This window comes from Homo sapiens, chromosome 1 (genome assembly GCF_000001405.40).
Source record: "Homo sapiens chromosome 1, GRCh38.p14 Primary Assembly".
NCBI lineage: Eukaryota > Metazoa > Chordata > Mammalia > Primates > Hominidae > Homo > Homo sapiens.
The window spans coordinates 54,156,317-55,276,291 of NC_000001.11; the positions used below are offsets into that span (position 1 = coordinate 54,156,317).

The 1,119,975-nt window shown below is 47.4% G+C and overlaps 15 protein-coding genes, 11 long non-coding RNA genes, 2 other non-coding genes and 3 pseudogenes across 96 annotated transcripts, besides 131 other annotated features; 20 read left to right on the plus strand and 11 right to left on the minus strand.

Annotated features, from left to right (window-relative positions):
• Positions 8,724-9,225: an enhancer, noted in NCBI's record as "H3K4me1 hESC enhancer chr1:54630713-54631214 (GRCh37/hg19 assembly coordinates)". NCBI's record gives its function as "activates a minimal SCP1, AML or CMV promoter by ChIP-STARR-seq in naive H9 embryonic stem cells {active_cell/tissue: H9 hESC(naive)}" and the evidence as "EXISTENCE:reporter gene assay evidence [ECO:0000049][PMID:30033119]".
• CYB5RL (cytochrome b5 reductase like) lies at positions 13,335-43,714 on the minus strand. 5 transcript variants are annotated; one of them, NM_001031672.4, is made up of 8 exons: positions 43,660-43,714; positions 40,053-40,175; positions 39,103-39,399; positions 34,432-34,580; positions 31,336-31,423; positions 27,845-27,949; positions 22,833-23,036; positions 13,335-18,506 (listed from the first exon to the last, which is right to left on the minus strand). In NM_001031672.4, the coding sequence occupies exons 3-8, from the start codon at positions 39,298-39,300 to the stop codon at positions 18,303-18,305; spliced, it is 948 nt and encodes a 315-aa protein (NP_001026842.2). In that variant the 5' UTR covers positions 39,301-39,399; positions 40,053-40,175; positions 43,660-43,714; the 3' UTR covers positions 13,335-18,302. The 5 variants fall into 5 exon arrangements, 4 of the variants coding, with proteins under 4 accessions (NP_001026842.2, NP_001340283.1, NP_001340282.1 ...); NM_001353354.2 differs by lacking the exon at positions 34,432-34,580; NM_001353353.2 differs by lacking the exons at positions 31,336-31,423; positions 34,432-34,580.
• Positions 24,447-24,947: an enhancer, noted in NCBI's record as "H3K27ac hESC enhancer chr1:54646436-54646936 (GRCh37/hg19 assembly coordinates)". NCBI's record gives its function as "activates a minimal SCP1, AML or CMV promoter by ChIP-STARR-seq in primed H9 embryonic stem cells {active_cell/tissue: H9 hESC(primed)}" and the evidence as "EXISTENCE:reporter gene assay evidence [ECO:0000049][PMID:30033119]".
• Positions 30,769-30,982: a silencer, noted in NCBI's record as "fragment chr1:54652758-54652971 (GRCh37/hg19 assembly coordinates)". NCBI's record gives its function as "represses an EF-1alpha promoter that drives an FKBP-Casp9 reporter gene in an ReSE screen in K562 erythroleukemia cells {active_cell/tissue: K562}" and the evidence as "EXISTENCE:reporter gene assay evidence [ECO:0000049][PMID:32094911]".
• MRPL37 (mitochondrial ribosomal protein L37) lies at positions 43,851-69,173 on the plus strand. 2 transcript variants are annotated; one of them, NM_001330602.1, is made up of 7 exons: positions 43,851-44,273; positions 48,702-48,885; positions 48,979-49,094; positions 53,630-53,815; positions 56,185-56,342; positions 59,825-60,028; positions 68,809-69,173. In NM_001330602.1, exons 1-7 carry the CDS (start codon positions 43,928-43,930, stop codon positions 69,064-69,066), a joined length of 1,452 nt encoding a protein of 483 aa, NP_001317531.1. In that variant the 5' UTR covers positions 43,851-43,927; the 3' UTR covers positions 69,067-69,173. The 2 variants fall into 2 exon arrangements, with proteins under 2 accessions (NP_001317531.1, NP_057575.2); NM_016491.4 differs by lacking the exon at positions 68,809-69,173 and adding an exon at positions 61,856-62,067.
• Positions 43,867-44,116: an enhancer, noted in NCBI's record as "active region_1056". NCBI's record gives its function as "activates an Ori minimal core promoter by ATAC-STARR-seq in GM12878 lymphoblastoid cells {active_cell/tissue: GM12878}" and the evidence as "EXISTENCE:reporter gene assay evidence [ECO:0000049][PMID:35858748]".
• Positions 67,132-67,852: an enhancer, noted in NCBI's record as "H3K27ac-H3K4me1 hESC enhancer chr1:54689121-54689841 (GRCh37/hg19 assembly coordinates)". NCBI's record gives its function as "activates a minimal SCP1, AML or CMV promoter by ChIP-STARR-seq in naive H9 embryonic stem cells {active_cell/tissue: H9 hESC(naive)}" and the evidence as "EXISTENCE:reporter gene assay evidence [ECO:0000049][PMID:30033119]".
• Positions 69,116-257,174, minus strand: SSBP3 (single stranded DNA binding protein 3). 17 transcript variants are annotated; one of them, NM_001394364.1, is made up of 18 exons: positions 257,040-257,174; positions 248,542-248,614; positions 248,260-248,321; positions 245,545-245,629; positions 125,122-125,211; positions 101,753-101,833; positions 100,811-100,870; positions 95,478-95,544; positions 95,300-95,376; positions 86,919-86,983; positions 85,848-85,896; positions 85,158-85,193; positions 84,589-84,643; positions 82,813-82,883; positions 72,432-72,510; positions 72,133-72,161; positions 71,939-72,040; positions 69,116-70,844 (listed from the first exon to the last, which is right to left on the minus strand). In NM_001394364.1, exons 5-18 carry the CDS (start codon positions 125,155-125,157, stop codon positions 70,815-70,817), a joined length of 837 nt encoding a protein of 278 aa, NP_001381293.1. In that variant the 5' UTR covers positions 125,158-125,211; positions 245,545-245,629; positions 248,260-248,321; positions 248,542-248,614; positions 257,040-257,174; the 3' UTR covers positions 69,116-70,814. The 17 variants fall into 17 exon arrangements, with proteins under 17 accessions (NP_001381293.1, NP_663768.1, XP_016856386.1 ...); NM_145716.4 differs by lacking the exon at positions 257,040-257,174 and adding an exon at positions 249,637-250,078; XM_017000897.3 differs by lacking the exon at positions 257,040-257,174 and adding an exon at positions 248,814-248,943.
• Positions 80,127-82,747, plus strand: SSBP3-AS1 (SSBP3 antisense RNA 1). Its single transcript, NR_103541.1, has one exon. It is a non-coding gene; the product is annotated as an SSBP3 antisense RNA 1 (long non-coding RNA).
• Positions 82,378-82,878: an enhancer, noted in NCBI's record as "H3K4me1 hESC enhancer chr1:54704367-54704867 (GRCh37/hg19 assembly coordinates)". NCBI's record gives its function as "activates a minimal SCP1, AML or CMV promoter by ChIP-STARR-seq in naive H9 embryonic stem cells {active_cell/tissue: H9 hESC(naive)}" and the evidence as "EXISTENCE:reporter gene assay evidence [ECO:0000049][PMID:30033119]".
• Positions 90,158-90,320: a silencer, noted in NCBI's record as "fragment chr1:54712147-54712309 (GRCh37/hg19 assembly coordinates)". NCBI's record gives its function as "represses an EF-1alpha promoter that drives an FKBP-Casp9 reporter gene in an ReSE screen in K562 erythroleukemia cells {active_cell/tissue: K562}" and the evidence as "EXISTENCE:reporter gene assay evidence [ECO:0000049][PMID:32094911]".
• Positions 92,112-92,611: an enhancer, noted in NCBI's record as "H3K4me1 hESC enhancer chr1:54714101-54714600 (GRCh37/hg19 assembly coordinates)". NCBI's record gives its function as "activates a minimal SCP1, AML or CMV promoter by ChIP-STARR-seq in naive H9 embryonic stem cells {active_cell/tissue: H9 hESC(naive)}" and the evidence as "EXISTENCE:reporter gene assay evidence [ECO:0000049][PMID:30033119]".
• Positions 93,279-93,942: an enhancer, noted in NCBI's record as "H3K27ac-H3K4me1 hESC enhancer chr1:54715268-54715931 (GRCh37/hg19 assembly coordinates)". NCBI's record gives its function as "activates a minimal SCP1, AML or CMV promoter by ChIP-STARR-seq in naive H9 embryonic stem cells {active_cell/tissue: H9 hESC(naive)}" and the evidence as "EXISTENCE:reporter gene assay evidence [ECO:0000049][PMID:30033119]".
• Positions 94,606-95,268: an enhancer, noted in NCBI's record as "H3K27ac-H3K4me1 hESC enhancer chr1:54716595-54717257 (GRCh37/hg19 assembly coordinates)". NCBI's record gives its function as "activates a minimal SCP1, AML or CMV promoter by ChIP-STARR-seq in naive and primed H9 embryonic stem cells {active_cell/tissue: H9 hESC(naive and primed)}" and the evidence as "EXISTENCE:reporter gene assay evidence [ECO:0000049][PMID:30033119]".
• Positions 95,269-95,930: an enhancer, noted in NCBI's record as "H3K27ac-H3K4me1 hESC enhancer chr1:54717258-54717919 (GRCh37/hg19 assembly coordinates)". NCBI's record gives its function as "activates a minimal SCP1, AML or CMV promoter by ChIP-STARR-seq in primed H9 embryonic stem cells {active_cell/tissue: H9 hESC(primed)}" and the evidence as "EXISTENCE:reporter gene assay evidence [ECO:0000049][PMID:30033119]".
• Positions 106,770-107,762: an enhancer, noted in NCBI's record as "H3K27ac-H3K4me1 hESC enhancer chr1:54728759-54729751 (GRCh37/hg19 assembly coordinates)". NCBI's record gives its function as "activates a minimal SCP1, AML or CMV promoter by ChIP-STARR-seq in primed H9 embryonic stem cells {active_cell/tissue: H9 hESC(primed)}" and the evidence as "EXISTENCE:reporter gene assay evidence [ECO:0000049][PMID:30033119]".
• Positions 116,468-117,036: an enhancer, noted in NCBI's record as "H3K27ac-H3K4me1 hESC enhancer chr1:54738457-54739025 (GRCh37/hg19 assembly coordinates)". NCBI's record gives its function as "activates a minimal SCP1, AML or CMV promoter by ChIP-STARR-seq in naive H9 embryonic stem cells {active_cell/tissue: H9 hESC(naive)}" and the evidence as "EXISTENCE:reporter gene assay evidence [ECO:0000049][PMID:30033119]".
• Positions 118,747-119,315: an enhancer, noted in NCBI's record as "H3K27ac-H3K4me1 hESC enhancer chr1:54740736-54741304 (GRCh37/hg19 assembly coordinates)". NCBI's record gives its function as "activates a minimal SCP1, AML or CMV promoter by ChIP-STARR-seq in naive H9 embryonic stem cells {active_cell/tissue: H9 hESC(naive)}" and the evidence as "EXISTENCE:reporter gene assay evidence [ECO:0000049][PMID:30033119]".
• Positions 124,862-125,669: an enhancer, noted in NCBI's record as "H3K27ac-H3K4me1 hESC enhancer chr1:54746851-54747658 (GRCh37/hg19 assembly coordinates)". NCBI's record gives its function as "activates a minimal SCP1, AML or CMV promoter by ChIP-STARR-seq in primed H9 embryonic stem cells {active_cell/tissue: H9 hESC(primed)}" and the evidence as "EXISTENCE:reporter gene assay evidence [ECO:0000049][PMID:30033119]".
• Positions 130,920-131,214: an enhancer, noted in NCBI's record as "tiled region #4453; K562 Activating DNase matched - State 5:Enh". NCBI's record gives its function as "activates a minimal TATA promoter and a strong SV40 promoter by Sharpr-MPRA in K562 cells {active_cell/tissue: K562}" and the evidence as "EXISTENCE:reporter gene assay evidence [ECO:0000049][PMID:27701403]".
• Positions 133,908-134,580: an enhancer, noted in NCBI's record as "H3K4me1 hESC enhancer chr1:54755897-54756569 (GRCh37/hg19 assembly coordinates)". NCBI's record gives its function as "activates a minimal SCP1, AML or CMV promoter by ChIP-STARR-seq in naive H9 embryonic stem cells {active_cell/tissue: H9 hESC(naive)}" and the evidence as "EXISTENCE:reporter gene assay evidence [ECO:0000049][PMID:30033119]".
• Positions 141,417-141,917: an enhancer, noted in NCBI's record as "H3K4me1 hESC enhancer chr1:54763406-54763906 (GRCh37/hg19 assembly coordinates)". NCBI's record gives its function as "activates a minimal SCP1, AML or CMV promoter by ChIP-STARR-seq in naive H9 embryonic stem cells {active_cell/tissue: H9 hESC(naive)}" and the evidence as "EXISTENCE:reporter gene assay evidence [ECO:0000049][PMID:30033119]".
• Positions 141,918-142,418: an enhancer, noted in NCBI's record as "H3K4me1 hESC enhancer chr1:54763907-54764407 (GRCh37/hg19 assembly coordinates)". NCBI's record gives its function as "activates a minimal SCP1, AML or CMV promoter by ChIP-STARR-seq in naive H9 embryonic stem cells {active_cell/tissue: H9 hESC(naive)}" and the evidence as "EXISTENCE:reporter gene assay evidence [ECO:0000049][PMID:30033119]".
• Positions 155,304-155,809: an enhancer, noted in NCBI's record as "H3K27ac-H3K4me1 hESC enhancer chr1:54777293-54777798 (GRCh37/hg19 assembly coordinates)". NCBI's record gives its function as "activates a minimal SCP1, AML or CMV promoter by ChIP-STARR-seq in primed H9 embryonic stem cells {active_cell/tissue: H9 hESC(primed)}" and the evidence as "EXISTENCE:reporter gene assay evidence [ECO:0000049][PMID:30033119]".
• Positions 155,810-156,313: an enhancer, noted in NCBI's record as "H3K27ac-H3K4me1 hESC enhancer chr1:54777799-54778302 (GRCh37/hg19 assembly coordinates)". NCBI's record gives its function as "activates a minimal SCP1, AML or CMV promoter by ChIP-STARR-seq in primed H9 embryonic stem cells {active_cell/tissue: H9 hESC(primed)}" and the evidence as "EXISTENCE:reporter gene assay evidence [ECO:0000049][PMID:30033119]".
• Positions 172,082-172,280: a silencer, noted in NCBI's record as "fragment chr1:54794071-54794269 (GRCh37/hg19 assembly coordinates)". NCBI's record gives its function as "represses an EF-1alpha promoter that drives an FKBP-Casp9 reporter gene in an ReSE screen in phorbol 12-myristate 13-acetate-treated (for megakaryocytic differentiation) K562 erythroleukemia cells {active_cell/tissue: K562(+PMA)}" and the evidence as "EXISTENCE:reporter gene assay evidence [ECO:0000049][PMID:32094911]".
• Positions 172,082-172,750: a biological region, named in NCBI's record as "H3K27ac-H3K4me1 hESC enhancer GRCh37_chr1:54794077-54794739".
• Positions 172,088-172,750: an enhancer, noted in NCBI's record as "H3K27ac-H3K4me1 hESC enhancer chr1:54794077-54794739 (GRCh37/hg19 assembly coordinates)". NCBI's record gives its function as "activates a minimal SCP1, AML or CMV promoter by ChIP-STARR-seq in naive H9 embryonic stem cells {active_cell/tissue: H9 hESC(naive)}" and the evidence as "EXISTENCE:reporter gene assay evidence [ECO:0000049][PMID:30033119]".
• Positions 175,505-176,042: an enhancer, noted in NCBI's record as "H3K27ac-H3K4me1 hESC enhancer chr1:54797494-54798031 (GRCh37/hg19 assembly coordinates)". NCBI's record gives its function as "activates a minimal SCP1, AML or CMV promoter by ChIP-STARR-seq in primed H9 embryonic stem cells {active_cell/tissue: H9 hESC(primed)}" and the evidence as "EXISTENCE:reporter gene assay evidence [ECO:0000049][PMID:30033119]".
• Positions 180,714-181,337: an enhancer, noted in NCBI's record as "H3K4me1 hESC enhancer chr1:54802703-54803326 (GRCh37/hg19 assembly coordinates)". NCBI's record gives its function as "activates a minimal SCP1, AML or CMV promoter by ChIP-STARR-seq in naive H9 embryonic stem cells {active_cell/tissue: H9 hESC(naive)}" and the evidence as "EXISTENCE:reporter gene assay evidence [ECO:0000049][PMID:30033119]".
• Positions 186,715-187,236: an enhancer, noted in NCBI's record as "H3K27ac-H3K4me1 hESC enhancer chr1:54808704-54809225 (GRCh37/hg19 assembly coordinates)". NCBI's record gives its function as "activates a minimal SCP1, AML or CMV promoter by ChIP-STARR-seq in naive and primed H9 embryonic stem cells {active_cell/tissue: H9 hESC(naive and primed)}" and the evidence as "EXISTENCE:reporter gene assay evidence [ECO:0000049][PMID:30033119]".
• Positions 194,109-194,656: an enhancer, noted in NCBI's record as "NANOG-H3K27ac hESC enhancer chr1:54816098-54816645 (GRCh37/hg19 assembly coordinates)". NCBI's record gives its function as "activates a minimal SCP1, AML or CMV promoter by ChIP-STARR-seq in naive H9 embryonic stem cells {active_cell/tissue: H9 hESC(naive)}" and the evidence as "EXISTENCE:reporter gene assay evidence [ECO:0000049][PMID:30033119]".
• Positions 196,051-196,729: an enhancer, noted in NCBI's record as "H3K4me1 hESC enhancer chr1:54818040-54818718 (GRCh37/hg19 assembly coordinates)". NCBI's record gives its function as "activates a minimal SCP1, AML or CMV promoter by ChIP-STARR-seq in naive H9 embryonic stem cells {active_cell/tissue: H9 hESC(naive)}" and the evidence as "EXISTENCE:reporter gene assay evidence [ECO:0000049][PMID:30033119]".
• Positions 198,764-199,441: an enhancer, noted in NCBI's record as "NANOG-H3K27ac-H3K4me1 hESC enhancer chr1:54820753-54821430 (GRCh37/hg19 assembly coordinates)". NCBI's record gives its function as "activates a minimal SCP1, AML or CMV promoter by ChIP-STARR-seq in naive H9 embryonic stem cells {active_cell/tissue: H9 hESC(naive)}" and the evidence as "EXISTENCE:reporter gene assay evidence [ECO:0000049][PMID:30033119]".
• Positions 200,462-200,651: an enhancer, noted in NCBI's record as "active region_1057". NCBI's record gives its function as "activates an Ori minimal core promoter by ATAC-STARR-seq in GM12878 lymphoblastoid cells {active_cell/tissue: GM12878}" and the evidence as "EXISTENCE:reporter gene assay evidence [ECO:0000049][PMID:35858748]".
• Positions 200,842-200,991: an enhancer, noted in NCBI's record as "active region_1058". NCBI's record gives its function as "activates an Ori minimal core promoter by ATAC-STARR-seq in GM12878 lymphoblastoid cells {active_cell/tissue: GM12878}" and the evidence as "EXISTENCE:reporter gene assay evidence [ECO:0000049][PMID:35858748]".
• Positions 216,944-217,493: an enhancer, noted in NCBI's record as "H3K27ac-H3K4me1 hESC enhancer chr1:54838933-54839482 (GRCh37/hg19 assembly coordinates)". NCBI's record gives its function as "activates a minimal SCP1, AML or CMV promoter by ChIP-STARR-seq in naive H9 embryonic stem cells {active_cell/tissue: H9 hESC(naive)}" and the evidence as "EXISTENCE:reporter gene assay evidence [ECO:0000049][PMID:30033119]".
• Positions 219,694-220,243: an enhancer, noted in NCBI's record as "H3K27ac-H3K4me1 hESC enhancer chr1:54841683-54842232 (GRCh37/hg19 assembly coordinates)". NCBI's record gives its function as "activates a minimal SCP1, AML or CMV promoter by ChIP-STARR-seq in primed H9 embryonic stem cells {active_cell/tissue: H9 hESC(primed)}" and the evidence as "EXISTENCE:reporter gene assay evidence [ECO:0000049][PMID:30033119]".
• Positions 219,922-219,981: an enhancer, noted in NCBI's record as "active region_1059". NCBI's record gives its function as "activates an Ori minimal core promoter by ATAC-STARR-seq in GM12878 lymphoblastoid cells {active_cell/tissue: GM12878}" and the evidence as "EXISTENCE:reporter gene assay evidence [ECO:0000049][PMID:35858748]".
• Positions 220,072-220,171: an enhancer, noted in NCBI's record as "active region_1060". NCBI's record gives its function as "activates an Ori minimal core promoter by ATAC-STARR-seq in GM12878 lymphoblastoid cells {active_cell/tissue: GM12878}" and the evidence as "EXISTENCE:reporter gene assay evidence [ECO:0000049][PMID:35858748]".
• Positions 220,372-220,501: an enhancer, noted in NCBI's record as "active region_1061". NCBI's record gives its function as "activates an Ori minimal core promoter by ATAC-STARR-seq in GM12878 lymphoblastoid cells {active_cell/tissue: GM12878}" and the evidence as "EXISTENCE:reporter gene assay evidence [ECO:0000049][PMID:35858748]".
• Positions 220,512-220,581: an enhancer, noted in NCBI's record as "active region_1062". NCBI's record gives its function as "activates an Ori minimal core promoter by ATAC-STARR-seq in GM12878 lymphoblastoid cells {active_cell/tissue: GM12878}" and the evidence as "EXISTENCE:reporter gene assay evidence [ECO:0000049][PMID:35858748]".
• Positions 220,795-221,344: an enhancer, noted in NCBI's record as "H3K27ac-H3K4me1 hESC enhancer chr1:54842784-54843333 (GRCh37/hg19 assembly coordinates)". NCBI's record gives its function as "activates a minimal SCP1, AML or CMV promoter by ChIP-STARR-seq in naive H9 embryonic stem cells {active_cell/tissue: H9 hESC(naive)}" and the evidence as "EXISTENCE:reporter gene assay evidence [ECO:0000049][PMID:30033119]".
• Positions 221,896-222,444: an enhancer, noted in NCBI's record as "H3K27ac-H3K4me1 hESC enhancer chr1:54843885-54844433 (GRCh37/hg19 assembly coordinates)". NCBI's record gives its function as "activates a minimal SCP1, AML or CMV promoter by ChIP-STARR-seq in primed H9 embryonic stem cells {active_cell/tissue: H9 hESC(primed)}" and the evidence as "EXISTENCE:reporter gene assay evidence [ECO:0000049][PMID:30033119]".
• Positions 222,445-222,995: an enhancer, noted in NCBI's record as "H3K27ac-H3K4me1 hESC enhancer chr1:54844434-54844984 (GRCh37/hg19 assembly coordinates)". NCBI's record gives its function as "activates a minimal SCP1, AML or CMV promoter by ChIP-STARR-seq in primed H9 embryonic stem cells {active_cell/tissue: H9 hESC(primed)}" and the evidence as "EXISTENCE:reporter gene assay evidence [ECO:0000049][PMID:30033119]".
• Positions 225,180-225,279: an enhancer, noted in NCBI's record as "active region_1063". NCBI's record gives its function as "activates an Ori minimal core promoter by ATAC-STARR-seq in GM12878 lymphoblastoid cells {active_cell/tissue: GM12878}" and the evidence as "EXISTENCE:reporter gene assay evidence [ECO:0000049][PMID:35858748]".
• Positions 235,134-235,655: an enhancer, noted in NCBI's record as "H3K4me1 hESC enhancer chr1:54857123-54857644 (GRCh37/hg19 assembly coordinates)". NCBI's record gives its function as "activates a minimal SCP1, AML or CMV promoter by ChIP-STARR-seq in naive and primed H9 embryonic stem cells {active_cell/tissue: H9 hESC(naive and primed)}" and the evidence as "EXISTENCE:reporter gene assay evidence [ECO:0000049][PMID:30033119]".
• Positions 235,656-236,175: an enhancer, noted in NCBI's record as "H3K4me1 hESC enhancer chr1:54857645-54858164 (GRCh37/hg19 assembly coordinates)". NCBI's record gives its function as "activates a minimal SCP1, AML or CMV promoter by ChIP-STARR-seq in naive and primed H9 embryonic stem cells {active_cell/tissue: H9 hESC(naive and primed)}" and the evidence as "EXISTENCE:reporter gene assay evidence [ECO:0000049][PMID:30033119]".
• Positions 248,673-249,584: an enhancer, noted in NCBI's record as "H3K27ac hESC enhancer chr1:54870662-54871573 (GRCh37/hg19 assembly coordinates)". NCBI's record gives its function as "activates a minimal SCP1, AML or CMV promoter by ChIP-STARR-seq in naive H9 embryonic stem cells {active_cell/tissue: H9 hESC(naive)}" and the evidence as "EXISTENCE:reporter gene assay evidence [ECO:0000049][PMID:30033119]".
• Positions 249,024-249,073: a silencer, noted in NCBI's record as "silent region_916". NCBI's record gives its function as "represses an Ori minimal core promoter by ATAC-STARR-seq in GM12878 lymphoblastoid cells {active_cell/tissue: GM12878}" and the evidence as "EXISTENCE:reporter gene assay evidence [ECO:0000049][PMID:35858748]".
• Positions 249,962-250,361: a silencer, noted in NCBI's record as "silent region_917". NCBI's record gives its function as "represses an Ori minimal core promoter by ATAC-STARR-seq in GM12878 lymphoblastoid cells {active_cell/tissue: GM12878}" and the evidence as "EXISTENCE:reporter gene assay evidence [ECO:0000049][PMID:35858748]".
• Positions 251,407-252,316: an enhancer, noted in NCBI's record as "H3K27ac hESC enhancer chr1:54873396-54874305 (GRCh37/hg19 assembly coordinates)". NCBI's record gives its function as "activates a minimal SCP1, AML or CMV promoter by ChIP-STARR-seq in primed H9 embryonic stem cells {active_cell/tissue: H9 hESC(primed)}" and the evidence as "EXISTENCE:reporter gene assay evidence [ECO:0000049][PMID:30033119]".
• Positions 254,726-255,501: an enhancer, noted in NCBI's record as "H3K27ac-H3K4me1 hESC enhancer chr1:54876715-54877490 (GRCh37/hg19 assembly coordinates)". NCBI's record gives its function as "activates a minimal SCP1, AML or CMV promoter by ChIP-STARR-seq in primed H9 embryonic stem cells {active_cell/tissue: H9 hESC(primed)}" and the evidence as "EXISTENCE:reporter gene assay evidence [ECO:0000049][PMID:30033119]".
• Positions 303,057-306,837: an enhancer, noted in NCBI's record as "VISTA enhancer hs1487". NCBI's record gives its function as "enhancer in: limb[8/9]" and the evidence as "EXISTENCE:transgenic organism evidence [ECO:0001131][PMID:17130149]".
• Positions 307,000-307,294: an enhancer, noted in NCBI's record as "tiled region #12771; K562 Activating DNase matched - State 8:EnhW". NCBI's record gives its function as "activates a minimal TATA promoter and a strong SV40 promoter by Sharpr-MPRA in K562 cells {active_cell/tissue: K562}" and the evidence as "EXISTENCE:reporter gene assay evidence [ECO:0000049][PMID:27701403]".
• Positions 307,605-307,654: an enhancer, noted in NCBI's record as "active region_1064". NCBI's record gives its function as "activates an Ori minimal core promoter by ATAC-STARR-seq in GM12878 lymphoblastoid cells {active_cell/tissue: GM12878}" and the evidence as "EXISTENCE:reporter gene assay evidence [ECO:0000049][PMID:35858748]".
• Positions 307,912-308,747: an enhancer, noted in NCBI's record as "H3K27ac-H3K4me1 hESC enhancer chr1:54929901-54930736 (GRCh37/hg19 assembly coordinates)". NCBI's record gives its function as "activates a minimal SCP1, AML or CMV promoter by ChIP-STARR-seq in naive H9 embryonic stem cells {active_cell/tissue: H9 hESC(naive)}" and the evidence as "EXISTENCE:reporter gene assay evidence [ECO:0000049][PMID:30033119]".
• Positions 310,620-310,914: an enhancer, noted in NCBI's record as "tiled region #12692; HepG2 Activating non-DNase unmatched - State 22:ReprW". NCBI's record gives its function as "activates a minimal TATA promoter and a strong SV40 promoter by Sharpr-MPRA in HepG2 cells {active_cell/tissue: HepG2}" and the evidence as "EXISTENCE:reporter gene assay evidence [ECO:0000049][PMID:27701403]".
• Positions 311,808-312,309: an enhancer, noted in NCBI's record as "H3K4me1 hESC enhancer chr1:54933797-54934298 (GRCh37/hg19 assembly coordinates)". NCBI's record gives its function as "activates a minimal SCP1, AML or CMV promoter by ChIP-STARR-seq in primed H9 embryonic stem cells {active_cell/tissue: H9 hESC(primed)}" and the evidence as "EXISTENCE:reporter gene assay evidence [ECO:0000049][PMID:30033119]".
• Positions 315,380-315,880: an enhancer, noted in NCBI's record as "H3K4me1 hESC enhancer chr1:54937369-54937869 (GRCh37/hg19 assembly coordinates)". NCBI's record gives its function as "activates a minimal SCP1, AML or CMV promoter by ChIP-STARR-seq in naive H9 embryonic stem cells {active_cell/tissue: H9 hESC(naive)}" and the evidence as "EXISTENCE:reporter gene assay evidence [ECO:0000049][PMID:30033119]".
• Positions 318,488-319,121: an enhancer, noted in NCBI's record as "H3K4me1 hESC enhancer chr1:54940477-54941110 (GRCh37/hg19 assembly coordinates)". NCBI's record gives its function as "activates a minimal SCP1, AML or CMV promoter by ChIP-STARR-seq in naive H9 embryonic stem cells {active_cell/tissue: H9 hESC(naive)}" and the evidence as "EXISTENCE:reporter gene assay evidence [ECO:0000049][PMID:30033119]".
• Positions 319,122-319,755: an enhancer, noted in NCBI's record as "H3K4me1 hESC enhancer chr1:54941111-54941744 (GRCh37/hg19 assembly coordinates)". NCBI's record gives its function as "activates a minimal SCP1, AML or CMV promoter by ChIP-STARR-seq in naive H9 embryonic stem cells {active_cell/tissue: H9 hESC(naive)}" and the evidence as "EXISTENCE:reporter gene assay evidence [ECO:0000049][PMID:30033119]".
• Positions 319,756-320,388: an enhancer, noted in NCBI's record as "H3K4me1 hESC enhancer chr1:54941745-54942377 (GRCh37/hg19 assembly coordinates)". NCBI's record gives its function as "activates a minimal SCP1, AML or CMV promoter by ChIP-STARR-seq in primed H9 embryonic stem cells {active_cell/tissue: H9 hESC(primed)}" and the evidence as "EXISTENCE:reporter gene assay evidence [ECO:0000049][PMID:30033119]".
• Positions 323,533-324,119: an enhancer, noted in NCBI's record as "H3K4me1 hESC enhancer chr1:54945522-54946108 (GRCh37/hg19 assembly coordinates)". NCBI's record gives its function as "activates a minimal SCP1, AML or CMV promoter by ChIP-STARR-seq in primed H9 embryonic stem cells {active_cell/tissue: H9 hESC(primed)}" and the evidence as "EXISTENCE:reporter gene assay evidence [ECO:0000049][PMID:30033119]".
• Positions 331,404-331,922: an enhancer, noted in NCBI's record as "H3K4me1 hESC enhancer chr1:54953393-54953911 (GRCh37/hg19 assembly coordinates)". NCBI's record gives its function as "activates a minimal SCP1, AML or CMV promoter by ChIP-STARR-seq in naive H9 embryonic stem cells {active_cell/tissue: H9 hESC(naive)}" and the evidence as "EXISTENCE:reporter gene assay evidence [ECO:0000049][PMID:30033119]".
• Positions 331,894-332,203: a silencer, noted in NCBI's record as "silent region_918". NCBI's record gives its function as "represses an Ori minimal core promoter by ATAC-STARR-seq in GM12878 lymphoblastoid cells {active_cell/tissue: GM12878}" and the evidence as "EXISTENCE:reporter gene assay evidence [ECO:0000049][PMID:35858748]".
• Positions 332,969-333,179: a silencer, noted in NCBI's record as "fragment chr1:54954958-54955168 (GRCh37/hg19 assembly coordinates)". NCBI's record gives its function as "represses an EF-1alpha promoter that drives an FKBP-Casp9 reporter gene in an ReSE screen in K562 erythroleukemia cells {active_cell/tissue: K562}" and the evidence as "EXISTENCE:reporter gene assay evidence [ECO:0000049][PMID:32094911]".
• Positions 332,969-333,359: a biological region, named in NCBI's record as "ReSE screen-validated silencer GRCh37_chr1:54954958-54955168".
• Positions 332,990-333,359: a silencer, noted in NCBI's record as "silent region_919". NCBI's record gives its function as "represses an Ori minimal core promoter by ATAC-STARR-seq in GM12878 lymphoblastoid cells {active_cell/tissue: GM12878}" and the evidence as "EXISTENCE:reporter gene assay evidence [ECO:0000049][PMID:35858748]".
• Positions 343,282-343,833: an enhancer, noted in NCBI's record as "H3K4me1 hESC enhancer chr1:54965271-54965822 (GRCh37/hg19 assembly coordinates)". NCBI's record gives its function as "activates a minimal SCP1, AML or CMV promoter by ChIP-STARR-seq in primed H9 embryonic stem cells {active_cell/tissue: H9 hESC(primed)}" and the evidence as "EXISTENCE:reporter gene assay evidence [ECO:0000049][PMID:30033119]".
• Positions 343,834-344,385: an enhancer, noted in NCBI's record as "H3K4me1 hESC enhancer chr1:54965823-54966374 (GRCh37/hg19 assembly coordinates)". NCBI's record gives its function as "activates a minimal SCP1, AML or CMV promoter by ChIP-STARR-seq in primed H9 embryonic stem cells {active_cell/tissue: H9 hESC(primed)}" and the evidence as "EXISTENCE:reporter gene assay evidence [ECO:0000049][PMID:30033119]".
• Positions 351,270-351,442: a silencer, noted in NCBI's record as "fragment chr1:54973259-54973431 (GRCh37/hg19 assembly coordinates)". NCBI's record gives its function as "represses an EF-1alpha promoter that drives an FKBP-Casp9 reporter gene in an ReSE screen in K562 erythroleukemia cells {active_cell/tissue: K562}" and the evidence as "EXISTENCE:reporter gene assay evidence [ECO:0000049][PMID:32094911]".
• LOC105378735 (uncharacterized) lies at positions 358,113-361,067 on the plus strand. Of its 2 annotated transcripts, none has more exons than XR_947374.3 (3): positions 358,113-358,199; positions 360,168-360,340; positions 360,721-360,813. It is a non-coding gene; the product is annotated as an uncharacterized LOC105378735 (long non-coding RNA). The 2 variants fall into 2 exon arrangements; XR_947373.3 differs by lacking the exon at positions 358,113-358,199 and adding an exon at positions 358,375-358,460 and having other exon boundaries at positions 360,721-361,067.
• Positions 360,020-372,461, minus strand: LINC02784 (long intergenic non-protein coding RNA 2784). The gene is made up of 3 exons (NR_183669.1): positions 372,216-372,461; positions 360,888-360,939; positions 360,020-360,722 (listed from the first exon to the last, which is right to left on the minus strand). It is a non-coding gene; the product is annotated as a long intergenic non-protein coding RNA 2784 (long non-coding RNA).
• TALDO1P1 (transaldolase 1 pseudogene 1) lies at positions 368,508-368,781 on the plus strand (annotated as a pseudogene).
• Positions 372,246-372,446: a silencer, noted in NCBI's record as "peak241 fragment used in MPRA reporter construct". NCBI's record gives its function as "represses an SCP1 promoter by STARR-seq MPRAs in K562 erythroleukemia cells {active_cell/tissue: K562}" and the evidence as "EXISTENCE:reporter gene assay evidence [ECO:0000049][PMID:32103011]".
• HNRNPA1P63 (heterogeneous nuclear ribonucleoprotein A1 pseudogene 63) lies at positions 380,424-381,635 on the plus strand (annotated as a pseudogene).
• Positions 385,713-386,132: a silencer, noted in NCBI's record as "silent region_920". NCBI's record gives its function as "represses an Ori minimal core promoter by ATAC-STARR-seq in GM12878 lymphoblastoid cells {active_cell/tissue: GM12878}" and the evidence as "EXISTENCE:reporter gene assay evidence [ECO:0000049][PMID:35858748]".
• ACOT11 (acyl-CoA thioesterase 11) lies at positions 391,912-482,876 on the plus strand. 2 transcript variants are annotated; one of them, NM_015547.4, is made up of 17 exons: positions 391,912-392,026; positions 428,339-428,546; positions 429,519-429,588; positions 436,230-436,290; positions 437,625-437,723; positions 438,240-438,375; positions 440,943-441,099; positions 442,980-443,099; positions 444,953-445,097; positions 446,353-446,408; positions 447,555-447,621; positions 448,030-448,113; positions 448,760-448,893; positions 450,818-450,949; positions 451,626-451,752; positions 474,418-474,570; positions 478,372-482,876. In NM_015547.4, the coding sequence occupies exons 1-17, from the start codon at positions 391,994-391,996 to the stop codon at positions 478,411-478,413; spliced, it is 1,824 nt and encodes a 607-aa protein (NP_056362.1). In that variant the 5' UTR covers positions 391,912-391,993; the 3' UTR covers positions 478,414-482,876. The 2 variants fall into 2 exon arrangements, with proteins under 2 accessions (NP_056362.1, NP_671517.1); NM_147161.4 differs by lacking the exons at positions 474,418-474,570; positions 478,372-482,876 and adding an exon at positions 452,641-454,013.
• Positions 413,152-413,664: an enhancer, noted in NCBI's record as "H3K27ac-H3K4me1 hESC enhancer chr1:55035141-55035653 (GRCh37/hg19 assembly coordinates)". NCBI's record gives its function as "activates a minimal SCP1, AML or CMV promoter by ChIP-STARR-seq in naive H9 embryonic stem cells {active_cell/tissue: H9 hESC(naive)}" and the evidence as "EXISTENCE:reporter gene assay evidence [ECO:0000049][PMID:30033119]".
• Positions 415,080-415,603: an enhancer, noted in NCBI's record as "H3K27ac-H3K4me1 hESC enhancer chr1:55037069-55037592 (GRCh37/hg19 assembly coordinates)". NCBI's record gives its function as "activates a minimal SCP1, AML or CMV promoter by ChIP-STARR-seq in primed H9 embryonic stem cells {active_cell/tissue: H9 hESC(primed)}" and the evidence as "EXISTENCE:reporter gene assay evidence [ECO:0000049][PMID:30033119]".
• Positions 415,604-416,125: an enhancer, noted in NCBI's record as "H3K27ac-H3K4me1 hESC enhancer chr1:55037593-55038114 (GRCh37/hg19 assembly coordinates)". NCBI's record gives its function as "activates a minimal SCP1, AML or CMV promoter by ChIP-STARR-seq in primed H9 embryonic stem cells {active_cell/tissue: H9 hESC(primed)}" and the evidence as "EXISTENCE:reporter gene assay evidence [ECO:0000049][PMID:30033119]".
• Positions 422,905-423,415: an enhancer, noted in NCBI's record as "H3K27ac-H3K4me1 hESC enhancer chr1:55044894-55045404 (GRCh37/hg19 assembly coordinates)". NCBI's record gives its function as "activates a minimal SCP1, AML or CMV promoter by ChIP-STARR-seq in naive H9 embryonic stem cells {active_cell/tissue: H9 hESC(naive)}" and the evidence as "EXISTENCE:reporter gene assay evidence [ECO:0000049][PMID:30033119]".
• Positions 423,416-423,924: an enhancer, noted in NCBI's record as "H3K27ac-H3K4me1 hESC enhancer chr1:55045405-55045913 (GRCh37/hg19 assembly coordinates)". NCBI's record gives its function as "activates a minimal SCP1, AML or CMV promoter by ChIP-STARR-seq in naive H9 embryonic stem cells {active_cell/tissue: H9 hESC(naive)}" and the evidence as "EXISTENCE:reporter gene assay evidence [ECO:0000049][PMID:30033119]".
• Positions 437,990-438,812: an enhancer, noted in NCBI's record as "H3K4me1 hESC enhancer chr1:55059979-55060801 (GRCh37/hg19 assembly coordinates)". NCBI's record gives its function as "activates a minimal SCP1, AML or CMV promoter by ChIP-STARR-seq in naive H9 embryonic stem cells {active_cell/tissue: H9 hESC(naive)}" and the evidence as "EXISTENCE:reporter gene assay evidence [ECO:0000049][PMID:30033119]".
• On the minus strand, positions 452,865-467,209 carry FAM151A (family with sequence similarity 151 member A). 2 transcript variants are annotated; one of them, NM_176782.3, is made up of 8 exons: positions 466,962-467,209; positions 463,548-463,691; positions 459,704-459,856; positions 458,384-458,543; positions 456,170-456,394; positions 455,290-455,429; positions 454,096-454,239; positions 452,865-453,625 (listed from the first exon to the last, which is right to left on the minus strand). In NM_176782.3, the coding sequence occupies exons 1-8, from the start codon at positions 467,077-467,079 to the stop codon at positions 452,952-452,954; spliced, it is 1,758 nt and encodes a 585-aa protein (NP_788954.2). In that variant the 5' UTR covers positions 467,080-467,209; the 3' UTR covers positions 452,865-452,951. The 2 variants fall into 2 exon arrangements, with proteins under 2 accessions (NP_788954.2, XP_047275095.1); XM_047419139.1 differs by lacking the exon at positions 466,962-467,209 and adding an exon at positions 466,783-466,823.
• Positions 466,327-466,596: an enhancer, noted in NCBI's record as "active region_1065". NCBI's record gives its function as "activates an Ori minimal core promoter by ATAC-STARR-seq in GM12878 lymphoblastoid cells {active_cell/tissue: GM12878}" and the evidence as "EXISTENCE:reporter gene assay evidence [ECO:0000049][PMID:35858748]".
• Positions 480,644-481,275: an enhancer, noted in NCBI's record as "NANOG-H3K27ac hESC enhancer chr1:55102633-55103264 (GRCh37/hg19 assembly coordinates)". NCBI's record gives its function as "activates a minimal SCP1, AML or CMV promoter by ChIP-STARR-seq in primed H9 embryonic stem cells {active_cell/tissue: H9 hESC(primed)}" and the evidence as "EXISTENCE:reporter gene assay evidence [ECO:0000049][PMID:30033119]".
• Positions 484,016-484,529: an enhancer, noted in NCBI's record as "H3K27ac-H3K4me1 hESC enhancer chr1:55106005-55106518 (GRCh37/hg19 assembly coordinates)". NCBI's record gives its function as "activates a minimal SCP1, AML or CMV promoter by ChIP-STARR-seq in naive and primed H9 embryonic stem cells {active_cell/tissue: H9 hESC(naive and primed)}" and the evidence as "EXISTENCE:reporter gene assay evidence [ECO:0000049][PMID:30033119]".
• Positions 484,530-485,042: an enhancer, noted in NCBI's record as "H3K27ac-H3K4me1 hESC enhancer chr1:55106519-55107031 (GRCh37/hg19 assembly coordinates)". NCBI's record gives its function as "activates a minimal SCP1, AML or CMV promoter by ChIP-STARR-seq in naive H9 embryonic stem cells {active_cell/tissue: H9 hESC(naive)}" and the evidence as "EXISTENCE:reporter gene assay evidence [ECO:0000049][PMID:30033119]".
• MROH7-TTC4 (MROH7-TTC4 readthrough (NMD candidate)) lies at positions 485,424-586,341 on the plus strand. Of its 3 annotated transcripts, none has more exon segments than NR_037639.2 (33): positions 485,424-485,652; positions 495,528-495,667; positions 496,537-497,841; positions 502,799-502,873; positions 508,851-508,924; positions 512,538-512,621; positions 514,181-514,260; positions 514,484-514,613; positions 516,775-516,870; positions 517,385-517,489; positions 517,684-517,835; positions 522,426-522,538; positions 522,947-523,123; positions 523,575-523,729; positions 526,340-526,478; positions 529,942-530,132; positions 536,108-536,245; positions 539,060-539,174; positions 544,005-544,145; positions 544,827-545,006; positions 545,774-545,929; positions 546,307-546,429; positions 550,119-550,221; positions 559,207-559,294; positions 560,284-560,401; positions 561,176-561,337; positions 564,847-564,924; positions 566,359-566,483; positions 572,030-572,116; positions 575,170-575,384; positions 577,313-577,394; positions 581,266-581,348; positions 585,095-586,341. It is a non-coding gene; the product is annotated as an MROH7-TTC4 readthrough (NMD candidate) (long non-coding RNA).
• On the plus strand, positions 485,470-553,950 carry MROH7 (maestro heat like repeat family member 7). Of its 4 annotated transcripts, none has more exons than NR_026782.3 (24): positions 485,470-485,646; positions 495,633-495,667; positions 496,537-497,841; positions 508,851-508,924; positions 512,538-512,621; positions 514,181-514,260; positions 514,484-514,613; positions 516,775-516,870; positions 517,385-517,489; positions 517,684-517,835; positions 522,426-522,538; positions 522,947-523,123; positions 523,575-523,729; positions 526,340-526,478; positions 529,942-530,132; positions 536,108-536,245; positions 539,060-539,174; positions 544,005-544,145; positions 544,827-545,006; positions 545,774-545,929; positions 546,307-546,429; positions 550,119-550,221; positions 552,698-552,760; positions 553,630-553,950. NR_026782.3 is itself a non-coding variant. In NM_001039464.4 (24 exons), the coding sequence occupies exons 3-24, from the start codon at positions 496,611-496,613 to the stop codon at positions 553,869-553,871; spliced, it is 3,972 nt and encodes a 1,323-aa protein (NP_001034553.3). In that variant the 5' UTR covers positions 485,470-485,652; positions 495,633-495,667; positions 496,537-496,610; the 3' UTR covers positions 553,872-553,950. The 4 variants fall into 4 exon arrangements, 2 of the variants coding, with proteins under 2 accessions (NP_001034553.3, NP_001278261.1); NM_001039464.4 differs by having other exon boundaries at positions 485,470-485,652; positions 517,700-517,835; NR_111931.2 differs by lacking the exon at positions 523,575-523,729 and having other exon boundaries at positions 485,470-485,652; positions 517,700-517,835.
• Positions 487,626-487,826: a silencer, noted in NCBI's record as "peak242 fragment used in MPRA reporter construct". NCBI's record gives its function as "represses an SCP1 promoter by STARR-seq MPRAs in K562 erythroleukemia cells {active_cell/tissue: K562}" and the evidence as "EXISTENCE:reporter gene assay evidence [ECO:0000049][PMID:32103011]".
• Positions 523,251-524,111: an enhancer, noted in NCBI's record as "H3K27ac-H3K4me1 hESC enhancer chr1:55145240-55146100 (GRCh37/hg19 assembly coordinates)". NCBI's record gives its function as "activates a minimal SCP1, AML or CMV promoter by ChIP-STARR-seq in naive H9 embryonic stem cells {active_cell/tissue: H9 hESC(naive)}" and the evidence as "EXISTENCE:reporter gene assay evidence [ECO:0000049][PMID:30033119]".
• Positions 541,763-542,263: an enhancer, noted in NCBI's record as "H3K4me1 hESC enhancer chr1:55163752-55164252 (GRCh37/hg19 assembly coordinates)". NCBI's record gives its function as "activates a minimal SCP1, AML or CMV promoter by ChIP-STARR-seq in naive H9 embryonic stem cells {active_cell/tissue: H9 hESC(naive)}" and the evidence as "EXISTENCE:reporter gene assay evidence [ECO:0000049][PMID:30033119]".
• Positions 542,264-542,764: an enhancer, noted in NCBI's record as "H3K4me1 hESC enhancer chr1:55164253-55164753 (GRCh37/hg19 assembly coordinates)". NCBI's record gives its function as "activates a minimal SCP1, AML or CMV promoter by ChIP-STARR-seq in naive H9 embryonic stem cells {active_cell/tissue: H9 hESC(naive)}" and the evidence as "EXISTENCE:reporter gene assay evidence [ECO:0000049][PMID:30033119]".
• Positions 548,931-549,131: a silencer, noted in NCBI's record as "peak243 fragment used in MPRA reporter construct". NCBI's record gives its function as "represses an SCP1 promoter by STARR-seq MPRAs in K562 erythroleukemia cells {active_cell/tissue: K562}" and the evidence as "EXISTENCE:reporter gene assay evidence [ECO:0000049][PMID:32103011]".
• Positions 559,282-559,783: an enhancer, noted in NCBI's record as "H3K27ac hESC enhancer chr1:55181271-55181772 (GRCh37/hg19 assembly coordinates)". NCBI's record gives its function as "activates a minimal SCP1, AML or CMV promoter by ChIP-STARR-seq in naive H9 embryonic stem cells {active_cell/tissue: H9 hESC(naive)}" and the evidence as "EXISTENCE:reporter gene assay evidence [ECO:0000049][PMID:30033119]".
• Positions 559,434-559,533: a silencer, noted in NCBI's record as "silent region_921". NCBI's record gives its function as "represses an Ori minimal core promoter by ATAC-STARR-seq in GM12878 lymphoblastoid cells {active_cell/tissue: GM12878}" and the evidence as "EXISTENCE:reporter gene assay evidence [ECO:0000049][PMID:35858748]".
• TTC4 (tetratricopeptide repeat domain 4) lies at positions 559,545-586,341 on the plus strand. Of its 2 annotated transcripts, NM_004623.5 has the most exons (10): positions 559,545-559,703; positions 560,284-560,401; positions 561,176-561,337; positions 564,847-564,924; positions 566,359-566,483; positions 572,030-572,116; positions 575,170-575,384; positions 577,313-577,394; positions 581,266-581,348; positions 585,095-586,341. In NM_004623.5, the coding sequence occupies exons 1-10, from the start codon at positions 559,593-559,595 to the stop codon at positions 585,195-585,197; spliced, it is 1,164 nt and encodes a 387-aa protein (NP_004614.3). In that variant the 5' UTR covers positions 559,545-559,592; the 3' UTR covers positions 585,198-586,341. The 2 variants fall into 2 exon arrangements, with proteins under 2 accessions (NP_004614.3, NP_001278262.1); NM_001291333.2 differs by lacking the exons at positions 575,170-575,384; positions 577,313-577,394.
• PARS2 (prolyl-tRNA synthetase 2, mitochondrial) lies at positions 600,582-608,207 on the minus strand. Its single transcript, NM_152268.4, has 2 exons — positions 608,145-608,207; positions 600,582-602,874 (listed from the first exon to the last, which is right to left on the minus strand). Exon 2 carries the CDS (start codon positions 602,843-602,845, stop codon positions 601,418-601,420), a length of 1,428 nt encoding a protein of 475 aa, NP_689481.2. The 5' UTR covers positions 602,846-602,874; positions 608,145-608,207; the 3' UTR covers positions 600,582-601,417.
• Positions 607,963-608,082: an enhancer, noted in NCBI's record as "active region_1066". NCBI's record gives its function as "activates an Ori minimal core promoter by ATAC-STARR-seq in GM12878 lymphoblastoid cells {active_cell/tissue: GM12878}" and the evidence as "EXISTENCE:reporter gene assay evidence [ECO:0000049][PMID:35858748]".
• Positions 607,963-608,590: a biological region, named in NCBI's record as "H3K27ac hESC enhancer GRCh37_chr1:55229956-55230579".
• Positions 607,967-608,590: an enhancer, noted in NCBI's record as "H3K27ac hESC enhancer chr1:55229956-55230579 (GRCh37/hg19 assembly coordinates)". NCBI's record gives its function as "activates a minimal SCP1, AML or CMV promoter by ChIP-STARR-seq in primed H9 embryonic stem cells {active_cell/tissue: H9 hESC(primed)}" and the evidence as "EXISTENCE:reporter gene assay evidence [ECO:0000049][PMID:30033119]".
• Positions 608,213-608,272: a silencer, noted in NCBI's record as "silent region_922". NCBI's record gives its function as "represses an Ori minimal core promoter by ATAC-STARR-seq in GM12878 lymphoblastoid cells {active_cell/tissue: GM12878}" and the evidence as "EXISTENCE:reporter gene assay evidence [ECO:0000049][PMID:35858748]".
• TTC22 (tetratricopeptide repeat domain 22) lies at positions 623,396-645,007 on the minus strand. 4 transcript variants are annotated; one of them, NM_001114108.2, is made up of 7 exons: positions 644,281-645,007; positions 631,726-631,781; positions 631,395-631,510; positions 630,641-630,759; positions 629,667-629,828; positions 626,009-626,161; positions 623,396-625,463 (listed from the first exon to the last, which is right to left on the minus strand). In NM_001114108.2, exons 1-7 carry the CDS (start codon positions 644,845-644,847, stop codon positions 624,927-624,929), a joined length of 1,710 nt encoding a protein of 569 aa, NP_001107580.1. In that variant the 5' UTR covers positions 644,848-645,007; the 3' UTR covers positions 623,396-624,926. The 4 variants fall into 4 exon arrangements, with proteins under 4 accessions (NP_001107580.1, XP_016857071.1, XP_011539973.1 ...); XM_017001582.2 differs by lacking the exon at positions 644,281-645,007 and adding an exon at positions 639,289-641,095; XM_011541671.3 differs by lacking the exon at positions 626,009-626,161.
• Positions 624,808-625,350: an enhancer, noted in NCBI's record as "H3K4me1 hESC enhancer chr1:55246797-55247339 (GRCh37/hg19 assembly coordinates)". NCBI's record gives its function as "activates a minimal SCP1, AML or CMV promoter by ChIP-STARR-seq in naive H9 embryonic stem cells {active_cell/tissue: H9 hESC(naive)}" and the evidence as "EXISTENCE:reporter gene assay evidence [ECO:0000049][PMID:30033119]".
• Positions 625,351-625,892: an enhancer, noted in NCBI's record as "H3K4me1 hESC enhancer chr1:55247340-55247881 (GRCh37/hg19 assembly coordinates)". NCBI's record gives its function as "activates a minimal SCP1, AML or CMV promoter by ChIP-STARR-seq in naive H9 embryonic stem cells {active_cell/tissue: H9 hESC(naive)}" and the evidence as "EXISTENCE:reporter gene assay evidence [ECO:0000049][PMID:30033119]".
• On the plus strand, positions 634,419-638,592 carry LOC124904182 (uncharacterized). Its single transcript, XR_007066099.1, has 2 exons — positions 634,419-636,743; positions 638,422-638,592. It is a non-coding gene; the product is annotated as an uncharacterized LOC124904182 (long non-coding RNA).
• Positions 638,480-638,774: an enhancer, noted in NCBI's record as "tiled region #10932; HepG2 Activating DNase matched - State 8:EnhW". NCBI's record gives its function as "activates a minimal TATA promoter and a strong SV40 promoter by Sharpr-MPRA in HepG2 cells {active_cell/tissue: HepG2}" and the evidence as "EXISTENCE:reporter gene assay evidence [ECO:0000049][PMID:27701403]".
• Positions 639,405-639,944: an enhancer, noted in NCBI's record as "H3K4me1 hESC enhancer chr1:55261394-55261933 (GRCh37/hg19 assembly coordinates)". NCBI's record gives its function as "activates a minimal SCP1, AML or CMV promoter by ChIP-STARR-seq in naive H9 embryonic stem cells {active_cell/tissue: H9 hESC(naive)}" and the evidence as "EXISTENCE:reporter gene assay evidence [ECO:0000049][PMID:30033119]".
• Positions 639,945-640,483: an enhancer, noted in NCBI's record as "H3K4me1 hESC enhancer chr1:55261934-55262472 (GRCh37/hg19 assembly coordinates)". NCBI's record gives its function as "activates a minimal SCP1, AML or CMV promoter by ChIP-STARR-seq in naive and primed H9 embryonic stem cells {active_cell/tissue: H9 hESC(naive and primed)}" and the evidence as "EXISTENCE:reporter gene assay evidence [ECO:0000049][PMID:30033119]".
• Positions 644,435-644,504: a silencer, noted in NCBI's record as "silent region_923". NCBI's record gives its function as "represses an Ori minimal core promoter by ATAC-STARR-seq in GM12878 lymphoblastoid cells {active_cell/tissue: GM12878}" and the evidence as "EXISTENCE:reporter gene assay evidence [ECO:0000049][PMID:35858748]".
• Positions 644,605-644,684: a silencer, noted in NCBI's record as "silent region_924". NCBI's record gives its function as "represses an Ori minimal core promoter by ATAC-STARR-seq in GM12878 lymphoblastoid cells {active_cell/tissue: GM12878}" and the evidence as "EXISTENCE:reporter gene assay evidence [ECO:0000049][PMID:35858748]".
• Positions 644,810-645,575: an enhancer, noted in NCBI's record as "H3K27ac-H3K4me1 hESC enhancer chr1:55266799-55267564 (GRCh37/hg19 assembly coordinates)". NCBI's record gives its function as "activates a minimal SCP1, AML or CMV promoter by ChIP-STARR-seq in primed H9 embryonic stem cells {active_cell/tissue: H9 hESC(primed)}" and the evidence as "EXISTENCE:reporter gene assay evidence [ECO:0000049][PMID:30033119]".
• Positions 644,875-644,954: a silencer, noted in NCBI's record as "silent region_925". NCBI's record gives its function as "represses an Ori minimal core promoter by ATAC-STARR-seq in GM12878 lymphoblastoid cells {active_cell/tissue: GM12878}" and the evidence as "EXISTENCE:reporter gene assay evidence [ECO:0000049][PMID:35858748]".
• Positions 648,566-648,775: an enhancer, noted in NCBI's record as "active region_1067". NCBI's record gives its function as "activates an Ori minimal core promoter by ATAC-STARR-seq in GM12878 lymphoblastoid cells {active_cell/tissue: GM12878}" and the evidence as "EXISTENCE:reporter gene assay evidence [ECO:0000049][PMID:35858748]".
• Positions 649,747-685,936, plus strand: CIMAP2 (ciliary microtubule associated protein 2). 5 transcript variants are annotated; one of them, XR_001737006.1, is made up of 11 exons: positions 649,747-649,904; positions 650,680-650,767; positions 651,210-651,374; positions 651,573-651,695; positions 655,478-655,615; positions 655,730-655,873; positions 657,498-657,659; positions 658,598-658,723; positions 660,673-660,806; positions 685,485-685,621; positions 685,777-685,936. XR_001737006.1 is itself a non-coding variant. In NM_152607.3 (11 exons), the coding sequence occupies exons 1-10, from the start codon at positions 649,801-649,803 to the stop codon at positions 685,358-685,360; spliced, it is 1,245 nt and encodes a 414-aa protein (NP_689820.2). In that variant the 5' UTR covers positions 649,747-649,800; the 3' UTR covers positions 685,361-685,386; positions 685,485-685,936. The 5 variants fall into 5 exon arrangements, 4 of the variants coding, with proteins under 4 accessions (NP_689820.2, NP_001104003.1, XP_016855970.1 ...); NM_152607.3 differs by adding an exon at positions 685,300-685,386 and having other exon boundaries at positions 685,485-685,936; NM_001110533.2 differs by having other exon boundaries at positions 685,485-685,936.
• Positions 655,758-656,257: an enhancer, noted in NCBI's record as "H3K4me1 hESC enhancer chr1:55277747-55278246 (GRCh37/hg19 assembly coordinates)". NCBI's record gives its function as "activates a minimal SCP1, AML or CMV promoter by ChIP-STARR-seq in primed H9 embryonic stem cells {active_cell/tissue: H9 hESC(primed)}" and the evidence as "EXISTENCE:reporter gene assay evidence [ECO:0000049][PMID:30033119]".
• On the minus strand, positions 678,099-680,946 carry LOC124904183 (uncharacterized). The gene is made up of 2 exons (XR_007066100.1): positions 680,393-680,946; positions 678,099-679,559 (listed from the first exon to the last, which is right to left on the minus strand). It is a non-coding gene; the product is annotated as an uncharacterized LOC124904183 (long non-coding RNA).
• Positions 691,106-691,306: a silencer, noted in NCBI's record as "peak246 fragment used in MPRA reporter construct". NCBI's record gives its function as "represses an SCP1 promoter by STARR-seq MPRAs in K562 erythroleukemia cells {active_cell/tissue: K562}" and the evidence as "EXISTENCE:reporter gene assay evidence [ECO:0000049][PMID:32103011]".
• Positions 693,311-730,879, minus strand: DHCR24 (24-dehydrocholesterol reductase). Its single transcript, NM_014762.4, has 9 exons — positions 730,573-730,879; positions 727,302-727,457; positions 719,626-719,731; positions 718,777-718,895; positions 715,034-715,297; positions 708,987-709,130; positions 697,721-697,918; positions 697,118-697,296; positions 693,311-696,070 (listed from the first exon to the last, which is right to left on the minus strand). Exons 1-9 carry the CDS (start codon positions 730,801-730,803, stop codon positions 695,917-695,919), a joined length of 1,551 nt encoding a protein of 516 aa, NP_055577.1. The 5' UTR covers positions 730,804-730,879; the 3' UTR covers positions 693,311-695,916.
• Positions 694,740-695,241: an enhancer, noted in NCBI's record as "H3K4me1 hESC enhancer chr1:55316729-55317230 (GRCh37/hg19 assembly coordinates)". NCBI's record gives its function as "activates a minimal SCP1, AML or CMV promoter by ChIP-STARR-seq in primed H9 embryonic stem cells {active_cell/tissue: H9 hESC(primed)}" and the evidence as "EXISTENCE:reporter gene assay evidence [ECO:0000049][PMID:30033119]".
• Positions 695,242-695,741: an enhancer, noted in NCBI's record as "H3K4me1 hESC enhancer chr1:55317231-55317730 (GRCh37/hg19 assembly coordinates)". NCBI's record gives its function as "activates a minimal SCP1, AML or CMV promoter by ChIP-STARR-seq in primed H9 embryonic stem cells {active_cell/tissue: H9 hESC(primed)}" and the evidence as "EXISTENCE:reporter gene assay evidence [ECO:0000049][PMID:30033119]".
• Positions 726,931-727,500: an enhancer, noted in NCBI's record as "H3K4me1 hESC enhancer chr1:55348920-55349489 (GRCh37/hg19 assembly coordinates)". NCBI's record gives its function as "activates a minimal SCP1, AML or CMV promoter by ChIP-STARR-seq in naive H9 embryonic stem cells {active_cell/tissue: H9 hESC(naive)}" and the evidence as "EXISTENCE:reporter gene assay evidence [ECO:0000049][PMID:30033119]".
• Positions 730,406-730,907: an enhancer, noted in NCBI's record as "H3K27ac hESC enhancer chr1:55352395-55352896 (GRCh37/hg19 assembly coordinates)". NCBI's record gives its function as "activates a minimal SCP1, AML or CMV promoter by ChIP-STARR-seq in naive H9 embryonic stem cells {active_cell/tissue: H9 hESC(naive)}" and the evidence as "EXISTENCE:reporter gene assay evidence [ECO:0000049][PMID:30033119]".
• Positions 730,406-731,322: a biological region, named in NCBI's record as "H3K27ac hESC enhancer GRCh37_chr1:55352395-55352896".
• Positions 730,853-731,322: a silencer, noted in NCBI's record as "silent region_926". NCBI's record gives its function as "represses an Ori minimal core promoter by ATAC-STARR-seq in GM12878 lymphoblastoid cells {active_cell/tissue: GM12878}" and the evidence as "EXISTENCE:reporter gene assay evidence [ECO:0000049][PMID:35858748]".
• DHCR24-DT (DHCR24 divergent transcript) lies at positions 731,195-733,953 on the plus strand. The gene is made up of 2 exons (XR_001738059.3): positions 731,195-732,366; positions 732,563-733,953. It is a non-coding gene; the product is annotated as a DHCR24 divergent transcript (long non-coding RNA).
• Positions 744,849-817,726, plus strand: LOC124904184 (uncharacterized). 3 transcript variants are annotated; one of them, XR_007066103.1, is made up of 3 exons: positions 744,849-744,891; positions 752,454-752,542; positions 817,332-817,726. It is a non-coding gene; the product is annotated as an uncharacterized LOC124904184 (long non-coding RNA). The 3 variants fall into 3 exon arrangements; XR_007066101.1 differs by lacking the exon at positions 817,332-817,726 and adding an exon at positions 807,027-807,535; XR_007066102.1 differs by lacking the exon at positions 817,332-817,726 and adding an exon at positions 769,302-770,149.
• Positions 746,856-747,413: an enhancer, noted in NCBI's record as "NANOG hESC enhancer chr1:55368845-55369402 (GRCh37/hg19 assembly coordinates)". NCBI's record gives its function as "activates a minimal SCP1, AML or CMV promoter by ChIP-STARR-seq in primed H9 embryonic stem cells {active_cell/tissue: H9 hESC(primed)}" and the evidence as "EXISTENCE:reporter gene assay evidence [ECO:0000049][PMID:30033119]".
• Positions 749,965-750,527: an enhancer, noted in NCBI's record as "H3K27ac hESC enhancer chr1:55371954-55372516 (GRCh37/hg19 assembly coordinates)". NCBI's record gives its function as "activates a minimal SCP1, AML or CMV promoter by ChIP-STARR-seq in naive H9 embryonic stem cells {active_cell/tissue: H9 hESC(naive)}" and the evidence as "EXISTENCE:reporter gene assay evidence [ECO:0000049][PMID:30033119]".
• Positions 750,528-751,088: an enhancer, noted in NCBI's record as "NANOG-H3K27ac hESC enhancer chr1:55372517-55373077 (GRCh37/hg19 assembly coordinates)". NCBI's record gives its function as "activates a minimal SCP1, AML or CMV promoter by ChIP-STARR-seq in naive H9 embryonic stem cells {active_cell/tissue: H9 hESC(naive)}" and the evidence as "EXISTENCE:reporter gene assay evidence [ECO:0000049][PMID:30033119]".
• Positions 794,594-794,643: an enhancer, noted in NCBI's record as "active region_1068". NCBI's record gives its function as "activates an Ori minimal core promoter by ATAC-STARR-seq in GM12878 lymphoblastoid cells {active_cell/tissue: GM12878}" and the evidence as "EXISTENCE:reporter gene assay evidence [ECO:0000049][PMID:35858748]".
• On the minus strand, positions 801,553-801,625 carry TRK-CTT7-1 (tRNA-Lys (anticodon CTT) 7-1). Its single transcript has one exon. It is a non-coding gene; the product is annotated as a tRNA-Lys (tRNA).
• Positions 815,166-815,235: a silencer, noted in NCBI's record as "silent region_927". NCBI's record gives its function as "represses an Ori minimal core promoter by ATAC-STARR-seq in GM12878 lymphoblastoid cells {active_cell/tissue: GM12878}" and the evidence as "EXISTENCE:reporter gene assay evidence [ECO:0000049][PMID:35858748]".
• Positions 815,436-815,485: an enhancer, noted in NCBI's record as "active region_1069". NCBI's record gives its function as "activates an Ori minimal core promoter by ATAC-STARR-seq in GM12878 lymphoblastoid cells {active_cell/tissue: GM12878}" and the evidence as "EXISTENCE:reporter gene assay evidence [ECO:0000049][PMID:35858748]".
• A 1,152-nt stretch (positions 817,727-818,878) lies between the features above and the next one.
• On the minus strand, positions 818,879-824,144 carry LOC105378736 (uncharacterized). Its single transcript, XR_947376.4, has 3 exons — positions 823,673-824,144; positions 822,296-822,431; positions 818,879-819,332 (listed from the first exon to the last, which is right to left on the minus strand). It is a non-coding gene; the product is annotated as an uncharacterized LOC105378736 (long non-coding RNA).
• Positions 824,145-824,311: 167 nt separating this feature from the next.
• On the plus strand, positions 824,312-835,972 carry TMEM61 (transmembrane protein 61). Of its 4 annotated transcripts, XM_011540911.3 has the most exons (4): positions 824,312-824,352; positions 824,638-824,764; positions 829,781-830,130; positions 835,520-835,972. In XM_011540911.3, the coding sequence occupies exons 2-4, from the start codon at positions 824,750-824,752 to the stop codon at positions 835,785-835,787; spliced, it is 633 nt and encodes a 210-aa protein (XP_011539213.1). In that variant the 5' UTR covers positions 824,312-824,352; positions 824,638-824,749; the 3' UTR covers positions 835,788-835,972. The 4 variants fall into 4 exon arrangements, with proteins under 4 accessions (XP_011539213.1, NP_872338.1, XP_005270643.1 ...); NM_182532.3 differs by having other exon boundaries at positions 824,312-824,764; XM_005270586.5 differs by lacking the exon at positions 824,638-824,764.
• Positions 840,862-841,846: an enhancer, noted in NCBI's record as "OCT4-NANOG-H3K27ac-H3K4me1 hESC enhancer chr1:55462851-55463835 (GRCh37/hg19 assembly coordinates)". NCBI's record gives its function as "activates a minimal SCP1, AML or CMV promoter by ChIP-STARR-seq in naive H9 embryonic stem cells {active_cell/tissue: H9 hESC(naive)}" and the evidence as "EXISTENCE:reporter gene assay evidence [ECO:0000049][PMID:30033119]".
• Positions 842,610-842,659: an enhancer, noted in NCBI's record as "active region_1070". NCBI's record gives its function as "activates an Ori minimal core promoter by ATAC-STARR-seq in GM12878 lymphoblastoid cells {active_cell/tissue: GM12878}" and the evidence as "EXISTENCE:reporter gene assay evidence [ECO:0000049][PMID:35858748]".
• On the plus strand, positions 842,617-860,856 carry BSND (barttin CLCNK type accessory subunit beta). The gene is made up of 4 exons (NM_057176.3): positions 842,617-843,047; positions 848,706-848,800; positions 850,681-850,956; positions 851,898-860,856. Exons 1-4 carry the CDS (start codon positions 842,871-842,873, stop codon positions 852,310-852,312), a joined length of 963 nt encoding a protein of 320 aa, NP_476517.1. The 5' UTR covers positions 842,617-842,870; the 3' UTR covers positions 852,313-860,856.
• Positions 844,298-844,798: an enhancer, noted in NCBI's record as "H3K4me1 hESC enhancer chr1:55466287-55466787 (GRCh37/hg19 assembly coordinates)". NCBI's record gives its function as "activates a minimal SCP1, AML or CMV promoter by ChIP-STARR-seq in primed H9 embryonic stem cells {active_cell/tissue: H9 hESC(primed)}" and the evidence as "EXISTENCE:reporter gene assay evidence [ECO:0000049][PMID:30033119]".
• Positions 862,258-862,758: an enhancer, noted in NCBI's record as "H3K4me1 hESC enhancer chr1:55484247-55484747 (GRCh37/hg19 assembly coordinates)". NCBI's record gives its function as "activates a minimal SCP1, AML or CMV promoter by ChIP-STARR-seq in naive H9 embryonic stem cells {active_cell/tissue: H9 hESC(naive)}" and the evidence as "EXISTENCE:reporter gene assay evidence [ECO:0000049][PMID:30033119]".
• Positions 866,340-866,966: an enhancer, noted in NCBI's record as "OCT4-NANOG-H3K27ac hESC enhancer chr1:55488329-55488955 (GRCh37/hg19 assembly coordinates)". NCBI's record gives its function as "activates a minimal SCP1, AML or CMV promoter by ChIP-STARR-seq in naive H9 embryonic stem cells {active_cell/tissue: H9 hESC(naive)}" and the evidence as "EXISTENCE:reporter gene assay evidence [ECO:0000049][PMID:30033119]".
• Positions 871,270-871,773: an enhancer, noted in NCBI's record as "OCT4-NANOG-H3K27ac hESC enhancer chr1:55493259-55493762 (GRCh37/hg19 assembly coordinates)". NCBI's record gives its function as "activates a minimal SCP1, AML or CMV promoter by ChIP-STARR-seq in naive H9 embryonic stem cells {active_cell/tissue: H9 hESC(naive)}" and the evidence as "EXISTENCE:reporter gene assay evidence [ECO:0000049][PMID:30033119]".
• Positions 871,774-872,277: an enhancer, noted in NCBI's record as "OCT4-NANOG-H3K27ac hESC enhancer chr1:55493763-55494266 (GRCh37/hg19 assembly coordinates)". NCBI's record gives its function as "activates a minimal SCP1, AML or CMV promoter by ChIP-STARR-seq in naive H9 embryonic stem cells {active_cell/tissue: H9 hESC(naive)}" and the evidence as "EXISTENCE:reporter gene assay evidence [ECO:0000049][PMID:30033119]".
• Positions 872,278-872,781: an enhancer, noted in NCBI's record as "H3K27ac hESC enhancer chr1:55494267-55494770 (GRCh37/hg19 assembly coordinates)". NCBI's record gives its function as "activates a minimal SCP1, AML or CMV promoter by ChIP-STARR-seq in naive H9 embryonic stem cells {active_cell/tissue: H9 hESC(naive)}" and the evidence as "EXISTENCE:reporter gene assay evidence [ECO:0000049][PMID:30033119]".
• Positions 879,669-879,858: a silencer, noted in NCBI's record as "fragment chr1:55501658-55501847 (GRCh37/hg19 assembly coordinates)". NCBI's record gives its function as "represses an EF-1alpha promoter that drives an FKBP-Casp9 reporter gene in an ReSE screen in K562 erythroleukemia cells {active_cell/tissue: K562}" and the evidence as "EXISTENCE:reporter gene assay evidence [ECO:0000049][PMID:32094911]".
• On the plus strand, positions 883,232-908,536 carry PCSK9 (proprotein convertase subtilisin/kexin type 9). Of its 17 annotated transcripts, none has more exons than NR_176320.1 (13): positions 883,232-883,728; positions 885,651-885,773; positions 887,527-887,718; positions 890,207-890,330; positions 895,962-896,095; positions 896,334-896,475; positions 899,677-899,873; positions 901,015-901,198; positions 901,720-901,893; positions 902,183-902,331; positions 903,170-903,347; positions 904,949-905,240; positions 907,053-908,536. NR_176320.1 is itself a non-coding variant. In NM_001407240.1 (13 exons), the coding sequence occupies exons 1-13, from the start codon at positions 883,522-883,524 to the stop codon at positions 907,266-907,268; spliced, it is 2,202 nt and encodes a 733-aa protein (NP_001394169.1). In that variant the 5' UTR covers positions 883,232-883,521; the 3' UTR covers positions 907,269-908,536. The 17 variants fall into 17 exon arrangements, 9 of the variants coding, with proteins under 9 accessions (NP_001394169.1, NP_001394175.1, NP_001394171.1 ...); NR_176324.1 differs by lacking the exon at positions 885,651-885,773 and adding an exon at positions 894,876-895,137 and having other exon boundaries at positions 901,720-901,841; positions 905,059-905,240; NR_176319.1 differs by lacking the exon at positions 885,651-885,773 and adding an exon at positions 900,221-900,489 and having other exon boundaries at positions 905,059-905,240.
• Positions 887,132-887,633: an enhancer, noted in NCBI's record as "H3K4me1 hESC enhancer chr1:55509121-55509622 (GRCh37/hg19 assembly coordinates)". NCBI's record gives its function as "activates a minimal SCP1, AML or CMV promoter by ChIP-STARR-seq in naive and primed H9 embryonic stem cells {active_cell/tissue: H9 hESC(naive and primed)}" and the evidence as "EXISTENCE:reporter gene assay evidence [ECO:0000049][PMID:30033119]".
• Positions 887,634-888,133: an enhancer, noted in NCBI's record as "H3K4me1 hESC enhancer chr1:55509623-55510122 (GRCh37/hg19 assembly coordinates)". NCBI's record gives its function as "activates a minimal SCP1, AML or CMV promoter by ChIP-STARR-seq in naive and primed H9 embryonic stem cells {active_cell/tissue: H9 hESC(naive and primed)}" and the evidence as "EXISTENCE:reporter gene assay evidence [ECO:0000049][PMID:30033119]".
• Positions 892,666-893,221: an enhancer, noted in NCBI's record as "H3K4me1 hESC enhancer chr1:55514655-55515210 (GRCh37/hg19 assembly coordinates)". NCBI's record gives its function as "activates a minimal SCP1, AML or CMV promoter by ChIP-STARR-seq in primed H9 embryonic stem cells {active_cell/tissue: H9 hESC(primed)}" and the evidence as "EXISTENCE:reporter gene assay evidence [ECO:0000049][PMID:30033119]".
• On the minus strand, positions 910,043-1,059,048 carry USP24 (ubiquitin specific peptidase 24). 11 transcript variants are annotated; one of them, XM_017000832.2, is made up of 69 exons: positions 1,058,474-1,059,048; positions 1,021,651-1,021,813; positions 1,020,060-1,020,127; positions 1,016,061-1,016,204; positions 1,015,240-1,015,362; positions 1,010,252-1,010,287; positions 1,009,569-1,009,634; positions 1,005,883-1,005,948; positions 1,003,295-1,003,369; positions 1,002,562-1,002,720; positions 1,000,940-1,001,054; positions 1,000,632-1,000,735; positions 998,355-998,462; positions 998,055-998,150; positions 997,803-997,964; positions 997,554-997,601; positions 995,596-995,655; positions 992,147-992,254; positions 991,333-991,482; positions 990,613-990,744; positions 989,682-989,793; positions 987,811-987,887; positions 986,663-986,803; positions 986,426-986,479; positions 985,300-985,415; positions 982,628-982,694; positions 982,292-982,402; positions 981,490-981,588; positions 981,199-981,372; positions 978,012-978,097; positions 977,754-977,847; positions 976,229-976,384; positions 973,161-973,258; positions 969,347-969,442; positions 969,004-969,232; positions 968,153-968,312; positions 967,131-967,286; positions 965,120-965,190; positions 964,280-964,440; positions 953,869-953,930; positions 950,923-951,114; positions 949,830-949,947; positions 947,560-947,704; positions 945,268-945,387; positions 944,523-944,648; positions 943,455-943,553; positions 942,160-942,242; positions 941,627-941,768; positions 941,282-941,401; positions 940,636-940,856; positions 940,182-940,306; positions 938,939-939,080; positions 937,621-937,771; positions 936,505-936,600; positions 935,707-935,810; positions 933,311-933,424; positions 929,626-929,722; positions 927,456-927,572; positions 926,956-927,048; positions 925,006-925,108; positions 923,222-923,343; positions 922,222-922,335; positions 920,919-920,984; positions 919,141-919,207; positions 917,512-917,590; positions 916,470-916,545; positions 916,001-916,087; positions 915,498-915,608; positions 910,043-912,791 (listed from the first exon to the last, which is right to left on the minus strand). In XM_017000832.2, the coding sequence occupies exons 1-69, from the start codon at positions 1,058,795-1,058,797 to the stop codon at positions 912,729-912,731; spliced, it is 7,920 nt and encodes a 2,639-aa protein (XP_016856321.1). In that variant the 5' UTR covers positions 1,058,798-1,059,048; the 3' UTR covers positions 910,043-912,728. The 11 variants fall into 11 exon arrangements, 10 of the variants coding, with proteins under 10 accessions (XP_016856321.1, XP_016856320.1, XP_047272480.1 ...); XM_017000831.2 differs by having other exon boundaries at positions 1,021,651-1,021,816; XR_001737080.2 differs by lacking the exon at positions 910,043-912,791 and adding an exon at positions 915,082-915,142 and having other exon boundaries at positions 915,243-915,608; positions 1,021,651-1,021,816.
• Positions 1,057,936-1,057,995: an enhancer, noted in NCBI's record as "active region_1071". NCBI's record gives its function as "activates an Ori minimal core promoter by ATAC-STARR-seq in GM12878 lymphoblastoid cells {active_cell/tissue: GM12878}" and the evidence as "EXISTENCE:reporter gene assay evidence [ECO:0000049][PMID:35858748]".
• Positions 1,058,456-1,058,645: a silencer, noted in NCBI's record as "silent region_928". NCBI's record gives its function as "represses an Ori minimal core promoter by ATAC-STARR-seq in GM12878 lymphoblastoid cells {active_cell/tissue: GM12878}" and the evidence as "EXISTENCE:reporter gene assay evidence [ECO:0000049][PMID:35858748]".
• Positions 1,058,716-1,059,225: a silencer, noted in NCBI's record as "silent region_929". NCBI's record gives its function as "represses an Ori minimal core promoter by ATAC-STARR-seq in GM12878 lymphoblastoid cells {active_cell/tissue: GM12878}" and the evidence as "EXISTENCE:reporter gene assay evidence [ECO:0000049][PMID:35858748]".
• On the plus strand, positions 1,059,092-1,061,139 carry LOC100507634 (uncharacterized). Its single transcript, NR_038320.1, has one exon. It is a non-coding gene; the product is annotated as an uncharacterized LOC100507634 (long non-coding RNA).
• Positions 1,061,140-1,061,544: 405 nt separating this feature from the next.
• MIR4422HG (MIR4422 host gene) lies at positions 1,061,545-1,077,861 on the plus strand. The gene is made up of 2 exons (NR_146283.1): positions 1,061,545-1,061,616; positions 1,077,296-1,077,861. It is a non-coding gene; the product is annotated as an MIR4422 host gene (long non-coding RNA).
• GYG1P3 (glycogenin 1 pseudogene 3) lies at positions 1,065,963-1,067,760 on the plus strand (annotated as a pseudogene).
• Positions 1,069,325-1,069,407, plus strand: MIR4422 (microRNA 4422). Its single transcript, NR_039618.1, has one exon. It is a non-coding gene; the product is annotated as a microRNA 4422 (primary transcript).
• Positions 1,083,988-1,084,487: an enhancer, noted in NCBI's record as "H3K4me1 hESC enhancer chr1:55705977-55706476 (GRCh37/hg19 assembly coordinates)". NCBI's record gives its function as "activates a minimal SCP1, AML or CMV promoter by ChIP-STARR-seq in naive H9 embryonic stem cells {active_cell/tissue: H9 hESC(naive)}" and the evidence as "EXISTENCE:reporter gene assay evidence [ECO:0000049][PMID:30033119]".

Genomic DNA, 1,119,975 nt, shown 5'->3' on the forward strand with positions numbered 1-1,119,975 from the left:
ACCCATAAAGCCAGCAATGTAGGAGCCTGCCCCAACTTCCTTTCCCCTCACTCCCACACCCATTGGTCACACTTGAGTTTAGTTACCACTTCTGCCTCTGAAATGGCATCTGAAGCCATAACTACCCCAGTTCGCCATCTCTCCTGCATGATTCAGCAGCCTCCTCACTGGCCTGGGTGTCTCTGCTCCTGCCTGCTCCCTGCCCACCCTAAAACCACATTCTACTACTTGCTGCCCTGTCCCATCCTATGATCTTTCTAAAATGCGAATCTGAGCCAGGCACGATGGCTCACACCTGTAATCCCAGCACTTTGGGAGGCTGAGGCGGGCGGATCACTTGAGGTCAGGAGTTCAAGACCAGCCTGGCCAACATGGTGAAACCCTGTCTCTACTAAAAATACAAAAATTAGTTGGGCATGATGGTTGGCACCTGTAATCCCAGCTACTCAGAAGGCTGAGGCAGGAGAATCACTTGAACCTGGGAGTCGGAGGTTGCAGTGAGCTGAGATCACGCCACTGCACTCCAGCCTGAGCAACAGAGTGAGACTCTGTCTCAAAAAATAAAATAAAATAAATAAAATAAAATAAAATGCTAATATGATCATGCCATTCTACCACTTAGGCTAAAATCCAAAGTCTTCTTTTTGGCATTCATACCCCTTCAGGTCACCTCCCTAACACGTCTCAGACTTTCTCCACCTCTCGAGCTCCATACCCTGGCCCCCGACATCTCTCTCACTTCTCTGCATGTGCTGTGCCCTGAGCCTGCATTGCCCTGCTTTCTGCCCCACTGGCCCTTGGTGGACTCTGAACCTTTAAAACAGTTGTCACCTCCTCCAAGGGGTTATCTTGACCCCACCCCAAGCTGGGAGAGTTCCTTTTCGCTGGGTGCACCTCTAGCACAGAGGGGACACCTGCACCCCAGCTGGATGGTTTTTCTGAGGATATCCTCGGCCTTCTGGGCTTTCATTCCAGTGCTCTGCACAGAACTTGGTCCAGAGCGCATCCTCTCCCTTATGTCCGTCTCCACTGCCTCCCTAGCACATCCTAAGTGCTCAGCAGCCATCCATGGATTGCACTACTCAAGGATGCACCGCTAGGAAATGTCTTTGTCAATGTGAACCCATGTTCATATGTGTTCAAAATCTGCTTTTAACCCTGCTGAGTTCATGTGGGCTGCCATAACAAAATGCCGTAGACCGGGTGGCTTATCATCAACAGACATTTACTTCTCCCAGTTCTGGAGGCTGGCAAGTCCAAGATCAAGGTGCCAGCAGATTCTGTCTGGTAGAGGTCGATTTCCTGGCTCACAGATGGCTTCTTGCCATGTCCTCACATGGTGGAAGGGGTGAACAAGCTCCTGTGGGCCTATTTTATAATGGTGCTAATCCCATCACCTCCCCAAAGGCCCTGCCGCCTAATACCAGAGCCATGGGGGTTGGGATTTCATGAGTTTTGGAGCAGCCATTCAGACTACGGCACCTGCTGGATGGAGTGGCAGGGTGGCCTGGTAGAGCAGTTCAGCACGAGCACCCAGAACCCAGACCATGTCAGTACAAATCACAACTCTGGCAGTTACTAGCTGTGTGGCCTTGGACAAGTAAAGTTACTTGGTCCCTCTAGGCCTCTGATTCGTTGTCGGTGAAATGAGGAGAGTGGTGTCTACCTGCAAGGCGTGATAAGGATTGAAGGGGCCAGCACATGGGGAATGTGGAGACCTGTGCCAGCACATAGTATAATAAGTTCAGAATGCACTGACCTCATTGAAGACCTCAGGTCTTCTTGTATTTTTTCTTTTGAACCCATCTCTCCTTGAAGTCACCTCTGGGTGGGGCCTCCTGCTGCCTGGCTGCCCCTCCCTCCAATCAGCAGCCTGGCCGTGACTTCTCTCCTGGTCCCCAGGGGAGGTGGTAGAGAGGGAACAAAGGCTGCCTGCCTGCCAGGGGCATTAGGGAGTGCCTGAGCCACCCACAAGATGAGTCAATATGGATGCCTGGGTGCCTGCCAGTGCCCTGCTGTGCTGACTCCCATGGCTGAGCCCGGAGGACCCAGCCTCAAACTTCCAGGGGCTCTCTTGGCATATGATGACCGCTTCTGTCTATGGCTGGCTCTGCAGCACCCTGGAGCTAGTAGGCCTAGGGCTCTCCAGGAGGTTGAGAGTATGCTCCTGGGATGGATGCTGTCCAAGGGCAGGGGGCTGATGCTGTGTGTGCCCATTTCTGGCACTGTGCACCTATGTGCACCCATCTCTGGGTGTATGCCAGAAAATTCATGTTTCAGAGACCCCCAAGATTCCTTAGACCACACCTTGAGAACCATGACTTGACCTCATATCACTTAGAGGGCCAGGAGGGAAGGAGCAAAAAATGAAGAACCGAAAGAGTCCAAGACAAACCAAAGCAAAAACCATGTGCTGAAGGGAAGTTTTATTTTAGTTTACTCTGATGCCTGTATAAATAGTAAACATTTGCGTAGATGATATTATGTTTAGATGTTTGGTGTCTCCCTCCTCATGACTTAAAAATTAACTAAAAGGTTTTTTTCTAAAAGAGCAAATAACTGGAACTCCCCAAATGACCTTAACAGTAGAATGAAGAAATAAATGTTCATCATCTGGTCTTGCTGTTTTCTTGGGTACATGATCCCATCTTAATATCTATGCATTGGGCACTAAGTATAGTAGTCTTTCTGTGGGTGACTGTCCTCTGCTTGTGAATATGCCTTGTGTGGCCGGGTGTGGTGGCTCACGCCTGTAATCCCAGCACTTTGGGAGGCCAAGGCGGACAGATCACCTGAGGTCAGGAGTTCGAGACCAGCCTGGCCAACATGGCAAAACCCCGTTTCTACTAAAAATACAAAAATTAGCTGGGCATGGTGGTGAGCACCTGTAATCCCAGCTACTCGGGAGGCTGAGGCAGGAAAATCGCTTGAACCCAGTGGGTGGAGGTTGCAGTGACCCAAGATCATCGTGCCATTGCACTCCAGCCTGGGTGACAGAGTGAGACTCCATCTTAAAAAAAAAAAAAAAAAAAGAATATGCCTTGTGCCACTGCACCCATCATTGCATTCACACGTGCTTCCTTGTACACATATCCATCTCTGTGCACACGCCTGGATCACACAGTACTGTCTCAGTATATATACATGTCTCTCTATACATCTAGGGATATACAACTAGATCTGCATGTACCCAGACATATATGTGTTTATTTCTCCCTCTGGATATATACAAAGATTTTGAGTGAATGTCCATGTCTACATGCAAATGTCACAGCTGTGTGTGTGAGTATCACGAGAACTATATGTGTGTCTCTTCATATGGACACGTCTATCTTTATAAGTGCACATCTATTCCATGGGTACACAGCTTCTGCTGGTGTATAGATCTGTGCCCGAGTGTGTGGAGCTTTGAGTATAGATGGTCACAAAGCTCTGGGGTACACATCTGCATACCTCTGTGCATGTCTGTGGAGGTCTCCAAGGGTGCACCTCTATAGCTGGGGCTCTCTCTAAGCACGTTTTGTCTTCATATCTGTATCCTGTCACTGGTTCCCGGGTCCAGGGGTGGTGCCCAGGTGATAGCAAGGTGCTGCCTAACACCTCCTTGTCCACAGAGGTCTGGGCTGACCTGGGGGTGTGGCAGAGGGCAGGAGCAGGAAGGCCACTCCACCCCTGGGGATTCCTGGCTGGGCTCCAGCAGCCACATTTCTCCCTTAACAAGGGCCCTGGGGACTTGGGGGGGAGTTTTCGATGAGTAGGGGCCCTATGCAGAGGCCACAAGGCAGGGCCCTCGGGAAACAGTCCTCACTCTCTGCTCCTGAGGTGCCTGTTACCTCCAGACCTCCTCTGTCAGAGCCTGGTAGCCATGGAGTCAGCACAGTACAAGTGGGTGTGTGTATGAGTGGGGTGGGGGTCCCTACATGATGGAGGAGGGGAAGGAGAAACAGGGCAGGAATACAGGAGAGAGAGGGGTGAAGGATCACACAGAAAGGTGGAAAGCTGACAGCAAGGGAGGTGAGTGGCAACCCTGACCGAGCCAAGGCTGCTGGTGGACTGGGATGCAGCCCATGGGGTCTTGCTGGCTCCTCACACCCCACCCTAGGGATGGGACTGTGCCAAGAGGAGGATGAGGACGCTGTGTCCCCTTCCTTCCCCTCTCTCTGAGTCTCTCAATTTCTCTCACAGTCTCTCTGCTCAGTTCCCGTTCCCAAAGGCTGGAATGTGACAATCACATGCCAGGAATGACATCCTGGAAGTCCAGATGGGCCAAAGACAAGATTTCCCAAGAGCCCTCAGACAAGGGCATGACCTTCATAGCCTCCAGCTCCTGGGCCAGTGGGAAGAAAGTAAGGAGGGGGCCAGAATTGCTGCCATTTTGACCCCCACCCCTAGCTCTGGGCCCTCCCACACCCTATCTCGCTGAGCCTCCCAAACCTGCAGGAGAGTGTACTGTCCCCACATCACAGATGAGGGACCTGAGGCCCAGCAACGTGAAGGGGCTGCTTCCAAAGCTGGGGCAGGGTGAGTGCTGGGAGTCAGGCAAAGAATGGCCCCTCGTGGGATCCGCCTGCCCCTCATAGCTCTGTGAGATATGAGTGTTCCTGGCAGCACTAGCCACTGTTCCTGCCCATGGTTTTGTGGAAGGAGCAAGGGTTTGGATTCTAGTTCCACATCTGACTTGCTGCATAACCTGGGGCAACTCACTCACTTATTCTTGTGGGCCTCAGTTTCCCACGTGTAAAGTACCTTGCTGGGCTGCCGTGAGGACTGATGCAAGATCCAGAAGGCAAAAGGGCTTTGTAAACTGTAAAGCACTGTGCACCAGTAGGTGTCCATGTGTTCACAAGTGGATGAGTGCCACCACAGCAACCTGAGCAATGACTAGAGGGGCCGCGGACGGGGCTGGGGGATTCACTAAGCACTTTGCAGGGGGCATTTAATCCTCATCATGGCCCTCTGAATAGAGACCACAACTGCCCATTGCACAGATGAAGAAACTGGGGTGAAGTAACTGCCCAGGACCTCACATCCTCTAAGTGGCAGAACCAGGATTCAAATCCGGGACTGTCCAGCTGCAATGCTGGTCCTCTGAGCCACCAGATCGGGCCGCCAGGGGAGTCGGATGGAAGAGGGTCCTGAAAGAGGATCGGCAGGGCCAGGAGGCAGCAGGGTGGGGAGATATGCACAGGAAGCCTCCTGTTGGTCCATTCTCTCCTCACACTCCTTTGACCACTAATTAGTCTTGCGTCTTTGGCCAAGTTAGGGCCTTCAGCAAGCCAAGGTACGTGGAGGAAGTTCACGGTTACAGAAGGGAAGCTGCCCTGTGCCCTTCCCTGCTGGAATGGCTGTCCCAGGACCCTGACCTCCAGGGCGTTGGCTGGAATGTTTTGCTGCTGGCTTTTCCCCTGTGGGCCTTCCCATCCTCACCCCTTCTCATCCTTCCCACCACACTTCACCCCTCCCTAACTCCCCTCGGCTACTCATTCACAACCAGCTCTAGGGACTAAGAACAGCTCAGCACAGGAGCCTTCCACAGTGCCCTGCCTTGCCCTGGATACCAAGCCTAACACCTCCCTGCTCCACAATAAAGCAAATATTGAACTCCTACTGTTTGCCAGGCACACTCATATCCAGCCATATCCAAACTAGGTGACCTTGGGCAAGTTTCTTAACCTCCCCTCTGTATCTCAGTTTCCTCATCTGTAAAATGGGAACAATGAGGTAAAATGTAAAGGGTATGGAAGAAGAGCACATGGCCATGTGGGAAGCTCTATTTAAACGTTCATTAATTTAAATTAAGATCTGTATAACACCTTTGCAAGGTAAGAATTACCAGCTCCATTTCACTATTTGGTGACTAGGGCTCAGAGAGAATGGCTTTTATTCATTTTATTTATTCAACCAGCATCTATTGAGTACCTACTATGTGCCAGGCTCAATGCGTGATACTTTTGCACATTATCCCATTTAATACCCATAGCTGTGTGGGGAGGCGTTAGCATCCCCCACTATTTCCAAACACTCCCCCAGGGGCAGTATCACCCTGCTTGACACCCCTGGTTCGCTGTCTGACTTCCCTACCAGCTTAAACACTGGGAGGGCAGAGAACTGCATTTTGTTCACTGCTGTGTTTCAGCACGTGGCACAGATTAAGTGCTCAACAGATACCTGTTGAGAGAAGGAATGAAAACATCCACAGTTTAAAAATGTGGAAACTGCAGTTCTGGCCCCAGGTGCAGTGGCTCACGCCTGTAATCCCAGCACTTTGGGAGGCTGAGGCGGGCAGTTTACTTGAGGTCAGGAGTTCAAGACCAGCCTGGCTAACATGGTGAAATCCCGTCTCTACTAAAAATACAAAAATTAGCCGGGCATGGTGGCGGGCGCCTATAATCCCAGCTACTTGGGAGGCTGAGGCAGGGATAATTGCTTGAACCTGGGAGACAGAGGTTGCAGTGAACCAAGATGGCGGCCACTGCACTCCAGCGTGGGGAACAGAGAGAGACTCCGTCTCAAGAAAAAAATAAAAAGAAACTGCAGTTCAGAGAAATTAAGTGATTTGCCCAAAATCACACAGGGGCTCAATGGCAGAGCTGAGATTTGAACCTATGTCTGACCAGCTCCAAAGCCTGTGTTCTTACCACAGTGCTAATTCCACACATGGGAACCTCACTGGTGGAGAGGAAGAGCTGTGAGCTGGGGTGCAGATGAGGGCCGTGGGCTGTAGATGTCTGGAGAGGCAGGCAGCTGGGGGCAAGACCCCCATAGAGGCTCCTTCTTTAAGAGCCCTGGGTTTCTCCCGCCTCCAACCTGTCCACTTGTGTTTCCCCTCAGGCTGCTGGTCATTCCGGTCAGGGGAGCAGTGCTCCCTCAACAGGTCCTCCATCAGGAAAGAGGGCCAGCCAAGCTGGAGCTTGGAAAGCCCAGACACAGAAGCTGCCACACCCAGGCCCCTGGGCCTCCTACTGTTCACAGGCTCAGCAGGGAGCTCAGAGTGACAGCGAAGAGCTCAGAGAGAAGGGTGTGCCTAAGCTTTGGACTAGCAAAGCTGGAGGGGACTCTAGAGAGCAAGTCCAACCCCCTCTTCCTACCCCCTTTGCTGGCTGTGGAAACTGAGGCCCAGAGAGAGCAGAAAGAAAAGACAGAAGCCCACACTCACTGAGTGTCTACTGGGTAGCAGGCCGAGCACCAGACCTTTCACATTTGTTTTGACAGCATCTGCAGCCCCCAGGAGACGGTGGACTCCTCGAGTCAGGGTCCTCAGGAACTCAGCAGAAAACCTGCATAGAAGCAGGTGTTCGGGAATGTCTGCTGAACACCTGCATGAATGACTTATTTAGTTCCCAGAACAATCAACTAGGTAGGAATTACTATCCTATTGAGGAAACTGCAGCCCAGAAAGGAAGCAATTGACCGTTGCCTCAAATGCTGCTGAGAAATGAGCTCTGGATAGCAGGGACCTTATCGGGAGCACATGGGGTGGAGATGGGGAGTGGACACCAGGCTGCAGTGGGTTGAGGAATGAAGGGAGGGGAGGAAGCAGGCGCTGCAAGTTGTAAGCAGCTCTTCAAGGCAAGGTGGGAAATATGAGGGGGCAGGGGCGAGGCATTCTTCCCTGGAGGAACCCAGAGTAAGGCAGGCTGGTGCTGGGCTTTGTGGCATTACCATGGGGGAACTTGGACAGGCTTCAGAGTTGGCTGGACAGAGCCAGTAGAGATATTCTGGAGATTCCCTGGAGGAAAAGATCCATTTATCCAGAGGGCCAGGGATCACTGAACTGGGCAAGAAGGTTTGCTCCTTGCCAAAGACCCCAGCTCCCCTGTATTAGTCCGTTTTCATGCTGCTGATAAAGACATACCAAAGACTGGGAGAAAAAGAGGTGTTATTTATTTATTTATTTATTTATGAGACTGAGTCTTGCTCTGTTGCCCAGGCTGGAGTGCAGTGGCACGATCTTGGCTCACTGCAGCCTCTGCCTCCCGGGTTCCAGTGATTCTCCTGCCTCAGCCTCCTGGGTAGCTGGGATTACACAAAGCCAGCTAATTTTTGTATTTTTTTAGTAGAGATGGGTTTTTACCACGTTGGCCAGGCTGGTCTCAAACTCCTAACCTCAGGTGATCCACCCACCTCGGCCTCCCAAAGTGCTGGGATTACAGGCGTGAGCCAACGCGCCCGGCCAAAAAAAGAGGTTTAATTGGACTTACAGTTCCACATGGCTGGGGAGGCCTCAGAATCATGGCAGGAGGCAAAAGGTACTGGCAAAAGAAATGGGGAAGAAGCAAAAGCGGAAACTCCTAATAAACCCATCAGATCTCGTGAGACTTATTCACTATCACGAGAACAGCAGGGTTTGAAAGAATGGCCCCCATGATTCAATTACCTCCCCGAGTCCCTCCCACAACACGTGAGAATTCTGGGAGATATAATTCAAGTTGAAATTTGAATGGGACACAGCCAAACCATATCATTCTGCCCCTGGCCTCCAAATCTCATGTCCTCACACTTCAAAACCTTCCCAATAGTCCCTCAAAGTCTTAACTCATTTCAGCATTAACCCAAAAGTCCACAGTCCAAAGTCTCATCTAAGACAAGGCAAGTCCCTTCTGTCTATGAGCCTGTAAAATCAAAAGCAAGCTAGTTACTTCCTAGATACAACAGGGGTACAGGCATTGGGTAAATACAGGTGTTCCAAATGGGAGAAAATGCCAAAAAAAAAAAAAAAAAAGGCATTACAGGGCCCATGGAAGTCTGAAATCCAGCAGGGCAGACACATTTTAAAGCTCCAAAATAATCTCCTTTGACTCTAGGTCTCACATCCAGGTCACACTGATGCAAGAGGTGGGTTACAATGGTCTGGGGCAGCTCCGCCCCTGTGGCTTTGCAGGGTACAGCCTCCTTCCCGGCTGCTTTCAAGAGCTGGAGTTGTGTGTTGTCGTGTCTGCAGCTTGTCCAGGTACACGGCGCAAGCTGTCGGTGGATCTACCATTCTGGGTCTGGAGGACGGCGGTAGCTCTTCTCTTCTCACAGTTCCACTAGGCGGTACCCCCAGTAGGGACTCGGTGGGGGCTCCAACTCCACATTTCCCTTCCACACTGCCCTAGCAGAGGTTCTCCATGAGGGCCCCGCCCCGGCAGCAAACTTTTGCTTGCGCATCCAGGCGTTTCCATATATCCTCTGAAATCTAGGTGGAGGTTCCCAAACCTCAACTCGTGACTTCTGTGCACCCACAGGCTCAACACCACGTGGAAGCTGCCAAGTGGGGCTTCCATTCTCTGAAACCATAGCCCAAGCTGTCCATTGGCCCCTTTCAGCCATGGCTGGAGCAGTTGGGTAGGGCACCATGTCTCTAGATTGCACACTGCACGAGCACCCTGGGCCCGGCCCATGAAACCACTTTTTCCTCCTGGGCTTCCGGTCCTGTGATGGGAGAGGCTGCCGTGAAGTTCTCTGACATGGCCTGGAGACATTTTCCCCAAGGTCTTGGGGATTAACATTAGGCTCCTTGCTACTTATGCAAATTTCCATGGCTTGAATTTCTCCTAAAAAATGGTTTTTTGGCCGGAAGTGGTGGCTGACGCCTGTAATCCCAGCACTTTGGGAGGCCGAGGAAGGTGGATCACGAGGTCAGGAGATCGAGACCATCCTGGTTAACATGGTGAAACCCCGTCTCTACTAAAAATACAAAAAATTGTGAGGCAGGAGAATCGCTTGAACCCAAGAGGTGGAGGTTGCAGTGAGCCTAGATTGCGCCACTGCGCTCCAGCCTGGGCAACAGAGCAAGACTCCATTTCAAAAAAAAAAAATTTTTTTTTCTACTGCATCATCAGGGTGCAAATTTTCCAAACTTTTCTGCTCTGTTTCCCTTTTAAAATGGGATGCTTTTAACAGTACCCAAGTCACCTCTTGAAAGCTTTTCTGCTTAGAAATTTCTTCCACCAGATACCCTAAATCATCTCACTCAAGTTCAAAGTTCCACAAATCTCTAGGGCAGGGGCAAAATGCCGCCAGTTTCTCTGCTAAAACATAACAAGAGTCACCTTTGCTCCAGTTCCCAACAAGTTCCTCATCTCCATCTGAGACCACCTCAGCCTGGACCTTATTGTTCATATCGCTATCAGCATTTTGGGCAAAGCCATTCAACAAATCTCTAGGAAGTTCCAAACTTTCCCACATTTTCCTGTCTTCTTCTGAGGCCTCCAAACTGTTCCAGCCTCTGCCTGTTACCCAGTTCCAAAGTCACTTCCGCATTTTCGGGTATCTTTTCAGCAACGCCCCCCTCTATTGGTACCATTTTACTGTATTAGTCCATTTTCACGCTGCTGATAAAGACATACCTGAGACGGGGAAGAAAAGCTTTAATTGGACTTACAGTCCCACATGGCTGGGGAGGCCTCAGAATCATGGCGGGAGGCGAAAGGTACTTCTTACATAGTGGTGGCAAGAGAAAATGAGGAAGACGCAAAAGTGGAAATCCCTGATAAAACCATCAGATCTTGTGAGAGTTATTATCTACCATGAGAACAGCATGGGAAAGACTGGCCCCCATGATTCAATTACCTCCCCCTGGGTTCCTCCCACAACACATGGGAATTCTGGGAGATGCAATTCAAGTTAAGATTTGGAAGGGGACACAGCCAAACCATATCATCCCCTTAGAGGGAAGCAGGAGAAGGGAATTAACATTCACTGACACTCCCCTGTGGGCTAGGCACTGAGCTGACCACTTGGTTCACACAATCTCCTCTACTCCGCAAAGCAGCCCCGGGAGGAAAGAACCAGCATCTTCATCTGACAGAAGAGTGGTCACCAACTCACGGTCACACGGCTTCCACCAGCTCACCCCTTCCTTCAACAGACACTGCCTCCACACAGTGGCCAGCCAGACATCACACTAGATGTGGTCATGGGGTGGGGAGGGGATACAGTATCGAGCCCTGCCCTCATACAAGAACACCACTTTCTCCACTAGCTCCTTTACCTCTTGCTTATCAATTTCTTTGCCTATAAAATAAAGAAGCTGCTGATCCCTAAGGATTGTGAGAATAAAGCAAAGTGACATAGCAGACACTGTTGATGTGCTTATCCATATCCCCCGCCCAACTGGAGGTAACTGCGGGAACTTTTCTATGTGCACTGATGGCTTCCTGTGTGTCTCTGCCTGGGGGCTTCTCTGGCTGCCAAACACTTGGCCCACCCAGAGGAAGCTGAAGTGCCAGGAGTTCATGTTCTCGGCCAATAAGGAGTCTGGTTGTCGGTGCATAAATGCCCCAGCTTCTCCATCCCTCGGTGGGATCACTGAGGCATGTTCCACACAGTCTCTTGGCAAGGCCCCAGCAGAAAGAGCTCCGGGTGCCACCAGGAGTAGCCTGTCCATCCACATGCCCTTCATTGTCTTTCCCCATGACTTCCTCACCATGCTTCCCTGAAGCACCTCCACATAAACTTCTTGCACCCACATCCTTGTTCAGCGTCAGCTTTGGGGCAAACCCAGCCTAAAACAGTAACATTTTACAGCCTGGTACCCAGTAGACACTTAGCAAATGCTGTCTACCTTGACACTCATTTTCATTTTTATAGAAACAGACAGCTTTGAGAACACGGTTGCAGCTCTAGCTGAGTCACCGGTGGCTCATCAGCATCTTCCAGGAGCAAGTATGGGCCTGTGGCCTGGGGATGCAGCAAGAGGGAGGGGACTGAGGGCCACGGGCCTCAGCCTGTAGCCTCATGGGTCTGTAGCCTCAGCCACTTGGAAGCTAGGTTAATCTCTGTCATATACACACACTCTACAGTTTATAAAGTTGTTTTCTTGTGTTCCAGGGCCTACATCCCATTTTCCCTCCATTGTTCCAAATCATATGTTCCAACTCAGGGTTCTGTGTTCAACACATTAGGCTTCAAGCCTAATGTGCCAAATGCTCTGCTTGTTGCAAATACACCCCTCCTCCTCCACCACCACCACCTCCCTCTCCTTCCAGGTTCCGTTGGGGTCCACCAGGCTGGAGGTGAAGTTCCCCTGCATCTGGGCAGAGGAGCTGATATGGCTCACCTGCCTTCTAAGCTGGCTGGTGAGGCCCACCAGCCGGCCCATTGTGCCCACCTGGCCATGATTTTGAGTGCTGGGACCAGGTCAAGGGTGTCACCTTGCCCCGCTACAAGTTAGTCTGCTCTATTAGCATTGGGAGCCAGGGGCAGGACGATGTGGTGGTCTCCAGCCAGAGCCTGTGGGACCTGCATGCAGACAGCTTTCCCACCTCCCACTATGTGAACCCACGCTCTTCTGCGTGGCACTGGTGCATGACATCTGTTTGGAGTGAGCCCTGCAGGATGAGGCCCACGTGGGGCCCCACATTAGACCCTGGCACCCAAACCTCAGCCTCCAGCCCATCAGTCAGTGATCCCCTGTGAAAGCAGCACCTACCTGGGCAACCCCAGCAGCTTCCATGACTCATGGTCCATTAAAAAAAAGAAACAGAGTAAGATGCACCTACGTTTCCCCTCCTTGGGCCACCTGGGCCACACACACTGCTGAGCTCCTTTGCCTCTGGCTGGAATTATGTCAACCACTGCAGCTCCCAGCTGGATGTACAGATCAGAAGCTCTGAGGGGCAGCTATCTGTGTCTTTGATTAATAAAAAATGGGAGATAAATTAATAATGACTTAAAACATGCAATTTGGGATCAAAATCTCCCAAAGCATGGGAAAAATAATAAAAAGGAGAGTTCTTGATAGTGAAAGTCTGGAAATAAATGCTGTCCTCAGAGGTCAACCATGAGTCAGGGCACTGTTGGGGAGGGAGAAAGAAGGGGGAACGGGGTCTTACACCCACTCCGTGCCAGGTGCTGTGTTTGGGGTTTACACATTTCCCTCATCCTCACACAACCCCAGGAGACAGTGTTACCATTCCCATTTTATAGATGAGCAAACTGAGGTTCACAGAGCCCAAGTTACTTGCCATAGGTCACAGGATCAGTAAGAGACTCAAACCTAGGTCTGCTTCCTTGACAAAGGAAAACAAAACGACAAAAAAAGAAAGAAAAAAATAGGCCAACAGTGTGGTGCTTGGCAAGTCATTCTGGTTTGAGTTTATGAGGAAGAGGGACAAGTAGAGGGAACAGCCCATCAGCTATGAATACCAGGAATGATTTATATGATTTACTGCTGTGTCTCCTGCACCTAGAATGGGGCCTGGAACACAGTTCATGCTCAGAAATAATCTTCAGTGAATGGCTAAAATGTGTGGGGGGATAAAGAGGCATAGTCCATTCTGAGGTAGGAGAGAGAAAGTGAATGTTTCTAAGCCCCTAGTTTCTAGAGAGCATTGAACAAGCACATTGGATTTTTTTTTAAATGTTTAATTATGGAACTATTTGAAAAACAGAAAAAGGTAGAAAATAATATAGTAGACATTGGGGAACTCATTGCCCAGATTTACCAGGGGTTCATATTTTGTCATGTTTATGTCAAGTATTTTTATAGTAAAATACAAATACAGATATGGCTAAAAACCCCATCACCCCATCCCATTCCCTTCCACCTATCACCACAGGCCACCACTATCCTTGAAGCTGGTGTGTCTCTGTCTCTTCCTGAGCATTTAGCATTATTTTGGGTTTTTACAGTTTCCAAGTACAGGTATCTCACTGTAGCTATCCTTTCACAATGTACATTTCACTTAGTTATTATGTTTTTAGGACTTCGTCTATATTGGTACATGCGGATGGAGTTCACTTTAATTGCTGTATCTACAGGCAGTTTTTAATTCCTTGCTATTTCAGAGAATGCAGCAATAAAAATCTTTTTTTGGGGGGCACTGAGTCTCGCTCTGTCACCCAGGCTGGAGTGCAGTGGTGCCATCTGGGCTCACTGCAACCTCCGCCTCCTGGGTTTAAGCAATTCTCCTGCCTCAGCCTCCCAAGTAGCTGGGATTACAGGTGCGCACCACCATGCCCAGCTAATTTTTCTATCTGTAGTAGAGACAGGGTTTCACCATGTTGGCCAGCATGGTCTCAAACTCCTGACCTCAGGTGATCTGCCCACCTCAGCCTCCCAAAGTGTTGGGATTACAGGCATGAGCCACCGCACCTGGTCATCAATAACAATCCTTTTATTATTTTTTTTAAGATGGAGTCTCGCTCTGTCGCCCAGGCTGGAGCGCAGTGGCACAATCTTGGCTCCCTGCAAGCTCCGCCTCCCGGGTTCACACCATTCTCCTGCCTCAGCCTCCCGAGTAGCTGGGACTATAGGCGCATGCCACGCCTGGCTAATTTTTTGTATTTTTAGTACAGACGGGGTTTCACCGTGTTAGCCAGGATGGTCTCAATCTCCTGACCTCGTGATCCACCTGCCTCGGCCTCCCAAAGTGCTGGGATTACAGGTGTGAGCCACCGCGCCCGGCCCAGTAACAATCTTTATACACATCTCTGGTTGCACTCATGTGTCACACACAACCTTTACCACAATCACATGCTGGAACTTGTGTATCCCTACATGACCTTGGAAAATCGCTTGAAGTCTCAGAAGCTTAGTTTCCTCATCAGTAAATTGGGGTAATAAAATAGCATGTATATTGGTGAAGATTCTTGCTTCAAAGTAGAGGAAACACCTTTTGCCACCTGGAAAGCACTTCCTGAACATTAGTTGTTTATCGCTCAGGTATTCGACATCCAGGAAGTGCTGAGCATCCTCCCCTGTTAGGGGTACAATGGGCCGGCCCTCATGCTCACATGCAGATGACACTTATGGGTACAGCGACAGAAAAGCACACAAGCCTCTCTGCTCACTGACCAAGCTGGAGTGGAAGAGACAGGCGAGGCTCCCGGGAGGAAGTGACACTGAGCTGAGACCTCAAAAGATGAGGAGGCAAAAAAGGTGAGTGGGAGATCGGAAGGTGGGAGGCTGGCCAGGCAGAGGAAGCAGCGAGTGTAAGGGATGAGCTGACGCAAGAGAACATGTTTGGAGCCTGAGAGGTGGGTGTGAGTGGGCGGTGGCATACAAAAAGTCTGGAGAGGTGGCAGAGCAGAGAGGCCCTACCCCAAGGCCACAGGGAGACAGGGAAGGATTTCAAGCAGGGGAGTGACAGGCTTGGATTTGTGTGTGGGGAAAACTGGTCTGGTCTCAGCGTGGAGGTGGCATGGAGACTGGGAGCTGGGAGACCCATGAGGGGAACACAGAAGTGACGTTGGTAAACATGGTGAGGGCTGAACTAAAGCCAATGCCGCTTCTGCGACCAAGAATCTGTCCTCAGGCCCTCTAGTAGCTGTTGCCTTCCTGAAGCTTGGGATGCATATGCACAAAGAGAGCTCTGTGTGGCTCACAGATTGTGGACACCTGGTTGACCTCTTGATGCCTGCGTATCATGTCTAGCTCCTAAGTCTCCCTTCTCCTACTACAACATCACACGGTGGCCACGCCTCCCACAACACGCAGTGGGCATCATCAGAGGAACAGCAGCTGATGGGAACCATGCCCCCACAGCTCCAAGAGGTCTGAACTCACACACCACACCCCACACTCTTCTTCTTGGGCTTGCTCAGCACCTTGTGGGGCACAGCACCCGACCCTGCACTCTCAAGTTTCCAGGCGACAGGAGCCCTTTAGGCTTCTTGGCACCAAGGGCACGGCTGGGTCCCCACCAATGTCCCATGATAAGAGATGCCACCAGCAGCCAGGCTGCACAGAACCTACACGGAGTGAGGGGAAGAGGAGGCCAACACATTCTAGGTTGGTTACCACTGGGTGGCCTTGTATAATATCTAAATATCTAAACATCTAAAATGAGACAAGGACAGAGATACGAGAACTGCCCCGGACTCTCTACTCCTTAAGTGGAGACCCCCTTAACACTCTTTTTGATTTTATTATTATTATTTTGAGACAGGGTCTTGCTCTGTCACACAGATTGGAGTGCAGTGGCTCAATCACAGCTCACTGTAGCCTCGACCTCCTTGGCTCAAGCAATACTCCCACCTCAGCCTCCAAAGTAGCTGGGACTACAGGCGCATACCACCACATAAGGTTAATCTTTTTTTTTTTTTTTTTTTTGTAGAGACAGGGTTTTGTCATGTTGGCCAGGCTGGCCTCGAACTTCTGGGCTCAGGCAATCTGCCTGCCGCAGCCTCCCAAAGTGCTGGGATTACAGGCATGAGCCACCGTGTCCGGCAACACTCTTAATATGAGTGACTTCAAAGCTTTTGAAGCCTCTATCCCCGCTGGCAGTGGTGTGCCCCTGGGCTCTCCCTAGACTAGGCTAAAGCCCCTGCCAACCACTCTCCCAGCACCCTGCACTTACCTTTTCATGACACCCATCACTTTTAGACTTACAGGTTGAATTGCTGCCTTCCTTGCTAGGCTGTAAGTTCCCCGATGGACATAACTGCATCTGCCTGGTGTGCTGTTGTTTCCCTGGTGTCTGAACAGAGTCAGGCTCCTGACAGGCCCCCGCTATTTGGAGCTGAGTCAATAGGATGTGCAAACTGAGGGAGAGGAAAGGGTGGAGGAAAACTCGCAGACCTCAGAGGCCTGGGGAGAGGAAAAGTGTCTTGCTCAAGTCACATACTAGGCAGGAAGAGATCATGGTTCCTGCTCAGAATCTTTGACTCTCAGTCAGGGCCTTTCCCACTCACTATACTGTGCTAGAAAGAGGCTACGAAACCCACAGAAAAGTGTTCTATAGTTAAATAAGCTTGAAAAACTCTGGATTAAACAAAATGAAAGGAGTTTCTTTGCCACTGGTCTTTTCAGGGCCTTTAACATGCTCCTGTGCCCGTGCTTCTGGAAGAAGGTCACACACAGTACTCCATGCTCTCTGACCCTGGAACTCTGCCTGTGAGGCGGTCTGAAACCTCCAGCACCACCCCCCAGCTATGTGTCACAATTATTTATTAAATGTGACACAGCAGAGAGATTTGTTGCCATTTTTTTTAGTGGCTAGGAAAATCCTTTTGTACAAATAAAAATAATTCAAAACCCCAATATATGAATGGGATAAAAATGCAGCTGCTCTGGTTGAAGGGGGTACTGGGGATCCATCTGGAGCTGTCCTTTCACTGCTGCTATGCAAAGAACCCTTGCTTCCTGTAGAGCGCAGTTCGAAAATCACTGATGCAGAATTGGCACATGAGGTTGAAGCTAGGAGGCTTCTAGTGCTGGCTCTGCCATGGACTGTTTTACCCTGGGCAAGTCATTTAGTCTCACTGGGCTTCAGTTTCCCGTGTATACGATAAGTCTGTCACACTGTATGTTTCTTAGAGTCCTGAACTTTCAGCTTTGATATGGTGAAGAGTACATTTCTATGACTATAAAAGTCTAACTCTAAGATTCCATGGCTTAATATTCCAATTCTGGGACTGCCTGTAGCTAGCCCAAGCTGGTGCAGCACGCTAGAGCCCAGGCTGTTGAAGGCAGAATTCATTAACTGCAGTGCGCTGCCCAGGGGCACTGGGTTCCTGGGATAGGGGTGCCAGGTTCCTGGGGTGGGTGGACCGTGATCGGCAGCCGCTCAGTGGGACAAGCTGGGAGAGGGACCCAGGTCTCCTGACTCCTGCTCTATCTTTAGATCTCCATAGCAACCATCACCAGGGCACCAAGCTGAAGGCACAGGCTGAGTGGCTGCCTGCAGGAGGAGGGAGGGGCGTTTCCTTCCCGTGCCTCTTCTTTTGCTAGGCTCGATTTTTGAGCCAGGAAAGGGGACTGAGAATGAAGCTGTTCACAGCAAGAAAGGCTTGGGGCCAATACAAGACAGTCGAGGGCCCCACCTTGCTCTCAGGATGTGGTCAAGTCATAGAACCCAAGACCTTCATGTGTCAGGCTCATGGCACTGGAGGAAAGGCAGAATCCTCCTCCAAAGAGCTCTAAGCCTCTCCCGTGTCCTTCCCTACACACTCAGGAGCCCCTAATCCGAGATGGTGCTGAGGCCACAGTTGGAGCCCCCATTAGATCCTCTAATCGGAGGGGCCAGGGAAGCTCCTCCCGACTCTTCCCCTGCCCAACTCCTACTCCTCCTGGGGCTCAGCCTGGACTTGGCTTCCTCTGAAGAGTCCTCCCTGACTCCCAGGCTGGTTGCTCACCTCCTCAGGGCCCCTACAGCCCATCCTCCTTCTACATAGTAGGAGGCCAGGAGGAGTGATTAACCTCATGGGGCAGATGAGAAGTAGAGGTTCTGAGCAGTAAAGACACTTGCCCAAGGTCACCTGGCAAATGAGCAGCAGGACCAGGCCTGGACTCCGTGTCTTCTGATTCCAGTCTGTGCTCCTTCCTGGGTCCCAGTAGCAGGCTCATGGCCTAGGCTTTGGAAGAGAGGCCAGGGCTAGAAGAGGAAATAGGAGTCCTCAGTGAGGCCTGCGCACAGTAAGCACCTGGCTATGTCTTTGGTGAACTCAGCCGAGCCACAGACCAGTGCGAATGGCTTTCTCCGACAGCAGCTGACCAGCTCTTTAATTAGGTCCTGGCCCAGGTGGCCAAAGTGGGTTTTCTCTTGGTAACTCCAGGGAAGCTGCTCTGAGGAGCTCTCCTGGGAAGACAAGAAAGGCATGGGTGACTACAAGGGAGCGGGGGGTCCTTAGTGTTCACACAGCCAGCTCTCCTCTGCAAAATGAGGAAACCAAGGCAGAGGGTGTAGGAAGCCAACCTATATCCAGGCCCACCATGGGCCAGGCATTTCCTCCTTATCTCCAAAACAAGCCTGTGAGAACTATCACCCTCCCACGACAGCAGAGGCACAGGGAAGAGGGACTTCCCTGTGGCACACAATGAGGCGGGGGCAGCAGCAGGACCAGAACTCAAGTCCCACCATTTCTCACTGCCTTCCAGCAGCCACACCTGTCACTGTGGGACGGATGTTTTCTCCCCTGACTGTGGGTTTCCCAGAATCTTTCCAAGGTTAGCTATCATCATCACCCTCGGAGCATAACTTTTGCTCATTTCTTTTAAGGTTTCAATGAACATATTCATTTAGCAGATATTTACCAAGTGCTTATTCTGTGCCAGGCACCGAGCTAGCCACTGGGGATATGGCAGCTGCTCAGAAGAGACAAGGGTCCTGGCTGCATACAGCACAGATCCCAGGTCACAATGCCTTCACTGAGAAAGGCTAAGCTCGCATTCCAAGGCTGGACGGTGACCCCACGGACCCAGGATCCTTCTCTCTGCCCTTCTAGCCTTAGCTGCAGCTTTCCTCCTCAGGGTCACAAAATGAAGGCTCCACTCCCAGGTGACTTGAAGGAATTTCTTCTATTTTTTTAAATGAACATTTTATTGGAGTACAACATATGTGTAGAAAAGTATACAAATCATTAAGTATACAGTTAGCCCTCTGTATCCATGGGTTCCACATTTGTGGATTCAACCAACTGTGGATTGAAAATATTTTTTAAAAAACATTAAAAAATAACAATATAGCAATAGAAACACACAAAAAATACAGTATAAGAGCTATTTACTCAACATTTACATTGTATTAGGTATTATAATTTAGAGATAATTTAAGTCACATGGGAGGATGTGCATAGATTACATGCAAATACCACACCATTTTATATCAAGGACTCGAGCATCCTCAGATTTTGCTATCTGCAGGGGGTCCTGGAGTCAATCCCCCATGAATACCAAGGGACAACTATATATAGTCTGAAGAATTTAAATGAAAAAACCATCTTACAAGCCCACAAAAAAACAAAATCCAGAACAGAGCCATCACTCTGCAGATCCTATGAAGGCAAGTTGCTAGTTCCTGGGGCTAGGCACAAAGACAGGATTGGTGGGGAGTGGAGCTCCACTGCCACTTTCCTGCTGAGTGACTGTGACCTCTCAGGATCATGATTGTGAGGAGAGTATCCACTATGGAAAGCCACTGTCCAGAGAGCCGTGGTGCTGGTGTAAGCCCTGGGAGAGGCCCTGTGAGGAGAGGCCTCTATTCTGAGGCACACTCAAAGGGCCCTGGAGGCAGGTGCAGTGGCTCAAGCCTGTAATCCCAGCACTTTGGGAGGCTGAGGTGGCAGGATCGCTTGAGCCCAGGAGTTCAAGACCAGCCTGGGCAATGTGACAAAAGCTGGTCTACAAAAAATACAAAAATTAGCTAGGGGTGATGCTATGTGCCTATAGTCCCAGTTGCTTGGGAGACTGAGGTAGGAGGATCATCTAAGCCCAGGGAGGTTGAGGCTTCAGTGAGTTATGATTGCACCACTGCACTCCAGCATGGGCAACAGAGTGACACCCTGTCTCAAAACAAAACAAACAGGGTCCCCTGGAGCCCCACCTCACAGAGTCTGTGCTGATGAGGGGGATCCTCTCTGATGATCTGGCATTTCCCAAGCTCCCACTATGGTCTGACCCACCAGATGGGGCCTTGGGGCCCACTGGCCTCACCTCCCCTTTTCCACTGCTCATTTCCCTCAGACCACTTAGGTTCAGCTCAGCCTATCCCACCATGCACCCTGAGATGCCCTGGGCCTGGCTGCTGGTGAGACGGATAGGGGACCCCACAAACAGTGACGGTGCAGCAGGTGGGTGCTGTGAAGGAGAGCCAGGGTGGTGGCAGCAGAACCATCAAGGCCAGCCTGGGGGCTCTAGGAAAGCTTCCAGGATGGACTTCTACCTCAACAGGGATGTGAGGGGTACAGAGGTGGGAGGTGAGGAAAGGAGAGCACTCCTGGCAGGCAGAATGGCGTGAGCAAAGGCCCAGAAGCCAGAAAAGCACAGCACACTTGCAACCATAGGCAGACCCATGACATCAGGCCACAGCTCACGGGGAGGGCGGGCTAGGAGATGAGGCCACAGAGGGAGGCAGTTCCCAGGCATGGACCTCATCCTGTGAGCAGTAGGGAGCCAGGCAAGGGCTAGAAACAGGGTGGTGGTAGGGTCAGATCTGCCTTTAGGACTGCAGGAGGCAGGACAAATCAGCAGGGAGTGGCTGGTACGGGGAGACTCTTGAGGATGCTGCAGCTGTGGCCCAGGCAGGGGAGAGAGCACACTGAGTCAAGAGAGTGTGTACAGGCAGGAGCCACCAGTCACCCCCTTCACCTGCCACTGATGGCCAGCCCACTCGCTTGCCCAACCCCAGGCCACTGGCACCACCCTGGCCCAGCTGGGGACTAAAAATCTTCTATTGCTGGTGAACTTTAACGGAAATGCCACCTGCTTGGTAAAGCCATCCCTGACCCTGCCTGGCCTCTACCCACCACTGGCATCCCGAACATCCTCACAGCACCTTGTGCTGTGCTGCCTTATTCTGAGGAGCACTAAGACCACAGCCTTTGAACAGGACCTCCTGGGTTCATACTCCACTCTCCACTAACTTGCTGTGTTACCCTGGGCAAGGTTCTTAACCATTCTGTGCCTCAGTTTCCACATCTGTACAAGGAGCATGATGGGAGTATAAGCCTCATAAGATTGTGGTGGAGATTAAATTAAATAAAGTGCTTAGAATGGTGCTGGCTACAGAGAATGTGCTGAATGAAGGGGAGTCCTTTTCAGCCGTCTCTGTGGCTGTCACCCATAGATAGGTGAGCAGCCGGAGGGCTGGGAGTGGGTCACCTTCACTGTTGTGTGTCTGACACCTGCCACATTCTCAGGCGACAGAGGAGGGAAAGCAAGGCTGGCCAGCAGCTTGGGGACCCTCTGCCAGGTGCTGCCTTCCTGCCCTCCTCCCAGCATCCTTGTCCAGGCTCTCAGGCAGGCTGCCCATGCTGCTGGGCAACAGTGGCCCATCCCTCGCGCCCACCCCTTGGGCTGCACGCTAGCCTTTGGCTCCATTCTCATTCCTTGGGCACTTTCCGCTGCTATAAATGTTCACCACGCTCTCATGTCATGCCACTGAGCATTCTGCCCCATGGACAGGCCTGCAGAACCCAGCCCCTGGGGAGCCCAGGGACCCTTATATTGGGACGGGAAATCCAATTTCCTCACCCTCCACACCCAGCTACAATGTTGAGGATCAAGTAAGTGTTTAGGGACTACATAAAGCTGCCTCATAGCGGGACCAGATGAGAATGGTACCCCACAGCACCGGGCAAGAAGGCTGACCCTGAGCACCAGGGAACACAGGGGGCCCAGCAGGAATCCCAACCCAGAGGGGACAGGAGGGAAAAGTGAAGCTACCAACCAGGGAAAGGCAGGCCACCAAAGGTAGCTGAGGGCCTGGCTTGAGATGAGGGGCAGACAATCCCCCATGCTCTAACCTATGGGGGTGGCCCCAGAAGGGTTACCTGAGTGAGCGGAGGGGATGTGGAGTCAGAGGGAGGAGGGGTCAGCAGGGAGAGTCGCTGCCAGCTACGGCGGGGTCCTCCTATGGAGGGACAGGCTGAGGTGGGAGGATACTAGCAAGCACAGGGAACTCAGATCAGTTTACTCCAGCAGTCACTAATGGAGTCCCTGTTCTGTGCCTGGCATCATGCTAAGCACTGAAGAGAGAGTGCTGAGGCAGACATGTGGTCTCCACCTCAAGGAACATCACTCAGTTGGAGGGAGGTCTGCAGCCTGCCCTGCCCTCTACAGCCAGGCCCCTGCCCATGTAACTGATGATGCCAGAGGGCGATGGGAGGCAGTAACGCATGGGGTGAGAGCCAGAGCTCAGCAACCAGACAGCCCTGGGCTCAAATCCTGGCCTCAGCCCTGTCCAGCAGCGTGAGCCGGTGGGCAGCTTCACCCACTGAATGTGCATCTCCTCATCTGTATAATGAACATGAGAACACCTGCCTTCCATACAGGTGGGTGCTCCACCAGTGGCAGGGATTATGACCACAGCATCCATTGCCAAAAGAGGCTAGAGCTGGTCCTCAGGACAGGTGCAAAGGGACAGCAGAGTCTCAATCAAAAAAGAAAGTCACCACCCTGGGCTCACCTGGCTGAGTACAAAGAAGGTACGGACATTCCAGAAACGGGCCTGCTCTTGGAGGAAGGTTTTCAGGTAGATGCTCTCAAAGGTCTTGAAGCAACCGACCAGAGTGACAAAAGTCTCGTCATTCTCATTGTCTGTGATGCTCTGCAGGATAGGCACCATGGGGGCCAGGCCCGTGCCCGCAGCCAGCAAGAGGAGCTCACCATACTGGGGAACAGAAGGGGTATGTATGACAGGTGGGTTGGGAGAGTCTCACCTTATCCCCTCTACTATGGGACTTTTCCTTGAGCTTCCTTCAACTGGACGGCAGTGCCCTTCCTTGGTGTCCAACCACCTATGTCCCCTCTCTACCTCCTCCAGAAAGCCGTCCTTGTTTGTGAAAGGCATGTGAGGTTTGGGTAATGGAGATGATGGGATATGGGGACTGAAAGGGAACATAACAGTATAGCCCATCCTGTAAGTGGCCTGGTTGCCTACTAAAGCATCCCCACAAGGACTCTGCTTACATACTTCTACTGACAGGGGGCTCATTACTTCCCAAGGCAGTTTGCTCTACTGTAGGCCAAATCCTTTGCCAGGGAGGTCTTTACAACTTACATTGAGCTGAAACCTGCTCCCATCAAAGCCTTGCCCACTCCCAATGCCATTCCAGCCCTGCTCTCTGGGCTGCTTCCTCTGCCCCAGGGTACCTCTGCAGAGATCTCAAGGGCCCACCTTGGACCTCTGAGCTTGCTCATCTCTAGGCTAAATGAAATAATATGCATAAGCATGTAGCACAGCACTGGCACAAAAGAGTCACTTGAAAAAGGTGAGTTCCCGGCCAGGAGTGGTGGCTCACACCTATAAACCTAGTACTTTGGGAGGCCAAGGTGGGCGGATCACTTAAGGTCAGGAGTTCGAGACCAACGTGGCAAAACTCCGTCTCTACTAAAAATACAAAAATTAGCCAAGCGTGGTGGTGCACGCCTGTAGTCCCAGCTACTTGGGAGGCTGAGGCAGAAGAATTGCTTGAGCCTGGGAGGCAGAGGTTGCAGTGAGTCGAGATCATGCCACTGCACTCCAGCCTGGGCAACAGAGCAAGATTCCATCTAAAAAAAAAAAAAAAAAGGTGAGTTCCCACCCCAGGAGGTCCCAGTTCCATCAACTCCTCCTCACTGAATCTATTTCCAGGCTCTAGGCCTCTTAAAGAGGGGTGAACCTCTGTAATCCCAGCACCTTGGGAAGCCAAGGCAGGCGGTTCACGAGGTCAGGAGATCGAGCCATCCTGGCTAACACGGTGAAACCCCATCTCTACTAAAAATACAAAAAATTAGCCAGGCATGGTGGGGTGCGCCTGTAGTCCCAGATATTCAGGAGGCTGAGGCAGGAGAATGGCGTGATCCTGGGAGGCGGAGCTTGCAGTGAGCTGAGATCGCGCCACTGCACTCCAGCCTGGGTGACAGTGCGAGACTCCGTCTCAAAGAAAAAAAAAAAAAAGAGGGGTGACCCTCTTTAAGGTCAGTGCCTTAAAGTTTAGTACCTGAGTGATGCAGGGGTATTTACCACCCTCATTCTAGAGATTAGGCCTCTGGGTATAAATCCCCAACCATGTGATCTGGGCAAGCTCTTTCACCAATATAATCCTCAGTGTCCTCACTGGTAAAAAAAAGAAACGCACTTCCCCATAACAGCACCTATCTCAGAACTGTTACCAGGATTAAATGAGATGAAGAAAAGTGCTTGGTTGGCTGGGTATGGTGGCTCATGCGTGTAATCTCAGCTACTCAAGACTGAGACAGGAGGATCGCTTGAGCCCAGGAGGTTGGGGCTGTAGTGAACCATGATCATGCCACTGCACTCCAGCTGGGCAAGAGTGAGACCCTGTCTCAAACAAAACAAAACAAAACAAACAAAAAAGAAAACTGCCTGGTGCAGATCCAATTAGATTCCTCCCCCTCCCTAAGCTGCTGAGACTCACGCCTGGCAGCTGTTGCTGTGTCTGTGCTCTCTCCAGCCTCCAGGCCTTCAGCTTGCCATGCTCCTCTGCCTCCTCCCATCCTAGCTCGGGCTATCCTTTGGAGGGCCTTTCCCAAGCCAGGGCAGGGGAGGCTCCTTTCTTTGTGTTTCCACAGCTCCCTGTGAGTCCCTCTGAACCACACTGGCCACACTGTGCTGCTGTCACCTGTCTGTGTGTCTGACTCCCCCAGCAGACTGTGAGCTTCTGGAGAACAGGGGACTCATCTGACCCATCTCTAGGTCCCCAGAGTCCCCTGGCCCTGGGTGAACACTTGTGTCTGTTTGTTGAATGAATGCACAGACAGATGCTAATATGTCAGTCTTCAGGGCTGATGTAATATCCATCTGTAACGAAGACGACTGCAGAGCAGCAAAACAGGGCCCGGAAGAGGGCAGGAGCTTCCCAGACATCCTCGTGTGGTGAAACCAAGGCTTACTGAAATTTCAGTGACCGCATATTAAGGTGTGAGACACCATTTCTTTTTCCCTACCATCAGGCCCTACAGCCTCCCTAGCTAAGAAATCCAGGAGCTGGACACGGTGGCTTATGCCTATAATCCCAGCACTTTGGGAGGCTGACGTGGGAGGATCACTTGAGCCAAGGAGTTTGAGACCAGCCTGGGCAACATGGTGAAATCCTGTGTCTACAAAAAAATACAAAACTTAGCTGGGCGTGGTGATACACGCCTGTAGTCCCAGCTACTTGGGAGGCTGAGGCAGCAAGATTGCTTTAGCCCAGTAGGTGGAGCTGTAGTGAGCTATGACAGCACTCCAGCTTGGGCAACAGGGAGGGAAGGAGGACGGGAAGACAGGAAGGCAGGAAGGTAGGAAATAAATGCAGGGCCTTTCAAGTATTCCGTGCATGTGAAGGAGCAGCCACAAGGCATTGGGAGGCTCCACCAGAAAAGGCGGTCAAGACAACGTTCATCTGTTATCCACTCTAGACAAGGAGGAAACACAAACGATTTCCATTCCCTGCTCTCAAGCATCTGGGGGATGCAGGGTCTAAAATGCAAGGCTAAGCATGGTTAGTACTAGAAGAATACTATGGAATAGTATTAACATATGCATAGCACATATCTGTAGAATGGGGTTGTAGCACCTAAGAGCTGCTGTGAAGACTATGTGAGTTACCATATAGCAAGTGCTAAGGTCTGAGCCTGGCACACATGAGGTGCTACACGTGCTTGATATTATTATACATATATACTACACATGTGCATGCAGTGTGCATTTGTACATATACTCATGTGGAAGAGGATTTGGAAGGATATACACCAAGCCATAAGATGGGTGTGTCTGGGTAGAATGCCTGTGAGTGTTTTTTCTTTTCTTTTTTTTTTGTCTCTTTCCATCTGCTGATTTTTGGGTAATGAACATGTACTGCATTTATAAAAGGAAAAAAAACAATAAAAGCTTTTTTTTTTGAAACAGAGTCTCTCTCTGCCACCCAGGCCAGAGTGCAGCGGCATGATCTCAGCTCATTGCAACCTCTGCCTTCTGGGTTCAAATGATTCTCATGCCTCGGCCTCCCAAGTGGTTGGGATTACAGGTGTGTGCCACCATGCCTGGCTAGTATTTTTTGTATTTTTAGTAGAGACAGGATTTTGCCATGTTGGCCAGGCTGGTCTCAAACTCCTGACCTCAGGTGATCCACCCGCCTCGGCCTCCCAAAGTGCTGGGATTACAGGCGTGAGCCACTGCGCCCAGCCAACAAAAGCTATTTAAAAATTAAACAAAAAGAATGGAGAGGAAGGCATGATTCATTCTTTTCCATTTGTTTTCATTTTGCTTTGTTTTCCTAATCATAAAGTAATAGGTGTTCGCTGCAAATGATTTAGAAAGTATAATGAAGAAAATAAAAATCACCCATAATTTCACCACCCAGAGCTGCTAACATTTCATTGCATTTTCTTTTCATATTTTCTCTGTGCATTTTAACTTAATTTCCCAACCTCCTGTATATTCAGTTTTGTACCTAGTGTTTGTCACTTCATCTTACAGCATAAGTATATAACATCATTTATAAACAGAACTTTAAAATCCAGGATATTATTCTATCAAGTACCTGTAGCCCGGTTTACCTAACTGTTCCCCTGCTGTTGGATATTCGGTTGTTTCCAATTTTCTGCTATTATAAATAAAGATGCAATGAACATACGCAGAAGAGCCAGCATTTTGATTCATTCTATAGGACGGACTTCCATAAGTGGAATTACTGGGGCCAAGGATTTGAAGACTCTTGGTACATACTGTCAAAATGCTTTCCAGATATGCACCAACTGATGAGAAATTACGAATTCTTACTGGGAAAGTCGGGGAAGGGTTTAAAAATGCCAGGATGATGAGGAGAAGAGCCATCTGAGCTAGGAAGCAGGAAGCCATGGGGCATATTTAGTCATGTGACTGTACTGTGAAATTGGAAAGGCGCCTGAGGGTCAGAGGGCATAAGGGCTCCTAAACGTCAAGTACAAGGGTCTGATGTTCTAAGCAATGGCCGCCCTGGGTAGCTTTGGAGCTGGGCAGGCAGTTTCATTTATAAGTGTCTACTCTGGCTGGGCGCGGTGGCTCACGCCTGTAACCCCAGCACTTTGGGAGGCTGAGGCGGGCAGATCACCTGAGGTTGGGAGTTCATGACCAGCCTGACCAACATGGAGAAACCCTGTATCTACTAAAAATACAAAATTAGCCGGGTGTGGTGGCACATGCCTGTAATCTCAGCTACTTGGGAGGCTGAGGCAGGAGAATCGCTTGAACCTGGGAGGTGGAGGTTGCGGTGAGCCGAGATCGCGTCACTGCACTCCAGCCTGGGCAACAAGAGCGAAACTCCGTCTCTAAATAAATAAATAAATAAATAAATAAATAAGTGTCTATTCCATCTTCTCCCATGTCCAACCCCAAGGATACACCTGGGATTGTGTTTGAGCTCAAGGAGAATGGCACAGTGAGATGCTATGGGCCGAAACATGAAAACCACAGTCAACAGGGATCTCCTGAAGATTTAAGGTGCTGGCACTGACCTGGTTTGGTTTATAGAAGAAATCTCCGAAAGGTCCTCGCCAGAAAGCTGTGTCTCCTACTCTCCAGGACTCAACATACCGGGACATCAGCCCCATCTGGTAGCACTGGAAGCAAACACAGGGAGACGTCAGCGGGACAGGTACATGCTGCCAACACAAACCAGATTAACCATTAATGTGGAGCCCGTTCTGTATGCTAAGTGCTTCACATGTGTTATCTCATTTAATCGTCCTCCTTATCCTACAAAGTTGGTACAGCCATTCCCAATTTTCAGATGAGGCCCAGAAGCTTACACAGAAGGCAGACAGGAGGCTGGGATGAGAATCCATAGGACCTAAAGCCTTCAGCATAGAGGTCCCAAACCCAAATGCCCACAGGGACCATGCAGGTACCATAAATGAGTGAAGAACTGGGTGATGATTAATGGCAATTAACACACAGTCTCAGCATCAGGGAGACAATAGGGAGTGATGGGGACTATGATAAATTGGTGAGCGAGTGCTCCTTCTAAGGAGGGAAGCCAGTTTGCAGGTTTCAGTCCATAGTTTGTGGGGCCTAATTGGCCAAATCTATTGATTTTCCAAAAGAGGCACGAAATCCATATTTTTATTTAAAATCTCCCATTTTTGAAATGTCTGCAATTAATTCAAAATTTTAAAACTCTATGCTGGCCAATACCAAATACATCTATGGGCTAGATTCAGGCCACCCATCTGCAGTCTCTGCATTATCCTACACCATCTCCTGGCTGGATGAAAAATGAAGGTTACAGAAGTGATTCCTCCATGGAGAAGGGAGTCTATATTGCCTGGGTGCCTGTCCACTCTGTGCCAGGCACCATGTTGAGGATGCAGGCAAGACAGCTAGATCTTAAGCTCCATGAAGGCAGCCAGTGCCTGAACCATGGAAGTAACTTAATAAATACCTGAATGAATGAATCAATCAATCAATCCAGATTCAGGCTCTCCCCTTAAGGAGCTTACAATCTAGAAGGGACCTAAGTCTCAGACATATACAAGGTAGAGACCATCTAATACCCATGAGAAGAATAAACTAGGAATAAACCTGAGAAGGCTGCAGCCACTTCCATGGATGGGATCGAGGATGGCTTCCTGGGGGAGGAAGCATTTGAGTTGGACCTTGAAAGATGGGCAAGATGGAATTCACTGGGGATGGGAGCAGGGGTGCAGAGAGGACTCTGGACATCAGGTGTAGTATGGTCAGGGGTAGGACAATCTGGGTCATGTTTTGGGAATAGCAAGTGAACATGGTAGGGTGAGGGTGAGGGCGAAGCACTGGGAGACAGGACTGGAAGGGTGTTTGGAGTAAGATTATAGCCAGGCTTAACACAGAGAAAGGGCTTTGGTCCCCAGACCTGTTTTTAAGCACCCATGGCCATCTCTGATATCATCCCTGACTTCCTTGGGCACCACCTGCACAAGGCAACGGAAGTCCCTGGCTCAACTGGAAGGGGTCTAGTAGGAAAGGTGAGGTTTTTCTCCTGCCTTGCTGGAGGCTGTCTCCATGCACGCTTTGTTTTCTGGCCCCTATCTAGGGGGAGGCATGACCCCAGCTGTGGCCTTGACAGCACCCAAGAAGAAGGGAAGGATTCTTCCATGTTGTCTTTAGTACCCTGATATGGTTTGGCTGTGTCCCCACCCAAATCTCATCTTGAATTCCCATGTGTTGTGGGAGGGACCCAGTGGGAGGTAAATGAATCATGGGGGCAGGTCTTTCCCATGCTGTTCTTGTGATAGTGAATAAGTCTCATGAGATCTGATGGTTTTACAAAGAAGAGTTTCCCCGCACAAGCTCTCTTCTTGTCTGCCGCCATGTGAGATATGCCTTTCACCTTCTGCCATGATTGTGAGGCCTCCCCAGCCATGTGGAACTGTGAGTCCATTAAACCCCTTTCTTTCATAAATTGCCCATTCTCAGGTATGTCCTTATCAGCAGCGTGAAAACGGACTAATACATACCCACACAGAGCCTGGCACAGAGTAAATGTTTAATACATACTTGTTAAACAGAACTGACACTGAACTTTTGTCCTTCCATTTGGATCATATTACCCAAGAGGCCTTGAGACAAATGATGTCATCTTTTTGAGCTTCAGTTTCTTCATCTGTAAAATGGGAATAATATGACCTACTCTATAGGTTGGTTATGAGGTTGAAATGAGATAATTAGAATAAAGAGACAGAGGCAGTACCTGGTGCCCAGAAGGTGTCTGAGAAATGGGAGCTTCTCCTTCCCTTCTACTTGGGAGGGTCAAACGATAAGCCCTGCCTGCCTTCCCAATTTGCAAAGACATTTCTGGCTTTTCCTAGCCAGTGGCTTAGAGATAATTAAGCATCTCTCTAAAGAGAGGCTTTCTAGCAAACGAAGGAGAAAATCAGCCTTGCAGCTGGGAGAGATCCAGCTGCCCTGAAGAACTGTCTCCAGGCTTATCCTTTCCACAGAAACACACCCCGACAAGCAGCCTGGGGAAGCAGGCCATTTGGAGAGGATTTGTGGAATCTCCCAGACAAACAGTTGCATGAAGAAGGGATCCCATCCAAGCTTATGTGTGGAGGAATAAACACTCGGGCTCAGACGGCAGGTAGGAAGGCGGGAGCTGGAGGCAGTGCTGAGGTCTCGGTGTCAGGGGGCAGGACTCACCTACTAGCAGCACTTCTTACTAGCTGTGGGGCCTTGGGACCTCTGGGGGACTCCGTTTACTTATCAATGCAATATAGATAATAAGTCATGTCTTATAACATAGATTAAGGATGTGAACACTATTCTTAAATATTCGTAATGATTCCATTTGGGAAATGATGATCTAGAGCTGTGTATTAGGTTGACCCACATGAAGCTGATGTTTCTTTAAGTCAAAAAAGTTAGAATATCAGCAATTTCATGTAGCTCAACCTAATTATTCTTTCCACATAATTGGGCCTCCACAACTTCTTATATATTTGTTTCCTATTCCTTGGGTCTCCAGGGTGTTTTGCATCCAACCTACTTTGTTCATCTCATATCTGCCAATTCCTCCATCCACCCTGCCTTCTCCACCAGCACCCTCTCCTCCTGGCTCTCAGGCTGGGTATAGTTCCTAGAAGACTTGTTCTATTTCACCCCTCCCAACCTTTGGTTAACCATCCCCTCAGCCTAGAATGCCATTTACGGCCACTGCCAATTTGTACTCCTTCTTCAAGGTCCAACTCAAATGCCCCGGTTCTGCCCACCTCCCCTAAGAGGTGATGTTAGGTTAGTCCTGTCTATAAGCTCCTCCATGTCCTACCTCTTGCCTAATCCTCTCAGATTGCATCCTGCTCCCTTGGCACTCCTTCCTTCTGTTCCAGGACAAAGGACTTACTTCCCCAATTGCCTTTGTCCATGTTGTTCCCAGCACTGAGTTTCCTTCCCACATTTTCCCTTTAGCTCTCCATTCTTAGACCCATAGCTTCTCCACGGCATCTTGGAGCATCCTCAAGGGTCAACTCACCTTAATTAACACTTCAAAGTATCCTTCTGCGTTGGCAGGGCTGATGGGCGTATAGGCTCTCTGAATTTCTAAGTCATCTACTATCCCTCTGAGAAACAGAAGTGTGCAGTCAGTCAGCCAGTCATTCAGCAAACCCTTTTAAGGCTGGGCACGGTGGCTCATGTCTGTAATCCCCACACTTTGGGAGGCCGAGGTGGGCTGATCACTTGAGGTCAGGAGTTTGAGACCAGCCTGGACAACATAGTGAAACCCGTCACTACTAAAAGTACAAAAATTTAGCTGGGTGTGGTGGCTCACGCCTGTAGTCTCAGCTACCTGGGAGGCTGAGTCACATGAATCACTTGAACCCGGGAGGTGGAGGTTTCAGTGAGCTGAGATCATGCTACTGCACTCCAGCCTGGGCAAATAGAGCAAGACTCTGTCTCAAACAAACAAACAACTGCAAATCCTTATGAGGTAACTCCTCTGCCAGGCTGGTGAAAATAAAGGTCCTCACTGAGAGGCAGGCAAGATGCAACAGAAAAAAAAGAGTACTGGGCTCATCCACTGCCACGTGCTGGCTGTGAGATCCCAGTAGATCATCTCATGCCCCGTGGCCCCTTTTGTAAAATGGGGACAGCTATCTGCATTCCAGTTGTGTGGCTCCTCTGGGACTACAGATGGGAGAGTGTTTCAAAAAGTGCACTGAGGATGTGAGTTGTTTTGGAGACATGACTGTCATTTTTCCTGACCTCTTCCCGACCACAGAGTGATAAAGACTAAAACAACTGCTAACATTTATTAAACACTTACTAGCACCTGACAGAAGCATTAGGACTGGAAGGATCCTCAAAGGGCCCTGGTCTAAAGCCCTGTCTCATGCATGAATCCTCTCCATGTTACCAAAAACAGGGTCAGGATAACCACCATGAGTCACAGTAATAGCCATGGTGTATTAAATGCATACATGTATCAAGCATTTCATATGCATTATCTCATTTAACTCAAACAACAATCCAAATGAGGAATCCAGTGCTTAGAGAAGGGAAGTCACTTGCACAGCTCAAATTCAATCACAGCTCTAACTTCAGAGCTGGGTTCCTCACCACTGTTCTTCAGAGCTTCCCAGAAGCTTCCCTAAGCAGTCTTCTCTCAAGTCCTACTACGTACAAAACTTTCTTCTCTGAGGTATGCAAAGATTAAATAAGGCCCTGTCTCAATGCACCAAAAGCATGAGAGGGCTGGACAGAAATATTTAATAAATGCATATGAGGCTGGGCGTGGTGGCTCACGTCTATAATCCCAGCACTCTGGGAGGCCAAAGTGGGCGGATCACGAGGTCAAGAGATCGAGACCATCCTGGTCAACATGGTGAAACCCCATCTCTACTAAATATACAAAAATTAGCTGGGCATGGTGGTGCATGCCTGTAGTCCCAGTTACTTGGGAGACTGAGGCAGGAGAATCACTTGAACCTGGGAGGCGGAGGTTGCAGTGAGCTGAGATCATGCCACTGCACTCCAACCTGGGTGACAGAGTGAGACTCTGTCTCAAAAAATATAAATAAATAAATAAATAAATGCATATGAAACAAATGGGGACCTAAGGAACAGAGCACAGAGCATGGCTTGGCTGCAGAGCACTATGACGTCTGCTGCAACAGAGGTAAAACTGGTATGTTTTAGAGGGAGTGCGCAGTCTCCTCTGGGAGCCTAGGAAACCTCCTGGAGGTGGGTGCTGCAGGATAGGCCAGCCACTGACAAGGGCAAATCGGGACAGGAAGGGTGGTGGGAATGGGGCGTGGAGCAGGAGGCTGAGACCAGGGCAGGGGTGGGTTGGCAAAGGGAGAAGAACATGGTGGGAAAGCAAGCTGGGGCCTTGGGTTAGGACATCATTACGGAGGCGATGTGGTACCTCAGATACCTTCTGGGGTGCTACATTGCCTCCATGCTGCACCCCACAGTGACATGGTCAGATATGTGTGTTAGGGATGTCACCGCAGGGACAGAGAGGGTGAAGGAGGGGAGCCAGCCTGGAGGCAGGGAGTTCTGAGCATTCTGGTTCATGGATGGAAGGATGCCTGGGGCCATGACCTGCCCTGTGGCCCCTCCTGCCCACTGGGATAGTGAACTTCTAGGACTGCTGGCCAGGTCACAGGCCAGAAGGAGCTGGGCACAAACACCAGGGGCCAGTGTGAAGCAAGTGGCCAGAGTCTGAGCAGCAGTGAGTGCTCTTCTGGTTTCCACCTTCTCCTCTGGCCGCACCTTGCTTCCTTTGCTGGCTCCTCCTCCTCTTGCCAATACCGTAGATGCTGGTGTTTCCAGGGTTTGGTCCTGTGCGCCTTTCTCTTTCCATGCACACATTTTCCCAAATGCCACTCAGCTATGTGCCAATGACTCCCAAACCCATGCCTGCAGCTCAGATCTCTCTACTGAGCCTCAGATTCACAGAGCCAACAGCCTGGCAGACAGCTCTACCTGGACATCCCAAAGGGTCTTGTCTCTGGGCAGGCAGGGGTGGGGACTGGGGTGGGAGTAGAGTGCCTAAGTAGGCTGGGAGGAAGTAGGAACCTCAGAGGAGTGGTAAAGAGCGTAACTCAGGAGCCAGGCTGTCTGGGTTTAAATCCTGGCTCCGTGACTTATTAGCTATGTAGTGCTGGGCAAGCCCTTTATTCTCAATTCTATCAATTGGTACTAATCATATTAGGTTCATACCACAAGCTCTAAAGCCACATTGCTTGCCTTCAAATCCTGGCTCCAACATTTCCTAACTGTGTGACCTTGGCAAGTTTCTGGACCTCTCTTACTTCAATTTCCTCTGGGGTATAACTGCACCTACCACACAGGATTTTGTGAGGGTTAAATGATTTCATGCCTATAAGCACCCAGAACTGTGCCTTGGATAGTAAATGCTATTAAAGTGATTGTGTTATTATTTATTATGAAAATGCATTATCTAGTTCAATCCCAAGAACTCTCTGAGTCATGTGTCACTATGTCTATCTTGAAGATGACAAATGGAGGCTTAAGGGAGAGTACGCTAGTTGGTCAAGGCCAGCAGCTAGCAAATAGCAAAGCAGGGCTGTGAAGCTTTGGTCCTCCCGCTACCTGAGTGTACCGTAGGATGAGGTGCTGGCCGGGCCGCAGGCCAAGCTGGCTGTTCCCGGGTAGAGCAAACCGGACACGGTAGGTGTCCTTAGTGAGCCTGTCCATGGCAATGATGCAGAAGGCCACGAAGGTCTCTGGGTTCAGCTTGGAGGGGCAGCTCTGCAACAGGAAGAGATCCAACAGCTAGAGGCCGGGGCTCCACAGACACACAGGCATCCATAGCATCCTTCCCACTGTCCCCAAGGAGAGGCTGTCTTGGCTCGGGAAGTTTCCTGTAAACTGGACACTAGCCTCACCTTACTTCCCTTTCAAAATTGGATCTAAGAATGCCAGAGCGCTTTCCTTTGAGCCTATCCTGCTCTTAAGCCTTCCATGGCTCCCCTCAGCTCCAGGGTAAAATGCGGGCTCCTTCCTTAGCTGCCCACTCAAAGGCCCTGTGGACGACCCTCATGCCTCATTTTATCTCCCAGGCATCTAATGCCAGACTTTTCTTTGTCCTCCCAAGAACACCCTGCTGCCTCCTACTTCTGAGTCTTTATTTGCTCAAGCAGTGCCCTCTTATCCAGAACATTCATCTCCAATGTGTAAAAGACATACCCATTCTTCAAAGCTGCTAAAATCCAGATTTGCATAATTTATAAGTTGATGGGACCTCAGAATGTCTAACCCAATATCTGTGTATTACATATGTGGAAACTGAGGCCTGAGTTGAGTCATGCTGGCTTACTTGTCCACAATCACACTGTAGACAAAAATTCAAATTCATGTCTAAGTCTCAGCCCACTGCCTTTAACATTCCACCCCAACCTGCATCTCCTCCAGGAAGCCTTCTCTGAATGCTGTGACTCACAGATCTTTCTTTCCTGTAAAATACTCCATTTACTCCTGGGACCCCTCAATCCCAGCTTAGGGCCTGCACCATCCTGCAGCACCAACTCTGGAACCCCAGTTACCCATGGTAGTGCTGACAGTATCACTGAGCTGACAGAAATTCTTGGGCTTGGCATTCAAGGCCTTGTCTCCACTGTGCCCCTTCCCACACCCACCATCCAGGATGACCTCTTCATCATCAGCCAGAGTACCTGGGTACTCTCTGGCACAACTGCCTGGTGCTTTGGAAAGAACACTGGACTGGGAGTCGGGAGAACTGGGTTTAGCCCCAGCTCAGCTGCTGCCTCCCTGTGGGGCCTTCAGCATATCAATTGATCCTCTGGGTCTCAGTTTCCTAGTCTATAAAAAGGGCCACTCATCCCTGATAACTTTATAGGGTTACCATGAGGGTCAGATGAGATACAATGTAAAAAGCATTTTATAAAATATAAGTTACCATGGAAATGTAAAATCTTTTCCTATTATTATTGCTTCATTAAAAGTTAAAAAAATTGGAATATGCTATTTTATAGGACTGACAAAATGTGTTTGTTTGCATCCATCTGTTTGCAAATTTTTTTTTTTTTTTTTTTTTGAGATAGAGTCTCGCTCTGTTGCCCAGGCTGGAGTGCAGTGGTGTGATCTCGGCTCACTACAATCTCTGCCTCCCGGATTCAAGTGATTCTCGTGCCTCAGCCTCCCAGGTAACTGGGATCACAGACATGTGCCACCACACCCAGCTAATTTTTGTACTTTTAGTAGTGATGTGGTTTCACCATGTTGGCCAGGCTGGTCTTGAACTCCTGACCTCAGGTGATCCGCCCACTTTGGCCTCTCAAAGTGCTGGGATTACAGGTGTGAGGCACCACGCTGGACCTCTGTTTGCAACTTTAAATGTGGTATCATTTAAATTTCCAGTGTTATAATAGGTGATGACAGCTACTATTTACTGAGCATCTACCATGTGCCAGGTGCTTTACATATTCATCCCATGAAATTCTCATAACAACCTATAAAGTATTAACATCCCAGTTTTTCAGATGAGAAAACTGAGGTTTAGCACACTAAAATGACATGCCCAACATCATACAATTAACTGGCAGAACCGGGCCTCAGTTCCTTAGTGAGTCTTTCTATCACTACCCTGTGTTTCTTTTTTTTTTTTTGAGACAGAGTGTTGCTGTGTCGCCCAGGCTGAAGTGCAGTGGTACAATTTGGGCTCAATGCAACCTCCACCTCCTGGTTCAAACAATTCTCATGCCTCAGCCTCCCAAGTAGCTGGGACTACAGGTGCGTGCCACCACGTCTGGCTAATTTTTATATTTGTAGTAGAGACAGGGTTTCACCATGTTGGCCAGGCTGGTCTTGAACTCCTGAGCTTAGGTGATCCACCTGCCTTGGCCTCCCAAAGTGCTGGGATTACAGGCATAAGCCACCGTGCCTGGCCAAGTAACCCTGTGATTCTTTATCCCCCTTCTGTAAGCTGAGTTTTTTCAGCACTGGTACCCTGGCATCTTTATTACCAACCTCCTTGTGCCTAGCACACAGGATATGGTACTTAGTAGATCTTGGAGAAACACATTCATTCATCTGCAAATATTTAATGAGTGCCAACTGTAATGCCAGGAACTACTCAAGGTGCTGAGGATAGAACAGTGAGAAAGACAGAGGCCCCTTCTCTTCCAGAACTGATATTTTGGCAAGAAGATGGACGATATACACATAAGAGTACATCTAGATGGTGTCTGGTAGTCCTGAGTTAGGAAGAGAAATGAAATTTGGGCAGAGATCAGAAAGAAGTGAAGGGGTGAGCCATGTGGAGATGGAGGGCAGTGAGAAGAAAGAAACAGAGGTTGTCACGAACATTCCCCAGTCACTGGCAGAAGCCAGAGCACTCTAGTCCCCATCACCAACTTCCAGTGGCAGAAATACAAGGAGACACTAAATATAAAGTCATGCATGCCTGTAATCCCAGCAAGCACTTTGGGAGGCCAAGAGGGGAGGTTTGCTTAAGCCCAGGAGTTTGAGCCCAGCCTGGGCAATATTGCAAGACCCCATCTCTATCTTTATAAAAAGCAAAAATATGGCCAGGTACAGTGGCTCACACCTATAATCCCACTACTTTGAGAGGCTGAGGCAGGTGGATCAGTTGAGGTCAGGAGTTCGAGACCAACGTGGTAAAACCCTGTCTCTGCTAAAAATGCAAAAAAAAATTAGCCGGGCGTGGTGGTAGGTGCCTGTAATCCCAGGTACTCAGGAGGCTGAGGCAGGAGAATTGCTTGAACTTGGGAGGCAGAGGTTTCAGTGAGCTGAGATCATGCCACTGTACTCCAGCCTGGGTGATGGAGTGAGACTCTGCCTCAATAATAATAATAATAATAAGTGAGACTCTTCCTCAATAATAATAATAATAATAATAATGATAATAATAATAATAATAATAATGTCATGTTGTTTTGGGGTTCAGAGAAACAACTGCAAGGCCAGGTGTGGTGGCTCACGCCTCTAATCCCAGTACTTTGGGAGGCTGAGGCAGGTGGATCACCTAAGTTCAGGAGTTCAAGACCAGCCTGGCCAACATGGTGAAACCCCATCTGTACTAAAAACATAAAATTAGTCAGGTGTGGTGGCACATGCCTGTAATCCCAGCTACTTGGAAGGCTGAGGCAGGAGAATCGCTTGAACCTGGGAGGCGGAGGTTGCAGTGAACCAAGATAGCGCCACTGCACCCCAGCCTGGGCAACAAGAGCAAAACTCCATCTCAAAAAAAAAAAGAAAGGAAAAGAAAAGATAAGAAAAACAACTGCATTTGTTCAGGATGTATGATCTATAGCTTAAGAACAACACGTGTAAAAATGACTAAGCTTTGGTCTAGTTTGAGCCACAAGAATGGGGAATGGTTGGTCAAAAAGTGATGATGGCCAGGCAAGGTGGCTTACGCCTGTAATCCCATCTCTTTGGGAGGCTGAGGCGGGAGGATCACTTGAGACCAAGAGTTCGAGACCAGCCCTGGCAACATAGCAAGATTCCATCTCTACAAAAAAGAAAAAAAAAAGTGATTACGATGCCAGATGGCATTGAGAGAGGTAGAAATGGGAGACACCTCTACTCCACATTAGTCAGGAGGGACACAGAAAATGGGAAGACTGTTCAGATGCGGGAGACCAAGACAGGGACAGATTCAAAACAAAACCTATGCACAGTGTCAGAAGGAATAGGTCCTCAGTTTCCCTATCTGTGTTATACAGGGGGTGAAGTCCAGTGTTCTGACATCTATAACTGTGAACCCTTCCAAACATTACAATAAAGGGCTAAACTGCTTAGTCCAGACTATGAAGTCCCGGAGGAGTTAAGGAGGAAGAAGTCAGTAAGGGCCAGAGAAGAAGAAATATCAGCCCTAACATCCTTTATTTACCTAGAATAAACTATAGCTAGTTTAGTCCATAAGGACAAGGACTGTGTCTGTCATGCTCACTCTCAAATCCTCACTATTTCACAGGGCCTGGTATATAATAGGTACTCAATAAATATAGTTAAGTGAAATGGATGTCAAGCTCTGTGCTACACATCACAAACATTGAGCCTCATTTTACAGATGGGGAAACTAAGGCTTAAACTCTGCCTCAAATCACACAGCTGCTAATAAGTTTGCTTCAGGGCTGGGCTTTGAGCCTAGATCTGTTTGCTTCTGTTATGCATACTCTTTTCTTCTGCTGTACAGTCAGGGAAGGCTTCCTAGAGGTGTGCTTTGCAGGGCCAAGGCAAGTAGATTGTTGCCCTGGTGCTCATATCGAGAAGCAGCCTCTCTCACCTGTGACTCTGGCCCACGCAGCAGGCTCCTGTCCTTGCTGGCTTGGGCTGCCTCCCACCTTGCCAGATCTCGGTGATAGAGGTCAAACACACAGGGTGAGCAGCCACTGCCGCAGCACTGGGAAGGCAAGGGTTCTGTGGGCCGTAGCTGCATCCAGGCTTCCTCAGTGTCGTCGTCCTCTTCCCTCTCAGCCATCATCAGTGGGGCTTGGGCAGCCTAGAAGGAACAACTGGGTGCTCTTCCAGAACAGGCCAGGCTCTATGAGACCACGGGCGCAGGCCCTGCTCCTTGGCCAGCCTGGGAGAGGGAAAACATGGGGGTTATTCTCTGGTCTCCTCTATTCCTCACATTCTCCAAAGCCTGCAGGTGCCAGGCTCTGTGCAAGCACTGGGGATGGAGATGGATCAGCCAAGGAGTGTGCTGTCTGGTGGGGAGCATTAACCACTTACTATCATTGGTTTTAGAAGGACAATCCCTCGTGTGAAGTGAATCTTTCTTTACTAGAGGAAAGGGTTTGGCTTCAGGAAACCTGGTTCTACTACTCATAAGCTCTATGACTTCAGGAAGGTTTAGCAGGGTGGGACCCCCTTGAGCACAGGAGGGTGTCTTATTCCTTTTGTATTCTATCACCAAGCATAGCTTGGCATATGGAAGAAAGGACATAACAATCAGAGCTGGTAACCAAGGTTTCCTGATCTGTTCCTGTGCTCTGAGTGCCAGCTGACACTTTATACAGAAAAGTCTCATTGAATTTTAAAAGATATTTTTTGTTTTGTTTTGTTTTGCTGAGATGAGGTCTCACTCTGTTGCCCAGGCTGGAGAGCAGTGGCATGATCACAGCTCACTGCAGCCTCAACCTCCTGGGCTCAAGCAATCCTCCTGCCTCAGTCTCCCGAGTAGCTGAGACTACAGGTGTGCACCACCATACCTGGCTAATTTTTTTTACTTACATTTTGTAGAGACAGGGTCTCACTATGTTGCCAGTCTGGTCTCGAACTCCTGGCCTCAAGTGATCTTCTCATCTCAGTCTCCCAAAGTGCTGAGATTACAGGCATGAGCCACCATGTCTGGCCCTAAAATGTTTTAAATGATAAAGTAAAATATATACCTACAACTCAATTACAAAAAATTAATTAAAAATACAAAAGAACACCTGTGTAACTACTACTCAGTCAAGTAAAAAGAATCTTGCCAGCATTCCAGAAGCCACCTGTGTCCCTTCCTGATAACTGCACTTCCCCAGGTGATAATTATTTCCTTTTTCCCCTAGTTTTGCCACCTTTGTTTGCAATCCTAACCACTACAGTTCAGCTTTGCCCAGAGTTTCATACAGCTTCTAAAATGGTGGCAACCAGGGTTTTAACTCTGGCATGTCTGGTTTCAAAACATATCGTTCTTCAATCACAGGAAACAGAAGAAGGTTGTGATGGTCCAGGTGAGATGATATGAGGACTGAGACCTGCAGCTTCAGGCAGAATGAGAAGACAGGGGTCAATGAGAGAAATACTGAAGAGGAAATTAACAGAACACTGAGACTGACTAGATGTGAGGGAGTGTGGGGGGACAGAGGGGTAGAAGGGACATCCAACCCCTCGGATCTGGCTTGGGTTTTGGGTAGACAGAAGGCTCAAGAAGAAGTTGAGTTTTAAGGGAAAGAAGAAGAGAGTTTGGTTTCAGGTATGCTGAGTGCCTGTGGAGCATCCAAGTACAAAATCCAGTTGTGAGTTGGATTAAACAAGTCTAGATATGAGTCTGGAGATGGAGGGACAGTGAAGAGAGAAAAACAGGTGCAGGTGAAGGCCTGCCTGGCTTCACTCCCTCCTGTGAGCACTCCATGCACTTGGTCCATCCCTGCTCATAAAAGCTGCTCATAAACACTTTTCTTTTTCTTTTCTTTTCTTTTTTTTTTTTTTTTGAGACAGAGTCTCACTCTGTTGCCCAGGTTGCCAGGTTGGAGTACAGTAGCATGATCTTGACTCACTGCAACCTCTGCCTCCTGGGCTCAAGTGATTCTCCTGCTTCAGCCACCCAAGTAGCTGGGAAAACAGGCGCCCAACACAATGCCCGGCTAGGTTTTATATTTTGAGTAGAGACAGGTCCTCCTGTGGGGACCTCTGTGAAGGGCATCTATGCATGTTCACAATGGCTGGCTTGCTGATGAGTCAGATGTGAGTTTGTTTTCCTCTTGCTACCTACGTCTACATGTAGCATATATGCTAATCCGACTTCAGTGAGGCTGTTTGACTGGCTAGGGTTTTCTCACTCTCAGTTGTTAGGGACAATCTGGCCCCTTTCCTAAATTTAAGAATCTCCTCTGCCTTGGCTGGGTGCGGTGGCTCATTCCTGTAATCCCAGCACTTTGGGAGGCCAAGGTGGGTGGATCACGAGGTCAGGAGATCAAGACCATCCTGGCTAACACGGTGAAACCCCGTCTCTGCTAAAAATACAAAAACAAAAAAATTAGCCGGGCATGGTGGTGGGCACCCGTAGTCCCAGCTACTCGGGAGGCTGAGGCAGGAGAATGGCGTGAACCCAGGAGGCGGAGGCTGCAGTGAGCTGAGATTGCGCCACTGCACTCCAGCCTGGGTGACAGAGTGAGACTCTGTCTCAAAAAAAAAAAAAAAAAAAAAAAAAAAAAGGGTGGTATCTTATTCTTTCTGTATTCTACCACCAAGCACAGCCGGGCATATGGAAGGTTCCCTATGACTGCTCATTCAGTTTACAGATACAATCTGGGAGCTAGGTGTTGGGAGGCAACAGAGGTAAACAGGTCATTGTTCCTACCTTCACAGAGCCTCATAGACTACAAGGTGTTAGATCAACCCAATTCATTTTTATTGCATGCTATGGACCAGGTATGCATTATGAGTGAATGAGGTCTGGTTCCCTCTTTATGCTGATTTCTTTTCTTTCTTTCTTTTTTTTTTTTTTGAGACAAGAGTCTCGCTCTGTTGCCCAGGCTGGAGTGCAGTGGCGCAATCTCAGCTCACTGCCAGCTCTGCCTCCCGGGTTCACATCATTCTCTTGCCTCAGCCTCCCGAGTAGCTGGGACTACAGGCGCCCGCCACCACGCCCAGCTAATTTTTTGTATTTTTAGTAGAGACGGGGTTTCACTGTGTTAGCCAGGATGGTCTGATCTCCTGACCTCGTGATCCACCTGCCTCGGCCTCCCAAAGTGCTGGGATTATAGGCGTGAGCCACCATGCCCGGCCTTTTTTTTTTTTTTTTTTTGAGACAGGGTCTTGCTGTGTTGCCCAGGTTGGAGTGCAGTGGTAGGATCACAGCTCACTGCAGACTCGATCTCCGAGGCCCAAGTGATCCTCCCATCTCAGCCTCCTGAGTACCTAGATCTATAGGTGCGTGCCATCACGCCTCGCTAATTTTTTTTTTATTATTTTTAGAGAGGAGGTCTCACCATGTTGCCCAGGCTGATCTCAAACTCCTGGCCTCAAGTGGCCCCTCCCACCTAGGTCTCCCAAAGTGTTGGGATTACAGGTGTGAACGATGACTGTAGGACTTCTCCACGTTTTAACAGTCCCACTTTCTCTGCTATTTTGGAAATTAGCAGAAAAGTTGGCCACGTCAGTCATGAATTTTAAAGAGTTGGTTCATGCGTCCTCTGAGCTCTATCTTTTCAGTTCAAGAGGCACCACCTTTAATCCAGGCCTTGACACATGTTGCCTCAGGCTGGATGACTTTTCCCACCCCGCAGGCCTTGGTTTTAAAGGTCACCTCCCTTCTGAGGTCCTCCCTGAACCTTCCCCTACTCATTCTCTATAAGGCACTCTATTTGTTTCTGTTATACACGCATTCACTAAACATATTTACTATGTGCCAGGCACTGTTCTCAGTGCTGGGGATATAGCAGTGAAGAAACAGAAACCCTTGCACTCACTGAGCTCATATCTTAGGGTGAGAAACAGTTATTAAGCAAGATCAGGATGGAAAACAGATGGTACGGTAGTGTGAAATGCTAAAGAGAAAAATAACTACGGAAAAGGGATAGGAAGTGTGTGTATCGCAGTTGACTTATTTGTTCGCGTTGTTTACCTGCGTTCTGTCTGCATCTCCCACTAAACTGTAAGCTCTACATCTCCCATCTGTCTTATTTACCAATGCCAACCGGGGCTCAGCGCAGCGCCTGACACACAGCAGGCAGCTGACAGACAGGTGTTGAGCAAGGAGCAAAGGCGCATCTTCATTGCTCTGTCCTTGCTTCTAGGAGGCGAATTGGGAAATCCAGAGGGAAAGGAAAAGCGAGGAAAGTGGCTCGCTTTTGGCGCTGGGGAAGAGGTGTACAGTGAGCAGTCACGCTCAGAGCTGGCTTGGGGGACACTCTCACGCTCAGGAGAGGGACAGAGCGACAGAGGCGCTCGCAGCAGCGCGCTGTACAGGTGCAACAGCTTAGGCATTTCTATCCCTATTTTTACAGCGAGGGACACTGGGCCTCAGAAAGGGAAGTGCCTTCCCAAGCTCCAACTGCTCATAAGCAGTCAACCTTGTCTAAGTCCAGGTCTGAAGTCCTGGAGCGATTCTCCACCCACCACGACCACTCACCTACTCGCCTGCGCTTCACCTCACGTGAGGATTTTCCAGGTTCCTCCCAGTCTCTGGGTAGGCGGGGAGCGCTTAGCAGGTATCACCTATAAGAAAATGAGAATGGGTTGGGGGCCGGTGCAAGACAAGAATATCCTGACTGTGATTGGTTGAATTGGCTGCCATTCCCAAAACGAGCTTTGGCGCCCGGTCTCATTCGTTCCCAGCAGGCCCTGCGCGCGGCAACATGGCGGGGTCCAGGTGGAGGTCTTGAGGCTATCAGATCGGTATGGCATTGGCGTCCGGGCCCGCAAGGCGGGCGCTAGCTGGCTCCGGGCAGCTCGGCCTTGGGGGCTTCGGGGCCCCGAGACGCGGGGCGTATGAGTGGGGCGTGCGCTCCACGCGGAAGTCGGAGCCTCCTCCCCTGGATAGGGTGTACGAGATCCCTGGACTGGAGCCCATCACCTTTGCGGGGAAGATGCACTTCGTGCCCTGGCTGGCGCGGCCGATCTTTCCGCCCTGGGACCGCGGCTACAAGGACCCAAGGTTCTACCGCTCGCCCCCTCTTCACGAGCATCCGCTGTACAAAGACCAGGCCTGCTATATCTTTCACCACCGTTGCCGCCTTCTCGAGGGTGAGGCCCCAGGACGGGCGGCAAGGGACCGTGTTCCTCTAACCAGCACCGACCCCGACCCTCTGTGGCTTTGGGCAAGACATTGAAACTCTGTGGGTCTTGGTTTCTTCGTCTGCGAAATGGGGCCGTAGTGATTCCCGTCTTCTGAGGGTTGTTAGAATTGAGTTGTAAGGAGCTGGGCCTCTGTGCAGGAGTAATAGAGAGTTTGCGTGTCAGCATGAAAAGAGCTGCTTTCTAGGCCTAGCCCTGGCTCTCTCTCTTTGACTTTGGGCAAATGGCTGGCCATCCTGGGCCTCTATTTCCTGGGAAGTGAATGGTTTTGACTGGACAGTCCACATTGACCTTTCCAGGTCTGACATTCTGGAGATTAACTGTATATTTTAAAAGTAGTTGGAGAGAGTTTATAGTGGAGACAGCAGGATGTTTAATCTCCAGGCCTGTCACCTCTTAAGCCCATGACTACTCCTCTGTCACTCTCACTAGGGACAGATCAAAATGACTTTGCCAAAACCAGCCTGTCTATCTAGAACAGTACCAGAAATTATTTTCCAGAGTCCATGGAGAAGCTTGTTTATCCCTTTCTCCATTCTTCCATCTTCCTCAAATCAGGATAGGGATGGGGCAGGTCTTGAAAACAGAATGGTTGAGGTAAGTGGAAACAGTATTTTCCAAGGAGTGATTAGGGGGGAAAAAAAAGGCAAATCTGGCAAGATTGGGGGACTAAGCCAGAGAATAAATCCTAGGTTTGAGAAAACTTAAGTCAATTGGCCAGCCTCTTAAGCTTCTCAATTCCATTCCTGAAAGCTGATTTTCAAGCCTTTAAACACTTCCAGTGTCCTTACAAGGTAGTGGGAAGGATCTCACAAGACTTGGCATCCTTGAGTGACCCTGGTAACAATACCAAGTGGATGAATGCATTAGCAGTATTTTAGACGTTAAGATTACATTCGTTTGCCTAGGCTGAAAATGTATTGTGTATCCTATGTTTTTGCTGCTCACAGAGAGGTTCTGTAGGCTGTAATAAAACTCTGCAGGATACAGGGCTAGAGAAGCCATTTGGGGTAATGGAGAGAGGTGATGTTCTTTAGGGTAGACATACTCAGATTCTCCTCCTAGCCTTGTCACTTACAAAGTATGTGAGTTGGAGCAAATTCCTTAGTCTCTGAGTTTCATTTTTCATTTTATGAAATCCCATCTAACTTGCAGGTAAAGCTCCTGGCACAGGGTAGATGGTGACTTTCAGTAAATGGCAGCTCTAATTATCACCTATTTTTCATATGCAAATAGAACATAAAGTCTTAATATTTTATCTATTGTCAAGTTTAAGGAACAGTGGCGGTGTCAGAGCTAAAACTTAGTTTATCTGACTCCCAGTCCAGGGCTCTTTCTGCTGCACCACAAAATCCAGAAGTTACTTTTTTTTTTTTTTTTGAGACAGCATCTTGCTGTGTTGCCCAGGCCAGAGTACAGTGGCATGATCGTGCCTCACTGCAGCCTTGACCACCAAAGTTCAAGTGATCTCCCACCTCAGCTTCCTGAGTAGCTGGGACCACAGGCGCATGCCACCACTCCCGGCTAGTTTTTTAATTATTTGTGAAGAGGAGGTCTCACCATGTTGCGCAGGCTGGTCTCAAAATCTGGGACTCAAGTGATCCTCCTGCCTCGGCCTCCCAAAGTGCTGGGATTATAGGTGTGAGCCACTGCCCCTGCCCAAAAGTTACATTTCTAAACATTTATATTCATATTCCTGGTGTGATGTCTTATGGATCTTAAAGTGAAAAGTCTTATTGTACTTAGTGCCTTTCATTTGTTACCACAAGAGAAATTGCCTGAGGGTGTCTCCCCCAAAGTATCTTAAGCTCCCTTCCATCCGAGACATGGTCTCTTTCCTTCCTTCCTTTCTCTCTGTCTCTCTCTCTCTCTTTTTTTTTCTTTCGACAGAATCTTGCTCTGACACTCAGGCTGGAGTGCAGTGGCACAATCTCACTGCAACCTCTACCTCCCAGGCCTAATCTATCCTTCCACCTAAGCCTCCTAAGTAGCTGGGATTACAGGCACATGCTGTCATGCCTGGCTAATTTTTTGTATTTCTTTTGTAGAGATGGGGTTACACCACATTGGCCAGGCTGGTCTCAAAGCAATCTACCTACTTCAGCCTCCCAGAGTGCTGAGGTTATAGGTATGAGCCACTGTGTCTGGCCCAGACACAATTTTCAAATGAAGATATGACCTTGAGTCAGAGAAGTGTTCTTCCAGCTGAGATGGGTGGTCTGCCAACCAAGGCAGCCAGCAGCCTTCTGTTAATTTTTGGGCATGATCATTGAGAAGAATATAGTATTGACTTTTCATTTGAAAATAGAGGACTGGTGTGTTTACTTGATCCAGAACTTAGATACCTAGGTCTATGCATGTTCCTCCCTTAGAGAAGCCAAATTTGGGGAAAGTGAAGCTAGGGAGGTCTTTGCCTGGCACCACAGCCCATCCCACTGAGAGTAGCTAAGTTTCTTTAATGTTTAAAGACTATCAGGCTAAACTGAATCTATTTTAGTTTGCATATACACCATCTTTTATTTATTTATTTATTTTAGAGACAGGGTCTCTGTCACCCAGGCTGCAGTGCAATGGTGTGATCACAGCTCACTGCAGCCTTGACCTCCTGGGCTCAAGTCATCCTCCCACCTCCTGAGTTACTGGGATTATAGGCATGAGCCACTGGGCCTGGCTACGTATACGCCATCTTTTCTTGCAAAGTATTTTGGGCAGCTTATTTATAACACAACCAGATTAAATTAAAAAACAGGCGAGGGGATCAGTACAAAGGAAAAATAAAACAGATAATACAACAAAAATTCATGATGTGAGGTTCTACTTCATTTACTTTTTTTTTTTTTTTTTTTTTTTTGAGGTGGAGTCTTGCTCTGTTGCCCTAGCTGGAGTGCAGTGGCGTGATCTTGGCTTACTGTAGCCTCTGCCTCCCAGGTTCAAGTGATTCTCCTGCCTCAGCCTCCCAGGTAGCTGGGACTTCGGGCAAGCACCACCACACCCAGCTAATTTTTTTGTATTTTTAGTAGAGACGGGGTTTTACCATGTTGGCCAGGCTGGTCTCAAACTCCTGACCTCAAGTGATCTGCCCACCTCAGCCTCCCAAAGTGCTGGGATTACAGGCATGAGCCACCATGCCCGGCCTAAGGTTCTGCATTCTAAAGGGAAGCCCCAAACCTGGCCCTGAGCTTGCTAGCAATCAACAAATGGTACATAGCTAGGGTCAGCTAACTAGGTCAGCTGCTTGTTTTTATAAATGAAGTTTTATTGGAACAAAACCATGCACACTTGTTAATTATTGCCTATTGCTGCTTTTGTGCTCTAGCAGAGTTGAGTAGTTGTGAGAGAGACTGTGACCCAGAAGCTGAAAATATTTACTATTTGGCCCTTTGAGAAAATGTTTGTTGACCTCTGGTATACAGAAAAATATTTTCAGTTACACAATTTACCATGTCTATAAGACAAAACAAGCCAGGCACAGTGGCTAATGCCTATAATCCCAGCACTTTGGGAGGCCTAGGCAGGCAGATTACTTCAGGTCAGGAGTTCGAGACCAGCGTGGACAACATGGTGAAACCCTGTCTCTACTAAAAATACAAAAATTAGTTGGGTGCTGTGGTTTATGCTTGTAATCCAGCTACTTGAGAAGCTGAGGCAGGAGAATCGCTTGAACCTGGGAAGCGGAGGTTGTGGTGAGCCGAGATCATGCTGCTCAGTCATCATGTCGCCCAGTCAGCCTGGGCGACAGAGCGAGACTTTGTCTCAAAAAAAAAAAAAGACAAAACAGTTCTGTATCCAGGAAAAGCCCAACCTTTCTATACTAAGGCCAGAGAGGTTCAGCTCCTTAAAATATTCATGAAAATCCGAAAGTTATTCCCAGTTATTTCCAAAGGTTCCTTTCCCTTGAGAAGGCAGCATGGGCTTATGCCTAGACCCACACCTAATAATAATGAGGTATATTTGGTAGACATAGACTATATTTGGTAGTTAGGGCTGGGGTGTGGGTTATTAGAAAGGATCTTAAATGAAAGGTTGGCATCCATCAATTTAGTACCATAGCCTAGGGTCTATCCCCTGCTTGCAGCATTCAGCCATATTATCTCAGAGGTCTTAGCCACTGTGTGAATTCCTCTAGTGGCAGGCGCTCACCACCTCAGTCACCTATTAACCATCCTGAAGTAGGTGGTCATTCCTGAAGGTGAGTTGAAATCTGACTTTCTTAGCTTCTGGTCTTCACTTTTGGTTCTATCCCCTCAGGTGTCACAGAACAAATCCAGTTTCTCACTTGAGGCAGCCTTTTTACTAAGATGCTACCTGGCAGGTGTAAGCATCTCTTCCTGAATCTTTTTCTTTCCTTCTTTATTTTTGTGGCTAATTACCTCAAAGGTGTAAAGCAGGCCCTCTGGCTCACCAAGACCAAGTTAATAGAAGGCCTTCCCGAGAAAGTGCTTAGCCTTGTTGATGATCCAAGGAACCACATAGAGAACCAAGACGAGTGCGTTCTGAATGTGATCTCTCACGCCCGTCTCTGGCAGACCACTGAGGAAATCCCCAAGAGAGAGACCTACTGGTAAGTTCCCCCAAGTAAAGAAGATTTCCTACTAATGGATCTTCGAGTCGACCTGTTGCTTTAAGTCCCCAAATGTCTCTTTTTGTCTTCAAGCCCGGTCATCGTGGACAACCTAATACAGCTGTGTAAATCTCAGATTCTCAAGCATCCTTCTCTGGCCAGGAGGATCTGTGTCCAAAACTCCACGTTTTCTGCTACCTGGAACCGAGGTTGGTCATCTTGTACACCAGAAAGCCTTGGTCTGTTTTTTTTGCCTTTCTACTCTTAACCCCACCACCAGCTCCCATCCCCCTGCCCCCAAATACCGATCCTTACTCCCATCATTCGTGGTCTCGTTTTGTAGGCTCAGACACACCCTCAGTATCATTAGCCATAGCCCAACCATTTTTGTTTTTAATCACTTTCTAAGACGTTAATTCAACCATTAACAGTCAGCCATATCTATTGAGTGCTTAGGATGTGCTTGGGAAGTGCCTAAATGTTGAAGGTAAGGAAATTTATAATAAAGCACATGTAGCCTCCGCCCTCACAATGCTCATATTCTATTGCAATAGTCTTCTTACCTCACTTACACCTCTCTCGTCTTCCAAATCCATTTTCATCATGGCCTGCTAGAGTGATCTTTCTAAAGTGCAAGTCTTTATGTCCCTGCCCTGTTTCAGATCCTTCACTGTCTCCTAGTAGTGTAAACCATTTATTGTGGGTTACCAGCCCTCATGATTTGGTCGCCACTTAGTCTTTCTAGTCTTATCTCCTGCTTTACTGCCCCCCACCCCATCCCTAAATTAGCCACTTTCAGCTTTTTAGCATCAAGCTTTCACACCATGTGCCTTTGCACATGCTGTGCATTCTGTCTGGAATACTCTTTTTTGTTTGATTTTTATTTTTGTTTATTTATTTATTTATTTATTTTATTTATTTATTTTTTTGAGACGGAGTCTCGCTCTGTCACCCAGGCTGGAGTGCAGTGGGGCAATCTCAGCTTACTGCAAGCTCCACCTCCCGGGTTCACGCCATTCTTCTGCCTCAGCCTCCCGAGTAGCTGGGACTACAGGCGCCCGCCACCACGCCCAGCTAATTTTTTGTATTTTTAGTAGAGACAAGGTTTCACCATGTTAGCCAGGATGGTCTCGATCTCCTGACCTCCTGATCCGCCTGCCTCGGCCTCCCAAAGTGCTGGGATTACAGGTGTGAGCCACAACGCCCGGCCTGTTTGTTTATTTTTTGAGACAGAGTCTTGCTGTGTCGCCCAGGCTGGAGTACAGTGGTGCAATCTCAGCTCACTGCAACCTCTGCCTCCCGGGTTCAAGCAATTCTTGTGCCTCAGCCTCCTGAGTAACTGGGGTTATGGGCATATGCCACCACACCCAGCTAATTTTTGTATTTTTATTGGAGATGGGGTTTCACCATGTTGGCCAGGCTGGTCTCGAACTCCTGGCCTCAAGTGATCTGCCCATCTTGACCTCCTAAAGTGCTGGGATTACAGACATGAGCCACTGTTCCCGGCCTAGAATACTCTTTTCTGCTTTCTTTTCTTTTCTTTTTTTTTTTTTTCCAGATGGAGTTTTGCTCTTGTTGCCTGGGCTGGAGTGCAGTGGCGTCAGCTCACTGCAACCTCCGCATCCTGGGTTCAAGTGATTCTCCTGTCTCAGCCTCTCAAGTAGCTGGGATTACAGGTACCCGCCACCATGCCCAGCTAATTTTTGTGTGTGTGTGTGTGTGTGTATTTTTAGTAGAGACGGGGTTTCACTATTTTGGCCGGGCTGGTCTTGAACTCCTGACCTCAGGCAATCCACCCGCCTTGGCCTTCCAAACTGCGGGAATACAGGCGTGAGCCACCGTGCTTGGCCCGCTGCTTTCTTCATTTAACCAAATTCTCCTTATCTGCAAGACTTCACTCAAGCCCCCCTTCTCTGTGAATCCAGGCTGGGGTATCTTTTCCTCCTCTGTGTTCTTTATGCCCATTCTGCCATCATAGCACAGATTACACTGTATTGTCAGTATCTACTGTCGGTTCTGTCTACCCCACTCAACTGAACTCCTAATGGCTGGGACCATATCTTACTCACATTGTCCACAGTGTCTAACAGTTCATGGTACACAGTAGGTGCTGACTGAAGGGATGTGTAAATGCATATACCTACTGTTGGTGTTTCAGGCAGGGATGTTCAGAGAACACAGGTGTTCTAACTGGTGGAATCCTGGAGCAGGAAAACCAGCTACGGAATGATCTGGGATTTCAGGACATCTGCTTGGTCAGGATTTGTGTATAGACTTCCTGGCAATGAGTCAGCTTTGCAGAGGTAATGACACCACTAAGGAAATTAGTGAACCTCATTAATAGAGGAGTACTTGGCCCATCATCAAGTATTACCTCTAATTAAACTACCCCATTTGGAGCTGTCACTGGAGGAGGGATATGGAGGGAATTGAATCAGAAACCACACAAGAGTGGTCTGTGGGGAGAATGGAAAACCCAAGGTTAAGAGAGGTCCATGCACATTTATTTTTCTTGCAGATTATATGTGAGGAAACAGGAAATACTTTAGAAAACTATTCTTGAGGTGTGACAGATCAGAGTTTATCCACCCCCAGATGTAGTATCCCTTTCTTACCTATCCAGTAAGGGAGGCCACATGCTAATTAATGACAGTGCTGTTGACCAAACCAATTCTTAGACATACAAGAAAACCGGCCTTGATCCATTACCATCACACTGTGGCTATTTCTGAAAACCCAAGCACCTTCTGAGAAAGATTTGCCTCCGTGGATACTCCTCAGGAGGCCATTCTCAAGGTGTTTTTCCAGGCACATTTTGTCTGGTGGTAGCATGTGACCTCCTGTGGGGACCTCTGTGAAGGGCATCTATGCATGTTCACAATGGCTGGCTTGCTGATGAGTCAGATGTGAGTTTGTTTTCCTCTTGTCACCTACGTCTGCATGTAGCATATATGCTAATCCGACTTCAGTGAGGCTGTTTGACTGGCTAGGGTTTTCTCACTCTCAGTTGTTAAGGACAATCTGGCCCCTTTCCTAAGTTTAAGAATCTCCTCTGCCTTGGCTGGGTGCGGTGGCTCATTCCTGTAATCCCAGCACTTTGGGAGGCCAAGGTGGGTGGATCATGAGGTCAGGAGATCAAGACCATCCTGGCTATCACGGTGAAACCCGGTCTCTACTAAAAATACAAAAACAAAAAAATTAGCCGGGCATGGTGATGGGCACCCATAGTCCCAGCTACTCGGGAGGCTGAGGCGGGAGAATGGCGTGAACCCGGAAGGCGGAGCTTGCAGTGAGCTGAGATTGCGCCACTGCACTCCAGCCTGGGCGACAGAGCAAGACTCCGTCTCAAAAAAAAAAAAAAAAAAAAAGAATCTCCTCTCTAACTCTAGTCTCAGTGCTCCTCTCTCTCTCCATCACTTCTTCCCTGCTGTATCCTACTCTAGTCACCTGGATTTCTCTCCTTAAATTCTGCCACGGAGTTGCCTGCACCTGACTTTTGCACATTATTCCTCCTTAACTAGAGTGCTTTTCCCCCTTTCTTTGCCTGGCAAGCTCTTACCCAGTGGTTTTCAACTAGGGACAGTTTTTCCCTCTGGAGAACATTTGGCAGTGTGTGGAGACATCTTTGACATGATGTGGATGGGGTGTGGGGAGTTGGGATGGGGAGGGAGTTAAAATGGCATCTAGTAAGTAGAAGCCAGGATGCTGCTAAACATCCCACAGTACACAGGACATTCCCTCCCCCCACTCCGCCAAAGAGTTATCTGATCCAAATGTGAATAGTGCTGCAGTTGAGAATCTCTGCTCTTATCCATCCTTCCAGATGTCATTTTAAGGCATTGCTTCTTTCAGGGAACTTCCCATTCCCAGAGAAGTTCAGTTTTCCCCACCTGTACAATTTTTGAATATGTTTCATCCTTTTCACTGTAGCACTCACTACCTGGTGGGCTCCTTGAGAGGAGAGAGTAACTCTCACACATCTCTGGTTCCCCAGGTTACAGCAGGTGCTCAGGAAGATCTGGATGGGGCAGGCTTCGCTCCCCAGAGACCATCAGCCCTCAGGGTTTACTAGGAAGGGAACACAGGAAGAAGAGTGCATTGGTTCATCCCCTCTTAGGGATCCCAGGATTAACATCCTAACTCAAAGTTTTGTGTTCTGTGATTAGGCTGATCAAGAAATGCTATAAATGACTTGAGGCACATGGGAGGATGAAGGCTTTAGACTTTGCAGGATTGAGAAAGTCTTTAATTTTTTTTTTTTTTTTTTTTAAGTTTTTTGAGACAGTTTCACTCTGTCACCCAGGCTGGAGTGCAGTGCCGTCATCTCAGCTCACTGCAAGCTCCGCCTCCCAGGTTCATGCCATTCTCCCGCCTCAGCCTCCCGAGTAGCTGGGACTACAGGTGCCAGCCACCATGCCCGGCTAATTTTTTGTGTTTTTAGTAGAGACTGGGTTTCACCGCGTTAGCCAGGATGGTCTTGATATCCTGACCTCGTGATCCACCCGCCTCAGCCTCCCAAAGTGCTGGGATTACAGGCGTGAGCCTACCATGCCTGGCCAATTTTTTGTATTTTTTAGTAGAGATGGGGCTTTGTCATGTTGCCCAGGCTGACCTAGAACTCCTGGCTTCCAATGATCCACCTGCCTTGGCCTCCCAAAGTGCTGGGATTATAGGCATGAGCTACTGCGCCTAGCTGCGAAAGCCTTTAGTACCAGGTTAGAGTAACCATTTTTCTCCCTTTTAGAGTCTCTTCTCCTTCAAGTCCGTGGTTCTGGTGGAGCCCGACTGAGCACTAAGGATCCTCTGCCCACCATCGCCTCCAGAGAGGAGATTGAAGCTACTAAGAATCATGTTCTAGAGACCTTCTACCCCATATCACCCATCATCGATCTTCATGAATGCAATATTTATGATGTGAAAAATGACACAGGTAAGGATCAATGTCTTGGACTTTTAGGCAGTGTGGAGGAGAAGGACATGCTTTTTCTGGAGGGAAAGGATATACTAAGAACTTGCTAGGTGCTAGGCACCTCGTGTGTATTACCTATCTCCTAGGATCCATGTGGCAGCCCCATGAGACAAGTACTATTATCTCCATTTCATAGGCAAAGAAACTGCAGCTCAGGGAAGTTAAGTGATTTGCTCAAAGACTAACTTTACTTTTTACCTTGGAGAAGTAACTCTATTACATCAGAGTGGCTTGAGGGACTTTTTTTTTTCTTCAGCAAACTGTATCATTGGGCGTTTGAGGGGCTTTTCACCAAGGCTTTTTCTTTATTCATAGGTCCCATGAAAGGCACCCATTTTCTGTTTACCTTGTAAACTCTGGCCAACCCCCTTTAGGAACTGAGGAAGCCCCATAGACATTGAATGGGGCCATTAATCCAAACTCCATCAAGCAAGGGACCACCATGTACTCCGTCAGGCAAGACATCACAAGGGAGTGAGACTAGGCTGGCCCCCACTTCCTGCCATCCACTGTGTCCTCATGAGCTGTAGCATCTTCCTCATAAACCCCTTCATTGTCATAGCCACAACCTAGGTCAGTCTTTACTGTCCTTACCTAGCCTATTGCCACAGCCTCCCAGCTGGTCTGTCTGACCCCACACTATTTTCTCTCTGGTCCATCTAGTTCATAATTCCAGAGTAGCCTTTCCCCAACACCACTTTCATCCCATCTGTCTTCATGCCCACCTCCCCGTGGCCTGTTGGTAAAGTTGGAACTCCTTTGCTTATCGTGAAAGGGCCTTCACATCTGGTCTCTGCCCCATCCCCAGCCTCATCTTTGCCTCCTCCCCTGCCTGCCCTGTTTCTTGTGACTGTGCTAAATTCATCATGCCCTCTCTCACCTCCATGCCTTGTCACTTCCTCTCCTTCTGCTGAAGCTCTTGGCCATTCTTCCCTTTTGGTCTTCAGCTTGCTAACTTGTCATCTTTCACAGTTCATCTTAGGAATGACTTTCTCTCAGAAATGCTTTGGGATCTTCCAGTCTCATCAGGGTCCTTCCGGCTGTCCTCCCACAGCCCCTGACTTACCTCACATCTTGACATGTCCCTCCATACAGATATGGTCAGTTTTCCTGTCTGTCTCCCCTCTAAACTGTGAGCTCCTCAAAGGCAGTGGCAGGCTCTGCTTGGCCTCCATTCCTGGTACCTGTCTTACAGCTTGGCACAGAGTGAGTTCTAGATATTTACCTGTGCCGAATACCTGAGCAGGCTGAAGGACCAAACATGCAGGAGAGCCATGCCTCCTCTAGGCTTTTCAGAGCCTACATTATTTTCCTAGCCTCTTTTTTTTTTCTTTCCCTGAGACAGGGTCTCTCAGTCTGTCACTCAGGCTGGAGTGAAGTAGCACAATTGTTGCTCACTGCAGCCTTGACCTCCCAGGCTCAAGCAATCCTCCTACCTCAGCCTCCTGAGTAGCCGGGACCACAGGCATGTGCTACCACACCTGGCTAATTTTTGTATTCTTTTTAGAGATAGGGTCTTATTATGTTTTCTAGGCTGGTCTAAAACTCCTGGGCCCAGGCGATCTGCTTGCCTCAGCCTCCCAAAGTGCTGGGATTACCGGCATGAGCCACCATGCCCAGCCTTCCCGACGTCTTTCTTTCTTCTTTTCACCTATATTCAGTGATCCAGATCACTTATTCTAGAAGTTCCCAGCCTACCAAGAGTTACTCGTAGCCATGCGGGAGAAGAGAATCATGACTTGACAAGGTCATGGCTGAAAAGAACAAGTACTAAACTTTGATTCTCAGCACCAGTGTTGTGTGGGTCAGTTGTGAATGATGAGGCAAGTCATTTGTCACTAATATTAAAGTAGTAAATTTTGCAAATGACTTGCTTTCTTTTGAATAATTACCACAGATTTCAAGTTCTCCTTCTCCTAACATCACTGTCATCTGTGTGCCAGAATGAGAGAGAAAGGTGTGGAGTTAGAACTAGCTTGCAGGCAGCACCTATAACAGGTTGGCAGGCATTTTCTGTGAAGAGTCAAAACAGTAAATATTTTAGGTGTTACAGGCCACATATGGTCTCTGTCACAGCTACCCAATAGTCATACGTAAATGAGTGAATGTGGTTGTGCTCCAGAGAAAATGTTATTTACAAAAATAGGTAGCAGGCCAGATTTGGCCAGCAAGCTGAAGTTTGCCAGCCCCCGAGCTATAGTGATAGTATCCACCTTTGTTGAGTCTCTCTGTAGCACCTGTCCCTGGGCTAAGGCGAGGTGACTTTCCTGAGGCTTTGTGGCAGGCTGATGAATCCTTTCCACCCCTCCACATAATTGTGTCTCTTGCAGGATTCCAGGAAGGCTATCCTTACCCCTATCCCCATACCCTGTACTTACTGGACAAAGCCAATTTACGACCACACCGCCTTCAACCAGATCAGCTGCGGGCCAAGATGATCCTGTTTGCTTTTGGCAGTGCCCTGGCTCAGGCCCGGCTCCTCTATGGGGTATGTAGGTGGAGAAGACCACTGAGTTGCTTTACGTGGTGTTGGTCTCCTCCCTTAAGGTTACTGCTCAGAGGAAGAAAAGGGATATAGGGGAACTGATTTCTTGACTGAGGAGTTTTAGGGAGGAGTACTTCAGCCCACCCTGTGGAGATGAGCCAACATCACTAGGGGGTGACTGCCTGTGCTTCACCTAAGTAGCTCACTTGATCACAGTAGCCCACATGTTTTTACTGAAGTCCCCACTTTCTAAGCTATGCCATAGAATTACAGGGAGGCCATGCAGCTTATCAGCATTACACAGCACTAAGTGGTGGAGATAGGACTGCAGCTAGGTCTGCCCCACTCTGAAGTCTTCAGTTGTTTGTGCTGCAGCATGCTGCCTCTGTTCTTGTAGTGGCAGAAGTGGAGCACAGGCAGGAGGAAGTGGAGCAATAGAGATGGCCAAGCCCTGCCTGCCAACTCAGGATGGGTGCTGGGGACCCAAGATACTCGTTGGTGTTATCCCCTGATCCTAAGAGGAGGTTTCAGGGACCTAGATGGTATAGAATACAAACTAACTTGTCACAGAGAGCTGTCCCAAGATGGGGAAAGCCTGGCTCTGGGAGCAAAGGCCTCCAGGGAGGGGAGGGCTATATGGGAGCCCTCAAGCAGGCCTGGGACACCAGATCCCTGGTTTGGGGTGTGTTGGGGGGTAGTTCATGAGAGCCACTGCTGGACCCCCAGGTCTTGGTTAGAGCCTGAGTCTTTTCTAGAGGAGGAATGAGGAAAAGTACTGTTTCCCATCTTATTTGGCCTAGGGGGAGTTGGAGAGCCATGGTTAGCCAAATGGATAGGGAGTGGAATGGGCCTTGCCCAGATTGAGCACCTGCTGCATACCACACATTTATTTAGGGTTTTTATTAAAAAAAAAAATCAGTGGTTCGTTCGTAAAATATAGTCTTGGATTAGCAGCAGAAGCATCATCTGGGAACTTGTTGAAAAGGCATACTCTCAGACCTACCCCAGACCTGCTGAATCAGAAACCCTGGGGTTGGGGCCCAGCGATCAGCGTTTTAACAAGCCCCCCAGTTATGCTGCTACAAGCTCGAGTTTAAAAACCACTGAACTGGCCGGGTGCGGTGGCTCACGCCTGTAATCCCAGCACTTTGGGAAGCCGAGGTAGGAGGATCACTTGAGGCCAGGAGTTCGAGACCAGCCTGGCCAACATGGCAAAACCCCATCTCTACTAAAAACACAAAGATTAGCTGGGTGTGATGGTGCATACCTGTAATCCCAGCACTTTGGGAGGCCAAGGTGGGAGGATTACTTGAGGCCAGGAGTTCGAGACCAGCCTGGCCAACATGGCGAAACCCCATCTCTACTAAAAATACAAAGATTAGCTGGGTGTGGTGGCATGCACGTGTAATCCCAGCTACTCGGGAGGCTGAGGCATGAATGTTGCTTTAACCCAGGAGGCGGAGGCTGCAGTGAGCTGAAAGATTGCACCACTACACTCCAGCCTGGGTGACAGAGTGAGACTGTGCCTCAAAGGAAAAAAAAGAAAAAAGAAAAGGCAACCACTGAACTGAAATTTCAGAACATGGCATTATTTAATCCTTGTAGTTTTTTAACCCCATGTGGCAGATGCTATTAGCTTCATTTTATAGATGGTGAAACTGAGGCTCAGGGAGGCTAAGGAACTTGCCCAAGGATACACAGCTAAGAAATTAGTAGCTGTCAGATCTTTATGTGACCTTGTGTCTTTCCAATCCTAGGACAATTGTCTTTATTCCCATTCTCTGACTATATACTTCCTGAAGGCTCCGAAAGATTAGGTAACTTGTCCAAGATCCCACAGCTAATGAGTGGGGAAGCAAAGCTTGGAACATGATCTCTCCAGTTTTGAAGGATGTGCTACTCCCAACTCAGGCAGGAGAAGGAGGCAGAGATAGTCACAACCCTGGTCCCAGGCCTGCAGACTCGCTGTAGCCTCTGTGCCAGCTATTGCCATCAGAGTCTGGGTAGCAACGATACAACTAATTACCACCCAGTTGGGTAGGAGTGGAGGCCTCCTTCAGCCCCTCCAGGCACAAATTATTCCTGGGGATGTGAAGTTGAGCAATTATGGGAAGAGCCTCCATGTAAAAGGTAAAATTGCTGAGAAATTTATGTACTACCTGCAGTTTTATTGATCTGTAGAGGGAGATAAGAGTCAATACAGAATTCTCGGCTAACACTTACAGGTACTTTTCTTTTTATTTATTTTTCATGCAGCTAAGAACAGGTATTTCTAAGGCCAACAGCCCCAGTGTGGCCCACACTGAGGTCTGACATTAGGTATTCCTAATGCCAGATTCAGCCCCAGTGGGGTGAACACAGGCAGCATTTTTGAATCAAGGATGGCCTGCTTCATGGGGCCTGCCTGTTGGATCTTTGTTCAGTGAGTAGCAGTCACCAAACTGGATTGCTGCAAAGTCTCAGCAGGTCACCATATGATTTATCTCCCAAACTGGGACACCATTGAGAATAATGAGGTGCCGCTATTAGATACACTGGGACACCAGGATTAAACCAGAACAACAGGGCTTTCAGTGACTTAATAGCATGGAGTCTGATCCCCATGGGTGACCTGGAGCAAATTATACCACCTCTCTGAACCTCAGTTTCCTTATCTGTTAGTGGGAATATACCTCTAGATTTATGAGAGTAGAGGTGACCTGATGTAAAACTGGCAAGATGCCTGGCACCTGAGAGGCCTTCAGTAAATGATTTTAGGTGTTACTACTATTACCAAGTGGCAGTAACTAGAAGAGATCAGTAGCAGGAGTTGACTGGTGAAATCCTGGCGCTGGCATGGCTGGAGTGGATACTCCAGAAACATGGCCCGTGCTGAGTTGCAGCGTCAGCATGAAGCCCAGTGAATGTGACTGCCAGGCCCTTAGAAGCAAGGCAGGGGCGTGGGGGAAGGGTGTGGTCTGGCATGAGCCTGTTTGGGTTCTACACCACCCATCTTCGTGACTTCCGGCAAGTCACTTTACCTCACTGAGTCTCAGTTTCCTCATCTGTCAAATGGGGTGAGAACTGAATGAGATTATATCTATCCGTTGACCCTCCGGATTCACATTTGATAGCTGATGTCACTGTGGTCCTTATCAAGTAACGCCAGGAGTTTGAGGGATTTCTGTCATTAACCCCCCAGCTGGCCTGCCTGAACTCTGGCTTGCCTGGAAATCGCCTCTCAGTGGCAGGAACTATTACTTTGATGTGCTCAAATAGAAGAGCAGGCACCCTGGGGCCATGAGGCACAGCCAGCCTGGGTGAAGGAAGGCCCGGCCCTGGACAGTGCCCTGAACTCCTCATTCTATTTTAATTGTCCCAAAGAGAAGCCATTCAGTGGACGTAGGTGGACGTTGTAAAGGGAAGAACTAGAAGCTGCCTGGGCCGTGCTGTTCCTTACACTCCACAGCTTCTGATTTGTTTTCCTTGTCCCCTTTTCCTCTCAGAATGATGCCAAGGTCTTGGAGCAGCCCGTGGTGGTGCAGAGCGTGGGCACGGATGGACGTGTCTTCCATTTCCTAGTGTTTCAACTGAATACCACAGACCTGGACTGTAACGAGGGTGTCAAGAATTTGGCCTGGGTGGACTCAGACCAGCTCCTCTATCAGCATTTTTGGTGTCTCCCAGTGATCAAAAAGAGAGTGGTTGTGGTAAGTTGAGCCATCTCCTGCCTGACCCAGGAGGGCCATGCCTCCTCCTACCTGGTGTGAGCCTCAGGTGGGATTGCTGGGGTGCTCTGTGAGGAGAGCCCTGGCCCTGGGGACTTCCCACCCGGGATCTCTGCCTGGAGGACTCCTTCAGTCCCGCCCCTACCTAAGGCCCTGCCCAGTGCTCCACTCCAGCTCCTGCTTCCCTTTGCACCCTCCAGCCAATCCAGCTCCTCGCAGCTCCCAGGGTGCTCTGCGGCTTCATTAGCTCTGGCCTTTGTAGGTGCTGCTCCTTTTGTCTGGGAGGCTTCTTGCCTTCTCCCCTCCCCATTACTGTTTGTCAGGCTATCCTCCACTTGTCCTTCCAGGTTTAGCATAAGTGTTTCTTATTTTGGGAAACTTCTGACCACCACCGTCCCCATCCCAACCCTCACTTAAGTGCCTCAGGTGGGCTGCCCTGGCCTCCGTATTCCCCCATCAGAGCACGATCACATTGCTGTGCGTAGAACCTCTTCACATGTTTTTTTTCCTCCACCAAACAGAACTCCAAGCTCCTAGATCCTTGAGGGCAGGGTCTGGGGATGCATTCGTTTCATCCCACAGATACGGAGTTCCTCCTGCGGCACCATTGTGCTGCACCCCACTGCTCAGCTGACGGGGTCCAGGCCTGCTCTCTGTGTAGTGGGCAGTAGCAGTATCTAAATAAATTCCTGATAGAGCATCAGGCAGTAATATGCACCCTGGAGAGACCTACAGCAGGGTCAGGACTGCGAAAGCGGAGTAGGGGTACTGCCTGCTCTGGGACCAACCAGGCCCCACACAGGCCTGAGTGTGGGCTTGCTAAATGGAGTCGCTGAGCCTTTGAACATTCTCAGCAGGTCCGTTCTTGAACTGGTTCTCCAGCAGCTCTCAGTGCTGTTTCCACCTGAAATGCCTGCTGGGTCTGTGCCCTTTGCTTTGGCCCCAGACACCCTCAGTTCACCTGCATAGTCACACCAGCCACCTCCGTGCTCTCTGCTCTTAGTCAGGTTTTCCCTCCTGACTCTGTGTCTTCAGGTTCTCTTCCCTCAGCCTCTCCCTTCCAGGATACTGACTCAGGGCTGGGCCTGTTGTGGTTTGGAGACAGCTTCTCCTCACCTCTGCAGCCTCATCTCCTGCCGCTCCACCCCTCAGCATTCGCCCTGGGCTCCAGCCCGATCTTGCCCTTCCTGCCTTCATTTCTACTTCTTCTATTGCATGTGCTGGGCTTTCTGAAGTCTCCTTCCTTTTCTTTTTCTTTCTGCCCCATTCTGCTCACCCTTCCATGTATAAATGTCGGCAAGTCAGTCATTTCTTCCTGCTTTCTTCTTTTTCCTACTTCTGCAGTGGGGTCTGTCTCCTTTCATTTTCACTATTTGAACAGCTGACGGTAAGCTCCTTGAGGACAGGAACCAGAGTCAAGTTACTGCTGTGTCTGTTTCCAGCACAGGATATAGGCGCAGCAGAAAGCAAGCAGGTGCCCAATAAATGTGTGTGGAATGGGTGAGGGATGATTGTCCCTGGGATTAGAGAGGGCAGCAGCCCATTTCAACCATCATTCCTGGTGGTGGAAGTGAGAGGGCCTCGGGAGCAGAGCAGCGTCAACAGTTGTTTTGGCTGAAGGGGGCTGGGAATGCTTCCTGTCCTCCCAGGCTACAGCCCCTCAATGCCCCTTCTTAGTCCGAGAGAGAGACGATGTCAGAAAAAGAAAGTTACTGTCCAGGCACTGAAGATTTACTTCAATCCAATCTTTGTTTTAATTGCTGCCGTTAAACCTAGTAGCAGGATCCTAATGAACCGTGTTCTTTCCAGGAACCTGTTGGCCCAGTTGGTTTCAAGCCAGAGACATTCAGAAAGTTTTTAGCTCTATATTTGCATGGTGCTGCGTGAGCGGAGGACCCCTCTGAATCCTGAAACCCCTCTTGCCTCTCTTCCACGGAAGAGGGCCTGGGCCCCGTGGAGCCTCAGTGCCCGTTTGGCCTGCTGCTCTCGCTGACAATAAAGAGCCCTTGCGTTGCACTGAAGCCTGTGTTTGGTATGAGGGTGCCATCGGGAAGGGCGCCCACACAAGTCCAAGCCCTGGAGCCTGACCTGCCCCAGCTGAAGCCCAGCTCTGCCCTTGACCCATGTTGTGATCTTAGATAAGGATCTTCATCTGTCTCTTTCCATTTCTTCATCTGAAACCTGGGGCTAATGTGACTTACCTGGCGTTGAAGACTCTGGGTTATGTGTGTGTAGTGTCTGCCACATGGCAGATACGCTGATGGTCACTAGGTTCTTATGGCATTATTTAAATTGTGGACACATTCCACAATGACTGCAGAAAATCTCGCTAGCATATTTATTGTAGATTTCTCCCTCGTATCCTGGTTAATGGGGCAAGTACACCCCTGGTTCAGCTGGTCTCTGTCCAAATAATGTCAAGTCCTGATCTGTGCCAGACACTGCTGCCATGCCAAGCACCTGATACATAGCATATTTAATCTGCACACACCCCTTACAAGGTAAATGTCATTTCCATATTCAAGAAAAATATTGCATGCCTAGCATGTGCCATGCACTGTTCTGGGCCCTAAGAAGAAAACACGGATAATTTAAGGAATTTGCCCACGGTCACCCACCTGGTGCTATAGGTCAGCTTCCCGAGGAAACACTTAGAGACTTTTATTTGGGGAGAACCTTTAGGACAGGAACCTGTGGAGAGCGAAGGCAGCAGCAGGTGGGGGTGGCGGGCCCAAGCTCAGTGTGGCTGCCTCTGAGGCCTCACCCAGTTCATGGGCACTCTGGAGCCAGAGGCAAGGGAGTTGAGCCTTCTACAAACACCCCTGGCCTGGCACCAGCCATTGGATATGTGCTGCTTCCTGACAGCGGGTGGGACCTTGGGCGAGGTGGCTTTGTTGGTCTGTAATTCCTGCTGAGGGACTGCTGAGAGCAGTTAGTGTGGGAACTTCCAGCAGCTGGAGGAGCTCTCAGCTAGGCAGTGGCAAAGTGGCGTCCAGCCTGTGTCTCTGCCTCCCAGGCTTGGGCTCTTTCCACTTGAAAGCTTACTTTTTAGGCTTGAGGGATTAGCAGGAAAAGCAGCAAGGCACAGAGGACCATGGGGACAGGAAGTGACTGGAAGTGGGGAGGCCGGAGGCTTGGCTGGGGCTGGAGTGGCCAGCTTGGGAGGGGCCTGAACACCAAGCACCTCACCTCCTAGGGCAGCTGACCTGGGGCTCCGGGTACTCTGAGCCCTGCTGCCCATTTTACTTTTTATTTTACAGACAGGAAACAATTATACATAAATGATAAAAGTTCAGAGTTCAGGGAAAGATAAGTCGACCCACCCAAGGTGATCCCTAGCTAGTCCTTTTCTCTAAGGTTAACAGAGCTTCAAGTTTCTTCCATGCTGTTGGTGAAAATGTGTATGTATCATAACAACACACATATATACATGACTGAAGAGTCATCCTATTTACAGCCTGTTCTGCACTTCCTTTTTCACCTGATGTCTCTGGATTGTAGGCTCTTGCCACATCACCACATAGGATCTCTTCGTTCTTTTGAGCAGCCACATTAGTATCTGTTGATGGCAGTCCGGGTTGTTTCCAGTTGTTATTAGAAATAATGCTGCAGTGAGCACCCTCGTTCATGTATCTTAGAGTAGTTTTGCCAGCAGAGCCATTGGGTAAGTTCCTAGCAGTGGAATTGCTGAGTCAAACGTTTTTTTTTTTAAACAACACTCTGTTGGGAGTACAGAGGAGGAGCTGGTGGGATGGCGGTAGGGAGTCCAGCTGGAGGCCACTGCGGGGATCCTGGGGCAAGTGGTGGTGATGGCTTGGCGTGATCCTGAGCAGGCTGAAGCCCCTGGAGACTGCTTGGAGAGGAGGGAGGGTGAGGTGAACTTGAGCCCTGAGCGAGTGGGACGGAGGCTCTGAGTAAGCGGACCATCAGCAGATGACCTTGTAGCTTGAGGACTGCCTGGAAGGGGGCCAGGGTTGCCGGGCAGGCCTGGGCAGCCTGTCCTCCCAACCCACCCTGAATGAGGGCAGCTCGGATGCTGGCCTTAGTGCTAAGTTGTGGAGCCTGGAACCCAACTACACTTTTGTGTCAAGGGAGCTGCAAAGTACAGCTGATCTGCAAAGTGGGGCAGGCAGGACTGGCGGTTTTTTTTATTGTCCCCATGGAGATGAGGAAACAGGCTTAGAGACCACATGATGCAGTGTGAAGAGCTGGGAAGCTCGTGTGTCATGACAGCTGCCCCCTCCACAGACAGGTCCTTGCTTCTCCAAATCCCAAATGTCTACCAGCTTCGTCCTCACTCCCTCATTCAACGCAGGAGAGGAAGTGATGCAGCGGAACTTGAGGGCCTCAGCCAGCCTCCCGCCCAGTACAGGCTCCCCAGCCAGTGAGCTGGTGAAGGAGCAGGAGCACGCTGCAGGGAGAGTGCTGCGCCGGGTCATGCTGGATAGCGAAACCCCACGAGAGGAACTTCCAGCAGCAGACTTTTGGAAATGAAATGGTGACATTCCCATTGTGAACGTATTTCTCACTGTCTCATATATTTAAATTCCTGGTTGTTCCATTCAAAAGTTCTTCAGTTCATTTCCAGCAAGCTTCAGTGGCAAGGGAATTCTAATTTGGCCTGGGGGAAAGCCACTTTTCCCCTCCTGTATTCCAGCTGCCCTGTCAGATCCTCCACTTCCTCGCTGGCAAAATGGGGATACAGCACCTCCCTTCCAAGTTTCCCCACCTTTGGATCAAATAGGCTCCATTCGCCAAGGTTTCAAGTCGATGGGTTTGGAGTTCTTCTTAGAAGCCAGGTGGAAAGGTGGACTTGCTGGAGGGGACCTCACTTTAGGCTGCTCTCTGTTCTCTCCCAAAGCTGGCTCAGGCTGGACCTGGGGCAAGTGTTTGGCAGAGGCTCTGTGACAACCCACAGGAGCAGGACAGGATCCTCTCGGGCTTTAGACAGCATCTCCCTGGTTCCTCTTTTGCTGTGGGTGAAAGTCTCAGAAAGCATGCAGGTGACCCGATTGTCTTGACTCTCTCTTTAACATGGACACTCAGATGTCCATGACCCATAAGGCCTACCTGCTTCACTGCTGGAAGACCCCCGATCCAGGGACCCTCTCCCCTCAGAATACATCTCCTCATATCCAAAAACTGCATCCAGGGGGGCGTGCTGCCCAGGGCAGGACCTCCATCCCTTAGAGGCCAGCTTGTCAGAGCAACATGGCCCCTGCCATGTTCACTCTCACACACGTGCACAGGCATACATGCGCGCACACATGCATACAGGCACATCACACTCCCACACATGCAGTCACACTCCCACCCACACACCACACACTCAGACATGTGCACACACACACACGTGTACACGAGACCCATGGATCTCCTCCTCCCCAGCTAGGCCAATGATGGAACCCAAGAATAGGTCCAGACTGGAGATTGAGCCCTGAGGTCCCTCACCGTAGACCTCCTTTGGGGGCAGCCCATTTAATAAGCACCTACTGTGTACCAGGTGTTGTGCTGGGAGCGAGTTACAGAATGAGGGAGACATGGTCCCCGCCCTCTGGGAGCTCCTGGGGTACTGGGTGGACACGGCCAGAGTGGTCTCCTTTGGATTGGCAGTAGCAGGTACCCACAAAGGCCACCTCCTTCCCCACACCTGGGCGCCTACCCACCCACAGGTGACAGCTTGCCATAGGGAGGGGTGCCACTGAGCACATTCTGGGGCTACTCAACAACATCCAGTTATTCCAAGAGCACTCATCGAGCACCTACTGGGCACCAGGACCTGTGCTGGCAATTCTCAGGACGAAGAGGGCTCTTACATGGTCCCTGGCTTAGAGGAGCTCCCAGCCTGATGGGGGAAGCATACACTGAACCAGGCTGTGGGGACCCAGGGAGAGAGCTACCCCAGCCTGGAAGGCTTCCAGGAGGAGGGGCCATCTGAGCTAGGTTCTGAAGGGCAAGTGGGAAGGAGGAGGGGCCAGCAGGAACAAAGGCCCTGGGGGGGCAGACATCCACAGAGTACTGCAAAGTTGGAGGTGAAGTGCTGAGGGGCAAGGAAAAGCAGGAGTGTCCATGGCCCTTCCATGCCCTGCAGCTATCTGGAAGCTGTGAGGAGCGTGGACTTGGTCCCAGAGTCACGGTGGGCGTGGCCACCTGGGTTCCCCACTAGCAAGAAGCCCTCTCCTCTCTGCACCCCTTTTCTTCTCGTGGTCACCAGGGCATCTCACTTTCCTGGTCTTCTACTCACTGCTCTGTCGCCTTTGTGGGTCCCTCCTATTCCCCAGATCTCAGGGCCCAGTCCTTCGGCCTCTTCTCCATTCATTCCCTAGATGATTTCAGCCAGTCTGGTGGCTTTAAAGACCCTCTAAATGGCAACAACTCCCATGGTATGTCTGTAGTTCAGACCTGCCTACTTGATGTCTTTACTGGATATCAAATCAGCATCTCAAATTTAACTCGCCAGAACAGAGCTCTTCCTGCAGCTTGCCTCACCTCCACAAACGGCATCTCTGTCCTTCCGTGTCTGTTCACTACTGTACCCCTAGTGCCAGAACAACCCCTGGCATAAAAGGGGTGCTCAGCAAACACGAGTGGATGGATGGAAAGAAGGAAGTCTATGGAGGCTCAAAGTGAGATGGTCTTTGTGGCACTGGAGGGCTGACATGGGAGGCAGGAAACCAAGGGCATGGCTGAATTCCAGAAACCAGATGCCAGGTTCTGCGGCTCCGCAGGCACCCTGGGAATAGAGAGAACACAACCTCTGCCTTTCAGCACCCACCCTCGTTGGTCTGATCTTTTACATCCAACCCCCAGCCCCAACTCCAAGCCCCCAGTGCTTGTACCCAGTGAGCCCAGGGCTGGGCAGAGCAACGCTCATCCGCCTGTAACCCCACCCTGCCCAGCCACTCTGCTCAAGTCCAGGGGAGCCCCATGGCCTGAACCCCAAGAGGCCCAGCTCCCCTCAGTTCAGGGTCAGAGCCCTCTGAGGGACCCCAGGTATGTTCTGGGCTCAATCTCCTGGAGTCTGTGGAATCTGGGAACACAGCCCACCACTTCATGGGACAGCCGAGACTGGGGCGGGGGATTCCTCAGGTCACCAGGGAGCCAGACTGAGCAGCCTTCTTACCCCCGCTAGAGCCCTGCTCTGGCCTAGCGCGTTAGTGGCTATGCTGCTGCTGGTGTCAGCGACTTGCCTTAAGTTTCTTTCCTGGCTCTGGGGCAGGGGGCAGTGGGGATGCCCAGCAGGGAGGCAGGTGTGGGGTCCTGTCTCAGGCCTGGTCCTACCTCTGGCCCCCCAGGCCGGCCGACCCCTAGAATCAAGTGCCTGTGGACAGCGATGACTCCAGCAGGAAAGCTGTGGTCTGGCCCCCGACTCCGGCACCTCTCAGTGATGGGCCGAAGCCCTATTTTGTGGAAGGACTGGCATGATGCTCCCTTTTCTCCTCCTCATTTCAGTATCTTTCCACTGGCTCATGTAGAGCTCTGGCCTGGCCCCAGGCAGTGATGAAAATGCTTAGTGAACAAGAACCAGTTCTTTGCTCAGAGATCTGCCCCTGAGGAAGGCCAAACTAACCTGCACCAGGGCCATTTGTGTTGTGAAGGCAACTGCCAGGCTGCCGAGGGGCCCCAGGCTGAGGGGTAGCACAGCACACAGCAGGCGCTCTTCCCAGGCTGGGCCCCGTGACCTGCCTTCCTCCAGCTAGGCACCCTGATCCCATGGCTCTCGTCTGTGCCTGACTCCTGCTCCAAGGAGCACAGGTATCGGATGGATATCCCATCCACCCAACCTCCTTTCCCCAGCCCTGGGTCAGCACCATTGATACAGGTTAGTCGCAGCCTCAGTCTCTTCATCTCTCCAATGGAGATGCTTTTCCAATAGTTCAAAGGTGTCTGTACTCAGCAAAAGCCTAGGAAACCTTGTTCCAAGGTGAAGAGGGAAGGACCAGATGGAATCTCCTAGATCCTCCCAGCTACTCCCCAACACACCCATTTGGACTCTCCCCACGAGTAACATCACTTGTAGCGAACACATGCTGCTCTTAGTCCGTGCACGGCACTGTTCTAAGCACTTCACGGTGCTAACCTCCTCACAGCCTATGAGGCAGCCAACCCGCCATCCCCCATTTTGCAGATGAGAGAACTGAGAACAGAAGTATCAACTAATTTGCCCAAGGCCACACAGCAAGTTGCAGCAAACAAGATTTAAACCTGGGAATTTGCTATCTGGTCCCCTAAGGGCTTTATAAACATGGGCTGAGCCTGCCCTTTGCTTGGACCCTCTGTCTCCCACCCACCCACCACGGCATCCGCTCCTGCTACAAGCCTAGAATGAGGTCCCCAGAGCTCCAGGGAAGTACAAAGTTCTTTCTAGTCGTGCAAGTCAGCATCCATAGCAGCTTACCTCACCCTAGCCCTCAGCATTTCTTGCCTAAATGTCGTCTGGGAATGCCTCTCTCCATATCTTGCCAGCCCCACCTGATTCATCTCCCAGGAGACCACCAGCATACACTTTCCAAAATTTAAGTAGACTGCACTACTCTCAAAACCCTTCAAGGGCTCCCAGTACACCTTGGAGGTTTAGGAAAAAAAAAAATCAACCTCCCTGTGCCAACAGTCGCCAACAGCAGGCACTTGAGGCTGGGGGCCTGGGGTGAAGCCAGTCCCACCCGAGGGGAGAAAGCAGGGAGTGGCTGTGGCCCTCCTGGCCGATAGCGACTCCCCATAGAAAACAGAGGGCACCAGGAGGAACCTTTTTCTACTTCCAGAAAAATAAAAGACATTCCAGCGGACCAAAATGTGTTTGCAAGACAAGAAATGGAAAATGGCTTTTAGACGGCCCCCAAATATTTAAAGTGAGATGGATACCTTCCCTCCCAACCCACCTTCCGCCAAGGCCATCGCGACTCCACAAGAACACAGAATTTGCAGGCCCAGGAAAAGAAGGCAGACGCCTCAAACACAAAACATCTTGTTATGCACCAGGAACAAAAACTGTGCCCAAGAAGTCACCTTGCATTTTGTAATCAGTGTAATAAACTCCAACCCACATTCCCCAAACATGTCAGGAAGGGCTGCGGAAAAAAGATGTCCCTTTAATAAAACGTTATCAACATATATCGTACACAAACTACAATGTATCATAATTACTTTTTTTTCCTCTCTTAATTCAGAACCAGACTACAAGGTAAGAAAAAACACAGAAACAGCTACAATGTTCCCAATAATCCGCACAAAGTCTTTTTTCAGGCAGATGATATCTCACATAATATGATATACATGGATCAGAAAGGGAGGGAGTAAAACAAAGACCAGCTACAGGGGAGGGAGGAAGGAGAAGGGCATGTCAATGTACAAAGAATTCGGGTGTCTTCCAGGGCAAGACACAAAGGTTTCCGTGGGGTGATGAGGTGAGTGGGGCCATGAGCACCCTCCCGGGAGGGGACAGGCTCCACTGTCGGGCTTGTTGGTTTTTGAAAGTAAAAACAGGACTGGAGCCAGCACGTCTGTTTGGTTGTCGGTGTCCCCCCACCCCCCACAGCTGCTCCAAAGTCTTTCCATCCAGTCCCAAGCATATACAGAGCAATTCTGATCAGTATCCCATCTTTGAGAAAGGACGAATAAAGAGAAAAAACAAAGAAAACCGGAACTCCAGCCCCCCAAGCCGGTGCACACGATGACGCTGATGCGAGGATCTCGGGACCAGAACGCGGAGGTCACTGTTTCCATGTCCCAGGTCATAGCCATCCTGTCAGTGGCAGCCTCTCCCACTCTGCGCCAGGCCACCACCCAGCTGGCAGGATTCTCACTGGGAAGACTGGGGTGGGGGCAGAGGAGGGGCTGGAGAGGCAGGGAGGCCAGGACGGAAGGGAGGTCCAGGAGAGGAGGAGGGTGTCCTGGGAACAGTGCATGCCACCGGGTCACGGTGACGGTCTGGGCTGTGGTGGAATCCTGAAAGGGGTCAGTGGTCCGGCCCCTCTGGCCACAGGATGAGGGTGCTGGGTTCTGGGGTCCAAGCGTGCCGCTGCTGTTGCCATGGAAATCAAGCTAGAACAAACGCGTCCCCACTCCTCCCCTGCCTGTTGCACAAACCAAAACCCCAAGTGGAAAACGGTGACTGCCTTTTCTTCTTTCCAAAAAAGGCCTTTTGAAAGAAACCAACGATTGTAAACTGTCCAGTTTATTATTATTATTTTTGATGGCTACAGACAATGTGGGCTCTCACACCTAGACTAGCTTTTCTGGTGGAAGGGCTTGGGCACAGACAGACAGCAGGGCTTCTGGTTTTCCTTTTTTTTTTTTCCTTTTTCCTTTTTTTTTTTTTTTAAGAAGAAAGCATAGAGGTTGATTGGGGTGGGGGGCTTGCTAGAAGCTTCCATTTAAAAAAATTTTCCCCCAAAAAACCCCCCTGAAAACAAATAAAAAAATCCCAACAATGGTAAAACCCCAAACAAAAAACAACAAAAAAGTGTCATGTACAGAAAAGGTCCTTTGGGGAAAGGGCAAGGGGTGGGATTTTTCTGGTCACTGACTTGAAATACATTTTTGAGAGTTTTGTCCTTCTTGTTTTATGGAATAAAAAGTTTGGCCTTTTTATTGCATGAAACTAAAATTGGGAAAGGTAGGGGGCGTGGATGGGGTGGGAGGGGGTTGAGGGGAGCAGGGAGATGCCCTCCCCACCAGCTCCTGGATAATGACACCTCACTTCTTGCATAATTTCTGGCATCTTCCCGCCTGCAATGCCTGCTCTCTCAGCGTCTCGGAGAAGGGGGGATCACACACTCATCGTCATGCTTGGAGAATACTGGAAAGGAGAAGCAGAGAAGGGGGGGGGGTGAGGATTGTGGGGAGGCCGCTGACACACCCAGGTGCCAAGAGCCTGGGGTGACTGCACAGAACTGAGCAGGGCTCATTTGGGGATGTGGTTGAGCTGAGGGGCACATGGTGGCATGGAGTGGGCAGGGGGCCGGTAGGGCAGGATAAGGGCCAGGAGGCGGGAGCTAAGAGCCACTTCTCAGTGCCAGCCTGCCCTTCTGTTGGGAACTAAGGCAGCTGACGGCGCCTCCCCTGCTCCTGCCCCTGTCTGAGTCATCCTCTCCTCTCCAATGGCAGTCACAGCCCCTGCCCCTTGCCCAGTGCAGGCCTCCAGACTGCAGGGAACTGGGCTTTGATGAGCCAGAGCACAGCCAGGGTGCCCTGGGGTGGGGCCAGTCTGGGATTCTTTTCTGTTTTTCTTTTTGAGACAAGGTCTCACTCTGTCACTCAGGCTGGAGTGCAGTGGTGCGATCAAGGCTTACAGCAGCCTCAACCTCCTGGGCTCAAGCAATCCTCCCACCTTAGCCTCCCAAGTAGCTGGGACTATAGGCATGCGACACTACACCCGGCTAATTTTTGTATTTTTATGTAGAGATGAGGTTTCACCATGTTGCCCAGGCTGGCAGTCTGGGGTTCTTGAAAGCTGCTTAATCATAACACTGTTTCTTCAAATGAGAATGCACACAGAAGCCCACTATAGAAAAGCAGACAGCCAACCCGTGTTGAGAGCCCTGAAAATCGTTGGCTGCACGAACCTTTCCCCACTGGACAGATGGAAATGGACCCGTGGGGCAATACTGCCCCAACTCTCTCAGCCCAGGGCTCTCCCGGCCGTATCAGCTTAATCAGTGCCAGAGGCATCCAGCCTGCATGGAGCTGCCTCCAGAAGGCCCCACCAGCAGGCAGTCTCAGGGCAGCGTCAAGGCTGCACACTTCTGCTAAAAAAATAACTGAGGTGGAAAAACCATAACACGGCCACCAGCTTAGCTGGCAGGCTGCAGCCCGGCTCCGTAGCTCGCAACTTGTTAGGAAAGAGTCCCCAGGCCGTGGGGACGAGAGCAACAGGCAGGGGGCGAGGCTTACATTGTCGTTCTGAAAGGAGTGGAGGAAGTTCCCTCCTAGCTCGCCGTCATCTCGAGGGGTGCCTGGAGGATTGCTAATGCCACTTATGTTGTTAGGAGAATTCTGTGGAAAGAGGAGAGGAGGTGAGCACCTGTGTCCCCAACAACCTGCCCACACAGATGGGGCGCCGCCAGGGAGACCGAGTGCACACTCACTTTTGGAAGTCCGTCTATGTCGCCTGACCCTGGAAAGAAAAAATAATCCAATTCAGTTTCTTGCTTGCTCTTCCACGGAGGGGTCTCCCCTCGTCCTGGGCTCCTCGGGCCTCTAAGCCCTTCCATCCCAGTCCCACACTGTGCGGAGGGCTTTCTGTGCGGCATCCCTCTCAGGATCGTCCTGTGTGCCCAGCCAAGGCCGGCCAGGGCTCTGTACCAAGCCCAGCTGAGCCAGGAGCTGAGGCACAGAGCTGGCTGCCCAGGCAGGGTGGGGCATGGCGAGGGCAGGGGCCACTCACCTAATGATCCATTCATGTGGTGTGGCTCCATGCCACCCATGCCGCCCATCGGACCGTCCGAGCCGGGACCCATCGGGAACTGGGGAAGAAGCACAGGGCATGGCAGCTCAGCGGGCCCTGGCCCTCTGCACCCCTCACAGGCAGGGGGCTGCAGCCACGCTTGAGTCCTGGCCCTGGGGAACCCCTGCTCCGGCAGGCTCTGCTCACACTCGGACATGTCCTGCCTGGCAGCTGGGCCAGGGTCCTCACCTCGGCCCTCTAAGCTGCAGGGCAGAGGTGCTCATTCCAATGACCCAGGTGAGGGAGAGGGACTGGCCCACTGCCACCCAACTCCACACAGAGGCACCTCTGAAACTGAGCCTCTCGGATCCCACCACAGGGCCCTCTCCATCCCCCGTGTGGAGAGTGTGGTTCCCCAGACAGAGGCACATGTGGACAGCTCTCCGACCATGTCAGGCCAGGGACCAAAACATCTGTGCTTCTCATCCCCACTTCACAGGTGAGGAAACAGAAGCAGTGAGAGGAAACGCTTTGCTTGAGGTCCCAGAGGCTGGAGGTGGAGGAGCTGGGACTGGAACCTGGCAGCAGGCCTGGAGCTGTCATGCTGGCCCTCTCCCAAGTTAACAAAAGGAAGAAATTAGAAATGAAGATGTTTCCTGGGGCTGGGCGGTGAGAAGAGGTGGGGTTTGATGAGTGGTGGGGAAGAGAGAGCTAGGGCACTGGCCCTGGAGGCACTGCATGGCACCCTGGGACTGTGGGGTGGTGGCAGGAGGTCACTGATGAGGCTCCCATGCAGAACTGTTGGTGTGGCAGATGAGGGCTTGGAGATAAGAGTCGATTCTACCCACCCACAAGCCTATCTGGAACTATCAAACCCTTCTCGGAAAGGAAGACCAGAAAGGTCACATCCCACAGCCACGAGTCACGGGGCTGGGGAGGGGCGGCTGAGCCCAGCCTGGAGCGCCAAGGCCCTGTGATGCAGACTGCATCTGCATCGAGTGGGAAGGGAGTGGAGGTGGTGGAATGGAGGGCTGTTTGGCACCTGGCCGGGACTGGGTGCCACAGACGCAGAGCTGAGTCACACCTGAGCCCCAGCCCAGAGGAGCAGCTCACGGATACCCAACTACCCCACAGGAGGACAGAGATGCTGACTTCCAAAGACAGCTGCAAAGTACAGCTGCGGCTTCAGAGCAAGGCAGAGAAATCAGAACCGGCTGCCTGGAGGAGGAAGAGAGCATCAACAAAATTGAGGGGTAAAATCTGGGCAGGCAGAGCCCATCGCGGAAATCACTCTAAGGCAGGGGTCCCACATGAGCAGAAGGCTACCAAGTGGGTGGCAGCATGGCGTGCCAGAGCACAGAAAGGGGTGTAAGGGGTAAGGCTGTGACCAGGCTGCAGGGGCACAGCTAGGGTATGAGCTGCTTCCCCGTGCCCACCCAGACTGGGGGAGGGGTGGCGCATCCTTGCCTCTCCAGTGGGCCCCCCACCAAAGCAGCTCACAGGCTTTTGGGCACATTTTGCCATCTAGCAACCAATTTCATGCTTATTAACCTAAGTGATAGGAGGATGAAAGTAACCAGCTTTCTAGGGAGCCAACCCAGGACACAGCCATGCCAGACCCCCAAAATCCCCAAACATGATAATACAGATTTATGCACATGTATGTCATTACCTTAACATGAATATGTCGCTACTTTAACATCAATGTATTAAGAAACAAGTATTTCTTCAAAATGACATATTATTGTATACTTTCTGTATATTAAGTTTTATTGAGATATAATTCACAGAGCATATAACTGACCCATTTAAGTACAATTCAGTGGTTTTCAGTATATTTACAGGGTTGTGCAACCATCACCACAACCAATTTTGAACGTTTCCATAACCTCAGAAAGAAATCCTGTACCCGACTGCAGTCATTTCTGTCCTCCTCCAACGCCCCCGGCCCCAGGCAAACACTAATCTACTTTCTGTCCATGGATTTGCCTATCCTGGACATGTCATATACATAGAATCACGTGAGCTTTTGTGGCTGGTTTCTTTCACTTAGCATGTTTTCAAGGTTCATCAGTGTTGTCACATCAATCAGTACTTTATTCCTTCCTATGGTCAAAAAGTAGTCCACCGTATGGATATACCACATTTCATTTATCCATTCATCAGCAGAAGGAACGTTCAGGTTATTTTCACTGTCTGACTATTATGACTAATGACACTGATGTAATGACACTCATGTCTGCCGTGTGGACATACGTTTTCATTTCTCTTGGGCAGATACCTAGGAGGAGAACTGCTGGGTCATAGGGTAACCCAATTACCATATCACAGCAGACATCACTAGGCTGTCTGATCTTTCGAGGAAACGTCAAACTGTTTAACAAAGCAGCTGTGCCATTTTACATTCCCACGAGCAGTGTCTGAGAGTTCCAATGCTTCCACACCCTCGCCAACACCAGTCATTATCTTTTTTACTACAGCCGTCCTAGTGGGTGTGAAGTGCCATCTCACTGTGGTTTTGATTTGCATTTCCTAATGACTAACGATGCTGAGCATCTTCTCATGTGCTTACTGGCTATTTGTAATTTTTGGAGAAATGTCCATTTAGATCCTTGTCCCATTTTTAAATTGGGTTATTACTGAGTTTTTCTAAGAGTTCTTTATGTATTTTGAATTCAAGTCCCTTATCAGACACATGATTTATTTTCTCCATTCTGTGGTTTGTCTTTTTACTTCCTTGATGGTGTCCTTTGAAGCACAAATCTTAATCTCCGATGAAGTCCAGTTTGTCTACTTTTTTCTTTTGCTACTTGTGCTTTTGGTCTTGCATCTAAGAAGGCTTTGCTTAACTCAGGTCATGAAGATTTACTCCTGTATTTACTTCAAGTGTTTTGTAGTTTCAGCTCTAACATTTAGATCTATGGTCTACTTTGTTTTATTTTTTATTATTTTTTAATTTATTTTTGAGACGGGTTCTCACTCTGTCGGCCAGGCTGGAGTGCAGTGGCGTGATCTTGGCTCACTGCAACCTCCGCCTCCTGGGTTCAAGCGATTCTCATGCGTCAGCCTCCCAGGTAGCTGGGACTACAGGTGCGCGCCACCACACCTGGCTAATTTTGTATTTTTAGTAGAGACAGGGTTTCACCACATTGGCCAAGCTGGTCTCAAACTCCTGACCTCAAATGATCCACCTGTTTCGGCCTCCCAAAGTGCTAGGATTATAGGTGTGAGCCACCATGCCCGGCCCCCTATGATCTACTTTAACTTTTGTGTACTGCTGTAAGGACACAGTTCAATCTCATTTGTCCACATGTGGATATTCAGTTGTCTCAGCATCATTTATTCTGTATTATTTACTTTTCCATTAGATTAATGCTATTATGTAAACAACAATAGGAACTGTTAACAGCGGCAATTAGTAGCAATTAGGAGGTGGACTAGTTAAATGATTGATATGTATGAGGAAAAATATTAATATTTTTATAACGTTTCTGTCCTCTGATACAGAAATAACTTTTTGCTCGAATACTTAAATTTGATAGGCTATATTACATTAATTATTTTTTAGAGATGAGGTCTTGCTCTGTCACCCAAGCTAGAGTGCACTCAAGTGATCCACCTGCCTCAGCCTCCTGAATAGCTGGGACTACAGGCTCGAGCCACTGCACCTGGCTTATTATTTATGTTTTTTTAAAATAAAACATAGGCCAAGCATGGTGGCTCGCACCTGTAATCCCTTTGGGAGGCTGAGGCAGGAGGATCACCTGAGCCCAGGAGTGCAAAAACAACCTGGGCAACATAGTGAGACCTCATCTCTACATCAACAAATAAATTAGGGGCCCTCTCCCTCTCCCCACGGTCTCCCTCTCTTTCCACGGTCTCCCTCTCATGCGGAGCCGAAGCTGGACTGTACTGCTGCCATCTCAGCTCACTGCAACCTCCCTGCCTGATTCTCCTGCCTCAGCCTGCCGAGTGCCTGCGATTGCAGGCACGCGCCGCCACGCCTGACTGGTTTTGGTGGAGACGGGGTTTCGCTGTGTTGGCCGGGCCGTCTCCAGCCCCTAACCGCGAGTGATCCGCCAGCCTTGGCCTCCCGAGGTGCCGGGATTGCAGACGGAGTCTCGTTCACTCAGTGCTCAACGGTGCCCAGGCTGGAGTGCAGTGGCGTGATCTCGGCTCGCTACAACCTCCACCTCCCAGCCGCCTGCCTTGGCCTCCCAAAGTGCCGAGATTGCAGCCTCTGCCCGGCCGCCACCCGTCTGGGAAGTGAGGAGTGTCTCTGCCTGGCCACCCATCGTCTGGGATGTGAGGAGCCCCTCTGCCTGGCTGCCCACTCTGGAAAGTGAGGAGCGTCTCCGCCCGGCCGCCATCCCATCTAGGAAGTGAGGAGCGCCTCTTCCCGGCCGCCATCACATCTAGGAAGTGAGGAGCGTCTCTGCCCGGCCACCCATCGTCTGAGATGTGGGGAGCGCCTCTGCCCCGCTGCCCCATCTGGGATGTGAGGAGCGCCTCTGCCCGGCCGCGACCCCATCTGGGATGTGAGGAGCGCCTCTGCCCGGCCGCGACCCCGTCTGGGAGGTGAGGAGCGTCTCTGCCCGGCCGCCCCGTCTGAGAAGTGAGGAGCCCCTCTGCCCGGCAGCTGCCCCGTCTGAGAAGTGAGGAGCCTCTCCGCCCGGCAGCCACCCCATCTGGGAAGTGAGGAGCGTCTCCGGCTGGCAGCCACACCGTCTGGGAGGGAGGTGGGGGGTCAGCCCCCCGCCCGGCCAGCCGCCCCGTCCGGGAGGGAGGTGGGGGGGGTAAGCCCCCCGCCCGGCCAGCCGCCCCGTCGGGGAGGGAGGTGGGGGGGTCAGCCCCCTGCCCGGCCAGCCGCCCCGTCCGGGAGGTGAGGGGCGCCTCTGCCCGGCCGCCCCTACTGGGAAGTGAGGAGCCCCTCTGCCCGGCCAGCCGCCCCGTCTGGGAGGGAGGTGGGGGGGTCAGCCCCCCGCCCAGCCAGCTGCCCCGTCCGGGAGGGAGGTGGGGGGGTCAGCCCCCTGCCCGGCCAGCCGCCCTGTCCGGGAGGTGAGGGGCGCCTCTGCCCGGCCACCACCCCGTCTGGGAGGTGTGCCCAACAGCTCACTGAGAACGGGCCAGGATGACAATGGCGGCTTTGTGGAATAGAAAGGCGGGAAAGGTGGGGAAAAGATTGAGAAATCGGATGGTTGCCGTGTCTGTGTAGAAAGTAGACATGGGAGACTTTTCATTTTGTTCTGCACTAAGAAAAATTCTTCTGCCTTGGGATCCTGTTGATCTGTGACCTTACCCCCAACCCTGTGCTCTCTGAAACATGTGCTGTGTCCACTCAGGGTTAAATGGATTAAGGGCGGTGCAAGATGTGCTTTGTTAAACAGATGCTTGAAGGCAGCATGCTCGTTAAGAGTCGTCACCACTCCCTAATCTCAAGTAATCAGGGACACAAACACTGCGGAAGGCCGCAGGGTCCTCTGCCTAGGAAAACCAGAGACCTTTGTTCACTTGTTTATCTGCTGACCTTCCCTCCACTATTGTCCCATGACCCTGCCAAATCCCCCTCTGTGAGAAACACCCAAGAATTATCAATAAAAAAATAAATTAAAAAAAATAAATAAAAATAAAAAATAAAAAATAAATTAGGGGCAACATAGTGAGACCTCATCTCTACAACAACAAATAAAATTAGCCGGGTGTGGTGGCACGTGCCTGTAGTCCCAGCTACTCAGGAAGCTGTGGTGGGAGGAATCCCTTCAGCCCCAGATGCTGAAGCTGCAGTGAGCCATGACTGTGACACTGCCCTCTAGACTGGGTGACAGACACCCTATCTCTAAACAGACAAACAAACAAACATAATAGGATTAATGAAACAAACATTACTAATATTTAAATAAAAAATAACAATGTTTCTTTCTGCCCTAGGATACATTAGAACATTCTGCTCTGCTTTCTTTCCCACTGGTCTCTGAATTGCCTGAAGCCTTTATAGCCTTTAGGACATCCTTTTTATAAAAGAAAAAAAAAAAAAGAGATGGAGTCTGGCTCTGTCATCCAGGCTGGAGTGCAGTGGCATGATCATGGCTCACTGCAGCCTTAAATTCCTAAGCTCAAACAATCCTCCCGCTTCAGCCTCCCGAGTAGCTGACTACAGGCATACACCACTGTACCCAGCTTAGAACACCTTTCTTTTAAATGCACTGGTAAAACGGAATATAGTCAAACTTAAAATCCATTTGACTTGTCACTCTGTTTATTCAAAGCCCATGTTACACTGACTCCTAGTGTCACCTAACACGGTACCACCAAACTAAATATCCTCTCCACACAACCCTTATACACAAAGTACCTCCGGTTTTACTTATAAGCACAGGTTTTGGGACTTGTAGGAATTCACGTCCATCTCTCCAAAGATGTCCATCCATTTTTGTCCAGGGGCTGGCTTTGGAGGACCAGCTGCTTGTCAATCAGGCCTTTGCATCTGTAATTCATCAGATGGGCTATCCCTGTCTAAGATGTCCAGTTTTTTTTTTTTTTTTTTTTTTTTTTGAGACAGAGTCTCACTCTGCTGCCCAGGCTGGAGTGCAATGGCACGATCTCTGCTCACTGCAACCTCCACCTCCCAGGTTCAAGCGATTCTCCTGACTCAGCCTCCTGAGTAGCTGGGACTATAGGCGTGTACCACCATGCCCGGCTGATTTTTTTTTTTTTTTTTTTTTTTTTGAGATGGAGTCTCACTCTGTCACCCAGGCTGGAGCGCAGCGTTGCAATCTCAGCTCACTGCAACCTCCGCCTCCCGGGTTCAAGCAATTCTGCCTCAGCCTCCTGAGTAGCTGGGATTACAGGCACCAGCCACCACGCCTGGCTAATTTTCGTATTTTTAGTAGAGACGGGGTTTCACCATGTTGGTCAGGCTGGAACTCCTGACCTCAAGTGATCCTCTCACCTCGGCCTCCCAACGTGCTCGGATTACAGGCATGAGCCACCGTGCCCGGCCAGATGTCCATCATTTTTTAACACTCCAAAGCACAATGGATGTTATAAATTAAAATTGTTATAAAAAATGATTTTAAAGCACAGAGGTAATCTGAAGTTGCAAAATCCAAGTTGGATTCCAAATATGTTATAGTTTTAATGAAGAAATTGATAAAGTCCTGTTTAACTTGACTGCCTTTTCTGGTGACATTTTTTGAGTTCTCAAGCATTAAATGGGTCATTATTCCTGCTGTATGAGGTTTTGTGGCCCCCTCTCCAATCCAAGTGTGGCTGGCTAGCCCCATCTAGGCTCCTCGGGGCTCCTTAAGGAGCATCAGAGAGTACTGGCAAAACAGTATATACATTTCTATTTTATTTTTAATGTGTTTATGTATTTTTTTTTTCTTTGAAACGGAGTCTCATTCTGTCACCCAGGCTGGAGTGCAGTGGTGTGATCTCGGCTCACTGCAACCTCCACCTCCCAGGCTCAAGCGATTCTCCTGCCTCAGCCTCCCGAGTGGCTGGGACTACAGACATGTACCACCACACCTAGCTAATGTTTGTATTTTTTAGTAGATATGGTGTTTTACTATGTTTGCCAGGCTGGTCTTTAACTCCCGACGGACCCCAAGTGATCTGATCACCTCGGCCTCCTAAAGTGCTGGGATTACAGGTGTGAGTCACCGCGCCCAGCCTATGTATTTTTTATTTTTATTTTTTTGTTGCAGAGATGGTGAGGATGTCTTGCTTTGTTACCCAGGTTGGTCTTGAATTTGTGGCTTTAAGTGATCCTCCCACCTTGGCCTCCCAAAGTGCTCGGGTTACAGGCGTAAGCCAACGTGCCTGGCCTGTATTTTATTGTAATTCCTTTTTCCATTCTCATCTCAATGCATTTCCAAATTAGAGAAGGACATCCTTCTTGTCTCACACTTTAAAAAATAGCAGTTTTCATGGCAAGCCAACATTTTAACATCTTTTCTATGGCCAGCAATGATAGTCATCTTGTGGAAACGTGTCTGAGGCATTCTCCTGTCTATAAAGTCAAAGATCTCATTAAGTGCTTTGGCATGTTTTGAGGAAACCGAAAGGTGACCCAAAACTTTCATTATGAAAGCTGGTATCACAGGTAAGCAAATTACACCCCTTTGTGACAGTGTCGGGTACGAGGTGTGAACATTTAGCAGGTAAGATGTTTTCATTTTCATTGGTAAGAAGCTTATGGACTAAATGAAATTTGCTCAAATTAACTGTGTACTGTCTGCCAAATATGTAGATAAATGAGCAAAGTCTAGGTTGTATTTGGACAAGAGAACAACAATCTCTTACGTCTTCAGTGGCTTCACTAAAATCTTCACAGAAATCGAGAAGACGATCTGAAACTCCAGTTTTCAAATCAACATACCTAAGAGCTAGCGGAAACCTGTAGCCATGACTTCAGGCAGCCCTTGACGCACTCGGAAGCACGAATGCTGGAAGGATCAGACAGGGTCAGCACTACTGTAAAGGGGCAATGCATCTGTTACTGAAAGTCCCTCGTCCTTTGGTTCACACACAGGACTTTTAGTTTGTAACCTCCGAATCAGGAAATGTAACCTTCTTGGTTTGCGGTGCAATCAAGGGAACAAGATGATAATGGCGTCCATTCAAGGAGTGCGCCCAAGCTAATTCTGCGACCACTGTTTTTGACTGAGAACTGCTGTCTCTTTGGAGGTCAAAAAAACCTTGATTTAGAAAGATATGCCTCAGACTTGAGAGACTCAATGTCCAATGTGCCTCCACCTCCCCTTCTCCATATGCCATTTCTCACATTCTTTTCTGCACACCGCGCAGTACATTCTGTTTGGGTTCTTTCCTCCCTAATCCAGTTGTGTGTGTCCTTGCATCTGTCATTAAAGTAACATGGTCATTTAACCTTCTTTCCCAGTGATGCCTGGGTCACGCTGGTGCTGTCATTGTCACCGTTCTCATTTTCATCATCTGAACTCTTAGGAAATACAGTCACAATATTCATGATGTCAAGACTGAAACCAGCACCGTCTAGACAAAAAGCCCAACACTGAATCTGCAGCAGACTCCTAGGCAAGTGCTGCTAACATGCATGACTGCAGCGTGCGGAGTTGCAGCCTGAGTGATGTGATCCATGGTGAATCACAAGTCCTGATGCCAGCATCCACGTCAGGCAACATGGCGACAGTGACCACTCGAGGCAGATCATCCACGCCATTTCCATCCGATGCTACAAATGGTGCTGTCATCCCTCTGTGTGGGTTTCATACTTTCCACCCAACCTTCTGCATCACTGACAAAACCCAGGACTTTCTGTGTCCTGGGATTCCTCAGGATGTGGGGCTTTTTAGTGTTAAAAGCCAGATGGTTGGTCACACCAGTGAGGACCCTGGCAACGGAGGCAGGCCAGAAACCATCCCTCAGAGGGCTGCTGGATGTAGGCAATATCCAGCACAGGGCAGCCCGCGCTCGGGGTTTAACACGTGGGGTGATCCGGGTGTCACCTCAGGAACGGAGCCAACAAAACCAGAGTGCCCCAAAAGGCCCTACCCCCTCAACCAGGCCAAAGCCTCGCACTTTAGGGCCCCAGGCCCACTCTCTGGCTCTACAGTCTGTAGACCTCCTTTTCAGACCCTGAGCTCCTGGAGGGGCAAGGCTGAACAGGTTCACCTGAGGCCTGCATGGAGGAGGAAGGGAAGGAACTAGAATGGAAGGGTTGCCTGTGGAGGGGAAGCAGATCAGGCCCCGACCTCGGGCAACGCCCCCTGGGTGAGGAGACAGGCTGCAGCTGACTAACCAAGTCCCATCCAGTGGGTGCAGGGGACACAGGAGGAAGTGGGGCAAGCAGTAATCAGAAATGGGGAAATGTGAGCTGCAACATCACCCAAGGGCTGCAACTCTGAGAGGCAAAGAAGCTGCCAGGTATTGGGAGTTCCAGAGCTCCTGGCAGCAGCACAGGCAGGCGGGTCCCCCAGCGAGCCCTGTCCCCTTGCTGCTGGCTCCACCCTCAACTCCATAGCCCCAGAAACAGACCCAGGAGGAGAGGGATTGCCCGGGCCACAGCCAGTTTGCTGGGCAGAGACCAGGCCAGACCCCACCTACAGCATGGCGCTTCCCCCACCAGCACGGCAGGAGGTGGCAAGTCCCAGCAGCACAGCGGGCACCCTGGCTCTAACCAGAGGGTGGGCATCGTCCCACCCCTTCCTCTCCCACCCCCTGCCGCCCATGAAATGGGAACTGAGTTGCCCAAGAGTTAATCACTTTTCTGACGGTTTATTTTATTCATCTTTGGTAACAAATGGCTGAAATCAATTAAACTTGCTTTCCCCTCAGCTGATGAAGTTAATTATGATTTGTTATGGTGTCTGATATGTAAATTATTAGAAAGCAGACTTACGTTGGACCGGCTGCCTCCAGGCGGCACTGGATTAATCATTGTGTAGATGTTGTCACTGGAATTTGTTGAATCTGTAGAACAGTGGAAACCCACAAGTCGGGGTGATTAATTCGTTTCTTAATTAAAACAAACTCATGGCACTGGAACTCATTCTTTTGTATTTTATAACCTAAAATTTCCTCTAAGTACCACCATTTTCTGGCTAATTTGTATTTAATGAAGATTCACAAAGTTTTTAATCACAGAAAATTCAACTGTGAAAACCACTCAACCCCAGCAGTGTGGACACGGCACAGGGGGATTACGGGTTCAAATTCTTGTCTCCCCACCCCACACCGAATCTGGTCCCCAGACACTGCCTGGGACAACATGGGGGCAGCAGAACCACCACCTGTGCTCTCCTCCCACCACCTGTGCTCTCCCACCACCCTACAAAGTGGTTTTAATCAAATCAGGGAAAGGGAAACGTGGCAAATTACCCAGAGGCCACCCTGCCAGGCTGATGGGGCAGGAGGGAGAGGCAGGGATGGGGCTGGAAACGCATTCACATATGGAGTGGGTGCATGTGGCCCAGTCGGAATGTAGGTCATGCAGCTCATCAAAATGCAGCAGCAGAAAGAGAGAGCCGGAGTGGGAGCCCAGGATCCCGGCTGCGGCCAGCTCCACCCCTGCAGCTGAGCAGCTTCCCTGCTATGGGGAGCCGAGGAGGGGGCGGGGGAGAGTCCCCTCCATCTCCCCAGTTAGCCAAAAAAGTCTCCAGCTAAAACGTTTCTATCAGGAGCAGGCGCTGTAATTCTTGGGCAGAAATCCAGCTACCTCTCACTTTTTATTTTTGGGGTGGGTAAGGATCGTATGTTGAATTCCTTCTAGCTGGCTGGTATGCTATTCTTAGCTGGGAAAGAAACATAATTGTGATGGGGTGTGTGTGTGTGTGTGTGTGTGTGTGTGTGTGTGTGTGTGCGCGCGCGCGCGTGTGCGTGCGCGCGCGCGCGCAACACATGCCCACGTATGTGCACGCATGCCCTCTTTTGTTTAAAGAAACAGGGAGGGCTGGGTGTGGTGGCTCATGCCTGTAATCCCAGCACTTTGGGAGGCTGAGGCGGGTGGATCACCTGAGGTCAGGAGTTCAAGGCCAGCCTGGGTACATGGTGAAACCCCATCTCTACTAAAAATACAAAAATTAGCCGGGCATGGTGGTGCGTGCCTGTAATCCCAGCTACTTGGGAGGCTGAGACAGGAGAATCGCTTGAGCCTGGGAGGTGGAGATTGCAGTGAGCTGAGATTACGCCATTGCACTCCAGCCTGGGTGACAGCAAGATTCTACCTCAAAAAAGAAAAAAAAAAGGGGGGGGGGGCGGGGGGGAGAAGGGATCTCCTATATAGAGGACCAGAAGCCAGGAGCTACGGAAACTCCAAAGGTAGCATGCCTCAGAATCCTGGTCCCAGGATGGCAGAACCCCAAGGCCCCTTTTTGAGTCATTTGGGGAAATGCCCACCCTGAACAGGGTTCTTCCCAACAAAAGGGATTCAAAGGCAACGAGAATCCCTGTTCCTGGACTGCTCTGCTCAGCCCTGTCCTTTATGGAGCAGCATCAGAGGAGTAGGTTAGTGTCATCAAGGGACCCCCTGCCCTCTAAATGCCCAGTGGAAGATGTGCTGCCCAGGAAGGAGTGGCTGGTAAGCTCTGGCTCTGCAACAGTGCCCCTCCAGGTCTCTCTGGCAACATGCCCCACCCTCCACCACCAGACCCCCCACTTTCCCCTCAAGCGCTCTTACCTGCGGGACTGGGCATAATGGGTGTTCCTGGAGGACCGCCACCACCAGGGGGTCCCTAAAGATGAGACAAAACTGACATCAGACACCCACGGTGGTAACGAACATGGGGAGGGGCCGGCATCCTCCCTCCCTGGTCAGCAGCAACTGCTCGCCCCAGGCCCAGCCGCTATTCATCTTGCTACACCCCCAGCGCTCACTCAAAGTACTCAAGCTTGAGAAGGGGACCTGGATGTCCCCTGTCCCTTTCTTCAGACCAAGCGGCCCCTGTGGGTGTGTGTGCCTGCATTATGTGCTCACAGGCATGCCCACTAGAGAGGCCTGCGGTGGACGCCAAGCAGCCCACTGGTCAGCTCCCCAGAAGGCAATTCCACCCCCAGGTCTGGTTTGGGGATTTCTGGGCCACCTTGGGTCTGTACAGATGACTGAATATTGACAGCAAGTTCTAGCAGTTTGGAACCTCTGCTCAGAAGAATGTGTGAAAGGGAAAGAAACGGGGACCCCAGACCAGTTCTCTTGCACACTCAGTCCCACGTGGCTAGACATGCAATGCCCCAAACCCACACACTTACCACATAGGTACCAGGTGATGAGGAGGAGTATGGAATCTAAAAACAAGATGTCAGGGAGCCCCACGTCAGAGTCACTGAGTGCCCTCAGCTGCCAAACCTCCCTGAGGACACGACCCACTCTTCACAGGAAAGGCATCGCCACCCAGTGAGCTGGCCACCCACTTGGTTCCCCTGGGAGGGCTGGGACGTGGCTGAAGCCCAGTTCTCTCTGCTACATTGAACTGACCCTGAGACCCTGGTCTCTTACTCCCCAGTCCTGGGAGGGAGCCACAGACACAGGGAGGACATAGAAGGCCCTCCGGTTTGAGAGGGCAGGAAACAGCTTTACCCCACATTCCTCTGGCCTTCACCCCACTGTCTGTGTGGAGCACCTTACCCGCACCTTCCAGCCCTGCTGGGGAGGAGATGGGTAGAGGTCTCCACTCTGAACAGTGCTCTCTGAGCCCAGGTTCTCAGCTTACTCCTTAGAGGAGTGGGCTGGCTGGGCAGGCAGGGCAGGGGTGGAGCCCTTGATGACCCCTGCACATTACTCCCAGGCCTCCACCTCCACACGGCCTTCTCCCTAGAAGCATCAGGAGAGTCCTGCTGCATCTCCCACTTCCCGTGACACCTACACCCAGGGACAGTAGCTCCCCTGCACCCAGAACCGCTCCCCTGACAAACACCACCCCACCCGACCCAGGTACTCACTGAGTTAGCACTGTTAGGATTGGGCCAGGGTCTGCCAGCTCCCGGGCCCCTGAGAGAGGGAGAAAGAGATGTGGACAATGAAAAAGGCGCTGTAAACTCCAAGCGGTGGAGGCAGCAGGGGCAGAAGGAAAGGGCTGAAATCACAACAGGAAGTCCTTCCTACAGCCCTGCGGTTTAGAGCCTTCTGGCTCAGGGCAGTAATGGGTAACTTCATGGGTGGAAATCTATGAATTGCTTTAAATTATAGGTAAACTTTACAAAGTATATAAAATTAGATAAAAAATATGTGAAATTCCCTTTGCATGTGCATTTTCCTAGGAAGGGAGTCCACATTCTCACAACAGGGTTAAAAATCACAAATGCACTAGAGAACAGTGGCTACACTGTCCAGAGGTTCAACTCTTGACCCTGCCACTGAAAGCTGTGTGAGCCTGGGCAAGTTACTTCACCTCTCTGTGCCTTGGTGACCTCATCTGTAAGGGGGTTATAATAATAACCGCGTCAGGCCGGGCACGGTGGCTCACACCTGTAATCCTAGCACTGTGGGAGGCTGAGGCGGGCAGATCATTTGAGGTCAGGAGTTCGAGACCACCCTGGCCAACATGGTGAAACCCCGTCTCTACTAAAAATACAAAAATTGGCCAGGCATGTTGGCGGGAGCCTGTAACACCAGCTACTCAGGAGGCTGAGGCAGGAGAATCGCTTGAACCCGGGAGGCGGAGATTGCAGTAAGCCAAGATTGTGCCACTGTACTCCAGCCTGGACAACAGAATGTGACTCTGTCTCAAAAAAAATAAAAATAAAAATAAAAATCATCGCGTCATAGGGTAATCATGAAGATGAGGTGAGCTGATGCACGCAGCATGCCTGAACCGTGCCCGGCACACAGAGGCACTCTATGAGGCTGAGCTCTCATCACCAGGATCATCAATATCCTCACATTACCGATGAGGAGACTGAGGTCCAGAGAGGTACCAGCAATGACCCCTTATCATGAGTCTCCCAGGGTGCTGGCAGAGGGTGGGGGAAGACCTGGACTCTGAGCCACGGGCCGGGTCGTTTTTGCCTTACATGTTAATCCCGGGCATGGCGGGGCCGAGGGAGTTGGGTGGTGGTCTCATGCCGCTGCCGTAATTCTGCAACGATAACCAAGGGTCAGTCTATGAGAAGAAGGGAACCGGAGACAGGAGGAGGGAGGAGAAACAAACAGACAAAACATAGTGAGAGGGTTAGTCTGTGAAAAGGATTGATGAGAAAAAATAATACATTCTTTCAAAAACGGTGGGGCGGGTGGGAACCAAGTCACAGGGACCACAATGACAAGCCAGCACAGAGGGACAGTCACAACATTCAGTGCATTTTCAGGAGCTTTCAAGATGAAGTTCTCAAAAACATGTGGCTATCCAGCAAGCCGCTGCCCTCTCTGGGCTCCCATGATGTCATCCTGTACCTTCCCCCTGGGCTCAGGCGGGTAAGAGGGGATGGACTTGGTCTTGGAACCCATTGAGAGGCTCTGAGGTGAGGAGGCAGGGAGGCGAGGGGTGAGTGTCAATGTGGATGGGAGCAGGCACTCCTGAGAAGCCTGCCCGAGGCTGGTGCAGGCCCAGGCCTGGCACATACAGACACGCCAACCTGCCCCAGGTCCAGGTGGTAGTCCTACCCCACCCATGTGTCAGCATCAGAGGCCCTCCACAGACATGATGCTGGGAAGCCGGAGAAAACTCCATTTCTGCACTCAGGGATCATCACTATGTGTGTGTGAGTTTTTTTTTGTTTTGTTTGTTGAGATAGCGTCTTGCTCTGTTGCCTAGGCTAGAGTGCAGTAGTGCAATCATAACTCACTGCAGCCTTGACCTCCTGGGCTCAAGCAATCCTCCCACCTGAGCCTCTCATGTAGTTGGGACTACAGTCATGCACCACCATGCCCAACTAATTTTCGATGATTTTTTTTTTTTTGGAGATGAAGTCTCACTCTTGTTGCCCAGGCAGGAGAGCAGTGGCATGATCTCGGTTCACTGCAACCTCCACCTCCCAGGTTCAAGCGATTCTCATTACTCAGCCTCCCAAGTAGCTGGGATTATAGGCGCCCACGACCATGTCGGGCTGATATTTGTATTTTTAGTAGAGACGGGGTTTCACCATGTTGGCCAGGCTGGTCTCGAACTCCTTACCTCAGGATCCACCCACCTTGGCCTCCCAAAGTGCTGGGATTACAGGTGTGAGCCACCGCACCCAGCCTGCCCAGCTAATTTTTAAATTTTTTTGTAGAGATGGGGTCTCCCTTCATTGCCCAGGCTGGTCTCGAACTCCTGGGCTCAAGTGATCCTCCCACTTCAGCCTCCGAAAGTATCAGGATTACAGGCGTGAGCCACTGTGCCCAGCCAATGTTTGAGAGAAAAGTCTACACAGAACTCACGAAGTCCCAGCAGTCCAGATTCAGCTCAGGACGGCCCACTGAGGCACAGCGGGGTGGGTCAAGGCACCAGGCCTCGTATCACGCGCATCTCTTCCTATATAACCAGGCCAGTGTTGCTCGTGACCCTCTCTCCAAGTGTCATTTTCCCTGCAGTCATACATGCCTTGCTTCCCTGCTCCCTGCTTGGCAGGCTCCTACTCAGCTCCAAGAGCAGCTCCTCTAGGAAGCCCTCCTGACCCCACCCCTTCGGGCTGACTGCTCCAGCCCTGTTACTCCCACAATGCCTTCTAACCTCCCTCCCCCGCCACCATGCTACACTGGGTCTGATCATGGCCACGTGTCTGTCCATCTCCCATCTCTCCTAGTGGACTCCAAGTGCCCTTTGAAGGTGGGGCTGTGTCTTGATGATCATATACCCCCCACCCCATGCACCCAGTGGCACAGACTGGCACTCACTACGCTGGCACTGAAGCAATCAATGAAAGACCGAAGAAGGGAATGCATGAAGACCAAAGGGAGCCTGGCTGCAGCTTAAGCTCTGCCCTTGTAGGAGAACTTGAAGTAGGTTGCTGGAATTTTGATGGCAAAGGAACAGCCAGCATTCACTGCCCTTTACTGAGTGCATGACACACTTTATGTACAGTCTCTTGTTTGATCTGTGTGAAAACTCCAGGAGGCTGGGATTGTTCCCACTTCAGTCTCCCAGAAAAGGAGACTGAAGGTCTGAGGGAGAAAGTTTTGCCTCAAGTTGCAGTGAGCAAATGGACAGCTAGGATTTAAGCCTGGATCTGCCGGCCCCCCAGATTCTGTATGCTTAGCCAAGAAACTGGCGGGAGGCGGGTGGGAAGGGGGACAGAATGGGAAGATGGAGACCTGGAGCCTGACACACACAGAGCCAATATTGGGCTGATAGTGGGTTCTGCATCCAGGGATCATCTTCCAAATCTCACCACCCTGGGGCCACCTGCTCCGCTTGCTCAGCCACAGAGAGGCTTGGAGTCTGGAAGGATGTCCAGACAGGATGCAGATGATCTCAGGAGCAACACCAGGCTGGCTGACAAAGAGCCAGACCCGGAGCCAGAGAAGGCAGGCCCCGCCTCACCCTGTGGCTGCTCAGGGCATGGGCTTCAAGCAAACAGTGGCAGCCTTGTGGGAATGTGCTGGGGCCAAGCCCACTCTACCACAGGGTGAAGAGCAGAACTCGAGACCTGAGGTCAGAACACAGGAAGGCTGGCCTTGGCTTGGCTGCCTGCTGGTGACTTTGGGCAAATTACCAAATGACAATAGTGCTTATTCCATGCCCACATGTACCACAGACTGTGTGTGCACTGCCTACAATAAATCGTCACAATGACCCCTTTCCTCCACCCACTTTAGAGACCAGAAAACTGAGGTAGAGAGGAAGAATGACCCCACTGTGCAGTTGTGCGTGGCTGAGCTGGGGTGAAGCCCTGCAGCATGGCTCTGGCTTTAGACCCACAATCCCCTCTGCTGTGCTGCCTTGTCTATAAAATGGGGACAAAGAGCCCCATGTGTTTCCAACCTTGCAGGTCTCCAGTGGATCAAATGAAACAATGGTTCTGAAGTGCCCCGTAAGCCCTAGGAGGTGTGCACTGATTTGGGACGTCAGCAGCAGAACAAACACCAAAGCCCTTAATGCTACCGCAGCATTGCAGAAGCTTGGGTCTCAAAGGGCCCTTTCTAATCCCCTCTACAAATCTCAGCCTCATCTCCCCACCTGCTGCTCCAGGACAAGCAGCTTGCCACCTCCCCAGGCCTATTCTCCACTGTGTGTACAGCCCAGCTGACTAGAGAGGTCTTCCAGATGGAGTTCTTTTCCAGGACTGCAGCCGCCTCTCCCATCCAAGAGAAAGGCCTGCATCTCAGAACAAGAGCAGAAGCCTGGTATGTCTCAGCACGGAGTGGGGTGAGAGGAGATGATAAGCAGGTGCTCACTCCATAGAGCCCTCTTGACATGCAGTACGCAGCGCTGAGCTGGGAGGCTCCAAGTGCACTATCCTGCCGCTCCTGACCCTGCCTGGCCTTCAGGAGCCTCTCCAAGAACCGGCATGGCAGCTTCCTAGAGGGAGCTTCTCCACCAGTCCTGCCGCCTATAGAGGCACAGACCCTGGAGAGCCACTTGCACCTCATCATTTCATAGATGACAACTTGAAGGCCCAGAAAGCCAGAGACATGCCCAAGGCCACACAGATGTCAGGAGCGAGTAGCAGGCTGAAATCTGGTTTGCAGCGAAGTTTTCTCACATAGGGCAGGAATGCCCAGAAGTTCAGACTCAGTAGAAACGGGTTCCCTCTTTGGCCAGCTCCTGCCTGCCTGCCTGCAGCACCACGTGGCTGGAGGTGATGACGGTGAAGCTGTACAAGGGTCGGTTACCAACCAGGTATCCCTCTGCCACTGGCACCGCTCTGCAGGGGCAGGGACAGCTGGGCAGAGAGCAGGAGCCTCCAGTGCAGCCGTGGGGCTGGCCACATTCACAGGGGCCACTGTCTCAGCTTTGCACTCCGCCAGGTCCACAGTGAGAAGGGACCGAGCAGCTGTCTGGGGCTGCAGCCTGGAGGCGGTGGCTGCTGCTCCCTCCTGCCACATCCTCAGAAGGGCTTTCTAGGTGCCCACTGTTTAAACCTGGATCTGCTGGCCCCCAGAGTCTGCATTCTTAGCCAAGCATCTTGCAGGAGGCAGGTGGGAAGGGAATACACACAGTGCTGTATTTCCCTTAGGGGATAGCTCTCCTAGTCTTTAGGACTCACCTACCAGAGTGGATTTGAGGCTGTCCCAGCCATTTTCTGGGCAGCAGGGGCCTGGCCATCTCATGCAGGACCACCAGAGAAAGTTCCTCAAGGGGCCCTTTTCCTTCCTCACCAGCTCGGGGTGCTCAGGACCAGGATTAATGACCCACCCATCTCTTTTGGGGGCCTCTGCTCAGTGGCACTGAGCTTGGACTGGCCCTGGATCAGCCCCAGGAGATGGGGGTGGCATAGGATTGTCCCAGGGGCTGTGGATTCTCCTTCATCTGAACTCTCAAATGCAGACAAACCAGGATAATGACCTGATTCTACTCTGTCCTGGCTCCAGCCCCAGCCTGAATACCAGAAACAACAACAAGTCGGTGGCTCTCAGAATTGGCACCCCGGGGTCTGGGAGCCACCGCACTTCTGGTGGGGGCTGGCATTCTCTCTACTAAGTCCAACCAGGAGCCCCTCAGTTTTAGCTTCGTCCTATTAGAATTCACTTTTGAAACACTAGGATAAGACGTTACTACCTGATACTGACATACATAAAACTTTTTAGAAAGAAGAGTTCTAAGTGGAAGTACTATCTCCTTTCTGGCACTGGCACTTTACAAAACCAGAGTAAAATCTGTCTGAAGCACTGATGACAAAGGACAGGGTGATACCTGCGTTGCTGGTTCCTGTGAGACATTTAGGCTGACATGTGACACAGACTCACAAAATGCAATGTCACTCCCTTCGGTTTTGAAATAAAGTAGCCCTATGACCGACCACGCTGTACCTATTCTTTGTTCAGAAAGTTCTGGAGTGGTCACTGGCTAAAAGCAATCTAATTCCCGGCTGTGAATCACATGCCGATGGTCTCCCACCTTTGAGCCTGGTCTCAGCACAGCACTGTGTGTGTTGTGGTGCTTACTTTATGCTGAAGGGGCTGGCCGCCCTTCCTGACAGCCCGGGCTGTGGCAGTAGGCAGGGCTCCCTCCCACAAGCTCAGGGCCTGCGGGAAGGGGAAGGGATCCACAGGACACCATGTGGGGACTTCAAGTAACATTTCACAGCTGCTATTTCGCCCACCCTCCAGTAGCCCCATGAGGCCATCACTTGCTGCCCGTTTTGCAGATGACAGACTGGAGGCCCAGCCAGGCTGAGCTGCTGTCAGGACTGTGCTTTCCAGAACTAAGTTCTGGGCTTGTCCCTGTCCTGTCCACAGGGCATCATCCTCAGGGGAGAGACAGAAATGGCCTAGGGAACAGGGAGAGTCTGCCCTCTCCCTACCCTCCACCTCAGAGTCCCAAACCACCAGGCTCTGCCGGGCCCAAGATGAGCCCGTAGGTGACCACAGACCCTGTAATCCATCCTGCACCATCAACCTTGTCTGGGCCCAGTGCTACATCAATGCCAGGCTTTCCTGACCCCAGTGATGGGCCAGTGCAGACACCCTGGGTTTCTTCAAGGGACGTTTGGCTCTGGGATTTAATACTCACCCTACCCAGAGGAGTATAGGAAACATGGGTGAAGCACTTTAGGGTCTCCACATTGATAAAGTAAAATAAAGAGCAGGAGATATGCTTCCAGAGTTCCTGAGGTTGGCAAGGGTGTGTAACATAAATAAAGACGGGTGAGCCTCTCTCCCTCCCGCTGGAGACACTCCTAGGGTCTAAGGGGAGCTCTACCCCTTGTACACTGCTTGGGTGAGGCCAGGAGAGTCTCACTGCAGGGCCTCAGCCGCTGGGACCCTCACTTCTTTAAAGTGTGCCAAAGAGTGTGCTGGACTACGGGTCAGGGGCAGACATGATGAGACATCCACCACACCCAGAGGAAGTCCTGAACTGCCAGCACACCCTGCTGCTCTCAAATAGCCTGACATCTGTTCCCAGCCTTTAGAATCTCAGTGTTACGATGGTCCTAACAAACTGTTAATGACTTTGCCAGAAAAAGAGAAAGAAGAAGAAATTAAAAGCAATCACCAAACCCAAGCAACTAGAGGTCTTAACATTGGTTTTCAGTCCCTAAAGTTGGAAAACACAAATAGCCTCCTTAGCGGGAGCACCCTGTGGCCAGCATCACATTGAGAACTTGACCTGGCCAGGCACGGTGGCTCACGCCTATAATCCCAGCACTTTGGGAGGCTGAGGTCGGGGGATCACTTGAGCCCAGGAGTTCAAGACCAGTCTGGGCAACATGGCAAGACCCTGTCTCTACTAAAAATACAAAAATTAGCCAGGCGTGGTGGTGGGAGCCTGTAGTCCCAGCTACTTGGGAGACTGAGGATGTGGTGAGCAGAGATGATGCCACTGCACTCCAGCCTGGGTGACAGAGTAAACCCTCAAAAAAATAAAATAAAGAATAAAAAACAATAAAACTTTTTTTATTTTTTAAAAAATTTAAAAAAACTTTTAATAAAAAATATTTTAACTTTTAAAAAATAAAAATAAAATTTGATTCCTGTTAAAAGAAAAAAAAAAAGGGAACTGGACACTGGACCCTGCCCCTTCCAACAGCCCTCCAGGTCAGGCACAGTTCTTATTCCCATTTTACAGATGCAGCCGCTGAGCCTCTGAGGATCCATGGGCTGGGCGGTGGCATTCGATTTTCCCTCCTCAGATTCCATCCTCCTGAGTCACACAGATCCCATGACATCTGACAATCCAAGGCCACTGCTGATTTCTACACCAATAAAATGTGACTGCTGTGTGGCTTAGGCTGTGGGGAGGGAGAGCTGTATCTGACTCAGGAGAGGGGAAGCTCCGCTCCTACTCTGCCCCTTGCCCCCTTCCCTAGGCAGGCAGCCCTGCAGAGGTCAGCTCCAGGCGGCTGCCAGGCAGGAAGGGGCCACTCTGGCAGCTTAAAAGGAGCTAGCAGAAACGCGAACTTTGGAGGATTTGAGGAAGGAACACAACCAGAATATTGGAGCTGCAACTGCTGTGGGCTTGCTTCCTTTTAGGATTATGGGGCTGGCAGAAGACAAGGACCTCCCTAAAATCTTTCAACACCACAGATGTTCCAACCACCACAGAGAAGAAAGCGGTGGCTTGGGCTTGCTGTAAATACAATTCTGGGATGGAGCAGAGGGCTGTGGTTCTGTGGGGCGGATTCTGGGATGGAGCAGAGGGCTGTGGTTCTGTGGGGCGGATTCTGGGATGGAGCAGAGGGCTGTGGTTCTGTGGGGCAGACGCCTCTCCCTACAAAAGGGAGCACGTGTGGGCGGGAATGGGGGGGGGCACTACTCCACCCTCAGGGGACCCAGAAACCAGTGCAGGGGGCCCAGAGCCTGAACACCTGCACGCAACCAAGGGAGTGACCAGTGCAGCAGACTCCAGGCAGAACAGAAAAGAAGGGAAAGAACACCTGAGAACAAGCCCCTTGCCTTATTCAGACTTCCAGCTTCCTTTAGTTAGGGGCTAGAGAATTCCCAAGGTGGAACATCGCGAACGCTCTGCCACGGCTACTATAGGAAACAGAACCACGTGCAAACACCCAGAGGGCTGGGGGTAAGCAGTGAGATGGTTCCACAGCAGAACACCTGTCAGCGCCAACACCTGTTGCTTGGACACCCCTACCTGGGGGAGCAGAGCTGGCCACGAGGGGCAACGACTTTGTTGTGACCGTAAGAGGTATGTGAGGGCACCTGAAATGCTTTCTTCCAATGGCTTATAAACTGCCCTTTGTGGCAGCGGAGCCCTCTGGTCAAAGAATCCCGGCTGAAGTGGGTGCTGGGGTCCTGCCAGCGTGGCCCCCTCCCACCAGAGAATCGCGGACACAGTCCTCATTTAACAGGTGGGGAAACTGAGGCCTGCTGGGGCCCACAGAGGTCAAAGTGATTCATCCAAGGACAGACACATGCTAAGTCGCAGGCAGAGCTAGGAAGGCCACTCATCTGCGCCGCCTCTGGGACACAACCGATGGTGGCCCTAAGCCATCTCAAGTCTACCTCACCCAGGGGAGGCAGCTCTGGGGTTCAGGAGCTCCCTGCCCTTCTTCAGACCCCATGATAGGCTACCGCACCCCAAAAGGGTCTGCCAACTAGAAGGCCTCAGCTGTCCCCTTTTTCCTAGCTCCCTGGTGGGGGCCCTCAACTCTGCCTGCCATCTGCAAGGGGCTGCCCTGGGCAGCGCGTGAAGCCAGCCTGCCACAGGAAGCGGACAGGAGCAGGGGATGCGGCCATGCCCTTCCTCTCACCCCTGCGAACTGAGAGATGTGGGAGACTGACAGAGCATGGAAACAGGAGAGAAGGCGGGTGCACACAGATGGCCAGGGAGACGGACGGACAGACAGGCGGTGGTTACCTGTGGGCCGGGACCCATGGGCCCCATGCCTCGGGGAGGGTTCATTCTCTGCATTGATCCTCCCATGTTGGGGTGGCCTGCGTGAGAGAGGAGGCGCGTCATGGGATGGCAGGAGTGGAGGGAGGAGGAGCCCCTCCTGGCATCCCCAGCCACCCTAGGCCCACCCTGCCCTCTCTACCTTGTTGTCGTGTGGGATCCATAGAATTGGGCAGCAATGGCTGTGTCCCAGGAACTCCTCCCGGAGGCTGAAAGAGATGCAAGACACAAGCTGAGGAGCTGCTCCGGAGCTGCTGGCCATGGGGACAGGCATCTACCTGTCCCACCCAGTGCCCCGTGTGATCACGTGGAGCCACTCATGGCCTCCCTGAGACTTCTGCTGCCTGCCAGTGGGAGAAGGTTACCCCGGGCCTACCAGTCAGCTGGAAGTGGTGTTAGCTATAACTGTGGCGTTGTTTTGGGGGCTCTGTGGGAGGGAAACCACCGCCTCATCCTGCTGTCTTGGGGTAGGGGGTCTGTGTACCTATCAGAGCTCTGAAGTGAGGCAGGAGACCAAGTTCTCTAGGTCTTGCTCTGGCTGTAGCACCAACCACCTTCCTCTCAGAGGCAGCAGTGCCCACTCCCTCCTTCTGCCCAAACCCCATCTTGCCTTTGTCTCACAGACACATACCTCATTTTAGCTCTACTTCCAAATTACGGGGACTGAGACACCCACTACCTAAAATCCTATCGCTGTGGGAAGCCCCATTTAAAGGGGAAAAGAGGATGAGGAGGCTTTTAGGATTGAGATGGGGAAACTGAGGTCACAGGCCTGCGGGCTCCCAGTCACAGGTTGCAGAGCCAAGTGAGCACCCAGGTCACATCCCATCAGCTTCTACAATAGGAAATGCCACCCAGCCCCGGGGCGGGACAGGTGGCCACTAGGAGAGGGACAGGTGGCCACTAGGAGAGGGGCAGGGGTACTAGACGAGAACCCGGCTCCAGAGCTGGGGCCATCGGCGGTGCTGGTGTGGTTACTAATGAGAAGGTAAACACGGGGGCCACGGGTTTCCTGGGTGAACACTTGCCCCACCCGCTGTGAAACCCTATGAAAAGCAATTTACTTGAGACTGAAGTTATTTCAGCTGCAACTGGAAAAAGAGAGTAGGAGTTGCTGGGGGGAAGTTTGCTTCTAGGACCTCATCCCTTAGGGCTTTATAAATATGAGCTTTTGCCTTCGAGAGGAAAAGCCTTTTGGCTGGTCATCTTTCCTCATCTGCAGGTGTCAGTGCTGATCAAAGGCTGGGCATCTGTGACAGGGGTCTGTCCTCAAGGGCCCCCAGCCCAGGCTGTGCTGCTGTGGGGGAGGCTGAGTGGGGAGCTCTCCTGCCTTGAGCTCAATAGTGAACTTCAAACCGGTTTTGGAACGAGGTGGTGGAAAGCGAAGGGACAGACTGTTCACTGATTTCCCTAGCTTCAGAATGGAACAGGGGAGCGGGTATGTGTGGTTAAGGTACGAGAGGATTGTGTGAGGGCATAGGGAGTATCTGATGTTCACGAAGTAGAATTGGTATTTGTTTTTGTTTTTTTTTTAGTTTTTGTTTTTTTTTTTTTTTAAGACAGGGTCGCTTGCTCTGTTGCCCAGGTTGGAATGCAGTAGTGTGATCACAGCTCACTGCAGCCTCGAACTCCCAGGTTCAAGCAATCCTCCTGCCTCAGCCATCCCAAGAGCTGGGACTACAGGCACGCGCTGTCACACCCGGCTAATTTTTAAATTTTTTGTATTGATGGGGTCTCACTATGTTGCCTGGGCTCGTATCAAACTCCTAGGCTCAAGTGATCCTCCTGCCTCAGCCTCCCAAAATGCTGGGATTACAGGTGTGAGCCTCCGCACCTGGCCTACAAAGTGGCATTTAGCACCTGCTGTTTCCGTCTGCCTGGGGGTGCTCAGCGTCTGTCTTTCCAATCCCTGGATTTTTAGTTGTTCCGGCCTCTCACTTTCTCCCAGCCCTGCTTCCTGGCCCCAGGTTCCCTAGCTCTGAATCACTTGGCTGGTTTGCGTCTGCCCACTGGGGGTTTGTGGTTTTTATAGAGTCCTGGTGACTCAGGAAGGCCTGCCTCTAAGGCTGTCTGGACTGGGGGATCCCAGGACATGGAGGTGGATGGGGGACCTTCAGGGTCATGAGTCACCCAGTGCAGGACCACCCCATCCAACCCAGACAGTGCAGCCATGGGGCTTGGCAGTCACTCTCTCCAGGTAGCCCAATGCTGACCACCAATTCTTGGAGAAAGCTCCTCCTTGGATTCCTCTAACCCTCCTATGTGTCGGAACTCCAGGAGCAAAGCTGGGCTGTTCAGAGGCTCAGAGGGGACCTGGAGGTCGCGTCCCTCACTGAGGTGACCCTGAGACAGGGACAGACAGTCTGGGCCTCTTCTATCAGGGGAAGAAGGTGTGCAATGACCAAGGAAAGGGGTCTCAAACTAAGAGGGCTGAAGCCCTCAAACTTAAGGAGGAAAAACAACGGCTCATATATGGGACCATAATTACACGCTGTGCACACACCCCTGGGGCCTACAGGGGAGCGAGTTGCTCTGGGGCTTCTGGACGGAGGCCAGCTCTTCTCCTACAGCACTGCATGTGGGGCAAGGCACAGGAAGCATCTGCCCAGGAAACGGACAAATCCCTGCTGCATCCGCATGCTCTCTCACCTGCCCCGCCAGCACAGCCAGCCTGCCAGGTGGGACCTCTGCCGAGATGTGTGTGGGAGAGCTCTCTGACAACCCTGGATTCCAGCCACTCTCTCCTAAACCCGGCTGAACTCCACTGTCACCACCCATCCAATCACCCGCACTTGAAAAAACAGCAACTCTCTATGCACAGCCTCTAGCCAGGGAGGCAGATGGGAGGCAGGCCTCGTAAGACCCTGAGGCCACATCACTGACCCTTTGCTTCTTGTTTCCCTAAGGGCCCTTTTCACTCCCCTCACCCAAAAGGCACATTCATAATGGCCTGTGAGCCCCAGCAAGTCCTCTAGTCTCGGCTCCCTTTACCCGTCACAGGAGAGAACTGAGCTAACTCGGGTGGCACAGGGCTTCTGTTAACTGGCAGACCCAACGAGGGCACTCTTCAAGAAAGCCCCAGGGTCAATACCTGTGGAAGGGGCACATCCCTCTTTGGAGGATAGAAATTTCTTGAGGTCACAGGAAACTGGAAAACCAGTGTGGATTTCTTTTTTTATCTTTTTTCTTCTTTTTTTTTGAGGCGGAGTCTCGCTCTGTCACCCAAGCTGGAGTGCAATGGCGCAATCTCGGCTCACTGCAGCCTCCGACTCCTAGGTCCCAGCGATTCTCCTGCCTCAGCCTCCTGGGTAGCTGGGATTACAGGCACACGCCAGCATGCCTGGCTAATTTTTGGATTTTTAGTAGAGACAGGGTTTCACCATGTTGGCCAGGCCAGTCTCGAACTCCTGATCAAGTGATCCACCCGCCTGAGCCTCCCAAAGTGCTAGCATTATAAGCGTGAGTCACTGCGCCCAGCCCCAGTGTAGATTTCTATTGCGGGGGGGCGGGGGGGGGGGTGGTTGGCAGGGAGGTTGGGAAAACTGGTGTGTAATACAAAGTACAGATGATGGATTTATCCCCCATTTGCTCTTGAGTGGTTGCTCATGCTTAGTTGCTGAGTAGAAATATACACACCCCTCTCCATATCCTTTAATTGCCAGAAGAAGGGCCACCACAATTATGATAAGGAAGTAGCTCCTTTCTTCCTGGCAGAGGCCAGTTTGGACCAAGAAGAGCTCCTGGGTGGGAAGGCTGCTGCTGGCGCCCCTATGTGCCACGGCAAAGCAGGCCCAGCGGTGATGGGTTAAAAACACAGATGGGGGCAGGAATCTTACATCTGTGAAAACTGAGGAAAGGGGTGGAGTAGAGTACAATTAGCACTGGGCTGGAACCAAGATCAACTCCAGCCCAGCTCACTTTGGGAAGTCACTCCTCCACTCTGACCTTTTGTTTCCTCATCTGTGATGTATCCAGGGATCCCTTCTTTTGCTCAAAAAGCTGGGTCTCTAATTCCTCTTGTCCAAATTTGTCCCCTTCATGTCAGAGAAAATAGAAAATGAAGGACTTTTGGAGAGAAAAAAAAACAAAATAAAAAGGTGGGAACCCGATAGGCAATTTAGCATTAAAGCTGGAGAGCTGGCCAGGCACGGTGGCTCACGCCTGTAATCCCAACACTGTGGGAGGCCAAGGCAGGCAGATCTCATGAAGTCAGGAGTTTGAGACCAGCTGGCCAACATGGTGAAAGCCTGTCTCTATTATAAATACAAAAATTAGCCGGGCATGGTGGCGCACACCTGTAATCCCAGTTACTTGGGTGGCTGAGGCAGGAGAACTGCTTGAACCCAGGAGGCGGACGGAGGTTGCAGTGAGCAGAGATTGCACCACTGCACTCCAGCCTGGGAGACAGAGCGAGACTCCGGTTAAAAAAAAAAAAAAGACAATTGGAGACCCCTGGTAATGAGCATCTCTCCATAGTCCCTGCATCACCTCACTCAGGAGCCTTCTTGCAGAGCCCTGAGAATGAAAAGCATCACACTCAGACAATGCTAATTTAGCTGGTGACTAAACTCCCAGTTCAAAGGCAACAAGGGCTGGATGTGCTGGCGCTTCTGTCAGATTTTTTTGAAGGGCTTTTGCAAAGTCACCGAAATAATTCTGTTTTAAAAAATTGGGGCATAAAATTTCCCTGATGTTTCTCGAAAAGTTTCTTTTAAGTCTGTCTATCCTCAAAAGAGGCATCTATTCATATTTACCTCTGCAACTCCTCTCCTGCCCTGAACCAGGGAGGGTGGCATGGGGTCTGATTTCTCCAGACCACCTAGAATTGCCAACCCTAATGGGCCAGCGTAAGGCATATGACCCCAGGCAAAAATCCCTCCCCGTAATCAGACCCCTTTTCTAATTACACGAACAAATCCTTTCTTGTTTTGAGTTGGGTCTGGGAAGCAGGCAGACATTGCTGAAAAACTCACAAATCTCCTGCTCTGCTGCATCCAGGCTCCTGATCTAAGCATTCCTACGGGCCATTTCCCCCCCTAATAGCAGGATTATATTTACCAGCCTTGGCAATTCTCAAAAGCTTCCAGGAAAAAATGCACATTGTCAATTAGCTTCATTAAGGAGGAAGACCCTCTTCCAAGAAGGGGGTAGAAGGGAGGGGCAGGGCATTACCATCTTCTCTAGAATAGCCGAAACCCTGCAATCCCAGATGCGCCTTAGCTCCATCTGCTGCCACCTTCTGAACTCTGGAATGGGCTGTCCAAAGGGCCATCTGGAGAGGCAGGTGAACTGCCGCACCATGGGCACAGCGGGGACATGGGGCCCTCTCTGGGGAACAGCTAGTAAGCTACCAGCCACGTTAAACCTGCCCCTCCACCCCTCAATCCTTTCCCTCAACTTTCATTTTGTGTCAAAGTCCACCTAGGGCCAAGGATGGCTGAGGGAGGGGAGAGAGAACATGAAAAGGTACAGTACCTGGTTTCCCATTCTGATCGGGGGCCTGGGGCCGCCTGCGTATCGCGGTGACATAAAAGGCTGCAATTATAGGTAATTAGTTCAATGACAGCCTGCCCTACTGCACAGTGACAAACACAAATGCTCTCCACTCCACAAAGTCCAGTTTTGTTATAACTAGTGATCTTTTAAGTTCTTTCTCCTGCTAGCCTCTTCCCTTTGACAGCAAAACTTCCTTTGGGCAGAGGGAACAATAGATCCACACAACAAATGTGTCTCTTGACTCCACATTTGTTCGTGGAGATCTACTCTGGGTGGGAAGGGCAGCGGCTGGGACTTTGCATAAGAAACGAAAAACAGTTAAATCAACGCAGGGCGGAGGAGGAAACCTCTGCTCTCGGTAAGGGCAAATGAAAGGGTAAGAAGGACTGATACGTAACATCTTAAGGGCCTGCAGACAAAGCTGGACACACGAGCACGCACACAGGCACACGCACACAGAAACCACCAGCAGGGACAGAGAGGGGAGCAAGGACTGGGGGGGAAACGCCAAGGAGACAGCGGGCTCCCTAACTTAATGCAGGGGAATGGCAGGAAAGCTTTCTCAGCAGCACGAGTGCACAAAGAAAAGGCTCGGGATGCAGCTTCGGTTACAAACAAATGGTGAACCAAACTCAAAACCAAACCAAAAGTGAGAGAGGAAAAAACAAAAACGCAAAGGCAGCTGACAAGGTCACAGAAATATATATTTTTTCCTTTTGGTTTCGTATCCAAGCTGGGTGTGATATCCGAGGACTGAAGACTATCTTTAGAAAAAAGAAATTTCTAAAAAAATTTAATTTGTCAATAAAGACTCGCAGGCAGTGGCTAGAGCACATTTTGATTTTTGTTTTTCCTCTGCGGGCTCTCTGCTTCCTCCGCGCCCCGCGTCCCCGGCGGGCGGGAGCGCCACGGTGCGTTTACCTGACTGTGGGGTCCCATCATGCTGCTAGGATTGTGAGGTGGAGGCTGTGCGTGCGGCGAGGGCTGTGACCCCGGAGGACCCTGTGAGGCCAGACAGTAGAGGCAGGTTATAGATCACAGCACATGGAGAAGCGCAGAAGCAGCTTAAAAGAACAAAAATTAAACCAAAACGAAGGGTGGGCGGCGGGCGTGCGGGGGGGTGGGCTCTGGTTGGTGGGAGGTGGTGGAGCTGCTGCTTTGGTCGCCGGCTCAACGGTGTAAAACGGCGAGCGGGAGCGAGAGAAGCTGATAAATACATTCACAGGGGGTTGAAAGAACAAAAAATGAAGCACCTCTGTCAAAGCACACGGGAGTACAGTCCTGGACACAGCCTACCCTTGGAGCGGAGTTTGCCATGTTAAATACGTTGGTTGAGACGGGCTCAGAGGGAGTACAATGATGCACAGACACAGGGACCCAGGTGCAAAGCACGTAGGTGCCGCTTGCACGGGAGGTGGGGAAAGATCGGGAAGGGCCCTGCCCTCAAGGAGCTCACAGTCTGGGGGACAGTGACACGGCTATGGGTGACTCGAGGCAGTACTGATCAAGTGTCAGGGAGAGGCCCAGGCGACGGGTTTCCTGGGGGCAGGAGGGCCGGGGGCACCGACAGATAAACAACAGAGGCAAGAGGAGCAAGGGGCACCACAGATGTAACACACAGGGAGTGAGGGGACAGTGAGTGAGGGCCACACGGTGTGGGCAGCACAGACTCGCACACCGTGAATTCACCTGCACTTCAAAGCAGCCCTGTGAGGCGGGGTTTCTCATTCCAATTTTTACTGATGAGGAATCTAAGTCTCGAGGGATGAAGGAACTTGGCCATGGCCATAAAACTGGTCAGTGGCAGAGCTGGGATGAGAAGCCCCATGGGTCCAAGGCCCATCTCCAGCCCTGAAACCCAAGAGTTCCGGTGCAGAGCTGGGGACAGGGGGAAGTGCATGAAGGGTGGGGACCCCGGACTGCTGGGCGACTGGGTGGGCTATCCTTTTCATACCTCAGTTCCAAGCTGACCCCCACCCCCACCGCCTCAACCCTGGGCTATGCTGACCTCGACCCCCCTACCCCGCCCCAGAAGACATGGGCAGATGAATTCACTTCAACCTTGGGGTTACAAACTATGGGTAGAAACTCACTCAGCAATTCAGCAAGCTGCAATAATTATCTCTTAAAAATCCGAGGTAATAAAAAAAAAAGTCAGAGAGCTTTGTGTATTTTAAGGCAGGTGTCTTTCATGAACCCCGGTTTTGTGTGTAAATATTCATGTGTGTGTAGACTGGGTCACACCACCAAAGGACTCTCCTACCATGGGTCACAGTCAGTAAGCGCGGAGGGCTGCCTCGGAAGCACGTTCCAGCCCACCCAGCGTGGGATGCTGATGCCAGGGATGAGGAGACAGGCCTCCATTCGCTCTTCCCCACCCATGACTGTGCTGTTTTTTAGAGGTTGGTTTTTAGAAAAATTCAAAATGTGCACAGGGGGTGAGTGTGGCTAAATTAAAAAGAGAGAGGAGCTGCCTAGGTAGGGTTTCCCCCTTGGCCTTCTCCTGCAGAGCCAGGCTGCCAGCCGCCTGCCCACTGGGGAGGAGGGGCGTGGGCCCACAGAGAAGAGGTGTGCAGAGAACATCGCAGGGGGCTGTACAAGAACCCGAGGGCGCCGCCGCTGTGAGGCCTGGGAGTTTCTTGGCCAAGCGAGGAGCTGCTCACTTCCGGAAAGCTCCGAGGAGCAGATGTTCCCCTACCTGCCACGCTACTAATTTCAACAAGTGTGTGTCTTTCTAGCGGCTGCCAGCAACGGCATGGTTTGTTACCATGAGCAATTTTCTTAATTAACAGACATTAATTAGCCATTTAGCAATTTTGCAAGCATTTGTTTAGCGGCTTTCCCAAACATGAATACCACTGTGATAATGGCACTGATTAGAGGGTCCCCTAATTAACAGTACAGGGAAGGAAAATTGAAATCACATAAATTAAAAAGGGAGGGGAGTTAATGAAGGCGGGACATATTTGCACCTGCAAGTCTTTTGTACCACGTAACTTGGGTGTAATGTAAACAAAACAAGATAATTTGAAGCCAACCCCCAAAAAAAGAAATATGAAAAGAACAGAGGAGGAAGGTTCAAGGGTAAGGTCCAGTTGCCAAGAGGGGGCAAAAGGCCTTCTGTTGGTTCCTCGGCTCTTGGCAAGAAGGGAGTGCCTCCTCCCTCGCGTCCTTCCCTTCCTGGTAACTGAGTGCTTCCTCAGGGCGAGCAGTGGGGCTCTGGGCAAGCCCCTCACACCTGTGTGCCCAGTGGTCAGGGAGGGCAGGAGGCTGGCTCACTGACAGATTAGAGAAAACAGAAGTGAAGCACCCAAGGGCGTGTGGCGCACACGGTGGGGCCTCAATCTACGGCAGCCTTTACAAAGGACCAGTGCTCCAACCGGGGTCTGCTGAGATCCAGACAGCAAGGCTGGCAGGTGTGCCTCCTCTGCGCCTCCCTCAGAAGCGCCCCTGGGGGACTCTGGAGACCAGTCCCTGGATAAGCAGAGGTGGCACAAGCTTGCTCTTGGCGCAGCTGCCTCAAGAAAAAAAGCTGACAAGCAGTAAGGATGGAGCCAGGCTGGTCAGGGAGGCCCCAGCCCAGCCCCACAACCTCTCTGGCTCATGGGGAACAAGCTGTTAAATCTGGGGCGGGAAGAGCAGCTAGAAGTCTTCCCTCTGACTTGGAGCTAGGGGTTGGAATGATGAGGACCAGGAATCTTGGCCCAGGCCTGCCAGTCACTCAGGGAGAAAAATGATACCACATTCTTGACAGAGGCCAAGCTAAAAGCTCAGTGCCCACCTCCTCAGGGCACAGAGCTCCTCTCCCACCTGCAGTGAAGCGCTGACAGGCTCTGCCTGCCCACCTCTCGGCACAGAGCCAGACGCCTGCCATTTCCCAACGGGCCACCCACGTCCACATCCACAGAGAACTCCTCTGTGTCTCTGCTACCTCCACTCAGCCCGGAGCTCCGTCACTACGTTCCCTGTGTCTAGGCTGTGTCCCTAAGACCCTGTGGCATCACAGGAGGAACCCCACATAGCCTAGCAGTCTCACGGGCAGAGATCCGTGTTTGTGGAAGCATTTGCTTCTGCAAGGAACATGACAGATGAGCTGCCCATCTCTATGAGGAGTCAGGGGCTCTGCTGCCCTGTGTTTTATTAGGCCACAAAAAGTGCTCTCGTCTTCCTTCCCAGCCTGCATTCTCAACAAGAGATCCACAGGTAGGTTTGAAGAAGACGGACTTTGTGCTCTTTTGGATTTGTTACCCACTCGGGCAAAAGGCTACACAGGAGGCAGACAACAATGAAAAAGGATCTAGATTGAGGGCTCTGACCTTTGGTGGGACGGGGGCCGCTCTCTTCCCCGAACTCTGAACAGACCCAGCAGGCAGGCAGAGTGGACTGTGGTGGAAGGTGAGAGGAGGAGGGAGTCTCAAAGCTGATGATACTGATGTGCTTTTCCATGCAGGACATCTCTGGTGAGGCTTCCACTTGCTGGAAGCTTTTGAGGAACCCAAAATGGGTGCATCTGGAGGGCTGCTTGGCCAGCAGGCCCAGCTCCATTTAGAACATCTCCCTCCATGAGAGCTGGATGCCTTCGGTTCCAGAGGCTGCCTAATTAACCTTCCAGGGATGCGGTGGATCAGGGCAGATGGCACCCTGAAGGTGTGCAAAATATCAGGCTAGACTAGGGTGGCTGGGGGTCCTTACTAGATGCTTAGGGAGAACGGCATCTGCCCAGGGGTCACCTGTTAGGTGGCTTTGACAGATTCTATCATCCCTTCCTCCAACATTTGCAGGGGAGGAGAAAAGAGAGGCCCATGACAGAGGTGTGACCTCTCCAAGACCACAGAAAACTAGTTGGCATCTGAACCACATCTCCTAACTCTACCCCAGGGCTCTCCTCAAAACATCACATTCCCATTTGCATCTCTTTTAGATGAAGAAATAGGGTTTGGAAGGAACTGGGTTCGAATCCTGGCTCTGCCCCTGACTGCATTTCCATTTTCTTGACAGTGGAATGGGGCCGTGAGAGTAACAATAACAGGGAGCGTGGCCTCTACCTACATAAGCTCATCTAATCCCGGACTCCTCGCAGTAAGGGATCAATTGCCCCATTTTATTGCCAAGGAACTGAGGCTTGGAAAGATAAAGGCACTCCAGGATTGCATAGCTATTACGTGGTGGAGCCAGGCCTCGATGTCTGATTCTAGAGTCTAACAGGGTCCTGGGTAGCCCATCATTCTACAAGACTGCGAGCAGCACCTCCGTGTCATCTGTCAGGGCAGAAAGCAAAGGGCAAAGTGGAATGAACCCAAGGCTGAAGGACTTGGGAGAGCACCGAGATGCCGGGTGCTGACCTCCTATGTGGCCAGCCAGCCCCATGCTGGGGTCTGGAGGCACATCAGACTTGTCCTGACCCTGAGGAGCTGCCAGGCTAAGGACAAAAACGATTACACAGAGAGAAATAAGCTTAAGTGTTGGCTTAACCTGCCAGGGGCTCCAAGAGAGGGTGATGCCTACCTCCCTCTCACTCCCAGACAGGTAAACTGAGGCCCAGTGTGGCCACAGCATGTAGGCCTGGTACCCCCATGAGCCAACCGGAACTGGGATGAGAACTGGGGTCCACTGACGGGTCAGAGCTCTTTCCACTGCACTGCACTGCCTCTGCAGGGTGATGGCAGCAGGACCAAGCCCTGGGGTAGACCTCAACATGGGGGAAAATCCCCACTCCTGAATCTGGGAAAAGGAGGCAGGAAACACGCCCACTTCCTGTCCAGCCTTCCAGCTGCCCTGGACCCTGTTAATGGACTCGCTATTCCATCTCAGCTGGCCCCAAGATCTCTGAGTGGAGACAACTAACTCCCGCAGTTTCTTGTTATTCTTTCTCCTGTAATTTCAGCACTGGGTAGTGTTCCATCCAGCAGCTCCTGAGAGCCACTTAGGCAGGGCCCAGGAGGCTCTGTTATGGGTGTGATCGAGGCAAACACTGGGCCACTTCACGAAAACTCCGAAGTGTGGACACTGATGGTTAGTGAAAAAGCCTTTACCCACACTGACAGCGTGGGGAGCAGAGCATTCCCACTGTAAAACGGATTCAAGGACTCTGCGGAAAAGCATTTCAGAAGCATCAGCAGGACCCCCAGCCCTCCCGCACGCTCCGGCTAAGTCCCTGCACTTCATCTGAAGCCGTCCTGGAGAGGCGGGTTGTGGTGTGACAGGAAGCGCCCACATTATGCGGGCCTGGGATCCAATCCCAGCTCCTCCGGTTCATTCGGAGTCCAGTTTCCCAACGGCTCTGAGCCTCACTGCCCTCATAAAGGAAATGAGGACTATTCCACAAACACTGCAGGGCTGTGGCACAGCTGGCAGTGTGAGGCACACGGGGTCCCCAGTCCTGGTCCCCATCCTCCTGCTCCTGTGGCCACTCGCCTGCCCTTTACAAGGAAAGCAGGAGCTTGACGTCTGGCCTCATCTCACCAGGTCTGCTGAAGGCCACATATCCTTTTTCATGAAGGCTTTCCTGCTCCAGCCCTTCAAGTGCTCTCTAAACACAGAACCTTTCCTTACTCCATGTCTGGGGGTGCCATGTGGACCCCTCCAGGCCAGGCCACTCACCCCCACAGGTACCTTGGGGCAGGGCCCAAACAGAGCAGCAGGGCTGAGGCAGCAGGCGACCACACTGCCATGGGCAAGGGGCAAGACCCAGCAAGCCCCGGGGCAGGCACATCTAACACCTTGGGGCTCATAGGAACCAGGAAGAAAAGTTAGTACCAAAAGGGTGACCAAGTTGGTCTTCTGAGCTAAAGATTCTTGGAGCTGGATGGAAGATAGCTCCTTAAAACCAAAACCAAAACCAAAACAAAAACAAAAACAAAAGCAAAACGAACAGGCTGGGCACATGGCTTACACCTGTAATCCAGCATTTTGGGAGGCCGAGGCAGGAGGATTGCTTGAGCCCAGGAGTTTGAGACCAGCCTGGGCAGTATGGCAAAACTCCGTCTCTACAAAAAAATACAAAAGCTAGCCAGGTGTGGTGGTGTGCGCCTGTGGCCCCAGTTACTCAGGAGACAGAGGTGGGAGGATCCCTTGAGCCAGGGAGGTGGAGGCTGCAGTCAGCTGTGATCATGCCACTGCACTCTAGCCTGGGTGACGGTGAGACCTGCCTAAAAAAACGAAACAAAACAAAACCAAACCAAGAACAAAATAAACCTACACCGATTTTTTAAAGGAGAAAATAAGCTATGTGTTAAGTATTCCCCAAACTCACTGCTTCTTCCCCAAATGCCACCCATATTCCTCAAATCTGCCTACACCTGTCTAGAAGTCATGGGCTTGCTGAGAAATAAAGCTGAGACTCAAGTCCTGGCTCTGTGGGTTCAGAGGCATGCCTGGGAGGCGAAGTGTGAGGACAGGCTGTGACCTGTGCTGAAGGCACTGGTCCCAAAACCCAAAAAGCACTAGGGCTGGAGTCCTGGCCTTGTCGCCCTGGGTCTTGGCAGAGCATCCCTCAAGCGAGGTGGGGAGTATAGGCTATGATTCTCTCACGGGTCACGAAAGCTGTGAGAGTTCTCTGTAAACTGCTGACAGCTACCCAGACAGACGCCATTACCACCCAGCCAAATCCGCCTTTTGTCTTCACAGAAGGCTGCTGAGGAAAGGGGACTTGAGGTTTTAGGTTGTTAAGAGATAAAACACTCCACACATCCTCGTCCCTCCTGACTCCTAGGACACCGGCCACTGCTCTGGAGAGGCTGAAGGAGTGGGTTTTCTCGACCAGCAGTGGGACGCAGAGGACCTGCGGTACTGGCGGCCTGTGTAATCTGCCTGTTAGGTGTGTTGCTTTAATTGAGTGAATACAAAATTACAATAATTATACACAGCAAAAGGCACTTGATAGACAATCCAATTTGCTCCTTGGTCCCAAATACCGACAGAAAATGGCGTAAGCTCAGTCTGGGGAGAAGGTCAAGGTGTGCTCAGGTGCCATGGACATCCGGAATCTGTCACCATGGTCTGCCTCACCCACAGCCCCCAAGGAAAGGGAAGCTGACCAGATGGGGGGAGGAAGGGAAAGCAAGTCAATTTTACATGCAGTCTTTGGCGGAAACGTTATTTCTTCATTTCAACCCATGGGAATGAACTTGGCATGGCTTGGAGAGGGGTTGTGTGAAGGGTGTGGGTGTGTGTGTGTTATGTAGGGTGTGTATGTGTGTGTGTGTTTACAGGCCAGAGCTGGGGCTGAGACACCAACTTGAGGGCAGAAGGTGACTAAGTTGCCCGCCTGCACACCCAGCATGGGCCTGGCACATGCACGGTAGGTGGGTCCTCAGGGGGCTGAGCTGGGCCACACAGCAGTGGAATAACTGCCCGGGCTTCTGCGTGGTCCCCGAGAGCTCACAGTCAGGTGGGGCTCCTGGCTACCCAGCAGAAGAGCCCATGACAATCAATGGCCCTTTGTGGGGAGAGGACAAGGAGAGGGCTGGGTTTAGAGGTCTGGCAATGGTGTGGACCATCTTCCTGGGACGGTGGGGAAGTTACCAGTTAGAGAAAGCAGGAATGTACTGCATCTCCCCTTCATACTCATCTCTGCATAAATACCAGGGATCCTTACAGCCACCAAGGTCCACTCCTTGCAAAGGTGAGCAAATGGTTCATTGATTTCCGTGTGAGCAAAGGCCCCAGCCGACCTCCCTTCCTCCTAGCAGTCTCTCCAAGGAGCCAGGGCAGCACTGGGCAGACAGCAAGGGTTCAGGGTTTGCACCATTAGGAATCTGGCTTCCCTGGACAGCCCTGCTGAGGCGTGAACAGGGGGCGCTCAGTGAAGGCTCTGCTCACCAGGCATGAAACTCACTTGCCTCCTGGCGGAACAGAATCAGCAAGTGATGGTTTCCCAAACAAAGGGAGGAAACATGGCAAACGAAAAGTATAGGCAGCGTCCAAAACCTAACGCATAGCTCCTCCACACACTGCTTGCCAGCGCCTCTTTCTCCAGCGCCTGGACTGCGACTGCCATGATACAGATGGGAAGACTGAGCCTCAGAGATGTGATCTCATTGGTTCCAGGTCCAACCTGCTTCAAAGTCTAGGCTGGGTCCCTCGCACCAAGCTGCATACCAGGGCAAAGGCTGGTCTTGGCTGCAGCACAAGGACCCCAAGAGCACAGCCACCAGGCTGAGCTACAGTCAAGTCAGGGTCAAACTAGCCTGCCACCTGTTTTTATAAATTAAGTTTAATTAGAACACAATGTAAATAAAGTTTTATTGGAACACAGTGCAAATAAAGTTTTGTTGGAACAGAGCCACACTCACTCATGTTCTGTCCACGGCTGCTTACAAAGACCTGATGGCCCACAAAGTCTAAGATTATTTCCTAGCTGTCCCTTCACAGAAAAAGTCTGCAGACCCCTGAGTTAGATGATGGTCCTCAAGACTGAAGAGGGAAAAAAGTGGAGTCTTCTGTAATTCTCAAGGAAAAACAAAACAGTGCTACACTTTGATTTTAACCTCACATTTCTCTTGTAAGACAAATGAAGCAAAAGTTGACCCCATTTTACAAAGGGGGAAAACTGAAGTATAGTGACATTAAGGCATTAATTATCAGAGCCAAGATGTTATGCCCCTGAGGACAAACAGAATGAGCACTGGCCAGGCATCAGCACACCTGAATTTGGCTGTCACACCAACACCCTCCATGCTCACTAATCAATGAGCCCTGGTCTCTTGGCCACTGCTCCCGAATACAGTGATAGTGCATCATCGGAACACAAAACCCAGCGCTCACGTCCAGCTGGCTGGTCACAACCCTCCTTGCTGATGGTGTCCCCAGTTTCATTCTTGCCACAATGCTGGGGAAGAAGCCCTTCCCCTTGTTTGCCAGCACAAATATTCTGGGAGCTTGAATCCCAGCCTTGAGTTCTTTTGGCAGGTTCAAACCGTTTGGACCCTTTCCTGTGGTGTGAATTCACAAAGAATTAGATCCTCTGGGGTCATCTCAGCCAGGAAAAGGCTCCACCTCGAATGGCTGTGGTTGGGAAGGGCCAGGATATGAGACGTGACTTTGCCTCCAGCCACTAAATGCTTAAGGAGGGCTTTCCTGCTGGAGATTCTCCGTGTATTCCACATGTATCCATACAACAGGGCACTCTTTTCAAGAACACAGCCCAATATCCATAACATATGTGCAGAGCCCACCTCTATCTGGCAGTCACTCTAACTGGGCACTAGGTCCCAGTACCCTGAGCTAAGTGCCGGAGACACGTGAACAAGCAGTATTCTGCCCTTCCCTAAAGAGCTCCAGACTGGCCAGTGAGACCAGGGTGCAACACTTTAATAGAGGCAGAGATACCAGTGCACTGGGGAGTGAGGGAGCAGTGACCACAGAACAGTCACATTTAGGCAGGACTTGCAGAATGAACAGGTGTCTCCTGGCAGAGAAGAAAAGGAAGGGGATTCTGGACCGTGAGGATGGCATTTATGCAGCCCAAAGGCAGGCCTGGGTGTGGTTCTAGAGGACTTCATGCACAAGATGGTGGGGATGGGACCACCAGGCCAAGGGGAAGGATACTAACATTTGGGGGCTTGACCAAGGAAATGGCAATACGATCTGTATCGTGGGAATCACATATCTATTCTGTTCCTTTCCAAAGATGTTTCTATACCCTCTCTCAAGTTGGAGACTAATTATTAGATTCCCATCTGTGAGTGGCTCCTTCCATCCTACCTGCTGCCCCGCTAAGTCACATCCCAGCCCTGCACAGCCAGCTCTCTTTATTAAAAAAAAATTAAAGACAGGGTCTTGCTATGTTGTCCAGGCTGGCCTCAAACTCCTGAGCTCAAGCAATCCTCCCACCTCAGCCTCCCAAGCGGGTGGGACTACAGGCATGGGCCACCATGCCCATCTCCCAGCCTTCTTTAATGCTGGCACAGAAGCTAGGAATCCTGTGCCCCACGGGGAGAGTCCAGACAGCACCCCTCTCTCTCCCTGACCTCTACTGGTGCAGGAGAGACAAGCCTGGAGAGGAAGAGATGGGCCCGGGATCCAGACCCACTCCAGTCCTCTGGAACATGGGGTGAACGTGGCCTTGCCAAACTGATCCTCTCCCCCCAGAACAGATTTCCTTCAGCTCTGAAAATGGATAGTGCTGCAAAGACACATCCCACTTCTGCCCGCCGGCCTCCGCCACCGCTCGCCAGCGCTCAGGCTCCACTGTTAATCATGACAACACAGCGAAGGTGATGTGCATATTAAGAAGGCACTGCCTCATCCACCCAGAGAATTCCTGCTCCACTTTTAAGCTCTCCAGACACACGGGTGCACACAGCCTTCCTGCCCTGCCCCTTCACCCCCGACAGTTATAAAAAGTAATGATTCGTCATATCCAACTAGGAAGGGGGGCTGCAAAGCCTTGGAAACCACAAATCCAGAATGCCCCTAATTCAACCCCAATTGCCCACTGAGCAGAAGAGGGCTAAGAACGGAACAGCAAAGTCTGCCAAGTTTTTCCCTTTCAGTCTTGCAGCCCCCTGGAAAACTCGGTAGTTTTTCATGCCTTTTCCTCCCTGAGGAGCTTGGGGAATGGCCCAAGACCTCTTCCTCCTTCCTCTGTTAAGATGAAGCAACAGGATGGAGCAGGGGAAGAACCAGGACTCTGGGAGACACAGATGTGGGAGGTCGGGCCCACAGTCACACGGGCAGGTGCAACAATACCTGGCAAACTTGACGGAAAATGAGAAGCAGCTCTGTGGTGCTGCTGGAAAAGCCCCAGATTCATGGGGCTTGGAGCTCGGCCTATAGCTCCCTCTGAAACTGACTTATCTCCCTTGTAAAATGTGGTCACCCTACCTGCCTCACAGAGAACTGTCTAACTATCAGGAGTCAAGTACTTAGTTCAGCCCTTACCAAGGGTAGCTCTTAATACACCAAGCTGTGGCTCGGAATCTGCCCCGCCTCGTGGAATCCTTCAGGAACCTCCTTTCTTTGGCTCAGCCCTCCTTATTACCTCACACAGCCTTCCTTATTAGCCCACGGAGCTACCCCTCTTGCCTACAACACGTAAGCTGTCCTAATCTGAGCTGCTCTTGGGGTTGGAAGCATGCCCCTCAACAAGAGAAACTCCACCCAATGCTGGGTGCTCTTCAGCAAACTCCACCAGAGTCATCTGGCCCTAGAAGTAGTCCCCCATTTCTTTTGCCCCCAAAGCCCTTGACGGCCCAGAAGACAGGGGCCAGGTCTCTTCTGCTCACCACTGGACTCTTATATCCACGCTCTCTAACACTGCTGCATTTACAGGTGGGGACACTATGGTCCAGGAAGGGAAAGCTGCTTCCCAAAACAGACCGAAGTTCCTAAGCTCTTGGACCTTTTCTACAGCTCCAGAGTAAGTTCCTTGGGATTGGCTATTACAATTAATCTAGCGAATCGGAACTTAGCTAGATACGCATGTTGGACATAACTTTTTTGACCTTGGGCCAAGGAAAGGGCAAGACTTTGTCAAAGTATTCTTGAATAAAAGTGACCTGAGAGGGAAGAAGCTTCAAGAAGGGGAGAGGAGAAGGCTGCAGCCTATAGAACAATCCCCAGCAGACTGATGGAGGGGCAGAGGCCAGGTCTGAGAGCCAGCAGCTCTGGTGCTTGCCCTGTGGAACAACAGCTGGTCCAACAGTGGGGTGAGGGTAGCAGGGCTAGACCACAAAGAGCTCTGACTTCATTCTTCTAATGAAGGGGCACCACTGGTAGGAAGAGCACCTGACAGAGGAGAATGAGCCACATGCTCACCTTTGGTTAGCCTAGCCTAGGTCTGCCCTGTGGACGATGATTGTGTGGGGGCCAGAGGCTGCCCTACCTCCCAACCCTGGGAGCACAGCGGGGCTGGGCAGAAAGCCGTGGCTTATGAATGTATGCTGAAGGAAGGAATGACCAGATGTCAGCCTCTGGGAAGGAGCACTTGTCGGATTTCCCATCTGCCATTCATTCTGACCACACACCTTATGCTGGTACAAGTGTTCATCTCCCAGATGAACCAGGGAGAGCTGCTTCTGCTTTACAGGTGGGGAACGCAAACTCAAATGATACTCAGGTGAAATTCACCAGTGACAGAATGCAGGCGCACAGGTGAAGACCCAGCTCCCCAGGTCAGAGCTGGTCTCCATCAGACTCATGGTAGCAAGCCCGGGAGGAAAAGAATCAGAGGGTCCCAGACACACAACACCTGCCTCCCAGCCTCGACCTCCCCCGGCAGCTCCTGTGCGGTGGAGCAGGGCACTAGGAGTCAAGGTGGCAGGGGCTAAGGGAGGTAAATCAGGTGGACAAGATGAAGGGAAGTAACGTGTTAAAGGGCCAAACAGGGCCTGGTGCTTAGGTGTGTCAAATATGTTGGTCAAACTGAAGGGTTAAACACTAAAAAGCTAGCGGATCTCAAAAATACCCAGAACCTCTTCCACACATCAATGTCACTAAGGCTGTGCCATGCCCCTAAGACTCCCTCCTGGAAAGAGGAGAAACCCTGAGGCAGCTCTTGTTCTTGGGTAAACTGAAAGACCTGGGCCTCTAGAACAGTACAGTCCCAGACACGCCTACAACAACTCTAAAGTCTCGAGAGCCAACCCAGCACAGACACCAGGTGGGGCTTCATACACATCATCTCACGGCATTCTCGCAGCCGACCTAAGATGTCAAGGCCTATCATCGCCCCCAATTATCAGATGAAGCAACTGAGGTTCAGAGAGGTGAACTGACTTTCTCGAGGAAACCCATGTGCCCACCCAGGCTGTGTGACACCAGAGGCCACCAGGAAGCATGGATCACCTTCACAGAAGGTGAAGGAGGGATGGGACCCAGCACCTCCCTGTCCAAGACAGAAGGGACAGATGAGCTGACTGGCACGCTGGGAGCTCCAGGCTTAGCTGCTGGTCAACACGGATCCTGAAGCCCAGTCATCTTTCCACAGCAGTAATAATAAACCATTACTGACATGAATGTAGATTTCTGAGTTTCTTCTGAGACAGGGTCTTGCTCTGTTGCCCAGGCTGGAGTGCAGTGGTGTGATCGAGGCTCACTGCAGTATCAATCTCCAGGGCTCAAGCCATCCTCCCACCTCAGCCTCCAGAGCAGCTGGGACTACAAGCCTATGCAACAAAGTCTCGCTAATTTTTTAATTTTTCTTTTGTAGAGACAGGGTCTATGTTGCCCAGGCTGGTTTCAAACTGGCTGCAAGCGATCCTCCTGCCTCGGCCTCTCAAAGTGCTGGGATTTGCAGGTATGAGCCACCACGTGTGGCCTGAATATAGGTTTATATGTATAGTCAATCCTCACCACAGCTCCAAAAAGGACACGGTAGGATTTGCTGCGCGACTGTTCCTACAGCACAGCTGAGGAAACAGTGCCTGAAGAGGCTGGGTCACTGCCAGGATCACACTGCCAGCCAAGTGCAGGGCCATCGTGCTCCAAAGACCCTGTTCACAGCCACTCTGCGGCCTCCCTGACGGCCGAGCTGGGTGCCCTCCCAACCCCATGCCTGTGCTGCATACAGACCTGGCACTTCATGAAGGGTGTGCCCCTCTACCCCACCATGTCCCCAGTCTCTTTCCCACCATTTGGTCTTGAGCAAGAAACAAGAGACGGGGCTTTTCTTTCTTTTCTTTTTCTTTTTCTTTTTTTGAGATAGAGTCTTGCTTTGTCCTCTAGGCTGGCATGCAATGGTGTGATTTCAGCTCACTGCAACCTCTGCCTCCTGGGTTCAAGCGATTCTCTTGCCTCAGCCTCCCGAATAGATGGGATTCCAGTCGCATGCCACCATGCCTGGCTAATTTTTCTATTTTCAATACAGACGAGGTTTCACCATGTTGGTCAGGCTGGTCTCGAACTCCCGACCTCAGGTGATCTGCCCACCTTGACCTCCAAAGTGCTGGGATTATAGGCGTGAGCCACCATGCCTAGCCTGAGATGGGGCTTTTCTGAGAGAAAAGTTTACAGGATCACAGGTGGGCCTGGCCTAGGAGCTTCATGGATTCTAAGGCCCTCTTTGGGAGAGGAAGTGTTTCAGGGAGAGGTTGCCTGGGAGTTAACTTAGGCAGAAACAGGACATGAACCTGACCCCATACTGTGGTTCCCTGCACTTAGAACAGTGCCTCACACTGAGCTAGATGCTGGAATGGCCTCTGACCCCCAGGGCAGTGCCTGGGCCCAGAGCCCAGCCCAGACTCCCCTGAAGGGGAGGTTCCTCCCACTGTGGCATGAGCTTACTCAGGGGGTCTATCCTGATCCATGTCATGCCGAGGCGTGTTATTACAGGATTCTGCTGGAATTCTCTTCCTCAAACCTCTTCTGCTACAAGGGCTAAGGAATTTGACCTTTTTTTTAAAAAAAAAAAAAGGGAGAAAAACCTCAGTACAATTTGCTGAGAAGGTAGGTGGGGACAGGAGCAAGAGAGTCCACCCCTCAGTCAGCTATGAAGAGACAAAACAAAAATACTCTCCAGCCCCGCAGGGGTCTCCACTCCCATCCCCCTATGAAGGACAGAAGGACCTCGTGGGGGCAGAGGGAGCAGCCACGGTACAGTGCTGGGAGAACTGCCGACCTGCGGCAGAGCAGCTTCCAGGCACAGGGAAAAATCACTCCATTCTAAGAAAACGCAAAGTAAAAACTCAGGTCCAAAGGAGAAAGGATAAACCAGCCCAAGCTCTTAATAAGCATGAGGTGAACGCAGCTACTGACACCCATCCTTCCAGTATCAGATCCACAGAAGCCAGAGATTCGGGAGTCAGTTTACACCCCCAGTGAGGGCTTCGCCAGGAGCAGCAGCAAGAACAGAGCCCAGGCCTCCCAAGTCCAAGAGGCCAGAGACTCCTTCCCCCTTCCCTCCCTCAAAAGGTTGAAGAGAGGAGTGAGAGTCCCATCCTGCACTTGGGAGGCCAGGAGGACGTGGTGTGTAGCCCAGCTGGGCTCTGTAGCATGGGGCTGGCTCTGCGTTAGGGGGCAGTCAAGGCCCAAGCAGCTGTTGGGTGCTTTGTTACCGAGCAAATCTCCCAGGCGCTGCCTGCTGATGCATAGCTAACTGGGCGGCAGACATTGATTTATGTTCAACTTTCCATTTCATCAGTGAGAGTTACGGCGCTACATGTGGAGTTCACGTTTTTCAGAGGGGGAGGGAGAGGCGGCTCAAGTGTGCAGACACAAACATATCCACATGCGTGCACACAGGCATGCGTGCACACAGGCACGCACACAAGTCAGGGCCACAACTTTTTTTCCTATTTAAGAGGGAGGGCGACTGAGCTGAGCCAGCCGCCGCCGAGGCAGCCTGGCACGTCAGGAGTAACCTTTTGTCCACTGTTGCTAGGAGCCCCAGTGCCGGTCATCTGCCGCTGGGCAGACGTCAGGCACCAGGCTGGCTGCCGGGCAGGGAAGGGAGCACAGCCTGACCTTTGCAGGGGAGGTGTTGGCAAGCAAAAAAAGGCTTTCTTCCCTCTCCTCTGCCCCAGGCCTCTTTTCACTGGCCAGGAGATTGTGGAGGGCAGGACCAGCCCGGACCCATGTGCTTCCAAGTGGCCAGCACCCCCCACTGGACAGAGGAGCAAGCTAAGGCCAAGAGAGAGAAGGCTGGCTCCCCGAGGACACACAGGAATTTGGCAGCAGGGCTGGTATCCCAGAGTGTCCCACTCCCAGGATAGGGGGCTTCATCACAGTAACTAGAGGAGGGGCTGCCGCTCCCAGAGCCAAGTCAGTTTGGAACAGGTGGGGCCTAGGGGTGGGGAAGAGCAGTGGTTCCCCACCTCCAACTGTGGCCTGGAGCCCAGCAGTTGGGGCGCCCCACCTCCTCTCTAATCCTTCTCAGCAGGGGTGACCCTGCCTTCTGTCAGTCTGGAGGCGGACAGCAGGGCGGAGGAGCTGGAGGGGGTGGTGCTTCTGTCCCCTGGAGGAGTGAACACATCCACCCCTGACACAGCACCTCTGTCCTCTTCCCCAGTAGGAGGCTGCATCTATCAGACAGACTCCCCCCACCTGCAGGGAAGCAGAGAGGGCCAGGCGAGACCCAGAATGGGGAGGGGGTTTTATTTCCCCACAGACAGGCAGTTATCAAGAAGCTGCGGATCCCACCGCCCCACCCAGGCCTGTCTTCCTGAGCAACTGGCCAATTTGAGCCTCAGTTTCTCATCTATACAGTGGGAATGCTATTGGTTCTTAGGACTATCTCATAGAATCAAATGAAATCACAGCAGGGAACAGCTTTTCTGACTTGGAGAGTGCTTCCACCAGCAACTATTAACATAAGAGGGTGTCAGACAGTTCTACTCTCAGGCCTGAGAGCACTGGCTGGGGTGGGTGGGGAGGGCTAGGCTGGGCAGCCCCAGGTAAGGCGTCTGCTAAGACAGCAGGCACCAGCCTTGGCTTCTCACCGTCACACCTGCCTCCTGCCCCCAACCTATGTGGGCAGTAAGCTGGGCCTCCTTTAGGCTCCAACATCCACTAGAGGCCACCAGTCACAGGCAGGAAAGCTGCCCTCAGTCTCACCCAGCCGCCACTCCTGCTCGGGCCATGGCCACCTCCAGAGGGGACCGCAGCTGGACTCCACACTGGCCAGCCGGCCAAGGGCCCAGCCCCTCCAGGCCATGGAACCTCTTCCTGGGATCGCGTTGCTCCCCTTATTAGGAACCTTTCATGGCTCTCCCCAACTTTAAGTCCTTCCTGTGTCTATTCCTGGCTCCATCCCCACACCCCAGCCTGCAGTCCAGGCCCCTGCCACCCCAAACTTGCCCCATCACATCCTGGCACAGGCTCCCTCTCGCCTGGCACACTCCCCCACCTCAATTCACTGCCAATTGCCTCCTCCTCCTCAGCCCAAATGTCACCCCCTCGGAGAGGCTTCCCCAGACAAGCCATACTGGCTGTGCCCTGTGCCTGGCCCCAACGGTATTCTTCCTGTCAACCTCTCCAGCGTGGCACTCAGTCACTGCCTGCCCCCTCCACCAGACTATGAGCCCCTTGAGGGCAGGGTCCGTGGCTGCCTCTTGGGTGGCTGACAGGTCCCTGCCCTTACACACCACGTCTGACCGAGGGGCTAAGGGACGACCAAGCAAGCCCGTCCGGGTCTCACATGACGGGGACTCAGCTCCTTCCCTTGCCCTGCCTTCACTTCACCATCTGTCAGATGGGTGGGGACCCCAGCGCCCCGCCACCAAGCTTCCACTAGTAACAGGCTTCGGAAACCAAAAGCAAACAAGGTGGTTTAATTCTTCCCAAGTCTCCCCTTGTCACAAACTTGTCCTCGTCAGCAAAGAGAGGCCTTTCCTGCTGCAGCAGCTTTCTGGCAGGAGGAATGTCCGCTCCCTCTGCTGGCTCCTGCTTCCCGCTGGAGAGCAGGGCAGGAAATGGACAGCATTTGGCTCAGCTTTTGGGAACTGCCCCAGTTGCTGCCAGGGGTATGTTCTCATTTACTGGGCTTTGACCCTCCCTGTGAACACATCACCCACCCCACAGCTCACAGTGCCCAAGGCTCTCCACTGGGCATCCTGCCACTGCTTAGTTACCACCACTGTCAAACAGCTCACCACTTCATCATTAATTTGGCAGATGACAGAAATGTCTTCCATACAATGATTCAAATTGGCTTCCCTTTTCTCTCAAGGACTTGGAATGTGGGGCTGAGAGCTCACAGGGGCATGTCTGAGTACATGGCAGGTTCTCCGTAACAGAACTTCAGATACTTCAAGACAGCCATCAGAGCCCTCAGGAGGCTGCCCTTCTCCCAGAGAAACCCCAGCTACTTCTGCAGGAGATGGGGAAAGATTTTGGGTCATGCAAGTTTCTCTCCCCTCTTATTGTCTGGGTCATATCTCCGGCTTTTGGGCTACACACATTGTTTGCTCTTTCTCGTTCTCTCCCCATAACCAATGGGAAGAGTTCTCTAGGGACCTCAACATCTTTCTAAGGCTGGTGGGCCTGGCTGGCAGGAATGAGGACTCAACGGAAAGGGGATGTGTCAAATACTCCCTACTATCCTTCACCAAGGTGGAAAGTCCCTGCTATCCTTCACCAAGATGGCAAGTATCTAGATGTTCAAAGCAGGATGAGCTAAGCTTTTGGCAACAGGAGCTGGGACCCCTCCTCCAGGACTTTTCCAGAGAAGGCAGTCTTTAACCCTGTGACCTCTGCTGGGTCTCTGTCACGCAGCATCCATCATCAAGATGGTCAGCTACTTCCTGGCCGGGCGTGGTGGCTCAGGCCTGTAATCCCAGCCTGAGGAGGCTGAGGTGGGCGGATCACTTGAGGTCAGGAATTCGAGACCGGCCTGGCCAGCATGGTGAAACCCCATCTCTACTAAAAATACAAAAATTAGCCGGGCATGGTGGTGAGCGCCTGTAATCCCAGCTACTCAGGAGGCTTTGGCAGGAGAATCACTTGAACCCGGGAGGCGGAGGTTGCAGTGAGCCGAGATCGCCACTGCCCTCCAGCCTGGGTGACAGAGTGAGACTCTGTCTCAAAAAAAAAAAAAAAAAAAAAAAAAGGTGTCAGCTACTTTCTGAGCATTGGCCACAGTGCTCAAGTCCCCGTCTCCACGAAGCCACTGGAACAACTGCAGAGTAACTGTTGTGGAACACAGATCTGGCCAAGACATTATCCAGCCCAGAGTGCTGCCCTGGCTTCCCACTGCCCACTGGATCAAGCCCATACTCAACAAGGTCCTTCAACAATTGCCCGGCAACCTCTCCAGCCTCATCTCCCGCTGAGCACCTGTCAACCACCTCATTCTAGACACCATCTCAGCCAGGGCTGCACTGCCTCCAGGAATGCCCTCCTGATTTCTCAGCTTGGCAGACAGGCCTCTCCTGTGTCCTGCCACAGGGGATGGGTTACCTGTCAGTCTCTCTGCTAGGCTGGCTGCTCCTGTGGGCAGACTATGGTTGATTCAGTTCGAGCCTGGAACCAAGCCCCATGCCTTGCATATCAGAGACGGTCAATGACAGTCATAACCACAGTCCTTTCTCCTTCTGTGACTTCATCTCCCCATCTATAAATGAGAAGCTTGGACTACATCAGGGATGGCAAAGAGGATATGTACCACCACCGACACATTCACGTTCATGGTAGACATTGCCAGTCACTATCTGTTGAGCCTGGACACACAGCTTCAGAATCATTCTCACGGTGTTCTCAGCAGCCACCACACATCAAGCAGAGCTGGCATTTGAATGGGGACTTCTTTGCTACTTCTTTAGATAAGAGTTATGGTTTCTCTATCTCCTTTCGGTCTCTCCCTCCTTTTATCTAATTCTCTACTCTCCCTGCTTCCGCCATCCAATCAGATGTGCATCCACATTTGGACTTTGGAGTGTTTGTGGAAGAGCACCCCATGAGGAACCAGGAAAGCTGGGTTTAGACTCTGATTACAGCCCCTGGTTAACTTGGGGCAAGTCATTCACCTTTCTGAGTCTCACTTTCCCAATCTGCATGCCTTCTCTGCAGAAACACTGTGATGAAAATGAAAGTAAGTTGCATGTTTAAAAACACTATGTAACTGAAAACAACTATTGGAATTTAAAAACAAAACAAGAAGAAAAACAGCCTGTACCCAATGCTCAGTTCTCTATGACCCCTGCCCTCTTGTGAGTCCCGTTTTGGACTTAGAAATCCTTACTGGACAGTGCCCTCCTTAGGACCACCTTAGGGCCAAGGAACTTAGAAATTCTTACTGGACAGTGTCCCCCTTAAGGGGGAACTAGGGAACCCACCCAGATCAGTGAGGCTGGCCAAAGCCAAGCTGGGTTTGCCAGATGTGCAGCCCAACCGAGCTAAGCTGCGTGGAAAAAAAAAATGCCACTGCTTGATTATGTAAAATCCATCTGGATCCAAAGCAGAAAATCAAAGTTGGAAGGGCCCTCAGAGACCACCTGGTCCAGCCTGCTCCATCTACTGGTGAGAAAACTAGGGTCCAGAGATGGGGAGCAACTTGCCCAAGGTCACTCAGCAAGTATGCGGCCAAGTCCTCTCTGTCCTTCCCTGCTGCAAAACACCAGAACACCACTCCTGAACTCCCAAGCTGGCTTCCTGTTAGGCCCTCCCTGATCAGAATGTTGGATCTAGTGCTTTGGGGCTGCCTGGGCTCCTGTTCTGTAATGTGAGCAATACAAATAAACTCAGTTCAAACATTTACTAGGTCCTTAGTATATGCCAGGTGCTGGGGATGCCAATATTAGGGCTTTTTTTTTTTTTAAAGGTGAGGTGTGGTCAGGTCAGTTTCCAAGCCATCTCCCTGCCAGCCCTTAACTTGCTACCAGAGACATCTCATGCCACGGGACCAGACAGGTACTGCCCGCCTTGGAAACCTGGACGTGGAAGAAGAGAAAGCTGATGGCCAACCCTCATTGTGGGTGGCCAAAACTTCTGACCCCAGGAGCTGAAGCCTGGCAGTCAGAGGCCTGCAGAAGCAAGGCCCTGTGTTGCTTACCGAGGGGCTGGGATGGAGGTGGGCAGCTGCTCTCTCCCACCCAACCCTGGAGGCCTGGGGCTTCTACATTTAGGACCAGGCTAGGGGTGAAGTCCTGACCTGAAAACTGGGCTGGCCACCCTAGGCCAGGGTCTGGCCATAGCTGGCTCAGCCATCCCAAGCCGACTCCCTGGTGCAAAGCCTTTCTGCAGCAGAGCTTCCTACCCAGGCCTTGGCCAAGCAGGGGAAGGAGTGCAATTGTTGGTAACAGATAAAATCCTCGATACCATCTCTATTTCCCTTCTAATATCAGAGTGGCCGGCTGCAATACTAGTGAAGGGCAGGGCCAGCAATCAATAGCTAATATTCCTGTTGTAAGCAGGCCTACTCCGGAAATGGGCAGCCAGTACCTCCTTCCAGAGAGATACCCTTTCCCCTTGGCAGTGTCCCAGCCTGAGCGGTTCAGCATCATGGCCAGGAAGGATCAGGCCAGGTACCTGGCCTAGCCCATCCCCCTGCATCTGACTGATGGGGAAATGATGCCGGGAAGTGAGAGAAAGGAATCACCCAACGTCACCCAGGAAGCAGAGAGGCCAAGACATTGCTCTCTGCTGTCTACTGGATGACCACGTCAGCTCTTGATGGCTCGCCGTGCCTGGGAAAACAGAGGTGACCTCAAGTCAAGAAGGTCCAAAAGTTACCTCTGTTTGATGGTGGCTAGTAATGGCTAAATAAGGACAGGAATCAGTCTTGGCTTTCTGACCACACACCCCAAACGTCACAGGGGAGGGCCCAAGAAGTATGTCTGGAATTAGGCCTTAGCCATGGACGATTATACCAAAGCAGGAAGTTGGGAGCTGCCCACAGATCAGGCAGACCTGAGCCTTGTCCTAGACCCAGGCCAAAATAGAAGCCAATGGCCTATTTTTAAAACATACAACTAGGTATTGTCTACCTCTTTCTACCACAGTGGTCTAATCTGCACCGGACACCCAGATGCCGGCAAGCAGCCTCAATCAGGAGGCACACAGATGAAGCATGGTACCTCGGTGGGTCCACCAGACACGGAAGCCACATCTGCACTGTCTCAAGAACATCCATGGCATGTGAGCCTAGAAAGAATTCCCAACTGGACAGAACGCCAGTGGGAAAGGCCCGCTGATGGGTGCAGGGCGCCATCTGCAGCAGCCAGGAAGATGCCTGCCTTGGTGAGGATGAACCTCTCACACGCTGGCCTCTTGGATTTCCTCCCTGGGAGAAGGACAGCAGCCCCTCTGGCTACTGCCTTTCTTGGGTCCATGAGTTTCCAGTATTTTAAGGTCTAACTCTCAACCCATCTTTAATATGTCTGCAGCCTTGCCCCAAGCTGAGACCCTAGCAATGCCTGGTCCAGTCCAACCTGGAGCTCACACACCTATTTCTGGGGCTACACTCATCTCCACCCCTTGGACAAGGCTCCAGTTTTGGCAGTGTTCTGGGAATGCATACAGATCCACATGTGGCCATCCAATGCCCCGGATGGCCATCCTGCATCCCTCTCTCTCCTCCCACCACCATCATGTGACCTACCACTTCTGTTTTTGGGGAACACCTGAATTTCACTGCCGTCCTTCTTAGCTGGTGAGCAGCATGTCCCAGCCCTCTTCTCTCAGGAGTTAACACCAACCGAAATACAAAATCTTGCCAACTAGAATCATCTTCCAGATCATCTCTCACCTAGAGGGAAACCCCTTTAACATCCCTAGGAGACGTTTGTCAGGTCTTTGCTTAGACATCTCTAGGGCCAGAGAGCCCCCTGCCTTGATGTGGTGTGAGCACAGGTGCTAAATTCTGGCCTATACCAAGCAAAAGTGTCCTTGGACTTTGCCTCACTGGTCCTAGTTCTGAATTCTAGGGCTGTACAGAGGAAATTTCTGCCTCCTTTTCCACACAACAGCTCTTTCCATGTTCTTATCTGGGAGTGCCAATCTTTCAAAAGGTGTGGAGAACTCGGGCGGATTCTCAAACTCAGCTGCCGACAGGCTTGAAAGAACGAGAGATGTTATGATCGAGAGTGTCATCATAAAAGTTCCTTACAGCCCTGCACGCTGTACCTCTCTAAGATGGCATTCCCCAGTCTCAAGTTGGCTTAAATCACATGAACCGCCGAGGAGAAGGTAGAGACAGAGGAGGCGGCGCAGAGAGGGTGGCAGCCGCGCCCAACCTGGCAAAACAGAAAGCCCAATTTCACACACCCCAGAAAAAGCCAAACAAGGTGTCTCTTGGAGAAGGCCAGACTCTCGACCCACGTGGGATCTGTTCCTGCCTGTGGCGGGCAGAGCACGGGCACAGATGCTTGTGGGATGCTGTCTGTGATCACACTCGGAAAAAATCAAGTGGTTAACCAGAGGGAAAGGATTCTGAGACCTGCCAGGATGGTGGGTTTTTGTGTTTTTTTAAGATTACGCCTAAGGTTTGTCATTTGGACAAGTAAAGTAAACAATGACAAAAGCAGCAGCAACAAAACAGAAACAAAGAACAATTTACTGATTTTTTTTAAAGCCTTTTGTTAAAAGAAAGCTCCACAGTGGCCTGGAAGTAGCCCCCACCACCTCCCTGGCCAGGGGCAGACTGTGTCGCGCCTACGAAGCTGGCATGAAGAAAGCAAACTCCAGCAGAAGTGCAGGCAATGCAGGAGGTTTCTGCTTTCCCATCTTTTTCTCCCTCTCAGCTTTTAGAAGGACTGTTGAAAGGGATGGGAAGGGAAGGATTTGAACCAGCATAAAGCAACTGTATTTAGACCATGGCAAACTGAGCTACTTACTTCTCTCCCGCCCTCCCACCTGCCCAGGGCCTCGGCCTGGAATACAAGGTGGAGCACAAGACCCACGGGCCCCGCACGTACCTGAAAGAAACCTGGCGGGATGGGGCCTCCCGGCATCCCATCGTTGGGGGGAATGTTGCCAAGCACGGGGCTCGGGGCAGCTGCTGCACTCTGTGGAGACAACAAGGCAGAGAGTTAGTGGCCAAACCCACAACCAGAGACACAGAGTTCTGACCCCTGGACTTGGCTCTCCCTGTCCGTCCACATTCCCCGTGGACCTTCCTCACAGGCCACTTTCTACTTAAAGCCCTCCTAGCGTCCCAGGGAAGTGTCATGTTCCCACTGACAGGACACAAGTAGGGCTTATACACTCAGACCTGGACTCAATTCCCAGGTCCGGCCCCCACTGAGCAAGCAACGAATTCCGAGGCTCTTTTTCCTCATCTCTAAAATGGGAGGGCCGGATGTGGTGGCTCACAACTAAAATCCCAGCACTTTGGGAGGTTGAGGCTGGAGAATCGCTTGAGCCCAGGAGTTCGAGACCGGCGCGGGCAACATAGGGAGACCCCGTCCCTACAAAAAATAAAAAATTAGCTGGGTGCAGTGGCATACGCCTGTAGTTCCACTTACTCGGGAGGTTGAGGTCAGAGGATCGCTTGAGCCCAAAAGGTTCAGCCCTATCTCAAATAATAATAATAATAATAATAATAATAATAAAAAAATGGGGGGACAATGTCCACCATTCAGGGAGGTTGCAAGGACAGCCTGAGACAAAGTGCCAAAGGTACTTCCTGCGGTGCAGAGCAGGGGTGCATGGCCAATGTGCTGCTCCTGGCATTATATGGCCCTGGGCCGTGTCTGCCCAGCTACTCTGAGAAGCTCTTGGCAGGCCAGTGATTTATAAATTTCTGTGCCCTCTGCAAGTGGCTGGCATGTCATATAGAGCAAAAGATCAATAAATATCCATGACTCAACGAATAAATGAACAGACCAACTGGGAAACACTGCTGGAGAGGGTGACGGAGGGCAGAGCGTGTTCTTGGCCCTGCAGGGTCCTAGGTGTCTCATGAGAGAGAGGGGCCTCGCGAAGTGGGGGGACCGTCATTCCTTTTCTCTTTAAACACTGCTGTTCTGGCATTTGCCTGGTATATCTGCCTCAACAAATGCCTCCCAGGGGTGAGCAGACATTGCTCTCCCCAGCCTGGCCTCCTTCCAAAGGATCTGTGTGCAACCTATTCAGGTGGTCGGCGCGTCTGTGCCTGGCCCCGTGCTCACACAGGCGGGGCGGGGCGAGGCTGAGACATCTGGGCCCCAGCCCTGAGGAAGCCACAGGTCTGACAGTCCTACCTGGAACCGGGCCCTGCTCCTTCCCACTGATTCTAGGCCTTCAGGGGCTCCTTCTACAGGAAGCCCACCTCCAACCTTGGTGGTCCCCAAACCCCACCATGACTGAGAAAGTGAAACTTGGTCATCAATCATCTCCCAGGGTTCTGATTCTCTGAAAGAGGAATGAGCCCCTTGGGGTCAGGAAACAGAACGCCTTTTTTCCTCTTAGAAACACAGCCTCCCATCACCACCTTCAAGAAGTCACTCTCTTTCCTTTCATTGGCAGTAAAATAGGAACCAGAGGCTGGGCGTGGTGGCTCACTCCTGTAACCCCGACACTTTGGGAGGCCAAGGTGGGCGGATCACCTGAGGTCAGGAGTTTGAGACCAGCCTGGCCAAAATGGCAAAACCCCATCTCAACTAAAAATACAAAAATTAGCTGGATGTGGTGGTGGGCGCCTGCAATCCCAGCTACTCGGGAGGCTGAGGCAGGAGAATTCACTTGAACTCAGGAGGCAGAGGTTGCAGTGAGCCAAGATTGCACCACTGCACTCCAGCCTGGATGACAAAAGCAAAACTCCCCATCTCATAAAAAAAAAAAAAAAAAAAGGAACCAGAATCTCTAACTTCCAACTTTGATGAAAGGAAATGAGGTAATGTGCAAATCTCACTAATATACTGCATGCAACAAAATAAACGAACAGACCTGGGAACAAATGCACCTGGTTTTCAGCACTGTCACCTCTACTACTAAGTGGGATGACTGTGGGCAAGCCACTCGGACTTTCTGAATTTGCTTCCTGTAAAAAATGAGATAGCTGTTGTCCCACGTCCTCACCAGGGTTGTGGGGGATAAAGTGACAGAATGGGCTGTGTTTTGTAAGCTGGGACAGCTCTGTGAATCTAGCAACAAAGAAATACAGGGAATACAGTGGGTGTTGAGCAGACCCCAGATGAAGAGAATGGGCAAGCCGCACGTTACTTTTCAAAATGATTCTGCCTACAGAAAAACAGCCCTCTCTGCAAGAGCTATCCTGCTAACCATCCTGTAATGTGTACAAGTTTCAAGCATCTCCAAAAATTAGGATTGTAGATCTCCCCATCCCCCAGGTCTGAGGTCACAGGCCCCTGCCTTGCCCCTGCCCGGCACTATCTGAGATGGGGCCTCGTGAGGGAATCGCCAGCTTATCCATTAGCTGCATTACTGCTGGCTGCATTACTGTTTTTCTGTGGTCAGTGGTTCTGTGAAAATGGCAATTTTGTGATTAACAGCCAACAATTACTCCTCAGCAGCAAGAGCAAAAAACTTTTTTTAAAAATGGGGTAAGGTAAACATCCATCTACATTTTTCTTCAGGTTCTTTCAGAGACTGGTGTTACATTTAACAATTTCATTCTTCTTATGTACCATTATTTAACCACTTTTTTTTTTTTTTTTTTTTTTTTTTAAGACACAGGGTCTTACTATGTTGCCCAGGCTGGCTTCATGTGATCCTCCCACCTCAGCTTCCCAAAGTGCTGGAATTACAGGCATGAGCCACCACCCCCCGCCTATTAACCAACGAAATAACAGGCATTAAATCTCAGTGTCTGCTAATGTGGCAGTTAGTATCCCTTTGGTATTCGGTATTCTGAGTTACCTCTTAGGTCATTACCTTTTGAAATGGTTTGCATTGGCCACTTGTAGATCTAATTTTATGGCAAATCATTCATGTCCTTTGCTATTTGGGTATTTGATTTTTTATATATTGAGGATCTAGACTAAGGGTAAGTTATAATTTAAAAAAAAAATTAAAATTATTATTATTATAATTAGAGACCTAGTCCCCAGGCTGGAGTGCAGTGGCCCGATCATTGCTTACTATGGCCCCAAACTCCTAGGCTCAAGGGATCCTCCTGCCTCAGCTTCTCAGGTAGCTGGGAATACATGTGCACACCACCATACCCAGCTAATTTTTAAAATTTTTTGTAGAGATTAGGTCTCACTATGTTGCCCAGGCTGGTCTTGAACTCCTGCCCTCAAGCAATCCTGCCACCTCAGCCCCCAAAAGTGCTAGCATTACAGGTGTGAACCATCGTGTCTGGCCTAAAAAAAAAATTAAATGAAAACTTGAACCTACAAGTACTTTGTCGCCTTATTTATGAGGCTCTTCACTCTAAGATGTTTTCCTATGAGATCAGGAGTGAGTCAATGGTTCTAGGAACTGAAGGTAGTGGATGGTCCACAGTTCTTTGAATGCAACGGCCAGGGTCACCATGGTTCTAGTAAATGCACGGTGTAATTCTCTGAAATGTGGGGTGGAAGATGGAGTTTTGCTGTTCTCCAATGAAGGAGGACAAAAAACCAAGACCATGTTAGCATTGACTAAGGGGCAGGAAGCTGAGGAGACGCCTTTATCATTTAAAGCTTCTCAAGCAGCAAAACTAAGTCGTCCTGCAGTGCTTAAATTTGTGCCTTGAATTTTGATAGTTATTGCTGTTCTTCTTTGATTATGAAGCAAACATGTGCTCATAACAAAAAACTTTAAAAAGGGCAGAAAAGTGTGAAGAAGAAAACGAAAAGCAGCAACCAGTGGTATAGGGCAACAAAAGAGTTAAGAGGTTGGGAAAGGCTCAGAAATAACTTGCTCACAAAATCTAAACCAAGGTACCCTCCCCCCAACCACATCTATGAACATTACGCTGAATCCCTGCACCAACCCTCCTGCAGCTCAACGGCAGCAGGGGCTGTTTCTCCTGTCTCTGAGACCCAGCACAACGTGAGGCATACAGCAGGTGTATTAGCAGGATCTAGAATACGGGTAAGTTATACTTTTTAAAAAAAAAACTTTAAAATTATTATTATTATAATTAGAGACCTGGTCCCCAGGCTGGAATGCAGTGGCCCAATCATGATTACTACGTGTATAATTCAGAGACCTGCTCAAAGCTGACCGTCCAGAGCCAGGCCTTTCCAGACTGCTAGGAATCGGCCTCCCTCTGTGGTTTCCAACTTTGAGCTGGAGCTCCATTAAGGCGCTCAGCAAAGCGTCTCATGAGTTTTCCCTAACAACACAAAACCAAAACCCCTGAAAACCCCCATTATTCACTGAGGCCTACAGCATGCCAGGGCTGCAGTGGGTGCATGGGCTAGAAGTCCCCCACGGAAGAAGAGAGAAAAGAACACTGGATTCAGAAGCTAGAGATCTCCTAGCTGGGAGCCCACGGACAGGCCCCTTTCTCGTTCTGGGACTCAGTTTCCCCATGTGTCCAATGATGGTGTTAGAGGAGATGACCACTAAGGCTCTTCTTCCAAGCTGCTCTCCCCAGCTAAGTCTACACACCAAGGGGAGCTAGGTCTGGAAACAGCAGCTCTTCCATGAACAGGACAGCAACCCTCTTTCCAGGGCACCTGGGTTTTAACTCTTCTCTGTTCATTATAGGCCATTTTGTGATCAAAGATTAAACACTACCGAGAGACCTGTTATCTGAGCCCACAGATAACAGTGGGTGACATTGGGTTCTAACCGCCCAGGCCTTCCTTCCTCACCAATGCTTATCCACTTTTTGGACTCAAGAAAGCCAACTCAAACCACCCATGCAGTTTGGTAACATGCACTTTAAAAAACAACAACAAAAACAACAAATAAAGCTAATTTAAAATTCTTTTCTAAACAGCAAACAGGCCTTAAACAGGGTGATGAGGCCCATTCCAGCCAGGTGCCTCCTCTAAACCTACAGTCAACTTGAAAAGCCCGAAGTGCTTTCCCAGAGCACTGCCTGAAGTTTGCCGTTCACAGCCAGGGAGACTTGTGAAGAGGACTGATCCCACAGCTCCATCTCTAAAGAGCAGGGTTTCTTGATGATCCCAGGATGGGTACACAGCCATGGGGCTCAGGGACTACCCCTGCCTCTGCCCTATCCATGCTCCAACGGGACAGACACATGCCACTGCAACCAGAGATCCTCAGCAATCCCACTCCGTAAGGACACCTGAAAACCTCACCACCAGTCCCACCCTAGGAGATGGATATTCCCCCTCTAACCTCCAGGGTGGAGAAGCAGGGTTCAAACAGGGGGCCTCAGAGCGGTGCTTCCAAGAGAAAGCGCCTTGGAAGCCAGGCTAAGGAATGGAACTTTCTGCTCTGGGCAATGGCGGAGCGGGGGGACATCTACTGCCCCACCTCACCCTGTGCCGGGCATAGGGACCTTTCATGCTCACTCAACAAATCCCAATACCACCAGAGTACCCCAAATTCCAGGAGCAAGTGGACTTGACGAGTCCCCACATTCCCAGAGGCCTCTCATCCCACCCTGAGAGAGAAGCATCTCAGAGTAGGCAACAGTGTTGATGCTTTTCCTTCAAGAAGCAATGGTCCAGGGGCATTCCCTGCAAGATACTATCTTCTGGCCTCATTTCAAGAACCCCAGCTATCCTCACTCACAAACTAGCCTGAGACCCCCGCTCCAACCCTCTCTTTAAAATTAGTTCTAGGCACAGGAAGCTCCTGGAAAACTGAATAAAAACAAATGCTCAGAGGGAAATGTGGGACTCCTGCCAGGTCGGCCAACCCCTCCTGACTGATTTACAAGGCTGCAAAATGGTACTTTGTTCTGCAAATCCCCTCCCCTCCTTGCCCCGCCCTAATACTCAGGCCTTGGCGTGCAGCAGCTTGGGGGCCACATGCAGAACCGCATGTGCAGACGACTTCCTTGACTGAAACTCAACACAGGCTGCGTGGCCCAGGGCCCAAAACACCAGGGGGTGGGAGGTGTGTGCTGAGGGTGGAGCCATGTGCTCAAAGCTGGGAAATGGAGGTCACTCAAGGGAGCTTGGGGCACTCCTGTGATGACTACATACAGAGGGCAAGTGAGACAGGAAGCCTCCAAGTGACGCCTGTCTGGTGGCCTGGGGAAGGAGGGAGGGAGGGATGCTGGCACTGGTTTCAGCAAGACAGGGGCTTCTGTGCAAACTATGGAGTAACCCGGGTCCCTCTGGGGCCAGGTTTCCCAGAGGGAATTTCAGCAGCAACAACAAACTAAAGATATAAATCAGGAATGGAAGCGACCGGGGGAATGTCATCACCCAGATGGAAAGGCCAAGACAGACAGAACTGGGGTTCAAAGAAGGGAAGGGGACAGGAAGAGGATTCCTGGTTTCATATGCAGACCACAGAACAGAATCAGTTTTGGAGAACAGGGGCTCTAATTGTGCAGTTTAGAGAAAACAGAGCTGTTGCTACGTGAAGAGGCAGAACCAGCTGACGTTAAAAATAGGTTTGGATGACACACAGGAGTGACACAAGATCCCTGCCTTCAAATAGTCAGGGGGCCATCGTGTGGGAGGAGGGATGGATGTGTCTCCCGGCACCAATGGACGGCCCTGGGTCCAACAGTAGATGCCCCAAGCTACAAAAAGCTTCTTGGCTGCCTCAGAAGGGGGCGGGCTGTGATAATTTGGGGTCGCTCCCAGCGGAGACATGGCACAAACCATATTAAAAAAGGATTGCCATAGGACCCACCACCGCCTGGGCCTGGGGATTATTAAGACAAAAGAGTCCTGCACTGAGGGTCCCAGGATCAGGATTCCAGCTCTGGCGGCAAACCACCTACTGTGTGATCTGATCAGGCCTTCCTGCCCCGGGCCCTGGACTCCACACAAGGCAGCTGATGTCCTGCTGCTCCAGTGACACTGTGGATGTCCAAGGAGCTCTTCAGCAAGCGACCTGAAAAGGGCCACGTATAGACAACAAAAGCCTCAACCTGTCAGGGCCAGGCCATCAGACCCAAATGAGGGTGGTCTTGATACCTGAGCTTATTTTACTAAGTCCCAGCTCATGTCTGCCACCTGGGTATGACCCTGGAATGCAAGAGGGGCTGGAGAAGTGCCTGCCTTTTCATTTTGATCCCATACATCAGCAGGGGTGGGGGGGGGGAGGGTAGTATTTATTCCCCAACATCGCTGGGAAGATGTCATTTCTGTTTTCCTGGTAAGGAAACTGAGGCACAGAGAGCTGTACTATCTCAAGGTCAGGCAGCTAAGTGGCTCTAACATTAGTCCCTCTGTGCCTCCACCTTTTATCTTGGGTTCAAAAAACAAAACCACAGTCCACTCTGGGAGGCCAAGGTGGGCGGATCACAAGGTCAGGAGATCGAGACCATCCTGGCTAACACGTGAAACCAAGTCTCTACTAAAAATACCAAAAAAAATCAGCTGGGTGTGGTGGCGGGTGCCTGTAGTGCCAGCTACTCAGGAGGCTGAGGCAGGAGACTCGCGTGAACCCGGGAGGTGGAGCTTGCAGTGAGCCGAGATCGTGCCACTGCACTCCAGCCTGGGCGACAGAGCTAGACTCTGTCTCCAAAAAAAAAAAAAAAACAAAAAAACAAAAAAAAAAAACAGTAATGTCCCACTCACCCCTGTAGTTCCCAGGAAGAGTTCTGTGTGCTTTGACTCTTATGAAAAGAAATAGCCGGCACTTCATTAAACACATGAGAGAAGCACAATCCATTCCCGTGTTTGAGACTGTCTATATGTTTTTGTGCTTCCCCAAGTAGGCTGACCTTCTAGCTCTGCTCTTTCTGACAAATACTTCAATGAGTTGGCATTCACCAAGGGGTGTGTATGTGTGTGTCTGCACACACATGTGTGTCAAGGAATGCAAGATCCCACTGAAGAGTCTGTTGGATCTAACTGGCAAATTACCCTGAGAGGAGGAGAAACAAGGTGGGGGGTGGGGTGGGGGGCTGTAAAAAGGTTCCTAGTGCTTTTTACACATCAGATGCATCAGCAAACACTCGCTTCTGGGGCCACCCAGACTGCGCTGTGCTCACCAGAGCAGATGACAGGTTGCAGGTCTGCCCTGCAGGTCAGGAGGATGCAAGGAGTTGTGGTGACAGAGAACTGAGGGACAGGCAAGGTGCTCTGGGCAGGCGCTGTGAGCGGGGATTAGGGGGATCAGGGAGGCTTTGTGGAAGAGATGGTACTTGAGCTGGGGCCTTAAAGGACGGCAGGACTCGAGGATGCAGGAGGTGATACAGGGGTGAGAGATTATGCTGTCATTTTAACCCTCCCTGGGCACAGGGCCTCCTGACAGCCTTTCCTTAGAGAGCAAATCCCTCTAGGACGCCACCCGCCCCCTGCACCATCTCCAGGGTAGGGGGTGGGTGTGGGGCTTGTTCGCTTTCCCTCCCCCAGGATAGGGGGGCTCCCCCACAGGCGAGGAGCCAGCCACCTAGTCAGAGAAGGCTCACTGTCCCCAGGCGGTCCCTTGTGACCCAGCTCATGGTGTGGCTCATCCAGTCTCTCTCCCTCCATCCTTCCAACAATCCACAGTCACTACCAGAACTCAGAGGCTCTGAGGAGTAAAGGCACTTGTCCAAGGTCACATGGCTGGAAATGGGCAGAACCAGAAGTCAAGCCCAGATCTGCTAAAACCACAGCCCCAGCTCTTGGCCACACCTCAGCTTCTCTGATACAAATTTCAGAATCGACACTTAAAAGTGGTCACCTGGAAACAGGTCAGGGCCCAGTCCTTCCATTCACCAGGGGCCAAGTCCTCAGGCACCTCACTTTACCTTCTGCACCCCTCATCATTTGCTAAGGAAGGGAGCCCCCTACCCTCTGTGGGGGGCATAGGGAACTTAAACATGACCCTTAGGTAAGGTGCCCAGCCAGACTCAGCCAAGGTACGGGTTCAGCAACCGGCGGCCCAGAGCCAGAGACACAGCTCCAGGTAAAGGACCACGTGCTGACGTCCTAAGATTCCCTGACCACAGCAGGCTGGGGATGGGGAGACAAAAAGGGGCTGAAAGCTGTGGAAAGACTTGGTCTTCTGAGAAGGGGCCTCTCTCTTCTTAGTGGCCACCTTAGGAGGAAGTGAATTCCCTGGGCTGGGAAGTCTGAGGCCACCATACTGCCGGGCCCTGCCCATTCATCCCAGGAAGCACCCGGCTTCTTCTGGGGACTGGATCAAAGGTCACTGTTTGGTAAGAGGTGGAGCCCCATGTATTTAATAATTAGTACCTGGTGAGGGAGTGGATCCCAGCCAGTGCACCCTCCTCCACAGGCAGATACCTCCCATCTGGGCCCCATGGCACAGGACGCAGGTCCCAGGCATGTGCATGCAAGACAAGGAAGATTAAGGGCTAGAGGATCCCCCCTAGATGAACACTGCAGAGTGGATCAACAGCTCGGTATTTGTACAACGTTGATTTTCTTCTTAAAGAGAAATGAGCTTCAGGCCCTAGTTTACACCATTAGCAAAACACACACACACGCACACACACACATTTCCCACTGTCTTAAAGGAGCTACTTACAACCACAAACATGTCATAGTAGGCCAGTGACAGCTCCTTAACAAGAACACTGGCAGTTGCTTCTGCAAAGTGGAAAATTCCCTGGCGTGGACCCGCGCACACGCTCAGTTCCAATGACAACTTAATCCTGCCAGGACCGAGGTGTGCAGAGAACAGAAAACCACCCGCTTCTAGAAACTTTTTTTTTTTAAGTTTAAAATAAATCATTAAAGGCAGGGCCCTCAGAACATCTTTCAAGGATGGGAGCCCACACTCTCCTCAGTGAGCATCAAATTTAGTGGGGACCAAGTCACTTTCCCTCACCTCCTCTGCTGTGACAGGACAAAATGTACACAGTCTGACAAGTTCACCCGGGTCCCCCAATGCCAGGGAAGGGGCGCATAATTCAAACCCAACACTGCCTCTTCTGTGTAAATGAACAGTCGGGAGCCCTTGAGCTCCTTGGCCAGGAGGGAAGGCAGTGAGCAGTGGACCACCGTGGTCTGCACAGCCACCCCAGCGCACAGTTGCCACACGGGTTCGGCGCTGAGCAGATGCCGTCTAAGCCTTTAAAGCATGCACTAATTGCGCTAATTTAGCTAACAGTCTCTGTTTCGTCCCCCACTCTGAGTCAACCAGCGTCCTTTGGTACTGCTGGAGAGATGCAAGCTGTTGGCTTTAGTGTTATTTTGTCAGCCATTAAACGATTCATCAGAGTCATTAATTGATTTATTACTGCTGCCTGCTCAGAGGGTTTAGCAAATAAAGAATGATGTAGGTCACAAAGCAAAGGAAATTGGACCCAACAACACTACGAAGCGCTGGGCACTTATTCGAGTGTCTGCTGCTGTCCATTCAGGCAGCCCTCCACGCCCAGCTGTCAGGCAAGGAATAGCATAGATGGTTCTCCTGCCTGAAATCCAGGTGCGAGCCCGCATCCTGCTCAGGCACCAGTGCTGCCAATGGGGAACCTTGTCTGGAGCCCCTGGAAGGCTGCTCTCGGGCACCTGCTAGATACAGCTGAGAAGGAAGGGAGAGAGGCCCACACTGACCCCCTTACCCACTAGGTGGGTGCTGAGTAGCAATGGCTGGGCCTGCAGCTGGGCCCTCCAGTGCTCTAGGAAGCCAAGGACAGACCCTTCAGCCAAGACTCTACTCCCCTGGAGGTGACAAGCTCCAGCTAGGCCCTCCCTCTTTCTCCCCTGCACTGCCTAAGGGAGTGGGAGGAATGCAACAGTTGGTGCATGCCAGGAAATGGCAGTCCTGGGATTCAAACCCAGGTCTACCTGACTTCAACATCCACAATTAATTCCCCTCTACCGAATTCTTCAGACTGACACAAGAGAGGACTATAGCTTGGCCTTAACGAAAACCCTGACAGAAACTAGCTAGGTAACCAAAAGCAAGGCAACCCCTTCCCTTCTCAGAGCCCCAGATGCCTCATGTACAAATGACAGGGTGGGTGAGCCCCCAAGCTACAGGAAGGGATGAGAGTCCAGGCCATGTCCTCTACGGCCCCAGCTGCCCTGGCCACTGTGAAGCCTCATGTCAGTTCCCCCAAGAACACTCCTGTGTTGTGAGCGAGGCCCTGCACAAGCCCTCTGAGGACCCCTGCTGCCCTTCAAACCCCAGACTCCAGGGCGCAGGTCCAGGAAGGTTTGTCGCACTCAGACCAGACAGCGGTGACCCTCATCCCACCCCAATCCCAGCCCTCAGGGCTCTGAACAAACGAGAGGGAGTGGTGCCAAAGCAAGGGAATGCTAATGCCTCCAACAGGAGAATTCACCAGGACATGAATTCCGTGTGTGTGTATGTACATGTGTCTGTCTCTGGGGCAGGAAGGGTAATATCTCTGGTACCTGATACCCCTAGGAACCAAAAACAGCCATTCTAGATAACTCAGATTCTGGCATCACAGTTATCAGCCCCTCCACGAGGCATCACATCCCTACCCTGCCAAGTGGCCTTCTAGAACAGAGCCTGGCATGCTTTCAGAGGAGACTCTTGGAGGATGGTGACTGGATGGTTTGCTCCAAAAGTAATACAGAGGGGATGAAGAGATGGTTCAGGTACCCACCAAGAACCAACCTGCTTCTGACCAAGACACAGCCCCAGCCTGCGACCCCAGTCTGTGGCCTGCTAAAGTCTGGTGGGAGCCACAAAGCTAAAGGGCAAGGCGGGGCTGCCACTTCGGAGCTCACTACAGATTATTTGTTGGGCATCTACCAGGTGCACACAGCAGGGCTTTCTTGTTTGCACCCACCAAGAAGAGGGCCAGAGCACCCAAGAACACACACATCGCTTAGGATCCCGGTGAGAGATCTGCTAAGGGGGTGGGGCCTGGGAGGATCGGAGGCACGCGGGCTGGTCAGAGGCTTCTGAAGGGACATGGGAGTTCATCCACTGAGAATTCTGACCCAAACTCAGCTTCTGAAACAAACACGGGACTTCTCATAGAGGTGGTCCATCCCCTACTCATGCCACCCATCGATATGGTATTGAAAACACAAAGGAAGGTCTTTACAAAACATTTATTGGGGTCCCATTCAGAGAAGAATAACCTATTATTACTTACACATATTTAGTACCTAGTACCAGCTTACAAAGGCCTTTCTTTCACACATATTTCCTTGATGAATACAGCAACCACCCTCTGCACAGGCAGGTTCCTCTCTCTGCAACACTCTTCTCCTCTCTACTCAGGCCTGGGTGATACCCTTTCGTCATTTATGTGTTTCTCAGCACAGTGTTTGTCACACCTGACTGTTAATTCCTTATTAAATTAGCCAGCTATCTTCCAGGGATGGGAGCAGGAATGGTGTGCACAGCACAGGGAAGATGCTGGCTCAGTAAATATTTTTTGGATAAATAAAATTCTTGCAGAAATCCTGCTTTTCGGCCAGGCATGGTGGCTCTCGCCTGTAATCCCAGCACTCTGGGAGGCTGAGGCGGGTGGATTACCTGAGGTCAGGAGTTTGAGACCACCCTGACCAACATGGTGAAACCCCATCTCTACTAAAAATACAAAAAAAATTAGCCAGGCGTGGTGGTGGGCGCCTGTAATCCCAGCTACTCGGGAGGCTGAAGTGGGAGAATCCCTTGAACCCAGGAGGCGGAGGTTGCAGCAGTGAGCCGAGATCACGCCACTGCACTCCAGCTGGGGTGACAGAGTGAGACTCCATCTCAAAAAAAAAAAAAAAAAAAAGAAAGAAAGAAAGAAAGAAAGAAAGAAAGAAAAGAAAAAAGAAATCCTGCTTTTCAAGAGTAGTCACCAAATCTAAAAGGTCAAACTCTAAGACTAGCTATCTCCATCACCTTCCATTAACTTACCATTTGGCTACATCCTAACAACTCGCCCCTCCCCTCCAAATAACAACAAACAAAACACACACCCTGCCACAAACTGTTCCTTCTGCCCGTAAAGCCCTCACAAACGACTTGGGCAGGCCACATCTCCCAGATCCATTGGTCATTAAAAATGGAAATCACCCTTGTATCACCCCCTCCCAAGACAATGGGAAAGACAACTTCAGCTAGTGTCTGGGGAAAGCATTTGTAGCTCCAAGGAAGGACAAAAGCAATGAGAGGGAGTGGGGTGGCCTCACAGAGCTGGGGCCCTGTTCTCATTCCCACAGTGGAAGAAGACAAGACCAGCCCAGTGAGCTGGGTGCAGGAAGGGGTTCAAGTGGCCTCTGTGGGTTACTGAGACCTAGTGGCCTCTCCCAGTCCTCTCGGCCAGCCTCCCTTCCATCTCCAAGATGAAGCCTGCTATTTCTTCTCAGACAGGTTGGATTCCCTGGCCTCTCTGAAGACGAGTGTCTGCTCCACTGGCCCAGGGAGCCACTTTCCCATAGGCTTTGGCTGCCCACCACTTGTGGGGCCCAAGGACAGCAGAGGAAAAAGGGGCTTGGACAAAAGCTGAGAACAGCAGGGTGTAGGGTACCACCCTGCGATACCTTCCTCCACTTCCCTGAAAATGCATCCCACAAGCAGAGGCTCCTCCACCAAACTAGGGACTGTCCCTTACAGCTAGACCCTCCAAGCCACAGATTTATAGCAGACATGGTTTTTGCAATCAGAGACAAACCACAGAGCAAGCCCTGAGCTCATGCGGGAGGAATCCATCACCCCCAGCCTCCCCTCCCCGTCCCTTCCTCAGTCCCTCACTTGACATGAAATGAAACTTGAGAGGGGCAGAGAGAAGGGGAGAGCAGAGAGACCAGGATCCCTGCAGCTCACTAGGGCCCCCCGGCCGCATCCCTACTCTGCCCCACCCCTGTGCTGATCACGTCCTGGGAATGGCTCCAGCCCCTAACAGATCAAGTCTCAGGTCCCTCACCACTCCCTCCATCCCGGTCCATGTATCTACCTAGAGAACTCCCAGTTATCCATCAATGCCCAGCTCAAATGCCCCCTGCTTCCTAGTCCAAGTGGGTACTAAAGTCCCAAGTAGGTTCATGAGCTGGAACTCAATACTAGAAGTTACCAGTTTCCACCCGTGTCCCTTTCATGAGGCATCCCACGGAGCATGCAATACCAATGGCCTCCTAACCAAGCCGACACAGCACTGGATTTAGGGCAGGAGCTCCAGCTCTTGGGCTCCCTGACCAATTCAGAGAGGCAGGCAATTCACCTCTGACTTGAGCTGCACCCTGTAATATAGGACAATCTCTGGGTTGACAAGAGATTTTAAAAAAACAAGGAGATAATGAAAGGGCTGTGATCTCATCTCAGCCTTTCTTCTCTGCCTCCCATTCCAACCTCCCCCTTTTCTCGTACTCTAAGCTTCAGCCACAGGGGACACTAGCTGGTCCCCAGCCTTTGCACATGCCCTTCTCCCCTCCATCTGGAATGCCCACCTCCCTGCTAGTTTCTGCCATTCTAACATATCCCTTAGGCTACCCTGGACACAAGGCAGGATGATTTATTCACCCTCCAATCCTATATGAGACTCTACCTTGACTCTTCCAGCATTTTTCTACCTGGTCTTATTATATAGACAAAGGTTATCTCCCTGCAGGACTGTTGGTTCCAAAAAAGTGGAATCCAAATATTTGTAATGCCTACTATCAATAAACATCAAATGATTGGAGACTGCAAAGGAGCTTTCTGGACAAAGCTAGGCCTGGTTCTTCTGGGACATTTCTCCCTTCTTCCTTATTTGTCTGCTTTATAAAGATGTAACTTTAAGGAACAGACCAGATTTTGGTAAGCCCAAATGTCAAAAGGTGCAAAAAGCAGCCTTAACTCCCAAAGGTTTTCATGTCTCTCTTCTCCTCAAACAACTGTTGGAAGAGACAAACATGAAAACCTCTGGAGAGATCTGAATGTGAATGCTGGTTCCGTTCCTAGCCTGAAACTTGCAAGTCAGAGATAGCAGGACCATTCTTGACAAGGTCCCTACTTTGCTGCAAATCTGGCCTAAGGCAGTCTGTTTTTCTTCTATTTTTGTCTAACTCCATTTAAGGCCATTGCCATGGTCCTCTCTGGCCAAGACAGGAATTATTAATTTAAATTTGGGCCTTCGGTAACTTTGAATCTACAACATAGTACAGGAAGGAGTCCCACAGCCAGGCTGGACAGATGTGGCCTCCGGTCCATACACCAGCGTCAAGGGTGGCAAAGGTCTGGAATCCGGTTTTCCCAAGATGTCTGTGCCTTGGCTGTGTCATCTAGAAAACGAGGACAATAAGCACTGCCTGCCTCACACGACTTGTGAGGGTCAAGTTTCTGCTGCATCCCCTGGAACAGTGCCTGGCACGCATCCATCAGGTGCTCCAGAAATACTTGCCAAATGGGTATTCATTCTAAACCCTCTCTACCTGTTTTCCCCAAGGGTGGCCTGTCCCCTGGGGACCAGCTGGGTATCACTCTCCGGCAGACCAGACTCCCAGAGCCTTGCCATCCCTGCCCCCAAAGCCTCCTGGCTCTCTGTCCCAGGAACAATAATAAGCCCCCACATCCTAAGACTCTATGTAGGCACCAAAGGAGGCTGATCTCACTTAATCCTCCCAACAATCTCCTGAGGTGAGTGAATCCACTCATTTATTTTATATCCGACCTATCTTGCTGGTGACACGAACAGTTAAGTGTCTTGCACAAGGTCACAGTTAATGGATGCTGGGATTTTCTTCCTGGCTGGATCCAGACATCACAAACTCACATACCACCCACCACCACCTCCAGTGGGAACCAGAAGGAAGATTTAAGTAATGGAAGGGAAAGACCTTAACCCTGAATCAGGTCCTTTGGGTCTGGTACCAATTTGGGACAGGAGTCCAACCTGAATTTGCCTATCTGTAAAAAGAGAAGTCACCATTCCCTGCCTGGCCTACCTCACAACAGTGGCATGAAGCACAAATGAAGAAACAGACATAAAAACTGTCTCAAGGCTGGGTGTGGTGGCTCACGCCTGTAATCCCGGCACTTTGGGAGGCCAAGGCGGGCGGATCACTTGAGGTCAGGAATTCGAGACCAGCCTGGCCAACATGGTGAAACCCCCCTCTCTACTAAAAATACAAAAATTAGCCGGGCGTGGTGGTGCCTGCCTGTAATCTCAGCTCCTTGGGAAGCTGAGGCAGGAGAATCGCTTGAACTTGGGAGGCAGAGGTTGCAGTGAGCCGAGATCATGCCACTGCACTCCAGCCTGGGAGACAGAGTGAGACTTTGTCTCAAAAAACAAACAAAAAACTGTCTGAGAACAGAAGGGCAACGCCACCATCCCCATCACCCTGGATAATCAAAGGAGCTGGGAACAAAGATGCCACACAAGAGCACTGGGTGAGGAGTCAGGCTTGGCTGGCTGCCCCCAGAAGGCCCTTCCCTGTACCCATAAAACAAAGGGAATGGATTCACTTCCTGGTTTCCAAGCCTGGTTGCACATCAAAATCATGTAGTGAGCTTTGCAACAACTAAGCTGCCTGTCTTCCTGAGGGGGCAGGGATCCAGCTTCTGGGAGCTCCTGGACCAGATGTTCCATCAGATCCCTCCTCAGTTCTGTCTCTACCCTGACCCCAGCAGGGGAAACAGATCCCAGGTTCTGGGGATGGCTGGGCCAGATGCGCAGGCCTCTTCTGCCCCCTCATGCTCCCCAACCAGTCTCCTAGGAGGCCTGCAGGAAGCCTCCGGGTGCAGGTCAGGGCTTCAACAGCTGCCCAAACAGGTATGGGCCCAGATTTAATTGGCCTCTTGGTTAAGCTTTCTAATCTCATTAAAGCTGCCTCCATCAAGCAGACCGAGGCTCTGAATTGAATCACAGAAGAGCGCTGCCCTGCCCCACTGTAAGCTGATTAGGTCTGGGGAGGCCTAGCTCGGACCCCTCTCTGCACTACCATGCCGTACGGTCACACGGAAGGCACGAACCCAGACTCACGAAGAGGGGCACACTGACGAGGGGGCAGCAGGAAGGAAGTTCAGCGAAGCAGTCCCAGCAAGGGTGTGGTACCAGACCTGCCTACTCCCACCACTCTGGGGAGCCAGTGCTGTCCCCAGGATTTTCAGTAAATACAAACCACAGAGTAATCTGATTTCCTATCTTATCAGTGTGCAGTGCCAGAGGCCACCCGGCTCCAGGAGAAAGCTGCCCTTCTAGGCAGAGCGTGGGACTCACAATTACCTCTCCAACTTCTTTTCGTAGCTTTAGAGCTCTACTTCATTCAGATGGAAAGGAGGCAGCAGAGGGGTGTGGTGTGGGGCCCAAACACCTGCTTTCCATCTCTAGAAGAGAGGACTTGTCTTGCCACTCACTCTCTCCCTGACCCCTTCCACCTCCACAAGGAGCTACACTGCGGCTCTTCTCCGATCCAGCTCCTGGACGTCAGCTTCAAAAACACCATGGTCAGCGTGTGCAAACAGCCCTGAGCAAATACGCGTCGCCCACTTCTCCATCATCTCGCTTTATCTAAATATATCCCAAGGAAATAACTTGGCAGTGGTGAGAAATTCTGCAGAGGCTCCAAAGTAACAAAAACAAAACACACACACACACACACACACACACACACGAGCTCTGTTCAAGGTGCCACGCTGAGCTGAGGATAGGCATGGAGATACAAACACTCACAAGGAACAGCCACCCAGGGTGTGCTGGGGGTTCAGTCCCACTGAGGGTTCGTGCTTGGTTGTTATTAATATTTAATAGGGAAGACAATATTTTAGAAGAGACAGGACTCTGTGCAGGTTGCAGGCCAGGCTAGCATAGATGCCCTGTCCAAGGGAGATGTTAAGGGGGCACGCCTAGCCAAGTACACACACACACCCATCCCACACCCTCTGGGACTTGCTGCAAGACACTGGTATTTTCCGCTCCACTTGCCAAGAATGGAGCCACCCTGCCCTGCATGCTTGATCCTCAAACTCCTGGAAACAAAGGCGGCAGTCACGGGGGCGTGCTAGCACACCTCAGGCACTGGTCCGATGTTCCCCTACCCTCTGCCATTTTCACTAAAGGGGAAACTAAGGCCCAAAGCAGAAGACAGACATGCCCAGAACCTGGCCAGGGTCCCTCTTACTCCACCACGCTGTCGATAATTTGGATAGAGGTGGCTTTTTTTTTTTTTAATGCATTACACACATCTAGGCTATTCACAATCACCCCCAAGCCCACCCTTGTGGGCACAGGGAAACAAATTATTAGGAAAATGAGAGTCAAAGGGGCTATGGGCAATCCCCCAAATCATGCCAGCTCTCAGCAGGCCGGCCCACTTTCTCAGGTTCCACACAACCACCCCAGTGTCTGCCTTCTCCATCTGCCATCTAGACACGGACATGAGGCCTGGACCACTACATCAGGCCCCTCATTAGTTTATTAGCCTTAATCTACTTCTTTCTCCAAACAGATCAAACCCAGATCGCTCACACGGCAGGCTCACAACCTGAGGATTTTCTGCTCCTTGCCACACACCAGCTCAGCCGAGGCCTTCAGGACCTGGCCTGAACCAACCCTCATTCCCAGCTCCACCGACATAATTCCTCCTTCCCTGAACACTGCATGTCTTTTTAAGCTTCTATGCATTTGTACAGACTTCCCAGACACTGGAATGCTCCTATCACAGTCTTCCTTCTCAGTCACCAATACCAGAACTCAATAATCAGTGACACCATCCAATCCTAGCTATTTAAAGACAAGAAAATGGAAGGCCGAGAGAGGGTAAGGGAGCGCCACAGAAGATAAGGTTAGCAGTGCTGGACTCGTGGCTGGCCAGAGTCTTCATTGACTCCAAAAGCCCTCAAAGACCCTCTCCAACTCAACAGCCCTACAGCAAGATCAAACCCAGGAGAGGGCCACTGAGGACCAAATATCCAAGAAAGAGGGCCCTTAGGGAGTTCTAGAGGCAGCACAGGAAGAGCTGGCCTGGGGTCTCAGGAGGCCAGCAGAAACGAGATGCATGCTTGGGCCTGGAAGCCCAGAGAGTGGAGAGTATCATCATGTCAGTTCAGCTCAGGGGCCCAGAGCAGGTGCTCGGGGAGGATGTGCAGAACGACCAAGAATGGTACCTGGCACACGGAGACACTCGGTCAACATTTGCTGTTGCACACATTAATGACACAAATGGCCAATGACAAACCAGTGCAACACAGAGTACCGCACAGGCCTGTACTCAGCTCCAGGATCCCAAAGAAAGGAAGGATTATTTCTGCCGGAGGGTGGGGCTTCACAGAGCGGTGACATCTGATCAGACACCATCTGTTATTTTTCTCTAATTGTTCCACATGTGTGAAATTTTGATTCTCAAGCTAGAACATAGACTCTGAGAGGGCCAAGACCATAGCTGCTTTCTCTGCCTTCACCTACTCTGTCTCCAAAATGTCCATTCCATGGATGGGCTCTCAGTGGATACTGAAAGAACTCCAAAAAGAGCAATGGACCCCATTTTTTTTATTTCAGAGAGAAGGGCAAAGCAAAAAGTTGTTTTCCCACAAATCTGCGTTACCTTGAAGAAGTTCCCTGAACCCCATCAGGAAATCCACTGATATCCACGGGCATTTCCAACATCCCAAATGCTCTGTGCCCCTGGTGTGGCATTTAAGAGATGGACACTCTTAGGATCTCCTGAATGCTTCCCACATCTGACAGGTGGCACTGGGTCTCCTAGACAGCTTATCTATTTCCCCCTTCAACAACCCTGCAGGACAGGAATCAACATCCCCACTTGCTTGGGAAAACTGGGGCTCAGAGAGGTCACTCGGCAAGGTTAGGAGAAGACCTGCATCTCATCTTTTACCACATCACAATGCCCATAATATTAATTCTCTGCCAACAGTTTTCCGCAACAGAAGCCTCACCTGGACCATTTGGCAGGAAGGAATTAATGCCCATTCAGAATCTCATCAACAATAAAGCGGTGTTGAAGACCAGCAGCAGCAGCACGCCAACTTTGGTTCAACAGCACAAGCTAACCTAAGGGGCACACTGTACCAGGTGGTGCTCACTCATCCGGACTGTGCTGTACCCTGAGTTTCTGCAGACTGTGCCCCACTTTTGTGAGGTCTCAACACCCCCTACCCATGCCCAGCCACATCCCTGTTTCCATAGAGGCCCAGAAGAATGCAAACTCCAATTACTCCCTTTCTTGTTTGGATAATGGCCACTTCACAACTCTCCCTCCCACGCGGGGACCCTCGCGGCTCCTAAGGCACATAACCCTGAAGAGGCGCTCAGGCCAGGGAGAGAAGAACAAATGGGAAGGGGGATGAAAAACACACACAACAGTAAGCTCCAACCCAAACAGAACTAATCCATTCAGAGCCAAGCGAGGCTGAGCAGATGGGAAGCCAGGCATCCCCCACCCACCTGTCCGGCCGCCACCACCACCCTAGGTTCCGGGGCCTTCACCACAGTGCTACAATTACAAAGGGTGACCCAGCCACATGCTCCCGGGGCCACCCCTGCTCCCAGGCACCCACAGGCTCTGCCTTCATCTGGTTTGGGTTTAGAATCCTACCCAAGCCTCCCCCAAATTATGTGTGCAAAGGCAAGAGGAACACAAACACCCCAGCCCTATGGCACCAATCCCTGGGAAAGAGGAAGACGGAGGCACGAACTATGCAATCCTCTCTGGATTCTCCTACAGCTCCAGAGGGCGGCTGGGTGGGGGTGGGGGGGTACCCCCATTCTTTCCAGCCTGGTGCCTGCCACTCCCACTCATACCATCGTCCCATGTGCGCAAGGACACCTTCATTCTGTGTCTGTTTGTGTGTCTTCCCCTCCAGCCTGTAAGCAGGAGGACAGGAACAGGACAACCTCTCTTCCTCACTGTAGCACCTACCCCCTGCCCCCGGTGCTTAGTTAGTGCAGGCAAGGCTGTGCAAAATGTATTCTAATACCTGCTCAATGAATGTAGCTCACGACTCTGAGCATAATTTTTTTTTTTTTTTTCCTGAGAAGGAGTTTTACTCTGTCACCCAGGCTGGAATGCAGTGGCGTGATTACTGCAACTTCCATCTCCCGGTTCAAGTGATTCTCCTGCCTCAGCCTCCCAAGTAGCTAGGATTACAGGCATGCACCACCACACCTGGCTAATTTTGTATTTTTTAGTAGAGATGGGGTTTCATCATGTTGGCCAGGTTGGTCTCGTCTTAGCATAATGTTGATGTGTTTATTCCTTTAATATTTGTTTCTTTCTCTAGCTTTTAAGCACCCTAAGGGCAGAAATACCACCTGTCTTATCCATCATTGCCTCCCCAGTAACTGACACTTAGTGGGCGCTCAATAAACATTTGTTGAGCAAAGGAATAACAACTCACCACTTCGAGAACACTGACGTGATATCAACCAGTGGAGGAATCTCCACCACATTAGAGGATGTTAAGGCTGCATGGGGGCTCAGAAACCACCTGCTCATTTATGACAGGAGGGAGTATGACTTGTTTGCAGCTGCAGACCAAGTCAGTGCGGTCAATGCAGGACTCGAACCCAGGCCCTGATGCCAGGCTCCTGACACCCAGCCATGCCCTGGCAGTGCTAGGCCCTACTGGGGGAGACAAAAGACACAAAAGATGGTGCCTGCTGCTTAGGAGAAGCAGGTGATCTAGCGGGGCAGACGAGACAGACACGTGAAACAATTAGTGAACAAGATAACTGCCAGGCTAGCGGTATTATATCCTGATATAATAAAGTACACGCTGTACAACACAATTAGAGACAAGAGCGAGGCACACCGCGCTAATTACACAGCACAAAGGGTGAGCTCACGGGAGCCATGGGGTGCTGGTGCTGCCACAGAAAGCTCTGGAGGCCAAGAGAGCAGAGATGAGCTTGGGGTGGGGGCGCCTCTGCCATGCAGCCTCTCCTGACTACCTCTCCCTCCTCCTTGGTGCTCCTGCTACCAGTCCCTGTGCTAGATGATCCCTTTTGACACTTCTGATGCCTCGCTGCCCTTGTTCGGGCAGTTTGTTATCAACCCCGCCTAGACAGTCAGCCCAGGGGGCAGGGGGCAGGCCCTGGCACCAAGCCAGCCTCTGGCTCATTACTTCAATGTAAACAATCACCCGCATTTCCCCTCACTATGCACTGGGTTCCATGCTGAGCCCTTCCTTGCACTCATCCCGTTCAATCCTGACGACAACTCTATGAGGTGCACATAAGCTCGGAGGGGGAAGTCACCCACCCAAGGCCACAATGCCCATAAACAGCAGTCAAGAAACTGCATTAAACAGGTCCACCATGCTACAAATCTCGTGCTCTTAAATCTTTACACTCACACGGTCCTGCATGGAAGCCCTAGCCACAAGCAGCTACCAAGTACTTGAAATGTGGGCGGTTCAGAGACGCACCATAAGCATAAAATACGTACCAGACTGCAAAGGCAGTTTGGGGGAAAAAAATATAAAAGATGTCATTAATGATTTTTACACTGATGACATCTTACAGTGCTATTTTGAATATATTTGGTCATAATTAAAGTATATTACTGTAACTAATTTCGCCTATTTCTTTTTACTTTGTTATGTGGCTACAAGGAGCTCTGAAATAACCTGCAAGGCCCTCAGTACATTTCTACCAGACAGCGCTGCTCCACACAGCACTGCCTCCACGTGTTTGCAGAACGAATGATGGGTAGCACGGAGACAGAGGACAGGAGACCGGAGAAGGTGGCCCTTGTCAAGTTTCAGACAAGGGGAAACTTGAACCAAGATGTGGCAAAGGGGGTACTCCTGAGCCTGTGCAGGACAAGGGAGCCATGACGAGTTCTGAACACAACTGGGGAGCACTTGGGTCGGGCATGTTGGAACCAAACGACACAGGATGAGGACAGCAGGGCAGCCTTCGACCTAGAGTCTTTGGCAATGTGAACAGGCGGCGAGGCTGTTTACCATGCTGAAAAGGGAGCTGGGAATGATGCCTCCATGAGACAACAGTGGCCTGGAACCAGTCACCTAGTGTCCTTCCAGAACATGACAACAATGCCTCAATTTCCTGAATTAAAGAGCTCTTGGGGGGATGGGGGTGGGGAGGGGGGCTCTCCTCCAAGGACCAGGGCGTCTTCTGGGCACAGGGCTAGCTGCACGCAGCAGGAGTGAAGGGGCTCCCCAGGGAAGAGAAGCCAGGTGAGGCTGAGTAGGGAGTTGCAGGTGATGGTGGGAAAAGGACACAGCAGGCTGGAGTGTGGAAGAACAGATAACTCTGGCAGAAGGTCCAGTTCCTGCAAAGGCTGCATGGGGAGCAGGTGGTAAAAGGACAGCCACAGGCAGAGGAGGAACAAAGCACAGTCCAGCGGGGTCACTGGAGCCAGACCCCAGAATGTTTTGCTAGACAAGGAACACTGCTGGTGCAAGGCTGAGGGTTGAGTTTGTGGATGCTGTCAGAGAACAGACAGGTGCCTCACCAGTGGAAACAACCCAGGGCCTTGTAAAAAGCCTCTCAGCTGTCCTCTGCTGAGATGAGTTGGCCTACGCAGGGTAGCTGCTGAGAAGGCAATCACAGATAAACAGAGAAACACATTCTCAGAGCCTGGAAGACCACCACCACCACCCCCACCGACACCATGAGGAAGCGAGGATGCGTGGGACCCGGAGCGGCTCTTAGTGGAGCATGTGCACTCCACCAGCATGGCTGAGGCTGTCCTCCACGCCAGCTGAGATTTACCATAACCAGAGAAAGGCCGAGCAGAGACCATGTATGCCTGGCGGGAGGCGTGGCGTGGGAGGCCAGGCCAGGGGTAACTAACTTCAGCTTTGCCATCGCTAGCTGAGCAACTCTGGGCTCTTTCTTAACTAAGTAAGATGGAAACCACCACCCTTTACTGCCCAGGGCCTATGACGAGGAATAAAGACATTCAGTAGCTGTGAGTTTCTCAGCACAGACCCAGGCCCTGCCCTTCCCAATATCACTGGTCCTCCAAATGCCTCCTTTCCCTTTTCACAGCACCTGCCTAGCACACCGGCCAGCACATGGTAGGGTTTCGATAAATAGCACCATTTTCTATGATGAGACATCACAGCTGAGGAAATACCAACTTAGATCCATCTATGGCTGGAGTTGGAGTTTAGGAGAGCAGAAAGTTCACCTAACTGAGCAATCACAGAGCCAGGGAACATTTTCAAAATGGAAGAAAGTTTCAGGCTCCAGGCCACTGGCTTCCTTTGCCAGACTGGGCAATTGGGAGCTATGGAGAAGCCAGGGAACTTGAGTTTGGATGCCATCATTTAGTTATTTTTCTTTAAAAAAAAAAAAAAAGAGAGAGAGAGAGAGACGAGGTCTCATTATGTTGCCCAGGCTGGTACTTCTGAGCTCATGTGATCCTCCCACCTTGGCCTCCCAAAGTGCTAGGATTACAGGAGTGAGCCACTGCGTCCGGCTGAGTTTGGATTTATTATAAAAGACACGCCATAGGTGGAAAGAAACTCTCGCTTGGATTTGGGGCTCAAAGATGGTCACTATTATCTTGCTTTCTATCTAGCAGCCGTCTCTCCCTGCTGTCAGTTTCACCCCAAGCCCAGTCACTCTTATCTGCAAGCTGTTTCCTATGATGTTGTCTTCTACCATGATACCCTTCCCCAGTCCTCATTTGTAAAAGTACTACTAACTTTGAGGGTCCAGGGGAAACACCACATTCCTCGGTAGCCCTTCCCAGACTTCCCCCAGCTGAAGGTTCTCCCTCTCCCATCCTATCCCCAACTCCTTGCACACTTCTAGCCAGACTGGCAGCTCCTGGGTTCATTTCTTATTCCTCCTCCTGGACTGTAAGCACCCCTACTATCCCCTATCCCCCAGGATCCAGTCTTGCCGGCAGCACAGCACAGAACGCACTGGGTCCCTCCCAAGGAGTGAGTGGATATTACACACTTGCTAAGTGAAAGAATGAGAGGAATATGATAACGCACAGCTTGGTGTGATAAGCCCCAGGCTGGTGTCAGCCGTGTGTCAAAAAACACATCCATTGGAGAACAGGGGACAGCTACAAGTCCAAACAGGAGTACAGTTTCAGTCCAGGACACCAGGCTCATTACTGGCAAAGACTGGGTTATCTGAAACCAGACTGTGCAACAGAAGTAAAAAGCCCGGCCACACTGCAGCCTCACCTGAGGCCATCTTCAACTCTTACCTCGGTCATCCCTTGGCTGAGTGGGAAAGCCACTAGCTGGGTACACCAGGGCCAGGACCCTGCATTTCTTAGGAGCTGCCACTGGTATTATCATTAGAAAGAAGATAATAATACTAAACATTTTTTGGTATTTCTGTGTGCTGAGCGCTTCGTGTGATTGCCTCTCTTAATCTACCTTTATACCAACCCCAAGATATAAATATAAAAACCACCTCACAGGCCAGGCCTAGTGGCACACACGTATAATTCCAGGAGTTCGAAACGAACCTGGGCAACATAGCGAGACCTGATCTCCACAATAAAAAAATTTTTTTAAATAAAAAAGCACTTCACAGAGCAGGAAACTGAGGCTAGACTGCCCAGGATCACCTGAGGTAGTGGACAGAGGTGGCATGCGCCTAACACGAGGCTCTTTTTACTACAACTTTCCACCAGGACCCTCCAACTACTGCTTACCTTGACTTTCAACCTTGAGATTCTAAAGGCCAAACTATGAAGACTCAAGCAGCATTCCAGCTGTTCCCTGCCCACAGCCTCCAGGAGGAAGGCCAGGCCTCAACACATCACCAAGGCCCTACTACCTGGGCACCCTAAAATCCCATTACTCAGTCAGACTGTGCTCCCTCTACTTCTTCTGCCTTCCGGCCCTAGAGCCCAGGGCCCAGGGCCTCCTCTAAAGGAACCAGCTGCCCCCAGTTATGGCCACACCCCCACTATGGTCACGCCCCCACTATGGTCCCATCATCTTACACTATGGTCCTCCAGCAAACACCCGCTCTACTCTCTACTCCCAAAACAGCTCCAGGTCACCTTCTCTATCAACCTTTACATCCACTCCCAGGCACCCCCTGATCCAGGGAGAACCAACCTCTCCCTGTCTCCCCTAGCCCGGGCCAGGACTTAATGCTGGTCTGGGCCCAGCACAGAATCTACACTCCCTTACTATGCTGTGTTTAACACTTCCTCTGGCTCTACTAGACTTGGGCTCCTTGAGGGCAGGGACCTTGTCTTAATTGATCTTCATATCCGTCAGGGGTGTGTGAACCAGAGCAACTCCATCTTGAAAAGGAGCTGGGTAAGATGAGGCTGAAACCTACTGAGCTGCATTCTAAGTCACAGGATGAGACAGGAGGTCAGCACAAAATACAGGTCATAAAGACTTTGCTGATAAAATAGGTTGCAGTAAAGAAGCCGGCCAAAACCTACCAAAACCAAGATGGCGACAAGAGTGACCTCTGGTCGTCCTCACTGCTACACTCCCACCTGCGCCGTGACAGTTTACAAATGCAATGGCAACGTCAGCAAGTTACCCTATATGGTCTAAAAAGGGGAGGCATGAATAACCCACCCCTTATTTAGCAGATGATCAAGAAATAACCATAAAAATGAGCAATCAGCAGCCCTCGGGGCTGCTCTGTCTATAGAGTAACCATTCTTTTATTCCTTTACTTTCTTAATAAACTTGCTTTTACTTTGTACTGTGAACTCGCCCTGAATTCTTTCTTGTGCGAGATCCAAGAACCCTCTCTTGGGGTCTGGATTGGGACCCCTTTCCTGTAACATCCCTAGTGCTTATAGAATCCATTAAGTCATGTTTTAAAGCACAACTTCCCCTGAAACAACCTCCAAACCCCTTACCAGAGATGCTCTTCAATAATTAAAATAACAAAGAAGAGGCCGGGTGCTGACATCTGTAGTTCCAGCACTTTGGGAGGCAGAGGCAGGCAGATCACTTGAGGTCAGCTGGAGTTTGAGACCAGCCTGGCCAACATGGTGAAATCCCGTCTCTACTAAAAATACAAAAATTAGCCGGGCGTGGCCGGGCACGGTGGCTCATGCCTGTAATCCCAGCACTTTGGGAGGCCAAGGTGGGTGGATCATGAGGTCAGGAGATCGAGACCATCCTGGCTAACATGGTGAAACCCCGTCTCTACTAAAAATACAAAAAATTAGCCAGGCGCGGTGGCGGGTACCTGTAATCTCAGCTACTTAGGAGGCTGAGGCAGGAGAATGGCGTGAACCCGGGAGGCGGAGCTTGCAGTGAGCCAAGATTGCGCCACTGCACTCCAGCCTGGCCGACAGAGCGAGACTCCATCTCAAAAAAAAAAAAAAAAAATTAGCCGGGCGTGGTGGCGCACACCTGTAATCCCTGTCACACAGGAGGCTGAGGCAGGAGAATCACTCGAACCCAGAAGGCAGAGGCTGCAGTAAGCCAAGACTGCACCACTGCACTTCAGCCTGGGTGACAGAGCGAGACTCAGTCTCAAAAAAAAAGAAGAAGAAGAAGAAGAATAGGATAAGCCATTGATCACCAAGGAAAGCAGAGATTTTTCCAAGGTTAGCTCTGAAAACTAGGACTCTTTAAGAATACCTGAGCTTCAAGTCAGTGACCCCACCTCCCCTGCAAAAAAAAAAATACCTAAGAAAAAGGCAATCTCTGCAGAAAAATCTCACTGATTTAGAATAATCAGGGACAAGAGACAAAAAGATGGTCTACCTTAACACTGCAACAAAATCATAATGCTCATCTGATGAACTGGGGCATATGTGCATACAGCTTTAGAGACTCAATGGGGTCATCTGTCACTGGTGCATCCCATGCGGACAAGCAAACGGAACACACCAATTTCAGGCAGTTTAAGATTATCAAGCAGGTTTTGTAACCTTCCCACATCTTATTAACACCACTCATTTGCTTGACAAACCTGCCCTCTGGTCTTGGACTGAAGGACTGAGGCATGAGCCCTGCCCTGAGGCCAGTTATAAATTTCAAACTGAGCCACCCCCAAAAAACACACAAGTTTTCCAAGTAGCCTAATGAGAGCTGATGATACTGAGTCGGGCCAGCCCAAGTTGACATTGGCGAGTGAAGTTTTTAGTCAAGCTGCAGTAACAGGATAACCAAGACAACATCGGCATCCCTTCTCTGCGCAGCAAAGGGAAATGAAGCTGGTTCTCAAACAGCCAGCCTTGCTTTGGACTGATATCTAGGGAAACATTCCCCTTAGGATTCAAGGCAGACTGCACCGTGAGAAATCATTTGTCCTTTGCACACAGTCAATGAGCTTAGACAACGCCAGGCAGTCAGAAAGTTGGCTTCTGTGCCACTCACTTGTTCCTGACACCACTTGGTAACTCAAAGACCCTGGAGTTTGGTCCTGAAAAATCCCTAACTCCCCGGTTGCCCTGTACTCAGAAATAACCAAAAGCTTTAGCTGCTGCCAAAAAAGGGAAAAGAAAGAAAACCCCAGGAACACACCAAATCCATGTCCAACTCCTTTGCCCCTTGGAACAAAACCCATTGCAGGCACACACAAAGCGGGGGAAGGCAGGACAAAGAAGAGGCCAGGTCACACTCGACAAGGCGCTTTCTTGTCGTTTCCAAAACAGAACTGTCCTCTATTAAAATGCTCTTGTTGCTCGGATGTTGGTGCGGGAAGGGGTGGGGGGAGCACAAATCTCAAAACAAAAGGCGAGACACAGCATGTAGGGAAGCCCGGGCAGGCTCCTTCTCCCTGCACACTTCCAAGCCTTTGAATACCCGCAGATCTCGGTCCAGAGCTGGCAGCTGTCTGTTATTATCCCAGCAACTCCAAGGGCCCCAGCACCAGGGAGCATGTCCCGAGCAGGTGAACACCATCTGCCCGGCTGACAAGATGCCCGTCTTAGTGCCTGCTGCTGCCAGCAGGCCGTGTGGACCTCGGGGAGGCGCAGCCAACCTCAACACCCTCTCTGGGATGATTCTTCAACTCTCAGCCAGGCTTTCTTCTCTCTCCCCAGGGGCCGCAGGCTCCGTCACTACCTAGCATTTTTCACAGGAGGAGAGCTCTTTTAAAAAACACCTGGTCACCTTCCATAGAGATTTCTAAAGGCATTGAGAGCATGGTTTTTCTACTGGGGGGTGGGCTGGGGGAAAATGCAGAGTTGGGTACACATAAGAAAAGAGAGCCCACGGACACACCTTCCCAGGGGTTAATTTTAAGAAGGGTTTTTAATTGAGCTACAAAGAGAAGAAAGTTTTCTACCCGCCTTTTAAAAAGCACTACCTGCATTAGCTAAACCATTCCCAACACACCCCAACCCACTTCCTCCCTCCCCCACCCTCACAGTTTTAATTGGGGTAAGTGGCTCCCTGATGCAATCTGCAAAGCACCAGCCCAGACCAGGGCAAGAGCAAGAGCTAAGTGGAATAGTGGGGCTGGGTGGGTGGGCCTAGAGAGTTCCAACTCTGTGCTTCCACTCACCACTATTTTACAGATTCAAGTACAGTATTTCCACTTGCTGGTCTTTTCAAACAACTGAAATACCTATACCACCTGTGAGGATGGGGGGAGAACCACCCCCGCTTTATGCAGTGAGGGAGCTGAGCTGACTCACTGGGAGCATGCAGATTGGCAGTGGTGAGCATGAATGCTTTTGGGTCTGGGTCTCCGTGTGGGGGCTGACATCACCTGGAAGGACCGCAGGTCCCCACCCACAATCTCTCTAGAACTCTTGGGCAATAAGAAATCTGTGGCTTGATGTCTTCCAAGCCACACATGCTTGGGTCTATTTCGCGGACCCTAATCGATGGCTGACTTCTTTAGCCTGCTGACCAGAGCCGATTCTTTGATGGGAAAACAAGGTGGGGGACACATCATGGGGAGAGAACTGGCCATCCCAGAAGGGGGCAGCAGAGGGAAGGTCTGGCGCTGGGCAGCCTCTGGGCTCAAGACGGAAATCCACCACCAGTGAAGACCAGGGTCCTCCCTGACTTAATGCACCAACTGCTGAGAACACCATAGGAAGGGCTGAGATGGAGTGTTCCCTGCTTCGGAACAGAAGCCAAGAAGGAGAGAGGCAGCAGTGTGGAGGGTCTGTCATGTCAAAGTGGGTCCAAGCCCTACTGGGCCCCCAGGCCCTGGGAAACTTTCCAGGCAAAGTGAAGACAATCACCCTGCCTGCCTGACTTGCAGGACCTGTCGTGAGGCTCCTCCAGGGACAATGGAGGTAAAAGAGCTTGAAAAACTATTAAAGGACCTACCCACAAGATGTCAAAATCGAGACAACCCTGCCTACCTCATGGGGCCCATTGAGAGCATGTGAGCCAGCCCCACAGCCCCCAAGGGTAAGACACCCATAGCTGCAGCATCACCACCGTCACTCGGAGGGGCGGCAGACTCAGGAGGGCAGCCTGACCACACTGAGCAGCAGCCCTCCTGTCCTACCCTGCACCCGTGCCGAGTCAGAGTCTCCAATTTCTAAGGTTTTTGGCTGGAGAATGAGCCAAACCATCATCACTATAAAAAAGCAAGGAGGTGGCATGTAGAAATAGTCCTTGTATGACTCTACCCAAAGCAAGCTCTGTGTTGTTCCCCGGAGCCACAGTTCTGGGGACTCCTTGACCATCTACAGCAGCCAAGGCCCCTGCCCAGCGCACTCACAGCTGGGGAGACTCTCAGATCCATCTAAGCCTAAACCCAAGACTGCCTCTCTCCAGCATCCACCGGCTGATTTGCCTCCACAGAAAAGGGGCTCCAGCACATAGCACCAGCTCTGAGCTCTGTAGTATTTCAAAAGAAAGTCTTGCTGGGGGCAAGTGGCCAAAGAGGGCTTCCCTTCTCAAGGAGGGTGCAGCTTGGGATGTGTGTTAAAGAATATGCAGTGGCCAGGCACAATGGCTCATGCCTGTAATCCCAGTGCTTTGGGAGGCGGGGGATCAGTGGAGGTCAGGAGTTTGAGGTTACAGTGAGATATGGATCGCACCACTGCACTCCAGCCTAGGTGACAGGGTGAGATACTCTCTCTTTAAAAAAAAAAAAAAGAGGCCGGACAAGGTGGCTCACACCTGTAATCCCAGCACTTTGGGAGGCTGAGGTGGGTGGATCACCTCAGGTCAGGAGTTCGAGACCAGCCTGGCCAACATGGTGAAACCTCGTCTCTATTAAAAATATAAATTAGCCGGGTGTGGTGGCGGGTGCCTGTAATCCCAGCTACTTGGGAGGCTGAGGCAGAAGAACTGCTTGAACCCGGGAGGCAGAGGTTGCAGTGAGCTGAAATCACGCCACTGCACTTAAAAAAAAAAAAATTTGCAGGATTACATAGAGGACCAGAGAACATGTCCTGTACACTCCTTCCTTCACAGCCTCTACTATGGGCCCAAAGGAAAGAGATGACCCCTCTCTGTATCCTTAAGGCTCCCACCCATTCTGATGTCACAAGTCCTGAGGCCAGTGTTCAGACAAGACCACCACAGCCATGTCAGGGGGCTACCAGGCCTCACAAGCTTGGGTCCCACCTGGGAGCCAGAGCCCACAGCACAGTGCCATACTGCAGCCTTTGGGTGTCTCTCCCCTCTGAGCTCCCCCTCCAGTGGGGGTTGATTGGTCCAGCTTCCTGGAAATGTCTCTTCCACTTTGAATCCACTTCAGAAAGGCAGGCCCAGGAGGGAGGCCAGGAGGGGGTGGGATGGGAAGGAACATCCTGTCTGCATCAGAGCAGGGGAGGTGGCCCTGAGCCTGCCCACGTGTGCCTGGAGCTTTTTTTTTTTTTTTTTTTTCCATTGAGCAGGAAGTGTTCATTCCACCGACAAACAAGCATCTGGGGTCGTGCTAGGGTTAGGGCGGTGGAGCCAGCTCTGATTTGTAGAAGTGAACAATCCAAGACAATGGGTGTACAACGGCAGAGAAATCAGCTCCAGATGCAGGCCAGAGACAGCTGCCCAGGGACCAATCGGGGTAATCAATCCTGTTGATATGTTTGTTCTCCAAAGAAGAACCTGGGGGAGGGGGCTGCAGCCTCTGCCTCGCCAGACAATGGAAGGCAGCTGGGAGCACAGTCTATAACCCTTCTTTCTGATACAGTCTAGGGCTCCTGCTTTCTCTTCTGTCTCAAGGCTTCCCTGCTCCTCAGCCAGGAACTAGGGGGGCTCACACCGAAGCTGTGTGCCTGTGCTTTTTTTTTTTTTTTTTTTTTTTTTTCTTTTTAAAGAGCTGGGGTCTCACTATGTTGCCGAGGCTGGGTTAAAACTCCTGGGCTCAAACAATCTTCCCACCTCAGCCTCCCGAGTAGCTATGCCTATGCTTTTTGACATCAACAGTCAAGTACTCTGGGGTCAATGCCTAAGGTCTTGCACAAAAGCACGGGGGCCTGGAGTGTTCCTGCCCTGCAGCCGTAGGCTGCCCATCACTTCTGTGCAGTGCTCGTAAGCAGATGCTACTCAGAGTCAAGATAGCTAAGCTTTCCCAAATATTAGGGCAGCTGGTAAGGAGGGAGACTAGGATTTTTACTTTTTTTTTTTTTGAGACAAGAGTCTCACTCTGTCGCCCAGGCTGGAGTGCAGTGGTGGGATCTCAGCTCACTGCAACCTCCGCCTCCCAGGTTCAAGCGATTCTCCTGCCTCAGTCTCCCAAGTAGCTGGGATTGCAGGTGCCCACCACACCTGGCTAATTTTTGTATTTTTAGTAGAGACGGGGTTTCACCATGTTATCCAGGCTGGTCTCAAAGTCCTGACATCAGGTGATCCACCCGCCTCGGCCTCCCAAAGTGCTGGGATTACAGGCATGAGCCACTGCTCCCAGCCAGATTTTCACTTTTCAGATCTATGAGGTATCAGAGTGGCTGAGATGGAAAATGGGAGCCAGCCAAGGGGGGCTTAGCCAAACAGTTACTAAGGAGCAGAGTTGGGGCCAGCACCCAAGGTAAAACGTAGACCCAGTCTCCAAGGGGAGACAGGATTACCTGATTGTCTGGCAGGGGTAGGGGAGGAAGACCACATACTGACAAGACACACCAAGGAAGTGTATGCGGGCACACATTCAAATAAGCAGTTCTGAGGACCTACCATGTAGCGCAAACTCCAGAGGGAAGCAAAAAGGGCGAAGGACTCCTCCACTTCACAGAGCTGTGAGATCCAGAAGAAGGGCACAGCAACCCTTTTATATCACACATGTCACCAAAGGCTGTGGCCTGCAGTTGTGCCTACACCTGGCTAGTGCAGTTTCACCAACATTGGTGGGGACAGCAAAAGCTCCCTACCTGGCACTCACAAAGCCTCAACATTTTCTTTAAAAAGATTTGTGAAATAGACTGTTAAATGGATGAGCAGTTAGTTGGGTCTGATACCTTGAACATGCTTCCCTAGACAAAGATTCTATGAACTTAAATATTTCCTTAGATCCTGCCTAAAAGGGACCTCAAAGGGCTCTTAAGGAAAAGAGTTGTTCTTTTTGTGGAACTGGTCTCACCAGAATTGGAGAGTGAGCTGCCTAGTTAAGACAGTGAGCACCCGGTCAACTGGCAGTGTCCCAGCAAAGGAGGTGAATGAGGAGGCTTCCAGTGTCCCCTCCCAGTATGAAGTCAAAGCCACCTGGGTACAGACGCTGGACAGGGAGGGGATACTTGTTGATCTGGCCAACCTTCCTTGATAAGCAGGAAAGGGGGAAGGGAGCTGAAAATCCTAAGAACAAAAGAACGGCAGAGCTTGTCACTCGGCCCTGATCATCCATGGCACCCTATCCAGCCATCTGTCACAGCATATAGAAATTCCCCGCGTGTGATTCTGTCTGCCTGGAGAGGCTGCTGGCTCTTATCCATCTCCCTATTCCCACTGAGCTTGGTGCCCAGGAGGCCCCCATAAACATTACTGAACAAAATGTTGAATCAAGGCTACTACCGGAGCCTCCCTGTACAGATCAAGCACTGTCTGTACCCATTCCTCAAGGCCAAGGCTCTCTGGGCCACATAACTCTCTCTCCTTAACTTGTGAGACAGCCTGCAGCTCATAACTGCACACAATAGCACAAGACCATGCCTGGTCTACCTCTGTTTCCAGCCGCCGCCTGTCCCTCCTCTCTTACATAGCTGCAAGTCCCTGGCAGTCAAGGAAAAGAAAGAACTCACCACACACCACTTGGTACTATGAGAAGCACACAGCAGATGGACTTGGTGTTTGGTACAGAAAGTAGAAAAGTCGGAGTTATAACATTTTTCATCTAGAGCAAGCAAAAAAAGAGATTCTTCAATGTTTAATAACTTCCAGTGCAAGTTAAAATGCAGTTAGAGTACCCATTTATCTATTGCTAGCCTCAGTATAAATTAAGACAACTTTTTTTTAATTTAAAAAAAAAAAAAAAAGGTCTTGCTCTATCGCCCAGGCTGGAGTACAGTAGTGTGATCTCTGTCTTTAATTTTTCTAAAGACAGGGTCTCTTGCTCTGTCACCCAGGCTGGGCTGCAGTTCCACAATCACAGCTCACTGCAGCCTCAAACCCCCAAGCTCAAGCAATCCTCCTGCCTCTGCCTCCTGAGTAGCTGAGACTACAGGCTCACGCTACTATGCCCAGCTGATTTTTTTTTCTTTGGTAGAGACAGGGTCGCGCCATATTGCCCAGATTGGTCTCGGACTCCTGGTCTCAAGGAATCCTCCTGCCTCAGCCTCCCAAAGTACTGGGATTACAGGCATGAGCCATTGCACCTGGCCAAGACAACCCTCCCGAAAATAATTTGGCAAAGGATTCAAGGGTTTTAGCAGGAGGGTCCTTATTTTCTGACCCAGTAATTGCACTTCTGGGAATTTATTCTAACTGGGCGCGGTGGCTCACGCCTGTAATCCCAGCACTTTGGGAGGCTGAGGCGGGAAGATCACAAGGTCAGAAGATCAAGACCATCCTGGCTAGCACACAGTGAAACCCCAACTCTATTAAAAATACAAAAAATCAGCTGGGTGTGGTGGCAGGCACCTGTGGTCCCAGCTCGGGAGGCTGAGGGAGGAGGATGGTATGAACTCGGGAAGTGGAGCTTGCAGTGAGCCAAGATCGCGCCACCGCACTCCAGCCTGGACGACAGAGCGAGACTCTGTCTCAAAAATAAATAAATAGGCCGGGCGCGGTGGCTCACGCCTGTAATCCCAGCACTTTGGGAGGCCGAGGCGGGTGGATCATGAGGTCAGGAGATCGAGACCATCCTGGCTAACAAGGTGAAACCCCGTCTCTACTAAAAATACAAAAAAAATTAGCCGGGCGCGGTGGCGGGCGCCTGTAGTCCCAGCTACTCGGGAGGCTGAGGCAGGAGAATGGCGTGAACCCGGGAAGCGGAGCTTGCAGTGAGCCGAGATTGCGCCACTGCAGTCCGCAGTCCCACCTGGGCGACAGAGCGAGACTCCGTCTCAAAAAAAAAAAATAAAATAAATAAATAAATAAATAAATAAATAAATAAATAAATAAATAAATAAAATAAAATAAAATAAAATAAAAATGTCTTAGTCTGTTCTTGCTACTATAAGAAAATACCTTCGCGTGGGTACTTTATAAATAATAGAAATGTATTGCTCACAGTTCCAGAGCTGGGGAAGTCTGAGATCAAGGCACTCGCAAATTTGGTGTCTGGTGAGGGCTTGAGCTCTGCTTCAAAAATGGCACCTTCTTGCTGCATCCTCACACGGCATCCCTTCAGCCTCTTTTAGGAGGGCACTCATTCCATTCATGACGATGGAGCCCTCATGACCTAATCACATTCCCCAAACGACCCACCTTTCACTACTATCACACTGAAAATTATGCTTCAACAATGTGAATTTTGGGGAGACTCAGTATTCAGATCACAGCAAAAATCATCCACAATGGAAGGCAAAGATGTTCACTGCAGTGTTATGTACAATGGCAGGGTGGAGAGATGGAGGACAGGAAGGAATCGCCAATTAAGGGAATGATTCAATAAAGCATATGAGGCCATTAAACTGTAATGATAATATACTATTTATCAAAAGAAAAAGCATCGGCCAACCGTGGTGACTCACACCTGTCATCTCAGCACTTTGGAGGCCAAGGCGGGCAGATCGCTTGAGCACAGGAGTTTGAGACCAGTCTGGGCAACACAGTGAAAACTTGTCTCTACAAAAAATACAAAAATGAGCCGGGTGTGGTGGCAGGCGCCTGTGATCCCAGCTACTGGGGAGGCTGAGGTGGGAGGATCACCTGAGCCCAAGAGGCAGAGGTTGCAGTGAGCAGAGGTTGCACCACTGCACTCCAGCCTGGGTGATAGAGCGAGACTCTCAAAAAAAAAAAATCATAATTTGATAAACATGTTTATCAAACAAAAAAGCATCAAACCACAAAAAAATGTGTAGACCTGGGCAGCCTTTTTTCCAAGTCTAGAAGTCACTCAGGATAATAGTAAATGTTTCCCTTTCACTTTCCAAAACGTGTCCAAAGTTGTCTACAAGAGATGGGGTGCTGTACTCAAGGAGGGAAGACAGTGAGGTCATGTCTCCATCCTCTGTGTTTTTGTTTGTTTTTGTTTTTTTAAGATGAAATCTTGTTCTTGTCACCCAGGCTGGAGTGCAATGGTGCGATTTTGGCTCACTGCAATCTCCACCTCCTGGGTTCGAGTGATTCTCCTGCCTCAGCCTCCTGAGTAGCTGGGATTACAGCTGCCTGCCACCACGCCTGGCTAATTTTTTTGTATTTTTAGTAGAGACAGGGTTTCACCATGTTGGCCAGACTGGTCTCGAACTCCTGACCTCAGGTGATCCACCTGCTTTGGCCTCCCAAATTGGTGGGATTAAAGGCGTGAGCCACTGCGCCCGGCCTCTCCATCCTCTTTCTATGCCATCTACCTCATCTCCAGGCTTGGGGTGGGAGCGAGGAGAGGTGGGTAAAGACTTTGAACCAAGGCAAATGAACATGGTTCCAGGTAGTGTTCACATGACACCTCCAAGGATGACATTTAACCAACAGGAACCTTCTGGGAGTATTTCAATACCCTCCAAAAAACCAAACCAGGCATGCAGGCTTTATATATGCAATGTGCATGTGCGTACAGAGAGCCATAATTTTCAATATAGAGATACAGCTATACCATTCCGTTCCCTAACAGCAGCAGTGGCCAACTTTCTACCCCAACCAGCCATCTGGGGCTCAAAGGGAAGGTGTCAGATTGATCACCAGGGTAGGATTAAGTTTTTTTTTTCTTCTTAAATCCCCTTAACTGAGAAAGCAGCTTGAGCCAATTCTGCTTTCCTCACAGACACCAAAACACCAAGCTATAGTTACACCAGTTCATCTTCACACCCCAGAGTTTGGGGGGCTGGGGGAGGATAAAGCTTTCCAAGCAGCTCTCTGCCGAGTCTCACCTCCTGGTGGAGGAGCTGGAGGCACAGGCTGTAAGGAACAGGACTGCCAGGAGAGGAATGTGTCCATAGCCTGCTCTCCCAGGTCCCCTTCAGATGCAGGAAGTGGCATCACCTCTCAGGAGCCTCTCCACATCCCCCACCCCAAGCCGGGAATCTTCCCCCTCCTCCCACTACAAAGATATTCCAGACTATTATATCACTGTACCAGCCTTACCTATGCCAGTTACAATATCCTTAAAACTTAGTGAGAGAGTAACAGGAGGGAAGGGGTCGTCCTTTCCCAGGATGTATCCGGCACCTTTCCCTGCTATGATTTCATCTATCCCCCGCAGCAACCCAGTGAATGGCAATTCCCATTCTATGGATGAGCGAATTGAGGCTTGGAAACACTGCAATTCTTTGGCCGAATCCTTAGTGTTCTAGGCTGTCCACACCACACCAGCTGCAGCAGACCACGCTCAATGGAGTAGAAGGGCAAAGAACCAACCAGCCCTGAGCACTGGGGACCTGCAGGTGCTTCTACATGTGTTCTTTCTAATCCTTCTAATAACCTAGAGAAGTGAGGAAGTATCCTTATCCGCAGCCTACAGATGAGAAAACTGAGGCTCAGCGAAGAGCTAACATCCTTCTCAAACAGCTTCTAAATGATGAGCCAGATAGACTTAAGAGCTAGGGCCCATGTCCCCTTGCACAGTGACGGTCACCTTCTCCCCACCCTCACCATTAAATGGAAAGCTCCTCTGACAATGTAGACGTGAATGGGAGTTGCAGAGTGACCCGCTCTGCAACTCCCATCCAGGTCTACACCTGGCACTATGTAGGTACATAAGACATCTGCCTGTGCTGGGGGAAGGACGGGAAGCAGAAACCCCTTTATAAGGGAAATTTCCAAACACAGAAGCAGCAGGAGCCTCAGGACTCAGCCTTACCCACTCAGTGTCACTTTCAGCCCCACAGGTGGGAAGGTCCTCAGCATCCCCTACCTCCACGCAAGCCAACTTTCTGTGCTCCTGCTTGTACCACACAGACCCTCCCTGAATTTGTTAATGATCAACCTTCCAGGCTGGCGCGAGCCTTCCAAGGGGACAATGACCACCTGCAGGAAAAATGGCCAGAGGCAGGTTCTGCATCAATTTATTAGGTTTAAAGAAAAAAAAAAGTCCTGAAGAAAAAGCAGCAGCTAAGACATGGTATTTCCAGAAAATTTGTATTATTCTTTTGTTGGCCTCTTCTCTTTGAAGGACGCAGGTGGCCTGGGAAGCATCTGAGGAATGAAGCAACCACAAAGACTAATGCTGGAGAAACTGGCTTCAAACTCACTGTCTAGACAGACTTCACGATTTTTCAAGATTTGACAGAAGGAAGGCTCCCTCAGTGTCCAGACCCCTCTGAAATGCACCAACAGGAGGCAGCTTGCCATCCATTCCTGTCCCAGGTACCTGCTTCATGCCAGGCTGGAGAGGGAGGTGAATCTTCAGAGGTGAATCAGAGGCCTCCCTGCCCTCTAGGGACTTCCAATCTAGCAGAAGAGTCAAATGCCAGTGACTTCCAGGGTGGAAAAGCACTGAACAAAAGTGAAAGGGAAGCCAGTTTCAGAGATGAGAAATGGGGTGACACTGGCCTTTTTCAAAAAAAGAAATGGACCACAGAGGGAAGACATCTGGCTTCAAAGAAGCCAAAGACAGGCAAAGGCAGATTATACCAAAAAGGTTTTTTTGTTTTGTTTTGTTTTTGAGACAGAGTCTTACTCTGTCTGGAGTGCAATGACGCGATCTTGGCTCTTTGCAACCTCCGCCTCCTGGGTTCAAGCAATTCTCCTCCCTCAGCCTCCCGAGTAGATGGGACTACAGGTGCCCGCCACCATGCTGGCTAATTTTTTTTGTATTTTTAGTAGATACAGGTTTTCACCGTGTTAGCAAGGATGGTCTTGATCTCCTGACCTCGTGATCCGCCCACCTCAGCCTCCCAAAGTGCTGGGATTACAATAGGTGTGAGCCACTGCTCGCCCACCAGAAAAGTTTTAAGTTAATGCCAGAGTCCTGAGAGGTGGGAAGGAGGTCAGGAAGTAGCTGCTGAACATCATCCAGGTGCTAGGAACTGGGGGCAGACACAGAGGCACAGGCCTTGACTTCAAGGAAACCAGGAGAAAGAGAAGGAGAGCAGATAAGCAGATAGCTTCAATCCACACACGGAAGCTTCTGGGGCTTTCTCGGAAACTGCAGCAACTAGAACAGTGCCTGGCATACGGTACGCATTCAACCAATGAATTTGTGGAATGAATGAACAAGAGTACAAAAAAAGGGTGTAGTTTATTCCGCTCTGGGAGGCAGGAAAGCTTTGCTGGGAAAATAACCTGGAGCTCAGTTGCAAGGGGAAGCTTGCCCCCTAGCAAGCAAAAGCAGCAAGGGGCATGTCAGGCAGAAGAAAATGCACAGGCAAAGGCACAGTGGCCTAAGGGAACATGGTATAGCCAAGAACTCCCAAGAAGCCCTTCTGTTCATGCTGGAGAGACAGAGGATGCTGTGACAAAGGCACTGACCCTGGAGAGACAGGAGATGCTGTGACAAAGGCGTTGACCCACAGGGCCTTGGGGGCCCAGCCAGGGAACTCGGGCTTCACCCTGAAGAACAGGAGAATGCCCTCAAGACTGCAGGCACTGGTGCAGCGTGGCCAGATGTGTTTCAGAGAGAGAACTCTGGCAGCAGGCTGTATTCATCTCAGTGCCCTCAGTTTCTGGATGAAGAAACTGTGGACTTGAGTGGGGCTGTCATTTGCCCGAGGTCAAGTGGCTGGGTGGTATCCATCCCTAGCTTCTGTCCCAGGGCTCCTTTTACCACACCCTGCTACCATCCCGAAAGCTCTCACTGCATTACCTCAATATTCCACAAACGCAACAAAGGCTCTTCTAGGTGAGTCTGCACAAACAAGTAGGGCAACTCTCAGGCCAGAGGCCTGGGAAGGCCTTAACCTGACTGCACTTCGGTTTTCTCCATGGAAAACTGGGAAATCGATATGAAACCTAGAGTTCCCGTGCAAGTCAAACGAAGAATGCACGCACAGCTTCAGCTCACTGACTTGCAGATGGTAAGCCCTCAAAGGACAACCGACTAGCATCACTCACGCAAACATACTGGAGTGTCTTCCATGTGCTATTCTGGAAATTAAGAGCAGAATGAGGAAAAGGGAGCTGAAGTCGACCAGGCTCAAGATAGAATGTCCCCCATGAGAAGGAGGTGGGGTCTCAGCCCACTGGCCTACAAAGTAAGGAGGTTCAGTGAGCATGAGTAGAGGCATGATGTTTTGAGTACTGCTTGATTGCCTGGAGATAAAAACTGAAAGCTGGTTGGAAGAAGGGCTGGAAAATAGGATGCACTCTGCTCAACCCTGCCCTTCCAAAGCTTCAGGACTGGAAAATGAATAGGTCTACCAGACCTCAAAGGCTGCAGGTGGGAAGTGGGAGGGGCACAGTGGTGGCCCCGCTTCCAGCCTTTCCATGTCATTTATGACACCACTGTACAAGAAGGATCTGGCTTCTCACAAGTCTCCACAATTTCTCTTGTCCCTTCCTGGCTGCTGGGACAGGCTGACCAGGCAGGAGAAAGGAAGACACAGAATCAGGCAGTAAACAGGGCTGACAAGGACTAAAGACACCTGTGGATTTGAGGCATCAGAGATTCATCGCAGCACTGCTGGTGAAGTTTTGTAGCACGGGGAAGCAGAGGCTTCAGTGGGTTGAGGTGCAGGAGAGGTGAACAGCCATGGCCAATAGCCACCAGCACAGACAATGGCTAGCCTTCTCTGATGTGTGCCCACCACACATCAGAACTTTTTGGGAGTTCTTGGGCCAGGAGGCAATCCCCTCCGGGATCTAGGATATAGCTCATTCTTACTGCCACATCTGATAATGCACCTGGCCACATAAACTCAAGATGACACCTATCAAATACCATGTGAAAATGCCCAAAGTCAAGCAGGAACATGGGATCTACATTATGTATGCTAAAGAGATGTAGGAAGCAAGATCCTCCCCTGCAGGAAGGACAAAAGAAAAGGAAAAAAAAAAAGGGAATACCCACTCTCTCCTCTCCAAGCAACAACTCACCTGTCTCCCTACCCCCCAACCCCGGCACCTCAACCAACCAACCTAGGTTCAAGCAAAACCATCCATCCACTTATGCGTCAGGTGTTAAGTCAGCTGGCATTACCAGGTGGCCTTTGAAAGTCCCAACACAGCACCCAACATAAAACAGGAACCCATACAATCACTGGTTGCCCTCAAACTGCCCCAGGCACTTACAGGGGGGCTGGGAATAAAAAGCCGTAATTGTCCCAGGACAAAACTGACAAATAATAACTCGTACTCCATGGGTTTCGTTCACTGAACTCTGACCTATGATTTTCAAGGGAACTCAGGAGGAGACTCCAAACTTCCAGAACAAAGACAAGGCAGAAGAACCTTTTTGAGTTATTTGGAACTTCCTGGGGTGAGGAGAGGTACAGGGCCCTTCAATCTCCCACTTCCCAGCTCACAGAACCAATGGACAGCCCTTAAGCAAGTCAATGAAGCTCCCAGAGCATTTGACTACTCTTCAGTGGGGAAAGAAAAAAAATTTAAGCCCCCAAATTCTGCTTCCAGGGCTTAATCAGTGTTGTAAAGGCCAGAAGATGCACAAGATAACAGATACTTTTACCATAAGTGGGGAGAAAAGTAAACTACTCCAGGAAACAGAGGCAAGATCTCTGCTCTCAGGCCTCTCGAATCCCAAGACCCCTCCAGCAGGTGGGGCTGGGAGTCAGGCCCTGGAAACCAGTTCCTCCAGCAGGGCAGGACGCCAGGCGTCCTGCTGGAAGGAGGCTCCCCATCTTCCTGGGAGGAGGTGTTGCTCCAGCCTCCTGTCCTGGCCTGCTCATCAGACCCTGTCCCAACAGGCAGGTAAGGACTGCTCTTGGCCTCACCTCACCACGCTATCTGCCTTCAGGCAAGTGAAGGAAGGGCCGAGAGAAGGCCAGCAGATGTGTGGGTGGATGCGGGTGCTTGGGGGCAAAGCTCAGCCTTGGATTGCAAAAGCCTGGATTCCAATGACAGCTGAATTCCCACCTATCTGGAGGTGGAAAGGACTGACCCAGAAGGAGCAGAGGAAGGCTCTGCCCCAGAGACTGTCTGACTCTAACCCAAAAGTGAGGCTGCAAAGACTGGGTTGTGGTAGAGGGAGATAGGAACTAGCAAAAAAGACGGTCTTCCTTTTTCAAGCTAGCACAGGCCCACCTGAGCAGGATGTACAAGCAGAATGCAGCAGGTATCCTATGTGTCCCCCCAGAGAAGATTAACTGAGTATCATTTATAGAATGCCAGCATCGCACTAAGTATTATCCTAAGCATTTTACAAGAATTATCTCATTTAATCCTCAAGCATCCTTGAAGAATGTGTTTTATCCCCATTTTATAGGTGCGGAATTAAGGAGCCCAGAGGTTAAGCGTGTTGCCTGCGTTCCTGAGGTTAGTGAGCAAGGAATGCTGGCATTTCAAACCCAGGTTTGTCAGGCTCCAACCAGCTCCTGGACAGGATCTTCTTCCAAAAGGAGAAAGCCTTCCGGCCACAGAAATCAGAAGTGGGGATGGACTCTTTCGACAGTCTTCAGGGCTGCAGACAAAGCCCCTTTACAACAAAATCCCTCTTGGCAATCAGAAAAGTCAGGCAAGGGGTTGGTCCCTTCCAGACAGTCCTTGGCACAGCCCCAGCATGAGGCTCGGCTTCTGTGCCATCGAGAAGCCGGCTGCATTCTCTGCAGCTCTTCCTGACGACAGTCCCCACCCCCACACCCCTACAGAACACTTCACTCAGTGACCCCATAGGCCAGAGCAGGATAAAGTACAGCAGCCCCTTAAGACTGACATCCATCCTGGGGACACTCCCTCGAAAGCCTGGAAGGCTGCAGATCTACCCTCCCACGCAGCAACCCATCACCAAGGCTGGAGAGGCCGAGGAGAGAAGGCCAGCCTGATTTACAGAATTTACCAAATGGGTCCGTTTTTCACCCCGTTCCAGTTCCTTTTGGGAAAACTCCAGGTTTTTAGGAGTAGATTAATGGCAGGGAGTTAATGGGGTGGTGATATATCCTGCTTGAAATTTTTTGAAAAGTTCTGCGTCAAGGCATCCAGTGGCCCCGCTGTGATTTAGTACGCTGGCCCCTGAGAACAGGCAGGTCCAATATGTCGGTAAATCTGCTAAACGAGGTGGTTTCTGGAGGGTGGTTTTCAAGATACACGGCCTGACATGTTGCCAAACTTCCCGGCTAGCTGAGCCCCAAATGTGAAGACAATGGGAGGGAGCCAGGCAGAAAGCCGCTCTGCTCTACCAAGAGGAGAAGGCACAGCCTGCAGCAGCCAGCACTGGGGAGCAGAGAGCTGGACCTATGTTCTCTGGCTTTCTGCTTTGGCGGGAGAATGGGGTCTAAGAATAAACAAACTAAGAGAGTAGAGCCAAAAGGGAACTTTGATATCATCTACTGCAGTTCCATTTTATAAACGGAAAAATGGAGCAGCCGAGCATCTGGGCCCAGGACCTCATCCCAGCACGAGTCACTCCAGCACTGAGCGCCCAGTGCCTTTCGGTATTGTAGCTCCATTTCTGCCCACTCCTCTAAATCCCAGCCAGACCCCACAGCCTAGCTGCCCCTTTCTCTGAGAACCATGTTAACCAACAAGATGATTTGTGAGCCTCTGATCTCACTAGGAAAAGGCAGGAACAGAATCTTACTTCTCTAGGCCCAAGCATCATGGGATTCACCAGCTCTTCTGGATCTACAGACGTGGCTGAATGAATGAAGACAGGAGTGGAAGGTGGGAAAAAGGTCAGACATGCCATACCAAAGCTTTCCAAGGGCCAAGGCTTTAAGATGCAATACATCCAATCACAATCAGCCCTCCCAAGATGAAATACTCCCTTATTTTGTAACTCCTGCTGATGTAAAATTCTGTATCAGATTACGACACCATCATTCCCCATTACCTTTGCTGGGGGATTCAATTATTGGATTAATTTATAATCTGCCTTCCTGGTTGTTTTTTTGCCTATTGCTCTCTTTATACTAAAATCACATGTAAGTAGAACTTAATCAAACAGTTCGAAAAGGATTTTGAATTTGTCTCGACTGCCGATGTCAATTCATTAGAGGCGCTACTGTTTTTCTCTGGTTTCCTCCACACTCCTCTCCTTATTTTGAAATCCCTAGAACCAAACCTCTTATCTGCGGACTTAACACAGTGGCAAAGATAATCAAAGGGAAAATCCTGCTTGACATCAGGGGATTGTACTCTCGGGTGGATTTCACAGGCAGCTCCCCCCCGCCACCCCCCACCCAGCAGCCTGTCACACCTTCATGTGATGGCTTAGTGAGCACCGGCCAGAGGCAGGCACAGGGGCCGAGGTATAGGAGCAGGTTCCTTTTAGCAGGGATGGCGGTGCTGATGGCAGCAGCAGCCGCAGCTCAAACTCTCAAATCTCCCTCCTGGAGCTCAGGGTAATCTGATGATCGCAGTGGGTAATTAGAGTCTCTTATCAAAACAATTAGCGGATGAATGAACAGCCAGTCCCATCTCTGACACAACTGCACAAGGCGCAGCAACAAGAGGGGGAGGCAGAAGCAGGGGAAATGACGAATTCCAGCCCCCACCGTCATGCCCATTCCGGGGGACACCGGAACTCCAGCCTCACCTCCAGCTTCTCCAGCATCTGCCCGGAATACCCTCCCGCATCCCTTCCTCTTTGCAGCCAGGTCAGCCTCCTTTTCCTTCCAAGCCTGGTTTGGTATCTCCTCCAACTCTGCAGATACCAGCTCCTCTGTGCAGAAAGGTCCTGCCAGTCAAGCTGCTTCTCTGCCCCAAGCTTATTCTATTTAGCCACCAGGCTGGGACACCCTGGGCAGGACTCAAAGCTCTTCCTTGACGCAGCTCCTGGCACTGGGAAAGGGCTCCATAAATGTTTGTGGCACACACACGCGAGCCAGGCCTGCCTTTCTCCCTCATGGCCGACCCCAGAGCATTCTGACTCTAATAACTGTTTCATGGGAATACCCAGGCCGTTCCACCCATTGCCCTTGTCTGCAATTTCATTAGCTAATGTTTAAAATTCAAAGCTCTTCCATCATTTCCGTGTCTCCCCATCTGTAAACAGGCCTGTGGGTCTGATACCATTTGTTTCCACCACTGAAAATACACAAGGATTAGCCAGAAAGCCCTGTGGAAACATAATCCTAAGTAGCGCAGGCCATAAGGCAGGAACAATTTACAAGAGCCCAGAGTTGGTCCTCCTGTTTGGTTTGTGGACCTAGGAAACGGGGCCAAGGAGAAGGTGGTGGTGGTGGTGGGTGGGGGGTGCCCAAGATGTTTCTGGGGATTTCAAGGACAGGCAACGCCAGGGCAGAGCCGGGCCTCCTGGTTTCTAAGCAGTAACTCAGGCACTTGGGATTAGGGGTGCCTCATCTTGGGCCCAGCCTCTCTAGGATCTTACCCCAGTGCCACACCCAAAAGTGACACATTCTGGGGTGCTCTGAGGGTGCAGAATGCCCTTCTCCCGCTTCCTAATGCTCAACAGGAAAGAGAGGGAAAAGGAAGGAAGGAAGGAAGGAAGGAAGGAAGGAAGGAAGGAAGGAAGGAAGGAAAACAACAACAAGAACAACAACAAAAAACCCCCCAAAAAAACAGGTAAGGGCCAAGGCAGAGTTCTCCATCTGCTTTTGTTTTCCATCACGTTCCTTTCAAGGCCTGGGATCTGCTAAGCCCCGGGAAAGCCATGGCATCATCTGTCCACTTCCCCCTCTGCAATCTGCCGCCCTGCCTGCTCCTGACAGCCATCAATCACTCTGTAATGTGCTGACCTCAAGGCTCAGGGGACAGAATTTTCAAGTCAAATGTAGCCGTTAACATAAATAAAGCATCGCCCTGGATTTCTTTCTTTCTTTCCCTTTCTCTCTCTCTTTTTTAATGATTCTGCAGCTGCTGCTGGGGACTCGGTAGGCAACAAAAGTGAGGGCAGACAGGCATAGTGGAAAGGCAATTCTACTTTTCTGAGTCATAACAATTATGACGTTATAATAAGAAACATTTTCTATGAATTTTTAAGTACGAGTTATCCTGTTCTGCAACTGTCCCCAGGGAAAAGGACAACAGATTCAACAGGACTGTGGGCTACACTCATCTGTCCAGAGCCAGGCAGACCCCTGGGTCCTGTCCCCTCCCCCATCCCAGGCACGCTCTAGCTGGGGCTCACTCTGCATCTTAAATAAAGCAGTTGTCCTTTAAGCACATTTACATGCAAACGACTTCCATATACCAAATATAGTTCCGTAAGCCAGCGTTTATTTTTAAACACGAAGAAGAGTCTCCCATAATAAAGCTCATGATAAATGTTATGATCCTCAAAATGGTTGATAGGGAAGAGGACGGGCGACTCTAGGGAGTGGGAGGGAGAATGAGGGCTTGTACCCTGGAGTCACTCCACAGCCGTCTTGACCTCGTACCCAGGCAGATCACATGCAGGGCGGCACTCCTCATCTCCCATCCTCTCTCCTTGCAAGCAACAGGGCCCGCAGCGAACAATGAGTCAGAGGCAAGGACCACATCGTCCAGTGTGTTCACAACAAGGAACACACGCACGACCCTGCCTGAGCGAGGTGTTCATGTGCTGAAATCAGGACTGCTGAGTCGCCAGCACGACCCACCTGAGGCAGGAGGCTGAGGTGACCAAAAGCTTCTGGTCAGAAGAACTACCTGGCAGGGCTCTGGTCCTGGCTCTACTGCTGATCTGCTGTGTGACCTTGGCCAAGTCACCACCCTCTCTGGGCCTCCAGGTCCTTGTCTACATACTTGCAGAGGCTAGCCCAGGCCTCACCATGTGTGACTGCCTCATCACACCAGCAATCCCAGCAGCTCTCGCTCAGGCTCCATGCTGCCTTGTCCACCAGAGTTTCTGAGTTCCTGAATCAGCCTAACAGTGTTTTGACATCTTCACTCACATCTTGAAAAACGCTGGGGTTCCTCCAGTTCCTTCTGGGAGAAGCAGCTACAGCCATGTTGCCAAGGCGCCTTTATAAAAAGCCATCACACAATGACAACCCCACAGACTGATTCCCTCTCCAGTGGCATCTCCCTTACCTGTAACCCAATACCTACCGGGACCTTAAAGAAGCTGAGAAGGGGCCACTACCCCAACCTTGGAAATGAAGCTCTGGCCACAGGCACTGCATCAGGAACGCACCAGGCCCTACTTCCTCCACATGACGGTGGAACGGGGAGCCAGTGCTTGCCTGTCCAGGAGGGCAGGGGCTGGCGTGTGCATTCTCCTCCTCTTCGTCTCTGGCTAGTGGGTTTTTGTGGGAAATGAGAAGGATGCCCCTGAAGGGTACCTAGATCCTGCCTGTTTTGCAAAGTTCCAAATAATATTCTAGAAACTCTGTATGGCTTTCTTGACTAGCCTCAAAACAGAGAAAAGAAATGCATCTCCTGGACTTCTGGAAGGAAGGGGGTTTGAGTCTATTCCCCTGCCCCCACCCAAACTCAGCTCATAGAAGAGGTGGATAGACCATCAAAGGCAGGGAGGGAGGCAAACAGCCTGTGACCCTGAGGATGAATGATATACTTTTTTTAAAGGGCTGTTCAAGGCAGACACATTAAGAAGGCTGCACATTTATCTTTCTGACATTTTAAAATATGCTGCAAAAAGCTGAATCTTAAATCAAGGTGCATTTTTAAAGGCATGTTAGATCAGGGACAAAACCTCTTCCTTTCTTCCTTCAAGGAGCATGCCTGCTGTGAAGCAAGGATTACTGCATGTGACAGTCCCAGCCTCCTGCACAATCAATACTGATTGTGTACTGGGAGGAGGCAGGATGGCCTGCCAGGCTGGGGCTTGCAACAACAAGAGGGCCCACTGTCAGGCCTCTGCCACCTGCCTGTGCTTGGTCCAGGGCCCCAGGCTACAGGGGAGGTGAGCAAGCCTCAAGGAGACTATAGGCTCTGCAAGGGTCACCAGAAAAGGACATTTTCCTGATCTAATTCAGGGATCTCCCTCCCCATCAACTGTTCCAAGTTACACAATCACAGGCAGGGAGCCCCCAGCTTCTTGGGAATCTGGATGCCATGGCAGCAAATGTTCAATACAAAACAGCGGCCCAGCCGCTCCCCTCCCTGAGAAATGGGGGAGGGGACAAGCCTGGTTGGCTGTCCTTCTCACCCCACAATTCATCTTGGGCTGCTAGGGCTGGAGTACGGAGGGGAGAGGAACACTGGACTGCTTTTGGGTAGATTTTGGTCAATACCCAGTAGCTGGAAGGAGAGCTTCCAACATAACACCAAGGAGACCACGCATCCCAGACTTTGCACGTTCACACCTGGCGCCCCACCATACTGATGAATAGCACTGCCTGGTTATAAAAGTATCCTGGTTGGGATATTATATGGTCCCCTAATACATACACACAAGAGCCTTGAGCCCAAGAACAAAACGGACCTGCATGGATCCCCCGCACAGGCAGCCCCCAAAGCAGAGAAGGCAGGCCTGAAAATCAACCTGAGCCAGAAGGAAATCTGGGCCAAACTGAAAAAAACGCAAACATCAATCAACGTGATTACCACCAGCAAGGAGGGAGGACCAGCCCAAAGGGCACTGGTTCCGGGCACATGAGGACTGCTGGTGACCAAGAGGGAGGCATGAATGGCTTCCCTTAACAGAGGCTCAAGTAGTGGTTCAGGGAGGAGCAAATACTGTGCCCAGGGAGTCACCTGGCCTGGCCCCCTACACCTCCACGGCCATCCATTCCCATTTTATTCATCCTTATGGCTATACCAAGTTCTTTCTGGCATTGAGTGTAAAATTCTACTATGAATCCACCGCCTAGCAGTCCCTGGGGGCAAACCAGAGCAAGGGCGACCGCTTTGTTCACAGGAGTCCCTCCCCACCACCAGTACACCCTAGGTTCCTCATGCACATCCCTCTGATGGAGGTACCCAGCACTGTCTGCCTGTCACCTGCAAGGTGAGGACACGGGCTCTACCTGCTGACACAGCCCAAATCTCAACGCTCCAACCTTGTGCAGTCAAAAAAAAATCCCTTTCAGAGCCTAACTCTCAAGGACACAACCAGCCCAGAAATCTCCCAGGACAGGATCCCACCCACGTCAAAACCAGGCAGCAAAGAGACACCCTTAACAGATCGCCAACGCAGGCCACCCTGAAGTCCGTGCTACCTCCTGAGCACACCACCGTGGGTGCAGATCACTGCTCCTGGTGCCAGGGAGCAGGGATCCCCCAATGCATGATTCGGCAGAGCCTGGAAGTAATGAAGAAATGGCTAATGACAGCCACTGAAGGCACTGTTAAATGGCTTATTACATTTTGTAAAGAAAAATACATCAACATCCATCATTGCAAACACTTTAGTACACAGAAAGCCCTTCAAAATTTCCTTCTTCTAAGTAGAAATAAAGGTTTATACATGTGTATGCCACATAAACATATGCCCCGATATAATAACCTCCGCATGTAACGTCCTCTATATAGAAAGAAGCACAGGTATATGCCTGGCTGGAGAGACAAAGGCGCATTGTCTGGACACAGTCACTCAGTATTACAGAAGTGTGTGCATGCACACACACACTCCCTCAGACCAGATGCCCAACCACTTCCAGATGCTACAGTCTCGGATATCCTTGGTTAAGGAAGAGGAAGAAAAAGCTCGCCCTTCACGTCCAGATACTTGGGTTCGGGTTACATGAAACAGGATTAGTTCAGAAAATCGTGCCACTTCACAGCCAAGACAAAAACCCAAGAATGAAAACCATGTATACAGCCAACACAATAGCAAGACTGAAGACAGTGACAAAGAGAGTTTTCTGGTTCTGCTCTGATGCCTCTCCCTCCACACCACACCTGTGATCTACTGTGCATAGGATCTCACAGGCCCAATAACAGAGCTGGAGTTCCTCTTACGTGACACAGGATTTGGCATTTGCCTGTGCCGGGCTATCACTCCTGCCCTGCAACACGCTGGTCAGCTGGAGAAGCCTGCTGCTCACACACTCACCAGCAACTTCTCTACCCTGGATGGTCACCAAAAAGGAAGAGCAATGTCTGTGCCCCCAGCATTGGTGCAAAGGAAGTGGCAGAGAAGCAACAAGGAGGGTGGTGCCTTGCCCCAACTGCCCGCCAGCACCCACAGCCAAGGCAACTGTTCTCTGGTGAAGGCAGAGCTGGAAATGCATGCCTGAGCCTCCTAACACAGGGTCTTTCCCACCAGTCCATGTCATCTGCCCTTCCCAACAGCTTCCAACAACAGGTCAGTGTGGCTCTTGCTCCCTTTCATGAAAATCACCAGCCACAGACCTGTGCAGGGCTGCAAGGTCACTGGAGGTTATCAAGTCCGAATCATCTTATCTCCCAGATGAGAAACCAGGGCTCAGAAAGGTTGAAGGACTTGCCCAAGGTCGCACAGCTCCTAAGTGAAGGGCTGAGAGTGGATTCCAGGCTGCCTAGCCAAAGCCTGTGAGCCTTCCCCTCAGTTCCAGCTGTTGCTATTAGCTCCCAGGAGGCAAGGGGGGTGGCAAATAGAATAATCAGATACTGGCAACCAAGGAAGGTGGCAGGAGCAGTAGGTGAAAGGACTCCCACATGGCAGTCACAGATACACGCATCAGCCCTGCAGGAGAGGCAGCAACAGTAAGTGAGATGCAAGGAAACTAAAAGTGGAGCAGGGAGCTGCTGGGAGGGGTGGGAGTGTGGAGAGGATGATGTGGGATCTGGAGCCAGGAGACCTGAGTCTAGTCCCAGCCACCTTGAATGCCTCAGCCAGGTCAAGCTGCCCATCTGGCTGCATTGTTTCATCTGTAAATGAAAGGGCTGGGCAGAAGAGATCATCTTTCCAAACCCCCCTGGCCCCAGTCACTAGGGCCTGACTATAGCTTTGGCCCACATTTGCTAGCTATGTGGCCTCTAAGAAGTCACTTCACCTTCCTGTGCCTCCACTCCCTAACCAGAGCCAAGGAAGTGACACGCTCCCAGGGGTCCTTGACAAGAGCTCCAAAAAGGCCACATAAGCCTAAGGCATCCCTCTGTCTGCCCTGGCTTAGGGAGAAAGATAAAAAAAACGGACTTGCTCCCTTGTCCCACAGCCAAAGCTGCCACTCAACAAGGGCCCTGAGAGGGCGTCAAGCGCATCAGAGAGTCAGATTCAGTGCCCACAGGGGACCAGAGGGGACAAGTAAAGTGTGTCACTGCTGGCACTCGGGTCAGGAGGGGAGTAAGCAAACATGCACGCACACACACGCGCGAGCACACACACACGCGTGCGCCTCCTCCCACGCAGCATTGTTCCCCTGTGTCACTGTCAGCAGTTCTGCTGCGCTTGACAACCAGGGCTTCCTAATAGGGCCAGGCTGGACCTGGCAAACACCTGGTCACTTCCCCTCCTGTGGTCCGCAGGGACCATCACCACTGAACACACCACTGCTTGGGGGTGGGGAATGTCCAGGAAAGCTGACCTTGTCCTCAACAAAGCCCTGGGAGCCAGCCAGCTACGTGGGTGTGCCTGGAGACCTTGCATACCCCACAGAATACGGAAAGGATTTTCATAACCTCATAGACTCTCGGGAGAGAAGATGGTCTCCTGCATCCTCCCGCCTCCTCTGCCTATTCCTGGCCATTTGGTGTGCAGAGTCAGGAGAGCAGATGCCTCTCCCATTTATACAGCCATGCTCAGGCTGTAGCTCTGCCCTGGATCCAAACAGGACAGCCATCATCCTGCCAAAAAACACCGTCAGATTTCTCACCACCCCAACCCACCTGACTCTCCGTAAGGCTGCATGGCCTGGTAATTAAAAACTTCAACAGGCCAGGCATGGTGGCCCACGCCTGTAAATCCCAGCACTTTGGGAGGCTGAGGGAACATAGTGAGACCCCGTTTCTACATAACAAAACCAAAATCAAAGAACTCCAAGACAGGCTATCTGGGTTTAAATCCCAGCTCTGCCACGTATAAGCTGTATCATCTTGGGCAACTGACTTACCCTCTCTGTGTCTCAGTTTTCTCATCTGTAAAACAGAGATAATAATGGAGGTGATACATGTAACTGTTTAGAATGGTGCCTGGTACACAGTGAGGGCCATATAAAAGTCAAATGTAGCCAGGCACAGAGCCTTGCACCTGTAATCCCAGCTTCTACGGCAGCTGAGGCAAGAGGATCACCTGAGCCCAGGAGTTTGAGACCAGCCTGGGCAACAAAGCAAGATCCTATCTATATAAAGTATTTTAAAACTAGGCAGGCATGGTGATGTGTTGTCTGCTACTCAGAGACTGAGATGGAAGGATCACTTGAGCCCAGGAGTTTGAGGCTGCAGTGAGTTCTAATCATACCACTGCACTCCAGCTTGGGAGACAGAGCAAGACCCTCTCTCAAAAATAAATAAAATAGGCCTGGCGTGGTGGCTTATGCCCATAATCCCAGCACTTTGGGAGGCCGAGGCGGGCGGATCACGAGGTCAAGCTATTGAGACCATCCTGGCCAACATGGTGAAACCCTGTCTCTACTAAAAATACAAAAATTAGCTGGGCGTGGTGGTGCGTGCCTGTAGTTCCAGCTACTCAGGAGGCTGAGGCAGGAGAATCACTTGAACCCGGGAGGCGGAGGTTGAAGTGAGCTGAGATTGGGCCACTGCACTCCAGCCTGGGCAACAGAGCAAGACTCCCTCTCAATAAATAAATAAATAAATAAATTTCAAAAATAAACAAATAAAATACAAGTCAGATGTTATAAAGACTCTGCCAGCAAGCTAAATGCTGTCATTTCCTTCAGTGTTTCTCCATTCCAAATCTCTACCATCTACGGACCCACTCATTAGCTCCAAATGGCACAGGCTCTGAGTCTGACCTGGATTACAGTTGGTCCCGCCACTTTCTTGCAGTTTAACATTGGTCAAGTAACTTAACCTCTCCAAGCCAGGGTCTCCTCTTCCAAAATAGGAGGATCATATGACCTACCTCAAAGGATGGTTTTAAGAATGGAAGAATAATGCATGTAAAGTACCTAGCTATTAGGATGAATTATTAACAATAACAACATCATCTTTCTCCTTGCGGACATGATACCTGTGCAGTGAGCCTGTATTACTCTCTTTCAGTGATGGCCAACTGCTGCCACACAGAGCCGACTGGCAGCTACATTCAAGGGCCACTTTCTCACTTGCCGTTCAAATGAATCTTCTTCATCCTGTGCCTGTGAAGTTGATTTTTTTGAACCCACATTGTAGGACTTTACATTTATGCCTATTAAATTTCATCCTGTTGTTTTGGACCTGGAAATGGGAATAGGAGGCTGAACTAATAAGCTCTGACTCAAGCAGCACAGAGGCACTGCCCCGGGAAGAGCTGCAACCCCCAGGAAAGGACAAGGGCCTAGAGGAGCCAGGCTCTCAGAACTAAGGTGACAGCCACAGCTGTGAGGGCCTCAGCCAGCTCTGCCCTTTGTTTGCCCAACACCCGGACACAAGAATCAGCTCTTGTTACCAGAATCCCATCAAGAAGGGCAAAGCACTACGCTTTCAAAAATAAAGCCACATGTGCAAACTGTTGTCATAAACATAGCCCTGTTCAAGGCCTCCGCTGCATTCCTCCTTGGAGAGCAATATGTTTCATTTCTTCAACATAAACAGAATCAGATTTATTACATTCCGACAATGTTTCTAGGATGGGGACTGAGAAAGCTGCATTTCTGGGAACAAAAGGCACTTGTGCATAAGTGTGCAAAGAAAAAGGAGACAAGAGACAAAAACCACCTTCCAGACTCTGGGCCCCGGCAACTGTGATCCATGTCAAGAACCCTCATGCAATCTGCCCTGCATGGCTGGCAGAGACAGCAGGAGACAGAGGCTGATTTAAGGCTAGGGCTGAAGATCATGTGTCCGGCCAGACTTACCACAGGCTGCCATGGGCCCCAGAGTTTCACAACATTTAAAGTCTATCTCCCCGGTGCCCAAACACATCGATTCAAGGAAACCTCCCTGAGACCGAGAGGCCCAAAAAGGCGCAAGGCTCATTTCTGCCTGTCCTCAGGAGCCAGGGAGGCACGCACAATCCCGTAAGACAAGCACTCTGATCCCTGGAAGGTGTCAGAGAAACAGCAAGGGGCTGGGTTCTCACTCAAATGGTCAGCTCTTGTCGCTTCTCCCAGGCTGGACAAGGCAGCAACGCAGAGGAATTCCTGGGGAATCCAGGCAGGAAAAGGAAGTAGCTGGGGGAAGGGCAGGAGAAATAAGTCTCGCAAGGGAGGATTAAGAGCAGGAGCCAAGATGATGTCACAGGACAAGCATGGGCACTGGAGCCAGAGAGATGGGCGCCAATTCCAGCTTTACCGCTTCCTGTGTGGCTTCGACCGATTACTTAACCTCTCTGAGCTTCAGCTACTACATCTGCAGAAAGAAGGGAATAAACAGAACCATCTCTAAAGTTCTTCTAGCACTGGCACTCTGGATTCTTAGCCAGGGACTTCTGTACCTCTGATGGGCATAACTTCTTAAACTTCTAACTATCCATTCCAGAAAGACTATAATCCAGTGGGCTATCCTGTTTCCTTTTACCCACTGGGTCTCTGCAGTAAGCAGGGCAAATATGAGATGGGATTAAATGGATGCTGACTAACATGGCCCCCCACGTTGGGGGACTCACCGGAAATCTTCCTGAAGCCCTCAGAGGCCCCAGCCCCCGACTGCCTCTCCTCCTTCCCTCCTTTTCTCCTTCCCTCACAACACTAATTGGGAGGGACTGCATTCAATTCCTGCCCATTCTCGGTGAGCATCCCTGGCTCCCATGCACACGCAGGTGGGGAGGGGAGAGCCAGCACTGTCCAGAGCCTCCCAAGCCCACGGAGCCAATGGGCTCCAAGCAGATGCCCCCAGGCCCTGTACAGATGGGCCTGGTTCAGCAGCTTTTCAAAGTCAACAGAGTAAGGTTTTCAAATCCTAAAAGGCTTCTCAAGCCTCTTCTAATCTGTCTGCCATTTTGTTTTGTCTGCTCAGCGCAAGTCAAGGGGAACTTGACATTTGGAATACTAACTGCAAATAATCCCACACCAAGGACAGGGCTTTGGCGTGCTGCAGCATCAGCATGTGGCTCACAAGGATGCTGGGGACACTCGAGCTATATGCAGAGGGTCCCAGAAGGCACACGTTAGGTCAGGCCCCTCAGCCACGTGCGTGGTAACCACCCTGAATAGCCAGCTCCCCAAGGACAGGGCTGAGCCCAATTCACTGGCTTCCTCAACATCATGCCCAGGGTGTGACAGAGGGGAGGTCCCGCGCAGAATCTACTCTGGATGGAGGAATGCACACAGAGGTGGAGGGGGAAAGCATGTGCAACTGGTATCTTGACAGCTCTCAACGTCAGCCTCTGCCCCAAGCCAACCAAGCAAAGTGCGCTGCCGCAGGTGAGACACACTGCTTCTCTGGGCTTCCGCTGTCTTCTCTTCCTTCCACTTTGTGACAGTTACTGGCTCCCCAGTTGACCTTCACAGTGGAATCGGCCAGCAACCTCTTCACTCTGGCCACACACCTCCACCCACCCCAACGGTTCACAGGGCACACAGGCAGGCCTCATGACCATCCCAGCCTCACACACACTCAGGTGGCACAGTGCATGAGCCAGGCCAGGACCTGGTGTTGCAGAAGCTGGTTTAACCCTTGCTTTGCAATAACCCACCCTGGCCTGCCCTCTCAAGGAAGAGGCGCAGGGATCTTAGGGCAGGCTTTGTGCTGCTGAGGCTGTTCTCGCTCCAGTCTCTGACTTCAAGCAGCAAAAGGTTGGCTGAACCAAAGCATTTTGTTTTCCTCAAGCTTTTTTTTTTTTTTTTTTTTTTTTTTTTTTGAGATGGAGTCTCAGTCTGTTGCCCAGGCTGGAGTGCAGTGGCACCATCTCCGCTCACTGCAACCTCCCTCCGTCTCCCGGGTTCCAGCGATTCCCTTGCCTCATGAGTAGCTGGGACTACAGGCATCCACCACCACACCCGACTAATTTTTGTATTTTTAGTAGAGACAGAGTTTCACCATGTTGGCCAGGCTGGTCTTGAACTCCTGACCTCAGGTGATCACCTGCCTTGGCCTCCCAAAGGGCTGGGATGATAGGCGTGGGCCACCATGCCCGGCCTCCTCAAACTTTTTGAAGACAGTGAGTTTTTTGGGCATAAAAAATAAAATCTGGCTGAGCATGGTGGCTCACGTCTGTAACCCCAAAACTCTGGGAGGCCAAGGCAGGGGGATCACTTGAGCCCAGTAGTTCAAGACCAACCTGGACAACATAATGAGACCCCCATCTCTATCTTTTAATTTATTTTTGAAAAATAATGAGAATAAAGTCCCAGGCCGACTGAGAAATAAAATGAGATATAATGATTGTAACCATCCATGACATCATGTGTGTATATTACACTCAACAGCAACTAAACCGGAAGTGCTTCTCCAGTTTGTGAAGCCAGCTTCTGCACTCACTGCCTGCTCCAGGAAGTTGCCTGTGACTGCCCCTGTGGTCCAGGTGTCCCTCTCCTGTGTTCACAGCCTCGGTGCCCCTACTGCAATGGGGCTGCATAGCCGGCACCTACGGCAGGGCGGGCTGATATGCTTGCCTTGCATATGCTAAAGCGAATGTTTATTTTTCCATTTCCCCAACTAGACTGTAAAATCCTTGAGGGACAATACCTTATTCTACTTTACTTTGCAAATACCTGGGAAAAGATCTAGCATGTATCTCACACTGAAAAACCATCTGTTGAATAAATAACCAAAGTGATGAGCACATGGCTGCCCGCCTATGCTTCCCGCCCTCTCACTCCCGACCCCTAACCCCACTTTCTCCACCCGCTAGAAGCATTCTGAAGAGAATGGAAAATCTCAGCCAACTATTCAGGGTAACTGTCCGGTCACTCTGCGTCCATTTGCCTTTACGGCAATATATATACTAAAGGGTATGAGCTCAAGTTTCCATACATACCCAGGCAGCCAAGGGAGTTCTCTCTTCCCAGCCGAGGCTAAACAGGGACCCAACCACAAGCATCCAGTAATTCTGAATATGACGTGAACAACGTAAAAATAGCTCCTGTATCTCTTTGCCCCCACCCTTCTCCCCAACAACACAAAGGGCAGAAGAGAGTGACACCCCTAACAAACAGCCCCAGCCTCCTACATCTGGACCAGCTGCTGTGAGCCAACAGGGTATTCTAAATTATACTTTAATTACCATAATTTTTCACAGGTACCTGAAACCAGATCATGACGACGGTGCAAGAAATCCCCAAATAGGATGCACGAGGTCCAAGTTAAAGCTAGTCTTCTAAACACACACCTTTTCTCACATGCCTTTTATTTCATGTAGCACTTTACAGTCTGCAGAGTGCTTTCATGGGCCTTCTCTCTCCCACAGGCTCTGGATTAAGACAACATGGTTCAATTCCAGCCTCCAAAGTATCCTGCCCTCTCCAGAGACCCTTCACCTATCACCATTTGGTGCAATCTGTAACAGAAAAAAAAAGAAAAAGAAAAAGAATAGGAAATGGGGGAGAAGGGGGTCTTATCTTATCCCATGGGTTACTAGGAATGTTAAGGATTAAATGGAAAGCATAGTTAAGATTTTTAAAGAGAAAGCACTTATTGAGGATAATTGATGCTGGACAGATAGCAGATTCTTGGCAGACACACATTCTCAGTGTGGATGTGTCTATACAGCTAATGGTTAGAAGCGTGAGCTCTGAAATTAATCTGCTTAGATTTGAATCCTGTCTGCAACATTTTAGCTATGGGGCCTTGGGCCTCAGTTTCATCAACCAGAAAACAGGAATGATAGCAGTAATTACTTCACAGGCTCTTGCGGAGTTCATGAAATAAATGCGAGTAAAATACTAGCCTAGCCCTAGCACATAGTAACCACTAAAAAAAAAAACATCATTGCAGGAGAGGGGAATCTCTAGTGCCTTAAGAAAGGGGAAAGATCAGCCGGGCATGGTGGCTCACACCTATAATCCTAGCACTTTGGGAGGCTGAGGCAGGTAGTTCACCTGAGGTCAGGAGTTCGAGACCAGCCTGGCCAAGATGGCGAAACCCCATCTCTACTAAAAATACAAAAATTAGCCGGGCATGTTGGCGGGCGCCTGTAATTCCAGCTACTTGGGAGGCTGAGGGTAGGAGAATTGCTTGAACCAAAGGGGCGGAGGTTGCAGTGAGCTGAGATCGTGCCACTTCACTCCAGCACGGGCAAAAAAGCAAAACTCCATCAAAGAAAGAAAGAAAAGAAAGAACGAAAGGGGAAAGGCGGAAAGGTCAAACATAAACTTCAGCATCATATACTAATGCTGGAAGGGAGGGTGGGGTAGGAGCAGGACCCCATGCTTCTCTGGCTCTACTTCTTTCTTAACACACCTTTCTTCCCCCACCTAGAGGATAAGCGCCTTCAAGGAAGGCATTTGCTTTTTGGTAAGCTCTCAGGTCCCTGACATGTGACTTGGCATAAAACTTTGGTTCAGTCAATATTTACAAAATTAATTGAACAAATTAATTTTATCTCTCTTGCCTCTGTGCATTCCAGATATCAAAAAGAAACACCCTGCACAAAGAAAGTCCTCTAAAGGTAGCTTGTCTCTTTTCGGCTGCAGTAATATTTGCAAAGGGAGTCGGTATCCCCGCATATGCCAAAGTGCCAACCCACCAATGTGGTGTTTGCTGCCATTGAGAGCCAGAGGTGCTTCCTTGTAGAGGCTCAGGGGTTCTGCTCTCCAGAGATGTGAGCAGCTTCAAGCCCACCCATCTCCCCAAGTTGTGGGCATATGCCTGTCCAGGGGTGGCAGGGAGGGAGGGACAAAAGGGCCAAGTGGCTCCCGTGAAACCCCAAAAGCAAGTCCACGCACAGCAAGGAGAAATGAGTACACACTTTATTTTTAGCCACGCATGATGGAAAGTTACTCTGGGAATGGTGCAAATTTTGCTTCATCACCCTCGGTACCTTTCCAGGATCCTCAGTGGCTTCCCAGGGAAATGACTGATAAGGGGACAAAGGAATTTCTGAGGTTCTTTCAGAGGTGGAGAGGCAGGAGACAGAAACGACGTAAAACAAGGTTGGGGAGAAAAAATGGACTCCATGAACACCCAGGACACTCCCATACCAGCCCAGAGGGCTGCAGGCTCCTACAAGTAGGTACAGCCCCACTGGCTAAGAGGAGGCAGAAGGTCCCCACCAGAGCCAATCCAAGAAACAAGGCTGTCATTCCACTCCACCCTGCTGGAAAGCAGGGCAGTGGAAAGAACCAGGCTATGGAATCAGGAACATCTGAATTTCAATCCCACCTCTGCTGTGTTTTGAGACCAGCAACTTAAGTTCCTCAAGCCTCCATTCCCTCCTCTGTAAATCGGTGCTGCCAAACTGAGTCGCTCTCCAGGCCAGTGAAACAATGTCTGCATAGTAAGCCGGCTGGCACCTGGTGCTGGATTAACTCTCTTTCCGCAATTAAACTGAGGCTCAAGTAGAGGTCTCCCAAGGCCCTACTGTTGTGTGGTCTTGGCAAAGTGCTTTCTGTTCTCTAGGCTCCACGTCTTTCCACCTACCAAGACAACATGTTGGCAGAGACCTTTCAAGGTCCCTGCCTGTTCTGGGATGCTGCTAAGCACCCTGGCCTTGTGGACTGCTGGCCAGACGTCTCCCCTTTAATGTGTTGGGGGCTCCACTCTGAAGCCATATCCTGACCTCACAGTGGGCCCATACCTTGAGAAACCTTAAAAAATTACAGTGATTTCTGATTATAATGTTTATTTCCTTGCCTTCACCCAAACTGCATCCATGGGCCAAAGAGAATAGATGCCGACCTGCCATCCATTCATTCCACAAGGATTTACTGAGCTCCCATGGTAGTAAGTGCTGTGCTGGGCAAGGATGACCAAGGGCAAAAGTGAACAGGACAGTAAAGAGGATAGCCCAGTCCTTACCTTCCCAGAGCTTAATTGCTACCTGCCGTAAAATATGTTAATTCCTTTATTATGGTTGTGGAGGAAACATGTACCCTAAAACTTAAAGTATAATGATTGAAAAAAAAAAAAAGAAGTCCTGGGAGCCAAGTGGGTACATGACAGGAGGCCTGACCCAGCCAGCGGGCCGGACAGGGTCCCTAGGAAGTACCCTGTAGGCTGAGGTCTGAAAAATGAGCAGGTACTAACCTGGAGAGCAGGGAGAGAGAGAGGGGGAGAGAAGCACCTTCCACGCAGAAGGAACAGCATGTGCAAAGGCCAGTACCTGGCACTTCTGAGAAACCAAAAGAAGCCCAATGTGGCTGGAGGGCAAAGAGGGAGGAGGCTGGAGGGCAAAGTTGTCCAAGTCAGGGCTACGAAGGCAGGCTTTCAAAATGCGGACTGACACCACACTGTGTAAGGCCACGCGCAGAGGGATTTCCTGGAATGTCTGGATCTGGGCAAAGTTTCCCTGCGGAGAGCACCAGGAGAGGTACTGATGGCCCAAGGCACAGGAAAGCAGCGCAGCCCAGGCTGCAGAGTCCAGGCATCCAGGTCTGGAACTGGAAGGTACTTCGCAAAGTGCCCTCCTCAAATGCCCTTTCCATTTTCCAAAGGGTTTGCTCCACTCCTGCCCCCACGCCCACTTGTTTCACTTCTTATTTTTATTTGTTTTTAAACCAGGGCCTTCTTACGGTCAGGTTAATGCATTTTTAAAAAGAAAGCCCTGAATGTGTGGCCCTCCCTCCCTGGGAGGAGATGGGTGGATCAATAGCCCTCTTAGCTCTTCCTCTACCACCAGCAGTGACCAGAGCAGTGGGTGGGGCCAGGGCAGGTGTGGGCTCTCTGCAAAGTGGGCCTGAGAGCCAGGCATTTATGCCTTCCCTCCCCACCCCCTCCCATTCCCAGGCAAGGCCTCCCACACCCTGTCCTTCACCACCTACCGTGGTAAAGCCCAGGAACAAAAGGGACAGACTGGGGGAAGGCAGAGAACACTGGGCAATCTAAAAACCCAAGTTCAATCTCTGCTGCTCAGCCTCTTAGCAGCCTTGAAACCTTGGACAAGAAAGAAGCTAACCTCCCTGAACCTCAGTATTCTTAAGTAAAACGTGGGGATCTGTGTAAAAATTATGTGAGGTCATGCGGAAAGGCACCTGGCACACCCTGGGCAGGACCCTTCCCCGAGTCTCCCACACCCCAGCCCTCTGGATCCACTCTGTTATCACAGACCCTTCTGCTGCCTCCCCTCCCAGTGAGCTGACACGCTTTGAGCTTCCTCAAGGGAAAACGCTCCCCGATGCCGACAGATGGGGAGTCCTAAAATACAGCGTATGGATCATGTTTCGTGACTAGCAAAACACGCCAGCCGGGACACTTTGAGAACCCGGCCGGTTTTCAGGAACAGGATTTTACACATTTCCCAGGATTGGCGGATCTGCGCTCGCCTCCACCCGCCTGCGAGCTCCATAGCCCGGATCCTGTACCAGGGGGATACTTAGGACAGGTGGGGGGAAGAGGGGAGGCTGTGCCCTAACCCTCTGCCGCTTTTCATATTGCTACTACCATTTATGTATTGAACACGTGATACATTCCTCGCTGCGTGTCAGGTGTTTGGCATGTGTTCTGAAGCCACCCTGCCTAGGTCCCCATCCTGGATCTAACTGTACGGCCCTGGACAAGTCACTTCATCTCTCTGAGCTTCACTTTGCTCATCTGTGAACAGGGGTGGTAGTACCTTCCCCTCATGGGGCCAGGGTGGGGACTGGGTGAACAACATCAGAGCTCAGTAGACATGAACTGCTGCTATAATCAAACCACACGGTGACTATCACTGTAGCTATCCTACTGAAGGTAAAACGGACACTAAGAGGCCATGCCAGCTGTCCAGGCCACCCAGTGGCAGGGGAGCAGGTCTGCCTCTGAAGGGGATCAGGGATGGGCTTCAGAGGGTTTGCAAACCCCAACCCCTGGCCTTATGGCGCACAATTATTTGAATACATGTGAATGTGCAGTGTTCAGAGAGGAGGGCAATGAATTTCAGTCTCCCAGGTATCTACGGCCCCATAAAGGTTACAAACCATGGCTTCATATAACTATATCTACTTGACACACATAAGGTCACCCTGGCACAGCAGTCCTGAACTCTAGGATCTGGAGCAAGGATTACACCCCACCCCGTCTACCCAAAGGAAAGACATTGGTTCTTGGCAACATCAATCACAAAAAGCTTTGGACCAGGAGAAGGGGCTAGGAGAGCCACTAGCAGGGAAGTGTGTTAACACAGGTTCCGGAATTTTAGAAGAGGACATGCAACTCAAGAAACTGAGGAAGAGTAGTCTGTACTTCCATGGGATCCAAGAAGACCCGAAGGAGAAAAAGAAGAGATGGTGGGAAGCTCAGTACCTGGCAACTGAGGTAGCACCTGGGGGTGCGGGGCATGATGGCCAAGAGGTGCCCCTGATTAGACACCTGGGCTCAGTCACTCCAGTGGACTGACATTACCCTACTGGACTTGAGCTTGTAAGGGCAGAGAAACGTTGAGGAAAAAAAAAGTCACACCAAGACATGAATCAGGATATGAACAATATTAATCTTTGAGAAGTGGAATTACCAGAGTTTTGTTTACGTTTATTATCTAATTTCCTTCACAGTGAACATATATCATATACATCCACTGGAAAGAAGACACAAAACCAATCTACTTACAAAGACAGCTATGCACTGCACACAGTCTTGGCATAATAAATACTTGTGCTTCTGCCCAAAGTAGGCTCTTGAAGCCCCCTTTTGAGAATGAATGATTCAAGCCACTCCCAGAAAAGGTATCATTTTGGGAATAGAGAATGGGGTGATTCGAATATGTTCAAGACACTTCTGTGGGTGATTCATTTAGGGGCATAAAGATGGGCTCTGCTTCCCCGTGATGACTGCTGGGGCAGCTAATCCCATCACCTCTTAACACACTCGGTGTCGTCAGTACAGGCAAGGCCTTGTAAAGAGAGGAAAGAATTGGGGGAAACATCCGATCAATCTTTTTTTCTGTTTTTGTGGGTGGGAAGAAAGGAGCAAAGAGATGAGAGATAGCAACAGAGAACAGGTTCTCAGGTTGGGTGGTTCACACTTGTAATCCCAATGCTTTGGGAGGCCAAAGCAGGAGGATCACTTCAGCTCAGGAGTTCGAGACCAGCCTAGGCAATACAGCAAGACATTGTCTCAAATTAAAAAGAAAGAAATTAACACAACAAGGTCTCCCACTGCTTGAGCGCGTCGCTGGCAGACAGTGCCCATTAGTCCACGTGCGTACAGCTGTAAATTGCATTTGGTGCGTGTGGTTTTTCCTCACAGCACTGAGGAGACGTATAATTCAGACTTCCTATTTATATTACACTTGTTTCCTCCAATACAATGGCTACAAATGCTTTCTACTCCACTCCTGTCATCTGTGCGGAAATTCTCCTGATACACGGGGAGACTAGAAAGTTACAAGAGTTCTCGTGCGTGGCCAGCAGGCTCAGTCTCAGTTCTCTCTGCTCGGATGGGAAACTTCTGCAAGGGAAGAAAAAGGGCTGAACCCAGCCGTTAGAAACTAACTTACACTTGGCTTCTTCATGCTTATCCACTGCAGAAACACAGGAGCCCCCATAAAAAACATCCTTATTGACACTACGCAATATTTGCCCTTCCAATAAAACAGTTCCCAGCTACCAAGGCAGCCTGGAAGAGAGGACACCAAGAGCCGCACTCTAAAAACCACCCGAGTCTCAGCCCTCCCATCCAGGGAAAAGACCAAGGCACTGGAAGAACCTCTAAGCCCATGGTCCCAGCTCCTTTCCCCACACCTTCCTTCAGAGAGAAGGAAGAGTAATCTCACCTGAGCCAGCTGGCCTCAAAAGTAATAGGGCAGAAAAGAAAAGCCTTCCGCATTTCAAAGGCCCTCTCTGAAGTGCTTGCATGAACATCTCCTTTTAAGATTTCCTTTAAAATCCTTGGTTTCCACAGAAGTAACTAGCGTCTCACCCCAAACGCCAAGCAAAGTCTCTGTGCCTGACCAAGCCCTGACCATGGCACAGAGCAGATTCCTAACAGAAGATTACTGTACTGAGGCTGGGCGCGGTGGCTTACACCTGTAATCCTGGAGGCTGAGGCGGGCAGATTGCCTGAGCTCAGGAGTTTGAGACCAGCCTGGGCAACACGGTGAAACCCTGTCTCTACCAAAATACAAAAAATTAGGCTGGGCACGGTGGCTCACGCCTGTAATTCCAGCACTTTGGGAGGCCGACGCGGGTGGATCACTTGAGGTCAGGAGTTCGAGACCAGCCTGGCCAACATGGTGAAACCCCGTCTCCACAAAAATACAAAAAAAAAAAAACAAAACAAAAACAATTAGCCAAGTGTGGCAGCACACGCCTGTACTCCCATCTACTCAGGAGGCTGAGACAGGAGAATCGCTTGAACTCAAGAGGCAGAGGTTGCAGTGAGCTGAGATCGTGCCATTGCACTCCAGCCGTGTGACAGAGTAAGACTTCATCTCAAAAAAAAAAAAAATTAGCCAGGCGCGGCACCATGTGCTTGTAGTACCATCTACTCAGGAGGCTAAGGCAGGAGAATTGCTTGAACCTGGGAGGCAGAAGTTGCAGTGAGCCTAGATCGGGCCACTGCACTCCAGCCTGGGTGACACAGCTAGACTCCATCTCCAAAAAAAAAAAAAAAATTACTGTACTGACTAAAGTTACAGAGTAGATTAAGATCTTTAGGTCCCCTTGTAACAGGAATTTGAATTTTGATTTGGGGCCTGGCACTGTCACCCTATGCTGGGGGTTGAATTGTGTACCTCCAAAAGATATGCTCAACTCCTACCCCCAGTACCTGTGAATGGGCTCTTATTTAGAAATACAGTCTCCTGGCTAGGCGCGGTGGCTCACACCTGTAATCCCAACACTTTGGGAGGCCAAGGCGGGTGGATCACGAGGTCAGGAGATCGAGACCATCCTGACTGACACGGTGAAACCCCATCTCTACTAAAAATACAAAAAAATTGGCCGGGCATGGTCGTGGGCACCTGTAGTCCCAGCTACTTGGGAGGCTGAGGCAGGAGAATGGCGTGAACCCGGGAGGCGGAGCTTGCAGTGAGCCGAGATTGCACCACTGCACTCTAGCCTGGGCAATAGAGTGAGACTCCATCTCAAGGAAAAAAAAAAAAAAATAGAAATACAGTCTCCTATGGCAGCCTTGGGGGATTGGGTCCAGGCCCTTACTCCCCAACCCCACCTCACAGATACCAAAATCCTCGGATGCTTGAGTCCTTTACATAAAATGGCAGAGTGCACACACATCCTCCCATATACATTTTAAAATTTTTTTCAGACACTGCACCAGGCTGGAGTGCAGTGGAGTGATCACAGCTCACTGCATCCTTGGACTCCTGGGATCAAGCAATCCTCCTGCCTCAGCCTCCCAAGTAACTGGGACTGCAGGCATACACCACCACACCCAGCTAATTTATTTATTTAATTTTTACATAGAGATGGGGTCTCACTATGTTAACCAAGCCAGTCTTGAATTCCTGACTTCAAGCAACCCTCCCACCTTGGCCTCCCAAAGTACTGGGGTTAGAGGTGTGAGCCACCGTGCCCAGCCCTCCTATATACTTTAAATCATCTCTGGGTTACTTATAATATCTAATACAATATAAATACTAGGTAAATAGTTGTTAGGCTGTTTTTTAATTTGTCCCCTTTTTAAAAAAAAAAAAAAAAGATGGGGTCTTGCTATATTGCCCAGGCTGGTCTTGAACTACTAGCCTCAAACAATCCTCCCACCTTAGCCTCCCACAGTGCTGGGATTACAGGCATTAGTCACTACACCAGGCCTGTATTCTTTTTGTTGGTTTGTTTCCCCTGAATATTTTTGATTACTGAATCCGCAAATGCTGGCTGAACCTGCAGATGTGGAAGGCCGATTCTACATCCTTTTGCAAGTATCACTTAGCAAAAATGAGGTGATATTGGATTAGGGTGGGTCCTGATGCAATGACTGGTATCCATATGAAATGAGGGGAATATAAAATGAGATGCACAGGGAGGTGCCATGTGATGGCAGAGGCAGAGATTGGAGTCCTAGGGGCCAAGGAATGCCAAGGATTGCAGCAACGCTGGAAGATAAGAGAAAGGCATGGGCAGATGCTCCTCTAGAACCTTCAGAGGGCATGGCCCTGCGGGCACCTTCCTCGTGAACTTTCAGCCTCCAGAACATTGAGACTAAGTTTCTGTTGTTTAAAGCCACCTAGTTTGTGGTACTTTGTTACTGCGTCTAGAAAACTAACAGGTCTGGAAATCATTCACTCCAAGGCTCTCAACACTCTCAGCCACCCAATCACCCACCCCTTTCCTCACTGTGTGCACTGTTGCCACTTCAGGATTATATGACTCCGTGCAACCAACCACGACCTTCTGCAAACACCATCCGGAGAGGTCAGAGTCCCCATATCCATCTGGGGACAGAGACACAAAGTCATCTTTATCGGGTGGCGGACTCTGCCCCTCAGTCCGCCAACTGAGAACCGCCAAGGAAAGTCTGAGGTAACCCACAAGGTTTGGGAAATAGAAGGCATGGGGGGCGGGGGGGGGGGGGCGGGTGAGGACAGGTGGAAATTAGCAGAGAGTGGGCAGAAAGAAAGAGAAAAAGGAAAAGGTTCAAAAAGGAGCCTGCGGGTCAAGAGGACACACAAGCAACAACAGGAAGTAGACATCCTCCTGCCTTGCCCCCTCAGCCAGTCACATGCTTCTAACTTTCTCCCTCACACACCTGAGGTCTGCCTGGGACAGCCTCCAACAGCCTGCCAAACAGGTGACACCCAGAGCACTGGCTACCCACACAGCTGCCGCACTTCAAGCTCCCACAGTGAGAATACCAGCCCACTTCCGTCCAGGGGTTGGGCTTTATTTGTTTTGGATTTCCAATACCGGGGACTTGCTGGGGCCAAGTCAATACTGGAAGGCCAAGGAGATGGCTGGGCAGATAGATGTGGTGCAAGGTTCTACACGCTGCCTCACCTGTGCCAGCTTAGGGTCTGTGGTCATGGGGCAGCGGGGCAGATGCATCCCACTCACTTCCCCACCATAGATACAGCTCAGATGGAGGCACCAATGTGCCTGGAAGAGCAAGGCCAAGGCCTTGGAAGTGAGTTCACAGGGCTGCGGAAGTGAGTGGCCTCTAAATCTCACCTCCTCTCCTTGCTCTGGCACTCACCTACACTCAAGGCAAGTCACAAAATTAGGCCGGTAAAGCCTGGGAGAGGTAGCCTAGTGTCTTGTTGAGAGCCAGAACCAGGCTAAAAACCCAGCCCGATGACCAGCAAGCTGCTGCTCTTCACCCATTCGACAAGAAACAGGTAAGCACCTACCCATTATGTGTTCTCAGCAGCCTCGTCTGCAAAGATAAGATGACAATTACCTGTCTGAACAAAGCTCTTCTGAGGATGGAACATGATTAACAAATATAAAACACCCAGCATAATGTTGGGCACATCAAAAAGAGCCACTATGGAGGAGAGATTAGAATTATTAGGGTCATATCTTCCAACCCAGAGCTTGAGACCCAACCAGGTCTCTGTACCATCCACCAGCATGTCAGCTCCACAAGGTAGGCAGGGATATTCCTCTGCTGTTCCCTGCGGCATTCCCAGCACCTACAGCGGTGCCTGGCACACAGTAGGCACCCAAATGTTTGTTTGTTATGTGAGCAAAACAACTGCCGGGCATCCAATGCCCTTAAGGTTAGATGCAGAAATATCAAAACTGCATGATACACTGACCATCTTGGGGACAGAAGAGCATACTATGAAGTTATGAAACAAGCAGCCTTGGCCCATATCCTGGGAACAAAAGGCTACTGGTTCCCCCCAAATGAAGCCAAAATCAAAGAGGAGACCAGCACAGAGCTCCCTCAGGCTTCAGCCTTGAAAAGGCATGTTGGCTTTTACAGGAAGCAGGTAAGGGTTTAGCCATGCCACCTTAGTTTCGCTCATGAAATGATGGCTGGGGGTCACAAGAGGTGGGTATCCAATGAGGAAACAGTGTGGATGGGCCAAAAAAAAAAAAAATCAAAATCATTATTTTACAGATATCTTTTTCAAGAAATGCCTCCCGCTTCAGCTGGGATTCATAGCCATTTCATCTTTTAACTTTCCTCTCCTCTCCTCATTTCCATTTTAGGTTCAACCTTACCTGGCGAGTGTCCTGGAATACATAACACAAATTGCTGGCAATCTGGAGCCCCTGGTACATCTCCCACCTGGGGTCCCTTTAGCCTCTGCTGTTGGCTGTCATTTGAACCCTTCTGCCCCAAATTAAACCGCTCTAAACCCCAACCCTGGGTACTTAACCAGAAATGCCTCTACCATTTCCACCTCTATTGGCTGTGCCTCACCTGCCACGCCAACCTGGGACTATGAAAACCCACCAAGATATATTAAGTAGGAGCATCCACGTGAAAAGGCATCTCAGCAGAGTGACAGTGTGAAGATCTGGGAAGCTGAAGCCTTCACCGCTGCTTCCTTTTAGGTGGTGACCTGAGAACAGGTTGCTTACACTTTCTGAGCCCCAACTGTGCCATCCATAAAAATGGGCAAAATAATAATAGTGCCTCCCAACAGGGTTGCTGTAGAGACAAAACACAAGAGCAGCCCCTGAATGCTTCTTTTTGAAAGTGCGGAACAAGCGCTGTTACTAGGAACTCTAGTCTCCTTTCTCATCCGTGGAAGAGGTACAAGCTAGAAAACTGTGCCAAGCACAAGGCAGCCCTGCAAAGCAGAAGTAGTCCTGTTTTTCTCAAGTGATTAACAGGTCCAAGAAAGGCTGTGGTGAGATTTACGAGGGCCACAGCCAAGAGAGATTTATACGCGTATGGCCTTCAGATGGTTTTCTAAGACATGTGCACAACCCGGGTTTGGCTGAGGAGCTCAGCAGCAAGTAATTTTCTAATTGATTCATTAGCACTCCAATCAACTACTACTTTAGACACAAAGGCCTTGCTTGGGTCTGAATGTCTCAGCCTGGGAAGCTGAGCTGAATAAACCATTCTTGCCCTGGGGGCAGCAGCAGCCCAGGGACAGGCAGGAGAACCCACACCATGACCATCCAAAAATCATATCAACGTGTAAATAAACTCAAGAGTCTGGACACAGAAATAGAACCCGCACAGCTTCTCAGATGCTTTTTTTTTTGAGACAGGGTCTCATTCTGTCACCAATGCTGGAGTGCAGTGGTGCAATCATAGCCTCAACCTCCTGGACTCAGCAATCCTCCAACCTCAGCCTCCTGAGTAGGTGAGACTACAGGCACGTGCCGCCAAGCCCAGCTAATCTTTTTGTATTTTTTGTAGAGATGGGGGTCTCGCTATGTTGCCCAGGCTGGTCTCGAACTCCTAGCTCAAGCAATCTGCCCACCTCGGCCTCCCAAAGTGCTGGCATAACAAGTGTGAGCCACCGTGCCCAGCCTTAAATGCTATTTTTTATAATGAGAATTTTCTGACCAGAAGAAGATGATGTGAAAAAAGTAAAGTAAAAGTAGGAAAACAGCCTGAAAAGAAATACTCGAAAAGTTAGCACAAAGTTAGTCCTGGTGGTGGGTGACTTTCTTTTCTTCCTTCCTCCTACTTTTCAAAATGAACGAGTACAGAACACATAACTTCTTCTGTTCTCTCAGGTATAAAATGGCAGCAATTATACCCCATTCCCAAGGTTACCGGAAGGATGAAATTAGATTATGTATGAAACAGGCAGAGCCTGAAGAGCCGGGGGTGCCAGAAAGGCTGACCCACCATATCAGTGACTCACGGGCCCACCTACCTCCTGGGCCAAAATTCAAGTTATGCTCAGGAAGGTTATAAATGACTCCAGTCACTTATGAATTGTTGAGGCCACAAATGCTAAAAGTCACAGATCTCAAGAGTAATGTTATGATAATCTAAATATAAATGAAACTTTAACAACAATCTTCCTTCATCTTTTCATGTTCCTCTGGCGTGTGGGATATTCACCTAAGACAGGGTTCCTCAACAGGCCAAGCTAGCAGGGATGAACCTCTAGCAGATTACTCCCACGGAGTGACCTCGCTGGGCCTTTATGGGAGCCCCTGTTTTGGGACCGGCTTGCTGCCTGTACACCAGCTGTAGAAACATCCCCAGTGCCATCTGGGAAGGACTCCTGACTCGATCTGGCCCAGCTCAGCACGCTGCCTATCTATCCATCCACCCACCCATCCAAACATCTGTATGTTTATTCTCCAGAAGGAGCTCCTGGTGAGCTAAAGAGCAGTGTGAACTCCAGCAAACCAACAGGCTTCCACAGCATGGAAGGCAAAACACATGAAGACCCCCGATCTTGGCCAGGCCTGGTGGCGCATGCCTGTAGTCCCAGCTACTTGGGAGGTCGAGGCAGGAGGATCCCTTGAAGCCAGGAGTTTAAGACCTAACTGGGCAATATAGTGAGACCCTATCTCTACAAAACAAACAACAACAACAACCAAACCCCACCCCCGCCCCCCAAAAAAAACAGTCCCCTCAGTCTGAAGAGCCTTGGGCTAGACACGGCTCAGGGTACATAAAAGGACCAAAAGCCTAAAACTTCGGAAGCAGCACAAGGTGCCTTAGGAAGCTTGATAGAACTGATTCAAGTCCTACTTCACCTAGCAGGGAATTACCTTGTTATCCTACTAAGTGGCAATCTCCAGAGAGGCCAAATGGATCCAAACTTCTTGGCTGACTGGTAAGGTGGCTTCTTCAAGTGACTTCTCCATAAAACACCCCTGAGGAACCTTCTGTCAGAAACGGTCCCCACTGGGTCATCCCACTTCCTATGAGGCTTCATCTCAGCTTCAAACCCCTTCCTCCCCTGCCTTCACCTCCCAGCCTCCAGAAGAGAAAGTCATCCATATGGGGTCTTACTATAGTAATGTTAATGGAACAAGGCAAGGGGAGGGCGGGATGGCCGTCATCTCATGAGCCTCACCTTGCAGGATGTGCAGCAGGAAGAAGCTGCGTCTTGCCGTTTGACCATGCGAGCATCTAGCGTGATCAGCACTGTGCTCACTGCCATCATCAATGCTAACAGAAACGTGCAGACAACACAAAACCTCAGAACTCCCATCTCAATCAACTGCTCGGAAACTTCAATCTGAGAGTAAACTGTCATGTTTTTCCCACTCTAAAACAGGATGACTAATGACAGAGGAACCTCAACACAATCCATGGGGCTCAAGCCAGATCCCTCTCAACAGAGCACAAAAGCCACCCAGTCCCAAAAAATGTGAGCCGACGCCGGGCCCCTCAACGGATTCTGAATGGCAAACCCGAGAACTGCAGGAGAGACAGGAGGCAGTAGGTGACGCGGGGAGGCGGCCCGACCGGACAGCGCCGTGTCCTCAGACCGTCATGCCATCCCCTTGGTTTCCTCGCCTGCACGGGGGCTCCAGCTGCAGGCGCTCCCTGGACAGGTCCCCACACACCCCTGCCACAGGGAGGACAACTCTCAGAGGGCCCCAGCCAGTTTTAGAGCTGGATACACAAGTTTGTTTTATTTATTTTGCATCTAACAAGGCCCTGACACTCTAATTGGAATAGGGCAGACCCATTCTTTCCGTCGAAATCAGGCCCATTGCGAGGGGAAAAACTGCAGGCCAAAATCCAAGCTGAAAGGGTAAACTGGAAGATCACCTCTACTTTCAGATCCTACAGGTTCCAGAAAATCTTCAGCTCAACACCCCCGCTCCTGCCCTGTGACTTACACACATGTGGCCAGGCCATCCTCAGAAGCTTCAGCCTTAAAGATTTTTCCCTTTGCTCCTCTGAGATGTATCCACTCTGAAAAACCCTGTGCACCCTCTATGCTGGCCCCACCAAGTCAAGATTTCTCCCAGAAGGGGAATGGGAGTGTTTTCAAGTATCCAGGTGACCCAGGTGCATTGTCAGATCCCAATTCTGGCCACCCTCTCACATGCTCCATGGAAGTCAGAGAAAAACAGGCAGGGTCAGAGGCTGCTCTCGAGGGCTGGCCTGCCCCATCCTACTCATGCTGCAGCCCAGGGCAAGGGGAGTGGCATTCAGCAAACCCTGTGGAACTACACTGAATGGGGCAAAATTCACACAAGCCAGATAAACCCTAAAGCCACCTTCTATACCAAGAAACCAGTCTGAGGTCCAGCAATGCATAGACTCTGCTGAGATCTCTCTTTCCATCCAGACATGGGCTGAGGGACTGAGAGGGACTGCAGATGATCAGGTCAGCACCTTCATTCTACAGATGAGGAGGAGACTGCAGCACAGAGGGGACTGACTCCCCAAATCATACAGGGACTAGAAACCGAACTGGACCCAGATCCAGGGCTGTCAGTGACTGACCACTCCCCCGGCTCAGCAAGAGCACTCCTACATCCCAATGCTGCACCAGGATGCCCAACAAAAGATGGGACTCCCATTTCACTATCTGCAACCTGATCTTATCTAGAAAGCCTGGAGCCAGCGCATACCACTGTCTGCAGACTCTACAGCCTTACAAGGCTGCCTGTCTGCTCTGCTTTCTGCAGCATCAGTGCACCTCCCAGCCCCTCAAACTCCTACCCATCAAAACCACATGCCAGCCTTTCCCAGGCACCTGCCACATGCAGGGCAGGTGGACAGACCAGCAATGACACGGTACAGTGAGGCAAGTCTTTCCACCCAATCCCACAAAACATAAGCCAATGCTGGGACCCTCAATGGACTCTGAGGGTCACCCCACTGAACGGCAAACCCGAGAACTACAGGAGAGACACGAGGCAGTGGGTGAAGTGGGGAGGTGGCCCTGCTGGATCCTAGAGCCCCAGGAGGGTACACACTACCACTCTTGTCATGTGGTTCTCGGCGTTCACATCTAACGTGGGAGCAAGGAACTTCCACAAAGACCTGCTGGGCCTCTAACACACAGACCTCTCCCCCAGGAGCTTACAACCGAGATGGGGAGGGGGAGTGAGCCACCTGAAGTCCCAGTAAGTACTCTAAGCTCCTCTCCAGCCCACTCCCCGCTCCCTCACAAATCCCAGGAACACTAACCTCTCCAGGGGAAAGAAATTCAAAAAACAAGAAACCCAGGAAGCCAACCAATCGGAGATCCCTGTGAACCTGGGCCTAATGTAACACACAACTCTGTGTTAAGACACGGTGCCTTAGGGAGGAGTGGACTTCAGAACACATCATCTGTACATGCCATCTACCCAGCCTGTGGACTTCCCAGTAATTACAGCCAAGAGCAAAGGGGTAGAAAAGAGAAAGGTGAATGAAAAATCATGAATGCCTCATGCCTTTCCAAGGCCAGAAGACTGCTTACTGCCCTCGACACAAGGTCCCTCTAAAAGGAAGGGGAGGGTGAGGCTGGGTTGTTTCCTCCTCCTCTCCTGCTCTTGCTTTGAAGGTCCCTCACACAATGGGAGGCTCTCAGGCCAGGACAACGGTGTGACCTGCCCCTTCTCTGCAATGCCTGCCACATGCGGCGTCCAACAAACGTCTGATGAGAGAATGAATGAGACCAGGCACTCTCTGTCCTGTTCCTCTCTGTGCTGGGCACACAGCAGACATGAGGCTACTGTGCTCAACTAAGCCGAATTTCTGGACAATATCTATCTGGAGATAAATACAAGAGGAGGGCACCAACCACAGACATTACAGGGAGATCTCCCCCAAATTTATTTTACTTATTTATTTTTTGAGACAGGGTCTCACTCTGTCGCCCAGGCTGGAGTACAGTGGCACAATCTTGGCTCACTGTAACCTCTGCCTTCTGGTTCAAGCGATTCTCCCGCCTCAACTTCCCAAGTAGCTGGGAGTACAGGCACGTGCCACCATGCGTGACTAATTTTTGTATTTTTAGTAGAAACAGGGTTTCACCATGTTGGCCAGGCTGGTCTGGAACTCCTGGCCTCAAGTGATCCACCCGGCTCAGCCTCCCGAAGTGCTGGGATTACAGGTGTTGAGCCACCGCGTCCAGCCTCTCCCCCAAATTCAGAGAGCTCCCCTGCCTCCCAAATTTAAGGAGGCTTCTTGGAAAACTAAAGGAGTTATCTTAAAGTCCTCCTAAAAAGCCAGTCCCTCTTTACGTGAGGTGGTGTTTCAAGAAGGCGGCTATTGTATGCAGGAGGGCAAACCCCTGCGTACATCCCTCTATCCACACCTCCCGCTTTGTGCGAGGGGACACGATCCCACGTGAGGGCTCCTGGAACCCAGCTCCCTCTCCTCCGCCCACCCTGCCTGGCCAGACCCCATTAACGCAGTGCTCGTGCCATCAACACTGTTGTTTTGGAATGTGCCAGTAATTCTAGTGGCAGGAACAGCAAGCTTTAAGCTCAGCAGAGAAACCAGCTGGAGAGGCAGCCTCATGAAATAATGAAATGCCAAACCAACCCCTACATCTTCTCCAGTCTCTCAGGTCACCTACCAGATTAGAAGGCCTGTTGCTACGGCAACCATATCTTGCAAGTGCCGGCTGAACTTCCCCATAATTTTTAACCCTTTAACTAGCTCGGAGAGGGTAGCGTGCAGATGAGCCCAAATCCCGGGGAGCTGGCCTGCTCTAGGTGCGTTTTTACAAATTAAAGCAAGAAAAAAGAAAACCAGCAGCCAGGGGGAGGGGTGAAAGTCCACAGTTGAACAAACAGACACGGTGCAAAGGAAACGCCGCACACTTCCACCTTTCCTTCCCGCCAGCGCCCCACCAAACAACCTGATCGGCCACGGCGCAGCAAACTTTTCACGCACCTGGCAACTCCCAAGCGCAGGAGCTGCAAAGGAGATGGGAATAAACAATGGCAAAATGGAACTGTGCCTGCCCCTCCCGGCCAGGCCCCGTGCCCTTGTGCTACAGAACAGCGCGGGCCCTTCTGTGGGAAGCAGAAGGCGGCCGGGAGCTAGGCGGCGGGGACAGATGGCCACGCAGGCACTGGCACTTTCCAGTTGTCTGATGGGCGCCGTCTGCCAAACAAGCCCCCCACCGCCTCGCAGCCGCTCCCACCCCAAACACAGAGCTTAGGAGCTGCAAAGGGAGCCGACATCCAAAGGGGGCCAAGCACGGGTGCCCCAGGAGCCGCTTCTCCCTCCAGCATTCTACCCACATATCTACAAGTCATCGGGTGTCCACTCGCCTTCTCTCCATTTCAGGAAGTCTTCCTCCACCCGCCCCACCTGCTTTGTGCTCAGCAACCAGCGTTCAAGAGATCTTCAAAGAATAAATGTAGGGACTTTCCTCAGCCTCTTGGTTTTGACAAGACAGACTTCATAAAATCACACAGACGCAGAGAAAGGCCTGACACAGTCTCACCGCTGGGGGTAGAGCCCCTCACCTCACTCCACATCTTCTGGGTGGAGGGAACAGGGCTCACAGGGGTAACAGAGGCCTATCTGGTTTCCCCAGAGAATCAAGGAAAGGCCCCTAGGAAGGGAGGGAGGGAAGACAGGAAGAGAGGTCTGAGTCCCCAGTGAGAGGAGACAGAAGGCCAAAGGGGCTAGGAGGGGAAGGGAGAAAAGGAAAAAGGCAGTGCGAGTGAGGAAGGCAGCCAGGCAACCTGGGACGCTAATTAAAGGCTTTGCAGCAATCGTGACTGCCTAACACAGTGGCCCAGGGTGGGCACTCGACAAATGAGGCCACCCTGCTACACACAGATCCACACCCCCACTCCTGACAAAAAGCTAGGGGCTCACTTACAAAGTCAGGCAGGCAGGAGAAGGAAGGTAGGTCAATGTGGGGGTGGGCAGTGCTTCAGTAAGTTTTTTGGGGGCTGGGGGTAGGGTGTACCATAAGGGTGCTAGCACTATTTGTGAAGAAAAGAGAGAAAATTCAACCCTGCACATCCTTGCCACCTCATCCTCCTGCTCCCCAGCCAGCCCCACCACCTCCACCTCTCCCCCATCCACAGGGGACCCATGGGGTGAAATCCAGTCCAGTGAATTAAAGTCCTAATGTCCTAAGCTGCGCACAGCAGTGCACACCTGTAGTCCCAGCTATTCAGGAGGCTGAGGCCAGAGGATCACTTGAGCCCAGGAGTTCCAGGCCAGCCTGGTTAACATAGCAAGACCTTTTCTCTCACAAAATAAATGAAGTCCTAATGTCTTCTTTGCCAAGTAATAAGACACACCACAAATGGCCTGGCACCCAGGGAGCAGGGATGATTTTTGCTAGCATGTTCACCTGCCTCCCAGTCTTTCCACATGCACAGCAGTCATCAGGTTCCAGAGGACCCATCAAAGGTGGACTCTCCAAAGTAAAGGAAGATGGACAAACAGCACTTCCACACCTACACTATACCATCCAGGCATGAGGGTGCAGTGTTCTTACAGAAGGGTCTCCTTCCTTAATCCACTCGTGGGCAGGGCTGAGACAGCACCTCAATAGCCCTCTGCAGCATCTGGGACAGGACAGGAGCTCTAAGAACATTTTCGAGCTAAAAAGGAAGGAGCTTTTTCCATTTTAACCCACCAGATGGGCAGGCTGCCACCAAGCTTATCTTCATTGGGCACTTAACTATGTGCCAGGCACTGCACATACAAAATGAAGACTAACACGCCTGCCTAACCTCAAGGAGTACCTCTTAACTGGCAACTCAATGCCATACTCTGACCGGGCTCCATTTCTACCTTGTGTGCAACAGACCCTCAGTATTTAGATACGGTGGACTCTTGGGGGCTTATCAGGTGTTCCCCTGAAGCTGAACCAGCCCACCCAGCTCAGGAGGCCAGGAGGGCAAGGGCAGAGTCTCAGGGCTTCTGTGCAAATCCCAGTGCCGGCTGACTGGATGACCAACTGGAAGCTTCGTGAGCAACTCCACAACTGCTAAACTACAGACCATTTCTCCAGGGTTGCAGCTCACACCTTGCTCCAGGGCTTCCAGCTGCTTGACAGGAGAAGGGGAGATGGCATAACCTCCATCCCCTGGGCCTCAGTATCCCCTGCTGGTAAAGTGAGGAGGATGCCCAGTCTGACCTCTGAAGACATCCGAACGAACAACACTGGGAGACCAGTACCATCCTAGCTGGACAGCGCTGTGGGGACGATGGATGCAAGAGAGGATTGCAAGTGGGGAGGGCATCCCAGCAGTGTGTCCCCACCTACGCTCTCAACGACACAGGGAAATTCCGCCCACAGCTCTGAATAATCAAAGAAATAACATTTAGGTAAGGTTGGGGATTAAGCTAAACCTCACTTAAGAGGCAGGGATGTTGGCATTTGGGAGCAGGAAACAGGCCTGGGAACGCAGTTAATACCTACCACAGAGCAAAGCGGATCACCGCCAGCTCCTGACTCAAGAGCGTCTTCCACCCGCCACACTTCTCCCTCTGCCAACTCCAGGCGCTTCAAAGGGGCCAGGCCAAAAAGTGGGGGTTGGAGGTCAGTTGTGGAAGTCACATTATCAGAAGAACATTGGCAAACCAGAAGCCAGGGAGATGCCTTCCAAAACAGAACAGAGGCTATTTTAAACGTAAACCCACTGGTGGAGGTGGGGAGAGTTTTATGGGAAGAACAGAGACATATATGAGTTGCTATAATTACCCTCCCCTCAAAAAAAAAAAAAAAAAAAAAAGCTGTCATAGGAAGAAGTCTTCCCAGTTGGTGATGGTAATACCTGGAACACAGATTATAGCTGCTCTGTCTAAAACAGAAATGGGCTACCCTGTCTGGTAGTGAGTTCCCCATCACTGAAGGTAAAGCAGAGGCTGCAGAAGAAACCAGGGCCAGGGAGACTCTCATAGTCAGAAGGGATTTTAGAGGTTATCGACTGATAAAATGCTAATGGGAAAATAACTCAAAGCCCTTCACGCTTTAAAACAGTCTTTCCTTTAAAAAAGCACCTAGGATTCCTACAGAGGACATGGAAAGGTTTTGCATGCCCTCACTGACCTACAGAGAGCTTTTTATAAACATAAGGTTTCCCTGGCATCCTTGGCCAGACTCCACCTACTCTTCTTCCCGGCTGTAGAGGTCACTGTGTTTTTGTGGCAAAAGCTGCAGGTGGTGACAGAAATGCTGGATAAGTAAGAAAAGCTGTTATGTAAAAACTCCAATGTTTAGGGCACTTCCGTGGAGCAAAGAATCAGAAAATACGTTTCAGAGAGCAGAAATGGAGCAGGTGAGCATTCATCATTTCAGGAGGGTGCGATGCCATCTTGGTACCCCACAGCAACACCACTGGCCTGACAGGCTGAGGATAAATGGGGACCACCGTGACCAGTTAACACTCACCTACCTTGAAGAAATGTTCAGATCATGGGTTGATAATCACCAAGGAGTCAAACCATGACCTCCCACCACTACTGGGTGTGTGACTCAACCGCCAACACCTTCAGAGTCTTGTTCACTTGCAAAATTCTTAGGACCTAGAACAGTACCTGACATATACCATGTGCTCAAAGAAATAAAAAGAATACATATTAAAAACAAATAAGCCAACCAAGTATCTTTTCTCTCGGTTTTGGAATCAATTACATAACTTCTCTTCCTCTGCTGATTCACCTATCTCCTTCAGTTCAACCCAAAAAACATTATACTAAAATTACTTTGCATTCCCTGAGTCCACAGAGGGACAAAAGAGCTGTCTAGAAGCTTAGGGAGGAAGAGGAAAGTTAGAGCACAGAAATATGGAAACCTCCACTTGAGCTCCCCGAAGATCAGAATGTTTGTCTTTTGTTCATTGCTTTATCATGTGTTCTAATACTGGCACACGATAGGCACTCAACAAATACCTAAAAGAATTAGCAAACAAATTCTCTGTCCAATCTTGGCAATCACTTCACTCTCTAAAACATCTCTTCTCAACTACAGAATAACAGCGCTGGAAGGGGCTCAGGGGTCCCCAGCCAGTTCTAATGTATCTGAAAGCCTGTGACCCAGGTAAACTGGCCTGGGAATGGCTTTGATCACAGAAAGCCTGCATGGGTCCCCCCAAGTGTTTCCACCAAAGAAACTAGGAGGCAGTGTGGTGCCATAAAAAAAAGAACCCAAATTTAAAGCCCAAAATGTTTAGGTAACAGCTTTGCTTAGGACACATGAACTTGGGGAAGTTACTGAACCTCCTCGAGTCTCAATTTCCTCACCTGCAAAATGGGGGACCATGCCCCAGGTCATAGCCTGGATTGTAAGATAATACATGTGGCCAGGCACAGTGGCTCACTCCTGTAATCCCAACATTTTGGGAGGCTGAGGCAGGAGGACCACTTGAGGCCGGGAGTTTGAGACCAGCCTGGACAACATAGTAAGACCTTGTCTCTACTTAAAAAAAAAAAAAAAAAATCTGCCAGATGTGGCAAGGGGTACATGCCTGTAGTCCCAGCTACGTTGGAGGCTGAGGTGGGAGGACTGCTTGAGCCCAGGAGGTTGAGGCTGCAGTGAGCTATGACTGTACCACTGCATTCCAGCCTGGGAAACAAAATGAGACCCTGTCTCAAAAAAAAGAACTAACTAAGATAATGCATGTAAAAGCAGTTTGCATAGAGAGTGAGCCTCCACAATCCCTCACTCACAGAGGGACCTACTTCATTTCCAGCTCTAAACCTTACAATTACTTCTACCCTAGAAGGGAGATGCTAATTCAGGACAAAGGATAATCAAGACCAGTTCACAAGATAACGTTTTATGAAAATTCACATCCTGTAACCTGGCCTGTGCTAACTATAAAGAGGTAAATTTTCATAAAACCTAATTCATCTAGAGTTTTTTGCTCCCTTCTCAGGAAATTAAACAGATAGAGGTTTAAAGCAGAAATGGGGAAACGTGGAAAACCGAACAACCCTAAAAAGAAAAGAGCCCTTCCGAAGCTGCAGATGAACCCCACACGCACTCCCGCTGAGTGTGGGATAAGCAGAGAAACACTGCCCCCAATAGAGCAAGGCCCTCCCAGGCTGAACGGAATTCACAGAGCCTCTTGGATAACTCTGGTCCTGAGCAGGGGGCCTCAGAGAGGAGGTGCGGAACCTGTTCTCGCAGAACGTGGGATATCCCCTTGCGCTCCCCAAAGCCCGGCAGCGAGCTGAACAAGCAAGGCCACCATCAGTGGTATCTATCAACAGAGCATCTACAAGCAGCAGACAGATGTGACAACCAAAATCAAGACAAGTGGCCTTTCCAGACATGCCAGATACACTCAACCTCCCCACCACCACGATGATACTACTGGTCAATGTGGATTCTCATTTAATGGCAAAAGCCCTAATTTTTAACTGTCCCTGACTGGGAGGTGTTGTCATCGTCCTTCCGCCATGGGTTCAGTTCTCCCTTCCTCACTGAAAGAGGGTGCAACCACAGAAAGCTCTCCCAGAAAGAGACTGGAGGCGTAATTTTAAAAGTTCAGGAAGGAGAGGTATTAAAGACCTGGCAAAGATTTCTTGGGTGGTTTAAGGCAAAATTCAGAATTTGTATCTTTTCATTCCCAGCCTGCCATCTTAATTATCTTCATGCCCATCTTTACCATCATGGTAAGGACAAGCGTAGGAGACCACAAATAAACACACCCACACAAACATCTCAGCAAGAAAGATCTCTCCCTTTTCTCAGTATTCATTCATCTCCTCATGCTAGACCCAGAGCTCCCAAGAGCGAGCTCAGTAACCCTGCCAGCAGTGGACCATCCTGGCAGCAAGCAGCTGCTCAACTAAGAGCAAATCTCCACATGCCCAATATGTGGCATCAGCCAGCATCCTTTGAGACAGAGCAGTCCCCAGGGTCTCTCTCTCCACAAACCATCCTCTCTTCCCCAAGAAAGGGCCTGGCAAAGAGTGAAGGGCCCCCAGGGGTTGCTTTGTGGAAAGACTGACTTAGTGAGCAAATGGGATCAGAGGTACCCAGGTCAAATCCTCTTTATGGCCACAGATAGTCTACTTGGTGAGTAAGGACCCAGAAGGCGGAAGCCTCTACCCGACCTGGGCTCCTCCGGGCAGCCCCTACATAGGCGCAAGATATTAGACCAGGAAGGAACACTCAGTGGTATATCCCCCACCCTATAAGCTCCCGGCCTTGAAAGCATCTGAAAATAGCAGGCCCCCAAATCTAACCTTTTTCTTAGACCAGGCAGATGGTTTTATTCATGTAAGTTCTAGTTTACCTTCTTAAGCTGTCTAAACATTTGTCTGAGCATCTGAGCCACACGCTAGACTGCCCTGGGGATTAGTCCTGCTTTCAGTGGTGGGCTGTTGTTGTTGTTTTACCCCTCGTTTTCTCTCCCAGATAACGGCGAGGACAGGCATTTATAAGAGCTGGGTGCTGCCCAGGAGTTGCAATCTGACTGGATGGAGGCCTGGGAGATGAACTGTCTCACGGGGGGCGGGGCAGAGGGATACTTAGACACTGTTGTCTTACTAAGACTCCATATTTACACAGGGAGTCTTGGAAAGAGGGTGCAGTCCTCCCAGCCTCCATCAGTGTGGATAGAATGCTGTCTAGAGGTCATTCCTGGGATGAAAGGCACCAGGCATTAAGAAGCCCACTCTAGCACAGCCCCTGAACAGCTGGATACTGTTTGCTGAGTCACATCTCAGTTTCCAAGGGAAAATGACAGACACTGCTCATCACAGCCACATGAACTTTCAATCCAGAACTGCAAACCTCCTAACCACACAGTGCCTTGTTTCACCAATCTGGGAAATGGGGACAAGGGTACCCTCTCCCTACCAGCCATCTCAAAAGGGAAGACCCACACAGCTCTCAGCAATGGTGTGAATCATGAGTATTTCTTCACCTGGAGAAAAAGTACTTAGCACAATTCAAAAGTATTTAGCACAATTCAAAATTATGACAGATGACTATGCTACCAAATCAGCAATCTGATGCCACATCGGACAGTTATAAATTAGACAAGTCAACAAATTTACCCTTCATTTATACTCTACGCCCCTTACTCTCACACCAACCACAATCTTCTCTGGCCCTCAAAGAAATAGACTGAAAAATAAGTTATATGGGAGGGAGAACAACACTATTACCCCTGAAACCACCCCCTGCACCATCATTTTTTTAATGTAAAAATAAAAGTCCCCCAAAAACAAAACAAAACAAAAAACCAAATTTTAAAAAGCAACCATTGTTTATTTTCTTTCCACCATAAAGGTATACTGCAGAAGAAATGTATAGGGAAAGGTATATTGTTTTGTGGTAGAGACTTTCCTTAATCGGACTTAAAATAGGATTTACCAAATCTTACAACTCTTCAGGAACAGGGTGATTTGCATAGAGCTAGGCACACCTGGCTCCCTAGAGAGGCCTGGACAGGCCACCTCCCCAGCAACCAGAGGGGAAACAAAGGGGGCAGACCAGATTCATGGCAAGGCCAGGCCTCAGGAGGGTTCAGGTGTTGGTCCCTAATTCAAAGAAGAACTTCTTCCTTTACAGACTAGCCTAGTGTATGAGAAGACATCATGGCAGCCAAAGAGAACACTCTAGAGCTTAGGTTGGCAAACCAGTAAGGCCCAAGGGCCTTACTTATACCACCTGTATTTGTAAATAAAGTTTTATTGGGACACAACCACACCCATTCATTTCTGTCCTGTCTATGGCTGATTTCTATGCTACAATGGCAGAGCTGAGTAGTTGCAAGAGAGACTGCACAACCCACAAAGCCTGAAATATTTACTCTCTGGTCCTTTATAGAAAAAGTTGGCCAAACCCTACTCTAGTGTCAAGTACATTCCATCACAAAGGCTGCCGTAATAGACAGGTTCCAAAGAATAAAGACAGCTAGTTCAGCACCTCTACTTTGTAAATGCTTACTGAGACCCAGAGAAGGGGAGATGACCTGCCAGAGCCAGTCTGCTAGAAGGACTGAGGTCCCACCTGCCTCCCAACCTAGCACTCTGTTTAACAAAGAGGAAGGGGTGAGGCTTCTCAAAACAAAACACCAGCAGCAGGGGAAAATATAAATAGAATATCAAGTCCCACAAATAAACATTAATGCTTGGCTCAAGCTTAACATGAGAAATGTGAAAAATGGGGAGGGGAAGAAGAGCACATGGGATGGTCTAAGCAAACTAATATCCCAAGGGCAGCCTATCTTCAGCCCTTTCTAAATACCCATTCCACACACCCAAAAGCACGTGTGCTAATGATCAATCCTGCCTCTCTCCCTGCCCAGACTATGGCCACTCCTCCTCTCAGCAATGATGGTGAACTTGGCAGTATCGAACCCAAACAGCCTTTCTCTCCCCATTACCTGCAACGTCAGCTTTTCTGCTTCTCACACAACTCTGCCCGTGAATAGTCCAAACTAGCGGGGTTTGTGCTACATTTTAACATTTCAATAATTAAGACCTCTCCCAAAAGGAATGCCCAGCACTTCCCCCAAAACAGCTGTGGAAAATCAGGCTGAGAGGGAAATGCAGATGGAGAGGCCCCAGGCCTGCACAGAGGGGCAGGAGGGAGGGAAGAGGGGCTGAGAAGGAGGGTCAGCAACAAGACAAAGGCGCCGAAGAGCTTTTTTTGCACCCGCACCAGGAAAACACCAGACAATGTGAATGGTGCATGGAGATGAAGCAACATCCCAAAGTTAAAATTAATTAGCTGCCGTATTGACAGAGGCTCCATTGTGCCATGCGGTGAAGCAATCTAAGAGCGAGGGCATCACACACAATGTCGAAAGGCCCTTGGCAGCCACAGGTACGACAGGGTGAGGACATGCTCTATCGTGTCACCAACCTGGTTCCCTGAAGAAAGGTGTGCGTGTGTGTGTGTGTGTTGGAAGGCTAGTGGTTAAGAAGTGTCAGTGTTAAGACTTTCTTAAATTAATTTCAAAAATGCAGTAACCAAAACATTGACAGTAATACTCTACTATTTGAGAGCCTAAGTGAAAGGCAACAAGTGGGGCGCAGAAAAGCACGAAGCTGCCTATGAGCTACTAAGTGGCCTGAGCAGGTTAGGAGCTGGCACGATGTGAGGGAAGGCACATGCCCTCCCACTCAAGTCACAGAACTGGGTGGGCGTGGCCCAACCATCAGATATTGGTGATCCTAGGTACTCCCTTGTCTGCCGCAGTCACCCTACCCAGCTCCGTCATGAACGGCCATACCCCCTCACCTGGAAAGCCTGCCTTCTCCCTGGATCTGCCAACAGCTTCTGCACACCCTGCACCTTGCTCACACTGGTTCCTGTGCTTCTCTGGCCCACTTCTTTCCTTGAAATCTGGTGGGCTGCACAACCTAACTGTTAAGAGCACTGACTCTAGAAGAACTAGTTTGCCTATGCTCAAATCCTGTCTCAGCCACTTACTAGCTGTATAAACTTGGGCAGGTTCCTTAACCTCTCTCTGCCTAAGTTTACTCATCTGGGAAACTAATCGCAGTTCTGACCTCACGGAGTTACTGATATGGGCTAAATTAGTTTACACAGACCACTCAGAACACTGCCTGGCACAAAGGCAGGGCTGAATTAGTATCATTAAGGTCCCCACCCCTCCTTGGAGGGTACTTTTTCCAGAAAGTCTTCCTTAATTCCCTCTGTGAGTTAACTGCTCCCCAGTGGAGCCTGGAGCTCCAGCTGCTGCTAACACCCCTCTGATGGCATTTATAGCTTATCTTTACTCATGCCTATTTTCATCATTGTTGCCCACACGACTCTGAAGGCAGAGTACTAACTATACCCATTCCTGCAGCATGGAGGCGGAGTCCCCAGTCCCTTTCCTGAGTACCTGGTACAGTATATTTGCACCATATACTGGGCCATTACATAGTTACCTCTCAACAGTCCTAAGATACTCTAGGACTATCACCCCAAGTATACAGATGAGGAATGTGATGCTTGATCTCTCTAGGATAAGCAACTTACCCAAAGTTACAGACTAGTATGCTGCTATTAAATTCTGGTTTGCTGAAATTAAAGTAAACTAGGGGCCTTCATTCAGAACTGAAATGGCTTTCAGGGCTGAATCAAGACAGGTATCAATTCATGTGAACACACAGAAAAAGGTCTAGAAGGACATCCTCCAACTAGTTATACCTGGTACCAGGATGCACAGGAGGACAGTGAAGGGCAGGGAGTTTTGCTTCACTTCTTATTTTATATACCTCTATATTTTAGCAATTTTTAACAAAAGAAGTACTTAGGTATTACTTGAATAATTAAAAATAAATGGCTTAGTATAAAGAATCATGTTAAACTTACCTCCTACAAAAGACTTTGAAACCATTCTGATTGAATTCTAATAAAACTTTAGAAGCGTTCAATCTTCCTGGACCGAAAGCTTGGTAAGAAGTGGCTTTGGATTCAGACAAACCTGGCTTCCAGTCTCAGTACTTCCCCCTCCCATTTACAACTGAGTGACACTGTTCATGGCACTAAGCCTCTCAGAGCCTCCGAATCCCTCGTGCTGGAAAGGGAACTGTGCTATTATTTACCCTGCGGGTTCTCATGGGGATCACCTGAAGTAGCATGCAAAGATCTGATACAGTGCCACGCATACCAGAGGCCAGAAGTAGGGCTGCCTCTTTCCTTTGCTGCTGGAGTCTGAGCTGGTTTTTAAGGGTTAATCCTAGTCTACCTCCATAAGCCAGTTCTTTTCCAAAATGATCTACTTGGGCAAAAGATAGGTGCGGGGGAGAATGCCACCAATCGCTCTTGCCCATAAACCCCCGCCCTGATACTCACCTTCTGAGAATACCAGCCATCGTTTTGGAGTCAGGCATGATCCAGGCAATAAAAGCAGAGACAGAAACCTTCTTGCGAACAAGGTCCCTGATGCCCCATTGTCTCTGTAGTCCAATCTGTGCCTCTCATGCAAGGTTTCAGGGACGTAAAAAGCATTCAGACAAATGGGTCTCCACTACTGAGCTCTTACACAGGGAAAAGCATCTGAATCTGTCAATTAATATGTATTAAGTCCCTACAGGGCCCACTGCTCAAGCAGTGTTGGAAGAATGAGTGGAGAAAGGACGAGGGGCAGAGTCCCAGCACTCTGGTGCCAGACTAGCCAGATAAGGCAGCACGGCAAGCTACATGAGGTCCTTCTCTGATGTCCCAGAGACTGGTTACCTGGGCCAAAGGCTGCCTCTGCGGCGGGTCCCCACCTTTGCTAGGAGCAACACTAGGAAGTAAAACTCAAATCACTCTTAAGCAATGTGCTGGCAATTCTGATGGATTTTTGTTTCTAAAGTGTGCTCTGTGTACCACTGGACCAACAACTTTACACATAAGAATACCATTGTGTTTATGTGCACAAACATTTAGCCATAAGGATGTTCATCACATTACTATTTACATTATGAGAAAGCTGAAAAGAATCTTAATGCAAAAGAATTCTTAACTGGAAAACTGGAAACAAGCAATAGTAAGGAACTGGTGAATTATGCCACATCCAAGAAGCATAACATATACTCATTTAAAAAGATAGAAAACCTAGGCCGGGCACAGTGGCTCACACCTGTAATCCCAACACTTTGGGAGACCCAGGAGGGTGGAACACTTGAGGTCAGGAGTTCGAGACCAGCCTGGCCAACATGGTGAAACCCTGTCTCTACTAAAAATACAAAAGTTAGCCATGGTGGTGCGCACCTGTAGTCCCAGCTACTCAGGAGGCTGAGGCAGAAAAATGGCATGAACCCGGGAGGCGGAGCTTGCAGTGAGCCAAGATCACGCCACTGCACTCCAGCAGAACGAGACTCCATCTCAAAAAAAAAAAAAAAAAAAAGAAAACCTTAATGACATGGAGGGACCCATGGGAGCCCTTCACCTAACATCAAAATAGGTGCTTAATGAAGAAAAACAGGGGCTCTCAAGGACAGAGATGCTATGCTGCAGCCAGGGAGAAGGGACTTGTTCGTGGATTGCCAACTGGACCCATAGTTCCCCACATTTAGGGAAAAAAAAAAAATCAGAAACCAACTCACAACTCATTACCTGCCTGAAGCATTTCTGAAACCATTTTAGGATTATTTAACCAGATAAGGTCTTGCAATAAACAGGTGTGAGAATTACTGTCTTTTTTTAAATCCATCTACTCCACTTCTGAGATCTGCAATGCACCCTAGTACACTAGAAACTCTGAGAAGCCCTACACTAAAGAAGCTGCTTCACTCTTTCCACTCCCCACAAAGAGCTGGCTATAGACCCTTTATTGAAATGTGCCTGAACATCTCACTGAAGAGCTGGGAAAGCTGATAGACTAAAAAGCACCCTGGATATGGCAGGGAGGCCTGGGGGCCCCCGTGGCTCTCACTTACTAGGGAATCTTCAGGCAAGTCGTCTCTCTATTCTAGACACAACTTCTCCAACTGGGAGCTGACTAAATCAGAGGTACCTAGATCTGTGCTCTCTTCAAAGGTAAAACCCTTGGGGGCATGAGGGGAGGTGTAAAGGTGGGAAACCCAGTGAGCAGAATTCACAGCACCACACTCCCCTAAAACAAGTAGATGGCTCCATTTTTGTTTTATTATTTGCACTTCCACGTAAGACTTCATTTAAAGAAAAGCTCTTTCTGCTAAAACGAAAAAAAGTAAGTCAGAAACCACTGAAACCTATGTCCTGTGTGGTCCTTCCAAACTGCGACCGTTGATTTTCTTTAAATCTGCATTGCACATGGGAAAAAGTCCTCTTGAGTCGGGGGGGGGGCCCAAGCCAGGCTCCCTGGGAAAGGCGAGGGTTTGAGGTGAACTTATTCCCGCAGAGGCTCCACGGGATTGGGGGGACGGGGGTGGGGGGGCACAAACTGGGAGGCCTGCCTATGCAGGAAGGCAGGGAGCTAGGGTGACCATTGCTGGGGGAGATGAGAGGGACTGTGCAGCTAGGTGGATGGATAAAAAGGCATCTTGAAAACCAAGGTCAAGAATATCCACGTGGAGGCTGACAGCAAGAAATCGGCTAATGTTTGAAGAGTTATGTGATCAAAAAAAAAGAGAACCACTAGTTAGGTGACCGTGGCAGACGGTTTCTGTGTCTCCACGTGAAGGAAAGACTGGAGGTGAAGAAGTCCTGCAGTCGTCTGTTCTTGTGGTCTGGCTATACAAGGGCAGATGCAAAATTCAAGGTTCAACTTGAATGAGAACTTCAAACTCAACCTCCACCTCAAACCTGGTGTACGAAGACGCTCAGAACAGAATCAGATACTCAGACTCACCAACCAGTCTGAGGACGCTCAGAACAGAATCAGATACTCAGACTCACCAACCAGTCTGAGAACGTGACCCTGTCCCTTTGGTTGAGATGGGATTCCCAAGATTAGTACCCTCGACGGTATCCTGGGCACAACATTGCTCCATTTTTTTTTACCCTGCTGCCTCTCTCGGGATCCCCATGTCCCATGAAGCTTTGTGTGATATGAAAAACCATCCTTGCAACATCCCAAGAGAAATCAAAATGTGGAGTAGAACTCAAGATGCCTGGAAGAGAAGTTTTCCTCCTCTAAGCTTCCTTCAACTGGGAGGGTTCCATCATGTCTCCACAATTAGCTTGTCCCAACCCTCCGTCCTCTTCAGGGTCACCACCTGGCACTCCAATGCAAGCAAACCTTCTTCAGTCAATCACCATGCACCTCCCTAAGATCCTCCAGGGCCTTCCTGGAAGCTGGTGGCTGGCTGTCAAGCAGGTACAGGGCTTCCAAATGGAATTCATTTACCGTCTGCATCCAACTTTCACTTATCTGGAAATCCAAACGACCAGGAAACAACATCACTGGCCAACTTCCAGCCTGGTCTGTGACTCCGATGACAACAAACTCACCTTGCATGGCGATGCTATTCGATTGATAATGGCTGACTAGAAGGCTGTGTTCTGAAAATAATTCTGAACCCGGGTTGGCAGAAAAAGAGTTACCGTGATCAACTTGCAATGTCTGACACGAGCAAGGGAGGAATGCCGGAGTATGTGCCAAGCATTTACCATCTGTCCTGTGCACCATCACTAGCCTTCAGATTGGATTTTTACTCTTTGCTTCATCATATACTGGACACGTGACTTTAGAAAGTCACTAAAGCCACCTGCGTTTTTATCAACAAAACGGGGTAATAAGCCTTGTCTGTCACTGCCCCAGGACTGCTAGAGGGTGCCAATGAGCTCACATACAGGAGATTGTTCTACAAAGTGTCCAGTGCAGGGGATTATTATATGTAAGGGATTACAGTTCTTCTCCACAAGAGTGGCCCTCAGGCACTACATGTTCCTGAAGAGGCTTCCAAATCAACAAAGAATGAGCATGCGTGTGGTGGCTGTGAGTGGTGGCAGCCCTCAGCATGGCTCAGCTCAATTTTAGACTTGGGAACGGTTCCCCCGTCATACAAGATCAAGGGATCCCAGTGTCTTTGGTGTTCTTCCTGATGTTCTTAGCACTGTGCCGTAAGCACACATGGTCCTGAGACCCAAATGCTGTAATACCCCAGGGCTCAGTGATTGAAAAGACAGGGCCAACCCCCTCTCCAGTGGCGGCTGGATGGGAGAGGAGCAACAAGACTGCTGCCAGAAGACCACCCAAGGGGGGGTATGCTGAAGGGCCACGAGAAAGGTCTCCAAACACCCCAAAGCTACAGACACTTGTTCCACTGCATTATTTTCATAGCCATATCAGGTCGCCCTGCAGGCAAACACTATTCTCAGATAGGAGCTGCATGTTCTCACAAGACTAAGTTGCTCAGAGTTAAGATTAGGTTTAGAGCGCATTAACTCCAGCACCGAGGAACACTCCATTGTGGACTGAGTAGACACTACCATGAGCTCAAGCGCCCAAGTGGAAGAAAGCGTGTGTGGATGCCATGTGTGCATGAACATGTCACACCTTACATGATGACTTGCTTCAGAAGGCTGGCTCTGGGGAAGGCTTGGGCGATTTTAAGCCTTGTTTGCCAACACATAGGGAGTGCCTGCTGGGGCCTTCCTCTACTGTGACACGGGCACAGGAATGGGAGAGAGACACACCCAGTTTGGTGTTTCAGTGTGTCTGCAATGATGGTGCCTCTGGATGCACTCTCCACCCCCAAGCTACCGCCTCTTCTAAAGTGAGGCTAAAATCACCCATAGGACTGATGAGAGGACCATCAGTTAACAATCATCAATATCGAGAGAGAAGACACAATAATAAAAATGACAACTGCGTACAGGGACTGTGCATGTGCCGGTGCTGCACTGGGCACCGTGCCCACGTTTTATCTAATCCTGCCAAAGCTGACAGGCTCCTGGCCTCAAAAACGAAGACAGTCGGGCAGGGGTGGGGGAGTGGCTACCTTAAGATTAAACACCTTTCTACCCTGCAACCACCACCTGGTACAGGAACCGAGGGAAGGGCCTCCCACAACATGAGGCACTCTCTGAGCACATCTCATACAGCCAACTCCACCCGAGAACCTCATCCTTTCACGGACATGGGTTATACTCACTTTACAGATAAGGAAACTGAGTTGGAAGGGACTCACCAACTCTCCCAAACCACTAGTTAATGAGTATCTCCAACAACCAGACCTGGGTTCCTGTCAGGCAAGGCAGGCTAGGCATGTGCCTGGTCTCCCGAGCCTGACTCTAAAGGTTTCCAGACTGAGTCCCACATGCCGTGTAAGCCCTGACAAATTACTTCCCTTCTCTGTGGCTCAGTTCTCCAACTGCAAAATGGGGTAATACCTGCCTTGCAGGGTTGGTCTGGAGGATTAAACTACCTCATGTTGAAAGCACTGAGAACAGGGGCTGGCACAGACTGAGAGCCCAATAAATGTCAGGCACTATCAGTGTTCACTGGCCATAATCCTCCAAGACAAAGATCTGCACCTGCCTGGAATGCCCCTTCCCCTCCACTTTCTTTCTCACTCCTTGAGGCCCAGCAGCAACACCCCCTCCAGGAAGCCTTCCCAGCCCCTAAAGCAGCCAGCGACTCCCCTCTCTGGGCTCCCTTCAAACTCTGCCTGTGTTCCCCATGAGCACTGACCACCACCTACCTTGTCAATTAGTCTGTCTGCCGTTCCAGACAACAATCAACACAATCCTGGCTCAAGTCTGCATCCCCCTAGTGCCATACCTGTGGCAGGATCTAGGCTACACTCAATAAATGGTGACCACGTGACTGGAAACCCACCCACTGCAGGTTTCCGACGCTCTTCCACCCACAATCCTTTCCTGAGGGCTCAGGAGCATCAGGCATGGGGCTGAGCACTGCACACCTGTATTGCTAGTGTATACCTGTACCCTGTCCCCTCTTTTATGAATGGATAAACTGAGGCCCCAGGGGCCAGGCAATTAACCCAGGGCCACACAGCTGGAGAACGGTAGGGCCAGGACAAGGGCAAAGCCTCCCTGACTCCAGCAGACCCTATGCCTAGTCCTCCTCTTTTTCTACAATCTTCTTCCTTTTCTATTCTTTTGTTGGGAGGCAGGGGGAGATGTTTTTGTAAAAAATGCAATGTCTTTATATAATTTCCCCATGGCTGGGAATGATGAAGAGCAAACCAACGGGCTGTGCACGCGTGACTCTGTGTGCCTGGGCCCTCTTCCTGGTGTCACCCGCATAACCTCCTGGCACAGACACTCAGCTGCCACCTGACAGCATTGCTTCACCTTCTTCCCTCTTCCCCTCCAGGGCCCCCAGAACCAACAGGGGAAGTTGGTTGCTAATGGCAACAGTCTTGGGAGCAAGGTGAGACCTACCAGCCCACCACTGACGGCTGAAGGGAAATTTTCAACAGCCTCTGGGGCCCCTTTCTGTCAATCAAGCGGCCTCTTCCCTGTCTGGGACTCGGTTTCCTCTTCTATAAAAAGCGAGTGCCACCCTTCATGATTCTAGTTACAGAGTTGAGAAGGGTTACACGAATCCAGCCAATCTGGGCCTCTGGGGCTGCCCTGGATGGATTTAGAAGGGTCAGCAAAGAGTTGTTTTGAAAAAAACAGCAACAGGCTGGGCGCAGTGGCTCACATCTGTAACCCCAACATTTTGGGAAGCTGAGGCGGGTGGATTGCTTGAGACCAGGAGTTCAAGACCAGACTAGACAACATGGTGAAACCCCATCTCTATAAAAAAAAATACAAAAATTAGCCATATGTGGCGGCGCATGCCTGTAGTCCCAGCTACTTGGGAGGCTGATGGGGGAGGATTGCTTGAGCCCGGGAGGTGGAAGCTGCAGGGAGCCGAGATTGCACCACTGCACTCCAGCCTGGGTGACAGAGTAAGACCCTGTTTCAAGAAAAAAAAAAAAAAAAACAGGAATGCCTCTCGGCACACCAGCTCAGAATTGCCCCCAACTCCCTACTCACACCCAGGGGCTGCTTGAGGAAAGTGTCTGAGCTGAGTGCCCTGGGCTGACCGTGGGAGACATGAGTTGTTTCCCATGGTGTGCACGTCTGGACCACCAGAGCTGCGGTCAGTGTGAAGTTCATCCCGTTATCCCCACTAGACTCTTTCCTGCTGGACAGGAAAGGCAGGTTATTACAGAGGCTTCTCCAGAGCCGTGCACAAGGACATCATGGGAAGAGGTGACTAAAGGGCTCAAAGAGCCCAATGGGCACTGGCTGGAAGCCTGTCTTTGAGAATGGCAAAGTAGCCCAGGGCAGCTTTCTTAGGAGAAGTTAGGGCTTACACTGAGCCTTGGAAGGCAGGCTGGGCAGGTAAGACGCAGGTGCGCGGGAATGTGTGCGGAGGCAGGTGGCCGGCAGCCCACGGCGTGTTGGGGATCCAGAGACTGGGTAGCCAGGAGGCCTGCAGCCTGCAGCCCTGGTTCCTGCCGCTACTCACAAGGAGCACAGGCTCCGGGAAGACGACTCTGAGCAAACATCCCAGGTCATCCCACACCACCTTTGTCATTAATCTCTTCAGTAAGCCCCAAAAGGGCATCACACTTTCTTGAGGCCCTGCTGGCCCTGCTCCTTCCCATCTAAAAGTTCTTGACCTGTCCAAGCCTTTCCAGGAGAACTGACACCAAACACCTCACATTCTCCAGGATGAAATTTGTTCACAAACCACCCTCAACTATCCTATAATGGATGCTTACATTATCCCCATTTCACAGAAGCCAAGGTGAAGAAGCAAGTCAATCAGTGAAGCCTGTTCAGGTGGAACAAGCTGTCCCCATCCCTTTCTCCCTCCATCCCCCACCCCACCTGGCAGGGGACAGAATGCAAAGCAAATCCATGCTAACCACACACAACCCTGACCCCAAGAACCCAGACAGAGTGTAAAATGCAGACCCCACCTAATCCAACGTGAGATATCAGGGCTATCAACGTGAGCTAACTGACTTCCAGAGCATGAACTTGCTTAAAAACATTCTTTAGTTTTCATTTCATGAAAAGGTCATACAGCCGAAGCACAAGCACCACTCAGGTGGGCAGGAGGCCAGGGGCCAGAGAGGGGGAGGGGACGAGAGCATCCCGTGGGAAGATGCACAACACCCCACCCCGTCACTGTGGGAGTCTTGGCTCCCAATCTGTAACCTTATCCTGGGGCAAGCCAAAAAAGGCAGTAGAGGAGGCTGGGCCAGGATATGCCCCTGGCCCTGCACATGCTACCCGTCTTCTCCACTAGCTGTCCACAGGGCCTGCTTCTGTCTCTGTGTCCCCAGGTGTTGGGCAGGACCCCGTGGTCAGAGCCTGGAGGGCTCCGCAGCACAACAGCCATCATCAGACAGCCTGACAGTGCTGAAAAGTCACCACCATGGGACTGACAGGGAAACTAAGGATCAGATAGAAAAGCCCACACGTGGATGACAAACCACCTAGGGGAATTTATTCATTCCTACTTGGGGGGGATCACACTGCATGCATGCATGCATGCATGCATTCAATTTATTTATTTAGCAAAGATGTGTGGTGGACCAGCCAGACTGGGGTCTGCCAGAGGACTCTGCTCTGAGCTCTTTCCCACAGGCCAGTCCACAGGCACCTCCACCTCATCCACATTCTGAGGCCTGCTTGAAGCTGCTACAGTATACTCCTGCTGCCAGCCACTTTCACACCAGCAGCTGACTGTGACTCCAGTGCTTCTTCAAGAGTGTCAAGTTGTGGGCCCAGGAGACAGGATCCAGAAAAACCATTCATGAGAGGCGCCCCCAGCCAGTCCCCCTCCAGAAGCCTCCAGTCGCCTGGTGGAAAGGATGGTGAGGGGCGAGCACCTCAGAGTTCACATAGAAGCCATCTATGTAAAGTAACAGCCTTTAAAGGGTGACCCACAGCCAGAGCCTTCCTCTGGACTGGACTTTATCTTGACGCTACAGGCGGCTGCGGTGGCCCTGCCTGCCACAGGGCCCTGGCGGTGGCAAACCCTGCCTGCAGGGAAGCAAAGGCAAGGCCAGCCCAGTGCCATCCGCTGCCCAGGGGGGCCACAAGGTGGTGCTGACCAGGCTCTGGGAGGAAAGGGAGGGGAAGGAGGAGAGCAGGGAAGAGGAAGGAGAGGGATAAGTAGGAGAGGTAGAGGGATACAGGGCAGGGAGGGAGGGGGAGGAAAGAGCCTTTGTGCTGGCTTCCCCCACTCCACAGTACCCAGGAGCAACAATCAGTTATGCAAACAGGGACCCCTCCCCCAAGCCCAGCCATCCACTCCTGGACCCCCTCCTCCTCCCTTAGTCTCTGGTCTCCCCTCCACCCTGTTCACTCGTGTGCGTGCATGCGTGGGTGTGTGTGTGTGTGTGTTTGTCTCACACACCTCTAAGAGGTATAGTGGCCCTGAGGCCTTGCCCATTCAGGAAAAAACCTGCCCCCACCCTACCCCTTTCCTCAAGTTCTTTAGTCCACACAATTCCACTTTTAGGCATGTTACCACTGCCAACACTGCCAGCCTCTAAACCCACTACCCATTTCTTGCTTTGGCCACCAGCAATGGTGAGTCAAGGAATGGTGCTCCCAACCTGAAGACGCAGCCCTTACAGCTCCACCAAGTAACAAGACACGCTGCCTGCTCTGACTTCATTTTGCTAATTCTCTCAATGAAATGCAATAATGTGAAGGAAAAACTCGTCTTTGGGGCAGGGCCTTCAACATATGGTCAGCCTGGACTCCTTCAAACCACACAGATTAAAATCTCAGCCAGGTGACAACTTCTAGGAGGGGGGCTTTCACCCTCCTTTTCTTCTTCATGAGATAGACTTTTGATTGTTTCAGTTTCAAATTACATCAAACATCTAAATTGGGAATCCCAGCTCCTCCACCACCAGCGCATCAAAGGTAGATATTCAAAGCAGTACTTATTTACAAACGGCGATGCAAATCTGTCCCGACAACCTGGGCACCCTTGACAGACACTTCTGCCACTGCCCATCCCAGGAGTTTCTGTCCCAACTGAGGCCTAGGGGTGTGGCTACCATCTGTCACCCTGTGACCAAGTCATGACCATGACAATGATGACTCACACACAAAGAGCCTGGCCCCTCTGTTACAAGTCCAGGTAAGTTTTTACCAGCTTTGAAATAAAAAGCATTAAATGACAAAGCTTTTCTACAGAATGAGAGAGAGGTAAGGCCCTCTCTCACCTCCAGGACACACAGTCCTCAGTCAAGGGCATTTAAAACATTCCACTCCGGAAATGCCAGAGGGCTGGCAAAGACACTACGGTTAAAGGCAAGCAATCAATAAATGGGGTGAGGGTGCCACAGGCCTCATCGCCATTACTGAAAGCATACCCCTTTCCCCTGGAATGGTTTCCCCACTCCAAAACCCAAAACTGAAACCCACGGTGCTCCTCCCTTTCCCCACAAGGTCTGCCTCCAGGCCCTGCCTGATAAGCCCTCAAGGTTACTCCGTAAACCCGAAGGGCAGGAGTGCTCCAACAGCCCAACCTCAGTGTGCTGAGTGCTGAGTGTATACAGGCCACTGGGCACACACACTGAATCCTGAGAAGTGAGCTCTAGGCATTGTTGTCTGCTTCTTCTAGATGAGGATACTGAGGTTGCAGAAAAGAGCAGGGTCACACAGGTGGCTTGAGGTAGGACGCCAGCAGCCAGGCTCTTAACACTCAGGAAGGGTGGTGCCTCCCTACCCATCCCCCCAGCATCATAGCAGGGATCTCAGATCTGCTGGAGCATTTCCAGCGACAGACACCTATAAGACACATTTTTACAAAGCCACTGTTTAAATGTTCTAATGGATTCCTGTGGCTTGGGACAAAATTCCCAGAGGAAGCATCATACACAAAGCTGAAAAATAATATATGTCAAACAACTTGGAGTGTTGGTGATACGTCCTAGAAAGGTGGGTTAGAAGATAAAAACTGGCTTTGATGACAGCATTTAAGACACTGATAACAAAAACGCATATGAAGACCTAGAATAAAATATATCATGTAAATTTAGGGTGGAACATAGTATCTCTAAATTTACATGTTATCTGCTATATTATTTTAAACATGTATGGGTAAATAAATTAGATATTTTAAGTAAGGAAAAATACTTCCAGCAATAATGAAGCCGTGCCGATTCACCACAATTCTGCTCGGCCTCAACACAGCACAAATCCACACCAAGTCTACGGAACCTCTACAGGCCCCGGTCCCCTGCACTCTCCTGACGTGCAGGCCACACAACCCCAAAAAGCAGATGCCCTCGGACCTCTGGCCATCAGCTTAGAAACAAGGTGCCAGAGTTCCCATTTTTATAACAAATGAACTGAATCCAGCCCAACTTTCCCATATTCTCATCAACTTTCTTTCATGGATAGATTTTCCCCAACTTACAGTTTTTCCTTCTGATTTTTGTTTAACCCCCTAGTTATCGCTAATCCTTGCTTAAAGAGGATTAAGACAATCATGTAACAAATATGGGTGCTTCGCTACCCAGAGGTGTGGGTGGGGCTCTGTTACAGTTTGCGCGTCCATATTTCTGGGCCACTGCACAAAGAACTCCAAACCACTCAGAGCAGGACAAAGAGGGGCTGTGGTGGAGAACCCAGGGCCCTTTACCAGGGAAAGGGGTGTAAGGCCAGGTCTCCTGGCCTCAGCCACAGCCCCCAATCCCTCTGGCTGGGGCAGCAACACCCCCTCCAAAGCTGCTCCCTCGGAAGGGACTGCCAACAGTCAACGCCAAACTTCAAAATTAACTGCCACCATTGGGGGCTGGGACGGCGGTTTGGTTCCTTTTAGTCCAAGGCGCTGACAGCCAGGCCTGCCCCTACTAGCTCCTTCTGTTGTTTCGAGGGGAGTGAGGCCCGGGGCTGAGTTAAGTTTCACTGGTGAGTGGCCGGCGGGCACAAAGGAAGGAACCGCTGGGGGAGGGGAGGCCGCAGAGCTGGAGGGCTGGGACAAAGGGGACAAGAGACAAAGGGACAGGAAAAGAGAGCCCGCTTTATCCTCCTCCGAGGAAGGAACTCCCCATTTAGTCAAATATTTCACTCACACAGCTCTGGGCAAGAAATGCCCCACCGAACATTTTCCGAGGTGGCTTCAGGTGTCTCCCACACCCTCCCCACCCAGGCCAGACACAAGACGCTGGCTCTCCTGGCCCCGCCACCGCCTGGCCAGGTCCCCGCCCCAACCCACTTGTTCATAGTCAGCCAGGTTGCTTTTGATGGCTTCCTCCCTCCAGCCCCGATCTGCCACCCTGAAGAGAGACAAAGAATTATTTATTTGGAGAAAAGAAAAACCCTCAAAGTGTCAGCCAGTAACAGACATGACACTTGCTACGCAGGAGCGACATGCGGGTTTTCTAGTCTGCAGGAGGGCCTTCGCCAGCAGCACACCTCGGCCACCCTGGGTGCCCTCAGATGCTGTGAAGCCCTACCTGTGTGGCCTTTTTCTGTTTTCTCTTTCCTTAAAACCACTGCATACCACACCTGGAGGTTGTGAGAATTAACCTGTAATGAAGGTGAGTGGCCAGCACCAGGACGGGGACGTCTGCAATAAACATGGCAAAATCTGAAAAGCAGGTGAGGTCGACCAGGCTCCCAGGCTCCCAGGCTGAGACAACAGAACCCTCAGGGCTGTCTTCACTGAGACGCTTGATTTGTTTTGTTTTGATTTTGGTTGGAATTTGATTTGAGGGAGACATGATCCCACCACATTTTACATGAACAAAGCAAATCTGACATCCACGCCCAGGACCAAGCCAAGAAAGAGGCGGTACAATGGTGCGGCCAGGAGGCTGGCTGGCTGTCACCATCGGCAGGGACAGTAGGAGAAAGCCAAGAGCCACAGTGACCCTTCCACAGACCACAGTCCTCCCTACTGCCACCCACTCCTTGCCCGAGCCAAAGTCCTGCTTTCTCTGGACATCACTCCATTCGCCCAAATACCTAGGCCCCTACCATGTGCCAGGCAAAGCACAAGGCGGTATCGTCCCTGCCCTTCCTGCAAGAACACGGCGCATCAAGTCCTTCCCACCCGCCGTTCTAAAACACGAGGCTTTCACTCTGTGCCTCACACTGGGAGCGCACTCATTTTTTGGGGCTGGGAAAGGGGCACTCCTGGTCTCACAGTGGGGACAATGGGGCTGGAGGAGGGCCTCTGTTAGCGGAAAGAGCCTGTACACCCAGGGGTGAGAGGGCTCTCTGGTCAGAGAGGAAAATGGAATGTGGCCAATCTCGCCAGGGAAAGGCTGCTCCAGGCTCCTCCCTCTCCTAGGGTCTGGGCTGGGCGCCCAAGTTGGTGGCGGCCTCGGCTCCCACACCAGGTCATGGGCAGACCCTCCCCGCAGAGCAGCGGACGCCACTGTTCCAGGGGGATTGACTCGCTCTGTGGTCTGGACAGGCTAAGTCACACACCCCCTCCTTTTTCCTTCCCCTCCCCATGGTTCCTCCTCACCCCCATGCCCAAATGCTTGAGTCTTGATTACACCCTGGACAGTACCCCAGCACCTGACCTGCCAAATAATTAGACCCAGAAGCAGGCCACAATCGGCTTTGGATCAGAACCAGTGTCTCTGCTGCGTGCAGTGACAGCTTCTGTCCTCGTGGAAAGAACGCCGTGCCGACACATGCTCCGAGTTAAAAACATTTTCAAAAAGAAAACGGGAGGGGGAAAGAAGCCATCTGTATCTCAAGTCTGCAAGACAGCTCTGGCCAGGGCCAGCTTCGGCTTCCTGAGAAGCTACGGCCCATCGTGGTCCCAGCCCAGGACCCCGGCTCTCACCTACGGAGGGGTATTCCAGACAAACTCGCTGACTCACCGGAAAAGGTGGCATTGTGGCTGACACCTGTGCCTCAGAGGTGACCACAGCCTGGTTGTAATGCCCCACCCCCAACCATGGGGTTGGGGGTGTTGGTAAAGCCTAGAAGAATTAAGTCAAGTCTGACAGAGTGTGGGCACCTGAAAGCTTCCTTAAAGCCAGTATATTAGGCAGGGCATGATGGCTCACACCTGTAATCCTAGCACTTTGGGAGGCTGAAGCGGGACAACTGCTTAAGGCCGGAAGTTTGAGACCAGCCGGGAAAAACACAGCAAGACCCCCTCTACAAAAAAAAAAAATCTGACAATTAGCTGGGCATGGTGGTACAAGCCTGTAATTCCAGCTACTCAGAGGCTGAAGCAGGAGGAGTTTGAGGCTGCACTCCAGCCTGGGTGACAAGGTAAGACCCCAATACTTTTAAAAAAGAGAGAGAGGCTGGAAGTGGTGACTCACGCCTGTAATCCCAGCACTCTGGGAGGCCGAGGCTGGTGGATCATGAGGTCAGGTGAGGAAGACCATCCTGGCCAACATGGTGAAATTCCGTCTCTACTAAAAATACAAAAATTAGCCGGGCGTGGTGGCGTGCGCCTGCAGTCCCAGCTACTCAGGAGGCTGAGGCAAGACAATCACTTAAACTCGGGAGGCAGAGGTTGCAGTGAGCTGATATCGTGACACTGTACTCCAGCCTGGGCGACAGAGTGATACACCATCTCAAAAAAAAAAAAAAAAAAAAAAAAAGAGAGAGAGAGCATGTCAGTAGAGTCTTCATTCTTTTAGTTTATGTCCTTGTAGATTTGTGTTTCCAATAACCAATTTTTAACACATTTTTGCTAGAATAACAGCCTTATAAGGACATTTTTGTTTCAGCTACATCTCCAGTTTGTGCTCTCACCAAGGTGATCACCACTTTCTCCAAACTCTCACCCCCACCTCGGTGGGGCACCTTGCCGAGGCCCTCAAATGACTTGGCTCAACCAAGTCCACACCCACCCACGCTGGGACCACAAAGGTATCATTTACCACCACTTTACAGAGGAGGAAGCAAAACTCAGGTGAGTCCAAGCAACAAGTCCAAAAATGACAGAGCTGGCCAGCGCAGTGAGACAGGGTGCTGGGGCAAGCCCAGGGAAGGGTGACCCCACAATCCCCTGAGGGGATGCTGGGAAGCATTCCTGTGCCTTCCTAGGGGACAAGTCAGCTGGAACCAACAGGATATATCTTATATTTTAAGATGTGCAGTTAGGCTGGGCATGGTGGCTCATGCCTGCAATCCAAGCACTTTGGGAGGCCGAGGTGGGTGGATCATCTGAAGTCAGGAGTTCGAGATCAGCCTGGCCAACATGGTGAAACCCCATCGCTACTAAAAATACAAAAATTAGCTGAGCATGGTGGCAGGCACCTGTAATCCCAGCTTCTCTGGAGGCTTAGGAAGGAAAATTGCTTGAACCCAGGAGGCAGAGGCTGCAGTGAGCCGAGACTGTGCCACTGCACTCCAGCCTGGGCAATAGAGCGAGACTCTGTCTCAAAAAATAAATAAGTAAAAAATACAGATGTGCAGTAAGCATTTTATTTTTATTTCTTATTTTTTACAGACAGGGTCTCACTATGTTGCCCAGGCTGGTCTTGAACTCCTAGGCTCAAGCGATCCTCCCACCTTGGCCTCCCAAAGTGCTAGAATTACAGATGTTACCCACTGCACCCAGCCAGTTAGCATTTTGAAAACACATAACCCCAGATAAAGGGGAGGAAAATAGTCTATGAGGTCTGTGAGGGCAAAAGATTTGCTGGTGTCTTTGCTTCCGTAGCCAAACGGCAGAGGCATCAAATATTTGATGAATGGAAGACTAGACAGATTAGATGAATATCTGATAAAGACAAATATCTTTGATGACCTATGGGTGGATTTTTGGATAAAATATCTTCCTAAACTGATACTATTAGGACAATTTTAGCAGAAAGTAGTTGTTTAAAGGCAGTAAGCATTTCAGGCCCTTGGAAAAGCCTGGATGGCAGGCTTAGAAATAAAGAAGTCCCAGCCAGGCACAGTGGCTCATGCCTATAATCCCAGCACTTTAGGAGACTGAGGCAGGTGGATCACCTGAAGTCGGGAGTTCGAGACCAGCCTGACCAACTTGGAGAAACCCCTTATCTACTAAAAATACAAAATTAGCTGGGCATGGTGGCGCCTGCCTGCAATCCCAGCTACCCAGGAGGCTAAGGCAGGAGAATCACTTGAACCCAGGAGGCGGAGGCTGCGGTGAGCCGAGATCGTGCCATTGCACTCCAGCCTGGGCAACAAGAGCGAAACTCCATGACAAAAAAAAAAAAAAAAGAAGAGAGAGAGAGAAAGAAAGAAAGAAAAGAAAGAAAGAAAGAGAAGGAAGGAAGGAAAGAAAGAAAAGAAAGAAAAGAAAGAAGCCCCAGCTGGGCACAGTGGCTCATGCCTGTAATCCCAGCACTTTGGGAGGCCGAGGTGGGCGGATTGTCTGAGCTCAGGAGTTTGAGACCGGCCTGGGCAACACAGTAAAACCCCATCTCTATTAGAATACAAAAAAAAAATTAGCCGGGCGTGGTGGCGTGAGCCTGTAGTCCCAGCTACTCGGGAGGCTGAGGCAGGAGAATTTCTTGAACCCGGCAGGCGGAGGTTGTAGTGAGCCAAGATCGCACCACTGCACTCCAGCCTGGGTGACAGAGCGAGACTCCGTCTCTAAAAGGAAAAAAAAAAAGAAAGAAAAAAGAAATAAAGAAGTCCCTGTACTACAGTGTGGCTAGACCCTCCCTGAAGAACAGATAAGAGCCATTCACAATTAGAAGCAACCCTGCACACAGAGACCACAGCTCCAAGCCCTAAGCCACCCACACTGGAATCTTGTTTATCCTTGGCTAAGCAAACACAAGTCTTCTTAGATAATGCAAAGGTCAACTGTAGACTTGTATGACCTGATAAAATCGCCACCAACCCTGAATTACAGGGTGTTCAATAATAAAATATTTCTACAGAGCTATGAGGGAGAGAGAGAAATCAGAAGTGGGCTATTTTCCATCATCCTCCATTAACACCCCACTAAGACACAGGCTGAGTGATGGAGTTCTGGATTCCAGGATCACATCCCTGTCCACCCACTCCCCAGCCCCCTTTATAAAAAGCAAGAACCGGCCGGGCACGGTGGCTCACGCCTGTAATCCCAGCACTTTGGGAGGCCGAGGCGGGCGGATCACGAGGTCAGGAGATCGAGACCATCCCAGCTAACACAGCAAAACCCCATCTCTACTAAAAGTACAAAAAATTAGCCGGGCATGGTGGCAGGCGCCTGTAGTCCCAGCTACTTGGGAGGCTGAGGCAGGAGAATGGCATGAACCCAGGAGGCGGAGCTTGCAGTGAGCAGAGATCGTGCCACTGCACTCCAGCCTGGGCAACAGTGCAAGACTCCATCTCAAAAAAAAAAAAAAAAAAAAGCAAGAACTGGGCAGGAGAACAGTCACGGGGCTTCTAGCCCGAGAGGCCTCAGAAGTTGTCAAAAGGCTGGGTTAACTGAACAGAGAGCATTTTCCCACACACCTCTGAGGACACTTCACATCTGAAGCTCCATCGATGTGTCAAAGACCTACTTCAGAAAAGAAAGGCAAACACCAAGGCCAGGGCTCGAACTGAGCAGACGAACTTGGACTTGTTCTAAGGGCGTTAAGACTTCAGGGAACCATTCAAATGCACAGACTGCACAGAGGGGCCCTGGGAGGTGGGCAGCCTCCTGATCCTCCCTGATCACTCTTTCAGCCAACAAATGTTGAGTGGGGATCCACCAAGCGTCAGGGCCTCAGTTTACAAGACCCACCATGGGCTCTGCCCCCAGAGGCTCAAAGATTATTAGAAGCATCTTAGAATTATGTGATGTCTAAACTGAGACATGAAAAATAAACAGGGTTCCCTGAGAGGAGAAAGAATGGCAGCAAGTGCTCCAAGCTGGGAGAACAGCCTGTGCAAAGGCCCCAAGGCAGAGAGCTGGCCCTTCTCTAACTACAGCCCAGGAATCTCAGGCTTCACATTCCACCCTAACAGAAAAATACACAGATGTCTTTTTAATGTTAGGTCCCCAAATAATTTTTATTTCAAAACACAGAAATATTCCGTTAAGTCCCTCTAAATTTTTTTTTTCCAACATACAAGGCCCATCACCTTCTCACCTCTCCCCATTGACCACCTTTCCATTTCTGCAGCAGTTTTCCAAGAGCAGTAGCTTCTAATTCCTGAACAGCTCACATGGGCCTCCAGTTGTCGACACACCCTGTCTCCTCTCTGGCTAATGGTGGCCCCAGCTGCCTGTCCACGTCTCCAGAGTAGGCCTGGGCAGGGACAGGGAAGGACATACTTCCTAACCAAAAGAAAAGAGCAAACCGCAGGCCAGGAAGGAAGTAGGAAGTCATCCTGAGCGCAGATCCCTAGATGAGGCCTGAGCACAGCCCCTGATGGCAGGCAGTGGGCAGTCCCTCCCCAGATGGACTAGGGAAGCTGGCACTTAGGAAGAGAAAGATCGTTTGGGGACAGGGAGCAGGATGAAACACATCCCTGGCCCTTCTCAAGGACATGGCTTGTGCTGGGGACATATAAACACTCCTAACCTAAAAGCATTTGGCTCCCTTAGCTGTCTTTGTCCTCACCCCTGCTCCCCACCAAAAACAGACTTCAGGAAGAAAATGAATCAAGTTTTACAAGCTTCCCTATTTACCCAGGGCTACAAATCTATCAGTGGGGAAGCTTTTAAAATGTTCTCTCTCCTAGCACTGTCCCTTCCCTTCTATCTACCACTGCCCCCAACCCCAAACACACACACACACAACCTCTTATGGGTTTCTTTAACCTTGGCTATGGATCCTGAGTCTGAAGGAGGAATTCCAAATTCAGAACATACCCCAGTCCACCATTCATAAATACTTCCTGCTTTTCATTCCACTCCTCTTACTTATTCGTGCTTCTAAACGTGCCCCAGAATCACTCCCTAAGCACAGATACCTTCCTTTCAGCCTCTCATTCTTTCATTCCTGAAATATCTTCTAACATGCTCTGCTTCATTATCTCAAAGCAGTACTGCAGGCTGAGTACAATCCCCATTTTACAGATAAGGACACTGAGGCTCAGAGGTTAATCAACTGGCACAGGTTACACTGTGGATGGGGGCGCTCTTGTGGGGATTAGAACCCAGGCTGCTTAACCTTCAAAAGCTCTCGTTCTCTGCACCTTGGTTCCCCAGTACCCCATATTCATCAGACACAAAAAGTAAAGTCGCTTCCTTTTTCAAAGAAAAATGACCCATTCTGGATCACCCACAGCTTTAAATATTGCATGTTGAAAGCTAAAGGCCATTTTAACTGATGCTTCAAAAAGTATCATGGAAGACTCAGCCCACAAGAAAACCATCCAGAAAGTAGAGACTGTGTTAACATGCAGTGTGGGGTTCAGTGCAGTTCTAGAGGCACAGATGTTTAGGGTGGCTCTCCCTCAAGACAGGGATGCTGCTGTCCAGTGGGCAGTCAGGGGCCTAGGGTTACAGCTTCAACCCCTCGCTCCCCACAGAAGGAGGGGTTTCCTTTGTGCAAGGAAAAGCAAGGGCTGGGTGGCCTTCCTGCAGTGGCCCATGAGCCTATTCTTAGGATTGACATCCTTCAGATACATTTTATCCTTCAGATAAAATGCCCCACGGGCACAGCACCTTATGGAGCGGTCCACATCATCAACTCCCAGGAGCTGGGGAGGATGGGGAGATGGGATGGTCCCTCTGGCCAATGAGGGGATCCACACTGTACTGGGGCCCTTGGCTGGAAGCAGCTCAGGTGTTCTCACCCCCAGTTCCAAGGTTGCTCATATCCCGTATTCCAGTGTCAGCAGGGGAAGCAACGACACAGCATCCGCCAGAAAAACAAAGTGGGAAGAAGGATTTGCCCCATCTTCAAACCCATCTACCCTAATTGTGCTAAATTCTCTGGCTAGCTTCAATCCACAATGTATAAACTGATCCTACTTTTTTTTTTTTTTTTTTTTTAAGAGATGGAGTTTCACTATGTTGTCACAGGCATGATCATAGCTCACTGCAGCCTCCAACTCCTGGGCTCAAGCAATCCTCCTGCCTCTACCTCCTGAGTAGCTGGACTATAGGCGCACACCACCTCACCCAGTTGAACTGGCTCTACTTTCCGATCCCATCTTCCTCCCAAGCAAGAGGCCTCTCTCCTGTCATCCCCAGCTACTTACTACTCAACAGGAGTCCCCTCCTTCTTGCCTGTCAGCACCCACCCCGAGTACATTCTCCCCCTGACCCTCCACACCGGGGCACCTCATTCCCTGCTCTCAGCTTTCCTCAGGCAGTCAGCAAAACTTTTATTCCATGAAGTAAGAACATCCGTTCCATCCGTCTGTCTTCCTGGGATGCCAGTGTATGAGAAGACACTTCATACAACACTGGGTATGATTACTCACACGTGCTAGTGTCCCAAAGCGCCCACTGGGCTTCCTTCGCAGGGGATTCCTCCCTGGATCGTTTACTATTGCTTATAGTTTCCAGGGCACTGGCCAGAAAAAAGCCTGAAGTTGAGAGAATCGGGGAGACCCTTAAAAAGAACTCAATGATTCGACTGCTTAAAGCTGAAATCCAACCTCTCCTTGACAGCAAAAACGAAGCTGCCAAAAACCAAGCCATGCCTCTTCAAGAAAGGAAGGATTTCCAACTAACCCTTTCAACTAAATCCAACGTGGGCTCTTTGCTGAAATCCCTCCTACTCTACAGAAGGGCCTTCTCGGATTATTTTTCTTCAAAAAAACATCATTTACACATTGAGTGTCTTTACTTTCCAAACCATTCAGAATTAGGGAAAGAGGGGAAAAACACGTCTGTTTCTATTTGAAACTGTCAAAATTAGCATTCAGTAATTAAAAATCACACCCTTTCTCTTAATAACCTAACCAGCATGATACAATCAGGTTGTGCCAACTCTTTAATCTAATTGACTAATTACAGATTTTAATTTAGTCAGTTACCGAACAACTGTTGACAATTTGTTTTCATTAGGGACAGAACAGAATAAATATTTAGGCTTCCAGTCACAAAGACTCCTGCGATCGGCTCTCCACCATGACCCCAACTTCAGAGTGAGCTTCAGCTCTATCAATATCCTCAGACACAGGTACCCTTGCTGCACTCGAGTCGCTTCTTAGCAAGGCCCCGAGCCAGAACAAGCCTTCCCAAAAGTCCCTCTTAAGGCAAAAGCCTTACATACAAGCAACGGCCTCCATTCCCAAAGTACAGGCAATTCCCAAATTCACACACGTCACTCAAGAAGTGGCAAACACTTAAATGTTGTGAAGAAAAATAAATTCAACACTACATGTCACTGGCTTTTAAGCAACAAAATAAGTTAACAGTCAAAATAGGTTTATCTGCATTCATCTCACCGAGAAGCAAACTGTCACTGACATTTTTTTTTAAGACACACGTTTACAGGTTTCTACTGAAATGATCCAATTCTTTCAAAGTGCATTTTTCCCCAAGGTCCCCATCTCCCAAAGTCATCCAAAAGTTTGTCAAAGTAGCAGCATGGCTCAAAGGTAGAGTGGGGCTCTGGGTTCAAATCCCAGCTCTACTATCTAATGACTTCATAACAACGGGCTCATGCCTTCACTTCTCTGAGCCCTGGCTTCCTCATCGGAGAAATGAGGTCATAACAGCCCCTATCTTATAGAGTGTTACCGGGATTAAATGCCATGCCCACACACAGTGCCTGGCCTGGGGTAAATGCAGTAAATGGTGGTCACTGCTGTTTCAGAAACTGCTGTTGTATCCCTCACTGTCCCCATGCTACAAATTAGGAAAGAAAGAAATCATCTGTCAAAGGTTACCAAGCTATTAAGTGGGAAAGCTTGGTGGAGAAGGATGATTTCCGGACTCGCTGTCCAGTGATCCATCTGCTGCAGGTAATGCCAGCTCAGAACCGCAGGGAATATGGGACCCCTGCCTTGGGATATATCTGTAAGGAGAGGAGGCTCTGCAGATGGGAGCTGTTCACACAGGCTCTTACACCCTCAGTGTGTCTACCCTCCAAGCTGCACTGCCCTAACAGAGAAGCCTTGCATGCACAGCCAGGAGAGCAGGGGTGGATGGGCCTAAAGAGAGCTCAGCCATCTCCGGAGAGAACTCTGCATTCTAACCTTCCTCAGTCCTGGGGGAAACACGAGGGATGTCCCTCTACAGAGGTCAACCCTGGCCATGCCAGGACAAAGTGAGAAGGCACCACTGCTAGGTGGGTCCTGCCTAAGGATTCTAACCAGGTTTCTGGAAAACTTCACTGGGGGCTCTTGAGGCATTGCTAATATTGTTTAAGTTCTAGAAGAATCGGGTCTGCCTCAATTGAAATGGAACTGAAATTTCCAATGTTTTTCTGTTGACTAGAATTCTGTTCTACCAACCTGGTGTGCTCACGTTGGTTCCCCTGAGCTGATGAGAAAGTCTCATCAGCAGCTATATAGTTCTCATTTTCCACATTTCTTCATTAAAATTAATGGTGACTCAATGCATGCAATCTCTTTGTAAATAAAATATTTTCAAGCCTGGAGTCCACAGGGGGTGGTAGGAGATTTAATAAAAGGGAGCCTTTTGAGTGAAGAGATAGCAAACCTTTTCTTTAAGTCACATAGGTCCCAAAGCCAAGATGTTTTCTTCCTGGACGAGGTCATTAAAAACCAGCCCAATCCCTCTACCCACAGAGAAGCACCGCACCAGTCAGGAACCCTATGAGCCCAGGCCAGGCTTCAGCTGGCTCATCTCCGTCAGGACCCACCTGGTCCTGCCAGCCTCAGCATCAAACCACTCCAGGCTGGGCAGGGGGTCATCAATTAATGAGACAGAAAAGATGCCAAATCTGGGCCAGGCACAGTGGCTTACACCTGTAATCCCAGCACTTTGGGAGGCCGAGGCAGGAGACTGCTTGAGGCCAGGAGTTTGAGACCAGCCTGGGCAACATGGCAAACCCTGTCTCTACCAAAAAAAAATAAAAAAATAAAAAAACAGAAAAGTTAGCTGGGCATGGTGGCACATGCCTGTAGTCCCAGTTACTTGGGAAGGCTGAGCCAGGAGAATCACCTGAGCCTGGGGAAGCTGAGGCTGCAGTGAGCCGAGATCATGCTACTGCACTCCAGCCTGGGCAACACAGCAAGACCCTGTCTCAAAAAAAAAAATTTTTTTTTTTTAAATTAAGAAGACAAACCTATTAAGTCTACCTTGCCCATGACTGAATCCCTCTAAGTGCCTCATTTCCTTCTCTACAAAATAGGAATAACAGAACTTAACTCACAGGGCTGTTTTGAGTATGACAATAGACAAAACCTAAAGCACTTACAACAGTGCCTGGCATACGGTTAGCACTCAATAATTGTTTGCTATTGTTATCAGTTCTTCCGTCACGAAATGGGAGGAATGCCTGTCCCCTACATTGTCCAACAGGGAGATACCTAAGAATGCCTTTTAAGGGTCTGAACACATAGTAAGTGCTCAATAAGCACTGGTTTGCTTTGTTAAATAGAAAACTCATTATTACTAAGCCATAATGCTGTCGTTTAGAAATTTATCCCTCACCAAGAACTCACCACCCCAACTCCCAATGGTCAACCTCCCATGAAGACTGTCACTCTCTAAAATCCCAGGGACCCGCGGCAAACATCCTGATTTCCTCCTAGTCTCTTCTCTTCCAGCTCTCTCTGAAGAAGACGCTGCCAGCAAAATAACACCAAAGAAAGTATGTGGCGACAGTCAACTAGATTTAAGTTCATTTTCTGTAGCTTGGGGTCAGAATCGACTGAAGCACTCTGATGATCAAGTTTTCTGCAATTCCCTATTCCACGCATTAGCTCGCTGACAGAAATTCACTGCGGTATTTAAAGTGGCAGCCATCACAACTAACTCAAATTGTATTGGCTTCCCCGATGCTGAAATGCTCTGCTGAAACCATCAATTGGCCAATTCGGAGATAACGTGGTGGCTGAAATTCCCTGTCATGCTGTAAAATCCCCTTTTGAAGCGGCTCACCAGCGCGGAGATCGTGGAGAGCCCTGCCCGGAGCTGCGGGCCAGGGCCGCCGCCCGTAACACAAGCGGGCTCCGAGTGGGATCTGGCCGGCAGGCGGGCAGCGCTGCCAAGAGGAAGAGCCTCCAGAGAGAGGAGAACATTTTCTACTGGAAGCCGTCTAAAAGCCGGCGAGCAGAGACCGGCAGTGCGCACACGCCCGGCACCAGGCCTGCCCACTGGGCCATCTGCCCCCTCAGCACCGGCTGGATGGCCAAAGGCCACAGGAAGCTCTCAGCCTCTCCCAAAGAAAGCTGCAAAATTCCTAAAGGATGGCACAGACACAGACACGGGCGCCAGCCTCTTAGGTGGAGGTTTTCTCAAGTCAGTGGTGGCCCCAGGCTTGCTGTGTCACCAGCCTCAGTGTCCCCATCTGGAAACTGAGTGTCTCCTTCTTCTTGCACATCTGAAACAGCCTTCTCAAAGGGGACCACAACTCACAAAGCATTTTCACGTGCTCTCACCCAACTTCCAAAAAGCTGGAGGGGCAGAAAAAAGCCGGCCACTGTTTCCTATCATTTTGCAGACACCAGACAACTTACCCAAGGCCATCTGAAAGAATCAGATCTTGTACCTTGGTCATCCAAGTCCAAATCCCATGTACAGCCCACAACACTGCATCTAATGGCAAAGCCCGGCAGGCAGCGGGCAATAACTGCCCACCAACCATCTGCCATTTCCATCCGGTCTATAAAGCTACGCTCTGCCCCTCTCAGAGCTCAAAGCGCTGCAGCAGTATCCCAGAATGTGGGAGAGGCCTGCTCCCCCCTCTCCACTGCCTCCTCTCTCAAACAGCCTTTTGTGACTGGGAAAGAAGGATCAGAGGAAAACCTCAGGCAGCGGCCCCAGGGAGCAGTTGTGCTTCTTAAGGTCAGAGGACTGTGAAACAGAAGTGAAATGTCAGGCGCTTCACCCAAACACACAAAGAGCAGGGGACACAAAACCTGCCCTGGAAGCTGTGCAAACAGCTGTCACCAGGAGGGGACAGGGAATTTGGGAGGCTGGGTCAACCTCGGTCAGACAGGATGCCTTACGACCTATTCTCACTACTGCCACTGCCTAAGCCCTGTTCAGACGCAAGCTCCACGGGGGGCAAGGAACCCCCTCCACCCACCCACCTCAATCACAGACAGGCAGAAGGAGCTGCCCCACAGCCAGCCAGCAGGGACAGGCTGCAAACTCCTCCAGCTTTGCCTAGAGAGCCACATGGACTCCGCTATTAAGAAGAGTGTCCCTGCGCTCTCAGGCCCTCTCCTCCCGCGCCCACTCCAGAGTGGTCCAGGCCACAGTCCCACCCCCTCCAATGGGAGCTGTTACTTACTCTGCCTTCAACAAGCATCTGTTGGGATTTTCTGTGTGTTCAATGCACTAAGACTATGGCAGCAAACCACAGAGACAACGGTACCAAGTGCCCGCCAGGCACCACTCTGAAAGCACAACATGTGGTGGGGAAACAATTTCCCGAGAACTCTCTAAGGTATGGATCATTTCCTTCTAGTACAGATCTGGAAACTGAGGCTCAGCAATTGCTTGTCTCTTGACCCAAGTCACTTAACTTGTAGGAACTAAGATTCAGTCTCAGCTGTCTCTGGGCTAGTGGCCTTCTGACTTTGCGTTGAGCCCCCAAAAAAGGCAAATACTACAACACAAACCCAGGGCACACATACTTTTATATGCACACATAAATCACTGAAAACAGACATTTCCAGAAACAATATTTGTGTTTACTCTGTGTAATACGGTTGTTTCTTTTTTGGTAATTACCAGTCATGACCCACTAAGTTGGTTTCATGATGTATTAATGGGTCACAGCTCACAGTTTACAAACAGTGCTTCACCACGTGCCCCTTGTCCATCTTCATTAAAACGAGTACTTAGCACAGTTGATGCCTGGGCAGGAATCAAATCCTTCTCACTTCTCAAGGCTCAGAGCCTTGCTCACAGACCCCAGAATGCATTCAAGACCTGCAATAGGCCCCAGGAATGGGGTGGCAGAAAGGGCAAGTAAAGTTCCTCCCCTCAAGGAGCTTTCATTCCAGAAAGGGGAAGGAAGAGACACAACCTTAACTGAAATAACTCTCCTTCCAGGCAGCTGGTAACAAACGACTAGGAGAGTTACAGAGTTAGTTCCTGGGGAAAAAACAGAAGAGGGATGTCTTCCCATAGGAGTCGTCCTGGCAGGCCTGGTGGAGGCAGCCACATTCCAGGCTAGCATTGGCTCTACAGAAGAATAATTGGCAGGGGAGGAAAAAACCCTCTCAGGTGGTATGGTACCAAGCGGGAATCATGGTGAAGAGGCCAAAGTGGCTGGAGAAAGCACCTGTTCCAGATTCCTAGAAAATGAGAAGTCACTAGGAGAGAAGAAAATGGACAGTGATGGGGCAACTTCAGGCCAGGCACAGGCCAGAAGCATCTGTGCGTCCACTGTTTTCTCATCCTCACAAGCACCAGGGCTGGTTTGGAAGCGGCATATGTGACTTGCTCCTCCAATCACTGGGGCAGGGAGAACATAATGTGACTTGCCCCCACAATCCCCCAGGGGTACCTGAAACCCAGGGATCCAGAGAGCTGATCAACAGGGAAGCTAGCCCATGATGGTTCACGCTTCACAGGCACACACCTCTCACCCCAACGTCATTCTGCTGGCCCCTTATTATCAATCACTGAGAACACTGCCCATCAGGAAGCCAGAACTCAGACCAGGCCGGAGGTGAGGTAAGAAAAATGACAGCACAGGCCGGGTGTAGTGGCTCACACCTATAATCCCAGCACTTTGAGAGGCCCTGACAGTAGAATCCTTTGAAGCCAGAAATTCAAGACCAGCCTAGGCAACAAAGCAAGACCACGTCTCTACAAAACATTAAAAATAAAATTAAAAAAGAAAAATGACAGCACACATTTATGCAGAACTTGCACTGTGCTAGGCACTATTATATATTGTGTGTATATGTGTAAACTTAATCTTTATGACCTTATAAAGGCATACTTTATTTTTTTATTTTTTTGAGACTGAGTCTCGCTCTATTGCCTAGGCTGGAGTGCAGTGATGCAACCTTGGCTCACTGCAACCTCCACCTCCCGGGTTCAAACTATTCTCCTGCCTCAGCCTCCAGAGTAGCTGGGACTACAGGCGCCCACCACCACGTCTGGCTAATTTTTCTATTCTTAGTAAAGACAGAGTTTCATCATGTTGGCCAGGCTGGTTTCTAATTCCTGACCTCAAGTGATTCGCCTGCCTCGGCCTCCCAAAGTGTTGGGATTACAGGAGTTAGCCACTGCGCCCGGCCTGGTATACTTTATTAACCCCATTTTCCACCCGAGGAAGTTGAGGCTCAGAGGTTACTTAAGGTGTCCATGTTTGCACAGCTCGTAACTGCAACAAGGCAAAGGAAAGAAAGCATCCTGGACTATTGATTAGGCTTGCAGGCAGGTTTGAGTTCTACTGGAAACTTCACGCAGGGCACCTTTCCCTCTGCGCATGTTTCTTTAGCTACTTGAAAGAACACTAGGTGACCTCCAGTTCCATCACCTGCAATCCTGCTATTTATATCTATGATAAATATATATTTCGTTACAACACAGGGGTGGGACTGTTTACCTCCCCCCACTGCCCCCCCAACTCCATACTGACTGTATCTTGGTCTCTTAGAAAAACAAGATCATTCCACACAATTCTTTTTAAGCCCACATCTCATCCTGGACTGCATCTGTCTCTTCAACTAGACAGTAAGCATAGTAGGAGCTTGGTAACCTCAAAATACGGTAGTGTCTTATTCTCCTGGTCTGGGGGCCGACTGATCAAGGCCTCAGGGTCACCCCAGGAAGTCAAAAGAAAAAGAAGCCAATGTGGCCAGAACCAGCTTCCCATGGACCTGCCATGGCTGACACTTCCCTTCTCAAGCTCACTGTCTCCTTAAGACTCCTTTTTTTTTTTTTTTTTTTTTTTTTGAGACGGAGTCTGGCTCTGTCCCCCATGCTGGAGTGCAATGGCGCCATCTCGGCTCACTGCAACCTCCGCCTCCTGGGTTCACACCATTCTCCTGCCTCAGCCTCCCAAGTAGCTGGGACTACAGGCGCCTGCCACTATGCCCAGCTATTTTTTTTGTATTTTTAATAGAGATGGGGTTTCACCATGTTAGCCAGGATGGTCTCGATCTCCTGAACTCGTGATCCGCCAGCCTCGGCCTCCCAAAGTGCTGGGATTACAGGCGTGAGCCACCGCGCCCGGCTAAGACTCCTTTTTTTTTTTTTATTGTATGTGGGAATCGCCTTTGTGGGATTTCCACATACAATAAAAGGGGATTCCCTTATACAATAAAAAAAAATCAGGCACAGTCTGAGCACCTGCCAGGGCAGGATACATACCAAAGAGAACAGTGCAAGACTCCTCATTTCATCCCTGTTAACAATGACACAGGATTTCACAGCACAACCAACTTTCCCTGGACAGCTTTCCATGCCTCTCTCAAGGCCGTCCCCATGGTGGGCTGTGCCAGGACAACCCTTGAGCCTATTTTACAGTAAAGAGATGGACCTTGAGAAATGAAGGCCCCCCACAGCTAACAAGGACATGAAGCTGAAATGCAAATCTAGATTCCTACTGATGCCAAGCTGCATGCCCTCTGGGCCTTACCATTTAGCCATGCAGTGGCCATATGCAGGAGTGGGACAGGACCATTCTGCCCAATACAGATAAGGTGCACAGACATCTCAGAGACGCCATTTATCAGTACCAGTCTGTGACAGGACTGCCAGCTCTGCCCCTTGAGGGGGTGCAGGGGTGAGACATGACAGCAGGGACGGGCGGTGGGGGGGTTTAGAATCAATCCTCCCTGGATATTGACGGATGACTGTACTATATTACTTAACCCTCACAACCACTATGCAAAGGAATCAGCATTCCCCCATTCTACAGATGGGAAAACTGAGGCTCCCGGCCAGGAAATGAGGATCCCTGACGATTTCCAGCCAAGAAATGACAAAGTGGAGACTAGAATTCACATGGGAGTCCAAGCCACCAGTCACAACCCAAATCCTTTAAAATCCAGAGGATTCAAAACCCAGGGAAAGAAATACACAACACAGACACAAACACTGCTAAAACTCACCTTGCCAAGGCTACAAAAAACCCCGTTACCGGCCAGGCGCGGTGGCTCACGCCTGCAATCCCAGCACTTTGGGAGGCTGAGGCAGTCAGATCACAATGTCAGGAGTTCGAGACCAGCCTGGCCAAGATGGCGAAACCCTGTCTCTACTAAAAATACAAAAAATTAGCTGGGTGTGGTGGCACGCGCCTGTAATCCCAGCTACTCAGGAGGCTGAGGCAGGAGAATCACTTGAACCCGGGAGGCGGAGGCTGCAGTGAGCCAAGATCGCGCCATGGCACTCCAGCCTGGGTGACAGAGTGAGACTCCATCTCAGAAAAAAAAAAAAAAAAAAAAAAAAAACAACCCCATTACCCCAGCGAATCAAAAACAAACAGTCATGATTGTCTATTTGCTCTAAGAGCTCCCAGCAACATGTATTAAAGAAGTTTATGTGAATAGTCTAATGCACTTGTGCCGTGGTCAGAATTATTACCAAGCTAAAAAAGATTAATTTTTCTAAATACTCTAAACCCTCAGACACTATTATAAAGGCTACAGCTAGTGCCACATTTCTGTTATCTTGGCTGACAGATCCCCAAGTACACACACCTCCCTGCCACTTCTCCCTGTTAAGGCTTAAACACACACACACTCACATACAGAGGCAGGGAAGTCATGGGAAGGGGGCCAGGCACCCTTGACTAGGGTTCCCCACTCGAGACCCTGCCTCCCTCACAAAATAGAGACGACCTAAGGAACTGTGGGGAGAGCTGGGTATCTCCCAGCTCCCTCTGAGTGCTGGCTGGCACAGAGCTAACTCTTGGTCCAAGTTTGCAAATGCTTAGCTAACAAAGATGGCATTATGCGAAAGACTGGTGCACACTGCTGCTCTGGGAGTTCAAATGAAGTGACCACTGCCAAAAATTTTGTTTGGGTCCCCACCACTCCCCCCGCCCCACCTCCCGCCTTGAAATAAAGGGCAAGGATTTGCAATTTGGGGTCTTGCCGCCACTTGAAACCCATTAAGGTGGCTGCACTGCTCGGGTGCTGGCAAAATGCAACTCCAGTTTCTCATTTAATGTTTAATTAGCTACCGATGGAGGAGTCTGGCAGCCTCTGGGGTTAAGAGGAATTGCAGAAAACAGGGCGGGAGCTTAAAGAGGGGCTGCAACCCAAAGCCTATGCTCCAAGGGGAATGGGGGAGAGGGGAAAAAGAAGTGTGTATGTTTTGTGTTTTTAATCTGCCACACAAGGGTGCCAAGGGTCAGAGCCAAAGGCAACGCCGTGAACTTGCCAGGACCTCTGGGCAGATAGCTAGCCTGGCTTATCACAGGGCAGCACACTCCCCCAGCTCTTTGCAGCCCAGCTGCAGGCCTTCTCCACCTATTCCAGCCTGCACTGCCACCCTCTTGTCCCCCTCCCCCGAAAGGGTTCTGGCAGGCATGGACACTCCCTGCCTGGCAGGAACCTCAGCTCAGCACATCCAAGGAGAGCCCTCTCAAATATCACTTTGCTATTTCAAACCCACCAAGGACGCTGGACCCCTGCCACACAGCCACAAATACCTCAGTGCCTGCCCACGCCCATGACTCTGGGGCACTTTCCTACTTTAACCAACCCTCCTCAAGGCAAAGTCTCCCCTCTGCTGAGGGAGGAGTCAGCAGTCTTGTTGGGGTGGGAGAGCAGAGTCTTGCTGGAGTGGGAGGACAGGGCCAGGGAGCCAGCCTCACTGAGGTGGAGCACACAACAGCCAAGATGAAAGGGAACTCAGGTCTTCAGAGAAAGGAAACTGAGGCAAGCAAGGAAAATTCATCAAGGTCATGGAACTCCATGTCCATTTCACTCCCCAAGTTCTTCACTGGGAATCAGAGAGGCCTGGGGTTGGAGCAGCTGTCCATGAGCCTCCTGAAACCATGCACAAAGTCCCCTTTATGAGGGCTTTCTGGAAATACTGTCCATAGCTTTTATCACATTTTCCCTGCCAAAAGTTAAGAGCCGTTGCACCACAACAAACCCCCTTCCCAGAGTTCAGGTCTCGCCTCTGCCAGTGACTCCACAATTCACCTTGCGGGGGCTTCCGTTCAATTCTGTTAAGTTCATTTCTTCAGTGAACATGTCGGGGGGCACCAACCAGCATACCCGGTGCCAGGTATGCTTCAGGTCAACTGCAAATACCTCCCCTCTGTTTTGCAGGGATTCTTTATCAAGTAAGTGTCAATAAAAGCTGAGAGGCAGAACTAGAAAGATAGAGGATTTCTAGTCTCAGCTCTGCCAACACCTGGCTGCCTGCCCTTGGACAAGCCACCTAAACTCTAGGGTTCAGTTTCCTCATCTGTAAAATGGGAGTGAGATTTTGTAACAAAACCCAACCGACGAGGCAGCTGCAAAGCCCAGCCACAATCACACACATGAAAACATGTTATAAAAAAGTACAGCAGGTATGTGTAGTGTAAGAATCCATTGCTATTCTCTAGTCTCTTTGGCTCAAAGGCCACTCATTTCTTGGCCTTCCAAATTCCACTCATTTCTTGACATCAAAAGGAAAACACAAAATTAGCTACCACATGGAGAAAAAGGATTGCTTGTTGTTTGAGAAGGCACCAAAGACACTTCCCTGCAGGTCCACCCTGGAGAAAGTCAAAGCGGAGAAGGTGGCCAGGACACCTCTGGGCACACAGTTAGAGACACTCATGCAGCTGAAAGTGTCCACTCTACAAAAGGTCAGGACCCAGACAACAGTGTCTAAGAGAACCCAAAGAGATGCCCCAATGGGATCCCATGGGCTTTTGTCAACACTCTGAGATGCACTGCTCTGGCCTGAGGGTAACAGCAAGGAAATTACAATGGGACCGTGACCCTCCTCCCGTGACCCTCCTCCCATGACCCGGGGGACCTCTTCTGATTTAATGCAAACCAATTTATCAGAAAAGTCCACTCCAGATGTGAGTTCCCCCAATGCTCCCGTTGCCCCTGTAAGCACTTCCTACCCACCGAAGATGGGTCTGGTATCCAGGCTGCACAAACTCCCCACACCCTGAGAATCTTTGGATCTCCTTGATAGAAAACAGAAGGTCAGTCAACAGACACTTATTTACACTCTACTTGATTTTCTAAAAAGTAGTTAAGGCAACTAGTTAATTGACTTCAAAATCACCTTGTTCGAGAGCACCCGCAACAATTATGTCTCTAAAAGAACACCATTCAAGACTCACTCACCCGCAAGTGACTTACTCATTCTTACCTAACTCCTTCATACAATCAGCACGTGTGCCTGCTACATGGAAGGTACTGTGGGAGCTACAGAGATGAATAGTTCACGGTCTCCACCATGGAAAAAATTAATAGGCTGTCGCCCGAAAGACAACCCTAAGTGAGAAGTTAGGTGGAATAGTGCCAACAAATGGTACTTGCCATGGGCCTGCAGGGCCAAGCCAGGTGGTGTTAGAAACACCCATTCCAGAGTCAGTCATGACTCCATGTGTGTGCATTCTAACTACCACTTCCCAGCTGGGAATTAACCACTGTGTGCCTCAGCTGCTTCATCTGCAAAATGGAGTGAACAACAAGCCTTCTCTCATCGGGTCTCTGGCAGGATATGAGGGACTGAACCTACAGCAGTTAGCAGAGTGGCCTGGCACACGGAAAGCTGCCAACAGAGGCTTTGTATAGGTGGTTTTTATAGATATGGAGATGAAGGCGTGATCACAGAATGCAGAAAACTATCTCATAAGTCCTCCAAGAAGGAGGTCTTAAAAGATGAATAGGATTTGAATGGGTAAGAGAGGAATGCATTCCAGGCAAGAGGAAGGAGTCAGCAAGAAGCTACTGCAATCATTCTAGCAAGAAGGAATGAAGGTTAACTAGACTGTAGCCACAAGAAGGGAGAGACTAGATGAAGACTGGAGAAAGACAAAAAGAAAAGTGGGCTCCTTTTCCTAATTTTCTGAAGTTCTTCTTAGTTTTCCACTTGCTTCTCTGCTGTCACCCCTCCAACTCAATGCTACCCCTTAACGCCTTCATAATCCCCATTCATCACTCCATCCCTCCTCCCACAGGCTCTGACTCTCAGGCCACATGATACCAGGTGGAGCCCAATTCAAAAAAAAAGGTTTTTACACCCCACACATATGAAGTGTAGGCCTCAATTAGGGTGACCTCATCTCTTAGTAGCATCTTCTAAATGTCAACGCCAACCTCAGTGATCTCTATACATTTCTACTGCCATTCCTCAGCAAATTACTGAAAGCAAACCCATGTGCAAACTTTCATGGCCGCCATATTGTTTCAGGATGGAAGACGACACCACAAGTTGCCAAAGACTCTCAAATTTGTAGAGCACCGAACTTGGTTAAAATCATTAACTTCTCTGAAAGGTACAGGCAAAAAATAGCATAGATATGCTACATCAAGAGAGTGAAAGACCCACCCACCCATCCCCAGATTCTAAAATGAAACTATTTACATAGCAGTCAAAAACTAGCAACAGTGTTGGCTGTTCACAGGTTTAGGAAAAAAACCATGCAAGATTTTTACTAGGTAGAAAGGTCAAATTCATCAACTATTTTTATATGGCTGTGTACCTCTTAGCCTCCCTGAACATCCAGGTCAGGAAACCTTATCATCACCATGGGATTTTCCCAGAAGAACCACATCATAAGTGAACCGGTGGTGACCTCTCCCTTTCACTACCATGCAAGTTTACCAGACCAGAAGTACCATTCATCAGCTTCTCTTTTTCAGCCCTGAAGAGGGAACAAGAACTGCTCAATTTCCTCAGCGTTACATTCCAAGAGCATTAACTTTTCATTCACAACAAAACTGCATCACATTGAATATTCTCAAAACCAGTAGGCCACCACCTGAGTCTCTAACTCCTCACATTACAGGAGAAATTTTCACCATGAAGACATTGGTGATCATGGGATTTGACCACTTGTGAAATAACCAGATGGGTCTGGTCTCTTAGCCAATTTCCACCTCCACATGCAGGGAACTCAGATGGCTGGGCCAAGCAGGTGGGACCCAATGACGTTCAAGAAACCAACTCCCAAGGACCCATGGTTTCCCAGGATCATTCCTACCCACTGCACACAGAAGAGCAAGACCATTAGATCACCTGCTATATGGACATGCTTAACTGTCTACAGGGCTAGCAAGAAGAACTGAACAGAGGCTATGGAAGACCTTCAGACACGTCCTCTTCCATCTCCCCAAGACAGATCCTAACCCATTTCATCAGATCATCAAGTGTGACTGCAACCCAGGTTTGAAACCCATGTTTGTTTTTCCTGAAGGGGACTGCTATGGGAGATGAATAGATGGCAGACAACCCTCTCGTAATAATTTCATAAATCTTAAGAAACTCATCCAGGTAGAAAGTGAGTAACAGGGTAGAAAGAACTACAATCTGATGTTAACTAGCTTCACAAGAATATTTTGGCCACAAGATTATGAACTAGCTGAGGATCTCAGAGTACAAATCGTCTTAGCAGATACAGTATGAGCCCACCCACACCAAACACACACACACACACACACACACACCCATAATTTGAAAGATCGCTCTCTGGAAAGTAGAGCAAGAGAGTCCATTCCACCAAATTCTCACTCAACTCCAAAACGCAAGTTTCCTATTGGCTTTTGTTTGTTACAATTTCTTCTTAAACCAACACTAAAGAGGCTTAGTCCCCTCTCAGCTAACTGTCCACTCTTAACATAAGTCTCACAGTTCTGAGTCCTGTACAACACCATTTAATTCTCCGGATAGATATCTACACAATTTTGCACAATTACAACATTATGAAACACCGTTCACCAAGTTAGAACACTGCTGGAGAAAGGTACCATTGGGAGGGCTGCAGAGAGGTGGGCAGGGGAACAGAAAGAAACGCAAGAAGCAAATAAAGACCACTGCGAACTGGCTGTGTTTGCTTTTCGTACTAGAGAAGTTAGAGCTATCCAACCCTATAATTATTGCTAGGATTAAAAATATGTTACTCACATAATCATGAAAGGCTTTTGCTTCACTTGAATGTTCACAAGTGTCTCTCCTTTCAGGAGCTGCACAGTAAAGGTCCCAAAATACACTGCGAGGAGGAAAATAAAATAAGGTCAGGTTACTAATTATTACTTGTGTACACAAGGGCAAGTGCACGATGCATGGCGCTAACAGTACTAGGTCTCCCAAAGGCTCAATCCCACCTTATCAGCTCTCATTGGGCAAACAGCCTAGAAAACAAAACACGTCCAACTTCTTCTGGCAAGCCAGCCATTAGTAATGGCAGTAATAGTTCTTATATATCAAATACCTACTACATGCCGGATGCTTCACACCCGTATTACTTGTGTCTACCATATACTGTAAGGTAGGCAATTTTCTCTCCACTTTACACAGGGGGCAACTGAAGCTCCAAGGGGTTAGTAGAACCTACTCATGGATGCCCTAGGAGGATGAACGCAAATGTGGACGAGAATCCATACTGTTCTAATCTGTTTCCTTTTTACCACCCAAACCAAAATGGCTGCATATCCTAAAAAAGGTTCAAGTGCCAAAGTCAGAACACAACTATGATTCATATATGCCGCGATTTGGAAGACTCTGGCAATAGGAACTTTACAGGCTCTTAATCCCAGAGCCCGCACCTCCACCCTTCCCACCTCACCCCCACTCCCACCCAAGCCCTCCCTCAAGGAATTCTTATGCAAGAACCACTCCTCCCTCCATGCACCAAAAAACACAAATCAGTTAGGCAAAGGACAGGTCATGGACAACCAAGTATCCAGTCCTTTCACATTGCAGTAGAGGGCCCTCTTCACAGAAGCACCTGTCAGCAAAGGGAAAGAAGGAAGCAGGCCTAGAAATGCCTGCCTCACCCCCCACTAAAGATTTTGTATGGTCACTCCGACATTCTGTATTAAAATGAGAACAGACATACAAGTCCTATGTCAACCAATAAAGCCCTATTCAAACACGGAGTTGTCAGTGATATTAACAAGGGACCTAAGAAACTCTCCAAATCAGGAGCCCGAGGCCCAGGGACAGAACAAGCTTAAAGGGTAAAGTGGGCACCAAAACCAAAGTCCTACTCCTGGTCCACTGCTCTTGTCCTCGTCACAAACAGCCAGCTCTGCAAGTCATCAGACAAGCATCTCACTCAAGGTGTGAATAATGCAGCCTGCCCCTCACCAGACAAGCTCCACTGCTTCCTCCCGCTGGAGAAAGCCTGGGTCATTTGCTCAGTGTCAAATCGCACAAACCAACTTCTACCAAACAGGGCCACAGCCACTCAAAGCCACCACCGCCCGGGCCTAACACAACAGACTCTACGTTCCTGCGGCTGAGATAAGGATGGAGAAGTTTCAGGAGATTCTGGATATAACAGGAAAATCAGGACTTCTACTAGCTGCAGAGGGGGGCTGGAGAACATTCCTTTCTGTCTTCTGGAACTGTACACATCTGCTTACCTCCTCCACACGTTAAAGGTTTCTAACACTACAAATTCCCCGGCCCCTTCACTCATAAGCCTAAGTAACCTTCAATCATAAACCTAAGTTTCTACAAGATCCAAGCCGATCAGAGCCGCCAACCCCATCCACACACTCCCTCCAAAAACAGCCACAGAAAGCCTATCACCCACTCCTACAGGTGGAATCCTTCCGCCACACAAATGCCTCCAAGACCGGCAGTTCCGAGGTTGGCAGAAGTAATTAAAAACTCATTTTCTCTGCACAAGTTAGAACAGACACTTCATCCTCCTGCTGTTCTAAGAGACTTAAAACAGTAACCTGAGCTGGCAGATAAACCCGCTAAGATCCCAACGACAGGAGACAGGACACACCGTTTTGCTGAACTCCATCAAAATATCAAAAGCCACTCTGCTTTCTTTTCTTTTTCAAAAGGATGTCAAAGACTCCACCAGTCAGTCCCACAAAACACCCGGGTCATATACCTAGGGCAACTGGCTCCGGCTGACCCTGAGCTCCCTCCTGGCTGTCATATACCCAACACAGAGACCAGACCTGCGGTGGCCCCACACCCAAAGGACACAGAGGCCTGGTTAGAGAGTCACAGAGAGTGGGAGCCCCTAACTGCAGACACTGCGAGGTCGACTCTGACCAGTTAAGGTTCTGCGTAAAACAACACTTTGTGGTTTTAGTGGGGGAGGGGGGCGGGGAGCTCCCAGAGGAAAGGAAGGACCAGTCAGTCTGAATCAGTATCTTTAAAGGAAGTGGCAGCCCTTTCTTGCTCTTTCTCAGGGTGCCTGGAAAAAGCCCCGGTAGATGTCCTCTCTTAAGGTTGTGAGCTCCCGAGGAGAAAAAGGAAGGGACAGGCTAGTTGTAAAACAGACCTGGTATCCCCTCCACGCCGCCCCACCCCCACTCCTCTAATTAAAGCAACATGCAGAATTGACAAAAATCCTCCAATGTTTTTTCAAACCCCCTGCCTAGAGCCCCAGAGTGAAATGTAAAAGTAAGGAGTTTCTACCCCAACACCACAGATGGTTTTGTCGTTTTTCCCCCCAAAACTTTAGGTAACATCCTCTTCCGCCCTTCTCCTCCTTGGCCAGCTGGGCCGGAGTGCCTCGAGGTGCCCCGCTCTGTGCAACGCAGAGGGCCACAGGGCGGAGGGCCTGCTCCAAGCCTCCCTTCTTTGTTCACTTGGACCCAGGGCTCACAACAAAACAAACACACATGCAAAACTATCACACAAACTTACCACCACCACGAGTGCAAAAACCCAGGCGGTTCTCCCAACGTGATGTTTTTTTCCCATCGAATCTGGAAAGGTAAGAGCAGAAGCAGCTTAGAGGAGCAGAGACGGGGTGGGCTGGGGGCTTCCCAGAGCCAAAAGGCTAGGAAGACCAACTAACAATAAATGCCAAAAGGTGATAAAAATTCAAAATGGTGGCCACAGTGGCTGCTCCTGAAAACAAAGGCTCTAAGAATAGTGGGGGGGGGGGGTGTCAAGAAATTGGATGCTGGGGGGAGTCCCACTCACCTCCGATAAGAAGGTCTGTGCAGATTTCTGTGCTCCTACGTGCAGTAAATATTCGTAGACGTATAAAGCTAACCTGGAAAGTGGACAGGGGGCAAAGAGAGAGAGGGAAAGGCGTCAGATCCCACCGGCGCTCTCCAGGACCTTGCCAGCAGGCTTTGAGCCCTGTCTGCGCCGTCCCATTGTGGCCCCGACCAGAGGTAAGCAGCTAGCTCACCCCAAACAGGGCCGCCAGGTGCGAACAGTTAGGGGGTGGGGACCAGGGAACGCGTTACCTCAAGCGGTGAGGGATGGAGAGCAGCCCCCAAACTTGAACTTCCAAGTGGCGTCGCGGGCAAACCCACCTAGGTTCCTCAAACTCGCAAGCCACTCGACCCCACAGCCACCTTGCCTTTCCCGACCCACTGCTCGCTACGCTCTCGCCAGCTTTGGAGGTCCGAGGAGACTCGGCCCTGGACTCCGGGTGCTTGGCGCGCTCTGGAGAGGGCAGCAAAGCGCCACCCTCGTCACCTCCCCCCAAACAACTGTGCCCCAAGCCTGGGGCCAAGCCGGCACCACCGTCGCTGCCCAGCCCGGCGTCCGAGGACGCGGAGCCGGTGACGAAGCCGAGGACAGGGAAGGGAGAGCGCTCCCGGCCGAACAAAGCCCCCGGCACGCACTCCTCACGCCGCGGGCGGACAAAAGGAGGCTTCGGGGCTGCAGAAGCCACGCGCCCCCTGCCCGCACCCGGTGGGCAAAGTGCGGCCACCGCGGGGAGCGCCCGGCTGGGGAGAACGTCGAGGCTCGCTGGCGGGACCTCGCCCACCACTCACCGCGGGCCCCCGCGCTCGACCCGCGCCACGGCCACCAAGTACCCCCTCCGGCGGCTCCCCCCACCGCCCCTTCCCCGATCCCCCAACCTCCGCCGGCTCCCAACAATGGGCTCTCCCACGCCGCCCGCCGCGGCCTCGGGGAAGGGGCCAGGCAGGCGGCGCCTGGACCCGGGGACCCGAGGGCGCAGCAGCCTCCGGCCCCCGCCCGCCCGCCCACCTGCCTCCCACCGCCCGCCCGCCCGCAGCCCGGCGGCGGCGCGGCCGCCACTTGCAAAATAGGGCTTACTTTTCCCGAGCCTGCCCATCCGAGGGCACCGCCGAGCCTTTGCCTTTGGCAAACATGGTTTGCAGGGAAGAGGGCGCCGAGCCTCGCCGCCGCCGCCGCCGCCGCCGCTACCGCTCCGGCTCTCCCGAGCTGCCCCTCGCTCCCGGCCCCCTCCCCGGCGCTCGCTCGCTCTCTCGCTCGCTGGCGCTCTCCTCGCCGCGCTCCCCTCCCTCCCCCCCAGGCGCTGGCTCCGCGCTCTTTCCAGCTGTCAAAGCGTCAGCCCCGGCCGCGGCCCCATCGCCCTGGAACTCCTTCCGCGCCGGCTCGGCCTGGGGGTGCCGCCGCCGCCGCCCGCACGGCCGCCCGCTCTCCGCTCGCTCGCGCGCCCGCCCGGCTCCGCCTGCGCCGCCCTCTGCGCCTCCAGCACCGCTGCCGCCGCCGCCGCCGCCGCCGCCGCTGGTCTACTTGGAGCTCAACCGAACGTGGCTACCCGGGCGAGGGAGCGAGGCGGGCGGCAACGTCCCGCGATGGATGGCCGCCTCGGCCAATCGGCGCACGCGGGGGCGGGCCCGGGCCGGCTGGGAGGGACGCCCTGACAGCGCCGGCCGCGGCAGTCCCCGCTGCGGCCGCCTCCGCGGAGCCGCTGCCTGCTCCTGCAGGCGAACTGGGGGCGTCCGGGGGCGCGAGCCTCTCTTTCTGTCGCCGGGGCGGTGGGCGACGTGGATCGGGCTGGGGGCACCCTGGTCTCCTCGCCCCAGCGAGGAGGGGGATCTGACCCGCGCTCCCCGCGGCGTGGACCACTGGGGGGCTAGGGGGGCGCTGCGGCAGCGTCCGATGGGAGGGGGCGCAGACCCCCAAGCGGTCGCCGCTCGCTCCCTCCCGCCCCGTCCCTCTCCCTTATCTGCCCCTCAGCTCCCCCCCGCCGCGGCCCGCACCAGCCCAGCCCTTATCTCGCCCTCCGCTCTTGGTTGTCCTCCCCCTAGGCTCCGACCCCGACCCCCTCCCCAGACTCCAGCCCGGCCCCCAGCCCGCCCCGCCCCCGGGCCTCCCTCTCGCCCAGTCTGGCTTCCGAGCGCCGGGCCCGGGGCTCCACGCTGAGAGCTGGGCGGCTCGAGCCGGCGCCGAGGCGCGCGGCTGCTCCTTTACTAGATCATTAAAATACTTTGGAAAACCCCAAAGTGGAGCCGCGCGAAAATGGCCCTTGGCGTGCTTTGGGGAGCCGGGGGGGAGGGGGGCTGGGGACAGGGGACTTGAATTAAGAGGAGGGAGAGTGATTTCTCCCAAATTTCCAAGGTTTGCCAGTCTTGGCAAGTTAGCCCCTCGGCTTCTGCACGGGAAAGGGTGCCACTCGGAGATGGGGGGCGTCACCTGGGCGGCCCGCGACGCGGAATGCTCGCCACAGAAATCTGCAAACTTCAAATAAATGGAGCTAAATTGGGGAGTGAGGGGACGAGAGTCAGGCGTAGGGGGAGGGGAAGCTTCCATTGTCAGTGACCCAGGTGTACAATGGGAAATTGAGGGGGGGGCTGGCAGAGTGACCCAGCTATTTGCTGCTGACTCCTTTCTGCCCACGCCGAGAACCCAGAAGACACACTGCGTGCCCCTCATTAGGGACTCTTAAGACCAGATACCGGCGAAATAGGGGAAGGCTCCCCCATTTTCAGACTGTTTTTAGAGAGCGGATCTCTTTAAATGTGATAAAACACTGTCGGCACTGTCTCTTTAAAAGAGTCAAGCAGAAAAAGCTGTGTAAGCGCTGATTGGCTGCCTGTTTGGATACATCTTTAGGGGAGCCTTGAAACTGTTAGCCTAGGTTGATTTTTTTTTTTTTTTTTTTTTTTTTTTTAACTGCGCTGTTCCAATAAACAAGTAACGCCCCTCCCCCTAACATGCCTCGCACCAAACAATTAAAGGATAGGTCAGTGTCCTGGGGAAAACACGTTTCAAGTAGGAAAACTCAGAACTAGATTTCAACAAAATAAACAATAATTCCCTACCATTAAAGTTTGCTTATTTTGATCTGTAGAAGAGAGAAAAGGGGCTTTTAAAAGAAATGCCCCGCAGCAAAAGAATCTGCATTGGTTCAGGAAGGAGACTCTGGGTGCATTTTTGGAATAATGTTCTACTCAATGTAACAACCTCCCTAAATTAGAGTACAGCCAGGCCCTGCGGACACCTCTGGACTCACTCTGCTCCCTTCCAGGACCCAGCGCTCACAGGGGAAAGGGGCAGAAAAAAGGAACGCTGAGACCTAGTTTATGGGCGTCTGTGCGCTAGTCCCTATTTTAAAGGTTGTTTCGTGAATGAGGGAAGCATGGAGGTTGGGAGTTGGAATACAAGGATAGGGGAGAGAAGGAAATAATTACAGTTATTTTTTCCCCTAGGCGGTTTAATTTAATAGGGCTAACTTAAGGTACCTTAGAGCCCACACTAATTAAATTGGCCTGCTCATACCCTTGCCCTGGACTTCCTTCTATTTTGAATGGGCTAGGAATGGCCAGGGATGGCTTGTCAACAGACTGACTCACAAGAAGCCTGACTCATCTTGTGTCTGCAAGGCCCACAAATTAGGAGTATCGGTTTGGTCCTGGCTAAAAAAAGGAAGACACTGCCCTTCTCCGGCCCTGCTATGACCCAGGACTCAACCAGATTGGCCATGCCCTTATCAACTTCATGGCTGCAACACAAGCATATCTATTTGAGCATCAGTTTCTTCACCTGTCAAATGGCAAAGGGAGGTTAGAAGATATACAGTATCTCTTGATAATCTGATGTGCTACAATGTTAAAATTTCCCTCCTATATTTTTCTCTCCCTACCACCACCCTGGAAAAAGGACTAGCACCTCCTTTCCAAACATGTGGCAAGAAGAGAGGGGTAGGGTTCAGAGATCCTGTGCCAGGCACTCTGTGGTCAGCCCTTTGCTGGAACTTGACACAACAAAGCTGCACGATGGTTGGTAGATCCCTTGTTGGAGCTAAAAGAGATGGTGAGAGGGCCCGGGCAGAGAGAGCAGGGAGAGTGTCTTAGCCACCCCTCACCCCTGCTGGCTAGAAGATTGCTGAGGGGTTCCCTGGAAGCAGGACCACTCAGCAGCCCTAAGTAGGTGTGTGGCTGCTGGCACAATTATCCAAAATGTGGTCAGATCAGAAGCAAGTCCAAACACCCATGAACAGCATTCAAGGCCCCAGTCTACCTTTCCCCTCTGGATCCCCCCAGGCCACATCTTTGGGCCTGAAGTCTGTCTTCCTGGAATGCTTCCTGCCTCAGTTCCCTTCTTCTACCATCCTTTAAGGCTAACATCCCCTCCCTCCAGTGCCATCTCCTCCACAAAAACCTCCCTGCTTCTCACTCCTGGAGTGAAACCTGTCCTTCTGTCCCTCCAATCTTATCTCGTTTTGCTGGCACCATTCATTCTCCCCATTGTTGTAGCCACTTGTTTACTGTCTGTCTCCCCCACCAGACTGGGAGGGTAGGATCTCAGTTTGAGTTATCTGTGTATCTCCAGCACACAGCGCAGGCTCAATACCTGTGTATGTTAACACTCAGTGCAGGCACCAGGAGCCCCCAGGGACCGAGAGAGAGAGGGAAAACTCACCCCAGCCCCAAAGTACTGGGCCCAGTAGGGAGATAAGGAATGGATACCACCAACAATAGGGTTAGATAAGGCCACTCCCTCGGCTCAGCCACACCCTCCTAAACTACAGACACCTGGAACTCTGTACTTTCAGTTTCCAGAATGGCTATGCCATTTCACACATCCACCCTGACTCATATTCTCTCTGTCTCTCTGTCCCCCATCTTTCTCTTGCCTCCCTCCCTTCCTTTTTTTCTTTTCCTTCTTTCTTTTAGGACCTGCTTATTGAACGCCTGCTATATACCATACGCTGTTCTAGGCCTTGGGAGATAAACCAGACAAAAATCCTTACCCCGTGGAACTTACACTGTAGTGAAGTCCCCTGCCCAAAGCCCCCTCCGGTGACAGACTCCCACTAACACTTCTCAGATCCAGCCTGGGCAGGCAGCATCTCCTTCAGAGAGCCTTCCCAGATCCCCCCTCTGAACTCCCAGTTCGGGGCAGGTGTGCCCTCTGTGTCCCCACTGCATGGGTGTGGTTCAGGGGTGCATTTTCCCCATGGGAATATGACTCCTTAGGGTCAGGGAATGATCATCATTTTCTGGGGTACCCTCAGTGCCCAGTAACATGGTGAAAGGAACAGAAGGACAGATGAACTGGGTGACCAGATGTTGCAGGACATGCAAGTGAGGTGGGAGTGAAGACGGAGAGGTGAATTCCAAGCTTAGGCTAGAAGGGCCGCTCCTTCCTCTCTTGGCTGCCAGCAACTGGGGCAGCAGGAATCCTGGGTTCTGGCACCAGATGGTTGGGGTCCAGGCCTCCAGAAGGAGGTGGTTAAAGGAAAAGGGACTTTAGGCCCATGAACTCAACCCAGGAGACTGTGCTTGCCAAGGATGCCAGAAGACCTTGTTCCCTTTCCCTGGTTCAAAGCTCTCTTTCAGTGCTCCTCACAGCTGCTAGGAGGATGGATGCAAGCTCCCGCTGGGGGCTGTTTCAGTGGAAGCTGAGTATGCAGCCCACTTCTGCACCCGGCACGCTCAGTCCTAGAATTGCACGGGGATACCTCTGATCAAAACCTTCGGGCCGGTCAGCTCTGGTTTTAGCAGAAGTTTCCCTGAGGGATCGGGGGCCTCCACAGGGGGAATACAAAATCCAACACGCAAAGACCTGGCTTCACTGCCTTGCTGGCAGACTTTGGGCAAGTGACCTTCCCCTCTGAGCCTCACCGTCCTCTCTGTGCAATGAGTATGTTAATGCCTATGCCAAAGGCAGGCTGGGAGGACAAAGAGAGGTAAGTGATGGGGAATCGCCTACTAGGCTATTAGTCAGTGTTGGCTGAGCCCAAGGTTCTGATGATGGAGAGTAGCCGCTTGGGATGGGTGTTTGGGGGCTCAGGGGAGACAGTAATTGGGGAAATGTTTCGAAAATTGAAAAAGATGATTACTCATGGCCAGCAAACAGAGAGGTGCTAAGAAAGAAGTGGATTTAAATTTAAAATCAAATGTGTTTTGAAATGTCTTCCAACGGACACATACTTCTCCTGAGCCAATTTGTCATAGCAAAACAGGCTTCAAGTATGGAATGGGTTAGTATAGAATCGGTTAGTTCAATTTGAAAGCACCCATGTGCTCAGCCTTGTTTTGTTTTGTTTTTTTCCTACCTATTTCCTTCATAAGAATTTAAGCATTTGAGCTAGGCACGGTGGCTCACACCTGTAATCTCAGCACTTTGGGCTGCCAAGGCAGGCAGATCATGAGGTCAAGAGTTCGAGACCAGCCCGGCCAACATGGTGAAACCCCGTCTCTACTAAGAATAGAAAAATTAGCCGGGCATGGTGGCATGTGCCTGTAATCTCAGCTACTCGGGTGGCTGGGGCAGGAGAATCGCTTGAACCCAGGAGGCGGGGGTTGCAGTGAGCCGAGCTCGCACCACTGCACTCCATCATGAGCGACAGAACAATACTCTGTCTTGAAAAAAAAAAAAAGAATTTAAGTACTCTGACAGGCCATGGTGGCTCATGCCTGTAATCCCAGCACTTTGGGAGTCCGCGGCGGGAGGATCACTTGAGCCAGGGACGCTGGGAAGTACAAGAAAGCAGAAGGCTGCCGGGCGCGGTGGTTCACGCCTGTAATCCCGGCACTTGTGGAGGCCGAGGCAGGCAGATCGCGAGGTCAGGAAATCGAGACCATCCTGGCTAACACAGTGAAACCCCGTCTCTACTAAAAATACAAAAAATTAGCTGGGCATGGTGGCGGGCGCCTGCAGTCCCAGCTACTCAGGAGGCTGAGGCAGGAGAAAGGCATGAACACAGGAGGCGGAGCTTGCAGTGAGCCGAGATGGCGTCACTGCACTCCAGCCTGGGGGACAGAGCGAGACTCCGTCTCAAAAAAAAAAAAAAAAAAGCAGAAGGCAAGGCCCTATCCTGGTAGCTGGGGAGAGGAACCTGACACCCACCACTCCCCCAACTCCACCTCACCAGACTCACCAGAGTGCCCTAGCCTCTGAGTTCTCTCAGCCTGGGACCAGCATGGCTCTATTTTCATTCACTTGCCAAAACTTTGCTCTTGCTGGTCACTCTTCTCCAAGGTAAAGGCTTCACTCCCACCTCATTTCCTCCAGGTCAAATCACCAGAGCCCCTCCCAAAGGAACCTCTTTAGAATGACAGCTGCCCTCGGCCAGGCGTGGTGGCCTGTGCCTGTAGTCCCAGCTACTCAGGAGGCTGAGGCAGAAGAATCGCTTGAACCCAGGAGGTGGAGATTGCAGTGAGCCGAGATCATGCCACTGCACTCCAGCCAGGGCGACAGAACGAAACTCTGTCTCAAAAAAATTTAAAAATAAATAAATTAAATAAATAATAAAGGAATGCAGTTCTGATACAGTCTATAGCATGGATGAACGTTGAAGACATTATGCTAAATGAAATCAGCCAGACCCAAAAGGACAAATACTCTACGATTCCGGTCATATGAAGTACCTAGAATAGTCAAATTCAGAGAGACAGAGTAGAAAGGTGGTTGCCAGAGCCTGGGGAAGGAGGGAGTGGGGAGTTAGCGTTTAATGATAATAGAGCTTCAGTTTGGGAAGATGAAAAAGATCTGGAAATGGATGATGATTCCATTGGTTACACAATAATGTGAATACACTCAATGCCACTGAAGTGTACGCTATAAAAGAGTTACAATGGTAAATTTTGTTATATATATTTTACTGCAATATTTTTTTTTGAGACAGAGTCTTGCTGTGTCGCTCCGTTTGGAGTGCAGTGGCGCGATCTCAGCTCACTGCAGCCTCTGTCTCACGAGTTCCAGTGATTCTCTTGCCTCAGCCTCCTGGGTAGCTGGGATTACAGGTGCACGCCACCACGCCCAGCTAATTTTTGTATTTTTAGTAGAGACAGAGTTTCAACATGTTAGCCAGGCTGGTCTCAAAACTCCTGACCTCGTGATCCACCCACCTCAGCCTCCCAAAGTGCTGGGATTACAGGTGTGAGCCACCGCGCCTGGCCTGCAATTTTTTAAAAAACTAAAAAGAGATGGGTGATGACCCAAGCATCACATGTGGGAAAGACTTACGGACATGGTGCAGAATGGCGCAGCACACCCCTGTCTGAGCATCAGAGGTTCCCATGCTCCTGAAACCCTCTCCTCACACAGCTTCAGGGCTCCACTCTCTCCTGGTTTTCCCTCTTCCTCTCGGGCTATTCTTCCTGTTATCCTTTAACGGATTCTTTTTTCTCCAGCCTCCTCTAAAAATTTTATTAGTCAAACTATTGCTGATACAGTGTTACCTAACACACAGCCCCCAAATCTCAGTGGCTTATAATAAAAGCCATTTATTTCTCACTCACAGGTCTGCAGTCAACTGGGCAGCTCTGCTTCAGGGTACAGCTTGAGTCTGTCCCATGGGTCTCTCATTCTGGGGCACAGGCTGAAGGGCAGAGGATGTCTGTCATGTTCTTTCCAGAGTAAAAGGAGCTCCAGAGGCCAGGCCAACTCACGCAAGCCTCACATCCGCTCCCAAGTCACATGGCCAAGCCCAGCATCAATGGGGCAGGAAGGGGGAGTGAATGTTTGCTGAACAGTAGTAAAATCTAGGACAGATGGGCTTCTCTCAGGCTCTGTCCTGGACCTTCTCTCTCTCTTTGGGCAAGTTCACATGGCACTAATTGCATCTGAACTTCAATGACAATGACTCCTGAATCCATCCCACTGGCGCAGACCCTTTTTCTTAGCCCCAAAGCCATGTGTGTTCAGTTACAGAGCATTTCCATCTGCCTGTCTCTCTGGTGCCTCAAAGTCCATGTGTCCAGAGCTGGCCTCATTATTTCTCCCCATCCAATTCCTGTAGTCAATCTCCATTTCTGTACCCGGCACCAACACCGTTCTATCAGGTGAGGAGAGCACACAGAAGGTGCCGTGTTTACCAGATCCAGCTGGCCAAGCTTGGCACTGGCTGGGAGTGAGAAAGAGGAGAAGCAGAGACCGGCCCCATGGTGTGTGGTAGAGATGGTTGGGTCCAGCCCTGAATTGTTGCACAGCCCCTAACTGGTCTCCCTGCCTTCAGAACACTCCCCTTCACCCTCCCTTCCCCAGCCAGAGGGATGTGTTTAAGGCACAGGTCTGACCATGTCACGCTCCTGCTTAAAACCCTTTGGGGAATCGCCATTTTATCCAAAATGAAGCCCAAATTCTGCAGCAAAAAGATTCAAGGTCCTTCATGATCTGACCCTATCTCCCTTCACAGCCCGTTGCTTGTTGGGGATTGTCCTGGATGTGGGGGATGGATGTGTGAACAAGAGAGCTGTGGTCCCTGCTTCCTGGAGGTTTGTCACCTGTGGGGAAGCAGATGACTCCATTAGTACCTACAAGATCCAACGTGACAAGGGTGGTGATGGAACACATAGGCCCCCGTGGGCACAGTGCAGGGGCGCTAGGCTGCCCCAGGGTGTCAAGGAAGGCAGCTGGAGGAGGTGACCTTCCTTCCTCTGGCTGTAATGGGAATGGATGAGTGCTCTCAGGGGGAAGCTAGGGACAGGCTCCTAGGTTTACCAGCAGGGCTGATGCAGGAGGAGCCAGTGAAGGAGACCAAGGAGGACTGTTCAGAGCCGCAGAGGAGGAGGCAGCCCCGGGAAGACAGCGCTTCCAGGAGAGAGTGGCCGAGCAACGGAGAGCATGAACACGGCTTTTGGAAAGAGCTCTGTGAAGGGCACAGTTGGCCGGTGTAGAGCAGTATTACTATTTTTTTTAAGACGGAGTCTCCCTCTGTTTCCCAAGCTGTAGTGCAGTGGCGCGATCTCGGCTCACTGTAACCTCTGCCTTCCGGGTTCAAGCAGTTCTCCTGTCTCAGCCCCCCGCGTAGCTGGGACTACAGGCACCTGCCACCACGCCCAGCTGATTTTTGTTATTTTTAGTAGAGATGGGGTTTCATGATGTTAATCAGGCTGGTCTCAAACTCCTGACCTCAGGTGATCCACCCACCTCAGCCTCCCAAAGTGCTGGGATTACAGGCGTGAGCCACCACGCCCGGCCACGTAGAGCAGTTTTAGGGGAGTGATGAGGCTGGAGCCAGACCCCGGCAGTGGAGGAGTGGAAGGGAGGCAGAGGAGAGAGAATGCCGTGGAGGAGTGGGAGGGAGAGAGGAGACAGCAAGTGTGGATAACTCTTGGGGTAAGAGACAGCCAGCACCCACAGGTAAGAGTGTTGCTGTGTTTTGCTGGAAAGTGGGAGACACTAGAACCTGCACAAATGCTGATTGCAGGGAGTCCATGCAGAGGGCAAGGCTGGAGGAACTAGATGGAGGTTGAGGGTGAAGCTAGCATGGAGTCCCTAAGAAGAGGGAGGAGAGTGGCCTCAGTAGGGTTGGAAAAGTGCCTTCACCTCTCTGGGCACACAGACATGGAGGGACTCAGCCTGCACCATCGAGGCGCTCACAGTCTAGGAGATGAGGCTGTCCAGGGGAAACAGGCTTGGAGCTGTGGCTTTAAAGGATGAGTAGGAGTTTGCTAGGCAGGCCAGCAGAGGTAAAGGGATCCCAGACCATGGGAACAGCATGGACAAAGGCACAGAGGCATGAGACAGCCAACATATTAGAGCAATGGTGGGTTCAGGGGGTGCACATGGGGCTCAGGAGGAAGTGGTGATAGATGAGGCTGGAAGGTGACCAGGAAGCTCTTGCAGCTTCATGTAGGAATTCATGAGCATCTGTGAACTCAGGACCCAGCCTGGACACCTGTGGATGCTGAGGGATGCCAAGAACAGGTTCCTGTTAACCTCTGTGTTGCCCGGTACTTGGCTTACATGTGTGCCGAATAAATGAAGGATCCATGTTTTGTGGCAAAGCATAACAGAGTAATTTCATCCTGAGGATGAGTGTGCTGGAAATGGCAAGGTTTCTTCATCTGAGCCACTCATTCCATTCCATCCGCGTACCCGACACCGCATGGGTGGGGATACAGAGATCAGCACTAGATGCCCAAAGAGTGCTCAGTAAAGGTTGGTTATTCCCTCTGTGGAGCCCTGTGTTCAAAACTTCCCATCTAGCCACCCCTCCTACAGGGGCTCCAGCCCTGCTTCCTTCCCCCGTCAGCCCGTGCTGGGGGTTGAGAGGACTCCAGAGACATGCGGATGACACATGGAGTGTGCCAGTCAGCGGCCCTCTCACCCTAGCAATCTGGGGCACCCGGAGCAGAGCTCGCAGGCTTGTTCTGTGATTCTGATTCCTGTTTCCACGGAAACAGACATCGGCAAACGTCAAAGTCCCAGCTTTCAAATACAGGTCTCTTCCAAAACTTACTCTCACATGATTCATAGGCTCCACAGTTGTGGAGGTGGCAGAAACCTCTGAGAGCACCCACCCTCCACCTCACCATAAGGGTCCTAGCTCCCAGTTGAATGCTCTGTCCTTTATCTGGCACTGCTTCCAACCCAGGAGGCCCAGGAAGCCATCCTGAACTGTTAGCCTGGGCCTCAGTTTACCCATCCATATGATGAGGCCGTAGTTCCTGAAGTCAACAAATGCTTGTTGAGCACCTCAGGATCCTTCCAGCCCAGTGCAAGAGAGTCCAGGGCAGTGAGTACAGGGAGTGGCAGTGGTTAGATTGGGAGCTTGAAGAGGACGCTGGGAGGAGGGAATGAGAGAGCACCGGTCACCCAGGAGCACTAGTGCTGTGGCGCTGAGCAGGCTGGCAGGAAAAGAGCTTCTCCAGCAGCGCCCTTGGGCTGTGGCTCTCACCCCCTCTAGAATGCTGGCCCTCTGCTTCTGCTCCTGGGGCTCCCACGTTCTCGTCTCTCTGCTGTGCCTCTGTCTCTCTGCGTCTTTACATGTCTCAGCCTCTTCTGTCTCTGTGTCTTAGCTTATTTCTGTCTCTGGGTCTTTCTGAACACTTGTCCCTCAGTCTCTTTCTGTGGGCTTCTTTGAATTTTTACCATCTCTCTGAGGTTCTCCATTCTCCCACTGGAAAGACCCACAAGGACAGAGATTTTGTCTGTTTTGTCCTTTGTTTTATCCTCAATGCCTGGAATGGCACCTGGCACTTAGTAGGTGTTCAGCAAGCATTTGTCAAATGAATTCTCTCTTTTCTGTTTTTCTCTCTTCCCCGCCTTCTTGCGTATCTCTGTCCTCCTCTCTTGTCCTCTCTCCTGGCCTCATCTACTGTTTGTGTATCTTTTGACTTCTGTTTCTCTTTCTCCTTTCCTTTCTTTGTCTCTCTCCTCTTTGCTCAGTCCCTCTCATTCTCGCTGTCCCTCTCTCACTGTTCTGCCTCTCTGTTGCTGCTGGCCTCTCTTGAACACATGCACACACACACACAGAAAACCATCTGCAACATTCCTTCCCACAAACGTTTCCTAGGTTGATGTGGGTTTAGGAAACCTAACTTCAAGCCTTCAGCTCCAACCCTCAGAGAGTCGCCCATACACACTCCCCCACTTCCCCAAATTACCGTTATAAACAGGACAAGGCATTGGGCAGCCCACAGCAAAACCGGGCAGTCAGCAACTTGTTTCTTTTTTTTTTTTTTAGACGGAGTCTTGCTGTGTCGCCCAGGCTGGAGTGCAGTGGCCCCATCTCGGCTCACTGCAAGCTCTGCCTTCCGGGTTCACGCCATTCTCCTGCCTCAGCCTCCCGAGTAGCTGGGACTACAGGCACCCGCCACCATGCCCGGCTAATTTTTTGTGTATTTTTTTTTTAGTAGAGACAGGGTTTCACCGTGTTAGCCAGGATGGTCTCCATCTCCTGACCTCGTGATCCACCTGCCTTGGCCTCCCAAAGTGCTGGGATTACAGGCGTGAGCCACCGCGCCTGGCCAGCAACTTGTTTTTCATGCTTTCAGCTGGCTCCTGAGTCACTGTTACCCTCTGCTCAGTGCCCCTCCCTGAACAGAAGGACCCCAAGGCCAAAGGACTGCCTCTTTCAATTATCTGTGCTAGGAAATGTTTCTGACACCAGCCACTCATTGCCTTGGTGTGACCCTAGTCACCATCACACTTCTTCAGGGACCTGTCTAAAAGTTTCTTCTCTGGGGGCTGGGCATGGTATCTCATGCCTGTAATCCCAGCACTTTGGGAGGCTGAGATGGGAGGATCACAAACCAGCCTGCAAGACCTCATCTCTCTCTCTTTTTAAAAAATAATTTTAAGAAATAAATGCTGGGTGTGGTGGCTCACACCTGTAATCCCTGCACTTTGGGAGGCCAAAGTGGGTGGATCACTTGAGGTCAGGAGTTCGAAAGCAGCCTGACTAACATGGTGAAACCCCACCTCTACTAAATACAAAAAAATTAGCCAGGCGTGGTGTCACATGCCCGTAATCCCAGCTACTTGGGAGGCTGAGGCAGGAGAATCCCTTGAACCCGGGAGGCGGAGGTTGCAGTGAGCCGAAATCGTGCCACTGCACTCAGCCTGGGCAACAGAGCAAGACTCCATCTCAAAATAAATAAATAAATAAATAATAAAAAATAAATAAGGCCAGGCATGGTAGCTCACGCCTGTAAACCCGGCACTTTAGGAGGCTGAGGCGGGTGGATCACTTCAGGTTAGGAGCTTGAGACCAGCCTGGCCAACATGGTGAAAGCCCGTCTCTAGTAAAAAAAATACAAAAATTAGCCAGGCATGGTGGCGTGCACCTGTAGTCCCAGCTAGTCGGATGGCTGAGACAGGAAGATCACTTGAACCCAGGAGGGAGTGGTTGTCGTGAGCTGAGATTGTACCACTGCACTTCAGCCAGGGCAACAAAGCAAGACTCTGTCTCAAATAAATAAATAAATAAAGTAATAAAAGCGACAATAGCTATAAAATGCTTGGCCAAGTACCTAGCCTGGTGTTTGATCAGGAAATGGTAAAAGGTACTAGTCTTCTTTTTTTTTTTTTTGAGATAGAGTCTTGCTATGTCACCAGGCTGGAGTTCAGTGGCGTGATCTCAGCTCACTGCAACCTCTGCCTCCCAGGTTCAAGCGATTTTCCTGCCTCAGCCTCCTGAGTAGCTGAGATTACAGGCACACACCAGCATGCCCAGCTAATTTTTGTATTTTTAGTAGAGACAGGGTTTCACCATGTTGGCCAGGATGGTCTCGATCTCCTGACCTTGTGATCCGCCCACCTCGGCCTCCCAAAGTGTTGGGATTACAGGCGTGAGCCACCACACCCAGCCAAAAGGTGCTAGTTTTCTTAATGTTATCTTTTTTTTTCAATTCTTTTTACTTCTTTCTTAAAAAAAAAAAAAATAGAGGCTGGCCACGGTGGCTCATGCCTATAATCCCAGGACTTTGGGAGGCCAATGTGGGCAGATCATTTGAGGTCAGGAGTTCAAGACCAGCCTGGCCAACATAGTGAAACCCTGTCTCTTCTAAAAAAAAAAAATTAATAATATATATACACACACACACACACACACACACACACACACATATACACACACACACACACACACACACACATATATATATATATATATATATATATGGCCAAGCATGGCGGCATGCGCCTGTAGTCCCAGCTACTCAGGAGGCTGAGACAGGCAAATGGCTTGAACATGGGGGGCAGAGATGGCAGTGAGCCGAGATCAGACCACTGCACTTCAGCCTGGGCAACAGAGTGAGACTCTAGCTCTAAAAAAAAGAAAAAGAGGCCAGGCGCAGTGGTTCACGCCTGTAATCCCAGCACTTGTGGAGGCCGAGGCAGGCAGATCGCGAGGTCAGGAAATCGAGACCATCCTGGCTAACATGGTGAAACCCCGTCTCTACTAAAAATACAAAAAATTAGCCGGGCATCGTGGCGGGCGCCTATAGTCCCAGCTACTTGGGAGGCTGAGGCAGGAGAATGGCATGAGCCCAGGAGGTGGAGCTTGCAGCGAGCCGAGATCGTGCCACTGCACTCCAGCCTGGGCCACAGAGCGAGACTCTGTCTCAAAAAAAAAAAAAGAAAAAGAAAAGGAAAAGAAAAACAGAAGAGATGAAGAGTCTCACTATGTTGCCCAGACTGGTCTCAAACTCCTGGCCTCAAGCCATCCCCCAGCCTCAGCCTCCCAAAGTGTTGGGATTATACGCATAAGCCACTGCACCCAGCCTCTAAATATTATTATTATTATCATTATTATTATTTTTGAAATGGAGTCTTGCTCTGTCGCCCAGGCTGGAGTGCAGTGGCGAGATCTTGGCTCACTGTAACCTCCACCTCCCAGGTTCAAGCGATTTTCCTACCTGAGCCTCCCAAGTAGCTGGGACTACAGGCATGTGTCACCACACCCGGCTAATCTTTGCATTTTTAGTAGAGACGGGGTTACACCATGTTGGCCAGGCTGGTTTCGAACTCCTGACCTCAAGTGATCCACCGGCCTCGGCCTCCCAAATTGCTGGGATTACAGACGTGAGCCACTGTACCAATAAAATGCTGTTTTATTGGCAGTCACAACAACCCTAAAGGTGGGTATTATGTCACCCATTTTCCAGGGGAGAAGCTGAGGCTTGGAGAGGAAGAAGAGCAATTTACCAGGTTACCCAGCTAGTAGGCAGCAAGGCTAGGATTGGAATCTACACATCCCAACTCCAGCCTCTTACCCAGCGTCATCACTGTTTTGACCTTCTCTCTCCCTTCCAGAGCCCCCAGAACCTGAAATCCAAGTCCCAGCCCATAAGGGTTCCGTGAACACGCTCATGTGCTTGTTCTTACTAGACAAAGATGTGATTGCAAGAACAAGACCCCTGCCCTGGGAAACTCAACACTGGACATCTCAAGCTCTTCCTACTCCTGAACATGCCATGGAACCACAACTGGTGATGGAGCCAAAAGCCGTGAACAGTGGGACATTTGAAACCCCTCAGCAAGCATGCTTGCTAACATGATTTCCAGGGAAGTGTTATTGATGAGTGTGGTTCATCTTATATACTTACATGAAATAATAGTAGACATGGCACCCCACTGGCATTCCAAGGCCTCCTATGGAGGGAGAGAAGCGGGGGAGGTGGGAGCTCACAGGATTAGCCTGGAGATGGTGAAGAGATCTCAAGGCAGAGAACCCAGCTGGCCCATCTGGGGCCTTCTGACTCCATGACGGGGTCCTCCAGATGCCTTGAGGTCAGGGCCAAACCCGATGGGCAGCCTGGTGTGGGAGGACCAAGCTCAGCCATAACATCTGGGTCACATATGCTCCAGTCCCTCTCTACCTTCTCATCTCTCTGCTATGTCTCTGTCCCCTAAATGGCTCAATTCCCAAAGTAGGGTGAGACTACTAACTGAGCCATATGCGGGTGGGTAGAAGGGTGGGAAGTCTGGAAGGAGGGCAGGAATAAAGATTACCAGCAGTGTCTTTGGCTGATGGGAGTGCCTGATAACACTAACCACCCCCCGCCCATTTTTGGTACCTGCTTTGTATTTTTCCAACTTGTCAGAGCTGTGAGTCACCCTCTGCATGGAGGGATTCCCACGCTTAGGTGCCAGTTGGTTGGCAGATGCCAAAACAAATCAAAGACCCAGTCGTGAAGCTTGGCTAGGTTTGAACAAGGTGCTGGGGCGGTGTTCTAGGTGAGGCATTGTTACTTCTTGGAAAATGAACTGTCTTCAGAGCAGCAAGTCCCTCTGCTAGGCATTTATTTATCCCCTGCCACTCTGCAAAAATGATTCCAGTTCAAAGAGATTGCAACAAAAGGATTGTGTGTAAGGTTAATTAAAGAAAAAAGAAGAAGAAACCAGGAGAACCAAGGAAATAAGAAGAGAATGAAAATGAGCAGTATATCTTCTGTGAATGTGCACCAGATGAAGCTATAAGCTCCCTGCTGGCCAAGGCAAAAAAGGAAGCATGATCACTTTATGGAGCTCTTGACATAACTAACATTTGTTGATTACAATTCCAAAATTTTTATTTTTATTTTATTTTATTTTTTGAGATGGAGTCTTGCTCTGCCGCCCAGGCTGGAGTGCAGTGGCACAATCTCGGTTCACTGCAACCTCCGCCTCCCAGGTTCAAGCGATTCTCCTGCCTCAGCCTCCTGAGTAGCTGGGACTACAGGCATGCACTACCACACCCGGCTAATTTTTTTGTGTGTGTTTTTAGTAGAGACGGAGTTTTGCCACGTTGGCCAGGCTGGCCTCAAACTCCTGACCTCAGGTGATCCACCGGCCTCAGCCTCCCAAAGTGCTGGGATTACAGAATTTTTTTTCCAGAATTTTTAACATACATTATCTCATTTATCATTTATCTCATTTCCTTCCCAGTACCATGCCAATAAGCCATTGTTATTCCCATTTTATGGTTAGGAAAGTGAATCTCAGATGTTGCAGTGGATACTGGGGTTGTAATTCACCAAGATGTCCTCTCTAGGGCCAACACGCTCATCAGCTTCTGGAAGTATTGGCTGCTAACAGTTCACAGGAGCATTGTTCCCTGGGAATTGCCTTTGGCTGCAGGGAATGACTTTATCCAAAGTTATACCATCTTTAAGGGGAGCTTCCTATCCCTGCAACACAAAGCTCTGCAGATCTAGAGCTCCGAGAGGGGGAATATTTCCATTGGGGACACAGTAGAAGTTCCTTTGAATTTTACACTATGACTGCTTCTTGATTCTTTTGAATGTATTGAGCTAAGAGACCATCAGCAAGGAAAGGAATCACCATAATGTTGGCGATAATTACCCCGGTCATCAGTAGGAGGTAGGGTATGTGGCTAAATAATAGGAACAGAGATGAATATGAGTCATGCTCAGGCGATGCACTGGGGGGTCTTCTGGTGCTACTGTGCCTGGCTTTATTGGTACATGGACAAGTAAAGCAGCCATGGCTTAAGCAGGGCACAGTAACCTGGGGCTTGGACCCTTCAGGGTTGAGGATCTGGATCTCCACCAGACAAACTGCCCAAATCGGAAGAAATGCTAGCAAGTCCGGGTGCTGTGGCTAACGCCTGTAATCCCAGCACTTTGGGAGGCCGAGGAGGGTGGATCATGAGGTCAGGAGTTCAAGAACAGCCTGGCCAACATGGTGAAACCCCGCCTCTACTAAAAATACAAAAAAAATAGCCAGGCTTGGTGGCAGGCACCTGTAGTCCCAGCTACTCAGGAGGCTGAGGCAGGAGAATGGCGTGAACCCAGGAGGCGGAGCTTGCAGTGAGCTGAGATGGCGCCACTGCACTCCAACCTGGGTAACAGAGTGAGACTCTGTCTAAAAAAAAAAAAAAAAAAATTTGCCAGGCATGATGGTGGGCACCTATAATCCCAGGTACTTGGGAGGCTGAGGCAGGAGAACAACTTGAACCTCAGAGGTAGAGGTTCCAGTCAGCTGAGGTCACACCACTGCACCCCAGCCTGGGTGATAACAGCGAGACTCTGTCTCAAAAAAATAAAAAATAAAAAAAAAATAAGAAATGCTAGCAAAAGGTAAGGGGAATCTAGGACAGGTAGTAGAAGAGTGTGATAACAAGTATCTATTACAGTCTTGAGATCAACTTCTGCAACTAATTCTACAGTTCATCTCACTAACCCTTCTTTTTTGAGTTTCACAGGAAACAAACCCAACCAGAAACCTAGAGAAGCCATTCCCAAATGGGTCAAACTTCACAGAAGCAAATGGAAAGGAGCAGTGCAAGGGTTGGACTGTAGTGGCTACTCTGATTCTCTGCCTAGATCCCCTTCTGGCTGAGCCACCCATCCTAAGCTGCTTGGAATATTGGCTGTGGTTGAACGCCAACTGTATCTCTCACAAGGAATTTCCTCAGCTGCAGAGATCCTTACTCAAGGTTATGCCCCCTCCCAGCGGGTGGCTCATGGCCCATGCCTGGCTAATGTGGAGGTGCAATGGCCAGCTGGCTGCCCTTGCTTCAACTTAGCCTTTTTTTTTTTTTTTGAGACCGAGTCTCACTCTGTCACCCAGGCTGGAGTGCAGTGGCTTGATCTCAGCTCACTACAGCCTCCACCTCCCAGGTTCAAGTGATCCTCCTGTCTCAGCCACCAGAGTAGCTGAGAATACAGGCATGTGCCACCACACCTGGCTAATTTTTGTACTTTTGGTAGAGATAGAGTTTCACCATGTTGGCTAGGCTGGTCTTGAACTCCTGGCCTCAAGTGATCCTCCCACCTCAGCCTCCCAAAGTACTGGGATTACAGATGTGAGCCACCGTGTCGGCCCCTGCAGCTTTTTTTCTTTTTTTTTTTTGAGACAAAGTCTCACTTTGCAGCCCAGGCTGGTGTGCAGTGGCACAATCACAGCTCACTGCAACCTCCACCTCCTGGACTCAGGTGATCTTCCCACCTCAGCTTCCCGAGTAGGTAGGACTGCAGGTGCATGCCACCACCCCCAGCTAATTTTTCCGTTTTTAGTAGAGATGGGGTTTCATCATGTTGCCCAAGATGGTCTTGAGCTCCTGGGCTCAAACGATGCCCCCGCCTCGGCCTCCCAAAGTGCTGGGATTACAGGCATAGGCCACTACAGCCAGCCTACTTAGGACACATCTGAAGGGCCATCTCAGCTCTAGGGCATTCTGTGGGATCAGCTGAGGCCTTAATGACAGCCATTGAAGGTCGATTTCTGCCTCTGCCCAGTCCTGCCTTCTTACCTGCCTTCCAGGCACATCTTCTAAGAGCACTTCCCCAAAAACTTTGAGCCACAACTCTCTGAATGAGGGTTGGTTTCCAGGGAACCCAATCTAAAGCAGACATGTCAGTAAGATTGTTCAAGGTAGCAGCCCAGACATACACCTTCCCCACTGTGTCATGGAAGTCATTTCTGAGTCAACATGTCTTCTTGTATTAAGCTATAAAGTCTTAATGTAGTTTTTTTTCTCAACATTTACGAGCACTGTGATTTAATTTAGCATTTTCTAAATAGTCAAAAGGTTTAAAATGTGTATATATATACACTTTTTTTTTTAACTGAGTCTCGCTCTGTCGCCCAGGCTGGAGTGCAGTGGCGTGATCTCAGCTCACTGTAACCTCCGCCTCCCGAGTTCAAGCGATTCTCTTACCTCAGCCTCCCGAGTAGCTGGGACTACAGGCACGTGCCACCATGCCTGGCTAATTTTTTATGTTTAGTAGAGACAGGGTTTCACCATGTTGGCCAGGCTGGTCTGGAACTCCTGACCTCAGGTGATCCGCCTGTCTTGGCCTCCCAAAGTGCTGGGATTATAGGCATGAGCCACTGCGCCCGGCCAGAAATGTGTATATTTTTATAAGAGAAATTGCTTTTATTCCAGGTACTATTGTTGCATAACCACCACCCTGAACGTAGTGGTGTAAACAACAGCCGCTTGACTGTGCTCAGGGATTCTTTGGACCTTGGACGGGGCACAGCAGGGATGTTTATTCTCTGCTGCACAGTGTCTGGGGCCTCAACTGGGAAGACTACAAGAGTTCAGAGAAAGAATCTTCTGGAAGCTTCTTCTCTCACATGTCTGATGCCTGAATTCGGATGAGTTGAAAGTTGGGCTCAGGTGGGATTATGGCCTCTCCTTGTGGCTTGGGCAATTCACTGCATGTCAGCTGGGTTTCAAAAAGGAGAGTCCTGGCCCGGTGCGGTGGCTCACGCCTGTAATTCCAGCACTTTGGGAGGCCAAGGCGGGTGGATCACCTGAGGTCAGGAGTTCGAGGCCAGCCTGGCAAACATGGTGAAACCCCGTCTCTATTAAAAATACAAAAAAATTAGCTGGGCGTGGTGGCGGGCACCTGTAATCTCAGCTACTCAGGAGGCTGAGACAGGAGAATCACTTGAACCTGGGAGGCAGAGGTTGCAGTGAGGTGAGATTGCGCCACTGCACTCCAGCCTGAGCAACAGAGCGAGACTCTGTCTCAAAAAAAAAAAAAAAAAAAAAGAGTCCTGAGTCCTGAGAGGGAATATTCTAGGAAACCAAAGTGGAAGCTGCATGAACTTTTATGACCTGGCCTCAGAAGTCATGCCTTGTCACTTCTACTGTACTCTAGTGGTCCCAGCAGCACAGCTTCACCAGATTTCAGGGTTTCGAAAAAGGGGATGTAGACCACATCTCTTGATGGGAGGCACAGCAAATAATTTTCAGTCATCTGGTTTTGAATTTTTTTCATTAAGTTTTTTTTTTTTTAGACAGGGTTTCACTCTGTCACCCAGCCTGGAGTGCAGTGGTGTGATCTCAGCTCACTGCAGCCTAAACCTCCCAGGGTCAAGTGATCCTCCCACCTCAGCCTCCTAAGTAGCTGGACTACAGGTGTGTGCCACCATGCCTGGCTAATTTTTATTTTTATTTTTTATTTTACTTTATTTTATTTTTGAGATGAAGTGTCACTCTACCTCCCAGGCTGGAGTGCAGTGGCGTAATTTCCGCTCACTGCAACCTCTGCCTCCCGGGTTCAAGCAGTTCTCCTTCCTCAGCCTCCTGAGTAGCTGGAATTACAGGCGCGCACCATCATGCCTGGTTAATTTTTGTATTTTTAATAGAGACGGGTTTTCCCCATGTTAGTCAGGTTGGTCTTGAACTCCTGACCTCGTGATCCGCCCGCCTTGGCCTCCCAAAGTGCTGGGATTACAGGCGTGAGCCACCGTGCCCGGCCAACCTGGCTAACTTTTAAAATATATTTTATTTTTAATTTATAAATAAAATTAAAATGTATAAATAAATAGAGACAGGGTTTCACCATGTTGGCCAGGCTGGTCTCAAACTTCTGCCCTCAAGTGATCTGCCTGCCTTGGCCTACCCAAAGTGCTGAGATTACAGACGTGAGCCACCTCTCCTGGCCTAATTTTTTAGATTTTTTTGTAGAGATGGGGTCTTACTATGTTGCCCGGGCTGGTCTCAAAATCCTGGGCTCAAGCAATCCTCCCAACTCGATCTCCCAAAGTGCTGGAATTTCCAGCGTGAGCCACTGCGCCTAGCCCCTATCTGATTTTTTTAAGCCACATACCACTCTTAGGGATTTATCATAGGTAAGTAACACAAGTGTCTAAGATCTATGTAAAAGGAAGTTTACCACAACATTGTTTATAATGCTAAAACATTGTTTATAGTATTGTAAATTTATAAATTAGTATATAAACATTGTTAGTATATACCACAACATTGTTTATAATGCTAAAAAAAAAAAAAAGAGACAATCTAAATGACCAATCACCAGTAAGGGTTGAATAATTTGTAGCACAGTGTGTCAATGCCATGAAACACTATGTAGCTATTAAAATGACACAATATGATGGAAAGATATTTTTATGATATATTGTTAAATAGAAAAAACTGGTTACAGACAGAATGTATGGTAAGATACATTTTGATTTAAAGAATAAAGTTTTTGGCTGGGGCGGTGGCTCATGTCTGTAATCCCAGCACTTTGGGAGGTTGAGGGGAGTGGATAACCTGAGGTCAGGAGTTCAAGACTAGCTTGGCCAACATGGCAAAACCCAATCTCTACTAAAAATACAAAAAAATTAGCCGGGCGTGGTGGCAGGTGTCTGTAATCCCAGCTACTCAGGAGGCTGAGCCACGAGAATTGCTTGAACCCAGGAGGCAGAGGTTGCAGTGAGCCGAGATCTCGCCACTGCACTCCAGCCTGGGGGACAGAATGAGACTCCATCTCAAAAATTTAAAAAAGATAATAATAAATAAAGTTTTTTGTTTTTGTCTGTTTTTATTTTAAATTATATAGAGATAGAGTCTTGCTATATTGCCCAGGCTGGCCTTGAACCCCAAGCCTCAAGGAATCCTTGAACTTCAGCCTCCCAAAGTGTTGGGATTATAGGTTTGAGACACCGCACCTGGCCTAAAGTTGCTGTTGTTATTGTTGTTTTGTTTTTTGAGACAGGGTCTTGTTCTATCGGCCAGGCTGGAGTACAGTGGCATGATCACAGGTCACTGTAGCCTTTACCTATGGGCTTAAGTGATCATCCCACCTTAGCCTCCCAAGTAGCTGGGACTACAGGCATGTGCCACCACACCCTGCTAATTTTGTTTTTTAATTTTTTTTGTAGAGATGAGTTTTTACCATGTTGCCCAGGCTAGTCTTGACCTCCTGGGCTCAAGCAATCCACCTGCCTCGGCCTCCCAGAGTGCTGGGATTACAGGTGTGTGAGACACTGAGCCCAGCCTATTTTTTAATTACAGAAATATTCAACAAGTAAACTGTTTCTCCTGTGTACCAGCCTTGAGCTAGGCACCGGGGATACAGAGTCAATAAGAACCAGCTTCTTATATAAGAAGAACCAGCACAGAGCTTACAGTCTAGTGGGACAGACAGACACATCAGAAGGGGGATGTTGTCTTTTGATGACTATTCAGAGGAGATAACACTTGAGTTTGAAAAAAAATAGCCAAATAAAAACGGCAGGTGGCCAGATGTGGTGGCTCACACCTGTAATCCCAGCACTTTGGGAGGCCAAGGCAGGCAGATCACCTGAGGTCAAGAGTTCAAGACCAGGCTGGCCAACATGGTGAAATCCCGTCTCTACTTTAAATACAAAAATTGGCCAGGCGCGGTGGCTCACACCTATAATCCCAGCACTTTAGGAGGCCGAGGCAGGTGGATCACGAGGTCAGGAGATCGAGACCATCCTGGCTAACATGGTGAAACCCCGTCTCTAGTAAAAAAATACAAAATATTAGCTGGGCATGGTGACAGGTGCCTGTAGTCCCAGCTACTTGGGAGGCTGAGGCAGGAGAATGGCATGAACCTGGGAGGCGGAGCTTGCAGTGAGCTGACATTGCACCACTGCACTCCTGCCTGGGCAACAGAGCGAGACTCCGTCTCAACAACAAAAAAAGAAAAAAAAAAAAATTAGCCAGACGTGGTGGCAGGCACCTGTAATCCCAGCTAGTCGGGAGGCTGAGGCAGGAGAATTGCATGAATTTGGGAGGCGGGGGTTGCAGTGAGCTGAGATCGCGCCGTTGCACTCCAGCCTGGGCAACAAGAGCAAAACTATGTCTCAAAAAAAAGAAAAAGAAAAAGAAAAAGGCAGTTGTTGGAGTCGTGGATGGAGGTTGACCCCCCCAGATCCTTTCCACTGATTTTAATCTCACTTCCGTTGCTGGTGATTAGTTTAAGGACAGGCATGTGACCATCCTGGCCGACGTGAGGTGAGGGGAGGTCTGCTAAGGGGCTTCTGAGAAGTGTTTCTGAGCAGCTAATACAGAGACGCCAGACGTGGCCCATTTTTCTTCCTGTGGCTGTTGTCATGTCTGGGTGTGAAGTTTGAATTTGCTGCTGTATTCTTCCAACCCAGAGAGGATCCAACTTTAGAATGAATCTGACCCCACAGATAGCAGAGAAGAGACAGAAAGAGCTGGCTTCTCAACATTTCTGAGCTGCTGATTGTATAGGGCCTGGGGCCCATCTTGCGAGATAACGTGTTTCCTGATGGTTTAAACCAGTTTGAATCAGGATGTTCTGTTATTTGCAGTTGAAGGCATACTCACTATTGCAGAAGAGCATTCCAGGCACCAGGAATAGATAAAAGAGAATGGCCTGTAGCTCAGTGTGGCTGCTCGGGAAGCTGCATGAGGAGGGAGGAATGGCTAATGGAGAGGCCCGTAGGGCCAGGTCATGAGAAGATTATGCCATTTAAAGTGCCAAGACTTTATCTTGAGAGCAATGGGGAGCTGATCAGGAGTTTTAAGCAGCAAAATGATTTTTTTTCTTTCTTTTTTTTTTTTTGAGACAGGATCTCCCTCTGTTGCCCAGGCTGGAGCATGGTGGCACGATCACAGCTCACTGAAGCCTTGACCTCCCAGGCTCAGGTGATCCTCCCATCTCAGCCTCCCAAGTAGCTGGAACTACAGGCACATGCCACCACGCCCAGGTAATTTGTGTGTTTGTGTGTGTGTGTGTGTGTGTGTATGTGTGTATATATATATACATTTTTATTTTTATTTTTTTATTTTTTGGAGAGACTGGGTTTTGACATGTTGCCCAAGCTGGTCCCGAAGTCCTGAGCTTAAACGATCTGCCCACTTCAGCCTCTTAAAGTGCTGGGATTACAGGCGTGAGCCACCACACCCAGCCAGCAGTGATTTGTTCAAATCTGTCTCTTAGGAAAATCACTCTAGTAGCTAGGAACAATTTGAGAGAGACAGAAAGGGAGCGAGTGAGTGCAGGAGGACCAGTTAGAAGACTGATGCACTCAGGGAGGGATACTGGGCAGTGGCCATGAGATGGAGAGCAGACGAGTCTGGAAGGAGGAAGGAGGTGGGGTCGCCAAGCTGGGGTCCACTGGCTCCCATGGAAATGAGGGGAGATGAGGGCCTCATCAGGCTTGGGCATCTGGGAGGACAGTGTGCCATGTACCAAGGAAGGAATGCCAGAGAAGGTCTGAGTGGGAAACACCTTGGGTTAGGCGTGGGGTGTGTGAGATGCCCCAGCACCTCCTGAGTGTGGAGAAACCCCAGTGAAGGGGATCTGTTGCACTTCTGATAACCATGTTGATTGGCTTGGGGACCTATCTCTCCACCCCGGGATAGAGTCTTGTGGGAACTTCCATCAGTCTGGCCAAAGGCTAGCCCCTGATCTGGGCCTGGCCAATTACAGGCTTACCCTTGGAATTGGAATCATAGCCTGTCTCACAAGGTAGTCAGTTCATCCCCAAACTGGAGTTTAGTCTTGTTTTTTTGAGACGGAGTCTCGCTCTGTCGCCCAGGCTGGAGCGCAGTGGCTCGATCTCAGCTCACTGCAACCTCTGCCTCCTGGGTTCAAGCAATTCTCCTGCTTCAGCCTCCCAAGTAGCTGGGACTACAGGCGCCTGCCACCATGCCCAGCTAATTTTTTGTATTTTAGTAGAGACGGGGTTTCACCGTGTTGCCCAGGCTGATCGCAAACTTCTGAGCTCAGGCAATCCACCTGCCTTGGCCTCCCAAAGTGCTGGGATTACAGTCATGAGCCACCGTGCCCAGCCGGGATTTCATCTTAGTCTGGACTCCCCCGAACTTAGAGCCTGAGCAAGGACTTGGGTGCAGGATGTGCATTTGGGAAAGGATTCCAGGGAGCAGGAGGGAGAAACAAGGAAGAGAGAAACAGGGAAGAGAACTCTAGCACAAGGATGATCAAGGCAGCCGCTCCAACCCACTGGAACCTTCGAAGGAGTAGAGCATGGGTCTCAGAACAGTCTTGCAGAGGGGTGGGGAAAGGGAGAAGCATGTGTGCCTTGGCTCCTGTCCCCACTGGATAAGGGTGCACTTCTCTGGGATCTACTTCTCTGGGATGCCCAGCAGGTTCCCAAAGGAACCTTAGGTGGCTGTTAGGAGAAGCTTGGGGCAGAGGCTGCAGAACACCGCATTTCAAGATGAAGCACTGTCCATGCATATGGGACAAACCCGTGCAGAGAAGACCACAGTGGTAGTAGAGGGGAGCGCGAGAGGACGTGAGCACAAGAGATGTTTGATATGGGCCTTTTTTTTTTCTTTTTTTGAGACAGTCTTACTCTGTTGCCCAGGCTGGAGTTCAGTGGTGCAATCTTGGCTCACTGCAACCTCCACCTCCCAGGTTCAAGCAATTCTCATGCCTCAGCCTCCTGGGTAGCTGGGATTACAGTTGTGTGTCACCACAACTAGCTAATTTTTTAAATTATTATTATTATTTTTTGAGACGGAGTCTTGCTCTGTCACCCAGGCTCGAGTGCAGTGGCATGATCTCGGCTCACTGCAAGCTCCACCTCCTGGGTTCAAGCCATTCTCCTGCCTCAGCCTCCTGAGTAGCAGGGACTACAGGCACCCGCCACCATGCCCGGCTAATTTTTTTGTATTTTTTATAGAGACGGGGTTTCACCATGTTGGCCAGGCTGGTCTCAAACTCCTGACCTCAGATGATCGCCTGCCTTGGCCTCCCAAAGTGCTGGGATTACAGGCGTGAGCCACCGTGCCTGGCCTTGATATGGGCCTTTAAAAGGCCATCTGCTTGGCCAGATGCGGTGGCTCACGCCTATAATCCCAGCACTTTGGGAGGCCGAGGCAGGTGGATCACCTGAGGTCAGGAGTTCAGGACCAGCCTGGCCAATATGGTGAAACCCATTTCTACTAAAAAAAAAAATACAAAAATTAGCCAAGCTTGATGGCAGGCACCTGTAATCCCAGCTACTCAGGAGGCTGAGGTGGGAGAATCGCTTGAACCCGGGAAGTGGAGGTTGCAGTGAGCCATGATCACGCCATTGAACTCCAGCCTGGGCAACAAGAGCGAAACTCTGTCTCAAAGTAAAGTAAAATAAAATAAAATAAAATTTAAAAAAATAATAAATAAAGGCTGTCTGCCAGTTCCTGCTGCTTGGATCTCCAGAACTATCCCACAGCGTCCTCTCCAAGGATACATGGTTCAGCATTTTCCTCGGTTCCACAAGCTACATCATAGCCCTCACAGGGATTCCTTTTGGGCCCACATTAGCCATAGTCAGTTTGTGTTGCTTAAGAACAGAAACCCTCAGCCGGATGCAGTGGCTCATGCCTGTAATCCCAGCACTTTGAGAGGCCGAGGCAGCCAGATCACCTGAGGTCAGGAGTTCGAGACCAGCCTGGCCAACATGGTGAAACCCCATCTCTACTAAAAATATAAAAAGTAGCTGGGCATGGTGGTGCATCCCTGTAATCCCAGCTACTCAGTAGGCTGAGGCAAGAAAATCACTTGAACCCAGGAGACGGAGGTTGCAGTAAGCCGAGATTGCGCCACTGCTCTCCAGCATGGGCAACAGAGCGAGACTCGGTCTCAAAAAAAAAAAAAAAAAAAAGAACAGGCCAGGCGCGGTGGCTCACGCCTGTAATCCCAGCACTTTGGGAGGCCGAGGGGGGTGGGGGTGGATCACAAGGTCAGGAGTTCAAGACCATCCAGGACAACTTGGCGAAACCCCGTCTCTACTAAACATACAAAAATTAGCTGGGCGTGGTGGCGCACACCTGTAATCCCAGCTACTCAGGAGGCTGAGGCAGGAGAATTGTGTGAACCTGGGAGGCAGAGGTTGCAGTGAGCCAAGACTGGGCCATTGCACTCCAGCCTGGGTGACAGAGTGAGACTCCATCTCAAAAAAAAAAAAAAAAAGAACAAAAATCCTAATGGATGCAGTGTATGACATCACAGAGAATGAACTCAAAAACTGTTATAAAGCAAATAACAAAACATTTTCCTGTGGTATTTCTTGATAGGTTGGCTGTTTAGTAAAACTGGAGGGCCGAGGCATGTTTGTGGGGGTGTGGCTTTCCATTGTCCTCCCCAGATCTAAGAGAGCACTTGGAAGCTTCAAGCGAGGTGCCCACGTACTCTTGCCTTTATCTTCCATGCTCCTGTCTGACAACAGCAAAGACATACCTGTATTCTTATCAAAAGTGCTGAACTAAAAGTGGATCTCAAAGGTATAGTATCTAAGAATGGGTCTGCTTAGAACAAGGTCTGCTCTTAGCCCTGGGGGTGGGGGAAAGCTTCATGAGTTTATGGGCACAGATGGAATCACAGTGTGAAACATGAGCGTCTGTGTGTGTGTGCCAATGTGTGTACATGGGAGTGCATGTGGTGTGCATGCATACATAGCCAGCTTTCCTCCGTAGAGACAGTGCCCACAGTCACTTGTCGGGTATCCGTTTTAGGGAACCATGATGAAAAGGCAAGGAGAGGAGACGGCTTGGCAAGTAAAGACAAATCAGTGGAATGGAGACATGCCAGCCAAGTGGTATGCTCATTTTTTCATTCCATAAACATTAACTAAGTTTAGAGATTAAATATCTGAGCCCTCAAGGAGCTCCAAGTCTAACAAAGCTGACAGGCACAAATATACAGTTTAATGGGAAATTATAAGAACTAAGATAAGGGGGTGGGGCGCGGTGGCTCACGCCTGTAATCCCAGCACTTTGGGAGGCTGAGGGGGCGGATCACGAGGTCAGGAGATTGAGACCATCCTGGCTAACACAGTGAAACCCCATCTCTACTAAAAATACAAAAAATTTGCTGGGTGCGGTGGCTCACGCCTGTAATCCCAGCACTTTGGGAGGCCGAGGCAGGTGGATCACGAGGTCAGGAGATCAAGACCATCCTGGCTAACATGGTGAAACCCTGTCTCTACTAAAAATACAAAAAAAATTAGCCGGGTGTGGTGGCAGGCGCCTGTAGTCCCAGCTACTCGGGAGGCTGAGGCAGGAGAATGGCGTGAACTGGAGAGGTGGAGCTTGCAGTGAGCTGAGATGGCACCACTGCACTCCAGCCTGGGCAACTGAGCAAGACTCCGTCTCAAAAAAAAAAAAAAAAAAATTAGCCAGGCGTGGTGATGGGCACTTGTAGTCCCAGCTATTTGGGAGGCTGAGGCAGGAGAATGGTGTGAACCCGGGAGGTGGAGCTTGCAGTGAGCTGAGATCACGCCACTGCACTCCAGCCTGGGCAACAAAGTGAGACTCCATCTCAAAAAAAAAAAAAAAAAAGAACTAAGATAGAGGAGGCCAGGCACTGTGGCTCACTCCTGTAATCCCAGCACTTCGGGAGGCTGAGGCGGGCTGATCACTTGAGCTCAGTAGTTCAAGACCAGCCTGGCCAACATGGTGAAACCCTGTCTCTACCAAAAATACAAAAGCTTAGCCAGGCATGGTGGTGTGTGTCTGTGGTCCCAGCTACTTGGGAGGGTAAGGTGGGAGGCTTGCTTGAGCCTGATAGGTGGAGGTTGCAGTGAGCCGAGATCGTGCCATTGCACTCCAGCCTGGGCCACAAGAGCGAAACTCCGTCTCAAAATAATAATAATAACAACAACAACAATAATAAAAGAACTGAGATAGAGGGACATGCAATGTGGCACAAGGGAACAAATGAGTATTTTATTTCAGAAAATCTGGAATGATGACCCAGAGGGGGAAGGGGTTGAGTGAGTCTTAAAGGATGAAGAGGAATTGCCAGGCAGATGATGGCGGACTAGGAAATGGTAGATGAGGAGTCAGCAAAGTAAAATCACAGAGGTGTGAAACAACAGGGAGCATTAGGGGACGTGGTGAAAAGTTATGGTGGGGAGGTAGCTAGAGAGTTTGGCTTTGGCCCAACGGATAACCCCAACAGTTTAGAGTTTACAGTTTCTGATGATTTGCTTCAATTATTTTCTACATATCTCCAAACACATTTATGTATATATATTTTTCTTTCTTTCCTTTTTTTTGACACAGGGTCTCTGTCACACAGGCTGGAGTGCATTGGCTGGATCATGGCTCACTGCAACCTTGACCTTCCTAGGCTTAGGGGATCCTCCCACCTCAGCCTCCCAGGTAGCTGGGGCTATAGGTGTACACCACCACACCTGGCACATTTTTGTATTTTTTAGTAGAATCTGGGTTTTGCTATGTTGTCCATGCTGGTCTCCAACTCCTGGGCTGAAGCAATCCACTCACCTCAGCCTCCCAAAGTTTTGGGATTCTAGGTGTGAGCCACTGTGTCCAGCCTATTCTTTTTATTTATTTATTTATTTTATTATTATTATTATTATTTTTTTTTTGAGACAGAGTCTCACTCTGTCACCCAAGCTGGAGTGCAGTGGCATGATCTCGGCTCACTGCAACCTCCATCTCCCGGCTTCAAGCGATTCTCCTGCCCCAGCCTCCCGAGTAGCTGGGACTACAGGCATGCACCACCACATCTAGCTAATTTTGTATTTTCAGTAGAGATGGGGTTTCACCATGTTGGCCAAGCTGGTCTGAAACTCCTCACCTCAGGTGATCCGCCCGCCTCAGCCTCCCAAAGTGCTGGGATTACAGGCGTGAGCCACCATGCCAGGCCCCTATTCTTTTTATTTCTAACAAATGAATTCATCTTATATTTACTGTTCTGTAACTTGTTTTTTTCACCTAAATAGATCCTATATGAACATCTTTTCATGTTACATTTAGAGATGTCTAAATCTTTTTTTTTTTTTTTTTTTTTTTTTTGAGACAGTCTCACTCTGTCTCACTCAGGCTGGAGTGCAGTGGTGTGATCTTGGCTCACTGCAACCTCTGCCTCCCAAGTTCAAGTGATTCTCCTGCCTCACCTTCCAAAATAGCTAGGATTATAGGTGGGCACCACCACACTTGGCTAATTTTTTTATTTTTTAGTAGAGATGGGGTTTTGCCATGTGGACCAGGCTGGTGTCGAACTCCTGACCTCAAGTGATCCACCCTCCTCAGCCTCCCAAAGTGCTGGGATTACAGGTGTGAGCCACCATGCCCAACCCATCTCATTTTTTTTTAATAACTTCATAGTATCTTGTAGTATAGGTGAACAAATTACCTTCAAAATTTATACAGCAATAAGAATGTTCCATTGAGCCTACTCCCTTGTCAACATTCAAGCCATCTTTTTTTTCTTTTCTTTTTTTTTTTTTTGAGATGGGAGTCTCGCTCTGTCACCAGGCTGGAGTGCAGTGGTGTGATCTTGGCTCACTGCAACCTCCACCTCCTGGGTTCAAGCGATTCTCCTACCTCAGCCTCCCGAGTAGCTGGGACTATAGGCATGCGCCATCACGCCCAGCTAATTTTTGTATTTTTAGTAGAAATGGGGTTTCACCATGTTGGCCAGGATGGTCTCGATCTCCTGTCCTTGTGATCTGCCCGCCTTGGCATCCCAAAGTGCTGGGATTACAGGCATGAGCCACCAAGCCCGGCGGCAATCTTTTTTTTTTTTATTTTTATTTTTTGAGAGGGAATTTCACTCCTCTTGCCCAGGTTGGAGTGCAATGGTGCAATCTGGGCTCACCGCAACCTCTGCCTTCTGGGTTCCAGCCATTCTCCTGCCTCAGCCTCCCGAGTAGCTGGGATTACAGGCATACACCACCATGCCCAGCTAATTTTGTGTTTTTAGTAGAGACGGGATTTCACCATGTTGGCCAGGTTGGTCTCGAACTCCTGACCTCGTGATCTGCCCGCCTCGGCCTCCCAAAGTGCTGGGATTACAGGTGTGAGCCACCGCACCCGGCCGCAACTTGCTGTCTTTATTGCCCCTGGATTCTCAATTACTTCTTCCATTTGCTTAATCATGTTTAGACTTTCTTCCATTCCCAACTTATGACTGAGTTTTATAATAAGGACCTATGACCAAATTGCAAGCAATAAAGTCAAAAGTAACAGGAAATTCTGGAGTCTGCTGTCCTGTCCACATCTGAGACCTAGATAAGGTGGGTCATTAGTGACCAGTGCTGGTGAGGCTGCGGTAGCCTGGGTACCCTCATGGATGTCATTGAGACAGTTCCTGGCACCAGCCCTTCTAAAGGGCAGGGTGGCGACCTATGTCAGGAGCTTCATTTTGTTTGCCCAGGAAATAGGCTTCTGGGAATGAACCCGAACAAATACCCAGAGATACGAATATTCACTTACTAGAGAGTTTATCACAACAAAATTTAAAAGACACATTGAAGGCTAGGCGTGGTGACTCACACCTGTAATCTCAGCACTCTGGGAGGCCGAGGCAGGCAGATCACTTAAGGTCAGGAGTTTGAGACCAGCCTGGCCAATATGGTGAAACCCCGTCTCTGCTAAAAATACAAAAATTAGCCGGGCATGATGGGCTCTTCTAATCCCAGCTACTCAGGAGGCTGAGGCAGGAGAATCGCTTGAACCCAGGAGGCAGAGCCAAGATTGTGCCATTGCACTCTAGGCTGGCTACAGAGCGAGACTCTGTCTAAAAAAAAAAAAAAAAAAAAAGACACATCGAAACAGTTGTAATAGCAATAGGTCACAAATAGATAAATTAATAATGAATCAGTCATATAAGAGAATATTTTACAGCCACTGACAATCATGTTTTTTGTTTGTTTGTTTGTTTAAGACAGATTCTCACTCTGTTGCCCAGGCTGGAGTGCAGTGGCGTGATCTTGGCTCACTGCTACCTCCATCTGCCGGGTTCAAGTGATTTGCCTGCCTCAGCCTCCCTAGTAGGTGGGATTACAGGCGTGGCCACCACGCCCAGCTAACTTTTTTTGTATTTTTAGTAGAGATGGGGTTTCACCATGTTGGCCAGGCTGGTCTCAAACTCCTGATCTCAAATGATCTGCCTACCTCGGCCTCCCTTAGTTCTGGGATTACAGGAGTGAGCCACCACGCCCGGCCACCAATCATGTTTTAAAGAAATAATCAACGTCATCAAAAAATGTTTATGATATAATTTTAGGTGAAAACATAAGAATACAAATTACTTATATGAGACAATTTGTTTTTCAAATTATACATGTATGATGTGATTATACATCACTTAGTAGCTCTGAATTTGAGCAAGTCACTTTTTCTCTAAGTGTCAGTTTTCTCCTCTGTAAAATGAGACACTGATGGTCCTTACCTCAGAAAGTTGCTGTAAAGATTAAATAAAACTGAATAGGCTGGGTGTGGTGGATAACACTTGTAATCCCAGTACTTTGGGAGGCCAAGGCAGGAGGATCTCTTGAGGCCAGGAGTTTGAGACCAGCCTAGACAACATAGTAAGAGCCCATTTCTACAGAAAATAAAAAACAAGGTTGAATTTTAAAACATGAAAAGAAATTGAAGAAAGACCAAAAATAAATATCTTAAAATTCAAACCATGGTGGGGTTGTAGGTGCTTTTAATTTTCTTCTCTTTTTTTGAGACGGAGTTTCTCTCTGTCGCCCAGGCTGGAGTGCAATGGCGCAATCTTGGCTCACTGCAACCTGCGCCTCCTTGGTTCAAGTGATTCTCCTGTCTCAGCCTCCTGAGTAGCTGGGATTACAGGCCAGTGCCACCATGCCCGGCTAATTTTTTTTGTATTTTTAGTAGAGACGGGGTTTCACCATGTTGTTCAGGCTGGTCTCGAACTCCTGACCTCGTGATCTGCCCGCCTCAGCCTCCCAAAGTGCTGGGATTACAGGCGTGAGCCACCATGCCTGGCCTTAATTTTCTTCTTTACAATATTTTAGTATATTTCAAATTTTCTAAAATGACATAACAAGAAATAAATTTAGGTGAAAAATCAAATTGTTTCTATTGTTCTTTAAATAACAAGTTACATAGCTTGAATGTAAATGAATTTTTTTAAAAAACAGAAAATATATTCTAATGGTCAAAAAATGTAAAAGGCATGAAACTGTATGCATAGGGAGAAAGTGAGTCTACTACCCAGCTCTGTCTCACAAGCACCCACGGGCTCTCTGTGAAAGCCACTATTACTACTAAATTACTTTTTCCTAAGGTGGTCCTTGAAATAGAAAAAATTTTCCACACCTAGTGATTTAATCTGCACATGACAAATCTGGCTCAAACTGGTTTAAATAAGACAGCAAATTTTTTGGTTCATGTAACCGAAAAGCCTTGGTTTAGCACCAGCTACCAGTCCTGGCTAGGTCTGGGTTTCAAATGTCACTGTTAGAAACACATTTCTGGCCGGGTGCGGTGGCTCACGCCTGTAATCCCAGCACTTTGGGAGGCCAAGGCGGGTGGATCACTTGAGGTCAGGAGTTTGAGACCTGCCTGGCCAACACGGTGAGACCCCATCTCTACTAAAAATACAAAAATTTGCCTGGTGTGGTGGCACACGCCTATAATCCCAGCTACTCGGGAGGCTGAGACATGAGAATCACTTGGACCCAGGAGGCGGAGGTTGCAATGAGCCAAGATTGTGCCACTGCACTCCAGCCTGGGAGACAGAGGGAGACTCCATCTTAAAAAAAAAGAAAGAAAAGAAAAGAAACAGTTTCTAATTCGTCACTCTGCTTTCTGTGGTGTTGGCTTCATTCTCAGGCAGAGATCTCCAAGGATGGCCACTGATGGTTTCAGGCTTATGTCCTATCAGCTTGGTAACCCCCATGAAAACCTCCTTGGTAACCTCCTAGTAGCTTTGCCAAGAATCCCAGCTTTTCCTCTTTGACCAGACCTGGATCACGTGACCACCTCAGAACGAATCACTGTGTTCAATCACTGTGGATGCTCTGATCAGCCAAGCCAGCCTGAGTTCGGCCTCACTGGAGCCAACAGGAAGGCAGAGCCAGTTCCAGAAAGGAGAGTCAGGTTTAGTCCCCAAAGAAGAGGGAATCCATGCTGAACATGCAAAATCATGTTAGTGGCTGCCACCCTGCCCTAGTGCTCCTAGAGTATTCCATTTGCCACTCTACTTGCACTTACACTCTACTGTTCAGAGTCGGGGAGGTGGCACCCACGTCCTTGCCAGTGGCTTTGCACGGGTTTGGTGTGAACATCCCTGGGAGGCTGAGTGTTGCTAAACCCCTGCCCAGCTACTCACATGGACATCACTTCACACCAATGAGTGAGTTCCTTACTTTTCTGGTTTCAATGAATTAAGTAAGTGTTTCAAAAGGCACAAAAAATTTGCTGTGTATCATAAGAGGGAGAGAGGAGTGGCCTGGGTGGGGGTAGGAGGCTGTGGGGGAGTGCTAGTGTAAGAGAAAGGAAAAGATTAGCTCCTGCCTTAGGGCAGGAAGGAACCCAATTTATGAGGGCCAACTACATGCCAGACACTTCCACAAACTTACTTCATGTATTCCTCACACCCACCCAGGAGGGATGAGGCATTATTATCCCCATTTTTTAGATGCAGAAATGGAGGTTCAAGGAAGATAACACACTTTCCAAAGCCACTCAGGGAACCAGGTGCAGAAAAGGGATTCAAAGCCAGGTCTATTTTACTTTTCTTTCAGATCCATCTTGCTGGCTCAGGAATTCACAGATGACCCTAGGAGGTTCCAAATGGAACCCAAAATTCAATCTCCAGTTGTAGGCCTCTCTAAGTATTTCTTTCTATAGCAGATAGAGCCAACCAGGCAACAGTGCTGCTTAAACAATGCTAATAGTCCTACTTGCGGCCGGGTGCGGTGGCTCACGCCTGTAATCCCAGCACTTTGGGAGGCCGAGGCGGGTGGATCATGAGGTCAGGAGATCGAGACCATCCTGGCTAACAAGGTGAAACCCCGTCTCTACTAAAAATACAAAAAATTAGCCGGGCGCGGTGGCGGGCGCCTGTAGTCCCAGCTACTCGGGAGGCTGAGGCAGGAGAATGGCGTGAACCCGGGAAGCGGAGCTTGCAGTGAGCCGAGATTGCGCCACTGCAGTCTGCAGTCCGGCCTGGGCGACAGAGCGAGACTCCGTCTCAAAAAAAAAAAAAAAAAAAAAAAAATAGTCCTACTTGCTATATCTGGTCTGATATATTAGCAGCCCCTTCTCTCCCTTGTTCACTTTTGTTTGCCACCTACCACTCCTACACCTATATCCCTTCTTCTGTTCCTCACTTTCCCTGGAAGAACTGTTTCTGCCAAGACCAGGTAGAGAACTGACCCTCTTTATTTATTCACTTATTTGTGTATTCATTCAATATTCACTATATATATATTTTTTGAGACAGGGTCTCACTCTGTTGTCCAGGCTGGAGTGCAGTGGCATGATCATGGCGTGCTGCAGCCTCAACACTCTGGGCTCACCAATCCTCCTTCCTCAGCCTCCTGAGTAGCTGGGACTACAGGCACATACCACCACACCCTGCTAATTTTTAGAAAAAATTTTAGTAGAGATGAGGTCTTGCTATGCTGCCCAAGCTGGTCCTGAAATCCTGGCCTCAAGTGATCCTTGTGCCTCGGCCTCCCAAAGTACTGGGATTACGGGTGTGAACCACGGTGTCTGGCCTAAGCTTCCGTTGATGTCAGGTTGCAGAAAGAGTTCAGTGCGAAGTCCTGCCCACAAGGAGTTCATAATCTAATGGGGGACAGAGGGAGGCCAATCACAGCATGTTAGCATTTTGTGATTAGTGCTGTGAAGTCTCTGGGAGGACTTGGGTGGCACCTAACCCAGTCCAAGTGGAGTGGGATGGGGTGAGATCAGGGAAGGCTTCCTAGAAGAAGTGACACTGAGGATGCTTTCAACAACTGAGTTTTAGCTCACTAGATATGGAAAAAGGCATTCCAGTTTGAAGGAACAACATGTGGGACGGGCGCAGTGGCTCACACCTGTAATCCCAGGACTATGGGAGGTCGAGGCGGGCAGATCACCTGAGGTCGGGAGTTCGAGGCCAGCCTGACCAACATGGAGAAACCCCGTCTCTACTAAAAATTACAAAATTAGCCAGGTGTGGTGGCACATGCCTGTAATCTCAGCTACTTGGGAGGCTGAGGCAGAAGAATTGCTTGAACCTGAGAGGCCGAGGTTGCAGTGAGCCAAGATCATGCCACTGCACTCCAGCCTGGGTGACAGAGCAAGACTCCGTCTCAAAAATAAATAAATAAATACAAATGAAATAAATTACCTAGTCTCGGGCAGTTCTTTATAGCAATGTGAAAATGGGCTAATACAGGAGCAATTCTGAAAGAGCTTAGGCCTGGGATTTAGTGTGACAGGTTTCTGGTCCTTGTTTTGCCATAGTTGTGATGCGTGACCTTGAACAAAATGTTTCCCCTCACTAAGGTGTAGTCTCTGATGTATGGAATTTGAGGACTGGATCTCTGATCCTGCTTTCATGTGAGCCAGCTCTTCTGTCTGACCCAGGGCTTCCAATCACTGCCTGTGCCTCTGTCCCCCCAGGGGACATGGAGTTAAACCCAACCTGAATACTTTAACCACTTGACCCCTTGTTGACACAGCTGACTACTCCCTCCTTGGGATGTGGTTTCCTTAACTTCCTTGACACCTGGACTCCTTGATTTCCTTCATCTTTTCTGGTTGCTCTTTTTCCGTATTCCCTGGCTTCTTCTTTAGCCTACTTCTTTTTTTTTTTAAATTTTGTTTTATTATTATTGTTTTTTGAGACAGAGTCTTGCTCTTGTTGCCCAGGCTGGAGTTCGGTGGCGTGATCTCCACTCACTGCAACCTCCGCCTCCCAGATTCAAGTGATTCTCCTGCCTCAGCCTCCCGAGTAGCTGGGATTACAGGCGCCTGCCACCATGCCTGGCTAATTTTTGTATTTTTAGTAGAGACAGGGTTTCACCATTTTGGCCAGGCTGGTCTCGAGCTCCTGACCTTGTGATCCACCCGCCTCGGCCTCCCAAAGTGCTGGGATTGCAGGCATGAGCCACCGTGCCCGGCCTTCTTCAGCCATCTTCTTTTTTTTGTTGCCTTGCTGGTGAAGCTCACAGCTTTATTTTTCTTTCTTTTTATTATTATTATTATTATTATTATTATACTTTAAGTTCTATGGTACATGTGCACAACCTGCAGGTTTCTTACATATGTATCCATGTGCCATGTTGGTGTGCTGCACCCATTAACTCGTCATTTACATTAGGTATATCTCCTAATGCTATCCCTCCCCCCTCCCTACACCCCACAACAGGCCCTGGTTGTGATGTTCCCCTTCCTGTGTCCAACTGTTCTCATTGTTCAAGTCCCACCTGTGAGTGAGAACATGCGGTGTTTGGTTTTCTGTCCTTGTGATAGTTTGCTCAGAATGATGGTTTCCAGCTTCATCCATGTCCCTGCAAAGGACATGAACTCATCCTTTTTTATGGCGCATAGTATTCTATTGTGTATATTGCCACATTTTCTTAATCCAGTCTATCATTGATGGACATTTGGGTTGGTTCCAACTCTTTGCTATTGTGAATAGTGCCACAATAAACATACATGTGCATGTGTCTTTATAGTAGCATGATTTATAATCCTTTGGGTATATACCCAGTAATGGGATGGCTGGGTCAAATGGTATTTCTAGTTCTAGATCCTTGAGGAATCACCACACTGTCTTCCACAATAGTTGAACTAGTTTACAGTCCCACCAACAGTGTAAAAGTGTTCCTATTTCTCCACATCCTCTCCAGTACCTGTTGTTTACTGACTTTTTAATGATCGCCATTCTAACTAGTGTGAGATGGTATCTCATTGTGGTTTTGATTTGCATTTCTCTGATGGCCAGTGATGATGAGCATTTTTTCATGTGTCTGTTGGCTACATAAATGTCTTCTTTTGAGAAATGTCTGTTCATATCCTTTGCCCCTTTTTGATGGGGTTGTTTGAATTTTTTCTTGTAAATTTGTTTAAGTTCTTTGTAGATTCTGGATATTAGCCCTTTGTCAGATAGGTAGGTTGCAAAAATTTTCTCCCATTTTGTAGGTTGCCTGTTCACTCTGATGGTAGTTTCCTTTGCTGTGCAGAAGCTCTTTAGTTTAATTAGATCCCATTTGTCAATTTTGGCTTTTGTTGCCATTGCTTTTGGTGTTTTAGTCATGAAGTCCTTGCCCATGCCTATGGCCTGAGTGGTATTGCCTAGGTTTTCTTTCTTTTTTTTTTTCTTTGAGACAGAGTCTTGCTCTGTCGCCCAGGCTGGAGTGCAATGGCGCAAGCTCCACTCACTGCAAGCTCCGCCTCCCAGGTTCACGCCATTCTCCTGCCTCAGTCTCCTGAGTAGCTCAGACTACAGGCACCCGCCACCACGCCCGGCAAATTTTTTGTATTTTTAGTAGAGATGGGGTTTCACCATGTTAGCCAGGATGGCCTCGATCTCCTGACCTCGTGATCTGCCCGCCTTGGCCTCCCAAAGTTCTGGGATTACAGGCATGAGCCACCACGCCCAGCCACCTAGGTTTTCTTCTAGGGTTTTTATGGTTTTAGGTCTAACATTTAAGTCTGTAATCCATCTTGAATTAATTTTTGTTTAAGGTGTAAGGAAAGGATCCAGTTTCAGCTTTCTACATATGGCTAGCCAGTTTTCCCAGCACCATTTATTAAATGGGGAATCCTTTCCCCATTTCCTGTTTTTGTCAGGTTTGTCAAAGATCAGATGGTTGTAGACGTGTGGTATCATTTCTGAGGACTCTGTTCTGTTCCATTGGTCTATATCTCTGTTTTGGTACCAGTACCATGCTGTTTTGGTTACTGTAGCCTTGTGATGTAGTTTGAAGTCAGGTAGCCTGATGCCTCCAGCTTTGTTCTTTTGGCTTAGGATTGTCTTGGCAATGCGGGCTCTTTTTTGGTTCCATATGAACTTTAAAGTAGTTTTTTCCAATTCTGTGAAAAAAGTCATTGGTAGCTTGATGGGGATGGCATTGAATCTATAAATTACCTTGGGCAGTATGGCCATTTTTCACTATACTGATTCTTCCTATCCATGAGCATGGAATGTTCTTCCATTTGTTTGTGTCCTCTTTTATTTCATCGAGCGGTGGTTTGTAGTTCTTCCTGAGGAGGTCCTTCACATCCCTTATTAAGTTGGATTCCTAGGTATTTTATTCTCTTTGAAGCAATTGTGAATGGGAGCTCATTCATGATTTGGCTCTCTGTCTGTTATTGGTGTACAGGAATGCTTGTGATTTTTGCACATTGATTTTGTATCCTGAGACTTTGCTGAAGTTGCTTATCAGCTTAAGGAGATTTTGGGCTGAGATGATGGGGTTTTCTAAATATACAATCATGTCATCTGAAAACAGGGACAATTTGACTTCTTCTTTTCCTAATTGAATACCCTTTATTTCTTCCTCCTGCCTGATTGCCCTGGCCAGAACCTCCAACACTATGTTGAATAGGAGTGGTGAGAGAGGGCATCCCTGTCTTGTGCCAGTTTTCAAAGGGAATGCTTCCAGTTTTTGCCCATCCAGTATGATATTGGCTGTGAATTTGTCATAAATAGCTCTTATTATTTTGAGATACATCCCATCAATACCTAATTTATTGAGAGTTTTTAGCATGAAGTGCTGTTGAATTTTGTCAAAGGCCTTTTCTGCATCTATCGAGATAATCATGTGGTTTTTGTCTTTGGTTCTGTTTATATGATGGATTACGTTTATTGATTTGCATATGTTGAACCAGCCTTGCATCCCAGGGATGAAGCCCATTTGATCATGGTGGATAAGCTTTTTGATGTGCTGCTGGATTCGGTTTGCCAGTATTGTACTGAGGATTTTTGCATTGATGTTCATCAGGGATATTGGTCTAAAATTCTCTTTTTTTGTTGTGTCTCTGCCAGGGTTTGGTATCAGGATGATGCTGGCCTCATAAAATGAGTTAGGGAGGATTCCCTCTTTTTCTATTGACTGGAATAGTTTCAGAAGGAATGGTACCAGCTCCTCCTTGTACCTCTGGTAGAATTTGGCTGTGAATCCATCCGGTCCTGGACTTTTTTTGGTTGGTAGGCTATTAATTATTGCCTCAATTTCACAGCCTGTTATTGGTCTATTCAGGGATTCAACTTCTTCCTGGTTTAGTCTTGGTAGGGTGTATGTGTCCAGGAATTTATCCATTTCTTCTAGATTTTCTAGTTTATTTGCATAGAGGTGTTTATAGTATTCTCTGATGGTAGTTTGTATTTCTGTGGGATCGGTGGTGATATCCCCTTTATCATTTTTTATTGCATCTATTTGATTCTTCTCTCTTTTCTTCTTTAATAGTCTTGCTAGTGGTCTATCAATTTTGTTGATCTTTTCAAAAAACCAGCTCCTGGATTCATTGATTTTTTGAAGGGATTTTTGTGTTTCTGTCTCCTTCAGTTCTGCTCTGATCTTAGTTATTTCTTGCCTTCTGCTAGCTTTTGAATGTGTTTGCTCTTGCTTCTCTAGTTCTTTTAATTGTGATGTTAGGGTGTCAATTTTAGATCATTCCTGCTTTCTCTTGTGGGCATTTAGTGCTATAAATTTCCCTCTACACACTGCTTTAAATGTGTCCCAGGAATTCTGGTATGTTGTGTCTTTGTTCTCGTTGGTTTCAAAGAACATCTTTATTTCTGCCTTCATTTTGTTATGTACCCAGTAGTCATTCAGGAGCAGGCTGTTCAGTTTCCATGTAGTTGAGTGGTTCTGAGTGAGTTTCTTAATCCTGAGTTCTAGTTTGATTGCACTGTGGTCTGAGAGACAGTTTGTTATAATTTCTATTCTTTTATATTTGCTAAGGAGTGTTTTACTTCCAACTATGTGGTCAATTTTGGATTAAGTGTGATGTGGTGCTGAGAAGAATATATATTCTGTTGATTTAGGGTGGAGAGTTCTGTAGATGTCTATTAGGTCCACTTGGTGCAGAGCTGAGTTCAATTCCTGGATATCCTTGTTAACTTTCTGTCTCATTGATCTGTCTAATGTTGACAGTGGGGTGTTAAAGTCTCCTATTATTATTGTGTGGGAGTCTAAGCCTCTTTGTAGGTCTCTAAAGACTTGCTTTATGAATCTGGGTGCTCCTGTATTGGGTGCATATATATTTAGGAGAGTTAGCTCTTCTTGTTCAATTGATCCCTTTACCATTATGTAATGCCCTTCTTTGTCTCTTTTGATCTTTGTTGGTTTAAAGTCTGCTTTATCAGAGACTAGGATTGCAACCCCTGCCTTTTTTTGTTTTCCATTTGCTTGGTAGATCTTCCTCCATCCTTTTATTTTGAGCCTATGTGTGTCTCTGCACATGAGATGGGTCTCCTGAATACAGCACACTGATGGGTCTTGACTCTTTATCCAATTTGCCAGTCTGTGTCTTTTAATTGGAGCATTTAGCCCATTTACATTTAAGGTTAACATTGTTATGTGTGAATTTGATCCTGTCATTATGATGTTAGCTGGCTATCTTGCTCGTTAGTTGATGCAGTTTCTTCCTAGCATCGACAGTCTTTACAATTTGGCATGTTTTTGCAGTGGCTGGTACCAGTTATTCCTTTCCATGTTTAGTGCTTCCTTCAGGAGCTCTTGTAAGGCAGGCCTGGTGGTGACAAAATCTCTCAGCATTTGCTTGTCTGTAAAGGATTTTATTTCTCCTTCACTTATGAAGCTTAGTTTGGCTGGATATGAAATTCTGGATTGAAAATTCTTTTCTTTAAGAATGTTGAATATTGGCCCCCACTCTTTTCTGGCTTGTAGAGTTTTTGCTGAGAGATCCACTGTTAGTCTGATGGGCTTCCCTTTGTGGGTAACCTGACCTTTCTCTCTGGCTGCCCTTAACATTTTTTCCTTCATTTCAACTTTGGTGAGTCTGACAATTATGTGTCTTGGAGTTGCTCTTCTCGAGGAGTATCTTTGTGGTGGTCTCTGTATTTCCTGAATTTGAATGTTGGCCTGCCTTGCTAGGTAGGGGAAGTTCTCCTGGATAATATTCTGAAGAGTGTTTTCCAACTTGGTTCCATTCTCCCTGTCACTTTCAGGTACACCAATCAGACGCAGATTTGGTCTTTTCACATAGTTCCATATATCTTGGAGGCTTTGTTCGTTTCTTTTTACTCTTTTTTTCTCTAAACTTCTCTTCTCACTTCATTTCATTCATTTGATCTTCAATCACTGATACCCTTTCTTCCAGTTGATCGAATCAGCTACTGAAGCTTGTGCATGCGTCACGTAGTTCTCATGCCATGGTTTTCAGCTCCACTGGTCATTTAAGGACTTTTCTACACTGGTTATTCTAGTTAGCCATTTGTCTAATATTTTTTCAAGGTTTTTAGCTTCTTTGCGATGGGTTCGAACATCTTCCTTTAGCTCAGAGAAGTTTGATCGTCTGAAGCCTTCTTCTCTCAACTCATCAAAGTCATTGTCCGTCCAGCCTTGTTTTGTTGCTGGCAAGGAGCTGCATTCCTTTGGAAGAGAAGAGGCACTCTGATTTTTAGAATTTTCAGCTTTTCTGCTCTGGTTTCTCCCCATCTTTGTGGTTTTATCTACTTTTGGTCTTTGATGATGGTGACGTACAGATGGGGTTTTGGTGTGGATATCCTTTCTGTTTGTTAGTTTTCCTTCTAACAGTCAGGACCCTCAGCTGCAGGTCTGTTGGAGTTTGCTGGAGGTCCGCTCCAGGCCCTGTTTGCCTGGGTATCACCAGCGGAGGCTGCAGAACAGCGAATATTGCAGAACAGCAAATGTTGCTGCCTGATCATTCCTCTGGAAGCCTTTGTCTCAGAGGGGCACTCGGCCGTGTGAGGTGTCAGTCGGCCCTTACTGGGAGACGCCTCCCAGTTAGGCTACTCGGGGGTCAGGGAGCCACTTGAGGAGGCAGTCGGTCTGTTCTTAGATCCCAAACTCCATACTGGGAGAACCACCACTCTCTTCAAAGCTGTCACACAGGGACATTTAAGTCTGCAGAAGTTTCTGCTGCCTTTTGTTCAGCTATGCCCTGCCCACAGAGGTGGAGTCTACAGAGGCAGGCAGGCCTCCTTGAGCTGCAGTGGGCTCCACCCAGTTTGAGCTTCCTGGCCGCTTTGTTTACCTACTCAAACCCCAGCATGGTGGGCACCCCTCCGCTAGCCTCGCTGCTGCCTTGTAGTTCAATCTCAGACTGCTGTGCTAGCAATGAGCGAGGCTCCGTGGGCATGGGACCCTCCGAGCCCGGCGTGGGATATAATCTCCTGGTGTGCCATTTGCTAAGACTGTTGGAAAAGCACAGTATTAGGGTGGGAGTGACCTGATTTTCCAGGTGCTGTCTGTCACAGCTTCCCTTGGCTAGGAAAGGGAATTCCCTGACCCCTTGTGCTTCCCGGGTGAGATGATGCCTCACCCTGCTTCGGCTCGCACTCGGTGGGCTGCACCCACTGTCCTGCACCCACTGTCTAACAAGCCCCAGTGAGATGAGCTGGTACCTCAGTTGGAAAAGCAGAAATCACCTGTCTTTTGCATCACTCACGCTGGGAGCTGTAGACTGGAGCTGTTCCTATTCGGCCATTTTGGAAACTCCCAGCCTACTTCTTAAATGTGGGCCTGTTCTGGGCTTCTCTTCTCTTCACTTTGCACTCTGTCTCCAGGCTATGTCCTCTGTTCTCCAGGCATCTATCACCTCCTTTAAGCAGAAGACGTCCACATTGACATCTCCACCCAGACCCCTCCTCTGAGCTCCAGTCCTCTATGGCCACCTGTCTCCTAAACAGCCCCACCTTTTAATTTAATTTAATTTTATTTAATTTTATTTTATTTTATTTTATTTTATTTTATTTTATTTTATTTTTGAGACAGAGTCTTGCTCTGTCACCCAGGCTGGAGTGCAATGGCATGATCTCGGCTCACTGCAACCTCTGCCTCCCGGGTACAAGCAGTTCTTTGCCTCAGTCTCCCCAATAGCTGGGATTACAGGTGCCTGCCACCACGCCTGGCTAGTTTTTGTATTTTTAGTAGAGACGGGGTTTCACCATCTTGGCCAGGCTGGTCTTGAATTCTTGACCTCATGATTCATCCACCTTGGCCTCCCAAAGTGCTGGGATTACAGATGTGAGCCACTGTGCCCGGCCTGTAACAGCTCCACTTACATACATAATACATCAACTGTCAGCCCCAGACCTACAGTCCCCTTCCCTGAAGATGGCACCACTATTATCCACTTCGATGCCTGAATCAGAAGCTTTTAGTCTCTATAAGCCTCAAATCTAATTTGTCACCAAGTCCTGCTCACTCCACCCTCTGAGAGTATCTCCCACAGTCCCTACCTTAACTCAGGTCCTGCTCCTCTCCCCCTGGGATCTCTGTATCAGCCTTTTCACTGGTCTCACTGCCTGCAGTCTTGCTTATTCTGATCCATGCTATATAATGATATATGGGTAGAATGAAGTGAGGCTTATTCCAGAAATGCAAGTTTAATTTAACATCCTAAAATATGTTAACATAATTTGTCACATTCATAGAAGAAAAGATAAATATGATCATTCCAATAGAAGGAGAAATAAGCATTTGATAAAATTCAATACCAGTTCATAATAAAAACTTGCAGCAAACTAGGAATAGGAGTAGAAGGGAAGTTCTTTAATATAAGAAAGTATATCCATGAAAATCCTATAGCTAAACTCACATTTAATATGAACATTTTCCCTCTGATATCAGGAACAAGACAAAAATGTCCAATCCCCCATTTTTGTTCGACCATTGTATTAGTAGTCCTAGCTAGAATAATAAAGCAAGAAAAAGTAATGAAAGACGTAAACGGCTGGGCATGGTGGCTCATGCCTGTAATCCCAGCACTTTGGGAGGCCAAGGCGGGTGGACCATGAGGTCAGGAGTTCAAGACCAGCCTGGCCAAGATGGTGAAATGCTGTCTCTACTAAAAAGACAAAAATTAGCTAGGCATGGTGGCACACACTTGTAATCCCAGCTACTTGGGAGGCTGAGTCAGAAGAATTGCTTGAACCTGGGAGGTGGAGTTTGCAGTGAGCTGAGATCACACCACTGCACTCCAGCCTGGGTGACAGAGCAAGACTCTGTCTCAAAAAAAAAAAAAGGAAGCATTGAAAAAGAAGTAAAACTGTTATTCTTTTCTAATGATATGATTGTGTACACAGGAATTCCCAAAATATCTATACATGAAGTATTAGGATTTATGTATCAAAGTTGCTAGATATAAGAACAATATACAAAAATAATTGTATTTCTATATACTAGCAACAATTAGAAAATATAATATGATGGTGGCTCATGTCTATAATCCCAGCACTTTGGGAGGCCCAGGTGAGTAGATTGCTTGAGCCCAGGAGTTTGAGACCAGCCTGGGCAACATGGTGAAACTCCATCTCTAAAAAAAAAAAAAAAGGAAAGAAACAAAAGAAAAGAAAAACAATTTAAAGAAAATGAAATATGAAAATATAGCATTTACAATAACATCAAAAAATCAAATACCTAGGAATAAATGCAGTGAAATATATGTAAGACCCTTTTACTGACAACTTTAAATTATTGCTACAGGAAATAAAAGAAGACCTAAATAAATGAAGGAATACACCACATTCACAGATTGCAAGATTCAGTATTGTTAAGGGGCCAGGTCTTCTCAAATTGGCCCAAGGACTCAATGCAATTTCAATAAAAATTTCAACAGTTTTTTTTTTTTAGGTTAACAATTTTATTTTAAAATTCATATGAAAGTGCAAAGAAACTAACAGTGTAACAGAGGATCAAGGAAGACCACATTCCAAGAAGCAAGTGGTCGTCTGTGTCAGCAAAAGGTAAGGTGATGAAATAATCCAAACTGGATTCAGCTCCACATGCCCTGGGGGACAGAGGAGGAAGCAGGGCTGGAAGGCCCTGGGTTAGAGAGAAGAGCTGGTTCCTATGGGAGCAGGATTTGGGAAAATACAAAGCTTGAGGATTTACACTTTCCTATATAAAAACTAATTATAAAACTTCAGCAATTAAGAGGCCGTACGCAGTGGCTCATGGCTGTAATCCCAGCACTTTAGGAGGCTGAGGGCAGTGGATCACCTGAGGTCAGGAGTTCGAGACCAGCCTGGCCAACATGGCAAAAACTCTGTCTTTACTAAAAATACAAAAATTATCCAGCTATTTGGGAGGCTGAAGCAGGAGAATCGCTTGAACCTGGAAGGCGGAGGTTGCAGTGAGTAGAGATCATGCCACTGCACTCCAGCCTGGGTGAAAGAGTAACTCTGTCTCCCAAAAAAAAAAAAAATTATTAATGCTATTAATGGATAAGTAGTAGCTTTAGCTTGTTCCAACAGTAACACTTCTGAGCTCCCTCTCCAGCCTCCCCTCCACAGGTTTCTGAAATCTTTCCAGTATTCTCCAGCCCCTCAAAGCTGCTTACCCCTGCCCAACAGGCTGTGTTGTTGCCCATCTCCAGCCTTTGAATGTGCTGTTATGAAATTGCATGTGCTGTCCTTTCCCCTTTCTCTGCAAACTCCTGCCTATTTTCCAGGTCCTTTTGTGTGAACTCTTCCCCAAACTCTCCCACAACATGCTCCTTCATGCTCTTAAAATTTGAATACAGGACTACAGGCGCACATAATGGTGTGCACCTGTAGTCCCAGCTACTAAGGAGGCTGAAGTGAGGGGATCACTTGAGCCCAGGAGTTCAAGGCTGCAGTGAACTATGATCACACCATTGCACTCTAGCCTGGAAGACAGAACAAGAAAATAATAAATAAATAAATAAATAATTTTCTGGGCCAGGCACAGTGGCTCATGCCTGTAATCCCAGCACTTTGAGAGGTGGAGGCAGGTGGATCACGAGGTCAGGAGATTGAGACCATCCTGGCTAACACAGTGAAACCCCGTCTCTACTAAAAATACAGAAAAACTAGCCAGGAGTGGCGGAGTGCACCTGTTGTCCCAGCTGCTGGGGAGGCTGAGACAGGAGAATGGCATGAACCTGGGAGGCGGAGCTTGCAGTGAGCCAAGATGGCATCACTGCACTCCAGCCTGGGTGACAGAGCAAGACTCCATCTCAAAGAAAAAAAAAACTGAAAATAAGTAAATAAATAAATAAAAATAACATATAAAAACTTGAATACAGTATTTATCATTTTGTCTTTATTTCTATGACTCCACAACTCATTGACTTTGACAGCTTGGACACATCACCTAACTCTCTGGATTGGATGCTCTGTTTACACCACCCCTTCCCCAAGAACTATTCTTTATCTTTCTCCTGCCAGCTCTGTGCCTCAGCAGGCTGACCTCTGTGGACTAATCACCCAGGAAACCTTGCCTTCCCATTTCTTGTGGATTCAACCAATGGGAAGTCCCAGAAGGAGAGGAAGGAGTATTAATTCCCCACCTCCCACCCCTATTCTCTACAGCCACAGTTCCTGTCAGTCGGCCCCATTTCCACAGCTCCAGCTGTCACGTGGTTCTGGTGACAATCTTTCTCTCCCCCTCCAGACCTATAGGTGGTAAATGCACCCCACTGTGCTAACCCTAGGGCACCTCACCATCCCTTGTGGGTTTCCTTAACCCTTCCCTCGCCTCTGTAAGCGGTCCCTTTATTAGACTGTCTTCAAGAAACCCTTTTAGTTGTTATCAGTTTCCTACTGGGACTCTGACTTACTTACTCTCTTTTTTTTTTTCTTTTTTTTTTTTGAGACAGGGTCTGGCTCTGTCACCCAAGCTGTAGTGCAGTGGCACAATGTCAGCTCACTACAACCTCTACCTCATTTGATTCTTGTGTCTCAGCTTCCCAAGTAGCTGGGATTATCGGCCCGTGCCACTGCACCTGGCCTGACTCACACATTCTCTGACCCTCACTTTGTTGGTTTGTTAACTGGGAGGCAATGATTTTATTGCTCATAGAGTTGCTGTGATGATTAAATGAGATCACATGTGGGTAGTGCTTAGGTCAGTGATGGGCCATAGTAAATGCTCAAAGAACACAAACTATCTTTTATGTTTTATTTTGAGATAGAGTGTCACTGTGTGGCCCAGGCTGTATGTAGTGCAGTGGTACAATCAACTCACTATAACTTCAAATTCCTGGGCTCAAGCAATCCTCCTACCGCAGCCTCTCGAGTAGCTAAGACTACCGGCAAATGAAATCACATTGGGCTAATTTTTTTTTTCTTTTTTTAAGATGGAGTCTCGCCCTGTCGCCCACGCTGGAGTACAGTGGCACAATCTCAGCTCCCTGCAACCTCTGCCTCCCGGGTTCAAGCCATTCTCCTGCCTCATCCTCCTGAGTAGCTGGGATTACAAGCGTGTGCCACCACACCCGGCTAATTTTTGTATGTTTAGTAGAGACGGGGTTTCACCATGTTGGTCAGGCTGGTCTCGAACTCCTGACCTTGTGATCCATCCACCTCGGCCTTCCAAAGTGCTGGGATTACAGGCGTGAGCCACTGTGCCCGGCCACACTGGGCTAATTTTTTTAATGTTTTGTAGAGACAGGGTTTCACTATGTTATCACTGGCTGGTCTCAAACTCCTGGCCTCAAGAAATCCTCCTGCCTTGGCCTCCCAAAGTGCTAGGATTACGGGTGTGAGCCACCACGCCCATCTGAGCTACCTTTTATTTTATTATTTTTAAATATTTGCTTATGTATTTTTTTGAGTCTGGGTTATAATACTGGCTAATTTTTGTATTTTTGGTAGTGATGTGGTTTTGCCATGTTGCCCAGGCTGGTCTAGAACTCCTCTGCTCAAGCAATCCACCTACCTTGACCTCCCAAAGTGCGGGGATTATAGGTGTAAGCCACCACGCCCATCCGAATTACCTTTTTTTTTTTTTTTTTTTTTTTTTTTGAGATGGAGTGTCACTCTGTTGCCCAGGCTGGAGTGCAGTGGCGTGATCTCGGCTCACTGTAAGCTCCGTCTCCCAGGTTCACGCCATTCTCCTGGCTCACCCGGCCACTTTTTTTTTTTTTTTTTTCCAGAAACAAAGTCTTGCTCTGTCACCCAGGCTGGAAAGCAGTGACATAATCTCAGCTCACTGCAACCTCTGCCTCCCAGGTTCAAGCAATTCTCGTGCCTCAGCCTCCTGAGTAGTTGGGACTAAAGGTGTGCACCACCACATCCGGTTAATTTTTGTATTTTTAGTAGAGATGGGGGTTTCGCCATGTTGGCCAGGCTGGTCTTGAACTCCTGACCTCAAGTGATCCTCCCACCTTCCAGAGGATTACAGGCATTGGGATTGCAGGCATGAGCCACCTCACCTGGCCTGAATTACCTTTTAATTTGTGATTTTGCTCCATCACTTGGCTGTGTGCTCCTTTGCTTCATTTGTTGAATGAATATTGTTGAATGAATGAATGAATGGGTGAGCAATGATCCAGAGTAAGGTAAAAGTTATCGTGTTATTTATAGAATCATAGACTCTTTGCATTTACCTGAAGAGCTTTCGAATAAAATTGTCTAATAAAGGTAGTAAGATTCCCATGTCTGGAGGTGTATAAGCTCTGGAGGTAGACAATCAACTGATTTGTCATTTCAGCAGAGCAAGTAGCATGGAGGTGGGGGCATTGGTTAGACTTTCAGAGAGAGGCCTTTCCAGGCCCAAAGGTAGGGAATTCTCTGACTCCCTTTGGCTCAAGTTTTGAATTATGAACCTACACATAAATTCATGATATTTTGGTCCTGGCAGTTCTTAAATACCATCCAGTTGACCAGCTTTATTTAGAGAGGACCAAATGGCTGGGCACGATGGCTCACGCCTGTAATCCCAGCACTTTGGAAGGCCGAGGTGGGGGCAGATCATGAGGTCAGGAGTTTGAGACTAGCCTGAACAACATGGTGAAACCCCGTCTCTACTAAAAATACAAAAATTTGCCAGGCATGGTGATGCGCACCTGTAATCCCAGCTATTCAGGAGGCTGAGGCAGGAGAATCACTTGAACCCGGAAGGCGGAGGTTGCAGTGAGCTGAGATCACGCCACTGCACTCCAGCCTGGGTGACAGAGCAGGGTTCCGTCTTTAAAAAAAAAAAAAAAGAGAGAGACAGACAGAAAGGAGCAAATGGAGCCCAGAGAGAGAAAGAGACTGGTCCAAGGTCACATAGACAGGCCAAAACCCAGCTTTTCTAATGCCCAGCCTGGTTTTGCCTTAATATGCATCAGGAAGGAAATGTACTTTTCTTACAAATCTATAAAAATGACTCTTCTCTATACCCTTCTGGACTCAGACACGAATCGCTGTAATGTGTTGGTGGGTTGGCAAGGGACCAGGCTTGGGGCTGGAGGGGAGCTGTGTCGGGACCTGCGGCGCAACATCTAAGATCCTGTTGAGGGTAACTCACAAGGCAAGAAGATACAGGTGGGAGTGGAGACAAGAGCCATGTCCTCATCTTTTGGGGACATTGGGACAGAGGGAATAGATGCAGTCAGTGTGGCCCAGAGCAGAACAGGGAAGCAGCTACAAAGAAGCAGCTCTCAGAACTTCCCAGAAGATTAGCCAGGCATGACGGTGGGTGCTTGTAGCCCCAGCTACTAGGGAGGCTGAGGCAGGAGGATCACTTGAGCCGGGGAGGTGAAGGTTGGAGTGAGGCAAGAGCACATAACTGCACTCCAGCCTGGGCGACAGAGGGAGACCCTGCCAAAAAAAAAAAAGAGAACTTTCCCAGAAGGGTGATGGTAATGAATGGTGGGGGATGGTGAGCTTCTCATCCCTGTGAGGCACAGCAGGGGCTGCACACTCATTAGTCACCAATTTTGGAAATGAGATTCCTGCCCACATTGGGGAAAGGAACTAGGAGTTTCCAAGGTTTTTTTTTTTTCCCTAATCTGCAAAATTCCAGAATTTTAAGATTGGGAAATATTAAATTCATCTGGTATGCCATCCCCCTGGGATGCTGGAAGCATCTCTAAAGCACCCGGTGGTAGCCCAAGATGTATCAGGAGCCCTCTCCCTGGGCCCCTATAGTATCCCGGGCCTCCCTCATCTCAGCACTCAGCCTCTACGTTGTGATTGTCCATGCCCTAGTTAAACCGCCATTGAACCCTACCCATAGGCTCCCAACAGCTCTTCTTTTCCCAGCCCTCTCCATTCTGCACCCAGAAGCCAGGGCAACTCATTTACGAGGTGATTATCAGGTCACTCTCTTCCTAAAGCCTGTTACACTTAGCATAAAGTCCCAGGGTTCACAAGGCCTTTCTGCTGGCCTTTGCTTACCTCTCTGGGTGCTGTCCTGCAACTCGCCCCTCACTCAGCACACTTCACACTCCAGCCGCACTGGCCTTTCTGTGCCTCAAGCAGGCAGAGCTCATTTCCGCTGCAGGGCATTGCTTGCTGTTCTCTTTGGAACACTCTTCTTCCAGATCTTTGCAGATGCTGTAATGTGCCCCTCAGATCTCCCCTCAGGGCTGAGGTACTGATTTCCCTAGGGGCTGGGAGTGTTGGCAGTGACTGCTCTTAGTTGGCACTTTGTGGGAATGACTCTCCACCAAAGACAGCTGGCTCACCCCAAGCCCTGCCCCTTCCTGGGTGGCCACATCCAATGGTTGGCCAATGTGAGGTACAAAGGCCTGGCCCCGTTGCCTCCATCTGGGACAACTTTGAAAGGCTATCCTCCCAGCCTGGGCAACATAGTGAGACCCCCATTTCTAAAAACAAAATTAAAAAATTAGCCAGGTGTGGTGGGGCACGCCTGTAGTCCCAGCTACTCAGGAGGCTGAGGCAGGAGCATCACCTGAGTCCAGGAGTTTGAGGCTACATACAGGGAGCTATCATGGCGTAAGCGCACTCTAGCCTGGGTGACAGAGCGAGGCCCTGTTTCTAAATCAATCAATCAATCAATCTAAAAAAAAAAAACAAAACAGAAACAAAACAAAAAACCTCAGCTGGGCTGGGCGCGGTGGCTCAAGCCTGTAATCCCAGCACTTTGGGAGGCCGAGGTGGGCGGATCACGAGGTCAGGAGATCGAGACCACTGTGAAACCCCGTCTCTACTAAAAATACAAAAAATTAGCCGGGTGCAGTGGTGGGCGCCTGTAGTCCCAGGTACTTAGGAGGCTGAGGCAGGAGAATGGTGTGAACCTGGGAGGCGGAGCTTGCAGTGAGCCGAGATTAAGCCACTGCACTCCAGCCTGGGCGACAGAGCCAGACTCTGTCTCAAAAAAAAAAAAACAAAAACCTCAGCTGGGTGACTCATGCTTATAATCCTAGCAGTTTGGGAGGCTGAGGTGGAAGGATCACTTGAACTCACGAGTTCAAGACCAGCCTGGGCAGCACAGTGAGACCTCATCTCTACTCAAAAAAAAAAAAAAAAAAAATTAGGCGTGATGATGTGCGCCTGTAGTCTCAGCTACTTGGGAGGCTGACATCGGAGAATCGCTTGAGCCAAGAAGGTTGAGGCTATGATGAGCTGTGATTGTACCACTGCACTCCAGCCTGGGCGACAGAGCAAGGCTGGGCACAGTGGCTCATGCCTGTAATCCCAACACTTTGGGAGGCCAAGGCAGATGGATCGCTTGAGCCCAGGAGTTCCAGACCAGGCTGGGCAATATGGGGAGACTGTTTCTACAACAATACAAAAATGAGCAGGGTGTGGTGGCACAGGCCTGTGGTCCCAGCTACTTGGGAAGCTGAGGTGGAAGGATCACTTGAACTTGCCACTGCACTCCAGCCTGGGGGAGGGAAGGAAGCAAGAAAGGGAGGGAGGAAGGGAGGGAGGGAGGGCAAGAGAGAGGGAGGGAGGGAGGGAGACAGAGTGGAAAGGAGGAATGAAGGAAGGAAGGAAGGAAAGAAAGAGGGAAGGAGGGAGGGAGGAATGGAAGGAAGGAAGGCAGGTAGGAAGGAAGGAAGTGAGGAGGGAGGGAGGGAAGGAAGGAAGGAGGGAGGGAGGAAGGGAAGGAAGGAGGGAAGGAAGGAATGAAGGCAGGCGGGCAGGAGGGAGGGAAGGAAGGAGGAAGGAAGGAAGGAGGGAAGGAAGGGAGGGAGGGAAGGAAAGAAGGAAGGGAGGAAGGAAGGAGGGAGGGTAGGAGGGAGGGAAGAAAGGAAGGAAGGAGGGAGGGAAGAAAGGAAGGAAGGAGGGAGGGAGAGAGGAAGGAAGGGAGGGAGGGAGGAAGGCAGGAAGGAAGGAGGGAAGGAAGGTGGGCAGGCGGGAAGGAGGGAGGGAGGGAAAGAAGGAAGAAAGGAAGGAATGAAGGAAGGAAGGAGGGAGGGAGGGAAGAAAGGAAGGAAGGTGGGCAGGCAGGAAGGAGGGAGGGAGGGAAGGAAAGAAGGAAGGGAGGAAGGAAGGAAGGACAGAGGGAGGGAGGGAGGGAAGAAAGGAAGGAAGGAAGGAGGGAGGGATGGAGGGAGGGAGGAAGGAAGGGAGGGAGGGAGGGAGGGAAGGAAATCTTTCCTTGCTCTGGAGCTCCATGGGAGTCAGCTGAAGTGTTTCCTGTGACTGCAGCACAGCTCAGCTTCTCCCTCTACCCCACCCTGCTTCCCTACTACCTCACATGAGTCCAGCCCAGAAGTGCTCCCCAATAAGCTTCCTGCTTGCAAATCTCCTGACCCAAGCCATCTCCTCATCTCAGCTCCACTGTCATCCTCTCTGTCCACTTACAATGTTGTCCTATCACTCTATCACCCTATCCTATTTTATCTTTACAGCCTTTTGAAACTACCTCTTTATTTGTGTCTGTTCCTTCATCTTTTGTCTCTCTCTCTCTCTCCCCCTGGAACACGAGTTCTATGAGAGCTGCTGTCCCGTCCTCTGCTGTGTCCCCAGTGCCAATGACAGTGCTGGTGTAGAGTTGGTGCTCACTAAATATTTGTGAACTGAACAAATGTGTTTGAAGGAGCGAGTGGGTGAAGGAATGGATGACTGTGTGAGTGATGTCTGCCTTTCCTGCTCTCCCCTGCCCCGCCCCACCCTGCTGAGCCCCTGAGCCAGGCGTTGGCCCCCTCCCCCATGTGACCCCGGCTGAGTTGGGGCCTCCTGGGAGGATGGAGCCTGCAGCCTTCTTGGCTGCTTGCCCTGTATTGATCAAAGCTGGGAGGCTGCCGGCTGAGGTCTGTCCCAGCCCCTGGGGGTGGGGGAGTAGAGAGGGCTTCTGGCTGAGATTTGTGCAGGGCTTGCCTGGGGCATACTAGTGCCACTAGAGATCCATCTGCTTTAGGGGCTGACAGCACCTCTTCTCCACACCTCTCAAGGGAGTCCACACTTGCCCCAGGAGGATGGCTGGGCAGGAGTATGCAGGAGACAGAGGTAGGGCTGCAACTGGGCCTCGGCAGTGAATGCTTCTGGCCTCTTGCAAAGTCATGTATTTTTCAAAGTCATGTCACTATTTATGGAGGTCCTTGGATGGGGAAGGAGGGAGGGAGGGAGTGGAGTGGACAAGGCCCTTCTTATGCAGGCTGGTCAGCAGCCCGCTGTGCAGACCACTGTGCAGACCCAAGGATGAGGTTCTCAGTGAGCTTGGGGTCTGGCTGGAATTGCACTTGAAACAGCTTATCGTGATCATGGGGCACAGGAAAGAGATCGCTGAGGGGAGGTGCCAAGGAATAAGCCCAAGGATGGTCCCTCCTGCAGAATCCTGACCTGAGAATAGGGGTAATCCTATGTGGCCAGAAGAGACAGGTCACACAGCTATTAGTAGTTCAGCCGGAGCTGGAGCCCCATCTCCTATGCTGCAGCTGGACTCAGAGTACACAGGTACCAAGCACCTCCTCTGGGCCAGGTCAGGTGATGGGTGCTGGAGATGACATGGGGATGGGTGGGGCACCACTCTGATCTCAGGAGCTCACAGCCCAGGAAATAGACACACACACACACACACACACACACACACACACTCAAACCAGTAATTCAAACTGGTCTCAAGATAAAAATACAGAGTTGGGAAACTGGGTGGCACAGGCGGAGGAGATGAACTGCATCACAGACAATCTGAGAAGACTGTGCAGGAAGTGGTCCTGAAACCTGGCTAGCCAGGAGGATCCCTTGAGACCAGGAGTTCGAGACCAGCCTGGGCAAACCTGTCTTAAAAAAATATATATATATACACACACACACACACACACACACACACACTCACACACACATATGTGTATATGTACATATGTACGTATATATGACTAATGATATAAAAGTATAAAAGCGGGAGATACTGAGAAGAGGCAGAGGCATGGGGCAGCGCATGAGCAAAGGTGTGGAGGCCGCCATCTTTGCCGCCTGGGCAAAGGCAACAGCCCCTTCCGTGTCTCCAGACTACAGACTCCCCACCCTCTCCCCATGAATCACACCACTGCCAGAGCGAGTGCTCTGAAAACACTTTGATCACACACTCTCCTGCTCAGAGCCCATCAGGGCTTCCTGCTGCCCTCCAGGCAGTGTCCTGTCATGAACTTGAATGCTAAAAGTTACTGTAGGCCTCCTGTGTCTACCTCTTCCCCTTTTACAGAGAAGGAAACTAAGGCCCAGAGAAGAACACAGTGTGAGTCAGATGCCACGCTGGAACTAAAATAGGGCCTTCTGAATGCTGGGCAGGGGTCTTCTGTGACACCACATCCTCTACCTGCCCCCTACCACCCAGCTGGTATTTAAGGAGCTGAGGAAAGTCTGGGCATCCTTAGGTCTGGCTATAGACTCAGAATAGCAAAGCTGAGACTGGGTCCTGGCTAGCGCTGAACTCAGGCCCTCATTTTACAGAGGAGCATACTGAGGCCAGGAAGGCTTGCAAGAATCCTTGTGAACCATCAGCTTTGCAGCTATTTTACTAAGACACCGGCATAAACGTTCTTAGTTAACTCTCACAACTCTGGGAAATAGACTGGATAAAAGTTATCAGGACCATTTGATAGATGACGAAACTGAGGCCCAAAGAGCAGAGTGATGGTTCGGGGTCACACAGCAGGTTCATTTGTTCATTCTTCACATACATGCGGTGCATTTGCTCCACGGCAGACCCAGGGCTAGGGACAAGACTACACGAGCTCACGGTGCTCACACTCTACTTGGCAATTCAGCCAAGCTAGGGCTGCCGTGCCCTGCAGTGAATGCCAGCATGGGAAACCCAGGGGCTGGAGAGCCCATGGCAAGGCTTCAGGGAAGGGGCGGATATTTCAGGGGAGTTCAGAGTGGGGGCTGGGGGCAGAGGGAGTTCCAAGCAAGACCCGGGCCTGCCAACCCCAAGCTCCTTCCTGGAGGACTTAACACTGTGTTGAGCAGTTGTTTTGAATTTCCGGGCAGGGGGCTGCAAAAGGGAGGCTGGGGGAGGTGGTGCTGCCGCCTGTCTGGGGTGCGGGCTGCTATTTACCAGGGCCCTTTGTGGGATGCAGCTCTCCAGGCTGGGGGCTCCCACAATTGCTTCCAGCTGGGCTGTCAGCCAGCTGGGAGGAGTTGGGGGTAGGTGAGGGGGGTGGCAAGAGAGGACCACAGGGCACAGAGGTCCCTTCCAGCCCAGTGTCCCCTCTGCCTTCCTGGGCGGCTGCACTTGCTGAGAGTCAGGCCCTGGTGGAGCATCCTTGGATGTAAGTGTGTCCATAAACCTGGAATCCATCCGGCCTGGCCGCTCCCGAGCTTTATGGCCTTTATGCACTTAATCTTTCATTTCCTCTCCCTGCTTCATCTCCCTGCTCACTTCCCCTCTTTCCCAGGAGGAATTGCTCGGCTCCACCACGGACTCCTCCCCCTCCCCTGCCCCCCCAGCTTGTGGAGGCTCCAAAGCCCCTTTGTCAGAAGGTACCCTTATGGACAGCTGTCCCAGCTTCCATGACTTCTGCCTGGGGCCCCAGCGTTCACCCCCTTTACTACAAACACTCCTGGCATAACATCCCACCCCTACCCGGCTAAGGCTCCTCAGCAGCGCCAGGACAAACTCCTACGCCCAGCAGTGAGACCCTCCAGCCTCCTCTCCTGCTCCGGCCTCAGGCACACCCTAGGCTCCAGCCAAGGTGAACTGTAGCTGGAGTCGCACTGCTGTCCCTTGCCCATGGGGATCCCTCAGCCAGAACCTCCGTCACGCAGGCTGAAAGGTACACATCTTTCCCCATTCAGCTCAGACATCTCTTTCCAGACACTCTGCTCCAGGGTGGGTAGGGACCTGTCCTCAGTGAGCCCAGGGTGTCAGGCCCTGGTGGAGCCTTATTTTCTGTGGAAAGAGGACAATATTTGGTCTTGTTTGTCAACGAGTTTGTTGATAGATAAACAGGGTACATGAACTTTGTAGGTGATACAGGACTGTACCAATGTGAGGGTTGGGAGTCTAGCTCCCTTCCACCATCTGGGGGGGGCTCTACTTTAATGGAACCATGTTACATTTGCCTCAAGAGTCACGTTGTGCTCTTTCCTGATGGAATCCTAGAACTAGATTCCGGGAGCGTGGCTGATCTTTGATATCCGGCACCTGGCCAGGGTCTAGCTCAGGAAATCTCTCATGTGGGAGATCCTCCATTTTACCCAAGGGAGACTAACACCCAGAGAGGGAAAGGAGCTCACCCAACATCACACAGCAAATCAGGACAGGGTTGGGACCAGTTCCTTTAAAACACACTGAAAAATCAGTTAATGAAAAGAGCTCTTGGCTGGGAGCCAGGAGAGTGAGTTTTAGCCCCAATTTAGCTCCCATCCCAATCTCGACAGGTCACATGACTGCAGTCTCCTCAGACCCCTCTCTGGTCCTCCTCCCTTATCTGGTTTCCTTCCAGCTAATTCTGATCTTGGGGGTAGGGAATGTTTTCCGAAAGAAGGCTCTGCTCCTTTAAGGCCCCTCCCTCCCTCTCCTGAGCAAAGCCTCCCCAGAGAGCTGGGCTGGGACTCCGGGGAAGGTGGCAGGTCCCAGCCGCAGGATCTGGTGGGTCCTGCACTCACAGAATAAGTCTGCACAGGACAAAGAATGTCAACTGTCCCTTTTGTTCTGGGGGTGGGAGAATGGGGGTGGGGTGGAGGTGGGAGGCCTGCACCAGGATGGCGAGGGATGAACAGGATGGGTCTGCCTGGGCCAGGATGGGTAGGATCGGGTGTGGGTCCAAGGAGGTGAAGATGTCAGACAGAGGTAGCAGTGTGGAGTCTGCCCTTTCAAGCCTGAGAGTGCTTCGGGCTCGTGGGGTGCAGTGGGGGGTGATGGAGGGGGCATCACTTGCTTCGTCCTTTAGCAAGGTGGTGGGGACTTTGCAGACCTCGGTCCCACAGCTCACACTCACTATACCTTCTCATTGGGTTTCTCTCCACCCCTCACCCACAGTCTGTGGGGCCCTCCACCTACGTCTTCTCCCAGTCCTCAGAAAAACCCCATGAGGATGGTTTCATCACCCCCATGTTTGTCACAGGAAGTGAGGTTCAGAGAGGGGAATGACTTGTCTCTGGCCATTCACCCAGGGAACAGCAGACCCAGAATCGGAAATCAAGTCTTGCTCCAAAGCCCAGGCACTTATCACCTTACTCTCGAGGGCAAAGATCACTCCATGCCAGCTTTTAACTGGACAGAGGGATCCTCAGAAAGGTGAAGGGACTTGCCTCAAGTCGCCTGTATTTGGCAGGGTCTGGCCAGCCCAGCCTTCCTGCCTTGCATCCTGGAGAAGGCTGCGTGACCTTCTCCAGGACGCCCAAAGCTCTTCTTCCTCCCCGGTCAGTTTAAACTCCTGGATTCACCATGGAGCCCTAGAATGAAGGGGGGGAAGCACGAAGGCTGGCTCCCTATCAATGGTGTGACTTCCTTCAGAACATCTAGGGAACTAAGAGTTCTCCTTTGAAAAGTGGGTTCTGTCTCAGAGGGTGGCTGGGAGACTCCATGAGATGGTGCAGGCAAAGGTGAGTAGCGCTGACCAGGTGCTCAATGGAGGCCAATTCCCTCCTTTCCTTCCTCCTTTCCTCTCCCTCCCTCCTCTTTGTGGCACTTTGGCCTTGAGGTTAGGCTGGGCCTGATTAATGGGCTGACAGGAAGCTAGGTCAGCAGGGGCTGGAGGAGAGCTTTGTCTCAAGTTCCTGTTTAGAGGCAACGTTCATTTCCCGGGGGCTCACGCCACTTGAGTTACTCACTCCTATCTCAGCCTCCAGAAGCCCAGACTGTCTGTCCTGGAAGGGCATGATACCCTCTCCTCCCTGCATAGTCAGGTGAGGAAATCAAATCAGGGCCTGGAAAGGCCTTGTCTGAGCTCTGGCAGAGCAGTCACAGGGGAGGGCCCGCCCCAGGGCCTCCCAGGGTCTCCCCGCCACATGGGCAGGCCACCCACTGGCTGAAAGGAGGGTGAGCCGGAGGTGGTGGGAGAGCTTGCCTTGGAGCCAGCGAGCACCCCCTTTCCTCAAGTCACTGCTTATTTAGGGTGGCCCAGGGAGACTGGTGGATCCAAAGCTGGACCAAGCCCCTCACCTTGGGGTCTCCTTGGACCCCCATTCAAGAGCCTGTTCTACCTACACCTACCTGCTCCTAGCCCCCCACTTACTCTTAAAAATTAAAACCTTCAAATGAGGGGGGAACCTTCTCCTTAGGTTGCCTCCCTGTCCAGCTGGATTGATTCCTGGGCCTCCTGCCGAAGACGCTCAGGCCCTTTAAAAATAAATAAATAAATAAATTGAAGACCAGATTTAAAGTCTTGCCTGAACGCTCCCAGCCCAGCTTCTCCCACTCTCCCTCCTCCCGCTGGAGCTCTCATGGCCCCCATTGCCTGATGGGCATTCAAGCCTTCCACTAGAGTGGGAAGAGCTGATTGGTGGGGGGGTGTTGAAAATATCCTGTTCTTTGAGGGCCTCTTGTGTGCCTGGGCTATGCTGAATGCTTTTCCTCTCTTGTTTCAGCCTCCTGACAACCTCACCAGGCAGGCAGTCGGTTCCCATTTTTACAGGACCTGGCAGAGGAGAAGAGTCGGGCTGAGAGAGGGTGGGGAACTTGTCTGAGGCTGCAGTCACATAGAGGCAGGGCTGGGGCTTATCCTCCCGTCTTCCAAGCAGGGTTGGTTCCCAGGGCACCCTGCCCAGGGTCTCCAGTGTGAAAGTGCAGGTTGAAATGGCAGGCATCAGCTGGAGGGGGCCTCCCAGACCAGCTCTGATGACCCCTCCTCATATGGATGGGAAGACTGAGGCCCAGAGAAGGCAATGAGATTATCCCGGGTTCCACAGCAAGTTATTCTCAATGCCACATGAGGTTCTAGGGACTGGGGAACCACTATGAATAAAAGGACAAGATTTTGGTCTTGTGGAGCCTTTTTTTTTTTAAGATGGAGTTTTGCTCTGTTGCTGGAGTGCAATGGCGCGATCTTGGCTCACTGCAACCTCCGCCTCCCAGGTTCAAGCGATTCTTCTGCCTCAGCCTCCCAAGTAGCTGGGATTACAGGCATGCACCACCAAGCCCGACTAATTTTGCATTTTTAGTAGAGACGGAGTTTCTCCATGTTGGTCAGGCTAGCCTCAAACTCCCAACCTCAGGTGATCCGCCCGCCTCAGCCTCCCAAAGTGCTGGGATTACAGGCGTGGGGCATTGCGCCCGGCCTCGCGGAGCTCTTATGGATAGGGGACCAGCAGTGCAGACCACCTAGGACTTCAATAAGGGAATTATGATAGCTTCTAATTACTCAGAGCAGCCCTTAACCCCACCTATGAGTATTTTGGAAAGCTTCCTGGAGGAGGTGATTTCTGAGAATTGAAAGGTAGCGGGAGATAGACAGAGAAGTACCAGTGGGGGAAGAGTGCTCCAAGCATGGGAGTTTTTCTCATCCTCTGTCCCCAGGAAACCTCCAGAGAGTTCAAGTGGTGAAGTATACTGGTTTAAGATTGCCAGGTGAAATACAAGACACTCAGTAAATTTAAATTTCAGGTAGATAGCAATAAATACGCTTTTTTTTTTTTTTTTTTTTTTTTTTTTTTGAGACGGAGTCTCTCTCTGTCATCCAGGCTGGAGTGCAGTGGCACAATCTCGGCTCACTGCAAGCTCCGCCTCCCGTGTTCATGCCTTTCTCCTGCCTCAGCCTCCCGATTTTTTGTATTTTTAGTAGAGACGGGGTTTCACTGTGGTCTCGGTCTCCTGACCTTGTGATCCGCCCGCCTCAGCCTCCCAAAGTGCTGGGATTACAGGCGTGAGCCACCTCGCCCAGCAATAGACTTTAATGTAAGTATATCCCGTGTTGATATGGTTTGGCTGTGTCCCCACCCAAATCTCATCTTGAATTGTACTCCCATAATTCCCACATGTTGTGGGACAGACCCAGTGGGAGATAATTGAATCATGGGAGCGGTTTCCCCCATACTGTTCTCATGGTAGTGAATAAGTCTCACGAGATCTGATGGTTTTATCAGGTGTTTCTGCTTTTGCATCTTCCTCGTTTTATCTTGCTGCTGCCATATAAGAAGTGCCTTTCACCTCCCGCTGTGATTCTGAGGCCTCCCCAGCCATGTGGAACTGTAAGTCCAATTAAACCTTTTTCTTCCCAGTCTTGGGTATGTCTTTGTCAGTAGTGTGAAAACAGGCTAATACAGTAAATTGGTACCAGAAGAGTGGGTGCTACTGAAAAGATACCCACAAATGTGGATGCAACTTTGAAATTGGGTAACAGGCAGAGGTTGGAATAGTTTGGAGGGCTCAGAAGAAGACAGGAAAATGTGGGAATGTTTGGAACTTCCTAGAGACTTGTTAAATGGCTTTGACAAAAATACTGATAATATGGACAATGATATCCAGGCTGAGGTGGTCTCAGGTGGAGATGAGGAACTTTTTGGGAACTGGAGCGAAGGTGACTCTTGTTATGTTTTAGCAGACTGGCTGCATTTTGCCCCTGCCCTAGAGATTTGTGGAACTTTGAACTTGAGGGAGATGATTTAGGATATCTGGCAGAAGAAATTTCTTTTGTTGTTGTTGTTTTGAGACAGAGCCTTACTCTGTTGCCCAGGCTGGAGTGCAGTGGTGCGATCTTGGCTCACTGCAGCCTCTGCTTTCCAGGTTCAAGGGATTCTCCTGCCTCAGCCTCCTGAGTAGCTGGGACTACAGGTGCGCACCACCATGCCTGGCTAATTTTTTGTATTTTTAGTAGAAACGGGGTTTCACCATGGTAGCCAGGCTGGTCTCGAACTCCTGACCTCAGGTGATCCGCCCTCCTTGGCCTCCCAAAGTGCTGGGATTAAAGGTGTGAGCCACCACTCCCAGCCGGCAGAAGAAATTTCTAAGCAGCAAAACATTCAAGAGGTGACTTGGGGCCAGGCACGAGGCTCATGCCTGTAATCCCAGCACTTTGGGAGGCTGAGGCGGGTGGATCACGAGGTCAGAAGATCGAGACCATCCTGGCTAACACAGTGAAACCCCGTCTCTACTAAAAATACAAAAAAATTAGCCAGGTGTGGTAGCGGGTGCCTGTAGTCCCAGCTACTTGGGAGGCTGAGGCAGGAGAATGGCATGAACCTGGGAGGGGGAGCTTGCAGTGAGCCAAGATCGCACCACTGCACTCCAGCCTGGGTGACAGAGCGAGACTCTGTCTCAAAAAAAAGTGACTTGGGTGCTGTTAAAGGCATTCAGTTTTAAAAGGGAAGCAGAGCATAAAAGTTTGGAAAATTTGCAGCCTGACAATGCGATAGAAAAGAAAGTCCCATTTTCTGAGGAGAAATTCAAGCCAGCTGCAGATATTTGCATAAATAACAAGGAGCTTAAGGTTAATCCCCAAGACAATGAGGAAAATGTCTCCAGGGCATGTCAGAGAACTTTGTGGCAGCTTCTCCCATTGCAGACCCAGAGGTCTAGGAGGGAAAAAGTGGTTTTGTGGGCTGGGCCCAGGGTCCCCGTGCTGTGTGCAGCCTAGAGACTTGGTGCCCGGCATCCCAGCCACTCCAGCCATGGCTGAATGGGACCAATGTAGAGCTAGGGCCATGGCTTCAGAGGGTGCAAACCCCAAGCCTTGGCAGCTTCCACATGGCATTGAGCCTTCAAGGGGCACAGAAGTCAAGAATTGGGGTTTGGGAACCTCCGCCTAGATTTCAGATGTATGGAAACACCTGGATGCCCACACAGAAGTTTGCTGCAGGAGCAGGGCTCTTACGGAGAACCTCTGCCAAGGCAGTGTGGAAGGAGAATGTGGGGTTGGAGTCCCCACACAGTGTCCCTACTGGGGCACCACCTAGTGGAGTTGTGAGAAGAAAGCCATGGTCCTCAAGACCCCAGAATGGTAGCTCCACCAACAGCTTGCACTGTGCATCTGGAAAAGCCACATACACTCATTGCCAGCTCTTGAAAGCTGCTGGGAGGGAGGCTGTACTCTGCAAAGCCACAGGGGCAGAGCTGCCCAAGACCCTGGGAACCCACCTCTTGCATCAGCGTGACCTGGATGTGAGACCTGGAGTCAAAGGAGATCATTTTGGAGCTTTAAAATTTGACTGCCCCACTGGATTTCAGACGTGCATGGGGCCTGTAGCCCCTTTGTCTTGGCCAATTTCTCCCATTTGGAATGGCTGTATTTACCAAATACCTGTACCTCCATTGTATCTAGGAAGTAACTAGCTTGCTTTCAATTTTACAGGCTCATAGGCAGAAGGGACTTGTCTTGTCTCAGATGAGGCTTTGGACTGTGGACTTTTGGGTTAATTTTGAAATGAGTTATGACTTTGGGGGACTGTTGGGAAGGCATGATTGGTTTTGAAATGTGAGGACATGAGATTTGGAGGGGCCTGGGGGCGGAATTATATGGTTTGGCTCTGTGTCCCCACCCAAATCTCATCTTGAATTGTATCTCCTATAATTCCCATGTGTTGTGGGAGGGATCTGGTGGGAGATAATTTGAATCATGGGAGCAGTTTCCCCCTTACTGTTCTTGTGGTAGTGAATAAGTCTCATGAGATCTGATGGTTTTATCAGGGGTTTCACTTTTGCTTCTTCCTCACTTTCTCTTGCCACTACCATGTAAGAAGTGCCTTTCACCTCCCGCCATGATTCTGAGGCCTCCCCAGCCATGTGGAGCTGTAAGTCCAGTTAAACCTCTTTTTCTTCCCAGTCTTGGGTATTTCTTTATCAGCAGCATGAAAATGGACTAATACACATGTGATATTTGGGATATACTTATACCAAAAAATATTCATGGCTTATCTGAAATTCAAATTTAGCTGATTTGAAATTTAATTTAAATTTTATTTTATTTTATTTTGAGATGGAGTCTGGCTCTGTCGCCCATGCTGGAGTGCAGTGTCATGATCTTGGCTCACTGCAACCTCCACCTCCCGGGTTCAAGAGATTCTCTTGCCTCAGTCTCCTGAGTACTGGAATTACAGATGCCTGCCACCATGCCCAGCTAATTTTTGTATTTTTAGTAGAGACGGGGTTTCACCACGTTGGCCAGGCTGGTCTCAAACTGCTGACCTCGTGATCTGCCCATCTCGGCCTCCCAAAGTTCTGGGATTACAAGCATGAGCCACCACGCCTGGCCTAAACCACCACGCCTGGCCTAAACCACCACGCCCGGCCTAAATTTTATTTTAGCCTTAATCCTAATACTTTGGGAGGCCAAGGCGGGCAGATGGCTTGAGCTCAGGAGTTCAAGACCAGCCTGGGTAACATGATGGAAACCCTCTACGTGGCGGAAAGTCTCTACAAAAAATACAAAAAATTAGCTGGGCCTGGTGGTACATGCCTCTAATCCCAGCTACTCTGGAAGCTGAGGTGGGAGGAACACTTGAGTCCAAGAAGTTGAGGCTACAGTGAGTCGTGATTGTGCCCTTGTACTCCAGCCTGGGCACCAAGAGTAAGATCCTGCCAGTTACAGGCATGGTGGCTCATGCCTGTAATCCCAGCACTTTGGGAGGCCGAGGCAGGCAGATCATCTGAGGTCAGGAGTTCAAGACCAGCCTGGCCAACGTGGTGAAACCCTGTCTCTACTAAAAAATACAAAAAATTAGCTGGGCATGGTGGTACATGTCTGTAATCTCAGCTACTTGGGAGGCCGAGGTCAGAGAATCAGTTGAACCTGGGACGCTGAGGTTGCAGTGAGCTGAGACCATGCCATTGCGCTCCAGCCTGGGTAACAAGAGTGAAACTCTGTCTCAAAAAAAAGAAAAAAGAGGCCTGGTGCAGTGGCTCATGCCTGTAATCCCAGCACTTTGGGAGGCTGAGGTGGGTGGATCACAAGGTCAGGAGTTTGAGACCAGCCTGGCCAACATGGTGAAACCCCGTCTCTACTAAAAATACAAAAATTAGCCAGGCATGATGGTGCGCACCTGTAGTCCCAGCTACTCAGGAGGCTGAGGCAGGAGAATCGCTTGAACCTGGGAGGCGGAGGTTGCAGTGAACCGAGATCATGCCACTGCACTCCAGCCTGTGCGGCAGAACAAGAGTCCGTCTCAAAAAAAGAAAAAGAAAAAGAAAAAATATCATTTAAAATTTAATCTGGACTCTGTCTCCTACCAGCTTGGTGCTCACTGGGCAAGTTACCTCTCCTTCCTGAGCTACAATGTCCTCACCTGTCAACTGGGAATAATTCTGCCAGAGTCAACAAGGAGGCTAGCTGGGTTCCAGGCCAGAGAAGAGGGGCTGGGGTGGGGTGGTGGGCTGCAGAAAAGATCCTAGAGGAACTGGGAGATTGAGTTTGGATGCATGGGTGACAGCGAGAAGGAAGGGGCAAGACTAGCATTTTTACTTCTGAATGGACTAGTGGAATATGAAGGTGGCACTCCAGGGAGGGTGCTGGGAGGCTGGCAGGGTGCATGGTGAGCTTAGTTCTGGAGTTTAGCACTTCTCCAGGGCTCTCCAAGTGGAAATGTTCAGGTAATAGTTGGGGACAGAGTTAGAGGATAGCAGTTGACATATGCTGTTGGCAGACGGGGGAAGGAAGATTCCAATGGAGGGAACAGCAGGGCCTGAGGACATAGCGTTGTCTCCTCCCAGAGCCCCATCGCATGCCCCAGGTTTAACTATCGACTCAGGGAGGAGTTTGTGGGGGCAGGCGCCTGGCTGCAGCTGGCCCCCGTCCCTGGTGGTACCACCCCAGGTCTACCTCTGCTAGTCTATTACAGCCTCAGTTTTGAGCACTGGAATTCCACTTTATCTCCCCAAAGGTCACCTTGCCCAGGGCCTTGCCCTGGGGGTGGACATTCCTCACATTCCGTGGCCCTCATCAGGATGGTAGGCCCAGGTTTCCAACTATCCTCAGCCCCTCTTGGCAAGACTCGTGGAAGGCCTACTGTGGTCCCTGGGGTCTGGGCCAGGGGTCTAACCAGCCTGAGTTTAAATTCCAACTCTGCCTCCTACCAGCTGAATGATCTTTAGGCAAGCTACCTTCCTGAGCTACACCGTCCTGTCCTTACCTGCCAAGTGGAGATAGTTCTGCCAGGTTGTGTGGGGCATCTTATGGTGGAGTCTTTGAAAGCACTGAGCTCAGCGCTTGGCATTCAGTAGCTGCTCTACACTGTCGCTCCTCCTTTGCCTTCCCTCAGCCTCTATTTCCTCTATTTTTGTTTTTAGACAGGGTCGCACTCTATCACCCAGGTTGGAGTGCAGTAGTCTGATCTCCACTGACTGTAACCTCTTCAGGCTCAAGCAATCTTCCCACCTCAGCCTCCCAAGTAGCTGGGACTATAGGCATGCGCCACTATGCCCAGCTAATTTTTTGTAATTTTTTTGTAGAAACAGGGTTTCCCCATGTTGCCCAGGCTGCTCTCGAACTTCTGAGCTCAAGTGATCCGCCTGCCTCGGCCTCCCAAAGTGCTGGGATTACAAGTGTGGGCCACTGTGCCCGGCCTGTTTCCTCATTTTTAAAGGAGAATTATTAATATATTACCTCCCATGACAAGTAAGGGACTGGGCACGTGTGGGATGTGATGGCCAGGAGGTAGTTATGTGGGAGGCCCCAGGATTCTATCTTCCCCAGGGCCAGCAGAAGCTGGCTGTGGCTGGAGGCAAAGACTGAAGTGACCTCAGCTGGTCAGGCAGGACACTTGGCTACAGCCTCTGTGATATGGCTGCTGGGGAGCCATGGGCTGGCCAGAGGTCCTTGGTGGGAAAGGCTGATAGGAACAGAGGCAAGGGAGCCCATATTCCCAGGAAACTGGGCTCCTGCTCTGAACTCTATTATATAGAGATCCCCTATGCCTTCCTCCAGCCCCACCGCTCCCTACAAGGTGAGGTGTGCCCCCTTCGAGGTGAGGGGATATGCCCACCTGGGGCCCAAGCTCACCATTCTAGATCACACTTCAGGTATCTGAGATCTGGAATTCCCTGCCCCAAGGGCCCTGAGCCTGTTCCCAGGACTAGGGTCTGTCCTCCCAGTGGACTGTGCTATAGGCGTGTGCAAACCTGCACCAAGGGGTGTACAAAGGAGCTGTTTGGGGGGCAGGAAGAAATTAGCTCAGGAGCTTGGATGTGGGGGCTGGGGTCCAATGCGTGCACACAAGGACCCTTGTGGTAAGGGATGAGGCAGGTGGGAAGAGGAGGGGGAACCTGGCAGGAGGACTGCCATTTGACTTTTGTCCCAGGCTGTGATGTTAGGGGTGGGCCATCAGCTGGAGGGCCCGGTGCCAGGGGAGTCCCAGGGTGACAGTTGGAGGCTTTGATCCAATGGTGGGCAAGTCTTAACAGCAGATTTCTCAGACCATCCCTTGGAAATGCATATTCCTGATTCTTAGGAGGGATCCTGGAATTTATATGTTTAACAAGAGTGCCTTCCTTGTGCCAGAGGCCTTGCTGGGAGCTTTGTGTCCAGCATCCCATTTAATTATTACAGTAATCCTGCATGGTAGGTTCCAAGGAGGAAACTGAGGCTTGGTGAGAAGACTTGCCTAAGACCCCACACAGGTTAACGACCTCCTCGTATATACTATCTCCTTGTATCCTCCTGCCCCGCTCTGACTCCAAAACAGCCATCTAAAACCCCAAAAAGCTCAGAAACACAATGGCACACATAGAGTTTGTGTCAGAACTCCTGAATTTCTTTTGGACAGATTCCACTTGGACCCCAGGGAAAGGATATTTAGAATTCAATCAGAAGACTGGTCCTCCTCTTTTGGAGGACAGAAGTCTTCTCAGCTGGACAGCACCTCCAACCCTTGCTATACACATACAACTTCTCATCTTCCTTCCCACCCCAGACCTGCCCCTTTTCCGGCCCTGCCACCCTCCCAGTGCCCAAGCCAAGCACCTGAGCGTTCTTATCCATTGCCACATCCAATCCATAGGTCACCATTCTGCCATGTTACTTCCTTAATAGCTCCTGATTCTGTCCCCACCTTCCAGTGACTTTGCACCTGCCCTTGTTCAGGCCTTATCATCTTTCAGAAGGACCACTGGTCCTTCCAAGCCATTCCCCATATGGCAGCTAGAGTGGTCTCTGGGAAAGGAAGGGGCCACATCACACCTCTGTTCAAAACCATCCATGGCTCTTGTCCCAGGGCTCTCCTTCTAAAAGCCCAGTTCTTCTACACTCCCCAGCAACACTCAGGGGCTTTGCAAGTCTCCCTTCCCACCTACCGACCCTCCCATACTATTTTCCACCTTTGTGCCTTTGCTGATGCTGTTCCCTCTTCACCTTGGCTTCCTCAGTAACTGCCACTTCCTAAGATTCCAGCCAGCCTCCCTTGCTGCCCTAGGCTAGGTTAGGGCCCTCCACTTCTCCCTCTTGCAACACTTGCCCCTGCAGTAGTAATAATAGGTGACACTGATGGAGTGCTAACTCCATGCATTTTTCTTTATTGGCCCATTTATTCCTCCTCATAAGCATTCTCTGAGGCAGGTTCTATGGTTACCTGCATTTTTCAGATAGGTTAACAGGTTAAGGGGAATGCTTGCAGTCACACTGTTTGGGGACTGGAACCCAGGCCAGCTGCCTCCAGAAAGCTGGCTTCTAATTCCAACATGTTGCCTCCTGCCGCAGTGAGTGGGGATTTGGGGGTCTCTGCCTCCAGGGCTAGAATGTGAGATCGCGGAGGGTTGAGTGGCTTTTGCCCCACATCCTGCGGCCAGCAGCCGGCCATGGCTAGGAGAGGCGCCCGACGCCTGGCGCTCCCCGTCCGGGTCTCCGGCCGCTGCGGGGCTGTGAGGGCCCCCGGCGGTACCGGCCGGGGGTGGCCCAGCTGGGGTGGGCTTGGGGCCAGATGGGCTGCGCAGCGGCGGGGAGGCAGGGCCGGCAGGCAGGGGCCGCGCGTTGCCATGGGGACGGGGGTGGGGGCGGCAGCCCCGCCCGGGCGCAGGGGGAGCAGGTGGCGGGTCGGTGAGCAGGCTGGGGGAGGGGCCGGAAGGGGCCCGCGGGGTCGGGGCGCGCCCCCGGCTCCTCCGCCGCCTCCCAGCATAGTGACTCCGGCTGCTCCCTCCGAGATCCGGGCCCGCCGCAGAGCAAAGGGGTGGGGCCAGGACACTCAGGGGCCAGGACACTCAGGCTCCAGTCCCAGTTTAGGCTCTGATTCCCTGAGCATCTTGGGCAACTCACCACCTTCTAGCCTCAGTTTCCCCGACTGTGAATGGAGGGGTTGGACCAGGTTTCCAAGGACATTCCCAGCACACACTACTTTTTGTGGCTCTGGGGCTGGGCGGGGAGGACTCAGGGCTACGTAATTTTTCACCCTCTTCCCAGGTGAAGACTTTATTTTTTCAACAGATGACATCCACCGTTGTATCCTGAACCGGGGAATGTCAGTTGTAAGAGCCGGCAGTCTCTGTACCCACCACCTCCATTGTAGAGATGGGGCCGCAGCAGCTCAGAGACGGTGCGGACCGTGTCGATCACACAGCGCATGAGAGGGAGGGGCGGGGTGAGAAACCCGGTTTGAACCTCACAGCACCCCACCATCACCTCCTGCCTTGGAGCCGAAACCGGGTTTGGGCATGGGGGAGGGGCAGTTGCTGTGGGAAGAAAACAAACACCCCTGCGCTCCGGTCTGCAGGCGCCAGCTGCCAAGATGGCAAGGAGACTGACTGCCTGAGTGCAGACCCGAGGCAGGGGCTTCCTGTCTGCGAGGAGGCCCTGGTGGCTGTTCTCCCACTGCCCACACCCTTCTGGTCTCCATCAGTGACTGGTACAGCGCCGTGGCCCTGTTGCCAGCCTTCATAAGAGGTGTGGAGGTGGTAACCTCCCTCCACCCACCCTCACCCTAGTAAGCGGACAGCCAGGATCCCAACCAGACAGTTTTGCCCCAGTGCTGGGCCTCCTCTCTCCCCGGCCCCCCAGTTCTCAGGGGAGGCCCGGCTTTCCTGGGGAATAAAGCCCCTTTCTATTTTCTCCTCCTGGAGGACCCATTTCTGAGTTCTCAAAGCCTTGGCTATGGAGGGGGTGGTTCTGAGAGGGCTGGGCTTGCTTCTCTGCCCTCTGGCTGGAGTCGCTGGGGACAGGCTCTGCTCGGGTTCCCAGCTGAGGGTGGCGGGAGGTGGTGCTGGGGGTGGGGGATGGTAGAGGGGAGCAGGCAGAGGCAGGGTCTGTCCCTTTAAGGTACAGCTTGCTGCTGAAGCGCCACACACACACACAACCCCCACACACACACACACGCCAGTCTCTCTCTTGCACACAGCCACACATACACACACACACACTCCCAGGCTCTGTTCTCTTTCCCTCTCCGTGTCACCCTCCCTCTCCACACGCACACAACACACACACACACACTCCCAGGCTCTGTTCTCTTTCCCTCTCCCTGTCACCCTCTCTTTCCACATGCACACAACACGCGCACACACACACACACACACACACACACTCTCTCAGGCTCTGTTCTCTTTTCCTCTCCCTCTCTCCACACAGGATATACGCACTCAGCCACACACACAGAAGCATCCACACTTTTCTCCCTCTCCCTCTCCCTCTCTCCCCAAGGTCTAGTTTTGAAAAATATAGGCAAGGGGAGGAAGAGCAGGGGCAAGGAGTTCTGACCTAGAAAATGGGCCCTGCCTCCTTCTGTCCCTCCCAGGCCCGGGAAAGGGGGCTTATTTTTCCATTTGGTTTCACTGCCCTGGGTCAAGGCTGCAGGAAGAAATGGAGCCCCCCATGCAGAAGGTGGGGGTCACGCTCCTGGAGAGGGAGGGAAGGGGCTGCTGGGCTATGGGCCTAGCCTGTTGGACACAAACCCAGGAATCAGGGAGGAGCCTCCCCCTTCCTTCCCTACTCATGCAACATGGGGCTTGCTTCTAGCACAGAGGAGGAAGCAGGTTTAGGGACAAAGTAACCAGGGTAGCTTAGCCACAGAGGGATGGACCAGTTGACCTTTTGACTTGACTTATGATGAAGGGGCCCTTGACCCTTCTTAAGTCATCTTACACCTAGAGTCAAATCCTGGACTAGAATTCTTCCCAAACCCCTGGGATAAGTCCTTCCTTCTTTTTTTATTTTTATCTTTTAGAGACAGGGTCTCGCTATGTTGTCCGGGCTGGCCTTGAACTCCTGGGCTTAAGCAGCAGTCTCCCTGCCTCAGCCTCCTGAGTAGCTGGTACTACAGGTACAGCACCACCAAACCTAGCTCCTCCCTTCTTTTTAACGAACATTCTTGCTGTGGTTCCCTGTAGGGGCTGGGAGTGTACTCTCTGTGTGACTCTCAGCCTCCTCATTTCAATTTCCTCTGACCATGGTTTATTTCCTAAGCCTCGTGGCCGACTCAATGGGGAACTCCTACTAATTCTTCAAAGCCCAACTCAAAAGTGCCCTGGAAGTAGAGAGCTTTTCCTGCTTCAGCCCCTTGGGCAGAATGAGTTCCTGTTTCCTGAAGGCATCTGGGCTTTCTGTGCGTTCTGTAGCTCAAACGTTTGCATAGTTTAATAAGCAGGTGTGTACCGGACCAGTGGATGTGGTTATTCTCACAGTATCTAGTTTATCTATCAGACCCTTTCTATCTCTGTCGGGGGGATTAAGATCACTACTTAGCACACAGGAATGCTCTGGCTCAGCTAAATCAGCTAAAGACTCGGGTGAACAGTGAAACAGGATCTGAACCCACTTCTACCTGGTGTTAGATCCGGCCTTTCCCTTGCCTCTTGAAATTCTTCATAAGCACCTTCATCTACAGGGGACTTAATGGAGGAAGAAGAAAGATCGGATGGGAACTGATAGCACCACAGTGCCCACTAACTAACATGTCCCCTCGCCCTCTTCAATTCAGCAGAGCTTTTTTCTGCTTTGAAGCCTGATGAGAGCTGCTCTCCACTCTAGGGGCGTGGAAGTCCCAGATTCTCTCCTTAGGGCCTCCCAGAATCAAATGAATGAGGTTGATAATGGCCTAAGACCAGCCATCCCAGCTTGGGGCTCCTTCCTCATCTCCATTTCACAGGAGGTGTGGCCAAGGTGTTGTAACTGGCACTGAAGTTTGCTAAGGGAAATTCCATGGCAAATAGAATTGATCCCATCAGTAAATGCCCAGGGAGACACCTACCTTCTCCTGTTATTTTATTTTATTTTATTTATTTATTTTTTGAGACAGAGTCTTGCTCTGCTGCCCAGGCTGGAGTGCAGTGGCGTGATCTTGGCTCACTGCAAGCTCCACCTCCTGGGTTCACGCCATTCTCCTGCCTCAGCCTCCTGAGTAGCTGGGGCTACAGGTGCCCGCCACTATGCCCGGCTAATTTTTTGTGTTTTTAGTAGAGACGGGGTTTCACCATGTTAGCCAGGATGGTCTTGATCTCCCGACCTCATGATCCACCCGCCTTGGCCTCCCAAAGTGCTGGGATTACAGGCGTGAGCCACCATGTCCGGCATCTCCCGTTTTTTAAAAAAGATAAACAGCACCTAGACTCTTAGGCAGTTTCCTAGAAAAATAGTGATGTTAAAACTGAAGAGTCATAGGCGCTTAGGATCCCACCTAGGACTTCCCCAAAACCCGGTCATTTGTACCCCATCCATGACTTTTGCCATATCTGCTTACCTCACTTCCTGTTTTTCTTTAAATTAACTCACTTTGCCAAGCTTCAATAAGGAAACTCTATCAGTATTCTAAATGGAAAACCAGTATTGCTTTCCAGAAACAGAAGGTAAATATAAAATAATTGCAATGAAAACGAACCAATGCTGGCTTAGATACTCTTGCTTGCTGGGAGATCTCTCTCTTCTATAAAGGGAGATTCACAGGTGTTAGAAAGGCGTTAGAGACCTACCAGCCCCAATCTGAGCCTTTTTCTTTCTCCCAGACTTAATCAGAAGGAAGAATTGAAAAGGAATTTCCCTTCTCTTCTCTTCTCTTTCTTGAGACAGAGTCTTGTTCTGGTGCCCAGGCTGGAGTGCAATGGTGTGATCTCGGCTCACTGCAACCTCCACCTCCTGGGTTCAAGTGATTCTCCTGCCTCAGCCTCCCAAGTGCTGGGATTACAGGCGCCTGCCACCACACCCAGCTATTTTTTGTATTTTTAGTAGAGAAGGTGTTTCGCCATGTTGGCCAGGCTGGTCTCGAACTCCTGACCTCAGGTGATCACCTGCCTCGGCCTCCCAAAGTGCTGGGATTACAGATGTGAGCCACCGTGCCTGGCCGAAAAGAAATAACTTTCAAGAAGATGAGACTGAGATTCCATTTTTGTGTGGCCAGGCCTGTGGACTCCCTGACCTCATCCCTCATCCCGCTGGATGTACCTGTCCCACACTTTGGGAGACACTGCCTCAGCCTAAGCCCTTTGGTCCAGAGAGAGGAGAAGTACCCAAGGCCGTTCATCAAAGGAGGAGCCAACTCAGGAATGTCTGACAGAGGGTGGGTCCAGCAGAGAGCTGAGGGGCCTGGCACTGGGAGCAAGCACTGGGCTGTGCGTCACCGAGTGCCAGCTCTGCTTTCCTACATAGATGTCCTTGAACAAGTCCCAACATCCCTCAGAGTCGCAGCTGTAGGGTAGGATGAGCTGTTGTTCTTGAGAACTCCTCCAGGCCAAGCTCCAGTTCTGTGTTACTTGATTACTCCTGAGGAGATAGGAACCCCTCCAGACCTCCCTATAGCTGGCAGGGCAGAGTCCTGACTCCCTTGCAAGACACACAAGCCCATCCCCATCCCACACCGGACTCTGCCATGGTCTGGCCCCTGCCTACTCCTCCAGCATGAACGCTTTCAATCCAGCACGGCAATCTGGTGAGCACGGTGCCTAGAACATCACAGGCATGCCATCACCATTCGGGGGAATGAATCAATCAATGAATACTTTGCTACATGCTCCATGCTGCCTGGTCTCTGCATCAGCTGTTCCCTTTGCTTGGAATGCCCTTTCTCCCTTTCTTGGTCTCCAAGCTGTTATTCATCTCTTAAAACCCTGCTTAGATGCACCCTTCTTCTAAGAAGCTTTCCCTGAAATTTCCCAGAAGAGCTAATCACCCATTAATTCAACAAATATCTGTTGAGTGCTTATCATATGCCAGGCATGATGCTAGGTGCTGAGGAGACAAGAGTGAGCAGGACAGACAACAAGAGTTCTTCTCTCTTCAAGCTTCTATTCTCGAAGCTTCCCAGCATCCAGCTCTGGTGGCACCGTAGCAGTTATTTGTGCTCCTAGATTGTACAGGAGCTCCCAGCTTCAGAAAACTTGGTGCCCCAGCGCATGGCCCTCAGTTTGACAAGCTGGGTTGCATTGTCAACCACCAGACAGCCTTCCCCACCCCCAGAACTGGGATTTATGGAGCAATGTGAGCAGGAGCAGAAGCAGTGCTGGCCACCATTTGCTGAGCCCCTGAGAGCCCACTGTGTGCCAGGAACCTGACCTACATTCTCCACCGCCCTGACAGTACACTGTAAGTCGGTGACCGTGAACTGGGACTCCACCCTGGCTCTGCAAGCCACACTTCTTCCCAGCGGCCCCCCAGCCCTATGGGAGCCTCTTCCCAAGGCTGAGGCCAGATTCCAGGAGCCTCCTCATTTTTAGTCCTGCTCTGTGAACCCCCATCCCCCCAGCACTGGCCTGGCTTCCTGGAATTTGTCCTCCTAATTGAAACCAAACACCGGGGCTCCTCAAGGGCTGTGCCCCAGAGGCCCGGTGGGTTTCTCTTTTCCTCCCTCCTCCCTTCCCCAGCTGGGGGTGGGGTGCTCAACCATAGGCAGCATGTGGGGAGGGGCACTTCCCCTGCAGAGTGTGGCGTGAGGCGCACTCCCTGCCTCTGGGTTCTGAGTTAATCTCTGCCTTCTCACAGGCTGAAGAACTAGAGACTAAGCTTGTCCAACCCGTGGCCCATGGACCACATGTGGTCCAGGGCAGCTTTGAATACAGCCCAACATAAATTTGTAAACTTTTTAAAAACATTATGAGATTTATTTTTGCATTTATGTATTTATGTATGTATATATTTATTTATTTTTGTAGCTCATCAGCTGTCATTAGTGTTAATGTATTTTATGTGTGGCCCAAGACAATTATTATTCTTCCAGTGTGGCCCAGGGAAGCCAAAAGATTAGACAACCCCAGTATAGATGAAGGGCAAGGCAGCAAAGGAGGGGAAGAGAGTGGGAGTGGTCTGGTCAACCAGGATCGCCCTAGAAAACCTAGGACTGGCCCTGTCTCAGGCTGAAGGCCTGGGAACTGGAGGATGGATTTGTGAAGGTCCATTCCCCTGAGACGGACTGTGTGAGCTTGGGCAAGTCACTTCACTTCCCTGAGCCTCAGGTACAAAAATGGGGATATGTGGAATCTATCTCACAGGATTATAGAGAAGTTTAAACAAGATAACCCACATAAGTGTCATGTGGTCTGTGGTTGGTGCTCAAAAAAGGAAACCCAGCCACCATCACTCTTACCCACAGAAAAATGGGTCAGTAACCTTGGCAGAAGGGTCTGTAACATTGGAGTTGTGGAAGGACCTACTTGGAAAAGACACTCAGGGCCAATAAATGTTTGTTGAATGAAGAAATTCACTCAACTTTCAATAAACATTTACTGAGCTGAGGGTCTCTTCTGCTCCAAGCCCTGGGACACAGCATGAGGAAGCAAGGCAGGCGTTGCCCTCAAGGCCGAGTCTGGGCAGGGAGGGGCGGATGGACACACCCTTTAAAGGCGGTGGCAACTCAGACTGATCAGTGCTGTGGCAGGGAAGTAGAGGGGGTTGGGGGGCTCCCAGGAGGGCCTGACCAGGCTGGGCAGAGACAGGGTGGTCAAGGACAGCCTTCCAGAGAAAGTGATGGGGTGACAGTTGAGCCTGACCTTCCCTGATGCACTCACTTCAACCAGTACTTGTCATTCTGTGCCACTTGGACTCAGGTACTGCCTGAGGCATTCAACTATGCTAGGAAGGCTGAACTGACCAGCATGGGAAGGAGGTAGCTGCCCACCCTTCCCTCCCCCGCCCCACCCGTGCCTCCAACACTCTTGTTTCTCACCATGCCATCAATGCTCCTCTCACGCGGCAACCATTACACCTACTTGTTTGCATGTCTGTGCTGCTCACAGCACTGTCCCATAGCATATAATGCAAGTCACAATGGGAACCACATCTGTCATGTTAATTTTTGTTTATTTAGAGATGGAGTCTCGCTCTGTCTCCCAGGCTGGAGTGCAGTGGCATGATCTCGGCTCACTGCAACCTCCGCCTCCCAGGTTCAAGCGATTCTTCTGCCTCAGCTTCCCAAGTAGCTGGAATTACAGGCGTCCACCACCATGCCCGGCAATTTTTTGTATTTTTAGTAGAGACGGGGTTTCACGATGTTGGCCAGGCTGGTCTCGAACTTCTGACCCCAACATCCCAAAGTGCTGGGATTACAGGCGTGAGCCACTGCACCTCTCCGTCGTCTGTCATTTTTAATTCCCTAGTAGCTATATTTTAAAAATAAACAGGTGAAATTACTTTTTTTTTTTTTCGAGACAGGGTCTCACTCTGTTACCCAGGCTGGAGTGCAATGGCACCATCACAGCTACTGCAGCCTTGAACTCCCAGGCTCAGGTAATCCTCCCACCTCAGCCTCCCAAGGTGGGACTACAGGTGTGCACAACCAGGCCCAGCTAATTTTATTTTTTTTGAGACGGAGTCTTGCTCTGTCGCCCAGGCTGGAGTGCAGTGGCATGATCTAGGCTCACTGCAACCTCTGCCTCCAGGGTTCAAGCGATTCTCCTTGTACTTTTAGTAGAGACAGGGTTTCACCATGTTGGTCAGGCTGGTCTCGAACTCCTGACCTCGTGATCCACCCGCCTTGGCCTCCCAAAGTGCTGGGATTACAGGTGTGAGCCATCATGCCCGGCCTCAGGCCCAGCCAATTTTTATATTGTGTGTAAAGATGGGGTTTTGCCCAGTTGCCCAGGCTGATCTCGGACTTCTGAACTTCAAGAGATCCACTTGCCTCAGCCTCCCAAAGTGCTGAGGTTATAGGTGTGAGCCACCATGCCCAGCCCTTGAAATTACTTTTAGTAAGTTATATTAAACTCAATATATCCAAAATATCATAAACATGTAATCAATAATAATAATAACTTCTTTACATTTTTGAGACAAGGTCACTGAGGCTGGAGTACAGTGGCATGATCACAGCTCACTGCAGCCTCATCCTCCTAGCAACCCTCTCGCCTCAGCCTCCCGAGTAGCTGGGACAACAGGTGTGCACCACCACACCTGGGTAATTTTTTATTTTTTGTAGAGATAGAGTCTCACTATGTTGCCCAGGATGGTCTTGAACTCCTGGCCTCAAGCCACTCTCCCACCTTGGCCTCCCAAAGTGCTGGGATAATGGGTGTCAGCCACCATGCCCGGCCTAATATAAAGAAACTATGGGCCAGCTGCGGTGGCTCATGCCTGTAATACCAGCACTTTGGGAGGCCGAGGCGGGTGGATCATCTGAGGTTGGGAGTTCGACACCAGCCTGGCCAACGTGGAGAAACCCCGTCTCTACTAAAAATACAAAATTAGCCAGGCGTGGTAGCACATGCCTGTAATCCCAGCTACTCGGGAGGCCGAGGCGGGAGAATCACTTGAACCCAGGAGGTGGAGGTTGCAGTGAGTCGAGATTGCGCCACTGCACTTCAGCCTGGGAAACAAGAGCAAAATTCCGTCTCAAAAAAAAAAAGAAAAAAAAAGAAACTATGAACAAATTAATTTACATTTTTTGGTACTAAGTCTTTCAAACTCTGGCACGTAGTTTACACTCATAGCACCTCGATTTGGATTGGCTGCATGTTGTGGGCTCATTGGCCACATGTGGCAAGTGGTTGCCATACTGGATAGTGCAGCTCTAGAAAATGGGCTCTTCTTGGTCAGGGACTCTATTTTTCATCTCTCTCTTTAGTGACTAGAAGGGTGTCCTAGGTAGAGGACACAGCATTTGCAGAAACAGAGGCATGAAAGAACAGAGAATATTCAGGGAACAACACGCTGTTTGGTGTGGCCGGCGTGTAAGGTAAATCGGTGGGGAGAAGTGAGCTGTGGGGCTGCATATGTGCCTGGAGCCAGGTGAAGAAAGGCCAAAGGAATTTGGACTTCGGTTATGTGGGCAACTCAGGTCATCGTTTATTTATAAGCAGAGGCATGTTGCATTCAGGTTAAGGCTTCAGAAAGAGACTTCTGGTAGGCAGCCTGGAGGGTAATTTGGAAGGGATAGTGAGGAGGCAAGGGGACCGGCTAGAAAGCTGATGTAACAATATACGTAGGTGAGGAGTGATGAGGCAGCGGGGAATGCCTGGAGAGGGAGTAAGAAGGCAGAACCTCAGGACTTGGAGACTGGCTGCCTGGAGGTGGAGTGGGAAGTCAAGAATAACTCCCAAGTTTCTAGCTCGTGGTGCCAGTTTTCCGAGCCAGGACACATAGGAGGAAGGGGAGGAGGAGCAGGTCTGATGAGGACATGAAGAGTTCCATCTTGGTAAATGCCGACTTTGAGATATTAGCAAGACATCTTGGTGGATACCAGCAGCAGTGGTTAGGATAGACTGTGCTAGAGTTCATAGACGGTAAGGGAGCTCTCTGTCACTTGTGGTATTCAAGCAGTGGCTGGACACACACTAGCCTGGGATGTTGTAGAGGGCCTTTGTGTATCTCAGGTGAGCTGGGCCCCGTGATTTCTCAGCCTGGACAGTTTCTGACCCTAAGGTTTTGCTGCATGTGTGTGTGGGATGCTCTCTATCAGAGCTTGAGCATGTCTATAATTTGGAGACCTCTGTGGTCTAGAGGTGGTTTGTTTTTTTGGACCTTAGCTCACAACTGGAACAGGCATGACGGCTGCACGGGGGCAGAGGCTCCACCTCAACCGGCCACAAGGCACAATCGCCCCACGGTCCTGTTGGACACATATCTAAGAACCACAGAACATGAGAGATCCTTGATCTTCAAATAGCCTTCCTCCACCCCATTTTTTTTTTTTTTTTTTTTTTTGAGACGGAGTCTCACTCTGTGGCCCAGGCTGGAGTGCAGTGGCGCAGTCTTGGCTCACTGCAAGCTCCGCCTCCTGGGTTCACGCCATTCTCAGCCTCCCAAGTTGCTGGGACTACAGGTGCCCGCCACCATGCCCCGCTAATTTTTTGTATTTTTAGTAGAGACGGTGTTTCACCATGTTAGCCAGGATGGTCTCGATCTCCTGACCTCATGATCCGCCCACCTCGGCCTCCCAAAGTGCTGGGATTACAGGCGTGAGCCACTGCGCCCAGCCTTCCTCCACCCCAGTTTGATTTGTGGGCAGACTGAGGTCCTTGCTCAAGGTCACAGAACAGGGCATGGCTTCTCTGAGAGGTGGGTTCATGCTAGATCCTGGTACCATCCTCACACCCCAGGGACCTCTAGTGTCTGCCTCTCCTTAGCACAAGAGATGTTCTTTAACACACATGGAAAGAGATCTTAATTCTTTTTAATTAGGAGGATACAAAGGGAGAAGTCAGGAGACTGCCCCCACCCACGGTTGGGAGACTAAGTGCTCCCCAGATTACACAGCAGATGCCAGGGCTCCAGCAACAAGACCCAGCTTGATAGCTTTGTGGTAACCACAGCCAGCACAATTTTATTTTATGTTTTAACTCCTCAGTGATATATAGACCTCTCACAGGCAGGAGAAATGGCATCCAGAACTTCTCCCTTTAAAAAAAAATTATTTTTGAACTTGCGCAACACACGCCCAGTTTAATTAACCCTTTTGTCAGGAAGCTTGGTCTGCCCCAGGCAGTGTGAGAAAACTGTTTCTGCTCTGTGCGGTGGGAGTAGTACAAAAAACGTGTGCCAGCTTGGGCACTGCCTTGACCTGGGACCCGTGGCTGCCCCCGAGCCTCTGCACCCTCTGGGTCTTCACTGGACAAATCACTCTATGGGCAGTTTTATGTGCCTCCTCTGGGGTCTCTATTTTTTTCTGCTTTTAAAATTTCAGCCTCAGTTGCACCACTGGCACCCCAGCCTGGGTGACAGAGTGAGACTCTGTCTCAAAAAAAAAAAAAAAAGGTCAGCCTCCGGTGCCGGAGTGCCTGTTCTATAGGAGACTCTGCATCGCATCTCTGCACCCCTTAATCCCTATTCCCACACAGCCTTGCTATTCATAACTGGAACCACAATGTATGTTTCTTTCTCTCTCTCTCTCTTTTTTTTTTTTTTGACAGAGTCTGGCTCTGTCGCCCAGGCTGGAGTGCAATGGCACAGTCTCTGCTCACTGCAAGCTCCGCCTCCCGGGTTCAAGCGATTCTCCTGCCTCAGCCTCCCAAGTAGCTGGGATTACAGGTGCCCCCACCACGCCCAGCTAATTTTTTTTTTTTTTTTTTTTTTTGTATTTTTAGTAGAGACAGGGTTTCGCCATGTTGGCCAGGCTGGTCTACAACTTCTGACCTCAGGTGATCCCCCTGCCTCAGCCTCCCAAAGTGCTGGGATTATAGGTGTGAGCCACTGCACCCGCCTGGCAACCACAATGTTTCAAAACAAAGCTCACTTCTGATCCCTTCCCACTCCCTCATCTGCATGTACTAAAGGGACTGAGGAGCCCCCACCCCACCACACCCCACCTCACCATCTCTGTGTCCATTCCTCCCTGGCCACACTAACTCTGCTTAACGTTGCTGGTATTACTGCACCTCTCTCTGCCCTCTGGTCTCTTTGCTTTTTAACACTCAGCTCTGTTCTGTCACTTCTTTGGCCAGAAAGCTTCAGGTCCCCCACTCCCCAAATTGTCTGAGGGATAAAAAGCCCCAGCTTCTGCCCCTCCTAGGCCTGGGTCCCAAGACCTAGCCTATTCCTAACCCCTTTATGTTTTCCACACTCCATTCATTCAATGTGCAAATATTTGTTGAGCCCTTACTATGTGCCAGGAATTATGTTGGGCATTCAGGAGATTGTTGATGCACAAATGCACAGAAACCAAGTGTGTTTTGAGAGCTCAGGGGTTCAGGGGCTCTGAGGAGGGGCACCGAATTGAGAGAGGGACTGGGCTGCCGCCAGCTCTCTTCTCACTGGTTTCCTGTTTACCATTAGCGGCTGCCCATCCCTCCTTAGCGCACAAATGCCCAAGTGAACCTTGGTATGTTTTCAGACCCGCAGCTCAATCACAAGCATGAAGCAGGCGAATTGAAATCCATCTTTAGCTGCCTTGAAAACCTGCACAGGACCCCCTTTAGATTCTCCCTGCCCACGCTCTCCCCAAGTTCTGTCTTCCTCTCCCCGTTTTGAGGACATATGGCCCCTTGAAGTTTTTGTTTGCTTGCAGTAGGGGAAAAACAGCTTTAAGTGTAGAGGGTTTTTCCTTTTTTTTTTTTTTATTAAGCATCAAGAGACACAGCAATCTGCTTGGAGATAGTGTACGTGCATAATTAATAAAATCGCATTATTTATTTATAAAGAGACACACGAGGAACGGGAGAATTAGGGCTATCCCCATTATATATGAAGAGAGGGAGAGAGAGTGGAGAGGCAAAAATACTTTTTGAACATTAGATCCTTTCAGAGAAGTGTCTTTTAATATGCAGTGAATAAAACGGCCTGTACTCCTCATGGAAGTGGTGCCCTGTGCCCAGAAGGCATCAGAAAGCAGAAACCTGGTTCAGGGGCTTAAAAAAGGAACGGGATCGATGTGGCGCTCGCAGTGCCCAGCATGCCGGCGTTGGGTAGTTGGCAGGAGAGCAAGAGAGAGAGGAGGCGCGGTTGAGGGTTTGGCCGCTGGGAAAGAGGATTGAGAGCCAGTCCGGGGTTTCCAAAAGAGAGGGACTTGGGGCACAGAATCTCTGGCAGGTGGGGGAGAAACGGCTACCGTCACCCCACTGGGCACCGCATGAATAACCCAGATGTCGGCGAAGGGGAGCCCCTGGTTTCGATGAGCCCACTGCAAGCCAGATCCCATGAACTTGGTGGTGAGGGGGTTTTAGATAGCAGCTTTGCCCTTGGACCTCTGCATCCCGGATGCCCGGGCAAGACCGCCAATATCAATAACCCAACTTATTATATAACAGCCTCGGAGACCGGGAAGCAGGGGTCAGGTCCTCCCAAGCTTCTAGAGCTGTCGGTGGACCTTCTCTCTCCTTGTCTCTCTCCCTCTGATTTTTCTTGAGACAAGCTTTAAAATGGAAAACAGGCTTGTGCAGGAACCAAACACACAGACAGGGGGTGGTTTGTAGGGATTTTTCCCCCCACCTCCCTCGAGGACAAGCAACTCTTGCAGCGCCACTCTCGGCCTTCGCCGGGCTGTAGGCTCGGCGCCTGGGGCGGCGCTGGGGGGGCGGTGTCGGCCCGGGCAGCAGCCTCCGCAGGGTTACCCGGGCGCGTGCAGGGAAACGTCTCAGCAATTCCAGCGCCCGAGCGGAGCGCGCGGTGGGGGTGGGGGCGCGCGGCGCGGGGCACCTTGAAACCGCCGGCGGCCGCGCGCTGATTGGCCGAGCCGCCGCCTCGGCGTTCCAGCCAGGCGCCCCTCCCCCCGCGCCGTCCACCCCGGAAGGAATTTCCTCCTCTGGCGGCCGCTATTGTTGTCCACCTTCGCTGTTTGGGTCGGATCGCGTAACCATAGTATCCAAACCGTGTCCGCGCGGGGCCCCAGCCTGGGACCCCTGTGCCCTCACCCCCCCAGCCTACCCCCCACTTTTTTTTTTCTTTTTGCAGCCTACTTATCATGACTTCATCGGACTCCGGGGAGCGGGAAAGGGGGTTGGGGCGGGGGGGCGGGGAGTGGGCCCGCTTCTGGCGGCCCTTACTTCGAGATGTTTTCAATTACAATTTTTTAAAAAGTCTGCTTTGTGGGTTCAGGGCTTAAAAATTCTTCCTACTTGCCCCCCTCCCCATGAAACCGTTGGACCAAACTTGAATGGGGGTTTCCTTCTTTTCCCCTTTACCGTCTATGCTCCAGCCCCTGACTTTACGGCTCACGGCTGGGGGTGGGGGAAATTCGCAGCAGGAGTCGCCCCCCTCAAACGCTACCCTTCAGATCATGGCTGTGTCCTGGCCCCTGGGCCTGGGTTTGAGCTGGGGAAGCGAGGCTGGTGGTGGGGTGGAAACATCACGCACTGCAGTACCCCCCACCCCGGGGCGCTTCCTGGCGGGGTTGGGGGATCCCCGGAGATGGATCTGGGGTAGGTGGTACGGGGTGGATGCCCATCAAATATCGGGGAGGGGTGACGGGGATAAAGGGGAGACGGGGGAAGCAGCTGACAGGTTATTGGAAGAACAAGCCCCCTCGCCCCTCGAATTTCTCCCACGGGTCTCTGAGCTCAGACATCCTAGTCCGCGCAGGCAGCCCGAGCCGAATGCCTGCTCCCAACCCCGGCCAAAAAAAAAAAAAAAAACCAACCCCAAACAAAAACCCTGTGCCCAGAATTGCATTCGGCTGGGAGAGGTGGGGATCCAGCAGCAAGTCCGCACCGAGCCGGCTGCGCGCAGCGCGGGAGCCCCCGGGCTGGGGCCGGCAGCGGGGGGCGGTGTGTGTGCGGGGGGGTGTCCAACATTCCCAGAACTCAAGTATTCTCCCGGCGCTGAGCCGGGCGGGGGCAGTGGCGGCCGCGGCCCAAGTTCGGGGCAACACTGCCCCCTAGGGGCCGCCGCCGGAGGTTTGCAGCTGGGGCGGCGAGGGGTCTGGAGGTTTGGGTCTAGCCCTGGGACCAGGGACTTGACTTTGGCCCTCAGTGTTTCACCGGCCAGCGGAGCCGGGGAGTTACCTGGGCAGGGCTACCGTGACCCCCTGGCAGACCAGTGACAGGCTAGAGGAGAGCCTTCAAGTGCCAATTTAGGGAGCTGGGGAGATATAGTAGTAGGGTTTGTATTTTTGCTCTAGAATTTAAAACTTCGGCAGACAGTTTCCCATAGGCTCTCAGTGATGGATGGGAACTTAAGATCATTGACTGAGTCCCCTCATTGTGCAGTTGGGGAAGCTGAGGCTCAGAGAGGGGAATGATTTTCTCAGGGATATGAGATTTGAATCTAGTCCTCCTGGTTGTCATCTGGGGCCCCGTGGATTTTTTGGGCTCACGGAGTCCTCTGATTCCTCTGACACTGATGCCTTCCTGTCAGAGAGGCATCACCGCTCTCATTTTACAAACGAGAAATCAGAGAGGTCTGGACTTGCTCAGTCAGCCCTTTTTTTCCCCCAGCCCTCTAGACCATAGGGACTTGGGGGACTTGAACCTTAGGGTCAATTAGCAGGCCAGCTTTCTGCTCTGGGGCCCTGTGGTATTCTACAGTCATCCCTGCCAGAGCCGGGTTAAGGTGGCTGCTCCAGGCTGGTGGCGGGGCAGGGGTAATCCAACAGCAGGGTTGAGTTTGCTGAAATCTGGGCTCTTGGCCTCTAAACAGCTGCCATCTCCGGGCCTCAGTTTCCCCATTTCTAGAATAGTTGGTAGCAAGAGGATGGAGAAGGCGTCTGGCAACTCCCAATGGGTGGTGACACAGTACGGCCCCGCCTTCCTGGTCTGCCACGCCCTCTCCTCTCCTTCCCTTCTAGGTTGGGGTCTGCAGGCTGGCTTCCTCCCGCCTTCCCTTCCTCCCTCCCTGCAGGGCTCCTGCAGCCGCCCCTCCCTCCCTCCCTCCCTCCCCTCCCCTCCCCTCCCCTCCTGGCAGGCGCAGAGCTGACTGCGGGAGGGAGCCATAGGCACGGAGCCAGCAGAGCGTCAAGTCAACCCCTGGGGAAGACGGGGTTGGGGCGCTGCTGGCTGCTGCTGAGGCGCTGTCAGAGGCTGCAGCTCTGCGCTGGCAGGGGCAGAGTCCGTAGGGGTTATTTGTGTCCAAGGTAACTGGTGTCCGAGCTTGCTGCTAGCATCCTCCCTGTCCCTAGAGACCAGGGGAACTGCTCTGGGAGTCATCTGGAGTCCTCCCTCTCCCTCACTGCCCACGAGCACTCAGGCACCAAGTCTGGGCCTTTCTCCCCTTAAATATCTCTCATCCCGTTTCCTCAGCCACTGTCCCCTGATCTCCCAGGGACTCTAAACTGTCCCCTCAAGGCCTTCCTCCAACACTGTCTGGGAACCTCTCCTGTGAAGCCCGGCCTGGCCCTGCCTCCTGCTGCCCTCATGGCCAACCCTCTGGCACCTGGACCTGCCTGCCTCTGCAGCCTTATTTGGAGTCTCTCCCTGACACAGATTTTCTGTCTTGGTGACATTGCATGTGACTTCTGGAGCCTGCCACGCTCCCTGGGCTCACACAGGTCATCGGTCAGGTCCTGCCCGGCTTTGGGGAGACTGAGGTGGATAACTCCAGCCCTTCTCTGCAAACAGCCCACAGACCTGTCGGGGAGACCCTTAGCCTGGTCACGGAATGATTATTGGCAGAATGGGGTTTTAAGAGGACTCTTACCCACCCTGGGGGGAAATCAAGGAAGACTTCCTGCAGGAGAGGGGGCTTGTGCTGAGTGCAGAGAGAGGAGTAGAGGTAAATGGGGAAGACTCCAGGGAGAGGGAGCTTGGTGGGTAGGCACAGTCCTGAGAGAGCATGACTCCTAGGGCAGTGATAAGACAGTGTAGCTGAGGTGTAGAGAGAGATGAAGCTGGAGGGAGGCGGGTCCAGGTGGTCCCTGTGTGTTGGCTTAGAGCACTGGGACTTCCATGTGCAGGTCACCGGGAGCCACAGAGGGCCCTGAGCCCTGGGCTGGACTGCATGTTGGGAACACTCTCCCTCTTGAAACCAGTTCCTGGGGATGCAGAAGTGACTTTTTTTTTTTTTTTTGAGACGGAGTCTTGCTCTGTTGCACAGGCTGGAGTGCACTGGCACGATGATTTCAGCTCACTGTAACCTCTGCCTCCTGGGCTCAAGCGATTCTCCTGCCTCAGCCTCCTGAGTAGCTGGGACAAAGGCGCCCGCCACCATGCCTGGCTAATTTTTTTTTTTTTGGAGATGGTGTTTCACTCTTGTTGCCCAGGCTGGACTGCAGTGGCACGATCTTGGCTCACTGCAACCTCCGCCTCCCGGGTTCAAGTGATTCTCCTGCCTTAGCCTCCCAAATAGCTGGGATTACAGGCACTGCCACCACACCCAGCTAATTTTTTTTTTTTTTTTTTTTTTTTTGAGACAGAGTTTCGCTCTGTTAGCAGGCTGGAGTGCAGTGGCGTGGTCGCAGGTCACTGCAGCCTCTGCCTCCCAGGTTCAAGCGATTCTCCTGCCTCAGCCTCCCAAGTAGCTGGGACTATAGGCACACGCCACCACGCCCAGCTAATTTTTGTATTTTTAGTAGAGACAGGGTTTCACCATGTTGGCCAGGAGGGTCTAGTCTCCTGACCTCGTGATCTGCCCACCTCGACCTCCCAAAATGCTGGGATTACAGGCGTGAGCCACTGCGCCTGGCCTGTATATATATATATATATATATATATATATATTTTTTTTTTTTTTTTTTTTTTTTTGAGACAGAGTTTCACTCTTGTTGCCCAGGCTGGAGTGCAATGGCACGATCTCAGCTCACCACAACCTCCGCCTCCCGGGTTCAAGTGATTCTCCTGCCTCAGCCTCCTGAGTAGCTGGGATTACAGGCATGTGCTACCACGCCCAGCTAATTTTGTATCTTTAGTAGAGATGGGGTTTCTCCCTGTTGGTCAGGCTGGTCTTGAACTCCCGACCTCAGGTGATCCACCCTCCTTGGCCTCCCAAAGTGCTGGGATTACAGGCGTGAGCCACTGTGCTGGGCCTTTAATTTTTGTATTTTTAGTGGAGACAGGGTTTCACCATGTTGCCCAGGCTGGGCTTGAACTCCTGACCGCAAGCAATCCGCTCGCCTCGGCCTCCCAAAATGCTGGGATTATAGGTATGAGCCACCACGCCCCACCCAGAAATGATCCCAGCCTATCTTCTTATTTCCTGCCTCATTCCAGAAAGGAGCTACAAGGGCACCAAAGAAGAATCAGATCTGGTTCTTGCCTTCAAGGAGCTCGCAGACGGGGGTAGGTAAAGAATAAAGTGGCTCAAGGCAAAATGAAGAAAGCACAGAGAGAACTTTCTAAAAGATGTACCTGGGTCGGGTGTGGTGGCGCATGCTGGTAATCCCAGCACTTTGGGAGGCTGAGGTGGGAGGATTACTTGATGCCAGGATTTTGAGACCAGCCTGGGCAACATAGTGAAACATTGTCTCTACAACAATAAAAATAAAAAAGAAAATAGAAGACATACCTGGAAGCCCTGTTAATCCCTCCTTTAAATCTCTTCTTTGGGACGAGTGCAGTGGCTCACACCTGTAATCCCAACACTTTGGGAGGCTGAGGTGGGTGGATCACCTGAGATCAGGAGTTTGAGATCAGTCTGGCCAACATGATGAAACCTCGTCTCTACTAAAAATACAGAAATTTGCCAGGCATGGTGGTGCACGCTTGTAATCCCAGCACTTGGGAGGCTGAAGCAGGAGAACTGCTTGAACCCGGGAGGCAGAGGTTGCAGTGAGCTGAGATTGCACCACTGAACTCCAGCCTGGGGGACAGAGTAAGACTGTCTCAAAAAAAAAAAAAAAGAAAAAAAAATCTTCTTTGGCTCCTGTCTGCTCCGGTGGCTGTTCCATCTCCTCTCAGTCGCACCCCTCTCATTCCCTTTACTCCAGCCAATTGAGTTATTTGCAGTTCCCCCAATATACCACATTCCCTCTACCCAGCAGGTCTGTGGCTAATATTGTTTGCTTTGCCTTGGATTCTGTTCTCCAGGCCTCTTGCCCTTTCTTCATTCAACTGTGGCTCTTTCAAGGTGCCACTTAAGGCATCGCTGCCTTCAGGAAGCCCTCCTTGATGCCCAAATTTGGGTTTGGTTCCTCCTTTGAACTACCATTGTCCCTTGTGCTTCCTTTGATCATAGCACCCATCCTAACATAGTTTAATCATCCTCAGGAGATTGGCAGCCTCCATCTCTGACTCACCCTGGGTCTCCTGCAGATCATACATGCCTGGGCTCAGAGTAGATGCTCAGTTTTTTTGTTGTTGTTGAAGACTGTGCATAAGCTGCTGCGAATAGTAATAATAATAATAGTAACAGACATTTATTTACTGCTTGCTGTGTGCCAGGCACTGTGCTAGCCACTTGTCATATGTTGTTTTTCCTCCTTATTTTTTTTAGAGATGAGGTCTCGCTGTGTTGCCCAGGCTGGTCTCTAACTCCTGAGCTCAAGCAATCCTCCTGACTTGGCCTCCCAAAGTGGTGGGATTACAGGCATGAGCCACTGTGCCCAGCTGGTTTTCCTCTTTTACAACAACCCTATATGGTTGATAATATCCCATTTTGTAGATGGGGAAACTGCAACTAAGACAGGGAAAATGACTGTCAAAATGACAAAGGTATTTGTCAAAACTCATTGAATTATCTGAAGTTAAGATCTATGGATGTAAATTACACCTCAATTTTTAAAAAGAAAAAAAGCCAAGAGAGCAACTAAAGTGTATAATATTCCTTATGTCTGAAAAAACACTGAGAAATAGTTATTTTGTTATTACAAACCAAAAAAAAAAAGAAGCACAGTTGGTGAGTGGCAGGCCAGAACTTGACACATGTAGCCTGTCTCTAAAGCCCTTGTTGGCCAGACCTGATTCTAGTCCCCTGTGCCATCTGGAGGGCCCAAGGAGGCTTCCCAAGGAAATGTGGTCCTTACAGGATGTGGGGGGCCATCATGCTGAGAGAAGGCATTCAAGGAAGGTGTGAAAGTCCATGGCATGTCAAGGCCAGAAGCTTAGTCTGACATGGTGTCATCGTTAGAAGCATGAAGGGGAATAGTGGTGAGGTGAGACTGCCCAGATCAGCTGAGTCCAGTTGTGGAGGGCACTGAACGCTCAGATAGAGTTGGAATTAGTGTCCAGAGCCAATGGCTTCCATAGAGCACTGACCTGAGCTGGTTTTAGAGGAATTGGTGCTTTAGGGGTGGAGGGTGCTGGTTGCTGGCCAGTATTTGTTGGTCTGGATTTGGAGGGGCCAGAGCTGAAGGTGGGGGGCAGCCAGGGCACAGGGGCTCACAGAGGAAAGGTGAAGGCTGCGTCAAAGGCTGGGGTGGGAGTCCCAGCAGGGCTGGAGGATACCCGAGGCCATAGCATCAGATGGAGTAGCAAGGCTGGCTGGTGCAGCCGAATTCGGCATTTAGCAGAGATGGTATTGGGGTGAACTCAGGTAGGGAGGAGGCCAACACGGTGGCCAAGACCCAGGTCAACACCTGGCCCTTCCGCTTACTTCCACAGCTGTGTGACCTTGGACAATATAAGCCTGTTTTCTCTGAAAAAGTGGACATACTAATAGTACCCACATCATAGAATTATTCCAAAGATTAAATGAGCTGATACAGATCTCTAAGTGCTATGCCAGGCTCATAGAAAATGAACACATATTGGGTTTTTACCTTCTTCTCACCCCCTCCCATCCCTAATCTCCTCTTTCCATGAGCGTTCACTCCAGCGAATCTCACTTATGACCTTAAATATGCATGTGTCTTGGTAAAAGATGTTGTGTTGTTTTGGGTGCTATAGGTCTCCTCTAGCATTTTCCCCCCGACTCAGCTCTGCGTGTTTGAAGATCTCGGTGTTGCTTCCAGTTGCCATAGAGTTTCCCGCTTGCACGTTCACTACATTTTACTCATCCAATCTCCAGGGGATGGACATCTCGGTAGGTTGCAGTAGCTCAGCCTGTTATCCCAGCACTCTGGGAGGCTGAGGCGGGCAGATCACTTGAGGTCAGGAGTTCAAGAGCAGCCTGGCCAACACCGCGAGACCCCATCTCTAGCAAAATACAAAAATGAGCCGGGCGTGGTGGTGTGCACCTGTAATCCCAGCTACTCAGGAAGTTGAGATAGGAGAATTGCTTGAACCCAGGAGGCGGAGGTTGCAGTGAGCTGAGATCACGCCACTGCACTCCAGCTTGGGCGACAGAGGGAGACTCTGTCTCAAAAAAAAAAAAAAAAAAAGATGGACATCTCTGTTGCCTCCAATTTCCTCATCTCACAAACGAGTACTTGGCAAAACACCCTTAGACATGTCCCCTGCGGACCTGTGTGAGAACTGCCCTGGGATATGCAGGGGCGCAATGGCTACGTGTGGGACATGCACATACTTAATTTTGCTCAATATTGTTAGGCTGCTTCGAGAATGACGGAATTATATTGCACCCCACCAGCGGTACATAAGGGTTCCCACCACCCCACATGCCTGCCAGCACTTAGTATTATCCACCACTCTAATTTCTGCCACCGTGATGGGTATAAAGTGCTAATACATGAATTTTGTGTTTCTTGGTTTATTACTGAGTGTTGCCCAACAAGTGTATGAAGAGGTACTTACACTCACTAATAATCCAGAAATTGCTTGTTATTCTGTGAATTACTTTGATGTCCTTTGCCCACCTTCTGTTGGGTTTCATCATGTTTGCCTGTTGGGTGCTCCACAAACAATTGCCATTGAAGGCAGCCTCTGGCAGCTGCCTCAGAGCAGGTCAGTCCTCTAGCCACGGGGTGGTCAGGTTGGCTTCATGGGCCTGAGGTCTGGCAAATGATCCACCTTGATCCAAATGGCATCTGCCATTTGAATTGCTGTCATTTCATAAACCTTTCCTGAGTGCTTACTCTATGGTGGGCCCTGTGTAGGCCCCCAAGACCCAAATAAGTCAGACTGCCCTGCTGCTAAGAATTCATAGTGCAGTGAGGCAGACAGACTAGACAGAATAGAGTTATTCTAAAGATTAAATGAGATGATGGATACAAAGCAGTTCCCCACAAGAGACCCTGTCCTACTAGATGGTCCGGGCTTGGGAAATGGACAAAAACATGTATCACTGCACCAGGGAGTCCACACCAACCTACTAAGGAGACTAAGGAGGCAGCTCTGAACTTGGAAGACCCTTGGTTTATATTGAGCATCCTGAAGGGTGCCTGGGGCTGAACTCAAGGCAAGGAACCCTAGAGAACTGCTCAGCTTAGCTGACAATAATTTGAATTGGGGGTGGAGTTGGGAGGAAGACGTAGAGAGAGGAGATAAGAGATAGGGTGAGGTATGCAGAGTGAAGAGGCCCAGGCATAAACCTCAGCCATGAACAGGGATGTCTAATATTCCATTCAAGTCACTTGAGATGCTCCTCTGTCTCCTTAAGTCCTTAGCAGAGCCCACATGCCCTCATTTGCCTTAGGTGAGCATTTTGTGGAAACTGAGGAAAGGAATGAGTTTCTGTGGAGGTCATGTGGCTTGTGACAGAGTCGGCCCCCACAGGATGGTGAGAGAGTCCAAAAATTGATCAAATACAGCAGAAGCAGGAATTTGGAATCAGAGGTGATCATGGAAATATAAGTCAGCCCCTGAGGGATTTGCAGAAATGGGGAGGCGTTAACTTGCAAAGATGAAGGGAGGGTTTGAGGTGGTCTTATTTAGATCTAAGCGGGTTTTGTAGCAAATTGTATTTTCCAAAAATGGTCACAATAATATCTCTCATCTCACATGGCTCCTCTTTCAATGTGACTTTGACACCACCATCAAATCAAGAGGCTGGGGCTATATCTCCTCCCTTTGAAACTGGGTGGAACTTTAAGATTGCCTTGACCAACAGAGTGTGGCAGAAGTGGTACTATTTTTATGACTGCGGCTAGGTCATAAAAACGCTCTGTACTTCTGCTTTGTTCTTTTGGGAAATTCACTGTGGAGGAAGCCAGCTAGCTGCCAGGGAAGCACTTTGACCGCCCTGGAACCGCCATGCTGTGAGGAAGCCCAAAGGAGTTTAGAGAGATCACATGGAGAAGCCCAGAAGCTAACCGAAGAGACAGTACCCAGCCATCTCCAGCTGCCCTGGCCTCTGCTGTGCCGCCTCCAGTCACTGTCTGACTGCAGTGCATGGGAGACCCCAAGCTAGGGCTGCCCAGCCATGCCCTTTCCCAATTCCTAATCCACAGAAATTATGAGGGATTCAAAAATGACTGGTTATTTTAAGCCACAAAATTTCGGGATATTTGTTACACAGCAGTAGATAATCCAAATATGTTTATATTTATTCTGTTATCAGCCTTTCCTGGTAGACTCCGGTTACTGTTTTCCACTCTATTTCTAGCACTTAGTTTGAAACATACTAGGTGCTCCACAAATATGTGTTGTATAAATGAATGAAAGTGAACAGACTATATCATATGGTGTTAGGGGGAACCAAGGGGGCTCTGGGAGCCAGAGGGGGCTCCCAACTTGCTGGAAAGATCCAGGGAGGCTTCCTGGAGAAAGTGGTGCTGCTCCAAGTCCTGGGTAGGAGAAGCACACAGGAATATCTGTTCCTGTTCTCTAGGTGCTGCTTGTTTGTTTATGGCCCACATGACACTTCCCAGCGTGGTGTGTGTCCAACAGGCTGGTCCCCATGTCCCCATGTCCATTGGGGGCTCTCCCTCCCTATTCCTTCTCCTGCTCTCTTTTCTCCCTTCCTCTCTGGGCCTGCAGCTCACTCCTCCTGCCTCCTCTGACTCTGGGTCTGGCTAGAGAAAATTAAGTCAATGGGGAGGGAGGAGTTGACAAATAGATGTCCAGTAATTGAATTTTTTTTTTCTCTCTCGCCCTCTCTCCACCCCCCAGGGAGCAGGAAGAATTAGCTCTCTAGACAGTGGTTTTCCCTGCTTAAGGAGCTCTGGTGGTTGCACCCCCTCCCCCACCTAGACCAGCAGGAAGGAGAGTAGAACGGCAGGCAAGAGCCTCCTTAGGCTCCTCCAGGGCTAAGCCTTGTACAGAGGAGGAAACTGAGGCCTAGGGAGGAGCGAGACTTGCATCAGGCACTCAGGAGGTTAGAATTTGTTTGGGACTAGAAGGGAAAGGCCACCTAGGCCAGCTCTTGCACTGCCCCAGGAAGTCAGGGAGCAGGGACTGGGAAGCGTTCAGTGTCCTGCAGAGACACAAGGTCTGGCCAGTGACAGAGAACCTGGGGCTCCTGAGTCCTGTGCAGAAGGCAGCCCTTTTGCCACAGCAGTTGGTTGGGGTTTCCTTGGCTAGGAGTCAGTGGAGTTGGTAGGGGCCAGCCTGTTGCTCTGCACATCCAGCTGCCCTGCAGGACCTGGCTGTGAACAGGTCTTTTTTTCTCACAGAACACCCTCTAGGGGCACAGGTGGGGGCAGCCAGCTTGGTACTGACCATGGGCAGAGGGTACCAGGACTGAAAAATAATTGGCCACAGGCTCCAAGACTCATCATTGTGAAAAATGGAGATGGCACTTTGGATCTTACCGGGCTGCAATGAGTCAGGGAGGGCACCGGCACTTAGTTGGCCCTCAGTCAACAGTGTGTGTTATTGGTTCATCGTGGAGATGAAGGTACCGAGGCTCCGAGGAGACCCCGGTTCTAGGTCGCAATCTAGCAAGTGGCAATGCCAGGATTCAAACCCCTGGCGTCCTGGGGCTCCCAAGGCTTCTCTCCATACGGGCAACTCGGCTCGGATCGAGGAGGTGGGGGACGAAGGCGGCGGCGGGATGGGGGTGCAAAGCGTGGCTCCGCAGGGCAAGAGGGAGGCAGGCGTTCTGGACCTGCACCCCCAACCCCGCCCCCGCCCCTGCCATAGGCCCAGTGCGGGTGGGCGCCGCGGCCCCGCCTCGCCGAGCGGCGGCGGCTGCCGGGCTCCGGGAGCGCTTGATTTATTAAGCTAATGTTCTAGCACATTTTCTCCATCCCGTAATGAGCTGTTTCCACCAGGGGGTGTCTGCAGAGCGACTGCGGCTTCCGGCTGCTCCAGGAGGGAGCAGGGTCGGCGGGCGGGCGTCTGCGGGAGGCTGGGGGCGCCTGGTCGCCCGGGGAGGGTTGGGGTTGCAAGGTCTGGGTAGAAAAATCACCCCTGGTGGGGAGCTTGTGAGGGGAGGCGGGAGGCCTGTCCCTCCGCGCTACAGCCTAGGAGCGAACCCCACACTTACCCCTGTGCCATCCTGCCAGCTTCCTACCAACCTCAGGGGGCCTGAGAGGGACCCCGCCGGCATCCTGGCCTGGTCCTTTCCGCCCCCTCCTCCCCTGCTCCCCGATCCCTCAGCTTGTGAGGATGCCGAGCTCAGCCTGCCTGCCGCCTGCTTGTTATCTCCCCAGAGCTGGCATTTCTGTGGCTTCAGGCGTCAGTTAGGTCCTTTGCAGCCAGACAGATCTAGGTTCCAATCCGAGCCCAGCCACCTGTGAGCTCCGGGAAATCTCTGGGCCTCAGTTTCCCATTTGGTGGGGTTGTTGTGGGGATCTGTGATAATGTATGTGGTGTTCTGCACAGTGATAACCCTGTTCATGTTGGTTGGGGTGGACCTGCTGGGTGCATAACTCCGCCCTGGCTCGGGGAGCGGGGGCGGGGGAGCGGTGTGCACAGCAGGGACACCTGGGCACCATAATATCCCGACACAGGCAGCCTGCGCCTACAGCCCTTACCTGTTGACAAGCCCCACTTCAGAGGCTTTGCTTTTTTCACGCCGGGCAGGGACAGTACGTGGTATTTGGGCTTTAAAAGACTAACTTCATTTTTCCTCAACAAATTCACATCCCCCAGAGCCTGGACTTGCTGGTGGATTGGGGGACCTGCTCGGTAGTAGAACTATTGCGCTTGGTGCTCGTTCTTTTTTTTTTTTTTTTTTTTTTTTTTTGAGACGGAGTTTAGTTTTTTTTGCCCAGGCTAGAATGCAGTGGCGTGATTCTCGGCTCACTGCAACCTCTGCCTCCTGGGTTCAAGCGATTCTCCTTCCTCAGCCTCCTGAGTAGCTGGGATTACAAGTGCACACCACCATGCCCGGTAATTTTTTGTATTTTTAGTAGAGACGGGGTTTCATCATGTTGGCCAGGCTAGTCTTGAACTCCTGACCTCAGGTGACCACCCGACTTGGCCTCCCAAAGTGCTGGGATTACAGGCACCGAGCCACCACGCCTGGCCAGTGCTCTTTCTTGTGTTTTTAGTAATTTTTTTTTTTTTTTTTGGAAACGAGTCTGGCTCTGTTGCCCAGGCTGGAGTGCAGTGGTACAATCTCGGCTCACTGCGGCCTCCGCCTCCCGGGTTCAAGCAATTCTCCTGTCTCAGTATCCCAAGCAGCTGGGACTACAGGCGCATGCCACCATGCCCGGCTAATTTTTATATTTTTAGTAGAGACAGGTTTCACCATATTGGTCAGACTGGTCTTGAACTCCTGACCTCAGGTGATCCACCTGCCTTGGCCTCCCAAAGTGCTGGGATTACAGGTGAGAGCCACTGTGCCCGGCCTGTGTTTTCTAGTCTTTATTGCTGCGTTTTCTTTAGCACGTGGCTGACACCTAGAAGGTGCTCAGCAAGGGGTAGCTGTCACTGCTTTTCTCAATGGAGAAGATACCGACCGTCCCACTGACCCCATCCCCCAGGAAGGACAGTAGGTTGACTATGGGCCTCTTGGGATTCATACCCCATTACACAGTGCCAAGGTCCACTCACCCTACCCAGGAACTGTCACTCTATGGTATAGGGCAGGGTGGTTGAGTGCCTTGCCCAAGCACCCACGATATAAGCGGCAGAGCAAGACTGAAACACTGTCTGCTCAACTGACTCCCAAACCAGTGCTCCCCCGACTCCTCACTGGAGGCCACTGAGGGAGACTCCTGGCCTTCAGCAGGCCCTCAGGACAAAAGTGACTTCTCTCAGCTTCTTCCTTGCAGAGGGCTAACCAGTCTTGGCCCCTGGATGAATATGGACTTTTGTGGAATCTTTTCAGGAAGGGCTAAGATTGGAGTCAGATGGGCTTGCAGGGACCTGCCCGGGACCCCACTGTGTACCCATGTCTGTTCTTCGGTTTTTGTTCCTCACTGAACTTCCCTGACTCCTTTCCCACAAGAGAACTGAGCCACCCAAAAGCATTAATGAGCAAGTGGGATGAACTGAAGATTAAAGCAAAGATGGACAAGGCCATTTCTGTTCATGCCCTACAGCAAAGAACCTAAAAAGAGCCACCTTTGTTTTTTTGTTCTCCCATTCCTCTGCTCAGCTGCCTGTCCTGGGGTGGCTCCCCCGACTTCACACACCACTCCCTGCCTTGCTGGGCCCTTTCTCTCCTGCCTCCCTCACCAGCCTTTGGTCCCTCCTTGTGGCTTCCCTCTGCATGGCTGGTGCCTTTAGGCATTTAGTCCTCTCTTAGCCACCTCCTCCGGGAGGCCTTCCCTGACCGCCTGATCCAGAAAAGCCTCCAGCCAGCCTCCATCACATTACCAGCATCTGCTGTCTTTGTGGCATCGTCTGAAGATTCCTTATTTATTGCCTGTTTCCCTCTAGGATTGAAACTCTGCTGCCTGGTACCCAGAACGTGCCCTGAAACATAGTAGGGGGAATATTCTGCTTTCGATCTCTTTTTTCTCAACTTCACCTGTGCCTCAGCTCCTGGCTTCAGACTTGCATGCCTCAGTTTCCCCCAGCACTCCAGTTAACAGGGATTTTATGTCAACAGCGTCGTTTTCTGACGTTGCTAACACTTGGGTGTTTGCTAGTTAACAGGCACTAAGTACTTCCCTTATATTAACTCAAGTGAATCCTTACCACAGCCCCGTGAGGTGGGTACAATTATCATCATCCCCACTTTACAGATGAGGAAACCAACACCAGAAATAACCAGCCCAGTCTCCAAGCACAGTCAATAAGTGGCAGGGGTGTGGTTGAAACTGAGATGGTTGGTTTTCAGGAGTCCCCACTCCAGACTATTGTTAGAAGCAGCATGGTGCTCCCGTCTGCCTCTCAGAAGGCAGCCTCCCCACTTTGTGGAATGTGGACAAGACCTTGGAACTTGTTCCCCCACATCCCCACCACACTCCAAATGGCTTTTCAAAGTATTTCTTCCAGATACATACGGTGTTTCTTCCAAACTAGACATGTCTGGGAGAACAAAATTTCCTCCATTTTGTTACACATTTAACAGAAATCAGCTTAACTGGCCAGGCATGGTGGCTCACCCCTCTAGTCCCAGAGACTACAGGTGACTGAGGCTTGCTTGAGCCCAGGAATTCCAGGCTGCAGGGAGCTATGATTGTGCCATTGCACTCCAGCCTGCGTGAGAGCAAAACCTTGTCTAAGAAAGAAAAGGAAAGAAAAGAAAGGAAGGAAGAAAGTGTCAGAGGCGTGTGAACCAGAGCAACTCTGTCTTAAACAGGAGCTGGGTAAAATGAGGCTGAGACCTACTGGGCTGCATTCCCAGACGGTTAAGGCACTGTAAGTCACAGGATGAAACAGGAGGTCGGCACAAAATACAGGTCATAAAGACCTTGCTGATAAAACAGGTTGCAGTAAAGGAGCCAGCCAAAATTCAGCAAAACCAAAATGGCCACGAGACTGACCTCTGGTCATCTTCACCGCTACATTCCCACCAGCGCCATGACAGTTTACAGATGCAATGGCAACGTCAGGAAGTTACCCTATATGGTCTGAAAAGGGGAGGCATGAATAATCCACCCCTTTTTAGCATATCATCAAGAAATAACCATAAAAATGGGCAACTAGCAGCCCTCTGGGCTGCTCTGTCTGTCTATGGAGTAGTCTTTTTTTTTTTTTTGAGACAGAATTTTACTCTTGTTGCCCAGGCTGGAGTGCAATAGCGTGATCTTGGCTCACTACAACCTCCGCCTACTGGGTTCAAGTGATTTCTCCTGCCTCAGCTTCACAAGTAGCTGGGATTACAGGCATGCACCACCACACACGGCTAATTTTGTATTTTTAGTAGAGACAGGGTTTCTCCCTGTTGGTCAGGCTGGTCTTGAACTCTCAACCTCAGGTGATCTGCCAGCTTCGGTCTCCCAAAGTGCTGGCATTACAGGCATGAGCCACCGCACCCGGCTGCCATTCTTTTATTCCTTTACTTTCTTAATAAACTTGCTTTCACTTTGCACTGAGGACTTGCCCCGAATAATTTCTTGCACGAGATCCAAGAACCCTCTATTGGGGTCTGGATGGGGGCTCCTTTCCTGTAACAAAAGGAAGGAAGGAAGGAGGGAGGGAGAAGGAAGGGAGAAGGGAGGAAGGAAGAAAGGAAGAAAGAAAGAAAAAAAGAAAGAAAGGCTAGGTGCTGTGGCTCATGCCTGTAATCCCAGCACTTTGGGAGGCCCAGGTGGGCTGATCACTTGAGGCCAGGAGTTTGAGGCCAGTCTGACCAACATGACAAAACCCTATCGAGGCAGGAGAATCACTTGAACCAGGGAGGCGAAGGTTGCAGTGAGCTGAGATCACACCACTGCACTCCAGCCTGGGTGACAGAGCTAGACTCTGTTTAAAAAAAAAAAAGAGGCTGGGTTTGGTGGCTCACACCTGTAATCCCAGCACTTTGGGAGGCCGAGGCAGGTGGATCACGAGGTCAAGAGACCGAGAACATTCTGGCTAACATGGCGAAAGCCCGTCTCTACTAAAAATACAAAAATTAGCTGGGCACGGTAGCGCACGCCTGTAGTCCCAGCTACTCGGGAGGCTGAGACAGGAGAATCGCTCAAACCCGGGAGGCAGAGGTTGCAGTGAGCCGAGATTGCGCCACTGCACTCCAGCCTGGCTACAGAGCAAAACTCCACCTAAAACAAAAACAAAAACAAAAAACCAGAAAGCCAAGCTGGGCACGGTGGCTCACACCTGTAATTCCAGCACTTTGGAAGGCTGAGGTGGGCGGATTACGAGGTGAAGAGTTCGAGACCAGCCTGGCCAACATGGTGAAACCCCCGTCTCTACTAAGAATACAAAAATTAGCCGAGCATGGTGGCGGGTGCCTGTAATCCCAGCTACTTGGGAGGGTGAGGCAGGAGAATTGCTTGAACCCGGGAGGTGGAGGTTGCAGTGAGCCAAGATCACGCCACTGCACCCCAGCCTGGGCGACAGAGCAAGACTCTTTTCTTGGGGAAAAAAAAAAAAAAACAGAAAGAAAGCTGGGCACGGTGGCTCATGCCTGTAATTCCAGCACTTTGGGAGGCTGAGGCGGGTGGATCACCTGAGGCCAGGAGTTTGAGACCAGCCTGGTCAACATGGTGGAACCTCATCTCTACTAAAAATACAAAAAAATTAGCTGAGCGTGGTGGCAGGCACCTGTAGTCCCAGCTACTCTGGGAGGCTGAGGCAGGAGAATGGCTTGAACCCGGGAGACGGAGGGTGCAGTGAGCTGAAATCACGCCACTGCACTCCAGTCTGGGTGACAAGAGAGAAACTCCGTCTAAAAAAAAAAAAAAATTGCCAGCCATGGTGGCACACGCCTGTAGTCCTGGCTATTTAGGAAGCTGAGGCAGGAGAATTGCTTGAACCCAGGAGGCAGAGGTTGCAGTGAGCCGAGATCGCGCCACTGCACTCCAGCCTGGGTGACAGAGCAGGACTCCGTCTTGGGGGGAAATAAAAATAGAAAGAAAGAAAGCCGGGCACAGTGGCTCACACCTGTAATCCCAGCACTTTGGGAGGCCGAGGCGGGTGGATCACCTGAGGTCAGGAGTTCGAGACCAGCCTGGTCAACATGGCTAAACCTCATCTCTACTAAAAATACAAAAAATTAGCTGAGCGTGGTGGCAGGCATCTGTAGTCCCAGCTACTTTGGGAGGCCGAGGCAGGAGAATCGCTTGAACCCAGGAGGCGGAGGGTGCAGTGAGCTAAGATCACACCACTGGACTCCAGCCTGGGTGATGGGAGAAACTCCGTCTAAAAAAAAAAAAAAATTGCCAGCCGTGGTGGCACATGCCTGTAGTCTCAGCTACTCAGGAGTCTGAGGCAGGATAATCAGTTGAACCTGCGAGGTGGAGATTGCAGTGAGCCAAGATTGCGCCACTGCACTCCAGCCTGGGTGACAGAGTGAGACTCTGTGAAAGAAAGAGAAAGAAAGAGAGAGAGAGAGAGAAAGAAAGAGGGAGAAAGAAAGAAAGAAAGAAAGAAACAAACAAACAAACAATGTTTAAAGGAGACAAGAGCCTCCCGGATCCAGGGGAACCAGGTCTGGAGAAGGCATAGGGTAGGCTGGCAGAGCCACCTGAATGTGTTTTGTCTCTCGGTGCCCCTCTTTCTTTTCTTTCTTTCTTTATTTTGAGACGGAGTCTCGCTCTGTCGCCCAGACTAGAGTGCAGTGGCGTGATCTCGGCTCACTGCAACCTCCGCGTCCGGGTTCAAGCGATTTTCCTGCCTCAGCCTCCCGAGCAGCTGGGACTACAGGTGCCTGCCACCATGCCCAGCTAATTTTTGTATTTTTAGTAGAGATGGGGTTTCACCATATTGGCCAGGCTGGTCTCGAACTCCTGACCTCATGATCTGGCTGCTTCAGCCTCCCAAAACGCTGGGATTACAGGCATGAGCCGCTGAGGCCAGCTGGTGCCCCTCTTTCTTTCCCTTCTTCATGCTCGGCCCTTTTATTTGCCTCTCTGCAGCCCAGTTTCCTCTGTATTTTCTGGGCTCCGAGGGGACCATAATCTCCCCTACAGCATTTACACACATTCCACATCTTGGAAGCTTTATTCCCAGGGTAAGAGAGATAGTCTGATTGGCAGAGTGTGGACCAGGGTCCATCTGAATCCTCTGTGATGGGGGAGGGTGTGTGGGGTACACAGGAGAGGGGTGGTGGTGAGCTGATCAGGCAGCTCTGCAAGTACCCACCATGGACATGAAGAGCCTGGGCACCAAACTAAGGAATTTCTGAGGTGAGGAGAGTTTTAAGCCAAGGAGTAGCAGAATTCAGCTTGCAGTTTTGCTAGTTCGCAGTTTTGATGGCTCAGTTAGGGTGAAGGAGGGCTGGAGGGGCCAGTGGGGACACAGCAAGAAAGCTGCTCCTCCTGTGTAACATGGTGTTTGGGGGCACAGAGTTCCCCTGAGGAGGAAGCAGTGGCCACCCTGCCTCCACTCTGGGACATTTTTGCTTCCCCCACCCGGGCCTGCTCTGACTCATTCATCCACTCATTCTGAGCACTTGCTGCACACTAGGCCCTGGGCTGGGGCTTCAGCCCAGGAGTTCACTGCCGTGGGGGAGACAGGACAGGGTTGGTGTGAGAGAAAGGAGGGTCAGAGGAAGCGCCACAGGAGACCCAAGGGGGCCAAAGTCAGTCGGGGGTGGGACCGAGGGTCTGGGCCATATTCCACAGAGTTTTGATGCAGGCCTGGAAGAACAGGTAGAAGTTGAAAGCATGGAACTGGGGTGAAGGGCTTTCCAGGTGGAGGAATGGCACAGGCCAAGGAACGGAGCTGGGAACATTTGAGGCACGGCTGGGGACGCAGGCAGTTCTATTGCGGGGTGTGTGGAGCGGAGCGATGGAGACAAGACTGGAGGAAGGTAGGGACCTTCCTCTGTGGATGCTCCTCATGGAACATTATTTCATTTTTGAGAGATGGGGTCTCACTACATTGCCCAGGCTAGAATGCAGTGGCTATTCATAGGCACAATCATAGTGCAGTATAGTCTTGAAGTTCAGAATTCTCCCACCTCAGTCTCCTGAGTAGCTGGGACTACAGGTGTGCACTACCACGTCTGGCCTATGCTGTGGCAGTGGGGAGCCACTGACTGTGAGCAGAAAGTGATGTGGTCGGTGTTTCCCTTCAGGACGCTGATGGCATGGGTTCTATACATTAAACCAGGGGGAGAACACTCAGGCCTTCAGAGTGCCAGGGTCTTGGGGAGATGCTCACAGAAATGCCCATTGCTGTGTCCCAGGGCATTTGGCAGCACGGCTGGGTGGTTGACGAGGCCAGGAGTAGTATGTGCAGGCACAGGGTGGGCGTGGCAGCTGTCACATGGCAGAGGACCCGCAGAAGCTGCTGATGGCTGGAAGGTAATTAACAATTGTAATCACTCCTGTCATGACATAATTAAACTCCAATCGCGCTGGCTGGGTGGCTGATAGATGGGCCTGGGAGTCACAGCTGGGGGCGGGGGACAGTCAACATCATTTGTCAGCAGGCAGACCAGCAGTGGGGACCAGGTCTCTCTTTATGGGGGCGCTGGTGGGCCCTGAGGTGCACCCTCTACAGGTCTAGACTCCATAGTGTCTGATAGTAAGTCTGGGCTGGATGATTTCGAGAAATCATGTAGTAGGGGTGTCCTGGGTGGGGGTGCTGAGGGAGGGCAGAGGTCGTGGGGCTCCAGGCATGCCCCCTTGCTTCAGACCTCTTAGAATTCTTTTTTCTTTTTTTTTGAGACAGGATCTTACTCTGTTGCCCAGACTGGAGTACAGTGGTGTGATCTTGGCTTACCGTAACCTCTGCCTCCCAGACTCAAGCGATTCTCCCGCTTCAGCCTCTCAAGTAGCTGGGATTACAGGTGCACACCACTACCACCTGGCTAATTTTTTTTTGTGTGTGTGTGTGTGTGTGTGACAGAGTCTCACTCTTGTCACCTAGGCTGGGGTGCAAAGGCACGATCTCGGCTCACTACAACTTCTGCCTCCCAGGTTCAAACGATTCTCCTGCTTCAGCCTCCCAAGTAGCTGGGATTACAGGCACCCAGTGCTACACTCACCTAATTTTTTAGTTGAGACAGGGTTTCACCATATTGGTCAGGCTGGTCTTGAACTCCTGACCTCAGGTGATCTGCCCGCCTTGGCCTCCCAAAGTGCTGGGATTACAGGTGTGAGCCACTGCACCTGGCACTTTTTTTTTTTTTTTTGAGACAGAGTTTCACTCTTGTTGCCCAGGCTGGAGTGCAATGGCGCGATCTCGGCTCACCGCAACCTCCACCTCCCAGGTTCAAGCAATTCTCCTGCCTCAGCCTCCCAAGTAGCTGGGATTACAGGCATGCACCACCATGCCCGGCTAATTTTGTATTTTTAGTAGAGACGGGGTTTCTCCATGTTGAGGCTGGTCTCGAACTCCTGACCTCAGGTGATCCTCCCACCTCAGCCTCCCAAAGTGCTGGGATTACAGGCGTGAGCCACCGCGCCAGGCCTTTTTTTTTTTTTTTGGTATTTTTAGTAGAGACAAGGTTTCACCATGTCGGCCAGGCTGGTCTTGAACTCCTGATCTCAAATGATCTACCCGCCTTGGCCTCCCAAAGGGCTGGGATTACAGGGGTGAGCCACCACGCCTGGCTCACACCTCTTTTTTCTTTTTTTTTTTTTTTTTTGTTGTTGGGGGGTGCAGAGTCTTGCTCTGTCGCCCAGGCTGGAGCGCAGTGGCGTGATCTCAGCTCACTGCAACATCTGCCTTCCAGGTTCAAGCGATTCTTATGCCTCATCCTCCTGAGTAGCTGGGCCTACAGGTGCGTACCACCATGCCTGGCTAATTTTTGTATTTTTGGTAGAGATGGGGTTTCACCTTGTTGGCCAGGCTGGTCTCAAACTCCTGACCTCAAGTGATCCACCCTCACTGTAATCCCAAAGTGCTGGGATTACAGACGTGAGCCACCACACCCAGCCTCCTCTTTTATGTTTCTAAATGGAAATGTCATCCTTGTTGATTATACATAATTATTAAGAAAGAACTCCAGACACTATGAAGGAAGCATAAGTCCTCTATGATCCCATTCCCTAGCCATAACCATCGTTGAAAGTTTTGTTAATGTCCCAGTTCCAAGGGTTCTCAGAATTACCATCCAGATTCATGCCAAGATCCCTGCTGTTCTGTAGGCTATCTCAGTAACCTCGCAAGAAATCTCCCTGTTTCGTTAAAAATAGTTGATGCTTTTCCTTCCAGGTGTGGTCAAACTCAAGAAATAGGAGATTTTCCCCTCCACCTGCAATCTACCCACTTCTACCCTACCCACCTGAGGCTGGTTGCATAGGTCGTAGCCTGCCATTTTCATTCGAGATAAGCTCAGGAACAAGCTGTAATGTCCCAGCTTCTGCTGGTTCTTGGTGTTGCCAAAAGTGGAGGCTGGACAAGAAGGCTCTGTTTCTCGAGGTTCCTGGCTTGATTTCTTGGGTGGTGGGGAGGAAGGAGAAAGATCTAAACTGCATAAAGAAGCAGCAGGAAGGCCGAGTGCAGTGGCTCACGCCTGTAATCCCAGCCCTTTGGGAGGCCAAGGTGGGCAGATCATGAGGTCAGGAGCTCGAGATCATCCTGGCCAACAGGGTGAAACCTCGTCTCTACTAAAAATACAAAAATTAGCTGGGCATGGTGGCTTGTGCCTGTAGTCCCAGCTACTTGGGAGGCTGAGACAGGAGAATTGCTTGAACCTGGGAGGCGGAGGTTGCAATGAGCCGAGATCGCACCACTGCACTCCAGCCTGGCAACAGAGCGAGACTCTGTCTCAAAATAAAAAAGCAGCAGGAACTGGGGAGCTCTACCCAGCTGGGCAGAGGGTAGAAAGGAAAAAGGCACAGGTATGTAGGTGTGTGTTGCAGAGGTGTCTCCTCCTGCCTCTGTTTCCCCTTCTCGGCCCATAGTTGAAGGTATGTTGGAATGAACATTCTCGGCTTCTCTCTCCACTCCTCTTGTTTATTCCACATTTCATTGATAAAACCACAGGGAGGCAGGTGAGCTTGGGGTAGAATCACTGCTTTAAAATGTGGTGTATTTGGGGCCAGGCGCGGTGACTATGACTGCAAACCCAGCACTTTGGGAGGGTAAGGCGGGCGAATCACTGGAGGTCAGGAGTTTGAGACCAGCCAGGCAACATGGGGAAACCCTGTCTACAAAAAATACAAAAATTAGCTGGGCATGGTGGCGTGCACCTGTAATCCCAGCTACTGAGGTGGGAGGATCACTGGAGCCTGGGAGGTCAAGGCTGCAGGGAGCCGAGATTGTACCACTGCACTCCAGCCTGGGTGAGAGTGAGACCTTTCCTCAAAAAAACCAAACCAAACCAAACCAAACCAAACCAAACCAAACCAAACCAAACCCGAAAAACAAACTAAAAAACCCCACAAAAACAAACAAAACAAAATGCAGTGTATTTGGAGAGAACGGGTGTCTGGTTATTTTGTGCTTTGTATCAAGTTAGCCCAAAACTTAGTGGCATAAAACAATCAAGCATTGTGCTCGCAGATTATGTGGAACTGCTAGCTGGGCAGTTCTTACTTGGGAGTCTCTCTCTTTGACTTAGAGGCCTTCAGGTGAAGTGCAGGCAGCCTCTGGGGGGCAGATTCTGTCCTTTTTTGACTGTTCTTGGGGTTAGAGGACTTGTCCTGCAGTCTGTGTCAATAGCTGGGGATAGGTAGAAGGCCCCCCATTGACTAACCTAGCCTGATTAGTAATACAGCCGATTCTTCCCTGCAACCTTCCCAGGGCTCCAGAGGCCCATGGGCAGCAGGTAGGTGATGGGGCTTCCCTATGGACAACATGGGTGGGGAGGGATGGGTTAGGAGAGTCCTGTGAGCTTGTGAGAGGAACATGGCCTGAGAGAGGGACACTGTGAGGGGATGGCTGATTAATGTTCCTGACAGTGACATCTGACAAGGGCTTTGGAGACCCTGCTGTGGACCTGTGTGCTTCTACTGCCCTGAATTCTCAGAATACATGACTACACACAGCAATCCTGAGGACTCAAATTACACTTCCTGTGGTAGCCAGCCTCCAGGATGGCCCCAGTAACCCACACATCATTGTGTAGTTCTGTCCAACACTGAATCAGGGCTGGCTCTGTGGGACCAATAGCATAAGATGAAAGTGAAGATGTGACTCCCAAGACTGGGTCATAAAAGGCATTGTGGCTTCTTCTTTGGATCCTTGGCTCTCTTGCTCTGGGGGAAACCAGCCGCCATGCTGTGAGAACACTCAAGCGACCCTGTGGAGAAGCCCACAGGGAGAGGAGCTGAGGCCCTTGGCCAGCAGCTGGCACCTGCCTGCCAGCCATGTGAATGGGTCACTTTAGAAGTGCATCTTTGGGTCTGGTCAAGCCTTTAGATAACTGCAGACCTGGCTGATATCTGCCTGCAGCCGCATGAGAGGTCCCAAATGAGAACTGCCCAGCTTCCTGAAGTTCTGACCCACAAAATTTGTAAGCATAATAAACAGTTGTGTTATATCACTAAAATTTGGTATTTATTTGTTGCACAGCATGTGATAACTGCATACTCCCTTAGTTCAAGCTGCTATAACAAAATACCTTAGAGTAGGGTAATATATAAACAATAGAAATTTATTGCTCAAAGTTCTGGAGGCTGGGAAGTCCAAGATCAAGGGACCAGCTGATTTAGCATCTGGTGAAGGCTCTCAGCAATTTTTTTTTTTTTTGAGAAGGAGTCTTGCTCTGTTGCCAGGCTGGAGTGCAGTGGTGTGATTTCGGCTCACTGCAACCTCTGCCTCCCGGGTTCAAGCGAGTCTCCTGCCTCAGCCTCCCGAATAGCTGGGATGACAGGCGCACGCCACCACGCCCAGCTAATTTTTGTATTTTTAGTAGAGACGGGGTTTCACCATGTTGGCCAGGATGGTCTTGATCTCCTGACTTTGTGATCCGCCTGCCTTGGACTCCCAAAGTGCTGGGATTACAGGCATAAGCCACTGTGCCCGGCCCAGCTCTCTGCTTTAAAGACGGTGCCTTCCTGCTATATCCTTACTTGGTTGAAGGGGCAAGCTAACTGTCTGGGGCCTCTTTTATAAGGGCACTAATCCCATTTATGAGGGTAGAACCCTCATGACCTAATCACCTCCTAAATGCTCCACCTCTTAATGTTATCACACAATATTAAGGATTACGTTTTAACATATGAATTTTGGGAGAGGACAAACATTCAAACCATAGCACCCCTATTTCCAAATACCCTAGAGGAAGATGACCCTTGAGAGGGAGAGGGTGGGGAAGCAGATGAAAGGGATAGAAAGATAGAGTTCCCATATCCCCTATGAAGCTGGGGGAGAAACCCAGTACTCAATCAGCCTGGACCCCTTTGGCACGGTCCTCTCCAATGTTGGGTTCATGTAAGACGGTTCTGTAAAGTTTCCTAGGGTGAGAGAGGGTGAAGAATTCCTGCAGCATAATTAGGCCAAAGTTACATTATCAGAGAAAATATGTAGACACAGTGAGGGTTTTCAACAGGAAACTAGCTTCTGAGGTGTGGGATGTGTCTGATTTCTTAGATGCAAGCAGAGAGAGCAAACGGCAACTCATACTCCATGGCCTCCTCCATCACCACCCACAGGACCCAAAGCTTCTGCCTCCCCTCAGTAGACAACCTGGCAGAGAAGAAAATGCCTTTGACTTAGAACATGCCAGGGACTGTGAAGTCACAAGACTCAACAGGCGATCTGGGACATTTGGGACTTAATGGGAGCAAAGGAGAGGAAGGGAAGAGTCCTGGAGTGCAGGAGTGGGGAGGAGTAAAAACAAAAGAGACAGGGAAGAAAGGCATTTGAAAAAAGGGTTCTACTAGAAACATACTTGAAAATCAGCTACCTAGATGAATCCCTTCAGGCTTCCCCTACCCTGATTTAGTAGAAGGGGGGGGGGGGGGGTGCCTTAAGTTGTGTTTTCCCATACACAGATCCCACTACAAGGATTAGAATGAAAGCTTGTTTGGGAGAGAGATGGGCAAATGAGATGAAGGGAAGACAGTGATGAAGGCTGTGTGATCAGGCTCGTCACCACGTTGGGGCTCTGGGTAAAACAGACCCCACCTTGTAATCCTACTCAAGAGGCAAAGAAGCTGGTGTATGTATCCTCCAACTGCCACTGGTCATTGCTGAGAGCTGATTCTGGACCCTTCTGGCCTGCCCTGCAGCATACCTGGGGCAGAGAGAAAGTCCCCGGGGAGATTTGAGTTGCAGGCTTTCAGCTTGTCCTGGAGTGAGGACAAGCTGGGGTCCTGATGCTTTGTACAGCAAGCTGGCTCATATCCGAGTGCTCAGCCTTGGAGGCCTTTCTCACGCAGTCGGTAGGCCCATATCCTTGGCTGCAGAAAGCAAAGCCTGACGAAGGTGGTGTGTCCAAGATTGGATGCCTGGTGAGTACTGCTGGATGCTTGCTGCGGGGAAGGGCTGAAGGTGGAAGTTAAGTCAAATTGGCTCAAACCCTGACTCAATTCCTTCCTCTATAATTTTTATTGGGCATATCTCCTTTCTCAGCCTTAGCTGCAAAATGGGGTTGATAATCCCTACCCTGCTTGCCTTTAAAACTTAGAACACTTGGCTACTCACGGTGGCTCACAGTAATCCCAGCACTTTGGGAGGCCGAGGCGAGCAGATTACTTGAAGTCAGGAGTTCAAGACCATCCTGGCCAACATGGCGAAACCCCGTCTCTACTAAAAGTACAAAAATTAGCCGGGCATGGTGGCGGGAGCCTGTAGTCCCAGCTACTGGAGAGGCTGAGGTGCGGGAATCACTCGAACCCGGGAGGCGGAGGTTGCAGTGAGCTGAGATCGCCCTACTACGCTCCAGCCTGGCGAGAGAGCGAGACTCTGTCTCAAAAACAAAACAAAACAAGAAGAAAAAGAAACCTTAGAACACTGTAGTGGATATTGGTAGTTTGCCTCCTGGTCCTTATCCAGTCCTCCTTCTGACATTTGGGGGTCGCCCCTCCCTATTCCCGGTCCAAGTGCTTTGGGTGGGACTCCACCCCTGGATCCAGCCAATCCGAACATACCATTCCGCTGCCTGTGGTGATTGGCTCAGAGGTAGGCATGTGACCTGAGTGCATCCAATCAGAGTGAGTCCAAGTGCTGCCATAGGAGATCTTGGAAAAGCCCAGGCCGGGCTCCGTGGCTCACATCTGTAATCCCAGCACGGTGGGAGGCTGAGGCGGGTGGATCACGAGGTCAGGAGTTTGAGACCAGCCTGGCCAATATGGTGAAATCCCGTCTCTACTAAAAATACAAAAATTAGCCGGGCCCGGTGGCTGGCGCCTGTAATCCCAGCTATTCGGGAGCCTGGGGCAGGAGAATCGCTTGAATCCGGGAGGCGGAGGTTGCAGTGAGCTGAGATCACGCCACTGCACTCCAGCCTGGGCGACAGAGTAAGACTCCGTCTCAAAAGAAAAAAAAAGAAAAGCCCCTCTTTCCAGGTGGACTTGACTGAGGTGATGTGAAGCTGGAGCCGCTGCTGCCCTGTCATCATTATGTAGATCCTTAGAGTGAAGCCAACACACAGGGGCCAGTAAGAGAAGGGGTGGAGAAAGATGGCTTGGTGACTTTGCTGGAGCCCCTGAATCAGCCATGCCTGAAGCAGCACAACACCCCTGGGCTTCTCAGTTATGTGGGCCAGTGAATTTCCTCTTTGTTGAGGCTTGCTTGTGTTGGATTTTCTGTCACTTACAACACAAAGATTTTTAACTGGTAGTACTGGATGCCATGTTTCTTTGTTTTTGTTTTTAAAGAGATGGGATTGGCCGGGCGCAGTGGCTCACGCCTGTAATCCCAGCACTTTGGGAGGCCGAGGCGGGCGGATCACCTGAAGTCAGGAGTTCGAGACCAGCCTGGCCAAAATGGTGAAACGCTGTTTCTACTAAAAATAGAAAAAAATTAGCTGGGCGTGATGGCACACGCCTGTAAGCCCAGCCACTCGGGAGGCTGAGGCAGGAGAATCGCTTGAACCCGGGTGACAGAGGTTGCAGTCAGCCAAGATGGCACCATTGCACTCCAGCCTGGGCAACAAGAGTGAAACTCCATCTCAGAAGGAAAAAAAAAAAAAAAAGAGAGAGAGAGAGAGATGGGCTCGCACACCTGTAATCCCAGCACTTTGAGAGGCTGAGGTGGGCGGATCACTTGAGGTCAGGAGTTCGAGACCAACCTGGGCAACACGGTGAAACTTAGAACTTTAAAATTTAGTACTTTAAAACTCTATAAAAAATACAAAAGTTAGCTGGGTGTGGTGGTGCATATCTGTAGTCTCAGCTACTCAGGAGGCTGAGGTGGGAGAATCACCTGAGTCTGGGAGGCAGAGTTTGCAGTGAGCTGAGATGGTGCCACTGCACTCTAGCCTGGGTGACAGAGCCAGGCCTTGTCACAGAGAGAGAGAGAGACAGAGAGAAAGAGAAGGAGAGAGAGATGGAGTCTTATTCTGTTGCCCAGGCTGGAGTATAGTGGCACGATCATAGCTCACTTCAACCTTAACCTCTCCTGAGTAGCTAGGGCTACAGGTGTGTGCCACCATACCTGGCTAATTTTTGTATTATTATTATTATTTTTTTTTTTTTTGTGGAGATGGGGGTCTCACTATGTTGCCCAGGCTGGTTTTGAACTCCTGGGCTCAAGCGATCTGCCTGCCTTAGCCTCCCAAAGTGCTGGGATTACAGGTATGAGCTACCTCCCCCAGCCATGTTGATGTGAGCTAAGACTTGAACTACAGGGCTTTTCTTTTCTGCTGAGACAGGATCTCATTCTGTTGCCCAGGCTGGAGTGAGGTGGTGCGATCACAGCTCACTATAGCCTCAACCTCCTGGACTCAAGCAATTCTCCTATCTCAGCCTCCTGAGTAGCTGGGACTAGAGGTGCATGCCACCACACCTGCCTAATTTTTGTATTTTTTGTAGAGATAGGGTTTCTCCATGTTGCCCAGGCTGGTCTTGGACTCCTGAGCTCAAGTGATCCTCCCACTTTGGCCTCCCAAAGTGCTGGAATTACAGGCAGGAGCCATTGTGTCTGGCAGGTTTTTTTGTTTTTTGTTCTATTTTTTGCTTAGAAGATTGTGAGACTCATCAGTCCTAGGCCAGAGGAATGCTCTGGAGTGTTTATTGAATAGGTGAATATATGAGTCATCTGACTTGTGGTCTTCTGTTATCACTTAGGTGAATGGATATGACAGTAGCTAAAAGGAGAGGCTGGAAGAGATTATAGAATTTTGTGGAGAAAAATTCGTTCTTTTCCTGAGGGAAGGCCAAAGCCTGCAGTCATGATGGAGTTGGAGAAAGGTGTGAAGGGCCAGGCCAGGAGCCCAGGGAGAGGAGGCCTGAGAGAGGAGGTGAGAGTCCCTTGCAGGGAGCTGCAACGGCTCATGTGGGCTTCCCAGCCCAGCCTCTCCCAACTGCAGCAGAGGGAGGGAACCTAGAGCAGAAAGTGCTTGGGCTCTCCATCTGACAGCCCGTTCAAATGCTTGCTCTTCTGGTGACAGAGTCTGTGTCACTCTGTCTGCCTCACATGGCTGTGAGGTTGGATCTAATTCACCTTGTGTCCCGAGCTGCCTGGCACAGAGGGTGCCTCAGAACCAACTCATGGAGTGAGGTGGCTGCTGACTGGGCTAGTCCCTTCCCAGGGAGAATGGCATTTCTGTTAGAGTCCCAGTTGCATGTCTCTCTCTTCTATCCATCTTCTTTCTCATCAGTATTCAATTTTTCTTCTCAGCCCTGTGGAATGAAGCCTGTGAACAGCCCATTTTCACTTCTGAAGCAGTTGGTCCCCCACAAAAAGATTATTTTCTCCAAAGCAGATGAAAATCCCCTTTCCCTCCGCCTGCTCCTGCAGCCTGTGGTCATGGAGGCAAAGAAATCACCCCTTCCTCTGCCACTTACCAGCTGTGGTCCTGTGCAAATGTCTTAGCTTCTCTGAGCCTCTGTTTCCTTTCTGTAGAGTGAAAATAATTCATTATTTGTGAGATTATGTGAGGATTAAGTAATACTGTATGTGGAAGGGCTGAACACAGTGCTTGGCACAAAGTGGGTGCAATAAAAGAGAATTCCCTTCTAGACTCCACCAAGCATAGCACTGGATTAAGAACACTTCTGTGGATTGATCTCACATGATCCCACATGTCCATTACCTGTGTGTGTCCATGTGTGTGCATGTACATTGTACCTATGGATATGTGCGTGCTATGTTTGTGTGCATCTGAGTGTGGGTATGTGTAAATAGACACATGCGTTCATATGTGTGCTTGTCTGTGCACATGATTATGTGTGTGCGTGTGTGTTTTCCCGGCACTATTAGTAGGAAGCTGTAATTATGCTTTATGCCAGCAGCAGCGGCAACAGCAGTGGCGGTGGCAGCTCTGTTTCCCCAGCCATTAAGCTGCCTCCCTCCACTCATCTGGGGGTGGGGAGCTGGAGCCACTGCCTGCCCTCCCCATCCCTGCATGCTGCATGAGCACCCAGCCATCCCGCTCTCTCACCATATGCCTGTCTTTTACAGTTCTTTGGTGCGTGGTGCTCATCGAGTGGCTAATTAGCTAAATGAATTAATTGACATCCATACATGCAATTAGCAAATGGTTATAAGCAGCTATTCTCCTTGGGATGTCTAAAATTCTAAGGGTCAGATGCTGGGAGGGTTACTTTAATGAGTAAATAAGAGATAAGAGCGGCCAGTGTAAGTACCTGGGGGGCTCTGTGAACTTGATGGCCTGGCAGTCGGGGGACGGGACCCAGGAAGGAGGGAGGAGGTGGTTATGAGCCTGGTAGGGGGAAACTGACTCCATTCACCAGGAATCAGGAGCCTCAGGTTCTGGCCCCATTTATGCGACTTTCTCTATGACCTTGAGTAAATCCCTTCCCGGTCTGGGTCACAGTCTCCGCTTCTGATGGGGATGGATGGAACCAGCTTGTCTCAGAACTCTCCCTGCTCCAATATCCTCCCTTGCCTTAAGCCAAAGTTTCTAATAAGAAACAGGGCTGTGTAGAGATGGGGCGAAGTGCCCCCCTTCTTTATTCCAGGGCACACCATTACTATGCTCTCCCACTTGTAGGTTTTGGTACATGCTGTGCCCCTGCTCCTAATGCCCGGTCCACCTTCTCTGCCTTTAAGATAATGCAGAGTGGCATTGTCCAGTAGAATGTCCTGAATGACGGATATGTTCTATATCCCTACTATCCCATATGGTAGCCATGAGCCACATGTAGCTGTTGGGTCCTTGAAATATGACTAGTGCAACTGAAGGGCTGAATTTTTAATTTATTTACTTTTAATTCATTTAAATTTAAATAGCCACATGTCGCTAGTGGCTATTGTATTGGGCAGTGCAGCTCGAGCTCCTTTAAGATCCAGTCCATTCATTCATTCATTCATTCATTCATTCATTCATTCATTTGCTAATTCATTCATTCATCCAACAAATATTTTTTGAGTATCTGCTGTGGCCAGGCACTGAGGAGACTATTGAGAATAAGCAGGCATGACCCTTGCCCTCATGAAGCATTTGTATGGGAAGGGATAGGAGAGACAGGAGAGAGAACAAGAACTAGACAAAATAATTGGAAGTTATAATAGAAGCTAGGAAAGAAACAAGGGGCTGAGACAGAGAATAGAAAGCCTGGGGCAGCCTTCTTCTTCTTCTTTTTTTTTTTTTTTTTTTTTTGAGACGGCAGCCTTCTTTAGATGGGGTGGTCAGGAAAGGTGTCTCTGAGGTCTGAGGAGGAGCCATGTAAGCTGAGATCCAGGGGTGAGAAGGAGCTTTCCAGGGAGAGTGTGTGTGTTTATGTTGGGGGGTGCAGGGGCTGCTCCAGGCAGAGGGCCCAGCAGTGCTGCGGTGGAGGCAGGAGAGAGCTGGGTGAGTCTGAGGAAATCAGTGGAGTTGGAGTGTAGTGAGTGTGGGGCAAGACCAGGAAAGGAGGGGCAGGGGCCAGATGAAAGACCATAGGGAGGACTATGGATTTTGTTGTAAGGGCAGCAGAGGTCACTAAAGGGTTCTAGACAGGGGCACATCTTCAGAAGTTGACCTGGCTGCTTCCTAGGGCTGGGTTGGAGGAAGCCCTAAGTGAAGGTGGGTGATGGTCGTCTAGGGAAGGGGAACTGGCCAGGGTGGTACAAGATGCCACTACAGGGGCCAGGTGTGGTGGTTCACACCTGTAATCCCAGCATTTTGGGAGGCCGAGGTGGATGGATCACTTGAGGTCAGGAGTTCGAGACCAGTCTGGCCTACATAGTGAAACCCTGTCTCTACTAAAAATACAAAAAAATTAGTTGGGCGTGGTGGCACACACCTGTGATCTCAACTACTCAGGAGGTTGAGATGGGAGAATCACTTGAACCCAGGAGGCAGAGGTTGCAGTGAGCCGAGATCGTGCCACTGCACTCCAGCCTGGGTGACAGAGCAAGACTCTGTCTCAAAAAACAAAACAAAACAAAACAAAAAAACTTCATTGGATTTGTTTCAAAAAAAAAAAGATACCACAACACAACAACCTGGATACCACAACAACCTGGAAGCTTTCCCTGGCTTCCCCGGGCTGGACCAGTCTCCTCTCTGTGCTCCTGCCACCCCCAGGCCTGACTGTGTCATGGCACTTTCACCCCTTGCTGTCACCATCTATTAAGGTCAGACCCACCAGATGTGGGCCTTCCCCAACGTGGCCATGTCTGATTCTGTGTCTCCACCTCGCTCAGCCCAGGCCCTGGTGCGCAGAGCAGTGTTAAGGGGACACAGCCTCTCCCCAGCTCGGCCTGGGGGTCCTCCATCTCCTGGGAAGAGGCTGCCTGGGAAGCTAGCAGTGATGATGGGACAGAGGGCTGGGCCTTTGCCAGCTCTGCAACCCTGGGCCCCTGCCTTCTCCGCTACCTCACCTGCCTCGTGGCAGCACTTTAGAGTTTATAGAGCCTCTTTTCCATCTGTGGCCTCAGCAACTCTCCAAAAAGCCCTGAGATGGAGGTGAAGAGGTAATTCTTTTCCCCATTTTACAGATAAGCAAACAGGAGCCCAGAGAGGCCAAGTGCCTAGGCCTAGAGCAGGGCCCATCAATCTCTCTGAAGGCTACCAAGTACAGAGGTTAAGTGTACAGCTTTGGGGTCAGACAGACTGGTTTGAATGCTGGCTGTTAATTTCTCAGCTGTGTGACTTCAGGCAAAGTACTTAATCTGTGTGAGCATGAGTGTCCTCATCCAGAAAATGAGGAGAATAACTGCCTTTATGTTTCGGGGTGGTTGTGGGGCTTGTAAAGTGCTCAGGGGAATACCTGTCACATGACAAACATTTAGTACTGGTGGCAGTTGCTATTTGGGAATCTGGCAGGAGTACAGAACTCCCCAACAAAATGCACATAGGGTCTCAGAAGGTTCACAGAACCCCTGCCGCCCAGCCATGATGCCTTGGGAAACATGGGCGCCAGGTGAAGAGAATGTAATGAGAAAGACCTATTTATAATGCAGTAAAACAAGCATCTAAGGAACATTATAAAATGTCTAAGGAGTAAAAACTGCAAAACCAGCATGGAAAAAAGTTAATATTTAACTGAAGGGCATTAAAAAGACTTAAATAAATGGTGAGAAAGACTTAACAATGATAAAGGTATAAATTCTCCTTAAATGAATAGATAGCCGGGGGCGGTGGCTCATGCCCGTAATCCCAGCACTTTAGGAGGCCGAGGTGGGCCGATCACCTGAGGTCAGGAGTTCGAGACCAGCCTGACCAACATGAAGAAACCCTGTCTCTACCAAAAATACAACAAGAGCAAAACTCCGTCTAAAAAATAAATAAATAAATGAATAAATAAATAAATAAATAAATAAATAAATAAATAAATAAATAAATTTAATGCAACTCCAATCTGATATTCCAACAGGGATTTCTAAGGAACTTGACATACTGATTCTGAAATATGTGTATAAGAATAAAGATCAAAAAAATAGCCAAGGCATTTCTAAAGAATAAGGTGGTTAGACATGCTGTATTAATCTGCTCTTGCATTGCTATAAAGAAATACCTGAGACTGGATAATTTATTTTTTATTTTTATTTTTTGAGGTGGGGTCTCACTCTGTCACCCAGGCTGGAGTGCAGTGGCATGATCTCAGTTCACTGCAACTTCTGCCTCTCAGGCTCAAGTGATCTTCCCACCTCAGCTTCCCCAGTAGCTGGGACTATAGGCACGTGCCACCATGCCCAGCTAATTTTTTGTATTTTTTTTATAGAGATGGGGTATCCCCATGTTGCCCAGGCTGGTCTTGAACTCCTGAGCTCAAATGATCCACCAACCGCAGACTCCCAAAATGCTGGGATTACAGGTGTGAGCCACTGCGCCCAGCTGAGACTGGGTAATTTATAAAGAAAAGAGGTTTAATTGGCTCACAGTTCTGCAGCCTGTACAGGAAGCATGGCAGCATCTGCTTCTGGGGAGGCCTCTGGAAACTTCCAATCATGGTGGAAGATGAAAGGGAAGCAGATATATCTTACACGGCAGGGGCAGGAGCAGGAGCAAGAGAAAGAGTGGGGAGGTGCCACACGCTTTTAAACAACCAGATCTCATGAGAACTCACTATTGCCATGACAGCATCAAGGGAGAATAGTGTTAAACCACGAGAAACTGCCCCCATGATCTAATCACCTCTCACCAGGCCGCATCTCCAGCATTGAGGGTTACATTTCAACATGAGATTTGGGTAGGGACATGGATCCAAACCATATGACTTGCCCAACCAGATATCAAGATTTATGAAAAGGCCCTAAAAATTAAAACAGTGTGGAGTTGATGCAGGAATGGACAAAATGATGAGTGGAATAGAATTGAAAGCCTGCCAGAGATTTGCATTTAATTTACATAATAGAAGCAAAAGACAGTATTGCAGAGATGAAAACTATGGCAGATTCTGGAGGGAGACTGCCTAGGTTTGACACTTATTAGCTGTGTGATCTTGGACAAGTTGCTGAATCTCTCTGGCCTCAGTCTCCCTGGTGGGGAAAGGGAAACTATTCAATAAATGGAAGTGGAAAACATAGTTATAGACACGGAAAAATGAAATTGGATTTGTACCCAACTTTTTAACCAAAAGTCCATATCAACAATAGCACTTTGAAACTTCGAGGAGAAAGTGTAAGTGAAAATCTTTTTGACTTTGGGGTAATTCTTTACAAAGGCCTTAAAAGTGCTAACCATAGGATGGGCATGGTGGCTGACGCCTGTAATCCCAGTACTTTGGGAGGCTGAGGCGGGCAGAACACCTCAGGTCAGGAGTTCAAGACCAGCCTGGGGAACATGGTGAAACCCCGTCTCTACTAAAAATACAAAAAAATTAGTTAGGTGGGTGGCACACGCCTGTAATCCCAGCTACTCGGGAGGCTGAGGCACGAGACTCGCTTGAACCCAGGAGGCAGAGGTTGCAGTGAGCTGAGACTGTACCATTGCACTCCAGCCTGGGTGACAGAGCAAGACTGTCTGAAAACAAACAAACAACAACAAAAAAAAAACAGTGCTAACCATAAATGATTGATATAGGCCAGGCATGGTGTCTCATGCCTGTAATCTCAGCCCTTTGGGAGGCTGAGGCTGGGAGTTCAAGGTTACAGTGAACAGTGAATTATGATAGTGCCACTGCACTCCAGCCTGGGTGACAGAGCAAGCCTTGTCTCTAAAAATACATACACACATACATATATATATATATATATATATATATATATATATATACACACACACATACATAGAAGATTGATATAGTTGACTATATTAAAACCCAGAACTTCTTTTTCTGAAAAGGAATCTTAAAGTAAAAATACTCCAGAGGGCTGGGTGAGGTGGCTTACGCCTGTAATCCCAGTATTCTAGGAGGCTGGGGTGGGAGGATTGCTTGAGCCCAGGAGTTTGAGAACAGCCTGGACAACATAGTGAGACTCTGTCTCTACAAAAAAAAAAAAAAAAAAAAAATGTAGCCAGACGTGGTGGTGTGTGCCTGTAGTCCCAGCTACTCAGGAGATTGACGTGGGAGGATCTCTTGAGCTTGGGAGTTCCAGGCTGTAGTGCGCTGTGTTATTGCTACTGCACTCCAGCCTGGGAGACAGAGACAGACCCCCATCTTAAAACAAACAAACAAACAAACAAACAAACAAACTCTACAAAGAAGACATTTGTAATGCAGATAACCAATAACAGATAGGTGTCAAGAATATGTAAAATTATGTCTAGCCTTAAAAAAGAAAAAAAAAAGACTGGCCGGGTGAGGTGACTCACACCTGTAATCCCAGCACTTTGGGAGGCTGAGGCAGGTGGATCACGAGGTCAAGAGATCGAGACCATCCTGGGCAACATGGTGAAACCCCATCTCTACTAAAAATACAAAAAAAAAAAAAAAAATTAGCCAGGCGTGGTGGTGTGTGCCTGTAGTCCCAACTACTTGGGAGGCTGAGGCAGAAGAATCGCTTGAACTCAGGAAGTGGAGGTTGCAGTGAGCCAAGATGGCACCACTGCACTCCAGCCTGGGCGACAGAGCGAGACTCTTGTCTCAAAAAAAAAAAAAAGAAAAGAAAAGAAAAGAAAAGAAAAAGACTATGTAAAATTAAAATTAGTAAGAAAGAACAACTAGCCCAGTCAAAATAAATAAATAAATAAAAAGGCGGGGTTGGGGGGGAAACATGACCAAACAGTTCTTAGAAGAGAAAATGTGAACATGTATAGTCAATAAACTTCTGAAGAGATGCTCATCTTACTAGTAATCAGGGAAATGAAATTCAAGACAATTAAATCCCATTCTGCATCTGAATGGCCAAAATTGAAAAGTCTGACAATTAAAGAGGCTGTGGATCAATGGGACTGCTTATACATTGCTGGTTGGAGTATAAATTGGTACAACTGCTTTGAAAACCAATTTATTATTATTATTTTGTAACACTGGACATTTTTATATATCCCAGGAACTCCACTCTAGATATACTCAAGAGAAACTCTTGTATAGCACCAGGAGTCATGTATAAGGATATTCCTTACAGCAGTCTGCGGTAGCAAAACAGCAATAACAAAACCCCTAACTCCATCAGGGAGAGAGAATAAGAAATACGAATTCAGGATAGTGATTCCCTGGGGATGAGATGGGGAGAAGAATATTGGTAGATTAAATTTGTCACTGATGCTATACAATTTTGGTGGTAGGTTCACAGATCTTCATTACATTATTAAAAATAAGTGGGGCTGGGTGTGGTGGTTTATGCCTGTAATTCCAGCATTTTGGGAGGCCCAGGTGGGAGGATCACTTGAAGCCAGGAGTTTGAGACCAGCCTGGACAACATAGTGAGACCCTGTCTTTATAAAAAATAAAAAATTAGCTGGGTGTGGTGGTGTGTGCCTGTAGTCTCAGCTGCTCGGGAGGCTGAGGTGGGAAAATCACTTGAGGCTGGGAGATTGAGTCTACAGTGAACTGCCCTCCAGCTAGGACAACAGAGTGAGACCTTGTCTCAAAAAATAAATAAATAAAATAAAAATGAAAAATAAATGGATGCAGATGGCTGTGGAGAAGCTCTCTGATGGGATCCGCAAGTCTGCTGCTGACGCAGTGAAGCTGGAGTGGATGCTGACAGAATGAATGTTCAATGCAGAGAATGGAAAGTAGTGCAGCCATGAGGCTGGACTCCAGATCTGCACTGCTGGCCAGCTGGGGTCTGACTGCACATGGCTTCTGATGAATCTTGCGTTTTTTACAAATCGGAGCAGGGACAGATCATAGATTTCTGATTTTATGTAAAATTTTGCCTAATACATTAAAGCAGTCACTTAAAAAAAATGGATGTTTGTTAAAACCCATAGAATGTATACGAATGAACCCTAATGTAAGCTATGGACTTTAATTAATAGTATATCAGTATTGGCTCATCAGTTGAAACAAATGCCCCCTACTAATTCAAGATTTTAATAATAAGGGAAATTGGAGTGGGAAATAAGGATATATCGGAACTCTCTGTGCTTTTCACTCAATTTTTCTGTAAACCTGAAACTGCTAAAAAATAGTCTATTAGTTAAATAAATTAAAAAGTGGACAAACAAATGAAGAATAAATAAATATAAAAGACAGCTATGAGTGTGTTGAGCCAAGGATTATGATTAATCCAGTTCTATGCATCTGAGAGTTATTAAAAACAAACAAGTAAATCAAAGACAAACAGATTCCCAGACTGGAACCAAGAAAAATCTAACATTATGAAATAAAAGTAAGAGCCATGCTTTGCACTCAGATGTCAATTATCTAAACAGAACGTGGAGATTAAAAGGGATTCATATAGGAAGAGTTCTAGAAGTTTTCATTGATAATGCAATGATCTTTTGTTGTTTTTTTTTTTTATTGTTATTTTTATTTGAGACAGGGTCTTGTGCTGTCACCCGGGCTGGAGTGCAGTGGCATGATCTCAGTTCACTGCAAACTCTGCCTCCCAGGCTCAGGTGATTCTCTCATCTTAGCCTCCTGAGTAGCTGAGACCACAGGTGGGTGCCACCATGCCTGGCTAATTTTTGTTTTTTTTGTAGAGATGGGTCTTACTATGTTGCCCAGGCCGGTCTTGAACCCCTGAGCTCAAGTGATCCACCTGCTGTGGCCTCCCAAAGTGCTGGGATTACAGGTGTGAGCCGCTGTGCCTGGCCTGTTGTTTTTAAAGATGACAAAAATATAGTCTCAGGCTGTTTCAATATTATTACTAATTGAGTTTAAAATGGTGTTCTGACAATATTTATTTATTTATTATTATTATTATTTGAGACGGAGTTTCACTCTTGTTGCCCAGGCTGGAGGGCAACGGTGTGATTTCAGCTCATTGCAATCTCTACTTCCCAGGTTCAAGCAATTCTCCTGCCTCAGCCTCCTGAGTAGCTGGGATTACAGGCGCCCACTACCATGCCTGGCTAATTTTTTATATTTTTAGTAGAGACAGGGTTTCACCATGTTGGCCAGGCTGGTCTCGAACTCCTTACCTCAGGTGATCCACTCACCTCGGCCTCCCAAAGTGCTGGGATTACAGAAGACAGTCACTGTGCCCGGCTGACAATATTTATTTATTTTTAAAATTTCCCCTCCTTAACAAGACTGCACTAAAATGACAGCAAAGAAAATAAAAAGGTACAAATCCACAATAATGAAGAGGCTGGAAGGGAGAGATATCAGCAAATAAGAAATTTCAACAAATTGTAGCAGTTAGCCAATAAAAAAGACATAAAAGAGATGGAGGAGTAGCCTAGCATACTATGGAGGTGGATGTAGCTAAGGAGGAAGGTGGTATGTCTTGCAGAACTGACTGATATGGTTTGGCTCTGTGTCCCCACCCAAATCTCATCTCGAATTGTAATCCTGGCATGTTGGAGGAGGGGCCTGGTGGGAGGTGATTGGATGAGGGGGGTGGTTTCCTCCATGCTGTTCTCATGACAGTGAGGGAGTTCTCACGAGATCTGGTTGTTTGATAAGTGTTTGGCAGTTCTCCCTTTACTTTCTCTCTCCTGCCACCATGTAAGATGTGCCTTCCTTCCCCTTTGCCTTCCTCCATGACTGTAAGTTTCCTGAGGCCTCCCCAGCCATGAGGAACTGTGAGTCAATTAAATCCCTTTTCTTCATAAATTACCCAGTCTCAGGTAGTATCTTTATAGCAGTGTAGAAACGGACTAATATACCAATAGTCGCAGGACTAAAGGTGAGGATAAGACTTGGGCAGAGAGTTAGGGATTAAATGAAGGTCCTGTTGCATCTGAATGCCCAGAAACTTGGCATCTACCACACAGGAACACCATTTGAAGACTCTTCTCCAAAGAAATTGGATGGTCCCAGAAAAAAGACCTTTGCAAAAAGCCCTCTGGGGTCTCCCAGCATCATGACCTGTTTCTTACCCCAAATCCTGAATTTGCCTACTAGTAAGCCTCACCCTGTTCACACAGAGCTCCCAATCTATTGTCTCATTCTGAAATATGGACTGACAGCTCATCAGCATACATTTGAGAAAAGTCTGCACAAAGCAAAGGTCAGAAACAACCCTAGAGGAAACAGAACTCATTCAGGAGACAGAAGAGAACTCTAAAATACTTAATGTCTTCAGAGAGATTCAAAGTCATGCTTGCTTTGGCAGCACATATACTAAAATTGGAGATTCAAAGCCATCTTAGGTTCATACAACATGAGTAGATGCTTTGAAAAAGGAACAGACTGGCCGGGCCTGGTGGCTCACACCTGTAATCCCAGCACTTTGGGAGGCTAAGGCGGGCGGATCATGAGGTCAGGAGTTCGAGACCAGCCTGACCAACATGGTGAAACCCTGTCTCTACTAAAAATTCAAAAAAATGTAGCTGAGCATGGTGGCACTCGCCTGTAATCCCAGCTACTCAGGAGGCTGAGGCAGGAGAATCGCTTGAACCCAGGAGAGGCGAGGTTGCAGTGAGCAGAGATCACGCCACTGCACTCCAGCCTGGGCAGCGGAGGGAGACTCCATCTCAAAAAAACAAAAAACAAAAGAAAAAGGAACAGACTGGCCAGGCAGGGTGGCTCACACCTGTAATCCCAGCACTATGGGAGGCCAAGGTGGGTGGATCACCTGAGGTCAGGAGTTTGAGGCCAGCCTGGCCAACACAGTGAAACCCCATCTGTACTAAAAATACAAAAATTAGCCCGGTGTGGTGGTGTGTGCTTGTAATCCCAGCTACTCGGGAGGCTGAGGCAGAAGAATCGCTTGACCTAAGAGGCAGAGGTTGCAGTGAGCCGAGATCGCACTACTGGACTTCAGCCTGGACGACAGAGCAAGACTCTGTTTCAGGGGGAAAAAAAAGATAGAAAAAAGAACAAACTAAACAATAATGGCAACAAAAAGAAAGTGTCCTTGAAAAGTAAAAAATATGACTGCTAAAATAGAAAAGTAAAATCATCGAGTAATTAAAATCAAATATTCCATAAATTAAAATGAGACGAAACAATGGAAATAGCAGTGGAAAGATAAGAGACACAGGATCAATTCAATAACAAACTAATAGGTATTCAGGGATAGAACAGAGGAACTTATCAAAGAAATAATATAAAAGAATTTCCTGGGCATAAGTCTATAGATGGAAAGGGCCTACCAAGTGCCCAGAAAAATGAATAAAATGAGAATCACATCTAGAAACATCATCAAGACTTCAGAAAACCTAGGATAAAGAGAAACCCCTAAAAGCTTCTAGAGAGAAAAAAATATTCCAGATTACTTACTGTGTTAGGATTAGTTTCAGTCGCAAGGGACAGACTTCCTCAAATATCAATGGCTTAAGTAAGGCAAATGTTTAGGTAATAATAAGGCAAATAAGGTAAAAGTCTTCCTCTTTCTCACATGCAATAAACACAGGCAATTCAGGCTGGTATGACATCTCCATGACTACCAGAAACCTGGCTGCCTCTTTCTTGAGTTTCCACTATCCCCAAAATGCTGCTTTCACCTATGGTCCAAGATGGCTGCTTGGGCACCTGCCAACATGTTTATGTTCCAGGTAGCAAGAAGGAGGCAGCAGGGGAGAAAGGCATGTCCCTTCCTGCTTTAAGAATGCATCCCAGAAGTTGTATACACCACTTTCACTTACATCCTACTGGTCAGATCTTGGTTATCTGCATATCTACTGGTCACACTTAGATGCAGGGAAGGCAGGCACATGCAGTCTTTATTTTGAGTGGCATGTGCACGGTTAAAATTCAGGATTCTAATACTGAGGAAGAAAAACAATAGATATCAGGGGATGATCAGAAGTCTCTGTGTCACATTTACAAAGGAAAATAGTCAAAATGGATTTTTTTTTAGAGGCAGGGTCTCACTCTGTCACCCAGGCTGGAGTGCAGTGATGTGATCACAACTCACTGCAGCCTTGACCTACCAGGCTTAAGCAATCCTCCTGCCCCAGCCTCTCAAGTAGCTGGGACCACAGGTGTGCACCATTATGACTGGCTAATTAACAAAAAAATATTTTTGTAGAGATGGAGTCTCCCTATGTTGCCCAGGCTGGTCTCGAACTCCTGGGCTCAAGCGATTCTCCTGCCTTGGCCTCCCAAAGTGCTGAGATTACAGACGTGGGCCACCGCATTTGGCCCCTCCTTGACTTAAATGTGTGTATCTTGGGCCAGCAGCCTTTGTTGGGTGTGCTGGTTGTTTTCTTATAGTCTCCCAGCTCTAAGATCGCCCTTGTGCATTATGGTCTGTTTTGACCAAAACTCAGCAAACCACCGTTTCCCAGGTGTCCTTGCCAGTTGGCTTCCTGTTAGGTTCTTCTGCTGGGAGGAACTGGCAGATGATCTCAAGGTAAGAGGAGAAACAGGACTTCGTTCCAGCAGCAAGGGACAGCAATGGCTTCAGCCCCTGGCTTCCTTTGGCTGTCTCAGCACCACCCATATCCAGTCCCCTCAGAAGTTTCAGTGCCATCTGGCCACATCTCTTAGCGGTGTGAAGACCAGTCCCCCAGAGGTCCCATTCCCAGCTACTCAGATATCCACACACCAGCCGGGTGATGCCCCTTGAAAGTCTGTAGCAGCCATGTGGGGCCTCCCCTCCAAGCAGTTAGGTTCTAGTAGCCATGCCTCTTCCCTTTTATTCCTGATTTGGCATTTACTAGTATCTGATTACTTCTTTCCCAGGAGTGGCAGCTGCTTTTTGTAGTTACTAATATCTGGGTGATATCAACATCCCCTTTTTGTTTTTGCAAACTCCCAATATCTGTGTAACACCAATTCCCTACATTAAATTACCTGTGTCTGAGATTCCTTAGTTTCTGTTTTCCTGGACCTGATAGAGTGGGGAAGCCACCTCTTTAGCTCCCTTTCTCTGAATTATTTTGTCTAGTTGAAAGATTTACTGGGTGCTATGCTCTTAACTGGACCTTTACTGTGAGACACTGTAATGCATTTAGAGGTTTTATTTTATTTTTTTGAGACAGGTTCTGTTGCCCAGATCATGGTTCACTGTAGGCTCAAACTCCTAGGCTCAAGGGGCCCTCCCACCTCAGCTTCCTGAGTAGCTGGGACCACAGGTGTGCCACCATGCCTAGCTAATTTAAAAATTTTTTTGTTGAGATGGGGGTCTCATGATGTTGCCTAGACTGGTCTTGAACTCCTGGGCTTAAGTGATTCTCCTGCCGTGGCCTCCCAAAGTGCTGGGATTACAGGCTTGATCCAGTGTCTGGCCGCACTTAGAGGTTTTAACAAGAGGGTGACGGCAATACTTCTGCTTCTGCCTAGGCTTTTTCACTCAAAAATCTCCTCACTTTCATCAGCTATAGATTGAGATTGAGAAGTAATCCTGTAAATCCTGATGTCTGGATTCTTTCTGTTTGATTTCATTCTTGCTGGTAAACTGGCCAATTATTTTCTGAGGCTAATAATTTTTGGAGTACCTTGTCAAATATAGCCAACAGCAACCAATACACACTACTAATGTTCTGTTGCTAACCTCTTTTTTTTTTTTTTTTTTTTTTTTTGAGATGGAGTCTCCCTCTGTTGCCCAGGCTGGAGTGCAGTGGCATAATCTCGGCTCACTGCAACCTCCGCCCTCTGGGCTCAAGTGATTCTCCCATCTCAGCCCTCTAGTAGCTGGGACTATAGGCGTGCACCACCATCGCTTGGCTAATTTTCATATTTTTAGTAGAGACAGCGTTTCACCATGTTGGCCAGGCTGGTCTCGAACTCCTGACCTCAAACAATCCGCCTGCCTCGGCCTCCCAAAGTGTTGGGATTATAGGCGTGAGCCACCACGCCTGGCCATATTTCAGATTTGGTTACAGTGCCACTCCACTTCTGGTACCAATTTCCACGTCAGTTGGGAGAAGCTAGGTTATGAAGAGTTAACAAACACCCCCACAATCTCAATGCTTTACCACCAACGAAGGTGGTAATGAATGAGACGTAATGAATGAGAGTATTTGTGAACAGCACTGATGACCACCATACCAGTAAGCTTAGAGAGCAACCAGGCCAGATTGATTAGGAGGATGGAGGGGTCTGAGAAGATAAAAAGGGGATCCGTTAGACCGTCTGACATGACAGAGCACAGAGAGGTGCAACTGTCCAGACCTAATGAATGAGAATAACTTAAGGAAAACAGTACAAGAGAAAAGAAAGTAGAAACTCTGGGAAAAACAAACTGTTCTATAAGAAAGGAAGGGAAATGATAGTACCTAATTTGTCTCTGAAATAAATTAGTTATTTATCAGCTATTCTCATAGCTGATAATAATGTAAATGCTGCCAGGCGAGGTAGCTCACGCCTGTAATCCTAGCACTTTGGGAGGCTGAGGTGGGCTGATCACTTGAGGCCAGGAGTTCGAGACCAGCCTGGCCAACATGGTGAAACCCCGTCTCTACTAAAAATACAAAAATTAGCTGGACATCGTGGCACACACTTGTAATCCCAGCTACTCAGGAGGCTGACGCAGGAGAATCACTTGAACTCGGGAGGTGAAGGTTGCAATGAGCCGAGACTGCACCATTCTGGGTGAGATTCTAGCTCTGGGCGACAGAGAGCGACTCGGTCTCAAAAAAAAAAAAAAAAAAAAATTAAATGCTGTATATTAGGGTCAATCTGTAGTAAGGTTTGCAGATGTAATTACGGTTATAGAACAGAATTTAATGTTAACAACTTTGAAAATTTGAAAGTTCAAACAAAGTAAGAGAGGTAGAAAGGGGAGAGGAAAGTTAAAGGGGAAAGAAAGGGGCCTAATGTCCTCATTTTACAAAATGGGAAGTCACACACTATTATCTAAGATTACGGAACAATGGAAAAGAGTTTATTTGCAAAGGTAGGGAGTGAAAAACACTGATGGAGCATTGTTGGGGTTGGGAGAGAGAAGAGTTATGGTGCTGGTATGTGTTAATTTATTATCTATTATGGATGATCATCTACAGATAATGTTTAAAATTGATTAAGCAAGGAATTGCTGCGTAAGCACATTATTTTGAAAAATGGAAATGGCAACTAGAAAAAATAGCTAAAAGAACTAAAAAATGGTTGTGTCTTAGGAGCAGGACTAGCATTCAGGGGAGAGAGGTATAGATGAACTGCTTTTTACTATGAATCTGTCAATAATATTTAATTTGAAAATCATGTGCTTATATTTCTTAGGTTAAAAAGCCATTTAAAATACAAATACAAAAATTTGGCCAGGCGTGGTGGCTCACGCCTGTAATCCCAGCACTTTGGGAGGCCGAGATGGGTGGATCACGAGGTCAGGAGATCGAGACCATCCTGGCTAACACGTGAAACCCCGTCTCTACTAAAAAAATACAAAAAATTAGCCAGGCGTGGTGGTGGGCACCTGTAGTCCCAGCTACTCGGGAGGCTGAGGCAGAAGAATGGTGTGAACCCAGGAGGTGGAGCTTGCAGTGAGCTGAGATTGCGCCACTGCACTCCAGCCTGGGCGACAGAGCAAGACTCTGTCTCAAAAAAAGAAAAAAAAAAATTAGCTGGGCATGGTGGCTCACACCTGTAATCCCAGCTACTCAGGAGGCTGAGGCAAGAGAATTGCTTGAACCCAGGAGGTGGAGGTTGTAGTAAGCCAAGATTGTGCCATTGCACTCCAGCCCGGGCGACGGAGCTAGACCCTGTCTCAAAAAAAAAAAAAAAAAAAAAAGTAGCATACAATTTTTTTTTTTTTGAAACAGGGTCTCTGGGGGGAGGGGGGAGGGATAGCATTAGGAGATATACCTAATGCTAAATGACGAGTTAATGGGTGCAGCACACCAGCATGGCACATGTATACATATGTAACTAACCGGCACATTGTGCACATGTACCCTAAAACTTAAAGTATAATAATAATTTTAAAAAAATAATAATTTTCTTAATTATATTGTTGAGATTATAATGTATGTATATGTAATAAATAAAAGGAAAATAAGAAGAAGAAGAAAAAAGAAACAGGGTCTCGCTCTGTCACCTGGGGTGTGATCATGGCTTACTGCAGCCTTGATCTCCCTGGGTTCAGGTGATCCTCCTACCTCAGCTTCTCAAGTAGCTGGGACTACGGGTTGGTGCCACCACGCCCGGCTATTTTTTTGATTTTTTTGTAGAGACGAGGTTTTGCCATGTTGCTCAGGCTGGTCTCAAACTCGTAGGCTCAAGCATAGTGAGCTGGTTAGTGGCAGAACTGGATTCAAACACAGGTCTTTTGACTTTCAGTCTAGGGCTCGACTCGCTTGCTCCACAAGCTACTCAATAAACATTATTGAGCACACACTTTGGTCTGGATATGGTGCCAGGTGCTAGGGCCAAGATGAATAAGTCCTCTTGTATTGTTCATAGATTGCACACAGTCTAGAGCCTATTTGTTGTTGTTTTTTTTTGGAGATGGAGTCTGGATCAGTCACCCAGGCTGGAGTGCAGTGGCACGATCTCGGCTCACTGCAAGCTCCGCCTCCCAGGTTCACGCCATTCTCCTGCCTCAGCCTCCCGAGTAGCTGGGACTACAGGTGCCCACCACCATGCCCGGCTAATTTTTTGCATTTTTAGTAGAGACTGGGTTTCACCGTGTTAGCCAGGATGGTCTCGATCTCCTGTGATCACCGCGCCCGGCCCTAGTTTTTTTTTTTTAATTGACACATAAAAATCATATGTGGCCTGGCGTGGTGGCTCACGCCTGTAATCCCAGCACTTTAGGAGACCAAGGCAGGCAGATCACGAGGTCAGGAGATCGAGACTATCCTGGCCAACATGGTGAAACCCCGTCCCTACTAAAAATACAAAAATTAGCTGGGCGTGGTGGCATGTGCCTTTAATCCCAGCTACTCAGGGGGCTGAGGCAGGAGAATCGCTTGAACCAGGGAGTCAGAGGTTGCAGTGAGCCAAGATTGTGCCACTGCACTCCAGCTTGGCAACAGAGCAAGACTCCATCTCAAAAAAAAAAAAAAAAAACAAAAAACCGTATGTATTTATGGTATACTACATGATATTTTGAAATATATATACATTGTGGAATGGCCAAATCAAGCTAATTAACACACATATTACCTCACATATTTATGTATTTGTACTGAGAACATGTGTTATTGGTATTTTGATAGGGATTGCATTGAATCTTTAGATTGCTTTGAGTAGTATGGACACTTTAATAATATTAATTCTTCCAGTTCATGAACATGGGATATCTTTCAATTTATTTGTGTCTTCTTCAATTTCTTTCATCAATGTTTTTAGAGTTTTCAGTGTATAGCTCTTTCAACTCATTGGTTAAATTTATTCTTAAAATAAAATAACACAGTTCTAAATAACGCATGGGTCAAGAAGTCATAAGAGAGATAAGAAATTGTTTCAATCTAAGTGAAAACACAATGTTGGCCAGATGCAGTGGCTCACACCTGTAATCCCAGCACTTTGGAAGGCCGAGGTAGGCAGACCACTTAAGCTCAGGAGTTCGAGACCAGCCTGGGCAACATGGCAAAACCCCGTATCTACAAAAAATACAAAAATTACCTGGGCCTGGTGGCATACCTCTGAAGTCCCAACTACTCAGGAGGCTGAGGTGGATCACTTGAGCCTGGGAGGTGGAGGTTGCAGTGAGCCAAGATTGCACCACTGCACTCCGGCCTGGCAACAGAGCCAGCCCTGTCTCAAAAAAAAAAAAAAAAGAAGAAGAAGAAGAAGAAAAAAGTTAACTCCTTTGGAATTTAGCTAAGGCAGTGTTTGAGGAAATTATATAGCATTAAACACTTAAATTAGAAAAAAGGAAAGGTCTCTTATAAATTACCTAAGCTTCCGTCTTTACAAAACCAGAAAGTGGCAGAAGAGAGGATATAATAAAGATAAATGTAGAAATTAATAAACATAAGACAAAAAGGCAATAGGAAAAATCAATGAAACAAAAATTTGGTACTTTGAGAAGATTAATGAAATTGAGCAAATGGCTGATTAGGAAAAAGAAAGAAGACATAAATTGTCAATCTCAGAAATGATAGATTTCTACAGATTTGATGGACATTAACTAGGTAATAAGGAAATATTGTGAATAACTTTATGCCAATAAATTTGAAATTTTTGATGAAGTACAGAAAGATACAAAGCACCAAAGCTCATTCAAGAAGAAATAGGTCACTTATATAGCTCTATATCTATAAGAAATTGAATGTGTAGTATAAAAATTTCCCACGAGGCTGGGCACAATGGCTCACACCTGTAATCCCAGCAATTTGGGAGGCCAAGGAGGGCAGATGGCGAGGTCAGGAGATTGAGACCATCTTGGCCAACGTGGTGAAACCCTGTCTCTACAAAAAATACAAAAATTAGCTGGATGTGGTGGTGCGTGCCTGTAATCCCAGCTACCTGGGAGGCTGAGGCAGGAGAATCGCTTGAACCTGGGAGGCGGAGGTTGCAGTGAGCCAAGATCACGCTACTGCACTCCAGCCTGGCGAAAGAGTGAGATTCCGTCTCAAACAAACAAACAAAAGTTTCCCACGAAGATTACGTCACATAATGACTTTGCTGGTGAATTTTATCAAACATTTAAGGAATAAATAATAGCAATTCACAAAGTCATTTGGGAAACTGAAAAGAAGGCAACACTTCCCAACTCATTCTATGAGGTTAGCATTACCCCGATATTACAACCAGGTAAAAATATTACAAAGAAAGAAATCTGCAGAACAATATCCATAATTAAATAGATGCAAAAAATTTTAACAAAAATCAACACCACTAATATATAGAAAGTAAGATACATCATTACACAATGCATAATCTCAAGAGTGAAAGATTAGTTTAATATTTGAAAATTATTCAGTGTAATTTACCATGTTAATTTACTAAAAAGGATAAACCATGTGATCATCTCAATAGATACAGGGAAGCATTTGGTGAAATCCAACATCTGTTCATGACAAAAACTTGCAGCAAATTAGGAATAGAAGGAAGGGAACTTCTGCAACCTGTTAAAGCGCATCTACAAAAAAACCTATCTCTAATGTTATGCTTAATTATGAAAGAGTGAGTGCCCTTCTCTCTTAGATCAGGAACAATGCAAAGATGTCCTGTTTTTCCCACTTCTGTTCAATGTCATGCTGGAGTGTGTAATCATACTATGGAACCGTGATAATGAAGTCCAGAATAAAGAAGATTTTATCCAGAATAAAGAAGAAGGGAGTTAATCTCTACACAATAAATAAAATATTCCTAAATTGGGAGAAATCTAAAAATAAATAAATGAATAAAAATAAAGACATGCAGATAGGAAATGAAGAGGTAAAACTATTTGCAGACAACATGGTCATCTATAAAGAAAATTCTGAGGAATCTACAAAATACTGCTAAAAGTATGTGAGTTTAGTAAGTTTCAAGACACATACTCAGCATACCAAAATCAATGGTATTTCTACATGCTTACAACCTTCTGCTTGAAATTGAAATGTTAAAAGTACATTTATGATAGTATTAATATGGGAAATACTTAGTGACAAATCTGCCAGAAGATACGCAAGACCTGGATCATTAAAGTCTCTCTTCCCCCTGCCATCATGTCTAAGTCAGAATCTCTTAAAGAGCCCGAACAGCTGCAGAAACTCCTCACTGGAGGGTTGAGCATTGAAGCAACCAATGAGAGCCTGAGGAGCCATTTTGAGCAATGGGGAACGCTCACGGACTGTGTGGTCCTGAGAGATCCAAACACTAAGTGCTCCAGGGGCTTTGGGTTTGTCACATATGCCACTGTGGAGGAGGTGGATGCAGCCACAAATGCAAGGCCACACAAGGTGGATGGAAGAGTTGTGGAAACAAAGAGAGCTGTCTCAAGAGAAGATTCCCAAAGACCAGGTGCTCACTTAACTGTGAAAAAGGTATTTGTTGGTGGTATTAAAGAAGACACTGAAGAACATCACCTAAGAGATTATTTTCAATAGTTTGGAAAAATGGAAGTGATTGAAATCATGACTGACCATGGCAGTGGCAAGAAAAGGGACTTTGCCTTTGTAACCTTTGATGACCATGACTCCGTGGATAAGACTGTCATTCAGAAATACCATATTGTGAATGGCCACAACTGTGAAGTTAGGAAAGCCCTGTCAAAGCAAGAGATGGCTAGTGCTTCATCCAGCCAAAGAGGTCGAACAGGTTCTGGAAATTTTGGTGGTGGTTGTAGAGGTGGTTTTGGTGGGAATGACAACTTTGGTCATGGAGGAGACTTTAGTGGTCATAGTGGCTTTGGTGGCAGCCAGGGTGGTGGTGGATATGATGGCAGTGGGGATGGCTATAATGGATTTGGTAATGATGGAAGCAATTTTGGAAGTGGTGGAAGCTACAGTGATTTTGGCAATTACAGCAATCAGTCTTCAGATTTTGGACCCAAGAAGGGAGAAAACTTTGGAGGCAGAAGCTCTGGCCCCTATGGTGGTGGAGGCCAATACTTTGCCTAACCACAAAACCAAGGTGGCTATGACAGTTCCAGTAGCAACAGTAGCTATGCCAGTGGCAGAAGATTTTAATTACTGACAGGAAAGAAAACTTAGCAGGAGAGGAGAGCCAGAGAAGGGACAGGAAGCTACGGGTTACAACAGATTTGTGAACTCAGCCTACCAGGGCCTAGCCGTTACAAAGAAGACATTGTTTAGACCATACTTATGTCTATGGGCGAAAAACTTGAGGACTGTATTTGTCACTAATTGTGTTAACAGGTTATTTTAGTTCCTGTTCTGTGGAAGGTGTAAAGCATTCCAACAAAGGGTTTTAACGCAGATTTTTTTTTTGCACCCACGCTGTTGACTGCTAAATGTAATAGTCTGATTATGATGCTGAATAAATGCATCTTAAAAAAAAGATATGCAAGACCTGTAGCTTGAAATTACAATACACTGCCGAGAGAAATTAAAGAAAATCTAAATAGATAGAGAGATATATCATGTTCATCAATCAAAATTATTAATCTCAGTTCTCTCCAAATTAACCTATAGATTCGACATAATCCCAACCAAAATCCAAGCAGGCTTTTAAAAAAGAAATGGATAAGCTGATAATAAAATTTAAGTAAAATGCAAAGTACTCAGAATAGTCAAAACAACTTTGAAAAAGAAAAACAAAGTTGAAGGACCTACACTACCTGATTTCAAGATGGTACAGTAATTGGGGAAATGTAGTATTGGCTTAAACATAGACATATAGGGCCAGGCGAGGTGGCTTACTCCTGTAATCCCAATAGTTTGGGAGGCTGAGGCAGGTGGATCACCTGAGGTCGGGAGTTTGAGACCAGCCTGGCCAACATAGCAAAACCCTGTCACTACTAAAAATACAAAAAAATTAGCCAGGCGTGGTGGTGCACGCCTGAAGTCCCAGCTACGTGGAAGGCTGAGGCACCAGGCTTGCTTGAACCCAGGAGGCAGAGATTGCAGTGAGCTGCGATTGCACCACTGCATGCCAGCCTGGGTGACAGAGCAAGACTCCATCTCAAAACAAAACAAAACAACAGACATGTAGATTAACAGAACCAAAGTACAGAGTCCAAAAACAGACCCAAGCAATTGAGTCTATTACTCAAGACTTGAGCTCCTGTGCTTAAGCAGTCCTTGTGCCTCAGTCTCCTGAGCAGCTGGGACTACATGCCATTGTTAGGCACTTATTTAAGACAAATAAAAGTACATGTCGGCTGGGCGCGGTGGCTCACGCCTGTAATCCCAGCACTTTGGGAGGCTGAGGCAGGCGGATCACCTGAGGTCGGGAGTTCAAGACCAGCCTGACGAACATGGAGAAACCCCATCTCTACTAAAAATGCAAAATTAGCCAGTCGTGCTGGTGCATACCTGTAATCCCAGCTACTTGGGAGGCTGAGGTGGGAGAAGCACTTGAACCTGGGAGGCGGAGGTTGCGGTGAGCCGAGATCATGCCACTGCACCCCATCCTGGGCCACAAGAGTGAAACTCCATCTCAAAAAAAAAAAAAAAAAAGTACATGTCTACACACAGATATGAACACAAATGCTCATGCCAGCTTTATTTGTATGATAGCCAGTAACTAGAAACAACTAAAAATCCATCATCAATAGGTGAATGGATAAGCCAATTCTGTTCTATTCATACCATGGCATTCTGCTCAGCAATAATAAAAGAGAACAAATTATTGATATATGCAACAAAACATATGAATTGCAAAATAATTATGCTGAGTGAACAAAGGCAGAGAAAAATAATACATACTGTATGATTCCATTTATATAGAATTTTAGAAAATGAAAACTAATCTAGGGACAGAAGCAGATTATTATTTGCTTGGGGATGTGGGGAAGTGGGCAGTGTAGGGCCATGAGGAAACTTTGGGGGTGATGAATATGTTCATTACCTTGACATGGTGATGAATGAGATGATGGAGATATATACATATATACATGTATACACACACACACACTATATATATATGCATATATATGCATATATATGCATATATATATGCATATATATAGTGTGTGCGTGTTTTGATATACATATGTAATTTATATGCATACGTATATATATACATATGTATATATGTGTGTGTTTTGATATACATATGTAATTTATATGCATATGTATATATTATGTATGTATATCAAAACTCATCAAATGGCACACTTTAAATATGTGCAGTTGTTTAGTAACTGTATCTCAATAAAGCTATTAAAAACAAAACAGGCTGGGAGTGGTGGCTCATGCCTGTAATCCCAGCACTTTGGGAGGCCGAGGTGGGTGGATCACGAGGGCAGGAGATCGAGTCCATCCTCGCCATCATGGTAAAACCCTGTCTCTACTAAAAATACAAAAATTAGCCGGGCATGGTGGTGTGCACCTGTAGTCCCAGCTTCTCAGGAGGCTGAGGCAGGAGAATTGCCTGAACCCGGGAGGCGGAGGTTGCAGTGAGCTGAGATTGTGCCACTGCACTCCAGCCTGGGGACAGAGCGATACTATGTTTCAAAAAAAAAAAGAAAAAGAAAAAGAAAAAGAAAAGGAAAGAGATTGGCTAAATAAATTGAAGTAGATCCACATAAAGAAATACTGTGTAGCAATAAAAATCATGGAAAGGCTCAGCACAATGGTTCATGCCCGTAATCCCAGCACTTTAGGAGGCTGAAGGGGAAGGATCACTTGAGGCCAGCAGTTCAAGTCCAGCCTGGACAGATGGGTAGATCCCATCTCTACGATTAAAAAAAAAAAAAAGAAAGAAAATCATGAAAAGATAATTGTTTAATATTTGATAATTAAGAGAAAAAGCAGATTACAAAACAGTGTATCCAATATGGTTAATCTGAGTATTTTCAGGATTCACCACTTGATTAGAGTGGCACATTAAAATTAAACCATGGTTTACACAGACCAGATTCATCTTGCCAGGGTGGGAATTCCCCTTCTCAGCACAGTCCACCTGCCCCATATGTTTCTGGGTGTTCCCACATGTGCCTCACTTGCACTTGGAAAGTGATCTAAGATGTCCTTTTGTAGTAGGATGAGCTGCAGACAAAACTCCTTAGACACTGGATTAAAGAAGGAAGAGGTTTTTATTCGGCCGGGAGCGTCGGCACTTTGCTGTTGCTGACACCTGGGGCCTCTGCTGAGCTGAGGCTCCAACACTGATGAGGACAGCTGAGCAAAAGATGGCTGGAGTGGCCATCCAGGCTGCTGCCAAAGCCCCATGCACGGGGTGTTCATCATTCTGCCATGACATTGAACCCTTACCGTGCTCTCAGAGGATGGTGGAAGCAAGTGACAAAGCCAAGGCCTCCGTTTTTGTTACACCGAGAGGCCCTCCACAGGAGGGCTGCTTGGGCCCCAGGTGGCCAAGCTCAGCACAGCTGCTCTCTTTGTACATAAATTGCCCTTTTCTCCCCAGAGTTGTGGGGGCAGGATGAGTTCAGGTGCCAGCCTCTGTGGGTGCCTGGAATGCCTAGCCCCCTCCGAATCCCTGGTTCTGGTGTGTTGAATGTACTCCACCTGCCAAGTGCCTCCTCCTCCGGGGATTCACTTCCTTCTTAGAAGGGACCACCACTGTGTTTTGTCAGGCCCCTTCTAAGTTTGCCAGCTGAGCCTAGATCCCAAACATGACACTAATGGATGTTTTTCTTTTTCTTTTTTTCTTTTTTTTTGAGACAGTTTCGCTCTTGTCATCCAGGCTAGAGTGCAGTGGCGCGATCTCAGCTCACGGCAAGCTCCACCTCCCGGGTTCAAGCAATTCTCCTGCCTCAGCCTCCCGAGTAGCTGGGATTACAGGCTCCCGCCACCACTCCCGGCTAATTTTTTGTATGTTTAGTAGAAATGGGGTTTCGCCATGTTGGCCAGGCTGGTCTCGAACTCCTGACCTCCGGTGATCCACCCGCCTAGGCCCCCCAAAGTGCTGGGATTACAGGCGTGAGCCACCACGCCCGGCCTGATGGACGTTTTTCTGAGCGACTCTTCTGAGCCCGTGATCACACATTGTAGATTTCATATCATCTCTTACATAACAATACATACGGGGGGTGGGGAGGGAGTGGTACCACCATCTCTTACCAACCACGTCTGCATCTGCCAGCTCTAGTCTAGCTTCTCTCTGAGTAAAGACATCTTGGGTGGTATGCATTTGCTTTGTGCTGTGCAAAACTATCCACTTTTTTTTTTCTCTTTCTATCAATACCCATGAGGACAAGCACAGCGCATCCTGCTCAGAACCTCATCCCAGGACACAGTGCGTGGTCTGGCACATAGTAGGTGCTCAGTCAAGGTGTGAACGAATAGCAAATATCCCTTTGGAAGGCTGAGTGGCCGGCTCCGCATCGCAGAAGGCGGCTCAGGGGCGCTCCGCCCGGACTTTGCCTGGTGCGGCCGCCCGCGTTTCCGCCTGCGCCCAGCGCCCGGGGATTGACGCCTTGCGGGCGGGGAGCCTGGCGCCGGCGGGGCCCAGGCCTGTGTGATGTGCAGCCTGGGCAGCCCCGGGTGCCGCACCCGCGCCGGAGGGGCGGGGAAGGGCAGAGCCGTCCAGGAACTCTACAGCGCCGCCGCCTCCGCGCCTCCCTTCAGCCTGCCCGCAGCTTCCCGCCTCTGGCTGGGCTCGGGGACCTCGGAGGCCTGTTTCTGAGCCCCTCCCCGCGGACTCGCTCCCCGGACGCCCCCAGCGGGCTCCTCTGGCCTCGGCCCTGCACGCCGCCGGGGCGGAGCCTCCCATCCTTTGGGTAAGAGCCCCTTCCCCGCCCCGCGCGGGGGAAGGGCCCCGTTTCCTGGGCTCCTCCTGTGCTCCAGCACGCTGCCTGGGGAGATCAGCCTGTACCCCGGCGCTGGCCTCCAGACAGCCAGGTGCTGCCTCGCACGGTCTTGCTTGCAGGCTGGGGCATGAAGCACCCTGGTATTTACGCTGGGATTGGTCTCTCACTAGGGTTGGGGCGGGCTGTGGTCACCTGGCCCGGCGCGCCGCAGAGGCTGGCTCCGGAGAAGACCTGGGGGCGCAAGACTCAGAGGCCAGAGGGTGCAGCCGCTGCTGACTCATTTGCGGACGGGGCGGCTGGGAGGAGCGCTAGCCCCTGTTGTGAGCGATTTGAGAGCCAGGGCCAAATCTGGGTCCAGACGGCCAGCTGGGCCAGCGAGGGGATTCCAGTCCCCACAGGAGGAGGTGGTGAGAGAGGGAGAGGGAGGGCATATCTGAGGCCCCTAGGCAGGATGCGTTCAGGGCTGGGCCCCACAGCCTGCTCATCCATCCTGAATCTGGCCTCCGGGACTTGGCGTTCCCGCCCTCCGTCCCCACCAGGCTGTGTCTTCTTTCCTCTGGACACTTCTTTCCCCCTCCCCCGGTTTCTCACAGCTTTCCTTGCCCCACCTTCTCCATAAAGAAATGTGGCTGTGAGAAGCGCCACGTTTTGAAGCCAGGTCACCTCCACTTCCTCTAGTGCTGGTATCACTAACCCCTTCCTCTGTCCTTCCTTCCTTTGTCCCTCTCCCCCGCATTTATCCCACAACTTCCTTTATTCTGTCATGCCATGCCTAAGGGGCCCCTAGGAGGGGTCAGGAGCAACTGGGAGTTTTTAGTTTGGAGAACAGGAGGGAATGAGAACGTTCTTGCGTCCACTCATTCATTTGAGCATGCATTTACACATGCGTTTACTTCCATTCACTCACTCATACATTCCTTCATTCTTTTGCAGTTAATTACTCATTCATTCATTTTCTGGACACTTACTGAGCATCTACTGTGTTCAAGGCCCTGAGTGTTTGCGGGAGGGGCCAGGATACTCTGATTGGCCAGTCCCATCCCTGATGCCAGCTAGCTCAAGGTCAAAAAGGGGGAATTAGCACAAATCAGTCCAATTTATGAGAAAATGCACCGAGAAAGGGCTGTGAAGTGTGTGTGTGTTGTGTGTGTGTGTGTCTGTGTGTGCACAGGCGTTGGGGCACATAGGGGGAGAATGTAATTCCACTTAGGAGGGGCCAAGAAGGCTTCCTGGAGGCAGTGACATTTGAGCTGGCCTTGATGGCGGGCACGGTTTGGATGTAGACTTATTAAACGGGCATCAGGGTGGAGGGAACAGCAGAAACAAAGGACACACCAGGGGTGTGAGGGAGCAGTGGGCAGTTCTATTCATGGCATGAGGGGATCAGAAGAACGAAGTCTGGACAGCGAGGCCAGGGCTGAGTGGAGGACAGGAGAGAGGAGCAGCCTTGTTCTGAGCAGCCCAGAGCCACGGTCACGGCAAGACCCTTCTGGCTCTTGTGTGTGTGTGGAGCTGTTGGTTCTGGTAGAAGCTGTAGGAGTTCAGCTAGGACAGTACTGAAAGCGGAAGTTGGTGTAGATGGTGTGAGACGTCCCTCCTCTCCAGAGAGTCCGTGGTCCTGTCTGGAAAGGCCAAAAAGCCAGGAGAGGGAATTCCTGGGAGATTGGTTATTTTATTCACTCATTCATTTCCTCTTTTGCCCTTAAACCCACTCATTCATTCATTCTTCACTTAGTCACCAAACCCTTCCTCTGGGCAAGCCTTGTGCTGGGAACTCAGATGATTCAGAAGAGGTCCCTGCTCATGTGAGCTCCCAGTCTGGTGGGAGAGACAGATCCGTGCCTGACAGCTGCAACCCAGAATCACTGTGGAATGTAAATGGAGATAATTTCATTGTGTTTTGTCACTGAGTGGGGAGGCCGAGTTGAGACATGGACCAGAAGAATTAATGCAGACGTTTGGCCTCCAGCCAGAAAGGCCTGATCCATGGGGCCAGGTGAAGAAGGTTGTAGTTTGGGAAAATGAGTGTTTGAAAGAGAAAATCCTCTGGGTTCACAGGTGTGAAGAGGCAGGCTTTCTCTAAATGTGAGACTCCCCAGAGGCCCACTTAGGGACTGGGCCTTTGGGCTGAGGTCACCACAAACTCCCCTCACATTAGAGATGAACCTGCGGGATTTGGGAGCCCCTAGAGAATTTTCTGGCTGGTCAGCATAAGCTATAAGCAGGTTGTGGAGGGTGGTGGTTAAATCTGTGGGCTTCGGACTTAGATCAGGGTTCAAATCCCGATGTTCCCTTCCCAGTGATGTGACTTTGGACAAATGACTTAATACTCTTTGCCTCCATTTTTTCCTCTACAGGAAAATAATAATCATAGTATCTTCCTTTTAGGGTGAGGCCTAAAGGCAATAACATACACGATGTGCGTGCACAGTGCTGGGCATTGAAAAGGGCTATAATGATAGGGTTATAATGACAGTGACTATGATGATGACAGTGACATACTATCAAGTGCTGCCTTTAAAATCTCTGGGCCTCGGCCGGGCGCAGTGGCTCATGCCTGTAATCCCAGCACTTTGGGAGGCCGAGGTGGGCAAATCACTGAGGTCAGGAGTTCGAGACCAGCCTGGCCAACATGGTGAAATCCCATCTCTGCTAAAAAATATTAAAAAACAGGGCCGGGTGTGATGGCTCACGCCTGTAATCCCAGCACTTTGGGAGGTCGAGGTGGGCCGATCACGAGGTCGGGAGATCAAGACCATCCTGGCTAACACGGTGAAACCCCATCTTTACTAAAAATACAAAAATTAGCCGGGCGTGGTGGTGGGCGCCTGTGGTCCCAGCTACTCGGGAGGCTGAGGCAGGAGAATGGCATGAACCCGGGAGGCAGAGCTTGCAGTGAGCCGAGATTGCGCCACTGCGCTCCAGCCTGGGCGACAGAGCAAGACTCCGTCTCAAAAAAAAAAAAAAAAAATTAGCTGGGCGTGGTGGCGCGTGCCTGCAACCCCAGCTACTCAGGAGCCTGAGTCAGGAGGATCGCTTGAACCCAGGAGGTGGAGGTTGCAGTGAGCCGAAATTGCGCCACTGCACCCAGCCTGGGTGACAGAGTGAGACTCTGTCAAAAAAAAAAAAAAAAAAAGAACAAAAAATCTCTGGGCCTCATTGTCCCCGGGTGTAAAATGGGAGGGCTGACCCCAGCTCGCCAGTTCTCCAAGCGCGGTCCCTGGACCATAGGTATCCTTTGGGGTCTTGTTAGAAACGCAAATTCTTGGGTGCTGCTTCAGTTCTATGGAATCAAAAACTGTGGGGACAGGGCCCAGCAATCTATATTTTGACAAGCCCTCCAGGTGATTCTGGTGCAGGCTGGAGTTTGAGAACCGCAGACCTCTTCTTGATCCCCGTTCAGGGCTGTGATCCAGCCATGTGTGTTTCATGCCTCCTGCACATGGTGTCCAAGTCTGCAGGGTGGTGGGGAGGGGGCACAGAGATAGGTAAGATGTGGTCCAAGCCCTCAGGGAGCTCGTGGGTGAGTTGGAAAGGGGAGACAGACACCCATGGGAACATTCACTGGAGTAACAGACTGCACAGAGCTGTTGCGGCGACACAGGAGTGAGCTCTGTAATAGAAAGCGCAGAGAGGAGAGGGACCTTTGTGGGTTGGAGGGGCACCTGTTGAAAGATCTAGCTCTCTGCTGCTTGTTCCTAACACTAAGATTGATTCAGCCTTTCTGGAAGTCCTCTCGTAAGTCTAACTGAAGCCTCTCTCATTTCATGCCTTGCTGTGTGGGGGGTGGACAGGGCTCTGGACTTGAGGTCAGGGGTGTGATTCTAGCCAACTTCCTCACTGTGTGTCTTTGGGAGCCTCACTTTCCTCCGGGCCTCAGTTTAGCCATCTGTAACATGCAGGGGTGAGCCAAATCCAGTGAGTGTGGGACATTGCAGTTGTCTGGAGAGAGGGTAGGCTTGGGAGCCAGGAGCTCTCTGGGTTTTCATTCCTCCTTCTGCAGAGGGAGGATTCTGAAATTGCCCTGGCTGCCTGTCAAGTTAGCTTGGGGACCCATAAGATGAGATATCCCCTCTTTGGGCTGACTTCCTTACCATCCAGGGAAGTCTCATGACACCTGTCCTGTCCGCCTCACGTGGCTTTCCTCATGTCGAGCGTGCTCGTCATTCTGTCATTCTCACAGGCTCCTTGATGCCTAAAGCCCAATGTCTGGCATTCGAGCCCTCCATGACAGGTTCCCAGCTTTCCTGCAAGGCCATGCTCCTCACGGCCTATGACTGCCTCCTGTTCTGCGCCTGTCAGGTCTTCCACCTCACCCCTCTTCTCAGCCTATCCAAGCCCATTCAGTCTTCAGGCGAGCTCTAGCACTATCTCCTCCAGGAAGTCTCCAGGATTGCTCCAATCCTCAGGGCCATCCATGGGCCATCTTGCAGTCTTTAAGGTGTGACTTCAATTTCTCATTTGTAGACACAGAATGGCTGACCACTAACAAGCTGTTTGAGGGCAAGGCCTGAGCTCATGGGGATGGACATTATTAGAGTCCTTGACTTGTGGAGCAGGGAGGCCCAGAGAAAGGAGGGAACTTGCCCAGAGTCACATGGTACACTAGTGAAAGAAGGAGAACTCAGGCTTCTTAGGCAAGACAGGCCTGGAGGATGCATGATTAGATCTGTGGTGAATGAGCGAGAGGCCCTGAGGATGGAAGGAAGGCTGTGCCCTCGGAATCCAGCGGGTCTGTCCCAGCTGGTCTGTGCTGTCACTGGCTGTGCCACCTGGGGCATGTCACGTACCCTTCCTAAGGAATCTTCCCAGTGGGGTTGGAGGAAGACCAGCCCGAGGCCTGTCACACGGCAGGTGCTTGGTTATTATGGGGTGCATGCTATTATTTTCCATCTACTTGTCCATCCCAGCCCCCATGCCTGAATCCTTTCCCTGCCCCTCCACTTCCCACCCCCCACTTCCCTTAGCCACCAAGCACTCATTGTCCTGTCCTTAGTCCAACGTGAGTGTCAAGACCTCCTGATCAAGCCTGTGGGCAGAAGTCAGAGGGAGAAGGGAAAACCCTGGTGGTCTCTCAGTTGGTGGTGGCTAGAGAGAAACTGGAGTGGGTGCCCCAAGGGGCTGAAGCCTGTGTGGCCATCGGGGTGGAATTTGGCAGGTGCCACTTTTAGAAAAGTCACACTGCCTATTTAAAGGAAGTGAGGGGTGTGTCCTGTCCCCAACCAGCAACTGCTGGATGCCTGCGGCCTGGAGCTGAGGAGCTGGTGGGCAGCGCTCCCGGGGTGAAGAATCCTAGCAGGTGGGTCTGGTATCTCTCCGGGAGGTTGCTGGCAGCTCCTTGGCCTCCTGCCACCTTCCAGCCTGACCCCTTGTGGACGGATGGAAGCCTCATGGCTGTTTTGCCCATCTGCTGGCTGGGATCAGGGACCTGGACCCCCACCAGCCCCCTTCCCTGGGAGTGATCACAGAGCCAAGAGACACTGTTGGCAGGATGATGAGCTCTGGGACTGGGGGTGCCTGGAGTTTGGCTGGGGCTGGGTGCCCAGTGGGCGGGCACAGGCCCCTTGACGTGGCTGTGGCCTAGCTGGCAGCCTCGTCCTTCCTCTCCGCTAGGCGGGCACTGGAGCTTTCTGTGCAGGGCTCCTAGGAGAAGGGGGGTAGAGGGCAGTCTGAAGAGAGGCGGGACGCGGGGTGATAACAGCTGGCTCTGGTGGGCGGGCGGGAGCTGGGGAGGAGGAGCAGGAGAGGCCCACAGGCTTCATTTGGAGTCAGGCCTGGCTGTTGCTCAGGTGACCAGCTTGTGTCTCTGGGAGGGCGCTGCTTTCCCCGGCCACCCGGCGCGATGATCCAGAATGTCGGAAATCACCTGCGACGGGTATGGAGGGTGGGCTGGGGCAGCGGGAGGGCTCTGGAAGCTGGGCACCCAGAAAGAGATTGATGTTTCCATTTTAACTCAGACGCTCTGCATCTCCTCACACTCTCCACGGGCCATTTTCTAGCTCTCTTTGGAAGGAGAAATCGCAGAACCCCTGGGCTGGTTTATTATCAGCAGCAATCTCCAAACAAGCCCCAGGGGCTGTCAGATCCCCCACGGGCTGGCTGTGTAGAGTGGAATCACCTTCAGCAAGTGTCGGCCTCTGGAATTCTATTCGGTGGGTGTATGTTTCTCCCTGCAGAGTTCTGTGTATGTTTCTGGGGGATGTCTGAGCTCCATGGCCTTGTGGTGCTTCATGCTCAGAGCTCAGGACCCCAAAGCCACAAAGCTGATGGGAGTGACAGGGTGTGAGGTATGGGTGTGAGTGAGTATGTGTGGTGGGGTGAGGTCGGCGTTCTTGGGGAGCAGAACCTCTTGGGGAGAGCAAGCACAGGATCACATGACGGCTGCGGAAAGCTGTCCTGCAAGGTGACCTTGAAGAGAACTTTTCCCTGCGCTTTGGAGCTGAGATTAGTTGCTGAGGCACACGGCAGACCCAAGTGCCCAGCAGCGCCTGGCAGTGGATGGAGTGTATGGAGATGGGCTCAGGACAGACTGGCAGAGGTTGTAAGACTGGCAGAGGCTGACCTCTGAGGATATTTTCAGGAAAAGCCTTTTTTTAAAGGGGCTGGAACAATTAAATGTCTTATCTATCCTCTCCCTCCATCTGCACAGCCACTGCACAACTCAGCATCCTCACCGGGCCCTGTGCATCTTGTCTCCCCTGGCTCCCCCATTCCATGTCAGCCCCTTTCAGTCCACTCTCCACACTGGAGGGATGCTTCTAAAAAGTAAATGTGCTGACTCCTCACCTGCTCACACGGCTACCCGAGGATGATTTTCACATCCCTTACTTGAGACGAAGGGATGTTGGCACTCTGGCTCCTGCCCATGCCTCCCTTTTTCTTCCACCATCCCCACCCCTCTGCTGTCCCTGCTTCAGCCATAGTGAGCTGCTCTCCGCGGCTTCGGTGTCCCACTTTTGTTCTCTCCTCCAGGCTGTTGTACTTGCTATGTCTTCTGCCGGAGTTACCCCCAGCCTTCCTGCATCTCCCCAAACTTGTGTCCCCAGCAAGTTCCTTCTGAGCCCTCAGATCTCAGCTCAGGTGCTGCCTCCTCTGGAAGTCCTTCTCAGATTTCTCATGACACCATGAGCCTCTGTGTTAGCCCCTTTTCACACTGGATTGTGTGCTAGACTGGCACATACATCCCTCCCACCAGCCAGGGAGCAACACGAGGCTGCTCTTGGTATACCCAGCACGGGGACGGGTGTGGCCAGAGGCCAGGGAATGCTTAATGAATGAATGGGGACAGGCAGCTTTTCAGCAGCGAGGCTAAGGGTGGGATCTGAGTAGCAGGGCCGCTTGCTCTTGTCACCTGAGTGCAGGGCAGAGTGTCTCCCAGGAGGGAGGGGCTCCTCGTATCTTCTCTTGTGCCCTGTTGTATTTAACCCTTTATGACTTTTTCCTTCATCAGTAACTGGGGGCAAGGCACTGGGGAAGAGGCATATCGTTATCACTGTTTTACAGAGATAACAATAGTAACAAATCTTCACATAGCTCTTTGCATTTATGAACTCATTCAGTTCTCTATGAGGTAGGTACAGTTATCATCCCCGTATCCCAGATAAGGACCCTCACAGAGGGTAAGTGACTTGCCCAAGATCACACTGGTAGGAAGTGGCAGAGCTGGGATTAGAACCCAGCAGTTTGGCCCCAGAGTCTGAGCTCTTAAGGAGCCTGAGGCTCAGCCAGATGAAGGCGCAGATGTGGGATTCCAACCCACACGTCCTGACTCTGAGCCCAGCTGGCATTCAGCTTCCTTGCACTACCTTTGTTGAGTCTGGGGGTGGAGGTGGGTATTGGGAGTGGAAGTTGGGCTCTTGAGGACACAGGTAGCCTCCTGTCAGCTAAGAACACTCTGGCCTTGATTGCCACCTCTGCACCATTGTCTGGATGGCAGATCTCTTTGGATTTCTCTTGAATTCCCTTAGTTCCTCTGGAATACAAGAGGGTTTGGGAACATTTTCTGGCTTGGTACCAAAGCTGTTTTTAATGAAAAGCAAACAAGCAAACAAATAAACAATCCCTGGCCAGCTGTGGTGGCTCACACCTGTCATCCTAGCACTTTGGGAGGCTGAGGCAGGTGAATTGCTTGAGCTCAGGAGTTTGAGACTAGCTAGGCCAACATGGTGAAACCCCATCTCTACCAAAAATACGAAAAAAAAAATAGCTGGGCATAGTGGTGTGCACCTGTGGACCCAGCTACTCGGGAGGCTGAGGTGGGAGGATCACTTGAGCCTGCCTGGGAGGCGGAGGCTGCAGTGAGCCAAGATCATGCTACTGTACTCTAGCCTGGATGACAGAGTGAGATCCTGTCTCAAAACAAAAACAAAAACAAACAAAAAACCCCACCAAGCTGGGTGTGGTGACCCATGCCTGTAATCCCAGCACTTTGGGAGGCCGAGACGGGTGGATCACTTGAGGCCAGGAGTTCGAGACCAGCTCGGCCAACATGGTGAAACCCCATCTCTACCAAAAATACAAAAATTAGCTGGGCATGGTGGCATGCTCCTATAGTCCCAGCTACTCGGGATGCCGAGGCAGGAGAATTGCTTGAACCCAGGAGGCAGAGGTTGCAGTGAGCTGAGATCACACCACTGCACTCCAGCCTGGGCGACAGTGGTCTCAAAAAAAAAAAAAAAAAAAGAAAAAAAACCAGCAACAGCAACAACAAAAAACTCACCAAATTGTCTTTAATAGGGACTAAACTGGGAACAGAAGAGGGGGTCTCAGATAATCCACAAGCCCCACTTTGCATGGTTGGGGGCCATTTTCAGTGTCCTGTGGCACTGTAGACAGAGTCAGCATTGGAGTTCAAGGGCTCTGGTCCCTACTCGCCCCTGGGTACCCAGCAAGTGAGTGGGCGACTGAATGAAGTGGTCAGCCTGCTGCCACGCTCGGGGCTGGGAGAACTGCTGAGTGCAGTGTGGTGGTGCGGGAAAGGTCTCCCTGTCCCGCTTCAATCCTTGCCTCTCCCCGTGGAGAGCTCTTCTTTCCCTTTCCAAGATGTCAGTCTACACTGGGCACTGAGTCTCACATTTCTGGGCTAGCAGGGACCCACTGGTGCCCTCGTAGGAGGTGGGCAAGGGTCCTGGGAAGCCTGGGAACCTCTGCCCAGCCTCAGGTCTAGCCTGGCCCAGGTCAGCTCTCAGTGGGGCTCAGAAGCTTTTTTTACTCCAGAAATGGTGATGGGGCTGGCTGTTTTTGTTTTGTTTTTGTTTTTGTTTTGTTTTGTTTTTGTTTTTGTTTTTGTTTTTGTTTTTGTTTTGAGATGGAGTCTCATTCTGTCACCCAGGAGTGCGGTGGTGTAATCTTGGCTCACTGCAGCCTCTGCCTCCTGGATTCAAGGAATTCTCCTGCCTCAGCCTCCGGAGTAGCTGGGATTACAGGTGCCCACCACCACACCCAGCTAATTTTTGTATTAGCCTCCAACCACACAATGCAATCCTACTGTTTTACCTTGAACCTGAGGACAGCTGGAGGGCTCCCCACAACCTCTCAGCTTCATAAGGGGTCTAACCCAGAGTGTGGGGAGGTTCAGGCACAACAGTTGGATGTTCACCCCACGGTTCACGGTGTGACCTTTGGCCAGGGGTTCCTCTCTCTAGGCCTTAGGGTGCTGGGTGATCCCTGAGGTCCCCACCAGCCTGGACATCCTGGGGCTCTGAATGTTTGTGAAGGGTTTGTCTGCCACCATGAAGTTGATCCTGACAGTGAGAGGCAGGGTCCCGTCTCTCTTGAGGACCCTACTCTGTGTTGGAGGTGGGGAGACCTTAGACATAAAATGATGGGCCTATCATATACGAGGAGTCCCAAAACTGCTGAATGAATGAGTGACCACAGGTGCTCAGAAGCAGGCTGAGGTGGTCCTAGAAGGCTTCCTGGAGGAAGAGGTGAGACTTGAACATGTAGCATCAGCCTGTTCAGGAGCCATATGTGAACCCCCAGCCTCAGCCATGGGCAGACACTCTTAGTGTTTTTTTTGTTTGTTTGTTTTTGAGGCAGAGTCTCACTCTGTCTCCCAGGCTGGAGTGCTGGAGTACAGTGGTGCCATCTCAGCTAACTGCAACCTCCACCTCTCTGGTTCAAGCGATTCTCATTTCTCGGCCTCCTGAGTAGCTGGGACTACAGGTGCGTGCCATCGGCTAATTTTTTCTATTTTTAGTAGAGACGGGGTTTCACCATGTTGGCCAGGCTGGTCTTGAACTCCTGACCTCAGGTGTTCTGCCTGCCTTGGCCTCCCAAAATGCTGGGATTACAGGCATGAGCCACCATGCCCGGCCCACTCTTAGTGTTGTTGTTGTTGTTGTTGTTTGTTTTTGTTTTGTTTTTTTTTTTTTTGAGACGGAGTTTCGCTCTTGTTGCCCAGGCTGGAGTGCAGTGGTGCTATTTTGGCTCACCGCAACCTCTGCCTCCCAGGTTCAAGCGATTCTCCTGCCTCAGCCTCCCAAGTAGCTGGGATTACAGGCATGTGCCACCATGCCTGGCTAATTTTGCATTTTTAGTAGAGATGGGGTTTCTCCATGTTGGTCAGGCTGGTCTCGAACTTCCGACCTCAGGTGAGCCACCCGCCTAGGCCTCCCAAAGTGCTGGGATTACAGGCGTGAACCACCATGCCCGGCCAGTGTTCTTAATTTATCTGGAGGACTCTTTTTTTGCTCTCCAAAATTTTATTTTAATATGCATAGCATAAGGGAATGATTACCTCATTAAAAAATTTTTTTTTAATGGGCCAGGCATGGTGGCTCATACCTATAATCCCAACACTTTGGGAGGCCGAGGTCGGTGGATTACTTGAGGTCAGGAGTTTGAGACCAGCCTGACCAACATGGAGAAACTGTGTCTCTATTAAAAATACAAAAATAAGCTGGATGTGCCCAGTTGAACCTGGGAGGTGGAGGTTGCAGTGAGCCGAGATCGCGCCACTGCACTCCAGCCTGGGTGACCGAACAAGACTCTGTCTCAAAAAAACATTAAAAAAAAAAAATGGACAGGTAATATTCTATGTTTTTATCATGTACAAATGATGTTTTGAAGTACGTATACATTATGTTATGACTAAATCTAATTAACAGATACATTACCTCACATAGTTTTCATTTTTTTGGTGATAGTGCAGAACATCTACTCTGCATTTTTCAAGAATACAATATATTGTCATTAACCATATCACCTTACTGTATAATAGATCTCTTGAAATTTATTCCTCCTAAGTGTAATTATGCATCCTCTGACTAAGATCTCTCCATCCCCCCAACAACCCCTGCCTCTGATAAGCAGCATTATACTCTATTTCCATGAAATCAACTTTTTAAGATTGATGTCTGAGTGAGGTCATGTAGTATTTGTCTTTCTGTGCCTGGCCCTTATTTCACTTAATATAACATACTCTGGGGGAGGTGGCTCGTGCCCATAATCCCAGTACTTCGGGAGGCTGAGATGGGCGGATCGCTTGAGCTCAGGACTTCGAGGCCAGCCTGGGCAACATGGCAAAACCCGATCTCTACAAAAACCACAAAAATTGCCAGGTGTGGTAGCACGCGCCTCTAGTCCCAGCTAGTTGGGAGGCTGAGGTGGGAGGATGGCTTGAGCCTGGGAGGTGAAGGTTGCTGTGAGCTGAAGTTATTGCATTTCAGCCTGGGCAACAGAGCCAGACCCTGTCACACACAAAAACAAAAACAAAAGAAAACAAAAAAAAAAACTCCACCATAACATACTCCAGGTTCATCCATGTAGTTGCAAATGGCAGGATTTTATTTTATTTTTATGGCTGAATAGTATTCCATAGTGTGTGTGTGTGTGTGTGTGTGTGTGTGTGTGTGTGTGTGTGTATATATATATATATATATTTTTTTTTTTTTTTTTTGAGATGGAGTCCTGCTTTGTCACCCAGGCTGGAATACAGTGGTGCAATTATGGCTTACTGCAGCCTCGAGCTCCTGGGCTCAAGCAAGCCTCCTGCCTCAGCCACCTGAGTAGCTGGGAATTAGAGGTATGCACCACTGTGCCCAGCTAATTTTTTTTTTAAGTTTTTGTAGAGATGGGTTCTCTCTATGTTGACCAGGCTGGTCTTGAACTCCTGGCCTCAAACTATCCTCTCCCCTTGGCTGTTGGGATTGCAGGTTTGAGCCACCACACCCAGCTTTATACCACATTAAAAAAATCCATTCATCCACTGGTGGACACTTAGTTGGTTCCATGTCTTGGCTATTGTGAAGAGTGCTGCAATAAACACGGGAGTAGAGGTATCTCTTCAATATACTGATTTCATTTCCTTTGGCTATATACCCAGTAGTGGGACTGCTGGATCATATGGTAATTCTATTTTTAATTTTTTGAGGAACCTCCATACTGTTTTCCATAATGGCTGTACCAATTTACATTCCCATGAACAGTGTCAAAAGGTTGCCTTTTCCCCAAATCCTTGCCAACACATATTGTCTTCTGGTTTTGTTTGTTTGTTTGTTTGTTTTGAGACGGAGTCTCACTCTGTCGCCCAGGCTGGAGTGTAGTGGCACGACCTTGGCTCACTGCAACCTCCGCCTCCCGGGTTCAAGTGATTCTCCTGCCTCAGCCTCCCAAATAGCTGGGATTACAGACATTGCGACACCATGCCTGGCTAATTTTTTGTATTTTCAGTAAAGATGGGGTTTCACCATGTTGGTCAGCCTGGTCTCGAACTCATAACCTCATGATCCACCTGCCTTGGCCTCCCAAAGTGCTGGGATTACAGGCGTGAGCCACCACGTCTGGCTCTGGTTTTTTGATAGTAGCTATTCTGACAGGTATGAGATGCTATTTCATTGTGGTTTTGATTTGCATTTCCATGATGATTAGTGATGTTGAGCATTTTTTTCATATACCTGGTGGACATTTGTATAGCTTCCTTTGAGAAATGCCTATTCAGGTCTTTTGCCCATTTTAATTTTTTTTTCTATTGAGTTGTTTTACTTCTTTGTATATTTTGGATGTTAACCCCTTGTCAGATATATAGTTTGTAAATATTTTCTCCCATTCTGTAGGTTGTCTCTTAACTCTGTTGATTGGTTCCTTTGCTGTGCAGAAGTGTTTTGGTATAAAGAAATCACATCTATTTTTGCTTTTGTTGCCTGTGCTTTTGAGACCCTATCCAAAAAATTCTTACCTAGCACAACGTCATGAAGTGTTTCCCTTATGTTTTCTTCTAGTAATTTTGTAGTTTGGGGGTCGTACATTTAAGTCTTTAACTCATTTTTATTTTTTATTTTTTATTTTTTTTTGAGATGGAGTCTCACTCTGTCGCCTAGGTTGGAGTGCAGTGGCATGATCTCGGCTCACTGCAACCTCCGCCTCCCAGGTTCAAGTGATTCTCCTGCTGCCTCAGCCTCCCAAGTAGCTGGGATGACAGGCACATGCCACCACGCCTAACTAACTTTTGTATTTTTAGTTGAGATGGGATTTCACCATGTTGGCCAGCTTAGTCTCGAACTCCTGACCTCAGGTGATCCACCCGCCTCAGTCTCCCAAAGTGCTGAGATTACAGGTGTGAGCCACTGCACCTGGCCTGATTTTTTTATACAGTGAGAGATAAGGGATTGATTTCATTTTTCTACATGTGGGTTTCCAGTTTTCCCAACATCAATTGTTGAATAGACTGTCCCTTCCCCAATGTGTGTTCTGGCACCTTTGTTGAAAATCAGTTGGCTGTAAATGTGTAGATTTATTTTGGAGCTCTCTATTCTGTTCCATTGGTCTATATGTCTGTCTGTTTTTATACCACTACCATACTGTTTTGGTTAATGTAGCTTTGTAGTATATTTCGAAATCAGGTAGTACAGTATGATGCCTTTGGCTCTGTTCTTTTTGCTCAAGATTGCTTTGGCTATTTGGGGTCTTTTGTGGTTCCATATGAATTTTAGGCTTGTTTTTTCTGTTTCTGTGAAGAATGTCATTGGCACTTTGATAGGGATTGCATTGAATCTGTAGATCACTTTGAGTAGTATGGACATTGTCACCATAATTCTTCTGATCCATGAACATGGGATCTTTTCATTTATATCTTCTTCAATTTCTTTCATTAATGATTTATAGTTTTCATTGTAGAGTTTTTTTTTTTTGAGACAGAGTCTCACTGTGTAGCCCAGGCTGGAGTGCAGTGGCATGATCTTGGCTCACTGCAACCTCTGCCTCCTGGGTTCAAGTGATTCTTCTCCCTCAGTCCCCCGAGTAGCTGGGATTACAGGTGTGTGCCACCATGCCTGGCTAATTTTTGTATTTTTAGTAGAGACAGGGCTTCACCATTGTTGGCAAGGCTCGTCTCGAACTCCTGACCTTGGGTGATCCGCCCACCTTGGCCTCCCAAAATGCTGGGATTACAGACGTGAGCCATCGCATCTGGTCTTCACTGTAGAGATCTTTCATCTCCTTTATTTATTTTTTAAGAGACAGTGTTTCCCTCTGTTGCCCAGGTTGGAGCGCAGTGGTCTGATCATAGCTCACTGTGGCTATGAATTCCTGGGCTCAAATGATACTCCTGCCTCAGCCTCCCAAGTAGCTGAGACTACAGGCATGTGCCACCACACCTGGCAGATTTTTTATTTAAAAAAATTAAAAAAAATTTTTATACTTAGGCCAGGCATGGTGGCTCACGCTTGTAATCCCAGCACTTTGGGAGGCCAAGGCAGGCAGATCACAAGGTCAGGAGTTCGAGACCAGCCTGGTCAACATGGTGAAATCCCATCTCTACTAAAAATACAAAAATTAGTCAGGTATGGTGGTGCGCACCTGTAATCCCAGCTACTGAGGAGGCTGAGGCAGGAGAATTGCTTGAACCCGGGAGGCGGAGGTTGCAGTGAGCCGAGATCATGCCACTGCACTCCAGCCTGAGTGACAGAGAAAGATTCCATCTCAAAAAAAAAAAAAAAAAAGAAAAAAATTAAATTATTTATCTACCCTTGTGTGCACTGAAAAAAACATTTTAAGAGATAGAGTCTTGCTATGTTGCCCAGGCTGGTTTCAAACTATTGGGCTCAAGCAATCCTCCCACCTCAGCCTCCTGAGTAGCTGGAATTACAGGCATGAGCCACCACTCCTGGTTTTTACCTCCTTGGTTAAATTTATTCTCAGGTATTTTATTTTATTTTATTTTTCGTAGCTATTGTCAATGGGATTGTTTTCCAGATTTCTTTTTTAGATAGTTTGCTATTAGTATATAGAAAGACTACTGACTTTTGTATGTTGATTTTGTATCCTGCAACTTTACTGAATTTATTATTCCTACCAGTTTTTTAGTGGAGGCTTTAGGGTTTTCTATATATAGGATTATGACATCTGCAAACAGGGACAATTTAACTTCCTTCTTTCCAATTTGGATGCCTTTTATTTCTCTCTCTTGCCTAATTGCTCTGGCTAGGACTTCCGGTATTACGTTGGATATAAGTGGTAAAAGTGGGCATCTTTGTTTTATCCCACATTTTAGATGAAAAGCTTTCAACTTTTCCCTGTTCAGTGGAGGACTCTTTTTCATCTTTCAAAACCCAGCTGGGCTATCATTTCCCCTTTGAATCCTCATCTTGTCTGTCCCTAGAGTTAATGACGTCTCCTCAGGATGTTGTATATACTTCACTCGTTCCCTCCACGGGTACTTACTGTACTGGGGGATTAACAGTTAGCCAGTGCTGGGTATGCTGTGGCCAATGATATATATAGCCTGTTTCCTGGAGCTGACAGCTAGTGCAGGAGAGATAGGGAGAAGGTATTCAAATAAACAATGATGAAAATCTGCAATAAGTGCTATGAATAGTAGTAATAACAGTAAATGCCATACAAGTGCTAGCTGTATGCCATGCCTGCAGTAACTCATTATTCCTTATAACAACTCTGTGAAGTAGATAATTGTGTCCGTATTAAAGATGAAACTGAGACAGACAGGTTAAGTAAGTTGCCCGAGGTAACACAGCTAGTAAGTAGCATTGCTGGGATTAAATTGAGACTGTCTGGAGAACAGGGAGCTGTGAGAGAATGATGAGGGGGTCAGGGGAGAGCTCTCTGAGCAGACGACAGCTGAGCAGAAAGCTAGCAGCTGAGAAGGCAGCCTTGGGAAGATCTGAGGGAAGAGCATTCCAGCCAAGGGGAACAGAATCCATTGGCAGGCTCCAAGGCTGGGGCGAGCTTGGTGCATCTGAGCAGCTGAATAGGGGCCCAGCAGCCCCTGCTGCTCACTCCTCACTCCACTTGGAGTGGAGGGAGCAAAGGGAACAGCTGGAAGAGGCTGAGGGCAGGCTTCCAGGACCTGCAGGCTGGGGGTCCAGGCCTTGTAGGCTGAGTTTGGGCTTTCGAGCGCTGTGGGTCATGTTGTCTTGCCTACCTGCCTGTGAGAGCCATGAGGGCTCCCTTGTCCCCAGGCTTAGTGCCAAGATATGCAGTTCCCGCACGCTGGGCTCAGCGACCCAGGGAAACACATCATCATGGTTCCCCTTCTTTGTATGGCCAGCACCTTGAAGGTCTCAGCTGCCTCCCCATTCACCCCCTGACTCCTCACAACAGGGAGGTGGGTAAAAGGCTCAGCCCCCGTGAGAGACGAGGCACAGAGAAGTGAGGTGACATGCCTGGGTTTGCACACCTGGCAAGAGACCCAGAGCTCTCATCTGCTAGACTGGGTCCCCGTTTCCAGCCCTTGTCTTGGCTAGCGGGGCATCTGGAACTTCCGTGCACCTAGAATGTGGCCTCACTGTTACATGTGGACCCACCCCATCCCAGCCTCCTCTGCCCACCCTCACACACTGACAGTGTAGATTCAGGGCCCCAGGCTGAGCTGACCCCACCCCACACACCTCAGGGTCGAGGGAGGCTGCCCACTGCCCCTCACCTGTGCCTGGGCTGGAGCAGGGCCAAGCTGGCATCCCGGGAGCCTTCGGAGAGCTGCTCATCACTCGGCCCGATGACGAAAAGGGTGCTGCCTTAGAGGCACTCACTCACCTCACCTCTGTGGGCATCAGTTTCCTAATATGAACCAGTTCTCTTCCTGCAGATCATGCCAAATTGTTGTCAGGAATAGAGATGTTGAAAAAATGGAGAACTCGGCACATAATTGGCCATGGTGAATAGTTTTCTTTTTTTTTTTTTCCATCTCATGTGAACCTCAGTTTTCTCAGTGGTTCAATGGTAGGGTCAGTTGGTCAGATGAGATGGTGAAAGCAAACTTTTCTGTTGAGGACCTACTAAGTGTCGGGCATATTTAAACTTCCCAACAGCTTTGCAAGGCTTCTGGTATTTATCTGGCTTTACAAGTTAGAAAACCAAGGCTCTGGTATGAAGCCACTGTGATCTAATTAGAGAATTCAAAGCCTCATCTGACCCCAAGCTCCAGCTGGGCAGGGGCCCTGGGTGCTGAAGCTCCTCTCCTTGTCCTGGGCTGACCTGGCTGAGCCAAGGAACTGACACCTCTGCCTTATGCCTGCTCTGTCCTGTGGCTCCAGGGACAGATGGTGCTGCTGGCTGGGTCCTCTGCCAGCTCCCTGGCTGCAGGCCTGTGTGCTCCTGCCATTCCCAGGGGCAGCCTTGCGGGTTAGAGGTGACATTGGGGCAGTGACGGACTGGGGCAGACCAGAGTCTGACACTTTGGGGACACAGGGATGAGCCAGACTAGACGTGTCCTCAGATGCCCTCAGGTTGATGGAGAGACAGAGGGAGGTACAAACCTACTATGGCAGCACAGCACAGCACAGCCAGGATGTGACAGAGGGAAGCACCAAGATAGCCCCTCACCAGCCCAGTGGTCAGGGTGGGCTCCCTGGAGGAGGTGATGGGTTAGGTTGGCCCTAAAAGCTTTTCTGGGTTAGGAAGAATGATCCAGGCAGAGGCACCTGTATGTAAGAGATGTGAAGGAGCCAGGTCCACAGAGAAATGAGGGAGTTAAGGGCACCCTCCTTGACCCCCTTGTCCATGTAATATGTATATCCTGCCTAGGGCTTCTTCAGTAGTAATAATTTGTCCTCAGCAAATGATATATTAACTAATTAATATCAGTGGACGTGAATTATTAAGCATCTGTTTTTGTTTTCTCGAGACAAGGTCTCACTCTGTTGTGCAGGCTGGAGTGCAGTGGTGCGATCATAGCTCACTGAAGCCTTGAATTCCTAGGCTCAGGTGATCTTCCTGCTGTAGCTTCCCCTCTCAGCCTCCCAAGTAACTGGTACACCTGACCTAGCAACCAAAAGAACAATGTGTCAACTATGCTTGGCTATTTTTTTTTTTTTGAGACAGAGTTTTGCTCTGTTGCCCAGGCTGGAGTGCAATGGCGCGATCTTGGCTCACTGCAACCTCCGCCTCCTGGGTTCAAGCAATTCCCCTTCGTCAGCCTCCTGAGTAGCTGGGATTACAGGCGCCTGCCACCATGCCCGGCTAATTGTTTGTATTTTTAGTAGAGACGGGGTTTCACCATGTTGGCCAGGCTGGTCTCGAACTCCTGACCTTAGGCAATCTGCCCACCTCGGCCTCCCAAAGTGCTGGGATTACAAGGCAATCCGCCCACCTTGGCCTCCCAAAGTGCTGGGATTACAGGTGTGAGCCATCGTGCCCAGCTGCTTGGCTGATTTTTTATTTTTTTTATTTTTTTTTATTTTTTAAATTTATTTTTTTATTGATAATTCTTGGGTGTTTCTCACAGAGGGGGATTTGGCAGGGTCATGGGACAATAGTGGAGGGAAGGTCAGCAGATAAACAAGTGAACAAAGGTCTCTGGTTTTCCTAGGCAGAGGACCCTGCGGCCTTCCGCAGTGTTTGTGTCCCTGATTACTTGAGATTAGGGATTGGTGATGACTCTTAACGAGCATGCTGCCTTCAAGCATCTGTTTAACAAAGCACATCTTGCACCGCCCTTAATCCATTTAACCCTGAGTGGACACAGCACATGTTTCAGAGAGCACAGGGTTGGGGGTAAGGTCACAGATCAACAGGATCCCAAGGCAGAGGAATTTTTCTTAGTGCAGAACGAAATGAAAAGTCTCCCATGTCTACTTCTTTCTACACAGACACGGCAACCATCCGATTTCTCAATCTTTTCCCCACCTTTCCCGCCTTTCTATTCCACAAAGCCGCCATTGTCATCCTGGCCCGTTCTCAATGAGCTGTTGGGCACACCTCCCAGACAGGGTGGTGGCCGGGCAGAGGGGCTCCTCACTTCCCAGTAGGGGCGGCCGGGCAGAGGCGCCCCTCACCTCCCGGACGGGGCGGCTGGCCGGGCAGGGGGGCTGACCCCCCCCACCTCCCTCCCGGACGGGGCGGCTGGCCGGGCGGGGGGCTGACCCCCCCACCTCCCTCCCGGACGGGGCGGCTGGCCGGGCAGAGGGGCTCCTCACTTCCCAGTAGGGGCGGCCGGGCAGAGGCGCCCCTCACCTCCCGGACGGGGCGGCTGGCTGGGCAGGGGGGCTGACCCCCCCCCCACCTCCCTCCCGGACGGGGCGGCTGGCCGGGCAGAGGGGCTCCTCACTTCCCAGTAGGGGCGGCCGGGCAGAGGCGCCCCTCACCTCCCAGACGGGGCGGCTGGCCGGGCGGAGGGCTGACCCCCCCCACCTCCCTCCCGGACAGGGCGGCTGGCCGGGCGGGGGGCTGACCCCCCCAACCTCCCTCCCGGACGGGGCGGCTGGCCGGGCAGAGGGGCTCCTCACTTCCCAGTAGGGGTGGCTGGGCAGAGGCGCCCCTCACCTCCCAGACGGGGCGGCTGGCCGGGCGGAGGGCTGACCCCCCCACCTCCCTCCCGGACGGGGCGGCTGGCCAGGCGGGGGGCTGACCCCCCACCTCCCTCCCGGACGGGGCGGCTGGCCGGGTGGGGGGGCTGACCCCCCCATCTCCCTCCCGGACGGGGTGGCTGGCCGGGCTGAGGGGCTCCTCACTTCCCAGTAGGGGCAGCCGGGCAGAGGCGCCCCTCACCTCCCGGACGGGGCGGCTGGCCGGGCGGGGGGCTGATCCCCCCACCTCCCTCCCGGACGGCACGGCTGGCCAGGCGGGGGGCTGACCCCCCCACCTCCCTCCCGGATGGGGCGGCTGGCCGGGCGGGGGGCTGACCCACCCCCCACCTCCCTCCCGGACGGGGTGGCTGCCGGGCGGAGAGGCTCCTCACTTCTCAGATGGGGCAGCTGCCGGGCGGAGGGGCTCCTCACTTCTCAGACGGGGTGGTTGCCAGGCAGAGGGTCTCCTCACTTCTCAGACGGGGCGGCCGGGCAGAGACGCTCCTCACCTCCCAGACGGGGTCTCGGCCGGGCAGAGGCGCTCCTCACATCCCAGATGGGGCGGCGGGGCAGAGGCGCTCCCCACATCTCAGACGATGGGCGGCCGGGCAGAGACGCTCCTCACTTCCTAGATGTGATGGCGGCTGGGAAGAGGCGCTCCTCACTTCCTAGATGGGATGGCGGCCGGGCGGAGACGCTCCTCACTTTCCAGAGTGGGCAGCCAGGCAGAGGGGCTCCTCACATCCCAGACGATGGGCGGCCAGGCAGAGACACTCCTCACTTCCCAGACGGGGTGGCGGCCGGGCAGAGGCTGCAATCTCGGCACTTTGGGAGGCCAAGGCAGGCGGCTGCTCCTTGCCCTCGGGCCCTGCGGGGCCCGTCCGCTCCTCCAGCCGCTGCCTCCCGGGCGGCGCTCGCTGGCGCGGCGGCAAAGACTCTGATTTTTTAAAAATGTATTCTAGAGATGGGGTTTCGCCATGTTGCCAAGGCTGGTCTTGAACTCCTGGCCTCAAGTGATCCTTCTGCCTTGGCCTCTGAAAGTGCTGGGATTATAGGTGTCAGCCACTGCACCCAGCTTAAGCAACTTGGAGAGGCAGCCCAGTGAGTAGAAATGGCTTTGGTATTGAGAAAAGCGAAATCTCAGCTCCATCGCTCACCGGCAGAGTGCCATTAGACAAGGCTTTTATAACCCAAGCCTCAGTTCCCTTTTCTGTGCAGGAGGAATAATTGTCCCTCACAGGGTTTTGGTGAGGATGAATGGTGTTATGGATATAAAGCAATTTTATATAATGTATAGAAAAGCCTGAAACTTAGTAGGTGCTTAGTAAGGATGCACCAGGATTCCAGAGACACATGAGATGTGGCCCCTGTCTTCAAGGAGTTTCTTATTACCACATGTGTGTATTCTTTTACAGCCTAGAAAGCTCTATGGGCCAGGCTCAGTGGCTCATGCCTGTAGTCCCAGCACTTTGGGAGGCAGAGGCAGGAGGATCCCTTGAGCCCAGGAGTTCCAGACCATCCTGGGCAACACAGACCTCATCTTACTAAAAATAACATTTAAAAAATTGGGCTTGGTGCCGTGGCTCATGCCTGTAATCCCAGCACTTTGGGAGGCTGAGGGAGCGGGGGGCGGATCACTTAAGATCATTAGTTCAAGACCAGCTTGGCCAACATGGTGAAACCCCATCTCCACTAAAAATATAAAAATTAGCTGGGTGTGGAGGCTTGTGCCTGTAATCCCAGCTACTCGGGAGGCTGAGGCAGGAGAATCGCTTGAACCCAGAAGGCGGAGGTTGCAGTGAGCCGAGATTGTGCCACTGCACTCCAGCCTGGGCAACAGAATGAAACTCCATCTCAAAAAAAAAAAAAAAAATTAGCCAGGTGTGGTGGTGCGTGCCTGTAGTCTCAGCTACTCAGCTACTCAAGGGGCTGAGGTGGGAGGATTGCTTGAGCCTGGGACGTAGAGGCTGCAGTGAGCCATGATGGCGCCACTGCACTCCAACCTGGGTGACAGAGCAAGACCCTGTCTCCAGAAGAAAAAGAAAAAATAAAATAAAAAAAGAAAAAAAGAAAGAAAGCTGTGCACAGCTTTACGTCGTCTGTTATTCAGAAGCCTGGTAGGTCAGTGCTTGGCTAACAGCACCCGGGCTGTGGCCCAGAGAGGACCAGGTTCAGGTTGCCTGCGGGGGGTGGGGAATCTCAGGTCTCTCCACTCCTTGGCATTGTCTTATTTACGACCTCTAGAATAGGCTGTGATCTGCCCTGGGGCGTGGCCCTGCCCAGGTGTGGCCCTGTGCCAGACGTGGACTCGGTGAGAGGTCGGAAGGGGAGTGGCCTTGGGACTTCCTTTCAGCAGCCTCTGGTTTCCAGCACCACACCTGGGCCGAGCTGAAGCAGGTAGGTCTGACTTTTCTTTTGATCCCTTAGGGAGGGTGTGGAGAGACCCAATTCCTCTTTTTCTTCTCCAGGGATACAGCCCCGTGAGTGGTGGGAGGGACAAGTGGGAGGTCCGAAGTCGGAAGACTCTGGCTGGTTCTTGACCGGCTCTCTTCCCCAGCCTCAGCTTCCTCATTCATAACATAGGGATGTCGGGGTTGGGGCGGTGGGGGGTGATAATGGTCCCTGCAACTGGAGCCTGCTTCGTGCCAGGTAGCTTAATGCCATGGCAGGTATTTACAGAGAAGGGGTGTTAAGAGATCAGATGTACATGTGCCTATAGGCTTTGAGAGCAGGGCGAACATGGGAGAGGAAGGGGCCCAAGCATAAAGTGACTTTGGGGCCAAGGGAGGGGCCCTTTCTGAAGAGAGTCCAAGGGGAAAAGCATAGCCTTGCATCTCAGCACCGTCTTCCCCCACACCACCCCAGGCCCTCCTTGGCCTTTGAGTTTACTTGGTCCCCACCCTCCCCTTGCTTTTGAAGACTGAACTGGAGCTTCCAGGCAGCAAGGCAAGGAGAAGGTGTGTCTGTGCAGACTGGTTCTCAGCTGGGAAAACAGGAAGGCAGGCCTTCTGGATGGGGAGTCGAGGCAGTGATACTCTTTACCCGGCAGATCCCACTGCCTGGGTGGGATCCACAGGTCGGAAACCACTTCTGCAGTGAGCTCTTTTCCTATAGGCTCATATCATGCAGAAGGTAGGAGTGCTGGGAGGCAACTGATAACAAGGTGTCCAAAGTCCCAGGCTGTGTATCAGAAGTTCCAGTTGTTGGGTGACCTGATCGCCCTCCAGCTGATGTCCCCTCTGCTGCACTCCTGCCAGGCTCTGGAGTCAGAAGGACCCAGGTCCAGTCTCCCCTTTGCCTTTTACTGGCCAGGAGTGCATGGGTGGCCCTTTCCTTGTTCCCTGTCCATTTCCTTTCTCTTATCTGTAAAATAAGGAATGAGGAGGATTCCTGCTTCAGAGTGAGAATTAAAGGGCCCCCAAGAACGAGACCTGGCATACAGTAGGTACATGGTAAGTAGCAGTCATAGATTTCTGAAAAGGGATCTTTGAGCTTCTGCAAAGGCAATTCTTAGCCCCCGTCCTGTAGAAAGCTCTCTTGTCTCAGTAGGATCCCTCCTACTGGATCTGTCCCAGGACCAGATGAACCAACCAGCTTTAGTATCTCCCAGACTCTAGGCAAACAAAGCCCCTTCCAACTGCTACCTTGTTTCTTTGCTGCCTTTTCCCACACACATTTTGGAAAGAGTTTTCTCTGTTCCCATGGTATTACCTCTCATTCTTTCCCTAATTCACTCTAACTGGACTCCTCTCTTCCCCCTCCCTCCCTCCTTCCTACCTTCCTGTCAAAAATCAGTGATAGCTTGTTTCCCCATCTGCCTTGACTCAGAGCTCACGCACCAGCAGGGCCCCCTTCCCTCTGGAGAGCCAGACTCTCCTGGGGTCCTCCCACCTCACTGACTGCTTGCTCGCAGACTCCTTTGCAGATTCCTCCTCCCCACGTGACTTCTAAATAGCTGAGTGTGAGGGCAGGCATGGTGGCTCACACCTGTAATCCCAGCATTTTGGGAGGCCGAGGCAGGCGGATCACTTGAAGTCAGGAGTTCGAGAGCAGCCTGACCAACATGGTGATACCCCATCTCTACTAAAAATACAAAAATTAGCTGGGCATGGTGGCGCGTTCCTGTAATCCCAGCTACTTGGGTGGCTGAGGCACGAGAATCGCTAGAACCCGGGAGATGGAGATTGCAGTGAGCCGAGATTGTGCCACTGCACTCCAGCCTGGGTGACAGAGCAAGACTGTCTCAAAAAAAAAAAAAAAAAAAGCCGAGTGTGAATGTCTCTGTCAACCCATCTTCTTGGATGATGTCTGTTCTAGTTACAGTGGCTGTGTAACAAACTACCCCGAACCTTAGTAGCTTAAAGCAACAACTGGTTTCTATCATCTTGTGATTCTATGGGTCAGGAATTCTGGCAGGGCTGGGCTGGGTGGTTTGTCTGCTCTATGTGGCATTGATGGAGGCTGCTTAGTGGAACTTAGTGGTGGATGGGCTGAACTGGGGGCTCCATGATGCCTTCACTGGCACCTCGGTGGGGAGTGCTGGAAGGTTGGGTTTAGCTGGGACTGTCATTTGGAGCACCCACGTGTGGCCTCTTCAATATGACAGTCTTGGGATAGTTAGATTTTCTACCTGGCAGCTGGCTCCACTAGAGCAAGAGTTCTAAGAGGCCTGGGGGGAAGCTGCAAGGTGTGTCATGATCTAGTCTCAGAGTCACTGTTGAAATGTCACTAAAAATGACTCAGATTCAAGAGGAGGAGGTTAGACTCTACCTTTGAATGGGAGGAGTAGCAAAAATTGGTGGCCTTCTTTCATTTACCACAACGTCTCAAAATCCTGTGGATCTTAAATACCCATATATGTTAGTGTCTCCAGGTGTAGCCTCTTCTCCAGTGAGCTCCAGGCCTGAGTTCCTTGATTCCTCTCTTTAAATGTTTAATAGGATCTCACAAATTCTTGTCCCCTACTTATTTCTACACTGATCTCCCCAACTCAGTAACCAGTACCACCATCTGCCAGTCACTCATTCTAAGCTTGGATCCTCCTTTCTTATTTATTTATTTTGACTTTTTTCCTTTTTTTTTTTTTTGAGATGCAGTCTCACTCTGTCTCCCAGGCTGGAGTGCAATGGCGCGATCTAGGCTCACTGCAACCTCTGCCTCCCAGGTTCAAGCGATTCTCCTGCCTCAGCCTCCGGAGTAGCTGGGATTATAGGCACCTACCACCACACCCAGCTAATTTTTGTATTTTTAGTAGAGACGGGGTTTCACCATGTTGGCCAGGCTGGTCTTGGACTCCGGACCTCAGGTGATCCACCCGCCTCAGCCTCCCAAAGTGCTGGGATTACAGGCGTGAGCCACTGTGCCTGGCCTTTTTTCCCTAATTTTTATCCTGCCTACCACCTCCCATCATCTCCACGACCAAGTCCCCTAGCCGCTCGCAAACCCTCCCTCTACACTGCCCGCAGGTGTAGCTGCCGCTTCCCTCGACCACCCTCTCCAACTGGCACCACCCTGTCCCTTCTCACACACGTGGAGTCCTTCAGCAAGACCTGTTGCTTCTACCTCCCAAATACATCCTGGCTCCACCTCTCTGCCCAGCCAGCCCTCTCCCCTGACTGCAGTGGCCCGCTGAGCAGTCTGCCTGCTGCTTCTCTCCATCCTAAAGTTCACCTCCACACAGCAGCAGAGTGATCTTACAACGCAGGCCAGACCACCACCCTCCCCTACAGCCTCCAGTTCTTCCCCTCACACTTGGAGTAAAATCCAAGCTCCACTGGGACATACAAGACCTTAGGGGATGGGGCAGAGTCTGCTCTCTGCATTTCTTAGGTCCTTCTGTCCCAACACGTCCCTGTTCTTCCTCTGACAGCCGGTCCCTGCGCTTCCTTGGGGTTTTTGCACTGTCTGTTCTCTTGTCCGCAACCCTGCACAGTCTTGTGCAATTGCTCCTTCTCATCATTCCTTCAGATCCTAGCCAGGAAGCCTCTTTGATTACACAGCCTAAAGAAGCTCCTCCCTGTCCACCACCTTCTTTCTGTTACATCCCGTTTTTTCTTTCTCATAGCACTTTTCCCTCTTCTTGTTCCTCTTTTGTTTATTGTCTGTTCATGTGAGAAGACACTATGTCTGTTTAAGGTTTTCCCAGCACCTTTTTTTTTTTTTTTTTTTTTTTGAGACGGAGTTTTGTTCTTGTTGCCCAGGCTGGAGTACAATGGTGCGACCTCGGCTCACTGCAACCTCCACCTCCTGGGTTCAAGCAATTCTCCTGCCTCAGCCTCCCAAGTAGCTGGGATTACAGGAATGCACCATCACGCCTGGCTAATTTTGTATCTTTAGTAGAGACGGGGTTTCTCCATTTTGGTCAGACTGGTCTCCAGCTCCCAACCTCAGGTGATCCACTCACTTCGGCCTCTGAAAGTGCTGGGATTACAGGCGTGAGCCACCATGCCTCTGGCCCCCAGCACCTTTATCTTTTGGCAGAGGCTGGGGGGCCCAGTGTGGACTGAACTTCATGGGAGTTTTTAGATTTATTTTTTATTTTTATTTTATTTTTTAAAAGACAGGGTCTCACTCTATTGCCTAGCCTGGAGTGCAGTGATGTGATCATAGCTCATCGTAACCTTGAACTCCTGGCTCAAGTGATCCTCCCACCTCAGCCTTCCGAGTGGCTGGGGTGTGGCTAAAAACTTTTTCTTTTACCAGACTGGGCAACATGGCAAGACCCCATCTGTGTAAAAAATAAAAAATTAAAATTAGCTGGGCATGGTGGCACCCGTCTGTAGTCCCAGCAACTTGGGATGCTGAGGTGGGAGGATTACTTGAGCCTGGGAGGTCAAGGCTGCAGTGAGCCAAGATTAAGCCACTGCATTCCAGCCTGGGCAATAGACAGAGCAAGACTCTCTCGAAAAAAAAAAAATAATTTTTTTTTTTTTTGTAGAGATGGGATCTTGCTCTCTTGCCCAAGTTGGTCTCAAACGCCTGGCTTCAAGCAATCCTCCTGCCTCAGCCTCCCAAAGTGCTGGGATTACAGGCATGAGCCACTGTGTCTGGCAGTGGGAGTTTTTAAAAAGATTTATGTTGATTCCCAGCTAGAATCGGCCCCTTCCTAACCTTGTCCACCCCTTTGGGGTCTTGGTTTTACACTTTACTAGGCCTCTTTCTGTCCTCTAATCCAGCCAGCCTTTGGATTTGCAGCCAGAGGCCTGACACCCAGGCCACACGCAGCCTGGCCCCCTCACTGTCCCTCCGACGGCCTGGTTGTCATCCTGAGCCACTCCTTGTTCCCTCTGTTTTCCCCTTCACAGGACTGGGCCTCATGCTGCCTGCCAAATGCCAGTCTTGGGCTGTCTCCTCCCTGCCACTGAGTCATTCCTTCCCGAAATGCACTCCCTTCACCCCCCAACCCCTCACCACAGGGTGAAGCCTTCAACAGCCACAGGGTGCCCATTTGGTTACAGCAGGAATTGTTATTGTTGAGTGTGTGGACAGATGAAATAATAAGGCTGTTTTCCCATAAACAACTATTAAGCTGGAGCCACCCCAGCATGCATACAACTTAAAAAAGTGATAGCAACAGAAAAGCTTAAATGCAGGTTGATAGAATGAGTCTTTTTCATTTTCATCTGCTTGGTTTTAAGTTTATGTGTTACAACCTTTCAAGTGGTCATCTAGGACCAGGTGTCTCTTCAGGTAAGCCATTTGATCACATGTTGAATGGAGCAGGTACATGTGGTACTTAATTGGAGACAGCTCCCAGGTTCCATTGAACACATATTTACTGAGCACTTACAATGTTCTGGGTCTATGCAAATGCAAATTTTGTCCATTCCTAACCCAGTGGTCTGCTCCTGTGTGCCCAGCATGCCTTGTTCTCAGTGAACCCGAGCTGCTTTCTAGTGACTGTTGCCTTCTATTCCAATAATCCATTTCCCTCATGAGGTGTCTTGAGCCTCTCGAGGGCCTACAAAATGCAAAGGCTTCCCAGCAGTTGTGGAGTCTGGTTAGACCATATGTGGGCGTCTGCGGGAGGCTTCGTAGAGTGCCACAGACTCTGTCCTATTCCACATCTTGATTCTTGGTTGAAATGAACCACAAACCAATGAATTCTGTCTTGGTAGAGAGAGGATGTGTTCAACTGGCAGTGCCAGGAGGGAAAGCAGATGCCATTGTCATAGCCCAGGGCTGAAAGGCTCCATCTGACCCCCACTGCTCTGCAAAGGCCATCTGGCCAGTCACAGCACTTACCCTTGGGACCTGTTTAGGCCCTTCCTCACTAGAATGGTTTTCTGGGTCTTTCTACAACACCTTGCCCTTTTTATTTTTTGAGACAGAGTCTCGCTGTCACCCAGGCTGGACTACAGTGGAGTGATCTCAGCTCACTACAACCTCCACCTCCTGGGTTCAAGCGATTCTCCTGCCTCAGCCTCCCAAAGTGCTGGCTGGGATTACAGGCATGAGCCACCGTGCCTGGCCTTTTTTTTTTTTTGAGACAGAGTCTCGCCCTGTTGCCCAGGTTGGATGGAGTACAGCAGCAAGATCTTGGCTCATTGTGACCTCTACCTCCCAGGTTCAAGCGACTCTCCTGCCTCAGCCTACCGAGTAGCTGGGATTACAGGCACCCGCCACCACACCCAGCTAATTTTTTTGTATTTTTAGTAATGACAGAGTTTCACCATGTTGGCCAGCCTGGTCTCAAACTCCTGGCCTCAAGTGATCTGCCTGCCTCGGCCTCCCAAAGTGCTGGGATTACAGGCCTGCCTTGGCTTTTTAACAACATGAAGGCACTTCCTATGAGTCAGATCCTGTTCTAAGCACTTTACATGTATAATCTCATTGAATCCCAATTATGATATTCTCTCTCTCTTTTTTTTTTTTTTTTAAAGAGACAGGGTCTCACTCTGTCACCCAGGCTGGGTAACTATGATATTCTTATTCCCATTTGACAGATGTGGATATGGAGGTTCAGAATGGCTCAAGTAAAATGGCTTCGGGTTATCTAGCCAGACAGTCTGAAGCCCTTGGGCCTTGCTGTCCTCTTTGCCAGCCCCCATGCCTTCCTGTTTCTTTCTTCTCTCTTTCTCTTCACCCTTCTGATTATTTCAATAAACCTTCTTGTAGGCTCAAATTCCTCTGAGACAGTGTAGGAAAATATGGGGATGGGAGTGGAATTGGAACAGGTCTGATAGGGCTACTTTGCAGCCAGAGAGCTTGAGGCTGAAGGCAGCATCTGGAGTGTGGATGGTGCCGCGTAGAGAGTTGCTGGCACACCTGCTGAGCTCAGCTGCCTCTGCCAGAGACTAGATTGTGCTCAGCTCTGGACCTCCTAATGCCCAGATTTGGCAGCTTGGGCCTTAGAAGCAGCACCACAGGTTCCTCTGCTAAGCCTTGTTCTGAGACCTGCTCTGCAACACCTGCAGTGTAAGGGCACTCCTTCAGTGAGTAAAATCACAGCTCCTCTCCCACCTCTCTGCTCCGCTCAGGAATGTTTTCTTGAACACTCCTGGGAAAATGAAAATGTTGTTATGTTGTGCAAGGGGAAGCTGGGTAAGGTGGGAAGAAGAGAGCCAGAGGATAGCAGGCCTGGGCAGGCAGGAGGGCCCTGGGAACCATCTGGGGCCTTGGGGTAGTGAGGGGGATGCTGAGTGGGGAGGTGCTGCTGGGGGAGCTGGGAGAAGGGGCCCCACTTTCTGGGGAGGAAGAGGACATCATCCCCAGCAGGAAGGGCCCGCAGGACCCTGGAGCAGCCGCTGGGGCCTTGAAGGGGCCCACTGGGCTGCTGGTTTCCTGGGGCAGGAAGTCCTGGCTGCAGCCAGAATTTGGCCAGGGGAGGGCAGCTCAGGCAGGAGGAAGGTGCACAGTGGGGGAGGTCTGGAGCCTGTCCTCCCTTCCTGCTCGCCTCTCTTCTGCTTGCTCTGTTCCCTGCCAGCCTCTGTTTTTCTCTCGCTCTGACCTCTGCATTGTTCCTTCCCTCCTGTCTTTGACGCCTTTCCTTTCTCTCTCTCTGACTCTGGTTTCTTCTCCTTTCCCTCTGCTCTCTCTCATTCTCTCTCTCTTGCTCTCCTGAAGGGGAATTGTGATGCCTGTAGCTGCTGTGCCCAGCTCCAGGGTAAACAGAGTTGCTTGCAGGATGGTAGGGCCCGGGTCCATTGCCTGGCCACCTGTTGCCATGGTGACCCAGAGGCAGCACAGGCAGCAGCCTTGGCTGTCTGGCAGGTAGGGCAGGGGTCTGAGGAGGGGAAGAGGCCGGGTCTGTCCTTCACAGCCCCAGAATGGCCCACCCCACCGTCAGGGCCTGTGGCATGGGGGTGACTGCCTGTGAACATGGGTTCTGTACTGGGTGCTGTCAAAGCAGCTCCCCTGAGGGGGGGGGTCACACGGAAAGGGCGGGTCATTCATACTTGGGGTCAGACTCAGACTGCCTGTGTTCTAATCGCTTCTGGCCACTTTTGTGGTCTGCTGGAGGTAGAGGGTGGGAGGTGGCAAATAGCCCCAAGGGAGGAAGCCACAGGGAGGCAGCTAGTGAGTGGGACATAGGGAAGAACAGGCAGATTTGCTCTTTAGCAGAAGGGTCTCCCTTGGAAGGGAGTGAGCCCTCTGCTTCTGGGAGCAAACAAGCTCATGCTGGACAGCCACCAGAGGCAGTGTGGCGGGCTGAGATTTCTGCACCTGAGAGAGGCCTGTCTAGCTGAACCTGAGGTTTCCTCCCACTCTGAGAGCTGAGAATTTATAAAGTACAGTTTTCAGCTCCCTGAGAGTTTGCAATTTCCTCACTGACAGTGGCCCAGTGGGACAGTGTTCTGGAAAGTGCCTTGACCCTGGACCATGCTGGAAAAGGGTACTGACACCATCACGGCCTCCTGCAGAGGACATAAGGGTAGACAGGGAGGGGAGCTTCTTGGAAGTCCTGGCTCCAGGTATGGGTCCTGGCCTAGCATGTCTGGTTAAGGAAGAGCCGGTGGATGTCACAGATGCCTGGGATGCAGCAGCAACTGTCCTGCCTGCCAGATGAGAGAGAAGCAGTTGTACAAAGTGGTCAAGCAGTCTTAGCTTTTGCGGTAAGCAGACTTGGGTTGATGTCTCAGCTCTGCCCTTTCCTGGCTGTGTGATTTTGTGTGCATATATGTGCAAGTTACCTTTTCTGAGACTTTGTTTCCCCATCTGTAAAATGGGAATAATAACAACATTCAGGTATTAAGGCTGTGTGATGATTAAAAGAGATAATGTGTAAAAATATTCAGTACAGGCTGGGCACAGTGGCTCACGCCTGTAATCCCAGCACTTTGGGAGGCCAAGGCAGGAGGATCACTTGAGGCTAGGAGTTCGAGATCACCCTGGCCAACATGGTGAAACCCCATCTCTACTAAAAATACAAAAAGTATCCAGGCATGGTGGCACACACCTGTAATCCCAGCTACTTGGGAGGCAGAGGCAGGAGAATAGCTTGAACCCCGGAGGTGGAGGTTGCAGTGAGCCAAGATCACACCGCTGCATTCCAGCCTGGGTGACAGAGTGAAACTCTCTCAAAAGAAATAAAAAAATGTGGCTGGGCGGTGACTCACACCTGCAATCCTAGCACTTTGGGAGGCCGAGGCAGGTGGATTACCTGAGGTCAGGAGTTTGAGACCAGCCTGATGAACATGGTGAAAACCCGTCTCTACTAAATACAAAAAATTAGCCGGGCGTGATGGCGCATGCCTGTAATCCCAGCTACTCAGGAGGCTGTGGCAGGAGAATCGCTTGAACCCAGGAGGTGGAGGTTGTGGTGAGCCAAGATTGTGCCATTGCACTCCAGCCTGGGCAACAAGAGCGAAACTCCATCTCAAAAAAAAAAAAAAAAAATAGTTCATTACAGTGCTTGGCCACATTAATTAAATATACAAGGAAGAATGATTGTTCTCAATCTTACCTGCCGCCCACCACTTTCGGTTTTATAAACTGAGGAAGCTGAGTCCGGAGAGGTTGAAACACTTGCTCCTGTTAGGTTGTTAGTTTTGGGCATAAGGCAGGGACAGCGCCCAAACAATACGGAGGAGCTGAACCCCGGCCCACCCAGCCTGGCCCCTGTCCTGCAGGTTCCTGTCCATCTGCACACAGGGTCAGACTCTGCTCACACTCTGCAGCCCAGCTGCCCCTCGGTGTAGCAGATCTCCTAGGGAACTTCATGTTCAGCGGCTGTCTCCCTATCTAGACCTTGGCTCTGTGAGGGCGCGGCTCAGGCTTGCCCACGCTCCCCACTCCCTGCAGGCCTGACTCAGTCTCTCAGTAAGTGCTGGCATAAAAGGAAGGCAGGACCATGGCAACTTACAAAGCTGTTCATGTGTTCCCTCCTTTGCACCTCACAACAATCTACAAAGTATTTGGGATTCCCATTTTACAGATGAGGAAACCGGTCTGTGGGGGGTGCTCACTTGTTGAATGAATGAATGGAGAGAGGGGAAGCAAGTTGCCCAGAGACCTCCCCATCATCCCCACCCCGCTCCCTGTACTGAGGGTGGGGCCGGGATTCAAATGCAATCTACCTGTCTCAAGAACCCACTGTCCACCAGCAAACCCTCTTTCCACATTTCTGTTTCCCAAAGTGAGAACAAACGCTGCTAGAGTCTGGTTGTTTAGGAAAGACAAGTCCCCATCCAGCCCAGCTGCTGCATCCTCTCCAGCCTCCTTGACACCGCTTCCTCACACGTGCACAAAACTGCACAGTTAGCCAGGTGCCTTTAGCTTCTCTCCTTTCATCCACATGCAGCAATTCATGGAGCTGGGTGGGAGTGCTTGTCTTTCTTTAACCAAGGAGGAAACAGCTTCTCAATAACTTGCCCAAAGTCTGCCTAACTAAGCCCTTTGACTGAAGACCTTAGACAGAGAGCCCCCTGGGGCTCAGTTTCTCCACCCATACAAGCAAGCAGGTGTCTTCAAAGCCCTATTCACCTCGTGGTGCCGAGGAAAGGGCTGTGCTCGAGCTCTGGCTGGGCACCTTAGGCAGGACTTGAGATGTCTCTGAGTGCGGGATCCCTATGTACCTCACCAGTGATAGCACCTCACATATTTGCTTATGGGTCAAATGAGATGTGAATGGGAAAGCATTCAGGAAATGCCCTCCCTACTCCCCCAGGCCCCTGGTGGTCACCTCTGGGACAGGGGCAATTCTCAAGATGACCCACAGAGGGTAGGTGTCAGATTTCAGACAAGGTTATTTTTACCCTTGGGGGTGGAGGGAGGCAGGTGACATTTGGACTGACAGTTCTAGAATGGGGTGAGGGGGCAGGGATGGGAGCAGGGCCTCTAGCGGAGAACCTTGTCTGACCTCAAGGTCCATATTCTCCCTGCCTGTGTGGGGTGACACTAGGGAGAATTCGGAACGCACTGAAAAAAATCTCATGCATTTGGTCCACAGCGAGCCAGGCTCTGTCCCCTCTGGGCCCTGGAGATACCAGAAGTAGAAAGAGTTTCTGCATAGTAGATCTTCATGGTCTGGTGTCAATCAAATTCTCCCACAATTAATTGAACCTTGTCACAATGGAGAGCACTGCAGAAGTGAGGTACACGGGTGCCCGGGGTGCTGAGGGATAAGGAGCATTACAGAGATGGCGGAGCAGGACAAGTGTTCCAGGCAGAGGGAGTGGCACGGGCAAAGGCCCAGTGCTGGGAGATGGCAAGCTGCACATGAGGACCTGAAAGAAAGCCAGTGTGACTGGGTCACGCCATGGTGCTATATAGGACCACAAGGTTCATGTCTGTTGTGTGTGCAGTAATGGAGCAATGCACCAAAACAGCAGGAACTGAGGCAGAGAAAGTTTCATAATCAAAAGGCAGCCAAACAAGGAGGTGGGAGAGAACCTCAAATCCACCTCCCTGGGGAGTTTCTCAGACTGGGGTTTTTAAGGGAATTTGAAGGAGCTGGGGGTTGCTGATTGGCCGAGGAGTGAGGGGTGGAGTCATGGGACAGGGAGAGGAAGAAACTACATTCTTGTGTTGAGTTGTCTCTTTGGAAGGAGGCTTTAGACTGACAGGTGTTGGTGGACCCACTGAAATGCAGGATTTGGGGCCGGGTGCAGTGGCTCACGCCTATAATCCCAGCACTTTGGGAGGCTGAGGTGGGCAGATGGCTTGAGGTCAGGAGCTCCAGACCAGCCTTGGCAACAAAAAATTAGCTGGGTGGCACATGCCTGTGGTCCCAGCAACTCTGGAGGCTGAGGTGGGAGGATCACTGGAGCCTGGGAGGTGGAGGCTGCAGTGAGCTGAGGTCACCCCCACTGCACTCCAGCCTAGGTGACAGAGCAAGATCTAAAAAAAAAAAAAAAAAAAAAAGCAAAGCAGAATTTTGTAAATATCTCAAAATAGAAACCTTGAGGTTTTTTTAATGTTAAAGATGTTATCTGGAAAAGTTAGGACCCTGTGGCAGGGGCTGTGTGACTTTTAAGCAATAAGCAGCTATAAGAAAGTGGGCTATAGGGCAAGCCGGTTAATGCTTAGCTATGCTTTTACTTACAGCTTATGCTTTTGTTAAAAACTTAGCAATTTAGCTTGATTAATTTTGTGAGGATGGCTTCAGTGTGAGCGAGACTGGAGGTGTGGGCGAGACTGGAGGTGTGGGCAGGGGTGGCCCATGAAGGGCCTCAGAGACCTTGTTAATAAGGAGTTCTTCCTATAAGCCAAACCCTTTCAGGATTGGAAAGAATCTTGGAGACTCTCTGGTTAAATGCCCCATTTGACAGATGAGGAAACTAAGGCCCAGACATCTAATAATAAAACTCACCTTTTTATAATCACTTACCATGTGCCAGAGATCAGGCTATACACTCTGCTTTCTGCTTTCACCATATCTTCCCCTTAAAATATAGCTGGCATTTCACATCTTATTTAATTTAAATTAGCAGATTGACTTGATTTTTGCCAAAGATGTTTTCTCTCAATAATTAAAAAAAATTAATTATTGAAGTAAAATTCACATAATGTAAACTTAACCATTTTAAAGTGACCAGTTCCATGGTTTTTGGCACATTCACGGTGTTGTACAACCACCACCTCTGTCTAGCTCTGAAAATTTCCATCACACTAAAGTACTACAATCCCTTACTCATTAGGTAGTTTTTCCCCATTCCCTCTGCCCCCAGCCCCGGCAACCACCAATCAGCTTTTTGTTTCTATAGATTTATCCGCTAATATGGATACATACAATATGTGACTTTTTGTTTCTGGTATGTTTCACTTAGTATATCTTTTTGAAATTCATCTATGTTTTAGCATGTATCAGTACTTCATTTATGTTTATGTCTGAATAACCATTCATTTGATAAAGATACATATACAGATATACATATATATCTATATACATACATATATATTACAATTTATTCATTTATTAATGGATATTTGAGCTGTTTCTACCTTTTGCTTGCTGTGAATAGTGCTGCTATGAACGTGTATGTGCATGTATTTGTACTTGTTTTAGTTCTTTTGGGTATATAACTAGGAGTGGAATTGCTGGGTCATATGGTATTTCTGTGTTTAACTTTTTGAAGAACTGCTAAACTGTTTTTCATGGCGACTCAACCATTTTACATTCCCACCAGTAATGTACACAGGTCCCGTGAATTTCCTGGCAGCAGGCCCAGGCCAGAGACCTCACATGACTGTGAGGCTGGAGCAAAGCCGCTTGTGCGCTGCCCCATGCAGCTCTGGTCCTGTTCCTCCTTCCAAGTTTTTCAGTACCAAAAAGCCCTGTGTACTGGCTTTTCTCCCATTCTACATGTCCTTGGTTCCTTAGGATCCCTCTCGGGGCTGCATGAGCCAGGCACCAGGGGTCATGATGCTTCCCCCTACCCAGGCTGTGCAGGGAGAGCTCTCACCTTCCTTTGACACTTAGAAGTCCTGTGTCAATAGTGCCAGTTCTATGAGTGAGGCTGTCACATATGCAGACTCCTTTCTGACCCCCATACCAAGGAAGATGCCAAAGTGACAAGGGGAACAAACACATTGGCCTGGCTGTGCTTGCTGCCCGTTAAGAATCTGGCTCAGCCTCAGCCTGGTGACCCTAAACAGCAATGGCAGGGTCTGGGTCAGCAAGACACAGCTCTCTCCATGCAATGTTGGAATGAGTGTCTCCAGTCTCTTATTGCTGATGGGAACCTTGTGAAAGGACCTGCATCTCCTGGACAAACCAAGACACCTATGGCAGTGCAGGCCCCACCCCCTGAAAAGCATCACACTACTTGACTGACTGACCACGCCAGCACTATGGATAAACCTCAAGCCTTTTAGGTTAACTCCTGTCTGCCACAGATTCTCAGGAAAAGAGATCATCTTTCTAAATGCAGATTCACAGGCAGATGACAGTCCATGACCTGAATAACCTCTTAGTGAAGATTTTCAGATTCTGCTCCACATTCTGGGATGCTTACCAGGGCTTCAGATTTAGGAGGAGAAAGTTTATTTTATTTTATTTTATTTTTATTATGACCTCTATCCAGGCCTCCTTTCCTTGCATGCAAAATCAGTGTGATAGAAAGGAGAATGAACAACAAGCATATTGTGGTATTAGTGAAAGAAGCACCTACCATTTGGAAGCCCAAAGAGGAATGTTTATTTTTTTAATTTTTATTTTTACTTGTAAAAATAAAATATTTAATTTATGATCTTGAAAAAAAAAAGAATTGCTAGGGTAATACGTATGAGAACTGCTAGCATAGGACCTGAGACTTAGTAGGCATTCAATAACTGTTCACCAAATGAATACATATAGGAGATGCTTCATAAAAATATTGGTTCAATTCTCTACCTTTCCAACTCCCAAATCTTGAAGAATGTCAAGTGTGAACACACTTAGTAGCTAAAGGAAAATTAAGATGTTTGATAGGACATTGGGACCATCGTTTGTCTTCTAGAATGAAGATATGATCTGATATTGTATGACAATCAGAAGCCTGAGGAACAGCCTCCTGGTATCCTTCCTCCCAGCCCTGGGGCTAGCTTTGAGGACGTATGCTCCCTATTTTACCCATGAGTTTGCTGCCCACCACTACTACCCTTTTTTTTTCTTGTCTGCTGGGAACCTCAAGGCCCATGCAGCTCTCTTTGGCAGCATCTGGATTCCTAACAATCCTCTCCTCTCTTATTTGGTTCCTTAACTTTATTTGTTTGTATTTTGGTTCCTAGTGCACGTGCATCCTGTGTGTGTCCCGGGTATGTGTGTAGGCTGCCTCAGAGCCTTTTTTGGGAAGAAGGCAGGGAATAGGCCAAAAGAGGAGCTTTGGAATGTTGACAGGCAGGAATACTCCTGCCTTGTTGGTGGGGAAAGCACCAGGAGGCTGCCCTTGGGTTTCTCTGAGAGGCTGGGGGAGAGGGAAGGGGCTGGGGCCACCTTTGTGGGGACAGAGCATGGAATTTAGTCAGCTCCCTCATACTGCTTAGAGTGACCTGGTTCAGACAATGGGGCCTTTCATGGGGCCTGGCCCACAACTCTGGAGTGGGTGCAAGGCCTCTTCTCCCTGCCCGCCCCTGGGGCCCACCTTCCAGTACCTTGTGAGAGGCAGGGGCGGGAGAGTGGGAGGAACAGGGGCTTTGCAGTTTTGCACCCTGGGTTTGAAGCCCTGCTCCATAATCACTGGCTTTTTGAATTCTCACAGAACCTCTCAAACAAGCTCGTAATCTTGCCCTGCACAGGGTTGCTGTGAGACTCTGGAGAGCTCATGGGTAGAAAGCACTGTGGAAACAGTCCACTTTGAACTATGTTTGGGTCCCTCCCAGCTGTATTTCTGTAGAAAGCACCAACTTTATAATGCTAATAGTAAGCACTCAATACATGTTAGCCACAGGGTATATGTGTGCCAGGAGCTTCATATACTTGGTGTTGTTTAATTTCCTCCCTATGATGATTCTTGGAAGTGAGTATAATAATCCCATTTTTATAGACAGGAAACCGAGACCCATAGAGGTGTAGCAGCTTGCTCAAGGTTATCAACGTTAGTTGTGGAATTGGACTTGAACCCAAGCTAGGCTGACCCCCAAGGCCTGTGCACAGCCTGTGTCAGGGTGGGTTACTCCAGAGGTCACCCAGGCGTGCTCTTCCCCTTCAGGGCAGGTAGGTCTCCTTTGCACCAGGCCTGTTGCTCCAGTTGGGGTCTGCAGGCACTGTGATCTCAGCTGGCTTATCACTTTAGGGCATACCTTCTCCAGAAGTCTTCCATCGTTTCTGGGGACTTCTTGGCCTGGCCCCCAAGCCCCTCTTCCTCTGTCTCCACCCATCCAGGTATGTAGAGCATTTTCCCACCTGCTCTCATTTGCCCCAGTGTTCACATCACCTGAACCCTTTGCCCTGACATTCCTGTCACCTGAACCACAGCCGTTCTGTTTCTCCTTTTTGCTGTTCCTTATGGCCTCTCTGTACCTCAGACCTTCCTCCCACTGTGAGTCTCAGCTCTCAGACCATTAGTCTTTTCCTTTCTCTCTTCCATGGGCATTTATTTAGCCCCAAATCTGTGCCAGGCACGTGTCCCTGTCCCGTGGAAGCATCTGTCTGATGGGGGTGGCAACTGTGAGGACAGTGACTACCCAGCTTGGTCAGTGCCATGATGGAGATGGTGAGGCTGCAGGGGCATTCTAACTCTCCCTGGGGAAGAGAGATGCAGGATGAGGAAGAGCTCACCTAGCAGACAGGCGCAGATAAACGGATTCTAGGTGGAAGTGGCACCTTCATGTTGGGGGAAGACAGCGGGAGTGAGAGTGGTGCTCTAAGGAAACGTATATGGTCTGGAGCTGAGAGTGGCTGCTGGGGTGAGTGGCAGGAGCTACGGTGGCTGGTTCTTGATCCTGAGAGCAGTGGGGAGCCATCGAAGAGTCCTGAGCAGGGGAAGTGCCTGGTGAGGCTTGCTCTTTAGAAAGGTCTATGTGCTCCTAAGGGGCAGAGCAAAGTCCCATGGTGGGTGGAGTTATGAGGACCAGGTCTCCCCGAAAGGAAGGTAGTTGTTGAGTTGGATTTGCTTTTTGGAAAGATCCCTCTGGTGCTGTGTGGAGGCTGGAAGGAGTTAGATCAGAGGCCTGTTTAAGGTCGGATCATTGGGACTTGGATACTGGGCAGAGGGAGGAAACCAAGGTGAAGCCTTGGGCCTGTTTCCAGCCCCAGTAGCCTGTGGGCCCAGTAGCCTGTGGGTCTGTTGTCAACTTGCCTAGAAGGAGCCGTGGCCCAGCAGGGCTTATATTGGCCCCCGCAGCTGGGTGGCCCTGGGCCAGCTTTTCCCTCTGTGCCTTAGTCCCCCAGGCTGTGAACGGATTGGGTGAGGGGGTCTCTCCTGCCCTGACCCTGCAGGTCTGTGACATGACTCTGGCTCAGGAGGAGGGACACAGAGCCCATGGTGTGGCTAGCTGGGGCCTAGTCTAGCATTATCAAGTCTGGCCAGGTCTGCCAGGGCCTGGGGCCAGCACTTGGCACAGCTGCTGTCTGAGAGGGCACATCTCCGACCTCTGGGTGTCCTCCTACCCTTGCAGTGGTTCAGCCCCCGCCACCCTGGTAGCTCTCTTGGCTCGGCCTGCCTGGCTGCCCAGGCCCTGACTCTATCCAGGGCCTCTCCTCTCCCTATGACTGGCCCTGGGAGGAGTGGCCCAGCTCTGGAGCCCCATTGGCCAAAACTTGCCTGGGCTGCACACACCCCTGCCTCCCAGACTGGCTGCCTGCCCACCTTGGGACTAGGAGGCCTGGCCTGGCATGCCCTAATGTGGGCAGACTGCCTTGGAGCCCAAGGAAGGAGTGGAGTCTGAAAGGCTATGCCTGGGGCCACCTGCTGCTCTGTCCCTGCTGCCTGTGCTCCAGCCCACGGCTTCTGCGCCCCTCTCTTTGAGGGGAGTGGTGGGGATAGCAACTGCGAGGCTTGTCTCTCAGTGTGCTTCAGGGGCCCTGCTTAGAGGAGCACAGTATTTCCATTCTGACAGGGTTCTAGAGCTTCCTCCCTGGGAATCTCAGCTGGGTATGCAAATCCCAGGCTGAGTTAGGCCCTGGACTCCTGGAACCAGGGGTACTTTAGGGACTGGCAATTCTCTGTCCTACTTGGTGAGTGACAGATGTGGCTTGGGAAGGGGGAGACCCTGCTCAGGATCACACAGCACTTGAGGGACACAGGTAGAATTTGAACTCAAGTCCGTCTCTGTTTGTCCCTCCACAAACCTTTGACGATGTCCTCCTGTGTGCCAGGCCCCTCTAGGCCCAATTTGTCTTTGTATTCTCTATCTTTGCCCAGGGCCCCGTACAGAGGAAGTGTTTGGTGAATGAACAAATGAACAAATGAACCAGTGAGCAAGGCACAGGTCCTGGCTCCCGTGGCATAGGGTCCAACAGGAAGGTAGGGACTCCTGATTCACAGAACAGGAAACGGGAGTGCATGGGAGGAGGGGTTGACCAGGTGAGAAGCAGAGAGAGGACCAGAGCTTAGGTATCATGACTGCTGGTCCAGGACTGTGCCCGTGTTCCCTTGTTGGTGAAATGGGTCAATAGTTCTTGCCCTCGTCCTCGTGAGGGCTCAGAGAAGTGGCGGACGTGCCCAGGCTGGTAAAGCGGGGGTGCTGTGTGTCGGCGTCCCTGTGTGTGTGTCCAGACTGCCCAGAAACCCCAGGCAGTCTGCCCCTTTTGTTCTGCCCCTTTTGTTCTGCCCAGTTGCCCTCTGCAAGTGGGCATTGTCTCCCCATTTCCTCAGCTCTCCCTAGGGCTTCTTTCTGGAATTTCTTCCCAATACCCCTGGCTATGGGAGGGGTTTGGGAAGAGTGTGGACGAATGGAGTCCTGCCTACCACCTCCCTCTACCCACTCCCACACCCCGAAAGCCAGCCACCCGTATCCATGCAGGCCCCCAGCGCACAACCAAGCGGGAAGTGCCTTGGCAGTGGTTACCATGGCGATGGGTCCTGCTGCTTGGACAACATCGGCCTTCCAGCTACCTGTGAGAGCCCGCAAGCCAGGCAGCCTGGCACCCTGCAGGCCTCCACCCTGGCTGAGAGCTCCTGGGATGGCTGTCTTCCTGCCTCCCCTTGGTGCCCAGCCTCCTACCCAGGGGCTCTTGGGAATAAGCCGTGTTTCTGGGAACCCATAAGCCGTTCTGGGTCAGACAGGCCTGGTTCAAATCCTGGCTGTACCACATGGGGGTCAGTGACTTTGAACAAGCCACCTCGGAGTGCTTGAAATTGAATTAGCTATGGGAGGCTCACTGGGGGGAATTATCTAAGGAGTATACACCAGGTGCAAGAGCTACCACTGCCAGCATCCTGCAGCCGTGGCAGGCTCACCATTGGGGCATGCTGCTCTTTGCCACTACAGCCAAGCCCAGGTCCCTGGACTCCTCATCTCAGCCCCAGGAGGCCCTGCAAGCAGTGTAGTGTCGGGGGTAGGAGCTCAGGCTGCAGCAGACCTCTGGAGTCACAGCTGAGCTTTGTCACTTACTTGGGCTCCTCATCTGTAGGATAAGGATAATAAGGCATCTGTCTCATAGGTTTGTTGGGAGGATAAAATTGGATTAGTACAAATAAAGTACTTGTAAAATTATGTGACACCTAAGTGCCATATAAACATTAGTGGCGACTGTCATCACCACCACACAATTGGCATTGGCCATGAGAATCGGAACCCATATGCCTGTCCCTCCTCATTTTTCTCACACATGCAGGTGTGCCCAGCTCTTGAGCTCATGGTCTGCTTAGGGATGGCAGGCTGCTAGCCCCTTTCCTCTTCCTCCCTTCCAAAGGACTGATGGGCACACCCCACCTCTTCTGCTTGGAGAGTAAGACATGCTGGTTCCAAGCAGAAACCCCAGCTCTAATTCATTAGTTGGAGAATTTTCTCAGCCAGTTTTCCAGCTGGCAGCTGTTGTACCCAGCCCTGGATCAGACAGCTGGTCTGTGACTGCCCACAGCCCTCCCAGTCAATAGATCCAAGTGCTAGACATTAGCGGGCCACAGAGGCTGTCCTGATGGCCTCTGAAGATGGAGGGAGCCCAAGAAAGGAGCCCTTTGGGGATGAAATCAGAGCGGCTTCTTGAAACACTGTATTAGGAACAGTTCCCTGGGCTTGACTGCTATGGAGCTCTCTAGGCCTCCCTGCATAGAGAGGCGACTCTTTCCAGAATGAACGTAAATCTAAGGCAACACTTTAAACAGTTGGCCCAGGAGCTGAAGCAAGGAGGACTGACTTCTCTGCATGGTTTTGTCTCCACTGGCCCACTCGGGTGCAAGGCCGTGTTCATGTGCAGTTCTTGGCCAAAAGGAAACTGGGCAGAAGCAGCAATCACAGATATCCTGGGGTCCGAGACCACGGGCTGGAGGGTGGTGACCACTCTCGGGTTGGGGTCTGGTGGGAGGTGGCCCTAGGTACTCTCTCTCCCCCAGACCCTAAGTTCTCAGGGCTGGACAGACCTGGGAGACCCTGCAGCAAGCAGACCTCTCTGTCCCCACCTGTCCCCACCTGTACCCCAGGGCTTGGCCTCTGTGTTCTCCAACCGCACATCCCGGAAGTCAGCCTTACGTGCGGGGAACGACAGTGCCATGGCAGACGGCGAGGGATACCGGAACCCCACGGAGGTGCAGATGAGCCAGCTGGTGCTGCCCTGCCACACCAACCAACGTGGTGAGCTGAGCGTCGGGCAGCTGCTCAAGTGGATTGACACCACGGCTTGCCTGTCCGGTAAGGCTGCGCTCCCCATGGTTCCCTACCTGCCCCACAGGCCCAGAGCAGGGGCCGTGCTTTCAGAGATGGTCACCGTCCACCCTAAGTGCCACACTTGTTTCTCATCTTGGCCTTTGCTCATGCTGGTCCCTTTGTCTGAAATGCCCTTCCTGATGTCTCAATGCTCAGCACAGCCCACTTTTCTCTCACTCAGACCCCTTCAGCCCTGAGTGTTGGTCCCAGGCCCTAAGTCCCTGCCTCAACACAGTGCAGCCTTCCACATGGCTGCTTCAGATTGGCTTGGAGATGCTGTTGAGCAAAGCCCCTGACTGCCTGCCCTGCAGCGCTCCTTCCCTTGAGTTGAGGTGCGCTGGACTGAGCCCATTTCATTCCTTTTGTTGCACCGGTGTTCTCCAACCTACAGCGCTCACAGCCTGGTAGGGTGGGGATGGGGGATAGACAGGTGACCCGACTGTTCCCCAGCACTGTTTCAGAGGCCCTGACCCAGGCCTGGGGGCAGGGAAGGGATGCCTGAGGGGCTAAGGCACCTGAGTGGAGTCCTGAGGGTGAGTGAGAATGACTCAGGCAGGGAACAGGTGGTTGAAGGGACGGGGGCTCCAGAAGGCCGGGAAGCAGGCCAGTGTGGTGTGATCACTCATTCAACAGCTACTTACTGAGTGTGTACTATGTGCCAGGCACTGTTCCAGGACTGGGGTACAGCAATGAACAAGACAGGCAAAAATCCTTGTCCTCAAGTAATTTACAATCTAGTGGGAGGGAGAGACAGTAGACAGACGAAAAGCAGATATACAGAAGATGGTCGGGGTGGTGCCCACGGTGAGGGGTGTAAGGAATGGTGGCAGCAGGGTGTGGTGGGAGTTGTGGCCTTGGCTTGGGCGGCTGGAGAAGCCTCCTGAGGAGGTGCCATCTGAGCAGAGGCCTGTGATCGGGGGAGGCTGCTAATGTCTGGCTTTCTTCTGCTGACACCAGCGGAGAGGCACGCTGGCTGCCCCTGTGTCACAGCTTCCATGGATGACATCTATTTTGAGCACACCATTAGGTAAGTGGCCCCTCCTGCCTCAAGGTCCTCTGGGCTCCCTCCCATCAGCCTGGGGCCTGTCCTCCTGACTCCCTGCCTGGTCAGCGTCTGTGCTGCCTAGAGCCTGACTCAACTGACTGAAAATGAGGTGGGGGCAGCCTCTGGGGAAGTGTGAACCCCTCTGCAGTGTTTCTGGGGGCTAGGAGTTGACCTGCTGTTCTGTGCAGTGGGTGGGTGGGTGGGTGTTCCCTCAGCCAGGGTGTGGCCGAGATAGCATAGTGGGGTGCTGCGTGACTTTGGGGAAGTCAGTCTCTCTCTCTGAGCCTCAGTTTTCTCATCTGCAGAATGGATGGGGTTAGACTTAATCATTGAGTGCCTTTTTGAGCTTGGACATTCTCTTTGGGTCCTTGGTCATTGGGCTGTAGGGAGGCCCCCTAGACAAGGTGCCTTGGCAAAGTCGGAGCCAGAAGCTTGGGCCATTCAACCTCTGCTCACATCCTTCCAGGGATGAGGAGCTCGTTACCTCATTACTAAAGTAGACTTTTTTTTTTTTTTCTTTTTTTTTGGAGATGGAGTCTCCCTCTGTCACCCAGGCTGGAGTACAATGACACGATCTTGGTTCACTGCAATCTCTGCCTCCTGAGTTTAAGCAATTCTTGTGCCTCAGCCTCACGAGTAGCTGGGATTACAGGTGCCTGCTACAAGGCCCGGCTAATTTTTTTGTATTTTTAGTAGAGACGGGGTTTCGCCATGTTGGCCAGGCTGGTCTCGATCTCCTGATCTTAGGTGATCCACCTGCCCTCGCCTCCCAAAGTGCTGGGATTACGGGTGTGAGCCACCACACCTGGCCTTTTCTTTTCTTTTCTTTCTTTTAATGGCTGTACAGAATAGAAGAATATTCATCACACGCACTGGGCTTTGCCTCCCCATAGCTTTGCCCATAGATCCTGCTTCTGGGATCCAAGGAGCAGGCTGAGCCCTCAGCCCAGGACAGGCTGCAGGGCCACACACAGAGCTCTTGTCTCTGGGCCTGATCCTAAACTCACCAGCACTAGCTAGGACATCAAGTGCCAAGGGCTTATTCAGGACTCACTGGGTGCTCAGTGTGTCACCATTAAGGAAGAAGATTGGCCAGTCCCTGTACTCACTCATTCAGTCATCAGTCATTCCCTCACCACACACTTAATATTAGATGAGCACCTTTTCCAGACCAGAGGCCTTGCTGAGACTGGGCATGCAAAGTCCACTGGAGCACAGCCTCTTCCGCGGACCTCCCAGTCTTCAGGGGAGGCAGATGTAGGAACGTCATTCAATTCGCAGTGAGAAGTTCTGTGCAATAATGGGCTCTGGGCCAGGCATGGTAGCTCACGCCTGTAATCTCAGCACTTTGGGGGGCCTACGCGGGTGGATCACGAGGTCAGGAGTTCAAGACCAGCCTGGCCAACATGGTGAAACCCTGTCTCTACTGAAAATACAAAAAATTAGCCGGGCGTGGTGGGGAGCACCTGTAATCCCAGCTACTCGGGAGGCTGAGGCAGAGAATTGCTTGAACCCAGGAGGCAGAGGTTGTGGTGAGCTGAGGTCGCACCACTGCACTCCAGCCTGCCAACCTGGGCAAGAGAGCGAGCCTCCATCTCAAAAAAGAAAAAGGCTCTGGTTTGTAATCCTTTTTTTTTTTTTTTTTTTTTTTTTTGAGACAGAGTCTTGCTCTGTCACCCAGGCTGGAGTGCAATGATGTGATGATCTTGGCTCACTGCAACCTCCACCTCCTGGGTTCAAGTGATTCTCCTGCCTCAGCCTCTTGAGTAGCTGGGATTACAGGTGCGTGACACCACACCCAGCTAATTTTTGTATTTTTAGTAGAGACGGGGTTTCACCATGTTGGCCAAGCTGGTCTCGAACTCCTGGCCTCAAGTGATCTGCCTGCCTTGGCCTCCCAAAGTGCTGGGATTACAGGCGTGAGCCACCCTGCCCAGCTGCTTTGTAATACCTTTTATTTTAGAATAGTTTTAAATTTATAAAAACATTGTATCTCTAAAGATAGTACAAGGCCGGGCGCAGTGGCTTGTGTCCAATTCCAGAACTTTGGGAGGCCAAGGCAGGCAGATTACTTGAGCTCAGGAGTTTGAGACTAGCTGGGCAACATGGCAAAACCCTGTCTCTACCAAAAATTAGCTAGGCATGGTGATATACGCCTGTGGTCCCAGCTACTTGGGAGGCTGAGGTGGGAGGATCACTTGAGCCTGGGAGGTGGAGGTTGCAGTGAGCCAGGATTACACCACTGCACTCCAACCTGGGTGACACAGTGAGATCCCGTCTCAGGATAAATAAAAAAATAAAAATAAAGATAGTACAGAGAGTTCCCATATACCCCACACCCAGGTGCCCCATGATTAACATCTTACATTTGTAGGGTACCTTTGTCACAATTAGTGCACCAATACTGATACATTATTTTGATGCCTTTTTAATTACGTTAACTTATTTGATCCTCAAAACAATACTATGTGGTCATAGCTATTAGTATCCTTATTTTACAGATGAGGAAACTGAGGCACAGAGAAATGAAGTACCTTGTTGAAGGTGGTACAGCTAATGGAGGACCCAGGATATACTACCAGGCAGGCAATCTGGGCCCAGAGCCCTTGCTCTTAACCAATGGGCTGTATTTCCTGTATGTCTGGGGGTAGGTGTCGTGGCACTGAGGGTAGTCAAGGGGGGACTTCCTGGAGGACGCATTTGAGCTGCCAGTACTGTCAGCTCTGTGTATAGTGATACTTTGAAGCCAGTGGAGCTGTGTCTGGGCCAGCTCCAGGTCCCTGTAGCCAACACAAGTTCTTTTACTTAGGGGAGCAAGGAATAGAGAGGGTTAGGGGTACATGCATGATGGCTGGACCTGCTGCAGGGCTCAGCAGAGTGAAGGTGAATCTGGGCAGAGGAGGCTGTGGTTGGAAGGGAAAGCCAGAGAGGATGCCGGGAAGGAGGACAAGCTGGGGAGGGGCCTGGAGCATGGTTGGTGGCCAGGGAAGGCCTGGACACACCTGAGGAAAGATTAAGAAGTTTTTTTGTTTGTTTATTTCTGCTTTTGCCACTTAAGAATATTTCCAAATGTATCCCTAAGGGCTAATAACTCTTTTTATATTTATTTATTTATTTATTGAGATGATCTGTCTCCCAGGCCGGAGTGCAGTGGTGCAATTTTGGCTCACTGCAACCTCTGCCTCCCAGGTTCAAGCAATTCTCCTGTCTAAACCTCCCGAGTAGGTGGGATTACAGGTGCCGGCAACCAAGCTGGGCTAATTTTTGTATTTTTATTAGAGATGGGGTTTCACCATATTGATCAGGCTGGTCTTGAATTCCTGACCTCAGGTGATCTGCTTACCTTGGCCTCCCAAAGTGATGGGATTACAGGTGTGAGCCACCATGCCTGGCCCTTTTTTTTTTTTTTTTTTTTTAGAGAAGGATTCTTTTTAAACACAACATCATTACCACATCTAAAAAATTAACAATAATTTTTCACTAACGTCACTAGTCAGTGTTCAAATGCCCAAACTGTCTCATGAATTTGTTTTTATTTTGTTTGCTTTGCAGTTATTTATTTTTTCAAGATGGAGTCTTGCTCTGTTGCCCAGGCTGGGGTGCAGTGGCACCATCATAGCTCACTGCAGCCCTGAACTTATGGGCTCAAGCGATCCTTCCACCTTAGCCTCCCTAGTAGCTGGGACTACAGACATGTGGCACCATACCTGGCTAATTAAATTTTGTATTATTATTTTGTTTTTTTGTAGAGATGAGGTCTCGCTATGTTGACCAGGCTGGTCTCAAATTCCTAGCTTCAAGTGATCCTCCCACCTCTGCCTTCTAAAGCATTAAGATAACAAGCATGAGCCACCACACCCAGCCTGCAGTTATTTTGTTATTCAAGTCAGGATGCAAATAATTGTAATTGGTTGCTTCTCTATAGGGAGGCCGAGGTGGACAGATCATGAGATCATAAGATCCAGACCATCCTGGCTAACACGGTGAAACCCCGTCTCTACTAAAAATACAAAAAATTCGCCGGGCATGGTGGCAAGCGCCTGTAGTCCCAGCTACTCCGGAGGCTAAGGCAGGAGAATGGCATGAACCCAGGAGGCAGAGCTTGCAGTGAGCCGAGATAGTGCCATAGCACTCCAGCCTGGGCAATAGAGCGAGACTCTGTCTCAAAAAAAAAAAAACAAAAAAACCCAAAAACTCTGTAGATACCCACCAATCCTCCACCAGCTCTCTGGCACCGTCTCTCTCTCTCAAAATATATTTGTTGAGGAAAGCTGGCCATGTGCCCTCTAGAGTCCTTCATCACCTGGGTTTGCTATTTGAATTTCTGTGGTGCAATTAACATGTTCCTCTGTCTCCTGAGAGTAAATTGGTGTAGGGAAGGTCTCGATGGGGGTCAGATTTGTTCATGGGGGGTCGCTTGTCTGCGTTGTGAAGAACACCTGGAAGGGTGTCCGGGAGCTCCGGGGCCCTGAGGAGGCTGGGCAGTGGCCCTGGGGAAGGATCCGGTTTGGGCCAGAGCTGTGGGGACAGAGGGCAGTCAGGAAGGAGGAGGAGCTTAGAAACCCAGATGGGTGTCTGCTTGGCTTTGGGGGAAGGTAGAGAGAGAAGGAGGGAGAGGAGGAAAAATCACAAATTCCTCTCAGCACCACAGAAAATAGACTTTTATTTTTATCTGGGGGACCACAGAAGTTTTTTGCCGTAATTTTTGATCATGAAAACTTTCAAACATATAGAAAAGTTGAATAGTACAATGGTCACCACCACTGAGACCCAATAATTAACATTTTTCTAAATTTGCTGTATCTATGTATGGACAAATAAATAAATACATATACTTTTTTTCTTGTTAAGAGACAAAGTCTCACTCCGTCACCCAGCCTGGGATGCAGTGGTGCGATCTTGGCTCACGGCAACCTCCGCCTCCTGGGTTCAAGCGGTTCTTGTGACTCAGCCTCCCAAGTAGCTGGAATTATAGGTGTGCCCTACCATGCTCAGCTTATTTATTTATTTATTGTATTTTTAGTAGAGTTTCACCATGTTGGCCAGGCTGGTCTCGAACATATGAGCTCAGGTGATCTGCCTGCCTTGGCCTCCCTAAATGCTGGGATTACAGACATAATATATACACTTTCTCTCTCTCTCTCTGCTAAACGATTTGAAAGTGAGTTGCAGACATCGTGATGCTTCATCCGTCACTATGTCAGCATGAATCTCCTAAAAATGACCCTCCCCTCCGTGACCATTAGTATTACTAAAAAAATGAACAGGAATCAACAAATGTCTGGCAAATGTGAGCTTGTGGTATTTATTGAGCTCCGGCTGTGGGCCAGGCCTGGCGCTTGGCTCAGTCCCATTCTCTCTCACTTGACCCTCAGAACCACAGGCAGTACTTTACACAGAAGGAAATGGACTCAGAGAGGCAAAGTGACTCACCCAAGGTCACACAGCTCTGTAGTGTGATGGTTAAGGTGGAGCTTGACTGGAACCCAGGCCTGTGTGGCCATTCCCACTGTGTTCACGGTGGCCCCTTGACCAGCAGGCCCCTTGGAATGGACCCTTCCTAGGCTTGGCCAGAAGACTGTGTCATTTGAGAAAGAAGTTGGCATGGCACTCTCCATGTTCATGAGCCAAGGCCCAGAGAAGTGAAAGGACCTGCTGGAGATCACACAGCAATTGAACAGGGCCGGCCTTTAGCCTCCTGCCCCTCCTCCCCACAGTCCATCAGCTGGGCACCCTCTGCCCCCTCCATTAGGCACAGCCCAGGCTAGGTGGCTCCCCTGGGGATTCATATGGATGTGGGAATCATTCCAGGAGGACAGGCTGCAGCTGGGAAAAGAGGGGCTGGTGCAGTCAACAGAGTCAGTCTAGAAGTCTGGCTCTGCCACTTTTTAGCTTGGTGACCTTGGGCAAATGACTTAACCTCTCTGATGCTCAGTTTCTCCTAAACCTACCTGCCAAGCTTATTCTGAGGTTCCAATGGCAGTGCACAGTGCCTGGCACCTAGCAGGCATTCTTTAAACATTTCCTTTTCTCATCTTGCCCTTTGTTTATAGCATCTTGCCCTTACCAGGCATTCAATACATGTAGAATGCATTAATTCAGTCAGCTACCCTTTATGGGAGACCCACCCTGTGCCATGTGCTAGGCCTTGGAGAGTCAATGGGGAGCAAAACCATGACCCTTACCCTAGTAGAGCTTAAGAACTGTGGGAGACAGAGGTCACTCTGCCAGGAGAGTGCCGCAGGGTGAGCCTCTGCAGGGCCTCTGTTGGTGGGTGGGCCACTGCAGGGCAGCGAGGGGTCCCCTGAGGAGGGGACCATTGAGCCGAGAGCAAAAAGAAGCACAGGCATTAATTGGACAACGGGGATCAGGGAACGGGGGAGCAGATGAGTGCAATCATGCTACTTCTCTCAGCCTCAGCTTAACCATCTGTAAAGTGGGGTGCTGACACTATCTTGCTAGCTGGCTTTGAGGACTTGGTGGTATCGCAGATGTGAATATGCCCTGCAAGCCATGAAGTTATCCTGCCAGCTCCCCGCAAGAGAGGCTCTGCAAGTATCTGAGGCCCCTGTTCCTCCCTCTGGCCCCTCTGGAAGGCTCACCTCCTACTTTCCTCTCCCCAGTGTTGGACAAGTGGTGAATATCAAGGCCAAGGTGAACCGGGCCTTCAACTCCAGCATGGAGGTGTGTGGGGTGGGCACTGCTTGGGAGTGGGTGCGTGGGTGGGTCCTCTACCTCCTCTCTCCATTCTTCTCCCTGCAGCCCAGGGCCACTCACACTTGCAGGGCCCTGATTAGAGCAGCAGAGTTCTGTAATGGTTGGCAGAGCAAGGGGAATCCCAAGGATCTTCCTGTCCCAAATCCCAGAACACAGACAGGAAAATCGAGGCCCAGGAGGGGAAGGGACTTGCCCCAGGTCACTGAGCTACATAGATTCCAGTGTGGGACTTGACTTCCAGGCCCCTGAGTCTCACATCCAGCCTCAGCAGCCAGGTTTTTGTGGGAATGGAGGGAAGGCAGCATGAGCGCCTGATCTTGGAGGAGGAGCTGGGGCAGGGAGAGTGCTGGGTTTCCAGCCCATGAGCTTGCCTCCCACAGCCCGTCTCCTCATCTGCAAAAGGGAACATGATTCCTCTGTGGCAGGGTTGGAGGACTGCTGGTGATGCCCAGGGTTCTGTGAGCTGTGGGGGAGGGCTCTATTTCCCACCTATGGACTTCAGGCCCAGGCAACTTCACCAGCTGGGCCAGTGGTTCCTGAGGGAGCACTGAGGCTGGGTGACATAGCCCTGACTATGCCTCTGGGCACCCCATGAATGCTCAGGTACCCCCAGGTGCCTGTTCTTGATTTTTTATTTTATTTTTATTATTGTTTTGAGATGAGGTCTTACTCTGTCACCCAAGCTGGAGTGCAGTGGTGCCATCATAGCTCACTGTAACCTCAAACTCCTGGGCTTTAGCAATATTCCTGCCTCAGCCTCCTGAGTAGCTGGGACTACAGGCATGTGCCACCACACAGCTAATTTTTGTGTGTGTGTGGTTTTTTTTTTTTTTTTTTTTTGCAGAGACAGGGGTCTCACTGTGTTGCCCTGGCTTGTTTTGAACTCCTGGCCTCAAGTGATCCTCCCGCTGCAGCCTCCCAAAATTCTAGAATTACAGGCCATTGAGCCTGGCCTATCCTTTAAATTTAGCCAACATTCTGCCTGTATGAAGCCCTGTTGTAGACATAGTCTCATTTTAATCCTCTCAACAATCCCACAAGGGTAGGTCTGATCACTCCCACTTTGTAGATGAGGAAACTGAGACCCAGAGAAGGGAAGTGACTTGCCCAAGGTTTCCCGGGGACCCAAGGGCAGAGTCAAACCCCCCCTCAGATCTCTGGCCTCCCAGACCTGGTAGGTGGTGCAGAAACTCTGGAGGCCTGGCCTGGGCTGGGACTTGCTGTCTGGTGGAGCTGCGGGGCTTCTAACTGGTGAGTGCAATGTTGTTCCTCATTCCTTCGCCCTTACTGTTCCTCTCCAGGTGGGCATCCAGGTGGCCTCGGAGGACCTGTGCTCTGAGAAGCAGTGGAATGTGTGCAAGGCCTTGGCCACCTTCGTGGCCCGCCGAGAGATCACCAAGGTAACTGGGTGCGCCTGGCTGCTGGAACGCTGCTCAGTGACCTGGGCACCTGCCATGGCGAGTCTGGCTCAGGGGAATGAGGTTAGGGGTTGGCAGAGGGGATGGGGAGGGACACAGCAGGAATCCACAGCTCCCTGAGGAAGGCCCACCCCTCATTGCATTGGAATCCCCCAGCCCCCTCTCCCCTCCTTTCCCCACCTCTCCCTGTGCTTCTCCAGCGAAGATTCTTCTGGTCTCACCATTCTGGTCTCACCATTCTGTCACCTACAGTGACACCCCCCATCCTCTGAGCCTTTGGCCAAGGAAGGGACCTGGGTGGGAGCTGGAGGATGAATATGTATCAGGTCATCGTGGAGGCAGGAAGATGGGGCAAAGAGGGAGGAAGCCTTGGAACTGAGCAGCAGCCCACGCCTGCTGTGTGCTAGCCTCGGGCATGGCATGGTGCTGGGGACAGGCCCTTGTGCTATTTCAGGAGACTTGCCCTGAGTGTCCCCCACCCTGTCCCCTGGCCGACAGGTGAAGCTGAAGCAGATCACGCCGCGGACAGAAGAGGAGAAGATGGAGCACAGTGTGGCGGCTGAGCGCCGGCGCATGCGCCTTGTCTATGCAGACACCATCAAGGACCTCCTGGCCAACTGCGCCATTCAGGGCGGTGAGCAGCTGCCAGCTGTGCATGGGGAGGGTAGCTGGCGTCCTGCATGGCCCCTCTGCCCCGGGCTCCCACTGGGCAGAGGCAGGAAGGGAGGCTCCGGGGACTTCCACCCACTGGTGGCCCTGGGCCTCTCCTAGCCCTCTTGGCTCCGAGGTCTCCTCCAGGGAAGGGGAGTGTTTGGGCCTCTCTACCAGCTCCCAGGAACCATGAAGCTGCCGTTAGGTCATGTGGAAATCCCTTTGTTGGCCACAAAACGCATTTGGGTCTCCAGAAGCCAAGGTGTTTGGGAAGATAGTATTGAGCTATAACTTGAAGACTGTAGAATTTTTTAAAAAGCATATATATATGTATGCATCTATAAAAAGCATATATAGGCCGGGCGTGGTGGCTCATGCTTGTAATCCCAGCACTTTGGGAGGCCGAGGCGGGTGGATCACCTGAGGCCAGGAGTTCAAGACCAGCCTGGCCAACATGGTGAAACCCCATCTCTACTAAAAATACAAAATTAGCTGGGTGTAGTGGCGTGCACCTGTAATCCTAGCTACTCTGGGGGCTGAAGCAGGAGAATCGCTTGGACCTGGGAGGCGGAGATTGCAGTGAGCCGAGATCACACCATTGCACTCCAGCCTAGGCAAAAAGAGTGAAACTCCATTTCAAAATAAATAAATAAGTATATAGCATATATAAAACATGTAAAAAGCATATATATATGCTTATGTGTATGTGTGTGTATATATGCGTACACTCACACACACGTATATATATTCTCACCCCTCAAAAGATAAAATAAAAAGCAAGACTCCTTTCTATCCCAGAATCCAGGTCGTCTCCCCAGAAGCATCTACTATTACCCATTTTAGGGTATCTTTCCAGAAGTATTCCCTGTATATCTAAGCATAGCATGTATTATTTAGCTCCTGAAAAGGGGCATTCAGTACATACTGTTTTGTATCTTGCAGTTTCCCCTTAAAAATATATCCTGGGGGTTGTTCTATACCAGTACAGAAAGATCTACTTTGGACTGGGTGGGATTTTGACAGATGGGAGATAAGGAAGGGTTTCTGACAGAGGGCACAGCCTGGGCAAAGGCCTAGAAGGGAGACCTTGGACTTGTTTACTTATCCCCAGAATGTTCAAATTTGAGTCTTCCTTGAAACCAAAAGGAGGCGATCTTAGAAGAAAATCTCCCCGGAGTGGGGAGAGAGCAGGCAGAACTCGCCAAGCCCAGAGGAAGCCTCAAGCTATGCCCTGAGTTCCATGTGCCCTGGTTCTACTGGGCTTGGAGGCCGGAGCTGGGGAGGCCCAGCTCTTCCTACAGTCATCAAGGCCCCTTTGATCCATCCATCCCCTTGCAGCCCTCCTAAATCTCTTCTGTCCTAACAGCGCTCCCACCTAAGAATCAGCTCAAGTGCCTTTGCCTGGCACTGGGCCTTCTGGCTGGCCACTCAGCTTCACTGGGTACTGTCTCTTGACCTGCTGCAGCTCCTGTTAAGCCACAGGCCCCATTGCCCTGTGAATACCCTCCCCGTCCTGTCTCCAGACCTTGGCTCAGGCCACCCTCAACTTCCCCTCCTGTCTGCCCCCACCCTGTCTGTGGTCTCTCTGAGAGCCTGCAAGCCAAGCCAAGGGCAATGCCAGCTCTTTGATGGACCCTCCCTGAAGAAGTCTCTCCATGGGAGATAGGAGACAAATGACACCACCTTGGGTTTGGTGGGGCATGCCAGCATCTGCTGCCCTGAAGCCCAGGACCCCATGCACTGCCTGGCCTCTCCTACTAAGGATATTCTAACACTGTTGCTGCCAAGGATAAGGGAATCACCAGGGCAGAAGGCAGGGAAAAACCATCCTTTTTGAGAGCATATTTACTGGAGTCAAGTACTTTGTGATTATTATTTTTTTTGAGACAGAGTCTCACTCTGTTGCCCAGGCTGGAGTATAGTGGCGTGATCTCGGCTCACTGCAACCTCTGCCTCCCAGGTTCAAGTGATTCTCGTGGCTCAGCCTCCTGAGTAGCTGGGATTACAGGCACTCGCCACCATGCCCAGCTAACTTTTTTGTATTTTAGTAGAGACAAAGTTTCACCATGTTGGCCAGGCTGGTCTTGAACTCCTGGCCTCAAGGGATCTACCCTCCTTGGCCTCCCAAAGTGCTGAGATTACAGGCATGAGCCATTATGTCTGGCCTTGAGTCAAGCACTTTGTGACAATAATCACATTTCATCTTCAAACAGTCCTATCGGGTCGGATTTCATGCCTGCCTTTACAGATGAGGCAACCGAGGCTCAGAGGGATTACTTGATTTGCCCAAGGCCATACAGGCAGTCTGGAGTGGAGCTGAGGCTCAGACCTGCTGTCTTGTCTCAGAGCTGGTGCTGCATCCACTGCACTGGACAGGCTCATCCCTCTCATCCAGGGCCACCCTCTGCCTCATGTGCACTCTGTGCTGAGTAAATAAAAGAACCTGAGTGGGGTAGAGTGGTGGGGGTCCCAGGGCTGCCTGTGGGGAGGGGCTGCCCTTGGGAATGTTCTCACCTCCCTGCTTCCCTCCCTTATCCCATCCCTGGTCAGATCTGGAGAGCAGAGACTGTAGCCGCATGGTGCCGGCTGAGAAGACCCGTGTGGAGAGTGTGGAGCTGGTCCTGCCTCCCCACGCCAATCACCAGGGCAACACCTTTGGGGGCCAGATCATGGCCTGGATGGAGAATGTGGCCACCATTGCAGCCAGGTGAGGGCAGGGTGTGCTGCCTCTGCCTCCCCTCCTTTCTCCTCCTCCTCCCCTTGGCTACCTCCCTCTGGAGGGGAAACCCCAGCTTGGGGTTGGCATTCAAGGCTTCAGAAGCTTGGCTGTTCTGAATCAGAGAAATGAATTTTTGTGAACTGACCATTCCTTGTTCTACTAAAAAAGCTAGCATCTTTTACATGGGAAACACCAGGTCTCTTGGCCTGGCACTAGATCCTCCCCTTGATCTGGCCCTACCTGCACTCCTTCTAGTATCTATGTTCCCTTCACATCAAGCCTTCTAGTATCTATGTTCGCTTCACATCAAACCATTTGCTGTTCTCTGTTCCCATCCTCCACTTTCCCAGCCCCTGCCTTTGCTCCTGATGTAGCCTCCTGCCGTGCTTCCCCTACTCTTCTTTGTCTGCTAATATCCTGCCCACTTCCTCCATAAAGCCATCTCTGACTGTTCCCTTCTTCTAAGGGGTGAAAATTGTTTTCTCTCCTCTAACATCTGTTTCTGTCCGGGGCTTGTTCTACCCTAAATATCAGGGTATTTTTTATAGTTATGGTAACTGACCTTCACTAATTGACACTCTCACACCTCCAAGACTTTGCTCTTGCTGTTCCCTCTACCAGGAGTGCCTTTCCCAACCCATGCCCTTTCCAGCCAGGTGGATTCCTCCTTATTCTTTAGAGCCTGGCTTAAATGGCCCCTCCTCCAGTTTAACCTGTGGGAGACAGTGCATAAGCAATGCTGTTTTGGGCAGGCCTGGCTATGAGTGCAGTAAGATCCTGGAGGAGCCTGATGGTCAGGGAAGGCTGCCTGAAGGAAGAGCACTTCAGCTGGGACTTGAATGCCAAGTAGCTTTGGGTAAGGGGAGGGCTTCTGGATAGTGGGAACAGCAGCTACCAAGGTGTAAAAGTTGGAAGGAAAATGGGAAAGGGGTTTACCCAAAGCCCTGCTTTCTTCTGTCCCCTCAAACTTGGCTTCTTTCCAGCCATGCATAGACCTCAGTATTCTAAACTATGAAATGGGACTTTAGTTCTGTGCCTCTGGGCAGAACTGCCACTGGGTTGGGTGGCAGTGGGTGGGTCAGAATGTGTAGTTCCAGGCTGCGTCTGGGGATGGGACCAGGGTAGAAGGCTGGCCCAAGCTGGCCTAGCATGGTGGCTCACACCTGTAATCCCAGCGCTTTGGGAGGCTGAGGCCACTTAGGCCAGAAGTTCAAGACCAGCCTGGGAACAAGGTAAAACCTCATCTCTACTAAAAATACAAAAATTAGCCAGGTGTGGTGGTGCGTGCCTGTAGTCTCAGCTACTTGGGAGGCTGAGGCAGGAGAGTCACTTGAACCCGGGAGGCGGAGGTTGCAGTGAGCCGAGATTGCACCACTGCATTCCAGCCTGGGCAACAGAGTGAAACCCTGTCTCAAAAAAAAAAAAAAAAAAGAGAGGCCAGGTGTGGTGGCTCATGCCTGTAATCCCAGCACTTTGGGAGGCCGAGGGGGGTGGATCACCTGAGGTCAGGAGTTTGCAACCATGCTGGCCAACATGGTGAAACCCTGTCTCTACTAAAAATACAAAAAATTAGCTGGGCATGGTGGCGGACACCTGTAATCCCAGCTACTCAGGAGGCTGAGGCAGGAGAATTGCTTGAACCCAGGAGGCAGAAGTTACAGTGAGCCGAGATCCTGCCATTGCACTCCAGCCTGGGCAACAAGAGTGAAACTCTGTCTCAAAAAAAAAAAAAAAAAAAAAAAAAAAAAAAAAAAATATATATATATATATATATATATATATATATATATATATATAAAAATCTGGCCCAAACTAGTGGCTGAAGCACCAGGGGCATTCCTTCTGTCTCCCCACCCCTGCCTCCTCAGCCGGCTCTGCCGTGCCCACCCTACGCTGAAGGCCATTGAAATGTTCCACTTCCGAGGCCCGTCCCAGGTCGGCGACCGTCTGGTGCTCAAAGCCATCGTGAACAATGCCTTCAAACATAGGTGAGGGTCTGGGATGGGTGCGGCCACGTCCATTCAGGGCTGAGGGCTCTTCCTGACCCTAGAAAGGACCCTACTTCAAACTGTCCAGGAGCCCTTTGCCCTGCAGACAGGGTCTAAATCCCTGCCTGGCTGATGGGTTCCTCTGAAATTCAGCTCTGATTTTCCCTTCTTGGGAGCCTTCCCTGGCTCCCAGTCCTGCCCACCCCTGGCTGGGTCAGGGACCCCTCCTCTGGGATCCCCCAGCCCCTGTCTCCCGCTGTCTCAGATCAGTGTCTCTGTCTCCCTCCTTGGCTCCTGGCTCCATGCCTGGACCGCTGTAGATGCTCAGATCACAGGGCCACTTCTTGCCAGTGTTTGGTTATTTATCAAACCCTTTCCCACACATTTCCTAAAATAATTAGTCCACAGAGTCTTTGCCTTTGCAATGAATTCTGAAACCTACTCCCATGAAAGCTGACTTTAAATAAGTAAATTTTTTGAGAATTTCAGAGGTCATTATTTAATTATTAAAAGTGAGGGATCAGGAGCCAGGCTGCCGGATTCGAGTTTGGCTCCACCTCTTACTGGCTCTGTGACCTTAGAAGTAACTTAACCCCTCTGAGTGTCAGTTCTTTCACCTATAAAATGGGGCTCATCACAACTACCTCAGAGTTATGAGGATTCAATGAGCCGTTACTAGTAGAACGCCAGAGAAAATGTCCGGTAAAGGTCAGCCATTGTGGCTGCTCTTACTATTATTGTTGTTATTTGCAGTCTGACTTGCACACGTTCTGCCACGGTGCAGGGGAAAAGCCCTTTTGTAGGAGCTGTGAAGCCTGGATTTTAGTCCAGATTCCAGGAATCTGGAATCCTTGGAAAAATCATTGCCCAGTTCTAGGCCTTGGTTTCCCCATCTATATAATGTCCACACTCTGCAATCATAGAACTTCCAAAGTGAGGGGGAATGGTGGTGGCTGCTATTTTATAATTAATAAGGATGGTAAGTGGCTGAGCGCAGTGGCTCACGCCTGTAATCCCAGCACTTTGGGAGGCCGAGGCAGGAAGATCACTTACGGCTCGGAGTTCAAGACTATCCTGGCCAACATGGCGAAACCCCGTCTCTATTAAATAAACAAAAAATGAGCCAGGCATGGTGCACACACCTGTAATCCCAGCTACTCAGGAGGCTGAGGCACGAGAATCCCTTGAATCCAAGAGGCGGAGGTTGCAGTGAGCCAAGATTGTACCACTGTACTCCAGCCTGGGCGACAGAATGAGACTGTCTCAAAAAATAAATAAAGGAATAAAGAAATAAAGACAGTAAGATACATGAATAGCAGCAACTGAGCTGTTTGAAGCAAGGCTGCCACAGCACTTGTAAATATGCACATAATGAACATTTTCTAATTAGGCCGTCCACCTCCACCTCCTGGTTTATGTCCTTACATCCCTTTGCAGTTTTTGATGGCATATTTATACCTTTGCTTTCTTGTTGGTTGCCTCCTCCCCTGACTGTTAGCCCATGAGGCATAGACTGGACAGGTTTATTCACTCTCGCATCCTCACAGGGCCGGACACACACAAGAGGTGCTCTGTAAACAATGGTGGAGGGAGCGGTCCCAGGTGTCCTGTCACTGGGACTCTGATCCACGTTGCTGGAAGAACTGCAGGAGTGTATGTGAGTGTGTGTGTGCATACATGTGTGTGTATGTGTGTGCATACATGTGTGTGTATGTGTGTGCATACGTGTGTGTGTGTGCATGCATGTGTGTGGGCGCATGTGTGCATGTGTGTGTGTGAGTGTGTGTGTTGGGGAGGAGGCATGGCCCTTGGGAAGGTCTGTCCAGGTTGGAAGCCACACTCCCTCCCCTCAGCATGGAGGTGGGCGTGTGCGTGGAGGCCTATCGCCAGGAGGCTGAGACCCACCGGCGCCACATCAACAGTGCCTTTATGACCTTTGTGGTCCTGGACGCAGATGACCAGCCCCAGTTGCTGCCCTGGATTCGGCCCCAGCCCGGCGTAAGTGGGACCAGCGCCCTGCCCCACCAGCAGCTCCCCTCCCCTCCCTCTCTGCCCTGGCATGGTGGAGACTGCCAGCCCCCTACAGACCTAGAGGCGTGAGGGGCCCACCCTACCCCCGTGCTGGGGCACAGCCAGCTGAGTGTCCTGGCTGTGAGCCCTGGGATGCCCCTTGTGCAGGGCGGGCTTGTTCTGCCTGACAGAACTCGGAGTATGTGTGGGTCTGGCTCGGAGTTGGGGGTTAATGGGCTGTCATGAGCCTGCAGGGTTGGAAGAGTACTGGCTTTGGAGTCAGATGTGGGTTGGAACCTCGCCTCTACTACATTCAAGTGATGCCCCCTCGAGCTTTCAGTCTCCATTTGTAAAATGGGTGTATCTGCAGTCCCTACCTCACAGGACTGTGGGGCGATAGATGCAGTACTGACTCCATGCCTGGCTGCGCCCTGGGAGCGGTCAGGAGGATGGTGAAAGCAACGCAAGGGGCACGGGAAGACAGTCAGGAGCCTGGTGCAAGGTCCTCTCTTACAAAATGCTCCCTGTGCCTCCTGTGGGCCAGGCCTTGGAGAGGCCGCTCCCTCCCTTGGGGGAGGTCCCCTGGCCTTCCTGCTGGCCTTCCAGAGGGTAGCGTGGGCTGTGGAGTTGGGTGGAGCCTCGGGACTGGGAGCTGGGGGTCACAGCCATAGCCGCTTCCCAGGCATTTTCCTTGTACTTGGGGCTGGAGGACGTTAGATGTGGCGGTAAAGAGGGTGGGCTTGAGGCAGGCCATTGGGGTGCTGATCCTGGCCTCGGCCCTTACCCCTGTGGCCTTGGCAAGCCCTCACCCTTCCTTGTCTCAGGTTCCTCCTCTGTAGAATGGATACAGCACCAGCCCCAGCCTCAGAGGGTTGTTGTAAGGATTTGGTGCAATTCCACATGGAAAGCCCTTGAGAAGAGTGGCTGGTGTGTAGTGAGTGCTCAGTAAATGTGGACTCTCATTACCATTGTGAGTGGCCTGTAAGGATCCCCATTTTACAGAGGAGGAAACTGAGGTCTGGCCAGGGGAGGTGGTGTTCCCAGGTCACTCAGAGAGTTTGAGGGGAGCTGGGGCTACAGCTTAGTTTCCCACTTTGCTGGCCAGGATGTTTTGATTCCAGCTGCCCCAGCGACACCTGAACTCCACGTTAGGGCTGCAGGAACTCCTTGGGCCCTGGGGGATGGAGAGGGGGCAGGACGGAGGGTGGGGGTAGCTGGTTGCCTATCCCGACTTCCTCCCCAGGATGGTGAGCGGCGGTACCGAGAGGCCAGTGCCAGAAAGAAGATCCGCCTGGACAGGTGAGTAGGGGCTGAGTGGTGGGCAGAATGTGGATTCGGGGCTGTTCACGCTCCGCTGACCCCAGGGCACTCGCTTTTCTTCAGAGCTGCCTGTGCGTTGGGCCCTGGGCCGGGCCCTTTACATCCTCTCGTTTTGGTCTTATTACACAGCGGTCTTCTGGCCTGTTGTACACACGAGGACGCTGGGGACAGAGGGGTTAGGTGGCTTGCCCAGGGACACACAAATATCATCAGCAGAGTCAGAATTTGAAGCTGGCTGAGTCCAGCCGATTTTAAATCCTGTGTTCTTGCCATTGATTCTGATGCCCATTTGGCAGATGAAGAAACGTTCAGAGAGGAGATGCAGTTGTTCAAGAGGTAAAGCCACTTTGGGAGGCCGAGGCAGGCAGATCCCCTGAGTTCAGGAGTTTGAGACTAGCCTGGCCAACATGGCAAAACCCCGTCTCTACTAAAAATACAAAAATTAGCTGGGCGTGGTGGCTCTCGCCTGTAGTCCCAGTGCACCTATAGTCAGGAGGCTGAGGCTGAGGCAAGAGAATCGCTTGAACCGGGAGTTGCAGGTTGTAGCAAGCCGAGATTGTGCCATTGCACTCCAGCCTGGGCAACAGAGCAAGACTCTGTCTCAAAATAAATAAATAAATAAAAATGAAGCCAGGTGTGTCTGACTCTGCTGTGAAAGCATTTATGGACTTTAGAGGCTGTAAGCACAGCAGGGATCACAAGCTGTTGTTAGTAAGAAAGTGTGCATCTATGGCATTTACTGAGCATTTACCGTGTGCCAAGCACTGTTATTGTGATGTCCCCATGAGGCAGGGGTGACTGCTGATCCCATTTCACAGATGAGGACACAGCAGCACCAGGGTGAGGTCACTCAGCAGGGGTATGGGGTGTGGGAATCGAGCCTTAGACGCCATACCCTTCCTTGCTGGCTCGCTCCCACCTCTGAGCTTTCCCTGGTGTAGGGGCCGAGCTGGTGTGCCCTCAGCTGCTGTGTCCTGTGTGACCATCCAGCCTCCCTACCCAGACAGGAGTCTCCCATTCTGCCGGGCTCAGCACAGGGCCTAGCACAGAGTAGGCCTGCAGTAGAGTCTGTGGAAAGTGCTGAACTTCCAGGGGACCAAGGTTGTCATCTTCTCTCCTTCCCAGGAAGTACATCGTGTCCTGTAAGCAGACAGAGGTGCCCCTCTCCGTCCCCTGGGACCCTAGCAACCAGGTAAGGCTCTCTGCTCCGAGAGGACAGTCTTCAGACCCACCGGGCCCCCACCCTTCCCTGCTTGTCAGAACGGGTTTGGAGGAAGGCCGGGGAGAGCAGGATATGAATGACACGCCTCATGATTGCTACCATTAGCAAAGAGCTGGCCTGCGTCCCTGTTTGGTAGGTGGAAGCGGAGACCCTGAGAGGCAGAGTAGCTTGTCTAGGGTCACACAGTGGGTCTAGCCAAGCCCAAGCCTGGACCTCCCTTCTCAACGCCCAGGACTCTTTCCACAGCACCTGCCGCACCACCCACCCACCGCCCAACCCATTCCTGGCCCAGGTTCCTCTCTGGCACACCCTTGGCCTTGGCTCAGGGGCCCTGAAGGAAGGGGGTGGGGTAGTGGTAGCACCTGTGTACTCTTTCAGGTGTACCTGAGCTACAATAACGTCTCCTCCTTGAAGATGCTTGTGGCCAAGGACAACTGGGTGCTGTCCTCGGAGATCAGTCAGGTAGCTGACCCCACCCACCCAATTTTCCTTTCTCATCTGAGCCAGAGGTGGCTAATGGCAAGCAACAAGAACTCTCCCACACCACTTATGTCAAAAAAAGATCTCTTCAAAGAATTGGGTGAGATCAAGAAACCAGTCCAGTTATGGAAACGTACCCACCCCTGCAGGGCCTGGAGTCGAGAACCCCTAGATTCTTCTCTCCTGCCTGCCCCCCTTCCTGTTCTCAACCACTCAGGTCTGCTGCTGTCTGACCAGGCACTTCCTCCCTCTCTGTTCTTCTGCAGTGATCACTGCAGGGATCGGGGCAGCCAGCAGGCACGCGCTTACAGGAGACCTAAGCTCTGCCAGCTGCCTGTTCCCCTAGACAAGCCACTTCCTGCCTGTGCCACTGGGGCTTGGATGGGCACCTGGCTGACAGGAACCACCACATGTTGCCTTAGTCACTGTTGTCTTAAGCCACCTTCCTGTCCATTTGTGCTGAATTCATAATTCGTGGGGATGCAGCTGAGACTCAGAGAGGTTGAGCTGCGTGTTCACATTCACACAGCAAGTCAGCTGTAGCCCTGAGCTTCCAGTCTCAGCCTCCAGCATCCCCATCAGTCCACTCCACCACCCAGCAAATGAGGCTGCCCTCTATCCCATGCAGGTCCGCCTGTACACTCTGGAGGATGACAAGTTCCTCTCCTTCCACATGGAGATGGTGGTGCATGTGGATGCAGCCCAGGCCTTCCTGCTGCTCTCGGACCTGCGTCAGAGGCCAGAGTGGGACAAGCACTACCGGTGAGGGGCCAGGGTGAGGGCAGGGCAGTGTCCCTTCTCCGGCCTGATGAGGGAGAGAGTGTCTCCTTCTGCGGGTCATCCTCCATGATGCTCTGCCCTGCTGGGGCTGGGGGTGGGTTGGAGTTCCATGCTGGGTGGGGGTTCAGGGTCATGGGTATTTTGAGCCCTTAGGGAAGAGACTGAGCACGGAATTAGAGCTGGAGGCTTGAGTTGAAGTCCTGCTTCTGTCCCAACCAGCTGTGTGACATTGGATAAGTCAAAGTCACTTCCTTTCTGGCCTCAGTTTCTCTCTTCTTAAAATGGATGCTTGGATGGCGGGTCATGGATTCACACTCAGAGATACTGATTTTCAAACCATGTGCTGTGGAGTTCTGTGTTCCCAAAGGGGCTTCCGGAACTGCTGGGGGTGGAGTTGGAAGGATGAAGGGTGATCGGGACATAGCATGGCCAGTTTGTTGAACTTACCAAGTTTGCTGATTTTCCTCACAAATATATTATTTTTGAATATAATGAATGATTATGAATAGAAATATGTTATTCCTTTACATACATTTGTTCCTCCAAATTTATTGATTGTTCACATGACTATCTTCTTCTCGAATTTAGTCAAGGAAGATAAATATGTTCTTAGGAAAATAGCAAAATTTGTGTTTTTCAAGTCCCCTTAAAGTCATTTTCTGTTCTGCCATCACCGGGGCTCGAGGGGGTTCTTTGATAATTGCTTGTTATGAGGAGCCTACATTCTGGAGAATTTCCGTAAGGAGGTTCTGTGTGTTTGGAAATTCAGTCCGCTGGTCACTTGGTGAATTGTATTTTGACAAACTGGCTTTCCCCTTCCCACCCCATCTATTTTCTCCAGAGCAGGCTTGTAGCTCTTTATACATGGGCTTCCTGCTGAAGGTGTCTTTGCAAAAAGGGCCATGTTGCCTTAAAAAGCCCTGGCCCAGCTGACTCAGGCCTGCTGGTTGTCCCCTTCCAGAAGGCAGAGAGGTGATTTGGTGGTGGATGTCGTGTAGGGGGAGGGCGGTTGTGCATGTGGTAGGTGGGCTTCTTGGAGGGAGGCTGGGGTGGGCCTTGAAGGCCAGACCAAATCTTGATACTTGATGGGATTTGTGGGGGAGTGGCCTGAGGGGAAAGAGAGCCCCTAGTTTCTTCCCCATACCCTGCCTACTGCTGAGTGCAGGCAGGGGAGTGGGGAGGAGGAGGTGGGTCTGGACATGGCCATGCCTGCCTCTGTGTGGGTGTCCTTGTGTGGGTGCACGTGTTGGTATGAACCTGTGTATGCCCATGCATGTATGTGTCAGGTGCCTGGGCCTGGGGATACATCTCTGCCACCTGATAGCCTGGACACACCCCAGCCCTGCTTCCTTATTAGCTCTGTGGCCGTGGGCAGGTTATCTTCCTCATCTATGAGATAGGAATACTAAAAGCGTCTACAGCATGGGGCTGTTATGGAGATTAAGTGACACATGTAAAGCATTTAGAACAGCACCTGGCACTCAGTGGGCGCTCAGTAAATATTAAGAACAACTGCTAAATCATCACACATCCTTGTGGTGTCTGCACCTGCGCAGACATGTATAGACACACGTGGGTCTCTGTGTACACTGATGTCTGTCCATGTGCCTGTGCACATATGACCACATGTGTGCATGTATGTGCACATCTTTGTTCCCATGTCTGTGTGTATGTGTTCATTTACTTGCATGCATGTCTACATGTGCCTGTGTGTGCACACGCACATGTGTGTCCATCTTGGCTGGGCTTTGCTGCCTTCCTGCTGGCCCTTGCTGAGCAGTACAGGGGGTGACATCCCATCACAGAAGCTGCTCAGGCACTGCAGTGTGGCAGGGCCCGGGCAGACCCGCTGCTTGCATGGGAGCTGGAAGCTTCCTGGGGCACTGAGATCCCGGCCTCCCCACAGGAGCGTGGAGCTAGTGCAGCAGGTAGACGAGGACGACGCCATCTACCACGTCACCAGCCCTGCCCTCGGAGGTCACACAAAGCCCCAGGACTTCGTGATCCTGGCCTCGAGGCGGAAGCCTTGTGACAATGGGTGTGTGCCTATCTGCTGTGGGGTGGGGGACACAACTGGACAGGGTGGTAGGGTGGCCGCTTCTCCCTCCCAGGGAAGGGCATCAGCCTGGAGCCAGAGCTCTGCTTCCCATTGGCTGTGGGGCCCCAGGCACCACTAGACTTTTCTGGGCTGCTGTGGCTTTACTATGGGTAAAATGAGGGATAGGGGCACACATTTCCCCTCTTGTCGCATTCCCTAGAGCAGGGCCACCCTTACCCAGGGTGGCTCAGGCTGCCTCGATGCAGGCCTTGGGCAGGATATTTCTCACGTGGCCACCTCCTTGGCCTCCTCCCTCTGACAGCCCTGTGTGGGCTGGAGGGCCTAAACATCTCTTTTGCTGGAGAGACAGGGACAGAAAAAAAATCCCAAAGCCCACGAGTCTTCCCCTGAGCGTTGAAGTGGAGTGGCTTTTCCAGAAAGTCCACAGTGAAGTCAGGTTGGCTCCTGGTGAATTCAGTGCTAACCCACAGGTACCTCCTCCCTCCAGCCTGGCCCTGAGCCCCGCATTGGGGCTTTAAGAGTCGATGTGCCTTGCATCCCCCTGGTGAGGAATCTGTGCTAGAGGGGGCAGGGTCTCGGCCTTGGTTGGGCAGAACAGGCCCCCACTTTCTTCTGTGGCTGACCCCTGTCCCCTTGCTACCCTTCCTTCACTCAGGGACCCCTATGTCATCGCGCTGAGGTCGGTCACGCTGCCCACACACCGAGAGACGCCAGAGTACAGACGCGGAGAGACCCTCTGCTCAGGCTTCTGCCTCTGGCGCGAGGGGGACCAGCTGACCAAGGTGAGGCCGGTCCCCCCAACCACGCCCCCAGCCTGGCTCCACCCCAACACCACACGTGTATTGAGCTCAGCACTGCTGGGCTAGGATAGTCTCAGAGCTGGCCCCCCAGCAGGCTCCCCCTTCCAGCCTGGGGGAGCCTGAGAGTGTCAGGGGCTGAAAATGATCTAATCTGTGTACAGGTAAGTCAGAGGCCACTGCATGGTCTTGGAAAAAGCTCTGGGTGCTGAAGGCAGAAGGCCTGGGTTCTGAACTGAAATTCCATCTCACTCGTCATTCACTTGGATAGCCCTTCTCATCTAGGAAGGCTTTATATGACTCTGAGGGCCCATAAAACCCAGCAGCGCAGTCCGTGTTGATGGAAAACATGGGGAGGAGGCTGAGGGAAAGCGAGGGTGGGGTACTGCAGCCTCCCCCCTCACAGCTTCTATTAGGGCCCTGCAGCCTGGGTCTGGCCTTGAGACTCACCCAGCAGAGACTCAGCCGGTGTTTGCTGAATTCATATGCTTGAACCCATGAGCGCCTCAGAACCATCCCTGGGCTAATGTCTAATGTGTCTCTATGGCCGAGATTCAGAGCTGGGCCCTGGAGATGCAGCCCCTGCCCTCCAGGGCCTCTGGCTGGCGGGGAAGATGCATGATGACAATGTGGTGTGTGGTGTGGGAAGCCAGGGTTGTCAGTGCCCGAGGAAGGGTTGGGGGAGATCAGCTGGAGGAGGTCATGCTGGGCAACTGTGTAATCTAAGACCCTGGGGAGTTGGGTTGAATATTCTGCCCTCCCAGAAGGCCAGCAAGGCTGACTCACCACCAGCCTCGTGCCCACTGGGCTCCCACCCCTTCCCAGGACCCTCCCCTAGCTTGGTCCCCCTGAGCTTGGCTTCCCACCCTGCAGGTATCCTACTACAACCAGGCCACCCCAGGTGTTCTCAACTATGTGACCACCAACGTGGCCGGCCTCTCCTCTGAGTTCTACACCACCTTCAAGGCTTGTGAGCAGTTTCTCTTGGACAACCGGAATGATCTGGCCCCCAGCCTCCAGACCCTCTAGATGCCCTCAGTGGCCACATCATGCCCACTCCCACTCCATCCTGTCCCCAAGGACTCACATACAGTGCCTGGAGAAAGCCAAAGACCTTTATTTCTTCCTGCCTCCCCGTGGGAAGCCTCCGCCCTGAGGTCCGCTGGCCCACCACCCCTGGGTGCTCAGTTTCTACCAACATGAGCCAGCAAGTCCTTGTGGTAGCCCTGGGGTAGCCTGTAGTAGACTCGGGTCCTGTCCACAGCCCTAGCTGCCAGCAATGCTGTCCTCACAGAGGCATAGTCGCCCCCAGCTGGGTTGTGCTCCACTGTGACGGTGGCCCGGGGGGAGGATGCCAGCAGCCTGCCTATGGCTCCAGCTGTGCTGTGGCCCAGCAGCATGGCCTGCATCTGGAAGGACACAGGTTGCCAGAGCCCCTGGCACAACTCTAGCATATCTGTGAGCAGCTGTTCCCTGTAGCCACTGCCCAGCACCTCCTCAGGCCAGCCTGGTGCCACAGTCACGTGGGGGAAGACCTCAGCCACAGCTGTAAGCAGCTCTCTGCCAGCCACATGGCCGGGGACCGAAAAACTCCCGTGGGAGATTTTGGCCCCAACCCACACAGGCCAATGCAAGAGGCCAAGGCTGGAGAGGCGTGCCAGCAAGGCCAGGGATGGCCGGAGGGCTGCGGGCTCCGCTATTTGCAAATGGATGCCCCAGTGTCCGGGATGTGTGGCCAGCTGCTGCAGGCAGGACTCCAGCGTCAGGATGTTGCCACTTGGAGTATGAACAATGGGCACGGGGTTTTCAGCCACAGTTCCCTCGAGGCCAGTGTTCAGCAGGATCATGCCTTCTGTGTCTGGAAGAGGCGGCAGAGGCAACAGTGTTTAGGATTTGGGTTATCATAAGGTGTTAAGAGTCCCTTGTTAAAGGGGCAGTGGGAGTTATGGGGTCATCAAGGACCTTGCCTCTCTGGAATCTGTCAACCCAGTTTTGGGCTCCAGGTGGATGGGTTGCTTTATAAATGTGCCTGGTGCATGAGAAACTCTTGTTTCAGCTCTTGGCCTTTACCCATGACTCAGCCTGGGGGCTGGTGCCGGCCTTGCCTGCAGCAATGTAGCTGAGGACTGGTCTGAAGGCCAGGAGCCCTGTGCTCTTGACATCACTGTACTCCCTCTCCCTCCCCGCAACCCTGCCCCACCTTGCATCCAGGGTATGGTGTAAATAAACCTGTGTTGCCATGGCAACAGAGACCGGCGGTACCTGCCCCAAGCAAAGGACACCCCTGCAGATGAGCTGGGAGCACCGGGGCTGAAGGGTAGACCTTACCTGGGAGGGTCATTGTTGCTGTTTTACCGCTGCCCTGGACGTCAGGAACCAGCCACTCCACATTCAGACCGTCATCCCCAGGCAGCTGGAGAAGAGGGATCAGGCTGCCTCCCGTGTAGTACATTGGTTTCCGTGTGGCATTCACTGTGGGGCCCCAAATCGCCAAGGTGAAGTGGCTGCCATTCACAGAACACCTTACCTGGTTGCTAGGGTCCCATAGGCCACAGCTCTACGGGCATCCTCTCTAAGCCTCATAGCACCCTGCCAAGTAGCTCTCATTTCCTTGCCTTGTAGACTAGAAGAAGTGACTTGCCCAAGGTCTTATAAGCAGTAAGCAAAGTTGCCAGGAGTGGAACCTGATGGGACCAGGTCTGCCTGGCTCCAGAGCTGGTATCCTTCCCGCTCGCTTAGGTGGCTCCCATGGCAGGAATGCTGAGTCTGATGGGGCCTCTTTGAGATGGCTTAACTGCGGCTCTTCTGGGTTCGGGGTCAAGGGAATGAGGGGTTTGGATAGTGGCATCTGATCACTGCTTAATGAATACAGTGGAGGCCTCTGAAACATTAGAGTAACCAGCAGTGGAGCTATGCACCAAGGGAAATAATGGGGGGTTTGGAATTTGCTGGTTTCCTACCTGCTGGGCCACATAAAAGCTGAGTGACTGTATAAATTCCTGAACTGTTTTGAGCCGCTGTTTCTCTATAAAATGGAATCCCTCAGTTTCTCTATAAAATGAATGTGTGGGTCAGGCAGGTGGCTCATGCCTGTAATCCCAGTACTTTGGGAGGCCAAGGCGGGCGGATCACTTGAGGGCAGAAGTTCGAGACCAGCCTGGCCCAACATGGTGAAACCCCATCTCTATTAAAAATACAAAAATTAGCCGGGCATGGTGGCGCAGGAGAATCGCTTGAACCCAGGAGGCGGAGGTTACAGGGAGCCGAGATTGCGCCGCTGCACTCCAGCCTGGGTGACAGAGTCAGACTACATCTCAAAAAAATAAATAAATAAAAATAAAATGGATGTTTGAAGCTTAGCATACCATCCCAGGGCCTGGCACACAAAATGCAGCCGCCTCCTGTCCCACCCCGGCCTTCCCCCTTCTGATATCCCTTCCACCCAGCTCTGCTCCAGTGCCCACCAGGTGCTGCTCCATGCAGAATCCAGCCCACACCACCCTTCCCAATTCCTCTCCTTACAGGCCAGCTGCTTGAACTGTGACAGGAGAGGCTCAAAGATGTCATAGTAGACTTGGTGGACAGCAGTGTTATCCCGGACGTAGAGCAGATCTTCCACCGACATGGGGTCCGAGGCAGCCTGCCACAGCGTCAGGCTGTACCTGGGGACACGAGAGCTGGCTCAGTGCCTGTCTGGGCCCAGCAAGACCCTCAGCCCCACTCCTGTGCTCAGAACTGGATGTCAGCTGGGCGCAGGGTAGAGCATCTGTCCTCCAGTCGCCCACCTGCCACTTCTCCCTGAGTCCTACCCCTTCCCAAGGGCAGGAGCCAGAGGGAATTCAGGAAAGATGACTGAAAGCAGAGGCCCAGGAGGGAGGGGGAGCCTGTGCTGCCTCCTCACTTGCAGTGTCTATTTCTGAGTCCTGTCTTAGGAAAGGGGCAGGACAGATGGGGGAGGGTGTGGAAGGGTAGGTCAGGCATCAAGAGGGGGAGGGGGCAGCTTTGGGAGTCCTATGGAAGGTAGGGGGTATAGTGGGGGCAGGGGAGTCTCTAAATTCCTATAGGGCTATCCTAGGGCAGGGGTTAAAGGCACAATCTGTGTAGCCCCAGGGGTACAGCGGGCTCCTATTGGAGGAAGCTGTGGGGAGACAAATTGTGTCTTGGTATAAATATTTTCCAGAGGGCAGAGAATTACCCACCAATGAAAGGGCTCTCTTGGGAGGTAGTGAGTAGCCCGTCACCAGAGGTATGCAAGCAGAAAGCAGGGACTCTGCAGAGGGCATGAGCACTGGCAGGGGTTGGACGAAATGACCTTTAAGACCCTTCCAGCCATGAGCTTCTGGGATCTTGCTGGGGGCATCAGTGCCTCCAGGAGGGTGGGGGTGGGTTTGGTGGTTTTCACCTCTCAGATTGGCTCAGCAGCCAGCTGAAGTGGGGCCAGGCAGCCCGCACCATGGAAGACCGTACAGGGAAGGTGACCCTCTGGGGCACTCCTCCCACCAGCTCGTGCATCTTCTCCACCATGGCTTGGGTGTACGTCCTGTTTGGGGACGTGGACATGTAGAAGGTGGTCCAGCCTGGAGATAGGGTAGCCTTGGGATACTTCTCCTGGACCAGGGCCAGGAACCTGCAAAAAAATCAGAGATGTTGGTCTCACGGAGCTGCAGCGGCCCCTTCCTCTCCTCTGGGGTCTCATCACAGTGCTAGGGAGTGGCAGAGCCTATTGGATCTATGATAAGGTCAGAAGCAGAGTCCCAAAGGACAGAATGGCTTGTTTCAGGTCCCATAAATTGGGCGTGGACTTTGGAGTCAGGGAAGTCTGGGTTCAGATCCTGATTCTGATCTTGGGCAGGTAACTCAGCCTCATAGACAGCATCCCTTCCAGCAGGGCAGGCTTCTTAAACATCCTCATATAGACAGGAAACTGACTCAGAGCCCCCAGCGTGTGGGAATCTGAGCTCTGCCAGCTGGGAGTCTCTGAAGTTTCTCAGGTTTTCTTTAAAAATCTCCCTCCTGCCAGGTGTGGTGGCTCACACCTGTAATCCCAGCACTTTGGGAGGCTGAGGCAGGTGAATCACCTGAGGTTGGGAGTTCGAGACCAGCCTGACCAACATGGAGAAACCCTGTCTCTACTAAAAATACAAAATTAGCTGAACGTGGTGGCGCATGGCTATAATCCCAGCTACTTGGGAGGCTGAGGCAGGAAAATCGCTTGAACCCAGGAGGCGGAGGTTGTGGTGAGCTGAGATCGTGCCATTGCATTCCAACTTGGGCAACAGAGTGAGACTCCATCTCAAAAAAAAAAAACTTTTTTTCCTGTCTTCCTGCTTTCCTCCCTCCTTCCCTCCCTCCCTTTTCTTCCCTTCATGTCTTTCTCTCTTTTCTTTCTATACGTGGTCTCGCTGTGTTGCCCAGGCTGGTCTCAAACTCCTGAGTTCAAGGGATCCGCTCACCTTGGCCTCCCAAAGTACTGGGATTATAGGTGTGAGCCACTGTGCCCAGCCTAAAATTTTATTTGAACTTTGCCTTGATGAAAATATTTTAGTTTTTTTCTTTGTACTTTTCTTCTTCAAAAGATGCAAACTTTAATAGGCAAATTATGTTGCCACCCACTGCCCACCCAAAAAAACCCTACTGAGTAAAATTAGCACTCCAGGAAGACAGGTCATATTTATCTTGGGCCATTGATTACATTTTCCAAACTGCTATTTTTGGAAGGCACCTCAGCTTGAGAAGCACAATAATAAATTGGATGGATGGAGGAAGAGATGGATGGGAAAGAGCCTGGAGCTTAGAATCAGAAAGGCCTGGGTTTGAATCTTTGCTCTGCCACTTACCAGACTTAGGCAGGTCTTTTAACTTCTATAATATAGTTCCTGCATTAATAAAATAAAAGTAATACTACCTACCTCATTCTCATAAGAGTTAAACGGTGTTCTGCAAGTCAAGTGCTTAAAACAGTTCTGGGACACATAATAAACTTCGAACAAATTGAGCTTCCACTATTGTCAGCTTTATCATCTGCAATATGGGGAGAAAGCCCTAACCTGGCAGTGCTATGTAAGGATGAGATCAAAGACATTCTCTCTCTTTGTAAACTGTAGAGCACTGTGCAACTACTGTATGTGAGGGCTGTGAGCAGCGGTGCTGGAATTCATGAGGGGAATTCCAGCTGGGGAAGGAATCAAGGTTTTAGACTTCTCTAGCAGGCCAAATCCTGTGCTGGTCACTGGGGAATACAAGGGGGCACTTGGCCCTGTCTGCCCTCCAGGAGTTCAATGTAGTAGGGGTGACAAATCTATGAACACCCAGTGACAGCCCCATGAAGTCAGGGCTGTGTTAGAAGGAAGTGTAGGGGTTGAGGGGCCCAGAGGAAGTCCTGCAGTGGCCTAAGATGTCAAGGAAGTTTCTAGGAGATAATGACTGGCCAGTGGTTTGTCAGAAAAGGGGGGAAAGGCATTGGAGGAAGAGGGAACAGCATGTGCAAAGGCTCAGAGGTGAGGCTATATATAGTATGATTGGAGACAAACTCAGAGGTCCCCTAAGATCCCCATCCTGTGGTAGGTGTTGACAGAAGAGGGCTGGACACAGCTGGGACAGAGAGGCGAACACTCACTGTGTGGCATTGACCTCAGTTGAGATGAGCATGTTGGGGCCCTTTAAGATGTCAGCGTTGATCCATATGGGCCGCCGGACTTTGCCTTCCTCTGTCAGCTGCCGCAGGAGGTCCAGGGAGGGGCCCACTGCCTTGATGTTCTTGAAGTCCAGTTTGATGCCTGTGGGGAAAGGAACAAGGGCTTGGGGAAATGGCGAAGGAACTAGGAATACATGACTCCCTGGGCAGAAAGCAGAGCGGGTGTGTGTGTGTGTGCATGTGCGTGCACAGTGGAGTCAGGGGAGGGCGGAAGGACCAGCACCACATCCCTGCAGGGTGTGAGGAAGGCCTTTCGAAGAGACAGAGCTAACTCAGAGAAGAAGGGCCTGCCTCTAGAGGAGTTCCCATCTCCTGCGGGGAGGAAACAGAGGCCAGGTAAGGACTTGGGCTTGTGGCTGCTGCAGCTGGGAATCAAGTCTCTGCTGAAAAGGGCCTGTGGTTCCTGAGCAGGGCAGACTCAGAGGGTCCTAAACCACCAGAGCCTGTAGGGAGGTTACTCAGCCTCCAAGAAGGTGCATTTGAGTAGAGGAGGAGATCTCTGCAGAGAAAGGACTTGGTACTTTTCAGGGTGGTGAGGAGATGAGGCTAGGAAGATATAGAGGGATGTTGAAAGCCAGGCCAAGATCACACTTTTTCCTGAGGACAATGGGGAGCCACGGAGGGTTAAAAGAGAGGCGTGGCATGACAAAACTGGTGTTTTGAAAAGATCCTTCAGGTGCGTGTGTGTGGTCATGGTAGTCAAGGGAAGCCTGGAAGGGCTGAATTTGGGGCAGGAAGCCAGTGAGGAGGGAGGTCCTGGAGAGATACAGTGTTGCTGCGACTAGATGGGGGCAGGGTTAGGGGTTAGGATTGGTGGATGCAGCAACTGAGTTGCCGTGAGGATGAGGGAGAGGGAGGCATTATGGTGACGCCTGGATTCTGACTGTGACTGGTGAAGGGGTGCAGAGGGGAAGGGTGGGGCTGGGCTTTGAACATGTTACGTCCAGTTCTGTGGATACAGGAGGGAGCACTCTGAGCATGCGCGGCACTTTGCAGTTCACACTGTACTGCCGGCTGTCTCCCCTCTGTGTCCAGGAGAAAACACCAGGACCTGCACTGACATGCTCCCCATCTCGCCTAGTCCTCACTGAGCCTGGGCATCTATAACATTGTGATGAGAAAGCCAAGGCAATGAGCACCTCGTGTCAGGGCTGGACTTGCTTCCCAGTGAGGGATCTCTGCACATGCTGCCCCAGGGCCAGAGGGCTGGGGGCCGGAGAGGGTTTCCAGAGAGGCCCTTACCCTTTTGGGAAGAGCCCAGCACAGCGTCCAGCCACTGCTCCAGTGTGTTGTCACTGTAGATAGTGGGGGGGTGTGCCATGATGGGAACTCCTGTCTCATTGGCTGTGCCGAGCCCTTCTACATTGACGTCAGCCTCCAGGACTGTGATGTTGCCTGTGGAAGGGGCAACAACTCAGTGAGTTCCTTTTTTTAAAAAAAGAAAACTTCTTTCTCATCATAAAAGCATTACAAATTACAGAACATTTGAGAAATACAGAAAAGTGGAAGAGGAAAATATTCACCCACACTTCCATCATAGTTTCACATTTCGATGATTTTTTTTCTTCCATTTTCTTCTATGCATAGGTTTTTGTTTTTTTTTTGAGACGGAGTCTTGCTCTATCGCCCAGGCTGGAGTGCAGTGGTGTGATCTTGGCTCACTACAAGCTCCACCTCCCAGTTTCAAGCAATTCTTGAAATTCTCCTGCCTCAGCCTCCCAAGTAGCTGGAATTTACAGGCGTGTGCCACCATGCCTAGCTAATTTTTGTATTTAGTGGAGACGGGGTTTCACCATATTGGCCAGGCTGCTCTCAGAACTCCTGACCTCAAGTGATCCGCCCACCTCAGCCTCCCAAAGTGCTGGGATTACAGGCGTGAGCCACCGTGCCCGGCCCTATGCATAGTTTTTACACAGTTGAGACTCCACTGCATTTATAATTTTTTATGTTTTTTCAACATTATGACACATTTCCACGATCTTTTTTTATGCATCTCTTTAGAGCAAACAAGGCAAAAAAGCAAAAAGCTTCAAAAGCCCTGGTTGAGGGTGTTCACTACTATGTAGTTGATCATCCCCCATCCCTGAGATGCTTTGGTAAGTTTCTGATTTTTGCTATTAGTCTTGCTATGTTGCCCTGTCTGGTCTTGAACTCCTGGGCTCAAGCAATCCTCCCACTTTGGCCTCTCAAAGTGTTGAGATTACAGGTGAGTCTCAGTGCCCAGCCCACAGGGTCATTTTTAAAGCCCATGTTATCAAACTGCTTTCCGGAAAAGTTGTTCTGATTCTTGTTCCTGCACAAGGTTGCCCATCTCACCACATCATCACTGACACTGAGTTATCTTTTAGCTTCACATAGTTAACTCAATCAGGTGGACATCTTCTGATTCCTGCCTTCAAGAATTCAGTCTAGTAGGGAGCTCAGACCTTTCTAATGGGAAGCTGTCTCTAGATAATCATGCAAGGGGCACTCACACTTGAAGAGTGTAGTGGAGGGGAGAGGGGCCGCTTTTGGCCCTTGCAGCATCACAAACGACTGATGCCAGAAGGGGCCTTTTCTCCTGCTTTCTCCCTGACTCCTGACCATTCTTCTCACCTCTAGCACTGCTTCCCTGCAAGTCTGTTCTCTATAGAGCCGGCAAAGTGAGTGTCCTAAATATGTACCTGATCATGTCACTTTCTGTTAAAAAAAAAAAAAAAAAGGCCAGAAAACCTACCCATTGCTCTAAACTTGAAACCCAAACTCTTTATCATAGTCTTCGTGGTCTGTACAATCAGGGCCTGCCAGATTTTCCAATTTCATCTCACGTTCCACTCTCCTTCATTCTCTGAGTTCCAGGCACCCAGCTTCTCCAACTTTAATGTGCACATAGATCCCCCAGGAACTGTAAAAATGCATGTTCTGATCACTAGGTCTGCAGCAGGGCCTGAGATTTTTTTTTTTTTTTTTTTTTTTTTTTTTTTTTTTATGAAGTCTCGCTCTGTTGCCCAGGCTGGAGTGCTGTGGCGTGATCACGGCTCACTGCAACCTCTGCCTGCTGGGTTCAAGTGATTCTCCTGCCTCAGCCTCCTGAGTAGCTGGGACTACAGGTATGCACCACCACCATGCACGGCTAATTTTTGTACTTTTAGTGGAGATGCGGTTTCACCATATCAGTCAGCCTTGTCTCGAACTCCTGACCTCAGGTGATCCACCCGCCTCAGCCTCCCAAACTGCTGGAATTACAGGCATGAGCCACCAGGCCTGGCCCGAGATTCTGCATTTTTAACACACTCCCCAGGGATGCGCCTGCTGCTGGTCCATGGGCCACACGTTGGGTAGCAAGGCTTTAATTTGTTTTGTCCTCCCCATCTCTGGGCTGTTGCCTGGCAACACTCTTCTCTCAACTTTACTATGGCACCTCCTGCTCATCCTTTAGTGTTGGCTTAAAAAAATCACCTCCTCAGCCGGGCGCGGTGGCTCAGACCTGTAATCCTAGCACTTTGGGAGCCCGAGAAGGGCGGATCACTTGAGTTTAGGAGTTCGAGACTAGCCTGGTCAACATGGTGAAAACCCATCTCTACTAAAAATACAAAAATTAGCCAGGCATGGTAGTGGGTTCCTGTAATCCCAGCTACTCGGGAGGCTAAGGCAGGAAGAATCACTTGAACCTGGGAGGTGGAGGTTGCAGTGAGCCAAGATCACACCAGTGCACTCCAGCCTGGGCAACAGAGCAAGATCCTGTCTCAAAACAAACAAACAAACAAAAACTCTTTTCACCTTAAAAATTGTGACTTGCCTTCCAGAGGCTGAACCTGGGGGCTGACTTGCTTGGGGGTGGGAAGTGAAGGAGGAGAAAGAGATGAGAGGAAAGGATTTGTTTCCTGTGGCCACAGCTGTAGCCCTGGTCCTCAGGAAGCCATATTCAGGAGGGAAGGGGACATGGAGTCAATAGCCCTCCTTGTGCCAGCTTTACCCATCTGCAGGAGCTCGCGGTGGCTGTGTGCAGACCGTGAATTGACACTGCTAGCTTCCAGTCCCCACCCTAACACTTTCCAGCTGTGTGATCTTGGGAAGGTTATTTGATCTTTTTTTGCCTGTTTCCTCATCTACAAGAATTAAATAATAAAATATCCCTGGTTAGGCATTCACTAAGTGTTAATTATTTATATGGAGTTGATTGCTTAACTAGTGTAAGGGGCCATCTGGTATATTTCTGTTGCTTCAGCGTAATTATTAATAATGACCTCAAAAGAGCCCTGCTTTGGTTGATTTGGTCATTCTACCAGCCCTCAGACCCCAGTTTCCTTGTCTGAAATGGAAGGAGTTTGCTTGAGCAGTGATTCTCAAAGTTGGTCCTGGGGCCAGCAGCCTCAGCATCACTTGAGGGTGGGGCCAGCAGCCTGTGTCTTCTGAAACGTGCCCAGGTTTGAGGACTGTTCCCTTCATCTTTTATAGCTACTGCTTTAAAGTTCACTAGCATGTTCGTGAACATTATCTACTGAGCTTCCCAACAGCCCTGAAGGAGAGGGTGGGGGTCAAGCGTCACGCAGTGGCTTGGAGCGTGCACTCTGGGACTGACCACTCTGGGCTCCAATGTTGGCTTAACTGCTTTCAGACAGTGTAACCTTGGCTAAGTCACCTAACTTTTCTGAGCCTCTATTTTTCTCCTGTGAAATGTTACCCATGAAACAGATTGCATGGTAGTCCCAGGAGAACCTGTGTGTAATGTGCGCCCAGTGAGCCTTGGCCAACTGGTTACTGTAACCATTTTTGAAGTGCAGATTTCTGGCTTCTTGAGGCTTTGAAGGTAAAGGCTTCCTTACAGTTTGGTCCCTGACAGGTCGAGGAAGGGGTAGCTGGGAGGGAGGACAGTATAGTCATTACTTTGGAGTCAGACATGTGGTTTAAATCTAAGCTCAGAGTTTGTCAGCTGCACAACCTTGAGCTGGTCACTTAACCCCTCTGAGCCCCTATTTCCTCATGCTGAAAGACATGTAAACAGCCATCATGCCACCACAGTGACCAGTGTCTGATCCTCACTTCTCTCCCTCTGTCTTCTCTATCCCTTGCCCTGGCCTGCCTCAGTCTTGGCAGCTGGACTTACTGTTCAGGGCAGCTGTCATGGCTTTCTTGCTGTTGGCTGCGTGGTACCAGGTGACCTCCAAGGCATCTCGCCGGCTGATCTGGCCCAGGCTCAGCAGGTAGTCCAGCATGTCGGCATCAGGGCTGCAGGCCTCCAGCTCACAGCCTGGAAGGAATCCCAAGGGGCTGTTAGCGTCTGTCCTCGCCCCAGCCCAAGACTCATGTTCGTTCATCCCATGACCCTCCCTGGGCTCCCACTGTGTCCAGTACCCCATCTGGCAGAGGGACGGTGAGGCTCAGACTCACTGGTGCTACAATAGAGGGAAATGAATGGGCTCCTGGGGCCCAAGGAAGCCTCATTACCAGCCTGAGGCAGTCAGGAAAGGGGGCAGGTTCACAGAGAAGGGAACACTTAAGGAAGACCTTGAAGGATGGGTGTAAATTTCACAGACAAGGGAGAATAGGTTATTCCAGACAGAGAGAAAGCAAAGGCTTGGCTTCAGGAGAGTGCAGTTGCCTGAAGAGCCATTGGCCTGGTAGAGATGGAACATAAAAGTGGAATGTGGAAAGATTGGAAGAGGGGGCCGGGCATGGTGGCTCATGCCTGTAATCCCAGCACTTTGGGAGGCCGAGGTGGGTGGATCACCTGAGATTAGGAGTTCGAGACCAGCCTGGCCAACATGGTGAAACCATGTCTCTACTACACATACAAAAATTAGCTGGATGGACGTGGTGGCAGGAGCCTGTAATCCCAGCACTTTGGGAGGCCGAGGTGGGTGGATCACCTGAGATTAGGAGTTCGAGACCAGCCTGGCCAACATGGTGAAACCATGTCTCTACTACACATACAAAAATTAGCGGGATGGACGTGGTGGCAGGAGCCTGTAATCCCAGCTACTCGGGAGGCTGAAGCAGGAGAATCACCTGAACCCGAGAGGTGGAGGTTGTAGTGAGCCGAGATTGCACCACTGTACTCAGCCTGGATGACACAAAGAGACTCTGTCAAAAAAAAAAAAAAAAAAAAAAAAAAAAAAAAGGCTGGGTTTGGTGGCTCACACCTGTAATCCTAGCACTTTGGGAAGCCGAGGTGGGTGGATTGCCTGAGCTCAGGAGTTCAAGACCAGCCTGGGCAACATGGCGAAACCCCATCTCTACTAAAAATACAAAAAATTAGTTGGGTTTAGTGGCATGCGCCTGTAATCCCAACCACTGGGGAGGCCAAGGCAGAGAATCACTTGAACCTGGGAGACAGAGGTTGCAGTGAGCCGGAGATCATGCCACTGCACTCCATCCTGGGTGACACAGTGAGACACTGTCTCAAAAAAAAAAAAAAACCTGCGCGCGGCGGCTGACGCCTGTAATCCCAGCACTTTGGGAGACCGAGGCAGGCGGATCACCTGAGTTCAGGAGTTCACGATCAGCCTGGCCAACATGGTGAAACCCCATCTCTACTAAAAATAGAAAAATTAGCTGGGCGTGGTGGTCCATGCCTGTAATCCCAGCTACTGGGGAGGCTGAGGCAAAAGAATTGCTTGAACCTGGGAGGCGGAGGTTGCACTGAACCCAGATCATGCTACTGCACTCCAGTCTGGGCGACAGAGCAAGACTCTGTCTCAAAATAAATAAATAAATAAATAAAATTTTAAAAAAAGATAAAAGATTGGAAGAACGTTGGGATCAGGTTGTGAATGGCCTCGAACTTTAGCAAAGGAGTTGCTGTGTGCTGAGGGCAGTGAGCGAGGGTTGCTTGGAAAGATCTGGGCTGCAGAGCTAACAGGAGCTGACAAAAGCAGGCAGAGGGACCTTGTAAGAGGGGTCCAGGAGGAGACTTCGAAGCTTCTCACAGGGCAGGGCTGGAGGGCTGGAGGGCAGAGGGCAGAAAGGCAGAGCCCTTGAGGCTCAGGACTGAGGAACACAGGCATGAGGTGGGGGCATGGTGGCTACTCCAGGTACCTGTGTGAATGGAGGAGCCCTTCACTGAGAGGCTGCAGGGGTGAGCAGCTGTTGGGGGGAAGAGATGAGCTCAGCCTAGTCTGCTGAGTTTGAGATTGCTTGTGTGACTCCCAAGAAGGGCACAGGAGGAAGGTCTGGGCTGAAAGCCAAGATCTGATGGTCTTCAGGCAAGTGAAGTAGTAAAAAAAGTTAAAGGGGGCCAGGCACAGTGGCTCATGCCTGTAATCCCAGCACTTTGGGAGGCCAAGGTGGGCAGATCACCTGAGGTCAGGAGTTCAAGACCATCCTGGCCAACATGGTGAAACCCCGTCTCTAGTAAAAATACAAAAAATTTAGTCTGGTGTGGTGGTGCCCACCTGTAATCCCAGCTACTTGGGAGGCTGAGGTGGAAGAATTGCTTGAGCCCAGGGGGTGGAGGTTGCAGTGAGCCGATATCATGTCACCGCACTCTAGGCTGAGTGACAGAGTGAGACTCTGTCTCAAAAAAAAAAAAAAAAAAAAAAAGGCCAGGTATGGTGGCTCATGCCTGTAATCCCAGAACTTTGGGAGGCCAAGATGGGCAGATCAGGAGGTCAAGAGATCAAGACCATCCTGGCCAACATGGTGAAACCCGTCTGTACTAAAAATACAAAAATTAGCTGAGCGTGGTGGCGCACGCCTGTAGTCCCAGCTACTCCGGAGGCTGAAGCAGGAGAATATCTTGAACCTGGGAGGCGGAGGTTGCAGTGAGCCAAGATCACACTCCAGCCTGGCGACAGAGAGAGACTCCGTTTCAAAAAAAAAAACCACAAAAAATTAGCTGGGTATGGTTGCACACGCCTGTGATCCCAGCTACTTGTGGGGCTGAGGCAGGAAAACCACTTAGATCCAGGAGGCCGAGGCTGCAGTGAGTTGAGATTGCACCATTGCACTCCAGCCTGGGGGACAAGAGTGAAAACTCCGTCTCAAAAAAAATAGTTAACGGGACTTTCTGCTGGGGAAGTCAACGGGACTTTCTGCTGGGGATGAAGTCATGTAGGGTTGGGGGATGGAAGAGAGAAAGAGCTGTGGATGGGGGAATGAGGCTTGGTGGGGACGAGGGCTCAAGAAGAGCTGGTTGGCCAGGCATGATGACTCACACCTGTAATCCCAGCACTTTGAGAGGCTGAGGCAGGTGGATCACCTGAGGTCAGGAGTTCGAGACCAGCCTGGCCAACATGGTGAAACCCCATCTCTACTAAAATTACAAAAAATTAGCTGGGCGTGGTGGCGGGTGCCTGTAATCCCAGCTACTCGGGAGGCTGAGGCAGGAGAATCGCTTGAACCTGGGAGGCGGAGGTTGCAGTGAGCCGAGAATCGTGCCATTGTACTCCAGCCTGGGCAACAAGAGCAAAACTCCGTCTAAAAAAAAAAAAGGGACTGGTCAGAGCTGTAAGTGAGAAGTGGGGATAAGGAGCGAGCGATGAGGGAAGCCACTCAGGATGACATGGGGGGAGGCACCTACCTGGCCGCCGCAGGGTGATGGCAAGGACTATTGCGGCAATGACCACCACAGACACACAGGTAATGCCGGCAAACACCCACTTGACCTGATTCTTTGATAACTGCTCCCTGCAGACCATGGCGACGCTCTCTGGGGAATGCCCCCAACTCCGTGCGGCCCAGAGTCCCTGAGGCTCCCTGCAGCTGGAATCCTGTGGGAGGCAGGAGCTCCCAGCAGCACCTAATTCTCCACCGGGCCTGGTCTGCTCTGCAGCCCTGTAATATCCCCTCTGGAGATAACCCCTGAAGCCCCTCCTCCCTCCCCGCCCCAATCCTCTTCCCCACACCCTCCCAGGATCTTAACAGGCTAACCAGAATATCTACCATATCTAAAATGACCTTTGAGCACAGTAAGAGGCAGCAGAGAATGTTGGACCGAGCCCCGACCCCTGGCTGTCTGCCCCTGCTTGGGAGTCAGGAGACCAATCCCAGCCCCTGTTGCTTTTCTGGAGTCCTGGAGCAAGTGTCTGCCGGTCTCTGGGCATCATTTCCTTCCGTGTAAAAGGAGGCACTAGACTGGGTGATCCCGAACATTCTGTTCTTTCCCTTTCTAACTCCAGGCTTTCTGCCCTGCCCTCAGGGAATCCTGCATTATCAGGCAAGGGTGGTGACAAAGACAGATTAGATCTGCGTAAGGGGCAATAATCTTCCTTTCATCTGAGATTATGGTTAACAGATTATCTACCTGGGATAGAAATGGATAGTCCTGGCATGCTGGCATGGGTTACTGCAGGCCGGTTCTGGGGCAGCGAGTCCATGGGGAAGGGGCTGAGTCACCACTTCATGCAGAGGGAGTTCTGGGGGCCCTGGTATGGGAAGCAAGTTAGAGGCTGCCCCTATTCTGAGGACCCCAGAATTTAAACGAGTCCAGGAATCACCTGTAATGTGCACAGAGACTTCAGCGTCTACACATTGGGGCTCACAGAGAGATCTGGAATGTGAGGCTGTGATAGGCCACCCGAGGCAGAGCCGGGCAGTTGGTGGCTTTGATTGTGTGTGTGAAAGGGTGTCTAGAATGATGCCCAGGTGGGCAGATGGTCGGGACTGAGGGGTGGAGGGGCAGGGTGGGAGGGATTTTGGTCATGGGGCTTGTCGTGGGTCATTCCTGAGTCCATTTTCCTGCCTCGGCCTTCCCGAGGAGGGAACTGGATATAGAGGCTGTGGGCTCAGGACTGAGATCAGGGCCAAAGACAAGGGCATGAGCATCATTTTCTGGCCAAAGCAAAGAGAGAAAGGGATGGAGGCTGACTTCTGGGGACCACTGACAGGCGGAGAGTTGGAGGAAGAGGCATTAGTAGAGGAAAGGGGACAGCAGAGGGCGGTGAGGGGTGTCAATGGGAAGGTCAAGAAGAAAGGAGTGGTCAGCCAGGCTGGGAGATGGAGCCCTGTAAGGACAGCAAGGCCCCCGATGCTGGCCAGGACAGTTTCCCTGGATCAGTGGGGAGGGCAGAGGTCAGAGCAGAGCCTGTTTAGAGGGGCCAGGAAAGACCAGAGAGGCTGAAGGTACAGGAGGGAGAGGCACTGGGACAAAGTGAGGATGGGAGCAGGAGGACCTGGTGCTCAGGGGGTGCTATTCTGTAGGATGTGGGGAACGGTGGGCATTGTGAGTGGTGAGTCTGGGGGTGCTGGTTGGGAGGTGATGTGGTGAAGGGGGACAATGAGGGAGAGGTTTGAGGACAGGGAGGTTCTGTTGGCTGGTCGGGGCATGTGTGGTATGCCTACAGGGATCCAACGAGACCCAAGCTGTGGGCTGCTAGATGGACAGGACCCCATTCAACACCCCCTCCCCACCACTGTGTATATCCGGAAATGTGAGACTGTGATGGGCCACCTGAGGCAGAGCCAGCCCTGGAGCCCAGGCTCAATTCTCAGTTCTTGGAACCTCTGGAGAGAGGGAGATCTAGTCTGTCTGGGCTTCTGGCTCATTCTCCAAATCAACTCAACAAACTCAGCAGCTGCCAGGAGCCAGGCCCTGGTGAGGTGTCAGGGCTGCTGGCTGGAATGGAGCAGGGTCAGTGCTCTGGGGTCTGCTCAGGAGACAGTAAGGGGGCTGTAGACAAGCAGGAACATTTTTGTGAGTCCCCTTTCTTATTGGGGCTGCTCTCTCAGGCCACCCACTCCGGACTCCAGGATCCAAATGCTAACTGGGCCTCACCCAGATCCCTTCTGTAATAAGGCATGGAAGGGTGTGTTAACTGGGATATTATGATAGCCGCAAAAAGTTAACAGAATGACAGAAGCTACATCTCGAGTAACAACCACATATGCTTTACTCTACAGTTAAAGTCTAGAGGAAATTTCTGTTTAAGAGTTGGCCATAAAAAAGAAAAGAAAATGCTGAGCCAGGCGCGGTGGCTCATGCCTGTAATCCCAGCACTTTGGGAGGCTGAGGTGGGCGGATCACCTGAGGTTGGGAGTTCGAGACCAGCCTGACCAACATGGAGAAACCCCATCTCTACTAAAAAATACAAAAATTAGCTGGGCATAGTGGCGCGTGTTTGTAATCCCAGCTACTCGGGAGGCTGAGGTAGGAGGATGGCTTGAATCTGGGAGGCGGAGGTTGCGGTGAGCCGAGATTGTGCCATTGCACTCCAGCCTGGGCAACAAGAGTGAAACTCTGTCTCAAAAAAAAAAAAAAGAAAGAAAGAAAAAAAGAAAAGAAAAGGCCAGCATGGTGGCTCACACCTGTAATCCCAGCACTTTGGGAGGCTGAGGCGGGCGGATCACTTGAGGTCAGGAGTTTATGACTAGCTTGGCCAACAGAGTGAGACCCTGTTTCTACTAAAATACAAAAATTAGCTGGGCATAGTGGCACGAGCCTGTAATCCCAGCTACTCGGGATTACAGTACAGGCTGATGCAGGAGAATCGCTTGAACTTGGGAGGTGGAGGTTGCAGTGAGCCGAGATTGCACCATTGACCACCAGCCTGAGCGACAGAGTGAGACCCTGTTTCAAAAAAAAGAAAAGAAAAAAGAGAAAAGACAAGAAAAGAAAAGAAAAGAAGTCTAGAGGAACAACAAACCACTAGAATTATACAATGTGACTCCAGGGTTGTCCCCAAGCCCCATACTGATAAGTCTCACCTAGTCTGGCTTGCATTTTTTCTGCTTTTATTAATAATATTATTTGTGATTTCCTACAAAGTGTCCCACATTTTAATTTCATCCACTTGTCACACAACACTGCCAAATGACTCTCATGTCCCCATGTTGCAGGCAAAGAAATCAAGGCTTGGAGAGGTCGAGACTTGTCCCAAGTCACCTCTATGTTAAGTTCAAATGCAGGTCAGGCTGACTGTGGGCCTATCTGCCTGATTTTATCCATCTACTTGTCCCTTCTTATTCACACCCATTTACAATGGGACAGTCACTTATTTTGGCAAGAATATTTAACAGCAATGCTGGACAAATCTATTTTTGAAAGAAAAATCAAGAACTTAGTTCTTACGGTCCATGAGGGCACCCCCTGCACAAACCATTCTCATTTTGGAACTGCTGCTTATTTAGTGTTTGTGACACTCTTATGAAGGAGGCATTCTTTTATTTATTTATTTATTTTTGAGGCAGAGTCTTGCTCTGTTGCCCAGGCTGGAGTGCAGTGGCACAATCTTGGCTCACTGTGACCTCTGCCCCCTGGGTTCAAGTGATTTTCCTGCCTCAGTCTCCAAGTAGCTGGGATTACAGGTGCGCACCACCACGCTCAGCTAATTTTTGTATTTTTAGTAAAGACGGGGTTTCACCATGTTGGCCAGGCTGGTCTCGAACTCCTGACCTCAAATGATCCACTCACCTCAGCCTCCCAAAGTGCTGGGATTATAGGCGTGAGCCACTGTACCCAGCCGAGGAAGGCATTCTTATGCCCCTTTTTCACAGAAGGGAGCCAGAGTCAGTTTGCAGCAGAAAGGGATGCCCATGCCCTGTCATTCCAACTCCGCGGGCCGTGTGTCACCTGTCCTCCCTGGGAAAGAGGCCGGCGAGCCGAGCTCTGAGGCACAGAGCTTCGCCACTCTCTTGGTTCCAAAGAGCTCTGCAGGATGTCTGGGAGGAAAGAGACTTCATCTGGCTCTGGTTTTTGGCAGGAGGAACAGCCCTGGAACCGACTCCAAGCTGTGAAGACTCCTCCATTGTCTGTGACACTTCTCGTGGGGCATAAATTACTAAACAAGTTACTGAGCATGCATTCTGTGCCAGGCACTGTGCTAGGCTCTGGGGATCCACCCCGTGGCATACTGTGGGAGAGAAGAAAGCAGGGGCTGTCAGGGGGCTCCAGCATTTCAGATGTGAAACAGCCATTTTATTAATAGAGCTGGTGCACATCAAAAACACAGAGCAGGCTTATAGCCTGTAAGGATGTCAGACATGGAAAGTGGCAGTGGGCCCAGGTTGGGGCATGCAGGATGGAGAAGACACAGGTTAGAAACCCCAAACTCCTGGGTGGGCCAGGAGGCTTTCAGAAGAGGCTTGGCTGACTCGGAGAACCATCAGGGACGGGGGCTAGGGAAGACCTTCCAGACAAAGGGTGCAGTGTGTGTGGGAGAGGGCACAGGCATGAGGGAGAAGAGCCTGTTTGGGAGCGTGAGTGGTGTGGCTGGAGCAGCAGGTGGGAAATGTGGGGAGGCGGAGGGGGAGAGAAATGAGACTGGGGAGCCCCGGAGGCCTGGGTCACCCTGATAAAGAATTTGGCTTCAACCTGGATGGGTTGGGGAGCCCTTACCCATGGGATAAGCAGGGAGCGCCACACTCAGCTTGCATTTGGGAGGTGGCTGGAGGCTGGAGTTGAGAAATGGTTCTGGAGGCCTGACTGCCTCTGCATCCAGGCTGTCCTGTTTCAGCACTGCTCACCCCTGCACCCCGGCAGAGCCACAGGACTTCCCACACTGCATTGCTTAGAACAGCAAATGGCCCAGGGAAGTGTGTGCCTCAGGCTGTGTTATGTGGGTTACTCTGATACTCTCCCCACTCCCATACCATTGCATGTTACAGGGGAGGTGAAACCAGGGGTGGTTCAGAGGCTCCAACATTTCAGACATGGAGCTGTCATTTTTAGAACTGGTGGCTCACACCTGTGATCCCAGCACTTTGCGGGGCTGAGGTGGGAGGATTGCTTGAGCCCAGGAGCTCGAGACCAGCCTGGGCAATGCAGAGGGATCTCATCTCTACAAAATAAAAAAATAAATTAGCGAGACATGGTGGTGCATGCCTATAGTCCCAGCTACCCAGGAGGTGGGAGGATGGTGCCACTGTACTCTATCCTGGGCATCAGAGCAAGACCCCATCGCCCCCCCCCCCCAAAAAAGGAAAAAAGAAACCCATTTGCCTATTTTGACACTGTCATGAATTTGTACTGCTTAGGTGGTCTCAGCACTCTAAATGGTGGAATTTTATTTAAAGTAGTTTCATGTCGGTAGTGCCCCAAGATAACTACTACAAGCAAAAACATGTTTTATTAAGAGGAAGATAGAGGCTGGGTGCAGTGGCTCATGCCTGTAATCCCAACACTTTGGGAGGCTAAGGCGGGCGGATCACTCAAGATCAGGCATTCGAGAACAGCCTGGCCAACATGACGAAATCCCGTCTCTACTAAAAATACAAAATTAGCGGGGTGTGGTGGCTCATGCCTGTGATCGCAGCTATTTGGGAGGCTGAGGGAGGAGAATCACTTGAACCGGGGAGGCAGAGGTTGCAGTGAGCCGAGATTGTACTGCCGCACTCCAGCCTGGGCGACAGAGCAAGACTCCGTCTCAAAAAAAAAAAAAAAAAAAAGAAGAAGAACACAGCTTTAATCCAGGCCTCAAGGAATTGTGAGACAAAATTTCAGGGAAAATAAGCAGTTCCCTGTCAACAACCCCAAAAATCATAAGAAAATAAGGCACCATGGGTGAAAACCAAGAGATGATGTAAACAGCAGAATCAGACCCACAAAGTATTCAGAATACAAACTTATCAAAAGTAAAATAACATGGTTTTTTTCTTTTTTGTTTTTTGTTTTGAGATAGAGTCTCACTCTGTTGCCCAGGCTGGAGTGCAGTGGCGCGATCTCGGCTCACTGCAACCTCTGCCTCCCGGGTTCAAGTGATTCTCCTGCCTCGGCCTCCTGAGTAGCTGGGACTACAGATACATGCCACCACACCCGGCTAATTTTTTGTATTTTTAGCAGAGATGGGGTTTCACTGTGTTAGCCAGGGTGGTCTCAATCTCCTGACCTCGTGATACGCCTGCCTCAGCCTCCTAAAGGGCTGGGATTACAGGCGCGAGCCCCCGTGCCCGGCCTGTTTTTTGATTTTTTTGAGACAGTGTCTTGCTCTGTCATCCAGGCTGGAGTGCAATGATGTGTTCATGTCTCATTGCAGCCTTGACCTCCTGGGCTCAAGCTATTCTCCCACCACAGCCTCCCAAGTAGCTAGGACTACAGCTGTGCACCACCATGCCTAGCTAATTTTTTTGTGTGTGGAGATAGGGTGTCACTATGTTGCCAGGCTGGTCTTGAACTCATGGACTCAATCCATCCTCCTACCTAGGCTTCCCCAAATGCTGGAATTAAGGCATGAACTACCACACCCAGCCTGTTTAATGTTTATTTTTTTATTTTTATTTTTATGTTTGAGACGGAGTCTTGCTCTGTCGCCCAGGCTGGAGTGCAGTGGCACGATCTCAGCTCACTGCAAGCTCTGCCTCCCGGGTTCACGCCATTCTCCTGCCTCAACCTCCTGAGTAGCTGGGACTACAGGCGCCTGCCAACATGCCTGGCTATTTTTTTGTATTTTTAGTAGAGACGAGGTTTCACCATGTTGACCAGGATGGTCTCGATCTCTTGACCTCGTGATCCACCTGCCTTGGCCTCCCAAAGTGCTGGGATTACAGGCGTGAGCCACTGCGCCTGGCCTGTTTAATGTTTAAAGAAATAAAAAAAACAAGCCAGGTGTGGTGGTGGCTCACACCTGTAATCCCAGCACTTTGGGAGGCCTAGGTGGGTTTGGAGCAAGCCCCCCACAGTCTGGCCATAAACTGGCCCCAAAACTGGCCATAAGCAAAATCTCTGCAGCACTGTAACATGCCCATAATGGCCCTAATGCCCACGCTGGAAGGTTGTGGGTTTACGGGAATGACGGCAAGGAACACCTGGCCCGCCCAGGGTGGAAAACCCCTTAAAGGCATTCTTAAGCCACAAACAAAAGCATGAGTGATCTGTGTCTTAAGGGCGTGTTCCTGCTGCAATTAATTCGGCACATCCCTTCGTTTCCCATAAGGGATACTTTTAGTTAATTCAACATCTATAGAAACAATGCTAATGACTGGTTTGCTGTTAATAAATACGTGGATAAATCTCTGTTCCGGGCTCTCAGCTCTGAAGGCTGTGAGACCCCTGATTTCCCACTTCACACCTCTATATTTCTCTGTGTGTCTTTTAATTCCTCTAGTGCTGCTGGGTTAGGGTCTCCCTGACTGAGCTGGTCTCGGCAAGTGGCTTCTATTCCTGGGGGCTCGAATCCAGGTCAAAGGGTCGCAGGAGCGACGGTTGGAATGGAAAACTAGCTGGAGGACACCTGAGTACTCTTAAAGCAATCCCCGTGGTGAGTAAGAAGGGGAGTCCGGAAGCGTCAGGGTAACAATGGGATGGGTATGGGGTCTGGTTCGTTTCACCTTAGAACTTTTTCACACTGATAACGAGGAGGAACAACAGTATAGCGAAGTAACAGAAGAGGTTACAGAGCATGTTTATTTGCCAGCTGAAGCTAAAGCGGCAAAGGAAGGAGAGTTTCATCCCTACCCTTCTGCATCCCCTCATTATTATTTTGAAGAAAATGACTCCCCAGATCTTTCTTTTCCGGAGGACACTGGGCGAAAAGTAGTTGCCCCAGTGACTGTTCGAGCAGCGCCTTGAGCGACGTCTCTTAGTTCTATTCAGGCAGGAATTCAGCAAGCTAGACAAGAGGGTGATTTAGAGGCTTGGCAGTTCCCTGTTAGAATACACCCCCCAGATCAACAGGGAAGTATTACAGCTACATTTGAGCCTTTTCCTTTTAAATTACTCAGAGAATTAAAACAAGCAATAAATGAGTATGGACCAGGTTCTCCTTTAGTAATTGGACTGTTAAAGAATGTTACTGTTTCCAGTCAGATGATTCCTACTGACTGGGACGCTCTTACTTGAGCTTGTGTAACTCCTGCTCAGTTCTTACAATTTAAAACTTGGTGGGCAGATGAAGCTTCCATTCAGGTTGCTCGCAATGCCCAGGTCCAACCTCAAATTAATAGGACTGCAGACCAACTTTCGGGGGTTGGCGGCTGGGCTGGTTTCGATGCACAAGTGGTCATGCAGGATGATGCCATGGAACAGCTTAGAGCAGTGTGCATTAGAGCTTGGGAAAAAATCACTTCAGGTGGGGAACAATACCCTTCCTTTAGTGCTATAGAGCAGGGACCAAGGGAACCATAGGTTGATTTTATAGCTCGGTTACAGGAGTCTCTTAAAAAGATGATTGCAGATTCGGCTGCTCAGGATACAGTGTTGCAGTTATTAGCTTTCGACAATGCTAATCCCGATGGCCAGGCTGCTCTGCGACCTATCAGAGGGAAAGCACATTTAGTTTATTATATCAAAGCCTATGATGGTATCGGAGGTAATCTGCGTAAAGCTACCTTGTTGGCAATGGCAATGGCAGGACTGAGAGTGGATAAAGGAAATACTCCATTTCCTGGAGCTTGTTTTAACTGTGGGAAGCGTGGTCATACTAAAAAAGAATGTAGAAAAAATCAGCGAGTCAGGCCACCAGATAGGGGAAAAAAGAAAACTGCTGATCCTGAAATATGTCCAAAATGTAAAAAAGGAAAACACTGGGCTAGTCAGTGTCACTCTAAGTTGGATAAAGAAGGGAACCCAATTTCAGGAAACGCCATGAGGGGCCCGTCCCGGGCCCCGCTCTAAACCGGGGCGTTTCTGGCTCAGGCCATTCCCTCACCCCTGTACAATGTCTGTCCCCTGCCACAGCCGGTAGTGCTGCAGTAGATTTATGCTGCACAAAAGCTGTGAGCCTTCTGCCTGCGGAACCCCGGCAAAGGGTCCCAACAGGAGTCTGTGGACCCTTGCCAGTGGGTACAATAGGATTACTTTTAGGAAGGTCTAGTGTAAGTTTAAAAGGTATACAAATACATACAGGAGTCATTGATTCAGATTACAGTGGGGAAATCCAAATTGTTACATCTACTTCTGTTCTCTGGAAAGCAGAGCCAGGAGAGCGCATAGCACAGCTCCTGGTTGTGCCGTATGTGGGAATGGGAAAAAGTGAAATTAAACGAACAGGAGAATTTGGAAGCACAAATAAACAAGGCAAAGCAGCTTATTGGGTAAATCAAATTACTGATAAACGTCCTACCTGTGAAATAACTATTCAAGAAAAGAAATTTAAAGGTTTGGTAGATACAAGAACGGACATTTCACTCATTTCTGTACAGCACTGGCTGTCTGCGTGGCCAATTCAACCCGCTCAATTTAACATAGTTGGAGTTGGTAAAGCTGCTGAAGTATATCAAAGTAGTTATATATTGCATTGTGAGGGGCCCGATGGACAACCTGGGACTATTCAACCAATTATAACTTCTGTACCTATAAATTTATGGGGAAGAGATGTATTACAACAATGGGGAGCACAAGTTCTAATTCCAGAACAATCATACAGCCCTCAAAGTCAGCATACAATGCATGAAATGGGGTATGTCCCTGGTATGGGACTAGAAAAAGATTTGCAAGGTTTGAAAGAACCACTTCAAGCGGAAAAACAAAGTTCCCAGAAAAACAAAGTTCCTGCTAAAGATTAGGAAAAAATTTTTGGTGGCAGCCATTGTTAAGCCTCCAGAACCTATACCTTTAAAATGGTTAACAGATAAGCCAATTTGGATAGCACATTGGCCACTAAGTAAAGAAAAACTGGAGGTTTTAGAGAAATTAGTTGCTGAACAATTAGAAAATGGGCACATAACTCCAACATTTTCTCCTTGGAATTCTCCAGTTTTCATAATTAAGAAAAAATCAGGTAAATGGAGAATGTTAACTGACTTAAGAGCCATCAGTTCAGTTATACAACCTATGGGAGCATTACAGCCAGGATTGCCTTCTCCTGCTATAATTCCAAAAAATTGGCCTTTTAATAGTCATAGATTTAAAAGACTGTTTCTTTACTATACCTTTAGCTGAGCAAGACTGCGAACAGTTTGCATTTACAATTCCTGCATTAAACAACCTGCAGCCTGCTAAGTGTTATCATTGAAAAGTGTTGCCACAGTGCATGCCAAACAGCCCAACAATTTGCCAGACATATGTGGGGCAAGCAATTGAACCTACCCGTAAAAAATTTCCACAGTGTTACATTATTCACTGTCAACTAAAAACATTAAATGATTTTCAAAAATTACTAGGGGATATTAATTGGATACGACCTGCTCTAGGCATTCCTACCTATGCCAGGAGTAATCTGTTTTCTATCCTTGGAGGAAATCCTAGTCTCACTAGCCCTCGGCAATTAGCAAAAGAGGCTGAGGCAGAGTTACAACTGATTGAGAAGCAAATCCATAAAGCTCAGATAAATAGAATAGATCCAGAGAAGACTCTAGATTTGCTAATCTTTTCAACTCAGCATTCACCTACTGGTGTTATTGTCCAAGAACAGGACTTAGTAGGGTGGCTTTTTCTTCCACATACTAATTCACAGACTCCAACTCCTTATTTAGATCAAATCGCTACTATGATAGGGATTGGGAGAACTCGGATTGTTAAATTACATGGATATGATCCTGGAAAAATTACTGTCCCTCTCACAAAGGCACAAATACAGCAAGCTTTTATAAATAGTCTTACTTGGCAAACCCATTTAGCTGACTTTGTGGGTATTCTCGATAATCATTTTCCTAAAATGAAGCTATTTCAGTTTTTAAAATTCACTAATTGGATTCTCCCTAAAATAACTAAATTTAAACCAATTGAAGGTGCTGAGAATGTTTTTACAGATGGGTCTAGTAATGGTAAAGCTTCTTATTCTGGCTCAAAAAGTAAAGTTTTTCAGACGTCCTGTACTCAGCTCAAAAAGCGGAGCTTGTAGCGGTAATTGAGGTATTGACTGCTTTTGATATGCCTATTAATGGGATTTCTGATTCTTCATATGTGGTTCATTCCACACAGTTAATTGAAAATGCTCAGTTATGATTTCATACCGATGAACAACTGATGATAAAAACAAAAAAGGTGGAAAAATAGGGATTACAGAACAGCCCATACACAATTGAATCTAGCATTATTTGGTGAAGAGATCCAATAACAAAAAGTTGGGAAATAGGTAAAATAATAATTTGGGGTAGAGGTTATGCTTGCGTTTCTCCAGGCCAAAATCAACAGCCGATTTGGATACCTTCAAGACACCTGAAACCTTATCATGAGCCAGATGCCAAGGAAGAGACTCTGGGAGGATCCAGAGGACCCCCTGGTTGCAGCCACGTAGAGACTGACGCTGAGGAGGACTCCAACTATCATGAGCAACACCCGTCGAACACAGCCACCCCGCTAAGAACAGATCAAGAAGCTGTCACAGATGGCGGAAGAAAACCTGAGGAAAGCGGGACAACCAGTCACAATGAATAATTTAATGGTAGCTATGATAGCAGTTATCACCACTGCCGTGAGTATTCCTTCAATAAGGGCTGGTAATAATGCCTGGATGCAATCATTCTATGACACAGTTACACATGCTTTCTGATCTCAGTATTTACCATAATAAATCGGCTCCTATAATTGAGGCATACCACCCTCAAAAACCTATTTGTAAACAGGATTGGACCCAGTTAGAAAAAATGAACGTACTTATTTAGGAAGATTGCTTTGCAGAATAGGCAGAGATGCTGCACAACGATTCCTATGGAATCATTACTAATTGGTCCCCCAAGGGGATGTTTAGCTTGAATTGCACCTCTCAGTCTGCATGCCACGGTCACACTATGTTCAGATGATCTGAACAAAACAGTCAGATGGTAGAAATGTTAAGTACGGCAAAAGTTCCTATTATCTGGAACCATGGCGGTATAGTGGCACCTCAACCTCAAATAATATGGCCCGCTCTAGGAGCTAAACATAAGGATTTGTAAAAACTATTAAATGCTCTTAATAAGATCAAAATTTGGGAAAGAATAAAAGAGTATCTAGAAGGACACTCTACAAACTTGTTTTTGGATATAGCAAAATTAAAAGAACAAATATGTAAAGCATCCCGGGCAACCTGACCTTAATGCCAGGAACCAGAGTGCTTAAAGGAGCTGCAGAAAAATTAGCAGCTAGTAACCCATTTAAATGGGTAAAAACACTTGGAAGCTCTGTGATTTCAATGATGACTATGCTTTTTAATCTGTTGTTTGCCTTTGTATAGTCTGCAGATGCGGATCCCGACTCCTGCGAGAGTCTCTTTGCAAATCGAAGAAGGGAGACATGTTGGGAGCAAGCCCCCCAGAGTCTGGCCATAAACTGGCCCCAAAACTGGCCATAAGCAAAACCTCTGCAGCACTAAAACATGTCCATAATGGCCCTAACGCCCAATCTGGAAGGTTGTGGGTTTATGGGAATGAGAGCAAGGAACACCTGGCCTGCCCAGGGCGGAAAACCGCTTAAAGGCATTCTTAAGCCACAAACAAAAGCATGAGCGATCTGTGTCTTACGGGTGTGTTCCTGCTGCAATTAATTCAGCCCATCCCTTTGTTTCCCATAAGGGATACTTTTAGTTAATTTAATATCTATAGAAACAATGCTAATGACTGGTTTGCTGTTAAATGAAGGGGTGGGTTGCCCCTCCACACCTGTGGGTGTTTCTCGTTAGGTGGAACGAGAGACTTGGAAAAGAGACACAGAGACAAAGTATAGAGAAAGAAAAGTGGGCCCAGGGGACCAGCATTCAGCATACAGAGGATCCACACTGGCACCGGCCTCTGAGTTCCCTTAGTATTTATTGATCATTATCGAGCATGGCAGGATAATAGGATAATAGTGGAGAGAAGGTCAGAAGGTAAACACATGAACAAAGGTCTCTGCATCATAAACAAGGTAAAGAATTAAGTGCTGTGCTTTAGATATGTATACACATAAACATCTCAATGCCTTAAAGAGCAGTATTGCTGCCCGCATGTCATACCTACAGCCCTAAGGCGGTTTTCCCCTATCTCAGTAGATGGAAGTATATTCCATGTAAAGTAAATCGGCTTTACACCCAGACATTCCATTGCCCAGAGACGAGCAGGAGACAGAAGCCTTCCTCTTATCTCAACTGCAAAGAGGTGTTCCTTCCTCTTTTACTAATCCTCCTCAGCACAGACCCTTTATGGGTGTCGGGCTGGGGGATGGTCAGGTCTTTCCCTTCCCACGAGGCCATATTTCAGACTATCACATGGGGAGAAACCTTGGACAATACCTGGCTTTCCTAGGCAGAGGTCCCTGCGGCCTTTGCAGTATTTTGCGTCTCTGGGTACTTGAGATTAGGGAGTGGTTTGAGATTAGGGAGTGGTGATGACTCTTAAGGAGCATGCTGCCTTCAAGCATTTGTTTAACAAAGCACATCTTGCACAGCCCTTAATCCATTTAACCCTGAGTTGACACAGCACATGTTTCAGGGAGCACAGGGTTGGGGGTAAGGTTACAGATTAACGGCATCTCAAGGCAGAAGAATTTTTCTTAATACAGAACAAAATGGAGTCTCCTATGTCTACTTCTTTCTACACAGACACAGTAACAATCTGATCTCTCTTTTCCCCACAGTTAATAAATATGTGGGTAAATCTCTGTTGGGGGCTCTCAGCTCTGAAGGCTGTGAGACCCCTGATTTTCTACTTCACACCTCTATATTTTTGTGTGTGTGTCTTTAATTCCTCTAGCGCTGCTGAGTTAGTGACCGAGCTGGTCTCGGCAGAGGTGGGCGGGTCTTTTGAGTTCAGGAGTTCAAGAGCAGCCTGGCCAACATGGTGAAACCCCTTCTCTACTAAAAATATGAAAATTATCCGGGCATGGTGGTGTGCCTCTGTACTTTCAGCTACTCAGGAAGCTGAGGCACAAGAATTGCTGGAACATGGGAGGTGGAGGCTGCAGTGAGCTGAGATCATGCCACTGCACTCCAGCCCAGGCAATAGAGTAAGACTCTGTCTCAAAACAAAAAGAGTTTTAGGCCAGGTGTGGTGGCTCACGCCTGTAATCCCAGCACTTTGGGAGGCTGAGGTGGGCAGATCACCTGAGGTCAGGAGTTCGAGACCAGTCTGGCCAACATGGCGAAACCCCATCTCTCTCTACTAAAAATACAAAATTTAGCCAGGTGTGGTGGTGGGTGCCTGTAATCACAGCTGCTTGGGAGGCTGAGGCAGGAGAATTGGTTGAACCCAGGAGGCAGAGGTTACAGTGAGCAGAGATCGTGCCACTGCATTCCAGCCGGGGTAAGAGAGCGAGACTCTGCCTCAAAAAAAGAAGGCTTAGTGTGCAACTCATCAGAGTTGCACAGGGCAGAGAAAGAATGGGAAAAAAACAATTTCTAGAAAACTTTTCGAATTTTCTGATCAACACCAAATATTCCAAATAGGAAAAATACAAAAAAATCCATACCTATATGTGGCATAATATGATTGTAGAGCACCAAAGTAAAAGATCTTATTTTTTATTAAAATTAAAAAAAAATTAAAATAGAGGGTCTCACTATGCTGCCCAGGCTGGTCTTGAACTCCTGGCTTCAAGCTATCCTCCCACCATGGCATCCTAAAGTGCTGGGATTGCAGGCATGAGCTGCTGCATCTGGCCCAAAGTAAAAGATCTTAGAAGCGGCCAGAAAAAATAGATTTGGGCTGGGCATGAATAGATTGATCACCAAAAAGGTGGCAGACTAACTTCTCGACAGAATCCACAGAAGCCAGAAGGCAGTGGAACATTAGCTTTGATGTACTAAAATAAAATACCACGCTAGGCTCCTACATACAGTGAAAATGTTTTGAGAATGAGAATTATAATTTTTTGGCAAACAAAACTAAAGGAGTTTACAACTAAGAAACTCTTTTGTGAGACAGCCTTGCTCTGTTGCCCAGGCTGGAGTGCAGTGACGAAATCTCAGCTCACTGCAACCTCGGCCTCCCGGGTTCAGGCAATTCTTGTGTCTCAGCCTTCCAAGTAGCTGGGATTACAGATGTGCGCCACCAGGCCCAGCTACTTTTTATATTTTTAGTGGAGATGGGGTTTCACTGTGTTGGCCAGGCTGGTCTCAAACTCCTGACTTCAAGTGATCTGCCCGCCTTGGCCTGCTAAAGTGCTGGGATTACAGGCATGAGCGACTGTGCCTCTCCAGTCCCTGTGTTTTTTTTTGTTTTTGGAGGTTTTATTTGTTTGTTTTTAGAGACACTTTCACTGTGTTGCCCAGGCCTGTCTGTTGGCCTCAAGTGATCCTCCTGCCTTGGATCTCCCAAAGTGCTGGGATTACAGGTGTGAACCACTGTGCTCAGCCCATTTTTTATTTGTTTCTTGAAGGAAGGTAGCAGTATTAATTAATTTTGGACTTTGCTCACTAAAGTTTGAATGTTAAGAATAGATGTATACAGTCTGGATGCAGTGGTGCATGCTTGTAATTTTAGCACTTTGGGAGGCTGAAGCGGGAGGATCGCTTGGGCTCAAGAGTTTGAGACCAGCCTGGGCAACATGGTGAAACCTTGTCTCTACAAAAAAATTTTAAAAAATTAGCCAGACATGATGGCATGCACCTATAATCCCAGCTACTTGGGAGGCTGAGGTGGGAGGATTGCTTGAGTCCAGGGAGGTCGAGGCTGCAGTGAGCCATGATCACACCACTGCACTCCAGCCTGGGTGACAGAGTGATACTGTCTCAAAAAAAAAAAAAAAAAAAAAAAGAAAGAAAAAAGTAGATATATATGAGACTCACTTGGGCAACATATGGAGACCTAGTCTCCACAAAAAAATTTAAAAAATTAGCTAAGTATGGTGGCATGCACCTGTGGTCCCAACTACTTGGGAGGGTGAGGCAGGAGAATTGCTTGAGACCAGGATGATCCCTTGATCCTGGCAGGGGGTGGAGTTGAGGCCGCATTCCAACCTGGGCAACAGAGTGAGACCCTGTCTCAAAAGATAAATAAAAAAGAATAGACATATAATATGTAACTTCCAAACAAATGAAAGGGAAATAAAGGAGTACGAGAAGAAAGGCAAATTCAATGATCCAAAACAAAGTGAGAAAAGAGAAAAACAAAATAAAAATGAAAAAGGAGAGGTTCTGCTTGTAATAGGCGAAGTAGCTCCTATCAGATCAACCTTCATACCGGTAACAATTATGAGCTCTGAACAAAAACAAACAAAAAACCTCCTGAAGACTCTGGAAAGAGAGCAAAAACAGGGAGAACCTAAAGGGAAACCGACAGTTACAAGAAAATAAATAGCTACCGGGTGCAAAGGATATTTAAAATCTCACAAACATGATAATTGAACCAAAGAAGTCAGAAGAAAGGAGTCTGTGTTTTATAATTCCATTTATATGAAGTATGAAAACAGGCAAACCATATTAAAAGTCAGGATAGCTGTTCCCCTGACGAGGAGGATAGCGATTGGAAGTAGGACATGAGGAGGATTTCTGGGGTCCTGGTAATGCTCTATTTCTGGATCTGGGTGCTGGTTTCATGGGTGTGCTCACTTGGTGAAAATTCATAAAAATAGACATGACATATGCAATTTTTTGCTTCAGTACAAACTTAAAAATCAAAAGGGAGCAGAGACAAGATGGACAGGCAGGCAGGGCAGACTGTGAAGGGGCCTCAATGCCAGACTAAGGAGCTTGACGTGACCCTGGCAGCAGTGGAGGACGCTGAAGGTGTTAAGAGGGGAAATGAGTTGTCAGGGAAGCTGCCTCTCTGCCTAATGCGGGTGGCTAGGAGAGGGGAACACCTGCCCTGTGGGACATTATTTACAGGACTGGCCAGAATCTGGGCTTTCAATGACGAAGATCTGAGCTAGGATGGAGGGTGTGAGGTTGGAGGCCAAGGATTTGGAGGTAAAATTGGAAGGACTTGGGAGTTTACATGCAGGAGGCCAGAGAGGAAGAGGGAGGAGTCAAAAACGATCATTGGAAGAGGCTTTTCACTGGAGATAAAGAGTGAGGGAGGGGACGCTGGGGAAAGAAGTAAGTTTGAGGGAAGAATTTGTTTTTTTTTTTTTAATCAGGGTCTTGCTCTGTTGCCCAGGCTGTAGTGCAGTGGCACCATCTTGGCTCACTGTAGCTCGACCTCTCAGATGCTGGTGATTCCCCCCACCTCAGCCTGCTAAGTAGCTGGGACTACAGGCGCATGCCACCATACCTGGTTGATATTTTTTAATTTTTATTTTTAGTAGAGATGAAGTCTCACTATGTTGCCCAGGCTGGTCTTGAAATCCTGGGCTCAGGTGATCCTCCTGCCTCGGTCTCCCAAATTGCTGGGATTACAGCATGAGCCACTGCACCCAGCCAAAGGAAGGATTTTTGCTGGGGAAGGGGCAAGTGGAGGAGGAATCCTCGATGACACAAGGCCTCTGAAGCAGCAGAAGGAGACTGGGGGTGCAGGGGACCCCCTGTCCAGATTTGGACAGGAGAGGAGAGAAGCAGAAAAAGTGAGATCCTAGGTGGACTGGAGGGAATTCAGGAGAGCCCATCAGCTGCTCACTAATGTGAAGTCACAGTCAAGTGTGGGGACTGAGTCGGATGAGGCTGACTTCTAGGCAGCTTGTCTGACAACAGGTTATGCAGTGTATCTAAGGACATCCTGACCTGGGGGAACAGGAAGATGGGAAGATTCCATTATCATTTTGTAAATGGTGCCCAGTGAAGTTTCTATTAGTATCTAGTCTCCAATCATCTTAATTAGCTGAGCTATTGCTCATCATCAAAAGGATTTTCTTTAGAAAGATAGCCGTAGAGTCTTGCTTTTCTTATCAAAAGATCTAGATGACACTGCTGTGCCCCGGCCTGCCCCACCCTCATTCCTGCCCTGCTCCACGCACTTATCTGTGCCTGGAACAGGAGTTAGGGTGGAGTAGGAAAAAGATCAAGGATTTGAGTGCACAAGGACAGGCAGGCATCCTAGCTCCTGACCTTGGGCCAATATTTTCTCGCTATGGGTCTCAGTTGCCTCATCACAGACCACCTGATTTCAAAGCCCTTGTCACCCTGAAATACACAGAGGTCCAAGGTCATATGGTGAGGGGTTTTTATGGGAAGACTTGAATTCTGGATGAGAAACTCAGTGTTTATTAGCAGTGAAGTCCTTTCCGGGAGGCTGAAGAGAGTCTCAGGGCAGGTAGTTCTTTGAAAAGACCCCATCTCTTCTCCCCACTATATAGGTGGGAGCAGGGGTCTCATTGGCTGAGGGACTTCTGGGTCATGGTGACCTCATAAAGCCCGTAACACTGGCCTGGGCTGGGGAAGCCTAGGTAAGCTGAGGGGCAGCTCTGGGAAAGTCCTAGGGGTGGGGGCAGTCTCCACAGCCTCCCACAAGGGAGTTACCACCTTCCCGCACTTCTGGGTACAAGTCTCCTGCTCTGGCTGTATTCCACAGTTAGAACTTCATATCTTTGGCTTAGAGCTGGATTTTCTGTTACCATGTGGATGCTCCAGGTGAAGGTAACACATTGAACTTTACATGAGCAGCCCAAGGCTCACAGAAAGTTTAGGCTCTCAGGTCCTGACAGTGTAGTGGCTGGGAGTTGGGGGGAGGTGAGGGGAAGGGAGTGAAAAGATGCAGGGAGGGAATGCCATAAATCTGGGGAAAGAAGAGTCTTGGAGCCTGGAAACCATACTTTGTCTTTTTTCCAAGTCTCCCCAGCCTGCCCTCACCCAGGGGAGGAAGGGATGGTGGGGATGAACATTTATTGAGGACTTGCTGTGGGCCAGGCCCTGCGATCATCACTTTATGTGGGCTATCTCATCTGGAATATTAAGATAGAGGCTTAGAGTCATGAGGGCATCTGTCCAGGTCCACACAGCTGGTGAGAGAGAAGGTTTTGAATTCAGGTCTGCCTGACTCCAAAGCCTTGGATGTTGGCATTATAGCTGGGTATCAGGAAAGTTGCCTTGTTTTCACTGAACTTTTCCTTTAGGATAAGGACCTAAAAGTGGCAGAGGGAATGGGGAATAAGAAACAGGAAGACATGGTTCCACTGAGTAATTCATGTCTTGGGAATCTCTATGGTATTATAGGGAAAACTGTGGGTTGAAGAAACATGGATTTGAATCCAGCCTCTACCACTTGCTTGGGAATTAGTAGAAATCAATTTATTTTATTTTTTGAGACAGAGTCTCTCTCTGTCACCCAGACTGTAGTGCAGTGACATGAACACAGCTCACTGCAGCCTCAACCTCCCCGGCTCCAGTGACCCTCCCACCTCAGCCTCCCAAGTAGCTGGGACTACAGGTGCACACATCATGCCTGGCTAATTTTTGTATTTTTTGTAGTGACGCGGTTTTGCCATGTTGTTCAGGCTGGCCTTGAACTCCTGAGCTCAAGGAATCCTCTTGCCTCAGCTTCCCAAAATGCTGGGATTATAGGCGTGAGCCATTGTGCCTGGCCAGAAATAACTAGATTCCTGCACAGTCTGAACTAACATGCCAATGAATGAGATGATGACATCTTTCTTGAAGAGTTGTCATTCATTCATTCATTCATCCTTCCCTCACTCCGTGAATGTTTTCTGAACCTTCCCTGTGTGCCATGTGCTATGTGCTGGGAAAATAGGGGTAACAAGATAGCCAGACACTCACCAAACTCATTTTCAGAGTAGATGCATATAAGTAAACAGACTGATCCTCTGATACAGAGTGATCACATGAGGAGGGTGCCTCACCCACATTTGGGGATTCCAGGAAGACTTCCTGGGGGAAGGGACATCTAATCTAAGCTGGTGTCTGAAATGTGACTAGACTAGATGTTAGCCAGAGGGAGCAATTGAAGTTTAGGTGAATAGTCTTGGGGAAGTTTATAGGAAGAGGAAAGAGTATTTGCAAAGGTCCCAAGGCAAGAGGGAGGCCAAAACATTGAGGATCCTGGAAGAAGTTGAGAGTGGTTCAAACGTGGTGCAAGGCCAGGGAAGGGAATGAATCTAGCTGGAGAGATGGAGGGGCTAGGCCTGTGGGCTGAGGACTCTGACAGAAGAAACACAGATATCAGACTTCAGATTAGGGTGTCTTCACTCCTGGCCTGTCCACCAGTCATGCAAAAGTCGCTTAGGAGAGGGGAGGTAAGGGAAAGCTTCATGAAAGAGTGATTCCTGGATCCCTTCAGAACTACAAAGCAGAGTCTCTGAGAGTGAGGCTTGGGAATCTATCTTTTAAAAAATATAAGCTACACCCACACCCCAACATTTGAACACCTACAAGAAGTCACATAAGGGTTACAAGAGGTGAATGTCATGGTTAGACTTGCATGCATTTTTATTTCATCTGAGAATGTCTTTATTTCCCTTTCATTCCTCAAGTATAATTTTGCCTATTATAGAATGTGTGGTTGAGAATTTTCTTTCAACTCTTGAAAAATATGTGCCACTTCCTTTTGGCCTCCATAGTTTCAGATGAGAAATATGCTGTTATTCAAATTGGTGTTCCCCTATAGGTAAGGCTCTCAGGTTGCTTTTAAGATTTTTTTTTAAAGTCTTTATTCTTCAGAAGTTTAATCATGATGTGTTTTGGCATGGATTCCTTTAGATTTATCCCATTTGAAGTTTCAGCAGTTTTCTGGATCTGTATATTTATGTTTTTTACTAAATTTGGGGAGTTTTCAGTCATGACTTGCTAGTAATGCTTTTTCAGCACTCTCTTTTCTCCTTCTGGAACTCTGATGATATAAACATTATTTTGTTATTGTTCCACAGATTCCTGAGGTTCTGGTTTTTTTTGGGGGGTGGGGAGGGGGGTCTATTTTCTCTTTGTTGTTTAGACCTTCCTTCCTTCCCTCCCTCCCTCCCCTGCTCTCCCTCTCTTTCTTTCTCTTCTCTTCCCCTTCCCTTCCCTTCCCTTTCTTTCTTTCCTGTCTTGCTCTGTCACCAAGACTGGAGTGTAGTGGCATGATTTTGGCTCACTGCAACCTCCACCTCCTGGGTTCAAGCAATTCTCTGGCTTCAGCCTCATGAGTAGCTGGGATTAGAGGTGCCCACCACCATGCCTGGATAATTTTTGTATTTTTAGTAGAGATAGGGTTTCACCATGTTGGCCAGGCTAGTCTCAAGCTCCTAACCTCAGGTGATCTGCCTGACTCAGCCTCCCAAAGTGCTGGGATTACATACATGAGCCACTGTGCCTGGCCGATTTTTCTTTCTTCTGTTTTTTAATGTAAAAAAAAAAAAATAGAAATGAGGTCCCACTGTGTTGCCCAGGCTGGTCTAGAGCTCCTGGGCTCAAGTGATCCTCGGCCTCCCAAAGTGCTGGGCTTATAGGCATCAGCCACCATGTCCAGCCAAATAACTTTTTTTTTTTTTTTTTCTGAGATGGAGTCGCACTCTGTCATCCAGGCTGGTGCCTGGAGTACGGTGGTGCAATCTCAGCTCACTGCAACCTTTGCCTCCCAGATTCAAGCAATTCTCATGCCTCAGCCTCCCTAGTAGCTGGGACTACAGGCACCTGTCACCATACCTGGCTAATTTTTGAATTTTTAGTAGAGACGGGGTTTCACCATGTTAGCCAAGCTGGTCTTGAACTCCTGGCATCAAAAGATCTGCTTGCTTCGGCCTCCCAAAGTGCTGAGATTACATGCATGAGCCACCATGCCCAGCCAAAGCATTTTTATGATGACTGCTTTGAAATCCTTGTCAAAAATTCCAACATCTGATTCATCTCAGTGTTAATGTTGGTTGGTTGTCTTAAGATGAGATTTTCCTAGTTTTTGGTATGATGAGTGATTTTTACTGCATCTTTGACATTTTAGGTATTACATTAAGATTTTTTTTTTCTTTTTTCTGAGACAGTCTTGCTCTGTCACCCAAACTGGAGTGCAGTGGTAGTGGTGCAATCTTGGCTCACTGCAACCTCCACCTCCCAGGTTCAAGTGATTCTCCTGCCCAAGCCTCCTGAGTAGCTGGGATTACAGGTATGCACCACCATGTCCAGCCAATTTTTTGTATTTTTAGTAGAGACAGGGTTTCACCATGTTGGCCAGGCTGGTCTTGAACTTCTGACCTCAAGTGATCTGCCTGCCTTGGCTTCCCAAAGTGCTGGGATTACAGGTGTGAGCCACCGTGTTAAGGTTTAGTTTGTAGGTTCTGGCCTACTTTTGTGGACTGTAGCTCCAATGATATTTCTTTTCTTTTCTTTCTTTCTTTCTTTTTTTTTTTTTTTGAGACAAACTCTCTCCCTGTTGTCCGGGCTGGAGTGCAACAGCAAAATCTTGGCTCACCGCAGGCTTGCCTCCCGGGCTCAAGCAATTCTCCTGCCTCAGCCTCCCGAGTAAGGTAGGACTACAGGCGCACACCACCACACCTGGCTAATTTTTGTATTTTCTGTAGGGATGGGATTTTGCTATGTTGCCCAGGCTGGTCTTGAACTCCTGAGCTCAAATGATCCACCCACCTCTGCTTCCCAAAGTGCTGGGATACAGGCATGAGCCACCGCGTGCAGCCAAAAGTTATTTTAAAGTAGAGAAGTTCTTGGCACTGTTCCGTACTCTGACAGTCCTGGCACAGGCCCGGTCTCCAGTGATATTTATGACTCCTCATTTGCTTCATTTTTCTGGTATTGCCGGGGCTCCTGTTTATTCCTGCTGGTGCTGCCTACAGGGGTAGAAGGCATTTCCCTGGGCCACTTGTTATCACTGGAGTGGGTGGGGGAGGCCAGAAGATGTAGGGTCTGGTAAAATGTCTGATGCTGGGTGGAGGGCCCAGAGATCCAGGGTTCTGCTGACATTGCCACTGCAGGTTGGATTGGTCTGTCACTGCTCCAGGTATGGAGAAGGGATTGGGGCTCCCCACTGGGAGACCCTCTCTGTTGGGCTTCCTCTTTCCGGGTCTTTTTGGCTGGAGAAAGCAAGTTTTTCTTCTACTTTTGAGTGTGTGTTTATGCTGTCGGCAGATCTGTGTGTCAGGCTTCTGTGGTGCCCAGTTTGGGTTATGTGAGTGATGAAAAGAAAACTCCAGGGAACTCACCATAGTGTCAGCCTTCAAGTCCTGAGATGCCTAGTCAGTCACTGCCTTCTTTCCAGCCATCAGAATCCTTTTATGGTTGTCTGTTGAACTATTTCCAAAATATTTAGTTATTTTTAGAAGGGAAGAACAGAGAAAAGTGAATTGACAACCTTGTCTATCACATCCATTAAAAAAAAATGTGGTATAAGGCACCCAGCATAAAATTGACCATTAGTGACAATTACTGTGTTCATAAGGTTGTGTAACCATCATTACTATCAGAATATTTTTCTGGTCCAAAAGGAAACCCTATACCCATTAAGCAGTCACTTACCATTCCCTGCTTTCCCCTTCCCCTGGCAACCTCTCTCTGTCCTGCTTTAATCTACTGTCTCTGTAGATTTGACTATTCTGGATATTTTATATAAAGGGAGTCGTATAATATGTGGTCTTTTGTGACCAGCTACTTTCACCTAGCATAATGTCTTCAAAGTTTATCCATGTTTCACATGCATGAGTACTTCATTCCTTTTAGTGGCTGAATAATCCACTGTACGGACATACCATATATTGTTTATCCATTAATCAGTATGTGGCTATTTGGGTTGTTTCCACCTTTGGCTCTCATAAGCCCCAGCTCCTGGCTGACAGTGTCTTTTGAAGCAAAAAAGTTTTAAATATTGCTGATGTCCAATTTATCTATATTTTTCTTTTGTTGCTTATGTTTTTGGTGTCATGTCTAAGAAACCATTGCCAAATCCAAGATCATGAAGGTTTACTCCTATGTTTTCTTCCAAGAGTTTTATAGTTTTTGCTCTTACATGTAGGTCTTTAATGCATTTTGAGTTAATTTTTGTATACAATGTGGGATAGGAGGCTGGGTGCAGTGGATCTTGCCTGTAATCCCAGCACTTTGGAGAGGCTGAGGCAGGAGGATCACTTGAGGTCAGGAGTTTGAGACCAGCTTGGTCAACATGGTGAAACCCCGTCTCTACTTAAAAAAAAGGCTGGGCATGGTGGCTCACGCCTGTAATCCCAGCACCTTCGCAGGCCAAGGTGGGTGGATCACCTGAGGTCAGGAGTTCGAGACCAGCCTGACCAATATGATGAAACCCCGTCGCTACTAAAAATACAAAAATTAGCCGGGTGTGGTGGCATGCACCTGTAATCCCAGCTACTGGGGAGGCTGAAACAGGAGAATCACTTGAACCCAGGAGGCGGAGGTTGCAGTGAGCTGAGGTCGTGCCATTGCACTCCAGCCTGGGCAACAAGGGTGAAACTCTGTATTGAAAAAAAAAAAAAATTAGCTGGGTTTGGTGGTGGGCACCTGTAGCCCTAGCTACTTGAAAGGCTGAAGCAGGAGAATCGCTTGAACCTGGGAGGTGGAGGTTGCAGTGAGCCAAAATTGTGCCATTGCACTCTAGCCTGTGTGACAGAGTGAGACTCCATCTCAAAAAAAAAAAAAAAAAAAAAAAGAATGTGGGATAGGAGTTCAACTTCATTCTTTTGCATGTCAATATCCAGCTGTTCCACTGCCATTTGTTGAAACATTTGTTGAAAAGACTATTATTTTTGAACATACAATTTATTTAATTATTTTATTGTTATTATTTTTGAGATAGAGTCTTATTATGTTGCCCAGGCTGGTCTCGAACTCCTGGGCTCAAGTGATCCTCCCACTTCAGCCTCCCAAAGTGCTGAGATTATAGACGTGAGCCGCCATGCCCTGCTGAAGACACTATTCTTTCCCTATTAATGGAGGAGTTACCACCCTTGTCAAAAATCATTTGACCATATAGGCATGGATTTATTTCTGGACTTGCAATTCTATCCCATTAGTCTATATATTTATCCTTATGTCAGTACCACACTGTTGCATGCAATTTTATTTATTTATTTATTTATTTATTTATTTATTTATTTATTTTTTGAGACGGAGTTTCGCTCCTGTTGCCCAGGCTAGAGTGCAGTGGCGCAATCTCGGCTCACTGCAACCTCTGCCTCCCAGGTTCAAGCAACTCTCCTGCCTCAGCCTCCCAAGTAGCTGGGATTACAGACGGGTGCCACCATGCCTGGCTAATTTTTTGTATTTTAGTAAAGACAGGATTTCACCATGTTGGCCAGGCTGGTCTCGAACTCCTGACCTCAGATGATCCACCCAGCTCGGCCTCCCAGAGTGCTGGGATTACAGGTGTGAGCCACTGTGCCTGGTCTGCATGCAATTTTGAAGGAAGATCTCTATGGCTTACTTTGGAAAATGGTTTGTTGGAAGCTGGTCTAGATAAAGGGACCCCTGTTGAGCAAGCAATTCCAAGATCCAGCCTCAAAACAATGGGAACTGGAGTAGGGTCTGGTAGTCGTGATGAAGAAATGGGGAGAGATTTGAGAGCTGTTCTGGAGCCAGAATTAGCAGAACTTGGCCAAAATTGGGTGCAGCAAGTGAGAAAGAGAGCACTCAAGGAGGATGTTGTTTCTGGCTTGGATGATAGATGGTGCCAGTTCCTTGCAATGGAGGAGAATAGAAGAGTCCTATTTAGGGGAAAAATGGAGAGTCTGTTTTGGATGCTCTGGGTCTGAGGTGCTCCAATCTCAGCTGTTCTGTGTGTGCAAATGTGTGTGAGTGTATAGGTACTTGCACAAGTGTCTAACACATTCCAGGCCCTTACATCTGATAACAGTGTGTTCTCAATGATGAACTGGACAATCTATTGATAGTTCCACCCCTTGAAGGCTCTAGCAACCCTTGTCCAGGGCCTGGAAGGGTTAATTGAGGTGGAGAAGGGAGGATGGCAATTGGTTAATGATTCTCTCTGTCTTAGACAGCACTAGTTGTTTTATGGGTGTGCTCTGACCTTTCCATCTGGGGCTCCAGGATTGCAGGGCAAAGGCCAACAGGCAGTTTGTGGCTGTCAGCAGGGAGTAGTGAGCTCCTTTAGCTCCTGTAGATCCCACCCAAGCCCCTCAAGAGCCACGGCTCCTCCTAATGCACAGTGTCTGTTTGGTAGAGGGCAAGCCATGGGCTACCCCAGTCACTGCCAGGCAGCTCTGAAGACTTGCCTGTCTGTTGCAGGATGGAGGAGGAGGACTGGGGGTAGGTCAGCTGGGGTTGAGATCTGTGGCCTTCTGCCCAGTGACCTGGTATGGTGCATCTGCTGGGGTAGAGATGAAGTCTTTCTTCCTCAGCCCAAACAAGTTAGGTCTTTGAAGATCTTAATCACTGCCTCGTAGGCTGCAACAAGCCATATTTTCCAGGTTAAAAATGCCTCCCTTTGGTGACTATGGTCCTGTGTGTGTGCATGTGGCACGTTTACACACGGGTGGCAGAGATCATTAAGGGAAGATTCACGCTCCTCCTTAAGTAAGAAGAGACAAAATTATGGACATGAAATTAAGTACAGGGCTTTGGAAAGGGACTGTGAAATCAAGGAGCAATCAAATTTTACATTCAGGGTAAAATTGCCTCTGGTGCTGATGGTAAGTGAGCATTTCTTGCTTCCAAGGCAGATGCAAAGCTGTGCAGGAACTGCTTGCTTGGAACTTGCTTCCAAGGCAGATGCAGAGCTATGCAGGAACTTGCTTGGAATGAAGGCAGCTTCCACTGGGTGCTGAGTGCCTTATTCCTTTCTGCCCACAGTGCCTGGCAGAGAGGAATAAAACAAGTAGCTACCATTTAGTTAAGGGCTTCGGTGGGCCATGTACTCCATGCCAGGCACTGTAACTACAATCACCCCTGTGGAAGGCTTTATGTGTTCCCTATCTTAGAGATGGGGAGGACAAGGGCCAGAGGGGAAAAGTCTCTTGCCCATGTTCACCCATACTAGCAAGAGGTTGAGCTGGGCTTTAAACTCAGGACTACATGAAGAAATATATGGTCTTTCCAAAGCCATGCTATAAAGATACACAGCAAAATTTGTGGAGTGAGTAAATGATTCACTGAATGAGTTAGCACATGAATGAATGATAAATGAAGAAGTGATGAAATGAGTTAGTGAAAGAATACCTCATCAAATGAAGAAGAGTCTCCCCTTGCCACCCATTGCCCTTCTCTTATTTCCTCCTCCTTTCCCTCTGGCCTTCCTCTTCCCTCTCCTCTTTACTGCCTCTTTTCTTCTCCCTTATCCCTCCCTTTTCTTCTCTTACCTCTCCTTTCTTCCTTCTTCTCTTCCCTCTTGCCTTTCTCCTCTCCTCCCTTCCTTCCTTGTTCCTCTCTTATCTCCCTACTTTCCTTACCAATGTTTAGTATTTCTCCCTATGCATGTTGATCGCCATCCCGATTTTTTTTTTTTTTTGAGACAGGGTATCACTTTGTCACTCAGGCTGGAATGCAGTGGCGTGATCACAGCTCATTGTAGCCTCAACCTCCTGGGCTCAAGTGATCCTCCCACCTCAGCCTCCTGAGTAGTTGAGACGGCAGGCACATGCCACCACACCCAGCTAATTTTTGTATTTTTTTGTAGGGACAGAGTCTCATTATGTTGTCCAGGCTGGTCTCAAACTCCTGGACTCAAACAATCCTCCTGCGTCCGCCTTCCAAAGTTCTGGGATTACAGGCGTGAGCCCCTGCACCCAGCTGCACTCCCTGTTTCTTGCATTTTCTTTTCTCTTCCCCAGCTCTCTCATCTCCCTGGCCCTTCCCCCACCACCACTGTGTGGTTCTGTCCTCACCCCTTGCCAAAAGAAATTAAAAACAAAACAAAAACTACAAACAAAGAAGAGAGAAAAATAATGAAATAACACAAACGGGCTTTGGACATTTACTGTGTGCCAGGTGCTATACTAGACATTAGAAATTGGCAGAGAACAAGGCAGATGCAGTTTCTGCATCAGTGGAGCTCATTGGCTAGTGGGGAAGCCAGATACCGTGAGCCAAGAGACGGGAAGGAACAAGGTGGCCTGAGAACTTTCAGGTGGCCCCCACCTGTCTAGGGGACCTGGAAGGCTCTTAGCATTTGAGCTGAAACCTGAAAGGGTGAAGCAGCAGTCATTAGCTGGGGAAGGGGAGTGGAGATGGATGCCCAGCCTGTGGAAGACCCAGACCTAACTGGGAGAGCCTGCCTCTTTGGAGGAAGTCAAAAGAACTCTGCAAGGGTGGAACGGAAAAGGAAAGGGACATATGGAGGGGCAAAAAGGGTGAAAAGGGGACTGGGGCCAGATACAGAGGGCCTTTTGGGTCTGCTAACAACTGGAGGACTCTATCCTAAAGATAACAGGAAGCCATGGAGGGGTTTAGGCAAGGGGATGGCTTAGAGATGGTGTTGGCTGCCCAGAAGGCCAGTGGGGTGAGTGACCTTCCTCTCTTTGACCTTCACTTCCTTATGTATAAATATTAAACTTACTCTCTCTCTCTCTCTCTCTCTCTGTGTGTGTGTGTTTGTGTGTGTGTGTGTGTAGTGCGGAGCTTGTTAACAGACGTGCATGCCTGGCCTGTGGACTGTGCAGTAAGTGTTGAAAAAGGCACTCTTCCCTGACTTGATTTCTTTCTGCATCTCCTCCCAGGGGCCCGCTCCTGCTTAAAAACACCATGCATGCAGGTGAGCTGTCCCTATGATTCCCACAGGGAGGGTAGCCCCAGATTGAGGGTAGGGGTGCTGGGAGGACTGGGGAGTTCATCCAGCAGTTAGATTGCTGTGTTAAGGCAGGTGTTTGACAGCTGCCCTATGGTCTCCTCCACAGAGCCCACTTCACCCGGAACAAGCAAACTGTTAAGGCTATAGGCAGCTTTGCCAGGGTTGCTGTGAGAATCTAGTGCCATGGGTACTGGCAGAGTAGTTCTAGCAACTTAGGAGTTTGTCTCTGGTTTGGAGCACCCCAATCTTGCAAGGCTCAGGGCTCCTTGTTGGTGCACTTAGGTTACCCTGTCACATGTGGCCAGCTGGAAGTGGGGTAACTCATAAGGAGGCTCTTCCTTCCCTTTTTCTGCCTTAAAGTAGAAGAGACTCCTCATTTGTCTATTTGTAAGCTTCCAACTGTGTAACTGGCACTGGGCTAGGAGCTGGGGTTGCCCCAGGGGCCAAGGTATACACAGTTCTTGTCATTGCAAAGCTCATCTCTAGCAAGAGCTAGAACACTAAATGAATTCACTGGAATGAAATGTGCTGAGTATTTTGCTAGAAGTGGGATTAAGCAAAGGATAATGAGAATTACCCCCATGCAATCCTACAAGCCAAGGGGATTGAGTTTGTTCAGGATCATGAGCCAGGAGGGAGCAGGTTGTGGTCAAAGAACAGAACTGAGAGACTGTGGAGGCAAGTGGCAAGTGATGGGCTGGAAAGGTGGGCTGGGCACAGTCACCAGGGCCTTGTAAGTCACAGCAAGGGGCTTTCATCTTAAGAATAGTGGGAGCCCTGGAAAAGCCTTAACAGGTGTGGCATGGCTGCATTTGTCTTTTCTCTCTCTCAAGACTGCTGCTGGGAATGTGACAGTTGGCTGTTGGAGAGAAGCGGGCACTGGCATTGAGAGACCTCCAGACTGGACATGGCCCTGAGTCCAGGGGCTAACCTGGTCTTCCATGAAGACCCAAAGATGACACCAAGTCCCCCCTCCTGTGGGGCCCCGGGATTAGGGTCTGGTACCATCCCTCAGCCCCACCCAGACATGGCTCAGGTGCCTATGTTGAATCTGCTCCCAAGTCCTGGCTTGGCTCTCGTTCCAGATCTTAATGATTCTTTGAGTCCAGTCTCAGGGGAGGCCTCAGGCCTGGTGTCTGAAAACACCCCCAGACCTGATGACAGCAGAGCTATCGCTCCAGCCTCCCTCCAGATCACCAGTTCTTGTTCTGGTGAAGCCCTGGACCTGGATTCCAAGGATGTCTCAAGGCCTGACTCACAGGGGCGCCTCTGTCCAGCCTCAAACCCCATTCTGAGCCCTAGCTCTACTGAGGCCCCTCGTCTGAGCTCTGGGAACCACCCTCAGTCAAATTCTGAAGATGCCTTCAAGTGCCTCTCAAGTAAGATTTTCAAGTTGGGTCAGAGAAACTCCAACCCTTCTAGGCATGAATTAAACCCATTTATAAGGCACCATTCCAGAGAAGGTCTGGTTCTGGGCCACTGCATCTCTAGGCCAAGCTCAAAAGCACTCCTTATTCCAACCTCAAACTCTTCTCTGGACCTTGACTCCAATCCATTGCTCAACATGGGCTCAAGAAACACCTCCAAGCTGAACCTGAATGTAGCTCCAGATTCTCATGGGACCCTAATCCCAGACACAAATGAGACCATCACTTTGGCTTCACATAATATCTCTGAGTCTGTTTCAAAAGGAGCCTTTAGTACCACCTGGAGCACAAGTTCAAAGGAAACCATGAATGTGGCTTCCAGCGGCCACTCCAGATCTGATTTGAGCGTGACCATCACTCAAGCCTCGTATGTGACCCTGATTCCTGGCTCCAGCTATGGTATCAGCCTGCACTCCAGCACCCATGAGCCCAACTCCACCATCTCTCCACCCTCATGCATGACTCTAATCCTGGGTTCCAATGAGACTCTGAGCCTGGACTCCAGCCTCCTGTTCAGCGACACCTCCACCTTGACGCTGAGCAGTCAGCAGGATGATGCCAAGGACAACAGCATCCACACTGTGCCCCTGGAGGAGAATCTGGAGAGTTGGAGTGAGATGGCCAGCATTAAGGTGGGCCAGTTCCCGCTGGGATTCCCCATCTCCAACCCCGCAGGCAAGGACGCCGTGACCTTGCAAGGCATCCCTGAGGGTAAGGCCAGGGCCGCAGCCCTAGAGAGAGCACTGTCCTGGAGGAATTCTGTCTTCAGACTCTTAGGGCAGGGAGAGGAGAAGGAAGGAAGGGGACAGCAGGCAGTTGATAACATATGATTTATTAATTCTATACTAGACATCTAATAATCGGCCTCTGCTAGCAATGTGACCTGGGACAAGCTAATTAATCTGCCTGAGCTTCAACTTCATTGACTGTAATATCAGTATATAGCCGGGCGCAGTGGCTCACGCCTGTAATCCCAGTACTCTGGGAGGCTGAGGCAGGTGGATCGTCTGAGGTTGGGAGTTTGAGACCAGCCTGGCCAACATGGTGAAACCCCGTCTCTACTAAAAATACAAAGAATTAGCCAGGCGTGGTGGCGCATGCCTGTAATCCCAGCTACTCGGGAGGCTGAGGCGGGAGAATTGCTTGAACCTGGGAGGCAGAGGTTACAGTGAGCTGAGATCTCACCATTGCACTCCAGCCTGGGCAACAAGAGCAAAACTCCGTCTCAAAAAAGAAAAAAAAATCACTGTATAATACTTCTATTCTGTCCAAATTATGTCTATTGTATCAACAAACTATCCCTTCCATTCAAAATGTACATCTTTTTCTTCCTTGATACATTTTAGACCTGGCTTCTCAGGTCTGAGCAAGGCCTTGGGGTCCTGTCTGGAACCTGTGCCTCCCTCCTGATTTGTAGGATTTCTGTAAATTAATCCCCTGTCAGTTTCTGATGCTGTAAATATCTTTTCTTAATCCATTTTTATTTGTCCATGCGCCAATACTATATTAAGATTTTTTAAAAAGGACCATGGTTTTGTAAATAGGTGTTCATATCTGATGAGAATCCTATTTTTTTTTTTTTTTTTGAGTGGGAGTCTCATTCTGCAGCCCAGGCTGGAGAACAATGGCTTGATCTTGGCTCACTGTAACCTCTGCCTCCTGGGTTCAAGTGATTCTCCTGCCTCAGCCTCTTGAGTAGCAGGGATTACAGGCGCCCACCACCACGCCCAGCTAATTTTTGTATTGTTAGTAGAGACAAGGTTTTGCCATGTTGGTCAGGCTGGTCTTGAACTCCCGACCTCAGGTGATCCGCCTGCCTCAGCCTCCCAAAGTGCTGGGATTACAGGCTTGAGCCACCACACCCGACCGAGAATCCTTTAAAATTGTTCTGAAAATCAACTTAGCTATTAGTAGATAACATTTTATTTTATTTTATTTTTTGAGACAAAAGTCTCACTCTGTTGCCCAGGCTGGAGTTCAGTGGTGTGATCATAGCTCCTTGCAACTTTGAATTCCTTGACTCAAGAGACCCTCCTGCCTCAGCCTCCCGAGTAGCTAGGACTACAGGTGCACACCACACCACCACACCTGAGTAATTTTATTTTTTATTTTTTGTAGAGATGGGGCCTTGCTACGTTGCCCAGGCTGGTCTTGAACTCCTGGCCTCAAGCTATCCTCCCACCTCGTCCTCCCAGAGCTCTGGGACTACTACAGGCATGTTCCACCATGCCCAGCCTCTGTACATTTTAGAATGCATTTCTAGGGTTTCTTAGGGATTTTTTTAGGGCCTCAAAAAAATCTTGCTGCATTTTTTAAAGAATGTTATCAATTTATTCACCTATTCACACTTTCCTTTACATAGGATATATGCTTTACTAGGATTTAAAAAATTCTTCATAGAAGTCTAGTGCACCCTGGGTTGGGCTAATCGTAGATACTTTATAGTATTTTTTTTTTTTTTTTTTGAGATGGAGTCTTGCTCCGTCACCAAGGCTGGAGTGTAATGGCATGATCTCCACTCACCACAACCTCCGCCCCCTGGGTTTAAGTGATTCTCCTGCCTCAGCCTCCCGAGTAGCTGGGACTACAGGCATGCATCATCATGCCTGGCTAATTTTTGTAGTTTTAGCAGAGACAGGGTTTCACCATGTTGGCCAGGCTGGTCTTGAATTCCTGACCTCAAGTGATCTGCCTGCCTCAGCCGCCCAAAGTGCTGGGATTACAGGCATGAGCCACCACAGCTGTCCCAATGTATTCTTTTTTAATTGAAAAGTTTTTTTTTCGGCTGAGTGTGGTGGCTCACGCCTGTAATCCCAGCACTTTGGGAGGCTGTGGTGGGCAGATCACCTGAGGTCAGGAGTTCCAGATCAGCCTGGCCAACATGGCAAATCCCCCTCTCTACTAAAAATACAAAATCTGCTGGTGTGGTGGCACACTCCTGTAATCTCAGCTACTTGGGAGGCTGAGGCAGGAGAATCACTTGAACCCTGGAGATGGAGGTTGCAGTGAGCCGAGATTGAGCCACTGCACTCCAGCCAGGGAGACAGAGCAAGACTCCATCTCAAAAAAAAAAAAAAAAAAAGCTTTTTTTTCAGGCTGGGCGCGGTGGCTCATGCCTGTAGTCCCAGCACTTTGGGAAGCCGAGGTGGGTGGATCACCTGAGGTCAGGAGTTTGAGACCAGCCTGGCCAACATGGTGAAACCCTGTCTCTACTAAAAATACAAAAATTAGCTGATGTGGTGGCCGGGGCCTGTAATCCCAGCTACTTAGGAGGCTCCTACTTAAACCTGGGAGGCAGAGGTTGCAGTAAGCCAAGATCGTGCCACTACATTCCAGCCTGGGCGACACAGCGGGACTCTGTCTCAAAAATAAATAAATAAATAAAATAAAAATAAAAAAGTTTCTTTTTTTCCAGTTTTTTAATTGTGGTAAAATATACATAACAAAATTTACCGTCTAGGCCAGCACAATGACTCATGCCTGTAATACCAGTGCTTTGAGAAGCCAAGGCAGGAGGATCACTTGAAGTCAGGAGTTTGGGACCAGCTTGAGCAACATAGCAAGACTCTGTCTATATAAAAAACAAAAAAATTCTCACCATCTTTTTTTTTTTTTTTTTTAGACATGATCTCACTCTGTTGCCCAGGCTGGAGTACAGTGTCATGATCTTGCCTCACTGCAACCTCCACCTCCAGGGCTCAAGTGATCCTCCTGCCTCAGCCTCCCAGGTAGCTGGGATTACAAGCACGTGCCACCCTACTCAGCTAATTTTTTAAATATTTTTAGTACAGACAGGATTTCACCATGTTACCCAGGCTGGTCTTGAACTTCTGGGCTCAAGTGATCCACTGCCTCAGCCTCCCAAAGTGCTGAGATTACAAGCATGAGCCACCATGTCCAGCCAAACCTTACCATCTTAAACATTTTTAAATTATTATTATTATTTTTTAGGGTCAGGGTCTCACTCTGTCACACAGGCTGGAGTGCAGTGGAGCGATGATAGCTCACTGCAGTCTCAAACTGCTGGGATCCAGTGATTCTTTCACCTCAGCCTCCCAAATAGCTACGACTGTAGGCACACACCACTACATCTAGCTAATTTTAATATCTTGTAGAGAAGAGACCTCGCTATGTTGCCCAGGCTGGTCTTGAACTCCTGGCTCAAATGATCCTCCTGCCTTGGGTTCCCCAAGTGCTGGGATTTCAGGCATAATCCACTACACCTGGCCCTATCTTAACCTTTTTTTTTTTTTGAGATGGAGTCTTGATTGCAGTGGTGTGATCCTAGCTCACTGCAACCTCTGCCTCCCAGGTTCAAACAATTCTCCTGCCTTAGCCTCAGTAGCTGGGACTACAGGTGTGTGCCACTATGCCCGGCTTATTTTGGTAGTTTTAGTAGAGATGGGGTTTTACCTTGTTGGCCAGGCTACTCTCAAACTCCTGACCTCAGGTGATCCACCTGCCTAGGTCTCCCAAAGTGCTGAGATTACAGGTGTGAGCCACCATGACTGGCCAGCCATTTTTAAGTGAACAGTTTAATACAGTGGTATTAAATATATTCATAATGTTGTGCAACTATTGGCACCATTTCCTCTCCATAACTCTTCATCTTATGAACCTCAAACTCCATATGCATTAAACAATAGCTTCCCATTTTCCAGTCCCCCAGCCCCTAGCCACCACCATTCTACTGTTTCTATGATTTTCACTACTCTAGGTACCTCATATAACGACTTCATTCTTTTGCATGTGGATATCCAGTTTTTCTTGCTCTATTTGTTGAAAAAACTGTCCTTTCCCCAGTGAATGTTCTTAGCATTCTTGTCAAAAATAGACCAACCATAAATGTGTTTATTTCTGGGTACTCTATTTTGTTTCATTGGTCTATATGTCTGTCCTTATGCCAGTACCGTGCTGTTTTGATTATTATAGCTTTGTGGTATGTTTTGAAATCAGGAAGTATGAGTCCTCCAGCTTTGTTCTTCTTTCAAGATTGTTTTGGCTATCAGGGCCACTCTTTGCTTTTTTAATAGGAGCATTTTGTCCATTTGCTTGTTTAAAACAATGTATTTTCAAATTATAGTAGCCTTTTAAAAACTTTTTTGGGGTATAAGATGGATCAGTAAAATATGTAAAGTGTGCTAGTCATCTCAAGTATACAGCTTAATGAAAATTTATAGAAGTATACACTGTGGTAGCTACCACTCAGATCAAGTACCAGAAGCCCAGAAGCTTCCCTTGTGTCCCTTTCCAATCAATAATCCTTCTCCTGGGGCTAGATTTCTCAACTTTGGCACTATTGATATTTTGTGTTGGGAAATTCTTTGGTGTGTGTGTGTGTCTATGTTGGTAGTGGGGATGGGGGTGCTGTTCTATGCATTATGAAATGCACCCATCCCTAGACTCTACTTAGTAGATGCTAGTAGCAACCTCCCATTGCCACCCTCCAGTTGTAAAAACCAAAATGGTTTCCAGACATTGCTGAATGTTCCATGGGGGTTGGGGGGACAACTGCTCTTGGTTGCTAATCACTGCCCCGGAGGTGACAATTCTGATTTGCATCACCATAGACTAGTTTTGCTTATTCTTGAACTTATTGCCAATAGAATAATACTGTATTTACTGTGTGTGGTTTTTTTGTTTGTTTGTTTGTTTTGTTTTTTTTTAGATGGAGTTTCACTCTTGTTGCCCAGGCTGGAGTGCAATGGTGCGATCTCGGCTCACTGCAACCTCTGCCTCCCAGGTTCAAGTGATTCTCCTGCCTCAGCCTCCTGAGTAGCTGGGATTACAGGCATGCACCACCACGCTTAGCTAATTTTTTGTATTTTAATTTTTATTTATTTATTTATTTTTTGAGATGGAGTCTCACTCTGTTGCCCAGGCTGGAGTGTAATGGCACAATCTCGGCTCACTGCAACCTCCACCTTCGGGGTTCAAGCAATTCTCCTGCCTCAGCCTCCTGAGTAGCTGGGATTACAGGTGTCTGCCACCACTTCTGGCTAATTTTTGTATTTTTTTTTTTTTTGAGATGGAGTTTCACTCTTGTTGCCCAGGCTGGAGTGCAATGGCATGATCTCGGCTCACCACAACCTCTGCCTCCGGGTTCAAGCAATTCTCCTGCCTTAGCCTCCTGAGTAGCTGGAATTACAGGCGCTAGCCACCATGCCTGGCTAATTTTGTATTTTTAGTAGAGACAAGGTTTCTGCATGTTGGTCAGGCTGGTCTTGAACTCCCAGCCTCAGGTGATCCACCTGCCTCGGCCTCCCAAAGTGCCAGGATTACAAGCGTGAGCCACTGTGCCCGGCTGTACTTACTGTTTTGACTCTGGCTTCTTTAGTGCAACATTATGTCTGTTGGATTCATCCATATTGTGTATTTCAATAGTAGATTGTTTTTTGGTGTTCTGTAGTATTCCATTGTATGGATATACCACAGTTTGTTTATTCATTCTGCTGCTGATGGACATTAGAATTGTTCCTATTTTTTGGATGTTATTAATAAAGTAGCTGTGAATGTTGTTGACCATGACTTTTGGTGCAGAGATACACTTATTTATGTCAGAGTAGAATTTCTGGGTCATAGTGCAGGCGTATTTATAGCTTTAAGAGATATTGCCAAACAGTTTTTCAAAGTGGTAATCTTAGTCTGTTTGTGCTGCCATAACAAAATGCCTGAGACTGAGTAATTTATAAACAACAGGGATTTATTTTCTCACAGTTCTAGAAACTGGAAGTCCAAGATCAAGGCAGCAGCATTTGGTGTCTGGAGAGGGCCCACTTGCTGTATCCCTACATGGTGGTAGGTGGAAGGACAAAAAGGGGCTGAACTCTGTATGAAGCCTCTTTTATAAAGGCCTTAATCCCATTCTAGACGGTGGAGCCCTCATAATTTGACAACCTCCTAAAGTCTCTGCCTCTTAATACTATTGTATTGGAGATTAAGTTCAACATGAATTTTGAAGGGGACACAAATATTCAAACCACAGCAATGACTGAATTAATTTACGCTTCCACAAACAATGTGAGTTTCAATTGTTCCACATTCTCACCAAGGTTTGGTGTTATCAGTTAAAAAAATTGTAGTCAGGCCGGGTGCAGTGGCTCACGCCTGTAATCCCAGCACTTTGGGAGGCTGAGGCAGGCGGATCACCTGAGGTCAGGAGTTCAAGACCAGCCTGACCAACATGGAGAAACCCCAACTCTACTAAAAATACAAAAAATTAGCCAGACATGGTGGCACATGCCTGTAATCCCAGCTACTCAGGAGGCTGAGGCAAGAGAATCACTTGAACCCCGGAGGTGGAGGTTGCGGTGAGCTGAGATTGCACCATTGCACTCCAGCCTGGGCAACAAGAGCAAAACTCCATCTCCAGAAAAAAAAGAAAAAAGAAAAAAAAGAGAAAAATAAAAAATCATAGTCATTCTAGGGGATTTCTGTCTAGTGATAGTTCATTGTGGTTTTAATTTGCATATCTTGATAACTACTGATGTTAAGCATCTTTTTACATGATTATTGTCAATTTGCGTATCCTCTTTTGTGAAGTACCAGTTCAAACGTTTTGTGCTTTTTTTTTTTTTTTAATTTCAGAAGGGAACGGCATGTACATTTTGCTCATTTAAAAAAGTTGGGTTGTCTCTTTTTCTTATTGGTTTGTGGGAATTCTTTATGTAATTCAGATATGAGTTCTTTGTTAGATACATGAATTTTGACTCTTTTCTCCAAGTCTGTGGCTTGGTGAAGCCTTTTATTTATTTTTAAATTAAATTAATTTTAAACTTTTTAAAGAAATGAGATCTTATTCTGTTGCCCAGGCTGGAGTGCAGTGGCACAATCATAGCTCACTGCAGACTCAAACTCCTGGGCTCAAGTGATCCTCCTGCCTCAGCCTCCTGAGTAGCTGGGATTACAGGCATGTGCCACCATGCCTGGCTAATTTTGTATTTTTAGTAGAGATGGGGTTTCTCCGTGTTGATCAGGCTGGTTTCGAACTTCTGACCTCAGGTGATCTGCCCACCTCGGCCTCCCAAAGTGCTGGTATTACAGGCATGAACCACCACGTCAGGCCCTGTTCACTTTTATAATCTGTGCTTAGAACAGTACTGGTCATATAGTAGGTACTTAAAAATATTATTTGTTTGTTTGTTTGTTTGTTTGTTTGTTTATTTTGAGACAGAGTTTTGCTCTTGTTGCCCAGGCTGGAGTGCAGTGGAGCAATCTTGGCTCACTATAACCTCTGCCTCCTGGGTTCAAGTGATTTTCCTGCCTCAGCCTGTTGAGTAGCTGGGATTACAGGCGCCCGCCACCATGCCCAGCTAATTTTTGTATTTTTAGTAGAGACGGAGTTTCGCCACATTGGCTAGGCTGGTCTTGAACTCCTGACCTCAGGTGACCCACCTGCCTTGGTCTCCCAAAGTGCCGGTATTACAGGTGTGAGCCACCGCCCCTGGCCTTAAAAATATTTTTTAAATGATTTTAAAAAACCAACCTAGGGCTGGGCATGGTGGCTCACACCTGTAATACATAGCACTTTGGGAGGCCGAGGCAGGAATATTGCTTGAACCCAGGAGTTTGCAACCAGCCTGGGCAACATGGTGAGACTCCCATCTCTACAAACAATGTAAAAATTAGCCAAATGTGGTAGCGTGGGCCTGTAGTGCCAACTAGTTGGGAGGCTGAGGTGGGAGGATCACTTGAGCCTAGGAGGGCGAGGCTACAGTCAGCCATGATTGCACCACTGCACTCCAGCCTGGATGACAGAGCAAGACCCTATCTGCAAACAAAACAAAACAAAACTTAGAGAAAAGTTGAGCTGGGTGTGGTGGCTCATGCCTGTAATCCCAGCACTTTTGGAGGCCGAGGCGGGCAGATCATTTGAAGCCAGCAGTTCAAGACCAGCCTGGCCAACATGGTGAAACCCTGTCTCTACTGAAAATACAAAAATTAGCCGGGCATGGTGGCACACACCTGTAAACCCAGCTTCTCAGCAGGTTGAGGTGGGAGAACTGCTTGAACCTGGGAGGTGGAGGTTGAAGTGAGCCGAGATTGGCGCCACTGCACTCCAGCCTAAGCAACAGAGTGAGACTCCATTTCAAAGAAAAAAAAAAAAGTTGAAAACGTACTATAAATTTTTTTCCCTGAATCATTTCAGAATAAGTTTCCAAATGATGCCCCATCACCCCTGAATTTCAGAGTGTACTTCTTACAAAAAAGGATAAAATATAACTATCACAATCGAGTAATTAATACTGATACACAGCTACCATATAATCCTCAGGCCCTATTCAAAAGTCACCAATTTTCCCAGTAATGTTCTCTACAGCAAGAGGATCCAGTTCAGAACCACTCATTGTACGTTTTTTCTAGTCTGATCTGTCTCCTGCAGTCCTCAGCCTTTCTTTGACTTTCTTGTCCTTGATACATTTGAAGATGACAGGCAAGCTATTTTTGTAGGATGTGCCTCAGTTTCGATTTGTCTGATGCTTGCTCATGATTAGATTCAGGCCATGCATTTTTGGCAGGAATAGCACAGAAGTGACGCTGGGTTTTTCTCATTGCATCCTGTCTGGTGCCTCATAATTTTGATTTGTTTGTTACTGATGCTGTTTGCTTTCATCACTTGAGTAGGATGGTTGCTGCCAAGGTTTTCCAGTGTGAAGTCAATATTTACCCCTTTGTAGTAAATATCGTGTGGTCAGGTACTTTGAAACTATGTGAATATCCCATTCCTCATCAAACTTTCCATTTATTTATTTATTTATTTATTTGTATAGTATGGACTCAAGGTTTGTTAGTTTATTCAATGGGCTATAATCCGTTTTTTTCACAATTTATTGTGATACTCAACTTTTTCTCAATTTGATCAGTGGACTCCCCTTCAAGCAAACTTTTGTAAAGACCAGCCTGACCAACATGGCGAGAGCCCCGAGCTCTTGTTTCTTTTTTTTGAGATGAAATATTGCTCTGTTGCCTCAGCTGGAATGCAGTGGTGCGATCTTGGCTCACTGAGACCTCTGCCTTCTGGGTTCAAGCGATTCTCCTGCCTCAGCCTCCCTAGTAGCTGTGATTATAGGTGTGCACCACCATTGCCCAGCTAATTTTTGTATTTTTAGTAGAGGTGGGGTTTCACCATGTTGTCCAGGCTGGTCTCAAACTCCTGACCTCAGATGATCCACCCTCTTTGGCCTCCCAAAGTGCTGGGATTACTGGCGTGAGCCACCGTGCCCGGCCCCCATCAGCTCTAAAAAAAAAAAAAAAACAAAAAAAAAACAAGCTTTTGTGTCCCTTTGACATTTGACATGTCTTTATCATTCAGGTGTCTCAGGTTCATCCTGGACTTTCCCTGCTTGAGTCCTGGAATCGACCTTTTCTCCAAGGAGCCTTGTTCCTTTTAGTGGGGAAAGGTATTTAGAAGCTAAGATCTTGGTGTTGGCTGTGTTCACTACAATTGGTGTATCTACTTCTCCATCCTCCAGCGTCCTCTGGTGATCGAGAATCTGAAGTTCCAGGTTTTCATAGGCCCCAGTGACCTTGTCCTCAGAAGGAGAAAGATCCTCTCTCCTTTGGTGTTCCCCTCAACTCCCTTAAATAAAGGACTCTATTGGTCCTGCCCAGTAAGTTTTCATCCCTGGACCAATCGCTGTGGCTGGAGGCATGGGACACTCTTAGGAGTGGAGCTTGGGTCCCAGGCCCACACCTATCTGAAGAGTGGGTGCTGGGTGTGTCTTGAGGAATCCAGCTTCACCTAGCTACATGGAATAGGGTGCACCCAGGAAAGATGAGGCTCTTTCACCAAAAGAAAGTGAAGAGATTGGGGGCTGACAGAACAGCAGATGCCTCTCATAACAAGTAGGTGTTTAGCTATGAATTGTGGTACCTGCTGAAAGAAGAGATTCGGACAATGCACGACAAGACCATAGTGGCCTTTGCAGAGCCCCAGGGTGGGGGTGGCCTTTCTCAGGACTGGCAGGCAAGCCTAGGCCTGAAGGAGAGCCTTAGTGGGGCAAGGAGGTATGGCGAGCAGTGGCCCGGGTAGAGGGAACCACCGTGCAAAGGCCCTGAGGGGAAATGTGCCCAGTTCTGGAAGGAGGCTGGTGTGGCCAAAGCATAGTGAAGCAGGCAAGTGGTGGGAGATAAGGCTGCAGAGGAGGGCAGGGCACAGCCGACCAGGCAGGGCATTGAGGGTCTTGGCAAGGATGCTGGCTTTGTGCTCAATGAAATGCAGTGTCACTGAAGGATTTTAGGGAGGGGGTGACATGAGCTGATGTACACTTAAAAGCTCAGTGTAGGCTGGGTGCAGTGGCTCACACTTGTAATCCTAGCACTTTGGGAGGCTGAGACGAGTGGATCACTGGAGGCAGGAGTTCGAGACTAGCCTGGCCAACATGGTGAAACCCCATCTCTACTAAAAATACAAAAATTAGACGGGTGTGATGGCGGGTGCCTGTAATCCCAGCTACTTGGGAGGCTGAGGCAAGAGAATCACTTGAACCCGGAAGTTGAAGTTTGCAGTGAGCCGAGATAGCGCCATTGCACTTGCACTCTAGCCTGGGCAATAAGAGTGAGACTGTCTCAAAAAAAAGGAAAAGAAAAGAAAGCTCAGTGTGGCTGCTGGGGTGGGGTAAGGATTGGAGGTGCCTAGAGGGGGAGGAGAGAGATGGCATGATGGCATCCTAGGTACATCACAGCTTTATCCACCTTCTCATTGAAATCGTGCCCTGCAGGAGCCTTTGATGAAGTGACCTCATGCCTGGTGAAGGTGCCAGAGAAGACAGAAGGTGGCAACAACATGGCTCTGGTATGCCTCCTGCCCAACCCCTAGCTGACTGTGCTGGGATACTTCCATCCTGCCAACCCCCTACCCCCCAGCCCAGCAGCCTCCGCATTCCCCATGCCTCTGCCCAGCTCTCCTTTTCTCCATAACATTCATTGCCGTCTGATGTGCCATATGCTTTGTTTATTCATCTTCTTTCTTGTTCATCTCCTCCACAAGGACATATCCTCCATTACTCGGGCATTTTTGTCTGTTATTCACAGCTATAACTTCAGCACCTAGAACGGTGCCTGGCACATAATAGATGCTCAATAAAATATTTTTAAACAATTGAATGAATTGTGAGAGGGGCTCTGAAAGGGGCAGAAAGTCTAGAAGTGGCCTTTTTTCAGGACAGTCAGGCCCAACCCAGGTCTGGGCCATGTGGCAGGCTCAGGAGGCCCAAGAAGACCAGTCCAGCAGGTGAGGCACACTTGCATCTGCAGGACTTGGAGATGGCCAGTGGGGAAGACTAGACAAACCGGTGGACGTGAGTGCGACACAGGGAGTGTGGACAAGGCTGCTTGATGGACACAATGTGGAGGAGGTGGGGGATCCATCCAGGCCCAGACATGCAGGAGGCAGGTCCTGCCTGCAGGCTGCTTCAGGGCCAAGCTTCAGTCCCTGGGGCAGTGCAGGGCGGAGATGGGGAGAAGTGACTGGACTAAGAGGAGGCCCTGCATTCAGGGAGCATTTATCCTCATCCCATGGCGTCCTTCTAGTTGTCCACTGTGTTCCTGCCACACTGGCCTTTTTCTGTTTCTCACACACGCCAAACTCATTCCTGCCCCAGGGCCTTTGCACGTGTTTCTTCTGCCAGGAAAGTTCTATAAAATGGGCACAACAAAGCTGAAGTGAGGCCCATGCCAGATGATATGCACAGCACCTACCATGGCGCCTGCAAAAAGAAGACTTCTTATTGATGTCATAGGGGCCAAGGGAAAATGTCCCCTTCATCCTCTGAAGGTCTGCTGAAAAAAATCAACTCACAAAGGCAGATTAATTGGAGAAAATGTACACACATTTATTAATGAGTACACGGAGAGAAGCACAGAGTGATTACCTGCCCCCCAATGAGGGCTCAGAAACTTATATACCATTTTGAGGTTACAGAAAAAATGGGGGCTTGGATCCTGGCAAAACAGGTTATAGGAGGCGGGAGAAGAGGAATTTTTTTTTTTTTTTTTTTTTTTTTTTGAGGCAGGGTCTCGCTCTGTCACTCGGGCTGGAGTGCGGTGGTGCAATCTTGGCTTGCTGCAGCCTTAACTTCCCAGGCTTACGCAATCCTCCCATCTCAGCCTCCTGAGTAGCTGGGATTACAGGCATGAGCCTCTGTGCCCGGCCCTGGGCTATTTTTTTTTTAATTTTTTGCCTAGAGGTGAGGTCTCATTATGTTGCCCAGGCTGGTCTTGAACTCCTGAGCTCAAGCCATCCTCCTGCCTAAGCCTTCCAAAGTGCTGGGATTATAGCAGTGAGCCACCACACCCAGCAAGAGAAGAGGAATTCTGTTGAGGAGCAATAAGGGATTAGTAGCAAGAATTAATGGATCAGGAACAGAGATTATCTTGTGAAAGGGTCTGTTCAGATGTGGTTACATTCTTGGTCTTATAGGGAAGGGAAGGAACAACAGCTGATCTCCTTGGTAGATCTGGATCTTAGGCAAATCAAGGAACTTTGACTTCATCTTGTACTTTGGGAGAGATCAGAAAGACCTGGAAGCTTCTTCAATTCAGTGTGTCCAAACACCATATTGTGGGGTATCAGTTTCTGAGCCCTAACACTGTCATTCAACACATTTAATTGAGCCTCTACTATGTGCCAGGCACTGTTTCAGGCACTGGGAATACAACAATGGTGTGACCTGACATTCTAGTTTGGGGAGACACACAGGCCTTCCCCCTAGTTCTTTGCATAGCTAGCTCTTGTCATTTAGGACTCAGCCCAGGTGTTAACTCCTCTGAGTGGTCTTCTCTGACCATTTGGATTAAATTAGCCATCCCTCTGTCATCACTCTTACAGTTTAAGTTACCTATTGCTATTTAACAAACCACCCCAGAATTTAGTGGTTTAAAAGTTCACTCTGGGATAGGGATGGTGGCTCACACCTGTAATCCCAGTACTTTGGGAGGCTGAGGTGGGAGGATCACTTGAGGCCAGGAGTTTGAGACCAACCTGGGCAACATCGTGAGACCCAGTGTTTACAATTTTTTTTTTTTAAGTTGGAGTTTTAGCTCTTGTTGCCCAGGCTGGAGTGCAATGGTGTGATCTCGGCTCACTGCAACTTTTGCCTCCTGGGTTCAAGTGATTCTCCTGTCTCAGCCTCCCAAGTAGCTGGGATTACAGGCACATGCCACCATGCCCGGCTAATTTTTGTATTTTTAGTACAGACAGGGTTTCATCATATTGGTCAGACTGGTCTTGAACTCCTGACCTCAGGTGATCTGCCCACCTCGGCCTCCCAAGTTGCTGGGATTACAGGCATGAGCCACTATGCCCAGCTACAAAAATTTACAAAGTAAAAAAAAAAAAAATCAGCTGGGCATGGTGGCCCAGTAGTCCTATGTAGTCCATGTAGTCCTAGCTACTCAGAAGGCTGAGACTGAAGGATTGCTTGAGCCCAGGAATTCGAGATTATAGCGAGCTGTGACTGCATCACTGCATTCCAGCCTGGGTGCTGGGGGCATTAGAATTGGAAAGGCCCAATTTCTCATGATTCTGAAGTTTGACTGGGCTTAGCTGGGTGTTTCTTCTGCTCCACAGTATAGACTGAGATCACTCAGTGGGACTGGAATATTCAAGATGACCCTCTCATTTTCCAGGGCCTCTCTTTGCATGGTCTGTAATCATTGTCTTTTAGCCTGGGCTTCCTGGCAGCACAGTGGCTGAGTTCCAGAGGGAAAAAGTGGAAGCTTCCAGTTTCCTTAAGGACTAGTCCAGGAACTGGCCCAGCATCACTTCTACATTATTCTGCTGTTCAAAGCAAGTTGTAAAATGAGCCAAGATTCAAGAGGAATCTGTCCTTTGGATAGGAGGAGCAGAAAAGAACTTGCAGCCATTTTCAATATGCCACACACCTCATCAAATTAACTTGTATTTTCTTCTTTACTATATGAAATTAGTTTTCTTATTTCATGGTCATTGTTTATTTTCCTTCTTCTCCCTTAACATGATGAGAACGGAGAGATTAGTTGGATATTGGTTAATGTGTTCTCTCTCTCAGGTAGCAGAATGCCTCAATCTGACTTGTATGTACTGGGAGACCCATATGAAGTGTTACTAATGGTGCAATTTCAGGTTGAGGGATTGGGGCCCTTTCTGTCCCCTCCTTAGCTGACTGGAGAAGGGGGGAGTACTTTGCAGTCCCTCATATCTGGTCCTCTTCCAAATGCTGGCATTCAGGATTAACTCCTCCAACCCCTCAATATTCTCCAATCTTTACCCCACCCCAAGCTCCCCTTGTGGGGACCTCTCATTTCTCTTGCACCAATGCTGGCTTGCCTGTAGGTGTCGGGTGGTTAACAGTGCTGTATGGGCAACCCCTGAGGACTGGGCTCAGTGGGTCTCTCACTCTGAGGTTTTGCCCTCTGCTGTCCCCTAGGTTGAGAATGTCACCACCCTTCAGAAGAGCCAGGATCTGCTGGAGGCAGAAGGAGAAAAGAAGACCATGATAAAGAAGATTATGGTGGGGGAGCCACAGGCGGGTCTGTGGCATTGGGGTGGGAGGGGGCAGAATTCCTGAGTCCACCCACTGATGAGACCGCAGGGGTGGGAGGTTGAGGTAGGAAGAGGACGGGATGAGGAGGCAGGACATCGGGAATTGAGTCTCAGCTCCACCTCGAACTGCCCTCCACCTACACAGAGGGAGCTCAGGCAAGTTCTGAGCCTCACTCTTCTCATCTCACAGATGGGTGTGATAATACCTGTGCCATTGGCTTGTTGGGAGGACACAACCCAATGCTTAGTCTACAGTAAAGGCTTGTACACCCAGAAGCATTTCTTATTACTTAATACATTCTTTTCCCAGCAATTCCTTCTGGTGGGCAACTTTAGGCAGTTTCCTCATCATTTTGATAAATACAGTCACTCCACCAGAATGGACTGGGCAGGAATAACCACTGAATAACCACTGAAGCTTCCAAAATTATATCTGTGTTTGTGTACTTTACAGAGACAACCAAAAAAGTCCTTGCCCTCCATACCTTCATTTAACTAACATTAATTGAACATCTGCTATGTGTAGGTGCTAGATCAAAAATGAGAAGCAATTAGAAGGACATACTTTATTCTGAGACAGGATCATGCTCTGTCACCCAGGCTGGAGTGCAGTGGCGCCATTATGGCCCACTGCAGCATCAAACTCCTGGGCTCACGGGATCCTCCCGCCTTAGCCTCTCGAGATTTGGGACCACAGGTATGTGCCACCACACCCAACTAATTCTGTATCTTAAAGAAATGGACATTTGGCCAGGTGTGGTGGCTCACGTCTGTAATCCCAGCATTTTGGGAGGCCAAGGCAGGTGGATCCCTTGAGGTCAGGAGTTCGAGACAAGCCTGACCAAAATGGCGAAACCCCATCTCTACTAAAAATATAAAAAAAGCTTAGCCGGACATGGTGGCACGTGTCTGTGGTCCCAGCTACTCAGAAGGCTGAGGCAAGATAATCGCTTGAGCTAGGGAGGCAGAGGTTGCAGTGAGCCGAGATTGTGCCATTACACTCCAATCTGGGTAACAGAGCAAGACTTCATGTCAAAAAAAAAAAAAAAAAAAATAGTTCAAGATGAACCTGGCCAACATCATGAGGTCTCATCTTAAAAAGAAGAAAAAAAAACACAAAAAAACATTTTAAAGGAATGCAACTGGGCAGTTTTCAAGGGCCACACATAGTGGTTTTTGCTTTGGACCAGTTCCATAGTTTGAATATGCCTCTTGGAGGCCAGGCATGGTGGCTCATGTCTTTAATCCCAGCATTTTGGGAGGCCAAGGCAGGAGGATGGCTTGAGCTCAGGAGTTTGAGACCAGCCTGGGCAACATAGCAAGACTCTGCCTCTACAAAAAATAAAAATACTTAGCCAAGTGTGGTGGCATGAGCCTATAGTCCCAGTTACTTGGGAAGCTGAGGCGGGAGGAGCACTTGAGGGTATGCTGGCTGCTGTGACCTGCTCCTTGTGACGGGGGCAGCCTTGGCCCTGGTGGCCTGCAGTAGCCCTGTCCTCATCGGCCCTTCTGTGGCCCCCTGTCCAGAGGCAGATCCAGGAGGAGCCACTGGATTCTCTCTCAAGCTCCGTCCGCAAGCAGGCCATGGAGATCCTGACCCAGCTGAGGTGTCCATGGCCCTCTCCCTGTTCCCACAGCCCCTCTCCTCTCTTCCTCCACTTCTGCCTCCCTCCATCTCTTCGCTGTACCCTCCCCCAACCCGCCCCCACCCCTCGCCCGGTGCCTTTTCCCCTCCCCTTGCCCAGTCCCTGTGCTCCTCAGCTCAGCCCCCGTCTATAGCCATAGGGCCCCTCTCTCACTCCATTTCTTTGCTTTCTGCCTCTTCTCCAGCCACACCCAGCCCACCCTGGGCATGCGGGAGAGGTCGGAGCTGGTGAACGTGTGTGTGCACAGCGTGTTCTCCCTGCCCTCCGTGCAGGCGATGCAGGAGAAGGACGAGGCCAAGGCTGAGACCATCCAGGTGAGGCGGGACCTTCCCAGCAGGGCCTCAGGGCTGGCCCATGTTCTGGGAGGAGATATGGAGCTGCATCCTCCGGCTCATTGGTCTGTGGCCTTGGGCAATTCAACTGACTTCTGTTGGTCTGAGTAGGTACTTGATAAATGGTGAAGGGATGAATCATTCAAATAAAGACACCCAGCTGGGCGCGGTGGCTCACACCTGTAATCCCAGCACTTTGGGAGGCTGAGCCGGGTGGATCACGAGGTCAGGAGACTGAGACCATCCTGGCTAACACGGTGAATCCCCGTCTCTACTGAAAATACAAAAAAAGAAAAAAAAAACTTAGCCGGGCGTGGCAGCGGGCGCCTGTAGGCCCAGCAACTCAGGAGGCTGAGGCATGAGAATGGCTGGAACCCGGGAGGCAGAGCTTGCAGTGAGCCGAGATTGCGCCACTGCACTCCAGCCTGGGCGACAGAGCGAGACTCCGTCTCAAAACAAAATGAAACAAAACACCCATCCTGTCCACTTCTGGGCCCTGCCCTATGGGAGGGATGTGGGCAGATGACGGTATGGCCAGGGGAAGCGGCCAGGATTGGGAGGGGCAGGGCTGAGGCTTAGGCTGTAATGAAGACAGACTGGGGGAACTGGGGATGAGGCCTGGAGAAGCAGAACCTCAGGGGGCTCATGCGAGCATCTTCAAACCTCTCCAGGCATTCCTGGGAGGAGGGGTGGAGGTGACCCTCAGGGTAGGATGAAGGGGAGTGAGGGTCAGTGGGGAAGGTTAAGGCAAAGGGTTTTAGCGCAGGGTGCAGCACATTCATTCATCACTTCATTTAGCAAATAGTAACTCAGTACCTACTCCATGCTGAACTCAGCACAGGAGCCTTACAGGTGAGGTGAGTGTGGGGGAGATGGATGGTATCAAATAAATAAATACGAATAAGTGCAAAATTACACCAATCATAAATGCTGCAAGCCAGAAGTACTTGGTGCTATAAAGAGCCTGCAATGGTGGGGCAGAGGGGAGGGGAAGGCCTAGATGGGGGTCAGGGGTTGTGATTGTGAAACTGAGAGGTTAAAGAAGAGCTAATTAGCTACAGAGGGTGGCAGAAGGAATAGCATTCCAGGCAGAGGATGACAAAGTGGCAGTGTGACTGGAGCCCAGAGGGTGAGGTGAGAGTTCTGGGAAGTGAGGCTGGAATGCCAGCATCCCGGAGGTGGTGCCCTTGGAGAAGACTGGGGTTGTGGGGGTGACTGAAAAAAGGAGGCCGCCCTCTTGTAGTATCAGATTTAGCCAGCAGAGGACAGTGCTGCATAGTAATCTGCAGAGATGGGCAGGAAGGAGGAGGCAGGTGGTGAGCCAGGCTTTCTTGGTGGTTGTGGTATAACCCCAAGGACCACTGGCTTCAGGGTGTGTGCAGACTCAGGGAGTCTAGACAATAACAACCTAGGAGGCACACTTAGGGAGCTGGCAGGACGAGGGGAGGCAAAAAAGAGAGGGTCTTCTCAGAGTAACTCAAACCCACTGCCCAGCCTCGTGTACATGTAATGCTGGTAACCATAAGACAATTCTGGGATGGTGGTGTGGGTAAGGGATGAGAAACCTAGGCAGGAGAGAGATGGCTTCCTTAAGGGGCAACTTGGAAAACGTATTTGGGCCTAGGAGAAGCAATTCAAAAAAGAATCAGAGCATTTCCCCGGAGATGATGAAAGTAAGATTGGCTCTTTCATTGATCCAGCTCTTGCGGTTCCAGAGCATTTTCTCATCCATCCTCTCATTTGCTCCTCATGACTTGAAACTTCTTGTTCTGTGATCTTGGACAAGTGTCCCTGTCCCTTCATTTGTAAAATGAGAAAAACAATTTGTGGACAAGGTGGCAAATCACCAGGTAGCCACCTGGTCCATGGTAGATTCTCAGTATATGCTGGATCTCCGCTTCCCTCCTCTTTAAGGTAGAAAGTGCAGAGATAATAATTAGCAATTGTTGATAAGGAAACTGTAACCCATGAGGGGAAGTAATTTGCCCAACATTACACATCAAGTTAGTCTCAGAGGTGGGACCAGAAAGCAGCTTTCCTGGGTCTTAATTCCCCCTCCTCCCCTGACCTACACCAGGGGCCGCCTGGGGCTGGTGTCCGCTCCAGAGGTGCCTTAGTGGCTTGGTCCTCCTCCCATCCACAGGCTCTTTACCATCAGACCCTGGAGGCCCTGCAGACACTGCTCAAAGCCCTCTTTATCGAGGACCCCACTCCTGCTGGGCTGAAGAGCATCTTGGAGGTGCGGAGATGGGAGGGGCAAGGAAGGGAGGGGAGGAAGGGTGGAGGGAAGAGAGAAATTGGTGCAGGAGCAGTGGAGGCCAGACCTAGGAGTGATTTGGCTTCAGGATGTCATCTTGTGTGAGTGTTCTGCCTCCCTGTCTGTCTCACAGGCCCTGTCCCAGACTCCTGCCTCTCCCCACTCTCTCCCCATCCCCCCACTCTCTAAATGGCTGCCCATGGTTATAGCTGCCACCATCTCTGTGCTCTTCCCATGCTTGTCCCTGCGTCTCTCTTCTGTCTTCATGACTCTTCACTCTTCATCTGTCTCCTCATTGACTTCCTTCTTCCCTATAGTCTGTCAGTCCTATTCTGAACTCTATCTCTGCCTATACCCCAAGAAGAGGAGGAGGGCTGTGGTGACCTTTATACCCTCTCTGGAAGCTTCCTGCTGATGGGTGAAGGCTGGCCTGTCCACCCAGCAGCAGGGGCTGTCATCTAACCTGTAGTTCTGAGTCTTGCTTTTGATCCCACAGGCCCTGGGGCCTTGGATGAACTCTGGGAAGGCCCATGAGCGAGCACGGGCTGTGAACACCAATGTCTCTGTGTTGAACCACATGCTTCTAACTCTGCCTTTCTTTGTGAGTGGCCCCTGGGAGGGGTGGACACTCTTAGGGAAAATCTTCCCACTTCTGAAGGAGCCCGTACCTCTGTTCAGGGATTCCCAGGTGGCTCTTGCCATCTTCAGAGGGCTGTGCTATCTGGGCCAGACTATCCACCGGTGTTCACCATTTAATGTATAGCATTATTGAACCTATAACACTCAATCCCTAAGATTGCAATACAAACAGATGCCCTTGGGGTTCCCGGCGCTGGGGCTTCTGCTGGGGAGACTCATCCTTCACATTGGGGATCCTGATGAGGAGATTGGCTGTGAGGCTCTGGACGGCATCATCATCCTCTACACTATTCTGGAGCTCCAAAAACGTAAGCCCTATCGGAGTACTTCTGAAGGAAGTCTTCTGAGTTGTTGCTCAGTCTGGATTCAATAAAGAATCAGCTGGAGCCTTGGCATTAAGGCACTGGTGGGAGATGGGGGAAACCAGCACAGGGCCAGATGGGGACTGTGGAAACTGGTGTGAAGCCCAAGACCCCAGAGAACCAGGGGACAAAGGCTACAAACAAAACTATTTTGATTTAAGCAATCTTGCTTTTTCTCATCCTTCCAAGCTTAGTTTGTGACTGTCATTTTCATAGTCCCTTAATACTATGTATACCTAAGGATAATTCCCCTAATACCTTGTTTTCCTGTCTGTTTTCCCCACTAGAGACTATAATCCTATGAGGGAAGGGCAGGGCTGTATCTTGGTCACCCCTGTATTCCCAAGGGCCATCTCTGGGCTTGGCACATGGTGGGTGCTCAGTGAATATCTATTGAATGAATGAATAAAGAACAGCTTCTGTCTTAGAATCCAGAGCAGCTAAAGCTTGTAGTTGGGAGAACTTTCCTTGATTCAGCTTCAGGGAGCACTTCGTGATGTGGTATGGGCTGACACAGGTATCCAGAAGGCATTGTACCTAGAGGTGCACAGTATCAGCTGTCACTTGCCTCCTTCCTTTCTCCATCATCCTAGCTCTGCCCTAAACCAGGGCACCTTGGCATGTGGTTTAAACTCTCCTGGCTCTGGGGGTAGAATGACCTTTGCATAAGAGCTGCTCCTATCGCTGCTTAGTGGTGTGACCTCAGGTAATCACTTTGTGTAGGCCTAGATTTCCTCATCTGTGAAAATGGTATACTCAGATATAATTCATAATTCATGCTTTTTTTTTTGACAGAGTCTGGCTTTGTTGCCCAGGCTGGAGTGCAGTGGCACAATCTTGGCTCACTGCAATCTCTGCCACCTGGGTTCAAATGATTCTCCTGCCTCAGCCTCCCCAGTAGCTGGGATTACAGGCACACATCACCACACCTAGCTAATTTTCATATTTTTAGTAGAGACGGGATTTCACCATGTTGGCCAGGCTGGTCTCAAACTCCTGACCTCGAGTGACCCATCTGCCTCAGCCTCTTAAAGTGCTGGGATTATAGGCAGGAGCCACCATGCCTAGCCTAAATTCATGCTTTTTGAAAGATTAAGTGAGATATTTTGTAAGAGCATATGTAAAGGTACTAGCTCAGTGCCACACATTATAGGCACTTGTCATGTAGTTCACTTTTTCCTATCCCTTCAAGCTTTTGGGATTTATCTGGTATCCTCACTCTTCTTGATCTCTAGCATTTGGGACAAAGATCTGGTCCCTGGGAGATTTACCCTGTTGACCAGGAGCCACTCACATCTCTGGAGGATGGATGAAGGTGGTATAAGCCATGTTAATAACCAGCTTTAGGGGTAGGAGTAGGAGCCTCTGTGAGCCTATTCTGGCTCGGGACGCTGCCTTTTTTTTTTTTTTGAGACAGAGTCTTGCTCTGTTGCCCAGGCTAGAGTGCGGTGGCACGATCTCGGCTCACTGCAGCCTCAATCTTTCAGGCTCAAGCAATCCTCCCACCTCAGCCTCCTGAGTAAGTGGGACTACAGGAGCATGCTACCATGCCTGGCTAAATTTTTTTTGTATTTTTGGTAGAGATGGGGTTTCACCATCTCTACCAAAAATACAAAAAAAATACTGGGGTTTCAAGACCAGGCTGGTCTCGAACTTCTGGGCTCAAGTGATCCGCTCGCCTTGACCTCCCAAAGTGCTGGGATTACAGGCGTGCACCACCGCACCCCGCCGAGGCAGCTCATTTAAAAAAGAAAGAAAGAAAGAAAGGAAAATGAGTAGAAATTATAGACCCAATTAGGGTTGCCAGATTTAGCAAATAAAAAATACAGGATACCCAGTAAAATTTGAATTTCAGGTAAACAATGGGTAATTTTTAGTATATTTGAGATGTACTTTCACTAAAAATGATTTGTTTATCTGAAATTCAAATTTAACTGGTTATCCTGTATGTTATTTGGCAACCCTAGGCCAAACTTATACTCTTAGATTTTATTTATTTTTTTCTTTTTTTAGCAGGCAAGAACCATACTCTTAGATTTATTTATTTTTTGAGATAGAGTCTTGCTCTGTCATCCAGGCTGGAGTGCAGTGGCTCAATCATGGCTCATTGCAGCCTCAACCTCCCGGGCTCAGGTGATCCTCCCACCTCAGCCTCCAGAGTAGCTGGGACTACAGGCACGTGCCACCATGCCCAGCTTATTTATTTATTACTATTATTTTTTGAGATGGAGTGTAGCTCTGTTGCCCAGGCTGGATTGCAGTGGCACGATCTTGGCTCATTGCAACCTCCGCCTCCCAGGTTCAAGCGATTCTCCTGCCTCAGCCTCCCGAGTAGCTGGGACTACAGGTGGCTAATTTTTGTGTTTTTTAATAGAGTCAGAGTTTTGCCATTTTGGCTAGGCTGGTCTCGGACTCCTGATCTCAAGTGATCTGACTGCCTTGGCCTCCCAAAGTGCTGGGATTACAGGTGTGAGCCACTGTGCCTGGCCCAGCTTATTTAATTTTTCTTTTCTTTTTTTTTTTTCTGGAGTCTTGCTTTGTCGCCCAGGCTGGAGTGCAGTGGTGCGATCTCAGCTCACTGCAAACTCCACCTCCCGGGTTCAAGAGATTCTCCTGCCTTAGCCTCCTGAGTAGCTGGGATTACAGGCATGCACTACCGTGCCTGGCTAATTTTTATATTTTTAATACAGATGGGGTTTCACCATGTTGGTCAGGCTGGTCTCGAACTCCTGACTTCATGATCCGTCCCCCTCGACCTCCCAAAGTGTTAGGATTACAGGCATGAGCCACTGTGCCCAGCCGCTAATTTATTTTTTGTACAGACAGAGTTTCTCCATGTTGCCCAGGCTGATCTGGAACTCCTGGGCGCAAGTGAACCATCTGCCTCGGCCTCCAAAGTGCTGGGATTACAGGCCGGGTGCGGTGGCTCACGCCTGTAATTCCAGCACTTTGGGAGGCCAAGGCAGGTGGATCAGCTGAGGTCCGGAGTTCAAGACCAGCCTGGCCAACAAGGTGACACCCTGTCTCTACTAAAAATACAAAAATAAGCCACGTGTGGTGGCGCATGCCTATAGTCCCCACTACTTGAGAGGCTGAGGCAGGAGAATCACTTGAACCCAGGAGGCGGAGGTTGCAGTGAGCCAAGATCACACCACTGCACTCCAGCCTGGGCGACAGAGTGAGGCTGTGTCTCAAAACAAACAAACAAAACAAAACAAAACAAACAAAACAAAAACAAACAAAAAACCCGAAGTGTGGGGACTACAGGCGTGAGCCACTGCCCACGGCCACTCTCAAGATTTAATCTCAATGAGTGAAGTGGTCTGTCCAGGCCCCCTGACTGTAGGAAGCAGCACAGCTAGGATTTGAACCTGAGTTGGCCTGACTGCAGGTATCCAGCTCCTCTCCTTTACAAACAGCACACACACTTGGTCTATGTGAACACTCTGCCTTGGTGGCCCTTTCTTGTGCCCACGTCCTGTATTCCTTGAGGAGATCCAGGTAGGACCCAAGGTGGGCTGAAATAAGGGCTCAGGAAGTGCGCCTGAAATGTGCTCCCTTCAGCTGAAAATATGAAGCCACTATGTGCCGGGTACTATTCTAGGATATGGGGACACAGGAGTGGGGAAAAGAGATTAAATAATCCTCCTTTGGTGAGAGTACCTTCTCGTTGTCGGGAGATAAGATAGTAAACAAAATAAACAAGTAACACATATAGCAAGTCAGATGATGACAAAAACTAAAGAAAAGTAGAAAAGGATTGGTACCACCAGGGGTAGGGGATTGCAGTTTAAAAGAGGTATTGCCACACATCCACCAGAATGGCATAAATGAAACAGACAGACAATGACATGTGCTGGCAAGATGTGGAGCAATGGGAACTCTCGTGCACTGCTGGTGGGGTTACCGTTGATTTCCCATCATAGAAAACTGTTTGGCAATATCTTCTGTAGCCGAACCTATGCTTAGACTATGACCCAGCAATCCATTCCTAGGTATACAACTAACAACTGTGTAGATATACTCATCAAAAGACACACTAGAATGTTCTTAGCAGCACGATGCTTAGTAGCTGGCAATAACCCAAATGTCCATCAAAAATAGAACTGATAACTAATCATAGTCTTTCATACTGTGGGAAATTATACAGCACTGAGAATGAATGAAAGAACTAATGCTGATGCAACTGTGTGGATGAATCTCAACCATATAATGTTGAGCAGAAGAAGACAGACATCAAGGATAACGTGTCCATTTATCTAAAGTTCAAAAGCAAAGACATCTCTCTAAGGGTTGAGAAATTAGAATAGTATTTAGCCAGGGTCAGGGAGAGGGCTATTGATGGAAAGGGGTGCACAAGAGGGGCTTCTGGGGTGCTGATCACGTTCTGCTTCTTGACTTGGGGGCTGGCTACAATGGTGTGTTCACTATGTGAAAATGTATCAAGTTAGTTCCTTATGATGTAGGGACTTCCTACATGTATGTTTAACAAAAATAGGGAGATCCGGCCTCACTGAGAAGGTTCTCATCTTGCAGGAGCCAGAGATAAGGAAGAGACCAACAAAAAGGAGCTATATGAGAGCAACAAGCATTTCCTGGGGCCCTACAACCCTGTGAGCCCGTGCCAGAACATTCTGCGGGTGATCGAGGTGACTGCCTGGTGCCCATCCAGGAGCGGAGGGTGGGGGGTGAGGAGGGGCAGTGCCACCTGGCCCCAAAGCTTTCTTCCCTTCTAGCTTTCCAGGCTTTGCAGGACGCCTTCCCAGCCACCCACGCCTGTCCTGAGTGCCCTCCTCCTCCAGTCTGTGCCACAGTGCATGGACTTCCTTCTCCCTTACGCATGTCACCCTGTGCTGAGTGCAGGGACATGTTGCTCTTACTTTTGTAGCTCCTCCCCTAAAGGTTCAACACTTATGTGTTAACTGAATATTCCTGGCCCTCCCTGCTGACCTCTGCATGTGGGCGTCAGGCAGTGTTTGTGCCTCTGTGCACAAAGCTCGAAGCTCAAAGCTCGGGCTACCCATCAGTGTGTCATGATCTCAGCACCTTTGTTTCAGGAATTTGGAGACTTCCTGGGGCCCCAGCAGATAAAGGACCTGCTGCTGGCCGCCCTGGAAGGGCTGAAAGGCAGCTCAGAGGCTCCAGGGAAGGACTCCAGGGAGATGATGCAGCTGGCCTCGGAGGTCATGCTCAGCTCGGTGCTGGAGTGGTACCGCCACAGGGCGCTGGAGGTGGTAAGGCCTCCTGGGGGCAGGGAGTGAACTGTCACTGGGGCTCGGGAGCTCCCCCCATGGCCTGCTCATCACTGGCCGGCCAGACAGTGGGCAGGGTGGGGTATACCTGAACCCCCTAAGCCATGGGGCAGGGAAGGGGTGCTGGTGGCTGAGTTCTAGGTGCTCCCACCTTGAAGGTTTTCTCTTACCACCCCTGAAGGAGCTCAACTGACTTGGTGGTGGGTAGAGGTGGGTTTGGCGGTGGAAGCAGGTATAGGGAGCATAGTAAAGAGAAACTGGCTCACTCCCAGGGAGGGGCAGGCGCTCTGCTTGCCTCTTCCTCTCTCTCTCCTTTGGGCCTTCTCCCCTGTCCTCTAGCCTGTCACCCCCTTCCCTCTCCTCCCACCTTCCTGCTGCCCCCGTGCTTCCCTTGGCAGTCCCCTTGCTCATGGCTGCCCCGGCTGTGCCCCAGATCCCAGAAATCATGCAAGGCATCTACATGCAGCTGAGCCACATCCAGGAGCCTCGGGCCCGCCAGGTGGCCCTGCTGCCCGTCTCCCTCCTGGCTAGCTCCTTCATGACCGAGGTTGTGGTGGCCCTGCTCATGTGCCCCCTCCCACTGAACAGGTACCAAGTGAAGGGGTTCCCAGCCACTGCATCTTACAGGGTTCAAGCAGCCCCCACCCCAGGTTGGGGACCCCCTTCTGCCCAGATAAGCCCCTCGCCCTCCCAGATGGCCCCCCTTCTGTGATCTGGGGTGTTTATGACAACCATTAAGCACTTCCTGAGCACTGCTGCTGTCAGCGCCGAGCATTACAATAGTCTCTAATTCTCACAACAATCCCATTCTGCAGATGAGGAAACCAAGGCTTAGGGAAGTTTCTTGCCTTAGGTACTCACTGAGCAAGCAATAGAACGGAGGACCTAAACTCAGGTCTAACTAACTACCAGCCCAGAGCTCTTTAACAATGCCATTGAAAGGAGGTCTGCGTGTCCGTCCTGACTCTGCCTCCAGCTGCTGTGTGGGTCTTGGGTAGCCCATTTGTCCTCTCTTTCCCCCTTAGGCAAAAGAAGGAAATGATCCCTGCAATCCCACCCCAGGTGGGTGGTCATGACAGTAATGCAGCCAGCGGTGCTGAGTGCCTGCTCAGGCCTGGGCCCGTGCGGAAGGGTGCTCCAAGCTCACTGTCTTCAGGGAGCTCGTGATCTGATGGGCAGAGGGGACTGTGGTCAGATGGTGAGCTCGTGGGCAGGAGAGGTCAGTCTGGCCTCAGCCTCCCACCCAGGAAATGCTCCCATGCTTTCTTTGAATGAGTAAAACAAGGCAGTGAGTGATCCACACCTTCGGGTGGTTGTTTGAGAGCCAAAGAACTGTGCAGAGCTGTGCAAATGGGGTGTGCTCCAATAAGGGCAGTTGATGTCATTCATAGGAACCAAGAAGATCAGTCAGGATGGTGAGGGCCCAGCTGGCACATCCCAGTCTCCCACTTGGAAGAATTAAACCCTTTCTGGCTGTACTCCCCACCAGGGTTTTTTTTTTCTTGGGTCCACTAAACAGTCAGACTCATAAGACTACTGGGGGCCTCATCTGACATCCGTCACACAGGATACAGGACAGGGCAGTGTCAGGAGCTCCTCCTTGCGGGGGTCCTTGCAGCAGCCCCCACAGCAGGCCAGGCAGAGGCACCCAGGGCATAACATTTAAGGACATAGTCTCGGGTGCCAAGTCTGCACTTGTGTGAGCCTGAGAATGAGGGCTTCCTTCAAGTTGGCACCCTGGATGCCTCACTTTCCTTATCCTAGTCTTGGCCCTGAGTCTAGGAGCTGGTCTCTTGGGCCTCTCAGGTGAAAGTTCAGGTGTGACGAAAGGAGACCTATAGGGTGGATATAGGAGCTGCCCTGGCTTAAATGGCACAGGCCTCACAGAGACCAGTATCTTTTACATCTTGGCTTTGCTTCCAGGGTCCCCACAGGGACAAACCAAGTTACAAGGGTCACTGCATCCTGGGAAGCTCAATGCTATAGTGTCCCCATCAGTTCTTATAGTTAATTTATAGTTCCTCCCTGTCCAGATGCAATTTACCAGTGGAGTCATTATTACCATAAGTAATGTTGCCTAGCAACATAGTTGACATACTGTATCAGGTTGCCAGGGGAACAGAGCTAGAAAGTGAATGGAGGGTTGAAACCCTCTTGTAGAAGGGGAAAGGTTTTTGTTAACCCTTTAGTACACTGGCCTGCCAGTGCTTTCAACACCCTATGATAGGAGTTTGGTTGGGTGCAGATGCTTTTCCTTGCCTGGTGTACTGCCTTTTAAGGGATGGGAACAGAGGCTCCCTGATATTATGTGACAAGTGCAGGATCCTAGCCCCAGGCTGCTCAACTGCCTCCACTCTTGCTCCTTGGTTAGAGGAATGAGCACAGGCTTTGAAGACATCAGGCCTGGCCATATCTGGACTCTGCAGCTCATTAGCTGTGTAATCTTGGACTGGTAATTTCACCTCTCTGAGCCTCAATTCCTCATTTGTAAAATGGGAATAACAACACTCACCTTAGGGTTATTGTGAGAATTCAGTGATCTTGAGTGTCTTGAATCCTTGTTCATGTCTGTATTCCCCAAGATTTGCGTAGGGCCTGGTGTACAGTAAATGCTCAGCTAATATCTGCCGAAGTAATACATTGCATGTAAAACGTAAAACATTTGGCATGATACCTGGGAAATAGGGTTTCTTTCTTTCTTTCTTTTTTTTTTTTTTTTTGAAGATGGAGTTTCGCTCTTTTCTCCCAGGCTGGAGTGCACTGCTGGCGTGATCTTGGTTCACTGCAACCTCTGCCTCCCGGGTTCAAGCGATTCTCCTGCCTCAGCCTCCTGAGTAGCTGTGATTACAGGCATGCACCACCATGCCCAGCTAATTTTTTTTGTATTATTAGTAGAGACGGGGTTTCACCATATTGGCCAGGCTGGTCTCAAACTCCTGACCTTAGGTGATCCACCCACTTTGGCCTCCCAAAGTGCTGGGATTACAGGTGTGAGCCACCATGCCCACCAAGGAAATAGGGTTTCTTGTCCTTCTAGCCCCTGACTCTTTGGGAGTGTTTTCTGGACTATTCCTTGCAGGTGTGCCCATGGATGCCATTTCATTGGCATCTTACCTTCCCCCTCCCAAAACCATTTGGAGGCTGGGTTAGCCCCACTGCCTTGGCCACCACTAATTGCCCACATCCCTGACCTCTCAGCAATGGAGCAGAGATGTGGAGGCAGCTGATACTGTGTAAGCCCAGCTGTGATGTCCGAGACCTCCTGGATCTGCTCCTGGGCAGCCTGAAGGAGAAGCCCGTCACCAAGGAGGGCCGGGCTTCCATCGTGCCCCTGGCGGTGAGCACCCAGTCAGCCAGCCCCTATTGCTGCCTGTCCTGCCCTTCCTCTCTCCTTCCCTCCTGCTGAGCTAAGCACACCCGGCCTCGAGTACCGCACTCTGCCAGTAACTAGTTGTGTGGTCTTGGGCAGGTCTCTGGCTCTGGCTCTTGTCTGTGGTTCACTGGACAATAACAGTAGTGTTGTCTATGGTGACAACAGCAGCCTGGGATATGGGAAAAAGAGTGACTTGGAGTCACAGACAGTCTAAATCCTGGTTCTGGCCAGGCATGGTGGCACATGCCTGTAATCCCAGCACTTTGGGAGGCGGAGGCAGAGGATCACTTGAGGCTAGGAGTTTGAGGCCAGCCTGGGCACTATAGCAAGACCTCTTCTCTATTTTTTTAAAAAAATCCTACATTACCATTTTGTGGCCTAGGTAAGTCACTTCCACCTCTATGAGGCTCAGTTTCTACATATGTGAATAGAAATAATATCTTTCTCATATGGCGGCTGTGAAGATTATATGAGATAACACATTCATTCATTTAGGTGACACAAAACACTTCTTGCTGCCACACTCCAAGCTTGACCCTGGGAACACAGAGCGAAAGGCAGCTCTGACTCAGGAAGCTGGCTGGGCTGAAGAGACGGATTTGTCTCTGTCTCTATCACCACCCTGGTCCATGCCAGTTGGTCCATACCCCTGGTCCATACCCCTGCCTACCTTCCTGATTCTGCTCCTGCCCCTCCAATCTGTACTGCAGCCAAAAAGTCTTTGAGAAATGCACATCTCCTCTTCTCAGCACCCTTGATGGTTTTGCATTGCCCCTGAGAGTGACACAGTGCTCCTACCTGTGGCGAAGGCCCTGCATCCCTGGCCGGCTTCCCCACGCTCCATGGTCCTCCTGCTTGCTTTGCTCCAGCCTCACGGGTCTTTGTCAGAACTTCATCCAGCCACGCTATCTTGTCACAGGGCCTTTGCACATGCTGTTTCCTCTACCTAGAATGCTCTCCACCGAGCTAACTTCTACTCATCCTTCAGCTGTCAACTCCAGCATCACTTCCTTAGGGAAGCCCTCCCTGATCTCCCTGACCTGGTCAAATCTGTACGTAGTATATTTTGCGTCACATACTTTGTATGAAAAGAGTTTACACCAGTTGTCATTTGACAACACCACAGGGGATCCTTTGGTTAATCTGTGAGACACATGAAGACATTGCTGTCCTGCTGTGCTCACCATGATATCCCCAACATCTTGCATACACCTGGCGCATAGTAAGCACTCAGAAATGTTTTTGTTGGGCTGATTTATTTTTTCAATAAGTGTTTAGTGAGCACCTCCTATACTATGTGCCAAGCACACTTATAGGTTCTGGGGATTCAGAAGCGAGACATTCTGGTGAAGGGAAGTAAATAAAGGTACAGTAGATGAAGGAGAGGGTAGTATTATCCCATTACAGAGGAGGATGCTCCTGCTTAGAGACATTCCATGTCTCCCCCCAGGTCACCTAGCTAGCAATGGTGGTGCTAGGACTCAAACCCAGCAGATCTTCCGCTTCCAAATCCTGCGCTTCACTCCCATATATCTCTCTGCCTTTGTCCTCCAGCACTGAGTTCTGTGCCTAAGGCACCAGCACTCCTTCCCTTGCAATTTGGGCATTCATCCTCTTCTACAATTGGTGTATGTTAGTGTATTCTTTAGTCACTCATTTGTGCTTCTTGTCCAGCAAGCATAGTTTAAGCATGGATACAGCCTGAACTCATTCTTATCTTATGGCACTGATAAATCGTTTGAGCAAGATAGAGCCGAAAGCAAAGCCCTGTGGCACATCACTAGAGACTTTTCCCTTACACCACAGACTGTGTTCTTTGGATGTAATCATTAGCTTTGGGCTGCTGGAAAAGTACAAGGGCTTTGAGTCCAAGAGACTTGTCTTAGCTCTGCCACTGCCTCACTATATAACCGTGGTCAATCACTTCCCCTCTCTAGCCTTGGTGCTTATATCTGTAAAATGGGCTATGATAACTCCTGCATTGTCTATCTTACCTGTTGAGAAAGGGGAGATAGTGTATGTGGAAGAACTTCTTAAGCTGTAAAGTGCAAATTAACTGCCATTTATTGTTCTCATTCAGCCCATGTTAGGTCACTTTTCTCCAAGGGAACATGTCAGGGGTTCTTTCACTTTGCAATTAAATGCTTTCCTCTTGGCCCAGATGCATGGAGTCTTTTTTTTTCTCTCCTTTTTTTTTTTGAGACTGAGTCTTGCTCTATCACCCAGGTTGTTGGAGTGCAGTGGCATGATCTTGGTTCACCACAACCCCTCCACCTCCCGGGTTGCAGTGATTCTCATGCCTCAGCTTCCCGAGCAGCTGGGACTACAGGCACCCGCCACCACACCTGGCTAATTTTTGTATTTTTAGTAGAGACGGGGTTTCCCCATGTTGGCCAGGCTGGTCTCAAACTCCTGCCTGACCTCAAGTGATCTGCCCACCTTGGCCTCCCAAAGTGCTGGGATTACAGGCATGAGCCACTGTGCCTGGCCTGCATGGAGTCCTAATGGCACAGCTCAAACCATTTATGTATAAAGCATGCTTACCTTCGCCCTCTCATTTAGGCTCTAACACTCCTGTGGGGCTGGCCGGATGATGATCAGTGACTCCACTTTTCAGAGATCTGAGGCCCAGAGGCGCCAGGGAGTGGTAGAGCCAGAATGAGCCATGAGTCTTGTGACACCAGCCCATCACCCACTCCCCACCCCCTAGTATTGCCCTTCTGCCAGTTAGAGAGGACTTGGTGGGCCAAGTATGAGGGTGGGCCCAGGCCAGGTCCAGAGCTGGATTGGCAGGTGGAGAAGTTGCCCCAGGTCACCAGCCCTTGGGGGCAGAGCTGGCACTTGAGCCATGCTCTTGCTCAAGGCTGGTGTTGTTTCTCTTGGCTGCTGGCCTCATGGGGATGGGAGTGAGGACAGCCTAGTTTAATGGCCCAGGGTGAAGAGGCCAGCCTGGTGCCCCTTACATTCTGTGTGCCTGTGTTGTGAATGAGGAAGAGGCACAGCACGCTATAGTTGGTATCAGAAAACCTGGGTTCAAGTTCCAGCTCTGCCCCCAAGGGGCTGGTGACCTTGAGCTAGCAGCTTCACCCCTCTGAGTCCGCCTCCTCATCTGCAAAATGAGATCAAGACTCTTTACCTCTCAAGAGGTAGAAGGGATTCTTCCACCATGATTCTTCCAAGGTTGCATAAACATCAAAGCCCTGGACCAAAACTAAGGGGTGGATTGTTGTCCTTGCTCTGGGACAGGGCCTCTGGCCAGAGAGCCAGAGGTTTGGGGCTGGGGGGTGGGGAATCCCAGCTTCCCCAGGCTGGGCCAGAGGACAGCAAAGACCCAGATCCTACCTCCCAGAGAGGCAGTCCAGGCCCCAGCCAGGAGTGCTGGGAAGATGGGCCACGACATCCCAGCAGCCTCCCCTCTGCCCCATAGGCAGCCAGCGGCCTGTGCGAGCTCCTGTCCGTCAACAGCTGCATGGGCCGTGTGAGGCGCATCTACCCTCAGCTGCTCCTGGCCCTGCTCATTCAGGTCCATTACCACATCGGCCTCAACCTGCCTGGCTGCGTGGCTCCTCCCAAGGACACCAAGAAGGGTGCACAGCCCTCTCCCTTCGTACCTGTGCGGTATGCTCTGCCCTCTCTCTTGACCCTGCTGTCCCCGGTGGTGGGAAGGGCCATCCAGTCAGAGCCTCCAAAAGTCTCAGGGGCAATCAATCAATAGAAATCAGCTTTGGGACTAGAAGAGAAAACAGAAGCACAATTTTATTAGAGCCAATAATTCATTCAACAACTGTTTTTGAGCACCTGCTCTGTGCATTACACACTGTGTTTAGTCTAGATCACAGGAAAGAATCAGCCCTCCCCAAGGAGTTCACTCTTTACTTTTTCTTCTTTCCTCCCTAGAGGTATTATTTGTATTAAGTTTGTATCCAAGGCCCAAATACTTTATTTTTAATTATTAATTGGAGTAGATAATATAGGCACATGGGTAAAATACTCAAAAGACATTAAAAGGAAGCTTCCTTCCCTGTCCTTACCCCAGTTATGTTCCCAAAGACAACCAAGTTCTTCATGCCCTCCCAGAGGAGGATTATGCAGGGATAAACACATTTACTTATATTCTGTATTTTTACACCAATGACAGCACCTCACACTGCTACACATTTTTTGCCTTCATTACATACTATATCTTAGAGACCATTGTATTGTAGAGCTGTCTCCTTATTTATTTATTTATTTATTTATTTATTTATTTATTTATTTATTTGAGATGGAGTCTCGCTCTGTCGCCCAGGCTGGAGTGCAGTGGCGCAATCTCAGCTCACTGCAACCTCCGTCTCCTGGGTTCAAACAATTCTCCTACCTCAGCCTCCCGAGTAGCTGGGATTACCAGCATCTGCCACCATGCCCAGCTAATTGTTTGCATTTTTAGTAGAGATGGGGTTTCACCACGTTGGCCAGGCTGGTCTTGAACTCCTGACCTCAGGCGATCCACCCGCCTCAGCCTCCCAAAGTGTTGGGATTATAGGCGTGAGCCACTGCACCCGGCTGAGCTGTCTCTTTATTTTTAACAGCTGCATAGTATCTCTATGTATAGGATCCCAGTGCACCATAATTGATTTAACCAGGCTTCTCTGGATTTCGGGGCTTTCCAGCCATTGGCAGTTACAAGGCTGCAGTGAGTTTGCTTGTTTATATGTCTTTATGTGTACATGTGATTTTATATGTAGGACAATTCCTGAAAGTAGAATGGGCACATCAAAGGGCTTCTGCATTACATGTTAAGGTGATAGAAAAAGCTCCTGACCATTGCATGATAAAGGATAAAATGGAGTGACTCCTAAAACATCCAGTTTGCCAAATTGCCTCCCACAGAGAGCACTGCCACCAGCAGTGTATGAGTATCTATTTCCCTACACCCTTGCCAACACAATGTGTTATAAAACATTTTTATCTTTGCCAATATTAGAGTTAAAAAATTGGAATTTTGCTGTAGTTTTAGTATGCGTTTCTCTTATGAATGACATTGAGTTTGCTTTTTTTCTTTCTTTTTTTTTTTTTTGAGACAGGGTCTCACTCTTTTGCCCAGGCTGGAGTGCAGTGGTGCAAACATGGCTCACGGCAGCCTTCACCTCCCAGACTCAAGCAATCCTCTCGCTTGAGCCTGACTTCATCGCTTGAAGTCAGGAGTTCAAGACCAGCCTGGCCAATATGGTGAAACCCCGTCTCTACTAAAAATACAAAAATTAGCCAGATGTGGTGGTGGGTGCCTATAATCCCAGGTGCTCAGGAGGCTGAGGCAGGAGAATTGCTTGAACCTGGGAGGCAGAGGTTACAGTGAGCCAAGATTGCACCACTGCACTCCAGCCTGGGTGTCACAGCGAGACTCCGTCTCAAAAAAAAAAAAATTTTTTTTTTTTTTTTTTGTTAGAGATGGAAGTCTTGCCATGTTGCCCAGGCTGGTCTCGAACTCCTAGGCTCAAGTGATCCTCCAACCTTGGCCTCCCAAAGTGCTAGGATTATAGGTGTAAGCCACCATGTCCAGGCCAGAAATGTTTTTTATGTAGCCAAGTTTATCAGTTTTTTCTTCTGTGACTCGTATTGTTATGATAGGAGTGTGCCTAACACTTTCTGTGTTATGCACAGAAAGGTGCATTTAGAGAGGCAGAGGGCAAACAGTTGTGTAGTGGGCTTGAGTCTGAAGGTCTTGGATTCAAATCGTGGCTTCATCACCTAGAATGTTGTATTTTGGGTAAATGAATTTTACCTCTTGGCAGTTGGTTTCCTTGCCTATGAAATGGATAAATGATTCCTGTCCCATAGGTGTGCTGTGAGGACCAGATAGGGTCGCATCCCAGCAAGACACCATTTGCCCGCAGTGCGGCCAGTTCCCATTCCCCTCCTGCTCATGCTCGTAGGTGCCGCCCTGAGAGCATTGCCCAGAAGGCTGACGGGCTCTGGGGAAAACACAAGGGGAAAAAAAGGAGGCTCTGGAGGGGGAGGAGGAACACATATGGGAAAAAATTCTTGACCTTGGAGTGATGAAAGGTATGACCTGCCAATGCAGAGGGCATGGCTCAAATGAGGACATCAAGGAGAAGCTGGAGGAGTGCCCGAGTATCCACCTCACCTCAGTGTCTCAGAAGCAGCCTGAGAGGCAGAAAAAGCAGAGGCAGGCATGTGCCAGGCTGAAGGGGGGCCAGAAAAGTCATGAGATGTAGTGGTCTAAATGGTGGCCCCCGAAAGACATGTCTGCCCAGAACCCATGATAGTGACCTTATTTGGAAAAAGGGTCTTTGCAGATATAGTTAAGGATCTCAAGATGAGGTCCTCCTGGATTAACCATGTGGGCACTGAATCCAGTGCCAAGGGGCCTTATAAGGAGAAGAGAGGCCCAGACACAGGGGAGAAGGCTGATGAAGACAAAGAGTGAGTGATGTGGTCACAAGCTAAGGAGTGCTGGAAGCCACCAGAAGCCAGAATAGGCAAGGAAGCATTCTCCCCTGGACTCTTCAGAGGGCTGCGGCCCTGCTGACACCTTAATTTTGGATATCTGGCCTCTAGAACTGCGAAAAAATATATTTCTGTTGTTTTGAGCCACCCAGGTTGTGGTGATTTGTACAGGAAATGAATCCTCTGGGGTATGGCACCAGAGCAAATTGTCCGTGCTCCAGACTGCAGTGATGAGGTGGAATAGCTCCACGGGGCATCAGCACACAAGGCGGTCACATCCTCCTGAGAGGAGAGGCAGGCTCTGGTAATGAGTGCAACAATTACCCCTGCAAACAGCTTGGGTTTGAAGGAGGAGGAGGGAGTGGCCTGAGAGCTTGTCCTGTGAAGCCCAGTTTCTGTGCCTTCCAGGAAGGTGAAACTTTCAGCAGCCCTGGGCTTTAAAGCAGCTCCAGCTGGGTGCAGTGGCCCATGCCTGTAACCCCAGCACTCTGGGAGGCTGAGGCAGGAGAATCGCTTGAGGCCAGGGGTTTGAGACCAGCCTAGGCAACATGGCGAAACCCCATCACTCCAAAAAAATAAAAAATTAGCCAGGTGTGTGGTCCCAGCTACTTGGAAGAATAAGGCAGGAGGGTCGTGTGAGTCCAAGAGATCAAGGCTGCAGTGAACCATGTTCTTGCCACTACACTCCAGCCTGGGTGACAGAGCTAGACCCTATCTCAAAAAAAGAAAGCAACTCCATGTCAGATCAATCATTGGCTCTGGTGTCCCAGTGCAGGGACAGAGAATAAATATTTCAAGGTGTCCCTTGCTCTACTTTGCAGAGAAAGCCTTTTAGAAGGGTAAAACTTGCAGAGTGAGTGTTTGGGGACACAAGAGCCACCCCACCACCCACAGCACAGCCCTCCTCCCAAAAGTTTCAACTCTATTTTTTCACGAAGCAGCACGGGCGCCATTTGGGCTGTTGCAAGTATAACTTTGGGAGTGGGGTGAGAAGGGAGGGAAATGAGGCCTGGGATCACCTTGGGGTCAGGGTGGGAGGGAGGGGGTGTGGAAACCCAGGCTCACTTTTGTGAAAATATGAAGCCTGATTGAGGGAGTGAGGTGAAATGACAGAGAGGATCAACTACGAATGATGCAGTTCTGAGTTCAGAAGTTCAGAAGTTTTTTTTTTTTTCCTTTTTTTTTTTAGACGGAGTCTCACTGTCGCCCAGGCTAGAGTGCAGTGGCGCTACCTCAGCTCACTGCAAACTCCGCCTCCCGGGTTCACGCCATTCTCCTGCCTCAGCCTCCCGAGTAGCTGGGACTACAGGCGCCCGCCACCACGCCCGGCTAATTTTTTGTATTTTTAGTAGAGACAGGATTTCACCATGTTAGCCAGGATGGTCTCGATCTCCTGACCTCGTGATCCACCCTCCTCGGCCACCCAAAGTGCTGGGATTACAGGCGTGAGCCACAGCACCTGGCGAATTCAGAAGTTTTGGCCTAAATACATATTCATCAGGCAACACAAATGAGGACTGGGAGGACTGGCCAAGCCATGGCTATCTGGAACCTCTAAGTCAGGTCATTCCCTTTTGAGCTCTGGAGCTCAATCTGTGCCCAAGCCAGTTTGTAAGAAGGTGTCCAAAATGATGACCCTGGAGATAGGGACACACAGGGAGGGGAGGGTGGTCCAGTCACCGGAGGAGCATATGCAGGAGGCTCATTCTGTCTTAGGTAAAGGTGCTAGTGCCTGAACTTTAAGAGAATAACCTTTCTTCTCCAAACAAAAACCTGTACATCTCAGCTTAGCCATTCAGCCAGTACTTGCAAAGGGAAGAGAATGGTGATGGGAGAATTGGACAACACTCTGAGCCTGCCTGTCTTTCTCCCTCCCTTTTGTTTGTAACTCTGAATGCTAGAGGCATTGCCAGTAGGGACTATCATTGATGGCACACATTTCAAAGAATAAGCACAGAGGTTGAATGATTCCAAAATTCTGCCCTCAGGAGAAGCTTTTATTTTCACACTGGATCATTACAAAAGCAAAAACATGAAAATGAAGGGCAAATTTCTGAGGATTACCTAATTACTTAAGTCCTTTCTTTTGAATCATGAGAGCCACCAGCTCTCACTATCAGCTGAGGTATGTCCACAAAGTGCACCATAAACTCTTTCAGCAAATGTTTAGGTTTCTGGAAAACTTTGTTTAAATGTAAGCTTTATTCTATACAGTGTCAGTTTTTATTTTAATAAAAGTGTATATAGGCTGGGTGCTGTGGCTCATGCCTCTAATCCCAGCACTTTGGGAGGCTGAGGCAGGCAGATCACTTGAGATCAGGAGTTCAAGACCAGCCTGGCCAACATGGAGAAACCCCGTCTCTACTAAAAATACAAAAATTAGCCGGGTGTGGTGGCGCATGCCTGTAATCCCAGCTACTCGGGAGGCTGAGGCACGAGAATTGCTTTAACCCAGGAGGCAGAGATTGCAGTGAGCCGAGATCGCACCATTGCACTCCAGCCTGGCGACAAAAAAAAAAAAAAAAAGTGTGTGTGTGTGTGTGTGTGTGTGTGTGTGTGTATCTAGAAACCTCTGTCTGATCTCTCTCTCTCTCTCTCTCCTCCCCCCCACCCCCCATGTATGAACACACAGTGCGGTGCCAGGCATACAGTAGGATGTCAGTGCCCTCCCAGGGCTTCTTAGGCTCATTCTGGAGCTTGACAAGCACTGGCCAGAGCCCCAGTCTCGTCAGTTGGTAGGTCATAAAAGCTCCCCAAGTGCTGCTGCTGGGTATGCAGTTTGAGAATCACTCCTTAAGTGTCCTGAGTTGGAGAAGGACTCGGCCCACATAGGAGACTGTGAGTGAGCAGAGAGGCTGCCTGCCCAGCCCATGGCTGATGCATAGTGGAGGGTGAGAGAGAGGCTGGTCCCAGAGGTAAAAGCACAGCCTTCATAGGGAGGTGGACTTTGCTTCTGTTTCCTCTCTTGTTCTAAAAGCTAATGATTATTTGTAAAAAGCCACCCTTTGTGGATACACTGAATACCCCTACCTAAAATGGTGAAGAGAAGTTTGTCGGGCCAGATGGCAGGAGAGGCCGGGGTGGAGGGAGGCTTGGCCTGCTAGGGCCCAGGTAGGCATGAGGTCTTAATTGCCTTGTCTTGGCAGCTGGGTGGTGAAAGTGGTGAAAACCCTGCTACTGAGGATGGGCTGCTCTTATGAGACCACGTTTCTGGAGGACCAGGGTGGCTGGGAGCTCATGGAGCAGGTGGAGAGCCACCACCGCGGAGTGGCCTTGCTGGCAAGGTGAGTCCCGGGACCACCTTGGGGTTGGGGTGGGAGGGAGAAAGAGGGGGACCTCAGGATCTTCAGACGGACTTGGTCTGCATCTCTCCCTGGGCAAGACCCTTTGCTCAGTCTGTCACCTCTTCTCTACAACTGGGAGGGTGCTGTCTTCCTTGGCAGGTAGACAATACAAATGTTAAAGATAGCACTCACTCTTCAGAGGTTCCTGGCAATTGTGGAGCACTTAGACTATCCACAAAGCACCATTCCTTAGTGCATTATGAATTTAGTTCCCATGCCAAAACAGAAATGGTGGTATAACCAAGTTGTTGAGGTGTGGCCTTGGAGATGGCCTGACTGCATCTGAATCCCAGCTTACCACTTGCCACCTGTGTGACCTGGGACAAGTTACTTCCCTCTGAGTCTCCACTTTCCTTCAATAGCATGGAAATAATAGTCAGACCCACCTCTGAGGGTTGGGGTGAGGATTAATTAAAGTACTTTGAATAGGCCAGGCATGGTGGCTCATGCCTGTAATCCCAGTGCTTTGGGTGTTTGAGGCGGGTGGATCATCTGAGGTTAGGAGTTCAAGAACAGCTTGAACCTGCCTTTTAGACACAGTTATCAACAATGCGTTTCTGATATTTTGTGTCAGTTCTTTTGTTCTTTCCCATTTGAATGTGTAGTACATGATGGTAAGTGTCAGTTGGGTCTGCAGAGGCAACATAGTGAAACCCCATCTCTACCGAAAATACAAAAATTAGCTGGGTGTGGTGGCATGTGCCTGTAGTCCCAGCCACTCGGGAGGCTGAGGCATGAGAATTGCTTGAACCCAGGAGGTGGAGGTTGCTGTGAGCCGAGATGGCACCACGTACTCCAGCCTGAAAAAAAGTACTTTGAATAGCCCCTGGCATATGGTAAGAGCTCCACACAGGCTAATTTTTACTATAGTTATAGTCACTGGTGGGGCAGGGGTGATTAACACATATTTTGCACAGAAACATGCCAAGTCTGGAGAGGAATTGTCATGTGCCCGAAGTCACACAGGCAGGACATGGCAGAGGTGGGAAGTGACCTGCTGACCCAGACTAAAGCTCTTCCCCAGGCCATGCACAGCTTCCCACGGGGTCAAGAGGGAGCACCTTGATTCCAATGCTGTGACTCCTGCAGGAAAGCCTGCATCTTAGCCCTGTACCCTGAGTGCCCCGGGTGGTGCTTTCCCCAGGGTCTCAGGATACAGTCACATTTGTTGAGCACTTACTATGCTCTAGGCACCATGCAGAGATCTGTCACATGCATGATCCCATTTAATCCTCACCGTGACTGATGAAATAGCACTTTTATTTATTTATTTATTTTGAGACAGAGTCTTGCTCTATCGCCCACGCTGGAGTGCAGTGGTGTGATCTCTGCTCATTGCAACCTCTGCCTCCTGGGTTCAAGCGATTCTCCTGCCTCAGCCTCCAGAGTAGCTGGGATCACAGGCATGCGCCACCACGCCTGGCTAATTTTTGTGTTTTTAGTAGAGACGGAGTTTCACTATGTTGGCCAGGCTGGTCTCAAACTCCTGAAATCAGGTGATCTGCCCGCCTTGGCCTCCCAAAGTGTTCGGATTACAGGCGTGAGCCACGTCCCTCGGTGAAATAGCACTATTATTATCCCAGCATTATACATGAGGAAATGGAAGCCCAGAGAAGTTAAGCATCTTTCCCCAAGTCACACAGCTAGTGCTGGGGCCAGGATTTGAACCCAGCTGTCTCATTCTGCACTCCATGCATGATTGCCAGACTGCACTGGATTCACTGATGGTGGAGCATAATGCAGTGCTCCTCAGACTTGAGTGTGCAACGGAATTAACTGCCAGGCCTGTTAAAACACTGGTTGCTGTGCCCCGTACCCTAAGAGTTCCTGCTTAGTAGGTCTGGGATGGTGCACTTCTTTTTTGAGATGGAGTCTCACTCTGTTGCCCAGGCTGGAGTGCAGTGGCACGGTGTTGGCTCACTGCAACCTCTGCCTCCTGGGTTTAAGTGATTCTCCTGCCTCAACCTCCCAAGTAGCTAGGATTTCAGGCATGCGCCACCACACCCAGTCAATTTTTTTTGTATTTTTAGTAGAGACGGGGTTTTACCATGTTGACCAGGCTGGTCTCAAACTCCCAACCTCAAATGATCTGCCCGTCTCAGCCTCCCAAAGTGGTCAGGCCTGAGCCACCGCGCCTGGCTTGGGATGGTTCACTTCTAACAAGCTCCCAGCTGATGCTAATACTCTGGTTGAGTGGGGGTGGCACTGAGAGGACCACTGGCTTAGTAGAATGAACGAGGCAGCTGGAATGTGAGCCCTCGGTTGGGGCTCCAGCTCGGCCATTTTCTAGCTCTGTGACCGTGGGCGGTTCACACTTAGAGCCTCTGTTTCCTCATCTATGAAATGGGGATAATAACAGCAACCTGCTTCGAAGGATCAGATGGAGTAACAATGTGAAAGCATGTGCCTGCTGCCTGGCGCTTGGTGAGTGGGCCTTCACATCCTCTCCTTCCTCTCTCTGCTGCCTGACGTGGTCCTGTGCAGCTGAGGGTCTTCAGCCTGGCTCTCTTACTGATTTGTGCTGTGCCCTCAGGCAAGTCTCTTTCCCATTCTGGGCTTCAGTTTCTTCATCTGTAAAATGAAGCAGTGAAACCAGATGACCTCTGAGATCCCACCCAGGTGGAAAATCCTGGGAACGCAGGAATCCAGGTGATCCTGGCTTACCCAGGATTTCCAGTGTCACAAGCAAATCCCCCCCACAGGTCCCCCTGGGGCTGGATACCTGAGGGGACTACTCCCCCTTCCCACCCCCAGGGCCATGGTGCAGTACTCCTGCCAGGAGCTGTGCCGCATCCTCTACCTGCTCATCCCGCTCCTGGAGCGAGGCGACGAGAAGCACAGGATCACGGCCACCGCCTTCTTCGTGGAGGTACCAACGGGGGCAGCGGGTACACAGCGGGAGCTCCTCCCGGGCCTCGGTTCACGTCACTGGTCATTTCTCCTATGTAAACAGTACTTTATAGTTTACAAAGCCTTCCCATGGGCATGACTTCTCTTGACTATGATGATCTTGTTGGTCTCCCTCCCTCCCCTCCCTGTCTCTCCACCCTTTACTCCATTCCACTCTTAACCAGACTCCCCTAGTGCCCAGGGAACCACCAACCTTTGCTGGGCACCTCTGTGTGTCAGGCACGAGACATATAAATGTGAATTTGACTCTACCCTGCCCTCAAGGAATTTTTGGTGTGGCAGAGGACACAGAGGACACCCCAGTTATAACAGGGGGTGATACCAGTGAGTGATTTGTACTATGATGGGGCCATCTAGGCTGTGGTGGGGAAACAAGTGACTTGAGGGAGGGAGGCATCAGGGAGGGAGGGCTTCCTGGAGGAGGTGACATCTAAGCTGAGTGTGTGTTGGGGAGGTGCTAGGGAGAGGTGAGTCAGGAGAAGTTGGTGGGGACAGACCCAGAAGAGAGAGACTTGCTAATAATAACAGCTAATATTTATTGAGCACTTAATATCTTCCAAGCATGTTCTAAGAGCTTGACACACATTGATTCATTTGGTCTCATACTAATCTTATGACGCAGATACTATTCCATGCCCCGTTTTAGAGAAAAAAAACCCTGAGGCATCAATTTAAGAAACTTTCCCAAGACCGCACAGCTTGTAAGTGGCAGATCCAGGATTCAAATAAAGACATCTGGGCTCTAAAACCCTCCCCTTTCCTTTTAGTTTTTAAAAAATTGTGGTAAAATATACGTAACATAAAATTTGCCATTTTAACCATTTTAGGTGTACAGTCCAATGACATTAATACATTCATATTGTTATGCAACCATCACCACCATTCATCTCCAGAACTTTCGTATCTTTCACTACTGAAACTCAACACCCACTAAACACAAACTCCCCGTTCCATTCCCTCAGCCCCTAGTAACCTCTATTCTACTCTCTATCTCTATGAATTTGCCTATTCTAGGTATCTTATGTAAGTGGAATCATACAATATTTGTCCTTTTGTGCCTGGCTGTTTCCCTAAACATAATGTCTTCAAGATTTATCTATGCTGTTGCATGCATCACAATTTCCTTACTTTTTTTTTTTTTTTTTTTTTTTTTTTTTTGAGATGGAGTCTTTCTCTGTTGCCCAGGTTGGAGTGCAGTGGCGTGATTTTGGCTCACTGCAAATTCCGCCTCCCAGATTCAAGCAATTCTTCTGTCTCAGCCTCCCGAGTAGCTGGGATTATAGGCAAGCACCACCATGTCCAGCTAATTTTTGTATTTTTAGTAGAGACTGGGTTTCCCCATGTTGGCCAGGCTGGTCTCGAACTCCTGACCTCAAATGATCCTCCCACCTCAGCCTCCCAAAGTGCTGGAATTACAGGTGTGAGCCACCACGCCTAGTCAAAATTTCCTTACTTTTTAAGACTGAATAATATTTCATTGCATGTACATACCACATTTTCTTTATCCATTTGTCTGTTGGCTGACATCGTAAAACCCACTCTTTTAACCACCACGCTTGCCTAGTTCTTGTGACCTGATGGTTGTCATGAGGCAGGTCTAGGCTAAACTAGGATCTGTATAGTGAGGCTCAGAGGCAAGAGGCTCATTGTCTGCTTGGATAGTGTGAAGGTTAAGGAAGGCTTCCTGGAGGAGATGACATTTAAACTGAACCTTAAAGTTTGCCAAATGAACAAGAGGCAGCATGGGCATCCTAGGTACTTTTGTCATCTTTTCTGCCACTGCAGGTGGGCTATGAGTTGGGAGAAGGGACCATGTCACATTGGTATTGCACCCCCAGGTCCAGCTTTAGGAGGGCCCCAAGAAGTGGGGATGGGATGGATGAAGGAGTGCCTGAACAAATACTGCAGGTCACCAGCAGAATGTGTCACCTCCAGGGAGAGCAAACCTGGCCTTGGGGTCGGGAGTCCTGGGTTCCAGCCCCAGCTCCATCCAGTTCTAACTCCAATTTCCCTGACCATGGTGAGGGAAAGAGAAAGGGAAACTACCATTACTTACAGGCCTACTATGTGCCAAACACTTGTATTGACCTCTTTCAAATGTTATTTCACTAATCTGCACAGCAACCCTGCGAAGAAGGAATTGTGATACTCATGCTTAGGTGAGTTAAGGGGAATTTTTTAAGGTCACAGAGCTCAGAGAGTCCAGAGAGATTCAGAACAGGCCTGCCTGACACGGTCCTCTACTTTGGTCAGCCTCTTGGAGAGGCACTTCTAAGTCTGTTAGTGTCTACCACATGGGTTCTTGCAGGAGAGGAGGGAGGGTGGATCTTGCCAGACCTTATGGGGCATTCCTGTGTCCACCACAAAGTCAGGGACTCTAGGTTTAACTTCTCCCCACCATTCCCTGGACTCCTGACCAGCAGCCCTTCCGCCCTGCAGCAAGGGTCTTGGCCCAGGTTCAGTCTTTTCCACCTCCCCAGAAGAGGTGTCTGCTCCTGGCCAGTCAGCCCCACCATTAAAGCCGTGGCACTTTGATGCAGCTCAGATGCCCCTTTCACCCTCGTCCCCTCCGCCCCGGCTTCCTGTCGCCCTCTCTGCTGTGATGGTGTGTGTGCTTGCTTCTCCCAGTGGAAGGTGAACTCCTTAAGGGAGCTGTGCCATCTTGGACAAGTCACTTAACCTGCCTGTGCCTCTGTTTCCTCACCTGTAGTATGGGGATGATGACTTGACCACCTCCTAGAGTGGTCAGGTTTACATAAAGCACTTAGAACAGTGCCTGGCACATAGGAAGTGCTCTCTGTGAGTCAGTTAAATTGCTTTTAGGGTTCTCATGACTCTTTTCCGTGTCTCCAGTGCCCAGCCCAGAAGCTGTGCACAGCAGGCCTGAATATTGGTGGTGTGAATTGGTGGATGGCGGGTGATAGGTGGAGCCCCTCCTTTTCTGCCTCCTCCCCCGGTGACCTGTCCTGCCCCCTCCTCCAGCTCTGCCTCCCCAGCTCTTTCCTCCCACAATACAGACACACGGGCTCAACAGTCACAGGAGATGTCAGGCAAGGGCATGGAGGGGAGAAGCGTTTGTGAGAGTCATGCAGCAGGCATCGAAGTCCTGTTGGCTGCCGTGGGTGGGGAGGCCAGTGGGGGAGAGGAGGGGGATAAGGGTGAGGCTGGTGTGCAGCTTGGACGATGGGGGGCTGGTAGTGCTAACCCTGCCACAGGGAGTGCAAGAGGAGGGCATGCCTAAGGAGGAAAGGAGCCAAGTTTCTTTCTTTTTTTTTTTTTTGGACGGCGTTTCATTCTTGTCTCCCAGGCTGGAGTGCAATGGCGCCATCTTGGCTCACTGCAACCTCCCCCTCCCAGGTTCAAGTGATTCTGATGCCTCATCCTCCTGAGTGGCTGGGATTACAGGCACCTGCCACCATGCCCAGCTAATTTTTGTATTTTTAGTAGAGATGGGGTTTCCCCATGTTGGCCAGGCTAGTCTCAAACTCCTGACCTCAGGTGATTTATCCACCTCAGTCTCTCAAAGTGCTGAGATTATAGGTGTGAGCCACCTTGCCTGGCCTTTTCTTTCTTTCTTTCTTTCTTTCTTTCTTTCTTTCTTTCTTTCTTTCTTTCTTTCTTTCTTTCTTTTCTTTCTTTCTTTCTTTCTTTCTTTCTCTTTCTTTCTTTCTTTCTCTCCCTCTCTTTCTTTCTCCTTTCTTCCTTCTTTCCCCTTTCCTTCCTTCCTTCCTCCCTCCTTCCCTCCCTCCTTCTCTCTCTTTATTTCTTTCTTTATTTCCTTCTCTTTTCAAGGTGGAGTCTTGCTCTTGTCACCCAGGCTAGAGTGCAGTGGTGTGATCTTGGCTCACTGCAACCTCCACACCCTAGATTCAAGCGATTCTCCTGCCTCAGCTTCCCGAGTAGCTGGGGCGTGTGCCACCGTGCCCGGCTAATTTTTTGTATTTTTAGTAGAGATGGGGGTTTCACCATGTTGCCCAGGCTGGTCTTGAACTCCATACCTCAGGTGACCCACCCACCTTGGCCTCCTGAGTAGCTGGGATTACAGGCATGAGCCACCGTGCCCGGCCCAAGCCAAGATTCATGTTGGACCTGAACTCATGCAGCAAGCAGTCCCTGAGCACATATTCCGCACCAGAGTTGATGTTAGCTAACAGGGGCCCATGGAGGAACAACTCGGGTTTTGTCCTCAGGGAAATCCCCTGTTGGATAGGGGAGGCAGATGGAGGCACTGAAGGTTTCCAGCTGTCGCCTCAGGAGGAAGTCCAGGGCACCCAAGGGCCCAGGGAAGGAGGCAGTCAGCCTAAATGAGGCCAGGGGCAGTGTCAAGCCTAGCTTTAAGGCTCTGAGTTTTGGATGGAGCCCTGCGAGGTGGCAGGGGTCAGAGTGGAGGTGGGCATCCCAGGAGAAGGGCATTTTGCCAGCACAGAAGGGGTGGAACAGCCTGGGTAGTTCAGAGAACAGGAGACAGCTTGGTTGGAAGCTGGCTGGCTGGTGGTGAGGGTGTGGGCTGGAGGGTGGGCACGCTGCTGTTAATGAGGCCACAGGATCTCATGGGAAAGGCAACAACAAGCAGTCACAGGGGCTCGGAGCTGGAGAGTGACACACTCAGCTTTGCCACATGGTGCTGATGGACATCAGACGGAGACTTCCAGCAATCTGTTGGTTTTGCAAGTCTGAAGCTCCGGGCAGAGCTGAGCCTGGTATCCAATGTGCAATCCCAGTGCATGGGAGGCCAGGGGGCTGCCCTGCCCCCCTCAGCCTGGGAAGTAATGACCCTTTGCTCCCTCAGCTCCTCCAGATGGAGCAGGTGCGCCGGATCCCCGAGGAATACTCTCTGGGGCGGATGGCAGAAGGCCTGAGCCACCACGACCCCATCATGAAGGTGCTGTCCATTCGAGGCCTGGTCATCCTGGCCCGCAGGTCTGAGAAGGTGAGTGGGAGGCAGAGGAAAGCCTGGCCCAGCCAGGCCCCAGACTGGAGGAAGGACAGAGCTTCACCATTATAGTACCTCAGAAGCCCACAGCTGGAATGAGACATCATTTCTATCTTAGCCTCAGTTGTCCCATCTGTAAAATAGATATCCTTTAAAAATCTATATATTTTATTCCTTTTGAATAGTTTCTAATCTAGGTTTTTCACAATGATTCTAAAGGCAGTGTGTATAGGAAGGGCAAAGGGTGGCACAAGTATTCCTATTTTACAGATAAGGAAACAGAGCCCAGATTGTTGCTGCATCATTAGCATTTTTTAAAGTGCTTTGTTTTTCTCTACCAGGCACTGTTGCAGCTCATGATGTAGCTGCTATGAAAGGACAGGACATAGACTCAGAAAGCTAACTAACAACACAGCGTGTCATCTACCTAGAGCCAAGGAAGGGGGTAGACAGCAAAGGGCCTCAGGGGTCCTGGCCAACGAGTCAGTGAGGCCAAAGAAGGCTTTGAGGAGCAGCAAGAGGTTGGGTGAGGGTATTCCAGGCAGGTGGGATGGCATAGGCCAAGGCCTGGAAGTGGGGATTGGGCCACCAAGTTCATTTCAGTGAATCAGAGGCTGGGTCTCTTCCTACTTGCTAGCTCAGATAGGAGCCCTCATCCCAAATGCTCCTGCCCCACAGACCGCCAAGGTGAAGGCCCTCCTGCCCTCCATGGTGAAGGGCCTGAAGAACATGGATGGGATGCTGGTGGTGGAAGCGGTCCACAACCTCAAGGCTGTCTTCAAGGGGCGGGACCAGAAGCTGATGGACAGTGCGGTCTATGTGGAGATGCTGCAGATCCTGCTGCCGCACTTCAGCGACGTGAGGACCTCACAGAGCGAAGGAGCAGGAGGGATCGAGAAGGGGGTCTTTTACTACCTTGGGGGCTGCATTTCCACCTGTGCCCCCATCAGGACCTGGGCAGTGTTGGGTCAGCCTACTGGGAGAGGAACTTTGTCCCAGCTGGTCCACATCTTTTTGTAAATGTTCCTTATTCTAACTGGTTCTGACAGAGGAAGCTCTTCTTTCACAATCGAGTCTCCCCAGAAAGGGTCATCTATTGTGACTGGTTCATCTAGAGGGGGTACTTTCTTTTTAAAGGCAGGATCTTGCTCTGGCACCCAGGCTGGAGTGCAGTGGCAAGATCTCAGCTCGACCTTCCTGGCTCAAGCAGTTCTCCCACCTCAGCCTCCTGATAGCTGGGACTATGGGCATGCACCACTATGCCCAGCTAATTTTGCATTTTTTGTAGAGATGGGGTTTCCCTATGTTGCCCAGGCTGGTCTTGAACTCCTGGGACTCACGTGATCCACCCCCACCTCAGCCTCCCAAAGTGCTGGGATTACAGGCATGAGCCACAGCACCTGGCCAGTTTTTTTTTTTTCTTTAAACTGCTCCTAGCAGAGGAGGAGAGGGAGGCATTTTCCTACTTAGCACTCAGGTGCCTTTTAGGTTAGTGGGGGTCTGGCTGGGAAGAGTCGGGAGAGTTCCAGACCTAGGCTTGAGTGAGAGGAACAATGGCTCTGAATCAGCCGCAGTGAGTGGCGTCCCAGAGGAGGGACCCCCTCTGAGCCTTTGGTCTTCCCCAGGCACGAGAGGTCGTGCGCTCCTCCTGCATCAACCTGTATGGGAAGGTGGTCCAGAAGCTTCGGGCACCACGCACTCAGGCCATGGAGGAGCAGCTGGTCAGCACCTTGGTGCCCCTACTGCTGACCATGCAGGAGGGCAACTCCAAGGTAAGCCAGGTGAGTGTGCGTGGGCCCTGCACCCTCTACCCCTCCCTCGGGTCCTGTGGGCGCACCTCTTTTTACGTTAACCAAGCCAGAGTCTCAAACAATCCTGGGGGCAGTTATGTATGTCCAGCCATGTCTGTTTTCTAAAGGTGCCCACATCAGGATTCTTCCTCAACACGGCCAGCTTCTGGTCATAGCTGATGTATAAAAAAAGAAAAAGGTCCTAAATCATGGGCAAAATAAAAATAAAATAATAGTAATTAAAAAAATTAAAAATGGTCAGCTTCACTTGTACAATTTCAAATAGAAACTGAGTTTTCAAAATCCCTTTTTCTGGACCATAGTCTGGCTGTCCACAGTTCTGATATTTTCTTCCTATTGGTTCCCAGAAGTGTGTGAAGACCCTGTTACGCTGTTCTTACTTCATGGCTTGGGAGTTGCCAAAAAGAGCTTATAGCCGGAAGCCCTGGGACAACCAACAGCAGACAGTGGCCAAAATTTGCAAGTGCCTTGTGAGTGCTCCCAGAGAGTAGAGTGGTTCCTTACAAGCATGTTGGAGGTGGCGAATTCTGTGTCTCTCTCTTCCTTCTTTTCCCACCAGCATCCTATTTCCATGACCAACTACAAGTTGTTGGTTCTGGAACGTTCCTCTCCACCTCTGGCTTCTCTCCTGACTTCTAGTGTGTTCTCTGTTCAGTGGCTTCCTGCATACCTCCCACGATGATCACGGGCACTTCAAGCTCAGCTTGTCTCTTTTGAGCCTGTGCCTTTTCCTTTCAATTCCTCCTTTTCCCTCTAGAGCCCCCAAGCAGAAACCTAGAATCCTCTTGGGCTCCTTCATCTCCCTCACCCTCCACATTTGATCAATCTTAAATATCCCGAGTATCTTGGAATCTGCTTTTCCCTCCCCACCCTGCTGCCATCGTTGCCCTTAATTCAGGGCACCGACACCCCTCAGTTAGGCTATTGGCCCAGCCACCCAAGGGGTCTCCCAGCCTTTAACTCCATCCCCTCCAATCCATTTCCCACCCAGGCCACCAGAATGGTCTTGTTAAAACACAGCCTGCTTGTATTAGATCCCTGCCTCAAGGGCCACACTGGCTCCTTTTCTACAACATCAATTCCCAGAGTTGTATTACCTGCAACACCAGTCTCACAAAATATGCCCCAGAGGGAGGAAAAGAAGTTTGAAGACAAGTAAGTTTGGGAAATACTGCACTGACATTCTCCTCTTGGAGATTTGCAATGACATCAGGATACTAAAGGCTCTGAGATGTTTTGTGCTGAGGAAATGTGTTCATGGTTCTTCATATAATAGTTTCCCAAACTTATTTAACCACAGAGCTTCCTTTCTCGGTGATACCTGTGAACATCATGAGGTAGGAGCAAGCCGCGTGCATGTGCGCGCGCGCATACACACACACACACAAGCACAACTCTGCAGGATACAGCCTAGTCCTCCATATGTCATTTGGGAGGATTTGCCCGCGGTCTCAATCTACCTTCCCTGTTGTTGTGGGCAGCAGTGAGCATATGAGGGAGTGCCCCTGGGACCAATACCCATGGAAGGGAGCGGAAGAAACAGGAATAACAAAGGGAGAAGTCAAGTTACAATGTAGCTTCAGCACAGGCCTCAGCCAACACTGCCACGAGATTCCCAAATTTGGCCTGGGGGTCAGGTCTGTACACTCCTGTGTTCATCTGTCACTGGATGCCAGTCACCCTGGGAAGGGCTTGACCTTGGGCCAGGCAGTTCTCAGCCCAGGCAATGCCCAGAGTTGGGGGAATTAATCCCTCCCGTGTGAAGGGACATCTGAGTGGGGAGTCCATCACTCCCCACACCAATCTAACATAAATATACAAAGCCACAAATTGTTACTGGACTGAGAAAAGCTCTTTGGCCACCACCATTATCAGTAATGCTCAAAGCCTCTGCAATTGAGGGTCTCATGATATTACCATCACATTCCAGTGGGAAATAGAGGTCTGGAGGAAGTGCTTGGCCAGGGTCACTAATTCAAATGCTCACAGTGGCCAGTGACCAGGCAGATAATCATGAGTGGTGTGGAAGTGGTGGTCCCTGAGCACCCTGGAGAGCCCAGACCCCGTTGAAGGTAGGGGTGAAGAGCTCAAGCTCACCGTGCAGGCCCTTCTCTTGCCAGGTCCTCTGGTTTCATGAGAAAAGCTAGAAACCTATTTTTTTTTTTTTTTTTTTTTTGAGACAGAGTCTCACTCTGTCACTCAGGCTGGAGTGCAGTGAGTGGTGCGATCTCGGCTCACTGCAACCTCCACCTTAGGGGGTTCAAGAGATTCTCCTGCATCGGCCTCCCAAGTAGCTGGAATTATAGGCATGCACCTCCACACCCAGCTATTTTTTTTTTGTATTTATAGTAGAGATGGGGTTTCACCATGTTGGCCAGACTGGTGGTCTCGAACTCCTGACCTCAGGTGATCTGCCTGCCTCTGCCTCCCAAAGTGCTGGGATTACAGGCGTGAACCACTATGCCTGGTCAGAAACCCTACATTTTTATAGGACATGAATTAGCATTCAATGTAGCTCTTTTTTTTTTTTTTTTTTTTTTTGAGATGGAGTTTCACTCTTGTTCCCCAGGCTGGAGTGCAATGGTGTGATCTCCGCTCATCGCAACCCTCGCCTCCCAGGTTCAAGTGATTCTCCTGCCTCAACCTCCTGCGTAGCTGGGATTACAGGCATATGCCACCACACCTGGCTAATTTTGTATTTTTAGTAGAGACGGAGTTTCTCCATGTTGGTCAGACTGGTCTTGAACTCCTGACCTCAGGTGATCTGCCGCCTCAGCCTCCCAAAATGCTGGGATTACAGGTGTGAGCCACTGCACCCGGCTGAATGTAGCATGTTTTAAACACTGTGCTTGTCATTGCTCTGCAGGCTACTGAGGCCCGTGGCTGCCAGCTTGTGACCTCTACATTAGACCCCTCTGGGTCCTCAGTTTCTTCTTTGCTCTTCAGGCCATCAAGAGCTTTGCTCATTTAAAGGTCAACCTCCAGGCTTAGCTTTAAGAAGGGGCTGGTAACCTATTCATTCATTTGTTCATTCATTCATCTGACACTTTTGGGGCACCTGCTGCAAGCCAGTCCCTGTCCAGGGTGCTGAGACTCTTAGCTGAGTGAAATGGCCCCTTCTCTTGGGGGAGCCCGAGATACAGTGGGGGGACATCAGTATAAATAATTACAACACAGTGTCATAGGTGTCATGACAAAGGATGAGCAAGATCTGCTAGAAACATCAAGGGTGGTGGGATGGAGCTCTGCCTAAGGGCTGTGGAAGGCTTCAGGAAGGAGGTGGCATCTGAGCTGAGGCTTAAAGGATGAGAGGGAATTTATGAGGTGAAGAAGAGTGGGAAGGGCACTCCAAATAGGAGCAATTTCTTGTAGAAGGTGCAGATCTGGGGATAGCTGGTCATGTCCTCGGAGTGCAGCATGGTGGGCATGACAGGTGGAGTCAGTGGAAGGAGCTGAGACTTCGAAGGAAGGTCAGACCCAGAACATGATCATGAAGCTTTGCATGCCAGGCCTAGGAGCTTAGGCCTTGATACACATAGGTCGTCAACAGGAGAGTGATCAGATCAGATTTCTCATCTTCTCCCTCAACAGCTCCTTAGCTGGACAAGCTCCTTAGCTGGACAACTGTCTCCCACTTTCTACCTGTCAAAGCCATCGTGACTACCTCTGTCAGACTATTTTACCCAAAACGTGGCTTTCTCACTGTCCTATTAAGAGTAAATCAATGTTGCCTTCTTCTTTCCTAATGTACGAGTAAGCCCTATTTCTGTCTGGCTTTTAAGACCCCCTGACTCTCCAGTTTATCCCCATTGCTCTATACCTTGAATCCTTCACCCTGGTCAAACTGTCTCCTTACCTATGTCCCTCACATGCCATGTCCATTCCCATCACTGGCTGGATCTGCATTTTAGAACTTTCCCTCTGACTGCAGCAGGGGGGTAAATTGGAAGAGGAGACACCCAAGGCAGGAACATCATCGAAGTGATTGTTGTAATCAGCTAAGAGGAGATAAGCCCTGGCCTGTGGGGGACTCATGCAGAGGGAGCAGATATATTTGGGAGGCAGGGGGTGAGGGTCACCATTCCTAGCTTCAAGAAGGGTGGATGGGCAATTGGTTCCTCTGAGAGGCCAGCACTTTTGGGGTTTCTCTTTGTCCTAGGTGAACACCCACCGAGACAGCGCCTTCATATTCCTCAGCCAGAGCCTGGAGTATGCCAAGAACTCACGGGCCTCCCTCCGGAAGTGCTCAGTCATGTTCATAGGTAACCTGCCCTGGCATAAGTCATCCTGCTGCCAGGGCTCTGCCTGCTCTCCAGTTTGTTTCCTCCCAGGCTGCTAGCCCTTTCAGCACCTGGGGGGATGCTTCCCTTTGGGTGCAAGGCTTGGCCACCAGACAGCCATGGTGAAAGTTAGAATGGTTTTCCCCACTCTAAGATCATGGCTTAGGAAGTGAGCTACAGGCTGGATTCAGTCTGAAGTCTTTGTGCAGGTCACAACCTTGGCAACTGTATATGGCAGAACTGCTGCTTTTCTCTGGAGTACAGCATGGGTACAAGCCTAGCAGGAGCCTGGGCAAATCCCCCATTGACAGCAGCAGGAGGGGCCAAGCAGCATGGTGAAAAGAGTCAAGTAGAATCTCAGTTCCATGGTTCCCTTCCTGTGTCACCCTAACTGGATTATTTACTCCCACTGAGCCTCAGTTTCCTCATCTGTAAGATAGGGATCACCTCCTGTTTCACAGACTGAATGAGAATATTTTTTAAAAGGGGAGGGATGGCACATACAGGTGCTCAATGTTAGCAGTCTTCATTCTTCCATTTCCCATAATCCCAAACTTTCTTTTTGGAAAAAACAAACAAACAAACAAACAAAAAACACCAAAAACAAACAGCACATTCCCCTTGACCAGAGCCCCCGACAGGACCCTTCTGATGGCAAGTGGGTGTGTCTCCTCCCAGTTACTCACCCCTCCCTCCAAATAACCACATGCCCTTCACCAAGGGCCAGGAGACCTTGTTGCAAAGAGGCTTGGAAATGATGCCATTTGTGAAGTGATATTTTTTAGTACCTTTCCCAAGTTAATTTGCTGTTTTCTTCCGTCCGATCATTCATCCACCCATCTGCTGGTTTATTTAGCAAACGTTGATTCCGTACTCTGTGAGAGGTGTGATGCTTAGGCTAGAACAACAAAGAGCCCTTCAGGAGGTGATGCTGATGAAGGTGTGGCGATAGGGGGTGGCTGTTAACATGATCAATGCTGGTGCAGAAGAAAAATGCTCAGGACTGGAGGAATCCCTTAGAATGTGGGGGCTGCTCAGAGACATCTACTTCCTACGTGCTGATTTCTTTAAATCTTGCTCTAAATTAATCACTTCTAAAATGGAGTGTCTAACACCCTGGGAATCATCTGTATGTCAGGGCCTGTGCTGGGGAAACATAGTGAGTAGAGCCTTGATCTGCCCATAGATAGCTCCCAGAGCAGTGCAATGATTATTAACCTTTTTTGGGTTATGGCTTTTTTGTGATACTCTGAAGAAAATTATGAATACTTTCCTGAAAAAAATGCATATATGTATACAATTTTGCATCCTCAGATGGATCCTCAGATCCTTGCCCTCCCACTGTCACCCCTCAGTGGATCTAAGATTAAGTAACTTCTGGTCTGGTGGGAGATAAAATTCATAAATCACAAGTAAAATACAATGTGGTATAAACAGATAGAGAAAAGCTCGCAGATACTCAAGAAACCAAGAGAAGGATCTAACTTATCCGGAGCAAGGTGAGGAAGGACTTCCTGGAGGAACCACTTGTTAAATTGAATATTCAAGGACAAATAGGAATTGCCAGGGAAAGAAGTGAGGCGCCAGGCAGGGTGGCTTACTCCTGTGATCCCAATCCTTTGGGGAGTCAAGGTGAGAGGATCATTTAAGGGCAGGAATTTGAGAGTAGCCTAAGCAATATAGCAAGACCCCATCTCTACAAAAAACAGATACTTAAAAAAGTTAGCTGGACATAGTGGCAAATGCTTATAGTCCTAGCTACTCAGGAGGCTGAGGCAGGAGGACTGCTTGAGCCCAGGAGTTTGAGGCTGCAGTGTGCTATGATCATGCCACTGCACTCCAGTCTGGGCAACACTGTCTAAAAACAAACAAACAAACAAACAAACAATAGTGAGGGAAGGAGCTTCTGAGAGGTACAGCCCATTTAAGGACCTGCAAATACTGCAGGAGCCAGGCTCACAGGCTGGCAGCAAGGGAGGGATGAGCAATGCATCAGAGGAGTCATCAGAAACATATCCTTGACCCAGCATAGTTGAGTCTCAGCCCTCTAGGGCCCTGCTATAGCCTTGCCTGACAGGTATGCAAGGTGCTCAGTGTCTTACATTACTGCTCAAACTCCCCATAGAAGTGGACAGCAGAGACAGCACTTCCTTGTGTCACAGATGAGGAAACTGAGCCCCAGCCTGGGTACTGGGCTAGCCTCAGGCTGCACTGTCAGGGTCAGCTGCAGCCCAGATACTGCCCCTATCCTGGTGCCATCCTGCCCACTGGACCAGTCATCCTTCCCAGGACCCCTCTTGGGGAATCTGTCCCAGGGTCCAAATGAAGTTTTGTGTTCTCATGTGTGGGGCTGGAGGATAATGGGAAAAGCATCTCTGAGGAACTCTGGTCTAAGGGTGGGTTGGGGTGGGGTCGACGTCGGAAGACAAATGCCCTCACTTCTTGGATTACGCTCAAGGGTCCCTGGTCCCCTGCATGGAGAGCATAATGACAGAAGATCGTCTGAATGAAGTGAAAGCTGGTAAGTCATGCCCCGCATTGGTGAAATTTCAGGGGACAGTGAGACAGTGAGTAGAATCACAGTGGGTAACAGGGAAAGGGAAGGGATGTGTCCCAAGACAAGGGTCTTCAACTCAGTTCAGTTGTACTAGTTTTTTGTTTGTTTGTTTGTTTGTTTGTTTTGAGATGGAGTCTCACTCTATCGCCCAGGCTGGAGTGCAGTGGCACAATCTCGGCTCACTGCAACCTCTCGCTCCTGGTTCAAGCGATTCTCCTGCTTCAGCCTCGCAAGTAGCTGAGACTGCAGGCAGATGCCACTGCGCCTGCTAATTTTTGTATCTTCAGTAGAGACAGGGTTTCACCATGTTGGCCAGGCTGGTCTCGAACTCCTGACCTCAAGTGATCCGCCCGCTTCTGCCTCCCAAAGTGCTGGGATTACAGGCATGAGCCACTGCGCCTGGCCAATTTTACTAGTTTTTAATCCAGGTTTAGTATAGCATTAAGTACCACTGGGTTACCAAGAGACAGAACACACAGCCCCACCCAAGGGGAGCTCACAATCTCATTAAGGAAATGAGGCTCCAAAGTGAGACCAAAAGCCATTTGGTGCAGGGTGACTCTTAAGTGGGGACTGACTCACTTTGTAACCAAGGAATATGATGAAAGCATTAAGGTAGGCTGGGACAGTCCAGGAAGGCTTCCTGGAGGAGGCAGGTTTTGATTCAGGCTCTGAAAAATGTGAATAATTTGAATTGCCAGGAGGAAAGTGAGATGAGGGGATGCCAAGCAGAGGGTGCCTAAGCCAAGGCATGGAGATGGGAAGGATTAGGTATGAGACCCACATAGGGCCCTGGGTCTTAATAGGAGGCTTCTCCCTTCCCCATGACGCAGCTCTGGATAACTTGAGACATGACCCAGAAGCATCAGTGTGCATCTACGCAGCCCAGGTCCAGGACCACATCCTGGCCAGCTGCTGGCAGAACTCCTGGCTGCCGCACGGGAACTCATGGGTGTGTTACTCAGCCACCACCCACCGCTGGAGCCCCAGCTGTGAGAACCTGCCCACTTCCCACCAGCGGCGCTCCTGGATCATGCAGGCACTGGGCTCCTGGAAGATGTCCTTGAAGAAGTGACGTCCCTGAGCCCCAAACCCTCCTCAGGGTGGTTGAGTTCCAGCCATGCTCCCTATAAATGTCATGTGGCTTACCTCTCCATCTTGATTGTTTCCTCCTGGGACATCCCCCAGGCTCTGGAGCAGCCATCACTTTGAGAGGAGTTTGCCTTGGTTTGTTGGCTCAGTCAATAACTATTGACTGACGTAGTCTGTTTTGCCCATATTGTATAAGTGAGGAAGTGAGGCCCAGAGGGATGAAGTGGCTTCCCCAGGGCCACACAGTAAGTCTGCTGGATGTCTCAGTTTCCCCTGCCCCATATTAGAAGAACAAAAGGAGATGATGATTTGGATGGCCACTGGGGAAAGGGAAAAAAGGGAAAGAAGAGACAGCCCCACCCCCACGACAACATACATATCCCAAAACCCTGAATTCTGAGTCCCGCCCTTGGGTCTTTGCCCAGTAATTGGCCACCACAGATTCTAGCAGCATTTACTGAGCATCTAATCTGGGCCAGCCCTCCTCTGGGTGCCATGACACACACATGAACAAGACCCAGCCCCAGACCAGGCCCTAGCAGTTCATAGTCTGATACGGTGGTTCTCAGCCAGGGGTGATTTTGATCCCCAGGTAATATTTAACAATGTCTGGAGATGCTTCTGGCTGTCGCACTTGTGGGGGCTGGGAGGTATGCTATTATCATCTAGCGGGTAGTGGCCACGGATGCTGCTAAACATCCTACTCTGCTGAGGACAGTCCTTCAACAAGGAGTTCCCCATCCCAATTGTCAAAAGTGCCACGGTTGAGAAACTGTGGTCTAATGAAAGTGTCAGAAACATATACAGACACCAACAGCACAGCAGGTCAGCATGCGGGCTTCAGCGTCCAGAGGAGGTACATAGACCAGCAGGCGGTGAGGTGTCAGATAAGGCTTCTGAGGGAAGAAACTCCCCTGCAGGGGGTTTGGAAAGAACATGTATGGAAGGGAGCAGGACACATGGAACCAAGGAACAACTGCAGTCCTTCAGTGCACACAGCCCAGAGAGAGAGGGGAGAGGAGTTCCAGGCTAGAGCCACGGAAGCCTTGGAGGCTGTGTTAAGGAGGGAGACTTCATCCAGATAGGAGTGGTAAGGCATTGTGGGATGCTAAGCAGGGGAGGGATGTAGACAGATGCCTGCTTTAGAAGGCACCTCCTCCTGGGGATACAGGAACCCTCAGGCACTGCTGGTAAGATGGTAAATTGGTGCCGCTCTTCTGGAATCTGTAGAAATCTGTCATTATTCGGTCACTTCAGTCTTATTAAGTTCATGCATACCCACGACTGAGCAGTTCCACTCATGGATACATAGCTCGGGGGAATATTCCACAGGTCCATAAAGAGAGATGCATGAGGAAGTTGATCAGTGTTCTTTGTGGTGGTGGGGAGAGGAGGCAGCCTGGGTATCCACCCCTTGGGAGAGTATGTGTGCCGTGGAGCCCTGCACAGCAGTTCGGGGCTGCCAGATGGGACCTAAAACCCAGTGCTGAGGGGAAAAAGTGTATCAAGAATGTATACACAAAAGTTGGCCAGGCGCGGTGGCTTACTTCTGTAATGCCAGCACTTTGGGAGCCTGAAGCGGGTGGATCACCTGAGTCAGGAGTTCGAGACCAGCCTGACAAACATGGTTAAACCCCGTCTCTACTAGAAATACAAAATTAGCCAGGCGTGGTGGCGCATACCTGTAATCCCAGCTACTCAGGAGGCTGAGGCAGGAGAATCGCTTGAACCTGGGAGGCGGAGGTTGCAGTGAGCCAAGGTCGCGCCATTGCACTCCTGCCTAGGCAATAAGAGTGAAACTCCATCTCAAAAAAAAAAAAAAAAAAAAAAAAGAATGTACACACAAAAGAATTCACATTTTGGAAGAACACTTAGAAACTGAGAAGACACAGTAAACACACTAGAGGCCAGGTGTGGTGGCTCATGCCTGTAATCCCAACACTTTAAGAGGCCAAGGTGGGAGGATCACTTGAGGCCAGGAGTTCAAGACCAGCCTGGGCAACATAGTGAGACCTCCATCTCTATAAAACAAAACAAAAAAATGCTAATAAAACATGCTAGAATGATTGATTAGGGTAAGGAGGAGGGCTTTGGGGTATAAAAGGGAGTAAATAAAAAAGGAAGCAGAAGAAGCTCACTATGTCATGGAGTGAAAGGGCTGGATGGCAGGGTGGACAAGAGCACCATCAGGGAGACTTAGCCAGAAACTGCTGAGAGAACAGTGACCAGACCTTGCAGCACAAAATGGAGAGGATGGCCAGGCCTGCAGGAGACTGAGGAAGGGGATTTTCAGAGCCTAGTGGTTGACAGAATGGAGGAGGGAGGAGGGAGAGGGAGGAGCTGAGTTTGGCACCCAGATTTCTGGGTGGATGACTAAGCCAATGGAGCCCACACTAAGTGGTGAACCCAGGACCAGGAGCAGGTTGTGGGGCAGGGGATGAGTTCAATATGGGCATGGTAAGCTTGAGGGACTGTGCAGCAAGCTAGTGGAGATATCCACAGGGCAGTTGGCTGCCGCTGTGGTCTGAATGCTGTGTCCCTGCAAATTCATATGAAATCCGAACCCCCAAGGTCATTATATTAGGAGGTGGGGGCCTTTGAGAGGTGATTAGGGATTAGTGAATGGGATTAGTGCCCTTATAAAAAAGAGCCTTCAGAGAGCTCCCTCACTACTCACACCATGGGAGGACACTGAGAAGATGGCATCTGTGAACCAGAAAGCAGGCCCTCACCAGACACCGAATCTGCCAGGCCTTGATCTCGGACTTCCCAGCCTCCACAACTGTGAGAAATAAATGTTTGCTGTTTACACACCAGAGTTGATGGTATTCCGTTATAGCAGCCTGAATAGACTATGGCGGGCACAAAGGGACACGGGTGGAGCTCAGCTGAGGGACCTGAGAAGGAAGCAGATTTGGGATTCATCTGTGTGTAGGGGCTGGGGTACAATTTCCCTGGGAGAGTATGTAGAGTGGGCAGAGACATCAGCCTGTGGAGCACCTAACTTAAGCTCCTGTTGGGGGTGAGGAACCCATGATGTTGACCACACAATCATCTTCTAATAAATGGTAGCCCAGGCCATTGGTATTCTGGGCCTGAGAGAGAGAGTAGGAAATGGGGAGATTCATTTGCACAATCCTTTCCATCACTGAGAATGTTCACAAACATTGCCTCCTTGGAGTCTTACAGTAGCCCTGTGGATTATGGGGAAGGCAGAATGGATTATGGGGAAGGCAGACTGGATTATGGGGAAGGCAGACTGGATTATGGGGAAGGCAGACTGGATTATGGGGAAGGCAGACTGGCTTTATTGCCCACATTCCACAGATGAGGACACAGCTTAATGAGGGATGGGCCTTGCCCAAGGTCATGCAAGGTAACTAATGGAAGTGTAGGTCCCGAAGATCTCCAGACTCCTATACCTGAACCCTTCCACCCAGAACCACTTCTGCTTTCATGGGCTAGGACCCAGGTCTAGGGTGGCCTTGACAGATGACAGCTGCTATATTTTGGGTCTGGGTGGCCCCTAAGCACAGCAAAGGCTGATCGACTCAGTTATCGGCCAAGACCACTAAGTAGTTTTGAGTTGGAAGGTTCAGAGTGTGCTGGGCAAGTCACTTTGCTTCTCTTAGGTTCCCCTATTGTTACCTATAAAATGGGTTCATACCTCACAGTGTTCTTATGGGAATCAAATGAGAAAAAAAAGAAAGCAAAAAGACTCTGTAGGCTCTGGACTCAGTAAAGGAAAAGATGATGAAGAGGAGAATAAGGGAGGGAACCAGGATTAGGGAGCAGGGCTGGAGGAGGAAGTGTGGAAAAGGAGGTTTGGATTTGGAGGGAAGGGAGTGCTAGGACCAGATGTTCTGCTGGGTGTGGAAGAATCAGAAGGGAAAAGATAAAGTCCTGGCACTGGAAGGCTCATGGTCCCCATGCGCCATCCTTAGCCATGCTGTCTCCATCCCCATATCAAAGAATGACTACCCTGCCAGCTCCACTGCTGGGCTTCAGATCTCTGTCTTACCTTGGTCTCTTATCAGCATCCTCCTTGTCAATCTCTTAACCAACCTCCCCCCATCAATGCTTCACCTGGCAGCCCAGGCCTTCCTAAGACAAATGTGCTCACGGCCATTGCTCCTCTTAGGTCTTTTCAGTGACTCATTATCCTCTGCAGGACCAAGGTCAGTGAGGCAGGCAGGCCTTCTGGCCCCTACCCACTTGCCGGCCACACCTCTTTTTTTTTTTGAGGTGGAGTCTTGCTCTGTGGCCCAGGCTGGAGTGCAGTGGCGCAATCTCGGCTCACTGCAACCTCCACCTCCCGGATTCAAGCGATTCTCCTGCCCCAGCCTCCCCAGTAGCTGGGACTACAGGTGCGTGCCACCACGCCTGGCTAATTTTTTGTATTTTTAGTAGAGACGGGGTTTCACTGTGTTAGCCAGGATGGTCTCGAACTCCTGACCTCATGAACTGCCCGCCTCAGCCCCCCAAAGTGCTGGGATTACAGGCGTGAGCCACCGTGCCCGGCCCTGGACACACCTCTTAACACTTGCAGTACCCAGCATGGCGGGCCTGTGCACACCTCCATGCCTCTCTCCACATATGAGCTCCCACTGCCTAAAACGCTGAGTCCTCTATCCATCTGCAGAGACCTTCCTCAGCTCTGATCTCAGCTCTGCATCACCTTGAATCCCACCCCTCTGAGCCTTCACTGAGCAGACCTGTGACCCAATGCCAGTTTAGATTGGTGTGCTTCCTGTCTGCTTTTCATTCCAGACCAGGCTAGGAGCTCCCCAAGGCTGTAGCCCCGGTGCAGGGACCTGCAGCCATTTGCTGGCCGGTAGAGAGGCTGCAGGAAGCCACAGCGGCTGCCTAACCAGGCCTGCAGCACCTGGACCGAAGACCCTTTTCCATCTGAACTGTGGGAGTTAGGGGTGGCTAAGCTCAGAGACAGAGGTCTGATCAGTCTCTCCTTTCCTCGAAACTCTCCAAAAGGTCCCATACCACTGAGGAAATAGCCAAATCCTCATAGTCACAGCCCTTTTGTCCTCCCACCTCATCATCTCCTTGCCCCCTTCCTCACTCTGCTTCAGCCCCACTGGCCTCCTTGCTGTTCCCCAAGCACAGAAGACTCTCCCGCATCAGGCTTCCGGACTGTTCCCTGTTCCTTCCATGGGAATGCCTTTCCCAGACCCCTCCTAGTCACTCCCAGGCCTCTGGCAGAATGTCTACCCATCCTGTTTAAAACTTTTCCCCAATAGCTCTTGCTACCCCTGACAAACTCTTACATCTCAACTATTGTCGTTTCCTCCCCACTGCCTTAGCAACTCCTAGAGGGCAGAGATTTCATCTGCTCTGCCCACCGCTATATAGCCAGCCACTAGAACAGGCCGGAAGCGCAGAAAGAGCTAAGTAAGTATGTGTTGACTGACTGACGAACAAATGAATGAAGTGAGATGGGGGCTTTGGGGATTCGGGTTCACGCACCACCCCAAAAGCATTCGAAGGCCGGGCGAGGCCAGGCACTGCCGAGGAGGGCGGGCCGGGGGAGGAGCGTATTGGCCACGCCCGGCCACGCCCCCAGGCCGGCGGAACCCAAGGCGCGGGGACCTGCGCTGCCGGGAGGATTGAGGGAAGGGAACCCGCGCCGCCGGAAGGAGCCGCTCGCTTCACGGCGCTGGGACCCGGGCTGGAAGGCAGGGCATCAGCTATGGAACAACCTGGGCAGGATCCCACCTCAGACGACGTCATGGACTCGTTCCTGGAAAAGTTCCAGAGCCAGCCTTACCGTGGCGGCTTTCATGAGGACCAGTGGGAGAAGGTGGGCGGTCCTGGGGTCTCCCCACGTGTGTAGGGGCGTCGTCCGGACTCGTGGGGCACCCGGGCTCTGGGGCACCTCCTTCAATCCCAGATCCCTGGCGCTGCCAGCCGATCGCTGGTTTCTAGTTGAGTATTGAAAATCGGCCTCGAGGTTTTGAGTCGCTTCTTAAGCTGAGAACCTAGGTTTTGGAGTCAGGCCTGTGACTCCACCACTTAACTGGCTCTGATATGAGTCAGTTACTTAACTTCTCAGAGTCCGTTTCCTCATCTGTAAAACTGCGCGAACTATATCACCAATAGCAAAGATGAAATGAGACAGTTGGTAAAGTGCCAAGAACATAAGGGCGCTCAATTAATGGTAATTCCTGCCGCTCTTGTAGAATGTGAGAACTAAAACAATCATTAGAGACCATTACACCACACTCCCATTTTACAGAAGGGAAGCGGAGGCCTGAATGGATACAGCTAGCTGTGATGATTTGCAAATCATGATGAGTAAAAAAACTTTGGTAATGAGTCATGGAATTGGATCTGCTCAGTAGAAAAGCTTATTCATGTAGTTCATTCTTAACCATTTACAGGAATTTGAAAAGGTCCCCCTATTTATGTCGAGAGCGCCATCAGAAATTGATCCCAGGGAGAATCCTGACTTGGCTTGTCTCCAGTCAATTATTTTTGATGAGGAGCGTTCTCCAGAAGGTATCTTAACATGACTAATATTTGTTTTGTGTTTCCATTGAACTGAAATTAAGTGTGGGTTAGAAGCGTTCTGATTGATAACAAGAAGTAGTTAGCCTGAGCTAACTTGTCATTATTCATTCCAATATACTTCTTTTTGTACCTACTAAGTGGTAAGGACTGGGGATACAGGGGTGAATAAGACACAGTTCCACCCTCCAAGGTCAGGCTCAGTGAGAAGCCTTTTGTCTTAAAGAATCAAGACAAACTTATGCTATAAGTGTCAACATGTAGGTGTATACTACAGCTGTAGTGGGTCCTGTTGGAACACTTTAAGGAGCAGGAGTGGATTCACAATAGATAGGAAATTTGAGCTGAATCTTTGTAATTTTGTAGGCTTTTACTAGGGTGAGGAGGGGAATTTGCACTCCACAGAATAAACAACATAAGCAAAAGCAGAAGTATAATCAATCCCCCTGCCCCTCACTGATTTCTTCAGTGATTAAAAAAAATTCTTTTCTTCAACAGCTAGGATGAGTGTACTTTTTTCCTTTATACTTCTTTTTTTTGGAAAGCACTTAGTAATCTACCTTGTAAGATATTTGGAATTAGCATTACATTTGTGCGACTTTGTCCATGTTGATACCCACTTTTATCATAACATCGAGTTTCCTTTCCCTATTGGTTTCTTCGCTTTGGTGTGTCATATAGTACATTATTACATGATTTAGAATCTATTTTTAATGAGCCTTTTAAAAAGTAAGCAATAGTGATTATTTTTCCTCTTCTTTGCAGAACAGGCCAAGACCTATAAAGATGAGGGCAATGATTACTTTAAAGAAAAAGACTACAAGAAAGCTGTAATTTCATACACTGAAGGCTTAAAGAAGAAATGTGCAGATCCTGATTTGAATGCTGTCCTTTATACCAACCGGGCAGCAGCACAGTACTATCTGGGTAATTTATAAGTGCTTTCTGAAGAATAAACTTATGATACAAGCCATTATGATGGTTAGTGGAGGTTTGAGAACATCAGAGGATGAGGGGCTGTTATCCCAGAAACCCAGACTAAGGATAGTTTACTCTGATTGAACTCTGGTCTTCCAAGTTGACATGATGAAAAGAGAAACAGGATGGATTGTGTAATTCTTACTGTCTCAACCCAAAAAGTGACTTGGTCACTCAAGTAAGGTGTTTGATGTATGAGGCAGTATGTTCTGAGATTTTTGAGCCCAAGGGCTTCTACTCTCTCAAAAAATGTGTTTTTCTGGCCTTTTATCCTCTTTTCAAGGATGCTAGCAGGAGTAAGGCAGTAGAGATCTTTAGGTGAGATAAGCTATTTTAATCTAAGGGAGAATATCTCAAAGCGTTCTGTGGGACCTTTGAGTTAAAAATATTTTTTGGTTGGGTGCAGTGGCTCATACCTGTAATCCAAGCACTTTGGGAGGCTGAGACAGGAGGATCGCCTGAGGCCAGGAGTTCAAGACCAACCTGGGCAATATAGTGAGACCCTGTCTCTCCAAAAATTTAGCTGGGCATGGTGGTGCCTGCCTGTAGTCCTAGCTACTTGGGAGGCTGAGGCACGAGGATCGCTCAAGGCTACAGGGAGCCATAATCACACCACTGCACTCCAGCCTGGGTGACAAAGTGAGACCCTGTTTCTAAAAAGTTGCTTGGATGAGGAATTTTAACTCATTTATTTATTCATATTTTTTACTTTATTACATTTTTTTGTAGAGACAGGGTTTTGCCATGTTGCCCGGGCTGGTCTCGAAATTGGGCTCAAGTGATCCATCCGCCTCAGCCTCCCAAAGTATTGGAATTACAGGTGTGAGCCACCGCACCCAGGAGATTGAGGAAGTTTGGAAAATGCTGCTTCTTAGAGATTTACAGTACATGTTAACATGTTAAAGACACTGAGATAGCCTGCAAGAAAATAAATTTACCCTGGGTTTCTCAAATTTTGTAAGCCTCCTCTTCAGGTAACACCAACATCATGCAGGTTCTGTAGTCGTAAATTTGGGAAATGATTATTTAAGTAGTATTGCTGGTGACTAGTCTTGGTTATGTTAGACCTGTGGGTTTTTTTTAAAAATAATTTATTTTTTTAATTGAGACAGGGGTCTCGCTATGTTGCCCAGGCTGGCCTTGAACTCCTGAGCTCAAGTGATCCACCTGCCTTGGTCTCCCAATGTGCTGTGTACTCAGTGGACCTTTTCAGTCTGGAAACTCATGTTTCTAGGACATTTTCCTGAATGCTTTGATATTTTTCTTTTTCTTTTTTACTCTTTTTTCTCTTTTTGGAAATCCTGGCTGCTGGTACTTTGGGAACCAAGTAGGAGAAGAGGACCAAGGGCTCAATCTTTAATATTTCCTTTACTGAATCACCTTTGTGCCTGGGGGTTCCAGTCCAGAGACCTACTGTTTTATTGTCTGCTAGGGTAAACCTCCAGTCCTCCACCTGGAGGAACAGGGGAGGAGTAGGTCACTGGTGCAGCAGAGGGGTAAGGAATATGGGACTCTGACTGCTTCTTAAGTAGATTTTCAACCCACCTTCACCCCCACTTCCAGAGGTACCTGGTGCCATCAGTTCCTGAGTCCTGAGTACTTTGTAGTTTCTGCAGTGCAGCTTGGTAGCTTTTGTGCTTTCCCTCTACTGGTTTAGAATTCAGTTTCCTTAAGCCTGATACATCAGTTACTTGTTCCTTTGTTTTCCAGCTTTCACAATGTGTTCTGTGTTCTTCTCATTTTCTTTGTCTTTATGGGAGAGAGAGTGGGGATTGAGTTAAATGTATGTGTTCAATCTGCCTCCTTTAACTAAAAGTCCTTGGATCCCTTTCATGTGCATTTTTTTCCATGGTTGAGATCCTGCTGTTCTTCCAGTTTGATATTCAGTTTTTTCACTTAATTTTATAACAAACAATTTCACCGTCATTAAAAATCATTTCTGAATGTTATTTCAATAGCTAAAGTTGCATCATATGGACATGCCACTATTTATACTGTTTGCTTTATTAGTCTGCTATTGTTGAGTATATAGACTGTTTTTTGGTTTTTATAAATAATGCAAAAATAAATAAAGTCATAATATTTTTCTGATAATTCTGATTATTCATTAGGCTAAAGCACGATTTGGCAAACTAGGACTCAGAGTCCACCCCTGGCCCCTTGGCTTGCCATGAACTAAAAATGTTCCATACTTTTTTTTTTTTTTTTTTTAAAGTGACAGGGTCTTACTCTGTTCAGGCTGGAGTGTACTAGCTGTGATCATAGCATAGTGCAATCTTAGACTCCTGGGCTCAAGCAATTCTCCCACTTCTGCCTCCCGAGTAGGTAGAACTATAGGCATGTACCACCATGCCCAGCTAATTTTTAAAAAATTTTTTGTAGAGAGAGAGTCTTGCTATATTGCCCAGGCTGGTCTTGAACTCCTGGTCTTAAGCAATCCTCTCACCTCGGTCTCCCATAGTGCTGGGATTGCAGGAGTGAGCCACCTCCCCAGAGGTTTCTTACATTTTTCAAGAATTGTAATAAAATGAAGAAGAATGTGCAGTAGACCACATGTGGCCTGCAACACCTAAAATATTTATCTGGCCCTTTACAAAATATTTTGCTGACCCCTGGGCTAGAGATTTAGGTAAATACTAAACCATTAAGTAATAATTATAGTATACTCCAGAAAGTTAAAGTATACCTCATGGCTTGCTAGTTTGGATAACTGGTATGTGTGTGACTGCATACTTTTTTTTTTTTTTTAATGCACTTACAAATATATACATGTGTGTCTAGATATTTAGTTTTTTTTTTTTTTTAAATAGGCTTCCTCTATACTCATAGAACCACCACTTAAAACAATATAGAACAGACATCCTACCGTGTTTCTTACATGAGGATCTATCTCATTCTTTTTAATGGCTGCATAGTATTCAATAGTATGGATTTACCATAATTCATGTAATCATTACCAAATTGAGGATATTTGAGTTATCTCCAGCTTTTCACAATTAAAGTAATGCTGTAGTTAACATGCTTTTACATTTATCCCTGCACATTTGTTCAAGTATTTTTGATAATTTTCCAGAAGAAAATTGTTGTGTCAAAGTATATGTACAAAATACATGCTAATTTGCTTTCTAATTTACCCTGAGAGTACCCCTTTTCCATATCTTTTCTAATACTAGATATTATTTGTCTAACTTTTAGCAATTTCTTAATTTTAATTTCCTAATCATTAGTGATGTTGAACGTCTTTTCATGTGCTTACTAGCCATTTACAGTTCTGTAGATTGCCTGTTATAGACATTTCTAAGGCTCTTGACAAGTACAACCATATTTTTTCAAAAAAACAGTTGCTCTCATTTGTATTTCCCCAGGATTGTACAAGAGTGTCTTTGTCACTACATATAAAATTTTGGAAACATTTTGATCTCAAAACTTCTCTCTTTTACTAAACGGTGTTTTGTTAGGCAATTTTCGTTCTGCTCTCAATGATGTGACAGCTGCCAGAAAGCTAAAACCCTGCCACCTCAAAGCAATAATAAGAGGTAAGTCTTGTGGAACTACAGTATGACATTTAAAGCTTTGATATGAAGGTGCTAGGATACTAATAAAGTCATCTTATTTTTGCAGTCTGGGTATTAAGTTCCTGTTCCTTATCAACAGCAACATGCCACTTTTAAAAGAATTCCTCAGAGAGTGACTTAACCCTTTATGTAATAATAATTTGTAGAGAACTAGAAGCCCCTCATTTTAAATTAATAAAAAATAAAATTAATTAAAACAAAGCAGTTGCAAAGCCATATTCTGATTTTTTTTCCAAATTAGCTGATTGAAAGGCAAGGTCTTCAAATGCCATGTTAATGTTAATTAAAAGATAAGTTATGGGACCTTTGCTGATGACTTTGGTGCTGAGATGTTCTCAGATTATGTTTTCTCTTGTAGTCTGACCTTTCTATGTAATAACAGTGCTTTTATTACTTTTATACTTCACCTTTTCTTTGAGAAGCTCATAGGTGCTTTGCAAACTTTAATTTATTCATCACATATTAATCTTCCCTGCATCCCCATGGACCAGCTTAAAATGCTTTTTCAAAATTATGCCTCTTTAAATGTTCATGGTTAAGGGCAGTAGGAAGATCCATGTCCCTCAGCTGTAGGAAAAGAAGGTACTGAACAAAGATTGGCTGATAAATTGAATCTAGGTAATCCTGTGGAATTTGCCTCAGGCTAGAAGTGTGTAATCCTTGATTCAGTTGTTGGTTTAATTTACAATGTGACCTTGGCAAGACACCCACTTTGAATATCAGTTTGCTCATCTCTAGAAGATGGGGTTAGAATCTGTTGGCATCTAAGCCCTTACAATGCTTATATTTTGAAATTCTGTGGAAAACCTAAAGAGGCTAACTGGAGAAAAATGTACATGATAACATGAAATTTTTTTTTTTTTTTTTGATGGGGGAGAGGCAGCTTAAACTGGTAGCCATAAAGAACAAAATTAGGAGACACCTAATGTTTTTGGCCTTGCCACTGCCTTGATGAATAGCTGAAGCAAAGTCTGCTTTTTCCCTCCATTGAAAAAATCATCTGGGATGGACTTTATTCTTCCTGTTTGCAGATGAGGAACCTAAAGCTTGGATATGCTTGGTCCTTTGTCTAAGGTCTAGCTGGTAAATGACACAGCCAGATTTCTAGCCTTGATCTATCTGGTTTGCCACTAAGTTATAGCTTTTCCTACTTTAAGAGCCCTTAATACCAGGGAGACTTACAGGAGTTTTGAACTAAATGGACCTTAGGGATTTTTCTGATTTAGGACACAAAAAGTATTCTCCCTTGTCTGGGGACTGCAGTATAAGGGGCATTATCCTCCATTTTGCCTTCAGGGTACTGGCTGGTAGTTGGTGGGGGATGGGAGATCTTGCCCAAAGCAGGTTCTTTCCATGCATGTTTTTCTTGAATCCTAAGGGTTCTGGGTTCTGCAGGTGCCTTATGCCATCTGGAACTGAAACACTTTGCCGAGGCCGTGAACTGGTGTGATGAGGGACTGCAAATAGATGCCAAAGAGAAGAAGCTTCTGGAAATGAGGGCTAAAGCAGACAAGCTGAAGGTTGGTGACTGTCAGCAACCAATTAGCATTTGCTAATTAGCAGTAATTAGCATTCCCAAGATTGTGTCTCTCAAGTCATTGTAAACTTTTTAAAAACAAAACCCAAAACTAGTCCCTACTCCTGGAACTCTGTGGAGCACACAGACAAGTAAACAGTTATAGTGTGATATAGAGGTAAGCAAGGATAGATGGTGTGTATAGTGGTAGTACAGTCATGTGCCACATAACAGTGTTTCATTCAATGATGGAACTCCGTATATATTACAGTGGTCCCATAAGATTATGATGCCATATTTTAACTGTGCTTTTTCTGTGTTTAGATGTGTTTAGCTACACAGATACTTACCATTGTGTTACAGTTGCCTACAGGATTCAGTGTAGTTATGTGCTTTACAGGTTTGTAGCTTGGGTGCAATAGGCTGTACCATATAATCTAGGTATGTAGCAGGCTATACCATCTCAGTTTGTGTAAGTACATTCCATGATGCTTGTACAACAATGATTGTGCATTTTTCAGAATGTATCCCCATCAATCTGAATGGAGACACGTCTTGTCCAGGGCAAAATTAGATACCATTACTATATACAGTCACATAACAATGTCACGTGTTCAGGGCCAGCTAAAGACTCCCAGTGTATATTATATACTCCCATTCCGTAGTATAAGCCATGAAGAGAGACCTAAACCAGGAATTAAGAGACCTTAAGACTAGTTCTGGCTTTCTATTAACAGGCATGTAAGACAGTATTACACAGTGGCTAAGAGCTTAGACTCTGGAGCCACTGCCTGAATTTGAAGACTCCCTTCATGACAGTTATGTGACTTGGACAACTTGCTGATCTCTTTGTGCTTTAGCTACCTCACTAGTAGAAGGAGAATTAAAATATTTCCTACCTTATAGGGCTATTATATAGTTTAGATGGTTTAACGTAAGGAATGTTTTTAAATAACACCTGGAGCACACACACAGTAGTGCTATTTAAATGTTGGATATTATTTTGGGTAGTGATGGTATTCTGTTATTATTACTGTTTTTAATCATCATTTTAGCTGTTATGTGCCAGAAATGTCATATATCATCAGCAATGACCAGAGGTCATTCTGGTCATATGAAATGGTAGAAAAGGTAGATCTCTATGGACCCACATGGCTCAATAACAGAATTCTGAGCCTAGGTAATTGGGTATGGCCAGAATTTCTGAAAGTGGTATATACAGGAATGAATGTCTAGAGGGCTACTGGGGACAGTCACAATTAAAGGGAGATTTCAAGGCCCAGAAGCCTGATATTAGGTCTAGGTGACATTACTTGCTGAATAGCTGAAGTATTCCCCTGTGTCTGAGTACAAGCTGATTCTGGGTTCCTATGTGCTTGGCATATAGCCAACAGACTTGTGGCTATGTTAATATCAGACAGAGTAGACTTCAAGGCAGCAAGTGTTACCAGAGATGAAGTGAAGCTTTTTTTCTTTTTTTTTTTTCATGAGACAGAGTCTTGCTCTGTTGCCCAGGCTGGAGTGCAGTGGCATGATCATGGCTTCCTGCAGCCTTGACCTCCTGGGATCAACTGATCCTCCTGCCTCAATCTCCTGAGTAGCTGGAACTACAGGCGTGCACCACCATGCCAGGCTAATTTTTTTTTTTAATTTGTAAATTTGTAGAGTTGGGGTTTCACTATGTTGCCCAGGCTGGTCTCAAACTCCTGGGCTTTAATCCTCCTGCCTTAGCCTTCCAAAGTGCTAGAATTACAGGCATGAGCCACTGTGCCCAGCCACTGAAGCATTTTTTTAAATGATAAAAGGACCAGCTTATAAGAATATTTAACAATTCTAAATGTGTAGGCACCTACTAACAGCTTCAAAATGCATGATGCAAAACTTGACAACTCAAAGAAGGAAGAGACAAATCCACAAATAGGTGGAAATATCAACTATCTCAGTAATTAATAAAACCAGTATTTAAAAAATAGAGAGGGGTAGTGTCAATCACAGTGGTGGACTAAAGACCTTTACAATTTTTCTCCTCCATAAAATCAATGAGGAAACTGGCAAAAATGATCAGAATTCACTTTTCTAGGACTCTGGAAATGAACCAGAGGTTTGCAGCAATCTGGAGCATGTTTATTCAAGAAAAATGTTGGAACCTCAGTAAGAACAGCAAGCTTTGTGACATTTTAACTTGCTCTATTCTCATCTCCCTCCTCTCCAGTTCCACAGTAGCCTTGAAAGCCAGTAGCCCACAGTCATGGTGAAAATGAGCAGCCTGCAGCCACCAGAGGAGGCAGAACAGGGTTGGAGCTCTTTCAAAGCCTTTTCCCAGAGAACTGTGATGATTTGACCATCTGGTAGATCCCTGGAAGACCCCGCTCACAGGGCTATTTTTATATGACCTGACTTGGAGCTTACCCAGTATAAAAAGCTTTTTTACATAGGGCCAGAAAATAGGGGGAATGAAAAGGTGGGAGAGAATTTGTCAAAAAACAATTAGAGGCAATTGTTAAAGATTGTAGAAGCTGAAGCAGTGGATAACACTGGAGCAAACAATAGGTGCATCATAAAGCTTAAAAGGAAAAACTGGGGAATGAAATTCTGTGGGGGCTCCGAAAAGCTCCAGTATTCCTGAAGATCTAGATGGTCACACATGTGCCCAGGGCTATACATGTGCTCAGGAAAGACCTGAGAAGACCCTAAGCTCTCAGAGTCTCTGCAAGAAGGAAGTGAAGGCTAAGGTAGAATTGTAAACTGCTTGGGTGAATGCTAAAAATGTGCTTCAACATGTACACAAAGCCTCTTGACAAAGATTGGAAGACTTACTGTCTGGTCATTAGCTAGAGGAAGCCTAGATGTGGGACTTACTAGACAAAGACTTTAAACCAGCTAATTTAAATATCTTCTCAGAATGAAAGGAAATAGTGTCTAAAGAACTAAAAAAAGTATGAGAATGATGTCTTTCCAAATAGAGAATATCAACAAAGAGAAGTTACTAAAAAGAACTTAACAGAAGTTCTGTAGTTGAAAAGTACAATAACTGAAATGAAAAATTCACTAGAGGGGCTCAACAGCGCATTTGAGCAGGCAGTAATGAGAATCATCACACTTAAGATGTATCAGTTGAGATTATCCAGTCTGAAGAACAGAATGAGAAAAGAATAAGGATGAAGAGAGACTTGTATGATGCCATCAAGCATACCAACAAAGGCATAGTGGGGGTCCTAGAAGGAGAGAAGAGAGAGAATGGGCAAAAGAATACTTGGGGAAATATTGGCCATAAACTTCCCAAATTTGGTGAAAAACACTGATGTATACATCCAAAAAGTTTAACAAACTATAAGTGGGATAAACTTAAAGTGATCTCTACCTAAACACATTATAATTAAACTGTTGAAAAACAAAGAAGAGAACCTTAAAAGCAGCAAGAGAAAAATGACTCTTTATGTACAAAAAATCCTAAGGAAAATTAACAGCTTTCTCATCAGAAGCCATGAAGGCCAAAAGGCAGGTAAATGACATATTCAAAGAGCTAAAAGAAAAAGACTGTAAGAATTCTATATCTAGCAAATCTATTCTTCAAAAATGAAAGAGTGGAAGAGAAGTAGTAGTAAAACCATCTATATGCAGACAACTTGACCGTGTATATAGAAAATCCTAAGGGATCCACTAAAAAACTCTTGGAACTAAGTTCAGCAAGCTTGTTGGAAACAACATCACCAGTACACAAAAATCATTTGTATTCTATAGATTTTTAATGAACACTCTGAAAATGAACTTAAGAAAACAATTCCATTTTAAATAGCATCAAAAAACACTTATGAGTACATTTAACAAAAGTAGCTAAAACTTATACTCTAAAAATACAAAAAACATTGTTGAAAGAAATTAAAGAAGACCTAAGTAAATAGGAAGACATCCCATGTTCATAGATTAGATCTTAATATTGTTAGATGGCAATACTCCCAAAATTAGTGTATCAATTCAGTGTAATTTTCTTTTTTGAGACATGAACTTGCTCTAATATTCAGGCTGGAGTGCAGTGGTATGATCATGGCTCGCTGCAACCTCAAACTCCTGGGCTCAAGCAGCCCTCCTGCCTCAGTCTCCCAAGCAACTGGGACTATAGGCATGTGATGCCACATCTGGCTAATTTCAGTGCAATCTGTATCAAAAGTCCAATTGGCTTCTCTGCAGAAATGGACAGGCTGATCATAATATTCACATAGAAATTCAAGGGACTCTGAATGACCAACAATCATGAAAGACAAAAAAAAAAAAAAAACAAAATTGGAAGACTCACACTTCCCAATTTCAAAACATACGACAGAGCTACAGTAATCAAGGCATTGTGGTACTGGCATAACAATAGACATATAGGTCAATGTAATAAAATTTAGAGCTCAGAAATAAGCCCTCACATTTATGGGGAATTTATTTTCAACAAGTGTGCCAAGACCATTCAATAGGGAGGTAATCTTTTCAACAAAGGATAGTGGGACAACTGGATATTCACATGTGGGAGAATGAAGCTAGAACTTTACCTCATACTATATAAAAAAGTTACCCAAAGTAGATCAAATACCCAAATGTAAGAGCTAAGACTATACAACTCTTAAAAGAAAACATAGATATGAATCTTCATGAACTTGGATATGACACAAAGCACAAGCAACAAAAGGAAAAGTAGATTGATTGCACTTCATCAAAAGTAAAAACTTTTTGCTTCAAAGGATACCATCAAAAAAATGAAAAGATAAATGTGAAGAAAAAAGTGAAAAGGGGCCAGATGCAGTGGCTCACACCTGTAATCCTAGCATTTTGGGAGGCCAGGGCAGGAGGACCACTTGAGGCCAGGAATTCGAGACCAACCTGGGCAACAAAGTGAGACCTCATCTCTACAAAAAAAAAAAAAAAAAAAAAAGTGAAAAAGCCCACAGAATGGAAGACAATATTGGTAAGTCATAAGGGACTTTTATCTACAACATATAAACAACTCTTATCATCTCAATAAGACAGGTAACTCAGTTTTTTAAATGAGGAAAGGATGTGAATAGACACTTCTCCAAAGACACACAAATGGCCAAAAAGCACATGAAAAGATGTTCAACATCATTAATAATTAGGAAATGCAAATCAAAACCATAGTAAGATACCATTGCATACCCACTAGGGTGGTTATACTTTTTAAAAAAAATCTATAGAGACAGGGTTTCTGTCACCCAGGCTATGTTTCGTAGCACTCGGATCACACGACCAGAGTAGTACATAATCCACCTGTTATACTGGCTCTTTACTTGTCTGTACCCCTCAACCCCTCAGTAGACTGTGAGTTCCTTGGGTACATACAGGAAGTAAATTTAAACTGCTGCTGCCACTGGGTCTGACATCTAGGCATGTACTTTGTAAATGTTTATTGAACTGAATCTGGCCACTGGTATTCCTTAACACAGGAGCTTGGGTTGGATAGAGGCCAGAGATAATAATTTAGGAGCAGGCTAGTGCAATAGAAGAGGAAGCCAGGTCTCTAGAGCTGATGCATCTAAATTTCATTTTTAGCGAATTGAACAGAGGGATGTGAGGAAAGCCAACTTGAAAGAAAAGAAGGAGAGGAATCAGAATGAGGCTTTACTCCAGGCCATCAAGGTGAGTTCTTAAACCTTAGGTTTTTATGGTCCTGCTAAATCCACTAATCCTGTGAAGCTTGTTGGGAACCTTTCTTGGGATGCTTTACCTGAAGGAATTTGTTCATTTTCTTTCTACTTTGGTAAAGCAGTGTGACAGAGGAGACCAGGCTCTGGAGTCAGGCCACCCCAGTTCAGTCAGCTCTCTCATGTGCATGTGTTGGTCTCAGTAACATATACAGTTGTCTCCACTTACCTGAAGCAGATGTATTCCAGGATCCACAGTGGATGCTTGAAATCTCAAATAGTTCCAAACCTGATTGCCATCAGTCAGAACACATTTCTGTTTGTGTCTTCCACCCACAAATATAATGCCTTTTCTATCTTAGCTAAAGCACTTATCACACACTGTGGCCATAATTTTTGCAGTTTGAGGTACATCAGCAACAGCAAAACTAGCATGAATTTCTTTTTCCTTCTTTGTAATTTCACAGATAGAAGGTTGCTCTTACCATAGATCTTAGCAACCTCAGCATACAATTTTTCTTCTAATTAAGTTGAGAAATTTCACCTTTTTACTTAAAGGAGGTAGTTTATAGCTTCTATTTGGCATATCCGAATTGCCAGCATCAGTACTCTTGTGCTTTGGGGTCCTTATTAAGTAAAATGAGTGTTACTTAATACAGGGACTGTGATACCATGACAGTCAATCTGATCATTGAGATGGGTGCTAACTCACAGGTGGGTATCATCTACAGCGTGGATGTGCTGGCCAAAGAGCAGAGCCCGTGATTTCATCATCTGCTACTCAGTGCATAATTTAAAACTTACAGGTTGTTTATTTCTGGAATTTTTCATTTAATATTTTCAGACCATGGTTGACCACTGGTAACTGAATCTGTGGAAAGCAAAACCGTGGATAAGGGGACACTACTGTACTGAATACCTGCTTTGGGTTAAGTGTTATTTAAGCTTCACAGTGGCCTTCTGAAATAGGTTGTCTTGCTTCTGTTTTTTTGGATAATAGTTTCAGAGAGGTGAAGAAACCTTACACAGCTAACATGTGTTAGAGCCGGGTCCTTGCTCTTAACCACTGGGTTGTACAGCATCCTGAGAAAGTCTGACATTTTAGGATGTTGTTCCTATAACAACAACAACAATAACAAAATGCCACCCTGTCTTTCTCTTTTCTGTATTTTGAAATATATATAGTCTGACCCAAATCTTGCTTTAACCTTGATACCTAGGGAGTCACCTGTTTGAGATTGTTTGGTCTTAACAAAGGAGAGAATATCTGCTGGGAGATTATGGGATAGGTTTTTTTTTTTTTTGAGATGGAATGTCTCTCTGTCACCCAGGCTGGAGTGCAGTGGTGCAATCTCGGCTCACTGCAGCCTCCACTTCCTGGGTTCAAGCAATTCTGCTTCAGCCTCCCGAGTAGCTGGGACTACAGGTGCACACCACCATGCCCAGCTAATTTTTGTATTTTTAGTAGAGACGGGGTTTCACCATATTGGTCAGGCTGGTCTTGAACTCTTGACCTCAGGCGATCCACCTGCCTTGGCCTCCTATAGTGCTGGGATTATAGGCGTGAGCCACGGTGCCCAACCGGGGTAGGTTTTTTGTTTTATTATTTGTTCAGTTAAATTATGCACCATTTATGTTACTTGTTGACTGTAAGAAACTTAACACTGCTAAAACATACTCCACTATTCCCTCCCCACAACAATCTGTTTACATGTATTAACACGTTAAACAGATTAGAATACTCCAGATTTTCCATCTAATTCTCATTCACAGTGAGGGATTTGTTCGTTTTCTTAATTGTAGAATATGAGATGCCCAGACACCCAGACATTTGCATAAATCCTTTTTTTTTTTTTTTTTGGTTCTCTTCTTTAGTGTAACCCTTCATCTCAAACTTAGCATACATAAGAGTTACTCTCAACAGTACACGAAGCCATGCATGCTGTATTTTACTAATGGTTAAAGGGAGGAGTCAGCAAACTGCAGCCGTTGGAACACAGCCCTGCCTATTTGTTTATGTACTACTTATGGCTGTTTTCACACTACAGTGGCAGAGTTGAGTAGTTAATTTTGACAGAGACCATTGTCCAGAACTCTTAAAATATTTCATATCTAATGCTTTAAGAAAAAGTTTGCTAACCTCCAATTTAGGGGATATCATCAAATCTAATTTTGATTGCATGTCATTTCCCCTCATGTGCTAACCTTAGGCACCCCTGCACACTTACATAAGAGGTGACCCTACTATTTCAGACCCTTAATTTATGCCCATGTCTAGGAGACAGTCAAGATTAAGTCAATGCACACTCTTTCTAGTATTCCATGTCCCAACTAAACTGAAATATTTGACATTTCTTTTTTTTTTTTTTTATCTTTTCTGTCCTTTTGCACTTGCTGCTCGTTGGAGTGGAAGGCTCTTCCTCCCTTCTAAGTGCCCCTCCCTTCCAACTTCTCTGCTTTTCAAAGTCATTGTTCAAGGCCTAGCATATCTCAGTCACCTCCAGCCCCCAAGGCTGAATTAATTATTCCATCGTCTATGGTACTACAACTCCACTTCTTACCTTATATCATCATTATTTCCATAGCTGTCTCACCACTTGATATTGAGCAGAGGCTTGAGGGCAGGTAGCCATGTCTAGTTCTCTGTGACACAGGGTCCAGCACAAGATAGATGCCCAATGAAGGTGAGTTAAGTGGTACCTACTATGTGCCAGGCCTCAGGGATAATGAAGATGGATTGTGTGTAGAGCTGTCCCTCAGGGAGCTCCCATTGTTATGGTGTTTTTTTTTGTTTGTTTGTTTTTTGATGTATTAAAGTTAGTTGTCCATGTTCATTCAGGGTACAGATGAAGAAAATTAAATTAAAAATAAAGTTAGTCGTGCAGCCTGGGCAATATAGTGAAACTCCGTCTCTTCAAAAAATAAAAATAAATAAAAAATAAAAAAATTAGCCAGGCATTATGGTTTCTTTATTTCAGTAAAATGGGTTTGCATCCTCCCACACAATAAGATGTGCATTATGTGTGTGTGTTTCTGTCTTTAACCCAGGCTAGGAATATCAGGCTCTCAGAAGCTGCCTGTGAGGATGAAGATTCAGCCTCAGAAGGTCTAGGTGAGCTTTTCCTGGATGGACTCAGCACTGAGAACCCCCATGGAGCCAGGCTGAGTCTAGATGGCCAGGGCAGGCTGAGCTGGCCTGTGCTCTTTCTGTACCCAGAGTATGCCCAGTCGGACTTCATCTCTGCTTTTCATGAGGACTCCAGGTACTGACTTGCCCAGGAGCCCTCTGCTTTTGCTTGCATGCTGTCTCTGTTTTTGTGGCAGGAGGGACGAGTGGATTTTTGGTTGAGAAGGGAAGATAATGGTTTAGAGGGTTTCACACCATCTGGTTTGATAATAACCTCTCTATCCTGTAGCTGACTGAACCTTGACTAACTAGGTTTGCAACGACAGACAAAAGTCTCATCGTCATACTAACTGGGCTAGTACATGCAACACCACAGTATTGTGTTTGCCAAAGAGTGGTACACATCACTGGTGAAATAGGAAGTCATTTTAGGTAATACATGCATAGCAATTTAAGTGAATATTAATTAGAAAAAAAAATATAGAGGCTGGGCGCTGTGGCTTATGCCTGTAATCCCAGCACTTTGGGAGGCCGAGTCAGGCAGATTACTTGAGGCCAGGAGTTCGAGACCAGCCTGGCCAACATGGTGAAACCCAGTCTCTACTAAAAATACAAAAAATTAGCTGGGCATCTGTAATATCAGCTACTCAGGAGGCTGAGGCATGAGAATCACTTGAACCTGGGAGGTGGAGGGTGCAGTGAGCCGAGATCATGCCACTACACTCCAGCCTGGGTGACAAAGCAAGACTCTGTCTCAAAAAAAAAAAAAAATAAAAAAGAGATATATGTATGTCTTTGATAGATATGTATATATATCAGACTTAACTTGTGATTTCATAGGGTTAATGTGTAGAATGAGTCTAAGTGTAAGAGTGTAAGAAAAGTTTTTTTGTAATTTTTTTTTTTTTTTTGGAGACCAAGTCTCGCTCTGTTGCCCAGGCTGGAGTGCAGTGGCATGATTATGGTTCATCACAGCCTCCAGCCCCCAGGCTCAGGTGATCCTCCTGCCTCAGCCTCTCAAGTAGCTGGGACTACAGGTGAACATCACCACATCTGGGTAATTTTTTAATTCTTTGGTAGACACAGAGTCTCTCTATGTTGCCCAGGCTTGTCTTGAACTCCTGGGCTCGAATGTTCCTCCCACCTCGGCCTCCCAAAGTGCTGGGATTTACAGGCATGAGCCACTGCACCCTACCAGAAATGTTTTTAACCTTGAAGCTGTTTAAAGAAAATTATGTCAGCTGGGCATGGTGGCTCATGCCTGTAATCCCAACACTTTGGGAGGCCAAGACAGGAGGATCACTAGAGGCCAGGAGTTCAAGACCAGCCTGGCAAACATGGCAAAATCCCGTGCCTAATAAAAATATAAAAAATTAGCCGGGCATGGTGGTGCATGCCTGTAGTCCCAGCTGTCTGGGAGCCTGGGGCACGAGAATCACTTGAACCCAGAAGGTGAAGGTTGCAGTGAGCAGAGATTGTTCCACTGTACTCCACACTCCAGCCTTGGTGACAGAGCAAGACTTTGTCTCAAAAAAAAAAAGAAAAGAAAAGAAAAAAAGAAAATCCTGTCAGTCAGGTGCAGGGCTCACACCTGTAATCCCAATAACTTTGGGAGGCTGAGGCAGGAGGATAATTTGAGCCCAGGAGTTTGAGACCAGCCTGGGCAATATAGGGAGACCCCCATCTCTACAAAAAAAAGAAAAAAATTAGCCAGGCATGGTGGCATGTGCCTGTAGTCTCAGCTATGCAGGAGGCTAAGGTAGAGGAATTGCTTAAGCCCGGAAGTCGAGGCTACAGTGAGCTGTTATCATGCCACTGTACTCTAGCCAGGGTGACAGAGCGAGACCCTGTCTCAAAAAAAAAAAATAAAATAAAATAAAATAAAATTATGTCATAATAGGACAAGTGATACATATACACATTTGGGGTACTGCTGTCAAATGGGTTAAGCCTGCATTTCATGTTTTATACATTCTAGATAACTTTGAATTAGTGTCTGGGGACCGATGTGGGAAAATAGATCATGAGTTATTGATACCCAGAAAGTACATGTTTTATCCTTAGGTTTATTGATCATCTAATGGTGATGTTTGGTGAAACACCCTCTTGGGACCTAGAGCAAAAATATTGCCCTGATAATTTGGAGGTAAGAGAAGTTTTATTTCGTTCCTCTATGGAATTAATTTTTTTTTTTTTTTTTTTTTTTTTTGCGGCGGGGGAAGCAGTCTGCTTTATTTTTTTGAAAATTATAGTAAAATATACATGACATAATATTTACCATTTTAACCATTTTTAGGTATATAGGTCAGTGGCATTAAGTACATTCACATTGTTGTGCAACTATCACCACCAGCCATCTCCAAAACTTTTTCATCTTCCCAAATTGAAACTCTAAGTACTTCATATAAGTGGAATCATACAGTATTTGTCCTTTTATGTCTGGCTTATTTCACTTAGCATAATGTCTTCAAGGTTCATTACATATTGTATCATGTGTCAGAATTTCCTTTTTTTTTTAAATTTTTGAGACGGAGTCTCGCTGTTTCACCCAGGCTGGAGTGCAGTGGTGCGATCTTGGCTCACTGCAACCTCTGCCTCCCAGGTTCAAGCGATTCTCCTGCCTCAGCCTCCTGAGTAGCTGGGATTATAGACGCGTGCCACCACACCCAGCTAAGTTTTGTATTTTTAGTAGAGATGGGGTTTCACCATGTTGGCCAGGCTGGTCTCGAACTCCTGACCTCAAGTGATCCACTCACCTCCGCCTTTCAAAGTGCTGGGATTATAGGTGTGAGCCACCATGCCCAACCAGAATTGTTTTCCTTTTTATTTATTTTTATTTTTTGAGACAGAATCTCGCTCTGTCACCTAGGCTGGAGTGCTGTGGTGCAATCTCAGATCGTTGCAACCTTGCCTCTTGGTTCAAGTGATTTTCATGCCTCCGGTTCCCAGGTAGCTGGGATTACAGGCATGTGCCACCAAGCCTGGCTAATTTTGTTTGTATTTTTAGTAGAGATGGGGTTTTGCTATGTTGGCCAGGCTGGTCTTGAACTCCTGGCCTCAAGTGATCCGCCCTCCTTGGCCTCCAGAAGTGCTGGGATTACAGGTGTGAGCTACCGTGCCCAGCCAGAATTTCTTTCCTTTTTAAGGCTGAATAACATTCCATTGTTGGGATTTTTTAAATAAAAAATCACAATATCCAGTATAAAGAATTACCTTTTTCTAACATTTGAGAGTAGGATGCCAGCTGATGTCCCATTACCCCTGAATACTTTACTGTGTATTTCCTACACAAAAGGACATTTTTCTTTATAATACCCATATAGCTATCAAAGCAGGAAATTTACATTAATTCACTGTTACCATCTAACCCTCAGACTCCATTCAGGTTTCACAAATTCTTTATAGCAAAAGGGTTTTGTTCAGAATCACATACTGTATTTAGTGATCATGTCCCCTTAGTCTCCTTCAGTATGGAAGAGCTCCTCAGTCTTTCCTCCACTTTTTTTTTTTACTTAAAAAATTTTTATTCATATTTTTGTGATCCTGTGACTCAACTGCAGGACACTTTGAAGATTACAGACCACTTATTTTGTAGAATGTCTGTCAGTATGGGTTTGTCTCATGTTTCCTTCTGACTAGATTTGGATTATACATACTTGTTTGTTTGTTTTGAGATGGAGTTTTGCTCTTGTTGCCCAGGCTGAAGTGCAATGGTGTGATCTCGGCTCACTGCAGCCTCTGCCTCCAAGGTCCAAGCGATTCTCCTGCCTCAGCCTCCTGAGTAGCTGGGATTACAGCTACTCAGATACCACGCCCAGCTAATTTTTTGTATTTTTAATAGAGATGGGGTTTTGCCGTGTTGGCCAGGCTGGTCTCAAACTCCTGACCTCAAATGATCTGCCCGATTTGGCCTCCCAGAGTGCTAGGATTACAGGTGTGAGCCACCATGCCCGGCCTGGATTATGCATATTTGGCTGGAATATTACAGAAGTGATGCTGTATTCTCATTGCACCTATCAGATGGTACATAATCTCCATTTGTCCCATTACTCATGATGTTCACTCTGATCACCTGATTGAGGTGGGGTCTGCCAGCCTTCTCCACTGTACAGTTACTTTTTCTTTATGATTAATAAGTGTTTTATAGGGAGATGCTTTGAAATGGTGTAAATATCCCATTGCTCGTCAGATATTCAACATATTTATTTATATTGGTGGATTTATAGTTTCCTGTTTCATTTAATGAGTTTTAATCTGTTACTATGATTGTTTCTTTTATGCTCAGAATATCCCAGATTTGGCCAGTGGGAATCTCTTCAAATTTGTTTCTGTGTCCTTTTGACTTGTGTCTATTTTTTAAGTGGTTGCTTTCTTACATAGGATGTTCTAGGTTCAGATTGCGCTTTCCTTGCCCCAGCTCTGGAATTAGCTATTTTTTCCCAAGAAGCCCTGGTTCTTTCTAGTGAAGAATGGTATTTAGAAGCCGAGATCTCTGTGCAATAAGTGTATAAGTGTATCGATTAATACAATGGGGGTAGAGAGGCAAGCTTACTGCCTCAATGCCTTCTCAGTGCCACAGCTTGGGGGAGAAAGAGAGAGAAAGAAAGAAAGGAGAGAGAGAGAGAGAGAGAGAGAGAGAGAGAGAGAGAGAGAGAGAGAAGAGGAGAGGAGAGAGAAGAGAGGAGAGAGGAGAGAGAGAGAGAGAGACCATGAAGTCTCATTGGTATCTCCAACTCTTAATTCAACATCCACAGGATTTTTTCTCCCTTTCTATATTTGTAACAATGACTTTCTTCTTGTTCTTTTTTTGTTTTTGTTTTTTTGAGACAGAGTCTAGCTGTGTTGCCCAGGCTGGAGTGCGGTAGGGAGATCTTGGCTCACTGCCAAGATCAACCTCCTGGGCTCAAACAATCCTCCCACCTCAGTCTCCCAAGTAGCTGGGACCACAGGCGTTTGCCACCGTGCCCAACTAATTTTTGTATTTTTAGTAGAGATGAGGTTTCACCATGTTGCCCAGGCTGGTCTTGAATTCCTGGACTCAAGTGATCCACCTGCCTCAGCCTCCCAAGTGTTCAGATTACAGGCATAAGCCACCATGCCTGGCCTGACTTTATTATTCTTAATATAGTTATTTGTTTGATCAGTTCCCCTCCTGTCATCACCACTGGCCCCTCTCCTATGTGGAGCCTTCCTCACCCTACTTGGACTCTTGACTCCACATGTTACGCTGCTGCCCCAGCGTGGGCGTCTTTCTCACCCCGCACAGACTCTGACATCCCACACTGCTCAACGACCCTACATGGACATCCTCCTCATCCTGCTTGGGCTCTGACACCCTACAGCAGGCCACCCCCTGCCATGAGTGGTCACCCTCCTCACCCTAGTTGGGCCTGTAAACTCCATATTACTTGTCCCCATGCATGGATACCCTTTTCACCCCACATGGCCTCTGACACCCCACCTTGGACAGCCATCTTACAAGGGAGCACTTCTTCCCCTGCTCAGGCCTGCTGGCCCCCAGCATGGATGCTCTTCTTCACTGGTCCTGCTCTGACACCCCCGGGAGCTTCCTGTGCAGGCGTCTTCCTCACCCTGCTTGGGCTTTGACACCCTGCACAGACATCCTTCTCTCCTTCTTCAGGCTCTTTCCTTCTCTGAGCCACCATAGCTTTCTCCTCCACATACCTGATGGCTTTAGTCTGATTTGTTAGGGAAAGGAGGGCTACATAGGCCTGGCCTTGAGTCTTGATTCTTCTGTTTACCAGCAGGGTAATGTTGGCAAGTTGTTGTTCTTCTCTGAGCCTTGATTCTGTCTTTGGAAGATGGAACTGATAATAGCCTCTTTTACAGTGGCATGGCGGGGGGGTACTAAATGCAAAGCACCCAGCTACACAACCATATAAAGGAGGCATTCAACTACTAACCGTTGCCATCTTTTTAATTTTCCCTGGGCTTAGCCTCAACTAAGGCTGCCGAAGCCTTTATCTCTGACTCTTGCCCTTCTGTTAATCTTGCAGGTCTACTTTGAGGATGAGGACAGGGCAGAACTATACCGGGTGCCTGCCAAGAGCACCTTGCTACAGGTTCTACAGCACCAGAGGTGAGTCATCTCATGGCGCTGAGTAGATTGGGGAAGATGCTCAGTGTATTAGTCCATTTTCACACTGCTGATAAAGACATACCTGAGACTGGTCAGTTTATAAAGAAAAGAGGTTTAGTGGAGAACTCACAGTTCCACGTGGCTGGGGATGCCTCACAATCATGGCAGAAGGCAAGGAGGAGCAAGTCACCTCTTACGTGGATGGCGGAAGGCAAAAAGAGAGAGCTTGTGCAGGAAAACTCCCTTTTTTTTTGAGATGGAGTTTTGCTCTTGTCGCCCAGGCTGGAGTGCAATGGTGTGATCTCGGCTCACTGCAACCTCCACCTCCCAGGTTCAAGCAATTCTCCTGCCTCAGCCTCCTGAGTAGTTGGGATTATAGGCACCTGCCACCACGCCCGGCTAACTTTTGTATTTTTAGTAGAGACGGGGTTTCACCATGTTGGCCAGGCTGGTCTTGAACTCCTGACCTCAGGTAATCCACCTGCCTTGGCCTCCCAAAGTGCTGGGATTACAGGCATGAGCCACCACTCCCGGTCAAAAACTCCCATTTTTCAAAGCATCAGATCTCGTGAGACTTAGTCGCTATCACGAGAACAGCACAGGCAAGACATACCCCCATGATTCAGTCATCTCCCACCGGGTCCCTCCCACAACACATGGGAATCATGGGAGCTACAAGATGAGATTTGGTTGGGGATACAGAGCCAAACCATATCACTCAGGCACCATCCGAGGAGTAGAGCCAGGTTCTCATTCCGCTGCTGACTGATTGCCTCATACTCCCCTCCCTTCTGCCCTGAGCACAGAGCTGTGTGAGACAGCAGCCATGGAGACTGGCCGGGCCCATAAAACTCAGCCATTGGTCAAACAGGCTCCAGTGTGATGATAGCCCACTGCACCACAGCCATAACACTCCAGACCAGGGGAGATAAATAGGACTGGTCTTTGAAGGGAAAAGCTGCCTGGCTTTTTGTACATGAAGGCTGCTAGGATGGCCTTTTTTTTTTTTTTGAGACGACATCTCGCTCTGTCACCCAGGCTGGAGTGCAGTGGTGCGATCTTGGCTCACTGCAACCTCTACCTCACCCCCCAGGTTGAAGTGATTCTCCTGCCTCAGCTTCCTGAGTAGCTGGGATTACAGGCGCCTGCCACCATGCCTGGCTAATTTTTGTATTTTTAGTAGAGACGGGGTTTCACCATGTTGTCCAGGCTGGTCTCAAACTCCTGACCTCAGGTGATCCACTCACCTCGGTCTTCCAAAGTGCTGGGATTACAGGCGAGCCACTGCACCCGGCCAGCCTTCCTTTTCCTAATCGTACCTATACCTATGTCTCCTGATGCTCTTTCTTTTGTTTGCTTTTTCTTATTTTGAATTTTTTTTTTTTTAAATAGAGATGGGGTTTTACCATGTTGGCCAGGCTGGTCTTGAACTCCTGGGCTCAAGCAATCCACCCACCTCAGCCTCCGAAAGTGCTGAGATTACAGATGTGAGCCACCACACCCAGCCCCTAAAATTTTTTTTTAAATTATTTTTATAATAGAGACAGGGTATCTTCTCCAGGCTGGTCTTGAACTGGGTTCAAGCAGTCCTCCTGCCTCACCCTCCCAGGTAGCTGGAATATCAAGTGCATGCCAGTGACCCGGCTCCTGATACTGTCATATGAAGAAAGCATTGGCTCTTGAAGTCAGACCCATCATCATTTACTGGCTGTGTGACTCCAAGCACACGCTGCCTCTCTGGGACTGCCGCCTCATCTCTGGAATGGGAGTAATACATGCCTACACATTTCTCAAGTATTTGAGAGCCAATGACAGGATAGGAGTTGAAGTGCTGTTGTAAACTGCACAGGGCAGTCCTGCTATAGGAGGGCATCTTTGTCATTAGCAGTGGCAGCAAGTTGGATTTGGCAGTTGTCTCAGAGAAGCTGTGAGGTGTTCCTGGACTATAAGGGAAAGCCCTCAGCAGATTTGCAAATTGACTCTTGGACTACTTTTCCTTAAGCTTTGAGCAAAGCAAAGCAGAGAAAAGCAGATGCTTTTGCACTTAAGCTAAAAGAGCCCAATGTATTAGTGTAAAGAGAGTGGTTGGATGTGGTAGGAAATGAGGCTAGAAAGCTAAGTTAGGGCCATACACGAAGGCCTGAATGCCCTGCTAAGGAGCGTAAACTTTATCCTGATTGTGGTGTACACCAGGGTTGATTTTTAAAAATTAAAAAGATTTTAAAAGATGTACAGAATAGGCCGGGTACAGTGGCTCATACCTATAATTCCAGCATTTTGGGAGGCTAAGGCATGAGGATCACCTGAGCTCAGAAGTTAGAGATCATCCTGAGAAACACAGCGAGATCCCGTCTCTATAGAAATCTTTTTTATGGTGTTGTGCACCTGTAGTCCTCGCTATTTGGGAGGCTGAGGCAGGAAGATTGCTTGAGCCCAGCATTTCAAGGCTGCAGTGAGCTATGATCACACCACTGCACTCCAGCCTAGGTGAGAGTGAGACCCCCTCCTCCCACTACCCAAAAAAATTACAGAGTAATGTAAAGATTTGAAGTGTACTGTTCAGTGGTGAGGCCTGAAGTAGGAGGAGGTGGATTAGAGGTTTAGGAGGTAGATTGGATGGGAGCTGGTGTAGTGTTGAGTGATGTGATAGGGGTGTCCAGCTAGTCTTAATGCTTTGGCTTGGTAGGCAGGAAGGAAAGGTTTTTCCAGATCTGATTGATACCTTTGGTGGTGTTTTGCTCTGGTCCCAAATCTCTCTTCTTCTAGTTTTTGGACACATTTTTAGCTGCTCATTTTCTCAGTTGTTAGCAAATTACCCAGAATTCTTTAAAGGCCTGAGTTCTGCCCTACCCCAGAGGAGAAATCTAAATAGAAAGCAGACCGATGCTTGGAGGAAACCCGTTTCATGCTTCTCAGAAAATGTAAATGCTGTTGGAAGTTACTACCTTTAAAATTATTACCATAGGCAAGAGCCTACCCAGGACTGGTTTCTGGCAACTTCAGACCCTAAACTGGGTGGAGCCACGAAATAGGCCCTCTGTCCCAAAGCAGGCCCACTGAGTAATACAACACCCCTATCCCTGGGAGGCCAAAGCCCTCCCTGCCTCTCTAGCCTGCCTGACTCCTTTTGCTTTGTGCCCTAGCCACAGCAAACATTCTGGTTACTTGCACCTCCTGGCTTTTGCTCCCCAACCCCCATCACCACCCCTTCCCCAAATTAAAGCCAAGTTCAGACATGGCATCTTCCAGGAAGCCTTTTTTGATTCCCTTCCTCATAGAGGGAATCGTGCCTCCTTGGGATAATGCTGCGCCTCACAAATGCTTCTGCAGTTGTGCCTTGCTGTCATTAATTGGTTCCTCATCTCCCTCCCCTCCAGGACTGAATTTGAGAACAAAGATGATGGTGTGTGGGTGTTGGTTTTTTAATCTCTGTGTTTTCAGCACAGGGCCTGGCTTACCACTGAATGTTGAATGAATGAATAAAACCATGCTTTATATTTTTATTTCATATTTAGCCACAGACATGCATGATGCCAGAGGACTGGCCTAAAGGTTCTGGCTAGGTTGTAAGGATGAGAATGTCATGCTAATTTGCCAGATTTATGAACAACCACATAACTGTGCTAAACTTGCATTTTCATGTTGACTCCCATCCAGAGGCTCACCTTGCATGTTGTTAGGAAGGTGCATGGATGGTTAAGATTGTAATTAAATTAACACCCTCTCTTTTGTTGTGTTCACGGCAGGTACTTTGTAAAAGCCCTGACACCAGCATTTTTGGTCTGTGTAGGATCCTCTCCTTTTTGCAAGAATTTTCTCCGGGGGAGAAAGGTGTACCAGATACGATGACTAAGCCAGGGCCCCTGGATCTCCTCCCTTACCCTCCTCTGCTGGGAACCTAGCACACCTGAATCAGCTGGACATACTGCTGGAGTCCAGTGCTTTCTTTCCGTCACCCTGGGGATAGTCCTTCCTGGCATCGTGGTGGGGGAGGAGCCTCTGGCTTCCCTAAACTGCAGCCTCTCTGGCTGGTCTTCACTTTCCTCAGTTGATATAAAACTCTGGGTCTTGGCCATGATGTCCTTGGACTCCATCGCTAAAGGGACCATCTGCTGCAGTTACCACAGCAACTGACCTGAGCGGCACCCTGGTCTGTGGAGATGGACTCAGGATCCAGTGACATGATTCTGAACTTTTGTGGAGTTTGACACCTTAGAGAAGCTACCCCTCAAACTGCACATCTACACACAAACAAACAATGCATAGGATTCCAAGGCTTTAAAGCTGAGAGACCCTGGCCTCAAGTTATTTCATGCGCACAGAGGGAAGCCATGTGGGGTTGCTGAAGATGCCTTGAGGTGAAATGGGGGCAGGAAAGCCACATCTTGCTCTGCATTTATAAAGACCGTACAAACTCAGATCCTTGGTACCCCTAAAAAGATTGCCAATTTTCTTCATCTTTGCCATATGGAGGACTGTGACAGACTTTGGACAGTGGCCTCTTGAGTTCCTCTGCAGTTTTGACATTTAGGATTTTGTGTCTTTTAAACTGGAAAATCTTCTAGCATGTTGGGTTGTTACAGAGTATATTTTTGTCTGCAGCTGTTTGTTGCCCCATTCCTAAGAGGAGTTTATCCATCCTGACTTGTAGCTGTGTGACTTCTTGCAGTGCCCCCACCCCATCCCCCCGGGAGAGTGTACTTCCCTGCTCCCAATGCAGAGGGATATGCACAGGCATGAGCTGTCCTGCGTCTGACAGAAGCCTGAAGAGTCATGTGTGGTTGGCCTGTGCTCTTCCCTCTGCTGTGAGAACACATTTCCCACAGAGGAGCCGTTCCATGGAGCCGAGCTACAGCAGCTGGCCTGCAGCCACTGAGTGTCACAGCAATGAGAGAGCAATGTTTGCTGTAGTAAGCAGTGAGATTTAGGGGTTGGTTGTTACTATAGCAGAGCTAATACATGAGTAAACTGAAGCCAGCTGCTGTCCTTAAAAGTGGACTAATTTGAGGCTGGGTGCGGTGGCTCACGCCTGTAATCCCGACACTTTGGGAGGCGGAGGTGGGTGGATCACCTGAGGTCAGGAGTTCGAGACCAGCCTGACCAACATAGCAAACCCCGTGTCTACTAAAAATACAAAAATTAGCCAGGCGTGGTGGTAGGCATCTGTAATCCCGGCTACTCGGGAGGCTGAGGCAGGAGAATCACTTGAACCCGGGGGGCGGAGGTTGCAGTGAGCCAAGATCGTGCCATTGCACTCCAGCCTGGGCAACAAGAGCAAAACTCTGTCTCAAACACAAACCAAAAAAAAAGTAGACTAATTTAGAGTTTTGTGTAGTGTGCCTCACTGTCTTTGAAAGGAAATTGGCTGTGGAATATTTACAAAGAACCATGCAGCTTCCAGGTGCCGGTCCCTGTCTGTGGCTTGTGGCTAGGAAGCTGAAGTTCAGCCTCCTTCCTACTCCTGGTTTTGGCCACTTAAGGACCTGAGGACCACTTGGGGGCCTGGTTTTGGTAACTTAAGGGCCTGAGGACCGGGAGGCTGATGGACATGAGGTCCTTTGTGCACTCTCTGCTGTTAGACCTAGGAGAGACTGAGAAAGTAATTTTAGGGATTGTTAGCACATAGGGATGGGAAAAGGAGAGAACTCTGCCCCTGCTGAGACCTGATCCTGTATTCAAGTACTATTAGCCACGCGGGAGCCTGGAGTCTTGACCCTGCCCTGAGCCATCATGTGGGCCACATGACGTTGCTTCTCTGTGAACCTCTGTCAGATGGAGGGGAATGAAGGCCTGAACGTTTGCTGTGTTCTTCCTGCAGCCCTTTTTCATCCCCATCCCTGACACGGGAAACAGAGCCTGGCCCCTTATGGCCAAAACCTAGTGGGCAGTCCTTGCAGACAAGCCAGAGGGGATGGGGCCCGGAACACCACTGTGTTGTGGACACGTAAGCTCCATGGTGTGTCTGCAGCTGGGGAGAAGCCTTTGTGGCTAGAAATGGGCCTACCGTGAACCCTAGGTCAATTGGGAAAGTGGATGTCAGCCTCCTCACTGACCTCAAGCAGACAGAAGCAGTTTACATGGCCCAGCTGTGTGGCCTGGAGCAAGCTCTGTCACATTATGCGCATCTACTTGCCGTGTGTTATAGAGAGGGTTGGAGAGAGCCCTAAGACCTCCTGCAGTTCTACATTCTGGGTTTAGGAACCTTGAATGTGGATTTGGGACCTGTTCAGCACAGGAGGCTTGCCAAGGGAGCCCCCTCCCCCAGCAGGGCCAGAGGCTCGCTTGGGAGAAAGCCACGTGGGACCAGAGTGTGGAGAGGAGCATGGCCAGGTAGTACAGGCTCAGGCCATTGCAGGTGCAGCCCAGGTTGCAGAGGTGAGAGGCGATGGTAGTGGGAGCTAGCTGCAGAGTTCCTGGTAGCAAGACTTGGTAACGAGTGTAGGACTTCCTGGAGAAGGGGCCGATGTTGTGGCCTAGGCCACAGCTCTATTCATTGAGATGCATGTCACCCATGATGTCCAATGTTATCTGCCCAAACCACTGGGCATTCAACATGGCCATGGCCACACACACACACACACACACACACACACACACACACACACACACAAGATGACCGGCAAAAGCATGACAGGAGAGAAAAGGTTAGGGCACGACCCTCCTGCTATGGTCTCCCACCATGACAGGCACCTCGGGTGAGTTTTGTAACCTCTCTGAGCCCCAGAATCTTTTGCCAAATGATGTTAATAATAGTAGCTGCACTCAGTATTACAGTGAAATGCTCCTGTCTGTCCTCCATCAGGAGGCAGTGGGAGCAGCAACTCAAGACACTGCATGTGAAAAGGCTTTGCCGCAGGCTGCAGGGCGTAATTTCTTAAGAATTACGGGTATTGGGAGTACAGGCACCAGATGCAGGCCTGGTCCTCAAGGAGCTCACAGTCTTGTGGGGCAAAGGGGTCCTGCGAGTGGACAAAGATGTCGGGAGCCACACCTGGGGAGGGCAGAGGGTCCTGTTTACGACCCCTGGAATCAAGGACACCTCCAGTCCATCGGGTACCAAGGGTACTCTAACTCTTGGGCAGAACTGCCTCGCCACCCACTGCTGTGGAGGTTGTTGGATATTTCCGGCCACACCAGGCTGGGGAGACCTACTTGCTTCTGTCATTTAGTCACAAGCCTCACTGAAGCTGGCTCTGGGTCAGCTCCCACCCTGGGCCCTGCCCTTGAGGAGCTCCCAGGCCATCAGGGAGAGTGATGTGGAAACCAACCAATATGAAATGAGGGTGCACAAAGAGGGCCCAAGCCCCCTTTAGCTGAGCAGAGGTAGGAGTGACTGATCCTGATGGGGTGTGGGGGAGCTTAGAAAAGGCTTCCCAGAGGTGACCTAAACTGGAGTTCAGGGATGAAGAGGCCCAAGCTGAGCATTCCTGGCAGAGGGCTCAGCATAGGCAAGGACATGGAAGCCTTTCCTTGACCCTCTGCCCTCCCCAGGTGTGGCTCCCGACATCTTTGTCCACTCGCAGGACTTCCTACCCCTTTGCCCCACCAGACTGTGAGCTCCTTGAGGACCAGGCCTGCATCTGGTGCCTGTACTCGCAATACCCCTCAGAGCCGAGCACACAGGTACTCCAAGAATGTGGTGGTGCCTCACTGGCATGTCTGAGGACTAGTGAGTGTGATAATGCTGGAGCAAAGAAGAGATGGGCCAGTGGCAGGAGGTGCAGCCTTCCTTGATCGTGGGCCCAGGTGTTTGTTCCATACACCCTGGGCAGCCATGGATGCGTTTGGCTCAGGGAGTGGTATGCCCAGAGGGGTTTTCCAAAGCTGTGGCAGCCAGAGTACAGGCAGGGCCAGGAGGGCAAAGGGCCTGCATACCAAAGTGGCCTCCTCGTCAAGCTCCCTTGGCTGGCACATGACAAAACACCAGGTTGTAGAAGGTGTAGGCAGAGCCGATGTGGAAGCAGAAGGGGAAGATCCTGCTCTGGATGGAGCCCAGAATTCGCCAAGGTAAGCTGCTTTCCCACAAAGGCCATGGGACATGGTGCGTGCAGTATCAGTGACTAGAAGTGACTGGTGGGCCCAGGGCCCCTCTTTACCCTCCCCGCAGGGCCCATCTACATCCAGGGTCTGTGGATGCTGATAGTCCAAGGCAGTTGGAACATAATAGTTAAGAGCACGAACTCTCAAACCCAAGGGCCAGGGTTCAAAGCCCAGTTCTGCCACTTAATAGCTGTGTGACTCTGGGCAAGTTTCATAACCACCTTGTGCCTCAGTTTCCTTATATATAAGGAAATTTAATAATATATTCTCAGGATTGTTTTGAGGATTAAATGGCTGGCACCTGGCACACAGTAGGTGCTTAGTAAGCATTGGTTGTTATGGGTATCAGGCACTCTATTGCAGGGGTCCCCAACCCCTGGGCCGTGGACTGGTAGCAGTTCATGTCCTGTTAGGAACCAGGCCGCACAGCAGTTGAGTGGTGGGCAGAAAAGCATTACCACCTGAGCTCCACCTCCTATCAGGTCAGTGGCGTCATTAAATTCTCATAGGAGTGTGACCCCTGTTGTGAACTGCACACACAAGGGATCTAGGTTGCACGCTCCTTATGAGAATCTAATGCCTGATGATCTGAGGTGAAACAGTTTCATCCCAAAACCACCTTCCTCCCCCATCCTGTGGAAAAATGGTCTTCCACCAAATTGATCCCTGGTGCCAAAAAGGTTGGGGACCGCTGCTCTATAGGACAACTCTTTGCCTAGGATGCTTCTCCCCTGACTTGACCCCAGATGAGGAACTGCCATGGCTCTAAGGCCCCATGAAGGGTGGGCCTCTCCACAAGTGGACTCAGCCCTCAGGAGTCATCTCTAGAAATCCTGGATTCCAGAGGCATAGCCAGACTGAAAAGGGTCCTGCCTCTTTATTTTTATTAAAAAAATTAAAAAAAATTTTTTTTGTAGTGATGGGGTCTTGCCTGTTGCCCAGGCTGGTCTCAAACTCCTAGCGTCAAGTGATCCTCCCACCTCAGCCTCCCAAGGCATTGAGGTTACAGGCGTGAGCCACTGACCTGTCCTTCCCTGTTTTAGAGTGTCCTGGATAGAAGGCAGGAGCCCTAGGACCTGCTGACAGGGCCAGCGCCCAGGGACTGCCTAATCCTAGCAAGTCCCTGCCCTCTCTGGGCCTTGGTTTTTCTATCTAAAAACTGGGAACAATATACTAGATCCTGTAAGGCTTATTATTCCTTTTAAACAGCATGTAGCATAAGTCCTCACCAGAAAAGTAGTGTTCTAGCCCACAGACAGCATGGGTTGTGGTTTTTTTTCCTTTCTTTCTATTCCTTTGCATGAGAGACAGCATGGTTCTTGATATCCAACAGATACCGGTTTGAACTCTGGCTCTGCTACATAAAGGCTGTGTGCATGTCACTTAATCACCCTGAGCCTCAGTTTGATCATCTGTAAATCTGGGCAAAAATACTGCCAAATATGGGGGGTTAGGGAGTGCTGCAATGCCTCCAGGCGGTGCAATATATTCAGTACCTTTACTTAATGCCTGGCATGCAATAAGTAGTGCTCAACAACCCTAGGAACCCAGCCAAAGTCATGGGCTGGACAAGTCCCTTCCCTGAGACATGCCTGAAAGAAATATCACCCAGATCTGCATGCCGCAGAAGATGGCAAGGAAAACCAGATGCAGGGTCTTGATGAGTTCTGCAGGCTCCCTGTCCAAGGACACCTGCCACCAGCAATCTCTCCATAGGTACTCCTGCTGCTTTAAAGGCCCAGAATGAGCCCTAGAGCTGAATCCTCAGCCAATGGGGTGAGGGGTTGCCTCTGCCACCTAACAGCAGTCCACCCACATACCCTGGCTCTGCCCAAACCTTGGCCTCTCCAGGCTTTCCCCCCAACTGCCCACATCAACCTGATTACAGTGCCTGCAACACACCAGATGCTTCATATGTCCATGCCTTTGCTCCAGTTCCCTCTACTTGGAATGTCCTTCCCCTGCCTGGTCTACCTGCCAAAAACCTACCTATTTTCAGAGAAGTCCAAAGGGTACCTTCACTAGGACGTTTCCCCTGCCTGCTGGTAGAGCTGGCCCTCCCTGATGGACATGCACACACTCCCATCGTCACCCTCCATCTGACCTGCCCCTGTAATACTGCATGGCACCCAGATGTCCAGGTGTCTGCCTCCCCTTACAGCAGGTGAGCGCTTAGTGGGCAGGGGCCAGATAGGGATTCATTTGAGTGCCCAGCGCCTGACACATGGTGGAAGCTCCATGCGTGTGAGTGTGCTGAGTGGATGGATGGATGAACCAACGAAGGAACTAACGAATGAAAGAGTAAAATAAGCCAGTGCCCTGTTCCCAGGCCCCCACTTGCACACACGAGCATCAGCAACAGCATTCCCAGGCTCAAGCCCAACGTGACCACCTTACATCTCCTCCAGGGAGACTCTTGGCCTCCCAGCCCATGGGCTCTGCCTTCTTTGGCCCCTGCTATCCATCTATTCTGGTTGCCAGGACTTTGGACCCAGCACAGACTGGGGAGCCCTGGGTGGGGGGGAGTTGAGGTGGTACAGCTGCACCTGGCATTCTGGTTCCTGCCCACAGAAAGTGCAGGGCTTCCCTCTGCCCTGAGCCCGCAGAGGGAAGGACTAGAACTGGGCCGGGCGGGAGCCCCAGCTGTGGCTGGCTTGAGCGCAGTGCAGGAGGGTCCTGTTGCTTACGGCAGGCACAGAGCCTAGGCCCTGCTGCGGCAGCAGCGTGTTTCCAGGAGCCAGGGTGAGCCAGGTGAAGGGCCCTGGGGGCTTCCCTTTCTCCGGGGGCTGGCAGAACAAGGAGCAAGGCCAATGCTCCCTGCAGGAGATGTGGGCCTCCCCCGCCACCGTGCCCACGCCTGGGACTCTGGCAGAGCCAACCTCCCCTGCCTCATCGATGAGAACCAGGCCAAGGCACCTGCACTCACATCAGCACACCTGACCACAGGGCAGAGCCTCCTGCACCCGCCATCCCTGGAGTGGAGTGCCACCCTTCCTTCTCAGGGCCAGGGGGTCGGTGATAGAGGTGGGACCACCTGACTTCTGTCTGGTTACCTCTATGGATTTGGGGTGGCAGCTGAAGAAGTGGGCATGGGGACAAAGCCCCCTGAAATACACTGCAGGCAGGCAAGGAAAGACGCTGTTGACATTGAATTCTGGTACCGTGCTAACCACTGTACCTGGATTCTCTTATTTAATCCCAACGGCCACCTTCTCAGGTCTGTTGTCCAATTTTATAAATAAGGACATGGAGGCACACAGTCATCCCACTAATGAGTGCCAAGCCAGGAACCGAACCCAAGCACCTCACTCACTGGTTCTCATCTCATCTCACCTCACTCCAGAGCCCGCCTTCCTCCTCTTGTGTTCCCTATTCCGTTTGCTTTACGAACATTTATGTGGCACCTGCCACGAGCAGAGCATCGAGGCTGAAGTGCATCAAACAGCCTCTGCCTTCAAGGTTATGCTGTTAAATGGATGCAATAAATCGAATGGTCTGGGAACTGCTCCAGTGAAGAGAAATACAGCCACAACAAGCAAGTCTGTCATCAGCCCTGCTCTGAGCCCCCAGTGACTCTCCCTTCCCTCATCAGTGCTCTTGGTGTGGCATTCAAGGCCGTTCAGGATCTGGGCCCTCACCACCTCTACAGCTCCCACTCTCTGACCTCCTTAGCCCAGCCATCCTGAATGGTTCAGCTATGGGGCAGGAGGGTGCAGTGGCTGAGTATTGATTGGCTGTGGAGCCAGGCGCCTGCATCCCAATTCCAGCCTCAAAGCTTACTAGCTGGAGGAGGCCTTGAGCACTTTGCTTAGGCTCTCTGTGCCTCAGTTTCCTCATCTGCAACATGAGCAGGATAACAGCACCTACCTCATGCAGGTGTTATGTGGATTAAATGCATTAATCCGCATGAAGCATGTGGAACACAGCTTGCCTCAAAGTACGTGTTCAATCTATGACATTGTTATTTTCTATTCCCTAACCTTGTCATGCTCCTCTGGGCTTTGGGCCTTTGTTCATCCTATTCTCTCTTCTGGGACCATTCTTCCTTCCACTTGTTCCCCTCCTTCCACCCCCAACTGTTCCTCCCTTCACTATTTAACACGTAGCCTTCAATCAGGCCCAACTGCCTCCTTCAGGAAGCCCTCTCTGTCTGCTTATCCCACATGTCCCCATGGCACCTGCACCACAGTGCATTGTTGTTTACTTGATGGTTCCCACTCTGTAAACTGAGTCAGGGACCCTGAGCTGTGCACTTTCTAATGCCAGGGGCTACTACTGCACCTGCTCAGCACATAGTAGATGCACAACAAATTATTACTAGCTGATGATATAGAGCAAGGAGTGATTAATTCTGAACAGATCAGGGATGGAAGCCACCACATATGATGGACTTGGGTCATGAAGTTGAAGAAGGAATTGGGGGGTGGGAGGGCCTTCTGGCATATTCCAGGGGTAGTGCCTGTGCTGGCCTGGCTCAGTAATAGCAGTGGCCACCTCTTGAGCACATAGGATATGCCAGGCAACATTCTTGGTGCTTTATTTGGATCGGTTCACTTAATCCTCTCAACACCTCTAGAAGGCAGGTAGCTTTATAGCCCCATTTTACTGACAGGAAAAGTGATGTGAAGAGGTTAAGTAACTTGTCCAAAGTCAGCTAGCTAATGAAAAGTAGAGCCAGAACTTGAATTCAGGCTCTTGAAAGTAAGCCCCTCAGGAGATATCGATATTAACGAGACCAGCCCTCTGCCTTTAAGGAGTCTGCGGTAGACCCAGCTGCCCTTGCCTTGCTCAGTCCAAGCTTACGGTAAAGTCTTAGCACTCACTGTGTCATGCAGTGTCCCCATCCTGTCTGCCCGGGTAGAAGAATTCAGTCTGTGGAAACCCCTGCCAGAGCCCACCGTCGAATCCCCATAGCACCCAATACCTTGCCAATGGGGCTCCCATCACCCTATAAGCTTTTCTTGGCAAGCCTTGGCAGCAAGTGCTGCCCTGGAAAACGGGCATCCTGAGTTACCATGAACTGGTGCCACCTTTTCACTCTCCTGGCCCTACACAGTTTTGATTAGCTAAGGGCACTTAAGCTTTAACCACAGGGGCTCATTAGCAGCCTTGGGCACTGCTGGCTTGACGGGAATCCCTGCACCGGGATGGTGCTTAAAGTTGCCACCCCGTTCTGCTGGCCATAGTGCACCACCCACCTACCTTCTGTGCAAAGTACCACTTAATATACAGGCAGCTCCACTTGCCAAGCCTCTGCTGTGGGCCAGGCACTGTTATCCCCATTTTGCAGATAAGAAAGCTGAAGTGGAGGGACTATGAGGAAGTACCTTGCACAAATGTCACGGAGATAGTGAGTGGCCCAGACAGTCTGACTCCAGAGTCTGTAGCTGGGGTCACTATAAGCCTTTTATTCTAATTTTATTTTTGAGACAGGGTCTCTCTCTGTTGCCCAGGTTGGAATACAGTAGCAGGATCTTGGCTCACTGCAACCTCTGCCCTGGGCTCAAGCCATCCTCCCACCTCAGCCTCCCAAACAGCTGGTACTACATGTGCCCGCCACCACGCCCAGCTAATTTTTGTATTTTTCGTAGACACGGGGTTTTGCCATGTGGCCCAGGCTGGTCTCAAACTCTAGGATTACAGGCGTGCGCCCAGCCTCATTATTTTAAATTAAGCAAAATACCTTGACTTTTTTCAGGTGTTACTTAAGTTTGCAATAACATCATAAAAATATTTTCCCATTTTCCACGTTATAAGGAAACTTAAAAATCCTTTTCCTAACTCTAAAACAAGCCTCACATGCCCTTGGATGCGTAACAACCCATTCTAAAAAGCACTCATGCATCTTGGTGTGGAAACGGATCATGGGAACTCTGGAGACCTGGCACTCAAGTAGTTAAGGAAATGACAATTTCAACAGATTTCTGCAAAGCTCCTTTATGGATAGCCCAGCAGGTGTTTCTTCCATTAAAACACAGAATATTAACGGAGGCCTTGATTTACATTCTAAGCCTGATTTACACAATGGTTTTGTTATGCACCAGCCTTTGTCCCCAAGTATTAATTCTGCTAAATATTTCCCAGGCAGTCACTGCTAGATCTCCCCAAGGAATGAGCAATGATAATACAGCCTGTACCTGCTATTTTGCCAGCATCCCATTTCATCAATTTATGGCAAGAGGTAAAATTGGCAAGTTCAGAAATGAGACAGTAAGGTACACAGTTTGAGTATTTCTGTCTTTTCTCTAAGGAGATACAGCTATTCTGCAGGTGCCTCCTAATTCTTGCCTGTGGCATTTCCCAGGAAAGTTGTCAAGCATCTTATCAAGAAAACAAGATCCAGGTCTTGAGATAACAAAGTTAACGGCAGAACCTGAGCTCCCAGTGGGGGGATTTCCTAAGTCGTCTGGTGTAAGGGAAGTGTCTCTGAGTGCAGACTAAGGGGTAATTAAGCATTTCATATAAGTGAGCTTGGTCAACCCCCAAACCACTTACAAGGTGGGTACCATTAGCACGAGTGTCCCACCAATGGAGAATCTGAGAGGCACACAGGGCAAGTAATTTGTCTGAGGTCACATCCCCAGTAAGTGAATCTAGGATTATGTCTCTTCAAGGCTCTGATCTTTTCGCCAAATCACACTGCCCCTGGCTACTAGAAGAAACACTGGCTTCCTGATCAGGACACTTGGGTTTCATTCAGCCTGACCTTGGGCAAATTGATGTCCTCCCTGTATTTCTCTCCCTATTGTAAAATAAAGAGAATGGGCACCTGTTTCACGAACTTACACAGCTTTGGCAGCTCAAAGGTTGATCCAGCCAGTCTTCTCTTCACTCAGCAGGACCAACCAGAGAGGAGTGGCGCCTGTCCTGTCCTCGGGTGTCTTGCGAGTCAGATGACATGTGGCAGGTTCATTCCTGCTCCAGGCCCACTTCCCAGCTGAGAGCCAAGGCCAGCTTCAAGTTTACCTAAACTCTAAAGCTCCAGGATTCTATATCATCCTCAAGTCAGTCTAGGCCTTGAACATTAATCAAAAGTAAAATTAACTGGCTCTCTATTCCTGGAATCTGGTTTTTAAAAGTGCTTACATTAGGCTAACCTCCCATAAACAAGCAAGCTTATGGGGCATATATTTAAAGTTAAAAAATTATTTGGCCAAAAAATAAAAATAAAAATTTTTTAGCCAAAGTGGCACACTACTTGGGAGGCTGAATTTGAAGGATTGCTTAAGCCCAGGGGTTAAGTCCAGCCTGAACAACACAGCAAGAACTCCGCCTCTCTTTATTTTTTGAGGCAGGGTCTGGCTCTGTCGCCCAGGCTGGAGTGGAGTGGTGCCATCTCAGCTCACTGCAACCTCCACCTCCTGGGCTCAAGCGATCCTCCCACCTCAGCCTCCCAAGTAGCTGGGACTACAGGTGTGTGCCACCATGCCCGGGTTATGTTGTCCAGGCTGGTCTTGAACTCTTGGGCTCAAGTGATCTGCCGGCCTCAGCCTCCCAAAGTGCTGGGATATCAGGCTTGAGCCACTGCTCCCAGGTAAAAACGCTGTCTCTTAAAAAATATATATACATTTAAAGCACCCATTTGCATGAATCCTAATTTCTCGCATACTTTAGGCTAACTTGGTTAGAGAGATATACATAATTTAGTTTTATTTATTGAAATCACTTTTGCAGAGGCTAAGCAGTGTAGTGAGAAGGACAGTTTTTGGCCAGTGCCTGCAATCTAGCTGTGATCATAATAGCTGTGCATCCTTGGGTAAGTTGCTGAAATAGATCCTCATGCTTCCTCATCTGTAAAATGAGATAACAGCATCTGCCTTGCACAATTGTGAAATCTGAAAATGGTATATAGAAGTGCCTAACAGTGGCCAGGTGCGGTGGCTCACACCTGTAATCCCAGCACTTTGGGAGGCCGAGGCAGGAGGATCGCTTGAAGTCAGGAGTTGGAGACCAGCCTGGGCAACAAAGTGAGCGAGAGCCTGTCTCTTAAAAAAAAAAAAAAAAAAATTAGCCACCATGGGTGGTGCACACCTGTAGTCCCAAGCTACTCAGGAGGCTGAGGCAGGATTGCTTGAGCCCAGGAGTTCGAAACCTGTTGCCTGAGCAACATAGCGAGGCCCCATCCCTAAAAAATAAAAGTAAATAAAAATTTTTTCTGATGCCTGCAGGCACCACCCCATATGGGTTTTCCAGCCCACTCCAGTGTGATCTGCACCCTGGCAGGGCCTCAAGGGCCAAGGCTGCCTTGCCCTTTGGGCTGGAGATGCTTTGCCAGACTAGCCTGAGGCCTTGTCTAGACAGGGCTGGGCTGTTTGTCGTTGGAAATTGAGGCTTGGCCAGAGGCGGGAGCCCCTACAGTGCCGTGATCAGGCTGAGGCTCACCACAACAGGAGAGATGAACCCGCATCTGCCTGCCGCCCCGCTATGCTCCCTCTCCCCCGACTGGCGTCACAGTGCCCCCACCCGCGTTGCTGCCTGTGGTGTGCGTGCCCTGGGGAACACAGCCCCCGAGGGCGGGGACCTTGCTGGGGGCCCCTCAGCTTCTTTCTGTGCCTCTGAATTGCCAATACTGTCCCTGCATCTCTGAGTCTACGTGCATGCTTGCCCCCGGCGTGCCACCTGTGCGGAGCGCGTGAACCTGGTGTGTGCGTGCTGTGTGTGTGTGCGTGCGAGAGAGGGTGTGAGAGTGAGTGGCGTGCTGGGCATGAAGGATCTGTGGGGTGCTGCAGTTCCTGCAGAATGGCCCAGTGGCGAATGGTGAAGGTGTGGGTTTCAGTCCAGGCCCTCCCCCGGTAGTCAGGAGGTGCTGGTGTCCACCTCCAGGGCCCCCAAGCTACAGGGGGCACACGGACCCATCCGGTGGGTCAGGACCTGCAGGGGACCCGGAGGCTCCCACCCTCACCTCTCAGGACTCTGCCTCCACCACCCCTGTGGGCATGCACTGAAGGGTTGCCCGCAGGGTCTCCAGGCGAGGGGGACCCCACAGGGTGGGCAGCACCTTCTCCCGGCTTCCCCACAGTCCCCTGCAGCGTCCCGTCTGGCTGTTGAGCTACATGCAGTCGGGCACACCTCACACTACAAGGCTACCCCTGGGCCCATCCCTGCCCCTTCCACGGCCCCCACCTGTGGTCAGGGGTTGCCACCCCCTCAGGACCTGGTCTCGAGGCAGCCCCACTCGAGTCTTCTGGAGTCCGAGGCACGCCACTAGCCCAAAAGGGAGGGGGTGTTTGAGGGGGGCTCTGTCTCCAGACCTCAGGGAAGCTGGGCAGGCTCTAGCCAGTGGTCCTCCAGAGAGCAGCGTTGACCACCTGGACCCCTGCGCCGAGCGACAGAAGGCCCTGGTCCTGCAGGCCTGGTCTTGCCCAGCTGGGCCGCCTCAGGTGTCAGGAAGGGGATGGGTGTCCCTGGCTCCCAGGCCAGGCAGCTGCTGACCTCCAGCCCCCCACACTTGCTCACGAGGACCCCACCCCCGCAGGCCCTCCCGGGTCCTGACCAGCCTCTGATGCAGCATCTGCTTTGGCCTCTAGGCCCCCTCGCTCCCCACCCACCCCAGCCCCTTCCTCCGGTACTCACCTGGGGCCTCCATCCCAGAAGCGCAGGGCTTATTTTTCTGATTAAAGAAAACAAAAAGTGCCGTGCCACTATTTAAAAAAATTTTTTTTTAAAGTGCCTCACACCACAGTGGCATATGGCAGATCCTCAACAAATAAATGGCCAGCCCATTAAAAGCAGAGTGCGCACATCAGTCTGATAATGAACAACTGAAATTACTAAAAGAAATGCCCAGCTACAAAGTGGACCCAGAGGAGGCAGCTCTTGCACCAGGTGCTCTCAATTGACTTTGACTGCACATTACAATCAGCTGGGAAGCTTTAAACTTCCCAATGCCCAGGCCACACCCTACATGTAACCAGACCCTCTGGATGGGACCCAGGTGATTCCAATGTGCAAGGGTAAGATCCTCTGCCTTGTAATCTAGCCTTACTAGGTTTGCTCTCAGAATGCATGTCTCCTAGCCTGAAAATCTGAAGTATTCCAAAGGAATCCTGGGCCTGGAGCTCCAATGGCAGGGCTGGGAGCTGGTAGGGCTTGGCTACGCATTCATTAGAAAACCTGATGCTGTCCGGGCATGGTGGCTCAAGCCTGTAATCCCACCACTTTGGGAGGCCTAGGCAGGCAGATCACCTGAGGTCGGGAGTTGGAGACCAGCCTGACCAACACGGAGAAACCCTGTCTCTACTAAAAATACAAAATTAGCCAGGTGTGGTGGCGCATGCCTGTAATCCCAGCTACTCGGGAGGCTGAGGCAGGAGTATCGCTTGAACCTGGGAGGCAGAGGTTGTGGTGAGCCGAGACTGCGCCATTGCACTCCAGCCTGGGCAACAAGAGCAAAACTCTGTCTCAAAAAACAAAAACAAAAACAAAAACAGGAAGCCTGATGCTATGTAGAGGCAGGCAGGGTTGCTCTACCAGTAATAAGCTACCTGGAGGCTGTTTAGCAGGTGGAACCACTGGCCAAAATAAGAACTGCAGTGCACTGGGAATTAGCTCAGGGGCCTGGCCTCAGGGAGCTCACCATCAACAAGAGGCAGGACCACTGTACAATGAGCTGTGTATGCACAAAACAAGAAGGGATGTGATCTGTGCTGTGGGAGGCAGAAGGAAAACCACTATTCAGAGCTGCCAGGCAGCTTTTTAGGAGATGCTGGCTTTGAGCTTGGTCTTCACAGATTCTTGTCAGATATGGACATGCAGAGACCCTAGGGGGCCAAGGATGGAAAACTTGGTTATGTTCCTTATCTAAGATGCAGGAGCAATGAAAGTAGTTGGCATTGCTAGGGTAGTTCAAGCTTGCTCCATCTTTCCATACAATTCAGGCAGAGAGTAGCTTTTTTTTTTCTTTAAAACCAGCTTCTACATTAAGGACACAAGAGACCAGCTCTTAATATTCACCCCATCTTGGCTCTAGGATCCAACTCTGTACCTACGATAAGGTCACCGTGGCAGTTGAAGCCTGCTGCCCCGATACTTGGGGGAAGAAATGGTTTAAACCACATTTTCCTAACCACCTGATTTTTTATGTTAGGGATGGGTGTGTGGGAACAGTCAAAAAGGAAAGAAAAGGAGTAGAAAGCTGTTGCACTGTTAAAATGGCAGATGTTATCATTGTTTCAAATTAATGTGCAAGGCCCATTCCAATAGTTTGACTTTATTAAATCAATAGAACGGGATCTCAGTGGTTAAGCCGTCTTAACAGGGCCAGGTCTCTTGAGGTAGTTTTTGGGCCATCAGTTAATTACATCGACTTTCCAGGAAACAGACTATGGAGAATGAGAGGAATCAGACTGCCTGTCACACACCTCTCATGGAACCCCCTAGTGACACCTATAAGGACGTTACAGATCTAGTTCCAGACTTTACAGATCTAGTTCTATTTTCTCAAGTTACAGATGGGGAAACTGAGGCCCCAGCAGGGGGAGGGGATGTATCTAAGTCACTAGTGAGTTGGCGGCAGTCAGGTCTCTTGATTCTTTTCCCCATACTCTCAGCCCAACTTCTCAGTGGAGAGGGGCTGGCAGGCCTGCTCTCTGGATAGAATGTAGCAAAAGGCCCGTGGTCAAACTGATACGGGGTGGGGAAGGTTGGTGGGCTCTCAGCCATCAGCCATTCTCATCTTACACGTGAAAAACTCAGCTGAGAGAAGGGAAGTGACTTCCCCCCTCAGGGTAACACCCAGGACTGGAGCTTGGATCTCCTGCTTCTCAGCCTCCTAGAAGCTTCCACAATGGAATACAAAAGGAAAGGTATATGGCGGCATGGCCAGTCTGGAGAAAGGGATCAAGTTAATGACTTTAAATACAAATAATCTGAACAAATGACTAGATAAAAATTGATTTCCCTAACATGATCTCACCCTCCATGAGCTGTGCTGTTTCTGGAGAGAGCAGTCCAGGAAAGGGGTGTAGGAAAATGCAGTGTTAGAACGAACACCAAGGCTGCAAATGGGGGCAGGGGTGGGCTGGGGGCATTTAGACAGTCTGCACTGGGGTCAGTAAATCCATGACTCCATCTTTGGTGAGGAAGGCCACCTCACCAGTGTTCTGACACCAAACCTCAAAATGTGCAGGGTCCTCCAGGGCCCTCTTGCCAGCGATTATCACAAAGGGGTAGCCAAACTTGTTGGCATCTTTCAGTCTGTTTCCGATGGTCAGATGGGTCCTGTCGTCCAGGAGCACCTCCCCGTGAAGCTGAGGCACTGCCTCTGTGATGTGGTCGTACAGCTGCCCTATGAGCTCGGAGGCCGCCTGCTCCTTACTGCCCTTCTTAGGGGGGATGAGGCAGGCTTGGTAAGGGGCCAGTAGGCTGGGCCAGCGGACACAGTCTTCTGTAGAGAGGACTTCAATGGCAGCAGCCAAGATCCGTGTCACACCCAAGCCATAGCACCCCATTTCAGCCAGGGTTGGTTTGCCACAGACATTGGTAAACTGGGCATTGAAAATGGATGAGTACTTGGTACCCAGGTAAAATGTGTGCCCCACCTCAATGCCTTTGGTTTTAGTCAATGGGCCCTGGCAAGCAGGGCAGTTCATTTGTGACAAGTCTAGTGTCTCCATGTTGGCTGAGAAGCTGCAGCGGGGACAGATGGCAAGCCGGTCCTCTCCAATATCCACTGGGAGCTGGAACTCATGAGACACTGTGCCCCCGATGGTGCCCACATCGGCCTGGACCTTGACAAATGGCAGCCCTAGCTTGTTGAACAGGCTGCAGTAGGCATCACACACCAGGCTGTAGGTCTGCTGGGCAGCCTCTGGGGAGGAGTCAAAGGTGTACATATCCTTCATGTAAAACTCTCGGCCACGGAGAAGACCAAAGCGGGGCCTGGGCTCATCCCGAAACTTCCTTGTCACTTGGTACAGCAGGAAGGGAAGCTGCTTGTAGGACAGTTTCTTCTGGGAGGCAATTAAGGCCGTAATGGCTTCCTCGTGAGTTGGTCCTAAGCAGTATTCCTTGCCATGCCTGTCTCTAAGTCTTAGCAGCTCTTTGCCCATCAAGTCCCACCGGTTGGTGGCTTGCCAGAGCTCTGCCGGGCTGAGGCTGGGCATGTTGACTTTCTGGCCCCCGATGGCCTGCATCTCCTGGTCTATCACTCGCACGAGCTTCTCCATGGCACGGACGGTATATGGCAGGAGGTGGTAACAGCCGGGGCTTGCTGGGTAGATCAGGCCCACCTGCAGCATCAGCCGCTGGCTCTTACAGGTCAGGTCATCAGATTTGTCCTGCAGGGAGAGCACCCGGTCTTCCCGAAGGTTCTGTGGCTGGAACACACGAGACAGCAGCAGGCGCCGCCCTCTTCTTGGGGCACAGTGGTGAAACCTGCAAGGAACATACCCAGAGAGCTGGCGGCTGCAGGTGGCCAGGGCGGGCAATGCTCTGCATCTTGTCAGCAGCCCTTCCATGACACCCTGGCACCGGGAAGCACAGGCACCTGAGGAAAAATGAGTTGTGTGAGAATGAGCCTCATCCGTGTTCCAACACCATGAAGCAGCCAACCCAGCCTGCTCTCAACAAACTTCGAAGGCAGCCACTGATTTTGCAGATACAAATCCTTCCATTTCTAATATCCTAGCAGATCAAAGCACTATTTCTCTAACCTCTTACTTCCGTTTTTGAAAAATCAATATTTTCCTGATTATAAAAACATTAACAACATCCTGTGGAGAGACAGCGTCATGTAGTGAGTGCACAGGCTCTGGAATCAGGCAGCCTGGATTCCAGTCAGGCCTCCCAATGGCTGCACCCTGTGTAGCTGGGGACATGTGTCTTAACCCCTCTGTGCTGTTTCTTCATCTGTAAAATGGTAATAACAACAGAACCTACCTTCTAGGCTTATTGTGGACACTTAGAAGAGTTATAAAAGTTCTTGGAACAGTATCTGGCATGTACTATGAGCTCAACTAATGTCTGCTATTATTATTATAGAAAACTAGGGGGGAAATCTGAAAACAAAAAAGAAAAGAAGGCTGGGCATGGTGGCTTATGTCTGTGATTCCAGCATTTTGGGAGGCCAAGATGGGCAGATCACCTGAGGTCAGGAGTTTGAGACCAGCCTGACCAACATGGCGAAACCCTGTCTCTACTAAAAACACAAAAATTAGCTGGGCATGGTGACACGCCTGTAATCCCAGCTACTTGGGAGGCTGAGGCAGGAGAATCACTTGAACCTGGGAGGTGGAGGTTGCAGTGAGCTGAGACTACGCCACTGCATTCCAGCCTGGGTAACACAGTGAGACTCTGTCTCAAAGAAAAAAAAAAAGGAAAAGAAAATCAACTGTAATCCCTCAGCCTGGAGTCAACTGCAGCTGACGTTTTGTTGCCATCTGTCTCTTGCAAACCCTGTCCTTTGCACATCCCTCTCTTGTTCCTCTACCTGCCCCCAATATTTAAATGTCATGGGCCTCTTCCCTCTTTACAGCACACACTCCCTGGACAGCCTGCATGCTGAGAGCTGACTCAAAATCTCCACCTGCCTCCTGGAGAATACATCAGGTAGGTACTTCAAAACTCTGTGTCCCAGAATGAACTCAGCATTCTCCCCGCAAACCTACTCCCCCTCCAGCACTGCCTGTCATTGTGAATAGCACCAAAAGTTGCACTTTGCCCAAACCAGAATGTGGGGTTCGCCTGCTCTGCTCCTCTCTGTGTCCCACGTTCACAGCCCTCTTGGCCCTGTCATTCCTACCTCTTCACTTGCTGTTCAATCTGTCCCTCTTCTCTCTACAGCCTCCGCCCAGGTCCAGGCCACCCTCATCTCTCACCTGGATGGTTGCAACAGCCTCCCCACTGGTCTCCTGACTTCCACTCCTGCCCTCCTTCAATCCATTCTCTATACTGCAGCCACAGGGGAGACTTCCCAAGCACAGATGCTAACAGCTTTTCTTGGTTATAACGGCCTCCTGCTACCCTTAGAATAAGGTCTAAGCTTCTGACTTTCAGGGTGTGCACAGCCCCACATAAGCTGACCCCCTTGGGCCTCATCTCACCACTGCCCCCTCTCTGATCAGGCTTTGCCACGCCCACTCTTTTTTTTTTTTGAGACGGAGTCTCGCTCTGTCACCCAGGCTGGAATGTAGTGGCGCGATCTGGGCTCACTGCAAGCTCTGCCTCCCGGGTTCACGCCATTCTCCTGCCTCAGCCTCCCGAGTAACTGGGACTACAGGCACCCGCCACCATGCCCGCTAATTTTTTTGTATCTTTAGTAGAGACGGGGTTTCACCGTGTTAGCCAGGATGGTCTCGACCTCCTGACCTCGTGATCCAACTGCCTCGGCCTCCCAAAGTGCTGGGATTACAGGTGTGAGCCACTGCGCCCGGCCCCATGCCCATTCTTAAACATACTGTCCCTTTTGCACAGAACACCCCTCTCCCCTTTTCCTGCCAACATCTAGCCGTCCTCTAGGCCTCAGGATTACCATCCTCTCCCCAGGAAGCCTTTCTTGTCCCACTCCCCATACCCCCAAAGGGCTGGCTTTTCCCGCATAGCCCACTTGTCTCCTAGGGTTCCTGCCCATTTGGCTGTCTGTCTTCTCCCTGACACTTGGCTCAGTGCAAGCAAGGACCTGTCTAGCTTGCTCACCACTGTATCTTCAGCACATGACAGGGGCTTACTAGACATTGTCCAATAGGCAAGTATGTTTCTCTGATTTTACAAAATAATCACACATTTCTAATGGCAGTACGACATTCCACTGATTACATCAAAAATCAGTAGTTGGTTTTCTCTGTTATACATAATCTACAATGAAGAGAAGGCTTTTTTTGTTATATATTTGGGAGAGGCGTTGAAGAATGGAATTACTGAATCAAAGGCTATAAATTCTTTTGAGACTTTTTATTTGTATTGCCAAATTTAGTGAGTACCTCTACTTTTCAGCACAGTCCATGCAACAAAGCTCCCGGCAGTATGCTGGGTATGGGTTGCTGATTCCCCTCAGCTCTAGGGAGCTGGGATCTCCCAGCTGGTTACCTCTAGCAGCCTCAGGTCCTCCAGCTTGTCCCCTCCAACCTCAAGCAGCCTCATTCATTTCCCCTGTGCACTGTACAAATGTTTAAAGGTGGTCAGGCACTGCCACAGAGCCCTAGTGTGGTGTTGTAGGAACGTACGGGCCATGGAGGCAAGGCACATGTGGATTCACCCCTGGCTCTATAACTTCCTTGTGATCCAACCTTACTTAGGGCAGTGGCTCCAGCCAGAAACTCATCCTTGATTCCTCCTAAAGCAAATGAGTCTGTCTCAAGGTTTCCCTTAAGTCCACCCCCTCCTTTCTGGCCCTTACTGCCTCAACATTAGGTTAGCCCCTCAATACCACTTGCTACATTACAGTTACCCAGTGGTTCTGAAATCTAATTGAGCATCAGAATCGCTGGAGGGCTTGTTTTTTTTTTTTTTTTTTTAGAGACAGAGTTCACTCTATCACCCAGGCTGGAGTGCAGTGGTGCAATGTCAGATCACTGCAACCTCCGTACCCCCAGCCTCAAGAGATTCTCTTGCCTCAGCCTCCTGAGTAGCTGGAATTACAGGCATGTGCCACCATGCCCAACTATTTTTCATATTTTTAGTACAGACAGAGTTTCACCATGTTGGCCAGGCTGGTCTCAAACTCCTTGACCTCAAGTGATCAGCCCGCCACGGCCTCCCAAAGTGCTGGGATTACAGGCGTGAGCCACCATGCCCGGTTGGGTTTGTTAAAACAGTGATTGCAGAGGCCCATCTCCAGAGCTTCTCATTTAGTAAGTTTGGGGTGTGGGCAGAGAACCTGTATTTCTAACAAGTTCCCAGGTGACACAGATGCTGCTGGTCCAGGGACCCCACTGGGAGAACCACTGCAGGGGTCTAGCTGTGTACCACCAATGACTAATGTCTTAAACTCCATGAAGACGACAGCTATGTCTATTTTATTCCAAGTTTTATCTGCAGCATTCAGCACAGTGCCTGGACACAGTGGACACTCAATAACATGTTCCTTTTTTTCTTTCTTAAAAAATAGAGATGGAGTCTTGCTATGTTGCCCAGGCTGGTCTTGAACTCCTGGCCTCATGCGATCCACCTGCCTCAGCTTCCCAAATTGCTGGGATTATAGGTGTGAGCCACTGTGCCCAGGCTCAATACATGTTCTATCAATGAATGAATGGAGTAATTCTTGAACCCTGTCAGTCCAGTCTCCGTATTAGTCTCCAGCTAAAAAGATAGCTGACCCAATCACTCCCCTGTTTACAATCCATTAACGGCTGGCTCTCATAATTTTCTCAGAATGGCACCAAAGCTCTTCACATTTTGATCCCAACACACCTCTTCCAGCTTCTTATCCTAGCATTCCCCAAGTTGCTCATTATTCTTGAAACAGACTGACCTCCCCCCAACCCCCAGCAATTCCAACTGGAATTCAAGGTTCACTTACTCCAAGAAACTTTCTCCAACCCCTCTAAACAGAGAAAGTCACCTCCTCTGTGCTCCACTGCACACACCTCTTTTTAGTATACTGTATTAGAATCATCTCCAAAAATATTTTTGAGGAACTATTGTGTGCCAGGCATTGGAAGCGAATGGTGTTTCACATACAATTTTTTTTCTTTCTGGGGGTGTGTACGGGGGCCAGGAGGGGAGGTCAGTGTCGATGTTTAACATTCTATTCCTTGATGAAATTACAAGTTTATGAAGTTTTATACATCTTTAAATTTCAGAGTCTCGCATAATGCCTACTATTTAGGCTATTATTATCTGTTGATCAAATATGTTAATAAATTAAGAGCAAAGCAAACAGGTGCAATGATATAATTATCTGGATAATTTAAACGAGAGCTTTAAACTCTTCTCCTCCACGTTTAGCATGTCTGTCCTCAGACCCCTCAGCTTATACAAACAGGAGAATAAGTAGAATTATCTCAGTTTTTCAGGAGCAATACAGTAACTAACGTATGCAACACTTCAGGCTCTGGCAAACAGCCTCTGAGACATTCAGTCGATTTTTTTGAGTACCTACTCTGTCGGGACACTGTCAGCCCTTCCAGCCCAGGCCTTTTTAAAGATTCTTTGACTCACCATTGCCCCCCAATCTAATCAGAAAAGTTGTACCTAAAGCGTTTACAACCGTACCTGATACATAATATTAAGTCTCACAAAGTGCTATTATTATTATTATTATGCCCAACTCAGAAAAGGGAGGCTCTGAAATATAAAGTCACTTGTGTCAAGCCACACAGCAAATAAGCGCAGGGTCGGGCCTGGAAGGCAAGGTCCCCGCCTCCAAATCCTACAGTTTCCATCACGAACTGTGCTACATTAAACAGCAATGGAACCCTAGGCCTAGTTCTAAGAACAAGCTCGGCCTTCACTCGCTCGGTGACCCTGGACCACTCACTTCGCCCCGGACCTCCGTTTTCTCCAACATAAAACGGGAAGGCTGGCTCAGGCAGCAGGTGGTCCCAGGGCCTTTCCAGAGCTGGCACTTCGAGAACTGTGTGACTCTCACGACGACCGAGGGAGAGACCAGGAAGTGCTGCCCTCATTTTACAACGGAGGACACGGAGACCAGGAGTATCGAAAAGTTTATGGGATTCTCGCCCGCCCCAACTCAAGGACGGGATGCAAGTGGGAAAACGGACACCAGGGTCCTAGGTCTCCGCGCCCACACCGCGTGCTCGCTTCATTTCGCTGCCCGCGCCCGTCCCTCAGGTCTGGGAGTCACCCACGTTCACCTACCGCAATCCCAGCCCACGCCTCCCGCAAGACCACCGCCGTGCCGGGCCAGCGCGCTTGCGCCTCGAGCAAGCCCGCTCCTAAGCCCCGCCTCCTGCCCTTTTCGCCAATTGCAAAGCCGCGCTCACGGAGGCGGGGCCGAGGGCAGGGGCGCTCTGGCCCCGCCCCACGCTAGGCGCGCGTGAGAGGTTTTCCGGAAGTGTAGCCAAAGAGCGAGTACCCGGCTTTCCCCAAGATCGTTGATTGGCCAGGGCAGCCTTGAGTAAATCACCGTTCCGGAAGTACTTTCTAGGAACTTGGGAGGTATAACTCTATGATGACTTGAGGGTGCTCTTCCTGCCCCTGCCAGGCCCCGCCCACTCCCCCAATAGGAGAACCACTGGCGACAGTGTAACCATGACGACACACTGGGCAGTGTAGTTTCTAATCTATCCTATGATTTTTACGGGCTTTCCATTTAAATAGTATAAAATTGTGAAACAGTTTGAGAAAGACGCCTTTATTACAGTGCCCAAGACAGTCTTTAAGACACAGATTCAAACTTCCATTCACAAAATATTTTTTGAGCTGCTACCACGTAGAAGCCACTGCTGTAGACACTGGGGACAGTGAAGTGAACCAAACAGACAAAATTAACTGCGTTCAGTGTAGCTTGTGTTCTAGAGAGGACACAGTCAATAAACCAATAGAGCGAAATTTAAGCAGGGCAGGGAATGGGAGCAAAGAACTCAGTAACCAAGATAAACAGTATTTTAATACAATTGTTTTTTTAAAAAAACAAAATGCAAAAAATCCATGGCAAACAAAATATCAAAATTTAAAAGAATCTGTCAGTCAGATGGTGATAAGGGCTATAAAGAAAAAATTAGAGAAGGAGAATGGAGTGGGGGAGTTAAGTGTTTGCAATTTTTTTCTTTGTTTTTTTGAGACGGAGTTTTGCTCTTGTCGCCCAGGCTGGAGTACAATGGCGCGTTCTCGGCTCACTGCAACCTCCTTCTCCCGGGTTTAAGCAATTCTTCTGCCTCAACCTCCCGAGTAGCTGGGATTACAGGTGCCCACCACGTCCGACTACTTTTTGTATTTTTAGTAGAGATGGGGTTTCACCATATTGGCTAGGCTAGTCTTGAACTCCTGACCTCAGGTGGTGATACACCCACCTCGGCCTCCCAAACTGTTGGGATTATAGGTGTGAGCCACCGCGCCCAGCCAAGTGTTTGCAATTTAAAATAGGAGGATCAGGAAAAACCTCATCAAGTAGGTGGCGTTTTTAGCAAAGACCAGAAGGGGGTGAGAGACAGAGCCTTGCAGGGGAAGAAATTTCCAGACACAGGAAACAAGAAATGCAAATGTCCTGAAGTGGGAACTGCATGTTATATAACTCAACCTGATAACAACTACAGTTATTGAATGCCTAAAACATACCAGACCCAATGCAAGACACTGGTGATTCCGATACTGGCCCCAAGAAGCTCTCAGTACGACAGGATCTTCCAGGAACAACTCCGTGTGATCAGTGGTGTGATAGGGGCTGAGCAAACCCCTGCGGGAGCGTGGGAAAAGAAGGCTTCACTGAGGAGGTTACCTTTGAGCTGGACCTGAAGGATGAATGGGGTCTACCCAGACAAGAATGGCAGTGGGAGTGGAGTGCCAATGTTCAGGCAGAGGGACCAGGACATTCAAAGGCACAGCTCAGGAAATGATGAGCCAGTGTGAGGGAAGCATGGGGTGTGGTGTGGTTTACATCTTTATTTCTCCCAGCTCCTCACACAGAGCTTGGCACACAGGCCAGAGCAGTGATTCTCAACCTTGACTGCATTAGAGTCATTATATGCACCCACTGCCACCCTCTGTCCCAAGATGCTGGTTGTGCAGACATTATTATTTTATAGTTCCCCAGGAAATTCTAATGTGCACCGGGGTTAGATCTGCAGCCCTAGAGGAAAGGCACTGGACAACCTAGTGGTGGAGGCGGCAGGGGTAGATGCCATGTTATTATCCTGGTCTTACAGTTGAAGAAAACACAGCTTGGGTGGAGCACACGACTGCATTTGCCTACCAGCTAGGAGGCCAGGCAGGGCTGGGGTGGACCTGAGCTCTTTTGTCTCTAAGAGCCTTGCTCAGCCTTTATAGCCCAGAGCTGTGGTAGAGGCTTTCCCCAAGGAGTGCAGTCCCAGAGGTTTCGCTGGACTGATATTTCTCACTCCTCCTCTTTGGGGGCAGGGGGCAAATAAACTTCAGAATTTCTTGGATCTACATATCCAAAGTAGCCTTTAATTTCTCCCTGTTCCTGTGCACGTTGTTACATCCCTTCCGATCCTGGAAAAGCCAGGCAGCTGTCCTCAGCACCCTGAGGTGTTAATTATTTCTCAATTAGCAGTCCCTAGGCTGTAGAGCATAGTGGTGTGGAGAGGCCTAATGACTTGCCGTGTTTATACACCCCCACATCTTCAGAGCACTTTACCAATGGTAACTAATTAATGCTCACAACCCCCTTGGGAGGCAGGCCAAGAATGCTGCATTTTACTGTGAGATTGCAGGAGGCTCTGTAGCTCCAGGCTGCAGAGTCCTATCAAGACAGTCACAGAGTAGATTTGCTCCCCATTGAGAGAGTCCAGGGTGGTGGAGATCCCAAGGTCGTGGAAACCCAGAATCTAGCCCTGTTGCTGCTAGTGACTTCCTGTGCGATATTTCAGTCAATCAATTGATCAGAATTTATTGAATGACTTAGTTTACAGAGCTTATTCATGGTTAAAGCCCCATGACGCACCACTCCACCCCCTGCAATAAAAACAAAAACAAAAAAACCCACACAGAAAAAAATCTATTCATTCCCTCATTTATTAATTGGTTATCACAAAGAAATAAAGCAAGAAGAGGACTCCACACCTGCCTTGGTGCCCCACAGCTCTGGGGACACACCACGCACTTAGCAATTTCCCTTAGCCAGAATAGGATCTCCTTGAGGGCAAGAAAAGGTTTTGCTTTTTTCTCTATCCTCATCCCTGAGCAGAGGGCCTGGCCCGGTGTTGGGGCTTATCACAGGGTTTTGCTTTTTGGTTTATGTGTTGTTTTAATATAGCAATCAATAAATGAATGGATGGTTTGTCTTCCCTCAGATCATGGGCTCCTCTGAGGACACACTGAATCGTCCTTGCATCCAGAGCCCCTTGCCTGGCATCAGGAGGGGCTCTGAATGTGTGTTGAATAAGCAAATGAAGGCAGAGTTAATGATGAACTCCCCAACCTCATGAGCTCACGGCCTCCTGGAGAGGCTGCCTTTGAAAGCGGTGACACAGTGCCCTGTGGTAAGAAGCTGTGAGGAGGGAAGTGCAAGGTGCCGAGCGAACACACTGCAGATTGGGGGGTTGGGAAAGGACGTGACATTCAGCCATGAGGTGGGATCAGGGAGGGCTTCTCAGAGGAGGGGTACTTGGAATTGACCTTAAGGAATACATAGGAGCTTCCCAAGCCAAAAATGGGATGGAAAGACATTCTGGTCAGAGAGGCAATAAATTGCTTCTGATAAGGAAGATGGCTAGAGATAGTTCTGGCTGGAGCATAGAGCACCCCCAGGTGTCATGGACACACAACTGGACAGCCATCAGAAGCCAGGTGCAGCAGGGTCTGCTGGACAAATCTCTGAGTTTATCTCCATCTTTGTGGCCATTGAAACCTTTCTGATGAGGAACGATACTCCTCTCTGCCCCTCTCTTCCCCCCAACACACACAAACTCCTGCTCTGAGCACAATCCCTGGACACTTTGCGTCCCACTCTGTAGCATGGACTTGTCGTAACTTGAAAGTATAATTGGCACCACAGGGAGGCAGCCTTCTCCTCTGCTGCATGCCCCTAGGCAGACACTGCTCATGTGAGAAGCAGGCCTGTGGGCAAAAGAGGGTTCTACACCAGGAGAGGACTGGTCCACTGTGTTTCTTTGTCTGAAGTGAGAGCTCAGATTGGAGGAGGAGGATGGCGAGAGAGGCCGGAAAGGAGACTCCTATAATAGCCCAGACTAGGGCAGTGGGTGGGAGAGGAAGAGACAGATTCCAGAGACATCTGTCCAGAGACAGTCCACCTGGTGGACTCCTGAGCCCACCCCTGCACCCTTAGCCCAGCTCAGCCCAGACAGGCTGGACTGTGAGGGTGGCTTTGCAGTCAGGAAGGCCTTGACTAGGAATCTGCCCAGGCTCTTCTCAGCTACATGACCTTGGTGAGTTACTTATACATTTCTTTATCCATAAGACAGAAATCATAATAGCATCCCATGGGGCTGTTATGAAGGGACACTGAGCAATGTCATCGAAAGCTTCCAGCCCATCCCTCAACACTTATTTACTCACTTTCTCTCCCATGTTGACTCTGGGGACCTTACTGCTCCCCTCATCCATCGTAAGGAGAGAACCCTCATCCTACTGCTGCTGCCTCTGGTTCTGAAAGACTCCCCACTCTCGCCACTGTGTAGGATGCAAATCTTTGGTCTTTGAGAGCCCCTTCTCCTTGGGCCCAGAGCACACCACTTGTTCATTTTTTCAGTGCCTAAGCCTAGCAGAGTGGAGGCCAGCAGGGATCAGGAAGGTGGGACTCTGTTTTTATGAGGAGTCCTCAGAATTAGAGTGTGGCTACTACTATCATCACCATCCACATCATCAGTAACATTTATGGAGCCCTTGCCATGTGCCAGGGACAATATTAACTACTTTACACCCATGTCTTTTTCTTTCTTTCTTTCTTTCTTTTTTAAGACACAGTCTTGCTCTGTCGCTTAGGATGGAGTGCAGTGGCTTGAGCTCGGCTCAGTGCAACCTCTGCCTCCCAGGTTCAAGCAATTCTCATGCCTCAGCCTCCTGAGTAGCTGGGACTACAGGTGCACACCAGCACGCCCAGCTATTTTTTTTTTTTTTTTTTGTATTTTAGTAGAGACGGGGTTTCACATGTTGTCTAGGCTGGTCCAGAACTCCTGAGCTCGGGCAATCTGCCACCTTGGCCTCCCAAAGTGTTGGGATTACAGGCGTGAGCCACCACGCCTGGCCCATTTTACCCCTATGTCTGATTAAATCCTTAGAACATCTCCAGGAGGCATAAATATCACGGTTATATCCATTTTACAAATGAGGCAACCACGGCTCAGAAAATTTGGTTGGCTTCTCCATGGTCAACACAATTAGTAAACGGGGAAGAAGGGAGTCATACCCGGGCTTGTTGGATGCACAGCCTGATGTCTACACTCACAGCTTCCAATAGCAACTTATTTGTATCAGGCATGTCTTGACCCAGCACCAAAACTGCAGGAGCAATCACCCAAACAGACCCTGTCTGACTTGGCCCCTCTGTCTGGAGGCCTGCTCTTCAGCTCAGTGGCACCCCCATCAGGAGCCCTTCCTTGAAGGCCCCTTGGGCAGAGACTCTCCCTCTCCTGGCACCCCTTATAATTTTGTCTTTGTCTCCCATCTGACCGGCTCACTCTCTGACATGTGTCACAATTGTGTGTGTAAGTGTGACAGGGCAAACAGACCTGAGTGCAAATCCTCATTTTGTTACCTACTTACCATATGGTCATTGGTGAGATACTCAACCTCCTCAAACCTCAGATGCCTTATCCTTAAAATAGTAGTGACATCTCCCTCATGAAGCTGTAATGAAGATGAAATGAGTTTGCCCATGTAAAGGGCTTAGTACAGTGCCTGGCGCATAATCAGGGTTCAATAATGTTTGCTATTATTATTATTGTTGATGTTGATGGCAGTGCCCATGGCTGGCATGATGCCTGGCACACAGCAGGTTATGTAGCACATACAAAAAGTTCATCTCTTTATCCCACTAGACTGCAAGCTCCCAGAGGGGAGGGCCCATGTTTATCTCTGGCCCTGCTAGATGTCATAATGAATCTCAATACATATTGGCCAAATTAATGTATTTCTAAATAATTCCATCAATTCATAATAATGCCCTGCTAAAAATGCAATAGAGCAAAACCAGTAATAGTTAATCTGCCAACCAACAACTTCTTTTGCTTTCTTTTCTTTCTTTCTTTTTTTTTTTTTTCAGACAGAGTCTTTCTCTGTCGCCCAGGCTGGAGTGCAATAGCATGATCTCGGCTCACTGCAACCTCCGCTTCCTGGGTTCAAGCGATTCTCCTGCCTCAGCTTCCCAAGTAGCTGGGATTACAGGCAACTGCCACCACACCCAGCTAATTTTTTGTATTTTTAGTAGAGATGGGGTTTCACCATGTTGGTCAGGCTTGCCTCGAACTCCTGACATCAGGTGATCCACCTGCCTCGGCCTCCCAAAGTGCTGGGATTACAGGCATGAGCCACTGTACCCAGCCACCAACAACTTCTTTTGGAACACCTCTTTAGGTTAGCTCTATGGAGCACTGGGCACAGCCAGTAGTCTGGGGCACAGTGTGGGTGCTCCAGGACAAAGGCAAAAATCAAATGTATGTGTGTCTGGGTGTGATTCCAGCAGTTTATCTGGTGTCCCTCATCTGGAACGATGATGGGAATTCAGTTCCTTTTGAGAAAACCCCCTTTTCTCTTTGGTGCAGGCTTTTGGTTTAGGCGTGTGGGGTTGACGAATACAATGTTAAACATGGTAGAGTCCATGCCCTCCAAAGTTGGTGGCTTAGAGAGGGGAGTGCAACATCTGGATCCAGACATACCTGGGTTTTCTTCCTAGCTTCAGCATTCACTGGCTGTGTGATCCGGGCAAGTGATTAGACCTATCTGGCCTTCAGTTACTCTATGATGGGGTCGGTAACCCCCCTGAAATGTTTTGGGGATCAAGCAAACAACAGTACAAAACTTTGCAAACTGAAAGAACTGTATTAGTGATAGAAATACATTAGTGATAGACGTATATTCAGATCATCTGTTTGTAAGATTAAGGGTATAATGAGATAATGACTTTTAAGTAATTAAATGAGATTAGGTACGTAAAGCACTCAAAGGGCCCCGGCACAGAGTGCTCATCCAGCATTAACCATTGTTAATACTCCCTTGCACCTGCTGCTCCTCTAACTGGCAGCTGTCCCCGCAGCCCCATTTCCACAGGGCTCACTCCTTCGCCTCCTTTGTGTCTTTGCTGGAATGTCACCTTTGAAGCCAGAACTTCCTGACACCCTATTTTTCGCTTCAATCTACTCCTACTTCCAGCACCTCCAGCACTCCTGATACTCTCTCTCTTGCTTCATTTTTCTCCATAGCATTTATTGCCATTTAATATAGTAAATATCTTTCGCATCTTTTGGTTTACTTGTATTCTGTTCCCCACCCCACCCCTAGCCCCAGTAGAATGTAAGCTCCATGAGGGTAGGGATTTTTGTTTAAAAGTTTTCTTCACTGCAGCATCCCCGTGCCTAGACTGAGGGCACCAAAAATTTTCTGTAAATGGCCAGAGCATATTTTAGGCTTTGCAGGCCATATGGTTTCTTTTTTTTCTTTCTTTCTTTTTTTTTTTTTTGAGACAGAGTGTCGCTCTTTCGCCCAGGCTGGAGTGCAGTGGCGCAATCTCGGCTCACTGCAAGCTCCACCTCCCGGGTTCATGCCATTCTCCTGCCTCAGCCTCCCGAGTAGCTGGGACTACAGGTGCCCACCACCATGCCCGGCTAATTTTTGTATTTTTAGTAGAGACGGGGTTTCACTGTGTTAGCCAGGATGGTTTCGATCTCCAGACCTCATGATCCACCTGCCTCGGCCTCCCAAAGTGCTGGGATTACAGGCGTGAGCCACCGCGCCCGGCCTTTGCAGGCCATATGGTTTCTGTCCTAACTAACCAACTCTGTCACTGCAGCACGAAAGCAGCTATAGAAATATGTAAACAGATAAGCATGGCTGTGTTCCAGTGAAACTTGGCTTAATTAGCCAGGCACTGTAGTGCCTGTCTGTAGTCCCAGCTACTCAGGAGAGTGAGGCAGGAAGATTGCTTGAGCCCAGGAGTTCAAGGTTGCAGTGAGCTAGATCTCACCACTGCACTCCAGCCTGGGCGACAGAGTGAGAGAGACCGTGTCTCAAACAAACAAACAAAAACAACAAAAAAGAAACTTTTTTTTTTTTTTAAAAGAAGCAGGCAGCAGCCAGAATTTGGCCTGTGGGCCACAGTTTGCCAATTCCTGGCCTAGATCAACTCATGGCACATTGTATTAGCTTGATGCAAAAGTAATGGCAAAAACCATGATTACTTTTGCACCAACCTAGTAGCTGCTCAATAAATATTTATTGACTGAATTAATTGTGAACAAATGAGCACAGGACTCCCAGAGACACCTGGTATAGTCCCTGGTACACAGCTGCACTCAATAAATACATATTCCTTCCTATTTTGTACTTAATAAATATGACAAGATAGGCTATGATAAATTGTATTAGAGGCACGAAGAAAGTGCTGTGGGAGAACTGAGGTGGTGGCTCTGCCCCTTGGGATGAGGGAGGACTTCAAGGATGTCTGTATAAGAGTTCTCCAGAGAAACAGAACCAAAAGACCAATAGGATGTGTGTGTGTGAGAGAGAGAGAGAGAAAGAAAGAAAGAGCAAGAGATGTATTTTTAAGCAATTGGCTCATATGATTATGGAGGCTGGCAAGCACAATATTTGCAGAGTGGGCCAGCAGGCTGGAGACCCAGGGAAGAGCCAATGTTGCAGTTCAAGTCCAAATTCCCTCTTGCTTGAGGGAGGTCAGTCTGTTCTAGTTGGGCCTTCAACTGATTGGATGAGGCCCACCCACATTAGGGAGGCCAGTCTGCTTTACTTGAAGCCCACAGATTAAAATGTTAGTCTCATTCAAAATATACTCTCCAGGACCAGCCTGGCTAACATAGTGAAACCCCGACTGTACTAAAAATACAAAAATGAGCCAGGCATGGTGGCACACGCCTGTAATCCCAGCTATTCAGGAGGCTGAGGCAGGAGAATCACTTGAACCTGGGAGGCAGAGGTTGCAGTGAGCCGAGATCGTGCCACTGCACTCCAGCCTGGGTGACAGAGTGAGACTCTGTCTCAAAAAAATAAAAAAAAAAACCAACAAAACAAACCCAAAAAACCCAAAATATACTCTCACAGAAACATCCAGAATAATATTTAACCAAATATCTGGGCACTAGTTGTCTTAGTGTGTATGCGCTGCGATGACAGAATATCTGAGACTGGGTAGTTTATAAAGAACAGAAATGTCTTTTTTTTTTTTTTTTTTTTTTTTGAGGCTTGGTCTCACTTTGTTGCCCAGACTGTAGTGCAGTGGCACGATCTTGGCTCACTGGCAACCTCCACCTCCCAGGCTCAAGCGATTCTTCTGCCTCAGCCTCTCGAGTAGCTGGGATTACAGGTGCGCACCTCTACTGCCCAGCTAATTTCTGTATTTTTAGTAGAGACAGGGTTTCACTATGTTGGCCAGGCTGGTCTCGAACTCCTGACCTTAGGTGATCCTCCTGCCTTGGCCTCCCAAAGTGCTGGGATTACAGGGGTGAGCCACCGCATCCGGCCCAGAAATTTGTTTCTTACAGTTCTGGACACTGGAAAGTCCAAGATCAAGTCACTTGCTTTCAGTTTCTGGTGAGGGCTGCTCTCTGCTTCCAAGATGGCACGTTTTTGCTGCATGCTCACATGGTGGAAGGGGACAAAAAGGGACCAGTGCTGCGTCCTCACATGGCAGCAGAAATGGAAGGCTAGTAAGGGCCAGCCAGCTCTCTGAAGCCTCTTTCATTTATTTATTTATTTACTTATTGAGATGGAATCTCTCTCTGCTGCCCAGGCTGGAGTGCAGTGGTGTGATCTTGGCTCACTGCAACCTCCACCTCCTGGCTTCCAGGGATTCTCCTGCCTCAGCCTCCCAGGTAGTTGGGACTATGGGCGCGCGCCACCATGCCTGGCTAACTTTGTATTTTTAGTAGAGACAGGGTTTCCCCATGTTGACCAGGCTGGTCTCTAACTCCTGACCTCAGGTGATCTGCCCGCCTTGGCCTCCCAAAGTGCTGGGATTACAGGCCACCGCGCCCAGCCCTGAAGCCTCTTTTATAAGGGCACGAATCCATTCCTAAGATCAGAACCCTCATGACTTAATCACTTCCCCCAAAGCCCCATCTCTCAATACCATCACATTGGGGTTTAAGTTCCAACCTATGAATTTCAGAGGGACAGATACATTCAAACCATAGCAGTAGTCCAACTAGGTTGATCCATAAAATTAATTATCACAGTGTGCAAAGCTGCTTCCCCCAGAAGCAGACCCTAAGTCAAGGATTCAAGGGCAAGTAGTTTATTTTGTAGTGATCCCAGGAAGCACTGCTGGGGAGTGGGGAAATAAGAGGGGAGGGAAATGAATACAAGGTGTGATAATGAGCAGGTTTTGCTGCAGACAACTGGGCCTCAATCCCTCTGGGCACCTCAATCCCTCTGGGAGACAATGCCAGGCTGCCTCAGAATTATCCTACTCCCAGGACTTAGGAGGCTGGGATATTTATCCTCCAATGTCCATTCACCATTATTAGCGGAAGGCTGCTCCTGGGGCCACTGACCACCCGGTGCTTCCCGTCTGCTTGGGCTGAGAGAGAGCCCTCGATTGAGAGTGACAGATGCTTGCGGTAGGATGAAGGGCACGCACCTGGTGGGTGAGGGCAGAGGGAATGTGGGCAGGGCACTTTAGTGATACTTGGGCTGGCCTTGCAGGATAAGCCCCCATCTTGTTTAATATACTGTTTTTCACGTCTTTGACGCTCAGCGCTAAGACTAATCCTAAGTGGGGCAGTCACTAATAGCTGTGTCTCTACCTCTCTGTGCTAGCAGAGAGGCAAAGAGCATTTTCTCTCGTGCCCAGTTGGAAAACTCTCTGGGAAGGACTCTGATTGGCCCAGCTTGGGTCACGTGCGTGCTCTTCAGATCGGGGGCGGGATATTATGATTGGCAACCTCCACCACCACTCATAGTGAGGGGAGGAGCAGTTAGTAGCCCACCAAGAAGAGGTGTGCTACTCCCAGCAGGGAGGGGGCTGGGCAGGTGAAAAAATGGATCTCCTGTACAGGAAGAGTTCTTTCGTTTGTTTATTTTATTTTGTGGGTGACAAATAAAACTCACAGAGGAGCTGCAAGTTTAATGAAACAATTTACATGCCAAAATAGAACAAGCCTCACCAAAGAGCTATTGACTGGTTTGGAAACACAAACACAAAACATCCATCCTAATTTTATGTATTCAGTGTATAGAGCAACATATGTGATAGAAGAGAAAATAATTTAAACCCCAAATAGTTAAAAAGCCATTCATTAGCACTCTTTAGCCTGCCTGCCATTCAATGCTGTATAAAGGGACCTCAGGAGAGTTACTTAATCTCTTTGAGCCTCAGTTTCCTTCTTTGTAAAATGGGAATGATGCTAATCTCAGCACTTTGAGAGGCCGAGGCGGGCGAATCACGAGGTCAGGAGTTCGAGACCCGCCTGGCCAACATGGTGAAACCCTGTCTCTCCTAAAAATACAAAAATTAGCCAGGCGTGGTGGCACGCACCTGTAGTCCCAGCTGCTCAGGAGGCTGAGGCAGGAGAATCGCTTGAACCCAGGAGGCAGAGATTGCAGTGAGCCGAGATTGTGCTACTGCACTCCAGCCTGGGCAACAGAGCAAGACTCTGTCTCAAAAAAACAAAACAAAACAAACAAAACACTACAGAGGTTGTATTCCAATGAGACCTGGGAGGCAGGAAAGGTGCCCTAGGTAGTGGATCATGGGGAGCAGAGGCAAGGAAGTGGGAAGTGAAAGCAGGTGTAGAGCCGGCTGTGCAGCCTGGGGTGCTGTGTGGCAGGAGGAGCTGGGGAGAAGGAGGGAAGCCAAGGTGTCTCTAACCTCATCAGCAAGCTCCACCAGAGACTCCGGCCCCAGGAGCCGGGGAGGGTTTCTCACTGGAAGCGTGCCCGCAATGCCGGGGATCTGTTTCCATCTGCTCATTTTACTGCTAAGTTGTAAAGTGCTAAATGTCATTATCCTCCCCTTCCTTAAACAAGAAAAAAAGTTAACAGCCTGAGAAAAGGAGATATTTCACTTCATTTGGCATCCAGCCACCATTATCCACACAGGGTGCTCCCTTGGGGTCTGGCTAGGGATGGAGAGGAGCCCTAATCTGTTCTGTTCTGCTTTCAGCTTCTAGCACCCACTCTTTGCAGGCTCCAGGCTGGGTGGCCAGGTCAGAGCTCAGCCTGGCTGCTGGCAGAGTAGCCAGCCACCCTCTGAACAGCTCAAACACTGCAATAGGTGCCAAAACAGAGGGAAAGTAACTTGTTCAAGGTCACTCTGCTTATTAGGGCCTGTTCTATATGGCCCAAGAAGGTGAACTTGAACCAAGGAAAATTACAGATTTCAACTCAATAGAAGGACAAACTCAGAAGACTTAGACCTGTTGAAAAATGATTCCTTCATGAGGTAGTGAGCTGTTTGTCTGCCAGAGGCATGCAAGTGTTGGCTAGACCCTCCTTTCAGAAGACTCACTGTAGAGAAGAGTCTGCTCTAGATGGCAGGGTGGGGGGTGGGGGCAAAAAAGCTTATGATTAAAGTTCTTTCCAACTCTGAGACTCTAGAAATGTATACCTGAGAAATCTCACCCATTTTCATGATCTTTAACATGCCTGGCCCCTGCTGTCTGAACAGGAGTTTCTGGCTGCCTGATGATGGCATGACACAGAAGGAGTGAGCAGGCAGAACAAGGTGTGATTCGTCTTCATTATTCTGATTATGGGGTCATTAAGGCTTTCACTCTGCAGTGCTCCCTCGAGGACCTCCTGCTGCTTCCACTGTATGACAGTTGATCCTCCCAGCAGCCTAGTGGGCAGGGGTGTCCCACAGGGCTCAAAGCCATACTTAAACATCACTCGCCCATTGAAGCTGCTGTCCCTGTGGACTGCAAGGCCTGGCCTTAGCGGTGACTTATTGAAGGGGGCAGCCATAGGCCAAATCCCAAGGTCTGGGAACAGCCATGCCCTCTTCTCCACTGGGCTGTGGAAAGGCCACTAACCCAGGATGAGTATGGCTAGTGTGGAGAGACTGAGGTTGCCAGCTAAAACCTTCAGTAGCTTCTCTTAGGTTTCCTACTGGTCCCTAGGGCCCAGTATAACTTGCTCATCACGGTCTAGACTGTGAGCTCCTAAAGGCAAGGACAGGGTCTGTTTTGTTTCCCACTATGGCTCCAGAGCTTGGCAGTATGCTTGGCACTTGACCAGTGCTTGGTAAATATCTGTTGAGTGAGTGAATGGAAAACCTGTAGTCTTCCCGAATGTGACAGAAGTGAAACTGGCAAGCAGGCATCCCTAAAAGGGTGGACAGCGCTGTACCATGAGTGATATGGTTTGGCTGTGTGTCCTCACCCAAATCTCACGTGGAATTTTAATCCTCAGTGTTGGAGGTGGGGCCTGGTGGGAGGTGATTGAATCATGGGGGAGGTTTCTCATGAATGGTTTAGCACCATCCCCCTTGTGCTGTTGACATGATAGAGTTCTCACCAGATCCGGTTGTTGCACCCCGCCCCTCTCTCTTGCTCCTTCTCTGGCCATGTAAGACGTGCCTCCTTCCCCTTCACCTTCTGCCATGATTTGAAAGTTTCCTGAGGCCTCCCATGAAACCGACCAGATGCCAGCATCATGCTTCCTATACAGCCTAAGGAAACATGAGTCAATTAAACCTCTTTTCTTTATAAATTACCCAGTCTCAAATGTTTCTTTGTAGCCATGTAAGAAGGGACTAATACAATGAGTCTGGAGGTTTGGACAAGTCCCTGCTCTTTGGGCCTCAGTTTCCCAATCACAGAATTGGGGAACTGGCATGAGGCTGGATAGGGGGTAGGAAGAAAGGCCATGTTTCCTGGCTGAGCTCTAGACCTCAAGGGTCCTTGGGCTGCAGAGCTGGCCCCAGCCTCTGTCATTGGACTTGGTAATGGAGCCACATCTTTGGGACTGAGGTGCCACATCACTGCTGGGCATTTACTCAGTTCAACATCCAAAACTAAGTCTGTCTTATATGCCAAGTACACTGTGGGCCATGGGGCCAAATGAGTTGTGGTTCCTGCTATGAAGAACCCAGAGTTGAGTGGGGGCAATGGACATGCAAAGAGAAGGAAAGAAATGCAACACAGTGGGACAAAATGCCCAAGAGCTCTCCATGCGTGAAAGGGAGTGATTAATGAGAGCTGAAAGGATGTGCAAGACTTCCTGGAGGAGGTGCCTTTGAGCAGACCATTTGGGGTAGAAATGACAGGAAAAAAGCCAGTGGAGGAAAAGGGTGGACAAAGGCACCAAGGTTAAGGCAGTGTGGGAGCAGAGATGAGGGGTAAAGTAACAGGTAGGGTTGGTGCTCACAGGACATGGAAGAGGCCCAACTCCAGACCGAAGATGACACAGCTCTTGCACAGGTCCGTGTTCCAGGACAGAGCACTGAACGAGGCTGGTCTGGTTCAAATCCTGGCCCTTCACATACTTACCTGTGACCTTGTTCTGTGTCTCAATTTTCTCATCTGTAAATGAGGATTCTAATACCTAACCTTCAGAGCTGTTGAGAACATTAAGTGAGACTACACCATGAGATTGCATTAAATGAGATTACATGAGATTAGCACAGAGTAGGCAGTCTGGGAAATGGGGTTTCCTATCTCTCTTTGGCTTTTTGTTAATATGCAGATACTCCTGAGAAAAGCTATAGCGGGCATGTGTTAACCATTTATATAATTAGGGTGAACGAGATTATCAGAAAGTTTACTGAAAAAGTTATGAGAGGACAGGGAAGCAATGGAGGGAGAAATGCATGCCTTTAGGGACAGGAAAGGCAAGAAAGGAAACAAACTAGGGAGCCTGGGGCAAAAGATAAACTTCATCAACCTCTAAGTTTTGCCAGAAGACTGCCTTAAATTCAGTTTGTTTGTTTAAGGAAGGAGAAGAAAGAAATGGGTTCCCATCCTAGGGATGGTCATGGGTCACAGTCTTGGGCATAAGAGGGATAGGGGTGGGTGGGGGATAGAAGTGGACAGGGGTGCGTGTGGCCTGCTGTGGAGTCACCTCCTGGCCTCTGCTGCAATGGTGGTGAGAGGAGAAGGAGGGTGAGAGAGAATGTCACCATTCAAAGTGGTGAACCATGGTGACCCATGAGGTAGAATTCAGGAGACTTAGGGTGGCCTCCCTGCCATATTTCACAGGTACCCGGAATGCCACCGTTAGTGTTGAAGCATTGTCCAAGTGGATATCAGAGTGACTCGTGTAACAAGTGACACACAAACCTTTAACATATAAACACTGAATACTTTAGTGTTGATCAGTTTATTAGTATTTTTCCAAACCTGAAGAATGGTGAAAGTTTGTGGTACAGTGTGGGGAAAACAGTAAGTGTGGCTTTGGGCAAGCCACTTCCCTTCTATGGCTCTCAGTTTTCCCATCTGCACAATGAGGGGGTTGGAGTGTGTGGTCTCTAAGGCACTGAATTTCAGTCTGTTCTCCATCCATCAGTGGATATGTGAGATGCAATGCAGGGGTGCTGGCCTGTCCCTGGTAATGAGCGAGGATATGAGCAAAGCAGTGAGTACAGCCTGGAATTCCAGCTACTCAGGAGGCTGAGGTACGAGAATCACTTGAACTTGGGAGGCTGAGGTTTCAGTGAGCTGAGATCTGGCCACTGCACTCCAGCCTGGGCGACAGAGTGAGACTCTGTCTCAAAAAAAGGATTCTACGACTATGATTCCAAGAGTGTAAAATTCCAAGATGTTCTTTAAAATTAGTAGAATGGTCAAGACTGGGGGCAGGGCCGGGTGCAGTGGCTCACACCTGTAATCCTAGCACTTTGGGAGGCTGAGGCGGGTGGATCAGTTGAGGTCAGGAGTTCGAGACCATCCTGACCAACATGGCGAAACCCTGTCTCTACTAAAAATACAAAATTAGCCAGGCCTGATGGCACACGTCTGTAATCCCAGCTACTTGGAAGGCTGAGGCGGGAAGATCGCTTGAACCCAGGAGATGGAGGTTGCAGTGGGCCAAGATCGTGCCATTGCACTCCAGCATGGGCAACAAGAGCGAAACTCCCTCTCAAAAAAAAAAAAAAAAAAGGGGGGGGGCAGGTGGCACCTCCTAATGGGTGGCGCCCTTAGTTTCCCCCAAGAAGAGGGAAATCAAGTGAAGGTTCTATTGATGAGCTCTATTTCAGAGCATTTGGGAGGCCTTTTGGGCCAAGCGGACCAAGAAGGAGGCCTACTAGAAAAGTAGCAGAGAGGCAGGAATGAGCCCTGAGCACGAGGCTTAGGCTAGGGCCCTGTCCCGTAACTCACTCGCCGTGCCACCCTGCCCTCTGCTTTAGTCAGGGCTTTTCTGGCTGCAGGAGCTGAGACCACACTCCAGTCAACTAAAGTAAACGGGGCTTTCTCATAAGGATAGAGTGTGGCCTACCGGAGTCCAAAGACAGGCACTCAGGCCTGAGGGATTGAGCGCCCGGACTAGAAAACTGCCACACTGAGGTAGCTGTCTTCTGTTTCTCTCAGAAGCCTCACAACCATCTTATTTTACCTGTATGTCTAGAAAATTCTGTCCCTTAATTGGCAGCTTCCCAGTGTTTTCTCACCTCTGCTCCCAGCCTCTTCTGCTCTCGGGAATCAGGCCTTCCAGTCTGGGTGGGCGTTTCAAACCGCGCGGGTGTCGCAACATCCCCATTCACAATTCCCGACCAAGAATCGAACTGGCTCCGCTCCCAGGTCAGCCTAAGGCAGGGAGTCCATCCGGACCTGGTCCCATCAGCTGGGCGGGGCCTGGGCGGGGTCCCAGGGAGCCTCCGGCCTGGGCACCTGAGCCCTAGAATGAGACAGCCCGGCGGTCCCGCGGCGCGCTGGCGCCCTCGCCCTCGCGCTCCATGGTCTCGAAGAGCAGCCGCACCAGCGCCGGCCGTCCCTGGGCCACCAGGGCCCGGGCCAGCCCCAACACCTCGTCCGTGTGCCCGCGCCACACGCGCTGCAGCTCCTGGCGCAGGCGCGCCGCGGGGTACTTGTCCTGGGCGCGGCGCAGCCAGGCGTCCACCTCGCGGCCCAGCTCCCCGTCGCTCAGCTGTGCCTGGCTCCACTGCGCCAGCAGCGCCTCGAGCAGGCAGCCGAAGCCGTCGGTGTGGCTGGAGCCCGCGTCGTCCAGCTCCACTGCGCGCTTGAAGCAGGCGGCCGCGTTGGCGTCCTCGCCCTTGATGCGCAGGCACTTGCCGCGCAGCAGCTGCAGCTCGGGCAGCGTGGCACCCAGCTCCGACTCGCCCGCCTTGGCCAGGAACACCAGCGCCTGGTTCAGCGCCGCCTCGTCCACCGCCAGCAGCTCCTGCACCGCGTCCACGCCCATATAGTAGTAGACCTGGGGTCGGGGACGCGGGGTGAGCCCTTCACCGCAGGCGCGGCTCCACGCTCATTCCCGCCCCACGCTTGCTTTAAAAAAAAATTCCACTCCTTCACTCATTCCCACCCTCTCTCCATCGACAATTATTAATCACACGTTTTATTCCTGCTCCTCTAGAAAAGGAGTACCCCGATTCCAGTTCCAGCCCCTTCACACCTAGCTATATAACCTTGAGTGAGTCAATCTCTGGATCTCGGTTTTCTTGTACCTAAAATTATGATATTGTCACTTCTTGGTAAACATTCCCTGAACACAGATAGAGAATAGGTATCTTCTAGATAAAGAATAATGCCCACACTTCCTGAGTGCTTAGGAAGAGCCAAGCCTTATTCTAAATACTGTACACACGTCTTATTCAGTCCTCACCACGGCTGGAGGAGATGGGTACTGTTATCAGGGAGTGAAACTTTTTCCTCTGCATCTTGGCCTAGCCCTTGGTCTAGCCTGGCAAGGAGTAAACAGATTCTTGCTCAGCTATTGGCTAAGCCAAGAGACTGCCTTACCTGGCCGATGTCCAGGTACGCCTTGAAGCCTGGGCACACCCTGACCACTTCCTCAAGGTCAGCCTTGGCACAGGCCAGGTGGTTCCTGTCAGGCATGCCCCCGAGACCCATCTTGGCCCGCTTGAGGTCATGCAGGTAGGCTCTGATGTGGATCTGCCAACAGAGAGCCAGCTTAGGAAAGATGATCCAGGCAAGGGCCTCTGCCTTCCTCTCTGCTCTAAATGAACCCAGTCTTTTTTTCAACAGCAACCAGGGAGGTTATGTGTTGCAGTAGAAAGACCCTGAGGCCAGGACCCAGGAGTCCTAGGTCCTAGCCTTGGACCAACTTGGGTTAGCCATACCCTCTTTCTGGTCCTTAGTTTCCCTGTCTGTGCAATGAGTGAGTAGGATGAAGTAAGAGTCCCTTACTCATTCAGCAGATATGTATTGAGTGCCCACCATGTGCCAGTTCCTATGCTGGGTACAGGAGGTACCGTGGTAACAAGATAGATGAGGTCCCTGCTCTGGCAGAACTTAACATTCCAGTAGGGGAGGCAGTCAATAGTAAACAGTTCTATTTCAAGTGGTAAGTGCTATGACAAAATAAATATGGCAATGGGATAGAGGTGATTGGGGAGGATTATTTTAGGTAGGATGGCAGCACCGATTTTGTGAGAGTCTATGTCAACAAGCAGTTTGGGAAGAATGGCAGGTGGCCCCAACTGCCAAGCATCACATTACAAATGATCTCAAACCCTTGCTTTCCTGAATTCCTCCATTTTCCCCACACTTAGAGCATTTACAAAGTTTGGAGGTTTAGGAGGGGTGGGTTTGGGTTGGGTAGAAGGAAGCAAGGGAAAAGGGGTTATTGTTGTTGAAGGTATTAATGCTTTATAGTCATCAGAAGGGATTTGCTTATAAGACAGCATCATGGAGGCAGGGGGAGATGAATCTCTGGCTTTCGGGTCAGTTGGACTAGGGTTTGAATTCCAGTCCTTCCCTTAACCCCTAGCTATTAGCCATGTCATCTGGAGGGAGTTCCACAACTCTATGAACCTGAACCTCATTTCTATATCTGAAAACTTAGTACATGAATATCTTCCTTGGGGAATTACCATGATGTCTGAAAGAACATATTCTAGTCAGGAGCTAGCATATGGTAGGTGCTCAGTTCATTTATTCATTCAGCAAATATTCATTAAGAGCCTCCTCTGTGCCAGACACTGTTCCAGGCACTGAGAATACAGTAGACAACAAAACCACAAAAATCCCTGCCATTAAGTAGCTTATATGTTTTGGGGGAGAGAGAAAATAAACATGATAAATATGTAAATAGTGTGTAAGGGAGTGATTAGTGCTAAGAAGAAAACTAAACCAGGAAAGGAAAACATAAAATGTTGGCGGAGGCTAGGTGTGGTGGCTCACACCTATAATCCTAGCACTTTGGGAGGCTGCAGCTGGAGGATTGCTTGAGCCCAAGAATTTGAAACCAGCCTGGGCAACATAGGCAGAACCCTGTATCTACAACAAATAATTTTTAAAAAATTAGCTGGGCGGGTGTTGTGGTGCACACCTGTGGTCCCAGCTACTTGGGAGGCTGAGGTGGGAGGATCACTTGATCCCAGGAGTTCAAGGCTGCAGTGGGCCGTGATCATGCCACTCCACTCCAGCCTGGGTGACAGAGTGAGACCTTATCTCTAAAATAATTTTAAAAATAAATTAATTAACAAATTAAATGTTGGCATGGCTTTGATATTTTCAATTAGATGGCCACTAGAAGACCTGTAGGAAGTGTGGGAGGAAGCCAATCAGATATCTGGGAGAAGAGCATTCCAGGCAGAGGCCCAGGCCAGTAGGGTTGGAAGACTGAGAGAGGCATGAGCAGAGGGAGGTGGGGTAGAGAGGTCATGAGGCCAGGGCCACGCTTATGGGCCGCAGCATGGACTGAGGCTTTTACACAGATAATGTGAGTTCCCTCCTCCTCCCATCTCTTCTCCACCATCCTGTGCTCCTCTAGTCATCTGAGTAGTAAGTGTGACCTCTGGCACCACAGAGAGGCCAGGATCATAAGACACCAGATGGTGATGGAGGGAGGAGAGTAAAGTTGGAGTTTCTGATTATTGAATGCAGTTCCTTGGGGAAGTTCCCTGCCTCCCTGGTTCTATGTGGCCTCATTTGTAGGATGGACATGTCCGGCCTCTCTCAGAGGGTTCTTGTGAACATTAAATCAGACCATGAACTTGAAAGTGCTTGATGAAATGCAGAATTTTATAGAGATATTTTATTATTTACTATTATGGTTAATGTCATTATTATCTAGAATAATAACCACATCCACGACAGTGAAGGAATTTCACTCCTGCCTCGTACCTGCTGGCAAAGTAATTAAGCCACTGAGACCAAGACTGGGAGTAGATTTGCCACTAGGTCATGTGGATAGTAGTGGAGAAGATGAGGGGATGGGAGGACTCTTCGGCTTGCAGTGAAGTAAACTGGGAGCTCCGAGTCGGCTTCCTCAAGCACATGGGCTCTGTGTGGGCTCTAGGAGGCAGGTCTGGGACCAGTGCGGGAAGCTAGCAGGAGGCAGAACTCACCTAAGTGTGTAACTTGCAGAGCTGAATGACTATGCAGTGGACTGCATCAAGAGACAGTGAGATAATTCAAAAATATGCCTAATATTAAATTAGTAGCAGTCAGTCTCTTATGAAATCTTACTGTGTGCTTGATGCTGAGTTTTACATACAAAATCTAATGTAATTCTCATAACAACTCCAGTCTACAGATAAAGAAATTGAGGCTCAGAATCTGGGCAAGAGTATTTTGCCAAAGGTCCCGTAGCACGTGGTGTTGTGGGATTTGAACCAAGGCTGTCTGTGTTCAGAGCCAGAGCTCTGATCCACTATATTAAATGACCTCTACTGGCTTTCAGAAAAGCACCCCCTATGTCCAAGGCACTGTGCTTTAGATGCTACCTCACTGTGTCTGTTGACAACATTTTAAGGAAAGTGTTGTTATTTATATCTTACAGATTTGGGAACTGAAGTTTGTGGGGGTAAGTGGCTTGCTGCAAGTTCCACAAGGCGGAGAAGCCAGATTTCAACTCTGGTCAGTCTGATTCCACCCGTGCCAATCCAGAAGAGGCTGGGGGCTCACTGACCAGGAATTGTAGAAGGGATTCCTGCAGTGAGTGGAGGCTCCTGCATTCTTTCACTCAAAAACCTTACAGGGCTGGGTGTAGTGGCTCACACCTGGAATTCCAGCACTTTGGGAGGTCGAGGTGGGAGGACTGCTTGAGCCCAGGAGTTTGAGACGAGTCTGGGCAACATAGTGAGACCTCGTCTCTACAAAACAAAACAAAAATTAGCTGGGTGTGGTGGTGTGCACCTGTAGTCCCAGCTATTTGGGAGGCTGAGGCGGGAGGATTGCTTGAGCTTAGGAGGTCTAGGCTGCAGTGAGCCGTGGTGGCACCACCATACTCCAGTTGGGTGACAGAGCGAGACACTGTCTCAAAACAAACAAAAAACTTTATAGAACCCAACTGTGTTTTTTGATGGCTCCTAAGCTCCCTTCCACCATGAGGACTCCCTGACCCTTGGGCCCTGGCAACAGGGTCTTGGCCTCTGGCCCTTGTTCTCTGATTCCCAATGGCAGGGTATGGTGGGGCAGGAAGTTGACCCACCTTGGCCCTTGTGCAGTACGCCTGCCAGTTGAGTTCTGGATCTCGTAGGACATCCAGGGCCATGTTGCAGGTTCCAATGGCCATATCCTGCTTTCCCAGGAAGTAGAAGATTTTTGCCAGGCGATTCAGGATGGGAGGTTGGTTCTTGGCAATCTCAATGGCCTAGGTAAGGGAGGAGTGCAAAAACAAACCACTTGCTTGGTCATTAGCCAGAGCTGGCTAAACAGTGCTGAACCACAGGAACCCCATCTTTGGATACAGCCGTATCAACATGGTGCCCTTTACCCATATCCACCCTTATCCACCTGCCAGTAAGTTGTCACATCACGAAGCCCCAACACCTTGGGGCACAACCTATTGGCACTCAACTCCTGAGAGCCTGGCCCACGACCACATCACCGGTCACATCCAGTAAAGCCTTCCAGAGCCCAGTCAGACCCCTCCTTCCCAGTGTATGCTCTCCCATCTTCCTAGGGCAGGTGAGAGGAAGGGCCAGAGGCAACCCCCATCCCCCAACCTTACAAAGTACAGGGTTTCTACCTGGGTAATAACACTTACCCTCACTATTGTCATTGACTGCTTCCTGTTGTAAGTGACTTGCCTTAGGGTCACACAGCCTATGGGCAGGGCTGGCAAGGAGACACCAGCTAAACCCATCTTTCTACTATGCCACTGGGGGTGGAGAGGTAGGGAACTCCTGGCAGAGGGAATACTGTGAATGAAGGTCTCAAGGGAAAAAGTCTAAGGGTCTATTTCAAGGCTGGAGAAATGGGCTGGGGCCAGACTGGGTATGGGGAGGGTCTCTTTTGTTTTGAATGAAGAGAGGATGGAGAGCAAGGTCTGGAGTAAGTGTACTTCCTGGGTGGGCCACGCGGTGGGGGTTGATACCCAGAGAAGCCTGGGTTCTAGGTGGAGAGGCTGGGGTGCCAGGCTCCTTCTCAGTTTAGAGGGTGGGTGTGGCTGGGGGCAAGTACCTTGCCGAAGCAGTCTAGAGGGTCGGTCCCTGAGTACCCGCAGTCATGGACGCCCATGGGGGTGGTGGAGAAGGTGTCCTTCCGCTCCAGCAGCATCCCGAGGTAGCACCAGGCCAGGGCTGGGGGTGAAGGGTGGGAGAGGGTCTCTAGGAAGCAGCAGGGTGGAGAGAGGGAAGGGGCCATCCCCATCCTAGGTGTCACCCATGAAGACAAAGCAAGGGATAGTAGAGTGGGATCACTGAGGGCAACACAGGGACAGAGAGAAGCAAAGGTGGAGAGAGGGGCCATGTGAGGGGTTAGTGAACCCATTTTAGTGCTTATTCTGTGCTCAATGTGTCATCGGGGGACCTAATTTCAGGTACGTAGGTCTCTTCTGACTTCAGCTCTCACCAGCTCTGGTGGTTCTAGTCCCTGCTCTTGCTGTCTGGCCCTGCAAAAAAATGACTCGACTCCTCTCCAACAGAGGCTTCAATCTTCTGACCATAAATAGGTGGAAATAGGGGAAACTACCTCTCACCCTCCAGGTCATGAGCTGCAGACGGGCAAGCCTGCAGTCACAGTGACTTGTAGTTGGCATGTTCACTTGGGCAAGGTATGTGGGCTCCTTGAGGTGCACAGATGAGTGTAGGGGACAGAGCGAAGGAGGAAGAAACAGGAGCCAAGAAGGGGAGGTAATGCCAGAGGTGGATGCAATGCCAGCGGGCTGTTGGCAGGGGGCAGAGGCTGCTGTCCCACCCATCCCCCGGGTCCCCACCTCGGTGGCGGGGGTCCTCGGACTTCAGCACTTGCCGGAGTAGGGCCAGCGTGCGGTTGAAGGCAGGCAGTCTCTTCTGCTCCTCACTGCCCAGCTCCAGGAAGATGCCATCTAGCCTGTGGCCGAGAAGGAGATGTGGTTGGGTGGCACCCCTCCCGGCTGTCCTGTGTGCTGCCAGCCCTGCCCAGGCCTGTGGTGGTGGGGGGTGGCGGTTTGGGGAGCCCTTTCCAGTAGGAAGGGCCCAGCCACCTCTGCCCTTACCCTGCTGGCTGGGTGCCAGGCCACACCTCTCCCTCTTCCATCCCGTACCCCCACCACCCTCTTGCCTGACCTGATGTAGAGTGTTGCCATGGTGAAATACCAGCCCCTTTTCTCCTCCATCGGGATCTAGGGAAACAGAGAACAGCCCACACTGCCATTACTGAGGTACTCTGGCCATTGTTCATAAACTCCCACACTCACTGAACCCCAAGAGGCAGCAGGCACAAGTGGGAAGGGCTTTGACCTTAAACACCTTTGATTACAGTCCTGGTTCTGCCCCTGACTGGCTGGGTGGCCTTGGGCAAGTCACTTCACTTCTCTGACTACAGAGACTTTGTGAGGGCCCCCAGTGAGGTGCCTATCCTAGAGCAGGTATGGCGAGCATTTCCTCCCCACCCCGCCACAGGCCCCCCAACCCCAGGGCGCACACCCCACTGCCCACCCTCTCCTCCACGCCCACCGGCCTCCCGTTTGGTGCCATCCCTGCAGTCTTCACCTTCCTGAGAAAGTCCCTTTGGTCATGTTAAGTGAGCCCAGCTCAGCTGAAGCCCAAGAACCCCCCTGAACTGTTTTGCCATTATTATTCCTGCCAACCTTGCTGTGCGACTTGGGCACCAGATAAAATATTTATGCTGTTATTTATGGTAGTAGCTGCTCCAGCTTCGGGAAGGAATTTTAATGAAAACCAGTAAAACCCCCCAGTGCATATCAGCAGCTCTCCCTCAGGCTCCAGCCCCTCCCTCCACATTCATCTCCCGTCCCTGATCTGGAGGCTTCACTCTGTACTTGCCACCCCGACTGTGGCCTCCTCAGCTGTGGGGGAGGGGGACCCATCATCTCTCTACCCCCGTCCCCAGCAGCTGGGGTGAATGCATTTGTGAGCACCTATGGCATAAGGTCCTGTGCTGGGTGCTCTGGGAATGTGGCACTGAATGGGACCTGCACCCTGACCCAAACGCACTCACAACCTGGCAGGGGAAGCAGATCCAGGCTTCAGTAATAGGATGCCACTCAGTGCCTGCATGTGCCAGGATCCTGACACCCATTTTCTCCATCTCACAACAAACCTATCATGTAGCTGTTATCCACATTTTATAGTGGAACATATTGAAGCTCAGAGAGATAAAGTGACTTGCCTGAGGTCACACAGCTTTTGAGGGTCAGAGCTGGGATCTGGTCCCCGTTTGTCAGCCTCCAAAGCCCATGCTTGCTTCCCCACACTGGGTTGCCAATAGCTGTGGTATGAAGCCAGGCCTGATAGAGGCCATGAGAGTGGTACAGAGGAAGTGTGGGGGATGGGCAGGCCACTCCCAGCTGGGGGATGTGGGCTTAAGGAGGGTCTTGGGTCATATTGGCACTTCAAAGGGTGGGCTCCAGATGGAGGGCTCCCGTGAGCAGAGGCCTGGAGACGTTGGGGATGGGCAGCTGATGGGTGTGCAGCACACAGTGTGTGAATGGGGATCTGGGGGAGCCAATGCTAGCAGGTTAGGTGTGGCTGCTCCGGGGAAACCTTGGATGAATTTGAAGGGAGGGGTCCTTGTGAGTCAGATCCCACCAACTGGTGTGACCACCCATCAGGACAGGGTCTGGAACCCAGGTCCCAGTCAGACCACCCAAAAGGGGCCCCACTAATTGCATTTCTCAGTCAGTATTCCCTGAGTATCTTCTCTGTGTGGCTCTCGGCTGGGCAATAAGGACAGGAGAGAAAAGGCAGGCTCTGGGTCCTGCAAGAAAACCAGACCCAAAGACACAATAGAGTAGAAGGAACATGGGGGCAATGGGAGCCCAAGGAGGTATCCTGTATAATCCAGGAACATCCCCATGGCTATCCAGAGGAGGAAGTACTAGGGCAGGGTCCTCAAGGACAAGTAGGAATCACCCAGGTGGATACGGTGAGAAAAGGCAATCTAGGAGGATGGGACATCAAGTGCAAAAGCTCAGAGAAGAGCGAGCAAGGCATGCTGGGGTCTGCATGCAGCCAGAGGGCTGGAACCCTGATGGTAAGGAGTGGAGGGAAGAGCCAGCAGGCGCATAATCAGGAGGGGCCCCTGAGTACCAGGGTCAGGACTTGGAGCTCATCTGCAAGGTAGTGGGGAGTTATAGAAGGAGATAGAGCTGGAGGGTTGGGCGCAGTAGCTTATGCCTGTACTCCCAGCACTTTGGGAAGGTGAGGCAGGAGAATCTCTGAAGCCCAGCAGCAGTCCAAGACCAGCCTGTGCAACATAATGAGACCCTGTCTACTCGAAAATCAAAATCAAAATAGCCAGGCACAGTGGTGCAAGTCCATAGTCACAGCTGCTCTAAAGCCTGAGATGGGAGAATTGATTGAGCCCAGGAGTTTAAGGCTGCAGTGAACTATGATAGCACCACTGCCCTCCAGCCAGGGCAACAAAGTGAGACCGTGTTTCTTAAAAGAAAAAGAGGCTAGAGCTCAGGAATGCCAAGATCCGACGGATGTGTGCCTTTACATTTGTATCACCTTGAAAGGTAATCCTGTTACTTAGGTGGGAATATGTATATTGGGACTTTAGCTGGGAATAGGACTGTCTGGAGGGGAGAAGGGATGGCCTCAAGGCTTAAAGGGCATCCCTGAGAAGTGGGGAACACTTCCCAAAGCAAAAGGCAGGGATAGGACTCTGGATACCCTTATCTGCTTTACTTACACTGGACCTGGGAAGGAAAAAGGAGACTGGGATTTATGGAGCACCTAGTGTGGGCCAAACTGGCATGATGTGTCAAAGCCTGACCATGTAAAGGATCAGGGGCACATGGGGTGCCTCAGGCTTCCTGGCTGCTGCTGCTGCTGCTGCTGCTGCTGCTTCTTTCTTCTTTCTTCTTCTTCTTTTTCCTTCTTCTTCCTTCTTCTTCTCCGTCCTCCTCCTCCTCCTTCTTCTTCTTCCTCTTTTTTTGAGATGGAGTCTTGCTCTGTCACCTAGGCTGGAGTGCAGTGATGTGATCTCAGCTCACTGCAACATCTGCCTCCTGAGTTCGAGCTATTCTGCCTCAGCCTCCCGAGTAGCTGGGATTACAGGTGTCTGCCACCACACCCGACTAGTTTTTGTATTTTTAGTAGAGATGGGGTTTCGCTATGTTGGCCAGGCTGGTCTTGAATTCCTGACCTCAACTGATCTGCCCACCTTGGCCTCCCAAAGTGCTGGGATTACAGGTGTGAGCCACCGCGTCCGGCCCCCTGGCTGCTTCTATGTGAGCAATCCCATGACCTCTGGTCCCTCACCTGCTTTGAGGTTGGCTCAACTGAGTCATGGTGGGGAGAAAGAGAACCCACTCTGCCTTCCTTGCTCCTGGCAAGGGAGCCTAGCATCCAGCAAGAACAGGTGTAGTAGACTTGAGGGGTGGGAAAGCGAAGAGCTGAGGCTCGTGTGCCTGGCAGGCCTGGCCATATGAGATGGGTGACCTTGGGGGATGTTACCCCTGGCAGGTTATGTCCTTATCTGCAAAGGAGGATAATCATATGGGCCTCTCAGGAGTTGTGAGGGCAGTGCCTGGCCCAGAATAGATGTCTGTTCCCTTTTTCCTGGTCTGGGTAGAGCTGAGTAGGGTTAGTGTTCCCTAGGAGGTTACTTTGTCCACTGTGGCGTGTTTCAGTGCCCGATGAGGCAACGTGGTCTTTGGCCCTGGAATCTGGAGCCATCCTGTGGCACCCTGCTGTCCTCTCCCAACTATGCTCCCAGGACCTCAGGACCTCCAGTCCCCTGTTGGGTCCCAGGCACCTTTCTTGCCTCCACAGGTCCCCAGTGTTGGAGACTAATGTGTTGTCCTCAGGGCTCTCCCAGCCACTCTCTTGTTTGGTATTCAAGTGGCAAGAAGTTAAATTATGTGTCCAAACCACAGTACATGATAGAGCTGGGGCTTAGATTCATGCCTCCATGATCCTATTCCCAAGCCTTGTCCACAACACTCAGTTATCCTGATCAATCTCCTTACTAGATATCCGAGGACACCGAGACAAGAGAGGCGAAGTGGCTTACCTAAGGTTCCACACTAGTTAGCATCAGAGCTTACAGTCCAGTGGTTTCACCACCACTCTGCGCACTGTTGACTATTACTGATTAATTCAAGAGCCTGGTTAAGGTTTTCACTAAGCAAGCAATACCACCACCTGGTGGCACTATGCCTGAATTGCAGGGGCAACTCCTAAGCGTCAACTCTCCTCCCCTTCAACTTGATGACTAAAATTGATTTTCAAAAAAGTAGCTAATTGGGTGTCATCTGTGTGACAAATCCCTAAAGTAGTCCCTCATCAGATCCCGCTTGAGAGCAGCATTTGCAGGAGGGCTTGTGGGGTTGCAGATGGGGTCAGTGGAAATGGAACAGAATTAATGGGATACACAGACCTAGTCAGAAGCCTCATTGTGCCTGAGCTTTATTCCTCTATCCCTGTGGTGAAGCTGGTGTTGGCTGTTCACTCTGTGGTGCAATTCTGGCTCCAAAATAGACTGTCTCTCTCTCTTTTTTTTTTTTTAGACGGAGTTTCGCTCGTTGCCCAGACTGGAGTGCAATGGCGCGATCTTGGCTCAACGCAACCTCCGCCTCCGGGTTTAAGCAATTCTCCTGCCTCAGCCTCCCGAGTAGCTGGGATTACAGGCATGTGCCACCACACGCAGCTAATTTTGTATTTTTAGTAGAGACGGGGTTTCTCCATGTTGGTCAGGCCAGTCTCGAACTTCCGACTTCGGGTGATCTGCCCGCCTCGGCCTCCCAAAGTGCTGGGATTACAGGCTTGAGCCACTGTGTTTGGCTCTGGACTGTCTCTTTAAAAGTCCTTCTGGTTGTAACTGAAGCAGTAACTGAAGCAGCCGCTGAAGCTGTTACTAGGGGCAACCTGGCAAGCCATAGTGCATTAAATTAAATTAAACAGGCTTGTGACTGCCCCCTCCCCTCCTGGAGAAGGGAGGGGGTATTCCCCCTCTATCCTGGAGAATAAAGTTGCTGTGAAACCTCTTATGGCTGCAAGGAATTCAGTTACAGAGTTTATGACTCCCAGAGGCAAGATGTTTGGAGGCAGCCTGGGAGGAGGCTCACAGGACTTCTGCCAGAAGAGGAGTATTTACAGTGAACCTGCCTGGGGTGGGTGGCCTCCGGTCAGGACACCCCCACCTTTCTCTCATTCGATCCTTATCACAATCCCGTGGGCTGGGGATTCCGTGGTCTATGAGAGAGGCTGGCCAGCGTGTGAGTCCAGGTTTATGCTAGAGGAGCTTACATTAGGCTGCTGTTCTGTAGCAGATTCATGGGAGGGAACTAGGCGAGGCCCATGTTGACCCTAAAATGAAATTTGTAGACCCTGGTATGAGCTGAAGGTGAGCATGAGAGACAGACCTCAGGTGAGGTGTTCTCAGCACACCTCCCAGCTCTTCTGAGGCCCTTGCTATTACTTTCCTCATATTAGGGATGGGGAAACTGAGGCTGACAGAAGCAGAGGTTGCCTACTTAACCTGGTACTTCAGGCCAGGTCTCTCTGACTTCAGTGCTCTTCCCACAAGATCTAGCTGCAAGGAGCTAGTGTTTGTACAGTGTTTACCATTTACAAAGGGCTTTCACACAGATTCCATGTGATCCTCAGAACAGCCTCATGGAATGTAAATGGAGTATCATTACCCTCTTTGTACAGATGGGAAGACTGAGGCAAGATGCTATCTTCACAGTCACATGTCCAGTGTAACAGTCTCGACTGAAACCTGGAGATAATGCTCTTTTGCTATATTAATAATAGCAACTTTTGAACACTTACTATGCACCAGGCACTTCATTTACATGCGTTACCCCATTAGACTTTCTCAAGGGTTACCTATGGGGTAGGGATTGTTATTCTCCCAAGTTTACAGATGAGGCAACTGTGGCACAGAGTGGTTAGGGCATGCACCCAGAGTGACACAGCTAGCAGGTAGTAGGGCTGAGAACTCTGCGAGTTAGCTCCAGAGTCTTTGCCTCCAACTACCCTAGACAAGCGGTTTTCAAAGTGTGGCCCCCAGACCAGCAAGATCAGCAGCAGCACCTGGGAATTTGATAGAAATGCAAATTCTTGACCCACTGAATCTAAAACTCTGGGGTGGGAGCCCAGCAACCTGTGTTTTAACAGGCCCCCTACTGCATGCTGAAGTTTGAGAACCATTGCACAAGGCTCTCACTGTACTACCCTAAGGTGGAGCAAAAATGGGCTAGAAGATTTGTCTCTTTTTTAGTGAGTAAAAGGATCAGAAATTGTGATCCTCAGGGAAGGCTGAAGATCGAAGCTCCTGTGGGCTGGGTGAGGAAGCAAAAAAGGTTAGTGACCCGACAGAAACTGCAGGAAATGGTAGGATTAGGATAAGCCATTACCAGAGTAGGTATGTCTTAACTCGGGTGGGGTACAAGGTTGGATATCAGCATCCCATTTACTTCAAAAGATGGCCCCAAAAGAAGGAAATGTTGGGGAGCTTGGCTATTTTAAGTTATTCCAATAGAAGATCTTTCACTACCCCAATGACTTACAATATATATGCATTTGAATAGGCTATACAGACACCTTGCTTGTTCTTAAGGAAAATATTTGCCTTGTATTTTGAACTTTGCCCCTGATGACAGGCTGTCCTCTAGATTCAGAGTCAGTTCCTGAAAGCTGACTAATTTTCTTTCTGGGGAGGAGGAATGACAAACAGGAAAGAGAATGAACATTTCTCCAGTGTCACTGGGCTCCTCAGTGCATCATGGCACTGGGTTCTCACAGCAGCCTCAGAAGGTATAATGCATCTTCCTCCTTTTACAGATCAGGAAACAGAGACTACAGAAAAAGCCACCGGCCCAGCCCCATAGCCCAGGGCAGAAGTGCCAGGATTCAAGTTCAGATCTGCCTCCCTCCAATGCCCCTGTTGTTTCCACCTCATCATGCTGACTCTGTGAAGGCTGACACTGCAGAAATAAAAGTCACAAGGTGGCAGGCCTGTGGATATGTCCTTCCTGCACAACTGGAATGTCCTCTGTGATGACACAGAGCAGCCTTTCTGCTCCTGCACACTGAGCCCCGCCCCACCTGGCCCCAGCCTGCCGCCTGTGGGCCATAGTACAAGACAGGCAGGGAAGGGGGTTGCTCTTCCCCACACCCAGCTGTGGGTGGTGATGCTCTTGTGCTCCTGCCTTGTCAGGTGTGGGGAGGAAACAGAAGATGAGATTGGAATCCCACCCCTGCCTCTCACTCCTCTAGGGGTCCTGGAGAGCCCACTGGCATGGCTCAGCTTCTACATCTGCAAACAGGGGTGACCCCATGTGGCCTGCCTGCATCATAGGCATGTTGGCTGAGGTGGTATGCGCACAGGTGGAGGGAATTTGGGACTTGGGTGTTAGGCCATGGAAACAAATATTTGGCCCTGTCTTGGGCTCCCTGGACAGTTCCCTGCAGATTTTAAGCTTTGAGCGGCTCCCTGCTGCCACCTCCTTTCTGGTCCTAGGTCTGTCATGCAAACACAGGCCTTGTGAGTCAGCTTTGCTCTGTGCTGGGTCCCAGACTTGCTGGCCTGTGTTGAGCCACTTCTCTGTTTCATTGTCCCTAGTGAGAGGGCCATTCCCTATCTGGTCCAGCGTCCAAATCCAACTCTAGCACCGGTAGTAGCTGAGTGGGTCTGCAGAAGTCTCTTACCCTCTGCAGTAACAACAGTGATGCCTGAATTTTCTCAGCTCCTCCCGTGGGTCTGTGCTGTGCTGCACTCTCACATACATCATCTTTTCTCCTGTAAAAGAGGTGGTTGGGCTGGATGATGCTAAAATCAGCTTTCTCTCTGGGCTTCTGTATCTATGAGGAGGAGGGTACCCAGCTCTCAAACTTCCCAGCTAAGTGGGGAGAGAAGCCAGTAGCAAACTTAGAGGGCACTGATATGCAAAGGTGAGCACCCCAAGACCACATAAGGCTGGAGCCAGACCCTTAGGAAAGCTGTCTCTCCTCCTGGGCTTTGATGTCCCATAGACCTGAGTTCAGTTCCTGTCAGCCACACGTGCCCTTGGGCAAGACACAACGCCTCTCTGTGCCTTAGTTTGCTGTCTATAGAATGGGGTTAATGGATTTGCCAGCATTTCTGTGATGATCAAATGAGATAATCGATGAAAAGCACTTGTGTGCACAGTGCCTGGGATATCATCCAGCTTCATCTACCTCCTCATGGAGCTGAACCAAATCAAACCACTCAGAATTGTGGAGTCGTGTGTGTGTGCGCGTGTGTGTGTCTGTGCGCGTGCGCACGTGTGGACACGCATGCGTGCATACCAGGGATCCTGGGCTTGCTGACCTATGACACTCTCTTGGGCCTTCCCGCCAGGTCCCCACCCCGCTGGGCGCAGTGATGGATTGGAATGCCCACACCTTTGTTTGTGAGGCTGGCCACCTCCCTCCCCAGCCGCCTCAGCTGGCTGGTGAAGTATGGACAGCCCCGTGTGCACTGGGCCTACCTGGGCAAGTCCCTTCCCCTCCCTGAGTCTGTTATGCCCGGGGTGCAAGGGGGAATCACAATACCTGGCGGTGTGTCTGTGAGGTCTGAATAAAAATTAAATGCGCAAAGGCAGGTAAGATCCTGAGCTCAGTGCCCGGTGCACAGACACCATTGCGGGTGTGGTTCCTGTCATTACTCAGGGCCTGCCCTGGTGTGTATGTGACTGCATGTGTTTGTGTTAAAGCACCAGTGTTTTGGGAAAAGGGGAAGAAAATAACATAACTGAGTTGGCTTGGGACAGGGATTTTTTTTTAATCTTAGACAATAAATAGGGATTTTATTTTAAAAAGGGATTTATTTTATTTTAAAAAATAGGGATTTTAAAGACAGAATCCAGTTATTCGACTAAATTAAACAATGGTTGCAAACTCCTCTTGGGTGTTCAGCTCTACGTCAGACATTGAGGAGGGTGGATGGGGAAGAGAGAGAAAAGCCCAAGACAGAATGCCCACACTCTAGGGGCAAGAAAGAAACCATGTGGGGGTAAGCCAGAGGTTGGGAAGGCTCTATTGAAGAGCAGTGGTGAAGTGCTGTGGGCCAGGGCAGGCAGGGAGAAGCCCCAGGCAGGACCTTATGTGCCCCTGCCTGGTGCTTTTCATGTTTTCTCAATCCTCACAGGAATCATGTGAGGTTCACGTTAGAATCCCATTTTACAGAGGAGGAAACTGAGGCTCAGAGGAATAAAGACTTGCCTGTAGCCAGCTAGTGATGGAGGCAGAATTCTCACCTGGTCTAACTCCAAAGCTTATGCTCTTAATAGCTACTTAATCTAGAGATTTGCTACCAAGGGTCCATCTGTGAGTGTATATGTGTGTAAGAGATGGCGTGTGTATACACATGTGTGTATATTTAGAGGGTTGATGGGAGGAGGAGGGGAGTGATCAAAGCGATCTGCCTCCTCATATTTTTTGTAATTTAAGAAAGAGAAATGTGGCTGGGCGCGGTGGCTCAGCACTTTGGGAGGCCAAGGCAGGCGGATCACCTGAGGTCAGGAGTTCAAGACCAGCCTGGCCAACATGGTGAAACCCAGTCTCTACAAAAATACAAAAATTAGCCAGGCACGATGACAGGTGCCTGTAATCCCAGCTACTTGGGAGGCTGAGCTGAGAGAATTGCTTGAACCCGGGAGGCAGAGGTTGCAGTGAGCCGAGATCGTGCCATTGCACTCTAGACTCAGTCTCAAAGAAAGAAAGAAAGAAAGAAATGGTAGGGAATGAAGAGCAAAGAAAGGAAGTCACAGGGACACACCCCCTCCCATACAAACACTGATTATGTTTGGATTACGGGCTGAATGATTAACTTTTATAATGTTTTCTTTTATAATTTATTATTATTGTTATTATTTTGTAGTTTAGGTTAGCAGATGAGCAGCTGTTCACAGTTCTTCAGCAGCTCTTTGTCCTTTGAGGTCCAGAGGCTCTTCCCCACCTGGGAGGGTCCCAGCCCCACAAGGATGGAAAATCTCTCGCTGCAGGGGGTCCCTCCTCCTCCTCCTTTCCTGGCCTGACTCTGACTTCACCTTCTACCTCATCCTCCCCAGTCTCTGGACACATGGAAACCCACCCACCTCCTCTCTCTCCATACTCCTCTGCCTTAGATTTCCAGGAGTACGCCTGCGAGGGGTCTCCCCTCACCATCCTGCTCGCCATCTGCATTATACCCCATTTCTCTGAACTCTCCAGAAAGAGCAAAGGCTGTGCAGTCAACCAGGGTGGCATGGATTTAGCTGCCATTTACTAGCTCTGTGACCCTGGGCAAGCCTCATTCCTTGCCCCAGTTCAGCTGGCACTCAAGCCCCCGTGCTCTGCAGGCCCCACCATGGGGCCTTTGCATGCACCATGCTCCTGCTGGGTGTGTCCCCCCTCATTCCTGCCTGGGAACTCCTGCTGAAGGGGAGTGTTCCCTCTCTGCCTCAGTCACTCCCACTTTATCCACAGGGCCCGGACTTTCCAGGTCACTGTTGATACCAACCTTTGGTCCCCATATCCCCAGAGTGTACTTTCATTGTCAGCCCCTGGGGCCCTGTTTTTGGTTCAGAAAGTGTGACCTCTGGGTGTACAGTACTTAGAGATGATTGCCAATGACACAGGCCTGTGATGAATGCCTGTGTCCTCAGCCAGTGGTAGACACGTCTCTGATTTGTCCCTTTGGACCATTCCCAGAAGAGGGGCTCAGGTAAGCATAGTTAATGAAGAAGCAAATGTTTGCTTCTCCTTTTGTTCAAGGGCTTCTTAGAGGCAGGGACTTCTTAAAAACAGAGCCTGGCACATAGTAGGTGTTCAATAAATGTTAAAATGCTCAGTAAATGCCTCTCAGACATGCCCAGAATTTTCCAGTTTATGGGCATTTTTACTCTCATCATTTGTTGCATAATCCCAATAAACCTGGAGCTGATCAATGTTTATGAAGCAGGAACTCAGGCAAGTCACAAGAGACGACAAGTGACTTGTCCACAGCCACACAGCAAAATAATAACAGAACTAGGTGCTCAGAACGAAACCTCTGACTCTAAAAGTGATGCAACCATCATTATTGTCATCCTGCCTGCAACTATTTCTTGAGCACCTACTCTGCCAGGTGCTTTAGAAGCATGATGTCATCTAATCCTCAGATGATAAATAGGGTCTCCAAATCCCAAACTCTCTCTGGAGGTTTGTGTAGGGGGCTGACCACAGCTGCTCTGTGCAGAACTGTGGAGCAGCTGCTGGGCCATGCCCCAGGACACAGCACAGGGTTGGCAGCCACACCCCCATGAAGCAATCGGCTCCCTCCCTGGAGTGCTGGGCACCCTGCTTAGCACTCTCTCATCTGGATGTTCACTCACTGGGGAATCCCCACTGTGGCCGTGTTCCCAGAGAGGGAAGAGCCAGCCTCTGATAGCTACCCCTGAATCACTGCTTTCCTGCTCACCTCCTCCAGGAAGGCTTCCCCCAGTGAACGGCCTCCTAAGAGCAGGAAAGTGCCTCAGAGACCATGTAGCCCCTGCTTCCTGCACCCCTTTCACAGATGAAGAAACCACAGCCCAGGGAGAAGAAGGCCCCACTGTGGGTAGTGTTGCAGCTGAGACAAGAACCTAGGCCTCCTGGCTCCTAGCCCAGGGCTCTTCAGGCCCCTCTCTGCTGCCATGACCTGCTGTCATGACCGCATTCAACACATCAATCTTGGTTGTGCCTTCCACTGAAGGTAGCCTGGCATTCAGGGCCACAGGCTCAGGACTGAAACAAGAGACCTGGGTTCTTGTTGACCTCATGCAATCAGTGGTCATGTCTACACCCAGCTTAGGAGCAGAGGAAGCTCTCCCAGCCGGGGAGAGGGAGGGGTCATCTGTGACCCTGCTCATCCCTGTGCAGGCTCTTTCTAGGTGCTTTACAAATATTAACTGTTAATTATGACATCAACCAAGTGAGGGATGTCCCTGTTTTACAGATGACAAAGCCTATGACATATGTAACATTACTATCTCCATCTTACAGGGAGGGGAAAGGAGCTTGGTGGTGCTAAGCACTGATTTGAAGTGAGTGAGCACGGGGGAGCTGGAATTTGGATCCAGACCATCTAACCCAGGGTCAGCTCTCTTAACCCCTACCCTGCATGCTGTCCTTAAGTCAGGTCCATGCCCTACAACCTGTACTTTCTGAGGTCTTGACTCTCACATCTTCTCTTACTGAAGCCATGATCATTCATGGAAAAGGCACTGAGGGGAGTGTGCGGAGCCTTTGTGAAGGGAGCTGTGCTTCCCTGTGCTCCCTTCACATGGAGGTGAGGGGGAGAGAAGAGGTGGGAATGTGCCCAAGTTTCTGGCAGGATGCCTGACTGTGCCTTTTACTTAGGTGGGTGTGCACAGGCGCAGGAACAGGCACTTGCTGGGAGGAGCAAGGTAAGAAGGATGAATTGTCCAGGTTGGGCTTGTGCTGTTTCCAAAAGAGAGGCTTGGGCAGGCAGTCCCACTAGGAAGCGGTTCCACTCCCAGGAGAGAGCTACAGGCCTGGCTGGGGCAGGCGGGGGATGCACATTGGAAAGGCATTTGGGAGGCCAAAAGACCATGGTTGAGAGAGAGTCAGGGGTACCGGGGCATCTCTGCAGACAGAAGGGACCATGGGAGGACCACAGTCCTCCCAGAGGGAGGTAGGGAGACAGGGGTCACCTACCTGCTGCCCGTAGCCTAGCGCCTTGTCGTAGAGCGCGATGCCTGCCGCCAGCCCCCGCGCACGCTCCTCTGGGCTGGCGCAGCCGACGTCGAAGCCATGCGCGTAGCCCTGCTCGGCCAGGCAGCGAGCGGCGCGGAGCTGGGGGTCCCCGGCGGCCTCGGGCTCCTCTGCCAGGCCCATGAGGTCGGCCAGCCGTGCGGCGCACGCCTCCTCCTCTTCTTCCTGGCCCAGCCGCCCGTACACGTGTGCCAGATTGGCCCAGGCATTGAGGTTGCCCGGGTGCTCGTGGGCCACCTCGAGGAAGCACTCGCGGGCCTCGTCCAGCTCCTCCAGGTAGAATGCGAAAGCGCCCAGGAGGTGACGCACAGCGGGGCGCTGCGGGGCGGCCGCCAGCTGGAGCTCCTGCCGCAGACCCTCCCGCTGCAGCTTCAGGTCCCGGGCGCGCTGTGGGGCCGGCGAGCGCGGCTCGAAGTTCAACTGCATCTCCAGGTGAAAGTGGCCCGGGAGGTAGTCCAGGTCGTCGATGAGGGCGTCTAGATCGTCGGCCACAGCCTCCAGCTCCGCCATGACTGCTCCCTCTGCTCCCCTGGCCTCACCCTTGTCCCTGAGGCTGTGGAGGGCAGTGGATGGGGGCGTTCCCCGAGCGAGCTCCGTGCGGGAGGCGAGGGGCAGCCGGCAGAGGCCCCGGGCGCTGCGGCCTCTCGGTCTCAGGGCGCCTCCCGCAGGTGGGTGGGCCCGAGGAGTGCCCTGTAGGTGTTTCCGCTTTCGCTGCTCAGCGGCTTCTAGACGCTGACATTGCACAACCAGGTGTGCCAGAAAAACAGGCACATTGTCAAATACGGGGTGCGCAAACCTCGGTGCAAGGCAAAAGGCGTGTTTTTACGCTGCTAAGCAGAGGAGGAAACTGAGGCTCAAGAGGAGGAAGAGAACTTGCCCAGGTCACAGAGCTGGGGCGTACCCAAGTAGGTAGACCTGGAACCCCAGTTTGCTGAAGGCCGGGCCCTTCCTCCAGGGGCGCTGCTCCGCCCTGTCTGCTTGAGCTGAGTCAGGACTGGCCGTTCTAGCTGCGGCAGCCACCCTTACTCCTGCCGCTGTCCCATCCTCTCTGCAGGTCCTCAGTGCTTTTCCTCTGAATGGAGCCTGCCACCTCCCTCCTCTCTTTTTGGGCCATTATTTATGAGGCTTCCTTCCTGGGATTTCTCTGCGCCCTCTCTGCTCAGCAGTGAGCTCCTGTGCAAAGACTATGGGCTGCATGTGCTGGTTCTAATCCTGCTTCTCCAACCCTAATAAAGTATGACCTGCCACACTTTCCTCACCTGTGACATGAGGATGACAATCCTTCCGCATTTATCAGGTAAGCCTGATAAATGGCCACTCTGGATAAATGTCAGCTCCCACTCCTCCAGCTTGGTTCCCATCCCATCTTGCACTCCACCTGTGGTCCCAGTTTTCTTGCTTTGGCAAATGTCCCTCCCAGGTCTAGAGTGGTCCCCTAACCTCTAGCCTGGAGGCTGGGTGGCAGTGCTCCCTGCTGCAGGGGCCAGTTCCTCCCGCTCTTCTTTCCACCTGGGCCTGGCTCCTGCCATCCCTGTTGTTTCATCTTGACAGACAGATGAAATATATATCTAGATGAAATCTAGATAGACTATCTATGAAGATATAGATGTAAATATTTATATTTCATATAGATGAAATATCTATGTATTTCAAGATGAAGCAACACAGACCAGCATTTCAAAAGAGGAAATAAAGCCAATTAGTAAACTTGAAAAAATATTTGACATTAGCAAAAAAAAAAAAAAATAGTTAAATTAAAACAACATCCTGGTGCCATGTTTCACCTGTCAATTTTTAAATATAAAATTAATTTTAATAATTTTTAATTGAAAATTTTGCTATAAATTGCTGGTGATCCTGTGATAAAACTCGTTCTCTCACCTGCTTGAGAGTATCAGGGGTGGATTCACAGAGGGTTTGGCTTTGAAAAAAAAATTGCGGGCCAGGAGCGGTGGCTCACACCTGTAATCCCAGCACTTTGGGAGGTCGAGGTGGGCGGATCACCTGAGGTCGGGAATTTGAGACCAGCTTGACCAACATGGAGAAACCCCGTCTCTACTAAAAATACAAAATTTGCTGGGCATGGTGGCATATGCCTGTAATCCCAGCTACTCGAGAGGCTGAGGCAGGAGAATCGCTTGAACCCGGGAGGCGGAGGTTGCGGTGAGCCGAGATTGTGCCACTGCACTCCAGCCTGGGCAACAAGAGCAAAGAACTCCGTCTCAAAGAAAAAAAAATTGCAACAACGTATACTTAACAAAAAATTTACAGTGTTAACCATTTTCAAGTGTACAGTTCAGTGGCATTAAGTGCATGAATGCTCCCCTGGCCTCGTCCTTGTCCCTGAGGGCACTGCTATACCACTGTTCCTACCTTCCATCTCCAGAACTTCATCTTCCCAAATGGAAGCTCCATACCCATTAAACAATAACTCCTCATTCTCTCCCCACCCAGCACCTGGTACCCACCATTCTATTTCTGTTTCAGTGAATTCAACTATTCTAGTTACCTTACATAAGTGGAATCATATAATATTTGTTGTTTTGCGACTGGCTTATCTCCCTTAGCATGTCTTCAAGATTCATCCATGTGGTAGCACGTGTTAGAATTTCCTTCCTTTTAAAGGCTGAATAATATTCCATTGTATGAATATATCACATTTTGTTTATCCATGTATCTGTCAATGCATACTTGTGTTGCTTCTACCTTTTGATTATTGTGAACAATGCTGCTATGAACGTGGGCATACAAATACATGTTTGAGTTCCTGCCTTTAATTCTTCTGGGTATATGCCCAGCAGTGAAATTGCTGGATCATATGGTAATTCTATGTTTAATTCTTTGAAAAACTGCCAGACTGTTTTCCACAGCAGCTGGACTATTTTACTTTCCCACCAGCAATGGCCAAAGGTTCCAGTTTCTCTACAACCTCACCAACGTATGTTATTTTCTATTTTTTTTTTTAAGATAATAGCCATCCTAATGGGTGGGTTTGGCTTTTGATTTGACTCTGAAAAAGATGAGTAAGAGAGTTGGGTGGGAAGGGTAGGTTGGTGGGGAGCGCATATCATCAGCAGCAAAGGTATGAAAAAGCTAGAGGTTCTCCAGGGGAGGGTGTGTCCTAGGGACAGAGCAGCCTTGTGGCTGGAGGTTACAGAGCATGGGGCAGAGATGGCAGGAGATGAGGACTGAAGGCAGGGGCCACAGCCCTATCACAGAGGCCCAAGTCCTGACTGAGAAGCTTGACTTGACTCCACTGACACAACAGTGGCTCTGGAGTCTGGACGGGTTAAACAGTCTTGCAGCCAGGGAGCTCTCCAATGTGCTTATGAGTCCCATATTCATGGTGTGACCCTATGCCTCACGAGATGTGACCAGGGCAAGTTATTCTCCCCATCTGAGCCTTAGTTTCCTCTTGTGTACAATGAGGGTGCAATGGTGCCTATAAAAGAAAATGGGTGAGATGCTAGACAAGGAAGCTGCTGTGATGGGAAACTTTGGGCTGACCAGGGCAGGCGGCCTTGCTGCAGAGCTGACTCATTTGGCCTGTTCTGGCTTTCCTGGCAGCCACGACTCCCAGCCCAGTGGACCTTGGCTTATAGCCTTTGGTCACTCCTCCATGAGTCCTAGAGCCATGGGGCTCAGGCCAGAAGAGAAGCAGCAATATAGCTGCAGGCATGTCTGGGCCACCCTGAGAATACCCAAGCAGACCCAGGGCTGGCTGAAGTGCACAGGACTGGAGAGTGTGCACATCCACACCTTGTTGACACCTCAAAACAGCCTTTCCAGGAAGCCACAGTCATAGGTCCATGTCACAGAAGAGGAAATCAAAGTTGGCAAGGGTAACTTGCCCAAGGTCAGCACCCAGGAAGTGGCAGAGCCAGATTTAAATGTGTCTTTGAGGATTTATGTGTTATTGGGTAGTTTGACCAGATGCATGTATTCATTCCCTTGTCATTCAACAAATATTTCCTGAACATTTACTATGTGCTAGATGCTGCACCAGGAGGAAATGAGACAAGTGTCTGTCCTCAGGCCTCTGTAAAGGTCTCTAACCAAGGGCTGGGAATGACCTCCAATTGAGCTCCTGCTGTGTGCCAAGAGTATTACCTAAATCAGGTCATTTCATCCTCACAGCAGCCTGGGAGATAGAGACGATTACTTTCATTTTATAGAATGAAACTGATAATGCTGTGACTCAGAGAAAGAAGTGACTTGCTCAAGATCCCACGGCTGGGAAGGGCAGAGTCTGCTTAGATGACCCAGGCTTTCCGTTCTGTGCATGTTCCTGAGGCCTGCCACCTCTGACCATCAGCTCAGTGGTGCAGCGCAGACGCTCTGCCAGCAGTGGCCCGCCAGGCCTGGAGCCTAAGGGTCCAGCTCTCAGCTGTGCTGGGGAGCCACACTTCTTATCTAACTACCAGCTTGGGATGTCAGAAGGGCACTGGGTGGGGCCTGGCAGAAGACCCACTGTGCCTCTGGTCCAGGTTCACCATGGGCTGGAAGCAGGGCCTCTGGTACAACCTACGCCTCTCTGGCTTCAATCCTGTCACCATGGAATGGGGTATGGATCTCTGCCCCACCTTTGCCTAAGATCCTTGGGAAGATCACAAGCCATCGTGAGAGAAATTAGACAATCTCAGAGCATGGCTGTGGAGCACTGGTTGGGGGGTAAAGAAGGAGGGAAGAGAGAGCTGACTATGCCCTGTGTGGGGTACATACCCTCAATTCCTTTCTTTACTTGGAAAGTCATCCATATGCTTCAATGTTGAGTTTGGAATTCTCCTCCAAGAAGTCTTCCCTGACCTACCTACCCACAGGCTGGGTCAGAGGCCTCCCTCTCTCATAGACCTGACCATAGTATGTGGTCATTGCTTCCCCCATTATTTTCAGGGCAGGGACCACATCTGGGTCCCAGTCATTCTGCACTGTGTCTGCCCAGAGTGGGTGCCAGGGACGTCTAGGGGCCGGTTGAGTCCTGACTACCCCTGCAGCTTTGCCCAGCCCTCCACCCTCTGGCTCTCCTTGCCCTTTCCCCCTTACTTCTGCTCCCCTGACTCCCAAAGTGGAGAAGGAGCTGGGATGTCATTTGCCCAAGGCGGCCCTCTCTGTGGGCCTCAGTTTCCCATCAGCACAAGGTGAACTTTAAAAGGTTCTTTCTGAGCCTAGGCAGGCTCCATGCAGGGCTCTGGGATAAAGCCAGAAATCAGAAACACTTCCTCAACAAATGACTGTAAGACCCCACCCAATGGCATCCATATTAAATACAAGAAGGGCCATTACATCTGCAGGGGCCAGGGAAGGACCCTGAAAATGTGCACGGACAAGTTAAAAATCAGCGGGCTACGTGCGCACGCCGGTGGGGGCGCCACGTGGGCGAGGGCGAGGCCCACAGCTCCGGGGCGCATCACAAGGCCCGGGTTGCCGTGGCAGCAGCGGAGGCGGGCAGCGCGCAGGCCTGCCATGAGGGAAAGCCAGGATGCCGCCGGAGCTCATGGCTGGAACCGCGTCGGCTCCACGGCCACCAAGTGGTTCACCGGGGCGCCCTTCGGGGTGCAGAGCCACAGGTGGGGCCCGTTTGCGTCCTGGGCTCACGCCCACGGTCCAAAGCAGCTGCTGCCCACCCCGAAGCCACGCTTGGCCTCGGGAGAGAGGGTGTCCACCTACACACAGGGCTGAGCCTGGCGGGGAGGGGAACCAGAGGAGTGGGGGCCGGCAGTGAGGAGGGGCTGGGCTTTCTCTCCCCCTCTTGCTTAGTGCTCTTCCCTGCCCAGGGTTCTTTTACCATCTAAGTGAGTTCTTTAAAACCATTTCAAGAGCACTTACTATGTGCCAGGTTTAGAGAGGTCACATGGCCTGGTCCATAGTAGGCCACTCAGCTCAAAAGTGGTGGGTGGGATTTCAGCCCAGGTGTCTGTCTTCCATTCACTCATATTCCACTCTGTCTCTTTCTCTCTCTCACCTACTGTGTTCCAGGCACAGTTCTAGGATCTGGGGCTACAGCAGTGAACACAACAGCAAACCCCTGTACTCATGGAGTTTGCTCTCTTCTGTGGGGGGTGGGGGTGGGTAATAAACAAAAGTATGTACATCTGTAAAACCTTGGGTATTGGTAAGGACTGTGGAGAAAAATGAAGCTGGGAGGAGGAGCTGGTGGGTGGGGTGGGGTGGGGTGGGAGCAGCCTGGAACATTCAAAGCCACTGCAACTCCACTACTTTTCTTTCATGAGCTTGCTCCAAAGTCACCTTCCCGGGCAGCCAACTCCCCCATGCTCCAGAACTGCCCACGCCAGGGCCAGGTGCCAGGCACAGGGCTCTCACTGGGCCACCGTCCCTCCCTAGGTTTGACATCTCTGCTGTTTATCCCAACTGGAAGAAGTTCAGCACCTTCACTGAGGCCCCATACTCCACGCGTTATTCTACCCAAGTGGTGAGTTTGCACAGCTTCCCTGACTCCTCCCACAGGGTCTGGCCACTGCCCCTTCGAGCTGCCTGCTGTGGTGGATGAGCTGAGCTGTAGAAGGGGCGTACTTTCTACCTTCTTCCAGCACAGAGCTGGACCCACAGTGGGGGCTTCCAGTGTGTTTGATAAACGAGGGACTGCAGCACTCCCAGCTTGTGCACTGACTACCTCTGGGCTCTTGAAGGAGTTGTTATACCTTCCTGCAGTGTGAGGGGGCAGTGATAGAGGATGTCACGATTGCACCTTGAGTGCCAAGCCTGTTGGTGCCAGCCTTAGTGCTGAGGGTGGGAGCCACAGGGGGATTGCCTACTCCCTTCCTCCGGGTCAGGGTGGTGGCTTGGTGAGGGCCTGCTCTGTGGGTAGACTGGGCGGGCGTGGCTGTCACAGCTCTGACCACACTCTGACTCAGTCCCACATAGGCCCTGGGACTTACAGCTCCAAAGAGACCTGCTTCAGCAAGAAGAAGCTGATGAAGGAGGTGGACACAGGCTGGGCCAAGGCCCAGGAAGCCACGCGGCTGACCCAGCTACCCCACTTCCAGTACCAGGCCATCATGAAAGAGAAGCGGCTGAAGGTGAGGCCTCTGGGGCCATGCCTCTCCCTCTCTGGTGCCAGGTCTTCCTGTCCATTGCAGCTGCTCTGTGTGGCCTTCAGTGTCCTCCCAAGGCCAGATGGAGATTATCCTTTAAGGAACACCATCGTGCCTTGGGCTTCTTCCTGCGTGGATTTTCCCAAGTTTAAGGCTTTCATTTTCTCTCTTCTCTTGGCACAGGAGCAAAAGCTGGGCCCCGGCTCCTACAACCTCAAAGACTTCTTAGAACAGCTGCGGGAGAAACCATGTAGCACCCGGGGGCTGCTCAGCTCTGGGGAGGTTCGCTTCCGAGGACTCACTGGGGTAGGTGTTCTCATGTCTGGAGTCCCAAGCAGAGAGCCTGGCATACACTGGGTGCCCAACAAATTCATTCACTTACATATCCATCCAGCCAGCCAGCCAGGAATAAGGATTAAGCACCTCCTAAGTGGCATACACTGTCCTAGACCTTGGGGATCTAGCAGTGACGAAGACAATGTCCCTGCTCTCATGAAGTAGATGTCCTAGTGGTAGAAATAGTAGTACAAAGAAGGAAATATAATACGTATATAAGCAGGGCTATGAACACAAATTAGACAGGCAAGGGACAGGCAGTGATGGTGGTGCAATTGATAGAGAGTAGTCAGGGCTCTGGGAGGAGGTGACATTTGAGGAAACCTACAGGTCGTGAGCAACGGAGACTTGCAATGTCTGGTACAGCATTCCAGGCATTGGAAGCAGCAGAGGCTAAGGCCTTGAGGTGGGAACATGCTTGTCAAATCAGACCGGCAGGCAGGAGGCCAGTGTGGCCAGAGGGCACTGGCCGAGGGTGAGAGGAGGCGAGCGAGAGGGCAGAGGGGTGAAGGGCTGGGTCATGAGGGCCCTGCAGCCAAGGTGGGGCCTTGGTGTTATTCCAGGTGCTGCCGGGGGAGGGCAGTGGAGGGCTTTGACAGGAAGAGGACCTAACTTACCTTTTTAGAGGAAGACCTTCGAGAGGGCCAGGGTTGGGAGGAGGCGATGGTGCTGAGAGGTGGGGGTGGCAGCGCCAGGGGATGATGATCTCATCAGGAGGACACTGAGTGAGGCTGACACTCAGTAAGGGCACGAGGGAGAAAGCAGGAGTCACCCCCTACCAAGGGAGCCAGCACAGCAGTTTGTTGGCCTGGACCTCTCTGTGCTGGATACTCTGTTATCCTCCCAGCCCCTCATATAGGCCATGCTCTTTCACATGGGGCTTTGCCCCTGCTGTTCCCTCTGCTAGGAATGCCCTTCCTCCCTTGGCAGCCTCTTCTTCTTGTGTGTGACTGGACAGCAGCCCCTGAGGGCGGACCACGTCTGCCTGGTTCCTTCACTGCAGCACTCTGAGGTTCTTGCAGTGCCTGGCACACATAGGCACGCAATAAGTATTTGTGGACTGAATAAGTGCATGCATCCTAAGTATCAGGTGCTCCAAAACATTCTAATTCTTTGCAATCACTCCAGATGAGGCCCTGGAGGCTCAGAGCAGATAAGCAAGTTGCCCCAGAGTGCACAGCTGCTAAGTGGGCAAGCTGGGATGCAGACATGGGAATGTCCAACCCCAGAGCCAGGGTCTTTCTCCTACACCTCACCACTGGGAATGCTTCTGTGAGGGCTGGAAATTACTCCTGACAGGGTCTGGGGATGAGCAGATGCACCTTCAGGTGCAGAAGCTGTAACTGTACCTTAGGGAGAGGGGATACCTGGAGCATTTAAAAATGTCATTACCGTCCAATCTAAAGTAATAATAGTGGACATGTAGCATAGCACTTACCATGTACTAATTAATTTCATGTTCATGACAACCCTATGAAGCAGGCACTATCATTATGTCCATTCTACAGATGAGAAAAATGGAGTACAGAGTGAGTAACTTACTGCCCAAGGTCATGAAGCTACCAACTGGCAGAAGTAGGCTTTTGAATCCCAGGTGTCCAACATGTACCTTGCATTTCACCCACAGGTTTGGCCCCCATAGTTCTTGGACTTTGCTCCCTGAGTCTCTGTGGAGACCAAGGCCTGGGTGTGGGAACTCAGCCAAGCTGATGGCAGGGGAGCTAGGGGGACAAGCCTGACTCTGTTTCCTTCCTGCCTTTGCTCTTTTTCACTGGGGGGCCTTCCCACCTTCCCTCGTACCTGTCTTTGGGGATCCTTTTCAAAGTCCAGCCTGAAAAAAAAACCCCTAAAACCAAAAACTTAAAAGTGATGATTCATTCATTTCCACACTCCCCCTCTCCAATTAATCATTCCTGTTTGAGTCCCCAAAGCTCAGACAACGTAACATTCTAGTTAAAACCGTAGGCTTTCCCATCAGCCCAAGTGTGGTACTGAACCTCTGAACCTGAAGGTTTTAAGGAAGAAAATAGGATTATCCTGAGAAAGTGCCCAGCGCTGGGCTTGCCTCTGGGCTCCAGGAGCAGGGCCATTCTCACCCTTGGTATAACCCTCATCTTCAAAGTCTCCCAGGTCCTGTGGTGCTCACTGCCAACCCACCCCGGTGCCTTCCACAGAGCCTGGCAAACAGTAGAGGCTCAGAAAGGTTGTGGATTTTGGAGTTGAAACTCTCATGCTGTCTCTTTCTGGCGGTGGGACCTCAGACATGCAGTTTGCCTCTCTGAGACTCAGTTTCCCCATCTGTTAATTGTGGATGGTGCTGACTTGGTCTCCCCCAGTCACTGCCAGGACCAAGATGTTAAGGCTGGTGAAGCACCTAACACACCATGCAGGGATCCAGCTATCCTTGGGGGCTTTCTCCAGAATGTACGTGGGAACCCTGGAAGGAGACATGTAGTTCCATTCCTCTGGGAGCGAACAAATCTGATGCCCTTAGTGGCCTGACTCCCCACGCAGAGGTCCCTGCCCTTCCCGCCCCATCCTGCTTCCCCAGGGCCGGGTTCCAGGCTCAGAGGTAGGGCATGGCTGAGCCATCTATGGAGCAGCAGTGACCCCGCATGGCTAAAAGGTGCAGAGCAGCAGAAAACGTCCTGCCAGGTCTCTACCCAATGTGGACTGCACTTTTCACTCTGCCTACAAAATCACGCTTCTGACCCTGGCAGCCCAGGTCCCAGATGGTCATTCCAACCAGTTGCTAACCTTTCCTCCTGCCCCGCAAGGCATTCAGCCACCCCACCCTGACTTCTCATGTGCCAGTGTCCACTCTGTGCCAGACACCGTTGCCTGTGAGCCTCCACTACTGCTCGCACCTTCACTTCCAAGTTCAGCCTCTTCTCCAGGGCCCTACTGGCCCGTCCATGCTCTGTCTCACTGCCTCTTCCCTGCATCCCACACTCTGACATGGTGGGCTCCTCGCTGCTCCCCAAGCACGTGCCATTCCACCCAACCTCCTTCCCTTGCTTGCAGACATTATTTAACTTCATCGTCATTACCTGGAAGACAGTATTCCTATCCCATGGTACCAGTATGGACCATGCGACACAGAAGGCCTGAGGTCACTCAGCTAGGAGGCAGCAGAGCCAGGATCTGAACCCAGAACGGCAGTCCTTCCCTGTCACAGCACTGTTCACAGCACATTGAGAAAGCCCTCATGTCACGCAGGGCTGTGGTGCAGGGGTGTAAAGGTTGGAATTGCCAAATCCACCAAAGCAGGCAACTGTCTCAGGTGGAAGCAGGAGGAAGGCTTCATTCCCAGGAGAGATGACATGTGAGCTGGCTTTGCAGGAGCAGTAGAATTGTCCAAGGCAAAGAGGGCAGGAAGGGCATTCCCGGTGGTGGTTACAGCATGAGCCAATGAGGGAAGAAGGTTGGGCAGAATGACATGTGCTTGAGGAGCAGCAAGAAGCCCATTATGTTGGCCAAAGTGTGCAATGTAAGGAGGAGGCAGTGAGATATAACTTGCACAGGCCAATCCAAGTTCAGCTGGGGAAGAGGCTGAACTTGGAGATGAAGGTGTGAGCAGTGGTGGACGCTCACGGGCAACAATGTTGTGTGTCAGAGGGCAGGTAGCAAGCGGACACCCTGAAAATCCCATTCCCTTCTTGGGGATGGCAATCTCAGGTGTCTGTTCCTCAGGCACACTCAGCACAAGGAGTGGTTCTGACAGCCTCCATGCCCCCACCCCCGCCCCACAGAACTACTATCCAGGCCCTGGAAATTATGGGGAGAAGGGTAACCCATACACCAAGCTGGAGGAGAATGCCTGGAACCGGTCTCATTCCGAGGGCCTCATGTGCAGGATGAGCAACAAGCCACACCCCCGGCCTCATCAGGTACCCCCTCGGCTGGCCAGGCCTTGCCTGCCTTCCCGTCCTGCAGGGGCACTCCCAGGGCAGAGGGGGAAGCTGAGCTCTCCTGCAGGCCTCATCACCTCTGCTGTGCTCTAGGGGAGTGGTCTGGGACCCGGCACCTACTTCTTCAAAAGCGACCTTGAGACATATGTGGCACGATCCGTCGGCACCCGCGGCCCCTATGACACTTTCTCTGGTGATCGGAGCAAGCCACTGCCTTATGGGCACTACTCCATGCAGGTGTGTACCCAGGGGTTGAAGGGTGTTAGTCCATGCCCCAGCAGGATGACAGGCCTCACTAGTCAGCACCAGGAACACCAGCCTGTGTGCCAGGCTCTGCACCGGGCCTTTCCCACACCCCCTCACTTCACCCTCACAGCCAGGGCTGGATCCGGTTTCCCATGTTAGGTAGGGAAAACTGAGGCTGGCCACATGGCTGGAAGGAGCAGAGCTGGGATTTGAACCCAAGGACGTCTGTCTGACTTCACTGCCAACTCTCTCCTCTGCACTGGCATGAAGTGCCCAGGAGGTGAAGATGGCCCACAGTGCCAGGGGAGCTTGGCCATGAGGAACCTTGATGGCAGAAGGTGGGAGCATCCTCCTATTTTGGAAACAGCAGGCATTATAGACCAAGCTGGCTGGGTTAGGGCCAGCGCTGTTAACAAAGCAGAGAACAGGAGGCCCAGGAGGGGAACTTGAGGTAGAATTTTGTCTTGGTATCTCACAGCTTGCTGCATTTTGCTTGCTTTGTGCTCATAGCCACTGGAATTAGGTTTTGTCTAATTGCCTGTTTATGTTGTCTCCATTATGCATTCTCGCGGTGGGTGTGATTAAGCCAGGTAGTAGGTGAGGTACAGGGGAAAGCAGCCCTTGCGGAACTTACATTCTAGTGGGGAAAGAAACTCAGTCATCAATGAATAAGAAAAAAATTATCGAGTGTGAGCAGGCAATGAGTGCTACGGCAGAGCTCAGGAGTGCTGAGGAGGGTGGTGGTTAACGTAGAAGGACCTCAGGACCAGCTGGCAGGTAGCCACTGAGCTGAGGCCTTCGACCTGGCTGCTCCCTGGAGCCCCCCAGACCTCCCCATGACCAGCTATGGCAGGGGTCAAGGGACCCTCCTCAGGCACTGTGGCCAGTGCCCATTCTGGCTGGCCAGCGCCCAGGCCACGCTGTTTGCTTTTGTTTGTGAGACTTTTTTTTTTTTTAGATCAGTTTCAGGTTCACAGCAAAATTGAGTGGAAAGTACAAGGAGTTCCCATATACCCACTGCCCTCTCCACACCATGCACAGCCTCCCCGACCACCAACATCCCACAGCAGCCTGGTCTGTTTGCTGCAGTTGAAGAACTGATACGTCATTATCACCACAAGTCTGTGGCGTACCTTAGGGTTCACTCAGGTGGTGTACATCCTGTGGGTTTGGCCAAATGCGTGACATGCAGCCACCATTTTAGTATCATACAGAATAGTTTCACTGCCGTCCAAATCCTCTGTGCTCCTCCAGTCACTCTGGTTTTAAATATTTAAGACATCGTTCCTGCTTAGAATAGTGCCAGACTCAATACATGTCCAACAAATGAAAGAAAGAAGAAATGGATGAAAAGGAGCTGGGCAGTAGGGTGTGGCAGGTGCATGGTGCAAGAGACTAACCCCGCCCCGACCCGCTGGTTGGGGAAAGACTGTCTGTTTCCACCAGCCCTTGTCAGGGGGGCCTTGAGGCTGGCCCGGCCTCCGGCCTCCGGGATGTCTGCACAGCAGGATAGTAAGTGATGCCCCATTGCTTTTCTCTGGTTGCGGGGGAGGGTTGAGAAAGGAGCTCTTGATTTTCCTGGCATAGCAGATTCCTTTTTCTCTCTTTTTCTTAGAAAAAAAAGCCCAGGGAACTGATGAATTTCAAGAGCTTTGTAGAAGAACTTAACTCACATCACAATAAGAAGCATGGGGTTTTTTCTAAACTTCCCCGAAACCCGAAAACCCCTACAGAGAGGATTTACTGGGCCAACCTCAGCCAGTGCCCCCGCACACTGGTGAGTTCACTCCTATGGCCGGCCTTCCTCTCTCGGAGGGCAGCTCTCCTTCCGGGGCTGGGCATGGGGTAGGGTGGCTAATTTCATAGGGAATAGCTCAGTCTTGGGATCAGACTGACTTGGTTTCCAATCCTGGTCTGGAACATTGGGACACTTTAGGTGAGACTTTGGGCGTCGGTTTATACCCCTGTCCTATGAAGATGGTGAAGTGGTTGTGGGAAATTAGATGAGGCCCTGTACTCGGAGCCTACAGCATGGTGCCTGGTACCCAGGAAGCGCCCAGCCAGTGCCGACCTTCCCCCTGCACCTCCCTCCTCTGGCCTCAGAGCGTTGGAGGATGGGCAGGGGAAACTGGAGCAGGGCAGAGTGCAGTCTACCCACTGGGACCTGCCCACTTGCTCCGCCCAAGGGAGTGGTGCACTCGGCCCTAGTGTCAAAGCAGGCCCTCTGGGGGTCTGAGCAGGCCCCCAAAGCACGGTCTGCCCCCGCTAGGCACTTTCCAGCCTTCCTGAGGTAGGGATTATCATCTGCATTTCACTAAAGGAAACCGAAGCCCAGATCTGGAAAGGGATTTACCAAGTTTCTCCAGCAAGGGTGAGACGGGGCTGGGATTGGAACCCAGCTCATCTGGCTCCAAGTCTGGTGTGGTCTCCTTCCTCAGAAATGGGGTCTTCAGCTGTCTGGGCCCCACCAGACAATGAAGGCCCTTGGACACCTGAAAAGAGGCATCAGGCTGTGATGGGTGTTTGTTAGAGTGGGTGGCATGGGTCATGAGGGCCCCTTTGCCGGGAGATAGCTGGGTACCTCCACCGTCCTTGGCTCAAGACCCAGGGCTGCTGGATGGGTGGAGTCAGCTGGCCAGAGCCCTCACCTGCCCTGGGCCCAGGCTGACACTGCCAGAGCCTCTCCAGATTTCAGCCTTCCTTCCTTACTCGTAGGCCACATCTGGCCCCAGTTTCTGGCTTCCACAAGAGAAGAAATGCAAACCCGTCAACCAGCCCCCATTCCTGTTGACCTCCAAGGGGTCAGGTGCAAAGGCCTGCCAGATGATTATGGGAAGCTGGGTAAGTGGGTCTGGGGTGAGGGATACATGGGAACTCTCTCCTGCCTCTACAGCCAACACCAAAGCCTCTTTGTCCCCAGGTAACCGATGCTTTGAGTGAGCCATATGCCTCCCCTTTCTTTTCCCCAAGGGACCTGAGGTCCACTCCCACTGTCTTATTTTCCTAAGGCATTGGTTCTCAAACTTGAACTGGTATTAGCATCACCTGTAGGACTTGTTAAAACACAGATGGCTGGGCCCCATGCCAGAGCTTCTGATACAGTAGGCCTGGGTTGGGACATGGGAATTTGCATTACCAACAAGTTCAGGTGATGGCGATGATGCTATTCCAGGGACCACACTTTGAGAACCAATTAGCTAAGAAACATCACACCGCAGCCATGCCATTCTCTTATTTTCCCAGAGAAATGCTCCTTCCATCCTCTGTGTTTGTCTTGGGCCTCAGGGGCAGCTGGTGAAGCTGGTGCATTTCCCGTCCCTCACTGAGCAAGACCCCCTTCTGGCCCCTTCCCTTTCCCACTCTCTTCCTTCTCTCCAGAGGCAGCCATCCCCAAGTGTGCGATGTATCTTTAGTTAGTGTTCTTGTAAACCAGCTAAATTCTTGGCCTTGGGCTTTGACCTCATTCTGTTTCTTACTCCACCCCTTTTCAGTTTGTAATGCACCTTTTATTGGAGTCTAATAATCATAGAGAAAGGCGCTGAGTCCTAAGTGCACAGCTCCATGAATTGTCACATAATGGCCGTAACTATCCCCCAGAGCATTTAACAGCTCTCATTTCCAGCTCCCCAAGAGCCCCTGCCATTCCCACCCCCACCCCAATTTGATAGCCTGTTCTCCTGACTTCCAGTAGCACAGGTCAGCCGCCTCACCTCCTTACCTCCCCACATGGTGGCAAGGTCCTCAGTGTGCCCAGACCCCAGTGACTGATTCTTGTGAGGACCAGCTGGTTGTCCCCGAATCCTTCCTTTTTTTACCTCTAGCCTGCACCCCCTGCAGGGGAGAAAGTCTTTACCTGAGAGTCCCCAAATGAAATGTTTAGACCAGAGCCAGATGACCCTACTGCTACCACAGAGCCAGCCACTGTGAAGTGGGAAGGGCTGATGTGAGGTCCGGGTTCTGGTGGCTCAGCTGACCGCACCCCACAGGGCGGGAGAGCCCCTCTGCTGGCACCTCCAAAACCTGGGTGCCTCATGAAACAGGCTTCTCCCTTGTGGGAGGCAACTTCTGTTTAGCATGGGACCAGCTTCTGGGTCCTAACATCTCCCCAGCCCACCCCTCAGGACTGCTTCTCTGCAGATGGCCGGGTTCTTGTCCTGCCTTTATTCTGCCCTTGCCGTGTTACCTTGGGCAAGTTGCATCTCCTTTCTCAACCTCTCTGTTGGTGCCTCTAGGATCTGTGACCCCGATATCTGGGTGGGATGCTGTATTCCCTTCCTAGGGCTGCCACAAACTAGGTGGCTTAAAGCAACAGAAATATTCTCTGACAGTTCTGGAGGCGAGAAGTCTGAAATCAAGGCGTCTGCAGGTCCGTGCTCCCTCTGAAACCTGTTGAGAAGAATCTGTCCTTGCCTCTTTGTAGCTTCTGGTGGTGGCCAGCAATCCTTGATGTTCCTTGGCTTGTAGTCGTCACTCCAGCCTGTCTCCTGGCATGGCTGTCTTCCTGTGTATCTCTTCTTAAAAGGACACCAGTCACATTGGAAGAAGGGCCCACCTTACTGCAGTATGACTTAATCTTAACTAATTATGTCTGTAGCAACCTTTTTTCCAAATAAGGTCACATTTTGAGATACTGGGGTTGCTCGGGGTTGGGACCTCAACATATCTTTTTGGGAGACACAATTCAACTCATAACAGATGGAGTAGGGAAGCGTCCAAGGGGAGGAGAGGAAGCCGAGACACAGTCTCCAAGCCAGGCTTGCTAATGTCCTGCCATCCTCTCCCTGTTGCAGAACCCAGTAGGTGTGGGCCGCTACCTCAACACCTGGCTGATGGAGACAAAGGACAGGCGGCAGCGATATCGATCCCTATTCCTGAGTGGATCCAAACGCTACCTCTCAGACCTGGCCCGGGACATGCTCATGCAGTGAGTGCAGCTGGAGCTGCAGGCGAAGGGGCGAGGGCGGTGGGGGGTCTTACTCTGGGGTGGGCTGGTGGTTCCCCATGTTTGGTTCCCATGGGAACACAGCTTCTGCCCCTAATGCCAGCCAAACAGCAGAGGCAGTGGAGGGACGTTCACGTTCAGATCCTGGCTCTGCCACTTACTGTAAGTGTGAGGTGGGGCATGCTGCGTAACTTCGCTGAGCCTCATTTCCTTCAGCTGTCAAAAGAGCAGATGTTTGAGGAGACCCAAATGAAATGATCTGTTGAAAACCCTTGGTAAGGAAAAGGTACTCAATCAACCTTAAATCTGCCACCCAGAGCCCATACGGTCCAGTCTCGGCTCTCAGTGGCTTCACCACGTGGAATCTGTTTCTTGGTGTTCATAATGGGGTTGGTAAAACTCATTTCAGAAGGTTGCAAAGCCTAAGAAGGGAAAGGTACATTAAATACTGTGGCAAACTATACAACAGCTTGTAAATGTTAGCTGCTGCCATATTTGATTGACCTAAGAGGCCATCCATTGTAATATAGTAACAATTTCAGAAATGTTACAATGTTGACAAACATGCACTTTATAATCCAGTATTTTTTTTTTTTTGAAATTATGGTGAGGACATGAGGACCAGATTCTGAGGACCAGATTTCTCAGGAGAAATCAGCTTTTAAATGTAATTTTAAAGAATATTTTATTTTTTATCAAAGTAGTGCTGTGTCTTCCTCCTTCTCAACTTACCCCCTTGTTCTGGTGGGTTCCTGAGAAAGGGCTGAGGAAGGAAAGATTTTTGATAGAATGTATGCCTGAAAATGTTTCTTATTTTTCCTTTCTGCACATCTGATCAATAGTTTGGTTGGAAATAAAATTCTAGGTTGGATATAATTTTCCCTCTGAATTTTGAAGGCCTTTCATAGCCTCCTAGCTTCAAATATGGTTGCTGAGAAGTCTTATACCTTTCTGGTTTTCTGTGCTGTGTATGTGACCTGCATTTCCTTCCTGGAAGCTTTCAGGATCTTCTCTTTGTACTTCCTGTTCTGATGCATCTTGGCATGGGTCTGTTTCATCCTTTGTGCTGGGTACTTAGTGGCTTCCCTCCATCTGGAGACTCAGCACCTTCTATTCTGAGAGAATCTTCTGAGTTTTGTCTTTGACGATTTCCTCTCCTCTGTGTTCTGTCTGCTGCCTTTCAGATATCTCTTTTAGATGAATGTTAGATGCCCTGGTTTGGCACTCTAGTTTTCTTTTTTTTTCTCTCTCTCTCTTCTTTCTTATTTTCCATCTTACCTTTCTGTTCTACTTTCTGGTAAAATTTTCTTGTCCTTATCTACCCTACTATTATTTTAAAAATTTTGGCTATCATATTTTTTAGTTTCCAAGAGTTCTTTTGCTGTGGATTGCTCTTTTCTTTCTTCTTTTAATAGCACCCAGTTCTGTGTCATGTATGCAGTGTGCAGTATGTTCTTTTTTTTTCTTTTAAGATGAGGTCTCACTCTGACGCCCAGCCTGGAGCACAGTGATGCAATCTTGGCTCACTGCAACCTCTGCCTCCCAGGCACAAGCGATCCTCCTGCCTCACCCTCCAAAGTAGCTGGGATTACAAGCATGCACCACCACACCCGGCTAATTTTTGTTATTTTTTGTAGAGGCCAGGTTTTGTCATGTTGCCCAGGCTGGTCTTGAACTCCTGAGCTCAAGCAATCTGCCTGTCTCAGCCTCCCAACGTGCTGGGATTACAGGTGTGAGCCACTGCGGCTGGCTGCAGTATGTTCTTTTATCTAAAGATGTTAATTAAGTTTTCCTGAAGTTCTTTTGCCCCCTGTGTTGTCTCCAATTCTTCCAAGTTCCTTTTTTTCTTTTGCTTGTTTGTTCATACTGAAGAGGAAAGCACTAAATAATACTGTGAGTCTGGTTGGGGCCTGTCAGTCACTGTGAGTGATTGGCAGGGGCCCTGGTCTTTCTGTTGAGACCCTCAAATGCCAGTGTCTCTAGGTGTTTTCTGTGGGACTATTCAGCTTCTCTAGAAAACAATCCTCTGTCCTGGGTGGGGGTAAGTGTGGTTGTTGGCGATCAGAGGAAGGAGACTGGGCTGTCTCATTCAGCGTATGGACTGCCTCCTACCCCCTCTCTTCTCATTGTGGGACCTGTCTGCCTACATTCCACTGTGCACCTCCTCCTAGCCCCCTGGAATCTATCCACAAACCAAACCTCCAGTCTACTGCTGGCTGGGTGAGGAGTCAGCAGGAGGTCATGTCTAGATGGGATCTCATTCTGTTACCCAGGTGGGAGTGTAGTGGCACAATCATAGCTCACGGCAGCCTAGAACTCCTGAGCCAAAGCAATCCTCACCTTGGTCTCCCATGTAGCTGCAACTATAGGTGCGTGCCACCATGACTGGCTACTTTTTAATTTTTATTTTTGTAGAGACAGAGTCTCACTATGTTGCCAAGGCTTGTCTTGAACTCTTGGGCTCAGGCTGTCCTACCACTGTGGCCTCCCAAAGTGCTGGGATTATAGACATGAGCCACTGTGCCCGGCCTCACCTGTTTTTGAAGATACCTGTGTGTCCCATTCCTAGAACTTTCTGAGGTTTTGTGGCAGGAGTTGGCAAGTGTCTCCTCAGCTTTCCCTACCCTCCCTCCCTCCCTTCCTTCCTTTTCTTCTCTTTTCTTCTTTTTCTTTTTCTTTCTTTCTCTTTCTTTCTTTCTCTTTCTTTCTTTCCTTCCTTCCTTCCTCTCTTTCTTCCTTTCTTCTTTCCCTTCCTTCCTTCTTTCCTTTCTTCCCTCCCTCCCCCCCATATTTCTTTTCTTTCTGTCCTTCTTTCTTTCTCTTTTCTTTCTTTCTTTTTCTCTCTTTCTTCTTTCTTTCTCCCTCTCTTTTCCTTCTTTCCTTCCTTCCTTCCTTCATTCATTCCTTCCTTCTTCCCTCCCTCCCTATCTCCCTTCCTTCCTTCCCTCCTTCTTTCTTTCTTTCTCTCTCTCTCTTTCTTTCTTTCTTTCTTTCTTTCTCTCTTTCTCCCTTCCTTCCTTCCTTCCTTCTTTTCTTTTCTGCTTTCTTTCTCTCTCTTCTTTTCTTTTCCTGTTTTACATGCAGTGGTATGAACATGGCTCACTGCAGCCTCGACTTCTCAGGCTCAAGCAATTCCCCAACCTCACTCTCCCTAGTAGCTGGAACTGCAGGTGTGCACCAGCACACCTGGCTAATTGAAAAAGTTTTGTTTTTTTTTTGTAGAGACAGGGTCTCACTATGTTGCTAGGGCTGGTCTCAAACTCCTGGCTTCAAGTGGTCCTCCCACCTCGGCCTCCCAAAGTGCTGGGATTACAGATGTGAGCCACTACGCCTGGCCTATTTTTAGTTTTTTAAAGAAACTTCCATACTGTTTTCCATAATGGCTGTTCTAATTTGCATTCCCACCAAAAGCATGTAAGAGCTCCCTTTTCTCCACATCCTTGCCAGCATTTGTTACTTCTTGTCTTTTTGATAGTAGCCATCTTAACTGGGGTGAGATGATATCCCTCAATTGGGGTTTTGATTTGCATTTCCCTGATGATTTGTGATGTCAAGCATTTTTTCATTTATCTGTTGAGCATCTGTATGCTTTCTTTTGAGAAATGCCTACTCATGTCCTTTGCCCACTTTTTTTGTTTGTTTGTTTGAGATGGAGTTTCGCTCTGTCACCCAGGCTGAAGTGCAGTGGCGTGATCTTGGCTCACTGCAACCTCCGCCTCCTGGGTTCAAGCGATTCTCTTGCCTCTGCCTCCTGGGTAGCTGGGATTACAGGTGTACACCACCACCCCCGGCTAATTTTTGTATTTTTAGTAGAGACGGGGTTTCACCATGTTGGCCAGGCTGGTCTTGAACTCCTGACCTCAGGTGATCCGCCCACCTTGGCCTCCCAAAGTGCTAAGATTATAGGCATGAGCCACAGCACCCAGCCTGCCCACTTTTTAAATGGGATTATTATTATTGCTGTTGAGTTCCTTGAATATTCTGGATATAAATTTCTTGTCTGATGAATAGTTTGCAAACATTTTCTCCTATTCTACACGTTGTCTCTTCACTCTATTGATTCTTTTGCTGTGCAAAAGTTTTTAGTTTAATATAGTCCTATTTGTGTATTTTTGTTTTTGTTGCTTGTGCTTTTGAAGTTTTAGTCATAAAGTTGTTGCCTAGACCAGTGTCCTAAAGTTTTTCCCTTATGTTTTATTCTAGTAGTTTTACAATTTTGGGTCTGACATTTAAGACTTCAATCAATTTGGAGTTGATTTTTATATATAGTGAGGGGTCTAGTTTCATTCTTATGGATATTCAGTTTTTCTAACACCATTTATTGCATGGTGTTAGAATAATACCATTCTATGTAAGGTCATTTTAACAATATTAATTCTTCCAGTTCATGAACATTGGATATCTTTCCATTTGTTTGTGTCCTCTTCAATTTCTTTCATCAGTGTTTTGCAGTTTCCATTATAGAGGTCTTTCACCTCCTTGGTAAATTTATTCCTAGGTATATTTTTTGGCAGCTATTGTAAATGGGATTGTTTTCTTGATTTCTTTTTCAGCTAGTTACTGGTGTATAGAAATGCTACTAATTATTGTATGTTAATTTTGTATTCTGACAACTTTACTGAATTCACTTCTCAGTTCTAAGAGTTTTGATGGAGTCTTTAGGTTTTTATCTATATAAGATCATGTTGTCTGCAAGGAGGGACAATTTATAACTTCCTCATTTCTAATTTAGATGCCTCTTATTTCTTTTTTTTTTTTTTTTTTTTTTTTTTTTTTGAGACGGAGTCTCGCTCTGTCGCCCAGGCTGGAGTGCAGTGGCGGGATCTCGGCTCACTGCAAGCTCCGCCTCCCGGGTTCACGCCATTCTCCCGCCTCAGCCTCCCAAGTAGCTGGGACTACAGGCGCCCACCACTACGCCCGGCTAATTTTTTGTATTTTTAGTAGAGACGGGGTTTCACCATTTTAGCCGGGATGGTCTCGATCTTCTGACCTCGTGATCCGCCCGCCTCGGCCTCCCAAAGTGCTGGGATTACAGGCGTGAGCCACCGCGCCCGGCCTTATTTCTTTCTTTTGTCTGACTGCTCTGGCTAGGACTTCCAGTACTGTGTTAAATAGGAGTGCTGATAGTGGGCATCCTTGTCTTGTTCGACTCTTATTTAACATAGTACTAGAAGTCCTAGATGTTTATTGATTTTATGTTTTCAAAAAACCAACCTTTCATTTTGCTGATCCTTTGTATTGGTTTTTTTTTTTTCAGTCTCTATTTTGTTTAGTTCTGCTCTAATCTTTATTTCTTTCCTTCAACTAATTTTGGGTTTGATTTGTTCTTGCTTTTCTAGTTCCCTGAGGTGCATTGTTACGTTGTTTATTTGAAATCTTTCTACTTTTTTGATGTAGGCATTTATTGCTATATTCTTCTTCCCTGTTAGCACTGCTTTTGCTGTATGTTGTGTTTCCATGGCTCATGATTCTCCCACCTCAGCCTCCTGAGTAGCTGGAACTACAGGTGCACATCACCATGCCCAAGTAATTTTTTTGTATTTTTAGTAGAGACAGGATTTCATCATGTTTCCCAGGCTGATCTTGAACTCCTGGGCTCAAGTGATCCATCCACTTCAGCCTCTCAAAGTGCTGGGATTCCAGGCATGAGACACTATGCCTGGCCTCTTTCTTAATTTATTCCTTGACCAAGTGGTCTTTCAGGAACATGTTGTTTAATTCCCATTTATTCGTACAATTTCCAAAGTTCCTCTTGTTATTGATTTCTAGTTTTATTTTATTGTGGTCTGAGGAGATACTTGGTATGATTTTGATTTTTAAAAATTTGTTGTGACTTGTTTCATGGCCTAACATATGGTCTATCCTGGAGAATGTTCCATGTATTGATGAGAAGAATGTGTATTCTGTAGCTGTTGGACGAAATGTTCTGCAAATGCCTGTTAGGTCCATTTGGTCTATAGTGTAGATTAAGTCTCATTTTTTCGTTGATTTTCTGTTGGATAATCTTTCCAATGCTGAAAGTGGGGTCTTGTCTACAACTATTATTGTATTGAAGTCTATCTCTTTCTTTAGCTCTAATATTATTTGCCTTATGTATCTAAGTGCTCTGGTGTTGAGTACATATATATTTACTATTGTTATATTCTTTTGATAAATTGACCACTTTATCATTATCTAATGACCTTCTTTGTCTCTTTTTATGTTCTTTTTTTTTTTACTTAAGGTCTGTTTTGCCTGATATAAGTATAGCTACTCCTGCACTATTTTGGTTTCCATTTTTGTGGAATATTTTTTTCCATCCCTCCACTTCCAATCTATGTGTGTCTTATCAGGTGAAGTGAATTTCTTGTAGGCAGCAGATAGTTATCTTCTAGACAGCAGCCAGTCTATATCTTTTAATTGGGAAATTTAAAACACTTACATTCAAAGTTGTTATTGATAGGTGAGAACTTACTCCTGTCATTTTGTTGTTTTCTGATTGTTTTATATATCTTTTGTTCCTTTCTTCCTCTTTTATTGTTTACTTTTACAATTTGGTGGGTTTTTGTAGGGATAACGTTAGACTACTTTCTCTTTCTCATTTGTGTATTTGCCCTACCAGGGAGCTTAATACTTTTGTATGTTTTCATGATTGTAGATGTCGCTCTTTCCCTTCTAGATGTGGGACTCTCTCAAGCATTTCTTGTAGGACTGGTCTAGTGGTGAATAATTCCCTGTTTTTGCTTATGCTGCAAATAATTTATTTCTTCTTCATTTTTGAATGATAGCTTTGCTGGGTGTAGTATTTGTGGTTGGCAGTTTTTTTGTTTGTTTGTTTGTTTTTTCCTTTCAGCACTTTGAATAATCATCCTATGCTCTCCTGGCTTGTAAGGTTTCTGCTGTTTTGGACTTTTTTTTTTAAGACAAGTTCTCGCTCTGTCACTCAGGCTGGAGTGTAGTCATGCAATCATGGCTCAGTGCAGCCTCAACCTTCCAGGCTCAAGCAATCCTCCCACCTCAGCCTCCCAAGTAGCTGGGAGCATAGGCATGTGCCACTATGCCTAGATATATATTTTTTTACTTTTTATTTTTTGTAGAGATGGGGTCTGTGTTGCCTAGGCAAGTCTTGAACTTCTGAGCTTGAGCAGTCCTCCTGCCTCGGCCTCCCAAAGTGCTGCGATTACAGGTGTGAGCAACCATGCCTGACCTGTCTTTGACTTTTGACAGTTTGACTGTAATGTATCTTGGAGAAGGCCCTTTTAATTGTATCTATTTGGGGGTTCTGTGAGCTTCCTGTATCTAGGTGTCTATATCTTTTGCAAGACTTGGGATGTTTTCAGCTATTATTTCATTAAATAGGTTTTCCAATCTCTTTTCCTTCTGGAACTCTCAAAATTATAATATTTTATTCCATTGTGGTGTTCTGTCACATATACTTTCTTAATCTTGTAATTTTTTTTCTTCTTTTTTCTGTCTGACTAGATTATTTCAAGATGCCTGTCTTCAAGTTCATAAATTCTTTCTTCTGCTTGATGTAGTGTATTGTTGAAGTTCTTGATTGTATTTTTAATTTCCTATATTGAATTGTTCAGTTCTAGGATTTCTGTTTGGTTCCTTTTTAGTGATATCTTTTTGTTGAATCTCATTCAGATCATCAATTGTTTTCCTGACTTCTTTGTAATTTTTATCTGTTTTCTCTTGTATCTCATTGATTTTCTTTAATATCATTATTTTGAATTATGTTTCAGGCATTTCATAGATTTCCTTTTGTTTGGGATCTGTTACTGGAGAAATATTGTATTCCTTGGAGGTATGATGTTTCCTTGCTTGTTCATGTTTCTTGTGTCCCTGTGTTCATATGTGTGCATCTAGTATAACAGTCACTTTTTCCAATTTTATGATTGTCTTTCATAGGGAATTACTTTTTTTTTTTTTTTTTTTTTTTTTTGAGATGGAGTCTCGCTCTGTCACCCAGGCTGGAGTGCAGTGGCCCTGATCTTGGCTCACTGCAAGCTCCGCCTCCAGGGTTCATGCCATTCTCCTGCCTCAACCTCCCGAGTAGCTGAGACTACAGGCACCTGACACCACGCCCAGCTAATTTTTTCTGTTTTTTAGTAGAGACGGGGTTTCACCATGTTAGCCAGGGTGGTCTTGATCTCCTGACCTCGTGATCCTCCCGCCTCGGCCTCCCAAAGTGCTGGGATTACAGGTGTGAGCCACCACGCCCGGTGGGAATTACCTTTACCTGTAGATGCATATATAGTGTTGGTTGGGTATGGTACTTTGGCTTTGATTCTGGGTGGATGCAGTAATGTAGTTTCTGTATGATTTCTTCAGCTATGATCAGCATCAGTGGTGTCTTTGGGTTTCTTAGTGGCTTAGGCTGTGGTTGTTAGGAGAGGCTATAGCAAGGCTTTGCTGGGGGTGGGGGTGCCAGGTGGGCTAGTCCTCAGGGACCAGTGGTGGCACAGTGGGCTGGGTATGTCAGTCCTTGGGCCCCTAGTTAACATATGTGAGTGCTGGCAGAGGCAGGTCTGGGCGGGCTGGTCCTCAGGCCTCCAGGTGATATGTTTGGGTGCTAGTGTTGGCAGTGGCGGGCTGAGCCAGTAGGTCCTTGGGCCCCTGGGTGATATGCATGGCATCGGTGGTGACAGTAGTGGCAATGGGCCAAACTTCTACTCTAGCCCCTGAGTAGTGCATGTGGGTGCCAGCAGTGGCAGTGGTGAGCAAGAGGGGCCAGTCCCAGGCTCCTGGGTGGTGTGTGAGTGGGTGCCAGCAGTGGTGATGGCAGGCTGAGTAGGCAGGTCCCTGGGCCCCTGGGAGATGCATGCATGGGCAGTGGGTAGGTGCACTAGTCTACGCCAAGGTCCCTGGACAACATGCACAAGCCCTGGTGGCAGTGGCTACAGGTAGCATGGGCCTGTCTAAGGGCTCCCTGACGGTGTACATGGGCACTGGCAGTGGCAAGTGGGGCGGGTGGATTCTTAGGCCCCAAGATGGCCTAAGAGTTTGGGCACCAGAGTTCAGGTAGGGTGGGCCTGTCCTCAGGCCCTGGAACAGTGTGCAGGTGTGCAGCAGCTCTGCCACTGGAAGAGGTAGTGTTGCTGTTAGTGGCAGTGGCTCCAGGCAGCTAGCTCTCAGGCTCTGGGGAGCACAAACTTCAGCTTTCTTTGCCCTAGGTCAGCTTATTTAGTACACTGCCCTGCCCATTCCCCAGGGTGTAGGACACTGCATGGGCTAGAATGCTAGGGACCTGGCCGCACTGCTGGGTCCAGCTGGCATTGGAACACTGCAGCTGTCTGAGTGGACATGAGGGGATGTCAGCAGGGCCCCAGGGATTTGGAGATACAGGATCTGTAGGGCTCCAGGGCAAGATGTAGACTGGTGGGGACTGGGCTCTCAAAATGGTGCTGTGCTGCAGCTGCTTGGGTATCAGGGGATCGGTGGGACCCAGTGCAAACTCCCTCTTGGGAACAATGCTGTCACATGTACCCCCAGAAGTCCCCTGTATTAGTCTCAGGGCCTGCAAGGCCTGAGGGCTCTCCTGTGGGTAGGATTGCAGGAGCCTGTGCGGGGAATGTGGAACACAGGGGATCTCTTGCTCACCCTTTCTCCACACTGGGGACTTTTTCCTGGCTCTGAGCTGATCCTGGCCAGGCCAGCTGCTTCGCTTCCTTCTCCTTCCATGCCTCAGAAGTTCTATGCTGAATTCCAGTGTTCTCTCATTTGCTACATTCAACGTGTGGTTATCTACTCGCTGTTTTGGTCCTTCTGTGTGGAGGAGGCAAGTGCTTCGCACCTCTAGTCAGCCATCTTGAAGCCCCCCTCCTATTTGTCTGTTTTTAAAAAATTCCTTTATACTTTTAGTGGGTTGCAGGAGGAAGCAGAGATAAATGCATGTATTCATCTGCCTTGTTGAATGGTAAATCATATGAAATGAAACACTTTTTGGGTGCAAAAGCATTTTCTTCCCCTTTCTAGTCAAGGTAGTTAGCCTTATTTTAGGGATGTTAAAACCAGGACCAGAGAGAGGAAAAGAGGGGGACAACTTGCCTAAAGCCACACAGCTGGTGAGTGACAGAGCTGGCACTAGAATCTAGTCCTTCCCCTTCTTGGGCAATATCCTTTACACATATCAACACCCATGTGAGGTGAGGATTTGGGGGTGCTAGGGCAAGTACCATGCCCAGACTCCTGCAGGGCCACTCCTCTCAGCTGCTCTTTTGCAAAGTCCAGTCTATATGCTGTTTGCTTAGCAAAAGACTTTAAGGAAGGGAAGGGTGCCCCATCCCCGCAGGACTCTCCCCCTGGACACCTGTGTTCTCCTCCTGGACATCTGTCTTTCTCTTGTGTTCAGCATTCTCCTTCACCACTGTTAACACATCCAACACTCAGGCTGGTGAGAATTATAGGATTTCTAACCCCGGCTTAGAATTCCATGTCTGCCACTTAGCTGCGTGACCTGGGGCAAGTTGCTCAGAGAAGACTTCCCTCATCTGAAAAATGAGGGTAAACTAATAATCACCTTCAGAGTCCATTATGAGGACTGAATGAATGACACAGGTGAATGTACACTGCCCCTATCGATGCTGTTTTGGAGGCATGTTGCACACACTAGCTTCCTTTTCCCTTAGCAGCTGCTCCTGCCTTGGCAGAATTCTGTTTTACTTATTTATATAAGGAAAAATTTCTTTACAGAGGCTTAAAATGCATGACATCCAGGAAGAGAAACTACAATTACTTAAAACACCCTCTGTTGCCAAAGACCCAAGCAAAAGCCTCTAGTAAGATAGAGATTTTTATATAGAGACTGGGGGAGAAATAGCAGGTCCTTTGAGGCTTGAGGAGGATGAGGGCTTTGAAAGAGAAGGCCAAAAACATTGAGTAACTAGAGGTTTCTCAATGAAGTCAAGAACAAGATAGGGATGCTTGTGTCACTGGCATTATTTAACATTGTTTTGGAGGTTGTAGCAAAAGCAATAAGACAGGAAAAATAAATAAGAAATATAAAATATTGGTAAGGAAGAGCAACATTATTACAATTGATAATGATATGTGTGTTTACTAAAAAATTCCAAGAGAGTTAATTTTAAAACCGTAGAGCTAGGAAGGCAAAAACAGGCAACAAAGTGTATAAATGAATATTTTCGTCTTATACTGCAGCCATAACAAATGGAAAATTAATTGAGGCAAAAAAAGGATTCCATTTTTTTTTTTAGACAGGGTCTTGCTCTGCCATCCAGGGCGGGGGTGCCACCCAGGGCTGCAGTGGCATGATCATGGCTCATTGTAGCGTCCACCTCCCAGGCTCAATAGACCATCCTGTCTCAGCTTCCTGAGTAGCTGGGACTACAGGCATGTGCCACCACACCTGGCCAATTTTTCTTTTTTGGAGAGAGACGGGGTGCCACTGTGTTGCCCAGGCTGGTCTCAAACTCCTGGGCTCAAGTGATCCTCCTGCCTTGGCCTCCCAGAGTGTTGGGATTACAGGTGAGCCACTGCACCCAGCCAAGATCCCATTCTTTTCTTTCTTTTTTTTTTATTTATTTTATTTTCGAGGGCTCTTTTTACTAAGACCCCATTCTTATTAGCAACACAAATGATAAAATACATTTGGGATAAACTTAATATGGTGTATTTAAGGCATAAATGAAGAAAAATAGAAATCTTTATTAATGGATGTTAAAGAATGCCTGAATAACTGGATGAAAAGACACGATATTGGAAAAATATTAAATCTTCCCAGTGATGTACACATCTTAAGTCAAATCCTAGAGAGGTTGATGGGGCCAGAGGGGGCAACTGGATAAATTGATTATAAGCTTCATCTGAAAGAGTAAGACACATATAAATACATTTTAAGATAGAAGAATAATGATCCCACTTTAAAATGCATTGACATATGCGTAGAAAACATAATATGGAGGACTAAGCACCACACTGTTGGCCATGATTACATGCGGAGGGCAGGGTTAACAGATTCTTTCATATTCTACCTTGTTGAAATGTTTGAGTTTTTCAAAATAAGCATATATTGTTTTATAATCAGAAAAATAGTACAAATAGAGGACAAGAGCTCTTGAGATAAACTACACAGAATACGAGTTCCCCTTTTAGACCCATCTCCAACCAAGAGTTACCCTTTGTCTTCCAGACCTTAGTTTTCCCATCTGTAAAAACAGAAGAATTTATACCCTGGGGGACCTGGTGAGGCCTAACTAAGTCTTATGAATGCTGCCAAACTGAAGCCAACCAGCAGGTCCCTGTGGGTGTCAGACTGTTAGGCTGGGGCATGATTCTCTCAGAGGCTCAACTTCAGCATTGTCCATGAAGCCTTTGCCCTACTTGGGCTCCTGGCTCAGAATTATGATGCCAGGAGGCACAGAAGATCGATCACAGGTGTGAAGGATTTCTTTATGCACTCTTTCACTGACTGATTCATTTGAAAAACCTGCCCTGTGCTTGGTTCTGTCCTGAGTGCCTCTGAGCTGCTGATTGTTTTCAGGTGACCAGAAAAAGTCTGCCATTCCCTCACTGAAAATTTCATTTTTGCATTCATATTTTTTAAGTTTTTTAAGTTTTAAGAGTTATTTTTTGTCTTCTGAATGTTCCTTTGATAACAATATGCTCTGGTTTCATGAAGGCAGTGCTTTCTCATCTTTCGAAGATATTAAGACAAATATCTTCAAAAGATTAAAGATTAATATATTCTTTTTGAAGATATTAAGACTATTTGCTTGACATTGTCCCCATTTTTTTTTCAAATCTCATTTTTCTGTATGTTCATTTTGGCCTCAGTCTTCTGTATCAGAGGTTTTTCCTCGAATGTCTGGTGATGCTTGGCTCTGCATACCTGTCCAGCTCTAAATCCTTCTGAAGGCTCTGGGGCACTTGTTGATTATGGACTCCACCACACGATGATCAAGCTGGGTGTTTTCACTGGGTGAACTCCCAATGTTACTACTGTTAGAACTTTCCTCTCTGGGGGTTGTAAGCTTGGCTGTCCAAGCTCTAGGATCTAAGTGGAAGGGAAAAGGCTACAGTTCTCAATATTTAGTGATTAAACTTCCATTTAATTCCCTCTTTTCTTTCTTTCTATTTATTTATTTATTTATTTATTGAGACAGAGTTTTGCTTTTGTTGCCCAGGATGGAGTGCAATGGCGCGATCTCAGCTCACCACAACCTTCGCCTCCTGGGCTCAAGTGATTCTCCTGCCTCAGCCTCCTGAGTAGCTGGGGTTACAGGCATGTGCCACCACACTCGGCTAATTTTGTATTTTTAGTAGAGACAAGGTTTCTCCATGTTGGTCAGGCTGGTCTCGAACTCCTGATCTCAGGTGATCTGCCCACCTTGAACTCTCAAAGTGCTGGGATTACAGGCATGAGCCACTGCACCTGGCCCCATTCCCTATTTTAAATATGGTACTCATGATTTCAGCTATGCCTGGTGCCATCCTGAATAGAGAATCTATCTCCAGAGAATAAATCTCCAATCTTCTGCCAGGCTAAATGAAGGGCACTCATCTGGCTGCAGACAGTGGGGGAGAGAAACTGATATTATACAGATTATCAAACTGATATTATATAGACCAATCCCTGTTTTTGGTTTCATCTTCATTCCCACTTCCAGCGGTACCTAGTGCTGCCAATTCCTTAGTCTTTTGGAGTCGGGGGATTCTTAGCTTTACCATTTACTGATTTGGAGTTTAGCTTTCTTAGGTCTACCAGGTTAGTCACCATTCTTCCATCTGCTTTTCAACTTCCAAAATATTTTTTCTTCCTGCTGCTTCTCCTGTTCTTTTTGCCCTTGTGGGTACATGCCTTAACATTTTTATTCCTTTACTTTGTTTTAGTGAGGTTTCAGGAGGGAGAGAGGTTAATATACCCATTCAATCCATGAAAAGTGTGGTGAAATTTCTGGGTTTCAAAGGTAAAATAAAAATCTTGCTAGTATTATATCTAAAATGACACTGAACCTGCAATCTAAATCAAAGACAATCAGGCATATTTCATACTTCTCTTCTGAAACATAAATGATAGAAAACACTGTTTATATAATTCTCAAGGAAAAGAATTGGGACTTTGTAGAGTCCTCTATGTAGTCAACCAGTCATTCATCTGCAAAGCAAATGAGAGATGCACAAATATTGGGATATATATGAAATGCATATTTTTCTGAAAATATTACTGAAGGATATACTCCAGTCAAATGAAAAATGAATTAACATGGAGAGCTTAAGAAAGGGGAAGACATGGACACAATGGCTCATTCCTGCAATTGCAGCACTTTGGGAGGCTGAGGCAGGTGGATCACCTGAGGTCAGGAGTTTGAGACCAGCCTGGCCAAAATGGTGAAACCCCGTCTCTACTAAAAATGCAAAAATTAGCCAGGTGTGGTGGCACACACCTGTAATCCCAGCTACTCAGGATGCTGAGGCAGGAGAATCACTTGAATCCGGGAGGCGGAGGGTGCAGTGAGCCAAGATTGCGCCATTGCACTCCAGCCTGGGTGACAACAGCGAAACTCCATCTCAAAAAAAAAGAAAGGGGAAGACATGCATGTAAAAATACATCTGGCTATGATATATCAGATAAATGTAACCAACAACGAAAAGGAAGAGTAGTAATACAAACACTAAGCAAAATAGAATTCAAGGCAAAAATGGTAAGTGGAACAAAGATGAGTATTTAATCATGGTAAACAATAAAAAAATCCATGAAGAAATTATAATAACCATGAACTTTTTTTTTGACACAGGGTTAGGCTAGAGGCTGGAGTGCAGTGGCACAATCACAGCTCGCTGCAGCCTTGACCTCCCGGCCTCGAGCAATCCTCCCACCTCAGCCTTCCAAGTAGCTGGGACTACAGGCATGTGCCACCACGCCCAACTAATTGTTGTATTTTTTGTAGATGGGGTTTCACCATGTTGCCCAGGCTGGTCTCAAACTCCTGGGCTCAAGTGATCCACCAACATTGGCCTTCCAAAGTGTTGGAATTACAGGCATGAACCACCATGCCCAGCCTAACTATGAACTTTTACACACCCAAAATAACAGTAACAAAATCCCATAATAATAATGAGAATTCTTAATAGACCTATCTGAAAATTTGACAGCTAAGGATATATAAATAATTATTTGGAGGATTTGAATAGATATATTTTATTCCACATTATTTTCAGATACTTATAGAACATTTATAAAAATTGATCTCTAAGAAAATCTCATTTAAAATGTTAGTTAACAAGTTAACACCCTACATAGGAATTTTTAGGTTACTTTTTGTAAACATAATACAACAAAACAAGAAGTTAACACAAAAGGATAACCCCAAAACCAAGTACTTGGAAAGTGGAAAGCACTCTTCTAAATAGCTCTTGGGTCTAAGGGAAAATCAAGTTTAGAGTTACAGACTATTTAGACATTAATTACAATGAAAACTATAGATCAAAACCTGTGTAATATGGTCAAAGCACCCATTAGAGGAAAATTCATGGCTTTAGTTGTTTTAATATCAAACAAAAAAGATTGAAACCAAAAGAAGCAATCATTCAACTCTGTAAGTTTAAACAAAAAAAATCAAAATAAATAAAAATAAAGCTGGAGTAAAGAATCAATAAAAATGGGCTGGATGCAGTGGCTTACACCTATAGTCCCAGAACTTTGGGAGGCCGAGGCAGGAGGATCACTTGAGGTCAGGCGTTAGAGACTAGCCTGGGCAACATAGGGAGACCTGTCTCTACAGAAAATTTAAAAATTAGCTGGGTGTGGTGATGTGCACCTGTAATCCCAGCTACTTGGGAGGCTGAGGTAGGAGGATTGCTTGAGCCTAGGAGGTTGAGGCTGCGGTGAGCCATGGTTGTGCCACCACACTCCAGCCTGTGAAACCTTGTCTCAAAAAAAAAAATTAATAAAAATGAATGGAGACTGAATGGACAGAGGAGCTCCCATTGGATCCTCAGCTCTTTCATGTTAATGCCTTCTTCTCTAGAGTGGTGGTCAGGCAGGAGCCAGTCTGATTGCGGGTGTAAAATGTAGACATCTGCAGATGACAGAGGTGCTAAAGCAATGCGAAGGGTGACTGTCTGCCCTGTCATCCTCATCTCATGTGTGAATAAATGATGGGGTGAAGGGGATTGCTGAGTCCCGCAGCTGAACAGAGACAGTGCGGGGACCAGAAACACATGGCTCCGACTCTGACCCTGTGCTTCAGCCTCACCTCCTTGGCCAGGTTGGGAGGAGGTCCTTGGTGGCAAAACACAACACGTTCTCAACCAGTGCGCTGCCTTTGATCCAGGCGGGGGAGTGCATGTGTGAGAGTTGTAAAGTCTCCTTCTGGAATGTGCGGCTACAGCTAATCTTTCTCACCCCTCATCCCTAAGCTGCCTTCTTCCCTGCTTCTTCATGCAAACTGTAGGGTTCTGGGCTTCCAGCCTGGAAGCCTGGGATTTAACTCATGTGTGGGAAAGGCAGCCTTTTGTTTTCCATTCTGTAGAGCTGTGTATACAGTAGGTGCTTCATAAATGTGGTTGACTGATGAGTGGGCCAGGTTTTTCATCTAGCCAACTTTCTAGATCTTCTGGATCTTCCAGCAAGGTCTTTTTTACTCCGTCTGGTCTACCTCTGGCCATGTGGATATCAGAACTCTGCTCCAGGCCAGGCTCTGACCCACTCCCTTTGTCTTCCCCACATTGTGACATTGGCCACCCTATGATTTGTTCTTTTTTTTTTAATTTTTATTTCTTGAGATGGAGTCACGCACTTGTTGCCCAGGCTGGGATGCAATGGCTCATTGCAACCTCCACCTCCCAGGTTCAAGCAATTCTCCTGCTTCAGCCTCCAAAGGAGCTGGGATCACAGGCGTGCATCACCACAGCCGGCTAATTTTTGTATTTTTGGTAAAGATGGGGTTTCACCATGTTGGCCAGGCTGGTCTCAAACTCCTGACCTCAAGTGATCTGCCTGCCTCAGCCTCCCAAAGTGCTGGGATTACTGGGGTAAGCCACCATGCCTGGCCTATGATTTGTTCTTGAAACATCTTCCCCACAGTTTTTGTTTGGAAAACTCCTATTCACCCATCTATAGCGCTGCTTAAATAGGGAGTCTTCCCTGATTTTTTTCCAGGCAGCTTCAAAAGTTCATACAGAACTTTTCTACTTTCCAGCTCTGGTGTCTTGCTGGCAGGCATAGAAGGAACTCAGTGAATATTTGTTAAATGATGAGTCAGTACATTAATTAATAAAATGGGCCAGGATCTGATAACTCCATGAAAGGAACTCATGAGAAACTTCTTGTCTGATTTGGCAGAAGTTTATTTTTCCTTTTAAGTTTCTTTCCCTGGTATTTTATTACAAAAATTTCAAACATATAGCAAAGTTGAAAGAATTTTACAGTGTATACCTATATACCCACTACTCAGATTATACAGGTTGAGTCTCTCTTGTCTGAAATGCTTAAGATTAGAATTGTCTTGGATTTGGGATTTTTTTTTCAGACTTTGGAATATGTGGATATATATAATGAGGTATCTTAGGGATGGGACCCAAGTCTAAACGTGAAATTCATTTATGTTTCATACATGCCGTATACACACAGCCTAAAGGTAATTTTCTACAATATTTTAAATAATTTTGTGCATTAGCAAAGTTTTGACTGCCACCCATCACATGAAGTGAGGTGTGGCATTTTCCACTTGTGGCATCATGTCGGTGCTCAAAAAGTTTTAGATTTTGGAGCATTTGGATTTTAGATTTTCAGATAAGGGAAGCTCAACCTGTACCACTAATGGTTTACTCTTCCTGCTTTATGACCTATCTTTCTACCTATCTGTCTATCCATCTGTTAATTATCTTTCATTTTTGATAAAGTTCAAAGGAAATGGCAGCCATGAGTATACCTTCTCCTAAATGCTCCAGCACGCATACTGCATTTTTAGTATTTGAAGCTAAAAGGCATATTCTTTGTCCAGAAATCTGAAATGGAAATCATAAATGTCTATCCTCTGTAACGACAGTAATAAATTATTATATTCTTGGAATATCTTTAAAATGGACAAAGTGATGGTTTGTTTGTTTGTTTTTTGTTTTTTTGAGACAGAGTCTTGCTCTGTCACCCAGGGTGGAGTGCAGTGGTGCAATGTTGGCTCACTGCAGCCTTGACCTCCTGGGCTCAAGCAATCCTCTCACCTCAGGCTTCCAAGTAGCTGGGACTACAGGTGTGTGCCACCACGCCTAGCTAATTTTTGTAATGTTTGTACAGGAGGTTTCACCATGTTGCCAGGCTGTTCTCAAACTCCTGGCCTCAAGTGATCTGCCCGCCTCGGCCTCCCAAAGTCCTGGGATTACAGGCATGAGCCACTGTGCCTGGCCAGACAAAGTGATTTTGTATGTACTTATTGTATGCAATAGCTTTAAAGGGTAGGGATTATGCTCAGTGCTTTTCAGTTGAGAGTATTGAAGTTTGAAGAGAAAAAGTGATTTTCCAAAGTCATTGTTAGTAAACGGCATTGATGCATATATTTCTCAAAAATTGATTGTGCACCTACTGTGTGCCAGGCACCTTGCTGGTTCCTAGGACACTGCAGAAGAGAATCAGACAGCAGTCTGGTCCAGAGTGGCTCCAGCTTCATGGGGAGGGCACTCACCCACCTCCCCAGAGTTACAGGGCAGCCTGAGAAGAGGGATGAAGGCAGGTCGGGCCCAGGACTTCTCTCTCTCTGTCCAGAACACTTTGCCCACTCTTTCCCCCGAAGCTTTCTGGAAGATGAGAGCAGAAGGGAAGGCTCTTTGAACCCAGGAAGGCTGAGGCATAGTTGGCCTTCACCATGACCCATCTTCCTGCCCTTACCCCACCTGACCTTATTTGATCACTCTCCTTTTACCCTTTGTGCATGCTGTTTTGGTGAGATTTGGAAGTTTGGGTAGGAAAGAGGGACTCAGGAAGCTCAGCATGTGGAGTCCTCTCCTTCTCCCCTCAAACCCCTCTGCATGTTTACTCTGGGACACAGAAGTCAGGTGGTTGCCGTTGAGACTGTGTGGCACCAGGGGAAACTGGGCTTAACTCCAAGGGAAGGCAGTCGGGAGAGAAGGCCCTACTTTTTCATTTCTCCTTCCTTCCCTCTCTCCCTCCCTCCCCCTTCGCCCTCCCGCCTGCCTACCTGCCCGCCTGCCTGCCTGCCTGCCTGCCTGCCTGCCTGCCTGCCTGCCTGCCTTCCCTGTGTCCCCCTTTCCTTATTCCTCTCTGTATTTCTGGTGGGGGTGGATGGGGTAGAGACTTGAGCATATTTCTGGCTGATGGGCAGGGAAGGAGGGGGAGATTCTCTTGTGAGGTGGTGGAACATGCTCTTTGCTTGGGCTGGAGGGGTGATCACTCTGAGCACAGGGAGAAACGTTGGCCTTGGATGGGGGTAGGGGGTGGGGGAGAAAAAAGTTGATGATTTAATTGAATTTAGTGGACATTTGCTAGGGGTCAGAACACAGAAGGTCTCAGGCAAACGGGGCAGACAGGAAGGATTGATTTAGCATCAGGTACATGAAGGAGGGCTCAGCCAGGTGCCATAAGCGTGTGGGGCAGAAATGCCCATGTCTACCTGGAAAGGTGGCCTGGAGAGATGGAGGATATTCTGGGCTGGAATATCCTTAGCCTGGCCGTGAGGGGTAAACGAGCCTGGCCTGATCAGGGATGGCCGAGCAGCGGGAGGGTGGGGTGTGGCAGGGGATATGGAAGAACGAAGCCAGGTGAATCAGGTGGGGTGGGATCAGCCGAGTCTTGATGGAGGAGTCTGGTCTCTGCTGATGAATACCTGCAAATCAAGCAGCCAGTAAGCATTCTTCAAAGTGCAGTTGACATGGGAGGAAATCTTTGGAAAATGCCACTTGGAAGATGTAATGTTAGGATGGGACTCACCTTTGCCTTCTCATATCTGAATTACCAGTTGCTCAGGTAGGAAACCTTCAGGGGGTTATGAAATATTACAGTAGACCCTTAAAAAATGAGTCCTAGATTGAGGTAGGGGACTGTGGTTCTGTTGTTTATAAGCCATGTGCTATTGACAAGTCATGTGACCTTCCTGTTGCATATTTTGTTCCCCAAATGACGTCAGCATTTATAGCCCATGTCCCCATAGGTAGCCTGGACTCCACTCTGTGTTGTCTGCTTGATGGCCTTCAGATCAGCATGGACTTTTCACCCTGACATGGCCCGTTTGAGGCTCCAACAAGTTGGTGAACATCGGGAGAAGATGCAGGTTAAAGTCTCCACTTTGGCATCTCTTAGCTGTGTGGCCCTGAGCTACTAAGCACAACTCTCTTTTCTTAGCTGTAGAATGGGCACAATGAAGCCTGTCTCACAGGCCAGGGTCTAGTGTAAGACTTGCCATCCAACTCCTTCCCCATAGCCCAGCACTGCACAGCAGGGTACTGCTGGCATGTGGGAGGGGTGAGGCGCCTCTTCTTCATGGTGCCAGACTCTCCTGCCCAGTGGTGGGACAGTTGGCATTCCAGGTGCCTGCCCACTGGTTGGGGAGTAGTGGCCCCCAGTCTTTGGGACGACCCCAAAACCCTCCTGCATGTGTTCATTGCCCCCAAGGGGGAAAATGCCACCCCCAATTTAGCTGATTCAATTCAGGATACATTTACTGAGTGCCAACAACGTGCAAGGAAGTCTGCTGGAATCACCCTTGAAGGGGGCTGTGTGTAATGGTTGGAAGGAGCAGAGGCCTGGGAGCCAGGAGAACAGATTTTCTGTCCCTAATCTATACAGATCATTTCATCTTTTTCTGGCATTGAGTTATATCTGTACTGGATACCTATGTTTAAGGCTATGGCTGTTTTTCCAAATTGCTTATAGTTGAGGATAGAGTGTATTGGAGTGGGAGAGAGGAAATACTATGGGAGTTCAGAGGAGGCAAATATTATATTGAATTTGGAGCCTTCCAAGCAGGGAGGGCTGCTTGGAAGAAGTGGCATTTGATCTGGTTCTCAAAAGCTGTATAAGAGTTGGGCTTGGAAAGGGGTAACAACTGTTAATCAAAGGTTGACTGTGTGCCAGGCACTGTACTCAGCTCTGTATAAACATCTTTCATCTGGGCATAGTAGTTCATGCCTGTAATCCCAGCACTTTGGGAGGCTGAGGCAGGCAGATCACCTGAGGTGAGGAATTCGAGACCATCCTGGCCAACATGGTGAAAGCACGTCTTTACTAAAAATACAAAAATTAGCCGGGTGCGGTGGTGGGTGCCTGTAGTCCCAACTACTTGGGAGGCTGAGGCAGGAGAATCACTTGAATCCAGCGGTGGAGGTTGCAGTGAGCTGAGATCCCGCCACTGCACTCCAGCCTAGGCAATAGAATGAGACTCCATCTCAATTAAAAAAAAAAATCATCTCTCATGGGCATCACAAAGCTCTGTGAGGTATGTAATAATTGCTTTTATTATATAGGTGAGGAAACTGAGTAACTTTCCCAGGGCCACAGCGAGTTACTCACTGTAGCAGTTAGCTATTGCTACATAACAAACCACCCAGAAACTCAGTGGCTTAAAACAATAGCCATTTGTTATTGTTCATGAGTCTATGGGTTGGCTGGGGGCTGGCTGGTCTGGGATGGTCTTGGATGGAACAGCTAGACTCTTCCACACAGACTCCGGCCTTCAGTGGTGTAGCCCAGGCTTGCTCCTATGGAGGAGGCTGGGGTTTGAGAGAGGAAGTGTGCAAGGCCTTTTGCAGCCCAGCCTCAGAATGCCACACCATTATTTCTACCACATTCTGTTGGCCAAAGCAAGTTCCATGGCCAGCCCAGATTCGAGTGGGGCAGGGATTGGGGGGAGTAGACTCTACCTCTTGATGGGAGAGGCTGCAAAGTCACATTGGAAAGGCCACCAATACAAGGAGCTATGGAGGCCTGGGCCATTTTTGCTCTTTGTCTAGTACAATCGCAAAATAGGATTGGATCTCTGGTCCATCTGGCTCCAAGCTGTGTTCTTTCCTCAAGGGTTTTCTTCTTCCAGGGAGGAGAAAAAAAATTAGGACAGAGGGAAGAGCATGAGCGAAGGAAAGGAAGCAAAAACTTCAGGACATATCTGGGCAATACTAAATGGCCCATTTTGAGTGATGTGTGGGGTGTGTAGAGGGGAATAGTGGAGAATAAGGCAGGAGAGGTGGTTCGGTCAGTCCTTAGAGGGCTGGAATGCTATAGCTAAGCTGCTTGGACTTTATTCTGTATTTGAGAAGCCACAGAATTTTTTTAAAGTTGAATTTATTTATTTATTTATTTTTCGAGACAGTTTTATTTTGCTCTGTTGCTCAGGCTGGAGTGCAATGGCGCGATCTCGGCTCACTCTAACCTCTGCCTCCTGGGTTCAAGCGATTCTCTTGTCTCAGCCTCCTGAGTAGCTGGGATTACAGGCACCTGCCACCACGCCCGACTAATTTTTGTATTTGTAGTAGAGACAGGGTTTCGCCATGTTGGCCAGGCTGGTCTCAAACTCTTGACCTCAGGTGATCCACCTGCCTTGGCCTCCCAAAGTGCTAGGATTATAGGCATGAGCCACCATGCCCAGCCTAAAGTTGAACTTATTATAGCATAACTCACATGCAGTAAAATTCATTCTCTTTAGGTATACAATTCTATGAGGTTTTGTTGTTGTTTTTTGAGATAGTGTCAACACTCTGTCACCCAAGCTAGAGCACAGTGGCATGAACATGGCTTATGGCAGCCTTGACCTTCTGGGCTCGAGCAATCCTCCCACCTCAGGCTCCCAAGTACTGGGACTACAGGTGTGCACTACTACACCCAGCTAATTTTTAAATTTCTTGTAGAGACATGCTTTTGCTATTCTGCCCAGGCTGATCTTGAGCACCTGGGCTCAAGCAATCCACCCACCTCAGCCTCCCAGAGTGCTGGGACTACAGGCATGAGCCACCACGCCCAGCCCAATTCTATGAGTTTTGACAAATGCATGTAGTTGTCATACATATAACCTCAGGCAAGATATAGAATATTCCCATCCCCCTTGTGCTATCTGTAGTCAGTCTACTCCTCCCACTGCCAACCCTGGCAATTCTACCATCCCTGGAGTTTTGCCTTTTCCAGAATGTCATATAAGTGGAATCATCTGTATGTAGAATTTTGTATCTTTTTCTTTCATGTTACACGGTGGTCTTGAGATTCAGCCATGCTGTTGTTGTGTGTATCACAGTTTGTTCCTTTTCAATGCTGAGTTGGATTGCGTTGTATGGTTGTGACACAGTTTGTTTATCCATTCCTAAGTTGAGGGACATTTGGATTGTTTACAGTTTGGGGAATTTTTAATAAAGCTGCTATAAACAGTTAAATACAGGTCTTCATGTAGACGTATGTTTTTATTTCTCTCTGGTAAATATCTAGGAGTAGGATTTCTAGGTCATTTGGTGGGTGTGTGTATAACTTTGTAAGAAGCTGCTGAACTATCTTGAAATGGCTGGTCCATTTTGCACTCCCACCAGCAACGTATGAGGGGTCTAAAGGTTTGGCATCCTTGTCAGCACTTGGTATTGTCAGGGTTTTTCTTTTCTAATTTAAGCCATTCTAATAGTATATTTCATTATGGTTTGAATTTGCATTTCTCCAGTGACAAGATGTTGAGGATCTTTTCATAGGCATCCTCTGATGTCTTCTTTTGGTGAAGTGTTTTCAAATCTTTTGCACATTTTAAACAAATGGGCTGCTTAGTTCCTTAGATATTCTAAGCATAAGTCCTTTATCAGATACGTGTTTTGCAAATATTTTTTCCCAGATATCCAGAAGGATTTTAATGGGAAGTAATTCTTGTGTTTAATAAACATACTTAGGGCATTATGGACTGTTGCGGGGATAGAGACAGGGAGGCTGCCTCAATAGTAGAAATGAGAAATGAGGCATGGGGCTGGGCCAGGGGCCGTGGGCATGGTGAGGAATGGAGAGACAGGAGGTGTGGAGACCCACTGGATGGTGGGAAAGACCTCTCTTACCCTAGTGAGTCCTCCCTCCTTTGACAAATATTTGTTAAGCATGGGTAATGATCTAGGCATAGGGGAAATACCAATGAAGAAGTGCAAGTCCTGCGTTCATGGAGTTCACATCTTGTTGGGGAGGACAGACAACAAACAGATACATAAAGTGTGTAACGTAAGGGCTGGCAGATGCTGTTTGACACACACAGCAAGGGGTTCTTATGGAAGTGCCATCTTCCAAAGGGCTCACGGGATGGGAGGTTGAGTCCTCAGGGTTTCCACTCATGGGAAAGAATTGGAGCAGTGGAGGGAAAGTGGGACTGAGGTCAGGGCTTACATTCTGGCCCTGATGCTGGCCTTCAGGTGACCTCAGGTAAGTTCCCTCCTCTCTCTGGTCCTTGGTCTTCCTCTCAGGGTTGGGTTAGATAATTTTCCAGGGACTATGATTTTATACCTGAAGTTCTTACAAGCCAAGTTGGGTGCTTTAATGAGCTGAACTGAGTGTGAATTGCTGTAATCCCATCCTTAGAATCAGGCTGTTTTGTTGGAAAGGCCTAGAAGTCATCAATTTTGGCCTCTCACCAATGTAGGATCTCCTGTGAAGCAGAACCAACAGGTACCTGTTCATTCCCTATGGGTGTCCCTCCAGGGATGAGGAGCTCACTCCCTTCCAAGGGATCACTTCCTTTTTTAATTTTTTCTGTCTTTTTAAAGGGAAAGGATCACACCATTTACTAAGGGAAAGTGCCCTCCAACTGTGGATTACAATTCAGATCCTACTCCTTAAAGCCACATGCGAAGGACAGCCTGCAGTGACCAGAGAGCCCAAAGGCCTGAAGACAAATCTGGGGGTGACAGCATGGGCATGGGAGTGGGGTGTCTTAGAGAAAGGACACATGGGCTTGGGAGAGGGGAGAGATGTATGGGGATCACCTTTGCCAGAGCTGCATACCTGAAGGTCACAGTGTCTTCCGGGACAGCTGGGGACAGGTATCTTTTGTTGCAGGAGATCAATTATCCTGAGAACTCAACTCAGCCAGTGACATGAACATGGGGGCCAGAGAGCAGATGGACTGAAGGGATGGGACGTAGTTGACACTTGTGGGACCCTTTCTATTCTAAAGCCAGAGTGCTTGGCTCCTTGTTTATTAAAGTTCAGAAAGTGGTGGGAGAGTGTAGCATGTATTACACGGCAATTCTAGGACTCTGCAGGAACACCTCATTGCCATCCCAGGATGCTTCTGGAAGCTTAGCAGGGCCTCACTGATGAGGAAACTGCTGACCTCAGGCCATGTCCAGCCATGGGGAACATCGGTTTCACCCCTGAGTCAGCCCTTGTGGGCACCCTTCCCTCACTGTTTCATGTCAGTGAGAATGGGGGAGCAGGTTGTCCCTAGAGGAGACTGGGATACCACAGTTTCGTCCACAAAGCACACATAATGATAAAAAATACTTGAAACACTTTCTTCCATGCGCGAGTGTCTTACAAAAAGCAGTTATTCTCCTGTGTCAAAACAAATGTTTTTGAAGAAGTAAAGCCATCTTTATTCACCTTGCCAACGCATTGCACATGACCAGGTGCCCATGCCCACTAGGTGATCCTCAGAACCTGGTTGCCGCAGGACTGCCTATGTTTGACACCCACTCGTTGTCATGTTACTTGTGGTCCATGTTGCAAGGGGGTGCTGAAGGCATACTAAGAACCTGGACGTTAAGAGTGGGGAAAAACTGCTACCCTCCTGAGCAACCAGGGAGGTGCTAGAACCTGATGTTACTTTTTTAAGATTTATGTGCTGGAGTGTTCAACCCAGTCACCCGTAGGACCACTTCTAGAAACTGAACTGGAATTGGGTGGTTATGAAACATTTATTCATTTATTTTTGGGGGCTGAGGAGTTCTTTTTTTTCTTTTTCTCCAAACAAAAGCTTTTAGGGAAAGTCCAATATAACAAACATGTAGCCACTTTGAATCAAGCTGGGTGAGGCCGGGAGACCAGCCCTCGTGGCCAGCCCCTGTGCCCTCCTTCCCCAGGGATTGTTAGGAACCAGGCCTCGAGGCAGGAGGTGAGCAGTGGGTGAGCTCCGCCTCCTGTCAGATCAGCGGCGGCATTCGATTCTCACAGGAGCCGAACCCTATTGTGAACTGCACATGTGAGGGATCTAGGTTGCATGCTCCTTATGAGAATATAACTAATGCCTGATGATCTGAGGTGGAACAGTTTCATCCTGAAACCATCCTCCCCTGCCACCCCGCCCTACCCTGGTCTGTGGAAGAACGGTCTTCCATGAAACCGGTTCCTGGTGCCAAAAAGGCTGGGGACTGCTGTAATAAAGGACTTACATCCAGAATATATATGTGAGTTCATATATATCTCAATAAGAAACAACAAAATAAAAAATGTATAAAAGATGTAACAGACGCTTTACCAAGAAGATATATGGATGGCAAATAAGCACATGAAAATAAACTCAATGTCATTAGGCATTAAGGAAATGCAAATTAAAACCACAATGAGATACAACTACCCACCTATTAGGATGGCTAAAATTGAAAAGACTGACCATACCAAGTGTTGGTGAGAATGTGGAACTCTCATATACTGCTGGTGGAAGTGTAAAATGGTACAACTATCTTAGTTCATGTAGAAGATGTTAACATCAGGCCGGGTGTGGTAGCTCAGGCCCGTAATCCCAGCACTTTGGGAGGCCAAAGCGGGCAGATCACCTGAGGTCAGGAGTTCGAGGTCAGCCTGGCCAACATGGTGAAACCCTGTCTCTACTAAAAATACAAAAAAATTAGCTGGGCGTGGTGATGGGCACCTATAGTCCCAGCTACCCGGGAGGCTGAGGCAGGAGAATCGCTTAGAACCCGGGAGGCAGAGGTTGCAGTGAGCTGAGATCGTGCCATTGCACTCCAGCCTGGGTGACACAGCGAGACTCCGTCTCAAAAAAAAAAAGATGTTAACATCAGGGGAAGGCAAGTGAGGGGGATTGCTCTACTACCATTGTGATGTTTCTGTAGAATTAATTACAAATAAAAATAAAGTAATAAAACGAGTTAAAATGTATGCAATAAAACTTTTTAAAGAGACTGTTTACCTTACAAAATAAGTATATTTGTTCAAATATCTCTATCAGCTATCATATTATAGACAGTCACTGTCACTGTAGAGAAGGTCAGCAAGGCCAGGTGCAGTGGCTCATGCCTATAATCCCAGCACTTTGGGAGGCCAAGGTGGGCAGATTACCTGAGGTCAGGAGTTCGAGACCAGCCTGGCCAACATGGTGAAACCCCGTCTCTACTAAAAATACGAAAAAAAAATTAGCCAGGCGTGGTAGAAGGCACTTGTAATCCCAGCTACTCGGGAGGCTGAGGTAGGAGAATTGCTTAAACCTGGGAAGTAGAGGTTGCAGTGAGCAGAGATCAAGCCACTGCACTCCAGCCTGGGCGACAGAGCAAGACTCTGTCTCAAAAAAACAAAAAAAAAAAAAAAAAAAAAAAAAAGAGAGAGAAGGTCAGCAAATTTGTGATGCTTGCCTTTTTATAAGAGAAACCTGTGTAACAACTTCATTTATTTATTTATTGAGGCAGGGTCTTGCTGTGTCCAGCCCAGGCTGGAGTGCAGTGGTGTCATCATGGCTAACTACAGCCTCGACCTCCTGGGCTCAAGTGATGCTCACACCTCTCAGCCTGTCAAGTAGCTGGGACTATAGGCTGCACCACCACGCCTGGATAATGTTTTTGTTTTTTCAGAGATAGGGTCTTGCTATGTTGCCCAGCTTGGTCTGGAACTCCTGGGCTCAAGCTGTCTTCCCACCTTGGCCTCCTAAATTGCTGGGATTATAGGCATAAATCACCGAGCCTGGCCACAAGTTTTTTTTTTTGTTTTTTTTTTTTTTTTTTTTTTTGAGACAAAGTCTTGCTCTGTCGCCCAGGCTGGAGTGTAGTGGTGGGATCTCAGTTTACTGCAACCTCTGCCTCCTGGGTTCTAGCGATTCTCATGCCTCAGCCCCACAAGTAGCTGGGACTACAGGCATGAGCCACCACGACCGGCTATGTTTGTATTTTTAGTAGAGATGGGGTTTTGGCTGGTCTCAAACTCCTGGCCTCAAGTGATCTACCAGCCTCAGCCTCCCAAAGTGCTGGGATTACAGGTGTGAGCCACCGTGTCTGGCCCCTGGCCACAACTTTAAATTAGGCAATTCTTTTAAATATTTTGCCATGAGATAAGAATGAGTTCATGTGTGTTACAAAAATAATGTGTGCTGGGGAGGGACATTCATCTATAATGGAGCAAAAGGCTCTCTGGCTGCCAGGGCCGGCTTTGCTGCCTATGGAGGGCTAGAAGTGCCAGGAACTCCACATCCCTCTGGAGCTACCCTCACTGAGGGAAGTTGGTGTATAAATACCAGCTCCCTCAGCCCTTGTGGGATGTACCTTTGAAACGCATGTTTTACACTGGTTTCCAGTTTTCCCAGTGCAGTTACACTGTAGTGGCCCCCAGTGGTAACCTGCTTGAGAATGAACCCATTATTGGCTGTCATCCCTTCTCCACTCCCCTGCTGGTGTTTTCTTCACCTCCCAAATAAACTGCTTGCATTCAAATCTTTGTCTTAGGGTTGGCTTCTAGGGAAACCCAAACCAAGACAAACACTAACATTTTCTCAGGCATCCCGATGGATCATCCTGTTACACCCTGGGCTTGGGAACCTCATTTGGTGACCACTGCTCTGCTCTGCGACAATAACTCCATCTGTCTGTCCAGGCTCTTCTTGCACACCCTCAAGACAGCCCTTCCCAGTGCAGGGCAGCTATGATTGTAAAAGGGTCCTTTGGATGTTGAGCTAAAATCTGGCTTGTTGTGACCCTTGCCCTCCTGCCAGGGCAGGGCCATAAGAGGACATGGAGTTCTGCAGGTTGTTAACTGGACTCTGCTGCGGCCTCCAGCAATCCCTGGAGAAGGAGGGCACAGGCCCTGACCATGAGGGCTGGACTCCTGGCCGCACCCAGCTTGACTCAAAGTAACTCCACGTTTGTTATATACTGGACTTTCCCTAAACGCTTTTGTTTGGGGGAAAAAGCTCCACAGCCAAAAATGAAATGAATAAATAAATATTTAATAACCACCAAATTCTAGTTCCATCTCTTGAAGTGGTCCTGCAGGTGACTGGGTTTAACCCTCCAGCACATACATCTTAAAAAAGCAACAGCAGGTTCTAGCACCTCCCTGGTTGCTCAGGAGGGTAGTGATCTCTCCCACTCCAGTGTGAGATGCTGCCAGGTTGTGGGAAGCCCTGAGCAGGCCAAAATAGCCTTTTACAAGCCATGCCACCAGACTTAACATCCAGGTTCTTACTATGCCTTCAGCACCACCTTGCAACATGGACCACAGGTAACGTAACAATGAGTGGGCATCACACATAGGCAGTCCTGCTGCAACCAGGTTCTGAAGATCAGCTAGTGGGCATGGGCAGCTGGTCATCTGCAATGCCTTGGCAAGGTGAAGCATGGCTGGCATAGCTGCTCACTTTACAGGGAGAAACTGAGGCCCACAGGAGGAACAAGTTTACATAGGTTGCACGGCGTGGTTGCTTTAGTAAACATTAATAGAATGGGACTTCATCTGCTGTGTTAGGTTCTTATCAATACCTAAGGGTGACGGTTCTGACCATCATGAACGTTGTACCGTGCGGTCTTTGGCTTTTTACCTTGAGTTCACAACATCCCTGGGCACACCAGCCAGGCCAGCTCTGGGAAGCTCCCTTTGTTAAAAGCTCAGGTCCTCCCATCCTCATTGCTGTGGGCTGCTTGATGCCTGTCCTGGGCCTGAGCAAGCCCAGGTCCCACTCCGGCCCTGCCATAGTCCTTTGGCCCTGAAGGCAGTTTCACCTTCGCCAACTTGACCCTTGGAGCTCCTCCTTCTCAGGAGCAGTTTACACCTGTTCCCAGGTTCAGTTGATCCACTCCCTCTTCCTGGACCTGCGGCGGCATTAGCCAGGGAATGGGGGTTCACCAATAATGAGAATGATTAACAAGGGAGTGGGGATGATCATAGAGATGCCTGAGGTTCAGAAGCCTAAGAGGCGAATGTACTGAGGCCAGAGCCAGGGTGCAGGAGCCACCTTTCCTGCTAAGCTTGGATTTGGAGGGCTTATTAAGAGAGGTCTCTGTTAAGTGGTATGCTGGTAAATGTTTGTCTCTCAAAACAAAACAAAGCCCTCCTGTGATAGTTAATTCTGTGTCAATTTCACAGCGCTACGGGGTGCCCAGACATGTGACCAAATATTACTTTGGGTGTGTCTGGGAGGGTGTTTCTGGATGAGATTAACATTGAATCAGACTGAGCAAAGCAGGTTGCCCTTCCTAAAGCAGGTGGGTCTCATTCAATCAACTGAAGACACGAACAGAACAAAAGGACTGAATGAGAGGAAACTCCTCCTGCCTGAGTGCTTAAGCTGGGACATCAGGGTTTTCCTGCCTTCAGACTTGAACTGAAAAATGGGCTCTTCTTGGGTCTTGAGCCTACCAGCTTTTGGACTGGAACTTACACCATTGGCTCTCCTGGTTCTCAGCCCTTTGGACTCAAACTGGAACTATATCATTGGCTTTCCTGGGTATCTAGTTTGCCTACTGTAGCTCTTGGGACTTCTTAGCCTCCATAATCACATGAACCAATACTTTGTAAGTCTCTGTTTCTCTGTCTCTGCATGTGTCTTGCCTTTCTATACAGTCATGTGATGCATAACATTTTGGTCAATGACAGACTGCATATACAATGGTGGACCCATAAGATTATAATGCCCTATTTTTACTGTACCTTTTCTATGTTTAGATATACAAGTACTTAGCATTGGGTTATAATTGCTTATAGTATTCAGTACTGTACCATGTTGTACAGGTCTGTAGCCTAGGAGTAATAAGCTATCCCATATAGCTAAGTGTGTAGTAGGCTGTACCATTTAGGTTCGTGTAACTACACTGTGTGATATTCACACAATAATGAAATCACCTAATGATGCATTTCTCAGAACTTATCCTCGTTAAGGGATGTGTGCCTGTGTGTGTGTGTGTGTGTGTATCTCCTACTGATTGTTTCTCTGGAGAACACTGATTAATACAACAGAACAAGCCCTGATTCGTAGTGCTGCTAATTTCTGTGGTGTAAATGCTCCCCCTGTGGGTGATTTCAGGCTGCCAATGTCACTGAACATGGAAGTGGAAGGAGGTGTGCATGATGGTCCTTGTAAGCTGGTACAAGCCATATTCCAGCACACCACTGACCCCCTCCCACAAACACCTTTCTCACCCCTCCCCCAGAGGGATCAGACCTCAGGTCTGCCAGTGGGGTAACTAGAAGTTCCAAGGATACGCATGTGAATTCTCTTCTACTTTCAGCTTCCATTAGGTCAGGTAGTGAACAGATTGTTGACACCCTCCTGTAAGGAGGTTGGTAAACCAAGCCAAGGCCCCTACGTGGCCCTCTTGCTTCTTCTCATAGGTCTTGATGCCAGGTTCATGGCTTGAGGTTTGTAAGGCAGCTGCTGCTAAGATTCAGATTTGGAACTGGGAGGAGCAACATACAGATTGTCCAGTCTAGCGCCTAAGCTCAGCAAACCCAGTCCAGTCTAGCGCCTAAGCTCAGCAAACCAAGGAGCTCTGGGTTGGGCTCTCAGGCACCAGCCCAGGTAATGCCTTATATTTATTTATTGAGACAGGGTCTTGCTCTGTGTCACCCCGGCTGGAGTGCAGTAGCACGATCATAGCTCACTTCAGTCTCAAGTTTCTGGGCTGAAGCAATCCTCCTGCCTCAGCCTCCAGAGTAGCTGGGCCTACAGATACTTGCCACCATACTTAGCTAATTTTTAGATGGGGTCTCACTATGTTTCTCAGGCTTGGTCTTGCACTTCTGGCCACAAGCGCTTCTCCTGCAGTGACTCAGGAATCCAGGTTCCTTCTGACATAAGACTCTCCAACCACCTATGGCCTGGTTGTCATCTGCACTGAGTGAAGGGGAGAGCCAGGAGACCTCATATAGGTTTTTATGACTTCTGTTTACATTCCACTGGAAAGCTCTTAACACAAGGACACAACTGACTGTAAGGAAGGCTGGGAAAGGTAGTCTAGCTATGTGTCCAAAGAATGGAGGAATGCATTTTAATGGACAGCTAGTGGGTCCACTAGTTTGTAGATGAGGACAACAGTCTCAACAGGATTAACTTGCTAAAATTAATTGGTCACAACCAAGTGACAAAGCCAGGCCTCCACCCTAACCAGAGCCACCATCGTCTCACCTGGACTGCAGTGGTGGCCTTCTCACTGGTCTGCTTGCCACCCTGCACACAGAGGGATCCTTTCAACACTTACTCCAATCACACTCTGACAGTGATAGAAATAAACCTGTCAGTTCCTGCATGTTCTTCTAGCCCTCGGCCATGGGCTCATGGGTTCAGTGAGAGCAACTGAGTTGGGGAATGGCACAGCCTGCACCCGAGCCCAGATCTGACTCCACATTTTGGTCCCCCAAGCAAGAAACGACAAACGCCAGCTTCCAGGCCACTTTTATTTAAACAGAAGCAGCGGCCCCACAGCCATGGGGACATGTCTTCCAGACAGTAGACACAGTGCCTGTGGCTGTAAGAGCCTGACAGGGAAGATTCATGCCTTTCTCCTTGGCCCCCATGACCAAAGAAGAAAATAAAAATCACACACCATACACTGCCACACCCATCTCCACCCCTCCCTTTCAGTAATATCCAAGTATTCATCCTTCTGGCCAAAGAAACTGGCTACAATTCTGATTCTAAAGAAAACCTTCATGCAGCCAAGAAACTCAGGGCTCTGGAGGGGAGAGCCTTACTCTGATACTTTCCACATGCACTGCCCACTGGCATCAAGTTTAACTCCATCCAAAACCATCACATGGATGGCCAGGGACAGGACTGGCTACAAAAAAAAGCCATGAACTCAGCTCACCATGCTAAGAAGACTGCCTCTTTCCAGGCAAGATTTTACTGGAGCAACATAACCGGAGGGTGTGATTCCAAAATACCTTCCTTTCCAAGCCCCGGGTTGTGGATAAGGTCTGGATTTTGGTTATATGACTAAGGGCGACAGAGGCTGCTGGCATCTCTGGCCACCGTCCCAGTGGCTTAGGGTTGGAGGCTTCACTGGCAAAACAATGGCACTGTTTAACTAGCTCGTGTTAACCATTCATCTACAGCAAGTAGAATCATCAGTTTTGCACTGAGCAAGGAAGCACATGGGTCTCCTATGAGAGCTAATGCCAGAATTCACATGCTTTGTAAAATATAGGATGAGGTTTATTTCTTTCTTCTGCCCCCTCCAGAGGCCAAATGGGTAGGGTGGTTCCTTTGCCTTCTGAGTGCCTGGATGCCCCCAGCCCTCACAAGACCCTGCTAAGACACTGGCAGTGTGCCAAGCCTTGGGTGGGATGGGTGAACACCCTTCAATGACTCTGAGAGGATTCTGGCACCTGGAATGACAAGACAGATGCTTCCCTGCAAGCCAGGTATGAGCCTTTCTGGAAATGAGATGGGAGCTGACCTTGGGGTTGAAGGAAGGATCTTGAATGACAGATAATCCCCAAGTGTCCACTGGATCATTTTTCCTCTGACTTTCCACACAAATGAGGCTTTCCGTGGGTTTTGCAACCACAGTGTCTAAGACAATCAGAAGGGTTCCAGGGAGGTCTTGTCTGTAGCGATGTGACAGATGAGGAAACTGCAGCTCAGAGGACAATGACTTGCCCACGTTGCACAGCTCGCTGACAGTAGAGAGGGGCTGAAACCTAGGTCTCCTGACTCACACGCCACAACCATGACTGGCTCAGCTCCCTTAATTCCAGCTTCCCTTACATGACGCAATTCCTTCTCAGATTCGGGTTTTCAGCTGAGGCTGGGCAGTTCTTAAGATAGAGTTGCATAAACAACCAAGCTTTGCGTTATAACAAGCCAGGGAAGGACCTAGGGAGGTTCCCTTCCCTCTGGAACGGAAATGGAACTTTCTCTGAGCTTAGGATTTGTAAGGCACTGAAATTAACTACAGCTGGGGTGGGGAGTGGTGGAAGAAAGAAAAAGAGGGATGAGTGGTTGGAGAAATCAAGTCGATGCTCTTTTCTTCCAGCCCCACGGTGAGAATCCTACAGAAACATGAGGGTGGACTCCACTTTCCCACCTGATGCTGTCCACTCCCCAGCCCCTGCTGCAGAGCAGCGCGGACCCACTCCCACCAAGACAAAGTGGGTTTTGGGAAAGATGAGGCCTGCAGGGTTGGTGAGCCAAGAAGAATGAGCCCAGGTCCCCTGGATCCAATTCAGAGCGGAGACCACTCTCTCCACCTAGGTGTCCCAGGCTGAGGCTGGGACAAGATTCAACCCTGGAATGCCTTCTCCAGGAACACAGGGCACTCCGAGTGGACTCAGTGGTGGCTGGGGTGGGCCTGCAGGCCCAGGCATGAAGGAGGAAGGGGCAGGACGGCACCAAGGATGGCAGGGAGAACTTTGGCCTCGGACCTGGCTTTGGCACAGCGCATCTGGGGCCTCCCCACTCCGTGGCTGCCCTCCTGAGATCCCAGGGTGGGGAAGAGCTGTCCTTCTCCTGTGAGGACCTCGTCTGGCTGATGGAGGCGATGGCAGGGCAACTCCAGCGTATCCCCTTCATCATTCCAGCCATGGCTGTGCACAGGTGACCTAATGTGGAGCCTTTTCAGGCTCCACTGCAGATGTGACGCTGAACGGGAAGCAACAAGAGCTACCACTTACCCAGCACCTTCAATGTGACCAGTGCTCAACTCAGATGACAACAACCTGCAAGTAGGTATTACTATCCCTTTCAACTAATGAAGAGACCCGGGCTCAGAGGGGTTAAGGGACTCACCCAGAGTCACACAGCTAATGAGTTCTAAACGGGGAACTGGACTCAGGCTTGTCTGACTCCAAATCCCACATTCTTTCCATTCCACTGGGCTGCCCCCTGGAAGCCAGGAGGAAGGTGGTGTTGGGCTGTCAGGGTGGGAGTTCTGGAGGGGTTTCTCTTTGAAAGTGTGGATCTAGGAAAGCAGCCAAGCTTGAGTGAAGGGAAGATGCCTGACCACTCACACGTGTCTGTCTCTCCAGGCGGGCTCCAGCTCAGTGCCTGGCGGCCTTGCAGATCTTGTCGTACACCTCGGGGAAGGCGTCCTGGCAACCCAGCTTCTCTCGCAGCTTGTGGTACAAGGAGCCATCAAACATCTCCCAGAACTCCTCCCGGTTCATGTAGCAGTCGGCATACAGCATCTGGAAGCTGCAGAGGCAGAGAAGTGGGTGAGGACGCCAGGAGGCACACGGAACGCGAGGCGTGAGAGAAACCCAACTGCTCATTCTGCAGCCCAGAAAAGGCTTTTGGAGGATTTCTCTTGTTTAACCCCGTTAACCTGGTGAAGAAGATGGTGCAGGTATTCTTATCCCCCTTTTGCAGGTAGGGAATTGGGGCTTGGGGGTTAGGTAGCTTAGCAGTGGAGGTAGAGTCAGGAGTAGAGCTCAGACTGCTGGGCTTCTGCCCCTCTGCTTGGCCAGAGGCACAGCTGCCTTCCCTAATGGAGCAGTGGGGTTGTTTTCCTTTAATCTGTTATTGACTTTCAATAAACTAGACATAATTTAAAGTACACAATTGGATAAGCTTGACACATGCATGCAACCAAGGACTCCAATCACTGCAGTCCAGATCGTGGCTATAACCATCAGCCCCAAACTTTCCCCATGCCCCTTAGTTATCCGTTGCCCTCTGCCATCCCCAGGCAACTACTGATGCGCTATCAGTATGGATTCATGTGTGTTTTTGGGAATTTTATATGAAAGGAATCATATGGCATTGTTTTTTCCTGGCTTTGTCCATGTTCCACTCAATAGTTTATCCAGGCTGTTTTCTGAGCAATCCTCTGTCCTGGGCCTCTCCGTGGTTTTCATAGACAGGAATCCCTCTCTCCTTAGCTTTGGCCTTTCCATCTGGAGCAGTTGCCCCTGGACCCAGCTAAGCCCACACCCATCATCTGTTCCGTGGGGAGGAGTGGGGTGACTCCCAGGTTTCTGGCTGGGGCTGCTGGGGGGGTGTGACATGTTCACTGGAGGAGGGGGTGCAGGGAGAAGAGGGCAAGTAGTCCTGCAAGCCCACCCCCTGCCCATCTTTCACAGCTTACCTCCTGACCCAGAGGCTGCCACAGCTGCAGGGGCCCTAAGGAACCAGTTGATAGGCTTGGGGCTCCTGGTTCTCCATAGAGCTGGCCTCATTCCCCTGGAGCAGTACCCTGGGGCTGTCAGCTAGAGGCAACATACTATACTCTGGGCCACTCACCCATGCACGCTGCGGACAAACTTCTCCAGCTGCCTCATGCAGGACCTGGCTTCAAAGTGTTTCACACGCGGCTCCCCATATGCTCCAATGTCGATGTAGAGCTCTGCCTCATTTCCTTTGGGGTGCACTAGGCCTGGCTGGCTGGGCAGGATGAACGGACACAGCCAGATGGGGTAGACCTGGGTAGACCAGGGAGGTGGGTATTGGTGCTTTTTCTCCAACAGGTGACAGGCTCATGGCTGGCCCGCTCATACCCACCCAAATGAAGGCTTTGCAGCATTCTCAAGACCCCCTCAGGTGCTCTCAGCTTCACTGCCCCGCCCCCCAGCCCTGGCTGAGAACACCCTGACTCCACCACCTTGGAGGACACAATCGGAGCAGGTCATGGGAGTGCTCGATGCCAGACCCTATGACTCCTCTCCCAGGGGGGCCATCACTGAGTGGGTTGAGGCCTCAGCAGACATAGGGACAAGGACCTCATCTTAAAGTTGGGAAAACACCCAGAGGGCAGTGTGCCCAAGGTCGGTCACACGGTTCAGGGGAGGAGACCATGGATTCCAAGGGAATGCACCTGGTGCGCCCTCCCTGCCCTGCCCCACTCACGTGGATGTCGTTTTGGAAGGTGTGCAGGGCCTGCTGCAGGCACTTCATGGGCACCAGCATGTCCTGCACCACGTGGTGCTGCTCGTACAGCTTGCGCAGGGTCTCACCCTGGGTCAGCTTCAGGAGGGAGATCTTGGGAGGCACCATCCAGCCAAAGAGGTAGCGGAAGATGGGGTTGTTGCCAAAGGGGATAATGTCCTGGAAAACAAAGATTAGGGTTGGAGAGAAAAAAACCAACAAGGGTTGAATGTCTCCAAGTGCAAGGGGCCAGGGGCCAGGTCCCATTCTGTGCTTGACAGAAGCACGCCTGAGTCCAATTCCCCTCTTTGGAGGGGGTGTGATGGGACCTAGGACTTTACCAGTCCAATCTAGGTTTGCTTCTCAGCTCTGGCATTCGCCAGTAGTGATGACCCCGGGCTAGTTACTTAACTTCTTTGAGCTCAGTTTCCTTATCTGTAAAATGGGCCTTGTGAGGATAATGAGATATTAATACCAAGTGGAAGGCACTCAACCCCATGCCTGGAGTGCAATAATGAGCTAGCTATCATTCCTGATCTAGCTGTTGAGATCTGGCTGGAATAGAGCTGGCATTCCATAAATGTTTGAGAAACGAATGCTGTTGAATGAGCATAGTGATTCTTAGAGAATTTAAGCAGTCTCCCTAGGGGCACACAGCCAGAGACAGCGCTCATGGGGTGGGTGCAGTCTGGCTCAGGTTCGACAAGGAGCCCACTGGTTTGCAGCATCCCTTGCTCACAGCCTGACCACCCGCCTGGCTCCCCCAATTCGGTCTCCCTGGAAACCCTCCTGCGCAGAAGCTGTTCTCTTCCACGCCTCAGACTGCCACGAGGCGGGAGCTTCCTCACTCAGCACTGCTGCCTCCTGACGATGGCCCCCTCTTCCCTCCAGCTCTGCCCACCTCCAACAGAGAAGACTTTGGCCCCTGGGTCACAATCCTCCTCCCTGCTTGAGTCCTACCATGTTCCTGAGGGTCCCCAGTGTCCACTGATGCCCGATTCTCACAGCTCTGGGAGCCCTTGAAGCCAAGGCTGCTCCTCCATTCATTAAACAGTTCTGGCCAGGCACGGTGGCTCATGCCTGTAATCCCAGCACTTTGGGAGGCCGAGGCAGATGGATCATGAGGTCAGGAGATCGAGACTATCCTGGCTAACACGGTGAAACCCCGTTTCTACTAAAAATACAAAAAATTAGCCGGGCATGGTGGCGGGCGCCTGTAGTCCCAGCTACTCAGGAGGCTGAGGCAGGAGAATGGCGTGAACCCAGGAGGCGGAGCTTGCAGTGAGCCGAGATTGTGCCACTGCACTCCAGTGTGGGCGACAGAGTGAGACTCCGTCTCCAAAAAAAAAAAAAAAACAGTTCCAAGGGGCCTCCGAGGTCAGGAACCAGGTTCTATGCTGGGTGCTGGGGAACCAAGATAACTGAGACATGGTCTCTGTCCTTAAGACACCCACAACCGCAGGTGTGGAAGACACAGGCCACTGGATGAGTGTGGGAAGAGTGGGGACAAACAGAGGCTGGGGCAGCTCATGAAAGGGTCCACATCAGACTAGGGGGCACGGTGACTCCCCAAAGCAGCCATGTGTGTAAGCACTGAAGGCTGAGTGACCCTTTCCCTCACTCCTCTGGAGCTGCCGGACCACTCCCATGAAGTCAGGGACCTGCCTGTTTTCTTCTGTTAGATCCTGCGCCTTTGCCAATGTCTGGCATGCAACAGGATCTCAATAAATAGCCTGGCTTTTATTGTTTCCTTGGTTACCTTTGGAAGACCTACACATGCCCACAGCAGAAATCCCCATAGTACAAAAGTTAAGCCTCCCTGCGCATTCCTGACCCTGTTTCCCTCCCAGCAATGACCTGACCTGGCTCCCCACCCACCCTCAACTCTCCTCCCCCTCCCTAATGGCAAGCATTGGTAAGAATGATTTGCCTACCCTTTGGGGGACATCTGATACGGAGAAGCAGAGGAGCTTTGAAAAAACAGAAAGCAAAAAAACCTCATAAATGGTGGCATCTTAGCACCACTGGCTCATCACTGTATCCTGTATCAATACAGAGGGCACTACTGCCTTCGGTTGTGGGTGTCTAATGTGTGCTGCAGGGGTCCACAAATTCGGCCCACCCTCTGGTTGTGTGTTCCTTTACAAATTGTCCATGGCTGCCTCCAGGCTACAAGGCAGAGGAGCAGTTACTAGAGAGGCCTTATGGTCCGAAAAACCTAGACTGTATACTATCTGGCCCATTGTATAAAATGCTTATTGGATCGGGTGCGGTGGCTCATGCCTGTAATCCCAGCGCTTTGGGAGGCTGAGCGGGCAGATCACTTGAGGTCAGTAGTTCAAGACTAGCCTGGCCAACATGGCAAAACCCTGTCTCTACTAAAAACACCAAAAAAAATTAGCCGGGCGTGGTGGCGGGTGCGTGTAATCCCAGCTACTCAGGAGGCGGAGGCAAGGAGAATCGTTTGAAGCGGAGAGGCGGAGGTTGCAGTGAGCCAAGATTGCACCATTGCACTCCAGCCTGGATGACTCAGGGAGACTCCGTCTCAAAAAAAAAAACAAAGGTTATTGACCCCTGCTCGATTACAGCAGATGTGTCATAATTTATTTAATCACTTCTATACTGGCAGACATTTAGATTATTTCCAGATTATTCCAACTAATATACTTCGTATATGTTATCTTTGCCCATTTATATATGTGTCAGAAAGATAAATTCCTAGAAGTGGAAGATTTTGGCTTAAACAGTGTGTGCAATTTTCATGGATACCATTTCAGAGCTTGTACCATTTTATACTCTCCCAGACAATGTAGAACACTGTTTCCCTTCTCCCTTGCCAGCACAATGTGACATCAAACTTCTAGATCACTGTCATTCATTCTGATAGGTGAAAAATGAGACTCCTGGAGTTCTGTTTTGCCTGTCTCTAATTCTGAGTTAGACTGTATCACACTGTGATGTTTAAAAGCCATTTGTGTTTTTTTCCTAAAAATAGTCAACTGGTATCCAAATATATCAGCTGAAACCATTCCTTTTCCAGTCTTAGCCTCAGAAAGTTCAAGTTTTAAACATGTGCCCTGCCCTTCTCCTTTCCCGCTTCTGTCCACCCATTACTTATCCTATGTGGCTTAGTGACCTGGGATGTCAGGGTCCTAAGCTGCCCCCTTGCTGAGGCCAGTCATTGCAGAGAATCTCACTGCAGCCCTTGTTCTCTGGCCATCCTTGCTCACTGGCTGTAGGGCCCCATGGCAAATCTAAGGGGCCCAGCCTGAGCCAGGAACCCCAGCCCCAGCAGGAAGTCCTGGGGCAATGGCCTTCTATGAACACAAGGACCCTATCTTATCCTTTCTTACTGGTGTTAACTCCCTGTGTTAGCCAACCGCTTATACTAAAATGATGACATAAAAAGGAATGACAAGACAGAGCTGCCCAGCTTGGCTCCTTTTCTTTCAGTCCTTCCTTACCGTAAGTCAAAGGTAGTGTTGGTAGAATGTGCATGTAACAAAGAGAAGTAAAAAGAGTTTATGCAGCATTCTTAATGAAACCAAGAAATACATATACATGAGGAGTTAAATGTAACATTTAAACAGTGAACAGTAAAATTCATACTAATAATTTAAATTTTTCTTCACTTAGAATGGCATTAAGTTGCAAATATTTATGACAAGAGACAGACCATGGAGAAAGAAAAAAGCTTTATATTTAGTACCTTTAATGGCACTTCTGGCCTGCTTTTTGCACCTGGCCCTACAAATTATGCAGCTAACCCTGACCCCGCGTGTTGCTGATTGACCAAGCTGGGGGAAGGGAAGTGACTGGACCAGCCAGGCCTGGCACAGGTGTGACCAGAATGGACTAATCACCCAGAATGCAGCTTGTTAAGGGGCTTAGCACGCAGGCCTGGTCACACTTGGTTCATTCCAGGGCCTTACTCATCAGGGAGGAACCTGGGGGAAAGGCCGCCAATGGGAGGAGAAGAGTTATCCCAGCAGAGGGGGGGAAAAGGCATGCATTTGAAATTGTTTATTCCTCCCCTCTAGAAATGTCTTGTCTTCTGCATTTCTACTGTAGAGGATGCTGCGCGCAGATGCCCGCTCCAGGGAGGCACCCGTTCCCCCAGCTGCACAGGGTGCTGACTGCTGACACTCAGGGAGAACTGCCCTTGGCAGAAGGGAGCTGCCTCATCCAAGGTCAGTCTGCACAATGACTGGTTGATGGGGCAGCATTTGGTATAAAGTCCTAGCCCACTGGCCTAAAGGTGACACAACTCTGGAGGGCCATCTTACCCCAGGGCTGCCTGTGGGTTAGCTGAGGTCTTCCTTGTGACTGCACCACAGCTTGACTTCTCCCTCTTCCCAGTCCCACTTCCCTACTACCACACAATGACAGATCAGCACAATGACAGATCCCTAGAGGTCTGAACGTTCACTTCCTGCATGCAAATGTAGGCTGAACACACCTATTCTTCCAGATTCTTCTTTTACCTGAAGGCAGTGTGGGCCAGTGTTTACTTAACAGAACAAATATGTAAGACAAACCTCATTTTGAATCCTAGCTCTGTGTAGCAGTTTTATTTTTATTTTTATTTATTTATTTATTTGAGATGGAGTTTCACTCTTATTGCCCAGGCTGGAGAGCAATGGCGCGATCTCAGCTCACCACAACCTCCGCTTCTGGGTTCAAGTGATTCTCCTGCCACAGCCTCCTGAGTAGCTGAGATTACAGGCATGCACCACCACATCTGGCTAATTTTGTATTTTTAGTAGAGATGGGGTTTCTCCATGTTGGTCAGGCTGGTCTCAAACTCCTGACCTCAGGTGATCCGCCCACCTCCGCCTCCCAAAGTGCTGGATTGCAGGTGTAAGCCACTGCGCCCGGCCTTCTGTAGCGGTTTTAACATATGCCCCTAGATTCTTTGCTAGTCCTTTCTCAAGAAGTGGAGCTCAGTGCCCCTCCCCTGAGTATGGGCTGGATTAGTGACTCTGATCTAATAAGGAGAATATGGTGGAAGTGAGAGGTGTGACCTACGACTGGGTCATAAAAGGCACTGCAGACTCTTCCTTGGTCTCTCTCTTGGATCACTTGCTCTGGGGGAAGCCAGCTGCTTTGTCATGAGGTCACTGGAGGAACCCATGTGGCAAGGAGGTAAGGTCTCTGGTCAACATCCATGTGAGCTGGAAGCAGATCTTCCAGCCCCAGTCAAGCCTCCAGATGACTACTGCCATAGCCCACAGCATGAGAGTCCCTGAGCCAGGACCACCCAGATCAGCCACTCCCAAATCCTTGACCTTCAGAAACTATGATATAATAAATGTTTGCTGCTTTAATCTCTAACTTTTGGTTTTGTTCATTATGCAGCAATAGATCACTAATACACTCATTCTCTGAGTTGTGTTATTTACTTTGTCTCCAACAGTTCCTTTTTTTTTTCTTATTTTTGAGACAGAGTCTCGCTGTTGCCCAGGCTGGAGTACACTGGCGTGATCTTGGCTCACTGCAACCTCCACTTCCTGGGTTCTCCTGCCTCAGCCTCCCTTGTAGCTGGGATTACAGGCATGCCCCAACCCACCTGGTTCATTTTTGTATTTTTAGTAGAGACAGGGTTTTGCCATGTTGACCAAGCTGGTAGTTACTTTGGATAACCTAATCCTCAGTATTCTCATCTATGGAATGGAAATAACACTAATATCTACTCTCAGAGGGTTGTTGGGAAGATGAAGATAATGCGTGGAAAGTGTTCAGCATTAACGTCCACCCACATTGGGAGTGGCTAATGTTAACCACTGCTGTTATCTTTCTGATCCTCTTTCACTAGTTCCTCTCCTTTCTCTTAACAAAACCACACTCCACAACCTTAACACTGCTCTTGGCAGGGATCAAGAAGGACTCATAGTGGCTTCTGCTTTTGGCAAAATTGCCCACCACCTGCTGTGGGCCTTGACATTGCCCAAGATTAAGACTAATGGGTGTGGGGGAGACCCCATAGCCCCTCCAGGCCATGATGAGACCCTCACCCCTACACTCCTCCACCCCTACCACCGCCCAATCACATTCTGCTTAAGATACTTGCCCAATGTCAGAACTGACCAATCACCCTCTCCTAGAAGCCCACCAGGTATAATTCCGTCATGCCTTACATTCTAATGTCCTTAGTCACCATGGCCTGCCAGATGCCTTGTTACTGTGATCTTAGCCTACTACAGCAATGCAGCATCTCTTAATCTGACTTCACTTGCCACTGCCCCACCGCCTTTCCTCTCAAGCCCTGCTCTCATGGTCTGACCTTAACAAAACCCTCTCCATTCTCAGTCTCTTCTCTGAACATTCCTCTCCCCTCCTTGTTAACTAGAACCCTGAAGCCCTCTTTAAGTGGTATCATTTTCTCCCCTACAACCCTCCTGCCACTGGGATACACGGAGGTGAGGTAGGGTCCCCCTGGCCCCTCATTACTGCTTCCAGATCTCTGTTCCTCCCCCATGCCCAGAAACCAACCTCAGAAACTTGGAAACATGTGCCCAATACCTCCTCTGATAACCATGGCTCCCCTCACTAGAGTGTGGATCACTGAATTCCCCGAATCCCATCATCCTTGGTTCCTTTCACCGGTTCCTGGAAAAACGTCACTTTCTTCAACATTAACTTTTGGTGAGGCCAGGCGCAGTGGCTCACGCCTGTAATCCCAGCACTTTGGGAGGCCGGGGCGGGCGGATCACGAGGTCAGGAGATCGAGACCATCCTGGCTAACATGGTGAAACCCCGTCTCTGCTAAAAATACAAAAAAAAATTAGCCAGGTGCAGTGGCAGGCGCCTGTAGTCCCAGCTACTCGGGGGGCTGAGGCAGGAGAATGGCATGAACCCGGGAGGCGGCACTTGCAGTGAGCCGAGATCCAGCCACTGCACCCCAGCCTGGGCGACAGAGCGAGACTTCATCTCAAAAAAGAAAAAAAAAAAAAAAAACTTTTGGTAATTTAAAACCCACAGAGAAGGTCCTGACCACGCCTGGCCTCTCTGCCCTTGGCCTTCTTTCTTTACATTCCAGTGATCTTATCTTCCACATGTCCTTGGCCACTGGCTCTCACAACATACCCTGGAGGAGGGGACAGAAATTACTACCCGTGGGGATCCAGTGTGGGAGCGGAAGTGAGCATGTGGCCTAGTGACTGTTTTTGTAAATTTGGTTTTACTGGGGCCAGTCATCCCTATTCATTTATGTACCATCCCTGGCTGTTTCCATGTGGCAGATCTGAGGAGCTGTGATAGATTCTGTAGCTTGGAATGCCTAAAATATTTGTTGTTTGGCCTTTTAGGAAAGTTTGCTGACCCCTAGGCTCTGTCACCCTGCCCTACATTCACAGTCTCCATAGCTTCCATTGCAAGTGTTTGCTCTCAGCCATCACCGCCTCTCTTCCTAGCTTACGCCCTCTAGTCCCCTGACTTCAATGCTCCACTCCACCCAGGGCATCCTGTCCACCATATCAGTCCCTTGTCAGTCCCTGGGGGCCTCTCACATCCGGCCTCCCCTCCATAGCTGGCTTAGATTTCATCATAACACACCCTTGGGTCCTCACTCTTGCCTACACATCACACTCCCTGCAAAACCTCAGCCATGGTTAAATATAACTCTCTGCCTACTCTGTACCCCAGCAACACAGATTCCTGGGTGAAAACCCACAAACACAGGGCTGGTCTCACTGTAAATTCATGAGTGTGAATCCCTGGTAGGCCCAGTGCTGCCTGGCAATGCCACAGTGTTTCCCCAGTTAACTCATTTCCCACTCTCCGAGGGACAGCTTCACATCTCTTCTCTCCTCAAACCATCAAAATCCTCTCCCCTTTCATCTCAGCTGAAATCCTTATTTCACTGAGAAAACAGAAGCAATCAGAAGAGAACTCCCACACCCTCCCACCACCCTATGGTCCTCCCATTAGTAGCAACTGTAGCCATTAGTACTGCTTCCCTCCTGACAACTGGATGAACTTTCCATGTGCCCATCAAAAGGCAGCCTCTCCACCTGAGCTCAGGAGCCACTCCACTCCCCTACTCAAGACTTCACCCTATCAATATACCCTCTCTTCTGCATTGTCATTTTCCCCTCCACTGGATCACTGTCATGACTGCCATCTCTCCCATCTTAAAGCAATCACACAGACAAAGTACCTTCACCTGGCCCCACACCCGCCTCCAGCCATCACCCTGTTTCTCTGCCTCTCTTGATAGTGAGCCTCAGGTTTGTTTTCACTGTGTCCACCGCCTTGTCTCCAGTTCTCTCTCAAACCCACTGGTCAAGGATTCACCCCTATTGCTTAAAGTCAATGATGACATTCCTATGGCCAAATCCAGAGGTCGAGTCTGTCTTCATCTCCTTCAGCAGCATGTGGCACAGTTGCTGGTCTTCCTCCTGAAACAGTCTTCCCTTAGCTTCCGGGATGCCACATCCTCCTGGTTTTGTTCCCCTGCCCTGGTTGACAGCACTTTCTCCTGCCCTTGGCTAGTTCCTCCTCCCCTAACCTGCAAGGTGTCCCAGGGTCTTCTCTATCTGCCCTCACTCATCTCCCTCCATGGCTTTAGAAAACATTTCTCTGTGGCTGAGAAATGTGTATATAGGGCTCCAACCTCCACTGAACTCCTGAAGTCCCGACACACGTCACTGGCTCCTGCTGTCATCCCACCTGGACATCTGAATGGCTTCTGATTCCCCTTTCCAGTCCCCTCCCCCATGTTTCAAATGGCAGTCAACCAGGCCGGGTGCGGTGGTTCACGCCTGTAATACCAGCACTTTGGGAGGCCGAGGCGGGTGGATCACGAGGTCAGGAGATCGAGACCATCCTGGCTAACATGGTGAAACCCCGTCTCTACTAAAAATACAAAAAATTAGCTGGGCGTAGTGGTGGGCGCCTATAGTCCCAGCTACTTGGGAGGCTGAGGCAAGAGAATGGCATGAACCCGGGAAGCGGAGCATGCAGTGGGCGAAATTGCGCCACTGCACTCCAGCCTGGGTGACAGAGCAAGACTCTGCCTCAAAAAAAAAAAAAAAAAAAAAAAAAAGGCAGTCAACCTTGGCCCTGAACCTTTGAATCACATCCACGGCCAATCTGTCTGGAAATCCTGCTGGTTGGTTCAGCCTGCACTGCATCTCCCAGATTTGACACTTCTCCTCTGCTGCTGCCCAGACAACAGTATCTTCTTTCTTCTACTCTTCCACTCTTGTCCACTCCCGTCCCCATCCACTCTATCCAGCTGTCACAGTTATTCTTTTAAAACAAAAATCAGGCCATGCCACTTTCCTGTTCAAAGCCCTCATTGGCTTCCTATTATACTTAGAATAAAATATAAAGTCCTTCCTAACCTACAAGGAGCCATATGATCTAGCCTCTGGTGCCTGTTTGACCTCATTCCTCACCATAGCTCAGCGTGGGCATGCTGGCTCCGAAGGCTTCTTGCTGTTTTTCAAACACATGCAGCCTTGCTGGGACACCTGGATAGCTATAAGCAAAAGAATGGAGCCTGGACTCCTACCCCACTCAACAACCTAAAGATTAGAGCTGCAACTATAAAGGTCTTTGAAGAAAACAAAGGGGCTTGGACTTGACAATAAATTCTTATATATGGCACTAAAAGCACAAACAAAAGGGAAAATAGATAAATTGGAATTCATCTAAATTAAAAACTTCTGTGCATCAAAGGACGTTACCAAGACAATGAAAAGAAACCTACAGAATTGGAGAAAATGTTTGCAGATCATATATCTGATGAGGGTCTAGTATCCAGAATACACAAAGAACTCTTACATCTCAACAACAAAGACAAATGACCAAATTTTAAAAGGTGGCAAAGGATTCAAATAGACTTTTCACCAAAGAAGATATACAAAACGGTTAACATGCATATAAAAAGATGCTCAGCATCATTAATTTCAAGGAAAATGCAAGTCAATACCATAAACCCACCAGAATGGCTATAATAATAATACTAATAATTTAAAAACCAGAAAATAACAAGTGTTGGTGAGAATGTTGAAAAAATAGAGCGCTCATACATTGCTGGTGGGAATGAAAAATGGCACAGCCTCAGTGGAAAAGAGTTTGGTTGTTGCTCAGAAAGTTAGACACAGAATTAGCATATGACCCAGCAATTCCACTCCTAGTTCTATATCCCAAAGAACTGAAAACAAGTATTCAAACAAATACATGCACATGAAGGTTTGTAGCAGCACTGTTCACAGTAGCCAAAAGGTTGAAACAACCCACATGTCCATCAACAGATGAGTGACAAAACAAAATGTGGTCTCTCATATAATGAACTACTATCCCGCCATAAAAAGAAATGAAATATTGATACATGAAAACATTATGCTATGTAAAAGAAGCCAGTCACAAAAGGCACATACTGAATGATTCCATATATGTGAAATATCCAGAATAAGTAAATCTGCAGAGACAGAAGATGAATTGGTGGTTGCCACAGGCTGGGGAAAGGGGAGAGAATAGGGAGTGGCTGCTTAATGGGTATAGGGTTTCCTTTTCAGAGATGAAAATGTTTGGAACTACACAGAGGTAGTGGTTGCACAACACTGTGAATGTACTAAACTACCCTGAACTGTCCATTTTATAATGTTTAATTTCCTGTTAGCCCAGCTCAAGCCCTGGGCTCTGGCTGTCCCTCTGCCTGTGAACAGAGTTCCAGAGTCCTCCCCAGAGTTGTTCCTGGTCTGCCTTCCCTATGTTCAGGTCCCTGCTCACAAAGTCATCTCCTGAGGGGTTCTTCCTGACCTTCCCCCACTTAAAGTGTCACTGCTCCTCATCCACCCACCCATCTACACATGCAACAGCAAATTCTCACTCACCTTTCACAGCCAGGCTTGGCTGTTACCTCGAGCCCTAGGCAGAACTAGCCACTTCCTACTAATGTTCCTGCGGCCCTTTACAGTGCAGGGATCTGTCTGCTCACCGTGGCTAGAGGCTAACCCTTCCTCAAGGGCGGAACAGGTCTGTGTTCCCCAAAGTACCGGCCCAGGGGCTTACTCCCCAGCACCAAGCAGATGCTTGCTAAGAGCCTGCTGCTTGAACTGAAGGTAGTTGGTTCCTTCAGAAGGAAACGACTGTGTTGCTGCTTAAGAAGGCATTGCAGTTCCTTAGGACAAAGCCACTCTTTACCCTGAAGGGAGAGAGTATGGCTACAGTGTTAACTGTCCGGGCTCCCTGCCCAGCTGGCCTGGAGGAGCCAGGGCTACAGAAACCTAAGCCTCACCTGGAGCTCCCAGAAGATGCTGCGCGTGTGGCGGTGGTAGTAGTGTCTCAAGGGAATGTACTCCAGGCCCTCTCGGTTTGTCTTCAGATAGTTCTCCACATGCTTAAAGAACCACGGCTTGTAGTAATTGCCAATGCTATTCAGCTGAAATGACAGAGGGCATTGTGATCAGCCTGCAGACAAGCGCCCAGCACCATCGGGGTGTAACAGCGACACCCGGCTTCTGTTCAGCACTCCTGGCCTTTTCAAAGCTCTTTCATGTCTATTACTGCCTTTGAGACTCTTGAAAGCTGGTGAGGTTAGGCACAGCGGGTATCCTCTAGCAGAGAGAGCAGGAGCTCAAAGAGGTTAAGTGGTGTGTGCCCAGGGCCAAACAGTGAGTCCCCGACAGTCTAGAGAACTCAGCGACCCCGCCTAGCCTGGTGCAAGTGTTTAACAGAGTTAAACATTTAACTGCCCTGATGCAGTGCCCCATGCAGGGGAATTCCCTCCCTCCCTCCCTTCCCACCTTCCCCAAGGCCAGGGAAGCACGAACTCTGGGAATGGGTCAGCCCCTCAGTGCAACCCAGGGCTCATGGCACCAACTGGTCATGGCACTTTCCCTGCTGTCCCTGGACCAAGCTCCACAGTCCTCCGGGTACAGCACTCCCCAGGCAGCCACCATCGTCTGGAGGATGCTCACATGAATAAGGCTCATACCTCCCTGGCCCTGGGGGCTCCCACACCCAAATCTTCTATTGAGCTGATGTCTCCTGCAGCCCTAAATGGTCATGACTCAATGTGCTGTGTGCCTTGGGATGGCTGAGCTTCTCCTGGCCTCAGCTTCCTCATCCATAAATGAATTCTGGCAGATGCTCTCGGGGAGAGGCAGGGGGGATCCTGGAAAAGCACAAGCTTTAGGGTGGGCAGCTGGGGACACACCCAGGCAGGTCATCTCTGAGCCTGTTTCTTCACATGTAACATGACAATAAAAATACATACTTTGTGGGAGTTATTTGTCTATTAGAAATTACATACATATGCCCACTGTTTTTAAAAAATAGGACCATCTTTTTTTTTTTTTTGAGACAGAGTCTCGCTCTGTCGCCCAGGCTGGAGTTCAGTGGCACGATCTTGGCTCACTGCAAGCTCCACCTCCCTGGTTCACGCCATTCTCCTGCCTCAGCCTCCTGAAAAATGGGACCATCTTACACGTACTGTTTGCCAATTTGCTTTTTCCATTTACAACACACTTAGCAGAGCCTAGGCAGGTTACTTAGCATTTCTGGAAGACTAAAAGAGATGATGTAGAAAGTGCCAAGCACGGTGCCTGGTCCACAGGTGGCTGAAGTATCAGTCCCCACCCATTCCCTTGTTGACCTGCTCTACCCTACAGCCAGGCAACCCTTTGCCGTGGATCTCTGGCCTCCAGCACTTGCAGCTTATCTGTGTGCCACCCGCTTGTGCAGGCCCACCCTGCTGGTAAGGCCACCCTGCTGGTGAGGCCACTCTGCAGGGAGGAAACTGGGGCTAAAGAGCCTCTTTGCCCAAATTAGTTTTGGTGTGGATGGTATGGGGCAGCGCAAAAAACACTCACGCTGGCCTCTGCCTGCTAATGTGAACAGGGGAACCCAGCAGGAAACAGAGCAACCTGATCTAACCCCAGGTGAGGTGTGTCACATACCTGGCAGTGGCAGCAGCTGCATAATGAAAGTGAGACTTAGGGCCACCTGGATACAGGCGCTCCTGGTGCTCACTGATGCATCAGGAGCCATGCAGAGAAGCCCAGGACATGGGAAAGAACCCAGATAGTCTGTCTTTTCCAGGCACACACCAGCTGAGGAGGCCAGGTGGCTGCATGAGCTCCAGTCCACCCCAGCCCTTGACTGCAAGCCACTTCCTATCTCTGGGCCTCCTCTGTGAAATGGGGGTAGGCTGCTTCTCACAGGATTGCAGCAATGTTTACACGGGGCAGTGCCTGCAGAGGGCCCATCACAGGGCCTGGCACACAGGGACAAATTCCTGAATGCTTAGAAACAGAAATGTTTGGAAGCAATGCTTCTAAAATGAAATGCCCAGATGTCTAATGGCATCCACCACTCTGCCCCAGCCCTGTTCCCTCAGGTATCAGGGTCTTGCTCACTGGGGCACTTGGCAAATATCCCTCTGCTGCTGATTCTGGGAGGGCCTTTGGGTAAGGCTCTCTGTGCCTCACAGTCTTCTCCTTGGGAAATAAGGGAATCAGATCAGGTCTCCAAATATTTCAAAAGCTGGGCAAACCCCTCTGCCAAATCATAATCTTAGGGAGCATCTAATACATCAAATGGATGGCAGCAGAGCCACTTTGGGTACAGTGGGGGTGGTGACTCCCCTTGGTCCCATCCCTCCTCAGCTTTCCTACCCCTGAGAGCCTCAAGGGAACACCTCAGAGCAGCTGGAAAGCTCTGGTCTAGATGTCCTTGCTAGGTGACTTGGTGCTAGGTGACACACACTGTCTGAGCTTTGGCCTCAGGCAGATCCAGGGGCCCAGGAGGGCCAGAGCACTTCAGCTCAATGTCCGGTATTGCCACCGCTGTTCCAGGACCTCCAGCACTTACCGCAGTGTCCCACAGGGAGCAATGTTTGCATAGTGCTAAAGTCTGCAGGCTGATATGTCAGGGAACCGACACTGAACCAGGAGTCAGAAGCTGGAATTTAAATCTGTTCTGTGCTAGCTGTGTGTCTTCAGAGAAGTCTCTTTCCCTTTCTGGGCCTCATTTCCTTATTTGTAGAGAGGATTGTACCGGATGATTTTATAGCCCTTCACAACTTTAAAATGTTTTAAGTATGTATATAGGTATAGATTAAGAGTCTTAAGGGATGCCTATCCTTTGATCTGCGATTTTATGTTAAGATATTACTCCAATTGGCCGGGCGCAGTGGCTCACGCCCGTAATCCCAACACTTTGGGAGGCCGAGGTGGGTGGATCACGAGGTCAGGAGATCGAGACAATCCTGGCTAACACAGTGAAACCCCATCTCTACTAAAAATACAAAAAATTAGCCGGGCGTGGTGGTGGGCGCCTGTAGTCCCAGCTACTTGGGAGGCTGAGGCAGGAGAATGGCGTGAACCTGGGAGGTGGAGCTTGCAGTGAGCCGAGATCCCGCCACTGCACTCCAGCCTGGGTGACAGAGCGAGACTCTGTCTCAAAAAAAAACAAAAGATATTACTCAAATTACAGACAAAAGATGTTCATTGCTCCATTAATTAAAGTAATAAAAAAATTGGAAGCAACTTAAATTTCCAACTATGGGCAGCAATAGGGCATTCATTTCCTCAGTGCAAGGTGCAATGCAAGGTTGGCCATTCTAATTGGGATTCTTTAATTCTAATAAGAATGGACATTAACAGTGATGGTTATGAAGGCAATGTAATAGTTCTAATAAAAGATGGATATTAACAATGACGGTTATGAAGGCAATGTAACAACAGGGGGAAATGCTTATCACAATAAACAAGAAAAAGGCTGGGTGCAGTGGGTCACGCCTGTAATCCCAGCATTTTGGGAGGCCGAGGCAGGCGATCACCTGAGCTCAGAAGTTCAAGACCAACCTGGGCAACATGGCGAAACCCCGTCTCTACTAAAAATACCAAAATCAGCCAGGTGCAGTGGCATGCGCCTGTATTCCCAGCTACTCGGGAGGCTGAGACAGGAGAATTGCTTGAGCCTGGGAGGTGGAGGTTGCAGTGAGCCAAGATCGCACCATTGCACTCCAGTCTGGGTGACAGAGTGAGACCTTGTCTCAAAACAAAAAACAATAAACAAGAAAAGACAAATGTGAACCAAGTGATCACTGCTGAAGACAAACAAACTGCAAAATGCTGCAAAGAGAGGCTCACCCTCACAAGTGATCCAAGAACTGCAAAATAAAACGAGATACTATTTTTAACGCTATCAGATTGGCAAAAATGAAAGAGTGATCCTATTTAGTGTTGGCAAGAATGTAGGGAAAAAGGTGTTCTCACAGACCATTACTACAAGTAGGCATAAACACAGCTCTTCTCGAGGGCTGTTTGGTCATATCTATTAATATTTAATGTGCTCAAACCTTTGTGTAACAAAGTCCATTTTTCTGACTCAATCCTACACAAATATTTGTACAGAAGGACAGGATAAATGTGAGTCTTAAATCTTCAATGCAATCTTATTTGTAAGAGCAAAACAGTTTATGCAACATAAATGTCAGTAAGGGCTAAATTAGGCCAATTATTTACATGCAAAAATGGGATATTACAGAATGAAATGAAGACATGCACACATACATATACACACACACACACACAGAGAAATAGGTCTCGGCTGGGTGTGGTGGCTCACACCTGTAATCCCAGTACTTTGGGAGGCTGAGGTGGGAAGACTGCTTGAGGCCAGGAGTTCAAGACTAGCCTTGGCAACATAGCAAGACCCCATCCCTACAAAAAAATTTTAAAAATTAAAAAATTAACCAGGCCGGGCACAGTGGCTCGCACCTGTAATCCCAGCACTTGGCTTGGGAGGCCAAGGCAGGCAGATCACCTGAGGTCAGGAGTTCGAGACCAGCCTAGCCAACACGGTGAACTCCATTTCTACTAAAAATACAAAAATTAGGCAGGCATGGTGGTGCATGCCTGTAATCCCAGCTACTTACGAGGCTGAGGCATGAGAATCGTGTGAACCTGGGAGACAGAGGTTGCAGTGAGCTGAGATCACGCGCTGCACTCCAGCCTGAGCGACGGAGTGAGACTCCATCTCAAAAAAAAAAAAAAAATTTTTAACTGGACATGGTGGCACACGCCTGTAGTCCCAGCTACTTAGGAGGCTAAGGCAGGAGGATTGCTTGAGCCCTGGAGTTCAAGGCTACAGTGAGCTGTGATCGTACCACTGTACTCCAGTCTGGGCTACAGAGACCCTGTCTCAAAAAAAAAAACAATAAGAAAATAAATAAATAAAAATAAATAGGTCTCGAAGAATGCACACAAAACTGTTATACGTAAGTGGTTACACCCTGGCGTAAAGAGATGCACTTTAACTTTTTCTTTATATATTTCAGCATTGTTACATTACTTTTATAATTTAAAAACTTTCAAAAAAATCCATACAGAGAAAGAGGAAATAAATACAGTTGTCTCTCAGTATCCATGGGGGATTTGTTCCAGGATCCCCCAAAATCCATGAATGCTCAAGTCCCTTACATAAAATGATTTAGTATTTGCATATAACCCTATGCACATCCTCCTGTATACTTTAAATCATCTCTAGATTTCTCACAATACTTAATACAATGTAAATGCTATGTAACAGTTAAGGAATAATGACAAGAAAAAAAGTCTGTCCATGTTCATTTCAGATGAAACCATCCGTTTTTTGGCCCCTGAACGCTTTCAATCTGCAGTTGGTTGAATCCACTGTTGTGGAACCCACAGATACAAGGGGCCAACTGTGTACCAAACACATTAGCAACACTGGCTTTGGGACATATTTACAGGTGGAGTCTTTTCTTTCCTTTTTACTTGTTTGTACCTTCCAAGTCTCTTACAATAAGCACAAATCCTTTCCAAGTCTCTTACAATAAGCACAAATCCTTTCTAAATGGAGAAAAAACTGCTAATAAAAATTGCATGGTATATGTGGAAGGAATGTCAATCTAGATTCCAAGGCATCAAATCGATTACTCGAATCTTGTGGAAGTTTACATTACCTCTTTTAAGTGTTGGGATTACAGGTGTGAGCCACTGTGCCCAGCCTACATTACCTCTTGAAGACTCAGTTTCCTCATCTATAAAATGGGTTTGCTATAAGGACCAAAGATTACATCCACTAAGAGACAAGCACATCCCAGGCAGGTGGTAGGGGCAGAGTAGATGAAAGCTTCCATCACTGTCTAATACATTTCTGATGATAGATCCTGTTGCCTGTACCCCAGGTGGGTTGACCCAGGCAGCAGCCTTGAAGAGGTGGCTGCCAGGGTCAGGATACGGGAACCGGCTCAGTCCTAGCACACTCATGCCTCCCCAGTCTTGGTCAGCAGCAGCTGACACCCTGGCTTACCTTGCTGGGCTCTGCCTCATCTGTCATGACCCCTGTCATAATGACAGCCTCATCCAGGGAGTAGAGCAGCCCTTCCACGAAGTGGTTCTCCTGCCGCTGGGACTCGTGGGTGAACTTGGCACAGATAGCCTCCAGGCCCCGCACTGGCTCGAAACGCAGCTTGACGTACTTCTTGGCAGGGATGATGCGGATCTCAGCGGCCACCAGGAAACCCAGCGTCCCACAGGACCAGGGTACGGCATAGAACAGGTCTGAGTTTTCGGACTGTGAGACAGAATTGATGTGTTGTGAGCTGAAACCTTGGGCCCCACATTGTGGCATGCAGTCAGTGGGGGAGCAAAGCCTGGGAGAGTCCCTATTCTCTCACTCTCTTGTATAAACCCAAACAATGAGCTTTACAAACTGTGCTTGCTGGGCTTTAGTTTCCTCCCTGCAGCTTCGACATGACATGGAACCTAATACTGCCCTCTGTCTCAGGGACCCTCACTGAGAGAGCATCCTCCTTCTCCCATCTAGGTACAGCCCCTGACCCAGAGGCTATTCAGGAAAAAGCTGGGACTGGCACTGCTGCCCAACGACCCACAATGGCAGGGGCATTGCACAAGGGCAGGAGTCCAAGGCCAGGCCTTGACACCCTTTAGTGGGTGTCAGGCAGTGTAGCTGGGGAACATTAAAATGCCTCCCTTCTGAACCATTACTAAAATTTACAAGGCCTTTCCCAGTCCATCGGCTTGTGGGATCCACCCCCGACAGAGCCCAGGGAGAGCGCTAGCACCCCCTTATGACAAGTAAAGAAACTGAGTCTCTCAGAGCTGCCATGACTCACCAAAGTCTTCCCAGAAAAGTCAGCTGCAGCAATGCCAGGGCTCAGGCAAGACCACCTAACTCCCCGGCCAGCGTTTTTCCTACAACACCTCATCTGCTTCCATAAATCAATGTCCAACCTCATCATTTTATTGTTTTGACATTTGTCTTGGACACAGACAACTGACTTTTCCTTGGCCATTCTGATTGGGATTCTTCAGTTCTAGTAAAGAAAGCTCTTTTGAAAAAGTCCAGCCATGTCTTGCCTTTACTAAGAGGACAGCCCTGTGCAGTCTCCACAAAACCTGAATGCTCTTGGTGGTGGGCACAGTGAATGCAGCAGGGCAGGAGAGCTGGAGCAAGGAGGCTCTGCAGCAGGCTGGCAGAAACCTCAGGAACAGCAGCACTACGCTCACCAATTCCCCCTTGGGCCCACAGCTAATCACATTCTCCTGGCCATGGCAGTGAAGATGACACACTTGCTGCATGCTGAGCTCTATGCAAGGAGCTTCCCATACAGGACCTACTTATTCCTCTCAACCACATATTTGTCAGTGAGGAACCTGGGCCTCAGAGAAGGGAAAGAATTCACAAATGTCAGTCTCCTTTCTCTGCCGATAATAAATAGGTCAAAAGACAGGGCCCCGCAAGCGTTCAGGAAAGCAGGATGAATTGATGTGAATCTTGCTAGGGGTATCTCTCATCCAAGACCAGTGCTGCCAAGCTGGGAGTCTTTCCTTGGGCCCTCTTCTGTGAAGTGAAGGAGTCGGGTGGCTCCCTGAAATACCCACTTCAACAGGACCAACTGTCCCTCCCATCCCAGGGGTCCCTCACACCTGCCAGGACAGATCCAAGGTTATTTAAAGTGTCACTCCTATCCCACCCCTTAGGTAAAACGCTTTAAATGTTTGAATCCCAGTTTGGGTGGTAGAAGTGTTTCTTATTTTTCTAAAACATCCTCTCTAATCACTTTTACTTACACGATTACGTGCTACATAAAGACGTTGCAGTCAACAATGGGCCACAGATAAAATGGTGGTCTCATAAGATTATAATGGAGCTGAAAAAGTCCTGTTGCCTAGTGGTATCACTGCTATCACAGCTATCCTAATGTCATACTCATGTGTTTATGGTAACACTGGTGTAAGCAAACCTACTGTACTGCCAGTTGTATAAAAGTATAGCACATATAATTATGTACACTACATAATACTTGATAATGATAAATGACTCTGTCATTGGTTTATGTATTCACTACACTACACTTTTAATTGTTATTTTAGAGTGTACTCTTTCTGCTTATTAAAAAAAAGTTAACTGTAAACAGCATCAGGCAGGTCCTTCAGGAGGTATTCCAGAAGAAGGCATTGTTGTCAGAGATGACAGCTCCATGTGTGTTATTGCCCCTGAAGACTTTCCAGTGGGACAAGATGCGGAAGTGGAAGCGTTATTGATAATCTTGACTCTGTGTAGGCCTAAACTAACATGCGTTTATGTCTTGACCTTTTTTCTTTGAGACAGGGTCTTGCTCTGTCACCCAGGCTAGAGTGCAGTGGCGTAATCACGGCTCACTGCAATCTCTGCCTCCCAGGCTCAAGTGATCCTCCTGCTGCAGCCTCCACAGTAGCTGGAAATACAGGAACACATCACCATGCCCAGCTAATTTTTGTATTGTTTGTAGACCATGTTGTAGGCCATGTTGCCCAGGCTGGTCTCAAACTGCTAAGCTCAAGCAGTCCACCTGCCTTGGCCTCCCAAAGTGCTGGTATTACAGGAGTGAGCCACTGCACCCAGCCTTGTGTCTAAGTTTTTAACAAAAAAACTTTAACAAGTTAAAAAAAAAGTTTAAATAGAAACAAGCTTATAGAATAAGGATATAAAGAAGGAAACTATTTCTGTACACCTGTACAATGTGTTTGCATTTTAAGCTAAGTGTTATTACAAGAGTCAAAAGTTTTTAAAAAGTTTATAAAGTAAAAATGTTATAGTAAGCTAACAGTATTTATTATTGAAGAAAGAAAATTTCAAAAAATAAATTTAGTGTAGCCTAAGTGTACAGTGTTTATAAAGTCTACAGTGGTGTACAGTAATGTCCCAGGACTTCACATTCACTCACCACTCACTCACTGACTCACCCAGAGCAACTTCCAGTCCTGCAAGCTCCATGCATGGTAAGTACGCTACATAGGTGTACCATTCATCTTTTATACTGTATTTTTACTGTACCTTTTCCAAGTATAGGTATGTTTAGATACATAAATACCATTGTGTTACAGCTGCCTACAGTATTGAGCACAGTACCATGCTGTATAGGTCTGTAGTCAAGGAGTAGTAGGCTATCCAAATAGCCTACGTGTGAAGTAGGCTATCTCATCTAGGTTTATGTAATTACACTCTTATGATGTTTGCACAATGACAAAATTGCCTACAACTTGTTTCTTATAACATATCCCTACTGTTCTGTGACACATGACTGTACCTCACAGTGTTAAGACACACAGCTTTGATGCCAAGGCCTGACTTCCTCTCCAGAGAGGCAGGATGGCATAATGAACGGCTAAGGGACCTGGGAGCCTGATTACTGGGGTGTGAGTCCCAGCTGTGTGACCTATGGCAAATAATCTCTCTGAGCTTTAGTTTCCTATCTATAAAATAGGGATAATAATCCTTCTATTATTTAATAATAATCTATAAAATAGGGATAATAAACCTCCCTCATTAGGTTGTTGAAGGATAACATGCATGCCTTAATATATATAATGGATTTACAACATTGCCTAAGCTCATATAAGGGGCTACACAAATTTTTGTTTACAGATATAGACCCAGACTGAACAGGTACTGGGAATGAAGCACACCTAGAGGAGCCACCTCCCTGACCTCAGGATCCTTAATGCCCAGAGCAGGCTGGCATGGACATCTCCCATTGCTGAACTCACCGGAGTGCATCGCACAAAGCTGCCATCAGCCAGGACCAGCTCGTAAGCAGTGCAGATGTGTTGGAACAGGCCGTACTTGTGGGATGATGACTCGATGCCTGTGCCCATGATCAAGCCCCCTGCAGAGACATCACACACAGTGTCAGCAGGGAGAGCTGTGGGTACAGGGTTGGGGGTGGGTTGGAGCTGGGGGGCCTCCTAGCATGAGGGAGGTTTGGCAGGCTAGCAGAAATGGGGCTGTTGACTTAGGGGAGATTTCCCACCTGTCAATCTAGAGAGCAGGAGAGGGAAGGAGGGGCTCAGATGGGAGCATGAGGGTGTCCTTAGAGGAAGGGAGTGGCGAGCAGACCTTGTCAAGTGTACTCACACCTCACCTCTGGCCAGACTCAACCTAGAAATCTGTGTGCATTCATCTTGAGAGGGACTTTAATGAAAAGGGGGGTTGAAGGGGTGACAGGAAGCCCTGTCCCATGGGAATAGTTAAAAGAACTGAAGGTGTTTTCCCTGAAGAAGAAGAGGCTTTGGGGGCTATGAATCCTATGGGAGGAGAAGAGAGACTATACTTATTCTGTGTGTTCCATGGGGGGGAATTGGAGCAATGGGAACAAGTCACAGGGAAGCAGATTCAAACCAGAAATTAAAAGTGCCTTCTGATAACTTGAGCTGCTCAGAAATGGAACAGCAGGCAGTGAACACCCTGTCATTGGAGCAGGCAAGTAAGAGACTGAATGACTTCTGTCACAGATGGAATAGCGGCAATTCCAGGACTAGATGGAGGGTGGCCAAGGCCCATCAGCTCCGGTCCTAGGACCGTGTGTCTCTTCTTGCCCGTTAATATAGGGTCCTCACCCACTGTGAGGTCATCAAGCTCAGGCAACACGGGGAGAGTCCAGCCAATGGAGGTCAGCAGGGCAGTCACCTGGCCCATGGTCACCAAGGGCTCCACACGGACAATCTGTTGACACAAGAAAAGAGACCCTGGGTCAAAAGGAGGCTGCCAGGCCCAAGGGGAGCTGCTGCACACAGAAGGTGTCATCTCAAACCTTCCCAAACACTCACTGCAGGGATTCCTATATAGCCTTTACAGGCTCTTTCTAGAACATTGCCTTTAATTACAGGGAATGTGATTTCTGGCTCTCGGTTAGCTAGTGTTCAACCTCGCCCTTCAAGTATCTTTATACTAAATATTTGACTTAACCTTTTCTAAATTACAGGAGAAATACTCATTCACTTAGAAGATACAGCAAAAGTGAAGAAGAAAACAAAAATCACCCATCCTGGCTGGTCGTGGTGACTCATGTCTGTAATCCCAGCACTTTGGGAGGCCAAGGCAGGTGAATCATCTGAGTTCAGGAGTTTGAGACCAGCCTGGCCAACTTGGTGAAACCCTGTTTCTACTAAAAATACAAAAATTAGCCAGGCGTGGTGGCGGGCACCTGTAGTCCCAGCTGCTTGGGAGGCTGAGGCAGGAGAATCACTTGAACCTGGGAGGTGGAGGTTGCAGTGAGCCGAGATCGTGCCACTGCACTCCAGCCTAGGCAACAGAGTGAGACTCCGTCTCAAACAAACAAAAAAAAAATTCACCCTTCCTAGTTCTTCAGAATTACTAATGTTAATAACACAGTGTATTTACTTTGGTTTTTTTTTCCCCACACATACTGTATTGGTACTGTGAACCGCAAATATCAGAGACAGGTCTCAGTTAATCCAGAAAGTTTATTTTGCCAAGATTGAGGATGTGCGCCTCTGATACAGCCTCAGTACGTCCTGACAACATGTGCCCAAGGAGGCTGGTGCACAGCTTGATCTTACACATTTTAGGGAGACAGAACACATCAATCAATATATGTAAGAAGTATAGTGGTTCTGTCCAGGAAGGCGGGGACAACTTGAAGCAGGGAGAGGGCTTGCGGTCACAGGTAGATAAGAGACAAATGGCTGCATTCTTTTCAGTTTCTGATAAGCCTTTCCAAAGGAGCTAATCAGAATATGCATCTATCTCAGTGAGCAGAGGGATGACTTTGAATAGAATGCGGAAGCAGGTTTGTCCTGAGCAGTTCCCAGCTTGACTTTTCCCTTAGTTTAGTAATTTGGGGGCCCCAAGATTTTCCTTTCACACTATTTTGTATGTTTTAAACACAACACACACAAACCAAAAGCATATCTCATTTTCTGTTTTGCCTTTTTAAAATTTAACACTATACTATGACCATCATCTCTTATCATTACACATTCTTGGAACACATGATTTTTAATGTATACATCCCTTGGACTTCTACTTCTAGCCGAAGTGGAATAACAGGAACCACATTTACCCTGCTGCCTGAAAAAAAAACCTGACAAAATATATGAAATAAGAGTTTTCAATGCAGTGGACATAAACAATTAAAGTTAGTGATCCCTCAGAGACAGGAAACAAGGTGAGCTCTGAGGCGGGAGGACTGCTTGAGGCCAGGGGTTCGAGACCAGCCAGGACAACATAGCAAGACCTAAAAATAAAAAAATAAAAAATTATTTTAAAAAAAGGTGAGCTCTAGGGATGGCCCATTTAACTGCCTGGAGTTAGGCAGTGCAGGGAGGGAAACCCAGGTGGTGGAGTCCAGTGGACTTTCTAAGAGTTAAAAAGATGGAGGTGAGGCTGGGCATGGTGGCTCACGCCTGTAATCTCAGCACTTTGGGAGACCGAGGTGGGTGGATCACCTGAGGTCAGGAGTTCAAGACCAGCCCGACAACATGGCAAAAACCTCCCTCTGCTAAAAATACAAAAAATTAGCTGGGTGTGGTGGCAAGCGCCTGTAATCCCACTTACTCAGGAGGCTGAGGCAAGAGAATCACTTGAACCCATGGAGGTTGCAGTGAGCCAAGACTGTACCACTGCACTCCAGCCTGGATGACAGGGCGAGACTCTGTCTCAAAAAAAAAAAAAAAGAGGTGAGAGTTCCAGAAGACCAAGGTGAATACAGTGTGCAGGACAGAGTACTGGAGAGGAGAGAGTTGCACAGAGAAAAAACTGAAGAAATGCAAAAGGCGTCCTTGGGAATTCAACTGAGTACTAATCGGTAAATACACATGAGGCTATTACCTGAGGCTGAAGCCAGGGAAAAAACTGCCAGAAAAGACAACAGGTAATAGGCTAGGCATGGTGGCTCATGCCTATAATCCCAGCACTTTGGGAGGCCAAGGCAGGTGGACCACCTGAGGTCAGGAGTTTGAGACCAGCCTGGCCAACATGATGAAACCCCGCCTCTGCTAAAAAAAAAAAATACAAAAAATTAGCTGGGCGTGGTGGTGGGTGCCTGTAATCCCAGCTACTCAGGAAGCTGAGGCAGGAGAATCACTTGAATCCGGGAGGCGGAGGTTGCAGTGACCCGAGATTGCACCACTGTACTCCAGCCTGGGCAACAAGAGTGAAACTCTGTCTCAAAAAAAAAAAAAAAAAAAAAAAAAAAAAGATAATAGGTAATAGTACCAGGGACTCACACAGGGCAGGAGATAGTGTCTGTTCCCACAAGCCAGACTAGAAAACTTGATGATTCACAGGGCACTGTGTAGAGTACTCAAAATGATCTTGCCTCATAATAAACTCAAGATTAAATACTTCCCTGGCCCCATCTAAAAAATTGAGACCCAGTGGGATCAAACTATTTCCAAGTAACTTAGCTGCCTCCTAGAGCAAAACTCAAAATTTATAGGAACATAAAAATACCCAGCTCCCCAAAAGGTAAAATGTCAGAGTATCACAATGTCAGAATCCAATAGAATTTTACCAGGCATACAGAGGCAGAAAAATTCAACCCATAATGAGAAAAATCAATCAATCAAACAGACCCAGAACTGACATAGATATTAGAATTAGTGAACAGGGACATCAAAACATTTATAATAACTATATTCTCTATATTCGAAAATTTAACTAGAGACATTAAGAATATATTAAAAAGATCCGGCCAGGTGCAATGCCTCACACCTGTAATCCCAGTGCTTTGGGAGGCCAAGCCAGGCAGATCACCTGAGATCAGGAGTTGAAACCAGCCTAGCCAACATGGCGAAACTCCGTCTACTAAAAATACAAAAAAATTAGCCAGGCGCGGTGGTGCGCATCTGTAATCCCAGCTACTCGGGAGGCTGTGACAGGAGAATCGCTGGAACCCAGGAGGTGGAGGTTGCAGTGAGCCGAAATCACGCCACTGCACCCAGTCCAACCTGGAGGACAGAGCAAGACTCCATCTGAAAAAAAAAAAAAAAAAAAAAAAAAAAAAATCCAAATCAAACTTCTGGAAATGAAAACCACAATGTCTGAAATGAAAGATACAATGGATGGCACTAATAGCAAATTAGAAATCGCAGAAGAAAAGATTAGTTAACTTAAATACACAGCAACAGAAACCAACCAAAATGAAAGAGAGGAAAAAAATTTCTTTTAAATGAACAGTGCCTCAATGACCTGAGCTGTAGAACAACTTGAAATGGCCTAGCTGTCTCTAAACTAGATGAGAAAAAGGAGGGGACAGAAAAACAGATGAAGAAATAATGGCCCCCAAATTTCCTGATTTGATGAAAAATTATGCCAAATTCCAAACAAGAATTATGAATAAAACTATACCAAAGCACATCATAATAAAATTGCTCAAAACTAGTGATAAAAAATCAACATACTTCTAAATAATCCATGGGTCAAAGCAGACATCAAAAGGGAAATCAAAGTATTCTGAACTGAAATAAAAAGAAAACATATAGAAATTTGTGAGCTGCCTCTAAAACAGTGCTTAGGGGAAAATTTATAGCACTAAACATTTATATTAGAAAAAAAAGGTCTAAGTCAATGACTTAAACTTTAACCTTAAAAAACTGGAAAAAGAGTAAAATTAAACCCAATGTAAGAAAAGAAATGAAATAATAAAGACCAAAGCAGAAATCAATGAAATTGAAAACAACACACACACACAAAGGGAAAAATCAATGATATCAAAGCTAGCTTTTGAGAAGATCAATAAAATTCAATAGCCTTTAGCCAGACTGTTCAGGAAAAAAAGAGAACAGAAACAAAATACCAGTATCAAGAACGAAAGACCTGACATAGCTACAGATATCTAAAGGAAGTATTGTGAACAACTTTATGTCAATAAATTATACAACTTAGTGAAATGGACAAATACCTTTGAGACACAAACTACCAAAGCTAACCCAAGAAGAAATAAATAAACTGAAGAGCCCAGTACCTATTAAAGAAATTGAATTTGTGCTTAAAAACTTCCTTACAAAGAAAACTCCAGGCCCAGAGAGCTTCACTTTAAGGTTTCTATAAAAATTCTACAATAAAATATAGGAGAAAGCCTTTCTGACATTGGATAGGCAAAGATTTCCTAAATAAAATATCAAAATGCAAAGTAGGCCAAGCGCGGTGGCTCACGCCTGTAATCCCAGCACTTTGGGAGGCCAAGGTAGGTGGATCATTTGAGGCCAGGAGTTCGAAACCAGCCTGACCAATGTGGTGAAACCCCCTCTCTATTAAAAATACAAAAATTAACCAGGTGTGGTGGTGTGCACCTGTAATCCCAGCTACTTGGGAGGCTGAGGCACAAGAATTGCTTGAAACCGGGAGATGGAGGTTGCCGAGAACTGAGATAGCACCACTGCACTCCAGCCGGGGCCACAGAGCTAGACTCTGTCTCAAAAAACAAAAATATAAACAAACAAACAAACAAACAAACAAAACCCCCACAATGCATAAAAGAAGAAATTAACAAATTGGGAAAAATTAAAACTTCTGATTTGGCCAGGCGTGGTGGCTCACGCCTGTAATTCTAGCACTTTGGGAGGCCAAGGCAGGCAGATCACCTGAGGTCAAGAGTTTGAGACCAGCCTGGCCAACATGGTGAAACCCCGTCTCTACTAAAAATACAAAAAATTAGCTGGGTGTGGTGGCACATGCCTGTACTCCCAGCTACCCAGGAGGCTGAGGCAGGAGAATCACCGGAACCTGGGAGGCGGAGGCTGCAGTGAACCAAGATCGTGCCACTGCACTCTAGCCAGGGCGACAGAGTGAAACTCTGTCTCAAAAAGAAAAACTAAATAAAGCTTCTGGTTTTCAAAAGAGAAGCCACAGACTGTGAGAAAATATTTGCAAATCATGAATCTAATAAAGGATGTTGTTTCAGGGTCTAATATCCAGCATCAATAAGGAACTTAAACAAACTTACAAGAACAAAACAACCCCCATTAAAAAGTGAATATAAAAAGGACATGAACAGACACTTTTCAAAAGACAAGCATGTGGCCAAGAAGCATATGAAAAAAAGCTCAACATTACTGATAATTAAAGAAATGCAAATCAAAACCACAATGAAATACCATCTGACACAGTCAGAATGGCTATTATTAAAAAGTCAAAAAATAACAGATGCTGGTGAAGTTGCAGAGAAAAAGGAACATTTATACACTGTTGGTGGGAGTGTAAATTAGTTCAACCATGTGGGAGACAGTGTGGTGATTCCTTAAAGACCAAAAAACAGAAGCAGCATTTGACCCAGCAATCTCATTACTGGGTATATATACCCAAAGGAATATAAACCATTGTATCATAAAGACACATGCATGTGTATGTTTACTGCAGCACAACTCACAATAGCAAAGACATGGAATCAACTTAAATGCCCATCAGTGGTAGACTGGATAAAGAAAATGTGGTACGTATACACCATGGAATACTATGCAGCCATGTTCCTTTGCAAGAACATGGATGCAGCTGGAAGCCATTATCCTTAGCAAACTAATGCAGGAACAGGAAACCAAATACCGCATGTTCTCACTTATAAGTGGGAGCTAAATGATGAGAACACATGGACACATACAGGGGAACAACAGACACTGGGTCCTATCAGAGGGTGGAGGGAGGGAGAAGGGAGAGGATCAGGAAAAATAACTAATAGGTACTAGGCTTAATACCTGGGTGATGAAATAATATGTACAACAAACCCCATGACACACGTTTACCTATATAACAAACCTGTACAGGTACCACTTAATTTAAAAGTTTAAAAGAAAAAAAAAAAAGATGTTTCCAGAATATATAAGAAAACCACCTGAATTTTTTTAAATTGGCAAAAGATTTGATCAGGCCTCACCAAAGAAGATATACAAATAGCAAACATGCACATGGAAAGATCATTAGTCACTAGGGAAATGTGAATTAAAATTACAATGAAAAACTACTACACATCTATTAGAATGGCTAAAATTAAGACTAACCATATCAAGTCTATTACAATGTGGAACAAGAACAACACTCACGCTGCTGGTGGAAATGTAAAATGCTACAATCACTTGGAAAAAAAATTTGGCACTTCCTTAAAAAGTTAAATGTACACCCACCTTATGATCTAGCCATTCCATTCCTAGATATTTGCCCAAGAGAAAGGAAGGCATGTGCCCATACAAAGACTGTTCACAAATGTTCCATTTTATTTGTAATTGCCCCAAACTGGAGCCAGCCAAAATGTCCATCAGTAGGTGAATGGATAAACCAGCTGTGATACATCCACACAATATGTGTGGGAATATGACTCAGCAGTGAAAGAGAATGAACTATTGACACACCTTTCAACATGGATGAATCTCCAAATAAAGATGTTGAGTGAAAGAGGCTAGACAAACAAAAAGTACTGTATGATTCCATTTATATAAACTCTAGAATCAAACTAATTTATAGTGGCAGAAAGGTCATTGTTTGCCTAAGGCTGTGGGGGGCGGGTAGGGGAAGAGGCAGGGCTAGGGGCTAGAGGAAGGGATTACCAAGGAGCATGAGGAGATTTTGGGGTGTGATGGGTATGTTTGTTGTCTTGATTGTGGTAAGAGTTTTACCACACTTTAAATACGTCAATAAAGCTATTAAAAAAAATGGCACAGAGAGATTAAGTAACTTGGCCAAGGTCTCACAATAATAACAAAATGCCATCAAGTAGACATACCATATTTAATGACTACCCTATTATTGGATATTGTGTTGTTGTCAATTAGAAATAAAGCTGTGATATAATCACTCTGTGTTGGGTATCTTTATACTGAAGCCTATTTCCTTTTTCCTTAAGCCAGGTTTCGAGAAGTAAAATTACTAGATGGGCCAAAAAGTATGTACATTTCGAAGGCTATTAAACAAGAGGGTTTCCAGGAAGCTTGTAACAAGACCCATGTCTCTCAGTCACTTCTGTAGCCCATTTTTTACCAGCACACTTCCTTATCAGGAAGGGGTAAGTAGATTCCTTTTTGCCTCTCATTTTTGCTCACGAATTCCCCATTCCTGACTTCCTGTGGAAACGCAAAGGGTTCCCCTGACCTATTATGACCCATCTCTCCCCTGGTGGCTGTGAGGCTTGAGGACAGCAATGGCAGGGAGTATCTTCTATGACTGTGGGCATTGGTCCTGTCCACTCTGCAATGCCCTTGGCTAAAATCATCTCCCTATGAGTCACTTGCACCAGGGGCAGTGCCCCACCTGCTCCCAGAGCCCGGAAAAGTGCTACTCTCACCTGTTTCTTGGTGTCCACTTCCAGAATGTCCATCAGGTTGATCATGATGTTTTTGTGTGTCTTCTTGTACTTCCCGACACGTAGTGAGACAGTGAGCCAGCCAGGGCGCCCCGTGCACATGAAGGTCTTGCTACCCTGCTCCTTCCATTCCCGCACCTGCAACCACAGGACAGAGGGTGAGCTGGCCCCACTGGGAATCCCCAGAGCAGCCTGCAGCCCTGCTTTCTTCAAGGGCGAGCTGGGAATGATGCCTCCATCAGGCACTGGAGAAACAGAACAATGAAAAGGCCTGCTGGCCCTACCCTCTGGCACCTCCCTGGCCAGCAAGGCTGACAGAAAAGCCAACATATTGCTACACCACAAGGCAGAATGATGAAAGAGCTAGAAGAGAGGATCGAAGTGTTCTGAAAACATTAACTCTAGCTGGGAAGTTCAGAAAAGGTTTTGTAATGGTGATAATAGCAAGTATAAAAATGAGGACCATTTACTGGGTATTCCCAACACACTAGGCATCTACTGCACACTGTCTTGTGTAATTCCTACAACAGTCCCAGGAAGTTACGATGACACCCTTTTTTCGAGGATAAGGAAACTCAAAAGCAAAATAACTTGTCCAAAGTCACACAATTGGTAAATGGCAGAGCTGAGATTCATAGCCAGGACTGTTTGACTTCAGGACAGGAAAGATAGATGGAGTTGTGGTAACAGTTCACAGGGTAATAGCTAACACGTATGGAGGCTTATCACATGCCAAGGCCTGTTTAAACATTTGTATATGTTAACTCATGCATCACTTTGAGGGGAAGAGGAGGAGCAGGGAAGGACCACCAAGCCAATGGAAGGAAGAGGTTTTACAAAACCTCTAAGGTAAGTGACCAGAGCACAAAACACAGAACAAATGGCCCATGGATGACAAGCCCATCAGAAATGCAGGAGGAAGTGTTTCTTTTCTGCTGAGATAGACAAGTGCAGGGGGGGTGGATATTTGTCATTTTGACCTGTGACCATCCATTTCCTCTTCATCCACTTCTAACAATCCCCATCTTCCTTTGGTCCAAGTGAGACTGATTCTACTCCCCTACCCCAGGAGGTGGGTACATGACTGAGGACTGATTCTATACTTCTGGCCAGAGACAGATTAATGACATCTCATTAAGTCAAGCCAATGAGACCAGTTCCAGGACAGCCACTCTCTCTTTACTGGGGTCGCTAAGCCGGTTGGATATGAGCCAGAAACTGTTGGGGCCTCTGCAGGGAGAGAGGCTCCAGAGAATGAAGTCAACCTAGAAAAGCAGGGCCAACAGATGGCAGAGGGATGGACAGATGGAGATGGGGGACAGAGGATCCTGGATCCAGCCATGCCTGATCCAGTTGTACTCCCAGACTTTTCAGGACCTGAGCCAATAAAATCCCTTTTTGCTCAAGTCAGTTTGAATTGAGCTTCTTTCACTTGCAACCAAAAGTCTGGTCAAATACTGGTCAGGTCTCCTGGAGAAGGCTGCACTGGAGCTGGCTAGGCAAACAGCTCAACACGGGGAAGGACTTTTCTTTGATCAGAGGCCAGGGCAGGTATTAAGGAAGAGATTCCTGTGATTTGGGGGAAAAGGGATGATAGGTAGGATTCCACGACCAACCAGGTCTCGTCCCTGCCTGAATCTGCAGCCACGGAGTTTGACACAAGCCCAGAGATGGGAGGGAGTGATTAGGGGTGCTGCACTGAAGCTGGAGGCCAAACAGAGAGCCCAGAAAAAAGGGCAACTAGGTCAGACAGCTATTACAAGCCAGGTGTGAGGCAACTGAACCAGACCTATAGGGGGGAAGGGAAAGCCTGGGAAAGAAGAAATGTCAGAGTTCAGGCTCTGAAATCGAGCTAACCTAGGTTCTAGCCCCATTTACTGACTAGTCTTCCTGAGCACATGACTCACACTCTGAAACTCAATTTTCCCTGTTTGTAAGATAGGCACAAGATCTACCAGGGTTGCTGTGAGGATGGCAATGGCACATGGCAGGTCTGGGGTAGAGGCTAGTCCAGCTGGGCCCCTGTTTTCCTGCTCACAGTGAATCTTGTGGCTTAGCCAAGATTAATAGGCACTCGCTAGGCTGTTTTGAGCCAGGCCCTATGGGCCACAGGCGAGTCACATAACAGTCCCTGCATTCTAGGAGCTCACAGTCTGACAGGGGAGACAAGCAGGTAAATGGAGAATTTGAACTCGAGAAAAGAGCTAGGAAACAGGGTGCAGGTGGGGAGGGAGGACACGCAGAGGCTCTGGAGCCATGACTGTGACCAGCAAAATCCAGAGCTACAGGGCAAAGCACTTCCAGACACTGCGTTCTCCCACCAGGCCCCAGGTCTTATGCCTCATGGGAACGTCTCTCCGCATCCATCTTCATGCTCTTGCCTGAAGCACCCAGCGCGGAGCAAGCAGAATATGGAGGCTGCTACACCTACGGAAGGGTGGCAGCAGGAAACAGAAGCTCTCTGCAACCTGATGCCAACAAGAGAGGAACATAAAGAGAAGCAGAGGGAGTCAAGAAACTGCCCAAGTCCCTGGATGCAGAGGAGGCTCCACTGTGAGCCACAGCAGGTCACAGGCTCCGTGGGTGCCTGAGGAACTGAGAGATGGACCGACTGCCTTTGTCAAGGAGTGAGCCCTCCGTCAGCAGAGGCTGTGAGGTTCTTCCCTCCCGCTTCTGGGCTGGGTTCTACCTTCTTGCTTTAGTCTTCTATCCTAAACCCAATCAAAAGCGTCTTGCTGTACAAAATAAAGTCCAAACTCGGCCTTGGCATCAAGGCCCCTCTCCAGCCTAGCACCAAACGGACTTTTCCGACGTTCTCCCGCCCCTGCCCTGCACTTGTCGGCTTCCCAGCATTTGCTCACACCAGTCCCTCCACCCACACACCTTCCCCCAATCATTTCCCATACTTCCCAATCTCTAGACCCAGCTCCACCTCCCGGAAGCCTTTCCTTCTCTGAAATGCTTGGGCCGGGTGAGAGTTACCTGAGTGCTTCGCACCTCCCCCTCTTCCCCTTCTTCATCTCCCTCCAGGTACCCGCATATGCCCTGCACACAGTGGGCACTTTGCCTGTTCTGTTCCCCCGCCCCCATCACATTTTTGTTTCGTTCCAACCCCTCTCCAACGCCAGCTCCCCACCCCCCCAGGAAGTCCTGGCCGCCCCCGCACCGCAGCTCCCGTCGCCACCTCGCGTCCCGCTATCCCCGCGCACGCCGCCTCCGGCCCTGAGTCCCGGCCGCACCCGGCGCCGCTCACCTGCTTCTGGATGTCCCGCACGCGCTGCTCGTGCAGGCGCGGAGCGCTGCTGAGCTTGAACACCACCCAGGCGCGCACGTAGTAGTAGATATCGAAGATAAGCGAGAGCGGCAGGAGGAAGAGGCACACGAACACCCAGCGCTGGTGGATGAGCACGAACTCCAGCCCCTTCAGGCGCACCCACAGCAGGAAGAGCAGCGCGCACACGGCCAGCGACACGGCGGGCTCCATGGTGCGGCGCCGCGCGGTAAGCGCTGCGGGTTCGCGCCTCCTGTCACTGCCGCCAGCTCCGCGCCTGGCCCGCTCTGCGCCTGTAGCCCACAGCCCGGGGAGCCCGGGATCGCCCGCCGCCTCGCGATTGGCTCGGGTCGCCGAGGTTCGGTGGGCCGAGACCCGGGCGGCGACCAATGGCGAGCCGCGCCGGGGATCGGACCAGGAACCCGCAGCTTTCATTGGCTGCGGGAGTCGGACCGCTCCACCCTTTTCTCCCCGCCGCCGCGCGAGGCGGGGGTGCCAGGGACTGGGTGCCGGTGGGGTCCGCTGCGAATACTGGGGGTGGGCAGTTGGGACTCAGGGCCCCAGGCCCTCGGGGCTGCGGGGCCGCCTCTTCCAAACGCGCCTTAAGCGGTTTTGCAGTGGCTTTCCGCCGGAGGGCTGGGAGGCGCCCCGGCCCTGAGTCAGTCACCCTTTGGCCGGACAGGCGGTTCCCGGGCGCGGAGGATGGAAACCTGGCGGTAACCTCTGCAGGTCGTGCCACTCGGTGTGCGCAAGGTCTCCAGAGGCATCTTTTCATTTTTAGGGGGCACTTTCCACGAATTCATTTGAGCTACACAGCAGTCCTGGGCAGTGGGGAGTGGTGAGCTCCATTGTGTACACTTGGAAGCAGCCCAGAAAGGTGAAGACCTGTTCGTGAACTCCAGAGGCCATTGGAAGCATGGAAGGCTATGGCTGGCACTCTTCCTCTTTTTCCAGTTCACTGAGGCAGATGGGAGGCCCGGAGGAGAAAGAATGAAGGAAGGCATTTCAGCCCGAGTAAACTCCCCAGGCCCGCTCTGTGCCAGGCAGTGTTGCAAGCCTCGGGTAGGGTGGTGAGCAAAGCAGATGGCCCTGCCCTCACTCAGCAACCAGTGTAGGGGAGCTGCCACGGTTACCAGCAAAAGCTGAAATCCAGCGCCATTTGCATTTCATATGGAATTTTAGGAAGTTTTCGAGATGTTTTAGTTTAGAAGCTAAACATGACATACCAGGTTCTTCTCTGTCTGGCCTTGCATACCTATCCAGTTCCCTCTCCATTCATCTCTGCCCTGACATGCACTCAGGAGGCTCCCTGGGCCTCAGCATTCCTCATTTGCGCGCCTCTGGTCAAGCTAGTACCTCTGAATGCCCTTTCCCATCCCCTTCTCAGAGTTCACCTCACACATTCCGAAGCCAGCTCAGGGCCACCTCTGAAACATTTAGAGCACTCCCCTGCCCATCCAGATGCTCATTAAATAGTGTGCATCTCTGTCACCGTTCTTTCATGTTATTTTATAATTGTCTCTTTATGTGTCTCTCACCCCCACAGACTGAGCCTTAGGGCAAACAATGTCTTGTTCACTTTTGTCCTTCCAGCTTCTAGCACGGTGCTTTGTGCACAGTAAACACTCCAGCGGCTGTTGACCAATGAATGAATGAAGATTGTAGGCTCAAATATTCAAGTTATCAAAGTGCAAAGAATGAGAGGTTGTTTGCACTGGACTTCAAAAATAAATAGCCTGGACCTGTACTGTCTTACACAACAGCTATGAGCTACTGGTATGTGGCTAGTCCAAACTGAAATGCCCTTTAAGAGTAAAACACACACTGGATTTCAAAGACTTAGTACAAAGAAAAAATGCAAAATAGCTCATTAGTAATTTTTATGTTAATGACATGTTGAAATAACATTTTGATATATTAAGTAAAATATAGTATTAGAATTAATTTCACCTGTTTTATTTACTTTTTTAAGGTGGCTACTAGAAAATTTAAAATTACAGATTTGTCTTGTATTACATCTCTAGAAGCTCCAACCAACAGGGGGACAGTGAAGTATGAAGAGGAAAGCCAATGTGAAAAATGCCTCTCCCCGATTCTGTCTGACTCTGTTAAAGAGGGCTTTGCTTTAGAAGCTTAACCATTCTGATTATTTTGGGGGTGTGAGGTAATCTGGAAAGTAAAATTTACCTAAAAATTAACTGAAGAGTGTTGTGTAGGAGAAACAGTGGAAATTACTGGTTAATCAGAATAGTTTTATACTTGGGAAGAGAAGGATGGAGTCCCAGAAAGTAGATACAACTGATCTTTAGGAAACAACTCCCAAAAAAGGAAAGGAATAAAAAAGTACTCAGGCTGGGTGTGGTGGTTCATGCCTGTAATCTCAGCACTTTGAGAGGCCAAGAGGGGCAGATTGCTTGAGCCCAAGAATTCAAGACAAGCCTGGGCAACATAGCAAGACCCTGTCTCTAAAAAAAAAAAAAAAAGAATAAAAAAAAAAGCTGGGCATTGTGGCATGCACTTGTAGTCTCAACTACTCAGGAGGTTGAGGTGGGAGGACCGATCACTTGAGCCTGGGAGGTCAAGGCTGCAGTGAGCCATGATCACGCCACTGCATACTAGTGTTAGCAACAGGCTGTCTCAACAACAAAAAAGTGAAAAAGTACTCAGAACAATTGTTTATTCAGTGTGCACGTTTCTCATTCTCTCTTCCTGCCTACCCTCCTCATATTTCTGATTCTTCTTTTCTGTCTCCCCAAACTCTAATCCTTTGGGTTGCTTTTATCCAGGTAAGGAAAGCAGTCACTTGAGTTGAGCCAATCAATTAATTAATTTTTTAAGTTAACATATAGTAAAACTGCTTAATCTTTGTACAGCTGATGAATTTTAGCATGATGAGGATTCCTGTAACTACTACCACAATGAGGATACAGAATAGTTCCACCACCCCAAAAAACTCCCTCTGCTGCCCCTTTGTAGTCATACTCTCCCCTACCTCCTAGCCCCTGGCAATCATTGCCCTGTTCTGTCACTATAGTTTTGTTTTTTTTCCAGAAGGTCATATGAATGGAATCATATGATATATAACCTTGGACCTACTAATTTTTGCTGGAGTCAAAGCAGCTTCCTTTGTCAGGGAATCTATTCATATTATACATTACTTACAGAGTTGATGGAGCATGCAGACAGTCAGAATGCTTAGGAATAGGATGTTCTGGGCAAGAACTTTTCAGGTTAACTAGGTAAACCCCTTTTATAGTTTGACCACGTAGCAATCTTTCTACAATGTGAGCCTCTATTTCTTTCTTAATAAATAGAGTGTAAAGAACAGTTTTTTTTTTCTTCAGTAAAGGAGCATGATAAATACCAGAGTCCTAACAAATTGCATTTTCTTATATTTGTACAGTGCAGCTACTGAGATCATTTGATCTTTGCAACCAGTCTCAGGAGTGGCAATGCAGGGAATTAATATGTATTTTTTTTTAAATAAATGGGGACATTTAGACTCAGGTTAAGTGACTTACCTGATCAATGTCTTATTCTGGTGAATAGAGAATTCTAATGCAGTTGGTCTGCAAACTACACTTCACACAATAATCAAGGGAGCAGATTCAAATGATGGAAAGATCCAGAAGTTGGGAGCCATTCATGTGGTTCCGTTCCATAGATATGAAGTAGAAGTTTTAGAACAGGGTTTGTTGAAGTGTGGTTTGTAGACCAACTACATCAGAATGCTTGCTAAAATGCAGAGTCCTAGACTCTACCATATCCCACTGAAGCTAAATCTCCAGAAGTGGGGCCAGAAATCTACTTTTTAAGAAGTCAGCTACGTTATTCTTATGCATGCTAAAATTTAGGAGATTGGACTGAGTATTAATCCTGGAACTTCTTTAAGAATATTACCTTTGTTTGGCCAGGTGCGGTGGCTCACGCCTGTAATCCCAGCACTTTGGGAGGCTGAGGCGGGAAGATCACAAGGTCAGGAGATCAAGACCATCCTGGCTAATGTGGTGAAACCCCATCTCTACTAAAAATACAAAAAATTAGCTGGGTGTGGTGGCGGGTGCCTGTAGTCCCAGCTACTCAGGAGGCTGAGACAGGAGAATGGCGTGAACCCAGGAGGCAGAGCTTGCAATGAGCTGAGATCATGCCACTGCACTCCAGCCTGGGCAGCAGAGCAAGACTCTGTCTCAAAAAAGAAAAAAGAAAAAAAAAAATATATATAGTATTACCTTTGTTTTCTTTGTTTTAAAGTAAAGCCCTAACAGGCCAAGGTTGGTGGCTCATGCCTGTAATCCCAGCACTTTGGGAGGCCTGGGGGAGGTGGGTCACTTGAGGTCAGGAGTTCGAGACCAGCCTGGCCAACATGGTGAAACCCCGTCTCTACTGAAAATCCAAAAATTAGCCTGGCATGGTGGTGCATACCTATAATCCCAGCTACTTGGGAGGCTGAGGCAGGAGAATCGTTTGAATCCGGAAGGTTGAGGCTGCAGTGATCTATGGATAGCACCACTGTACTCCAGCCTGGGTGATAGACTGACCCTGTCCAAAACAAAAAAGAAGTCCGAATGCAGATTGACCAAGAGTTGGTTAATTCATTGGTTCAGTGACAATTTGAAAGACCCAGTTCTTTTTATCTTTTGCCTACTCTGTCTTCTCAGGTTAACTCCCCTGATGAGGGCAGAGCAGCCATGTTCCAGGTGCTACATCATATACAGCAACATCTAGCAAAATAAGGGGAACCAATTTCAGATGGAAATTAACCATTTCTGCAGCACATTCATTCAATGATTTTAAATGTGCGGGAATTGTGCAAAATGCTGGGGACACAGTAGTGAATTAGACACAATTCTTTTCCTGACAGATCATGTGTGGATCTAGGCAATCAAGAATTAATTATAAATCAACATCATAAGTACTATGATAAGGGTATTATGGAAGCACATGAAGATATCTATCTATCAATCAATCCATTGATAGGTAGATAGATATATGCAGTCCCGAAGGGCTTCTGAGAGGAAGTGATGACTAAGCAGAGATACCACAGGATAAGTGGAAGTTAGCCAGGTGAAGTATTGGGTCTAAGGAATAAGAGCATTCCAGAAGAGGGATGCCATGCCCAAAAAGCTCAGAAGCAGGTGAGTGGATGTGATATTTAGGGGAACTGAAAGTTTATCCTGTACAGTACAAACAATAGAGAACTACTGGGAGATTTTTGAAGAGAGAGTGCCACCATTCTCACAATATTTAGGATAATTGCTCTGACTGCAGGAAGGGAGACAAATCAGTGGTGAGCAGGAGTGAGGCCAGGTAGGATGCCGACAAAAATCCAGGTGAGAACTGATGAGGTTACAAAGCTAAGGCAGTATCAGTAGAAATGGAAAGTAGATGAATAGTTGGAGACAGATTGAAGGAGAAGGTAGGAAAAAAGAAAAGGAGTCAAAGATGATTTCCGGGCATTTTGCTTGGATGACAAGGATGTTTACCAGCATGGCAGAGAATGTAGGTTTAGAATCAGTCTTGGGGTTAGAGTGGGAGGGAAGATGAATTAGAGGTCATCTGGTCTGGTGAAAAGAAATGATAGCTGGACATCTTCAGGGTATGCATAGCAAAGCCACAGAGTACGTCTCCTGTATCCTTTCCCTTTGGGTTGCTGATGTCTTCTTCCCAAGATGTCAATGAATCAATCTGACAAATTAGCCCTTATTAGCATGGCTGTCTTTGAAGCAATAATATTTTCTTGAAAGGAGATTAATAACAGCTATAACATTATATTTTATGTAAAAATCATTGTATTGCTTCTGTAAACATGGCATATGCTTTTCTAAACAATTCAAACTATACAGGGAAGTACAGAGAGGAAACTAAAAATTGACTCATTCCATCATGCAGATGACTGAAGTTCACATTTTCATGACATTCCTTTTAGACATATCTCTAGGCCCATATACACGTATGTATAGTATTTAATAAAATAAGAGCAACTCTACAGGAGCTTTACAATTTGTTTTTAAAAAACTTAACAATATACAATAGACATATGGTTTCTTTGTATTCCAATGTGTGTATTCAGGTGTATGTGTTTAGGTGTGTGCACACCTATATGTGTGTAGCTTAATTTATTCAAAAAGTCTATTATTGAAAGACATTTAAGTGTTTTTAAACTTTTGTTATGATGAGCAAAGTTTCAGTGAATTTCCCTTATTATTCACATTTTCAAACTGTCAACCTAAATAACAACGAGAGGCTCTCTAAAAGAAATATATTTGGGAATAAAACATTGTGATGGGAATACATGTGCCATGCTAAGCTATGTACATTTTCAGGGAGGTAAAGGAAGACAAAGATTTTTAAAGGAAAAAATAAGGAGGATTACACAATTGTTTTGAAATAATTATCCTTGGCTGCAAAGATAAGTAACAAGGGTTATGCCTTACCGAGAGTACACAGGAAGTTTCTGGGCAGATGTCCTTGCAGAAGCATTTTTTATGTAAGCTTGTGATGGCCTTTAGTCCAAGGTTGTGGTTTTCGTAGTCTTTTTCTGTTATCGGGCATACATGATAACCCTCTTTTCACGGCCTTCCCAGCTCTATTTATCAGGGTTTTCTTGACATTAGTGACTCCATTTTGATGCTGACAACTGTTACAAAACTTATAAAATTTTCTTAAAATAAATTTATATTTTAAAACCTAAGCCAGGCATGATGGCTCACACCTATAATCCCAGCATTTTGGGAGGCTGAGGTAGGAGGATAGCTTGAGCTCATGTTTTGAGACCAGCCTGGGCAACATAGCAAGACCCCATCTCTACAAAAAAACAAACAACACAACCTATTGCAAAATCACTCTCTAAACATGCTACCCACAGGATATAAGAATAACAATGTCTCCACCTTTTTTTTTTTTTTTTTTTTTTTGAGATGGAGTCTCGCTCTGTTGCCCAGGCTGGAGTGCAGTGGCTCGATCTCGGCTCACTGCAAGCTCTGCCTCCTGGGTTTAAGCCATTCTCCTGCCTCAGCCTCCCGAGTAGCTGGGACTACAGGCACCCGCCATCACACCCAGCTAATTTTTTTGTATTTTTAGTAGAGATAGGGTTTCACCGTGTTAGCCAGGATGGTCTTGATCTCCAGACCTCATGATCCACCCACCTCGGCCTCCCAAAGTGCTGGGATTACAGGCGTGAGCCACCACGCCCGGCCCCCAATGTCTCCACCTTTATATCACCATGATAAATCAACAGACAATTATAAATGAATTATAAAACAATGATCTCTTTGTTGTTTAAATGGTAGGAATTTTAGATACTTAGCTGGTTGCTCCATCTGGCCTTTCAGTATCTCCCATATCACACATAAAAGGAGTTTGCTTAAGACCAGCCCACCATGGAGGAAATTCATCCACCAGTCTCCTTTTCCAGATTGCCAAAATGTTTAGTTCTCAGGGCTTTCTAGATAAGAAAAACAAGTGAATGTCCCAGACTGACCAGTCATAGTGATCCAAAGGCAGTCAGCAGAAATCAGTGTCATTACCATTTCTATCCTTGGTGCTGTGGCAGGCCAGAGTGTTTTCACCCTTTATGATCATTCTCAAGAGCAGTTCTTGCTGTTCCTTTGTGACTACAACCTTCTTTGTGGTCAGGTCAGTGACAAACTTTCTGACCAATGTTCTTGAGTCAACACTCATTCATTTAAGAAAGCAATCAGTAAATCATTGAGTATTAAACATCTTCAGAGTAGTCATAATGTTCCTTCGTATTAGCTTGTATCCCCTGTTATTTATTGGTTTTAATTTTCTTCTGGGTGGAACTTTATGATATCAGGGGTTTATTTCATAACTTCCAGCTGCCATCATGGATGGAAAGGTATAGAACATGGAAAGTTTTACAATTGGGATGGAGAATGGAGGACAGCATGCTTAGGGACCTGTGGCTATGCTTTACTATAAGCCAGGCATGCTGCCAGACGCTGGACATAAAACAGAAAATGAGATGTTCTTTTTTTTTTGAGACAGAGTCTTGCTCTGTTGCCAGGCTGGATCTCTGCCTCCCGGGTTCAAGCCATTCTTCTGCCTCAGCCTCCTGAGTAGCTGGGATTACAGGTGCACACCACCACACCCAGCTAATTTTTGTATTTTTTTTAGTAGAGACTGGGTTTCACCATGTTGGCCAGGATGGTCTTGATCTCCTGACCTCGTGATCTGCCCGCCTCAGCCTCCCAAAGTGCTGGGATTACAGGCATGAGCCATCGCACCTGGCCGAAATGAGATGTTCTATGCCCAACCCTCATGAAGCAAGGCTTGTCAACCTCAATATTATTGACATTTTTGGTCAGATAATTATTGCTGTGGGGATGTCTTAGGTATTGCAGATTGTTTAGTAGTAGCTAGATGCCACTAGCACCCTCCACCGAGTTGTGACAACCAGAAATGCCTCCAGACATTGCCACATGTCCCCTAGGAGGTAAACTCTTCCCTGGTTGAGAACCACCGGTGTAAGGGGAAGACAGACAGAACGAGAAATCACCAGTGAAATTCTTCTCAAGTTACACAGTAGAGAAACATAGACTGGTAAAGCAAGGACTTCATGAAGTCCAGGGCCTGACGGCTCAGAATGTGATCCTTGGACAGGCACTCCAGTCTGGATGACAGAGCGAGACTCCATCTCAAAAAAAAAAAAAAGTGAAGGCCCGGTCACAGTAGCTCATGCCTGTAATCCCAGCACTTTGGGAGGCCGAGGCGGGTGGATCATGAGGTCAGGAGATCGAGACCATCCTGGCTAACACCGTGAAACCCTGTCTCTACTAAAAAGTACAAAAAATTAGCCAGGCGTGGTGGTGGGCGCCTGTAGTCCCAGCTACTTGGGAGGCCGAGGCAGAAGAATGGCGTGAACCCAGGAGGTGGAGCTTGCAGTGAGCTGAGATTGAGCCACTGCACTCCAGCCTGGGAGACAAAGCGAGACTCCATCTCAAAAAAAAAAGAAAAAGAAAAAAAAGTGAATTAAATCACACATATCACAAAATCTAGTAAAATAATGTTATATTTTAATTAAACTGCCAGATACACTTCTCTAATACTTTTCCCCCCTACATTTTGGGGCTACATTCTCTTTTATCATTTCTTCATGTGACAACAATTTTTTTGCATTTTATATAGAGAGAATAAAATGATAATCCAGACCTTCCAACATGGTTGATTAAAATTTATTTTTTTATTATTGATAGTTTGGAACAGTTTTAGGTATATAAATAGCTATTGTTAATACTATAATACACTTTGATTGTTGTCAAATTTGGTAAAGGCTCTATTAAGTTTCTTTTTTTTTTTTTTTTTTGAGATGAAGTCTCACTCTGTCACTCAGGCTGGAGTGCAGTGGCAAGATCTTGGTTCACTGCAACCTCTGCCTCCCGGGTTCAAGCGATTCTCCTGCTTCAGCCTCCCGAGTAGATGGGATTACAGGTGCCTGCCATCACGCCTGGTTAATTTCTGTATTTTTAGTAGAGATGGAGTTTCACTTGTTGGCCAGGCTGGTCTTGAACTCCTGACCTCAGGTGATCTGCCTGTCTCGGCCTCCCGATGTATTGGGATTACAGGCGTGAGCCACCGCGTCCAGCTATTAAGTTTCTTTTAATTATGAGCTGTAAGGTTTCAAAGCATTTCAAATTTTCTCATGTAGTGAACAATCTCTGCTTTCTGAATTGAGTATACTCATTAACCAGGGCTTCAGGAGATGATCTATCAAGTGAGTAGCTCTGAAGCTGAAGTACCATTAATTTCATGTAAATACTTTTCTGTATATGCAGTTTCAATGACAGATAATAAACTGAGCTGGGTCTTAAATGACAGAGACTCAGTCCTTGCCAAAAGGACAGTCATGGACCAATGGGGAAGATATGAAAACAGCTAGCTATAAAGCAGGCAGTATGAAGCACTAACAAACTGTACGAAAAATACAACCTTCACTAAAAATGCTGGGCATATCACATACATGTCATAATGGTATAAGATAGGCAATAATCCTTTCCATAAATGTTCATCAAGTGACTATTATGTGTCTAGCACTGCTAGGCATAGATTGAGAGGAAATATGAGTATATTCAGCAGGACTTCTGTCCCATGGATCTTAATTTAGTAGGTAAGATGTGTATGCAGAAAAAGCAATGCCAATCACAGTAGTGGTAACAGGTCATATTTATTGAGCATGTCTTATTTGTCAGGCACTGTGATGATTAATTTTAGTGTCAACTTGACTGGGTTAGGGAATACCCAGATCGCCGATAAAGCAGAAGAGAACTAGCATTTGAATCAGTAGACCGAGCAAGGAAGATCCTCGGTATGGGTGGGCACCACCCAATTGGTTGAGGTCCCAGATAAAACAAAAAGGCAGAGGAAAGATGACTTTGCTCTCTCTTCTGGAGCTAGGATACCTATCTTCTTTTACTCTAGGTCCTCAGAAATTCAGGTTCTTCGGCTTTCAGATTGGGAAACTTACTGTGGCCCCCTGAGGTCCTTGAGCCTTTGGTTTTGGCCTAAGAGTTACACTATCAGCTTCCCTGGTTCTCAGGCCTTCAGACTTGAACTTGGAATGAGCGAAGCCACTGTTCCCTGGTTCTCCATCTTGTGGACAGCATACCATGGGACTTCTCAGCCTCCATAATTGCATGAGCCAATTCCCATAATAAATCTCCTTTTATCTATCTATCTATCTATCTATCTATCTATCTATCTATCTATCTGTCTGTCTATCTATCTATCTCTGTCTGTCGTCTGTCTATGTATCCATCCATTCATCCATCTATCCTATTGGTTCTGTTTCTCTATTGAACCCTAACTAATACAAGCACAGTTCTAAATGCTTTACATTTAAATATAATACAATAATGTGATTAAATACAACAGTAAAAAGTAGAATGTGCTAAATATTATACTTCCCAAGCTGTCCAATACTGAGTAAGTACTTAAAAGGAGGGAAAATCTTCTGACTCAATAATAACAGGTATTGAGTTTCATGCACGTCTGTGTGAAGAGACCACCAAATAGGCTTTGTGTGAGCAATAAAGCTGTTTATTTCACCTGGGTGCAGGTGGGCCGAGTCCGAAAAGAGAGTCAGTGAAAGGAGATAAGTGTGGGGCTGTTTTATAGGATTTGGATAGGTAAAGGAAAATGGGGGGTTGTTCTCTGGCGGGCAGGAGTGGGGGTCACAAGGTACTCAGTGGGGGAGCTTTTGAGCCAGGATTAGCCAGGAGAAGGACAAGACAATGTCATCAGTTAAAGCAGAAACAGGCCATTTTCACTTCTCTTGTGGTGGAATGTCATCAGTTAAGGCAGGAACCAGCCATCTGGATGTGTATGTGCAGGTCACAGGGGATATGATGGCTTCGCTTGGGCTCAGAGGCCTGACATTCCTGTCTTCTTATATTAATAAGAAAAATAAAATGAAACAGTGGTAAAGTGTTGGGATGGCAAAAATTTTGAGGGACGGTATGGAGAGATAATGGGCGATGTTTCTCAGGGCTGCTTTGAGCGGGATTAGGGGCGGCGTGGGAACCTAGAGTGGGAGAGATTAAGCTGAAGGAAGATTTTGTGGTAAGGGGTGATATTGTGGGGTTGTTAGAAGGAACATTTGTCATTTAGAATTATTGGTGATGGCCTGGATACAGTTTTGTATGAATTGAAAAACTAAATGGAATAAGAGAAGGAGAAAAACAGGTATGAAAGGTCTAAGAATTGGGACGACTCAGGACATCTGATTAGAGAGTGCCTAAGGAGATTCAGCATAGTCCTGTCAGCAAAGATTATTTATTTATTTCAAGAGTTAAGAGTGGCAGTTTGGGGATAGCACTAGGAGATATCAGCTGTGATGGCTTGGAGAAAGAGTGTAAACCGGCATTGTAAACAAGAGCAGGGCATGTATGAGTAGTTGAAAACAGTCAATAGAAGTATGACTAGAGAGAAGACAGTAGGGATGACAAGTTTTTTGGGGGCACAGTCTAAGTTGGTCTGGTGTCTGGAATGAGACTGGGGCCTAATAAAAAGGAGTGTCTATACTGGAGCTCAAATGGGCTCTGCCTTGTAGCATTCTGAGGACAGGTATGACTTCTGAGAAGGGAAAGTGGTAGAAGTATTGTCCAGTCCTTTGTAAGTTGGTGACTGAGCTTGGTGACGTGTGTTTTTAAAAGACCTTTAGTCCATTCTACTTTTCTTGAAGACTGAGGACTGTAAGGGATATAAAGGTTTCACTGAATACTAAGAACCTGAAAAAATGCTTGGCTGATTTGACTAATAAAGGCTGGTCTGTTATCAGACTGTATAGAGGTAGGAAGGCTAACCTGAGGAATTATGTCTGACAGAAGGGAAGAAATGACTGCGGTGGCCTTCTCAGACCCTGTAGGAAAGGCCTCTACTTATCCAGTGAAAGTGTCTACCTAGACTAAGAGGTATTTTAGTTATCTGACTCGGGGCATGTTGAGTAAAGCTAATTTGCCAGTCCTGGGTGGGGGCAAATCTTCGAGCTTGATGTGTAGGGAAGGGAGGGGGCCTGAATAATCCCTGAGGAGTAGTAGAATAGCAGATGGAACACTGAGAGGTTATTTCCTTGAGGATAGATTTCCATGATGGAAAGAAAATGAGAGGTTTTAAGAGGCAGGCTTGTGGCTTGTACTATAGCATAGCCTGCCTTTGCTGGTGTGTGGCGATTAGGCCTGGTGGAACTGCCATCAATAAATCAAGCATGATCAGGGTGAGGAACAGGAAAGAAGGAAATATGGGGAAATGGGGTGAATGTCAGGTGGATCAGAGAGATACAGTCATGGGGGTCAGGTGTGGTATCAGGAATAATGTGGGAGGCCAGATTGAGGTCTGGGCCAGGAACAATGATAATTGTGGGAGTTAACAAAAAGTGAGTACAGCTGAAGGAGCGGGGGAGCAGAAAGTATATGAATCAGGTATGAGGAAGAAAATAGATTTTGGAAGTTATGAGACATGTAGAGAGTGAGTTGAGCATAGTTCGTGATTTTTAGGGCCTCTAAAAGTATTAAAGCAGTGGCAGCCGCTGCATGAAGACATAAGGGCTAAGCTAAAACAGTAAGGTCAATTTGTTTGGACAGAAAGGCTACAGGGGGCGGTCCTGGCTTTTGTGTAAGAATTCTGACCCCACTAACCATGCCTAGGAAGGAAAGGAGTTGTTGTTTTGAAAGGGATTGAGGTTTGGGAGATTAATCAGACACGATCAGCAGGGAGAGCACGTGTGTTTTTATGAGACTTATGCCGAGAGAGGTAACAGATGAGGATGAAATTTGGGCTTGACTGAAGTAATGGGGGCTGTCTGTGAAGCCTTGAGGCAGTACAGCCTAGGTAATTTGCTGAGCCTAATGGGTGTCAGGGTCAGTCTAAGTGAAAGCAAAGAGAGGCTGGGATGAAAGGTGCAAAGGAATAGTAAAGAAAGCATGTTTGAGATCCAGAACAGAATAATGGGTTGTGGAGGGAGGTATTGAGGATAGGAGAGTATATGGGTTTGGCACCACAGGGTGGATAGGCAAAACAATTTGGTTGATAAGGCATAGATCCTGAACTAACCTGTAAGTCTTGTCTGGTTTTAGGACAGGTAAAATGGGGGAATCATAAGGAGAGTTTATAGGCTTTAAAAGGCAATGCTGTAGCAGGTGAGTGATAACAGGCTTTAATCCTTTCAAAGCATGCTGTGGGATGGGATATTGGCATTGAGCTGGGTAAGGGTGATTAGGTTTTAATGAGATGGTAAGGGGTGCATGATCGGTTGCCAAGGAGGGAGTAGAGGTATCTTATACTTGTGGGTTAAGGTGGGGGGATACAAGAGGAGAACGCAAAGGAGGCTTTGGATTGGGAAGAAGGGCAGCAATGAGATGCAGCTGTAATCCAGGAATAGTCAGGGAAGCAGATAATTTAAAGTGTCTCGGCCTAATAAGGGAACTGGGCAGGTGGGGATAACTAAAAGGGAGTGCATAAAGGAGTATTGTCTAAGTTGGCACCAGAGCTGGGGAGTTTTAAGAGGTTTAGAAGCCTGGCCGTCAATACGCACAACAGTTATGGAAGCAAGAGAAACAGGCCCTTGAAAATAAGGTAATGTAGAGTGAGTAGCCTCTGTATTGATTAAGAAGGAGACGGACTTACCCTCCACTGTGAGAGTTACCCGAAGCTCAGCGTCCGTGATGGTCGAGGGGGCTTGCAAGGCAATCGGGCAGCGTCAGTCTTCAGCCGCTAAGCCAAGAAGATCTGGGAAGGAGTCAGAGAGCCTTGGGCCAGAGTTCCAGGGGCTCTGGGAGTGGCTGCCAGGTGAGTTGGACAGTCTGATTTCCAGTGGGGTCCCGCACAGATGGGATGTGGCTTAGGAGGAAACCTGGGCTGCAGGCATTCTTTGGCCTGGTGGCCAGATTTCTGGCACTTGTAGCAAGCTCCTGGGGGAGGAGGTTCTGGAGGAACACCTGGCCACTGCGGTTCAGGCGTTTGGAAGTTCTTGTGTGCTGGAGATGTGACTGGGGTTTGTCTCACAGTGGAGGCAAGGAATTGCAACTGTTTTCTATTATTGTACACCTTGAAGGCGAGGTTAATTAAATCCTGTTGTGGGGTTTGAGGGCCGGAATTTAATTTTTGGAGTTTTATTTAATGTCGGGAGCAGATTGGGCAATAAAGTGTATATTGAGAATAAGATGGCCTTTTGACCTTTTAGGGTCTAGGCTGTAAAGCGTCTCAGGGTTGCTGCCAAACAAGTCATGAACTGGGCTGGGTTTTTCATATTTGATGAAAGAGCCTAAATGCTCACTGATTTGGGAGAGGTCTGATAAAGAAAAAGGAGCATTAATCTTGACTATGCCTTTAGCTTCAGCCACCTTTTTAAGAGTAAATTGCTGGGCAGGTGGGGGAGGGCTAGTCACGGAACAAAACTGTAAGCCAGACCAGGTGTGAGGAGGAGAGGTGATAAAAGGATTATAGGGTGGAGGAGCAGAGGCTGAGGAAGAATTGGGACCTAGCTTGGCCTGGCAAGGAGCAGCCTGGGGAGGAGGGGAGAGGTCAGATGGGTCTGTAGAAAAGGAAGATTAGGAAGACTCAGAGGCGCTTGGGGTTGGGACTGAGGGGGCAGGTGGGAGAGAAAGAAGGAAGATTTGGGATAAGCTGCATTGGGAACAGAGACTAGAGAGGGACTGATGTGTAAAAGAATGCCTGGCTGTCAGGCACCTCAGACCATTTGCCTATTTTACGACAAGAATTATTTAGATCTTGTAGGATGGAAAAATTGAAAGTGCCATTTTCTGGCTATTTGGAACTACTGTCGAGTTTGTATTGGGGTCAAGCGGCATTACAGAAGAAAATAAGACACTTGGATTTTAGGTCAGGTGAGAGTTGAAGAGGATTTAAGTTCTTAAGAACATAGGCTGAGGGAGAAGGAGGAATGGAAGGTGGAAGGTTGCCCATAGTGAAGGAGGCAAGCCCAGAGAAGAGAGTAGAGACACGGAGGGAAGGGGTTCGGGGGTTCTTACCCTCCAGAAAAGTGGGAAAGGGGTAGGGGCACAGAGATACAAGATAGGGGCATGGAAATAAGGGATTGGGGCGCAGAGGTATAAGAGGTTGGGGCACAGAAATAAGGGATTGGGGCACAGAGATATAAGGTGTTGGGGCGTGGAAATAAGGGTTCGGGGCACAGAGATACGAGGTTGGGCTACTTGCCCCTCCCCTAGAAAAGCAGGACTTGCCACTAAGGGTGAAGGAGAAGGGGTTGGGGGTTTCTTGCCCCCCAGAAAGGTGGAGAAGGAGTAGAGACATGGAGAGAAGGGGTTGGGGTACTTGCCCCTCCCCCAGAAAAGCGGGACTTGCCACTAAGGGTGAAGGACCAAGGCAGGTGTCCCTGCATGGTCTGACACCTCTGAAACGTGGGTGAATAATCAGAGAGGTGTCCCTGCAATGATTAAACACCAAGGGAAGGCTGCCTTCCCAGTCCGTGACTGGTGCTGGAGTTTTGGGTCCACGGATAAAACAGGTCTCCTTTGTCTCTATCAGAAAATGAAAGGAATTGAAATTAAGAGAAGGGAGAGATGGAAGAGTGGAAAGGAGAAAGTGGTTGAGGGATAGTGAGAGAGGTTGGAGAAGAGAGTAAGAAGAGGCCGCTTACCGGATTTAAAATTGGTGAGATGTTCCTTGGGCTGGTGGGTCTGAGGACCTGAGGTCATAGGTGGATCTTTCTCATGGAGCAAAGAACAGGAGGACAGGGATTGATCTCCCAAGGGAGGTCCCCCGGTCTGAGTCACGGCACCAAATTTCATGTGTGTCCATGTGAAGAGACCACCAAACAGGCTCTGTGTGAGCAATAAAGCTGTTTATTTCACCTGGGTGCAGGTGGGCTGAGTCCAAAAAGAAAGTCAGCAAAAGGGGATAAGGTTGGGGCCATTTTATAGGATTTGGGTAGGTAAAGGAAAAAAGGGGGTTCTCTGGCAGGCAGGAATGGGGGTCACAAGGTACTCAGTGGGGGAGCTTTTGAGCCGGGATGAGCCAGGAGAAGGAATTTCACAAGACAATGTCATCAGTTAAGGCAGGAACAGGCCATTTTCACTTCTTTTGTGGTGGAATGTCATCAGTTAAGGCAGGAACCGGCCATCTGGGAGTGTATGTGCAGGTCACAGGGGATATGATGGCTTCGCTTGGGCTCAGAGGCCTGACATTGAGCACCTGTTGTGCACCAGGCTTGACACACCCATCATCTCAATATAAATCTTAACACATCTCTACCAAGTGGACATGCCCCCCATATATCAGTGTTCAGAGAAATTAGGGAGCTGGTCCAAGGAGAGTAAGTGGTGGAACCAGGTGCTGGACACTGGACTTCTTAGGAAAGATGTCACAAATCAGGCACTGATGGCCAGAATGGGTCTCAGCTTTGTTCAACTTAAATATAGGATACAAGCATGTAGTCCAACAGACCAAAGAAGAGTGAAAGTTTTTTAACAAAAATAGCAGCCTCCTCCTCCTCTCTTCCATACCCCCACCCTGCTTTTTTTCTCTTACAGCTGGTTCCATTTGGCAGGACAGCTCCTTGAGGGCAAGGACTGTCCCCCAATCTCTGTGTGCCCAGTGCCCAACACAGGCCAGTGTCCTGAAGTCAACTGGTCCTTAGTTTGATCCTTTTTTTTTTCAAGACAGGATATTTCACCATCGCCCAAGCTGAAGTGCAGTGGCACGATCATAGCTTATTTGCAGCCTGAAACTCCTGGGCTCAAGTGATCCTCTCATCTCAGCCTCCGGAGTAGCTAGGACTGCAGGTGTGCACCACCACACCCGGCTAATTTATTTATTTTTTGTACAGATGGGGTCAGGCTATGCTGCCCCAGTCTACTCTCAAACTCCTGTCCTTAAGCAATCTTCCCACCTTGGCCTCCCAAACTGCTGGGATTATATGTGTGAGCCATGCCCTTGGCACCAATTCTTGAGTAAGAATTATTTCAGTTTCTTCTCACAAAGTGAGAACATTAAAAAAAAATTAGTGAGTAAGCATAATATACAAAAATATTTCCACTTAGTGGTCAGACTAACAGTAGCTTACTGTTGAAAACAACAATGAAACCAGGTGAAAGTTAGCCGTACCCATTTCATTCAGACAGTCCCAGCTAGAGTCCCTGCTCTTCTCTCCATTATCCTTGAGCAAGTTATTCAGCCACTCCAGATAAGTTCTGGCATGTGTTAATTCTCCATGAATATCTGTCATTACCATTTCCTAACAGAAAGGAGCAAATGTCTTTGATCATTTACTAAGCCTATGCCCACATTTCTTGGCAGGGATAAACTATCCAAAAGTCACAGACTATTGACTTAAATGAATGTATGGAATGAAAGCACTGATTTAATAAGCTCAGTGGCATGACATTCTTGGGGCATGGGTAAGGAGGAAGCTGACGCAGGAGCAGAGATGCTAATGGGGGTGAGAGAAAACTGCAGAGGCAGCAGGATGGCTGTGCACCCAACAGAAAAGCAGCATGGGGGTTTAATGAGGGACACACAGTCCTCTTTCTTAAGTAGCCTCCTGGAGGGCATGACCATGAGTTTGACAGCTCTTTATAGCAGTAGGTGCAGATAATGATCACTTGAAGTATCAGTAAAAATGTCAATCAAAAAAATATGTTCAGAGAAGCACCCAGCCAGGCCAAAAAAAAAAAAAAAGTAAGTGTATAATGCTTTTTTAAAAGACACCTGAGAATCTGTTTGACTTTGGGAGAGCTTTAAGAAGCAGTGTTTTCTAGATTTTAGGAGTTCATGGCCCAAAAAAGAATTAAAAAAAATCAAGGCCCACCATAGAGCTGCCAACTTGTTATTGTGGCACATAAAGACACTAAGAAACAACCAACAAAAGAATCACCACCTACTCTTGTCATATTTTCATAGAAGATAGGAAATTTTAATGTCAGAAACAGTAGGAAGATCCCAATCTTAGCATAAAGGATAGTCCTTCAAATGGAATACATTTAGCATTATGAAAAGCTTGCTTCATTTCATATTTTTTCTGACTTTCCTGCAATTTCTGGAAGCATTGTCACGAACCAACCAAATGGACCCTGCATTTAGAAACTACTATCCTCTAATGCTGTGGTTTTCAAAGAATGGGCTGTTGGCCAGCAGCATCAGCATAACATGGGAACCTGCCAGAGATACAAATTCTCAGGCCCCATCCCAGGCTGAAGCAAAAATTCTGGAAGTGGGCCCAGCAACCTGTGTTTTGACAAGTTTTCCAGGTAGTTGTGACGTGCCCAAGTTTAAGAATTAACTGTTGTGGGCCAGGTGCAGTGGCTCACGCCTGTAATCCCAGCACTTTGGGAGGCTGAGATGGGCGGATCACGAGGTCAGGAGATTGAGACCATCCTGGCTAACACGGTGAAACCCCATCTCTACTAAAAATACAAAAAAATTAGCCGGGTGTGGTGACGGGCGACTGTAGTCCCAGCTACTTGGGAGGCTGAGGCAGGAGAATGGTGTGAACCCGGGAGGCAGAGCTTGCAGTGAGCAGAGATGATGCCACTGCACTCCACCTGGGTAACAGTGCAAGACTCTGTCTCAAAAAACAAAACAAAACAAAACAAAAACAAAAAACAAGAATTAACTGTAGTGAAAGGAAAAGATCTTGGGGCCCCAAGATCACTAAGCTACAAGGAAAACTCAAGCTGGAAATTGCTCAGGACAAAACCTGCCTCCCGTTCTATTCAAAGTTATCTCTGTTCACTGAGATAAATGCATATGTGATTGCCTCCTTTGGAAAGGCTAATCAGAAACTCAAAAGAATGCAACTATTTGTCTCTCCCCTATGAGTGACCTGGAAGCTCCCTCCCACTTTCACTTAGAGTCTTCCTGCCTTTGCTTCAAGTTGTCCCGCCTTTCCAGACCAAACCAATGTACTTCTTACATATATTGACTGATGTCTCATGTCTCTCTAAAATGTTTAAAACCAAGCTGTGCCCCAACCACCTTGGGCACATGTCATCAGGATTTCCTGAGGCTGTATAATGGGTACATTTCTTCAACATTGACAAAATAAACTGTCTAAATTAACTGAGACCCAGCCGGGTGTGGTGGCTCATGCCTGTAATTCCAGCACTTTGGGAGGCTGAGGCAGGCGGATCACCTGAGATCAGGAGTTCGAGACCAGCCTGGCGAACATGGAGAAACCCCGTCCCTACTAAAAATACAAAAATTAGCCAAGCACGGTGGCACATATCTGTAATCACAGCTACTCCAGCCTGGGTGACAAAGCAACTCTGTCTAAAACAAAACAAAACAAAACACGTTTCCATGTGAGTTACCTCAGGTAGTTGGAAACTGCAGACTAATCTCCTTAGTCCCAGTTCTGCCCTCTTGAGCCACAGTCTCCCCCACTTGACAACGCTGTATGCATTTGAAGATGACTATTCCATCTCCCTTCTCTGTGCTCTTAATGCAGGCAGTGCTCTTAATTGGCCCTTGCTTTCACTCGCATCTGTGTGAAGAGACCACCAAACAGGCTTTGTGTGAGCAGCAAGTCTGTTTATTTCACCTGGGTGCAGGCAGGCTGAGTCCGAAAAGAGAGTCAGCGAAGGGGAGATAGGGGTGGGGCCATTTTATGAGATTTGGGTAGGTAAAGGAAAATTACAGTCAAAGTGGGGGTTGTTCTCTGGCGGGCAGGAGTGGGGGTCACAAGATGCTCAGTGGGGGTGCTTTTTGAGCCAGGATGAGCCAGGAGAAGGAATTTCACAAGACAGTGTCATCAGTTAAGGCAAGGACCGGCCATTTGCACTTCTTTTATGGTGGAATGTCATCAGTTAAGGCAGGAACAGGCCATTTTCATTTCTTTTCTGATTCTTCAGTTACTTCAGGCCATCTGGGCATATACGTGCAGGTCACAGGGGATGCGATGGCTTAGCCTGGGCTCAGAGGCCTGACATTCCTGCCTTCTTTTTTTTTTTTTTTTTCTTTTTTGAGACGGAGTCTCACTCTGTCGCCCAGGCTGGAGTGCAGTGGCGCGATCTCGGCTCACTGCAAGCTCCGCCTCCCGCGTTCATGCCATTCTCCTGCCTAAGCCTCCTGAATAGCTGGGACTACAGGCGCCCGCCACCACGCCTGGCTAATTTTTTGTATTTTTAGTAGAGAAGGGGTTTCATCGTGTTAGCCAGGATGGTCTCGATCTCCTGACCTCATGATCCACCTGCCTCAGCCTCCCAAAGTGCTGGGATTACAGGTGTGAGCCACTGCACCTGGCCCCTGCCTTCTTACATTAATAAGAAAAATAACATAAAATAGTATTGAAGTGTTGGGGCAGCAAAAAAAATTTTTTTTGGGGGGGGTGGCATGGAGAGATAATGGGCGATGTTTCTCAGGGCTGCGGATTAGGGGTGGCATGGGAACCTACAGTGGGAGAGGTCAAGTTGAAGGAGGATTTTGTGGTAAGGGGTGATATTGTGGGGTTGTTAGAAGGAGCATTTGTCATATAGAATGATTGGTGATGCCATGGATACAGTTTTGGATGAATTGAGAAACTAAACAGAAGATACAAGGTCCGAATAAAAGAAGGAGAAAAGTAGGTATTAAAGGACTGAGAATTGGGAGGACCCAGGACATCCAATTAGAGAGTGCCCAAGGGGGTTCAGCGTAATTACTTGCTTGGTTGGCAAGTTTTTGGGCTCTATCCTTGAGTTTTTTTATGTTGTCATATACCAGGCCAGATTGATTTGGGTAAAAACAACACTCTTCATTTAAAAATATACAGAGTCCTCCTTTTTCAGCAGTGAGTAAGTCAAGGCCTCGGCGGTTTTGGAGGATAACTGCAGCTAAAGAGTCAACTTGGGCCTGGAGGACTGATAAAGTTTGTGATATGTCTCTGATGCTACCAGAGAAGTCATTAGACAGGCTACGGAAGGTCATGACAGAGGTTGAAATGCCTGCTATTCCAGTACCGAGAGCAATAATGGAGGCAGACAGTCCTAAACCGACCATCAAGGGAATTACTAGAATAACTCTTTTTTGTCATGTCGATGTCATGAGGGGAAAAGGGAGCTCTTAGGTCCCATGTGCAAATTGAATTTTGGGAGTAAGGAAAACTAGTGTGCATGTGCCTGTCCAATTAGCAGGTAGACACATGTAGGTAGAGGATCCACAGAGGAAGAAGAGACCTTGTGCGAGGTAAAACTGGAGATGCAAAGTAAAAAGATGAGAAGGAGTGCTGAAAGGGGTGTCTTGTACCCAGACTCCTAGGGATCCAGCTAGGGCAGCAGCCATCAGAGGTTGTAATGGGGACTGAGGAGGTAACTGCGTAGGGGGGGAGGTTCGATTTTCATGGTGTAGGAGAAAACGTTGAGTGTCTATGAGCAAATTTTCACTGTTATTTTCAGGGCTTGTTTACTAAGTAAACAAGAAGAGGGCCTGGGAGGAGAGTCTGATGAGCAAGGGGAAGGTAGCCAAGGATGGAGTGAAATACAAGGTAAGCGTCTTCCTAAGCAATAATTACTGCTAATGTTTTTAAGTTTGCCAGTATTGATAGAGGGCTTATCTGTAATATGGAGCTGGAAGGCTCCAATTGTTTCAGTGATGTGTATAGTTGGGCTTTGGAAATGAAGAGTAAAGGAACATTGAGAAGGTGAAAAGTTACCCAGGGGAATTCCAGTGGGTCTTTGCCGAGAGATACATAAATGAGTGGAATAGTAGTTTGTGTTGTGAGGGGTCCAAATACGGGGGGAGTAGAGTTGATATAAGGAGAAAGGTTTTTTAAGTAAGTGTGAAGGAGGGCAGCAGCTTGCTGATGTGAAATGTCTGGGGAGGTCCTGCTGGACCTATCTAGAAAGTAAATGAGTTCTTCACGAAGGTAAACGTGAGGGCTGTTAAAGTTAGGAGGCATAGGGAGACAGAAGATGTTGCTCAGTCTGTATGTAAGGCGGGGACAGCTGTGTAGGCGCTGGAAGAAAGAGAAATGCAAAGCCAGCAGTTGTTTGCTAAGGAAGGTTTAGAAACAGCTAGGAGAGAATGGGTAAGGTTGATAGTGTGGTGGAGATAGCTGGGGAGAGGTAGAGGGTGGCATAAGAATGGGAATGAGAATCACAGTGAGTATAAAAGTAAAGAATAGAACTTCATCAGGGTGAAAGTATTGGAGGGTCCCCTGCCAGCAAAGATCATCTATCCACTCTAAGAGGGAGTTAAGAGTGGCAGTTTGGGGATAGCACCAAGAGATATCAGCTGTGATGGCATGGAGAAACAGTGTAAACTGGCAGTGTAGACAAGAGTAGGACATTTATAAGTAGTTGAGAACAGTGAATAGGAGTATGACTAGACAGAAGATAGTAGGGATGACTAGTTTTTGGGGTTCGGTCCAAGTAGTGGGGGTGACTTCATAAAGCCCTGTTGCAAAAAGTAGGGTAAGGATGAACAGACCTAATAGAATGAAGGGATGTATTAGGCTCACAAGGGTTATTACTGTTCTTCAGAAATATGAGTGAGTTTAAGGGAAGTAGGGGAGAATACTTGCGACTTCCAGGAGGAAGAGGAGGGATTAGGCTGGCTGTCCGACGGACACAGCTTTATTCTGGAATGGTGAACCCAGTGGGAAGGATCCTGCAGGCAGACAGCAGTTGGGGTACTATAGATGACTAAATAGGGTCCTGTCCACGACGTTGTAGAGTTTGAGGGGTCAGATTCTTAACCAGAACTGATCGTCCAGCTAGGGTGTCTTTGTATGGCTGAGAATCTGGAGTAGGCAAGAGAAGATTAGCAGCCTGGTGGATTTCCTGTCTAGCCTGCTGGAGAACTGGAAGATAGTCGCCTACAGGGCTGGTGTCTGGGATGAGGTTGGGACTGAGCAAGAAAGTGCGTGCATATAAAAGTTCAAATGGACTGTACCCTGTAGCATCTCAAGGACAGGCTCTAATTCTGAGAAGGGCAAGAGGTAAAAGTACTGTCCAGTCCTTTTTAAGATGGAAGCTGAGCTTGGGGAGGTGTGTCTTTAAAAGACCATTAGTCCGTTCTACCTTTCCTGAAGATTGAGGATGATAAGGGATATGAAGTTTCCACTGAATACCAAGAGCCTGAGAAACTGCTTGGGTGATTTGACTAGTAAAGGCTGGTCCGTTATCAGCCTGTATAGAGGTGGGAAGGCCAAACCAAGGAATTATATCTGACAGAAAGGAAGAAATGACCGCGGTGGCCTTCAGACCCTGTGGGAAAGGCCTCCACCCATCCAGTGAAAGTGTCTACCCAGAGCAAGAGGTATTTTAGTTTTTTGACTTGGGGCATGTGAGTAAAGTCAATTTGCCAGTCCTGGGCAGAGGCAAAACCAGGTATCCAAAGTCAAAAGTATCTAACCATGCCTAGGAAGGAAAGAAGTTGCTTTGTAGAAGGTGTTGGGGTTTGAGAGATCAGTAGGACACGATCGGCAGGGAGACCACATGTGTTTTTATGAAGAATTATGCCGAGGTAGGTAACAGATGGAGTGATTTGATCTCCTGTCCTCCTGTCAGCCTGGTCTGGATGCCTTTTTATTATTAATCAGCAACTGCCACTTATTGCACGTTAGTTATCACGTGCCACACCGCCTAGGAATGTTCCATATGTTCTTACTTTAAGTCTTCACAATAGCTCTGGTGTTACCGGGGGGTCGTTTCTCCCAGAGCTCCCAAGATGGTGGCGGGCTACTTCCAAAATGGTGGCAAGCCTCGTGTTCTCTGACCTGGGGTTCTTGGCCTCACGGATTCCAAGGGATGGAATCTTAGGCCATGCGGTGAGTGTTATAGCTCTATTAGAAGCCGTGGGTCATGGAAGAGAACCGTGGAACCCAGTGACTAGTGTTCAGCTCGATTAGGATGAACCCGGGCACTGAGCCATGCAGGAACAATGGCAAGCGTTTAGCCCGATCAGGAGCGGCAATGGGTGCCTTGCTGGATCAGGAGCACAGTGGACACCCTGCCAGATTTGGAGGGATGAAAGTCAGTGGCGGGTCTGTGACGGTGGCAAACAGCAGTGGTGCACAGCGAGCGAAAGCTCAGCTCCAGCTGTAACAAACAGGGACCAGAAGAATTGCAGTTGCAAGATTTAATAGAGTGAAAACAGAGCTCCCATACAAAGGGAGGGGACCCAAAGAGGGTAGCCATTGTCAGCTCGAATGCCTGGGTTTATATCCCGATCATTGTCCCTCCCGCTGTGCTCTCAGGTGATAGATGATTGGCTATTTCTTTACCTCCTGTTTTTGCCTAATTAGCATTTTAGTGAGCTCTCTTTACTACTTGATTGGTTGGGTGTGAGCTAAGTTGCAAGCCCCATGTTTAAAGGTGGATGCGGTCACCTTCCCAGCTAGCTTAGGGATTCTTAGTTGGCTTTGGAAATCCAGCTAGTCCTGTCTCTCAGTTCCCCCTCTTTAACAGGAAAACCCAAGTGCTGTTGGGGAGGTTGGCCGACAACCTCTAACTGCTTCCTGCTGAATTGGGGCATAGTAGGGGTGGTGCAGTTGAGATTTCCTTGGTAGGATTGCCCTCGATGTCATTAACATCAGAGCATGGACTAGCAGGCCGGCCCAGGGGTCCGTGGTAGATTTTAGTCATGGACTGCATCTGGGGCTCCATTTGAAGAACAATTTGTAGCTTTAGAGCTTCAATTCTGGAAGAGACAAACTTAACAAGGAGGTTGAAGATATAGAGTCCAAAGAGGAGTAACAATATTATAGCTGCTAAAGGTCCTAAGAAGGGGAGAATCCAGGGCATCCATTGGCTGAGGAGGCCGCAGGTTCTGGTGTTTTGAAGCTCCTCTGCTCTACATTATGTTCAATCTCAAATTTCTTTAACTTTCTCGGTGACGATTCTGGATTGATTAACATAATAACAGCATTCTTCCCCTAAAAATAAACAGGTTCCGGCAGGACGTGGTGGCTCACGCCTTTAATCTCGGCACTTTGGGAGGCCGAGGTGGGGTTATCACGAGGTCAGGAGATGGAGACCATCCTGGCTAACATGGTGAAACCAATCTCTACCAAAAATACAAAAAATTAGCCGGGCATGGTGGTGGGAGTCTGTAGTCCCAGCTACTCAGGAGGCTGAGGCAGGAGAATGGTGTGAACCCGGGAGGCGGAGGTTGCAGTGAGCCAAGATTGTGCCACTGCACTCCAGCCTGGGTGACAGAGCGAGACTCCGTCTCAAAATAAATAAATAAATAAATAAAATAAAATAAAATAAAATAAAATAAAATAAACAGATTCCCCCTCTTTCGGCGGTTAGCAAGTCTAAAGCTGTCTGATTTTGAAGGACTACTGCTGCTAGGGAGTTAAGTTGATCTTGCAATGTGACCAGGGAGTCAGCGACCCGTTCCATGTCACCATTTAGTTCTTGAGATAGTTTGTAGAACTGAGTAGATGCTGTGATACCGCCAGGGCCAGTACCTAGTCCGCCTAGCACTCCTGCTCCAATAACAAAAGGAAGAATGGGTACTCTTTTGTTGCGGGGCTTAGGTGCAACATGATTGTATAAATTTTGTTCAGTGTAGATGGTCATAGGGGCACTAAGAATGAGAGGAAGCACATAGATTCTGAAGAGCCATTCAAACAACGATAGGCTGAAGTACCACAGACAAAAAATATTCCTGAGGTTAGGCAGACTATTCGCGTGGGAGGAGTAACCCGCCTGATGCATTGGGAGTTGGCTGTTGCTATAGTATTGCTAAATTTTACACAGGTGAGGTTTGAGGTATGGATTATTTCCAGATTGGAAACAAGAGGTCCTACTAAAATGGAAGTGGTGTTTATTTCTGTGCTGAAGTTATTCCATTGTTCAGGTACAGGGACTGAAATGTATGGCCTGAAGTGCAGGGGGAGGCACATCCAACAGTTAGTAGGGTTTTGGTCCGAGACCTCATGGAGCCCAGTGAGGGTGGTATTAAATAGGCTTACCAGGTGAGTATGGGTACGGAGGGGTTCATGTAGTTTTAAGAGATTGAGTCCTTTGTAGGGGCTAGGAGTACTATGTACCTGGGTCAGTTGGGAGATTACTTCCTTTACGTGTTTTTCTCTTGCCTGATCTTGAACTCCACCCCCATCAGACATACCGGTATGGGTGAAGTAAGTCCAACAGATAGTGGCTCCAAGTCCTCCAGGACAACTAGGATTAATCATTTTCCCTGTCCAATAATGAGTATTTGCATGCATACAAAGAGTGGCAGAGTTATAGCAGTTGCGGGACATATGGGTGTGGGCAGTGAAGGTGGAGGTTCCCTTAGATAAACTCCTATACAATGGGGCATCAATATTTCCGGGAAGCTGCATTCTCCAAGAAACTCTTGGTAAGGGGAGCTACTGGTCATAGAGTGGCATGGAGGGGGTGCAGTGAGAGTGAAAGGGGGTAAGAGAACAGTAAAGAGAAAAATACGATAAGGGAGAGCCATGGGGATTTATGATTTTAGTTACTTTCCTCACAGTTGTCTGACAGCCACAAGTCTCCTTTAGCAATGAGTATGGCGTTCACATCATGAGATGACCACACAGTAAGATCTCTTCCCTGTATTTTAACTGCTTCAGATACTAAGACTGCTACTGCTGCCACTACCCATAAACAATGAGGCCAACCCTTTGCCACTACATCAATTTCCTTGCTCAGGTATGCCATGGGTTGCAAGCTCATCCCTCGGACCTGTGTAAGGTCTCCTAGAGCTATTCCTGTGTTTTACTGTGACATATAAAGAAAATTCTTGCCCCGTTGGCAAGCTTAACACTGGGGCTTGGGTTAGGGCCTCCTTTAGGGCCTGGAAAGCCGCTTCTGCTTCAGGTGTCCATCTTAGTAAATGGGTATTGGCTTTCTGAGTTTCCTTAATTAGTATATATAATGGCCTGGCTATTTTGCCGTACCTGGGAATCCATATTCGGAAGAAACCTGTTATGTCAAGGAACCTTCTTAGTTGCTTTAGGGTTTTGGGATGAGGATAAGCCAGCATAGGCTGGATACATTCCTCACTGAGGGCCCTGGTGCCTTTGGATAATTTTAGCCCTAAGTATTTAACCTGCTGTGAGCAGAGCTGAGCCTTTGGTTTGTAAACCTTGTAGCCACAGGTAGCAAGGATATTTAAGAGTGCTTGGGTGGCTTGATGGCACAAGGTTTCTGAATGGGTGGCTAAAAGTAAATCATCCATGCACCAAAGGACAAGAATGTCCAGGTATGAGAATTGGCTCAAGTCTTGGGCTAATGCCTGGCCAAATAGATGGGGGCTATCCCTGAACCCTTGAGGTAAAACAGTCCAGGTGAGTCGAGACGTTGGGTTTGAAGGATCTTCAAAGGCAAATAAGAATTGAAAGTCAGGATGTACAGGGATGCAGAAAAAGGCATCATTAAGGTCCAGGACTGTAAACCACTCTGCTTCCTCTGGTATTTGGGAAAGCAGAGTGTAAGGGTTAGGTACAGCTGGGTATAGAGGGACAATGGCCTCATTGATAATCCTGAGGTCTTGCACTAACCTCCACTGCCTGTTGGGTTTCTGTACTCCTAAAATTGGAGTATTGCAGGGGCTATTGCATGGTTTTACTAGGCCTTGGGCATTTAGGTCCATAACGATCTTTTGGAGTCCCTGTTGGGCCTTGGGTCTAAGCGGGTACTGCCTTTGGTAGGGAAAGGAGGTGGAATCCTTTAGTTTAACTTGAACAGGATGGGCATTCTTTGCTCGCCCATATTGTCCTTCTGTTGTCCAGACTTCAGAATTAATTCCTTCTTCAAGCAGGGGACAACAAACAGGTGTTCCTTTTCCTACGTTCAGATGTATAATGGCCCCTGCTTTTGCTACAATGTCTCTCCCTAACAAGGGAGTGGGGCTTTCAGGCATAATTAGAAAGGCATGTGAAAAGAGTAAAGTTCCCCAGTCACAACTTAGTGGCTGGGAGAAGTATCTAGTGACTGCCTGTCCTAGGACCCCTTGGATAGTGACAGATGTGGAGGACAGTTGTCCAGGACAGAAGAGTAAGACTGAGAAGGCCGTGCCAGTGTCCAGGAGACAGTTAACCTCCTGGCCCTCAATGGCCAAGCATACCCAGGGCTCTGTGAGGGTGATGGCATGGGCTGGCACTTGCCCCGGGCACCCTCAGTCCTGCTGCTGGATCATCTGGTTAGTGGCTTCTGACTCAGAGGACCTTCGTCTCCTGGGGCAATGGGCCTTCCAGTGATTCCCTTGACATAAGGGGCATGGATGAGGGGGCGGTTTATTTCTACTTGGACAATCTTTTTTAAAATGTCCTTATAGACCGCACTGGAAGCAAGCCTTGTTAGGCATTCAATCTGCCCAGCTTTTCCCTTTTCCAGAGCCTCCAAAGTCCGCTTGCTTGAAGGCCATGACTAAAGCGGTGGCTTTTGTTTTATCCCTCTTGTCCCATTCCACCTGCTCCTCCTGATCTCTATTATAAAAAACTGAGGTTACCAAGTTCAATAGGGTTTCTAAGTTTTGCTCCGGGTCTAAGGTGACTTTTGAAGTTTTTTTCTAATGTCCACAGCTGACTGAGTGATAAACTTTTCCTTTAAGATTAGTTGGCCTTCAATAGAGTCAGGTGACAGACAGGTATGCTTCCTCAATGCCTTTCAAGTCTCTGCAGAAAGGCAGTAGGATTTTCTTCCTTTCCCTGTGTTATAGTGGACATCATTGAATAATTCATAGTCTTCCTAGTTTTCCTTAGTCCTTCTAGCCCACAAGTTAGCAAATGTCTGCAGCACCAATCTCCATGTTCTGATTCTATGTCCCAGTGAGGGTCTACACTGGGAACTGCCTGCTGGCCTATGGGGAATCATTCTCTTTCCTCTGTTGTCATCCTATCATTGACCTGACTGAGACACCAGAGATCGCCAGACTCTCGGGCTGCAGTTATGGTGGCACTTCTCTCATTTGGGGTTAGTGTCTGATCTAGCAGTAACATTATCTCTCTCCACATCAGATCAAAGGATTCTCCTAACCCTTGTAAAACATCAATATAGCCATCAGGGTTATCTGAGAATTTACCTAGGTCTATTTTAATTTGCTTTAAGTCTGGGAGAGAAAAAGGTACATGCAGTCTGGCTGGGCTGAATTCTCCTCCTCCCACTGCTTGGAGGGGGCATAATCAGGGAATATTGGCACTCTTTGGTTCATTGTTTACCCCTTTGTCTATCTCTTTTTGGACCACTTGGGGTGAAGGGGGGGTCCTTATTAGTTGGGGAAGGAGTCAGTGGGATGCTCCGGTAGGGAGGTAGACTCTGAGGCTTCCTGTAGGGCATAAATCACACTTTTTACAAAATTGCGAGTTGTCTCTTAATGAAAAGAAAGTTTGTACATATGGCACTTCACTCCATTTGCCTTCTTTTCTACAAAAGAGGTCTAGCTGTAAGATGGTGTTATAATTTTTACTTCCCTCAGGAGGCCAGGTTTCTCCCTCTTGAAGAGTATATTGTGGCCTGGCAGGACTGCAGAAGAATATAAGTCATTTCTTTCTTAGCGTCTGAGGGTCAAATTGGTCCCAATTCTCCAGAATACATCTTAGGGGCGTTTTTGCCTTGGGGGGAACGTTTCCCATCTGAAAAAAGAACATAGGGATGACAGCACCCCTAGTCATTTTCTGATGAGCATTAGTCCTAGAGCGTCCTCTGTGGTCCTAATGCTTATTCCTTTCCAGGGTGCGTAACAACCCATGGACCTCTGCTTATCGGATTAGTTACGCTCACCAATGTAGCAGTCCTGCACCTGTTTTCCCACCTTCCTTGACACAAAGAAAGGGGTCCAGGCTGCTGGATTCTAGTGGTCCTTTACCAGCGTGCCCAACATTGCGTTTGTGCTCAGGGGTGAGTCCTAGAGCTGGGCTGGGTACCTGAGTATTTCATAACAACCCAGCTGCCCCATCAAGATGCATTCCCATAAGCAACTGTTCTTATGCAAATTCATTTCAGAGAGGGTGTAAGTAACCTTTTGAGTCAGGATTGAGAGTCTTTTTTGATTCTGTAAGTACTTTAAGGCTTGGCTGAGTGCAAACAGCTCCCATGTTTGAGGAGACCAATTATTAGGCAATTCTTCCAATTCTGCTTCCACAAGAGTCTCCCTATCAATTACTGAATATCGTTTGTGGTTTTTTCCTCAATCACCTGGAAGGAACCATATATTGTCCTGTCCTGAAGGGAGTTCCTCCTAGGTCTGGTTGGACCTTTGTATGGTAATTAAGATTTAAATCCCATTAGGAAATCTGCTGGGTTAGGGGAATTATCAGTGGTTAGTGTTAAATCACCTTTTGCCAACAGAATAGCCCCATACTTTAAGATTTTTGAGTTAGTAAGCTACCTTTTTGCTTTTTTTGACTTAGAATAATTCTGAACTGGTGAGGTGTGCTCACAATGAGTTTTCCTCTAAAAGTTACTTCTCTACTTTCTTCTGTTAGCAAAGCAGTTGCCACTACAGATTGAATGCATTTGGGCCACCCACAGGTTACCGGGTTAAGGATTTTTAATAGGAAGTCTACAGGTTGTCAGTGGTCTCAGTGTTTTCAGGCTATGCCCTTGTTTACACTGACAGGTAGTACTGGAGTGTTACAGGGTCATGGAGAAGATCTTCAATTATCAATTATAGGTTTTAAATTTACCCTGGCTTTTAAAGGAATAGGGCACAATGTTTTTTTTGTTTTTGTTTTTTAACTATTTCTTTTTCTTTGTCTCTCTCCCTCCCCTCCCTCTCCCTCCCTCCTCCATCTCTCTCTCCTCTTAGCCATTACAAACTTGGGGCCCTGGCAAGGGTGGTGGGGAACGGGTCCCACATAACTGCCCATGTCAAGAGCTGTATAACTAAATCGGGAGGGACACCAGGGATAAGACTCCTTGGGTTTATAGCCTAGGGGCCTAAGAACTCAGAATAGAGCTTCCTTAGATCCCTTTGGAGATACAACTTGCCAGAGGAAATATAAGTCTGAACCATTAGTACCTAGGAGGCAGGGATCAGAGGAAGTACATTCAGAGGTAAGAAGAATTTTGGGGCTATACTTTCAAGAAGTCGTGGTCGGGACCCAGGAGGTATGGGTCAGAAGGAAAGGTAGGGGCGCACGCATGGGTGACTGTTGAGTAGAGACTTCTGGCTGTGCCATGATCTCAACCGGCTAATGCCGGGAGTTTGAGACAACAGCTTTCTGCCTCTAGTCGGCTCTGGGCTTCCCCAAGAATATTGAAAGTGGAAGGTGGTTCTAGGCAGATGAATGCTCCCAACCCAGAAGGGTTGGGGGTTGTTAGAGAGCCCTTAATACTCACACCTGAATCTTAAGTCCAGTGGCCACGCTAATCGTTTTTAACTGGCCGACAGGTGCCCGGTTATTTTCCTCCAATTCTAAGGAATGATAGGACAGAATAGCAAGTGAAAGTGGTCCAATTATTACTCACTGCTTTGGAGGTCCCTTCATGGTTGCCAAAATGTTATTGGGGGGTCGTTGCTCCCAGAGCTCCCAAGATGGTGGCGGGCCTCTTCCAAGATGGTGGCAAGCCTCTTGTTCTCTGACCTGGGGTTCTTGGCCTCACGGATTCCAAGAGATGGAATCTTGGGCCATGCGGTGAGTGTTATAGCTCTATTAGAAGCTGTGGGTCACGGAAGAGAACTGTGGAACCCAGTGACTAGTGTTCAGCTTGATTAGGATGAACCCCGGCACTTAGCCATGCAGGAACAATGGCAAGCCTTCAGCCCAATCAGGAGTGGTAATGGATCAGAAGCACAGCAGACACCCTGCCGGATTCAGAGGGATAGAAGTCAGTGGAGGGTCTGTGACAGCGGCAAACAGCAGTGGTGGACGGCGAGCGAAAGCTCAGCTCCAGCCGTAACAAACATGGACTAGAAGAGAGTGCAGCTGCAAGATTTAATAGAGTGAAAACAGAGATCCCATACAAAGGGAGGGGACCCAAAGAGGGTAGCCGTTGCTGGCTCGAATGCCTGGGTTTATATCCCGATCATTGTCCCTCCCGCTGTGCTCTCAGGTGATAGATGATTGGCTATTTCTTTACCTCCTGTTTTTGCCTAATCAACATTTTAGTGAGCTCTCTCTGGTGTGAGCTAAGTTGCAAGCCCCATGTTTAAAGGTGGATGCGGTGACCTTCCCAGCTGGGCTTAGGGATTCTTAGTCCACCTAGGAAATCCAGCTAGTCCTGTCTCTCACTGGGAAGCAGGTCTGCTCTCTCCGTTTTACAGAAAGAAAATCAGCTCAGGTAGGCCAAGTAACAAACATACCCAGTATCACTTGGCTTGTGAGTAACTGAGCCAGGATCCCACACTCAAGTCTGTGGCACTCTGGAGCTCATGCTATTTCCATTTTCTCAGAATGCTCTGAAAGTTCCATATAAATATTGCTAATTTGGAGGAGGCTGAGCCAGGAAGAGGTGGCCACGAGGGCTGAGTAGGTAGTGTGGTGAGTATGATGGACTTTGGAGTCAAACAAATCTGGGTTGAGCTCTGTCTATGCAATTACTCATTATATGACCTTGTGTGTATTTCTACTCTCTCTAAGCCTCAATTTCCTCATCTTTACAATAGGTATAATAATAGCATCCACTTAAAAAGGCTGCTATTCGTAGAAAATAAATTAGTGCTTATAAAGCACTTAGCAAAGTGGCCAGTACAAGCAAGTACTCAATAAATATCTCTGTTTTTACTACTAAACATATGTGTTCAGCAATTATAAAATTGTAATATAGATGGGTTGCATCTAGACACATGTACATTATAGCAATGAACATCATTGTCACCTTTCCAATCCCATTGCACACCAACTATTTCTGGCCCTGGACTACGTCAACAACCTCTTAATAGATTCCTGGCCTCCAATTCCTCTCCCTTTGGTAAGCCAGCCTACATACGCTGACAGGCTGATCTCCCTAAAACCTAATTCTGATTATGCATTACTATGCATCATCCCCCTGCTGAAATACTGTCTTCAAAGTAAGTCCAAGTTTCTCTTCTTGGCTTTCAAGGACTTGCATATGATACAGCCCCAAATTCCTGCTCCCACCTTGTCCCCACTATTGTCCCACCTTGGTTGTCCCACCTGCTCCCACTTTGTCCCACCTAGTCCCCAGTATGTGGACTCTGGTTCCAGTTGAACTGAGTTGTGGGCTTTTATTTATAGACACAATTTCTCCTGCATTTTCTCCATCCAAAAATGGCCACCCATCTCCACACACCTGCCCTCAAATTGGCTTGCTGTCAAATATTTTCAGTGACCCAGTACTACTTCTCTCATGAAACCTTTCCTGCCATCCCCAAAGAGATGTGAGCAACTTATTCCTTTGAACTCATTTTGCCTTTATTTTTAAAATTATAGTGGTGTTATGAAAAGAGCTTAGGTTTTGCCACCAGTTAGACCTGGGTTCGAGTTCTGAATCTTCCTTTTATTAGTGTATCATGTCCCTGAGATTAAATTCCTTGTCTGTAAGTTGGGGATAATAAAATCCTTTTCCTATGGTGTCTGTGAAGACTAAATGAGACCAAGGCACAGAAGGCCCCCTGCTCAGAGCCTTCAGTGTCTGTCTTGCTCCTTTCCCCTGTGTGGGTAACATGTTTTATGTCCCCTATTTGTTGAGAGTAGGGACTTCACCTTAATCACCTTTGTATTTCTTTCTTTCTTTTTATTTGAGACAGGGTCTCACTCTGTCACCCAGGCTGGAGTGCAGTGGCACAATCTTGGCTTACTTCAACCTCTGCCCTCTGGGTTCAAGTGATTCTCCTGCCTCAGCCTCCTGAGTAGCTGGGATTACAGGGGTTGGCCACCACGCCTGGCTAATTTTTGTATTTTTAATAGAGATGGGGTTTCACCATGTTGGCCAGGCTGGTCTGGAACTCCTGACCTCAGGTGATCCGCCCACCTGAGCCTCCCAAAGTGCTGAGATTACAGGTGTGAGGCACTATGCCCAGCCTACGTTTGTATTTCTCACAGTGCTTAGAATAGTACTTTCTGGGGTTTTTTTTTTGTTTGTTTTGTTTTATTTTTTTTGAGATGGAGTCTTGCTCTCTCACCCAGGCTGAGTGCAGTGGCGCCATCCTGGCTCACTTCAAGCTCTGCCTCCTGGGTTCATGCCATTCTCCTGCCTCAGCCTCCCAAGTAGCTGGGACTACAGGCACCCGCCACCACACCCAGCTAATTTTTTTTTTGTATTTTTAGTAGAGACGGTGTTTCACCATGTTAGCTGGGATGGTCTCGATCTCCCGACCTCATGATCCGCCCACCTCGGCCTCCCAAAGTGTTGGGATTACAGGCGTGAGCCATCGCGCCCAGCCAAATAGTACTTTCTACACAGATGCTCAGTAAATACATTTTGGACTGAACTAACTACCACTTACTAGCTAAGTGTGCTCCATTTTGTTAACCTCTTTCAGCATTCCTTTTCTTGTCCTTAGGGTTATTGACATTAAATATAAATCTTTATGTTTTTTCCAGCTGTGTCATTTTTTCATTCATGTGTTAGGTGGTCTCCTAGGTGCTAGGGATGCAATGGTGAGTAAGTCAGGTATCATATAACTAGAACTCTGTTCCATAGTAATGAAAACTCAGCCTAGCAGTGGTCCCAGAGTGTGGACTAGCAGGGTTAGTAGAGGCAGATGTTGGCGTTAGTGAGAATGTGTGTAGCAGCTTGAAAGAGTTGGAGCCTCTAGGAAGAAAGCATTCTTTCATTGTAGGTGGAAAACTAATTGTTTCCCTTGGCTTAGTGTGTCACATTGTACAGGCTGTTTTTAGAACACGTATTGAGATAGAATTTGTATATCATAAAATTCACCTGTTCAAAGTGTACAGTTCAATACTTCTTTAGTATATTTACAGAGTTGTGCAACCATCACCATTTCTAATTTTAGGACAGTTTCATCCCCCAAAGAAACCAGCATGTTTATTTTATTTTAACTTTTAAGTTCAGGGTTACAGGTGCAAGTTTGTTACATAGGTAAACTTGTGTCATAGGGTTTGTTGTACAGATTATTTCATCACCCAGATATCAAGCTTAGTACCCATTAGTCGTTTTTCCTGATCCTCTTCCTCCTCTCACCCTCCAACAGGCCCCAGTGTGTGTTGTTCCTCTCTAAGTGTCCATGTGTTCTCATTATTTAGATTATTTAGCTCCCACTTGAAAGTGAAAACATGTGGTATTTGGTTTTCTGTTTCTGTGTTACTTTGGTAAGAATAGTGGTCTCCAGCTCCATCCATGTCCCTGCAAAGGACATGATCGCATTCTTTTATATGGCTGCATAGTATTCCGTGGTGTATATGGATGACATTTGCCTTATCCAGTCTATCATTGATGGGCATTTAGGTTGATTCCATGTCTTTGCTATTGTGAATAGCAACACAGTTATATTTGTGAAACAGGCTGAGTTAATACCTTTGCCCAAATCAAGTCCTAGCTTTCTTCACCAGCACAGTAATGTTGCTCAGCTAGTTATGAAGATGATAGGGTTGAACAGTCATAGTATGATTCTCAAGTAAGTGGGCTTGAAACTAAATGTCAACCCAAGATCCTCTGAGCAGACTCCCCAGCCAAATTAAAGGCAGACGCCCCAGCTAACTTAATCTTCATTACATGCAGCAACAATCCTATCAGCCTTTTGCCCAACCAGCTTCATTGCTCTCTGCCAAGGACAAATTCCTTCTGCTGGCAGTCACAGGCTAACCCAGCTGGAGCCGGGCCTCTCCTCTCATTATTCCTCACATGTGCTCTTACATCCCCTTCCCCGCAAACTCCACTCACCCCAATTATCTCTCTGTCCTGTCTTCAAATGTGCTCTTGCAACAACAAAACCCTCTCCTGATCCTGCCTCCCTCCCTCCCCACCCCAACCATTGCCCTCATGTCTCATTTTCTCTTTACACAACAAGCACCTTTGCAAAATAATACCTTTGCCAAAGTCAAGTCCTACCTTTCCTCACCAGCACAGTAATGTTGCTCAGCTAGTTTGTGAAGACAAAAGGGTTGAGAAATCATAATGTGGAAATACACCTTAATTTGATCTTTGGTATTCATTTGGTAAATTGGCCTGAACATGTCATAACCCTAGATGTCCCCTGGGAAGACTCTGTTAAAGGCAAACACCTCAGCTAAGTCAGTCTTCTCCAGGTGCCTCAAGGATCCTATCAGCCCCTTGCCCAGCCAGCATCTCTTGCCTTCTCTTAAAGACAAGTTCTTGGCTGGGCACAATGGCTCATGCCTGTAATCCCAGCACTCTGGGAGGCTGAGGCAGGAGGATCACTTGAGGTCAGGAGTTTGAGACCAGCCTGGCCAACATGGTGAAACCCTGTCTCTACTAAAAATACAAAAATTAGCCGGGCTTGGTGGCACATGTCTGTAATCCTAGTTACTAGGGAGGCTGAGGCAGAAGAATTGCTTGAACCTGGGAGGCAGAGGTTGCAGTGAGACAAGATCACACCACACTGCAACCAGCCTGGGCAACAGAGCGAGACTCCATCTAAAACAAATAAATAAATAAAAAAGACAAGTTCCTTGGCTGAGGAGTGGCCATACTGGCTGCTCCCACTTCCTTGCTCCTATACCCACAGTAGCCTTGCTTCAGCTCCTGTGACTCTCTGCTAATCACTGGCTTCTAGGCCACCAATGGCTTTAGAATTGCTAGATCCAGTGCACTCTTGTCAGTCCTCCCACCTGCCTTCTCAGTCCCTCTCTCCTCCTGAAACCCATCGGGGAACCTGCTCCCAATAGTCACGTAGGTTCTTTTCTATTTTCCCTAAGCATCGGCCGGATTGAGAAACAAAGGGACAGAGTACAAAAGAGAGAAATTTTAAAGCTGGGCATCCAGGGGAGACATCACATGTCAGTAGGTTCTGTGATGCCCCTTGAGCCATAAAACCAGCAAATTTTTATTAGTGATTTCAAAAGGGGAAGGAGTGTACGAATAGGGTGTGGGTCACAGAGATCACATGCTTCACAAGGTAATAGAATATCCCAAGGCAAATGGAGGCAGGGTGAGATCACAGGACCACAGGACCGGGGCGAAATTAAAATTGCTAATGAAGTTTCGGGCACGCATTGTCATTGATAACATCTTATCAGGAGACAGGGTTTGAGAGCAGACAACTGGTCTGACCAAAAATTTATTAGGCGGGAATTTCCTTGTCCTAATAAGCCTGGGAGTGCTATGGGAGACTGGGGCTTATTTCATCCCTACAGTTTCGACCATAGAAGATGGCCACACCCAAGGGGGCCATTTTAGAGGCCTACCCTCAGGGGGGCATTCTCTTTCTCAGGGATGTTCCTTGCTGAGAAAAAGAATTCAGCGATATTTCTCCCATTTGCTTCTGAAAAAAGAGAAATATGGCTCTGTTCCACCCGGCTCACCAGCAGTCAGAGTTTAAGGTTATCTCTCTTGTTCCCTGAACATTGCTGTTATCCTGTTCTTTTTTCAAGGTGCCCAGATTTCATATTGTTCAAACACACATGCTCTACAATTTGTGCAGTTAACGCAATCATCACAGGGTCCTGAGGTGACATACATCCTCCTCAGTTTACGAGATGACAGGATTAAGAGATTAAAGTAAAGACAGGCATAGGAAATCCCAAGGGTATTGATTGGGGAAGTGATAAGTGTCCATGAAATCTTCACAATTTATGTTCTTCCACCATGGCTTCAGCTGGTCCCTCCATTTGGGGTCCCTGACTTCCTGCAACAGAAACCCTGTCCTCCCATGGCTCTGTGAACAGCAGCCTCCTTCCATCAGTCTGACCCCTTGGCCCCATGCCTGGCTCTGCCCCTACCCCAGCCCCAGCCTTGGTGTGGCTCAGGGTCCCCTTCTTGCCCATTGCTCTCTGAAAACTTTACATTCCCCACTCCTGGTGTGACCTCACTCATCACCTACATGCAGAAGCTCCCAAACCTGTCTAGGCAGCAAGTCTAGCAGGCAGAAATGTAGTTTTCAAGCAAGACGCCTTGGCACTGATCTTCTGATTTCTGCGAAGGGTCTCAAGAGTCAGCTCTGTTTGTGTTACAGCTCTCTCAGTCTCACGTTTTACAAACGTCCCTTCAGATTCCAGTCTTTTTGGTTTGTCTGTTCACATCCTGTGAATTCTTTGAGACCCAGCTTCAATTTTGCTCTCAGGAGGCCTGCCCTGATGTCCTGACCCACACTGATTCTACAGTAGAGTCTACAAAATGATCCTGAGTCCCTGCTGGTGCTGGGTGTGTCTGCCCTTCATTTCATCCTTATCACAATCTTGTGAGTTTCGTGTAATTCTGCTCCTCTCCCTTCTTTTTCAGGTGAGGAAATTAAAGTTGAGAGACACTAAGCAACTGCCCCAGGCTTCCATGGCAGAATGAGGATTCAGGTCGAGCCTGTCTAACTGTTAACCCCATCCCTTTCCATCACATTTTTATGCCTACCTAGCATGGGCCTGGTTGGCAGGGCTCTTGAAGTAGAGCTTCTCAAATGCAACTGCACCTGTGCATCTTGCTAAGATGTGGATTCTGATGCAGGACTTCTGGGTGGGGGCTGAGACTCCATTTCTAACAAGTCCCCAAGTCATTCCAATGCTGCTGGCCTGCAAAGCACAATGTGAGAAGCAGGAGTTCAGCCCCCGCCCCCCTCATTTTGCAGCAGAAGAAATTGAGGTTGTTGAAGTCAAGTGACTTACTTCAAGTGGCATGGCACGTTAGTGGAAGAGGCAGGATACAGACATGGGAATGCTAATTTCCAGTCCAGAGCCTTGCCTTTACCATGTGTGTCAGTTACTAGGCTATTGTCTCTTTGCTCCAACCCCATCCTTCCGCACTTAGCTTTGGATGCTGGGGTTGTGCTATGGACTGAATATTTGTGTCCCTCCCCAAATCCATGTGTTGAAGCCTAATCCTCAGTGGGATGGAATTAGGAGGTGGGGAAGTAATTAGGTCAGGAGAGTGGAGCCCTCATAAGTGGGATTAGTGCCTTCATAAGAGACAAGAGACAGCTTGCATCCTCGTGCTCTGCAATCCACTGTATGAGCGTAGAATGAGAAGACAGCTGTCTGCAAAGAAGAGTGTCCTCATCAGACTCTAGATCAGCTGGCACCTTGATCTTGGACTTCTCAGCCTCCATAACTGTGAAAAATAAATGTTATTTGAGATACTCATTCTGTGGTATTTTGTTATAGTAGCCCAAAGAGACTAAGATAGGCTGGGACTATGCAAACCATATTTTCCTGCTTTGCCCACTGGCCCCATGTTAGGATCTGTGCATGTGCTCAAGGAGAAAGAGGAGAGAGAGAGAGAGAGAGAGAGAGAGAGAAAGAGATGAGAGAGAGAGAGAGAGAGGAGAGAGAGAGAGAGAGAGGAGAGAGAGAGAGAGAGAGAGGAGAGAGACAGGGAGAGACAGGGAGAGACAGAGACAGGGAGAGAGACAGGGGAGGAGGGATGTCTAGTTTCCTCTTCCTGGGCGCATCACCCAGCAACACTGCCATTGTAGTAGCATTGCCTTTCTGTAACAGCAGCTGGATCCAGTTTGCATTTTCCCAGTCCTTGCAGAACCATCCTCATCACCATCAGCCTCAAAGGGACCAGGACCAGCCAATCAGGACCCTGTCCCCAGGGGTTGGGTTCCAGACCCACAAGAACCTCCTTTAGCACTTACTTTTAATAATTCCAACCTCCTCCCTTCGTTCCCCAAACCTAGGAATGGAGGCAGCTTCTTGCACTTGCCACCTCCATGATATTTAAGTGTGTAATTCTTGACTTTTCTGCTACCAAGTCAGCAATTTAAACCTAGCTTACATTTCTCTATACTCTCTGTTAAAACAACTGGACCTTGACTAACCTACTCTATGATCTGTTAATTTAAAAGTAAACAAAATATCCCCACTAGACTCTGAATTACTGGAAGGCAGCCACTGGGTCATTGTGATGAGTCCAGCCTCTGTCAGAGTGAGAGCTCGATGTATAGTAGCAAATACACACATACACACACACACACACACACACACACCAGAATGGGTGAAGCTACTACATGCTTTTCCCTTAATGCTAGGTCCATAGAAAGGCCTTATTATTAACTATTTGCTAGTTGAATTGAAAATAATTTTTTAGCTTTCTAGAAGTGGTGAGGAATGAAAAAGCGTCCAGGTTTTAGAATAAACAGGACTTCTTCTAACTGTAGTTCTCCCGCTTGTTAGGCAAATTGCTTGCTCTTCCTTTCCATTTCCTCCTCTGGAAGGTGGAGTTAATAATACTTTCCTTCTGGTTATTAATAGAACTAGAAGTAATGTCAGTGAAAGGCTGACTCCTGTGATTGGAGCCTCCTTTGGAGAGCTGCCAGAGCACAACATGTTAAAAGGAGATTAAGTCAATCTTTGAAACAGAACAAGAACAAGAAGCACATGGTGAGTTAGGAAGGTTGAGTTGTCCGTGAAGATGAGATTAGTGGGAGATAATTTTCTGATGAAGTAACAATAGGAAGAAGTTGAGGCCTAAAGTCTTCTCAGAGAAGATTTGGGGTTTATCAGGAATTTTTGGATTTATGAGGAGTCTGGGGTCCACAGAGGGGCTATTCAGTTCATAAACATGAGGACCCTCTAGATGCCAGACCCTGTGCTGGGAACTAGGGGGCAGAGAGGAATGAGATAGGGTTGTTCTTGGAGGCACTCAGGACATTCAATTAATTCATTCAACCCATATTCACCGAGGGACTAAAGCAGGCCAGGACCTGGGGCTACAAAGATGAATTAGAGTAGGCTCAGACCTCAGGAATTCAGAATGTAATAAGAGGCAAGTGAGAATGAAACAATGGCGGGCACCTAAACCTTGGAGGATGCCCTGCTATTTTTTTTTTTTCTCGAGACAGTGTCTTCTTCTGTCACCCAGGCTAGAATGCAGTGACGCCATTTCGGCTCACTGTAGCTTCAACATGCCGGGCTCAAGTGATCCTCTCACCTCAGCCTCCCCAAAATGCTAGGATTACAGAGGTGAGCGACTGTGCCTGGCTGATGCCTTGCTGTATAAACTGCAGCCTGCTGGCTCTCCCTCTCCAACCCAGCCTGCTAACTCACCACGGTTCCATTCACATCCCTAAAGCTTAGCTGTACCCTGAAAAAGAGCTTAGCAGTTGAGAACTCTGGTTCAGGGGACAGAAATATCTGGGTTCAAATCCTAGTTCCTCACTTGTTACTCATGCGGCCTTGAACAAGTCTGAGCCAGATTCCACCTCTAAACTTAGATATTATGTAACCTCATGAGGTTGCAGTGAGGATTAAACAAGATAATGTGTGCAAAGTGCCCAGCACAGTGACTGGCACAGGATTAAGTGCTCAATCAATGCTAGTTATTGCTACTACCTTTCATTAAAGGCTGCTTATAGGGTGGGTGCTTTGCATACTTCATCTCATTTAATATTCAGATAATCCTGCAAGGTAAGAATCATGAATCTTTTTGAGTGTTAATTAATGTCCTATATCTCGTTTCAGTGGAGGAGTAAGTTTCTATCTCACTTCCCAGGGGAGTGACTTATCATATGGAGAGGTTTTAAAGAAGGTGAGCGTGGGGCCCTCTCTTTTTGTAGAAAAGCCTGTCCTTGGCATGTAGAGCTTTTCAACTTTAGTACCCAGATCCTCCCATCACCCAGCACTGTTTCTCTCTATTCTGTTCCAATTCATACATGACACAGCTGCTGGGAAACCTTCAATGGCCCCATTGCCTACAGAATAAAGCTCCAACTCCTTATCCTGGCATTGAAGACCCTCCAGGTGTGGCCTACCCTACCTTTCCAGTCTTTATTCTAGTTCACTCCACCACATGCCCCATGAACTCAGGGCCAGCTATGGGGGACAGCAGTACTACCTGGGCTAAATAATTTAAAGATTTTTGTTGAGCTATAAAACTTTTTGCAGTGTCTTAAGCTATCTCACCAATAGTGGTGAATAGGTTTTGAATAATATCTCTGTTGACATAAACTCTAGCATTTGGAATTGGTATTCTCAGGATGTTTTCACCTATATTATCAACATATCTTATTAACATTGACCTTTTAGCTCTATAATGAAGAGAAAAAGGGGGTCCTTCTATATGTTTGTATAGGGATAAGGGGGTTAGAAAATGTTCCAGCAAGTGTAAACCTTTTATTTGTAATCTGTTGAGGCATTGGTGTGTCCATCTTTGTGTAGGTGATTCAGACCACATGTCACACACAAACACACGTCCTGGGGGAGCACAGGTGGTACCCCTGAAGGTGTGCTCACTAATAGATTCATTCATGGGGAATGCTGACAACACCAAATTGAACCATGGGTTCCTTTCTTTGCAAGCTTTTCAGAATTTGTTTATATCATAGCCTATATATAGGTATGGTTGGCATAGTAAGGACTTATCTTTAACTTTGTTCATATCATCTAGAGTGTATTTGTTTACCCAGTAGCACATGGATTGAGGAGGTCTCATGATATAGAATGGATTTCTACCATTAAAAACAAGGGACAAATTAAAACAAGGGATAGCAGTATTTGGGTTATACAGTAGTAAGACCTGGAAAGTTAATCCAGCAAGATGTCAGTCTAAATAAGTGGTGACTTTAACTTTAGGGACATCTGAGAAGTCAGTGACAGGTGTTACTATGGCCTATATTGGTCATGAATGAAGCTAGGAATCATATAACAAATCCAACAATCTGATAGGTTTTCTCCAGTGTGATACTTAGAGATAACTTAACCAAAGTGTTAACATGCCATCCTTTGCATTGGGACAGAGAGACAACTATAAGGAAAAATTATTTAAGGAAGTTAGTTAAAGTAAACAAGGCAAATGTCCTACTTTACATAGGATGGTAACAATTATCTATCTTCCTAAGACAACAATAATTACAGCTACTATAACGTAAGTATAAGCATTCATTTAGGTATAGGACTGGTCTCATGTCTTGGGAAACCTGACCATCTCTGATGTTGTCGTCTTTTTGTCCAGGCATTGGCTTAAACTGAAGATCACCTTCTGGTGTAACAGTCCATTCAGGAGGTTTTGCCCTCTTTAGATAAACAGATTCCAGGAGTCTATGCCTTTTAATTTAGCTGCACAAGGATTCGAAAGCAGTACTTGGTAGGATCCATTCCACCATGGTTGGAGAGTCCTTTAAAAGATGTTTCCAATGAGAAAATCTCCAGGTTGAAGTCTGTGGTTCTTGAGATTTTCATCTCTTGGGAGCTCAATGTGAAACACTTTAACAAATATTTTTAGTTAATTGTTTCATAAGATCATTAATAAGTGAATATATCTTCTTTTATTATTAAGGAGGTGCAATTTCCAGGAGAGAATTTCATAAGTCTGTCTGTTATAATTTCAAATGGAGATAACTGGTGTTTACTTAAAGGAGTCAATTTTAGGTTTGGTAAAACCAGTGGAAGAGCTTTTGGCCAATGTGTTAGTCTGTTTGGCATTGCTATAAACGAGTACCTGAGACTGGGCAATTTATAAAGAAAAGAGGTTTATTTGGCTCACAGTTCTACAGGCTGTACAAGAAGCACAGTACTAGCATCCACTTCTGGTAAAGCCTCAGGAACTTACAATCATGGCAGAAGGTGAAGGGGGAGCAGGTATATACCACATGGCAAGAGAGGAAGCAAGAGAGAGGGAGGAGGTGCCAGGCTCATTTAAACAACCAGCTCCAGCTGGGTGTGGTGGCTCACACCTGTAATCCCAGCACTTTGGGAGGCTGAGGTGGTTGGATCGCTTGAGGCCAGGAGTTCGAGACCAGACTGGCCAACATGGTGAAACCCTGTCTCTACTAAAAATGCAAAAATGAGCTAGGCATGGTGGTATGCACCTGTAGTCCCAGCTACTCAGGAGGCTGAGGCACGAGAATCACTTGAACTCAGGAGGTGGATGTTGGGTTCCAGCCTGGGTGACAGAGACTCTGTCTCAAAAAACAACAAACAAACAAACAAACAAACAAACAAAAAACCAGCTCTCCTGTGAACTCATTACCATGAGGAAAGCACCAAGGGATCTGCCCCCTATGACCCAAACATCTACCACCAGGCCCCACCTCCAACACTGGGGATCACATTTCAACATGAGATTTGGAGGGAACAAATATCAAAACTGTATCAGCCAAAGAATTTTAAAAGCCTTGATTAATTTTTTTAACTGGGTTTTTATTATTTCATTTGTGTGTTCCACTAATGCAGATAGCTGGGGTGATAAGCACAATGGAAATGTTGAAGAATAGGCCAGATTCTACATACTGATTGAATTATCTGTCCAGTGAAGTGAGTGTCTCTGTTGCTGTGAAGTCCCAGAGGAAACTCCAGCTTGGAATAATCTTTTTAAAGAGAATTTTACTTACTGCTAAAGCCGTTGCTCTTTTGCATGGAAATAACTCAATGAGAAAACATGCAGATCATTACCAGGACATATCTGTAGCTCTGTGAAGGTGGCTGCCAGATAAAATCCAGTTGCCATATTTCAAAGGGAGCCTTAGCTAAAGGAAAGTGTCTTTGGGAGCCATGTAATGGTTTTCCCTGACTATACCTTGTGCAAATATGACAAGAGTTGTATGTCTTATGAGCTATAGTCAGAGAAGGCTTTCAATAATATTGTTTTCCCCAAGCAACCATTCTGTCAGGACTCTAGCGAGTTAGATCATATACCCATGTTAAAAATAACTGTAATTTGGCCAGGCGTGGTGGCTCATGCCTGTAATCCCAGCACTTTGGGAGGCTGAGGCATGCGGATCACCTGAGGTCATTGAGACCAGCCTGGCCAACATGGTGAAACCCCATCTCTACTAAAAATACAAAAATTAGCCAGGGGTAGTAGCAGGCGCCTGTAATCCCAGTTACTTGGGAGGCTGAGACAGGAGAATTGCTTGAACCCAGGAGGCTGAGGTCGCAGTGAGCCGAGATTGTGCTACTGCACTCCAGCCTGGGCAACAAAGAGTGAAATTCTGTCTCAAAAAAAAAAAAAATATATATATATATATATACACACACATATATGTGTGTGTATATATATATGTGTGTGTGTATATATATGTGTGTGCATATATATGTGTGTATATATATATATATATAAAATTCAGCTGGAAGTATGGGCAAGTCATTTGGCCCATACCATACCTCATGTTTTGGGGAGTATATTTCCTCTTCTGTTTCACAGCCTTTTTGTTTTGATTTTGGGGTTCTGACTTGAGCTAATTTTTTGTCAAATTCAAGTGTGTCCTTAAAAGTTAATATAGGTTGTTTTTTGTTTGTTTCTTTGTTTGGACATGTTTGGAGCAGTTCTCTTTGTTACTTCATCAGCTAGCTGATTTCCTCTGCTTTCTGGAGTATCTGATCTGGAATTACCTGGAATTTTACTAGTGGCCAGTGACTGTGGTAATAATATGGCTTCTAGTAGTTGTGAAATAAGATGTCCATTTTTTATGCATTGATCCAGAGAGGTTAAGATCCCTTTTTGTTTCTATAACATTTCAAAATCATGGGCTACTCTAAAAGCATACCTACTGTTTGTATAAATATTAGTGGATATTTCTTTTGCCAACGGGCAGGCCCTAATTAATGCTATTAATTCTGCTTGTTGAGCCGAGGTGGCTTCCAGAAGATAGGCACTTTCCATTTCTTCAGACACCATAGTGTAATATGCACAGGAGATTCCAGATTCATCCTTCAAGTAAAATCTATCTGCATTTTACTACAGCATTTATAAGTGGGAGTGTCTTATAGTTCTCACCTGAGAGAAAGAAATTGATCAGTTGTGTTTAGGCAGTCATGTGGCATTTCATCTGAAAATGAAGGCAAAAGTGTTGCAGGTTTTAAATCGTTACACCTAGAGATGGTGATATGAGAGGCTGACAGAAGCAGGACCTCATATGAAGCCAGTCGGCTAACCAAGTAATGTTGAGTATGATATGAATTCAGCAATGCTGCAACAAAATGAGGGACAAAGATAGTAAGAGATGTTTCCGTTACAATTTCTTCAGTTGTCTTAATTAACACAGCAGTGGCTGTTATGGCTGTCATACAAGGTGGCAATCCTCTTGCTACAGGGTCTAATTGTTGGCTATAATACTCTATGGGTCTATTTTGATCTCTCTTTTTGAGTTAGGACCGCTAAAACATTTCCATCACTTTTATGTACAAATAAGGAAAATGGAAGGTTATAATTTGGATGGCTCAAGCCTGGGCATTAACAAGATCTTTTTTTTTTTTTTTGAGATGGAGTCTTGCTCTGTTGCCCAGGCTGGAGTGCAGTCATGTGATCTCGGCTCACTGCAACATCCACCTCCCAGGTTCAAGAGATTCTCCTGCTTCAACTTCCTGAGTAGCTAGGATTACAGGCATGCACCACCACGCCTGGCTAATTTTTTGTGGTTTTAGTAGAGATGAGGTTTCACCATGTTGACCAGGCTGGTCTCAAACTCCTGACCTCAAGTGATCCACCTGCCTTGGCCTCTCAAAGTGCTGGGATTACAAGTGTGAACCACCACACCCAGCCCACAAGATCATTTTTGATCATTTATAACATTAGCTGATTTTCTTCTGTCCAGTCTAGAGGGTCTGGTATATCCTATTTTAAGACTGCATATAAGGGCTGGGCTTTTGAAGAAAAGTTTGGAATCTAATTTCTATAATATCCTTTCAGTCTCCAAAACCCTCTTAACAGTTTCTTGGTACTTGATGGAGGAAAAGCTAAAATTCCTTTAAATCTGACTGGAATAATAGAAAATCCTTCCTTGGATATTAGGTAGCCTCGGTACTTCATTTGTTTTTGACAAAATGGAAGCTTTTCTTTAGGATTGTATTAGTCGTCTTCGTGCTGCTGATAAGGACATTCCTGAGACTAGGCAATTTACAAAAGAAAGAGGTTTAAGGGACTTAGAGTTTCACATGACTGGGGAGGCCTCACAATCATGGTGGAAGGCAAGGAGGAGCAAGTCACGTCTTACACGGATGGCAGCAGGCAAGAAGAGAGAGCTTGTGCAGGGACACTTTTGTTTTTAAAACCATGAGATCTCATGAGACTTATTCACTACCACGAGAACAGCATGGAAATGACCTACCCTCATGATTCAGTTATCTCCCACTGGGTCCCTGCCACAACACGTGGGAATTATGGGAGCTACAAGGTGAGATTTGGGTGGGGACACAGAGCCAAACCATATCAGAAATCTTATGACCATTTAGGGCCAATTGTTCTAACAGGTATATTCCATTTGCTGTGGAAGCTTGTTTGTTCTCTGAGCAAAGAAGTAAATTATCTATGTATTATATGAAGACAGACTTCTCAGCTGGGCGTGGTGGCTCATGCCTGTAATCCCAGCACTTTGGGAGGCCAAGGCAGGTGGATCACTTGAGGCCAGGAGTTTGAGACCAGCCTGGCCTTTAGTAGAGATGGGGTTTCTTCTGTACTAAAGAAACCCCATCTCTACTAAAAATACAAAAATTAGCTGGGCATGGTGGTCCATGCCTGTAATCCCAGCTACTTGGGAGGCTGAGGCATGGGAATCATTTGAACCTGGGGGGCAGAGGTTGTAGTGAGCCGAGATCACACCACTGCCCTCCAGCTTGGGTTATAGAGTGAGACTCTGTCTCAAAAAAAAAAAAAAAAAGAAAAAAGAAAAAAGACAGACTTCTCTATGAAGTCAACATCTGAGGAGGTCTGTTTTTAATATTTGTGGAAAGTAAGTTGGGCTTTCAGCATATCTTTGGGGCATGACTGTCCAAGTGTATTGTTTGTTTTCCCAAGTGAAGGCAAAGAGAAATGAACTGTCTTTATCTACAAGAATGTAAAGAATGCACTGCATAAGTCTATGACTGTAAAAAAAAAAAAATCCTGCACTGGATGGAATAGTTGTGAGAAATGTATGAGGATTAGGCACTACTGCATTCTGTGGAATTACTCTGTTGTTTACTGTTCTTAAATCCTGTACAAACCTTTCTTCTTTACCATTTGGTTTTCTTTCTTTCTTTCTTTTCTTTCTTTTTTTTTTTTTGAGATGGGGTTTTGCCATGTTGCCCAGGCTAGTTTCAAACTCCTGAGCTCAGGAGATCCTTCTGCCTCAGCCTACCAACGTGCTGGAATTGCCTGAGCCACTCAGCCTCCCAAAGTGCTGGAATTGCCTGAGCCACTGCACCTGGCCCCATTTGGTTTTCTTACCTGAAGGGTTGGTATATTACAAGGGCTTGTGCAAGAAATGATCAATCCTTTTTCTATATAATCTCACATTATAGGTTTTGTTCCTTCTAGGGCTTCAGTTCTCAAGGAATATTGTTGGATATTTGGAAGTGATTTTGATGACTCTATTTGAATTTTTATTGGAGTAGCTGAAAAAATAGTTCCTATATCAGTGGAGGACTTTGACTATAATTGATCAGGTACTACCTTTAGTTAAAGTTTTGTGATTCTTCATTGCTTAATAATTCAGTGTCCTCAGGCTGAGGTGGGAGGATCATGAGGTCAGGAGATCAAGACCATCCTGGCTAACACGGTGAAACCCCGTCTCTACTAAAAATACAAAAAATTAGCTGGGTGTGGTGGCGGGTGCCTGTAGTCCCAGCTACTCAGGAGGCTGAGGCAGAAGAATGGCGTGAACCCAGGAGGCAGAGCTTGCAGTGAGCCCAGATTGCACCACTGTACTCCAGCCTGGGCAACAGAGGGAGACTGGGTCTCAAAAAAAAAAAAAAAAAAAAAAGAAAAAAGAAAAAATTCAGTGTTCTCAATGGCAAGGTGGGTAGCAATTGGATTAGATTTTGAAAAATTTGCTCTGTTAATTCTGTTTTATCATCTATAGCATTTAATTCTAAATACATTTCCCCTTCCAGGAGAAAGAAATATGGGTATTGTATAGATCTAAGGAGTTCTTTCTTTCTTTCTTTCTTTCTTTCTTTCTTTCTTTCTTTCTTTTCTTTCTCTTTCTTTATCCTTCTTTCTTTTTTTTTTTTTTTTTTTTGAGACAGAGTCTTGCTCTGTCGCCCAGGCTGTACCGCCACCACACCCGGCTAATTTCTTTTTGTATTTTTAGTAGAGACGGGGTTTCACCATGTTAGCCAGGATGGTCTCAATCTCCTGACCTCGTGATCCACCCGCCTTGGCTTCCCAAAGTGCTGGGATTACAGGCATGAGCCACCGCACCCAGCCTCCTCTTTATCCTCCTTTCTCTGTCTTTCTTTATCCTTCTTTCTCTTTCTTTCTTTTCTTTTCTTTCAAAAGAAATATGGGTATTGTATAGATCTAAGGACCTTCCTTCCTTCCTTCCTTCCCTCCTTCCCTCCTTCCCTCTTTCCTTCCTTCCTTCCTTCCTTCCTTCCTTCCTCTTTCTTTCATTCTATCGCCCAGGCTGGAGTGCAGTGGTGTGATCTCAGCTTACTGCAGCCTCTGCCTCCCAGGTTCAAGTGATTCTCCTGCCTCAACCACCTGAGTAGCTGAGATTACAGGCACCTGCCACCACGCCCAGCTAACTTTTGTATTTTTAGGAGAGATGGGGTTTCAATATGTTGGCCAGGCTGGTCTTGAACCCCTGACCTCAAGTGATCTGCCCGCTTCGGCCTCCCAAAGTGCTGAGATTACAGGCGTGAACAACTGCACCCTGCCAGGAGTCTCTTTCTATCCGATTAATGGGGGCTGATGAAACCAAAAGGAAAACATGAATTTCCTTGTAAGAGACCTAGTTGAAAAGTTACAGGTTGAGACTTGTATGCTGATACAGGAGTATTTGTGACAGCCACTATTTGGACCAAGTTTTTACTTCAAAGAATGGGACTTTGTAATAAGGTGGATTTATTACAAATAAAGTTGCTCTAGTGTCAGTGAGGGCTTGGGATTGTTCTCCATTTAAAATAGTTTCTATTTCTTCCAGAGTGCCAGTAAGGAAAAATAAAAGGTCCCTTTAAGTTCCTTGGAGCACCCCTATTTTCCTCCTTTGCTGTTGTTGTTCCTCCTGTTTCAGTTTTCAGCATCTTTTTTTATTTTAAGTGGCCAGTTTTTTTTTTTTTGCAGTAATTGCATTTGGAAGGTTAGATCTGTTCAGAGATTTGTTGGGATATTTTGTCAGTCTAGACTGTGTGGATAATTTAGGTTTTTTTCTTCTTTAGTTAAAGTACAAGACAACTGGTCAGCAGGGTTAACCAAATTGTGAGTTTGAGAAATGCCCCAACTAGGGCATTATCCCTTTACTATTAGTGCTAATACTTTATTGAGCCCTTTTATAAAGTTGGAATTGAGGAGAGTATTATTTTGATGATTAACATAACTTGCCTCAAATAAGCCTGACTAGTGTCTAAAAGTCTTTTCAAATCTTTCAAAGCATGACATTACTGACTCATCGGGTTTTGCTGACATTGTTGTATTTTATTTCAGTTGACTACCTTTTGGAAGATGAAAGGAATGGCTGCATGCAGAGCCCTTGCAGTTTCACAGGCATTCCTGCAGTCTTCTTGTGAACAGTGATAGAAATCCTCTAGGGGGTTTCTCCAGTGGGCTTTATCTAGCCAATCTTTAGCCTTACTTTCTGAAACTAACATGTGAACTAGTTGATATCAATCAGAAAACCAGGGTCATAAGCTCGAATATGTAGTTCAAATTCCCGACAAAACCAGTAGGGTCCTGATGGGGTCAGGAAGTTCCTTAATTATGCCTTTAAGTTCTGTCTTTGATCATGGTTATTAAGCTAAGGCAGGTTCTCCCCTACCAGACACTGGCTGCTTGCTGAACAGAGCCAGAACAGCAGGGGCCAGAGGAGGAGGAAGAAGGAAAAGAAGGTTAAAGAGGAAGGAAAGGCAGGTCAAGGAGAAGCTTCTGAGGGAGAAGAAGATTCAGCAGCCTTTTAAAATTCAGAAATTGTTTGACAATCTTTTTTCTTCCTGCAAAGAAATAACTTTATCAGAGTCTCTTTTAGACACCTTCAAATACTACTGGAAATAACTCTCCCAATTATTCTATTTTATCCTAGAGCCAGCTTTTTCTAATTGAGCATGCAAATACATTAGTTTAAGCATTTCAAAGGTATTCCATTTTCCTAAATAAGGGCAAGAGATGGTGCCATAAGTATGGATCACGAGTCTAGCTGGAGTTTCTAAAGGCGCATCTCTCCTTAAGGAACACTTGGTATTAGATGGCAGATTGCCTGCTATTTGTATTCTCCTCTTAAGGGACCAAAGGTTGAAAGGGAAAGATATTTTTAATCATGTGTACTGCTTATGGGAATGGCTTCCCCCAGGGGTCACCCTTGGGTTGGTTCTTCCCTCTTACGTGCCTTGGTAAAACCCCGGAATTCTGGGCATTTAAAGCACTGGGAGATCAGCCCCTTATGTATGCCCATCAATTTAAGCAAATTTCTCTGCATGTTCTTCTTTGGGGACTCCTTATGGGACCATTTCTCATCATAAGCAATAAACTCTGACACTCCTATGAGACCTTAGTCACCTAAGGTGTCTTTTGGCCAGAAGGATCTGTGTCTCTCATATTTGTGACTTATCATGTCCTCATAAACTTCTTCTATAAATTTTTCTATTCTTTCTTTTTATGAAAGAAGAATCTAAATGTGGCAATTTCAGCTGACCTTCAAAATCTAGCCAGCTTAACATCACAATTTTGCTTAAGCCACAGACATTTACTTCCTGTTAAAGAGCAACTGCTTTCTCTTTAACCAAATTTCAAATGAGAGAAAAGTTCATAAATTGTATTAGTTTGTTCTCACATCGCTATGAAGAAATACCTGAGACTGTTTAATTTATAAAGAAAAGAAGTTTAATTGACTCACAGTTCTGCATGGCTGAGGAGGCCTCAGGAAACTTAAAATCATGGCGGAAGGGGAAGCAGACACCTTCTTCACTAGGTGGCAGGAGAGAGTGTGAGAGCACGGGAAAGACTACCTTTTATAAAACCATCAGATCTCGTGAGAATTCACTCACTATCATGAGAACAGCATGGGGGAAACCAGTCCCCATGATTCAGTTATCTCCATCTGGTCCCACACTTGACACATGGGGATTATTACAATGCAAGATGAGATTTGGGAGAGAACACAGAGGCAAACCATATCACAAATTTTAGCAAGTAAGACAGACAAAACTTTAACTTCAAGGAAGAGTAAAACCACAAACCTGCCTGCAACAGAATCTCTAAATAGGTAGCAAAGAGAACCCATACCTTAAAGCTTTAAAGTCGAGCTTTCAATTCCATCCCCATCAAGCATGCAATCAGGTCACTTGAATAAAATCTGAATTCACCTAAGCCGGGGAGAATCGAAACCCACGGGGGGCTTTGCCAAGAACTTTTGCAAACTTCAGCAAAAGTTGGTTGGATAGGAACAGTGTGTGCAGGTACCAGGGCCCCAATCTGTCTGTGAAGCAGCAGGAGTCAATGGAAAGAGACCACCTTGGGTCCCATCTGAATCATCAGAATGTCATAGAGAAATAATCAAAAGGATCAGAATCTAGTTTAAAAGAGTTAATTCAAGCGCAAAGCTGAGGATGACCATCTGGGAAACACAGACTCTAAATGGAATGGGGCCAGTGTCCCTAAGCTGAAAAGTGGGGGTCTTATTTAGATAGGCAGAAAACAAAGAAATTAACAGGTATACAACATTTTTCATACAAGCCTGGTTTATGGGTTACAGAAACATATGATTAGTGATAGTTTGTTTTCTTTTGATTTTACAATTTAAATGAGTATCTTTAACACCCCATTTAGACAATGTGATAGTTGTGAGATCTTTGTGTAAGAGAAGTCAAAGGGAAATTCATCTATAATGAAGATCAACAGTGAAGAGGAAAGGGTCTTCTCTGAAGCACTTTTTTTTTTTTTTAAATAACTTTTTACAACACAAGGTAGGCAAAGAAAAGGCTAATCTGCAACAGAAGAACAAAGGTTATAGCTGTCTAGGTTACAGCTTCCTAAGTTACAGCTTCCTGTCACATGACTCAGGCCCCATAATAACATTCCTTTAAGGCTCAAAATAAAATTCCAACAGCTTTGACTTTGAATTACTTACTTTTACAATAGGAAGGTTATCCAGATGCTGAGCAGCTATTGGATTTTTAATATTCATCTTCCTTAATTTCATACTGAATGCACAAGGCAATTTAGATGAGAGGGATTACCATTAGTCACTTAAAAAGCAAAGAAGGATCACTTGGCTCCCTCCATCCTAATTCTTACCACAGAGATGACACAATGACAGTCAGAAAAATCTCCTACACATAAAAAGTTGTATCCTAGGAGAGGAATGAACTTAAAAAGAATTTTCTCTGCTTATAAAAGGGAAGGAGCTGTCACTTGCCACTCCTGGAAGGGTCTCCTCAGAAACCACAGGGCTTGAGTCCTTATCACAACACTTTGGCATGAAAGTCAGCCTTTCTAGGAGCTAGGTAAACTGAGTCTCCATTCTTCCTTGAAATGTAAACACATTCCTCCAGAATTAGGTAAATGCCTTCAGAGTTCTCTCACTATCTATACAATTGCAAATAATTTTAAGATTTGCTCTTGTGGGTCCCATGTTTCAGGAAAATTTGCTCAGAAAGCCCTAACTGTACAGAAATACAAACATATTTTATCTATACTATACAGCAACCAAAGTGACAAATGTCTACCATATCCCTAAGCATTCATGGCACCCATATGGCACCAGGCTCTGTGTTGAGCACTAGGGATAGGCAAGGACTAAGCCAGGATCCCTGCCCTTAAGGAGCACTCAGGTTCTCAAGGGAAGGGCAGACATTGCTGTAGACCCAGTTTAAGTACCAGCTTGTATCTGCTCAGCCCACTTGTCTTGCTTCTTGGCCAGAGTGGCCTTAGTGATAATGCCCACCTCATAGTGGTCTTAAGGCTGGGATGCTATTGCCACAGACTGAGGAACCCCCATGTCAGTGACAGTTGACAAGGAGAGACTATTGGGCATCTTCTTCCAGAAGAGCCCAGTTTCACCATGGTTGAAGACTTGCTTTGAATGGTGTGCTTTCGCCTTAATCAGCTTCTTGAACTCTGCTGGAAATGTGGCAGCAGCTTCTTCATCAGCAGATGCAGCCTCTCCAGTAATTTTTATATTTCTCAGTCCAACCCATTCCTGAATCTGTGTAATTGTCCCTTACTTGCAGTAAATGGCCTGGCGTCACTTGTTTCAGGAGATCACTTGCTGAAGTCTTTGTATAGACCATGCTTTCTGATACAACAAATTGCCTTCAGTGGGAACACATTTCTGTTCATATCTTCCATCCACAAATTTAATGTATTTTTCATCTTAACTAAGCACTTACCATGCACTGTAGCTTATCTTTTGCAATTTAAGGTGTGACGGCAAAACTACCACAAATTTCTCTTCCTTTCTTCCTAGTTTCATGGATAGATTTGTTCTTAACAAAGATTTTAGCAGCATCAGCATACTTTTTTTCTTTCCTTACTATATCGAGAACTTTCTTCTTCTCACTTAAAGGAAGCACTCTCCTCACAGGTCTCCCTGAAGCCATCGTGCCCACTCCAATTCATCCTCCATGTGGCACCGAGTGGTCTTTTAAAATAAAGCATCTGATGCCAACCCTCTGTCTAAAGCCCTGGTTTCCCATTGCTCTTAGACAGACCTGGCCTATGAGCCCCCAAATGGTCTGGCTCCTGCCCCACCAACGTGGCCAGATTCCACTTGCCCCTTCCCTTTCTCTCCATGCTCCAGCCATCTGATCTTCTTTCAATATCTCGAACAGTTCAGATTCCTTCAGTCTCAAGGTCTTTGTACATACCATTTTCTCTCTCATTTAGACATTCTTCAGAACTCAGCTCAAAAGTTACTTCCTCAAGGAAGCCTTTCCTGACATTGCCCACATTAGAACTGGCCCCTGTTATTTGCTTTTGAGGCCCTGATATGGTTGGGCTGTGTCCCCACTCAAATCTCATCTCGAATTCTAGCTCCCATAATTACCACATGTTGTGGGAGGTACTTGGATCATGGGGACAGTTTCCTCCATGCTGTTATCATGATAATGAGTGAGTTCTCAAGAGATCTGATGGTTTAATAAGGGGCTCTTCCCCCTTCGCTCATCTGCCTTCTCTCTCTTTCTCTCTCACCTGCCACCATGTAAGTCATGCCTTTCACCTTCTGCCATAATTGTGAGGCCTCTCTAGCCACATGGAACTGTGAGTCCATTTAAACCTCTTTTTCTTTATAAATTACCCAGTCTCAGGTACGTCTTTATCAGCAGCATGAAACTGGACTAATACACTAAATTGGTACCAGGTAGGTGGGTGCTCTGTAAAGATACCCAAAAATGTGGAAGCAACTTTGGAACTGGGTAACAGGCAGAAGTTGGAACAGTTTGCAGGGCTCAGAAGAAGACAGGAAAATGTGGGAAAGTTTGGAACTTCCTAGAGACTTGTTGAATGGCTTTGACAAAAATGCTAATAATAATATGGACAATGAAATCCAGGCTGAGGTAGTCTCAGATGGAGATGAGGAACTTGTTGGGAACTGGAGTAAAGGTGGCTCTTGCTATATTTTAGTAAACAGACTGGTGGCATTTTGCCCCTGCCTTAGAGATTTGTGGAACTTTGAACTTGAAGGAAATGATTTAATGTATCTGGTGGAAAAAATTTCTAAGCAGCAAAGCATTCAAGAGGTGACTTGGGTGCTGTTAAAAGCATTCAGTTTTAAAATGAAGTAGAGCATAAAAGTTCAGAAAATTTGCAGCTTGATAATACAATAGAAAAGAAAAACCCATTTTCTGAGAAGAAATTCAAACTGGCTGCAGAAATTTGCATAAGTTACGAGGACCCAAATGTTAATCGCCAAGACAATGGGGAAAATGTCTCCAGGGCATGTTAGAAACCTTTGCGGCAGCCCCTCCCATCACAGGCTGAGAAGCCTAAGAGGAAAAAATGGTTTCCTGGGCCACGCCCAATGCCCCACTGCTGTGTGCAGTCTAGGAACTTGGTTCCCTGCATATCAGCTGCTCTAGCCATGGCTAACAGGGACCAAGGCACAGCTCAGGCTGTGGCTTCAGAGAATGCAAGCCCCAAGCCTTGGCAGCTTTCATGTGGTGTTGAGCCTGCAGGTGCACAGAAGTCAAGAACTGAGGTTTGGGAACCTCTGCCTAGAATTCAGAGGATGTATGGAAACACCTGGATGTTCAGGCAAAAATTTTCTGCAGGTGTGGGGCCCTCATGGAGAACCTCTGCTGGGGCAGTGGTTCTCAGTGGCCCCCTGGCACAGAGTCCCTACTGGGGCCCTGCCTAGTGGAGCTGTGAGAAGAGAACCACTATCCTCCAGACCCCAGAATGATAGATCACCAACAGCTTGCACCATGCACCGGGAAAAGCTGCAGACACTCAACACCAGCCCATGAAAGCAGTCAGGAGGGAGGCTATACCCTGCAAAGCCACAGAGGCAGGGCTGCCCAAGACCATGGGAACCCACCTCTTGTGTCAGCATGACCCGGCTGTGAGACATGGAGTGAAAGGAGATCATTTTGGAGCTTTAAGATTTGACTGCCCTGCTGGATTTTGGACTTGCATGGGACCTTTAGCCCCTTCATTCTGGCCAATTTCTCCCATTTGGAATGGGTATATTTATCCAATGCCTGTACCCCCATTGTGTCTAGGAAGTTACTAACTTGATTTTGATTTTACAGGCTCATAGGATAGGAGGAAGGGACTTGCCTTGTCTCAGGTGAGACTTTTGACTATGGACTTTTGAGTTAATCCTGAAATGAGTTAAAACTTTGGGGGACTGTTGGGAAGGCATGATTGGTTTTGAAATGTGAGGACATGATATCTGGGAGGAGCCAGGAGTGGAATAATATGGTTTGGCTCTATCCCCACCCAAATCTCATCTTGAACTGTGGCTCCCATAATTTCCACATGTTGTGGGAGGGACCCAGTGGCAGATAATTGGATCATGGGGGCAGATGCCCTCATGCTGTTCTCATGATACTGAGTGAGTTCTCTCAAGATCTGATGGTTTTATAAGGGGCTCTTCCTCCTTGGGTTTGTCTGCCCTCTCTCTCTTTCTTGCCTGCTGCCCTGTAAGACATGCCTTTCACCTTCTCCCATGATTGTGACGCTTTCTCAGCCATGTGCAACTGTGAGTCCATTAAACCTTTTTCTTTATAAATTACTCAGTCTTCGGTACGTCTTTATCAACAGTGTAAAATGGACTAATTCAGGCCCCACTTACAGTTTCTTCATTGAATTTATCTGTTTGAAATTATATATTTATATGATTATTTGAATAAGACCCATCTTGGCCAGGCACAGTGGCGCACACCTGTAATCCCAATACTTTGGGAGGTTGAGGTGGGTGGATCACTTGAGCCCAGGAGTTTGAGACCTGCCTGGGCAACATGGTGAAACCTTATCTGTACAAAAAAAAAAATGCAAATAATTAGTTAGGTGTGTGGTGGTGTCTGTCTGTAGTCCCAGCTATCAGGGATAGCTGATAGTCTCAGCTATCAGGCTGAGATGGGAGAACGAGCCCGGGAGGCTTAGGCTGCAGTGAGCCATGATTGCACCACTGTACTTCCACCTGGGCAACAGAGACACTGTCTCAAAAAAAAAAAAAAAAAGCCCCATCTCTGGCTCCAGACTCTAAGCTCCTGGAGGCTAAGGACGGCTCTGTTTTGCTCACCATGGATTCCAGTCCAAGTAGAGTCTGGCACAAAGTAGGTACCTGGACTGATCCCTCCATGAACGAGGAGGGGTGGAGTGGGGTTCCTGAGTATTTCTTCAGTTACAAAAGACGTAAGTCATGGCCACGGATAGAGTCATGGGCTATTGCAAGCAACAGGGATTGTAGCTTTGGTTGGAATTATAGCTCATTGTGAAGACACTGGTGACCTCTCACTGTTTGTTACTTGAGTATATCTTTTATTAGTGGAATAGGAAGATAAGTTTACTAGGATTAAATCAATTCAGACGGATTTCACCAAGTCTTTTAAGTCATTGAGCTCTTGGGGTTAAAAACGAAAGCTCTCCCTGTGAGGCCACAAGGTGGCAGCACAAAGCAGCAAGTCAAAGAGCACCCAGCTCCACTGCCTTCTTGAGAGGACCGGATGAAGACACTGGGCTGACCACCTGGGACAGAAACTAGGAAGCCTGGGTTCTGCCATCTTTGGCTTTAGCCAGGATTCCAAGAGACAGACATTTAGCTGCCTTGCGCCCCCACTTATCTACCCCTACAGTTGGAATAATGGAATTATTCCATTCCTACTTCCCTATTCATTCATTCATTCGTTTGCTCGTTCATCTTTGAACAAACATCCAGAGACCCTTAGGTCTTGGCTGGGCACCGGGGACCCAGTGAGTAAGACCAGCCCTGCCCCTCCACAGTGTGGGAAGTGCTCTGACTGATCACTGGGCAAGGTGCGAGGGTTGCACCACAGGGCAGGAGGAGCCTTGGGTGTGGCAGGGCATTGGTGGAAGCCCAGGGAGATCCCACAGAGGGGTGGGGTGGGGCAGGGCTGGCATAGGCAGCAGAGGCTTCTGTGCAAGCAGGAAAGAGGGAGAGAAGCCACAGGTGGTGGCTAAGGGTGGTTGCAGTCTGAGGGGGAGAAAAGGGAGGTGGGAGAGGGGCTAGAGAGGTGGCAGGGGCCAGGTCACAGAAGCTCTCCGGTTAAGGTGCTTGGCCTGTTTCCTGTGGAGGGTGTGAGGTCCCTGAAGAACTCTGATGAGGGCTTTGTGAGAAGAGAGGGAGACAGACCTCCAGCATTGAGCTGGGAGACCAGGAAGAAGCTGAGGTTACTGCATCATCAGTCATGGGCTAAGTAGTAGGCACCTGGAAGAAAAATGTTAGAAACTAGAATGCTCCTGGGGTTTTCTGTAACACAGAGGTTACTTGGACAAGATCAAATGGTGAACATGCTGTGTGTGTGTGCACGAACATGTGATTGATGACCCCCATCCTTCCCTCTGGTAGCCCGTGCCTGCCCCAGTGGGTCCAGGGAAGAGCAGAGCAAAGCCCTTCCTGCCTGCTCATCAGAGCTGCCCCAGGCTTGAACACTGGGGTGAGTGAATGCAGGACAACAAGTGTGCTTACTGCCAGGGAAGAGAAGCTGAGCCTTCGGACTGGACTTGGATCTGACCCCCCAACTCCACCTTGAACTAGCTGGGAGAACTTGGGCGAGACTCTGCCCCTCTCTGAGCCTTGGGTCCTTCTTCTATTAAATGAGGAAATTGAATCTACTTCATGGAATTGTTGAGAAGGACCCAGCCCATGGTAGATCTCTAAATATGGGTAGTTTCCCACCCCTTCCGCCCCTTCATTCTTCCCCACCCTCACCCATTCTGACGATGCTGGCAGCCAGCTGGGTGGTGATTCAGGGAGACTGTGGCTAATGCAGCTCACCTGTAAGGGATGACGTTCAAATCAGCCCAACAGACTGGCCTGACGGTCACTGGGCCATGATGGGGAGGTTTGGAGATTGTTAATGCACCTTGGGACTCTGGTCTTCCATGAGTTGATGCTGGGCTTTGCACCCCTCCCCCAACCCGAAGAGCTTTTGGGGATTTCTTTCCTTTTCTTTTCTTTTTCTTTTGAGATGGAGTTTCGCTCTTGTTGCCCAGGCTAGAGTGCAATGGTGTGATCTTGGCTCACCGCAACCTCCGCCTCCCGGGTTCAAGCGATTCTTCCGCCTCAGCCTCCCGAGTAGCTGGGATTACAGGCATGTGCCACCACACCTGGCTAATTTTGTATTTTTAGTAGAGACCGGGTTTCTCCACGTTGGTCAGGCTGGTCTCGAACTTCCGACCATCCGCCTCGGCCTCCTAAAGTGCTGGGATTATAGGCGTGAGCTACCACGCCCGGCCTTTGGGATTGATTTTCAAAGCTAACTTTAGTGTTCATTTTAGGAAACTAAGGAGAAGAGAAACAAACTCCAGGCTCCTATGATGGAGGCACTGCTTGTAAAAGGGCACATACAGACCTCCCAACCACCCTAAGATGTAGGCGCTGTTAAAACCCAATTTAGAAGAGGAAATTGATTTTTTTTTTTTCCTGAGACAAAATCTTTCTCTATTGCCCAGGCTGGAGTACAGTGGTGCCATCTCAGCTCACTGCAACCTTCGTCTCCTGGGTTCAAGCAATTCTCTCTGCCTCAGTCTCCTGAGTAGCTGGGATTACAGGTGCCTGCTGCCATGCCCGGCTAATTTTTTTGTATTTTTAGTAGAAGTAGAGTTTCACCATGTTAGCCAGGCTGGTCTCAAACTCCTGACCTCAAGTAATCTACCCACCTCAGCCTCCCAAAGTGCTGGGATTATGGGTGTGAGCCACCGCGCCCGGCTGAGAAGAGGAAATTGAGATGCAGAGAGGGGAAGGTGTATCACTGGTAGGATTGCCCAGCTGGTGAGGGGTGGATTCACATTTGAAATGCACATCTGACCACAATGCCTGTTTCTAGCCGAAGAACAGATCCAGGGCCTGGCTCCTCGAAATCAGGACCTTTGAGAGGAAGAAGAGCTGCCCATCCTTGCCTGCTTTCATTTTGCCACAGAGTTAAACAAGGCCCAGAGAGGGCAAGTGGCTTGCAGGGTTACACAGCAAACTATGTGGTGGAGACCACACACCCCATTCAACTGCCATACCCTCCCATCTCCTAGTCTTAGACAACTGTCATTAAATACTTTGTATCTTTTTTTTTTTTTTTGAGAGTCTTTTTTTTCGGAGTCTTGCTCTGTCGCCCAGGCTGGAGTGCAGTGGTGTGATCTCAGCTCACTGCAAGCTCCGCCTCTCAGGTTCACGCCATTCTCCTGCCTCAGCGTCCCGAGTAGCTGGGACTACAGGTGCCCGCCACCACACCTGGCTAATTTTTTGTATTTTTTTTTAGTAGAGACGGGGTTTCACCAAGTTAGCCAGGATGATCTCAGTCTCCTGACCTTGTGATCCACCTGCCTCGGCCTCCCAAAGTGCTGGGATTACAGGCGTGAGCCACCATGTCCGGCCAAGACTTTGTATACTTTTAACTGTGAAGAGAGCCCTCCTCCCCTTACTACCAGACATAAGTAATGCAGAGAAAGGACCCAAGAGGGTGAAAAGGAGTACTTGGCAGGGAGTGATGGGGAGAAGGGGTGAGGCACTTCCTTGGTTTCTGGAAAGGAGAAATGACAGTGCTTTTTATTCTTGCCTTCTTAATGAGAAAGCTTTCGTAACAAACTGGTGGCTTCTCAGTGTGTTTGCAGCTGCTCCAGGTTATGTGGAGATTGTCTGCCCTGCACACAATGACGTCAAGGTTATAATGTCTGCACAACAAACCCACTGAGTCTGCCAGACAGGGTGGTTCTACATCGCTGGGGTGCACAGGGACCAGCCTAGAAGAGGCATGGTTGGGACAGGCCCTGCCATATGTACCTTCTTTCCTCTGTTCTTTCTCATGCATTCCCTGCGAGCCAGGTGAGGGCTGGGGTGGGATACTGTATTCGTCTTTTTTTTTTTTTTTTTTTTTTTGAGACAGAGTCTTGCTCTGTCACCCAGGCTGGAGCGCAGTGGCGTGATCTTGGCTGACTGCAAGCTCCACCTCCCGGGTTCATGCCATTCTACTGCCTCAGCCTCCCCAGCAGCTGGGACTATAGGCACACGCTGCCATGCCCAGCTAATTTTTTTGTATTTTTATTAGAGACGGGGTTTCACTGTGTTAGCCAGCACGGTCTCAATCTCCTGACCTCATGACCCACCCGCCTCGGCCTCCCAAAGTGCTGGGATTACAGGCGTGAGCCACCGTGCCTGGCCTGTATTAGTTTGTTTTCACACTGCTAATAAAGACATACCTGAGACTGGGTAATTTATAAAGGAAAGAGATTTAATAGACTCACAGTTCCACATAGCTGGGAAGGCCTCACAATCATGGTGGAAGGCAAAGGAGAAGCAAAGGCATGACTTACATGGCGACAGGCAAGAGAGCGTGTGCAGGGGAACTCCCATTTATAAAACCACCGGATCTCATGAGACTTATTCACTACCATGAGAACAGTATGGGGGAAACCACATCCATGATTCAGTTAGCTCCACCTGTCCCCACTCTTGACACGTAAAGATTATTATAATTCAAGGTGAGATATGGGTGGGATCACAGCCAAACCATATCAGATACAGAGGTGACAGGGCAGGGCCTGCTCTTTTGGAGCTCACCCTCTGCTCCCCTGCACATGCTGGCCCAGGAGCAGATCCTGCTTTAGGAGGTCTGAGGTGGGGTCGAGACTGTGGTCTCCAGACACACCTTGAGGAGCAAAGTTCTAGTGGCTATGAATTAAAGATCTTCTGGGTACCAAACACGGGGCACTTAAAAAAAATAGCTTCCTTATGACTGGGTGTGGTGGCTTACACCTGAAATCCTAGCACTTTGGGAGGTTGAGGTGGGAGGATTTTTGAGGCCATGAGTTCAAGACCAGCCTGGGCAATATAGTAAGACTATGATTTAAAAATTAAAAAAAACTTCTTTACATTTTTGCTTTTTTGAGATGCAGTCTCGCACTGTCACCTGGGCTGGAGTGCAATGGCATGATCTCGGCTCACTGCAACCTCTGCCTTCCAGGTTCAAGTGATTCTCCTGCCTCAGCCTCCAGAGTAGCTGGGGTTACAGGTGCCCGCCACCACGCCCAGCTAATTTTTTGTATTTTTAGTAGAGACGGGGTTTCCCTATGTTGTCCAGGCTGGTCTCGAACTCCTGACCTCGCGATCCGCCTGCCTGGGCCTCCCAAAGTGCTGGAGTTACAGGCATGAGCCACCACGCCCGGTCATATATATTAGTTCTTATATTCCCTTTATATATCCATCTTGTACATTTTCCCTATTTTCCTCCCTTTTAGTCATGTCCTGGAGTTGGAAACTTGCCCTGGAGTGTTTCAACAAGGAAATTTCCATTGCTCATATTTCCCTTCCAAAAGGTTGACTCTGATCACGGTGTGGAGAGCTGGTGCAGGCCTGTGAGTGGGGGGGGCTTTGAAGCTGTCCAGGGCAGACATATTAGTGGCTTGAACTAGGACAATGAGCAAGAGGGAGAGAAAGGGAGGGATGCACAAGTTATTTAGGCGTGGTAATGGTGGGGCTGGGTGTAGGACGAGGAGGATCCCCGGGGGTGGAAGTGAATGTCATAGCTAGGCTCGTGGAACTGGGAGGAGGGAGCTGGAGCAGGGAGGGGGATGCGGCCCTCGCAGGAGCACAGGACATGGCTGCCCCTGGGATCAGCCTTGGCAGATGGCCAGACGGCCAGTGCTCAGCACAGAGCCTGGCATAGTGGCTGCGGAATGAGTGAAAGCTGAAGTTCTGGACCCTGAAAGAAGGAAGGAGAAGGAAGGGCATGGCAGGAACCACCAAGTAGGCAGCTTGACCACATCGTGCCTGAGAGTGCCTGACAGTGCCAGGTGCCTCGGCCCCGGGCCATGAACGATCGTTTGTGAGCCTTCTGAGCTGCAGGCGGGCGACTGAGAACAGCCTGGCGGGCTGAGCCCCTGGCCCTGAGGACGCAGCCGTGTATTTTTTCCCCTGTGGCTCACGGGGCCTGGGAAGCACAATGTCCTCCATTACCGCAACTCCTCAATTAGACATGTGATGGCGGAACTCATCACTAGGTGGCGCTCATAGGCTTTTTGTATTTTTTCCCATCCTTCTGTGACAAAGCTGGGATTCTTGCTGTGTTGCTGAACAAACAGAACCCTGACTTAGTCTTCACAAGTTACGAAACTGACCCAAGGGCTGTGCTGTTTTCAATTCTACCATGCTGCAACTATCCCTCCCGCAGCCTGGGAAACAGGGTAGGATTCCAAGAACAAATAAAGGCCCTCCTTCAACAACCCCATGGCATCCGCCAGCCGCCCAATAGTGCCGGACTCTGACCAAGCGGTGAGACCTCGGGCAAGTCATTTTGCAACCGTCCAGTGGATTCACCTTGCCCGCTGCATAGACACAGCCGATTTATTAAGACAGGGGAAATGCAGTGGAGAAAGAGTAATTCATGCAGAGCCGGCTGTGCGGGAGACCGGGGTTTTATTATTACTCAAATCCGTCTCCCTGAGCATTTCGGCGTCAGAGTTTTTAAAGATAATTTGGCAGGTAGGGGCTTCGGAAGTGGGGAGTGCTGGTTGGTGAGATTGGAGATGGAATCCTAGGGGGTCGAAGTGAGTTTTTCTTGCTGTTTTCTGTTTCTGGGTGGGATGGCAGAACTGGTTGAGCCAGATTACCAGTCTGGGTGGTGTCAGCTGATCCATCGAGTGCAGGGTCTGCAAAATATTTCAAGCACTAGTCTTAGCTTTTACAATAGTGATGTTATCCCCAGGAGCAATTTGGGGAGGTTCAGACTGTTGGAGTCAGAGGCTGCATGACTCCCTAAACGGTAATTTCTAATCTTATAGATAATTTGTTAGTCCTGCACGGGCAGACTGGTCCCCAGGTGAGAAGGAGGTCTTTTCGGGAAAGGGCTATTATCAATTTTGTTTCAGAGTCAAGCCATGAGCTGAATTCCTTCCCAAAGTTAGTTCGGCCTACGCCCAGGAATGAACAAGGACAGCTTAAAGGTTAGAAGCAAGATGGAGTCGGTTAGGTCTGATTTCTTTCACTCTCATAATTTCCTCAGTTAAAATTTTGCAAAGGTGGTTTCAATTTAACCTCTCAGAACCAAGTTTTCTTCAAGTGGGAAATGGGGATAATAATCATTCCTCTCTTGTCCTGAGTTAAGATACATGTGAGAAAAAAAAAATCATAGAGTTCGTGGGAGAAGTAAGAGCAAACAGAAGCAGTACTGTCAGAAGCATTTGAACCAGAGCAATTCCATCTTGAATAGGAGCTGGGTAAAATTAGGCTGAAACCTACTGGCCTGCATTCCCAGAAGGTTAGGCATTCTAAGTCACAGGATGAGATACGAGGTCGGCACAAGATACAGGTAATAAAGACCTTGCTGATACAACAGGTTGCAGTAAAGAAGCCGGCCAAAACCTACTAAAACCAAGATGGCCATGAGAGTGACCTCTGGTCGTCCTCACTGCTACACTCCCACCAGCGCCATGACAGTTTACAAATGCCACGGTAACGTCAGGAAGTTACCCTATATGGTCTAAAAAGGGAAGGCATGAATAATCCACCCTTTGTTTAGCATTTCATCAAGAAATAACTATAAAAATGGGTAACCAGCAGCCCTTGGTGGGCTGCTCTGTCAGTGGAGTAGCCATTCTTTATTCCTTTACTTTCTTAATAAATTTGCTTTCACTTTACTGTATGGACTCGTCCAAACTCGTTCTTGCATGAGATCCAAGAACCCTTTCTTGGGGCCTGGATTGGGACCCCTTTCCTGCAACATCTTTCTGGAGACCACAAAAGGACAATACTGAGGAAACCCCTGACCCAAAGGCTAACTTTGGATAAGTTGTGGGGTCCAGGAACACTACTGTATTTTATTAATAAAATGTTTTTATCAGAGCCTCCAGAACCCAGCCCTGCACTGCCACCTTGGTTGGATTCCTCCAGCCACATTTACAGAGCTCACACTCCCCACCTGCCCCCATGCATGCTGGAGGGAAGGGAGAGATAAAGGTGATGCTGTGGCTGTCTCAGGTGCCCGCAGCCTGTAGGAGTCTCCCTTGAGGATGGGTCCTCCCTGGGCATAGAATTGTGAGTGACGTCCCTTAGGTCTCACAGTCAATGTGTGGGCTGTCTAGGGCCGCATCCTGAGTGTCCTGACTTCAGCTCTCCAAGACAGAACAGGATACCTGGCCAGGATCTGTTAACACCTTGGCATTAGGTTGGCTGGTCCTGGTGAATGGAGGCCACAGTTTGAACTCCAACATGGGAATTTACAAGAAAACAGTGTCCAAGTGCTTCCAAATGTCACATGGTTTCCTGCAGGTCTAGGCCTTTGCAAAACCATAACAGGAGTCACTGTCCACTTGATGACTCAGGGCCTCCTGGACAGGAACCACGTGATGTACCTCTCCTTGAATAAAGTTCCCAGGAAGGGTTTACCTCTGTGCACAAGGTTTAGTCTGGTTTTTCTTCTTTGGAGAGAGACACCAAGTGAGCCTGGCTTTTCCTCGACTCTGCTAAGCCAGAGAATGGCTGGAAGTCAGGTTTGGCTCTGGTAGTTCTCAGATGCCTGGTATCAGCAGCTCTCTCTGTCTCTTTCCAACAGGGATCTCCCCACTGGGAAGTATAGCATTGTGGCCGTGAGCATGTGCTCTGAAGCCACACTGGGTTCAATTCCCAGCTCTACTTCTTGTTAAAGCTATGTCCACTTGGTTAAGTGACTTAACTTTACTGTGCCTCAGTTTCCCCGTCTGTAAAATGGGTTGCTCTGAGTATTAAATGAGTTTATTTTGTAAAGTGCTTAGAACAGTGCCCATTATATAATAACTGGTATGTAAGTGTAGGCTGTTCTGTGTCTCTTCCAGTTGTCTTACTTTGCCCTCTAAGTAGAGATGCAATAGAGAGTGAGGGACACAAACATTAATAAGGCAGCATGATCTCTGAAGCACTTTACATATGTAATTCGTGAAGCTCTTAATATTCATACAAGGTAGGCACGCTCACCCGCATTTGGCTTATGAGGATACAGAGTCTCATTGTGGGGAAGTAATTCTTGCAAGGTCACCTCTGCTGTGGGGAAGCTTCTAAGACCTCAGCACCCTTGGTGGGGCATTCTCTTCTGACCTCCTTGTCTCCTGGCCCAAGGCTGCTAGGCCCTCAGCTGTCTCTCAGTTCACTCCTCACTCTAATCTGTCTGGTCTTGGAGTCAGGACAGTCATCAGGAGTATTAGAGTAAATACACTGCTTGCTCTAACAAATAACCTCCGCTCTCAACACTTACCACACTGGAGATTACTCACTCACATCACAGTTTAATAAAAATCAGGTATGGTGTGTGGGGAGAATCCTGTTCCACACAGTCACTCAAGGACTCAGGATCCTTCCATCTAACGGCCTTGCCACCTTTGCCACCCTCCAAGGGCTCAGAGTGCCCCCCGCCTCAGGTCCTCTGCATTTGGTGAGCCAACAAAGGAAGAGGGAGAGCATAGAGGCTTGGAGGGTGGCCTATGAGGAGAGAGACTGTCTGCTTCATCTGAATCTCACTCCTGCCCAGGAGACATGAAATGCATGCTTGCTAAACTGAGGGGCTCATCATGGGGAAACTTGAAGGACACCTAACTCTGCCTGGGAAAGGTGGGTAAGTGTTCAACAAAAAGGGGACATCTTAGTCAGGTCTTGAAGAGTGAATAAGAGTTCTCTGGATAAGGAGGAGGGAAAGGCATTCTGGGCAGGAGGAACAACGTGTGCAAAGACACATCAGGAAAGTGCCCGGCAGGCAAAGGCAGGACAGGTAAGGAAACAACAGGCAGAGTCATGGAGTGTGAGGTGGGGGCTGCAGGGAGGAGGCTGGAGAGGCAAGCAGAGCTGGACTTTGGAGGTTTCTGTTCCTCCTTGCTTTCTATCCTTCAAGTCCCAGCCCCAGGTTCCTTCCCCAGGACTCTAAGATGTGGGAATCCCTCCCTTCTGTCCTCAGAAACACTGATGTTCAGGGCATTTTAACCTGGAATGATCCAATGTGACCTTCACAGCAGCCCAGTGAGGTGGAAAGGACATAGGTAATTATAGTCCCCATTGCTTTTATATTCTGATTGTTTATTAGGGGCTTATTTCAAAAAGTTGACTTTTTATTGAAGTTGTATATGGTAAACTTGCTAACTTCATCTACAGATGCTTTTGGATTTGCTAGGTAGACAATCATGTGCAAATAATCACAGTCCTATTTCTTCCTGTTTTTATTTATTTTCCTTACCTTATTGCACTAGCGACCATCTCCAATAAAATGTAATACAATCAATGCCAGTGGACATCCTTGTCTCTTTCCTCATCTCAGTGGGAAAACTTTCAATATTTCACTATTAATTAAAATATTTGCTTACAGACATTTAAAATGTTTGCTTAAAAGTAGGTACCTTTTATCAGATTAAATATTTCCTCTTATTCTAGACTGCTAATTCTTAAAAAAATAATAAATCGGCGTTGAATTTTATCAAATGCTTTTCCTCCATCTGGTAAAATAATCTTATAGATTTTTCTACTTTTTCTGTTAATGAGATAATCATCAGTGCTTTCATCAGTGGTGCTCAACTGATGTTAATTTTTCTCTCTAGGGGACATTTGGCAATTTCTGGAGACATTTTTTATTAACTCAGCTGGGTGTGTGTGTGTGTGTGTGTGTGATTGGTATTTAGTGCATAGAAGCCAGGGGTGTTGTTAAACCTTCTACAATGCACAGAAAATGCCCTCCACAACAAAGAATGATCCAATAGTGAAGCAGGAAAATAGGTCTGGAGCCAGGGAACATAAGTCTGATTCACACTTCAGCTATGACAGGAAATATCCTCTCCATAGGGTGTATGCCAAGTAAATAACTTTGTAACTTTACTTCCTCCTCTTCATTTACATAGGGCATAAACCAAGTAACCAGTGAGATCCTCTCGAGGGTATTTAAACTGCCCAAAATTCTGTAATGGGGCCCCTGAGCCCCTATGCTCAGGCCCACTGCCACACTGTGGAGTAAACTTTCATTTTCAGTAAATTTCTTCATTCTTTCCTTGCTTTGTTTGTGTGTTTTGTCCAATTCTTTGTTCAAGATGCCAAGAACCTGGCCACCCTTCACCGGGAACATATTTTGGTGAGCCTGCCAGGAGAAATTCCAGGAGAAGTTAGGCCCAAAGTTTGGGATTTATTTTTCTCCTTTTCCCTTTTCTTTCTGCTCCATACAGGGGAATCTGTCTCTGTCTCTCTCTTTTCCTTTCCAACTCAAGACCCTTGGTGGACAATGCCTAAACACAGAAGCAACTGCAGGTTTCTGGCCATGGTTGGTGAAACTAAGGGGTTCCCATATGGAGGTGCCTAACCGCCACCACCCTGTTCGCTTAAGGGACCAGGGTTGTTTTTTTTTCTTCCCCCTTTCTTTTTCAGTCTTTCAGCCACTATTTCCTAGTAGCTCTTTGGAAATTGAGGGCAATTGGCTGGGGTCATTCCCTGGTATTGCCTGAAGGCCAAGGAGTGAATGGGAATAATTGCCCTAACTGGAAGGGGAAAGGACTCTTTTTTAAAAAAATATTTTCTGCTTGTGGTCCCTGGTCCCTACATGTGATCCAGTGCAGAGCAAACTCACACGTTTCAGGTGACTTAAACCATTTTTTTATGCTAAATTCTTTCCTTCCCCTATTCAACTGGCTAAGGGCAAAAGAAGCCTACCCAGCCTCCAGTTCCTATCATTAAAGTTCATGGAATGGGAAACATGGGAAAGCGTGGCCTTAACAAATTATAAGGATGCTAAAAGTCGGAGATTACACCCAGGTACCGAGAGAAAGCTCATAGTAGGCTCTGGAGGGAAAGCATGCAAAGTGGCACCTGTGCCCACCTAAGGTCAGAGACTTGTAATACTCTAAGATTGGACCCCACAGGAGGACGGATGCTCCAGGGGATCCTACAGACCTCAACCTCCCTGAAGGGGATGCTCTTGGCAGAGGTTCTGAGGTCTAGTAATAAGCCCTCCTTTTAATTTTCTCTCACAGTTGCAATGCTGTTTGGACCCAACATTGTTTGGAATCTGGAGTTTACCGTTGAATGAGAAAGTGGAATGGCATTGCATGTATCCAGGCTTTTGTGCTGCTGTTCTAAGAAGGGAGCCTGGTTAATGTGTGACACTCTCCTTTGGTGCTGTTTGGAGCCCCAGCACTCTTTGGAGTCTGGGGAAATTCGGCCTTTAAAAATCAAATTGCCATGGAGACTGCCTTACGTGAAATTTTGGTTCACAGCCTTCATTGGATTATCTATTGGTGCAAACAAAGTAAAAACAACGAGCTTGTATTACTGTCTCATGGCTAAGGTTCCAAGCTATTGGATCTTTGTTTGTGTGTGTATCTACATGTCTTTGTATTGCTGTGAGAAATGGGAAAGTTCTTCTTCAAAGATTATAAAAAGTCATAATTTCTTCTTATAACACTGTTAACCACTATTAGTGTGTACATATGTGTGTGTGTATATATATACACATATATATATTTGATATATATACATATATATTTGATATATATATACACATATATATTTGATATATATACACATATATATTTGATATATATATGTGTGTATATATATACACATATATATATTTGATATATATATGTATATATATATATATATTCCAAATCAGCTGTCCTAGCTTGCTCCGGCATACCTGGACAGAACTAGGCAAGCCCCAGCCCATAGTGCATGCCATTCCTTATTTGGAGATTCTTCCTTAACTATCCCTAGATAACTTCCTTTTCTTTCTTTGTTCTGTTCCCCTTACCTAATTAAGAAAGTTTTAAGCTAATAGCCACAATCGGGTAAAGTGTAAAGTGTGAGGTCCTATTCCAGCCAGTGGAAACTGGACACAGCAGTAGGGTAAATGCATCAGATTATAAATAACTCTGTCTCCTTTGTTCGGTGTTCTCTTGTGGCTGGACAGCTACTGAGTAGCACCCTTTCTGCAGAAAGTAAAGCTCACCTTGCTGAGAGATCATTTGTTCCTGCATTAATTCTTTTTTTTTTGTGACACCGAAATCTTAATTCACAACAATTTGGCACCAAACGTGGGGCTCAAACCCATGACCCTGAGATTAAGAGTCTCATGCTCTACCGACTGAGCTAGCTGGGCTTTTGCAACACCAAAAACTTCATTCCCAACATTGCTATCTCATGGCTAAGGTTCCAAGCTATTGGATCTTTGTTTGTGTGTGGGTATATACATGTCTTTTGTACTGCTATCTCATGGCTAAGGTTCCAAGCTATTGGATCTTCATTTGTGTGTGTATACATGTCTATATGTGTTTATTTGTATGTACACTTATTGTTCCATGTTGTGTCTACCAAATTGGCTTATAAGTAAAAGAGGGCTTATAAATTAAGTAAATAAGCCTAAGCAATTTTCAAGTTCACATGACTTAAGTGCAACTTTACTAAGCAAGCTAGCTTTAAAATTATTGGAATAAAAGTAAAAATGCCTTCAGAACTGTCAGCATACATTTTGTCTGAATTTTATGTTTGTCTTTGCTAGATATTTTGAGATGTCCGTGTTTGGCGTGGAAGGTTATAAAACTATAAACCCAGCCAAAACAAAATAATCTTGGTTTGTGTGCTTTCTTTTGACAAATGTGAGTAATTTATAAAAGGAAAATATCTTGGGACCCCCAAAATTACTAGGCTGAAGGGAAGATTTAGAGTGGGAGCTGCTTGAGCCTGCCTCCCATTCTATTCAAAGTCTCACTAAGATAAATGCATATCTAACTGCCTCCTTTGGAAAGGCTAATCAGAAACTCAAAAGAATACAACCATTTATCTCACACCTACCTGTGACCTGGAAGCCCCAAGTCCCCTCTCCCGCTTTGAGTTTTCCTGCCTTTCCAGACAGAACCAATGTTCATTTTACATATGTTAATTAATGTCTCATGCCTCCCTTGTTAAAAGTGAAAGAATTGAGTACTGAATGGGATAAATGTTTTAGGTAAACCTTTTGCATAAATTAAAATCTTAAAGTTATTTTTCATGCTCATTTAATATCTGGGTCATTTCCAATTATGAAAGTGTTGTGATATGGGGAAATATGTTTCTAAAATTGTGGAATTATTCTTATCTATAAATGCCCATATCTAATAGTTCAGGATTTCTTGCTTTTTAGGGTTTCACTAAAATTTTAGCATAAGAATCCTAGTTAACACATAATTCTGTGTACAAAATGTGCCCAAAAGGGTTATTAGTGAGAAAAAGAATAATTTTGTCTAATTCAGAAGTTATCCAAAAGTTAGTTCAAATTACAGATTTGAAAAGGTTATTTATGAAACAATGTAGTAAGGAACCATTAAGTAGTAGGGGAGAAAAATGTGGAAAAAGTTTAGATAATAAAATATTCTTTAAAACCTGATAAAGAATTGGAGACATTTGGCTAATTAACATTTTTGTAGTTAAAGCTCTTAGTCTTGATTAAAATAAAATAAGAAGTATTGGAAGTATTGTAGAAAATGCATCGGCAGTTTGGCAGTTCTTTTTTTTTTTTTTTTAATGTAGTTAAGCATGAAGCCAGATTTAGTGTGGAGCCAAATTTCACATACACACTTGCATTGCTTCACACCATGTTTACTGTTTGTGTAGATAGTGCCGGCACTGGAGTACTTATTGGTCACGTGCCTAAAGTGAATTTCTTAATTGCACAGGATGTATGATGTGGGTTTTTTTTTTTTTTTTGGTGGGGGAGCTCTGTATAACACTATAGCTTCCACAGTAAATTAAGTAGAAAAGATTTAGGGTTGTTTTCCTGTTTATTAATTTTTGCATCTAGTTTTCATTTGTTTGCTGTTTATTCTCTGCTAGATTTTGTTTATGTATGCATATATATAAAACCATGATGTTTTTTAGCCTGGCATGGTGGCTCATGCCTGTAATCCCAGCACTTTGGGAGGCTGAGGTGGATGGATCATGAGGTCAGGAGTTCAAAACCAGCCTGGCCAAGATGATGAAACCCCGTCTCTACTAAAAATACAAAAATTAGCTGGGCATGGTGGCAGGAGCCTGTAATCCCAGCTACTTGGGAGGCTGAGGCAGAGAACAGCTTGAAGCCAGGAGGCAGAGGTTGCAGTGAGCCAAGATCGTGCCACTGCACTCCAGCCAGGGTGACAAAGCAAGACTCCATCTCAAGAAACAAAACAAAACAAAACAAAACAAACCATGATTTTTTTAGTTTTTAGTGGAAGGCTCTTATTTCATTCTGTGAATAGTTGTTTTTGTTTCCTATGCATTTCTAGCAAGTCATCCTTTGTTTCATCTATCTGGAATTCCTAAGCTACCTTTGTCAGGTCCGCAGGAATTAATGGAGCACACTAGCCTTTTAACCTTAAACTAACTTTTTAGATTTTAGGGTTCTTGATACGTTAAGTGTGTTGAGTATACTCTCACAAATAGAATTTAAGACATATTTCTCTCTCTTTGCCTAATTTCTCCAAAATTTATAAACTATTTGTGAATATTCTTAATTCATGGCAATGTGTTTTTTTGCATCCAGTCAAGCAGGGTCTCCAGGGCTACTCAGGGAGAGAGAGCCCAGAAACCTGGCATGCCAGCAAAAGGGTAAGAATTTCTTACCAGTCAGTCTCTGGTCTCTTTCTCTCTGTGCAAACTGGTTAAATGAAAGGTAAAAGCCACTGTTTATTTCCTCTACAAGGTTTTAAATTAATTGGTTTAATAATAATAAGAGCTTAAATAAAATATTTTGTCAGAAAAGTAAAAAGTGCAATGCCTTTTATTTAATTCATGTGACGTGAGTAATTCTTGGGAAATAAAGATGATTTTAATGATTATTAGTAGAATACAAATGTCTTCAAAATGTAAATATGTGGTCCAAATTATGTTCAAATATTAGGTTTGCTATATGCTTTAAGGTCATAAGCTGCTTCTTTGGCTTTTGAAAATTGTTTAACTCGCCTCCTTTACTGCTAGGTAAGGCCTGGGGACATGTGGAGTTGGCCACACCCCTAGCTATGCTGGAAATAATCAGACCTTATTAGCACCTAGCACATAATTAACATAACTTACTAGATTTTACATTAAAATTAAAATTGCTAAGAGCCAGCATTATAACATGCAATTAAGACTGCTAGAAACAGTTTTACATGCAAGGTGTGTAAGGACAGTAAAATGTGTGGGGTTTTTTTGTCAAAGGTTATAAAAGGTTTTTCCTTCTTTAAAATTTCTGAGTCATCATTTTGGCCAAATAAATAATTTAGTTTCAAAATTGTCTTTCTAATGCCTGGCTTTTTAGATGGATCAGAGGCCCCTGAAAACATCCAGAAAAGAGGTAAACAGGGTTATTTAACATGTTTAAGTACACAGGGTTGCCAGAATGATGTCCAGTCTTCTTTAAGTTACATTTTTGTAAATAATACTAATATATGTTCCAAAATTGTATGAGATTTCTAAAATTCTAACATCTAAGTGTATTCTATCAATCAATTATAATTATGGTTATTATGTTAAGTTATAGTAAACCACAGAAATAACCAAATTTCCTTTTATAAAGCTACTAACCCAAGTAGAAAAAAAAGTAATTAAATACCAAGAAAATACTTTGTCAGATTTTCATGTTAAACCAGCTGATACTGAAATTGTTTAGATATACAGTTTGAATAAACTTCACGGTCTAAGTCGAATTACCTATGATAATCCATCAGTTATCAGTGCTGTGATTTAGAAAAACAACTGGCACTCAAGAGGATATTAGTCTAATGTTAATTAAGCATGGCCTTCTGGAGAACCAGGATAATCACCTTGTCCTCCCTGAGTCCTTAAAGATTTTATTATTAAAAGTTTTGCGTTCCATGACTCATCATGGAAAAGATAAAATAATCCAAATTAAATACATTGGTGTGGTAACTTACAAATTACAAAAATAGTTTATAACCAATGTTTAGTCCCATATTCCTGGGAAAACAGTTAAAGCATCGGGTACACTTGGTAACCTGATGGGCCATTTAAACATCTTATAAAGGAATTTCATTCAATTGTTATTATCAATGCATATTTTCTGGTTGATAAAAGCTTTCCCATGCAAGAGGGCTGATGTTATAACAGCAGATCATTATGCTACAGTGTGTTTTCACTGGGTAAAGAAAGCTTTTTATGGTTTGAATCTTTTGGGAAGATCAGAGAAAGAACTGTTGTTGCCATCCACACTACAACAGAACTTCGGGACCTTGAACTTTGGGTTCATAATCTCACAACTGAGAAGGGTATCTCCATATTCTTGGAACTGTGTACCCATTGGAACCCTTGAGATTTCTCCCCAGAGGAGGATGGCATCCTTGATGTAAATAGCTTTTCCCAAGTTCACAGATTAAGACTTCTACTATCATGAAACTCTCATCTATGAGTATTTCCCTTGCTTATGCCTCTCTGAACAATAGAATTAGAAAAGAGGTCTGTTGTGTGACCTTATGGGGTGTACTTTTATTTGTGAAGGAGTTTGCAGCCAGGCTTATACAAGAATAAACTTATACTTTGATAGATAAAAGATGAAGGCCCAAAGTAGGTGAGAAACTTTAGTGGTACATATGTTGCCTCATAATCAGTCAGAAACAAAACATTGGTTCATTCCTCTTAACCCACATCATGGGTTAAAGAGAACATTGCCAGGAGGCCTTCATTCTTCTAGAAGGGCATCATTTGTTAGGTCCTTTTTCCATGGTTTAAAGTAAAAGAAGCAATGATTAAAAATGTATCCCTCATGATAGGCTCTATAGCAAATTCTACTGTAAAGGACACAAACTAAATTCTCTTGTGAAAGTTACGATAGAATTGGCTGAACAGAGATGTATCTGTGCAGCTGCTGGCACTCATGGCCTATGGAGAAAACATCTGGTATTATAGAAATTCAGTTGTAGTGGATTAACAACGAAACTGCTTCTTTAAGTCAACCTTTGATCTATTTGGTTTTAGGAGGTTTGGTTTATGGGTACCTTGGGTAAGAAGCATACTCTGAATTCTTGGTATTATCCTCCCAATAGTAATAATAATAGTCTCCCTGGTGTGCTGTATTCTCTCAAAGGTTTTAAATGCTTGCATGCAGCCATCTCTAGAATGTCATATGGTCTCTCTTCAACTGGAATGACAAAAGCTGAGAGAAATGTACAACCGTGAAGACACCACAACCCATGAATGACGGGCTGAGACTGGAAACCAAAAATGATAGTAACTGAGAGTGGTGCTAAGGCCCTAAGTTTTGGTCACACTCTTACCTAAGTGAGAACCTGACCAAAAAGGGGGAATATTTTAAACAAAATTCTGGGAGGCTATTGTTTTGGACTAAGCTCATGCACTAAGCCCCAACAGACCAAACCAAACAAAAATGGAGTCACTTGTGCTAAGACTTTAAGGAAACACAGATTCTAGAACAGACCAGGTTTTGTTTTTTCTCCTGCAAATCTCTATAGCAAACATTCTTGACAACAGAGGTATCCACCCCCTGAAGTTCCCATTAAATCTTTTAGCCAAATTCATTTCTTCTCTCCTAGAGACCACCAAGTTTTAGATGATCATGCAACAAAGCTTCCAGCCAGTTCCAGGTGAAGACACCACCCCTGACCATCAAGAAGCTACCCCGCCTCCACTAGACAGAGCAGGGAGAGAGTTCCGTCATCCTTAATAGGTAGAGACTATGCCGCAAGCCAGCATGAAGCAGTTACAGAAAAAAGACGATTGGTCCCTCTGCCTCCCATGAAGATTTATGGGGATCACATCTCTTACAGAGGAAATGAGGCAGGAAAATAGGGTCTGGAGGCAGGGAATATAAGGCAGATTCACGCTTCAGCTATGACAGGAAATATCCTCTCCATAGGGCAGATGCAGAGTAAATGACTATGTAACTTTACTTCACCCTCTTCATTTACACAGGGCATACACCAGCTAACCAGTGGAATCCTCTAGAGGGTATTTAAACTCCCAAAAATTCTGTAACAGGGCCCCGGTCCCACATTGTGGAGTGTACTTTCATTGTCAATAAAATTTCTTCATTCTTTCTTCACTTTGTTTGTGTGTTTTGTCCAATTCTTTGTTCAAGATGCCAAGGACCTGGACAGCCTCCACCGGTAACAATAGTGCTGAGGTTGACAAACCCTGATTTCTGTTGCTTAATATTTTTCTTTTTTGAGACAGGGTCTCACTGTGTTGCCCAGGCTGGAGTGTAGTGGCATAATCATGGCTCACTGCAGCCTCAGTCTCCTGGGCTCAGGTGATGCTCTCGCTTCAGCCTCCCAAGTAGCTGGGACTACAGACACATGCCACCACACCCAGCTAATTTTTGTATCTTTTGTAGAAACGGTCTCTCCATGTTGCCCAGGCTGGTCTCGAACTCCTGGCTCAAGCAATTTGCCTACGTTGGCCTCCCAAAGTACTGATATTATAGGCCTGAGCCACCACACCCACCCCATGTTGCTTGATCAACCTTGCACTTTGGAAATAAAACCAACTTGGTTGTAATGTAATATTCTTTTTATGTATGTATTACTACATCTAATTTTCTTTTTTTTGTTTGTTTTGAGACGAAGTCTTGCTCTTGTCACCCAGGCTGGAGTGCAATGGCATACTATATCTAATTTTCTAATATTTTGTTTAGGATTTGTATCTATGTTCATGAAAGAAATTATCCTATATTTTTCCTCTCATGTAATGTCCTTGTCAGGTTTTGGTATTAATGTTGATTTGGTCCCATAAAATGAATTGGAAAGTGTTCCTTCTTTTTCAATTCTCTGAAAGTGTTTGTGTAAGATAGATGTGTTCTCTGACTTCCTTTGTGATCAGACCTGCCTCTGCTCACCTCTTCAACCCCATAAGCCATTGATGGGCTTCATCTGAGCCTGAGACATTTACTGAACCCAGTTATAGCACTAAGCAAAATTACTGTTCCTTAAAGGCCAGAACTCACCTGACCTTACTGGACCCCTGCAAACCTGGGGACAGGTAGAAAGTCTCGCTTTGCCCTCAAGTCTAAGTTTTATGATCTACCTCAGACTTTAATCATTTTGGCAGTTATTAGGCACTGACCCAAATGCTAATAAAGTAGGCTACCAATTCCCATTCAGCCATTGTTCCTGGTCTATAGCTGCCTTGGGCAGGAAACCTATGACAAGAATAGGGCAGGATCAAGACACTCTTGGGACCCCTGCCATAACACTATCATAGCAGCTCTGAAATCTTACCTTTTACCACTGTTATCTACTGTGTCTTCTATTGCTAACTAAACTTTTAACTCCTTTGCAGGAGTGGAAAACCTTTTCCATACCTTGACTGTCAAGACAGCTGGGTGGGTACAGGAGGGGAGAACATAGGTTTTTGCATTGGACAGACCTGGTTTAAATTTTAGTTGTGCCACTATTAGTAGGGTTACCTGAAACAAGATATTTAGCTTTTCTAGTGGAGCCTCTGTTTACTCATCTGTGAAGTGGAACTAATAATGTCCACTTCAGTGGTGTGTTTAAGAAAAAAGGGATTTGGCTGGGTGCAGTGGCTCAAGCCTGTAATCCCTGCACTTTGGGAGGCCAGGGTGGGTCAATCACCTGAGGTCAGGAGTTCGAGACAAACCTGGTCAACATGGTGAAACCCCATCTCTACTAAAATTACTAAAATTACAAAAATTAGCCAGGTGTGGTGGCGGGCAGCTTGTAATCCCAGCTACTCGGGAGGCTGAGGCAAGAGAATTGCTTGAACCTGGGAGGTGGATGTTGCAGTGAGCCGAGATCCTGCCACTGTACTCCAGCCTGGGGAACAAGAGCGAAACTCGGTCTCAAAAAAAAGAAAAAAGGGATTCATTAAGGGGTTTAGATGGTGCACAGCCTCAGAGGGCTGAAGACACAGACACTAGGCTGAGCTTCTAGAAACAGCTCTCAACACCAGCAGAGAGCTGGCCCACCCAGGGAACTGCTGCTTCTATCCTAATCAGCAAGACTGCCCTTGACAACGAGGAAGCAGTGCTGGACCCATGCCCACAAAATGTCTTCATCCTTCCGGTTTCTTCACTAGACTCAAAATCCTATTCATGTGCAACTGACTGGAGAAACCAAAATTTCATTTGTGATGCTAGCAGCAAGCAAGTCTGGAAAACATGGTTTTTTGCTTTCCAGCCTTTGCATGCTGGGAAGGAGTTGGAAATGGGGATGAGCAAGCCTATTCACTGTACCCACTACAGTTGGCTATCCTATTTTCATACTTGTTTCCTTCCATGGCTGTTTCGGGCATCTGTGTTCTCTGGCCCAGCTAATGAATCATTATTCTTGGTCAGTTATGACAACCCTCTTCCTCTTGCAGCTAGGTGTAGTCAGGTGACTCAGTTCTGACCAATGAGAGTAAGGAGAAGTCTGCTGTGGGGCTGTGGGTAGAGGCTTCTGTGAAGGCTTTTGCTTTTCAATAAAAGGGACAGCTGTAGATTGATGCCAGTTCTTCCCCTTTCGTTCTGCCTCGAATGTCTGGAGCTGTAGCAGCCATCGTGTCAGCGTGAGGATGAAAGGCCAAAGAAAAGGCTGGCAAGAACAGAAGTACGGAAGATCATAAGCTCTTGTTGGCAACGTTGAGCTGCTGAGCTAACTGGAATAAATGCCTCCCTCTAGACTTCTTGAGAAAAATACATTCATATTGATTTAAACGACTGCTAGTTGAGTTATCTGTTGTAGCTGAAAGTATTCCTGACTGATAGATTCTTCTTCCTCTTAGCAAGGATGCGACTGGACTGCTGATGAAGTGGTCAATCTACAAGATTAGATAATTCACAAATAGACTTTTAAGTCTTCCATATCCCCTCTTGAAGCTGAAATTTCCATAAGAACAAACAACGCTGCCTTTCTCTGGGGCAGAGGGGAGCTTTCTAGGAGTCTAAGAAGAGGGGCTGGTGGTGTGAGCAGGAGATACCTGTGACCCTCCATCTTCAGAGCCCAATCAGGGGGTCAGTGGAGAATGGGGGATCTCTGAGAGCACGGCTGAGAATTAGAGGAAACGTTCGAACAGTCAGCGGCATGGTGACCAGCCCTGAGGTCATGACGGCCATGCCTGACCAGAGAGGAGGTGCTGCTGGGCAAGTGGATGAGAGACAGAAAAAGTAGAGAACAGAGTTGGTCCCTGGGACCAGGAGAACAGTGTTGGGGAAATGACACCCAAATGAGGCGACTCAGGGAGAAACGAGTTTTCCAAGTGATGGCCTCAAGCACTGCTGTGTTCGATGCCCATCTTCTGGTCTGCAAAGTGTGGGAGACAGAGGATTGAGGTTGGCTGTAAGAACCAGGGATCAAATGGACAATGTGTAATTTAAAAATGTTTACCCTCTCTGCTTGCTGTGAGCCTCCACCCATTTCTCGCTGATCCACACAGCCAGTGAGCGCTGGGTTCCCACTCTGCATGAAGGGCCGCACCAGGTACTGGTGATGGTGCAGGGAGAACATTCCCGTCTCTGAGGAACCCAGGCTAGTCATGGAGAAATAGGAAGGTAAACTGACACTTTTGGGGAGTGCTCAAAAAAGGGGTGCTCATCTGATTTGGGAACACCTCCTCAGGAAAGGGATGGCTTGGCAGCAGTGGGAAGGATGAGTGGGCAAGGGACATGGCAGTGGAAGGAAGACCTTTTGTACCGGCTCGGGGGCAGGAGAACCTGAGGTTCCCACTTGATCACAGCTGGAGTGCGGGGTTCAGGGGAAGAGATGGAGAATCTGGAAAGGCACTGCAGCCTGATTAAGTGGGAAAGAGGCTGTGGAGTCAGACCTCTGACTCATCTCCGTGGCCTTGGGCATGTCACTTAACCCCTCGGAGCCTGTTTCTTCTTCTATGATATAGGCACAATGGTTCTTTCCTCTTGGAAAAAGTTTAATTGGGATAACAAATAACCAGGAATTGTTAATTAGGAAAATGATTATAAAATAACTATCATATTTTCTGACACATGATAGGGATTCAAGAACAATTTAATCCATTCCAAAGAGGCATCTTCCCCCTAAATTTGAATATTTCTGATACCGAGGTTCATTGTTAAGGCCTAATTGGCAGCATCCTTTCTTTCTTGGTGGCACACGAACTAATGGTGTCATGCAATTGATGCCATCTTACTTTCAATAAAATATGGCAGTTCTTTGGAGTATCTACAATAAAGATCAGAAAACTTTTCTGTAGAAGTTCAGATAGTAAATATTTTAGGCTTTGTGGGCCGTATGGTCTCTGTTGTAATGACTCAAATTTGCTCTCGTAATGTTAAGGAAGCCATAGACAATACGGAAATCTTAAATGAGTGTGGCTGTGTTCAATAAAGCTATTTTTGGACACTGGCTTTTGAATTTCACATAATTTTTTTTTTTTTTTGAGATGAAGACTCACACTGTCGCCTGGGCTGATGTGCGGTGGGGCAATCTCGGCTCGCTGCAGCCTCCATCTCCTGGGTTCAAGTGATTCTTCTGCCTCAGCCTCCCGAGTGGCTGGGACTACAGGCGCATGCCACCACACCCGGCTAATTTTTGTATTTTTAGTAGAGACGAAGTTTCACTATGTTGGCCAGGTTGGTCTCGAACTCCTGACCTCGTGATCTGCCCACCTCGGCCTCCCAAAGTGCTGGGATTACAGGTGTGAGCCACCGTGCCTGGCCGAATTTCACATAATTTTTATATGTCATAAAATATTATTATTTTTATTTTTTTTTGTCGATGATTCAAAAATATAAAAACTATTCTTAGTTCACAGGCTATACAAAAACAGCCTGGATTTGGCCCACTTTGCCTGGACCATAATAATGTCTATTGGGAGATAGCCAAGAATTGCTTTTCATCGATGTGTGTGCTTTATGCTTCTATGACTACCTGGACAGTTTCCAGAACACTTTCAAGCCTTACTAGGAATGATTTGTAATGGCGTTTGGGGGTATCAGAGGCAATTTGAATCTAGAAACTCAGCTTGGGTAGACTGGAATCAGGGACTTTTCCTGGAGGAGCTGATTCATGAACTGAGTTTTGCAGGATGAATTCCATGTGTGTGGTGCAGCGAAGAAACACAAGCAAAAATGTGGAGCAACTCTGTCCACATGTGGAGTCAGGCATGGCTAGAGAATAGGTGCTAAGGACAAGGGGCCGATGCAGAGTGATGGGCTCAGAGCATGCTAGGCTTTGGAAGCCAGGCAAAGACGTTGATTCCAAGGCAGGAGCTCTTCACTTGAGGACCATAGATTGGGCTTTAGACAGTCTACACGTCTCTTGTAATTTATGCAAAATCTGTGGAATGCCCATTTTTCTAGGAATAAAGTCTATGCCTTTTATCAAATTCTCAAAGGGGCAATGTAATCGCCACTAAGAAAATAAGATGACGGCACTAAAATGAGTGAGGAGTCCTTCGCGATAGACATCATCAATCTAGATGGCTGGCTGCCTTGGTCAGTTTCCCGCATCTCTAGAAAGGCCCTGATATGCAGGGATGGGCCCCCATTGTCATTTCTTTGCTACATGACTCCGCTGCCTGGCCACAGTTTATTGGTCCAGGGGTGGGCACCTCATTCAAGTGATTGTCCCCAGAATTTTTAAGACCTAGAACAAAAGGTGGTAGCTGGTATTGGAGGTGACAGCTAGATGAAGATAAGGAATATGCAGCTTGGGGGTGATAAGTGGCTAACGTTGCCCATCCCATAGCAGAAACTGGTATGAATTAGGAGAGAGTGAAACCAATATACCAGGAAAAGTAAAAACACAAAACTTCAGGTGAGAATTCTGATGGTATTGAGTCAAGGTACCCTGGCTTTCATCCCTGCCCTTTTCATGGTGACGTGAGGTAGTCCTATGTCCCAATATTAAATCGGTTCTTGCCTAACTTTAATCAGATTTGGTTTCTGGCAAATTAAAGAATCCTAAGCAAAGCAGGTGGCGCGATCAGGTAGCTGCCATGAGGGGAATGAACTGGAGTGAGGAGGCCAGGGACCAGAGGGAAATTATTGCAGTGGTCTTGGGGGGAGATGAGAGGCCTGGAACAGAGATGGCTGTCTTGGTATGGACAGCCAATGAATGGATAGAAAACATATTTCCAGAGCAAAATCAGCAGACATGGTTATTGATTAGATATGGAGCCTGAAAGACAGGAAGGAGCAAGGGTGGGTGCTGGAACCACAAGAGGGTGATCAGGTTATGCCATATGAGGCTGGAAATCCAGGATAATGGGTTTGAGGTTTAGGAGGAGGCTCTAGGCTGGATATGAAAATTTATCAGCTGAGAAGTAGTAACTGAAGTCACGGCAGTGAATGAGGTTGTCTAGGGCAATGTAGCAAGGGCCATCACATGCTCTGCCCAGTCCAGCACAGTCAGTGGACACCTGGTCACCAAAGGAGGGGGTCACAGAACTCTACCCAGAGCCCTGTGAGGGTTGGGGGGCAGGCTGTATGGCTGTATATTTATTTTGGTGGTTGAGGGAGCAGTGACCTCATTTGCAGGCATTGGAGAAGAGGAAGCCAGGATTCACTTGGCTATGTATTCCTTCTTTATACCTTTTCCTTTTTTTCTTTTTTCTTTTTTTTTTTTTTTTTGTTGAGACAGAGTTTCACTCTTTGCTAGGCTGAAGTGAAGCAGTATGATTTTGGCTCACTGCAACCCCCGCCCTCCTGCCCCTCCCCGCCCCCGGTTCAAGCGATTCTTTTGCCTCAGCCTCCTGAGTAGCTGGGATTATAGGCGCCCGCCACCACGCCCAGCTAATTTTTGTACTTTTAGTAGAGATAGGGTTTCTCCATGTTGGCCAGGCTGGTCTTGAACTCCTGACCTCAGGTGATCCACCCGCCTTGGCCTCCCAAAGTGCTGGGATTACAGGCTTGAGCCACCACGCCCGGCCGGTATACCTTTTCTTTTTTAAGGGCAAGTAGCATGTGACTAAGGTGGTGTTAATGATCTGTGCTTGGTAGGAAGAGAAAGGGGGCTGGTCGGGGACATGGGATTAGTAAGGGCAGAAAAAGAGAGCCAAAGGAGAGATTGGGAGTGACAGAAAATCCCCATCTAGCCCAATGGCGATAGGGTGGGGGAGAAGCAGAGCCCAATGTGTGCAGGGCCATGCTGTGAGGCGGAAAGAACGGGGACACAGTGGATGACAGATCTTGTTTCCATTCGGGTTAATTCAGCCCTCTGAGTCTCAGTTTCCCCATCTGTGAAGCAGGAATAACAGCAGTTGTGGGGATTACAAATAACCAGTCAAATTCAGGTATTCCTTGATATTTGAACCTCTTTATCTGAATACTCATGATGATGACTTGCAAAGTTATTACCTATGATTCACTGCCCTGATTGAATACCTGCCTGATTGGTCGACTTGTGTGCCAGTGACAACATGTATGTTGTGGGTGAGCTCCTGTGAGCGTTATGTAGTGTGCACCGCAGTCCGGTTTCAGCTCTTTCTCCCTTTATTGCATTGTCCAAATGTGTTGGGCATCATTTGCTGGCATCTTCCTCACATTATAAGTGCAAATATCTTTTAGGAAAATGCAAAACCAGGGAAGAAAGTGAGTGAGCTTAGGTGGCCTAGAAACACTCTTCATTAACAGAAAAAGCAGAAGTGATGAAGAGTGCTGAGGGCAGGGGCACGTGCACAGAATGAGGCTGGTGATGCACGTGCCCATCACCCACGCCTGCGTCAGGCAGGCAAGCTATGATGACAAGAGAGTGTGGCCTTGACACAAGCAGATTAGTTGTATGCAAAAACGCAATGACCAGAGCATGGTCCCAGAGCTGTACAACTGTAAGCAAAGGAAAAGCAAACAGGTATGCACTTGGATTTTTTTTTAACCCAATGATTCATTTATGGCTTCAGATAATGAGTCAGAGGCATTTACTTCCTGAATCTCAAATGTCAAAAAGAAAGGGTATCCCCAGTTCCTGGGATGTGGACACGGACCAACCTCAGGCATCTCACCTACCACTTATAGCCACCACCTCCTCCTCTTGCCCTTGTACCTCACGGAGGAAACTATTCTATTGATTAGTGTGATTTTCAAATTTGTTTATTTATGTATTTTGTTATGCTAACTGGCACTTGTAGTCAGTACATGTTTAATATACCATTCAGTGTAATTTACATTACAGTAAATGTTCATTGAAAGAAAATATAACATGCATCTACTACTGTACAGTATCATTATGTATCAATAACATCAAATGAGGTCAACACTTTGTATTATATAGAGATTATAAGGCTTCATATTGTGTAGAAACCCTTAGTTGTTTGTTAAATAGATGTTTAAGGATGTTTTACTGCTATTTGGACAAATTGGCTGGGCTTTTTAGGTGGGCTGTGAATACAATATTAATTTTTATATTTAAAATAATGGAATATAAGCTCCTGCTGGCCAAGTTTTCTCCAGCTCTGGGAAGCCACAGTGGTTAAGGGACCTCCAAATGTTCCAAAGAACAATCTGGAAGCTTCTACAGTGATTGAGAGGAGACAAACACATCCTGGAACTGTTAAATGACCTAAAGAATCTGGTGCTAGAGTCCCAAAATGTCAGAGGTAGGGGTAGGGGGACCTTGGAGAGCAGGCAGGCCAACCCTCCCCATTGGACAGAAGGGAAAACTGTGGCCCACCTGGGAAGGGACTGGCCCAGGGCTGCGTGATGAATTAGGTGAAGCCTAATTCATTAGGTGGTCATTAGGTGAAGCCAGATTTCCTGCCCCCAATGCCAGTGTGTTCCCACTCATCTGGTCCATTTCAATTACTGATGGGGAAACCGAGGCCACAGACAGCAATGACTTACTTGGCCAGGGTCACTCTGCAGGCTAATGGCAGAGTCAGGAGTAAATCGGCATTCAGGCCTGTCACCATACTTGGGCACCATCAAGCCCAACCTGTCATTCAGCTGTTGAGAAGCCAGGCCCGGAAAGGGGAGCAAGAGATTGCATTTCTACCAGGGTATCGTTTTGCTGCCCCTGGTGTTCTGGGTTGGGTGGGTGGAGGGTCAGATAAAGGTGCAATTCTCTGAGCCTGGAGAAGGCTTAGAGGGAAAGGATGATTTGGTCTGAATGGGCTGAGTAGGAGGTTCTTGAGGGACATCAGCCCTTGGGTGAATGGGGCTCTATGGGGAGGGGGATTGGTGCATGGGGCAGGGGTTAAGGCAGGAAGTGGGGTTCTTTAGAAATCCTGGGGTAGCAGGCAGGTGATTCCAGAAGAGCCTCCAGATGCTGACTCAACAAAGTCCAGGATTTCTATTCAATTTGAATGGAAACTTGTGGATTAGTGAGTTCAATTCAAAATAAGAGGACGGAGAAGAGGAAGAAAGAGAACTAAGCCCCAGCATAGAGTCTCAGAACTTGAAAGGACATCCGACTTTTTACAGATCGGGAAACTGAGACTGGGAGGGTGCGAGGACTTGGCCAAGGCCACAAGTCACAGTCAGGACCAGAACCAGCCCCTCCTGTCCAGCTGTCTTCCCACCCATCCAATTTCGGCACATTGAGATTTTGCAACACTGACAGCTGGGCTTGCTGTGATTTTTAGAATCTGTCAACAGAGGGAGCAGCTGGCTCTTTCCCGGAATCTGAGCCTTTTCATGGGTCTGCCTGAATCCCTGAGGTCACTCTTGGAGTCCAGGCTGTCACCAGCCCTCTCCATCCACAGACCCTCCCAGCTCTTAGCTCTTTGTCTTGGTTCCCAGACAAGATTTCCTCCTCCCGCTGGCATGCAGCTTCCCCAAGTTCCAAGTTCCAGGGCTGCCCTCCCAGAACAGCAGCCGCAGAATAGCCCTGGCTGACACACTTGGGCAAAAAATGTATTCCAAGGAAGGCAAAGCCTTGAGGTTTCTAATCCATTTCTTACCCACAGACTGTCATTTCCTTTTTTAGAGCATAAACTCAGAGGACGCAGCTACTTCTCTCCATGAATAGGCTGTCTCCCAGGCACAGAATTCCAGGAACCAGCAGGGCCTTTCAAGGTTGGTTTCAAGGGAAGAGTGTGTCCCTTGCAGGGTGGCTGGAGCCAGCTCCAAGAGCCTGAAAAATCATCTTGGCACCAAGTCTGATGCAACTCTGGACCCAACAGGAATCTTGGAGGATTTGCCACAACCTTAGTCATTCACCTTCAAATCATCCACACTGATTCAGCCTCTCCTTCACTGAACAAGTATTTATTGAGCACCTACTATGTGTAACCTTCTAGGCAATATAACTTTTTGGATACAGCAGATTAAACAAAGATCACTGCAATCACTAAATGAATATCTTGAGAGGTGGATTGTAAAAGAGACTTCTGTACTATTTTATGTGTACATAGAATCAAGTGGGTATAGAACTTTGGTGTTGGATGGACCTGAGTTTAAACACACTCTGTTCTGTGATCTTGGTTATTTGAATTTCTCTGAGCCTCAGTTTCCTCAATCCTTAGGTGGAAATAAAAATTCCTACCTTATCCAGAATCAGTTAAATATAGAGTTAGCCATATGACCAGCAAGTTCATGCCTAAATTACATAACTGAGGGAAATAAAAACATATTTTTTATCTTTCACACAAAAACTAGTATCTGAATGTTCACAGCTGCAGTATCCATAATAGCCAAAAAGTAGAAACAACTAAAATGTCTGTCAACCAAACAGTAAGTAAACAAAATGTTTTATATCATACAATGGAATATTACTCAGCAATAAAAAGGAATGAACTGATACATGCTTCAACATGGAGGAACCTTGAAAACATTATGCCACATGAAAGAAGCCAGATCTCATATTGTATGTTTCCATTTATGTGAAACGTTTAGAATAGGCAAATCCATAGAGACAGAAAGTAGATGAGTCGTTGCCTCAGGCTGGGGGAAATGAGGAATTAGGGTGTGATAGTTAAGAGGTGTGAGATTTCTTTTCAGGGTGATGGAAATGTTTTAAAATTGATGATGATGGATGCACAACTCTGTGAATATACTGAAAGCTACCGAATTGTACACTTTAAATGAGTGAGTTTTACAGTATATAAATTATATATCATAAAGTTGTAAAAAGAAAAAAATCTTACCACGTAGGGCTCTTTCAGGATTAAATGAGCTAAGAATACAATGCACCTAGCCTGGTGTCTGGTATTGGCACTTGGTACACATTCAATAGATGCTTTTTTTTTTTTTTTTTTTTTGAGACAGAGTTGTGCTCTTGTTGCCCAGGCTGGAATGCAATGGCACGATCTCAGCTCACCGCAACCTCCGCCACCTGGGTTCAAGCGATTCTCCTGCCTCAGCCTCCCGAGCAGCTGAGATTACAGGCATGTGCCACCACGCTCGGCTACTTTGGTATTTTTAGTAGAGACAGAGTTTCTCCATGTTGGTCAGGCTGGTCTCTAACTCCCAACCTCAGGTGATCCGCCCGCCTCGGCCTCCCAAAGTGCTTGGATTACAGGCGTGAGCCACTGCACCAGGCCCAATAGATGCTTTTATTCTGCTAATAATCCTTTACAGTCTGGCTTATACAAAAGGTTAAAATTATGTCCGTTGTCAACATAAGGATGATAGAAACTTTGGTAATCAGTGTTTTGCCTTGAACAGATGTTCTTTCCTTACTCCCAGTCCCTGCCCTTTCTCTGCCTGTTGACATCCTAGATGTATCACAACCCGGCTCAGAAGTCATCTCTTTGAAGCCTCCTTTTTGGTCTAACTAAAAACCCTGGGGCATTTTTAGTGACCCCCAAAAGGGGCATTCAGAGACACACTCTTGTCACCATCTGGCTTTCTTCCAAATTCTTTGTGAACACACCATCTTTCCATGTGTCCTGCTTTCTGCATCCAGCGCCATGGCACCTGGCACAGCAGGGATGATCCTCTAATGAGTGTTCACAACACACATGCTCTGTCTTCCTTGCCACAGCACCTGCAGAAGGCAGAATTCTGAGATGGCTCTCATAGCCTTTGCCCTCCGATGTTAATGTTTTGATTATGTGACATGGCAAGAGGAATTCTGTAGATGAAATTAAGATTACTAATCAGCAGACCTTAAGGTAGGAGATGGGTGGGTCTAACCTAATCATGGGAGCCCTTTAAAAGCAGAGAGTTTTCTTTGGCTAGTGGTAGAAAAGGCAGTCAGACAGGTTTAAGGCACGAGGCAGACTTGGCTTGAGGGAGGTTTTCCCTTGCTGGGTTGGAGGGGGCTAGGGGGCAGCCACTAGGAGCAGAGATTGGCCCCCTGGCTGACAGCAGGAAAGAAAATGAGGACCTCAGTCCTATGGCAAGGACCTGGATTCTGCCAACAACCTGGATTACCTTGGAAGCAGATTCTTCCCCTAAGCCTCCAGACAAGAGGCCAGCCCAGCCAACACCTTGCCTTTGACTTTGACAGACCCTACGCAGAGAACCCAGTTGACTCCAGCTAGATTTCTAACTTACAGAAATATGAGATAATAAATATATGTTATTTTAAACTGCTAAGTTTATAATAATTTGTTGTGTAGCAATAGAAAACTAATGAGGCACCCATCTCTGGAGAGAAGTTTTACCCCTATTTTTTAAGTGATGAGGTCCAGGGAGGTATGGTTGCTTGGCCAAGATTGCACAGCACATGAGTGACAGGCTGAGCTACAGCCTAGGGCAGGGGCCAGCAAACATTTTTTGTAAAGGTTTAGATAGCAAATATTTAGGCTTTGTGAGCTATACAGTTTCTGTCATAACTATTTCCTTCTAACATCGTAGCACAAAAGTAGTATGTAAAGAATGAGCACAACTGTGTTCCAATAAAACTTTTTAGAGGCTACATTTTGAATTTCATAAAATTCTGTATGTAATGAAATATTCTTATTTATTTATTTATTTTTGCGACAAAGTCTCGCTCTGTTGCCCAGGCTGGAGGGCAGTGGCATGATCTTGGCCACTGCAACCTCTGCCTCCCAGGTTCAAGTGATTCTCCTGCCTCAGCCCCCGAGTAGCTGGGATTACAGTTGCCCACCACCACACTTGGCTAATTTTTGTATTTTTAGTAGAGATGGGGTTTCACCATGTTGGCCAGGATGGTCATGAACTCCTGACCTTAAGTGATCCATCCTCCTCAGTCTCCCAGAGTGCTGGGATTATAGTCATGAGCCATCACGCCCGGCCATGAAATACTCTTTATTTTCTTCAACCATTAAAAAGATGTGGAAACTATTATTCTTAGTTGGCAGGCTGTATAAAAACGGGCAGTGAGCCAGGTCTGGTCTATGAGCCACAGTTTGCCAGCACTCCCCAGGTGCCCGACTCCTAGCCCAGGGTGTCAGTGATTATCAATAGGGCTAAGGGGTGGTACAAAGCGTGCTGGACACCAAGGCTCTGTGTCTAGGTCCCTGTTGTACTTCAGATTTGCTACGTGACTTCAGGCAACTCACTTTCCTTTTCTGGGCCTATAAATCAAAGCAGGGTAATGGCATTCAAATCTTTTCCCTACGCACCCCCCTACCCCCAGGGACTTTTCCAAAGCAAAGCTAATACAGAACTCTAGCTTCAAAAGCTGACCTAAAGGGCACCTGCTCTGACTGGCCGGGGAATGTGGTTGGGGTCCCTGTCCACTTCCTCTCGTTCCACTCCCAGGAGCTCCAGAGTCTCTGTAGAACACAGTGTGCAAACCTTTGAACCAGCCAGTCTCTAAAACCTAACTAAGGCAGTCTAAACCAGGGATTCTCAACCCGGTGCTTGACATCTGGGACTGGATAATTCTTTGTTGGGGGTGCTGTCCTGTCCTGTGCATTGTAGGTTGCTACTAGAAGCTGTTTGAGATGGGGTCTTTGTCACTCAGGCTGGAGTGCAGTGGTGTGATCTCGGCTCACTGCAACCTCTGCCTCCCAGGTTCAGGGAATTCTCCTGCCTCAGCCTCCCAAGTAGCTGGTATTACAGGTGCCCGCCACGAAGCCTGGCTAATTTTTGTATTTTTAGTGAAGGCAGGGTTTCACCATGTTGGCCAGGCTGGTCTCAAATTCCTGACCTCAGGTGATCTGCCCTCAGGTGATCTCGGCTTCCCGGAGTGCTGGGATTACAGGCTTGAGCCACTGTGCCTGGCCTGATTTCTTTTAACTTACTGACATTTTCTGATTTTTCTGCAATGTCCAGCAATTTCTTTTCACTGAAAAAAAAAAAAAAAAAAAGAAGAAGAAGGCAGGCATGCAGTTTTGTTTTTGTCAGTGTGCTCAGGCCTAGGATGGATGGACCTGTAAATCCCTTTGGAAGCCTGGAAGAGGGACCAGATTATACTACTTTGGGACACTGAGAAGTCACCTAGAAAAGGTGACCTGTAACCTGAGTTTTAAGGGAAGTGCATGAGCTCACCAGGTGAGGAAAGGGCCTTTGTGACCAAGGTGTGGCATTGTCCCTGGGACACAGTGAACAGTGAGTTCAGGCATGATATGGTAGGGAGCACAGGAAGTGAAGCTGGGAGGTGGCCAGGGATTTGGTTACAAGACTGTGGATGCTTGGAGCTGGGGTTGTTATTCTGAGGGCAGTGGGGGAGCCATTGAAAGGTTTGGCAGGTGAGAGACTGATGGGGATGCTGGTCTGGAAGCTCAAGCTGGTGTCTCATGAAGGGCAGTCAGCTTGGGGGCAGAGAGGCCAGTGAGAGGCAGGAGCAGGAACACAGGCTGTAACAAAGAGGGGACAATGTGGCAAAAACTGGAGAAGTGCATACGGGTCTGGAAGATTCAGACTGACATGGATTTCAGCACCTCCTCTCCCCAATCCCCACTTATTAGCTGTGAGCCCTGGGCAATGCACTTCTCTCTGAGCCTCCATGACTTAGCTGAGGTGACAACGAAATGGGAAGAGTATGTGGCTGGTGACATGTGATAAGTGGGTACAAATGGTAGCTCCCTTCCCTACCCGCTTGAGGCAGAAGCTGATGGCCAGTTTTCTTCTGAGTCGCCCAGCCGAGCCAGGGAAATTCTGAGTGTGCTTGTTTAGAGAGGGTCACCACCATGCCTGGGCAGCATCGCAGATCTGACGCTGGGACCAGTTTCTGAAAGGTGGGGAAGAAGACAGAGCCAGAAAACCTGGGTTAGATTCCTGGATTTCAATTAGCACCCAGGCCCAGCCCCTTCTGGTCCCAGCTGTACTGCATCCGGCTGGGTCCTGAGCCAAGTGACACCTGGTCCCTGCACTCAGGAGGTCCCCATAAACTAGGGGAGATTCACAAATAGAGCCATTGTGTCATGTGAGGACATACCCTGGCCAGCTCCTCAGGCTAAGGTCTTACTAAACCCCAATAGCTATTCTAGGAAGGAGGTGCCATTGTCTCTATTTTACAGATAAAGATGTGGCCAGTCTTCTGGTCTGAAAGTGGCTAAGGCAGGAAGGAACCGTGACTTGTCCAGTTCCAGGGCCTGAGCTTCCAGCCTGGCCCAGGGATTCAGGTTGAAGCAGGGCCCGAGGGGTGTGCTAGCAACATCAGCCTGTCCAGGCCTGGACCCCAACATCAGCAACCTGTGACTCACTTCTGGGACTACACAGGCAGGGCTGGGAGGGTCCATTTTGACCAGTGAGGGGCCCACAACACACACAGATGCCTGCCCTGTGGAAATGAGTGGAGCCAAAAGCTCTGTGGCCTCCAGCTTCCCATTCATATCTCCCCTGTGCCTACAAGGGTGCAAAGAGGGCTGCCAGCGGCCTTGGTCCCACCTACAGACTGAAAGTCAAAGGAAGTCTGCCTGGTCCTTGTCTCGGCTCTGTAGCCTTGCACACACAGGCCTGTGCCCTTCTCTGAGCCTTAGTTTCCTGGTGGGATATTTCTTCAGAGACAGAGTTTGGGGGCCCAGGGCCCTGCCGCTGACCTGCTCTGTGACTTGGAGCCAGTGGCTTCCTCTCTCTGGGCTTCAGATCCCTGCCGGCCAGGCTGCTCCACCTTCTATCCTTGGGCTGGGAAGAGAGTTAGTCACCCCCAGCTCACTGGGGAATCTAGGCCATGCCAGTGGCAAGCTGGCCCCAGTCCCCCGGCTTGCTGGAGTAGCAGGAAAGGGCAAGAACAAAACCCAGACCCCAGCTGGTTCTGGAAATGGCTTCCCTTGGCCCACATGAACTTGTCAGGATCTCACCAGCCTGTGACTTCACCTACATGCTGCTCCTTCTGCCTGGATGCTGTTGTCCACTCCTACTCTCCTAAGGCACCTCAGATGTCCTCTCACGGAAAGATTCTTACACACACGCACACACACACGCACACACGCGCGCGCACGTAACCCTTCCTCCAGGCTCCCAAATCACCTGTCCACAAAAACTGCCTTCAGTAGCCACTTAACCTGCATGCTTAAGGCATTCAATCCTCACAGAACTGTGAGTTAGGGATTATCAGTTCTCCTTGAGGGAGGAAGGTTCAGAGAAGTTAGGTGACACATCTTCAGTCCCTCTCCGGGGCCTCCACTGGCTGGGGCAGTGACGCCGGTAACGGGGAGCACTTTAATGCTGGTCATTATCGCTGAGAACGCCTTCCTCCCCAGGAACTAGGGTCCTGGAGGGACGGGAGGGCTTGCTGTCTGACTGCTGTGAAAAAGCAGGTTCGGTCAACGCAGTCTGCAGCAAACACCTCGGCAAGTGACTTTCCCCTGTCTGGGCCTCAGTTTCCCTTTCTATAAAATGGGGGTGAACAGGACTGGGCTCGGGACTCCTAAGCCCTGTCCGGCTGAGCCTTAACGGCTCGGAGGAGTTTGTCTCCATTTCCAAGCCCGCCCTGGAGCGCTCGCGGGGGCGTGACGGCCCCCAGGACCCAAGGTTCCGATCCGCGCCAAGGCGTTCCGGTCAGCAGCAGCCCCGCGGCTCCTCGGGCCCCGCCGCGCTGGCAAGCCCCAGTCCCCGCCAGCCCAATCGTGCTGGCGCTTTAAGGACGGGCGGGGCGGGCTGGGCGACAGCGCTGGACACCTGGAGCTGCCCGAGGACGCGGAGGAGAGGTGGGGCGGGCGTCACCACCGGAGTGGAGGGCGAGGCCCGGGTCCCGCGCTCCCCTGGGCGCCCCACGGCAGCCTCAGAGCCCCGCGGGGAGCGCGCAGCCCTCGGGGCGGGCGCCGGGGTGAGGCCTGGCTCGGTCCCTGCGCACCGGGTGCGGGCGGCGGAGAGGGCGCGGCTGGTGAGCCCTGGGAGGGCCCAGGAGCCAGACCTCGGTTTTGCGGGCTGGGGAGCAGGGCTCGGGGGCAGCGGCCAGGCCCCTCCGCCCCTAACACCCGCGCCTCCTGCAGACCCGAGGGTCGCCGCTGGTAGGGTCGCTCAGCCCTGGCGTCCTCCACCACCACACCTTCACCTGCGCCCGGCTCCCTGCGCGCCTGGACAGCGCCTGCTGCCCGCCTCCCGATGGCCCTGCCCCAGGTGGGTGGAAACGGCCTTCTCCCTCCTTTACGGGCACTCAGCCCCTTCTGTCGTCGACCTTGCCCCGACCCCTTCCCCTAACCTCGGTCACCGTGGCTTGGTGGGCAGTGTGGACACCCGGGGCTCTGCCTGGGTTTTATCTTGCTGGGTGGCTTGAGGCCATGGCACTCAGGGCCTCAATTGGGGAACAAGAACAAATTCTTGTTCGGACAGTTTCGTCTTTACAGAAAGCGGCATCTAAAGTGCCCTTATTGGGGCCTGGTGCGGTGGCTCACGCCTGTAATCCCAGCACTTTGGGAGGCCGAGGCGGGCTGATAACTTGAGGTCAGGAGTTCGAGACCAGCCTGGGCAACATGATGAAACCCTGTCTCTACTAAAAATACAAAAATTAGCCGGGCATGGTGGCGGGCGCTTGTAATCCTAGCTGCTTAGGAAGCTGAGGCAGGAGAATCACTTGAACTCAGGAGGCAGAGGGTGCAATGAGCCGAGATCGCAGGACTGCCCTCCAGCCTGGGCAACAGAGCAAGATGGAATCTCAAACAAAACAAAACAAAACAAAAATGCCCTTATTGGTATGGAGTAGGGCACGGAGAATGGCATGGCGTTCCATCCTGGCTTTGTGCAGGAGTGGGTGCAGGAGGGAGGCTCTGTCCTCCGGACTCTCCTGACAGGAGCAGGGCCTTTCTACTAGACTTTTACTGAAGATGCTGCCCCCTTGCCAGGGGGCAGATGATAGATTCAGGCTGGCCCTGCCACCAGTGAGCAGATAGGGCAAGATGAAGGGCAGGGACAGGTGCTGAGCACTGCTGTGGAAATAAAAATAATCATAATAAGAATAAATTTTATTTTAATATATTCTCATTCTGAGAAGCAATATGGTATTATTGTGCCCATTTACAGGGAGGACACTAAGGCGTGGAGAAGCTGGATCCTGCCAGTGTCAGAGCAGGGTGCATCCTCGGTCCAGCCTTGTGTCCCTGTGCCTCACTTACAGCCTGCCGTCTTGCCATCTCATTTTCATTACCTGCTTTCCCCTTGCAGGCAGGGATTTGAACTCAGAGATGCTGGGTGGTCACAGAGCTAACAGGGAATGACCACTGTAGTCAGAGGGGGTGATCAATGGATGCATCTGATTCCCGGAAAACCCTCCTCTGGCTGGAGGGAGGTGGGGGCAGCTTCTGTAGACAGCCTTCTGGGAAGGGGTGCAATGAGAGTCCTGGATGTAAGCAGAGGGCGCTCCAGGTGGAAGGAGCACAGGTCTAGTAGAGGGTCCAGGTGAAAGGAGTTTGGGTGAGAACAGCCTGCTGATAGTGACATCCCTGACCTATAATAATAAGGAAAACAACCACTGCACAATGGAACAGGCTGCCCTTCATCCAGTGGACATTGACCTTCTCCACCCCAACCGTCCCCCAGGATGGCAGGTTAGCATGTGCCCTGCCTGCTGTGGGGGATCCACATGGAAGGAGCGAGACCCACACAGAAAATGACCCCGACCCCATGTGAGAACACGCAAAGGGCAGTTGCAGGGGCTAGTCTGAGGCCCGGGAGGAGTTAAGCTGGGAAGGAGGGCCATGCATTCTAAAGAGTGAGAGCTGCCCGTGCCAAAGACAAGTACATCTATTTGCAGCGTGGTCTCAACTTTCTATATTAAAAAATACTGATAGACCTAGCTGTACACACAGACAGGGATTTGACTCAGACTAGACCTGGGTCCAAATCCAGCAGTAACCCTAGTGGACAAATTGTCACCCTATTATGGTCACCAATTGTGGAGAAATTGTCACCCTAGTGGCCACAGTGTCTTTAGGACACAGTGCTGTTGTGGGGATTAAGTGAGGGGACACCTGTAAAGTCCTTGGCATGGTGCCCAGCCTGGTAAATGCCCAGCCTGATAAATGCACAGCACACATCTGCTGCTGCCATCATCCTGTATGCAGGACAAGGGGGCAATGAACAGGAAACAGCCACCTGGGGATTTTGCTAATCTTTGAGAGGCAAGATTAGTGGTGATTTGTGTTTTGCTTTGTTTTTTTTTTTTGTTTTTTTTTGAGAAAGAGTCTCACTCTGTCACCCAGGCTGGAGTGCAGTGACGCAATCTCGGCTCACTGCAACCTCCACATCCTGGGTTCAAGTGATTCTCGTGCCTCAGCATCCCGAGTAGCTGGGACTACAGGTGCCCACCACCACGCCTGGCTAATTGGCTAATTTTTGTATTTCTAGTAGAGACGGGGGTTTCACCATATTGCCCAGGCTGGTCTCAAACTCCTGACCTCAGGTGATCCACCCACCTCGGCCTCCCAAAGTACTGGGATTACAGGTGTGAGCCACTGTGCCCAGCCTGTATTTTTAAATTTTTATTCTCTTCTGTGGTTTTCTCCTTTTTCCACAATGAGCAGCAACTATTGTTTGGTACAAAGTAAAAAGCAGTGTAGGTTGCCCCACGCAGGTGTGCCTAGGTGTGTGCTCCTCCAGTGCTGAGAACCCTGCTGTACCTGGCTTTGGACCAGGTCCTTCACCTTTTTGGGCTCACTCTCCTCATTTGTAAAATGGGACTTTTCATATGGCCTGCCCACCTGTAGGGAGGCAGGTGCGATGCTAGGTATAAAGGGGGACTGTTGAGTACCATAACATACAGGCAGTGGTTACTGTTCTTGATTTGCTTGTGTGTTTTGTTTTTTGAATTTTTTTTCCCAGAAGCAGGTTTCTCCTCTTGACAGCCTCTCCTAGCTCTTTGACTTTGGGGATGGGGGACTGGGAGTAGTCAGAATTTTTTGCTCCCTACATGAAAAGGCTTTGAGCTGGAGACAGGAGGCACTTGCCCCCTGGACAGATTCACAGGAAGAGAACTGCAGGTAATTTACAAATGGAATTTCTCTATATGCATCCAGAGGTCTAGGGGTGCAGAAAGATTGAGGTCCACTCCCAGAGCGCCCCTTTTACATGTGTACATTCTCTCTCTCTCACACACACATGCACACACACACACACGTGTGTTTTTAAACACATTTGGTAACATGCCCTTTTGAAATCTAAAGTTTCACCTACTGCATCTTGAACATTTGCCATGCCCTTCAGCTCCCATGGGATCATGCCTTTGAGCAGCCGCACAGCAGTATGTCATTTGGATATATTGTTGTTGGCTGGGCAAGCCCCACTTGGAAGGGATTTGTGATCACTGAAGCCTCTCTTTAAGGTCTGTGGCCCCCGCTGCCTGCTTCACTGGCTCAGCCTCTGGAAGAGGAGACAGTGCTTCTGCAAATCCTCCTAGCAGCCTCCTAGAGAGCCTGCCTTTTATCCGATGAGGAAGCAGGCCCGGGGCAGGTGAGAGGCTTATCCCATGATACAGCTGTAGAGGGGGGACCAAAGCCGGGACTGTCCTTCATGTCCCTGTGCTGTGGAAGCTGGAATCCTGCACTGCCTCCTCTCTCCCAGCTCTTCACAACTGTGAGGGTGGATTTTCACCCGACCAGCATTGATTTATCCAGCAACACTTTCCCTCAGTTCAGAGGATTTATTGAGCAGCTATTATATGCTAGGCACTGAGGGGATATAGTGGTGAACAAGGCCAGCATGGACCCTGCCCTCAGGGAGCTCACAGACCGGGGAGTGGGATAAGTGAAGCAGAAGTTAAGCACAGGTTTCTGCTGTGGCAAAGGTGGCCCAGGGCACTTAGGGGTTTAAAGTTAAAGTGTCTTCAGAGAAGGCTTCCCTGGTGAGGCTGAGCTGAGCCTTGAGGGGAGCTAATGGGAAGTTACAGGTACAGGGACTGGAAGGTACAATGGACAGCCTAGAAATTGGCTTTGGGGACAACTCAGACCTAGGTTTCCGCCTCCTACATCTGTGTGATCCGGGGCCAGGACCCTTCCAGGTTTTTCCCCCCGTGCATTCTTTTATTTAATTGAGACAACACTGTATGCATAATTTAGTATACTAAGTTGAAAAAAGCAAGATGTGATAAATGTTTCCTCCTCTTGTTAAACCTTTGTGCTGAGCTTGATTTTTTAAAAAAATGGGCTAATATTAATTATTCATTCTAGAGATTATGCCATAGTTTACTCACCATTTCTTTACAATTGAACATTTTAGCACTTTCCAAATTATGACCATTATTAATAAGGCCACGGTGAACGTGTGTATGTGTGTGTGTGTGTGTGTGTGTGTGTATGTGTGTGTGACAGAGTCTCACTCTTTTGCCCAGGCTGGAGTGCAGTGGTGCGATCTCGGCTCACTACAACCTCTGCCTCCCAGGTTCAAGTGATTCTCCTGCCTCAGCCTCCCGAGTAGCTGGGATTACAGGCATGTGCCGCCATGCTCAGCTAATTTTTGTAGTTTTAGTAGAGATGGGGATTCACCCTGTTGGCCAGGCTGGTCTCGAACTCCTGACCTCAGGTGATCTGCCCGCCTTGGCCTCCCAAAGTGCTGGGATTACAGGCGTGAGTCACTGCACCTGGCTTGCTGAACATCTTTTTCCATAAAGTTTTGCTCTATGTTGCGAATTTCGGCCTCAGACTCTTCAATATCCCTCTTTCACACTTGTTCTGGGTCTCGGTATCTTCCTCTATTCAGTAACAGTGTCCATCTCACAAGATTATGACCAGGTGAAGTCAGGCAGTGCATAACCAGCAAACCCTGATCCTGGCAGGCCTGGAGGTTCCAACATGCGTTACTTTTCTCTGTCCCAGCTTCCTGTGTGGCAGTCAGGGTGGGAAGTTTTAGACCCACCAGGCAGATGGGGCCCCTGAGGCCTGGAGGGAGGCCCTGAGTGAAAGTGGTCATACTTAGCTCCTGAGATTTCCCAGTCATGGTGCTGATACATGTTTACCTCTGACCTTCAGAATAGCCCGGCAAAGTCAGGGGCATCATCTCCACTTCACAGATGAGGAAACTGAGGCCCAGAGGAGTTAAGTGACTTCTCCAAGGTTGTACAGTGACCTCAGGCAAAGGAATTAACACCTGGCCTCCAGCACCTTTCATATGGCCCATTTCCTCTTCTCCCTCCTTCTCTGTGTCCAGATGTGTGACGGGAGCCACTTGGCCTCCACCCTCCGCTATTGCATGACAGTCAGCGGCACAGTGGTTCTGGTGGCCGGGACGCTCTGCTTCGCTTGGTGGAGCGAAGGGGATGCAACCGCCCAGCCTGGCCAGCTGGCCCCACCCACGGAGTATCCGGTGCCTGAGGGCCCCAGCCCCCTGCTCAGGTCCGTCAGCTTCGTCTGCTGCGGTGCAGGTGGCCTGCTGCTGCTCATTGGCCTGCTGTGGTCCGTCAAGGCCAGCATCCCAGGGCCACCTCGATGGGACCCCTATCACCTCTCCAGAGACCTGTACTACCTCACTGTGGAGTCCTCAGAGAAGGAGAGCTGCAGGTCAGCAGGGCGGGGTGTGGCAGCGGGTGGGGACTGCAGGTAGGGGCCCAGTCACACCAGCCCACCAGCCAGCATTTGTAATTCCAGCAAATTCTCATGGGGTTCCTCCTTTGGATCAGGCTTTGCCCTGTGTCCTGGGTACACGGAAGCTGATCAGTACAGCCCTGAAGGAGTTTAAAGCCCCATGACAGAAGCTGATGATGACAAACCGGAGTAGGTAGTGCTGTGTGAGAGAGGCATGGCTTTTAAAGACATGGAGAAACCCAGGAAGGCTTCCTGGAGGAGGTGGCAGCTGAGCTCAGCTTGGTATGGGACAGAATAGCAGAGGGTTAAAAGCCTAGGCGCAAGAGTCAGACCCACTGGGACCCTGTTCTGGTTCTATCACAAACTAGCAGTGGGACTTTGAGTAGGTCATGCAATCCCCCTAAGCTTTAACTTCCTCATTTGAAATGAAAAGGACTAATAGCAACAGCAATAATAGCAAACCCCTCTACAGTACAGCCCTGTGCCAGGCACTGTTCAAAGTGCTCTTCCATACTCGCTCAGCTGATCCTTACAGCAGCCCTCTGAAGTAGCTACTGTTATGAGTTCCATTTGTAAAGGAGGAAAAGGAGGCATGGAGACACTAAGTAACTCAGCCAAGGACATCAGATAGTGTGTGTCAGAACCAGGACTTGAACCCAGGCAGTCTGGCCTCAGAGTCTATGCTCACGCCCACTCCCTACTTCAGGTGACACTTGGGAAAATTAAATGAGATATGTATGTTGAGCTTTAGCCGAGTGCCTGGTACACAGTGGGTGCACAGCAAATGTCAACTTTTCCTCTAGTGGACATGGTGGAAAAGAGGCATTTTAGGCAGGCAGAAGAGCATGCACAAAGGTATGGGGTTGGGGACAAAGTGTTGCATGAAGACAGCATCTCTCAACCTTTTATTTTCATTATGGGTCTCCCCACCCTGCCTTGTGCCATCCTTCTTAGACTTTTTTTTTTCCAAATCCTCTTCCATGAAATTGTAACACCCCAGATACACTGTGTATTTGTTTATGTTCTATATGTATATCTGTGCTTTATACATAAAAAGAGTATTACCCTCCCCAAGAACCAATGTGTGTCCTGTTGAGAATGCATGTATTATGCATGCCCTTTTATGTACTTATGTATTCAACAAAGTACAGAGTGTGCCTATGTACTAGGGGCCTGTGTACATCACCTCCTGTCTTTTCTATTTCCTGCAAGGTAAGAATGACTGTTGTGTCTGCAGAAAAGGAAGGAGAGGCATAGCTAGAAAGTGGCAGGAGCCTGCTGGCTGCACGGCTGGCATTCTTCCTCCCACGTCAGTCCTAAGCCCTGGATCCCTGTGTGTGAGGGGCTAAGCCAGACTGCCGTGAGCTGCTGGGACCTGGGACCTGAATGCTCTTCCTCCCTGTTTTAACAGGGAAAATGTTTTCCGAGTCGAAGAATGTAGGAGCATTCCTGCTACCAGCCTGTGACTTCTTAAAGCTAGAGATGATGCAGTACAGTCAGCCCTTTCTGTCTATGGGTTCTGCATCCATGATTCAACCAACCATGGATCCAAAATACTTGAAATAGCATTTACATGTGTATTTACATAGCATTTACATAGTGTTAGATATTGCAGGGCCTTGGGGACTCTCCAGCCAAACCCTTCACTTCTCAGATGAGAGACCTGGGTCTCAGAAAGACCAAGTGACCTAGCTGGTGATACAGTGAGTTAGTGGTCAGTTGGAACCAGGCCAGGCCCCAGATGCTCTGGACCAGAGCCTGCTCCTCCCACCCAGCCAGGCGTGAGTGCAGGGGGTGGGTGTTGCCTGTACACACAGCCATGTTGTTGCAACAGGGTCTAGGCACAGCTGCACCTGGCAGGTGGGGCCCCTTGGCCTTCACTCCCAGTGGGCCAGGGAGGAAGCCCACCTAGGAGGTCACAGGGTGATCGTAGCCCATCGAGCTCCAAGACCCCAGTCGTAGACTCAAAACTGGGGGGCTGGGGGTCGAGGAGGCTGCTTCTGCTGGAGGTGCTCTTTCCTGTCCTGAGGCTGACTCAGCCCAGCCCTGCTGCCTGCAGAGCCCAGCACCTGGCCCCCATGGGTGGCTACTCTGCTATTCCTGCTCCCAGGCACCTCAGTCTCTGGTGGTGCCCGCTGTGGGTAACTCTAGGTCAGAAATAAAGCCTTCCTGGGCTGATGGCTTGGGCAGGTCCCTTCCCCTCTTGGCCTCGGTTTCCCCGTTTATTCATCTACTTACTCTTTCATGCATGTGCCTAATATTGATTGAGCACACGTAGGTATGCTGGGTGCTATTCAGAGAACTGACGGTGCCACAGTGGGCAAAACAGACAAAATCCCTGCCCTCAGGAAGCTCCTATCTTGAGTGTAAGTCCCCTTAGTGAGGTGGCTGGATGTGGGGCCTCCAGTAGTCCCTGCTCTTTCTTTTAGAAGCTGTGTGTCCTTGAGGATGTTACTTAGACTCTCTGAGGCTGTGTCTGACACCTCTTCTCTCAACTGGGGTGAAGACCTTTTCCCTATCATCGCTGTCAGGCTCAGATGAGATGAGAGTTAGGGAAGCGTGCACTCTGTAGCTGGTACACACATCTGCTTTCTCTGCTATTCCTGTTTTAATTTACAGTGCGCCCTCATGCCCACTAGATTTGAGCCTCAACTGCTTATGAGGTAAGTGTAAGGATTAGGCCCATTTGACAGCTGAGAAGACTGAGGTGAGGAGAGATGAGGTGGCTTGGGGGAGAGGTGTGATAGGTGGACTTAGCTTGAGCTTTGCAGTCAGACGAAGCTGGGGCTTTGCCACTTAGTTGACACATGGCCTTTACTCATCTGTAAAGTGGGTGCAGGCCTCTACCCCCCAGGGTGGTTGTGAATATGAAAGGAGATTAGAGAACTTAAGTGTTGGGCAAATTGTATTTCATCCCTTGCCCCACTCTTCCTGGGTTTGCCTGACTCAGCTGAAAGGCAGTGGAGCTGGTGCCAGGCCCAGGTCTCCTGCCCCAACCAGACTCCAAAGATTGGGGTGAGCCCTAGCCTCCATGGCACTTCCTGTGCGGGGAGACCACTGTGGCAGGACTGCCCCACACAGCTGCCGAGGCGCCATATCCATGAATGGGGCCTGCTCCCAGAGGGGTGTGATGCAGCTGCCCTGCTTGCTGAGTTCCTGGCATCCTCGACTGTGACCTTGGCGACTTGGAGCTGGGCGGGCCCAGCTGGTCACTAAGGTGACAGAAGGTGGTGTGAGGGCCGCTTCACATCTGCCCTCTAAGCAAACTTCCTGCTGTGGGCAGAACTCACCGGCACCTGTGCCCTGCCCTGCCAGCTGTCACCTGCTGGGATGGCCCCAGGCCTACCCAAAGCCTGTCTCAGGTGTCCAGGGCTCTAAGTGGGGCTGGAGCATGGCTGGGAGGTGAGCAGGCAGGAGATGGGGCTCTGGAAGCTAATTACTTACACTTTTCTGAGTGTTGTGAAACATTTGTTTTTCTTTTTTTTTTTGCCCCTGAATCTGAAAGGAGAAATATTATCCTCATTTTACGGATGAGGAGAAAGAGGTTCAGAGAAGGTGTAAATGTGGTCCAGGTCACACAGCAGTAGAACCCAACTTGCCTCCTTCCAGGAGGAATATTCTCTGTCCTGCCCTCATCTGCAAGGATGCTGGGAGCTCAGAGGAGGGTGAGGACAGGCACTATCTCAGCTTCCTCGGCTGTCTTCCAGAGAAGGAAGGGAGGTCTGTGAGAGTTCACAGGAGCACTGGACAGGGAGTTCCATGTTTGGGACTCCTGGCTGGTGTCCCAGGGATTTCTGGCTGGTGCCCTGCCCTGTACTGACATACAGGCTGGGGTTCAAATCCAGGATCCCATCAATCTGCTCCGTCACCCTGGTCTGTGATTGGGAGCAGTGAGCCTCCCAGCAGGCTGCTGTGAGGCTGCAGTGGGCCGAGAAGACACATTGCCGGAGAAAGTCCAGGTCCCCGGTGGGTGCTGGGCGTTCACCTGAGGGGCAGCAGCAGGTTCCATCTACCAGCATGGGCCCCTCCGTCAGCTAAGTCCCATCTACTGCTTCTTCTGTTCCCCAGACTGGCCTCTTGCCATTGGCCCCTCCTCGGTCTAGACAGCAGGACCACAGGTATGGAATCAACTGCTTCCCAGCAGCTCCAAACTGAGGAGCCTGGCAAGTGACTCAGCCTCTCTCAGCCTTGTGGGGCCTGCCATCTTGAGGCCTGTGATAAGCTTTGCTCCCTGACCCATTCCCCACAGGAGCCCCTTGAGATTCTGCTCATAACCCCACTTACGTCCCGGGCGCTGAGTGCTGCCCTCCGTGAGCCCATTTAACCTGCACTCTGTCCTGTGAGGCAGGTGCCACTACCATCCCCCATTTTACAGATGAGGAAACCAGGCCTCGATGAATGGAATTACAGACCCATGATCTCCCAGCAGGAATGTGTCCAAGCAGGGAGGTGAACCAACCAGTGCCCAGACTCATAACCACCCTCAGTGTTGGAAGGGACCTTCAGGATCACCCCCAAAGCAAGAGCAGCCCACACCCAGGATCAGCGACATTCCCACCCCACTCCCCACTGTGTGTCCCAGGTTGGGGAGGGGCATTGGATCCCCAGAGATGACCCGCCAGGGCTCTGAGGGGGCCGACAGCTGGTCTCATTCCTATCAGCCTTAGGCTGGCTGGGGCGTGGGTGATCTGTCTCAGGGTCTGGCCTGCAGAACTTGGTCTCTGCCTCAAGCCCCTGTGGGGTGGTTTAGTTGGCCAGGGGTGGGGACCAGAAAAGAGTCACAGGATAGCAAACTGTCCAGAGATAGAAGTGGTTGATCTGGTAAGTTGTAAGCTCTCCATCCCTGGAGGTATGCAAGTAGAGATAATCACTTGGCAGACATCATATCAAAATCTAAAGCATCCAGATGGGCAGAGGAATTGAGGTCTCCCATTCTGCCCTGGGCATCCCAATTCTGATCTTGTAAAGGATATTTCAATAGGCGGGAGTCTTCTGTCTATGGACCACCATCACTCAATCTTTCAACATGAAACACCCATAAGCAGCTACCCTCAGCCCCTGGACTCTCAGTCACTGCCCTAGGGTAGGACTTACCCTGCAGAGAGAACTGAGGAGGCACCAGGAGGTGCTGGGAGCACATACAGGGAACTAATTCTATGGCGCAGGGAGTGGGTGGCGGGAAGGCTGAGGGCCACAGGGGCTGGCTCATGCCAAGTTTCAACTGCGTATATGTGACCCTGGAGAGCCACAAAGGCTTGGAGCAGGGTGTGAAGACTTCTCTGCCCCCAGCCTTCCTCACTGTCTCTCTGGCAGGCAGCAGGGTCTGCCCCAGCCCCTGCTAACAGCCTCTCTTCTGTTCCTGCAGGACCCCCAAAGTGGTTGACATCCCCACTTACGAGGAAGCCGTGAGCTTCCCAGTGGCCGAGGGGCCCCCAACACCACCTGCATACCCTACGGAGGAAGCCCTGGAGCCAAGTGGATCGAGGGATGCCCTGCTCAGCACCCAGCCCGCCTGGCCTCCACCCAGCTATGAGAGCATCAGCCTTGCTCTTGATGCCGTTTCTGCGGAGACGACACCGAGTGCCACACGCTCCTGCTCAGGCCTGGTTCAGACTGCACGGGGAGGAAGTTAAAGGCTCCTAGCAGGTCCTGAATCCAGAGACAAAAATGCCGTGCCTTCTCCAGAGTCTTATGCAGTGCCTGGGACACAGTAGGCACTCAGCAAACGTTCGTTGTTGAAGGCTGTTCTATTTATCTATTGCTGTATAACAAACCACCCCAGAATTTAGTGGCTTAAAATAAATCCCATTTTATTATGTCTCACGACTCTATGAGTTGCCTAGGCCCAGCTAGGGGTGTTCTGCCCTCCGTGGTATGGGTGAGGCTACAGTCTTCAGGGGCCCAGCTGGCCAGGACATCCTGGGTGGCACTCCTATGGCCAGCGGTGAGTGCTGGCTGTCAGCTGGGAGATTGTGTGCAGGTGAGAAAACTGGGGCCCAGGGGTACACATCATGTTTATAACCAGAAGAACATGGCCTCTGAATTCAGACCACCTATGTATAGGTTCCACCAGGTACCATTTCTTTTTTTTTTTTTTAGATAGGATCTCACTGTGTCACCCAGGCTGGAGTACAGTGGCTCAATCATGACTCGCTGCAGCCTCTTCCTCCCAGGCTCAAGAGATCCTCCCACCTCAGCCTCCCAAGTAGCAGAAACCACAAGCTTGCCCGACTAATTTTAAAAAATTTGTTGTAGAGAGGGAGCTTGCTGTGTTGCCCAGGCTGGTCTTGAACTCCCAGCCTCCTAAAGTGTTAGGATTACAGACGTGAGCCACTGTGCCCAGTCTGCCATGTACCATCTTAGTGACTTGGACAAGTGATTTTTCCTCTCTCTGCCTTAGCCTCCTCATCTGTAAAATGGGAATTGAGGATTCCCTCAAAGAGCTGATTTGTGAGGATTCAGTGAGATGGTAGCAACTGACATGTGAGTTCACACTGACACCGCCATCAATGGCTCAGTGCTGAGGCACCAGATAATAAAGGCAGGCGTCTTAGCCCTGAGCCAGGTGCCTAGTAAGTGTGCAGTAATTGTCAGTTTTATGAGTAGAGGTAACCCTCCTCCACCAAGTGCAAATTCAGCCTCTGCTCCCATACCTCCTTTGACGGGAAGCTCACTACTTTTGCTCACTTTGCAGATGTGGCAGAAACATCTACTTTTGACCAGCTCCGTTCTGCATCCCTACGTCTCTAGCCCACCCCACTTCCATGAAAGGAGGTGAAGTGATCTTCCCAGGGTCACACTGCCAGCAGGGGTCCAAAGGCCTGGGGCTTAGTCAGCTGGAGGAGGGTGTCATCCCCAGAGCCTACTATGTGCTGGGCCCGGTCCTCTGCTATTGTATCATCTTCAGAGTGCCCTGCGACAGGTGGTGGTGTCAGCATTTAACAGGTGAGGAACTAGCCTTGGAGAGGTAAAAATCCCAGACAATAAAGGCGCAGCCGGTGTGGGGTTCTCCCACCTAGGCTGCATGATTGTCACAGTAGCCACAGTCTTGGTCTCTCTCTGCTTCTCCCTGAGGCCCTTGCAGTCTCTTCTCAGTCCAGCAGGCAGAGTGAGCTGTTCAGACCCAGGTCAGATCATGACCCACCCTGCCCCTGGCCCTGCTGCACCCCACCCTTCCCACCGCACTCCCCCTCCCCCCACCCCCCACTGTGGCTCCCAGCTCACTTTCAATAATGAAAGCCCAGGCCAGGTGTGATGGCTCACGCCTGTAATCCCAGCACTTTGGGAGGCCGAGGCGGGTGGATCATGAAGTCAGGAGTTCAAGACCAGCCTGGCCAAGACGGTGAAACCCCGTCTCTACTAAAAATACAAAAATTAGCTGGGTGTGGTGGCGGGCGCTGTAATCTCAGCTCCTCAGGAGGCTGAGGCAGAGAATTGCTTGAACCCGGGAGGTGGAGGTTGCAGTGAGCCGAGATCGCACCACTGTACTCCAGCCTGGGTGACAGAGCGAGACTCCTTCTCAAAAAGAAAAGAAAAGAAAGGAAAAGAAAAGAAAAGAAAAAAGAAAAGAAAAGAAAGCCCAGACACTGGTCTGAGGAGAGGGGGGCTCTGAGGCCTGGTCTGAGCCTGTCCTCTCTCCTGACCCTCTCATTTCCTGCCACTCTCTCCCCCTGCTCTCTGCTCCAACCAGTCTCGCTGAGGCTTTTGCACTGGCTGTTTCCTCTCTCCTGAAATGCTTCCTGGGGGCTTGCTCTTCAGCAACCTGGGTGTCTCTTCTGACCCTCTCCCTCCCCTGTCACCAAACTCTAGATCACTCCTGTGCCTCCCTCCCTTCCTCTCCTCTACATCACTGCTTCACCCTCCTCTTCTTGGTATTAACCCAGGACAGTCTAGGAGCCTGGAGGTGTAGGTGTGAAGTGACCTTGGGTGAGTTAGGTGAGTTAATGAGTTGCTGGTGTGACCAGGAGGCACCACTTTACTGGGCAGGCACTGAAAGGGCAAGGGTGGGAGGGCTGGAAGCACAGAGAACTTTTCTGCCTTTCTCTCCAATCCACTCATCTGTGGCCTAACTGGAAGCCCACAGGAGGGGCCATGACTTGCTCAAGGTCACCAGCATCATGAAAGAGGCTGAGTCAGGGCTGCAGAGGGAAGACAGACTCCTGACCAAGCCATGTTACTGTCCCCTTCCAAGCCAAAGTGGCCTCGCTGTGAATGGGGGTTCCTTGTGTCCACTGGCAGAGTGCCTGACCATGGAGCCACGTGAGGGCCAGCTCTGCCACTCTGCAGCCCCCAGGAGGCACCAGTTTGCTTGCTGGTTTCTTTCCTCCTGGGCCCGACCATCCAGTTTCTTCACCCCCTATTCAGACCTCATCTTGTGCTGGCCACCAGAGTCTCAGATGACAGGGATCCTCAGAGCTCAGACCTCCCCCGTGCTTTCCTTGGGCCCCTCCCGGGCTTCTGTTACCCGCTGGGTGGGCTTGGTGACCCCTGCCCCTGGAGCTCTCCACCTTAAATCAGCCCACCCCAGTCAGAAATCCCTGTGCTACCCCCTCGGTGGCTCATTGCTGCTCACTGGGATCTTTCTCTCTCTAATTGAAAAATTAAAATCTGGTTCTCATCTTTCCCATGCATAACCTCTGTGAAAAATGTCAGATACCTTAGCCCCAGCAGGTTTCCTGCCTGCATTTCCTCTCCGGCCTCTCTCTCCCAGGCATGCAGATTCCATCCCTCTATTCACACACGCATCCAGAGCCTACCCTGTCCTAGCCCCTGGGGATAGAGCAGTGCTCAAAACAAAGTCCCCACCCTGTGGGGGCTTGAGTTCTAGTTGAGGAGACAGACAGACAAGAGACAAGATAAATCATGCATATAGTATGATAGGTGGCTGTGAGCACTATGGAGAAACATTGAGAAAAGAATACAGGGAACCCCTGGGGAGGCGATTCTGCAGTTTCATAGCAGGATCAGGGAAGCCCTCACTGTGAAGGCGACATTTGGGCAAAGTCCTGAAGAAGGTAAGGGAGGGAGCCATGCAGCTACAGGAAGAACAGCACTCCAGGCAGAAGGAACAGCAGGTGCGGAGGCCCTGGGATGCATGCGTGTTCCAGGAACAGCATGGGGCCAGGGTGGTGGAATGGGTGAGTGAGAGGGGGCGTGGCGGGAGGCAAGCTCAGAGGGTTGATATGCAGGCAGCGCGGGCCAATTATCCAGAGCCTTTCAGGTCATCTTAAAGCATTTGGCTTTTACTCTGATGAGATGGGGAGCCATTCCAAGGCTCCGTGCAGAAGAGTGACATGATCTGACCCAGTATTGGGGCTGCAAAGACACTTCAGAGGTCAAGGATGGAAGTAGAGACCAGTTAGGGAGAGAAAGAGATGGTGGAGGCTCAGACCCGGTGATGAGCAGTCGTCAGGGGTGAGAAGTGATTGGATTCTTACATGTTGGAGGTAGAGCCCATAGGATGTGGGTGTGATGGAGGAGGTGAGGTTGGTGACGGGGCTTGCTAACCGGAAGGATGGGGTTATGGGAGGGGCAGGCCTGGGGAGGAAGATGCAATGCAGGCAGCCTGTGCACAGCACTTAGAGCTTTCTCGCCAGCTGTGTGTCGGCGGGTACGTACCTCAGTGCCTTTGCACATGCTGGCCTCTGTGCCTAGGAGGTTTCTCCTGCCCCGTCAGAACTCCAACTGCCTTCTCAAGTGTCCCTTCTGTGAATCTGTCCCTTCACCCCTCATCCCCATCTGTTCCTCTCTCTGCTTTGTGCACATTCGGGACCTCGCACGCATCGCAAAGCCATTACCGTATTGTGCCCCAGAAGGTGCCCCAGAAGTTAGGACTGAGCGCCATCCATCCCTGAAGCCCTGTGTGTACGAGTTCCTAACAGCTCAGTGTCCCCCACACAGTAGGGGCTCAACCAGAGACTGCCTGGGGACCTGGGTGGACTCCTAGCTCTACTGTCTGTTCCCAGGTTCTGCCACGTTGGGTCGCTCGCCTTGCCTGCGTGGACCTCGATGCTTACCTCTGTCAAATGGGCGTGCTCTTTCCCTCCCTGCCTCGGGGTGTCATGGGAGCCCGCTCGCAAGGATCCCGAAAGCTGGGGTTAGCGCGCCCTCTGCTGGACGATGAAAGACTCCGCGCGCTCTGCTCCCCAGTCCCCCAGGTGGCCCGGGGGAGGTGAAGTAAGGCGGGAGGGCGGGGGGACTACAGGAGAGGAGGGGGAGCTGCTGCACCCGAACATTTCCAGCGCACCCTACACACATGTCCTTACTTAATCCCTAGCCCGACTCTGTGGAAGAGCTTAGGTGAGACCCATTTTCCAGAGTTCCTACCTGTTTCCTACTTGCTACTGAATTTCTTACTCGTAGTTACCTTATTTTTTTTTTTTTTTTTTAAGAGGAGAAGCGACTCAGAGAGAAAAGGGGCGAAGAAGGCTGGGCCGTGTAGAGGAAAGAAAAGGCGCGAGAGAAGAAGACTGCCCGGGTGACCGCGAGGCCTCTGAGGAATGGCTGAAGAGCAGATCCATCTACATGGGGCTGGGAGGGGAGGTGCGGTCACCGCTCAGCCGCCGACTCAGCCGAGGGAGACCTTGGCCAGCCCCTGCCACTCCGCAGGCTCGGTTTCCTCGCCTGTGAAATGCGGGCGATGACTCCCCTCCCCGCCGCGACTGCTCATCACCGGGTCCGAGCCCAGCCGCTGACCCCGGGGGAAGCGCCTTGCTCAGCGCCGGGCGGCCCACGAGGCCCTGCAGGACCGCGGCTGCGGAGACCGTTCCCGCCACCCGCCTGGGCTCCAGGGCCAGACGGGCTGAGGTCCCTCTGGGCCTCCGTCTCCTTTCCAGGGAGGGGCACCGGCTAGGTAACACGGCACTCGCCCTTTCCCTTCTCTGAGCCTGTAGTAGATGATGATAATAATGTTTCCGTGGAAGGTCCTGCTTTGTTAATAGTCACAGATTACAAAGTACTTGCCTTTTCCCACTCCCCTTATGTCCCTTCCCTGTACAAAACCTGGGAGGTGGCCTAATACCTATCCCCAATCTGCAGTTGACAAAACTCTAGCCCGGAGCAGAGCCACCTGCCTGAGCTCACCCTGAGAACCAGACCTGGACATGACCTGATAACTCAGCCCTTTCCTGCCCCTCAGCCATCGCTCAGCCAGGGCCCCTGAGCTCCCTCCAGGACCTCCTCTGCGAACTGTCAAGTGCACCTGGACTCTGAGGGCTGGCGATGGTGGGTGTGAGGAAGGAGAAACCCCTGTTGGAAAAAGGGCCTATGAGAAGGACGTCTAGTTAGAGGGGCAGCTGTGAGCACAGGTGTGGGGTTAGGGAACAAGGGCAGCCCTGCTGGCAGGAGGGGAGAAGGTGATGACCGCCAACAGGAAATCCCCAAGCCCAGCAAGTCAGGGAGCCCATTGAAAGCCTTTTATCCTGCATCGGCGATTTAACCCCATGTAAACGCCAAGTGAACATTCTCTTGTAGAGACCGATGGTCCTCATTTTCCTGTAATCCTGTAAAGGAATCTGATTTCTTCCATCAGCCTGTCCCTAGGACTAAAATGCCTCATTAGTGTTATTCTTAGGAAGGCATCTTCCTAGATCAGGCTGCAAGGAAATGGAGGAAGTGACTGTCAGTCACTCACACCCTGCAGGGGCACTAATTCCGAGAGCCTTAGGGGTGGGTGGGGAGCAGTTCATTGAAAGCCCAACTGGGTGGTGCATAGCGTGTGAATGTGAAGGGGATGGAGGAACCCAAGGAGGCCAGGCCTGGAGACAGCACCAAATCTGGGAGGTACATTATTATTCCCATTTTACAGAGGAGGAAACTGAGGTAACCTGATCATGACCACACTGCCCCACAGTAGAGGAGCCAGAATCCAAACCCAGGCAGCCTGCCTTGCCACCAGAGCCACGCTTTTCACCCTCAAGCTGCAGTTAAGAAGTATCACGCCGTGGCTAGGCCCACGGCCTCTGGCTTCACATCCCACTAGCTCTGCCATCTTTAGCTGTGTGACCTTGGGCAAGTTACTTGTCTGTGCCCGAGGGTCCTCTGTAAAGTGGGGATAGTAGTAGCTGCTTCACTGGGTTCCCTTCAATGAGTTAATAGCTGTAACATGTTTAGAATGGTGCCCTGCACATAGTCACCAGCCAGTACATATGGGCCATTATTCCTGAACCCTGGATAGGCACATGTCCTTGAAGAGTGTAGAATTCTTCAGGATTCTGAAATGCCAGCCTGTGGGATCCTGGAATCCTCCAATAGCATTCTAACAGCTCTCAGCTGCAGAACTGTACCCTGTTTTCTAGAGCTGGAAGGTGTGAGGCTGCCTGTCCACCCAGCTCAACCCCACAGTAGGCAAATGAGGTGATGTCAAAGCCTTGGCTGGGGCCCAGCCCCGGTAACCTCCCACTCTCCCTCCCCTGTGTGCTCCCTCGCTCAGATTCACACACACACTCCAGGCCAGCCGGGCCCAGAGGGAAGGTGAGAGGGCAAGGAGTAAAGGTGGCTGGGTGTGGGTCCGTTGAAGCGAGCCGCCTCCAGCCCTGTTGAACTGGTGGGCCCAGGGACTGGAGCGGGATTGAAAGGGATCTTGCTCTCCCTTGAAGCCTTGAGTTGCAGCGATTTCAGTGTCTTCTCTCCCTGTGTAAGCCTGTCTCGGTGTTTAGGCTGAACTACAGCCACCCCCTCTCCCGGGGGTGTGCAGGCCAGGGACTGGCCAGGCAGCCATGGCTGACGAGAAGACCTTCCGGATCGGCTTCATTGTGCTGGGGCTTTTCCTGCTGGCCCTCGGTACGTTCCTCATGAGCCATGATCGGCCCCAGGTCTACGGCACCTTCTATGCCATGGGCAGCGTCATGGTGATCGGGGGCATCATCTGGAGCATGTGCCAGTGCTACCCCAAGGTAGGTGGTAGTGGGGCTGGGTGGGGCCAGGTCAGCTGGGGCCAGGAGGGCTGGACACTGTGCCTGTATGCCATGCCTCACCCCCTATCCTTTAGTTGTCTTTTCATTCTTCTCATTTTGACTCGGTCTTCTCTCTGCTCTCCTGAGCGTCTGTCCCATCCATCCATCCATCCATCCATCCATCCATCCATCCATCCCTTAGCCTAAGGGTTGATCAGAAGGCCCCTGGATCTGGAGCCCTGAGCCGGAAGCTATGGTATAGACACAGCAAACACAACACACCATGTGCTTGAAACAAAAGCTAATGAGCGCTGACCCCCTGCCAGGCACTCCTGCGTTCAGGGTGCAGTTCAGCCCTCATCCTAAGCCTTTTGGTGCTTTCTGTAGTTCCACCTTCTGAGCCTTTCTGAGGTCCAGAAAGAGAGGCTGCACAGCTAACGAGCAAGGTTTGGAGCTCAGATGCGTGTGACTTACACGTCACCCTTCACCTTGGGTCTTCTACCTCTGGGTCCCAGAGCGACTGAGAGCTCCAGGGTAGGTCAGGTCTAACCTTGGTGGCATGCACTGGGCAGTATCCTTTAGAGTCTTCATGTATTCTCAGCCTTATGTGTAATTTAGTGATGGGAAGAGCACTGGTTTGGGAGTCCTGAGTTCTAGTTCAAGTCCTGTTCCAAACTCTCTATGACCTTTGTCTTTCTGAGCCTCATTTTTTTCATCTGCAAATGAGATCCCTGCCCCTATTTTCCACAGAGCTTCACAGGGTCATTATAAAGATCAGAGAAGAGATAAGATATAGGAATATTTTGTAAACTGTAAGGTGTTATTTATAGATGAAGGGCTACCACTGTTACCCATACTGATCCTCCCAACAGCTCTGTGGAATGGAAATGCCAGGAGTTGCGAATCTTCAATGCCTAGAGAGGCTGGGTGACTTCCAAGGTCACACAGCTGGTCAGGTACAGACCCAGGGAGAAAAGGAGGGAAATAGGGACTCTAACTTGGGCTCTGTCTCTTACTGCCTGGGAGACTTTGCTCAAGCCCCTTTCCTCTCTGAGCCTCAGTTTCCTCATTTGTACACTGTGTGAGTTAGGAGGGGGGGGTGGGAAAGGGGGTATATCTGGGGGCCCTGCTGGACCTAATATCTAGGGCTCCAGGTCCAGGCAGTCCTCAGCAACCCCCACACCTCCTCTCCTCCCACCTGGGTGGCTGTGCTCAGGGTTTCAGGGAAGAAGGGGGATGGCTCCCTGGGGCCTGGGCCGGCTCTCCCCAGCCCTGCCCCCTCCACGGGCCAACCCTGGGCTGTCATTCTGTTCAGTGCTGGAGCGGTCTGGGCTGGTTTGTAGTCATTTAGCAGGCAGTTTACAGTCAACTTGCCTCTGTCTGTGCAATTCCTTGAGCAGAGGTCACTGGGAGAAGTCCTTGGGGCCAAAGCCACTCATGTCACCACTGCTATTATAATCCTTCTCCCAGTGAGGAGGCTGGACCCTGGGGGACAGCAGAGGGATGGCAGAGGTGTGGAGAGGAGCATCCTTCCTGCCCCCGCTCTTAAATAGAGCTGGCTCTGGGATGGTTGGTAGGCTGATGGGAGTGACGGTAGAGGGGAGGGGAGGGGAGGAGGGAATATTGCTGGGTATTAATGAGTAACTGTTGATAGATTCATGGGTTCACGTGCTGTGGAGGCAGCGTGGTGGGCTGAAAATGGCACATGTTGTGGCAACCTCCAGGCCCAGATTCAAATCCCTGCTCCTTCATGTCCCACTTCTGTGACCTTGGCAGAAAGAGTCCCTCCCCCTCAGCTCTGAGCCTTGTACGGCTGATTGGGAGAACACAGTGGGATCGTGTGTGTGTGTGTGTGTGTGTGTGTGTGTGTGTGTGTGTGTGTTGGGGGAGACCTGGCATCACACCTGCCATGGAACATATGTGAAGGCATTGTTCTTAGGATTGAGGATTGGTATTTGCGGCACTGGGTGGGCCTCTGCATGAGTGCAGGTGTGTGTGAGTGTGTGTTTCAGAGATGCAGGCTGGTAGAGCCAGCACAAATTGACTCCAATAAGGGAAGGGAGGAAAGCACCTTATAAACCAGGGAGACACTCTAGAGGCGAAGCTCCCTGGATCCTGCTTGGTCTCATTGGTGCCTGGGCCAACGCTGCCTGCAGTGCTCCTGCCTGTCCTCCCCTCAGCCTCCTCCCCGTGGCTCTCTGTGCCAGACCTATGGAAAGTTTTGATAAATGGGGAGATATAAATATAAGGGAATAGAATTAGCTAATTAGGATATAGGGGTGAGGGGTAGCCAATACCAACATGCATTAAGCTGTCCATGTCTTTTAGGGGCTAGAGGTCTAGTGGGAGAGGCTATTTGCTGCCTGATGGGGAGGAAACAGGCTTCACAGAGAAGGTGAGCTGGGCTTTGTAGGTGAGATAAGAGTTCACCAAGCAGAGAAGATGGGGAAAGACATTCCAGGCAGAAGAGTAGCATGATCAAAGCAATGTGGTAAAAGAATAAGGCAAGTGGGCCATTGTGGCTACGAGAGGCAGAGGGGAGGAAGGTAAAGGTAGCGAGGGAGTGGGGCTCAACTCTTCAGGGCCTGGGATGCCATGGTAAGGAATTTGGAGCTTGTCCTTTAGTTAATGGGACACGACCAGCTTTGCAGTTTGAGAAAGACATCCAGAAGAAGGAAGGTCTGGGGGCAGCCATACCAGTGGGGAGGCTTCTTCTCTGGTCTTGGTGAGAGCTGACAGTCATCTGGAATAATGCAGAATTCAAACACAAAGCTGTAGGAACTAAGGTGACATTTACAGTTCACTTCACATAGAGTACCCGTTGTGGCTAGGCATAGCACCAGCACTTCCACCCAGGTTATCTTATTGAATTTCTGAAGTAGACCTGGTCAGATTTGGTGGTCAGCTGGGCCTCAGGCATGAGAGAGGAGAAGGGATCAGGGCAAATCTAGTGGATGGGACAGTTGGAGGTGCTGAGCCCATTAGTGAAGATGGGGCAGGGGAGCTGTGAGCAGGGAAAGGAGTGGCAGGGAGAGCAGGGTCTCTGCCCACGCATCCCCCATTCCTCACTCCTGCCTGCTGTGCTGGAGACCAGGACCAGGGTCCTGACTGGTGGCCTCCCTCTCTCTGGAGATTGCTCAGTGTTCTGCCTAAACACAAATCTGACAGTGTACTCTCTTGCTGAGAGTCCTTCAGGACTCCCCATTGCATCTGGAGAAAGGCTAAGCTTCTTAGTTTGGTGTTCTGGTGGTCTCCATGGTCTGATATCCTCTCTCCAGCTTCAACTCTGCCTGTCCCTCCTCATCAAAAAACTTGCATTTTAAGATGCCCCATCCTTTCCTTCTCCAAGCTTTTCCTAAGGGTGGTGATGATGATATGATGGTGATAATGAGAGTGCAGTGGGGATAGTGAGGGTGAGAATGGTGATGGTGATGATGATGATGATGATGTTAGTGATGGTGCTGATAAGAATGATGATGGTAAAGATGGTGATTATGAGATGATGATGGTGAGGATGGTGATGGTGACAATGGTGATGATTATGGTGATTAGGAGATGGTGATGATGAGGATGGTGATGGTGAGAATGGTAATGGTGATAATGGTGATGATGATAATAGTGATAATGATGGTGAGGATGGTGATGGTGACAATGGTGATGATGATGATGATGATGATAGTGATGATGATGGTGACGGTGATGATGATGGTGACGGTGATGATGATGGTGCTGACTGGGCCATGAGGTAATGAGGCAGAGGAAGAGGCAGCTTCTAGGAAGTACAGTACTAGCTGGGAAGTACAAAGCATCCTTAACGGGGGTGGAAGAAGCCCAGGCCCCTGCCTTATTTCTTTCCTTTTCTTTTTTGTTTTTAAGAGACAGGAGCTCAGTCTGTCACCTAGGCTGGAGTGCAGAGGTGCAATCATAGCTCACTGCAGCCTCGAACTCCTGGGATCAACCAATCCTCCTGCCTCAGTCTCCCAAGTAGCTGGGATGACAGGCTCACACCACCACATCCAGCTAAATTTGTTATTTAATTTTTTTATTTTTTTTGTAGAGACAGCGTCTTTCTTCATTGCCCAGGAGCTCTGTTTTATTTCTGGACATCTAGAGAAAGCGCACTCCTCATAGGAGTACAAAGGCCCCCTCCATCCATCATTCCCTTCTCCCCATCAGAATGGAGCTTTCCTAGTGCAGACAAGTGTCTTCTACTCACTTTGCTCTATGGGAAGGGGAATAGGGAAGTGCTATTTATGAATCTGGTATAATACAGTGGGGTCTCAACAAATATTTATTGGAAAAATTTTCAGCCGAGGAGAGCAAGACTCAGAGAAGTCAGACAACTGAATCATCAATAGCATCAAGTTATGATTTACTGAGTAGTTACTATGTGCTGGGGACCATGCTGAGGGATTCCCTATATATGATCTCATGAAATTTTCACAGCAACCTCAGGAGACTGGCGTAACTAGCCCCATTTTAAAACTCATGGTAAAATACACGTAACATAAAAGTTAGTGTCTTAAACATATTTAAGTGTACAGTACAGCTAAGTACATTCACATTGTCATCCAACCAATTTCCAGAATGCTTTTTGTCTTGTAAAGCTAAAACTCTATACCCATTAAATCACAATTCCCCATTATCCCACTCTCTAGCCCCTGGCAACCATCTTTCTTCTTTCTGGCTCTATGGATTTGACTATTCCAGGTGCCTCAGAAAAGTAGAATCATACAGTATTTGTCTTTCTGCTCAGCATAATGTCCTCGAGGTTCAGTGATGTTGTAGCATGTGTCAGAAGTTCCATCCTTAAGGCTGAATAGTATTTCATCATATGGATAGACTATATTTTGTTTATCCATTCATTCATCAGTGGATACTTGGGTTGCATCTACCTCTTGGCTCTTGTGAATACTGCTGCTCTGAACATGGCTGTGCAAGTATCTCTTCGAGGGTAGCCCCGTTATACAGAGGAGCACAGAGAGACTGCGAAGAGAGATGACCTGCCTAGGGCCCACAGTGAGAATCTGGCAGAGGAGGGATCCTCACCCCATCTCCCAGATCCCACAGGCACAGCTCCTCTCCCTCACCCACTGCCTCCTTCATGATCTGCCTCCGACTGCACCACGCAGTGCCCACCTAGGGCTGGACTTGCAGAGACCTCTTGATTCCTGAAAGTTCAGGGACAGGGACTGGCGGGCATAACTTCTCTGTCACCCACTGCAGCCCATGTGGCAAAAACACATGACAATGACTTGCTTTCCACTCATTCACCAAATATGGATGAAGCACCTACTATGTGCCAGGCTTGTGCTGGGCACTGGACGAAGACCCCTGGGAAATGAAAAGATGTGAGCTCCTCAAGGACAGGGTTCTCTTTCACTCCTTGCTGCTCCTAGTGCCTGCGACAGTGCCTGCACACAGCAGATAATAAATGTTTGTAGAGTGAATGAAGAACCAGGAAGGGAGCAGGAGCACAGAGGTCCATCCTCCCGCTGGTGCTGTGCCCCAAGTAGGCCCCTCTCCTGTCAAGCAGGGAGGCCTCCGTGGTGCAGCCTGTCTCCCAGAGCTCATGGAGAGGTTTGCCAATTCCCTGAGGGGACAGTAGCCCCCCTACCCTGGTCAACTGCACAGAGGCTGTCTCTCCTTTGCTTGCAGATCACCTTCGTCCCTGCTGACTCTGACTTTCAAGGCATCCTCTCCCCAAAGGCCATGGGCCTGCTGGAGAATGGGCTTGCTGCCGAGATGAAGAGGTAGGTGCCAGGCCCTCTCGGGAGGGGAGGAGTAAGCCCCATAGGCCAGTCTCCCCTGACTGAGGAGAGTGAGAGGGAGGGCAGGAAGGCTGTTTGCCTTCTCACTTACTGAGAATGTATTAGAAATTATGGACTGTTTTCAACTCTCAATTCTGTGAGTTAGGCATTATTATTCCCATTGTACAGATGAGGAAACTGAGGCCCAGGGACTTTGTCTTGTCAGGGACGAGACAGTGTTTCGGTGAATACAAGATCTCCATGAAACAAATCATACAATGAAATAAATGTACTGTGAGAAATACAGTGCAATAGAGTCACAGGAGTAAGTGCTTCTACTACTGACAAACAAGAGGCATGGTGGTGGCCAAGGCTCAGCCTCAGGGCTTTGCCGCCTACTCGCTGCCTGACTTCCAGCAAGCTACTGACCTCTCTTTGCCTCGTCTGTAAAATGGGGATACTAATAGTACCTATCTCCTAGGGCTTCAGGGAGGGTTAAGTGAGATAATATAGGCAGAGTGCTAAGAACAGAACCTGACACACAGTAGGTCTTCTATGAGTGTTTGTCATCATTAGTAAGTGCCTTCTGTGTGCCAGAGACTGAGTCAGGCACTGACTCCCTCAGTCCTCATAGAAACCCTGTAAGGTGGGGGTGTTAGGCTCTTTATACAGCTAGGAAGATTGAGGCTCAGAGAAGTGTAGTCACTAGCCCCAAACCTCATGGGGAGTCAGTGATGGAAGCCGGGCCTGCACTCAGCAGTGGTGGAGGCGGGGCCTGCACTCAGCAGTGATGGAGGCGGGGCCTGAATTCAGGCCTGATCTGGCCACAAACTGCTTCCCTCTCTGGAGGTTTTGAGCCCTGGCTCCCATGGCACAGCCAAGAATGCTCCAGCCCTGGAGAGGCAGTGGGACCACCAACCCCCTGGGCTGTGACTCTGCACTCAGGAGGCCGGGCTTCAAGCCCAGAGTCTGTCGGCTGGGTTAGGGATGATCTCTGCTTTGCTTGGGGAAGGGGTTCATAATGGCGTTTTCTGCCCCTGGCACCCAAGGTGAACAACTGCCTCAGTGGGAAGGAAGGGGATAGACCCTGTGGGTATGGAGGCCAGCCAGAGCTCCGTCTCAGGGCCGGTTACTTGGGGTGGGCTCCTGTGATACAGTGGGGGCTCCGGCCACCCTGGGTTCTGAGCTCTTCCCAGTCACTTCCCGGCTGTGTGACCCTAGGCAAGGGGCCTAGTCTCTGAACCTTACTTTCCAGAGGGACTGTAGCACAGTCATAGAGAACATGATATCTGGAGCTCCAGTACTATCACCTAGGGTCCATGTCACCCGGGTACAAGTCTGTTAGAGACTCTGTGCCTCAGTTTCTTCATAGTATCTCTTGTAATTATGGTGAGGGTTAGATGAGCCAACTAACAGAGCCTGGCAGGAAGGAGTTCCCCATTGCTGTAGACTGTCATTGCTGGGTATGTCCTCATCTGTAAACTGGGAATGAGAATTTCTGCCTCAAGGCATTTTTTAGAATAATGTTTAGAATAATGGGTTGATAAGCATTCAGCCTTTACCCACCATCTGGGACCCGGCAAACTCAATGTTAACGGGTCTTCATTTTGCAATTGCATCCTTGTGGTTAACTTTGGAGGCATCAGGTGAAAAAAACACTGGATAGAGAGTCAGACTTGGGGTCAGGCCTGAGCTTTGTCACTTAATTAACTCACCTTGCTGGGCCTCAGCCTCCTCATCCCTGAAACGGGCGCAGTAACATCCCCCAAAGGCTTCTTGTGAGGTGAGGGGAGACCACATACCCAAAGCAAACAGGGCCGGGGAGAACACTGGTGTTTGCTGAGTGACTCTTTGCCGCCTGCCTGTTCTCTCTCCCACTCCAGCCCCAGTCCCCAGCCGCCCTATGTAAGGCTGTGGGAGGAAGCCGCCTATGACCAGAGCCTGCCTGACTTCAGCCACATCCAGATGAAAGTCATGAGCTACAGTGAGGACCACCGCTCCTTGCTGGCCCCTGAGATGGGGCAGCCGAAGCTGGGAACCAGTGATGGAGGAGAAGGTGGCCCTGGCGACGTTCAGGCCTGGATGGAGGCTGCCGTGGTCATCCACAAGGGCTCAGACGAGAGTGAAGGGGAAAGACGCCTAACTCAGAGCTGGCCCGGGTGAGTGCTTAGAGGGCAGGAGTGGGGCTTCTGCCCAGTTCAAGGGTTAAAAAGGAGAGGAGTGGGGGACCGCCGAGGGGTGGGTGGGGACACTGGGGGTAAGGAGAGGGCAGTGGAGGGTGTGGGACACCCTGAGATGTGGCAGATGTGGCAGACAAATGAGTATGGGCTTGGGAGTCAGGCCTCAGTTCAAACCCCAGCTCCTGTGCTGTGTAGCTGTGGTAGGTTCCTTACTTTCCCTAGCCTCAGTTTCCCCACACAGGGATGATCATTCCTACTACCCAGGAATGTTGAGGGTTGGGACAGTGCATTTAAGTACCTGGCATACAGTAGGCCCTTGATGTCTCTGAATGCTTGTCGTGAGTAGCAGGGGGCCAGGAGCCAGAGGACCCGAGTTCAAATTTGGGTCTGCTGCTGACCTGCTCTGTGACCTTGGGCAAGGCCCTCCCCACTCCACTCCCATCCCTGTCTGTTTGTGAACTGAGCTCCTTATTCATCCATGTACTTATTCATTCCATCCACATTACTGAGCACCAACTTCCTGCCCAGCCTTCACTGGAATCTACCCCTGAGGAGCTCTGAGTCCAATGAGGGAGGCAAAGACACCCGGGGACACCTCAGTGTAACTGGGCCTATGAGCAACAGAGGAGAACCCTGAATAATTGGAGAAGTAGATGAGTGACCTGGTTCAGATAATAGCATAGTAATAGCCCTATTTCATGAGCACCTTCTATGTGCCAGGCACTGTGCAAAGTGCCTTGCACATATTATCTGCTGTAAACCTAAGAAAGAACTGCAGGAGTGAATTCTGTTATTGGGAAGAAACTGAGGCCCGGGAAGGTGGATTATCCTACCCTAGGTCTTGCAGCTAGCGGCTGGAATGTGGACCCAGGCATTCTGACTCAGAGATACCCTTGCCCTTGTGGTCTTTGTCCCTGCAGCCCCCTGGCCTGTCCCCAGGGCCCTGCCCCCTTGGCTTCCTTCCAAGATGACCTGGACATGGACTCCAGTGAAGGCAGCAGCCCCAATGCATCTCCACATGACAGGGAGGAAGCTTGTTCCCCACAACAGGAACCTCAGGGCTGCAGGTGCCCGCTGGACCGCTTCCAAGACTTTGCCCTGATTGATGCCCCAACGTTGGAGGATGAGCCCCAAGAGGGGCAGCAGTGGGAAATAGCCCTGCCCAACAACTGGCAGCGGTACCCAAGGACAAAGGTGGAGGAGAAGGAGGCTTCGGACACAGGTGGGGAGGAACCTGAGAAGGAAGAGGAAGACCTGTACTATGGGCTGCCAGATGGAGCCGGGGACCTCCTCCCGGACAAGGAGCTGGGTTTTGAGCCTGACACCCAAGGCTGAGATGTTTGTGCTCCGTAGCTTCTAGTCTGGAACTGCTGCTGACCCCTGTGTGACATCACAGGGCCTCAGTTTCCCTATCTGCAAAATGGGATGATATGGAGGTTCAATGAGATGGTGGCATTTTGAGAATGGTAAAGAAATACACAGGGAGGGGATGATGACTATTAGTGGACTCTTGTTTTTCCAATAGTTAGTGGTCTTTGGCCAACCTTTGAAGGCAAAATATGATTTGTTGAGGTTTGCAGCAGCTGAAGCCCTCAAAAGCATTTTCCACCTTCCCCCAAAGCTGACCTCTGAGAGGAACCTTCCTTGGTGCTCCCTCTGGGCCCCTGATCCTTTGTGAAGGCCAGTCAGGTTTCCCATTCCTATTGTGTCTTATAGTCCACTTGGTAGATGGCGTGATCCGTCTTTACACAGAGGGAGCCTCATCTCCTCCTGGGCCACATTCCTCCTGCAGCTCCCATCGCTCCTTGGCCAGGACCCAAAACCTTCTGTGACTGACCCCTGCTGACCTCATTCTCTCTGCTCCTCCAGTTCCAAGCCTAGCCCCCCTGCCCATCTTGCGGCTCACACTCTTGCCCAAGCTGTTCTCCTCCACCAGGATGCCCTTGGCTCCCTTTTCAGCTTGGCAAATTCGTGCTCACCCTTCAAACCCCTACACAGATGACCTCCCTTGGAAAGGTTTTCCTGATGTCGCTGCCTCCTGGAACCAGGTGGTCTTGCCTCTCTGCGCTGCCTTTGGGACCTGTATATTTGTCAGTGTGGCATGGCTGCCTGCCTCCCGTTGAAGGGCAGCATCTTGACTTTACTCACCTTGAGATCGCCTGTGCCCAGATGGGCCTTTGGCCTGGCCCAGAATCGGTGGTCATCAAGGGTGTACAGAACTCACCAGGACCCAGGAACCTGTTGCAGATAAAATCACTCTCCCCCACGTTCCCAACTTTTAGACTCACAGCCCTCTTACTTCCCAGCATTCAAACTTCTAAATGGCCTGTATGTATTCACAAAGCAGGCAAAAAGCCCCCAGAGGAACACCACCCCCCACCCCTGCCTCTGGAATACATTTGCTTTGACTTGGAATTGTAGGTGAAATTCATCTTCCTGGCCTACTTCAGTTTGAATCAGTTGGCTAGCCAGGTGCGGTGGCTCATGCCTGTAATCTGAGCATTTTGGGAGGCTAAAGTGGGTGGATCACTTGAGGCCAGGAGTTGGAGAGCAGCCTGGGCAACATAGCGAAACCCTATCTCTACTAAAACTACAAAAATTAGCTGGGCGTGGTGGTGCACACCTGTAGTCTCAGCTACTTGGGAGGCTGAGCTGGAGGATAGCTTAAGCACAGGAGATGGAAGTTGCAGTGAGCCGAGATCGCACCACTGCACTCCGGCCTGGGTGACAGAGTGAGACCCTGCCTCAAAACAAAACAATTGGAATTGGATGGCATTTAGTGAGCATCTACTATATGCCAGATATTGAGCTGTGATCTCTAGGGGTAAAGAGACATGAACTACTGACACCGTGCTTGCCTTCAGAGGGCTCACAATCTAGTGAGCTTGATTTCTGTGAGTGCAGAGCAGAAGCTGAGGTGGGAACAGAGAAGTAAAAAATGGACACACCAGAGGCAGAAGAGTGACAGCCTCCCAGCTGTTTGGGGCAGTTGAGTATGGTGGGGAAATAGCTCAAGCTGTCTTTGCAGCCCCTGAAGACATCACTGTACCCTATTGAACCATCTCAGGGTGATGCTATTGTTACGCTGATCCCTGCAACGCTTGCCTGTGCCCCAGCCCAGGATCCTGGCAGCTGCAGAGAAAATGGCAGTAACACTACCTCAAACCAGGACCACGCCCTCAGAGCCTGCACCCTGGGCCACCTGGGAGTCAGAGACCTTCACCTGGGCTATGGGGTTCTGGGTTGAGGCTGGGGTTCCCGGCCTAGGGAAGGGCTTCCGGGTTGAGGCCGGGGGTCCTGGCCTAGGGAAGGAGATGCCCCTGTGTGCTGGGTTACAAGGTCATGGCCCTGGGAACACACTTCCTTTTCTTTCTGGGTCATTTCTGCCTCTGCAGTGAAGGATGCCACAGGGTACACCCTCTCTGCTGTCATGACTCAGGACAGGAGTTCCTGGTCACAGCTGAGTCTTCGGATGAGGTGAGGGGTAGCATGCTCCTGTGCTCTGTTGCCTAAGGCAGGGCAGCCTACAACCCACGTTAGAAACAGCGTCAGCACTAAGGGCTAAAATAAAACTACTTTCAACATTTAAAGGGGTCATCTTCATTCACCTGCAAATTCTTTTCTTTAAAACCACCCCTTCCCTCGGGGCAGGATACGTGAGGCCTTACGCCTGACGGGCACCAGAGGCCCTCTTCCGGAAGTAAGCCCTCACTGCAGTGGCATGACCGTGGGGTGTGCTGTGTGGTGCTGAATCTCAGGAGTGATTCCCCACACCCCTGAACCACAACCGCAGTGGCTTTAGACTTAAACAAGAGCCTCTGGTTGCTGGGCCTGCCAGCAGGAAGATGGTAACCCTGTTCTAGAGTTAGCATCTGCAGGGGGCTTGGGGTAGTGGAGTGAGATGGTGAGACCCAGGCTTGGTCTCCCTGGCTCTTGCTGCATGATGGGGAGACCACACACCTGATCTGCCCAGGAAGGTCCCGGTTGACACCGACTGCCTCTGCTAAGTTATTAGGAGGCCCCTTTCACGCTCGAAGATACCTCATTTGGATGATACAATGTTACCTTACCTACTCTGTGACCTTTGACAAGTCTGGTTGCCTCCGTAGCCCTCAGCTTTCTCATGTGCAAATGACAGATGAAGTGCGCATATCTTGGAATCTTGGAAGTGATGGGGGTGTTTGATGGGACCTATCTTGTCAATGCCCTGCAGCCAAAGACCACTGGGAGCACACCTCACCTGTGGTTAACAAGCTGGGTTTCTTCTTGCAGTAAGGGGGAATGAACACCACAGCGAACCAGGGGGAGTCTCTGAAAGAGGTATTAGAAAGGACTTGTTACTGGATTTGGGCCAGTGCTCAGTGGCTTGGCGAGGGTTTAAGAAGCAGGCCTTTGCTCTGAACCGGCTGCTGTCAGGAGGCGGGGCTCATTCTATGACTGGGTGTCTTCTTCAACCTTATCTAGGATAAAATAAAATCATAAAACACTGTGCTTCATGCCCCTGGCCTTGCCAACTTGCAGTCCCCTCTAAGAGCATCAGAGCCTCTGGGGCACCCCCTCTCCACTGGGAGAGGGGCAAGGTGCTGGTGAAGGTCCTGGGGAGAAGGCTGGGAGGCTCTGAAAGGGTCAGGAGGGGCCTTTTGGGGTGGCAAAGCCTGGGATTCTAGCGTTCAGCTCCAGGCTCCAGGTGTGTGTGCCAGGGTGAAAATTCCTGCTCTTGGTCACTCTCCTGTCAGGTTGGAGGGACTCTGGAAGTTTCCACCCTCTGGAGAGGGAAAGGCCCTGGAGGGATGGCCCCTGCCCTTAACTGGAAAGGGTGGGCAAGGGAAGGCAGGGGGCCCAGGGGCAGGGAACCTGGGCTCTGCCGACCGCTCGCCATGACCTTGGGTACATCACAGCCCTCCCTGGGCTCCTCTATTCTCTGTAAAATTGGGTGAGGGTGGGCAAGATTCCACTTCTGCTCCCAGTCCCTGAGCACTGTGTGCCTGTCACCATGCAAGACACCGTCACCCCTATTACCCTATCTAGTCCGTGAAACAGCCCTGGGGGACCGATCTGTCGACCCCACATTGCAAATGTTTGTTATAAATCCCAGGCTCCAGAATCAGAAAGACCTGGTTTTACCTTCAGCCTCAGCCAGTTCCTTGCTGTGTGGCCTTGGACAAGTCACAGCCCCTCTCAGAGCCTCAATGTCCACATTTATGCAGTGGGGAGGATAATACCTCCCTCTTGGGCTTTTGTGGAGAAGAACTGGGTATAATGCCTCAGGCACATTTAGGTGCTTAGACAGTGGTGGTCTTCTTCCCTCTCTGGGTCTCTTCCCTCATCTATGCATCAGGGAGCCACTGTCCTGCCTATAAATAAAACAATAGGTGAGTGCATTCACCAGGAGGAAGATGCATGTAAAAGCTTCTTGCAAGGGGTAAAGAAAGTCTGTGTGCCCAGTGCTGAGAGGCAGGTGAGCCAACAGCAAGTGCAGGGACTAAGGTGTATAAAATGCCTCCTGTGGGGCAGGAGGGGAGCAGCATGCTGAGTGAGAGAGGCAGCACCCTGGAAGCTTGGAGGAGGAGCAGGATTGCTTGTGCTGTCAGACAGGTGTCAAACAGGGTTCCAGGCAGCTGCTGAGTGTCAGGTGCTTCCCATAAATCATTTCATTGAATTTAATTTTTCCATCTGCCCTGAGAGATGGGTATTACCAGGGGAGAAACTGATATTCAAACATAGGTCCTCTGAGCCTGTGCTCTTCCCACGATGCCACCTGGTCCACGTCATAAGACTCAACAATGCACCTGTTGTGCTGTGCACACTTTTCTTCATTTCATCCTCGCAGCTTGCAAGGTTGGTGTATTGTCCCCATTTTATTTTTATGTATTTATTTATTTATTTTGAGATGGAGTGTTGCGCTTGTTGCCCAGGCTAGAGTGCAATGGCGCAATCTCAGCTTGCTGCAACCTCCACCTCCCGGGTTCAAGTGATTCTCCTGCCTCAGCCTCCCAAGTAGCTAGGATTACAGGCGCCTGCCACCACACCCAGCTAATTTTGTATTTTTAATAGAGATGAGGTTTCATCATGTTGGCCAGGCTGGTCTTGTACCCCTGACCTCAGATGATCTACCCGCCTCAGCCTCCCAAAGTGCTGGCATTACAGGTGTGAGTCACTGCACCCAGCTGTCCCCATTTTATAGATGAGGAACTGAGGCTCAGAGAAGCTGAATAATTTGCCCATCCTTGCGGAGAAGAGCTAAATGGAGGAGAGGAGGTAGAGCTGCAGGGCTTTCTGTTCCTGCCAGGAATCATCCAGTAGCCCCAGGCCATTCTGACCCTAGTGGGACAGGAGAAAAATCAGTATCAATAAGTCAGGCAGCAAGGTTCCACTGAGCATCTCCCTGTGCTAGTGTGGAGGGAGACACCCCCCTGCAACATCTTCCATGACTGCCTATTGCCCACAAGATAAAATTCAGATTCCTCAGGCTGGCATTTGAGGCCCTTCATGATCTGGCCCCAACTGCCCCATCCAGCTGAATCATCTGCCATGTGCTCCCGTGCAGCAGCCCCGGCATCCTCACCTTTCCAGCCACCCTGCCTTGGCTCATGCTGTTCCCTCCACCCAGGTGCCCTTCATCCCCTTCTCTGTCATCCCTCAAACCCTACCTGTTCCCTGGAGCCTGAATTAGCCCTGCTCTCCCCTTCCACGGTGGAATCCATCTCCACTGCACCCTCTCCTCCGAATCCCTCCTAAACTGTGTGCCCCGCTCTGTCCCCAGCACTTCTGAATGACTAGCTGTGTGAGTACCAGTCTCCCCACATGGACTGGGAGGTCCTTCAAGGACAGGGGCCTCTTCCCCGCCAATACTTCTATCCCCAGGACTTAGCAAAAGCAAGGAACAGTAGTGCTGGTGGAACAGAATTGAACCGAACCGGGTGCCCACTCTGAAGGCTCATGGCCCAGGGGCATGGACTCCTAGCCCAGGGCTGAGGAGCACCAGCTTTGGAGTAAACAGCGCTGGGTTTGAGACTAGGCTTCCCTACTGGCCAGCTCTGTGACTTTGGCCAGGAGACTTAGCCTCTCTGGCCCTCAATTTCCTTATTAATAAATTGAGGTTAGTGATATCGACCCAATAGGCATGTTGTGAAGATTGGATGAGATCATGCATATTGAGTGTAGCATGTGCCTAGCACCTGGTGAGCCCCCAGTAAAGTCAGTTATCATTGTTAGTGTTGCCTGCAGAGATGATGTTACAATGTGTAGACATCAGGTGCCCATGTGCACCTGGGTCGTTCAAGCCTACAAGCACTGTGTCATCCAAGCACATGTATAATTCGAGCTTTGTATCGTCAGTGCTTCCAAGTGCCTGTCAATGGACCCAGCTGGGCTGGTGGCATCAGACTCTCCTGGGAAACTTTAAAAATCTAGTGTCCTAGAACCATCCTCAGAAAAGTCTGGGATGGCCTGGGTTTTGCATAAGCAAGCCTGGTGATTCTTAAGTGCTGAAGGGCTTAGTTGTTTGTTTTTCTTAAATGAGTTATCAAACATTGGATAGCTGGTAGGCAACCCAGAAGAGGTGGGAGTTGCAAGCCAGGACTTAAAACAGTAGAATGAAGGAGTGAGGGTATCTCAGGCAGAGGGCATGGCATAGGCAAAGCCTTGGGGGAAGGAAGGAGGAAGAAGGAGACTGTCCTGGCTGGAGTGGTGGAGGACAGGGTCAGAGAGGGAGGCCGCAGCTTGGCCATGGGGCTTCTTGAATTCCTGCCACGGAGCTCAGATTTGTTCTGATGGGCAAGGGGGATTAATTGATGATTCTTGAGCAGAGGAGTGACATGAAAGAAACATTCAGGTCATATACTAACAGATACAAAAGGGAAAGGTGGCACGTATTGGTGGCAAGAAGGCTGGTTTGTGCCCTGCGGCAGGGATTTCATTCTCAACCTGCCCTGTGAAAGGTTTTTTCCACTCATGTCACTGGGTGGATGCCAGGTCAGGACTGAAGCTTGCAGAGCCGGTGTCCTGGATTCCTCCTTGCTGACCACAAATCCAGCAGAGCAGGGCAGGGAACCCTGTGGCAGAGGCTGTTGCTTCCCGCCAAGACACCAGGGCCCTGGCCAAGGCAGTGCTCAGTTCACAGATGACCCAGGACAAGGGCAAATGAGGGCCCCAGTGACTCAGGAAGTCCCCAGGTCAGAAAATGGGCCCCACTGGTGATTCTGCAGATAGTCCCTGCACATCCCGGAGAAGAGCAGACACGGTGTGGTGGGTAGGTGGATGAGACCAGGCTTTGGGGATCAGATCAGCAAGCCTGGGGGTAAGGAGGGCTAGATTTTATCTAGTCATGTGTTCATTCATTTGTTCACTTATTCATTTATTCTAACCACAAACACTATGCACCTGCTTTGTGCCACCCCCTGTGCTAGGTACTGGGGGAAGAGACATGCATCTGACCCATGCTTGTCTTGGGGGAACCTCTACTACCCCGGGCTAACTGCAGAGTGAACAGTGACAGGTCAGTGCTGAGCAGAGGGAAGCACGGCGGGGATCTGACCCCACCTGGAGAGTCGGCAGGAGCTTCTCAGAGAGGAACTCCCACCAAGCTATGTCCTGAAGGATTCGCTAGGGAAGAGCAGGGAGGGAGAACAGCTTGGGCGAAGCCTCCAGCCCTGAGCCACCCCACCACGTTCCAGGATTGACCTGGGGTAGGTGTGAACTGAGCTTAGAATAGGAGCGGAGGGTGGCTGGAGAAGACGTGGGTGAGTGAGTGACTGGGGACTGGACCAGGGCGGGCTGTGGTTGTTGCCCTGGAGCACATGGAAGGCCCCAGTGATGGACAAGGACAAAGCTACAGTTTCCATGGAAGGAGGGCTTTGCAGTGCTGAGAGCTGCCCAAAGAATGGGTAGGAACATGTCTGAAAGAGGTTACAGTTCCTAACGGAGAGAGAGAGACAGATGGAGAGAGAGAGACAGAGAGAGAGAACTAGAAATCAGACAGGAAAAGAAAGGGAATTCATCCACTGGAAATATCTGTGATCCCACAAAAGAAACAAATGAAAACATGGTTAACCTCAGGGGAATGCAAATTAAAACAAGAAGCTATGTTTCACCCATAACACTGGCATCATTTTGTAAAGATGATGTAATAAAGATAATAATAGGTGGAGCTGGCAGAATGTGGAGGAACAGAGCTCTTTCTGACGTTGCTGATGTGAATGGGAGTGGTGGCAGCTTTTCTGTGAGTGCCTTCACAGGGGGCTGCCCCTTGATTCAGCAATTCCACATGTAGGACTTGCTCATTTATTCTAGTTTTGTTGTTGTTGTTGTTGTTTGTTTGTTGTTTTGAGACAAGGTCTTGCCGTATTGCTTAGGCTGGTCTCAAACTCCTGGATCAAGTGATCCTCTGGCCTCAGCCTCCTGAGTAGCTGGGATTACAGGAGCACACCACAGTGCCTGGCTTTATCCTGATAATTTACCCTAAGGAAGAAATCAGACAACTGTGCTAGACTATACTTACAGAAGGCAGTTTATCATAGCGTTGATGATGGTAGATGAAATGTGGAAAGAATCTCAATGTTCAGCAACAGGAGACTGGCTAAGACATCATGCCACAGCTATGCAAGGGACAGATACACGGCCATTCAAAACAGTGACCCTCCTGATTGAATCAAATCCCCTATCACCACTCTCACAGCACCACAGATCTCTCTCCTTTGTAGCATTTATTACCATCATAATTTTACATTTCTTTGTGAATTTCTTTGATGAATTTCTATCTCCTTCATTGGACGCTAAGCTCTGTGAAGGCAAGGACTCTATTACGTTCATTATTGTGCCCTCAGTGCTTAGTTAAGTTCCTGGAACACAGTATCCTCTCAATAAATTGTTGTTAAATGAGTGAGTGAGTCTATATATTTTGATGTGGACAGATTTTGTAATGTATAATTAAGAGAAAGAGAGCAGATTATAAAACAGCATGCATGCTGTAACAGACATTGTTAATTCCCTCCTTCCTTGATTTTGTTTGTGAGTGAGGACCACATCCCCACTTTCAGTCAATGAATTGTGATTGGTCCAAAGCCAATCATGACAATCCTTTTCTCTGCTGCTGGAGGTGGTCCTGAGATCGAGTTCTGGCCAGTAAGACCTAAAGAGAAATCTGTTGGGGGTCACTTTCTGAAGTTTTTGCTTTTATAATAAAAATGCAGAAGTGACTGCCTTTGCAGGCATTGAAAACAGATGTAGTGGCTGGAGCTGCAGCAGCTGTCTTGCAGTCATGAGGGAAATTCCAAGAGATTCACAGAGATGCTGGACCTAACATTGTTGAACCAGTGAACCACGGCCAGCCACCATAGGTAGTCTAGCTAGGAAGAAAAATGAATCTCTGGTTGTTAAATAATTATACATGCAGATTAATGCCCTCTCAATAGATACAGAGTATGATCCCATATATATATATATATGTATATCCATATATGCGAATATGAATAGAAAATTAAAGTGATTATATCTGGGTGGTAGGATTCTCATTGATATTTTTTATTTTATGAAGTTTTTCCAATCAGCATGTAAATAATAACCAGAAAAAGAACTTTTTACATTCAGAAAATAAGCAATCATGCTAACTGTAATTTTTTTTTTTTTTGAGACGGGAGCCTCGCTCTGTTGCTCAGGCTGGAGTGCAGTGGGGCAATCTCAGCTCACAGCAACCTCCAGCTCCTGGGTTCAAGTAATTCTTCCACCTCAGCCTCCTGAGTAGCTGGGATTATGGGCACCTACCACCACACCCGGCTAATTTTTTGTGTTTTTTTTTTAGTAGAGACGGGGTTTCATCATCTTGGCCAGGCTGCTCTCAAACTCCTGGCCTCAGGTGATCCTCCTGCCTTGGCCTCCCAAAGTGCTGGGATTACAGGCATGAGTCACCGTGCCCGGTCTAATTCTACTTTAAAAAATAAACAAAATGTTAGGCCCCCACTAATCACATCCATGAGATAAGTGAATTTGAAGGAAGCTAGATGACCACCTGTGGCCATCCTGGAGCACGGATTCAAGCACCAGTGGGAGGCTGGACTTGACCTACAAAGATTCCCCTCCAAAACAAGTGTGATTCCAACCTTCTGAGGGAGGCAGGCAGGCATCATAGCCCCAGGGAAATGGATGGAAACCTGAGGCTCTGTGAGGAGAGGTTATGTCCCTCAGTTCCCACAAGGACACATCTGTCCTCACGTGGGATTAGGCCCCCAGGCCTCCGCTGGCCAGCCTACCAGGCGGATTCTCAACAGCACCAGGGCTATGACAAGGAGGAAGGGGGAAGCCTGGTCCTGCAGCCTCGGGAAGCCGGGGCAGCTGTGGGAAGCCGGGGCAGCGGCTATGGGAAGCCGGGGCAGCTGGGGGATCTGCAGGTGGTGCTGATGTCCCGTGGCACCTGTATTGGCTATAAATACATATTTTCAGAAAGCTGAGTGGGACCATCTCTTCCCACAACAAATCCAGGTCATCTGCATGAAAATGACCTTGAGGAAAATTGGAGGAGAGGAAAAAAAAAGTGTCAGCAAAGAAAGAAAGGGAAAATATACTAGGGAAACTGTTTTGTTTTGTTTTGTTTGCGACAGAGTCTTGCTCTGTCACCCAGATTGCAGTGCAGTGGTGCGATCTTAGTTCACTACAATCTGCAGCTTCCGGGTTCAAGCGATTCTCCTGCCTCAGACTCCTAACTAGCTGGGACGATGGGTGCATGCCATCATACCTGGCTAATTTTTTTGTATTTTTAGTAGAGATGGGGTTTCACCATGTTGGCCAGGTTGGTCTCGAACTCCTGACCTCAAGTGATCTACCATATGTATGCATCTAACAACAGAGATCGAAAACACAGGAAGCAAAAATCCTGTCTGATTTTTAGCTTTCTCTCTCTCTTTTACTGTCTCTCTCTCTCTCTCCATTTAGAAGTGTAACCTCTTTCAGACATGTTCCTGCCCATTCTTTGGGCAGCTCTGAGCATTGCCTTCTGCATCCTGAAGTTCAAGTCATCTGCCCAAGCCTGGGGTTTCTCATCTCAATAACAGGGTGCCAGTCAATGCCTCCCTACCTCTTCCCGGGGAGGAACTTCGTTCTTCCCTGCCTGCGGTTGTGGATCTAGACCCTGGCCCTGATTCCCTATAAGGCTTTCCCCAGCCTCAGTTTTCTACCCCCCAGCATGGGGTGGCAGTCCTGCCTGCCTGCCTCACAGGAATGATTCCAGGCCTGGGGACCTCGTGGGGACCTCAGTGGTTGTTGCTGGGCTGGGTTTTGGAGATCTGACCTTCCTCCCTGGCTGAGATGGCTGACTTCTCTGCACCATTAACACCCTGACGAGGAGGTGATGGAAATATTTTGGCCTAGGGGTGAGGGCTAGGGGCCCCCGAAGCAGCTGAAGGCACATTCCTCCCGGTCCCCACCTCCACTTGCCCTGGGGCCCGGGCTGCTGGGGATTCTTTCCTTTCACCCTGGACCTCAGAGCACTGATGCAAATCGGGTGCATGCCCTTGGGGTCCTTTGGATCCAAATGGCCAGTCGGGGTGACCCAGTTGGGTATTTGTGTGGAGGAGTGGGGCTGCCATCTGACCACTCAGATCCCGTCCTTCCTCCCCCTCCATGCTTGCCTCATGTCAGGACTTTCTAAAGCAGTTTTAGATGTGCTATCTTGTTGGACTTTGCATCTCCTCAGTGAGGGGAGAGTGATTGCCACTGTTCTGCTGATGAGTGAACTGAGGCTCAGAAAGGGGCAAGTTGTTGCCCAGGGTCACACCGTGAATTTGTAGCAGAGCTGGGATTAGAACTCATGTTCTGGATCTCCGCCTGGGTCGTGTCCCATCTGCTGCCAAGGCCTAGCTTTCTGCCTCCACAACATCCCCTTCCCCCTTTCTTCCCTCCTCATGATAGCCACTGTCACCACCCCTCCAGCCTGTGCTCATTATCACATGGCCCCTCACAGGGTACTGTCTCCAGGCTGGACCCCACCACACCCACCAGAGGGATGCTCCTAAGTGGTAGTTGGGCTCTAAAACCACTCTCTCCAGACCAAAGCGAATTGGACTAAAGGGGGTCCCAGCTGTAGGAGCTCCTGGTCCAGCAGAAGAGATTGTCACATAGAGGACTCCCTTGGCAAAGAGAAGAGGGGGAACATAGGGCAGAAAGTTCAGGGAGTGCTGCCTGGAGGAGGAGACCCTTGGGGTGGGTGTCATGAGAATTATCAGGCAAAGAATGCTGGGAAGGGCATTCCAGGAGGAAGGCATAGCATGAGCCATGGCTGCAGAGTGGAGCTGGGTGACCTGGACTGCTTGAGGCAGTGCTACATTTTCAGGGAGTAAATCTGTGGTTCCCACACTTAGGGCTGCTTTGGTATCTCCTGAGGAGTTTATGAAATGCAGATTCCTGGGCCCAGTTCCTGGAGATTCTGGGCCAGGCAGAGGAATCTGCAATTCTCAAAGCGGGAGGGTAGGAGGAGTTGCCGCAGCCTCATTCCACCACTCTGATGCAGGTGGCCCCTGGGCCATGCTTGGAGAAACACTAGCAGGACTGAGGTGGCCTTGGACAGAGCACTGTGGAGGGGTCTGGGGTGGAGGCAGAGGTGGAGTGCGCTGTAGGAAGAGCTGCAGAAGCTGGACCCTCTTGGACAAGCCTATTGAAAAGTTTGGCTTGCCCATCCCCTGTCCCCACTGACACATTTTATCCTTCTCTTTTCATCATTCTCTAGTGCTCTTATCACCAACTTATAGGCTGAACATTAATTTATTACCTGTTTCACTCAACTATGAGGGCTGCATGAGAAAAGGGATTTTGTCTATCTTGTTCACTGCTGTACCCCAATGTCTGTAACATGGAAGGTGATCAAGGGAGGTTTTGTTCTGTTTGCATTTTTTTTCTTTTTGAGATGGAGTCTCCCTCTTGTCACCCAGGATGAAGTGCAATGGCGCGATCTCAGCTCACCACAACCTCCGCCTCCCAGGTTCAAGCGATTCTCTGCCTCAGCCTACCGAGTAGCTGGGATTACAGGCATGCGCCACCACGCCCGGCTAATTTTGTGTTTTTAGTAGAGACAGGGTTTCTCCATGTTGGTCAGGCTGGTCTTGAACTCCTGACTTCAGGTGATCCACCCGCCTCAGCCTCCCAACGTGTTAGGATTACAGGTGTGAGCCACCGTGCCCGGCCTGCATTTTGTTTTTTTAGGGTGGAAGAGATCTGAGCGTGCTGAGAGGCTGGCAGGAAAAAGGGTGAGTAAGCCTTGATGTGTACAAAAGAGAGACAGAGAGAGCCAGGCAGACATGTCAGAGAACAGCAACAGCTCTTCCCTTTAAGCCGGCAGGGAGTGGGGACATACAGGGTGGAGAGGGGCTGCCTGTGGCAGGTGCCAGGAAGACCCCAGTGGCCTCCTTTTCTCCATGAAGTGGCAGACAAGGGGCTTCCTGGGAAGAGAGGGGAGGAGAGGAGAGGGTGGAGACTGGTGATGTGCATTGGGCCCAGAGCCATTCTTGAGCAGGTGGAGAGGAAAGCATTTTTGAGGCCGGCGTGCTGGTCATGACCCTCTTTTGTTCAGAATCTCCCAGAGTCCCCTAACCTCAGGAGAGGGCCATGCCTTGGCCTCGAGAGGCGTTAAAAACCAGCCTCCCATCTCAGTGTCTCCAGCTGGGCCATGCACTGCTTCCTACCACCATTATAACTGGACCACAGATCCCGAGCTGCCACCTCCAGGAAGCCGGCCCGGATTCAGTGCCCATCTGACTGAGTTCCCGCAGCACCTAGCCTGTCCCTTCTGTGAGACTTGGCTCCTCTTGCCTCCTATCACAGTCGCCTGTGCTCTCATCTGCCTCCCTGTGGACTCTGAGGATGAGGCGAGGGCTGATTCAGCTCAGGGGTGAGAGCAGGTGCCAGCAGCTTATGGGCTGGGCCGGGCCTGGGCAGTGGGCAGGCCGTGGGCTCAGATGACAGGTACCTGGCGCCCTCTGCTGGTCTAGCTGGGCAAGGCTGCTGCTCCAGAGTGGCCGGAAGCTTCCTGGGAGAGGCCTGGTTCTCTGGGCCTGTCCCTCTCTCCCTATTCCTTCCTTCCTCCCTTCCTGAAACTGCGTCCTCCAAATCCTGCTCCAGCACCAGCAACCCCCTGCTTTTCAACAGCCTCTGGCAGCGTTTCGGTCCCTTTCTGGCCTTGACTGGAAGGCCCCTGTCCCCCAAGGACACTGCTGCCGTCCCTGCAGTCCTTTCCCCCCGCCTGAGAGGGGTAGGGTCTCCTTGCTCTCAGTGCCCCACTCTCTGGATCATTGTCCTTCTCTCCTCCATAAACGCAGTCATGCGCCACACAGCAATGTTTCAGGCAACGACAGACCACATACATGACAGTGGTTCCATAAGATTACAACAGAGCTGAGAAACTCCTGTCACCTCGCTTAGAGACGTCATAGCTGTCAGGCCTCTGAGCCCAAGCCAAGCCATCGCATCCCCTGTGACTTGCACGTATACGCCCAGATGGCCTGAAGTAACTGAAGAATCACAAAAGAAGTGAATATGCCCTGCCCCACCTTAACTGATGACATTCCACCACAAAAGAAGTGTAAATGGCTGGTCCTTGCCTTAACTGATGACATTACCTTGTGAAAGTCCTTTTCCTGGTTCATCCTGGCTCAAAAAGCACCTCCACTGAGCACCTTGCGACCCCCACTCCTACCCGCCAGAGAACAAACCCCCTTTGACTGTAATTTTCCTTTACCTACCCAAATCCTATAAAACGGCCCTACCCTTATCTCCCTTCGCTGACTCTCTTTTTGGACTCAGCCCGCCTGCACCCAGGTGAAATAAACAGCCATGTTGCTCACACAAAGCCTGTTTGGTGGTCTCTTCACACGGATGCACATGTAATTTGGTGAAATTTGGTGCCGTTACTCGGATCGGGGGACCTCCCTTGGGAGATCAATCCCCTGTCCTCCTGCTCTTTGCTCCATGAGAAAGATCCACCTACGACCTCAGGTCCTCAGACCGACCAGCCCAAGAAACATCTCACCAATTTCAAGTCCGGTAAGCTGCCTCTTTTTACTCTCTTCTCCAACCTCCCTCACTATCCCTCAACCTCTTTCTCCTTTCAATCTTGGCGCCACACTTCAATCTCTCCCTTCTCTTAATTTCAATTTCTTTCATTTTTTGGTAGAGACAAAAGAGACATGTTTTATCCATGAACCCAAAACCCCGGTGCCGGTCACGGACTGGGAAGGCAGCCTTCCCTTGGTGTTTAATCATTGCAGGGATGCCTCTCTGATTATCCACTCACGTTTCAAGGGTGTCAGACCACGCAGGGACGCCTGCCTTGGTCCTTCACCCTTAGCGGCAAGTCCCGCTTTCCTAGGGGGCAAGGACCCCCCAATCGCTTATTTCCGCACCCCAACCTCTTATCTCTGTGCCCCAATCCCTTATTTCCGCACCCTGACCTCTTATCTCTGTGCCCCAATCCCTTATTTCCGTGTCCCAACCCCCTCTCTGCTTTTCTGGAGGGCAAGAACCCCACTCCCCTCCTCCGTGTCTCTACGCTCTCTTTTCTCAGGGTTTGCCTCCTTCACTATGGGCAACCTTCCACCCTCCATTCCTCCTTCTTCTCCTTTAGCCTGTGTCCTTAAGAACTTAAAACCTCTTCAACTCACACCTGACCTAAAACCTAAATGCCTTATTTTCTTCTGCAACACCACTTGGCCCCAATACAAACTTGACAATGGCCCTAAATGGCCAGAAAACGGCACTTTTGATTTCTGCATCCTACAAGACCTAAATAATTTTTGTCGAAAAATGGGCAAATGGTCTGAGGTGCCTTACGTCCAGGCATTTTTCACACTTCGTTCCCTCCCTAGCCTCTGTTCCCAATGCAATTCCTCCCAGATCCTCCTTCTTTCCCTCCCGCCTGTCCCCTCAGTCCCAACCCCAAGCGTCGCTGAGTCTTTCCAGTCTTCCTTTTCTACAGACCCATCTGACCTTTCCCCTCCTCCCCAGGCTGCTCATCACCAGGCCGAGCTAAGTCCCAATTCTTCCTCAGCCTCCGCTCCTCCACCCTATAATCCTTTTATCACCTCCCCTCCTCACACCCGATCCGGCTCACAGTTTCGTTCCGTGACTGGCCCTCCCCCACCTGCCCAGCAATTTACTCTTAAAAAGGTGGATGGAGCCAAAGGCATAGTCAAGGTTAATGCTCCTTTTTCTTTATCCCAAATCAGATAGCATTTAGGCTCTTTTTCATCAAATATAAAAATCCAGCCCAGTTCATGACTCGTTTGGCAGCAACCCTGAGACACTTTACAGCCCTAGACCCTAAAAAGTCAAAGGGCCGTCTTATTCTCAATACTCATTTTATTACCCAATCCACTCCTGACATTAAATAAAACTCCAAAAATTAAATTCCAGCCCTCAAACCTCACAACAGGATTTAATTAACCTCGCCTTCAAGGTGTGCAATAATAGAAAACAGTTGCAATTCCTTGCCTCCACTGTGAGACAAACCCCAGCCACATCTCCAGCACACAAGAACTTCCAAACGCCTGAACCACAGCGGCCAGGCGTTCCTCCAGAACCTCCTCCCCCAGGAGTTTGCTACAAGTGCCAGAAATCTGGCCACTGGGCCAAGGAATGCCCGCAGCCCGGGATTCCTCTTAAGCCGCGTCCCATCTGTGTGGGACCCCACTGAAAATCGGACTGTTCAACTCACCTGGCAGCCACTCCCAGAGCCCCTGGAACTCTGGCCCAAGGCTCTCTGACTGACTCCTTCCCAGATCTTCTCGGCTTAGCGGCTGAAGACTGACACTGCCCGATCGCCTCGGAAGCCCCCAGACCATCACGGACGCCGAGCTTTGGGTAACTCTCACAGTGGAAGGTAAGCCCGTCCCCTTCTTAATCAATACGGAGGCTACTCACTCCACATTACCTTCTTTTCAAGGGCCTGTTTCCCTTGCCTCCATAACTGTTGTGGGTATTGACGGCCAGGCTTCTAAACCTCTTAAAACTCCCCAACTCTGGTGCCAACTTAGACAATACTCTTTTAAGCACTCCTTTTTAGTTATCCCCACCTGCCCAGTTCCCTTATTAGGCTGAGACACTTTAAATTATCTGCTTCCCTGACTATTCCTGGACTACAGCTATATCTCATTGCCGCCCTTCTTCCCAATCCAAAGCCTCCTTTGTGTCCTCCTCTTGTACCCCCCACCTTAACCCACAAGTATAAGATACCTCTACTCCCTCCTTGGTGGCCAATCATGCACCCCTTACCATCTCATTAAAACCTAATCACCCTTACCCCACTCAATGCCAATATCCCATCCCGCAGCACGCTTTAAAAAGATTAAAGACTGTTATCACTTGCCTGCTACAGCATGGCCTTTTAAAGCCTATAAACTCTCCTTACAATTCCCCCATTTTACCTGTCCTAAAACCAGACAAGCCTTACAAGTTAGTTCAGGATCTGCGCCTTATCAACCAAATTGTTTTGCCTATCCACCCCGTGGTGCCAAACCCATATACTCTCCTATCCTCAATACCTGCCTCTATAACCCATTATTCTGTTCTGGATCTCAAACATGCTTTCTTTACTATTCCTTTGCACCCGTCATCCCAGCCTCTCTTCACTTTCACTTTGACTGACCCTGACACCCATCAAGCTCAGCACATTACCTAGGCTGTACTGCTGCAAAGCTTCACAGACAGCCCCCATTACTTCAATCAAGCCCAAATTTCTTCCTCATCTGTTACCTATCTTGGCGTAATTCTCATAAAAACACATGTGCTCTCCCTGCCAATCGTGTCCGACTGATCTCTCAAACCCCAGCACCTTCTACAAAACAACAACTCCTTTCCTTCCTAGGCATGGTTAGCGTGGTCAGAATTCTTACACAAGAGCCAGGACCACACCCTGTAGGCTTTCTGTCCAAACAACTTGACCTTACTGTTTTAGCCTAGCCCTCATGTCTGCGTGCAGCGGCTGCCACTGCTTTAATACTTTTAGAGGCCCTCAAAATCACAAACTATGCTCAACTCACTCTCTACATTTCTCATAACTTCCAAAATCTATTTTCTTCCTCATACCTGACACATATACTTTCTGCTTCCCGGCTCCTTCAGCTGTACTCACTCTTTGTTAACTCCCACAATTACCGTTGTTCCTGGCCCAGACCTCAATCTGGCCTCCCACATTATTCCTGATACCACACCTGACCCCCACGACTGTATCTCTCTGATCCACCTGACATTCACCCCATTTCCCCATATTTCCTTCTTTCCTGTTCCTCACCCTGATCATGCTTGATTTATTGATGGCAGTTCCACCAGGCCTAATCGCCACACACCAGCAAAGGCAGACTACGCTATAGTACAAGCCACTAGCCCACCTCTTAGAACCTCTCATTTCCTTTCCATCATGGAAATCTATCCTCAAGGAAATAACTTCTCAGTGTTCCATCTGCTATTCTACTACTCCTCAGGGATTATTCAGGACCCCTCCCTTCCCTACACATCAAGCTCGAGGATTTGCCCCACCCAGGACTGGCAAATTAGCTTTACTCAACATGCCTGAGTCAGATAACTAAAATACCTCTTAGTCTGGAGGTATTTTAGTTACTGGATAAGTACTGGCCTTTCCTACAGGGTCTGAGAAGGCCACCGCAGTCATCTCTTCCCTTCTGTCAGACACAATTCCTCAGTTTAGCCTTCCCACCTCAATACAGTCTGATAACAGATGAGCCTTTATTAGTCAAATCAGCCAAGCATTTTTTCAGGCTCTTAGTATTCAGTGAAACCTTTATATCCCTTACGGTCCTCCGTCTTCAAGAAAAGTAGAACAGACTAATGGTCTTTTAAAAACACACCTCACCAAGCTCAGCCACCAAAAAGGACTGGACAATACTTTTATCACTTTCCCTTCTCAGAATTCAGGCCTGTCCTCGGAATGCTACAAGGTACAGCCCATTTAAGCTCCTGTATAGACGCTCCTTTTTATTAGGCCCCAGTCTCATTCCAGACACCAGACCAACTTGGACTGTGCCCCAGAAAACTTGTCATCCCTACTATCTTCTGTCTAGTCATACTCCTATTCACCGTTCTCAACTACTCATACATGCCCTGCTCTTGTTTACACTGCCGGTTTACACTGTTTCTCCAAGCCATCACAGCTGATATCTCCCGGTGGTATCCCAAAACTGCCACTCTTAACTCTTGAAGTAAATAAATAATCTTTGCTGGCAGGACTATGCTGAATCTCCTTAGGCACTCTCTAATTAGATGTCCTAGGTCCTCCCAATTCTTAGTCCTTTTATACCTGTTTTTCTCCTTCTCTTATTCCATTTAGTTTTTCAATTCATACAAAACCGTATCCAGGCCATCACCAATCATTCTATACGACAAACGTTTCTTCTAACATCCCCACAATATCACCCCTTACCACAAGATCTCCCTTCAGCTTAATCTCTCCCATTCTAGGTTCCCACGCCGCCCCTAATCCCGCTTGAAGCAGCCCTGAGAAACATCGCCCATTCTCTCTCCATACCACCCCCCAAAAATTTTCGCCGCCCCAACACTTCAACACTATTTTATTTTTCTTATTAATATAAGAAGGCAGGAATGTCAGGCCTCTGAGCCCAAGCCACGCCATCGCATCCCCTGTGACTTGCATGTATACGCCCAGATGGCCTGAAGTAACTGAAGAATCACAAAAGAAGTGAATATGCCCTGCCCCACCTTAACTGATGACATTCCACCACAAAAGAAGTGTAAATGGCCGGTCCTTGCCTTAACTGATGACATTACCTTGTGAAAGTCCTTTCCCTGGTTCATCCTGGCTCAAAAAGCACCCCCACTGAGCACCTTGCGACCCCCACTCCTGCCCACTGAGCACCTTGCGACCCCGCACTCCTACCCGCCAGATAACAAACCCCCTTTGACTGTAATTTTCCTTTACCTACCCAAATCCTATAAAACGGCCCCACCCTTATCTCCCTTCGCTGACTCTCTTTTCGGACTCAGCCCACCTGCACCCAGGTGAAATAAACAGCCATGTTGCCCACACAAAGCCTGTTTGGTGGTCTCTTCACACGGACGCGCATGAAATCTGGTGAAAATAGCCATTGTAACGTCGTAGCACAGTTACTTAAAAAAATAAATTTAGCGTAGCCTAAATGTACACTTTTTATAAAGTTTATAGTTAAGTACAGTAATGTCCCTGGCCTTCACATTCACTCCCCACTCACTCACTGACACCCAGAGCCACTTCCAGTCCTGCAAGCTCTGTTCATGCTAAGTGCCCTACACAGATGTGCCATTTTTCTCTTTTACATTTTATTTTTACTATAGTATTTTTACTATACTATTTCTATGTTTAGATTTTTTTTTTTTTTTTTTTTTGAGACGGAGTCTCACTCTGTTGCCCAGGGTGGAGTGCAGTGGTGCAATCTCGGCTCACTGCAAGCTCTGCCTCCCGGGTTCATGCCATTCTCCTGCCTCAGCCTCCCGAGTAGCTGGGACTACAGGTGCCCGCCACCACGCCCAGCTGGTTTTTTGTATTTTTAGTAGAAACGGGTTTTCACCATGTTAGCCAGGATGGTCTCGATCTCCTGACCTCGTGATCCACCCGCCTCGGCCTCCCAAAGTGCTGGGATTACAGGCGTGAGCCACCGCACCCGGCCCTAGATTTGTTTAAATGCACAAATACTTACCATTGTGTTACAGTTGGCTACAGCATTCAGCACTGTGCTGTACAAGTCTGTAGTCTAGGAGCAATAGGCTGTCTATCCCATATAGTCTCGGTGTGTAGTGGGCTACCCCATCTAGGTCTAACTATATGATATTCGCACCATGACAAAATTGCCAGGGACATATGGATGCATGACTGTATTGAAGTTCCTGTCATCAGATTACACCGGAAGACTTAGCTCCGGCTCATAGCCCTTTCACCTGCTGGGGGATTTCAGCGTGTTTCTAGAGAGTCGGTTGCACGCTCTGGCACCTCAGTCCTTCCACCTCCAGAGACCTTGCCTGCCCCTTTTTCAGCCTTCCATTCCCACCTGCATACTCTTGCCCTTGTCACTACGATAACAAGCTCCTCCAGAACCTCCATTCCAAACACGCCCTTTCTGACCACCACTTTCCTTTTCTCCCAACTCCAATATTTTCATTGACGCCAGCCTTTCACGTCTGCCTCTCACTCACCTCCTTGCACATCTCCCCTCCTCCCAGCCCAGACTTCATGGTCCAGTCTGCCATCCACCCTCCCCACATCCTCGTACTAGTTATTGTACTCACAGAGGAGAAATCCCACTCTACTTAAACTCAGCCACCCCCAACCCCCTGCTCCTGCACCCAGGCGGCTGAGCACAGCCAGAGAGAAACACACATGCTTTCTGGTCTCACTCACAAACCACTCGGCTCCTGTGGGCCCTGGAGGCGGTCCTAAAAACCCACTCCGTTTCCAAGTCCATTTCTCTGCCTGACTTATTTATTTTATTTTTTATCTCAGTAAAAGCGTATATAATAGTTATATGTTGCAGGCAATATTCTAAGCATGTTATTATCAAGTATTTTTTAAACAACTCTGTGAGGTACATTCTGTAACTATTGCCATTTCACAGACGAAGAGATAGACACACAGGAAGAGACTGCGTGACTTGTCCTGGAGCCCAGGCCTGTGGCCCCGTGCAGTGCTGCCCTGCCCCCAGACAATGACAGCAACATGCCTTCTCCTTTCTCCTTAAACCCCCAAATCCTTCTCCCCCAGCCTGCCTTATAGTTGCTGCCTTGCTTCCTATTCCAATGAGAAAATAGACTCAATAAAGAGAGAACCTCCAATGGCTCCCCCCTCCACATCATCTCCCTACCTGCCTGCCTGTGCCTCCTTTTCCACCTTCCCCTGTGATTATGGCTGCACCCTTGTCTAGAGGATAGAGCCTTCCACCTGTGCACTAGGATCCATCCCTTCTCACCTCCTAAGAGATGCTCCCTACTCTCCAGCATTGCCAGCTTCTCTGTCTCAACTGTAACACTTCCATCAGCTCTGGGCCATCATCCATCTTCCTGCTTCCCCAAGGATATAGGGAAAACCTTGAAAGTGATGTCTGTGGTGGCCGTCTTTGGCTCCTCTTCCTGCATTGTCTCTACACAGGCCTTCCTGGTGATCTCCACATGGCTAAATCAGAACACCGGACCCCAGCATCTGACTGATTTTCCTTTCTCACCTTGCTTGTCCCGTGGGCCTCATTTGACCCAGTTGGTCACTTCCTCCTCCTGGACATGCTCCCTCGTGATCTCTGTGAGTCCCCTGTCATTGAATTACGTTGATATGTTGACAACTTCCAGCCCAGCATCTCCCCTAAGTTCCATGTGACACCTTGGCCATCTGGTGAATGGCTCAAACCCATGCACCCAGAACTCCTCAGTTCTCCACTAAGCCACTCCTCTCTGGGCTCCCCAGCTGCTCCTTAAGTGACAAGGCCAAAACACTGTCACCTCTCACATCTCATCTGTGGACAAATACAAATACACTCAGAGTCCCACTGCTGCCTCTGATCTAAGCCACTACCAGTGTGGCTCACAGTCTCCCACCTGCTCTCTCTGCTTTTACCCTGGTCACCGACATCTATTTTCCAAATAGCACTCACAGCAATCCTCAAAAATTATAAATCAGATCATGTCCCTCTGATATGGTTTCGCTGTGTCCCCATTCAAATCTCAGCTTGAATTGTATTTCCCAGAATTCCCACGTGTTGTGGGAGGGACCCAGGGGGAGGTAATTGAATCATGGGGGATGGTCTTTCCCATGCTATTCTCATGGTAGTGAATAAGTCTCAGGAGATCTGATGGGTTTATCAGGGGTTTCCATTTTTGCTTCCTCCTCATTTTCTCTTGCCTCCGCCATGTAAGAAGTGCCTTTCGTTTCCCGTCATGATTCTGAGACCTCCGCAGCCACGTGGAACTATAAGTCCAATTAAACCTATTTTTCTTCCTAGTCTCAGGTATGTCTTTATCAGCAGCATAAAAATGGACTAATCCAGTAAATTGGTACTGAGAGTGGGGTGTTGCTTAAAAGATACCTGAAAATGTGGAAATGACTTTGAAATTGGGTAACAGGCAGAATTTGGAACAGTTTGGAGGGCTCAGAAGAAGACAGGAAAATGTGAGAAAGTTTGGAACTTCCTAGAGACTTGTTCAATGGCTTTGACAAAAATACTCATAGTGATATGAACAATAAGGCCCAAGGTGAGGTGGTCTCAGAGGGGGCAGATGAGGAACTTGTTGGGAACTGGAGCAAAGGTGACTCCTGTTATGTTTTAGCAAAGAGACTGGCAACATTTTGCCCCTGCCCTTGAGATTTGCGGAACGTCGAACTTGAGAGAGACGATTTAGGGTATCTGGTGGAAGAAATTTCTAAGCAGCAAAGCATTCAAGAGGTGACTTGGGTACTGTTAAAAACATTCTGTTTTGAACGGGAAGCAGAGCACAAAAGTTCAGAAAATTTGCAGCCTAATATTGCAGTAGAAAAGAAAAACCCATTTTTTGAGGAGAAATTCAAGCCAGCTGCAGAAATTTGCCTAAGTAGCAAGGAGCCTAGTGTTAATCCTCAAAACCATGGAGAAAATGTCTCCAGGCCATGTCAGGGACCTTCACAACAGCTCCTCCCATCACAGGCCTAGAGCCCCAGGAGGAAAAAGTGGTTTTGTGGGCCAGGCCCAGGGTTCCTGTGCTGTGTGCAGCCCAGGGACTTGGTGCTCTGTGTCCCAGCTGCTCCAGGCATGGCTGAAAGGGGTCAACATACAGCTTGGGCTGTGGCTTCAGAGGTGGAAGCCCCAAGACTTGGCAACTTCTATGTGGTGTTGAGCCTGCAGGTGCACAGAAGTCAAGAATTGAGGTTTGGGAACCTCCACCTAGATTTCAGAAGACGTAGGAAATGCTTGGATGTCCAGGCAGAAATTTGCTTCAGGGTGGGGTGCTCATGGAGAACCTCTGGTAGGACAGTGCAGAAGGGAAATGTGGGGTCACAGCCCCCAGACAGAATCCCTACTGGGGCATTGCCTAGTGGAGCTGAGTAGAGGGCCACTGTCCTCCAGACCCCAGAATGGTAGATCCACTGACAACTTGCACTGTTCTCCTGGAAAATCTGCAGACAATCAATGCCAGCCCATGAAAGCTGTTGGGAGGGAGGCTGTACCCTGCAAAGTCACAGGGGCAGAGCTGCCCAAGACCATGGGAACCTACCTCTTGCATCAGCGTGACCTGGATGTGAGATGTGGAGTCAAAGGAGATCATTTTGGAGCTTTAAAATTTGACTGCACCACTGGATTTTGGACTTGCATGGGGCCTGTAGCCCCTTTGTTTTGGCCAATTTCTCCCATTTGGAATGGCTGTATTTACCAAATACCTGTATCCCTATTGTATCTAGAAAGTAACCAGCTTGCTTTCGATTTTACAGGCTCATAGGTGGAAGGGACTTGCCTTGTCTCAGATGAGACTTTGGACTGTGGACTTTTGGGTCAATGCTGAAATGAGTTAAAACTTTGAGAGACTGTTGGGAAGGCATGATTGGTTTTGAAATGTGAGGACATGAAATTTGGAGGGGTCAGGGGCAGAATGATGTGGTTTGGCTGTGTTGCCATTCAACTCGCAGCTTGAATTGTGTCTCCCAGAATTCCCACATGTTGTGGGAGGGAGCCAGGGAGAGGTAATTGAATCATGGGGCTGGTCTTTCCCATGCTATTCTCGTGATAGTGAATAAGTCTCATAGGATCTGATGGGATTATCAGGGGTTTCTGCTTTTGTATCCTTTTTATTTTCTCTTGCTGTTGCCATGTAAGAAGTGCTTTTCGCCTCCTGCCGTGATTCTGAGGCCTGCCCAGCCATGTGGAACTGTAAGTCCAATTAAACCTCTTTTTCTTCCCAGTCTTGGGTATGTCTTTATCAGCAGCATGAAAACGAACTAATTTACCCTCCTCTGCTTAAAACCTGCCCTTAGCTCTCCACCTTCCCGGAGAAAAGCCAGAGTCCCCAGAATGGTTGGCGAGCTCCCCCAGGTCTGCCCCCACACCAGCCTCCAGCCCAGCTCTTCCTTGCAGGCTCCTTCCCATCTCTGGGCTGTTCCAGTCTGGGGCAGCACTTCTCCACTGTGTCCACGGCCCGTCCTCTCAGCTCCTTTCCTCCAGTGTTCTCTTTGCACACCGCCCTGTTTTAAAGTGCCAGGTCTCCCACCCTCTTCTCTTTTCCTTTTCCTCCATGGCACTCATCACCATCTCACACAGTACATGTTTGATTTGTCGTCTGTTCCGCCCTACTAGAGGGAGGGCTGCACAGGGGCAGGGATTCTATGGATCTTGTTCACTGCCATACCCAGCATCTAGAACAGTCCCTGGTACATAATAGGTGTTCAGTAATTAACTCAGTCATTAAACATACATGTCAGGCTCTAGCTTGGTGCTAGGGATGCCAAGGATGACCTGACTCAGGCAGGTTCCCTGCTTATACTGAGTTCACGACCCGTGGGGAAGACAGATGCACTCTCTGACAGGTTTGCAGGCAGCCCTTTATATCTGTCACCTTCCATGTAGCCCCTACTGCACATGGGAGGAAATGCTCTCAAGTAGAGAGTTGCAGCCCTGTCTCCCCGACCTCAGGAGGGAGAGCCCTGAGCTCCAACCCTTGCCCTCTGGGGCTATGGGAAACAGCTGGAAAGGGAGTTTAAGTCCACTCTGACCCATAGCTGTGTGATGTGCACAAAATGCTCTCCCTCTCTGCCTCTCAATTTTCTTGTCTATTAAACAGAGATGATAGTCCCAGCACAGCATGTCCCACAGGGCTGGGGCGAATGAGACAGGAAGGATGAAAATGCTTTGTGGACAAAGAGGAGGAGTTCTAAGTGCTCCAAGAGAGGAGCCATGTTTATTTTACGATGTTATGTCTTTTGGGGTTTTTCTGAGGTGGAGTCTCACTCTGTTGCCCAGCTGAAGTGCAGTGGTGCAATCTCGGCTCACCGCAACCTCTGCCTCCCGGGTTCAAGCAATTCCCCTGCCCCAGCCTCCCTAGTAGCTGGGATTACAGGCACCCACCACCACGCCTGGCTAATTTTTGTATTTTAGTAGAGATGGGGTTTTACCATGTTGGCCAGGCTGGTCTCGAACTCCTGACCTCAATTGATCCGTCTGCCTCGGACTCCCAAAATGCTGGGATTACAGGCGTGAGCCACCGCACCCAGCCTATTTTACAATTTTAAACATGATATAACTGTAGAATGCAGACATCAAGACTCTCTTATAATTCCATTTGGGGTCTGTACCTTAAATCTTATGTTGTTTATGCAGAGACAAACATTATATATACAAATGTAACCACTTTATTGAAATGGGATCATAACATGCTGTTTAAAAGTTATTGATGTTGGACATCTTTCCATGTCAATATATAAACCTCCATTTATTTCTTTTTACCAGCTGCCAAATATCCCACCATATGAACAGACTAAAATCTGTCCCTCCATTGATGAATGTTTGGATTGCTGAACCCCTGGAAGAAATTCAATAAGAGCAAACAGAAGTGTAATATATGACACCCTGGCAGATCAAAGTGAGAGTTTTATTAGAGGAGACAGTAAAGCTGGTGGAGCGGGGAGAGCTAAGTGAATCAACATGTTGCAGTCGGAGCCAGGACTCATACCACCCCAAGAGGCAGGAGGCAGCGCAGCCAGAAGGGCACTGAGGAGCCATGGCCACAGCTCCCTGTGGCTCCCAGCAGCGGGACCAGATGCAAACTTCCCACCCCACCACATGTCTGGGCTTCCTATACCCTGTTCAGTCTTTACTGAGTCAGAAGCTGTTTTAAGAGCTGAGCACACCCATTTTACAGCAGAGCTTCTTACGGAAAAGCGTGCTGCTGTCCTGGACCCTTTGTCCATCCTGGGCCATTGGGCCAGCTCCAGCCTCATCCTTGAATGGTGGGTGTACATCGCTGGGGTCCTTGCTAGATTATATTAGGGCCTCCACACACTTTAGTTGCTCTCCGTTTGCACAATGATTTCTATATCATTAGTACCTCTTTGTCCACTTGCCTAATTATTTCCTTAGGATAAATTCCTAAGAAATCAAATAGCTAGGTCAGTATATAGCACATTTTCACAGTTTGCTACTGACTAGAGATATTAAAGGTACAAAAACAGCCAGAATTAGATGTAGAGTCGCAAGGGAGTTTTGTTACTAAGACGTCATTTCTAATCAGGGAGAAAAAATGAGTTACGGAATAAACGGTATTGGAACAATAGGCTAGCCTTCTGGAGAAAAATAACCTCACTCCTTATACAAAAGTAAATCCCAGTGGAAGCCAAGATATTAAAAAAAGATTTAAAAAAGGAGGACAATTTTTATATGATCTTGATAAGGAGGAGGCCTTTCTAAGCACAGTACAAAATCAAGAAGTCATGAAATAAAAGGCTGATAAGTTTGACTCCATGAAAATTAAAATTTTCTATGGAAAAAAATACAATAAAGTCAAAAATCAATCAACAAACTGGAAAATAGATTTGCAACATACATAAGAGACAGCAGGCTAATTTTGGTATTATACATAAAAAGCTATTACAAATCATCAAACAAAAGCTCCACAGCCAAAATGAAAAAATGAAGAGACAGTTCAAAGACAAACAAATGTAGATAATTGTTTAACTTAAGGAAAGGTCAAAATATTTGGCAACTCTGTGTTGGCCTGGGTGTGACCATGAGCGGTAGTTGCCAGTGGTATTCACAAATATACCCTTTCTCCTCCTTCTGGGCACTTGGTGTGATTGCAGTTTCCTACATTTGACCTTAGGTGTGGTCATGTGTCTCGCTTAGGAGAAGGAAATGTGAACGGAAGTGTTGTGGGTCACTTTTGTGTGGAAGCTGCATGGAGTCACCTCTTTGCTTTCCGTCAGCCTCAGTGTTCAGCAATGTTCTGAATGATGGTTGCTTTATCAGTCTGGTTCTGGGGTGAGGGTAATGAAGTAGTGAAGCAAAGTCCTTGATGGACATGTGAGGTGAGACAGAAATAAACCTTTGACATTTCAAGCCCCTGAGATTTGGGGCGTGCATGTGCTGGAAGCAGAACCTAGCCTATTCTGATGGATTCCTCCAGCACTGCTCGTGGGAAGACATCATCAATATAGAGCATTCATGTGCCCTTTATCTCGAAATTCCACTTCCAGGAATTTATGAAACAGATACTCTCACATGTGCAAACAGCTATGGATAAGGACAGACATGGCAACTTGGATTGCAATAGCAAAAGACAGAAACAACCAACGGAAACACCAACCAATAGGAAATTGGCTAAAGACATTGTGAAACATACATAGAATGAAATAATCTGCAACCAGAAAAATAAGGCAGTAGATGTATGTGTACCAGTGTGGTTTTTATTCCGAGATTAGGGCTAGGTTAAGACGTCAGATTAAGTTGTCCCTCTCCACCCCACCAATATAAATAAAAAGTTAAAAGTAAATCATAAACTATTTTTACAATTTTAAAAAGTGGGTTAAAGAGCCCATCCAAGTAGTTTTATAAAAGTAGACTATCTCCGAAAAGATACCCAATAAATAGGTATATTACTTTCCTGGGGCTGTTATAACAAGTTTCTACAAATTTGCTGGCTTCAAATAACAAAAACGTATTCTCTTGCAGTTATGGAAGCCAGAAGTATGGAATGAAGGGTTGCAGGGTGGTGCCCTCTCCCAAAGCTCTAGGGGAGGAACATTCCTTGCTTCTTCCAGCTCCTTTGGGGGCTCCTGGCATTCCTTGGCTTATGTCGGCACAGCTCTAATCGGCGCCTCCATTGTTACATAGGTGTTTCTGTGTCTCAAGTATCTCTCCCCTTTCTCTTCTGATATCAGTCATTGGATTTAGGGACCATCCTAAACCCAGGATAATCTCCTCATGAGATCCTTAGGTCAATTACATCTGCAAAGATCTCATTTCCAAATAAGGTCACATTCAAAAGTACCAGGGGTTAGTCTTAGACTTATCTTTTTGGGGGACACGATTCAACCCACTACCGTGGGTAACAGTGGTTTTCCCTCAGAAGGTGGTGGTTCAGGAGTGGGAGGAAGATGAACTTTTCACTGTATATCCTTTCAAACTATTCACGTTTTAAAAAAAACATTTTCATGTAAATTTAAAAAAATTGAACATTCACACAAAAAGATGCCCCCTCCCTTGCAAAAAAGAGTATGCCCGTTCAAAATGTTGAAATGTACACTCACAGCAATGGTGGCTGCAGACTCCAAGTTTCTGAGGTTGGAGAAGGTAGCCAGGGAGCATAAAAGTGAGTTCTATCTACTCATTCAGTCTATGAGGGGAAGGCAATGGCTAGAAAAGCATTTTGAGGGACAGTAAAAGTGGCATTTTTAGAGGGAGGAAGCCTTGAGGATGCTTGTGGGGTGAAGGGAAAGAATAACTCAGGAAGAGGCATTTAGGGATAAGAGGAGGAGAGGAGATAGTGGAGGTAGGTGATCCCTGCGGAGGCCAGATTGGGGCAGGGGAGTGTCAGCTGAGTATAAGAGGATGGTCCCCTCTGCCCTGAAGGAGGAAGGCAGGAGGGGAAAAGGATGGGTGTTGACCCAGAAAGCACTTGTGGTGGAGGGGAGGCCCCAGAAGAGGCTTCTGACTTACCCTGATTGCTGGTACCTCTCAGGGGAGCTGGCTGCTTATTTGCTGGCCAGGGTGTGGGGGAACCCATTTGAGAAGAGGGAGAAGGTGACACAATTCCTTTGGGCAACTTATGGGAGGGGTAATTGGTGAGGGATGAAAGCCCTGCCAAGTGGCAGGAGGCCCAGCTGGGGCTGCCCCTCATAAGAGTGCAGTGGAGGATATGGGATGAGAAGTGACTGCCCCTCTGGTTCCATCTGTCGCAGAGCCCAGGGTGCTTCCTTCCTCCCCCACCTCCCTCAGAACACACCCACTGCATGCTGGACAGCAGCCCCCTTCCTGGGCCTGGGGACATCCATGTCCCTCTGTGCACAGGCTTCATCATTCTCTGGGTGCACGGTAACGACCCCGGTAGGTGAGAGGCCAAGGTCCCAAAGGGGAGCAGCAGGGAAAGTTAGCTCCCATCTATTCTTGCTCCAGGGGAGGCCTTTGATGAGGAAGCTGCCAAAAGCACATTGCAAATACAATTCCAATTACAGGCAACAGGAAGGAGAACCACCTCTGCCACCTCTGTCAGCAAACCATGAGCTCCTACTCTGTGCTGCGATGGCGGGCTCGATGGGGATAACTCTGACCTTACCTCATGGAGTCACTGTCAACCCACTGGTTGCACTGTCTTTGTGCACTGGCTCTCTGGAGTGAGGTCTTTGCAAACAAAGTGGAAAGAGCATCAACTTTGGACTCCAGCACCTAGATTCAGAGCAGGCCATTTCACTCGGAATCTGCTGTGCATCTGCAAGGGAGGATCATAAATTCGCCTTTGTTTCTTCCCAGTATCGACAGCCCTTCCAGAAAGAGCAAGCCTCATGTCATGCCACATGTACAATCTGAGGCCAGGAGCTCTCTTTCCCCTTTTCATCCTCCTGCCTGGTACACAATAGGTGTTTACTGGATGCTTGTCCAGTTGATTTCTTGAACATGGTGTGTAAAAGGAATCTTTGCAAATTGAATCTTCTGGAAAGCTGAGCTTGTGCCTACCATAGAATTCTGAATGTACCTATATGACGTCTTTGCAAACTTAAAACCTGAATCTTTGTAGTATAAATCCCTTGAAATGCATGTAGGCTGGACATCAAAAGCAAGCAATCTCTTCAAGGAGCAGCTAGTTGGTAAGGTCAGTGTGCAGGGTGCATAAAGGGCAGAGGCCGGAGGGGGTCCAGGCTAAGTTTAGAAGGCTGCCAGGTTAAGGCCAGTGGAAAGAATTCGGTGGGCAGCGAGGAGTCCACAGTAGGATTGATTCAGAAGTCTCACTGGTCAGCAGGAGACAAGGTGGACCCAGGAAACACTGAAAAGGTGGGCCCGGCAGAACTTGGAGTCTGGCATCCCACGCAGGGTGAGAGGCGGGAGAGGAGGAGCCCCTAGGGCGCCGGCCTGCCTTCCAGCCCAGTTAGGATTTGGGAGTTTTTTCTTCCCTCTGCGCGTAATCTGACGCTGTTTGGGGAGGGCGAGGCCGAAACCTGATCCTCCAGTCCGGGGGTTCCGTTAATGTTTAATCAGATAGGATCGTCCGATGGGGCTCTGGTGGCGTGATCTGCGCGCCCCAGGCGTCAAGCACCCACACCCTAGAAGGTTTCCGCAGCGACGTCGAGGCGCTCATGGTTGCAGGCGGGCGCCGCCGTTCAGTTCAGGGTCTGAGCCTGGAGGAGTGAGCCAGGCAGTGAGACTGGCTCGGGCGGGCCGGGACGCGTCGTTGCAGCAGCGGCTCCCAGCTCCCAGCCAGGATTCCGCGCGCCCCTTCACGCGCCCTGCTCCTGAACTTCAGCTCCTGCACAGTCCTCCCCACCGCAAGGCTCAAGGCGCCGCCGGCGTGGACCGCGCACGGCCTCTAGGTCTCCTCGCCAGGACAGCAACCTCTCCCCTGGCCCTCATGGGCACCGTCAGCTCCAGGCGGTCCTGGTGGCCGCTGCCACTGCTGCTGCTGCTGCTGCTGCTCCTGGGTCCCGCGGGCGCCCGTGCGCAGGAGGACGAGGACGGCGACTACGAGGAGCTGGTGCTAGCCTTGCGTTCCGAGGAGGACGGCCTGGCCGAAGCACCCGAGCACGGAACCACAGCCACCTTCCACCGCTGCGCCAAGGTGCGGGTGTAGGGATGGGAGGCCGGGGCGAACCCGCAGCCGGGACGGTGCGGTGCTGTTTCCTCTCGGGCCTCAGTTTCCCCCCATGTAAGAGAGGAAGTGGAGTGCAGGTCGCCGAGGGCTCTTCGCTTGGCACGATCTTGGGGACTGCAGGCAAGGCGGCGGGGGAGGACGGGTAGTGGGGAGCACGGTGGAGAGCGGGGACGGCCGGCTCTTTGGGGACTTGCTGGGGCGTGCGGCTGCGCTATTCAGTGGGAAGGTTCGCGGGGTTGGGAGACCCGGAGGCCGAGGAAGGGCGAGCAGAGCACTGCCAGGATATCCTGCCCAGATTTCCCAGTTTCTGCCTCGCCGCGGCACAGGTGGGTGAAGGAGTGAATGCCTGGAACGTACTGGGAACTGCACCAGGCACAGAGAAAGCGGGCTTGCCATTATAGTGGGTTCCGATTTGGTTTGGAAAACATGGGCAGCGGAGGGTGGAGGGCCTGGAGAGAAGGCCCTACCCGAGACAGGGGCGGGGTGGGAAGGACGGCAGATGCTGGGAGCACGAGGCAATTTCTTTATGACACAGAACTCATGCTCTAGTATTCCATCTGTTTCAGCCGAAGAAAAGAACCAGCTGAAGGGGCAGGGGAGAAGGGGCGGAGGTATTCTCGAGGCCCATTGGCGTCCTTTAGGACTCAGGCAGGGAAGGGCCCTTGGTGCTCTGGAGCCGGAGGTGGTGCGCCTGGTACTGGGACCCCGGAGCTGAGCCCGGCGCCTCAGCCCACCTGGCTGTCTGCCGACCGTGTGCGGGGCGAGTTTGCTCAACAACTCTGCCAGCTTCTGGCCCTCAGGCTGTGGGAAGCTTCTTCCCGGGGCGAGACCACTAGCTTTTTCTAAGTATTACCAGCCCAGGACTTGGCTGAGGTTCTGTGTCCCCCAGCTTGGAGTCAGATGTGGGGTTGAATCTTGGCTTCCTCTCACTAGCTGTGGTGCTTGACAAGTCACTTATCCTTGAGCCTCCATTGCCTAATCTTTAAAAGGGAGGTGACAATCGTCCCTACGGCTCAGTGGCAGCAGATGGGGAGATGAAGGGAAAGTTCTGTTGACCATGAGTGAACTTACAATGCAAGCCCCGGGGGGATCACTTGCAGTTTTGTCCCTGTCTGCAGTGTGACCTGTTGGTGACATTGTCTTTGCTCCAAACCACAGCTCCTGGGGCAGAGGGGAAAATTCTGCCACTCACAGCTGCCTGCCCACGCTTCTGTCTGAGTGTGCTGGGTGGCAGGATGGCAAGTCCTTACTCAGCTCAGTATAGCCCTCTTCCTTGTTCCCTGAGCCTTTGACTTTCTCGAGGGATGTTGTGGGGTTGTGGCCAGGATAAGAAAGGGCATTTCAAGTTACCACTGCTCCAAAACAACTGTTCTGGAAATAGTGAGTACCCCATCCTGAGAGGTGAGTAAGCAGAGGCTGTATGACCACCTGAACCAAGCCCTTGAGGATGTTTCTTCTCTGGTGGAAGTTTGGAACAGGAGCCTCCTCAAGTTCATTTATTCATTCATTCAATGGTTATTTTGTGGGAATCGAATTTAGAATGAAAATATTTTTTGGCAAGCAGAAAATAATTTTTAGACCAATCCTTTTCTTTTAGTCATGAGAAACTGAGGCCCAGAGAGAGGAGGTCACCCCAGGTGCATTAGAACTGGGTTTCCAGAACTGACACTCCACTGCACAGAGTACTCTCCCAATTCATTCAATTTTTATTTAGCGGAAGGCATTTTCAGATGGGTCTTTGAAGCATTAGTAGGAGTTCAGCGATGATGGTGTCATGAGAATTTTATTCTAGGATTAGGAGGTACCATGAACAAAGATACAGAGCTGGGAAAACCAGAGGTGGAAGATAAGGAGCACATGTCCACAGTTCTTTTTCTTTTTTTTTTGAGATGGAGTTTCGCTCTTGTTGCCCAGGCTGGAGTGCAATGGTGCAGTCTCAGCTCACTGCAACATCTGTCTCCCGGGTTCAAGTGGTTCTCCTGCCTCAGCCTCCCAAGAAGCTGGGATTACAGGTACCTGCCACCACGCCCGGCTAATTTTTGTATTTTTAGTAGAGAAGGGGTTTCACCACGTTGGCCAGGCTAGTCGCAAACTCCTGACCTCCTCAGTGGATCCGAGGAGGTGATCCTCCCGCCTCAGCCTCCCAAAGTGCTCGAATTACAGGTGTGAGCCACCACGCCTGGCCTCCACAGTTCTTTATCCACCGTCTGAAATGTAAAATGTTACGAAAACCAAAAGTTTTTTTTGTGATTTATTTGATGGTAGCACCTGACGTGAACTGACATGAGATTATTTTTAATTTAGTTGTGTGAATATGCATATTCATATATTTTGCTGCATAGATTACAGTATGCAGCTCCAGATTCTTCCAAGCAGACTCTGATTGCCCATTACTGCCTTTCTAAAATCCAAACAAGTTCTGAGGTTCAAAACCGTTTTGGCCCTAAGGCTTTGGGTAAAGGGGGTGGACTCTGTTCTACTCTGACTGGAGTCCAAGATGCATATATACAGAGATATGGGTGATGGGGCTGCAAGGTAGGTTGAGGTAGGGGCCAAGGAGGAGCATGGAGTTTGGACTTGATTCATGAGGCTGTGGGGAGCCAGTGAAGGTTCTTAAGCAGGTATGTCTGCCTGAGAGCAGTTGGAGCAGACAAGAGCTAAAAACCAAACAAATCACCATAGATAGTGGCTGCTATAATTTGTTTGTCCCCTCCAAATCTCATGTGGAAATTTGGTCCTCAGTGTTGGAAGTGGGGCCTAATGGGAGGTGTTTGGGTCATGGGGGAGGAACCCCTGTGAAAGGCTTGGTGCCGTCCTTGTGATAATGAGTAAGTTCTCCCGCTATGATTTCCCTTGAAGGCTGATTATTAAAAAGAGCTTGGCACCTCCCTCTCTTCTCTCTTGCTTCTTCTCTTGCCATGTGATTGATCTCTGCACATGTAGGCTCCCCTTCACCTTCTGCCATCAGTGAAAGCAGCTTAAGGCCCTCACCAGAAGCAGATGCTGGTGCCATGCTTCCTGGAGAGCTTGCAGAATCATGAGCTGAATAAATCCCTTTTCCTTGTAAATTACTCACCTTCAGGTATTCCTTTATATAGCAACACAAAAGGACTAAGACAGTGGCCTTGACTTTTCTCTCTCTTTAAGAAGTGTTGCCTTTGCTCACTTAGTCATCCCTTCTGCCTGCATTTGTAGAGCATCTGGATGGGAGATTTATATAACCGTCACTCTTGACTTTCCCAGCAGGCCTATGTCATAGGTACTGTGGTCTCTACAATACAGCAGAGGTATCTGAGGCTCCGAGAGGTTGAGTGACTTGCTCATGGCTGCACAACCAGTAAATATTGGAGCTGGAATTCAGGTCCACGGTTTCCTGGCTCCAAAGCCCATGATTTTTTCCCTCAATTTATTCTGACTGGGGCATGGGGGAGGGGGTGGCCTTTGGGCAGGGCCACCAGGAGCGACCAGGCCCGTAGAGAGCTGGGTGCAGGTACAGAGGAAAACCTGTTGTCGAGTGTGGCCCGTAGTTCCCATTTTTGCCTGAATGGCACATTTGAAAGTGTTATATAACCATGTGAATAATAATAGTTGGCCTATATGAGTTCTTTAATTTGCTTTTTGGTCCGCATTTGGTAACTTCTTTATCATCTACTATACTCTGTTGTGTCTCTTTTGTTGTAATTTGTAAGTAGGGGTGAGATAAAGTACACCTAGGGTTTGCTGGGTTTCTTCCATGTCATCATGTTCCTCCTTGCATGGGGCCAGGATCCGTGGAGGTTGCCTGGCACCTACGTGGTGGTGCTGAAGGAGGAGACCCACCTCTCGCAGTCAGAGCGCACTGCCCGCCGCCTGCAGGCCCAGGCTGCCCGCCGGGGATACCTCACCAAGATCCTGCATGTCTTCCATGGCCTTCTTCCTGGCTTCCTGGTGAAGATGAGTGGCGACCTGCTGGAGCTGGTGAGCCACCCTTTTTGGGAATGGCACTTCCTGATAGGGCTGGGCCACTGCATATACACTGGGGACTGTGCTTAGTAGGCCCATTGCTGAAAATCAGAAGGGGACAGCAAGTATGTATTGAGCACTTATCGGGTACCAAGCACAGTAACTACTGGCTTTCTGTATAGAATTCCCTTTAAGCCTGGCCATGCCCCAGTGGTACGTCTATCTTCATTTGAAAGACGAGGAGACTGAAGTTCAGAGGGGACCACACAGACAGCTAGGGGTAGAGCCTGGATCAAACCCATTGGTCTGCCTGCCAGCCATTCTTGTGCCAATGCATCTGCTGCCTACGGAAACCTGTAGGGACAAGGCCCTGGGATGTTCAGTGGAGCCTGAGTCATTTTATAAAAAAGCATGACTCTAGGGTCCAAAATTCCTTTGAAGCTGTTGCTATCCAGAGTGAAGTCCCTTCTTTAGGACAGGGTGGCCCTCCTCCCTCCTGGATGTCACATCTTCGGTGGAGGGGCAGAAAGGGGACTGGGTATTCTCCTCACCCTGGCCCTAGTGCTTCAAATCTTAAAAAAACGTTTTTATTTGTGCTTCTGCACCACCTTCTAGCCCACCTCGTTTCCTGGCCTCTAACTTGATGAGAGCGTGTGTCATTTTCACACTGATTCTCCACATGGCAGGCGGTGCTTCTTAGCCTCCTGCAGACAGTGAGGCCCCACGGTCTTGTCCAAGGTCACACAGCGTGTAATGGGCAGGGTCAGAGTCTGGAGTCTGGACCTGGGTCTCCTAGCTGCACTGCACTGCTGCCCCATGGGTTAATCAGCTCAGCATACCGTGGCTGAACAGCTACCTCATACCAAGGCCTGTGGCGCCATGACAGGGATTGACAGGGTCCCTGCCTTGGAAACCCGTAGTCTAAGTAGAGGAGACTGACAAGTCAATGCCTTCCATCAGTCTGCTCAACACACGTTTACCAAGTGCCTACTGTGTGCTGCAGAGGCGAAGATGACACAGCTCAGGCCTTTCCCTTGAGCTTACAGTTCAGGAGGAGAGACTGACCAGTGACTGCCAGTACAGTTGACTATGGGACAATGTGCTCAGCCTTGGGGAGAGACGAAGAAGGTACCCGTATAGCACCAGATGACAGGCACGAGCCCCACAGGCCAGGGCAGCTGCTCAGAGGAGAGTAGGCCAAGCAGAAGGCAAACAGAAGGCTGCAGGCATTTGCCATCGAGAGCTGGACTTCAAACTGGGCATCATACCAGCCTGGGTTCGAGTCCTGCCCAGCCCCTTATTGGCTGTCTAACCCTGAGCAAATCCCTTCACCTCTCTGAGCCTCATTCCTCTATCTGTAAACCAGTTATAATAATTGGAACATTCATTTAAGGACTAAATGAGGTCGTGAAGCATTCAGCAGATGCTAGGTACGGAAACTCGCTGAAGTGGGGGCAGGTTAAGAAGCCTCTGGGGATACGAAGGCATCCAGGGACTAGTTGTGGCAGGAGGCTGTTACCACTTAGGTCTGAAGGGTAAGGAGAGGGAATAGCTTTCCCTCTGCCCAGTTGGAGCCGGTGGCATGGAGGAGAGGCTGCCTGTGGGGAATCACCCGAGGGTTCACCGCTGCCATGCGCAGGGAGTCAGGAGGTAGGGAGGGAGTGGGGCAGATGCACACCATTTTTTTTTTTTTTTGAGACTCTGTTGCCCAGACTGGAGTGCAGTGGTGCCATATCTGCACCTCTGCCTCCCGGGTTCAAGCTCACTGCAACCTCTGCCTCCCGGGTTCAAGCGATTCTCCTGCCTCAGCCTCCCGAGTAGCTGGGACTACAGGTGTGTGCCACCATGCCTGGCTAATTTTTGTATTTTTAATAGAGATGGGGTTTCACCATGTTGGCCAGGCTGGTCTCGAACTCTCGACCTCAGGTGATCCCCCACCTCGGCCTCCCAAAGTGCTGGGATTACAGGCGTGAGTCACCGCTCCCAGCTGCTGATGCACTCTTGTCCTTCTAACTCCTGCTAGTGCCTCCCATTGGCTGAGCCCAACTGGAAGCTTTGCAAGGGAGCTGGTGCTGCAGTTTGCACTGAGCAGGCTGGAGAAGGCTGGAGAATAGACTAGGGGACAAACCGAATTGCCAGTGCTGTTATGTCATGATTTAGGCATGGAGTCCAGGGCCTGAGCTTCACTCCATGTCCATCCTGCCCAGAGCCTTGGCACAGCCTGGCTCCCAGACAAGATGTCAAGTTCAGAATCCTTCCTAAAAGGAATCCTCTATGCCAGACCGTGTTGCAGGGATATGGGAGTGCTGGGCTCCCAGCCTGATCAAGGAGCGAGAAAACTCAGGCTCCTAGTCTGTCCTCCGGGGCACTAGCAGGGACAAGGTGGGAGGCTGCTGGGCTGGGATGTGGGGACAGGTTTGATCAGGTAAGGCCAGGCTGTGGCTGTGTTTGCTGCTGTCCAAATGGCTTAAGCAGAGTCCCCCGGCCTCTCTGGCTTCTGCAGGCCTTGAAGTTGCCCCATGTCGACTACATCGAGGAGGACTCCTCTGTCTTTGCCCAGAGCATCCCGTGGAACCTGGAGCGGATTACCCCTCCACGGTACCGGGCGGATGAATACCAGCCCCCCGGTAAGACCCCCATCTGTGCCCTGCCCCACCCCATCTGAGCTGAATCCATTTGCTCTGCCCTGGCCTGGCCTCCCTGCTGGTGGTTTCCACTTCTCGGGGGGCTTTGGGACTCAGCACCTCCACTGACCCCTTTTTTTCTGTCCCATCCCCATCCCCTGCAGCCCCCACTGCCTGCCTTCCTGTTGCCCCACAAATGCAAAAGTCTTGCCTTAAATGATCCTCTTTTCCTTCTTTTCTCTTGTTTTCCTTTTCTCACCATTTGGAATGGCCCAGCAGGCTGCACTTACCTTGGAAGGAGGGTTCATCTGATGGTGACTCTACCTAGGGCCCCCAGGCCTCTATAACTCCCAGTGCCCTGCAGACTGGACCAGATCCTTTAATGGGATAGACACAACCCTGTCTGGGATGCCTCTGCCTACCTTCCTGTTTTGCTGCTCCACCTGCCTCCAGCTCCGTTTGGCTTCCTGGGGCTCCCTGCCTGGGCCACTTTGTGTCTTCCCTCTAGGCCTTTCTTTCCACTGTTCCCTCTGCCTGGTGTGGCCTGGCTATGGAAGGGAGGGAGGAGGAGCGGCCATGGAAAACGGTCTGCATTCTAGCAGGGACTTGCAGGTGGCAATTCAGTCGGGGAAGACTCTAGATGCACCTGGCCTGAGGAGAGAATGAAGGGTTCTAGTTGGACTGTGTTAAGTTTGAGGTGCCCATGGTGTGAGGTCTGGAGCTCAGCGCAGAGATGATGCAATGTGGTGGGTCCATGCAACATGGTGCCAGGACGCAGAGCTTGGGGTGAACTCAGCTTTCACCCCTTACCGGTTCTCGTGGGATCTTGGGAAGCCACTTTCTTCTATGAGCTTTGTCGTTCTTGTCTGTAAAATGGGCACATAACCCTGTCCCTGTCCTTCTCACAGGTTGCTGTGAGACTCCAATGAGTTGAAGGATGTGCAGATGCTTTTGGAAGTGAAAAGTTGGGGGGCTACTGTGTGACTTTGCATACACCCAAACTGTGTGACCTTGCATATGTCTGAGTTGCTGCCATTGCAACAGATCAGAGCTGGTGGGCTGGGTGTGGAGAAAGGGTTTGTGTGGGGGACATCCTCTGGCAAGGGTGGCAGCAGCAGAAGTGAGGGGCCTGGTCGGTCATGTGTGCTGACCCGGCCTGGGCAGCCTGTGGCCAGGGAGAGGACAGCTCCTCTGTAGGAAGAGCCTGTTCCTTTCCAACCAGGTGAGACCTCTTCAGTGGAGCCCTGGAGCCCCCTGTACTCCACATCAGTGCCTCAGGGACCTCCCGGAGCAGGCTAATATCAGAGACCAAGAGGGACACTGGCAGAGGATCACAGAGACCCCAGTCCAGGCAGGGACTGAGAAGATCTTGCCCCCTAAGTTAGTTTCCTAGCACTGCTGTGACAAATTACCACCCCCTCGGTTGGAACAAGTTGATTCTCTGCAGTCCTGGAGGCCAGAAGCCTGAATCAGTGTCGGCAGGACCACTTTCTCCCGGGGGGCTCCAGGGAGAAGCTTCTCTTGCCTCTTCCGTGTCCCAACAGCGGCAGCACACCAATCCCAGCCTCTGTCTTCACACAGCCTTCTCTGTGTCTCTCTCCTCTTCATTGTCTCATAAGGACACTTGTCATTGGATTTAGGGCCCACTGGATCCTCCAGGATGATCTCATGTGGGGAACCTTAACCACATCTGCAAGGACCCTTTTTCCAAATAAGGTCACAGCCACAGGTTGTGGGGGTTAGGATGTGAGTGTATCTCTTTGGCAGCCACTGTTCCCTCCTCTCCCTTGGGCCAGAAGCAGACGTGGGGCCCTTTCTTCCCCATAGGATGCCCATGGATTGCCCCCCTTCCCGCTTCCCCCGAGTGTCTGTGGGAGGTGGCAGGAATGGCAGGCAGGGGTGTGGAACCCCTTCTGGAGTCATATCAAGGGCTTGGCTGGAGGAAGTCCTCCTGGAGCTGTTGGGCTGGCATGGGGCAGGCTGGCTGGGCCCAGCAGCAGCTTCTTCATTCATGGGGAGGCCACAAGCATGGGCCCTAGAGCTGGCTGCCGCCCTCAAACCCAGACCCTGCACTCTTAACTGTGTGACCTTGCATACGTCACTCACCCTCTCTGATCTTCAGGTTCCTCTGCAAAAGGGAGGTAATGATAACCCTCACTCTGGGGGGCTGTTTGGAGGGTTAAATCAGTTATTGCTGTAGCATGCATTTCTCTGTCAGGTATTGAGTGAGGTGCTGTGATTTTAGCCCTGCATTTTTCTTTTCTTACCATTCAATAATAACGTTTTGAGCACCCACTGTGCGCCAGGCACCATATTAGGTGCTGGGGATACAAATGTGAATGAAATGAATGTGGTCTCTTCCCCCAACAGTGTATCCAGAAGATTAATCCATTCCTTAAACAAATGCTACTTGACACAGATTAGTTCTGGATAGGCTGAGAGCTCTGAAGGAGTGCAGGCAGCTGCGAGCCTGTGTATCCAGCAGAAGGATCAGGAAAGGATTCCTGGAGGAAGCGCTGTTCTAGCCAAGACCTACGGGGGCATTATTAACCAGGCAAAGGGGACGGTGTCCAAGCAGTGGAATGAACGTGGATTGAAGCTGTGAGGCAGGAGGGAGTGTGGCCTGTGCAGAAGGGACCGAGGCTGGTGAGACCAGGAGGGCCTGGGTGGCCTCCAGGTCAGATGTGAAAGGAAGAACTTGGCCACAGTCTGAGCTTCTCAGGCGTATGGCAGGGCTGCCTGGTGAGAGGGAATGAGCTCCCTGCTCTGGAGGTATGCAAGCAGGACTGGGCTCTCACCTGCCAGAGGCCACAGAGCTTTCCAGAGGCTGGAAGAGGCCACTCCAAGGCCTCTTTGCCCCTGAGAGTGGTGGCTCTTCTTGAGGCCACCTTGCCACGCTGTCACAGGGAACTAGCAGCCCCTGCCTCACCCGGGGGTTTGGAAGATAGAGGGAGGCCTAGGAAGGGCCCTGTGTCTCATCCGAGCTGGGCCCCTTTCCAGCCTCTCACTGGAAGGAAGCCCAAGGATGTTCCTGTGGGGGCTTTTACCAGGCCCACCTGCCCTCTGCTGGCCATGCTTGCAGCCTCCTGACCCTGTCCCAGCAGGACAGTGGGCTGGTGTGAGCGGGCAGGAACCGCCTGCACTTAGAAGGTGTGGGGCTGCCTCCCCGAGCTTCCATCTGCCGCTGGGGCCACACCCCAGGCCCAGGGATGGGACCCCACAGTGGTCACATCATCTTGCAGCAGAACCCAGGTACAGCTCCTGGAGCAGATGGTGGTCCCAAGCACGGGTGGGACCAGAAAGGACTCTCACCTGGGCTAACTCAGCTGCAGCCTCAGTTCCCTCCTCACACACGACGAGGAACATGGACTGGAAGCCTGCCCAGCAGGCCTTCTGCTCGATGTGCGTTGTGTGGCTTACGTCCAGGGAGGGAAGCAGCCTCTGTGCTGTCTTCTAGATAAGCCTGTATTCCCCGGGCTGTCTGCCAATGTATCCAGTTGTCCCGTCAGCCTGGAAGCTCTGAGGGAAAACCTTGGGCTGCTTCCTGAGCACCTGTATCCCCTGCAGCCAGCCCGGGGCCTCTGCTAGGAGCAGACTGAGCATGGCTTATGGGCCTGGCACCATCTGGCCTCTGCCCACCTTGCTGGCCTTGTCTTGTGTCTGCCCCTTCGACATTCCATAGCCCAGCTCAATATCTAGTGGTTCCTCTAGGGTGGCGAGCACTGTTTGGTCTCCAGATGTCTTCAGGTCGGAGCTCACAGCGCTCTCAGCCACCCCTTCCCAGTGTAGCACCGGGCACATGGTAGATGCCTATTGATGAGTGAAAGCTCCTAACACACTCAGAGAGCAAGGACTCCGCCTCATCCCACAGCCTGGGAGGAGAGGCAGACTGCCAAGGACCTGCTCAGCATGCTACAGAAGAAACCAAAGTGCCCACGGGACTGATCAGTGGAGCTTCCTGCCGAGACTGGAGGCCTTAGGGCAGGGTAGACAGTGTGTGTGCAGGCTGGGGACTCACAGTTCGGACTGTGCCCAGACCTACTAGCATAGTGGGTGGGTGGGAGGATGCGGGACTGGGGGCCGACCTTGCCTGAAATTCATGTGGGATCTCAGAGCAGCCACTGAATTGCTCTGTAGGGGGCTAAATAGTGGCCCCCACAGATACACACACCCAGACAGAGCCTGTGAGCCAGACCTTATTTGGAGAAAAGGTCTTTGTAGATGTAATTAAGCATCTCAAGATGGCATCATCTGGATTATGCGGTGGGCTGTAAGTCCTGTGATGTGTCTTTATGAGAGAAAGGCAGAGGGAGATTTGACACACACAGGAGGGGCCACGTGGAGACAGAGGTGGAGATTGGAGAAATGTGGCCACAAGCCAGGGAACACCAGCAGCCACCAGAAGCCGGAAGACGTGAGGCAGGGTTCTTCCCAGAGCCTTCGCTGCTGAGTCTGGGAATTTGTGACCGAAGCCATAAGAAGTGGGTACACGCCCTGAGCCTCCCACACTTGCTCACCTGTCCTGAGATGAGAATCTCTACTCTGCAGCATATTTGGAGGATCACTGCGGGGGCCACAGAGGTGCTGTTCAGATGGCACTTCAGAAGACTCAGGAGACCCTGGGGCAGGAGCAGTTTGACTGACAGCCCAGAGGGCTGCCCTCTGATTCCACCTGAGGCCCTGCTTTTCCTGGCTGCAGGGGTTCCAGGGCCAGGCCATTTCCGCTGGCGCAGGACTCTGCTAGCAGCAACCTGCCTGAAGTCTTCCTTTGGCCTGGCTGAGAGTTTCTGAGACCTGCGCTGGAGCGGAGGTGCTTCCTTCCTTGCTTCCTTTCTTCCTCTCTCCCTTCTCCATCCAGCAGGCTGGACCTGCCTGGCATCTGTGAGCTCTCCCTACTTTCTCCTATACCCTAACCTTTGTCCTGCATGGGCGACTCCCCCAGTGAGTCTCTTGCAGCTTTTACCCCAGTGCCTGCTTCTTGGAGAATCCAAACTGATCCAGTTAGGGATGATAAAGTGTAGGGTAGGCGCTCGGTGACTGTTTTCTCTGAGGTTGTGACTCGTGTGAGGCAGAAGCAGTCCCCGTGAGCCCTCCTGGTATCTTGTGGAGTGGAGAACGCTTGGACCTGGAGCCAGGAGGCCCAGACATACATCCTGTCCGAGCTGCAGCTTCCTGTCTCTAAAATGAGCCGGCCAGCGCAGGTGGCCAGACATCACTGTTATTCTCCTTTGAGTCTTTAAATCTTGTTGTCTTTCTTGCAGACTCGGTGAGCTGTGAAAGGCTATAATAGGGGCTTTATTTTACACTTTGATACTATTTTTTGAACATTCATATTATTGTTAGATATTGATATTCATATGAAGGAGCAGGATGACTTGGGTCCTTCTTGGCAGTAGCATTGCCAGCTGATGGCCTTGGACAGTTACCTGCCCTCTCTAGGCCTCCCTTTCCTTGTCTATGAAATACATTATAGAATAGGATGTAGTGTGTGAGGATTTTTTGGAGGTTAAACGAGTGAATATATTTAAGGCGCTTTCACCAGTGCCTGGGATGTGCTCTGTAGTTTCTGTGTGTTAACTATAAGGTTGACTTTATGCTCATTCCCTCCTCTCCCACAAATGTCGCCTTGGAAAGACGGAGGCAGCCTGGTGGAGGTGTATCTCCTAGACACCAGCATACAGAGTGACCACCGGGAAATCGAGGGCAGGGTCATGGTCACCGACTTCGAGAATGTGCCCGAGGAGGACGGGACCCGCTTCCACAGACAGGTAAGCACGGCCGTCTGATGGGAGGGCTGCCTCTGCCCATATCCCCATCCTGGAGGTGGGTGGGGACTGCCACCCCAGAGCGTTGCAGCTGTACTCCTGGGTTGCACCCCCCCCAGCTGTCACTGTCCCCTCCCTGCCATCAGTTGTGGGAAGGGCGTTCATCCATCCAGCCACCTGCTGATTTGTTATAGGGTGGAGGGGGGGTCTTTCTCATGTGGTCCTTGTGTTCGTCGAGCAGGCCAGCAAGTGTGACAGTCATGGCACCCACCTGGCAGGGGTGGTCAGCGGCCGGGATGCCGGCGTGGCCAAGGGTGCCAGCATGCGCAGCCTGCGCGTGCTCAACTGCCAAGGGAAGGGCACGGTTAGCGGCACCCTCATAGGTAAGTGATGGCCCCAGACGCTGGTCTCTCTCCATCTGGACCTGGCCTGGGAGGTGGCTTGGGCTGGGCCCAGGGAGAGCTAATGTCTCCTAACCAAGAATGCTGTGGCAGCCTCTGCCGCAGAGCCAGAGAACCAGAGTGCCAAGGCTGGCAGGGTTCCCAGTGGCCACGAGTGCAGATGAAGAAACCCAGGCCCCAAGAGGGTCATGCAGGTAGCCCAGGGAGTTCAGCCTTGACCCTGGGTCAATGACCTTTCCACAGTTCCACACTGCTCCCCTTTTAAAATCCGGTGATGTCTTTATGTCTTTTGTTATGTTATCTTCAATGTGGAGGGACTCGAGGTGATCTAAGCAAACTTTTTCTATCTTCTGCTTGCATACCTCTGAGACCAGGGGACTCACTCACTTGCATGACTGGGCCCTGCAGGTCACACTGGCCAGGCAGATGTGGTGGAGGAACTGGCAGAGGACTTTTTCTAGACTGTGACTACATTTAGTCCACCCAGCGGCCCCCCTATGAAGTCCAGTTGAGAACTAGGACTCTGGGGGCCGGTGGACAGAGAAGAGGGAGGGTTCTCTCCCTTACTGACTTCCTTCTGTGGCCAGACATTGAGCAAGGCCTCTGTACAGCATGTCCTGGGGCTGGCCTTGCCGTAGCTGCTAAATAGTTGACGAAACCAGTCCAGAGAGGGGAGGTGACTGCCAGGGTCGCACAGCTCAAGCTGGGGAACTCGCTGGGAAAACTGTCAGCTCTGGGCAGCAGCTTGACTTCCACTGTAAGCCCCAGCCCCCAGGGTCAAACACTGGCTCTGGTGCTGGCAGAGGCAGCCCACTAGCCTGTTTCAAAGGCTGAGAAGGCCCAGGAGTCTGCCCTGTGCTCCACCAGTTCTGCCCTGAGACTTTCCTACAGAGTACAGGTTTTGATGTTCAGTTTTAAAGGCAAGAATCAATAACCTTCTGCCCCATCAGGTGACCCCTTGTGCCTGTCCCACCCCTTTATTGACTGACCTCGGCTCAGTCAGGTCAGTTCCTGAAGGTCAGTGTGTGGAGGGGAGGCTGTTCTTTCCCAGAAAGGCCTTCCCCAGGCCTGGTGCTCTGGCCTCTGGAGGACTTCCTGGAGAAGTCCCTTCTTTGGGGTCCCAGTCAGTGTATGGGAAGCCCTTATTGCATGACCTGGCACGGGGCAGGGGCTCAACAGTCACTATTGCCTTCCTTGCCACTGCCATTTCCTCCTCTGTAAGCAGGTGATTGTGTGTCCAGTCTGAGCACAGAGATAAGCACACAGCAGGTGCTTAATAACTAGCAGCTGTAGGCTGGGCGCGGTGGCTCATGCCTGTAATCCCAGCACTTTGGGAGGCCGAGGTGGGCAGATCACCTGAGGTCAGGAGTTCGAGACCAGCCTGTTCAACATGGTGAAACCCCGTCTCTACTAAAAATACAAAAATTAGCCAGGCATGGTGGTGGGTGTCTGTATCCCAGCTACTTGGGAGGCTAAGGCAGGAGAATCGCTTGAACCCAGGAGGTGGAGGTTGCAGTGAGCTGAGATCGTGCCACTGCAATCCAGCCTGAGTGATAGAGCGAGATTCCATCTCAAAAATAAATAAGTAAATAACTAGCAGCTGTAAATGTGGCTGTTGTTCTTCACCTCCACACTCAGTGCCACTCCACTCCCTCCCTCCGTGGTGTGAGGGGCCTCACTAGCTGTCTCCTAGGAGGAGCATGGCTGTGAGATTCCAGCTCCATCCTTGGCCACGGCTCCTGGAGACATCTTAGAGGCCAGGATCCAGAAGGCTCCCACACCTCATTTGACAGGGGAGAAGCTGTCAGTTCCAGGTCCCCTTGCACATCAGGGCCAGAGCTGCGTTAGGCCTCCAGTCTCCAGGCCACTGGGCCAGAGCTCACAGGCTGGCAGAGGGTTAGAACTGTTACTGGTGGCTGGGTGCAGTGGCTCACGCCTGTAATCTTAGCACTTTGGGAGGGCAAGGCGGGAGGATCATGAGGTCAGGACATCGAGACCATCCTTGCTAACACGGTGAAGCCCCGTCTCTACTAAAACTACAAAAAATTAGCCGGGCGTGGTGGCAGGCGCCTGTAGTCCCAGCTACTCAGGAGGCTGAGGCAGGAGAATGGCGTGAACCCGGGAGGCGGAGCTTGCAGTGAGCCGAGATTGCGCCACTGCACTCCAGCCTGGGCAATAGAGCGAGACTCCGTCTGGAAAGAAAAAAAAAAAAAAGAGCTGTTACTGTTGACAGTAGCATGAGGTAGACCATGGCCTGCACCAAAATGGGGGAGTGGAGTGCCACTGAGGCCAGAAGGAACCACACCCTCAAGGGTGGGGAGTTATGGTATGGGGGGTCCTAGGCATGGAGTCTTTTAATTCTTTAGACAATCCTGGGAGCAACTGTCCCTGTTTCACAGAGGGCGGGGCCACACAGCTGGTGAGTGGGCAGCCAAGACTCTGTTCAAGTTTGTGTGGGTCCAACACTTGCGGCCACGGTGGAGGGGCATCTGAGCCAGGCCTCAGAGAGTGGCGGGGGAAGTTGGGTGGGGAAGTGTGCCCTTCTCATTCCTCTGAGGCTCATCCTCTTGGTGCCTCTCTTTCATGGAAAGGGATAATAAGGTTATTGTGAGGATCCCCTGAGTTCGTATATTCAGACGCTTAGACAGAGCCAGGCACAGAGAAGGGCCCGGGGTTGGCTAGTTTGATTGCTGGTGTAATTGCTAATATCTTCCAGTTTGTATTGGTCAAGGTTCTGCAGAGAAGCAGAACCAGTAGGATGTATATATTAAGAGTTTCAAGCTCATGTGACCGTGCGGGCTGGCAAGTCTGAAATCCGCAGGGCAGGCCAGGCAGGCTGGCAATTCCTGCAGAATTTGATGTTGCAATACTGAGTCCTAAGGCAGTCCTGGGGCAGAATTCCTTCTTCCCTGGGAGGCCTCAGTCTGTTCTCTTAAGGCCTTCAACTGATTAAATGAGGCCTGCCCAAGTTATAGAGAGTAACCTGCCTTACTCCGTCTTCTGATTTAAATGTTAGTCACATCTAAAAAATATTTTCGCAGCAGCATTTCCACTGGCTTTTGACCAAACATCAGGCCACAAAGTTGATCCCCAAAATTAACCATCACTCTGTGCCTGTAAGGGAGGGGCTGGGAAAGGGGAGCAGGTCTCCCCAAGGGGTGACCTTGGCTTTGTTCCTCCCAGGCCTGGAGTTTATTCGGAAAAGCCAGCTGGTCCAGCCTGTGGGGCCACTGGTGGTGCTGCTGCCCCTGGCGGGTGGGTACAGCCGCGTCCTCAACGCCGCCTGCCAGCGCCTGGCGAGGGCTGGGGTCGTGCTGGTCACCGCTGCCGGCAACTTCCGGGACGATGCCTGCCTCTACTCCCCAGCCTCAGCTCCCGAGGTAGGTGCTGGGGCTGCTGCCCCAAGGCGCGGGTAGGGGGCGGAGGGCGGAGGGCGGAGGGAGGGCGGGCGGGCAGGCGGGCTTCTTGTGGCACGTGGGCTTCTTGTGGCACGTTCCTGGAGGCCGAACCCTTCTGGCTTTGGAAGGAGTCGTCAGAGACCCCCGCCATGCGGGAGGCTGGGGAGGAAGGGGCTCGAAACCTCCATCATCGCAGAGTCTGAATAGCAGTGGCCCCGCCATGCGCCCACGTAGCGGCGCCTACGTAGCCACGCCCCCACACCCCGTCCTGGCCACTCTCCCTCCTGAAGGTCTTCTGGTACCCGCCCCCTCCCCATCTCCATCCCCAGGCCCTGCGTCCTCTGCCCAATACTCTTTGGGCCTCCCTGTTGTCCAGCTCTCTCCGCGGCTCCATGACTGACAACTTGAGCAAGGCTAATGTGAATGGGAGCGGTTGAGGGCTCAGACCTCTCACCCGAGGAACATCCACAGAGTGTGCCGCATGCCCGGTGCAGTGTGGCTGCGGGGACACAGACACGGAGCCTCGGCCCTGAGGAGCTGGGGGGCAGTGACCGTCCCTCCTCTGACCCACCACTCCTCCAGTGTCAGGACACTGCGGGTATCTAGGGGAAGGAATCTTGTTCCACTTCAAGTCTGGAACTTCAAGTCTGTGTGTGTGCGTGCGCGCGCGCGCGTTGGGGGTGGGGGTTGCAGAGCAGATGCGTACCTGACAGCGGTAACCTAGGTCCCCCCTGGCCTATCAAGGCTTCCCTGGCGGCCGAATTTAAAGGCATCAAGCAAACAAAGCCCAACACATCTCTGCCTTGTCCTCTCAGTTTCCCCCCGTGGCACTTAGAACCACTTGATACACCGAATAGTTTCCTATCTCCCCCACTAGGATGTAAACTCCACAGGGGCATTGGGAATGCTGCCTGGCTATGGTAGGGACAGAGGGGAGCACCAGGGCGGGGCAGGGGTGCCAGAGTTCTGCCTGGGCAGTCAGATTTTCCTTAGGAGGGGACATTTGAGTGGGACCCAAACAGGTGTATAGCAGTTGTCCAGCCCAGCTGGCAAGGCCTGAGTCTGCCTCTGCAACCCCTCTCTTGGGCTCCTTTCTCTGCCACCCACCTCCTCACCTTTCCAGGTCATCACAGTTGGGGCCACCAATGCCCAAGACCAGCCGGTGACCCTGGGGACTTTGGGGACCAACTTTGGCCGCTGTGTGGACCTCTTTGCCCCAGGGGAGGACATCATTGGTGCCTCCAGCGACTGCAGCACCTGCTTTGTGTCACAGAGTGGGACATCACAGGCTGCTGCCCACGTGGCTGGTAAGTCACCACCCCACTGCCTCGGCCACCGTGATGCTAACAGCCCCTTTGGCAGTCAGGGTCTGTGCCGGGACCTCCAGTGCCAGGCTCTGTGCAGGGGGACCAGAGATGAAGTAGGCCTGATGGTGCCTTCAAGGACACTCAGTCTGATGAGGGAGGCGAGTGCACAGAGGAAACACGAGGTCAGGGCTGTATTAGAGGGAGCCCAGAGGAGGCACCTGCCCAGCCCGAGGGTCAGAGAAGGCATCTTGGAGGAGGGACATTTGATCGGGAGCTTGATGGATGAATAGGAGTTCACCTGGCCGATAAGACAGCAACTACCAAGGCTTAGAGGTGTGAGAGGAGGCTGTCTTACCTCACTGAGTAAGGACTGCAGGCGGCTTACCTTCGAGAAGAGAGCTTAGTGTCTGTGTGCACGTGTGTTTGTGTGTATGTGTGTGCGTGTGTGCACTGGCAGGAGTCCCCTGCTGGGGCAGGAGGGCCGGGCCATCACCATCTTTCACCATTCACCCCTGCACCAGGCATTGCAGCCATGATGCTGTCTGCCGAGCCGGAGCTCACCCTGGCCGAGTTGAGGCAGAGACTGATCCACTTCTCTGCCAAAGATGTCATCAATGAGGCCTGGTTCCCTGAGGACCAGCGGGTACTGACCCCCAACCTGGTGGCCGCCCTGCCCCCCAGCACCCATGGGGCAGGTAAGCAGGATGGCAGGGTGGGCAAGTCCAGGCTGGGGCTTGGGAGGTCTGTGTGACCTTGACAGTCTCTCCCTTCTCCCTTGTCTGTGTAAGGAGGATGACGCCACCTTAAATAGGATTAAATGAGAATGGGGCTCTGAAAGGGCTGTGCAATATTTTCATAACGTGTTTTTATAGAGACAGTTGAGTATGTTCTTTAAGCCCTCCTCTCTCCTACCATGAACTAAAGATTTCTGTGGAGGTCCCCTCACTCCCAGCACCCCCTCCTCATCCCAGGCCCTTTTTGCAGGTTGGCAGCTGTTTTGCAGGACTGTATGGTCAGCACACTCGGGGCCTACACGGATGGCCACAGCCGTCGCCCGCTGCGCCCCAGATGAGGAGCTGCTGAGCTGCTCCAGTTTCTCCAGGAGTGGGAAGCGGCGGGGCGAGCGCATGGAGGTGACTGTACCCCTCCTTCGTGTGTGTGTGTGTGTGTGTGTGTGTGTGTGTGTGTGTGTGTGTGTGTGTGTCAGTGCTGGGCCCTCAGGGACCCCCAGCAAGCCCCTCCATCCTCCAGACTCCAGCTCTTCTGTAAGCTTACAGGGCTGGCCAGACCAGGAGTGGGGCACTCCTCACTTCACGCGGCTGGGGGCTGCTGGAGAGAGCCACAGCGGGAAGGGTTTCCTAGAGGCTGCAGGACAGTGCTGGATGGATTTTCAATGCTCACCTGGGTGTGAGCGTGCGGCAGGGCCGCGTGAGGGTCAGCGATCTGCTACTCTGGACTCAGCCATCTCTAGGCCCCTCTCACTCAGGTGCTCCATGGTTCTGGGAGCTGAGAAATCTCAAACCAGCAAAAAAGTGGAATTGATGTTGATGCTACAGGATAGTGCACAGATGCCATCTGGTTGCAGCATTTTGGTGGAAGGGCAGTGCCCAGCTAGGAGAGTGAGGAGGGGCAGGCATTTCTGGCTTGAGGAGATGGGGTCTTAATGCTCGTGTGAGAGGCAGAGTGGGTGGAGTGGAGCTGGCTGGATCCTTGCTTTGGCCTCCTGGATTTCTCTCTATCTCCATTTTGAAACCACTCTGTGTTTGGAAGAACTTTTGAGTATTCAGAGCTGCCCACTGGCAGAACAGTCTTCCTTGGGCAGGAGTGAGCTCCTTGTCCCCAGAAGGCTGGGTCTGGCTGGCCCCTGGCAGGGACACTGATGAGGGTGCTTGAGTTGATCCTGTCTAGTCCCTTTCTGTGTTTTCAAAGCCCATTCTAAAGCAGATTCCCATTTCCGTCTTTGACTCTAAGGCCCAAGGGGGCAAGCTGGTCTGCCGGGCCCACAACGCTTTTGGGGGTGAGGGTGTCTACGCCATTGCCAGGTGCTGCCTGCTACCCCAGGCCAACTGCAGCGTCCACACAGCTCCACCAGCTGAGGCCAGCATGGGGACCCGTGTCCACTGCCACCAACAGGGCCACGTCCTCACAGGTAGGAGGCTGGGCTTGCCCTGGGGTGAGGAGGGGTCTCTTTCTCCTTATGCACCCACTGCCCGCGAGGCTTGGTCCTCACAAGTGTGATCCATGAGACTCAAGCCTGACTTGCAGTTCCATACTCTGGTTCTGCCACTTCCATGCCCTTTGAGCCTGGGCAGGTGACCTTACTTCTCCTCATCTCAGCTTCCTCCTCCATAAGAGGGAAAAAGGTATTACCTGCCTCATTGTGTTGCAAGGAGATGGGCAGCATCTAGGGCACTGGCCTGGAGTATCGCAGGTGCTTTGCCTAAGGTGGTGCAGTCCAGGAGAGGCAGCTCCAGAGAGAGGCCCCCGGCTGGGGCTGAAAGGAGGGCAGACCTCGGTTTGAATTTCACCCTGCCGCTCTATAGCTGTGTGACTTGGGCAAATTACTTAACATCTCTGTATGAGGAAATGATGAGTGCTAAGCACTTAGCTTAGTGCCGGGACAATATAAATTCTAGCTATCGTTACTATTGTTTTCATCACCCGTTGCTTTAAAATCCAGCCTCTGGTATAGGCAACTATTGACGGGCTACCCTGTGTCGAAAACATGCCCAGGCAGGTAGCAGGAAGTCACAGATGGGGACCTCTTGGGGCATCAAGGGATGGTGCCCTGAGGCTGAGCTGTTCTGGTTGGGTGGAGCATGAGAGGTCTGGGAAGACAGTGGGACTCCAGCCTGGAATAAGAGGCTCAGAGTTGATTCTCGTCTGAGCACGTCCAGGGGAACCACTGAGGGTTTGGGAACAGGAGAGTGAGGGTGAGAACCTGGTTCTGGGCACAGCAGGCTGGCATGTAGGATGGATGTTCAGGAAAGATGAGCATAGTCAGGTGGCTGGTGCCCTTGTCCAGGGGAGAGGCTCCGTCAGGTTCAGGGGTCCTGGCTTGGAGGGAAGTCCGCCATGCTCTAATCACGCTCCCCTTTGGAAGTGCTCAGCCGATGAGCTCACAGGCACATGTCAGTTTGAAGTCATGGAATCTGACTCCATGAAGCGCACCTCAAAGAGCACCATTTTGCAGCTAAGGGAACTGCAGGCTGGACATGCTGAGTGGCTGCCCCGAGCCCTTGCAGCTAGGACATAGAGAATGCTAGTAACCACAACCCTACCATGTTCAGAGCACATGCCAGGCTCCATGCTGGGGCTTCGCACGTGTCATCTTCACAGTGTCCCTGTGAGTAGGTGTGGTTTCTCTTTCCATCTTACAAATGAGTAAACAGAGCCTCAGTGTAGCTAAGTAACCACTATTTTAGGTTTCTTAGCCAATGGGTGTGTCTGACTCCTAAGCCCATGGAGGGCATTCTGAGGTGGTTCAGACAGACCCCGGCTTACCCTTGAACTTCTGCCTGCTGGCTGCATAGGGAGGGGCTGGGGGGAGTTTGAGCATCTCAGGCCATAGAGCCCCTGCCTCACTGTCTCCATCTCTGGGTGGAAAGATGGTGTTTTCCCTGAGAAACTAAGGCTCAGAGAGGTTGAATGGCTCTCCCAAGGTCACACAGCTGGTCAGCTGCAGAGTTGAGAACACAGGAGTCCTGGTGCTCAGGCCAGCATCTCTTTTTTTCTTTGAGTTGTTTCTAGGTTTCCTAGCTCTTGCCTCAGACCTTAAAGAGAGAGGGTCTGATGGGGATGGGCACTGGAGACGGAGCATCCCAGCATTTCACATCTGAGCTGGCTTTCCTCTGCCCCAGGCTGCAGCTCCCACTGGGAGGTGGAGGACCTTGGCACCCACAAGCCGCCTGTGCTGAGGCCACGAGGTCAGCCCAACCAGTGCGTGGGCCACAGGGAGGCCAGCATCCACGCTTCCTGCTGCCATGCCCCAGGTCTGGAATGCAAAGTCAAGGAGCATGGAATCCCGGCCCCTCAGGAGCAGGTGAAGAGGCCCGTGAGGCCGGGTGGGTGGGGTGCTGCGTGTCTCTCCTGCACAGCTTTTCTGTGTCAGTTTGTGCCACCACCATACCGCCATGCATCAGGGTGGCGGTTTGCCAGGTAGATGCTGTGGGCAGCTTCCGCCATTGTGTGGACAGCATGTATATGTGTCTCTGTGTGGCTGGGTCTGTTTTTGCTTTTGTCCAGATCAGTAAGGTTTGCTACCTGGGTACCCCACTCCACTTGGAGTAGAATGTGCATAAATATGGCATAAAGAAATGCAATATGCATGCATTTATTGATTGATCTATTTTTTTCTGAGATGGGGTCTTGCTGTGTTGCCCAGGCTGGTCTCAAATTCCTGGGCTCAAGCAATCCTCTGGTCTCAGCCTCCCCAAGTGTTGGGATTATAGGCATGAGCCGCTGCACCTGGCCTCTCTGATCTATTTAACAAACCTGCTGGGAGGGTCTCAGGGTCAGGAGCAGCACTGGGCTCTGAGGACACAGAGCTCACTCAGCCGTGACCCAGAGGGGGTGCCTGAGCTGCATGCTGAAGGTTGTTAGCATGACCAGCAAGGCAAGAAAAGGCCCTGCCGAGATTAGCAAGGCATGTGCCAAGCCCTGGAATGTGACAGCCGGGCCTTCTAGAAACCTGAGTGTATAACTCTCCTTAAAAGCCAGTAGGAGCTCCTCAAAAGGCAGCCCTAAGGAGTCCACTCTTAAATGAACTCAGAGTCAGTTTTAAAATGCAAGTCTGTGTTGATTCTGGTCTGGATGGTGCATTCCTCGAGAGCAAAAGACAGTCTTGGTCTTGGATCCACTTGCCCTGGGTACACTGAGGGCTGCTAGGTTCCAGGTGCTCTTCCTGGCACTGGGGAGGGATACAGGCCCAAGAGACATGCTGTTCTCCCTCCTGGAGCATCTATTTTAGTGGAGGAAGACAGAAAACAAACCATTAATATAGAGTACTGAAAAGATGCGATGGAGAAAACTATAGCAAGGAAGGGAATGGGGTGGGAGAGAGGTCAGGAGAGGTCTCGCTGACAAGGTGGACGAAACAGGCCATGAGGCAGAGAACATGTTCCAGGCAAAGCAAAGGCCCCCAGGTGGGGATGTGCAGGGAGTACCAGGAAACCAGAGAGGTGGGAATAGTTATGAGATGGGGGGTGCCTCAGAGGGGACAGGGCCAAGTCAGGTGAGACCTGAGGGTCACAGTCAGCAGTGAGCTGGGGCCATGCAGGGGTCTGGCCTCAGAGGAGTGTGGTCTGGCCTGGATCTGAACCTCTCACTGTGGCCTAGCTGCTGAGCTGAGAAGAGATGACAAGGACCTTGGGCAGAAGCAGGGAGACTGGAGGGAGGCGGTGGAGGGTCCAGGCGTTGGGGCGGGGCTCAGGCTGGAGTCTGAAGGGAGCCTGCAGGCCTGGTGGGTGGATGTGGGTGGGAGAGGGGGAGGATGGCACCAAGGCTCGGGCCCCTGGACAGATGGAGTTGCCATTAAGTGGGATGGGGCAGGCTATGGGGCCATCAGTTTCAGAGGGATGAGTTTGGCACTGGCATGGTAGGCATCTGTCTATCTCCACGGCCCTCAAACCAGGCATGAAGCAGGAGCTCACGTGTTTGGTCAGCCATGGTGCAGAACCGCCTGGGTGGGAGGTGCGGGGTGGGAGATACACGGTTGTGTCCCAAATGGGCTCTGAGCCAGCGAGGGCCGTCTGCACTTTGGCCTCACAGAAGGATGTCGGAGGGAGAAATGAAGTGTGGGTGGGGGTCCCGGGCCACGCTAGACATGTGCTTTCTTTTCCTCGGGCTCTGGCAGGTGACCGTGGCCTGCGAGGAGGGCTGGACCCTGACTGGCTGCAGTGCCCTCCCTGGGACCTCCCACGTCCTGGGGGCCTACGCCGTAGACAACACGTGTGTAGTCAGGAGCCGGGACGTCAGCACTACAGGCAGCACCAGCGAAGGGGCCGTGACAGCCGTTGCCATCTGCTGCCGGAGCCGGCACCTGGCGCAGGCCTCCCAGGAGCTCCAGTGACAGCCCCATCCCAGGATGGGTGTCTGGGGAGGGTCAAGGGCTGGGGCTGAGCTTTAAAATGGTTCCGACTTGTCCCTCTCTCAGCCCTCCATGGCCTGGCACGAGGGGATGGGGATGCTTCCGCCTTTCCGGGGCTGCTGGCCTGGCCCTTGAGTGGGGCAGCCTCCTTGCCTGGAACTCACTCACTCTGGGTGCCTCCTCCCCAGGTGGAGGTGCCAGGAAGCTCCCTCCCTCACTGTGGGGCATTTCACCATTCAAACAGGTCGAGCTGTGCTCGGGTGCTGCCAGCTGCTCCCAATGTGCCGATGTCCGTGGGCAGAATGACTTTTATTGAGCTCTTGTTCCGTGCCAGGCATTCAATCCTCAGGTCTCCACCAAGGAGGCAGGATTCTTCCCATGGATAGGGGAGGGGGCGGTAGGGGCTGCAGGGACAAACATCGTTGGGGGGTGAGTGTGAAAGGTGCTGATGGCCCTCATCTCCAGCTAACTGTGGAGAAGCCCCTGGGGGCTCCCTGATTAATGGAGGCTTAGCTTTCTGGATGGCATCTAGCCAGAGGCTGGAGACAGGTGCGCCCCTGGTGGTCACAGGCTGTGCCTTGGTTTCCTGAGCCACCTTTACTCTGCTCTATGCCAGGCTGTGCTAGCAACACCCAAAGGTGGCCTGCGGGGAGCCATCACCTAGGACTGACTCGGCAGTGTGCAGTGGTGCATGCACTGTCTCAGCCAACCCGCTCCACTACCCGGCAGGGTACACATTCGCACCCCTACTTCACAGAGGAAGAAACCTGGAACCAGAGGGGGCGTGCCTGCCAAGCTCACACAGCAGGAACTGAGCCAGAAACGCAGATTGGGCTGGCTCTGAAGCCAAGCCTCTTCTTACTTCACCCGGCTGGGCTCCTCATTTTTACGGGTAACAGTGAGGCTGGGAAGGGGAACACAGACCAGGAAGCTCGGTGAGTGATGGCAGAACGATGCCTGCAGGCATGGAACTTTTTCCGTTATCACCCAGGCCTGATTCACTGGCCTGGCGGAGATGCTTCTAAGGCATGGTCGGGGGAGAGGGCCAACAACTGTCCCTCCTTGAGCACCAGCCCCACCCAAGCAAGCAGACATTTATCTTTTGGGTCTGTCCTCTCTGTTGCCTTTTTACAGCCAACTTTTCTAGACCTGTTTTGCTTTTGTAACTTGAAGATATTTATTCTGGGTTTTGTAGCATTTTTATTAATATGGTGACTTTTTAAAATAAAAACAAACAAACGTTGTCCTAACTCTTGCATAGACTTGACTGCCTAGGGTGATGCCTTGCTTATACTAGGAACTGGGTAAGTTTGTTGAATAGTTGAGTAAGCCAAGTATTTGATGAGTACTTTTATCTTGAGTACAAGTATTGGGCAAGTACTGGTGATGTGAACTTACTCCTTGTGCCTATCCTAGGAATGAAATGAATGTCTTCCTGCAGCTCCCCTGACCACCCTGACAGTCAAAGTGCCTCCTCCTTGGTGACAGGTGCCCTACAGCACTCTAGATGCTCTGTTGTCCTGACCTCCCAATGCCCTTTTCATTCTTTTCTCCCCAGTACCTGGCACACAGCCTGGCCCGAGTATTTACGGAATAAGTTACAGTGCCAGATGCTTCTGTAATGAGCCAGTGCTAAGTCCATGGCTTTTTTCATGATTTAAAATTCAGAACAGTCTCAGATTGGGTGCAATGGCTCACACCTGTAATCTCAGTACTTTGGGAGGCTGAGGCAGGAGGATTGCTTGTGTTTAGGAATTCAAGACCCTGGGCAACAGTGAGACCCCGTCTCTATAAAAAAATTTAAAAGATTAGCGAGGTGTGGTAGCACATGCCTGTGGTCCCGGCTACTCAGGAGGCTGATATGGGAGGCTTGCTTGAGCTGGGAGGCTGAGGGTGCAGTGAGCTGTAATTACATCATCACTGCACTGCAGCCTGGGTTACAGAGTGCATAATGATCCCATTCAATGTGGGACCTCCAGGCCCTCCACTCTAAGGCTGGTGAATATAGCTGTCTTAAGCAAGTTCTCTCTCTCTCTAGACAGCCCATGTCATAAGGAATCTCAGGCAAAATTCCTCCCAGATTACATTTTCTGACAATTCAGTGTCATATATGGAAAGCATTCAAGAGTTGACAGATGGCAATGGCTTGAACACCCAACTGTGTTATCTCTGCCCGTTGGAACCTAGGCCTGTGGTGCAACCCTAGACTCTCTCTCCTTCCCCTCCACAGAATCAAGTATCAGCTGGTTAGAGATCCACACCCTGACAGCTCTGTGATGTTGGAACAACTTGGTTCTTGCAGAGGGTTAGCAGGTGGTCACCAGGGATCGGGGAGGAAGGGGTGTGGCTTGCAGGAAGGCGAAAATCTGGACTAGCAAATAGGGAAGGGGACCCATGTGAGCAACGCTGGCCACTAGGAATGAGACTGAGACCTGTGGGATCTAGCAAGAAGCCCAGTGTGACCAGCGACACGATCTATGCTGGGGACCACTTGGGAGAGCCAAAAGCTTTGGTGGAGATGAATGGAGACCATCAACCTAAGTTCAGCATCCTCCTCTAAGCTTTGCAGATGAATCCTGAAATGGTCAGCCCCTCCAGAGAAAAGAACAGCAACAGGCTCAGAGGACCCACAGTCCCCTTTATTAGTGTAAAGTACTAAGAGGAATCAACAGCATTTAGCACCAGGCACAGGCTCGTGTTCCCCCGCCCACTACGGCTGTGTTCTGATATATGAAGAATGGCGGCAAGACTCCAACTCTGTTTTTGAAAAATTTATTTTATACTCTTAGAAGCTAAGAACTTTGCCACACATGAACCAAATTTAGAATTAAGGTTCTTCCCTAGTGTATCTACTTCCTTTTGAAATTTTATAAACAAGATTTTATACACAAGAGGTAGCAGAGGAAAATTCCAGTCTGCTTGTTCCAAGCTCAGAAGGTAACTGCACACACCTCGATGTTAGCAGGGAAGGTGGGGCAGGACAGGGTAAGTCTGATGATACGGCACTCTAGTTCCTAAAACTGACTGTAGTTGTCAGTGACCGTGTGAGGACTCCAGGAGAAGTCGTGGTGAGATGCCCGCTGGGATGCTTGTTTTCTTTCCCAGGATGCCTTCAACGGGCAGAATCGGCCATCTTAAGATCGGCCTCACTAAGGGAGCTTCTTGAGAACACACAGCATTATTGAGTTAATTGTGCAATTCCTGCTCTGTTTGCAGACCATTTTGAAAGGTTTATAAAAACATCTTCATCCAAAAAATTGGCAGTAAAAATGACAACTCTTCCAAGGTAAGCCTGTCATAACTGTCACTGTTGTACTACATTAAAAAAAGTCATCAGCAGGTTCATTGACTGTAGCTGTCAGCAATCAAGTGGTTACCAGCAAAGTGAAAACGATGGTCATTGCAGCAACAATATAAGCAACATGATCTGAAGCGTATAATATACACGGTGGACGATCCTGATGAAGCTTTACAGTGAGGACGGCAGGTGCTAGGGGTGCGGAAGGCGTTGTTTCCATAGGAAATAAGGGGACTAGAAGTGGCAATTTCACTCCTGATTTTGGGCTCCTGAGAGTGCAGTCGCCAGCGATGATATCCCAGTGTGGATCATCGCCAGCATTTCAAGGTCATGTCCCACACAATCTCTTGGTGAGGATGTGGGCGGAGAGAAGGTGAGAATAGGGTAGGGGAAACAGTAGGACAGGAAGTATTCACGTACTCAAAACCAATGGTAGAACATCACATTTCAAACTGCAAGACCATTGGAACCGTCTGAAGTTTGCCACTCGCCTCTGTCCGTTTCTCTAAGGGTACAGTTCTGCTCTTAAGTGCTGGCCCTTCCATCTTCTCAGTGTGTTTGACAAAGGCCACTGCCAACCTCCAGCAAGTCACAGAATAACAATGAAGTCTGACAGCACAGAAACCCTCACTGCCAGAGAATGAAAAGACTGGGCCATGGCGAGAGCACAGTAATGAGATGCCATCTGCCTGGCCACATGCCCACACAATGCCACAGCAGCCAGACAGGCACTTCAGGGCTGGCTGCGCCTCTGTGACTTGGCAAATCTGACAGTGAAAACCTGGCACTTCCTAAGGCTCCCTAGTTCTGTGCATGGTGAGATGAAAATAAGGCAGGACCTGTAACTAAAGGCAAAACAGGGCCGAAAATGTGAGCAATTCAAAATACAAAATGTACAAAATATATATGAAATATGTGGGTGTAAACCTCTCCCCCACACCATAAAAGGGAGCTGGTATAAATGAGTGAATGGTGCTATACTTTGGAAATACGACTAAATGGATGGTTATTCAATTGCTTTATATTTATTTCTGGGAAAATAAATCTTAAACCTTGACTGACTTTTCAGTGTTAATTAGTCATGTTGAGGAGAAACAAATTCTCAAATTCCTTCTCTGCATTACAATAACTATGAAACTCACAAGCAGTGTGTACCAACTCAAATAGTTAACTTCATATACAACCAATACCAAGGGTTTCAGTAATTATGTTTTAAGCAAAAGCAAACGATTGCAGATCACATGATTTAAGACTACAGTTTATTCAATATGTCTCCAAGCATTAAAAAGATAATTCTGTGAAGTTAAACTCAGTAAAATTATATCTTAAAGTGCTTTTATTTTGCTGTTTTTAAAATCTGTTTGGGGAACAACTCATAACTTCTTTAAGTAATTGATGTCAAATAATGCACCCTGTACTTCTGGAGAACACAGCATTTTCAAAATTGCTCTTTTCAATCTAATTATATCAGAAAAATATCTTCAAGAGCTTAGTATTTCCCAATTTTTGATCCTGATCCTGGTAACCTTTCATCAAGATCCAAGCTTATGCATAGGGTTCTCATCTAGACCCATCTGAAATTCTATACAAATAGGGAGACATATTAAATACAAAGGTCTGTGTAAATTGACTTAATTACTATTTTACAATGAAAAGGAATTTTATTACATCTTTACATCATTTTAAATTGGATATTCCTGTTTAATATTACTGCAAGATTAAAAATTTGCCCCCACATATCTAAAAGCAGCTTGCTTTTTCTTAAAATATAAAAACCAAAGGAATTTCTTTTGTAGCATCGTAGAGAAAGCAACAGCTTTATGCTCACTCTTGTATGTTCGTGTAACAAAAAAGTCTGCCACTGGCTCTATTTCCGAAAATCTCCACAGAAATGTGAATCCACATATAGACCACGCTCCCGGGACAGCTGATCCACATGCCGGAGTTCTCCCACTGCCAAACAGCTCCCAAACCTTCTAGTGGCTTAAAAATGCTTTCCTTGAGAAATACACGATCCGCCCAAGTCACAGCAGCTTTCCCAGTCCAATCTCCAGGCTCTTCCAAAGGGTTCGAGATTCTGATTCCAAGAAGGTGCTGAGCATCCAGTATTGTGTCTTGACTCCTCTCAGGCTGGGCATGTTCCTCTAGGGATCAACATCATCAAGGTCACTTCTCAACTCACCAATCATCATGGGAGATTCTGAACCCTGCAGAAAAGAAAAGGAAGTTAAAGTTCATACGGTTAGAGAAAAGGTTTTCTATGCTGACTTGTGTTCTGCAATTTAAACATGTCTTCATCTGGCAACTTAATGCAATGTTTATCAAAGGGTAATAAAATGTGATAACTATTACATCTAATATTTGACAATTCATGATTATGTAAAACATGTACATTTCTATGATCTCATTTAGTCAGTGAAACAACCCAGCGACTTGTCTAAAGTCACAATGCTACTCTGCACCCATGTGAGAACGCAGAGCAGTGATAAAGCTGGGAGAGGCATTGATGGCCATTGTGCCCGCTTCACGTTGGGCACTGTGTGAGCCTCCCTGCCCTGCACCTGCCAAATATGGGCTCTGGGTCACTCCTGGGTCTGAAGGCTACCTCTGTTACCATCTGTGTGGCCTTTGGCTTACACACTTGGCGAATCGTTCTGAATACTCACCGTGTGCCATGGGGCTGATCTAGTTGGAGCTGGGGTGGGGAGGAGCAAGGACAGTCTCTCTAAAGTGACAACCTAAGCTGAGTGAGAGTTGGGGGTGAGTAGGGGGGCCCTGAGGTGGAAGGAAGAGAGTACATTTGATAAATAAAATTCAGAAAATGGGCCAGGCACAGTCGCTTATGCCTGTAATCCCAGCTACTTGGGAGGCTGAGGCAAGGAGAATCGCTGGAACCTGGGAGAAGGAGGTAGCAGTGAGGTGAGATTGCACCACTGCACTCCAGCCTGGGTGACAGAGCAACACTCCATCTCAAAAAAAAAAAAAAAAAAAAAAAAAAAATCAGAAAATGGGGGTGGGGAGGTGCGCAGGTGCTAGATCAAGCAGGACTGTGTTGAGGATTCTGGCTTTTCTCCTCATACAAAGCCTTTGAAAGGTTTTAGTGCATGAACCAGAGAGAAGCAGGGGTGGAGGTGAGGGGATCCTTACAGATGTAGGCAGAGAGGGGCTGATGACAGGTGGAGGAGAGGGACGAGCACCCTTTCAAAGGGAGCTGTCCGGGATGACATGGGGGTGCTGTGTGTGAGATAAGGAACACTGACGGAGGGCCAGCTTTGGTGGGCGCAGGGAGGAGGGGCTGGGCACATCGAGTCTGAGGTCTTTAAGGTATGCCAAGTGGAGAACGTCAAGAACAAGAGAGCTGGATGTTCATGTTCAGAAATCCAAGGTGGGTGCGGAGAGAATATGGAGTGAGGGCAGGAGGATACAGGTTAGAGACTCCACAAACCTTTACTGGTGGTCCAGAAGAGGCAGTACTAGGAAGGAGACAGAGAAGGAACAGCCAGAAGGGTTTGAGGAAAACTACGAGAGAGAAGTGTCAGGAAAGCCCTGGAATAGTGTTTCAAACGGGAAGAGCGCCAGGAGCGCTAGATGCTGCCGAGCAGTCGGCTAAGATGAGGCCTGAAAGCTGCAGGCCACCTGTCACCCCAACTGCTGAGTTGGAGAGAAGAGGGAGTTAGCAGGGAAGAGGCTGAAGAGCGAGTGAGAGATAAGAAAATGGGGAAAGTTAAGTTTAGAGAATTAGTCGAAGTTTGGCTGCAAAGAAGAGAAAAGAAGGCAGGGGCAACAGGGAGAAGAGAGGCTTTGACAGGGCAGAAGAGAGGCTTTGACAGGGCAGAAGAGAAACCAGTGTGCTGAGACGTCGCTGGGAAGGGTCTGGCAGGGTGGAGCGTTCTGGATATTGAAGAGTTACATACACATTAGAACGCAAAGCTCTGCCAAGGTGGGCGGGGATGAGCGCTAGGGGCTTTGGGTGGACAGAGGCAAACTTCCCACTGTCACAGGAGAGGAGACAAGAACAGTGCAGATGCTTGGGAATTAGTGGCCGCAGGAGCTCTCCTGTGACAGCTTTTATTTTCTCTGCAAATGAAGTAGGTGATGAGGTAATGTGTGGAGTGACCTTGGGCTAAGTCACATCACTGTGCTGGGCTGCAGTTACCTTTCTGTAAAATCAGGGTGACAGCTGCCTCACATAGTGCTTATGAGGATCCGAAAGATAACACTTAAAAAAAAATGACACCTACTACATCAGTAACATTCATTTAATGGGGCCTATTCTGTACCAAGTACTGTGAAGGGACCACAGAGGAGACTGCTGTTAAGGAAAGTTACAGACTATTGGAAAGACGTAATGATTAACTGACACTTAGTTCAGTGTTTGCACACAGTGGGTGTTCAATACATATTTATTTTCTTTTTCTACTATAATGATTGGTATTAAAGCTGTTTTTTTTTCTTTTTTTAAAAATACATGTCAAAATTTTCTTGGACTCCCCTGGCAAGCAGGTATACTTCAAGAGCACGGGAGCTTTTCTTTCAAGAGTCCACATTTCCAGGAAGGCTGGTGAGAGCAAACGAGGGACTTTCAGTAACCTGGCAAGGCAGAATAAAGTGAACAAGCTGGAACGAATCCCCCTGTGCCCTGGCTTCATCGGGACTACCTGCAGGCTGATCAGGGTGGCCAGCCACAAACACCTCGAGGCCTTCCATTCACTTCACACTGCAGCACTACTCAGCCCTGTAAACACACGGTTAGTGCATATGCTGAGCTGAGATCACTAGAGGGCAGCGCTGGTAACTCTTTGGACTCACATTCCAGAGGAAGCATCTTGTTTTCCCTCAGCTGTGGAAATTCTTTTTGGAAAGCTTAAGAGCAAGGCTGCCCTTTGCACACAAGGACATGCTGACCGTTATACCTGCTGTAGATGCCTGTCTCCGTTCTCATTGGCAGGACTACTCTCCGACCCATTACTGCTTCCTGATTGCTCTTTTTCATTCAACAAAGCTGTGGCATACGCTAACGTGTCCTGCAGAAGATTCAAACACAAGACGACAAAGTTAGGGCCCATTCAGTGGCAGCAGCAACCGCCAGGGAAGACTACCTTTCATCTGACCTTCAGTGGGACCGGAGGCCTGAGAGTGAGGCCTTCATCACAGTCACCAGAACCCCCTCAACCCCTGTCCCTTTTTGTGACCAGACTGCCCAACCTGTATGACTTTCCTTCTAGACAAATAATCTGCACAAATTTGTGTAAGTGTACACCAATCTGTTTTCTTTTCATAGAAATCCAATTGTTTCTTCTGCTTGTTCTCATCTTCAACTCATACCTCTCTTCTCAGAGGTTGCAGTTTCTGAGAAACACACTGAAAATCCTCCATAAGTGATTTAGACCACGCAAAAACAAGAGACAACTCTCACCTGAGCTGAAATGGTTCGCTGAAAGGTTTTTCCAGTTGATGTTTCATTAGAGACATTACTCTGTGGTGTCCAGTAATGTTCTGACATCTGAGATGAAAGGTCAAAAATGCCATCAGAGGTGACAAATAAGCCCCCATGGGTTCACAGTTTCTACCATTAGATATTGAGTCTTAAAAGCATCCCAAGTAGGGTACAAGTCTACCCAGACCTTCCATCACATAAAGCGATTCAAGACCTCAGTCAAGTATTGCTTCTTATATCATCATCCCTACCTTTTCCCCTATGAAGTTAAGACATATGTATTAGGACAAATTTAATGCACACAAGATATAAACTGTAGCAAAGAAATGTTTGAAATCTGAAAACACTTTAAGGTCAGTCTCCATATTCAGTTCTAGAGATTTTTCCTGACAAGATGTGCTATTATTGATTCCTATGTTACAGCTAGAAAAATTCAATGTTCAGTTACCTTCTTCTGTAGCCACTGCACAGCCCAGCTCCAGTGGTGGGAATTCTCCTTGAAGTACTCCTTAGCTGCAGGACACCTGATGACCGAGGAGATTTTTATTAGCCAAATTCTTTCTTTGCTTGTTCCTAGTGCTTCATTTTGAAACGTAAATGCTAGTTTCATTAAAATTCAGTTGTCTTTATATTTGTGATTCTACTTAAATGGGGTTCCTAGAGTAGTCAAATTCATGGAGACAGAAATTACAATTGCTTCCCCCAGGGGCTGGGGGAAGGGAGGAATAGGGAGTCAGTCTTCAATAGGTCCAGAGTTTCAGTTTCAGAAGATGAAAAGAGTTCTGGAGATGGATGGTGGTGATGGTTGCACATCAGTGTGAATGTACTTAAAGTCACTGAACTATACACTTAAAAATGGTTCAAATAGTAAATTTTATGTTATGTACATTTCACCACAATTAAAAAAAAAAGAACCTTCATTTTGCAGTCAATCAGCCTGTGTTCAAGTTTTCACTCTATGACTCTAGGCATGTCACTTAAACTACCCATGATATATGACTCACAACTGTACTAACCTCATGAAGTTGTTACAAAGATGAAATAAGATAATACAGGCAAGGTTCTTGACACGGTGCCTGGGTTCACAAGTGCTCAGGAGCTACAGGTGACATGATTTGAAAGGCTATTCTGAGGTTAGGGACCTAGAGCCTGAAGAGCTGGTAGCTGGGTTACATTAATGAGAAACCTTGAGTGAAAGCTCATGAACTCTTGCTCTTAAAGCCTCCATATCTGCCCTGATTCCTGCCTTTCTGACATAAGGCCTGATGGGTGAGCTTTTCTGGGATTCTATAAAGATCTGTCACTCTTTTAATACTTCCCCTCATATTTTTTTGAGATCATGCAAATAGGTTTCTGTACCTTCCAAGCAAGCAGGCCCTGACTGAGTCAGATTCTCCAGGTATCAAAACCGGGCACATGTTCCCCTTCTGCTCATATGTGACTTGTAATTAAAACACCATTTCCTCCCTGCATTTTAATTCAATACTTACTTTTGAGCAAGAGTGACAAGAAATTTGACACACTGGTAGCAGCGACTACTGTCCACATGATTACTGTGGTGCATCAAAGCTGAGGGAAGAGAAAAGGACATTTTAACAATAAAAGACTCAACTGAAAATGGCTCCAAGTGACAACAAGCTCTCTTGTTCTAAAAATCGACAAACTATTTTAATAAACAGATAAGGAACAACTTAACTAAAAGCATGGTGGTGCCTGACTCAACAGAATCCCTAAATTCTAATGGGTGGAAACACTACTTTAAGTATGTTTAAAAAAAAAAAAAAAAAAAAACCACAACAAAAAAAACATACATGGTGCTGCAAGTTTGACTTTTAGGAGAACTGAACAGGAACAAAACTTTTTACTGCCTGATTATTCACCTAGAGACTTTTCCACATATCATATTACTGAGAGTAGTTCTAGTACTTTTAGATTGATAAATGAAATTTTATGATGCTAGGGTCAGTTCAGCAATTATCACCTGCTCTATGTTTTAGGGATTTAAACATAAATAGGCCGGGCATGGTGGCTCACGCCTGTAATCCCTGCACTTTGGGAGGCAAAGGCGGGTGGATCACTTGAGGTCAGGAGTTTGAGACCAGCCTGAGCAACATGATGAAAGTCTGTCTCTACAAAAAAATACAAAAATTAGCTGGGCTAATGGCATGTGCCCATAATCCCACCTACTTGGGAGGCTGAGGTGGGAGGATCACTTGAGCTTGTGGGGCAGAGTTTGCAGTGAGCTGAGATCATGCCACTGCACTCTAGACTGGAAGACAAAGTGAGACCCTGTCTCAAAAATAAATAAATAAATAAATAAATAAATAAATAAATAAATAAATAAAAATAAAAAATAATACTTGGTCCTGCTCTTGAGGAGTTTATAGTTTTTAAGTTCCAGACGGCCTGTGTGTGGCTCTGACTAGAGTACAGCGTTCCAAAGGGTGGCCTGAAAAGCTGAAGCTACAAAACTTTTTAGCTTAAATCTTTTTTCTACAACAGAAAAAGGCCCTAAATCTCTTAATACATAGCAAAATCTAAAATGATTCAGATTAAGTGGAAATACAGGTAAATGGTGGAAGCTGGCTAAAATTATTCTTAACTAAACTTTTTCTAATAAATAGCTCAGGAAAGCCAATTTAGCCTTCTGAAAAAGAAAGCCCTGCCCAAACAACTTAAGAGTAGACTGTGAAAATATGGTTACGCTTACTATAGGTAAAAAGACATTCACATTTCATGAGCCTGACAACATCCTGCGTCTCAGGTTTTGGTTTTTCTCTCCCCAGTGGCTACAGAGTAGAATGAAAAATTTCTTGCATCAGGGAGTGGCCGTTAGCTTGTTGAAAAAAACTCACAGCACCCCTGAATCTTGCCTTATCTGGTAAAAGAATCCCAAGCTACACCTTCCTGACTAAAAGAGGAGAAATGTGTAGGGTGAGAAGATCCCTGGGTTTTAATTTTTCTGACCAGAATGAGGGAGCCCAGTGGCCCTGACCAGACTTCTACTGTATCAGTCACTGTAGATCCCACCGAGAGTAGCAGGAGGCAGAACTGGCCAGAACAATAGATTATCCACATATTTACTATAGACATTTGTGCATAAGACCAGGCATACTTGCCTAGTAATCCATTTTCTGTCTCAAACACAAATTTGACTCGCTCTACTTGTATAGGATCTTCAATAACCTGGGAAAGGAAGAAACAAAAATTAGTAAATAAAAGAAGGAACTTGTCATAGCCACGGGTGCTTTCTTTATAATTCTACCCAAGAGATTAATTTAGTGTTTGACAACAACAACAACAACAACAACAACAACAACAACAACAACACCACCACCACCAATACAGGACGGGCATGGTGGCTCATGCCTGTTATCTCAGCACTTTGCAAGGCCAAGGCAGGAGGATCACTTGAGGCCAGGAGTTCTGAACTAGCCTGGGCAACAAAGCAAGATCCCATCTCTAAAAAATAAAAAAAGAAATTAGTTGGGCACAGTGACATGTGCCTGTAGTCCCAGCTATACAGGAGGCTGAGGCAAAAGGATCATTTGTGCCTAGGACTTTGAGGCTACAGTGAGCTACGACTGTGGCTCCAGCCTGGGCAACAGAGGGAGACTCTGTCTTGAAAAAAAGAAAACAAAACAAAACAAAAAACCCAATACAAACAAATATTACACGGCTGCCACATATCTCAAATATATCTTAAAACTAAGAGAAAAAACTATTAAGTTATACTTAAAGGTCTATTCATTTCCTATCTATGTGTTGCTATCAACTAGATCTATAGTTCTCTGTGGGTTATGAGGACATATACTTTATGATCCTAAGGATAAGAGGTTTATGCTCTAACTTGCTTAGTAAAAATGTATTGAAGTTTTGCTATCATAGCTGTATTTCTAGTTCTTAGTACTGAACTGTGCATGGTATAAAAACTATATGGGTTTGTTGTTGATAGATGAACAATACACAGTCCTATCCCTAAGGAGCAATAATCTGCCAAAGTCTGTAAAAGCACTAGGACCAAAAGGAAGTAAAGAACTTGAAAAATAAGCTTTTAACAAATGGCATCTATGATGTCTTTTCTTACTCAAAACTCTTTATTAAATGATTATTCTGTGCCAAGGCCTCTATGGAGTATCAAGAATTCGAAGGGAACCCAGGCCCTCACTCTCTAAGGAACCTCTGAACCACACTCATTAACTCATAACCAGTCACCAAATTCCAATGATTCTCTTTCCACAATACCTCTTGATCTGTCTGTCCCTTGCCCCACCACAGGCCTTATTATTTCACACTCAGAATATTCCCAGACTCCTAAATGGTCTTCTAGTTCCCAATCTTGCATCCTTCTTTACTCCATCCTTCAATACAACTGCCAGAGGATTTTTTTTTCCCCTGCTCTTCACACTTCTGAGAGTGGAAAGAATCCTACAATTGATTACATTTCAGTTTCATGGCTCTTAAAAATATTTTTCATAGTACGTACATACAGTCAATAGTGTCTAAGATTTGATAAACTATAAAGCCAGAAATGTACCTCTGAGGGTGACTGTGAAGTTTAAACCTAATATCATTTGCGCTAACACGATGCCTTCTCCACTGTAGGCCCTGGCAGGGGTTAACCATCACTATCACTCCCCTTCAGTCCCCTGCACTACAGTTGTTTGTGTACTTGTCTTGCTCCCTCACTCAACTGTGAGCTCCTAGGAGGTAGTTTTATTACTGCTCGCCTCTAAACCAAATGCATTAGACACATGACTGACACGAAGATTTGGTCTCAATAAATGCAGACCAAATGAATGGAGAAATAATAAAAAGACATATAATTTTTTATTTATAAACACTTGTTGACTAATACATTCCTAAATAAAAGTGAGTCAGAACAGTTATGACTTACCAATATTTCATGAAGTAGTTGGAACGTATTCTTTAACTCATGAGGTGGAGCCGTTTCTAGTTGGTTCTGAAATATTTTTTAAAAGCATAAAAACTTCAGTGGAAAGCATATTGGAATGGCAATTAACAATGCTGGATCCACGTTCTAGCTCTATCACCTTCTGGCCGACCCTGGACAAGTCAATACTGCTTTCTAGGCCTTAGTTTCTCAAATGCTAAGTCTGGGAACTGAAATAAACAACCTCTAAGGTTCTTCCAGCTGCAACACTCTGATACTTTACTATGAAATTAGGAAGGAGAAAAGAAAAGAAAGAGTAGGGGAGATTTCAAGTCACTAAACAGATCCGATTTTATATATGTCCATATCCTAGTTTGTTTTCCAGAAGATGCTGGTAGAGCTACAAGAATACAAATGGGAATACTCTGAGTTAAGGATGCTATGAACAAAGTACATAAAAAGTCAGCTTATAAAATAGAAAAATGTGCCAAGATATACTAAGTGAAGAAGGCAAAATTCATAGAACACACTCCTTCAGCCATTTTAATAAAATTTATATGTATAAAAGTGGGAAAGGACATTGTGTTAAAATACCACACTTCCAAGAGGCCAGGTACAGTACTAAGTGAGCACTTCACGTATTATACCACCTCACTGAATCCTCACAACCTGTGAAGTCAGTCATAGAGGAAGAAACTGCCCAAGGTCATATAATTAGTAAATAGCAAAGAGAGGAACTTAATCTCCTCTGATATAGGTCTGTAGAGAAAAGGCTGAGGGCAAAACATATTATAATAAGAGCCTAAAGACATAATCCACTAATCACCTGCTTCTTGTTAACACTACATGTATCACCACTATAAATACTGGTGCATAAAAGAAGGCATGCAGAAATTCTGTGGGCAGAAACTAATATATACATAGTGGAAATTCATATAAAGAGGCCTGGAAGGAAATATCAATGTAACAGTGTTGGTCCCTGGGGTAGCGTGAGCAAGGATGACTGGTGATGACCACAGTAGACTCTGGTCTCATTTCTTATTTATTTATTTATTATTTTCCTGGCCTATATTTTTTCTTTTGGCCTCATTTCTATGCTTAAATTTTTCCCAAAGAGAGTGTAGTAATTAATCCATGTAATTAAAAATTAAAGATTAAAAATGAATAAAACTGAGCCTATACTAGAATGATTAGGAAAAACAACTTAGGCTATGAGAACAAGCATACTGCCTTGGAGCAAAAAGATGCTCTCCTAGAGTCTCACTTAAAGGCTATCTGGCTATCACTCGTTTAACTGAGGTCTTACCTTAATGAAATGCAGCATTGTGAAGGAAAAATGCTCATTACAGAAACAGCAGTACACTACCATCTCAATGAGTGCCAAGAGCGAGCCTGTCAGCTCCCGCAAAGCAAACATTACCTGGTGGGAAGACATAACACAGTCAGCTATTCTCATGTCACAGTTAACACTCCATCTGTTGTTGCTGCCTTTAACTGAAATCTACCCAGATTTTAAGATAATTAACACTGCCTGAAAACAGGGTTTCTTAACTGTTAGAAGTCTATAGATAGACTTCAGGGTGTCTAAGCCTGTCTGAAATTTTACACAATTTTGTGCAAATGTGCACTTTTTCAGGAGTCGTTTCCATCAGTTTTTCAAAGGCAAAAGCTCCCACAATTAAAATAATCACCAACAGATCCAAAAAATATTAAGCAAAAAAAAAAAAAAAAGATATGTATTAAATAGCACAACACTGTTAATTTAAAAAAAAAAACCAGAATTATATTGTTCATAGATTCACATATCTGTAAATCAGGTAGGGAAGAAGGACTGGAAGATGGAGTCCACAGCTGGGGGCGGCTCTGCTGGAAGGGGAAGGTTGGATTGAGGATGAGCCACACAGGCACCATGATGGAGAGCTGAGAGCAGCCCACCCACACTCCTGAGGTTTAACAACACACGTGGTTCAGAGTTGTAGTATTCCAGGACCAGGAACACACAAAAGAGATTGGGGATGAAACCCTCTACAATTAACGAAATGATTTTGATGGATGAAGTGCCATTTACCTCCCTCTGGGGCCCTGATGGGTAGCTGGCTGGGCTGGACCTGGAGGTCTGGACCTTGGCTGAACAGAAGACTAATAACATTCTCTTCCACTAATTATTTCTTTTTGACATATAAGAAAACTTAATTTGAAAGAACCATTTCTTAACAATACTCTTCATGCCAAACATAACTCGTAACAAAAAGCAATTTTCCTCAAACAGGAGGGAAAAAAATGGCTTTAGAATAACAAGTACATACCTCTAACAGGTAAGGTTTCCCTTCAGACATGAACAACAAGGCTTCTACCTCCTCATGGAGGGGCAACAGAGGGCTTGAGGGAGCAATGCTAATGGGTGGTCGTTGCTTAAATATGCCAGGAGCTTTAGGAGACCAAAGAAACAAAACAGAACCTGTCTCACCTGGTGTTACTCCACAAAATACACATCCATAAGAAAATGTGCCTCCTTCAAGACTCGCACACACACTGAGTACTCTCACAGAGTACTCACACACTGAGTACTCACACACTGAGTACTCGCAGAGTACTTGCACACACAGTACTCACACACAGAGTACTCGTGCACACTGAGCACTCACACACAGTACTCGCACACACAGAGAACTCGCACACAGAGTACTCGCACACACACTGAGTACTCACAAACACACTGAGTACTCACACAGCGGATCCCTCACAGTCTAGGGGGGATACCTAGTGATTCCCACTCCATAATCTTTCAAAGAGGTAAAAATATAAATAGTTTATGAAATACTGCCGAAAGCTGCCACTGAAGATACAGTGGAGAAGACACTTCTGTTCCTCAAACAACTGTTCTCAAATAATGGCTAACACCACCTATGCTAAGCAGAATCAACCCATATAGAAGGAGTTATTTCATTTGCTAGAAAAACCAGAATGCATACTTTAATTTTCGTTACAAAATTGTCTGAACTCACAAAATTAGGTAGCTTTGTCTTTTTAGATGAGTTGGAGTTTAGTAAGCAGACTCTGCCTTATAACACAACCACCTGAGTGTTCCTCCAATGTCCCTTTAGAGAGTCAATAAGCATTTCTCTATCAGAAGGATGCTCTGTGTTTTTATTTAGTTTCCTGCCATTAGATCTTCCTAGTAGCTTCTGGGTCTGAGTTTGCATTCATGCCTTGGCTTCTATGCCACTAACTAGCTGTATGACCTTGTGGAGGTTACTAAACCTTTCTGTGCCTTAGTTTTTGCATCCATAGACAGGATGAATACTCCTCATAGGTTTGTTACGGGGATCAAACACAGTAAGTTTAAAGCACTGTGTGCTTTAAACACAATAAATTTAAAGCACAGCACACAGAAAACACTGAAAAGCTGGTTTGTTGTATTATTACTATGGTTGTTGTCACTATCATGACAAGACCCAGGAAGAGTATAAAAACAGTACACACATAAGTTAGGACACTGGATAATCATATAGGACAATTTGTGGTTTTGCTGTATTGGATGATGACTGTGTTATTAGTTCTGGGAGACAAAATGGAAAATGCTACCAACTGTATCTTACATTCAAATATATTTCAATGATGTAATTTATATCTGCATCCCCTTTGTTTTTACAAAGTACTTTATCTCATTATCTCATTATACCTGGGGAATTATGTTTTGAGTATTTTCATTTTGCACTGAAGATCAGAACGGTCAGGTTCACGAAACTAGGAGACTCCAGCCCACACCATGGCTATTTTCCACACAGTAGTGGTTCAAATTAAGGTGATAAATGAGCTCTGAATTAGCTTTTAATCCTAAAGAGTTGTTTTAAAAAAAATACTTATATACCCTCTCACCTCTCCCAAATGAATGATGACTCACTTTCTCTTATGGCAAACTAGTAAAATATTATAAAGTTTAACATGAATTAAAACAAAAATTTTAAGTGCACCTCAACTAGCAAGTAGTCGAATGAGAAACAAGAGACATTCATTTACTTGCTAATATAATTACTCTCCAAGCTAGACAAATTCAGTATCTCTTCATTCTAAGATATGTTAAGCTTACCAACATTCCTTTGGGATGAGACATCTGAATGCAAAACAAGTAACGCCACTGTATTGTGAAGATTCCCAAATTCTCGTGCTTGTGCTGAACTCCATCGACGTATCTGTCATCAGGGAAGATAAAGTGGCTGTTAGTGTTGTCGTCAGAAATAATATGAAGAGGAAGGGACAGGGTTTGCTGGTTCATAATATTCTGGGCTTTAATTATTTCTCAGTGCTTGACAGAAGAGGTCAAGGTACAAAAAAATCACAGGTTTTAAGCCAGCTCAAAGGGTTATATTAACTCATATTCTAAAACCAGTCCCTTTATGGATTCACTGTAGGTACTGAGTGCTTACAACGTGCCTCAGTATAATGGGAAAAACTCTGAGGCTGGAGATCTGCAGGTCTGGCCCTGCCTCTACCACTCACTGTGCCGCGTAATGTGAGTGAGTTCTTCACCACAACAGTATCTTGAGTTCTTCATGTACTGGCAGAGGTAAGGCTACCTGCCACCTCCCTATTCTGCCTACTTTGTGATTTTGAGGACTAAATGAAATATTAAAAGTGAAAATGTTTTCAAAAGTAGAAATGTGCTCCACAAATGCAAAATAGTATTAATTATACATGCAGCTGAATTATAGTGAATTTAAACTAATTGCTAGTGACAATGGGGCCTTGGATATGGAAGAGTTTGAAGTGGAAAAGGGATATTGTAAATTTCAACATAGTATCCACACACAGAGCACGTGATGCTGTCAGTACTTGTTTTTTTAACACTAAAGAGAAAGCTGAGAGGAAGCCTAAGTCGAAAATCTGTCTCCCTTAGCAGGAAAGGAAAAATGCCTGTGTAATGTGTTTACACACAGGGGAAAAGACTCTGGCTTTGACACCAGCAGAGCTGGGTCTGAATCCCTGCTCCACCAATGCATTAGCTTTGTGACCTTGGACAACTTACTTAACATCTCTGAGCTTTACTCCTTGCCTGAGAATGGGGATGAAGCTGCTTAATTTTGATGAACTGTGAGTATCAAAAGTATACCACAATAAAGTGACCAGTCGTATCAAGTACATAATAAGTACTCCATAAATAGTACTTATTACCACTGCATGTTAGCATTTCATGTATTTTGAATCTATCAAATAAAAGAAATACGATGGATGGGAGAAACACTGCAATAAAGCAATTTCAAACAGGAGAGTTGGTTTTGGACATATTCAACACTATTCTAACAAAACAACCTCGGTAAGCCGAGGTGGGCAGATCACTTGAGCCCAGGAGTTTGAGACCAGTTTGGGCAACATGGTGAAATCCTGTTTCTATACAAAATACAAAGTTAGCCAGGCACGGTGGCATGTGCCTATAGTCCCAGCTACCAGGGGGCTGAGGAGGGAGGATCACTGAAACCCAGAAGGTCTAGGCTGCAGTGACCCCTGATTACACCACTGTGCTCCAATCTGGGTGACAGCAAACCTGGTGACAGAGTGAGACCTTGTCTCAAACAGACAACAAACAAAAAAACCCAAACAACTTCCTTTTCATTTGAACAAGAGTATTATATCTGCACTATCATTCAGTTTATAACAGCACAACTTTGCATTTGGATTCTGGCTGTGTTTTCAGCATCTGACTTAAAAGAACCACCACCAAGACAGCCTTGTTCACAGCCCCAGAGAGGAAGTAGAAGACCCCAATACCACCTATTCCCTAAAGGTTTTTGAAACCCCCTCCCCAGTCAGAATCCACCTTTCCCTCTTATGACTTTGTCACTAGTTAGTAATTTCCATGGGTTATTAGACTAAATTGTATGAAGAAGTTGTAAAGATAATTTAACTCCAAAGAATTTTCAAGTCTCTATGGTACTACTACTTAGACTTTTATGAAATTAAAAACATTTATCACCTACAAAAAGAAACACAGCGGCTATGAAAACCATAGCTATTCCACTAGGGATATAAAAGTAGTCCTTACCTGATTGTTTTGCCGACTGGCCCCTAGGAGGAAGCTGATCATGTGCCGCAGAGCTGAATGCCTCAGAAGAAGATCTCCAGCCCTAATTCCTTGCTGTCACAAGATATTGAGAATAACAAATTATATTTCTATCCAGACAAAAATTGGTTTTAAAAACACAGCTAAATGGAAAGTTTTAAGGAGTCAATATATTTTTTAAGAATATTATTTCCATATAGAAAGTACTTGTTAAAATCTAATTAAAAAAACTCCTGAGCCTCACATTGCTTCACAATAACTACTAAACAATTAACCCCTAGTTTTAATGCAGACTTCTACTGCTATCAATGAGTAACTATACCCACCTCATCAGAATTCTTACAAGTAATATAATTCACAAGATTTTTAGGAAGAAACATCATAAAAAACATACCATATAGAACTTTACTATCCAGTCTAAAAATTTTTTAGAGTATAAATCTTCTGTATTAGGAAAAGATATTAGGAAAAAAATTATTTACCTTTTGTACAAAAGTGTTGAACAGGAAAAAGTACTGAGCACAGTTTTTACAATTTTCTGGGACGTCTTTGTCCAACAGAGCAAGTAGTACCTCCAGTAACTGATGAAGGCTTTTTAACTGGTTAGAGGAAAGATAAAATTACATGAAGAAAAAGAACGTAAGACAGACATTTATAACAGGATTAATTTGAGGTAAACCACCATAAGAACAAAAGGAAAGTCTGATACAATCCAGTCTCAGATTCAGATGGACTTATGCTTTGAAGAGCAAAAACAGAATTATCCATTTTACCTTCCAGAGAAAGATTGGTACCATAGCAATAATTAAAAGAAAAGCTTAGTTTCAGTTCCTAGATTTCAGAGTCAAGGGCATCAATTCTACCGCTGAGTCACATTTTCTCCAGAGCCAGTATCTCTCTGTCTCTTAAAAAAAGGTGGGGTGTTTAGGGAAGACATTTCTGAATCCCTCCCTCCACTACGTTACTTCTTCACATAATCACAGATGCAAAGAATAAAAAACACAGACACAGGCATAGGGGCTGGAAACCAAGCCGATGGAGCAAATGGATAGCAACAGCCTGACAGAATGACAACGGTGATATCGACTCAGCCGTGAACTTACTTGAGAGCCCGCTGACGCCTCATGGAAAGCTTTGAAAAACATTTTATTTGTTTAGAAACCATTTTGGTTATGACATTGCTTCTTCTTTCCCTCCCACCCCAACTGTTTTTGGACAAGTCCCTAGAAATTCATCTGTGATCTAGATTTAAGACCAGGCTTACTACTCTCATTAGTTCGTTTCCTCTGAAGATGGTATTCATACTTCTGCAATATTCCCATCCATCCTGTCACACCCATTATAAATACAGTAAAATTTAGCATTTACATAGCACTTCATTTTCAAAGTACTTTACAAGATAAAGTGGGTGGCAAGAGGCACCATTTCCATTTACGGGGGGAGGGGGGCAAATAGACATGAAAATCCATCAGCTGGGCATCAGACAGAATTCACTGAGCAAATGGCTTCCAAGTGTATGGCCGCCATTCCCTTCTCTTTCTGCCGCCTGCTGTCCTGCCTTTAGAGGCTGGTGGGTAATATGCTACGGCCTGACCCCATCTCTAGGGAGGCTGCACTAACTCTGCCTTTATCCTTTGTTTGGGTTGGTACATGGGAGGAAGGAGGAGAGTGATATGGTCCTTATGTTAAGGATTCTTGATGCATCTTAGAAACTTCCACAGGGAATGGAGCAATGGCATTTGAACTGTCCTCAGCTGCTCCTGTGGCTTGTATTCTATATTTTGCATCTAGGTAGGATTTTGTTTAAAAAATGGTTCTGCTATTTAAGCTGATCAAAACCACTGCCTTACAGTAAACCTCAACTTCCTAATGATTCCCGGAATTGAGATACAGTCTTTGAGGACCTTCCTAAGGGGCATATTTGACTGCCTTGTTCATGGAACTAAGTGCTTGGGTGGCAGGCACTGTATCTGGATCAACATCCTCCTTAAAGGACTTGCTCAAAGTTGCACAGCAAAGCCAACATCTGCATTTGAAGCAGTAATTCCTAGAATCTGTATTTAGTTCATTGAGGCACAATGCCTCCAGCTAATGTTTATAAGAAGCCAATTTGTTGTGAAAATAACATTTTTCAAAGTTTTCCATGTAGTGTCAGCTGTTTGAAACAGCAATCTTGGGAAGTAACTGCTGTACCTGTAAGGACTTAACGCCCCTGGATGAATAGCACTATTTGGTTTGGTTGCCAGCTGCAGGTTTAGATCAGGAAAATAGCTTATGAGGAAAAAGACAAAGCCAGAGGTGGCTCAAAATGTCTGCTGGCCTAGATGAGTCTCTAGACACAGATTAGTCTCAGTTCAGAGAGATCTAATACAAATTCTTGAGAAAGGACTCTGAAAAGGGAGTGTTTCTAGAGAGAAAATCCCAACGCAGACCAAAGCAGGCCTGAATTCCTGGCCTACCCTGGTGTTTGGGATGTGAGGAGGAAGGGACAGAATGCCTTCTCCCTGGCATGTACCAAAAATCAGTTCACAGAAGGTGTATTTATGTGGCAAAATTACCAGACTCCAATCCTAGGCTCTTTCTTATTACCTGCAATTTAAAACATTTGGTAAAAACACAGTGTATAAATAACGTTTTAAAAATGAGACCGACCTTATCCTGATAAAACAAGGCACTGTCTAGGGTTTTCTCCAGAATGGTGGCCACAGCAACTCGTACTTCTCTCACATTGCACTCCAGTAAGAAAATCCTGAAAGAAAGAGAAAGGTGGTGTGAAAAAGCAAGATACATTTCCACAACCTCAACCTTCCCATGATAGGTCCCATCTAATAGCCAAGAAACAAAAGTAGAGTCTCCTGACAGTGTTAGCGCTTATGGGCCAAGTGGAGCTTTCCAAGGTCACTTCACTTCTGCTTATTCCTGCTAACTGTAATGCCACATACCAGCCAAGGCTCTGTTCAAAATTCACTAAGACTCTATGTGGCAACTATGAGAAAGTTTAAAAGATAAGAAGTACTCCCATAATGTTCAGCTCTAGAGGTACAATCAGACTCAGCTGCAATTCTCTTGAAGGGAATACCTAGAGGATGCAAACAGATCCAGAATATGGGGAGCTCTACAGAGCAAACAGTCTACTCCTCAAACAAATGGCACAGCATACAAGGGGCAGGGGGACAAAGGAATGACTGATGGTCAGAAGAGCCTTAAGAGACACAGAAAGCAAAGGCCATGTGTGGACCTCACTGGATCCTGATTTGTGCAAACTCAATGGTAAAATGACACTTCTGAGACCTTTGGAGGAAATCTGAACATGGACTAGATATAAGGTGATATGAAGGAATTATATTAATTTTGTTGGTGTGATAACAGTAAAGTACTTACATTGTTTTTAACTTTGCTGTTAGAGATGAACTTTACCTTCAGATACACGCTGAAAATTTATTGTGAAATGATATAATGTCTGCAATTTAAAATACTTCAGAGAGACAAAAAAGCCTGCATGTGGGTATCCTGTGTGAGAGCTGAGATAGCTAAGGCAAGACAGGCAAATGTCAACAACTTGCCTGGGGCCTGGGTACAGGAGAGGGCTCATTCTGCCTACTTCTGCGTGTGTTTAAACATTTCCACAATAAAAGGCTCTTTAAAAATGTAAAGTATCCTTCATGTTAGTAGTCTGAATTCTTTAGATCAATCTGTAAGCAATATTTACTATGAATTAATTTTTTTACAATTATAATTATGTTTAAAGAATTGCCTTAGAAGACTATACCAAGGGGCTGATCTAAAAGACAATATCTCTTCATGTTTAAAGTTACTAAAATATGAGTATAGTATATATACTTATTTTTTAGTTGCAAAAATGACAACCTATCTTAAAAATTATAAAGAAATAAGTAATTAGAAAAAAAGATCATTAATTCTTCAAACACGAAATCATAGCAATTGATAGTGATGAGTGATTGGTCTTTATAAAGAAAGAAACAAACTATAATAAACTCCATCAGGAAGAATGTAGAAGTAATTCACTGGGATTCTTGAGCATTAGGAATACCAAGAAACCAAACATACTACCCAAAGGACGTTACAGTTTCTCTGGAGATATTTAAAAGCAAGTCTGCTTGGACATAAGGGAATGAATAAAATATTTGCATATTTGCCATGTTCCTTCCAAATGGATGATCTTTCTATAACATTCTAATGCTTGCACAATGCTCAGGAGTCCCGTTGGAAAGATATTTTGGAATCAAACTAGAAAAATGGTTATCTCTAATGCAAACTCTAAAGGGACAGGCGTACAGCACACAGCACTTCAAAGAAATGCTTACTGATTCTTTTTATGAATTATATGGATATATGCATGCATGCCTGAATAAGTATTTGACTGCTTGCTATTTGCCAGCCTCTTTGTGTCTAGTAGGGAATGAACTGAACCTGGCTTCTGCCCTCAAGAAGCTGAAGTTGTAGTAGAGGAGATGGGCAGAAAAAAGGGAGCAGACTAGCAGGCAACATCCGTTAGACTGGGTGACTGGGAACAGCCTCTCAGAGCAAATGCTATTCACGCTGATGTCTGAAGGAGAAGCCACTTACTATGTGAAGAGGGGAGGATGGTGTTCCAGATAAGGAATAACAGGTGCAAGGACCTTGAGGCAGGAAAATAAGCTCGGCAGGTTCAAGGAACCAATGAGCCAGTATGGCTAAAGCCTGACAAGCAGAGAGTGAGTCAAGGAAAGCCTGGAAGGACAAAAACCAGATCAAGCAAGGCCTTGTGGGTAATGGTGAAAATTCTGGATTTTATTCTGAGAGCAACAGGATTCCGCTGAAGAATTTTTAACCAGAGAGGTAATGTGATCTAATTTGTTTGAAAAAGAACAGGTCTGTTGCTGAATGAAATAGATTAGAGGGAAAAGTGCAGATATCAAGTAGGCAAATAAATGTTTGGAGCTCAGACCTAGAGAGGAAGAGGATCAGGGATCAGCAGTTCTGAAAAGATCTCTAACTTACCAGCAGACTGTGATCGCCTTGTGGGAAGAGACTTGCGTTTCTGAATTCCCTGTTGTGTGTTTGTTTTGAGAGAAAACAGAGCATATTTGTATGCTGGCAGAAGTGACAGAAGTGATAGAAAATTCTAGAAAGTAAAGATGCAGGAATTAAGAGTGAGATAATTAAAGGGTCAACTTCCTTGAGAAGGTGTGCACATGTAGAGAGATTCATTTTGAAAGGAGAGAGGATACTTCCTCTACAATAAAGAGAGGAAAGGGCAAGCTGGAACAGACTCTGGCAGGCGTGTGGCATCTGTGGTTGGGGTAGGAAATGCTCATTTGCTAATCTGTACTTTCTCAGTGAAGTCGAGCGGTAAGGAGTGGGCACAGCTGAGGCAGAGTGAAGGAGGAGCCCACTGGGGAATAGAGGAGACAGGACACCAGAGACCACGGCAGTGCTTGCTGGAACCCCACATAAATGTTGAACTTCCAAGGACAAGAGAAGCTGACTTGATGAGGATGATCAGAAGTAAAGTGTAAACATTCATAGTGATTGGAGCATTCTGAATTTCTGCCAGAAAAGCAAATTTTTCTTTTTTAAATTTCAGGTACCTAGGTAGATGTACTATCATAGGTAATATACTACCAGGAGTTTTTTTTTTTTGAGTGGAGTCTCGCTCTGTTGCCAGGCTGGAGTGCAGTGACGCGATCTCAGCTCACTGCAACCTCTGCCTCCTGGGTTCAAGCAATTCTCCTGCCTCAGCCTCCCAAGTAGCTATAGGTGCCCACAACCACGCCCGGCTAATTTTTTGTATTTTTAGTAGAGGCGGGGTTTCACCATGTTGGCCAGGATGGTCTTGATCTCTTGACCTCATGGTCTGCCCGCCGTGGCCTCCCAAAGTGCAGGGATTACAGGTGCGAGCCACTGCACCTGGCCTACCGGTAGATTTTTGAAAAATAATTTTTTAGTCAGAATCCAAACACAGTTAGACAATATTGTGAAATGTGTGGTACTCTGGGATTGTTTCTCTCTTTCCACCAGATTCCGAGTCCCTGAGGGAAGAGACTTGCGTCTCTGACCCCCTTTGAACCATAGCAGGGGTTTAAGACCCACGTGCCTATGAGTACCTGGCAGGCGATCTGCCTCACAGGCTCTTCTTGTGGTCACTGAATACTTGCCTGAGATGATTTTGGAGTGACCTGAATTATTTCCTCACTGTTTCAGTGAAGAGAGTTTAAAATAGACTTTAAGCAGAACAATAATTTCAAGTTGAAATAAAAAGGGTTATAAGAAACTTCAGCTCTAAATCACTGGAAGAGACACAAATTTCTTTTAATTAAAAGACTCCAACACTTACTTTATCAATTCTCGTCCTTCAGAACTAATAAAATATTCAACTAACCACTGACAAGCATCAAAACTTTTTGAAAGCAATGCTTCAATGGTAGCAATCCATTCTTCAGTATCAACCCTTTAAAAAAAAGCAGATACAGCAATGTTAGGAGCATAAGCCCAGCCAATGACCTCATGCAGTGCACTCTTGTTGGTTCTTATCCTTTCTATCTATGAATGTCTCTCTGTATGTCTCTCGTGGGTAGAGTGGAGGGATAAGAGATACTTAATGACTGCCCACTACCATGGCTCAGTGTACTCTGGAAGTCAGTGCTTTGCATTCCTTGGCTCCTTGTGGTGTGGCTCATCTTTCCCCACAAACAAAAAAGTGTAAAGAAGCTTAAGTCTTAGACTTTACCTTCCTTCTGCATCTTCATCAAACAACTCGAATTAGACAAAAGGCCTGAACTATAGCATTTTTTTCATTAATTTACACTCACAAAATGTCCACTTTCAGAATAGCTTACATTGACATTTTTATGCTTTATTGCTAAAATCATTAATATCCTACCTTATGGAATAAAAAAAAAATATTCAGGCAGAAAAAAGGTATAATGACTATTCTACCCAAGCCCTCATAACACCTCCCTTACATCCCCCAATGTCCCAAAATGATCATTGTGTAAAATGGCCATATAAACAAAATGGAAATAGTGGGCCATGTGTAAAGAGCATGAGCAAATTTCACAAACAAAAGTGACCAATCCTATGCCAGGATAGGCATAGTGACTAATTAGTTAATCCTATGCCAGACATTAAAAGAAAGGGATACATTATTTTTTCTTTTTCAGATAATAAAGACTGAGATCACTTAATATATCTTTGATTATTATACATAAAAATGAAGTTGTCACTATATATTTTTTCTGAAGAGTTTCTTGACTGCAAAATCTGTCCAAAAACCTCTCCATACTTGGAGAAGCTCACTTTGCTAGTGAGAGGGAAAAGACTGGGAACTTAAGTAGTCTTTTAACTCTAACTGGTCTCCTCACCCTGGGTCTCCCCTTACTCTAGGTATATTCTACAAACCACTGCTCAATACTCTTCATTCTTCACTCATTTATTCACAGAACAATGACTTATCCAGAACCTATAATGTGCAGGCACCTTACCAGGTGCTGAAGATAAAAACCGATGACGAGGCCAGGCACAGTGGCTCACGCCTGTAATCTCTGCACTTTGGGAGGCCAAGGAAGGCGAATCACCTGAGGCTGGGAGTTCAAGAGTAGTTTGCTCAACACGGCGAAACCCCGTCTCTACTAAAAATACAAAAATTTGCCGGGTGTGGTGGCGCACGCCCATAGTCCAGCTACTTGGGAGGCTGAGGTAGAAGAATCGCTTGAACCCGGGACACAGAGGTTGCAGTGAGCCAAGACTGCACCACTGCACTCCAGTCTGGGCAACAGAGTGAGACTCTGCCTCAAAAACCCAAAAAAACCATAAAACCAATGATGAATAAGATACAGTCAATGTCTGTAAAGTTTCTAAGGCAGAGGTCCCCAAGCCCTGGGCCATGGACCAGTACCGGCCTGGGACCCGTTAGGAACAGGGCCGCACAGCAGGAGGTAAGTGGTGTGCCAGTGAGCATTACAGCCTGAGCTCCACTTCCTGTCAGATCAGTGGCAGCATTAGATTCTCATAGGAGCATGAACCCTATTGTGAACTGCACACATGAGGGATCTAGGCTGTGCGTTCCCTATGAGAATCTAATTGTCCCCCCAACCCTCCCTTTTGTGGAAAAATTGTCTTCCATGAAACCACTCCCTGTTGCTAAAAATATTGGAGGCTGTTGTTCTAAGGCATTACTCTGGACATACTTCCCTGTTCAAAAACCTTTCACGATCTCCCACTGAACACAGCCCAAACTCCCTGCTCTGGCACTAAGGGCACTCAGTGAGTTCTAAACCCAACATTCAGCCTCAGCTCCAGGAGTCTCTCACACGTCCTACTAAAACACAATTAGTCACTCATGGTTCCCTAGGCCAAGTCTTGTCTGTTACTCAGGCTTTCCTTTCTGCCTAAAATGAGCCCTCTGTGTTTCTCTGTTTTGCCTTTCGAAACCCTCTGAGAACATCAGTGTCTTAAAGCCTACTCTAATCTCCTTATCTGGATATGATTTTGCCCAATTCGAAGATGTACAGAATTTATACCTTGGTATAAATTGTCTTTTTAGGTATTTCTCTTTTGTTTGAGCTATTCTTTCCATTAGGTTAGAAGTTTCTTAAAGCTAGAGACCATGTCTTAGTCCTCTGAATAAAATTAGGTAGCTGCTTTCACAATATTTTAATTATAAATTCAACTTCAATTGAATTCACCAGTGCCCTCTGTCACAACAGATTATCAAAACATATCACTTCTCACCTGAGTTTCTTCTTTGTCCGTAGATAAGTTTGAAAAAGGAATTGAATAGCAAGCTGTAAGCTCACCTTTGCCATGCAAGGATAATATGGATGCTTTAATTTAGTCTAAGAGAGGGAAACATGAAAGAGGATATTTTTCACAGAAGTTTTATAGATTATTACACAGTTACGAACTAAATTATGATACACACACAATATATGAATATGATATACACACATGATAAAGTTAAATACTAATAAGAAGAATCTTGCCAGTTCATTATAAAAAAATGTTCCATTTAAATTTTTAAAAAGGTTAAGAAAAGACATTGTCTTCATTTCTTTTATGAAATCCTCTCAAAACAGTTGTTAGACCGCAGGATGTTAAGTCATCAAGAGACTAAGAATGTTGTTTTCCCTTATTGGCAAATTACAATCATGGTACTCAAGGAAAAGTAGTTGAAAGTTAATCTTTAGTCTTGTGATATTTTATTACAAATTAGGAATCTCCACAAAGACCAATATCCATTGACATGAGCTCACAGTTATAGCTATTCTAAGATTCTTTTATAAATCTAAACAAGGGCACTTTAGAAAGCCAGTATGTGGGAAGTCACACCTCCCCACCATCTACATTATACATTCAGAATGCTGCTTGCATTTTAATATTACCCAATACGGGCTACATTCACGGGAAAACCTTTTTGCATCTAACCTGAATGCTAACTACTGAGACTGAGGATGAATCACTGAATGCTTTAGCTAAAGCATATTTAATTGTAACCCTTTCTTATTTCTAACAATCCAGTTAGTTACTTACAGCATTCAATGAAGCTAAAGACAAAACAAAACTGAAATAATCACTACTGTATACATCTCTATTCTTCATAAACTTGAGGTTCTCATCTCTCACCATCTACAAAAGAAGATTAATAATTATTTTTATGAAATGGAAAAATATTCAATATGTGAAGGACATTTCTAATGATATGTAAAAATATAGGTAAAAAGCACTTATAAAAAGTGAATTATAATTTATAATTCCCCTTTCTCAAGTTTTGAACTTTTAAAAGAGGAGAGAGAAAACCTTCCTTTGACATATAAGATGTTATAAGAACTATTATTCATTAAACCATACCCTTTTGGGAAATTCAGGTAAACTGCCATGTGAAGGACAAATGAATTCTAACTTGGTATTTTAGGTAGAAGGGGATAAACAGAGCTCTCCCAAGCACAACCAACTCCATGCTTCCTTTATGTCAGATGGCTTAATTCTCTTTCTTTCTTAATGTAAGACTCGATATTTTTCTCAAATTCTCTTGTTCTAGCTACTGAGCTTTTGATTAATTAGTGTATAAAGTCTGGACTGAGTAGACAGTTCTGAATTTAGATCCTTGTCCTGTGACACTGGCACATACTTCTTCTTTTCTGAACCTGTTTTTCCATCCAAAAAATGAGAATAAAACCTGATACTGCATAATAATCTTTTACAAATTAAAGATGTGCTTAAAGCACGTAGCACACAGTAGGTGTTCAATAAATAATGGCCAATGATTGTTTTATTAGTCCCACTCAAAGGTTATGAACCTTAACTTGTTTTTCTCTCCAGACAAAATAAGTTTATTTCAGCAACACGATTTCTTTACTGCCCACTCCCCACAACTCTGTTTATTTGTGACATTTCACACTCACAGAGCAGGTCAGTGATTGTGCCTGCCAATCATGAGTGTGTATTCATACTTGTGTTCTTAGCACTCCATGGCTCTAGCTCTATGGCCCCCTCTGTGTCGTGGCATAAAAGGTTCATGAGACAAGTGTGTAAGACGATGTAGCCCCAGTGGTACAACTAATCCAGCAGAAGTACTTCTGGACCTACTAGATACATTTTGATGTCCACGTGGATATTCCCCCTTAGAATTTTTTATATGGTTCTTACCTGGTATATTCGAGCAGGCATTTTCTCCACAAACAGTCCTTTCTTCTCGCCTTTTTTAACCAGCTTGGTAAGAATAGACAGCCGGTCATTGTTCGGCCTATGGGGCCGAGGGGATGACTGAGGTGAAATTTCTGGTGAAGATGGAGCTGACCTAAGAGATAGAATCAGAAAACTCTGTCTAGTATAAAGTGGCTATTTTTTCAGTAGTTACTAAGACTTGCCAAATTCACATAAACGGGTATTAGACTATTTGATTATTATACATGTATCGAAACATAAAACTGTACCACATAAATATATACAATCATAATGTAACAATTAAGAAATTAAAAATGCAATACTTTCTAATTAGTTGGGAGAACTGATTGACATTATAGAAGATAAAATAGTGCAGGGCAAATTTAACACAAATTTTTACTTAAGTGGCATATGAGATTTAACATTTAAGCACAAAATGAATTCTTCCTTCATATTATTGTGAGATATCTTTCCCAGCCATTAAAAAAGCAGTGAAATAAACTTATCTTAGAGCCACACACTCAAAGTCGTGTAAGAACAAAGTATTGAACCAAGTTTTCAAATTTAATAAAACACATATAGTCATATTTCTCACATGAAAAAGTAAACACTTTCCTGACCCAATATATTAAAAGGCAAATTCACTGACAATAGGACCTTTAAAAAACAACAACATTCTGACAGTGTTGGCATAGCATTATGCTTTGGACAAAAAGTGTATTCAACAAATGCTGCTAACATTAAAAAAAAAAAAAAAAAAAAGTCCAGGTATGGTGACTTATGCCTATAATCCCAGCACTTTGGGAGGCCTAGATGGGAGTATTGCTTGAGCCCAGGAGTTCCAGACCAGCCTGGGCAACATTGGGAGACCTTATCTTTACAAAAAACAGACAAACCAAATATCTGGGCCTGGTGCCCCTCGCCTGTGGTCCCAGCTATTCAAGAGGCTGAGGTGGAAGGATCGCTTCAGCCTGGGAGGTCGAGGCTGCAGTGAGCTATGATCATGCCACTGCACTCCAGCCTGGGTGACAGAGTGAGACCACACTGTCTCAAAAAAACAAAAAACAAAACACTTCAATTCTAGAATGAAATAACTTACGTGCATGTTTCTAAATATGTAACAACTTCTTGCCAAGAAAATAACCATGAAGCAATAAGGGATTTATTTTCTTTTTGGAATTCTTTTTAGAATTTCTCTCCAGCTTAGCTAATTATCTTTAAAATCTCAAATAGTATATTGTCACAGACCACATCATCACCATAGAAATCACACAGCAAATTACATGGAAGAGACACTTACAGAGAGAGATCCTCAGCTTCCTGCCGTACAACGCTGACTCGACTTTTCTTTGGTAATACTGGGGAGTTCTGATCAGACACCCTTTGGTAGAAAAGCATATAGGCATTCCAGTATCTTCGGCGCACATCAGTGTATGGGTTTGCTTTATAACAAGACATTAAGAAACACATCTGTAAATAAAAGTTTTTCTTGTCTTGACAATCTAAAACAAAGGGCCCATTATTCCAGCAAGTAGTTAACTACTCCCTAAGTTTGTAAAATGCAAAGTATAAGTAAAATGTGAGTGTCTTTAGAGTACTGCTTAGCATGGAAGTCAGGATACTTCAGTTGTGGGCCTAGCTGGATCTCTCACTTGGAAGTGATATAGGTGGGGACAAGGAATAAGGGAGCAGTATGGTAATGGAGTAAGAGAAAGAAGGTAAGTATCCTAGGGAGGTCTAAATGTAAGCAAATAGCAAGTGACATTTAAAAATATGTTCTGTGGCACAAGATGGGATAACTGGCCTCACTTAACCATTTCTGCCAAGATCGGCCAAATCCAGGCAAATTCTGACAATACTATATCCAACTCTTAAAGGTTACCACCATAAGATGCTTAACTATAATGGCATGGTATCAAAATCTAATACAGTGAATCCAATACAGCTAAAAATTTAGAAATACCACTAGAAGATTTCAAAATCAGGTTTCTGAAATGCTAAGGTCTCCACCAAATAGCTTTTTATCAAATAGCAAGTTCTGATTGGGCTGTACTTCTCCTCATACTCTTTTTTCCTGGGAGTGGGGATTGTAGAGGGAAAGACTGCTTTGCCACACTGCATAATAAATATGGTTTTAAAAACACAGGTGCTAGAAATGTCTTCTCTAATTAGTCACACCTCTACATAAGTGAAAAGGAAATCTGAAAATTTTAATGGATAACTACTTCCAAAACTATTTTTAAGGTTCAATTTCAGTATTCATTACTTTCTCTCTGATGCTCATTTCATCCTTTTAACTTACTCCCAGCTCCCCTACCTATCCCTCAAGGTTGTTGTAAGAAATTATTTAAAAAAATTTTTATAAACAGCTTGAACATTTTCACTTTGGTTATTAAAGAGCTTGCTCATGGTTCTATTGCTAGAACAGTAGTACAATAAAAATAACAAAATCTGTTGTGTTTTTATATAAAGAATACTATTAATTTTTATAGAAAACGATAAATAAAAAAACTAATGGAAAATATCCATTTGTAAATACTTACTTTGATCATAAACTTTTGGTCTATATTCTCCTCCAAAGCATTCATACTCCAGGGTCTCGTCATTTAGGTCAAATTCTTCTATAACTGTGTCATTAAATTTATACCACTTTCCTTTTCCACACCCTCTAGAACCCAGAGATCAGACAAACATTATAAGGTTAAAAAAATCAACCTCCTCATCCTTAGCATTGATCTCAATGTATTGTCTACAAATAAAGCAGGTGTTTACCATTTGAAAATATCTAAGAAATATGTAGCAACAATTATTTCAATTTCTAAAACAACTTTTCAAATTGAAGGGGTAAAACCAGTTGCACGAAGCTTTAAAACTTCAAAATGAAACACAGTCAAGAACAATGCCAAAGTGTCCCTGCACCACAGCGGTGAGTATGGATGATAACGGAGAGCAGGGGAGGGCAGAAAGTGAGTAAGTGCTGCCTCAGGAAACTCTTACCGCCTGTCCTTAATGAAGGAATAGTAGTGGCCTGCGTGTGCCTGCCCACTGTGTACGATGACACCGACAAGTTCATAGTTTTCTGTGAGGGCAACCTTTTTTCGTGGGGATCCTCCACCGCCCTGATCCACACTTCGCCCATTTTCCCCAACTTCAGAAGAAGAATCTTGGCGAGCCATTCCTGAAACTGTGTAAGGCTCCATGTTTAGCATCCAGGGAAACTATGTAGAAGCAAAAAGACCATATTAACGTTGATTACTAACATATACAGCAGTACCCAGTTAAGTGAGATCCAAATAAGAGGAAGTGTTTTCCTAGTTTAAGCTAGGAACAACTACCTCACCAGTTCAAGTATAAAATCTCAGAAATGTTAAGTCTGGGAACGTCTAAAGTAGCCTCTGGTTTGAGCCCTAAGGAAGGCATTTTCCTTCATAGTAATCACTAGGATGCCTTCTAGAAATGAGGGCCACTGTTTCCAGATCTGCCTATTCCGGTAACAGCAGCTGCCTAAGATAAGGGGCTCTTCATAATGCTGAGACAACAGCCTTAACATGGTAGACAGAATATGAAAATTGAAAAAGGAAAAAAAAAGAAGTGAGTGAGGAAATGAATGGTTGTGAAAAATTTCAGGAAGAAAAAAAGTTACCCTTATTTGTTCATCATATTTAATGGAGCGTCCGCTTTCCCAGTCAAACCCAAATCTCATTAGGTGAATTACCAAGACGCTAGGTAAAGATTTAATACAGGTCCTTTTCACTGTTATTCTCTAAAGAAAAAAAAAAGGAAAAAGAGCAAATCTGAATGATCTCCATGGAGAAAATAAAACAGCACAGTAATTAATGCAAAGGCCTTTCTGATCCATGTGAAAACAAGTAATGACACAATCTAATGGAAATAACAGTAGGAGCTTAATACTGATTTTACATAAAACAAAGACGCACTATGCGAATAACAAATTAATCTTGTTTTTTAAAAAGGGCAAACATAATACCTTTTCTTTACACTTTTCACAGTAGTACGCATTACTTCCTTCTAGAACTTCTCCTCTAACAAATTGGTCCAAAGAAATTTCCAAACTCTGACAAGAAGTCACTCCTAGATTGAGAGCCATGAAAGCTTCTTCACGCTCATATCTGATTAGGAAATAACAGAAAACCCACAATCAACAATGGAATTTAAAACTCTTCAATTATCATAATACCTAAGCTTGAACACAGAACTACATTTTTAATCTGGGAGTCCCTCAATATTTTAAAAGTCCATTACTAAGTTAAAATGCCACTTTGTGACAATTAAGAATTGCCTAAAATTATGAATTTCAATGAATATTTTCTTAAGCCCACAAAGAAATTTTTTCTCCTTCTGGAAGTAGAAAGCAAAGAAATTTAAGTCACTAAATACTTATAGATCTGTTGACAGGGAGAGAGTTCTAAGTCTCTTAACAAATGCAAAATTTACAACATACTAAACAAATCACTTCAAAAGGATGATCATTTTTCCTGTGTCGGTGATATCTTCACTCACCTGTGAGGACAGTCTTTACAGATCTTCTGATCAGAGTAGATGCCCTGAAATGTATTCTTAAAAATTTGGTCTCTCCCCATTTTCTGTTGGAATGAAAAGTTACAGTTTTAAGTGATGCCTCCTGAACTTATGAGTATACAGAATTTTATTAACACATTGCAATTTAAGGACCAAAACAAAACGCGTCATTCTGGTAGTATCAGCTGTGGTGAATGGAGGCTAAACCCATTATTGGCCCCACTGTCAGAGTGATGCAGACGATCAGAAGAGGAAGAGGAGGAGGGATGGGTCAGGTAGAGCTAATGACAAGAGAGTGTTCTCCAGGGTGATTCTGAATCCTTCTCCCTGTGCTACAAGGACCAAGTTAGGGGCAACTCTCAGCAATCTTTTCTTTTTTCTTGTGGATAGAATGCCATCAATTTGCAAGTTACTTTAAAAAATGGAAGAATTGTGCCTACTGATGAGAGGCCAATGCTGGCAGTGACAGCGGGATCTGAGAAGGCAATACCGTTTAGGAAGTCTGCCACATGGCTTACAGGGTAGAGGTAGAGAGCTTTGGGTTTCAACAGCACCACGAATAACTTTTTAATCTGGCTCCTTTCTCCCCTGTGCCAGAGCACTCTCTGCTCTGCACAGGGCCATCAGCTCACCAGTGACTGCAGCACTCTTCTGAGGCCAGATTATTTCAGTAGACACACAGAAAGAATATGTAGGTAGGAATGGTTATTACTATGTAGTAGAGATTAAGAGTTACATACTTTACTGAGCGTTAGATGAATTAAGAAAATATGCAATTCTAGGCCAGGCATGGTACCTCAAGCCTGTAATCCCAGCACTTTGGGAGGCTGAGGTGGGTGAATCTCTGGAGGCCAGGAGTTTGAGACCAGCCTGGCCAACATGGCGAAACCCAATCTCTGCCAAAAAGTACAAAAATTAGCCGGGCGTGGTGGTGCACACCTGTGATCCCAGCTACTCGGGAGGCTGAGGTGCAAGAATCTCTTGTACCTGGAAGGTAGAGGTTGCAGTGAGCTGAGATTGTGCCACTGCACTCCACTCTGGGTGACAGAGCGAGACTCTGTCTCAAAAAAAAAGAAAAGAAAAAAAAGAGAAAATATACAATTCTATTGATCTGTGTTATGTTTTGATGTTTAAACACAGAATACATTATAGTTCTTATGTTAAAGATAATCAATTTCTGATTCGTCAGTTTCATAGTAACCCCAAATGCTAAGACACTATTCTCATACTATAATTAGAGTTTGAGGGAGTTAGAGGGAAAGTACAACTTTTACTACCTTGAGGTATTCATCCATCTGATCAATGAGACTAGTAAAGAATTCATATGCATCCTGCTGTTCTCTCACATAAAGTTCTTTATTCCACATCTTGAAAATCTATATAACAAAAATTAAATGTTTTTAAAGGAAAAGTAGCAATTTCTGAATGTGGTAGAAAGGGAACATGAAAGAGCACTTAAATGCTTATAAAAATCAGGTTCACTATTAGGATGTGGACATTTCTAGTGAAGTGAGACTAGCTTGTATTCAGCCATCCACCCTTTTTTCTAGTCCCCTTACAATCATAACAAGTCTCTGAAATCAAAAGTGGGTACTGGGTAAGATCTAGGCCATGGAACAGAGAATTTCTCTCTTAGAAACAAATCAACCTATGGGGAAAAACACAAGGTGATCCTCCAATATGTGAAACACAGTAAAGCAATGTTTAAAAATAGTATTCTTGGCCGGATGTGGTGTCTCACGCCTGTAATCCCAGCACTCTGGGAGGCCGAGGCAGGCGGATCACCTGAGGTCGGGAGTTCAAGACTAGCCTGACCAACACGGAGAAACCCCATCTCTACTGAAAACACAAAATTAGCCGGGCATGGGGGTGCATGCCTGTAATCCCAGCCACTTGGGAGGCTGAGGCAGGATAATCGCTTGAACCCAGGAGGTGGAGGTTGTGGTGAGCCAAGATTGCGCCATTGCACTCCAGCCTGGGCAACAAGAGCGAAACTCCGTCTCAAAAAAAAAAAAAAAGTGTTCTTTATTTAAAGACATTAGTGAAATCGGCACAGGGTCAGGGGAATGATATGAACAAATATTTCAAAGAACTAAAATAAGAATCATTAAAAATATTCAAAATAATTAAGATGAGCAAATTCCTAGGAATTGAATGACTATTCTCAACATTCTAATGATTTGAAACCAAGTACCAATTTCAACAATGGTATACCAAATCCTTTTACAGTTTCTTGGCAAGAGATTAGTCTAAAGTTAATAAAAACAAAAAACCATTACCATTAGAGAAAGAATGTAGCCAAATATTTAACATCTTTAAATCTCAAGAGTTACTGGGTGAAATACCTTCCAAAAATTCTCAGGTACATAGTACTGCAGCTTGCTTTCCATTAAATGTCCAAAGAGAGACTGCACTTGGTAAAACACGCTATCATCTGGATTGTCTGTGTCATCATCCACTGAAAGTAATGACTGCACAGAAAAGAAACATATCAAGCTTGAAATATTTAAAATGCTTCACAGGAAACTCTGACATATGTACATGTTAGTACCCACATTGCTTTTTTAGAATGTTATGTATGTTTGGACATGGCTATAATGCTGCAGATATTTAACTTTAATAATTCCTAGCTGGTGTAATTATGAAAAAATCATGTCCTTAAACTCTGATTATGAAAAACTGGTCTAGTAATACCAGGTTCTCTACAGGAAATAAGCGTAGCCCAGTACACATGGAATACTCTCAAAACCACTGACCATATTATTGTAAAGTGCTCATGGTAGACCCTATATATTTCTAAAATACTAAAACTGTCAGTAACTTTATGGAATATAATTTAAAAACAACTTTGGAGTTCAAAAATCACATTAGGTCAAGTCCATCTGTAATACAGGCAGCTTATTACAACAGCAACTTTATAAAAATGTGTGATTATACACAACATGTCTTTACACATTTCAGGAGCTACTAAAGAATTGCAAGTTATGTCTTGTTTTAGGAAACCCCAAAAGCAATAAAAAACTATGAAACAATTTTCAAGTAACGCACGTATTATCTATCGTACCAAAAAGGATAGAAAAAAGAAATCACCTCAGGGAGCCCAGGTTGCATATACAGCTGCTGGAAGACTGCATTCATATAACAAGTTGCACCACCATTTCTCAGCCCCACAAACCCTGAACTGGACCTGCTATCCACTGGGGGAAGGTACTGGAAAAGAGAGGAATAGAAACAGCAGAGGAGAAGAATGAGCATTTCTGCCACAGACACATTTACACTATAGCTATGCGGGAGATATATTCACAGATTTACCCATCCAGCATGTTATGAAAGCTATGCTGGCAAAACCTATGTTCATGAAGTACCTCTGCAGATGCTGATATAATTATCAAATACTGCTATCTCAATGTTGCTTTTTCAGTCATAAAATACCTGGCAGATAGGTGTGTATTTGTTTATTTATATAATTACTTGATTATCATTCAACAAATATTGATTAAATACCCTTCTATCTGCCAGGCACTGTGCATGGGATATAAGAGAGAACAGAAATGTGCACGGCCCCTGATCTCAAGGCACTTACAGTCTATTAGGGTAAAGAGGCATAATCAAGCAAATGTCCTACTATATATTCATGAATTAAGGTAGTACTCTGAAAAAAAGGAATGTGAGTCTACGAAGTGATTACCATGAAGGATCCTGACCAATCTGGATGGCAAAAAAAGGCTCATATTGTAATTCCTTTTAGAGAAGGTAACATTCTTCTATTAAACTTCTTCCAGTAAACATATAATTAAATAGGTGACTATCCTACCATTTTACTTACAGGTGTTTTGAAATAACATAGACCCCAGTACAGTGCTTTTCTGGGTAGAAATGATCCAGAAAAAGCATAGTGGATAAAGTTCAACATGGCACTTCTTCAAGTGGAAAAGGATACTGTAATTTTACACTTTGAAATGCTATTCAAAGATCTTGGTTCTCATGCCATGACCAGAATCATGCTATCTGCACATATTAAGTATCTGCATCCATGTAATAACCAACTAGCAGACAAAAATGTATAGGTCTTCTAGATCTCAAGGAATTCCTAAGTATTACTTACTCTTCATTAACATCAGACATATACTTACAGCAGGATTATTTCTAAGACCTAATTAACACCGAAATTTATTTGTAGTCCAAAGCATAGATTTAAAAAAAAAAACTGGTTTGTAACAGTGCTAAAAATATAAATATTTATCTAACACAGATATTGCCTCCATTATGCTGATATAATTTTTGATGTAAGGAAAAACATAAGAAGTTCATTTAAATCTGATTAAATAAATGCATCTAAAGTAACACATAACATAACCTATAAACTAAAGCATTATAAACCATTTTGATCAATCAAAACCATTTCCAACTTATGAGAGCCCACATTTCTAAGTCTTTGCCAAGTGCTACTCCCTCTATTTAGGACATCTGTCCCCACTTCCTTTCCTACCTAACCTCTATGTTCTGTAATACTTAACTCAGGCATCCAAAGGGTAAGTCTGACTTTCTGTGATGTCAGAGAACACAAACGGCAGCTTTGAAAGCATCTTCCCATTTCTAGTCTGTATTCCAGTGGACCTGCAATATACTTCCCTCTCGCAGATCCCAACATACACTAAGCTATTTCATGTCTCCACAGCTGTGTTCATATTCTTCTCATTACTGGAATGGAATGACCTTCCCACCTTGCTTCACCTGGTTCACTAGTTTTTATGGCCCTATTTTAAGTTTCAGCTCCTCTAAGAAGCCTTCTGAGATACCAACAGCTGGTGGTGAAGTGCCTCTCTGTGTTAGAGCATTGAGGACATACCTCTATCTCATATTGTATCACATTACATTGAAACTATCTGCTTATGGGCCTGTCTCTTTCACTATACACTGACCTTCTTGAGGGCTGGGATCCTATTTTCATTTTTGACCTCCAAAAGCCTAATATGCCTTTTAGCACATACTAAACTCAATAAATTTTGGTTGAATTTAACTGCACATAGGCTGTACTGTGATAGAGCCAATGTTTATTTGACTTGTATCTCTAGGGTCTGGCCTATGCCCAGCATAAAGTCACTGAAAAAATAGGTTGGAATGCTACTTTTTACTGAGAATAACTACCAAGCAACTTGAAAATGCCTCTCCCTCTTTAATTAAAAGGATACTATTTCATAATATATTCAGTATATTAGAGTGATACTATAGCTTATACTTGATTTGAGTATGTGAACACAGTAAGCAAAATAGTAATACTGACTTTCTTTGTGGTCAGCAGAATGCAAATACAGTCTTAAAATTATATGTTTCAGAGATCATTCTAAAAAAATTAAGTTCATCAACGTCTAGAAAACCTACATCAAACTCCTTGGTAAGAGCAGGGTCAGGCTGGTGATGCATAGAAAGCAGTTCTTTTATAATAATTTGAAGATTTGAAGGTGAACTATCAGCCAACATCACAAGGACTTCATAGGCTGCCAATCGGCTATTCGCTGTACTACACCTAGAAACAAAAGACACAAGTCAATTTCAACAATGAATAATCTACTTAAATTACTCATTAAACTAAATCAACAGTTGAAATGAAAGTAGAAGAGCTCCAATTCCTCAAACATACTTAAGTCAGGTCTAACCCCAGACATCCAGTAATCCAGGGGTCATGAATACAGGAGGAATTAGTAACTATCTTCTTGGCCTGATGATAAAGTAGTAAAATTCTTTCACTTATGATCAGAATAGTCTCATCTAATGAATGGATCAGCAAGAATGGAGGAGAAAGAGTAAAGAGAACTCTGTAATAAAGATGACATGGGAATAACTGTCTTTCAAATAAAATAGGTAAGTAGAAAGATTTTATCGCTGTCATCCTAAGAAGATCTTAGGATGGCAGCAAAAGAAAGCTGTAAAACCCAGAATAGATAGCCATAAACATTTTATGTGGACTTTCTATGAAAAAAATGGAGACAAAAATACAGTTTGTCAAATCAATTCGTTTAAAGTGACACAAAAGATAACTAGCAAGCATTCTGCATGAAATCAAAGGCTTTCTACACTGCCTGCCTGGTAGTATAAACCACTTTGGGGATGGACAATAATATCTCACTTTAACCAATGCTAACCTTGCATTACTGAGGGATCACTGGTTAGGAAGGATACACAGAAAAGAGGATAGCCAACCTCTGAGTGAAACACTTAGGGAATGTAGGAGGAGGCATTTAAGGGGGCTTATGAGGCTTTTAGACCAGCACGACACCAGGCACTGAGGACAATGGCCATGGAGCTGGCACTGTCCTTTGCTTCTTATCTGAACTTCAGGGTTGCAAAGGACAGTAAGAAAAGAATAGGGAGGTGCCATTTACACAGGCTAAACACTAAAAGTTGCTTTATTACTGTGATACAAAATAGCATTACTTCTGAAAAGAGTTTCTGTGTATTTTAAATCTCTTTCTTCCTTGAAGGTTTTGGTGGGAAAAGACTGGGAATTACTGTGATAAATCAACACCATTCAGTACAATGGGGAGGGATGAAACAAATGTTTCCTTTTTTAATCAAGGCACTGTATATGATTTTTACAAAAACACTCCTTCCTTCTTCATTTATGGAGGAACTACTTTTATTAATAATAAAACTGCTAAAGATATATCTTTTGTGTTTACTGAAAATTAAAATATTCACTTGTTTCTGCTGCTTTAATAAAAGACTACCATAGACCTAGCACCAAATCTTCCAAAACAGGGCTGGGGTAGCAATGAGGATGGGAGTCACAGCCTGAGGAATACCCCAAGAGTTCTAATAAAGGGTTTTACTTTTTTTTCTTACCTAAAACAGATTTTGCTAATGAGGCAACTTTAAGTAGAGAAATATTTATATGTGATAAGATACCTCTTAGGATTCCACAAAATACTGCTTATTATGCCTTGTCCATTTCAATAACCACTGAAATTGTACAGGAACCCTTTTCACTATAAACAGCAAATAGTTTCTTCAGGATTACTCAATTAACTCTGGTTTTCATGAGAAAGGAACAAAGTTAGTTAGATTTGGAGCAAATGAAATAGCAGCTTGTAGCTCTGCCTCTTCTTCCTACCTCCAAGAGTATAAATACCACTCAAGGAGGGTCAACATTACAAAGAGATCTTTCAAATTTGTACCCATAAAACTAATACAAAATTTGATTCCAAAATTACTACTGTAATAAATCACAAGCAGTTGCAGTTAACAGAACACAGCCAGCACTCAGCAAACGACAAGGTTCATGCACTAAAGCACCTATCGTTTTCTCCTGAGAAACCTTCAAGATTTTACTCAGAGCCTATTTACTTGTACTTTCGACATAATTTTTATAACCTTCGTTTCTCTTGGCATTTGTTACTGACCAAGTTAGCCACATTTTTATTTGTTCTCCATTCTGAGGATAATAATGGTACCAGCACACTTGCTCCGTGCTTACTATGTGCCAGGCAGGCTTTATGCTAAGCCGCTTCATGTGCATTTCTTCATTTAGTGGATAATATAGGATACACAGACTCACAGATGGAAGACAAACTCCAAGTTAACAAAATCTTTTGGGACTGAAGTTTCAAATTAGAATTTTTACCAAAACTGAACACAACGTGCATTTTCCATACTTTGGATGAAAGTCCTGTTGACTGATGGCGGCACTGCCAGCTGGAGAATGACTATTTAAAATAATTCTAGAAGCTCGGAAAAGGAAGTCATCTAACAATGGTTTAATGAGTGATGAACCTGGAATAGAGCATAATATTCATGTTGAAGATGAACACATATTTTAATTCAAAGATCCTATCTTGCACTTTCTTATCAGAGCAGCAAAGGTACCCAATGCCACCCAATAGCAGAGCATTTAGTTTAATTTAATGTTTGTTTTTGGAGGACTTACTACATGGCAAAGCTTGTGGGGTAGACTACAAAGGGGACAGAATACAAAGACAGGCAGGTGAGGGTGTGTTCCTTTATGGGCTTACAATACAGTGAAAGGAGTCAAGCTTTCACTTTAGAAACAGAAGTGCCAAGGACACCACAAGGCAGAATGGTTTGAGTGAACAGTTCTTACTCTGGGCATAGGGGAGTCCACATAAGGGTTTCTGAAACTTTTAAAATCTTGCCTTTTTAGTTTAAAATGATATGCCTTTCTCTCTCTGGTTAAGAATCACTCTTTTCTATGTATCCCCAGTAGCCAAGAATATTTTGTAAAGCTTGGTTTGTGTTATAAAAGAGAGAGTTAATTTTTCATTTGTCTTCTGAATACAATTTATAATACTGAATAATCTTTTACAAATTACATGTGTACCCTAGGAGAATCTCATATGTACCCCACCACTGGAGGGCAGGGGTGGTTAGGGGCTGCCTCTTCAGATGAGAATCACCCTTAAAAGAAGACAGACAGTAAATTATGTATTACAAAGTACATAACAGCAAAAAGAGAAAAATCTACTTTGAATTATAATTCTTACTTGGTATTAGGAAGTTATGTGATCCAGCTATTTTGAACACCATAAAATTCTCTATGTTGTTTAATGACACAGGTAAAGTACACCTTAAGTTTGTTAGCCACTAAAATAACGGACAATTTCCTACTGTGTGAAGGGTCAATTTTCCATGGAACACTTGGCATCTATCTTATTTTCCCACTTACACACAGTACTGGCAATAACCGAGCACTGAAGAATCTGCCATGTGATAAGATGGAGCAATAATTACCAAGCATTTCCTTTTCTGCCCCACAGAGTGAAAGAAGGGTCTTGATGAGGCGTAAGTGCCCTGCCAGTAAGATGTTGTCCGCTTCACTGGTCTCACATTCAGCTGTACGATTAGGTTCAAAGTTATCCAGCCAAGTAATCTCATCTTCAAGCATCGTAGCTGGGCTGATCCTTAACTGCTCCATTTCTGAAGCTAAGAAGGAAAAAAAAAATCCATTACAAAGAAAGAAGGATTTCCCTTTATGGAGTCAAAGTCCTGAATTAAAGTAAGCAAAGTCAAGCCCCAATCTTTCACTTTACAGATCTTTAAAAAACTATCATTAAGGCCAGGCGAGCTGGCTCACATCTGTAATCCCAGCACTTTGGGAGGCTGAGGTGGGCGGATCATGAGGTCAGGAGTTCGAGACCAGCCTGGCCAGCATGGTGAAACCCCATCTCTACTAAAAATACAAAAATTACACGGGCACGGTGGTGCATGTCTGTAGTCCTAGCTACTCGGGAGGCTGAGGCAGGAGAATTGCTTGAACCCAGGAAGCAGAGGTTGCAGTGAGCTGAGATCACGCCACTGTACTCCAGACTGGGCAAAAGAGCAAGACTCTGTCTCAAAAAAAAAAAAAAAAAAAAAAAAACACACAAAAACCCCACAAAACTGTCATTAACAAATAGTAGGTGACAGCTGCTGCCCACAGGGAATGAAGTCACCCCCATTCATAAACCACTTATTGGTTGCCTCCTCTGTGCAGGTCACTGTGCCATATGCTGAGGCTATAAGATGAGGGAGACAAATTCCTGCTCAGAAGGAGCTCCTGGTTTGGTGGGGGTTAGCAGAAGTCTCAGGAAACAAAATCTTCTAGAGAAAGAAGGGGTAGAAGGGTATAAGGAGAATCAACACTCCTGCAGTGTTACCTGAACCAAGGGAGGGCTGAGTTCTGCAAAGGAGAATGAGGTCAGAAGTACAGCTGCCAGAGTCCAGGTTTCTAAACAATGTGCCAAACTCCTGAGAACTACTCTGTTCTTTTGTATTATGTATCTCACTTGCCCCTTCAAACAAGGACTTAAAGCACAATTTCATATTGGAAGTTGAGACTTGGGAGGGGAGGAAGAGTGATTATGCTCTACTTCCACTGCACTATAGTGAGAAGCAAGCAGGGTCTCCACACGGTGAAGTGAAGAAGGACCCTTTAGGGTCAGTCAGAGCTGGACTGGGACCAGATAGAAACCCTATGTCTACCACTTACTGTATGACCTTGTTTCCTTATTTATGCAATGAGACCAGCACCTACACTGCAGGGTGCTGTGTATGAAGTGCTAGTATAGGCACTGGCTTACGGAATACACTCCAGAATTGGCAAATATTGTTTGTTTCAAGACATGTTATTACCCGAGAATTCCCCTCACCTCCCAAGATCTTAACAAGAGATCCTGGGTCCCTCATTTATCACTCAACAACACAGGGAAGGTCTACATTAATAACTCGTTCACTCATTTCAAAGTTGCATGTGTGTAGCCAACTCATGATTCCTGTCCTTGCTGCAGAGCAGAAAGCAAAGCCTGTATGGCTGCTGGTCAGCTTTCCCTGGGAGCCTGGGTGAAAACCAGTGTTATGTGAGACTGTTAGATGGACATGTAGTCCACCCACTTCGCTAGATCCAACAGATCTTCTCTCTGAATCAAGACACACTCTCACACTGTATTAACTCCCTCTCCACGAGACCAATTCCACTGCATTGCTCAGAGCAATGTGGCCTGTTTTTATTTTTTATTTTTTGGAGACTCTGTCTCGCTCTGTCGCCCAGGCTGGAGTGCAGTGATGCAATCTCTGCTCACTGCAACCTCTGCCTCCTGGGTTCAAGCGATTCTCCTGCTTCGGCCTCCCGAGCAGCTGGGATTACAGGCACGTGCCACCACGCCCGGCTGATTTTGTGTTTTTGGTTTCACCATGTCGGCCAGGCTGGTCTCGAACTCCTGATCTCAAGTGATCCACCCACCTTCGCCTCCCAAAGTGCCAGGATCACAGGCGTAAGCCACTGCGCCTGGCCACCTCCTGTTTTTGACAGACACTTACGAAACTGATGAAAGCATCTGCCACCATAGAAATGTTGTTGAGGATTATTAGTCACTGTCTTTATGTGTCCATTACATGATGGCCTTTGTATGAAATTTCTTTTAGACTTAGGTGCTGGGAAAGAGATTTGCTTCTTTTGAGAAACTATTCTATTTCTTCTTACAGGGTATTTGAACAACTAACCATACGCTGCTTCCTTTTTACCTCTGGCCTTCAGGAACCTCAGAAATTAATTCTGAGGTATTTTTTTTCCTCCTGGTCTTGACGTTCTTTACCAATTGCTATTTTTGTGGATCCTGATTTTTATTTTATTAATTTCCTGTAAGCTGAAGCAAATTCTTTGTGAAGAGCGGAGAATAACAAACTCATGATCTGAACTAAAATTTACACAGAGCATTCCAAAGTACATTTACATTATTTAAGGGTAAGTACAGATGATTAAAATCTCAGCACACTAACAAAAGAATTTCTAACCATGATACTTTACAACTAACACTAATGAACTGACTTCTAACACTATCAACATGCCGCAACAAAGAGTCCCTCTTTCCTTCAACAATCAACCTTTAAAATTATAACAGACTACACCGGAGAGAAAGACCCTTCACAATAGTTTCGTATCAGTGTAATTAAAATATGAGCCTTTGACAATTTAAAAAATCAACAAATGTTCTCAATTCATTAATGACTGGTTATGTAACAGAAGAAGAGCTCACTGGTACACAGGTTTATATGCTATTTTCAAGAAAACAAGGTTCAACTTCAAACAATTGTAATTGTATTTACACCTGAGATATGTAAATCATATTTAGAAATGTCCGTGTGACTTTCTCTTCTACTCTTCCCCAGCCCCTCTCCCCTACATATTAGTCATTTACTTACTTGTCAGATCATCTAATAACTGGCATCTCAAATCAAAATACTCCATACACTGAGATAACAGTCTAAAAAACAGAAAGGTTTCAGTTACTAATAAGAGGCTGATTTGAAAATAAAAAGCATTTTCCTTGTAAGAACAAATTCATAAAACAAGTGAGCAAGATAATTTTGGTAAGCATAACTACTTTTATATTAACTCAAATTCCATATTTTAGCAAGAAGCATACTGATTTTACTAATACAGATATAGTAACAGAAATAACGGTGTAAAGAGAGGGAAACACTAAATCTATCACATCTTAAAATAATATATGCACTGATTGCATACGTAATACACTCATTACATTCATTCATTCATTTACATTTCAACCAGTATCTACTAAGCACCTACAAATGCCTGGAACTGTTTTGGGAGATTAGTGAACTTAAGAAGGGAGACAAACAACAAATTAGAAATATACACATTTGTCAAGTGGTAATATGCACAAAGAAGAAAAACAGAGCAGAGTAAGAAGAGAAAGAGACAGGGAAACTATTTTACAGAGGATGATCAAAGAAGCTTTTTCTGCAATTATAGTAGTGAACAGCACAGGTTTTAGAATCAGACACAAATGGGTTTTAAACCCGGCTCCCCTACTTATAGCAGCTGGATGTCCCATGGACAACTACTTCACTTTTAACTTTTAGTTTTCTAACTTCTAAAATGCTTACTATAGTATTGGAAATAAAAAACATACGCATATACACAAACATATAGAAAAGGTTCAAGCACAAACTAATGAGGAGAATATATAATGAACCAAGAATTATGGTTATAAAAAATGACAATAAAACTGCCAAACTCATTAGGCCAGTCTGAGGATTAAAAGAAAAACATACATAAGCAGTTTAGTATGCTGTGTGGTGGTGTATAGTTGGTCCATGGTAACTGCTATTATTATTACCATACTATTTTTTTTTCCTGGTATTTAGCATGCAACTATCATCATCATACTACTGAGGGAAAATATGTACCAAACTTAGGCATTAAAAAAAGCTGTGAGACGTAATTTTTTAAATTATGCAAACATATAATTAAAGATTCACTTTGATGTGAAATTAAATAGCTCTACCTTCAACATATTTTTAAGAGATTCTTTAAGAGTATATGTTAAAACTCTCGTCTAATGCTTTCTGCTTCTTTCGTAAAACTTAGAGGAACTTAATATTAAATAAAAAACATGTACTTATATTAAGTGAACTGACTTACAACAAGTATAAGCACAATAGCTTTAACTTCTTAAAAATGGCTTAAACATTTATACTGAAGAATCATTGGTCTTTCAAATAAAAAGTTCATCTGTTTAGAAAAATTTTAACTAGGAAAAGTTGGAATTCTAAAGTAAAAAGTATACAAAGATAAAAGAAGAAATTTCTACAGCTTTTAATTCACATGTTTACTGGGGGAAGCCATTCTCTGAAATATCACTAAAGAATTATTTTTTATTACCATAAATATACAGCTGATGTCTAATTCAGCTTAAATCTTGATGGTAAACTATAACATAATTTTTAAGTTTTGGCTGAATTTTTAACATTTCTAAGTCACTCACAATGACCTCATCTCAGAAACCAAAATCTTGACTTCTTTCTTAGACATCTGGAATGTTAAAACAGAAGGTTAAATGTTTCAAAATAATATTTATGTAGAAGCCGGGATACAGGGGCCAGAAATCTCTGTATATTAGAAAGTGCATGAGAATAGAACAAGTGTTAATACACACAATTAATCCTGTAATAAAGACTTGCAAACAACAGATAAAATTATAACTATATTTGAGAAATTCTGTAGATTATACATATTATATCTAAAACAGAGGTATTAAAAAAAGTCAAGAATGGATCAAAGAAACCAGAGGGAAAATTAGAAAATATATTAAGACAAATGAAAACAAAAATACAACTTGCCAAAAATTATGGGAAATATCAAAAGAAGTGTTATGAGATGGAAATTTATAGCTATAAATGCTTACATTTATTTTGTTAATCTTTTCAAAAAACCAGCTCCTCGATTCACTGATTTTTTGAAGGGTTCTTCGTGTCTCTATCTTCTTCAGTTCTGCTCTGATCTTAGTTATTTTTTGCCTTCTGCTAGCTTTTGAATTTGTTTGCTCTTGCTTCTCTAGTTCTTTTAATTGTGATGTTAGGGTGTCAATTGTAGATCTTTCCTGCTTTCTCCTGTGGGCATTTAGTGCTATAAATTTGCCTCTAAACATTGCTTTAGCTGTGTCCCAGAGATTCTGGTACGTTGTGTCTTTGTTCTCATTGGTTTCAAATAACTTATTTATTTCTGCCTTAATTTCATTATTTACCCAGTAGTCATTCAGGAGCAGGTTGTTCAGTTTCCATGTAGTTGTGCGATTTTGAGTGAATTTCTTAATCCTGAGTTCTAATTTGATTGCACTGCGGTCTGAGAGATTGTTATGACTTCCATTCTTTTGCTGAGGAGTGTTTTACTTCCAATTATGTGGTCAATTTTAGAGTAAGTGCAATGTGGTGTTGAAAAGAATGTATATTCTGTTGATTTGGGGTGGAGAGTTCTGTAGATGTCTATTAGGTCTGCTTGGTCCAGAGCTGAGTTCAAGTCCTGAATATCCTTATTAATTTGCTGTCTCATTGATCTGTCTAATATTGACAGCGGAGTGTTAAAGTCTCCCACTATTATTGTGTGGGAGTCGAAGTCTCTTTGTAGGTCTCTAAGAACTTGCTTTATGAATCTGGGTGCTCCTGTATTTGGTGCATATATATTTAGGATAGTTAGCTCTTTTTGTTGCATTGATATCTTTACCATTGTGTAATGCCCTTCTTTGTCTTTTTTTGACCTTTGTTGGTTTAAAGTCTGTTTATCAGAGACTAGGATTGCAACCCCTGCTTTTTTTTGCTTTCCATTTGCTTGGGAAAAATTCCTAGACGGCTAGCCAGATTAATAAAGAAGAAAAGAGAGAAGAATCAAATAGAATAAAAAATGATAAAGAATACATCACCACTGATCCCACAGAAACAAAAACTACCAACAGAGAATACTATAAACACCTCTACACAAACAAACTAGAAAATCTGTAAGAAATGGATAAATTCCCAGACACACACACCCTCCCAAGACTAAACCAAGAAGAAGTCGAATCCCTGAATAGACCAATAACAAGTTCTGAAATGGAGGCAGTAATTAATAGCCTACCAACCAAAAAAGGCCCAGGACCAGATGGATTCACAGCTGAATTCTACCAGAGGTACAAAGAGGAGCTGGTACCATTCCTTCTGAAACTATTCCAAGCAACAGAAAAAGAGGGACACCTCCCTAACTCATTTTATGAGGACAGCATCTTCCTGATACCAAAACCTGGCAGAGACACAACAAAAAAAGAAAATTTCGGGCCAATATCCCTGATGACATCGATGCGAAAATCCTCAACGAAATATTGGCAAACTGATTCCAGCAGCACATCAAAAAGCTATCCACCACGATCAAGTTGGCTTCATCCCTGGGATGCAAGGCTGGTTCAACATATGCAATAAACTAGGTATTGATGGAACGTATCTCAAAATAATAAGAGCTATTTATGACAAACCCACAGCCAATATCATACTGAATGGGCAAAAGCTGGAAGCATTCCCTTTGAAAATTGGCACAAGACAAGGATGACCTCTCTCATCACTCTTATTTAACATAGTATTGGAAGTTCTGGCCAGGGCAATCAGGCAAGAGAAAGAAATAAAGGGTATTCAGATAGGAAGACAGGAAGTCAAACTGTCTCTGTTTGCAGATGACATGATTGTATATTTAGAAAACCCCATCTTCTCTCAGGCCAAAATCTCCTTAAGCAACTTCAGCAAAGTCTCAGGATACAAAATCAATGTGCAAAATCACAAACATTCCTATACACGAATAATAGACAAATCATGAGTGAACTCCCATTCACAATTACTACAAAGAGAAAAAAATACCTAGGAATACAACTTACAAGGCATGTGGAGGACTTCTTCAAGGAGAACTACAAACCACTGCTCAAGGAAATAAGAGAGGACACAAACAAATGGAAAAACATTCCATGCTCGTGCCCAGGAAGAATCAATGTTGTGAAAATGGCCACGCTGCCCAAAGTAATTTATAGATTCAACGCTATCCCCATCAAGCTACCACTGACTTTCTTCACAGAATTAGAGAAAACTACTTTAAATTTCATATGGAACCAAAACAGAACCTGTATAGCCAAGACAATCCTAAGCAAAAAGAACAAAGCTGGAGGCATCATGCTACCTGACTTCAAACTATACTACAAGGCTACAGTACCAAAACAGCATGGTACTGTACCAAAACAGATATACAGACCAATGGAACAGAACAGAAGCCTCAGAAATAATGCCACACATCTACTACAACTATCTGATCTTTGACACACCTGACAAAAACAAGCAATGGGGAAAGGATTCCCTATTTAATAAATGTTTTTGGGAAAACTGTCTAGCTATATGCTGAAAACTGAAACTGGACCCCTTCCTTACACTTTATACAAAAATTAACTCAAGATGGATTAAAGACTTAAACGTAAGACCTAAAACCATAAAAACCCTACAAGAAAACCTAGGCGATATCATTCAGGACATAGGCATGGGCAAGGACTTCATGACTAAAACACCAAAAGCAATGGCAATTATATCCCGAAATTGACAAATGGGATATAATTAAATGAAAGAGCTTCTGCACAGCAAAAGAAACTATCATCAGAGTGAACAGGCAACCTATAGAATGGGAGAAAATTTTTGCAATCTATCCATCTGACAAAGGGCTAATATCCAGATTCTAAAAAGAACTTAAACAAACTTACAAGAAAAAAACAACTCCATCGAAAAATGGGCAAAGGATATGAACAGACTTCTCAAAAGAAGACATTTATGTGGTCAAGAAACATGAAAAAAAGCTCATGATCACTGCAGAGAAATGCAAATCAAAACCGCAATGAGATACCATCTTACATGGTATCTTACATAGAATGGCGATCATTAAAAAGGAAACAAGGCCGGGCGCGGTGGCTCACGCCTGTAATCCCAGCACTTTGGGAGGCCGAGGCGGGCGAATCACGAGGTCTAAAACGGTGAAACCCCGTCTCTACTAAAAATACAAAAAATTAGCCGGGCGTAGTGGCGGGCGCCTGTAGTCCCAGCTACCTGGGAGGCTGAGGCAGGAGAATGGCATGAACCTGGGAGGCGGAGCTTGCAGTGAGCCGAGATCCCGCCACTGCACTCCAGCCTGGGCGACAGAGCGAGACTCCGCCTCAAAAAAAAAAAAAAAAAAAAAGGAAACAACAGATGCTGGAGAGGATATGGTGAAACACTTTTACACTGTTGGTGGGAGTGTAAATTAGTTCAATCATTGTGGAGACAGTGTGGCAATTCCTTAAGGATCTAGAACCAGAAATACCATTTGACCCAGCAATCCCATCACTGGATATATACCCAAAGGATTGTAAATCATTCTACTATAAAGACACATGCATGGGTATGTTTATTGTGGCACTGTTCACAATAGCAAAGACTTGGAACCAACCCAAATGCCCATCAATGATAGACTGGATAAAGAAAATGTAGCACATATACACCATGGAATACTATGTGGCCATAGAAAAGGATGAGTTCATACCCTTTGCAGGGACACAGATGAAGCTGGAAATCATCATTCTCAGCAAACTAACACAAGAACAGAAAACCAAGCACTGCATGTTCTCACTCATAAGTGGGAGTTGAATAATGAGAACACATGGACACAGGGAGGGGAACACCACACACCAGAACCTGTCGGGGGGTGGGCAGGCTAGGGGAGGGATAGCATTAAGAGAAATACCTAATGTAGATGACGGGTTGATGGATGCAGCAAACCACTATGGCACGTGTATACCTATGTAACAAACCTGCACGTTCTGCACGTGTATCCCAGAACTTAAAGTATAATTAAAAATAAATAAATAAATGCTTACATTAAAAACAAGAAAAGGATTCAATTGACAACCTAACTTTACACCTAAGGAACTAGAAAAAGAAGAACAAACCAAACTTAAAGGTAGTAAAAGGAAAGAAATAACAAAGATTAGAGTGGAAATAAATAAAATAAAGAATGGCAAAACAATACCAAAAAGAAAAAAAAAAATCAATGAAACCAAAAGTTGCCTCTTTGAATGAAAAGATGAACAAAACCAACAAACCTTTAGGTAGACTAACACAAAAAAGGGAGAAGGATCAAATTACTAAACTCAGAAATGAAAGTGGGTACATAACTACCAATTTTACAGAAATGGAAAGGATATAAGAGAGTACCGTAAGCAACTATATGCCAACAAATTAACCTAGATGAAGTAGACAAATTCCTAGCAACACAAAACCTACCACGATTGAATCAGGAAGAAACAGAAAAGGTAAATAAATCTATTTAGCAAAGAGATTCAGCAAAGAGACTGAATTGGTAATCCAAAAAAAAAAAAAGAAAAGAAAAGAAAAACAAACTCCCAACAAAGAAAAGCCCTGGACCAGATGGCTTCACTGGTGAATTCTACCAATATTTAAAGAATTACCACCAAGTCTTCTCAAGCTCTTTCAAAAAACTGAAGAGGAGGTAATACTTCCTGACTTATTCTATGACACCAGTATTACCCTGATACAAAAGCCAGAAAAAGACACCACAAGAAAACTACAGACCAATATCCCTTATGAATGCTAATGCAAAAATCTTCAACAAAATACTATCAAACCAAAGGAGTGCATTTAAAGGATTACACCCCATGAACAAGTGGGATTGACTCCTGGAATTCAAGTATGGTCCATGGTACGAAAATCTATGTAATCTCATATTAAGGGAAAGAAAGAAAAAGACCCACATGATTATCTCAATCAAAGCAGAAAAAGCATTTGATAAAATTTAACTCACTTTCATGATAAAAACACTTAACAAACTACAAATAGAAGGAAACTACCTCAACATAATAAAGCCAGATATGAAAAACTCACAGCTAACATACTCAATGCTGAATGACTGAAAGCTTTTATCCTAAGAGCAGAAACAAGGATGCCCACTTTTACCACTTCTATTCAACGTAGTATTGAAGGTTTCAGCCAGAGCAATTAGGCAAGAAAAAGAACTAAAAGACATCCAAATTGAAAAGGGAGTAAAATTATCTGTTAACAGATGACATGTTACTATATATGGAAAGCCCTAAAGTTTCTGCAAAAGAAACTGTGGCCGGGCGCGGTGGCTCACGCCTGTAATCCCAGCACTTTGGGAGGCCGAGGCGGGTGGATCATGAGGTCAGGAGATCGAGACCATCCTGGCTAACAAGGTGAAACCCCGTCTCTACTAAAAATACAAAAAATTAGCCGGGCGCGGTGGCGGGCGCCTGTAGTCCCAGCTACTCGGGAGGCTGAGGCAGGAGAATGGCGTGAACCCGGGAAGCCGGGAAGCGGAGCTTGCAGTGAGCCGAGATTGCGCCACTGCAGTCCGCAGTCCGGCCTGGGCGACAGAGCGAGACTCCGTCTCAAAAAAAAAAAAAAAAAAAAAAAAGAAACTGTTAGAACTAATAAATAAATTCAGCAAAGTTGCAGCATACAGAATCAACACAAAAATCAGTTGTGTTTCTTACACTAACAATGATCAAACTGAAAAAGAAATCAACAATTCCACTTACAATAGCATCAAAAATAATAAAATACTTAGGAACCAACTTAAGGAAACAAAAGACTTGTACAGTGAAATCTACAAACATTGCTGAAAGAAATTAAAGATGACATAATAAAAAGACATCTTGTGTTCAAGGATTGAAAGACAAAATCTTGTTAAGATGTCATTACTATTCAAAGTCACCTACAGGTTCAATGAAATCTCTATGAAAATCCCAAAGACATTTGCAAAAATAGAAAAACCCATTCTAAAATTCACATGGACTCTCCAAGTAGCCAAATCAATCCTGAAAAAGAGGAATAAGGCTGAAAGACTCATACTTCCTGATTTTAAGCTTAGTACAATACTACAGTAATCAAAACAGTCTTATACTGGTAAAAAGACAGACATACAGACCAATGCAATAGAAATATAGAACTCAAAAATATGGTCCTGATTTTCATCAAGGGCACCAAAACCATTCAATGGGGAAAGGATAGTATTTTTAAAAAGGGGCACTGGGAAAACTGGATATTCACATGGAGAAAAACGAAGTCAGACCCTTACCTTACACCATAATGCAAAACTAAACTCAAAATGGATGAAACACCTAAATGTAAGAACTAAAACTATAAAACCTTTAGAAGAAAACAGGGAAAACTTTGTGACACAGGATTTGGCCATAATTTCCTGGCTATGACAGCAAAAAACACAGGTAACTAAAGAGAAAATACATACACAGGACACCATCAAGAGAGCTAAAAGACAACCCACAGATTGGGAGAAAATATCTGCATATCATATCATCTGATAAGGGATCAATATTCAGGATATATAAAGAATTCCACAACAAATAATCCAATTTAAAAATGAGCAAAGGTCTTAAAATAGATGTTTCTCCAAAGAAGATATACGAATGGCCAACATGCACATGATGAGACGCTCAACATCAGTCATCAAGGAAATGCAAACTGAAACCACAGATGCCAATTCACATGCACTGGGATAGCTACTATCAAAAACAAAACGAAACAAAAACAAAAATCCTAGAAAACAACAAGCGTTGGCTAAGATGTGGAGAAATGAGAATCCTTGTACATTGCTGGTGGGGAAGTAAAATGGTACAGCCATTGTGGAAAACAGTATGGTGGTTCCACAAAGAAATCAAACACAGAATTACTAAATGATCTAGCAATTCCACTTCTGGGTATACACCCTAAAGAACTGAAAACAGGGATTCACACAGATATTTGCATACCCATGTTTGTAGCTGCATTCACAACGGCCAAAAGGTGGAAACACCCAAATGTTCATCTATGGATGAATGGATATACAAATATGGTTTATACATACAATGATATATAATTCAGCCCTAAAAAGGAAGGAAATTCTGATTCATGCTACAACATGAATAAACCTTAAGGACATTATGCTAAGTGAAATAAGCCAGACATATAAGGACAAATACTGTATGATTCCACTTATATGAGGTACCTAGAGTCGTCAAATCCTTAGAGACAGAAAGTAGAATGGTGGTTGCCGTGGGATGGGGGAGGGGGAACAGGGAGTTATTGTTCAATGAGTAGAGTTTCAGTTTAGGATGGCAAAAGAGTTTTGGAAATAGACAGTTGTGATGGTTGCATCACAATGTGTGCATACTTAATGTCGCGGAATTGTATACCTCATGGTAAATTTTATGTTATGTATATTTACCACAATAAAAAAAATTTGGCAATTCAAAAAAAATCTACGTGTCTTTGAACAGTCTGTTTACATTCATTGCCCCTTTTTAACTTGGCTGTTGGTCTTTTGCTTAATAATTTATAATAGTTATATATATAGATATATATATCTCAAATTAGCTTATTGTCTGTCATGTATGTTGCAGATTTTATTTTCCCAGTTTGGTGATTGACTTTTGACTTTGAGGCATTTTTTCCTATATAGAAAATTTTAATTTTTATGGAGTCAAATTTATCAGTCTTTTATTTAATGACTTCTTCATGGGCATAGTGTTTCAGTTTAGGATGATGCAAAAGTTTTGGAGAGGGACCTAATTTATAAAGCACATAAACAAGGAAAGGAAACATTGACTTCACAAATCTCCATGACACTTTATAAGCCCCACAGTAGGGGCTGTGTGGTGAAGGTGAGTTAGAAAAAGTCATATGAACTTGAGGTCAATGTGAGACCCCTACCTCCTATCCTGGGACTAGACTGAGGAGCACATGCATGCAGGCTCACTTGTTGAGGTAAGATGGGGCAGGCAGAATAGTCATCTCATGAGTTTGGACTACAAGCTCTCTTACATACTGAAGCATGTATAAAACCAAGAAGGCAAGCTAGGAGGATACCTTGGCTACCTCTAGACACGGAGCTACAAGATATCTGCACTGAAAAAGTGATGCACAAGGGGAGAGGATCAGTATAACCTTTACACAGTGACCGGGCTCCAATAATTCCAGGCTCTCACCAATCAGGTGAGCTCCTTTTTCTCTCTGGGGTAGATGAATCACATGGGGTGAAGTGAGAACTGAGGACATGGAGAAGAAGGCCTGGTAGTGTTTCTTCTAACTCTCCTATCCAAATGCCATCTTTCAGGACCCAAATTTCAGAAGAAGAAAGAAATTCTAGTCATCTCAATAATGCACTGTGGACTTCAGGGGAGCAGCACACAAATTATCATTTATCCTCTCTCTGTATAAGGTTAGCTTTTCCATTTTTATTACCTACCTCTGATTGACTCCTCTCATAATACTAGTTGGAGACCAGAGAGGCAGCTGAGCCGTGAGGATTACGCCTAGAAGAAACTGATTTGGCTTCTGCACATCTGGATGCGCTGATGTGTCTGTCTGACTAAGAGTGTACAGCTGATCACAGGCAACCCGGCGAATCTGAAATTACATGATCAGCAGCAAAGGACAGACATGAATCAACATGTTGAGACTGCTTAAAAAGTGATTTTCTTCCAAAGTCCAGCCTATTTAGTCAATCAAGTTATTGAAGGATACTAGAAAGGTATGAGTGTTTCAGATTTTAATGGTAAGGTTTTAATGGCTAATTAAAACCCACTGCGGTTTGGGAACTGATTTCCCAAATTATTCTACTATTCTACTCTACTCAATAGGTTTATAACTTAATGTAAATGAAAATAAGAAAAAAGAAAGTTTAAGTTAATCCTCAAGGTCATGTAAGAATGTCAGAACTATAATATCTAATGAAAGTTTATGGGTTGAGGTTGATCTTTCCTGATTCTGACCAACAACGTGGATGCTTAGTGCCAGCTGCCCTTGTGAGCTATGGATATCAGACACTGGTTGTAACGTTGTTATAAACAAAAATAACTTACTAACATTAGTCTCATAACTTTTGGTGGCATATGGAGGAGGTAGTAGAAGGAAAGGCAGTAGAGTCCAAATGGTTACTTTTCTTTCATGGTCTGCAGCCCCTTCGTACACTCCCTGAGAGCACTCAATGCCACTCCTGTATTCCCGACAATGTCACAGGTAGTTGAGACAGCTCACAAAACAACAGGACCAAAGGAGTTTTGTAAGTAATGTGAAAAATCCTTACCTCAGCACTTGGTGATCCGAGCAGAATATCAATGATGAAATCAGCAACACAGGGCAAGTTATAGAAAGATGCTAATAAGAAGAAATGGGGGATGTGGGTGTGTGAAACAAGTTAGGTAATGCATTTTCAAATTTTGATTAATTTCTTAAGCTCAACTTAAGCATAAGCTCTTCTCTTTTACATACAATAATTCAGGACCTTTTACAATTGCTTTCATGCCTGTCCATTTACCCCATAAAATTCTAAGTTGTTCAAGAGAAGAAACCATGTCTTATTTTTGTGCTCTATATTTTATCACAATGCCTTGCACATACCAGTTACAGAATAAATGTCTTGCCTTGATAAACTATCAATAGTTGCAAACTATAAAATATACCTTAAAATAAACTTACAAATGATAACAGATAAAAGCTTGGAGGGAAGTTATCATTTTTTCATCTTGATTTGAAAATATCTCTAAGTTAAACAATTCTAGGAAAATTAAACGAAATCAAACAGCTAAGGGTAGGATTAGTACACTTTTTAAAAGTGGAGTTGCTAAAACTTCATTTCTGAATATTTATTTATTGAGAATCTACTACACATCAGACAGTGTTTGGGGGCTGGAGATTCATCAGGGAACAAAATGAATAAAAGTCTCTGTCCTCATGGAGCTTTCAATCTAGTTGGGGAGGAGATAATGACAATAAACACAATAAATAAGTAGATTATTTTGCAAGTTATAAAATGATAAATGTTACAGGAAAAAAATAAGGTAAGGAGTCTGGGCAGTGCAGGGGCAAGAAGAGCACTGTAATTTTTTTATAGGTGGTTGGGGAATGTTTCAGTAAGCATACTGGAAAGAGGGAACAAACAGCCAGTGCAAGGGAAGGAATGTATGCTGGCTGCTGGGGGAACAGCAAGGAGCCCAGGGTGGCCGAAGCACAGTGAGTAAAGGGAAGAGTAGAAGCAAAGGCACAGGAGTATCAAGTGGTACACAGTGTCCACCCCCTTGTAAAGATTTGGCTTTTGCTTGGTGAACTGAGAAGCCACCGGAAGGCTTTCAAAGAGGAGTGATGTATTCTGACTTAAAATTTAGAAGGTCCACCCTGGTTGCTGAGTAGAGAATAAACTGCAAGGCAGAAGCAAGAAGATGAGTTAGGGCACTCTTGCTATAGTCCAAGTAGGAAGCAATGGCAGCTTGGAGGGACCAACAGTGAAAGGGGTGTTAAGGGGTAGAATCTAGAGAGGGCTTGAAGGGGGATATGCTGACAGATTAGAAGTAGGGGGTGAAAAAAAGATATCAAAGATGAAGCCAAGGTTTTTGGCCAGAGCAACCGGAAGAATAGAACTGCTTTTAAGTTGAGAAAACTCTAGGATGATATGGGCAGGATTAGAGGAGCTCAGTTCTGGAAATGAGAAGTTTGGGATGTCTATTTGATATCCAACTGGAGACATCAGGACAGTGGTACAGGCCATAGACCCAAATTTAGGTGTTGTCAACATATAGATGGAATTTAAAACTGTGAAACTGCACGAGATCACCAAGGGAATGAATGGAGATAGAGAAGAGATGATAGGACCTGAGCCCTGGGGTGCTCTCATGTTAGAGAATGATTAGTAATGGTCCCCGTTCACCAAAGCCAACAATAAAGATGAAAGAGCAAATCTTAAGTTACACAATTTTTAATACTAGAGTCATTATCAGGAATTGATATACAATTCTAATTCTGTAATTTATGAACTAGTAAATTTGGGCTCTTTGAATTCCTCAACTAGACAGCAAGCTCGTGGTGTGCAGACATACTGCTCTGGTGACAGCAACTGCGGAACCTCATATACAGAAGGTGCTCAATAAATATTTCTTCAGAATGAGCTATTTTAGCATTATTCTTAGCTACGCCACATGCCAACTTCCCGCCTTTTTCATTTTGACCAATGGGACCTTATCTAGGAAGAAATGTAAAGAATTCCCAACAGAAACTTGGCCTTTCCCTGAAAGAGATTAATCACAAACAAGCCTCCAGCATACCCAGTTGCTGGCTCCGAAGCTGTAGGCACGTAACAAGAAGAGACAAAGCCTCTCCCGCAATCAGCGAGTCTTTGGTGGATACAGACTGTTGTCGAACACAGATTCCCGCATGCAGGGCTACTGGTTCTCCTTCACTTCCAGAGCTGCAATTGCTTCCTGAAAACAGGTAAGCAGAAATTTACTGTGGATCCTACAGGAACTATGCAATATTTTAATCTTTTTACTATATGTTCCAGAATCCTCATGTGACATTAAATACTTCAAGAAAGCACTTAGGTCCAAGAAGCAAGAGAGATTTAATACTGTATTTGAAACACTCTCACTACTTTTTCTTTAAAACACATTTGCAGGCAATCAAAATGTGTTCACAAGGCAAAACTAATTTCAGGCGATAGAAGTGAAAATAGCGCAATTTTGTGGGCATGAGGGAGCCCTCCAGAGGATATCGGAAATGTTTTCTACCTTGTAACTTGATGTAGATGGGTCATATGCATACAAAAATCCTAAAAATCTCATACACTTTACTGTCTGCACTTTACTGTATATATGTCAAAATTTTAAAAACTTCCTTTATTATTGAGGTATTTCTAAAATAGAGATTGAGCAGGAAGACCAAATAAAGCTGGGAAATAAAGCTATATTTTAAAGAGGCCTAATGAAAAATAACCTGGCAAACCAAGAAAAGAACTGTTTTCCAGGACTGAATTCTAAATGAATTTGTATTATTGCCACAATGATTGGTTTCATGACACTTTTATACTCAGCTAAGCTAAAAACTGTTGATTTGGTTTCTTCACTTACTCTATGTGTTTATAAATATTTTTCTTCTTAAGTGAAATATGACATACATATAGGAACATACATAAATACTAAGTGTATACAGAGCTTGATGAATTTTTACTCATGCTCACAAGCAAGAGAAGAGGGTCTCCCATTTTTGTGACTCTGGCAAACCTACACACAGAATTCTTATGGTTATTTCTTACCCAGTGTTCTCATTACTGTCTCTTTTTAATCAGTACCTGAACTGCTGAGTCTGTTTCGAATTCCAGCAGGACACAGGGAATTACTTTCTTTAATTGGCTGGCTACTCCCAACAAGATCAAGCCGTCCTGCAGCCGCAGCCCATGACAATCTCATGAAGCAAGCCACAGTAGAAGTGAAATCACTTACTTCCATTGTCTAAAGAATGGAACAAGTATTATGAGAAAGAGCAATACTTGAACACATGCCCTGACATGTACAACCTTCTTACAGGTCTCAGTTTCATACGCCTCCTTTCCCTCCAAGGTCATCCAGAAAGATGGCCTTTCTCAAGCTGCCATCCTGCTCAAGGGCTTTCAATCTCTCTTTTTTATCTGTAAAACAGATTGATCTTCATGCTGTGGCTTCAAAATACGCTTTACCAATTTTTTCACTTTCCCCCTTTCCCACATACTATGACCTCATGACCTCCCATAAGCTCTGGTATTGTCTCTAGTTTGCACATGTGCTCCCTTTTGCTTGAACAAGTCTCCTTTCTCCAACTTTCTAAGTACTTATCTCTGTATATCTAATCCTCATCTGTTCTTCAAGGCCTAGCTCAAATGCCATCTATAACATAAAATCACCCATCACAGCCACAGGTGAAGGAAATTATTCTGCCTCCTTTGAAGACACACAGAATGCTTTGTCTTGTAGTTTTACAACACTTGATACTTTCTACCTGGAATTATAGTTATTTCTACCCTAGCGATCTCTTTTTAAGTCACCATAAATTTCTTGAAGGCAATATTCATGTCTTAATCATTTTTATATCCCCATAGCACCTCTTCCTAAACAGGACATTCTGAATAAGAGGGACTAAAATGTCTTGAATACACAAATCACTTACTTGTATTGCAACTCGAGCAGCAGGGATGATTTCCTCAACCCTAATAGAAGACCTATCAGACACGGACAACTGTCGGTAGGATGACTTTTCTGGGGTACCACATAAGGACATCTGTCTGCTTGTCTGCCGGCTGACATTTCGGAATGGGCGGGAAGAAAGTGCTTCTATACCATCTTTGGTGAGGTCTTCATCTAATAACGTGGGCATTGTTTGTCCGACAAGTAAAAATCTTAAAAAGAAACAGCTAGACTTATTCTGAGTCCATTCATACTATTTAAAAACATGATTTGCGAAGAAAAAGTCAAGTATTGCCTGGTAAGACTAATGCAATATATTTACATACCTTGCAAGCTGTAGACAGATGGAATAAACACCCTGCCTTGTTTCATAGTCTACTTCTGATGGGATGGAGTCTCTCTGCATGACATTTACAACCAAACTTCAAAAAGAAGAAAAAAAGGCAGGATATTAAAGACTTCTATTTTTTTTCATTTTAAATTTTCCATAAGTAATGTAATCAGTCATCATCAATTACTTAGTTTCTACATGATTCTGTCATAAAAAGAGCCTACATATATCTATCATAATAATTTCCTATGATACCTATAAGCTTCCTAACTATTCTCCCTGCTTCTGCTCTTGACTCTCCACCTTCCAAACCTATTTTCAAAAGACCCATCAGGGTGATCCTTAGAAAATTTAACTCAGATCATGGCACTCCTCTGCACAAAATCCTTCAATGGTTTCCTATTTCCTATGCTGAAAAACAGCAGAGTCTTCACAGTAGCCTGTAAGACCCTTCATAACTTGACCTCTGGTATCTCTGCAATGTCATGTCCCAGACCTCTGTCTCATTTGAGAATGGGAAACACTGCCTCATTCACGGTGCCCCAACCACACTGGCCTCCTGTGGCCTCTGCCGGCACCAGGCAGGTCCCCACGCATGGGTGTGCGCTGGCTGCTCCTCTGAAAAGCTTTCTCCTGGGTCTCGCTCCCTTATCTCCTTCAGGTCTTTGCTAGATGTCACCCCAGCGAAGCTTTTCCTGATCACCCTACTGAAAATCATAGCCCCCGAATCCCTGCTTCCTTCTTTATTTTTCTCTACAGCTCTCCTCACCATCTGACACATACTTTTACTTATGTTAATTGTCTCCCCCTCTAGACTGTAAGCTTCATGAGGATGTGGATTTTGGTCTAATCTACTCACTGCTCTGTTCTCATTGCTTAAGAACAATATCTGGTACATGAATTAAATGACATACACAAATAAGCCAAATGTTCAATGTCTTTATTTTGACAGCCCTGTAAATGGCTGAGTGATGTGAAAGGAGTTTGTACTAAAAACACCTCTACAGTGTGGAACACAGAATAAAGCTACACATGTGTGCCACACCTTCTACGGTACTTGGGAATCCTTTTTGCCATCATTTCCCTATTTCCCATCCCCTCGACCTCCTCAAGGTCCCTACCCAGCTTCTCTGTGCCAGACCTCCCCTCAGGAATTCCTTCAACCATCCTCTGCTCATGCTTTGAGCTGGTGTCCATGCCTACCTCACCCAGAGGAAATGGTATGCCTACTTCTTTCTAGAGAAAAGCTGCTTCCAACTGCAGTACAAGTTGACCCCATCATTTACCCATTTTTCTTTTATCTTTATTCTTTTCTCCTTCATTGGTCCCTTTTAGTTAACCTATGAAGAGTCTTCCACAAGCTAAAATCAAAACAGAAAAGCCAACTTCCCCCTCAGTTTTTTTTCTAAATTATTATACTTTAAGTTTTAGGGTATATGTGCACAATGTGCAGGTTAGTTACATATGTATATATGTGCCATGCTGGTGTGCTGCACCCATTAACTCATCATTTAGCATTAGGTATATCTCCTAATGCTATCCCTCCCCACTCCCCCAACCCCACAACAGTCCCCAGAGTGTGATGTTCCCCTTCCTGTGTCCATGTGTTCTCATTGTTCAATTCCCACCTATGGGTGAGAACATGCGGTGTTTGGTTTTTTGTCCTTGCAATAGTTTACTGAGAATGATGATTTCCAATTTCATCCATGTCCCTACAAAGGACATGAACTCATCCTTTTTTATGGCTGCAGAGTATTCCATGGTGTATATGTGCCACATTTTCTTAATCCAGTCTATCATTGTTGGACATTTGGATTGGTTCCAAGTCTTTGCTATTGTGAATAGTGCCGCAATAAACATACGTGTGCATGTGTCTTTATAGCAGCATGATTTATAGTCCTTTGGGTATATACCCAGTAAAGGGATGGCTGGGTCAAATGGTATTTCTAGTTCTAGATCCCTGAGGAATCGTCACACTGATTTCCACAGTGGTTGAACTAGTTTACAGTCCCACCAACAGTGTAAAAGTGTTCCTATTTCTCCACATCCTCTCCAGCACCTGTTGTTTCCTGACTTTTTAATAATTGCCATTCTAACTGGTGTTAGATGGTATCTCATTGTGGTTTTGATTTGCATTTCTCTGATGACCACCCTCAGTTATTTCTGTCTTCAATTTACTATCACCCCTTTTTTCTTACTCATCTGAAAGGAGAGATCTCTATGCCCTGACGCTACCTTCCTGCCTTACACTTGCCACTCAGCTCTGACAGCTGGATTATGTCCTCATGGTTTTACTCACACGCTCCCAAATCTCTCATGCCATTCTCCACTTTTCTAACAAGCACCCTATCCAATCCATACCATCTACTTCACATGACTCAGAAGGACCTTGTATACAAACAAACTTATTTCTCTTGCTTTCCTTTGTTCGTTCCATCTCTCTGTGTTTATTTCTCATACTGACTAATGACTCACCATTTCCCCACTCTACCAAGCTAGAAACCACAGGGCCATTTTATAAATGTCCCCACCCTCTACCTAGTCATAAATGTCATTCTGTCACTGCCCTTCATCTCCTCTCTGGATACTGTCAGCTCTCAGTCTACCCTTCCTCCAGTCTCTCCCACTTCCCTTCATCCTCTTCACTGCTGCCAGAGTAATTGTTTCAGGTAATTCTCGGCTTAGTAACTGCCTGTTTTTTCATGGACTACAAGACAACACTCGTATTCCCCAATGAGACCCTTCTTGACATGTTTCTCTCCTTCATCCTTTGCTTGAACACCAGGCAACTGAGGTTCCCAAGACAGGCGATGCGTCTTCATGCTCTCACTCACCCTTCCTTCCATTCCAGCTTGGAGTGCCCCTTCCCTCCTTATTTACCTAGAGGATTTCTAGGTAAATAATTTCCCAATTCCTAGCTCAACAGTCATTTTCTGTGAATAATTTCCTAACCTTATGACCCTAAGCAAATTCAACCAATGTAACCACTACTTTCTCACCCCTCCTCCTCACAAGTACTTTTTATATATGCCTCTGCTTTAATACCTTTTTTTTTTTTTTTTTTTTGAGACAGGATCTTGTTCCGTTGCCAGGGTGGAGTGCACTGGTGCTATTACTGCTCACTGCAACTTCCACCTCCCGGGCTCAAGTGATCCTCCCACCTCAGTGTCCCAAGTAGTTAGGACTACAAGTGCATGTCATCACACTCAACTATTTTTTTATTTTTATTTTTAGTAGACATGAGGTCTCACTATGTCGCCCCGTACGATCTCAAACTCTTGGGCTCAAGCAATCCTCCTGCCTCAGCCCCTGAAAGTGTTGGGATTACAGGCATGAACCACCATGCCTGCCCTGTTTTAATACTTATAATATAGTTACCTAGCTGTTTGTTATTCTTTGTTAAACCATCAGCTGCCTCTCAAAGGCAGAGATAATATCTAATTTATCTTTGCATCCCCAGCACTAATACCTTGCACAATATGGATTTACAGCGATAAAATTCACCTTATTTCAAACTGACATGAGACACAAAAGAAACAGATACAGCCTCCTGGCTTCTACTCTTCTTGAAAATTTCCCCCACTACCAGAGGGGAAAGAGACATGCTTCCATACGTTTTTCAAATAATCAGAAGTTATAAAATGATTTAAAATATTTTAAAGGACTGAAACATCATTCCTTCTTATAATAACTCTCACAATGAGTCATATGATACCTTGTAGGAATAAGCAAGACTTTGCAGGGGAAATTAACTAAAATAACTATATTCATTTTCGGCAACTCATGTAACATTACATTGAAACTCTAACCTCAAACCGCCAGCTTTGAGGAAGTTTTCACAGAAGGATTTGGCACAGCTTCTGGCCATGTCATCATCAGCTGTTGGCATGAGTTTGGAGCTTAGAACCTAGGGAACAGATAAGCACAATTATTCATCCACACATTTTCAGCAGAAATTACTCCTTTACTAAATAAAACATTCAGACAACTTGAGTTAGAATCTCTTTAAATGTTGCACACTGTTTTTCCCCCAGAAATATGTAGAAGCTGATGTTTCACGATAAAATAATCACATTTTCCCTATTCTATTTACTTTGGAAGAAAAATCTTTCCGTTCTAGAGAAAGCTGGTGTGTTCTTTTCATGAAACTGGCAAACATGAAAGTCTCAGACCCTCAGGCTTAGATAAGAACAGATAATTTCATGTGATATGCTAGATATATTCTTTAGAAAGATATACACCAAAGTTTTATAAAACAGCCCATATATTAAAAATGCAAGATGAGTTTCCCAACAATAACTCTAACTCCTATTTATTGAACATCTACAATGTATCAGGCATATGTATTTTACTTTATAGGTGAGGGAACTGAGACCTGAAAGGTTAAGTAGGTTAAGTGACTGCCCACCCAAGGTCACGTGGTTAGAATTCAAATCCAGATGTGTCTCATTCTAACACTCATGCCCTTCTATGACACCGCAATGCCTACACCTAAAGTGGAGTTCAACTGAATACTTTGGTTGGGCAGAATTTCACATAAATAACCATACTATAGCCAAGACTACAAATCTAGTTCACATTCTAGTTTTACCTAGCTGAGAGACCTTAGGCATACAATGCTCCCTTTTGTCCTAGTTTTCTCATCACTAAGTGAACATAGTAGTTGCCTTTACAGGAAGATTGAAGGATTAAATACTACAGCACAAGCTTTAAGGTGCTTAGTATAAGCATCAGCACAAAACAAGTACTCAGTAAACAACTGCTTATTAAGTTATGATTTAAAAATAAAGACTCTCATTGCCTCAGTCTTAAACTAGATGTAGTTCAAGATCATTTTCTAGTCTTAAAAAATCTGCTTCTATGAACCCATGAGTTTTATGAGTTTAGAACTTAATGTGGGATTTTGTTAAAGATGCCTTCTTCCTAGGTTGCTCTGGAGAAACAGGTCCACCAACCTGGGATAATGAGCATTACATGGGAGAAAAGGAACCTGTGCTCTTCTAAGCCTTTCAAATATATATAGCTCTTCGTCTACATGGACACTCTGACCCCAGCTGCCTCATGCTTAATGGACAACAATTTAGTGAACTGACAGGTTTCCTCAAAGACAAGGAAATATTCACTTTGAAGTTTCCTAGCAGGTAAATAAAAGTTAATGAACAAATTGCAAAGAAATTAACCTTTTAGCTGACAGCAAAATAAAAGCTTTTGGGAGTGTTAGGTTTCCAACTATTTTGTGTACCTAAAGCAAAACAAAAAATATCAAAGGAATTCACACCTACTCAGAAGTCTTAAAATGATACCAGAGGTATTTTACCACTGCAGTGCTATGGCTCTAAGATAATGGAATTTAGATAGTTGATGACAAGCTAGACCCATTGTTGGACCATTCTGTTTTTCTATTAAATATAGGTGTTTAAAATTACACTTGAACTTTTTGGAGATAATCATTCAAAAACAAATGACAGATCTGGCAGGAATCACAAGATGCAAATTCTTTAGGCTTAAATGGGCTAAAAATTCCTAGGCAATTTTCTGTTTTGGAAATACTGCATATATTTTATTTTTTGACATCTGTTTATTAAACAGGGTGAACATTAAGTTAGTATTTTCATTTTGAATAAGCCTCCTCAGTATGCACGAAAATGTAAAATATAATCTAAATAGAAAGCACTTTGGTACTCCATGCTGTTGTTATAACTTAATACTACACTGAATGCTACTACATTTCATAAAGTTAATTCTTAAACACAAGGATGACTCAACCTCAAACGTGGTTTCCATGCTGAATACTGCATATGTTTTTAAATGTCCATATAAATAAGGACATACTTAATTTTTAAAATATTTGCTAAATATTTTTTCTTTTTAGACCAACATGTCTTTTCACAGGAATGATTAAGGCAAATATGAAATGTCATCACACCTTGAAGCAGTAAGATATTGCTTGTATGAAAAGTTATCACATCATACAAGCAACAAGTGGAGTGGGAAAATGAAGGACTATAATTATATGCTCCCAATCAGATTGTCACATGAAATGAAACTTGGAAAAAATGCAGGTACCCTCTTAAAATTTTTGACTTTTGTGTACTTAAGATACATGATATAATAATTAAGACTGCTTAGGCACTGATATGGATTCTATTCTTTAGTGCCTGGATATAACTTCCTAAGACAAAGCAAAATCATTCAGGGCTTTATTTTCTTCAGACCAAGAGTGGTATGAGGGTCTGACCTATTACTCTCCAAGAGCAGAACTGATTTCAGTTGGTCACTTTCCCATAGTGCTTTGTTTACACTCTGCCATCCAGACTCAGTATATCCAGCTTCCATATGTCTTACTCATAAGATCTTGGAGTGAGTAACTTGTTTTTTCAACTCTGTTCCCTTAACCACCACCATGACTTGTAGACAGTAAACAATTAAATGTATTAAAGCTTCTTTTGGGGAGGCTAATTACAACGAACTGAGTGTTTGTATTCCCCTAAAATTCCTATTTTGGAAGTGAGGTCACAGTGAGACGGTGCCATCTATGAACCAGGAGGCCAGCCCACACCAGACACCGAATCTGCTGGTGCCTTGATCTTGGACTCCCTAGCCACTCCAACTATGAGAAATAAATGCTTGCAGTTTAAGCCATCCAGTCTATGGTGATTTGTTATAGCAGCCCAAATGGGCTAAGGTAGTAATAAAAATATCTTTTGCATATTCAAAGGCAAAAACGTTTCAATTTATAATCTATTTCTTAAAACTAATTTTCAACCAATCATCACATAACAGAAACCTATTTACTTATTTCTGACATCTGAAAGCATGAATCGATAAATCCAAATAGACCTGTCAAAATGAAATGGAAAGAAATTAGGTTTCTTACTTCTAAGTTGTAGAGCACTCTGAAGGTAGACATTCCCGGGGCAAAAGATCGAAACAGACTTTCTAAAATTGAACTGGCACTTGGCTGGTGCTGTTGCTTTGATGACAGGGATGGAGATTTTGAGGACTGAGAACTTGATTCAGACAGCAATGTTTTCTAAGTTTAAGAGAATGAGAAAGACATAAACTACTTAAAAGGACAAATTAAAGAGAAACAGATCTTAGTACACGTCCTAATATTCTTTCCCTCTTTAATATAAGCCACACCAATGCTATTTTCTAAAAATTAACTTCATAAAACCACATCACTCCGTAACTATTAAAACATCAAACTTCATCATACAAATTCTAAATGTTCAATAAGATTCAAATACTACGTGAATGCTTTTGAGCATGTATTCTAAGCAACACCTGAGAAGGTCATTTTAATTAGTTTCTGTGTTTAAAATTTGTATCTCTAAATACTGATAATAAAATTATAAGATTGCTAAAGTGGTAGGCTTGAAAAATCTGTTAAGCTAATACTAGTGATATATTTTATAATTACATTAGTTTTATCCTTTAAATTAGTGTATAAGCAATAAATGACATGACTGAGCTGATCTAAATTTCTACCACTAAATTATAAAATAGAAAATATAGTTCTAACAACTTTTTCTACATCAATTTATTCTGAGAACATAATTAAACAATATTATAGATACGACACAATTTCAATATATGGATAAATCCCTTAAGGAACAACATTCTAACAATTAACAAAAATGAACTTTAAATATCAACTGTGAAAAAATTAAATGATAATCCATTTATATTAGCAACTCAGACATACGCAATGATCAGATTCAAAGAGGCATCATGGGTAATGAAAAACGTCTCAACTGAATCACAACTAGAGTCTGATCTGGGACAAGTAACTTCATCCCTCTGAGCTTTGGCTTCCTAATATATAACATGAGGAGGTGGAAAGGTAGATGGTACTAAAGGCTCTTCCAGTTCTGACACCTGATGTCATTATTGACTTTATATAAATACTTTAAAAGTCAACATTAAGTTCTGATTTCCATTTATAGCAAAGGTATTTCTCTCTCTCTCTTTTTTTTTTTTTTTTTGAGACAGGGTCTTGCTTTGTTGCCCAGGCCAGAGTGCAGTGTGTAATCTTGGCTCACTGCAGCCTCGACCTCTTGGGTTCAAGCTATCCTCCTACCTCAGCCTCCTGAGTAGCTGGGACTACAGGTACATGCCATCACACCAGCTAATTTTTTTATTTGTAGAGATGGGGTCACCCTACATTGCCCAGGCTGGTCTTGAACTCTGGGGCTCAAGCCATCCTCCCACCTTGGCCTCCCAAAGTGTTGGAATTACAGGCGTGAGCCACTGCACTGGGCTGGTGAAGGTATTTTTCAAAAGAAGAAAAAACATTATGGGAAAGATGGTATCATATGACCTTGATGTGATTTCAGGTTGTATTTTCACTCACTGAATTGTGATATAAAATTGCCATGCTAGTTAAAAAATACTCATACCTTTCTTCCTAAAGAATCAAGTTGATCAAGGGCTTCCTGAATGGCTGGATCAGTGGGTATCAAGAGCAGAAGCTTCCGTACTCGTAGAGTTATCCTGAAGTTTTTCAAATACAAATTTTTTCATATAAGCCATAGTTTAATTCAACAAAGTCCATTAGTATGGAATATAAAATAAAATGCATTTCAAGTGAAAAGTTACTTGGCTCCCTAATGTTAGTAACTTTCTCTCTGCCAAGCCTCACAAATATTTATATTTACCTTGGCTCTTCCAGATTGGCGAGCTGATAAAGCATGTCAAATACGTTACATACGAGAGCCATCACTACACCAGGGAGGGATTTCTCCTGATGGAAAAAAGCAAAATAGAAATTCAAATTTACAAAAGAATGTTCTCCTTTCCTAATCAAACTTACAAACAATAAAAATACTAGTTCTGAAAGGCTGGCTGGTCACTGTAAAGCTTGAGGGAAGCACAGTGCTCGTCTGTACTGAAGAACACCACATGGTAACATATTAGACGAGGGATCACTACCTCCTAGCGTGTATTACTTGCTCTCCCTTCTCCTGGCCACCTGCTAGTGAAGGGACTAAGGTGCCAAAAGGCAGGCACAGTAGAAGAGAGGTAAAGCAGAGAGCATGTGTAATTAATATAATGGAGAGTAGGCACCACTGAGCTAATGACTGCTCCCCAGTAGAGAACAGGGGGAGTGATGTGAAAACAAAAGTAGTGTGTTTATGTATCGACATTCACACACAACAATAAATACATGTAATTTAAGTTGAGACAAAGAAGTTACCATGTTTTTTTCCCAAAGATCAGAAAAGACAAAATGGTTATAACTGCATAAAAGAGATTCAGATATGACTAAAGCACTATTTTCTGGTTATAAGGAATAAGAAATCGGACATCATTACACAACGTATTTACAAGTGGGAAGATTTTTAATAAATTCAGGATAAATGTGAGACAGTTAAAAATTATTAAACTTGAAGATACTATGTACACTGTTTTTGTTATTTAGCTGCTATAATATCATTCTGAGTGGGGTTTCTTTTTAAAATTCTTGTTATATATGAAATATAATTTTTAAAAAAATTGAGATGGGGGTCTCGCTATGTTGGCCAGGTTGGTCTTGAACTCCTGGCCTCCAACAATCCTCCTGCCTCAGCCTCCCAAACTACTAGGATTACAGGCATGAGCCACCACACCCAGTCTTCAAATACAGTTAACTCTGACAACCCCACAATACCAACACAGGCTGAGTATCCCTAATTCAAAAATCTGAAATGTGAAATTCTCCAAAATCGGAAACTTTCTGAGTGCTAACATGACACCACAAGTGGAAAATTCCATGCCTGACCTCATGTAACCGATCTCAGTCAAAATCTTGTTTCATGCACAAAATTATTTAAGATGTTGTATAAAATTACCTTCAGGCTGTGTATATAAGGTGTATATGAAACATAAATGAATTTAGTGTTTGGATTTGGGTCCCATCCTCAAGATATCTCATTATGTATATGCAAATATTCTAAAATCCTAAAGACTACTCAACTTGCACTAAACTTGAAGAGTTCTTTGATCTCTCTAGTAAGGTTTATGCTCTGTAAATTAAAAAGATGCAGTCACACAAAGTCTTACATTTGGAATTAAAGAAATATATATAATAACCATAGGGGGAAATATATATAATAACCATAGGGGAAAAAAAACCCTATATGTCTTTTAAATACCTTTACTTTACATTAGCTTGCTTTCTAGACTATAAAAGCCTAAAAAGCAGAACAGTCTTACGCAGCTTTGTACACCTGGAGTCCTAACACAGAGAAGGTACAAAATAAACTAATTCATGAAGTCATTGAAATATTGATTGAGTACCTATCATGTTCTAGGCACTGTTTTAGGTGTCGAGGACGCAGCAGTGAACAAAACAGAAGAAAATCTGCTCTCATGGAGCTTACATTTTATTGGGAGAGAGAGATAAACAAGATAAATAAAATATATAGTATGCTAAAGAAAAAATAAAGTAGGGAAGGGAAATAAAAAGAAATACAGGGGTAGGAAAGAGGCTGAAAATCTAGACAAGACAGTCAGAGAAGGCTCACTGAGAATATGAGTAAAAGCTGAAGAAAGTGAGAGTGAGCCACCTGCATCAGGAAAGAACAGTTTAGGCACAGGGAAGAGCAAATTCACAGACCATGCTATTTGAGGACCAACATGGAGGCCAGTGAGGCTGGAGTGGTGAGAGAAGCTCACAGGAGACAACCTTGGAGAGGCTCCGGGGGACACATTAGGAAGGCCCTGAAGGTCCCAGTAAAGACTGGCTCTTATTCTGAGTGAGACAGGAGCCACTCGGGCCGAGTGGTACAATCTGACTTATGTTTAGTAAGATCCTGGGCCACTGGGTGCCCTGTAGAGAAGAGACTGAACTGGTCTAAGAGCAGAAACTGTGAGAGCAGTTAGGGCACTACTAAAATATGCCAGGTGAGGCATGGTGATTGCCTAGACTGGTGTGCAAGCTGTGGATGCAGAAAAAAGTAGCTGGATTGTCGATGGATTCTGAAGGTGGAGTCAAGAATTTGGTCATGGACACGGGTGTGAAAGAAGGAACCCAAAGATTCTGGCCTGAGCCAACTAGAAGACTGGAGATGCCATCATTTGAGATACAACAAGGCTGTGGGAAGAAGAGATTTGGGGTGGGAGTGAGGTAGTGGGGAAAAGGGTATAAGGAGCTCAATTCGGGATAAATTAGGATTGGGGTGCCTAGTAGACACTTAAGAGATGTTAAGTGGATGGATCCATTTATTTCAGGTTAAAACTAAAAAGTGGAAGTTAGCAATGTACATACAATATGCAGAGACTGGAGACTGGATGAGATTTTTAAGGGAATGACTGTAGACAGAGGAGAGGTCCAAAGATTGGGCCAGGGAACTTCTCAGTACAGAGATCAGGGAGATGAAGAGAAATTGGCAAAGGAGACCAAAAAACAAAAAACCAACCAAATAAAAAACCAAACAGGCGGAGAGACAGTGGAAATTCACACCAAGTCCCGAAAGCCAAGTGAAGAGTGTTCCAAGGGGGAAGCGATCACACGTATCAGCTTCAATGAAATGTCAAGAAGATGAGGACTAAGAGGTGGAGGTGACAGACCAACTTGAAAAGAGGCTAATTCTTATCAACAGAGATCAAGAGAGGATGGCAAAAGAAAAGCTGGAAACGAGTTCAGACAACTGTTTCAAGGAGCTTTGCTGATTTTGGAAGGAGAATGGGGCAGTAACTGAAGGTGTAAGTGGGATGAAGAGATTTTTTTAAGATGGAAGAAATAACACAACAAGCTTGAACACTAATGAATCCCAGCATTTGTTATACAGTTTGGAAGAGTCAGAACAAAAAGACAGTGACTGTTAAGTTCTTGTTTTTAAATGGAAATTGATCACCCAGTACCTGCTCCATGGCATATGAAGAACTAAAAACCCCACTGCTGCTGCTGCTGGAGCTGGTTGAAGAATCTGCTGAACTCCCAGATGGGGTCCCACTGCCAGAAGTCTTCACTGTAAGGATTTGTTCATCAGAAAAGCCCAGTTGGTGGAGTAGCTTTTGATCTTTATTCACTGTCAGCTGCAAAAAGTGGTTTCTTAATTATTGAGAGGAAAAGGAAGAGGAAATTATTCATATCAGGCTAAATATTTATATTATATCATTTATTATTCATCAAAACTGCTTATTTAAACCTACCAGGCTATCATTTGTAAATATCTGTATATTATCCACAGGAGAGCACAACTGCTTGGCTATTTTCCACCGGACACTCCCTATGGTTTCATTACTGTGAGCCTGTAAAATAAAATTAAACACGTTGTGAGAGAATTCATTTATTTATTCATTTAAACAACTGTGAGTGAACATCTACTAGGTACTGGGCACTGTTCTAGAAGCTGGGAACACAGCAGAGAACATAAAGACAAGAACCCCTGCCCTCGTGAGGCTTCCCTTCTGCTATAATTATGTTCCATTCTACACTCCACCTCCTCCCCATCAAGCGTGGAATGAGACCTCAAGCCCTTCTTCCACTGCAGCGTTGTCCACTCTTTCCCTTTCTCACTGTGCTCCCCTCACACCAGCCACCTTGCTTGCCTTTGTACCTGTTCTTCCATTTGCCTGGAATGTTCTCCCAAGCAAACGTCATTTACCCTGTCACTTTACTCAAGTTTGTGCTCAAATGTCACCACCTCAGAGAGACCTTCCCTGTCCATCTTTACCTAAAATATTTTGTGCATTCCCATCTTATCACCCTCCTCACCAATGTATCCTGCTTTACTCTTATTTGTTCTTTACAATACTTAACCACCGCTTGACATTATATAATATTTATTTATATATCTGCTTGTACCCCACAGTTTCATTTCAGGTCTTTATTCTACATTTGTTTACCAAACTACCTTTAGAATGATTATTCATGCAGCTAACTCAATCAAGACTGCTTTATGAAAATAATAAGACAACATGAAAATGGCTGTAGTTCTTAATGTAAACCTACCTCGACAGTGAAGGTATCTTTGGTAGACTCATAGGTAACATTAAGGGTTAAAAGATGTCCATGAAATGAGGCACCATGAGGTAGAATAGTTCGTGGAACAGAGTAAAAATCCTTAAAAAACGAATAAGTCAAGTCAGATGGACAGCACCACTGATAAACACATCAAAAATACATATCTATGTATATATGATGAATGAAGATGCTTTTTTAAGAAAAGAGAGGCTAACTGGGTGTGGTGGTGTGTGCTAAACTCCCAGCTGCTAGAAAGGCTGAGGTGGGAAGATCGCTTGAGTCCAGCCTAAGCAACATACATCTTAAAAAAAGGAAGTGGCTTACCTCTATAGTGATCACATAGCGCTCTGCCAGAAGCAGCAATCTCTCAATTATTACAAGTTTAGTAGATCTATAGATTAAAAAAAAAAAGTATTAAAATGTATTTGAAGTGTGATGATCTGAGCTCAGTTCTAGTCTGTTTCACCAAAACCACAATAACAGTTAGCACTCACTGGTCAAAGACTGAAATTTGCAAAGATTAAACTTCCCTTTTACCCAATGGGGAGGTGGTTCTACAAGCTCACAGCTGTAGCATACAGATGGAATAAGGGAGAAGCCTATACCTCCCCATGTTTCCTTTCCTTTTCTTTCTTCTTTTCATTTCTTTAAACAGTTATTCCATAAATGGAGGACCTGGGTTTCTAGGCCTATCTGTCCATTAATTTATCAAGAATGAAATGAGTGAGTCTGACTTTATCTTATAACTAAAATATGATATACAATTCTGTGAACACATGAAATCTGACAAAGTTCTGAACTGCCTGAGAATTAGAAGACAAATGCAAATCAGTAAGTACGACACAAACAAAAGTTGCTATCTAAAAATGAGATCTGAGGTCTCTTTTGGTTGAAGACTTATGGAATCTTACTTATCATTTGAAATAATCAGACTGCAATATTCATCAGCTTATATAGTCATAGCCCCATACTTTACTAAAAAGAACATTACATGTATTAACATTAAGAAATGAAAATCCAAGTCCCCTTAATTTAAACATTTTCTATTCCAGAGAGTCTAGATATTTCAAAGAGGTATATTTCTAAAACTGAAAAGAGGTACTACCATTTTTTAACAATTGGTCTGGTATGCTGATTAGCAGTACCAAAAATTTCACTCTAAAAACAGCTGGTTAAACACATTTTAGCAGTTCTATTAAATATACTTAACAGAGTTCTAAATTATTCCAGTCTATGGGCAAGAACTAGAACTTGAAATTCAGACGAAAAATTTTTAGAAAATATCTAAGTCCATAATAAGTGAGTGAACTATTTTTTAATTATGCCTCAATAATGAATTAAATCACAGACAGTATTATGAAATACTGTACAGATGACAGAAACCCCCCCCACCCCAAGTTGGAACAATTATGGATACTGAAAAGTTCTTTCCAAACTAGTGAAATGAGATAAACTACAATGTTCTGGTTCAAATTCGACTTTGAAGCTATATATTCTTATTAACCCTATTTAGAGTTTATAATATTTTAAAATTATTATGTGGTTTTCTCTGTAGTCCACCAAATATGAAATGATTCCGAATAAAAAGCACTTAGTAAAGAGAAAAAAACAAAAAGCATACTCATTTAAAGAAGTAGGAGTTTGGACATCCTAACCCAATAGCACATAAATATACTTACATTCGAATTTATCAGATAAATGAACCATTAAGGAACTGAGTCATAGAGATGGCTACATATTACAAACACATAATTGGGAATTCTTAATACACATTTTAAATGAAAGTCTATTTGAGAAATACTTCCAAGAATGTGGGAATGTGAAAGTCATGTTAGTGTTCTTATCATGAGTTGAATCTATCATTACTTCTGCCATTTAAAAAAGAAGTCTGAGAAAGCTGAGTTTATTGGCTTCCTTCATATTAACAAAGTACAGTGACACAATACTCAACTCATTTTAAAAAAGAAGAATGGAAGAAAGGACTCATTGCTTTGATTCCCCTTTTTAAAGGAAGGCTTTAACAAGCAAAGGAATATCCCGTTGTGAATAAGAATAGCCATTCTAGAGTAGAGAAAGACTCTATGAGTACCCATCACTAGAGGGCAGCAGCAGAGTGAGGTAGGGAGAGCAAGTCCTTCTCAGAGCACTCGCCAGTTTTCTGGGAAATAATGACGTGGTGTTGCTTACCAGCAGAGGCTCATAAAAAACCCACAAAAGTATTTTAGTTACTTCCATCTAATGTTCCAAATTATGCATGGTTTCTCCTATATCTCCTATTCATGAAATCTGAGTTTAGTGAAATCTGTTATCAGAGAACTACAGCAGACACTAAACTCAAGATTTCATCAATATCTGAAAACTCAAAAAACAGCAATGTGATTGAGACAATGTCAGTTTAAAGTTTTCACACAAACATTTGGGGATAAAGTTCTCACTAAAAATTATTTTGAAAAATACTTTTATTATTTGAATAATATTTTAGTGACTATGATTATAGTCACTAATCATATGCAAGCATAATGCATACTTTTAATTAATCATCTTCTACTTCATTCTGCTTACCCTATTAATGCCCTGAGTTTGACTATTCAAGGAGAAAAGCTATATCTAAGTAAATATTTTTAACTTGAAAAAAAGTAGTTTTCATACAATGTATGTGTATTGCATTCTAAACAGTAAGTTATTCATACTACATAGAATAAAAGTAAAATGAATCAAATAAAAACTAAAACAAGAAGACCTGTCCACCAGGTAGAAGGATAGGGACAGGGAAGTACTCGGGTGGTCCTGGTGATGACCTACACACAGAACTTCCAAAGAGGCACAGATTCAGGGATGTATGATGGGGAACATGTAATTCTCAGGATTATGACAGCTTGCAAAAATTATGATATAAAATGAGGAAATCAATAACTGAGAAACCTACATAAAAAACACCAATCATTTTAAAAAACTGACATATGTGTGTTGTGTATTTTTCACTTCTGATCACTTACCTATAAGGAGACTGAACTGAGGTTGCTACAGTTGGCATGGCAGTTGCTGTAAGCATTTTTGTTGCTCTGGTCACAGCATGTGTTAGAGTGGGGCCACCAAGTGCTGAACTGGCTGCCTAAAAAATACCAAACAGTCATTCTCTATCAGGGTTTCTCAACCTGGACTCTAGTGACATTCTGGACAGGATAATTTGCTGTTGCAGAGGGCTGTCCTGGGCATTCACTGTAGGATGTTTAACAGGATCCCTGGCCTCTACCTACTTAGGGACCAGTAGGATGCTTCTAGTTGGACAACCAAAAATGCCTCCAGATATTACCAAATGACCCCCAGAGGCAAAATAAGCCCCAGCTGAGAACTAGTGCCCTATATATGTTAACACTTACATGGGACCTCATAAGGGGTATTCGAATACTTGAATTTTTTTTATAATGACATATTTGGATAGAAGTCACAATTAGGGAAATACCGTACATATTCTAGCACATATTTATCACCAGAAAGCTTAACTTATTGGAATTGGGAGGCAGTAGCATTTTATGCTTTTGGAACATTTTTGCTTAGATGTAAAACTTAAGCATATCAACTGAATATGAATGTTTAAGGCTTTAACCGTCATGCTGGAAATAAAAGAGATACATGTGAGCTAGCATTACACAGCAGGCTTCTAATGGACAAAGACAACCAATACCACCTACTACTAACTGTCTTGCTGTGGCCTTTAATAACATTTATGGTATAACTAGGTGAAACATGAAGAAAAACAAAAAAAGAAGCAGTGCTTATATAAAATACCTGAACAGGAAAAGAAAAAAAAGAAAAAGATTCTATTACAAATATGGAATGTATAGGTGACCTATTTTCTGAAGATAGTTCCTATACTCCAAAAGGGGAGGAAGGTGGATGGAGTGGGGAAGACAGGTGGTGAGAGGGAGAAAGATTTCCTATAGAGTACACTTATATACTGGGCAAACATCTGTTCCCTATGCCACAATATGGTACTGTTGATAAATTCTTCAATAGGATCCAGCCACAAACATCAACATTATAAATTATCTAAAAATATAAAATTATGAAAGAAAAAAAGCATTTACCTCAAAGAGATGTTAAATAAAATTTGCTACTCACTTCTAATCTTGTGTAGCAATCAGCAATGAATTTCTTATGTAAAGATACTGAATCCTGAAAGAGTATATGGAAATTACAATTAGTCCTTGACATTTAGTTGTAATCATTATTCAGGACAAAATATCAAAATAAAGAAGCCAATTTTTGGTCATGCCAAGGATCACAGCTTATCACTAAAATATACATATAATTTTCTGCTTTTTTGTATATGGATAACTTCTTTCCTTAGATACCTACCTTCTTTAATCTAGGATTTAGATTAATGTAACTATAGTTTATGATTAGCTGAATAGCTTCATTAGCAATTTCTTCATCAGGTGATTCCATGGCTATTTTCCAAATGAAATCCATTCCTATCAATTCCAGCTTTTCTACATACTGTTCAAAAGAAAAAAAATTAAATTATAAAGCATATCAAGATCACAAAGTTACAAAATCACAGATAATTATTTTGTTACATCATGAGTCCACACCTCTTCAGTTCAATATGAATTAAGGCTGCAAAACCTCAGCTATATGAAAATAATATTATACTGATATGGAACTTTAAAAAGCAACCAACCACAGAAGCACTGGGCAAATTCCACGGGAACCAGGATAGGTACAGAGATATCTCTTCAGACATCCCTAGACCCAAACTGGACACACAGCCCAACAGGCTACTGAAGCAGAAATAGAGCAGGAGTGAGATGGGCACCATCTTCAGGAGCTTTTCTTCAAAAGGAAACAGTCAAGCCAGAAGTGGTCACTAATTCTTGGGGCTCAATCTGGTCTTTCTAAAGCTCAGTAGTAAACAGTAGGACCCAGGGCTTGTAAAATCTTGTAAAAATTCTAACCACCCAGGAAGCCATGTCCTGAATAAAAAGGACTTGGAAAAAGAGTTAATAAGCCTTTTTTTTTTTTAAAGGAGCATGTGTAAATATAAACATAAGCTGTACATCCTAGTTTTCCTGCCTCACTGTCTATTCCTCAATTTTTCTCCCCAAATCCCTGCCACTGTGATCCCAGGACGAAGACTGTTCTTGCTTTTTTAGGTACATGTGAATTGCTGGATCTGAGGAGTTCGAAGCTTAGGTGAACTATCCCTGCTCTGCATTCATGTGGCCACAGGAGGCCACTGGCTGTCCCTAGATCAGCCAGAAACAGAGAGATGTGAGAGAGAGCAGTGTCCTCGCAGGTAGCTGGTGAGGCATGGTAGTGCAGGTAGGAGCCTCCCTTACACTAGGAGAAGCTCTGTCATCAACATAGAAGCTGGCAGTCAAGGAGATGCTGTTCTTTACCAAAAAAATCCATGTTATCTCTCAATTATAACACTTTTTTTTTTGCTGAATATCAAGTTATACTAGATTATCCAAACTATCTAGATTTGAGAATAACGTACTTACCAACTGAGCTCCTTGTCTTTTCAATCGATGATCACAAAGATTCACATTTTCAAAAAAAGTTTTAAATAAGTTAAAACCTGTAATTATAGAATGCCAAATAAATTCATGTACTCTACGTAACACAGATAATCAATGAAAAGACTCAAAGTGGATCAAGAACTAAAACCATAAGACTCTTGGCATTGGCTTCTTAGATATGGTACCAAAGCAGAAGCAACAAAAGAAAATATTAGTAAATCAGATATAATCAAAATTAAGTGCTTCAAATGACATTAACAAGAAAGTGAAAAGACAACTCACATAATGGAAGAAAATACTTGCAAATCAACTATCTGATAAGGAGCTAGTACCCAGAATATATAAAGAACCCTTGCAACTCAAGAATTAAAAGACAAACCAATTTTAAAATGGGCAAAAGATTTTAAGATTTCTCTAAAGAATATAAACAAATGGCCAATAAGCACATATAAATAGATGCTTAATATAATTAGTCACCAGAGAAGTGCACATTAAAACCATTAGATTTGGCCGGGTGCGGTGGCTCAAGCCTGTAATCTCAGCACTGTGGGAGGCTGAAGCAGGAGGATCACCTGAGGTCTGGAGTTTGAGACCAGCCTGGCCAACATGGTGAAACCCTGTCTCTACTAAAAATAAAAAATTAGCCAGGCATGGTGGCATGCGCCTATAATCCCAGCTACTCGGGAAGCTGAGGCAGGAGAATCACATGAACCTGGGAAGTGGAGGTTGCAGTGAGCCAGGATGGTGCCACTGCACTCCAGCCTGGGCGACAAGAGTAAGACTCCATCTCAAACAAACAAACCAAAAAAACACCCATTAAATTTTGATACCACTTTATACCCATTACGATGTCTAAAATAAAAAAAGGCAGATAATAACAAGTATTGTTGAGGATGTGAAGAAATTGGAACCCTCATATATTGCTGGTGGGATTACGAAATAGCGTGGCACTTTGCAAAACAGACAGTTCCTGAAAGGTTAATTATATGTCAGAACAATCTGACTTCTAGATATACATCCAAGAGAAATGCAAACTCGTACCCACTGAAAAACTTGTACATGAATGTTTACAGCAGTATTAACCGTAACACCCAAAAAGTGGCAACAATCAAAATGTCCATTAGTTCAAGAATGGATAAATAAAATATGGTATACCCACACAGTGGAATATTATAAAGCCATAAAAAGGAACGAAGTACTGATACATGCTACAACCTGGGCGAACCCTGAAAACATTATGCCTTAGTACAATGAAAGAAGCCAGAGACGACAGATCACAGTGTATGACTCCATTCATATCAAATGTCCAGATTAGGCTAATCCATAAAGACAGAAAATAGATTAGAGGCTGGATAAAATGAATGGAAAGTGACTGTTAATGGGTATAGGTTTATTTTTGGGGTAATGAAAATGTTCTGGGATTGGAACAGAGTGAAGGTTACATAATTTTGTGAATATACTAAAAGCCACCATTTGTACACTTTAAAAAGTGAGTTTCATGGTATGTAAATTATATCTCAATTTAAAAATTCAATGAAAAGAAACATCTGAAAGGAGGATTTCTATACCTTGATACATTTTTACCTTAATGAACCCTTTTGTACTAAGAAATTTTAAAAAGACAATTTGGCAATTTGATCTAGCAGGCCATATGATTTAAAAACTAATTATAAGATACCATTCATGTAGAAAGGAATTTGAGTACTAAATATGTCTTTAGATGCACAAGAAAAATTCTAGAAGGATATTCCTAACTGTTTAGTTGCTTCTGAGAAGGAGGATTAAAAGTAAAGGAAAGAATAACACTTCTTACTTAAAAGTACTGAAAAAAATGATTTTAAGTTTTTTCCTACCATTCATAGTGATTTCATATGACTCCAATTTAAGAATTTTCTCCTTGAAGAGCTGCTGCTGAACATCACTCTCAAGATCATGCTGTCCTTTTGTAAACCATTCAAAACACATCTGTGGAATAAGACGAATATCACCCTATAACTAAGATCCATTTCAGGCACATACATATTCCAAACTGGAAAAGTAAAGATACATTTTAATACTTCAAATGTTTATACTGTCAAAATACCACTCAAAGCTAAAATGCTTGGAATTCTGAAATTAAATGAAGCAGTTACTAGCAATCTTTCTTCTAGATAATAAAAATATCTACTCATACTTTTCACTGGATTTTATACTTGGGTTTTTCCATCAACATTTACTGCCTGCTTACAACAGGCACTATGCTGGGCACTATCACAATAGTGAAGCCTTTCGACAAGTCTAGGAAGTAGTTAATATTATTCTGTCAAATAAGATGAGGAAAATGAAATTTACTCCTAGAAAATGTCAAGGCAGGTGTTCTGTTCCTGATTTAATCTATCTTTGGCTGCTTAATTATAGTTTACAAAAAAATGTGGCCAGGTACTAATTCTTCTTTACTGTTTTTGGGGTGCAACATCATTATAGGAACTCAAAGTTTTCTGTTGGCAACTTAAAATTAGTTTCATATGGAAGGGAAAAAACTTAAATATATCTAGAATTCTTTATACTCATTTGGTTAAATTTGGTATTTTATCCAGAATGGTATCAAAATTACCAAAGAACTCATACATTTATTTTTATCATGAATATATGTTATATAAAACATTTTTTCAGCACTTACAGTTCTTGGCCCATACTATTTATGCTTATATAAACTGAAAAGTGTTTAGAAGATGTGAGACACACAGAAAAAGTGAAATATTTAAATATTTCTGCCTTACTTTATCCACAATACCACCTTCTTACCTCTCTATCTAATTCACAAACATCCTGGCCAGTTACAAGACACTCCCAGATCTCCTTGGCACGATTCCAGCCCAGATACAGAGTAGCTTCTTGCAAGAAAAACGCTAGAAATTTTAGATGTGCCTCTAAATACTGCAAAAAGAAATAATGCTAATTAGTTAACTCCAGGCATTCATTCCTAAAAGCAACATTAAAACAAAACAAAACTTTAAGTTTTAACAACAGTTTTACTTAATCCTTTTTCATATAATTTAGGGTAAAGTAAATATTAGAATTCTGTTTACAAATTGATAGTACAATGTAATAGAAGCTATCTATCTCAAGTCTATTAGAAATTCAGTTGATTTTGGATGTCAATAAAATGTAATTTCAGCAATCTCAAAGTAAAACACTACAAACTCACAACTGGTGAGTTAAGATTTTTTTCCTAATTTTTTAAAAAACAATAATGTTACTAATCAATTGATTTGAAAAACAAAACCCATTATCCACTGAATTAGCAATTATTATTTCAGATCAAAGACAAAAAAAAGATGTTTATTCCTTCATCATATGAAAGATAACTCACAAACACCAAGATACAAAACTGTTCCCTCACTACAAAGATACCTCATACAACCTCTTTATAGTTACAGCTAACAAAAATTCTTTTTATAGTATAAGTATAAAAAGGTCAAATTAATGTTGTAAATCATGAAGCAAAAACACAAGGCCTGATACCTCCCGGTAAGTGTACCGGCCATCCACTAGTGTCGAGCCACTTAAGCCTCCAGGCCCGGCCACAGCAGCTGCAAGCCGATGACAAGCGATCAAACTTCCCGTTACCAATTTCACTATTTCAAAATTCTTCTTCAAGTCTTGAATAATGCTCTTGGCGAAAATAACAAAAAGAAAAGTGGTAATGAGAATTTGCAGTTATTTTGCTGGTTTAATACAAGCTGCTATTTAAAGATGTAGTCCTAGATGAGACAAAGCAAACATAAGAATTTCCTCATTCGTATTTCCTACACAAAAGTAAATAAAATCAATCTGGTATGTACATTTACTAGAAAATTAATAAACTACTAATGTTTTCCATCTAAAAATATTCATTTTATTTATTTTTTTAAAAAGCCTATAAAAATAACTATTTCACTTCCTGTATACTTTTCTGGATCATCCTTCCCAAGTCTATACATTGAGGAAACTCTAGTACTTTAAGCAAACTAATCTTTTTGTGATACAAAACAAGCAACAAGCTTTTTAATCTTTTCAAACCAATTTTTAAAATGCCATTCTAACTTTTAAAAACTGGCTTAACTATTTGAAAATTAAGCAAATAAAAAGAAAATGAGTTAAGGAGATTAAAAAAAAAAAAAAGCTCTGCAGAAATGAAAGCAGAATGATGCTTAAACTCAAGATTATTAGATGATATAAGTGAATTACATCAATAAACATAAAGATAGTGACTATAAACTCAGCAATTTTAGCCATGTTTTGTTATTGTAAAAGTTATGCAAGTAACTATAATAATAAAAAATAGCTATACCCTTACCTTGTCTTGCTTTTGATAGGTTTGTTTTATGAATGAGCGAGTAATTTCATGGAGCTGACGCAAAGCTGGTACCACCCATACAAACTGGGGATTATTAAGCTGAGATGACTAGAGTTAAAAAGAAGTTACATTAATTAAATTTAGAAATAAACAGCAGATTCATTTATTAGCTATAAAAAATTTCAAGTCAATCAGGTTTACTGTTACACATTTTATTATTTTACTCTTTATATTGACCATTTAGAGCTTATCTCCATGCACTCATAATTCAGTCTTCAACTTCTTATTCTGCATGCAATTTCCTAAAGCTAAGAACTGCAAACAGGAGTGGATGTGAAGTGACAGTAAATGTACAGGGGTACATCAGCAAAAAACAGACAACAAGGAATTAGCAACTTCAGAGGATAGATTAAGTAGCACAGGCTGCTAAGTCATGTTGACACAAAATAAACTGATGGCCAAAGCTTAACTTGGATAACACTGAACTGCATGGTAAGTAAAATGGAGTAAGAATATTGCTTTCTATGATTATATGACTAGGATACCAATGATATGATCAAGACACTGGTAGTGGTCTAAATATTAAAGAAAATATTCATAATCTGTATTTCCTAGTTAAAACACTTTCATAAGAGGTAATTCTATTTTTATTATTACAGACATTTTACACTTACACTGTACATTTTTCAAAACACTTCCAAATATATTATTTCTGAAACTGGTATATGACAATCCAGATCGTCATAGTACAGATCTAAAAAGTCTACTGTTTGTGTAATACTCTTTATAAAGAGAACTACTTTTTAATAAATAGCATCTTTCAAACTATGAAATTTCAAAATTTGGTAAGAATTTCAGTTTAAACATGACTATTAAATCTCTAACCAAAAAGCTGAGTAAAAACTTAAGTCCTCAGCATTCTTCAGAGGCTGAAGTTTTTGTTTTAATGCCTCCTTGTTCTATTGAGCCTTAGTGTAAGATGAAGACCCTTGTGGAGGGGAAATACACTTTTGTTGTCTTTGTAGAGAAACATCTCACTATTGAATATGTAAATGTGAGCAAGTTATTGTCACACAATACTTTTTTCCTTGCCTCATAGGGATCAGCCAATCCTCAATCAGCAAATACTGTATTTCCTAGATTCTAAGACAAAGATTTCATATATTTTAACATATCTGAAATTGACACTTTAGACAATTATGTCAAAAGAAACTCACCAGCCACTAGGCACAGGAGTAAGTTTTTATATAGCTGTGCTTACCTGAGTATGTGCAAACTTAGCTGTACACAAAAGGTATTTGTTCTTCTACCTATCATTTTAGTTGTTACCTGGTATAGGTAGTACCAAACAAGAATGGCTTTCTCACTTAAATTTGGATCACTAATTTGTTACTTAAATGTTATCAAAAAGATTACACTATAATGCAACACTAACTAACCAGTTGTGTCCATCAACACAATTAAAATAAAACAGTCAGTGGTCTCACACTAAAGCATTTTCCGAAGTCAGGAGAAGCTGGCATGACAGACTCATACCCTGTGAAGGGCTGTACCACTCAGCACTAAATGTCTCTCTGTCCTAAGCTGCACCTTATTTCAAGAGAAGGTGTTTAACTTGTAGTGTACATAACTCAATTATGAAAAAAAGCAAGTTGAGTTTTACAAAAGAGAACAAGCACACAAAACTCCATATTCATCAACATGCCTCAAAATTATACAGCCAATCATAAAGATTTCAGAGAGGTCCAAAGCATTACTATATACAATGCAAAGCAGTGTGCTCCCATGAAGTTGTTCATAATTGTTCAAAAAAAGGCTTAGGCTCAACCTCTCATTAAGAATCTAAACCAATGGTCCATAACTGCAAAACGGACAGTTTCTTTTTTTCTTCTTTGCAAGTTTATTAAATCTGAGATGCAGGGTGCAATCACTGGCATCTTAGAATCACAGAAATAAGGTATATATTAAAGGTCAACTACTTGTGAGACTAGCTAGACTACTTCTGGCTACACTATAAAAGTTGCAAAATGACAGTAATAAAAACTGTAAGGTTTATATCCAAACAGATACCTTCCCAAAAGGATTACAAAATTGGGACATAAATATGAACTCTTCAGCAAGAAGCAAATATATTAAAAAGTATCATGATGGCCAATTAAGTCAATTATGGTAACAATATTTTTATTTAATATTGAAAATTATCCTTTGAAGGTAACTTGTTATACAATAAAATTCAAAGAAAAAGTCTATAAAACTAAAATTTAAGAATTATTTCTGATATAGCCTTCTTAAAGTTTAGCAAACAGGAAAGATGTTGTTTATTTCATCTTATCTATGACGTGGTGACAAGTTATAAGAAAAATTTAAATTACTCTTCTCCAATTACAATGAAGATATCTGATAATGTCACAGAGTGGAGATTTCATAAGTAGGACCTGATGGGATGTCTAAATTGGACTCAACATTAGATGAAGCCTTAGAGGTCAGTTGGTTTAGCCTGCAAACCTATGCCTAAATTCTCTTTATTCATTTTTTATACAATGACTGACTTAGTATTTCCACTGATGAGGAACTCACTACCTCAGAAGGGACTGAATTCTGTTTTCAGACTGTTCTCATATAAAAGTTCATTGATACTGAAACATGCTTCTGCATAACTTCTTTGGAGACATAAAAAGTAAGTTGAATGAAACTTCTCTATAACAATGCTCTAAGTATTTAAAAAAAGCTTTCACATTTTCTTGAGTTCTCTCTTCTCAAAGTTGAACATCCCCACTTCCTCATCTGTCTTGTTTTTCCAGACCTATCCTTCTATCTAGGACCACAGCAAAAATTTTTGCTTGGGAGGACAATTTCTAAAAGTTATTTCCTCCTGTACTAACCACATCATGTGAAAGTATCTGTACTGAGGACATCTTGCTACTTTTACTTTCTGTTACGTGTTTTGGTAAGTAGAGGCAACTCAGCTATGGCTATGTAAGGCTTTTGGTGTCCTCATAGGGTGAAGGGGAGGAAGTAAGAGGAAGGAAACCAACATTTGCTAAAAGCCTGTCAGGCGCTATGGTAGGTGGCCTGAAGATAAACAACTTAAGGAATATGCAGTACAACTAACTGAGGAAAAATGAGGTTTTTTTTTGGTTTAGTAATTTTTTTTGGATGAGTACATTTAAACTTTTTAATTGAAGAAAAAAAGAAGTGACATAAGAGGGAAGGATTGGGGTAGACAGTGGAAGGTATAGAAGCAGCAAAGGAAAGAGGACCAAGGGAGCCGAGGGTACCCTGCAGAATCTACAGAAATAAAGTTAGGAAATCAAGGCCAGAATTTCTGAACACAACAGTGGAACTTGGGAATTTTAAGAGTATCAAAAGCAGAGGGAAGGGTAATCAGTTGGGGGAATAGAGGTAGCTGAGGGTGGGAGGGGAGTAAGAAGTGGGTGATCTTGTCTTACCCTTTGCTTAGTTTCTGTGTAGCCTGGCAGGGAGACATAATCCCCAGTCAGCCCACCTTGCTGCCTGGCAGGAAAGGGCATAGCATAGAAAAACACCTTTAGTGGAAGTAAATAATTCACCCCCCTGCCTGGAGCCATATCCAGGGGGCTTTGATCTTCCCACTGCCCCCCTTCAGCAATGTGTACTTTGTAAAAGTCCATGAAAGCACTTAGTAAACTGAAAAGTGCTATATAAAAGGCAAGATATTATTGTTTAGAATGAAATAATGGTACACCAGTATTTCTTTACTGGGAGCAGTGGGGAAATAAAAAAGAAAGAATATTCCTTTCGAGTCTCACAAAATAACTCCAAAAATTCTCCTTTTACTTTTTGAGTTTTGTTATAAAACAACAGACATAAATGAAATGACTGCAAAGAGAAGCAATAAAGATGCAGTGATGCAACTGACTAGAAAAGCTAAGTAATGTTTAGCTGTAACAAGGAAGGAATAATGGTCAGGAGGGATATTCTGGTTTCAAACGCCACTTCCCTGGAGGGAGGGAAAAATCCATTCAGCTTTGACCTTTTATATATAAAAGAAACGTGTCTGTTGCTGAGAAGACAAGACCATTTTTCTATGGACACCCTTTTCCTCTTACTATTGAAGGTTCTAAACATCTTCAGTAACTGGATGAATTTTAATCATAAGGAGAGGTTGCTAAGTTATTTGAATCACTGAGCTAAGGAAACTGGAAAAATTCAAATTGTATCTGAGTGAAAAGAAAGCAATGTTATTGAGTTAAAAGAAAAATTCCTCATAACCTGAGAATTACCAGCTCCAGTTTGCAAATACCTTTTAAAATTTCTAAAGCTGGGTTACATGTAGAAAATTCACCTGGTCACATTTCAGTGTCAGAAATATAAAACACAAAGTTCTTCAATGCCCCCAACTAAACTTTGTGATCAAACACAACATAAGAAATAAAAGCCCACTGAGCTAAGAGTCTCTTAATATACCAATGAAAATTAGTTGGCAGTATCCAAGATCCTTTAAAGAAATACTTAACAAAAGCCAAGGAATATGTTTTACTAATGAAATTATTAAGCCACTAGTTATTCTACCAAAACTTTTCTTATGTTAATAATAAAATGAAAATCAGAAAGCGGAAGCCTTTCCAGTGCTAGGCTTTAAGTTTGGTCTGGGCACCCTGAGGGTCTAGGTGAGAGGACAATGCTGCTCCAATTAGGGCTGCTGCAACAACAGAAGCACAGTCCACTGAGCTGGCTGCTGTGATCAGCCCTCTCAGAGGAGAGGCTTGAGGCTTAAGGACTGGAACAACAGGAGAGCTGCAATCATTACCGCTCAATCTGCTAACCACCACCTCCAAGGACAGTCCAGAAGTTCACAGTAACCTACAGTCCCAGTCCCTCTTATACAAGTCCGTATCCAACCCTACCTTCTAAAATGAAGCCCCAGCAACAGATACTCACTGAATGACTGCCTATAGAATTACTTTAGGAACATGTCTAAATGAAGAACCTGAAACACTACTATGTGCAATCGATGACTGAACCTCCTTCCTTTCTCTCTCTCATACTATGAATGCTCCTCCATTTCTCCTTTATGGGAGAAAAACAAGCACAATATTTATTTGGAGTCCACTGTACTTATTAAAACTGTGCATACTTTAGATTTAATTTTAAAAAGAAAAACTAAGTTGAAAATCTTCTAATTTTATGAAAATTATATAATAAAATTACTCTTTGAATGTGATCCTAGATTTTTTTTCCCATTAAGAGCACCTCCCAAGCTTTAAATAATAAAGCATAGGTCATAAACAAATTTTTAGACATCAAGTTTAATATGAACATTAAGAAACACTAAAACATACTATTATTTTAAAATTGTGGTGTAATTTATTAAAGGAAATTATTAAACTAGTATACCTTTTAGTTGGTTCCATCTGCAAATTCTTACCTTGAATCCATCCTTCTTGTTTTTTTCCAAACCTGACCATTCTCCAGGCTGAAAATTCATTTTAAGAGAAATATAAGTGACTTGGTAAAAGCAATACCTATAATTTCCCGATCTTGGACTTTAAGGTAAGAGCTTCCAGATATGGCATTTAGTTTAATTTACATAACAGGGGAGGAAAATTATTTGGCTCTAATTACTCAGGGAATACTGTTGCTCTAACAACAAAATCAGATAAAAGCTGAAACCAACCCTCTTAATATCTTCTATGCACTTGATGATGTAGCTCCTCTTGATTGCTTCTTTCACTGCATATGCATCACTAAGGATTGTCAGGTGCTCCTCCAAGGCCTGCTGAATAAGGCTACTGGGCAGGGTTGGAAGGTGAGCCAGTTCCCAGAGTACGTCTAAAACCTACAATAATATTACATATGATCAGCCAGCCAATATGCAAATAGCTGCTTTGAGCATTTGTAGCTAGAAAAATCCATTTGATTCTCCTGCCTTTCCAGAAGTGGTCTCAAAGCGAGCTTCCCGGCCTATTCGTCCAATCAGGCTCAAAAGCTTCTGTCTTACTCTATCACTCTCAGTCTCCCAGCTCTGTAGAACGGAAAAGACACAGGAATTGCTTCACGATCAAACTGGCAAAATATGCAAAAATTTTAAACTTGAGCTAAAAACATTAACAACGTAAGAAAAGTACATTTAAATACTGCTAACTGGTGGGGAGGAGGGGTATTCAGGACCTCAAAAGAGCTTATTTTAAGAAAATTTAAAAGTAAGCAAGTCTGACTGAACACGTACCTTCTGAATGAGAACAAACAAATGATTAAGCTGATCTGAATTAAATTTCACAGCCGCTGCAGCAATAATAGTATGAATGTTCTCAATCACAGTAGATGATTGTCCTGACTGGAAAAGGAAACATTGGAAAAAAATTAAGTCTTGGAACTCGGAACAACCTAAGTCTTCCCCCTGGCAACTTACAGAAGCACAAGCAAAAATATAACAAAGACAAATTGACTCTAGTGTAATCAGCATCCACTTGCATAATATTGGCAAGACTATATGAAGCAACCATTATTAATCGTTATCAGCTGGCCTTATTTAAATTCCTAGAAGCATTAATTCTTTAAACCGACAATGAAAAAAAAAAACCCCATGAGAATCAAGTTCTCAGTGTGACATATTTCACTTCAAGAAGAGAACAAAATATTTTCAACTGCTGAAAGATTTAAACAGATTGAATTATAAAACAAATGTACCCACTTTTGACATTTTATAAATGATCCTGAAGGTTCCAATTGAGCGTATTACCTGCCTCATTATTTATTTTACTCATAGATACTTTGTGATTTCAATTAATGTTTATTTATCCTATTGGCAGTAAGTCTTTGCTGCAGAGCTATAGACCCTATTGTCAACCTTAAGGTTTAAATTCACTTTATAACGTCAATTATGTCACTGTCATGCCTCACTGTTCATCATGTGAGATGTGAAATCAAAGAGGACATTTTTAGATTCAATTCCTTAAGAATTTTCTCAATATATACTATGCACATAGAGTCATTCATTGAATGTAGTAGGAATATACAATATATAAATCATGGTCTCTAATCTTCAACCTAAATCTTCAACCTTATGTGGATTCAAAATTTATACTCGCAAAACAAAATTATATGAGTGTATTCCACCAACGTCAAGACATGGGAAGTAATATCTTGGGACCCGGGACTGTTTTCTTTTACTCCTGCACCTGACTTTTTATAGTCTGCTCTGTAATGCTGGGCTGGGAGCCTGCCAACTACATTTCCCAAACTCCTCTGCCAGCCAACTTCCTGTTACGTTCTGCCAATGAGAGGAAGCGCTGGGAGATGAGTGGCAGGATGAAGGATGAAGTACGTCTGGCTTAGGTTCAGAGTGGATGCAGATGCTGGCTGTGGCTGCAAGGGACTCTGGAAACCTTGGTGGCAGTAGCACCTCTTTGACAGTTCCAGCACTTAAAGTAAAAGCACCTCCAAGAGCAGCTTCATTTCCTTGAACTTAATACCCCTTCCTTCTTTTTGCTTCTCCAACATTCTCTTTTTTTGCTCCTCTACCTTACTTAGGAAGACTTTTGTAAACAATCCCCTGTAATGAATTCCCTTTGCTTGATATACCTAGCATAGTTTCTACTTCCTGACTAGATTCTGACTGATACAGTGACTAAGTTGATACAGTCAAAGAGTGCTCCAGGTTTTTCTCTGGCTTACCAACTAGATGAAGAATAATACCATTAATGAAATAGACTGGAGAATGACCATGTTTGGATATAATGAATTTAAGATGCCAATGCACTATGCATGGGAATGTGTGTTACATATTTAGATATACTGCATTGGAGCTCCAAGAAGAGATCTGAATTAGAGATTTAATTCAGAGTCAACAGCATACAAATGTAGTCAAAGCCACAGGAATGCCTGCAATTGACTTATGAAAACCAATACAGTGAGAAAAGGGCTAAGAACTAAGGCTTGAAAAAAACAAATAAAGTCAAAGTAGAAGAGAATAAGTTAGTAAAGGGGACTCAAGGAGCAATGCTAGGAAAGTTAGGAAAACCAGTAAAATGGACTATGACCAAAGTGAAGAAAAAAAAATTGAAGACTATGTTGGATTCTGTCACACCTCTTGACAGTCCTAGTAAGATGAGATCTACAAACTCACCAATCATCTTTATTTAATAGGGACTAAATGGGAAAAAAATTATTAATGAAAATTAATAATATAATGAAAAGAACACTAGATTGATAAACAAAGACACACACCTATTCCTAGCTCTGCCACTAACTGCTATATGACCTTCTCATTTTTTAATTTAAAAAATTAGAAGACCAGACTAGATCAGCAGTTTGAAACTTCTTGTGGTGAGTGGATTTACACATACAATCTTAATAAAAACCTGAAACTGTAAAGTGGGTTAGGTACAGCTGCTCTGTTTAAAGCAAGATAAAGTTTCCGTTTTCCTGCTCTCTCATCACCCTTTTCGCTCTCCTGTAGTCCAAAAACATTAGCCAAAGGCAAAAATAATTCTGATCAACCTACCTGTATCTTCCAAATTTTAGTGAGTTCATCTAACGACAATTTACTACCCAAGAGTTCAATAATTCCCTTTATACGGTCACAGTATTGTGCTTGGTCTATGTTGCCTAATTGAAGAAACATGAGAGAGAAAGTCAGATATAGTGAACACTGACTCTCTAAATATAATTCTATTGATTCAAAACAATAACTTACTATAAGATCATTTAAAGACTAATACAGTCAAAGCAACAATTTTGTATACTTTTTAATACAAAGATATATTATTTAAATTATGTGTTAGGTAATTTTTATTTTTGAAAGCAACTTACCTTCCAGTGCAATCGACAGAACTGAGTTTTCAACTAGCCAATCTAATAATCTGTCTGTATCTATAGCATTCTTCACAGATTTGGATAAAGTGCTATCTTCTATTAGTTTGGTTACCTAAAAAGATAAGATTATTGTGACTGAGTCTAATATACATTATCAAATATTTATATAGATAGATAGATAATTTTTACAATGTTACAATGTGCTTCAATAACTAGCCAAAATATATCAAAGGCCAGTTATAAGAAGTTAACAGACTACCATTTGTGATGTCCCTTTAAAAAGAACATGGAGGGCCAGGCACGGTGGCTCACGCCTGTAATCCCAGCACATTGGGAGGCCAAGGTGGGTGGATCACTTTAGGTCAGGAGTTTGAGACCAGCCTGGCCAACATGGAGAAACCCTGTCTCTACTAAAAATATAAAAGATTAGCTGGGCGTAGTCGTGGGCGCCTGTAATCCCAGTTACTCAGGAGGCTAAGGCAGGAGAATTGCTTGAACCTAGGAGGCGGAGGTTGCAGTGGTCCAAGATTGTGCCACTGCACTCCAGCCTGGGTGACAGAGCGAGACTCCATCTCAAAAAAAAAAAAAAAAAAGAACATGGAGTCATTCTTACAGCTGTCATTCCCTGGACCACTGCTAATTGGCTCAGGGATGAACATCTAACCCAAACCTCAATCAGGCACTCCCTCCAAATTTTATATGTGGAAAGTATACAGAAGTGTCAGGAAGACACTTCATATGCAGAAGGAGTGAGTCAGTCCCTCTCCGGTGATGGGAACTGCAGGATGTGAAACATCGGATCTATTCATTGTCTTGATCTCTACCGTATGAAAAATGCCAAATGCAGGTAGAGAGGCAGCAAGGCCAACATACTAAGAAAAGCAGGGACAAGACTTGGACAGAGTCCTGACAGTGGTCAGCTTGCAAATTCTAGTTGTTCTGTTGCCCACATGTGCCCATCCTTTCTTGTCTGGCTAGTAAACCTTTCATTCATGTAAAATAACCCAGCCTCTTTTCAATGAACTCCTCTTTTGGTCTAAAATGGTTCAAGATGAGTTTCTTTCACTGGTAGTCAAGAATCCTAACAATACAAAACCGAAGGAAAAAATAAGTGAATTATAACTGAACTGCATTGGCTCCATGTGTCACACACCAAAACCAACTGTGCTGTTTCTGTGGATATGATAACAAATTCAGAAAGCTACAGAAAATTATTTCCATCATTTTGCTTTGACCAACACTGCTGCAGTCATTTAGTTTTTGTCCCAACCCCAGTTAGAAGATTTGGTTTAAGTAAACTTACACCTGAAATAAAACAAAACCAACTGTACCCTTAGAGCAAAAGTAAATCTCAAACTGTATATTCTAAGGGATTATATTCTAGGAAATTTCACAAAAACAGTAAATATTTTAAATATTTCAGATGTAAATTTTGAAAGTAACACAGAAGATGTCTTTACCAACAATTATATACAACATTTTATACACAATCATTCTCTTTTTTATATGATTACAATAAATTATTCATATTTCCCAAAATTGTTATATTAATAAGCATACATCTTGGCAGAACTTAGTATCTGTGCATTAAGTCTTGTAGAAACAAATGAAAAACTTACTTCTTTGAGAGAATTCATCTTAGCACTGAAATGTGGTGATTTCAGCATGCGCAATAGAATATCTAGTCGAAGGTCATCCACAATTGTCACCAGATCCGGTTGGAAGCGCATGCAAAGTAACTTAACGGCAGACAAGAGCTCAGGGATGCTAACCAATCTCTTTTATTGAATAAAAACAAAAAAACAAAAAAGGAACTGTAAAAACATTTTGATCCCAATTCTTATAACATACACAAGAATATAGGGTAACAGTGGTCTGGCAGTATCTGATATTTTACAAGGCCAATTAACTTCATTTTGCTTAGAAACAAAACTTAGCACATGGGTGAGCAGTAAAGGAAAGGGAATGGTCCTGTGAAAAATTTAGGGTAGACAAAATAAGTCATATTAAATTTAAATGGTAAAATTGCTTTAAACAACTCTGGGTAAGTTGTAACACTGTATTATTTTAAAACTTTCTCTATGCCAATTGTGATACCATCAAAATCATGTTAGTAAAATTCTGAATGGTATCACTTACTGAGAACACTGTATTAACTCTATTGACTAGAGGTAACAACCACCAATGGTGCTTCAGAAACAGCACTTTTTAATTAGGAAATGTAAAGTTAATTCGATGTGAATGCATGTGACCAGAATTCAAAGAGCATGGTGTGTGAACCCTGCTAAGTCCTGGCTCTGCTTCTGTGAACTAACTGGCACTGGGGCCTATCTGGCTGGAGAAGGCATTTACCTTGTCTTTGAGGTCTTTCTCTTCTACACTCCGTACATCCTGGATTGTAGTAAGAATGACTGGGTCTAGCATGGGCTGTAGAAATAAAATGCTACAGTTAAGAACTCCCGAAGCTGTCCCAAAAGTAGAGAGAGAATACTTCTTCATCTACAATTCACAAAGGAGAAGGTGCAATGAAAAGATAAAAATTTTCATATCAGAGCAGCTACTAACTAGCTAATACTGCCAAATAAACCCTTAACTGACTCTGCTTAATCTTAGGTGCCTCAGCTTCTTTACTATAATATGAGTACATTTTCTGTCATTACTATCTTATAAAGGTAATTTTGAAGAGTGACTCAAGACACACAGTCTAACTTTTAAAACACAGCATGAATTGTTTTTATAATAAATATTTTGTGCTTGATTTTTAAAACTGAATATAAACACAGACCATGGAAATTATGCTGTCATATGAACGATTTTTGCTTACTGATGTGAATGAGGCCTATAGATGAAATTCATACAATACACTGCTCCAGAATGGTAACACAACCAGAAAACTAACTCTGAAGAGTATGTGAGAATGGTAAAGTATTAGCTATTAATACATCTAAATTACCACTTCCATCTAAGTAAGAAAATATTTAAAACTTAGCTGATGAAGAAAGAGATAAACAATATTTGGCTGTCAAAGCCAAGAATACATTAGCAATGAGCTAAAATGACATCAGGCAGTTATCCAGATAGAATTTCTTCTTTTACACTTAATGCCAATTGTATAGGAAGGAGAGCGAGCTGTTATGGTTAAGAGAGTCATAGTGCTCTTTTCAGCACATGCTGTTTAATCCTTACTGCAACTCTTGAGACAGCTATTACTATTATGGCCATTCCACAGATTAGGAAATTGAGGCATACAAGTTAAATAAGAGTCTTCTGAAGTCATACAAGTAGCAAGTAGTAGAGACAACTGTTATGTAAGTAACATGTATTATATGAGTTTATTGCTGAATGAATTTAATTTTGGATGGTTTGACATAATTAAAATAAAGATGAAGTCAGATGTGCTTGGTTGGGAATTCATACACTTCTTGTTCTTTTTAAGGTACACTCTGTTTACATATATAAAATCTGGAATTTCTAAAGACCTTAATATTAGTTAGCAGCTGGGGTATTTATGCTAAATTCTCTTCCACATAGCAAGGCATGAGCAAAGAGCATGTGTTTAAAACCCAATCCTGACCCTGATTATTAAAGTATTAATGTTTATTATTAAAATATTAAAAAGTCCAATCACTTTGCCTCTTTATGTCTTAGTGTTTCAACTATGAAATTAATGATATTTATATGCTTAATAAACTGAAGGAACATTAGCTGTTTCTAAAGGTTTTAATATACAGAATGGAGAAATATGTAAACAGCCATCCTATTTCACCTAAAACTCTTGCAGGATTACCTTGACATCTAAAGAAAGCATTTAACATTTAGAAATTACAGAAATTGGCTAGGTACAGTGGCTCATGCCTGTAATCCCAGCACTTTGGGAGGCCGAGGTGGGTGGATCACGAGGTCAGGAGTTTGAGACCAGCCTGGCCAGCATGGTGAAACCCCATCTCTACTAAAAATACAAAAATTAGCCGGGCATGGTGGCACGTGCATGTAGTCCCAGCTACTCAAGAGGTTGAGGCAGGAGAATCGCTTGAACCTGGGAGACAGAGGTTGCAGTGAGCCGAGATCACACCACTGCTCTCCAGCCTGGGCAACAGAGCGAGACTCTGTCTGGAAAAAAAAAAAAAGAAAAGAAAAGAAAAAAGAAATAACAGAAATTTCCAGAACCTACTAAAAAAAAATCCTATCTCCCTTATTAAAATGGCCCTAAGTAAATGTGATGTTGGAAAGAACAGTGCATTTAAAAACACTGCTCCAGAAGGACACTGTGCTTTCAAAACCATTTATGGTGATTTTTTAAAAGCTCTATAGAAGTTATAGGGTCCACAGACTTATTTATAAAAATAAATAAACAGAAGTATTTCAACGTGACATTTTGTTCGGTAAAACTTGTTAACTGAAATGAAGGAAACAGGATAGCAGAATAGGCTTTTAGCATTAGAAAACTGAACACTCACAGCTTTGACTGTTCTATGACCTGCTGACTTACAATCCTACGGAGGTAGGAAATCAGACAAGATGTGCTGTTAAGCTGGTATTCAGAAGTGAGCAACTGAGCCAGTAAGTGAGCCTAGCCGATTTAATACATAAATACTAATCTGATTCAATACATAATGGCATTAAATCCTTAAATAATCCTGTGAAGCAAATAAGGATATGCTGCCTACTTTATAGATAAGAAAATGAAAAATAAATAAAAATTATATTTTATAAAATGATAAACTGAAAAGGTAAATGGCCTTCTCAAATGTTAGGTCTCCTATACTTCAAATTATTCAACAATTTTTATTATCTGATGGCATTTTTATTAAAAGGACAGCTAATGTGAAAAAAGGAGTTACTCTGGATTAAAGACCACTCTGAATAACCTGATAAAAAGAAGTTATTACTGTTTGCATGTCTTCAATCATATGAAGTAATGTGAAATGGTTTAATCCTACCTGTACCACGGAGGAATTGAGGTACTCTGCACACACTCCTAAGGGCTGAATCAGTGCTGAGACAGCCTGGAAAAAGACAGTGAAGATTAAAAATACATTTGAGAGGATTTTTTTCCTGTCAAAATTAAACAAATCCCTTTTCATGTATCAGAGAAAAGTTTAAATAGTGAGTTGATCAAGTCATGAATAGAAGACTAGAGAAACTAAACTCCTGGATAGAAAGAATTGATATAAAGATGTCAACCCGCTTAAATTATTATAGAAATTTAATGTAATTTAAATCAGAATATGTCAATAAAACATCTTTGGAGAATTAGATAAAATGATTTTAAAGTTACATTGTAGAATACTATACATTTTTTTAAAAAAGGAGAGAATAGCTGAGGCATGAAATATTCCTTAAACAAAAAACACTGAAGGCTTACTTGAAGAAAATTATAAAACCTTACTAAAATACATTAAAGCAGCCCAAATAAATGGGGAGACACCATGTTTCTAAATGGAAAAGACCATTATTGTAAAAACATCAATTCTCTCTGCACTGACCTATAAATTTAATGCAATTCCAAACACGATCTCAGTAGAATTTTCTACAGCAGAACCTGACAGGTTGACTACACCCAGAACATTAAAAATATGGAAACAATAAAAAATTTTTTTAGAAAAGAATGATACTGGGCAGAAGTGACACTACCAGTAATGAACACAATGTTGCAACAGTACAGAAATGAACCAAATAATGAATGAATTAATAAATGACTGGAACAGAGGTCCAGAAACAAATCCATTGGCACACGGGCCTTTGATATTATTAAGCCAGCAACTACAAATAATAAGGAAAAGAGAGATTATTCAACAGAGGATCTAACAACAATTGGCTACCTATTTGGAAGAAAATAAAATTAAATCCCTATCTTTTCAAATATACAAAAATAAATTCTAAATGAATTCAAGGACTAAGTTAAAAAAATAAAAATATGAAAGTATAAAAAGAAAAAATATATTTTTATAAACTTGAGGTGGGAGAACATTATCTAAGCAAGTTAGAAAACTTTTAAGACACCAAGGAAAAATTTGACTACGTAAAAGTCTGAAACTTCTATATAGCAAAAGATACCATCAATAAAAATGAAAAGAAGCAAAATACTAGGAGAAAAGATTTACAAATATGCAAAATAGATACAGCATTGATAAGCTTAATATAAAAATAATTCCTAAAAATTAACAAAACACGTCACCCAAAGAGACCTAAATAAACTAGGTCAATTCACAGAAGAAATACAAATAACCAATAATCATATGACAAAATGCTCAAGTTCACAAGAAATCAGAGTATTACATATTAAATAATAAAATACCATTTTTTGTCCATCATACTGGAACATTAAAGATTGAAAATATTTAGCACTAATGAGACTATTATGAAATGGGTTTGTGGGAGTACTGATGGGCAAAAAAGCTTTTTAGAAAGACATTTAGCACTGTCAATTATAATTTTAAAACAAATATACAGTTGACCCTTGAACAAACAAGCTTGAATTGCATGGGTTCACTTACATGCAGATTTTTTGAACAAAATGAGGACTGAAAATACAATATTCCTGGGATGCAAAATCTGCATCCCAGATTGAAGGTTGACTTTTCATATACGTGAGCTCTGCAGGGCTGCCTACAGGATTTGAGTATAGACAGATTCTGGTATACCCAGAATCCTGGAACCAATCCCCCAGTATACCAAGGAATGACTGTAATCTTCAACTCAGAAATCTCATTCTCTAGGTATTGATCTTTCAGAAATAGTTGCACGTACATGAAGACATATTTATAAGGAACACTCTCTATAATAGCAAAAACATAGAAATAATCCAATGCCCATTAGTAAGTGTCTGCATCATGGTATACCATTTGCAGAAATATATCACTTGCAGTCATTAAAAACACTGATAGTACTAACCTGGAAAGATGACCATGATATTATGTTAAATGAAAGTATACAACCAGGTATAGCTTGATAATTTAGGTTTAGGAGAAAAAGAGAGAGAGAGAAAGAACATGCATAGATTTATATAAATTCAGGGAAAAGCCAGAAAGGCATCTGTTAAACTGGTAACCGTTACCTAGGTATGTGTGTGGGGATCAGGAAGAAGGATGAGCAACAACTTTCATTTCTTGTTTTGTATAGGTGTTTTTAACTAGTGGGCTTGTGAGTGATATTTTTTCCTAGTATTTTTAAATTCCAAAGTTGTACTCAGACTTAATATTATGGCCTAAATTTATCCTGGGACACAGCCACCTTAACTGGTCAGAAATTCAGCACGTGTGAATTCTAATTATACCTGTCTCCTACAAAAGTCCACACCTTTGGAATCTCTCCAATGCCTGAGTGTTACTATCCCCTCAATACAACCTAAACAATATAATTCTGTGTCAACTGCAGCAGACAACACAATTGTTCTGAAAAATGGTCTGACCTTATGGAAAAATCTTGCAAGACTCTTTAACTTTAGCACATTTGATAATAATGAGGGCTATGCCCAGATTCCCATCTATCTATCCTGAGCCAATTTTCATCCAAGTAGGATAGAAATTTGGGAGTGCTCTGTATTTTTTTTTTTTTAACCCTGGATCTGAAGAGGTTTTTCTTTGGTTTTGCTTTTTAAATTGTTATATATTATCTTCCAACTCAATGAAGTCCTTTCCAACATACTTGATCTATTGAATGGGGATCACAAGGACAGTTCAACAACCTAATTAACTTCCAGGGAAGCAAGTGGAGGCTTCTGCATCAGTGTCTGTGATATGGCAGACATCTGATCTTTAGGATAAACACTGGGTGGCAAGAAAGAGTCAATCTATTACTACACCATCAGTCTCTCTCCTTGAGCATTGCTATTTCCTTCACCCATAGAGGGACCAATAGGAATTGATTAGTCATGGTTTCACAAAAATAACTGCAACTGTAAGCACAATCTGTAACACCTGGGTGTATTATTTTAACACATTATTTTCTGTACTGATCAAATTACAGCAGATAGCGCAGTGTCTTATTCATGCCAAGTACGTAATAGTTTTTAGTTGAATGATTAATTAGAGAAAAGAATGAAGTGCTCTCAGCAACAAACAGGTCAACAGTGTCTGAAAAATTAAAGATTAGTTATTCCCCTAACTATGAGGTTATGTTTTGAGAAAATGAAGTTGATATGAACACTGCACCTGATGATTCTAAGCTCCCATGTTATAGCCATTTGTTATCTAGAAGTTTTTGTAACACCAAAAAGCTTACTAAACAACTCTGTTAAAAGTATTTTTATTTGTGCCTGAGTCTATGAAGTAAATTCTGATTTTATATAATCGTTTAACTGAGCCATAAAATTGTTATGCATATATATACTTGCCACATATAGCAACCAACTTTAAACAGTAAGATAATTTCATGTAACCATTACAAATTAAGAGAAAAATGCCACAGGTAAAGAAAAAATAGTGAGGAAAAAACTCTACATAGCAATTTGGTTATAATTAGGAGTAAACATTTCTTTGGTTATCAGGACCGTGGAATCTGCTCCTCTAAAGATGAACCTTTAATTTAACATTTAACTTGGCATGTCCAGACCATATCCTCTGGCTGTACACCAACTCAAGTGAAATGAATTTCCACAGTGAGCATATACAGTAGTTTAACTTACCCCAAGTTCTATATCTTCTGAATGGAGCTTGGCTTGGATTGCTGCAAATCCACCTAATTCTCCAAACTGAGAAGAAAAAAGGCACACATTAAGTTATTTTTCTCTTTAATTTTTTTATTTTGAAAAATTTCTATTGGTACATAGTAGGTGTATATGTTTATGGGGCACACGAGATGTTTTGATACAGGCATACAATGTGAAATAAGCACATCATGGAGAATGGGGTTTCCATCCCCTCAAGCATTTATCCTTTGAGTTACAAACAATCCAATTATATTATTTAAGTTATTTAAAAATATACAATTAAGTTATTATTGACTGCAGTCATCCTATTGTACTACACATATTAATTTTAAAATATTATATATTAATAATTTAAGCAAGGAACTAAAGCTAAAATTCTACTTTATCGTTGTGCTCCGTAACATTGGTCTTGAGAGAATCCTTGCATTGATCCTTCTAATGCTCCTGTGGCATACTGCAGATAGTACTAAGTCCAAAAGCTGATGTTTACCTGCTAGTATTGTACATACAAAAAAAGGAAGAAAATATGAAATCCACTCCTTAAAGCATTTTTTTTATTATTCTCTGCAGCTGCCATTTGCTTAATATACCAAACTCTAGGACGTCTCATTAGAAAATTGAAAATATGCTACATGACAATATTAACAAAAGTCATATACCTTATTTACCAAATCCACAACCCATCCATGAGGCTCCTATGAGAAAAGAAAAACAAAATTGAGATGGCAATATAAAAGCTTCCCCATTAACCCTTACATTTCTTTTATCCTAAATGAAAAGTCAGAAGAAAAATTATAAAAGTTTGGAAACTATTTTCAAAGTTTTTTTCCCAAACGCTTCCTAAGATGTCTTTAACATTACTGTATATGATTTTGGGAGTCTGTAAGTCTGTATTTTGATGGAACTGCCACAATGTGGAGCATCTATGCATTTTTGGATAGCTGAGATCAGTTGTTTAAGCTCTCCAACATACAGGATAACCTGAGTTAAATTCTCCAAAAAAGTTTTATTTTAGAAATTAAAACTTAATTATTAACATAAGAAGCAGTAAATCAGCAGAGATTAAAAGTTTTAGTCCCAGTTAGATCATTAATTAATGCTCTTAAGCAAGCTCTATTTTCTCCTCTTTTTCTTTTCTTTTTGAGCATTCACTGTTCTAGGGACTAGATACAGAACAGTGACTACGAAGAGATGTTGTACCTGCTTTTATGAAGCTCATTCTAGCAGGGTCAACAAAACCAAGTAGAGCATCATATACAGAAGACAATTCAAATTGTGCTAAGTCCCACGAAAGGAAAAACAAAAAGGCCTCGAAAGAAAAATAGGACCTTCCTCTACTTGGGGTGGTGGTCATGAAAGACTTCTCTGAAAACATAATCTTTAAAGGACAAGACAGATGTAGCCGTTTAAAGAACAGTCCAGGCAGAGAGGCTAAAATGGCAAAGGTCCTGATGGGGGATGGCAGAAAAGACTCTGCTGTGTTTAAAAAACTCTCCCAGCTGGGACACGGTGAGCCAGGAGTGGCAGAGATGAGGTTGTACAGAGAGGCAAAGAATGTAGATCATGGAGACACTTACAGACCATAATTAGAAAGAAAGCAACAGAAGCGTTTTCAGGAAGAGAGTGTTTTATATTTTAAGGTCACTCTTGCAGTTCTGTGAAGAATGGAATGGAATAGATGAATGGGAGAATGAGACATAGTCAGACACAACCAGTCAGAACGCCAGTGCAGTGTCTAGATAGTTCACAGCTGTGTGTGGAGAAGGATGGCAGCAGAAGGCGCCGAGAGAGGTCAAATGGAGACATATTAGAGATTAAATCAAAGGACTTGTTTATGGTTTGGTTATTCTTTATTCAAGGAATGAATCCTGGCTGACTCCTATGTTTCTGGCCTGAGCATCTAGATAGATGATGATGTTATTTACTAAAAAGGAGAATAAAGGCTGGAGAGGCAAAATGAAATTCCATTTCAGACACACTAAGTTTGAGAACTCTGTATGGCAACCAAAAGGAGATAATTGACTCTTCAAGTCTGGTATACTCAGAGAAGAGGTTTGGGCCACAGAGATATAAATTGGAGGGCCATCGGCATAAATATGACATTTAAATCCATTAGAGAAAGTGTAGTGAATAAAGAAAGGAAGCGCTGAAGATCAAAACTGGATAGAGGTGAAGGAGTCAACAGAGGAAACATGGCTTGGGGGCAAGCAGAAACACAAGGCACTGCAGTATCCTGAAAGCCAAGCAAGAAATATCTCCAAGAAGGGAGCAACTGGGGTCAGTGCTGTTGATGGGGGTCAAGGGACATTTCTTTCCAATCTGGAAACATGCAGGGGTGTTGGTGTCTTAACGAGAATTATTTCAGCAGATGGTGGACGAAGGCAGAATGGAATGCCCTGAAAAGTTAGTAGACTTCTGTCTAAGTATCCTAAATGGTTCTCCAGCTAAAAATAACACTACTGGATAAAAACACTAAAATATAATATTTTAAAAAATATAGTTGAGTTGACAAAAAAAAAAATTAAAAAGCTCAGAAGCTTAAAACGAAGAGAAAGCAGGAATCCTGTGAGACAGGCAGGAAGGCTCTGAAGCCAGATTCACCCACAGGCAGCTGCAGAGCCCTGGTGACCGTAAGTGTCCATTTGCAGGAGAAAAGGACATCAACCCCAGGTGGGACAGGGTGACTCAAGAAGGAAATGCAACGCAAAGCTGGAACTAAAGGGCTACATCCTTGGTGTCAGATGAACTGAAATAGATTTACCTGCGGAAAGGGAAAATAAGGATGCCTAAAGGGAGAAAAAAATTCTCCAAGAATTCATAACCACAGAATTGCCCTCATATGGCTTTACTGCTCAAATTCACACTGACATTATGGTCTGAAAAACCTTAAGTTGATAATTTATTCTAAAATGGTCACAAACTGTAGTGCTTCCAGGCACTTACCAAAAAGTACATCCTTTTTGGAAGAAAGAACTTTCAACTTAAGCCTCAAACTGCCCCCTCCTAGATTAAATGCTAAGAAATATGAGTTCACAGAAAAATGAACAAACAAATAAGTATACATATATTTCCATACACCTACATACATACACAAAGCAAGTGAGTAAAAGCCAGCAGAATCAGACTTGTAAATATCAGGCACAGAATATAAAGTAAGCATTAAACAAATTAGGGCTTGAAAATATGAGTTAAGAACATGAGACAATACAAAATGAAACAGTCAAAAAAACAAAATTTATATAAATTAAAAATTCAGTAACCAAAATTAAAGACTTAAATAAACAAGTTAAACAGCAAAGTAGATATAAATTTAAAAAAAATCCGTGAATTGTACTACTATAGATCTGGAAAAAAGTTATCACAATTGCAACACAAGGAGACAAAAAAATGGAAAATGTGAAAAGGTGTTAAGGGTCACAGAGGACAGAATGAGTCAGTCTAACATGTATCCAATCAAGTTTCAGAAGAAGAGAGACTAATGGGGAAGAGGGAATATTTTAAAAGATAAAGGCTGAGAAATTTCCAGAATTGATGTAAGACATTAACCATAGATTCAGAAGCCCAATGAATCTGAAGCAAAATAAATAAAAAGAATACCATGGTTAATCACATTACAATCAAATTTACAAACATTAAAGAGAAAGAAAAGATTTCAAAATACAGCCATGGAGGAGAGAGAGACTTCTAATAGAAGAACCACAGTCAGATCAATAGCCAACTTCTCCACAGCAATAATCAAAGCCACAAGACAGTGAAATGGTATCTTTAATATTCTGAGAGAAAAGAAATATCATCTAGACTTTTGAACCCAGTGAAAATACATACTTCAAGGAATGGGAAATAAAGTAAAGTTCAGGCCATCAAAAACCAAGACTTACCCACAAACAGAACCTTACTAAAGGATTCTTTATAGAATGCACTATCAACTTTACCGGGTAAAAAATGATAGGAGGGGACTAAGACAATGCACAAGTAAAATAAAGAGGTAATGAATCATTTAAGAGGGGAGCGAGCACATGCAACATTCTAAGGTCTTTATGTACTGCTCAAGGAGGAGAAAGATACTAGTGAAATTTAGATTTTGTTTAGTAAGTTAACATTTTAGGATAACCACTGAAAGAATAACTGAGAGGGAGGACATGGAATCTTCAGGAGGTCTGGTTGGGAAGGGGAGCAGAGGACCATACAGAGGGATATGATATTAAAGGCAGAATATTTAAAGATGGGAAATACTACATCATGTTGCATACAAGAGTAACAATCCCAACAGTGAGGGAAAGATTGAGGATACCAAAGAAAAAATAGAAAGCTGAAGGAGGAATATGCTTGAGAAGGCAAGAGAAGAGGGGATCTAGAGGAGAGAGAATTCCTTTGTGGTAATGAGAGGAAACACAAAGACTGCACCTTTCTGGGTCTCAGTGGATGCATACGTAAAGTGAAAAAAAGAGAATGAACATCTGCTGAGCGCTCACTAGAGTGAACCACCACGTTCAGTATTTCTATGTGTATTTGTCACTTGATCTTCACAACACATCTGAAGAGAAGAGTTTAGCATTTGGGGAGGCAATACTGCATATGGTTAAAGAACATAGACTAGCTGCCTGCATGGGTTCTCCCTGTAACTAGGTATGTGGACTTGGGCAAGTACTTCACTTCTGTCTGTTTCAGTTCTCACCTATGAAATGGGGGTAAAAATAGTACCCAACTCAAAGAGCCATTGTGGGGATTAAATTCCAAAGTACATATTCACTGTCCTTTCCACTCAGCTTTTTCCTCCTCTCTGGGGAACTGTCTGACTCCTCAAGGTGGCAATAACTACCCCTTCCCCTGGATTCTATGTACAGTACATATTATTATAATTCCACCTACTATTTATTATGCTGTCATTTTTTTGTTTTCGTATTTCCTCCACTATACTACAAGCTAGTAATCACATCTTATTACTGTTTATATTAAAAGACAGGACTGTGTACTTATGTTTATACCTCAAACTTAGAATAATGCCAGACACATAGTAAATGTTAAATAAATGATTGCTGACCTAAACCTCTGCTTCCACTAAAGCAATGAACCAGTTTTCTATTGATTAAACTCAACTTCTTTCAACTGTTTCTGAAACCAAACAGTGTTTTAACTAAAGGACTGTTTAGATTATCTACTTCTTGTGAGTATACTCTTATTGGCAGACTGTAGTCTTTTGATATAAAATATACTGGTTCCAGGCCTGAAAAAGCAAGTTTTAATGCATATGAAGTTCAAAAGAAAATATATATGAGATTAAGTACTAGATTATTTTTTCTAGGTACAAGTAATCATTTTAAATGCTATAGTCTCTCAACTCTCTCTAAGAAACTGGAACACCAATTAAACTGGGGTTCTGATAATCTAATAGATGACGCTAAAGACATTTCTCATTTTACTAAACATCATTTCAAACCTATAAAATTCTTCATGATATTAGTTAAGAGCTATGGAAAAATTATGCACTGTCTGAAAAAAAATGTAGGCAATTTTATGAGCCAGATGGGATATTTGTCATTTTTCAGATTGTTTTAATCCTCCCATGTAACTTGTCTTTTTTATAGCACAGAAAATCTTCTTTTTCAATACATTTTTCTATAAAAAGATGAAACTAAATGATGTTTACCTTTTGGAAAGTCGATACAGGTGAAACAGCAAACATATTTCCCTCTCCAAACACTTCTGCCCAATTCCTTTGAGACACTTTCATTCTGTTTTTAAAATGGTATTCATTATCAGGATTGAAAGCCTAGATTCAAAGAGAACAGAGAAACATTATTATCTATTTCTATAGCAACACATATTAGCATTAGAAAAGAAGATAAAAATATAGCCTTTGACTCCCCTCATTAATGGGATCTTTCAAGAATACACCGAAAGCATACGCCTTAGCTAGTGCAAAAGTGCTAAGAATTAATGTGCTATTCTCCTGTCCTGTTCAGTGTTCACTGTGAAGGAAGAGGAGGAGGTAACAGGATAAGAGGTCTGACTCAAGGCAGTGTGATGCCAATGCCCCAAGTGTGCTAGGGCTACCGGGGATGAGATGAGGAACAGAGGCACTGAGGGCAGAAGTCAGGAGGGGAAAATATGAGGGTCCCTTCTTCATGCAGCTACTGTTACCTGTTGGGGGAAAAGGCCAGAAACCAAACTCCATCTACATGAACACTCCATATGAAAGTATTTAAGACATGAATAATCGGGGAGAGGTAAGAGAAAGGCATTTAATCATTCCGTAAGTTGAAAAACCCATTAAAATTAGAAAAGCACTTCTTTCAAACTGAGAACACAAGATGGTTGCTCTGCTTTTAAAATAAAGACAAAGGATCCTAACAGCTAATATCCTTAACGATAAAATTATTATCACTCATTATTAATTACAAGTCAGAGAACAGCAAGTATTTTAAACAAAATCAAAACACAAAGTACTTAATTTTAGAGATACTATACCATTGTAAGCACACCCAGGAGACCAGTGGGAATTGGATCTTGTTTTATTCTCTCTGCGACCAGTTCTATTAATAGCATCAACATGTTGTAAATTCCTTCATGAATTTCAGTACCCCACTTGTGAACAGCACTTGATGTCAGGAGCTATAAAAACATAAAGGGCAATCTAGAGTCTAACTTGAAAAAAGAAAATAAATCTACAGTTTATCAAGTCCATCTCAAATAAGTGAGAGATTATGATGAAAATACTTTTTTATGTAGATGATTGGCTTTTAAAAGACCCATAGCTGTAGTTCATCTACTTGCCCATTTATTTCAAAGTCAATACAGAGTTTTGCTTTTGAATTTTAATTCTCTTGCATGAAAGCACTTTGTTTAAAAGAAAAATTTTATTTGGTCCTCTACTTTTCATAATTACAAGGGTAGGTCAAATGGTGCCGAGCAAGGTAAAAACCTGAGATCAATTCCAGTATTACTGTTTTCTAGCTGTGTGGCCTTGAACAAATTTACCTGAGTTCTCAACGGCTCAGTTCTCTTATCTCTAAAGAGGCATAACTCTTACCTACTTCATACAAATGTTATGAGGATTAAAAGATATAACAAATATAAAAGCATTTTATAAATGGTAAGGCATTATTAATATATCTTGATGGCTGGCTGTCCATATTAATATTTCTGGAACCTAAGAAATGAATGCTGTATTGCACGGATTCTAACATACATATCCTTTTAATATTTTTTAACATCTCAGAAATAGGATAATTTTTTTCTACCTGTTGACTAGATGACAGCAGGACTCAGAATGTGAAAAAAAATCTTAGAAATATCTTAACAGTTTATTTGGCTTACATTTTCCTTTTTGGTATGTACAAAATAATATTTTTTTTTAATTGTTTAAGCAAATCTAAATTAGCTCTAAGTTTTAAGACATTAAACTGTTTACTTTGTAGCTATGTTTCTTAAACATAAAACATCAAATATAAAACAATGGTACAAATCTTATAATTAGATACTTTCTTAGATTCCTTAAAAAGTAGAGAAATTGAATGCCCTTAATTCTCAGTCTTCTGGTCTTTGGGGAAGTGTAGAACAAGTGCCAGAACAAGAAATGAAAAATCAAAGGATTTCACTTAAATTGGTATGGTGGTTTCATGTTTTTGTAAGATTTTTCAAAGGGAAAATACTATGCAACAAATATTCAAAGGGAAAATACTATACAACAAAAATTTCATCTTGGCTTCACTGAGAACCTCTTTAAAAAGAGCAGGCTGGAAGAGCCCAAACTGTAATAGCTGCAGAGAAAAACCTCGGTTCCAGATTTTCTAAATACTAATTAGCCGCACTACTTGCTCAAATTAGCAGAAGTCATAAGACTGATTTTATGTAAACCAGTAAGTTACTATTTTTTGCAGAATTTTTTTTGCCTGACTATATATTCCTCCTATAGTTAAAAATTAAATAATAAAGCAAAACAAAGCAGAGATTACCAATTAAGAAGCTTCAAGTGACTACAAAATAAAAATGTATGTGGATTAAGCAGCAATCCCTCTGGCACCATTCCATTTGCTCATTTTTCACTTTGAAAATGCAATTCTGCCTACATTCTAGAAGAGATAGGGAAAGGCAGGCAGTACCTTGTGAAGAAGATGCACACAAGGTTTAAACATAACCATGCACTATGGTCAAACCTGAATTATCTTCTCTGCCTGAATACACTAGTAAAAATCCAGGCTAGCCTGAAGGTAAAAGGTGAAGAAGGTGGAAATGACAACAAAGCTCCTTTGTGCACCTTATTTATGTAATCACATATCATTCATACCCTTACTTCTAAAAGAAAATGTGTGACAGCTCGTGAGAAAAGCCTGGGGAATTGGGGAGAGGGATGGTCATCGAACCGAGAAACACAGCTAGGTAAGTAGTACCAATTATATCAAATCCTACTGAGTTTTCTGGCAGACAAGCCTAAAGGCACACAGAACTCTAGCTCTTCTGATTTAATAAAAGAAAGTATGCCTAATTGACGGGGAGGAGAACCTTTTTAATAGCTCTAAAGTGCAAAAGAATTTAATATTTTTACTTTAACAAAACTGAATAATATAAGGCATGGTACCTTTGTACTCACAGTTTTACAGAAAAATGACCAACCATGTGACCATTTATTATACTGCTCCTAACAGCTGAAGGCATGAGACAAAACAGTTTTCTGAAGTATCTCTGTACAGAGTTAGAGTATTATATTCCAAATATGCAACTTGCTGGTGAATGGACTGGATACACGGATTTCTGGATCTGGAGATCCTCAACCTTGAATAAGTCCTTTTCCACAACTCTGAATACACTTTTCCTTTTAAGTTTATGCATCCACTGTGATGTGTGTCACAGTATGTTACAATATAACAATTTTGCTATTTTTATTTTACTTTTTTTAAATTTTGTAGAGACAGGGGTCTCACATGTTGCCCAGGCTGGTCTGAAACTCCTGGCCTCAAGATGTCCTCCCGCTTTTGGCCTCACAAAGTGCTGGGATTATAGTGCGAAGCACTGGGCCTAGCCAATTTTGGATTTTTTAAAAGCTGCTGTAATTCTTAAAAGCTTAAAATTATTTTAAACTACAAACTGATGGATGAGCTAATCTAAAATGAAGATAAATCTTCATTTCATATAATCTTTGCCCAAATGACAATTTGAAAAGATTTCTCCATTTTTTAAAAAATGAAGCTACTTTTGCTTCTAAAATTAATTATATATATATTTTTTAAGGCTTGAATCAAGGGAGATTCTGCCTACCAAAATGCAACTGGGAATAACTATTTGCAAATGAACTCTTTGTTTTACTGGGTCTCTTTTTTTTTTTTTTTTTTTTTTTTTGAGACGGAGCCTCGCACTGTCACGCGGGCTGGAGTGCAATGGTGTGATCTTGGCTCACTGCAACCTCCACCTCCCGGGTTCAACAGATTCTCCTGCCTCAGCCTCCTGCGTAGCTGGGATTATAGGTGCCCACCACCAGGCCCAGCTAATTTTTTGCATTTTTAGTAGAGATAGGGTTTCACTATGTTGGCCAGGCTGGTCTTGAACTCCTAACCTTGTGATCTGCCTGCCTTGGCCTCCCAAGGTGCTGGGATTACAGGCGTGAGCAATTGCACCCGGCCTTAACTGGGTCTTAAGATAAACGCAAACATTACCCATCTGTAGTTCTAGTGACTTATTTACATATTGGACAAAAATGGGTGTCAAAATCCAGCAGTTAAGCCAGCAAAAGAATCATTCATTGCAACTTTTCTGAGCTCTTTCTATGAGCTAGGCACTTAGTTATATGCTGGGGGAAAGGGCAGTATGTTAACAGACACAGTCCTTGCTCTAATGAGGATTCAAGGCTCATCTGCTAAAAAGGGAGGCTGATTCAGTCTGTTTTTAGAAACACAATTCTTGTGATCTCCCATTCCCATTGTTAAGAAACACTGCTTTCTAAGAGATGTGACCCAAATGGAAGTAGGCATATCACTCTGGCTCTAATAGAGATGGTGCCTTATGCATGTCAGTGAGAATACCTAGTCAATCTTTTAGTAGTTTAAAATGTCTTCTCCTGTCTCACACACTTAAAATGGCTCATATTTTGATAAGTGTATACTGTCTTTCTAAGTGCCACAAGCCTTTGTTTACTAATATGTGCAATATCCTAGTATAATTAAGTCTTAATCTATTAAGTCTAGTATAATTAAGTCTTAATCTATTCTTTAGCAATTAAATAGTAGGAAGTATTTATTATTAATAAAAGTTATATTTAACCAAAGACACATACAGACAATATAAAAGAAGTAAATCATTTATAAGCCCCAAATTCAGAGTTCCGTTTTTCATATTAGAGGATTCCTCAGTTAAACAAGATTCATAAACTGGTCTTATACATAAAAAACTAAAATTAAAACAAAAAGCTTCTCTTCCTTCACCCTGCCCCCACCCCGACACACACAAAATATCACAGCAGCACATTTTTCTTACCTTTTTAAATGCTTCAGGCATACACCTGTCCATAAACCTTCTACAATTCTCATCAGACTCGGAAAGACCTTAGTAAAATGCATGAAATAATATACTTTATTTAAGTCAGACTCAGAAAGACCTTAGTAAAATGAATGAAATAATACACGTTATTTAGGTCTTTGGTAGTTCGTAAAAATCATATACATCATTCTAAATCCATACATATGGAACTATGTCATAGGAACCTTAGTTCTTACGAAATTATTAAAAGTAGAATATATACCTTTGATGAAGGAAAGGCTGAGAAATAACCATAGCATTAGATTAAATAAATACCAATTGAACTGAAATGATTGAACTTACATTTCCATGTCAGAGTAACTTCAATGATCTGATTAAATAGCTAATAAAACACCAACAGCAGCTACTTACTAGCCATTATTATTTCCCTAAAAAGTTCTATAGAAACACAAATATTTTCTAATCCCAGAACTTTGGGAGGCCGAGGCAAGAGGATCACTTGAGCCCAAGAGTTTGAGACCAGCCTGGGCGACACAGTGAAACCCCGTCCCTACAAAAAATAAAAAGCTGGGTGTGGTGGTGCTTGCCTGTTGTCCCGGCTACTTGGGAGGCTGAGGTAGGAGGATCACTTAAGCCTGGGAGGTTGAGGCTGCAGTGAGACATGACTACGCCATTGCACTGCAGCCTAAGCAACCCTGTCTCAAAAATCAAAAACCAAAAAAAAAAAAACAACAAAAACAAAAACAAAAACCAAAAAACCACACAAATATTTGCAATAAATGCCTAAATTACTCTTCTTCCCTAAAACAAACCAATGAACTCCATTACACAGATTTGTGTCTGGCACAATTCACATAGTAAGTGATAAATACTTGCTAAGTTAATGAATAAGTTCCCTGTAAAATCATCTTTTGGAAAAAGTACATTTCTTTATTAAACTCAATAATAGGTTTTGCTTATCATTGGGAATACTGCTAAACACACTCTCTTTTTTTCAGACCCACTGCCTAGCATAGTACCTAGATCCTAACAGGTGCTCAATAAATGCTACTGCTGAGAAGCCAGTCAGAAATACACCATATTCTGGCCATATTCATTTCATAACTGAATTCAATATGAAAAAATAAGTTATTTTCTCTTTTTTTAGTACAGGTGTTCATACTGACACCCACTCTTCCAACCTATTGATATTTTATTATTTTAATAGCTTGATATTTATAAAGCTTAAAACAATGTCAGGTACTTAATAAGCACAAGTTTGTTAAATAAATATAACTTTCTTCTCTTAAAAAAAAAGCTGTTGAATTGATGAGCCTTAATTTAAAGTACTCCAAGCTTCTGTGGAAAAAGTTAATTTCAATTTCCATTAAGCTTTTCAATTATATTTTAAATAATCTTATACTCTATCAAAGGTAGAAGAAAACAATTAATTTGGTTCAAAGCTTTTCTTCTGCAGGAGATAAGTGAAGACTAAGAGAATAAATGATCTGTCCAATAACACACAGCTAGGCAACAACAAAGGCTAAGATTAAACTCAGGCCTTCTATGAAACAAATGTCCTCATGTGTTCTAAGGTCTGAAAACTTACCAAGTCTTGCTAGGTAGGTAGATGCCAACAGGCATTTGCCTAGTGATTCTTCTCGCTTGTAAGGGATGGACCAATGATCAGTCAAAACACGGCTTTCCAGTTCATATAAATTTGTTGTAGGGAATTCAATTCCTTCCCCTGAGCAGTTTCCATTCTCATCATTCTTCTGACGAAAAGGGATTAAGATAAAAAGCAAATAAAACTAATTAGTGATTACTCTAAAAATTTCCTATGTAACACAGAGCAGATACTGAATCAATGGTAGCTATTAATACCAATAGCATGGATTCTACCTTTCTTTCCTATAATCACATCTTTCACCAAGAATATCTCAAATATTCTCAACTTTTATCATTTTGGCATCTCTACTCGCTCGCTTAGAAGGTGACCTCATCTCTTTCGTTAAAAATGAACTGTCCAGGCCGGGCGCAGTGGCTCACACCTGTAATCCCAGCACTTTGGGAGGCCGAGACGGGTGGATCACGAGGTCAGGAGATCGAGACCATCGTGGCTAACACGGTGAAACCCCGTCTCTATTAAAAATACAAAAAAATTAGCCAGGTGTAGTGGCGGGCGCCTGTAGTCCCAGCTACTCGGGAGGCTGAGGCAGGAGAATGGCGTGAACCCGGGAGGCGGAGCTTGCAGTGAGCAGAGAGCTGAGATTGCACCACTGTACTCCAGCCTGGGCAACAGAGTGAGACTCCGTCTCAAAATAAATAAATAAATAAATAAATAAATAAATAAATAAATAAATAAATAAATAAAAAGAACTGTCTAGGCCGGACATGGTGGCTCATGCCTGTAACCCTAGCACTTTGGGAGGCTGAGGTGGGAGGATCACTTGAGCTCAGGAGTTCAAGACCAGCCTGAGCAACAGAGTGAGAGCCTGTCTCTCTACAAAACAAAACAAAACAAACAACAACAACAACAAAAAACTGCCCATTTCTCATGATAAAATATCAAATGCTTGCCTTCATCAACAACCCTCCTGTCTTCACATTTCTTTTCTCACTGAGGGGATAAATTCTTCAAAGAGGTATCTATATTTGCCATCTTCATCTCCACACCACTGACTCATTCCTGACAACACCCCAATCTGGATTCCAGAGTCCCTATTCTCCAAAATGGCTACTGTTAAGGTCATCACTGAACTTTATTTCACTAAATCCAATTAAGTCTCAGTCCTAACCTTACCTCTCAGGAGTATCGGACCTTCTGCCCACTCCCTCCTCTTGAAATGCTGGCTTCTTTTCCCTGCCTCCTAGAACAGCACACTCTCTGTTCTCCTCCCATGGGTCTGGCTGTTCTAGTCTGTCTCCTCTTCTGGTACATCTTCATCTTCCTAGTCATCAAATACTTCAGTTCCTCAAACCCCAGTGCTAAGCCGCCTTCTCTTTTTGTTCCTGTCGATTTCTCTGGTTGACCATATCCACACTCCAGATGTCAATTACCTCCTATCTGTAGATGACTCATACATTTCTATCTCCAGCTTAGACTTCTCCTCTGAGCTTCAGACCCACAAATGCAACTGCCTATTTGACATCTTCTCTAATTCAATGTTTGCCCCAAACCAAATTCATGATCCTTCCCCCGTAAATCCTGGTCCCCTTCTTGTGTTCTTCATCCCAGTGAATGGCACCAGATTCATCTAGTAGCATAGCCAGAAGCCAGGGGATCATTCTTAACATTTTGTTCTCCCATCCCCATTCCCAGGACCTGGTGATTGGACCTCATACATTTCTCTCCAATTCCATTCTTAACACTTGGTTCTCCCATCCCCATCCCCAGGACCTGGTGATTGGACCTCATACATTTCTCTCCAATTCCTCTACTTCTGTCCATCTCCACAGCTACCACCTAGCCCTGGTTTATGCCTAGATTACTTCACCAGCTCCCTAACTGGGCTCCATCTGCCTCATACACACATTTACTCTTCATACTGATCTTCATAAAGCACTAATCTGACGTTAACCTTAAAATCTTCATGGCTTTTCTCTGTTCTTAAGATAAGCCTAAATCATGTTTAAAATATTTTACAAGGCCTTGAATGGTCTATCCCCTAACTGTCTCTCTCTAGCTTTCTGCACTCCAGATCATTTCTCTGGGATTTAGCTTCTTGTCAGGCATAATGCTTCATGTATCGGACTATTTTCCCAAAAGGCCACAGCAGTATTTCTGGCCCCACATACTCTTCCAGAACCTTGTCTCTCTTCATAATAAAGTGGCATTTACTTCCCCTGGATCTGAACCAGGGTGGAACTGTGTGTGTGCATGCCTCGGTGAATAGAATACAGCAGAAAGAGACATGTCTAAGCCTAGGTCATGAAAGGCACTACAGCTTCCTCCTGGTTCTCTCTTGGGACACCCCCTCCTGCAACATGGACACCATGTCCTGAGGGAACCCAGGCTAAATGCAGAGGGCCCGTATGGTTGTTTTGTCCAATAGACTCACTAAGGTCTCATTGGACAACCAGCCCCTGAAGGCCAGAGGAGGAGCCTTCACATGAGTCCAGCCTACAGTCATCAAGTCATCCCCAGACTTAGTCTTCCAGCTGAGGTTCTCAGTATCATGGAGCAGAGATAAACTGCTGTCTGAATCCCATCCCCACAGAATCTACGGGCACAATCAATGGTTGCTTTACGCCACTATTCCTGAACTCATCTTTCTGTTCTCTTTAACCTACTTAACTCCTACACATCTTTAATTCTTTCAGGGAAGCCTTTCCAGAATTTCTAAAATAGACAAATTCCTTCAGTTATCATATACCCTTACCATCCTCAACCTCTCCTTCACAGCACTACTCACAGGTGTAATTTTACATTTATCTGTGATTTGTTTGCCCCTCACTAGACCAAGCTGCCTAAGGGCATGGACCTTATCTATTTTTGACCACCTCTGTATCTCTAGAAGCTGGCACCTAGCATAAAGTAGGTATTTAATAAATATTGTTAAATGGAAAAATAATCCATATAAAGCTTCAACTATTAATAGGGTAACTGCCAGACTTTCCTTCAGTTCTCACCATGCTAATTTGTAACAAAGCAAACAGGACCCCAAATTGCCTAATACGCACACTAGTTTGTATTTTTTTTTTTTGGAAACCTACATATCCTCACAATTTACTATATAATTTAATCATTACAAAATAAAATAATCCCATTTAAAAATCATGTTTAACCTCAATGAAGAAAAAGATCATAAATATAAAGCAGAAATCATAAAACACAGAAGAAAACTAACTTCAATGCCATATCAATGATATCTAAAGAAATCCAACACATTTCTCCCCCCACCCCAACAAAGTCTGTAACTAAATAAAACAAAAAACAGGAAGGTAATTAAGCATAGAAGACAATGTAAATTGGACAAGGGTAGAAGGAGGGGGTGATGAACTAAGTACGCTTAGAATCACAATGCATGGGAAAAATTCAGTTTTTAAAGCGTAACACTTTTCAGAAATACATTTAATTCATAAGTACTATAAGTAAGCCAATTTCACTTAAAGGAACCTGATAGGACTCAAATAGTAAAAAATTTAGCATAGTTTTAAATCTGCACACATGTGAAATGCTTAAATTTATTACCTTAGGATTAAAGTGGAATTAAGTCATATAAAAACAAAAAATTTCACTTGGCTGATTCCTAAGTGGGTATACGTCATTACTATGGAGTATCTATCATTAATTTCTATAGAGTTAATATATCAAATCATACATAAAATCATCAAATGTACTCAGTAGATGTAAAAACTAGAGCCTCTTTGGTGAAAGAAACAAAAGTCCCCTAGCATCATCAGTGTTAAGGACTGAATTGTGTCTACTCCCCCAAATCCAAGTCATCAATTGAAGCCCTAACTCTCAATGTGACTATATTTGGAGATAGTGCCTTTAAGGAGATAAACAAGGTTAAATGAGGTCATAAGGGTAGGGCCCTAATCCAATAAAACTTGTGTCTTAATGAGAAGGGGAAGGGACATCAGAGATCTCCCTGTTTGTCAGTGCACAGAGGAAAGGCCAGGTGAGGACACAGCAAGAAGGCAGCCCAGAAGAGAATCCTCACCAGAAACCAACTCTAATGACTTCTTTTTTATTTTTATTTTTTTTGAGACGGAGTCTCGCTCTGCTGCCAGGCTGGAGTGTAGTGGCACAATCTCAGCTCACAGCAACTTCCGCTTCCCGGGTTCAAGCGATTCTCCTGCCTCAGCCTCCCAAGTAGCTGGGACTATAGGCATGTGCCACCACGCCCGGCTAATTTTTGTATTTTTAGTAGAGACGGGGTTTCACCATGTTGGCCAGGATGGTCTCGATCTCTTGACCTCATCGTGATATGCCCACCTTGGCCTCCCAAAGTGCTGGGATTGCAGGCGTGAGCCATTGCGCCCGGCCTCTAATGACTTCTTGATCTTGGACTTCTAGCCCCAACTGTAAGAAAATAAGTTTCTGTAGTTTAAGCCACCCAGTCTGTGGTATTTTGTTATGGCAGCCTGTTGAGGCTGATTCTGAGGTGGGTGTAGTTCATTACCATGGGATATCCATCATTAATTTCTACAGAAATTAATAAATCAAACAACATATGAAATCGTCAAATGTACCTAGCAGATATTAAATCTAAGGGGGAGCAAGGGGGGAGATCTTATTATGTGCCTCCTGATATGGTGCACTGTAAACAGCACAATTCTCACTTCTTTGATATTCCCACCAAAAATGTATAACCTGAATCTAATAATGAGAAAACCCGAAATGAAAAACAGTCTTTTATTTTTTTTGAGACAGAGCCTCACTTTGTCACCCAGGCTGGAGTGCAGTGGCACCATCTTGGCTCACTGCAGCCTCCATCTCCTGGGTTCAAGCAATTCTCATGCCTCACCCTCCCGAGTAGCTGGGACTACAAGCGCATACCACCATGTCCAGCTCATTTTTGTATTTTTAGTAGAGAGAGACAGGGTTTCGCCATGTTGGTCAGGCTGGTCTTGAACTCCTGACCGCAAGTGATCTGCCCGCCTGGGCCTCCCAAAGTGCTGGGATTACAGGTGTGAGCCACCGTGCCTGGCCAAAAAACAGTCTAAAAATGGTCTAGCCTCTATTCCTAAAAAATGCCAGAGTCACCAAAGACAAGTACACTAGACAAATACGACAACCAAAAACAACATGGTATCCTGGACTGGATCTTGAAACAGAAATTATTATGTGTTTTATTTTACATTTTAGCTTCAAAGGATTTAGTACTGGATCAATGTTAATTTCCTGGTTTTGATAAATATACTAAGGTTAAGAGAATATCCTCATTTTTAGGAAGTATATAAGGGTAAAGGGGCATGGTGTCTGTAATTCATTCTCAAACAGTTCAGGAACAACAAAATACATACACATTTTATACACACATGCACATTATATATGTCTGTATATCTAAATACATACATAGAGAGAGAAATAAAGCAAATGTGATAAAATGTTAATATTTAAAGAACCTGAGTAAAGGTTACTTCTCTGTAAATGTAAGATATTAATTGTAATCCCCAGGACAACCATGAAGAAAATAAAAATGTATATTGAGAAAGAAACAAGGGAATTAAAATGATACACCAGAAAATATGTATTTAATATAAAACACAGGAGTAATGGACGATTAGAGGAACAAAAAGATGTAAGAGATAAGAAAACAAAGAGCAAAGCGGCAAATGTAAATCCTGTCTTACCAGTAATTACATTAAATGCAAATGGACAATAATTAAAAGGCAGAGGTTTGCAGAATGAATTTTTAAAATATATTATACAACCATATGCTGTCTACATCAAACACAATTTAGACAAAGATACAGAGACTGAAATAAAAGGATGTAAAAAGATATCATACACACATACAGGAGCTGGAATGGCTATATTAGACAGAACAGACGTTAAGGCAAGAAATGAAACTAAGACACTTCATAATAAAAAGGTCAATACAACAGGAAGATAAAATGATGAAAAAATATATACCCTAAAAGCAATAACCAAAGAGAGCAGGGGTGACTACAATAACATTGGGGGGGAAAAAAGGACACTGAAAAGCTGTTACTAGAGACAAGAAAGGCTGTTCTTTTTCCCCACTGTTTTGGGGGTTTTTTTGAGACAGGGTCTGGCTCTGTCACCCAGGCTGGAGTGCAGTGGCGTAATCTCAGCTCACTGCAACCTCTGTGTCCCAGGCTCAAATGATCCTTCCACCTCAGCCTCCCAAGTGGCTGAGATTACAGGCACACACCACCACGTCTGGCTAATTTTTGTATTTTTTATAGAGATGGGGTTTTGCCATGTTGCCGAGGCTGGTCTCAAACTCCTGAGCTCAAGCAATCCACCTGCCTCAGCCTCCCAAAGTGCTGGAATTATAGGCACGAGCCACCACACCCAGCCAGGAAAGGTTATTTTGTAATGATAAAAGGTTAATCCATCAGGAAGATATAACAATTATAAACACATAAGCATCTAACAACAGAGATCTAAAACACAGAAAGCAAAAATTAACAGAATTAAAGAGAGAAATACACCAACAATAATAGTTGGAGACTTCAATACCTCAGAATTAGGCAAAAGATCAACAAGAAAATAGAATACTCAAACAACACTATAAACCAAATAGACCTAAAACACATTTACAGAACTCTCCACCCAATTACAGTAAAATACAGATTCTCCTCAAGTGCGCATGAAATATTCTCCAAGATAGAGCATATGTTAGGTTGTAAAACAGGCCTCAACAATTTAAAAGAAGTGAAATCATACCAAATATGTTGTCTGACTGCAATGGAATTAAAAATCAACAGAAGGAAATATGGAAAATTCAAAAATATGTGAAAATTAAACAACACATTCCTTAATCACCAATGGCACAAACAAGAAATCACAAGATAGGTAAGAACGCGCTTTGAGACGAATGAAAATTAAAATATAATATAAAACTTTTGGGTACAGCAAAAGCAGTGATTAAAGGGAAATTTGTTTGTTTTGGGATTTTTATTTTTATTTTTTTTTTGACATGGGGTCTTGTTCTGCTGCCTAGGCTTGAATGCAGTGGCACAATCACAGCCCACTGCAGCCTTGACCTCCAGGGCTCAAGGGATCCTCCCACTTCCCAGCTCCCCAGCAGCTGGGACTACTGCTGCATACCACCATGCCTGACTATGTTTTGTTTTAGAAATAGGGTTTTGTTTTGTTGCTCAGGCTGATCTCGAACTCCTAGGTTCAAGCGATTCTCCCATGTCAGCCTCCTAAAGTGCTGGGATTACAGGTGTGAGCCAACATATCTGGTCACAAGAGGGAAATTTTTTACTGGTAATGCCTATATTACAAAGGAAGAAAGATTTCAAATCAACAACATAACCTCCCACTTTCAGAAACATGAAAAGCAAGAATAAACTAAACCCAAAGCAAGCAGAAGGAAACAGAAAAGATCAGAGTAGAAATAAATAAATTTAAAAATATATAATAAATAAAACCAAAAGTTGGTTCTTTGAAAAAATTTAAAAAAAAGGGACAAACCTTCAACTAGACTGACAAAGAGAAAAAGAAAGAGGATTCAAATTTAATAATAAGAATGAAAGAAAAAACATCACTACTTTTTATTTTATTTATTTTTGAGACAGAGTCTTGCTCTGTCATCCAGGCTGGAGTGCAAAGGCACAATCATGGCTGACTGCAGCCTTGACCTTCTAGGCTCAAGCAAACCTCCCATTTCAGCCTCCTGAGTAGCTGGGACCACAGAAGCACACCACCATACCTGGTTCATCTTTCTGATTTTTTTTTTTTTGTAGAGACAGGGACTCACTATGTTGTCCAGCCTGTTCTCACACTCTTGGGCTCAAGTGAACCTCCCAGCTCAGGCTTCCAAAGTTCTGGGATCACAGGTGTGAGCCACCTCGCCAGGCCAAGAAAACATTACCACTGACCTTACAGAAATAAATATGGTAAGATATACTACTAACAAATGTATGCTAACAAATTAGATAACCCAGGTAAAATGAACATTTCCTAGAAAAGCATAAACCACCAAAACTGACTCAAGAAGAAACAGAAAATCTGAAGACCTGTACCAAGTAAAAAGAATGACTTGTAATCAAGAACTTCCCACAAAGGAAAGCCCAGGACCAGATGGCATCACCAGTGAATTATACAAAACGTTTAAAGAACTAACATCAATCCTTCAGTCTTCCAAAAAATAGAAAAGCAAGGAACATTTCCCAACTTATTTTATGAGGCAAGTATTACCCTGATATTAAAAATGGACAAGGAAATTTCACATCTATTAGTATGGTTATTATAAAAAATATAGAAAAAAATGTTGGTAAGGATGTGGGGAAACTGGAACTTTTGTACACTGCTGATAAGAGTATAAAACTGTGCACCTACAATGAATAACACTATGGAGGTTTCTCAAAAACTTAAATGGAACTACCATGTGATTGAGCAACTCTACTGGATACACACATACCAAAAAACTGAAAGAAGAGGCTTGAGCAGATATTTGTACACCCATGTTCATAACCGAATTATTCACAATAGCCAAAAGGTGGAAGCAACCCAAGTGTCCATCAACAAATGAATAAACAAAATATGATATAAACATACCATGGATTATCCAAACTTTAAGAAAATGTGTTTATGATACATGTTACAACATGGAAGATCTTGAAGATATTATGCCAAGTGAAATAAGCCAATCACAGAAAAACAAATATTATATGATTCCACTTATATGAAAGTACTTAGAGTAGTCAAATTCACAGATGAAGAAAGCAGAATGTTGGTTGCCAAGGGCTGGGTGCAGGGGGGAATAGGGAGTTAGTATGTAATGGGTACAGAGTTTCAGCTGGGGAAGATGAAGTAGTTCTGAAGATGGATGGGACTGATGGATGCAGAACAATTAAATGTACTTAATGCCACAGAACTGTACACTTAAAAATGAATAAAATGGTAAATTTTATGTTATGTATATATTATCACACTTTAAAATAATATACAAAGATACACACACCAAACCAATATCCCTAGGAATAGTGACACAAAAATCCTTAACAATAAACCAGTAAACCAAATCCACACATATATTAAAAAGATCCTAAACCATGACCAAGTGGCACTTATCTCAGGAATCAAGGTAGGTTTAGTATACAAAAAAACAAACAAACAAAAAACCAATCAATATAATAACACCATAGTAACAGAATAAAGGACATAAAAAATCACGAGATCATCTCAAGTGAAGCAGGAAAAAACTTCACAAAATGTAACACCATTCCATGATTTTAAAACAACGACAAAACACTCAACAAACTAGAAATAAAGGGGAACTTCCTCAACTTGATTAAAGGCATCTACAAAAACACCTACAGTGAACATCATATTTAACTGTGAAATACTGAATGCTTTTCTCTAGATCAGGAATGAGACAAAGATGTCTGCTCTCACAGCTTCCATTCAACACTGCACTGGAGTGTCTAGTCAAGGCAATTAGGCAAAGAAAAAATAAAAGGCATTCAGATTAAAGAGGATGAAATAAAACTACTTCTATTCACTGATGCCATAATTTTGCACAGAGAAAATCCTAAGGAATTCACCAAAATAAATACCAGAATAAATGAGTTCAGCAAGGCTGCAGAATACAGTATCAATATACTGTATTTCTATACACTAACAACTGTATTTCTATACACTAACAATGGGTAATCCTAAAATAAAGAGAATAATTTCATTTACAATAACATTAAAAAGAATAAAATACTTAGGAAGTGCAAGACTTGTACACTGAAAACTACAAAGCATCATTGAAGGAAATTATAAGAACTAAATAAACAAAAAGACATCCTATGTTCATAGATTGGAACTTAAAACTGTTAAGATAACAATATTCCCCAAATTGGTCTACAAATTGAACACAATCCGCATCAAAATTCCAGCTAGTTTCTTTGCAAAAAACGACAATCTAACTTTAAAATTTACAAGGAACCCTGAATAGTCAAAACAACAAAGTTCAAGAATTCACATTTCCCATTTTCAAAACTTACTACAGCGCTATAGTAATCAAGACAATCTGGTACTGGCATAATGAATCAATGGAATATAATGGAGATTTCATAAATAATACCTGGTATTTATGGTCAATTAATTTTTCAGCAAGAGTCACGAGACAACTTAATCTTTCACAAAGACAAAAAAGTAATCCAATGGAGGAAGGACAGTCTTTTCAACAAATGGTGCTGAGACAACTGAATATACACAAGCAAAAGAATGAAATGACCCCACCTCAAGCCACATACAAAAACTAACTCAATGTAACGCAAGACTAAATATTCATGACCTTGGATTAGGTAATTATTTCTTGGAAAAGCAAAAGCAACAAAGAAAAAATAAACTTCATCAAAAATAAAAATTTTTGTGCATCAAAAGTCACCATTAAGAAAGTGAAAAAAAGAATCTACAGAATGAGAAACAGTATTTGCAAATCATAGATCTGATAAAAGATTTGCATATAGAATACAAAAAAAAAACCTTACAACTCAATAAAAAGACAAATAACCTAATAAAAAATGGGCAAAAGATTTGAATAAATGTTTCTCCAAAAAAGATACAAGCGGTTCACAAAAAGATGCTAAGCATCTTCAGGAAAATGCAAATCAAAACCACAAAATACCACTTCACACCTACTAGGATGGCCAAAATTTAAAAAGACAGGAAAGAAGCCGGGCATGGTGGGTCACACCTGTAATCCCAGCACTTTGGGAGGCTGAGGCAGGTGGATTGCCTGAGATCAGGAGTTCGAGACCAGCCTGTCCAACATAGTGAAACCCCGTCTCTACTAAAAATATAAAAAATTAGCTGGGTGTGGTGGTGGGCACCTGTAATCCCAGCTACTAGGGAGGCTGAGGTAGGAGGATTGCTTGAACCTGGGAGGCGGAGGTTGTGGTGAGCAGAGATCGCGCCACCCATTGCACTCCAGCCTGGACAACAAGAGCAAAACTCCATCTCAAAAAAAAAAAAAAAAAAAAAAAAAAAAAAAGACAGGAAATAACAAGTATTGGTGAGAATGTGAAGCAATTGGAAACTTCACACACTGCTGATTGATTATAAAATGGGGCCACCGCTTTCCAAGACAGTTTGGCAGTTCCTCAAAGGTTACTAAGTTTCCACTTGACATAACAATTCCATTCATACAAATATTCATAAGAGAAATGGAAACATATGTCCACATAAAACACGTATACATGAGTGTTCGTGGCAGCATTGTTGCTAACAACCAAAAGGTTTGGAAATTATCCAAATGTCCATTAGAAAGAATGAATGAACAATCCATTTTATGTCCATGTGTTATATCCATACAATGAAGTATTTTTTAGCTCTAAAAATGATCAAAATACTGACAAGTTACAGTATTTTGAATGAACATAGTGAGTTGAATGAATTTCCACAAAAATAAGTTCTGAAGTTCAGTTCTCAATGAACTCCAAAAATATACTAAGTGAAAGAAGCCAGACATAAAAGGCCGCATATTGTATCATTCTGTTTATATGAAATGTTCACAATAGGCAAATCCATAGACACAGAAAGTAGACTGGTGGTTGCCACAGGATGGCAGGAGATAGAAAAAGACAGCATGAGGTTTCTTTTGGAGGTGATGAAAATATTCTCAAAATAAATGGTGGTGATGGTTGCACAATTCTGAATGCACACTTTAAAACGGTGAACTTTATAGTATAAGAATTCTTTCTCAATAAAGCTGTTATTTAAAAGACTTGATTAACAAAAATGAGTTCAATGATTATAGTCACTAAAGAAAGTGGGTATATATCTAAGAACTGCAAAACACAGAGTTGTACCTAATCTGTAATAAAAATCTAACACATATGGCAATTAGCTTTAAAACAGCAATTAAAAAATATTATTATATAAGGCCAGGCACGGTGACTCATGCCTGTAATCCCAGCACTTTGGGAGGCTGAGGGAGGATCACTTGAGGTCAGGAGTTTGAGACCAGCCTGACCAACATGGTGAAACCCCATCTCTACTAAAAATACAAAAATTAGCTGGGGATGGTGGAAGGCACCTGTAATCCCAGCTACTTGGGAAGCTGAGGCAGGAGAATTGCTTGGACCCAGGAGGCGGAGGTTGCGGTGAGCCAAGATTGCACCACTGCACTCTAGCCTGGGTGACAGACCAAGACTCCATCTCAAAAAAAAAAAAAAAAAAAAAGAAAGAAAGAAAATATTATTTAAGACTTGACAGGCGAAATATACCATGTTGCCTCCTAGGCAGTTAACATTCTTGGTCTTAAAACTGGAAGCAACAGCGCGTTATACACAGGGTTAAGGAATGATACAAAGCAGCACTACATTTTCAGGAGTGTGCTGCAAACACAAAGAGATAAGCAACCACAGAGGGGGATAGTATGAACCCATATTTTGGTTGGTTTGATATTTTGAGTTATCACTTTTAAGTAGAGCCTGTCCTTGGCAAAAATTACATACTGACCAAGAGAACACATACAAAGCAGCTCAGTATCGTTCTATTGCAAAATGTCATAGCTCCGAACAGACATAATGTATTGAGCTTTTAATAAGATCTTTGCAATTTAACTTACTATTTTCTCATTAGATGCCAAATCCAAATGATACAAAAGTAACCATTAATGGTCACTGATTATAAATTAATTAAAAACATATTTATTGAGAGTGCTATGCTCCAGACAAAATGCTCAGTGCTGAGGACAAAGATAACGGACACAATTCTTGTCTTTAAAGAAAAGGATAATGTGAAAGTAGAGAAAAGGCTGGTGGATGCCAAACCAGCCTGTGGGTGTCCAGGTATATGTGCAGTGAGAACAAACCTGTACACAGTTGAAGAAGTTTAAAGGAAATCGTGCTCCAGAGAGAAGATTACAGATCAAATTATTTCAAAACCAGTATTTTTCAAGTATATTAATAAAACTTCAACATTTTTAGCCATTTGACTACTTGAGTCAATATCTTTGCTGCTTTTTATGATACTCCATCAACTTCATTTAAAATTGAAAAATAATTTTTATAAAATATTTTACAATATTCATGTAAATCCAGCAGTTGTTAGGAGATGCACAGCTCTGGCACGAAGGTAGAAGAGAAATGAGCTTGCCAACAATTATTGAATGTCACTTTTAACCTGAAAAATTTTTAATAACATTAAATCTTGTGTATTCAGTTGTTCAAGAAAAATAATACAGATGAACTAATGTGTTCAATTATGATTTCTAATTGGTCAGTTTACGATTAAAGTAAGAACAAGTAACATTGTTGGATACATACTCATCTCTTCAGTATTTTAGGCTACTTCCTAAATATGTAATTTTTTTATGCCCACAAATACAAATGAAAATATAAACAAGTCTCTGTAACTGCCATAATGCTTTATAGTGCCATAAATATGCTAGGAATTCAAATAGTTATGATTATGACTTCATCTGTTTGCCAACTGTTTGGACTAAGGCTTAGTATTTACTTACTTATAAGATCAATATGGCACTTTCTTTTTTTTTTTTTTGAGATGGAGTCTCGCTCTGTCACCCACACTGGAGTGCAGTGGCACGGTCTTGACTCACTGCAACCTCTGCCTCCCAGGTTCAAGCGATTCTCCTGTCTCAGCCTCCTGAGTAGCTGGGATTACAGGCGCCTGCCACCACGTCCGGCTAATTTTTTGTATTTTTAGTAGAGACGGTGTTTCACCATGTTGGCCAGGCTGGTCTCAAACTCCTGACCTCGTGATCTGCCCGCCTCTGGCTCCCAAAGCGCTAGGATTACAGGCATGAGCCACCCTGCCTGGCCTGGCACTTTTAATTGTTGCAACTGAAGTTTTTCATGGAATTGATACACAGTCACTGTACAATATTAATCTACCCCCACACAGTTTAGCAAAGATCTTTAAGTTTAAAATATAGATTATTTTGACAAAAATACCTTTCTGCATCCTACCTTTCATATTGCAAATTTTAGTTAGACATGTTTGTACATACGTTGCTATCCATATCCAGAAACTTGCCCGTTTGAAAAACGCAAATGAACCAACATAAGCACAGGTGATATCCTAACTGGGAGTTAAGTACACATGCACACAAAATCTACCTAATCCTTGCAAATGAGCTTTAAAAAATCAACATGCAAGCTTTTAAGTTAATAAGAGAGTTTAATATTTATTTAGAAAAAGTACCCTTATTTTTTTAAAGAGACAATAAACTGATTACTCTTGAACCCAACAAGGATACATTACTGTAATTTAAGCCTTCTTTGTTGAAAGAAGTAAAACCTACTGGGGAGGTACCTACCACCTGCTAGTTTAGAGATAAGCTCCTGTCTGCCCACTGACTCAACAAATACAGATAAAAGAAAATTATTCAACTTAACGGATAAGAGACTACCAGTGTTGCTTAAAGTTTATTTGAATACTAAATTCAATTACTGAACTATGCTATTAACCAACATGTGCTCAAAAGAACCTCTGATCAATATATAGAAAAATGAAGATGACAGACTGATCTCTTCACGATGATTTTAAACAGATTTGTCTATTACTTGTGTATTATAATAAACAATTAGAAACATATATGTGAAGAGCTTAAGGAAAAACATGCAAACATGGGCATTCGATTGCAAGTCACTAATTTATAATACCTTTCATTAAATATTGAGGTTGTCAGTTTTACTAAATATTTTTCAAAGCAATTTGGAGATGGTTATATGCAGATCTGATATTCCCTGTTAATTCAGACTAGAGAAAATAATTCCTAAAATATTGCTTCCTGGAAAAAGAGAAGATGATAAACAAGTAAGTGTATGCAGTCCCCATGTATGAATACATTGTGTCTGAAGTCTGCAAATGTTTTCCTGGAATGCATCTTCATTCCATGTTATGAGTAGTAAATAACTTCCTAAACTATTCAACAAAAGCTGACTTTTGTATGTGGTTCCCTGCATTAACCCTTCTTGGTTATTCAGGTAAAGTCAGTCCTCCACACCCATGGGTTCAACCAATTGTGAACTGAAAATATTTGGGAAAAAATGGATGGTTGCATTTGTATTGAACGGATCTAGACATTTTTTTCTTGTCATTAGTCCTTAAATACATAGAAAGCAATGTATTTACATTTTGTAATTTACATTACAAATAATGTATTTATATACAGTATAACAACTACTTGCATAGCATTTATATTGTATTAGGTATTATAAGTAATCTAGAGATGATTTAAAGTACACAGGAGGATGTGCTTAGGATACATGCAAATACTAAGCCATTTTATATAAGGGATTTGAGCATTTCGGTATCTGTGGGGAGGGCAGGTGGATACAGATTTTGGTATCCCCAAGGGGGTCCTGAAACCAACTCCCCACAGAAACCAAGGGACAACTGTATTTAGAATACAGAGAAGCAAGGTTTTCATGAGAAGAGGTTGTCCTATAATCCAAAGGTGATATCTTACATATAGAGGGTAACCTTCATTTAATATTTAAGGTTTGGGACATACAGATCATCGATTCCAGGATCCAAAAAGTAGGTAGCTGTTCCAGTCCCAATTTCCTTAGGGCATCTCCAGTGACTGCAGTTATGCTGGGCCCTCAGTTTTAGCAGCCAGCAGGAAGGAGGAGAGATATGGTAAAGGGGATTGAGATAAATTCAGATGAGAGCAATATGAGTGAGCAGTAAAGGAGAACTAATACGTCTACTGAGCACCTAGCTGCTACATGTCAGGAACAGCACTAGTAACTATGGAAAAGTGTACATATATTATAATTTAATTATTCTCAAACCTCAGGAGGTAAGAGTTATCATCCTCATTTTTTACATGAGCAAACAAACTGAGGCTCACATAAGGCAAAGTTACTCACCAGAAGTCACATTTCTTATGGTCACTTGCCTAACACCAACAGTCATTAAATGCGTTCAGACTGAAATAAAAATTTAAGTCAAGGTTTCTCCAAATCTCAGGCTCTAGATTAAGCATACTTGAAAGTATTCCAATTCCTCCTAAAATTGGTAGCATAGCATGGCCTCAAAAAACACCAATGCAGAATGGAGGCAAAAATGCTTTTACAAAAAACAGAACTTATATAATGCACCCCAAGCCAAGAATTGGGGAGGTAAGAGAGGACTATCAAGTAAAACTTATTTTCTTCCAAAGCACTAGTATTTTTTAATCCATTAAAACTTAAAGCTCTAGATAAACAGCTATCTAGCAGAAGCAATCAACTTTCATCCTTAATTTTGTTGAAATTTCCTTTACTAAGTATTACCATCTAACAGATCTAATTGTTGATTCTTTCACTACCACTTGCTAGCTGTGTTACCTTGAATAAACTTCTTAATCTATTTGCCTTTGTTTTCCTCAATGAGAAAGAGAGCATGGTGCCCGATTTGCAGGATTCCTACACAGATGAGGGATAATTCATCACAGGGCCAGCTACAACACACAGCAACATAAGAAATAGAAGCCCAGGCTGAGAGCAGTGAGCTCACACCTGTAATCCCAGCAGTTTGGGAGGTTGAGGTGGGTGATCACTTGAGCTCAGAGGGCTGAGGCTGCAGTGAGCCGTGTTCATGCCACTGTACTCCAGGCTGGGCGACAGAGGGAGACCCTGTCTCAAAAAAAAAAGAAAAAAGAAATAGTAGCCTAGTCCACTCCTTAGGCTTCAGATGAATCTTTCTTTGTCCCTCTCTCTCTCTCTCTCTATGCTAGACTCTAACCTTGGTGCCCTCAATGTACTCCAGATTTACCATATCCACAAAGAACTCGGTTTCTGACTCAAATCTGTTACTTCTCTAACATTCCTAACCCCGGAACTGTGTCCTCGTCCCAGCCAGTTGGTCACATCACAGTAATTCTACCTTATAAATTTCTTCTGAATAGTCTGTCCTAGCCAAGCCTGCTTACTTGAGGTCTCTGTCCTGTGTTGCTCGGACTGCTGCAATACTCATATAACTGCCATTCCTTCTACCAGTCCATATCACCACTCCCGTGCCCCCTCCAAAGGGCCACCAGAATGATCTTCCTTAAAACAAAACAAAACAAAACAAAACGAAAACCCTAACCCCAACCCAAACCAAAAAAAGGAAGCTCATCCCATCACTCACTTCCTCAGAAAGCTCCATTTGCTCCCAGCTGCCTAAAGGTGCCTAGAAAGTAAAAGCAAGCTTCTTGCATTGGCAGGCAAGGCTCTCCATCCTCTGATCACAATCCATCACAATATATGGTTTGCCACTTTCCAAACCTTCTGCTGGAGCTACATACAAGGTCCTATCATGAAACCATGTATAGCTGTAGGCTGCTCTCTCTGCCTAGGTGGCCCTTTCTCAGCCTGATAAATTCCTACTTCTTCAAAACCACTTCAAGTATCATCTCTTCAACAAAATTTTCGAGCGTTGAGATTCCTCCAAGCAAAGGAAGGTATTCTGTCTTCTATTTTTACACAGAATTCTCATTCAGTATTTTCCAGAGGCTATGAATACATCTATGAATAAGACAGACATACTCTGCCACTGAATCTTGGAAATCTCCTGTCTTTCAGGGAAAAAGACAAATAAGAAATTACAATTTCTTGTTAGGAGTGTTACTGTAAGAGTATTACGAAAGTACATAAGGAGGCCCATTCAGCCTTTAAAAAGAAGGCAATCTTGCGACATACTATAACATGAACAAGCCTTGAGGACATCATGCTTAGTGAAATAAGGCAGTCACAGAAAGACAAATATTGTATAGTTCCACTTATATGAGGTATCTGAAGTATTGAAGCTCAGAAACAGAAAGTAAAGTGGTGGGTGCCAGGAGCTAGGGGGTAGGGGAAAGGAAAGGTTGTTGTTTAACAGGTACAGAGTTTCAGATTTGCAAGATGAAAAATTTCTGGAGATGTTTCACAACAATTTGAATATACTTAACACTACTGAACTGTACACTTAAAAAAGATTAAGTTGATAAATTTTATGTTATGTGATTTTTACCAGAGTTAAGAAAAAAGGGGGGACCCAGCCTCATCATAGTGAAAGGTAGCCTACCAAATGAAATAATACTTAAGCTGAGACCTAAGTAAATGTCTACCTTCTTCACCACAGCCTCATATACACATTTAATTCTCAGTTCTCATCTTACCGGACCCATCAGCAATATTTAACAGTGGATCCCTCTTCCTGGAAACACCTCTTTCACTTGGTTTCCAGGACACAGTTCTCATTTGGTTCCTCACCCCACCAGCCACTCCTCAGTCTCCTTTGCTGGTTCTGCCTTACCACCCCAAGTCTCTAAACACTGGAGCACCTTCGAGCTCAGTCCTCAGACTGAGGCTCCCCCTTGGTGACCTCAGTGAGTTGAATCTAATGCATTGTTTTCTACCTAATTTTCATTATCATTCTTCCAAGGAGACTTTTAGACATCTTTTTCTTAACCATCCTATCCCCCACGAAATTAAATACTAAGAATTGACTGTGTTGGGTAGGGTTGGGTTTTGGTGTGATCCACTGTAATATCTAAGATTGTTTTTCATCTCCCTCAAGAACCAATTTCCGCCCCCCCAATAGAGTTATATTACCCCTGTTAAGAACAGTTTAATGGTTTAAGTGCTATCTCTAAGTTGAAGAGTCACATTTTGGCTCCAGTACAGACTTCTTCTCTGGACACCAGGCACATATCCAACTTCCTTTTTGACAACTCCACTAGGGTGTTTAATAGGCATCTAAAATTAACATGTTCAAAAACAAACCCCTGATCTTTCTCACCAGATCATGGTATCTCCCTGTTGAAAACCTTCGATGCCTTTGTTCCTATTCTGACAAAAAGTTATCGTGACAGTTGCCTGCAAGGCCCTAATGGGGAGCTGACCTCTGCCCGTTGAGTTCCAGCCATACTGGCCTCCCTGCTGCTCCTCCAACATGCCAGCCCTGCTGCTACCCGGTGTTTTTGCATTAGGTGTTCCTTCCACTTAAAGCAGGAGTTGGCAAAGTAGAGCCCACTGCCTGTTTCTGTATTTTATTGAAACAAAGACCTGCTTATTTCCTTACATATAGCATATAGTTGCTTTCATACTATAATAGCTAAGTTGAATAGCTACAACAGAGACTAAGTATTTACTTTAGGCCTGTTACAGAAAACTTTTGCCCACCCCTAGTTTAGAATGCCGTTCCCTCAGATAACCACAGTTGGCTTCACCTTCTTCAGGTCTTTGCTCAAATATGACCTGCTCTGTGAGGCCTTCCTTGAATAATCTACTCAAAAAGCAGCCCTTATCATACCCCCTACCCACTGCTGTCCAGCATGATCTCTCTCCTGTGCTGCTTTTTTTCCACAGTACTTATCATCATCTGACATTCTACATTTCACTTATCTTATTTGTTGTCTGTCTCCCCTCATTAGGATATAAGCTCCAACAGGGCAGAATTGTTTTGTTTGTTCCATTATCTGTAACAGTCCCTAAGACAGAGTGGGTGCTCAACAAATTCTTGGTGAATGAATGAGTGAATGTTAAGACCTAATACATGCTTATGAAATGAAAGAAAGGAAACAGATCCTGAGCACAGAGAATTGTATGTGTGTTCAGGCACAAAAGAGAAAGCATGGCACATTTAAAGCACTACCTTCATAACATCAAATACTGAGCTGTAGTAAACTTCACCTGTTTAAAGTTTGGCTCCCTAATAAGAGTGTGTTACTCAATGGAGCTCTATCTAATTCTCTATTGTATCTCCAATGTCTATTCGATACCTAAATCACTTGTACAACATCCCCAACAATATCCCAGAACCTCTGCCTAAATATAGTGACCAGGTGCTTAGGACATTTTGAGATTACCTGTTCCTGTTTTGCCTGTTCAACTGAAATCTATCTCCACATAACTTTGACTAATACCTTACCTGACCACAATTAGATGGGATGTTATTTTCTGGGAACTTTTATTTTCTCACTTGTGAAAAGCAAATGCTATTTGCTTTGTTCATTATAACTACGAAGGGTTTCTGTGAGTACCAAATAAGATAATGTATGAGAAAGTGTTGTTTCTTAACTCAAACCTCATATAATGAAAAGTGAAGAACAATTATGGTTATCTAAACTGCTCTTAAAAAAGTCATTCTGCACAAATTTTTACTACAGGAATAAAACCCCACTGAAAGCACATTTATATTTCTTTTTTAAAAAAATATTAAAAATAATTTTTTTTTTTAAAGACAGGATCTCACTATGTTGCCCAGGCTGGTCTCAAATACCTCACTTCAAGCAATCCTCCTACCTTGGCCTTCCAACGTGCTGGGATTACAGGCGTGTGCCACCATCCCCAGCCTATATTTCTCATTTTAGAAAGATACTCCATGTTCTCTCAAGCAGTATGTTCTAATCTGTCTTAATGGAAATGGAGGATGAAGTCGGAGAGAATGAAAGGGAAAGAGAACAAGGCATTTCCGTTTTTGTGTGTAGAAAGAACACAGAATTGAAAGTCAAGTAACATGGTTTTAAGTCCCACCATGAGCTGTGTGATTTTAGACAGGGTTTCTTAACCTTGTTTCTACTGACAATTTGGGCTAGACAATTCTGTTCTGTGCACTGTAAGATGTTTATCAGCATCCCTGGCCAGTAGCACCTCTCTAGTTGTGACAACACTAAAACATCTCCATACATGTGTAATGCCTCCGGGGTGGGATGACAAATCACCCCTGGTTGGTTAAGACTTGATATCTCCATACCTCAGTTTCATCTATAAAATGAAAATATTTACCTACAGATCCAAGATCTCTTCTGGCTCTAAAAATGCTAAAATTCTACTACAGGTCAAAATATAGGTTGTTGACAAATGCAGTCTTACTAATGGGGAACAAATTATGTAATGAAAGAAGGCAAGTATTTTCGTTTGGTTTTCCTTAATAAATAATAAAATATCCTTGGGTATTTAAAATGATTCAATCATAAAATCTTTTAAACATAAGAGATCTGAATTAGACATTTCACAAGTGTCAGTATAAAAAGATGAAAATACCATTCTAGAATCTGGCTTAAAAGAACATGATAACCAGGACAGGCATGGTGGCTCACACCTGTAATCCTGGCACTTTGAGAGGCCGAAGCGGGCAGATCACTTGAGGCCAGGAGTTTGGGACCAGCTTGGCCAACAGGCAAAATCCTGTCTCTATTAAAAATACAAAAATTAGTCAGGCATGGTGGCGGGCACCTGTAATCCCAGCTACTTGGGAGGCTCAGGCACGAGAATCACTTGAACCCGGGAGGTGGAGGTTGCAGTGAGCCAAGATTGCACCACTGCACTTTAGCTTGGGCGACAGAGCGAGACTCTGTTTCCAAAAAACAAAAAAACAAAACAAAAAAAAAACATGATTAACAGATGCAATGCATACTTTTTGATTCAATCCTAGATTACAATTTTTATAAAAGTCTATAGAGGATATTGCAGTATAAGTGGAGAATTTGAATATGAACTAAATAATAGACAATATTAACGTATTAATGTTAAATTCCTTTGGTAGGATAATGGTACTGCAGTTCTGTAGAATGTCTTTGTCCTTAGGAGATTCACATTAAAGTATTTAGGAGTCAGATGTCTTGACATTTGCAACTTATTTTTCAAATGGTTCAGAAAAAGTGTGTGTGTGTGTGTGTGTGTGTGTGTGTGTGTGAGAGAGAGAGAGACAGACAGAGAGAGAAGCTAAAGCAAATGTGACAAAATGTTTGCAAATAATGAATCAAGGTGAAGGGTATACAAGTGTTCACTGTATTGTTCTTTTGATTTCTGTAGACTATAAATTGTTCAACATAAAAACTTGGAAAAAATATATCTAGTATTGTATTAGTCCATTTTCATGCCACTGATAGAGACATACCCGAGACTGGACAATTTGCAAAAGAAGGAGGTTTAATTGGACTTACAGTTCCACGTGGCTGGGGAAGCCTTACAATCATGGCAGAAGGCAAGGAGGAGCAAGTCACGTCTTACATGGACGGCAGCAGGCAAAGAGAGAATGAGGAAGATGCAAAAGCGGAAACTCCTGATAAAACCATCAGATCTTGTGAGACTTATTCACCACCACGAGAACAATATGGGGATAACTGCCCCCATGATTCAATTATCTCCCACTGGGTCCCTCGCACAACACGTGGACGTGGGAATTATGGGAGTATAATTCAAGATGAGATGTGGGTGGGGACACAGAGGTTTCCAAACTTTATCAAGTATCAAATCAAATTATACCCAGTTTAAATTTGTAGCAGACCATTTTCTAATATTTTACTAAGTACTTTTCCACAACATTCCCTACTCTGTCAGAAGTTCCTAGAATAGTTGGAGGTCCTTATGGGAATAAGCTATATTGAAAAAGCAATCCAAGTGACTCTGATCTGATGTTGGCCATCCCTAGCAGCTCTTTAGAACCACTGGAATAGCTTATGGAACCCCTTAAAAGCAGGGGCTGTATCTCAGTTCTCAGAAGCCAGAAGAGAGCCAAAGACATTCAATAGATTGCTTAGTGTTGAACAAATAGTTACCATACTACTGTTTCTTTCCTCCTCCTACTCCCACTCCACATACTTTTTTTTTATTTTGGGAGGAGAAAGGAGAAAAAATAAAGTGTCTCAATAGCTTTACTTCAAAATAAGCTCACTTGGATTAACAGTGTCATCATTAATCATTATTATAGAAATAAATAAATGTGACAATCTGAAACAAAAACAACACTAAAAGTCAGTTTTCTGCTTTAATTATACTGTGACATGTTTTCTCTTTTCTCTCTTTCCTCTCCAGAAATGACATCCTCTGCAAATCTTCTCCTTACTAACGTAGAGCTCACCTAAGTGATGTAACAAAACTACATAAAAACAGACTGGCAAACAGTCCTACTAAAGGCTTAAAAAGGGTTTGTTTCTTTTAGCATCCACTATGTTCTTTCTTGTGTGCAATATTTTTCTATGTGAGCTAAAGAAAAAACATAAAGCAAAGGAAGTGGTGCAGAATACCAAAGTTCAAATTTAATGTGTTACATCCAAAATTGTATACATTATAAAGACACCGGCAATAGCTCAAAAAATGTTCCTTCCCACCAACTGTAATACAAGGTAAACACTGTGACAGAAATCTGCCAAAAGACTACAAAAAAATTTATGCTATTTTCAAGCTATGGTGTAGGGTATTTTAGGCAAAAGTAGATTTAAGAGACTATTTGAGAAGCATGAATGGGGGAAATGTGTTCCAAAATGGTGATGCAAATAAATATATTCCATATCAGATTCTTTGATTCAGTTTAGTATCTCCTGTGTCAAGTGTTTCCTGGAACTTTCCAGGAAATACAGAAAACCAGACCCTGCTTTCAAAAGACTCAATTTAGGCTGGGCGCAGTGGCTCATGCCTGTAATCGCACTTTGGGAGGCCAAGGCAGGTGGATCACGAGGTCAGGAGTTTGAGACCAGCCTGGCCAAGATGGTGAAACCCCATCTCTACTAAAAATACAAAAATCAGCTGGGCGCAGTGGCAGGTGCCTGTAATCCCAGCCACTCGGGAGGCTGAGGCAGGGGAATCGCCTGAACCCGGAAGGCAGAGGTTGCAATGAGCCGAGATCACGCTACTGCACTCTAGCCTGGGTGACAGAGCAAGACTCCATCTCAAAAAAAAAAAAAAAAAAAAAAAAAAAAAGACTCAATTTAATATGGTGACAAAGGAACAATGCCAATGCAATGAGATAAATGCTATGACAGAGGTACAAAAAGGTTTCTATTCAAACTCAAGAAGGGACGTTTAACTAGGAGGAAGGGAAGAAAGAACGGGAGGAGGTATAATGCAAGGCATCAAGTTCTAACAGAAAACCATTAGCAAGAGTGATTAACAGTACAGGTGGTATGTTAGCATTCGGAGTCTCTTGGGACTTGCTTGACTTAAGGAAGGAGATGTTCCTACCCTATCTCTGCCAACTGCAAGGCTGTGTTAAATCTATTTTGTAGTGAAAGGATCAAGTGCAAGGATCAAATTGATACCACACACACAGTGCTATGGAATAGCCCACTATGGCAAGAGGTGAGAGAGGAGGGCATGCCAGGCAGGAGAAAATGCACGTGCACAGGCAAGGAGTCATAAGAGGATCTAGCAAATTTTAAAACTGATCTCCTTTTTAAGTATCCTCTAAGAGCGCATCAATATTCACCATGCTTTATTTTTGTATTCATTAAAATATATAACCTAAGGCAAGTGTTATATTTTCAGTATATTTACACCATTCCAAGGTATATTTCAAAATGTTTAACTTCAAACCTGCAAGTATATAATACATCCCGGTTGATATTTGCCGTCATTACTGTGTTTGATACACAGAGAACGAAAAGGCTATTTTAAGAAACTAAACAATACACATCTGAAACAGAAAAGTATTAAATTAGGTGGTATACTGTTTCAAGCGATTTGTATACCGACTTTTTCTTTCTTTTTTTTTTTTGAGATGGAGTCTCACTCTGTCACCCAAGTTGCAGTGCAGTGGTGCGATCTCGGCTCACTGCAAACTCCGCCTCCCAGGTTCAAGCAATTCTCCTGCCTCAGCCTCCTGAATAGCTGGGACTACAGGCACCCATTACCACACCCAGCTAATTTTTGTATTTTCAGTAGAGACGGAGTTTCACCCTGTTGGTCAGGCTGGTCTCAAACTCCTGACCTCAGGTGATCCACCTGCCTTGGCCTCCCAAAGTGCTGTGATTACAGGCGTGAGCCACCACATCCGGCCTGTATACTGACTCTTAAAGCTTATTTTTAAAATATTCAATACCATGAGCAACTGTGGATAGACTCAGGCAGGGGATCACTTGTACAAGGATGCTAGTCGAGAGACCACAGCACCTTCACAAGTGATAGCAATTGCTCAATCTTCCTTTCCTCAACTCCCACCGTCTTTATAAACTTATGAATAACCAATGTTAAAAAGTACCTAATGATAAAGCAAGATAAACTATAGAATCAACACTTTTGAGTGTGAGTACAGTAAGACATTTTAAGTGAGAGATCACATTCATAAACTTTTACTACCGTATATTGTAATTGTTCTATTTATTAGTTCCTGTTGTTAATCTCTTACTGTGCCCAATTTATACATTAAACTTTATCACAGGTATGTATATATAGGAAAACACAACATATATAGGGTTCAGTACTATCTGTGGTTTTCCGCATCCTCTGGGGTTCTCGGAATCCATCCCCCACAGATAGGGGAGACACTAGTGTATATCTAACAAAGGAAATGTGATGATTAAATAGAGAAAGTTTATGAGGAAGGATATATTAAAGATAACCTACAGTCAAAGACTTCCTCAGGTCAGAAGAACACTATGGTAAAGTAAACAAAAGACATCTCAAGAGGCAGAAGGCTGGGTTCCTTTTCTGACTCTGCTGAGCCAAGAGTCAAGGTCCTCCTCCCTAAGCTGACAAGACTTACCACCACCAGATCTCCATGGTCCCAGCTGTGAAACAAATAATCAATTTTAATCCTTAAAGTTTCAACTGCTAGTTCTGCTTACTGGAATAAGGAGAGGGAAATGCAGGAAATATTGTCAGTTCTACAGATAATTGTGCTGTTTTATGAAGTATATCTTGCTAAGTAGTCTTAATTAATATTCGTCTCCCATATTACAATCACTATGGACTGGGAGAATACAAGGTAACTGCATCATTTCTAATCTTTGATCCTCCTTAATAGATGCTTAAAATTCCTCTACCACAGGCATGTTCTATACTTCAACCATAAAAAGCTCAAAGTATTAGAAAGCAAACAGAACTTGCTTGTTATTCTCTAAAGGTGTCAGTGTATCTGCACATATATCATGAACCAATTGTTTTAATGGTATAAATCATATATTTTTGGCTGACATAATTCAACACAGAGAGTCTGGCTGCTCAATAGACACCTAACATTTTCTCAAAATTAAATACATTACATACATATGTGTACACATAAAATATTTTAGCTGTTAACTAGAGAATTATAGGATGATCTGCTGCTACTCTAACTCACCAAAGTATTTCAAAATGAGGTAGACATCATGAGAAGTGTATTACTAAAAGAAAAACCATTAACATTTTCCAAGTTTTAGCACAGTTCATTCCAATATAAAACTGACCACAAAAGCAAAATACTTATAATAAACTAAGCAATCCTCATGTTATTGATGCTGGACAGGTTTTTATTTACAGAGTTACTGCTATTTCCACCTTAAGTCTTTCTAAAATTACCAACATTTCTCTAAAGTAAGTTTTTTTATTATCAACAATCATTAAGAGATTTTTAGCCTAAAATAAGACCAGTTCCTAAAGCAATTTCTCTTTTTGGGAAAAACTGATACACTTACGCTTTTAGGATAAAAAATAATGCCATTTCATTAAAATAATTAACATCACTCTTTAAAAAGATACTAGTTGAGAGAATCATCAATCTACTAATATTAAACATCTAACAGGCAAAAAAATACACATTCTGTATATTCCATGACACTAAAGAAATACTGCTTGAAAAAAATATCATTTGATTTCTTGGCAATGGATGCCACTATGGATCAAATTACATCACAAAAAATCCTAGAGGCACTATACAAATGCTTTTGATACACAGATTTAAGCTTTCATATTTAACCCACAACTCTTCAAGACCTCTCTCTAGCTTCTGAAATAGAATATTAAGATTTATTAGACTTGTGGCATAAGAAATCAACCAGCCTTGAAATTATAACAGAAAAGAAATATGTCTGATTTGTTCACCATTGTATTCATTTCTAACATCTAGCTCAGTGCCTAGCACACAATAAATTCTCAATAAAAACTTACTGAATGGTTATTTTGTTAAACTGGGTCATGGCTGTTTTGCTGCTCTGACATTTTCAGTATAATGCCTATTCTTACCATTTGAATTTGATCTAAACCATTATTTAATTTAAATCTAGTTTTTATTCTGAGAACTCTTTATTTTCTACTTAATAAAAACAACAGAAATAGCAGTCCCACCTTCTTAAAAATGTGCAAACAGACATGAGAGTACATTAAAGTATACGAATGACAGAAAGAAAGTTAAGTAACAGATGAGACTGTGAGTGCAACTACCAATGGCCCCACAATGAGTAATACTGCTACAGGTCACAGGAACAGAGGTCACCAGGGAAGGCCATGTCAGCCAAGTGTGTGTTTCCATTCCATCCCTTTGGCCAAAAAAGGGGCTCTAAACACAGCTGTTTTCAAAATATAGTCACCACAGAACTTTTGAGAGTCTTCAAAAGCTGGCAGATAATCTAAAGGTCAATCAAAATACACACTGGAGTCATATATAACAATGTCATAAAAACAATTAGCAAGGCAAAATGCTGTGAGATATGGGGGCAGGACAAGGGGAGCATGCAGAAAAGAACAGAAGGGGCAGGAAAGGCAACTAAATAGAAACTCCATTAAAGCTTCAACTGTGACTCAAATTCGAAAAGTCCTGCTGAATTGCATCTTCTGAGCCAGTTTTCTTAAAGCTAGAAATAACTATATAACATAATAGTCAAATGTGAATTCTAGATTTAAAAAAATAGCTCCCAATGATGTGCTAGGAAGCAGTATACTTTTTTCTGTATTTCAATTAGATAAAAAGCAAATTAAATCTTTTTTATATTTCATTTTCCTCATTAGCAAAGTTTTTGAATAATTTTAGAGTCTGCAAAATTTTCCTAAGAATTATGCAAAACTTTAATCTTTTTAACTACTCTCATTTAAACACAGTTTGGTTTGCTTTTAGTTTTAATAAAGTTTATATACTTTTTAAAAACTCATGAAGGAAAAATTCTAAAACACGGAAAAATAGGGAGAGTATAGCCCCATCACCCCAAAATAACAATATTAATATTTTAGCACAAGCTTATTTTCAAAATTAAGTATGCATATTTACATGTATACGTGAGAGGCCCCATAGCTCTTAATTTCTTAAAGGAGTCAATGAATGAAAAAATTAAGCATTTTAGATCTAGTCTAAGATGATGCCCATTTTATAGAGGAGAAAATGGAGTTTCAGAAAGGAAAACTGACTTGCCAAACAACAGCAAGAAACAGAACCCTGAACAGAAAGGTACAGTCTCCCAAATCCTGGGCTGAATACTCTTTCAAATACCATGAGACGTTTTATTTCATTTCATTTAAGATTTTCTTTGCATCCAACCACTGAGTCATCTCTCTATCCAATTAAATATTATTGTGAGCCAGGAGTACTAAGGACACAGAGATAAAAATAGTCCTGCTCAATGCCTAATGGGAATTATCAATACACACATGCAAACACAGAAAATTTTTTAACTGAAATGTTTTACTTGGTGTACATGCAAAATGCAGTGGGAGAGTGTAGTGGTGTAAGACAAGTGTTCCGTACAGAGAAGTGGCAATTGAGCTAACCTTGAAGAACGACTTAGTGTTAGACAGGCAGAAGAGATATCAGGGAGTAGGAATAAGAATGGGAAAATAGCAGCTAAACTGCAAAAGAGCTTAGAACAGGAAGGCAGGAGATAAGACCAGATAGGTAAGTCTGGAGACCTTGAAAGAAAAGGAGTTTAGGTTTTACCTATACAAGATGAGGAACCACAAAACCATTTTACCAAGATTATTCCACAATTAAAACTTATATTTTAGAGAAATCATTTCTTGTGCCAGTGAATGGCAGAGAAAAACAGTAAAAAAAAAAAAAAAAGGGTCGGGGGGGCATGAGCCAAAACCAGAGTAGTAACAGTGAGGATAGAGGGAAGGGGCATGAAAAATATTTAGGATAAGAATAGGCTATTCCATAAAAAAGAGAGCAAGGAGTCTAGAATAACACAGACAATTAATAATAGTGTTGCTATTCACAGAGTACCTTCATATTTTCTAGGATCTGAAATACATCTTAAATTGCTACCAAGGCCGGGCATGGTGACTGGCTCATACCTGTAATCTCAGCACTTGAGGAGGCTGAGGCAGGCAGATCGCCTGAGCTGAGGAGTTCGAGACCAGCCTGCGCAACATGGCGAAACCCTATATCTACAAAAAAGAATACAAAAATTGGCACACACCTGTGGTCCCAGCTACTTGAGAGGCTGCGGTGGGGAGAATCACTTGAGCCTAGGAGGCAGAGGCTACAATCAGCCAAAATCGCCTCGCTGCATTGCAGTCTGGGTGACAGAGTGAGACCCTGTCTCAAAAACCAAAACAAAATTATAAAATTGTTACCAAAATGCTTCACACTATAGATTACCAACTATAGTTCTCAAAAAGCAATTAATGTTCAACCAAAATTGACAATATAGGAGAAATGGAAAGGGGAAAAAAAAAAAAAAAGGAAATGCTGAACTGTTTATGAAAAGCTGGGTTTTAACAGCACATGAAGCAGAAACTGAAAAGTCTTGGATTTGAATTTCTGACCAACAAGTCTTCCTTACAAAGATTTTAATTTCAGAAATAATTTTGGAAACCTACTGATACAGGAGTTAAGTACAGCTGGCTCTCTGTATCCATGGGTTCCATATCTGCAGATTCAACCAACTGCAAATCAAAATTATTTGAAGAAAAAATTAAAAATAAGAATACAACAATAAAAAATACAAACAAGAAACAATATGATGTAACAACTGCATACACAGCATTTCCATTGTATTAGGTATTATGAGTAATCTAGGGATGACTTAAAGTATACGGGAAGATGTGTGTAGGTTAGATGGAAACACTAGGGACTTGAGCATGGTGGGGTGGTATCCTGGAACCAGCCCCCTATGGCTATCAAGGGACAACTGTATCGTATTGCTTAGTAAGTAATGGTTTTATAAAATATTCTTGATATAAACTTAAGTGAAAGTATAATAAATAATGTCAAATGAATTTTGCAATACAAATAACTGGCTTGATGCTACAGGAAAGCAAATTGTGTGCTGGAACAACTACTTGTTAGTGTTTATCTTTAGAAGTGGGAAGCCCTGGTGAGTACCTAAAATATTATTTATTTTTTAAGAGAACAATCACATCTTCAACTCAGCCCTTTAAAAGATTCCAAAGACTGCTGTATCATGGCTGAAGCATTTTAATTTCTGGAAAGATTGTAAGAATAATATTTAAACTTACTTGTGTTAGCTCTTCAGAGAAAATGAAAACATCAAATCTACGGCTATATATTCCATTAACCAGCTTAAGGTAATCACCTCTAAAACAGTGGATTCTACTTCTCACACATAACACACACAGAGAAATAAAAAATGGAAGCTACCAATGGTGGGAGCCAGGTTTCTCACTAGCAGACAAACAAGTGACCCTGTAAACATACTATAAAAACAAAATGGTTATAAAATACTTTGCCAAAACTCACCACAGAGATTATCGACAGAAACAATAATGTTGGCCAGGTGCGGAGGCTCACACCTGTAATCCCAGCACTTTGGGAGGCTGAGGTTGGCGGATCACTTGAGGCCAGAAGTTCAAGACCAGCCTGGCCAACATGGTGAAACCCCGTCTCTACTGAAAATATGAAAATTAGCCGGATGTGGTTGGTGCATGCCTGTAATCCCAGCTACTTAGGAGGTTGAGGCAGGAGAATCACTTGAACCTGGGAGGCGGAGGTTGCAGTGAGCTGAGATTGCACCACTGCACACCAGCCTGGGTGACAAAACTACACTCTGTCTCAAAAAAATAAAACAAAACAAAAAACAGCGCTGGGCACGGTGGTTCACGGCTGTAATCCCAGCACTCTGGGAGGCAGAGGCAGGCGGATCACGAGGTCAGGAGTTCGAGACCAGCCTGGCCAACATGGTGAAACCCCATTTCTACTAAAAATACAAAAATTAGCAGAGCGTGGTGGCAGGCGCCTGTAATCCCAGCTACTTGGGAGGCTGAGGCAGAAGAATCGCTTGAAACTGGAAGGCGGACGTTGCAGTGAGCCAAGATCACACCACTGCACTCCAGCCTGGGTGAAAGAGCAAAACTCCATCTTAAAAAAACAAAACAAAACAAAAAAAACCCAATAATGTCACCTACTATCAATATGAGCTTAACGAAAATTTTTATGTCAGTTGTGACTGAAAAATGTGATAACACTAAACAATAAAAATTCCTATGATAAAGAAAATGAAAAATACAAGCTTAAAAAAGGAAGTAAAACTCCCTAGAAAAAAAAGGGAGGAAAAAAACATTTACTCTTTTGAAAATGAAGCACAACTCTCTTAGTCGTACCTCTGCAATCTAGTATCATGACTGAAATGTCCTCACATCTGAATTTTCCAGGTGTCTGAAGCCTACTTCTTTATCCATCCAACTTCTTCTTTTTTTTTCTTTTTAAAAGGAAAACCTTTCTAAAATACATTAAACATTCCTGACCCTTCTTAAGCAGACCACACTGGAACCTCTTCTTGACTGTGACATCATTGAAAACACAGTTATCCTCTCAGGGCCATGAAACACATAATAAAGCTGTTTCAAATCACCCTACACAAATCGGCTAGTGTGATTTGGTTGAGTCGGCTTTTAAAGCTTTCCTGTTCCCTCCTTGACCACTAAGCTGCTACTGTCACTTCTCACTATTGTCAAATGAGCTTGTCTCTAAGAGCTCATCACCTTGTGTTTAGATTGCCATAAAACCATTCTAATTTGATAGGAAACCTAATATTGAAACTTGTTTGAACTGTATTTTTTGTTAAGTTTAAACACAAATGAAAGAAATGCATGAGCTTTAGTGCACTTAGAGCGCTTAGTGAGTGGAGTGCATGAGCTTTAATGCATGTACGAAGGTGTTCTGAAATGGTTCCATCTTATGTGTTTACTTCTTATTTCTCTCTGTGGTTCCATATAAGGAAAATTTCCAGGAAAACTGAACTCCAGATTTCAGATTCTACTAAATCTTTTTTAACATTTTCTTATTAAAAGTAAAAAACGCCCTCCTTCACACTCAGATCAAGTAAATGGTATATGATATTGTAGGCAGTAAGTATAAAAATACTTAAGTATATGGACATATTTTTCTATTAATGTTGAAACCTTTTCCTCAAATTGCTAAAACATTACAACATTTGCTTTTCTAACATTGAAATTGTTTTCAAAATTTAAGCTAACAATATTATTATGCTGTATAAAGCTGTCACAACCTACTATGATTTCACTAAAACCACACTCACAGACACACGAAAGGTACTCTCTTCATGCCAAATTACATTCATTCTAAAAGTGAATGGGCAGGTAATTACAAGGTGAGACTCCAACCATTAGATTAACTCACAGACCTAATTCCCAAAGGAGATATATATACATATACTGGATCAGAAAGAAATTCTTATTTAAAAATTAGGCCATGCTGATTCATCTTTAATTCCCTATTTTTATTTCATCTACTTTCAACTGATTTGGGAAATTATTTCATTTTTTTACTCTAAAGCCTTTAAAGGGCCTTTTTTTATTTACCAAATCACAGTAATTCATAAACCACAGGTCATGTACCAAATCACTAATAGTTAACTAAAAGCTACTCATTTGATATTTACTCCACACTCATACTAGGGTTGTTGTATTTTAGGAAAAGAATAACATGAATTTTACCATAAACCTTAATTATACACATTGACAGTATTACAATTTTAATCCATTTATAATTACCACTTACTACCAAAGGGGAACAAGAGAAATAGGAATGAGGTAAGTTAAGGAACTACAAATTAATATGCTTCTTATTTTTATGTGACTTAGATATATTAACAGCAGGACCAACTTTGGGGCTCTAAACTTAAAAAAACAAAAAAGCAATGAAATCTTGAAAGTACTCCTGACAAAACAATACCTCCAGAAAGAACATCCACATTAAAACAGGAACAAAACAAGGAGTTCACAATGTTTATCAGATCACAGTATTAAATGTCACTTCTGGGAATATTAATTAACAGCACTAGACAGCTAAGAAAGGTATTTCCTCAGTTAATATGAAATCTCCTTCCAAAAACTTCCATTTTAGTATTTTCTAAAGACAAACTTAATGAATAAGGTATTCATTATAGTATTAATGTTTGATGGTATTCCTTATGGATAAGGTACATTTCATAATTGTTAAGTTCTGTGAGATGCACAGGATACCTGGTTCAGATTTCTACTGATCCCCTGGAGAGATTACAAAGGCCCAACTCTTCCTGTTGTGTAGAGAACAGAACCAATTGGTACGCACTTGGCAGGCCAGAGTTTACATTAGCCATGCAGTAAAGAGTGAAGAATTCTGACAGGGGGGTGGTTAAAAATCAGAATAAGTTATTTAGAGCAGCTGTGAGAGCTCACTCTCTTTAATAATAGAACAGACTCTTATGTGCCGTGGAATGATTTTGAAGTAATGCTATTCAAAATCAAAACTGGACAGCTTCTCAAAGTCCCTTCCAGACCCAGAGACCAAGAACATTTACATCCAACAATACTAGTGAGAACCAAACACATCTCTTCTGCAAAACACTATCTTTACTTAATTGGAGGATATTAACAAGGTGGCTTTCTATGCAGTTGTGTGTTTTGCTAGATATCTGGGTCTTTTTTATCTGCATTCTCCTTGCTTCTACTGAACCGGAAGTTAACAGCTTTCACTGTTCAAATATTAATTTTTAAACCAAACCCTAATTACAGCAGGGCCTCAAACTGATTTACCTAACTAGCTACATGACCTTGGACAGTCTTTTCTTGTAAAATGAGAGGCTTGGACTAAGACCCACTAGAATGTAAACACCACGTTCTGTTCAACACTCTACTCCCTGCCCCTGGGACAGGAAGGCATTAAGAGAAAACCATTGCTATCCCCAAACTACAAATATAAAAAAACTTAAGTCATTTCTTTCTTTTCTAATCAATTAGATTTTATTCTGTTTTTCCCATTTTTAAAGAAGACAATGACACTGAAATGTCCTGTGCAGCAAATAGAAATGTATATAATTTAAAATAAGGTACTCAGTTTTTAGAAATAAAAAGGATTAACTATATAATAGCTGACAATCTTCACCCAGTTTTTTTACTCTTCTTCCTTCCCTTTAACCCATTACTGTGTCCCATTCCTTTTTCCTTTGAAAGAGAGCCCGAAAGAGTGCAGGACTTCAAGCAAAAGGGCCTGAGTACTAGCCCCACCTCTTCTATTAACTGACTCTGTGGGGACAAGCCACTTCCCCTTTGGGGCCCGAAAGGGTGCATCTGTTAAACAAGGGAGCTGCACTAATTATTAATTTCTAAAGTATGCTTCTTTTTAAAAAATCTGATTCACCTTATATTCTACCCATTATTCGATTCTTAATGGTTGGTGCTCACCACATCATTGCACAGTAGCCTTAAAATATGTCTTTCCCTCATTATTTCTCCTTACTATCCATACTGTTACCAAACAAATTTAATCCTAAAACCATGAGTTGAGCAGAGTGAAAAGCACACTGGCTTTGAAGTCAAAGAGACCTGGGTTCAAATTCAGCCCCTGCCACCCACTACATAATCATATCCCTAAAAAGCCTACGTTAACTCTCTCACCAAGGGTTAAATAAACTGTATAACGCACCTAAGACAGGGCCTGACACCCTGTAGATGCTGGATAATATTTATTACCTTTCCCTATTTCCCAAGATCAAGAGCCTCAGTTTCCCACTGTGTACACCAAGGATGACCAAGAAGTTCCATAGGTGGCATGCATTAAGATTATTAAACCACAGAGGCACATTCTGCGTTAAATGTTTCCAAAAGGCTCCTGTGTGTCAGGAAAGTCTCAGCCTGCCAACCTCTGCCAATACGCTTCGTGGGTAAAGCAGCCTCAGTCACCAGCTCCTCTTGAACTCTTAAAAGTAAACGGTGCAGCTTCCCTCCCCCAGGCCAAATCCACAGGTCTAGGAGAAATGAGGACTTGATGCACTGCTTCGAAAAGATGGAGATTTTATGGATTTTAATTTACCGCAAACCAAACTCCTTAGCCTGCCATTCACGTAAGAAGCCACTCCCAATTCTTTGTACTTACATGTACTGGCAGTAAGCTAAGGTTAGCGCTAATGTTAACATGAATGCACCAAGCATTGTAATTTAAATTGATTTTCCAATCACAGGAAATTAAAAGGTATGACAAAAGAAAAAAAGAATCACATTTCTCACATAATGAGGATACACTGAGCTTTGCAGAGTTATACAAACACCTTCTGAAAAAGCAACGGCTTTCTTCTTGATTTCAAAACTGGGTCAAAAACTAGAAGGAACGAGGGAGGAGTGATAGGAACTGCCAATGAGAAGCTGATTTCTTAAAATGACTTAAGTATGGTTACTCAATTATATGGGAATTTAAAAAAATTCCCAAACTAGGAATAGTAACAATCTTTATTTCCATATACTAGTCAACGATACAGCTAAGTTAGTGGGTTACAGAGGGCAATCTAGCAACTGTGTCTAAGTGTGGAAGCCAAAGAAATCTTGTGCAGAAACCTGTTCTTTTTAAGTGCCACCTTCTTGTTCAAGCTACTTCAGCCCGAGGAACTGTTGCAAAAGCATACAATTAAAAGGATATAACACTGCTCAGGAAAAAGTGTTTCAAAAGGCTTAGCTTCACTAAGCTTAATTCTTCATTAAGAACGAACCAAATTCGTATCTCTACCTAATAACGCAATCCCAATAATTTGAGATCTGTGCTTTTCTGTGGTCAGGCCAAGCTGCTCTACTGGCCCCTGAAATGAACTACCCAACGAATCTGACCAAAATTCCTGCCATGAGCTACTATGTTTCTGCAAAGTAATTATTCAAAAGCACTGCTGCTTCTGGTCGATCTTTTTTCTTTATTATAGAAGAGTCCGTTTTCTTCCCCCACGTTCCTTGCTCACACCCCAAACTAAACAGGCATAGTCTTCTCCACCTAGACTTGAGGTCTCTGATCAAAGCCATTAGCCTCAAGACTCCTCCTCCACCCCCACTGCGCTCCCACCCTGTTCCGCGCCCCTCTGCATAGCACCCTCAGTATGACTACCATCTCTTTCCCCGGTCTAATTTTCTCTCATTTCTGACCTTATCGATGACCAGTACTCCCTCTTTACCCAGACCTGGTGCCAGCTCTATCTTCCAATTCCAGTCCCCATCCCTGCCTAGACCCTCCTCAGCTCCCACCCCTGCCCAGGCCTCCCACCTCTGCCCTCTCAGTGCAATCCCCACTGCTCTCATACCTGATTTTATTCAAGTCCTCATTCCTGGCCGCGGCCCCTTCCCTCTTCATTTTAAATCCTACTCAATGCCCCCCCTTTCCGACCCTTGGCTAAAACCCCAACCTCACTCCTAACCCCAACAGTTTTCCTGTGATCCTGTCAAAGACCACTACTCTGGCCGGCCCACACCGCTTTTTCTGACTCTGAGCCTGGTGCCTCCGCCAATCCTTCACTGAAACCTCGTGCCACAAAATCTCCGACCTAGCCTAGTGCACTAGTACCCCATTTCCGACCCCCTACTGCACGCATCCTTCCCACTATATGCTCAAGTGTCTGTCCTCCCATCTCGGATGATAGCCCTGGAGCCTCCTCCCCATCGTCGGCGTGCATAGCCGGAAGCCTAAGGGACCCCTCCTCACCCCAACCCACAGCTCCGCTGCGCATCCCTAATTCCCTTTCACACGCCTCTCCTATGGGTCCCTCTCCCCACTTACCCCCAATCAAGTGACTTCGGTTCCCAACTGGAGCCTGGGGCTTCTCTCTCTCTCTCCGCCCCGCCCCCACTAAAGCCCCAGTCGAATGCCCTCTCTCCCCACACCAAGCCCAGCGGGGTGTGTCCCCTCCCAGGAACTCCAGCCCAGTGGCTTCCCACAGAGGTCTGGGGTTGCCCCTCCTCACCTCCGCGTCCACCACCTCGTGGTAGGCGGGCGGGGGGTCGAAGCCGCCCCCGCCTCCGGTGCTCCCGCCGCGGGAGGGGCCGCCGCCGCCGCCGTCACCTCCGCCGTCGCCCCGCGGGCCCCCGCCGGGCCCGGGGCTGGGGCCACCGCCGCTGTCCATGGGCTCGTAGCCGCCGTAGTCGAGGCCCGGCCGCTCGTTGGTGAGCAGTGCCACGGCCTCGTTAATGTCGTTCTTGGCCAGGCGCAGGGCCTTGCGGATGGTGGCGGGGTCTGAGAAGCCCATGCACAGCAGCGTGGTCATGTGCTGCTCCTCCTCCGATTCCATGGCTTGGGCCTCCTGGCCGCCCCGGCCAGCGCACGGCGAAGCTACGGGTCCCGGGCCTGGCGGGCCGCGCGGCGCACCCTCCGCGCCGCCTCCGCGCCCAGGTTGGCCCCTGCGTTCCTGCCCCGGGTGCTCCGCAGCAGCCGGGCCAGGCTGGGTGCGGGCTTGGGTCCTGCGAGCCGAGCTAGTGCGGTGAGGCGCTCAGGCGCGGCTGCGGCCCGGCCCAGCCCTGCGCGCCGCCATGTTGGCCTCCTCCCCCTCCGCCTCCTCCTCCCCGGGCGGCGGGGCCGCGCCTCGGCTCCCGGAAGCGGCACGGGAGGCGACCGTGCTCGCCGTTGGCAGGCTAGGGTTGGCGGCGGCGTATTCTGTTTGTTTTAAACGAAGGAGCGGAGGGAGGGGCCGCGCCGCGGAGCGTGCCTAAGGTGAAAGGGCTGCCGTGCAGCCAGGCAGAGGCGAGGAAGGCTTCTCCATCGTCGCCACCGCCCGCCTGTTTCGCCGGCAACAGGTTCCCCCGGGACGGGAGGGGCCGCAGCGCCGCGCAGCTCGCAGCGCTGAACGTCGCGGAAATCCCTTGGCCGGCCGAGCCTCCGCAGCCGCGACCCGGCTTCTCTCCGTCCGAGTCCCCCGAGCCTCTCCGAACCCCCGTTGGACTTCCCCTCCCTGGCCGGCGCCGCCCGACCCGCTCCCCCATCCTAGAGGGAATTCCCTGCGCCGCGGCTGTGAGGCACCTCCACCCCGGCCTGAAATGCACCGCAGTCCTGAAGGAAATCCACCCTCATCCCACGCAGATTCACCCGCAACGCTGCCTGAATACGCCTCGCTGCCCACAGAAATTCCTGCCCAAACCAGACGCGTGGACCACCCAAGACGAAATTCACACTCGACCCTAGCCCCGCCAGCCCTTGCCGAAATCACCCTAAACCCGTTGAAATTAATTCCCAGCTGTCCGAATTTTCCTTCCAACATTAACTGACTACCTGTCTCCGCCAAGCTGACTGAACTCTACCGAACTCTTACCCTGAAAGCCCCTGAGAGTCCAAAATATATTTTTCCAGCCCGAAATCTAAATCCCAGTTCTCTGTATGAAAACCTCCAGAAACCCAGACTCTTACTTCCTTCGGCCACGGACTCGTTCGAACATCGTGGACATCACCTTCCCACATTTTTACCGCAGTCTTTGGCTCCGATTCTTTGTCCCTGCCTCTTGGGCAGCATCCTATCCCTGTTTCTTTCCACCTTTGAGGATTCCTCTACCTCTTTAAAGGCCTGCTTTCTTTGCTTTCTCTTCTCACCTTTGGCATTGGCACACTGGGGTCATATCTTTAGTTCCCTTGACTCCACCATCTAAGCCAAGGGTGTCCAATCTTTTGGCTTCCCTGGGCTACATTGGAAGGAGAAAAATTGTCTTGGACCACATATAAAATATTCTAACGCTAATGGTAGCTGATGAAACTTTTAAAAAATCTCATCATGTTTTAAGAAGTTTACGAATTTGTGCTGAGCCGCATTCAAAGCCGTCCTGGGCCTAAGTCCTTGCTATTTTTCCTCTTCAATTTCCTTCAATCCATAGTTCTCTAGGTTATTTTCCCACCCTTTCCCAAGATTCGGATATCCCTTCATTCTTGCTGAGTTCATCTCCTATGCCTATTCCTACATACTTGCTGAGTTCATCTTCTAATGTCCTCATCCTGGTTTCTTCCTGAACCTGAAATCCAGCTAACCTTACTTTTTCATCCCATCAAACCCCTGCTGTTGCCAGCCCAGCACTCACGAAGATCTTTACATACACCAAATATTAAATTAGGGCCGGTACCTAGACATTGTCTCTGCACTCTGCTGGCATATTTTCCCCTGGACCACGAACCCTTCGTACCTAGTAACTTGCCACCTGTGTTTATAAATACCAGCAATTTGATTTACAGGGTGAATTTGTCACTATTGTTTACTTTTAAATGAAGTTACTGTATTTGTTGTTTCCATTAAAGGCGACATTATAAAGCCTAGGCCTCATATCCAAAGCAAATAAAGTCTCAATTTTTTAATTAAAAGTAACAAAAGGAAACCTCACACTTCTGAACAACAATGACAAGAAGGAATGCCTATAATTGGTTTGGGTCACAATGTACATATTGAAATAAAATTTTTATTAAGTATCAACTTCCAGGTACACAATGAAGTTTTAAATGTTTATCTGTGACATATGAAGAACAAAGCAATCTAAACTGATGTAAGCAGGCTGTCATAAGGTACATGCTGAGGAATTTATTCAACAAATTGAATAAATTTATTCAATAAATAAATAATTATTCAATAAATAATATATTTAATAAATTTAATAAATAGAATAAAAATGATTCTATTTACTGGGTGCCAGGTACTATTCTTCGCACAGACAAAAATTAGATGATGGCAAAGTGAGGGCATTCAATTCTGCCCTGTGTTTGAAGAGTTAATTACTAAGAAATGAATTACAAGGAGAGAGGAAGTAACAAGTAACAAAAAAATTGTTTGCCACTAAAATTTGAGGTAGAACCTAAAAGGTCATGAAAGAGCCGACTGAATCAGATGGCACGTTAAAAGACTCATCAACGGTGGCAGGTTTATAGAACATGACAGAGGAAGCTGTGCTTAGCTGAGAAGAGGAAGCAGAGAAGGAAGCAGAGAAAAACAAAGTCTGTGATAAAAACTGGAAAGGAGCCACAAAAGGCCACAAAAAACAAGGAAGTCCATTTTGGAACCGGATCCTGGAGTGACTGAAAAGGCAGAGTGTCATTTGAGGATGCGAGTAGTATAATCATACTTTTTTGCATGGAAGAAAGCAAGTGAGTACTTTAAACTGTGGAATTGGGATAGCAGGGGTGGGGCCTATGATATGAATATTCATACTTTTCATTTACATTTTTATTTTTATTGCAGTAAAATCTAGAAAATGTTGAGAGGATTTTTAAAAATTTAAATTACATTCAATTCCCATACATCTTTCTCTAGAAAGGTTCTAAAGGAAAAGAAAAAAATAGCTACATAGAGAAGTAAGGTATGATGAACTATCTTGAAGACTGAGGGTTTTCTACTGTTAATAAGTAAGTTTTCAAATTATAGATTGAATATCTACTTTGAGCCAGGCTGAGGACTAGGGAGACAATTGTGAGAAAAACATTACACAATTTCTACCCCTTTGGATCTTACTGTCTATAATAAAGGGAAATAGACAAATAATAGTCATAAAGCATGATAGACGCTTTGATGGGGGAATTTCAGGATATAAGGGGCAAATTTCTGCCCTCTGTGGGGGTAATTACCAAGTCTAGGAAAACTGAAAATTTTCCCAGAGAAGACGACGTTCAAACTATAATCTGACGTAAGGTTGGAAAGCCAGGAAAAGGAATATGAAATGAAGGGAGAAAGTTCCAAAGAACGGGAACAACATGTGCAAAGGTCCTGTTGTGGGTGAGAATAAAGCAATTTGGAGGAATTAAAAGCCAGTGGAGTATAGAATTCTAGAGAGATATGGATTGAGCATTCCTAACCTGAAATCTGAAATGCTCCAAAATCTGAAAAAAAAAAGTATTTTCTTATTCTTTTTTGTCTTCTTATTAAGAGATGGGGTTTCACCATGTTGCTCAGGCTGGTCTCAAACTCCTGAGCTCAAGTGATCTTCTCACCTCGGCCTCCCAAAGTGCTGGGATAACAGGCATGTGTGAGCCACTGCACCCAGCCCAAAATTTGAATTTTTTTTTTTTTTTTTTTTGGAGACAGAGTCTCACTCTGTCACCCAGGCTGGAGTGCAGTGGCACCATCTCGGCTCACTGCAACCTCTGCTGCAGGTTCAAGCAATTCTCCTGTCTCAGCCTCCTGAGTAGCTGGGATTACAGGCATCTGCCACCATGTCCAACTAATTTTTGTATTTTTAGTAGAGGCGAGGTTTCACCATGTTGGCCAGGCTGGTCTCAAGCTCCTGACCTCAAGTGATCTGCCTCCCTTGGCCTACCAAAATGCTGAGATTACAGGTGTGAGCCACCATGCCCAGCCCCCAAAATTTGAAAACTTGAGTGGTGACGTGATGCCACAAGTGGAGAACTCTGCACTTGACTTCATGTGATGGATTGCAGACAAAACATGGGTAGAAACTGAAAGCCTGCCATTGTTTGTTATTGTTGTTGTTTAACAGCTAATATAGGTATTCTGGGGATGATACTGCCCTATTTAGGTACCCTGAACACATTATTTTTTCACTGTATTAAGGGTATGCCATACTTTTTACTGTTAAGTACTTAAGTGTGAATGGTATAAGAAAAAAATTGCTTATGGGTAGCATATATATTCAGAGACAGGAATGATGATGATGCCAGACAATCACAGATTGTCCATATCAGTAGCTCACATGGTGACACCTCTGCTTTCTGATGGTTCAATGTATACAAACTTTGTTTCATGCATAAAATTAAAAATTTGTATTAGGTCGGTGCAAAAGTAATTGAGGTTTTGCCTTTAAAAGCAATGGCAAAAACTTCAATTACTTTTGCATCGACCTAGTATAAAATTATCTTCAGGCAGGGAGTGATAGCTCACACCTGTAATTCCAGCAGTTTGAAAGGCCAAGGCAGGCAGATCACCTGAGGTCAGGACTTCGAGACAACCCTGGCCAGTATGGTGAAACCTTGTCTCTGCTAAAAATACAAAAAATTAGCCAGGCATGGTGGTGGGCGCCTGTAATCCCAGCTATTTGGGAGGCTGAGGTAGGAGAATCGCTTGAACCCAGGAGATGGAAGTTGCAGTGAGCTAAGATTGCACCATTGCACTCCAGCCTGAGCAACAAGAGTGAAACTCCATCTGAAAAAAAAAAAATTAGCTGGGCGTGGTGGCATACACTTGTGAGCTCAGCTACACGGGAGCTGAGGCAGGATAATTGCTTGAACCCAGGAGGTGAAGGTTGCAGTGAGCTGAGATTGCTCCACTGTACTCCAGCCTGGGCGACAGAGGGAGACTCCGTCTCAATCAATCAATCAATCAATCAGTCAATACAATTATCTTCAGCTTAGGTGTATAAGGTGTGTTTAAAGGCTGGGCGCAGTGGCTCATGCCTGTAATCCCAGCACTTTGGGAGGCCAAGACAGGTGGATCACAAGGTCAGCAGATCAAGACCATCCTGGCTAACATGGTGAAACCCCGTCTCTACTAAAAATACCAAAAAAAAATTAGCCAACATGGTGGCACGCACCTGTAGTCCCAGCTACTCGAGAGGCTGAGGCAGGAGAATCGCTTGAACCTGGAAGGCGGAGGTTGCAGTGAGCCAAGATCACGCCACTGCACTCCATCCTGGGCGACAGAGTGAGACTCTGTCTAAGAAATAAATAAGTAAATAAATAAAAATAAGATTTGTATAAAACAAATGACTTTTGTGTTTATACTTGGGTCTCATTCCTAAGGTATCTCATTCTGTATACTCAAATATTCCAAAATCCAAAAATGTCCAAAATCTGAAAAACTTGTGGTCCCAAACATTTCAGATGAGAGATACTCAACATGTAGTAGTGAGAAAAGAAGCTAGGAAGGTGGACAGACACCAGTTCCAAGAGGGCCGCTCAAACTGTAATAAGGAAATTGAACTTTATTCTGAGGGAATGAGAAGTCACAGTAACATTTATGCAGAGGACGGAAGTGATGCTACTTAAACTGTAGAAAGATCAACCTAACTGCAGTTTGGAGAATGGTTTAGAAGGGAGGAAAAGTGAAGGTGGAGAACCCAGTAAGGAGACAAAACCAATTAGCCTTCCTAGGTAACCACTTTGGAATGAAAAGTTGAATGAAAAGTTGAGTTTTGTTTTCTTATGCAGTGTACAATTTTTGTCTTTTGTCTTGCCTTGAAGCAGTTTTAGTGTGATATGTCTAGATGTGGCTTTCTTTATATTTATCTTAATGGAGTTTGTAGAATTTGTTGAATATGTGTTTTGAGGTCTTTCATTAGCTTGGAAAATTCTTGGTCATTATTTCTTCATCTATTGCTTTTGTTTCATTGTCGCTCTCTTCTCCTTCTGGGACATTAATTACATAAATGTGAGACCTTTTCACCAAATCACATTTGTCTCCTATGTTTGTTTTTTTATTTTATAATTTTTTTTTGAGACAGGGTTTCACACTGTTGCCCAGGCTGGAGTGCAGTGGTGTGATCCTAGTTCTCTGCAGCCTCAATCTCCTGGGCTCAAACAATCCTGTCACCTCAGCCTCCCAAGTAGTTGGGAATAGAGACATGAGCTACCTGCCTGGCTAATTTGTAAAATTTTTTTTGTAGAGACAGGGTCTCACTATGTTGTCCAGGCTGGTCCCAAATCTCCTGGGCTCAAGTGATCCTCCTGCCTTGGCCTCCTAAAGTGTTATATTCTTCTGTCTCTTCATGCTAATCTCAATATGTTCTTCTGCCTCTCTTCTCATTCACAGATTCTCCCTCAGCTATATCTAATCTTCTGTTTTTTTTTTGTTTTTGTTTTTGTTTTTGTTTTTGAGATGGAGTCTTGCCCTGTCACCCAGGCTGGAGTGCAATGGCGTGATCTTGGCTCACTGCAACCTCCGCCTCCTGGGTTCATGCCATTCTCCTGCCTCAGCCTCCCGAGTAGCTGGGGCTACAGGTGCCTGCCACCACACCTGGCTAATTTTTTGTATTTTTAGTAGAGACGGGGTTTCACCGTGTTAGCCAGGATGGTCTTGATCTCCTAACCTCATGATCCGCCCGCCTTGGCCTCCCAAAGTGCTGGAATTACAGATGTGAGCCACCGCGCCTGGCCTAATCTGCTGTTAAGTCTACTTATTGTGTTCTTAATTTTAGTTATTGTATATATTTCTATAAATTCACTTCAATTTTTTATGAGTTCCACATCTGTGCTGAAACTATCTTGTCATTTAATTTCTCGAACATATTAATCACAACTGTTTTATAGTTTGTGTCTGATAACTTCCATACCTGGATCTCTTGTGGGTCTGTTTCTATTGTCTGATTTTTTCTCTTGATTATCAGTCACTTCTTATATTTTTATCAGCATAGTTTTTTGAAATGGAAAATTGTGTTTTAAAAACTATAGAGATGACCTGAGGTTCTAGTTGATATGTTATTTAAGGGAGGATTCACTTTAGTTTCAACAAGCGGTTGGGAATACATATAATAAGCAACTTAAGTCCTGCTGTGCCTCCTCACTGGCCACGCTCCTTCCAGGCACCAGCTTCTCTGAGCCACCAACCTGCGGCTGCCCTGGCCCACCTGCGCCTCTGGCAGCACCATGACAGATCAGGTCTTTGTGACACTGACCACAAATGATGCCTACACCAAAGGTGCCCTGGTCCTGGGCTCATCTCTGAAACAGCACAGGACCACCAGAAGACTAGTCATGCTCGCCACCCCGCAGGTCTCAGACTCCATGAGAAAAGTTTTAGAGACAGTCTTTGATGAAATCATCGTGGTAGATGTCTTGGACAGTGGTGATTCTGCTCATCTAACCTTAATGAAGAGGCCAGAGTTGGGTGTCAGGCTGACAAAGCTCCACTGCTGGTCACTTACATAGTATTCAAAATGTGTATTCATGGGTGCAGATACTCTGGTCCTAGCAAATATTGATGATCTTTTTGAGACAGAAGAATTGTCAGCAGCACCTGACCCAGGGTGGCCTGACTGCTTCAATTCTGAATTTATCAGCCTTCAGTTGAAACATATAATCAGCTGTTGCATCTTGCTTCTGAGCAAGGTAGTTTTGATGGTGGAGAACAAGGCATACGGAACACATTTTTTCGCAGCTGGGCAACAACAGATATCAGAAAACACCTGCCATTTATTTATAGCCTAAGCTGCATCTCTATATAGTCCTACCTCCCAGCATTTAAAGTGTTTGGTGCAAGTGCCAAAGTTGTGCATTTCCTGGGACAAGTCAAACCATGGAATTATACTTATGATCCCAAAACAAAAAGTGTCAAAAATGAGTCCCACCATCCCAACGTGACTCATCCAGAGTTTCTCATCCTATGGTGGAACATCTTTACCACCACCGTTTTACCTCTGCTTCAACAATTTGGCCTTGTCAAAGACACCTTCTCATACGTAAATGTGGAAAATGTCTCAGGAGCCATATCACATCTGTCCCTTGGGGGGATCCCAGCTATGGCACAGTCTGTGTATCCTCAGAAGAATGGAAGGAGCGGTGGGAACAGGGCTAGACCGATTATATGGGAGCAGATTCCTTTGACAACATCAAGAGGAAGCTTGACACTTACCTCCAGTAGAAACACTGCATTTTCCTGTGGACACATCCACTTCACAAGCCTTGTTTCTGATACTTAGTATCTAGAGCTGGGTTGAGAAAAGTCTGTTATGGTTGCTAGAGATTTTCACAAAAACTTATCAGATGAGAGGTTTTTGTAGGACAACAGGTGAGAACTGGGCAAAAGTTGTGAAGCAGCAATTCCGTTGTTACATGGACAGTGTTTTGCTTTTTAATCCTGTTTAGCTTGTTTCAGAAATTCTCACTTTTGTTGACTGCCAACATACAAAGTAGGGGAAACTCAATATTAAGCTGTTAAGATGGCTGCATCAATTCTTAAAATCTGCAGAGCCTGGTTCCAAATCAGTCACTCCCTTCAGAAGCAGACATGGCATCTGATCCTTGCTTGCTTGCTGGTTGTACCTACCTTTCACTAGACCTGCATTTTGGAATTGCCCAGTGCTGCCAGAGTGAGTGATTGTAATTCTGTTTTCAGGTAAAGATAGCTTATATTAACACTGCTGAGTGATTCATAAACGTATCAACAAATAGCATTAACCCATTTTATTTCCTGGTCTTAGTGTCTGAAGATGTTCACCAGTTTTCTATGTACAGTAAGGCAGCATGCTAAAATGCTTTTGTTCAGTCTGTATATTTGAAAATAGCAAGGTGTTCTCTGATGGTTACCTGCAGTGGAACCCTGTATGAAAAATAAAGACTTACTGCCATAAAAAATAAAAAATAAGCAAACTTTGGGAGGCCAAGGTGGGTGGATCACAAGGTCAGGAGTTCGAGACCAGCCTGGCAAATATGGTAACACCCTGTCTCTAATACAAAAATCAGCCGGGCGTGGTGGCGCACGCCTGTATTCCCAGCTACTCGGAATCTGGGAGGCAGAGGTTGCAGTGAGCTGACATCGTGCCACTGCACTCCAGCTTGGGCAACACATAAGACTCCGCCTCAAAAAAAAAAAAAAAAAAAGCAACTTAATTCAATCAGGGATTAGGAGGGTTTCTGTGGGTTTCTGGACCTCAGTCTTTGTGAGGGCTAGTCTATTTTTGGCCCATCTTACTTGTAGGATTCTTTAGGGTTCCCAACTGGTTTAGTTGTTCATTGCTGTATCTCAAACCACTTCAATATTTGTGGCTTAAAACAATAGTGATTTCTGGCAATTATCTGGGTCGACTGAACAGTTCTTCATTTGGTATTGGCTGGGATCATTCGTAAAGCTGCATTCAGCTGGGCACTTGGCTGGGGCATTTTAGTAAGTTTTCACATGGCATCTCTATACAATATTCCATCCCCGAGGGCCTCTCCACATGGCCTATTTCTCCACTGGGATAACCTTGACTTAAGCATGGAGGCTAGATTCTAACAGGGAGAAATCCAAAAGTACAAGTCCCAGTGAGCAAGTTCATATTTAATCTTTGTTTGTTTCACCTTTACTAATGTACTATTGATAAAAACAAATCACATAAGCCAGATGCAGTGGTGTACACCTGTACTCTCACCTACTCAGGAGGCTGAGACAGGAGGGTTGCTTGAGGCCAGGAGATTGAGGAGGGAGTGTGCTATGATCACACCTGTGAATACTGCACTCCAGCCTGGGCAATGTAGCCAGACCCCCATCTCTCAAGACACAAACAAAAGAAAACAAATTATATGGCTAAGCCCGAAACCAATGTGAAGAGGACCACCCATAGGCATAAATCCTGGAAGGTTTGGTTCACTAGCAGCCAGCTATGTAACATATTACCATATCAAATGAAATCCTATGGTGCTTACCAGAGTACCTCCTCTTTAATGGCTCCTGATCTCCAATTCTTGTCATCTCAGCCCTGTAAGCTCTCTTCAGCTTTTGGGCTTCTCAGTTGCTGATTAGGAATCAGCAAAAACATTAAAGGAAAAGCAATACCAAATGATGGGTTCACCTCTCTGTACTTCCTTTCTCTTTGGGATTGGTCCTTTGAGTTCACGTTTTCTTAGAAACTTTCCAGTGCCTTCAAACTGGTATTTCCTGTATTCTTCCCAGCTTTTCTAGTTGTTCTCAGTAGGAGGGATGGTCTTAAGCAAGCTGATCTGTATTGCTGGCTCACAGTGGCCAGGGGAGTAGAAAGAGCTCAAAGAGAAGTGACTGGTTGGGTCCCAGGACTTCTAGTCTCAGAAAATCCCTCAGTCTCTAGCAGGGCAGGGCAGAGGAGCCCCAGAACCACCTTTCCTCAAAGTACTTTAGCCTATGCAAGCTTAGACTGTTGTCCTTTCACTGTTAACCAGTATTAACCAGTTAACCAGTTCTTCTGCAGACAAAAGCATCAGGAAGTACCCACCATGTACCAGTGGGCCCTTCTTGATGCTCTTGATTGCAGAGGAGCCCTGCAACCTGAATAAATCCTCCTGGAAGGTAAGTGGGGGAGCCCTAATTAAAACTGTAATTCAATGTCTCGATATTTTGGCAAATGAAGGTTCAGGTGAGTTTTAATTAGTTTCAGAAAAAGCAAAGTAAAATGATATTTAATGTACTGGATTTTGATGGATACAAATCTATATCCATTATATACTATATGTTTGTTTTTTCTAAAAAAAAAAAAAAAAAAAAAAAAGGCAACCAGAAAATTGTCATCAATGTTCATACCTTGAATACTCTAATTGAGTATTGACTTTTTTTGGTAACAGCTTTCTTGAGATGTATAATTTACATACCATACAATTTACCCATTTAAAATGTACGATTCTAGTTTTCAATGCATTCACAGATATGTGCAACTATCACTGTTGGCAATTTCAGAACATTTTCATCACCTAAAAGGAAACTCTGTAGCCTTTAGCTATCACTCTCCCATTTCCCTGTTTCCCCCAACGCCCCCAGAGATAAGCAACCACTAATCTACTTTTGGTCTCTATAGATTTGCCTACTCTAGAAAATTCATATAAATGGAATCTTATGTGATCTTTTGAGTCTGCTTCTTTCACTTAGCATACCTTTACAAGATTTATTCATGTTGTAGCATGCATTAGTACATCATTCCATTTTATGGCTGAATAGTATTCCATTATATGGATATTTTGTTTATCTATTCATGATGGACATTTGAGTTGTTTCCAACTTTTGGGTATTATGAATGATGCTATAAACATTTAAGTAAAAGTTTTTGTGTAGATATATGTTTTCATTTCTCTTGGACATAAACCTAGGACTTGGATTGCGGGTCAAATGTTAATTCTATATTTAATTTTTTGAGGAACTGCCAAATTGTTTTCCAATTTTATATTCCCACCAGCTGTGTATGAGGGTTTTGATTTCTACACATCTTCTCTAATACTTAGTAATAAGTATTAAGTATCTGACTTTTTTTTTTTTTGAGATGGAGTTTTGCTCTTGTTGCCCAGGCTGGAGTGCAATGGTGTGATCTTGGCTCACTGTGACCTCTGCCTCCAGGGTTCAAGTGATTCTCCTGCTTTAGCCTCCTGAGTAGCTGGGATTACAGGTGCCTGCCACCACGCCTGGCTAATTTTGTATTTTTAGTAGAGGTGGGGTTTCTCCATATTGTTCAGGCTGGTCTCGAACTCCCAACTTCAGGTCATCCGCCCGCCTCAGCCTCCCAAAATACTAGGATTACAGGTGTGAGCCACTGTGCCCGGTGTTTGTATTTTTTTTTTTTTTTTTTAGTAGAGGCGGGGTTTCACCGTGTTGGTCAGGCTGGTCTCGAACTCCTGACCTCAAGTGATTTACCCTCCTTGGCCTCCCAAAGTGCTGGGATTACAGGCATGAGCCACCACACCCGGTCAAGTCTTGTCCTTCTTCAGGACATTTGTTTCTAAATATTTTACCTTTTGGTGCTATTATAAATGGAATTGTTCTCTTAATTTCACTTTTGAATTGTTCATTGCAAGTGTATAAACATACAATTGAATTTTATGTATTGATTTTGTAACCTGCAACCTTGCTGAATTTGTTTATTATTTATAATAGTTTTTGTGAATTCCTTAGGATTTTTAATACGCAAGATCATGTTGTTATCTTGTATATTAATGATATATAAGATAATATATCTTTCCAATCTGGTTGTCTTTTATTTATTTTTCTTGCCTAATTGCCCTGACTAGAACCTCCAGTAGAGTGTAGAATGGAGGTGGTAAGAGCAGCCATCCATGTCTTGCTACTGATCTTATGGGGAAAATACCCGGTCTTTCACCATTGAGAATGATGTTAGCTGTGGGTTTTTCATGGATGCCTGTATCAAGTTGAGAGAGGTCTCTTTTGTTCTTTTTTTCCTTATTATTATTTTTTTATCATGAAAGGTATTGGATCTTTGTCTCCAAATGCTTTTTCTTCATCTATTGAGATAATCATGTCATTAAAAGAATTCTGTTGATATGATGTGTTGCATTAATTGATTTTCAGATATTAAACCAACCTTGCATTCCTGGAGTAAATCCCACTTGGTCGAGGTGTATAATTCATTATATATGGTACTGGGATTCAGCTTGCTAATGTTTTCTTTTAAAGCATAGTGGCCAGGCACGGTGGCTCACGCCTGTAATCCCAGCACTTTGGTAGGCCGAGGCGGGCGGATTATGAGGTCAGGAGATCAAGACCATCCTGGCTAACATGGTGAAACCCCATCTCTACTAAAAATACAAAAAATTAGCCAGGCATGGTGGCAGGCGCCTGTAGTCCCAGCTACTCAGGAGGCTGAGGTAGGAGAATGGCGTGAACCCGGGAGGCAGAGGTTGCAGTGCGCTGAGACTACGCCACTGCACTCCAGCCTGGGCGGCAGAGTGAGACTCTGTCTTAAAATAAAAAAACAGAAAAACGATAATATTGGGGAAAGAGAGCAATTAGTTTTATTTTTTTAATTTTTTATTATTTACTTCATTTTATCATTTTTTTTTGAGATGGAGTCTCGCTCTGTTGCCAGGCTGGAGTGCAGTGGCATGATCTTTGCTCACTGCAACCTCCGCCTCCTGGGTTCAAGTGATTCTCATGCCTCAGCCTCCCAAGTAGCTGGGATTATAGGCACGTGCCACCCCAACCACCTAATTTTTGTATTTTTAGTAGAGATGAGGTTTTACCATGTTTGCCAGGATGGTCTCGATCTCCTGGCCTCATGATCTGCCCACCTTGGCCTCCCAAAGTGCTGGGATTACGGGCATGAGCCACCGCACCCAACCTATTTTTTTTTTTTTTTTTTGAGATGGAGTCTCATTCACTGTCGCCCAGGCTGGAATGCAGTGTTGTGATCTCGGCTCACTGCAACCTCCACCTCCTGGGTTCAAGTGATTCCCCTGCCTCAGCCTCCCAAGCAGCTGGGATTACAGGTGCATGCCACCATGCCTGGCTAATTTTTGTATTTTTTGTAGAGACAGGGTTTCTCCATGTTGGCCAGGCTGGTCTCGAACTTCTGACCTCAAGTGATCTGTCCCCGCTCCTTGGCCTCCCAAGGTGCTGGGATTACAGGTGTGAGCCACCGTGTCTGGCCAAGAGCAATTACTTTTATAGGAATCTAGGTTCTGAGTCTGTGCTGGGAAAAAAAAAAAAGTCAGTATGGTCAATGGAGAAAGCTTGAAGAAAAATAATTCTTAAGTTTCCCTGTCCCTTAGTAAAGACAGTATATTCCTCAATGGAGAGTCATTTGAAATTTAATGTGGTATTGTCCTTCACTTAAGAAATAATGTGATTGATAATCTGACTGATCTAATGACAACCCAACATTAGCTTTTAGCTATTTTTCCAGCAGCAGCAGCAATGAGTTGTTCTCAGCCCCCATCACTAAGGCAGACCTATTTCCTGGGCACTGCAAATTGGTTCCACTGCCTCCACTTTGGAATACATTTTACTTATAGTAGTTGAGCTGGATTCATACCTGATAGTCCATAGCATTAAAAAATGCATGATATTGGATTGTCAAATAGAGAGGAGACATGGGAGTTAAGACCAAGGTTTTGACTACCAAACCCAGGACTTTTCCTTGATTCATTAGGCAATAGGCAACCATTAAATGTTTTGAGTCAGGGAATACCATGATTGAAGCTGTACTTTAAGAAGATTAAACTGGCATTAGTGCATTGGATATAAAAGATCAAATAAACAGCTGGGTGATGAGAATGAAAAGCAGCTTGCAGAAGTAAGGTAAATTCTGCAGGAGCTGGTAATTAGATTTGATGATCAAGGGAAAGGGAAGACTACTAGATTTTAAGACTGGGTAATTGAAACAATACTGGTGGTATTTTCTGAAGTCAGAGTTCGACTAGAAGGAAAGGTGATGGCTTTGGCCTTAGATGAGTTGAGATTTAACTAGGAAAGTTTGCCTGCAGACTTCCACAATCATATCCCATGCAAACAATTGGAAACAAAACAGCCAAAGCTAATAAGCATTTACAAGGAAAGGACACTGGGGCTATTTAATTTAGAAAGTGAAAAAAATTTAGCAAAAAAAGAGAAAGGTGAAAGGATCTATTTATTTCTCTGATGACCTAGTTCCTAGCCTTTAACTCAGCATACTGACCTACCCGTGACACTATATGCCAGGTGAAGCAAGCAAAGCTTGTTTTGGGAGAAGTGCCCCAAGCACACACTGTCCTTTTTGAGATGGAGTTTCACTCTTGTCACCCAGGCTGGAATGCAATGGTGCGATCTTGGCTCACTGCAACCTCTGCCTCCCAGGTTCAAGCGATTCTCCTGTCTCAGCCTCCCAAGTAGCTGGGATTAAAGGCGCCTGCCACCATGCCTGCCTGGATCATTTTGTATTTTTAGTAGAGATAAGGGTTCACCATGTTGGCCACGCTGGCCTTGAACTCTTGACCTCAGGTGATCCACCCGCCTTGGTCTCCAAAGTGCTGGGATTACAGGCGTGAGCCACCAGGCGCCCAGCCCACACCATCCATTTTTACCCCATTGATCCTCATTTTCATCTCCCTGCTCCTGGATAGCTGGTTCCATATTCCAGCTTTCCATATTGCTTTTGATCTGCATTGTGGTCTCTTCTGGCTATTGGATACCTCTTTCCATGGGCTCTTAGAATGCTCAGATTTCAGCAATTGCATAGTTTCTAGCAGAAGACTTCCTCTGCCAGTCCAGCCCCTCAAAACCCTCCTGCTCAGATTGGCCCCAGAATCTCTGCCAGGAGATGGAGATTGGGGCAGTTTATCTTAATTTGATTAGCAGGTTTAGCTTCTGCAAAGCACATTCTTACAAGGAATATTTGAGAATATGTAGTCATAATGTAACAGCTTGCAGTTCTCTTTCTTATTCTATAACTGATTGAAAATTCTAATAAGAAATATGTGTACCTTGATGGCAATGTTGAAACTCAGTTGTTTAGAAAGATGGACTCCCCTATATTTAGCTGAAAAATCAGGGTTTGAGGCTTTTAGTTCCCTCTGAAACCATGAGGACTTAGCCCTTGAGATCCAGTTTAATTCTAACATGATTTAGAAGTCTGTTTCATTTCCCTGATGTTGAGTCACCAGGCTGGATTAATTTTCCAGGGTGTTGTGCTAATTATAGGTTAGTGGAGGAATGGGCTAAACCAAAATGGCAACAAGCGAAAAAGTAGCAGGTTACTCTGAGTGCTGCTGGAGTGTAAAGCTATTTATAACATCACAATTGAATGGCTACTATTAATTAATAAGCATCGCAGTGACCTTCAATTTTCAAAGACGTTCACCATCATTTTCTAGTTAATCTTTCCCATCCATTACTGCATTCGTTTTATATGAAGGGCAGAGCTGATGAATTACTTGCCTGAAGTCATGTCTGTGGTTAAGCCAAAATTACACTTTAAACAGATGAATAATAATAAAAATAATATATTTGTGGAGTGTTTTTCAATTTTCAAAGGATCTTTTCCTTCGTTATTTTATGACTCTTTATTCTTCATGCTTACTAAGCATCCCTATGAAGGTTTTCTGCTGGTTAGCTCAGGATAGCAGAAGAGAGGAGGGTTCAGTTTATGGGTATCTTGGTTAAATTTGAACTGAATAGGAACATAAGAAACACAACATTCAGGAGTTTAGAGGTCTGAGTTGTATGATCTTTGTTCCTCATCACCTTTTTTTGTTAGGTTTTCTTGGCCTTTGAGGACCCATAGAGCAAACATTCAGTCACATTAAGTCTTTGTTTTTCAAGGCTTTGATTTTGTTCCATTCAAACCTAAAATGTATGAATCCGCAGAATTTGATGTCAAAAGAAGCCTCAATTTAAGAAAGTTTGGTTAATCCAAAGATTACTTACATTAGAATACTGGAATACAATCTCCAAATAGCTTAGCTGATCCTGGTGTCTGCTCTGAACCTTCATGCTGTATACCATTTCTGCTCCCTTTTTCTCACTCAACACCTGGGCTTTTCTTGACCCTTATAGACCCAGGATGTCCATACAGTACAGTTGATCCTCCCAGAACCTTCTATACTCCCACAAGCAAAGAAACACATAGTTGCATGGATGCTTAAAAGGTCATAGAGTCTAACATTGTCATCTTACAAATAAAGGAACTGAGGCTCAGGGAGTAGAAGTGACTTTTCCAAGTCTTATAGTAATTGCCAGCGCTGGTGTAAAAGCTGTCAGACTTTTGCTCCTGTAGAAAAGGAACTGAAAGGCATCAGAAAGTCAAACTCTCACTGCAGCAATATTTACCGTAGCACAACTACTGAGTTAGCCACATATATCATAGAGCAGTTCCCAAGATGTTCACGGATGTTCTTTGACATAGGGTTTTGTGGTCATATTACTTTGTGTAGTTGGGAATTCATGATGCAGAGTTGAAGATTGGAAACTCTGGAAAGTCTCTTAGGAAGGATTTTGTTAAGCATTTCTCAAATCATTTCTTCGTTATTTTCTTCCCAAAGAAAATCTAGTAACAGCTCGTGTAATTAGTGTTCATTGGTGATAGTGACACTTTGATGAACAAATACATGGTGTCTGTTAAAGCAGATACCAAGCAGTCACAAGCAGGCTGAACTGTTGAGTTCTTTGTTGCAGGTTATTTTATCTTCACAACATCTTAGGATTAGGTATTACTATTCCTACTTTACAGATGGGCTTTGGACTTGTTGCATGTGACAGAAATTGAGCTCAAACTTGCTTCAAAGGAAAGGAGTGTTATTAGTTCCTGGAACTGAGAAGCTTGGAACATTGAAACCAACAACGTTCTTTCTCCTATCTGTGCTTCTGTCTTTGTCAAGTCTATTCATCCCTTTTACAGACAGATGTCCTCACAAGAATGAGGATATGGCTGTGCACAGCTTAGATTCACTCCGTAACACTGCAGCTAGAGACGAAAGGACTACTGCCAGCCCCACTTAACCAGATCCTGGAGAGGGACTCTGGCCAGCAAGGCCAGCCCCTCTGCTGTCTGTCTCTGTGGAGGAAAATGGGTACCATTGTTAACCGAAAGGGGTCCTGATCCAGACTCCAAGAGAGGGTTTGAGAACGAATTCAGGGTGAGTCCATAGAGTAAAGTGAAAGCAAGTTTATTAGGGAAATAAAGAAACAAAAGAATGGCTATTCCATAGGCAGAGCATCCCTGAGGGCTGCTGGTTGGCTATTTTTACTGTTATTTCTTGATTATATGCTAAACAAGGGGTGGATTATTCATGAGTTTCCTGGAAAAGGGAAGAACCCCAGAACTGAGGGTTCTACTCCCTTTCAGACCATATAGGGTAACTTCCAGATGTTGCCATGGCATTTGTAAACTGTCATGATGCTGGCGTGTGTCTTTTAGCATGCTAATGCATTATAATTAGCATATAATGAGCAATGAGGAATTTTGTCACCACTTTGGTTTTGGTGGGGTTTAGCTGTCTTCCCCTGCCCCCCACCCCCCCAATCCAGTTTTATCCGCAGGGTCTTTGTGATCTGTATCTTGTGCTGACCTCTTATCTTATCTTGTGACTTAAGAATGCCTAACCTCCTTGGAATGCAGCCCAGTAGGTCTCAGCCTTATTTTACCCAGCCCCTATTCAAGATGGAGTCGCTCTGGTTTGAATGCTTCTGACGCCGTGATTGGTTTAGACTCAATCTCACACTCTCTTTGTGGCATAGGAGATGTGTTTTCAGAAATCCAGAAAGGAGCTTAGACAAAACAGTAGTCTCAGGGAACATAGCTAGTTAAGTGATGGAACTGAGATTTGAAGTCAGATCTGTCTGACTCCAAAGTCCATGTTTTTTTTGTTTGTTTTCTCTGTGGTTTGTTGTTTCTATGATGTGGCTTCTGTCACCCTGACTCTCCTTTTGTCTTTTGTCCCTCACCACCTTCTGTAGTTTCCCAGTCCTCCTGACTCATACCAGGGAAGCCTCCTGTGTCCATATACAATGAAGGCTCAGGGACTTCTAACTCCTGGTGGACTGGCTGATTGAGCCCTGGAAGTGTACTTTCTCCTTCATTTCCCTCCTGACTCTCGCTGGGAGAGTTGTAGACTCCTGGGAAACACAGGTCTATGGCCTGCCTAAGAGAGGACCAGCCCACACCAAAGAAAGTGCCACTGCCTCCTCCTCCTCAGTGGATGCCACCAAGCCCCGAGGAGGACAACCTTTTCCTTAATCTCCTTGAAACCCAGGCAAACTTTGACAAAAGGAAAGGTGTTTCCAGTGTGTTGTTAACTGAACCTTGGTTGCTTGGCAGTATGCAGTTCTTGTCTAATTTACCCCAAGGAAATGTCTGTGTGATGTATTTTTAATTTGCTGAAGAAGGATAAGTGTTCAAACCTTTGTACATTTATGCTGAAATTAATTTTTCAAAGTCCACATAACTTCAGTGCTGTGGGATAGTCCTTAAGAACAGAAATTATGACCAACCATAATAAATGACACATTTTTGTGAAATGTCATCTCTCATAAAGTTGTTGTGAAACTTAAAGAGGATGAAGCTTGGAAACCACCCAGCACCATGCTTGGCATATGAGTTGCCTTTCCTCTTATTCCCTTTCTAGCTCTTGGGGTAATAGAAGCTACAAGACGTAAAATTCCTGTGTGTATGGGGTAGGAATAGCTTTGGCTGTAAATAACAGAAAACTCAACACAAGAGCATAAAGAAAGAAGATCGGCCAGGCCTGGTGTCTCACGCCTGTAATCCCAGCACTTTGGGAGGCTGAGGCGGGTGGATCACCTGAGGTCAGGAGTTTGAGACCAGCCTGGCCAACGTGGTGAAGCCCCGTCTCTGCTAAAAATACAGAATTTAGCCGGTGTGCTGATGTGCGACTATAATCCCAGTTACCAGGGAGACTGAGGCAGGAGAATTGCTTGAACTTGGGAGGAGGAGGGTGCAGTGAACTGAGATTGTACCACTGCACTCCAGCCTGGATGACAGATGACAGAGCAAGACTCTGTCTCAAAAAAAAAAAAAAAAATCTTTTTCCCTCACAAGTCTGATGTTGGAATCTGGAATCTGTGGGTTTGGTTTTAGTCTGGGAGCCCACTAAACCTATGGCTAATAGTTGTTCAATTCTCCTGGCCTTTTCTTCAGGCATATTGGTAAATAGAGGTAGCCAAGGGAGAAAATGGTCAAGAATGGGTCTTGGGTCATCTAACTTGTAATATTTGCTACACTGAAGCTTTCAGTGTAATTCTTAGCTGTTCTGCAAAGCTGGGGAGGGAGTTGGAGTTGGTGGTCAGTTAGCAAGAGTCAACTTTGCTTTCTCCCCTTTGTGTAACTAAAAGACCCAGTAGAGCACAGTCAGATCCCATCTGGAACATATAGGGGTGTGTTAAGCTGCACAGTCAGTAGGAAGCCATTTCATGGGAGCCAATTGTTAAATTTTTAGGAATTTTGTGAGCCAGCTGATAAACAGACATTATTAAAAGTTGAATTATAGGCTGGGTGCAGTGGCTCACGCCTGTAATCCCAGCACTTTTGGAGGCCGAGGGCGGCGGATCACCTGAGGTCAGGAGTTCGAGACCAGCCTGGCCAACATGGCGAAACCCCATCTCTACTAAGAATACAAAAATTAGCCGGGTGTGGTGGCACATGCCTGTAATCCCAGCTACTTGGGAGGCTGAGGCAGGAGAACGGTGTGAACCTGGGAGGCGGAGCTTGCAGGGAGCCAAGATTGCGCCACTGCACTCCAGCCTGGGCGACAGAACAAGACTGTCTCAAAAAAAAAAAAATTGAATTATATGAACTTATAATTAAATGAAGTGCATACAAAAAGATAATAAATACTCAAACACCATCACAAATAATACTCAAATGCTACATTTTACTATTAACTATGCTCTTGGGGATATTTATGTCTACTGTATCTGTATGGTATTTTTAAAATGTGTTACTGTGCATTTCTTCCCATCTCTAAGTTTAGTAGTAGTATGTTGATGGCTTCAAATTGGCCATGGGAGTATTTAAACCAAAAGAAATCAGCAAATGCCACAAATCTGTCAATTATTTATTTGAGAGAATTAGTTGCTGAACATTCACCAGCACACCACTGGGCTCAATCCTAAAAATCAGTAATTTGGAGACAGGATGGAAGTGCATGTACATTTGGGATAATTAAGTAGGAATTTCAAAACGATTTTCAGATCCTTGCCAGAGATAAAACACAAACAAGTGGTTTCTTGTGTTCGAAACTAATGCAATAAGAATGCGCTTCATAGGCTGCTTTCGTTTTGCAGGGATACAGAGAGAAGTGTCATTTCCTCAGCTCTTGGTACTTAAGAGTCATTCCCAAACAACAGTGTTCATTGTCACTATCATCCTTAATAAAAACTCACTGCACCTCTACTATGAGTGAGATTCTGAGCTTAACCAAGTGACATAAAAGATGACCTCTGTTTTCAAGGAGCTGATGATTAAACTAGAATATTCACAGAAAAAAATAAATGAGAGAAGTCTATTCTGAATGCTTCATACTTTCTCTTCATAGCACTTACCTTGATTTGTAAATATACACATACACACAAATATTTATATTTATATATTTGTGTATATATTATATCTATACACACACACATACATAGTGTATACTTGCGTAAATGTTTGTTTCATATTGTGTCTTCTATTAGCCCACAAGTTCCATTGGGGTGGCAGCTGCATCTCATTGTTCACAGCAGCGTCCTTGTATCTGCTCAGTGTCTGGCAGATAGTAGGTACTCAATTAATGTTTGTGGAATGTACATAAATAAAAGAAATGAACATTATGGACAATTGGAGCTATAAGAGATGAGAGGAAGGAACACTTAGCAATGACTGGAATGATTGGAAAGGCTTTAAGGAGGTGCTAGGACTTGAGTAGGACTTCGAAGGAAGGGTAAGGCATAAATTAGTTACATGACACATTCTACAGAAGATATGTAAGCCTGGAATGGAAAGTTTATTCCTTTTGTTGGAGTTGGAACAAACCCAGTGGAGCTTCTGGGTTAGGGTCACCAGGGTTATATTCAACTGAACTGTGGTATTACCTGGACTCGAAGGAGCTAGATGCAATTTGAGAAGCAAATGCAGATCAAGGCCCGGAAAGGAACTCAAGGTTGAGTGAAAAGAACGATATCCATTCAGAGATCTAAAGGACAATTTTGAGGTCGCACCTAAGAGACTAGGGAAGCAAAAAAATGCAGGATGGCAAGCAAGGCTGGAAGAGGCAGAGTTTTATTTAGCCTGTGCTCTTCTTCTTCTTTTTTGCCAAGTAAGTTTGGTTTATTAGAACATAACACACTTTAAGCTTGTTAGAAACTTACTTACACATAAAATAAACAGAGCTTAGAATGTTTTCGTTTTATTATTATTTTAAATTAGAGACGGGATCTTGCTATGCTTCCCAGACTGGTCTCAAACTTCTGGACTGAAGTGATCCTCCTGCCTTGGCTTCCTAAAGTGTTGGGATCATAGGCATCTGCCACCAGCCCCGACCTAGAATATTTTCTTTTCTTTCTTTTTTTTAAATTTTTTTGAGACAGAGTCTTACTCTGTCTCCCAGACTGGAGTGCAGTCTGGGTTCGAGCGATTCTCACCTCAGCCTCCGAAATAGATGGGCTTACAGGGATGTAAAAATTACCACGCCCTGCTAATTTTTGTACTTTTAGTAGAGACGGGGTTTCACCATGTTGGCCAGGGTGGTCTTGAACTCCTGGCCCCAAGTGATCTTTCCATCTCGGCCTCCCAAGGTGCTGGGATTATAGGTGTGAACCGCTGCACCCAGCCTAAAATATTTTCTTGATGGCTATTACAATAAGAAATAAAAATATAATAACTTTGTTTCCCCACTCTTTGTAGCCTCATTTCCCTCACTCCCTATTGGGCATTCAATATATAGTTCCAGATAGAATAAAATAAATCCTCAATACGAGATTAAGCTTAAAAGACTATTCAGGAAACCATTTTTTGAACAAAACTAAACCAGAACATGTTTCTCACAAATGCCAATTAAAGAAACAAGAAATAAAATCCCTATCATTATTAATATATTTAAATATAATGTGCATCTTGCCACAGGCTGCATTTTAGGATACTTATTTCAGATGTATTAGGGAAATTTTGGAAATACAAAAAAGATGAAAAATTAATGCTAAAGGAGTAATTATAAATCAAGACAGAAATGATATTATGGGCCAGGCGCAGGGACTCACGCCTGTAATCCCAGCACTTTGGGAGGCTGGGGCAGGCGGATCACCTGAGGTCAGGAGTTCAAGACCAGCCTGGCCAACATGGTGAAACCCTGTCTCTACTAAAAATACAAAATTAGCCAGAAGTGGTGGCACACGCCTGTCATCCCAGCTACTCGGGAGGCTGAGGCAGGAGAATCACTTGAACCCGGGAGGTGTAGGTTGCAGTGAGCTGAGATCATGCCATTGTACTCCAGCCTGGGCAAAAAGAGTGAAACTCCATCTCAAAAACAAACAAACAAAAATTATGGAAGCATTGTACACAAATCAAAGTGGGAAAATTGTTTTAGAAGTAGGTAAGTCAAGATAAGAAATATCAGAAAAAAAAAGCCCTTTCTTTTTTCAACCAAGATTTGCTAAAAGGTTTTTGTTGTCCAGTAATTCACATTGATCCACAAAGACAGCATTAAACAAAATAGGCTTAAACTGTAATATAAGATATTTAGGTTGCATAATACAAGATTTGTTTCAGTGAAGATTACTAACCAACAGAATTTTGGTATAATAAATATAAATGTCTTTTCATATATTTTTATTTTATTGAGCAAATGTAAGAGGGTTGATAATCTATCACATCTCTTCTATGCTTTTTGCTTCAGGGTATTTACAGATTTAACAGGGTTTTTTTCCTCTTGTTATTTATTCAATTATAATTAAAGACTTTACCTGCAGAAATAAGTCACATGAAATAACAATGGAAAATCTGAACAAAATTGATTACTTCCAAATATCATTTCACAAAACAACCATTCTGTCTTATGGTATATCCCAAATATATTAGGGAAAACAAGAATAAGATGATAATTCTTTATTTTCTTTCCTCTTACATCACAAAAAGTAAGCAAAAACAACAAATAAGAATCGCTACCAGGTGTGGTGGCTCATGCCTGTAATCCCAGCACTTTGGGAGGCCAAGGAGGGAGGATTGCTTGAACTCAGGAGTTGGAGATCAGCCTGGGCAACATAGCAAGAACTTGTCTCTACTAAGAAAATAAAAATGAAAAAATAAAAATAAAAAATCAGCTGGGCATGGTGACACATGCCTATAGTCCCAGCTATTTGGGATGTTGAGGTGGTAGGATCTCTTGAACCTGGGAGATCAAGGTTCCAGTGATCTGTGATCATGCCACTGCACTCCAGCCTGGGTGACAGAACGAGACCCTATCTCAAAAAAAAAAAAAAAAAAAAAAAAAAGAATTGCTAATGCAACCCATATTTTAAAGATTTATCCTGCATCTAGATGTCAAAGGAATAAAGGAGTGAACAAAAAGGGAACTATATTGATTCAGTGATTAAGGAATAAATGTTTTGTAGAAAACTTAAAGGTTTTCTTTTTTTTTTTTTGAGATGGAGTCTTGCTCTGTCGCCCAGGCTAGAGTGCAGTGGTACGATTTCGGCTCACTACAACCTCCGCCTCCTGGGTTCAAGCAATTTTCTGCGTCAGCCTCCTGAATAGCTGGGATTCCAGGCACCTGCCACCACACCCGGCTAAGTTTTGTATTTTTAGTAGAGATGGGGTTTCACCATCTTGGCCAGGCTGGTCTTGAACTTCTGACCACCTGCCTCGGCCTCCCAACGTGCTGGGATTATAGGCGTGAGCTACTGCGCCTGGCTGAAAACTTGAAGTATTTTTAGAAAAAGAGAAGAATTAAGTTTTCATAAAAGAAAATCTAAAACTAGAATGGGATAAAAGATTCCTAGGGCAGGTTGATAATATTCCAAGTGATGCTAAATACCTATTTATGGAAACAAATGGTTTTTTTCTTCTGTCGAGTTGCACCTATGCAAGACAGATGAGACAATGACTATGCACATTTACATTTTATGCTAAGACAAGGGAAGAATGAAAGCCTGGCTAGTTCTTGTACTTGTCTCTTTTTTAAAATATTAAGAAGAAAATGAAATGGAAAGAATGATTTAGAAAAGAAAAAAGGAGTATAGCTTGAGTACCATGAAGATGGCTCATTTAAGGAAGTGGTATAATGACAAGTTCAATAATTAAGATACTTTTCTTTTATTTCAGAGCCAACAAGAGGCAGTGTGCTCTAGAACAGCATTTCTTAAACATTTCTTAACCCCCTGGGGGTCATAAGAAGCCAATTCTCATTGAGCAGTTCTGGGGCAGGGCCTGATAGTCTGCATTTCTAGCAAGCTCCAAGGTAAAGCCATGCTTGCTGCTAGTCCAAGGCCAACACTTGGATCAGTAAAGCTGTAAAATTAATGTTAATCTAAGTCATAAAGAAGACAAATGAAAATGTCAGATAATTTTGTCCTAGGGAGAAGATTTAAAGCCCGGCTAATTTTTTGTATTTTTAGTAGAGACGGGGTTTCACCGTGTTAGCCAGGATGGTCTCGATCTCCTGACCTCGTGATCCGCCCGCCTCGGCCTCCCAAAGTGCTGGGATTACAGGCGTGAGCCACCGCGCCCGGCCGTACTCTTGATTTTTACATCCCATCGCCCTGCCCAGTTTTTCCCCCTCCTGCCTTTCCCATTTCATTGAATGGAATCTGTCTATTCTCCCTGGTACTCCTCATCCTTAATATTTCCCTTTCCTTCACCAGTCCTCCTTCCCACCAAGCCACAGCTAATCCAACAGCAAAACAAGTTCAATTAATTCTCTCTCTCTCTGTTTTTTTTTTTTTTGAGATGGAGTCTTGCTCTGTGGCCCAGGATGGAGTATAGTGGCAGGATCTCGGCTCACTGCAACCTCCACCTCCCAGGTTCAAGCGATTCTCCTGCCTCAGCCTCCCAAGTAGCTGTGCCACCATGCCCAGCTAATTTTTGTATTTTTAGTAGAGACAGGGTTTCACCATTTGGCCAGGCTGGTCTTGAACTACTGACCTCAGGTGATCTGCATGCCTCGGCCTCCCAAAATGCTGGGATTACAGGTGTGAGCCACTGCACCCGGCCCAAGTTCAATTAATTGTACCTCCACAATATATCTTGACTCCAATGACATCTCCTCTACTGACATATCTGTAATCCAGGATAACATCTGGACCACTCTGACTAGCTTTCTACCTAGTTTCTCAGCTGCCATTCTCACTCTTCTGTCTGTTCTCCACAAGAAACCAGAGTGATCTTTTAAAAATGTAAATTAGCCAATATCTCTCATGAACTTAGATGCAAAAATATTTAACAAAATATTAGCAACTTGAATCAAGCAATGTATAAAAAATTATATACCATGACCAAGTGGGATTTATTCCAGGGATACTGGGCTGCTTCAGTATTTGAAAATCAAATAATGTTATCCACAACATTAACAGACTAAAGAAGAAAATTCACATAATTATCTTGATTGATGAAGAAAAAAACATTTGACAAAATTCAATACCCATTCATGAAAATTTTCAAAAAAATAGAAGGAAATGAATCAACTTGACAAAGAGCATCTACAAAAAATCTACAGGTAATATTACGCTAAATGATGAAAGACTAAATGCTTTTCTTCTAAGATTAAGAAAAAAGTAAGGATGCCCACTCCTACTACTCTTACTCAACACAGTAGTGAAAACTCTAGCCAGCGCAAGGTAGAAGAAAAGCCAAAACATACAGATTGGAAAGGAAGAAATAATTTGCCCTGATTTGCAGACAACATGACTGTCCATGTAGACAACCCCCAAGGCATCTACTCCAGAACCCAAACAAAACAAAACAAAAATTCCTACACCTAGTAAGTTCAGTAAGGTCACAGGTTACAAGATGAACACACAAAAAAGTCTATATACTAACAAGGAATATGTGGAAACTGAAATTAAAAACACAATATCATTTATGATAGCTCCAAAGGAAATGAAATACCTAAGTATAAATTTAACAAAACAAGTACAAGATTCATATGCTAAAAATTACAAAACACTGATGAAAGAAATCAAAGATCTAAATAAAGGATAGTGATAACACTGAATGCTGTTAAGGATGTGAAAAAACTGGATCACCGAGAATACAATCCCAGTGGGAATGTAAAATGGTTCAGCCACTCTGGAAAATAGTTTAGCAGTTTCCTTTAAAACTAAAAATTCGGCCAGTTGCAGTGGCTCATGCCTGTAATCCCAGGACTTTGGGAGGCCAAGGCAGGCGGATCACCTGAGTTCAGGTGTTCGAGACCAGCCTGGCCAACATGGCGAGACCCCATCTTTACTAAAAGTACAAAAATTAGCCAGGTGTGGTGGCAGGTGCCTGTAATCCCAGCTACTCAGGAGGCTGAGTAGGAGAATTACTTGAACCAGGGAGGCAGAGGTTGCAGTGAGCCGAGATGGTGCCACTGCACTCCAGTCTGGGGTACAAGAAGGAGACTCGATCTCAAAAAAAAAAAAAAAAAATTATAAATTCACTTAGCATACAATGTTGCAACTGTACCCTTGGATATTTATTCCAGAGAAATGAAAGTGTATACTCAATGTTCAAACCTGCGCATGAATGTTCATTTATTTATAAGCATTTATTTATAATTGCTAAAAAATGGAGACAACCTAGATGTCCTTCAGTGGATGAATAGTTATATTGTGGTACATCTTTACCACGAAATACTACTAAGCAATAAAATGGAAAGGACTATTTTCTTTTTTTTTGAGACAAGGTCTCATTCTGTCATTCAGGCTGGAATGCAGTGGCATGAACATGGCTTACTGCAGCCTCAACCTCCTGGGCTCAGGCCATCCTCCCACCCCAGCCTCCCAAGTAATTGGGACCTGCTGATTTTAAATTTTTTGTAGATACATGGTTTCCCCATGTTGCCCAGACTGGCCTTGAACTCCTGAGTTCAGGTGATCTGACCACCTCAGCCTCCCAAAGTGTTGGGATTACAGGTGTGAGCCGCTGCATCTGGCAAGGAAGGGCCTATTGATATAAGCGACTAGTTGGATAGATCTAAAGGGAATTCTGCTGAGTGAAAAAAGCCCATTTCGAAGGATTACATACTGTATGAGTCCATTTGTACAATATTCTTGAAATGTTGTAATTACAGAGATGGAAAGCAGATTAGTATTTTCCAGGAGTTAGGATTTTGTGGGGAGGGAGTAGGAGTGCTACAAAGGGTAATACCATGGAGCCTTGTGGTAATGGAACAGTTGTGCATTTTGATTGTGGTGGTGGCTACTGGAAGCTACACATGTTAAAAAATTGGCAAGAACTACACACACACACACACACACACACACACACACACACACGGGAGTACCTGTATTACTGGTGAAATCTGAATAAGCTCTGTGGATTGTAGCAACGTCAATTTCATGGTGTTTGTATTGTACTACAGTTACATAAGATGCTAACATTGGGGAGAAGGGGGAAGGGTATATGAAACCATTGGGTACATTTTTTTTGGCAACTCCCTGTGAATCTATAACTAAAAAGTTTAAAAATGTGAATCAGATTCTATGTGTTCTCTTACTTTAAGTCATTTCAAGGCTCCCCATTGCAAGTAGAAGAAAATCCAGGTTCCTTACCTTAGGTTACCTGCTCCCTGCCTAGCTCTCTCTGACCTCATCTCACTCCTCATCTTATTAACTGAGCTGAAGCACACAAATCTCCCTTCACAGACACAGTGCTCTTCATGCTCTGCTCCTTCCCACCTGGGAGATGCTTTACTTGCTGTTTCCTTCCTAAATAGCTCTTCGCATATCTCACTGCATGTCTTGTTATCATTCAGGCTCACCTCCAGGTCACCTCCTCAGAGAAGCTTCCCTGACCTCCTGTTGAAAGCATTCTGTTATTCTCTAGTGCATTTTCTTCCCAGCACTTGCCAATATCTGAATTTATCTTTGTTTATTTGTCTTCCTCTATTAGAAGGTAAACTCTAGGAGAACTGGGACCATGCTATCTTATTCATAGTATTATCTCCAGTGGTAGAAAGTGCCTGGTGCTGGATTTCAAGGGACAGCCTACACGCACACACCCACAGATGTGCACACACACATACACTAAAAAGCACTCCTCTTCCTCCCCTGGGTTCTGGACAATTTCAATAAATATAATAAAAGGGTAAAGACAGAAGTAAAAACATCACCTTTCTTACTAACAAGGGATAGTTTAGAAGTGTAGTTTAGACAATGCTTACTGGCGAATTAGGCAGCCTTACCCCATTGGGTCCCAGGCAGCTCTATAGTGAATTAATCCCTCCTTTACCAATGCCAGGAACATAGGTGCATGCTAAATATTCTGTGAATGACAGAGGGAAGGAACAAAGGCTGTGATGAATTTCTGAGTCTTCACTCATATCGTCTCCCAGAATAAGGCACAGAAGTGGGACTGCTGATTTAAAGATACAGGGCTCAGATGGAAAAGATGCTAAGGATGGTTGGAGGCACAGGTAGGAGGCAGTCTGCAGAGAGTCTCAATGCCAGGCCCAGACACTGAGAAGCTGTTTAAGTTGAAGTTGGGGGTGGTCATATATCTTTTTATCCACCTCAGTCTGCTCATTTACCTAGGTGCCGTTTTCATTATTTGGGGGAGGTGTGAGTGATCGCTGTTTCTATGAGTAGGGTCACTTTAGTACTCCTTGCTGGTACAGTATTAAGCAACCCATCAGCCTTAATAGAGTTTATGTCTGTATCACAACTCTCTTGTCTCAAAAATAATAAAAGCACACCTAACGGGTCTACTTGTCAGTGACTATAAGGTGCCATATTAATCAGAAGTGGAATTTTTTGAAAAAGATAACCCTTGAGTTACAAACCGTCCCCACAGCATTTCCTTTAATGAAAAACGGAAGTTTGGGGAGCCAAATAGATTGTCTGGAGCAGTCTGGCTACAGCTATGAATAAGAGACAAAAAAGTAGTTGTCAGCACCATCAGGGGAAAGAGAAAGAATGTGGGTTAGGCAGAATACAGGTTATACACAAGTATGAGGAATAAACGACACCCCTAATTCCAGCAGCCTTGAAAAAGAAAACATTTAAGAAAGAGGAAATGTTGTTTCTACTCTGAGCCACCACCACTAAATTATCTCATTGACCAAATATTGCTCAACACTTAGATCCAGCTTTTTTTTTTTTGAGATGGAGTCTTGCTCTGTCACCCAGGCTGGGCTGGAGTGCAATGGCACGATCTTGACTCACTACAACCTCTGCTTCCTGGGTTCAAGCGATTCTCCTGCCTCAGCCTCCAGAGCAGCTGGGATTACAGGTGCCTGCCACTGTGCCCAGCTAATTTTTGTATTTTTAGTAGAGATGGGGTTTCACCATGTTAGCCAGATTGGTCTTGAACTCCGGACCTCAGGTGATCCACTTGCCTCGGCCTCACAAAGGGCTGGGATTACAGGTGTGAGCCACCAAGCCTGGCCAGATCCACTTTTTCTTGATGGTTTCTCTATTGTTTCTCCAGGTATATATATATCTGGAGGTGTATATATACTTGGAGGGGTGTGTGTGTGTGTATATATAATTTCTTTTCTATTGTATCTCTCTGGTTTGACTTGTGCCCACTGGGCAAGGTTAAGCCCACCTGTATGCTCTGTCAAATGCTTCAGTGTTGTGTGTGTGTGTGTGTGTGTGTGTGTGTGTGTGTGTGAGAGAGAGAGAGAGAGAGAGAGAGAGATAGGGGCATGGGAGGATAGAGGTATCAGAGGTCTCTGTGTAAAAACCAGATCTACTTACTGTTCTGGAATTGTTTTACGATCCGAAGGCTGTTACAGGTCACTAATGGCTTGGTGTCTTAGCTTTTCACCTTGCTTTGCTGTGGAAGAAGAGACCCTGAGCACCAGGAACAGCATGAAATGCAGGAAAGGGGACAGTAAAAGCAGTTTTACTTACTTCAGGATTTTACTTAATGCCTATTTGTAGAAACCTACTCATTGAAATGAACATACCTCTCCACGTCAATCAGTGGTGCTCAAGATTGCAGGAAAAAAGTTCTCCACCAGTCAACATTTGAAAATGTCTTTTTTTTTTTTTTTGAGTTGAGGCTTCACTCTGTCGCTGAGGCTGGAGGGCAGTGGTGTAATCACAGCTTATTGTAGCTTTGACCTCTTGGGCCTCAGCCTCCCGAGTAGCTGGAACTACAGGCACATCACCATGACTGACTAATTTTTGTTTTAATTTTTTTTAGAGATAGGGATCTCTGCTATGTTGACTAGGCTGGTTTCTAACTCCTGCCCTCAAGCAATTCTGCCACCTCAGACTCCCAAGTAGCTAAGATCATAGGTGTGAGCTGCCACCCCGGCCTGAAAATGTCTTTCAGTCAGAAATTTACCCATATTTGTAAAAATACAGGAGCTGCACCGCATAACCCACAGAAAACTTTTGAGCTTTCTGAGTTTTTGAGACGGACTTTGGGAATCCACTTTTCTAAGTTAGAAAGAAAATGTAAGCGTGCCTGTTTGTTGCTTAAATGTATTCTCACATATTTATCATTGTTTCACTCATACTGCCATTTAACTTTTCAACTGTTTATCCCTTGGTCTCCTAATGAAAAGGGGGACAAGGAGGGTGTGTCAGTCAGGGTCCCTGCAGGAAGCAGGCACTACATTCAGATGGAGTTTGGAAAAGAATTGAACAAAGGCTACCTATTTACAGAGGTGAAGCCAGGTTAGAGAAACAGCTAAGGCTGAGGAGGCACCCAGGAGTAGCCACAGGGAGAAGTCTGCTGCCCATTGGCCTAAAGGGGCCTTGTGGGAGCTGGAGTCATGAAGGAGGAGCTGCCTGGATTGGCATCTCAGAGGGGTCTTAGAGGGAATACATTACCAGAACCCCTGTGCAGCAGCAGAGAGGGATCAGTGAAAAGATATTGACCTCACACTTCTCTAGCTCTTAATCTTCCACCAGTGCCTTCAGTAACCAAACCCAGCTGGAACCCAGAGGACAAGGGAGCCCAAGAGATATGGCCTGTAGCAGTTCACTCCTTGGGACATAGCGCAGGGTACAGAAGGGCCCTGAACAGAAGGTAACAACAGCTATCATGTCGTCACTCCCTGGTGGGGTGCCAAAAGGGGTGAATTTTGCCAATTATTATTGGTGCCCTTGATATTCCAGGTGAAAGGAAAACTGGACTTAGCAGATTCCCTATGGATAGAACCACTCAGGAGAGAAGGTAAAAGTGGATGAGAACTTTGTGATTGCTTTTTTCTCATAATGAGCATGACATCACCTAGACTTGGGCTATGCAAGGAATGAAAGAGGAAAAGAAGATCACACACTCTCAGACTGGTCTCCAGAGGCAGTAGGCAGCCCAGATTTGAAGTAACTGCCCCAGGTCTGGGACAATTTCTGGCCTGTTCCTGCCGGAATGTTGTTCCATTTTCCAAGGAATTCAGGCAAAGGTTGATTTAAGAAGTCTGGTTTCTTTGAGAAATTGTCTTGGCCAAAGAAGAGCTGACTTAGCTCACCAAGTCTTCCATCCACAGGGACGAGCTTTTGTGACATGGCATCCTCGGTCTGGATGTTCCTGGCAAAGCCTGATGTGCACATAGTACTTCTAAAATATATTGATCAGAAATCATATTGCTCAAGACAGGGATTATCTTGCCATCAGAGCTAGCTTTGTGGATGAATGTACAGAGGGGTGAGATTTGATGGAAGGTGAAAAGTACCTTCCAAACCCCAGTGTTCTTTTTCAGAGGCCTGTTTCTAACTTGTTTGTGTTGTTTATTCATTCATCATCTGATAAATATATTTAGAGTGCAATGTGTCAGGCAGAGCCATCATAGTTCAACTCTAGCACCCCGCAACTTGTGCAATGCCATGGCCCTGTTAGGCTCTGTACTTGACCCAAGTGACATAAGGAAAATATGGTCCTTACCCTCTTAAGAACGTAACTGGTTTGCATATGTTCACACTTGCCTTTTCTCCAATTAATTATAGAACACGCATAGTAGTGATTGAAAAATACAGAGTAACCATGTGCCCCTCTGCTTAAAATCACTCAATGGCTTCCTGCTGCCCAGAAGGTCAACAGCAAAATCTTTCACAAGGCCCATAGGCCCTGAGTGAAGAAGACAGATGATAGATCACAGTACAACATTGGAAGTCCTGCAATAGACACTAACCAAGTGTTGGTGCTCAGAGGATAGAGCCTGGGGCTGTCCTCTTGAAAGTCCCACACCATCTATTACTTGGAATAAGTTATCAAGTATCTAAACAAAAACAATATTTCCTGGGAGGTGGGTGGTTAACTTTACCTGATAACAATTTTCAGATCTATTTGATAGAAAATATTGAAGCTCTTTCTACCTATGTTTATGTGCCTCTTCAGCATTTAGGCACTTAAGCCTCGTACATCCTAAAGTGTTCTCCCTGGACCCCACTCCCCCCACTATTCATATCCCCCTTTTTCTCTGCATAGCAAAACTTCTCAAAAGAATTGTCTTCTTCCTGGGAGGTCATTTTCTCATGTCTGTCATTCCTCATCTTCCAGCTCACTTCATCCTTTTTAATGATACCGTCATGCAATCAAAATGATTCTCACTAAGGTTAATAATGGCCACCATGTTGTTAGAACAACTGGCAACTCTTCAATCCTCAGCTTGCTCAACTTGCAGCAACATTTGATACTATGGACACCAGCTCCTTCTCAAAACACTTGCTGCCCTTGGCATTTGTGAAACACATTCTCCTAGCTTTCCTCTTCTTTCTTTGGCTATTCCTTCTTAATATTGTTGGCTGGATTACCCTCCTCCATGTGATCTTCAAAGGTAATTCCCAAAAGCTTTTCCCCACTTCTCTTTCTCTTGTCCCTCTATCCTCTTTCCCTAACTGAACTTATCCCCACCCATGGCTTCAATGATCACCTATACAACAATAACACTAAAATTTTATTTCATTAGCCTGATCTTCTCTTTTGAGATTCAGATTCGCATATATTGACTTTTCTGTTCTAAAAGGCATCTCAAACTCAGCTTATTTAAAACCAAACTCATGATGTCCCATCTACCTCAAAACTGGCCTTTCTACAGTGAATAACTCCACCATCTATCGATAAGTGTGGCTTCATTCTTAACACCTTCTCTCCATTCTTCCCAAATACCAAGTTCTGTTTTTTAACCCAACTGTCTCTCCAGTCTGAACATATCTCTCCTCCTCCGCTGCCATCTCTTAAGTCTAAGCTACCATCACCTCTCCTTAGAACTATGACAATGGCCTGCTAATTAGTTTGCACATGTTCACACTTAACCTCTTCTCCAATTAATTCTCCATAGAACACACACAGTGATCATTGAAAAATACAGTGTAAACATGTCCCCCTCTGCTTAAAATCACTCAGTGGCTTCCTGCTGCCTGGAAGGTCAACAGCAAAATCTTTCACAAGGCCCGTAGGCCCTAAGGTGATCTAGGCCGTAAATGATCCAGCCCTGGGTCCCTGCTTCAGTCCCAGCTCTTTTCGTTCTTCTTCCTCTTGCTCAGCCACACTGGCTTTCTTTCAGTTGTTCCTACTTTTGTGCTCCTCCTGCTTTGGGACCTATGGAGTGCTAGTCCTTCTTCCTAGAAACCCACCTCCCCTCTTTTCACTAAATTACATAAACCAACTTTTAGATCTCAGATTACATGTTCCGTTCCCAGGGAGTCTTTCTTAAACTCTAGGGTAGATGAGGCCCATTTTCTTTCTTAGTTTTTTTAAATGTGTAATCATATGTTTCTATGGTTATTTGGTTAACGTTTGTCTTCTCTTCTATACTGTAATATTCATGATGTCTGAGTCCACTTCTGTTTTCCTCAGTATAGGATCCCTAGTTCTTAGTGTAGTACCAGGGACATAGTAGGCACTCAATCACTTTTGGAAGAAAGAAAGCCTAAAAAGAAGGGCCCAGAGGGAAAGTGACTGACGGTAGGTGGATTATGACCTTGGGAATTACTCAGGACAGATATAGACAATTTGGTGGATATGTCATGACAGTGGTAACCCTCAGGCAGAAGAGAACTGTGAGGGTGTGTCAGGGACAGAAGGCCAAGTCCACATGCACCATCTGTGCTTCTTCTGTAAGGCTGCACCACAGCGGGGGGCACACACACTAACCTGTGAGTCCGAAGACCTGCTTTCAAGGCCTGGATTTGATGTTAACTAGCTGTGTGTCCTTTCCCACTCATTCACAACTTCATCTGTAAAATAACAGGGTTGGATTATTATAGAGTCAGGGCTCTTAGTTGCAAAGAAACAAATATTGCTTCTGGACAATTGAAGCAGAAAATGAACTGATTGAAAGGATGCTGGCCAGCTTACAAGATTACCTAGAAGCCTGGAGGACCAGACCTAGAGGACAGGCAAAAGCAAGGAAGACTGTGCGGACAAGCCAGGGCCAGAATCTCAGGGAGGGACCAGACAGTGGTGAGGCCACTGTGGCCGCTTGACACGCCAAGTGTCACAGCCTGCACCTGTGCCCTGAGTGGGCACAGAGCACCCCTGTACTAAATTGGCTCTGCTGTCCTTGGAAACTGGATGTTGCTGGCTTTGCTGCTACCCTCGGAAAGAATTTGCCACTCTCCTTCCTTCTTTGGGTCACTAAATCCTGACTCACAAACCTGAGCAGGTGCACCTGACATTCTGAGCTAGGTCACACTTGAACCCTGGCTGCCAGGGGAAGTGGGAAAGCAGAGCTTTCCAGAGAAAGAGGCAGGCTCTGCCAGCCAGCTTCACTCCTGAGATGGAAAGTTCCCCAGTGTAGGAGCTGAAGGGTTCAGATTCTGGGTAGCTATGAACATCACATGTCCAGTACTAGGCCGTCTCCAAAGTCCCTCCAGCACTAACGTTTCCATGTTTCTGGGCACCACAATGAGAATTGGCACGGTCATCACATCAACATCCTTTCCTTTAAATCAGCAGGCTTTAAGAGCTACATCATCATCTCTTTGCCACAGACAACTATACTCTGTATTACAAATCCTTATTTTTAGGTACTTGGGAGACATACTCTGCATGCCCTTGCCTTTGTGTTTAACTGAGCCACTGGCACCAGGCTGTTTTTCCTGGCCCCACAGCCCTAAAAATAGGGCATTATTGAATAACCCAATAACCTGGTCAGAGATCTCTGCCTGCCCCAGGCCTGTGTGTGGATTCATATTTTCAGTGAGCAGATGCCCTTTCCATTAGATGATCTATTTTTAAACTTGCCAAATGTCAATTCTCTCTCAAGTGGCAATTCCCAGTCTCCAAGACTCGCTGGTTTGTTTGTTTGTTTTCCTGTCAGAATTTACTCTACAATGTACAAAACACATTTGTCATTCATTGTTCTTTTTGGACAGAAGTAACATTTTTTAATTCTTGCCTCTACTCTCTTCTTTTTTATTTGATTGAGAGCTAAGAGAACTGATGAAAAGGGATTCTGGAAGTGCAGGGTCCAGGATGTTGGAGTAATTTATGCGCCTTCTTTTAATTCAGTTTCCACCATATCTGCTTCCTTTTTTGGCATTTAAAGTAGCCAAGCTGCGGGAACAAAGCAAACTTTATAAAATCATTCAGTGTGAATAGCTGATTCCGGCTTAATTTGTTGCTACTCCAAGGTAACATAGAGGTGCGAATATAAAGTAATATGACTGATGCTTAAAAACCTCCAGACATCTGACACATCCAAGTGAATGCTGAACTCCTCAAAGAGTCCCCTTTGGATGACATTGTACTTGGTTTGAAAATATTCTCTTTTTGCTTAAGGCATTTTTGGAATATTTTTTCAGAATCATCTCCCCATGTGTGGATCAGACCCTCAAATGTCCTCAGTGGCTGAGGAGCATGGGGCGTTAGCTCAGGAGATGGTGCTGTCCTACTCTTTGGACATGGTGTAAGAGAGGCATAAGTGTGGTCATAGTGAAAAGGGTGTGAGCTTTGGAGTCAGATGATTTGGGTTCAAATCTTCTCTCTCCCACTTACAAGCTTGGCCATGCTGCTTAACATCTTGAGGCATCAGATTCTTTGTGTAAAATGAAGGAAGTTACATCTTCCTTGCAGGGTTGTCATGAAGGTTAAATGAATTAATGTGTATGGAGTTCTGACACCTGGTAAAAATGTAGAGTGTTAATACTGTTCTCTAATCCACTATTTATTTTTTTCTTCTTTTTTTTTTGAGACAAGGCCTCATTCTGTCACCGAAGCTGGAGTGCAGTGTTGTGATCACTGCTCACTGCAGCTTTGATCTTCCAGGCTCAAACCATCTCCGGCCTCAGACTCCCAAGTAGCTGGGACTACAGGTGTGCACAACCACGCCTGGCCAATTTTTTTTTTTTTGTAGAGATGGGGTCTCACCATGTTGTCCAGGCTGATCTCGAACTCCTGAGGTCAAGTGATCCAACCCGCCCTGGCCTCCCAAGGTGCTGGGATTACAGGTGTGAGCCACCCTACCCAGCCCTCAACTGTTCTTCCTAATACACTGTGTCCAGCCAAATGAAGTTGCTTTGCTCTTCCTGTGTGTTTAGTGATGCTCTTCCCTAAAGACAGTCCCCTCTTTAATGCCTTCTGTCTCACTTCTGTATGTCCCAAACCTATTTCTCCTTAAAGTCTGGCTCAAATAAAAATAATACTACTAATGAACAGAAAAGTTAAGCAATTTACCCAAGGTCTCACGACTCTTATGCCAGTAGTAGAGGCAGACTTTGGGCCCAGGCTGTCAGATACCAGTGTCTACACTCTACAATGTCCACACTACAACACTAGGCTATGCTACCTACTTGTGTAACTGCCTCTACAAATTCCACCATCTTCATGAAGCTTAGCAGATCTCTCTTAGAACACCCTCTTCTACCTTTGAATTCTATGTCCCCCACTTACAAAGCTTTTCTAATGAGACATGTATCTTTCCACATGATATTAGAATCATTTGGTTACTGGTCTCATCTCCCTGCTAAACTGGATGTTTAATAAGTGCTATTTATTTCATAACACTCTTCTTGATACCTTGCATAACCTATTGTGCTCAAGAATATTTATTCAGCATATTATTTTAAAATGCAAATCTGATTATGTCTCTCCTCTGTTTAAAATGTTCCATTTCCTTTAAGATAAAAACTGAAACTTTCAATGTAGCAAGAAGTTCCTGAGCAATGAGTTTCCCACCCTGCTAGTCTCACTTTACCATTGCCCCTAGCTCATTGCTGTCCAGCTATCAGTGGCTTTTTGTCCACTCTTCAAGCCACCAACCCCCCTCAGGACCTTCTCACCGGCTCTCCCTCTCCCTGGAAGGCTGGGTTCTCTTTCCCCACATTGACCTTGGCTCCCTCCTGTCATGACTGTTCTGATGACCTCCCCTTGTTACTTTGCCTCCAGGCACCACTGCCCTTCTCAGGAATGGATGTGTAACATTCTGGCCAGGTGTGACCAGTCCTGTGAGAGGGGACCCACCTGGGGGCCCTGGCTCTGCCCTCACTTTCCAAGTGGGAAATCCAGGCTGGCTGACACTTAGGGATCTGGGCCCGACCTCTGTAGGGGCCGCTGGGGCAACAAAGGCTGCTTGTCCAGTCCAGCTCACCCTGTCGTAGAGGAGGCGAGCTCTGACTCCATGCCAGAGATTGATCCTGACAGTGGCATTTTCTAAAGGGACTTGTACCCTTCGTCTCTCCTTGGCTCATATATTTTGGCTGCCAGCAGGCCTGACTCAAAGCCATCTTGGCAAAGAAAAATTTTTATAGCCTGGTTGGTTTAATTTTGTTTTCTCCCCACCTAATCCCGGGCAGAAATATCTCCAAACAGCTTTTATATTATCGGAGATAGGATGGGGGAACTATGCAGAGGAGGAAAGGGATCAAGACAAGGACATCTAAGTTGGAAATGGGTTATTTCTTTATTTAAAAATAATATATGCTGGGCTTGGTGGCTCACACCTGTAATCCCAGCAATTTGGGAGGCTGTGGCGGGATGGATTGCTTGAGCCCAGGAGTTTGAGACCAGCCTGGGCAACATAGTGAGACTCTGTCTCTATAAAAAATTAAAAAATATGTGTTAGTTTTATAATAGTTGGTAACATTTACTAAACATCTACTAGGTCCCGGGTATTGTACTGGGAATTTGTACATATGTTAGTTCATTTAATTTTCCTAATTATAGCCCTTTGAGTTAGGTCCTATTATTAGTCCCACTTCATAGATTAAAAGGTTGAGATTTTGGTAGGTTAAAAAACTTGCCCAAGCTTACTAAGTAGCACAGGTGGGCTTATAGCTGAAGATACGGGAATGCTTGCTGAATTTTCTGCTGTGGGAATGAGAATATCAAATTACATTATGGTTTTGAGGGCAGGGGTCCAGCCAAGAATGATCGTCAAAACAGCAGATTCCAGAAAGATTCAAGTGTGAACCCTGATATTCCCCAGGTGTCCACGTTATATTTTACTTAATAAAAAGTAATCACTGTAATCAGTAATGGATGGTTATTCTAGTTTACTAGGAAGCAGCCTGGTGCAAAGGAGAGAACATGAGCTTTGAAGTCATATAGACCTTGGTTTGAAACTGAACTCAGACTCTTCTTTTTGTTTGTTTGTTTATTTGTTTTTGAGACAGGGTCTCGCTCTGTTGCCCAGGCTGGAGTACAGTGGCATGATCTCGGCTCACTGCAACCTCCGCCTCCCAGGCTCAAGCGATTCTCCTGCCTCAGCCTCCTGAGTAGCTGGGATTACAGGCGCATGCCACTACCGCCTGGCTAATTTTTGTATTTTTAGTAGAGATGGGGTTTCACCATGTTGGCGAGGCTGGTCTTAAACTCCTAACCTCAAATGACCCACCCACCTCGGCCTCCCAATGTGCTGGGATTATTATTAGGTGTGAGCCACCAGGCCCGGCCTGAACTCAGACTCTTCTATCTGTGCAGCCCAGTACAATTTATGTAATATCACAGTGAGTCAGTTTTCTCATCTTTAAAATGGTACTGTGATTCATAACTTGTAGGGATGCAAAGATTAAGCTGGAAAACACAGCGAAGCTTCCTGCACTATGCCTGGCATGTAAACAGTGACCAATAAATGGTAGGGATGTTCCAATAACATTATTAGCCTCCCTCTAATATGTTATTGTTGGGAGATGATTCTACTATTAATATTTGCACTAAGGTATGCCATCTCTTGGAAGCCCTACTAAAAGAAAATGCCATAGATGGGAAACACATTAAACTATGATCAGTCTGAATTATTAAGTGTTTTTTTTTTTTGAGACGGAGTCTTGCTCTGTTGCCCAGGCTGGAGTGCAGTGGCATGATCTCGGTTCACTGCAATCTCCGCTTCCTGGGTTCGAGTGATTCTCCTGCCTTATCCTCCTGAGTAGCTGGGATTACAGATGCCTGCCACCATGCCCGGCTAATTTTTGTATTTTTAGTAAAGATGGGGTTTCGCCATGTTGGCCAGGCTGGTCTCGAACTCTCAACCTCAGGTGATCCGCCCGCCTTAGCCTCCCAAAGTGCTGGGGTTACAGGCATGAGCCACAGTGCCTAGGCATTAAGTCTTAATTAATAATTAAGCTACACAGATGGGCCTCAACTTACAATGGTTCAAGTTACGATTTTTTGACTTTATGATGGTGTGAAAGCCACATGCGTCTGGTAGAAACCATACTTCAGATATTGGATTTTGATCTTTTCCTGGGCTAGTGATACGAGGTAGGGTACTCTCTTGCAATGCCGGGCAGCAGAAGTGAGCCACAGCTCCCAGTCAGCCATGGAATCACAGGGGTAAAACAATACTTTACTGCATATGGTGTTGCCAACGTTTTTTGAATATTGTGTTTTCACATCTTATCATGTCTATAAAATACCCACCTGCAAACAGTATTTAACATTTATTATAAAATAGGCTTCGTGTTTGATGAGTTTGCCTAACTATAGGGTAATGTAAGTGTTCTGAGCATGTTTAAGGTAGGCCAGGCTAAGCTATGATGTTTGGTATGTGGGGTGTATTAAATCCATTTCAGTTTAGGATATTTTCAACTTAGGATGGGTTTATCTGGATGTAAGCTGAGCAGCATCTTTTTATTGTGCAAGCTTTCTGGAAAGTAAGATGGCAACTTACAGAAAAAATAAAAGGCCTTAAATTAGTAATAGTAACAACAGCTGCCTCCATTTAGTGACGGCCTATTATGGTTTCATGTCTTTTATTTTATTGTTAATCCTTGTAACTACCTTATGGGAATGATACTATTATCATTTGCTTTATGAGGTTTACGAAGAGATTAAGCAAATGTTTAAAGCCACCCGACAGTAAGTGGTGAAGTCAGGCCTCACTCCAATGTCTGTGTTTGCTTCATTAAGCCCTTCTGTTGTCAGGCCTGGCAGTCCCACTTTTGGGAAAATATCCTAAGCAAATAATTTGAAAAGAAAAGAAGGTCATTTGTCAAAACAAAACAAAAACCAGAAATATTTATAGCTCTGTAATGTTCATCACCCAGCCCTATGACCTCAAATTGGAAGGTGGAATGGCAAGCTCCCACACATTAACACAAGATGGCAAGCATCAAAAGACAAATGCATGAATTACATCGGTAGAGAACATCTGAAGCTACACTTAATAAAAAGGATGGGATCCAAAATAGCACCAAAAAGAATATGTATACACTTCTCAAAAGTTAGGTGAAATTGATGTCTGTATGCTAGTAAGAATCAGAAGTATTTATAGAGGTATGCAAATGATTAGTAGATGAAGCTTCCTTCCTTGCTGTTGTATTTTTGGGCAGAGCAGTTTAAATATTGTAGTCAATAAAAAAAGAAAAAGAAAAGAAGTATACCGAATCAAGTTTAAAAAAAGGAGATTTTTTTTTAAACTCTAGAATAAAGTGGTAAAACCAGCTTCTTTAAAACACTAAAACAAAAAGTAATTACTATCTTAAAGAGGGATTTATTTATTTACTTATTTATTTGAGATGAAGTGTTGCTCTGTCACCCAGGTTGGTGTGCGGTGGTGTGATCCTGGCTCACTGCAACCTCTGCCTCCCAGGTTCAAGCGATTCTCTTGCCTCAGCCTCGCAGTTAGCTGGGGCTACAGGCATGAGCCACCATGCTGGCCTAATTTTTTGTATTTTTAGTAGAGGCAGGGTTTCACCATGCTGGCCAGGCTGGTCTTGCACTCTTGAGCTCACTTGGGAGCATTGGCCTCCCAAAGTGCTGGGATTACAAGCATGAGCCACCGCACCTGACCGGCCAGGTTTATTTATTATAGTGTTCCTTTACTTAGAAGATGAGAGCTCTTAGGGGTGTACTAGGATAGCGATAGAGGGGCTCTAAATTTTCAGTATATTTCATAAAACATGATGGACATTATATACTTTAACTGCATATTTAAGCACCTTGGCAATAGTTTGATATAACAAAAGGATAGAAGGTCTTGGGCTCTGTTACCAGGTTACCTGGGTTTTTTTTTTTTTTTTTTGAAACAGAGTCTTTCTCTTTTGCCCAGGCTGGAGTGCAATAGCATGATCTCAGCTCAATGCAACCTCTGCCTCCAGGGTTGAAGTGATTCTCCTACCTCAGCCTCCTGAGTAGCTGGGATACGGGCCCCCCACCACCATGCCCGACTAAGTTTTGTATTTTTAGTAGATATGGGGTTTCACCATGTTGGCCAGGCTGGTCTCGAATTTCAGACCTCAGGTGATCTGCCCACCTCAGCCTCCCAAAGTACTGAGATTACAGGTGTGAGCCACCATGCCCAGCTACCTGGGTTTTAATTCTAGCTTGTTACCTAGTTGCACAGAAGGGAAGCTAAGCCCTTCTGTGGCCTTGTTTGTAAAATGGGGATAATAATAATGCCTACCTCAATGGATTGCTACCTAGCACATGATAAGGTTTCCATAAACATTAGCTACTATTAAGCCACAAAGCTGCATTGTTTTGACCTGGAATTATATCAGTTCAGCATGAATTTTATCTCAAGCAAATCAGAAGTATTGACAATTGTACAAGCTTCTGATTGCTAAAATATGGAGAAATAAATCAACCATGAGCCAATGCACTTTGATCAATAAAATCTTTGAAAATTATAGGAGAGAGGAAGAAGAGAGGGAAGGATAAATGACAGGGATCCTTGGTGATAAAATCTGAGGATGAATACACAAGATAGATATGTTTTGATAAGGACAAGAGGAGCAGGAGGCCTGGGCAGAGAACAGAAGTGAAAGCTGAAGCCATGACAAGCTTTTGCCAGAATCAGAGAGAGAGGGTCAATTTGTTGAAGTCTGGCTTCTCCTGAAGACAAATCATTGTCCTCCTGTACTCTTGGTGCTTTGGTTAGATCGCAACACCTGAACCCACACCAGGACTTGTAGGGGTGAAAATGTGTTTCAGAAAGCATCTATGCAACCTAGATGCCAGCTGGGGCTCCCCCTCCCTGGGAAGTCTGGTTAACCTCGACCTGAACCCAAACACCACAGCCTGTGACGTCACAAGTCCTCTTTGCAATTTCTCTCTTGCTCTGATCTCTTCCTCCACCTCACTGCTTTGTGCTCCCTGCCCCAAGTCAATTCTGAGGCAAAGTTCTGCCCTTCCACCAAGTTCTACAAAACCCACATGCACCAATTCTTTTGTGAGCTTAGTTTGCTGCTGAAGATGGCTGGGGCAGATGTTGCAGGTTGGGGGTCCCAGCCACAGAGCTTTCTGCCTTCTCCCAGTTCCATTTCCTCCATTTTTCTGGTCTCTTTCTCTTTCCTCCCTCTGGCCCCAACACAAGTGCCTCCCCTGCCTCACATAGGAGAGACATTCCAACCCAACCACTTAATGTATTTTGCCAACTAAGAGAGTTTACTCATCCTAAGGGGAAGTCTGTTTAAAGTGATTTTCCATTCACATAACAGGTGTTATTAGGCTAGACCAAAACATGTGACTATGTTTTATGCAAAAGAGTGCTTATAAATAATTTATAATTATTGGCTGGGCATGGTGGCTCATGCCTGGCCAACATGGTGAAACCCCGTCTCTAATAAAAACACAAAATTAGTCGGGTGTGGTGGCGTACCCCTGTAATCCCACCTACTCAGGAGGCTGAGGCAGGAGAATTGCTTGAACCTGGGAGATTTCAGAGGGCCGAGAATGCATCACTGCACTCCAGCCAGGGCAACAGAGTGAGTGAGACCCTGCCTCAAAAAAACACAAACAAACAAAAAACAAACAAAAAAAACTATTAAAAATATAAAAATGGTTATAAATAAACAGTGGCCTATCTGTGGAGTTTTGACAAAAGAGAACGCCGGTAGTGGCAAGGATCTAGGACTAAGAGTGAGACTATGGGGAGCCATTGAAGGATCTTAGTGTGTCTTCTGGGGAGGTCACTGTATGCCGGGCACATGACAGGGAGGCAAAAGTGGATGCAAGGAAACCACAGGCAGGAAACAAGAGGCTCAAGGATAAGGTTTGTTGGTGGCAGTGGAATGGAGGGATGGATTCAGAAGGTTGAGCTTATGGAAGTTAGTGGCCAAAGGATGTGGGAAGCTGGGGAAGGATTAAGAATTAGGGTGGCCCTTATCCTTATTGGCTTAGAAATTTACCAGTTGTAAAACTGAAAGTCATACATCCTGTGAGACCCCTCTGTCCTGAGCAAACCAGAATGGTTGATCTTTACTTAGGCTTATGACTTGAGAGAGTAGGGGGTTAGCAAAGCCATTCATCAAAAGGAAGAATATAGAAGAAAAAAGTTAGTGGAATGATAGGGTAGGAGGGGAGGTGGTGTTTGGTGATAATCGTCTTAAATAAAATGTGTTTGAGATGTCTGTGGGATATCCAAGTCATGACAATAGCATCATGGTCAGATAGAAGGACAAGGCAGGTGATACAGGCTTGATAATAATAAACCAACAAGCACAACCACCATCTAACAAAAATAGCCAAGATTACTGACTGCTTATTATAAGCCTGGTTCTGTTCTAAGTACTCTGCATTTTTTGGTCTCATTTGATACTCAGAGCAACTCTATAAGGTGGGAATTCTTATCTCCATTTTGCAGTTGAGGAAACTGAGACACAGAGATGATAAGAAACTTGTTTAAGGTCAAAAGTCAAACAGTTAGTCAGTGGAGGTGCTGGGGCAAACATCTCTGGCCAAAGATGTTCTTTGAAACATATTTTACGATAGCAAAATGTTAGACACATCTAAGTAGGAGGTAAATAGTTATATAAATTAGGATGCACCCAGAGAGGGATGAGTGAGCTCCATTTGTCCCCTGCTCTCACTCCGAGGGAAAGAAAGCCACTCTCCTCTTTCTATCTCCTGCAGAGGCTCCAGCTGTGCCAGTTTTGTTCTTTTCTGCCTATGCAGTGTCAGAAGGACAAGAAAGTGAGAGCAGAGATGAGGGGGAGCATTGAAGACGTTGGTTCTGATGCAGCTGTGGCATCTTGGGGAAGTGGAAGAGGGAAAAAGGGAAATTTTAAAAGACATATTCTTATTGCGTGAATCCCCTTCACAGCATTAGAAGATACAAACAAAGGTTTTAAGTTCTTTAGCTTTCTTTTTGCTGAGCCCAGTTTCTGTGATGGTGGCAGCACTCAGAGACAGGGCTGGGGGAACGGTTTTACCTGTACTGCCGCAGCATTGTCGCAGGTTTCCAGGGCAGCGGAGGCCCTAGAAACCATCTGAACAGGAAGGGCAAGGGGAGTCACCAGGAACTGAGAACTTACTATGTGCCAGGTGCTGGAATCCCACTCAAGCAGAGAGAAACCACAGCCTTGGCCTGCTGGGAGCTTCTGGCTTAGTTGGGGAAACAGATAGACATAAACAGTTGTACTATAATGCAGTAAATGAATAGGTGCTGGTCTACACAGCAGGATGCACAGGCAAGGAGGAGCTTCACTTAGGTGGCAGTGGAGGGGCATAGGTGGTCAAACAAGGCTTCCTGGAGGAAACAGCTACTGACCTAAGTCTTGAGAGAAGAGAGAAGACAGGAGAGGAAAGATATTCCAGAAAGAAGGACCTGTATGGGCAAAGGCGGTAAAGCAAGAAATAGCCTAGTGTGCCCTACCAGCCAGTTAATGTGCCCAGAAGAGCGAGCCTGAGCTGTGGAGTGGGCACTCCTGGGTCTGGGCAGGAAGTAGGGATTGGATAAAGAAGGGCCATGCCAGCCTGGTGCGGTGGCTCACACCTGTAATTCCAGCACCTTTAGGGGGCCAAGGCAGGTGGATCACCTGAGGTTAGGAGTTCAAGACCAGCCTGGCCAACACAGAGAAACCCCGTCTTTAATAAAAATACAAAAATTAGCTGGGCATGGTGGCACGCATCTATAATCCCAGCTACTTGGGAGGCTGAGGCGCTAGAATGGCTTGAACCTGGGAGGTGGAGGTTGCAGTGAGCTGAGACTGTGCCACTGCACTCCAGCCTAGGTGACAGAGGGAGACTCTGTCTAAAAAAAAAAAAAGGGCTACACCTAGGACCTTGGCTGGCATACTCTGAGCCAGCAGAGCCCCAGAAATTCTTTTAAGCAAGGGTGTAACTAGCCAGATTTTTATCTTAAATAAACCACCTCTGGAAGCCAGTGTGAGGAGAAAGACTCAACATGGGAAACCAGTTGGGGAGGCTGTGTGAAGTGGTGGAGAGAGAGTGGGGTCAAATTCTGGCTGGTCTGTTTCCTTGGACAGGTAACTCACCACCTCTGAGCGTCCATTTCCTTGTATCTAAAAAGGAGATAACCAAACCTACTCTGAAAGGTTTTGAAAGAACAATTATTAAGTGCTTGGCACAAAGTAGACACTTGAAAATGGGAGTTACTGCTATAGTTCAGGCAAGAGATGATGATACCAGAAATAAATCATATAATGCAGATGCAGAAGAGGGATTAGATTTGAGAGAAATTATGAAAGAAATTCTGCAGAGTTTTCAATGGGGAGGCAGTGACACATGGGGTGGGTAGGGGAGAGGGAGACATCTCATTAGAATCTATTACTGCTCTTTGGTTATTAGCAACAGAAAAACAGTTGTGGCTAAGTTCAGCAAAAATAAAGTTAGTGGACGCAAACAGCCTAGCTCTCAGAATCAAAGGAAAAGCTCATTAACCAGGCCTCAGAAAGGATGGAAATGGGGAGGCCCAGGGATCCAGGTTGTAGGAAGTAATGGGCAGTGTTAGGATGAACGTGCATCATTTGTGTTGTGTCCTCAGATCCCTTCACCCAACAGGCTAGCTGATCTTGAATGGATTTGCCCACACAAACCACAATAAAGTGAATATTGGAGAGAGATGGGTCCCCAGAAGAAAACCAGGTGCTATTGTTAGGAGAAAAGGGTAATAGGTATTGGGTAAAAGCAATCAGTATCTTGGATGTCATGTTCATCCTCACTGTCACAGCTATTGGCACAGCCCTACACACTGTTCCAGCACTGGCACCATTAGCCAAGAAAGGGAGATGTATGATGGATTCTGCGGTGAACTTGTTGAGTTTGATTTTCCATATGGACTTGTGATAAGTTGTAGAGTTTATAAGAACTCTAGGAGGGAGGTATAGAAGTGGAAGATTATCAGTTTACAAGGGTTGAGAATAGATGATATTGGCCAGGGATAACACCTAAGGAAAGAATATTGGATTGAGAATCAACCCTTGAAGAAATACCTACTAGGAAAAACATAAAAAATAAAAGAGAGAAAGAGAGAGAGAGAGTGGGAGAAAGAGAGAGAATATATTTTAGAAGCTGAGAAGAAATAGTTTGGTTTGTGAGCCAGGAGAAGACCCAGGAGAGAATGGAGGTGTAATTCCAAGAGGCAGGAATACCGTTAGGTGACGACTCATGCTGGTTTGCCTGGAACTGTCCCAGTTTTAGCACTGAAAGTCCCATGTCCCATGAACTCTGACAGTCCTGGGTAAACTGGGGTGGTTGGTTACCCTAGAGTCAGCAGTGTTGGGAGAGCCAGGAGCAATAGGGAGTGTAGTATGAGAGACAACCGTTGGAACCAGAAACTGGGAACACTAGCAGCTGAACTAGTGTTGCTATATTGGAGATAATGGGGGAATCAAAGGCAAAGAAAATTATGGGTAGACCCATGTTTTTCCCCTAGACCAGAATGGCCTGTAGTGGTAGTACTACTCTGCTTGGTTGGCCCTGAATAATTAAGTTTATCTTTCTAGGCCTCAGTTTCCCCATCTGTGAGATTATGTAATCACTATGGTATTCTCCAGCTCTAACCATGTATGACTGTGCAAACCCGTATTTCCCAGCCTCTTGGGCCTCTGGGTGAGGCACTTTCTGAATCTTCTATACTGGAGTTGCAGAGCCAGCATGAATCATTTTCTGCTCAGAAGGAGCCAGCCCTGGGGGAACAAGATGTGAGATTTCAGTTCATCAGGGCTAGGTGCCAAGTAATAGTTCCAGCTGCCATTGGCCAAGAGTTCACATGCAGGTTGCTCTGCCTCAGGGGTCTCAGTAAATATTAAATAACACACTGGATGACCCTGGACAAGCTACTGAAACAATTCACCAATAGGTTAACTCATCCGTCAAGAAAGTAAGTGGTTTCTGGCTGGGCGTGGTGGCTCACACCTGTAATCCCAGCACTTTGGGAGGCAGAGACGGGTGGATCACTTGAGGTCAGGAGTTCAAGACCAGCCTGGCCAACATGGTGAAACCTCATCTCTACTAAAAACACAAAATTAACCGGGCGTGGTGGCGTGCGCCTGTAGTCCCAGCTACTCAGAAGGCTGAGGCAGGAGAATTGCTTAAACCCGGGAGGCGGAGGTTACAGTGAGCCGAGATTGTGCCATTGCACTCCAGCCTGGGTGACAAGAGTGAAACTCCGTCTAAAAACGAAACAAAACAAAAAACAAAAAAACAAACAAAAAAAGAAAAGTAAGTGGTTTCATGCTCAGTGTGGCCAGGTGTGTGACACGGAATGATTGTGGGAACAAAGGTACAAACAGAAATATTTATTCCTAGAAAGGCCACTGCCTTAGGTTGCGTTCCCTAGAAGTAGAGCCAGAGACAGAGATTCCTGTTCAAGGGATTTATTGGGAGAATGCTCTCCGGAGAAAAGGAGAGAGGCAGGCAGCATGAGGCAGGGGAGGAAAGTAAGCCATAGTGTGGTCCAGCTTCGGTCTGCTCCCATGAGTGCTCTGGAGCACACATTGTGCACATTCATTAGTCTCACCTAGGGTAAGGGAGTGGGAGTAGGCCTTTTATACCCTGATGTCAATCAGTCATTGGCTGAGGTCCGTGGGCAGGTGAAGTGGGGGAGAAAGTGGGGTAGCCTCTCTCATGAGGGTGGTTTTGTTTTTGTTTTTGTTTTTGAGATGGAGTCTCACTTGTTGCCCAAGCTGGAGTGCAGTGGTGCAGTCTTGGCTCACTGCAACCTCTGCCTCCCAGGTTCAAGCCATGCTCGTGCCTCAGCCTCCCGAGTAACTAGGACTACAGGCATGTGCCACCACACCCAGCTAATTTTTGTATTTTTAGTAGAGACGGGGTTTTGCCATGTTGGTCAGGCTGGTCTCGAACTTCTGACCTCAGGTGATCCGCCTGTCTTGTCCTCCTAAAGTGCTGGTGAGGGTGGTCTTGTTTGGCCCAGGGCAATTCTATACAGAAGAGGGCAGCAGAATTTTATCAGCAATACTCATATTTGTTGGCTGGAAAAAAGAAGCATGAACAGGATCCACTAGAGCTATCCTATGAATAACAAATAGAGGTATCTTCAGGTTTGTAGTGGATGGGAAATCACATATAAGTAGATGAAAGCAAAACAAAAATAAATGGTGGTCCTACCATTCATGCAGATTTAAAAGCAATTTGAAGGGCATATATAATCAACTCATAAACATCACTCACCATTCCAGTGACAAACACTAGAACTGCTCTCACCTTTCCACACATATTTATTAAATTTCACATTGCCAACAAAGAATTCACATCTTAATATGTAAAGAGTTCCTACAAATTGATAAAATAAAAACTCTGATAGTTATGTAGGTGGCAGATTTTAACCAATTCAATGGATTTTAATCAATCCATTGAAGAGGAAATACAAATAGCTAACAGACATTAAAACAATCATTCAACTTTGCTGATAATCAAAGAAACACAAAGAAAGGAATATATTATACACTTTCACCTATGAAATTACAAATACTTTAAAATGAGAGCAGACAAAACTGGCAAGGGAAAGGAGAGATGGGTGCTCTCTACATAGTTGGCAGAAATATGGATTGGTCTTACTATTCTTGGAAAATAATTTTATAGTATGTTCATGGAATTTAGGAACATTTAAACTCTCTGATTGGTATTTTTACTCCCAAGAATTCATCCTAAAAAATAATGCAAATGTTTCACTATCATCACATAATGTGATTGAGAAGTTGCTATATGCTAGGCATTGTGCTAATTGCATTAATATGCATTATTTCATTTCATCCATAAGTTTCCTTATGAGGTATTTTCATGAAGTCTTTTTTTTTTTAACAGGAGAGGAAACTGAGACTTAAGGAAGTGAAGTAAGGTTATATTGTGAATAACTGAGGAAGCTGGATGATCTGACTCTAGTGTGTGGACCTTTAATAACTTTACTTACTTTATGTGCTCATTCATATATGAGTTCAATAAGAGTAAAAAAAAGCTAATCTTTAAACAAAATAATTAAATCAGGCAAACTGTTCCTTGCTCCATTGATCAGGGAGACTTGGCAGTGTTTGGATTTCTAATTAAATCAGGCAGTTTTAATTAGGGTTCCTAGGGCTTTCTCCTTGTCCTGTGGAAAGTTTTGTGACGAGTTTTACATGAGAATATAAAACAGTCCCAGGCTCCTTCATGCAAGCTGTGTTATCAGCCACTGAATTTGACACCTTTTTTGGGTTAGGGTATCTGTGAACCGACAGGGGTTTATCGCAACCCATTACTGAAGCAATCAATTGCATATACCTGTTTACTTGTCTATCTTTTCCCCCAAACTGAGAGCTGTATAATAGCGGGGATAGTGTCTGTCTAATTTATTAACCTTGAAAGGTGAGAATGGGTTATGGGAGGCATTCAGCGGTGTCTTCCAAACTCTCACATATGAAAAAGAAGACATTTCACAAGAATGGCCCTTACAATGGCATTGTTGGTATTTGCAAACAATTTGGAAGGACATTTGGGTTATTTGTCGTTTTTGATTATTACAAGTATAGCTGCTATAAACATTTGCGTATAACTTACATAAATGTAAATTTTCATTTCTCAGGAATAAATGCTCAGGAATGCTATTGTTGTTTTGTATAGTAGGTGGGTGTTTAACTTTTAAAGAAACCATTAAACTGTTTTTCAGAGTGGATGTACTCCTGTCTTACATTCTGATCAGCAATACGTGAGTGACTCGGTTTTTCTTTTCTTTCTTTCTTTCTTTTTTTTTTTTTGAGATGGAATTTCATTCTTGTTGCCCAGGCTGTAGTGCAATGGATGGCGCGATCTTGGCTCACCACAACCTCCGCCTCCCAGGTTCAAGCGATTCTCTCAGCCTCCCGAGTAGCTGGAATTACAAACATGAACCACCACGCCTGGCAGTTTGTTTATTTTGTTTATTTATTTATTTATTTAGACGGAGTCTCGTTCTGTCGCCAGGCTGCAGTGCAGTGGCGCGATCTCAGCTCACTGCAACCTCTGCCTGCCGGGCTCAAACGATTCTCCTGCCTCAGCCTCCCGAGTAGCTGGGATTACAGGCGCACGTCACCACGCCCGGCTAATTTTTGCATTTTTAGTAGAGATGGGGTTTCACCATGTTGGTCAGGATGGTCTCGATCTCTTGACTTCATTATCTCCCTGCCTGGGCCTCCCGAAGAGCTGGGATTACAGGCATAAGCCACCTTTCCCGGCTGAATTTTGTATTTTTAATAGAGACAGGGTTTCTCCATGTTGGCCAGGCTGGTCTCGAACACCTGACCTCAGATGATACGCCCGCCTTGGCTTCCCAAAGTGCTGGGAGTACAGGCGTGAGCCACCACATCCAGCCGACTCAGTTTTTCTTAATCATCAATAGTGTTTGGTGTTGTCACTATTTTTTAATTTAGCCATTCTGATAAGTGTGTAGTAATATCTCATTCTGGTTTTAATTTTCATCTCCTTACTGGCTGACAATATTAACCATCTTTTCATGTGCTTATTTATCATCTGTGTATCCTCCTTCGTGAAATGCCTCTACACGTCTTTTTTCCCATTTTCTAATTGGATTGTTTGTTTTTTAAGTTAAATTTTGAGTGATGTTTATATATTCTACCTACTTGTTTGATATGTGGTTTGCAAATATGTTTTTTCAGTCTCTAGTTTGTCTTTTCTCCTCTTAACAGGGTTTTTCATGGAGCAAAATTTTTTATATTGATGAAGTCCATTTTATCCATTTTTTATTTTATAGTTTTTTTTCTAAAAGTGTTATAGTCTTACATTAAAGTCCATAATCCATTTTGAGTTAATTTTTGTATAAGATGTCAGACTTAGGTTGAAGTTAACTTTCCCTCCTTCTGGGTATTCAGTTATTCCAGCATCATTTGTCGAAAAGGCTATTTCTCCATTGGATGGTTTTGCATTTGGGCATATTTGCATGGGTCTTTTATTAGTTCTCTATTCTGTTCCACTGATCTATGTAGATCACCACCAATTCCACCAATATCAATCTTGATTACTATAGCTATAGACTAAGTGTTGAAAGCAGGTGGTCTGATTCTTCTCATTTTTCTTCTTTTTCAAAATTGTTTTGGCTATTGTAGTTTCTTTGCTTTTTCATCTAAAATTTAGAATACACTTCTTTATATCTAAAAAAGTATTGCCAGAATTTAGAGAAGGATCACATTAAACTTATAGATCAATTTGGGGAGAATTGACATCTTCACTCTTTTGACTCTTTCAATCCATGAACACCATGCGTCCCTCATTTATTTAGATCTTTGATTTCTTTCATTTCGTAGTTTTTAGCATACCAGTCATACATATTTTGTTAGATTTACTTAAACATTTCATTGTTTTGAGTGGTTATAAATGATATTTTATTTTTAATTTGTTAGTTTGTACAAATACAATGATCATTGTATGTTTATCTTATATAAACTTTCTGTGTTCACTTATTAGTTCCAAGAGTTTTTAATTTTTTGGGTTTTTTTTTTGTAGATTCCTTGGGATTTCCTATGTGGACAATATGTCATCTGAAAATAGATAAAATTTTACTTCTTCTTTTTCTCTCTGAATGCCTATTAATTATTTTTCTTGCCTTACTGCATTTGCTGAAATTTCTAGCATTATGTTGAAGAAAGGCAGTAAGAGTAGTATCCTTGTCTTGATTCTGATCTTAGTGAGAAGGCATTCAATCTTTCAGCATTAAGCATAATGTCAGCTATAGGCTTTTGTAGACTTTCCTTATCGAGTTGATAAGTTTCTCTCTATTTCTATTTTTCTGAGAGTGTTTAGAAATCATGAATGCATATAGAATTTTGTCAAATGATTTTTTCATAGATTGATATAATCATGTGATTTTTCTTCTTTAGCCTGTTAATGCGGTGAATTGTTGAATATCAAACCAGTCTTGTATCCCTGGAATAAATGAGTTGGTCATTTTATATAATTCTTTTTTAAATGTTGCTGAATTCTATTTGCTAATATTTTGTTAACAACTTTTGCATTTATATTCATGAAGGATATTGGTCTGTGAATTTCTTTTCTTCTTTGTATTGTCTTTGGTTTTGCTATCAAGGTATTATTTAAGCTTCATAAAATGAAGTGGGAAATAGTCCCTTCTCTTCTGTTTTCTGGAATAGATTGTATAGAACTAGTGTTAATTCTTCTTTAACATTTGCTAGAATTATCTAATAAAAAGATCTGGGTCTGGAGATTTCTTTTTGGAGAGTTTTTAAATGATGAATTACATTTCACTAATAGTTATAGGGCTAAGCAAATAATTACTTCACATTGGGTAAGGTGAGGTACTTTGTACTTTTCAAAGAAGTGGTCCATTTAATCTAAGTTGTCAAATTTATGTGTGTAGTTCATAGTATTCCTTATTATGGGTTTGATATCTACAGGATCTGTAGTGATATTCCCTGCTTCATTCCCAATATTGGTAATTTATGTCTTCCCATTTTTTCTTTGCCAGTTTTGCTAGAGACTTGTCATTTTATTGCTCTTTCAAATAACTTGTCCTTTGTTTAACTGACTTTCTCTACTTTTTTTTGTTTTCAATTTCATTTATTTCTTTTTTTATCTTTATTGTTTTCTCCCTTCATTTGCTTTCTTTCCTTTTTTTTTATTTTTATTTTTTTCTTGAGATGGAGTCTCACTGTTTCCCAGGCTGGAGTGCAATGGCACGGTCTTGGCTCACTGCAACCTCTGCCTCCCAGGTGCAAGCAATTCTCCTGCCTCAGCCTCCCAAGTAGCTGGGACTACAGGTGTGTGCCACCACACGCAGCTAATTTTTGTATTTTTAGTAAAGATGGGGTTTCACCATGTTGGCCAGGCTGGTCTTGAACTCCTGACCTCGTGATCCGCTCGCCTTGGCCTCCCAAAGTCCTGGGATTACAGGCGTAAGCCATCACGCCTGGCCCTTCATTTGCTTTCTAGGTTCTCGAGGTGGCAGCTTAGATTGTTGATTTGAAACTTCTTTTTTCAAAATATGAATTTAGTGCTATAAATTTTCCTCTCAGTACTGCTATAGATATATTCCATAACTTTTTAATGTTATATTTTTTCTTTCAGTTTAATATATTTTAAAAATTTCCTTTGAGACTTCTTTTGTTGACCCATAGATTATTTATTTCCCTTTTTATCTTTACTGTTTTCTCCCTTCATTTGCTTTCTTTCTTTTTTTGATTTTTTAATTTTTATTTTATTTTTTTTTGAGACAGAGTCTCACTCTGTTGCCCAGGCTGGAGTGCAATGGCAAACTCTGCCTCCCAGGTTCAAGCAATTCTCCTGCCTCAGCCTCACAAGTAGCTGAGACTACAGGCACGTGCCACCACACCCAGGTAGCTCTTTTGTATTTTTGGTAGAGGTGGGGTTTCACCATGTTGGCCAGCCTCCCAAAGTGTTGGGATTACAGGTGTGAGCCACCAAAACCAGCCAGATTATTTAGACGTTATTTAGTGTGTTATTTAGTTTCTAAATGTTAAGAAATTTTCTCCTGATATTTCTGTTATTTTTTTCTAGTTTGAGTTTATTGTGGTTGGATAACACACTCTGTATGATTTTCAATTCTTTTAAATTTGTTGAGTTTTTTTTTTTATTGGCTTAGGATATGGTCTATCTTGATGTATGTTCCATGGGCTCCTGAAGATAATGTGTGTTCCGTTGCAGCTGTTGGGTGAAGCATTCTCTCTACATCATTCGGGTCCTGTTGGTTCATAGGGTTGTTGAGTTCTACATCCTTGCTGACTTTCTATCTAGTTGTTCTATCAATAGTTGAGAGAATGGTGTTAAAATCTCCAACTAAAATTGTGAATTTGTGTATTTCTTTTTTCAGTTCTATCAATTTTTACTTCACATATTTTGCAACTCTATTGTTTGGTACATATACATTTAGGATTGCAATGTTTTCTTGGTGGATTGGCTGTTTAATTATTATGTAACGCCCCTCTCTGTCTCCAGTAATTTTATTTTTTTTTCTGAAGTTCATGTTATCTGATATGAATATAGTTACATCTACTTTCTTTTGATTAATGTTTGCATGATGTTCCTTCCCCATCCTTTTACTTTTTATTTATTAATTTATTTTTCAAAAATTTTTTTGAGATAGGGTCATGCTCTGTTGCTCAGGCTGGAGTGCAGTCTCAACCCTCCAGGTTCAAGTGATCCACCCACCTTAGCCTCTCGAGTAGCTAGGATGACAGGTATGTGCCACCATGCACGGCTAATTTATTATTTTTTTAAATGTTTAGTAGAGATGAGGTCTTGCTATGTTGTCCAGGCAGGTCTTGAACTCCTGGTCTCAAGCAATCCTCCCACCTCAGCCTCCCAAAATGTTAGGATTACAGGCATGAGCCACTATGCCTGGCTTATCCTTTTACTTTTAATCTGTCATTTACTTTTGTTGTATTTGAAGTGAGTTTCTTACAGATAGCATGGACTTGGCTCGCGTTTTAAAATCCCCTATACCAATCTCTTTCCTTTTGATACAAACTCTTGCACTGTCACCCAGACTGGAGTGCAGTGGCAGAATCTAGACTCGTGGCAACCTCTGCCACCTGGGTTCAAGCAATTCTCATGCCTCAGCCTCCAGAGTAGCTGGGACTACAGATGTGCGCCACCATGTCTGGCTAATTTTTGTATTTTTAGTAGAGACAGGATTTCCCAATGTTGGCCAGGCTGGTGTCAAACTTCTGGCCTTAAGTGATCTGCCCACCTCGGCCTCCCAAAGTGCTGGAATTACAGATGTGAGCCACTGCGTCTGGCCCAATCTCTATCTTTTAATTGAGTACGTAGACCATTTACATTACATGTAATTACTGAGATGGTAAGTCAGCCACTTTACGTTTTGTTTTCTGTATGTACTCTGTTTTTCATTTCTTTGTTTTCTTTTCACTGCCTTTGTTGCTGTGGATTATTTAAATTTATTTTTAGACTTCTATTTTGATTTATTTATAGTGTTTTTGATTACATCTCTTTGTGTAGCTGTTTAATGATCTCTCTAGGTATTATATTATATGTACGTAACTTATCACAGTTTACTGGCGTAATCATTTCACCAATTTGAATGAAGAGACTTTTTTTGAGATGGAGTCTTGTTCTGTAGCCCAGGCTGGAGTGCAGTGGCATGATTTCGGCTCACTGCAATCTCTGCCTCCCAGGTTCAAGTGATTCTCCTGCCTCAGCTTCCTGAGTATCTGGGATTACAGGCATATGCCACCACACACAGCTAATTTTTGCATTTTTAACAGAGACAGGGTTTCACCATGTTGGCCAGGCTGGTTTCGAACTCCTGGCCTCAGGTGATCTGCCTGTCTCAGCCTCCCAAAGTGCTGGGATTATTAGTGGCCTTAGAAAAGGGACCCCAGAGAGCTGCCTTGTCTCTTCCATCATGGGAGGAGACAGTGAGAAGGTGCTGTTCTATGAACCAGGAGGTGGGCCCTCACCAGACATTGAATCTGGATACTTTGATGTTGAACTTCCCAGACTCTAGAACGGTGAGAAATAACTTTCTGTTGTTTATACGTCACCTAGCTTATGGTATTTTGTTATAGCGGCCTGAACAGACTAAGTCCCTGAGGCTCTTCTTTCTTTCTTTTCTTTTCTTTTTTTGGCTGTTCTTTTTTTGTTGCTCAGATGGTATAATTTCTATTGTTCTATCTCTCAGTTTACAGTTTATTGATCCTTTCCTCTGTGTGGTTCATTATGCTCTTGAACCCATTGATTGATTTTTATAATTTTGGTCATTATATATTTTACAAAATTAATTTTATTTTTTAGAAAAGTTTAGACTCACAGTGGCTGGGCGTGGTGGCTCACGCCTGTAATCCCAGCACTTTGGGAGGCCGAGGCAGGCAGATCACCTGAGGTCAAGAGTTCAAGACTAGCCTGACCAACATAGAGAAACCCCATCTCTACTAAAAATACAAATTAGCCAGGCGTGGTGCTGAATGTCTGTAATCCCAGCTACTTGGGAGGCTGAGGCAGGAGAATCGCTTGAACCTGGAAGGCGGAGGTTGCCGTGAGCCGAGATTGTGCCATTGCACTCCAGCCTGGGCAACAAAGCGAAACTCTTGTCTCAAAAAAAGAGAAAAGAAAAGTTTAGACTCACAGCAAAACTGAGTAGAAAATGCAGAGAGTTACCATATATTCTCTATCCCCATGCATCCACAGCACTGCCCCCCCACCCCACGTTGGCATCCTGCACCAGAGTGGTATATCTGTTAGAATCAATGAACTTACATTGACACATCATTATCATTCAAAGTTCATAATATATATTAGTGTTTACTCTTGGTGTAGTTATCATAGTTTTCAGCTATAACATTTCCGTGTGGTTCTTCACATCTTACCTTTCTTTGGCGAGACTTTCTATTTGTTTGCTGAGACTATTTTTTCACTTGTTTCAATTGCTTATTAAAACATTTTTTATAACGACTACTTTAAATCTTCAGCAGAATATTCTAACATCTCTGTCATCTTGGTGATTTGGCATTTACTGATTATGTTTTTCATTCAATTTGAGATCTTTTGGTTCTTGGTAAAGTGAGTGGTTTTTAATGGAAATCTGACATTTTGGGTATTATGAGATTCTGGATCTTATTTAAACTTTTTGTTTTAGCTGGCTTCCTCTGATACTGGTCTGCTGAGAAATGAGTAATAAGAAAGTGCTGTCTTATTACTGCCAGGAGGGTAATAGAGGTCACAGTTCCCTACCCAGCCTCTGTTGGTACTCAAAGGGCAAGGGCCTCCTTGTTACTACTGCGCAGAGGTGGGAGTGCTGGCCATCCACTAGGCCTCCACTGATACCTCCCTGGCTGGGAAGGATTGGAAGGCCTTGTTAGTGCTCCACATGTGGCCTCACTGACACCGTGTGGGGAGGGGAGCCTTTACCTGTTGGGAGGTGGCGACTCTATTTCCATTGACTGTTCCAGCGGGGAGATGAAAGGACACCTCATCACTGCTGGGTGGGGTTGGAAATTCAGGCTCCATGTGGTCTTTACTGATACCCTCATGTCAAGGGTACTTGCTACCACCTGGCAGGGGTGAAAGTCCCAGCTCCTTACTTGGCCCTCTTTGATACCATCCCAGTAGGGGTTTGGGGTGTCCCTTTTCAGGTTGGCAAAGGTAGAAATCTAGACTCCCGGCTCCACCTTTGCTGGCACACTGGGGGTAGGGCCACAGGTTTGTGTGTGTGTGTGTGTGTGTGTGTGTGTGTGTGTGTGTGTATGTGTGTGTGTGTGTGTTTCCTGTGGTGTTTGGCTAGAGTACAGTGGTTTTTACTTTTTTTTTTTTTTACTTATTTTATGTTTTAGTACTCACATCTTACACAAAAGTGATTTTTATTCAAAGGCTTTCTGTCTTTTTAGGCTGCTGCTCTCCTGGTCCTTCGGCTGGACAGAGCAGACTTCTGTTGGGGCTTTTCTGGTCTGCATCCATTGATGTTTCCATGTCAAGGGCTTCTTTAGCTCCAAGTCTGGAATACATGACGCAAAAAGAAAACCCAGAGAACTCATGATTGTGTTGTTTCTTAGTTCCTGAGGTCCCCAGCTGGTCTGCCTTCTTCACTCCACCTTTCAGAGTCTTTTAAAGTTTGCTTTATGTATACAATGTCAAGGTTTTTATTTGTATTTAGGAGAAATAAGGAAACGTATGTTTTCTTCATCTTCCCTGAAGTGAATGTTGTCCATATATACTTTTATAAAGGTTAAAACACTGGCTCTGAGTAATCTGAAAAGGCTACAGACTTTATGATTTCAACTATATGGCATTCTAGAAAACACAAAACTATGGAAACAGTACAAAGATCAGTGGTTTCTAGAGGCTGGGGGGAAGGTGGGATGAATAGGTGGAGCACAGGGATTTTAGGCTGGGAAAACTATTCTGTATGATATGACAATGGTGGATACTTGCCATTATACACCTGTACAAACCCATAAAATGTACAATACAATGAGTGAACCCTAATGTAAACTACAGACTTTGGGTAATAATGATGTATTTATGTTGTTTCATCATTCTACCAAATGTAACCCTGGTGGGGGACCTTGGGGTGGGGGTGGGCTGTGTGTGTGGTGGGGAAGAGCATGGGGGAGCTCCGTATTTTCTGCTCAATTTTGCTATAAATCTAAAACTGCTCTCAAAAAATAAAGTCTGTTAATTAAAACAATTGGGTCTATATGATGGTAAAATGTGTGCTCTTGCCTCCAGCTCACGACTCTCAGTGTGCCTGCATTCAACTGCCCACTTCTCAACCCCTTGGGTCTTAATTCTGCGAAACCCTGGCCACTTTGCCTAAGCCCGAGACTGCCCTGGCCTTACTCAAGTTTGATCTGCTGTCCCTGCTACCTCCCTCTTCTCCATGCCTTAGAAGCTCCTGAACTTGGCACCAGACGGACTTGAGCGACAACCTCTCTAAGCCTCATTTTCCCCATCTGTATGAAAGAAAATGCCACCAGATTATTGCTTAAGGTTCAGGGTGGTGCCAGACCCAGCGTAGCCTCCTATTGCTCTGGGAGGCTGACTCTGGGAAGGTGGTCCTTTCAGATGCCCCGTACAAGAAGTAAGGAGAGGGGGTGAGGAAAAGAGAGTGGAGCAGGACGACCACCGGGGACCCGCACACAGCAGCTGGGCTGGCCAGCACCCTTCCTGCCACTGACACACCTCAAGACATGTTTGTTTTCTGGGTCCTCCTCAGGGTCAGAGTGGGAGCAGGGAGCACGTGGGGCGGTGGGGGACAGATGTTGTTTTTCAAGTGACAAGCGCGACTCTGTTTCCGATTCTCACAGGCAACCTGAATGCCCATCACATCAGGCAGGGAGAGCTGCCCAGATCTGACACTAACCCCTTGTGGAAGTGCCTGGCGGGTCCGCGGGGTGAGGGGGGACCTCCTACAGGGCAACGAAGGCGGAATGAATTTAGTGCCTGTGAATGAAGCGGGATTGGCAGCCTTTGAAACAAACTCTGTCTTTGTTCCTGACCGTACCTCCCAGACCAGGGCAGTGCCAGCTTTCTTCACTCCATCCTGCCCACATTCTTTGGCCCAACTCAGCTGTGAGGACAGGCACAGAGGCTCCCATGTTTTAAGCCCTAGAAGGAATCAGTTAATCTGTGTCTCGGAGACCCACAAGCAGCCTGCGGCCTGCACGGGTGGAGTCTTAGAGCTGAGTTGCCAAGATAGCAGCTTTCACACACTTGTGACTGTAGCCTACAGTGAGAAATAAATTTTGCACTATGACCCAGTGACACACACCCATCCACCCACACACACCCATTCATGTACACGCTCACACACAATCTAAACATTTAAAAAATGAAAGAAATAGACTAGACAGTATAAGAATGCGGTAAAGATACTGTTTTGTGAAATGTGTGTATGTGTGTAACTCTGTGTGTGTGTTGAGTCACGCATGATAGAAAGTGTATTTCTGACTGTGGATTGTGGTAAAAAAAAAAATCAAAAGAAATTTGTCTGGATCATTGTTTCTCCAACTATATAGTAAATCACCAGACTAGAGATTGACAAAACACTTTACCATATTAAAGTCCCCGAAAATTCCCACAGCAAAGAGAATCTGTTGAACTTTGCTGATACCCCTACTTCCCCCCCAAATGCTAATATTACTATGTCATGGAACTAATATTTCATAGAACACAGTCCTGGAAGGAATTTGAAAAATTCTCTGGAATTTCCACAGGAGTTTTTAGCCACAGGGTAAGAGGGAGTCTGTTTCAACAAGTGAAGAGTTACTAAATCTGTTATATTGTTGGTTGCCATGTAAGTTTTTTTTTTAAGTCCTCCTGCTAAAAAATGTTTGAAACCTACACGTCTCATCCAGCTCTGTCATGTTATGATGGGGGAAGTGACTGGGCCAAGGTTATCCAGTGAGGTCATGGAGAACTGAGACTCAATTTTGCTGAGTTCTCAACTGTA

What these genes read in the sequence shown, in the direction of transcription:
- BSND (NM_057176.3), top strand. Translation starts at nt 842,871, where the DNA reads ATGGCTGACGAGAAGACCTTCCGGATCGGCTTCATTGTGCTGGGGCTT. An exon ending in CTTGCTGCCGAGATGAAGAG is followed by an intron (nt 848,801 to 850,680) that starts GTAGGTGCCAGG and finishes CTCCCACTCCAG; the next exon opens with CCCCAGTCCCCAGCCGCCCT. An exon ending in CTAACTCAGAGCTGGCCCGG is followed by an intron (nt 850,957 to 851,897) that starts GTGAGTGCTTAG and finishes TTGTCCCTGCAG; the next exon opens with CCCCCTGGCCTGTCCCCAGG.
- USP24 (XM_017000831.2), bottom strand. Translation starts at nt 1,058,797, where the DNA reads ATGGAATCGGAGGAGGAGCAGCACATGACCACGCTGCTGTGCATGGGC. An exon ending in TCAATTCCTCCGTGGTACAG is followed by an intron (nt 1,003,370 to 1,005,882) that starts GTAGGATTAAAC and finishes TTATTTCTACAG; the next exon opens with CCCATGCTAGACCCAGTCAT. An exon ending in GCATAGAAGATATTAAGAGG is followed by an intron (nt 997,602 to 997,802) that starts GTTGGTTTCAGC and finishes ATGAATTTTCAG; the next exon opens with CCTGGAGAATGGTCAGGTTT.
- MROH7 (NM_001039464.4), top strand. Translation starts at nt 496,611, where the DNA reads ATGGCCCTGAGTCCAGGGGCTAACCTGGTCTTCCATGAAGACCCAAAG. An exon ending in TTCTAACTCTGCCTTTCTTT is followed by an intron (nt 517,490 to 517,699) that starts GTGAGTGGCCCC and finishes CAATACAAACAG; the next exon opens with ATGCCCTTGGGGTTCCCGGC. An exon ending in TCTGAATGAAGTGAAAGCTG is followed by an intron (nt 552,761 to 553,629) that starts GTAAGTCATGCC and finishes CCCATGACGCAG; the next exon opens with CTCTGGATAACTTGAGACAT.
- CIMAP2 (XM_017000480.2), top strand. Translation starts at nt 649,801, where the DNA reads ATGAGGGAAAGCCAGGATGCCGCCGGAGCTCATGGCTGGAACCGCGTC. An exon ending in TTCGGGGTGCAGAGCCACAG is followed by an intron (nt 649,905 to 650,679) that starts GTGGGGCCCGTT and finishes GTCCCTCCCTAG; the next exon opens with GTTTGACATCTCTGCTGTTT. An exon ending in TGAAAGAGAAGCGGCTGAAG is followed by an intron (nt 651,375 to 651,572) that starts GTGAGGCCTCTG and finishes CTCTTGGCACAG; the next exon opens with GAGCAAAAGCTGGGCCCCGG.
- FAM151A (NM_176782.3), bottom strand. Translation starts at nt 467,079, where the DNA reads ATGGTCTGCAGGGAGCAGTTATCAAAGAATCAGGTCAAGTGGGTGTTT. An exon ending in CATGACAGCTGCCCTGAACA is followed by an intron (nt 459,857 to 463,547) that starts GTAAGTCCAGCT and finishes CCCCTTCCACAG; the next exon opens with GCAACATCACAGTCCTGGAG. An exon ending in GCTGGGCTCTTCCCAAAAGG is followed by an intron (nt 458,544 to 459,703) that starts GTAAGGGCCTCT and finishes CTTTCCCCACAG; the next exon opens with GCATCAAACTGGACTTCAAG.
- TTC4 (NM_004623.5), top strand. Translation starts at nt 559,593, where the DNA reads ATGGAACAACCTGGGCAGGATCCCACCTCAGACGACGTCATGGACTCG. An exon ending in CTTTACTCCAGGCCATCAAG is followed by an intron (nt 572,117 to 575,169) that starts GTGAGTTCTTAA and finishes TCTTTAACCCAG; the next exon opens with GCTAGGAATATCAGGCTCTC. An exon ending in CAGGTTCTACAGCACCAGAG is followed by an intron (nt 581,349 to 585,094) that starts GTGAGTCATCTC and finishes TGTTCACGGCAG; the next exon opens with GTACTTTGTAAAAGCCCTGA.
- CYB5RL (NM_001031672.4), bottom strand. Translation starts at nt 39,300, where the DNA reads ATGATGGCTGAGAGGGAAGAGGACGACGACACTGAGGAAGCCTGGATG. An exon ending in TGCGTGGGCCAGAGTCACAG is followed by an intron (nt 34,581 to 39,102) that starts GTGAGAGAGGCT and finishes TTCCTGTTGCAG; the next exon opens with AGCTGCCCCTCCAAGCTGAA. An exon ending in TCTTCTATAAACCAAACCAG is followed by an intron (nt 23,037 to 27,844) that starts GTCAGTGCCAGC and finishes TCTGTTCCCCAG; the next exon opens with TATGGTGAGCTCCTCTTGCT.
- DHCR24 (NM_014762.4), bottom strand. Translation starts at nt 730,803, where the DNA reads ATGGAGCCCGCCGTGTCGCTGGCCGTGTGCGCGCTGCTCTTCCTGCTG. An exon ending in GCTTGATGACCTCACAGTGG is followed by an intron (nt 718,896 to 719,625) that starts GTGAGGACCCTA and finishes ATGTCTCTGCAG; the next exon opens with GGGGCTTGATCATGGGCACA. An exon ending in ATGAGGCAGAGCCCAGCAAG is followed by an intron (nt 709,131 to 715,033) that starts GTAAGCCAGGGT and finishes CTGTCATTTCAG; the next exon opens with CTGAATAGCATTGGCAATTA.
- MRPL37 (NM_001330602.1), top strand. Translation starts at nt 43,928, where the DNA reads ATGGCATTGGCGTCCGGGCCCGCAAGGCGGGCGCTAGCTGGCTCCGGG. An exon ending in CCGTTGCCGCCTTCTCGAGG is followed by an intron (nt 44,274 to 48,701) that starts GTGAGGCCCCAG and finishes ATTACCTCAAAG; the next exon opens with GTGTAAAGCAGGCCCTCTGG. An exon ending in CCCAAGAGAGAGACCTACTG is followed by an intron (nt 48,886 to 48,978) that starts GTAAGTTCCCCC and finishes TTTGTCTTCAAG; the next exon opens with CCCGGTCATCGTGGACAACC.
- TTC22 (NM_001114108.2), bottom strand. Translation starts at nt 644,847, where the DNA reads ATGGCGGAGCTGGAGGCTGTGGCCGACGATCTAGACGCCCTCATCGAC. An exon ending in CTCTAGACTGCTTCGGCAAG is followed by an intron (nt 629,829 to 630,640) that starts GTACTTGCCCCC and finishes TCCCTTACCTAG; the next exon opens with GCCATTGAGATTGCCAAGAA. An exon ending in CGTACCTGGACATCGGCCAG is followed by an intron (nt 625,464 to 626,008) that starts GTAAGGCAGTCT and finishes CCCCGACCCCAG; the next exon opens with GTCTACTACTATATGGGCGT.
- SSBP3 (NM_145716.4), bottom strand. Translation starts at nt 249,692, where the DNA reads ATGTTTGCCAAAGGCAAAGGCTCGGCGGTGCCCTCGGATGGGCAGGCT. An exon ending in CACAGACCTTCTTATCGGAG is followed by an intron (nt 248,322 to 248,541) that starts GTGAGTGGGACT and finishes TTACCTTTCCAG; the next exon opens with ATTCGATGGGAAAAAAACAT. An exon ending in ACATAGACGGACTTCCAAAA is followed by an intron (nt 72,041 to 72,132) that starts GTGAGTGTGCAC and finishes CTCTTTCCACAG; the next exon opens with AATTCTCCTAACAACATAAG.
- ACOT11 (NM_015547.4), top strand. Translation starts at nt 391,994, where the DNA reads ATGATCCAGAATGTCGGAAATCACCTGCGACGG. An exon ending in CCTTCAACTCCAGCATGGAG is followed by an intron (nt 436,291 to 437,624) that starts GTGTGTGGGGTG and finishes GTTCCTCTCCAG; the next exon opens with GTGGGCATCCAGGTGGCCTC. An exon ending in CTCTTAAAGCAATCCCCGTG is followed by an intron (nt 474,571 to 478,371) that starts GTGAGTAAGAAG and finishes GCGTTTCTCCAG; the next exon opens with GCCAAAATCAACAGCCGATT.
- PCSK9 (NM_001407240.1), top strand. Translation starts at nt 883,522, where the DNA reads ATGGGCACCGTCAGCTCCAGGCGGTCCTGGTGGCCGCTGCCACTGCTG. An exon ending in GGATGAATACCAGCCCCCCG is followed by an intron (nt 890,331 to 895,961) that starts GTAAGACCCCCA and finishes CGCCTTGGAAAG; the next exon opens with ACGGAGGCAGCCTGGTGGAG. An exon ending in CCCCAGCACCCATGGGGCAG is followed by an intron (nt 901,894 to 902,182) that starts GTAAGCAGGATG and finishes CCCTTTTTGCAG; the next exon opens with GTTGGCAGCTGTTTTGCAGG.
- PARS2 (NM_152268.4), bottom strand. Translation starts at nt 602,845, where the DNA reads ATGGAAGGGCTGCTGACAAGATGCAGAGCATTGCCCGCCCTGGCCACC.
- TMEM61 (NM_182532.3), top strand. An exon ending in TCAGAGAAGGAGAGCTGCAG is followed by an intron (nt 830,131 to 835,519) that starts GTCAGCAGGGCG and finishes CTGTTCCTGCAG; the next exon opens with GACCCCCAAAGTGGTTGACA.